At 40.5% G+C, this 1,153,433-nt stretch overlaps 9 protein-coding genes, 2 long non-coding RNA genes, 2 other non-coding genes and 7 pseudogenes across 33 annotated transcripts in view; 12 read left to right on the top strand and 8 right to left on the bottom strand.

Moving 5' to 3' along the window:
- ELAVL4 (ELAV like RNA binding protein 4) overlaps nucleotides 1-59,035 on the top strand; it is a 105,197-nt gene extending 46,162 nt beyond the window's left edge. For 4 of the 14 annotated variants that reach the window (XM_033226451.1, XM_033226442.1, XM_033226437.1 and 1 more), the window contains exons 3-7: nucleotides 31,812-31,915; nucleotides 49,074-49,227; nucleotides 50,865-51,090; nucleotides 52,727-52,765; nucleotides 56,114-58,473. In XM_033226451.1, the coding sequence (XP_033082342.1) occupies nucleotides 31,812-31,915; nucleotides 49,074-49,227; nucleotides 50,865-51,090; nucleotides 52,727-52,765; nucleotides 56,114-56,441 (851 nt within the window). In that variant the 3' untranslated portion in view covers nucleotides 56,442-58,473. Of the gene's footprint in view, nucleotides 1-31,811; nucleotides 31,916-34,286; nucleotides 36,057-49,073; nucleotides 49,228-50,864; nucleotides 51,091-52,726; nucleotides 52,766-56,071 lie in introns of those variants that run through there. The other 10 variants (XM_033226439.1, XM_033226438.1, XM_033226441.1 and 7 more) reach the window with 4 other exon arrangements.
- Nucleotides 59,036-111,720: 52,685 nt separating this feature from the next.
- LOC117093887 lies at nucleotides 111,721-112,974 on the top strand (annotated as a pseudogene).
- Nucleotides 112,975-143,131: 30,157 nt separating this feature from the next.
- On the bottom strand, nucleotides 143,132-188,330 carry LOC117093886. Its single transcript, XR_004441290.1, has 3 exons — nucleotides 188,241-188,330; nucleotides 180,180-180,339; nucleotides 143,132-143,271 (listed from the first exon to the last, which is right to left on the bottom strand). It is a non-coding gene; the product is annotated as an uncharacterized LOC117093886 (long non-coding RNA).
- A 5,354-nt stretch (nucleotides 188,331-193,684) lies between these two features.
- On the top strand, nucleotides 193,685-194,577 carry LOC117093885 (annotated as a pseudogene).
- Nucleotides 194,578-262,251: 67,674 nt separating this feature from the next.
- LOC117093884 lies at nucleotides 262,252-263,241 on the bottom strand (annotated as a pseudogene).
- Nucleotides 263,242-268,835: 5,594 nt separating this feature from the next.
- Nucleotides 268,836-269,575, bottom strand: LOC117093883 (annotated as a pseudogene).
- A 14,425-nt stretch (nucleotides 269,576-284,000) lies between these two features.
- On the bottom strand, nucleotides 284,001-289,885 carry DMRTA2 (DMRT like family A2). 2 transcript variants are annotated; one of them, XM_033226436.1, is made up of 3 exons: nucleotides 289,558-289,885; nucleotides 287,435-288,001; nucleotides 284,001-286,177 (listed from the first exon to the last, which is right to left on the bottom strand). In XM_033226436.1, the coding sequence occupies exons 2-3, from the start codon at nucleotides 287,991-287,993 to the stop codon at nucleotides 285,120-285,122; spliced, it is 1,617 nt and encodes a 538-aa protein (XP_033082327.1). In that variant the 5' UTR covers nucleotides 287,994-288,001; nucleotides 289,558-289,885; the 3' UTR covers nucleotides 284,001-285,119. The 2 variants fall into 2 exon arrangements, with proteins under 2 accessions (XP_033082327.1, XP_033082326.1); XM_033226435.1 differs by lacking the exon at nucleotides 289,558-289,885 and having other exon boundaries at nucleotides 284,666-286,177; nucleotides 287,435-288,088.
- Nucleotides 289,886-290,033: 148 nt separating this feature from the next.
- On the top strand, nucleotides 290,034-291,985 carry LOC117092611. 2 transcript variants are annotated; one of them, XR_004440857.1, is made up of 4 exons: nucleotides 290,034-290,110; nucleotides 290,878-291,040; nucleotides 291,225-291,652; nucleotides 291,812-291,985. It is a non-coding gene; the product is annotated as an uncharacterized LOC117092611 (long non-coding RNA). The 2 variants fall into 2 exon arrangements; XR_004440856.1 differs by having other exon boundaries at nucleotides 290,104-290,197.
- A 14,891-nt stretch (nucleotides 291,986-306,876) lies between these two features.
- On the bottom strand, nucleotides 306,877-841,196 carry FAF1 (Fas associated factor 1). 4 transcript variants are annotated; one of them, XM_033226429.1, is made up of 20 exons: nucleotides 841,060-841,196; nucleotides 840,112-840,274; nucleotides 724,803-724,871; nucleotides 660,402-660,448; nucleotides 645,391-645,596; nucleotides 609,629-609,720; nucleotides 603,980-604,071; nucleotides 571,860-571,965; nucleotides 520,793-520,879; nucleotides 460,761-460,856; nucleotides 449,237-449,363; nucleotides 448,189-448,252; nucleotides 447,157-447,238; nucleotides 431,078-431,232; nucleotides 402,090-402,226; nucleotides 397,872-397,960; nucleotides 356,231-356,311; nucleotides 355,086-355,163; nucleotides 341,125-341,340; nucleotides 306,877-307,135 (listed from the first exon to the last, which is right to left on the bottom strand). In XM_033226429.1, exons 5-20 carry the CDS (start codon nucleotides 645,494-645,496, stop codon nucleotides 307,052-307,054), a joined length of 1,692 nt encoding a protein of 563 aa, XP_033082320.1. In that variant the 5' UTR covers nucleotides 645,497-645,596; nucleotides 660,402-660,448; nucleotides 724,803-724,871; nucleotides 840,112-840,274; nucleotides 841,060-841,196; the 3' UTR covers nucleotides 306,877-307,051. The 4 variants fall into 4 exon arrangements, with proteins under 4 accessions (XP_033082320.1, XP_033082321.1, XP_033082319.1 ...); XM_033226430.1 differs by lacking the exon at nucleotides 840,112-840,274 and having other exon boundaries at nucleotides 841,060-841,179; XM_033226428.1 differs by lacking the exons at nucleotides 840,112-840,274; nucleotides 841,060-841,196 and adding an exon at nucleotides 832,441-832,935.
- On the top strand, nucleotides 446,945-447,051 carry LOC117093970. The gene has a single exon (XR_004441314.1). It is a non-coding gene; the product is annotated as a U6 spliceosomal RNA (small nuclear RNA).
- LOC117094015 lies at nucleotides 615,219-615,309 on the top strand (annotated as a pseudogene).
- On the top strand, nucleotides 682,100-682,614 carry LOC117092610 (60S ribosomal protein L23a-like). The gene has a single exon (XM_033226433.1). It carries the CDS (start codon nucleotides 682,106-682,108, stop codon nucleotides 682,574-682,576), a length of 471 nt encoding a protein of 156 aa, XP_033082324.1. The 5' UTR covers nucleotides 682,100-682,105; the 3' UTR covers nucleotides 682,577-682,614.
- On the top strand, nucleotides 707,154-712,797 carry LOC117091338 (annotated as a pseudogene).
- Nucleotides 840,601-848,514, top strand: CDKN2C (cyclin dependent kinase inhibitor 2C). Of its 2 annotated transcripts, XM_033226432.1 has the most exons (3): nucleotides 840,601-842,574; nucleotides 843,033-843,172; nucleotides 846,554-847,303. In XM_033226432.1, exons 2-3 carry the CDS (start codon nucleotides 843,044-843,046, stop codon nucleotides 846,929-846,931), a joined length of 507 nt encoding a protein of 168 aa, XP_033082323.1. In that variant the 5' UTR covers nucleotides 840,601-842,574; nucleotides 843,033-843,043; the 3' UTR covers nucleotides 846,932-847,303. The 2 variants fall into 2 exon arrangements, with proteins under 2 accessions (XP_033082323.1, XP_033082322.1); XM_033226431.1 differs by lacking the exon at nucleotides 840,601-842,574 and having other exon boundaries at nucleotides 842,624-843,172; nucleotides 846,554-848,514.
- A 15,987-nt stretch (nucleotides 848,515-864,501) lies between these two features.
- LOC117092607 lies at nucleotides 864,502-866,169 on the bottom strand (annotated as a pseudogene). Its single transcript, XR_004440855.1, has one exon. The product of XR_004440855.1 is annotated as a protein shisa-5-like (transcript).
- A 103,024-nt stretch (nucleotides 866,170-969,193) lies between these two features.
- CUNH1orf185 (chromosome unknown C1orf185 homolog) lies at nucleotides 969,194-1,017,433 on the top strand. The gene is made up of 5 exons (XM_033226425.1): nucleotides 969,194-969,219; nucleotides 980,104-980,209; nucleotides 986,715-986,850; nucleotides 1,015,260-1,015,296; nucleotides 1,017,005-1,017,433. The coding sequence occupies exons 1-5, from the start codon at nucleotides 969,204-969,206 to the stop codon at nucleotides 1,017,307-1,017,309; spliced, it is 600 nt and encodes a 199-aa protein (XP_033082316.1). The 5' UTR covers nucleotides 969,194-969,203; the 3' UTR covers nucleotides 1,017,310-1,017,433.
- A 6,559-nt stretch (nucleotides 1,017,434-1,023,992) lies between these two features.
- Nucleotides 1,023,993-1,024,521, top strand: LOC117092604 (60S ribosomal protein L23a-like). Its single transcript, XM_033226423.1, has one exon. The coding sequence runs from the start codon at nucleotides 1,023,999-1,024,001 to the stop codon at nucleotides 1,024,467-1,024,469; it is 471 nt and encodes a 156-aa protein (XP_033082314.1). The 5' UTR covers nucleotides 1,023,993-1,023,998; the 3' UTR covers nucleotides 1,024,470-1,024,521.
- Nucleotides 1,024,522-1,027,659: 3,138 nt separating this feature from the next.
- LOC117092605 (cofilin-1-like) lies at nucleotides 1,027,660-1,028,892 on the bottom strand. The gene is given in 2 exon segments (XM_033226424.1): nucleotides 1,027,660-1,028,303; nucleotides 1,028,306-1,028,892. Coding segments are annotated over 2 exon segments (447 nt in total). The 5' UTR covers nucleotides 1,028,643-1,028,892; the 3' UTR covers nucleotides 1,027,660-1,028,193.
- A 74,007-nt stretch (nucleotides 1,028,893-1,102,899) lies between these two features.
- LOC117094094 lies at nucleotides 1,102,900-1,103,003 on the bottom strand. The gene has a single exon (XR_004441419.1). It is a non-coding gene; the product is annotated as a small nucleolar RNA U13 (small nucleolar RNA).
- A 4,845-nt stretch (nucleotides 1,103,004-1,107,848) lies between these two features.
- Nucleotides 1,107,849-1,145,505, top strand: RNF11 (ring finger protein 11). Its single transcript, XM_033226422.1, has 3 exons — nucleotides 1,107,849-1,108,445; nucleotides 1,142,104-1,142,273; nucleotides 1,143,210-1,145,505. The coding sequence occupies exons 1-3, from the start codon at nucleotides 1,108,323-1,108,325 to the stop codon at nucleotides 1,143,379-1,143,381; spliced, it is 465 nt and encodes a 154-aa protein (XP_033082313.1). The 5' UTR covers nucleotides 1,107,849-1,108,322; the 3' UTR covers nucleotides 1,143,382-1,145,505.
- Nucleotides 1,145,506-1,153,433: the final 7,928 nt, after the last annotated feature.

The following is a 1,153,433-nucleotide window of genomic DNA, read 5'->3' as shown; positions in this document are numbered from 1 at the left end:
AAAATTTTAGTCAAAGAACAAAAGCATTTTGTGTTCCTCTGTGTTTTGGACAAAAGAAGTAGAGCTGGAACGTGTCTCTTTGGAAGCAGTGGTCTAATATGAAGCAGCATGGCCAAATGAAGTTAAGCATAGCAAAAAATTAAGTCAGTTAGAGTTTTACCCCAATGGACAAAGACAACATTTCCTAAACACCACTTCTAATCCATGTCTTCATTTCTTCCTTTATAATACATCTCTTTGGTTTAATTAATATCATTTAGTGGGAAAAGAATAAGGCCAAATAAATAACCTTTGCTACTGTGGACAAGAGGGTGGATATTTTGCTGCTACCTTTGTATCTGAATTTACAACCTAAAGAAACCAACTTTGTTGGTTTAAAGAAACCAACTCAGTTTTGATGCAGTAACATTGGGTAACTTGTGTTCTTTCTCAAATTTCTGAAACAATCCTGTGTGTGTCTCTCTCAGTAGGAGAGATGTGGGACATGGACCACAGCAGTGGCGACAGTATCTATCAGAGCATCTAGGCCTTGAGTCACGACAGAGTGCAGTCTATTGGGTTGAAGAGGAGAGGGGAGTGAGGGCTCTGGATTGTTTTAATGTACCTTATATACTTTCATGTAGTGGACTATAGGAGCACTATGGGAATTTGGTTGAATTTTACTTCTGAGATAACTGTATAAACAATAAAAGGCTCTGAAAAATCCTAAGATATAAAAATTCCTTAAACTTACTCCCAAAATGTGAATTCATCCCCAAGGTGAGTTTATTGGCATAATTTCTTACAACACCCAGCAGACATATAAGAATAACTGCAGCAGCTTTTATTTTTTATGTGTGTCTTAATGTGTGTACTGGGCACTATAATAATGCTTTAAATATAGTAGCTCATTTAAATAATAAATCAAGTTATCTTGGAGAATCGTAATGGCCAGTGCTTTTGAGAACTTACTGTGTGCCAAACATTGTGCTGAGATCAGTAGACGGAGTCTCATGTAATCCTCAAGATGGCCACTTTACAGATGCAGAAACTTGAACTTAGGAGTAATTGAATTACTTGCCAACGTGACTTAGCATCCAAGTTAAGGGAGCTGGTACTTGAACCCAGCACTGCCTAATTGTGAATTGTCGAATTTATACTTTATCTCTGTCAGTTTACCCCAAAATACTAAACTGACTCCTACCCTTTACAAACCAACTCAGCTTGTATACCTAGGGAATGAAATTTTTTAGTACAGGGAAAACATAATTAGAGCTCAGAATCTTTTGTTTTGGAAGATAGCATACTGTGCATTAAAAAGATAATTTTTTTGTATTAAACAGGTCACTGCTTAGCTAAACAAAGAAGACTAGACTTGGAGTGTTTTTTTTTCACTTCTGATATTCTCTTGTCATGAAATACTCTTCAGTATATTCACCTTTTCTTTATTGTGCAAGCACTGTATTAACATGGATGCTGTCTACAATTTAAGCATAATAAAAACCCAGCCTCATTTAGGCATATCCAAGAAAATCCCAAGATATTGATTAGCTAAATGAACTTTTCTATATGCACATCAGAAGGAGAGTCATTAGTGATGGGAAGAGTACAGCAAATGGTAGCATTTATCAGCGTATTTTGCTGCTGATTTGGAAAATGTGCTTACTACAATGTGACGTGTCTCCTGAATTCAGAGGAAAATCAGGCAGATTTGCATCTGTCATTTTATTTATCACCTCCCTGCAGTCATACATATTCTACAAAGAAGAATAAAAGAGTTTTGATTTGTTGACTTGGGAAGGGGGGTTGGTTATTGTTGGAGGTGAGTGGAAAATTTTTAGGTATGGAGGAGATTTGGCAGCCTAATGGGGTTACAAAACAGGAGAATTGGAGTCTGCCTTATTAAGGGGAACTTGAAGAACGTCAGAACATTAAGTGCAAACAGTAAACCATGTAATCATTGTGCTTCTTACACACTCATCAAGGGGAATCAGAGACTTTCCATCCTTTCTAATTAGGGCAGGTTGGCAGTAGAGTGGAGCTGTGAGGTTTAGGGTTTGTGCCGGTACATTATGCATCTTCCGACACAATTTTTTCCCAGAATGGCAGTAGTCAGGATTACAGACCAGGTATGGTTTCCTTTTGCCTCCTGGCTGTGTTCCCCTTCATCTTACCTTCCAAATCAGACAGTTCTGCCCCGCTTCCGAACTCAGATAACCGTAGGAAAGTATTCTCACATCCCAGGAGAGATGTCTCAAAGGATTTTTACCTAGGATGTGAATCAGGCTGGGTATTTTAAGAATTTTCTATTTCTGTACTTTAGCTGACTGTTTGGTTCGTAAGACCAATTCCCTGTTCACGCAGCCTTCTCTTCTTCCCCCAACACACACACACACACCCCCACACATTCACTCACTCACTCCTCCCTTCTCTGTAGAATGGCCTGGTTGATTGAGACTAGGAACTAAGGAGGAAAGTAATGTCAAACTGAAATTTCCACACATTATCTAAAAATGTAATTCATCAGCTTCAGGGTAGGAGGAAAGTGCTTTCTGAAATGTGTTAATGGGAAATTCATTTTCTTCTTGTCTTCTGTGAGGTGTAGTAGTGGTGATTTCTTTTTTCAATCTGCCCCTTCGCCCCCATTCCACATCTCCCTGACTGCTCTTAACTGATAAACTCTGTATCTGTGTTTATTCCTCGTAAGAACTAAAGATCTTTAAGTTGTCTTTTTGTTTTTTCTACAGTCCCCAAATTGAGCTTTGATAGGAGAAGATATTTCTAGTTTGGAGAGAAGATAAAATTCAGATAGAGATCATATATTTGTATAAGGTTTTTACATTTGTAAAACATTTTCAATCAGCCAACAGTATTTATTTAGTGTCTACTCTGTCAGACCAAATAGATGTTATTCCCTTTCCTTCCCTTCTCTGAAATTCTGTATCACTGTCTGTGAGGAGGTCAAAATGGATAAGACCTAGTTTGTGCCCATGTGTTGCTATGGGACCAATGAGTCAGGGAAACCAGAACAAATGACAGCCCTTCATGAAAGTGTGGAAGAGATGGGGACCTGGCTGCTTATTATGCATATTAACTACACATCTACCTTTGCTGTTTTGTGGCTGGGGGCAAGAGGGGAGTGGAGGTTGTTTTGTTTTGTTCTTCACCAGGGCCCAATCTTACCCTTCCTTGGTCCTGGCTATTAATGTCATTGGAAGAATAGTGAAAAAGGATTCATAATGATACAATGAAGTTGGAGGTTTGATGGAATGCCTACTATGTGTCAGCTACAGTGCTAGGCATATTACAGATGTCATCTCATTGAAGCTTTATATCAGTGTTGCTTAATCAGTGATTTTATTCCCATTTTGCAGATGCACAACCCAAGACCTAGAATTAGTCAGCTGGTGAGTGGGGTTAGGGCATCTGACTGCAAAGTCTATGGTCTTTCTGTTACCTTACCACTGTCTGTGCTGAATGAAGACAACATCAGTTATGGGTGTTCAAAGGAGAAAAAATGACAATGGACTGAGATTCTCTAAGCAAGTGTCAAAGAAAAGCGAGCCTTCAGCTTGGCCCTGAATTTGGCAGAGATTAGATTGTAGAAGACCAGTCAATGCAGAGGAGGCAGCTGAGCCAAGCTTCAGACACGTTGTTATGGAATGAATGTTTATGTCTCCCCAAAATTCTTACGTTGAAGTTCTAACCCCCAATGTAATTGTGTTTGGAGATAGGGCCTCTGCAGAAGTAATTAAGGTTAAACGAGGCCATAATGGTAGAGGCCTGATCTGATAGGATTAGTGCTCTTATAGGAAAAGGAAGAGAAACTGGAGTTTTCTCTATACACATGCAACAAGCAAGAAGGCAGCTATCTGCAAGCCAGAAAAAGAGCCTTCACTAGACCCCAACCATGCTAGCACCCTGATCTTGGATTTCCAGACTCCAGAACTGTGAGAAAATAAATTTCTGTTGTTTAAGCCACCCAGTCTGTGGTATTTTCTTATGGTAGCGCAAGCTGCCTAATACAGACATCTTCAAGAGATAGTGAATAGAACAGGCAGGACTACTCTGTCGGGTAAGTGAGGATACCACCTTTGTGTCAGTGAAATATCTGAAGCTCAGAGACGTTAAGTAATTTATCCGAGGTCACAGTTAATAAGTGGTGGAGCTGAGATTTGAACCCAAGTCTGATTCTGAGGTCTGCGTTCCTTCTACTTGACTAGTAACTAACTCTGCTTAACACAGAAGGAAGTTGACAGCTTTCACACTTCCCATGGCATCTGTGATCTGAGAATCATTATTTGTCTCTCTAAGGTGATGTACCCATTTGCTCAGTGACTTGCTTTCCACCTACTTCAAGTTCTTGCGGATTTCTAAGTTTAGTTTTCTGCATGTCCCTTATTTTGTAGTTGAATGTCTGGTGAGATGCAAGGCCTCATAAACACAAAGTGGACACAGCTAGCTAGGTTAATAACTCTAATTCCTATGGCCGCTAATGGGATTTCTCATCACAAACATCTGGAATCAGATTAAATAATTTTATTGGTGGTATAAGCATAAAATGTACACTTAGCGATCCCTGATATTTGCCCTTTGTGTTTGTTTTCAGAGGCTTTTGTACTCAGTACTTCCTTTGACGAGTCAAGAGCACTTGACTTCTTATTTTTCTTGCTCTTTCTTCCTCTCTTCTTTTCTTTGCCTGGTTTGTTGTTGTTGTACTTTGTGTGTGTGTGTGTGTGTGTGTGTGTGTGTGTGTGTTTTGTCCTGCTTCCTCTCTCTGCCTTGTTTTTTGACATTTCACTTTGATCAAAAAGGATTTGTATTGGCTTATTAGATAGTATGGAAAAAACTAAAATTGAAATAGCCATCAAATTTTTTTAAAACAGGATAGAAGTAAATGAATATAGAATGGTAAAAGGAGACCAGAGGAAAATTAGTAAATTAAATGTGATTAAATGCCTCAAACGGACCACCTAGTTTGAGTTTCTTTACATCAAGGAAACATGAATGGTGACAACTTTGGTTCCTTTCTCAAGTGGTTACCAGAATCCCAACCCCACACGCTTTCCCACCACTGGCCCTGTAGCCCTTTCTCTGAATCGACAGGCCTCTGATTGCGGAGACACTTGCCCACTATAACGCAAGATTGGATAGAAAACCTGGAATCACATACATGGAATTTTCCTCATCTTTCTTGCATGGGTCCATTTTGGATTGATTGACTTGCTTTTTACAGCTAGGGCAGGCAGTAACTCAGAGAAGCTGCCTGAATGGAGTTCTTGTTTTTATTAACATAAGGTATAAACAGTGTGCCCTATGGAGGAGGTGGTCTGAAGCAGGCCTTCCTTGCCTGCTGCCCTGAACTGAGGTATTACTGGGGTATTACTGCTTTCTGAGTCACTTCAGTCTTTCCTCTCCCTTCAGACCCCAAGTCTGGACATGCAGGAACTTCAGTTTTCAGCTTCTGTCTTTCTGGTGAGGGTTTCTGCAGTGAGTTCTGTCTAGTTCCTCGTTGCCCAGAGCCCTGAGCTGGACAACAAACAGGAAACTCAAATGTCACTCTCATATCCTGGTCCTAACTGTGGAAACTGGAGCTAGTCCTCAGCCACCTTTGCTTTTCCCAGTGCCCCTCACCAGTCAATGGACACAGATCGCCCTCTAAGTACGAAAGAGAGAGAGCACTACCCAAGAGCTCCACACACCCCAGCACACACACACATCCCCCAAACACTTTTCTGGCATGCATGTGTGCACACAGGCACACACACACACAATCACACACACACACACATCCCCCAAACACTTTCTGGTCACAAATACCAAACACAGTGCATCAGAATAACCAGAATTGAGGCAGACTTCACTGAAAGTCCTGCCTTGCCTTCCCCACCCCTGTACTTGATAGATGTATTTGAAACCTTGTGTATGTCATGTTATCCCTTTGGATCTCCATTTCCTCAATATACAGTAGAGAAGATAAATCTTAACCCTACCTTCTTCGGATGGTACTTGTGACTTCAAACCAGGTGATACATGTGAAGGCACTTTGTAAACGAAAGCAATCTATAAATGGGTTGCTCCTACCTCATAACTCCTAACCACTTCTCACCAAGGGTGTTAGCCCTGGGCCAACAGATGGATAAAGCGGGAGGAGAGGTAAGGTGGATGTCTGTTCCTGGTTCAATGTTAGGTTATGTAATTCCAAGTAGGAAGTAGGAGATGGCATCTGAGAAGGCAGGAGAATAGAATGGGAACTTACATTTACTAAACACGCACTAGATGCCAATGTTAGGTGTTGCCTTATATTTGTCTCATTTAATCCTAACCACATCTACTGTAGGTATTTAGACAAGGAAACCAAGGCTCATGGAGTTTAACGTGACTAGCCTAAGATCACACAGCAAGCAAGTGGCCAAGTCGGCTGCATACCCATGTCTGTCTGCCAGTTGGGACGAGAGACCTTCACAGAAAGGGTTTCCCACATTCTTGCTGTTTCATCCTGAGTCACGAATGCGGCTGTAGGTTGTATTCCAGTAAGCCTCAGGAATAGCTACAGAAATAATGAACACCAATTTCAGTGGTTCTGGAACATTGTAAATGAAAGCCTTTAGTTCAATAAGATGCTCCTCCATTTACAATGGGATTATATCCCGATACACCATCATAAATTGAAAATATCATAAGTTGAAAATGCATGTAATACTCTGGTAAACCCATTGTAAAGTCAAGAAATCATAAATCCAACCATCGTAAGTCAGGGACAGTCTGTAGTTGAATATGTCAGGATAATTTCTGAGATTTTGTTTTAAATTAGGCCACTTTTATGAGTGGTAACATGATAAAGTGGAAGGATCCACCAAGCTCTTGTTCTCAGGCTAGCTATGGGACTTTTGGTGGATCAAGTCATTCTGTGCCTCAGGTTGTTGTGCATAAAATGCAGATAATACTGACTTTTCACACCTTTCTGTGTGTTGTGAGATCAGATGATTTGCTAATGTGCTGGTAAATTCAGGGTATTACTGTGGTCACCTATAAGATAGGACATTGTAAGCAGGGGATTTATGAGGGTAAAACAAACACTTAAACCCCCTGTGATAAGCTATCTTTCCTTCCTAGTCTGCCTTCCAGATGTTTTGTTCAGTTATCTATGTACATCTCAACAAAAGCTGATTAACTCTCTCAGACATCAGTGTCTAACTGTTATTAATGCTCAAGCTGATCAAATTACAATGCCACAGATCCTACTTGTGCTGTTAATATTAGATTTTGGATTCCGGTCTACAATGAATGATTTTTCCTCCATGCATTGGGAAAATTGGTTAGCAGAGTTCATAAGAAAGTTTAATTAGCAGGCTGTTTGTGAAAATAGCGGCTGTGAGTCATCATTCAGAATGAACTAACATTTCTCAAGCTTGAATTTGTTCTTCTGTTCCTGGAGCAGCCACATAGGATCCTTGTGTTTGGGAAGCTGGTGTCCACATGTTGCCCATTTGAATGGCACCATGTAATAAAATAATCAAAACATCACATTTTAAAAACCAGAGAGGAAGTGGAGGTATAGGGTGTTTGTATATATGGATACGTGTATCTGTGTCTGCTAAGGGAATATTTTGGGCCTAAGCTAATCCAGCACTGTGCTAGACAGGATAGTCTAGTGATTAAGAGCTAGACTCCCTATGTCTACATCTCTGCCTTACCGTTTACTAGCTGTATAACAGGCAAATTCTTAACTTATCTGGGCCTCAGGTTTATCATTTATAAAATAGGGATATTGATAGGATGATTGTGAACATTAATTTATGTACACTGCCCAGAACAACACCTGGCATATAGTAATATAATTCTTACAGCAGTTCTGTGAGATGTAGGTATTATTAGCTCCATTTTATAGATAAGGAAACAGCTGTGTGATCTTGGATAAGAAACTAACTTATCTAAGATCACACAGCTTCTAAGTGGCAAAGTTGAACCAATGTTTATTTGACTCCAAAGCCTCTGTTTTTATTTACTATACTGTACTAGCTTCCAGGGTCATATGCCTAGTTCATTAAGTGTAGATACTGTGTGTGTGTCTGCATGTGTGTATGTGTGTACCTATGAGAGTGTGTTCCTGCTTGACTATCCATGCAGCCACACACAATTGTTTGGCATTTTTTTCCTTGGGTCTTTGGTTCTCCTAGTGAAACTTCGGGAGCTCACTGCTTTCTACTCACACAGTGAGCTAGAACCAGACTTGTACAACTTGTACCAAAATGAAAATGTGTCTTCAGATGTCTGACTCCCCTCCCCACTATGCACTGCTGTCCTATGTCTAGATTATCCCAGAAGCAAGACTGTGTGATGTCATCTGAGAAGCCGAATCATAGACTGTCACAGTGAAAAGAGACCTTAGAAGTATTCCATGGCAGCCAGGCCCAGTGGCTCACGCCTGTAATTCCAGCACTTTGGGAAGCCAAGGCAGGTGGATCACGAGGTCGGGAGTTTAAGACCAGCCTGGCCAAAATGGTGAAACCCCATCACTACTAAAAATACAAAAAAAGCCAGGCATAGTGGTGGGTGCCTGTAATCCCAGCTACTCGGGAGGCTGAAGCAGAGAATTGCTTGAACCTGGGAGGCAGAGGTTACAGCAGTGAGCCAAGATCGTGCCACTGCATTCCAGCCTGGACAACAGAGCAAGACTCCTTCTCAAAAAAAAAAAAAAAAAAGAAGTATTCTGTGACTTGGTCTTATTTTCAACTGGTCCCGTTGTTATATCAGGAATTACAGTTCAGTTTTGGGGACCAGATCCCACACCTTAGGTAAAAATCTTGAGACGGTATTCAGTCTTGTTTCAAAGGGTAATATTCATTTAAGAATTCCATCTAAAAATCTTTCCCAAAGGTGATCTCATCTCACACTAGGCATTTTTTTTTTTTTTTTTTTGAAAAGTATTGAGTACTGAGCACATTCTGGGTATGATTCAAACCGTGGGTTCATTTGGTGTCCTGACTGTCAGGGTGACATTTCATTTTCCATTGCCTGGGAGAGCTGAGCCATTAGAAGGTGTTCACATTTTGCAATCTCACTCATATTCCTGGGCACTCCTTCATTTTCACATCTGCCAGGTACTTGACTCCATGTAATGAAGCTGGTCATTCTTGCTTGGTGTAGCCATTTCCCAAGAATCCCCAGCTGTTTAGAAAATCAAAGAAGATGACTTTCCCCCGCAATGTCTACCCTAAAGACCTATTTCTGCATGAGTTGTTCTTGAGTTTTTATCTTTATTTTGCCTTATTTCCTACCTGCAAATTAAATAGCAATGAAAAGGGAAAACATACTTTTGTTTCTTGTTTTTTTCTTCTTCATGGATCTGGGAATTTCTTTCTTTTTAAACATTTGTTGAAATCAAGCTAAGCTGTTAGAACATGGTGGAGAGCTTTATGCCTGGCACTTTACTGTCAGCGAACTCCTTGATGATAAGGACAGAGGTGTCCATTTCTGCATTTCATACAAATATTAGTAGTAGATCCAAGGCCAGAGAACCCCTTAGCATTATTTCAGAAAGGACACGCTGACAGAGGTTTTCAAACAAAGTCCTTCAGCCAACATTTGACATCCTGACTTATCACTGAATGGACAAGTTATTTATCTCATCTCCTTGAGTGAGAGCCATAAATGTCTTTTACTTTGAATAAGGCAGTTTTAATGGATTTATATTCAGTTAGTGTTTATGAAGTATTACTCTGTGCCAAGCCCTCTCACGTAACTTATCTCTTTTGATCTAAATCCCAACGTGATATCAGAAGCTTCTACGTGCCCTTTGTAAGAATGGTGTCTGGTGGGAGTTTTAGAAGCCATTGTCTTAGTGTTAAATATAGCAGTTCCTTTCACGCACAGACATTTCACCCACAGACATTTCACCCACAGAAAGTCTCATTTTGCCCAAAGGCTAATTACAGTGTATGTAATTAGTATTAACCTGATAATTTTTTCTACCTCTTCCTCCTTTGTTGCTAAACCCTCGCGGTTAACATCAGCTGCATTGCTGGAATCACCTGTTGGTTTGCATCCACTCTGGGTGGAATGTCTTGTCTATCTGACACCCAGACCTTTGTTTCATGTAAGAGTAAGCCAACCAAGAATTAAGAATGCTGGTTCATTTTTCTGGCTAGCTGGGAGTTTGCCAAGGTTCTCCTCTTTTTTTTTCAAACCTTGTTAAAAATATTTTTAAATGTGTGACTATTCTTTCCTGTCTTGTAAGAATATTCTGAACATAATTTAATTTAATGTTGCTTCGATTAAGAATCTTTCCTTGCCCCAGGGTCATCAGTCTGAATACTCCTTCTTTTTGTATGATAAATGCTGAAAATGAGATAGTTGTCACTGAGGCTTCTATTGTCCTAGTGCACTACTTAGAATATCTTTTCCTTTTCATTTTTTTTAACTAAGTACTTGATACCAGCTTTTTATCTTACAAATTTTCTTTCTTTTCTGAACAAACAGAAGAAAAATCAAGTTCAGATTAGTTCAGTTTTTCATTTATTGAGGTGTATTTTTGAAATGTATATTTAAAGACCTGTCATTTGGAGCAATTTATTTTATGTAACAAACCAAAAGAGTAGGGGGGTGGAAGAAAAAGAAAATAACTCCTTTGAGAAATAGTTGGCTGGCCTTTCTTTTGTTTGTTTTTTGAGACAGTGTCTCCCTCTGCCACATAGCCTGGAGTGCAAGGGCAGGTTCGTGGCTGCCTGCAACTTCTCCTCCCAGGCCCAAGCAATCCTCCTGCCTCAGCCTCCCAAAGTGCGGGGATTATACGTGTAAGCCACTGCACCCAGCAGTTAGCCTTTCTTAGTGAATAGTGTAGCTTTGTAATTGTTTTTTTCTGCTTTTGGGACAGCTAGAAATGAATGTATATAGTCTGTGCATTTTCATGTTCAGAGACATCATTTTACATCCATGTGAACAGTTTGGCTATCTTCTCTGAAATCAGAAACTCTATTAAAGGCCTGTGTGCGCTTTGGAGCTGGATGGATATTCAGATCTTGGAATCTGAGGCCTCCTTGATTATAAATTGCAATGATAATGCCTACCTTGTAGGACTGCTTTAGAGAATAGATGAAATGATAGAAATAAAATGTTTAGTATACTGACTGGCACTCAAAAAATGGTAACTGTTTTTGTTACTATTCATTCACTTACTGTATTAATTAATTCATCCATCCATTCAACATAGATTTCTTGAAAATCTACTGTGTACCAGACATTGGTCATAACAAGATCCATGTGGGTCATAATAAGACTCCCGCCCTCCCGCCCTTAAGGAACTTAGGGTCTATTGAGAAATACATTTAGTTCAACAAGCTTATATTAAATACCTACTGTAGGCCAGGCACTTTGCTTGTTGCCATCTTGATGCCACATGATGAGTACAAACATCTACTTAGGAAGCCAGAATATACCCTCTGGAAATAACCAAGGACTGGCCCAAGGTAATTTTAAATACTTTGGGAATTCAAAATAAGGGAGACTAGGTCCTGAGTTTGTTGTCTTTGTGTTGATATTATTTTGAGACAGAGTCTTGCCGTGACACCCAGGCTGGAGTGCAGTGGTGTGATCTCGGCTCACTGCAACCTCTGCCTCTCAGGTTCAAGTGAATCTCCTGCCTCAGCCACCCAAGTAGGTGGGACCACAGGTGCATGCCACCACCCCCAGCTAATTTTTGTACTTTTTGTAGAGACAGGGTTTTGCTCTGTTGGTCAGGCTGGTCTCAAACCCTTGACCTCAAGTCATCCACCTGCCTTGGCGTCCCAGAGTGCCGGGATTACTGGTGTGAGCCACTGTGCCCAGCCAGTCCTGTTTTTTAAACGATATTGTTGGCAGAGAGAAGATACACTCAAAATTACAGATGCTTAAATGATTCCTAAATCTCTACCAGAGATATAAGGAGACCTCATATAAAAATCTGAGGTTGGATTCAACTTAGAAATGGTATTGACAGTACAGGTTAATATCAACAACATGTGGAAGTGATGACTATAAATTTCGTGACAGTTCTTTCTTCTCAAGGAATGGGTGCTCATTGTGTCCTCTCCTTCTGGAATGCCCTACTATACCTGTTGCCCTTCACCGCCTATTGCCTGGCTGTCTCCTGTCAATTTTTTCAAATTAGTCTCAATTCACATCCTCAATCACATCCTCCAGAAAGCCCTCTCTCACTATTGTAACACTTAACTATACTCTACTATCACTGATAATTCATGAGTCTGACTTTTCTACTAGATCATGAGCTCCTTTCTTCTTTCTTGGTTCTCAGTTTCCGCATCTGTAGAAGGGATTTGAAGACGGTTGATACTAACGTCCTTTCCAAGACTGTCATGCTATGATGCATCAGATCCAGTTTGAAAGGCACAGCCAAGTTGGGAGATGGGAATGGGATGCTTTGGGATATATGTGGGAATTAAATGGGAGAACAAAGACTTGGAGTTGGTACTAGAAAACCTATGCTCTCTCGCCAGGTGCGGTGGCTCATGCCTGTAATACCAGCACTTTGGGAAGCCAAGGTGGGCAGATCACTTGAGGCCAGAAGTTCGAAACCAGCCTGGCCAACATGGCAAAATCTCGTCTCTACTAAAAATACAAAAATTAGTCGGGAGTGATGGTGCATGCCTGTAACCCCAGCTACTCAGGAGGCTAAGGCACGAGAATTGCTTGAACCCAGGAAGCAGAGGTTGCGGTGAGCCAATATCATGCCACTGCTCCCCAGCCTAGATGACAGAGTGAGACTCAGTCTCAAAAAGCAAGCAAAAAAACAACCAACCGCATGCTCTCTTAAAGTCTCAGGCATACTATGCTAATGTCAGGGCAGGTATTTAAGCATACAAATGAGCACATATTCAAGAAACCAGGGCACAGCAGAAAGTGCGCTGGCTCTGGAGTCAGATGGGCCTAGCCACTATTTTCTAGACAAGAAAGTTACTTCTCCCTCTGGGCCGTAATGGGCTTTAATTTCCCCTTCAGTAAAACAGATATCAAAATGCCTGCTTCAGAGGGTTGTAAAGAGTATGTAAGTAGTGATGTAAGTAAAGTGCTTGGCCGATAATGGGTGCTCAAAAAATATTCGCTATTATTTTTATTTTCTCAGAAATAAGGATAAACTGAAACCCACTATGAGCATTGAGTCTAAAATAAATATAATTTAGAACCTTTGAAGGGATCTTATGGGTCAGTCTTACCAACTGCTGTAGCATCCTCTGACAAATAGTAGGTCCAGCTTCTGTTTGCACATGTCTAGGCATGGGGCTCTTACCACCTCACAAGGCAGCCCACCCCTTAAAAAAGCATTATTAGAAAGTTATCCTTTTATAAAGGCAAAAATCTGTTCCCTAATTTTCTTCCACTGCCTGACTCTCATTCTCTCCTTTGGAGCCCCACATGGCAAGTCTACCCTTATTTTCCCATCATGACCTTTCAAAATATTAGAAGGGGCTTTGAGGTCAGGCACAGTAGTGCATGCCAGTGCTTTGGGAAGCCTAGGTGGGAGGATTGCTTGAGGCCAGGAGTTCAAGATCAGCCTAGGCAACCACAGCAATACTCTGTCTCTACAAAAATAAAAAAATAAAAGAAAGGGCTTTCTTTTAAATTTAAAAATAAAAGAAACAGTCTTCTCTTCTTCAAACTAAATACCCACAGGTCTTTCATATGTGTCTCATGGGATCAAGTTCCTCTTACCAACTTCCTATGGACACGGGTAAGGCTCTGGTAAAAAAAGATTTTTCTGCTTTTCCCGGTCCTTTTATGTTTGGTATTTGGGAGACTGAAGGTGGTTAAGAGAATGTAAATATCCATGTGAACAGATAATATTCATTAGTTTACCCAACAAACATTTACTGGATATCCAATAACGTTATGGGCCCTTTGTTAGTTCCTGGGGGAACAGGAATGAATAAAGCAGCACCTTGTTCTCATGTTGCTCGCAGTCTAGTGGGTAACAGAGACACATTACAAGACAGTTTTCAAAGGATGTGTCAGTGAGAATGTTCACCTGATCTGCAAGACTGAGGAGAGGGGGCCACTGTAGGTTTTTCATACATGTCTTATTCAGCAGCATAGTAACTCAGATTGAAGAAACCAAGGGTACCCCTTTCCTCTTTTCAGTCATTTGATAAGCGTGATGGTGGATTACCCTCACATTCACTTGTGCCACTGCTCCAACATGCCAAGCACGTTCCTGCTTCAGGACCTTTGCACAGGAGATTCCCTCTGCCTGGAATGCCCTTTTCTCTGATAGAAGTGACGGCTACCACCCTTCAATCACCCCACCCCTTTCCCTCAGATCTCTGCTCTCACATCACGTTAGCAGTAAGGCCTTACCTGACCACCTGTATTAGTGAGGGTTCTCTAGAAGGACAGAACTAACAGGAGATATAGATATATATGTGTGTGTGTGTGTATAAAGGGGAGTTTATTAAGTATTAATGTACACAATCTCAAGGTCCCACAATCGGTTGCCTGCAAGCTGAGGAGCAAGGAGAGCCAGTTCGAGTCCCCAAACGTAAGAACTTGGAGTCCAATGTTTGAGGGCAGGAAGCATCCAGCACGGGAGAAAGATGTAGGGTGGGAGGCTAGGCCAGTCTCTCCTTTTCACGTTTTTCTGCCTGCTTTATATTTTAAGGCGGCTGATTAGACTGTGCCCAGTAGATTGAGGGTGGATCTGCCTTCCCTAGCCCACTGACTCAAATGTTAATCTCTTTTGGCAACACCCTCTCAGACACACCCAGGATCAATACTTTGTACCCTTCAATCCAATCAAGTTGACACTCAGTATTAACCATCACAAGTCCACCCCTGTCAACTTGAATCCATACACATCTCTTGAGGTTATACATAATCTTCAAATAAAGGCAGTAATAAGCTGACGATTATACCAAACATAATACAACTATCCTTCAAACAACCAGAAACGCACCAATCCCCAACCCAAATACCATTATATTAAGTTAACAATACTTAAATGCTGATATGAAGTCAATAAATCTTACGTCACATGATAAGGGAAAAAGAAATAAAATAAAGATATTTTCTTAGTGCAAGTTTATACAGCACAAACATGTTTTTAGCAAAAAAAGGAGGAAATACCCAAGACAATTACTGTCCCTATTTCTCTACCCATTCTGTATTCCCTTTGCCTTCAGCAAGCACCTCAGCAGGTCATGGTTTTTTTCCCTGATGGAGTGACCCAAACCTTCATTCCTGAGGTGTCTGGGCCATTTGTAGTCCTGCCTGGATTGGGCTGTTGTAGTTTCCCATTGATCTTAATCACAGGGCATGGTAATACTAAGAGACATCCTAATGAATCTCCTGTATTCCATGTATATTCTTCCTTACCTCTGTTGTGGAGTAGTAGACTAATTTCATCTTGATAGTCTGGGTCAGTCACCCCAGCCAAAACTGCAACTCCCTTCTTAGCCTGTTGACTTAAAGGTAGGAGGAGCCAGGGCGGAGCAAGATGGCCGAATAGGAAGAGCTCCAGTCTCCAACTCCCAGGGTGAGCGACACAGAAGACCGGTGATTTCTGCATTTTCAGCTGAGGTACTGGGGTCATCTCACTAGGGAGTGCCAGACAATCGGTGCTGGTCAGCTGCTGCAGCCCGATCAGCGAGAGCTGAAGCAGGGCGAGGCATCGCCTCACCTGGGAAGCGCAAGGGGGAAGGGAATCCCTTTTCCAAGCCAGGGGAACTGAGACACACAACACCTGGAAAATCGGGTAACTCCCACCCCAATACTGCGCTTTAAGCAAACGGGCACACCAGGAGATTATACCCACCCCTGGCCGGGAGGGTCCCACAGCCACAGAGCGTGCCTCATTCCTAGCACAGCAGTCTGCGACCTAACCGCAAGGCAGCAGCAAGGCTGGGGGAGGGGCGCCCGCCATTGCTGAGGCTTAAGTAGGTAAACAAAGCCGCTGGGAAGCTCGAACTGGGTGGAGCTCACAGCAGCTCAAGGAAACCTGCCTGTCTCTGTAGACCCCACCTCTGGGGACAGGGCACAGATAAAAAACAACAACAAAAAAAGCAGCAGAAACCTGCCCAGACGCAAACGACTCTGTCTGACAGCTTTGAAGAGAGCAGTGGATCTCCCAACACGGAGGTTGAGATCTGAGAACGGACAGACTGCCTGCTCAAGCGGGTCCCTGACCCCTGAGTAGCCTAACTGGGAGACATCCCCCACTAGGGGCAGTCTGACACCCCACACCTCACAGGGTGGAGCACACCCCTGAGAGGAAGCTTCCAAAATAAGAATCAGACAGGTACACTCGCTGTTCAGCAGTATTCTATCTTCTGCAGCCTCTGCTGCTGATACCCCGGCAAACAGGGTCTGGAGTGGACCTCAAGCAATCTCCAGCAGACCTACAGCTGAGGGTCCTGACTATTAGAAGGAAAATTATCAAACAGGAAGAACACCTATACCAAAACCCCATCAGTACGTCACCATCATCAAAGACCAGAGGCAGATAAAACCACAAAGATGGGGAAACAGCAGGGCATAAAAGCTGGAAATTCAAAAAATAAGAGCGCATCTCCCCCTGCAAAGGAGCACAGCTCATCGCCAGCAGCGGATCAAAGCTGGTCAGAGAATGACTTTGACGAGATGAGAGAAGAAGGCTTCAGTCCATCAAACTTCTCAGAGCTAAAGGAGGAATTACATTCCCAGTGCAAAGAAACTAAAAATCTTGAAAAAAGAGTGGAAGAATTGATAGCTAGAATAATTAATGCAGAGAAGGTCATAAACGAAATGGCAGAGATGAAAACCATGACACAAGAAATACGTGACAAATCCACAAGCTTCAGTAACCGACTCGATCAACTGGAAGAAAGAGTATCAGCGATTGAGGATCAAATGAATGAAATGAAGCAAGAAAAGCAACCAAAAGAAAAAAGAAGAAAAAGAAATGAACAAAGCCTGCAAGAAGTATGGGATTATGTAAAAAGACCAAATCTACGTCTGATTGGGGTGCCTCAAAGTGAGGGGGAAAATGGAACCAAGTTGGAAAACACTCTTCAGGATATCATCCAGGAGCACTTCCCCAATCTAGTAGGGCAGGCCAACATTCAAATTCAGGAAATACAGAGAACACCACAAAGATACTCCTCGAGAAGAGCAACTCCAAGACACATAATTGCCAGATTCACCAAAGTTGAAATGAAGGAAAAAATCTTGAGGGCAGCCAGAGAGAAAGGGCGGGTTACCCACAAAGGGAAGCCCATCAGACTAACAGCAGACCTCTCGGCAGAAACTCTACAAGCCAGAAGAGAGTGGGGGCCAATATTCAACATTCTTAAAAAGAAGAATTTTAAACCCAGAATTTCATATCCAGCCAAACTAAGTTTCATAAGTGAAGGAGAAATAAAATCCTTTACAGATAAGCAAATGCTTAGAGATTTTCTCACCACCAGGCCTGCCTTACAAGAGACCCTGAAGGAAGCCCTAAACATGGAAAGGAACAACCGGTACCAGCCATTGCAAATACATGCCAAAATGTAAAGACCATTGAGGGTAGGAAGAAACTGCATCAACTAACGAGCAAAATAACCAGTTAATATCATAATGGCAGGATCAAGTTCACACATAACAATATTAACCTTAAATGCAAATGGACTAAATGGTCCAATTAAAAGACGCAGACTGGCAAACTGGATAAAGAGTCAAGACCCATCAGTCTGCTGTATGCAGGAGACCCATCTCACATGCAGAGACATACATAGGCTCAAAATAAAGGGATGGAGGAAGATCTACCAAGCAAATGGAGAACAAAAAAAGCAGGGGTTGCAATCTAGTCTTTCATAAAATAGACTTTAAACCATCAAAGATCAAAAGAGACAAGGCCATTACATAATGGTAAAGGGATCAATTCAACAGGAAGAGCTAACTCTCCTAAATATATATGCACCCAATACAGGAGCACCCAAATTCATAAAGCAAGTCCTTAGAGACTTACAAAGAGACTTAGACTCCCATACAATAATAATGGGAGACTTCAACACTCCACTGTCAATATTAGACAGATCAACGAGACAGAAACTTAACAAGGATATCGAGGAATTGAACTCATCTCTGCACCAAGTGGACCTAATAGACATCTATAGAACTCTCCACCCCAAATCAACAGAATATACATTCTTCTCAGCACCACATCACACTTATTCCAAAATTGACCACATAATTGGAAGTAAAGCACTCCTTAGCAAATGTAAAAGAACAGAAATTATAACAAACTGTCTCTCAGACCACAGTGCAATCAAACTAGAACTCAGGACTAAGAAACTCAATCAAAACCACTCAACTACATGGAAACTGAACAACCTGCTCCTGAATGACTACTGGGTACATAGCGAAATGAAGGCAGAAATAAAGTGTTCTTTGAAACCAATGAGAACGAAGATACAACATACCAGAATCTCTGGGACACATTTAAAGCAGTGTGTAGAGGGAAATTTATAGCACTAAATGCCCACAAGAGAAAGCTGGAAAGATCTAAAATTGACACCCTAGCATCACAATTAAAAGAACTAGAGAAGCAAGAGCAAACACATTCAAAAGCTAGCAGAAGGCAAGAAATAACTAAGATCAGAGCAGAACTGAAGGAGATAGAGACACAAAAAACCCTCCAAAAAATCAATGAATCCAGGAGTTGGTTTTTTGAAAAGATCAACAAAATTGATAGACCATTAGCAAGACTAATAAAGAAGAAAAGAGAGAAGAATCAAATAGAAGCAATAAAAAATGATAAAGGGGATATCACCACCGACCCCACAGAAATACAAACTACCATCAGAGAATACTATAAACACCTCTACGCAAATCAACTAGAAAATCTAGAAGAAATGGATAATTTCCTGGACAGTTACACTCTTCCAAGACTAAACCAGGAAGAAGTTGAATCCCTGAATAGACCAATAGCAGGCTCTGAAACTGAGGCAATAATTAATAGCCTACCAAGCAAAAAAAGTCCAGGGCCAGATGGATTCACAGTTGAATTCTACCAGAGGTACAAGGAAGAGCTGGTACCATTCCTTCTGAAACTATTCCAATCAATAAAAAAGAGGGAATCCTCCCTAACTCATATTTTGAGGCCAACATCATCCTGATACCAAAGCCTGGCAGAGACACAACAAAAAAAGAGAATTTTAGACCAATATCCCTGATGAACATCGATGCAAAAATCTCAATAAAATACTGGCAAACCGGATTCAGCAGCACATCAAAAAGCTTATCCACCATGATCAAGTGGGCTTCATCCCTGGGATGCAAGGCTGGTTCAACATTCACAAATCAATAAACGTAATCCAGCATATAAACAGAACCAAAGACAAGAACCACATGACTATCTCAATAGATGCAGAAAAGGTTTTTGACAAAATTCAACAGCCCTTCATGCTACAAACGCTCAATAAATTCGGTATTGATGGAACGTACCTCAAAATAATAAGAGCTATTTATGACAAACCCACAGCCAATATCATACTGAATGGGCAAAAACTGGAAAAATTCCCTTTGAAAGCTGGCACAAGACAGGGATGCCCTCTCTCACCACTCCTATTCAACATAGTGTTGGAAGTTCTGGCTAAGGCAATCAGGCAAGAGAAAGAAATCAAGGGTATCCAGTTAGGAAAAGAAGAAGTCAAACTGTCCCTGTTTGTAGATGACATGATTGTATATTTAGACAACCCCATTGTCTCAGCCCAAAATCTCCTTAAGCTGATAAGCAACTTCAGCAAAGTCTCAGGATACAAAATTAATGTGCAGAAATCACAAGCATTCTTATACACCAGTAACAGACAAACAGAGAGGCAAATCATGAATGAACTTCCATTCACAATTGCTTCAAAGAGAATAAAATACCTAGGAATCCAACTTACAAGGGATGTAAAGGACCTCTTCAAGGAGAACTACAAACCACTGCTCAGTGAAATCAAAGAGGACACAAACAAATGGAAGAACATACCATGCTCATGGATAGGAAGAATCAATATCATGAAAATGGCCATACTGCCCAAGGTTATTTATAGATTCAATGCCATCCCCATCAAGCTACCAATGAGTTTCTTTACAGAACTGGAAAAAACTGCTTTAAAGTTCATAGGGAACCAGAAAAGAGCCCGCATTGCCAAGACAATCCTAAGTCAAAAGAACAAAGCTGGAGGCATCACGCTACCTGACTTCAAACTATACTACAAGGCTACAGTAACCAAAACAGCATGGTACTGGTACCAAAACAGAGATATAGACCAATGGAACAGAACAGAGTCCTCAGAAATAATACCACACATCTACAGCCATCTGATTTTTGACAAACCTGAGAGAAACAAGAAATGGGGAAAGGATTCCCTATTTAATAAATGGTGCTGGGAAAATTGGCTAGCCATAAGTAGAAAGCTGAAACTGGATCCTTTCCTTACTCCTTATATGAAAATTAATTCAAGATGGATTAGAGACTTACATGTTAGACCTAATACCATAAAAACCCTAGAAGAAAACCTAGGTAGTACCATTCAGGACATAAGCATGGGCAAGGACTTCATGTCTAAAATACCAAAAGCAATGACAACGAAAGCCAAAATTGACAGATGGGATCTAATTAAACTAAAGAGCTTCTGCACAGCAAAAGAAACTACCATCAGAGTTAACAGGCAACCTACAGAATGGGAGAAAATTTTTGCAATCTACCCATCTGACAAAGGGCTAATATCCAGAACCTGCAAAGAACTCAAACAAATTTACAAGAAAAAAACAAACAACCCCATCAAAAAGTGGGCAAAGGATATGAACAGACATTTCTCAAAAGAAGACATTCATACAGCCAACAGACACATGAAAAAATGCTCATCATCACTGGCCATCAGAGAAATGCAAATCAAAACCACAATGAGATACCATCTCACACCAGTTAGAATGGCAATCATTAAAAAGTCAGGAAACAACAGGTGCTGGAGAGGATGTGGAGAAATAGGAACACTTTTACACTGTTGGTGGGATTGTAAACTAGTTCAACCATTATGGAAAACAGTATGGCAATTCCTCAAGGATCTAGAACTAGACGTAGCATATGACCCAGCCATCCCACTACTGGGTATATACCCAAAGGATTATAAATCATGCTGCTATAAAGACACATGCACACGTATGTTTATTGCGGCACTATTCACAATCACAAAGACTTGGAATCAACCCAAATGTCCATCTGTGACAGACTGGATTAAGAAAATGTGGCACATATACACCATGGAATATTATGCAGCCATAAAAAAGGACATGGATGCAGCTGGAAACCATCATTCTTAGCAAACTATCACAAGAACAGAAAATCAAACACCGCATGTTCTCACTCATAGGTGGGAACTGAACAATGACATCACTTGGACTCGGGAAGGGGAACATCACACATCGGGGCCTATCATGGGGAGGGGGGAGGGGGGAGGGATTGCATTGGGAGTTATACCTGCTATAAATGATGAATTGATGGGTGCTGACGAGTTGATGGGTGCAGCACACCAACATGGCACAAGTATACATATGTAACAAACCTGCACGTTATGCACATGTATCTTAGAACTTAAAGTATTATAAAAATAAATAAATAAATAAAATAAAGTTAAAAAAGTAAAAGGTAGGAGGAGCCCAAAGTATCCAGGCAGCAATCTTAACTTCCAGTTTAATGGAATCGTTATTGTGTCTCCTGTGTCAGTGTTCCTCCCTGTGGAACTAAGACATCTAGGCCAGCAGAACGTGATGTTGCAGGAACAGGAAACAAAAATTTTGCTAGTGGATCACTAGGGGTGATGGTGAGTGGTGCCACTTCCATTTCCACCCCTTGATTCCCGGACCCGTGAATCCTGGCTATGGGAGAAATAGTACCACATATGGGACACTGATTCAGAGCATACACAGCCTTCTGGAGAACTCTGCCCCAGCCCTGCAAAATATTGTCACCTAGTTGGTTTTGTAATTGTGACTTCAAAAGACCATTTCATCGTTCTATCAATCCAGCCACTTCAGGATGATGGGGAACATGGTAATATCAGTGGATTTCCATGAGCGTGAGCCCACTGCTGTACTTCTTTAGCAATAAAGTGAGTGCTTTGGTCAGAGGCAATGCTGTGTGGAATACTATGATGGTGGATAAGGCATTCCGTGAGTCCACGGATGATAGTCTTAGCAGAAGCATTGTGTGCAGGATGGGCAAACCCATATCTGAAGTGTCTATTCCAGTAAGGACAAACCTCTGCCCTTTCCATGATGGAAGAGGTCTAATATAATCAACCTGCCACCAGGTGGCTGGCTAATCACCCCGAGGAATGGTGTCATATCAAGGGCTCGATGTTGGTCTCTGCTGCTGGCCAATTAGGCACTCAGCAGTGGCTGTAGCCAGGTCACCCTTGGTGAGTGGAAGTCCGTGTTGCTGAGCCCATGCATAACCTCCATCCCTGCCACCATGGCCACTTTGTTCATGGGCCCACTGGGCGACGACCGGGGTGGCTGGGGAAAGAGGCTGAGTGCTGTCCACATAATGGCCATTCTATCCACTTGATTATTAAAATCCTCCTCTGCTGAAGTTACCCATTGGTGAGAACTCACACAGGATGCAAATATCTTCACAGTTTTTGACCACTCAGAGAAATCCATCCACATACCTCTCTCCAGATTTCTTTGTCACCAATTTTCCAATCATGCTTCTTCGAAGTCCCTGACCATCCAGTCAAACCATTGGCTACAGCCCATGAATCATATATAATTGCACATGTGGCCATTTCTCCTTCCATGCAAAGTGCACACCCAGGTGCACTGCTCAAAGTTCTGCCCACTGGAAAGATTTCCCTTCACTGCGGTCCTTCAGGGATGTCCTAGAAAGGGGCTGTAGTGCAACAGCTGTCCACTTTCAGGTGGTGCCAGCATATCATGCAGAACCATCTGTAAACCAGGCCCTTGTTTTCTCTTCCCCTGTCAACTGATCATAGGGAACTCCCCATGAGGCCATTGGCACAAGCTGGGGAAGAGAAGGCAGGGTGGCAAGAGTGTCCCCTACTTCATCAGGGTGGCAGGAGTGTCCCCAGCTTCTTTAGGATCCTCCCACACATCCCCATTCCAAGTTTCAGGGTCCCATTCTTTTCCAATCAATGCCCTCACTTTAACAGTAGACACCTGGTGAGGCTGTGCATGCATCTTTAGTTGCAGGTCAGCCACTCACATGAGAAGAGCTCGTGTCTGTTTTTCCACAATTTCAGCTCTTTCTCTACAAGACGTAAGACTCTCACTCAAGGCAGTCTTGGCAGATTTGAAGCTCAGTATCTACTTCTGAAGCTGGGAGACAGAATCCCTGAGTTCATCATTTTCTTTCATCACTTTGTCCACTGAACTTAGGAGCAACCAACTTGCTTCATTATGCCCCTTGGTTCGCCACATACAGTCAAAGGTCTTACGTATAGAGTCACTAAACTCCTTGCCTCTCATGAGCGGTGAATCAGGAGTATCCAATGCATTTATTTTGCATAACGCTCTAAACAGTTCACGGCAAAGACTATCAGTGTTCTCCGTACTATTAGAAGTAGAGTCCTTAGCACTTTGGGGTCTAATCATATTAAGCAGCCAACTCCAAAAACCCCAAAACTAATTAAAGAACTTCATCCTTAATATTCTGTTCCTCAAGAAACACTCCTGGTACCAAAATCTGTATTAGTCAGGGTTCTCTAGAGGGATAGAACCGATAGGAGATATATATATATATACACACACACACACACCACACACACACATATATATGTGTATATATATAAAGGGGAGTTTATTAAGTATTAACTTACATGATCACAGGGTCCCACAATAGGTTGTCTGAAAGCTGAGGAGCAAGGAGAGCCAGTCTGAGTCCCAGAACTGAAGAACCTGGAGTCCAATGTTCAAGGGCAGGAAGCATCCAGCATGGGAGAAAGATGCTGGATCTCTGGGAGGCTAGGCATGTCTCTCCTTTTCTCATTTTTCTGCCTGCTTTATATCGCTGGCAGCTCTTTAGATGGTGCCCACCAGGTTAAGGGTGGATCTACCTTCCCCAGCTCACTGACTCAAATGTTAATCTCTTTTGGCAACACCTTCCCAGACACACCCAGGATCAATAGTTTGTATCCTTCAATCTAATCAAGTTGACACTCAGTATTAACTATCATACCTATTTAAAAATTATCATACCTATTTAAAAATCACAACTCCACCCCCTACACTGCCTTTCCTTCTTCTCTGCTTTATTTTCTCCCTACAGCTCACCATCATCTGACAAACATTATATTTTATTTATGTAGTTCTTGTCCATCTCCCTCAATCCCAATCAGAATGTAAATTCAGTGATGGCAGAAAACAAGTAGGTTTTGTTCTCTTCTATATTCCTAGTGATATGCCTGGCACATAACACATGCTCACTAATTATCTGTGGGATAAATGTAGTACTTGGATTCAGTCCTCAAGTTGGAATGTCATCAATGTGATAGGGAAACTCTATCAAAACTCTGCTTTATCTTCAAAGCCCAGCTCAAATGTCTCCACCTCCATGAAGCCTTCCCTACTCTGCTCAGTCAGACTCAATTTCAACTTTCTCTCTGTTCTTATATATAGCTTTAAAAGAAAAATACCTATTATATGTATTATTTTTGCTGGGCTATAATTAGTTTTTATACCTGTGTTTTCCTTCTACATTATAAGCTCCCTGAATGCAGGGACAATTTTTTGGTCATTTTGGGGTCTATCCATAGTGTCTAGCATGTGGTAGGTGCCAGTTATATGTGGGATTTGTGTGTGTGTTGAATATTATATGCTCCAATGTAAAAGAAAGGCATCAGAAGCAGTCTCTACCTTCAAGAAGGTTGCGGTTTCATTGAGGAATGACATTCACATAGACAGCAGTGTCAGACAGTATCTCGTGGGGAATGAGAGAAGAAGGAAGATGAACCAAACATCCATTGAGCATCTGTCATATGGCAGTGACTTTACATGAATTACCACTTTTAATCTTCCTATTAACCCCTTGAAAAAAGTAATATTAGCCCCATCTTATAAATGAGATGATTGAAGCAGAAAGACGCAAAGTAAGGAAGCAAATTTTGGAGACAAAAGGAAATAGCGTACACCAAGAAATTCTGAGGGCTTTCCCATCAGAGCTTCCCTTCTCTGTTACCATGAGTTGGGTGTGTAGTATTCCCAGAAACCAAGGCACAGGGAGGTTAATTTAACTTAGCCAGAGTCACACAGCAGTAAATTGAAGAACTGGGATTCAGACCCACGTCTGACCAACTCCAAGTCCCTTTCTTTTCAGTGTTTCTCGTCATACTTTAAACCAATGCTTCTTAATCCTTCATGTGCATTTGACTTACCTGAGGATTTTGTGGAAGTACAGATTTTGATTCAGTAGGTCTGGGATGTGACCTGAAGATCTGCATTTCTCACAAGTCCCTGGGTGATGCCAGTGATGCTGATACAGGAACCACACCTTGAGTAGCAAAGTTTTAAACCATACGTAAGCTGGGCATGGTGGCCTGTAATCCCAACACTTTGAGAGGCCGAGGCAGGAGGAACGCTTGAGCCCAAAAGTTGGAGACCAGGCTGAGCAACACAACAAGACGTGATTTCTTAATAAATAAATAAATTTAGCCAGGTGTGGTGGCATGCGCCTGTAATCTCAGCTACCCTGGATGCTGAGGTGGGAGGATCGCTTGAGCCCAGGAGTTTGAAGCTGCAGCAAGCTGTGATCATGCCACTGTACTCCAGCTTGGGCGAAAGAATGAGACAAAACAAACAAACAAACAAAAAACCCCACATACTTAGTTTGAGGAAATTGTGTGAATGACCAAAAGAAAATAAATCCTCTGACTAGTTGGCTTTAGTAACACTGGGCTTGCAGGAAATAAGCCAAGACTCATTGTAAGCCTCTCAGAGGTGGGATGGGAGGGAACAGTCATAGGTACTCCAGAACCCCAACGGATCCCCAGTCAGTGCGTTAAGAAGGAGAAGAGACCCCCAGTGCAGGTGAATGCATCCCCTTGAGTAACTGCCTGATGCCAGACACTCTGCTGGACACTTACACTCGGGCCAGCCCCTGTGGAGAGAAAGCATGAACTGAGATATCCAACAGACTGGAGTTCATTCAAATCCTAGCCTTGGAGCCTACTTGCTGGTTGACTTTGGACAGATTATTTAACATTTCTCAAGCCTCACTTTCCTTATCTGCACAGTGGGCCCGATGATACCCATTTCACGCAGAATTAAATGAGGTAACATTGATAAGCCAGTTAGCACAGTGCCTGGCACAAAGTAAGCACTGAAAAAATTGTAGCTGCTATTAGTCCCCATGTTAATATAATCTTCACAGTGATCCTTTGATTGTGAGAATTAAGGAATTATCTCTATTTTTCCAGATAAGAGAGCATGCTGATAAAGCTTAAATGACTTAACCAAGGTTATACAGCAAGTAGTTTTGAACCACACACACATTGATACATGCAGTAACAACCATTCATCTGACCCTTTCTTGGGTGTGTTTGGGTAGATTTAAGGCTTCTGAAAGCAGGAACGACCTCTCAGAATGGGCAGTGAAGGAGTCCCAGGATATGGAGTTGGCTGCAATTAACCTAGTATGTGGATTATCGCCACGCAGGTGATCTTGAGGTGACTGGGGATTTTATCATGTGCTTTGAGAACAGGATTTCATCCTGAGCTAGGGGTTCTAACTTCCATAAAAATTCCTTACTCAACTCAGAAGTTTTCAACAGCAGCTACCCATCTGGCTGCCTCCTCAGGGGCTTTACAGATGAGGGGAGTAACTGTTCGGTTTCTGGAGAATGATAGTTTTTAAAGAGCAAAAGAGCAAGGTGTGCAGATTGGCAGTGCAGAAATGCTGAGGTTCTTTCTGGACAGCTTCTCTACTGCAGTCATCAACCATGAGGATGTCAGGATCAGAATAATCCCCAGGACCCTAAAGGCAAGGAAAAAGTACGTCTATCCAGAATGGCTGGGAAAATAAGGGGTTATAACCAGCTATGCTCTCAACACTTTCTAGAGATTCAATATAACAAAAATGCTTAACACAAACTACTGGAGATAATTTACTTTTTCATAGCAGATTCAAAAAGACTCTGATACATTTCAGGTCTCAGAATCATTGTTATTATAATAACATTTTAGTTCAAATGGAGTAACTAGCTGTGGCAGAGAGTATAGGATTTGAAGTCAAATGATCTAGACCAGAAGATCAGCAAAGTACAGCTCATGGGCCACATTGGGCCTACTGCCTGTTTTTCTAGATAAAGTTTTATTGGAACACAGCCACACTCATTTGTTTACATACTGTCTGTGGCTGCTACACAATGGCAGAGTTGTCAGGGACCTTAAGACCTACCAAGCCTAAACTATTTACTGTCTTGCCCTACACATGTTTTCTGACCCCTGATCCAGACTATGATCTAGCTCTGTAATCTTAGGCAAATCACCATTTTCTCTGAGCTTCAATATCCACATCTATAAAATGATGATTATCTCTCACACAGGGTCGTTGGGAGAATCAAATGCATAGAAGGATGGGAAAGCATTTTGTAAACTCAGAATCTCTGTGGAAAGATGGATAAGGGAGATTTTTATTGTTCATCTGATCTGTACCGGAGGAGAACCTACTCAGGACATTTCTTGTTTGTGTTTTGTTTTCCAGTCCCCAGAGTCAGTTTGTTGTTGTGTTCTCTCTTTCTCACAAATGCAAAATTAATTCCCTGGGTACCCACTCTTTTCCCCCTCTTCCCCCAAACTTACCAAACATTCTGGTCATATGCTTTCAGTAGTGGAGGACTAGTACAAATGCATACATCCCTTCTTTCATTTATCAAGCATTTGTTGATTACTTACTATGTGCAAGGATACAAACTTTTATGAGCTAGTTATTATGGGAAGATGTGTTTGATTTCTAAGGGGAAAAGTGAGATATACAAATTATTATAACAGAATAAAGATGTTGCCATGTCATAGTAAGAGGAGACATTGTGTATTTGTGTGTGTGCCTATGTGCCTATGCTTTATAAAAACAGAAATATTGAAGTTCAGATTTAAGAACAGCTTGTTAAAAACAAAAACCTGTTTAATTCAAAACACTCTGAAGTGCTTTAAAGTGTAGCCATTATGTGTAGCAGTTTTCTCTTGGAAAGTACATTCTGAATTATAAGTTTCCATCTCAAACTGCCAAGAATGCATTTCCTGCCCATGCACGATAACTGGGGACCATTCACCCATGCCTGCTGGACAAGATTATTAGGGACTGGTCATAGTAAGGGTTGTAGGTCACCTGGGCACCAAGGGGCCAAATGCTCACTATAGTTTCTAAATTTTCGAGACAGTCTTAATTTCACAATATCTTATTTTTTAATAAAGAGGATTCAATAAACATAACTTTGATGATTTCCTTTTTATTTGTTCACCTTCCATCAAAATAAACTCACAAATTGGGAACAAAAATACAGTTTGTTTTAATTTTCTGTTCTGAAAATACTGTTGCCATCCCTATGTTCTCAAATCTTGCTGCTACTGATAAAGGGAGAAGATGTAGCCATTTGGGGAAAAAAAAAAACAGAATAATAAAAAGATATTATTTCTGGAATGCAGATACGTACTAGCTCTAGGTTCCAGACTGGATCCCTCAGGCCCTCCCAGCATAGCATTTCTCTTGGTCCCCATAGAAAAAGTGTTTCTATTTTTTGTGAATGTGTTTCATCTACTTTTTTCTAGGTGCACTTACATACAGAACTGCAAATCTAAAACCCATCACCAATATACGGCCACCAAAATTAAAACATAAAATTTTTCCTCATTTTTACTCTCCTTTAATACTGAAATAGTTTCTAAAAGAAGTAAATCCTGGGTTTTTATGTTTTCTACTTAGAGATTTAGTCCTCTATAGGGCATGTTAAAAGAGAATGCTTAGATCCATAGAGTATTTTTTATTAGACTTAGTTGGACTCCTATGATGGTGAGAAGCATGTTAGGAAAACCTGTTCATGAACTAGGCTAACCACAGGTAGTTTCATTGTGGTGTCAGACTATCTCATATCTTTCAATTCATAGGCAAGTTTTTCTGCCTCTGTCCTCCTCTTGTTCAATGCAATGTTCTGTTTTAGAGCTTGCAGTTCATTATTTTATATCAAGGAGAATCATCATCTTTTTTTCCTCTTCCTTTCTGAAATGATGTTCATCTGTGTTTTACTTTTATTTTTTCATTTTCCCAAAAGCACCCTCTTTCTTGATGTTAAATGCAGTCTCGCTCTAAAGCTAGAGCAGGTGATAACACAGTTGTGCTAATTGCAGTCAGGAACTAAGGTGATGGTGGATTTGGTACTGATACAAGCAAGTGGCTTGACATGATACATCTTGCTGGGCAGGAGGGCTCCTTTCCCTCATTTGACCTTCAGAATCTTCCTAGGACTTGAATGTGTCTTCCTTCCTCCAGAAGCAAAGGTCTAAAACAAAATAAAATATAGAACGTAAAAATTATGCTCATTATATTTATTTTAGATTTTCATCAACATATGAGTAATTTTAGAAAGATGGATAGTGTGTCAGGAGCATGTACCACTAGTAAGCATGATTCCTCCACATATATTCCATGAGTATAATAAATCAAGTACTACTCCAATGTGAGTTAGGTCTAATATTTCCTGTTAAGTGGTAAGTTTTGTTTATATTTTTCGTAGCTTATTTTAATTTTACACAAATTAAATTGGGCTGGATAGATAGACCATCTGACCAATTTCCTAGAACTTATACATAAGGTTTATATTGACATAATTGTTTTAAAAGTACGCTTTAAAAGCAGCTCAACTTGGTGAATGACTGTTTTTAAAAAGTGATTATAAGAATACTTTAGTACAGCAATTTTAAAGCTTCTCATATGTGCAAGGTAAATATGACTGAGAAATTTGCATGATGAAAATGTATTTAATTAGGTGAATTATTTAGCTGGGTTTGATGAGATGGAGACAAATTTCGGATAAATGATCTTTTTAAACCAATGAAATTGGTCTCTGTATTTTTGTATTTACAAAATGAAATTTCTTGGAACATATGGCAGGATCTTGTAATTCACCTCACCCTGCCCCCTCCACACACACACACACCACTCACACACCATAGTTACACAGTGAGATGGAAAGAGAAGTGTCCCAGCAGCTGGAGTGCACCCAGCATTCTCTCCTTCCTCTTCAGTTACTAATCCTGGCTGGTGAAGGGCATGTCTGGTAAAGTTTGCCCCTGTCTTTCTTCTTCTCACCCTGTTCTTCCAAAACAAAGGAATATCCTAATGGAAGGTGTTGTCATTTTGGGTTTTCCATTTGGGGTCAAATGCCATTGAGCTTTCTTGTGATTCTCTTTGCTCCATCCTATAACAAAGTCGCCCATTTTCTCATCCAGAACCCAACTTGTTTTCCCAGGTTTCCTCCTACAACCAACACAAACACAGACATTTACCAGCAAAACAGAAGCTGTTGGAAAGACTTTTTGGCCGCTGAAATGGGCTCCTGTCACCAGGACATGGCAGGCTTTTGCTGTATTATCTCCCAGCCCTGGCCCCAGTACTCCAAAGAGAGCTTTATGTAATCAGTCTTTGCTGACATGTGATGTCCTGTCATTTTCCTCCCCTTCGGCTCTGCTGCTGCCCACAAATCAATAACATTGCCTGGGAAGTTCAAGCTGGTTTTGCAGCCACCTCAAGCTCTGTGTTTCTTAAAGGGTATGTCAGAAAATGTAAAGTTTCCTAATGATATTTCTGGCTGATGACACATGGCAGAGCTGATGGACTATTTATAATCAGTGGCACGATTGCAAGCACATTATTTTTATTTCACTTGGGGGGAGCCCTGTCACTTGCTACCACTCTTTGCAGACAAGTTGATGCCATCTTCACCTAAAGTAGCTAAATCCTCTTTTCAGAGTGTATTTGCACTCTTAGCTTTGTGTTAGGAGCTCCCCAGCTCTTTTCAGTAGAAACCCCCTCTCCCTTTTCTTTATTGTTCTTTGGCTCAGGGGATGATGAGGGTAAAGAACGATTTGTAGCAACTGCTTTAAATTCCAGCCATGCCTGCGTCCTTCACTATACACGTCTCCAGTCTTTGCTACTCAAATCTTGCTATATCCCTCTGAGTGTGGGTGTGGCTGGCATGACCGAGGCAATAGACACAGCTACTGTGTCCAGCACTTGCCTCAATTTTACAGGCCTGAGCAGAGCATAGCTGTCTTTTGTTGAGCACCTACTCCAATCTAGGTAATGTACTTGGTAGGCATTTTGTACATAATCTCTCACTCTCTCAAACCTACCTAAGGTAAGTGCTGTTATCTCCAGAACAGAGATTGGAGGTGGGAGGGGGAGAGAGATTAAATGACTTCCTTACAAAGTTGCACAGCTGTTAGGGAAAGCTCTAAGACTCCACTTTCTCTTCTGACAAACCACACCTGTTTTCTTCCCTCTACCATGTCCTGCCTCTTCCTGATTATGTGGACAGTTGTGTATCTCTTGTGTGGCTGTGCAGGGGCACTTACCCAGTTTTAGCTTGCACAGCTCCTAAAGTTTAATAGCCAGCAAGAGTAAGAGTTGGAGGAATTAGAAACCTCTCAATCTGGGGGTAAACCCTGGTGTAAGAGGAACTGTATTCCAAAGGAGAGTTTTGACTCACTGCAGTGGGAAGTGTTGCCTCTATAAAGATACTGAGCATGCTCTCTCTCTCTCTCTCTCTCTCTCCTTCTCTCTGTCTCTCTCTCCCTTTCTCTCTCTCTTTTTAATATTTCCACAGGACAGAGTTTAGGGTATGGATTTGTTAACTATATTGATCCAAAGGATGCAGAGAAAGCCATCAACACTTTAAATGGACTCAGACTCCAGACCAAAACCATAAAGGTAAGAGGTGATGTGCCGGCTCCTGATTCAGGAGGCACTGGTTAAATTTCATTCTGTTGGTCTGATAAATCCAGGCTATGTGGGGGCTGGAAGCAGTGTTCTTGATTTATTCAAAGAACATTTACCATCCACTATACTAAATGGGAGACACAGAGTGTTACAGAAGAGTGAGGTGAGGGTTGAGTAGAGGGAAGGGACCACAAGCTGTGAGACCTCCAATTAAGAGGGCAGATGGGATATTTGGGATTCAAGACCCCACAAAGAGGGCCTGTGAGCCAAAGTCTGCAAAGATGGCCAGAGCTGAGCCAAGGGAAAAGGCTGAGGCAAGGAACCTGTTCCAGGCAGAGGAAACAGCGCATTCAAAGCTGTGAAAATGTAAGACGTTGTGAGCAGGGACAGCATATAAATAGTGTGGCCTAAGTTTGGATGGGAAGGTGAAAAGATGAGGATGGGGGGTGGCAGGGCCAAGTCAGGAAGCTTTGTGTGCCAGGATGCAGCTTGGCTTTACCAAAGGGTGGCTAGGACCCTCCTAATCGAGACTCGAAAAGGGAGCATCAGTTATAAATAAACACACCAGTGTAATAGAGAGGGATGGGTACTATAATAAAATCAATGAGAACATAGTATGGGAATGACAGAAAAAGTAACATTTCAGCAATCCGAAAATAATTAGATGGGTAGATAATATCTCAGGAAGGGTTGTTTTAAGTCAAAAAAGAAAAACGGTAACCCAGAGCCTGCTCCTCCAGAAGGAGGTGTAAGTTTCTGTCGCTGGATAGTCATACTCTCAGTTCAGACTTCACTTGTGGGATCCTTCAGGAGGTAGTGCTGTTTGCCTTGGGGATTCCCTTGGGCAGCCAGTGGTGGTCTAGTGGATGGAGCCTGCCTCCTCTTCGGCCTTCCTTTCCTTTCTTCCCCCACCTCCAGGCAGCGTCCTGCTTAGGGGCAGCTGCCAGCCAATTAATGAGTCCCCATCTTTCATAGCCTATTAAACTGCAGGGAAGTGTCTCCTGGGCGCTCTTATCCTCACGACAGCAGGTCTGACGCAAAGTAGGACAAAAGAGAAACCTCTCCCAGAATGGAAATCTATAGATGGCACCAGCTCTCAGCATCTGAAAACACAAAACCAGAACTTTTTAGTCCAACAAAGCTACTTTTCCAACATCGAGCCTGATAGAGGAGACTACTGGTATAAGATAATCTTAGCTGGAAGGTAATCAAAACAAAAACAAAGCAAAACCTTTCTCTTTTTAGAATATGTGATTATCTTTCTTTCTTTTTTTAGCAGCTTTACTTTTGCAATTGAGTTTAGCTTATTTCTAAAGATGATTGCTTTCCCTGATCTCATACAGCCTGGTACACAAAGATCCCAAAATGGACCTGATTCAGGCTGCCTCAGTCTAGGCTTAGAATCATTTCCTATGAGTTCTCTAATGAGGAAATAACAAAGAGTTGTTTAATTATGGGGTAGTCCTCTGAGAGGCAGGAGGATTAATTTCTTTCAAAGTAAAAACATACCTATTTTCATGCTTTAAGTAAAGACCGGATGCTCATGTCACCTGACTCTTTGATGAGGCCACACTAGACTGAGAGCTGTATTTGTAGGTTTGATTGATTTTCTGTGCTATCCAGTTCAGCATTAGAATGTCAGACATTTACTCTTCCCTTGACAGATACTCTAACCTTGAACTGAAAAAGGTACATTTCTTTACAGTTTTCTTGAAACCCCAACTCTTCTCCAGGGGCTTAGGATCAAATAATCAACCTTCCATTTTGCTTTTTTTTTTTTTTTTAAGTATTCCACAAGGCCATTATGGTTTCCCCAAAGACTGAGGAGACCTGGCTTTTCTGGTCTCAGATATACCCCCTAGCCCATCATGCCATCAGATGCTTTATCTAAGTGGATCTTAGAGACAAGGAACATTGATTATTTTCTTTCTGTAAAGAGTGAGTCTGCCTCCTTCTGTTATCTATATTCCTTTCCCCACCCCCTCACCCACCCTGTGCTCAACCTGCATCAAAACGCTGCCAATACATTTGCACCCAGCGGTAATGTGGGCTTCTGAGGCACTGTAGGACTCAAAATGCATGATGCCACGGCTGAATCAATAATTTCCATTCTCCACTACGAATGAAAATTTAATGTGCAAACCTGGGGATTTCAGCCCTTTCATTAAAGCAGTTTATTTGCTGTACTAAAAATTAAGTTTGAGTGATAGGTTCCTTTATTAACTTTTCTTCCATTTTCTAAAGGGACACAATGTTTAAGATAAAAATCATATTAAAGGGAAGAAAAAGCAACCCCCTTTTGTGTGCTGTTTAATAGTCTCATCATTTATTAATTTTTTAAAATTGCTCTTTTGTCTTTCAGGGCACTGTTTACTTCTGCTTCTGTTTGCTTTGATAAGTGACATGAGATTTATCTCTTTACTCTGACTTGCATAAGGAGTAGTTAACTTGCCTGTCTGGAAAAAAAAAAACAAGTATCTTGTTTGGAAGTGTACATTACAGAGATCTCAGGACCATCTAGTACATGTTTGTGAACTTTGGTCGAATTTCTCCCTGCTTTTCAAATTTCTGGAGTGCAAAACACTCTACTTTAAATGTAATGCACAAAATAGGTTCAGGCAAATCAATAGTTAATTCCAAAGCTGTGAAGGTTAATGATTAACAGGTGGATTCAGGGAAGGTTCTGGAAAGCGCTAAGGGAGTGGTGGAGACTGTAGTGAGCAGTAAAGAGGACAGCTATTCTGCTGCTGCTGCTAACTGTTTAAACCCAGATTGTTGCCAGATCTACCGGTTATTCAATACACATGAAAATCTAGATTTTTTTTCATGCCAATCTCCCAATTTTTAAAAGCTAGAAAATAACTCAAAGAATTTTAAGAGTTATGTAGGTGGGCCAAACAGAACTTAATAGTTGACCTTTTGACAGGCAGTTTGCAAACCACCCCCCAACCCACCCCCACCAAAAGAAAACAAAAATGAACTCAAATTTAAATATGAAAACATTGTTTGGCCAATTGGTAGTGAATGGCTCATTACAAGTCCACTACAGGCTGAGCATCCCAAATCAGAAAATCTGAAACCCAAAATGCTCCAGAATTTGAAACTTTTTGAGCACCTACGTGACACTCAAAGGAAATGCTCATTGGTGCATTTCAGATTTCAAGTTTTTGGATCAAGGATGTTGAATCAGTGTAATGCAAATATTCCAAAATCTAAAATCTGTGGTCCCATTTCTGATAAGGGATACTCAACCTGTACTAGGAGGTACCCAAAAATGATGGTTCCCAGTCAACAAATATCCATTTCCCTTTTATTAGGGGCAGTGTTAACGTGACTGTGTGTGAATACTGACAGCATTTAGAGAGCAATGTAGACCTCTGTCCTCCAGGAGCATGCAATCTAGGCATCAGCACAGCACCAAAGCAGAGAAAGAGCATGATGTGTAATTAAGCTCCCAGTGCATAGTGTGGATGGTGACTCCAGGGGAATTGTTCTTTGGGTTATAACTTCTTTAGTGGGAGAAAGTTCCCACCACACATCTTGGAGATCAGGCTCAGAGAAGTGAAGTGACTTGTCCAAAGCCATACAACAGGCCAGCAGTGGAGTTCAAGTTAGCTTCAAAATGGCGTCTGAAGGATTCTTTCAGAAGAGGAGCTGCTTAATGTGTTAGCATGAGCTTGAAATAACAATAGTAAAGATTAATAGTAATGCTAACTTATAATGAGTATTCACTCTGTATCCAATACTATTATAACCCTTTTACATGCTTGATATCATTTCATCTCTGAAATATCCCTGGAGCTAGGTGCTTTATACACATCAACTCTAATTCTTAAAATAGTCCTGTCAGGAGGTACTATTATTACCTCCTTTATACAGGTGAGGAAACTGAGGCCCAAGGAGATTTAGAGACATACCCAGGATCACACAATTGACAAGCAAGACTTGGAGTAAGAAAAAATGTTTTAAAAATAACTCTCTGGCAGTAGGTCGTAAGTGTTAGAATGTCACACTGCCTGCTTGCTCAGCAACACGTGCATTCTTGTGGGATGTGTGGGTGTGTATTTGGCTCTGTGCACACATGGGTTATACTCTCTGGCATGGGAAGGAGAATAAAAAGCAAACAAATGAATTGTGTGTCTCCTCCAGGTTCTTTAGTAAACAGACATGGCTCAGGGCTTCTGCCATCAACCTAGGGACAGACCTGACATCATTTCTTCTTGAGTCCCTGCCTTCCAGGCTCTGTGCTAGGTCCTCGGATTTGGGTGAGCCAGAAATGGCAGTGCCCTAGAGATTCTTCCATCCATGTGTGCCAGAGAGCTATGGAGTATGGACCATGGGCTTACATTCACTAGCCTTCCAGAGCAGCCTGGAACCCCACTTGGGAAATTGGGTCATTGTTTAGTGTTTCAACCCTGAGCCCAGTGGAGATGACTTGCCTCATTTAGGGGTTTGGGATGCCATTTGTTTAGCTTTGTTTTTGGTGCGTGCGTGTGTGTGTGTGTGTGTGTGTTTTAGACAGAGTTTCGCTCTTGTTGCACTCCCAGGATGGAGTGCAGTGGTGCGATCTCGGCTCACCACAACCTCTGCCTCCCGGGTTCCAGCAATTCTCCTGCCTCAGCCTCCCGAGTAGCTGGGATTACAGGCATGCAGTACCACGCCCGGCTAATTTTGTATTTTTAGTAGAGACAGGTTTTCTCCATGTTGGTCAGGCTGGTCGTGAAGTCCCGACCTCAGGTGATCTGCCCGCCTTGGCCTCCCAAAGTGCTGGGATTACAGGCATGAGCCACTGTGCCCGACTGGCTTTGTTTTTTAAAGTTATCTCCAATAGGGATCATTTTAGACACTGGAAATGGCTGTGGATTCTGAAAAATTATTCCTGGTACTCCTTGACCCCACACCTGATGCCTGTCCCAGGCCTGACCTTCTCTTGGGCTCCAAAAGAACAGCTTCTGAATTTACATTGTAATTTTATACTTTTGCTAAGAACCGCTTCCGTGAAGCTGCATTTGGTCCAGCTCTGTCACATTCATTAGGAACAAAGAAAATGAGTACCTTCAAAAGAGAAATATGTTTACCAAAGTTTTGAATTGATGTTCAAGTTACATTGAGAACTTTCAGTAAAAAGTGATCCAAAATGGAATGTGAGGGTTTGGTATCACATCCCCTAAACCTTTCGGAGTGTTGGGACACCTGTTTGGGTTTTGACCTAAATATGAGTAGGATTAGACAAGTGTTCGCTGCTGGCTCTGCCTCCAGAAGCTCCTGCCTCATGGGGGACACAGACATGCAAATGACCAACTCTAAAGCATTGGGACCGGGCAGTCATGGCGCTGCAGAGGTTTCTATTTGATATTGAGGTTGGAGAGATAGGGAGCTGTGCAAGGTTTGAGTGAGCGAAAGATCTGATCAAAGTAAAGTTCCAAGAAAGTTCATCTATCAATGATGCGCCACATAGAATGTTTGGCAGATGAACCCAGAGCTTGGTAGGTTTTCATCAGCCTTAGACATTGGTTTCCACCAGCTCTATTAGGAGCCTTAATTCACTCATTTTTAAAGCAAAACATGCTTCTTTGTAAATAATTTGGTATTTACAGAATAATATCATGAAGGCAATATCAGCCATTCCTAAGCCAACAGTGTTAACATTTTTATATATTTCCATCCTTTTTTTTTTTTTTTAATTGAGATAGGGTTTCGCTCGGGAATGCAGTGGTGCAATTCCAGCTCACCATAACCTCCACCTCCTGGGTTCAAGCAATTCTTGTGCTTCAGCCTCCCGAGTAGCTGGGATTACAGGCACCTGCCACCAAGCCCTGCTAATTTTGTATTGTTAGTAGAGATAGGGTTTCAGCTTGTTGGCCAGGCTGGTCTCAAACTCCTAACCTCAAGTGATCCGCCCACCTTGGCCTCCCAAAGTGCTGAGATTACAGGTGTGAGCCACTGCGCCCAGCCGATTTCCATCCTTTTTTTATTGTATTATATGTGCACAAATGACTTAGTGACTTACCTTTTTCTAATAATTACATTAAGCTGTTACCCAAATGATTAAAATATGACTTTAAATAAAATATTTCCAGAGGACAGGTATTATGAATAATTGCAGGACTGGATCTGGGATGAAGGGGCAAAAGAGCTGCTCCTGCCACTCTGAGCAAATATATGAGAGTTAGCACTTAGGCAGGCAGCGGGTGAGAGAATAAGAAAGACACTTAGCCATGAGGCAGCGGCCCAGTTCTGGAGGCAGCAGGCGTAGAGAAGGGGAAGGTGTGTGAGGGAAAGCTTTTCAGAAGGCAACACCTTCCTTCTCTGGGAAGGAGAGCGCGCTCCTTCATTTCCGCCTCTTCCTGTTGTGGTGCTGCTTAACCACTTCTCCATTTTCACTTTATTCTTCTAATACCACTAATGGTGCCTCTAGGGGTCTTTCCACACTTGAGCTTTACAGGTGCCAGTTTGCCCCTCCCACTTCTTTCTCTTGCCAGGGGTCGTGGGGGAGCTGCGCCTCCCGCTCTCCTCCCTGCATCCACCTGCCTTGCTAAGGGCCTCCATTCCGCTGAGGCATCTTTTCTTTGCACTCAGCGTAAGCAATTATTTCTCCTATCACTGCTCTTAATGCTTTCCGGAGAGTTAGCAGATCATTTTTTGCTGACGGATATCACCCCACCCAGAAATGATGGACTGCCTCCCTCAGTCTTGTTAATAATAAAAAGGCATTTTCTCTCCTCCTCCATTATCGCTAGAGTCACAGCCTGGGCGAGAATGGTTCTCTGCCAAGGTCAGCAGGGGTGGCTGGATCACTGAATCCCCAGGGAGCCAAGAGAGAGCATGTGGCAATGCCAGCGGAAACCAGAGACACGTTTACCCCAGTTGTACTAGCAAACCTCTCTTTCTTGTGGGAGATTTTATTTGGCTGCTCAGCTTCCTAATGCCCTGTTTACTTCCTTTGAGTGAATAATTTCAAATACAAGGATAGGAGTTGGAGAGATGGAAATACAGTTCCCCTCTTCTCTCTGCTCAGTGAAGGTGATATAATCCCAGTATCTTGAAGGTCATTCATAGTGTCCTGTGTCTACATCTAAAAAGGAAATTAGACCGGTATGGGTTGAGAAAACACAGGTTTTCAGAAGTACATGGAATGGGGTCTGGGGGCTTTAGCTGTCTACAAGTGTAAAAGAAGCCAACAGTGTGATGTGAGCTGCTTCAAAAAAAAAAAAAATTCAGCACAACTTTGGCTGTGTTGGGAGAATTATGGACTCCATATCACAGAAAGTAGTGGTCCTTTCTTGTCCACTCTGGTCAACCCATCCTAGTGTCTTATGTCCCATTCTCAGCTTCACATTTTTAAAAGATTGTCTAAAGGTGAATGACAAAGATGGGAAAGAAGTCTCTGCACCCACAAATTCACCTCACAATAGTCGCTTTTCTGTTCTCTAGGAAAGAAAATTCTGCAGTGATCCTGAGGCGTTAGTTTGATCCTGTATTTCAAGAATCTGGGAAGATAACCTGTGTAGATATCAGAGTAGAATGTTTGCCTTGGGTGGTGGTGAGGCTCCGATCATCAGAAGCATTCCGATGAACTCATAAGGGATGCTGCAGAAGGGATTTCAGCCCCACAATGGAGTCTGACTAAATGATCCTAAAGGTCCCTTCTAGCTCTGAGATGCTATAATTTTGTGTTATTTCTGGTCATAGAACTGCTCTGTCCAGCATAGCAGCCACTAGCAATATATAGCTATTTATATTTGAATTTAAATTAATTAAAAATAAAATTCAAAGTTCAGTTTCTTAGTCATACTAGGCATGTTTGAAGTGCTCAGTAGCCGCTTGTAGCTAATGGCTACCTATATTAGACGGCACAGATAAAGAACATTTTCCTGATCCCGAAAATTCTGTGGGACAGCGCGGGCCTAAAACATCAGTGGCCCTGAGGATTAAAGACTCACTTCTTCATGGTGCTCATGCAGCCTCTGGTCAGGATGGCTGATCTGTCAATGATCAAAGAGCACCACACTCCTCTTCCTTCTCCCCTTTCGTCCATTCAAAAGAGCTCTGAGTTCAGATGGAAAATCAAGTTCCAGCTCTGTCAAAAACTGGTAAGGATGACCTTGGGCAACTTACTTTACTCTCTGAACTGGTTTCCTCATCTGCAAAATGATTTCTTCCAGTTCCAACAGTATAACTATTGTGTGATCTTTCTGGCTTGGTAGAAAGCTGCATGATTCTTTCTGGCTTCTTCATCATGTTTGAGTCAGCTCTTAGAAAATAAGCTAAAATCCATAGCATAAAGTATATGATACATTTCATTTCACTTGAGAGAGCATTTTTTTTGAGCTCCTGCCCTGATAAAGCTTTGAGACTAGATGCCGCAGGGGTCTATGGAGATCACCAGAATGCACAGACTCATAGGGCAGGTAAGGTGTTATCACAGATGCCTGCAATGGGAGGTAGGGTAAGTGTAACTATTGCCATTGAAATATACTGCCTTGTATCTTCTGTGGAGTCAAAGGAGAGGAGAGTCAGGGAAAGTAACAGTTTGTGCCAAGCACACGGCTTTTATTTCACTGTCTGGGTTAGTGTGGCATAGTGGAAACATCCCAGAACATGGAATTATATCCCAGTTTGTCTCTTAGTTCAGCTGTGTGTCCTTGAATAAGTACTTATCTCACTGAGCCAGAGTTTGTCATCTGGAAAATGGAACTAATGATATCTTGTAGGGAATCGTAGCTTACAGTGGATGCTCAAGAAATGCTCCCCAGAATGAAGATGATGGTGAATGGTGCTATCCCTAAGGTGAAGAACATTACATGAGGAGAGGGGAGGACTTTTTTCCATCTACATGTTTCAGAGATGAGTAAGGCAGTAAAGAATGAGTCTGAATTTTACTAAGACTTGGGCAACATATGTAAAAAGCTTTGTATAGGGGAAAGTATTATGAAACTTCCAGGTGGCCACAGTAATCGTGTCAGTCTTTTAAAAAGCAGGAGCCAGGAGTTGCAGTCTAGTGAAGAGACTGAATCTGGGGTCCTGAGCCCAAAACCAGATATTCCACTAACCAGGCCATGAGACCTTTAGCAGAGCTCTCCCTTCTGGAGGCCACTAGATAGACAGAGAGAACTTAGTACATACTAAGTATGCCTCTTTGATAATTTGATAGATATTTTAAAAGAAGTTGCAAGACACATGAATCTATCGTCATAGCTTTTCTGTTCTTTAAAAGAAATACTTATCTGGCCTACTGGGTGCTAGACACCCTTATGATATCCGTAGATGCTCTTTAACTGCATGATTCTTTCTGGCTTCTTCATCATGTTTGAGTCAGCTCTTAGAAAATAAGCTAAAATCCATAGCATAAAGTATATGAAACATTTCATTTCACTTGAGAGAGCATTTTTTTTTGAGCTCCTGCTCTGATAAAGCTTTGAGACTAGATGCCACAGGGGTCTATGGAGATCACCAGAATGCACAGACTCATAGGGCAGGTAAGGTGTTATCACAGATGCCTGCAATGGGAGGTAGGGTAAGTGTAACTATTGCCATTGAAATATACTGCCTTGTATCTTCTGTGGAGTCAAAGGAGAGGAGAGTCATTTGTGCCTGGGCCTCATGGAGGAGGTGGCATTCAGTATGGGCCTAGAAAGATGGGCAGGAGTTTATTTTGACATGATGAGGAACAAACAGCAAAACAAAGACATGGGAGTAGAAATTTTCTGGACATATTCAGAAAACTGTGACCATGTTTTTGTTTGAACTGGAGCATAGGGTGCATGAAGGGGTTGGCAGGAGATGAGAGGTTAGGCCAGATTCCAGAGGGCTTTGAATGCCCAGGTAAGGGGTTTAGACTCCCATCACAAAATGGCACAGTCGGAACTCATTAGAACCATTACCATCAAGTTTTACCTCTGATAAAAGAATAGCACATATTAGGTGGCAGGTAGGGGAAGTGTAAAGAGTGGTGCTACATAAGCGGATGCCTGTCCTGCCTGTGGACAGGCCCATAGCCACAAGCACAGAGGTAAACTGATTCTCACAATCAAAGCTGCTGTTTCCAGGAACCAGTTGGCTTCTTTCTTCTGTCCCTGCTCCTAGAAGTGGGATTGTAGGTCCTTGAGAGGGTTTGTTCCTAGAAGGCCCTGACAGCATCAGAATCTGTTCTCTGATTCCATTCTCCTCATCTCCGCAGGGACTTGTCTGCTCTAGGGAGTTTGTATGCGCTCAGAGAAAAGGGTGTTACAACAGATTGGGGAAAATCTGCAGCCTGATCTTCTGAAACGACTGGTTTGTGTATGTGTGTGTGTGTCTCCTCTGCTAGACTAATAGTCCTACACGTCAGGGACTGTTGTATTCATCTCTACATCCTTGGTGTCTAGCGTAAGGCCTGATTACATAGCAAGTGTATCAAAGCCATTGTTTATTGAGCATTTACTGTGTGCCAGGCATTGTGCCTAGGAGTCTTAAATGCGTTTTCTTGTTTTGCCCTCAAACAGCTCTATTACAGAGCCTCTAAACTATGTATTCATGTGATGCCGCTCAGAAAGGTTAAGTGACTCACCCCATAGTCACACAGCTAGCTAATAAGGGTCAGATTTCAATTCTACATCTCTCCAACCCCAAAGCACTTGCTCTTAATTGCTGTCTCCTTTTCATTCTAGAGCAGGTGCTCACTTTCAGTTAAAGTAACATAAACAAGAACTTCTTTGGAGTGATTTGTCTCAAAATATAGTTACCCAGTACTCTAACTAGTACCTATCAATGAGACCCATAGGATAAGGGGTGGTAAGGCAAAAAAGATGGCCCTGGGGTATGAAGCTAGAATAATAATAGGAGAAGAATGGAAGCTAGAGGGGAGACACATGTGAACTCAGTAGAAGGAAAAACTTTTCAGCAATTAATGAGGCTGGGCATGGTGGCTCACACCTGTAATCCCAGCACTTTGGGAGGCTGAGGCAAGCAGATCATCTGAGGTCAGGAATTCAAGACCAGCCTGGCCAAGATGATGAAATTCCTCTTCTACTAAAAATACAAAATTAGCCGGGCATGGTGGCGCATGCCTGTGATCCCAGCTACTTGGGAGGCTGAGGCATGAGAATTGCTTGAACTCAGGATGCAGAGGTTGCAGTGAGCCAAGATGGTGCCACTGCACTCCAGCCTAGGTGACAGAGTAAGACTCAGTCTCAAAAAAAAAAAAAAAATTAACGATGGCCAGCAGTAGTGTAGGATGCCGCATGAGGTGGTGAGCTTCCTGTCCTTGGAAATGTATAAATTGAGTGGTCGGCTGTCTTGGATCCTGCCCTAAACTTTTGGGGCCACTTCCAGCACCAAATTTCTGTGAAGCAGATTTCAGGAATATAACTTTCTGCTGAGTTCACCATTGCCACTGTATGTCACCTTTATGTGACACTATGTCTCCACTTACTATGAACCACAGTTATAGAAATTTGCAGTTTTGTGAACAGAATGCCTAGCTCATGAAAAAAATCCAGTCAGTGATAGAGGCCATGTCATTACTGTAATCCAGAGGGGCTCAACAAATGGCATTGCTGTTTTCCACATCCAAGTTCTTTCTTTTTTTTTCTGAGACAGAGTCTCGCTCTGTCGCCCAGGCTGGAGTGCAGTGGCCGGATCTCAGCTCACTGCAAGCTCCGCCTCCCGGGTTTACACCATTCTCCTGCCTCAGCCTCCTGAGTAGCTGGGACTATAGGCACCCGCCACCTCGCCAGGCTAGTTTTTTTTTTTTGTTTGTTTGTTTGTATTTTTTAGTAGAGATGGGATTTCACCGTGTTAGCTAGGAAGGTCTCGATCTCCTGACCTCGTGATCCGCCCATCTCGGCCTCCCAAAGTGCTAGGATTACAGGCTTGAGCCACCGCGCCCGGCCCCACATCCAAGTTCTAAACCAATTGAGAAGTAAGACAAAAGAGAAAAGTGTATGGAATCCTAAGGTCATCTTTATTGCCAATTAAGTCCTGGATGGGTTGCATGGACACAATGGGCTCCATAAAACTGAACTTTACACTTTTACAGACTGACACACCCCGTCACAAGTGCTCTAGATCCCACAGGCAGAGAGCAGGGCCTGCCCTCATAAGACAGAGCCTGGAACAGAATGTCTGCTTCCAGCTGGCGTCTGGCTCCCAGAAGGAAAGAAGCAGGCAGCATCTGAACCTCACATGCCTATTTCTTTTCTTGAAGCCTCCATTCAGCGGAGTCACTCCTTTCCCGTGGAGAAGAGTGGGTGAAGGGATAGCAATAGGCCTGGTCTGTTACTGCAGAGGGTTCTCTCCGCATGGAAGGAAACACTGGGAGTAGGAAATGAGTATCTCCCTGTTGGAAGCAGCCTTCTGTATTGCGTACTTCATTTCTTTCCTTTCCTTTCCAGACTGGGATTCTTGAAGCAGAAACACTCCCAGCACCCATCCCAGGGCCTGGCACACAATAGATGTTTAGGAAGAGGAGGAATGAATGAACTCCCATTTTCTAATGACAGTGTTTTTCTAAAGGAGCAATTTTCTGGGGCTGAAAAGGATGCCTTTTCCCTCTCATTTTATCCTCCTCATTGCACCCAACAGGCCTTTATCGTGTTTTCCATGTCCTCACCCTTTTCTGTATTATGGAGGACAGAGAAGGAGTGAGGTGTTGCTGGATGATTCAGGGAACATTTTTCCTCAGGTCATGCTGTTCTTCCCACCCTTCCCAGGCCAATCCCTGAGTATGAACAGGTAAAGGGAGTTGTGGGTGCTGCATGGGAAGAGGCAGCCCCAAGCCCTTGTCCTGATACCCCATCTGTGATGCATGACAATGCCTGCCTTACCCACCTTGGTGAGATTTGCTGACAGCAGAATTGGGAAGTCACTTTGGAAAGCAGAAAGTACTTTGTCGGCATAAAGCAGTGGGATCTGTGGAAATGTGTTAGAGGACATTCATGTCAGTTAAGTGGTAAAAGATGGTCCAGACCCCACCAGGGTGGCAGAGGAGGGCAGTGCCTCTACAGGCATTCCCTGGTAGTGTTCCACATGTTTTTGTTTTTGTTTTTGGTGAAATTGGAGGTTATGTCCCAATGGGAGCTAGATTCCCAGGCTGGCCCACAAAAGCCTGTATGACTCATCACGTAATAATATGTGTAAGTATCTACTAAGTTCTAGGTATGTGCTGGACATATTAAATACATTATCTCAGTTCTTACTATAACCCATCAAAGGATAATTGACCCCCTTTTTACCAGCAAAGATGTTGAGACTTACCAAGATCAAATTACTTGCCCAAAGTCATGCAGCTAGTGAGTGCTGGAGCTGACCCACAGTCAGGGATCATAAGCATGATGCTATAGCATCCTTCTGGTGGAGGATGGGAACACTGCGAGCACCAGGGATGGGGAGAGCTGAGGAGCTTGGAGGGACTGACTGCAGATCTTCCATGGAGATCATCTGTAAAGTCAGCTGCTCACAGTCACCTGGCTTTGAGCCACCCTACCCAGAGAGAGGAGTGACTTCTTCACTCCCAGCTCTTTCTGAGTTCCAGAGGGAGGTAAGTGCTGGCCTAGAGATGCCAGTCTTGTCTTCAGAGATTCTGGAGGAATGACGCAAACAGGATCCTGACTGAGCAAGGGGGGTTCTCCAGGGTGCTGGCTCCAGTGTCGGAAGTCCTGTGACTCCAGGCCACTGGCCCAGGGGGATTAATATGCCATCAATCCTGACCCTCTACAGGGGCTGAAAATTGGCAATTTTTTGGAAATCTTTCAGCCTAACCAAGGACCTGACAACTGTAGTCATTCAGTTAGAATTTAATACTTGTATATGGAAAGTTGAAACTTTTAGATACTAGGATGAACATTTGGATATTCAATGTGGGAATATCTCTTTTCTGTCATTTTTATCTATCCTAACCCCACAGGTTTCATGGACAGGGGACTAAGAGAACAATAGACTTAAGGTTCCATATAGGTGAGAAATACTAAACAGGAATTAGACTTGGTATAGAATGACTGATGTGCTGTTCACCTTTGGGATTTGTTGCTGCCTTTGGGGATTTAGGGTCTGTCTCTGGAGATGTGTTGCAGTAATTCTCCCTGGCTGAGATTCTACCTGTGTTGGAATCAACTTTTGGGGAAATGGTTTTTGTTATGTCACCAACTTTCAAGTGCCAGCTCCTCTTCCCTGGCAGGGTTCACCCAGTTCCCTCTGTACCCTAGCTCTGACTGTGCAGAACTAATGGGACTTAAGGTCATGACTATCCATTATGCATTTATTGGGTGCCAGGTACTGTGCTAAGCCCTCGATCTTCATCACCTCATTTGTCGTAATGGTAGAGGAAGGCTATTATCAGGCCACCATTCCCTGACTCCACCACCACCTTTCTCACCACCAGTCTCAGCTCAGCTCTGTCTCCTTCCTGGCCCTTTTAACCTTTGATTAATCTCTCCTTCCTCTGTGTTTCAGTCACTCATACGTATCCCTGGCATAACACACACACCTTGTGGCACTGTGATAATTAGTCTGTATGTTTACTCATCCATTCTTCTGTTCAACATATTTTATTGAGTGCCTCCTGTGTGTTGTCTGTTGCCCTTTTTGGACTTGGAGTTCCTTTACAGCAAGAGACCATGCCTTGTTCTTGCTGTGTTCCCAACACATACCACTGTACCTGGCTCACAGTAGATCCTGAGGAAATACTTGCTAAGAGAAGGCCTCTATGTGATGTCTAGTCCTAGAACAATCTTCTTTCAGTCCTTCCAACCCCAGGCACTGGAAAATGGGAAATTTGTCCCTTAGCTCTTAGCTTGGTGGAGAAACGCAGCTGGGATTCTGGGTGCCTGCCTCTTCAGCGGTCCACCTTACTAGAGCTACAGTTAACTCCAAAGAGCCAGTAATGCCAGCATCATTTCCCATGAGCTGTGGGTGTTTATTCTTTTTTTTTTCAGTAGATGTTGAACACTCGATAGGTATCAGGCTATGTGCTGGGAGCTAGAGCCACAGAGTTGAATAAGACACACACACACACACAAGACCTACAACCTAAAGAGATCATCAGCCTCAATGGAGAGGTGATGAGTTAAGGTTGAAACAGGTTAAGTACCATGGTTCATTGAGAGCACTGCTGGGGAGATTATTTAGAAGAAGGTGAGATTAGAGAAAGCTGCCTAGAGAAAATGTCATTTGATCTGAGCCCCGAAGAGGAGTAGGATTTGGACTTGAGGAAGTAGGTAAAAAAAAAATGTCTGTATGAGCAATGGCATAAAAGTGGTAGGTTGTGTTTTGAGGGAGCACAAATGTCATTCAGATAATTAATTCGTCAGTAATTGGCAGGGTGAAACAAGGGTGACCCTCATTGCCATGGGCATATCACTATGATGTTTTTATTTCCTTCTCCTACCACTTCTTCCTCCTACTCAAAAAATGGTTCTGCTATTGACAGACTTGGTCCCTTAAAAAACAGGGGTAGGAGAACCTTCCGTGGAGTGAAACCCTGTCCAGACAGTCACATGGGGTTCCTAGTCCTTCAGCCCACACCCAAATGCACACACTGGGACCCTGTGTATAAAGGCCCCTGTACCTCTCAGCCATGTGCTGGGAAGGAGCCTCCAGAGGCCTCCCAGCCCACCCATGAGTTTCTAGAAGATGGAGATACTGAAGGCAGCTGCCTCACTCCATCAGCAGGAGGAGGCCAGCGAGGCAGATTAGTCACTCACATCATTTTATCTGTTGAGTCAACATCTATTTTTAGGTATGGAACCCATAAAGGGACCTGGCATGTCTGTCATGGAAAGGGGGAGAGTGCCATGGATGAGGGTTCTGCTCATCCTTCATCTTCTTTGCTAGACCCATTCTCTTCCCTGAAGGTCACAGAAGCAAGGCCCACTTTACTGCTGGAGGTTTAGGTCTTAATGTCAAAGGTCTGGTTTAACGTGTTCAATTCCTTTTGCACACATGCTTTTGTGTGTGTGCACACACACACACACTCTCACCCCTACAGTCTTAATAGGTCTTATGAATCAGTTATATGGATTAAATAAAACTTCCAACTGAAAAATGCTAAGGCATATAGGTCTCTTCCTGTCCAACGTTGTCAGATGTGCTCTGAAATGACTGTTTTCATCATCTATTCTGAGCCATAACCACCCCAGAAATAGCTTTAGCAGGAAAGTGCTTTTGTTAGACTAGCTGTAAATTATATTTCAAATGTCTGATGTTGTTTTCTTAAAAAATAAATAAATAAGTAAATGAAAGTCTAAAATTAATGACTGCTGGGGTTTGCTTTGCTTATGTGTACTGCTACAGATTTGGCTTCTTGCAGATGGAATTTCAGATCTGTTTACACTTCTGTGTTAGCTTTTTGGGGGAAAAAAAGCAGTTGAGAGATCTGGGAGGACAAATTTACAAAGTCGAACTTATTATAACCATTGGTGAGGCTCTCTTCTCTCTCTCTACTGCCCTTTCCCTCCCTCCTTTCCATTGTGCCCCCATTTTGTGTGTTGTGGTTTTTATCTGCCCTGCTTCAAAGTTAGAGGCAACTGGTCCTTGCAGATGTGACGACAAGGTCACATATCCAGTTTCGCAAGCAGATGTTCATTCAGCCCTATTTCACCAGCACTTTGTCATTCGTTGAAGAGCAGACCTCATGGGAGCAGACTGGAGCAACACAAAGGATGGAACATAAAAAAATCTTGCAGAAAACCTGATTGCTTTTATGTATTCAGGAAGAAGGGGATGGGGGTAGGGAGGGTGGCAAGGAGAGAAATGTGCAGAGCAGAATTTCATGAGGTTTTTTTTTTTTTTGGTTTATTCAAAGATTATTATGTGTTGGATACAGTAAATCATCTATACACCCACATCCAGAAGGTAAATCTTCAGAACTCCATGCGTGGGTAGCTCTGCATTTAACAGCTGCCATACAGTAGCTATTTTGTTCTGCACTTAGAGACCCTTATCTGTGCATTTGTTTTAAGTTATCATCAACTCTCCTCTTGTTCCTCTATTGTTGTTCTCCTGGTTCTCATTACTATTAGAAGAGTAGCTAAAAATCTGAACTACTGAGTGATTTAAACTGACACAATTAGTTGTAACGGTAGATGAGGGACTGTCATCTTGTTTGTGGACTCGGCGTCTACTCTGAGGGTGATTGCCTATAATGGAATTAGCTCCTCTTGCCTTTTCCTAGGTCTCATATGCTCGTCCAAGCTCTGCCTCAATCAGGGATGCTAACCTCTATGTTAGCGGCCTTCCCAAAACCATGACCCAGAAGGAACTGGAGCAGCTTTTCTCGCAATACGGCCGTATCATCACCTCACGAATCCTGGTTGATCAAGTCACAGGTTAAGTGTTTCTTTGTAATTTCTTTCTGTGTATATCAATGTCATCAGCCCTGTTACTCATAAGAGCAGAAGGTTGATGGCTGCTTAAGGCAGATGATATGGATCATGAATAGACAGATTTTTGACTTGGAAGAAAGACTTCTTATCGGTCAACTGCCCAAATTTAAAATGGGCCATCTTGGGAGGTAGGAGTTCTCCATCATGGGACTTGTTTTAGCAGCAGCTAAACTACTTGGCAGGGTTGTAAAAAGGATTCAGGCATCAGGTTGAGAGTCGAACTGTATGACCTTCAAAGTCTTTTTCAGCCCTCAACCAAATAACATTACTTTTGTATGTGAAAAGAACCTGTATGCGTAGCTATAACTTCAACTCATGGCATTATAGAGTTAGGAATTGTCCCATTTCACACATGAGAAAACAGGTTGAAAGTGGGGGATCTAACTCCCCAAAGCTAGTGAGTAGCAGTACAGGGATCTGAACTCAGGATCTGGTACTGGGGTTCTTTGTCCACAATAAAGAAAGGCAGCCACCACCTCTCAGTAAGAAATGTCAGGTACTCTAGGTTGCATTTTTAATGACAAGGTATTTTCGCCTACCTCCAATTTGATTCCGATTTAGAACTCACCCCCTGAGAATAGTTTAGCACGTTTATCATGTGATTCATGAAACAAACCTTCACAGAAGTTGGCTCTGCCCCAGACATTGTGCAGACAGACACTGGAGAACAAGAATGAAGCAGGCACTGCCGCACCCTTACAGGACTCCAGTGTGGAGTCCAAATACTTGCTAGAAGCTGTCAAGTGCCCCGAGAGCTCAGGAGAAGGTGTGCCATGCCTGGTGGGAATTGCTGGGAAGGCCCCATTGAGGATGCAATGTTTGATTAGGGGTTGGGAGGATGTTTCAAAGCTATCCAGCAAAAAAGGAGGGACAGAGCATTCTAGGTGGAGAGGAGAGCATAACCCAAGGCATGGAATCGAGGAAGAACACAGTCTATTCAAGGAGCATCAGGCAGTTCATGGTGGCTGGTGTGAGCCCCAATAGGGAATTTGGGGCCAGATTGTCAGAGGCATTGAATCCTGTACCAATAAGTCTAGAGTTTATCTGGGTGCAGAATGGAGCCATGGAAGGGTATTTTGTAGGTTTTGTTTGTTTTTCATTTTAGAATGGGAGTCAGTGAAGAATAGGCACTATGTACAAGGTACAAAATTTAAAAAGTACAAAAGAGCTATAGAAGATGTTTTTAAAGTATGTGATGTGGTCAAAGTTCACTTTTCAAATAGATTGCACACTTGCTACATGGGGAGGACACATGAGAAGACTAGAAACTGGACTGTGAGTGATCAGTTATAGTAACTTTTGGGAGGTGAGGATGGAGCATAGCAGTGGTAGAGGACCAGAAGGGCCAGATGAAAGAGATCCCTATGTTCTATGGCGGGGAGGCATCAGTCCAGAGCCATGATGGCAGGAATGCAGGTAAATGTGTTTTAATGGGTGAGAGAGATCAGGGAGCTGGGCTCAGCCGTGGCCCCACAAGTGGGTTTACTCCTCACACAATATCCATCAGACCCATCTCTTCCCAAAGATGTTTACCAGTTTGGTGTGTTCGCTCTTTACAAAGGCTCTTTCTCTTTCCCCAGGAGTGTCCAGAGGGGTGGGATTCATCCGCTTTGATAAGAGGATCGAGGCAGAAGAAGCCATCAAAGGGCTGAATGGCCAGAAGCCCAGCGGTGCTACGGAACCGATTACTGTGAAGTTTGCCAACAACCCCAGCCAGAAGTCCAGCCAGGCCCTGCTCTCCCAGCTCTACCAGTCCCCCAACCGGCGCTACCCAGGTCCACTTCACCACCAGGCTCAGAGGTTCAGGTAGGCATGCCCAAGAGGAAGAAACCCTGCTACAGGGGTTCAGAGCTGGGCAAGAGCCAGGGAAACCCATGGTCCTGACAAATGGGGCAAGGGTAAAAGCTTCCACCACCAGGAATCAGTGTGCAAAACTCCCCCCAAGCCTCAGTTTCCATTCCTGTAAAATGAGACAGTTGGAACAGATGCCCTTCTAAGCCCTTTTCCAATTTACTGCTGTGACTCTATAAACTTCAGATTCTTTGGTAGAAACAAAATTTCTGTATTTAACCAAACATGAAGGTTCAGTTTCAACAACAGCTTATCACAGATCAGTGACCACATTCAGCAGATTAAACTTAAGGCTGGACAGTGGCTTTTAATAAATTTAAAAAATAGACCATAAGGCAGATCCTTGCCAGAGGGAGTGGTTTTTCCTGTCTTCTTTTCCCTCGGCAGGTAACTCTGTTGAGTTCGGGGGAGGGGGAACTGTCTAAGGTGTTAACCTTATTATGTTAAGTCAGTAGATTCTGGGAAGACAGGGAGGAAGATCCTGTCCAAGCCTGATTAGTGTTTATTTTGAGTACCCAACTCCCAGGAAGCTCCTGGGGCAGGGGCCATTGCCCTTCTCCTGGGACTTTTCTAAAAGACAGGTTTCTCTCCATGAAGGCAGTATGACCTTGACTGGTCTCGATTATACAAGAGATCAAAATATTTTTGACTTACCCATGATAAATTCTAAACAATTATTTTATTCCACACCACATCCCAACCTCCCTTTGATGAAAATGTTTTTCTCTTTGAGAAACTTCACGTGGGAAATAGTAGGTACTTCTATCTAGGATAGTATGTTCCATCTGGCTACATGAGAAAAATCATCCTCTTTCGTGTCCTCCTATGCCCTGTGAATTTGAAATGGTTAATGATTTCATGAAGATCAAGTCATCTAATTTTCATTTTGCATGAGAGCACATGCAGTATTTATGTAAAAGCCTCTCCAGCAGACTTCTAATGGTGGAAACTATGGTTACTACTGCCCTGTGGTGTGAATAGCTTGTCCCCAAGTAAGGTACTGAATGTGAGGAAGACTATAGCATAATGGCAGTTTGCTGGGAGGTGCTATCAGGCAGTAAACAGTAAGCTACTTTTAAAAAATCTTAACCTGCAAACTCCCCCCTGCCTCCCAAAAATGTGTGTAGTAAGATGATTTAGTTAATATAGCAAGGCTAACAGAAAATATCCGTTCCGATACATATTGTGTGCCTGTGTATTGTTAATCTGGAACAGAGACCTTTATTTACAAGTTTAATTATAGTAAAAAGGTGAACAATTTAAGAAGCCCCTGCTTTGAAAAATTTCACATACAATGTGAAACAAAATCCACACAAACGTTCTGAGAGGTGGGGGGAATGGTATTAATTCAGATCTTGAAAGAAAGGGAGACTCGCTAGACACTTGCTTTAAACTCTAGCATTGACCTGAACATGAATTACTTGCAGTTAGAGACAGAAAAGGGGGAAACTACCGGTGGAGAGACTCCCAAGCAGTGGGGAAAGTTGTTGAGCTTTTCTTCTTTGAAAATGGAGCATTCTTATTAATAGTTCCATTGAGCGATCTTGCCATCTGTGAGGCATTAACCCAGAGACCCTCCTTCTCTTTGCAGGCTGGACAATTTGCTTAATATGGCCTATGGCGTAAAGAGGTAATTAAAACTCCACAGATTGCCAGATGTCCATGTTGGCACAGACTGGGGCTAGAATTTTTTTTTTTTTTTTAATTCACTAACTTTACTTTAAAAAAAAAAAAAATTCCTCCTTTTTCTTCCACCAGCATGTCAGATTCTTAATTTTAATTTCGGACCTCAGTTGATTTTGTTTCTTTTAGGGCACACAAAATGTATTTGTGTGTTTCACTTTTTCTTTTATTTGCAGGTGGGCTTCTCCTATGGTTCAGGTGCCACAGCTACCAAGCCCTTAATAATCTGGTCCTTTGAATGGCTCCCCTAAGGGGAAAGGCTCCAACTCTTTGCTGGCTGGTTTTGCAAACTTGCAGAGCAAACTGTTTTGCATTAGCAGTGCCAAGATTCAGTTAAGAGGGCAGATTCCAACAAATCAGAATTAGAACATTTTGCTAATTGTGGTTGACAATCTTATGATTTTTCAGTAGAAAAATTAGATTTTGGACTACCAGCTCTGGCCAAAGGATAAACAAACACAAGGATGACTTTCTTACTCCTGCCCCAACTTCCGTGTGCATTTCAGAGCACATCCTGAAAATGAAGTGTATCTGTGTGCACCTCAACCAGGGGTTTCTTTTGTTACAGGTTTTAACAGTTATTATAAATCCTCCCTTGGTTATATGTTATGTGTGTTTTAAACTTGCTGTTCCTTTCACTGAAAGGCTTTTTGTGGGGTTGGGGGCCCAGAGTCAAGGCTTTTGGGGCTCTCTGAATGCAGATTCAAAGGTTTTCCAGACCCAGTGTGAAATCTGAATCTTGGAAAGTTGGGTGTGTGATGTCACTGTGTCCATGAGATTCCCATATGTGCTTCTGATAAGCTCCACTGCACTGCTAGGGACATAGTGTCTTCATCATCTTGCTCAGTAGAGCTGCACACTTTAATTCCCCTTCCTACAGTCAAGGGAAAGAGATGTAGTCTTTAATAGTCCACATCACACTCCCAGTTCTTTCACTGGCCATGCATGGTAAGTACCCTGACTCTGGGAACTGGTGCACAGTAGAGGAAGTAACCTGACTGCAGACTTCACTTCAGAGGACCAGCCTCTCAAATCTCAATCCCAACATCAATGAAGATAACTATGAGTTATCTCCACATTTCCAGCACACTGTATGCCTGTTTCCAGGGATTTTACATCTTTCCTAGCTCTATCTCATTCCTTTGCTCCTCTCTGACGTTAGTGAGGTGGTACTAAATGTTATGAAAAGAGAAATGCTTATAACATAGATAAGATAGGGGAAGACACAGCTGTGGTAGGCCTGCCGCCACCTCCTCCACTGCCCCACCCAGAGTAAACATCACTAGCTGATAATAGCATTCTCTTTTCCTATTGAACCCAGATTTGGATTTAGAATGCTTCCTACCAAAATGCCGCAATTAACTGTCACCAACTAGGATAAAGGCTATACTTGCAATCTCTTTGCTGGCCCTGACCTTTGACTTATAATAAATATTTAGCTGTTTTCCACCTATAAACAGAAAGAGGTCAATTCACCAGGGTCAACTTACCTAGTTGGAGGAGAGAAGATTAAAAAGACAATCTTCAGAAATGATACAAGTTACAAATTGTCATGGATTTGCACTTCTAAGAATCTAAACCATGATATTTTTTGGCTTTTTCTTGTTAATTGTTTTTAAACAAGAGAGAAGATTGACTTAGTGAATAATAGCAAAAATATTGTCTATTGAGTCGTTAGATTTAGCATATATTCAGTAGCCATTTGATTATCCAAATTCTAGTTAGATACGGAACTATTCTTTAACAGGACTTTCAAATCTCCAAGAATATTTGCTTATTTTTAAAAACAGTTGTAGCTCACACTTTACACCATGCTCGTCCCTAGTTTTTGCTTTCTCTCCTTTTCCTATCTCCCCCAGTAAAACCCTGGCCAAATGAAAAGCAAGAAACTATTCAATGTATAGCATCAAAAATCCCTATATAAGATCATGCCTGTAATCCCAGCACTTTGGGAGGCCAAGGTGGGTGGATCACCTGAGGTCAGAAGTTCAAGACCAGCCTGGCCAACATGGCAAAACCCTGTCTCTACTAAAAATACAAAATTATCAACCAGGCATGGCAGTGCGCGCCTGTAGTCCCAGCTACTCAGGAGGCTGAGGCACGAGAATCACTTGAATCCGGGAGGCAGAGGTTACAGTGAGCCGAGATAGCACCACTGCACTCCAGCCTGGGTGACAGAGTGAGACTCCATCTCAAAAATAAAAAATAAAAAATCCCTATATAAGCTTTGATGTGAAACAAGACATTAACAAATATTGTTCTGCTGTAGGCACTGGTAACCTAGTTGTTTCAACTGGTGCATCCATCACAAATCACACAAGGATTTATTTCATCGGACAGTGAATCGAATTTAAAGGGTCATTTTTTTCTTTTCAGGATTACACAAAAACTGAGAAGATTTCTAAGCCTAACACAAAAGCAGCTGTAATAGGGCAAATAATAATTTTATGCTTTTCTAATGTACAGCGATTCAAGATATATAAATGCACAAACCTCTTGAAGTCTTGCTCCAAAGATGCTTAGGAATAAATTCCAGATAACATAGCATAAAGGAGGAATACATCTTTATTATTATTGCTTGAGTTTGTAGGGGAAACCCTTTTGGATAAATGCTAAATGAAACATGAACCACCCATCTATTTAATAGCAAGACATGCCTGTTCATTGTCACGTATCTCCATCCTCACCAAGAAACCTTTGACAACCACAGGTCAAGGGAATGCAAAAATGGTAGACTTAAGCACTTTAGGGCCATCTCCTAATCTGCCTTTAAAAAAAAAAATGAAATTTCCCAAGCACTGGCCAAAGTTAGTCACTTATTCAACCAATAAATATTTATTGAGCATTTTCTATGTGTCACTGTATCTGTGAGATTCCCATATGTGCTCCACTGAATAAACAAATAGAGCCACAGAATGAATGAAATAGACCCTTTCCCCCAAGAGCACATTGTCTATTGTTGGGGTGGGGTGGAGTCAGGGTGGGGTGCGCTCTGAGCATCTACTGTGATAGAACTATTATAGAGCCTTGCTCTGGGAGCCCTGGGATTCCCTCATGGTTTTTAGAAATTGACCTAGATCTTTCTCTCAGCATGAACATACCCTAGCCAGTCAAGCCATTCCCATCAGAGGAAATGACATAGACATTAGTTTTTACATTTTGGTTTTTGAACCCTGAAGACTCTCCTGCAAACACTCACTCAGCCCTCTGCCCCATGTCTGTGTCTGTGCATCTGTGTGTTATCCTTGGTCAGACTGATGTCTGGACCAGTCCCCCCTTCTGCTTGTCCCCCCAGGTTCTCCCCAATTACCATTGATGGAATGACAAGCCTTGTGGGAATGAACATCCCTGGTCACACAGGAACTGGGTGGTGCATCTTTGTCTACAACCTGTCCCCTGATTCCGATGAGAGTGTCCTCTGGCAGCTCTTTGGCCCCTTTGGAGCAGTGAACAACGTCAAGGTGATCCGTGACTTCAACACCAACAAGTGCAAGGGATTTGGCTTTGTCACCATGACCAACTATGATGAGGCGGCCATGGCCATCGCCAGCCTCAACGGGTACCGCCTGGGAGACAGAGTGTTGCAAGTTTCCTTTAAAACCAACAAAGCCCACAAGTCCTGAATTTCCCATTCTTACTTACTAAAATATATATAGAAATATATACGAACAAAACACACGCGCGCACACACACATACACAAAAGAGAGAGAAACACACTTTTCAAGGCTTATATTCAACCATGGACTTTATAAGCCAGTGTTGCCTAAGTATTAAAACATTGGATTATCCTGAGGTGTACCAGGAAAGGATTTTATAATGCTTAGAAAAAAAGAAAAAAAAACACAAAAAAATACCTTTGATGCATTGAATGTTCTTTCATAGCTGTCGTTGTTGAATATAATATACATAGATAGCGATGTGCAGGGATTTTTACCCAGCCAGCTAACTTTACTACCTTCCTTGAAGGTGGATCTTTTTAAGATGACCATTCGCTCATTTGAAGAAGAAAAACAAAAAACAAAAAAATAATAAAAATAAAACAATTTTTACAAAGTAATGGGATTCAAAGAAAGGAAAAAAAGATTTTTCTTTTTTGTCAAAATGTCGATCCAATCAGATTGGTAAAAACCCCCACACAAATTAAAGAGGAATAATAAAAATTGCAAAAAAAAAAAAAAAAAAACTTTTGCAAATTTTTTTATTTTTCCTTTTTTCTTTTATATCATGTGAACTAAAACAGTCTTCTGTTAGGGGATGGGGGCAAGGGGGATACCTGATGACATTAACAATTTAATAACATTAACATTGTTGCCAAAGAGGTGGTCTCTTTGCTGAAAATGGGTTTCAAGAAAAATCTATTTTTATAAAATATAAAGAATTTTTACAAGAGAATCTGGATTTGAGAAAAAAATATTTTGACTGGCTAATTTAGGGGAAATTGACAACTTTGTCACGTTCATACTGCACTGGTAACTTTTTAGAGATCAAGATGTGTGTTTTAAACTGGATTCGTAGACTGTTTTTTGAAGGATGGGCTATAAACAGATGATCTTCATATCTTTTCATAGCATGTAATAATAATTAAAAAACAATTATTAATTAATAGGGGAAAGGAGTGTTCGTTCTACCCAGGGTACCACAGTTCCCCACAGTCAAAACCCAAAAGCAAGGAGATGAGTTGAAAGACGGTTTTTCTTTAAGTCATCAGTATGGGATGTCAGCAGAACAAAAATTAAAAAGATTAATTTTCCTTTTGATCTAAAACTTCCTTAGTTTGAGCAGTAGGTGCTACGAAATTATTTACATATCTTAGTATCATAGTTAAATGTAATGTGTTTAGGAGAGGAAAACAAAAGATACATTTGCTTTAAATTCATTAAGAAATTTTGAAATTCACTTTGTAGCCCATGCTGATAGAATTGGGCTGTGTTGGTACATTTGAAACACTGTTTATGTTGCTTGAAACACTTATTTATTTAATCGCCGATGTGATGATGCCTATGGCCGAGATCAAATATAGCTAGATTGGCTAGACTACTTATTTGTTTACTTAAACTATGGGAAGAAGCATATTATTGTGTCATTCTGTTGTGTGTGTATGTGTATATACAATATAAATATATATATATAAAGTTATTTTTTCTTTGGGTTAATTTATTATAAGTTGTAACACTTGGCTAGTTTTGTTTGTATATGTCTTAAAATGTTTTCTTATGATATTTAAGTGACAGTTAAAGAGGTATCAAGGTAACTTGTGTAGAACTATTGTTTGATATATTGTCATGTTTGTTGTGAATATTTTTTCTTACTGCACAGTAGAAAAATAAAAACAACTGAGTCTTTATTTTAATGTAACTCAGATTGGGGAAAACAAACGGAGCTAAGGGAACAAAATGACTGAGGGAGCACTCTCCCACGTCCAGTGCACTGATCATTTTAGTATGTTTGTGCTTTGTACGGTTATATATTTAAAACAAAAACAAAACAAAAAAATACAAGGGTTCATGCTCTTCCCTGGGTAATAGAAACAGTTACTCGCTATGCATAATCTAGTTGATAGTTAAATTTGCTATTGCTTTTCTTGTCTTGTTATATAAAATCTTTTCAATACAAGTTTAGTCTTAATGGTAATAAAACGTTATGGTTATTTATAACTTGTGCTTATTTTGTGCATTTTTTCCCATGCTGAACCCACTAAGTGCATGTAGACAGGACTGTTGTTCTCACACTGAAGAGGCAAACTTTGTAGTAGTCGTCGTAGTGGTAGACAGATTACGAATACCAAGGCTGCATCATAGACTCCTCCTTTAAATTTTTTTTCTGTTTTTTTTTCCTCTTTTCGGTTTTGGATGTAACACCAGATTTCAGTTCAGAGAACACTCGTTCAACATTCAGGGAAACCTTTTTACATCACCTGCTATGAATGAACGCAGTTTGCTGGCAAAGTTTTGATGCATTTGCTAAGCATTAGTGGGAAAGGCATGCCAAAATCTTCTCTATAATGTGTTCAATCTTGGGGGAAAAAAAAAGGAAAAAAAATCTTAGGACCAGGCAGTTGTATACTTTAGTTATTAATGAATGACTTCATGTTAATCTTGCTAGTTTAGATGATTTCCAAGGGAAAGTATTGTAAATGTTTTTTATTTTCATAATCTTGTTGTGTTTGAATTATTTGTACTTTATCTGTCCAGACAATAAATGAAAGTGTGTAGAATGGATTTGACTTCCCAAATTTTTAAATGTGTTTATTTACACTTTTTTTCTGTACCATCTTCAGAGTTCCCAATATTTTAGCCCAGTCCCTGAAAGTCAGCTCGATATTCAGAAGTCACTATTCTGGTTCCGTGCTATTAAAAGTGTGGTGGTCCGCAACCAGCAGTATCAGCATCATCTGGGAGCTTCTTAGAAATGTAGAATCTGCATTTAACCACATACCCAGGTGAATGAATCACTGGTCCTTTCAAGTTTAAGGAGCACTGCCCTGGTTGATAAGCCAGAACACTTGGCCTTACCTTTGGTGTTATGATACATTAGCACCTGTTAGTCATTTATAAGAAGGCTTGTGACTTATTCAGAGGACAGGGAGCCACCATTTGCAGAGCATCTATTATGTAACGGGCAGGCTGTATGGTATCCTCTACATTCTCTCACTTTATCCTCAGCAACCTGAGGGATGTAGACAACATTATCCTCATTTCACAGATGACAAGACTGAGGCTCAATAAGAATAGTAACTTGACACCAAAAGCAAGTTTCCAGCTGGGATTTGATCCAAGTCTGATTCTACTGCACAGCACTCAGCATTAAGGTTGCAGAACTTGAGCATTAAGAAATATTAAGAAAGCAGACCGTTTGTATTGAAAGTGACAGCTAAGCAAGAAAGGTCACCTTTTTATTTTAGCACTCATTTCTGTTTAAAAGTAGGAAATATTTGGCTGTCTTACCTCTGAATAAAAACTCTAAACAAGGAATTACTCATAATGTGTCTAAAGAACATGATTTATGCTCAACCTAGGGAGAGAAATACTGCCTACATTATCATGAAGTCACATTAAAATATGCCCTGAACTTTACAGGTTAGCTTTTTAGTGATTTCCTGATACAATCACTCATTGATGATCTACTGTCTTTCATTTTCATTTTCTCACTAACTGAAAATTCATACTCTATAAAACATTGCCATCCATAAACTGACACTTCATGAAATGCCCCCACTGAGCCAGATGAACAAATAGTCAGATTCTCTTCTATTTCTAATTAACCTCTTTTTTATTATTATATTAAGTTACCACATTGGTTGGAATAATTAAATTCAGGGCAAAGAATGGGATTTAATTAACCAAGCTAAATATTAAACCTCTAAGTCAGCCTGAACCTCATATAGTTGAACTTAAAGGTTCTTATTATAGTTTTATCTTAAAGACAAGCCCCTACGTTTCTTTTCTGGAGAAAAAAATGGGCATTCAAAAGAATAGTTTCCCACAGGGATAACACAGCTTTACAACCATGTTTGTAGGTCTAAAAATGTTGCTGCCAAACCTATGATAGTTGCCAGTCATCACCACCCCTGCTCCTTAAAGGTGTCATTTTGGTGTACTTTAAATGGACGGCTGCATTATTTTGGAATATCCAAAGTTGGTAGAATCTTCCCAGTTCATGTAGTTCATTCACTAGGTTCTCCTACAGATCTATGCTGAAAATTTTACAAAGAGATGTAGGTATTTAAATAGGTCTTGAAAATGTCCACAGAAGACATTCTACATATACTCTCTCAGAAACACTTTCTAGCATCAGCACAATGTGTCTGCCTAACATCTAATAAAAAATTCATCTTGTTGCAAATATAAGCCTGTTACCTTAAATCTCTAGGCAAACATATATAGTTTCTGTAGGTGTTTGTGGAAAAGGTCTAACAAATAACAAGAATACTGAGATTATTACATTTCTTTGAGGTCCTAGGTACATTGTATTTTGCTTGGTTGTGAAATTGCATGTCATAGAAAGCTGACGGCATTTACTTAGTGTTATTTCTGTCAACGTGATAGGAGGAGTGCAAAAAAAAATGTGCTTGTGTCTAAAACCACCCCACATCATCACCATCAACATCAAAACTTTGCTTACTTCTATTACCGAAGATCAAACACTGACCAAATGATGGCTACTGCCAGAAATTTTAAAGCTGGGGTCTTTCATCAAGATCAATCAACCTTTGTTCATTTGTAAATAATACATTTTAACCCCCAAGGAATAATATTTAAATGTACGTTTGAAACTCACAGGGTCTTGTGGTGCCCGTACTCTCCTTGAGTCGGCATTTGGGTGTAGATACTTTTAACCTTGTCAAAATGCAGCACGCAATTGCCTTTGCCATAGGTAATTCCAGAAACTCCCAGTCCTTGAAATTATTTTGCCCTTACTTCCTGTAGGCACTATGCATTTGTTCCTTAACAGACACACACATGCAAACACACAAGGCAAGTATTTGTGTAATTATGAATTTTTTAACTTTCATCTGTGAATTCAAAAATGATACCTGATAAGATAGTGTTAACAATAAGAGTGTGTTTTCTAAACCAAAGAGTCATTAAAATCTTAATTTGAGGCCATCCTGCCTGGATCCTTCCACAGCCTTCATGAACGCTCACAGAATACAGCTTCCAATATCCTTGCACCCTTGACTGCCTTTGTTCTACCTGAAGAAGAGAATAATAAAAGGAAATTGCATTTTATTTCCATGAGCTGAAATCAAGTTTTAATATTGTCCAAAAATGACTCGTACCATTCCCTTATCTTATTAGCTTTTTGGCATATTAGGTAATAAGATAATTTCTCATGGTACAGTATTTATGTAAGAATCATATTTCTCTCTGTGCAGATCACTTACAGAAGTGTCTGTTAACAGGAGAGAATGATACATAATCGGCACTTAAGATTAAAATAGACCTGAGAACATAAAAGTGTTCCTTCAATTAAAGGAATAGTGTTTCTCCCATCTCATCCTTTTTGTTTCTGCAGCAGAATGAAAACTGGTTTAAAATCACCCAACCCCAGGTTAATTCCCAGAAGGCTTTTCTATGCAAGTTCAGCTTAATCTACTAGTGGTTCAAATGCAAAGTGGACTCATATGATGTTCCAGTATGCCATGTAATTATTTCAAACAATTTTCAGCAAAGTCCTTAAGGTTTAAGAAATTGTTTCTAGAAAGACCACTGGCATTTATTAAGTTTTTCCTATGCCAGGCACTCTATATGTATATAGTGTTAGTGAGGGGTATCATCCCCCTTTTATATTGAACAGAAGGAAAAACTCAGAGAGATTAGGTATTTTGTGAACGTGAGTAAGTAGGTGGCAAAGCCAGAATTCAAACTTAGGTCTGTCTGACCCCCAAGATCCCCAGTTATATACCCTGGGGTCCATTATGTTAGAATTAGAGCCAAAACAATTACCAAGTGGTCCACACTTCAACTAAAGGTGAGATGAGTCCTATTATGTAGGAAATAAAGGAAATTACATTAATGTACTGTGCCTGAGTCTAACCCTTTCCCCAAATATTTAATGGAAAAACAGACCAAATAACAATGGTTTACAAGCAAATTAACAAAGGAAAAGTAAAAGTGATAGTTTTTAAGCACTGTTGCTCAGCAGTATTTATAATTGGAATTAGTTTGTCAATAGATCTATTTAAACCACTAAAAATCATTGAGGTAGAAAGGAGTTGAGGATAGGACAGACAGATAAGAAAGTTAACAAGCCAACTTAAGGACCCTCAGAGCTGGCCCCATGGGTCTCCCCAGGTGATAAGTCCCACTGTGATCCACAGATGGGTCCATTGTGTGGACCAAGAGTACCATAGTGGCCACTCCTTTCACTATCTGCATTGCCTCTGAATCCTCAGAACAATCCTGGGAAGCACATAACATAATCCCCATTTTACATCTGACAAAAACAGAGAAGTTAAATACCTTGCCCAAGATTGCACAGCATATTGCAGAGAGGGAATTTGCACAAAAGTCATCTGGTTCCGAACCAATGTCTTTCTACGAAACCATATTGATGGCTTTCAATGCGACACCATTTGTTGATCATCTGCCTAGGTGTGAGGTATGTCAGGGTGGGGGTTGAGGGAATCAGCCTAAGCCTTGTCCACATTAGAATCCTTACTCTGAACACCTGCCATATGCCAGATACTGAGCTAGGGGCATGACAACAAATAAACATGTCTAGCTTTTTTTGGTATACCTGTTCTGTGAATGAAATTGTGCAGTGGGTTATGACAGAAAACCAAAAAAGCAGGAAAGGGAATTTAGAGTTCTATTACAAAGACAAGACCTTTGGAACAATGGTCTAGCCACAGAGATGTAGCACAGGTAACTTTTGTGTTGGAGGGAGAATTTCAGGAGATTTTGAAAATCTGTGGAGAGTGAAAGGAGTATTCTGGGACCCAGGAAGGAAGGAGAGTTTGCCCTGATGGAAAGAGGACAGCTCTAGTGAAAAGGTTCTGGGTTTGGGTCCCTGGGACAAAAATTTAATGTCTCTGAAATTCCTGATCAGACAAGGGAGGATTAGAAGTAAAATATGCTAAGTTGCTGGCACTGAATGAAGAGTAGCAGGAATTAAACAATAGCCAGAAAGAGTTCCCAGAAGAAGAAAACTTGGGTCAGGCCCTTTGGCAGGGAGAGGTAGGTTTGGTGGATGCCCCTGGATGTGAAGAACCAAGAAATCCTGTTTGAGTTCTTCAAGTAAGGGAGGGAAGAAATAGTAGGAATTCATGTGGGAATAAGTTGCTGGGAATCTCACTTGGCCTCATGGAACTTAAGCTGCTTTTGAAATACAGTAACTCCAGCCACCAAGCAGCAAAAGCTCTGATTGCCCTCAGCAACCAGAGACCCTATTGGTCCCTCCTCTGGTGTCTGGCCATTACAGTGACTCAGTCACTCCATCTCATTCACCCCTGAGAATTAGACTGCTGGGAGCATCATGGAAGAGTCACAGGGACTTCGCTTCAGGGTAAAGGAGTGGAGGCCACGCTAAGGAGCTTAGGTGGGCAGTAGCGGAAAGGGAGAGCACAGGAATAAAAGGAAAAGGGTTGGTCACGCAGGTTGAGGCAGGAAACATCTTTAGGAAAGCAGAGTACAAGAAGGCTTTTGAGCAAGGAAGTGAGGGCCCGTCGTTCATAAATATCTGGTAAAGGGCAAGTATCTCCAAGCCCTACTCCTCTTGGCTGTAGGAACAAGAAAGAGTCAAAAGCTCTGTCTCAGCCAAATGGGAAATGAATCCAATTAAACCATTTGTAAAGGGTAGTCCTCCCCAGCTTGTCACACAATCAGCCTTGTCATTGCCTGGTTACTTAGCTCTGGAAAGCCCTTGAAAGTCAGTTCAACTTCCTCATTTTAATCCTTGGTAGAAAAAGGGTTTTGAGTTGTCCAGCCTCCACGTCACCCTGTGTAACTAGTTATCATCTTATTCCACAAATATTAGGGTTCCTCTCCTTAAAATGCCCTTTCCTCCACCCCAAACCCACATTTTTCTCAAAGCATGCATGCACCACCCACGTGACTAGTCCTGCTTGTTCAGCTCAGGATTCACTGCCTCCTGGAAACATTTCTTGACCCTGGCTGGGTTAAGGATTCCTTGATAATCCCACATCCCTCTGCTTTCCTGTATCTCAGCATACTCACATACCGTATTTGTACTGCTGTGTGCAGCCTCCATGGAGACAGAGGAATCAGGCATGGTGTCTGCGTTGGAAAAGCTCAGGTGTAAGCAGAGTACAGAAGGGCAAGAGCAAAGCTGCAGGGTGTTTGGGAAGGATAGAGAAAAGAGCAGTCAATTCTAACTTTGTGGGGTGAGGTGAGGTTGAACTGTAACATGAAAGGAATCCTAGACCTGTTTAGAACTTAGCTGTCTCATGAAGGATAGAACAGACTTGGACAGGTAGGCACTGGAGTGAGTCAAGGAGCATTCTACTGGGAACAATGGAAGTGATCCAGAACCAGGAGTCAGAATCCTTAGCTCTGCCCCGACTTGCTGTGTTGTATTGGGCAAGTCACTGCCCCTCTCAATTTCCCAGAAGTTAAAGGAAGGTGTGGGATGAGATGGTCTATGATGGTCTTGCTCCTACTGACTCCTAGACATTCATCTGCCCCTACATTTTTCATAGGGTCAGCAAATATTTATTGGCCACCTATTATGTGTCACTGAGGAAACAATGAGAGGATGAAAAAGACAGCTATATACTGCTGAGGTGAGTGCTGTCAAGGTCAAGTGCAGGCTGTTCTGACAGTGAGCAACAGCACCTGCCTGGCTGAGGAGGAGGAGCACCGTTTCTCAGACTGTGGCATTTGAGCCAAGATCTGAAGGATGAGGACAGTGTGTCCCATCCCAGGCCAGGGGAACAGCATAGGCAAAGGGCCAGAGTAGAGGGGAACAATGTTCAGCTGAGGGACTGAGAGGAACCCAGTGACTCAGCATTGGAGAGGGGAATGGGGTTGGGGTGGGAGTGGTAGCAGGGACCAGATTATCAAGGGTCTTTCAAGCCACAGAAAGGACTTTGATCCTTAAGAGTAATGGGGAGGGCCTACAGTTCAGCCAATGGATTCTCTTCTCTCAACCTCACTTTACTCATTGTGATTAATAATAAATAATAAACCCCCTCTCATATATCTATATCTACCCTATATATTTATATATTTCAATCTATCATCTCCTATCAGTTCTGTTTCTCTGGAGAACCTTGACTATTACGCTCATCTGTAAAATAGAGATGACTGATAACAGTACTTATAAGGCCTCTTATAAGGGACTTATTCCGTGTTGAGAGGGTCAAATGCATTCATATGTGTTAAGTGCTTAAAACACTACCTGGCAGATAGTAATAATCATATAAATGTTTGTTATTACTATTGCTATCATTCTTATTATTCATCTGGCTAATTCTTACACATGCCTCAAAATTCAACATGAATATCCTCTTCCTTGGAGCTCATTCCTCAACATCTCAGACCAAGTTATGTACCATTTACCTGTGTTCCCAAAGTCTCTTACCCTGTAGAATAGTTTGTTGTCTACCTCTATGCCTTCTCCCCTAAATCATAAGCTCATCAATGGCAAGAACTGTGCCCTATTCATCAGTACAAGGTTGTCCATAAAAGAATGTCAGTGAAGGTGTGCAGCTGTGGTAGGCTGAATAACGCCCCCCTAAAGATGTCCACATTCTAATCTGAGGGCATGTGAATATGTTATCTGTCTTAGTTTATTTCTGTTGCAGGATTTTTCCTTAGTTCAGCTAAAGACAGGGTTCTTTATCCCACAGTCATGAAAATTCAGGCTCGCAGACAATTTGGATGGTGACTAAGACAGGGTTTTATTGGGTGAAGTGGAAGTAAAGGAGGAAACAGGGACTCTCACAAGGCCAGAGTCCCTGCTAGAGCACTTCTCACGTGGCCATTCGAATCCCAGGTCCCACATAGGAACAGGAAGGGCCAGGCTCTTCCCTGCTGCAAATGTCATAAACTTCCCCAGGCTCCTCCTCAAATGCGCAGGCTGGATGGAGTTTCTCCATGGACCTCCTCCCACCTGGCTGTCTCATTTGGGCTGCTATAACAAAACATCTTACAATGGATAATTTACAAACAACAGAAATGTATGGCTCACATTTCTGGAGGGTGGGAAGTCCAAGGTCAAAGCACTAGTCGATTTGATGTCTGGTGAAGATTTGCTGTCTGTCTCATAGTTGGCACCTTCTTACTGTGTCCTCACATGGTAGAAGGGGTGACCAAGCTCCCTCAGGCCTCTCTTATAAAGGCACTAGTACCAGTCAGAAGGGTGGACCCATCATAATCTACTCACCCCCCAAAGTTCCCATCTCTTAATAATACAACATTAGGGATTAGCTTTAAATTTACTAATTTTGAAGGGACGTAAACATTCAGACCATTGCATTACCTTAAATGGTTAAAGGGACTTTAGAAATGTAATTCGGTTAAGGATCTTAAGGGGAGATTATCATAGATTATCCAGGTGGATATATATATATATATATATATATATGTTTGCTAGTACTATTGCTATCATTCTTATTATTCATCTGGCTAATTCTTACACATACCTCAAAATTCAACATGAATATCCTCCTTCCTCTACCTCTCAGACCAAGTTAGGTCTTGCTGGAGCTCCTTCCTCTACCTCTCAGACCAAGTTAGGTACCATTTCCAGGATTCCCCAATGTAATCACAAGAATCCTTTTAAAAGGGAGGCGGAAGGATTCAGACTCAGTAGTACGAGAAGCAACAATGGGACCAGAAGATTATAGTAATGCGATGAAGGACCCATGAACAAAGGAATGCATTTGGCCTCCAGAAGCTGAAAAAGGTAAGAAAGTTGATTTTTTTTCCTGAAACCTCCAGAAGGAACACAGCCCATCTAACACCTTGATTTTAAACCTCTGATCTTCAGAATTATAAGAAAATAAGTTTGTATTGTTTTTAAGCCACTATATTTGCGGTAAGTTTTTATAGGAGTAATAGAATACTAATACATCAGCCAAGCATGAAGCAGGAGTTAGAAAAAGGATAGTTGTGGGGAGAAGCCAATGTTCAGTCCAGGCCCTCCCTGGCATCGGTGAGAATAGGAACAGAGTTGATGGTGGCTGCTGTATCTACACTCTTTCTGTATCTACACTCTTAACACACATCCATCACTCTGGGCCCTCAGGAAGGAAGATACCACCACCATATTAGCATCATCACCCTGGATCTCATGGACTTGGTGGATGGTGGAGGAGGCAAAAAATCAGTGGGTCCAAAGATATCAGTGAACTGTCATGCTGGGCTCCAGAAGAGACAATTTGGAGTGTAAATTAGGGTAATAGAACAGTGGCCTAGGAGATCTAGGTTCCTGAACCAGTTCCTGGGTTCAGTTTTGCATGTGATCCTGAACAAATTATATACTCCATACTTGCTCTTTCTCTTATGTTCCATATCTCAATTAATTCTGGGAAACCCAGGAGTATTCCTAAACTCCCTCCCCTCCCCTCAACCATCTAATCAATTACCAAACTCTATCAATTTTATTCTCCTGAAAATTTCTCAAATTCATCCCCTCCTCTCCTCTTTATTGCCACTATCCTGATTTAAGTCTTATTACCTCATTCACAGGCTATTAACTGAATCCCTTCTATGTACACGGATTCAGACACAACCCTCACAGGAGACCTTCCCTCCTCACCTTCTGCAACTCCACCTACCCCCTCCGTCAGGACAATCTATCTAAAATACTCATCTGGCCAAATCACTGCTCCACCTAAATCGCATCAGTGGATTCCCATTACCCAGCTGATATAGTCCAGACTCCTGAGCATGACTTACAAGACCCTGAATCATCTAGGCTCTGGCAGCTTAACCAGCCTCATCCCCTTCCTCTTCCTGCCTCACAGTTTGTGGTCCAGCTTTGCAAAATTACTACCTGTTCCCCGAACACAACACAGTGCTTGTCATAGGCCTTCTCCCATTAATTCTCTTCTTCCTTACTAACAGAATCCTGATTTTATTAGGACAACAAAATGTCTAGCTACAAAACATCTTTCACATCACACGACTCTGGCCAATGAGAAGTAAGAATTCCCTTGTGAGTCTTCTAGGAAAGCTCCTTAAATGGGAGCAAACTCAATGGGCATGCTGTTTTCCCTTTGCCATTGCCCTCTTTTCCCTCTCCCTTCTTCCCATCTGGAATGCTGGTGTGATATCTAAAGCTGCATGTGCCGTATTGCAACTATGAAGCAACAGACAAAAACCATGAATGGCAGGTTAGAAACACCTGGAAAGCCTATGTCCTCAATGGTATCCCTAGGCTGCAACAGCAGCCCTGGATTATGTCCTCAGAACATATTATTTGAGAAAAATACACTCCTTACTGAAGAGCTTCCCGACAAATGAACACATTCTTTATTAATGTGCTTAATTTATTTCTTCAACCCTCTGATCAGACAGATGGGGCCCTGTGCTGTTAGAGTCCCCAAGCCATTCATCTCTGGCCCCAAACAGCCCGTCCCTCTACCCTGCTGGGCCATACAAACATTTTCATATGTGTACTGCTGTGTAAAAACAAATGTTACACAACTTTATCTGTCTGGTTTAAGTCTGCTTATTGCTCTGTCTCACTTGACCATTGCCTATGCACTGAGATTTCCAGTGTTCCTCCACGTGTCTCCACTGCCAGAAGCTCCATCACCACCTGCCTCCAGATTTTCATCAACTTATTGCTACCTGCATTAGTCTGCCATGCATCTAAGACCCCTCTTGGGCGACCCGTCCAGTAGCACTGATCTATCTTTGACCCCCAATGCTCCTTGGGGCCTCAGTTCCTGCCATCATGCTGACTAGAATGTCTCAACATCTTTGCCCGCCTCCACATCTCTAGAGCTCCTCTCTCTCTCCCCAACTCTCCAACCCGCCTCTTGCTCTCTCTCACTCTTGCTTGTCGTCAAAGATGCACCTTTCCTTTCTTTTATACCATTTTGATAAGGAAGGAACAGTTCTACCACAGAGTTGCTTGGATCCCTAATGACTCAGTAAAATATATATTTACTGGCAGGGCCTGGTCAGAGAAGGCTAAGAAGAGCTTTATACTGTGCCAACAAATAGTGCTCTTTAGCCCTGAACCCATTTGCTACTATGGTCCTCAGTGCTAGACTTTCTCCTCACCTAATATTTTTTCCCAGGAGTCCCCATTATCCTTATCATAATCTGGATTCCAATGCAATGTCCCCATCCCCATGACCTCAATGCCCATCAAATAGGATTATATACCCATCCAAGTTCCTACTCACGGGGTCTATGCCAACCCAGGGATGTAGCTAGACACAAGAGGGCATGAAATGTACAGAGTCCTGAGCTTCCTGCTACTGAATGAATAATTAAATTCTCCAAGTCTCAGTTTCCCCATCAGTAAATGTAATAGCAGGACTACCTGGTCTGTTTCATCAGCCTGACACCAGGAAGAACCCCAGGGACAAGCTTGAGGCCCCAGAGTACTTTAGAACCGATACAGGAGCCAGGAGAGAAGGAGAAATGAGGGGGAGAGGAAGTTTTCAATCAGGTGCTGGGCTTTCACTGCCAAAAAATTTCCCACAAACAAACCCACCCCAGCAAAGGAAGCTACTGTCGGCTGGCATGTTGCAGAAAAGAAGGCGGGCATGAGGCCTCATTAATCCAGCGACTGTGGGATCAGTTGCAGATACCCCCCAGCCCACCCACTTTTTGCCATCTGCTGCTGCTGCTGCTGAGCCAAACGTATGCAGCTCTGGTGGGAGCCCAGCCGGAAGCCAGAAGAGGGGCCCAGACCCTTGTGTATGGGGCAATCTCAGCAGCAGGGACCCTTGAGCCCAGGCTCACGCCCCAGCTGTGTCTCCCAACCCCACCCCCATCCCCAGTGCAACGCCGCAACACTCCACAAGTTGGAAGCCGCTGAGGGAGAAGTCCCAGGGCCCTGAACAAATATTAGACAAATAACCGACTAAACTGCATTGATTGAGAGCTCACTGTGTGCCAGACACATACCTTATATCCCATAAGTACTATCCCAAACCACACAAAGATTTCAAAACTACATCTGTCATAATTATTGATGATTTCAATATGCACAAAGACAATCTTTCCAATACCTCAGCTCCCCAACCTACACTCCTCCTTCCACCTCAGTTACTCCCTTCCTGCTCCTCCCTTAGGCCTTAATAGCTTAATTTCAATTGAAAGCTTCCTCTTGTCAATATCTACTTCCTATCTCACTCCCTTTACTATCCTGACTCAAAATAACCCTTCAACCCTCCTGGGACCTTCAACTCACTTTTACTTCCCCTCACCCCCACCATGTCCTCACTTCCCTGTCTACCCAGTTTAAATTCTATATAAACCATATAATCCTTCCCTTGTGTACACTTTCATTTTCCTCACCCTTCCCTCAGTTCATTGTATTCTTTTGTTTCAACCAAAGCTCTCCATCTACTGTGTACCTGCACCCTCACAGCTGAACATGCACTGCAAGAAAAAAACACATATTCATGCTAACCAGACTCCCTTTACATTAGTGACCACCAGCCTTGTGTGGGCCCTAAAACTGCCTGAAGCTCGCACTGTATTTATCTAGTGCAATCACTCTCCCTCTCTCCTAGATGGTATTTTCCTACTTTTTCCTCTTTCTTCAAACCTGTATGTAACACCTCCCTCATCTTCATTCTCAACTGAAGACCCAGCTTCCTATTTCACTGAAAATTGAAACAATCAGAAGAGAACTCCCACTAACCCCCTGCTCCCCCTTCTCTTGTTACCATGGATGAGCTGTCCATTGCTCTTCTACCTGTGTGTTAAATCCCACCCCTCACCTACTCAAGAACATAGATCTAGCAGTTCTCCTCTCTTATCCTGCATCATTAGGTTATTCCCTCTCTACTGACTCATTCCCATAAGCATACAAACATACTTTTACTTCTTCCATCTTAAAAAAAAAAAACTCCCTCTTTACCCTAACTCCTACTATTACCCTGTTTCTCATTTTCTCTCAACAAGAAAACTTCTTAAAGTATAGTGATATTCACTGTCCAATTTCTCTTTTCTCATTCTCCCTTGAACTTCAGTAAGATCTGCTTCCCCACTACTCTTCCAAACTGCTCTTGTCAAAGTCACCAGTGATTTCCCCGTTGCTAAATCCAAATGGCAGGCCTCAGTCCTCATAGTACTCAATCTTGCAACAGTATTTGTCTCAGCCAATCACCTTCTCCTCCCTGAAATGCCTTCTTTACTTGCCTTCTGGGACTCCCCATTTGGCATATTTTCTTCCTACCTTTCTGGCCATCCCACAGTCACCTCCTCTGTTTGACCTCTAATTGTTGGCGACTGAGTTCTAGGAATTCTTCTCTAACTACAGTCACTCTCCATGGTCACTCATCTAATGTCGTGGCTTTCAATATAATTAATGTTCTAATGACTTCTAAATATATTTGTAGCACAGACCTCTCTCCTGAACTCTGGAGACATATGTTCTGCTGTCTAGTATACATTTCCACCTGACTACCTAAAGGACATCTCAAACTTGCTCCCCCCGCAAAAAAACCCACCCAGTTTCTTTTTGCTCTTTCCACCCAACCTGCCCTCTCTCCATCTCAGCAAATGGAAGCACTATCATCTCAGTCATTCTGGCCAAATCTCTTGGAGTTACACTTACCTCCATTTTTTCCTACTATTCTCTAAAAAGTCTCCCCATTGTGTACAGATTTGTATCTGTTTTGTCACTATTAAAACTTCAGCTCCGAAAAGAGTGCCTGGTCCTTAGTAGGTACTTAATAAATATTTGCCAAATAAAGGTATAACTAAATTATTCAGCTGTTCATTCAATAAATAATTATTACAAATTGTAATAACAGATAAGAAGGAACGTGCTATTGGATAAGATAACTGAGAGGTTCTACTTAGAAAATAACAGAGGAGTTCTTTTTTCCCTGAGGAAATGACTTTGAAATGAGACAGAATGAGACATTGTGGAAAGAGCCAGGAAAAGAACATTGATGCAAAGGCCCAGAGGTAGGTATGAGCTTAATGGGTTCTAGGAAACAACAGATGGCCAGTGTGGCAAAAGAACCAAGAGGGAAGGGAGAAAGGTACTGCAAGACATTGGGGAGCTGAAGAAGTAAGCAGGGATGAAGTCATGAAGAGCCTTCAATGCCAAGTGTGGTCATTGTTGCATTCAGCACAGAGATGAGGTCCAGAAAGCCTCAGGAGAGGGAGAGGGTGGAGTGAAAGTTAAAGGCCAAGGGAGGGGCTCCAGAGACTCCTCCAGATTCCAAGGTCTGCACCTCCTACTATATAGAAAGCCAAGGACTAGAGTGGTTCACTCTCTTGGTCCAACCCAGGGTTTTATTTTGGGTTTGACAAAACTAACCAACTAAAACTCCAGCTAAAAGCAGGAGTGGATTGGTTATTCTAACTTAGTTATAAATCTAGTAACTGCTTGTATTTACCTCATGTCACGTAGTTTAACTGTCTCTATGGGTGCCCCAGAGGGCAGACACTATCTGTGGTTGAAATATGTCTCTCTCTACAAACCATAATTCTAGGCCCTCCTAAGCTCAGGCCTAGTAAGAATCTCTACTGCCAAGCAAGTCCTTATAAGATGGCATTTAAAAGCAGCCCCTCACACACTGCAAATCCTGAGTGATAATATGGAACTTATAGCAATGGGCACTCTATCCCCATCCTCTGACTTTAGGACAGGACTAGAATCTAGCACAGAGCACTCAGTGGGTACTCAAAAATGTCTGTTCAATTGAATAATAGGAAGGAATAAATTCAACATCAATGAGAGCTGCATGGGTAACAATGAGTGAATGAATGAAACCCTTTAGCCTCTCTCACTTGCCTGTCTTCTTATAGAAGGTTCAAACCTCTTCCATCTTAAAAACAAACAAAAGACCACCTTGCTGGATCTCCATGCTCTTCCTTCTAGACTTCTCCTGGAAACCTTCTCTCTCAAGTTCCTTTATAGACAATTTCTTGGGTGTCTATACTTACTTTCTGTGGGAGATTTTACCCAATCCCGTGACTATAAGTACAATTTGTATTCTGATGGACTAATCTATATCTTCAGCCTCAACCTTTGAACCTATGTTTCAGGTATCCATTAGACCTCTTCAACTGGATGTCAACAGGTACTTTTGGACATGTCAAGTTGACATGTCCAATAGAGAACTTAGTATCTTCCCCCTGAAATCTGTGCCTCCTGAGGTGTTCTCATGTCAGGGGCTGTCACCTTCAGTCATCCCCATTTTATCTGGGTTTTGCCCTTGACTCCCCATTCTGCCTTATCATACACATCCCACCAAATAATAAGAATTTATAGATTCTAAATCCTGTCTCTGAAAAGTCAGTTCTCTTTGGATTCTTTCTGTAGAGGATGTTGTCATCAAAGGTGGCCTCAAACTGTGTGAAGGATAGAGAGATCAGTCAGAGGCTCCTGAGAGCCTGAAGGGAAGGAGAGTTCAGTGGCCCAGCAGTGCTTGATCCTTACTGTGAGCCTTCTCAGAAATTCTCTGTACGGCAGTGGCTCATGGTGGTGAGACATGTCCCAAAGAGTTAAATAAACCAAAGACTAACAGAAATTCTTAGTTTTCAGGATGGCAGATAAGGAAAGAAACAACCTGTCAAAAAACACTGAAACTCCCTCCTCTTATGAGATAAAAGAGCTGACTGAAATCAGCTGGAACCAAGATACCCAACTGGAGCTTGCGCAGAGTGAGCTTGCTGACATCACAACCACCACATTTCACAGCAACTCCTCCCGAATTTGCACATGCAACCCATGAGTTAGCATGAAGACATAACTGTGCATGCCCAAGGAATTTCCCAACCTCCCCTTTCCTTCCACTGATCACCTACCTACTAATCTCAGAATCCACCCCTTGAGCCTTTTCTAGTAAAAATACTGCCCTAAAGCCAGCACGGGGAGACAGATTTGGGCTTGACTCCTATCTACTTGGGAGTCAACTCTCAATACAAAGCTTTTCTTTTCTCAAGAAAAAGCCGATGTCATAGTATTGGCTTCCAGCACGTCGGACAGCAAGCCCTTTTTGTTCAATAACAGTGGCACCTCTACCATCCCTCTTCTCCACCAGCATAAATTCCGGTCAGAAACCCATGGGAGATGATGTCTTGGGAAAAGCATGAGGGAGTTCACAAATACTTTGGAGGAGGCAAAGATAGATATGAACCACCCAGAAACCAGAAAATCAAGATGAACAGAGAGAAAAGGACTAGGGATGAAGTGGCTCCCTGAGGAAGACCTCAAGTGTGCAAGTGCTAAGATGGAAGTCACACAGCATCTCTTGGCTAGGGTTGGTTATCCGGCAGATAAGATGGAGGTGGGGCATCAAAGTGAATGAGTGACTTCACAGTAACATCTCTCTCTTTATCTCCCACATCTAATTTGTCAGTTCATCAGCAAACTACCTTCAAAATTAACCCCAAATCTGACCACTTCTCACTCCCTGTCCCACCACTACTGTTGTTGTATACATATATATACATATAGTTTATATATACATATATGTGTGTGTGTCTGTGTGTGTGTGTATATATATATATATAGACAAAGAGAAAGATAGGCAGAGAGAGAGACTGTTTGCCATAGTAGAAACTAAGCTGCATTGGAATGGGACCTTGATCTTGTTCACTGCTTTATTCCCATCAGCCAGTGGGGGAAAATGGCTGGTGCATAGTTGAGGATTAATAAATTTTTACTAAATAAATGAATATAAATGGGTAGATTGATGGATGGTTGACTGAACGAACCAGAGAGACTGTAATTTGAGTGTATATCAGTCAGAATTAGCTAGGTTATGCTACAATAACAAATAACTCCAGAGTCTTGATGACTTAAAACAACGAAGGTGTATTTCTCATTAGATATCCATTGTGGATCACCAGGGAGGCCTTGCTCATTGTAGTCACTCTGGGACCCAGGATTATGGAGGCTTTATCTTTACTGACACTGGCTTTCACCACAGCAGAGGAAAGAGAACAATCTTGCACTGGTTCTTAAAGCTACCTTCTGTAGGTATTACTTCCAGTCACGTAACTAACTAAAGTAAGTCACATGGGTATGCCTAAATACAAGGGAGCAGAAAAGTGCCTGAAAGGAGAAGATAAGTGAGATCTCTGTGGACAACCACAGAGTGAGTGGGTCATATCCATGGAGAGATGTGTGTGCAATATGCAGCTAGTGTCAATGATAGTGGAATGAATCTGCATGCAACTCCAGTAAATGCTTACAAGAGTATGTTAGTCAGTTGTTGTTCATATTCTGTCCCCCTCTTGCCTAACGCTTGCATGGAATCTGGTCTAGTTCCCCAAGGCCTTTCCCTGTGTCAATGCCATTTTCGGAGTACTCTCTCTATTGAGGATAGACAGTCTGGGGCTCCACTGCACCTCAACACCAGTCTTTTGACAGAAACCCTAAAACACTGGGCCTTGCTTTCATTAAAATAAAGCCCCTAGACTCCCGGAACTTGGTGATTTGACCACCTGCAAAGCAGACCAACAATTCTATTTCTTTCAATTTCCCCATTCCTTATGTTAGCCAGTTTCCACTTCCCATTTGCTCTTTCTTCTTTTCTAAGGACTCCTGATGTACTGTATGGCTGGCCTTCTCCTATCCTCGTCCCACATATGTACTCTAACTCTGCTCTAAAATAAGACACAAGCATTATGGAAAGAACATGGGGTTGGGGTCAGACCTAAGTTCAAATCCTGACTGTACCACTTACTGACCATATGACAGTTGGTTTTCTTGTCTTGTAAAATAGGGGCAAAAATGACAACCACATGGATTACTGTGAGAGTTAAATGAGAAAATGTATGTAAATCACACATAGTAAATTAAGACAGCTGTTTTTGCTGTGGTGATCTTATGGCCATGTGTCTACTCTTCCCTACTAGACTAAAAAGTCCTTGATGGCAAAGACCTAGATTCTTGCCAACACTGACTCCCCAGCCTCAGCAACTAGGGCAGTGTCTGAAACCTGATAGGTGCTTAATAAATATTTGTCAATGAATATAAAGAGTTTTGTTAATATCAACTAAAGAAGATCCTGAGACAAGCCAGATGGCACAGACACACCAAACCAAAGCTGGATCTATCCTCTCTGAAACTGGTATCCAGTTGTCATCATTTTTATATTTATCAAGAATTGCACACGTTATTAGAATCTCAAAAAATGACTTCCCTCCCAGCTGGCCTTCTGCTGCAATGAAATGACAAAGATCTGACATCTTCATCATACAATTACTAAAACATCCTTTTGAGTTGTCATTTTAAAATATTTGCCCAGTTTAGCTGGAGTTTGAGTTTAATTACAGGAAGAAATGTGGGCTTGAGTTAGGTTACACTGAATTTGGGGAAGGGAAGAGCAGATAACCAGATCCTTCCCACTCACCGAAAGATCTCAGCTGGCCAAGATAACTCCCAAATAAGACTAGACATGTCAAATAAAACAAGAAACACAAAAGAAACTTGGAAACCTTGAAAAGAAAGACAAGGTCATGGAACAGGACTTTAAGCGGGCCTTGCTGAAGCTTAAAATCCTTCACTGTCCCTCCAGGGCCTCAGAACATAGGGTAAGATGCCTAGCCTGGCATTCAAGTTTCCCGGGATCTCACCACCCCTCCAGTCTCTGCAACCCTTTCTCCTCCCTCTCCCTACTTCCCCCCATCACTATCAATCCCACTGACCTATGGGCCTTGGGGTCTCTTGAAACTTCTTTCTTGACTGGGCCCACTTTTATTTCTTTTTCACAGTGGCCTAGACTAGGCAGGTCTGGTCCATCTGCCAACAAATATTTATTTGGGACTTCTTATGCACCCAGCATGGTTCTAAATGCTGGGAACAAAGCAGTTAACACAACAAAATAAAATTCCCTGTCCTTAAAAAGGAAACAGACAATAAGAATAACCACATTTTAAAAACTATAGCCTTTTAGATGTTGACAATTTCTTACTAACTTAGTTATTTTTTCTTTTTCTTTTTGGACTGGTAAGTGAAGGTAATAAAAAAAAAATAGTGCTTGATTCAAGGTAGTTTGTGAAACATCTTTCTTTGATCTTCTAAAAACTCAGGGCAACACCCGGAACCTTCTCTTACTATTGTATTGACACCCATTAACTGATATTTCTTGCACATTATATTGTCCTTCTGACTACATAGGGAGCTACTTGGGGGCAGGGATGGAGTTTGATTCTCATGAAGGCACTGGAGACTATCTGCTGAATGAATAAGGGGGAGACTGTGCCAACTCTGAGCTGCCTGTCTAAAAAGGTCTTCTAGGGATAAAATCCCTATGAGCTGAGATGCCTGATGACTTTATAGCATCTTGGAGAGAAGCATGGCTATTTCTCAACCCAACTCCATGGAAATAATTATTGCAAAACTCACCATCTAGTGAGACTCTTCTCTTGCCAGGCACCATGCTGGGCCCTCAACATAGAATGTCTTTTTAGTACGTAAAAAGTTCTCCTTGGTAATCCTCACAGTGCCAATAACTGTGAGAAGTACATGGAAATTACTAGCTGCTATCAATATTACTGTGTCTAAAACTACCGTTTTCCCCTGCATTAGAACAATCTGAACATTGTTAGGCAAAGACATCTAAGCAATTTTAAAATTATTTGAGTCATGACAGAGAGACTCACAACTGAAATATTTACCTTTCAATTTCAGGTGAGGACGTTCCCGGAGATTGAAGATGTGACAAGTTCCCGCAGCGTGTGAGCATCAGAAAAAAGTTCCCCTGACAAGTCACGTGCAGAGATAGGAACCGTTGATTAAGGAGAGGATTAATTTTATCTTCCAAGTATTTCTACCGGGAAATACTCTTAGATTCATAGAATAGTGGGGCTGAAAGAGTCCTTTGAGGTCTCCTCCTCAGCTCCTTTGCCTTATGGATGGGGAAACAGAGGCCCAGAGACCAGAATTGTATTCTAATTATTCAGCCCTCTTTCTACCACCACCCCCCCCCACCCACAATCCATCCTCCAACTAGAATTTATTGAATGATTAAAGGAATAAAAATGAAGGAGGCATTTGGTCTTGATTCACCCATTCATTTATTCAGAAAGTATTTATTGAATATCCACTATTTGCTAGGCACTGTTCTAGGCACAGGGAACAAAGCAGTAAACAAACCAGACAAAAATCCCTTCCTTCATGGAGCTCACATTCTAGAGACAGGCAGTAGACTGCATAGATTGTTGAATGGTTATAAATGCTAGAGAGAAGAATAAAGCAAAAAGGAGGGTCAGATATATGGTTTGGCTCTATGTCCCACCCAAATCTCACGTTGAATTGTAATTTCCAATGTTGGAAGAGAGACCTGGTGAGAGATGATTGAATCATGAGGGCAGATTTCCTCCTTGCTGTTCTCATGATAGTGAGTGAGTTATCACAAGATCTGGTTGTTCGAAAGTGTGTAGCACTTCCACCTTCACTCTCTCCTCCTCCTGCTCCAACATGTGAAAGTGCCCTTGCTTCCCCCTTACCTTGAATCATTATTGTAATTTTCCTGAGGCCTCTCAGCCATGTTTCCTGTACATCCTGCCAAACTGTGAGTTCATTAAACTTCTTTTCTTCAAAAATTACCCAGTTTTGGTTGGATGCGGTGGCTCACACCTGTAATCCCAGCAATTTGGGAGGATGAGGCAGGCAGATTACTTGAGGTCAGGAGTTCAAGACCAGCCTGAACAACATGGTGAAATCCTGTCTCTACTAAAAATACAAAAATTAGCCAGGTATGGTGGTAGGTGCCTGTAATCCCAGCTACTTGGGAGGCTGAGGCATGAGAATTGCTTGAACTCAGGAGACAGAGGTTGCAGTGAGCTGAGATCATACCACTGCACTCCAGCCTGGATGACAGAGTGAGATTCCATCTCAAAAATAAAAATAAAAATAAATTACCCAATCTCAGGTAGTTTTTTTGTTCTTTTGGGGGGGTTTTGTTTATTTGTTTGTTTGTTTGTTTTTTGAGACAGAATCTCGCTCTGTCATCTAGGCTGGAGTGCAGTGGCGTGATCTCAGCTCGCTGAAACCTCTGCCTCCTGGGTTCAAGCAATTCTCCTGCCTCAGTTTCCCCAGTAGCTGGGATTACAAGCACATGCCACCATGCCTGGTTAATTTTTGTATTTTTGGCAGAGATGGGGTTTCACCATGTTGGTCAGGCTGGTCTGGAACTCCAGACCTCATGATCTGCCTGCTTTGGCCTCCCAAAGTGCTGGGATTTCAGGCGTGAGTCACTGCACCTGGCCTCAGGTAGTTCTTTATAGCAGTGTGAGAATGGACTAATACAGAAAATTGGTACCAGGAGTGGGGTATTGCTATAAAGATACCTGAAAATGTGGAAGCAGTTTTGGAATTGGGTAATGGGCAGAGATTGGAACAGTCTGGAGGGCTCAGAAAAAGACAAGAACATGTGGGAAAGTTTGGAACTTTCTAGAGACTCATTGAATGGTTGTGACCAAAATGCTGATGATGACACAAACAATGAAGTCCAGGTTGAGGTGGTTTCAGGTGGAGATGAGGAACTTACTGGGAACTGGGAACTTACTGGGAAGTAACGGTCACTTTTGCTATGCTTTAGCAAACAGACTGATGGCACTGTGCACCTGCTCTAGACATCTGTGGAACTTTGAACTTGAGAGAGGTGATTTAGGGTATCTGGGGGAAGAAATTTCTAAGCAGCAAAGCATTCACGGTGTGGCCTGACTGCTTCTAAAAACATATGGTCATTTACATAAACAAAGAAATAAACTGAGGCTAGAACTTATATTTAAAAGGGAAGCAGATCATAAAAGTTTGGAAATTTTGCAGCTCAAACATGTAGTTGAAAAGAAAAACTCATTTTCTGGGGAGGAATTCAAGGCTGCAGAACTTTGCGTAAGTGAAGAAGAGCTGAATGTTAATAGCCAAGACAATGGGGAAAATGCCTCCAGGGCATTTTAGAGACCTTCACAGCAGCCCCTCCCATCACAGGCCTAGAGGCCTAGAAGGGAAAAATGGTTTTGTGGGCCAGGCCTAGGGCCCTGCTGCTCTGTGTAGCCTCAGGACATGGCACCCTGCATCCCAAATGCTCCAGCTCAGCCATGGCTAAAAGAGGCCAAGATAAAGCTCAGGCCATTGCTTCAGAGGGTGCAAGCCTCAAGCCTTGGTGGCTTCCACGTGATGTTAGGCCTGTGGGTGTGCAGAAGGCAAGAGTTGAGGTTTGGAGTCCTCTGCCTAGATTTCAGAGGACATATGGAAACATCTGGATATCCAGGCAGAAGTCTGCTGCAGGGTCAGAGCCCTCATGGAGAGAACTCTACTAGGGCAGTGCAGAGGGGAAATATGGGGTTGGATCCCCCACACAGCGTCCCCACTGGAACACTGCCTTGAGGAGCTGTGAGAAGAGGGCCACCATCCTCCAGACCCCTGAATGGTAGATCCACTGACAGCTTGCACCATACATCTGGAAAAGCCACAGGCACTCAATGCCAAGCCCTGAAAGCAGACACAGGCGATGTACCCTGCAGAATCAAAGAAGTGGAGCTGCCCAAGGCCTGGGGAGCCCACCACTTGCATCAGCATGCCTTGGATGTGAGACATGGAGTCAAAGGAGATTATTTCAGAACTTTAAGATTGAATGACTACCTTGCTTGGTTTTGGACTTGCATGGGGCCTATAGCCCCTTTGTTTTGGCCAATTTATTCCTTTTGGAATGGAAGAATTTACCCAATGCCTGCACCCCCATTGTATCCTGGAAATAACTGACTTGTTTTTTATTTTACAGGCTCATTGGTGGAAGGGAGTTGCCTTGTCTCAGATGAGACTTCCAAAGTCTCTTGGACTTTTGAGTTAACACTGGAATGAGTTAAGACTTTGGGGGACTGTTGGGAAGGCATGATTGCATTTTGAAATGTGAGAAGGACATGAGATTTAGAAGAGTAGAAAGATATGGTTTGGCTCTGTGTCCTCACCCAAATCTCATGCTGACTTGTAATCCCCAATGTTGGGGGAGGGACCTGGTAGGAGGTGATTGGATCATGGGGGTGGATTTCTGCCTTGCCATCCTCATGATAGTAAGTTCTCATGAGATTTGGTTGTTTTAAAGCACATAGCACTTTCCCCCCTTTGCTCTTCCTTTCTCTTGTCACCATGTGAAGATGTACTTGTTTCCCCTTTGCCTTCCATCATGATTGTAAGTTTCCTGAGGCCTCCCAGCCATACTTCCTGTACAGCATGCAGAACTGTGAATACATTATGCCTCTTTTCTTCATAAATTACCCAGTCCCAGATAGTTCTTTATGGCCATGTGAGAACTGACTCATACAACCAGTGAAGAGGAGGTAGGTCCAACTTTAAATAGGATAGTCAGAGAAGCCCTCTCACTTAGAAGGTGATGGAAGCAGGGAATGGAGCCATGTGGCTATCTAGTGAATAAAATCCACACAGAGGGAATCGAAAATGTAAAGGCCTGGTGGGTCCAAAGAGAAGTGAGGAGGCCAATGTGGCTGGAGTGAGCAAGACATGAGATGTTTGTTGGACATCAGCCTAGAGAAGTAATAGGGGCTAGGGAGGGGTGCACCGTATCCTGAAAGTCCTTGTACCATCAACGGTTAGTTTCCTCTCATACTCCTCCTCCCCTTCTCTGTATTGCTTTCTTGCCCTCAGACTTCTGGCTAGATTTGGCCAATGGGATGCACTGTCAGGAGATTAAAGAGTGGGAAGGAAGAAAAACCAGGTCTCTCTTTTTCAAATGGTGTCTCTAACAGGGGCCACATCTCTGGCTCTAGCTCCCAACAGACAGACCTGCCATGTTTCCAGCTCCAGTGGGGCAGCTCTAGCTCTCAGACTCCAGTAACATGGACTCCACTCTTTATTCTCACATGTCTTGGGAGAATTGGTGGGCCCTGCATTTGCTAAACTTGTGGCTACCCCACTTTCTCTTGGTTACTCTTTCAGCTCTTCTAGCACATTTATAACTAATTCCCTATATTAAATAATCTCTACTAAATTACCTGGTATGGATTGTGTTTCCCAGTTGGACTCTGACTGATAAAGACTCCATAGGCCCCTGTAAGACTTGGGCTTTTACTGTAAGTAAAATGGGCAGCCATTGGGGGTTGAGTAGAGATTCATGAGTTGCCTTGAAGCCTGAATGAATAGAAAAACAGTTGTGTTTCCAAAAATGTTTCTTTTGAAGACATCTGCCCAACATCACACAGAATTTATGATGGGACAGACTCATACTGCCTGCTCCTCTGCTCTCCACTCCATTTTAAATAAATGGCATTGAGAACCTCAGAAACTTCGAAAACACAGAGAGATGTTTGCATATTCTCTAACAGTTTTGTACAAGACTCCAACTCTTTGAAGTTCTTTGGAGGTCAGAGATGATGCTGAGAAGGTCCAGTCATCATTGACAGGACCTCACCAATAATGCAGAGGAAAGTTTTTGTCTGTTTGATTTCCTGGGAGAGTGCCAGTTTTAGCAGAGAATGGGAAGAAAATCCAGCCCCTGAGGAGCCCCTGCAATATCCTAGGCACCCTGCCAAACAATTTTACATCCAATGGCTCATTTAATCCTACAAGGACACTGCTCAGTGGATATTAATATCTTTACTTTGAAAAAAAGTGCTTTCAGAGAGGTTAGGTAACTAGTCTAAGGTCATACATCCTCTTATTCCATCAACAAGTGGATCAAGGACCAGTATAACCACTCAAGGGGCCATGAAGGCAGTAGAGTGTGGAGTCTTTGAGCAAAGTCATTGAATGAGAAAGCCAGATCTTTGGACTAAAAGTCATTTTGCCTCTCTGAGTCTCAGTTTCCTCATCTGTAAAGTGGGAATAACATCAGTGCTATCCATTTCAAAGAAATGTTTCTGAGCATTTAAATGAACTAATGTGTGGGAAGCACTTGGCAAATTTTAAAGCTCTGTACTAAAAATTCTTAACCCAAGGTCTATGTCTGAGCTTTGAGGTCTATGAACCTCTTGAAGATGATGCTAAGTTTTATATATACAAGCATAGACTTGCTGGTCTATCACACAATCTTAGTTCCCCTGTGCGTCTTATATGTGAGCTTCTTGCTGTGCTGGAAGTGATTCTATTATTTAAAGAAAGACTTTTTCATACAACATGGCTCCCAAATGTAAACCAACTAACTTCTGTGTAGGTACTGTACTATGTACTCTGAATTTTTGAGGGCATTCACAGGATTTGCAAGGGTAATTTCAAGTACATGTGTTTTTTGTCTCACAGACTATCTTTAGAGCTGAACACCTGAACATGAGCGACTCCTCTGTGCATTTGTGACTGGAGAGTCCATGGCTTCCAGCAGCAGATTCTTAAAGAAGGTGATTTAAAGTTTATTGGGAAGTACCATTTTAGACAAATACTGCAAGTATTAAGATGTTAATAATGATGAATATGATATGATAATTATAATGACATATACATTTACTGAGTGTCTACTATGTGTAGGGCACAATTCAAGAGTGACTTAGAGAATACACTAGCTGTATTCTATAACCATATCCCCTGAGGGCTCATAATGCCATGGGGACAACAAACCACATATTGTTAACAAATTTCTTAGAGGAAGTGGGATATGAGCTAGATCCTAAATGCTGCCTGGAATCTTAACAGGTGAAGTTAAGATAAGGACCTGCCAGGCAGGAGGATTGTATTGGCAAAAGGCATGGTGTAAAGAATGTAGCAGGGCCTGCACAGGGAAAGGTGTGAGCCTAGTATAGGCTGAGATGTGGAATGAGCAGGGAGGAGGCTCAAGTCAGAAGGCCTGGGGTTCAGTGTCAGCCAGGATGCAGACTCTATTCTCCATCTCAGTTTCCACAACTCATTCAGCCCTTTCTCTCCCCCAGCACCTATTCCAGAGCTAAGCACCCTATGGATGCTCAAGGATGTCTTGCTTTGGGGGAGGGAGACCCTTAACCTGACAAACCTGGATGCTGATCGTGCTTCACCTACTAGCCAGCTGTGTGACCTTGGGCAAGACCCTTTCCCTCTCTGAATCTCAGTCTCTTAATTTGTAAAATGGGAATTATCATACTTCTCCTGTCGATCATGCAAAACAGGGTATTTGCCACTTAGTGGAAGCTCATCTCATGTTAGTTAAACTGCCATCTTATGGGGTTCTTGGGCGACATCAAAGAGGCAGTAGATGGTCTAATGCTTAGGAAGAAAGACCAAGGACAGCCTCAAAGTCCTGCATTATTGCCATGTCCACCACCCTTGAGCAGCTCTCACTTCCTGCAGAGGCAGCAAACATTCAGCCTTCTCTCATCACAGCATGCTCCGCCTTCTGCAGCAAAGGAGACAGAAAGGAGATTCATCAACTGCCTGAGCTGAGGCCAGACATTGAAAGTCTCCTGATGCATGCTAATGCCATCGACCCTTGCTGAGATGTGCTGGGCTATCAAACAAACTTATTTGACTCTGATTCACCTCTGGATAAAGTAAAGGTTATACTATTGATATGAAGAAATACTAGGAGAAAAGTTGTCCAAACAACTCTCCTCAGACCTCAATTTCATAACTTCTGATTGAATTTAGAGACGTCATCATATCATTCACTCACTTGATTATGTAACAAGTGCTCACTTTAAGCAGACCTTGTGCTGGGTCCTGCGAACACTGAGGGAACATAGAGCAGACTCTGTGCTAAAGAAGCTCACAATCTACAGGCAGGAAAGGGGGAAAACCCTGAGTCCCAACAACTGTGGACATTGAAGTATGATGGGTCATAGGACTGGGATAGCCCAGGGTGCTATGGGAGCCAAAGAAGAAAGCACTCAATAGCCTGAGGTGGGGTTTTAAAGACACCAGGCCTTCTACAGACGGTGCCCAGTTCCAGCTCAGCACTCCCTGTTGCAGCACCTGCTTACACCATTTGCACCAGCCATGCCAATGACTTGCAGCCTTTCATTTGAACCAGGCTGTTTTATGCATTCATGCCCATGGTGGAGTATGTAAAAACAAGGCTTGGGAACCAATAAATGAATGCCCTTCCAGAGGAGGGTTCAAACAAGGTCTCATAGGGAGGTGCTTGAGCTGGATCTTGGAATCAGTAGGAGTTCATCCAAGGAGTGGTCAAGGGGAGCTGCATGGCATTTGGGTAAAAGAGAAAGTGTACGTGGGGAATAGTAAGAAGTTCAATGTAACTAGAGCACTAGATAAGTGTAGAGGAACTAGTGAGAGTTGAGGCTGGAGGCAGGAGCAAGGTCACCAACAGTATCGGATGCCAGACTAAGGAGTTAGGACTTTATCCTGTACGTAATGAAGAGGACTTCAGTAGGTTTTAAGCAAGGTAGTGACTTGATCAACCAGAATAATGACCCTGGACCCTTAAAGTGAGCTCATAAGAGCCCAGGCTTCTATAAACTCATAGAAAGAAAGCCTCTGAAATTTGACGCAAAGGCAAGAAAGTGCATTCCAGGCCCCTACAGAGATTAAGCCAGCAAACAATCCCTCCCCCTGCTAGACTCTAAGGGGACAAAGACTTCCCAAGGTCACCTTCTCCTGATAGCCTTTGACGTCTCCACAATTTCTTCACCCTCCAAGACCATTGCCTTTCGGCAGTCTCTGTGCCAAGGACAGATTTGATAGCGAGAAAATGGCCCACTGGAGAAATAAAATGCCTGTGTTTCTTCAGTAGGGAAAGCTGTTGGGGTTTTTTATTATCATTATTATTATTTTTCTCTGAGCTGAACAAGTGACAGGACATAATAATATCGTTTATTCCAACTTGCTCTTGCAAATCAGAACTTTTTAATATTTTCCTTTCAAATGAAAATGCCATTTATCATTATCAAATGAAGTGCTAATGAAAACAACATGTAGAAAAAACACATTCACACAGCAGAGCATGATGGAGCACCTTGTCAGCAGTCCATAGTCTTGCCGTTAATTTGATTTCTGCCAAAAATCACTTAAGTGAGACTTGGGGATTTTTTTTTTCTCAATGCTCCAGGCCTTTCTGCTGAGGCCTGTTTATTCCTCTCTCCTGAGAAGGCACTGAAATCCCGAGTTCATTTTAATCTGACTTTTAATGGAACTCCCATTGATTGCATGAGGGAAGTGTGCATGTCAGGGAGCATAAGGGACTATTCTTGCCTGTCTGTGCGTTATTGCCCATTTCTTTCACCCAAACCATATTTGGCTGGTGGGCTTTGGCTGTGTCCTTGTTTAGGTAGGTGTGTGTTTGTGTACTTCAATCTGTTGTGCCGCTGTCGATGATTATATGTTTGTGTCCACAAGCCAGGAGGACAGTAATTATGTCTATTTGGTAACCACTCGAGGTCCAGCACCTGGCTTATTGCCTGACACATAGTAGGCCCTCAACAAGTATTTATTAAATGAATAAGTGAACATTTCTGTATGTTTTCATGAAGCATGTGTTTTAGTCTGTATGTGTTCAGATATATGTGCTTTTAATCCCAGGAGTGGGACTTTCAGGGATAGGAACTCTGAATCCCTAGGCACATGTCAGGCACTTAGAGAATATTTTTTGAGTATATATATATGTTTCCATATTTTTAAAATTAGGTAAAGTTTACATACCATAAAATTAACCAATTTTAAGAGTACTGTTCAGTGGTACTTTGTACATTCACAATGTTGTGCAACCATCACCTCCATCTAGTTCCAAAACATTTTCATCTTCCCCCAAAGAAACTCTGTACCCATTAAGTAGTCACTCCATATTCCTCCCTGCCCCAGCCCCTGGCAACCTGCTTTCTGCCTCTATGGATTTACCTATTCTGGATACTTTATGTAAAAGGAATAATATACTATGTGACTTTTTGTGTCTAGATTGTTTTGCCTACCATAATGTTTTCAAAGTTCTCCATATATGTTTTTACATTTGTGTGTATTTAAGTCTGTAGGTGTGTGTTCATGCATGGAATACTTGGCACCACAGCTGCATCCCTAGGGCACAGGGCCTGACAAATAACAGCTGGGCAATGAGGAAAACTCTTGCCATTCCTTTCCCCACTTCCCTGCCAGGTATTCCTTGGCCCAGATCATCTTTGCTTCCTTACCCCGACCTCTGCTGTTTCCTGGCTAGCTCTGAATGATTACTTCAGCAAGTAATCAATCTGTCCAAGTGTCATCTATTCCAGGAAGACTTTCCTGACCCCAGGCTACGTTATAAGACTCTCCTCTGGACTCCCACTGCCCTTGTGCTTTCTTTTGTCATCACCTTGCACCCTTGTGTGATCTTTGTCAACTTACTTGTCTCCCTCTGTTAGATCATGAGTTCCTAAAGGAAAGGGACTGCATCTTCTTCATCTATGCAGTCCCAGTACTTAGCACGGTATTTAGCTTTTATTGGGTGTCCCACAAGTGTTGGATGAATGAATGAATGAATGAATGAATTTGGGGGGGAAAGGCATTCCACATAGAGAACAGCCTGTGCAAAAGCCCTGAGGCATGAGAGAGCACATTCATTATTTTAAAAATTATAGCAGTTTGACATGTCTTGAAGCCTAGTGTATGTGAATGAGGTGGAAAGTGAGAGTTAAGATAGGAAATAAGAAGCAGGAATTTGCCTATTATAAACCTTCCTAAGGGCAAAGGGAAATGTGTCAATGGTTTAAGCAAGGACATGACATAGTCAGATTTGTGGATTAGAGGACTCCTTAGCTACTAAGTGAAGAATGGGTTAGAGAGGACCAGAGTGGATGAGGATGGACCATTTAGGAGACTACTGCAGAGTCCAGGCAAGTGATGATGGTGGCTTAGTTCAGGGTAGTGGCCTAGAATTAGAGAGAGAAAACTTGAGCAGTGCTCAACAGAGTGGTCTTGTGAAGTGGGGCTGATCTGTGAACTATAACTAGTCCACAGCAAGACAAGTACAAAAAGCAAGAGGCGAGAACAAGGACTTTATAGTAATTTGACATTTCTGAGACATTTTTATTGTATTTTACAGAAGTATCAGTCCACAGCATATTGAAAATGGAAAAATAAAAGGTCCTTCACCACAGATACTTTAGGGGACATGCTAGTAAGTGGAGTACGTTGGCAGGTGGGAGAGAGAGGAAGCAGGGATGACCCCAGCAAGACTATCAATGATAGAGGCATGTCAGAAGCATTTCTATTTCCTTCCTTGGAGAGGAAATGTTTGCTAAATAAACTTTCAGGGTTCATCAAAAGCTGATGGTTTTGAACAATGTCAGGTATTTCATAAGATGCCAGGAAAGATGAGGACAAAAAGCTGGATTCAGAAAGAAAATTGGGCCTAGGTGGTCATCAGCCACCGAGAAGTACAGCTGTGCTTCCTTCTTCATCTTCCCCCAACTTTGCCCTTCGCCTGCTAAAAGGCATAGGATAGCATGAGCTTCTGTGGAAACTGGGAGTCATGCTGAACTCCTTCCTGACTAATATGGTTTGGCTGTGTCCCCACCCAAATCTCACCTTGAATTTTAGCTCCCATAATTCCCACGTGTTGTGGGAGGGACCCAGTGGGAGGTCACTGAATCATGTGGGCAGGTTTTCCCGTGCTGTTCTCATGACAGTGAATAAGTCTCACAAGATCTGATTGTTTTATAAAGTGTAGTTCCCCTGCACACACCCTCTTGCCTGCTGCCATGCAAGATGTGACTTTGCTCCTCCTTTGCCTTCCACGATGATTGTGAGGCCTCCCCAGGCACGTGGAACTGTGAGTCCATTAAAACTCTTTTTCTTTATAAATTACCCAGTCTTGAGTATGTCTTTATTGGCAATGTAAGAACAGACTAATACAGTAAATTGGTACCAGAAGTAGGGTGCTGCTGTAAAGATATCCCGAAATGTAAAAGCGACTCTGGAACGGGGTAACAGGCAAAGACTGGAACAGTTTGGAGGGCTCAGAAGAAAACAGGAAAATGTGGGAAAGTTTGGAACTTCCTGGAGACTTGGAAAGCTCAGAAGACAGGAAGAGGCAGGAACGTTTGGAGCTTCCTAGAGACTTGTTGAACGGCCTTGACCAAAATGCTGTTAGTGATATGGACAATAAAGTCCAGGCTGAGACGGTCCCAGATAGAGATGAGGAACTTGTTGGGAACTGGAGTAAAGGTAGCTCTTGCTATGCAAAGATACTGGCAGCATTTTGCCCCTGCCCTAGAGATCTGTGAAACTTTGAACTTGAGAGAGCTGATTTAGGGTATCTGGTGGAAGAAATTTCTAAGTGGCAAAGTGTTCAAGAGGAAGCAGAGCATAAAAGTTTTGAAAATTTGTAGCCTGATGATGCAGAAGAAAAGAAAACCTCATTTTCTGGGGAGAAATTCAAGCCAGGCAGCAGAAATTTGCATAAGTAACAAGGAACCAAATGCTAATCACCAAGACAAAGGGGAAAATGGGCTTTCAAGCAGCCCCTCCCATCACAGGCCCAGAGGCCTAGGAGAGAAAAACGGTTTCCTGGGGTGGGTCCAGGACCTCTCTGCTTTGTGCAGCCTTAGGACTTGGTGCCTTGCATCTAGCCACACCAGCCATGGCTAAAAGGAACCAATGTACAGCTCAGACCAGGGCTCCAGAATGTGCAAGCCCCAAGCCTTGGCAGCTTACATGTGGTATTGGGCCTGCAGATACACAGAAGTCAAGAATTGAGGTTTGGGAACCTCCACCTAGATTTCAGAGGATGTATGGAAATACCTGGATATCCAGGCAGAGGTGTGCTGTAGGGCCAGAACCCTCATGGAGAACCTCTGCTAGGGTAATGAGGAAGGGAAATGTGGGGTCAGAGTCCTCACACAATCCCCACTGGGACACTGCCTATTGGAGTTGTGAGAAGAGGGCCACTGTCTTCCAGACCCCAGAAGGATCCATTGACAGCTTGCACTGTGTGCCTGGAAAAGCCACAGGCATTCATCATCAGCCTATGAAAGCAGCTGGGAAGGGGGCTGTACCCTACAAAGCCACAGGGGTGGAGCTGCCCAAGGCCATGGGAGCCCACCTCTTGCATCAGCATGACCTGGATGTGAGACACGGAGTCAAAGGAGATCATTTTTGAGCTTTAAAATTTGACTGCCCTGATGGATTTCAGACTTGCTTGAAGCCTATAATCCCTTTGTTTTGGCCAATTTCTCTCTTTTGGAACATGTATATTTACCTAAGGCCTGTGCCCCTGTTGTATCTAGGAAGTAACCAACTAGCTTTTGATTTGACATGCTCATAGGCTGAAGGGACTTGCCTTGTCTCAGATGAGACTTTCGACTATGGACTTTGAGTTAATGCTGAAATGAGTTAAGACTTTCAAGGACTGTTGGGAAGGCATGACTGGTCTTGAAATGTGAGGATATGAGACTTAGGGGGCCCAGGGGTAGAATGATATGGTTTGGCTGTATCCCCACCTAAATCTCATCTTGAATTGTAGCTCCCATAATCCCCACGTGTTGTGGGAGGGAGCTAGTGGGAGGTAATTGAATCATGAAGTTGAGTTTTTCCTGTGCTGTTCTCATGATAGTGACTAAGTCTCCCATGATCTGATGGTTTTATAAAGGGCAGTCCTTCTACACATGCTTCTTGCTTGCTGCCATGTAAGACATGCCTTTGCTCCTCCTTTGCCTTTTGCCATGATTGTGAGACCTCCCCAGCAATGTGGAACTGTGAGTTCATTAAACCTCTTTTTCTTTCTAAATTAGCCACTCTCAGGTACGCCTTTATTAGCAGCATGAGAACAGACTAATACACTGACCCTCATCCCTCACACTTAAGCAGCTTCCAAGCACTGTGACCTCAAGAAGCAGTATGATGTGGGGTTGAGGACACGGACTCTGGAGCTAGTCTTCCTGAGTTCAAATCCTGACTGACTCTACCACTTACTAGGTATATAACCTTGAATATATTTCTACAGCCCTCTGAATATGTGTCTTTGGGTTATTGTGAGAACTAATCTAGTTATATATCAAGCACTTAGAACAATGTTTGGCATATGGCAAGAGTTCTATGTGTTATGCATTGATTACTATTATTTTAGTGGTTGCTTCTACTTCTAAGTATCTCATGAATGAACTCCATTCCTTGTACTGCTGCCCCAGTTCAGGCAATCACCATTCCTCCCCATATGCAGCAACAGCCTTCACCTCAGTGGCCTCCCTGTCTTCTGTTGGGTCCTCTCCTATTCCACTCTGGCCCCAAAATGCTCTTTCTGATTCATAAATCTAGCACGCCACTTTTCTGCTTCAAACCTCTCTGTGGCTGGTTATCCATAGTACCCAGTCCCAGCATGATTCAGCCCTTTTCTGCCCCTCACAGCCTCAGCATTTGTCACAAATTTTTTTGCCCTCCATGTATCAGTGACATGAGCCTTTCTCAGTTTCCCCCAATGGCTTTTGCATATTCTGCTCCCTCTGCCTGGGCCACCATCCCCAACTCCTTCAGCAAACCAGTTCTACTGCTTCCTTCAAGTCTTAGCTGGGTAGTTATATCCTCTAAGGTGTCTCACTTGACTCTCCAGGCAGAATTAGAAGCCCCATTTATCTGTTTTCACAGCTCTTGTGCCTCCTTGACATAGCTCTGACACAAGAATGCCATCTTTGCTATCACGTGTCTGCCTCCTCAGACTGTGAGTCCCTCCAGGGCAGACCCTGGGCCTGACCCATCTGTGTAGATACTCAGTAAACTCATGTGAAATGGGATTCAATTGGAACCAGCCCGATATTGCATTTTAAGAGCCAGAAAGCAGAATAAAGTGGTTGAATCCAACTTCTCCAGGAGTGGCTCATGCGTGGGCAAGGGGAGCATGAGATGTTCTTTTCTCACACCATCCTCTTCCTGCTGCCAACCCCCTCCTAGCCGCGTGAGTCTCGTGAGCCGACTCCAGAATGGATGAGCTTGGCAGCAACTGCCTGGCTGTGTGCCCACCACTCGTGGGTGCCCAGGAAACATGCTGAAAGGAGCTGAGCACCACCCAAGCAGTCCTGCCCTCTGACTCCTATCACAGGACATTGGAGACAGGAGTAGGTGGAGGACAGAAGGGGAGTCTCATGAACCTACAATATTTCTAGGCCTCAGTCTTCTCCTCTACTAAATGGATTCAATAATCCTGCCTCAATGGTTGCAATGGGGAAATTAAAGAGATCACAGAGGCCGGGCGCGGTGGCTCAAGCCTGTAATCCCAGCACTTTGGGAGGCCGAGACGGGGGGATCACAAGGTCAGGAGATCGAGACCATCCTGGCTAACACGGTGAAACCCCGTCTCTACTAAAAAATACAAAAAACTAGCCGGGCAAGGTGGCGGGTGCCTGTAGCCCCAGCTACTTGGGAGGCTGAGGCAGGAGAATGGCGTGAACCCGGGAGGTGGAGCTTGCAGTGAGCCGAGATTGCGCCACTGCACTCCAGTCTGGGCGACAGAGCGAGACTCCGCCTCAAAAAAAAAAAAAAAAAAAGAGATCACAGATGTGGGCACATAGTGGTCCCAGACTTGCATGGGGCCTATACCCCCTTTGTTTTAGCCAATTTCTCCCATTTTGAACATATGTATTTACCCAATACCTGTACTCCCTTCACATCTATGAGGTAACTACCTTGCTTTTGATTTTACAGGCTCATAGGCAGAAGGGACTTGCCTTGTCTTAGATGAGACTTTGGATTGTGGACTTTTAAGTTAATGCTGAAATGAGTTAAGATTTTGGGGGACTGTTGGGAAGGCATGATTGGTTGAACCCTGTTAACCATTCTGCTTGAATCCTGTTAACTTTCTCATAATCAGCAGGGAAACTGAGGTGAAGAGAGTGAGGAAAATTACAACTTTGGGTAGGATCCTACTTCTATGCAGCATAGGTGAAAGGTGCTCTGCAAATGTACAATATCTTCTAAGGATCTGATTCATTTTTTTTTTTTTTTTTTTTTTTTTTTGAGACGGAGTCTTGCTCTGCCGCCCAGGCTGGAGTGCAGTGGCCGGATCTCTGCTCACTGCAAGCTCCGCCTCCCGGGTTCATGCCATTCTCCTGCCTCAGCCTCCCGAGTAGCTGGGACTACAGGCGCCCGCCACCTCGCCCGGCTAGTTTTTTTGTATTTTTTAGTAGAGACGGGGTTTCACTGTGTTAGCCAGGATGGTCTTGATCTCCTGACCTCGTGATCCGCCCGTCTCGGCCTCCCAAAGTGCTGGGATTACAGGCTTGAGCCACCGCGCCCGGCCCCTGATTCATTTTTTTAAAGCCTTCACAGGTAGGGAAACTGGGCACAGATTTGTAGTGGTAAGGAGTCAGAGATGAGCAGTTCAGGAAACAAAGGATTATATACAGAAAAAAAGTGAAGTGAAATACACCACTGCCAATGATATCTAACGTTTACAGAGAGTACTTATTATGGACAGGGACTGTGTTAAGTGCTTTATATGTATAATCTCAAGTAAGCCTCACAATAGCTCTGTGAGTAAGGTATTATTGTTATTTCCATTTTACAGATGAGAAAACTAAGTCAGAGGGAGTTAAGTAATTTCCCCAAGGACCCATTAAAGCAGAGCCAGGATTTGAACCCAATGGCACCTGATTCTCAAGCCCCTGCTCTTTCCATCCTATGCTAGACGTGGTCAATTGGTCTTTCATGTACCATCACTGCTGGAGACCTGAGAACTACATTTTTCAGACTCCCATTCCAGCTGGGTTCCAGTCTGCTCTGCAGTTGAGGGACACACATGGGCCATCAGAAGGTAGGAAGAAAATAGAAGCCATTGTTGGCTTCTGTCATCTGTGGGAGTGTGAGCTCTTGGATTCCAGAAGCTGCACTGACATCAGCTCTAGGAATGTCTCTTCAGGGGTGCAGTCTCCACTGTCTCCCTTTTACTTCTTCAGACCTGGGATCAGTAATGGCTTCCCTATAATAACTAATGTCTAAGGAGCACCCCCTTTCCCCTTTTGCTCTTCAGTCCATCAATAGCTTTGTAACCAAGTCTTCTGCTTGAAATGCCCAGAGGGATTTGCTTCACTGCAAAGTGGAACTGGTTGACATGATGTTACTCTTTCTGTTCCTTCAGCTAGAGGGAATACCCAGTTATAGGATCAAGGTGTCAGCCAAGCAGGCTGAGGGCAAGGTTGACCTCCTCTGTAGGACACTGGAGATCTATCAGGAAAACTGCAGCAAGCATCTACTGGGCCACCACCAAGAAAGGAGGATATGGATCAGAGAGTTCCCAGCAGGCATTCAACAGGCCAGGTTCAGGCTGTGAGCCTAATTCCAGAACCCACCTACTATTGAGGATAAGCCCAAAGCCATCCTGCCAGCCTCAGGATGGCTCAGAGCCTGGGCAATGCAAGAGAGCCTTGGGGCTGGCAGCTGAGCAGGCTAGCAGGTGAGGACCAGCAGAGTATCTTCTCTCTGCCACTACTGCCCCTGGGAACCCATATGTGTTGACTGGTCTCTTCATTTGGGAACTTGACTGAGAATAAGCTTTGGGAAATTGATACATCTAGGAGCCCTCTGACCCATATTCCTTACCAGCTAGTTCTGTGAGTCATTTGGTTCCCCGAACCTGAGCCTCGGTCTCCTTATTTATAAAATGGGGGCTGTCATGCCTACTGCACAAGTGTGAGGATTGAATGAGATAATGTATGCAAAGTACTTAATTCAGCTCCTGGCTGGTTGCAGATGCTTAATAAATAAGTCTCCCATTCCCCCCCTTCTTAAAAACAAGCTCCCTTGTTTAGGTATTTACGACATCCTATATATGTGTCTCTCAAGCTCCATGATAAGGTCTGAGAAAATAGACATGTCTTAGCCTTCTTTGCCTTGCTTAGAGCATCTAGTTTTTTTTTTTTTTAAAAAAATAATACGTCTTTAATAATAAATTAAAACCTTCACATTCATAAAAACTAAAAAGAGGCAGATGGAGAAAGAGAAGCGTCTCTATTCAGCCTGAATATTTTGCATCAAGAAAGTCTAAAACCTTAAAATCTGTTCAATTTATTTCAGTATAATTCATTCTTCTTTCCTTATCACTCTCCTTTCTTCCTTCCCTTTCTTCCACAGATATTTATTTTCAAGGCCTGAAAATGCAAAGATAAACAAGTAGAGTCCTCACCCCGAGGAGCTCAGATTCTAATGGGAGAGACATCATGTCAACAGAGGATGACAACCCACCAGTACAGACATAGAGCATTGATCTACACTCCCGTAGCACAGATCGGTGCCATGACAGAGGGAAGCACAGTGGTGTGGAGGCCACAGAGGAAACCTGAGGAGCCGGGGAGGCTTCCTGGGAGAAATTACTCATGTGCTGCGTCATAATAGAAGAGTGGAAAGAAGAGGCGTGAAGGGGCAGGAGTGGGATGAAGTAAAGGAGCACAGACACAGACTCGGGCGAGCCAAGTTCAGAGCCCTCCCAGCTGTGTGACCTGGTGTGACTCATGTCCCCCCTTTTGTAAGGCAGAATAATAATACCTGCTAAACAAGGTGGTCACAGGTTCAATGGCAATATAGAAAGTACTTGGTGTAAAAGAGGTGTCAAGGAAATCAGGTGCCTCCCACCACCACTGTGACAACGGCCTTTCCTGAAGGACAAAGGAGTTCAAAGTTAGAAGTGTGGGGGACTAAAATCTCTCTCTCCTCTTTTTTAGAGCAGTTTACTTAGGTTTACAGAAAAAATGAGCAGAAAGCACGTATTTCGCCTATATGCTTGCCCCATCTCTACAGTTTCCCTTGTTTTTTTTTTTTTTTTATACTTTAAGTTCTAGGGTACATGTGCAAAACGTGCAGGTCTGTTACATATGTATACATGTGCCATGTTGGTGTGCTGCACCCATTAACTCATCATTTACATTAGGTATCTCTCCTAATGCTATCCATGCCCCCTCCCTCCACCCTATGACAGGCCCCAGTGTGTGATGTGTGTTCTCATTGTTCAATTACCACCTATGACTGAGAACATGCTGTGTTTGGTTTTATGTCCTTATGATAGTTTGCTCAGAATGATGGTTTCCAGCTTCATCCAGGTCCCTACAAAAGACATGAACTCATCCTTTTTTATGGCTGCATAGTATCCATGGTGTATACGCACCACATTTTCTTAATCCAGTCTATCATTGACGGACATTTGGGTTGTTATTGTGAATAGTGCCACAATAAACATACATGTGAATGTGTCTTTATAGCAGCATGATTTATAATCCTTTAGGTATATACCCAGTAATGGGATGGCTGGGTCAAATGGTGTTTCTAGTTCTAGATCCTTGAGGAATCGCCACACTGTCTTCCACAATGGTTGAACTAGTTTACAGTCCCACCAACAGTGTAAAAGTGTTCCTATTTCTCCCTATCCTCTCCAGCACCTGTTGTTTCCTGACTTTTTAATGATCGCCATTCTAACTGGTGTGAGATGGTATCTCATTGTGGTTTTGATTTGCATTTCTCTGATGGCCAGTGATGATAAGCAGTTTTTCATGTGTCTATTGGGCACATAAATGTCTTCTTTTGAGAATTGTCTGTTCATATCCTTTGCCCACTTTTTGATGGGGTTGTCTGATTTTTTTTTTCTTGTAAACTTGTTTAAGTTCTTTGTAGATTCTGGATATTAGCCCTTTGTCAGATGGGTAGATTATAAAAATTTTCTCCCATTCTGTAGGTTGCCTGTTCATTCTAATGGTAGTTTCTTTTGCTGTGCATAAGCTCTTTACTTTAACTAGATCTCATTTGTCAATTTTGGCTTTTGTTGCCATTGCTTTGGTGTTTTAGGCATGAAGTCCTTGCCCGTGCCTATGACCTGAGTGGTATTGCCTCGGTTTTCTTCTAGGGTTTTTATGGTTTTAGGTCTAACATTTAAGTATTTAATCTATCTTGAAATAATTTTTGTATAAGGTATAAGGAAGGGATCCAGTTTCAGCTTTCTACTTATGGCAAGCTAGTTTTCCCAGCACCATTTATTAAACAGGGAATCCTTTCCCCATTTCTTGTTTTTGTCAGGTTTGTCAAAGATCAGATGGTTGTAGATGTGTGGTATTATTTCTGAGGGCTCTGTTCTGTTCCATTGGTCTATATCTCTGTTTTGGTACCAGTACCATGCTGTCTTTGGTTACTGTAGTTTTGTAGTATAGTTTGAAGTCAGGTAGCGTGATGCCTACAACTTTGTTCTTTTGGTTTAGGATTGTCTTGGCAATGCGGGTTCTTTTTTGGTTCCATATGAACTTTAAAGTAGTTTTTTTCCAATTCTGTGAGGAAAGTCATCGGTAGCTTGATGGGGATGGCATTGAATCTAGAAATTACCTTGGGCAATATGGCCATTTTCATGATATTGATTCTTCCTATCCATGAGCATAGACTGTTCTTCCATTTGTTTGTGTCCTCTTTTATTTTGTTGAGCAGTGGCTTGTAGTTCTCCTTGAAAAGGTCCTTCACATCCCTTGTACATTGGATTCCTAGGAATTTTATTCTCCTTGAAGCAATTGTGAATGGGAGTTCACTCATGATTTGGCTCTCCGTTTGTCTGTTATTGGTGTATAGAAATGCTTGTGATCTTTGCACATGGATTTTGTATCCTGAGACTTTGCTGAAGTTGCTTATCAGCTTAAGGAGATTTTGGGCTGAGATGATGGGGTTTTCTAAATATACAATCATGTCATCTGCAAACAGGGACAATTTGACTTCCTCTTTTCCTAATTGAATACCCTTTATTTCTTTCTCCTTCCTGATTGCCCTGGCCAGAATTTCCAACACTATGTTGAATAGGAGTGGTGAGAGAGGGCATGCCTGTCTTGTGCCCGTTTTCAAAGGGAATGCTTCCAGTTTTTGCCCATTCAGTATGATATTGGCTGTGGTTTTGTCATAAACAGCTCTTATTACTTTGAGATATGTCCCATCAATATCTAGTTTATTGATAGTTTTTAGCATGAAGGGCTGTTGAGTTTTGTCAAAGGCCTTTTCTGCATCTATTGAGACAATCATGTGGTTTTTGTCTTTGGTTCTGTTTACATGATGGATTACGTTTATTGATTTGCATATGCCGAACCAGCCTTGCATCCCAGGGATGAAGCCAACTTGATTGTGGTGGATAAGCTTTTTGATGTGCTGCTGGATTTGGTTTGCCAGTATTTTATTGAGGATTTTTGCATTGATGTTCATCAGGGATATTGGTCTAAAATTCTCTTTTTTAGTTTTGTCTCTGCCAGGCTTTGGTGTCAGGATGACGCTGGCCTCATAAAATGCGTAAGGGAGGATTCCCTCTCTTTCTATTGATTGGAATAGTTTCAGAAGGAATGGTATCAGCTCCTCTTTGTACCTCTGGTAGAATTTGGCTGTGAATCCGTCTGGTCCTGGACTTTTTTTGGTTGGTAAGCTATTAATTATTGTCTCAATTTCAGAACCTTTTATTGGTCTATTCAGGGATTCAACTTCTTGCTGGTTTAGTCTTGGGAGGGTATATTTGTCCAGGCATTTTTCCATTTCTTCTAGATTTTCTAGTTTATTTGCGTAGAGGTGTTTATAGTATTCTCTGATGGTAGTTTGTATTTCTGTGGGATCGGTGGTGATATCCCCTTATCATTTTTTTATTGCATCTAATTGTTTCTTCTCTCTTCCCCTATTATTAACCTCATGTATGAGTGTGGTACATTTGTTACAATTGGTAAAATGCCTGTTGAAGTTGCTTAGCTGGCTGCAGCATGTGAAACAGCTCCCTCCTTCCCCAACTAGATCTCCTTTCTGAGCAGGGCTTATTGCTAATTACAACATTTTAAAAACAGCGAATAATGAAGAATCCAGTCCCCTGCTCCCACCCCAATACACACATCCCTGAGGTTAGGACCACCCAGAACACAAGCAGTCCAGGAGACTTACCAGATTTCGGTGAGCCCCTCTCAGTTCACATCGTCTCTGCTCTTTTAGATTTGAGACACCATGACACAAGAAGAAACCATCCCTGACTTTCTTTTTCCCTTTTCAAACTGAACAAGTTCCTGAACTTGTCAAACATAAATGCAAAATTATGAAAAACAATTGTAAGTGAAAACTCTAGTTATTAAAATGTATGGAGACTAATTATTGATCTGATGATATGCTGAATAAAAAGAAAAAGACACGCTTGGATAAATAGAAATCTTTTAAAGTCATTAATACACATGTGTTTATTTTTCATCATCTACACTGTAAGCTGCAGCAGGGCTGTATTGTCTAACAAATTAGAAGGGGTGACAATGCCATGTTCAGCCCTGTGTGTGATGTCTCTCCACTCAGACTTATTAATTTCTGCCAAATTAAAACAAGCCCCCCCACCCCTGCCCGGCAGGCTACAGGAATGTGTAATGCAAATACAAATGCCATTAGGAAGACCTCACCCTTGGGCAGCTGCTGGGAGAGCCTGCACACTGGCTTGAAGCTGTTTCAGCACAGACAGGAAACTGCCAGGAAATTGCTGCCCCCAAACGAGGTGCTATCAAAAGGGGAGCTCTTCCAGGCATGGCTGCACCCTGGTTCTCTTCCTAGTAGGGTGATCCTTCCCACTTGTCTCTGCCTCCATTTTCCCCAGGGGCAGTCCTGAGTGCACCACTGGCCCACAACCCCATTTCAAAATGATCACCTCGGTCCTGAGCCTTGGTTTTTACAGGCATATTGGCCTGGCCAGCTGACTTCTGACTACACACTCCAGATTTCTGCAGAAAACTTGGGCCCAGGGCCTTGGACTCAGAGTGTGTTTGGAACAAGTTTGAGTATCTCTGCTCATGTGCAGTTCCCATCCTGCTATGCCACATGGTCAATCCTTCCAGTCTGTGTGGCCTCCTTCAGGAAGTCTTCCTGGAGAGCCCCCTACCGCCTCTGATGCCTCCAGTTACGATTATGCCTTCGGATGTCCATCTCTCCCACCTGCAGTGAGCACCTGGAAGGCAGGGTGTAAGCTGCACCCAGCTCTGAGCCCCAGGGCTCAACACAGGGCCCAGTCCTGGAAAATGGATGCAGTAGCTAACATTTATTCTGGACCAGGCCCTGGGCTAACCAATTCACAAACACAATCTCATTTAACCTCACAGTATTTCATAAGGTGAGAAGAAACATCATACAGTTTTACAGATGAGAAAATGTAAGCTCAGAGAAGTCAAGTCCCCTACCCAGAATCACACAGTGAGTGAGTGGCGAATCCTGATGAGACTCCTTGTCTGTCTTCCTTAGAGCTTTAGCCACTCCAGAGCCTCAACCTTAACGACTGCTCCTTAGGGGGAAGAAAGGAAGGGGAAAAGAGAAATTGCCTCACTTGTGCCTCTCAGCTCTGACTGGGGCAGGGACATCAGTTAGCATCCAAATGTGTGAAACCCCGTCTCTACTAAAAATACAAAAAAAAAAAAAATTACCAGGTGTGGTGGCAGGTGCCTGTAGGCCCAGCTACGTGGGAGGCTGAGGCAGGGGAATGGCATGAACCTGGGAGGCGGAGCTTGCAGTGAGCTGAGATCACGCCACTGCACTCCAGCCTGGGCGACAGAGTGAGACTCCATCTCAAAAAAAAAAAAAAAAAAAAACCGACAACAGCCTCACTAGCGCAGGAGGAAGACGAGCTGGTGGTGGAACAGAGAGATGCTTAGGAAGAGGCACCTTCAGGATCTGTTCACTTGCTGAATGAGGGAATGCCAAGGGAGACAGATGGATCAATAGGTAGATAGTGGTGCTGTTGACAGAAATGTGAACTTTGAATCATCATTCTATCATCAGCATCACAGATACAGAGCGCTAACTTCATGCCAGGCACTGTAGTAGTATTCATACATTGTCCCATTCAGGCCTCATGGCAACCCTGTGAGAAAGTATTATTGTCCCCATTTTATATATGAGAAGACGGAGACTTCCAAAGAATACCCTATTGGGGACAGTTTACATAGAAAATTACCTGAACCTAGTAAAGAAATATTTTTACTGAACCCTTTTAACCTTGAAATATGTTCCCTGGCTTCTCAGTCCCTCCCCTTAGCATAAAGAGATTGGGGTGGCCTGTAACCCCTACTTATTGCCCCACAGCCACACTTCCAACATGGGCTGGGCCCATGTGGGACAGAGGGATGGAGGCAAGGAGAGACACTCCACAAAGTTCCAGTGTCCCAGGGCCTGCCAGTCCCTGAGACATTCCCCAGCCACCTCTCCAGCAGGTTTAACAAGTCTGCCCACAAATAGAACAAATGGAATAGACATCCAGGAGTTCTCCAGGGGGGCAGGCAGACCAGCATCCCCCTCAATGAAGTACCCAGATTTCTGATGGCCACCTGGGACCTACATTCCACTGCTCTTGAAATCCCCCGACTTTCCCACCCTTCCTGCTCAAGGACTCACTCCGGCAGTACCCGTGTCAGGATCACAGCCACTTGGAGCCCCCACCCCTGTAGAGCTATCAGAATTGGGTAAATGCAGCTGTTGTTTTGAAGGAGTAAGTTGAGGGCACTTAGCGAATCAACTTCCTAATGAATCTTTTCAGGTCTGGATGGGAGCTGGTCCCTTACTATGGAACTTGGCTTGATTTGGAAATTAATGTGGTAATTTACAGCCACTCTGCCAGGCAGGAAGATTAAAAGAGAGAGAGAGTGAGTGAGGGGAGAGATAGTGAGGGGAGAGAGGCCTCTGCAGTGGCAGAACCTTAAGAGGCACCAGCTTAGTGCATGTCTGGAGGACTGGACCACACGCACTGGGCACCATGAAGGTGGCATCAGCTAGGCTCGGCCCATGTGGGACAGAGGGATGGAAGCAAGGAGAGACACTCCACAAAACAGATAAAAAGTCAGTGTCCCAGGCCCAGTTGGGGCAGTGCAGGGAGTCCTCTCTTTAGAGATTGTGTGTGTGTGTGTGTGTGTGTGTTTCCCTAACTTCTGGAATTCATTTCCCAAAGTCAAACAGACTTTGCCATGACCATAAATCTCCAATATCATTATTTACTTTATGTTTTTCTTTAAATTTACTCAATTTGTGTCTTAAATGAGTTTTATATCACTTCTATCATAAATGGAAAGCCAATATTATATACAAAGAAGAAAAAGTAAATGTAAAATTAATTGCACTAAAAATAAAACAAAATTACTAAATTCTAGAGCAGCCCTTGCCTGCCAAAGGTTCTGAGTCTGAAACCTGCCCCTATTTGGGGAAAAGCATGTTAGAGAGGTGCTCAAGACATATTAGTGCAAAACTGAGGTGTGAGCACCTCTTGATGTAATCAGACAGATTGAAAGAAGAATTAAATGGAAACTACTTTGCACTTGTGAGTCAGTGCTGTGTAATGCTATGATCTTTGCATTTTATTTATTTAACAAACATTTACATAGCACATACTATGTGTCAGAGGCTGTTCTAAAAACTTTTTTTAAATCAACTCATTTAATTCTTATACTAACCCTAGATAGTATAGCATTATTTCCATTTTAGGGAGAGGAGACTGAGGTATGGAGAGGTTTGGTGGCTTGCTAGAAGTCACCTCAAACCATCTAAAATCCTGTACTGGTCATTCTACATTTCAGTGGGCTAGAGTGGCCCAGAGCCCCTCCAGTCACTGTCTGGACCAGAGCTACAGACATATGGGAAGGAGCAGTATGCAGACAGGGAGTTCTAGATAGCTACAGACTGATTTCTCAGGGCCCAGGCCAGGCCAGTGGTGGCAACGCTGGGTGGACCCTGGGGGTCACTCCTCCTAAGCCCTCTGAGGCTCTCCATCTGACTGTAAGTCTGGGTTCTGTGGGTGGTAGGCAAAAGACAGCTAGATGCTGATCCAAACAATAGTCTCCAGGAAAGAAGAGAGTGATTTTCTTGCTTTTTGGTTTGTGAGGTTTTTTAAATATATAAAGAGATATAACACAAGCCCCTAGATATGCTGCTTTTCTCTGCTACCTGTTCTTGGCAGAAGTCTCTGAACAGTGCTCTAAGGATCAGTCAGGGGCTGCCACTGGTGGTCAGGTGACTGGGATCTGAAGAGACAGCAGGTTCCCTTGGCACAATGGCAGCGGTGGGTGAAGACGGAATGGTGTAGAGACGAGGGGTGCTTTTTGGAGAGAGGGCTTCTGTGACTAGCTGCCTCAGCAAGTGCAGGGAGGTGCCCTTGAGGGGTCTACTATAGCAGTCCCTCTTTGGACAATCCATGCCTTGTTCTGGCCTTGGGATGTAAAACATACTGCAAACCAAACTATAGCCTGAATTGGGTGACAGGGGCCCTGTATCATTATTAGGATAATAAAAGAGTAGCAGAGGAAATATTTTGGAAATTAATAAAGCATTGTTCTCTTTTGCATCCCCAAGTACATGAGTCTTGCCCCATCTAACTAGCATGAAGTTGAGAATCTTTCAAAAGGGATTCCAAGGGAAAGATAAAGTAATATTCAACCTCTGACATTTAAAAAAAGGCCAGAATTTTATCCTGACCAGAACTAAAAGCAAGAAAGGAGGCTCAGAAGGAAGGCCAGATCAACAGAAAAAAGTAATACATTCTTTCTGCAGATTTGAGTTGGAATGTGAGTTAAATTTGAAACTCTACTAAATAGCTCACATTGAGCATTTCCTTTGTGTCAGTTCATTTATTTGCCAAATGTTTTATATGTATAGCCTCTTTTATATTCCGAATAATCCTGAGGTTGGTGTTGTTACTATCCTCATTGCATGACTGAGGAAAGGGAGGAGGTTAAGTAACTTGGCCAAGGTCAGACACCCAGGAGGCAGTAGATCAGCGATTTGAATCTTCAGGCATTTCTCTAGACTGTAGCAATTGTCCCCAAGAAGCTACTAGGCCCCATGGCCACCATGATTCACACCTCCCAAGAGCATCCAGAGCACATCTTAAGAGAGAATCTGTCTTGTCTTCAGATGTCAGAACCAAAATTCTTGGGCTCATGTCAGTCAAGGCCTCACCCAGAGACCTTCCATGGGGGTTCTCAGGAAAGGAGTAATGATCCTCAGTCAGCCCCTCACAGACGCCACAGCACATAAAGGATGGAAAGGCCATTGGAAATGCACAGGCCCCACACTAGAGGATGTGAACTGTGGAGGCATTTGCCTCTTCTGGGCTCCTTACACAGGCTAGGCATGTGCTACCACACAGATTCCAGATTTATCAATAATGCAGATCACACGTCCTCACCAGAATCTGGGGTTTTACTAGTTTTCTCAGCAGCCCAGTGAGCCCTTCAGCTTCCAGAGGCTCAAGGCACCAGCCCACCAGCCCACCTGAGGGTCCCCAGTCCCCATTGAAAGCTCAAAAGTCAATCAGGATCTGGTTTCCCTACTGGTCCCCTGGACATTGGAGACGGTCTGCCTGACCTGTCTACCTTCCCAGACTCGTGCCCTTTAGACATAAGCCCAGCAGAGAGGGCATGAGGCCATGTTCATCTGCAGACCTTGCCCCTTGGTGTATCCAGATTTCTCCCCTTAAGCCCGAGGCCTGGAGGCCAGCCTGGCTCTGCTAATCCTTGCCGCATGACCTTCAACAGGTCAGTTACCCTCTCTGCATCTGAGTTTCCAAATAAAGGGTTGGAGCTGCTGAGGTTTAGTACCCACTGTTCCGCCTGTCTGGAACATCCTTCCTCTCTACTTCTTAGATTGGCTAACTTCTAGGTCTTTCTAGACTCAACTCATCTTATCAGATCCTTTAGGAGGCCTTTTTCCATCCTCCATCTTCCAACTCCTATCCTAAGCTGAATTGCATTTCTCCTCTCTGCTCCAATCATTATTATCATGTTTTTGGTATAATGTTAAACTTTTATTAAGCACTTACTGTATGTCAGGCACTGTTCCAAGACTTCACATATATGAATTTATTTACTTTTCACAACAACTCCATAAGGTGGATGCTAGTAGTGTCCTTATTTTACCAAAAAGGAAACTGAGAAATAGAAGCAAAATGAATTACCTGAGGTCACCCAGCAAGTTTAAGTGTCTGAGCTGGTATTTGAACTCCTCCATGGTTCAGAAAGCATGATGGGGCATGAGGGAAGCCCCCTTGCCTGTCAGAGGTTCCATTGTGGTGTGTGATCCCATTCAGGGAGGCCCAGGCAGTTTATAGTCAAATCACTTCTTTTACAGCTTAGCAATGGCCTCCAAACCCAACTTCCTGCTCCAAGCATCAGTAATTTTGTCTGTTGTCATTGTCACGATTATCCCAAATTCACCCCAGAATAGAAGTCTGAGCTGTGGAGGGACAAGGACATGGCATCATGAATCAGAAAATGGGGTAATATCTGAGGCTGAGTGTGATTTGGGCAAGTTCCTGCTCCTCTCTGAGCTGTTCTCTCAGCTGAAAAAAATGGAGATACAATACCTACCTCAGAGATTTGGGAAGGATGAAATAAAAGAACAGGTGCCTTGGGAAGCCAAGGTGGGAGGATCGCTTGAGGCCAGGGGTTTGAGACCAGCCTTGACAACAATGAGGCTCCATCTCTACAAAAAAGTTTAAAACTAGCTGGTGTGCATCTGCTGTCCTAGCTACTCAGGAAGCTGAGACAGGAAGATTGCTTGAGCCCAGGAGCTTGGGTCTGCAGTGAGCCATGACCACACCACTTAACTCCAGCCAGTGACAAAGTAAGATCCTGCCTCAAATACGTATGTGTGTATATATATGTATATGTGGTGTCAAAGCCCTGAGCAATTAATTCATTCAATAGCTATTCAGCAAGGACCTGTGGCTGTTGCTCTCAAAGAGGGAAAAATGTCCCTGCCCTCAGAGAGTTTACATTTGAAGATGGTATTTGCACTAGAGTTGTTCCCCAGATCAGCTCTTCCCGAAGGAAACTGTCTCTATTCATGAAATCACTGTGTTCCCATGATATGAGAATCTCAGAATCCACATTGACAGGTACTCTACTGTCCTACTCACTGCTATCTCCTCTTCTCTTTCCTCTGTTCCCACCTAGGTAAATGAGAGAGGCCTCTGATAGCTCACCCTCTTCTCTGGGTATTCTCCCTCCTCTCTAAAATAAGGAGTTTGGGTTTGATGGATTTCCAGATCCTTCAATGTGGCCATTGATTACTGAATGGTTTGCTACTTCTTCATATGGTGAGGGTGGCAGGTGAGCACAAGGATAAACCAAGCATCTGTGAGGACCTTAGGAGATTCCCAGGTGTGTTCTCATTGAGGCTGAGGCACTACATTTTACTCTCTGGACACATCAACACCTTTAAGTTCCCTTCACCTCCTGCTGAGAATACATTCTGGTTCTCACCCATGTGCCTTTGTTGCTTCCTTTGCCTGGGACACTCCCCTCCATTCCTTGCCTTCCTAGCCAGTCCCTATATTACCTTTAAAACTCAGAGCAGAAGTTGCCCCCTCCCTAGCCTGCTATTTTTGCATTCAGTGCATTAAAGTATAATCTTATCATTTGAATATCTGGTTTTTCCTGCAACACTGAGAGCTCCTCAAGGACAGGGACTGTATTTTATAAGGTCGTGTCCCCAGCCCCTAGGTCAGCTCCTTGCTCATAGTAGGTGCTTAATTGGTATTAGTTAGATTAAATTGAATGTGATTTAAAGTCACGTGCTGCAGTACCCAACATCAGGAAATGGCAGAACTAGAACTTAAACCCAGGCCTGAAGACTCCAAGTCCAGCACATGTCTTCTCCCTGCAGCTGTCAGGAGAGGCGAAGAGAAGACCCACTGGCAGAGGAGGGGTGTTCAGACTAGCTGCTTTCATCAGCCTTCCACAAGGTTGAGGAATCTGTGGGAAAGGCAGGTTGCCTGGGAGGGGTCCTCAGGGCACCCTGAGGCCTCTGTTTGTCAGTGCTGCCCATACTGTTTACTTCCCTTTTTCCCCTTCAGCTCAGCCCCTGGCTTTCTGGGGATTGAAGTCAAGCCGCACTTCCCCACTTCTGCTCCCTTTCCCCAGACCTCTGTAAATACAGTGGGAACCTGGCTTTCTGAATGAGATGGGAGGAGACAAAGAGAGCCACCCACCCCCATGCCTGTCAGTGCCCAGTTCATATTCCTGCTGCGACTGTATCTAAATTTGCAAATCGTCACCCCGTGCCCCACCATCATGTGTCATCTTTTATGCATGGCCACCTCTGCCGTGCTGCTCGGCCAGTTGCTATGCAACCAACGACAGCGCCGCGGGGGCCTGACATTAGTGAAAGCAAATTGACCAGAGGAGCCTTCATCCTGCATGCAAAGCAGCCAGAGCCTCACTCTTTGGAGAGGCTGCTGGAGCTGAGGCTGGGCCACCTCTTTCTATGGGGGCCAGACCCTTTGGCCACAGCCTCCCCAGCCTAAGCTACAGACACTGGGAAGCCTTAGTCCTCCTACTTCTGGAAAAGGCTGAAATCTGACCAGTGACAAGAGCTGCTTCAAAGCGAAGTGTGGGCAAATGCATCTTCAGGCTCTAAAAATCTGACCCTCCAGTGTGATGGACATTAGCTCCTGCAGCAAAAGGGTTATTATTCATTGAGCACTTACTATGGGCTGGGCACAATGTTTGGCACAAGAACAGTACAATGCAAAAAGCTCTGACTTCCTGGATCCCAGCCCAGTTCCACCATTACTCAGCTGTGTGTTGTGCATGCAAATTATTTATCAGGACAGAGCCAGTCACTGAAGGCTGTCCCTAGACATCTTGGAAAGCGATAAAAGGCTGGATAATGGGGAGGGGGAAGGAAGCCAGTACAGCAGCAGGAGTGAGAAGATTAGAGAAAGGAAGGAAGGGAGGATACTGCCTTGTACTCCTAGTATTGGAGGCCTCTAAGCCTCCTGTTGGGAAGACCAGAGGAAATTAGAAGCTGGTAGTTCTGGTCTCCCCTTCTGCACAACCCACCATGGCTCCCACTCCCAGGTATGTGACCTACAGTTTCCCACTGGTCACACTATGCAAGTTGTGCTGGAAAGAACAAGGCTTTGGAATTCATTTGAGCTGACCTCAAATCCTGGTGCTCACCCTTCCTAGCTGTGTGACTATATTCATTTACTTGTTTTTTAAAATTTTAGCTTCTCAGTCTGTACAATGGGCATGATGATACCTACCTTCACAGGGTTAAATGGCTGCCATATGTAAAGCACCTAACAGAAAATCAGTAAATGCTACTTCTCTCCCTCAAACTTCAATGGCTCCCAATTTTCAGAAGAACAAATCTGCTTCCTTAGCCTGACATTGTTCCCACCCACCTCCCCAGCCTTGCCCTCCTGACTCCCTGCACCTCTGCACCTCTGCACCTTTCCTCTGGTGCAGCTTCTCCCTAAAAGCCCTTCCCCTTGCTCTTCGTTTTCTAAAATCTAGTCCACCTCTAAGGACTATAAAACAAATTAAAATTAATTTCAGTAAGGAACCCTGCCCACCAGACCATCCCCCAATCCACCTGCCAGTGGGAAAATTCTTGGAGCAGGGAACCAAGAAAAGACTCTCCTTTCTTGGGTGGTGAGTTTGAGAAGCTATCTCTCAAAGCTCAGTCTCCCATTGAGGAATGTTGTTCTGTGGCTCCTGTACCCTGAGGACTACATCTCACCCTGAGGATGGGCATGGAGCAACCTCACAAAACATAGCTCAGGGACTTACCAGACACCCAGCATTGTTCTAGGTGCCATAATACCACTGTGGTTTTGTCCAGGGTTTAACACTCACAACCACTAATTCACAATTGCTCATTAACATACCAACATAATCTTTACTTTTCATTCAAATCAGTGAGGTAGACATTACCCCCACTTACTGAGGAAGAATGGAGGCTCAGAGAGGAAAGGCGACATGTACAAGATCATATAGTGGGTGGGTGGTGGTCAAACTGGGGCAGGTATGCAGTTCTACGTGAAAATGGGCTATGTGGCTGTAATGTACGGACTTTGTCTACATCATCAGTTATCATGAACACATCAGACTGGTTTGCCCATTTAAAAAAACTCACAAGTTGAAACACAAAGCCACTTACTTGTTTCTTATAAAAACAAAAAACCTTTACCAAACCCAGAGAGAAGCAGCATGGGGAGTGCAAAGGGCACCAGCTCAGGTGGATGACCCTGGGCAAGTGACTCCATTCTCCTGAGCCAGGGGTTCCTCTCTCTGAAATGGAAGACAAAGTTACCTACTACATCCTCAGGTCTATTTTGAAGGGCAAAAATGATACAGACAAAGAAAGTGCTCAAGTATGGAGTTTTGATAGGTATTAGTATACCCTTAGAAGTAGCATTCCTTCAAATCAGAAGTTCGCAACCTGTTTCTGACTGATGCTTTTCTTTAATTATTCAATGTTGAGAACTGTGTTGTTGTTGTTTAAAAGATGTGCCAATTGTATTGCCTTCATGTTGTATTGAAAAGCATTTCTTCATTATTTGGACTAATTTCCAAACAAATTAAAAACTGTTGTAGCAGTCAAGCTCTGACTGCTCCATCTATTAGATTCAGAAGATGGCAAATTCCTTAAAACACAGATATAAACAATTCTGGTAACACAATCTGATTTTATAATTAATTTTCTGCCTGGGAAGGCAAAAGTTTTCCTTCTCATGTTCTTTGTCCTCAAGTTCCCAACTGTTCTCCCACTTCTGGCAGATTCTTAATTAAGGAAAAGCAGATTCTGTTACCTGGAATTCTGCTGTGTTGCATGTAAAAAGGCAAATTTTTTCTCAAATGTGCTTTGATCACAGAGATGGCCAAGGTAGAGGCAGTCAAGAGGTTCTTCTGTGATCGGATCTTAGGAGTTCCTGTTTCTACCCTACTGCAGCCACTGTGAACACATCCTCATCAGAGTGTGGTCACTCAGCAAGCCTGTAGAGGCCCCACACTACGCCAGCCTCTGGGGGAAGATGTGTCCTGGGAGTGCTCAAGGTCTAATATGTGTGAGGCTGAGATAAGAAACACGTGAGCAACAGGTTGTTTAAATATCAAGAGAGTGGCGCTCTGGGACCCTTGTGAGATGATGAGTATATTAGATGGGTCCAGATTTAGTCTATGACTAGGTCAGGGCCAAGTGTATGACTCAATCTATAGCCAGGACCAGTCCTCAGCATGGACCAAGATCAGGGCTCAGGCTGTGACCAAGATTGAGGTTCAGAGAATGATCAGGTTTAAGGTTCAGTCTGTGGCCAGAATCAGAGCTCAGGTTGAGGCCAGGATCACTCAGTCTGTGGCCAAGATTAGGACACTTAAGACCTGAGGTCCAGGACGAGACTTTGGCCAAGACCAGGCTAAACTGTAGACAGGATCATGACTGTTTGTGATCATGGCAGTGGGATTCATGAATGACTTAGACCTAGTCTCTGCTCAAGAATTCCATAGTCTTCTCTGGAAAACATTAAATTGAAATTAGTCTACCAACTATTAAGAGTTATGACAGAGGAAAACAGGCAAGAAGAACACAGGACAGTGCCTCCTTTCCAGTCTGGGGCTGGGAGGGGTGGATGTGCCAGGGAACATCTTCCAGAAAAGGTGATGTCAAAACTGTGTCCAGAAGGGCATGAGTAACTTCATTTCAATGTCCCTTTTTTGTATCATCATGTTGCGCACATGGCTTCATTCCCTTTGCGATTTTCCAATTTCCCCCAACACTCCGCACTGGATGCAAGGTGTGATTTGAGGGACACTCTTGCACTTCCTCTGGACAAGATCCTGGAGAACACATCATTTTCTTCAACCTCAGTACCTCCTATTATTTTCTGTCTACCATATAGGCACTCTGTGTAGCCCTGACACTAACTCCCAGCCACCTTTGTCTCTTGTTGGATGCACTGAATTTCTATACAGGGATCCATTTACTCCCTTGTAGTACTCATCTTCATCTTGTAGCACAAAGCTATGAACATTTTCCCCATGTTTATTTATAGATCCAGTAGCTCACAGAGGAGCAGCGTGGTGGAGAAAATCAGACCATGACATCAAGAAAACTAGGGGAGGTGTGTGGCCTCAGGTAAGTCACACAGCCATTCAGAGCTTCAGTTTCTTCATCTAGTAAGTGAAGTTGATACCTTCTCTGTCTTTATTGTAGGATGTTTTGGAGGCCCACTGAGAGAACTGATGTAAAAGGGCTCTAAAGATGGAGAGAATTACAACAAATCACTCATGGATGGAGGCAGAACAAGTTCAGCTCAGCTTCATGGGATTGGCCAATTCTTACTGGGGTCCTAGGAGGTAGGATTCATGGTCTTCTGTGTCTGTTCACAGCCCAAGAACAGGAAAAAGGGACAGATGTGTTTCTGAGTTCCTGCACTGGGGCATGAACACAGTTTGCATTCCCGTTTATATGTCAACGTCTGTACCCATGTATACAGTTTGTATTCCCATTTATATGTCAATGTCTATACCCGTGTATGGGTCATAGGTTGGCTTCTTCAGAGCAGACCCTGACATGGAGATTCATATGCAAGTGATTTATTAAGGAAATGTTTCTAAGAGAAACCAGTGAGGGAGTAAAGAAAGCAGAACAAGAAGGAGGAGCCAAATAAGGCTATGTTCTCAGGCAAAAGTCCAGCAGAGGGTAGATTTGAGCCTGATCCTGAAGGGGAAGTCTGAAGTGTACATCATCCCAACTCAAGGCAAGGGGGTTGGGCTTTCACTCTCCGCATTCCAACATCCAACAATCATTGTAAACTCCCAGACACCTCTGGCTGTCTGTGTTAATGGGCTAGTGCTAATTCCCAGTAGCCTAAGAGCCATTCACCAAAGAAGATCCAGGAGTGCTTTTGAAAGCACATTAAGTGAGGTGTGGGGAGTTCTGTGGAGCACCAACATTTTCTGCTAGAATGTTCCTAGGTGTGCTGATCTCCCCAGCCTCACTGGCTATCTCTTCTCAGTCTCCTTTAAGTGTTCCACTTATGAGAGAGTGGGGACGTCCTGCTTCAGAGAGGGAATCTTCGTTGCGTCAGTGACTAAAAAGAGAATTAAATATGGGTGATGTTGAGAAAGGCAAGAAGATTTTTATTATGAAGTGTTCCCAGTGCCACACCATTGAAAAGGAAGGCAAGCACAAGACTGGGCCAAATCTCCATGGTCTCTTCAGGCAGAAGACAGGTCAGGCCCCTGGATACTCTTACACAGCCGCCAATAAGAACAAAGGCATCACCTGGGGAGAGGATACACTGATGGAGTATTTGGAGAAGCCCAAGAAGTACATCCCTAGAACAAAAATGACTTTGTCGGCGTTAAGAAGAAGGAAGAAAGGGCAGACTTGATAGCTTATCTCAAAAAAGCTACTAATGAGTAATAATTGGCCACTGCCTTATTTATTACAAAACAAACGTCTCATGACTTTTTTATGTGTACCGTACTTTAATAGATCTCATACACCAGAATTCAGATCATGAATGACTGACAGAATATTTTGTTGGGCAGTCCTGATTTAAAACTAAGACTGGCTTGTGGTTAAATGAGTATGTTCAGTTTTTGAATTTTAATAGCAATTCCAATTCAGGAAATGCTATCACTGTTTACCCCTTCTAAAGATATGATTAAACTTTGTTAGTAATGTTCAACTTTTCGCAAAGATGGTGAATGTCATCTTAAAACTTACTAGAGATTGGTTTTATATTTAGATTTATATAGCTGGTTATGTGAATATATTTAAATACTGGGGAAATTCCTTCACTGTCTCAGAACCAAGCAAGATTCACCTGTGTTTTGTGTTCATTTGCCTCTTAAAGGCAAGGGTTGAAGATAAATAAGGTAGCAATGTCTAGAGTTTTGGCCTTAATGATGCCAATCTAATTATAATTCCCTGTATTTAAAATGGTTCCTTTTATTTATTGAAAAGCATTTTAGTATGGTTTATGCCTGTAGTCCCAGCTCCTCGGGAGGCTGAGGCAGGAGAATGGCGTAAACCCGGGAGGCGGAGCTTGCAGTGAGCTGAGATCCGGCCACTGCACTCCAGTCCGGGCTACAGAGCGAGACTCCGCCTCAAAAAAAAAAAAAAAAAAAGATTATTCAACACTTCTCACATCTCACAAATCTATAAGGTCATATGCTTTAAAAATAGTAGCAAGTTGGGGGGGCGGAGCAAGATGGCCGAATAGGAACAGCTCCAGTCTCCAACTCCCAGCGCGAGCGACACAGAAGACCGGTCATTTCTGCATTTTCAACTGAGGTACTGGGGTCATCTCACTAGGGAGTGCCAGACAATCGGTGCTGGTCAGCTGCTGCAGCCCGACCAGCAAGAGCTGAAGCAGGGCGAGGCATCGCCTCACCTGGGAAGCGCAAGGGGGAAGGGAATCCCTTTTCCTAGCCAGGGGAACTGAGACACACAACACCTGGAAAATCGGGTAACTCCCACCCCAATACTACGCTTTAAGCAAAGGGGCACACCAGGAGAATATATCCCACACCTGGCCGGGAGGGTCCCACGCCCACGGAGCCTCCCTCATTGCTAACACAGCAGTCTGCGATCTAACCGAAACGGCAGCAGCGAGGCTGGAGGAGGGGCGCCCGCCATTGCTGAGGCTTAAGTAGGTAAACAAAGCCACTGGGAAGCTCGAACTGGGTGGAGCTCACAGCAGCTCAAGGAAACCTGCCTGTCTCTGTAGACTCCGCCTCTGGGGACAGGGCACAGATAAAAAACAACAACAAAAAAGCAGCAGAACCTCTGCAGACGCAAACGACTCTGTCTGACAGCTTTGAAGAGAGCAGTGGATCTCCCAACACGGAGGTTGAGATCTGAGAAGGGACAGACTGCCTGCTCAAGCGGGTCCCTGACCCCTGAGTAGCCTAACTGGGAGACATCCCCCACCAGGGGCAGTCTGACACCCCACACCTCACAGGGTGGAGTACACCCCTGAGAGGAAGCTTCCAAAGGAAGAATCAGACAGGTACACTTGCTGTTCAGCAATATTCTATCTTCCGCAACCTCTGCTGCTGATATCCAGGCAAACAGGGTCTGGAGTGGACCTCAAGCAGTCTCCAACAGACCTACAGCTGAGGGTCCTGACTGTCAGAAGGAAAACTATCAAACAGGAAGGACACCTATACCAAAACCCCATCAGTACATCACCATCATCAAAGACCAGAGACAGATAAAACCACAAAGATGGGGAAAAAGCAGGGCAGAAAAGCTGGAAATTCAAAAAATAAGAGCACATCTCCCCCTGCAAAGGAGCGTAACCCATCGCCAGCAACGGATCAAAGCTGGTCAGAGAATGACTTTGACGAGATGAGAGAAGAAGGCTTCAGTCCATCAAACTTCTCAGAGCTAAAGGAGGAATTACGTTCCCAGCGCAAAGAAACTAAAAATCTTGAAAAAAAAGTGGAAGAATTGACAGCTAGATTAATTAATGCAGAGAAGATCATAAACGAAATGACAGACAAAGAAACTAAAAATCTTGAAAAAAGAGTGGAAGAATTGACAGCTAGACTAATTAATGTAGTGAAGGTCATAAACGAAATGACAGAGATGAAAACCATGACACGAGAAATACGTGACAAATGCACAAGCTTCAGTAACCAAATCGATCAACTGGAAGAAAGAGTATCAGCGATTGAGGATCAAATGAATGAAATGAAGTGAGAAGAGAAACCAAAAGAAAAAAGAAGGAAAAGAAATGAACAAAGCCTGCAAGAAGTATGGGATTATGTAAAAAGACCAAATCTACGTCTGATGGGGTGCCTGAAAGTGAGGGGGAAAATGGAACCAAGTTGGAAAACACTCTTCAGGATATCATCCAGGAGAACTTCCCCAACCTAGTAGGGCAGGCCAACATTCAAATTCAGGAAATACAGAGAACACCACAAAGATACTCCTCCAGAAGAGCAACTCCAAGACACATAATTGCCAGATTCACCAAAGTTGAAATGAAGGAAAAAATCTTAAGGGCAGCCAGAGAGAAAGGTCGGGTTACCCACAAAGGGAAGCCCATCAGACTAACAGCAGATCTCTCGGCAGAAACTCTACAAGCCAGAAGAGAGTGGGGGCCAATATTCAACGTTCTTAAAGAAAAGAATTTTCAACCCAGAATTTCATAGCCAGCCAAACTAAGTTTCATAAGTGAAGGAGAAATAAAATCCTTTACAGATAAGCAAATGCTTAGAGATTTTGTCACCACCAGGCCTGCCTTACAAGAGACCCTGAAGGAAGCCCTAAACATGGAAAGGAACAACCGGTACCAGCCATTGCAAAAACATGCCAAAATGTAAAGACCATCAAGGTTAGGAAGAAACTACATCAACTAATGAGCAAAATAACCAGTTAATATTATAATGACAGGATCAAGTTCACACATAACAATATTAACCTTAAATGTAAATGGACTAAATGCTCCAATTAAAAGACACAGACTGGCAAACTGGATAAAGAGTCAAGACCCATCAGTCTACTGTATTCAGGAGACCCATCTCACATGCAGAGACATACATAGGCTCAAAATAAAGGGACGGAGGAAGATCTACCAAGCAAATGGAGAACAAAAAAAGCAGGGGTTGCAATCCAAGTCTCTGATAAAACAGACTTTAAACCATCAAAGATCAAAAGAGACAAAGAAGGCCATTACATAATGGTAAAGGGATCAATTCAACAGGAAGAGCTAACTCTCCTAAATATATATGCACCCAATACAGGAGCACCCAAATCATAAAGCAAGTCCTTAGAGACTTACAAAGAGACTTAGACTCCCATACAATAATAATGGGAGACTTCCACACTTCACTATCAACATTAGACAGATCAACGAGACAGAAAGTTAACAAGGATATCCAGGAATTGAACTCATCTCTGCACCAAGCAGACCTAATAGACATCTACAGAACTCTCCACCCAAAATCAACAGAATATACATTCTTCTCAGCACCACATCACACTTATTCCAAAATTGACCACATAATTGGAAGTAAAGCACTCCTCAGCAAATGTAAAAGAACAGAAATTATAACAAACTGTCTCTCAGACCACAGTGCAATCAAACTAGAACTCAGGACTAAGAAACTCAATCAAAACCGCTCAACTACATGGAAACTGAACAACTGCTCCTGAATGACTGTACTATGGTACATAACGAAATGAAAGCAGAAAAAGATGTTCTTTGAAACCAATGAGAACAAAGATACAACATACCAGAATCTCTGGGACACATTTAAAGCAGTGTGTAGAGGGAAAGTATAGCACTAAATGCCCACAAGAGAAAGCAGGAAAGATCTAAAATTGACACTCTAACATCACAATTAAAAGAACTAGAGAGGCAAGAGCAAACACATTCAAAAGCTAGCAGAAGGCAAGGAATAACTAAGATCAGAGCAGAACTGAAGGAGATAGAGACACAAAAAACCCTCCAAAAAATAAATGAATCCAGGAGTTGGTTTTTTGAAAAGATCAACAAAATTGACAGACCGCTAGCAAGACTAATAAAGAAGAAAAGAGAGAGGAATCAAATAGATGCAATAAAAAATGATAAAGGGGATATCACCACCGACCCCACAGAAATACAAACTACCATCAGAGAATACTATAAACACCTCTATGCAAATCAACTAGAAAATCTAGAAGAAATGGATAATTTCCCGGACACTTACACTCTCCCAAGACTAAACCAGGAAGAAGTTGAATCCCTGAATAGACAATAGCAGGCTCTGAAATTGAGGCAATAATAATAGCCTACCCACCAAAAAAAGTCCAGGACCAGATGGATTCACAGCTGAATTCTACCAGAGGTACAAGGAGGAGCTGGTACCATTCCTTCTGAAACTATTCCAATCAATAGAAAAAGAGGGAATCCTCCCTAACTCTTTTTATGAGGCCAACACCATCCTGATACCAAAGTCTGGCAGAGACACAACAAAAAAAAGAGAATTTTAGACCAATATCCCTGGTGAACATCGATGCAAAAATCCTCAATAAAATACTGGCAAACCAGATTCAGCAGCACATCAAAAAGCTTATCCACCATGATCAAGTGGGCTTCATCCCTGGGATGCAAGGCTGGTTCAACATTCACAAATCAATAAACGTAATCCAGCATATAAACAGAACCAAAGACAAGAACCACATGACTATCTCAATAGATGCAGAAAAGGTTTTTGACAAAATTCAACAGCCCTTCATGCTACAAACGCTCAATAAATTCGGTATTGATGGAACGTACCTCAAAATAATAAGAGCTATTTATGACAAACCACAGCCAATATCATACTGAATGGGCAAAAATGGAAAAATTTCCTTTGAAAACTGGCACAAGACAGGGATGCCCTCTCTCACCCCTCCTATTCAACATAGTGTTGGAAGTTCTGGCTAGGGCAATCAGGCAAGAGAAAGAAATCAAGGGTATTCAGTTAGGAAAAGAAGAAGTCAAATTGTCCCTGTTTGCAGATGACATGATTGTATATTTAGAAAACCCCATCGTCTCAGCCCAAAATCTCCTTAAGCTGATAAGCAACTGCAGCAAAGTCTCAGGATACAAAATTAATGTGCAAAAATCATAAGCATTCTTATACACCAGTAACACACAAACAGAGAGCCAAATCATGAATGAACTTCCATTCACAATTGCTTCAAAGAGAATAAAATACCTAGGAATCCAACTTACAAGGGATATAAAGGACCTCTTCAAGGAGAACTACAAACCACTGCTCAGTGAAATAAAGGAGGTCACAAACAAATGGAAGAACATACCATGCTCATGGATAGGAAGAATCAATATTGTGAAAATGGCCATACTGCCCAAGGTTATTTATAGATTCAATGCCATCCCCATCAAGCTACCAATGAGTTTCTTCACAGAATTGGAAAAAACTGCTTTAAAGTTCATATGGAACCAAAAAAGAGCCCGCATTGCCAAGACAATCCTAAGTCAAAAGGAAAGCTGGAGGCGTCACGCTACCTGACTTCAAACTATACTACAAGGCTACAGTAACCAAAACAGCATGGTACTGGTATCAAAACAGAGATATAGACCAATGGAACAGAACAGAGTCCTCAGAAATAATACCACACATCTACAGCCATCTGATCTTTGACAAACCTGAGAGAAACAAGAAATGGGGAAAGGATTCCCTATTTAATAAATGGTGCTCGAAAATTGGCTAGCCATAAGTAGAAAGCTGAAACTGGATCCTTTTCTTCCTGCTTATACGAAGATTAATTCAAGATGGATTAGAGACTTAAATGTTAGACCTAATACCATAAAAACCCTAGGAGAAAATCTAGGTAGTACCATTCAGGAAATAGGCATGGGCAAGGACTTCATATCTAAAACACCAAAAGCAACGGCAGCAAAAGCCAAAATTGACAAATGGGATCTAATTAAACTAAAGAGCTGCACAGCAAAAGAAACTACCATCAGAGTGAACAGGCAACCTACAGAATGGGAGAAAATTTTTGCAATCTACTCATCTGACAATGGGCTAATATCCAGAATCTACAAAGAACTCAAACAAATATACAAGAAAAAAACAAACAACCCCCCCATCAAAAAGTGGGCAAAGGATATGAACAGACATTTCTCAAAAGAAGACATCATACAGCCAACAGACACATGAAAAAATGCTCATCATCACTCGCCATCAGAGAAATGCAAATCAAAACCACAATGAGATACCATCTCACACCAGTTAGAATGGCAATCATTAAAAAGTCAGGAAACAACAGGTGTTGGAGAGGATGTGGAGAAATAGGGACCCTTTTACACTGTTGGTGGGATTGTAAACTAGTTCAACCATTATAGAAAACAGTGTGGCAATTCCTCAAGGATCTAGAACTAGATGTAGCATATGACCCAGCCATCCCAGTACTGGGTATATACCCAAAGGATTATAAATTATTCTACTACAAAGACACATGCACACGTATGTTTATTGCGGCACTATTCACAATCGCAAAGACTTGGAATCAACCCAAATGTCCATCTGTGACAGACTGGATTAAGAAAATGTGGCACATATACACCATGGAATACTATGCAGCCATAAAAAAAGGATGAGTTTGCGTCCTTTGTAGGGACATGGATGCAGTTGGAAACCATCATTCTTAGCAAACTGTCACAAGAACGGAAAACCAAACACCGCATGTTCTCACTCATAGGTGGGAATTGAACAATGAGATCACTTGGACTCGGGAAGGGGAACATCACACACTGGGGCCTATCATGGGGAGGGGGGAGGGGGGAGGGATTGCATTGGGAGTTATACATGATATAAATAATGAATTGATGGGTGCTGACGAGTTGATGGATGCAGCACGCCAACATGGCACAAGTATACATATGTAACAAACCTGCATGTTATGCACATGTACCCTAGAACTTAAAGTATAATAAAAAAAAAAAAATAGTAGCAAGTTAAACTTCACTCTTGAATTCTCTACAATCTAAGTCAAACCAAGTTATAATTTAGGATTGTCTTTAAACAGCCATTCAGAAACACGAAACTGTAGAGCTGTGTATTTGTTTTTGGGAATGGTGCTTTTGCCAACTTAAAAGGATTAAAGTAGCAGAGATATACACAAATTTTAAAATTATGTGTGATTACAAGACTAAAGATAATTAAAAAGAAAACCACAGATCATGAAAAAACAAAAAAAAAAGGGTTCCACTTCCTGCATGCCTTAAATGATTGCATTTCACCCGCTTAAAACTCTTCCCCAGTTCCTGACTGCCTTGAGGATAAAGTCCAAGCCCCTTCACATGACTAAGGACTCCCTTCATCCTCTGCCCTCTGTTGACTACCCCCAAGCCTCATCTTTTACATGGCCCCTCATTTTACTGCAACCAGACAAGACCTTGCTGTTGTATGGGAATTGTAGAGGGGTCCCACAAAGCCTTAAAACTGCTCATAGACCACTGGAGAAGACAGAAATATGACAGGCAAATCTAGGAGTTTATAGGAATAGAGATAAGGTACCTAACTTAGCCTGGGTTCAATGAAGACTTCCCATGGGGAACAAATGTGAAGGCAAAGCAGGAAGCTAAGTGTAGAAAGAGTGATCCTGGCAGGATTTGCAGCACTGGGGAGAAGTGGAGAATTGTGAGCAGGAATGGAACAGAGTGGTCACAAAATAAATATTTGTCCAATGAATATATGAGTGAATAACCACACAAGTTTTACCATTATGGGCTTTGGAATTCAAAAGCCTTTATTCCTGTCTCCTCCTAATCACTCACTGAGAAGCCTCAAACAACTTATGTAACCACTCTGAACCTTAGTTTTCTTATATGGAAAATGGAATATCTAATGAAAATATCTGATATGAAACAATGGATGCAAAAATATTCTGTAAGCTGCAAAACTCTGTTCAAATATTAGTTTTCATTCATTTGTTTATTCAAAGAATAGTTTTGAGTTCCTACTCTATTCCAGGTCATGCACTGGGAATTTGTCCTGGAAAAAGGAACTAGATGGGAACTCTGTTTCCAAGTAGAGAGGAGAAAAGTTTAGGAGAGGAGGCAAGAAGACAAGGAGAGGAGAGAAGTTTAGCTCATAATGAGATATGTTGCCATAATCACAATCTGGGAGCTGAGAGAGCTCAGTGAAGGTTTCCCAGAGAAGGTAACATTTGTATAAGTGTGCCTTGATGGCTAAGGGTGGGTGTGTCACGTGAAGGAGGGGTTCAAGTAGAGAGACAACATATGAAGACACAGGGGGTACAAAAGCAGTATATTTAGACTAGGGGGATTGGTCTGGATGGCATAGTGTATGTGGGATGGTGGTAGGATGTGAAAGGGAATGAGAAAGTCTTTTGAGGTCACACCATACAGAGGAAATCTGAATATTTTTCTATAGGTATTGGGGACCCTTTTGGGCATGAGAGTTGCAGTGGCACTGAGATGACAGGAATAAGTGAGCAAAGCCTGTTTGAGGTCTAGGAAGTAGAGTTGTGGTAACAGTACCTTAAGAACTGGAGAAACTTCTAGACCTTCACCGCCAATGCACAACCATCACCAACACCAAGCTTCAGCAATCTCTCCCTTGGACAGCTACCTACTGTGAAAACACTTTCTCAATATGGTTCTTCTTGAAAATGTTGTTTCTGCATTATGACTTGCATTACACATTTCCCAATGAGCTTTGTTTGGTTATTTTACTTGTGCTTCTATTGGCAGGGCATATGATGAAACATCTTCTAATTACCTCTGAATATCTTTACTGGTTATCTATGGCTGTGTAACAAACCATCCAAAATTTAGTGGCTTAACACATCCATTTACAGAGCTCATGATTCTGTAGGTTTGTATTTGGACTATCCTCAGGCGGGCAATTCCACCGCTGATCTTGGCTGGGCTCATTCATTTGTCTGTGTACAGCTTTAGGTCAGTCAAGAAGCTCTGCTTTGGAGATAGGCTGGCTATCAAGTCTGTGGTTATGAGTATCAACTGAGCTGTGTGTTTTTTGTCATCTAGGAGGCTAGCCTGGGCTTGGTCACATGATGGTAGTCTCAGTATTCCAAGAAGAACAAAAGAGGTAGCTGCAAGGCCTCTTGAACTAGGCTTATAACTCACCCAGTGTCATTTATTTTATTGGCCAAAGCAAATCACAAAGCCAGCCTGAAATGCATTCCACCTCATGATGGGAGAATTTGCAAAGTGCTGTGGCAATTTTCCCAATACACTTCAAGGTGTATCAACTTTCTTCCATTAACCCTGGCATACACAAGGAAGAAAGAATTGAAAACATTCCAAAGAAAGTTTTTGTTATTGTTGTTATTATTTTCTATAACCGTAACAAGCACTGAAAGCACGGTGAATTCCCTATTGTTTATACATTACCATTATTATTTATTGAGCACCTCCTATGTGCCAGAGACCAGTCAAATAACAATGAAAAAGATATACACGGTACTTGTTCCCATGGGGCTTACAGTCCAATAGGGAAAATATATTAAACGGGTAATTCCAATAACTTGATAAGTATTATGTCTAAAAATTTTATAGTTTTATTAATTTTTCCTTTATGTTTTTGTCTTTGGAGTCCTGAGTTTTAAAGGCTTCTCTGGATTAAATAAATATTAATTTCTATAAAAGGGCTTTTGAAAGTTTTACCCCTAGCTGGAAGCTCTTTTACCTTGGGATACCCAGTGAGCAAACCTGGGCCCAGGCAGAAATTTAAGACCAAAGGCAAGAAACCCCAGTTCATCTCCAGACCCAGGCTTTAACCCTTTCTGGAAAAAACCAATACTGTGCTCTTTTCACACTGTGTCCTCACCCCAGGTGATCACCTTTCTACAGAGGTTAAAGGCCCTACTCTATCAGCTTAGGCCTGATATTGACACTCCAATTCCAGGCTGTTTTCTGTTGCCCAAGCTCCTGTTGGCCCCCTATCACAGGTGCTTTAATGTGCAACCTGATGGACATTTAGAGCTCTCAGAAGCATTTGACTGGACTTCATTCCAGTATATACATACATACATATATACATACATACATACATAGAGATAGATAGATAGATAGATAGTTTTCTTTTTTCTTTTTTCCATTTAACTTTTTTCTTTTTTCCATTTAACATTGTATTCGGAATCTTGCCCTACGATGTTAAATAAACCCACCCTAGAGGATATATCATGAATAAATGTATATTAAAATATTCTAAAAGAGAAGCTGTTTGTCCAAGCATCTCTCCTTGGGGGGGCCTCTCTACCCCATCCTCCCACTGCAACTGGGTCAGCTTGGCACTGGGCATAGGGGTAAGCCCCACTCTCTCTTACTCACTCCCTCCACTTTCCTGGGCATTGGGTTAATATTTCCTTGAATCACAGTGGTAAGATATGAGACCTAGATTTGGGCATTGGTAGCCTGCTGTAGTGTGGGGAAGTGCAATCCTAATGAGCTACATGAAGGGCGCATGCCCAGCAGCCCAGCTCAGTTCCCTGGGGTCCTTGGTACTAGGCATTGGAATGAAAACCTCAGTTTAGAGTAAAGCACATCTGGGCCCTCCAGTTGATTTACTAGTCCCCACTCTATGCAGTAATATCCTTAGAAACATTGAAGGGAGAAAAGAAGGAAAAGGAGGCTTCACCACAGTGGGATTCAGCTGGTCTTGGGTCCATGAATCATAGCACCATCTAGTAGCAAACTGGTCTTACAAATATTTCCAACATTCAGCATGGAATGCTGTAAGAGGGAAGCCCACTTCATTCATTTATTTGTTCAATAAATATTGTCTCTTATGTGGGGTGCTCTTCTAGATGCTAGGGTTGCAGCAGTAACTAAAACAGACCTAAATCTATGCCCTCTCAGAGTTTGCATTCTGGTGAGGGGATGAACATAAAATGTGTAGGAAGAATAAGGAGATCGAGACCATCCTGGCTAATACGGCGAAACCCCGTCTCTACTAAAAAATACAAAAAACTAGCCGGGCGACGAGGCGGGCGCCTGTAGTCCCAGCTACTCGGGAGGCTGAGACAGGAGAATGGCGTGAACCCGGGAGGCGGAACTTGCAGTGAGCTGAGAGCCGGCCACTGCACTCCAGCCTGAGCGGCAGAGCAAGACTCCGTCTCAAAAAAAAAAAAAAAAAAAGAATAACAAGGGAAGCAATGAGCAATGTCTTGGGTGGTAGCTTTAGACTGGGTGGTCAAAGAAGGCCTCATGGAGAAAGTAACATCTGAGCAAAAATTTGGAGGAGGTGAAGGAGGGAAGGGTGCAGGAAAGCAACACAAAAATAAACAGCAGAAATGAAGAAGGGGGCAGAGGTATACCACATGTGAGCCCAGAGGAGAACACCTAAGCCTATTTGAGAAGGCCAAGGAAACTTCCTAGAGAGATGATTGCTGAGAGGCGACTTTAGGGATGAGTGGAAATTTGGCCAGGAGACACAGGCAGAAGGGCATTCTAGAGAGAAAAAAGGTGTGTGCAAAAATACGATGAAGCATGAAACATGTCTCAGTTGTGAACCGTGAAACCCAGACCCAGAGGGGCTCAGCAACTCAGTCAATGCCACTCAGGAATAACAATAAAACAAACAAATGTTAACAATGATGTGTATAATCAACACTTAGTGAGCCCTTACTATGTGTCAGACCCCATGAAATTCTTTCTTTATGCTGACTGCCTTGATCCTCGCAACAACCCCATGAAGTACTGTGCACAATCACATTTTGCTAAAGGGGTTGAGAACTCACCCAAGTTTACACAGCTTTTAAGTGCTAGAGTCAAGCTTTGGTGCCAGCAGGCTGGTTTCAAAAGCCACACACTGGGACCCAGGACTTCATCCTTCTCCACCAGGCTGCTTCACTGACTTCTAAAGTTCCTTTAGTCCAACCCCCAACCTTTGGACTGGTAAGAGATGAATGGTCTCATTTGACAGACTAGGCCCCTGACGCCCAGGAGACAAGAGCCCAATCAAGTTCACACAGGTAATGATAAAGACCATTTCCATATTCCAGGGAATGTGACCATCTGGGGATCCACCTCACAGGGGACTTTCTTTTCTTTAAAGATGAAGCTCCTAGAGTTCATCCATTCCAGTATTTCTCAGTCTTTTTTAACACCACAAATAAATTACGTACCTGTTTATGTAATGCACATTTATTGTTTTACACATTAAAATAAGAGTACACTCTTTCCACCCTCCCAAGAACCACTTTTTGCCCTCTTGAGGGCAACATCACCCTCTTTGAGAATGCATGATCTAATCTAGCCCTGTCATGTTATAGTTGAAGAGACTGATGCCAGAGAGGGGAAGGGAGTGCCTCAAGGTCACTTAACTCAGATCAAATAGAATCAAGAGCAGATCCCAGGGCTCCTGGCTCCCCCACCCCACACAGCCTCAAGCATAGTCATGGAAACCTTTGCTACCCCTTCCCCTAATCTGACACTCTCTGCCTTTCCTTCTGCATCTAAGGGCTCCATCCAAATTCAGACCCCCAACTTTCTAAGAGTAAGATGGTCGGCAACTAAGGAGCCAGGTACCCCCTAGACACCCTGAATTAACAGTCAGGGACCAGCCCATCAGGAGACCCAAAGGGGCACCTGGGCTTCTTTCACAGAAGCCTGGCACGAAGGGACAAGCATTGCTCAGCTCAGGTCTTCACCACTCGGCCAACAGAGATCACACTGACAGCTTCCTTTGAGGTTCAGCTCCATCACCTTTTCCAAATGCAAGACAAGCATAAAACTACTTCAGCAATGGGGAAAAAAAATCAACTTGGAAATAATTAAACAGCAAGGCAGCCACCCATAATGATATTCTACAGCACACTTTGGGGACAGTTTGCTGCAAAAGCGCCTGAGCACTCCGGTTGTTTAATTAACATTGAAACGGCAGTTCCACAAGAACTAAAAACCCTGTTAATTTATGTGTCTCTTAATGATGCTCATTTAAATACTGTCAACTTTCCCTTGGTTTAATATTCATGATTTTGAGTCATTAAAACACAATGATCAGCTTGGGGTGCGTGGGGAGACTTTCTTAAACACCCAGAAATACAAACTGTCTGAAGACAACATTTTCTAAATTCATACCTTTCCAACCCTCCCCACAAAAGTTCAGCCCCTTAGAGAAGTTGTAAACCAGCTGGAGTGCTTTCAGAGCTGTGGACTGCGCAAAAGATTGAGTGTAGTTTTATCATTTACTGCCCACTCACCTTTAAAACCAAGCTGGGCCTGACCTCATTGTCAGCAGAAATAGAGCTGGGGAGCTCAGCTGGCAAATGCAGGCACTTGATATGCACCAAGAGACCAGGCTCCACACCCAAGGGTGTTCAGAAGTATTTTAATCATGGCTAGGAGACACAAGTTACCCTGAAATATATTTCTGACAGAGAGGGACATTAGGACTGGCCAGGGTAAGATGCTAATGATGGGTGGAGGCATAGGGGTCAGAAGGGGGTGGGAATACCCTTATAGGGAACATGCAGGAAGTCAGTGCAAGGCCCCACACAGGAGCTACACACACCATGCAAACTATGGTGGGCCCACACAGTTAACCCACAGACTCAACACCCACAAATACTGACAGAGACACAAGCAGACCCTCTGTCAGAGCATGGCCAGTAAGAATTCTGTCAATCCAATTCACGATTACTGAACTCTGATTACAGTCCACATACTATGATGGACTCTGAAGATTTCAACCTGATCAAGTGGGGAAGACAGACAAGTGAACAGGCAATGACCAAGAGAAGAGAAAAGAGCCAGGGCAGATAATAGTGGGAGGATGTGGGAAGCTGTTCAGAGGAAGGGGCACAAAGGTGGGAAGTGGGACTGGCATCAGAACAACAGGCTGACACGTGGTAGACACTTTCTAAATGTTAGTCCCATCCTCTTCTCAAGCTTTCTCTCTCTGCAAAACCACTTTACAACACTGGATCCTGCTTTCACTGAGCTCGAAACCAAGTCCCAGGGTAAGGCAAACTATCAGCACCTCTTTAGTGATACATCCTACCCAGACAGACCGTGATAAGTGCCATGGGAGTTGACTGGAGCAGAGGATGGAGCACTGACTTCAACTCTACGTACAGCAGGGTTTTACTACTTATATGATCCTGGGCAAAATCAGTTAATAAGTAAATGTCTGAGTTTCTTCTTTGCAAAATTGAGATAATAGCACCCAATATTATTTGTATTAAAAATATCTGTTAATAGGCGTGTCTTCTCCACTAGAATGTGAGCTGTAATATCTGATTTATCTCCATATTTTTAGGGCATGGCACATAACAGGGACCAGAGGTATGCTGAACTGAACTGAACTGCTGACCTCACAGGGATGTCTTAATGAATTAATAAAATGAAAGATATGAAGAGCACTTAGTAGGTGCCCTACAAATTACTTTTGACAAGGAAGGCTTCGAGAAGTTTGAATTTAAAGTAGACCTTGAAGGGTAGTGTAATGTGAGCCAAAGAGAAAAACATCATAAGTTGAAAGAACAGAGGACACAAAGAACCAGGCCAGGAAAGCCCAACCCCACCTGTCTCCCTCTCTCCATACCTGGCTCCACCTATATACCTCCTGCTGATCATACCATTCTCTTTCACAACTTCCTTTCTGTCCTCAGAATATTCTACTCTCCCTCAATCACCCAGCTAACTCCTATCAGACTTCAAGAACCAGTTCAGGAGTCACCTGTTCCAGGAAGCCTCCCTGCCCTCCTTTAGGTTCCCCTTCTGGGATCCTGAAACTCCTCTGTCTCAGCCACAGCACACCATGTTGTCATCACTGCTATGTGCCTGTCTCCCAACTTGGAAGACAAGGTCTGGTTCTGAATCATCACTGCATGCCCAATGCCCAGCACAGAGCCTGGCACAGAAAAGTTTTTGCCTTATAGATCGTATGATGGTTAATTTTATATGCCAGCTTGACTGGGCCAAAGGTGCCCAGATTAAACATTATTTCCAGGCATTTCTGTGAGAATGTTTTTGGATGAGATTAGCATTTGAATCATTAGACTCAGAGAAGTAGACTGCTCTCATCAATGTGGGTGGGCCTCATCCAATCCACTGAGAGCCTAAATAGAATGAAAAGCAGAAAAACGGAAGATTCATCCCCTTCCTGTCTGCATGCCTGTGCTAGGACATCAGTCATCTCCAGCCTTTAGACTGAGAGTTACATAATGGTTCCCCTGGTTCTCAGGCCTTTGGACTTGGACCAGAATCACACCACTGGCATTCTTGAGTCTTCAGTTTGCAGAGACAGATCATAGAACTTCTCAGTTTCCATAACCGCATCATAATTCCTTATTTTGTGTGTGTACATGTGTGCATGTGTACTCCACTGGTTCTGTTTCCCTGGAGAACCTGACTAGTACAAATGACAAGCAAACAGTCTGGGTAGAACAGCAATTCAAGAACATCGCCCTCTGTACACTGTACACAGACAGCTGTCTGTAGTGGCCACTTGGGCCAAGTCACAAAGGCCTGGACCAAGCCAGCTTCTTCCTCTTCCTTCCTTCACCCACCATCCAGGCATCACGCACCAGAAGGTCCATTAGTCTAATAAGATTCTTTTCCAGTCTGGATGTGGTGACTCATACCTGCAATCCCAACAGTTTGCAAGGCTGAGGTGGGAGGGCCGCTTGAGCTCAGGAGTTTGAAACCATTCAGGGCAACATAGCAAGACCTCATCTCTAATGAAAAAAAAAATTAAAATTATCATATGGGCATGGTGGCACATGCCTGAAGTCCCAGCTGTTCAGGAGGCTGAAGTGGGAAGATTGCTTGAATCCAGGAGATCAAAGGCTGCAGTGAGCCATGATTGCATCACTGCACTCCAGCCTGGGCAACAGAGTGAGACACTGTCTCAAACAAACAAATAAAAAAAAAAAAGATTCCATTCCATCTGTCCCTCTATCTCTCTATCTCTTGATCTGTATTCCCACTGCCCCCTACTCAGACCCCACCAACTTTCTAGCATTTTCATTACTTGCCTTGGGCTGCCACTCTCTCCTGCAATCCATTCTCTATGCCTAACCAAAGAAATTGTGCTAACAATCAGGAACCTTCCTCAGAGGAGACATAACAACCTGACCTGGAAGGCCCTCTGGATACCAGCACTGCCAACCCCTCTGCCAATCCAGCCTCATCTCTCCATCTGATGGCTCCAGCCATTCCCTCTCTCATCTCCAAACCTCCCACCTGCTATTTCCTTCACCTGGAAAACACTTTCTCCTCCTCACCCCCCTTTCCCAGATCACTTCTTTTCAGCTTTCAAGTCTCAGGTGCCAGTGTCACCTTCTCTAGAAAACCTTTCCTGACCCTTCTCAGGCTGAGCTAGGCCCCCTCCTGCCTTCACTGGGTCTCTCCCTTAGACACTGGACATTTGTCAGATAAGAGCGAAGGTGCTCAGGTAGTCAGAGACATTATGAGGACGGAGAGAGTCTCCAGTAGGGCCTGCTCTTTTCTGATTTATTTTACACTTGGGGCAGCTCTAAGAAGGTCTCCCCCACCAGCACATCTGTGGGGACTTGGCCAGAGTGGGTGAAGTTGCTGGAGCAACAGCAGCTTCCTCCTGACCTTCTGCCTCTGCACGTTCCCCTGACTCACTGATGGAAAACATCCACCCTTCTGGGCCTCTTCCTTATTTCATCACTTTAATCAATTAAAAACAGATTGAAAAGCAGAAAACGTTGTCTCCTGGGCCCCAGCACCCGCATTCCAACTCAATTACAGGATTTGTTTTTGGATCTGGCTAGACGCAGAGGCAACAGAGATGCAGCAGAAAGAGTGAGAGAAAGAGTTTAGATCAAGAGACCAGAGAAGGTAATTCCTATCCCAGCTCAGTCACTGACCAATGGCCTCAGGCAAATCCATTTACCTCTCTGAACCTCCCCATCTCTCCTTATCTGGAAAGTGGGTGGTAACAATGACACAAGCATCACAGGGAGCATGTCACATGAAATAGAGGATATAAAACTGCTATGTAAATTGTCAAGTCCTAGACCACATGAGAGATAGATTATTTCTATTCTACCAATTCTCTTGGTCAGAGATGACATGGCCTCAGGCCCTCTCTCCCTTCTAATAGCTTAGCCTTGGAACTTTGAACAAAAGCTCTTGAGGTCAGATCTTCATTCTCCCACTCCTTGTAGCAACTAACACCAGAAACTGGAAAGAGGGACTCTGGATCTTTAGTTATATATTCAACAGCTGTCATTGTTGTTGGTGGTGTTGTTGTTGCTGCTGCTGCTGCTACTGTTTTCAGTTGACAGCCAGAGTGCTCTATGGGGGAAAAAAAAAAGTATAGGTCTGGGTGCGAGCTGTGAGACATAGTTTTGTTCCTGGCTGCACCACTTGATTTCTTGCCAATTGCATCACTTCTGTGGCTTGCAGTTTCAGTTTCTTCATGTATAAAATGAGGGCAGAGGGGCAATGAGTTAATCATCCTTATCTTCATAACCTCATAGGGTGGCAATTAAGATCGAATTAGACCTTTTATAAGCTGTAAAGTTCTATACAAATATAAACTGTTGTTAAAAGAATATTAATAATTCAATTATTGTAATAGTTACTAAATAGTGATGATGAGAAAAAGTATCTTAGCTAGACGGTAATGTCTCCTCTTCTTCGGGGGAGAGAATTGCGTGACCTCTTTTGGTCAGTCCTTCTGAGTTCCTTACAATTTACAATATTGGAAGTCCTTCCTTTCTCTAACCCAATTATCTCATGCTGCAGTTTAAACCAGTCTCATTTTCTGCTCTTAGTTGGAAAGGAGAATAAGGTCACCATATTCTTTAAGACAACTTTCACCCAATTTAAGACTATTCATAAGTCACACTTCTTCCTTCTGACTTACTATCTGAAGACAGTATGTTGGAGGAAAGAGATGAATTCTGTTTTGGAAAGATGGGTTAGAGGTGCATGTTGAACTTTCAACAGGGATGCACAATAGACTAGCTGGAAATAAAGTCAGGAGTTCAAGAGAGTGCTCTGTGCTGAAAATAGTGGTTCAGGAGGCCTCAGAATAAAAGTGGCAGCTGAATAACATCAGTCTCATTAAACTAGTCTCTATTTCCTGGCCAAGTCATTCACTTTCATGCCTTCCTGCCTTTGCTCCTGCTGTTCTCTCTGCCTAGAATGTCCTTTCTCCCTTATCAACTCTGAAATCCTATACATCACCTCCAGAGAGGGTCTAACATTGCTAAAGGTTTCACTCACACCACAGCAAAGTATTGGAAGGTATCCTCTATGTTTCTATGTTGCTTTACTAGCTCTTTCCTCCTTAGTCCTCATAATGCCACTATCAGATAAGTATCATTTTTCTCACTTTATGGATGAGAAACTAATTCATCCATCTAAAGCTGCACAGCTACTTACTGATAGAACTAGGATTCAAACCTAGATCTTCAGATAACAGTCCAAAGATTTCAGTGCTACAAGATTCTGCCAACTACTCCAACAGCAAGAGATGTAAGATGGGGGAGGACTAGCTTCCAATTCTGAAGTCAAATTCAGATATCAGCCTTGCCTGGGCTTGGCGTGGTGGCTCACGCCTTTAATTCCAGCACTTTGGGAGGCTGAGGCAGGTGGATCACTTTGGTCAGGAGTTCAAGACCAGCCTGGCCAACGTGGTGAAACCCTCTCTCTACTAAAACACACAAATTAGCCAGGCATGGTGGCGCATGCATATAATCCCAGTTACTCAGGAGGCTGAGGCAGGAGAATCATTGAACCTAGGAGGCAGAGGTTGCAGTGAACTGAGATCGTGCCACTGCACTCCAGTCTGGGCAACAGAGCGAGACTCCATCTCGAAAAAAAAAAATAGATATCAGCCTTGCCTGAATTTTAGACAGAGTCACTCTGGCTTGGGATTGAGTTGACCAGGTAAATCAGCTGGTGAGCAGCCAGTGCTCTCCTTTAAGGTTGGCCTCCCTCGGAACTCTCCGTGGTGCTGACACAACTTCCAGCTGCCAGCCCTGAAAGCTTGATGCATTCGCTCCATAGGAACTGCGCGGGTTTGTCAGGGACAGGACCATGGCCACTTCCCAAACATACCCCCTATATCCAAACTTTAATCTTGTTTATTCCTATGCCAGATACTGCTCCCTCTTGTACCTGGTGAATTTATCATTCTTCAAGACTTGGCTCCCATTGGCTTCCCAATATGAAGAAATCTTCTTTGGCTTTCTTAGAAAGAGTTCTTAGCTACCTACCGTGTGTCAGGCACAGTGGTGATGACTTTCATAGGCAATATCACTTATTACATACCAACATACTATATGTAATTTACTTATTTATGATATTCATTATTTATTGTCTCTGGGGAGCCCTTCTGGAGGTGCCTGCATTAGGAAGAATCCTGAACAATATGATAGAAATTTTGGATTCTGTTCTAAAAATTATAAGTAGCAGGATAATCAGGGACAAATTCCAGGACTTAGGACCTTGGCCTCTTTATTGCTGTCCTCCACTCTGACTATCAAACCTTACTGTAACCGGCCCTAGGAATCCCACACTATCGAGGCTTAGGTATATGAGCATGGTTTATTTAAAAGATCCTCATTTCCTGCCTCTTTGTGAACTTCCACTTGTAAGCAAGGTGGTAACAAGGATAGGGCTTGCCTTCTCATGTAAAACAACCCCACTCCCCAAAAAAAGACAAAATATATGAAACAATGGTTTTCAAAACAGTGGACATGAGGCAACAATAGTTTTTACTGTTTCTCAAAGAACAATAATCATCTTTGAGAAACAAGCAAGGTGGGCCCTTACCACTGCCCCCAGATTTCTGCTTTGAGAATTTCCAGGCCTCAGCACAGGGAAGGAGAATCTGGTGGACTCCCTGAATTGTAGAGTCAGAGCTGAGAATCCCAGGAGAGCAAAACTACTAGAGTTCACAGGAAAGGGTACTGGAGAGAAAGACAGCACTGCACAAAGAGAGAATTCTAGAAATCTGCGAAGGTTTCCCACTGAACAATGAGTGCCTATGTGTGAAGAAACTACATGAGGCCCGGGAAAGACCTATCAGAGCCCAGTACCCACACAGGATCAGAAACAGTTTCTGTTCCTACCAGCCAACTTGAAAAAATCATAATTCACAGGGCACTGGGTAGAGTACTCAGAAGAGTCTTCTCTTAGTCATGAGGAATAATTTGCTCTAGACCACGAGCTGCTCTGATCCTGCCTAACAAATATTCAAATAAAGACCCAAAAGGATCAAAATGTTTCCAAGTAACTTAACTGCATCCCAGAACAAATCTCAAGAATACTTAAAGAAATATAAAAATATACAGCCCAAGACAAGGTAAAATTCACAATGTCTGGAATTCAGTCAAAAACTACAAAGCATGTAAAAATGCAGAAAAATAGGACCTACCTTGAGAAGGCGCATAGTCAATCGGAACTGACACAGATATTAGAATTAGGAAATATAGACAATAAATAATTATTATGACTGTATTCTCTCTGTTGAAAAAATTAAGTAGTCATGAAAGACATTAAAACGGATCAAAATTAAACTTCCAGAGGAGAAAACTGCAATGTCTGAGATGAAAATTTCAATGGAGTGAATGAATCACAGACAGATTAGACCTTGCAAAAAAATAGTAAAGTTGAAAAAAATAGAAACTATTCAAAATAAGTCACGGGAAAAAAAGAAGGAATTTTAGAATGAAAAGAACATCAGCGATCTACAGGACCACCTCAAGAAACCTAATATACGTATAATGGCAGTGCCTGAAGGAGGAGGGGTGCCAAAAAATTATTTGAAGAAATAATGGCTGCAAATTTTTCCAACTTTGATGAGAACTATAAACTCATAGATCCAAGAAGCTCAATGAACCCCAAACACAAGAAAAATTAAGAAAATTACCCCAAGGCACTTCATAATCCAATTTCTCAAAACCTGTAATAAAAGAAAAATCTTAAAAGCAACCATAGAGAAAAGAAATGTTGTAAAAAGAGAAACAGAGATAAGGCGAAAAAGGAGTTCTAAAGAGAAATAATGAAGCCAGGAGACAATGGAGCAGCATCTTTAAAGTATAAAAAGAAATCTGTCAACCTAGAATCTTATACCCAATGAAAATACCTTTCAAAGGTGAAGACAAAATAAATCTTTTTCTGACATATAAAAGCCAAAATAATTCACCACCAGCAGAATAGCAGTATAAAAAATATTGAAGGAAGTCCTTCAGTCAGAAGGAAAATGAAACCAAATGGAAATATAAATCCTCACAACAAAATGAAGAATACCAGACTTAATAAGATTTTAAAAATATGATTTAAATCTCTTTAAAGGATAGTTGTTTCAATGAAAATAATAATAATGTATTATGAAGTTTACAAGTAAAATGTATGACTAAATTAGCATAAAGGCAAGGAGGAAAAAGGGGAGGTATACTATGGTAAGGTTTTATACTACATGTGAAGTGCTGCAACAACGCTTGAAAGCAGACTGCAATGTTAAAGATGTGTACTATAAACCCTAAGGTAACCATTAAAATTACACACCAAGGAGCTGATAAGACAACAAAAGAAATAAAATAGAGTCACTATAAAAACTATCCAAAAGATACTACCCAAAAAATGATAGACTGAAACCTAACCACATCAATAATTACGTTAAATGTAAATGGCTTCCGTCTCCCTTAGCCTGTTGAAATGAACATCTGAAAAGTACTCATCCCTCATTATCTGGATTCAGCCCTCAAAGCCATCCTCTGAGGTACATAGATCTCAGGTTATTGTGTCCTACCACAGATTAGGAAACTAAGACCACCTGAGGGAAAGTGACTTGCTCAGGTCAACAGTAAATTAGCAAATGAATCCTCAGTCTTCCCAATCCCAAGAAGAAGCTGCTTCAACCAAGCCCTGAAACAGACTGTTTCCTTCAGAAACTCATTTAATCCCACCGACTTCTACTCTTCCTCTCTCTCCTCTCTCTGTCTCTCTCCCTCTCTCTCTCCACCCGTCCCCCACCCCCCGCCCTTCTCAAAAGAAGAAATACAATTTGGCATGAATTAATGATGAGCCTGCTTGGCCAATTACTAGAGCTAAGTGCTCTCCCGCTGGGAGTGGCTCCCACAAAGCACTAAGTGATGTTAGACTAGCCAAGGGGCCCCGCCCAGCCAGGCCTAAGGCCCTCCTGGGTCCAGGCTTAGAGGAAGCAGCTTTCCAATTAGCTCTTGCCAGACAGACTGGCTTCTCTGCACAGCAAATTGGGTTACAGAGCTCTCCTCCAGCTGGTCTCCTTGTCTGGTCCCACCCAACCCAGCAAAGAGGATGCTAATCAACTGTAAGCCAAGCCTGCAGATTTCAAGCACCCATGGAGAGAGGTATGTGCAGACCCAGACCCTGTCCCAATAAGGTGGCATTCCATAAGCCAGTAGATATGCATTATACTGGTCAGACAATGACCTCAGAGCCCTGACATCCAGGCTCTTGAGCTAGTCACAGAAAACAGTGCCTAAAGGAAAGAAGCTGAAGTCCTACACTTTCTGCCTGCCCATAGCTATCTCCCACTCCCACCTCCCACTCCCACAATAAGGCAGTGCTAGGGCTGCCCCCTTGCCATCAGGCCAGGTTTTCTTTTTCTAATTTCTTTCTCCTCTAGCAATTCAATGATAGCCCAGCTAGCCCTTTAAACCTGGAGAGAAGTGCTGAGGAGTGAAGCGTCCTGGACCCTGCATCCCCTCTTTCTGGGCCAGCCTAAGTTCTACCCCACAGCTGGCATCCACTGTCCCCATGTCTCCAATATAAAGGCCTGGCCTGCTCTGCCACTCCCCCTAGTGGGCATTGCCACCTGACAGCACTGAACTTTCCCCCACAGAGAGCAAAAACACAGCACTTCACAGTTTGCAAAACAATTTTAGAGACATTGTTTCATTTGATCCTCACAATTACTCTACTAGGTATGACGAGCAAGGGTTGTAATTCCCATTTAAGAGGTCAGGAAACAAATTTAGACAGGTGAAGAGAGAACTCAGAACCGATTGGAAGCAGAGCTGGTCCTAAAGCCCAGGCCTCTCTCCAACCCACTGCTGCACTGGGGAGCGTTCTCAGGTCCCCTTCATGGACAGTGTACCACTTATTTGACTCAGAGCAATAGGGAAGGGTCTTAGCACAATTTACCCACATATCCATCCAACCATTCACCCATGCAGCACATACTTCTGAGCAGCTACTGTGATCAAGGTACTAGGGACACCAAAGTGAATTAAACCAAGTGTCTGCCTTCAGGGAGCCCACAGACTTTTTGGGAAAATAAACAGATAATGACAACACAGTGTGAACAGTATCATGATGGAGGTGCCCCCAGAGACTGGGAGGTGCTCAGGGCAGGCTCCTGCCCCAGAAGAGAGGTGACACCTGAACCAAGAAGAATCAGTAGGAATTCACTAAGCAAAGATGGAAGGGTGGGCAGATGGAGAACATCCCAGGCAGAAGGAACCATAAAGAAAAGTGAAATCACAAGATGCCTTCAGGAAACTTTTCAGTAGTGCTATAGCCTGGAGCATAAGGGGGCATAGAGGCACAGCATGGGGCTGGGATGTGGCAAGACCAGACCGTAAGCATTCATGCATGCCCAGAAGCTCAGGTCAAGGCTTTGCCAGGATGAGCTCTCTGCAAGGTGCTGGCCGCAATCCCACAGCTAGCCAGGTTTACGGCCAAATGTTCTCATATCAGCTGGGGGGCTAAGCAGAGACAGGGCCTTTGGGGAGTGAGCAGCTGGTGATGCTGGAAAGTGTCTGCCAAGAGATTCAGCTGAGAACACTTCCCATTCCCAAGAGGTCAAAGAGCCGTATTGCTCCTCCCTAGTGGAGGCCCTGAGATTACACTGTCATTCATAATTCACTCAACAAACACTCACTGGGCCTCTGCTTGTGCCAGGCTCTGAACTAAGCTCTGGGGACACAAAAATAAAAAGGCATCATCTCTGCCCTTGAGGAATGTATGGTCCTAGAGTGGGAGGAGAACAGACTTGGAAGTTACAGTGAGAGATGGGCACAGAAGTACAGTGAGAGATGGGCACAGAAGGGGAGCAGCAAATCCTTTATGGGAGCCAAACAGGAGCAGTAGTTGAGCGAGGTTTTAGAGGATGGGTTAGAGTCTGTCGTGTAGGAAAGGCATTCTAGAAAGTAGGAAGAGTGTACGAAGCATAAGCCATAAAGGGGCACTGAGGTGCAGAAGAAGTGGCTGTGTGTTGGGGTAGATTGTGGGAGATCAGACCAAAAGAAACTGGTTTTTACAGTCTGAACAGGGATGTTCTCCTAAGGTCAGGCTTGGGTTTTATAAAGATGACTCTGGCAAAAAGAGTGACTGAAGCTGAGGGCAGAAGCAGAAGGATTAGATCTGAGAGGCAATAAGACAGAGTTGACAGGGCCGGGGACTAACTGACTGCCTATGTGAGGAGAGACATTCATTTGTATCTTGCTTTTAAAAATTGCCATGCTTAGCTAAGTGAACCTCTTCTGCAATGCAAATGTGAGGATTCAATAAGCTAAGATAAGTGAAAGCCCCTTGTACAGACCCCGACCCCTACGCCCAGTAGGTATGAGGTCAACATTCAATAAGGCTCATCTACATGATGCAGCGAATGAGAAAGTAAATGAGTAATGAATGAACAAATGAATGAGAAAATTGATGGCCTATGGGTCCCCCAGCAGGCAGCATCACAACCATACAAGTCTCTATGCCCCACCAGAAGTTCTCAGAAAAGAAGGCCAGCTTAGTGGTGTGTGTTTCTCAGAGACACCCTCAGAAGAAGTCAATCTCAGCAGCTGCCTAGGGGCTTGAGGTCCAGCTGACTCTCCCTGGAGGATCTGGCCTTCATTCTTTTGGCAGATGTAAGGCAGTGGAGGAGTGATATGTCTGTGCTTTACTCTGGGAAGCCCTCATACCTAGGATACAGGTTTGGGCCTGGCTATCCCAGCCTCACTGGGCAAATATCAATAAGTCAGAAGACAACATGTGAGAAACAGAATAAAGTTCAGGGTAGTAATTGTGCATCATACTATGCACAGGCCTCCTGCTAGGTACACTATGTCTATTATCTCATTAAATATAGCAACCAGGAAAAAGGAGACTTTATCCATATTTACTGATTAGGAAACTGAAGCATAGAGAGATGTAGCTTTTCCTAGGTCATACAACAATATTGTGGACCAAGTCCATCAATTTCTCTATACTTGAAGCAACACATTATAGAAAGTTGAAAACAAAGTAAAAGAACTTACAATTTCATCATCCCAACACAGCAACTATTATTTTGCTTATCTCCTGCATGTTTGGTACATACTTGAGATTTTATTATTCATACAATTTGGTTTTTACTTTTCTCCTTATTTAACATTATATCATAAGCATTCTTTCAGATTATATGTTGCCTTCAGAACCATTATTTTTCATGGCTACAGACTGTCAAATTGAGTGTAAACACCGGATTTTATTCAACCATTTCCAATGGTTAGGTACTTAAATTGCTTCCAATCATTTGATATTATAAATAATCAATCTTTTTTTTATTTAGAATTGTCTTCTTTTGGAAAGATTACTTCCTTAGAGCAGACGCCCAGAAACAGAAATACTAGGACAAAGGGTATGCACATTTTTAAGTCTTTTGATACTTGCTACCAAATACCTTTCTTGTGGGGCCTTTGTCCTTCTCCCCCATGTCTGGATGCCTGATTTACCTCTTCCTCTCTCTGGTCTCCTGGCACAGGCACAACACCCCGCAGACCCTGTCTCCTCAGCTATGAGATGGAGTGAATGACCCTCCTCTGCCAACCTCCTAGGCTGGAGAAAAAGAATTCAAGACCCTATAACAGGCAATACCGCAGAGTGGCTGAACAGCATAATGTTGGTTCCGGAGTACCTAGGTTTGAAGCCCTGATCTCCTACTCCAGAAGGTGTGTAACCTTGGGCAGGTTACTTAACTTCTCTGTACCTCAATTTCCTTATCTGAAAAACAAGAGTGATGAAAGTACTAGCAACTTTTTAGGGTTGTGGATGAAGCTTTAAAGAAGTATTTTATGCAGAAAGCATGTAAGGAGAGCTGTGGTTATTATAAAGGTTATGTCTGCTGTGGAAGGCAGCACTAGCAGGAAAAGCTTCAGCAGTCCTTCCCACAGGGGCTGCCCCAAGCGGAGGGGGCAAGAGCCAGGTGCATAACAGGCTTTTTGTAGAAACAGCTGATCTAGCTCTAATGGCAATGACCATTACTCCCTCCCTGCAGCCTACACAGTGCGAGGTCTGAGTCTCTCTTGCTCCCCACCCACCACCACCACCTCTGCCCTCTGGCTGTTGTGGCCTGATCTTATCCCTTTTTCATCAGACTGCCTAACTGACCAGAAAATGCAAACGCATCCCTAAACGCACGTAACTGCTCCCCACCCCCCAGCACTCTCCCCCTTTCCGGGAAGCCGGGCCCCAGCGCCAGCCTGACAAGCAGCACTTAATTCTTTATTGAAAACCATTAACTGGAGTTCAGTTCCCTGAGCCCCAGTTTCAAATTACTCACAGGAAACGCCAGACCGAGAGAGTGGCTTTCAAGGGCAGAGCCATCTCCTCTAACAGACTGGCTCCAGGACCCTGACTGTGGGGACTTTTTTTATTTTGAGAGGCAATAACAACAACAAGGACACAGAAACAGCAGCAATAGCTTCAACCCCTACCACGCATGAGAGCTGACAAAGCACCCTCCTCTTCCTCTCTGATTAACAATAGCCCAGTGCAGCAGGTCTGGCAGGAAGTAGGGCCACTCCCTGATAGATGAGAAAACTGATGGTCTCGGGGTTGCACAGGCAGGCAGAGATTGAACTGGGCTCCAGAACCCCCTGCCAGTGAGCCCACGATCCCAGCCCTTCACAGACTTCACAGACCACCCACGGTGGGGCCTAACCTGTGGGAGGCACAGCAGGCAAGACAGGTAAAAAAGATGCAACACCTGCCTTGAGAAGCTACCTGCTTGGGAGAGGGACGATGAAAAAGAGTCCTACACTAGAGCCTCAGAGACCCTAGTTCTATCCTGGGTCTGCCCCTAACTGCCTGGCACACTGTGGGTGTTAATTATCATTCATGGCACAGGCAGGAAGGAATAAGGCCAGGGGAAAATGGACAAGAGGAGTGAGGGAACGGAAAAATAAATGAGTCCTTGGTCACCTCTATCAATATTTCTAGCCAACCTAAAAGAAACTTTATTCAGTCATTCATTTTGAATTGCCTGAGGTCTCCTATGTGCCAAGCACTGAGAAAGTACTTTACAAATATTTCTCATTGAATTCTCCAAATAGGTACCATTACTATAACTATCACCATCGACCAGTGAGGAAAGGGAGGCTCAGAGAGTTTAGGTAACTCATTCATGATTACACAGCAGTGTCAAGATTTGAACTCAGGTCAGCCTGACACCATGATTCCTACTGCGCATTGTGTTACTATTAATAGTGTCACTGTGGTTCTATAAACAACTACACAGTGACCCAACAAGAGCAGAGAGAATAACAGGCCTGTGTGGGGTGTCAAGGAAGTTTTTTCAGAAGCTGTAGAATCTGAGTCGAAGGATGGATGAGACTCAGCCAAATGAAAAAGGCCGAGGAGAATGTTCCATGCAGGGACAGTAGCATAGGCCAGGACCAGGAAGTATCAAAAGACACAGCACGTTAGGCAAGTCAGGAATTGCTGAAATGTCTGAATTAAGCACAGAGAGTACAAAGGGACACTGGCGTCCAGGAGTGTACAGCCCCAGAGAGATGGAAATATATCAGATGACTTGGTTTTTGAGGTGAACTGGGTAAGAATTTTTATCCAAGAACAAACAGTGTTCTGCTTGTGTGTCTCACTCACCTCTTCCACACAGCAGCCCTGAGAAGTAGCTGAACAAGGATGCCCTTGGCTGGGGCAGGCAGGGGGCTCTGGCCTCGGAGTCTAGGGTCCTGTTTCCCAGAGGTTGTGCTGCTTACCACCTCTGAATCTGGGTTTCCCTTTCTCTACAAAGGAGTCACTGAGAGCCACTTCCTAGCACAGTAACTTCCAAGTTACTGTACTTTCTAGTAGCCTGGAAAGAATACATTGGGTTTATTCTCATTTACTTCCTTTTAAAAATGTGGACATGGAGGCTCAGAGACTTGCCTGTGGACATCTTCAGAAAATGCTTGATCCGAAATTTGATCTCAAATCTGATGGATTTCTCTGCCGCGCTGTCACTTCCACCTACTGAGTCTAGTTTAGCCCTCTGAAGTCCAATACAATAAGCCTGCTTCTCCGTCCACAATACTCCCTTGGATGGATGAAGACAACAGCTGTGTCCCCAAATCTCCTCTTTCCAGCCAAACACTCCCAGATTTTCACCCAGTAGGATTTCCCAGCCCTCAACAGGGCTTAGTTTCCCTTGAGGAAGAAACAGGAAAGAAGAACAATAGGAGTTGCCTAGTGCCCTGGCCAGGATTGAAGTATCCCCATCCTCAGAACCAGCAGCCAGGCACAGAGTATCAGCTGCAGCTAACTCCCCATGGAAAACAGTAGTCACAGCCTGTTTGCCTTCTCCGGTCCACAAACTGCCATGGCCAAGCTGGACAACAGCTTGGAAACCCAAGGGACCTGTCTCCATCCCAAACCTTGTCTCTTCCCTGCCCCAGATGGCCTCTATTTGAGCTGGATCCATTTTCTTGGCCACCTTACTGAATGCGGTGCACACTCATTCCAGAAAATGCTGACCTCTGCTCCAAGCCGTCTTGTCGGCAGTTTCCCAGACATAGCTTGACTGTTTATTTATTTATTTTTGTGTTAGCAAAGAGGAGAAAATCACATTGGCCTAAAATGAATACTAATGAAATGCCTTCGTTAGCGTCCTTTGTGATAAGAATGAAAAATCGGATTTCCGCAGAATCACAAGCTATACATTTCTTTTCCCCAACCTTTTTTTTTTTTTTTTTTTTTTTTTGCCCTTTCCTCTGACAGAAAGATTAGGGACAGCCTGGAAGGAGAATAAAGTCATTTCATTAAAAATATCTGCATTTTTAAGGGCGCCTTTGTTGCAGAGGGACGTGGCTGTGCAATTTCTCCAAACCCACTTTTCTCAGCCTGTAAAGCAAATGTACCTATTTGTCCTCTGCTGCAACAATGCCAGCTGCATTCAATCAACTGAGAAGCTGCAAGCCATAAACCTTCTTCCCCAGCTAAGGGGGGGTGGGAGCAAGCAAGAAAGGAGGCATGCCATAAAAATTCATCAGAATAATGTAGGGATGAGATGCGCTCCGATCGTGGGCAAGCAATCAACCAATCACTCATCCTGTGGCATTTACAGCAAGTCTCATTCCCCTGTTCCTTAAGGACAATTGATTTTTCCTGATTCCATTAGCATAACGGCGTGGAAAATGTCTGCAGTGCAATATTTCTGGAAAGTTCCAACAAGTAGGCTGGGCACTGGAGTGTGACCATCTCCATAAAGCTTCCTCAGGCTCTGCAGCAGACACTGCCACAGCCGCCACAAAAGGCCCAGAGAGAATGGTGCAGTCTCCAAAATTTGGGGGCCAAGGGCACCTTAGGGGTGTCAAAGAAGGTAATTGGCACTGATATGAAACCTCTTATCTTCTTGTCCCTGAACACAGAAGCACTCTTTTCTGTGAGATGTGATACCATGGGGTGGTAAGAAGCAAGTAAAACCCACCTAGCCTAGGAGTGACTATGTCACACATACTGAGTCTATCTGTAGCCTTCTAAAGCTCCTGTACTTAGAAGCTGAGGAAAGAATGCTTATTGTGATTATTCCTTTGTGTGTGAACAAGAAGGCTGCAGGGGTAGGTGCCCAGGGGCCTTACTCTGCTCTTCTGTCAGTTAGGTCTCCACCACATTCTCCACTGAGATCACATATGCATGAGAAAGGAATGTGAGGCATTTGGAACAATGCAGACCTGGGTTCAAATCCTGCCTCTTCCTTTTATCTGTGTGTTTGGCCATGGGCTACAGGTAATTAACCTCTCTAATCCTCAGTTTATTGTTATGAACTATGAAGGCTTCATTGCTTCACAGGTTGTTGGGAGAATTAAATGAGACTACATAAAAAGCACCTAGCCTAGTGCTGATGCATGACAACAGCTCAACAAATCAGATTCTCCCCCTTACCTGTTTCTCTGCATTTCATATTCCTCCTGCCCACCAACAATATAATTCCCTCAGTATCAGCTTCTGCTGGTCAAGAAAGTGAAACTTTCCAATGCCAAAAGAAAACATATAAAACACAGAATATTTAATCTTTAAACAAGATTAAAACCTGGCTATGCCTTTTAAAACGTGCTTTGGGAGACTTCTTATTCAGTCTCCTGAGTCATTCCCTATCTCTTCTCTCACCCTTCCTCTATTCTCACATTGCACCAGAAATCTCTCTAAAACACACATGTGACCTTGTCACATCCCCGCTTAACACCCCTCAGTAGCTCCTCACTGCCATCTTCTGTCTTCAAGATTCACCTCAGGCTGTCTCCTCCAGGAAGCCTTCTTTGACCCTCACTCTCCTTTAGGATCCCACAACCCCTGTGCACATTCTCACACTCTGTGTCCATGTCTTGTCCATCCTAGACTGTGGGCTCCTTATGGGCAGTTCTCTAGTTCCATGTCCCCAGAACCTGTCATCTCACCTTATGCTTAGTAGATGTTCAGTTGATGTTTGTTGAGAAAACCAACTTACAAAAGCAGGGCTGATCTCATCACCGAGGCTCTAGGTTTAGCTCAGTGTTTACGGAAGGCAGTGTGGGTGCTGGCCGTGGTCCTGAATCTGTAGGGCCTGAGGAGAGAAAATGTAATAAAGAAAACTTGAGCGTGGTGAATACAGTCCTCATTCATTCAAATAACCTCCAGACAGATGGCATTTTATTTGGAAACTGGAAGAAGGGCAGGGATTCTGGGGACTTCAGTTCCAGCCCTGGCTCTTCTATGAATGCTCTACTCAAGACACAAAACCTTTCTGGGTTTCCATTTTTTTCATACGTCAAGTGGAAACAAAACCTGATCCTCCCATGTCACAAGATTGTTCTAAAGATTACAAAAGATGATGTCTGTGAATCTCTTTGTAATCTTTTTTAAAGTGCTTGCCATGGAAGACATCAAAAGTTCTTCCCTGCCCTTTCAGTGCTCACTGGTTGAGAGTTATCTACACTGACCACCTCCAATTCTTCACCTCCAGCTTGCTTCTCAGTTCACTCCCACGTGGCTTCTGGACTCATCGTCCTGACAAAACAGCTCTCAATAATGACCTCATGCTGCTAAACCTATTCTTCAATCCTCATTATACTTGCTCTCCTAGGACTATGTTTTTCGCACTCCAGCACTTACCCCAGGATATAATTATACATTCATTTATGTGCCTGTTTTATTAATACTTTCTCTCTAACTGGACTCCATGAGGACCTGGAGTTCCATGAGTGAACTCCATGAGGCTACAAATCATGTCTGTTTTTGCTTGCCATTGCACTCTCAGGTCCTGGTACAATGATCACAAGAAGCAGCCTTCCCCATGACTTGGAGGGTAGGCAATGTGCCCAGAGCAGGCCTGGCCATGTCCAACACTGGCAGATACCAAAAGAAATCCTGGAACCTCTATGGAAGTCCCAGAGTCAGCCTTCCTGTCCCCCACTGCCAAGGCTTCTACCTGATGTGACTTGGAGCTCTGAGGAGGCCTCTGCCTCTTGAGAAATACAGAGGGTACAAGGAGGACTGCATGGTGCCCAACAGCATGAGCACAAGAGGTGAGTACATGGGGTAAGATCTGGAGCACCACTGAGTCCACTTGCCCTGCTGTGTAGAGAAAGAAAACTAAGGCCAGAGAAGAAATGTAATCTAAGACCTTACAATGAGTTAATGTCATTCACAGGCCAGAAAAAACTAGAGGCAGGAAATGTGATCTCTCAGATCTCCTATGATCCCTACTCTGGGACACCATGAGCCCTAGGCTGCCCTCTACTATAACACATGTCTCCCTGGGTTGCCATTATCTGTTCACATTTCCACCTTCTCCTGGAGGACAAGGAGAGTGTCTGGTTAATCTTTGTGTTCCCAGGGATAGCCCAATGCATGACACATAGTAGGACTCAGTCAATGTTTCTTGACTAGACACTGGATCACAAAGAGATTAGGAGAGTGGATGCCAAATGGTAAGAAGGCTGACTGGAAGCCAGCTCAGAATCCCTCTTAGCTTGAGACCCACCCACACCCAAAGCTCAGAAACAAGAAATAGTCAGTCTCAAGCCTGAACATCCCCAAGATCCAGTAATGGGCTCCATGGTGAAGTCCCTAAAATAGATCTGCTACTGAATTCCTGCTGAATTTCCAGGCTGTTCATCCAAGAAATCAGCGCCATCCTATAACCCCCTGGGAAGAAGAGAGCTTTAGAGTTTATGATTTGCCCTTACAAGTAACACAAAGTACAGAATATTATTTGCATTTGAAAGCCAGGGAAACTGAGGTTCTTTCATCCATCCCATAAGGATATAGAATCAAGGTATATTATTCAGGATTTTCCAGAGAAACAGAACCAATGGGATAAATAGATGATAGATAGATAGACAGACAGATAGATAGATAGATAGATAGATAGATAGATAGATAGATAGATAGACAGACAACAGGAGATTTATTATGAGAATTAGTTCATATAATTACAGAGGCCAGGAAGCCCCACAATATTTTGTCTGCAAGGTAGAGAACCAGGAATGTCAGCGGTATGATTCAGTCAGAGTCTGAAGGTCTCAGAACCAGGAGCTCTGAAGTCCAAACGCAGAAAAAAAAGGATGTCCCAGTTCAAGTAGAGATAGTGAATTCACCCTTCCTCCACCTTTTTTTTCCATCCAGGCCCTCAGCGGATTGGAAGATGCCTGCCCACACTGATAAGAGAGATTTGCTTTACTCCGTCTACTGATTCAAATGCTTACATCTTCTGGAAACACCCTCACAAACACAACAAGAAGTAATGTGTTACCAGGCATCTGGGTATCCCTCACCCAGCCAAAGTTGACACATAAGATGAACCATCACATAGCGGCTTTGCAGTCAAAACCCACAACTTTGAATTCCAGCTCCTCCACTTACAGCCATACACCCTTAGTCTACGATGTAGATTTGAGTGGATATAGAAGATAATGACTGTACCTTCAGGGAGCTTACAGTCTAGTGATGGAAAGATTATGTCTACAAGAATTCTAATGCTAGGCAGAATGTGATTCTAGCAGGAGGCTCACAGCCTACTGGGAGAAAAACTTAATGGAAAAGTTTCTCATTTGAGTCTTTAAAAATGCATGGGATTTTAATGGCAAAGAAAGGAAAATATTCCTGGTGAAGACAGAAGAGAGCATGGGGCATGTTCCTGGAATGGGAAGTAAGTCTGTTTGGCTGGAAGACTTAGGGATGTGTGGAATACAAATGACATCTGAGGTCACGAAAAAGAAGTTGGGAGAGAGATTTGAATGCTACTCAAGTGCTCAGAAAGGTTAAATAACTTGTCCAAGGACACAAAGAATCAGTGGAGGATCTAGGACTGGGCTTCGGAACTCTTTCCTTTCACCACTCTGCTCTCATCTTCAACATTAGTAAGGCACAGTGGATGGCAGGGGCAGGGGACTGTCCCATTATAAAAGCACATGAAAAAGAAACAGTCAGAATTAGTGTGGCTTTAGGGGAGGAGCTCAGAGCTGCTTGACAAATTAAAAAGGGAATTTCAGGATGAAAGCAAGGAAGTTTGTTCTGTCCCACATCTCTACAAGTGGCATATTCTATTGCCCATCAAAACCATGCTTAGAATGGGTATTAATCTTTGCCATGGGTACATAATGTTGATATAATTAATATAAATTAAACATCCCCACAGACATTTTTTCTTCAGAAATAATTACCTTTGCTAAGACTTTTAATGGAAAATGCGAAGGTGAATTTCAGGCCCACTCACAAATTCTGAATTTTTGCAAATTTTCAGTGTTAGTAGAGAGAAACTGAGATTGGAACCATGTTGGTTGACCAAAATATTCAGCATCTTCAGAATAGTCTATCAGAATGTTTCAGAATCTCCCAGGCTCTAACATATTTGAGCATGGACTCAGCCAGATCCAGGTCCAAGGACCCACTCAGACTCTACCTGTCTGTATGACCCTGAGACCCTCAGACCACCTCTCTGGACCCACCTCATATTCTAAATATAAAATAAATCAGATAGTGGATTTAGAGTCTATCAGGGATCTCATAATCTAGAGCGGGAGACAGCAAAGGAATAAAGCAGGTGAAGTAGGATGCCCCAGCTCTGCAGGGAGGATTCCAGGCCAGAGGTAGATAACTATTTGGGTGTTGATGGGAGGCACGAGATCATCTTTTCCTCCTGACACCCTGAGAGGTACTAAACTTAGCCTTTTATGTAACTTATACCTTACTACTGTAAGGCAGGTTATTATGTCTTCATTTTGCACAAGAGGAGAATGATGCTCAGAGAGGTTAGTTACTCACCAAAGGCAAAAGAAGGGGCAGATGCAGATTCAAAGCAACGCCACTCTAAGGCTAAAGCCTGAATGCCCAATCTTTATACTATGCCACCTTCCGCGTGAAGCCTGCTGGGTGTCACTGGAAATCTCATCTGCACATCCACCTTGGAATTCTGGGATATCAGCAGTATTTCTACAATGGGGCTCCAAGAACCTTGAGAGTAATGGCAAAAGGAACTTTGTGACCGAGGCTTATGTAAGAGTCACAGATTAAAAGGGGAAATTCAGACTGTATCCACCCAGGATGGAGGACTAAGGCAGAGGCTCCATATAAGGTAAAAGAGCATGAAATGCAAGGGTCTCCCTGGGGAAACTAAAGAAGCCCCAAGGTTCACAAGGTTGGGAGGGGAGCTCCAGCTCAGGAGTTCAAAAGCAAAGTGGTGAGGAGGGGTTGTGCTGCTCCCAGGCCAAGGTTCTCAGGCACTTCCTGCTTCCCACCACGATAGGTGAGATTCAAAGTGTGGCTGAGGACAGGGAGGGCCTAAATGTATCTGGCTGTGGAGGGGTCTGAACTAGAGGAAGAAGCTGAAAGTTGGGCAGAGTCTGATGCTCTTCCTCTTAGGAAGGCACATGCCTGATCAAGGAAAAGCAGTACCTAACTCTTCTGCATCCTTCAAAACCCTACTTTGACTTCACTGCTGTTAAAATTATTTCCATGAGCTCTTCCCTAGATTTAATTAATTCCTCCCTCTGAATTTCTGTTGAAACATCTTCTTGACTACATTGCCCTTGTCAATGTACATATCTATCTCCTTGTCCAGAGTGGGAGATTCTCTGGGGCACAGAGCTACATCTGAGGCATCTCTGGGTCTCTGGGGCCTTGCACAGAGTCCTGCATGAGTACAAGCTTAGGGACTTTTTGCTGAAGTGGATGACAGAGAGTAAGCATCCAAAAACTACTGCAGAGGCATGAGAAGAACAGAAGGGGTGTGTGTGTGTGTGTGTGTGTGTGTGTGTGTGTGTAGAAGGGATGATTTTGGAGGAGGGACATGAGAAAAGGAAAACTTCATCTAGGGAGAGGAAGAGGCCAGGCTCTGCCCCTGACCTCTGTGGGGAGCAGAGCTCATTTCTGAGCTCCCTAGGACTGAGCTGAGCCTCTTATCTGTACCAGTTCCAGAAGCTGTTCAGTTGCCTTCACAGCTTTTAGGTGCTGCAATGGGGTTCGTCAACAATTACTGGTGTTTTCTAATGAAGTTCAACTAGTTAAAACCATCCTCAAGCTAACGAACATTGTTGGGGACTTCCAGGAGAAAAATGCAGATGGACACCCCATCCTTTGCCAATTTAAATCTCCTCAAATATTTAAATTGGGGTGATTGAGCAGACTCCTCCTCACAGCCATCAGAGGGATCTTTGGCCTGTCCACATCATGGCCAAACTTAAATTTGAATTTTAAGTCAGTTAGCCCTCTGTATCAGCCATATTGCTCTCTTCACCCTTTGCCAAGCATAATTTGCTCACTTCTGTGTCTTTGCAAACGTCGTTCCCTCTGCTAGAAATTCCCTCCCCATCCCCACTTCATCTGGCTCAGCTGTACCAAACATAGGATATGAGGCATTTTAGGAATTGCCTTAGTTTGGTTTTTCCCAGAAGCAGATTCCAAAGCAAGGACTCAAGTGCAGGTAGTGAATTTGGGAAATGACCCCAACTGACACTGAAGGGACACTGAGAGGTGAGACAGAGTAGGGAAAGCACCAACAAGAATGCATTTTTCAAGCAAGTTACCTCCATGAGTAACTAGAACCTAACTCTGGGAGCCAGCGTAGGACTCCTGTCTCAGAGTTATCCCACCCAAAGGAAGAAGAAGTGGGGTTTCTATCTACCAGCTCCTATACACAATGGCTGAGAGCTGCTCTGGGCAGCAGAGGCCAGAGGGAGGCATGGTGTTAATGCCCCACTACTTCTGGCCTGCCCCTTGTGCTCAGAATTGGTCAGTGCCAGGTGCATGTGAATGGGCACTGATGACATTTGCTTCAGGCACATAAATTTTGCTGAATGAACAATTGACACATAAACAACTCAATGGTGATAATAATAATAACTAATATTTATTGTTTGGTATGTGTCAGGCACAGTTTAAGTACTTTGTACCTACTCACTTTCTGCATCCTTTTAATCCTTTTAATAACCCTTCAAGGTAAGCTATTATTATGTTCCTTTTATGGAAAAACAAACAGAAACACAGAGAGTTGAGTAACTTGCCCAGGGTCACGCAGCTAATGACTGACAGAGCTAGGATCAAACCTTGGCAATCTGGCACGGAGGTGCTACAATCACTCTACCTGCACACTCAGGAGATGCTCCACCTCAAAGGCCTCTGCCATCTCTGACACTCCCAGTCTTATAATTCAAACAACTTCCTCCACCCTCCCAGGACCACCTCACTCTGGTGCACAGACCCTCATGGGCTCCATTTGTCTATTCCATGAAGCAAAAGCAGCCCCAGCATCCTCAGGGGAGCTTGTCTTCCTACCTTCCACTCTACCCACTGAGCTAAGGATCTCAACACATTGGCTACAGGAAGCTGCAACCCGGAGCCGGGACTGGGAGTCAGATTCATCCTAGCTCTACCGTCTCCAGCTGTGTGGCCTTCAGCAAGTCACTTAACTCATTCAAGTCTCCGTCTCCTCATCTGTAAAATGATGATCACAATCCCTGCCCTAAAGGGTTGTGGTGAGCTTGTGGGAAGGCCCAGGCACATAGCGAGTGCTCAAGGACAGGCAATTTCACATTCTTTGCTCTGAAGAAGTACACGGATATATTTCCATTAGGGTAAAACAAAAATATCTTAACGTTCACTTTATTCTAAGCCCTGGAGGCCTTTAGCAGGGCTGACAACTTCGTCTGGAGGATGGTATTTATCTTCTAAGGCACTCGTGCCAGTCCCCGTGCTGACAAGCAACTTGTTTATTTATTACCTTAATAACAAATAGATTGTCAGGCCTGGAGGCTCCGCACACACTGACTTGAGGATGTGCCTGCTTTGAGCCCCAGCCAGTCCAGGCTCTGTCCAACTCTGGGGGTCTGGGGAGCCGCGGGAGTGGGGCAAGAAGGGACCTGGCTGCCTTCCATGTCCTGCCATTTATTCTTTCATTTGTTCTATCCAAAATCCTCCCCTTATCGAGCCCATACTGTGAGTCTTGCCATGGGCTAGCCCTGGGCTGCAAGGAAGAACCATGCATAGCCACTGTCCTTAAAGGGTTCAAAGTCTAGAAGGAGGGAGATGATGGTGATAAAAATAATAAGGATAATAACAATAGTTAACAATGGCCAGGTGCAGTGGCTCACACCTGTAATCCCAGCACTTTGGGAGGCCGAGGCGGGCAAATCATGAGGTCAGGAGATCGAGATCATCCTGGCTAACACGGTGAAATCCCGTCTCTACTAAAATACAAAAAACTAGCCGGGCGTGGTGGCGGGCGCCTGTAGTCCCAGCTACTCACAAGGCTGAGGCAGGAGAATGGCATGAACCCAGGAGGCGGATCTTGCAGTGAGCCCAGATCATGCCACTGCACTCCAACCTGGGCGACAGAGCGAGACTCCATCTCAAATAATAATAATTAATAATAACAGTAAACACTCTGTGCCAGGCACTGTGCTAGGTACTTTACACACATTAACTCATTTAATTTTACTTATAAGTAGATATTATTATTATCCCCATTGTATTGATGAGGTAACTAAGGCACAGAGAGTCAAGGGGCTTACCCAAGCTCACCCCTACAAAACTCATTGCAGTACACAGCAGGGGTAGATACCAAAACTACATAATAATTATGCAATAATAATATTTACATTTTTTATAATAGCCGCAAGGCTTCCTAGCTATTTTTCCCATTTACCAGACATACTCCTGCCTTAGAGTCTTTGTGTTTGCTGCTTCCTCTTTCTAGAAGAGTCTTCCCCCAAAATCCACCTTGCTCACCTCCTTCAAATTTTTGTTCAAAGTCACCTTTTCAGTGGCACCTCCTCCATTTATCATTGCTGCCCCATCTGACCTTCTAACCTCCTTTGTTTAATCAGCTTCCATAGCACTTATCACTGTAACACGTTCTACTTTTGTTTGCCTCTTCCCACTCAAATGTACTGCCGTGGGGCAGGGTTTTTTCTGCCTTGTTCTCTGCTGCATTCACAGTATTCACAGAGAAGAGCCTGGCACATAGGAGGCACTGAGTTTGTTGAGTGAATGAATTATTCCTCACAGTTTAATCTCTGCAGCCCTCCCCTGAACTGCTGGCATTTCTCAGGGTCCAGACACTCCTTCTCCTTCCTGGTGTCACCAACACACTCTCCTTGAAGGATTTCACACCTTCCAGGGATTCAGGTTCCAGCCTCCTCTGAGGACTCTCAGATCTTTGTCTCTAGACCAGATCTTGTTCTTGTGTTGACCTGTTTAGGTAAGCATCCAGGAGACTTCTCCACCAGGGCTCCACCTAAGTCAGAGTCCAAAGCCTTCTCACCACCCTCTACCCACATGCACCCCTCCTCCTGGGGAACCAAGTCCCAGTCACCCAAACCAGGAACCTGGGGGTCAAGCTTTAACTCCTCCCCCTCCTTCATCCCACTATCAACAGTCCCAGGTTCTAAAAAGCATCTCTGGTCTTCCCCTTCTCTGTCACCACCTCAGTTCAGGCCATTAGCATAAGGGGACCATAGCTCCAGCCTCCCTCCGGGACTGCCACCAGCCCCTCCCTGTGAAACCATCCCCTATGGTGTTTCTAAAACACCAGCATGCCCATTTAAGTCCCCGACTCCAGGCTATTTAGTGGCTCCCCATTGCCTACTGACTGAAGGCCAAGAGCATAGCCCCAACCTACCTTCCCAGCCTCATCATCCCAGCCTTGGCATTTCTCCTTTCCCAAACACATCACGCACCCACACCTGTGCTTGTGTCACTCCCTCCACCTGAAATGTCTGTGCCCCTCTCCTCTGCGTGGAAAACTCCTCCTCACCTTTCATGATCCAACTTAAATGTCACCTCCTGCAAGCATCTTTCTCTGAGAGGAGAGGAGGGGCATTATGAGGACATGGACAAAGGAAAGAATGAGACAGGTTTGGGCAATGGACCTTGCAGCTTCAGGGACCCTCCATCAGGGCTGGGCTCCTAGAATCTTCCATGGGTGGTGAACTTACCACTGGCTTCGAGGTGGGGGTTGTAATTGCCCGTGGCTGGGATTCTCAGTGTGGGTCACAGATCTGACAGACACACAAAGCACCTGGACCCTCAAGAGCTCATGTCAGAGGTGTCAGGTGCCTGAAAACATGGGGACTACCAACCACATGACACGCTCTGGGGAAAAGACGGTCCAGATACCTGAGGTATCCTCTACTGCTGCTGATCACAGGGGGCCAGGGCCCCAACAGCGATCCTGGGAGCTAGTGTGAGGCAGCATGGTGTGTTGGTTATGCCCATAGAGATCCTAGAGCTAGGCTGTCTGGGTTTGAATCCTGGCTCTACCACATCCTACTGCTGAGGCCTTGGACAAGTTACAAAAATATTCTGTGCCTCAGTTTCTCTATCTAAAAAAGAGAAGTATTCATTGCACCTACCTTATAGGGTCATCATGAAAACCAAATGACTTACCACAAATCAAACATGTAAAATATAGTAAGCATTATTTAGGTATGGTTATTATTGATGTGATTATTCACACTGTGGTTTGGCAGGCCAAGCCCAGAAACGAGACAGAGCAACGACTGGGCATTGCCTTCCAGAAGAGTAGTGGCTTGAAGGGAGTGACCCTGGGGCCAGGCAGGGTTCCTCTGTGTCATTCTTCAGGACTCAGCTCCAGCCCAAGCTCTCCATTATCTAAGTAGCCCTCCCTGACCCTGGCCCTCCTGAGGTCCCCTGTAGCCTCCCACCTCTGTATCACCCTGTGTTGTCATTATCTGCTTACATGTCTGTCCCCACACCCAGGCTGTGAACTCCAAACTGGCATGGTCCACCCCAGTGCAGCTCTTGGAGCCCCAGTGCCTTTCTTGGTGCCAGGCCCACAACATATGCTCCACAACTGAGCAGAGCTGCCAAGTCCTCCCCAGCCCAGAGCCTGTGGCCTGAAATCTAAAGCCTTTAATGCCTGCCTCAGAGCTGGGTGCCACAGGAAGGATCACACCCTCAGACCTGGACATCTTGGGGGAAGGTTTCTTTTCTTTCCAGAGAGCCACGCTTCCAAAAGCCACCGAGACTGCTCATGAGCTGGAATTCAAGACCTGGGAAAAACCTAGGGTGTGTCTGCTAGAGAAGGATGGGGGCAGGGCCCATTCCCTGTGAGAGTCTTCCCTGGATAAAATTGGAAATTTAACAACAGGCTCGACCCAAGGCACTGACTAATCTGGAGACCCCTGCTATGCTCACCATTAACCCTGCACTTGCTTGACCACAGGAGGGCTGAGGATCATAGGGGAGATGACAAGACAGCTACTTACCAGCCGGCATAAAAATATTTCAGTATTTTGACAACCAGCGGGGCTCTATTTGTACAGCCCAGCTATTGGACTTGAAAACAGCAATGAAGGAGACTGAAGCTCTTGTCCTCCAGGAATTTACTGCCCAGTGGGTTGCTGGGGAGCCAAGGCTGAGAGGCAAGCAAGCAGTCACCCCACAATGAGACAAATGCTATAAAAGAACTGCATGCAAAATGCTATGAGAGTCCAGTGAAGGAGGAATGCCCAGGCTTGGATGAATCTGGGGCTATTGAAGAAGGAGGAAGTGTTTTGGAGGCCTTGGAGTTCTGGCCAGGTAGGTAAAGAGGAATGGTCACTGCAGGCAGTGAGAACAGCAAGGGCAAAGGCCTGGAACTGGGCAGGTATGGGCATGTTGCTTGGCCCCCCTGCCTCCCATCTGCACATTGCACATTGAAGAAGACAGTGTGGCAATTCCTCAAGGATCTAGAACTAGAAATACCATTTGATCCAGCCATTCCATTACTGGGCATATACCTAAAGGATTATAAATCATGCTGCTATAAAGGATGCTAGGGGAGAACCTAAGGGTGCATGTGTCTTTATAGCTGCTGTAAAGACACATGCACACATATGTTTATTGCGGCACTATTCACAATAGCAAAGACTTGGAACCAACCCAAATGTCCATCAATGACAGACTGGATTAAAAAAATATGGCACATATACACCATGGAATACTATGCAACCATAAAAAAAGATGAGTTCATGTCCTTTGTAGGGACATGGATGAAACTGGAAACCATCATTCTGAGCAAACTTTCACAAGGACAGAAAACGAAACACCACATATTCTCACTCACAGGTGGAAATTGAAAAATGAGAACGCTTGGACACAGGGCGGGGAACATCACACACTGGGGCCTGTCGTGGGGTATGGGGACGGGGGAGGGGGGAGGATAGGATTGGGAGATACACCTAATGTAAATGATGAGTTGGTGGGTGCAGCACACCAACGTGGCACATGTATACATACGTAACAGACCTGCACGTTGTGCACATGCACCCTAGAACTTAAAGTATAATTTTAAAAGAAAAAGAAGTTTAGAGTTTTATTCAATTGGCAGAGAAAAGTCAAAAGTGTATTAAAATACACTTAGATAGGCGACTGACATGGCTGGATTTGGCAAGAAAACTAAATCTGGCCTCGATGTGAAGAGTGGGTTGGAGAGGGCCAGATGGGAGGCAGGGGGGACAAGCAGTGGCTGCTGTGGGGCCCCCATCATGGAGGATGTGGAGTGCCCAGTGAGACAGAGGAAAGATGGGGGGCCTAAGTGGGCAGCATCCTCTCAGAAAAAAAAATCAGCCACATTAGGCCAGTCTCAACCAAAAGGAGGAGTTCGTCTTCTGGGTGGAGGGAACTGCAAAGCATCTGAGAGCCAAGGGGATCCTGATAGATGAGGAATTTAATCCTCATGCATTTAGCCAGACCTGGGAACAACAAACAGGAGCAGGTTATTGGCTGGGTCCCCGTAGTATGCTCCCATGCTATGACTATCTATCTGACTCACCCATTATAACCCCCAGACCTTGAAAAAGATAGGAAGAAGTAGCTCCAACTCACTGCATAAGGTTCAGTTGCCATTTATCTTTCAAACAAGTGGCTCTGTGGGTCAGCATTTGTCACTCGACCCATCAGAGAAGAGCTGCAAAGCATGGACTCGGAAGGCCATGGTTTGAGGCTGAGCCACAGAATGAGTTCTGCGCCAGGGGTCCTGCTGCTGCCACTCACTGGCTGTGTCAAAGGGGACCAAGTCAATCCCCTGCACCTCAGCCTCAATTTCCTCATCTTGAGAGGAGGACTATTGTGCACCTCACTTGAGGATGGCACCTCTGCTTGCTGTCTGTCTTCTGCTTTGGGGTAACAGACCAGCTACCCAGCTTCTCAGCTGGCACAATGACAAAAGCAACTATTCATTAAGCACCTACTGTGCACCAGACTCTGTAAAGGACACTATAAACACATACATGCACACACACACACACACACACACACACACAGACACACACAAACCCCAAACCCCTCCAATGCAGACAGACACTATTATTACCATTTTAGAAATACAAAAATGAGGCCAGACCCAGTGGTTCACACCTGTAATCCCAGCACTTTGGGAGGCCGAGGCAGGTGCATCCTCGAGACCAGGAGTTCCAGACCAGCCTGGTCAACACGGTGAGACTCCATCTCTACTAAAAATACAAAAAAAACTTAGGTGGATGAGGTGACACATGCCTATAATCCCAGCTACTGGGGGGTGGGGCTGATGACCAAAATGAATCTGGGAGGCAGACGTTGCAGTGAGCTGAGATTGTTCCACTGCCCTCCAGGCTGGGCGACAAAGTGAGACTATATCAGGAAAGGAAAGGTAAGGTAAGGAAAGGAAATGAAAGGAGAGGAGAGGAGAGGAGAAGGGAGGAGAGGGGAGGGGAGGGGAAGGGAGGGGAGGGGAGAAGAGGGGAGGTTAGGGGAGGGGAGGGGAGAGGAGGAGAGGGGAGGGAAAGAAAAAAGAAAAGAAGGGGAAGGAAGGAAGGGAGGGAGGGAGGGAGGGAGGAAGGAAAGAAGGAAGGAAAGAAGGGAGGGAAGGAAGGAAATGAGACTCAGAGAGGTTCAGTCTTGTTAAAGACCACACAGGGAATAAAGGGCAAAGCTGGGATTTAAACATAGATTTGTTGGATGCTAATATGTACAAGTTTCTGTAAGACTAGGCAGACTAGGCAGGTATGAGAATGTGAAAGGGACTCGGAGGGACTCAGGGCTCCTTGTCACATTCAGCAAACTGGAGGGCACTTCCTCTCCCTCAGGGCTTGCCCTTCTCTCTGAAATATATGCAAACCACCCGAAATGGCACACTAACCATCTGCCCTCTCATCCTTTAAAAAAAAGTGTTTTTACTTCCCAGTGGAAAATGAAAATATGACGATGGCTCTACGTCCTTATTGTTCTTATAGTTCAGTGATGAAGATTTTTGACTTTGGTATCATTCAAACCTGTTACTTTCTAGTTGTGTGACCTTGGACAAGTTGATTAAGTCCTCTGAGCTTTGATCTCATCATACATAAAGTGAGGAAAATGACAACAATAATCTCCTCCTCATGGATTTGTAGTCAATTCATAGGGAGCATTTTGCTCCAAGCCTGGCCCACAGTAATAACAGTATCCACAGCACAGATTCTAGACCTAGACTGGCTGGATTCCAATTCTGTCTCCACCGTTGGGTAACCTTGGGGAAGTTATGTAACCTCTCTTTGTCTGAGTTTTCTCATCCGTAAAATGGGATCCTTATAGAACCTATCTCATAAATGGTTGTGAAGATTAAACAAGTTAATACATGTGAAATGCTTAGAAATTTGGGGGAATCTCATCAGCACTCAATAAGTGTTGCCTATTTTAGATCATCTTCACCATCTACTATAAAATATATGATAGAAAACCATTTATAGACACTTTGACTCTTACACAAATATCTGGCAACCTACAGAGAATAATTAGAACAAGAGAACTTGAATTGGGGAAAGAGGGGATAAAAGGGGTATCAACTGGGATCAGCAGGGTTAAAGAACCAGGTGTATATTGCAACGTTGAAATGGAACTCAGTGCAAAGTGCTGGCTAAGACAGAAGGAGTTGCCTTTCTCTCTTTCTCTTCCTCTCCCCACCTCCCTCCCACACTCCCTCCCTCCTTTCTTTCAATTATTGTAAAAATAAAATGGGATGATAGTGCATGATGCAGACTGGCTAGCTCTTTACCAAACCCATGTCCTCTTCTCCTGGGCACATGGCTAGACTACATTTTCCAGTCTTCCTGTCATTAGGATTAGCCATACATCTGCATTCTGAACAATGGAATCTGAGCATAAGTGATGAATGCCACTTCCTCACCTGGCACATGAAAAAAAAACTTCCATGCTCTTTCCCCTTCTGCCACTGGGTGTAGATTACAGCATGCCTCTAGAGCCACATCTTGAACTTGAAGAGCCACAGTATATAAGGAGCCTGGTCTGACTCACCACTTGAAGGAGAGTTTCCCATCAGTCAAAACACCCATTCTGGACTTTATCAGAGAAATAAATAAACTTCTATAGTGGTTGAACCATTATGCTTTCATGGACTTATTCGTTATGGCAGCTAATGACAGCCTAACTAATGCTACTGCTTGCAAAAAGTTTAATGCTAGGCCTGGAACATAGTGAGCACTTAGTTTATGGTAGCCAAGAATTCAAGAGATCAGAAAGCCCAACAATGTTGCAGATTATAAGATATCAAAACTTGCATTGGTTTCAGAAAACAAGCCTTTTGCACCCTGTCTCTTCTAAACCCACAAAACCATAGAGGTGCCTCTTTGGGTCTCTGTAAAACAGACTTAATGAATCCATTCAAAAGAGTGACCCTGAGGAATAAAGAAGACAATTATGATCACTACCATTTAATCAAAATATGGATTGTGCATTAGGCATTTAACTATTGACTTTATCTGCATTACCTGACTTATTCCTCCTAGGTACATTAATAATTCCCATTTTACAGGTAATGAAACTGAGGGTCAGAGGTTAATGCCCAAGTCACATAAATAGTAAGTAGGCAGCCAAGCAAGGACTTGAACTCAGGTCCTATTGATTATACAGTCAAACTCCTTAAACTACTCCCCTTCACTGGGTGAGGGGAGGTCCTCCAGGGCCCATCTTGGCTGACTGGCTCTACATCTGGATCCTCAGCCAACAGGGGAGGGCAGTTGACCTTGGAGTCACAAGGGACAGTAAGTTGAGACTCAGTGTAAGAGATTTTAGGTCTGTCTGGCTTAACCCAGCTCTCCAGGCTTAGCTCCCTCCTCAGCCTCTGTGACCCAGTCAAGCTGCAGCTAGACCCAGTATTAGTGCAGCATGTAAAAAGCTAGACAAAAAAATGGGGGAAAACAGGTCACCAGTAGGGAAGAGGAAACTTGTCATCCCACTGCCTTCCACCCCACACTGACTCCCAGGAAGTAGTGAGATATTGGGCCCTGGCTTTCCCTTCCAAGGTCACCTTCATGACAGTTCCACCAGGGTTTCAGCTGGCAGCACCCGCCAACGCCAGGCCGTGATGGATTACTGCTCACTCTGGCTACTGTTCACTGCACAATCCAATCTAGGAGACATATATATTTCTCAATTCAGGGACTTCTTTTATTTTATGAAAAAATCAGCCAGCTGCTCAGGCATGAGTAGCTGGGCTTGGTGAGTGCTGTGGATTTTGTGAGTCTCCTATAGCCCTGTTGCCTTCCTGAACTGCTCTTCCTTCTGTCCTATCAATTACCCACTCTCAGCCCCATAAAGTCTGGAAGAAAGAGCCCAGGCTTTGGAGCCAATTAGTCCTGGGTTCAAGCCCCACATCTACCACTTACTCTCTGGGGGATTTTTCACAAGTTGCTCTGTGTGCAACTTTCCTTGAGCCTCAGTTTCCTCATGCATAATGTGATGGTGATGCTACCCACACTCCAGAATTATTAAACGGCATAAAGGAGTCATGAGTGTGGTGTTCCTGGCACAGTGAAGAGTATACCTGCAACTACTACACATAGAAACCTATTCAGTTTCCTCTTCTCTATCTCTATTCTTAATCAATTTCTCATTTTCTCTGTCCCCTGCTCTCCCTCCCTCTTCCTCTTCTCTCATCTCTGTTTTTCTATAGCTCACATCAATCTTAAAACTTCCAGAGAATGTCCCAGACTGCTCTGTCCTAAAAATCGGAGCAATTACCACTATAAGCCCCTTGAACTAAGCTTCTTCTTTAAGCTCTGCTTTTATATGAACAACTATGGTCTATCTTTTGTTATCATTAGAATATAATCCTTATAACTTGGAGAATGGTTCTGAAACTGACTTCTGGAAAGGCTGATTCCAACCCTTAAATCTCTTGTCACCACCCTTCCAAATTCTAGTAAACCATTGTTCTCAGTTCTTTGCCTGCTTTCTATATTTCTGATTTTATTGAGATACCCCCACCAGCTCAAAGAGAAAGGAAAGCATTCTGTGTGGGAAGTGATCAGGGGATTATCTTTATGAAACTGAGCAAAATTTTAAAAAAATAGGCCAGGAGCAGTGGCTCACGCCTGTAATCCTAGCTCTTTGGGAGGCCAAGGCGGGGGGATCACGAGGTCAGAAGATCAAGGCCATCCTGGCTAACATGGTGAAACCCCGTCTCTACTGAAAATACAAAAAATTAGTCGGGTATGGTGGCGGGCACCTGTAGTTCCAGCTACTCAGGAGGCTGAGGCAGGAGAATGGCGTGAACCCGGGAGGCGGAGCTTGCAGTGAGCCGAGATCGTGCCACTGCACTCCAGCCTGGGCGACAGAAAAGAGTAGTAGCCTGATTTGGCCCAGGAGTCCAGGCTCCCCACCACTTTATGAATCATTTGAGTCATCTTGTTAATAAACGTTTAAATGGAAAGAAAAGCAAGGAGATGAGTTCGACTGAAAAATCAAAGCTGGCCAAGTGCAGTGGCTCATGTCTGTAATCCCAACACTTCGGGAGGTCAAAGCAGGCAGATCACTTGAGGTCAGGAGTTCGAGATCAGCCTGGCCAAAACTAGTGAAACACCGTCTCTACTAAAAATACAAAAATTAGCCAGGCACAGTGGCTCATGCCTATAATCCCAGTTACTTGGGAGGCTGAGGCAGGAGAATCACTTGAAACCAGGAGGCAGAGGTTACAGTGATCTGAGATCATGCCATTGCACTCCAGCCTGGACAATAGAGTGAGACTCTGTCTCAAAAAAAAATAAAATAAAATAGTAAAATGAAATAAAAATAAAAGCCAAATTAGTGCTTTAAATGAAGATGAAAATTGAGCACAATCTCAGAAGACATATCCATGTCTCCTTTTGCTAGTGCCAGCTTGAAGGTTAGAAGAGGTTGTTCCTTCAAGTCAAAGGAGACCAGTGACCCTGGATCAGAGACAGCCCCTCTCTGAGTACTGGCACCAACAGCCAGAATAGAGCTGGAGGCTTTGGGGTGCCTGAATTGCTTGCTGCCATGTCAACATCAGAACACAACATCAAAACATCTTCCCAAACATCCTTGACTTCTCCACCTTCCCCACTCAGATACTCAACCATTTTCCAAGTCCTCTCTAATACCTAGCAAGTCCACCCCTCTTCTCTCCATCCCATTTCCTCTGTCTTATTCCAGGCCCCGTGACCTCTCACCTGGGTCACTGCATTAGCCTCCTCCCTGATCTTTCAGCCCTTGCCCCACCCCAACCCTCTCTCTGCATAGCAACAAAGTGATCGTTCAAAAGTACCAAACTGACTATGTCTCTCTTCTCTGTGGAACTGTCAAAGGCCTGCCACTGTTCTCAGGCTAATTTAACTTCTTAAACCAGAAACTTCTGTGAAGGGGCACAAAGTAATTATTTTAGGCTTTGTGGGCAAATGGACTCTGTTGTAACTACTCAACTGTGTTATTGTAGCAAAAGCGGCTATAAACAGTAAATAAATAAATGGACATAGTTGTGTTTCAATAAAATTAAACTTACAAAAACATGCAGTGAGCCAGATTCAGCCAGCCAGCCATCATTTGCCAACCTCTGTGACTTAAACCAACCCTTGATGCCCTGGGTGACTTCGCCACTGTCTCACAGAGGTTGTCCTCACCAATCACCATGCTTAATTTTTTCTTTACAATTACAAAGTATGACTCAGTTCCTCCAAACAGGCTGTGTTTTGTCAAACCCCCATCAAAACTCTTTTCCCTCTCTCTCTCTCTTTTTTTTTTTTTTTTTTTTTTGAGAGATGGTGTCTTGCTCTGCCACCTAGGCTGGAGTGCAGTGGTGCAAATGTGACTCACTGCAGCCTCAACCTCCTCGGCTCAAGCGATCCTCCTGCCTCAGCCAGGACTACAAGTGTGCACCACCATGCCCAGCTAATTTTTGTAGAGATGGAGTTTTGCCAAGTTGCCCAGGCTGGTCTCCAACTCCTGAGCTCAGGCAATCCACCTGCCTAGGGCTCCCAAAGTGCTAGGATTGCAGGTGTGAGCCACTGTGCCCAACCCAAACCTCTTTCCATGATATTCCTTATGCCCATGGCTTTGTCTCAGTAGTTCTTACTCATCTTAAATGACTCAGCTCAGTCTTTGAAGGGAAATTTGGTAATGTCCATCACAATTTGGAACACATATGCCCGCTGTTTCCTCAGCAATTCAACTTCTAGGAATTTGTCCCACAGACAAATTCAAACAAGTGCTCAAAGTTGTACCTGTGAGAATGTTTGTTGCAGTACTGTTTGGAGTGCTACAGAAAATTGAAACAACTTAAATATTGACTAGTAGGGGAGTGATTACATTGTGGCACACATATGTCATGAATATTATACTGCTATTTAAAATAATGTAGCAAAAAATAGAGTAGATCCAGATGCTCTGATCAGAAATGATTTCCAAGATTATCAAGAAAGCAGGATGCAAAAGATTTTATGTGACATTCCATTTGTATACAAAAAAGGACACACACATACACATAAATGTTTGATATGTATAGGACATCTGAAATGATACATAAGAAATGTGGCAGTGGTCTTACCCTTGAGGAATAGAACTGCTATTGAATTGTTGAGCCAGGGCTGCCAGGTAGTGTCGTAAATCTTGTGCACTCTGCAAGCCCACTTGGAGCCACATATCTAGACCATAATGGCAACAGTGTCCCCTGGAACTGTGCAACATATCAGAAGCTCTGATTTTAGAGAAGGGAAACTTTTCATTACTTGCTTTGATTATACTATTTGAATTTTTACCACACCAAAGCTTGGAGTCTAAGAGTCAGCCCTAGATTTGAAGACTGCAACAGACCTATTTGTCAGCCTGCCAGACTGTGAATCCTTTGAGGGCAAAAATCCTGTCTTATTCACAGTGCAGTGTAAGTCATGCCATCAAAGAAAGGTGTAAAAGATACAGAGAGAGCACAGGTTAGCCTGATTTGGAACTGGATCTTGCCAGATAGAAAAGCAGGGAAGGGCGCTTAAGCCAAAGGGAAGAGCAAATGCAAAGGCATAGATAGATGAAAGAAGCTGCACAGTCAGGAGTGATATAGAGAAATAGCTTGCACATGTGCAAGTGGGTATTTGATTTAACAGTCATCAGAACCTACCATGTGCCAGAAAGCACATTAGACAAATCATGACGTTCTGTGATTCCAGGGTTCCTAGGAAGGGAAAGAAGATGAGAATAAGCTCAGATTCCCTTAGGATAAGACAAACTTTATTGGCATGATGGAGGTCAGAGGCAAGAGACAACTTCTGACAGGGGCTGTAACAGAAAGCTTCTTGGGGAAGCTGGCATATGACACGGTGCACGAAGGATGAGGAAGATTTCACCAGGCAGAGATGGAACAGGGTAGTACAGGGGTGGGCAACATCTTAAGCAAAGGAAGGGAAATAAGAGAGCCCAGGACATGTTCAGAAAGCTGAAGGACAGAGCCACGAGCGGTAGAGAAAATGGGCAAGGTTGGTTTGTAGATGGAAAGAGCTTTGAACACGAGGCCAAGGATACTGGCCGGTTTCCATGCCTCTGGTAGAGTCTGGATTTCCAGCTGACATTCTCGGAAGCTAAGGGTCATTATCCAGGACATTAAGTGGCTAATGGGCCCGCCCCAGTACCCTGTGCAGCCTGGAGCACAAATGTTTTCCAAATGCCATTTTTATCTCCTGGCAACAGTGAGGCCAAGCCTTCTGAGCTACAAGCCCAGTACTTGTTGTGGTTCACTCTCCTCTCTACTGCTCACAGCCTAAAGCCCTAAGAACCACCTCCTCCTCATCACCCCAGCCCAACCCCAGCCCAGCTCAGCCCTTCTCCAGAAACAAAGCCAGGCCCACACCTGCTATCTCTGACCTCATTTCTTCCCTACTAATTGATCAGAACACAATAGTAGCAGGCATCAGGAGGACTAGTCCCTGACGGACCCAGGGCTCAGGAGAGAGCCTCAATTACTAATCCTGCACCAGCTGCTGGAGCCAACAGGTCTCCTGGGTGCCCAGAAGGGTTGCCTGGTCCTGGATGGGGATGATGTCAGAGTGGAGGTGGTGGCTGAATAAGATGCAGCAGCTCATCTGGAGCCATGGGACAACAGGATCTGGTGCCCTGCCCTGAGGAAAGAGACCTGCTCAGCATCCTTGGTGATGCTAAGGGACAAGGCCATTTGGAAGGCCCTGAGGACACCCTTCCCTGGCCCTTCTGCCATTGGCGACTGAGGCCTCCCCTTCTCAAACAGGCCCACTGCATAGAACCAAAGGGAGAAAAATAACAGAGACCTTTTCCAGTCATCTCGACTAGGTCCAAGCCTAGTATCACACAAGTTTTCTCTCCATGACTCTAAGGGACCTAAGGCTGAGCATACAAATACAGTTCTCCCACCTCTGCTTGCCCTAGCTGTACCTAACCTCCATGGCTAACCTAACACAAGACTCGCCTCCTCCAAGAAGTCCTTGACTAATTCTACCCTCCCTGGCTCATATCTTTGGAGTCCACAGAATTATTGCCTGTTTTGCAGTGTTCTTTTATGGCTGTGAGCAACTGCTGTATTCTTATAAACTTTTTAAGGACAGGGCTCTGTCTTCTTCTTGCTTGTGGGAAAAGGGAAAAGGCATAGAACTGGGAGTTACACAGGAACAGGTTTCAAGCCTGATCTCTGCCATTAACAAGGTGTGTGACATCAGAGAAGTCAACCCCTATGAGCCTCAGCTTCTTAATCTGCATAATGGAGAAGATAATAATTCCAGCCTCCCAGACACGTTGAGAAGGGCCAGTGGGGCTGTGCTGCCCCCACCTCCTTACCAGGAAGCTCCACCTCCCACTGGGCCTTCTATCCCCACTGCCCACAAGCACTCTGCACTCTCCATAGGACTTTTAATTGTTTAATTAAAAATGATATAAAACAATGTATGTATTGTGATTCATTGCACTCACCAAGCTGCTGATATCACTTTAGGGGCATGTTCTAAACAAAGCAGGTTCCATGCTCAACAAAGAAATACATAACAACAATACCTCTTAAAGTGAAATTCCCTGGCAGATAGGCAGGGAATTTCAGATAGGCAGATAGGAGCCAGGCATGATCCCAGGATACTTTTAGAACTTACTGCTCTTGCAAGAAGGAACTGAGAATTGTAGGAGCCAAGACAGCCACCTAGAGGCAGACCAGGTCTTGGAATCATCAAACATTAGCTGGTTCAAATCCTACCTCTTCTTTGAAAGTGGTCAGTTTTCCTCTGAGCTTGGGTTTCATAATCTGGGGATAGTCCTACCTCAAAGCATTGTTGCAAAAAATAGCAACAATCTCTGTAAAATGCCTGGCACATAGTGGGTACTCAATAAACAGTAGCTATTGTTTTGCTGTTTGTGGGCAGGAGGGTTGATCAGCTTTCTTGAGGATAATCCATACGCCATAAAAATCACCAATTTTAAGTGTAGAATTCGATGACTTTTAACAAATGTATATAGTCATGTAGTCACCATCAAAATCATGATATTAACAATTCCATCACCCTAAAAGCTTTCCTTGTGCCCCTTCTCAAGCAATACCCGCTCCCCTCCACCCTGCCCTGACTCATGGCCCCTAGCAACCACCAATCTGATTTCTGCCCTTATAGTTTTCCTCTTCTAGAATTTCATATAAATGGAATAACACATTCTGGAGTCTTTTTTGTCTTTCTTCTTTCATTTAGCATAATACACCTGAGATTCATCCATGTGGTTAAAGGTATCAGTAATTCACTCCTTTTTATTGATGAGTAGTTTTCCACCGTATGGGTATACCACAATTTGTTTATCCTTTTGACAGTTTGATGGACATTTGGGTTGCTTCTATATTTGGCCTATTATGAATATCACCGCTATAAATATTTATTGAGTACTAAAGCTGTGGTTATTAGTTATTTGGAATCACAGAAAATCAGAGCTGGACAGGTCCTCAGAGTTCACCAAGTCTAGCACCTTCGTACTAAAGATAAAGAAAATGAGCTCACAGGGGAAAGCTCATGGCTTAACTCCTTGTCACAGAAAGTGTAGCCCATGAATCAGCAGCACCAGCATCACCTGGGAGCTCATTAGAAATGCAAAATTCAAGACCCCACCCTGGACTTAGAGAATCAGAATCTGCATTTTAGCAAGATCCCCAGGTGTTGCATAGGCACATTTGAGTTTGAGAATCACTAGTCCAGCAGACAATAAATGAATTTGGGATTAAATAATAAGTCATCTAACTCCTGGCCCAGAGCTGCTGCTTCGTATCACAATGATTGGCAGTGGGAGTAGTGGGCAATTAGGGCCAACAGCCTCAGGTCCTGAAGAGCTCCTCTAATCTGAGAGGGTCTGCTGGTTTAGCCAAGGGCAGAGCTGCAGCTGCCTCTATGGCCTCTTGGGGACATAGGGCCTCACAATGTCTGGGTCAGCTTAGGTCCCAGAGGTCCTGGGATCCTTAATTGAAAAATCATAATTATTTATTTAGATGACACTGCTGTTAGCATGCAGAATTAATGACAGCCATGTGGTCTAGGTTGAGGGAGGCAGAAACGGAGAGCAAAAGATTTCTGGGTGGAGCTGTCAGAGCCCAGAAGTGCTCCATAAACTCATCTTCATGGACACCCCTTAACCATGTTAAGTTTATTAAACAGATACACAAAAGCATAAGCACACTTTCCCTTAAAGCTTAAATAATAGCTATGAATTGTTTCCAGTTTTAACAAATTACAAAATAGTTTGTTGTTCTTATTACAGGTTAAGCATCCAAATACAAAAATACAAAATACGAAATGCTCCAAAATCCAAAACTTTTTGAGTGCTAATATGATGGACACTCAAAGGAAATGCTCATTGGAGCTTTCTAGATTTGGGATGCTCAACTGTAACTGCTAACATTCCAAAACCTAAAAACAATTGAAATCCAAAACACTTCTGGTCCCAAGCATTTCAGATAAAGGATACTCAACATGTAATTGGTGATAATTTCAGAATGATGGGCTTATAAGTGAAAATAATATTGCTGTCGTGAAATTTTTTTTTATTCTGTAATTGGCTGTTACAGTGTGTTTCTTAGCTAGGAAACAAATGTGATTCGCCCCAAAATTGGCCAACCAGCCAACTCACCACCTAACAGAGAGGGTATCTGTTTAAGATGTCACTGATCTTTCGACACTTACTGGATGTCCATGATGTTCTGCCAACTGAAAGCACGGGATAGGAAGACACGGATGAATACCTGCTATCTTGAGAGTTTATAGACTAATGAAGTAGGGAACAAGATAAAGCTGAGACACAGATAAATAACCATACACAGCAGCCTATCCATGACCAGAGAGTGATACCAAGTGTCAGTACTTCTGTAGCTCAGAGAGCAGAATACCTGTGACTGGACTGAGCAAGGCCTTTAAAAAAAAAAGAAAAAGAAAATGAGAGAATGCACCATAAAGGAAGAACAGCTTGAGCAGAGGTGTGGAGGTGGGAAATCTACATGCTGCAAACAGTTCTTGTATGGCTAGAGTGAGGAGTGGAAGATGACAATGGTGTGGGAGAGATCAATCTAGAGATGGAATTAGGAACATAATTATTTATATAAATATATATATACATACACAAAATCAGAAGTCAAATAATAACATGTGGCCCCTATATAGCCCATACCAGGCTAACAAGGCAAGACTTCATCTTAAAAACAACAGGGGTCATTGAAGGGTTTATACAGGGACTTGATGTGGTCAGATTTATAACTTACTCTTGAGGAAATTATAGGTCCATAACGTATTAGAATCAGGAAGAAGCAATTTGTGCACATGGAGTGTAGTCCATGGACACGATCACCTTATTGCTTGTTAGAAGCATAGATTCTAGGGCCCATTCCAGGCCAAATTAATGAAAGTCAAAATATGTCTTAGTTTAATTATATTGATTTTAAGGCCCTTGTTTTTTACAAGGGGAAACTGAGGCTTGAAATGACAAATGAATTTCCCAAAGTCATACAGTTGGTAGGTGGCAGAGCCAAAACTGCCTGATTCTAGATACCATCCCAGAGCTCTTCTTTCACCAGACTGACTGAAAGTGTGTTGTGTTTTGTTTTATTTAAAAAAAAAAAAACACTTCTATTATCCAGACATTGTGCCCTTTAGACATATCCAATAGGACTATCCTACTCACAGCTTTTCCAGTAGGAAACATTCTAGTACTTTCTGCACACCCATTTCCACTAGCTGCTTTCCAACCTCAACTCCCACCCATGCCACTCAATACAGACCAGTGACGGCCAGTTCACGTCAGTCTTCTGAGGATCTTCCTATTGCTATACATAGAACACTAATGTCTCTCAGCATCTGCTGGACCCAGGTGATGAGCAGATTAGAAATACAGAAGGGAGGCCGGGCGCGGTGGCTCAAGCCTATAATCCCAGCACTTTGGGAGGCCGAGACGGGCGGATCACGAGGTCAGGAGATCGAGACCACCCTGGCTAACACGGTGAAACCCCGTCTCTACTAAAAAATACAGAAAACGAGCCGAGCGAGGCGGCGGGCGCCTGTAGTCCCAGCTACTCGGGAGGCTGAGGCAGGAGAATGGCGTAAACCTGGGAGGCGGAGCTTGCAGTGAGCTGAGATCCTGCCACTGCACTCCAGCCTGGGCGACAGAGCGAAACTCCGTCTCAACAAAAAAAAAAAAAAAAAAGAAATACAGAAGGGAGAAGTCAGTCTAATTGCATTTCATGTCACAGAACACTGAGATTTCATCAAGGGTCAAATTATGCAAAACAATTATGTCTTATCCCATGCAATCTTCCTTGATGTGTCCTGCCCTCAGACCAAGACCCCTGGAACTCATTCTCACAGCTTGGCTAGAAGGAAAGGGGGCATGGCATCATACCTCCTGGTACAGGTGTCCCTGCTTTAAGTAAAGTGAAGGTCCAAAATACAAAATCAGGAGTCAAATAATAACATGCAGCCTCTATGTAGCACTCTGTACTAGACACTGTTCTAAGTACTTTACATTTTTAGCCTTTGTAACAAACCCATGAGGTAATTACTATTATTACTCTCAGTTTACAAATGAGGAAATTAAGACCCAGAGAAGTTAAGTGACTGGCCTTGGGTCTTCAGGCTAGCAAGTAGTAGAGCTGACATTCAAACACATGCAGTCTGGGTACAGAGCCCATGATCCTAACCACAATGCAAAACGTACTGTGTGCCAAACTCTGTGATGGAAGCTGAATAAAAAGCTGAACCAGACCCAGCATTGAGTGAGCTCACAGTTTAAAGGAAGGACATAGTAGTAACCAACATAGACAATAACAACAGTGTAATCAGTGCTAGATAGAAAGAAGCCTAGGGCTCTGGAAGTCCAGAAAAGATTTTCCCGAACCCAACCCAGGGATCAGAAAGGCACCCTGAAAGAGGAGGTACCTGGGTTGCTCTTGAAGGATAATCAGCTGCCAATAATTGCTCCTCAGGAGGCAGGCATTAGTGTTTCCTGTGCCTGGACCAGCTCTGGGCTTGATAATCCCCTTCCTTCCTAATTAGATCTGTTATTCACAACCAGATCCTGCTCCTGGTGAGAGAAAACTCAGCAAAGCCCTACTTCCTGGATTCCGAATATTCAGGTCCCATTGGAGGTTCCAGCTTAACAGTCTCCCAAATATCCATGACTACACTGGAAGAGTATTGCAGTAAACCTTCCAACTAAACACAATTCAATTATGTCCCCAGATCCCAAAATAGAATGATTCTCTTCCCCTCTCTTTTTTAGAATCTTTATGGAGAAAGGAGCACACATGGGACACTGGCTTAATCCAGCTACTGGAAGGTTTCAGCAAAGGAGAGGCATAACAGGGAAGTGGACAATAGCCCCTAGATTTCTGCCTGAATTATGGGGAGGACAGTCCTTAACTGAGATTGTGAACAAAGGATAGCATGTCTTGGCTACGGCAGCCTGAGCAGCTGAAAACATGCCTAGGGAGTATGCCAGCTGTATTAGTCTTCCATCTGGAGTCCTTTGAACACATAACAAGGTACTTGTGGCTTGGTGTTTGTTTGCAGGGGCACCTCACGTAGAGATGGGCATCCTAACCCATCTCTGGGACTTTATCAAGCACTTTCTTTTTTTTCTTTTTTTTTTTTTTTTGAGACGGAGTCTCGCTCTGCCGCCCAGGCTGGAGTGCAGTGGCCGGATCTCAGCTCACTGCAAGCTCCGCCTCCCAGGTTCACGCCATTCTCCTGCCTCAGCCTCCCGAGTAGCTGGGACTACAGGCACCCGCCACCTCGCCCGGCTAGCTTTTTGTATTTTTTAGTAGAGACGGGGTTTCACCGTGTTAGCCAGGATGGTCTCGATCTCTTGACCTCGTGATCCGCCCGTCTCGGCCTCCCAAAGTGCTGGGATTACAGGCTTGAGCCACCGCGCCCAGCCCAAGCACTTTCAAGGCTAAGTACTGAATGGAGGAGAAGACCAGAACTGCCCATAGCAACGGGGAAGTCCAAGAGAACATGACTTTGGCCTGTCTTCCACACAGACTTGGATGAAGACAGAGTTCTGGTCCTAGGAAACAGAGGGTTGGCTGGAAAGAAATGGGGAGAAATGACCAAGATTCAGCTTCTGGGCCTATCACTTTCTCAGAGTCTCAGTTTTCTTATCTGTGAGTTGAGGCAAATCATCTGTGATAAGCTCATTCCTAGCTCACAGAACTGTTGAAGGAATCGGATAGGATAATGGCTGTGAATTATCTTTGTAAATGAATTCAGGGTACAAATGTGGGTTTACAATACTAAAGTCCAGTTTTCTGTATGCTCAGTCACTTATCCCCATTCAGGAATACAACTACACTTTTGTTTCTTTATACCTATCATTTTATCGTCATGGGTATTTTTTAAATTCTATACAATTTCTATAAGGTAGATAGGACAGGGATACTCCCATCCTATAGACAAGAAATCAGAGGCCCAGAGATGTGACTCCAATATAACCCAGGACATTTTCTTCTGTATCAAGTTCTATATATAGGAGGAATAAAAACAATTAACATACACATATTGCTTTATTAGTTTCTAATTGACAAAACACTTTTCCTGAGATATTTCTTGATTATCCCTGCAACCCTGGAAAAAGGAAAAGTAATCCCTCATCTTATGAGACAACTGATAGTCCTAGAAACAGGAGCAGCAAGTGCAATGCTACACAACCAGAAAGAGACGAAGCCAGAACTGGAACTCAGTCCTTCCGATTGCTTCTCTCCAGTGTTTCAGCTCAAGCCCACTCCTAGGAAGAAATTCTTTCTGGTCAATGGTTTCAGAAGTTGGGAAATGGAGTTCAGCTTTTGGTTCCTGACCTTGACTGACTTTGACTAGTTGAAATGAAGTATTTTGAACTTTGAATGTGCTACTCTATAAATGGGTACCCCTCCTTTGCAACTGCTCTGAGCCCCACATAGACTCCATCATTGCCTGTGACACTTGAATGTACCTGCTTACTTCCATGCCCCACCTTCTACTAGCCTGAGAACCCTCTGAGAGCAGAGACTCTATCTTACCCATCCTGTGGCCCCAGTATCTACACAGAAAAGCCTGCCATAAATGACTTCATAGTATTATACAAGTCACTCATTTATTTAGATTTCTGTTTCCCTGTCTATAATATGAAGGAGTAGTAGGAGCAATCACTCTCTAAGGTTCTTCCAGCATTAAAGTTGTTGAATTTCTTGAGAATTATGTTTCCTCTACCTATCAAAATCTCACTCACCTTCCAGTGACAGGTCAGCTCTTACCTGCTCTCAGAGAACTTCTCTAAACCCCGACAAGTTTTTGGGGCCAAAGCAGTGACTATCTGAGCCATTTGTCAGACTTTAGACCATACCACCTCATTCTATTACCTTTTTCCTCAGTACTTGTACCTTGTTTCCACACATTGGATTGTGTAACTTATTACCACAACTGTATTGTAGCTTCAGAGCAGGAGCCATGTATTGCCCTTCTATTTTTCCCTCCCTATGTGCTAATTTCAGCCTTGGGTTCATGGACGGGAATCAGGAGAGCTGGGTCCTACTCCTAGCTTCTGCATTGACTCTCTATGTGACCTTGGACAAGCCACTAGACCCCTGACCCTCAGTTTCCTTTGGTGTAAAGTGGGACTAACACAACCTGTTTTTAAGATTATTGTGAGAATCAATTTGAATAACAAGTAAAAGCACTTTGTTAATTATAAAAATCTTACAAAGAATTGTGCAGTGTAATTGGTACTCGGGTATGGCTGTTATTGAGTACCAATTGCATTATGGTACCAAGGACTATGGAAGAATAAAAACAGCACACAAGTATTCATTTGTTCAGAAAACCTTTCCAAGCACTAAAATAGATTCCAGATAAAAATAAAGGTGAATAAGACATGGCCTCTACCCTGAAAGGCTTCACTGACTACAGGAACCTCCTAGTGAAAACAGATCTGAATTCAGTCAGAGACTTGGGCTTGAATCTCAGTTCTGTCACTTACAAGTTGTGTGACCTTGGGTCAAGTCATTTTACCTCTCTGAAACCCAGGTTCCTTACATTTATGAGAGGCGTGAACCAGGCCATCCCTTCTAGCTCTGAGAGTCTAGGATTTCATAAGCATAAGAAAATTCATGACATCTTTTTGAACTCTAGTAGATCTGGGGTAGTAGAGAAGGATACATAATTAACTTCTGAGTGGCTGCTGGCATGCATAGGAAACAGAAAAGTGCACCATGCCTTAAGTGGAAGGCACTGTCTTCAAATAACACATCTCATAAGCACCACCGGGCCCTGGACTGCCTATGTCCTTTATCGAGGCCACGAGGCAGAGGCTGTTTCAGCACCATGGATAGCTCCATGGTGCTGCCCCCATGGCCTGAAGCCTAAACAGGCCTTTCCACCACCAACCAGATGTTCCTGTTTCCTCAGCCAGCTTAAGGCTAAAACAAACCTTTTCAACCAGGGTTTATCAGAGTTTCTAAATTACATACTGGGAAGAAATTTAATTGGTTTAATTAAGAAAGTTTATTTCATGGTAATTCAGTTTTGTTATGCTGCAAGACTTAATGTGTCCTCTGGTGGGAGCGTCTGTTATAAATATTCATTGCCTCACTCAAATACCCTCTCCTGGCCCTAATTTCCCTCCCCTACCCCATAGAGTCTGAAAATGTGTCTGAAGAATATTGAGGAAAGTGAGGCCTTCCTGAGCAAGGACACCCGTCCAGGACAAGGTCAACTGAATTCAGTGTGGAAGGCATAGAAGGTTGGAGCTAAAAGGGACTTTACAGCTATAGTGTGCTGCTCCTGCATCTTACAGATAGGGAACTCGGGCTTAGAAGGGAAATGAGAAAGGGTACATAACACACTTAGTCAATGGCAGAGCTGGACATAGGAACCAAATCTGATTTCCAATCCACTGCTTTTGTCTCACAAATTCTAAATTTAAAATATTTTAATGTTAATTCTAGAGATCATCTGGTCCACTTTCTTACACACAGAAGAAAAAACTAAGGCCTGAACAGGAAGCTAACTTGTCTTAAGCCACATACAAACCCATCTACCTCCCTTCTTCTGCAGGATTCCCAAGCCCTGAGAATCATGCAACCTCTGCTGGATTACCCTCAGTGAAAAACAGTTCAGTATTACATTTGTGCACCTAATGCTGGTCATTAGGGGATGAAATTGAGATTTGGCATTACTTTTCCTTGAAGGAGTTTTCAGTCTAGTTGTGGAAAGGAGATAAAATGGAAATAAGAGACAAAAATGACAATAATGGACTGAGCTCAGTGGCTCATGTCTATAATCCCAACACTTTGGGAGGCCAATGTGGGTGGATCACTTGAGGCCAGGAATTCGAGACCAGCCTGGCAAACATGGTAAAACCCCATCTCTACTAAAAATACTAAAATTAGCTGGGTGTGCTAGTGCATATCTGTAATCCCAGCTATTCAGGAGGCTGAGACATGAGAAGCACTTGATCCCAGTAGGCAGAGATTGCAATGAGCTGAGATCACACCACTGCACTCCAGCCTGGGCAACAGAGCGAGACCCTGTCTCAAAAATTAAATAAAAATAAATGATAATAATGAACACCCTTTATGCATTGCTCAAACTACTCGCAGTTTCTCTAATGTGCCCTGATCTCTCTTGCATCTGTTCCTTTGCATATGGACACCATTCCCCAATGCAGCTGCTTTGTCAACCCCAACCCATTCTTCAAGAACCTGTAAAACCTTTCCAACCTCTCCCTTGACACACACAACCATGACTAAGTCCTTCTCTCCTGTATGCCCTGCTGTCCTCTGCCATCCTTTCTCATAGCATTTATCACGCTGAACAGTTACTCTTTTCACTTGTCTGTCTCCCCATTAGGGTAAGTTCCTTGGAACCACCAGTGCCAAGAGCATTGTCTGGCAAAGACTAGAAGTTCAGCAAATAGTAGCTAAATGGATGAGTATGAAACTGACTCAATGTGGAGTTTCAGCTCACTGGGTTATAAACCCAGAATAGTTTTATTTTTCCAATAATTGCTACCAACTGTGCTCTGTTGAACCCTCCCTTTTCCTGCTGGGTAGCAGACTGCCTTAACAAACTCAATCTGAGGCCATAACTTTTCAATCACTTTCAGTTACTAGAACAGTTTCACTGGGTTCTTTAGGATTCAATCCTATTTACTCATATTTTGTATTCTTATGTTTGATTCAAAGCTCTTCCTACCCAGCCCCTGTTATTCCCTGCCTCCTCCCCTCACTATCTCTAATCCAGTTCCGGCATCTGTTCCCACTCACCTCCTCCCTCTTCCACTGCTCTGGCATTGGGGTGTGAGGAGAGAGACAGGAGGTAGCAGACTTCTGGTGTAACAGCTCACAGTGAGACAGTCCTCTCCTAATTGTACCCTAGCTGCTGAACTGATTTATTGTCTGTGGGCTCCTTACATGTGCAGGGGAGATCCCCATAAACTCTACTGATGGGGGCCCTCTCTGACCAGCTTACTACGCACTGCCAATCCCAACTGAGATTTGCCTCATCATTGACTGACACCCACTGTCATAGTCTCACAAACCCAGTGCCCTGATGCCCCTCACTGTATGAGGTCTCTAATCTCATCCAATCTCTGTGGAGAAGAAAGTCCTTGCCCCTTTTGTCTGGCCAAACCACCACCCTTTTCTCTCCATGCTCTTCCTTTGCTATGGCATAATAAGGCCGGGTAGTTAAATGAAGAAACACAATGTCAGTCTACTTTTCCTTGGGAAAAAGTGCAATCCTTTATTTCTCCCAGGGAAATGGGATAGGAGGTAACAGCTTTTTCTCCTCTTCTAGGGAGAAGAGGTCAGAGTACGGCTGGTTTTTAAAACCAGGAGCCCCTCAACCAGTCCTGTGGGAAGGTGGGCACCATGACTCTTGGTCTCTTTAAAATGGTCTCTTTTTTTTCAAGCAGTAAACTTTAGGTGTCAATTCCTAGTTGGGGGCAGGGGGAATGATCTACTCTGCACTTCACTCCGTCCTTCACACTATTTCCTGGAATTGAAGCTAGCAGAAGAGAGGTTCTAAAAAGAGTGCTTCCTTGTGGGTAAACAGGGAAACTTCCTTAAAGCAACAGTCTGAAGTTGAACCTTAAAGATTAGAAAGAATTAGAATTGCTGAAGAAAAAAATGTGATGTCAGCATGGGTAAGGGGAAAAGAAATCATCAAGACTTTTTTCAGGAGATAGAACAGTGTTCGGTGCATAGTAGGCATTCAACAAATAAAATGAATTAAACTGCTTCACCTACAACTAGAAGTTCTTTCTTAAACAAAAAAAGCAGGGACTGGGTAGCTGGACAGACTGAATTCAGACCACCACCCTCACATTAATTTGGTATCTTCTCTAAGTCATCTGATCTCTCTGAGCCTTTCTTTCCCCAGGTTTTTAAAAAAGGATAATAAAACCATTTAGATAATTGTTATGAGCACTAACAAGGCGCATAGCACATTGTAGCTGATAAAATGCCATGTGTCCACCAAAAAGGTTTATTTTCCTCCTAGGCACATAGTTGCCTTAAGGAACCAAGAATCTGAATTCTGGTCAGTAGAATGCAGGCAGAAGTGAGGCACGCCACTTCCAGCCTTGGCCCCTAAACCTCCCATCCAATCTTCCATACTTTTCTCTTGCCCTTATCAATGAGGCTGAAAATGAAAGAATCCAGGAAGGTAAAGTTAGAAAAGACCTGTTCCCAAGAGCCACTTGGTCTACCACTGACTATGGTGGTTGAGATACAAACTTTTGTTGTTTAATCCACTGGGATTTGAAGGTTGTGTGCTCCAGCAGCAAGCACTGTACTTCAACTAATACACACATATAAAGTACTGGGTAAATACTGGCCATTATTGCTAATCCTATTTTTACATCACTCTTTAGTTCACAAGTACTTTTTATTTCTTCACATAATTGATTTCCACAGTGCCCTTGTAAATGAATATGGAGAACAGAGAATACTGCCCCATTTTATAAATGAGGAATCTGAGATCAAAACACATCAGTGAATGGAGGTGCCCTAATTACACACAAGCAAGGAAGTCACATGACCAAGACAAAAACCATTATACTTGACTGAAGGCCCCTCTTATTCTGCCTGAATCTGAACAGTTGTTCGCTGGGTCACATTACCAGATCTAGCCCCGCTGGGATCTTTCCAGTCCACAAAGCAACAGTGCCAGGTAGAAACCCAAACTTCTTAGGGTCAGTGGCAAGACACAAGAAGTTAGTAATTCCCAACAAGCCTTGAGTACGAGCAGATAGGCTGGATATCAGATACTAAAGTCAGGTGAGGTAACATCATCACCTCATGCCCTATGAGGGCATGATTCAGAAGACCACATGCCACTATGGAAAGAATGAGGGGATGTGGATTCTAGTTGTAGTTCTGCCATCATCTTGCTGAGCATCCTTGGGAAAATCGCTGTGCCTCTCTGGACTTCAATTCTGAATCAAAATCTATAGTGCAATATCAGGACTGATGGGTCAGACTTTCCCAGGAGGCCTGGGGCCCTCTTGGTTGCAGAGTGATTAGAATATCCCACCTCCAGGGGAACTCAGGGTTTCCCCTCAGAGGCCAGCTGAGAGTGGGCCAGCTCCAGTCCCCATCTTCACCCCACTCAGCTCCTCATGCTCCAAAATCCCAGGCAAAAGGCATCTGTCACCAAAACAAGTGGCCCACCATTCCAGCAGGGAGCAAAAGCTGGGAACAAATGGTGTTTTGTCTAAACAATTGTTTCGAACAGCAATTCATTTTCCAGGATGCCTTTTTTTTTTTTTAATTATGTTGGTTCCCTAATTAGGTTGAGACACAAAAATAATTTCCAATGTACAGATAACAAATGCCTCCATCTGAGGGAATCAGCTGAGCTCAAACTGCCAAACCTGGCGAATCACTACCTGCCAGGGTTGGAGGAGCCTCAGAACCAGAGACCACAATATGAGATCCTAAGAGGAGATGGTAAAAGGTCACACACAAATTAGAGACCAGAGACAATGCACTCTTGACTCTGAGTGTAATGTCTGGCCAGTAACTGTTACTAATATAAATATTATCATTATTGTCATTACTATTGTTATTATTTTAGAACCAGACAGAGCTAGGCTTGAATCCTGAGCCTCCATTTACTAGTTATATGCCCCTTTTTAAGTGTCAATTTTTTCATCTGCAAAATGGGTGAATAATTTCCGTCATCTCAGGATGATCAAATTAAAAAAAAAAAGTAAATTGTTGAGCCCTTAGTAAGCAACTTATCATTCTTAATTAACATTTTAAAATAGGCAGAAAAAGACCCAGAGGAAAAAAATAGCACTGTGGTTAAGAGCGCAGATCTAGAGCTGGATTGTAGGGGTTTGAACCCAGTTTACCATTTATTAGCTGTGTGGCCTTAGGCAAGCTACTTACCCTCTAGCGCCTCAGTTTCTTCATCTTCCAAATGTGGATAACAATGATGATTATGATAGTGATGATGGTGGTGATAATTTGTATGTCATAGGGTTGTATGAGAATAGATGCATACAGTAAGTATTATAAAAGTGCTAGCAGTTACTAATTCTAATTTTGCCTCATTCCCGCTAGGTCTTGAACTCAAGTTTCCAGCTATGAGTCCTGAGCTCCTCCTGGCCTCTGACAACAGCTGCCTAGGCCATGGGGCAGAGTGAAGAGAGAGGGGTCCCATCCACTTTCCACCAACCCTGCCTGACTTCTGTGCCAGAACTAGCTCTGCCACCTCTTGATTGTGCGACCTAAGTCCCAAGGCCTCTCTCTCAGTATCCTCGCCTCCTCTCTAAAGGGAATACAATAATTTTTGTCCTCCCACCTTCCAGGCCACAATGAGAACTTGGCGTGAAAATTCCTTGAACGCTGAGCAGGAGTGAGGTAAAATTGGAATTAATAATCACTAACACTTTTATAATACTTACTGTATACACCTGTTCTTATACAACCCTATGACATATGAATTATCACCATCGCTAGCATAATCATTATTATCATCCACATTTGGAAGATGGAGAAACCGAGGTGCTAGAGGGTAAAAAGTGCTAGTGGCTGAAAGTGGACCTAGGAGCCACATGAACCAAGAAGATGAGTGAGGACAGATAACACTACATGGCTAGCTACGAAGGTGGGCAGGAAAAGCAAAGGGCGATAACTTTAACTGAATTGATTTCACCTACAGGCCATTAACTTAATGCTTCCCACTTGGTTAGGAGCAAAGCCAAGACTGGCTGCAGCTACTTGCAGCCTATTGTCTCTGCTGCATAGATTAGAGAGAAGAGAGCAGTCACCACAGAGGAGGCCAGTCAGGGTCGGGACTAGGGTGATACGAGCAAGGTGCCTAGGGCGCAAAATTTAAGGAGGCCCCCACCCTCCAGATTGTGCAAGTGCCTCCTTGGTGCCTCACTTGCCTTACCCTAGCCCTGACCCTGAGATGAAAATAGGCCCCAGCCTTGGGATCAGGACCCCTGGTTCTGCTACTTGCCAGGCAGTTAGGGAAGTGGATTTACCTCTTCCCAAAAATAGGGGTGTTCATCCCTACATTCAAGAGTGATATGAGGACCAGGTGAGAGGTGCTGAGCTCATGCAGTAATGGCAGCCTTTAGTGCCATTACTAAATTTTTTTGTAAATTTGTACACAAATTATTTTGATGTTGATGTTGCTCTCAACATCAAGGTGGGTTGCACTCACCAACCTCCCCTTTACCCCCACTCCATAGCCCAATCTGCGTGTTCACTCCTAGTCTAGGCCCCACACCCCTGCACAGGCTGCTCTTACCTTCTCTCCAGGCCACAGGACCCTCCCCTCCTCATCTCTGGCTATCCCAGTCTTCTGCCTTTCCTTCTCTAACCACTAAGCTCCTCCTTGCACCCCTGCCCCATTAGCTCCACAGGACACACGTGAGCTGCTCTCGCCCCAGAACCATTTTCTGAGTGCTGGCCTCTGATCTCCAGCAAGAAGGGTATTATGGACTTAGTTGTGTCCCCTTAGAATTCATATGTTGAAGCTCAAATCCCCAATGTGACTTTATTTGGAAATAGGACCTTTAAGGGGCTAATTAAGGTTAAATGAGGTCATAAGTGTAGGGCCCTAATCCAATAGGACTAGTATCCGTCTAAGAAGAGGTAGAGATGCCAGGAGTGTGCACCCACAGAGAAAAATGCCCTATGGGGACACAACCAGAAGGTGCCATCTACAAACCAGGAAGAGAGGCCCTACCAGAAATCAACCCTGATGGCATCTCCATTTTGGACTTGCAGCCTCCTCAACTGTGAGAAAATTAAGTTCTGTGGTTTAAGCCTGTGGTATTCTGTTATGGCAGCCTGAGCAGACTGATAAAAAGGGCCTGTGTCACATTTCACATGTGATCTTTGATGGTCTCTTCCTTTCTCCAAGACTCTTTCTATAGCTGAGAAAAGGAGTTAGCATGGCTGGGTGGTTTTCCACCAGCAAAGTCACAGAAGCTTGAAAGAGCTGAACTGCATTGTCAGGGAAGGTATGTTCTGAAGAAGCTATGCGTGATGAGGGCAAGGGGCAGGGCCAGGTTGTGGGGGTCCTGCTAAGCCACGCAAAGGGCTGTCTCCTTTCTGAGGAGGGCAGAAAGGAGCCATTGGAGAGTTTTGAAGAAGAGAGTGATATGGTTTGTGCTGTAGAAGGGCCACTCTGGCTGCTATGTGGGATCTGGATTGGAAAGACAGGGAGGAAGGTGACATGGAAAGCCAAACATGGGGTACTGCAGGAGGAGGGACAGTGTGAATGACATCAGGAAACAGAACGGATGGGATGTGCTTGTCTGGATGGGGGACAGGGAGGTTAGGGATGCTGTGTCCCATTCTCTATTCAGGCAGTGGCTGGGTGGGCTGGACCAGGGTAGATAGGGGCCTATGGATGTGGAGGTACTTTCTACATTGTGGTGGGTTGCGGGGCGGGGTGGGGTGGGGGGGCTGTTGTCTACCCTAGCAGCAACAAAATGCTAGATACATGACAAATGCTTGAAAAATATTGGCTCAATAAATAAATATGAAGAAATGAAATGTTAAGGTTACCACCTTGGTCACACTCTTGGTCTAAAATGGAATCTCAGCTCCCGATAATAAAGCTGGCAATCCCTTTAATTACCTCTTTGACCTCTCAACAAACCATACCCCAGCAGGACCAGAACCAGAACTCAGATGCTCCTACTTAGGGACATTTGCTACGGGACTGATGCTTTCCCACTCAATACCTTATTTAATTCCTGCAACGATAGGCTGAGGGAGAGGAGATCAACCCCATTTTGAGTTGAGGAAACTGGGGCTCAGAGAGGCTCAGCAGCTGGTTCCAGGCCACCTTCCTTCACTCCATCCCATGGTTTCTTGTTTCCTTGAAGGCTATGAACTCCTCACCTTTGATAGAGAACAAGAACAAATTCCTGGAAGTCCTCTGTTGCACCATTTGGCTGGAAAATATTTCTTTAAAAAGATATCCTGTCATCTTCTCCTTTTTTCTTCATATTTCAGAGTCTTGGGCTATAGCTCTTAATCTGCTGGAAAATATAGCCTAGCCCTGTATCCTGTCACTCTGATCTGAGGCACAGCTCTCAACCACAAATTATTTCCACTTCTCATTAAGAATATTCATTCATCACATTCTATCTGGGGCCCAGTTATTCCTCCCTGAAACATAATTAGAATAAAATTAAAAATTCAGAGTGTCAGAATATTCCCTGGCCTGACCCCTTATTGTCACATGGGGAAACTGAGGCCCAGAGAGGAAAAGGGGCCAGCCCAGAGTCACATAGCCACTCCATGGACTTTAATCCCCATATCCCGACTCCCCCTCCAGCTGTCCTCCCACAGTCCTTGCATACTGTAAATGAAATCAAAAACTACATGCAGGTCACTCTTGCCAGTTTGTTGTTTTGTTTGAGATGGATTCTGTGTGGTTTTATTACTGAGTTCTGAGCTGCCCACTGGGCCCTCCCTTCACTCACTGGCTTCTAAAAGAGAAATAACCATGCAGCAGAAACACATGCTAACACGGTGGTGTAAAGACCCCATGGAATGAGAAAAGGTGAGCAGAAAGAGATTTGGGGCAGTTGAAAAAAAGGTGGGAGCCAAAGAGCAAAGAAGCAAATGAACTCCTATTTTGAATATCTACTCATCTCAGACACTGCGTTAGACAAGATGCATTCATGTTCTTGTTTAATCCCCTATGAGGAGATTATTAAGACCTCCATCTTAAAGATGAGCAGATTGAGGCTCAGGGAGATTAAAGTAACTTGTCCAAGGTAACTTGCCAGTGGGGTGGAAGGATTCAGTCTGTTTAACCCCCAGTCCAGCACTCAGTCTGTTACACCGGCTCTCTCTCATGTACAGATTATGTGCCCTTGGGTAGGTCTTTTCCCTCAGTGGCCCCATCTGGAAAATGAAACAAGTATAGCTTCATCACTGGAGAAAACCAAGAAAAAATAGAACAATAAGAGACACTATTAGAAAGAGACAAAGGGAGCACTGAGCCTCTCTGCCAACCAAAGCCATTAACAGAAAACTCTGCTGATCAGAACACAGATGGGTTTGTGCGCATATCCACTACCATCCCCACCCTACCCACCAGGTGTCCACTTTCATCTGACTCAACCTCTCCCAGGTTGCTCCTTGCCTCTTTGGAATGTCCCCTTACCAAAGGTAGGGCCTCTGATGGGTTTCCTCTTCCCTGCACTTGGCTCCCAGACTTTTGAGGCCCTCCCTCAGTGCCAGCCCAGCAACAGGCTCACACCCTCCCTTCCTGCCAGGAAGGCCAGGACAGGGAAAGGAAAGGGGCAGGGAAGCCTGGGTCCCTTCCAAAATGCCCTGTGAGCAGAGCCAAGTCATGACCATACTAGGTACTGTAATCTCACAGTCACTGAAGTATGCGTGAGGCCCTAGGCAGGTACAGAGAAAGACAAAACTGCAAACAAAGAGCATTAACCTAGTTGAGCCTCAGTTGCCTTATCTGTAAAATGGGCACAGTCTTCCTCATTTAATCCACACACAACTTATGGGGCAAGTGTAATTGTTAACCCTATGAAAGTTCAACCCAATTCATAGGAAGTGCTCAATAAACTAGAACTATTATATTACACAAAAGCACAGTCCCTGCCCTCAGAGAGCTCCCATCTTAGTGAGGAGGGTGTGCACCCAAGTAACAATGTTTGCTACCATTAGGTGAACAACTGCTCTTTTCCGGCACTCAATCTGTGGTATTTCTAACCTTCACAGAATCCTACGAGTCCTAGCATCTTCCATTTGGCCCTGAGGAAACTTAGGCCCCTGAAAACTTGCTTTGGGTCACTCAACTAGGATTCCAAATATGAATATGCCCTCTCAGCTCACTCTGTTACAAACTATAAATCAAGAATCTCTGGAGTTGACGTCCAGGCAAAAGTCTGTATTATTCCTCATTAGCTCCTTTGGAGGCCTGGTTTGGGACATTAGAAGAAATCAAGCCTGGAGGAAGTCCCAGCCAGCCAGCTGGGGGCTGGCCCAGAACTGTAGAGGCCTCTGAGGCAAGTGGGTAGCCAAGGCAGAGAGTGCCCACTTCATGGAGTTTTTAGAAGGAGCCATTGGGAAGGGCCAAGCTTCCCCACTACAGAGCCTTTGGGAGGGTCTGCCAAGACCGACAAAAAGGCTGGGACCATACCCAGGTGGCAGAGAATTAGGCCTCATGGTGACTATGAAGATGGAGAGGAAGGGATGCCCTGTCAACAAGCATCCACAGGACTATCAACTTCAACCCTTTGGGGGATACAAGGAAAATGCCTGAACCCCTGCCCTCCTGGAGCCTTCACTCCCCTCTGTGGGAAGGGCCCTAAACACAGGAGAAGGGAATAAATTATTCTTCATAACAACCCCATGATGCAAAAGTTGTCATCAATCCCAATTTTCAGATGAGGAAACAAGGCTCTGAGAGGGGAAGCAATTGCTCCAAGTCACACAGATAATGAAGCTCAGCCCCTTTAGTTTTTGCCCCTCTGAGTCACATCACTCATCCCCTCTTCGTCCAGTTTCTCTTGTTCTTATAAGACGAGAGGAAGGAACATATGGACCTTCACCATGGTGTTCCTATGGGCCGGTTGCATGAGATGCACTTCTAAAGATTTTTAAACATACTGATCCCCAGATCCTGCCCACGAAGATTCTGATTCAGATGGTTTGGACAGATCCTACAAATCTGTACTTTTAAATAAGTGCTGAAATTAATTCCAACTTTCAGTGGTGGCTAAAAGCAAGAGGACTCCCTTGAAACAGTCTTTGTTTCCTACCTCTAGCCCAAGGCCCAGTGAGTAGCATGAAAAGGTCATTTCACATAGTGTGAATTGAGAGTGAGACTTCATATCTTCCATGCACAGATTTTCTCTATAGTCTATAAGAATTAAGATTTATTTATTCTCTGGCTTACTAATTCTAAGAGACTAAGTTATATGATTCTGCAATTTTGTTTATTGGTCTGGCTAAGCAGGGGATGGTGTGGACTCTGCAGGTTCCTGCTAAAGAATAAAGAGGACAGAACAGGTCTGGGGGCGTTGAAGAAACGTCCTGCCCACTATGTATCATTTGGCCAGCCTATAGCTCAGAGGCTAGCAGAGTGTAAGTGGTCAATGAGTACTTCTTAAATGAATAATGTATTTATCAGGGTTACAAGTTTCGGAAAAGCAGCTGAAACTTGGCTGGATTTCAAGGGGAAGGAGGCCAGGCACAGTGGCTCACACCTGTAATCCCAGCACTTTGGGAGGCCAAGGCAGGAGGATCGCTTGAGCCCAGGAGTTCAAGACCAGCCTGGGCAACATAGTGAGACCCTATCTCTACAAAAAAAAAAAAAAAAGTAAATTAAAAATAAATTTAAAAGGAGAGGAATACTGAAGTATCTCCTATGACTGAGGTACAGCTGGGCCTTGGAGATGTCAGAAGCAGGGCTTCAAATACCCCAGGCCTCTCTTCACTCATCTTGACCTCTTTCTGCATATCAGCATTATTTCATCCACGGCAGAAGTGACATTCCCCCATATGGCACGAAATGAAACCACCTACACCTTCCAAGCCTCATATCCAACAACTCCCACCATCAGAAAGACCTAGGACTTTCTTCCCTTCATTCCAGTTTTTAAAATCCCAGGGAAGCCCCCTGATCAACCCAGCTGAGTTAGGGGCGCACCTCTAGCCAGGTGGACGGGATTAGTTAGTGCAGACACTGTTCCTAGAGAAGAAGGAGGAATTGTTATGAGTCAGGCAGTTACTTCTATTGGTGACTATTACCAAAAAAAAAAAAAAAAAAAAAATTAGTATTTGTATTGTATAGCATGGCACAGTCCATCTTGAATTTTCATATTCTCATTTTTGATCCTCAAAACAACCATGATTGGGGCAGTAGGAAAGAGATAGTCTTCCTTGTTTGACAGGTGAAAACACTGAGGCTCAAGAAGATTACATGGGGCATAAGGGCACACAGCTAAGTTCCAGAGCTGGGACTAGACCCCAGGTCTTCTGACTCCTACTCACGTATTTGGTGAGCAAATGAATAAATGAACAACAATGGTAACAGTTACCATTCGGTGCCGGGCCCTTTATATAAATTATCATACTTAACTCCTACAACTACCCCATAGGTATAGTTTATGGGTGAGGAATTTGAAACTCAGAGTTGTTATGTGGCTTATTCACATTTAATTCAGAAGGGGCAAAGCTAGGATTGGATGTATGATGTCTCTCATGTGAAAATCTGAGCCCTTTCTTTTGCTACATTCTGCTGAAAGGCCATAATACCAGCGTCATGTGGTTTGGGAAATGCCAGAAGGGCTCTCAGCTCAAAATCTTCTCTCTCTCATTGGCCAGCTAAAAATGTATGGCATTCCTTCCAATTAATTTTATAATTTCCTGAGCTCATATCTGCTCTTATTCAAATGCATATGTATACCAGGGCAAGGGCTAACCACTCTAAGCCAGTGGTTCTCCAGGTGTGGTCCCTGAACCAACAGCAGCAGCAACAGCACCTGGGAACTTGTTAGAAATGCACATTCTGGCCGGGCACAGTGGCTCACACCTGTAATCCTAGCACTTTGGGAGGCTGAGGTGGGTGGATCACTCGAGTTCAGAAGTTCGAGACCAGCCTGGTCAACATGATGAAACCCCATCGCTACTAAAAATACAAAAATTAGCCAGGCGTGGTGGCGCATGCCTGTAATCCCAGCTACTTGGGAGGCTGAGGCACAAGAATCACTTGAACTTGGAGGCAGAAGTTGCAGTGAGCCAAGATTGCATCACTGCACTCCAACGTGGGTGACAGAGTAAGACTCTGTCTCAAAAGAAAGGAAAAAAAAAAAAGAAGTGCACATTCTATCACATTCTGTGGCTATGATGCAAAAGTCAAAAAATAACCGATGCTGGCATGATTGCAGAGTAAGGAAACACTTATACACTGCTGATGGGAATGTAAATTAGTTCAGCCATTGTGGAAAATAGTCTAGAGACTTCTCAAAGAACTTAAAATAGAACTACCCTTCAACCCGGCAATTTCATTATTGGATATATACCCAAAGGAATAGAATCATTCTACCGTAAAGACACATGCGTGCATATGTTCATTGCACCACTATTCACAGCATCAAAGATATGGAATCAACCTAGATGCCCATCAATAGGATAAGCAAAATGTAGTACATATATATCATAGAATACTATGTAGCTATTTTTTGAAAAATGAGATCATGGCCTTTGCAGCAACATGGATGGAGCTGGAGGCCATTACCCTAAGAGAATTAATGCAAGAACAGAAAACCAAGTACCGCATGTTCTCACTTATAAGTGGGAGCTAAACATTGAGTACACATGGACACAAGGAAGGGAACAACAGGCACTGGGACCTACTTGAGAGTGAAGGGTAGGAGGAGGGTAAGGATTGAAAAACTATTGGGTATTATGCTGATTACCTGGGTGACAAAATTATCAGCACACCAAACCCTCACAACGTGCAGTTTACCCATGTAACAGATCTGTACATATACACCTTGAAATTAAAATAAAAGGGAAAGAGAAAAAAAGAAATGCACATTCTAGGGCTCCACCCAAGGTCTACTGTTGTAAACTGAATTATGTCCTCCCACCCAAATTCACATGTTCAAGTTCTAACCCCAAATACCTCAGATTGTAACTGTATTTAGAGATAGGGTCTTTAAAAAAATAAAGTAAAATGAGGTCATTGAGGTGGGTCCTAATCCAATATGACTGCTGTCCCTATGAGAAGAGGAGACTGGGACATAGACACACACAGAGGGAAGACACAGGGAGAAGACAGCCATCTACAAGCCAAGGAGAGAGGCCTCAGGAGAAATCAACCCTTTTGACAGCTCAATCACAGACTTCTAGTCTTCAGAAATGTAAGGAAATATATTTCTGTGGTTTAAGCCACCCAGTCTGTGGCACTTTGTTATAGAAGCTCTGGGGAACTAATACACTTAACTGAATTAGAAATTCTGGGGCCTAGCAGTTTGTGTTGAAAACAAACCCTCTGGGTCGTTCTGATGCACACTAGAGTGAGAAACACCACTCTAAGCCATTATCAGTCATTTCTACCTCTTTGTTGCTGGGAAGTGTAAATGTAAGCCTGGGCCTGGCTTCGGCTATTGTTCTAGCTTGGTGGGGACAGTCCACCTAGGAGAAGGAAGTCATATGCAAAGAGAAGCAAAGATTAAATATATATACAGAGAGAGAGAGAAGTGAGATGAGAGTGTTCAAGGCCATCAAAAGCCACTCTGGGATGACCCTGGCCAGCTTACTCCAAAAATTTGTTGTTGTTGTTGTTGTTGTTGTTGTTGTTGTTGTTGTTGTTGAGACGGAGTCTTGCTCCATCACCCAGGCTGGAGTGCAGTGGCCGGATCTCAGCTCACTGCAAGATCCGCCTCCCGGGTTTACGCCATTCTCCTGCCTCAGCCTCCCGAGTAGCTGGGACTACAGGCGCCCGCCACCTCGCCTGGCTAGTTTTTTGTATTTTTTTAGTAGAGGCGGGGTTTCACTGTGTTAGCCAGGATGGTCTCGATCTCCTGACCTCATGATCCGCCCGTCTCGGCCTCCCAAAGTGCTGGGATTACAGGCTTGAGCCACCGCGCCCGGCCCTACTCCAAAATTTTGATACAAAGTCATCTTTATCAGTTTTATGTCCATAAATAGAGTGTAAGCTCTCAATAGATAAGGCCTGGGAATTTTTTCCTTTTGTATGCTCCACAGCCCTGAGCACTAGATTCATGGAATAACAGTTGTCTTCTAAGTAGCTTGCCCAGTGAACTCTCTGAGAGTCACCCTCCTTTCCATCCCTATGGCCACGTCTGAGTGCTGGCCTCATCAACTCTTGCCTAGATCCTTGTAACAGCCCTTAGCTGGTTATCCAACCTCTCTTCCTCACCCTCCCACATCTACCTTGCAGCTGGAGTAAGCCGGTTAATCCTCTGGCACTTCCTGACCACATCACTTTCCTGATGAACACCCTTCAGTGGCCCCCCACTGCCCTTAGAGTCAAGCTCAAACTCATTGCTCAGAATCGGAGTCCTCACGTTTAGACTGCTGCTTCTCTGGGCTAGTGCATCTCTTAGTCCCAGAACCTGGGGCAGGAGACTGGCTAGCTAGTCACCAAATCCATTTCACTTTCCTTCTGGGAACACATCTAAACTCTAGTCTGTAGACTGCCTTGCAGATGTCCATGTGTTAAGTTCTAGCCAGTGAAATGTAAGAGGAAATTATGAGCATCACTTCTAAGCTTGGCCCACAAAAACTTCTTGCATCATCCTGTATGTTCTCTTTCCCCATTTGTGGGCTGGATGTCAGTGCCCAATGTGACCTTGGAAGCCACATGGACAATGGCAGAGCCTCCGTTAGCCCATGTTACTGAATAATGGTGAGGTGCAGAGTACCCTTCCTCCTCCACTGCCACTGATTGAACTTTATGCGAGCAAGAAATTAACATCTATTACACTAAGCTATTGACCTTTTGGAGTTTTAGCTGTTACAGCAGCTGGTGTTAAGTAGAAACCAAGGTCTTGGTTATTCCCGACTCCTTCAGGGACTTCAAAAGAGCTTTGCTATGTCTCTCTGTTCCCTCTGCTTTATCCTCCTGTCCAATATCAACCACCCTTTAAGTCCAGCTCCAATCTCTCCTCTTCACAGACACCCCACACTACAGGCTAAAATAGACCCCTCCTCTCTCTGCCCTGTGATATAGTTAGCATTTACTGAGTGTTGACCATGTGCTAGGCTCTGTAGTGAGCTACCACAATCATTACCTCTTCTAATCCTGGCTACTAGATGAAGTAGATGCCTCTATTCTTCCCAGTTTAAAGATGAAACGCAGAGGATTAGGTCATTTGCCCAAGTTCACACAGCTAGTAAGTGGCCAAGTTAGGATTTCACCTCGGGAAGACTGGTTCCAGAGGCCCCACCCTTAATTGTGACATGACACTGCCTCTACATGCCACCATTAATGTTCTCATACCCTCCAAGAATTTCTCCTATGGTGGGATTTTTCAATGCAAATTAAATACAATATGATCCTTTAATTAAAGAGCACAATTTATACTGAGCAGATCACAGTTAGTTATAACACAGTGGAGGGGAGGAATCTGCTGCAGGGGAACTAGAAAAGGAGATGGTAGGCGCTGAAGAAGGCATGTCCTGATGTCTTTAGGATGCCTCCTTAGAGGAACTTGATACTTTGTTACTTCAGCAGAGGATAGTCAAGGTGATTGGAGGTCTGAGCTAGTGATAGTGCTGGGTGACAGGAGAAAAAAGGCTGTTCCTCTTGAACAAAATCGTGAGGAAGTCTAAAACTGATTTGCTCTGTGATGTTCATCTTTTACAGCCATACACTTATAGCTATAAAAGCACCTTTATTATTGACATTTCTGAAGGAAAAATAACATTTTTATGGTGAGTCTGACACTCTCAAACCCCTAACCTCATTTTCCCCATTGAAGCAATTGTCTCTATAATTCAGTTTTTTATAATACAAGATTTCTTAAGAATGCAAACTCCACATCCTAAGAGAGCATAGCACACAACTGGTGTCCTTCAGGATGTCCGTCTCTCCCTTATTGAGCTCCTCAAGGGTGAACTTAGCTCAGCTCCATAGCTGGGGCCTTGGAAACCCGTACAGAGACCAGTCCAGAGCCTGGCACGGAGCAGGTGCCCAAGGGCTGATTGCTAGGTGCTCCCTCTGCCACCACCCACCATCCCTCCTGAGAACCCACCCTTTATTTCTCTTCTCTGTCATGTCCTTTGGTAAATGTAACATCTCCAGCTGGTTTAACCTCCCCTGATCTCTCTCTTGAAAACAGCCTGACTCATTGCATACCAGCATTGCCCAGAGCCCTTATTCATGTGAAATCAACACACACCATCTTATGTTGCCACCACTACCATTACAAACCTCTTAGCAGCCCAGAGAGAACTGAGTTCAAATCCCACCTCTCCTTGCCACCAAGGAGCCTAGGTGACAAGCCCTGGATCACACAGGTCCCACAGATGCTACCAGCTCCTTCTGCTTTCATACACAATTAATTTAGCAGACCCCAGAGGCTCCTTCAAGGCAGGAAATAGTACCCTGAGGGGAGGGCAGGTGACTCTCATGGTGGCCAAGGGTTTGAATAGGCCAGCTAAGTCTACAAACTTAGACTCTGTGAACTAGACCTGCTCTTTGCCTCAATTTATCTCTAAAAGACCAAGACCACATTAGCCATGGGATGGTGACACTTTTGCTCTGGTGACACCACTGACAGTCCTGCACCAAGAGCTGGAAGCACTGGGCATTACCTTCTATTCACATAGTCAGCAGCTGTGTGACTTTGACTTCCCCTCTCTGAGCCTCCATTTCCTCACCTGTCTTTCTCCAGGGATGCTAACACCTGCCTTGCACAGTTATGCAAGGATCCCAAGACCTATTGGGCATAAAGTACCTAACACAAGACCTGGTCCACACAGGTGTGCTCAGTAAGTGGAAACTATTTGAAGATGATGATGATGGTGGTGATGATGATGATAATGATGATGATGATGATGATGAAAATCTCTTCTCAGCAGAGTGAGACCAAGGCCTCAGCGAGATTTGAGGCCCACCTGAATAAGCATTGAGCATGTTTATCCTGATGGGTCAGGGGACACTTATCAGAAACCAGGGTGAACCCAGGTGCTACTGAAGGTTATTAGGCCCAAACCTGCCCTGCCTTCACCTTCTTCAAGTCCTTGAGTGAAGAAAGTAACCAGGACAATAATTAGAAAACAGAAGGTTAAGTGACACTGATTTTTAACAGAGGCTTTGGCCCCAAACTCAGTGCTGAAAATTGAGCTGGCCTATGGGGAAGGCTCCTTACCTGGATGAAGTGAACCCCTGTGGTCAGAAACTAAGCAGGCCCCCAGCTGATTAGTTCAGTCCATGACCAAATGGAAGTCCCAAACATTGGCAACACAGCCCCTCTGCACCTGGATAAACAGAGAAGGAGACCAAGGGTGAAGGAGAGAGGCTGACCAGTGTCTTAAGAAGAACAGGAATGGAGCCTAGACTGCAGCGGGGGAGAAAGAAAGGCCACAGCCATGGGCTGACCTTGGTCACCTCTGAAGTCTCCAGAAGCCCCTGGCCCAGAAAAGATCCCTCAGAACACCTCTTCTCTGAAGGACAATAGAGGGGCCCCCAGATTCCCCCAGGGCCTCTGGATGGGCCCAGTCCTCTGCAGCTGGCATGGGAGCTGCAGCACATGCTGCAGGCCCTGAGCCCTCCCACTTCATTTCTTGCTGTCCCTGTGTCTCTGCTCCAGCCAGGCCAGCCCCTTGCTGGCTAGGGCAGGCAGCAAGAGCTGGCTCTAAGGATGCACACAGACACTGTGCCTTAAGATCCAACCCAAATCCTTCAGTCTTGTGTTTCAGGCCCAGGTCTCTCCTTCCTACAGCACCAGGCACAGTGCGCCTCCATTCCACTCAATCCACACCCCCATCTTCCCATGCTCATTCCAAGCTCTGTTGCCTCCGAGAAGCCCGCCTTGCCTTCCCCAGTCCCCTCCCTCTTCTGAGCCCTCACCATTCTTACTCTCTGATCTCTCATTTGATAAATCAGCTGTAAAATCTTTTATCAGAGACCACCTTGTATTGCTCTATCTTTACACAGGGTCCTGATTCCCCAGCTCTAGAGAAAGCCCCTTGAGCTCTTAATCTGGCCAAGCCACAGTTTCCTCATATGTAAAACAGAGACATTGATAAGTAGATTTTTAGCACCCACTCTATTCCAGGCCCAATTTTAGGGGTTGTGGGGAATACAAGAAGGAAAATGCACAGTCTCTCATCTCAAGGAGCTACTGGACACTCATAACAAGAACTGAAGGTGGTGTGCAGTAGAGGGACAAAGCAGGGACAAGCCTTGTGTGGTGAGGGTTTGGGGGAGGGAAAGATGTGGGCAGCTTCTTGAAAGAGGTAGTATTTGAGCTGTCATTAGAGATAATTGGTCTCCAACAGGCCCATGTAGGATAGAGAGGGGATTCAAGGTAGAAAGATATCATGAGCAAGAACATGGAAGGAGAAAATTTCAGGGCCTGTTTAGTAAAGTAGATATTTTCATTTGCCTGGAATATATGGTACCAGTAGGCTGTAGAGGAAATACCACCAAGTCATTTCAGCCTTTGGAGTAAAGCACCTTGAATGGAAGGATGATAAACTTGCTCCTATTCTGTTGAGGGAAAGTTTTTGAAGAAGACCAAGGATAACGTGACCAAAATACCTTCATAGAAACATTAATCTGGCAGGGCGAGAAGAATGGATTAAAATGGGAAGAAACTGGGGCACAAATAAGTCACAATGAAATGCCATTTCACATTCACTAGATGGACCAAAATTAGGATGTCTAATAACACCAAGTGTTAGGGGAGATATGGAGCAGTGGAAATTCTCAGACACTGAGGGTGGGAGTATTAATTACTATAGCCATTTTGGAAAACGATTTGGCATTATCTTATATAACCAAACATTTGCATATGTTCTCTGCGACCCTATAGCCCAGCAATTTCACCCCTAGACCAGTATTCTCCAGAGCAGCAATTCTCCAATTGTGGTCCAAGGACTTGAGACTTTTTCAGGGGATCCATGAGGTCAAAACTATTTTCATAATATATTTGAAAAGTATTATTTGACTTTTTATTCTTGTCTCACGGGTGTACAGTATTTTTCAGAGGATGCATGATGGATGATATTGCAACAGATTGACCATGGATGCAGATACAAGAATTCAGCTGTCTTCTGTTAAGCCAGACATGAAAGAAGTTTGCAAACATCAACAATGTCCCTCTTCTCCATTTATTTTGTCTCAGAAAATAGTTATTTTTCATTTAAAGTGTGTGATTTATGTTAACATATAATGAGTTTCTTATCATCATTTTAAAATGAATTAATAAATACATTTTTCTCAGTTTTAATTTCTAACATAGTGAATATCTTTAGATATAACTCACATAAACAAAAGCTCTTTGGGATCCTGAGACTAAAATGTTCGATAACCACTGCCCCACACAAACTCCTGCACATTCTTCTGAGGCTGTGAACAACGAGGCCTGTAACAGTACTGTCTTAGCTAAATATTTGTAGTGGCAAAAACTGAACACAACTCAAATGTCCACAGACAGGAGAATGGACAAAATAAATTGTATATTTATTTTGGTATATTATACAGAATTGAATATTATAATATTATATTACACAGCACTGAAAATAAATGAACTACAGCTTTAAAAAAAAATAGATAAATCTTAGAAAAATACATTGATAAAAACAAGACAGGTCCAGAAGACAACAAACATTATATCGTTTTTACAAAGTTCAAAAACAAACTAAGCTAAATATGTATACTTAAGAATACATACGGCAGGGCGCGGTGGCTCAAGCCTGTAATCCCAGCACTTTGGGAGGCCGAGACGGGCGGATCACGAGGTCAGGAGATCGAGACCATCTTGGCTAACACAGTGAAACCCCGTCTCTACTAAAAAAATACAAAAAACTAGCCGGGCGAGGTGGCGGGCGCCTGTAGTCCCAGCTACTCGGGAGGCTGAGACAGGAGAATGGTGTGAATCCGGGAGGCGGAGCTTGCAGTGAGCGGGGATCGCGCCACTGCACTCCAGCCTGGGCGACAGAGCAAGACTCCGTCTCAAAAAAAAAAAAAAAAAAAAAAATACATACATATGTGATAAAGCTTTCTTTAAACAAGAAAATAATAAATAACACAATTCACCCTCTTGGGTGCAATCTGAGGATTAAGTTAAAGGAGGAGCACATACCTGTTGTTGATAATGTTCCAATTCTTAAATTGAGTTGTGACTGATAGGCAGCCATTTTACTATTATGCTTCATAATTACATAAATAATACATATACTCTTTTGTATGTACCTAATATGATCTTGAAAAGATAACCCTAGCACCCAGACTGTGGCCTCTAAATACCATTTCCCACTAAACAAACGCAAAGGCTCCTTGGAGAGGAGGATTGCAGTTCTGGGACAGGAAATGTACAAAATGGTACATCTTGTCATTCTAGAAAGCAGGGAAGCTAGCAGAGACTACTGGGATAACAATCAAAAGGGCTCGGAAGCCAAGTTGAAGAGATTTCCATTAGCCAAAAACGGGATAATGTGAGCGTCGATAAGGATAAAAACTGAGCTTCTCCTCCGAGAAAACAAAAAATGGCGGATGACGGCTGGTGCAGCCAGGCGGGGGCCGGGAGGCCCTGGGGACCCTGGGATGGGGAAACGCAGTGGCTTCCGTGGAGGTTTCCGCAGTGGCATCTGGGGGGACTGGGGTCGCGGCCATAGACCCGGCCTGGGCTGAGGCCGCGGAGCTTGCGGAGGCAAGGCCAAGGATAAGGAGTGGATGCCTGTCACCAAGCTGGGCCGCTTGGTCAAGGACATGAAGATCAAGTCCCTGGAGGAGATCTATCTCGTCTCCCTGCCCACTGAGGAATCCGAGATCATTGACTTTTTCCTGGGGGCCTCTATCAAGGACGAGGTTTTTGCAGAAGCAGACCCGTGCTGGCCAGCGCACCAGGTTCAAGGCGTTTGTTGCTATTGGGGACTACAATGGCCAAGTCAGTCTGGGTGTTAAGTGCTCCCAGGAGGTGGCCACTGCCATCCGTGGGGCCATCAAACTGGCCAAGCTCTCCATTGTCCCCGTGCGCAGAGGCTACTGGGGGAACAAGATCAGCAAGCCCCACACCGTCCCTTGCAAGGTGACAGGCCGCTGCGGCTCTGTGCTGGTGTGCCTCATCCCTGCACCCAGGGGCACTGGCATCATCTCGGCACCTGTGCCCAGGAAGCTGCTCATGATGGCGGGTATCGATGACTGCTACACCTCAGCCCGGGGCTGCACTGCTACCCTGGGCAACTTCGCCAAGGCCACCTTTGATGCCATCTCTAAGACCTACAGCTACCTGATCCCCGATCTCTGGAAGGAGACTGTATTCACCAAGTCTCCCTGTCAGGAATTCACCGACCACCACATCAAGACCCATGCCAGAGTCTCGGTGCAGCGGACCCAGGCTCCAGCTGTGGCTACAACATGGGGTTTTTATATAAGAAAAATAAAGTGAATTAAGACTGAAAAAAAAGGATAAAAACTGAAATGGATTGAAACATATCTCATGTATTTAAACCCATATGAACTCATTATGAGTTCATAATGATACAAAGTAATCTCACTGGTTACCTTTGAATAATGCTAGAGAACAATTCATTATTTTAAAAGCAGAAAACAAATGGGGAGAATCAAGCATTTACCCTGCCTTTCTTGAATGAACAGTACCTCAGGGTAACCAAGTAGTTTATGAAAGGATGTTACCCTTTATAAAAGTCCAGCTAACATACAAAAAATGATAAACTATTACGGCTAGGTGCAGTGGCTCACACCTGTAATCCCAGCACTTGGGGAGGCCAAGGTGGGCAGATCACTTAAGCCCAGGACTTCAAGACCAGCTTGGGCAACATGGGGAAACCTCGTCTCTACAAAAAATACAAAAAACTAGCTTGCTGTGGTGGTGCATGCCTGTAATCCCAGCTACTCGGGAGATTGAGGTAGGAGGATCATGTGAGCTGGGAAGTCGAGGCTGCAGCGAGCCGTGATCATACCACTGTATTGGAGCAAGACTTTGTCCAAAAGAAGAAAAAGAGAAAGAAAGAAAGAAAGAAAGAAAGAAAGAAAGAAAGAAAGAAAGAAAGAAAGAAAGAAAGAAAGAAAGAAAGAGAGAAAGAAAGAAAGAAAGAAGGGAGGGAGGAAGAAAGAGAGAGAGAAGAAAAAGAAGGAAGGAAGGAAGACAGAAAGAAAGAAAGAAAGAAAGAAAGAAAGAAAGAGAGATATTATTCATATGCAAATTCTGAAGAAATAATGGATCTAGTCAATAATCATCAACGGCTGCTAATAACAAAAAGAGAGGTGACAATGGCAGTTTGTGCTCCTTGGTAAAAGTTTACAGCACCACCTCCGAGGCATTCTTGTCAAAAATCAAATCTGAATCTGATGAGACCTCTAGATACAACTAGTGATATATAGGAAACTCAGGGAACAGATGAACATATTAAATACCACCATGGGACTCATTCAGCAAAATCCAAATGTTGAAAACGGATAAACAACCCAGTTTCTTCAACAAATACAGAGCTGAGGAAAAATAAGAACAGGGATGAGCGTATACATTAAAAATGAATAAAGACACTATGAGCCAATTGCAACATATGAAATTATTGGGATCCTGAATCAAACAAATTGTAAAACAATAAAATTTTAAGTTAACCTAGGAAGTTTAAATACTATACATTTTATAATATTAGGGAATATTTGTTATGTTTAGGTATGGTGATGACATTATAATTATATATTTTAATGCATCATTATATTGATAGATGTGATGATATGCTGCTTGGATTTTGTTTCAAAACAACCTGGAGGCAGGATTAGGATGAGAATAGTCAGCAGCAGCAGGTGAAACAAGATGGGCCACGGGCTGATAACTGTTGAAACTCACTGACAGGTACATTGGGTTCATCAGGTTATTCTCTCTGTTGTTGTATAAGTTTGAATTTTCCATAATAAAACATTTTTTAGAGAGCAGAGACAAAATAAAAATATTTCCAAACAACAACAAAAGAGAGATAATGAAGAAGTTGCAATTGTTCAGATGGAGGCCAGTGATGCCATGAAGACAGAGTAGAAGCAGCCTGGAAATGCTGACTCTGAGATGCCACACACCATTGTTTAAACATCCAACCAGAAATCAGTGTGTCTTGGAAAGATCATCTCTGGGTCACTAAAGAAAAACATCAAAACTAAACAAACAAACAAGTTCCAACACTGCCATGGAGATCCTGTCCTTAATGCTTTTTATCCTGGAAAGTGGTTGTTTATCTCTCCCTTGTGTTTCCTGTCCATAAGCCAGATCTGCTTCTGTGACAAACAGTTTCTCCAGTCCCTTGGTGACTCAAATGTGATGCAGCAGTCGATACCTTGGAAACCATTGGAAAAGGGAGGAGACCCTGATGGGGATCCCAGAATGCTTCTCAGATTAAATGACTTCTCCTGCCAGAGAGAACCTGATGCCTACAGAGCTGAGGTCACTCACTAGTGCCCAGTCGAGCCACCTGAGAAATCAGAGAATGGAGAGTCAGTCAGAGGACCCTGGAGCTGAGCCCAACCTTGCACTACCTGGGCAAGTGACCCTAGAAAGCCTTTGATTCCTCATTTGTAAGGTGGGCACACATGTATCACACAGCAACACGCAAGCACACATGGCATGTAAACTGCTGAGCACGTTACAATTCCTGAATGGTGGTTATTTATTATTTAGACAATTCAAGCCTGGTGCCTCCTACCCAAGGCCATTCTACTGTGTCATCACCAACAACAGACATGACTTGAGCATCTACTCAATACCAAGTATGAGTCTTCTCTGCTTTCTTTCCTGGTCTTCTGTGAGACACTATCAGTCTTCTCCTTGCTAATGAATCCTGCCCCAAAATAGCTTGGGAACTGAGTCTCCACTACCTGAAGAGGTGCCAGAACGACCACAGACCATGGCCTCTGCCTTATATTGGGCTTCCTAGAGACAGATGCTGAAACTAAGAGTTGTGTGCCGAAGGCTCATTGGAGAGTGCTCTTTGGAGTCGCACTTGCAGCTGGGCATGGGGCCAAGCTGACCCATTATGAATTGCAACCATCTCAGTCTATCCCCTGTGGAACTTTGGAGCTAGGGTGGCCCCTCAGACTTGTCTCAATTTGGGGAAAGAAGTCTGGGCTTTTATATTCCTGCCTCAGCCAATCATGCTCACAGCAACCCCTGAAGGGAAGAGTATGCTAGAGTGAGGCAGTTCCCATAGCCAATGGCAATTTCCAGTGAGCTGCCGCAGGACTAGCCAGCAACCAAAATCCCAGCAGGTGGGGGGTGCTCTGTCAACCCTGGAGAGGGGATCTAGACAGAAACACCATAGTATCCACTACAGCCTCAGAGAGACCTGAGTTTCAAACTTGCTTCTGTCACTTACAGCTTTGTCACCTTTGTGGAGATCTGCTGCTTACTGGATATTGGGAGTCTTAAATTAAAAAGACTGGATAAAATTGTCTAGATAAAAATGAATTGGATAAAAATTGAACTTTAAGGCTTATCTGCTTGCCTTCTCTATACTCTCTCCCCTTAAAATGACAGGAAAAGAGAAGATACAAACCCATGAGGACAGGAAGAAAGGAAGAGGAGAGATGAGAGAGTTCAACAAATTTCTATAAGATTAAAGGGAGATGGAGGTGTGAGTGGTAGAAGCCACAACACAACCTAAGCTTTCATGATCCACCAACACTAGTTGAGCATTCTCAGGAGAGCCACACTTGCCATTCTCTCTACAAACATTATGGGCTAGAAACCTGCCAGGTAGGCTGTTCCTTCGAATGCCCAAATACATCTCTTCCAGTTAATCTGTCTGCTGTCCCAGAAACAATTGCTTATTCCCAAACTTGTTTATGCCAGTGGTACTTGCTTTTGTAATTATGTGATTCCATTAAATATTAATAAACCAATAAAATATGCTTGTAAAAAGGGAGTTGTTTTATGAAAACTATGTTGAATGCTTTGAAAGACTCAAAGAAAGCAGATTGCCATTTAAAAAAAAATGTTTATCTGAGTTATAAGCAGTTGAAACAGACTTGGAGGAAATCACATAAATCTAGAAGGAATCTGTACTCAGATTGTTCCATAAGTTCCTTTTAAGTTTTAGTTGCACAATAAAGGTGAACCTGGAAATGGTAGACAATGTTTTATGCATTGGAATTTGTGCAAGAAAGACCTTATAGAATTCCAACTAACAGGTCCGTCCTCAAAGAAAATGGAATAAGCATCTGTATGTTTTCAGTCAAAATAAAATAAAATCATTTTTAACGATTTCTTGCTTGAAACAATTTTTTTTGATTAGCCAATTGGTTTCTATTGAGTTAGATAAGACCTGCAGAAGATGTGCCAATGAGAAGAAAGGCAGCTGCCTGTAGTTGGGGAAAAGGGCATGAGATTTGAAGGCCAGAAAGGGCTGAAAATAGCAGGATTAACTGAGAATCTGCTTAGGGAACAGCCAAATCCCCCTGCCCCAGCCCTCTTCCCACTGTATAAAGAACATGGCAGTGACTCCAGACCAACCACTATATGCCAGGTTAAAAACTTTACATAAATAAACTCAACAACCCATGCAATACTATTCTTATTAGGCCTAATTTACATATAGGAAACAGGCAGAGAAAGATTAAGTGACTTGTCCACGGTCATATAGGTAGAAAGTGGCAGAGTGGAGATTCAAACCCAAGTGGTCTGACTCCAAAATCCATCCTCTTCACCATATCCATCCTACCTTACTGAAGAAACAGAGCAGTCCCAGAGAAAAGAACTCCCCTTTGTGATATTTATGTGTCCCCCCTACCCTAAACAAAAGGCCAAGGCCTGTCTGGTCGACCCAGAAGGAAATCGGCCCCATCTGCCTTCACAGACATCCAATGCCAGTCAACTTCTTGCACACTTAACTATGGACAAAAGCCAAGGACCAGTAAAGATTAAAGAAGCTCCATCTAACAGGAGGAGAGATGCAGAACCACAGGGAGACCACAATAAAGCAACCAAACAAAAGAGGGAAGCTGGAGGAGACAGAGATAAGTCAGCAAACAGGAGGAAAAACAATCACTATTGATATCCTCAGAGAGATAAATACAAAGGCTGTATCTATGTTGTGGGGTGGGGGAAGGAAGAACAGAGAATGAACAAGTATGATAGCTGAAATTAAAAATTCAATAGAATGGTTGGGACACATATATAACGGAATAGCCTAGAGAGTAGAAGAGAAACACAAGGAGAAGGGAAATACAGAAAAGTGAAAATACACAGGAAAAGCAGTGCTGGAGGCCCAAGCTCCAACTCGCAGGAGTTGTGGAGAGCAAGCAGACAGAAGATTACTAAGGAAAAATAAAGTTTCACAGGACGGAAAGACACACGTTTCCACATTGAAAAGGATCACCCAGAGCCTAGCACAATGAATGATAAAAGCCAACACTTCACATGTTTTGTGAAATTCCAGAATTCCAAGGATTTAAAAAAAAAAAAATCCTCAAAAACAGCCAGAAAGAAAAGTTGCACATAAGGAACATGAATCAGAAGGCATGAAGCTTCTCAAGGGTCACTTTAGGCACACGAGACAGTGCAGGGCACCCATGTCTACAGGAGAATGATCTCCAACCCCGAATTCTATGCTTAGCTGAATTATTGATCAAGTGCAAGGGCAGAATACAGATAAGTCCACATGGATGAAAATTCCCCACCCCTGCCCAATTTCTTAGGAAGCAATTAAAGTTTTCAAAAAAAAAAAAAAAAAGGAGCAAACCAATAGAGACAGAGGACAATGAAATGATCCTGCAGACACCCTTGGACCAGAGGGTTCCTGCAGACAGCTGGGTAGTGCAGTTTGGGAGGGAGCATTCCTCAAGGCAGAATACCGAATATGACAGGGGAGGTTTTGTTGGGAAGCTATAGGATGAGAAGACGTGGCAGTTCTGATAGAGCTTTTGGGAAAATGAACAGCTACATATTCTTAAAAGGAACGCTGATCACTGAATTACCTAAAAATAGTGCTTCAGATATACCGGGCATGCGGATGGGGCTGGAAGACAGCTAATTCCTTATTTATTCCAACAGGGACACAACAGATAAAGTCTAGCGTTGGTAAATTAAGAAATCGCAGTATAGGCATATTATTTTTAAGTATGAGGGTAAATGCCAGAAAATACAGGTCTAAGTGGCTAAAGTGGTTGCCATCATCAGAGTGCAGAACTGGGAGGATGGATTGGGTGAGGCAGGAGATCGCTGTTTTTCGATAAAAGCCTTTCCATTTGCATCCAGCCCGGGCTTCAGATTTCCTGAAGCACGTTCACATACAACATGAATTGGTTTCCTCAAGAACCCCCCCAATACAGAGACAGGAAACCGAGGCCCGGACAGAACAGTGACCGCTCAAGGTCACACAGCAAAGCCTGGACCCCCAGCGCTGGTTTGGTAGACCCCATCCCCACTCCGCCACTCCATTCCTAACACCCACCCCACACCCAGAACCAGAAACCAGCTAAAGGCCAGCTGGGGCGCCAGACGACTCGCCCTGCCCCATCGACGCGCCAGACCGTGTTGCCGACCTCGGCCTCGCAGCGCTGGTGTGGGCGCGGCCGGACCTCACTCAGCCTGCACTGCCCCGCGCCGCCAGCCGCGTCCACACTGTCCTTGGGAGGACGCGCGGGGAAGCCGCGCACGGTGCGGCAGCGCCCCCTGCCGGGCTCCGGACGCTCCGCTCCCAGCCCGCTCGGCGAGTGCTCCGGGAAAGGGGTCCGGACCCCACACTCACTGGGGTCCCGGACAAGCTCTAGCTCGGGCTGGGACAACTGTGACCCGCCGAGGCCTAGGGCACGCTGCAGTGAAAGCGGTGCCCTCTCCACAGTCACAGAACGTGTCGGCTGCCCGCGCGTCCTCCCAAGGACAGTGGACGGGAGCTGGGGCTGGAGAGGGTAACGACCTGCCCAAGGTCACGCAGCACCGCAGCGGCACAGCCAGGACTGGTACCCACACCTCCCGCGGGACCTTGCAGGGACCTAAACCACCTGGGTTCTAGAGCTCCTTGAACTGGCCTCCTGGGCTTTAGGGAAGAGCTGGGGACGAGGGAATGGGGTGGGGCCACACCTCGTTAGCACGGACCCTTGGGTGAATTGGGCGGCAAGTGCCCCATCTCGGGGCCTCGGGGCCGCCTGCGGGCGCTTGACCTCCAAAGGTCCTTCTGGCGTTCCTCCGGCGCTGCCTGCGACTCTCGGCGGCGGCTCACCCGAGACACCGGTGGCAGCCGCGCCTGCCCCCTACTGGCAGAAGGGAAAGTTGCTGCTCCGGGGACCTTGGTGGCCGCGGCTCTTCGCGCCTCCTTGGCCTGGCTGCCACCCTCCCACCCTCGGGGGAGTCCCCGCGCTCTGTGCTCACTCGGGGAAGAGTGGCTCAGTCACGGGCCCGGACCAGCACAAGGGTCTAAACGCTCTTCTCAGTGTGCGTGAAGCCAGGTCCTCAAATCCGCCTTCAGTAAGAGCAGCACAGGGTCGTGGTTAAGAGCATGGACTGCAGAGCCCGACTGCGTGAGTCCTGGCTCTGCCTCTCCTCAGCTGTGTTACCTTAGGCAAGTTACCAAAACTCTCTGTGTCTCAATTTTTGCTACCATAAAATGAAAATAGTACCTAATACATAGACACTGTATGTATGTGAACGCTTAATGTAACTGCATAGCAACCTGTGAAGCTGGTACAGTTATTCCCATTGAATGATGAGCCACAGACAGGTCAAGTAACAACCAGATTTACACAGGAAATAAGTGGTGGAGTTAGAATAAAAATCCAAGTAATCTGGCCCCAGGATCCCTGCTTTTATACACCATGCTAGACCCGGATGGTAATAGAACCCACATTTCAGGGTTGTCCTGAGGGTTCTATGAGCTGACGCATGTAAAGTGTTTAGAATGGTGACTGGCACACAGTAGGCGGGAGGTAAGTGTTCACTGAGCACCTACTGTGTGCCAGCACTGCACTAGGCACCTGGGATACAGCAGTGAGCAGGCTGATCCTGTCACACCCTAGTGAAGCTGCCAACCTAGAGAGGCAGACATTGGACAAGCCTGACAAACATTTAGGGTGCCCTGAGAGTGAGGATCCCAGGCCAGAGGGCAACCCAGGCCCATACCCAGCCCTTGAGGGAGGGCCAACCCCAGGGAAGAGTCCAGTACAGAGATGCTGGAGTAGGACACAAATTCCCCAAGCTGAGAAAGGCACACAGAGGAGGTGGCTTCTGACTTGAGCCTTGAGAGCTGGGGTCTTCACCAGGCAGGGGTGAGGGATAAAGCCCCCCTCTCACAGCCATTCACTCCGCCCCCACCTGGAAGTCCTCAAGTCCCCCATTGTAAGGCAGGAATCGCTGGCAAGTTGGTTTGGATTCACAAGACAAATTATCTTGGTTTAAAGAACCACTCCCAAAGCCCAGAGAATATTTTTCCAGGTGGGGGAGAGATGTAATGAGGGGAGCATGAGGCCTCAGAGAGATGAACTCTAAATAGGCCACCTCAGGAGGCAGAGAACTCATCCCCATCAAGGTGGACAAGAGGCTGGAAAGCCACCTGCAGGGGTCTTGTGGGGGTCTCCCTGTGCAGCCAGAGCGGTGGAACAAGCTAACTTCACTGGTTCCTCCCTGTAACAAATCAGATTGTCCTTTCAAAATGTCCTTGTTGATGCCTCTCAGAGGGCTGCATGGATCTCAGCCGCTTTTCCCCCGTGCCAGCCAGTTTAATCAGATGGCTTTCCTCCGGACTCCTGATTGCAGCCTGAGCTTGCCACAGAAGGGAGATGTTAATCAGGTAAGGATGGATTCTAGGAGAACAAACAGGAGAACTTTGGTGGGCTGGACAAGCAGCAGATGTTTGTTGAGCCCTTCTTTTGTGGCAGATCCCTTACTAGATGCTTTACATCTACGGTTTTATTCTTAATCCCCAGAGCAACTGTGTGAGGCAGAAGTAGTATTTATTATTCCCCATTGTCTATGTGATGGGACCAAGACTCTGAAGCGGCAAGCTTACCCAAAGTCACAGGGCTGGTGAGCAGCAGAGGCAAGATTTGAAACCAAGTCTGGGTAACATTAGAATGGGAATCTTTTCCACCACATTCCAGTGTTTCCTTAGAGGGGCCTGATGTGAGGTAGAGGTGATGGGGGAGCAGAGGGTTAGGGAGAAAAAGATGGAGGAGGGGTTTTGGCCAGGCAGGCAAAGACAAAGAAATGCAGGTTGGAAGGAGACAATGTCTTAGCCAAGGTCTTCATTTTCTCCCTAGGCCACATAAAATCAGCTGGGCCGAGGCCTCCTCCCTCTGCAGGGTATTTTTAAAACCACCCACCTCTAAAATTCTTCTGTTCCTGTGCTTTAAAGTTCCTCTAAAAAGTTGGAATAAATTTGCCTGTCTTTTCTCCCAGACAAATGCAGAGGAGGAAAACAAAAAGAACACGTTATTTTATGAGCGCAAATTTGGGACAGTGACACCTCCAATCATTATTTTATGGCATGATGATATACAGTAATTAGGTGTCAAGAGTAATCTATGACCACAAGAACAGAGTCATCTCTGCGAAAAAAAAGCTCTTTCCTCCCAGAAGGAAATCTGAGTGTGGAGAGGGAGGGGGCGGAAACTGAAGCCTGCAGAAGGCAATGCACAGCTGCCAACTGGACATGGGGTGAGGAGGCCCAGTAGCTGGGGTGGTGCTCCTGGGGGAAGGAGGAAGGGCCCTTCCCTGGGGGTCAGGAGGAGGCCTAGATATGAGTCTGACCTCCTGACTCTGACACCCCTTTCCTGTGACCTTGAACAAAATTCGTTCCCTCTCTGGAAGGCATTTCCCATAGTTGTCAGGGCCTGGAGCCCTCCTGGAAGGTCTCCTGAGAAGTGGAACTGGAGTTGGGCCCCAAGAGATGGGAGGATGTGGATGGGCATGCAGAAGCAAGAAAGGTCTTCTGGACTAAGAAGCTGGCCCAGGCACAGGTATGGAAGAGGGAAATCTGCCTTGAGGACCCATTTATGAGGAGAATTGTTTTTAAGACAGCAACATTCACGACAGCTGCCAATTTATTATTTTATTTCTCTGAGATAAAATGCTGAGTTTTTACCTTTGTTTTCTTTCAAAAACACTACCTGAAAGGGCACATTGTATCTGATGACCTGGGCTCAATTTATCTCTACTACTTCCTCAAGCAAATAACTTAGCCTTTCAGCCTCTGAAAGAGGTATAATTTTATCTGAGGCTAATTGTGAGAATTACATGAAATAATATAACCAATTCCTAGGCCAGGGCCTGGAATGATCCTCTCCCAGACCTTCACACGGCTGGCTTCTCCTTGTCATCCTTCAAACCTTAGATGAGTCAAAGGTTTCTCAGGGAAGGCTTCTCTGACCACCCAGCCTGAAGGAGGTGTTCCAGTTCCTTCCATTTCAGCATCCCCCTCACCTCCAGGGTAATATCACAAACGAAAGTCAACCTGTTCATCCATTCAGTTGCCTGCTGTCTGTCTGCCCCACGAGAATATAAGCTCCATAAGGGCCCTCTGTCTTGTTTGCAACTAGAGTGGCCCCTAGCACGATAGGTGTTCAGTTAAATTCTTATGAAGTAAATGAATAAATATGGAACACAGTAGGTTTCAATAAATGTTAGCTTTGTTCCTTACCCTGCCTCACCCTGTCATTTTTACCTTTCTCCTTTAGCCAGGATTCCACTGGAGTGAAGTGGAGAAGCCCAGACCGTATGGCCTGCCTTACAGTTCTCTAAGACTTGACATCTTCGGCCTGTACTGTCTCAGGTTAAACTGAGGTATCTAGAGAGGGTCAGTATCTTGCCCAAGGTTACAAAGCTCATAAGTGACAAAGCTGGAACTGACACTGTAGCAGCAAGTCCAGCTACAGAGTTTACGCTTTCAACCACTATACCATATGCCTCTCCTAACTAACTGTTAGGAGCCCAAAACAGCTCTAAGTACTTCACGTATTTTTTATTTTTAAGTGATCACTATTCTCCACTATCTTTTCTTTTACAGTTGGGAGAAACTGAGGCTCAGAAAGTTTATGAATCTTGCTCAAAGTCACTGACAAGTCAGTGGCAAACCTAGCCTCGAACCAAGGTGGACTTGACTCCAAACTTATCAATATATTTTTCACAAACTTTATTTTTTAAGCAGTTTTGGTTCACAGCAAAATTGAGCAGAGAGTTCCTGTATACCTTCTGCCCCCACACACAGCCTGTCCCACTATCACCATCCTGCATTAGAGGGCTACATTTTTTACAATTAGTGAACCTACAGTGACAAGTCATTATCACCCAAAGTCCATAATTCACATTAGGGTTCACTCTTGGTGTTGTCTTTGGGTTTGGACAAATTTATAATAACACACATCCACCATTACAGTATCATACAGAGTATTTCCACTGCCCTAGAAATCCTTTGTGCTCCACCTGTTCATCCTTCGTTCCCCACTTGGCATCTTTTTTAGTGAAGTGTGTATTCAGGTCTTTTGCCCATTTTTAAAATAGGGTTGTTCATTTTCTTACTGTTGAGTTTTAAGAGTTCTTTGTGTATTTTGGATAATAGTCCTTTATTTGATGTATATTTTGCAAATATTTTCTCTGTTTGTGAGTTGTCTTATTCTCTTGACAATGTCTTTCACAGAGCAGAAATTTTAAATTTTGATGAAGTCCAGCCTATCAGTTGTTTCTTTCATGGATCGTGTCTTTGGTGTTTTATCTAAAACATCATCGCCATACCCAAAAGCATATAGATTTTCTCCTATGCTATCTTCTAGGAGTTTTGTCATTTTCATTTTACATTTAAATTTATGATCCTTTCACAAAATTAACAAAAATGAGTTAATTTTTGAAAGGTTTAAGGTCTATGTCTAGATCTGTTTTTTCCATGTGGAGGTTCAGTTGTTCTAGTACCTTTTGTTGAAAAGACTATCTTTTCTCCATCATATTGCCTTTGCTCCTTTGTCAAAGTTCAATTGACCATATTTATGTGATTCTGTTTTGAGGCTCTCTGTTCTGTTCCAATGATCTATTTGTCTATTTTGCCAATACCACAACATCTTGATTACTGTGTCTTTGTAGTAAGTTTTGAAGTCACGTAACACCAATCCTTTAACTTTGTTCATCTCCTTCAGTATTGTGTTGGCTATCCTAGGTGATTTGCCTCTCCATATAAACTTTCGAATCAGTTTGTCAATATCTACAAAATAACTTGCTGGGATTTTCATTGAGATTGTATTGAATCTATAGATCAAGTTAGGAAGAACTTTCAAATAGATAATATTAAGTCTGTCTATCTATGAACATGGAATATATCTCCATTTATTTAGTTCTTTCGTTCTTTCATCAGAGCTTAATAGTTTTTCTCACATAGATGTTTTAAGTATTTTGTTAGATTTATACCTCAGTATATCATTTTTCACGGTGTTAATGTAAATTGTAATGTGCTTTTCATTTCAAATTCCATGTGTTAGTTGCTGGCATATGGAAAAATCATTAACTCTTATGTATTAACCATGTATCCTGCAACCTTGCTAAAATTGCTTATTAGTTCCAGAAGTTTGCTTTGTTTTGGTTTTTTTGTATCTGTTCTTTCAGATTTACTACACAGATGATCATGTCATCTGTGAACGAAGACAGTTTCATTTCTTCCTTCCCAATCTTAAACTTTTTATTTTATTTTCTTGCCTTGTCAGATCAACTAGAAATTCTAATGCTATGTTGAAAAGAAGTGAAGAGATGGGACATGCTTGTTTTATTCCTTAGTGGGAAAGCTTCTAGTTTCTCATCAAGTATAAGGTTAGCAGTAGTTTTTTGTTTGTTTGTTTGTTTGTAGGTGTTCTTTATCAAGTTGAGGAGATTTCCCTCTATTCCTAGCTTGCCAATAATTTTTTTTTATCATTAATGGATGTTGGATTATGTCAAATGCCTTTTCTGCATCTCTTGATACAGTTGTGTGATTTTTCTTCTTTAGCCTGTTAATATGAATCACAATAATTAATTTTCAAGTGTTGAACCAGCCTTTCATACCTGCCATAAATTCCACTTCGTCATGGTGTAAACAAGCCTCTCAATACTTTTTTAAAGTTTTCATTATGGACATTTTCAAAAATATACAAAAGTAGGGAGAATGGGGAACCTGCATGTACCCATCTCTCAACTTCATCAGGTACCAATCCCTGGCCAGTCTTGATTCCTCTACACTTCTACTCAATCGCCCCTTCCAAACACTTGGGTTGTTGAGTTTTTTAAAAATCAAATTCCAGCCGGGTGTGGTGGTTCACACCTGTAATCTCAGCACTTTGGGAGGCCGAGGCGGGTGGATCACCTGAGGTCAGGCGTTCGAGACCAGCCTGGCCAACATGGTGAAACCACGTCTCTACTGAAAATACAAAAATTAGCCAGGAACGGTGGCAGGTGCCTGTAATCCCAGCTACTCCAGAGGCTGAGGCAGGAGAATTGCTTGAACCCAGGAGGCAGAGGTCGCAGTGAGCCGAGATGGCGCCATTGTACTCCAACCTAGGTGACAAGAGCGAAACTCCATTTAAAAAAAAAAATCAAATTCCATTCATTTTATTCCTAAATATTTCAACATGTATCTCTAAAAAGCAAGGATTTTTTTCTGTTTCAAACAAATACTCTAACCTACCTTAAAATTTTAACAATTTATTAATATCATTAAAAATTAAGTCATCCAGGTGTGGTGGCACATGTCTGTAGTCCCAGCTACTTGGCAGAAGCTGGGATCTGAACACAGGTCTACTTGGAGTCTAAAGCTCAGCACCACCCACCCTATCCCAGGCCATCCCTCTTCTAGAATCACAGACTGAGCCTCTCTCACACTTGCTGATGGTCACCCTACCCCTTCCAGTGAGCAAGTCCAATCAGTTTACTTCCACAGTCACTGAGCCAACACTGCTGTTCAGAACTACTTAGATGGATACCCAGGGTCCAGTACCAGGCCTTTCCCAGGTACTGGGGTTTGTGGACCAGAAGGAAAATCTCCACCTTCTGAAACTCAGAGGCAGATAGAGAGGCAGGGAGAAGAGGGTCTCCAGAGCGCTAAGAGGAAATTAACTATCCGACACCTTCCCCTTCTCTCTCATTTACCCGCTTCTCCTTCTCTCCTCTTGGCCTCCCCTTCCCATTCTCTCCAATTTCATCCCACTCCCCTCCTTCACCCCCATCTCCTCCTCCCTCCTCCTCCCACTCTCCTCCTTCTCTCTGCCTCTGTCCCACAGCTACCTGCACCCACCATCCCTGCTGACAAACCCCCTGATCCCCTTCATCAAATGCCTTCAACAAGTGAGGGGAGAAAACGTGATTTAAACTTGAGCCTCAGAAGAAAAAGAGAAAGGAGGAAAGCAGAAATGAGAATGACTCCTGCACCAAGGAATTGTCACTGCCTTTTAGGTCAATGTCAGCAGGTAGACCACCCTGGACACTGTCATTCTCTGGGCTTCTTATCACCAGCAACCTGTGCCCAGCCCTACTAAAAACCAGGAGGGAGAACAAAGGAAGAAACAGGAAGAAAAACAGGTGTGTGGGGGAGGGCTGAGACGTGTGAGTAATATCACTTAGTTTTAGCCTCGTCTAATTTTCCATCTTGTCATCACATACAATTTCTTCTTCCCTCTCCTCCCCATTCCCAGCTGAACAATGATTTCCAAATTAGTGGCTCATTCTGGCTTTATCATACAATAAATCTGTGGGCAGCACACTTCTCTCACGGAAGACATCAAGTAAGTGAGTGCACTAAAATGAGCCCACATTTTCCGAAAGAAAGGGAGATTGGGGCACTTGTCATCTTTAGCTCCTTGACCTTCAGCAAGTTATTTGGCCTCTGGGCATCAGTTTTCTCATCTCTAAAGTGGGGATATATAGTGGCTATCTCATAAATTGATGGAGATTGAAGGAGTTAATATGTGTAAAGCACCTACAGTGCCAAGTACATAGGAGTAAGTGCTCCATAAATGCTACGTAAGTTATTACCATGATGGACAGCATCCTCAGCGGCAGCTCTGTGGCCAGATTCTGCCTGTCTGAAGCACGGACTGCTCCTGGGGGCACAGAACTGCTGTCTGAATACTCTTAGATTTCATTCAGGATCCAGATTAAAGCTCAACTCTCATGCGGCTGGGGTTTGCATGTGCTTTTGACCTAGGACACTCTTTTCCTCCTTCTCCTTCTCCTTCTTCCTCTTGGAAGAGCTACACATCTTCCAGACCCAGCTCAAATGTCACCTGTTCTAGGAAGCCTTCCTGACTTCCCAGACCCTTAGTCCCTCTTTGCTCAGCGTACCTGTGTCACGTTGTGCAGAACCTTTACCTAAGGAAGCAGAAGGGCTCTCTGTGTCCAAGGTGTGGTTGCTATCTGCTCAGCCACTCCTGCGCAGCAGGCGGTGAGTATGTGTTCCCTGTGTGGAGCTCAAATATGGAGCCCCTGGATGGTGGAGATTAGTTGTCGATTCATTAGCCAGCATCCCACCACAAAGAGTTAGTGAGGACCTACTGTGAACCAAGGACCAGGTCCTTGAAGTTTTCATCTATAGCTGAAGAATTACCTATGTAAGAAGCAGTCTGTACCAGTACATTCTAAACCTCAACCATGTCAGTCAGATGTTTGGTAGAAAACAGGACACACCATATCCTCACACCCGGAGTCTTTGTTCTACTCAGCCCAGCTTGTAAGTCAGTAGACATACACAGAGAGAAAGAAAATACAGAAATACAGCAAACCTAAGACAGATTAAAGCCAGCTGTCCCCAAAGGGGATAAAAACCAGCATTGTGGATCAACCACTTGTTGCTGGAACTTTACATCCCCTGCGTCATCTCACCCCCGTGAGGCAGGGGCTATTATCATTCCATAGATAAGAGAGCTGAAGCTCAGAGAGGTAAAGTGACTTCCCTAGGCTCACAGTCAAATGTGGCAGATCTGAGACTGCAGCCCAGTTCTGTCTCGCTGGGAAATGTGCGCCTTGGCTGCTTTGTGAGGCTGCCCCAAACTCGTGCCAGACGCCATCAAATGATCTCCCCTCCCTTGGTTTGACTCGGCTGCCTCCTGAGCTTCGTTCACATCCTGAGGTTATTTATGAGTTCACCATTAATCAGAGATCGGTTGAACACATATATTCTGACTTTGCAGCAGCCATGAGGGAAAAAAAGACCTCCAATCTATTCAAAGCTCCGTGTCACCAAGGCCACCTTTAATATACAGGTGTTCTAGCGAATTACCATAGACATGCGTGTCAGGGACTCAGTCAGATGGCAGACAGGACTCGTGTAAACAAGAGAAATAAAACTGTCTGCTGCACATTATAACAGCTCCATAACTGGGTGCAGCTGTAAGGTTGACAACACATAATGGAAGATAGATGCTAAATTTCATCCCTATAAAACTCGGGTTAAAAAGGTGACATAAATATTTTAGCCCTTTATCTCAGGCTCTGCCATTAAAGAATCATCACGTTTTTTTGGCCTCTTTCCATTTTTAGAGAGCATGTCCAACCTGAAAGACCTCCCTCTGTAACACCCACACCAGCTCAAACCTCTAAGGCCCTCCCTCATGTCCTAAAAATAACAGCATGTAAAGCCCACTCCGCCCAGCTCGCCTTTTCTTTCTCCCCCGCCACCCACCTGAAATATGAAAGATTTTATGCAGCTGCAAAGGTGTTTGCTGTTTAGATGGCAACTCAGGTAGAATCTATTAGTAGCTAAACGTCTTTCTGTTGGAAGCCTCCTGCTCCAAAGGACAGCAGAATTACACAGGGACTGCAGAACTGCACGATGCCAGTGCCTGCCTTTTATTTTGTTATTTACATAGAGCAAATGTGCAGTGTACACGGCCCTTGCAAACAAGCACTAATCTGCAGAGAGCAAGCATCCTGTGCAATATTGCTGGCTTCCCTGCCATGCCAGCTGGAGGGGAAGGCCATCCCTGGGAGAGGGAATAATAAGTCCATGAGACTCCAAACTCCTTCTCCTGGCCCCTGGGCAGGCTCGTGATTTCTGTTTGGTGACATTCAGAGCTTTCCAGCTGCCCTCGCAGCACTGCCTGCCTAGAGACCTCTGGAGTTCTCCACCTCTGCAGCTGTTGCCCTCTCCCGTGTGGCCCTGGCCAAGATCAAAGAAAAGATCTGGAACGACTGAGTCTCTCAGACTGCAGTGCTAATTCCATCTCTGCCAGTTAATGGCTGCGTGACCTTGGGGGGGTGACTTAACCTCTCTGAACTTCAGCTTCTTAAGGTATAAAGTGTCTGACCTCCAGATTGTTCCAGTTCTCATTAATGGGCTTCCACAGAACAGGTGTCCCATTCTCTTCAAGAACCTGGGACAAGTATTTGCTGGAAGTCTGGCCTGAAATACATGTCAGAGTCCCTGCTCAGAAGTTCCTCTCCTCTGAAGACAGATCACTGAATTCAGTTCCTACCTGGACTCCTTTCCCAGATTCCAGGGACAGGTTTTGTTCCCTTTTCTTCAATTGAAAGCTTAATATTGGTGTCCTTAGGTCAGAGTTTTCTTTACCCATCTTTCTCCCAGAAAACCAGTGCATCGCCTTGCAAACTGGAGTCCTGGTGAGCCATCCTAACACCAACACTAGCAACAACCTCAGTTAACAGAACTGGGTGCTGACTAGGGCTAGGCCCTCTTCTGAACCATGTGACCTGTAGTAACTCATTTAATCCCTAGCATGTCCCTGTGAATAGGCATCTGCCTTTTACAGATGAGGAAGCTGAGGCACAGAGAAAGGAGCAGCTAACTCGGAGAGAATCATGGAAGACACCCTAGAGGAGGTGACTTAGGAGCTCACTTGCTGGATGGAGAAGGGGGAGGGTCTTCCACGTGTCCCTCTCCCCCACTGCCTTTATAGCCTAGTGTCTGAAATTCTTTAAAGTTCAGATCTCAAGTTGTTCAGATCCCAGCCAGGCTCTGGCAGAAACAAAGTTCTTAATTTTTGTGTCCATTATTTATCAAACTAATGCAAGCTGAAAACGCAATCTTTTCCAGTGCAGTTTAAGCACAAATTACAAAAGTTTCCTGTGACAAGGAACAGACTCTCTTCTGGCAAGCATACTCAAGGAGGAGGGATCTGGGGAGTAGGAGTTGTGCCGGTGCCCAGTGACAAGAGAGAGAAGACGAGAGAGGGACAGGGTAAGTTGGGCCCAGCTAACTCCAAAAGAGAAAGGGAAAGTGACCTGGACCTGCCCACAGGGTGGGGTCCGTGGCCCAATGGTCAGAGCAATGACAACCTCAACTCTAGTCAGGGTTTCTGTATTTGTCGCAGGGTGAGGAGAGGCAGAGACCTTGGCCACACAGTGTGATCATATCAGACAGCCTTATGCCCCACCTGCTGGGAGCTGAGGTGGCTCTGAATGGGGCAGGCCTGGAACTGGACATTTGGGATGTCATGCCCCAACTGCACAGAGAGCTGGTGCAGATAATAGGCAAAAGATGTGAAGAGGTTCTATCAGGAAAAGTTCGGACCTGCCTTCTCACCTGTCCCAAACTTCTGTGACCTCTGACTCATTATAACTTCTAAAGAGTGCCTGAATGTATTAAAATTTCTCCAGTTGCCAAGTTAGATAAATTCTGAAATCTCAATGGCTTAACAAAATGGCAGTGTATTTCCTGCTCACATTCCTTGTTGGACAACCTTCCATGTGCTCCTTCAGGAACCCAGGCTCCTTCCATATTGTGGCTCTGCCCCCAATAGGTCTTTGGTGTGCCCTCCATCCAGCCAGGAAATGGAGAAAAAGAAGGCATGGGGGATTCCATTGGATGTTTCAGGGGCGAGGCCTGGCAGTGGCTAATGTCACATCTGCCCACCTTCCTTTGCCAGAACTCAGCCACACAGACACATCTAACTGTAAGGGAGGCTGCAGAAACAGTCTGTGTGCCCAGGAAGAAAGGGAAATGGGTTTGACAAACATCAAGCCAGCGTTTGTCACTTCAGATCACTTCTTGGCACTTTGAATCACAGAACCCTAGAATCATAGACCCAGAGAATATAAAGACTATGAGAGAACCTTAAAAATAGGGAATTGTTGAAGTTTCATGTCTCATAATCATAGAATCCCAAAATAATACAATCTTAGACTTGGAAGAGTTGGTTGTGGATGTGTCCATCTGCTCCATCAGATTGTAAGTTACTTGAGGGAAGGGAGGGTATGTTCTGACACTTCTCAGTACCCACCACACTAATTGTCATAATAACAGTGGCAGTCATGGCTGTAGAAAGTACATGGTGTCTACTGTGTACCAGGCTCTCTTCCAAGCCCTTTGAATATTTTAATTCGTTTAATCCTCACAACAACCCTATGAGGTAGGACTATAATTATCCCAATTAACAGATAAGAAAACTGAGGCAGAGAGGTTAAGGGATGAACCAGGGTTCAGGCAGCTAGTAATGTGCTGTTGAATGTGTACCTGTTAAACTAATGTGAACTGCTGTCCAAATCTGGCTGTTTTCCCTTCACTTTATCTCTCCAGTTGCAAAAGACAAGGACAGTAAGTTGACAGGGCATAATTGAAATATAAAAGAAATCCACAGATGGAGAACAATTCACTTTGTCATTTGCTCCCCAAACTTCTGAAATAATTCCCTATCACAATGGAAAAGCTGTCAGAGCCTTGTTAATTTCTGGGAGGGGATCTGAAGTTGGTTTGAAGCAGGAGCTACAGTGGGGCTTATCCAGCCGCTCGCGGAGGAGGCCTTGCTGGCTCCATCTAATTAACAATAAGCCAGATGCCCCGACACAATCCACTTCTACATCTGTAACATGCTGACAGTCTAAAAATGCCAGCCTCCTTGTGTGTCAGCTAAATGTCACTGGCGACATTTGATGCAATTCAGAGATGAAAGTAAATCCAATATTATCACTGACTAAATAACCACAGGCCCAATCAAGGGCCCCCAGGCCCCAGAGCAGGATGGGGAGAGGAGGCAGCCCAGCCAGAAGGCGGGGGAGCCAGCTCCTTCCCCAATGCGCCCAACCCCCAGATGCTCACAAACAGGAAACCAACTTGCTGGCCCAGTTCTGCTTGGGAAGATCAGGGCTTGCAACCCCCAGGGCCACCTGGTTAGGGACAGAGGGCTATTTCCACTCTCTGAGCCTCAGTTACTTTGCCTGTGAAAGGAACAGAGGCAAAACATGACTTCTAGGGAAGAACTGGTGCTGCTGTGATGTGCAGTAATTTATTCATTCAGTCAACCCCTATTTACTGAGCAGCTATTATGTGGCAGGTACAGTTCTAGGTGCTGGGGATATATCACTCCTTTAATCATCTTCTCCACTAGACTGGAGGCATCATGAAGGTAAGTACCAGCTGTTCTCTCATGTTCACCTTTGTATCCTAGCTTCTCCCACATAGGTGCTCAGTATATATCTGTGGAACGAATGCATGAATAAATGAATGAGTCTACTTTCCTGTCTTCCCACTAGCCAGGCAGCTTCTTTCTGTGTAATCCTCAAGGGCAAGGATTAGGTGTTTCTTATCTCCCAGTGCCCAGTTCCTAGGAGAGCAGTGACAATCATGATACAAATCGTACCAGTTCCCATCATGTGGAACACAGGTGAAGGGAGCAGGTGAGATACTTCCCTGCATTCCCAGCATTTTAAAACATTTAAAACACATAGACCAGGGGATCAAAATTAACATCATCAATGAGAGGTACATGGACATTGCTTGCCTCTAGATGTTATCCTGAGAAGGACGCCTCAGTGTCATTGTTATTCCATGCTCCAGCCAGCAATGCATCACCTGAATCTAATCACAGGGAAACATCAGACAAACCCAAAACAGTCCATTGAAAAAGAAGCTGGGGGTACAGGAGGCGAGGAGGAGGGTGGACAGACTGTATCTTCAAAAATGTCATTGTCAAAACATGAAGAAACGCTAAGGAACTGTTCTAAATTGTAGGAGATTAATGAAATGTGACAACTAAGTATGACAAGTGATTGCAGACAGAATCACATACTAGAGAGACAAAATGCTATAAAGAACATTACTGGGCGAATCGACAAAATCGGAATACAGTCAGAATTGATGCATATATTCGTGTTAGTTTGCATTGCTGCTATAACAAATGATCACAAATCTAGTGCCTTAAAACAACACAGATTTATTTAGGATGTGAACATCTTTTGGGGGGCCAATATTCTGCACACAACAGTCATTGACAAAAGTATTGTATCAATGTTAAATTTACTGAAGTTGGTAAGTGTCCTGTGCCTACATAAGAGAATATTCTTATTCTTTAAAAACATACACTGATGTATTTATAGGTGAAGGGTCAACTTACTCTCAAGCAGTTCGGGAATAATAAATAAGAGAGAGAGAGAAGAAGTGATACAGCAAATGTGACCATTTGCAATAGGTGATTCTGGGAAAAAAGGATGTAGCTATTCTCTCTATTATACTTGCAACTCTTGCAGATTTGAAATAATTTCTAAGTCGCACGTGTGTGCTGAATTCTCAATAAGTGAGGTTGACAGCTGAGAGAAAGGTTTTCCCATGTCTTGTATCACATTTCCATCTCACCAAGTAGATCAAGAGCTCCTCGGGGGCTCCCGGTTGCAGACAGAAGAAAAACCCATGTCCTTAACGTGGCATTCAGGCTTCTTTGTGACCTCCAGCCTCCTCTGACAATCACATCTTTCATCTCCCACCTATTCTTCTACCACACGCGGTTACTTACCATTCCTCAAAACTGCATCATAGGCCGGGCGCGGTGGCTCAAGCCTGTAATCCCAGCACTTTGGGAGGCCGAGACGGGCGGATCACGAGGTCAGGAGATCGAGACCCTCCTGACTAACACGGTGAAACCCCGTCTCTACTAAAAAATACAAAAACTAGCCGGGCGACATGGCGGGCGCCTGTAGTCCCAGCTGCTTGGGAGGCTGAGGCAGGAGAATGGCGTAAACCCGGGAGGCGGAGCTTGCAGTGAGCTGAGACCCGGCCACTGCACTCCAGCCTGGGCGGCAGAGCGAGACTCCGTCTCAAAAAAAAAAAAAAAAAAAAAAAAAAAAAAACTGCATCATAATAACTGCTGCCTTCATTAAGCAACTGGTCTCTGGTACTGGGTACATCCCTGGGTCATTTCATTTAATCCTCACAACGGCCCTTCAACTTAGGTGCCAGTATTTCCTCTAACAGATGGTGAGTTAGAGGCTCAGAGAGGCTGAGTGACTTACGTAAGATCACACAGCTAGATCCAGACTTTAAATCAGATCTGATCCCAAAGCCAGGCGCTTTCCAACATACTGCACTGCTCCATCCTCCAAGTGCTGCTTGGATAAACATTTCCTAAGCACCCACTCGGTGCTGGGCTCTGTGCTAGGCACTGGGGGTACAGATGCAATCAAAACCCACTCCCAGTCTCCAGGACTGATGATCTGGCCAGAGAGATAGGGTCAGGGCTGAGGCAGGGTAAGGGCCCCTTGTTAGGGGTTGGCGTCAGTGTCAGGGTTCCAGAGTCTGGACTTCTGACCCTCGGAGCTGATCTCAGCAAGAAGGTTGTGCCTGAACCAAGTGGTGGTGCAGGTAGAGTTGAGAAATCCTTCCGCAGCCCCTGATCCTGTGAGTCAAACTTGGCACGGGTTTCAGCCTGTTGCTGGGTTAAAGGGCTGGCATTTTCCATTAGTCAAGTCTCTGCTGCCCTCTAGTGGTAAATATAGAGATGACAGGGAAGAGACTTCCCCAAGAAAGTCGAAAGAAATCTCTGATAACTCCACTCTGCTCAGCCTAGGGTCTGCTGGCTGGTTCCTAAGTTTGTGAATGGACAGGCCTGGGTTTAAGCCTTTAGTTGTGCAGGGGTCAGTCTGCTTCACCAGGAGAGATGCTCAACTTCTCCCAGATCATACAGTGAGCACAAAAATAACCCCAGACAGAGCCCTGCTAAGACTGAGCCATGACTGTGGTCACAGCCTGAGCCTGACCTTGGCCACAGACTGAGTTCTAACTTTGTCTAGAGACTAACCCCACCTTCAGAATCCACCAAATATATGCCGTTCCCCTCATCTGCCTCCTGGGAGCTCTTTGGCAGCATTCTGCAGCCTTGGACCTCCTGAGGGCCTCTGGGCCTCTCCCCTGCTCTTTTCTCTCAGCTGATCCCACTGCTCCTTCCCCTGTTGCCTGGGTGACCCCAGGTGGATCATCTGAACCAGCACTCACAACATCCTGCACCCCTGCCCTCCTAGTCCACAGCCCAGTGATCCCCACCCCCACCCCACCACCTACCTGCTCAGCTCCTGCACTAGCTGAAGTAGGCCTCCCTGCTGTGCAGAAGGCTCCACGACACCTGGTCCACCACAGCAGGGCCCCCACACTGCCCCACTCTTGGCTCACTCTCTGTAAGCACTTCCTCCCATTCCCCTTTCAAGATGCCTGCACCACTCTCCTCTAGCTCATTCAGCCCCACCTGCTATGCTCACCTCTCACTCCAATGGGAAGATTGAGGCATCAGGCTGGAAGCACCCCACACTCCCCTCACTCACTATAAACCACTCCTGCTGCCTCCCCTTCCATCTTAAAAGATAAGCATCCCTCCTCTGTCCAAGTCCAGCCTGTCCCCAGTGCCTGGATCCTCAGGAAGCACACATCAGCTCCTCTCAACTAGGCATCATTAAAATCTCCCCTCAATCTATAAACACCCTCAAGTCTCTTCTGCCCTAAAGAGAAAGAGAGAGTGAGAGAGAAAGAGAGAGAACCTCCCTCAGCCTCTTTCCCTTGAGCTTTACCAGTCTCCTCCTCCTTATCCCGTTTCACAGCCAAGCTTCCTCCAGAGGTATCTACCCTCATAGATGAACTTCCTCATTTGCGCACTTTCTCTGCATCACCTGCAGCCTGACTTCATCTGCATTCACCCAGCACTGTTCTCAAGGTCCCCATGCATCCTCATGTTGCAGTGGACTCTTTTCCATCATTCCTTGTCCTGTTTGCATTTGCAACCACCTTTCCTGATTTTCTTCCTGCTCCTCAGTCTTTTTTGCAGAGCCCTCTTCCCCTCCCCACGTGGGAGTAACATGCTGGTGGTCCTCAGGCTTCCATCCTAGGCCACCTGCTCTTCTCCCTCCACCTACTTTCCTTGGGAGATCTTGGTTATTTGCATGTTAGTTGGGACTCTTGCTGGTAAGGAACAGACGCCCCCTGAAGTCAGCTGAAACCAAAAGGGATTATAAGGCTATAGGAAATCTCAAAATCCCAAGGACAGATGGTCTGAGATACGAAAAGGAGGCAGGGAAGTGCTGGATAGAGAAGGGCAGGGTCCCTAGCGATGGCTCCACCCTCAAGCCTGTGCCCACAGACCTAAATGAGGACAAGCACTCTTGTTTTTGCGCCCAAATATTGCATTTTCCAAGACCACTCTGGCCCATTACACCCCCCATCCTGTGCCCATTAAAAACCTGGGACTATAGCAGGCACACACACAAGCAGCTGTACATCAAGAGGAGCAGAAGAGCACACCAACAGACACCAGCAGACACTACAGGCCATTGAGGTGGGACAATGCAGACTTCGGTCAGGAGCCCAAGTCCACCGGAAGACCACCTTCCCACTCCATCCCCCTTCTGACTCCCCATCCACCTCGCTGAGAGCTACCTCCATGACACAATAAAACCGGGTGCTCATCCTCCAAGCCCACGTGTGATCTGATTTTTCCAGTACACTGGGCAAGATCCCAGGATACAGAAAGCATTCTGTCCCTGCAATAAGGCTAACTGAGGGTCTAATTGAGCTGATTAACACGAGCCACCTGCAGACCGCAAAACTGAAAGAGTGCACTGTAACACATGCCCACTGGGGCTTCGGGAGCTGTAAACACTCAACCCTAGATACTGGAGTCGGAGCCCCATGACCTGTCCTCTGCATGCTCCCTCAAGGAGTTTGAGCAGCAGTGCACCAAAGAAGCAAGCCACACTCCTGCTTCACACCCTGTGAGGGGGATAAGGGAATTCCTCCCGTTTCATCAGGATCAGACCAGACCAGGGGCCTGGAGCACTATAGGGAGCCCAGGAATTCCTTTTTTTTTTTTTTTTTTTTTTTTTGGAGACAGAGTCTTGCTCTGTCGTCCAGGCTGGAGTGCAGTGGCGCGATCTTGGCTCACTGCAAGCTCCGCCTCCCGGGTTCACACCATTCTCCTCCCTCATCCACCCAAGTAGCTGGGACTACAGTCACCCGTCACCACGCCTGACTAATTTTTTTTGTTTTTAGTAGAGATGGGTTTTCACTGTGTTAGCCAGGATGGTCTTGCTCTCCTGACCTTGTGATCCACCCGCCTTGGCTTCCCAAAGTGCTGGGATAACAGGCGTGAGCCATGGTGCCAGCTAGGAATTTCTTTCTCTTGGTGTCAAAAAAAAGATTTAATGACAATAATTTTCTCTTAACATCTGCCTCATTTTTCTCTATTTCCAAAACCACAGGACAAAATATTCCTGAAACAAATAGCTCCCAAATTTATATCTCATAAGAATCTCTGAGTCCCAATTTCAAATTCCCAGGAAAGGATGCTGATCGACCCAGTGTCATGCACCCTCCCCAATCCCCAGCAAACAATTGTGGCCAGAGCTGAGGTTTCTGAAGAATATGACATTTCTACGGCAACCATGAATATGGGTCAGAGTGAGTCCCAATTCTAAAAAAGCAGAGGGGCTGGGCAGAGAGAGCACTGGTATCACAGGTAGTAAGCTGGGATAAAAAACAGACCTGTGCTGGGAGCAGTGGGCCAAGCCTATAATTCCAGAAATTTGTGAGGCCAAAGTGAGAGGATCACTTGAGCCTAGGGATTCTAAACCTGCCTTGGTGATGTGGCGAAACCCCACTTCTACCAAAAATACAAAAATCAGCTGGGTGTGGTGGCAAGCACCTGCAATCCCAGCTAATTGGGAGGCTGAGGTAGGAGAATCGCTTGAGTCTGGAAGGTCGAGGCTGCAGTGAGCCAAGATCGTGCTACTGCGCTCCAGCCTGGGCACCAGAGCGACACCTAGTCAAAAAAAGGCCGGGGGGAATCTATCTAATTTTGATGCCAGTGCTCTTTCCACCATGATATTTCTCAGAGATTATATCTGTTTATTTGTGAATTTACTCATTCATCAATTATTTATTGGGCATCAACTGAGGACAAGGTTCTGAAGTTTCAACTATAAACAACTCAAACAAGGCCTCTTTCCTCACAAACATCAGAGACTATTAGGAGCAGATATTGATAGATCATTATAACATCACATCTAGTTTCTGTGTGAACACTTGCAGTAATGGGGAACTTATTACTGCCTGCAGAGGTCAAATCCATTATTAGTCACCTCCAGTTAGGACAATAGATGTCCACAGTTTGGAGAGGAGCTTTGAGATAAGCAGATCCAACCCACTACATTCTTCAGGCCAATAAATGAATCAGTCTTCCAGGATGTGAATTTCTACACATGGCCTTAAAAACTTGGCAGGAAGGTGCATCTGTTATCAATGGCTTAAATGCAAGGAGAGTTTTGTTCTTTCTTTATCTCCAAAAAGTCCAGAAGTAGTCAGTGAATGATTAGTAAAACCTTCCACATGAGGGGGACCCAGGCTTCTGTCCCATTTCTCTGCTATGCTTAGTCTCCATTTCCAAGGATACCTCAGGATTTAAGGCAGCTGCTGGTAGAAACATTTATGCCCACATTCCATCTAAAAGGGAAAAGAATGAAGGGAAGAAGGGCACATCCAATCTCTTAAGGACATCTCACGTAAGTTTCGAGCATCACTTCCACTTACATCTCATTGACCGGAATATAGTAACCTGGCTGCATCTAGCTGCAAGGAAGACTGGAGAGTGCAGTCTGTATTCTAGTCAACCATATGTTCAACAATGAATTGGGAGTTTTATGGGTGTTGGGGACCAGCAGTCTTTACCGTAAAAGTCTTTCCTTATAACTGCCTACTAGTCATCTCCATTATTGGTATAGATTCTGTTAGGGGCTACTTAGAGCAGAGTTGTGCCCTTTTACACCCGGCAGCAGTGTTGTGCTGGAGCTGACTCATACCAGATTATAATCATGAGCCAAACATTAAATTTGGAAGTATCTTGCAAGCCAGTTGGTAAACATCACTATTATTAAAAATTAAATTATATAGCCTGTAATCTCAGCACTTTGGGAGACCGAGGTGGGTGGATCACAAGGTCAGGAGATCGAGACCATCCTGGCTAACACGGTGAAACCCCATCTTTACTAAAAATACAAAAAATTAGCCAGGCGTGGTGACGGGCCCCTGTAGTCCCAGCTACTTGGGACGCTGAGGCAGGAGAATGGCGTAAACCCGGGAGGCGGAGCTTGCAGTGAGCCGAGATCGCGCCACTGCACTCCAGCCTGGATGACACAGCGAGACTCCATCTCAAAAAAAAAAAAGAAAAACAGCAGATTGAGATCCAATTCCATCTGTCAAGTTATGGTCAAATCACAACCACCAGTTAACCACAGATATGAGATTGGCAAAAAACAGTGAAAGAATCCTGAGAAAATCAATTGGCAATTTAGAATTTACACTAAAGAATATTGTATACTTTATTATTGTAAATTTGGTGTTACTCATATGGGTAAAATTTATAATGAAGTTATGTATGTATAAATACACATATATTTTTGGAGAGTTGGTTACTAAAATTTTGCTAGCACACTACTGGCCAGCAGCCCTTTCAACATCCCAAAGGAGGAAGCTCTATCCCTCCTTCCATAAAAGGCCTGATTTTCTCACGTCTGCCTATACCCAGCTCCCTAGTACCAGGGACCTCACCTCTGTTTTCCCTGCCCCCTTTCTCCAGAACCCCTACCTTTCAGAATTTGGACCTCTGATTTGTTGTATTTTTGCTTATACATTTTCCATCTCTGTCTTCTTGCTTTACCTTTCTAGATACTCCCTTGGCTTTATCTCATAACCTCTCATAATTGAGCTTTTTAATTATGCTCTCAAATGTTTAACATCCAGGAGTTTTTTTCTTCCCTGATCATTCCTTGTCATGGCATCTTGTTCTTCTTAAATGGATTCAACAGCTTCTCTTGGCTCTAAAAATATTAATGATAGCACGTTGATTGTTTCTTAAGTTCTTATCTCCCTAGTTAGTCTCTGCTTTTGCCAAGTAACTTGTATCTGTTTCTTTTGCTTTGTCTCTATCTTTTCTCCTGGAAGCTCTCCTTGGCTCTTTCATTATCTTTGGTGTCTTTATATGAGGCGTTATTTAAAAAAAACAAACAACAACAACAAAAAGTTTCCTTGAAGAACTGGCTAATTCCTGGCCTGGGGCAGGAAAAGTAGTAGATGAGCCCAGAACATCCCTCTGTGACAGAAAGTACTCAAAGAATTCGGGACATATACCATTGAGAACATTCAAGAGCCAGCTTGAGGGGGCCTCCAATGGGCAAACATAGAGCAAATCGAGCGCGCGCACATGCGCGCGCGCACACACACACACACACACATATATACAATAACAGACTATGGCTTTTGGTTGAAATAAAATCTGAGAGTCTGCATTGATATAACTTAATAAATAAATATACGGGGCGAAGATGTTTTGAGAGCCCCCAGCTAAACTGAGGTTCAGTGCAAGAGCAGCTAGCCACCCAGCCCTAATGGGAAACAAAGGGTGACTGGATGTGGGTGTTTACAGTGTGTCTTTCACAAGACGCTTCTTTTAGCTGGCAGATGGCCTAATGCCTACTTGCCTGAATTGTGACCGGGGGTCCCTCACACAGGAAACTTATTTAGACTGTCAGATGTGTAGACCACTGTGACGCCTGTCCGACCCGTGTGTGTTTGTGCCTGCCTGACCATTGGCTCTGGGAACCTGACCTTATATTCTCCCTGGTAACCTGGCGAAAACCCAGCCTGAGGTAGCCCCTGGTTCTTTGGATGCAAGGCACAAATGCAATGCACCTCCACAAAAGGAAACAAGTTCAAAGATTATTTACTTGCAGATCCTGGGCAGGGAGGGGGCCATGAGTTGGGTGAGTCATCCTCCATCCCCAAATCATGTGAGGTGGGAATGAAGAGTCTCTCATTAGGGGCTAATGCAGATGGTGACTGTCAGTTGAAGCCAATGCTCATTTACTATTCTAAAAATCCTAGGGCCCCTAAGTACTGTGCTAAATCTACTCTGCCCATGCTCTAGAAATGGAACAACAAAGCCGGGATGACAGCACATCTGTTTATGGCACGGTTTACTGAATATTTTAACCCCACTGTTAAGACCTACTGCTCAGAAGAAAAGATTCATTTCAAAATATTACTGCTCACTGACAGTGCACCTGTTCCCCCAAGACCTCTGATGGAGATGTACAAGGAGATGAATGCTGTGTTCGTGCCTGCTAACACCAAGTCCATTCTGCAGCCCATGGAGCAAGGAGTAATTTTGACTTTCAAATCTTACTATTTAAGAAATACTATTTGTAATGCTGTAGCTGCTATAGATAGTGATTCCTCTGATGGATTTCAGCAAAATAAATAGAAAACCTTCTGGAAAGGATTCACCATTCTAGATGCCATTAAGAACATTCATGATTCATGGAAGGAGGTGAAAATATCAATATTAACAGGAGTTTGGAAGAAGTTGATTCCAACCCTCAGGGATGACTTTTAGTGGATCAAGATTGCAGTGGAGGAAGTAACTACAGATGTGGTAGAAACAGCAAGAGAACTAGAAGTAGAAGTGGAGCCTGAAGATGTGACTGAATTGCTGTAGTCTCATGATCAGGTTTGAACAAATGAAAAGTTGCTTTTACAGATAAGCAAAGAAAGTGGTTTATTGAGAGGAGTCTACTCTGGTGAAGATGCTGTAAACAGTGTTGAAATGACAAGAAAGAATTTATTATTTCACTTAAACTTAGTTTATAAAGCAGTGGCAGAGTTTGAGAGGACTGATTCCAATTTTGAAAGAAGTTTAGCTGTGGTTAAAATGCCATCAAACAGCATCACACACTACAGAAAAATATTTTATGAAAGGAAGAGTCAATTGATGTGGCAAACTTAATTTTCATCTTATTTTAAGAAATGGCCACAACCACCCCAATCTTCAGCAACCACCACCCTGATCAGTCAGCAGCCATCGACATTGAGGCAAGATCCTCCACCAGCAAAAAGATTACCACTCACTGAAGGCTCTGATGATTATTAGTGTTTTTTAGCAATAAAGTATTTTTAAGTATTTTTTACTTAAGGTATATACATTGTTTTGTAGACATAGTGCTATTGCACACTTAACAGACTGCAGTATCATGTAACCATGACTTTATATGCACTGGGAAACCAAAAAATTTGTGTGACTTTCTTTGTTAAGATATTCACTTTATTGTTGTGGTCTGGAACTAAATACGCACTGTCTCCCAGGTATGTCTGTATATATATTTTTTCTTTTCTCACTCTTTCTGAATTTGTTCCTGATAAGTTCCTGGTGGCATCAAGTAACCTCTGTGGTGAGTGGCGGTCTCCATTTGTGCTTACCGCTTCTTGGTCTGGCTGATTATCTCGGGTCGTTTTGGCTCAGTGCATAGTTACCAGGAACACCTGGGGAAGAGGTGCCTCATTGTAGACTCATATGCCACTGTCTCCTGTTCCAGGGTGTGCCCATCACTCCTCTGAAGGATCAGGGTCACTGTCTACCAGTACAATCTTTTTTAAATTACTGCTAGGGTTGGCTCCCAAACCCCAGGAGTGCGGCACTACAGCTTTGCATGTTTACAGGCAGCAGCACTAAGCAAAATCCATGCAGCTTCCATGGGAGATTTGCATTTATCTAAGAGCTTCTTTACTTCCTCTGGTGTGTTTAGTGGGGTAGGGATCAAGTGTTCATGGCATTTGTATTTGCCCACTACAGTGCCAGTGATTAGACCCATGATACCCCCTGGAGTTGGGGACAAAAGGAGACAGCAGCAAGCAATGCGGCAACAGAAGAGGCACATGATCCAGCCGCACCTACTCTTGCAAGGCTTCCTGAGGACTCAGGTGAAGTCACCCCCCTCTGAGGCTAGGGTTAGGCAATTTGATCTTTTCACCCTAGCTCCATTTCACCAACACAGAAAGTCCAGCATTGTATCACCCTGTCTGACTTTACTACAGGGAGTCCTTGCTCTGCAGGAGCCTAGGAGCCTGTATCTCTATCATCAGCGAGATGGAGGTAGAGCTCCACCATCCTGGCCAGCTCGCTCTGGCTCAACACCAGGATTTCACAACCTATAGCCAGCACAGTCCTGATCACTAACAAGATCCTAGGTCACTGGAACTGTGCACCTGGCACAAAGTGCTACATACCCTAAAGTAGTAGCCCACTGTCTAAGGACCCAATCCTAGGGAGGACAGTTGATGCCAGGAAAACACACCCTTCTTATACTGGGACCTGCCTGCAGAGAGCTGCAGGGGAGTCCTGTGCTCCAAGTGCTATCCACAGCCACCACAATTTCGAGAGAATCTGCAAGGCAATACCTGACAACAGCATGACACAGTAGTGCAAAGCAGCTATAGTTACTGGCAAGCAGTGGTTCCTTCCCAAAGGGACTGGGCCATCTGGGAGAGGCAGTTAGTACGCCATTCACAGCTAATAGACATTGTGGAGATGTATACCCTGCACCAACACATCCCATCCTTCATGGCCAGTTGATTTGAGAGCCCCCAGCTAAATTGGGATTCCAGTACCAGAGCGGCTAGCAATGCTGTTCTAACAGGAAATGAATGTGACTGGATGAGGGTGTTTATAGTGTGCCTTTCACAGAATAATAGTTTTACCTGGAAGATGGCCTAATGTCCATGACCAGGGGATGTCTCACATGGGAAGCTTGTTTATGCTGGCAGATGCCCTTGCGGCTCTTGCCTGACCTGTGTCTAGTTTATATCTGCCTGACTGTCGCTCCAGCACCAGGAATTCAACCTTGTGTTCTCCCTGGCATACTGGGGAAAACCCAGCCTAGGACAGCCCCTGGTTCTTCAGATGCAAGGCACAAATTCAGTACACCACCACAATAGGAAACAAGTTCAAAGCTTCTTTACTTGCAGATCCTGGACAGGGAGGGAACCATGAGTTGGGAGGGCAGCAGCTCTCCATCCCCAAATCATACGAGGCAGGAAGGAAAAGTCAGGCAGAGACAGAAAAGCGTGAGGCAATTGAGAGGACAGTGTAGGGCAATTAGTGGCATATATTAGGGAACAGGGTGAGTCACTAAGTTTGCAAGCAAATGTCTGAAAGTCCATTTAAAGGAAGTGGCAGGAAAGTAAGGAGCCCACTCTGTTGGGCAGGAGAAATGTCTCAAAGATCTTCCCTCTGAACACTGGCTTGGGCCATTTGGGCGTGGTGTAGACCTGGAAAGTGTGTCAAGGGTGACTGAGCCCTGCTCCTATTATGGGAAATTTTAACTTATATTCAAAATGAATGCAGAGGGCCAGGCACAGTGGCTCATGCCTGTAATCCTAGCACTTTAGGAGGCCAAGGCAGGCAGATCACTTGAGGTCAGGAGTTCAAGACCAGCCTGGCCAACATGGTGAAACCCCGACTCTACCAAAAATACAAAAATTGGGGTGGGGCCAAGATGGCCAACTAGAAGCAGGCAATTGGAGGCTCCCACCGAGAAGAACCAAAACAGCATGCGAATCCTGCACCAGCAACTGAAGTATCCACCTTCTGTCATCAGGTCTGACTAGGCACTTGGCATGACCCATGGAGAGGAGGGAAGTGCAGGGTGGTGCGTCGGCCCACCGGAAAGCCACAGGGGGCAGGGGAGCCCCTACCCCCAGCCAAGGGAGGCGGTGAGTGAGCATGCTACCAAGCCGGGGAAACAACACTTTTTACTTGCAATTATGAGCCCACACCACTGGGTCTTGGGTCCCAACCACGGAGCCACGCAGATTGTCAATAGACACTCGGCTGGAATCTGCCTAAAACCACCCAGCTCCCAATGGGAGGGGCGGCCATTATCAGTGTTGCTGCCCGCTGTCTAAGCCATCTGAGCTCCCAGGGGGAAGAGCGGCAGCCATCACTGTAGCTCCAGGCCACGCTTTTCCCCTTCTGGAGCCGGGGAGACTGGACAGCTTGGTGCAAGCGGTATTCGCCACAGCACAGCACACTGGCTGTGGCAGGCCGTGGCCACATTGCCTCTTTAGGTCGGACCCTCTCATCCCTCCTCACTGGGAAGGGCCTCCCAGCAGGAAGTCCAACAACTCCAGCCAAGGGCTCTGGGCCTGAGCCCCTAGTGGGAGGGTTGGCCATAGTCTCCAAGGACCAGCAGTCTCAGTCTTTCCTCCTGCAAGCTCTGATTCCTCCTGCAAGCTCTGAGGAATCCAGGTAACCCAGACGAGTGAGTTTCCCCCCAGCACAGCACACCCCCTCCACCAAGGGACAGCCAAAGTGCTTTGTTAAATAGGTCCTGGTTCCTATGCCCCGCAACTAGGAGCAACTCCCCAACAGGGGTCACCAGACACCCTATACAGGAATGTTCCTACCAGCATCATGTTGGTGCCCCTTGACGTCAGAGATCACAGAGAAAGGAGCAGGCACCCATTTTTGCTGTTCTCCATCCTCCTCGAGTGACACCTCCAGGTGCGGAAGTGACCCAGATGAATAGAGCCTGAAATGAACCCCCAGCAAACTGCAGCAGCCCTACAGTAGAGGGAAAAATAAACAAACAGAAATCAACAATAATGCATCAACAAAAAAAAAAGTCCCCACAGAAACCTCATCCAAGGGTCGGCAGCCTCAAAGATTGAAACCAAACAAACTCATGAAGATGAGAAAGAATCAATGAAAAAATGCTGAAAACCCAAAAGGTCAGAGTGCCTCTTCTCCTCCAACTGATTGCAGCACCTCTCAAGCAAGGGCACAGAAATGAATGGAGGATGAGATGGATGAACTGACAGAAGTAGGCTTCCGAAGGTGCTTAATGACAATTTCACTGAAGGAAAGGAGCATGTTCTAACCCAATGCAAAGAAGCTAAGAGCCATGATAAAAGGTTACGGGAGCTACTAACTAGAATAACCAGTTTAAAGAGGACAATAAATGACCCGATGGAGCTAAAAAATACAGCAGGAGAACTTCATGAAGCATATACAAGTATCAATAGCAAAATCAATCAAGCAGAAGAAAGAATATCAGAGCTTGAAGACCAGCTTATTGAAATAAGGCAGGCAGACAAGACTAGAGAAAACAAGAATGAAAAAAGAAAAACAAACAAACAAACAAAAAAGAACAAAACCTTAAAGAACTATGGGACTGTGTAAAAAGACTGAACCTATGACTGATTGGAGTACCTGAAAGAGATGGGGAGAATGGAACCAAGTTGGAAAATACACTTCAGAATATCATCCAGGAGAAATTTCCCAACCTAGCAAAACAGGCCAACATTCAAATTCAGGAAAAACAGAGAACCCCAGTAAGAAACTCCATGAGAAGATCAACCCCGAGATACATAATCATCAGATTCTCCAAGGTCAAAATGAAGGGAAAATTGTTAAGGGCAGCCAGAGAGAAAAGCCAAGTCACCTACAAAGGGAAGCCCATTAGACTAACAGTGAATCTCTCAGCAGAAACGCTATAAGCCAGAAAAGAGTGGTGCAGGGGGCCAATATGCAACATTCTTAAAGAAAATAATTTTCAACCCAGAATTTCATATCTGACCAAATTAAGCTTCATAAGTGAAGGAGAAATAAAATCCTTTTCAGACAAGCAAATACTGAGGGAATTCATCATCAACAGGCCTGCCTTGCAAGAGATCCTGAAGGAAGTACTAAATATGGAAAGGAAAAACCGGTACCAGCCACTGCAAAAACATACTGAAATACAAAGACCAATGACACCCTGAATAATCTTCATCAGCTAGTATGCATAGTAACCAGCTAGCATCATAATGACAGGATCAAATTCACACATAACAATATTAACCTAAATGCCCCAATTAAAAGACACAGACTGGCAAATTAGATAAAAAGTCAAAACCCATCAGTGCGCTGTATTCAAGAGACCCATCTCACGTGCAAAGACACACAGAGGCTCAAAATAAAAGATGGAGGAAAATTTACCAAGAAAATGGAAAGCAGAAAAAAGCAGGTGTTGCAATCCTAGTTTCTGACAAAACGGACTTTAAACCAACAAAGATCAAAAAAGACAAAGACATTACATAATAGTAAAAGATCAATTCAACAAGAAGAGCTAACTATCCTAAATACATATACATCCAATACAGGAGCACCTAGATTCATAAAGCAAGTCCTTAGAGACCTACAAAGAGACTTAGACCCCCATACAATAATAGTGGGAGACTTTAACACCTCACTGTCAATATTAAACAGATCAATGAGACAGAAAATTAACAAAGATACTTGGAACTTGAACTCAGCTCTGGATCAAGTGGATCTGATAGATACCTACAGAACTCTCCACTCCAAACAACAGAATATACATTCTTCTCAGTGCCACATGACACTTACTCTAAAATCAGTCACATAATTGGAAGTAAAACACTCCTCAGCAAATGCAAAAGAATTGAAATCATAACAAACAATCTCTCAGACCATGGTGCAATCAAATTAGAACTCAAGATTAAGAAACTCACTCAAAACCTCACAACTACATGGAAACTGAACAACCTGCTCCTGAATAACTCCTGGAGAAATAATGAAATTAAGGCAGACATCAAGAAGCTCTTTGAAACCAGTGAGAACAAAGAGACAATGTACCAGAATCTCTGGGATGCAGTTAAAGCAGTATTAAGAGGGAAATTTATAGCACTAAATAACAACATCAGAAAGCTAGAAGGATCTCGAATCAATACCTTAACATCACAACTGAAAGAACTAGAGAAGCAAGAGCAAACAAATCCAAAACCTAGCAGAAGACAAGAAATAACTAAGATCAGAGTGGAGCTGAAGGAAACAAAGACATGAAAAATCCTTCGAAAAAATCAATGAATCCAGGAGCTGTGTTTTTGGGGAAAAAAAATAGTAAAAGAGGTAGACTGATACTTAGACTAATAAAGAAGAAAAGAGAGAAGAATCAAATAGACACAATAAAAAATGGGATAAAGGGGATATCACCACTGACCCACAGAAATATAAACTACCATCAGAGAATACTATAAACACCTCTACACAAATAAACTAGAAAATCTAGAAGAAACTGATAAATTCCTGAACACATATACCCTCCCAAGACTAAACCAGGAAAAAAGTCAAATCCTTGACTAGACCAATAACAAGTTCTGAAGTTGAGGCAGTAATAAATGGCCTACCAACCCAAAAAAGCCCAGGACCAGACGGATTCACAGCCAAATTCTATCAGAGGTACAAAGAGGAGTTCAGACCATTTCTTCTGAAACTATTCCAAACAATTGAAAAGGAGGGACTCCTTCCTAACCATTTTATGAAGGCAGCATCATCCTGATACCAAAACCTGGTAAAGACACAACAAAAAAAGAAGACTTCAGACCAATATCCCTGATGAACATTGATATGAAAATCCTCAATAAAATACTGGAAAACTGAATCCAGCAGCACATCAAAAAGCTTATCCACAATGATCAAGTCAGCTTCATCCCTGGGATGCAAGTCTGGTTCAACATATGCAAATCAATAAATGCAATCCATTACATAAACAGAACCAATGACAAAAACCACATGATTATCTCAATAGATGCAGAAAAGGCCTTTGATAAAATCAACACTCCTTCGTGTTAAAAACTCTCAGTAAACTAGGTATTGATGGAACATGTCTCAAAGTAATAGGAGCTATTTTTGACAAACCCACAATAAATGGGTTTTGTTTGAATGGGCAAAAGATGGAAGCATTCCCTTTGAAAACCAGCACAAGATAAGGATGCTGTCTCTCACAAGTCCTATTCAACATAGTATTGCAAGTTCTGGCCGGGGCAATCAGGCAAGAGAAAGAAATAAAGGGCATTCCAATAGGAAGAGAGGAAGTCAAATTGTCTCTGTTGGCAGATGACATAATTCTCTATCTAGAAAACCCCATAGTCTCAGCTCAAAAGCTCCTTAAGCTGATAAGCAACTTCAGCAAAGTCTCAGGATACAAAATCAATGTGCAAAAATCACAAGCATCCCTATACATCAACAATAAACAAGCAGAGAGCTAAATCATGAATGAACTCCCATTCTCAATTGCTACAAAGACAATAAAATACCTAGGAACACAGCTAACAAGGGATGTGAAGGACCTCTTCAAGGAGAACTACAAACCACTACTCAAGGAAATAACAGAGGACAGAAACAAATGAAAAAACATTTCATCCTCATGGATAGGAAGAATCAGTATTATGGAAATGAACATATTGCCCAAAGTAATTTATAGATTCAATGCTATTCCCATCAAACTATCACTGACATTCTTCACAGAATTAGAAAAAACTACTTTAAAATTCATATGGAACCAAAAAAGGGCCCATGTAGCCAAGACAATCCTAAGCAAAAAGAATAAAACTAGAAGCATCACACTACCTGACTTCAGACTATACTATAAGGCTACAATAACCAAAACAGCATGGTACTGGTACCAAAACAGACATATAGACCAATGGAACAGAATAGAGACTTCAGAAATAAGACCACACATCTATAAGTATCTGATCTTTGACAAACCTGACAAAAATAAGCAATGGGAAAGGATTCCCTATTTAATAAACGGTGCTGGAAAAACTGGCTAGCCATATGCAGAAAACAAATTGGACTCCTTCCTTACACCTTATACAAAAATTAACTCAAGATGGATTAAGACTTAGATGTAAAACCCCAAACTGTAAAAATCCTAGAACAAAGTCTAGACAATACTATTCAGTATATAGGCATGGGCAAAGACTTTATGATGAAATCACCAAAAGCAATTGCAACAAACGCTAAAATTAACAAATGGGATCTAATTAAACTAAAGAGCTTCTGCACAGCAAAAGAAACTATCATCAGAGTGAACAGGCAACCTACAAAATGGGAGAAAATTTTTGCAATCTACCCATCTGACAAAGGTCTAATATCTAGAATTTACAATGAACTTAAACAAATTTAGAAGATAAAAGAAAAACAATCCCATCAAGAAGTGGGCAAAGGACATGAACAGACACTTCTCAAAAGAAGACATTTATGCAGCCAACAAACATATTTTACAAAGCTCAACATCACTGATCATTAGAGAAATTCGAATCAAAGCCACAAAGAAATATCATCTCATGCTAGTCAGAATGGTAATTATTAAAAAGTCAAGAAACAACAGATGCTGGCAAGGCTGTGGAGAAATAGGAACACTTTTACACTGTCGGTGGGAATCTAAATTAGTTCAACCATTGTGGCAGACAGTGTGGTGATTTCTCAAGGATCTAGAGCCAGAAATACCATTTGATCCAGCAACCCCATTATTGGATTTCTATTCCCAAAGGAATAGAAATCATTCTATTATAAAGATACATGCACATGTATGTTTATTGCAGCACTATTCACAATAGCAAAGACATGAAACAAAATGCCCATAAGTGATAGACTGAATAAAGAAAATGTGGTACATATACACCATGGAATACTATGCAGCCATAAAAAGGGATGAGACCATGTCCTTTGCAGGGACATGAATGAAGCTAGATGCCATCATCCTCAGCAAACTAATACAGGAGCAGAAAACTAAACACCATGTGTTCTCACTCGTAAGTGAGAGTTGAACAATGAGAACACATAGACACAGGGAAGGAAACAACACACACTGGGGCCTCTCAGTGAGGCAACAGGAGGCAGAGCATCAGGACAAATAGCTAATGCATGTGGGGCTTAATACCTAGGTGATGGGTTGGTAGGTGCAGCAAACTACCATATCACACGTTTACCTATGTAACAAACCTGCACATTCTGCACATGTATTCCAGAACTTAAAATAAAATTTTTAAAAGTAAATAAGTAATAAGTGAATAAATGAAAACCATACATTCTAAAAAACAAATAAACCAACAAAAATTACAGGCACATGCCTGTAATTCCAGCTACTTGGGAGGCTGAGGCAGGAGAATTGCTTGAACCAGCAGGTGGAGGTTGCAGTGAGCCAAGATCACATCACTGCACTCCAGCCTGGGTAACACAGGCTCCATCTCAAAAAAAAATACAGAGGCAACATAATTTCTAAGAATTCTCTACACAAGGGAAAGCTCTTCCTGATAGTTGAAAACAAACTGATAAATATAGAAAGAATAGTGGAATTAGAAAATTACCACCAGATAGCATCATTATAACAATTGATTCAAGCAAGAATCATCAGTGATGCTAAAACTAGTAAGAGATAGGTGCTTATTAATTACAAAATGAAAAACAATAACTACACTGGAGAAACCTGGCAGGCACCTCCTTAAACATGTGATTAAAGTTAACATCACCAGCAACGGTAATAGATACCATGTGCCTCCTGGTATGATGCACCAAGAAAAACACAGCGTCATTTCTGTGATGTTCCTGCCAATAGTGTACAACCTAAATGTAGCTTGTAGGAAACATTAAACAAATCCAAACTGTGGGACAGCCTGCAAAATACCTGTCCTGTACTCTTGAAAAAATGTTAATGTCATGAAGGCAAAGAAAAACTAAGGAACTGATGCAGATTAAAAGAGACTAAAGAGATATGACAATGAAATGCAGTACAAAATCTAATTTTTCTGCTCTAAAGGACATTATAGGCATAGTTTGCAAAACCTAAGTTCAGTAGATAAAATAATAGCCCTGAATCAAAGTCCCTTCCTTCCTCCATCCCTCCCTCCCTCCTTCCCTTCCCTTCCCTCCCCATCCGACTCCCCGTCCTTCCTTCCTTCCTTCCTTCCTTCCTTCCTCCCTCCCTCCCTTCTTTGTTCCTCCCTTCCCTTCCCTTCCATTTCTTTTCTTTTCTTTTCTTTTCTTTTTCCTCTTCTTCTTTCTTTTTGACAGAGTCTGACTCTGTCACCCAGGTTGGAAGGCAGTGGCGTGATCTTGCCTCACAGCAACCTCTGCCTCCTGGGATCAAGCAATCCTCCCACCTCAGCCTCCCGAGTAGCTGGGACTCCAGGTGCCCATCTCCATACCACACCTGGCTCTTTGTTGTTGTTGTTGTTGTTGTTGTTGTTGTTGTTGAGATGGGGTTTCACTATGTTGCCCAGGCTGGTCTTGAACTCTGAGCTCAAACCATCCTCCTACCTTGACCTCCCAAAATACTGGGATTACAGGCATAAGCCACAGTGCCCAGCCTAAAACTCATTTCAAAGTTTAAAAGCATGTAAAGGGATAAAGGGGCATCATTATAATTTTTTAAATGCACATATTAGGGGAATTTGGTGTGAAGAGTAGATAGGAATTCTTATAATATTTTTCCCTGTCTGAAATTAAGGGAGAAAAGTTTTTTAAAAGAGAAAATTTTAAAGCTGGTCAGGAACTGTGTGCATATGGGTCTGGTCTGTTGAGAGTAGGCCTCCCTGGAGTGGGGGTGTTCTGACTGGGCCATTTCATTGGGTGTCTCCCCACACCAACTCAGTACCATCTTCTAGTCTCCTACCTGGAAGGAGCTGCTAGGAGCCCAGTGAGGCAGCAAAAGGGTGCTGTGCTGAACATGCAGGACATAAACATTCACCTAATCTGTGTTCAGTACAGGGTTCCCACCCCCAAGCACCTCCCCTCCCAGGCCACAGACCCTCTGTTTTATCCTCTCTAAATAAACCTCTAGTCTTCCGGACTAGAGGGGGAGAGTGTCATCTGACTGCAGGAAGAAGAATCGAGGGCTCTAACTACTTTCTGTTTTTAGCCTAACCTACTTCTAAAAGTGCCTGAGTATTTGGGGGGGTTCCCAATGTAAACCCAGTTGCTCATGTAGACCTGTTAGGTCTGTTGAGTCAAATGTCACTCTCTGCTCCAGCTTCCAAAATGCTGCTTGAAATTTGCTAGGAGAGTAAGCCTTAAGTAGTCTCACTACACCAAAAAGGGGGGGAAAAAAAAGGTAACTATGTGAGGTGACAGATACGTTAATTAGCTTGGTTGTGGAATCATTTCACAATGTATGCCTATATCAAAACACCATGCTGTACAACTTAAATACATACAATTTTTGTCAATTATACCTCAATAAAGCTAGAAGATTTTAATGCTACTGCTACTGTCTTCGCTGCTGTTCTCTTTGTCCTTGTGGGTTTAAATATTTTAATAAAATTTCTTTGCTGTCATTTCAGTAGAGTTTCAGGAAAAACCACATGTCCAACCTGTCATCATCGATTGGAAGTCCTTTGCTATGTTTTCTAATCTTCTACAATGACATGCATTGCTTGTGCAATTTTAAAATATATTTAAGCACATGAAAGAACTAAATGTTGTGAAACCATATAAAACAGTTTAGAAATAAGATGTTCATCAGGCTTCTGACAGGAGGATAATTAAGCTCTGAAAAGCGGCTGGGTGATGTGAAAGAACTTGAAGATGCCTTGGGCTCACATCCCAATGCTGTCTGTCACTGGCAGCGTGACATGAAGGTGAATACAATCCTCTGTGAACGCATTTTAACCTTCGTTTACCATATGGAGAGAAGCGTCTGTAGGATGAACTGCACAAGCCTTGAGAGTTCAAATCTCGCTGAATTCTAGAGGCAAAAAAGGAGCTCCTGCACCCAGGCCAAAGCCCTCCTTTGGTGCTGAGGCTCAGGAAAGAGGACCCGCAGTACCCGCAGTTAACTCGGAACTGAGGCTGTAGCCAGGCCTCTGTCCCCCGCGCCAGGAACAAGGTAAAAATAAATCCAGGGAGTGGGTCAAGTCAGGAGCTTGGCGCCAAACCCACACCCCAGGCCCGATGGATGCACTGGGCGGTCTACACCTGTGTCTACCAGCGCTCACCTCCGGCGTCAAACCCAGGTGCGTGGCGGCCAGGGTAGAAGTGGGGCACGCGAGGAACTGACTTTCCATATTATACCACACGGGGGCAGCAGAGGACAGGCGGAGAAAACCGAGAGGGTCTTGGGAAAGGGGTGGGAGAGGGTAGGAGACTGGGAGATACTTCAAAGGGACAGAAAATACACTAAAAAGAGACGGCAGTGAAAAAGAAAGGCGTGGGAGACAGACTCGGAGCGATAAAGGGAGGAAGCACTACTAACGTAGTGATCCCGCACGTGTGGACAGTTACTGTCTGCAAGGTGCTGGGCACTCACTGTGTCGTGGAGTACAGGAGCTCATTTCATAGTTGAAACAAACAGGATGGGAGGTGGCGTGGCCAGCCTTCAGTCATAGCATGGACAGTAGCACTTACTGGCAGGGTTATTTAACCTCTCTGTGCCTTGCTTTCCTTATCTACCTCACAAGGTTGTGAGGATGAAATGAGATAACACGTTTAAGCTCCAGAACAGCACCTGGCACATGGTTAACATTCAACAAACGCCAACGATGATGATGATGGTGATGATGGTGGTGGTGATGATAGTGATGATGATGGTAATGGTGGTGGTGATGATAGTGATGATGATGGTAATGGTGGTGGTGATGATGGTGGTGGTAATGAAACCAGTATCACTCTAATACCAAAACCAGGAAAGGACATAGCAAAAAGAGAAAACTACAGACCAATATCCCCAATGAATATAGGTGCAAAAATCCTCAACAAAATACTAAATAACTGAATCTAACAGCATATCAAAAAGATGATCAAAAAGACATATCAAAAAGACTATGATCAAGTGGGTTTCATACCAGGGATGGTTTAACATAAATGAATCAATAAATGTGATGCACCACATAAACAGAATTTAAAACAAAAATCACAGGATCATCTCAATAGATGCAGAAAAACCAGTTGACAAATTCCAGCATCGCTTTATGATTAAAATCCTCAGCAAAATCGGCATAGAAGGGACATACCTTAAGGCAATAAAAGCCATCTATGACAAACCCATAGTCAATATTATACTGAATAGAGAAAAGTTGAAAGATTCCCCTTGAGAACTGGAACAAGACAAAGATTCTTACTTTCACCACTTCTATTCAGCACAGTACTGGAAGTCCCAGCCAGAGCAATCAGACAAGAAAAAGAAATAAAGGGTACCCAAATCAGTAAAGAGGAAGTCAAACTGTCACCATTTGCTGATGACATGATCATATACCTAGAAACCCCTAAAGACTCATCCAAAAAGCTCCTAGAACTTGTAAATGAATTCAGCAAAGTTGTAGGATAAAAAATTAATATACACAAATCAGTAGCCCTGCTATACACCAACAGTGACCAAGCTGAGAATCAAATCAAGAACTCAACCCCTTTTACAATAGCTGCAAAAATAAAAATAAAATACTTAGGAATATACTTAACTAAGGAGGTGAAAGACCTCTACAAGGAAAACTACAAAACAGTGCTGAAAGAAATCATAGATGACACAAACAATTGGAAACACATCCCATGCTCACGTGAAACTGAAAATGACTATACTACCAAAAGCAATCTGTAAATTCTTTGCAATTCCCATCGAAATACCACCATCATTCTTCACAGAATGAGAAAAAAAAAAAATCCTAAAATTCAATTGGAACCAAAAAAAGTGCCTGCATAGCCAAAGCAAGACTAAACAAAAAGAACTAATCTAGAGGCATCACGTTACCCAACTTCAAACTACAGTATAAGGCCATAGTCACCAAAACAGCATGGTACTGGTATAAAAATAGGTGCATAGACCAATGGAACAGAATAGAGAACCTAGAAATAAAGCCAAATACTTAAAATCAACTGATCTTCAACAAAGAGAACAAAAACATAAAATAGGGAAAGGACACCCTATTTAACAAAATGATGCTGGGATAAGTGGCAAGCCATATGTAAAAGAATGAAACCGGATCCTCATCTCTCACCCTATGCAAAAATCAACTCAAGATGGATCAAGGACTTAAATCTAAGACCTGAAATCATAAAAATTCTAGAAGACAGCATTGAAAAACCCTTCTAGACACTGACTTGGGAAAGGACTTCATGACCAAGAACCCAAAAGCAAACACAACAAAAACAAAGATAAATAGAAGGATAAACAGAAGGAACTTAATTAAACTAAAAAGGTTCTGCACAGAAAAAGAAATAATCAGCAGAGTAGACAGACAACCCACAGAGTGGGAGAAAATCTTCACAATCTATACATCTGACAAAGAACTAATATCCAGGGTCTACAAGGAACTCAAACAAATGAGCAAGAGAAAAGCAAACAATCCCATCAAAAAGTGGGCTAAGGACATGAGTAGACAATTCTCAAAAGAAGATATACAAATGGCCGGCAAACACATGAAAACATGCTCAACATCACTAATGATTGGGGAAATGCAAATCAAAATCACAATATGATAGCACCTTACTCTTGCAAGAATGGCCATAATCAAAAAAAATAAAAAACTAATAGATGTTGACATGGATGTGGCAAAAAGGGAACATTTTTACTCTGTTGGTGGGAATGTAAACTAGTAAAACCACTATGGAAAACTGTGTGGAGACTCCTTAAAGAACTAGAAGGGATCTGCCATTTGATCCAGCAATCCCACTCCCAGGTATCTACCCAGAGGAAAAGAAGTCATTATACGAAAAAGATATTTGCACATGTATGTTTATAGCAGCACAATTTGCAATTGCAAAAACATGGAACCAACCCAAATGCCCATCACTCAATGAGTGGATAAAGAAAATGTGATATATACCTGTGTGTGTGTGTGTACATATATGTGTACACATATATATACCCGTATATACATGCATATATATAAATGTGTGTGTATATATAATATATATAACATATATAAGCTATTGTGTGTGTGTATATATATAATGGAATACTAGTCAGCCATAAAAAGGAATGAAATAATGGCATTCCCAGCAACCTGGATGGAGTTGGAACCATTATACTAAGTGAAGTAACTCAGGAATGGAAAACCAAACATCATATGTTCTGACTCATAAGTGGGAGCTAAGCTATGAGGACACAAAGGCATAAGAATAATACAATGGACTGTGGGGACTTGAGGGAAGGGGTAGGAGGGGGGTGAGAGATAAAATACTACACATTGTGTATAATGTACACTGCTTGGGTGATGGGTGCACCAAAATCTCAGAAATCACCACTGAAGAAGTTAACCATGTAACCGAACACCGTTTCCCCAAAACCTAATGAAATCAAGGGAAAAAAAAGAAAGGTAGAAAGGAGTGAAGATCGGTCTATTTGGGTAAGTACAAGTGGCTCAGTGTGGCTGGGACAAAGAAGAGGGCTCTAAAGGGAGGAGAAATAGGCAGAGGCAGAATTATGAAGGAGTTTCTGCACCAATCAGAGGCATTCAGATCTCCTTAAGCCTCAGTTTTCTCCTCAGTGGATGAACATCATGGGCTCTTGTAAAGAGAAAATGCACTAATGCAAGGGAAGATGTTTGTATGATATCTGGCATCTCACTGGCCCTCAGGGAACAGTAGTCACTTTATGCTAAGAATTGCAGAATTTTAAACAGCACAACAGCACAGTCAGCTTGGAGCCTTGCAAGATGCCAGTGAGGAGGCTGCTGTGATCTAAAGGGAGACACTGGCTGCCTGGAGTCCACATGCCCTTGGCCTACTCCAGAGGTCACCTGCATAAGTTCCAAACATGCAAACAGAGTCTTACATCTTGCTGCCTGAGAATTTGGTCTAGTATTGGATTCTACTTACCTACATGCAGGGCAGGCCAGAGTGCTGATGAATTAATGCCCCAGAAGCAGCTCTCAACCCATAAGGGATGGGCATTGGTGGATATGTGTCCCTCAGTGGGACAATTCTGAGGAGTATTCCACACAGCCTCTCAGAGGACCCCTAGTTGGACTGAGCTCCAGGGACCCCTCCACAGGTAACCTGCTCATTAATCTAACCTTTCTTAGCTTCTCTCCCTTTCCTGTCTCACTTCCCCACTCCCTCACAGTGCTTCCTAGGATCACCTCCCAAATAAACTTCTCACACCCAAATTCTTAGGGTCTACTTTTGGAGAAATGTAAACTGAACAGTTGGTACTAGATGATCCTGGAAAGTAGAACTCAGGAGAGGATTCTGGAATTAAATCACTAACCAACCAGACAGGAAAAAAATATATCAATTCTGGTAGCAAGTGGTATGCTTTTTGCAACATCACAATTCATAAGACTCCCCTGTGATGGACTGGGCACATATACAAGTAGAAGGAGAATCAAAGGGTATGTCATAGCTCCAGCACTTGAAAGACATGGCAGTGGCAGCTACAGGGGCTATGGAGTTGATGAGTTTTTGTTGTCTGCCACTGAAGCCTTAAAGAAAGAGGATCTGTTGAGCTCAGGTAAGTACACCATCAGCTCAGGGCACTTTATGAAACTTGGGAAGTCTCAGAGGCACCATTTAAAGAGACACTCATCTCCTGCAACTGTAGGGTGGACTGTGCCAAAAATCAGAGCTCAAAATTTTACTGTAAGCATGCTTGAATCATAAAAGAGACTGAATTCACAGCCCCAGTCAGTTAGGCCCCCAGTACAGCAGAAGAAGTAGGACCATGAGACTTGGGATTCAGACTTCAGAACTTTTGACCCGAATATTCTCCTAAGTCTTGTAGGTTGGCATAAGTGTCTTCCTTCCCCTTCAAAGAACAGCCTCCCATTGCCAGGAGCCCATGCAACAGTTCTCGCCTAAAACATATGTCTTCCAAGGTAATGGTTGTTCTCTTGCCTCTCCCTCATCACATCCCACCCTTAGACCAAAAACTATGTGTGGTTTCATCTCAGCATGGCTTGAGGGAAGTGGTGTTTCTTACATGGGACCTAACAGATTACTCACCATCAGAGCTGCAGAAATTAACTAAAATATACCAAGAGGACTGGAAGATTATGTGTGAGAGTATGTCTTGAGGACATTGCATCATGGTGGAGGGAGACTATAAAGGCTAGGCAGGAGATAGTTTATTGAAGTGGGTGCTCCTGTAAGTCACTGCTGTAACTCAAGATTTCACATCCTAACAAGAATGCGCAAAGCCAGTCTTAACACATAGCTAGAATGGTTCCTTAAAGCTTGAAGTACTTTAGAGCTTGGAGTACTGTACAGGCCTACAGTAAATTAGGTAGAAATGCCATAACTATGTTGGCAGAGTATTACAGAAGGGATCAGAGAAGTGGGCATGCTAGAATGGATTTATGGCACAAGACCAAACAGCCACTAAGTTGAGTAAGAGGGCTAGAGAACACTCAGTTTGCTAAATGAATGTGCACTATGGAATAAAGAATGCACTATGAGAAACTCCATGGTGGCTTTCCTCTGTAAGCCAAGTTGATGGTAAAGATGTAACTGTGGAATTGAGCTATCTAATGTAAATAGGAAGATTGATTCTGAAGTGTCAGGGTCCAGGTAGTGACACTTAATCAGAGGCATGGTGTGTGTTATAGGCAGCAAAACTGGAATGCGAAGCAGAGACTCTGACCTTCAGGGATCTGTGGTGATGGCTACTAGAACATGGTGTCTCTAGAGATGAGACAGATGGGCAGCCAACTAGGGTTGACTTACAAACCAAAAAATATAAAAAGCATGGAAGCTGAAGACTGACAACCAGTTGCCACAGTGGAAAATCATAATTCATGGCAATTTGAAGACTTGAGCCTGTTCTCAGCCAGCGTCCATTGATTGGAGAGGTGCCCAAATCCCCTTGAGGAAGGACACCACGATGACTTAGCATGCATATGTAATACATATGAAGCCCTTTCTCAAAAAGCACTATAATCAGTTACCAGACTAATTGTCTACTAGAGAAAGGAGAATAACCCAAGTCTTTTTCTCAGCTTTATTGAGGTGTACTTGACCTCCTGGGCTCAAGTGACCCTCCTTTGGTATATGTATATATTGTGAAACAATTATCACATTCAAGCTAATTAACATATCCATTACCTTACATAGTTACGATTTGTGTGTATATGTATTTGGTGAAACACTTAAGATCAACTCTCTCAGCAAACTTCAAGTGTACAAACCAGTATTATTAACTATAGTCACCATGTTGTACATTAGATCTCCAGAGCGTATTCATCCCGAATAACTGAATCCTAGTACCTTTTGACCAATACCTCCTCATTTCCCCCATCCCTCAGCCCTTGGCAACCACCATGCTACTCTGCTTTTATGAGTTCAATGTTTTTTAGATTCCATATATGAGTGAGAGCATTCTGTGAGTCTGTGTCTGGCTGTTTTCACTTAGCATGATGTCCTCCAAGCTCATCCATGGTGTCCCAAAGGGGAGGATCTCCTTTGTAAAGGCTGAATAATATTCCATTGTATATATCTTCCACATTTTCTTTATCCATTCTTTTCATATCTTGGCTATTGTAAATAATGTTGTAGTGAACATGGGGGTGCCAATATATCTTCAAGATACTACTTTCATCTCTTTTGAGCATATATGTGCCCAGAAGTGGGATTGCTGGAACATATGCTAGCTCTATTTTAATTTTTTGAGGACCTCCATACTATTTTCCGTAATGACTATACCAATTTACAATCCCATCAACTGTGTACATGGGTTTCTGTTTCTCCACATCCTCACCAACACTCATTTTCTTTTGACAATGCCATTTTAACAAGTGTGAGGTGATATCTTGTGCTTTTGATTTGCACTTCCATGATGATTACTGACGTTGTGCACCTTTTCATATGTCTTTTGGGCATTTGTATGTCTTTTAAGAAATGTCTGTTCAATTCCTTAACCCATTTTGAAAAGGGGTCTTTTTTTTTTCTTTTTTCTTTTTTTTTTTTTTTTGCTATTGAGCTGTTTGGATTTCTTATATATTTTGGATATTAACTCCTCATCAGATGTATGACTTGCAAATATATTTTCCCCATTCTGTAGGTTGCCTTTTGGCTCTGTTATTTCCTTTGCTGTGCAGAGCTTTTTCGTTTGATGCAATCCTATGTGTCTCCTTTTGCATTTGTTACCTGTGCTTTTGGTGTCAGAGCCAAGAAAACATTTCCCAGTAATGTAATGTAAAGATGCTTTCTTTCTATGTTTTCTTCTAGTATTTTATGATTTCAGGCTTACATTTAAATATTTAATCCATTCAAACTGATTTTTCTGTGTGGTGTGAGATAAGGATCCAGTTTCATTCTTCTGCATGTGGATACCCAGTTTCCCCAAAATCATGTATTGAAGAGACTGTCTTTCTATTGCTGCTGATGTGAGTAGGCAAAAATAAAATAAAACCAAATTTAAAAGTATGAAGAGACCATTCTTGATCCATTATATGTTCTTGGCACCTTTGTCAAAAATTAGTTGACTATAGATACATGGATTTATTTCTGTACTCTCTATTTTATTTTATTCCATTGGTTTATATGTCTGTTTTTATGCCAGCACCATACTATTGTGAATACTGTAGCTTTGTAATATATTTTGAAATCAGAAGTGTATTGCTCGCCAGCTTTGTTCTTTAAGCTCAAGATTGCTTTGGCTATTTGGGGTTTTATAAAAATTTTAAGACATTGTTTTTCTATTTCTGAAAAGAATGCCATTGGGATTTTGATAGGGATTGAACTGAATCTATAGATCACTTTGGGCAGTATGGACATTTTAGCAATATTAATTCTTCCAATTCATGGACATGAGATGTCTTTTCATCTTTATCTTCTTTAATTTCCTTCATCAATGTTTCATAATTTTTAGTGTACAAGTCTTTCACCTCTTTGGTTAAGCCTATTCTGAAGTATTTTATTCCTTTTGTGGTTATTGAGAATGGGATTGTTTTCTTAATTTTGAATAGTTCATTGTGTATAGAAACACAACAAGTTTTTTTTTCTTTTCTCAACTTCTATTTTAGGTTCAGGGGTTACATGTACAGGTTTGTTACATGGGTAAATTGTGTGTTGCTGGGTTTGGTATCCAAATAATTTCATCACCCAGGAAGCGAGCATAGTACCCAATAGGTAGTTTTTCAACCCTTACCTCCTGTCATCCTCCCCTCTGAAGTAGGTCCCTATTGTTCCCATCTTTGTGTCCATGTGTACTCAATCACAACAGATTTTTGTATGTTGATTTTTTTATCCTACAGTTTTCTAAATTCTTTTAAGTCTAACAGTTGTTTGTTGAGTCTTTAGGATTTTCTACATATATGATCATATCATCTGCAAACAGATAATTGTGCTTCTTTTCTGATTTGAAGACCTATTTCTTTTTTTAATCACTAACTTCTTTTTAATTATTAATTGATTGATTGACTGATTTTTTTACAGATGGGTTCTCGCTATGTTGCCCGCCCTGAACTTGAACTCCTGGGCTCAAGGGATTCTCCTGTCTCAACTTCCCAAGCAGCTGGGACTACAGGTATGTGCCACCAACCTGGCTTATTTTTTATTTTTTAATTGACACATGTAATTGTGCATATTTATGGGATACAATTTGATATTCCAATACATATATATGTTATATAATGATCGAATCAGGGCAGTTAGCACATCCATCATCCATGTATTTATCATTTCTTTGAGGTGAGAACATGCAAAAGCCTGACCTTCTGGCTATTTTGTAATATACAATACCTTACTATTAACCATTGTAACCCTACTGCGCAGTAGAACACTCCTGTCTTATTGTAACTTTGTACTTGTCTCTCAACCTCTCCCCCTTTCCCTCCTCCCCAGTCTCTGGCAACAACTGTTTTGCTCTCTACTTCCATGATTTCTTTTTAAGATTCTACATATGAGTGAGATTGAGCAATATTTGTCTTTCTGTGCCTGGCTTATTTATCTTAACATGATGTCCTTCATGCTCTTCCATGTTCTCACAATTGACAGCATTTCATTCTTTTTATGGCTGAATAATATTCCATTGTGTATATATAACATATTTTCTTTATCCATTCATCCATTGTTGGACACTCAGTTTGATTCCATATCTTGGCTATTGTAAATAGTGCTGCAATAAATATGGGAGTGCAAATATCTCTTCGATGTGCTGATTTCATTTCCTTTGGATGAACTCAGTAATGGGGTTGCTGGATCATAGAGTAGTTCTAGTTTTAATTTTTTGAGGGACCTCCACACTGTGTTCCATAATGGCTGTACTAATTTACAATCCCACCAACTGTGTGCAAGTGTTCTGTTTTATCCACATTGTCACCAACACTTTTTTTTTTTTTCTTTTTTGAGACAGGGTTTCGCTCTGTCCCCCAGGCTGGAGTGCAGTGGCACAATTGTGGTTCACTGCAATATTGACTCTCGGGCTCAAGTGATCCTCTTGCCTCAGCCTCCTGAGTAGCTGGGACTACAGGCATGAGTCACTACACCTGGCCTATGTGTGTCCTTAAAACTAATGTGGGTCTCTTATGGACAGCATATTGTTGGATTTTTAAAATGCTCCAGTCATCTATGTTTTTGATTGGAGAATTCAATCCATTCACATCTAAAGTAATTCTTGATAGATGAGGGCTTACTTTTGCCTTTTTGCTCATTGTATTCTGTTTTGTAGTTTCTGTCTTTCTTCCTCTCTTGCTATCTTCCTTTGTGATTTGATGTGGATTCTTTTTTTGACAGTGGTGTGCCTTAATTCCTTTTTCTTTATCTTTTGTGTATCTACTAGAGGTTTTTTCCCTTGTGCTTACCACGAGGCTTACATAAAGCATCTTATAGTTATAACTGTCTATTTTGAGCTGATAACCACAATCACATATAAAAATATACTCAAGTCTTTTGAGAGTTGTTAGATAACAGGTCTGCACCAGCATTTTTACCAGGAAACCTGTTTCGTCATCATTGCTCCCTTGTTATAGTGAGGTCATAGGAAAGATGATACATGGAGTACTGGCCCAAGTCCATCTTCTACTAGGGGTCCATACTGTGATCATTTCTCTAGTCCTTAGGTACATATTCAAGATAGATATACTTAGTATTGGTTCTCTAAGAAGTAAAAGACCTTATGGGAGAAAAGGTCAAGTAAGAGCCCCTGAAACTTTTCCCCACCCTGGCCAAGAGAGGGAATCAGAAGCAATGCTACATGATGGGTGGAAGTTAATGGGCAGAAATTAATGCCACCCTTAATGATTTAAAGGATGCAAGGGTGGCAATTTTTACTATGTCTCTATTTAACTTGCTATCATATCCCCTGCAAAAGAAATATAAATCAGAGTGAACAATTGTGTACTTCCATAAACTTAACCAACTGGTAGATCCGACTATAACCACTGTGCCAGATATGGTGTCTCTACTAGAATCAATCAACACTTAGTTGTTGCTATTGATAAGGCAAATGTATTCTTTTCATCCCCATTAAAAAGGAAGATCAAAAGCAGGGTACAGTTATTTCACATTCACCTAGTGTGAACAGCAGTACACATTGCTGGGGCTCTGATAATTCTCTTTTCTGTCACAATATAAGCCAAAGGAATTTTGATCATTTTGACATTTCTACAAAACATTATGATGGTCTACTATACTGATGACATATTCATTAGACCTGGTGAACAGAAAGAGTACTTTGGATGCCTTGTATCTTAGTCAGTTTGGGCTGCCATAACAAGATATGATACACTTGGTGGCTTCAACAAAAGGAATGTCTTTCTTACAGTTCTGGAGGCTGGGAAGTTGAAGATCAAGATGCTGGCCAGTCCGGTTCCCTGGTGAGGGCTCTCTTCCTGACTTGCAGAGGGCAAACCTTCTCACTGTGTCCTCAGATGGCAGGGACAGGGAGGAAGAAAAAGAAGAAGTAAGCCCTCTATGTCTCTTTTTATGAGGGCACCAACGCCACCATGAGAATCCTACCCTCATGAGCTCATCTAAACCCAATTATCTCCCAAAGACCCTGTCTCCAAATACCATCACATTAGGGTTAGGGCTTCAACACATGAATTTTGGGAGGACAAATCCAATCCATAGCACCTTGGAAATAAACATGCATGCCATAAAGTTAGAGATTAACCTTACAACGATTGATATGTCTGTCGCATCAATAAGATTTTTCGTAGTCCAGTGGTCTAGGGCATTCCGGGACCTTCCACCACTCCAAGGTAATGGACAAGGTATTGCACCAAGGGATGAAAAGTTTTTACCAAAGGGCACTATAATGGTTTCACTGAACCTAAAGCTATGGACTGTCTTTTGGTCATTTCAGATTCTTTATGCTGGTAAGCCTCCAAGCAAAGAAAGGAGTAATTATATTGGCAAGGTATTAATCCTGATCATCATAAGGAAACAGAAGTGTTGCTGTACAATGAGAACAGGAGGGAATGTGTTTGAAATTTGGTGTCTCTGTGACCAGCGACAATACACAAATGGGCAGTTGCAGCAATCATGGCCTTAAAAGAGCAAGATAACTAGTGGCCCAGATCCCTTTGGGTAGAAGGTCTGGGTAAGTAATCTAGACTAGCAGAAGTTCTGGCTGAGGCTGACACTAAGAGACGTCTAGAATGAAAACAGAAGGGAGTTGATGAATATCAATTACAGCCCCGAAGCGAACTATAGTAGTGGAAACTAATTTTTGTCCCAAGAATCCTCCTTTTGTAAATTTCGTATTAGGGATTATAAATGGCCACCACCTTGGAGAATCAGTGACAGCATACAATGGACTTGATGTAGGAACAGAGTGGATCTGAGCAGTGCAAGAAGATACTGTAGCAAATTCTGTACATACTTCACCTATGTCCTTATGTTTTAAAAATTCTAAAGAACATGGCCAAGTGCAGTGGCTCACACCTGTAATCCCAGCACTTTGGGAGGCTGAGGTGGGCGGATCATCTGAGTTCAGGAGTTCAAGACAAGCCTGGCCAACATGGCGAAACCTCATCTCTACTAAAAATAGAAAAATTAGCCAGGCATGGTGGCACATACCTGTAGTCCCAGCTACTTGTGAAGCTGAGGCAGAAGAATCTGAACCTGGGAGGTGGAGGTTGCAGTGAGCCGAGATTGCACCACTGCACTCCAGCCTAGGCAACAGAGTGAGACTCCATCTCAAAAAAGAAAAAAAAAAAAATTCTAAAGAGCATGTGGCCATATTTTTTCAATCCAATATAATTATTTCTGTCTTTAAATGATGTGTTTTGTCCATTTACTTGTTTGTGGTTTCTTAGATGCTTGAATTTATTTCTAACATCTTATTTGGTGCTTCCTATGTTTCCTCCTTTGTTAATGTTTCTGTTTTCTGTTGCCTTTTACTAGATTGAATGAAGCCTTTTAAATTTCTTATTGTTTTTAAATTGTATACTCCATTTTTTATTTTTATTTTTATTTTTTTTTATTGTTTTTGAGCTAGAGTCTTGCTCTGTTGCCCAGGCTGGAGTGCAGTGGTGTGATCTCAGCTCACTGCAAGTTCCGCCTCCTGGGTTCAAGCAATTCTCCTGTCTCAGCCTCCCTAGTAGCTGGGATTACAGGGGCCTGTCACCACACCTGGGTAATTTTTGTATTTTTAGTAGAGACAGGGTTTCACCATGTAGGCCAGGGTGGTCTCAAACTCCTGACCTCAGGTGATCTGCCTGCCTCGGCCTCCCAAAGTGCTGGGATTACAGGTGTGAGCCACCGTGCCCAGCCTCTATTTTTATTCTTAGAGCTACCATTAAAATTCTTTTCTGTAAGGTTGTGGCTTTTTTTTTTTTTTAACTTATTATAGGTTCGGGGTACATGTGCAGGTTTTTTATACAGGTAAACTCGCGGCACAGTGGTTTGATGTACAGATTATTTCATCACCCAGGTACTCAGCCTACTACCCAATAGTTATTTTTTCTGCTTCTCTCCCTCCTCCTAACCTCTACCCTCTGGTAAGCCCCAGTGTCTGTTGTTTTCCTCTTTATGTCCATGTGGTCTCATCATTTAGCTCCTACTTATAAGTGGTTTTCTATTCCTGAGCTAGTTTGCTAAGGATAATGACCTCCAGGTCCATCCATGTTCCTGCAAAGGACATAATCTTATTCTTTTTATGACTGCATAGTGTTCCAAGGCATATATATACCACATCTTCTTTGCCCAGCCTTCCACTGATGGAAATTTAGGTTGATTCCCTGTATTTGCTATTATGAATAGTGCTGCAATGAGCATACATGTGCAAGTGTCTTTAAAATGGAACAATTTATATTTCTTTGGGTAAATACCCAGTAATGGGATTGCTGGGTCAAATGGTATTTCTGTCTTTAGGTCTTTGAGGAATTGCCACACAGTCTTCCACAATGGTTGAACTAATTTACACAGCCACTAATGGTGCGTAAGTGCTCCCTTTTCTCTACAACCTCACCAGCATCTGTCATTTTTTGACTTTTGAGTAACAGCCATTCTGACTGGTAGAGATATCTCATTGTGGTTTCGATGTACATTTCTCTTTTTTGTTTGTTTGTTTTTTGAGACAGAGTTTCACTCTGTCCCCCAGGCTGGAGTGCAGTGGACTGATCACAGCTCACCGCAACCTTTACCTCCCGGATTCAATAATCCTCCTGTCTCAGCCTCCCGAGTAGCTGGGATCACAGGCACGCACCACCACACCCAGCTAATTTTTGTATTTTTATTAGAGATAGAGTTTCACCATGTTGGCCAGGCTGGTCTCAAACTCCTGGCCTCAAGTGATCCACCTGCCTCGGCCTCCCAAAGTGCTGGGATTACAGACGTGAGCCACCGCACCCAGCCTGATGTGCATGTCTCTAATAATCAGTGATGCTAAGCTTTTTTCATATGATTTTTGGCCATATGTATGTCTTCTTTTGAAAAGTGTTCATGTCCTTTGCCCACTTTTTAATGGGGCTGTTTGGTCTTTGCTTGTAAATTTGTTTAAGTTCCTTATAGATATTAGATCTTTGTCTGATGCTTAGTTTGCAAACATTGTCTCCCTTTCGTAGGTTGTCTGTTTACTCTGTTTATAATTTCCTTTGCTGTACAGAAAGCTCTTTAGTTTAATTATATCCCATTTGTCAATTTTTGCTTTTTTGCAATTGCTTCTGACGTCTTTGTCATGAAATCTTTGCCTGTTCTTATGTCCAGAATGGTACTGCATAGTTTGTTTTCCAAGGTTTATATTGTTTTGGTTTTTACATTTAATTAAAAGATTAAGCCTTTAATCCTTCTTGAGTTAATTTTTGTATATGGTGTAAGGAAGGAGTCCAATTTCAATCTTCTGCATATGGCTAGCAGGTTATACCAGCACCATTTATTGAATAGGAAGTCCTTTCTCCATTGCTTGTTTTTGGCAGGTTTGTAGAAGATCAGATGGTTGGAGGTGTGTGGCCTTATTTCTGGGCTCTCTATTCTGTTCCATTGTCCTATGTGCCTGTTTTTGTACCAGTACCATGCTGTTTTGGTTATTGTAGCCTTGTAGTATAGTTTGAGGTTAGGTAGCATGATGCCTCCAGCTTTGTTCTTTTTTCTTAAAATTGTCTTGGCTATTCATGCTCCTTTTTGGTTCCATATGAATTTTAAAATAGTTTTTTCCAGTTTTCTGAAAAATATCAATAATAGTTTGATAAGAATAGCATTAAATTTGTAAATTTCTTTGGGCAATATAGCCATTTTAATGATATTGATTCTTCCTATGCATGAGCATGGAATGTTTTTCCATTTGTTTGTGTCATCTCTGATTTTTTTGAGCAGTGTTTTGTAGTTCTCATTATAAAGATCTTTTACCTCCCTGGTTAGCTGTAATCCTGGGTATTTTATTCTTTTCATGGCAATTGTAAATGGGAATGCATTCCTGATTTAGCTCTTGGTTTGACTGTTGTTGGTGTATAGAAATGACAGTGATTTTTGTATGTTGATTTTGTATCCTGAAGCTTTGCTGAAGTTTTTTATCAGCTTAAGGAGCTTCTGGGCCAAGACTGTGGAGTTTTCTAGACACAGGATTAGAAACATCTGCAAATAGGGATAGTTTGACTTCCTTCTCTTTCTCTTGCCTGACTGCCCTGGTCAGGACTTCCAATACTATGCTGAATGTAAGTGGTGAGAGAGGACATTCTTGTCTTTTGCCAGTTTTCAAGGGGAATGCTTCTAGCTTTTGCCCATTCAGTATGATGTCAGCTGTGTGTCTGTCATAGATGGCTCTTATTGTTTTGAGGTATATTCCTTCAATACGTAGTTTATTGAGAGTTGTTAACATGAGGGGATGTTGAATTTTATCAAAAGCCTTTTCTGCATCTACAATTTTTAATACATGTATTTGACTTAAGATCTAAAGTTAAAGAATAACTCTACCCTCATTTATATTATACAGCGACTTAAATATTTCACTCCAATCACTTCCTCCATATACATGTTATCATTTTATAATATTTTTGTTCCAACCTTCTATTTATACCACTGAAAATTAATTTTTATTATCACCTTATATAATCAATGCTTATTTAGTAAGCCCAAATTTGTGCATAAATATATGTATAATTTTAAAATTATCATTGTATTGTACATTTATTCCTGAGTTAGATTTCCTTCTTTTGGACGTATATCCTTAGTTGTTCTTTAACCATAGGTCAATTACTGGTAAATATTTAAGTCTTTATCTAAAAAGTTTTCCCCCTTACTCGAGTGTTTCTTTATTTGGGGATACAATTCTAGGTAGACCCTTATTTTCTCTAGCTACTTTGACAATATAATACTGCTGAACAACTGAACACCAGCTTCTACTGTTACTGTTGATAAATCTAAAATTACTCTAATTTTTATTCTCTGTGGCTAATATCTTAATTCTCTCCAGTTATTTCAAGATATTCCATTTGATTTAGGGATTTTTCAGTTTCACTTCAGTATGTATATGTATAGATTTTTAAAATCCTGCTTAAGATATTTTAGCCTTTCTACATCTGAAGATTTATGTCTTTCATGAAATCTGGATAATCCTTATTTGAAATTGCTTTGAGAAATAAAGATGTTCTTTGAAACCAATGAGAACAAAGATACAACATACCAGAATCTCTGGGACACATTTAAAGCAGTGTGTAGAGGGAAATTTATAGCACTAAATGCCCACAAGAGAAAGCAGGAGAGATCTAAAATTGACACTCTAACATCACAATTAAAAGAACTAGAGAGGCAAGAGCAAACACATTCAAAAGCTAGCAGAAGGCAAGAAATAACTAAGATCAGAGCAGAACTGAAGGAGATAGAGACACAAAAAACCCTCCAAAAAATCAATGAATCCAGGAGTTGGTTTTTTGAAAAGATAAACAAAATTGACAGACCGCTAGCTAGACTAATAAAGAAGAAAAGAGAGAAGAATCAAATAGACGCAATAAAAAATGATAAAGGGGATATCACCACCGACCCCACAGAAATACAAACAACCATCAGAGAATACTATAAATGCCTCTACGCAAATCAACTAGAAAATCTAGAAGAAATGGATAATTTCCTGGACACTTACACTCTCCCAAGACTAAACCAGGAAGAAGTTGAATCCCTGAATAGACCAATAGCAGGCTCTGAAATTGAGGCAACAATTAATAGCCTACCCACCAAAAAAGTCCAGGACCAGATGGATTCACAGCTGAATTCTACCAGAGGTACAAGGAGGAGCTGGTACCATTCCTTCTGAAACTATTTCAATCAATAGAAAAAGAGGGAATCCTCCTAACTCTTTTTATGAGGCCAACATCATCCTGATACCAAAGCCTGGCAGAGACACAACAAAAAAAGAGAATTTTAGACCAATATCCCTGATGAACATCGATGCAAAAATTCTCAATAAAATACTGGCAAACCGGATTCAGCAGCACATCAAAAAGCTTATCCACCATGATCAAGTGGGCTTCATCCCTGGGATGCAAGGCTGGTTCAACATTCGCAAATCAATAAACGTAATCCAGCATATAAACAGAACCAAAGACAAGAACCACATAATTATCTCAATAGATGCAGAAAAGGCTTTTGACAAAATTCAACAGCCCTTTATGCTAAAAACGCTCAATAAATTGGTATTGATGGAACGTACCTCAAAATAATAAGAGCTATTTATGACAAACCCACAGCTAATATCATACTGAATGGGCAAAAACTGGAAAAATTCCCTTTGAAAACTGGCACAAGACAGGGATGCCCTCTCTCACCACTCCTATTCAACATAGTGTTGGAAGTTCTGGCTAGGGCAATCAGGCAAGAGAAAGAAATCAAGGGTATCCAGTTAGGAAAAGAAGAAGTCAAATTGTCCCTGTTTGCAGATGACATGATTGTATATTTAGAAAACCCCATCGTCTCAGCCCAAAATCTCCTTAAGCTGATAAGCAACTTCAGCAAAGTCTCAGGATACAAAATTAATGTGCAAAAATCACAAGCATTCTTATACACCAGTAACAGACAAGCAGAGAGCCAAATCAGGAATGAACTTCCATTCACAATTGCTTCAAAGAGAATAAAATACCTAGGAATCCAGCTTACAAGGGATGTCAAGGACCTCTTCAAGGAGAACTACAAACCACTGCTCAGTGAAATCAAAGAGGACACAAACAAATGGAAGAACATACCATGCTCATGGATAGGAAGAATCAATATCGTGAAAATGGCCATACTGCCCAAGGTTATTATAGATTCAATGCCATCCCCATCAAGCTACCAATGAGTTTCTTCACAGAATTGGAAAAAACTGCTTTAAAGTTCATATGGAACCAAAAAAGAGCCCGCATTGCCAAGACAATCCTAAGTCAAAAGGACAAAGCTGGAGGCGTCACGCTACCTGACTTCAAACTATACTACAAGGCTACAGTAACCAAAACAGCATGGTACTGGTACCACAACAGAGATATAGACCAATGGAACAGAACAGAGTCCTCAGAAATAATACCACACATCTACAGCCATCTGATCTTTGACAAACCTGAGAGAAACAAGAAATGGGGAAAGGATTCCCTATTTAATAAATGGTGCTGGGAAAATTGGCTAGCCATAAGTAGAAAGCTGAAACTGGATCCTTTCCTTACCCCTTATACGAAAATTAATTCAAGATGGATTAGAGACTTAAATGTTAGACCTAATACCATAAAAACCCTAGAAGAAAATCTAGGTAGTACCATTCAGGACATAGGCATGGGCAAGGACTTCATGTCTAAAACACCAAAAGCAACGGCAGCAAAAGCAAAAATTGACACATGGGATCTAATTAAACTAAAGAGCTTTTGCACAGCTAAAGAAACTACCATCAGAGTGAACAGGCAACCTACAGAATGGGAAAAAATTTTTGCAACCTACTCATCTGACAAAGGCTAATATCCAGAATCTACAAAGAACTCAAACAAATATACAAGAAAAAAACAAATAACCCCATCAAAAAGTGGGCAAAGGATATGAACAGACATTTCTCAAAAGAAGACATCCATACAGCCAACAGACACATGAAAAAATGCTCATCATCACTCGCCATCAGAGAAATGCAAATCAAAACCACAATGAGATACCATCTCACACCAGTTAGAATGGCAATCATTAAGAAGTCAGGAAACAACAGGTGTTGGAGAGGATGTGGAGAAATAGGAACACTTTTACACTGTTGGTGGGATTGTAAACTAGTTCAACCATTATGGAAAACAGTATGGCGATTCCTCAAGGATCTAGAACTAGATGTACCATATGACCCAGCCATCCCACTACTGGGTATATACCCAAAGGATTATAAATTACTCTACTACAAAGACACATGCACACGTATGTTTATTGCGGCACTATTCACAATAGCAAAGACTTGGAATCAACCCAAATGTCCATCTGTGACAGACTGGATTAAGAAAATGTGGCACATATACACCATGGAATACTATGCAGCCATAAAAAAGGATGAGTTTGCATCCTTTGTAGGGACATGGATGCAGCTGGAAACCATCATTCTTAGCAAACTATCACAAGAAGAGAAAACCAACACCGCATGTTCTCACTCATAGGTGGGAACTGAACAATGAGATCACTTGGACTCGGGAAGGGGAACATCACACACTGGGGCCTATCATGGGGAGGGGGGAGGAGGGAGGGATTGCATGGGGAGTTATACATGATATAAACGTCATGCACATGTACCCTAGAACTTAAAGTATAATAAAAAATAAAAAATAAAAAAATAAAAAAATAAAAAAATAAAAAAATAAAAAAAAAATTAAAAACAAAAAAAAAAAAAAAAAAAAAAAAAAAAAAGAAATTGCTTTGAATATTTTCACTCCCTCCATTCTCTTTATTCTCATCTTCTGGAAATTTTATTAGATGAATGCTGAACTTTCTCTTTCATCCCCTATGTTTCTGAACCCATCTTTTACATTTTCCATCTCTGTATCTATGCATTCGTCTTGGGTAATTTTCTCAGTTTTATCTACCAGGTCACTAATTCTCTCCTAAGCTGTGTTTAATCTCATATTTAGTCTGTTCATGGAGTTTTTAATTTTAATGATTATATTCTTCATTCTAGAAGTTCTATCTGATTCTTTTCTAAGACTGCATTTTTCTGTTTTATAGTGTCTTGTGCTTTCATTATGTTAAGCAGATTCAGGGTTGTTACTAAGGTACAGCTTGGCTTAGCCTGCCTAATTCAGTATGCTTATTTGCATTATCGTATGTCTCCCTACTAGATTATATGCTTATGTGGGTAGAAACACATCTGTGCTTTAATCAAGTGCAGTCATTATTAACTTTTATATTCCAATTATTTCATCTTTGGCCAAGGGGAGCCACTGCTGGCTTCTACATGCTTTTGACCCAGCTCCAGTTACTTTTGTGATAGCATCATTACTTTCTAGTAAGAGAAGGTGTCCCAGACTCATCTTGTATGTTACCAGCCTGTGACCTGGAATCAGTCATTTTTCCAAAGAGCCCTGGTTCCACACAGTACCATGATGAGGGAATATTTAGGACCAAGTTCTGGGTGATAGGAGCACTCATTTCTCCTAAGATGTTTCTAAGCTTTTTCATTGAACACAGTGAAGAAATAGAAATATGTTAATATTTTAAATAGTGAATTTAATTTAATATTTCTAATTCAAAATTAACATTATAGGAGTCTTAGTTAATTCCTTTGATTTCTTAATAGCTTTATGGATGCATAATTTAGACACAGTGAAATTCACTCTTTTTTTTTTTTGATGGAGTCTCACTCTGCCGCCAGGCTGGAGTACGGTGGCACGATCTTGGCTGACTGCAGTCTCCACCTCCCACGTTCAAGCAATTCTCCTGCCTCAGCCTCCCGAGTAGCTGCGCCTACAGGCGCATGCCGCCAAGTCTAGCTAATTTTTTTGTACTTTTAGTAGAGACGGGGTTTCACCATGTTGGCCAGGATGGTCTTGATCTCCTGATCTCATGATCCACCCACCTCGGCCTCCCAAAGTGCTGAGATTACAGGCATGAGCCACTGTGCCTGGCTGAAATTCACTCATTTTTAGGTATACAATTGTGTAACACCAACACCCTAAAATATTTTCTCATGCCCCTTTGCAGTTGATTCCCTCTCCTGACCCTCAACCCCTGGCAACCTCCATCACTTTAGCTTACCTTTTCTAGACTTTTACATAAATGGTATCATATTGTTAAAAAAAACTTATAGGAGGCCTTTCTGGGCGGTGGGGGGGAGGGGGAAGTGGGGCCTCGCTCTGTCACCCAGGCTGGAGTGCAATGGCATGATCACTGCTCACTATAGTCTTGACCTCCCAGGCTCAAGTGATCCATCTGCTTCAACCTCCCCAGTAGCTAGGACTAAGGTGTGCACCACCACATTGGGCTAATTTTCTTATTTTTATTTTTTGTAGATATGCGGTCTTGCTGTGTTGTGCAGGCTGGTCTTGAACTCCTGGGCTCAAGCAATCTTCCCACCTTGACCTCCTAAAGTGCTGGAATTATAGGTGTGAGCCCATGCCCAGCCAGGAGGCCATTGTTTTGGACTAAACTCCTACACTGGGCCCCAACAGACAAGACTAAAACTCAAAATGGAGTAACCCAGGCTCACCAAACCAAAACTGAGCTGTTATGGCCTTTTGAGAAAACAGGAGTGAGAAAGAGCCTAATTGCCCAAACAAGCCAATTTCAACTTTCTATCAGCATGAGAATGAAGTCTCCTGTGTTTTAATCCTTACAACAAAGAGTAACCTGGAGTAACCTGTTGTTAACCCATAGTTATCTTCCCATTGTTCTGTCTGTCTTCCTGTCCCTGACTTACAAAGAAAGTAACTTTGAAATGAACAATACACTTTTTGTTATTTGTTTTGCTTTCTTCAGCCCTTTTACTGTCTATAAAGCCAACATCCTCTGCTTGAGCCACGGGAGCAATTATTCTAGTTTATGGAATAAGTGTTGCCCAATTCTAGAACCTTGATAAAGCCAACCTAGACCTTTAAACTAAATTTGTTGCAACTTTTTTTTTGATAATATGATATGCAGTTTTTGTACCCTCTTAATGCTTTTGAGATTCACACATCTCTGCATCTATTAATATTACGTTCATTTTTATTGCTGGAAGTATAATTCCATTGTATGAGTATACAACAGTTTTTTTTTTCTTTTTTCTTTTTTTTTTTGAGACAGAGTCTCCCTCTGTCATCCAGGCTGGAGTGCAGTGGTGCAATCTCAGTTCACTGCACGCTCCACCTCCCGGGTTCACGCCATTCTCCTGCCTCAGCCTCCCGAGTAGCTGGGACTACAGGCACCCGCCACCATGCCTGGCTAATTTTTTTTGTATTTTCAGTAAAGACAGGGTTTCACCGTGTTATCCAGGATGGTCTTGATCTCCTGACCTCATGATCCACCCATCTCGGCCTCCCAAAGCACTGGGACTACAGGCGTGAGCCACCGCGCCCGGCCACAGCAGTTTCTTTATCCATGATGGACATTTGTGTTGTCCCCAGCTTTTGGCTATTATTAATAAAGCTGCTGTAAACATTCCAGTACAAGTCTTTGTGTGGACATGTGTTTTATTTTTCTCTTGATAAAAACACCTAAGAATGGAATTTTTGGAAAATATCAGAGCATGTTTAATTTTATTAGATATGCCAAGCTGCTTTTCAAAGTAGTCAAACAATTTTGCATTCCCATCAGCATGTATGAAAGTTCTAATTATGCCACAAGCTTGTCATCACTTGGTAGTATCAGACTTTTTCACTTTAATGATTCTAGTGGTTGGGTAATGGTATTCAATTATAGTTTTCATTTGCATTTCCCTGTGAATATCTTTTCTTATGCAACTCTTAATTTTATAATTTTCTCTCGCACTAAAATTATAATTTTATAATTTTCTTTTGCACTGAAAATTATGGTTGCTAATAGCTGTTTGTTTGCATTAATGGATTTATTTCCCTATATCTTTTGCACCACTATTAGTTGCTGGCTGTAAGATTCAATAATTCATGGGAAACAGCAGAGTGAGACAGTGAGGCTTTTGGAGTCTCTACTGACCCTGTACCAACACCTTCAGCTGAGTGATCTTGGACAAGTCCCTTAAGATCTCCAAGCCTGTGTCTCTTATTTTTTAAAGGGAGATTGTTATCATCAATAATAATTGTTATTATTAACTACTGTTCATTAAACACCTTCTAAATTCTAGGCTTTATGCTAAGTGCATTACTTACATAATAAGTATGGTTATGTTATGTAAAGTACTTAGAACAGTGCCTAGAACAGAGTGAGCACTATATTTGTATTATATTTTTAAAATTTATTTTTATTGTAGTAAAATAGTCACAACATAAAATCTACCATTTTAACCATTTTTAAGTGTACAGTTCAGTAGCATTAATTATCCTTACTTTATTGTGCAACCATCATCACCATCCATCTCCTGAACTTTAAGCATCCATACTAAAGCCCTGTACCCATGAAACATCCTCTTTTCCCCTCCCTCCAGCCCCTGACAACCACTGTTCTACTGTATTTATCTATAAATATGACTATTCTACGTACCTCATGTAAGTGTAATAATACATTATTTGTCCTTTTTTGTCTGACTTATTTCACTTAGCATAATACCTTCAAGGTTCATCTATGTTGTAGTATGTATCAGAACCTCATCCCTTTTTAAGGCTGCCTTACTTATTTTCTGCCTGGTTGTTTCATCCATTATCGAAAGTGGGTTACTGAATACTATGACTATTATTGTAGAACATTCTACTATCTTCAATGTTGTTAACTTTTCCTTCATATATTTTGAGGGTCTGTTACTAGGTGTATAAATGTAGTAATCATTATCATCATCATTATTAATCTTGACGACAAACAACAAAAATTTTTTTTTTGAGATGGAGTCTCACTCTGTCACCCAGGCAGGAGTGCAGTGGCATGATCTCAGCTCACTGCAACCTCCACTTCCCGAGTTCAAGCGATTCTTCTGCCTCGGCCTCCCAAGTAGCTGGGACTACAGGCTCGTGCCACCATACCCAGCTAATTTGTGTGATTTTAGTAGAGACGTGATGTCACCACATTGGCCAGGATGGTCTCAAACTCTTGACCTTATGATCTGCCCACCTCGGCCTCCCAAAGTGCTGGGATTATAAGCATGAGCCACCATGCTCAGCCAAAGTAAGACCATTTTTATCCCCATTTTGTATAAGAGGAAAATAATACACAGAGAAAAGAAGTATCTTACCTGAGGTCAACACTTACAATAATATTTTTTTTAAAAAAGAGACTAGGTCTTGCTATGTTGCCCAGGTTGGTTTCAAACTCCTGGCCTACAATGATCCTCTTACCTCAGCTTCCCAATGTGCTGGGATTACAGGAATGAGCCACTACACCTGGCTCATAGTGATAATTTTTTTAAATGCATTTATCATTATTGGAGATAGCTACTGTGTCCATTCTTAACTCTGAATTTGGCAATTAATGGAAATTATTAAGCACTGATCCTGACTTTCCTATTCAAACTGCATATCAAATTATATATAACCTTATAGCCTTGACTGATGAGGAAATATTTATTTCTTGCAAAAGAATTCCAGCTAGAAAGTATTGATGAAATTAGAAAAACACTTTTTTGTAACCCCCTCATGGAATAGTGTTCTAGGTAATAATGAACAATGGATACAAAATACATTTGATGAAAGTTCAGTGGATATTAGTTTCCTATTGCTACTGTAACAAATTACCAGAAAGTATGTGGCTTAAAACAATAATAAAGTAAATGTATTATCTTATAGTTCTGAAGGTTAGCAGTCTAAAGTGCATTTCAATGAGCTGAAATCAAGGTTCACACAGGCTGTGTTCCTAATGCAGGCCTTTCCTAGTCTGTTTTGTGCTGTTGTAACAGAATACCTCAGATTGTCTAATTTATAATGAATAAAAATGTATTGCCTCACAGTTCTGGAGACCGGGAAGTCCAATATCTAGGTGCCAGCACCTGGTAAGGGCCTTCTTGCTGCACCATGGCATGGCAGAAGGCATCACATTGTGGAAGGGCAAAGAGAGGCAGAAGAGGGCCAAACTTGCCCTTTTATAATGGCATTAATCTCACCCATTAGGGCAGAGTCCTCATGGCCTAATCACTCCTTAAAGGTGATTTAATAACAATGGCAATTAAATTTCAACATGAGTCTTGGGGAAGATAACGATTCAAACCATAGCCAGGCCCTAGGAAAGAATCAAAGTCTTTGCCTTTTCCAGGTTCTAGAAGCTGCCTGCATTCCTTGGCTACTTGTCCCCTCCTTTCTTCAATGCCAGCAGTGGAACAGCTTCAAACCTCTCTCTGACTCTGACCCCCTCTAAGCCTCCTTTTTCCACTTTAAAGGACCTTGTGATTAATTGGGTTCACATGTGTTATCCATGATACTCCCATGATAATCTTTTTAAGGTCAGCTGATTAGCAACTTTAATTCCATCTGCAACCTTTATCTTATCTTGCCAAGTAACAACATATTCACAGATTCTAGAGATTAGGACATAAACCTGTCTAGGAGAGGCATTATTGTGCCTGCCACAGTGGGGAACTGGAGACTTATGAGGTGTCAAATTATCAACTCACAGATGAGAGGTTATAAGGTGGAAAATACACCTTAACAGTGAAGGAATCAGACTATCCCCACCTGAACCCACTGGTAGATCTTAACATCTCTAGTGGTGGAACATCAAACATGGCATGCATTCTAATGTTATGTAATATAAATAACATTGCCTGTGAAATATTCTTACCAAGAAAGCTTGACATTACTTTAAACAACCTTTTGGGACTTACAGTTTACCAGAAATACAGGGAATAGTAGAAAAAGTTAAATCATACCATGAAGAAGAAACAATCAGACAAATCCTGAAGACGGGTCGTTCTAGTGGAAAGCTGCCTCTGTTTCCTTAGTAAATCACTGGCATTAAAAAAAAAAAAAAAAAAACAGTTGGGGGCCAGGCGCCGTGGCTCACACCTGTAATACCAGCACTTTGGGAGGCCGAGGTGGGGGCATCACGAGGCCAAGAGCTCGAGACCATCCTGGCCAACGTGGTGACACCCCGTCTCTACTAAAAATGTGAAAAATAGCTGGGCCTGGTAGCGCGCCTGTAGTCCCAGCTACTCGGGAGGCTGAGGCAGAAGAATGGCGTGAACCCGGGGGGGCGGAGCTTGCAGTGAGCTGAGATCGCGCCACTGCCCTCCAGCCTGGGCGACAGAGCGAGACTCCTTCTCAAAAAAAAAAAAAAAAGTTGAGGACTGTTCCAGATGAAATGATACTAATTCCTCCAGGAGCCGACCCTGATACATGGATCCGAGTTTATTTGGGAGGTACTAGAGATACCAGTAGAGAAGCGAGGCAGTGAAACAGAAAAAGAAGAGAGTCCACGATGGGTTTGTTGTTGAGCCGGCCGCCACAGTGAGCAGCCGGACCTCAATCCCACGAGAAACTTAGAGTGACACAAAACACCAGATTCACAAAGGGCAAGGCTGCCGAGGTTTTATACACTGACTCACAAAAGTAATTTGTAGAGAACTGGTCCTTGGGTGTGTTAATTTGGCACTTTGGGCCCGTGGTAAGCAGGGAAAGCTGTCTTTTACCAGTGGTGTACCTCAGATATTTCACACCTGTGGGGCATTGCAATTTAAGTCTCTTTCTCTATATGAAAAATTAGGTTCATAAATTATTATGAAATAAAATGAAAATAGTGGGAAAAATTACATAAATAGAAATGCAGACAGTGACAGTTCTTTTGTTGAACTCTGTATGTGTAAGTATGACGTTATAAAATAATACTAAATAAAAATTACAAGATCAAGAGGGAAAACATAAACACTTTAAAGATAAAGCCTTACATTACATTAAAGTCTTATATTTCACTTTTTTTTTCTTTAAAAGGAGTGAGTTGTGTACAGAGGGGTTAAATGCTTTTTAGACAAGAAAAAAAAAACTGCACTAGAATCAACTTATTCATCATCATCTTCTTCACCTTCATCTTCCTCCTCCTCCTGATCCTCTTCATCTTCCTCCCCTTCCTTCTTCCTCTTGCTCTTTGCAGCCTTGATGACTCCCTTTTTTCGCTGCATCAGGCTTTCCTTTAGTTCAATATGCAGCAAGATCCTTTTCATATTTTTCCTTCAGCCTCACAGCCTTCTTTTCATAAGGCTGCTTGTCATCTGCAGCAGTGCTATTCCACATGTCTCCCAGTTTCTTTGCAGTATCACCAATGGACAGGTCAAGATGTTCTTTGATTTGGGGGCGACACTCAGAACAGAACACAAAACAGGCTGCAGGAGGCCTCTTGGGTGCATTGGACTTGAACTTCTTTTTTGTCTCCCCTTTAGGGGGGATATAGATTTTCATTTCTCTTTCATAACGGGCCTTGTTTGCCTTTGCCATATCTTCAAATTTTCCCTTCTCTTTAGCAGACATGGTCTTCCACCTCACTGAGCACTTTTTTAAAAACTTTTTCTGAGACAGAGTCTCTCTGTCATCCAGGGTGGAACCCAGTGGTGAGGTCTTGGCTCACTCACTGCAGCCTCTGCCTCCCGGATTCAAGTGATTCTCTTGCCTCAGCCTCCCGAGGAGCTAGGATTACAGACAACCGCCACCAAGCCTGGCTAATATTTGGATTTTTAGTAGAGACAGGGTTCCACTATGTTGACCAGGCTAGTCTTGAACTGCTGACAACAAGTGATCAGCCTGCCTCGGCCTCCCAAAGTGCTGGGATTACAGGCGTGAGCCACCACACCTGGCCTGTCTCTGAGCATTTCTTAGAAAACTCTGAGAAGTTGACTGAAGCTTCTTATGCTCCTTCTCACAAGTTTGCAGAGGAAATGCATACGATAGCATTTTGCCTCTTGGCTTCTTAGGATCTCCTTTGCCCATATGTAGTTATTTTTTCCTCAGCGAGGCACAGAGTCACCCAGTGTCCATCTGGCTCCCACTTGCCCCGGCGCTGTCTCTATGGAGCTCAATGTACCGTAACAGCTGTGAGAGCAGGCCTCCTCACTCTCTCCACTCTGTGGAAAGTTTCTTTTACATGAAGCAACCCATATATAAAGGGTTTGTCAAAAATTCCTAAAAACCAATTTCACAAGTTCCAAATATGATAATACCGTACATTACTTTGTTTTAGGGGGATGAGTTCTAGTGGATTTCAGTGGCCTCCAGAGCTGAAAATTTCCACTAAGGAATTTTCACAATTCAACACAAAAACAAATGAACAAACAAACCAACCCTCCATTTTATTTTGAAAATCAGATAATATGGCTGAATGATAGCAAATATTGACATTATTTGAGTCATTGCTTTAAAATGAGTCTACAGCTCTTGGTAGAAATTATCATGTCATTCAAGTATAATCTTTTTATTTATTCTGGCATCTTTTGTCATTTCTCCTGGGATTCTTCTTCAAAGTGTGATTCTTTTTTCCATGTAAATATCCATTCTTTTTGTGTGGCATAGCCAAAAGTCTTCTCCACATTTTTTATGTGCCAGACTTCAAGACTGAGATTTACTATACATTACTCAAGGCTGATTCTGGCTCTTCACAAAAATTTTTGTCTTATTTTAAGAAATGACCACAACCACCTCAACTTTCAGCAGTCACCAACCTGATAAGTCAGCAGCCATCAGTACTGAAGCAAGACCCTCCGCCAGCAAAAAAATTATGACTCGCTGAAGGCTTAGCTGATCACCAGCGTTTTTTAGCAATAAAGTATTTTCAATTAAGGTATGTACATTATTGCTTTCGATATAATGCTAGTGTATACTTAATAGACTATGGTATAGTATAAACATAACTTTTATACACACTGAGAAACCAAAATTTGTGTGACTTGCTTTATTATGAATTCACTTTATTGCAGTCATCTGAAACTGAATCCACAATATTTTGAAGGTATGACTGTATTTCGAAAGTCAACATTAATCTAACATCACAACTAAGAGAACTAGAGAGCCAAGAGCAAACAAATCCCAAAGGTGGCAGAAGACAGGAAATAACCAAAATCAGGGCTGAAATGAAAGACATTGAGACACAAGAAATCATTCAAAAGATCAACAAATCCTGAAGCTGATCTTTTGAAAAAAATTAATAAAATAGACCACTAACTAGACTAATAAAGAAGAAAGAGAGAAGATTCAAATAAACACAATTGGAAACAACAAAAGGGATATTAACACTGACCCCACAGAAATACAAACAACTGCCAGGATAGTACAAAAATCTCTAGGCATGTAAACTAGAAAATCTAGGAGAAATTGGTGAATTCCTAGACACATATACTCTACCAAGACTGAAGCAGGAAGAAATTGAATCCCTGCACAGACCAATAATGAGCTCTGAAATTGTCAGTAATAGCTTACCAACCAAAAAAAGCCCAAGACCAGATGGATTCACAGCCGAATGCTACCTCATGTACAAAGAAGAGCTGGTACCATTCCTGCTGAAACTATCACAAAAAATTGAGGAGGAGAGAATCCTCCCTAACTCATTCTATGAGTTCAGCATCATCCTGATAGTAAAACCTGGTAGAGACATGAAAACAAAAAACAAAATAAAACAAAAATACCCACTTTAGGCCAGTAATATCCTTGGTGAATACTGATGCAAAAGTCCTCAACAAAATACTGGCAAACTGAATCCAATAGCACATCGAGAAGCTTATCTGCCACAATCAAGTAGGCTTCATCTCTGGGATGCAAGTTTGGTTCAACATACACAAATCAATAAATGTGATTCATCACATAAACACAAGCAAAAACAAAAACCACATGATTATCTCAATAGATGCAGAAAATGCTTTCAATAAAATTCAACACCCTTCATGTTAAAAACTCTCAATAAACTAGATATTGAAGGAATATATCTCAAAATAATGAGAGCCATCTATGGCAAACCCACAGCCAACATCATACTGAATGGGCAAAAGCTGGAAGCATTTCCCTTGAAAATCAGCACAAGACAAGGATGCCCTCTCTCACCACTCCTATTCAACATAGTATTGGAAGTCCTGGGCTGGGCAATCAGGCAAGAGGAAGAAATAAAGGGCATCCAAATAAGAAGAGAAGACGTCAAACTATCCCTGTTTGCAGACAACATAATCCTATATCTAGAAAACCCCATAGTCTCAGTCCAAAAGCTCCTTAAGCAGATAAACAACTTCAGCGAAGTCTCACAATACAAAATCAACGTGCAAAAATCACTAACATTCCTATACATCAATAACAGCCAAACCGAGAGCCAAATTAGGAACACAATCCCATTCACAATTGCCATGAAAAATTATAAAATACCTAGGAGTACAGCTGACCAGGGAGGTGAACAATCTTTACAAAGAGAACTATAAAACACTGCTCAAAAAAATTAGAGATGGCACAAACAAATGGAAAAACATTCCATGCTCACGAATAGAAAGAATACATATCATTAAAATGGCCATACCGCCCAAAGCAATTCATATATTCAATGCTATTCCTATTAAACTATCATTGATATTTTTCACAGAACTCGAAAAAAACTATTTTAAAATTCATATGGAACCATAAAAAAAAAAGCCTGAAGAGCTAAGACAAACAAACTCCACTCAAACTATACTACAGGGCTACAGTAATCAAAGCAACATAGCACTGGTACATAAACAGACACATAGAGTAATGGAATAGAACCGAGAGCCCAGAAATAAGGCCACACAGCTACAACTATCTGATCTTCAACAAAGCTGACAAAAATAAGCAATGGGGAAAGGATTCCCTGTTCAACTAATGGTGCTGGGATAACTGTCTACCCATATGCAGAAAATTGAGATTGGACCCCTTCCTTACACCATATGCAAAAATTAACTCAAGATGAATTAAAGACTTAAACGGAAAACTTAAAACTATAAAATCCCTGGAAGACAACCTAGGTAATACCATTCTGGAGTTAGATTTCATGATGAAGACACCAAAAGCAATTGCAACAAAAGCAAAAATTGACAAATGGTATCTATTTTTATTAACAAGCTTCTGGACAGCAAAGGAAACTATCAACGGAGTGAACAGACAACCTATAAAATGGGAGAAAATTTTTATAAGCTATGCATCTGACAAAGGTATAATATCGACAATAATGCAATCCATAATAATGCTATCCACAATAGCATCTATCAGGAACTTAACCAAATTTACAAATAACAACAAACAATCCCATTAAAGTGGGCAAACGACATTAACACTTTTCAAAAGAAGACATACATGTGGCCAACAGTCATATGAAAAAAAGCTCAACATCTCTGATCATTAGAGAAATGCAAATCAAAACCATAGTGAGATACCATCTCACAACAGTCAGAATGGCCATTATTAAAAAGTCAAAAAACAACAGATGCTGGCATGGTTGTGGAGAAAAGGGAACACATTTACATATTGATGGGAGTGTAAATTAGTTCATTGTGGAAGACAGTGTAGCAATTCCTCAAAAACCTGAAGACAGAAATACCATTCGACCCAGCAATCCCATTATTGGGTATATACCCAAAAGAATATAAGTCATTCTATCGTAAAGACATGCATGCATGCATAGGTTCATTGCAACACTATTCACAATAGCAAATACATGGAATCAACCTAAATGCCCTTCAACAGAAGACTGGACAAAGAAAACGTGGTTCATATATGCCATGGAATACTATGTAGCCATAAAAAGAATGAAATCATGTCCTTTGCAGGAACATAGATGGAGCTGGAGGCCATTATCCTTAGCAAACTAACTCAGGAACAGAAAACCAAATACCGCATGTTCTCACCTATAAGTAGGAGCTAAATGATGAGACCACATGGACACAAAGAGGGAAACAACAGACACTGGGTCTTACCAGAGGGTGGAGGTTGGGAGGAGGGAGAGGAGCAGAAAAAATAACTATTGGGTAGTAGGCTGAGTACCTGGGTGATGAAATAATCTGTACACCAAACCCCTGTGCCGCGAGTTTACCTGTATAAAAAACCTGCACATATGTATCCCTGAACTTAAAAGTTAAATAAAAAAATAAAAATAAATTATCCTTACTGTGTACACAGCTTAATTTGCCTGGTATAGTCTGTTTCACTGTTATAACTACGTTTGGCATCACATTTTATAGATGAGGAGAGATTGAAAAGAATGGATAATGTTTTTTCCTAAAAAGATGCAACAAAAATTTTTTATTATAAATGGACAATTTATAATTGTATAAATTTACAGGTTACAAAGTGATGTCATAAATTGTGGATACAATGTAGAATAATTAAACCAAGCCAGTTAACATACCTAGTACTTCACATTTCAAATACATTTCTTTTTTTTTTTTTTTTTTTTTTTGAGATGGAGTTTCGCTCCTGTTGCCCAGGCTGGAGTGTAATGGTGAGATCACAGCTCACCACAACCTCCGCCTCCTGGGTTCAAGCGATTCTCCCACCTCAGCCTCCTGAGTAGCTGGGATTACAGGCATTCGCCATTACGCCCAGCTAATTTTGTGTTTTTAGTAGAGACACGGTTTCTCCATGTTGGCCAGGCTGGTCTCAAACTCTTGACCTCAGGTGATCCTTCTGTCTTGGCCTCCCAAAGTGCTGCGATTACAGGCGTGAGCCACCATGCCCGGCAGTTCAAATACATTTCTGTGATGAGAACATCAATTCTGAAACGTGTAATACTCCACTATTAAGTATATGCACCACTCAAAAAAAGTGTAACAGAAGTATACAACAGAACTCTAAAAAAGTATAAAACATATTTTTCCTGTCTGAGATTTTGCACCCTTTGACCATCATTAATTTTTTTTTTTTTTTTTTTTTTTTTTTTTTTTTTTTTTTTTTTGAGATAGTCTCAGTCTGTCACCTAGGCTGGAATGCAGTGGCGCAATCCTGGCCCACCACAACCTCCACCTCCTGGGCTCAAGTGACTCTTCTGCCTCAGCCTCCCCAGCAGCCAGGACCACAGGCACGCAACACCACACCCGGCCAACTTTTTCTGTATTTTTATTAGAGATGGGGTTTTGCCATGTTGCCTAGGCTGGTCTCAAACTCCTGACCTCAGGTGGTCCGCCCACTTCGGCCTCCCAAAGTGCTGGGACCACAGGTGCAAGCCACTGTCCCTGGCCTAAAATTTTTATGAGACAAAATACCAATTTCAAAACAGCATCAAAAAGTGAGCAGGCCAGGCACGATGGCCATGTCTGCAATCCCAGCACCCTAGGAGGCCAAGGCATATTTTTCTGTACTAAAAATACAAAAATATTTGACTCTACTAAAAAATACCAAAAAAAGAAAAGAAAATTAAAAAAGCCTGCTGGGCATGGTGGCACGTGCCTGCAACCCCAGCCACTCGGGAGGCTGAGGCAGGAGAACTGCCCGAATTGGGGAGGCAGAGGGTGCAGCGAGCCAAGATCATGCCACTGTACCCCAGCCTGGGCAACAAGAGTGAAATTTCATCTCCAAAACAAAACAAAACAAAACAAAAAAACAGAGTGAGCATATTCAACCATCCTCAGCTCATAATAGAGCTAATAGGTCAACAGAATAAAAATTCATGCTATTGCATGTGTAATGAACTGGCAACAAGAGAAAGTTGGTGGAAGGAAAAGCAGAGGAACTGTGTCTTGTAAGAGTTAGAATCGAGGGGCTCCATAATCATCTGGCATCCATTCAATGTTTTATCTATGGTTAGAAACATACATGATTGGAACTTCAGGAATCTTACAGATTCTTCTTTTAAGGTCCCAGTCAACTGTGGCCATAATGTGACACTTATGCTGAGTTACTTCTGTACTAAGCAGTCATCTGCATAGGTTCCTTTGTGTGTACATGGTAATAGTTGAAATCTTGGATCCTTGGTGATCCTTAAAGGCACTTGATACTTCTGTCCCAATTTCTCAATTTCAGCCATTACACAATCAGTTATACGAGGGATACACTTGGTATACAGACAGTCCATCACTGACTGCACTAAGTCCAGTTTGGCTTTTATGGAAAAGTTGATAAAGTTGGTATCAATGAGGATGTGGTAAGGTGGGCCGAGCTGTGTATTATATTGGAAAAATAGGCAGGAAGGGCGTTGGGGAACTTCTCTTCCCTTTAATGCGCTGGGATTCTTCTTTTCTTTCTTTTTAGATTTTAATCTATCCTTTTCTTTAAGCCTCTGACCTCTGAGACTAAGCATTCACCTCATGGTTGCATACTTCCTTGTTTTATTTTGCTTCCCCATGGTCACACCACACTTCTGTTTCTTCGGTAATCACCAACAAAATGGATATTTTTTTAACAAAGTTTTAACAAATGTCACACATTTAAAACACTTCTGAAAGTGTGAATACCATAAAGATTCAGAAAATGATTATACAAGAGACAAGTAAAGATTTGGGATTAATAGCTTCCATTTTTACGTGAACTGCACTATGCATACCAAACAAAAATATTGTGCCTCAGAATTCACACTTTGTTTTACTGTTTTAAATTTTTAACACAAAATCTCTAAGAGGGCACATAAAGTAACAGATTTAAATAACTCAGGTTCTGATTCTTCACCTTCAACTCACTAAACTATCATTTATTTCATATCTACCATTTAAATACCATTTAAATACGAATATGTAGTACAACAGAGGTTGGAGGAACAGACTGCACCCTAAGCAAGCGCCCACAGTTCCAAACCTTTATAAACTTACTCTTGAAATGAATGTGGCTCATGTGCTGAGTCTACATATGTTGGGACAGACTGTTTAACTGGGATTCCTCTGAATTAACTTCCATGTCGAACACAATGCGTAGTGAAGAATATGTAATTTTAAAATGATCATTTGGTTCTGGTTCCAGTTAAGATGAAGTAAGCACATTCTACCCTGTCTCTCACATTGAATGCAACAAAAAATCCTGGAAAGAATGCATGAAGCAGCAATCTGAGGACTCTGAAAAGTAAATAGTAACAAGAGGATTGGGAAAGGAAACCAAAACTTGAAGAATCATTACTATAGTGGTGAGTTTGCTTGGTTTTTATTCCTCCAATATCTCCCAACCTGGACTTAGAGGCAGCCTGAATCCCAGAATACCATACCCAGTACGAATACCATATTTAATGGGGAAAGACTGAATCTTTGCACTCCAAAATGGGACAAAGCAAGAATCTCTACTCTCATGACTACTATTCAATATTGTAGTGAAACTATCCTTACTTACAGATGACATGATTATTCATGTAGGAAATTCCAAGGAATATACAAGCAAAGCTCCTGTAAATAATAAGTGAATGTAGCAAAGTTGCTTTATACAATGTCAGCATTTAAATATGAACTGTTCATCTACATAATAGTAATGAACAATTGGAGACCAAATAGGTATAAATCTTAAAAAAACAAAAAAAGAAATAGGGGGGTCAGGCATGGGGGCTCGTGCCTGTAATCCCAGCACTTTGGGAGGGAGGCCGAGGCGGGCGGATCACTTGAGGTCAGGAGTTCAAGACCAGCCTGGCCAACATGGTGAAAACCCATATCTACTAAAAATACAAAAAATTAGCCAGGCATGGTGATGCATGCCTATAATCCCAGCTACTCGGGGGGCTGAGACAGGAGGATCGCTTGAAGCTGGAGGCAGAAGTTGCAGCGAGCCAAGATCATGCCATTGCACCACTGCACCCCAGCCTAGGTGACAGAGCCAGTATAACAGAAGTGTACAACAGAACAGCCTCTCTTGCAGGCTGAAAAACAGTGGTGCAATCATAGCTCACTGCAGCCTCGCACTCCTGGGCTCAAGCTATCCTACTACCTCAGTCTCCTGAGTAGCTGGGATTACAGGTGTAAGCCACCACAACTGGCTGAAACAGGTGTAAATTTAACACAACATGTTCAGAATCTGTAACCTGAAAACTACAAAATGCTGACAAAAATAAATTTAAAAATCTAAATGGAAGAAAAATATATCATGTTTATGGGTTGGAATACTCAGTATAGTGAGAATTTTAACTCTCTCTAAATAGATCTATAGGTTTAATATAATTCTAATGAAAATCCCAGAAGAAATCCCAGAAGTTGTTTTTGTAGATATAAACAGCCTATTCTAAAATTTATATGGAAGGCCAAAGGAACAAGAATGATCAAAAACATTTTCAAAAAAGAAGAATAAATTTTGAGAATTCATGGTACCCACTTTTAATATTTATTCTAAATCTAAAGTAATCAAAACAGCATGATATTAGCAAAAAAGATAAATACACAGATGAATGAAACAGAATAGAGTCCAGAAGTAGATGCACAGAAAGGGGCCAATTGATCTTTTGACAAAGGTAAAAAGACCATTCAATAAGGAAAAGCATTTTCAACATATAGCATTGAAACAATTGTTCATCCAAATGCAAAAGAATGAACTTCAATCCAAACTTATGTCTTATGCAAAAAAAACCCCTAAAAATTAATCATAGATCTAATGGTAAAATGAAAAGCTATTAAAATCTTAGAAGAAAGGACAGGAGAAAAACATCTGTTACTTTGAGTTAGGCAAAGAGTTCCTAGATATGACACCAAAACATAATGCATTTAAATATTGATAAATTGGACTTAGTAAAAATTAAAAACTTTTGCTCTGTAAAAGATACTAAGACAATGAAAAGACAATCTACAGACTGGAAGAAAACGTGTGCAAATCATATTTAACAAAGGACTTGTATAAAGAATAGTTAAAGAAATGTCAACACTTGTATTAGTCCGTTTTCACACTGCTATAAAGAATACCTGAGGCTAGGTAGTTTATAAAGAAAGGTTTAATTGACTCACAGTTCCACATGGCTGAGGAGGCCTCAGAAAACTTACAATCATGTAGAAGGTGTAGGGAAAGCAAGGAACATCTTACATGGCGGCAGGAGACACAGTGCGGAGAAAATAGCCACTTTCAAAACCGACGTATCTCATGAAAACTTCCTCACTATCACAAGAACAGCATGGGGGAAGCCACCCGCACGATCTAATCACCTCCCACCAGGTCTCTTCTTCAAAAAAGGGGATTGCAATTTGAGATGAGATTTGGATGGGGACACAGAGCCAAATTATATCAACACTCAACAATAAAATAAGCAAACTAAACTAAAAGGAAGCAGAAAGAAGAAAATGATAAAGATTAAAGTGGAAATTAATGAAAAACAATAAAGAAAATTGAAAAACAAGTTTGTCCTTTGAAAGGATAAACACAATTGACAAACCTTTAGCTAGACTGACCAAGTAAAAAAGACTGAAGACTCAAATTACTAAAATTGGCCAGGCACAGTGCCTGTAATCCCAGCACTTTGGGAGGCTGAGGTGGGCAGATCGAATTGAGATCAGGAGTTCAAGACCAGCCTGGCCAACATGGTGAAACCCCATCTCTAATAAAAATACAAAAATTAGCCGGGTGTGGTGGCACATGTCTTTAATCCCAGCTTCTTGGGAGGCTGAGGCAGGAGAATCACTTGAACCTGGGAGGTGGAGGTTGCAGTGAGCTGAGATTGTGCCACTGCACTCCAGCCTGGGTGACAGGGCAAGACTCTGTCTCAAACAAACAAACAAAACAAAAAACAAACAAAAAAGCAAAAAACTAAAAGCAGGAGTGAAAGAAGGGACATTACTACTGACCTTACAGAAATAATAAGGGACAAATTCTTTATTAAAATAGGAACAAATTCCTAGAAAGACACAAACTACTGAAACTGGCTCAAGAAGCAATAGAGCCGGGCGCGGTGGCTCAAGCCTGTAATCCCAGCACTTTGGGAGGCCGAGATGGGCGGATCACGAGGTCAGAAGATCGAGACCATCCTGGCTAACACGGTGAAACCCCGTCTCTACTAAAAATACAAAAAACTAGCCAGGCGAGGTGGTGGCGCCTGTAATCCCAGCTACTCGGGAGGCTGAGGCAGGAGAATGGCGTAAACCCGGGAGGCGGAGCTTGCCGTGAGCTGAGATCTGGCCACTGCACTCCAGCCCGGGCGACAGATTCCGTCTCAAAAAAAAAAAAAAAGAAGCAATAGAAAAACCTGAACAGATCTATAACAAGAGATTGAATTAGTAATCAAAACCTACCCATAAAGAAAAGCCCAGACCCAGATGGTTTCATTGAATTCTACCAAACACTTAAAGAATTAATACCAATTCTTCACAAACTTTTCCAATAAATCAGAGGAGGGACCATTTCCCAACTCATTCTATGAGGCCAGATTATTTTGATACTAAAGCCAGAAAAGACATCACAAGAAAAGAAAACTACAGACCAATATCTTTTATGAATATAGATTTTAAAATTCTCAGCAAAATACTAACAAGCTAAATTCAGCAACATACAAAAAGTATTATACACCATGACCAAGTGGAATTTAACCCAAGATTATGAAGTTGCTTTAAAATTTGAAAACCAATTAATAGACTATACCATATCATGGCAGGGTGCAGTGGCTCATGCCTATAATCCCAGTACTTTGGGAGGCTGAGCAAGGCAGCTCACCTGAGGTCAGGAGTTTGAGACCACCTGGCCAACATGGTGAAACCCCATCTCTACTAAAAATACAAAAATTAGGCAGGCATGTGCCTGTACTCCCAACTACTTGGAAGGCTGAGGCAGAATCATCACTCGAACCCAGGAGGTGGAGGTTGCAGTGAGCCGAGATCACATCACTTCACTCCAGCCTGGAAAACAGAGCAAGACTCCATCTCAAAAAAAAAAAAAAAAAATATATATATATATATATATATATATAATATCAATATAATAAATGATAAAAAACCATATGATTTTCTCAATTGATGCAAAAAAAATTTTATAAAATTTAACACCTCAAAATAAAACCATTCAGTAAACTAGAATAGAAAGAAACTTCTTCAACCTGATAAAGGACATCTACAAAAAATAACAACTAACATTATATTTAATGGGGAAAGATTAAATGATTTCACCTGAAGAACAGGAACAAAACAAGGATATCCAGTCTTGCTGCTTATATTCAACATTTTACTGAAGGTTCTAGCCAGGAAAATTAGGCAAGAAAATGAAATAAAAGGCATCCAGATTTGAAATGAGTAAGTGAAACTATCTGTTTTCAGAAGACATAATCTTATAAAAAGAATATCCTAAGGAACCCACTTAAAACAATTAGAACTAACAAATTAGTTTGGTAAGGTTGCAGGATGCTAGGTCAATATTCATAAATTAATCATATTTCTATACATTTGCAAAGAACAATCCATATATGGAATTAAGGAAGCAATTCAATTTACAGTAGTATCAAAAACAGTAAAATACTTACGAATATATTTAGCAAAAGAAATGCAAAACTTATGCTCTGAAAACTACAAAGTCTTGTTGAAAGAAATTAAAGAAGACCCTAATAAATAGAAAGACATCCCATGTTCACAGATAAAAAACTTAATATTGTTAAGATGGTAATACTTATCAAGTTGATCTACAAATTGAATGTGATTCACATCAGTTTCCAGCTAATTACTTTGTAGAAATTGATAGGCAGATTCTAAAATTTATATGGAAATTCAAGGGACACCATGTGGTCAAAACAATCTTGGAAAAGAAGTTGGAAGATTCATACTTCCCAATTTCGAACTTACTACAAAGATACAGTAATTGATACAGTATGGTACTGGTATAAAGATAGGTATATAGATCAATAGAATAAACTGAGAGTTTAGAAATAAACCCTCACATTTATGGTTAATTGAAGAATTCTTTTTGTTTAGGTTTTTTGTTTTTTTTCATTGTCAAAGCTCTTCTCAGGCTTAACTGAGTTTTGATAAGGGTTCCAAGACAATTCAATGGGGAAAGAACAATCTTTCTTTTTAAAATTTTTGTACTTTTAATTTTTGTGGGTACATAGTAGGTATATATTTATTTGGTGTATGAGATATTTTGATACAGACATGCAATGTGTAATAATCACATCATGGGAAATGGAGTACCTATCCCTTCAAGCATTGATCCTTTGAGGTATAGTCTTTTCAACAAATAATGCTGGGGCAATTGGATATTCACATGTAAAAGAATGAATTAAGATAATATCTCATACATATGCAAAAATTAACTCAAAATGCATTAAAAACTTAAATATAAGATCTAAAACTATAAAACTATTTGAATAAGAAAATATAGATGTATATCTTCATGACCTTGGTCTAGGTAGTGGTTTCTTAGATGTGATACGAAAAATACAAACTACAAAAGAAGAAAAAAAAAAAACAGATGAACTGGACTTCATCAAAACTAAAAACTTTTGTGTTACAAAAGACACCGCCAAGAAAGTGAAAAGAAAAATCACAGAATAGAAGAAAATACTTGTAATTCATCTAACTAATAAGGGGCTTGCATCTAGAAGATATAAATAAACTTTACAACTCAATAGTAAAAAGACAAATACAATTTCAAAGTAGTCAAATGACTTGAATAGACATTTTTCCAAAGAAGACACACAAATGGCCAGAAAGCACATGAAAAGATGTTCAACATTATTAATTTTCAGGGAAATACAAATCAGAACCACAACAAGATGCCACTTCACACCCGCTAGGATGGCTAGAACCAAAAAGACAGATAAAAATATCCAGGCAAAGTAGCTCACACTTGTAAGGCCATCACTTTGGGAGGCTGAGGCAGGAGGATTGCTTGAGTCCAGCAGCTCAAGATGAGCCTGGGCAACATAAACATAAGAAGACCCCAAGTCTACAAAAAATTTAAAAATTAGCTGGGCATGGTGGCGTGCATTTGTAGTCTCAGCTACTCAGGAGGCTGATGTGAGAGGATCACTTGAGCCCAAAGGTCAAGGTTGTGGTGAGCTGAGATTACACCACTGCACTCCAGCCTGGGCGACAGAGTGAGACCCTGTCTCAGAACAACAAAACAAAACAAAAAGACAGATAAAAACAAGCGTTGGTGAGGATGTGAAGAAACTGATACTACCCTATTGCATTGCTTGTGGGAATGTAAAATGAAGCAGTTGCTGTGTAAAAAAAAAAATTGGTAGTTCTTCCAAAGGTTAACATAGAGAAAAATGACCCAGCATTTCCACTCCTAAGTATATACCAAGAGAATGAAAACATATAGTAGAAGTATTCATAATAGCCAAAAAGTGGAAACAACCCAAATGTCCATCAACTGATGAATGGATAAATTATATATATATCAATATATATGAATATTATTTGGCTATGAAAAGGAATGATGAACTGATGCATGATGCAACATGGATGAACCTTGAAAACATTTATGCTAAGTGAAAGAAGCCAGTCACAAAAGGCCATATATTGTATGATTCTATTTGTATGAATTGTCCAGACTAAACAAATTTATAGAGACAGAAAGTAGATTAGATGCAGAAACTCCTCTAGGATTGGGAGGTATTTACCTGGAGAAATGAAAACTTGTGATCACACAAAAGGCTGTTTGTGAATGTTTATGGCAACTTCATTTGTAATTACCAAAAGCTGAAACAACCCAAATGTCCTGTAACCATGAGTGAATAAACAAATAGTGGTAGATCAATACAATTGAATATTATCCAGCAGTGAAAAGGAATGGGCTATTGAAGCATGCAACAATTTGGATGGATCGCAAAGGGATTATGCTAAGTGAAAAAAATCAGTCTCCAAAGGCTACGTACTGTCTAGTTTCATTTGTATAACATTCTGGAAAAGAAGAAACTGTAAAGACAGAGAACAGATCAGTGGTTTCCAAAGATTACGGGTAGGGGAGAGGGTTTGATTATAAAGGGGCAGCACAGGGACGTTTTCTGGGGTGACAGAGCTGTTCTGAATCCTGATTGTGATGGTGGTTAAACAAATCTATACATACAGTCAACCTTTTAGAAATGTACTATGAAAAAGTCAATTTTACTGTATGTAAACAAAAATAATAGTTGTGACAATTTGTGATATATGTAAAGAAATATGTATAGTGTGGGTGTGTTTGTGTGTATACACACACACATAATTTAAACTCAACAATCACTGCAGGGATTGTTTGGAATTTAGACCACCAACAAAAGTTCTTTGAGGTGAGAAACGTTTTATCTCTGACATGGTTCAAAATTGCTGGGAAATGGTAATAACTTAAAAAGCAGACCAACTTTTAGTATTATTATTGTTTTAAATATTCTACAAATAATGAGCCTTTTATCACCTTCTCTAGGAAGGATGGGTCTCATGGTTACGACCCTGGTATGTCTCTCCCTTTTGTGGTTCTAAAATAGAAGCCCTTAGGCCCAGAGAAACTGATCTTGAAAGTTGGAAATCAGTAGACTGAAAGGTCCAAGGGCTATGGGTGGGGCTCTGACAGTGTCTGCTATAGGCAACCAAATCCTGGTTTGAACAAATCAACTGTTAAATTTATAAAGTATTTCCAACTGGGGCAATTAGGTAAATTTTAATATATATTGAGTATCAGGTTATATAAAGGGATTATTTTTAATATTGATAGTATACTAATACATTGTGGCTTTGTTTAGAGATGAAGTATTCATATTGAGGTATCTCACAGTGACATTTCACAATGTCTGTAATTTGCTTTTAAATTTGTCAAAGAAAAACTAAGGTGGAATAAATGTGACAAAATGTTAAATAGTTATTAAAGTTATATGATTAGTATACAAATATTCAGATTTATTATACTATTCTCTACTTTCTTATACACTTGAAAGTTTTCACAGTAAAAAGTTTTTAAAGTAAAAAGCACATTGGAAAAGCATTTCTTAGTGCCAAAGCCAGTGAACCCTCACCCTAATAAGATCCCATGACCCTGTTAGGGCACATCGCAATATGCTGAATCAAAGAACACCTGGAGCATCTCAGTAGCCTTCGGAAAAGAAAATGGAAAAGCAAGTAACATCCTTCTAAAGCTCCTACCCTAAAATGCTAGAACAAAGACTATTTAAGACTGAAATGGGCAAACATTCAGCTATCCTGAAAGCTTGATTTTCCAGTAGGTCCCATTCTCCATTGGTTCTGGGATGGAAAGATGATAAAAGTCTAGTCAATGAGTCATTTCCAAGATGTTTCCTTTAACTACAAGAGAGAAAGTAGAATGCAAGCCTGAGGCCACTGATGGCCATTTGTACTTCATTTGGAGAAAGTCTGCCTGACATGAAGACAACTTAGAGTACAGCTGATCTAAGAGATTGAGAAAAGCAGCTCAGCTGATGGTGTTTGAACACCTGGTTCCTACTCTCCCTGAGATATACTCTGGAAATTTTAGTTGTAAATGTCTATAATTATTATTATTGTCATTACTATGAAGAAGAAAAAAAGAAAATTCCTTCTTTTTAAGTCAGTGTGACTTGAGTGTCAATCACTTGCAAATAATACACTCTTGTCATATCCTCTGACTTATGAGGTTAGGTCATAAAAGGCCATGTAACTTCCACTTTGCTCTCTGGGACATCTGCCTTGGAACCCTGAGTCAACATGTAAGAGGTCTGATATCTTGAGGATACCATGATGGAAGTGCTCCAATCAATTGTCCAGCTGAGCACAGCCTTCCAGCCATTCATACCAAGGAGTCAGACATGTGACTGAACCTGTCTTGGGGTCTCCAGACCGACACATCTACCAGCCGAATACCACCAAGAGATCTTGGTCAACAATAAAAAAGCTCTGCCCAAATTTCTGACCCATAAATAATACAATAAAATGGTTATTGTTTAAACCACTACATTTCGGGGTCATTTGTTATGCAACAATAGTTAACAGGAACAGGCAACCATGAGGGTGCAGCTAAACTGGGCAGTGGCAGATGCAGTTTTTTTGTTTTGTTTGTTTATTTGTTTGTTTTTTGTTTTTTGTTTTTGAGACAGAGTCTCGCTCTGTTGTCCAGGCTGGAGTGTAGTGGCGTGATCTCTGCTCACTGCAAGCCCCATCTCCTGGGTTCCCGCCATTCTCCTGCCTCAGCCTCCTGAGTAGCTGGGACTACAGGCACCCGCCACTACACCTGGCTAATTTTTTGTAGTTTTAGTAGAGATAGGGTTTCACTGTGCTATCCAGGATGGTCTCGATCTCCTGACCTCGTGATCTGCCCACCTTGGCCTCCCAAAGTATTGGGATTACAGGCGTGAGCCACCGTGCCCAGCGGGTCGATGCAGTTTTTAATGGAGCCTGAAGTTTTAAGATAGAAGTCGCTTGACTGTATGTACAAAGTGCAAAACCTTGAGAGGAACATGCCAGGTGTGGAGCCCTGAAGGTTAAGCCTCACTGGTTCACAGTAAGTCCACCTGTGAAACTGGACCCTAGGGAAAGTGAGGAGAATCCTTAAAGAAGAGGAAAATGAGAAGAGCTTTCCAGGCAGAGGTGACCTCCATGGGCAAGGCATGGTCTATTATGTTAAGAGGCCAGTCCTTTTGGCACCAAGAGACATGGTGAGAGGGGCTCAACACCTCTCCCAGGGCCATGGCCTCCACTAACGGGGTCCTGTGTCCTCTGGGGACAGTTATGTAGGTCTGAGGAGCACAGCGTGGCTAGAGGGCAGAGGCATAGGGAGACAGGGGTGGACAGATGGGGAGAGGGGAGAAAAGCAGCTGAAATTACAGCTTCAGGGAGCAGAGGGCAGGGACAGGTTGAAAGGGACTTGTACAGGTGGGGAACCCTGACATTTAATTTTGGTGTCACAATTAACCCAAGGACAGGCTGTCTGCCTCAGAACGATGACCTTAACAGGGTGCAAAATTTTAAGAGAATGATTTTAAGAGGCCAGTCCTCTTGGCACCAAGAGACATGGTGAGAGGGTCTCAACACCTCTCTCAGGCCCATGGCCTCCACTAACAGAGTCCTGTGTCCTCAGGGGCAGGGAGCTGGGCCACCTCATTCCTCCCAAGACAACAGTTGACTCTTTCTACCATTTGGTGTCCATGCTGAGAAGACCTACATGTCCCTCAAACTCTGAAGTTGAACATAAAGCTTCTCCCTGCCCGCCAGTCTTGTCTCTGCTCCAGATGGGAATCAGCTCTCTTCCTCACTTACTCCCAACACCGGATTAACAATGGGTTGTTTGGCTCCTAGCAGTTCTTGCAGGGGCCCTCTTCTCTCCCTCTCCCTACTTCTACTGATTCCTTTTTGACACTACTATTTGTCATGGCTCCTGAGGGAGAGGTTGGGCTGTCTCTAAATAATCTACCAAATTCAGATGCAAATCTTTTTTTTTTTTTTTGAGACAGAGTCTCACTCAGTCGCCCAGGCTGGAGTGCAGTGGCATGATCTCCGCTCACTGCAAGCTCCGCCTCCCGGGTTCACGCCATTCTCCTGCCTCAGCCTCCGGAGTAGCTGGGACTACAGGCGCCCGCCACCACGCCCAGCTAATTTTTTGTATTTTTAGTAGAGACGGGGGTTTCACCGTGTTAGCCAGGATGGTCTCGATCTCCTGACCTCCTGATCTGCCCGCCTCGGCCTCCCAAAGTGCTGGGTTTACAGGCGTGAGCCACTGCGCCCGGTCCAGATGCAAATCTTACCAGGTCCTGTTGTCAACAGCTCCCAGTACTGAAGTCCAGGCCGTTTCTGGCACTCAAGGTTCTCCATGATCTAACCACTGACTCTGTGCGACCTCAACAGCCTGTCTCCACCTCCTCCCTTTCCGGTTGCTAGTCCAGCGGGACCCCTGACTGCTTCCCCAACCTCCTACCACAGATCACAGTGCTGCCCCTCACCAACCCCCTCAGGACTCGGCTCACTTCCTCTGAGGCATTTATAGAACCACACTCTCCCATCTGTCTGTGTGGCCCCTTGCCCTGGGCGGGGTGTCTCCCATAATCTGTGACACTTTAGAGGGCTCAGAAGCCCCATTTGCTCCACTCACTGGATCTCTCTGAGCTGTTGACTCCTTTGCTGAATGAGGCCACACCATCCACACCAAAGGATATGATAATTGTAATAGTGGACACCTAGTGAGCAAGCACTGAGCTGAGAGCTTTTGGATATTATTTCATTTACTCCTCACAGCACCCAGAGAGACAGACCCCACTATTCCACCATTTAACTGAAGCAGAGTGCCTTGCGGAAGGGGCCTTCCCCAGCCAGACCTCCCTTGTGTGCACTTGTGTATGGCAGGGTCCTAGGACTGGGCCTGACATACAATGAGTACTTAGCAAATATTTGCTGACTGAAGTAATTCAAGAATGAATAACCCCAGCCGGCGATTGCGCCTGGACCCCAGCTCTAGGCTCTTCCTCGCCCACTGAGCAGGATTCTGCTGGGGAACATGGTTGGGACAGAACTTGGCATACAGTAGGTGCTAGTGTGTCGCTGCGCTGCTGTCGTGCAGGAGGGGTGGGGCGGGGAAGGGAAAAGGACGGCTTCTACTTCGAGTCCGTCTCCCTCACCAGTCGACGCTACCCGCGGCAGCCCGGGTTCGCATCCTCCCAGTGCCCAGGCCGAGTGGGCTCCAGCTTGCTTTGGGAAGCATTCAGGAATAAACGTGGACAGTAGCGGTCAGGAAGGGGATTCCCTTTTCCCCTTCTCCCAGGAGGAAAAGAGGTAACGCTGCCGCCACTGCCCTCTCTTTCCAGAGTGCGAACGCCGCCGGCGACCAGGGTACCACACATTCCTCCCTAGCACTGATCCCAGCGAAGCTCAGGCCGCAGTCCCCTCCTGCCGGCTGCGGAAGCTCCCAGAAGCGGAGACTCACTCGCCCCCCTGCCCCTACCACCAGGCCAGAGAGTCTGGAGTTCCGATTCTGGCTCCCTGGGGCCTGGGTGTGCGACCCCAGGCCGGTCATTGTAGGTCTCTGCGCCTCCCTGTTCCTGACTGTGCAATGGCAGCGGGTCAGGGGCGCGCCATGGGTGCAGGACGTTCCCAGGCGCCAAGGGCTGTGACTGACCGACCTGGGCTTCCACCGTGGGGCTTGGGACATGCAGACGCTCCGGTCTGGGAAGTGGGGACTTCGGGTGCCCCACTATCCCACTCCTAGAACGCCCACCGCTCACGAAGCCTTCCTGAGCTCTACCCGAAGGAGCTGACAGCCTGGAGCTGAGGCCTGGGCGCTTGAGGGCCCACTGCTTCTCTCTGGGCCTCCTATGTTCATGGAAGGGGAGTTTCCGCAAACCTCCCACTCTCGACCAGCAGATCCCGCTTCGTGAGAGAAGGAGACCCACCAGGGGCGGTAGAGAGGCGAAGTGATCTAGGGTCCCGGAAAGCTGGACAATTCCCTGGACCAGATGGCCCTCAGTTTCCTCCTCTGTAAAATGGGGCCTGTAATAAGCAACTCTCTGGATTCACCCTGGTTTGCTGTGAGGATGAACTAACATACTAGTCTTGAAGTCTGTGACGCTCCAGATGTTCTTGGGAATGATGAGTAACGCGGGTCCACAGGCCGCTCCCTCGGGTCCGGCTAGAGCACCCGCAGGAACCCAGGAGCCTCGACGCAGCGTAGGTCCTTCCCGAAACAAACACCTTGGGTGCGGTGGGGCAGAGGACTGGGACGAGGCGGCCAGAACCGCCCTGCGGAGAGAGGCTGGGAGACTCGGAAAACCTGAGGTAGGGGGAGCGCGCGGTGGCTTTACGGGGCGCAGGGGCCAAGGGCAAGAAAGTTTACACTCCCAGAAGCTGCCGCACGCTTTCTCCCGCCTTCCTCTTTTCTTTCTAACTCTTCCCTCTCCTCTCTCCTCTCTCGCTCTTTTTTCTCCTTTTTTGTCCCCTTTTCCTCCATCGGTTTTGCCGGCATCTTTCTTCTCTGGGTCCTTCTCCCCCACTTTCATCTCATCGCGCTCGCACTTCATCACCAGACAGCCAAACCCCCTTTCCAATTAAAGTGGAATTAGGCAACTCAATCAAATTAGTTCCCCATTAAAGCCCTTCTTTATTAAACCGTTTTCTTGTCCTGCTATTAAGTTTCACTGCCTGGCGGAACTCGAGCCGGCCCCAGAAGTTTACCTTGGGATGTCGCCGGACCCAGCCGAGGGGAGGAGTCACTCTTTTCCTGGATCGGGGGAGTCACCCTGCGGGGAGCGGGAGGAACTGGAGGTTGAAGGAAAGGGTCGGCCCAGGAGCGGCTAATTTGCTCAGCTCCGCGTGAGGAGGGAAGGTGAAAAGGGTGAGAGACGAGGTCTGGCTCGAAGTCGCGTGCTCACGGCCACTCTCCCAGATTACACTTTTTCAAGGAAGGCAGCATGCCACCCCCAACCTCCCAGAACCCCATAACTCCCAGGCTGTAGCCCTCGTCAGGAGAATGGTAGCAGCCACCCTGCTCAGCCGTCGCCTTCGCTGCTTGTGGTGCCAAACCTGAGATGGGGAGTGCGCAGTGTGCGACCCGAGTTACATCCAAATCCGCACCCGGGAAAGAGCGGGGACTGGGCCCCCAGCCTTGCAAGATCCCTGTGACGACTCCGGCCCGCGATCCAAAAACTAAGAGCCCTGGCAAGGCGACCCCTCCGCAGCCTGGGTGCCCAAGCTGGGGTACACACTGGGTTCCCGCTGCTCAGCGGTCGCGGGTCCTTCGGGAGTTGTGAGCACCGCGCCACTCTGGTGGGATAGTTCCTCCGGTACCACAGGAAGTCTCCTCTCCCAGTAGCCCCGAGGGTCGGAGATCCCACGGGACCTCGGTCAAGCGTCTCCTTAGCGCGGCGGCCTGAGCGGGAAATCAAGACCTTCTCCCGCGACCCCCCGACCCCCTACTTCTCGAGGAGCGGGACGGGATTCGGCGTCGTTTTCTTAGAAAATAACATTTATTTCTAGCTCATATCTATGCAAAGGAAAGCACAAAGTGCTGCTCCGGAGCAGCGTTTTCCGCTGCCAGCCCTTCAGTCAGGGCGTTTGGCGAGTCCCGGGAGGCGAGAATGGGCCCGCGAGCGGGCAGTTCTGGCTCAGTCACACGTCGCTCTGTTCCTGCTGCAGTGCGCACCTTGACGGCTCCTTAGGGACAGACTAGCCGCAGGCAAGAGGGGCAGGTGGGCAGGATTCGTCCAGAGTTTCCAATATATTTAATCTATAAACCTGATAAGTACAATGAGCGCATAGTCTAATTTTTTTTCCATTTTGTCCTCTTTTTTTTTGCTTGTTTTTGAATGTTTCTCACGTTAATATCAAGGTCACCTACAGATTACAATTAATAACTTAGAATTCCATTTTATAACATTATACACTGGCTTGTATATATATGTATAGATTATATATAGATTTATACATATATAAAAACACACTGCACCAATGAAACCCATGCTTAACGGCGTAAGCAACAAAGAGAGCGACAAATAACGCAACTAGGAAAGTGCACCTTAGAACTTGTTTCCTTTTTTTTTTCACAATTGTATCGATATATATGTGTGTCCCAAAGACTCGACTCAGTGCCAAGAGATTTATACATCCTAAATTTATATTTGTTAGAGCGAATATTTAGATTTTTTTTTAAGTGGGGAATGGGGAGACACAGAAAAGACTCTCGGATTATCCTGCCATCCACTGAGAGCCGGATGAGCACAGCTAAGGAGCCGCAGGAGCCTGCGCTGCTGTCGCAGCCTCTGAATTCTCATGAATTCCCGGCCTTTTGGAAAGGGGCCTGGGTGAGGCTGGAAGAGGGATCCAGAGGTGGGAAATGAGAACCCAGGCCGCGTACCCTCTCCGAGAACACCTTTACCTGTCTGTAGCTGCTCCCCCTTTGCTCAGCCTTCCCCACCCACCCTCCTAAACAAAACTCAAAAACCATCTTGGAGTGAGAAGACCCTAGCTAGGGCGCAGAGAGCGCGCTAAGCGAAGAGGGGTCGGGGGCCCGCGGAGACAGGACTGGGATTCCTGTTTGGGGAGCGGCCGGCTGCCAGGCCCCTTGCCCTACTGCTTCTCCGGAGCGCCATTGACCATAGGCCCGTACAGGCCGCCGCCATAGGTCGGCTCCTTGTGCACCGCCGCAGCAGCGGCGGCCGAGCGGTCACGCATGAGATCGCTGAAGGCGTAGTCCATGGGCGGGCGGAAGCCGAGCGTGGGCACCAGGCCGGCAGTGGAGTAGGGAGCCATGAAGGCCAAACCGCGACTGTGCGCTGCCGCCGCGGAGTAGGCCAGACGCAGCGGGCTGAGGCCGAGCGGCGCGCCCAGCGGGTAGGCGCCCGCGTCGGCACCGAAGTGACTGGCGTTGGGCTGCAGCGGCGAGAAGGCTGAGCGGCTGCTCAGCGAGCTCAGCGCTCCAGGCGCCATGGCGCCGGCCAGCAAGGGTCTGTGGTGTGGGGGTGCGGCGGGCCCGGCCTGCAGCGGAGCGGGCAGCCCAGGTCCCCCGGTGGCGGCGGCGTCGACGCGGCCGGGCCACGCATCGTCTGCAGCTGCTGCAGCACCCACGGCGGACTTATCCGGGGGCGCCGCAGGGCCCAGGCCGGCAGCCAGGCCCCCACGGTGGTGGTTCAGCACCTGCTCGATGGCCTGCACCACGTCGCCGCCGCAGCCCTGCAACACCAGCTCCAGGACGCCTCGCCGGTGGCCCGGGAAGACGCGTGTCAAGATGTCTAGCGGCGTCCGCTGCCGTGGACCCGAGCCTCCGCCCAGCCCCGGCGCCGGCGCGGCCTCACCCTCTTCTTTGTCAGCCTCTGAACCGGATTCAGAGCCCAGAGGGCTAGCGGAGCCGGGGCTGTCCTCCTCGCCGCCGCCGCCGCCAGGGCCGGCGCTGCCTGGGCAGCTGCCACCTGCCTCTTTGGAGGCCCGAGCTAGGGGCGAACCCGAAAAGGACTCGCCATCACCGTTCTCCGAGCCTGAGCCGGGCCGCACCTCTGGGGACGACGTCCCGGGCCCCGAGTCCGCGCCGTCGGGTGATAAGGGCTTCACCGGCGGCGGCTGCGGGCTGCCCGGGCGGCCTGCCTGAAGCAGCGTCTTGGGAAACAGGTCAAACTTCTGCAACTTGGCCTCTGGGAGGGGAGAAAACGTGTCGTGAGGAGCGGTTAGCTAGAAGACAGCAGTCACAACACCTCAGCCCTTTGGATCTCAGTTTCCTCTCCCTCAGCCCCACAGCCCTTATTCACTAGGCTCCAGTGCTCCTCTTTCTTTTTGCTCTAGCATTCCTTCCGCTCTGAGCCCCTACAGCCTTGTCTCTCTTTCCCTGACCCCAGGGCTCCCTCTCTCTACTCCTCAGAACCCCAACTACCTGTGCCCTGTAAACTCGATGTTCAGTGCTGCTTTCCCCCACGTCTGTGCCCCACCACATCGACCTTTAACTTCCTTTCCAGTCCTGCCCTGCCCTGGAGAAGTGGCCAGGTCCACGGTTCAAACAAGAGACAACATAACTTCTGTCTATACCACGCTGTACAGAAGAGCCCACTGTACAGAAGATGCCTGCCCTGGCAGTGTAGCCTGTAAGGAAAAGCGCCTGGGTTATCTAGGAGGTCCCAAGCTTCTCTCCAGGCAGAAGTAGAGCCCCTATTTCTAATCCACCCTTTCCAAAATTGAGACCTAAGAAGTTCTTCCCTCCCAAGTTGAGAGAGGATCCCTCCTTTCCCTCAATGGCCCTGGCCTAATTTCTTTCCTCCCCACAAAAATCCACGGGGGTCCAGAAAAAGAGGGTGGGGCTAGGCAGGGTGTAGGAAGCGAAGAGGAAAAAACATAGGAAAAAAGACCTGAGAAACCAGGGAGGGTGCGGCAGAAGCTAGAAGGAGTGAGGGCGCAGCAAGCAGTTGTCCAGAGAGCATTAGGAACGCGAGAAGGGGAAAAGAAACTAGGGCGTCTCAGTTCCTAGGGAAAGCAATGGGGCGGGTGTCAGTTAAAAGAGGGGAGGGATTCCTTAAGAGAGTTGGGAAGGAGTAGAGGGAAAGGGCCTGTGGAGAAACACGGAGCGAAGGAAGATGCGCAGGTGTCCACCTGGGTAGAAGACGAAGTAAAGCAGCAGGGACCTGCCTGCCTTTGGGTAGAGGCGAGTGAAAAAATTAAAGCGTGTTCGTTTGGGCCGGCTCCAGGAGAAAGGGGTAAAGTGCAAATGCTCCAGAAGCGGGAGGAAGGAGAGTTTCTGTATCCACGCTCCATTACCCGAGGCTGGGCGAGCGGTGAACCCTAGCAGTCGGGGCGACTGGACACGGGGTTTCTACTCTTTCTGAACGGAGACAAGCCCCTGGGCCAGGCGCCCCAGAGCTACGATCCTACTGCCCCTACCTGCGGCCTGGCCACGCTCTCACCTGAGCCGCCTGCGCCAGCTGCTCCGCCTCCGGTCCCCGCGGGCGCTCCCGCTCCGGGTCCCCCGCCGTCGGCGGCGCACACTGAACCGAAGACCTCGTAGGCGGGCCTCGGGGGGATGATGCCGTTGGCTGCGGCCAGCGCCAGCCCCTCGGCAGTACCGTAGAGCAGCTGCAGCTCGCGCGCCTCGTTCTCCTCCTGCGCCTGCTGCCTGCGCAGCGCCACCTGCGCCGCCATGACACGCTGGCGCTCCGCGATGAGCGTGCACTTGGCGCACAGGCAGTCCTTCCAGCGACAGTAGCGTTTGTGGCCCTTGAGTGCAGACACCACGCCATGGTTGCGACAGCGCGCGCACTTGGGGGTCCGCGGGTACTTCTCGGCTGCCCGCAGCAACAGTGGCGGCCCCCGCAGCAAGCCGCCTGCAACGCTTACCGGTAGCGATGCGGCCGCTGCCGCGGCGGCCGCCACCGACGCCACCGACGCCACTGGCGGCCCCGTCGCTGTAGCCGCCGCTGCCGTCGCCGCGCCGGGCACGCTGGGCAGCTCCGAGCGCAGCTCCATGACAGGACCTGACCGGAAAGAAGGTGGGAGAGGGGAGAGACCGGGTGAGGAGCACACCGCGCCCTAGGCCAAAGCGCAGCCTTGAGGAACCCAAGTTGGGGAGGGATATTTGGGCCACGGAGGCTGGGCTAGCGGGGCCAGAATTGCTGGGAGGAGTTACAGTCGGAACCTCCTTGTGAGCCCTAGCGCCTTCACACCAGTCCAGCCACTGCTGCTCTTAGACCTGATTTACACGCTGGGATTAAGATTTTGTCTGAATCAGTGATTCTGCTGGAAAAAATAAAGAGACATGTAAAGTGGGAAAGTCACTGATTCAGATGGCTGTAATGAGGATTTGGAAAAGTTAAGATGATACCCCAAAGCTTAGCCTAATTGGGGTGAGACGGGTGAGAAAAATGTTCGTTTGACAGGACTGGGATTAGAGCAACAGTTTTGGCCCAGAACTTAGGCCGATGCCAAGGACAAAACAGGAAAACCCGGAGCAAAACGGTCAGTCTGGCGGAAAGGTGAAGAGGAGAGAGGTGTGAAGGAGCAGAGCTGAGTTGATTGGGCCCGAATTTTTTTCTTTTTGTTTGTTTTTTAATGCAGGTGAGGGCAGAAGCTTTGGAGAGAAAAATCAGCAATAGAAAGAATAGCTTTTGGAAGTAGAGTGGGGGCGAAGAAACAATTCGGGCAAAGCTAGGCCCAGTGGCTCTGGGACCGGTAAAAATGTGAGCCCCAAAAGTTCCACGGTGCGGGCCTCCAGAGAGTGGGAGAGAAAATGTATGTGGAGTTTAGTTTAGGACTGGGAAGTATTAAAGAGAAAAATTCGGCCAAAGAAACTTTTTGTATAGGCAAACCCAGCCCAAAGATGAGCTTCATGGACAAGGAAAATAGCGAAAAGCAGCTGATCTGGGTGTCCGGGATCCAGGGTCCGCGCCCAGGAGAGGGAAATGTGTAAGTAAAAAACTCCACAGGCAAAGGCTGGGGGAGGGGATTGGGTAAAACCTGCGGTGCAATTTTTTAGCTTTGGAGTAGGGGCAGAAGACGTATCCTGCGGAAAGTTAGGCATTTCGGGAGGGGGATCTTTCTCGAACACCACCTCACACTGCCCTTCCCTCCCCTCCGGGTTTAGGGACAGAGTCGTCAGACACGCCCTCCCGTCTTGGGGTCCCAGGGGACCCTGATCGAGCGCAGGCTCCTGCGTCCTGATCTCAGAGTTGGGGTCCTAGGACGCAGATGACCCAGCGGGCCGCACCAAGCCAGGGGAGTCGCCTTCGCAACTGGCCATAAAGGGACAGCAGAGTCCCACCCGCGCCGCAGCCCCACAAGGCCCAAGCAGGCCCAGCTCCCCCTTCTGCCGCAGTCTCCTCTGCTTCCCGCGTTCCTCGTCCCTGCCAGAGCCCGGCACAGAGTCCTTGTGTCTCCGTCCGAGAGTCCCAGACCTCCTCTCTATGAGCGTTGCCTCCTCTCCCAGACCCCTCGGGCCGCGCGGTCCCTAAGCCCACGGGGCCCAGGCCTCCTCAACCGGGGCCGCAGACCAGGTCGCCACCCCCTGCTGTCCCTGCGGCTCTCAACTACCTGCCTTGGGCTCCGGGATCCTCCTCCTCCGCTGGCGCTGCACGCGCCTCCCGGCTCCACTGGCGACGCTGGCGCTCTTGGCCTCTTCCCTTTGCCCCCGGCCCCTTATCTGACCACGTCACCCTCCTTCAGTCACCATGTCCGAACTTCCGGACCGCTCAGAACTTAGCGCTGTCCAACCCTCCCTTCAGAGATCCGGGTCGGAGGCTCCCCTGCCGGCCGCCTGGTTGGAACCCGCAACCTGACTCTCGCAGTGCCGGGTCCCCTCGCTGAGCGCGCCGGACGCTGCGAGCAGCCGGGGCCCAGTTGCCCCGCACTGCCAGACTCTCAATGAGAGGCTCGCCCGCTCTATTGTTGCTCCTTAGGGCTCCATTAGACAGAATTGGACAACAATGTGGCGCCTGCCATTGGCCAGGGGAGGCAGACGGCACTCTGATTGGCCGGGCCCGCGCCCGGGGAGCCCCGCATTCTACAGTGTCCGAAAGATTCGAAACTCCAAAAGCTCCACTGTGTGCTCCGGGAGGGGAGGGGGCGCGCCAGGAAAGGAGTGGAAAAAAGTGGGCGAGGAGGAGCGTTGAAACTTTCGTGACAAGTAGTTTCCGTGCGCCCGAGAGCGTGTGAATTGCTCCTAATTACCGTGTCCGGTGCGCCTCTGCGTAGACCTGTGTAACCCCTCGGCTTCTGGGGCTCCGACTCGGCTGCGCCGCTCTCACTGGCCGGGGGCGCTTGGCAAAGCTGAGCTTCCCAAGTGGCCCTGGAGCCCTGGGGCGGGATAGGGGGCAGGTGACAATTCAATTACAGCGGTCGGGGTGGGGGCGGGACAGGGGTGCGGGGGTGGGGAAGGGAGGATGTTCAAGGCATAAATGCCAGGACGATTTTTCCTGCCTTCTTCCTGCTATGTTTCGGCGCGCTCCCAAGTCCGACGAGTTTGGGGTAGTTGAGGGCTGCTTTGGTTTTTTTCCTCCTGTCGCCTTTAAAGTTCAGTTATTTTATTTTAAAAGTCCTGATACGATAGTCATCCTGGAGGGTAAGTGTGGTTTATGAATATTTTCGTGTTTAAAGAGTAGCTCAGCGAAGAGAAATGAGATTGCGCTTCCTGTCGGTGCCCGCCGAGTCCCTCGCGCCCTGAGCCTTTCCTCTCCCGCCCCTCTTTCGCGTCCCTCGGCCCCTTTTGCTCTTTCTTTTCCTCATTTTTCAGCATCTCGATTTCTTTTCCTTGGTGGTGGGATTCTTTTTGTCTTTATTGTAAATGAACAAACAGCCCCCCTCCTTTTTTTGTTTATTTTCTAAACGAAAGTAAAAAGTGGCCTCTGTGTCTCCGCAGACTCTCTTAGACTCAGGACGCGCATCGGTCTGTCCGACCTTCCCCGCAAGAGACAAAGTGACTGCTGGGAGGCCCCGCGGACAGTTTTCAGTTTTAACTTTCGCCTTATTCTCATCCTGTCCTGATGTCACGGCCCTGAGGAACAGCTCGTTCTGCAGAAGAGGTAACAGGTTTCAGATTTTGTTTCCTTTTTGAAAGGCAACATCTGAAATTAATGCCGCGGCCCTCGGGCGGGTCGCCCTCGGTTCCTGTAGCTCTATCTCTGTCTTTTCATTCTGTTTTTCCCTCTAATATCTAATGTTCTATCACTCTCGTTTTTGTTCTCTACTTTTCTCTCTCTCCTTCAGAGTAAAGAAAATTCGTTTAAATAATGAGGAAAATGAGCGTTCCTGTCGTTCTCCGTCCACTCTTGACTGTGCGTCTCCGTGTTGCTCTTTCGAACCTCCAGGCCGGCGGGAATCTGGGCGCGTAGATTCGGCCTGGGCCGTCGCGGCCTCAGGACGCAGCCCTCCCGCCTGGCACGACTACGGGGCCGCGGCCTGTCAGTCTATCCGCTTCTGAGCTCAGGGGTGGGGGTGGGAGAAAGAAGGTGCGACCAACGGGCCCCCACCCGAAGACCGCAGAACCCGGCGCCCCGGGAGAGCCTTGGAAGAAGCCCACCCGGAGGCTGAGGCTGGAGGGAGAAGGGGGTGGGGGTGATGCGCTGGAAGACCGGGCGGAGAGCTTCCAGAAAGTTCACCAGGCCCCGACGCGAGGGCGCTCCGACACGAACAAGGTCTGTGATCGCGATAAAAACCTGGTCACTCGCTCCCAGAAAATGCCACTTGCTGGAGTCTGTGAATGGGTTTAGGCGAGAGAAGGGTGTCAGCCCCCGCGAGGGTCTCCCGCGTGAAGCGAGGATAAGGGAGTGCTTCAGGGATAATATGTCCTCTAGGAGCGCAGGACCCAGACCCCACCTTCCAACACCTGGAGGTTCCGAGGCCAAGTACGTCTAGTAGCCCCGGCTGCACCTGGGGAGGACAGCCATGCGGTTGCGGGAAGAGCGCCGACCACCACCGGATTCCGCGCAGGGGCCGTCAGGTGCCTCCCAGAGCTCCTTTGGACAAAGTTTTCGGGAAATTATATTAAACCGAAAACGAAATAAACGATATAAATCTGCCTAGCTTTTGTGGGGGGCGGTGGCCCAGGTATCCTTCGCGCTTGAGGCCAGGTCACCGTGAGATTTCCCCATTTCGGACGGGGGATTCCGCAGAAGCCAAGGGTGTAACCACAAGGACTCGGGAACCCTAGGCGGCCCCGCAGATGCCTGAGGAACTTCATTTTCTAAGGAGTGGGAGGAGGAGCATCCTGGCATCTAACACAGCCCAACCAGAGGGAATCCGCCCACCCCTAGTGGAGGAACCTCTCTCTTCTCTTGCTCCTCTTTCCTGGCATTCACATCTCCACAGGTCTGGGACCCACAGCCTTTTCTCCCACTCCCTGGAGGTTAGGGTGTTCATGTGAGTGAATGTGTTACGGAGGGAGGCAAAATAAACCCCAGGTCATCTCACCCACACTTTGACCAGGCAGGAATCCTCTGCCCAGCTTCCCAGGCCACTCCAGGGCCAGTTCCTCCTGATTTGGATTGGGTCGGTCGAAGGGGAAAGGAAAGGCATGGCCCAACTGAGCGGTCAGCACGAGAAGAGCACGCTCAGGTTGAGTTGGCAGGGTCTACCCACTCCCCAGCCTGAGTGTAGCTTCACACTTGGACACACCCCCTCCCCCGTGCGTGCGACCACTCTCTGCAAAGTATGGGACACACTCTCACGCCAGCATTCAGAGAGCAGCACGGGGCCCAGGCTCAACTCTGATACTATCCTCCAACCTAAGGGGACCCCTTCAGTGAATTTGACCTCACAGTGTTCTCATAAGCATGTCCCCATCCTGGGACATCCACTTGGTGTGTGACGTTCCCAGACTCCCACAGATTTCCACATCGGTGACAGCACACGCCGACAGGAGCACATCCTCACGCACGTATGCCCTGGTTTATGCGCGGAGCCCTAGCCTTACTTCTACAGTTGGGCCCCAGGCAGAAAAAGCCACAGCCTTCCGGGACAAATGAGGCGGCTGAGAGCAGAGGGTCTTCCTCACACATTCACACGCGTACTCAGCTCAGAATCATTTGCTGACGCCTCTGCTGTGCCAGGGGCTGGGGGTCCGGGTGAGAGGGCCCAGCCAAGAAAATCCACCCCATCCCTATTCGCCCCTGGCCCCATCCCCCACGCCCACGCCCAGGCACTGGTGGTGTCCAAAGGGACTGCGCTGGGGTGAGGCTGGGGTTGAGGGCCTAGGGCGTAAAGCCGGCTGTAGGCACGGCGTGGGGAAGGGCGCCGAGGGTGAGTAGTGTAACTCTGAGTAGAAGAACCAGGGGCGCGATGGGGGACCCGGGAGGCACTGACTTTTGCGCTGTTTGCCCGCGGCCTCGGAGCAAGCAGACGCCATCTGTTTGCCGGCTGCGACGCGTCCCGTTTAATTACCCTCCCGGCAGCCTAATAGAGATGATATTAAACTAAATCTTTCTGACATTAAAAGTAATTATCCCCAAACCGGTGGCTCCGGGACGGAATGGCCCCTCCCGCACCCACCCCTTCCCTGGCTATGCCGGATTCCGTTAGTTTGGCTGATACTCTCCGCCCGGGTATGGGGCGCAGAAGAAAGGAGGAATGTGCCTTTGGGAGAAGGAGTCTCCACGGGTTGCCCGACACGCGTTTTCCCGCACAACCACAGACTCTCCTGTTCCTATGTGGACACAAGCACGTGTACACACAGACACGTAGCGATATTTTCCTCCAGATCAACTCATGAGTCACGCTGATTAAGACCCTCAGCCGCGCACACCCTCTGTGAACAGGGAGACGCGCAGCTTGGTTTCCTGTCCCGTCCTCTGATACCGCTAAAATGGTCATTTTCCATGGTCATAGCCATGGATCTATGCCAGGACCCGGGACCGGGCATAATTTCGGAGCCAGAAAGAACTCCTATGGTGGCGCCGGGTTTCTCAGGCGCTGTTCCAGCTAAGGGCCAGGCGCCCAGCAATTTCTCTACAGTTGCTTACTGAAGTCGCACCACTCTTTGCGAGGCAGGTCCGATTATTCCACTTGTCAGGTGAGAAAACAGACTCGGAGAGGTGAGATGACTTGTTCCACATATCACAATTAGTGCGTAACAGAGCAAAAATCAAACCCGGGAGTACCCTCATCCAACGCCAGGTCAAGGCACCCCTCCACATCCGTTGGCCGGGAACCCGCTGGTGTTCAGCCTCTTCCCGGGCCCTGGACCTAAAGGCCGGGCTGAACAGCCAACAGAAGGTGGAGGGGAGAGGGCACTGGCTCTGAGTGAGCGGCAGGAGCCCCCGAGGCGGAGCCCCCGAGGCAGAGCCCCAGCGGCTGCAGCCCTCCTTTGGATCGAGCCCTCGCGTCTGCGGGGCAGGCGAAAGGGAGGCGTCTGCCCAGTGTCGACAGGCTTCTCAGGATTTTCTGGTTGGGAGCATCTAAGTCTGAGACAAATGCGTGGAGAGTGCTGTTCACCGCCCCACTATTTGTTTCTATTTGTGAGCGCCTACTGAGTACAGCCACTCCGCTAAACACTTGGTGTGTGCTGTCTTGCTTGCCACGCAGTCCGTGGGGGAAGATGCGATGGTCCACGTTTCAGACACAAGGCAGCCAAAGTTCAGCAAGGCGACATAACTTGCCTGGGGCCAGAGTGCTGCCGAACTTCGAAAAAGGCAGAAATTCAGATCCAACTCCCACTCTCAGGTTTTTTTCTCCGCACCTTCCATTCCAGGTGGGTAGGATCAGACCTAGGAGCTTCCATTTGGTTCGGTTTCATTCAGTTCACTGATCGTTCACAGAAACATGAAAGTAGGAGTCATTCATTCATTCATTTATTAATTCGTTTATGTAACAGCATTTGTTGAGCATCTAGTATGTGCCAAGCTCTGTGGATCCGAGACAAATCAACCATAATGGGCCCTTATAGAACTTGTTAGCCAACTGGGGACACAGTCCCCTGTCAGTGACCTCACAGTGAGAAGTCTAATCTTGGGAATGGGGGAAGGAGGATGAGGGGAAGCTTCCCGAAGAAAGGGACCTCTGATGTGAGAGGTTAGGTTTCCCAAAGGGAAACACTGTTATTGCTTGTTCTGATAGAATAAAAGTCTTATAAAACATTTTAGAAAATTCAGCAAAATATATTTGGTGAATTTTGCTGTTTTTTTTCCTGTCTACCCACACTGACAAAAATATACTTTACAGTATTTGTTTTTTGTTTACAATTATAAGGATTTTAATATTAATCTACTACATAACCTTTTAAAATGATTGTTTAATGTTCCATTGCATGGATCCATCTTTCTTTAGCCATTTCCCTGTTAATAGGTATTTTGTTTGTTTCCAGTTTTTGCTCTAATAAATATTGCTACCACAAACATCCTTTGTGCATTTGCCTAATTATTTACCTAGGATAAATTCCTAAAAATAAGATGGATTGGCCAGAGGCTTTTTACATTTTTTAAGGCTTTTGATAGCTATCAAATAGCCCACAGGAAAGGTATCAATGAACACACTCAATAGAGGGACATCTTGCTGATCTTTTAAATCTTTGCCAATTCAAACCAGAAAAATAGTATATCATTGTTATAATTTGCATTTCCTTAGTTATTCCTTACTTTTTCCTACGTGGGTCGGTCAGTTGAGGTGTTTTAAAAATTATTTCTATACACCATTTGCTTATTTTTCAACCATAGAGCTTCTACTTTCCTTAATTTGTAATCGTAATTTATATATCAAAGACAACAGTATCTTCTGTTTGCAACATGTGCTGTTTCCTCACGTTTTTGTGGCTATCTTGCTATTGTTACACTGGAGTTTTAAAACGTTTAAGTAGACCACAGTTTATATTTTCTTTGTAGATTCTATTTACAGTTGTATATGTAAGGATTTCTCAAATCCAACCTTCTAAAAGCATTGGCCTATATTTGTATTATCTCTTTTTTCATTATTTACATTTATATCTTTAGTTTATTGGAAATTAATTTTGATGGAAGGTGTGGTTTGTAGCTTAATTTTCTCCAATGATTAGCCATTTATCACAGCCCTCTTCAATGAACCATTTCCCCTACTGACCATATGCTATATACCAAATTCTCAGGTGGCTGTAGGTTGATCTCAGCATATTCTCTTCAAGGGAGCTGTTTACTCTTGCACCAGCCTCACTATTTCAATTATTGTAGTTCTGTAGTATTTGGGATGGCAAGTCATCCTTCTGATTTTTCTTTTTTCCACATTCTCATGGCTATTTTCAAAATACAGGCTTCTGAATAAATATTTTAGGAATTTTAAAGCTACTTCCAAAAAAAAGTAAAAAATATGGGGGGGAGGAGGATTTAAGTATCTTTAGAAATTAATTTGAGGGAGATTGTGCATCTTCACAATGTGAGACAATTCCATCTAGGACTTGGTGTGACGTTATCATGACTTTTATGTCTCTTGGTAACTGCTGTCATTTTTTCTCAACAATTCTGTTTCTTAAACATATATCCTCCCCTCCGAATTTTATGTAGCTATTGTGAATGGAATCTTTTCACCCATTACAGCGTCTAACCGGTTATGACAGCAGCATAAGAAAGTTACTGATAATAGTATATTTATCTTGGAACCCGCCTCCTTTGTGACCTCTCTCCCATTAACAATTTTTAAGTTAGTTTTTAGTTTTCCCACCCAGCTGAGTTTGGAAGGACCCGGAAATGACCAAGAGGAGGGAGGAGGATGTACAGAGTGATTTGTAGGTCTTCCTGGGGTATTGCGGATGGTGTGCACCGGCTACGTGGTCTTCTTTGTGCCATCCTTCTCCTGGTTTCCATCTTCCAAGAGGACCCCTTGAAACAGCGATTCCGAGAATCGGCTCTGGGGCTGATGAGCCATCAAGATACGGAGCTTCCACCGCGCTGTGTGACCTTTAGCGAGTCGCCAGCCCTCTCTGGGCTCGCCTCCCGGCCACCCCAGAGTCAGGCTGCCCAGGATAGCGCAGCCAGGCCACTACAGGTGGAGAAAGGAGACTGTAGACAGGAGGGGCATTCGAGCTGGTTCCTGGGCCGAGTCAGCCTGGGTTTCAGTCCAGACTCCCTCCCTCCGTAGTGCGGTGAGTGACCTTCGGCAGCCAGGTACTCCCAGCCTATTCCCAGCCTGTAACCTTCGGGTCACCCACCAAACTGGAGATAAGGGGAACAGGCCTGGGAGGGGGAAGCCTAATACACACACACACACACACACACACAACACACACACACACACACACACCTGTTGGCGGCTTTCCTTCTACTCGGACTTCTTTCCCCACCCCTCACATTTCATGGGAGTAATAGTAAAACTTTCATTGGATCATTGTGAGGACTCAATAATGCAATTCATGTAAAGTCCTTCTCAGTGCCTGACATATAGTAAACGTTCAATAAGTGCTGGATACTATAATTTATTAGGCAGTTACTGAATGAGTGAATCCCTCTCTGCCTTCAGTCCGGAGAGGAACAGTTTCCTTCTCAGCACCCTTCTGCCTTCATGAGAAGGAAGACTGGGGAGCTGGGAGCCGGCAACAGGAGGTGCCTACTCAGGTGCTTCTGATTTTGAACCCTAATCTTAAAACTCCCTTCAGAACGAGAATTCTGGAAGATTTGCATGGCCCAGACTCTTCACTGGCCTGGGATGCTCAAAATCCCAGAGAGATTCTGGGCCATCTCCTTCCCTAGGTCACTTCATCCACTCCACCTACCACCCTCTCCAGAGGCTCCATTAACCGGAAGGTGTTTGCCACATGGCACAAAGTGGTACTGCCCCAGTAAATAGGGAGAAGCACAGCCCCGGGCCTGCCCCAAGCCTCTATGGGAAGTGCACCTGCCCCCCTTGACCTCATCTCTTCTCAGGACCTCCACTCTTTGGGGTACACGCTGGCACTGCTGGTTCCTAGTGGGGCTCCCCAAAGGCAGTGGCTGGGCTCCATGCCCCCATAACACAGTACCACTTTTATTGCAGAGAATGTGTTCTTCTCTCTGAGCCCCTGCAACATGTAAAAGATGCATAAAATGTACAGTTGGAAGAAACCAAGGCGTGCAAGTGATAGCTGCACAAACTAGTTCTTCACTGATGCTTGCTTTGGTTAAAGGCATGCCAGAATGGAGGCCGTGGCAAGTCACTTCACTGCTCTAAGCCTGTTTCTCCATCTATAGAATGAGGAAAGGTAGACCTACTGCATCTGGAAATGATCTGCAATGAGACAAGCAGACACAGGAAGATTATGATTCTTGTGTGAAATGCTCAGCTGAACCCTTGGTGCCCATCTCTGGAAATATACCAAAGCTCCTGACTGCCCACCTGACCCCCAAATCAGAGAAGTTTCAGTAAGACTCTCCTTGTTGTCTCCTCAGAAGTCCTATACAAATGTTAGCACTGTGTAAAGCAGGTAACATTTCCAGGAGTCTGGAGATCTTCTCCCAGAAGGGCAAGCTCCATTCTGATCCTGTAGGATGCCTCCTTTTTCTAATTCCGGGATCTCAGATTACCAGGTTCCCAGATGGGGTTTACTAATCCCCAGAATCCTTTCTGAAGCCTCCTGGAACTCTTTCAGCACCACTCTGAAATTGGTGGCCCCAACCCCCTCCAGCTTGGAAGTTCTGGGTCAAAGGTAGAAGCTGAGGATCCAGTGTTTAACTAAAGACCTCAACACTGAATGGATGAGTCAAAGCTAACCTGCTCTCCATAAGGCAAAGGTACTTTAGTATTTAAATGCTGGTTTGCCAGAAATGCATGGTGGGAAAAATATTTGCTTTGGAGATAGACAGGCTCACTCATGGGTCATGGATATGTCATATAGTAGTTATAAGACTTTGGGCAAATGACTTAACTACTCTAAGCCTCAGTTTATCAATGTATGAAACAGGTATGGTATGATCCACCTCATAGGGTAGTTTTGGAGTTCATTCATTCATGTAACACTTACTTCTGTGCCCTGTGTCAGGTCCCGTGAAGATAGACCTGTCAGGGTCCAGAGAGGGAGACTTCTGTACAAATAATCACAATAATGTGATAACTGCTCTGCTAGGGGCAAAGAAAGGGACTAGAAGAGGCCTTTGACTTGTCCTGGGGGTTCAGGAGCCTTCCTGGAGAAATAGCGAAGTATAGTACTAGCCTGAACTCTGGAGCCAAATTGCCTGTGCTTGAACCCTGGCTCTTTGGTTTACTAGCTTTGTGAATGTGGGCAAATTACCACTTGTGCCTCATTTTGCTCACAAATAAGGTGAGGATAATAGCTCCTTCTTTATAAGGTTGTTGTGAGGAGTGAATGAGTTAATACAAATAAATCTCATAGTGACTGGCATACAATAAACATGATATAAATGATATGTGTTCACTATATTATCAATAGGTACTTATCAAGCACCTACGCAGGGTCAGACCTGTGAGGAGGATAAGACAAGTCAGACTGACCCTACTCTCACGGAGTTTAGACCTTACACAAAATTGGAGCGGAGTCTCAATGTACAAATTGCCTCTTATCTAAGGAGAGTTTGAGAGAAGAGCAGCGAACTGAGGAAGGAACTCAGGGGCTGCTGACGTTTAATAGGCAGGCAGAAAACCCTACAAAAGAGACAGAGAAGGATCTTTCAGGGAGGTGAGAAGACAGTGAGGGCAGTGCAGTATCCTAGAAAGCAAGGGGGGTGGGAGTGTGTGAGGATTTTTATTATACTCTACTCTCTGTGTGTTAGAAGTTCCACCACTGAAGCATCTCAGGAATGGGGACCTCATCAATGAGGGAAAAAAGCAAGCATGAGCTTTGGGCGTAGATCCAGAGTAGAAGCCCAACTCCTCTCCCTACTACCTGTGTCTCTGAGACAAGTGACCCAATCTCTCTGAATGTTTTCTTAGCTGTAAAGTAAGGATAATAATAGTATCAACCTCACAGAATAATTCTGAGGATGGCATGGGAGGACAGAGTATATTAAGACCCTAGCATTGTGCTGGGCTCACCTAGGTACTCAAAACCCATTCCTTTACTCTTTTTCTTTCCTTAGCAGCTCTAGTTGGTTTTGCTTCAGCTCCAATTAATTAACGGCTTCAGTAACCATTGGGTGTGTGACTGTTATGTGCTAGACCCTGGGCTGACGCTGGAAATAAACAGATGATTAAGATCTGGTCTCTGCCCTCTCAATGTTCCCACATGAGTTGGACACTAGAGATGGAAGTGGCCATCTAATTAGTACATGGATGCCATTACTTATAAATTCAGTTAATAAATCCAAATGTACTGTGTGCTTTTTATGTACTAGCCATTTTACTAGGCTTCAAGAATATGAAGTGACTCAGGCCCTTTGCGGGAGTCCCAGTCTGGGGGTTAGGGGAGAAAGAGTATCAAAGCTGAGAATTACAGTTCAGTGATCCAGTGCTATGAAAAGCGCAGCAACAAGTCCGAAGACTCACAGCACTCCTGTGTCTAACCCGAGGAGTGTGAGGAGGGTGTGGCAATGGTCAAGAAACCATCTTGAAGGACGTGATGTATAAACTGAAGGTGAAGGATGGATGGATGGTAGGAATCTATTAGGGCAGAGGACACAGTGTGCAAGGCCAGAGATGACAGAGAACTGCCACTTTCAGGAAACTGCAGGTAGCTCAGGATGTGTGTTCAGGGCATAGCTGGAGATACAGATGGGGAGGGATAGGGGCCAGATGACAGAGTTTTAAATCCAAGCCAAGAGTTTGGATTTTAATTGGAGGGCAACAGCAAGCCTTTGAGAGGATCAAAGCAGGGTGTGACACCGTGAAGCAGGTGTTTTAGAAAGCTCTTTTTGGCAGTTGTGTGGTAACTGGTCTGTAAGAGAAGGGACTGCAGAAAGGCAGATCAATCAGGGTGTAGTTTTTTGTTTTGTTTTTTGAGATGAAGTTTCACTCTTGTTGCCCAGGCTGGAGTGTGATGGCATGATCTCGGCTCACGGCAACCTCTGCCTCCAGGGTTCAAGTTATTCTTCTGCCTCAGCCTCCAGAGTAGCTGGGATTTCAGGCATGGGCCACCACGCCTGGCTAATTTTGTATTTTTAGTAGAGACGGGGTTTCTCCATGCTGGTCAGGCTGGTCTTGAACTCCTGACCTTAGATGATCTGCTTGCCTCGGTCTCCCAAAGTGCTGGGATTACAGGTATGAGCCACCACGCCCGGCCTAGGGTGTAGTTTTATAACCCAAGTGACAGACAATAAAGGTATGAAGGGAAGAAAAGGCAGTGGGATGAAGGATGAAGGAGCAGAGAATGGATTTTGAAGATGTCAAATAAGTAGAATATATAGGATCCTTCTTAAATCACTGCGTGTACTTATAAGGTGTTGCTTAAATTCTGGCTCCTGACACATTTCTATATAATAGTAGCACTAAGAACCATTTGAAGAATGAGTATTTTGGAGAGCTGAGTTTACTATAAAAATATGACTTTACCCCTCTTAGCATCCACCAATACTTTAAAAATGTTATTATTATTGCCATTATTAATTGCAACGCCTTAGGCTGGGTATGGAGGCTCACTCCTGTAATCCCAACACTTCGGTAGGCTGAGGCGGGAGGACTGCTTGAGCCAAGAAGTTCAAGACCAGCCTGGGCAACATAGCAAGACCTTGTCTCTACAGAAAGAAAAAAAAAAAAAAAAGAAATGCCTTGGTCATATATGATACTTTCCTTGAAGACACTGCATTGTCATAAACACAGCAGGGGTTTTTGAGTCAAAGGTCTTGGTCCAAAACTCTGCTCTGTTTTTTACTAGCTGTTGAAGTCAGGCAAATCATTTCACCTCTTTGAGCTTGTTCCCTCTTCAAAATAGGGTCAAGACCACCATCTCACAGTTATTGTGAGGTTACATGAGGAAAGAGGTCTGTAATGCTCCGAGCACAGTACTGGGCACATCGTAAGTGCTCAGCAAGTCAGTTCTCCTCCTCCTCCTCTCTTTATCATATCATGTCTAGGCTTATCCTTAGACACCCGTAACACAGTGACATTGTGCAGGGCTCTCTGACCCTTCTATGATGGGTCCTAGAGCAGTGCTCCTGGACCTCCTGTGTCTACTTTTCACATTTTCTGTGTCCTCGCCCATAAACAGACACTTCTCACTGCTGCCATAACCCACTCTCCTTTCCTATGATAATCCCATGAGTTTACAGAACAGATAATAGCTTCCTAACTGCTCCACATTAATTCACTGAATCTTCATAAAACCTTATCAACCAGGTACTGTTATTTTCATTTTATAGTTAAAAAGGTGAGGCACAGGAATGTGGATGTGAAGTGACTTCTTAAGGACACGTTGTTAGTAAGTGGAGGAGTGGCTCGGACTCAGGCAATATGGTTCCAGAGGCTATGTTCTTAACCACACATCATACCACCTCTGAGAGCCAAGAACCACAACTAATAGACAGTGCACAAAGAGTTTATAGACTGAAGACTGGAGATCATGTCTCTTTTATTAATATTTTCTCTCAGACCAACTTTCAAAATGCAGCAGTGAGGAGCTGTATGGCCAGTTGGGGTTAAGTGTCACCTTCCAAAGCAGATTATTTGAGACAATGACAAAATACTAAATGCAGAGATATTCAAGGCAAGAAAGTCTAGTGATTGTATTTCATCCTTTGGAGGTTTCTTTTAGATAAAAATATGGCTTGATAAAAAGAATAGACAGATTCTTCTTCCCAAATAGAATGATGTAAATGGTGATTCTTAAAATTTTTTGATTAATAGGTCCCACTGAGAATCTGATGAATACAGATTCCCTTTCCAGGAAAATGCATGTTTAACTTTTTTTTTAAGAGATGAGGTCTTACTCTGATGCCTAGGCCAGAGTAGCAGTCGCACTATCATGGCTCACTGCAGCCTTGAACTCCTGGGCTCAAGCGATCACTCTGCCTCAGTCTCAACAGTAGCTGGGACTACAGGCAAGTACATGCCTGGCGAATTAAAAAGTTTTTTTTTTTTTTTTTCTAGAGATAGAGTTTTGGTATATGGTAAGGGCTGGTCTTGAATTCCTGGCCTCAAGCAATCCTCCTACCTTTGCCTCCCAAAGTGACGTTTTAACTTTTTATGTACAACTGTAAAGGATTCCAAGATCCGTTCTTGAATATAAAATTTAGAGATTCTTGGCCGGGCATGGTGGCTCACACCTGTAATCCCAGCACTTTGGGAGGCCGAGGCAGGTGGATTACCTGAGGTCAGGAGTTCTAGACCAGCCTGGCCAACATGGTGAAACCCTGTCTCTACCAAAAATACAAAAATTAGCTGGGCATGGTGGCACATGCCTGTAATCCCAGCTACTTGAGAGGCTGAGGCAAGAGAATTGCTTGAGCCTGGGAGATGGAGGTTGCAGTGAGCTGAGATCATGCCACTGCACTCTAGCCTGGCCGACAGAGTGAGTCTCTGTCTCAAAAAAAAAAAAAAAAAAAAAAAAAAATTACAGATTCTTTATAGACAAGCAGTGGAAAATTAGAGTCAGTACTTTAAATCCTGATTCTTCTACTGACATGCTGTGTGATTTTAGGCAAACCACTATCCTCTAAGCCCCTTGTGCAAAAATGGAATCATCATCTTTGCCCTGCTTCTGTCATAGCAGTAGACTATTATGAGTGTGAAAGGTGCGGTCAATTGCAAAGTGCTATCAGAATGTTGTAAGGATGCTGAGGTTCAGGGAGGTTACTTACCTTAAGGTCACACAGCTACTAAGTGGCAGAAGAGAGGTTCAACTTGGAAGACACTGAAGTCTCTGGAATGTGTGTGTATGTGGTTGTGGTTATATGTATGTGAAGATCTCTCTTCCTCTAAGAATTTTAAAAAGGATCAAAAGAGAAAATACAGGTGAAAGGGTTACACATACTATAATGTGCAATGCCTATGAATTACTCCTGGACTGAACTAAAGACTCCAAGTCTCATCCACTTGTGGGGATGGAGGACTGGGTGGCTAAGGGATTGAGAAGGATGGGTAGAAATGTGTCAATCAGTGATGCTGTTGTGGAGAGAATTAAGACCCTCTCCCACATCCAAATGAAAAAGTCTATACTTCGGGGGAAATTTGCCAGAGCTCTCCAACCTCTTAACAACCTATTCCATCGACCAGCACACTTAGATGTTGGTATGTGATTAATATGTTTGTAATGTTAGCAACAAGTAAAATCTATAAAAGCCTCACTCTTACTCTCTTGTGTTAAAAAGACAGATTCCATAAAAGATGCTGTCATTCAACTTTGATTCCGGATGCTTACAATCCAGAGACGAACATCATTGTGTGCTATAAAACTATTAGTGCCAGAGAATGGCAACATCCCAAACCAGAAACCTCCAAAAATCCCCTGCAGCTTCTTAAAGGCAATGAGAAATTGGCAACACTTCCTTTAACTTTCAAACTAATGCTGCAACTGCATATTCAGCAGTCCAAGAACACAAGGGAGTAAACTGGAATGGGGGATGACAAAGAGTCCTGGAGCTTCACTGTCAACAGCTGGGCATAAGAATGCTGAGTAAATATTCAGACTGACTCTGGGCCTGGAGGCTGGGATGTAAAGCCCAAGGAAGCCTAATGGCAGGAGGAAGAACTGCAGAGGACACTGCGATAGGAAGTCATTTTAATGCTGTGCTTGTATGAAAAAGTATACAATTGCTTTGGCCTTTTCTTTTGTCTGAAGCTTAGTAGACCATCATGTCTTTTTTTTTTTTTTTTTGAGACAGAGTCTCGCTCTGTCGCCCAGGCTGAAGGGCAGTGGTGCAATCTCGGCTCACTGCAAGCTCCGCCTCCTGGGTTCATGCCATTCTCCTGCCTCAGCCTCCTGAGTAGTTGGGACGACAGGTGCCTGCCACCACGTCTGGCTAATTTTTTGTATTTTTAGTAGAGAGAGGGTTTCATCGTGTTAGCCAGGATGGTCTCGATCTCCTGACCTCGTGATCCACCCGCCTCGGCCTCCCAAAGTGCTGGGATTACAGGCGTGAGCCGCTGCACCCGGCCCATCATGTCTTGAGTGAACAGTGACAATTAGCTGAGGCCTTTCCCAGTTACGAGGCCTAGAGTAAAGGAAATCATGGGGCTGAGTAGGCCAGACTGAGAAGAACTTTCCAAGGCAGGTTGAAAAAGATTGTGTCAACTTCACACACATTCAAGTAGCATTTAATAACTTTTATGAAATTGGCTTTAGAGTAAAGTCTATATTGTTGTAATACAGAAGTGAAGGTGAATGAGAGGGAGCAATATAATGAAGAAACCCAAGTCAGATGGAACAGGCTAAACATGAAGGTGAATTCAGAGTACCTTCCCTCAAACCCCAACCACACCCCTGCTGCTGTTCCTGAGTATGACCTGAGTTCAGGGCTGCAGCTTCTTCACAGCAGCTACAGAACAAGGTCTACCTAGAAAAAAAAGAGGTGGTGCCCTGGTGCATCTGCAGCACTGGAAACGACTATCTTGTAGAGCCATTAGATTAGGAAGACAGGAATAGAGCTGGAGAGAAGTGTTCAGTTTGAACTCCCCTGAACGATCTCCCTTCCTTTCAGCCTCCCTAGAGAGAGCCCTGGTGCCAGAGAAAGGCCACACCTAGGCAGATGTAGCACTAGTCTGCGCTAGATAGTAATACAGAGAGGTCTCTGGTTGGAGCATCAGAAAAGACACAAGGTGTAATTTTCCTGGCCAACATTCACTTCTGGGCAGAAGGAGAATGAGCAGGCTTATCTCCAGCTTTGGTTAGAGTCTTCTGAGAACCCTTTGGCTGAGACTGGGGGAAGAAACCCAGCACTTGAACTCTTTTTTGGACAAGTACAAAATGTCAAAATCAGGATCCCAACCCCTAGGATAAAAACCACAGGTGACACAAAAACAGATATGGAGAAATATTTCAAGACTAAAAATAAATCATTGGCTGTGAAAGTATAAACGGTGTTCCCAGGATCTAAACCCCAAACCCCAAATCTGTAGATTAAGAAAAATCCACACTTACTAAATCAAATAAAAAATTATTATATGCAGGTTTCAGGCAACACATGTCTTCTGAGTTGAGCCCCCAAATTGGCTCTCTTCAACATATGAAGTCTGATTTTTCAGCCACAGAATGAGATCCCTTTCATTTGAGTCCAATATCAAATACCAAAACATTAAAAGAATAAAACAGTAGAGCAAGTTCCTTATTACAGGAGAGTCCATGGGGCTGCTGATCAGATTTTGTTGATAGACAAGGTGCTTAAACACCAAGTGACAAGGTCCAAATGTGTGAGGGAGTAGAGAGAGAGAAAGCAAGAGAGAATTCTGTTCAGTTTACACTGATGGACTAGCAACTTGGGAGCTGGTATCTGTGAGGTTCTAATTGCCCAAACGCAAACCTAACAGTAGCCTCTTGCCACTGGGCCAGATACTGAAGTTTTGGTACTGGCCTCTCTGCACATGATCTCAGCATTCATACTGTGTGCTTGAACAGTTTCCCTGTGCTGCAGTGGAACAGCAAATACCTCCTAGGTAGAACCTGGAGACCCAAGACAGCAGCAGTAAATAAGTGTCTTGCATATATGTCAAATTCAGTCCTCAAACAAAACCTTACACCTTAGTAAAGGCTTCAGAAAGTACTAACAAAAATGGTATACCTTTTTTCCTACAACGTTTAATCTCCATGCCGACAATGTCTCAGTTGACTTTTTTCCCTCTGCCCCTTAATATTAGGTGACAAAGTAGAAATTCAGTCACGAAAATAAAAAGACATATATCAAATATACAGCATCCTGGTGTCACAGAACAGACAGAACTGTCCTAGACACTGGGGAAAAGATGGGCACTGGAGAGGTAAAAATGCTATTTAGTGACCACTCCTACTTGCAAATGCATTCATCACTGAAGGAGGGTGAAGTGCAGGGGTAGGGGAGGGTGGCAGAGTTGTGATTCTCTGTAATGAGGGTTGGGAATATATACTCATGGATGGGAAATCTTAAGTAGCTATATTTATTATTACTTTTTCCAGCAATTTTGCAAGAGGCAGAAGTGTGACATTGAATTGAGTGAGACGAGCGTGTGGGTGGGTTGGCGAGGAGCCCTTCTCCTGACGCAGGCTGCTGGCTTGTCAAGGAATGGCTGGTTCCACCGCTGGGCCGTGTTTACTCTTTTGCTTCAAGGAAAAGGGTTTCTTGAGGGAACAACTTTACCTCCAATAATGACTTATTTGGGTCCAGTTGAGTTACCTAAAAAGACAAAGAACACATATTCAAGAGACTGAAACAAGCACTATATTCTCTACACGGCATTTATTTTATCTGTGCACACTGATTCTGAAACTATGCACTGGCATGAAGTCTCACAGTATCTTAGTTGATCTTCAAAATAACCTGCAAGGCAGGTGTTGTCATTCTCATTTTATAAGTGAGGAAACCAGGGCTCAGGAAAATCAAATCTCGTAGTTGAGTTTGGTGGAGGTACCTTGCCGCCTGCACAGCTCAGCCTGGCTGGCAGAACAGGGGCCCTTTGGAAAGGTGCTGGTTAACAACTGACTGGCATTCCTAGGGACCTCTGCTTGGTTAACCCCTAATAGAGGGGAGGGACTTTTCTGCTTGGTGGGACTGCAGCCAAGCCTTTGGGGCTGATCTTCCTATTAGAACTACGTTATGGCCGGGCGCGGTGGCTCAAGCCTGTAATCCCAGCACTTTGGGAGGCCGAGACGGGCGGATCACGAGGTCAGGAGATCGAGACCATCCTGGCTAACATGATGAAACCCCGTCTCTACTAAAAAATACAAAAAACTAGCCGGGCGACGTGGTGGGCGCCTGTAGTCCCAGCTGCTTGGGAGGCTGAGGCAGGAGAATGGCATAAACCCGGGAGGCGGAGCTTGCAATGAGCTGAGACCCGGCCACTGCACTCCAGCCTGGGCGGCAGAGCGAGACTCCGTCTCAAAAAAAAAAAAAAAAAAAAAAAAAAAAAGAACTACGTTATAAAGTGTAGAATGGCCATTCCACCATGCCCAACGATGAGTATCTCCCCTGGTGAGGGGAGGCATATCATATCCTTGTTGACGGTTTATTTAGTTTGGAAAAAAAAGAGTCAATATCATAATACAACTTTATATTTTAAAAATTAAAAAAATCATAATTTTGTAATATGAACTATTGAAAGTCAAGCTAGACAAAATCTTGGCTCAGTGGGATACGTTAATTATACAGGGATCCTAAATTAGGTTTATGCCTTCCTAGGCAAGGGGCAGGGATGGGACACGAAGGTTTTCTGAATTTGCGAGTGAGAGAAGAAACAAAACTTTCCTGTTTATCAAAAGAGGTCAGGAATATTTAAAAGTGGAGTAATACTGGTTTACTGGAAAGGACACAGGTTTTGGAATTAGAAAGACTCTAATTACAGCTGTGTTGGCTATCAGTTTTGTGGCTTTGGAGTTAGTATCAACCTTGCAGGACTGACTGTGAGAATTAAATGAGAAAAAATATATAATTAGCAAAGTGTCTTGCCCAGAACAGGTGTTCCATAATGATTGCTGTGTGTGAGAGCAACTGTAAAGATGGCGGACACACAGATAAATGGGCAACTCCAAGTGTGTGATGGGAGGGCAAGCAATCTCTAGTCAGGCCTGAGGCTGCTGCTCTGCTGGTCTGGGCCTGACTGCAGCACCTGAGGCAGGCAATCTTATCTTCTGCTTAACTCAAGCTGCTCCTAGTAAGATGGTTCTGGTGTCTTCTTCCATGGTGGGGTGGGGGATATGGGGAAGGGGAAGCCCTGGGGGCCAATGCCAAGTATCAAAGGCATGCTGGCAAGGGGAAGGAGAAACTATCTTCAGCTGTATCTAGATGGAAACGTGGTATGCTCAGGACCGTCATTAAAAAGACACATCCACCCCTGGAATCCTCTCTGCTTGTAAGGAACTCAGAGCAAAGCGCACTGTATTTGTATCTCTTGGGTTGTGGGCAGATGGACAGGCAAGGAGTGGGAAGGGCCTAGCCTGCTGTCTATCTTCCAATGCACTGAGGGGCAAGCTGCTGGCAAATGTTTACCCACTTCCCCAATTAACGTACAATACTGCATTGGCTTCTGTCAACAAACAGAGCTACACTGCCTCTGCTTCTCACTCGTTGGCATTTTCTGTCCAGCTGCTTCTGATATTGTTCTTAATTAACATGCCAGAGCTCTTCCAGCATCTTCTACTTTGTTATTTATGGCTTGTAAATATGATGTTTGCTGGAAGAAACGATCATTGTAATAGTGTGCTAGGAAGCAAAAGAGGGTGGAAGGCTGAAGTATCAGGCCTGAGTTGCACCATGCTGGGGTTGTCATATGCAAGATTAGAGATTCATAAACCACACCCAGTTTTCATATGAGAAAGTTGTGTCCAAGAAAAGTTAAATGGCTTTCTTTGGTCACTTTGAGTGGGAGAGCTGGAATTTGAGAAGGAGGCAACTAAAATTTCTTGAATGCCTACTATATGCCAGACAACATATCCATACAACAACCATGAAAGACAGTGGAGATGATTACATTGAAGCTCAAAGTGGTTACCACTTGTTTACAGCCATATGGTTAATAAGTGTTTATACAGCACAATGGTTAAAAAGAGTGAAGCAAACCTAGAGTCAAATCCTAGCTCTGTCACTTCTTACCAATATGACCTTGAATAAATTACATAACCTGAGAGCCAGTTTTCTCACCTGTAAAATGGGAATCATAGTTTCTCCTTCCTAGGTTGTTGTGATGATAGTTAAATGGAATAATGTTGGTGCAGCCTCTGGTACAGTGTCTGAGCCAGTGAGTACTCACTAGGTTGTAGCCATTAGACTGGGTAGGGGCCCTGATCTTTCTAACTTCAAAGCTGCAGCTCTTTCACCAAAACCTCCTGGAATCCTGATCTATACCAGGCTATCTTTCTTGTTTCTTCCCCACTTTCCAGCAAGAGTGCCCCCCTTTTCCTGATCGGGTAATGCCTCCATCTCTGGAGAACCCCGTCTACAGGTTCGGTGAGGCTATGTCACCACTGGACTGCTCGAAGCAAATACGACTGTGCTGACTGCTCCCTCTGGTGCCCTAAAAATAACATCTAGCAATTTTTTTTCTTTGAAGGTCATTTTAGGTAAGAATTTGAAAGTGAGCAAAACAATCTCTATTTCCATTCTCATTTGCCTGGCTGGACAAACTGATTGAGGGAAACCTAGGGGAATGTAGGACATGATGTTTCTCCCCAGCAAGATGGTGGCCACACTGTGAAAGTGTCCTGCAGCGCTCTGGGCCCCGTTCAAAAAGGATATGGAGCATGCCAGGAGGGACCTCCTGCTTAGGGAAGAGCCTAAAAACTATGTTCTCTGAGAGACAGCTAAAGAATGGGAGATATCTCCCTGGAGAGGGGGCACTGGGAAGTGGAGGTGGTGATGTTGCTATACAGGTAGGGAAGGGGCTGTGCTAGCCCTCTTTGAATATCTGAAGGGCTGATAAGTAGAAGATAGAGCAGATGTGTTCTGTGCAGCTCTGGTGGATAGACCTAGGGCTGGTGAAATAAAATCACAGGGAAGCAGAACCCAGCTAGTCAGAAACAACTTTTTACAGACAGACAGCAGCTGCTGGTGTGGCTACTACTGCTTCTCTTATCTTTCTCTCTCCTCTCTCTATTCTTTATTTTCTTGTTCTTCAGTCATCATCACAGCAGCAACTATCATTTATTGAGTGCCTAGTATGTAGCTGGGAACCATGCTAAGTACTTTATGTACTTTTTATATAGTACCTTAACTAGTCCTCACAACAGTTCAGTGAAATAGGTATGATTCTTTCCATTTTACAGATGAAGATACCATAGGTTATCTTGCCCAAGGCTGCAGACAGAATAAGGTTTCACACTCAGGTCTGACTCTAAAGCTGATGATATGAATGATTCTGACTAACATGTCAACAGGCTGCCTTGGGGAAATGGAGGGTAGGGAGGGTGGGATGGATGGGTGAATTCTCTGCTGTTCCCAGAAGCACTCAAATAGGGGCTTACTTGCAGATGATGATTATAATAGCTATTGTTTATTGAGCATTTACTTTATGCCAGGTATATTCCAAGCACTTTAATATAAAAGGTAGGTTATCTGAGTTAGGGACAATTATTTTAATTGTATTTCAGTAGTTTTTGGGAAACAGGTGGTTCTTGGTTACATGGGTAGGTTCTTTAGTGGTTATTTCTAAGACTTTGGTGCATCCGTCACCTGGGCACTGTACATTGTACCCAGTGTGTAGTGTTCCATCCCTCATCCCCTGCAACCTTCCCTCTGAGTGCCCAAAGTCCATTAGATCACTTTTATGCCTTTGCATTGAGGTAAGGACAATTATTATCCCCATTAAGCCAAAAGCCAATGGAGAAACTGAGCCCTGGAGAAGACAAAGTAACTTGCCCAAGGTCTCAGAGCTATTAAAGGCAGAGCCAGGCTGTGAATCAAGGCAGTCTAGATTTGGAACCCACTACATTATATTGTCAGAGGTATTGCTGAGAGTAGGATTCACATAGAGAAAGAAGTTGGATGAGATGATCCTGAAGTTGTTTCTAACCAAGCTTCCGGGATATAAGATCTTCACTTTAAGAACGGCAACAGGTCAAGATTCAGGAAAAAAGTCCTGAAATGTTCATAAAATATGAATACAAAAACCCAATCTGAGCTTGTGTTGTGCCATTTACTTGGGACGTTACTGAATTATTGACTCTCTAAATCAACAAAGCCCACTTTTTGGGACTCCTTGGGGGAGAAGGGTCATTCTCAGATAAGAGGTATGGCTTGACTTTGTCTATAGTTAGAAAAGTCAGCCATCTTGACATTTTCTTCACTGTACTTGGAAAACCTGAATGGATATATTTTCTCATTAGTTTAATAATTTAGCAAATTGGCTTTGTGAAACATGTTTATGTAACAACAATGGGACAGGTGTTCTTTGCCCAACAGAGCTATTCCTTTCTAGATCAATTTTGTTAGTAGACTGAAATTTCATATACTGTTTCTATTACTTCCCTGGGCTTCGGTTCCTTTTCTAAAAAGCCTATCACTGCTGTAAGAAAAATGTGAATCCGTGTGACAGATTCTCATCCTAGGCCACACTGCGAATCCTGGAATGTTTGGGGGCAGGGGGAAGCTCCTTAAATGCCAAATTATCTAACCCCTTCATTTCATAGAAGGGCAATCTGAGGCTTAGAGAGGTCAAGTGACTTAGCCGAGGTCACACGGTTGAATAGGAGCAGATGCACACTCTACCACAGAGTTTCTGACTTCTGTTTTGGGGTTCTTTCTAGTCACATCATTCTGCCTCTCACTTTTTAGTACCTGAGCATAAATATAATACTACAGGATGAGTACCACTAATGAAAAAATTCAAATTGTTTCAAAATACAAAACTTTTTGAGTGCTGACATGATGCTCAAAACAAATGCTCCTTGGAGCATTTCAGATTTTGGATGTTCTGATTTGGGATGCTCAACCAGTAGGTAAATGTTACAAACTCTGAAAAAATCCAAAATCCAAAACATTTCTGGTCCCATGTACTTCAGATAAGGAATACTTAAATTGTACTATTAGGTTGGGAGCTACCTGAGGGCAAGAGCTGAATAATACAAAAAAGAATAGCAGCAGCAATACTTGCATGGCCCTTCACAGTTTGTAACAAATTTACACAAACATTAACTCACAATCATGTGAGGAAGCTAGATCTTTTACATTTAATTTTGCTGAGGTAATGCTTTCATTTTGAAATTGAATAGAAGAAAGTCTGGATCTAGTATTTTACTTTTAGAAAAAAATGCTAGGTTGGACTTTTTTTCTTCTTTTTCTTTTTAATGTTCCTAATGCATTTAACAGTTTATGTGGGAAATGCATTGCAATAGTTCTTGGAAATCAGCCCCACTCTGTAGGTTAGGAAACAAGACCCAGAGACTGGATTTGTCTATTATCACATAGGAAGTAGTAGAGGTAGAACCAGAACCCAGGCCTTCCGCTGGTTCCCTAATAATTTTCATAGTAACTCCCCACCTCTTACAAGTGGCCTAAAAGGGTTCTCTCTCATTCCATGAGTTACAGGTTTCAGGTTCAATATGTGGAACTGGAAAACAATAAACCAACAGAGGCTTCTCAAAATGTATTCCTGCTTTTAAAGTAAAATTTGCATTTGAGAAAGTTCCAGCATCTTAAAGGCAGAAGAGCTTTTGTTGCCAAATTTTGTCTAGTATTTGTTTGCTTGCCTCTGGTGACCAAGAACCTTCATTCTCTAGACTGTGCTGGTAGCACTGTGAGTTGAGGGGACCCTGCATAGCCGGACTCCCAGGAGCAACCCTTTGCCACACTGGCAGAAAATCTGTAAGTCTCTTTGAGTCCATACAGAGATCAAACTCCAGAACTTCATCCATTCTCGTCTTACTTCTTACGCCAATGTGAAGGACAAGCAGGTCCCATCCTCTACATTAGACACAGAGCAAAATCAGTTTCTCCAAGCTTAAGGAAATCCATCCCTTCGGTTATGGACTATGTACTTCAGAAAACCCTCCCCTCTCTGAATTCCTCTGTGCTGACTGCCAAGGCTGTACATTATCTAATGTTATCAGGATATAAAGGACCAGACTATATGGATTCCAGTCCTGACTCTAGCAGTATGACTTTGGATGAGTCACTTTTCTTTTTTAGGCTTTAATTTTTGCATTTTTAGAAGTGTGAGGGTGAGTCAGTGGAGTAAACTGGATTGCAGTTGAGCTTTGGAAATAATATACAAACACTTAAATTCAAATCTCTTAGCCAAGTCAGTAAGATGCTTGCTCGTGCTCCAGTTTCCTTCTCCACTGGGTGAAAGGTTATTATAGGGATTGAAATAGCCATCAAGGGCCTGACGCATGGAAGCTATTATGATTCAGTGCCTTCCTTATGTGTAAGTAGATGTCATCTACGTGGTTTGAGTTCCCCAGTTGAAGTGGAACTGTTGAAGTGTGATCCCAGGGAGGGATACCTAGGTTGGATTCCCATTGCTATAACCTCCCAGCTGTCTGATGACCTGGGCAAATTCAATGTTTCTTTATAAAATTGAGACCTTTTTTGCCTCCCAGAGTTGTTGTAAGGAGTCAATAATATAAAACTTATAACTCTTGTTGGGGGAAGTATTTATTTCACATTTATGTATCCACATGGAATGACTTCTGGATGTGTTCCCTATCTCCCATACAGGGGTGAGAACAAACTTCTTTGCCTGGTGAATTTGGGAGCAGGATCTGAGCTCAGCCCCATCCTTTCCCTTTTCTGGAACCAACCTGCTCTCATGTTACAAGGTACGAGGGCCTGCAGTGTCCAGCTATACCATGGACTGGGTGGACAAGTCTGTTTAATTTACAGGCAAAGAATACATCAGCTAGCCCCTTGGCTGCTTAATCTCAAACCATAATCTCCGATCAATGTTTTTGGTAACAAAGGTGGTATTTTTATCCCCACCTGAGTCCTATGTCTATCTTTCAATTTGTCTTATGTCTTTTAATTAGTCTTGAACTAGTTAAGTGAAAGGGTGTTATTTAATGGCCCTTAAAATCCCAAATACTTCAGAGCACTAAGCAAGTACTTAACAATTAGGTTTTGATGTAACATGATACAAGGGTCACAGCCATTTCTTTCTTTTTTTTTTTTTCAAGTTCTGTATGGTCTAGATTAAAAGATGGGAAAATCAACTAGTCAGGGCATAAATAAATTATAAAATACATTTCCCATCTGAAACATAAAGCCACAACAAAGATTATTCTTAAAGAGATGCTTCTTTAAAGCCAAGTTATTTAAACACAAAAAGAATGTGCTACTAAACTTCCTTCTGAAGAATGCATATATAACATTATTTTACAGTTCTCAAAACACTTTCACATACATTATCTAAACCTTAAAGCTATCCTAAGACTGGATTCATTTATCCTGAATTTTTACAGATGAGAACACCAAAGCTCAAATAGGGACATTTCTTATGTACAGTCGTACAACTAGAAATTGTCGGGGCTCACATTTGAACACAGGTCCTTTCCTTTCGAATACTAAGCTCTTTGTACTCTGAGGCATATTTATGGGCTGCATATGTAAGTTCCCAGATTATAGTGAAACTGACTATATTTGCTTTTGATTTTGTTCAAAATTAGCATTTACTTTGAACTTGGGGGAACAACTTTTTCTTTTTTTTTTTTGAGACAGAGTCTCACTCTGTTTTCGGGCTGGAGTGCAGTAGCGTGATCTTGGCTCACTGCAACCTCCGCCTCCTGGGTTCAACTGATTCTTCTACCTCAGCCTCCCAAGTAGTTGGGACTACAGGCATGCGCTACCACGCCCAGCTAATTTTTGTATTTTTGGTAGAGACAGGTTTTCACCATGTTGGAAAGGATTGTCTTGATCTCCTGACCTCGTGATCCATCCGTTTCGGCCTCCCAAAGTGCTGGGATTACAGGCATGAGCAACGGCGCCCAGCCTAACTAATCTTTTTGGTATTCCATGAGTAACCTATTCTATTAGTTACTCTATTAGGAAAACATGCTATTAAATATCAGAAACTTAATAAGTAATTATTATTATTATTATTATTATTTTTTTTTTTGAGACGGAGTCTCGCTCTGTCACCCAAGCTGGATGGAGTGCACTGGCCAGATCTCAGCTCACTGCAAGCTCCGCCTCCCGGGTTCACGCCATTCTCCTGCCTCAGCCTCCCGAGTAGCTGGGACTACAGGCGCCCGCCACCTTGCCCGGCTAGTTTTTGTATTTTTTAGTAGAGACGGGGTTTCACCGTGTTAGCCAGGATGGTCTCCATCTCCTGACCTTGTGATCCGCCTGCCTCGGCCTCCCAAAGTGCTGGGATTACAGGCTTGAGCCACCGTGCCCGGCCAATAAGTAATTATTAACATCATCACTATAAAAAGTTATCATGGCTGGGTGTGGTAGCTCATGTCTGTAATCCCAGCACTTTGGGAGGCTGAGGCAGGCAGATCACTTGAGGTCAGGAGTTCAAGACCAGCCTGGCCACCACGGTGAAACACCATCTCTACTAAAAATACAAAAATTAGTTGGGCGTGGTGGTGCACACTGTAATCCCAGCTACTCAGGAGGCTGAGGCAAGAGAATTGCTTGAAACTGGGAGGCAGAGATTGCAGTGAACCACGATCATGCTACTGTACTCCAGCCTGGGTGACAGAGCAAGACTCTGTTTAAAAAAAAAAAAACAACAAAAGCTACCATTCATTTGGTGTTAGGTGCTAGGCACTATGCTAGTTGTTCTATATATTATCTAATTAAATGGTCACAACAATTCTTTTTTTGTTGTTGTTGTTGTTGTTTTTTTTTTTTTTGAGACAGAGTCTCGCTCTGTCGCCCAGGCTGGAGTGCAGTGGCCGGATCTCAGCTCACTGCAAGCTCCGCCTCCCGGGTTTATGCCATTCTCCTGCCTCAGCCTCCCGAGTAGCTGGGACTACAGGCGCCCGCCGCTTCGCCCGGCTATTTTGTATTTTTTAGTAGAGACGGGGATTCACCATGTTAGCCAGGATGGTCTTGATCTCCTGACCTCGTGATCCGCCCGTCTCGGCCTCCCAAAGTGCTGGGATTACAGGCTTGAGCCACCGCGCCCGGCCGGTCACAACAATTCTATGAGATAAGTACTCCTATTATTTCCATTTTACAAATGAATTCTCTGAGGTCAAAAATGGTTCAGAGACTTGCTCAAGATTACATAGCTAAGAAAGAGAAGGCCAGAATTGTACCCTGGTTTGTGAGCTTCCAGCCTATATCCAATCATCACCCTTCACTGCCTCTCAACTTCTGACCTACTTCTAAACGGGGGACAGTTAACATGACTAACTAGCTTTCCGTTGGGCATAAAAAATGCCGCACTCTGCTGCTATGTCATGGCTCATGTCCCTAATGGGCTTTGCTGTTCCACACAGGAACTCAAGCTGTCTTTTGTTACTGTCAACTTAGTCCTAACAGCTAATCATCTATTTTCTTTAAACACCTTTTGATGAGCTAGGAATCCCTAAAGAAAGCAGTTATACCCACAAAGTATCAGAGGGGGAACTTAGGGGAATTGCTGGGCATATGCTGAGTCGGGGTATAAAAAAAGCTTTGGTAACGATAAAGTCCTTTGCAACATAAGAGATTACGATTATTATTATTAATAATAATTATTATAAACAACCACAACAATGCCAGTTGTACCTCTTAGCAAGTTCTTCTCTACCTTTGCTGCAGGTGGTAACACACCCCAAAATGAAATTTCCAATCTGGAAGGGTTCCACTGTGAGACTACTCTATGGTTTATCTCAGCTTCCTATGCAGTTGCTAGGCCAGTCTGTCTCACAGGACCACAGGAAAGAAGTGGTACTGGGGTGAGGGCTTCCAAGAAACAGTGACAGATGCTCCTCTTTTCATTATTGAACTGTGACAGAACAAATAGGGTGCTAGAGAGTAAGGTTGGGTGGGCTTCTGTGGCTGCAAAGCATAGGTGTCGAGGGCATTTTCTTTCTTTGATGACTTTTTTAAGGTGGGAAAGACAGAATGAAAGAAAAATTAAAGCAAGAACAAAGGGAGAAAAGATTAAAATAAGAGATGCATAGAAATTGTGTCCTGTTTGTTCTTTGTTTTATTAAATTATAATAAAGGTAAAAAGAGCTAACATTTATTGGGCGCTTACTAGGTGCTAACTGTGCTACGTGCAGTATAAGCACTACTGCAGCTCTATGGGGGAGGTATATTACCTCCACTTTAAAAACGAGGACAAGAGGCTCAGAGAGATTATATAATCTGCCTAAGAATGCACAGGCAGGAAGTGGCAGAGCAAGGATTTAAAACTAGGTCTGACTTCAAAGTCTTGTGTTTTTAACCACCACACTAGATTATTTTAGTACTGTAGTCATGTACTAGACTATTTATTCTAAGTCCCTTGCTTGGGAGGACTGTACCCTTCGTGTAACTGAAATGCATATTTCCCCCATAACAGAGTGTATTATTGCCTTAGGCATTTGGGCAAAATTTAGTAATTCAGTTATGACAGAGCTAGTAATTGTTAGATCTGGATGGGTCTTTAGAGGTCATCTCTGTAGCATATGGGGACAGAAAAGCCCAGTGAGTGGAAAGAACGTACCCAAGTTTATTCAGCATTCATGGCAAATCTCGATTCTTCATTCCTAGCCTGTGCCTTTAGATGGACTGTTTAGTGAAGACACCAACTCTAAGGTATTATAATGTTAAAATGGTCTCAAACTTGGCACACTGTCAGGGACACCAAACAAGAGCTGTAACCTTCTCCTTGCAGTGGTATCCCTGATGGTGGCTTTGGTCACTGTACTATTAAATGACAATGTAAGTGGGGAAGGCCCAGAGGGGATTCTATTAAGAACGGAATGGGAAGGAAAAAACCTTCTTAGTCTAAAAACAGGAGATGATCCAAGTCTTCAGAATGAGAATAAAGAACATAAAATGAATATAAAAAGAATGAAAACAGGCATGTTTCCCCATCCTGGAAAGTCCTGGAATCTGGAAGACATAATTTCAAGTACATAAAAGGAAGTCCTGCTTTACAGAACAATTTGCAAGTTCATTGTCCCTGAAAGCACAAACTGGATACAGGCAAATTCATGAGTGAAGATTCTGTAGTGTGGCAAGACAAACCTAATGCAGATGAGCCCCAGCAGTGTGCCCAGCTTACAGGTATGCTAAGATACTGATTCTTCTCAACGCCTGGGGCAACCAGGATCCTCAGAGCTGGGTTGCTTTTGACTCTGAGCAGCCTAGTATGGTTGGTTCTCCAGTAAGACACACAAACACTATTTTCAATGTGTGTAGTGACTTGAAAAAGACCGGGAATCACTGAGTTAGCGGACATGCCTCACTTTCTGAGGCCAATACCATGGAAGCAGCCAGGTCCTTGTATAAAAGGTTGGTCCATAATGCTAACCACTGTGTTTGGAACAAGACATTAAGAGACAAATGAAAGAGGAGACACCTGTTTTCTGGTTAGGTTTAGAACTGTTAACTCAGCTTAAAAGCCTTCTGAGAGATCCTGATTATTGTTAGTCTCAGAGTTATACTACTAGGCATGGATTAAGTGCTAATTAGGGAGGCAGTAAAAAAAAAAAAAAAACACTGGTGGCTTTTAAATCCTAGCACTGCATGTGTGCTCTTGAGTAAGTCATTTAACCTCTTACCATGAGATAAGATCCAAATTTCTCATCTGTAAGTTGGTGACAACATCACCCAACACCACATGGTCTCTTAATAGACCATGTCCCTCTGGGTCTATCTCCTTCACATTTCCACTTGTGAGAGAGTTGAACAAAATGTCTGATCCTGTCCTTCTCCTTCTCAACATTCTTAAATGACTCCTTGCCAAAAGAGGATAGTCCCCTTTTGCTTTGGCCTCACTTTCCCAGTTTGTACATGGTAGTGTTTCTGAGAAGGCTCCCAGCAGGCCTTCAATAAAAGACAAGGCTGGAAAGACAGTTTGGACATAGATCATTAAGAGCTCAAATACCTTATTAGGTGTCATTTAAACTTCTGAAAAAATATTTTCTCCTTGGCGTCAGAAAGATCTGGAGTGGTGGGCTAGATGTGCTCCTCAGGCCAACTGGGCTAGGGAGAAAGTGGCCATTTTGAATGAATTTTAATATCCAAGCAGGGCCATGCGAGCTGGTGCGTGCATTACTCTGCACGCAAACACCACTCAAGAGCTGAGGCTTTGAACAGGAGTTAAAAGAGTTTAGTCCCTAACGACATACAAAAGACTTGCCGGTGTGATTTATTCTGATGTATTTACTTATCCAATTACCAAAACAGCAGGAGATCATTAAATTTTCTAGTTACCAGATGCAGCACGTTCAATATCTTAAATGTTACCAAGGCTCTCTCTGAGCTATTTTGATAGTACATTTCATCTGCCCAAAAGCTTATAAAACTGGAAGGCAAGAATCATGAACAGAGCAGGTGTTTTCTTTGAAGGCTGGTCCAGCAGCGGCCTGTACAATATCAAACCTATACCCAAATTCCCAAACTCCCGGGCTGAAGCAAAAGTACCATGATGAGAAAGAAAAGTATTTAGGAAGAGAGGATACTAGGAAAGTGGTACTTGAAGGTGGCTGGAGATACGCATTTTACCTGGCCAGCCTTTGCTTCATGCTTATTCCCTATCATTTTAGTTGCCATATCCACAAAGGGTCAGGGCTCAGAGCTGGGGAGGAGAGTCAGGGAACAAGCATCCTTTGGGGAATGGCAAACCTGCCTCCTGACCCTAGCATACTGCTCTGATGACCTGTGTGGTCTAGGACAAGTCACTTTTCGTCCTCTGAGTTTCCTTGTCTGTTAAACAAGAATGTTGATATCTGTCTGGTGTACCACCTTATGGACCCGCTATGAGCATGATCACAGCTTGTCACAGTAACAACATTTTAGAAGTGGCAAAATATTTTCTCTCAAAAAATACATCAAATAAGTGAAATCTGGGTCTAAATTTTTGAACGGGTGGTAGTGGCTTGGCCCCAACATTGCTTACTATGCTGATCTCTAAATATTATCCTCTCATAGACCCTATGTGCCAGACAATTAGAGCAGTTTGCTATTCCTCAAATATGTCTTGTGCTTTTCCTCCCTGAACCTTTGCTATGTTGTTTCCTCCACCTAGACTGTCCTTTCTCTCCAGTTCTACCTGTCCCAACCTATATATCCTTCAAGACTCAGCTCAGAGGCTACTTTCTCCATAAAATCAGGCCTGAGTGACAGAGCCTAAATTAATTTTCCTCCTATTCCTGTAATAGAGTTAATCATAGCTGGCATCATTCACTAGGCCATAGGCTCATGGAACACAGTGACCATATATGTTCATTGTGGTCTCTCCCTCATATGCCTATCCCATTATCCTGCATGTGGTCAATCCATGTTAACCAAACTAATGCCTTAATTTCACCTTAGGATCCTCAGACAAGGAAGTTACCAAGGTCTGCTGGCTGACTCGAGGTCAGTGTTTAAAGCGGAATGCAGGTACTGGCAATGCCAACCCTGTCTTTTGCTAAAACAGCATTCTTATACTTTGACCAGGCAAGAGATCCTATGGGATCTAGCTCAAGGGATCAGCTACGGTCTCACACTGAGTTATCTGTTGTGCCTTTTGATTATTTGTTTATGAGTCTGTCTCTCCAGTCAGGTTGAATTTTGAGGGCACATAAGAGATTTTACTGGCCAACTATCCCCAGGTCCTAGCATACTGCTGCAAACAGTGTCAATTCACTACATGTTTGCTGAAAGACTGACCTACTGAATGACTGAATGGAAACTCCCCACTCCTCCCTAGAGCCTCCATGAATCCAAAGAAATGGAGTCTAGAGGAGCTGCATCCTCAGACCTCTTCCCCTAGCCTCATTCCTACAGCAGGCAGACTCCGTTGGTGATACCATCAGCAGGTCATCCCAGCAGCTCCCTTGGCTCTGGAAGCTCTCTAGCTCTAGCTTCCGTCAGTTCTGCTGCACAGACACGGGCTGACAATAAGTCTGCATCAGTTGCCTTTTCAGAGGGGACAGAATTTTCCCTATTTAAACTGCTGTTGGAATTGGCTAATTAGAAGGATTTAAAAAATCTTAATACTCTAAACAGAGAAAACTGGTTCTGAATTATTAAGCAACATTTTCAATGCATTTGAATAACCTTAAGTGACTTAGCTGCCACCTGATCCTAAGCTCCAGCTCAGATAAATAAATGTGAAATATTGTCAAAGCCTTGGCTTATAGGAGCCGCCAGCTACAGTAAATAAAAGCTTAAGTCCTCACAAACTGCCTGGGACAGAGACACCGTCATATAAAATGAAAGAAGATGATCTTAAATAAAGCCAGTAGGACCAGGAAGCCAATGGTTTTGTTCTAGTTTTCGGAAGAGAGTTGTCAATGGGGCATGTATTATCAACATCCAGGTCATTTAATCCTAAAATCACATAATATCAGAGCTGAAAGAAAATTAAGAAAACACTTAATCTCTTTATATTTCAGATAAAGAAAAAAACACCCAGAGACTTATGTACCTTGCTTGAGATCACATAACAAGTGGCTAGAAGAATTAAAAATTTGCGCCAGGAGACATGGCTCCCAGCTTAGCCCCATTCCCACTGCACTACATTCTTCTCACTTCTGTTTTTTTTGATTAAAAAAATTTTGAGGGCCAGGCGCATCGCTTGAGGTCAGCAGTTCGAGACCAGCCAGGTCAACATGGTGAAACCCCATCTCTACTAAAAATACACAAATTAGCCGAGCAGTATATGGCATGCACCCGTAATCCCAGCTACTCAAGAGGCTGAGAAAGGAGAATCGCTTGAGCCTGGGAGGTGGAAGTTGCAGTGAGCTGAGATGGCACCACTACACTCCAGTTTGGGTGACAGAGTGAGACCCTGTTTAAAAAAAAAATTATGTTTTTAGAGATGAGATTTCACTATGCTGCCTAGGCTAGAGTGCAGTGGCCTATTCAGGTTCAATTATAGTACACTACAGCTTGGAACTCCTGGGCTCAATTTATCCTCTTGCCTCAGCCTCCTGAGTAGCAGGGACTACACTGCAGGCTTGTGCCACCCACATTCTTCTAAGAACGTCTTGCTGGAGATATCAAAATGATAGGCTGACAACTGGCTATAAAAACACATCTGAAAATTTTAAGCAGATGGGTCACTTCTGGTGCTCGAGTTCTAGAAACTCCATGCTCCTGACAGGCCTCCTCCCCTAAACTTGGGAGTTTTACTTCCAAGAACATGCAAGGAGGGGTAAGAGGAGGGTGAGAGAGAAAGAAACCAGGAATGTCACTATAATGTGGCCCCTCACTTGCCTGTCCTCAAGCTATGAAGATATCATGAGTTTCTGACTGGTGAGATGGAAAATATAAAACCAACCAACCAACCAACCAAACAAAAACAGTGGATGCCTGAATAGCTGGGAACATTTTATTTCTTCTAATTTATTTACTAAACAAGTATTTCCTGAGTGTTTACTACATGTAAGAAACCATGCTAGGTCCTGGATTATAACAGTAAACAAGACACTATTTCTGCTCTCAGAAGTGTACAGTCTAGGGCAGAATGCTGACAAGAAAAGAATTTAGAACACTGAAATTCAGAACAGTAAAGGGCCACAAGAGGGAAAAGGGTACCAGGAAACCACAAGGAAGGCAAATGCCTGACTCTGCCCTAGGGTGTCAATTAGTTCCACATTTCTCTTTCCTCCATGTCTCAAACTTCGTATGTACTGTTTTTTGTTTAAAAAATGTACACCTTACCTTCACTTTGTGACTGTGTAAACTTGAACCAGCCATTTCTGCTTTTGGTTTTTCTAAGCCTTGAGCAAGTTACTTCCCATTTCTGCATCTCAGTTTTTTCATCTGGAAAATAGGAGTTTTTCCCCTAGTTTTCACAGTAAAGAATGCATGCACGAGGAAGGCTTGTTCACACAAAGTCTTACATAAAGCCAATTAGAGGAAGGAAAGTGTAAAAAAAAAAGGAAATAGCAAAAGAATCTTCAGGTTTGGGATACAGCCAAACCTGAAGATTCAGATTTAGACATTAAACCTGAAGGCTTGAGGTGCTGGTTCTGGACGAAGAACAGGGTGCGGTTTTGGTGAAGCAGGCTGGGGCTGCAGTTGGCACTGCAGTGAGATCTGGTATTTGATGCATGTGCTAATGCACTCTAGAACCCCACTACTGGCTTTGAAAATTACAAGGAGTATCTAGAAAAGGTTAATCTGCGCACATACACATTTGTTTGTGTTTACAATGGGGTTATTATACAGACTTTAAGTGAGTAAAGAGTGTCTGCGAAAGCAACTAGAATACGGAGCACAGAACTAACAATTTGTAATTTATGGCTGGATAGAATCAGATTAAATTGTATGTACAGCCTTCAAAAGTTTATTTGATTTCTTGGTCAGGTGTGGTGCCTCATGCTGTAATCCCAGCACTTTGGGAGACTGAGGCAAGCAGACTGCTTGAGGTCAGGAGTTTGAGACCAGCCTGTGCAATGCGGTGAAACTCTCTCTCTGCAAAAAAAAAAATACAAAAATTATCCAGGCATGGTGGTGTGCACTTGTAGTCCCAGCTACTGGGGAAGTTGAGGCTGCTGTGATCGCACCACTGTACTCCAGCCTGGGTGACAGAGTGAGACCCTGTCTCAAAAAAAAAAAAAAAAAAAGAAAAAGTTTATTTGGGGAAGGGTAAATAATTTTGAAAATGTTATCGACTGGGCGTGGTAGCTCATGCCTGTAATCCCAGCACTTTGGGAAGCTGAGGCGGGTGGATCGCCTGAGGTTGGGAGTTCAAGACCAGCTTGACCAACATAGAGAAACCCCGTCTCTACTAAAAATACAAAATTAGCCGGGCATGGTGGTGCATGCCTGTAATCACAGCCACTTGGGAGACTGAGGAAGGAGAATTGTTTGAACCTGGGAGGCGGAAGTTGAGCCATTGCATTCCAACTTGGGCAACAAGAGTGAAACTCTGTCTCAAAATAATAATAATAATTTTGAAAAGGTTTAAGTATATCAATATACATAAAAACAGTAATAGTCACTCCATTTTATGTTCAGCACAGTATAGGGAAAGGACCTAGGTTTTGAGAATCAAACACTGATATTGACACTTACTGGACAATATTGAGAAATTTAAACTCTTTGAGCTTCAGCATTCTTATTTGTAAAATGGAGACAATATCTACCTTTCAGGGAACTAATATCTGGCACAAAATAGGCACAAAAAGAAATAGCTATATTCATTGTCATCGTTCCCCACCATTCCAAGTCCTTTGTAAATAAGTTAGAAAGTGGTAAGGGTAAATTTTTTAAGGCTCTGAATTCTACTCAGCTCATCTGAAATGGTTGTAATAACCTCAAACACATTAAAAAAATTCCTGGCTGGGCGCGGTGGCTCAAGCCTGTAATCCCAGCACTTTGGGAGGCCGAGACGGGCGGATCACGAGGTCAGGAGATCGAGATCATCCTGGTGAACACGGTGAAACCCCGTCTCTACTAAAAAATACAAAAAACTAGCCAGGTGAGGTGGCGGGCGCCTGTAGTCCCAGCCACCCGGGAGGCTGAGGCAGGAGAATGGCGTGAACCTGGGAGGAGGAGCTTGCAGTGAACTGAGATCCGGCCACTGCACTCCAGCCTGGGCGACAGAGCAGGACTCCGTCTCAAAAAAAAAAAAAAAAAAATTCCTTCGTGCACTTCTTTGATCTGGTCAGAAGCATAGAATGATGGGTTTTCTCATATAATAACACTGGTTCCCTCAATATGTCTGTGGTTTAGCAACTCTTTCCTCTTTCTGCTTTCAATTTCATCATAATAGCTTAGAAATGCTGAGCATTTACTATGCTAATGCATATCACTTCATTTCATTTTTACAACAGCTCTATGAATTACATACTATCATTATCCTTACCCTACAGATGAGGAAACTGAGCTACCTAGAGGCTGAGTCATTTACACAAGATCAAACACCTAAGATATGGTAAGGATGAGATTTAGTCTGGGACTCCAGAACTCAGTCTCCTCCGCCCCGCCTTTTTTTTTTTTTTTTTTTTTGAGACAGAGTCTTGTTCTGTCACCCAGGCTGGAGTGCAATGGCAATATCACGGCTGACTACAGCCTCAACCTTCCAGGCTCAAGCAAATCTCCTGCTTCAGCCTCCTGAATAGGTGGGACTACAGGCATGTGCCACCATACCTGGCTAATTTTTTTAATTTTATTTTTAGTAGAGATGATGTCTTGCTACATTGTTCAGGCTGGTCTCAAACTCTTGAGCTCAAGTAATCCTCCCACCTAGACCTTCTGTAAGTGCTGGGATTACAGGTATGAGCCACCATGCCCAGCCCAGAACTCAGTTTTTTAACTACTACACAATAAAGTCTCTCTGTGGCTTATCTTCAAATCTGCTCCAGTCACTGCCAGGGGCATTTTCTGGTGTTGAGCCATTCTCACAGTTTAAATCTCTATTCTCTGCTAGAAAGTACCATGTAGACTTTCTCCTGGTCCCTCAGACTCAACAAATCCCAAAGTGAACCTGCCTCTCCATTTATCTTCCTTGATTTTTGCCTATGGTATTATACCATCTTTTTAGTTGTTGAGGCTGGGGACCTCTAAGTCACCTCTGAAAGCTCCTTCTTCTTATCCTCCCCCAACCTTGGCATAGCCGATTATTAAATCCCACCGATCCTTCCTATTTCCTAGTTCTGCTGCCTTCTCTTCATCCCAAATTGTTGCCATCTTAGTACTGTCTCCCACAGCCTGTTTACTTTTCTACTGCAGTAGTCCTATCTGGTCTCCCTTTCTCATGCTTTCACTACTTTAATCCTTCCTAATCAGGATAATCAACAGTGTTGAGACAGTGGGGAAAAGGCAGAAATGTGGAATCAAAAGACCTAGGTGAAATCACTGCTCTGCAACTTAGCTATGTCAGTTTGTATAAGGCACCTGGCAGCTCTAAGTTCAAATCTTTCATCTTTATCATAGGGCCTAACACCTACCAACAAACTGGCATTATAAATGGTTTTATGAAGGCAAGAATTCTGTCCTCTATTAGTGGACGTATAGTAGTAAAGAATTCTGTGGAGCACTATGCATAGAATATACTCATTTTTCCATGTATAGTTCTTCATAGAATTATTCACTACCATATCCCCAATGACTTATGCATAACAGGTGCCCAAAAATATCTGTTGGATCAATGAGTAGAAAACTCTTCCATATTTTTTCATCTCTTATTTTATTTCCCTTTATACCTGACTTCATAGTCTAAATTCCAATCACAGAAAACTGTATGCAATTCCCCAAACATACACTGATTTATATTTCTATGGTTTTATTCACATTTCTTCTGCTTGGCAAATGCTCATTCCTCTCTTTCTGAATTCTACTCTGTTTTCAAAATGTCTTTTTTTTGCAGTATATTAGTGTCATGTTTTTCCATTTGTGTGCCTTTTGTTAGTGATTTAGCTGTTTAAAATGGTTCCCAATCATAGTGCTGAAGTGCTGTCTAGTGTTCCTAACTGAAGGAGGGCTGTGATGTGCCTTGTGGAGAAAATACGTGTGTTAGATAAGCTTCATTCAGGCACGAGTTTTTAGGACTATTAGCTATGAAATTCAATGTTAATGAACCAACAGTATGTATTAATGTGTGTTTACATGTGTGTGTGTGTGTGGTGTGTGTGTGTGTGTGTGTGTGTGTGTACACGCACATTTTCTTTCTTTTTTTGAGGCAGGGTCTGGCTCTCCAGCCCAGGCTGGAGTATAGTGGTGTGATCATAGCTTACTGTAGCCTCAACTTCCCAGACTTAAGTGATCCTCCCACCTTACTCTCAAGTATTTGGAACTATGGGATGCACCACCATGCCCAGCTAACTATTTGTGTGTGTGTGTGTGTGTGCCTGCATGTGTGTGTAGAGAAAGGGTCTCATTATGTTGCCCAGGCTGGTCTCAAATTCCTGGGCTCAAGCCATCCTTCTGTCTTGGCCTTCCAAAGTGCTGGGATTTACTGGTGTGAGCCACAGCACCTGACCTAAGTAAAGTGTCTCTAAACAGAAACACACATAACATACATAATAAAGTTATGTATTGAGTGGTTGACGAAAATGTGAGCAGAGGCTCACAAGAACTTAACCCTGTATTTCCCCTAGGAACAGTGGTTGAGTATCCACTAATTCAGAGTTTGTGGCAACATTATACAATATAACTACTGTAAATAATGGGAATCAACTGTATTTCCCAGTTCTAAAACCAATAGCTCCCCACAGCCTATAGAATAATACTGTAATTTCTTAACCTCAGGTATATTATTATAGTCTGCACCGCTGATAGAGGACTTTTCGTTCAGCCAAATCTGGGTATTTTTCATGTTGTATCTAGCTTGGCAGTATGTGCCACAAGTCTGCCAGGATGATCTTCTCTTGTTGTATCTGCCCTGCCAGACTTGGTTGGCCCTTATAGACAAGACTGTGTTGTAATTATCATCACACCCTTCAAAGTGTATACCTGTCATTCTTCATCTATCTATCCATCCACCTACCCACAACTCAGCGAGCCTCTACTCTGTGCTAGGCCTGTATAAGTCCTGTGCCAGGAACTGGGGGTACAAAGGCAAATAAGACAGTATAGCTGCTGCCCTAAATGAACTTATGCAGAGCAATTCCCAGAGAGCCCTGACATAAACGAGGTAAAAAATCTCTATGAGGAAATACGCCTGTCTCTCACACTAGGAAAAACACCATAAACTAATTCAGGAATATTTTCACTTATGAAAGAAACCTGCTGGTTTGGTAAAACAGAAGACAAATGTTAAACTCTAGATATTTCTAATTGAACACCATTCTCAATCTTTTGTTATTAGGCATGTAGGGCACATTGTTTGATATCTTTACTTGAAAACTGGTAGTTTCCAAACAGTTAATATTGGACAAAGATTCTTTGTCTTCTTGAAACCAAAACACTGAAAAAAAAAAAAAAAAAGAGGAAGGAGGGAATGGGGTTGGGGAGAAAAATAATCACCATTACCATCACACCAGCTACACTATTAGATTCTTACCCTGTATTAATTTTATATATTATATATTTTATATAAACTATATATACACATTATATTATATATAATATAATATATAAAAATATAATACATTATATTATATATAAAATAATATAATGTATTATATATAAATATAATAATATATTAATATTATATATATACACACACACACATATATATATAAAAAACCTTGGGAGGTTGTGCCTGGTTTATCCTGGACTTTGCTCATGTACCTTTTCTCCTTGCTGATTTTGCTTTGTATCCTTTTGCTCTAGGAACTCATAGCCCTGAGCATGATTATATGCTGAGTCCTGTGAATCTTCCTAGGAAATGACATATATATGAATGAAACATTTTATATAGATTTTTAAATGCTCACTACATGCCTTTGAAGTACATATTGCTACTTCCATTTTACCAAGAAATTAAGTAACCTAAGATCACTCAGTGAAGAGTTGATCCATTTGACTCCACAACCTGTGTGTTTTCTTGTTTCAGTCTACAATGCCTATGCAATGTGACTGAGGAGAGGTAGTATTAAATAAATCATCCTTACAGTGTTGATCTACATTTGTTTGTAGTGACAAGCAAGAAAAATAAATATCAACAGCTCCTCCCCTTTTCAAAGTAGCCAATTTGAAGAAAGTATTCTCCCTAGGCAGGGAAAGTGGCTGTAGGCTCAAGGACGATAGGGGTTCAGAGCAGACCATTATAGAATTTGGGGCAAATCTGCATTGAACACGCTGATACTCGACAAACTAGGTGATGGCTATTTCTAGGGATCGTCCCTCATGATGTCTTGAAAATCTCCTTTGAAAATACAGGTTAATTGGTGCTTGTTAGGATTCTTCTGAGACTACTTTTATACCCTTTGCTACCGGACTAAGTTATGTTCCAAGAGAAGGTGGGAAGTTTCCCTGTTTACAGAGGTCCCCTTACATATCTAGCAGTAAACTCCAGAAGTGAATTTGAGACATAAATATCTTAGAAAACAAAGTTATATGTTCAGAGAAGGCTTAACACAGCAGGACTGCTAGTGTTTGAAAGGTCTGCTTACAAGGTTGGCAACTAGAAACTTGGGTTTGAGAAGGGTTACCATTATTCCCAGAACTGATAAGAGTGGCTCATTATGCCTAAACTGTTTGTGCAAACATAGTTTATGAGGAACACTTGCTTTCCTTCTGGGAGTCTGGCATTTTGGTATATGTCTGGCAGAGTGTACCTATGTGGTCAGCCCCCAATAAAAACCCTGGGCACAGAGTCCCTATAAGTTTCCTTGGTTGGCAACATTTCATATGTGTTGTCTCAAATCATTGCTGGGGGTAATTAAGCCTGTCCTCTATGATTCCATCGAGAGAGGACCCTTGGAAGGTTGTGCCTGGTTTCCCCTGGACTTTGCCCATGTACCTTTTCTCTTTGATGGTTTTGCTTTGTAACCTTTTGCTGTAACAACTCATAACCACAAGTGTGATTATATGCTGAGTCCTGTGAGTCTTCCTAGGAAATCACTGAATGTAGAGATAGTCTTGGGGGACCCCCAACACATTATATGAAAATGCTTTGTTTAGGGTAAAGAGCATAGACTTTGGAGGTTAGAATCCCAATTATATCAGTTACTATGTGTGTGGTGCTGGAAATATCACTTAACATCTCTTAACCCCAGTTGTCTAACCTGTAAAATAGGACTACTATCTATGCTTTAGGGTTGAATGAAAATTAAATGAGAGAATACTTTCTGAAATGTCTGCACAAGGTCTGGCATGGAACAGAACATTAATAATTGTTAATTCCTCTGACTGAAAGCTGGAAAAGGCTGTAACAACTGAAGAGGTCCTGAAATCAGCCATAAAAATTTCAAAGAAAACTTTCACATCGGAGATCTACCACCTCTTGGAAGGCTCAGGCCCAACTGTTCTTAAAACTAGGCAGAAAATTCTACCAACAAAAGTCACTGAAAACTTCTTGGATGTTTGGTCACATTTCCATGTAACCCTAGCTGAAAGGATTTTGCTTTGTGGAAAAAGTAATGTGGAGAGAAGAGAGAATATGCTTCCTTAGGAAAGTAGGAGTGAAAGTGAGATGGTGTGGTGTCATCCTATACACTCAGGGGTATGTCTAGTTGGTGAGCTGTGCTATTCTTTCCCAGCACAAGGTCTACATATCTTAAGGCTTCACATGTCTTGAATGCACCATGTGCCATGTCTGTGTCCTCACATTACCTCACTTAATTCTTTATTTTTATTATTATTATTTTTTGAGGCGGAGTCTTGCTCTGTCGCCCAGGCTGGAGTGCAGTGGCCGGATCTCAGCTCACTGCAAGATCCGCCTCCCGCGTTTACGCCATTCTCCTGCCTCAGCCTCCTGAGTAGCTGGGACTACAGGCGCCCGCCACCTCGCCTGGCTAGTTTTTTGTATTTTTTAGTAGACACGGGGTTTCACCGGGTTCGCCAGGATGGTCTCGATCTCCTGACCTCGTGATCCGCCCGTCTCGGCCTCCCAAAGTGCTGGGATTACAGGCTTGAGCCACCGCGCCCGGCCAATTCTTTATTTTTAAATTTTCATTTTTTATAGAGATGGGGTGGCCTCTCTCTGTTGCCCAGGCTGGTCTTGAACTCCTGGGCCCAAGCGATTCTCCTGCCTTGGCCTCCCAAAGAGTTGAGATTATAGGAATGAGCCACTGCACCTGGCCTTCACTTAATTCTTCTAACCAGCACAAAGGTGGTTATTATTATCTGCCTTTTGCAGGTAAAAGAACCAGTTTAGTGTGGTTATGTGACTTGTCCAAGGCCCCCCTAATAGTTGGTTCTTTGTATTATATCATCATGCTGTCTCCCTGTCATGATTGCCAAGGCTCAGAGCACATTTTTACTGCATTTTACTAAGGGGACTGCAATAAAGAGTGGATTTTCTTCCAAGGAAGAGTCTGTTATAATGCAACTGGCAAAGTGCAAGTCACTGTCATATTAAGAATGAAGAATGTGTCTAAAAACTTATTTTTTAAAAGGCTAGAGACAGGTCAAAAGTAGTGACTTTTGGGACATGGATTAAAGAAGTGTAGCCATTACCAACTCAAATGGCATGGCCCTCTGCCAGTTACCAAGTATTTTCATTATCACTTTTGATCTTATCATCACAATTTATCTGTGAGGACACATGACATTATCCTCACTTGAAAGATGAAGTAGCTGAAATACAGAAAAGAGAAATGATGTACTCAGAGCACCTCAGCTAACAGGTGGAAGTGCCAGTATTAGAACAAAGATCTGTCTGACTCCAAGTATAGAGAGGACAGGAGAATCTATGGGCCATTTACTAAATACTTAGTCTAGGCATTGGTAACCTTTACATCCAACCATCTCTCCAATCCTCCCCTGCCTGGTGGTATTTCTATCATCTCATTTTAAAGACTACAACATCCTTAATTATTCTTATGGCTTCAGTCTTTATTCCACGTCAATTCATCTTTCCAGGTTACTAGTGAGATATAACAGAAAGAATCACTACGGTCACATTTAAGTGCCAGCTCTGCCACTGCTTGGCTATGTGATCTTGGTTAAAACACTTAATTTACAGTTTCAGTTTTGAAGCTATAAAATGGAGATAATATCTGTCTGGTATAAAAGGTTTTGGACATGAGTTTGAAATCTGCTTCTTTGAGCTTTTGATTTCTTAACCATAAAGCAAGGATACCCCCAATCTCATAGGGTTGTTGTAAGAATTCAATTACATGATACCTGTAAAGTGCCTAGCACTTTAACATATAATGGGAACATATAAGGGGAACTCAATAAATAGAAGACAGCATTATTATTATTTCACAGGCTGTTTGTTCATTTGCATCATTCATTCATTCATTCATTCAACAGGTATTTACTGAGCATCAGTTAGATTTCAGGTACTGACCTAGGTGCCAGGAATGTATTAGTTAACAAATAAAGTTCTTGCCCTCTAAGAGCTTTTATTCTAGTAGCAGGGAGACAATAAACAACTATATACCTATTATGTCAGATAGTGAACAGTTCAGTGGAGAAAAAGAGAGCAGGATAAGAGAAATAGGGGTTGTCAGTCTGGCAGGGTGGGGAAGATAGGGCAGAGAGGGGAGGGAAGGAAGACTATTACTTTATATGGGTTGGTCGGCAAAAGCCTCAAAAAAGGCAGTATTTGAGCAGATACCTGAAGGAAGTGAGGGCATAAGCACTATCTAGAGGAAGACTATTTCAGTAGAAGAAAGTGCAAATGCAAGGCCCTGAAGTAGGAACATGTTTCATGGTGTTGTACAAATAGCAAAGATGCCAAGGTAAATGGAAATGACTGAGTGGGAGAGGGGTCAGAGAAATGCCAGCAAGTAAGATCAATAAAGGCCTTTCATTCTGAACTGATGGGGAGCTATTACAGGGTTCGAAAAGAGAAGTGACATAATTTGCCTCATTAAAAAAAATCACTGTCTTTTTGAAAACAAGATTGAAGGGAATCATAGATGGAGACAGAGGCCAGTAGGACATCATTACAATAATTTGGATAACAGATTATAGTGGCTTGGACTAGGGTTCAGTTGTAGAGGTACTGAGAAGTAGATTCTGGGTATACTTTGAAAGGAAAACCAACAGACTTTGCTATGAATTGGATGGAGAAAGGAGAGAAAGAGGAGTCAAGGATAACTCTTAAGGTTTCTTGCCTGAACAAAAAGAATGAAGCTGCCATTTAATCAGATAAGGAAGACTATGGGAGGAGCAGGTTTTGGGGGAGAGTAGGAATCAGGAATTCAGTTTTGACTATGTTTCATGTGAGACGCCTACTGGATGCAAAGTAGAGATACTGAGTAAGACAGCTGTACGTAGAAATGTTTGGAGTTGAAGAGAGAATTTAGACTGGATATATATATATTTGTGAGTTGTAACTGTGTATATTACATTTATTGCCACAAGACTGGATGAGAGCAATGAGATAATGCCAGCAGAAAGAGATCAAAGGACTGACATGTATTGAGCACCTGCTGTGTGCCAGGTAATGTAAATCTGTAAATTATGGAATAATGTATGTGTTATTATTCTTACTGTGATGATAATAATGGATGACTATATCATTCTGTTACTCCATAAATTTTACCTGGAATAAAGCCAAGCTCCTTCTCCTGGTATTCCAGGTTTTATATATCCTATCCCCAAACCTCCTTCAGCCTTTTCTCAGGACTTTGTTAGACAAAGCCCCCTCGTTTCAGCCAGTCTGATCATGGCTTTGTGCTTTTCAACATTAGCCCTTTTACCTCAAGCTGTCCTCGCTGCTGGAGAATGTATTCCTCTTAGCAACCTACCAAAATATCCTATCTACCTCAGTTTTGTTCAACTGCTATGTCTTTTACACAACTTCTCTTGGTTACCCACGCCAGCAGGGATCTATTGCTCCTTTTGCTTGACTATTCTTTGGACCCACTGCATGAACTGCAGTATGAGGACTGTTTGTATGAGAGGCTGAAATATTCTTAAATGTGGGACCATGCCTTATTCCTTGGCACTAAGCAGAGAGGCTGGCAAAATAAAACTGTATTGGATAAACCGGGTGTGGAATACAACTAAGCGTATATTTTACCAGCATCTGGCAGTGACCCAGAAATAGGAATTACAAGGTGAAATGAAGGAATCAGAGATGATAAAATCTTTCCAAATATGTAAAGCCGAGCTTCATTTACACATTGAAAATATTTTTCTTTTTTTTCTTTTTGAGACAAGGTCTCACTCTCTCACCAGGCTGGAGTGCAGTGGTGCGATCTCAGCTCACTGCAACCTTCACCGTCCGAGTTCAAGCGATTCTCCTGCCTCAGCCTCCCGAGTAGCTGGGATTACAGGCGCCTGCCACCGTGCCCGGCTAATTTTTTGTATTTTTAGTAGAGACGAGATTTCACCATCTTGCCCAGGCTGGTCTTGAACTCCTGACCTCGTGATCCACCTGCCTTGGCTTCCCAAAGTGCTGGGATTACAGGCATGAGCCACCATGCCTGGCCTAAGTTTTGTATTTTTTAGTAGAGGCAGGGTTTCATCACGTTGGCCAGGCTGGTCTTGAACTCCTGACCTTAAGTGATCCGCCTGCCTCAGCCTTCCAAAGTGTTGGGATTACAGGCGTGAGCACTCGGCCAGCAATTAAAATTTAAAAAATTTAAAACTCACAATTTAGAAAATAAATTTCTTAAACAAAATGAATAACCTAAAGAAATATAAACTGCCCTTGCTAGTATTTTTCCCTTTAATTAGGTTGCTGCTGTGTCAGATTAGAGTTTCATATACAGACCTATTTAAGCAGCACCTGTATTAGTCTCTTAAATCTTTTGCTGTTTACTTTTTTTTGAATGTGGTAAATATTTTGTAAACAGTTTTTACCAAATGACTTCTACCTAAAAATTCAGGAGTCCTGTCGAATAATCCAGGACCATTTTTCTTTACAACATAACTTTTGAAAATAAGGCAATCAAGAGGTGTGGGCTGCAGTCCTCAGTGGTCATTAATTAACTGAATGTACACTCTCAAGCAAGTAACTTCACCTCAAGACCTCATATTCACCATTGCTGAATGATACTAACACCACACCTGTCTTGGTATCTCCCAAAGCTGACAGAAGAGGAGTGGGATAATTCTGTGAATGTATTTTGTACCTTAGTGAGGTCTCTTGCTTCTTTCAGTCAAGCAGTTTATTGTGGTTTAATGGTGAGATGCATGTGGCAAGGAGGTAATCAGAAGAAGTGAGAACTGAGCAGGAAAAGGAGATGGTGTGAAACTTTGAAGATTTTGTATGCCATGGTAAGGAGTTTGGACTTTTTCTCTAGGCCATTAGAACCACTGGAGGCTTTTAAGCAGGAAAGAGAGAGAGAGAGATCATCAAAGTCGTTTAAAAAAATAACTCAAGAGACAGTGGGGAGGATAGATGTAGGGAGGCAACACCGGAGGCAGGGAGATGAATTAGGAAGCCATAGGTTTAACTTGGGCTATGACGACTTGGGCAGTGGTATAGAGGGAAAGAGAAGAAAAGAACAGATTTGAGAGAAGTTTAGAGGCAAAATTAATATTGCGATCGTCTAGATACTAATGTGTTCCATTACATGATCATAGTTCTTTTTATCTGAATCTTGATTATTTAGGGATACTGAACATTTTCAAATAACCAGATATAGTGATATAAAATACCTGAGGGGAATGGAACAAGCTCAGCAGTAGGACCTTTAACATCAGATGCTTCATCTTGGTTTATTTTGAGAACAAAGCTTTTAAGATACAGTCGTTCAGTGGCATTAAAGTTTTTTCTTCTGGCTCTTGTTTTTTAAAAAAATAAAAGTCTAATATAAATTGAAAATCAATCCCACTGCAATATTAGAGGTATTACCATATGAAGGTTGTTGAAGTACAAAATATTTTAAAATACTGGTGCTTGCAGCTGTAATTTATTGCATTTATTAGGTGGTCTCTAATGTTGATTTTTCTAGTGCTATGACTCTAATTTTAAAGTGAAACTCTATAATTTATTAAGTTTTTTAAAAGGACTCAATAATCTCAAAAAGCAATGATCATAAGAAAACCTGGATGTCACCATCAGCTCTGTTTTTACAATTGTTCAAGTGACTTAAGTGCTTAATTTTACTAGGCTTTCATTCTCCCATCAGTAATGTGGCAGCATTGGCCTTCATATCTCTGAGATCCTTTGCAAATATCAGATATTTGCAAGATTTCAATGATATATTCTTAAGCCTGGGTTACAGCTAGATATTTGTAACTCAAATTTGATATATCCATCATTGTTCTGGAGAAAGAATTCACTGCTGCCATGTTTTCTTTAACTGTAAGCCCTTCCCACCTCTTCTGCCTCTCTCTATTTAGGATTATTATAGCAGATACTGTTTTATGTGCATGAATATGTAATTTATATTCACTTTATATAACTCTTACCACGACCATCTCAGATATTATCATTTCTCTTTCAAAGATGAAGAAATGAAAGTTCGGCAGGGTCAAGTAAGTTGTCCAGTGTTCAGTATGATGGAGTGGGATGCACATGCAAGACTAACTACCACTGAAACATTTACTTCTGACTTTGCTATTCTGCTTCCACTCACTGAACATCTCTCTGTGCAAGGATCAGGTAAAATTCACTTCCTTTGTAATACTTTCCCTTATCACTGCTGGCTGAAATTACTTATCCTTCTAACTGTGGGTGTAATTTGTAATGCAATTTGCTTTAGATGTGTGTTTTTACTATAATGTGAACTCTTCAAGGTCAGCAACAATTTTTTTTTTAATTTTCTGTATCACCAGCATCTGGTATGAAGGCTGAAACAGAGAGGTTGCACAGCAAATGTTTTGCTATAATGAGAGAACAAATATATGAATTAAATGCGAATTAAATTTCTTCTATCTCCTTATGGTGGCAAATAGTATTCACGTGTTATGGATGAAGTCAAGTCAAACTTCATCTAGCTGTAGCTTCTGGATTCAGACTGTAAATTCTACAAGGGTTAGATCTATGCCATTATTTTTCTTCACTGTGTTTGTAGTGTTTAGTTTGGTGCTTAGCATAATAAAAGTGGATGGGTGACAGAGAAAGGAATTTGTATACCTCAAATTTGAAAGGCTTTTCCCCCAGTACATTTAAACAAAACTTTACTGAAGGTCTACTCTAGAAAAACCCTGCTGGAGCTTGTTTACACTCATTCTCTTGTTCATTTAAGTCTTAGAGGGAGAAACAAAAATTACGAGTTATAGTTACAGAGAAAAAAACCTAGAAAGCTGGGGCAAAATATAAATTCCCTCATTATTTTGTTTTAGATAATATAAGAAAACAGTTTATTCCTGAATGCATGTCTGTCTATTTGGGGATTCATATCTATAGATCTAGAAAAAGGCATGTTCTCTAGGCTAGAATGGGGGCTGTGTGATTATATCAGTGGCAATACACATGGGCTGTCAGTAGACTCTTAGAGCTCACCTGCCATTCCTCATCCTCCTCTCCTAGTGCTTTCCAGTCATTTTATAAATTGAAAGATCTCACTTTCCAATCGTAGATAGAGCTCCTCTGAGGGATGTGGATATGGGTAGGCAAAAAATAGAAAAAGGAGAGGCAGAAAGAAGAGTTGTGGGATAAAGAAATAAGGAGAAGGGAAGAATGGAAAGATGGGGGAGAAGATAAGACAGGTAAAATAGGATTGGAAAAAAGGGAAGGGGTAGAAAAGGAAGGAGGAGAGAAAAGGGAAGATAAGGAAGTGGCACAGAAGAGGAAGGCTGGGGGATACTGACAACCTCTTACCGAGTGGCATGAGTGATAATCAGCTTTTCTGGGAAGGGCCTATGTCTGGGCTACTGTAGGTCTGGAGGGGAGCTGGGGGAGCTGGCAGCAGTCCCTTACTCTAACTCAGAGACAGGAGTTGGCCTATAGGAGTAGTAGTAGGGTGAGTGTCATTATACAGCTTTTAGGACTCAACTACCTCATTTCCAAGGCAATGCCCAAGTAAGACAAATTGGACCACTGATGTTCACACAGCTCTAACATGTCCAAGAGGTAGAGCTCTGGAAATAAATACTACTCCTTCTCTTGGTAACTGTTATTAACAAAATTGGGGAACACACACACACACACAGCCCCCCCAAAACCAAGTAACTCATTGCTTCCACAACTTGAATCAGCGTTTCTGGGGAAGGCCTATGTCTGAGGCTACTTTGGTTGTCCAACAGTGTTCAGTTCAGGGAAGTATGCTCAGCAGACATTTAGTAAATGGTTAGACGGCTGAGAAATCTTAACATGAAGTATTGTTTTGGTTGGGGGCGGGTGGCAGGTATGGGAGGTACAGAAGAACACTTAACTGGTTCCTCTGCTGAGAAACCAGTCTCTGCTTTGTGGAGAAAAGGCTGAAGACACAATTAAGACTCCTAGAGTTAAGGCTTATATTATTTGTTATTAAAAAGGCAAGGCCTTAAGATGTGCTTTTTAACAGTCTTTAGTTTGGCTGTAATTTAAGATGACTTTTACAAATTAGATCCTAATCCTAGGACACACAGATGGCTGTTACAGAATAGCCTTGCAAAAACACTAGTCATTTGACTTGAAAGAGAATTCAGAGAAGAATGAAGGGCCTTTAACTCTCACCCCACCCCTGGCTCTAGGAGGCCTAAAGAGTCTTGGGTGGGCTTTCTTAGTTTAAGTCTGGAATCTGGGTGGGCCTAGAGCATCTGTTCTCATTTGGACCAGCCTCTCTGTTCATTCTGGAACCAGAGATTAGGGGAGTCCGAGGTTATTAACATTCAACAACAGTTACTGATGCTTATGTATGAAGCACTATGCTGGCAACTGCAGGGCGATAGTCACAGGCCCAAGAACACTCTGCATTTCACGTCACATCTCCCCAGTTTCCTTTCAACAGCAACTTTCCACAGTTCAGAGTTTCACCCTGTGGAAAGAAGTTCTTAATAGTGATCAAAAAGGCTAGCTCCTTTTAAGATATTTTCACCCCATCCCTGTCAGTAATAAGCTTTAAAAATTAATTTGAAAGAAAAAGTTTAATTTTAAAATGCAGAAAGTCTATTTCTTCCAGTACTTCCATTTTTAAAGATGAGACCCATTCAGAAAGGGAGTGACTTAAAACTAAGGGCTGGGAAGGGCAAACTTAGCTCCTAAGTTTTTTAAATTCTCTGAGGTGAGATTTTCATCACAGAACATAAAGTATGAGAACCAGGCTGATCTTGAACCCTTTGATAACGGTTCTTTGTTAAATGTTCACACACTGCGAGTTCAACTTCAGTGACAGAAGTTAAGGTAGTTTTCATACTTGGCTGTGTGGTAAGAACATATGCAGGCCTGTGTTCCCTTGTGCATGTTTGTGTGCCTTATATACAAATAAAGGGAATGACCTTGGAGCAGGAGGCAGGGCCAGTGAAAAAAGGAACAATAGTCAGCACCTGGGCTCCACTACAGTCTCCTGGGCTTAGAAATAAGTGGCAAGATCCTCATTCCACCCAGAGGGGATATTACTAGTTTCTCTCTCTATCCTGCAAAACTGACAGCCAATGTGAGAGACTCAGATGTACCTTAATGAAATTCTTGGTTTTTGTATGCTAGGTTACTATGCCTAGATCATAATGGAATCACAGAACATTTACTGTATATTTTAGAGCGAAGCAAGTCTAAGTCCCATCCCATATCAAGCAGGCATACCTGGGATGAATCCCTCTCCATATATATCTGTTATTGCTGAAAAGAGTAGTACTTGGTAATCTCCAATGATAGGAAAATTAACACTTCACGACACAACATATTCCCTTCTTAGAAAATGCTTTGTTACACTATGCCAAATTTGTCTCATGTAACTTTCAACTCATTGGTCCCAGTTCTGCCCCTGGAGCCTCAAAAAATCAGATCCCTCTTTTACAAGGCATGCCTTCAAGTAGCTGAAGACAACAATCACATCTCCCATGGTCCTTCCTTCTTTAGAGGTAATGTTCCTTAAATGACACGATTTGCAGCTCCCTCACCTTCCTACCAGCCCTGCTCCAGACATGCTCCTATTTCTTCAGGCTTCGTTTTTCAGCATGAAGCCTAAAGACTATTTCAGGGGTAGTTTTTTTTTAAAATTTTTTATTTCCATAGGTTTTTGGGGAACAGGTGGTATTTGCTTACATGAGTAAGTTCTTCAGTGGTGATTTGTGAGATTTTGGTGCACCCGTTACCCAGGGGTAGTTTATCTTAGTGCAGAGTTAAACAGGACCCTTAAGTTAACCTCTGGTTGGGACTACACCTCTAAAACAGGAGCTAGCTTTTTTGTTGGCAGCCACAACATGTTATTAACGTGTATTCAGCTTAATTCAACCATAACCTCTACTAAAGGAATCTATTTCTACACGTTTCTGTAAAATTTCTGCAGCTTCATTTTGTGTAAGTTTCAGTATTTTAAGATTTTCTTGAATCTTATTTTTCATAACCTATAAATCTGATAAAGTCTTCATGTAGGTTGCTAATAAATATGGTAAGTAATAAAAGATTAAATACAGACTCTCTTGGTTCCCTACAAGGAAATGATGGTTAACATTTTTTGGACGGACCCATTTAATCAGCAATGAATCTAACACATCTGTATCTCTCTACTTTGCCCCAGAATACTATGACAGACTATCAAATATTGTGCTGTAATGCAAGCACACAGTGAATACAGGTCACCCTCTGTAACTTCCCAGGGTATAGTAAGACTATCAAATCACAAAATACTCTTTGTCTTGCATGAGTCATTCTTAGTGAACCTATATTCGTTGACCCTGATATCTAACTGTTAAGCTGTTAAACATACAATTCTCAGGTATATTCTGAGGTCTACAGAATATATCTCATTTGAGGAATACAGATGAGACCTTGGCAAAGACTGGAATGATGGAATAGGGAAAACAGGTAGGAAGGAAGATCTGTACCTAATTTCTTACATAGGCTACTGGGTACACATGTCTGCTGGCCTGGGAAGCCATACTTTCTCCAAAGGCTAAGGACAGAGTGGTGTGCAGAACAAAGAAGGGCTTCTGGATGTCTGGCAGTTGCCTGCACCATAGGACTTTTCTTGAACTACTTTGTTCAGCTTTAATGATGGCACACCTCCCACCGGGATATACTTCCTGCGATAGGTATGGGAACTTACATCTCTCCTAGGAAAGGTGCTCAGTAACTTGTACTCATCCCATGGAAATCCTTTGGAAGCTACAAAATCAAAGACAATCTGGAGCTTGCTGCTGGCCAGGAAACGCCGCTCCAAGAACTCGCCACTGGGGGTCCGGATCCGCAGTTTGCTCACAGGCTCAGCATTTTCTTCCTTTGGCTCAGGAGGCAGGGCTTGCTCTAAGGACAGCCGGATGGCCTAGGGAGAGCAAAAACCAGGTGTTAAAATGTGGGAAGGACTGGATTATGGAGAGTGGGGAGGAAGAGACCAGAAAAAAAGCTGCTGCTTTCTAGAAATTCATAGAAAAGTCACTGCCCCATTTATTAGCCAAGCCTAATGCTTGAAAAATAGAATCATGTATTTTTCATTTTCTTAATATTAGCCCAATAGGCAAGTAATTAAAATAAATTCCACCTTAATGACACATATTATTAAATATATAGGAAACTACACAGAAAAAGCTTTTTTTTTAACTGAAGGGCTCAGATATTTGTGATCAAAGACATTCATATCAAATACCCAATTGATACCTTTCTAGGGTATGAATTAAAGCTATTAGATGCATTCAGAAAAGACACACACAGAAATATATTTATATGAGAAATACATTTTTCAAGTAGACGTAACTGCAGAGTTTGTAGAATACTGGATTATTATGTTTATGTCAAAATGGAATGGGGAAATTCTGTTTGGGGGGGTGAAAACATTTTGGAAATAGTGGTGGTGGTTGGATAATATTGTGAATACAATTAATGCCACTGAATTGTATACTTAAGAATGGCAAGTTAGTGTATATATATTTTGCCACAATAAAAGAAAAGTTTTAAAACATGGAAAGAACCTCAAATATCAGGTTTATTGGTAGAAGAAGACCACAGTCCTAGTTCTGGCTTTGCCACTAACTCGCTATGGGATTTGGCCAAATCTTAGTCATTGATTTCTGGACCTACAGATGGATCAAACCCTTCATTTGACTTAAGCAGGTGAAGTAAACTGCTGGAAGGCCTCATGGCTAGCGTGGGCTTGAATCCAGGTTTTAGTATTACATTGTTTCACATTTGTGACATTCCATTAGGAGATTGTCTCTGAGGTCCCTAATAACACTGGAATCTATAAAAATCACTAAAACCTTTTTTGTCTAGAACTCTGAGAAATACTTCATGCTAGAATACATGAAATTCATCTAAAGCAGTACTCTGAGGAAATTCATAGCCTTAACATTCTTATGCCATTATAAATTAAAGAATAAAAATAAGTGAATTAAGAATTAGATTTTAAAAGCTAGTGAATTATCAGTGTCTGGGAACAAAAAAAATTTAAAAACTAGTGAAAAAAAAAACCCAATAAAATAAGTGGAAGGAAAGCTGATAATAAAAGTATAAATAAATAATTTAGGAAAACAAGAAATATATAACTAGTCAGCTAATAAATAAGCTGGTTCTTTGGAGGTAATAAACTTACACAAATAAAAAGAACAAAAATGGTACCCTACAGAAGTTAAGGGCAACAAGGTGGAAGAGGTGGCAGCTGGTGTTTTCTGCATATATGGCTTTCTATTTTGACCTATGCAAATTATCTGTTAAAAAATGTTTAAAATAACCAACAGAAAAACTTGGCTCAGACACAAGTATGGATAAGAAATTAGGTAATTTGTGTCATGCAGGTGAATTTGGTTGGCTCTAATACTGAAGTCTTTTTTTCAAATCATTCAAAATGTCTGCAATGTATAGAAAAAGCTAGTCTCGCCTATGACTGAGGTTGTTTTCCTTCTGGAGGCGCTGAATAACCACCTACCTTATAGGGGATTAGAGAGATGGGAATTATATAGGCAATATATAAAAAATTTTCAGTATGGCATCTGACACATAATAGGCTTCAGTGATAGTTGCTTTTCTTATAAGGAAGAGATCTACACAGAATATCAGATCTGGAAGGGGCTGCATTTGTCAAACAGCCCAATACTCTCATTTTTTATGTGGGGAAATTGATGTCCAGAAATGGAGACAAAAGAAATATAGTTAAAAATCTATTTTTGCTTTTTTTCCAGTCACTTTTGCCCTTTTTTCTGACAGCATGAGTGGCAGTTTACCTGATATTGGTGTTCTGTGACAGCAATGAGGTTCAGCCGAATATTTCCAAATATTAAACTATTTTAGTAACATTATCATATATTAGTAACCAAATGAATGCATTAACCTGTGTATATCAAAATAAAATGCTAGTTGATATGCCAATTACAGCATTCACTATATAGTACCATAATTATTTATTTAATGCCTGGCCTTCTTACTAGCCTGCAAGCTCCATAATGGCATGGGAGCATGTATTACTTCTTATTCCAAATATAGTGCACAGTACAAAGTAGATGCTCAGTATGCACTTGGAAGGGAAGGGATAAACTGACATGCTAACTGAAATAATGTATGTGAAAGTGCTTAGTATGATTATAGGTACATAGTAGGTGTTCAATAAATGCTAAAAGAATGTGAATCTCATAACCTCTACTTCCAGTAACTAAGAATTAAACATCTTACTTCTCCTTTCTCTGAGGTATGACTCCACCTTGCATTAACTGTTCAGATTAATTTTCCACATGTGCCCCTTAAAGGGAAACCGTAAGTTGCTTTTAAGCATAAACCTCTGTGGATTAGAGTCATATACATTTTCTAAACTGTTAATGGGATCATCTATTTCTCAGTTAACAGTGGTGGTTCTTTTTTTTTCTTTTTTTTTTTTTGAGATGGAGTCTCGCTCTGTCACCTAGGCTGGAGTTTATCTCGGCTCTCTGCAACCTCCATCTCCCAGGTTCAAGCGATTCTCCCACCTCAGCCTCCCGAGTAGCTGGGATTACAGGTGCATGCCACCACACCTGGCTAATTTTTGTATTTTTAGTAGTGATGGGGTTTTGCCATGCTGGCCAGGCTGGTCTCAAATTCCTGATCTCAAGTGATGCATCCGCCTAGGCCTCCCAAAGTGCTGTGATTACAGGTGTGAACCACTGTGCCCAGCCACAATGGTGGTTCTTTACAAGCATATCTTTGAGATTATAAAACATTTTTCCCAATTACAAAAATAATATAAATTCATTGCAAAACTAGATTAAAAGAAAAACATTAAAACTAATCTGTAGATTCACCATCAAGATAGCCATCACCAAGATTGTTCATATCCACTAATTTTTAAAATATTTTAACCATTGTTAAGTGTACAATTCAGTGGCATTAAATAAATTCACAATGTTGTATAACCATCACTACTATTTATTTCCAAAACTTTTTCATCACCCAGATACTCTTCCTTAATTTTTCAGGCATATTTTATATAAGTATATTTGAAACTTTTTTCAAAATTTGAGTCAGTGTTGTATTGAATAAAGCTTTATCCTTTCTGTTCAAAGTCATGTATTTTATAATTGTTTTAAAGTTTTTATTAAAGTATACCATACATATGAAAAAGTGCACAAATCTTAAGTGTACAACTTGATAAAGTTTCAAAGTCAACATATCTGTAAAACCAGAATGCTGATCAAGTATCTCAGAAGCATACCCTTTCCTGGGAACTACTTCCCCTTAAAGTCAGTATTCTGACTTCTGACAGTGCAGTTTAAAAATTTTTAATTAAATGCAATGTTATGGTTAGAAATATAGGTTTTGGGGTATGACAGACATGCATTCAAATCCTGGGAATTAGGCAAATCACAGTCTTTATGAATTTCAGTTTCCTCATAGAAACAGAGCCAATAACATCTTCTTCACAGCATCCTTCTATAAGATGCAGAATGTTTTTAGGTGGGCCGCCACACCACACTGCTCTTCCTTCCTCTCCGTGGATAACGCCAGCTGCCTAGTCAGTTCTGATGAGAGAACCTGAATACGTTGGTTGCTGGTGCAGGATTCACACGCTAATTATGGTTCTTTCTGATGGGAGCCTCTGCTTTTAATCGGCCATCTTGGCCCTGTCCCTGATGCCACTTAGCAAATGCTGACACTTGGTCAGCACTCAGTGACAATTGCTGAGCACTGATCCTCATGCTATACGTAATACAGTGATCAACATATGACAGTTTTTGGTGCTATCATTTTTGTCATGATTATTCCTTTTCACCTACTTTAAATCAAAACTGAATGTGATATTTCTTGGTTTTCCCTCCTCCTCTCCCTTTAATCCACCTGTCTGCTTGCTTTCTGTTTTGACATTTCCCTGCATAGTATAACAACAGATGCTACACTATTGTCTGAATTCAACCAATTATATTACAGAAGAATAAACAACAGTAGCTTATTACTCCATTCATTGTACAGACAATGTCTGCTCCTCAATGTATACAGTCTCCAGGGCTTTTCCCCAGAAAGAAAACAGACCTCATATATCCCACACCAATGGACCAACGTGGAAAACAATGAAGAGATATGAGGCAAATCAGCAACCTTAAGATTTGAATATCCAACAGTTCTACTGGCAAAAAAAGAACAAAAATATATCAGTAGTTCAGTTTCAAACATACTGGCTAAGAGAAGGGCCTCCTGTAAGCAAACACTGTTGTAAAACAACAACATAAAGGACACCTACACTCAAACGAGTCATAGTAAACAACAGTGTTAAACTTCAGTTTGATTTGCTCAACAAATATAGTTTATTTGCATATTTTTGATTTGTAATAAAACAAGGAAACCTGGTATAAGTTAGAAATATGAACTAATCTGGGACTTCTTTTTCTACTAAAAATATGTGACTATTTAAAGCATTCATATCTGAGGGATGAGAAATGGGGCTATTTTTTGAAGTGAAATTAGGCAGTGAAAATAGACACCCACAAAAGACTGTCGCTACACAGTTACATTTTTTAAACAGAAAGAATAATACACACAACAGTCTCTTACAATAAGAATCAAAGACTGCCTTAATTTACTTTTATACACACATAGATGTATACATAAATACATACACACACATAACCTCTAGGCTTCTATGAGCATGTACAAATAACAGTTTATAGCTGGCTGAGGCACAGTGTTAAATAGGCTAAAGCTAACATTCATTAATTCCATGAATTCTTACTGAGCATCTTCTATGAGTCAGGCATTGTTCTAAATGATGAGAAAATAGCAGTGAACAAAATAGATAAAAAATTCTGCCTAAATGGAGCCTACATCCTAGTAGGGTAGGGATAAAGACAACAAAGACACACATAGGAAGAGACAGTATGTGCCACATAAGGACTTTTCAGTCAACAATGGACTGTATATACCATGGCGGTCTCATAAGATTATAATGGAGCTGAAAAATTCCTATTGCCTAGTATTTAGTGCACTATACTTTTAATCGTTATTTTAGGGTATACTCCTTCTACGTATTTTTTAGAAAAGTTAACCATAAAACAACCGCAGGCAGGTCCTTCAGAAGGTATTCCAGAAGAAAGCATTGTTATAAGAGATGACAGCTCCGTGTGTGTTACTGCCCCAAAGACCTTCCAGTGGACAAGATGTGAATATGGAAGACAATGATATTGACGATCTAGACCCTGTGTAGGCCTAGCCTAATGTGCATGTATCTTAGTTTCTAATAAAAAGTTTAAAAAGAAGGAAAAATTTTTAATAGAGAAAAACTTATATATAAGGATATAAAGAAAGAAAAATTTTGGACAGCTGTACAATATGTGTTTTAAGCTGTTATTACAAAATAATCAGAAAGTTAAAAAAATTAAGTTCACATAAAGTAAAAAGGTTATAGTAAGCTAAGGTTAATTCATTGCTGAAAAAAGAAAAAAAGTAAACCTAGTGTGGCCTAAGTGTATAGTGATTATAAAGTCTTCTGTAGTATAATGTCCTAGGCCTTCATATTCACTCCCCACTTGCTCACTGACTCACCCAGAGCAACTTCAGTCTTGCAAGCTCCATTCATGTTAAGTACCCTATACAGGTGCACCATTTTTTATCCTTTGTACTGTACCTTTTTATCCTTTTTATTGTGCCTTTTCTATGTTTAGATATACAAACACTTACCATTGTATTACAGTTGCCTGCAGTATTCAATACAGTAACATGCTGCACAGGTTTGTAGCCTAGGAGCAACAGGTTATACCATATAGCCTAGGTGTGTAGCAGGCTATACTATCTATGTTTGTGTAAGTAATGTCTAGGATGTTCGCACATCAACGGAATTGCCAGTGACACATTTCCCCATCCTTAGGTGATACAAGACTGTATATCATTTTTCACAAAGTGGTGAGTGCTATGGAGGGAGTGCAGGGAATGCTGGCAGAAGGTAGGGGGAGGGGTAAAATTTTAAATACTGTAAACCTCAGTAAGCAAAGGTCTAAAGGAAAGAGGGTGCCACACGGATATTTAGATCTAAAAGAAGTATATTGTATGCAGGAGTCACAGTAAGTAACAAGGCCCAGGTGCCTGGCTTGATTGAAGAATAGCAAGGCAGCCAATATGGCTGGAACGGAATGAGCAAGGGGAGAGGGGTAGGAGTTAAAGTTACAGTGGAAATAAAAGAGAGGGTGATTAGATCATCTATGGCTTTAGGAAGGACAATTAATTATTTTCCTATTTTAAAATTAAGGTATAATTTATATACAGTAAACTCTATCCTTTCATACATTCGCATAACTACCATCACCAACAAAGAAGAGTTCTGTTACCTCTCTCCCTGTTCAAATTTTTTCATCCTAGTTCCTAACCTCTAATCTTTATTCTGACCCTAGTTTTGTCTTTTCCAGAATGTTATATAAATATAACCATAAATGTTATATGAATGACTTCCTTCACTTAGCATAAAATATTTGAGATTCATCCATATTGTTGAATATATCAGTAGTTTGTTCCTATTTATTGCTGAGTAGTGAGTAGTATTGCTTTGTGTGAAAGCAGTTTACTGTTACTTTCATTTCACTTGTGTAAATACATACCTAGGAGTGTGACTGCTGGGTCATATGGTATATATATGTTTAACTTTACAAGAAAGTTTCAAGCTAATTTCCAAAGTGGATGTACTATTTAGCATTCCCATCATTAATGTGTAAGAGTTCAGTTGCTCTTCATCTTTGCCAGTACTTGGTATTTTCCCTTTTTCTTTGAAAAAGCCTTCTAAAAGATGTACATATATTGTGGTTTTAATTTGTATCTCCCTAATGGCTAAAAATGTTGAGCATATTTTGATGCACTGTATATTTTCTTTGATTAAGTGTCTTTCAAATATTTTGCCCATTTTAATACTTGGGTTGCTTTCTTATTACTAAGTTTTGAGAGTTCTTTATGTATTCTGGACATTAGATATATGATTTTCTCCTGTCTATGGCTTGTTTTTTTTCAATTTCCTAGCAGTATTTTACAAATAGTAGAAGTTTCTAATTTTGATAAAGTCTAATTTAGATATTCGTTATTTTATAGGTTGTGTCTTTGGCATCAGATTTAAGAAATCTTTGCCTAACTCAAGGTCATGAAGATTCTCTCCAATGTTTTCTTCTGGGGCTTGAATAGTTTTAGATTTTACATTTAGGTCTATTACCCATTTTGAGTTAATTTTTGCTTGTGATACAAAATATGAATTGAAGTGTTTTAAAACTGGTTTTCTATGGGATTTTTTTGGATATGAATATCCAATTGTTGCAGCATCATGTGTTGAAAAGACTATCCTTTCTCTATTGAATTGCCTTTGTATCTCTGTTGAAAATCAATTGACCATATATGTGTAGGTCTAGTTCTGGACTCCACTGACTCATGGGTCCATTTTTTTGTAAACACAGCTATGTCTTGATTACAGTAAGTCTTACACTCTGGTGATGTCCAATTTTGTTTTCTTTTTCAAAACTGTTTAGACTATTCCAGTTCTATTGCTTTCTCATTTACATTTAAGAATCAGTTTGTCAGTCTCTACAATCTTGTAGATATTTGATTAGAATTACTGTAAGAATTCAGGTTTTATTTTGAGATGTAAGCTACTGCGAGTTTTTGAAGTGATGTGATGTGACAAATGATTTCTAAAGGATTTATTAAGACTATAGGAAAGGCAAAAATGGAGACATGGAATCCAGGTGGGAGGCTACCAAAGTAATCCAGATAACAGACAATGGTGGCTTAGATGAGGGTGATAGTGGTGGAGTTAAACATTTAAATTTTGCATATATTTGCAGAGCCCACAGGTTTGCTCATTAAATATGGATGTAAATGAGAGAAGTCAAGGATAATTCCAAGGTTTCTGGCTCTAACAACTGGAAAGATTTTCCATTTATTGAGATAGGGAAGACTGTAGAAAGAGCAGGTTTGGGTGGGGAGGGTAGGATCAGTTGTGCAATTTAAAACATATTAAGTTTCTGATGTATATGAGACATCTAAGTAGACATGATGGGCCAGCAGCTAGATATTCAAGTCTGGAGTTCAGGGAAAGGAAGAAGCTGGAAATATAAATCTGGGAGTCAAACGTATAGACAATATAATATAGTCAATATAATAGTCATAATACTGGATGAGATCAACAAAGGAGTAGAATGGATCCCATATAGGGACAGTTGATTTGACCCGATTCTGCAGTCAATCTCTGCTCCTGGCAACCTGGAGAGTATGGATAGCTTACTATGATTATGACCTCATTTCTGGATAAAGTAAATAAGGCAAATGATCGTATTTCCTAAATCAAAATTCAGATAGATGACTTTTGGTTGCTTCTGGATATAAAGAACAGCCTGTACCCTGTGATTTGGACACCATGAAGCTAGAATTTCTGGTCTGTTTTAATGGTTCATGAGAACAACGGAACACTTCAAACTGGAACTATTGAAGAAATTGTGGATATATAGTCTCCATAATTATAATAAGGTATATTTATGTATTGGCACCTACCTTATTGAATTGTAAAAATTCAGTAAGATAATTAATGCCTATAAAGTGATCACCACTGAGTTTAGCACATATTAATTGTGCAATAGATAGTGGTGATGATGCCAATGATGATGATGACAGGGATGATTATTATTATGGCCCAGTGTGGACAAAAGCAACTTATGTAAGATAAAAATACAAATTATAAAGAGTAGTTTAACCTTAATAACCAATTTATGGTCCCAACTTCATTCTTTGAATCTGGAGTAATAAGTAGAATGAATACTGGATAGAAGTTCTGGTGCTGCTTTCATCAGGTTTATGTTAGGTAAAAATTTTAAAGTAGGCTTAAAAACATCTTTCTAAAATTACTATTATTTATTTTTATTTGTTTATTTTTTTAAATACAGACAGGGTCTTGCCATGTTGCTCTGGCTGGCCTTGAACTCCTGGGCTCAACTGATCCTCCCACCTCAGCCTCCCAAGTAGCTGGGATTACAGGTGTGTGCCACTGTGTTTGGCTAAAAATAGGCTTTTAAATCCTGCTATGATCTTACTCTCATCCTCTGTAAAACAGTAATAATACTATCATCCTTACCAATTGTATCAGTCTGTTTGCACACTGCTATAAAGAACTACCTGAGACTGGGCGCGGTGGCTCACGCCTGTAATCCCAGCACTTTGGGAGGCCGAGGCAGGCAGATTATGAGGTCAGGAGATCAAGACCATCCTGGCTAACACGGTGAAACCCTCTCCCTACTAAAAATACAAAAAATTAGCCAGGCATGATGGCAGGTGCCTGTAATCCCAGCTACTTAGGAGGCTGAGGCAGGGGAATCACTTGAACCCAGGAGGCATAGGTTGTAGTGAGCTGAGATTGTGCTAGTGCGCCATTGCACCCCAGCCTGGGCGACAGAGTGAGACTCAGTCTCAAAAAAAAAAAAAAAAAAAAAAAAAAAAAAAAAAAAAAAAAAAAAAACAAGAAACAAAAACCAAAAACCAAAAAACTGACTTGAGACTGGGTAATTTATGAAGAAAAGAGGTTTTAACTGACTCACAGGCTTAACAGGAAGGATGACTGGGAGGCCTCAAGAAACTTACAATCATGGTGGAAGGTGAAGGGGAAGCAACGACCTTCTTCACATGGTGGCAGGGGAGAGAGACAGCAATGGAGGAAGTGCCACATTTTTAAACCATCAGATCTTGTGAGAACTCTATCATGAGAACAGCAAGGGGAAAGAGCACCCCATGATCCAATCACTTGCCACCAGGCCTTTCCTTCAACATGTGGGGATTACAATTTAACATGAGATTTGGGTGGGGACCCGGAGCCAAACCATACTACCAATTTTGTAGAGTGGTTGTGAAGGTGAAACGAAAACTCCTTGAGGGCTGGACTATACCTCGCACCTATAGCATAATGTCCACAGCACCTGATTTAATACTTTGCACACAGAAGGAGATTAACTAAATATTTGCTAAATATTGAGTGAATAAAAGATCTGAGTCAAAAACCTTAGCTGAAAATTTCTCTGCTTACCAAAAACTCCGTAGAAAAAAGTAGTACTCAGGAAGGCTTTCTTGGAGTATAGATAGTTCACACATTTCTCTAGTTACTATAAAGTCCATCCCTTGATCAGAAAAAATGTATTATTTGGGCCTTTGCAGGGATGATTTTACTATATTGTGCTTTAGCCTTATGACATTTAAAAAGTTTTAAGGCGCTGTCATACCTAACTTGCCATTGTCACAGTTAGATATAGTTGGGATTAGTATTCACCACATTGCACAGCTTACTCTTGAATAGGAATACAGGAAATGTTGCTCTAAAATCTCAGTGCTAGAAAATGTGGAAACCTTCTGAGATACTAGCCTTTAGATCTGATGTTACGCACAAAGTAAAACTTGTAAACTATCATATTTTCCTTTGTTTTGGCCCAAGGATAGAACAGATTTTATGGTACATGTGGAACAAACGTACAGCACCCTATCACATGGATTTGGTACCTATGCTAGATTATCTGTTGTCAATGTGTTAAGTCTTATCTTTGGCATTATCTTCCTTTGTCCTTTTCCTTTATTTCTATATCTATTCTTTCTTAATCCCTTTTAATTGCATGTATTCATCACGTAAGTTTCTTGAAGCTGATTTTGGAAAGAATAAGTATATATATAAATTAATAAAACGGGGGAGATCTTTGCTGTTGCTTGGTTTTCCTTCAGAATAGCCTTTCTCCTTATTAGGGCCAATGACCAGATCAATATACTTTTCTAGATTTTTGATTTCACTCCAACAGTTATTACACAGCAAAATGAGGCTAACCATTAAGGAATTTCCCTGCAACCAAGGTGATTTGACTGTTCAATACTTCTTTTTTTCTAAAGGATCTTAGAATATTGAAGATAATCAAAACAATAAAAGTACTCTTGTTTCTCAATGTAATTATATGGGTTAGGATTTCCAGTTAGAAGACAGGTAGTGTTGCTGTGAAAAGTCAGGTGACCTGGCTTCTGATCCAGATTATGTGTTCAACCAGTTTGGTGACCATAGGTAAACCATATAATCTTTCCGGGTCTTAATTTCTTCAGAGGTTGCACAATACCAGCTTTTCCCAAACAGTGGTTTGTGATACACTAGGATGCCATGATATGTTAATTGTTGTTCCATTAAAAAAAGGGGCAAATAAGTTTAGACAAGATTGGACTAAATGAAAATAAACCATTTCTTAATGCTGGGATTTATAAGAGCCTTTGTGACACTTGGTTGAGGGAGAATAGAGTGCATAGTATTATCCAAACTTGCATTTTATGGGAGCATATCAATAGACAAATTTAAGTAATGACTAGGTGCAAAATATAACCTGTCCTCTCTCCCACTGTACCCCAACCTCTCACATGTTAACAGCTAGAACATATATATTGAATTATGCAAAAAGGTGTTGATAGGGTCTTCTGTAAGATGATGGACTTTATCTACATTTAGAAAGAGAGAAAGTTTCAGCTCATGGTAAATTAGGTAAATCATCAGATGAAATTACATATACTGCCAAGCTCTAGATCCAGAACATTGAGTTAATTGTGTACCCTTGACATTTTGGCAAGCCAGTATGGTTGACGATATACTAATACACAGACACACACACACAAACACACACAGAGCAAGAGTGTGCATGTGTGAAAAACAGCATAAAGCAGCAAGAATCCTAAACTATATTGCTTGAAATAGCTTAAAAGGATAGTGACTAATCTCTCCCTTATCTAAACTTCTGTGAAACTTGGCATATATGACTCCTATAGACACAATGATATATGGCTTTGTACTGGAATGGAGTATGAGAAAGAGCTTTATGGTCATAAAGTCCTGGATGAGAATCTCAGCTGTTCTCACTTCTGTACATGTAACTCCTCAATGAACTTCAGTTTTCTCACTTATAAAGATAAATCTCTAACCCTGTAGCTTATTTTAATGGTTAATTGATAAGCATATGTAAAGCAGCTAGCAGATTACTTAATACACAGAAGACACTCAACAAAATATTTTTTACCTTCCATTATTGATAGTCCTCAGAGTACAGAGACTAGGGTTTGTCAGGCACAATATCTTGTATATATGTGATACATACTCATAAGAGTTTTGACATGAATAAACTTTGATTTCCAAACAGTTAAGTTTCACCTATCTTTCAAGACCTGACTCCAATATTACTTCTTCTGTACATTGTCTGATTATCTCAGCTGTAAAAGATTTTTCCTTTGGCCTTGAACTCTCTAAGTATTTTGCTTTTATTTCTATGTCATTTAGCACATTTTTTCTTCATTTCCTGTTACTCCTAGACAGCCTGTATCTTCCCTCTAAGATGTAATATCTTCTGATAGGCAGAAAACATTTTATTATCCTGTTTCCCTTGCAGTGCTCAGCACAGGTCTTCTTCAAAAAACATTTGTTAAACAAGTGAAAGTGGTGGCATACTTTGACTGAGAGTAGTAACTAACAGAGTTTTCCTCAACCCCAGTTAGGGCCCTTCAGGCCTTTCCATTGCTTGTTAGATGGCTTCCTCTTTTTATAAGTGAATCTTGCCATTAATCCTACATCTAAAAAAAAGTTCTGAATGTTCTTTTCTATGAAGCCAGCCTAAGAAGTCATTCGACCCCCATTCTGTTTGTGCCTACTGTACCTTAAGCATACCTCTATAATAATGTTTACATATAGTATTGTAATTCTATTTTTATAAGAGTAGGAACTCCTGGAGGGCAGGATCCATGTCTGCATCACTGTTCCCTAACAGATCTGGGGCACACAATACATATCCCAAAAATGTTTGCAAAATGAGTGAATGAAAAATCCTCTATATTGCTATGGACATGACATGAACTCAGGGAGAAAATCTATGAAGCTAAATGAATTTCCCACATCTGGGGGCTAAAAGCAAAATGTTACGAAAGTAACTCACATTATCTTTTGGTGGGTAAAGTGAAGCCTGTGAAAGGGAGTAGAGATACAATATTTCTATTCTTAGGGTAAAAGAACATCTAGGAAGGATGAGAAATATTTGTCAACAAATATTTGTTGGCAACAAAAGGGGAAGATTATAGAAAATCATGAATCTAGTACAAGATCAAGTTTTCTAAGAGTTCCATACAACAGATCAGGAATGATTAAGGAAATGTTAGGTCTTCCATACTAAAATGAGTCTAGGAAAAGTAGAGAGAAATAAGTTGTAAGAAATATTAACAGTTTCGCAGCTGGGCGCAGTGGCTCACGCCTGTAATGCCAGCACTTTGGAAAGCCAAGGCGGGCGGATCACTTCCGGTCACGAGTTTGAGACCAGCCTGGCCAACATGGTGAAATCCTGTCTCTACTAAAAATACAAAAATTAGCCAGGCATGGTGGTGGGCGCCTGTAAACCCAGCTACTTGGGAGGCTGAGGTGGGAGAATCACTTGAACCTGGGAGGCGGAGGCTACAGTGAGCCGAGATGGTACCCCTGCGCTTCAGCCTGGGTGCCAGAGTGAAGACTCCATCTCAAAAAAAAAAAAAGAAAGAAATATTAAAGCTTCAGTATCAAATACAGTGGAAATACAACCCAGCTTCTGAATAACTTTTCTTAAAATTATGTCCCACCTCACGTTCCTCTTCTTGTTCTTTGCGAATCTGCTCCAAACGAAACTGTTCTGCCATCTCTCTCTCATGAGCTTCCCTCTGTTGATAAAACAGAAAAGGAACAAGCACTTAACACAGACTTGTTTACAAAGAAAGAAAGAGAGAAATAAGGAAAGAGAAAGAAGAAAAGAGGAAAGAAAGAAAAAGTAAGTTACATTCAAAGGCTCATTGTCAACATGACTCAGAGGTATATTGTGGTAATGGAAACGTTTCTTTCTACAAGAATGGAAATGAAAGCAAAAACAAAGCATAGGTCTCTGATAATGTTAGGTTCCTATTCAAACACCTTTGATAGCTCTGGGTAAAGTGGCATTCAAGATCCTTCAGGACATCCTTTGGTCTTCCTTTCTGGCCTTTCCTATCTGCCCTATACCCAAATCTAAAGCTATTTAATCAGCCTCTATCCATTTTCCATGCATTCTGGACCCTTGATGCTAGCTTATATTGCTTCCTCTTCCCTCCTACTGCTCTTTTTCTGTTCAGTTCACATATACCATCTCCTCTTTGAAACATGCCCAGTACAGTCCCACTCCCTGGCTCTCCAAAAAATAAAACCTGGAAAAAATTTCCACTGAAACTCCTACTCACTGAACTCTCACAGAACTCAGTGCTTCCCTTATGACACTTAGGATTCTTGGCTTATGTTACAGCTACTTGTGTTGTTTACTTAATCAACTCTACCACATTGTGAAACTTCCTTTGAGAGCAGAAACTGTGGCCTATTCATTCACCTCTCCTTCAAAGCTCAACACAAAAGCAGGTGCTTAAGAAGTATTCAATAAATCAATAGTTCCCAACCCTGACTACACATGAGAATCACCTAAGGAGCTTTCTAAAAATTGCTGGGTTCTATCATAGACCAACTAAAAAACAAATGAAATAGATACTAGGTTCATTTTTGTTTTCATTTTTCATGAAACAAACTTTATTTTGTCAAAATGAACCATGCTTTAATAACCGTGGATAGGATTATATTCTTTCTGTTAACTAAATCTAGCTTTCTCTATTGCAAACACAATATTTTTAGGGATCAAAGTGATAAAGGGTTGGCATTTAAATAATGAACAATTGAGTTATTTATCCCAGAAGTACATGACCAAGCCTACCTTTGCTCTGTCAGCCTCAAGTGAAAGGCGATAGGCCTCATCTTGCTCTCTCTTCACATTTTCTCTGGCTTCACGTTCATCCTTAAAGAAAAAGATTGAAGCATTTTTTTACATATTACTATTTTTTTTGAAAAAAAAAGAGAAAAAAACTAATGGCAATCCTCTTTTTTTTACTCCTATATGAACTTACAATTAAATAAGAGACTTTTAAAGTGTATAGGACATAAATAAGCAAACAAACAGTAAGATGAGCAGCATGGTACATAGTGGAAATAAGAATATTTGAATCCTAACTCTATAAACTATGTGACTTTGTATAAGTTACTTAACTTCTCCAGGTCTCAGTCTCCTCACTTGCAAAACAGAAATAATATTTGTCTTACAGGGTCACTGTGAGAATTAAGTGCAATAATATATAAACTATCTAGCAAAGGACCTGGCACTTAGTTCATTTTCATTATTAGTTCTCTTCTCCCTTTCTCCTGATTTTTCTGAGATAAACTTGGAGACTGTCAGTATTGGAACTAAGGACTGAGAGGGAGAACAAAGACTAGGTAGGAAGTAATCCCTGGATCAGTGTAGAAAGAGGCCGAAAGCAAAATACTCTGGTTAACCTCATTCCATACCACACCACACCACACCACTAAAGCTCTGGTTACCAATTAAGTATTTCCCCATTACATTCACACTCATGAAGTGTGAATAACAAAAGTTATCTAAGTTGAAAATCTCTTAGAATATTTTTAGCTTCTGAAGTGATTATACCATCTGCCCATATTTAAATCATGAATTCATTTAAAATTAAAAGTTAATTCATGAACAGAATTTCTCATCTGTTATAGTCAGAAGTATAGACAATATATATATACTTAACTTTAATAATAAATACCTACACCTGTCCATACTAGAGTGTAGGTTCCCTTTTTGGTCATTTATTTATTAGGCAGAACCATATAAAATCACCAATATTTGTGACCTATAAAACTGGAAATTTCATAGTTAATTTCTCACTTTTTGTCTCTCCAATATATCCTTACTCAAGGCTGAATATATGCTCAGCATTCTCTTAAGTGAAATACCTAATCAAGACTGGCCTTATTCCTGAAGCCTAATATATCTTCTAGTTCCTAAAATTCAATTAATTCCTAAAAGCTCTGGTATGAATAGGAACATTTCATTGCTTCCTAATCTTTCAAATAAAAATGAGAAAGAATTAGATGTTGCTGGCCTGAAGCTAATTGTTATACTACAAAATATGAAAAACCATGTTAAAACTGATGTCTACCCTTTCAGACATCTAAAAAGGATTAAACTTTTTTTTTTATTTGAGGAGGAATCTTGCTCTGTCACCCAGGCTGGAGGGCAGTGGCGCGATCTCCACTCACTGAACCTCAGCCTGCTGGGTTCAAGTGATTCTCCTGCCTCAGCCTCCCGAGTAGCTGGGATTACACGTACTCGGCATCATGCCCAGCTAATGTTTGTATTTTTAGTAGAGATGGGGTTTCACCATATTAGCCAGGCTGGTCTCGAACTCCTGACCTCAAGTGATCTGCCTGCCTTGGCCTTCCAAAGTGCTAGGATTACAGGCGTGAGTCACCACGCCCAGCCAAGGATTAAACTCCTAAGGATCCTCTGCCTCTGTGGATAAGTCTATGTTTTCAAATTTAGATATCTCTTGAATGTAATCAACCAACTATGAGAATAATCTTACCTTTCTATATTTTAAATGGGGGAAATGCACAAGATGTTTAAAATTTTAATTTGACCTTACTTTCCTGACTTCACCCTTTCAAGTTATTTAAAGCTTCTCACAACATTCTGCACTTTCCCTTTAAAGCACTTACCATAACTAATTCATTATCACATAATTATTTATTTAATGTGAAACTACCCCATGACACTGTAAGCTCCACAAAAGCGGAGAACTTGTCTATATTACATATGTCTGTATTCCACATACTGCCTAGTCTTTGGGAGGTGTTTAATAAGCATATGTTAAATAAATGAATTATCTTTCCAGGCATAAAATACTTATTGTCTACAGCAAAAATTAAAGAAAAAGATATAGCTCATCCACAAAATGGCTGGCCCAATCTGAAATTGACTGGCTGGGCAGGAATGACTTGTTATGCCACTACGTACACATAAAAAACGGACCTTCTAAAAGCAATCACAGCTGGAAGCCCTTTGATCACAAATATGGTTTATAATAAAAGCATTCTAAGTAAACAGCTCTGCTGAAAAACAGACTACAGCAGATATGAAAGGCCATCAAATACAGGGATCTCTGCCACAAAATGTGGCACCTGGTGTATGTTCTTTACCTTGCTCACAGCTCTCCCTGACTATCCCGATAAATGGGCTGGCTTCGGCATGTGGCTCAGGATGAATTTTCCTAAACTTATCATGGCCATAGCTTCTTGTATGTTTGGTAGTTGTTGGTGAATAGTTATCATTTCTTCTTATCTGCTCCTCAGATTTTATACTTGCCTCTCCAACTGTCCTCTTCAGAGTCATCTCCAATTTTGAGAAAGAAAACTGCTTATGTGTTTCCCCCATATTATTCTACATTATTAGATTTTTTAGAAAATCCCAGGTATTGTAGTTAACACTTAATGTATAAATTTGTTCTCATAACCTGTAGATTTGCCTCTGGAACTTATCTTGTGTCCTACAAATATTGTCCTTGTAGAGGTTCCCTTTGCTATATCTAAGAGGACACATCAAAGTAACTAGAAATTTTTACACATTGATTGGGTGGAGGTAGAACAGCTAGATTATGAGATTCAGAAACAGGTCTTAAGTGTTGTTTAGACTATGGCTTGGGTTACTTGTTATTCAAACACTCCTTGTCACACCAAAGTGAGAAGCTGGATTGCTCAGAAGTAAGTAATGGCCCCAGTAGGTAGCTTTCTTTGTAACATACTTGTCACTGCTCTCATATTGTGCTGTGCTACACTCATTTGTGTATTTGTCTCACTGCTCCCTACCTGAGCTGTACACTCCTGGGGTAAAAGACTCTATTTCATATGTCTTTGTATTTCCTATAGCATCTAGTGTACTATCTTACATATGACAAGCATCTAAAATATGTATTTGTTGGATAAATAAATGGAATTATCAGTGCTCAACAGTTATATACCAGAAATTCAGGAGCCTGTAAGTATTCTTCAATCTAGCAACTTTTATTTAAATATATTTTCTATCCTGAGTATTATAATGAGTTAGGAAGTGCCAGAACTATAATTTACTTATTTTTAGTTAAAAATATTTTTTGGAGTACATAGTAGGTCAATGTATTTATGGGATATGGGAGATATTTTGATACAGGCATGCAATGGGTATTAATCACATCACAGAAAATGGGGTGTCCGTCCCCTTAAGCATTTATCCTTTGTGTCACAAACAATCCAGTTAGAAGTACAACTATTTTGACTATAGTTACCCTGTTGTGCTATCAAAGGCTGGTATTATTCACTTTTTCCATATTTTTTGTACCCATTAACCACTACACCTTCCCCCTAACCACTTCACCTTCCCCCCACACCCCACTGCCCTACCTAGCCTCTGGTAATCATCGTTCTACTCTCTATCTCCATGTGTTTAATTGTTTTGATTTTTACATCCTACAAATAAGTGAGAACATGTGACGTTTGTAGTTCTGTGCCTGACTTATTTCACTTAACATAATGGCCTCCAGTTCCATCCATGTTGTTGCAAATCACAGGATCTAATTCTTTTTTACAGCTAAATAGTACTCTTGTGTATATGTACCACATTTTCTTTATCCATTTGCCTATTGATGCACATTTAGGTTGCTTCCAAATCTTGGCTACTGTGAACAATGCTGCAACAATTATATTAGTACAGATATCTCTTTGATATACTGATTTCCCTTCCTTTGGGTATATACCCAGCAGTGGGATTGCTGGATCATATGGTAGCTCTATTTTTAGTTTTTAAAGGAACTTCTACACTGTTCTCCATGGTGGCTGTACTAATTTACATTCCCACTAACAGCGTACAAGGGTTCCCTTTTCTCCACATCCTCTCCAACATTTGTTATTCCCTGTTTGGGGGATAAAAGTCAGTTTAACTGAGATGAGATGATATCTTACTGTAGTTCTGATCTGTATCAGAATTAGAATTTAAACATAGTCATTCTCACCATAAAGCCTGTTTTTTCCCCACTGTGACACACTAGGTAGTTCAGCATAGTCCTCTATCTCCGAGACAATAGCCATTGAATTTTACAACAATTCACTGAAAATGATGTTTATTAAAAATAAAATATTTTATGAGTTGCCAAATGGTTCCTAAAGTAAGAATTTAACAAAAAAATGAAATTTAGATGTAATTTATTACACCCTCAGTAGTGCTAAAGATTAGTAATCATCAGTTAATTCCTAAAAGACTAATTCAAAATTCCAAATTATCAAACTGAAGTGGCTATAGACTTTTTTCAAATACTTAGCAAATGCATATACACATAGAACATTTACTGGTTTTCTGAATGCCCAGGTTAGAATGCATACTCTGCTCCTTGCTCTACCAATAGGTCCTTGTCAACAGAGACATGGCCCTGCTATCTATCTCTAGAGATACAGATCAAGATAACCTGAAGTTCTCTCAATGTAAATACTTAGAGATAGTAGGTAAAATATAACAAATACGTTCAAAAAGTATTACTAAGCATGTCAGGAAGAAAGAAAGAAAGAGAAGTTTCTAGGTACCAGAAATAAAGAGGAAACTGAAAGTGAAAGATATAAATGATGAGGTAATTCAGAACCTGACAAGGCAGGTTATCCGTCTTGATAACCTAGAAGCCCCACCGTGATCAGAGATCTCATTTTGGACTTAAGCAAGGTGAGGAGGTGTAAAAATCATCTCTGGAGACCGGCGCAGTGGCTCATGCCTATAATCCCAGCACTTGGGAGGCCAAGGCGGGTGGATCACCTGAAGTCAGGAGTTTGAGACCAGCCTGACCAACATGGTGAAACATGTCTACCAAGTACAAAAAATTAGCTGGGCATGGTGGCACATGCCTGTAATCCCAGTTCCTTGGGAGGCTGAGGCAGGAGAATTGCTCGAACTTGGGAGGCAGAGGTTGCGGTGAGCCGAGATTGCACCATTATACTCCAGCCTGGGCAACAAGAGTCAAACTCCATCTCAAAAAAGAAAAAAAAAAAAAAGTTGTCTCTGGGATAACTTCTGCAGCCTAATGTAAGTGAAGTTGGAGTCTGGGAATGAGGTGTGGGGGTGGGGGAAGAAAAGTTACTTTAAGAAATAATGGTTGAAATTTTTTCAAATTTGATGAAAATGAGAAAGCCACTGATTCAAGAATCTTAACAAACATTAAGCAAAAGAAACATGAAGAAACTACACCAAGGCACATCATAACCAAATAACTTAAAGTTAATAATAAAAAAAAATTTAAAAGCAGCTGGAGAAAAGACAAGACATAATATGTCCAGGAAACAATGACAGCAGACTTCATCAGAAACAGTGCAACTGAGAAGACAGTGAGGCAACATCTCTAAAGTACTGAAAGAAAAAACAAACAAACAAACAAAAACCCTGTCAACCCCAGAATTCTATACCCAGTGAAAATATTTTTCAAAACTGAAGGTAAAATGCTTTTCAAACATATGAAACCTGAAAAAATTCATCAATAGTATGTGTATTACAGTAAAAGTTAAAGGAAGTCTTTCAGGTAAAAGGAAAAGGATACCATAAAGGAATGGCTTTGTGTTTAGACAAAGGAATAAACAAAACTGGAAATGGGAGCTTCATAGGTAAATTAATAGACTTTATTATTCAAAACTCTTTTTTATTTTGAGATGGGGTCTCACTCTGTCGCCCGGGCTGGAGTGCAGTGGCACAATCTTGGCTCACTGCAACCTCTGCCCTTCCAGGTTTAAGCAATTCTCTGCCTCAGCCTCTGGAGTAGCTGGCACTACAGGCGTGTGCCACCAAGACTGGCAAATTTTTTTTGTATTTTTAGTAGAGATGGGGTTTCACCATCTTGGCCAGGCTGGTCTTGAACTCCTGACCTCGTGATCCACCTGTCTCAGCCTCCCAAAGTGCTGGGATTACAGGCGTGAGCCACCGTGCCCAGCCTCAATACTCTTTAAGAAACAATTGACTGTATCTCAATGCCATTTTTTACAGAAACAGAAAAACCCATCATAAAATTCATACAGAGTCTCAAGGGACCCCTAATAATCAAAACAATCTTGAAAAGTAACAAAGTTGAAAGACTCACGTTTCCTGATTTCAAAACTTACTATAAAGCTACAGTAATTGAAACTGTGGTACTGGCATAATGGTAGACACACAGAACAATGAAACAGAATAGAAAGCCCAGAAAGAAATTCTCACACATATGGTGGATTTATCTTCAACAAGGGTGGCAAGACCATTCAGTGAAGAAAGAACAGTCTCCTCAACAAATGATGTTAGGAAAGCTGGATATCCACATGCAAAAGAATAAAGCTAGACCGTCATCATACCACATATTAAAAAAAAAAAAAACAACTTAAAATGAATCAAGACCCAAATTTAAGAGCTAAAACCACATCATTCTTAGATAAAAATATAGGTGAAAATCTTCATGACCATGGATTAGGCAATGATTTCTTTCCTATGTCATTGAAAGCATAGGTGTAAAAAAGAAAAAAACAGAAAAATTATACTTCATCAAAATTAAACCTTTTCCACTCAAGAGAGTGGAAAGATAATCCATAGAATGGGAGAACACATTTGCATGTGATGTCTGATAAAGGATTACTATCCAGAATATATAATAAACTCTGACAACTAAACAACAAAGAAACTAAACAAGCAAATTAAAAAATGGTCAAGGGCTGGGTGCAGTGGCTCACGCCTATAATCCCAGAACTTTGGGAGACCGAGGTGGGTGGATCACCTGAGGTCAGGGGGTCGAGACCAGCCTGACCAATATGATGAAACCCCGTCTCTACTAAAAATACAAAAAAAACCCAAAAAAACAATACCCACATGTGTGGGGGTGCATGCCTGTAATCCCAGCTACTCAGGAGGCTGAGGCAGGAGAATTCCTTGAACTCGGGAGGCAGAGGTTGCAGTGAACCGAGATCGCGCCACTGTACTCCAGCGTGGGCAACAGAGCAAACTCTGTCTCAAAAAAAAAAAAAAAAAAAGTCAAAGGACTTGAATAGACATTTTCCAAAGATGTATAAATGGCCAGTACACACATGTTCATAGTGGCATCACTTACAATAGTCAAAAGGTGGAAATAATCCAAGTGTTCAACAGATGAATGGATACACAAAATATGATATATACCTATAGTGAAATATTATTTAGCTATAAAAAGAATTTTAATTATTATATATACTACAACATAGATGGACCTTAAGGACATTGTGCCAAATGAAAAAACCCAAATGTGAAAGGACCAACATTGTGTTTCCACTTACATAAGGTACCTAGAATAGGCAAACTCACAGAGACAGAAAGTAAATAGAGGTTGCCAGAGGCTGAGGGGAAGGAGAATGGGGAGTTATTGCTTATTAACTGTAGGGTGGTTTTTTTTTTTCTTTTTCTTTTTTTTTTTTAAATAGATGCCCTCTTTATCAGGCTAAGGAAATTTTACTTGATTCCTATTTTACTGAAAATTCTTATCAGGAATAGATTAGCTTTTGTCTGATGCTGTCTCTGCATCCACTGAGATGATTATATCATAAATCACACTGATTTTCAAATCTGATAAGGTAAGAAAAATTAACAAAAGGTATCTACAATGAAAAGGCAGTAGAACTCTCTTTATCCACAGATAAAATGATTAGAAATGTGGAAAATTCTATGGATTCTATCAAAAAGCTATTATAACTAGTAAGTGGGTTTAGTAAAGTTGCAGAATATAAAACAGATAACAAGCAACCCCCTCCCATCCCCTCCCCTTCCTTCTTTCTTTTTTCTAGTCAAGTGATGCAGTGGGAGTACAGAAAGAACAAAAGCATTTGTTACTGGTTGTGGTCAATTAGTTGTAAACACTACTTCACTAGGACCAGCCTATATTTCTATATACTGGCAACAAATACTCAGAACTTACAGTTTTAAAATATCATGTATAATAGCATAAAATATACGAAATACTTGGGGATAGATTTGACACAAGATGCAAACAATCTGTATGTCGAGCATCAGAAAACAACTGCTGAGAGAAATTAAAGACATAAATAAATGGTGAGATAAATAGATCATTCTTGTGGATTAGAAGAATCAATATTTTTATGTCAATTCTCTCCAAATCATCTACAGATTCAACACAATTCCAATCAAAATACTATCAAAAATTGTTTTGGTAAGCTGATTGTAAAATTCATGTGGAAATGCATAGGACCTAGAATAGCCAAAAGAATTAAGAAAAAAAATTAAATTAGAGGACTTACACTACTTGATTTCAAGATTTATTACAAAGCTGAAGTAATAGTAATTCTGTATGGTACTGTTTTAAAGATAGAAAAAACAAATGGGAAAAAAGTCCAGATATAGACCCATGCATGTATGATCAACATATACATTTGACAAAGGTGCAAAGGCAATGCAGTGGAAAAAGGAAAACCTTTTAAACAAATAGCACTAGAACTACTGGATATCCGTCTCTTCCTGACCCTGAAAAAAAAAAACTTCAATACATACATCACACTATATACAAAATTTAACTAAAGTGGATCATAGACCAAATGTGAAATCTAAAGCTATAATACTTAAAGAGGAAACACAGGAGAAAATAGTGACCTTGGGTTAGGGAAATATGACCCAAAAGCATGATACATAAAAGAAAAAATGTTTCAACTGGACTTCATCAAAATTTTAAACTTGTTTTCTCCAAAAGACAATTGAAAATGATATTGTGTGCCTATGTTAAAATATCACATGTAACCCATAAATACGTACAATTATTACGTATCCATAAAAATAAAAATAAAAAAATTAAAAATCAAAGTTAAAAATTAAATGTGAAGGCTGGGCGCGGTGGCTCAAGCCTGTAATCCCAGCACTTTGGGAGGCCAAGACGGGCGGATCACGAGGTCAGGAAATAGAGACCATCCTGGCTAACCCGGTGAAACCTCGTGTCTACTAAAAAAAAAATACAAAAAACTAGCCGGGCGAGGTGGCGGGCGCCTGTAGTCCCAGCTACTCGGGAAGCTGAGGCAGGAGAATGGCGTCAACCCGGGAGGCGGAGCTTGCAGTGAGCTGAGATCCGGCCACTGCACTCCAGCCTGGGCGACAGAGCGAGATTCCGTCTCAAAAAAAAAAAAAAAAAAAAAAAAAAAAAAATTAAATGTGAGGTAAGTAGAAGACAAATATTACTACTACAATTATAAGCTGTTCATCTAACAGTGGAATTAAGAGTTATAAAACATTTCTTGACCAGGTAAATGCTATCTGATATTTATTCTAGTGAATTATCATGATATAGTAAGAAATATTTTTTATTAATAAGCAATAATAAAACAAATCTCTATATTACGCTCCCTCAATAAAACTATAATTCTACTACTAAATGCAAAATATTCACTGCAGAATACATTGACATAAATAATTGGTATTTATGAAAGAGAAAGTAATAGTGACAAAACCATAGACTGAGAGAAAAATCTTTGCAAATCACATTTCAAGTAAAAGACTTGTATCTAAAACATATAAAGAACTCTCAAAATACAAAAATAAAAGGACCCCAATTTTAAAATGGACAAAAGATTTGCAAACACTTCATCAAAAGACACATAGACAGCAAATAAGCACGCCAAAAAATAAATGCTGTCTCATTAATCATCAAGAAAATAGAAACTAAAACCACAGTGAGATACCACTACACACCTATTAGAATGTCTCAGTTTAAAAGACTAACCAGGCGGGGCATGGTGGCTCATGCCTGTAATCCCAGCACTTTGGGAGGCCCAGGCAGGCAGATCACGAGGTCAGGAGGCTGAGACCATCCTGGCTAACATGGTGAAACCCTGTCTCTACTAAAAATAGAAAAAATTAGCTGGGTGTGGTGGTGGGCGCCTGTAGTCCCAGCTACTTGGGAGGCTGAGGCAGGAGAATGGTGTGAACCCGGCAGGCGGAGCTTGCAGTGAGCCGAGATGGCGCCACTGCACTCCAGCCTGGGCGACAGAGCAAGACTCCGTCTCAAAAAAAAAAAAAAAGGCCGGGCGCGGTGGCTCAAGCCTGTAATCCTAGCACTTTGGGAGGCCGAGACGGGCGGATCGCGAGGTCAGGAGATCGAGACCATCCTGGCTAACACGGTGAAACCCCGTCTCTACTAAAAACTACAAAAAACTAGCCGGGCGAGGTGGCGGCGCCTGTAGTCCCAGCTACCTGGGAGGCTGAGGCAGGAGAATGGCATGAACCCCGGAGGCGGAGCTTGCAGTGAGCTGAGATCCGGCCACTGCACTCCAGCCTGGGCGATAGAGCTAGACTCCGTCTCAAAAAAAAAAAAAAAAAAAAAAAAAGACAAGACTAACCATACAAAGTGTTGATGAGGATGTGGAGTCACTGGAACTCTCTTATACACTGCTGTTGGGAATGTAAAATGGTAAAACTACTTTGGAAAACACTTCGGCAATTTGTTAGAAAGTTATGCATCTATCTACTGTATGATCCAGTCATTCAAATCTTAGGTAAGTAGTTACCCAAGACAAATGACCATATTACCATATGCCTATACAAAATGTGTACACAAATGTTCATAGCAGCTTTATTTGTAACAGCCAAAAACTAGGAAATAATCCAAATATCCATTAACAGGTGAACATTCAAAAAATTGTGAAAAAAACACTATTGAAAGCAGCAGTAGTGGTTTTTATTGTACAGAGCAGACAGGTATGGGAACCTCTGTTGTAATGTGACTATTTATCATCATAAGATTTCAAAAAATAGGCATAATAAGCCTTTTATCAGTGGCTTTTACATCAACTTTAAGCCAATCATAACTGGGTTTGGAGAACTGAGTTCTCTAATAAAGACCAATTCTCAGAGACTCAAAGGAAGAGTGTGCTTAGAACTGAGTGACTTAGGTCAGCAACACAAGGCAGACTCTTAAAATCAAGACAGCATGGAAACACAAGGTTACATGAGACTGTTCAGCCTTATTCCTAAAACAGGATATGGAGAGAAGAAACAATTTAGTGAGAACTGAAACTACCCATTCATGCTTAGCCCACTTGATTTTATTAACAAAAATAATGATGGCACATACAGGGTTGTATCAAAGACTGACAATCTTTTCACTGGAGGCTGGGGGCACATCAGTATTCAGAGTGAATTAGGTAAAAGTAATGTGTTGGTTTCATTGACTGTTTGACAGGAACTAAGGTCAGGCAGTTGACTCACATATATAAAATTGTATAGCCATATCATAGTGCTCAGTGGCTGCTGGAGGCTGGACTTGCTCTATATGGCAGCAGCCTGTTTTAAGATCCAGGTTAGCTAATAATAAAGTATTGGGGTCTGTTGGAATACTGTTTTTTAGTATAGCTGAACATTCAAGCTTTCTTGGGTGTATGTGTGCATGATGGGCTACTCAGAAAGAAAAATACTATATATTGTATTGAGCTATTTTGCTGTGTTTTTAAACTTTTTTTTTTTTTTTTTTAAAGAAACAGGGTCTCACCCTGTCACCCAGGCTGCAGTGCAGTGGCATGATCATAGCTCACTGTAGTTTTAAACTCCTGGGTTCAAGTGATTTTTTTTTTCCTGCCTCAGCCTCTGAGGAGCTGGGATTACAGGTGTGTACCACCATGTCAGGCTAATTACTCTAACTATTATATTAAAAATGTTTTTAGAGATGGGGTCTCGCTATGTTGTTCAGGCTGGTCTCAAACTCCTCGCCTCAAGCAGTCCTCCTGCTTTAGCCTCCTGAGTAGCTGGGATTACAGGTACGAGCCACTACACCTTGCTCTTATTTTTAAAAAGGCATTTGTGTAAAATTTTAAAATACAAATGTTAAATTATCCTATTAACACTGTTAATAATTGCTAGATGGTAGCTGTACAATATTGCAAATACAGTAAATGCCACTGAATTGCATACACTACAGTGGTTAACTTTATTTTAGGTAAATTCCATTTCCATAAAAAAAGTATATATATTGTTAATGGGCCAGGTGCAGTGGCTCATGCCTATAATCCCAGCACTTTGGGAGGCAAAGGTAGAAGAATTGTTTGAGGCCAAGAATTTGAGATCAGCCTAGGCAACACAGCAAGACCCCTGACTCTACAAAAAAATTTAAAACAGTCAGTTGGGTGTAGTATGTGTGTCTATAGTCCCAGCTACAGGAGCCTGAGAAGACTTACTTGAGCCCAGGAGTTTGAGGCTGCAGTGAGGTATGACTGCATCACTGCATTCCAGCCTGGGAAATAGAGTGATTCCCTGTCTCTTTAAAAAAAAAATTGCTAAAACCAAAACAACAAAAAAGTAACATTGTGGTATATTCATGTGGTGGAATACTATTCAGCAAGTAAAAGGAATGAATTATTGATATATGCAACAATGTGGAGAATGTCAAAATAATTACACTGAATGAAAGTAGCCAGACTAATGAGTATATACTGTATGATTTAATTTTTAATAAAACTCTAGAAAATGCAAGCAAATCTATACTAACAGAAAGGTCAGTGGATATGTGGGACTTGGCTTGACAGAGACAGCAGAGAGGGATGACAAAGGTATAAGAGGAAGCCCTTGAGAGTGATAGTTAACTATTTTGATCATGGTAAGGATTTCATGGGTGTATACGTATATATGTCAAAACTTGTCAAATTATATACTTTATATAGGTGTGCTTTATTGTATATCAATTGTACCTCAATATGGATTCAGAAAATAAATGATTAATACTGCAAAAAATTAACAGATGAATGAAACAGTAGCTTGGACATAGGTAAAAGGAGAATTAATGAAATGTGAGTAATCTCAAGAAATTATCTAATTGCAACACAGAGATACAGAGAAATAAAATATGAAAGAGAAGTTAAGAGACAAGGAAGACACAGTCAAGAGTATCTAATATGCATCTAATAGGAAGTCTAGAAGAAGAGAATACAGTGGATTAAGCAATACCTAAAGAGACCATGTTTCTGAATTTTCTAGTATAGATGAAAGACAAGTACTCAACATCAATTTCGATTAAACAGCAGCTTGGACATAGGTAAAGGGAGAATTAATGAAATGTGGATAATCTCAATAAATTATATTACTACACAGATACAGAGAAATAAAATATGAAAGAGAAGAGACATGGAAGATACAGTCAACAGTGTCTAATATGTATCTACTAGGAAGTCTAGAAGAAGAGAATACAGTGGATGAAGCATACCTAAAGAGATCATATTTTTGAATTTTCTAGTATAGATGAAAGACAAATACCCAACATCAATTTCGAATGGTAACCCCCAGTTTTAAAGAAACTCCTAAACTGAATAAACAAATAAATTGGTTGGCCTCATCATAGTCAAGGACTCGATCACTGAAGCCACCTCACCTATAGAATACCAGCCCTGATTCTTAATGCTGCTGATCCAATGATAAGACCCTGGACAACTAGGTTGTAGTAACAGAAGTAGTACTTAGAACCTTGTTAACCAAAGTATGGTCCAAGGACAAGCAGTATTGAAATCAATTTGGAGCTTGTCACAAAAGGAGAATCTTGGGCCCCATACTTCAGAATAATTGCATCAGAAATATGAACTTTAATAAAATCTCTAGGTGATTCCTATCATATGCAGATTAAAATTTGAAAAGCACTGCTTATAAGACTGTAGAAGTCTTCTGAGTGGGGGATCCTACTGATCTTGTAGAAAGCAAGAAAATTTTGATTAAAGTAATATATCAACACTGCTTAAAACTGGTTGGGATGTTATTTTTGCTTCCAGAAAAGACATAAATGGGGGAAGTTAATCCACACTGGGGGAGAAGAATGGTGAAATACTAGAACTGGGACTTAATCCTTTAGCAGCCAGTCAGGAGTTTGGAAGACAAGACCTGTGCTCATGAACAGACACCTCACAATAGGTTCCCAAATGGATATGCAAATTCCTTACATAGGAACATGTTCACTGAGAGCATACATTCTGAGAAAGGAAATAGAGAGAGACAGCCAAACACCTATTCCTCTCCAAAATGTCAGCCTTGTTATGTGGTATATCCGGCTAAATGGTCTACAGAATTTTGGGGGGCGGTGTGTGTGAGTGTAACAAAGAGATGATATAATGGTCACTGATAAAAGCTGAATACTATGTTCTATGGAGACTTTTCCAGTCAGGATTCCTCCCTGAAAGGAGACAGATAAGACAATAGAGAAATGCTTACTTTCAATCACAGGTTAGTAAACTATGTATGGTCTTTGGGCCAAAGCTGACTTGTGGCCTGTTTTTGTAAATAAAACTTTATTGAAACATGGCTATATCGATTCATTTGCATATTGTTTATGGCTACCTCTGTGCTACAATGACAGAGTTGAGCAGCTGTGACAAAAGTATATGGTCCCCAAGGCCAAAAATATTTACTATCTAGCCCTTTATAGAAAAACTTTGCTGACCTTTAAAATCAATATAAATGTTGACGAGTTGATGGGTGCTGACGAGTTGATGGGTGCAGCACACCAACATGGCACAAGTATACATATGTAACAAACCTGCACATTATGCACATGTACCCTAGAACTTAAAGTATAATAATAATAAAAAAAAATGTTGGTGTCAGTCTTTTAAACTTTCAACTTTTAGTAAGTAGGAAATAAAATCCTAATGCGATTTAAAGTTTATAAAATCTAGGGAGAGCTTCAGGAAAAGGAAAGGTCAAATGGAAAGAGTAACTAATCTGTTCATTACAAAAAATCAGAAGCTATAATTTAGTTCTGACACTAGTGTGAAAGATTTAAAGTCAAAGCTCTCCTAGTAGCCTTTACATGTGCCAACAGTAGAAAGTCTTTTTTTTTTTTTTTTTTTTGAGACGGAGTCTCGCTCTGCTGCCCAGGCTGGAATGCAGTGGCCGGATCTCAGCTCACTGCAAGCTCCACCTCCCGGGTTCACGCCATTCTCCTGCCTCAGCCTCCCGAGTAGCTGGGACTACAGGCGCCCGCCACCTCGCCTGGCTAGTTTTTTGTAGTTTTTAGTAGAGACGGGGTTTCACCGTGTTAGCCAGGATGGTCTCGATCTCCTGACCTCGTGATCCGCCCGTTTCGGCCTCCCAAAGTGCTGGGATTACAGGCTTGAGCCACCGCGCCCGGCCAACAGTAGAAAGTCTTGAAACGGATTTTGCACCACAGATAAAAATGATTTGATTAAGCATACGAGGGCAAGCGAAGAAAGGACAGGTTTCCAGGTATCTAGGAAAAGTGGAGGAATCTTTTTTTTTTTTTTTCTCTGACGGAGTCTTGCTCTGTCACTCAGGCTGAAGTGCAGTGGCGCAATGTCGGCTCACTGCAAGCTCCACCTCGCGGGTTCACGCCATTCTCCTGCCTCAGCCTCCCAAGTACTTGGGATTACAGGTGCCCGCCACCATGCCCAGCTATTTTGTATTTTTAGTAGAGACAGGGTTTCACTGTGTTAGTCAGGACGGTCTCAATTTCCTGACCTCGTGATCTGCCCACCTCGGCCTCCCAAAGTGTTGGGATTACAGGTGTGAGCCACCATGCCTGGCCTGAATTGTACACTTTAAAATGGTTAATTTTCTGTTATGTGAATTTCACCTAAAAAAAATTATCAAAATTACAGAGGGAGGCCATACGAGCTGCTGTCTTGATGGCTACCAAGCCAATGGCCAAACAACAAAATGTGGTATTATCCATACAATGGAATATTATTCAACCATAAAAAGAATGAAGTGCTGATACTTTACGGCTAAACAACAAAGCTGTCTGTAGTGAAAAGAGAGAAATATTTTAATCTTTCCACATTTAAAGTATAAATGATGGCATTGCTTAAAAAAAAATGTTAACTTGGCACTCGAAGGAAGTGTAGGCCAGATGCAGTGTCTCATGCCTATAATCCCAGCACTTTGGGAGGTTGAGGCAGGAGGATTGTTTGGGTCCAGGAGTTCCAGAACAGCCTAGGCAACACAGTGAGACCCTATCTCTACAAAAAATTTAAAAATTAGCTGGGTGTGGTGGCACATACCTGTAGTCCCAGCTATTTGGGTGGCTGAGGTGGGAGGATTGTTTGGGCCTGGGAAGTTGAGGCTGCAGTGAGCTGTGACTGTACCACTGCATTCCAGCTTGGGCATTGGAGTGAGAATGTCAATAAATAAAATAAATAAATACCAAAAAAGCAAAAGAAGTGCCTGGTGGTATGGGCTTCATGGTGTACTAGGACAAGGACATTCACCTTCCAGCCAAATGACTTGGATTCCAGTCCTCCTTTCATCCTGGTGGCCGAACAGTACAGGGAAAAGGTCACGGACTTCAAATACAGACAGCCTTGGTTTGAATTCTAGGTCTGCCACTTAATTTCTGTGCCCTTGGGCAAGTTCCTTGACCTCTTCCAACACTGATCAATTTTATCTCTAAAATTTAAAAAAATGGCCGGGCGCAGTGGCTCACGCCTGTAATCTCAGCAGTTTGGGAGGTTGAGGTGGGCGGATCGCCTGAACTCAGGAGTTTGCAACCAGCCTGGGCAACATGGTGAAACCCTGTCTCTACCAAAATACAAAAAATTAGCTGGGTGTGGCGGCATGCACCTGTAGTCCCAGCTGCTCCGGAGGCTGAAGCAGGAGAACTGCTTGAACTTGGTAGGCGGGGGTTGCAGTGAGCCAAGATGGCACCTCTGCACTCCAACCTGGGTGACAGAACGAGACTCTGACTCAAAAAAAAAAAATTTGAGAAAAAATTTAAAACTCCAGTAACTACGTTAATGGAAGGATGAAATGAAATCAATATATCACACAGCATCTGGGACTATGGTATGTATTTGATGAATATTATCCTAATAATAATCCAATAATATCAATCTTCATCCTTCTAATAACTAGACGTGTGACTTTAGGGAAAATAGTTGAATTTCCCCTAAGGACCGTTTAGGAAGGACCTGGGGCAAATCAGCTGTCACTAAATAGCATCATTTTTCTGTAGGTAAAATGGAAATGGTATGGGTGAGGGGAAGCAAGGGATGGTTCATGAATAATTACATGAACATGAACCTCAGGTCTCTGAAGCATCCTTCCATTAGTCCCTAACCGACTGTTACACCCCACCACCCACGTCAGTCCCTATATGCCAGGGCTCTGATAAGTGTCCCAGGGCCAAAAATAAGAACATTAGAGGTCTTAACCACGGATTATGCACCAGATGTAATTCAGAAGAAAATACTTAAACTATAAATGCCTTTCAGAAGTCTGACAACATTCTTATTTTTCTCACGATTACTTTGATTTCTGAAATACCAAATTTCAAAAAGGTTTCTCTCTTTTTTTTAAGGACATACATAAACGAGTAATTTTAATATACTAGTCAGAATAGAGACTACATATAGAGGCAAAAGATATTTGAGAGGGTTACTAAAGCGTTTCCAAAGTATTGTTATTAGTCTACTTTTTAACTCAGTGTTGAGTACATAGGTGTTTATTACATTTAAAACTCTGCCTATATATTATACACATTCTTTCATATGGAAGACATATTTTATCTATTAAAAAGTCCCCAAATTCTAGAAAGTTAATTTCTTGTCTTCCTAGATTATACACTGAGAAATAAATTCATCAAGTGGGAAAAATTATGTAAGGCTCTCCAAATGCATTTAAATACAGCAAAAGCAGTAACAGCCATGGTAGTAGTCATCTCTTCACCCTAAGTGATGGCAGTTGAGGCAGATTAGTAAAGTGAGCCAGGAGACTAGTGACCCAAGTGTCATCTTTCTTTTTTTTTAAAATTACTTTTTATTATTATACTTTAAGTTCTGAGATTTTATTATTATACTTTAAGATCTGTGCATAACATGCAGGTTTATAACATAGGTATACACATGCCATCATAGGTTGCTGCACCCATCAACCCGTCATCTACATTAGGTATTACTCCTAATGCTATCCCTCCCCTAACCCCCTACCCACCCCCGTCAGGCCCCAGTGTGTGATATTCCCTCCCTGTGTCCATGTGTTCTCATTGTTCAACTCCCACTTATGAGTGAGAACATGTGGTGTTTGGTTTTCTGTTCTTGTGTTAGTTTGCTGAGAATGATGGTTTCTAGCTTCATCCATGCCCCTGAAAAGGACATGAACTCATCCTTTTTAATGGCTGCACAGTATCCCATGGTGTATATGTGCCACTTTTTCTTTATCCAGTCTACCATTGATGGGCATTTGGGTTGGTTCCAAGTCTTTGCTACTGTGGACAGTGCTGCAGTAAACATACGTGTGCATGTGTCTTTACAGCAGAATGATTTATAATCCTTTGGGTATATACCCAGTAATGGGATGGCTGGGTCAAATGGTATTTCTGGTTCTAGATCCTTGAGGAATCGCCACTGTCTTCCACAATGGTTGAACTAATTTACACGCCCACCAACAGTGTAAAAGCATTCCTATTTTTCCACATCCTCTGTAGCATCTATTGTTTCCTGACTTTTGAATGATCGCCATTCTAACTGGTGTGAGATGGTATTTCACTGTGGTTTTGATTTGCATTTCTCTAATGACCAGTGATGATGAGCTTTTTTTCATGTTTGTTGGCCGCATAAAAGTCTTCTTTTGAGAAGCGTCTGTTCATATCCCTCACCCACTTTTTGATGGGGTTTTTTTTTTCTTGTAAATTTGTTTAAGTTCTTTGTAGGTTCTGAATATTAGTCCTTTGTCAGGTGGAGAGATTGCAAAAATTTTCTCCCATTCTGTTGGCTGCCTGTTCATTCTGATGATAGGTTCTTTTGCAGTGCAGAAGCTGTTTAGTTTAATTAGGTCCCATCTGTCAATTTTGGCTTTTGTTGCCATTGATTTTAGTGTTTTAGTCATGAAGTCTTTGCCCATGCCTATGTCCTGAATGGTACTCCCTAGGTTTTCTTCTAGGGTTTTTATGGTTTTAAGTCTTACATTTAAGTCTTAAATCCACCTTGAGTTAATTTTTGTATAAGGTGGAAGGAAGGGGTCCAGTTTCAGTTTTCTGCATATGGCTGGCCAGTTTTCCCAACACCATTTATGAAGAATCCTTTCCCCATTGCTTGTTTTTGTCAGGTTTGTCAAAGATTAGATGGTTGTAGATGTGTGGTGTTATTCTGAGACCACTGTTCTGTTCCATTGGTCTATATGTCTGTCTTGGTACCAGTATCATGCTGTTTTGGTTACTGTAGCCTTGTAGTATAGTTTGAAGTCAGGTAGTATATGCCTCCAGCTTTGTTCTTTTTGCTTAGGATTGTCTTGGCTACAAGGGCTTTGTTTTGGTTTCATATGAAATTTAAAGTAGTTTTTTCTAATTCTGTGAAAAGAGTCAATGGTAGCTAGATGGGGATAGCACTGAATCTATAAATTACTTTGGGCAGTATGGCCATTTTCATGATATTGATTCTTCATATTCATGAGCAAGGTTTCTCTTTTTATTTTCACAGTCTATCTATTGATTTGGTAAATCTGCTCTGTTGGTTCCATACGAGCTTAGTCTGCCTTTAGGTAATCACACTCTAAGTGGAGAAAGTAGGGACAGATAGAGGAGGAAGTTACTTTTTTTGTGTGAAGGCCCAGAGCAAGCCTCTGGGTTTGCTGTACATTAGGGTAGCCCAGACTTTGAGGATCAAATGGAAAAACAGATGGTGGGATTCTGCTCTGAAATGTACTAAGCATTTTCAGACTGGAAGGAAAAATCAGCAATGACTTAGAAGGCCTCAACTATGTGATAAAAACGAATTCTCACTGGCTAGGCATGGTGGTTCACGCCTGTAATCCCAGCAGTTTGGGAGGCCAAGGCGGGCGGATTGCTTGAACCCAGAAGTTCAAGACCAGCCTGGACAACATGGAGAAACCCCGTCTCTACCAAAAAAAACCACAAAAATTAACCAGGCATGGTAGTGCATGCATGCAATCCCAGTGATTAATACTTGAAAGGCTAAGGCAGGAGAACTGTTTGAGCCTGGGAGGCAGAGGTTGCAGTGAGACAAGATTGTGCTGTTGTACTCCAGTCTGAGTGACCAGAGTGAGACTCTGTATCAAAAAAAGAGAATTCCCTGGCCTAGGCCTAACTTATCACTGTGGTTTCTATTCTGTAAAAAGTTCTCATTTGGTTTCCATTCTGTAGAAAGTTCTCATTTCCTTGTTTATCTCACCAGATCTACCATTAACTAAGTAAGTATTTGCAAATCCTTTGAAGTCTTGTATTTCAAAGTTTACAAAGCACTTTTACATGTGATACAACAATTAGGCTGGCCAGGAAGGGACTTTTATCCCTATTCAGAGATGAGGAAACTGCGACTCAGAAAGCGTAAGTGATTTTCCCAGAGTCACACAGCTTGTTAGAATGCAGGCCTCCTGATACCTAATCTACAGCTCTTTCTGTTATTTAACGTATCTTGAACCTACATGTTTATTGTATTTCTCTACCTCTACATTTTCTTCCTTCCAAACAGTGCAAATACGATCCTTGAATTAGTGTAGCAGACTGTTGTGGAATGATTTTCCTGGGTGTGTAAGGAATAATCTGTTTCAACTTGCTGAATGAATTGTATAGGAAAAACAAATACAAGTTTAGTTCATTTAATTCTCAATGGATTCTCCTTAGAGAAAGGCAAGATGCTAAGGAATGATATTTACCTCCAGTCTTATATTATTCTGCAGAGTTGTCACCATTTATTTATATGTCTATTTCTCTTTTCAGACTTTAAGCAAATTGAAGAGACTTTGTCATAGCTATCTCTTTATTCTGACCCCCAAGCAGTGCTTGGTGCTTGGCAGATTTTTAAAAAATGAACATCAAATGAGCATTTGGTTCCACATACATCTGCATTGTAAGTTCATATCTGCTAAATGGATTTGTCTGTAAAATCATTATCTGCTGGTGCTCAAAAACAGTGAAATAAGGATTATGGCAAATCTGACATGACATTCTTTCAAGTTACTACTTATTATATCAAAGATTGAGCCTTTTATATAATGTTAGACTAACTGGTTATTTTTTTAAACTCCAGTAATCAACAGTTTTAAACAGAGAAATTTCAAAATAGTCTGTGTAGGACTATAAAAACAGAGATGAATTCACAAGCAGCAAGTAACTTCCAAGTCCTAACTGAGATTGTCTTGCTTTGCTAGAATGTAAGTCTCTGGAATTTCCGGTGGAGCTGTTTAGAAAAGATTCTTTTTCATCTGGATAGAAGTGGTATGTGGGAGTCAGCTAAAAAGCTGAATTTAGGACTGGCTTACTAATTTCTTTAGTGGGAGAATTTCAGACTATGGATTGCCGTCTCAGTGTCTGCTTTACATGAAACTGGCTAACTAGTGAGAGTTTATGTTAAGGCTAAACCAATCCAGAGACAATGTACACATCTGCCTCGTAACCTAGGATGGAACCTGTACATTTTTCAAGAATGATGCCTCAGTTTAGATCCTGTCATCACTAACTCAGAGATTACGGCATTAGCCTGTTAATAAGTCTTCTAACTTCCAGTTTCTCCCCATAAAATTCGTTCATCCACTTACATATTTATAAAATATTTACTGCACATCTACTAAATGTAGGCCCTTCCAGTTTCTCCCCATAAAATTCGTTCATCCACTTACATATTTATAAAATATTTACTGCACATCTACTAAATGTAGGCCCTGTGTTAGAAACTGGAGATAAGATGAGTAAGACAGTTTCCTTCTCTCATTAGTTGTATGAGATGGATATATAAGCTTAGAAAAGAAGTCAATATACAGGAGGGCCTATTATGGGTTAGTCATTTTACATATGCTATTTCTTTTCATTCCCACAATACCACAATGGGATATTATTTCTACTTGACAGATGGGGAAACTGAGACTTGAATTGGCTATGTAACTTGCCCATGGTGTATATCTCATAAGGAACTGAGTCGGGTTTTGTATGTAGGTCTGTTTCTAAAACCTATGTTCTTTCCACTAAACCAATGGTTCTTAAATTTTAAGATACATAGAAGTCACTTGTTATATAGGAAATTTGTGAAAACACAGACTCTCTGGCCCACCTGCAGAGATTCTGATTCAGTAGGTCTAGCTTGGAAGCCAAAGGTATGCTCAAAGACCACAGCTGGAAAAGCACTGTAGTTCAGAAAGCAAACAAAATAACAGAAATTATAACAAAATGGTATTATCATAAAGATAGGAACAAAGTGAGTAAGCAAACGTCATACCTATCAAATTAGTTTCCTAAATTGCAAATCTAATCTTGCTAATTTCCTGCTTAAAAGAAGCAATGAATGCTTACTGCCCAGTTTAAGGTTCAAGCTTTATAGCAGAACATAGACATACCTTCAAGAAAAATGTGCCCTAATGCACATTTTCAGTCCTCTCCCTCCTCACTTCTGTCTATGAATAACTCCTTCTTGCCTTATTGAATTACTTCTTTCCCACATATCCCAAGCCATTTGACACTTCCAAGCTGTATCACATATCCAAATTTTTATAATGTTCTTCTTTCTTAATCCAAATGATTCTTCCTACTCATTCTTCCAAACTTAGTTTATATTATTAGTATTATTGCAGATAATATTTTCTGATTATTTACTAGATGTCAGGCACCAGTCTAAGCACTTTACATGTATCAACTGATTTAATCTTCACAACAGTCTTATCAAATGGCTACTAACTGAAGTAACTGAGGCACAGAAAGATTAAGTGACTTTTCTCAAGATTATACAGCTGCTAGGTAGAAGAGCTAGGATTTGAATTCAGGCAATATAGCACTGCAAACTCTTAACCATTAACTTATAGCTATCTCTCATGAGTCATGGACTCTTCCATTTACCCAGGTCCTAATTCAAACCCTATCTCTCTTTAGATTCACCTAGTCTATCCTCATCTCTTATTCTTCTGAACTTCCACTTGTTCGTGGACCATATCCCTTCGTTTTGAACCAATCTGGTCTCTAACTGCTTCAGGTACTGAGGTTTCAGTTTTAGAGATAAGTGGCAAGTACCCTAAAGGCAGAAACCATAGTACCTTGGCCTGGACTTGTCACATGGCAGACACTGAATGAATTTTTCTTGGACCGAAATACAGAGCACACATTTTACCAACTAAACTATATTCAGTGGTTAAAGATACAGCACATGAATGGGTAATTAGAGTCCCTCCAAAGTGAAGAGGGAGTAATTAGGCAGGTATATGTTAGACAGCTCCTTTCTTGACAAAAGACTGAGAAGCAAATGCAAAAAGGTTCTCAAGCATATGTAGGTTTGTTCTCCATGGTTGGCTGGTCCTGACTTTCAAAGTGAAATCCTGTAGTTCAATCTTTCAGTAAACAGTAATTAGATATCTACAGCTATACATTCAAATTGATCTTTGGATTAAAAAGCTGCATAGAAGGTTTCACTCCCTTTCCAGACAAGAGATTTTCACAAACACTTTGGAATGGCTGCAAAGCTGAATCTATCTACTGCTTTGCAGCATAAATAAACTGGTTCAGGATTACAAAGTGTATGTTCTTTGTCTCAGTTACACCTGGAATATTTGCAGTGAACAGATTCCATAGGTTGTATTCTTTGTATTTACATATCGTTATTCTAGTATATCTTTTCCTCAGGGTAAATATTTTACAACTGCTAAAGTGGTAAAATCAAATACATTCATGTGCATGTAAGAGCTTTATGAAAAAGAGAATTTAAGGCAGTATTTTTCTAATAAAAGTGCATGGACAAATTTTTTAAAAGAAAAATGCTATTTAAAAACAAAATGCTAGAATTCAAAATCATTTGCAAATCTTTTTCCCCAACTCCTGCCCTTACCTACTGGATGCCCCATTATAAGAGAACTATTTAATTTGAATTAAGATAAAATAACACTAAAAGGAGAAAAAAATAACAACACAGGCCTGACTCTATAAGTGATCTTGGGCAAATAATTTATACAGGTGTCAGTTTCCTAAACTACAGAATAATGAAGTAAGATTAAGTAAATTCTAAAGTTCCTTCCAGATAAGCCTAGATTAAAAATAACAGCAATAATACTTTTATGTACATAGTGCTTATTACATACTAGGTACCAGTGCATGTTACTCTCAGGTAGGTACTATTATTATGCCTATTTTATTTAAGAGGAAATTGGAAACTGGCAATAGGTCAGAGGCCCAGGAATGTATTTTAAACAAGCTCCCCAGGTGATTGTGATGCTAATAATCACTGTACTATATTTTGACAACTCCCACACCAATGACTGCAGTCTATATTGGGAAAGATTGTGCAATACCAACTGTTGTCTGTTAAATAAGATATTTTTCCAATTAGTATATGTCTGTCAAATAAGATATTTTTCCAATTAGCACATGACTTGGGAAAGTCATTAAATGTTCTGTGTTACAGTTTCCTCTTCTCTAAAATGAGTATAATAAAACCTGTCTTACAGATTTTGCAAATGGCCTAGTCATGTATATAATGGTCGCCATTATCAAAGATATCCAAAAAGTTATTAAAACAAAGGAAGGAACAATAAAATTTTGTGAAAACCCATTTTAAAGTCCATTCCATAAACTGTCACTTTTCCTTGTTTTTAATTTTATTTTTAAATGAACATACAGTAAAATGGATTATTTGTAAGGTACAGTTCCATGAATTCCAACATATATACAGATTCATGTAACCACCACCACAATCAGGATACAAAACAGTTTCATCATACAAAAAATATCCCTTGTGGTATCCCTTGCAGTCACATACTTTCCTGAATACTCTCTAGCAACCGCTGACCAGTTCTCTGTCCCTATAGTTTTGCCTTTTCAAAAACATCATATAATAGAACTGTACGGTAACTTTTAGAGACTGATATATTTTACAAAACATAATGCCTTTGTGATACATTCAAGCTGCTGTATGTATCAAAAGTTCACTCCTTTTTATTTCTGAGCAGCATGCTTATTTGTTTACCCACTGAAGGTCAATAAAGGATACTTAAGGACATTTGGGTTTAGTTTTGGCAATTATGAACACAGCTTCTATAAACACTCATGCACAAGTTTTTGTGTGAATCTAAGTTTTCATTTTTCTACAGTAATACTGAGCAGTAGGTTGCTGGATCATAAGTTAAATGTATGTTTAACTTTCTGAGAAACTGTCATGAAACTGTTTATCAGAGTGGCTGAACCACTTTGTATTCTTATCGGCAATGAATAATAGTTTTGGTTGTTCTCCAACCATTGAAATTCCCAAAGCTGTGCAAAGCTGTGCAAAGCTGTGATGTGTATCTTAGCATACTAGCAGTGAATTTCTTCAATGAAACAACAGTGGGCGGTTGAGAATTCCAAAAGCAAATCTATTAAAATAGTTTTCACGGGCGGGCGCGGTAGCTCATGCCTGCAATTCCAGCACTTTGGGAGGCCAAGGTGGGCGAATCACGAGGTCAGGTGTTCGACACCAGCCTGGCCAGCATGGTGAAACCCCGACTCTACTAAAAATACAAAAATTAGCCACGTGTAGTGGTGGGCACCTGAAATCCCATCTACTCAGGGGGCCGAGGCAGGAGAATCGCTTGAACCCAGGAGGCGGAGGAGGTGGCAGTGAGTCCAAACCACACCATTGCACTCCAGCCTGGGTGATAGAGCGAGACTCTGTCTCAAAGAAAAAAAAAAAAAGAAAGAAAGAAAGAAATAAAGGAGAAAGAAAGAAAATAGTTTTCACTAGTCTGCTATAATTTTTTATAGGGGTGTTTTGCCTATATATGTCCAGGCATAAAACCAAAAACCTCTAACACGTTTTGGTGTGGTTTATGCTAAAAATACTCTGCAAAGATGAGTACAATAGGAAATGAGAGGTATGTATGGCTATTGTTAAAGTGAAATATCTAATCTGAAATTAGAATCTTTCTGCCTAACCAAGTAGCCCTCACTTAATTATGATGTGTGTTATTGGCTGATAGTGTATTCCTCCAATCTAGCCATCAATTGGAAAAGTACCCTTCTTTCTTCTAGAAGATACTTTTCCACAAGTCGACCTGCCACAATGCTGCTAATTTTTTGTCTCAGCCTTAAAAAATTTTCCCTGGTGAGGCCTAACTCTGCTAGGCAGATCTAATACCCTACATGTATCTCCATCATGGAATTTATGTCATAATACATGCAATCCTTTGTTTGCATGTCACTGATCATCTAAAGGAATGCATTATCCTTATATCTCCTGGTGTTGAGCACAATGCGGATATATAGCAAGTCCCTAGAAAATGTGTAGATTTAGTGGTCAAAACAAATTAATGGTAGCTTACTTACTAAATGTCTACATATGATCCTTTAAGACTCAAATGTTTACTCCTTAAGAAGTACTGTTTGTGTCATTTCTGTATCATACTTACTGCCATTGCTGTTTTTCATACCATATTGCAAGTACCTGTTTCCTGGGATAATAGGTAATTGGAAAGAATAACCAGGGTCAAGACAAATCTGTAACTGGAAGAAAAATGCCAGATAATTCTCAGTATCCCCCATGAGAGGCATGAAAATCAGGATAAAGTAATTTGGAGAGGTAAAAGTGACTTGTCAAAAATACTAATGGAAGGCAACTGAATATCTTTCTCTCTGGTATTTTTTCTATACAAATTGTCTACTTTCTGCAAACTGGACCAACATGATTTCAACTTCTTTACACACTGTTCCTTTGCTCATGTTTTCCCAACCTTGCAATGATCTCTCCTCTTACCTCTGCACATGCAAACTGTACTGTGCTTTCCAGAGCCAGATCAAATCTTACCTCTTAGGCCGTGCACAGTGGCTCACTCCTGTAATCCCAGCACTTTGGGAGGCTGAGGCAGGTGAATCGCTTGAGTCCAGGAGTTCAAGACCAGCCTGGGCAACATGATGAAACCTCATCTCTACTAAAAACGCAAAAACTTAGCCGGGTGTGGTGGTGCACGCCTGTAGTCCCAGCGACTGGGAGGGAGGCAGGAGGATTGCTTGAGCCTGGGAGGTCGAGGCTGTAGTGAGCCCTGATTGTGTCACTGCACTCCAGCATGGGCAACAGAGTAACACTCTGTCTCAAAAAACCAAAAAACCTTACCTCTTTAGAAAAGTCCTTTTTGACTATAAAGATTGTTCCTTCTGAATCCTTCTAGATCATATAACAAACCTTTGCTAGGGATACTTTTTGTAAGGATATGCTTTGGCTCTCCAACTTTAGATGACAAATTCCTTAAAGAACAGGACTGGCACTCATACTGTTTTTTATATATTAATTCATTTATTTTTAATTTACAAAAATTGTATATATCATGTATAATCTGATGTTCTGAACTATATATACATTGTAGAATGGCTATATTGAGCTACATAACATAGTATAACCTCACATACTATTGCTTTTTATGGTGAGAACTCACACTACTTTTTTTTAATGTTCCCAGAAACAACCAGTGGTAGTCCCTTAGTTGGGCAGCAAACAATGTAAAGGTACAATGCACATGAAAGTGTACTTTCAGCTCCCAAATTCTCGCAAACATGGCCATATAAGGCCCCATGGGAAATAAAAATTCATGAGGGATATGACTGTCTCCAAAGATAGGAATTTAAGTTAGTGTTATATTTAAGACAAGAACAGTTTCTTCCAATTCTTTTAAAAAGAATCTGTGTAAGAAGAAAAAATGTTTCTAGGTGCCTGTCAGGTTTATGACATTGGGAAGGTCTCAACAGCCTCTTGAGAAGGCTTTAGAAGGTTTTAATTTTTATTTGGAAAATACTAAGATGGCTACTTTTTAAATGTTACATAAAAGAAAATACAACTAGATATATTATCCCCAAAGCCAACTAATATTTCATAACTAGAAAATTAAACATACTTTCTGAGCCCTCACCATTACTGAAAACAAAAAGTGGACAGGTTGGGCCAGCTATTTAACAATGAATGCTTTTACAGTAATAAATGGTGACAGCCCAAATCAAAAAAGAATGCATTACTGAGATATCATCAATTGTGTTCTGTCATTACATGGCAACTCCACCCAGTCTAAGCTTGTCAAAAAGTGTTACTGTAATCCATGAAGAAGTCTTCACCTCAGGCAAAAGGGAAAAATGTAGAGGGCTGGCTCTGAACAGGTATGCTGAATTGTAATGCCAATGTTGAGTCACAAATCTCTTTACATCAGTTTCATATATGACAATTATTAACTTCTACTGTGAGGTGTCAGACATGGATAAACTTATCTATCAGCAGGCACTTTAAGAACAACAAATGTAAACAAGGAGGGTATGGCTGTATCTTTTTAAAAGTGAGCATTATTCCATGCACAAAAGTAGAAGTAGGCAGATATGAGAAACTTTCTTATTCTAATCTAGTGAATATAATATTTGCGAATATGGGAATGCCTGATCTGGCCTTCAGGTCATCCCACTCAGATCCTACCTAATCCTGGTAAGAGCACTGATCCAGTTTATCCCATAAGTCTTTAATATAATTGTACCCTTAGTTTTACAAGGGATCATGACGTATCAAAAGCAGGTAAGTGTGTATTCTGGCCTTTACACAGTTGTATTACCTTGGGCAAATTGCTTAACCTGTATAAGCCTCAGTTTCCTCTCTCCTCAGTAAATGGGGGCAATTACTATCCCTTAAGATTATCATAAAAACTAGAAGAGATGATTTAAAGGAAGTATCTAACAAAGTGCTTGGCCCTAGCAATTTGCAGCACAAGCTTAGTCCCTTCTTTGAGATACTTCACCTGACTCCTTACTTCCCTATGAAATAAAAGTTTGGAATTTAATACAGAGTAACAAACTGCTCAGGATTAAAGTTCATAAAGGCAGAGCTTGAATCCTTTCCACTCTATGTCAGTTCCCAGTAGTACCCAGTAAGTACTGAGCCCAAGAATCAATAATAACTTTTCCAATTTCCAGCCCATAGTAACCTGTCACTTCTCTGCACTCAAGAATTGAAAACTATGTGTATTATTTGTGCTCTTTATTATTATTGTAAAATATCCATAACATACAATATACTATTATAAATATACAATTTAGTGGCATTAAGTACACTCATAATGTTGTGAAACTGTCACCACCATCTATTTCCTAACATTTTCATTACTCAAAAAGAAACTCTGTACCCAAGAAGCAATAACTTCCCAATTTACCCTACATCTTCAGTTCCTGGCAAACTCAAGTCTACTTTCTGTCCCCATAAATTTGCCTATTCGATTGTTTTCAAAAATTTGCCTACTGATGAATCATACCCATTTGTCCTTCTATGTCTGGCTTATTTTACTTAGCATATTTTCAAGATTCATCTATGTTGCAGCATTTATCAGTACTTTGATCCTTTATTAAGGCGAAATAATATTCCACTGTATGGCTACAACACATTTTTATCCATTAATCTGTTGACAGATACTTGGATTATTTCCACTCTTTGGCTATTGTGAATAATGATGCAATGAACTTTCAGGCACAAATACCTATTTGAGTCCCTGTTTTCAGTTCTTTTTGGGTATATGGCCAGGAGTGGAATTCCTGGTTCATATGGTTACTCTATGTTTAACTTTTTAAGTAACCAACAAACTGTTTTCCATAGCAGCTGCCATTTTACATCCCAATCAGCAATGTACAAGGGTTCTAAATTTGTGTCTACATCCTCATAAGTTCTTATATTCCATTTTAAAAATTATAGCCATCCTTCTAGGTATGAAGTGGCATCTTATTTGTGGCTTATAGTGTATTTCCCCAATGACTACTGACATTTAGCATCTTTCCACGTGCTTGTTGGTCATTTGTGTATCTTTGAAGAAATGTCTATTCAAGTCCTTTGTCCATTTTTTAATTGAATTAATTTTCTGTTGTTGAGTTGTAGGAGTTAATATATTTAATATAGTCTGGATATTAAACCCTTATTACATGTATGATTTGCAAATATTTTCTTCCATTTTTTGGGTTATCTCATTCTTTTTTATGGAGGTAGAGTATTCCACGGTGTATATGTACCACATTTTCTTCTAGTCTCCCATTGATGGGCATTTAGGTTGATTCCATGTCTTTGCTATTGTGAACAGTGTTGCAATGAACATAGGCATGCAAGTGTCTTTATAACAGAACAATTTATATTCCTTTGGGTAAATACCCAGTAATGAGGTTGCTGAGTCGAATGGCATTTCTGCCGGTAGGTCTTTGAGGAATTGCCACACTGTCTTCCACAATGGTTGAAATTACACTCCCACTAACAGTGTATAAGCATTCTCCTTTCTCTGCAACCTCGCCAGCATCTATTTTTTTTTTTTTGTCTTTTTAGTAATAGTCATTCTGATGGTGTGAGACGGTATCTCATTGTGGTTTTGATATGCATGTCTCTAAAGATCAGTGATGCTGAGATTTTTATTCATATAATTGTTGGCCACAATGTATGTCTTCTTTTGAAAAGTGTCTGTTCATGCCCTTTGCCCACTTTTTAATGGGGTTGTTATTTGTAAATTTAAGTTCCGTATAAATGCTGGATATTAGACCTCTGTCAGATGCATAGTTTGCAAAAATTTTCTCCCATTCTGTTGGTTGTCTGTTTACTCTGCTGATGTGTGTTTTGCTCTGCAGAAGGCATTTAGTTTAATTAGATCCCATTTGTCAATTTTTGCTTTTGTTGCAATTGCTTTTGGCATTTTGTCATGAAATCTTTGCCGGTGCCTATGTCCTGAATAGTATTGCCTAGGTCGTCCTCTAGGGTTTTTATAGTTTTGGGTTTTCCATTTAAGTCTTCAATCTATCTTGAGTTAATTTTTGTATATAGTGTAAGGAAAGGGTCCAGTTTCAACCTTCTGCATATGGTGAGCCAGTTATTCCAGCACCATTTATTGAATAGGGAGTCCTTAACCCATTGCTTGTTTTTGTCAGCTTTGTCACATATCAGATAGTTGTAGGTGTGCAGTCTTATTTCTGAGTTTTATATTCTGTTCCATTGGTCTATGTGTCTGTTTTTGTACCAGTACCATGTTATTTTGGGTATTGTAGCCCTGTAGTATAGTTTGAAGTTGAGTAGCATAATCCCTCCATCTTTGCTATTTTTGCTTAGGATTGCTTTGGCTATTCAGGCTCTTTTTTTTTGGTCCCATATAATTTTTTTTTTTTTTTGAGATGGAGTCTTGCTCTGTTGCCCAGGGTGGAGTGCAGTGGTGAGATCTCAGCTCACTGTAACCTCTGCTTCTTGGGTTCAAGTGATTCTTCTACCTCAGCTTTCCAAGTAGCTGGGATTACAGGCACCTGCTACCATGTCTGGCTAATTTTTGTATTTTTAATAGAAGCAGGGTTTCACCGTGTTGGTCAGACTGGTCTCAAACTCCTGGCCTCAGGTGATAAGCCTGCCTTGGCCTCCCGAAGTGCTGGGATTAAAGACGTGAGCCACTATGCCCGGCCTCCATATGAATTTTAAAACTTTTTTCTAGTTCTGTGAAGAATCGCAATGGTAGTTTAATAGGAATAACACTGAATCTATAAATTGCTTTGGGCAGTATGGCTATTTTAACAATATTAATTCTTCTTACCTTTGACCATGAAATGTTGTTCCATTTGTTTGTATCTTTCAGATTATTTACAGCTAGTGTACAGAGATACAATAGATTTGCATGTGTTAATTTCATATCCTGCAAGTTTGCTGACTTTGTTTTAAGCTCAGTTTTTTTTTTTTTGGTGTGGAATCTCTAGGGTTTTCTACATATAAGATTATGCTATCCGCAAATAGAGATTATTTTACTTTTTCCTTTCCAATCTGTATGCCTTTTATTTCTTTTTCATACCCTGCTAGAAGTTACAGTTAAAAGGCAGCAGGGAAGTTGGAATCCTTGCTTTTTTCCTGATCTTGGAAGAAAAGCTATGAGTGGTTCACTATTGAGTACGATGTTGACTGTGGGTTTTTCATATGCGGGCTTTATTATGCTGAGGAAGTTCTCGTTTTTTCCTAGTTTATTGTGTGTTTTTTATCATGAAAGGGTGTTTGGATTTTGGCCAATGTTTTTTTCTGCATCCGTTGAGTCTTGTTAGTATCAGAGTTACAGATTATGTTGCATAATAATGTGAATGCAAAATATCTGCATGCATATTTCCAGTCCACTCTTTCATCTTAATTTTTGCTCCCTATAATTCGCTGGTAAAGAAGCTGACATGAATTCCTTTAATACTGAGTACATGATACTCACCCAGATGCAAACCACAAATTTTAGGAAAATTTTTAAGATAAAAACTTTTAGATAATAAAAATGAAACATAATATTTAAATAATACTAATAACAGTTTCTAAACAGTAGAAGGTAATTGATATTGTTTGTGGTATTTCACAAAGGTTGTTTATATCCAGTTTAATGACTCCTGTTGTGACCCGTAGGTTAGCTTTAGTATCTCATTTTTTGTAGAGATAGGGTTTTGCCATGTTGCCCAGGATGGTCTTGATCTCCTGGGTTCAAGCAATTTGCCTACTTTGGCCTGCTCATGGTGGCATGAGCCACCGTGCCTGGCCAAAACAATTTTTAAATTATTTATTATTTCTAGGCTGGGCATGGTGGCTCACACCTGTAATCCCAGCACTTTGGAAGGCTGAGGTGGGAGGATCTCTCGAACCCAGGAGTTCAAGACAAAATAGCAAGACCCCATCTCTACTAAAAATAATAATAATAAATTTATTATTTTAAAATAATTTTAAAATGTTTTCATAGAGATGGGAGTTTTTCTGTGTGGCCCAGGCTGGTCTTAAACTCCTGACTATAAGCAATCCTCATGCCTTCGCCTCCCAAAGGGCTGGGATTACAGGCACGAGCCACTGCGCCCAGCCTCCACCTTTTGGCTGTTATGAATAACACTACTATAAACAGTCATGTACAAATGTTTACATGGACACAGATTTTCATTTCTTTTGAGTATATAACTAGGAGTGGGATTGCTAGATTACATAGTAACTACATTTAAACCATTGAAGAGCTGCCAGACTATTTTCCAAAACTGTTGCACCATTTTACATTCCCACTAGCAGCCAATGAGGGTTCAGATTTCTCCACATCCCTGTCAACATTTGCTGTTACCTGAAGACTTTTTTTTTTTTTTTGAGACAGAGTCTTGCTCTGTTGCCCAGTTGGAGTGTAGTGGTATGATCTCAGTTCACTGCAACATCTGCCTCTCAGGTTCAAGTGATTCTCCTGCCTCAGCCTCCTAAGTAGCTGGGACTACATGTGCGTGCCACCACGCCCAGCAAAGATTTTTATATTTTAAGTAGAGATGGGATTTCACCATGTTGGCCAAGCTGGTCTTGGACTCCCAGCCTCAAGTGATCTGCCCACCTTGGCCTACCAAAGTGCTGGGATTACAGGAGTGGCCACTGTGCCGGGCTCCTGATGACTTTTTTGATTCTACAAATTGTAGCAGGTATGAAGTGGTACCTCACTGTGGCTTTGATTTGCATTTGCCTGGTGAGTAATAATGTTGAGCTTCTTTTCATGTGCTATTGGTCACTTGTGTATCATCCTTGGAGAAATGTCTTTTCAAACCCTTTGCCAGTTGTTGCTGGGATAATTTGCCTTTTTATTATTGAGTTGTAAGAGTTCTTTATATATTCCAGATATAAGTCCCTTATTATTAGATAAATGATTTACAATAATTGTCTCCCAATCTGTGGGTTGTACTTTCACTTTCTTGGTGGTGTCCTTTGAAGTAGTTTAGTCAACAGCACTGATTCTGCCTCATCTTTTAAATTTTAACTCAGCTTGCAAAATAATCACTCAGTGAAAAACTTCTCTTGTAATATATATTTCTCATTGATAAACAGAATAAAGAGTGATGACTACTTCCACTTCTTCAACATACATACAGCACATATGACAAGAACTGATTCTTACTTTGCACACATTAGTAGTTTCATCCAACTGTAATCTCTCTCTCTCTAGTAGTGTCCAGAATATAGTTATCACTCTTCCATCAACCACCCCATTACCATTGCATATGCCATTCGACAGTGTCATTTGATGAAGTATTTAATCCAGAACTAATTCTGCTGTCTCTCTCTCTTTCTCTCTGAGAGAGGGTCTTACTGTGCCCAGGCTGGAGTGCAGTGGTGCAAACACAGCTCACTGCAGCCTTGACTTCTTGGGCTCAAGCAATTCTCCCACCTCAGCCTCCCAAGTAGCTGGAACTACAGGCATGCACCACCATGCTTGGCTAATTTTTTTCCCTCTTTTTTTTCTAGAGATGGGGTTTCCACATGTTGCCCAGGTTGGTCTCAAACTCCTGGGCTCAAGTGATCCTCCTACCTCAGCCTCCTAAAGTGCTGGGATTACAGGCGTGAGCCACTGCACCCAGCCTGCTGTCTCTTTTGAGCATTAGCTTCTAATTGCCAATTTTGCAGCTGGCTTTACAAGTTTCTCAGCAATAGTAGGATTTGCATCCATTTTCACCTCGAGTGTACTTGTAAACAATTTCTCCTTTGGCATTTTGCATCTTCTCTGCTTTTAGTACTAGATTTCTTAATTTAGGGGTATTATTTTTCTTCTGTTCTGAAAAAAATTCTATTGATTTAACAGAGAGGTAGATCATTAGGCTTTATTTAATAATGAAGCAAACACTTTGAAGGGCTCGTGCTTTTATCAAAAAATGTTCTAAGAGAGAAATACTGACACTAGGGGTAAATGGATTTCTTCTCTTATATGATCAATTTTTATATATTCACTTCTTAATCAAATTCTTTTATGGAAACTAGTATAAGAATAATCACACTCAGATTCAGCTGCCTTGGTATCTTCTATACTGGTACTGGAGTTCTTTGAATTATGTCTATACTAATGTTGAACTACAGTTGACCCTTAAACAACATGGGTCTGAATGGTGTGAGTCCACTTATGTGGTGAGTTTTTTCAATAGAAGTTATACTGAGTGTGTCTGCCTCTTTTGCCTCCTCTTTCACCCCCTCCACCTCTTTTGGCTCTGCTTCCTCTAAGACAGCAAGACCAACCTCTCCTCCACCTCTCTCCTCAGCCTGCTCTATGTGAAGGTGACAAGAACAAAGACCTTTATGATAATCTGCTTCCACTTAATGAAGAGGCAATACATTTCTTCTTCCTTAGGATTTTCTTAATAACATTTTATTTCTAGTTCATTTTGTTAATGCACTATATAATACAAATAACATACAAATATGTGTTAATCGATTACGTTATTGGTAAGACTTCTGGTTATCAGTAGGCTATTAGTAGTTAAGTTTTGGTGGAGTCAAAAGTTATACTTGCATTTGACTGTGTCAAGAGTCGACACCCTAAGCTCCACATTGTTTAAGGGTTAACTGTAGTTTGAACTACACTAGTTTGTACTGGTTTGCAGTAATTATTATATTATATTCATCATTAATTTTATGCTTCAATGAACCATTGTTGAGACATGATCCATTTTGGGAAGCTAAGAATATAATTAACTTAAGCAAGGAAAAATGAATGTAAATATAACAATAACATATGAATGACATGAAGTTCAGATGTCAGAGCCAAACACCTCTGTTAAATGAATGCTTGCCAAGACAAAACAATCAATGCAATCAATCCTTATTATCTATTAACAGTCTAATAAATTGTAACAGATATGATAAATTAAACGGGATCTGAAGAATGTAATTTATCTTACATTTCAAAATGTGAAATAAATGTGAACAAAATGAACCTGTTGCTTATTCATACCTAACTGCTTGGGAATCTTAGTAGATAGGTACTCCAGTAGTTCAGGAATCACACTGAGAAACATTGCCCCAGAAACCAGAACCTAGCATGTAGCAGAAACTCAAAGAGTAGCTGTTATTATCTATATTCTTACCTGTTCTACCTGCCTTGAAGCTTGAGAACATGTCTGGCTCACCCTGGCCAGGTGCTCCCTGGGCTTCATCCACCTGATTAGCTGATAGACTTTACTGGAATTTCTGGGTTTTAAACCCAAGGACCTTGTTTATCTTGCTCACAGCTGTGTTCTTAGGCCTCACACAGTGTCTGCTATACAGTAGAAGCTCAATAAATATTTGCGAAATGAATATATAAATCAAAGTGAGAGAAATTAATTTTCTGTGATTTGGGCCTAAGAAAGGAGAAAAATCACTGGATAAATAACTATTTTTCTAAGCAGAATATAGCTACCTACAGAAAGGCACCTATGGTGTGGTTGGTTAACCATTTAGTAACCTACTCATCAACAATCAACACAGCGTTTTCTCCTTGAAGTTACTTTTAAATATTAGAACTTTTATAACTTTAGCATTTTCAGTGGAATTCTAATGTTTAAAAATATCATATTTTTGGATTTTTAATCTCACAGAAAACTCTCTTAACAGAACTACTGACCAGTGAGTAGTTTTGCTAGCTTTAAGAAGTGGTGTGTGTGTGTGTGTGTGTGTGTGTGTGTGTGTGTGTGTATGTATATACGTATGAGTGTATGTGCGTGTATTTTTTAAAGAATAAGAGTAAAATCTCCTTTTAAAGGTCTGTTTAGTAAGTTTTGCTTTAATTTTTGTACCAAGAGATTGTTTTTGTTCTCTGTGCCTTGAGACAATTTATTCCTGCTTTATAGAAAACAGCAATAACTCATGGTCATAGAGAGTAGAAGGATGGTTACCAGAGGTTGGGAAGGGTGGTGCGGGGAGGTGGGGATGTTTAATGGGTGCAAAAAAAAAAAAAAAAAACAGAAAGAATGAATAAAGCCTACTATTTGATAGCACAACAGGATGACTATGGTCAATGATAACTTAATTGTATATTTTAAAATAACTTAAAGAATGTAACGGGATTGTTCGTAACTCAAAGAATAAATGCTTGAGGAGATGGATACCCCATTCTCCATGATGTGTTTATTTCACATTGAATGCCTGTATCAAAGCATCTCATGTGCTCTATAAATACCTACACCTACTGTGTACCCAAAAAATGAAAAATAAAAAACAAAAACAAACAACAAAAACAAAACTGCAACAACAACAACAAAAAACTGCAACAGAAGCCAGAATCAGTATTCTGTTTGTCATTGTTAGCTCTGCAAACAGAATGGGTATGATGGTGGTGAGATTTTAAACAGAGGAAAGGAAAAGGAATGCACTGCTGAAAACAGACTAAGACAAAGCTTAGGGGAAAAAAGTTACACATTCCATGTAGCAGACAACAAAGCCAACAATTTCCTTTGGCAACAAAAAGGCTGCTGTTAGGTAATAAACATATCTTCCCTACAGTGTGGCAATGCAGTTTTTAAATCCTAAATTAGAACCCTTTAAAATAAGCCTAGCATGCCCCTCTGGCATATTTTGTCCATGTTCCACTAATGTATTCTTAGAATTTCTAGAGATGAGAATGATGTAACTGCCCTTGAAATCTGCCCTGATCTCCAACATCTGCATTGTGATAATTATCGAGCTATTGTTCAGATACAAGTTAATCACAGAGGTAAGCCTGGAAGAGAGTAATCGTTGCAAGCAGGATAGAGGATTATAAACAAATTTGTGTTGAATGAATAAACAAATGAAACAATAAATAGATCACAAACTAAGTATCACAAACTCTTGGTTATCAGAGGTTTCTAGGTAGCTTAAAAAATAGTGCATATAAAAAAATCAATCAATTTACATGTTAAAAAGCATCTATTATTTGGAATCAGGCTTTAGGCAAAAATAGATTCTAAAATGTGGCTACTGTAATGTCGTAATACTTGTTTTCCTCCTCACCCACACTTTGCCAATAGTCCCTCATTAAAGCAAAAGATTTCTTTGTCCCAAGGACCTAGTCCAGTGACAGGTACTTGGTAGGTACTTTGTAAACCTTTACAAAACCAAACTAACATGAGTAATGAAAATGTCTAAGAGAGAAAGCTATAGGCGGTTCCGTCAAAAACAGAGATCCATATAATGTATATACCCTAGTTAAAAATAGAGCAATCAGTGATATAAAGGTTAGTCCTTTCTGGGCCACTGAAGAGTGATTCAGTGTATACATATGGTTCAGGTTTGGGTTTATTTAACAAAAGTTTTAAACATAGGAATCTCCGGTTGAAGTATGGAATCATCAAAGTGATGAATATAATTTAAAGTTAAATTTAAATAAATTCAGGCCTAGGAAGCCAGCCTCCAAACCTATTCACTGTTTTAATTTCAAACTTAAGTGAAGTCTTATTTGTAATTTTTTAAAAATAAAGGCAAATTCACAGTAACAAGGGACAGTGCTTCTTGTCACATATTCAGCAGATACCAAATCATTACGGTCTATGTATAGTACAAAAGAAGTCTTTAAAGTTAGAAATGTTTTTCTTAGGAACTCTATTATAACTTGAGCTATAACTTTCATGAAGACACTCTAAAAACAAAGAGAAATCCTTACCTCTTGCAATTAAATTTCAATAAAAATTTCAATTATATGGAGTGCTGGATTTTTCCTGTAACCCTCATATTAAATTTTGTGCTCAGTATTAAAGGACTTAAAGTCAATTTCTTTACCAGTGCATTATGGGGAACACAAATTAAGATGAAAAAATGAACTGGGAATATGTATGCAAATATTGTGTATTCATATTCTTGTACAGCATAATCTGTAAATCTGGTACTAATGAGACTCAAGATTTAAATGGCTGAAGAATGTTTTCAGTGAATTATTGTCAATCAATGCCTCTGTTCCAGGATAAATGTAATCTTGAAAGGCAAAACACCTATTATTACAAATTCCTAACTAAGTACAGTACTTCATTATTTCAAAATGTCACTGTCAATTTATAGAGTAACAGATAAAACATCTTTCTACCATATATCTGAATGCCTTTCCTTCAGAGTAAATGAAACACTGATTATTAAGAAAAAGTATAAACAATATTTTTATAGCAATATAAGATACCTAGTGAACATTAAAAATCTATAAACTAGTTACAGCGCTCCAAATTTTCATATTTGTTAATGTGGATATATTGGGTTTCATTTTTTAAAAATATTTTAAAATTTATCTTTCTGGTTTGTTTGTTTTTAAGAGACAGGGTCTCACTCTGTCACCCAGACTGGATTATAGTGGTGTAAGCATAGCTCACTGCAACCTTCAATTCATGGGCTCAAGTGATTCTCCCACCTGAGCCTCCTGAGTAGCCAGGACTACAGGCATGTACCACCATACCCAGCTATTGTTTTTATGATTTTTTTGTAGAGATGGGGCCTTGCTATGTTGCCCAGGATGATCTCAAACTCCTGGCCTTAAGCCATCCTCCTGTCTTGGCCTCCCAAACTTCTGGGATTACAGGTGTGAGTCACTGTGCCAGGCTACACTTGCTATAGGGTCCCACATTGTTGCCTAGGCTGGGATACAATGGCATGAACACGGTTCACTGTAGCCTCAGCTTTCCAAGTAGCTGGGACTACAGGCATGCAACACCACCCCTGGCTAATTTTTGTATTTTTTGTAGAGATGGGGTTTCACCATGTTGCCCAGGCTGGTCTCTTAACTCCTCAGCTCAAGTGATCCACCCACCTTGGCCTCCCAAAGTGTTGGGATTACCAGTGTGAGCCACCCCCCAGCCCTGGCCAGGTTTTATATCATTGTAATCAAATATTGTTTTTTTCTTCCAAGTTACTTTATTTTATGTAAATTCAGATGTTCATTTATTCAATCACTTAACAAACATTTACTGAGTGCTGACTTCGTCCTAGGTACACTGTTAGGGGACAGACTTACAAACATGAATGTGATATGACTCTTGCTCTTAACAAACTCACAGTTTAATGTAATACAGGGATAAATGAGTAAAATACAATAGTTCAGGGTTATATTAAAACTGTCTATATGTTTCACATTTGCAGTAACTAAAGGATAGTCTATTAAAATTATCCTTAGAAACTTTTCATCATTGTTCAGAAATAAAACTCTCCCTTACTTGATCTAGGGAAATCGTTTAAAAAGAAATTTAAAACAGATATATTAAAAATGATAATCTTACAAATATCTGTGAACATAACATCTCAGATTAACAAATACTAATATTTGTTTCATATTTTTATTTTAAGGTTGTTTTCTAAATCCAGAAATTTCTTGAATGAACCAAGCAATAATGACTTCTTGAGATAATTATTTATAGCTCCTACCAGCTATATGGCTTTGGGCAAATTTACTTAACTTTGACTCTCAGTGTTCTCATCTGAAAAGTATAGATAGTCATACCAATCTGTGTTAGATTATCTGCCATTTACCCCCTCAAGATCCATGTTCTCTACACAGCTTTTTGCCCATGGAGGTTCTCCTACCTTCTAGCTTCTAATTATGCTAAATTAATAGAAGATACTAGCAGAAGATCAGAGAAGGAAGGTGAAGCTATTCCCTAGTTTCCTCCCTACTGGGCTACCAAGGTTGGCTATATCCCTCTGTCAGAAGCAGTCCTCTCCATATAGCACCCTCTCCTAGGCTTTCAGGCCTAGAGATGATAATGGTTCCCTTTAGCCTTGGGTCTGTATCATCTTCTGTTGACTATTTTTTGGAGACAGATTCTCACTCTGTTGCCCAGGCTGGACTGCAGTGGCATGATCTTGGCTCACTGCAACCTCCACCTCCCAGGTTCAAGAGATTATCCTGCCTCAGCCTCCCAAGTAGCTGGGATTACAGGCACACGCCACCATGCCCAGCTAATTTTTGTATTTTTAGTAGAGACAGGGTTTCACCATGTTGGCCAAGCTAGTCTTGAACTCTTGAACTCAATGATCGATCTACCTCAGCCTCCCAAAGTGCTGGGATTACAGGTGTGAGCCCCCATGCCCAGCTTCTTCTGTTGATTTTTGAAAACCCTGCCCACATCTTTAAAAATGGTCACCTTATTAAACTCTTCTTAAATAACCTAGCTTAAAACTGTATTTACTGCCAGAACACTGACTGATCACAACTTCATGGGTTATTCTGAGGATCATACGAGATGATTAGTGCTTAGCACAGTGCCTAGCACATGATAAATACTAGGTAAGTATTGAACACTATTGTCATCAATAATGCTTTCATTATTGTTTTATTTAAGGTTCTATGTTCATGTTATCTATAACACCTGACTATGTTTAGGAGGTTGAGAAAACACCTGAATATGTTTAGGAAGTTGATAAATTCAGCATGCTGGAGATCTTTTGCTAATTCTCAAGGTACTTCAAACATATATTCAAATATAAAATGTGTTTATTGCTAATTAATCTCAATATTTAAAAAGAGTAAGAGGACCACAAAAGTGAGTGATAAAATCCATATAGTAGACATCATTTCCTGGACTATAGTTTCTTCTATAAACATGCTTCTGAACTAATTTCTTGCAAATAGACTTCCTGTAACCACCCCAAATCTAGCAAAGTGTAAATAGTCCATAAACTACAACAAATCATTGGGTCTTGGGGTCACAGAAAGAATGGACTGAAAGGTAAACTTCATAGCATAAAAACCCTTGGTAAATTTGGAAATGCATCTTCATCATCTTTATTTATCGATCATATCACAGGCATGTACCATCATTTGACAAATTACCTCATCAAAATCCTATTAAAGATCTGCTTAACCTTACCTCGTCCTTTATATCTTCCTGTTGTTGGGCTGTGAAGATCTCCATTGCAGCCATGAGTCTCATCATTAACTCATCTACTGTTGTGTTCCCTAAAAACATATAGAGATTGCCAAACTTTATATAAGCTTTTTATATATAACTTCAAATTATTAAAGTATTAGAAACTGGAAAGTCATTCTAGAATTAACCAGAAAGGAAAACCAGTCTAAAAAAATTACAGTTAAAATACTTTTGTGGTTTTATTGAAATGTTTCATATGTTCAATAAGAAAGAGTAGTAAACTGGCAGTTGAAATTTCAGAACAGTTATATTTGAGGGAGCAGTTTCTTAATAAGAAGGACTTTTAGCACTATATAGATGAATGTCCAAATCATGAAGTTCAAAAGTTCTGTCAAATTATGAAAACATATCTAGTTAATAACACTAGCAACAACTACCAGTAGTTTACATATCACTGATTAGGCTAAGCGCTTCTATACTATCTCATTTAATCTGTACAACAATTCTACGAAGGATTCATTATGACTTAGTTTTAAAGAGAAGAAAAATGAGTCGCAGAGAGCTCAAAAAAACCTGTCTGACTAAGGTCAACTTGGTTAAGTGGTGAGGTCAGAATCTGAAACCAGAAGAGGCTGACTCGAAGCCTGGCCTCTTTGCCACCCACCTCAGTTTATTACCTTATTTAGAATTACCTTCTATCACCAAAAATCCTCTGGTGAAACAAACAGTAACTCAATTTCTGAAAAAAATGATTTCTTTTTTTGCCCAATTGATATTTCTCCCTTTCAGCTTCTTTTAAATGACTCTTATGATCTTTATAAAGAAGATATTTTAAATGTTTGATTTTCCTTAATGTCATTTTATTCCCTGATCAAGTCCATAACAAACATATAGCACATATATGCCATTTCCTGAACACATTTAAGTCATTGTTATTTGCTTGGGATGTATCTACAAGAGAAAAAGTCATGAGGATATATAAAGATATGACAATTCTCTTCTCTCAAACCTACAGGCAGAAAGAGTTAGGTTTCATCCATGGCTTGAGAAGGGATCTTCTTCCCCATTAACGAAATGGCCACCAACAGGACAATAAAGACCAAGCATTCTTGCTGGCATTTTTCCAGAGGGCATGATCTTTCAATGGTGCTTTCCCTAATTATCCTTATGACCATTGGCAGCATGGGTTTAGGGAACATCTATGGTCCTTGGCAAAAGAAATGATCTAATTTGTTCACATCAGTACTACTCACTCAGTAAATGAGCTACAGGACAAACGTTATCTTGGCACTAAGAAAACAGAACTGGTTTTATGGTTAGAGTTCTAACTCTAATTCCATTACTTATAAGCTATATAATCTAGTACCTGGAAATTGTCTGGCACATGACAAAGGCTTTGATGAATATTTATTCAGTAAACAAATAAATGAACAAGTGAATAAATGGACTGTAGCTCTCTAAGGATCAATTTCCTTTTCTCAAAATGGAGATAACAGTATGTAATGTTCTTAGAAGGAGTGGAGATAATGTAAAGTATACACAAATCGTTGGTAGTTAATATTAATAGATATGACAGATGACAAAAGAAGTTTAGGAGCACCTTCAATATAGATATTTTATTCTTTTGAGACAGGGTCTCCTTTGTTGCCCAGGTCTCAAGTGATCCTCCCACCTCAGCCTCCCAAGTAGCTGGGATTATAGGTATGTGCCACCACACCTAGCCAATGCAGATGTTATTATTGGACAAGTCTCTGGGTTTCTATGTTTTATTTAAAAACTGTAGTGACTAAGACTCAGAGCATGGGAAATGGGTACTATATGGAGTACACTGGAATCATCAGTGGGAAAATACTACAGTTGTATAGGTTGACTACATACTGGCCATTAATTTTTAGGCTTAAGTCACTACTTATGAGCTATGTTTTAGCCCTAACTGGAAGGATCCACGGCCAAGCTGAACTTGTAGGTACTTCATACTTAAGCCCTTATTGATCAAAGGCAGAGAAAAAGTGTACTAGTTAATGCAGTTCAGGGCAAACTTACTCTTTATAGTTGATTGCAGCAGTTCTCAAACTTTTTGGTCTCAGGACCCCTCTTTACACTGTTAAAAATTACTGAGATACCCAAAGAACTTTTGTTTATGTGGATTATGGCTATTAACATTTACTGTGTTAGAAATTAAAATAGAAATATTTAAAACAAATTCATAAATCCATTTAAAAGTAACAATAATAAACCCATTACATGTTAATATAAATATTACATTTTTATGAAACATGACTATTTTCCAACAGAAAAAGGTTAGTGAGAAGAGCAGCACTGTAACATTTTTGCAAATCTCTGTAATGTGTGTGCTTAATAGAAAACAACCGTATTCTGTATTCTTGGACATCTACACTAACCAGTTACAATATCTTGTACTGACTGAAATTTACAAAGAGAATCGGGCCGCACAAAGATATGTAGTTGGAAAAGGAAGAAGTATTTTCATAGATAAATGTGGATATTCTTTGATACTACACTTAAACTGACAAGTGTAAGTTTTCTTCAAATTAGATGCACATGGAATTTGAAACCATATCAATGAAATCTGTGTACTCCATTACATTAAAATCCATTGCCCTTTGAAAGGATCTTTTATCTGTATATGATTTTATAATATGCACTGGTCATTTGTAAAACATTGGTTCACTGAGTTATGTATTTCTCTGCTGAATGCTGACACACTTCATTATAGAATATTTAAAAAAAAAAAAAATCACAGAAAACGTCTGGCAACTACCCAGACTACATATGTATGGTTTGCCTGTCAGTAATATTTTCAAGTAAAAATAATTTCTATAAGAAATAAATCAAATAGTTCAGTGTAAGCAGCCACACCAGTGCTTTTCTTTGAGACCACCAGTATACTTTAGTATGCAGCAGAAGTGCTTTACCCGTACCTCCCATTGTGCCACACAAACTATTAAAAGAGTTAAAATTTAATAAAAGTAATAATTTTTACTGCTTCATCAAGGACATTCTTAAGGCTTTTTCTTTTCTTTTTTAACTAAATACATGGCAATGAAGAATATGGCTACTAGTACAGTTTTGTGTTATGGCTTTGATTCGTGCTAAGGTGCCAAGAGTTTTTATAAACCATTCCTTTTGAGCCACTAGTGCAAATGTCAACACAGTAAAAAAGGCAAAAAAAAAAAAAAAGTCTTATTACAGTTAGGAAAATAATTTTGACCTTACAGATACCCTAAAAGGGTCTAGTCTGAAGTCTACAAACCACACCTTGAGAACCACTAGTTCTTGCAATGTTGCCTCTGACAGGGAAAGCAGGAATGAAGTGTTATCTTCATTATCCATTTACCCTATGCAAAGCAGTTCCCCTGGAGGTCTTTTTAAACACTGTTTATGAAATTGAATGCTCTAGTTATAGAGAAAACATAAAATGCTAGAGGTCTGGTTTTATTTGGGTTTTAAAGGCACTGCAATTTACACTTATCCCCTCCTCCCAACCAGACTTAAATGGAGGCAGAAATCAGTATCTCAGATACAGTTTTAGCTTGAGGCACTTGAAAAACCTTTTCCCCAGTGGCATAGAGAAGATATACCGTTCAACCTAAGCTTTGTAATGAACAAGGTAATATTTTACACCAACCCCTGGAGTGTATTAGTAACAGTAAACAAAACAAAATCATTCACTTCTTTTTTGGTAAAGAATGTGCACTGTGGTTAAATTCACAGGCATCCAACAGTTTCCTGCTTCAGGGTTGCACCCTAAACATGGAATCATACAAATGAGAAGAAACAATTGTCATTGTGAAAAATTCAATCTTCAATATACAGTGACTAGATTTTCTAGATAACTAAAGATAAGCACTTCTTTCAATTAATCAACATTATAACAATAAATCAATATAAATAGAAATTAAGTACTTCACAACTGATTATGTCCTAATTGCTAGATTATAGAATTTAGCAATTCTGAACATTTAACTTGAACATCCTGTGTCCCAAGGGTTGTGCAATTTTATTACGATGTTTCTGTTAGATTTTCATGCAGCATATTATTTTTTATAGCACCTATACTTTTTGAAGACATTTTTCAGGATGTTCTATATTTTCAAATGCAAATTTACTAATAGAAATATTGTCAGCTTTGGTGGAAAAACTATAAAGTTATCACATACCAAGAAGGCTTTACTCTCCTTGTGACATGTACTTTACCTTGTATCACATTCAACACTTCATTAGATGATCGCTTTCCCATAATAATCAGGAAAAGCGGAAACTGATCTGTTTTTTGAGTTCGAATGGTTTGTGCCACAACACTGCCAAAGTGTCTATTGCACATAGTCAGAAATCTAAAAGGAGACAAAATACAAAGTAAGTTTTGCTTTGTAGTTTAATAGATTTACTAGTACTTCAACAAAGAACTCATTGTGTTGTTAGTTATGTTAAATTAGACAGCCTGCCTGATATCAGTATGTAAAATCTTGCTATATTGAGTTTTCAAACATATCTGACATGATACAGAAGTGATTATCACATAGAAAAGCAGGAAGCATACCCTAAATGCTGTCTGGGGCTGACAGCATAGGATTCTTCGTCTTTTTTTTTTTTTTTTTTCTTTGAGACAGAGTCTCTCTCTGTCGCCCAGGCTGGAGGGCAGTGTTGTGATCTCAGCTCACTGAAACCCCTGTCTCCTGGGTTCAAGCATTTTCTGCCTCAGCCTCCTGAGTAGCTGTGATTACAAGCTCCCACCACCACACCTGGCTAATTTTTTTTTTTTTTTTGTATTTTCAGTAGAGACGGGGGTTTCACCATCTTGGCCAGGATGGTCTTGAACTCCTGACCTCATGATCCACCTGCCTTGGTCTCCCAAAGTACTAGGATTACAGGTGTGAGCCACCGCGTCCGGCAGGATTCTTAGTCTTAAACACTACAACATTACCCTTAAACTATGAGAAAATTAAACTAAATTAATTTCAAGAGGATAAAATTTCTTAAATAGAATAATACAGCATTGTACAAAGACAGACTGACTAGCATCATCCTAAAAAACAGATTTTAGCAACATTTTCACAAGTCTTTAGAATCAAGAACTGTACTTTACAATTATGTTTTCTCCAGTAGTAGCAGGTCTTCTAGTTTCATACTCAGCGTGAGATAAAAATAATAATTCTAAGCTTTTGACCAAAAAAAGCTCTAAGATATTAGCATACTGAAGTCTAGCATTAGTATTCTTAACACGATCTGGAATAAATGAAAAAACTGATAAAGCTTTTCTCTTCTATTAGAGGACTGTTTGAAATTAGCATTTCTTTCAAGAGAAAAGGGTAGCTTATGATATGTTTTCAGATCTGATGGTAAAAAGTAAATGTCATAATAATAATGAATTATGAAAGACCAAATGCAAATATAGAATGCTTTAATAAGATCCAATTTAATAAAGTCTGTAAAAATAATGGACTTTTAATAACACAGGTCACAAAAGGCAAAACAGTGGAAATTCTGGGGACTAGCCACTGGTACTGGCTTATTAATTCTTAATTATGTTCATGAAAGGCAACTTAAATCGTGTGTTTTCTTATGCCTTATGATAATATTTTAGGTAACAACTCCTCTGAAATGTATGTTCTAGCTGATGAGCAAAGTCCTGTCATCACATGCATTAGAAGGTAAATCTATTTGAAAAGACAAACGGCATCAAAATGTCATGCGTTCAGACTCATTTGATATCCAAATTCAAAACAGAATCAAACCTCTTAATTTTTAAAGCCAATACATTTTCTCTCTACAGAAATTCATCTCAGAAATTTAGACTGAATCCTCCATAAAAATCTGTGCTTTGACTATAGAAAGTAGGTGCTGTTAAGGGCAACTAGAACTGTGGGCAAGAGTGTTAAGTTAGCACCATTGCAATAAGTTCATTGGAAGGCAGGTTTAAATACACACTTAGAAGAGCATTAACCAGACCTCATGGCAATTTCATATCAGTGCCACCATGAAAATTCAAATTCTCACATTCCACAACTATGATGGGATAAAAGGTGCTCAAGCAGCCTAACCTTCTATGCCAAATTTCACACCCATATAGCTTAACTCATCGATGGGGATGTACAGCTCTTGAGACTAGAAAATTAGGATATTGTTGTGCTTTTTTTCTAAAATATTTTAAGTCAGTTTTGACTCTGACCTGATCATTGGCAACCTCTAAAATAAAAGACATCAAAAAAAAAAAAATAGTTGGAACGTCACTTCCCACAAAAGGGAGTAAGTCCTTGTTGCTTTCACACTGATTGGATTAATTAAGCAGATATAACAAATTACCTGCCCATAAGTGCTATTAAGTACTAGCTAAACAGGATACCCACCAAAAAAAAAAAAAAAAAAAAAAAAAAAAGAAAGAAAGAAATAAAGGAAAGGGAGAGAGAGAGAAATAAAAGGGAAAAGCAGGCAAGTTTAATGATTTTAAGAATTCCATTTCAAGATAACTTTGCCTGGAAATTGCGTACTTCCCATATTCTTTTTGTGAAAATGAGCAAGAAGATAAAATAATTATGAAAATACAGGTATCTTATTGGGTATAAAATATTATATAACAAAACTTTCACCACTATACAAAGCACACAGCCATTCAATAAATTATAAAAAAACAACAACAAAGTGATCAATTTTCTACAAGTTACTGGAAAATCACTCTAATTTTTTGGAAGTAGTTGGGAGATACACAGGGATCACACAGCCAGCTGACACTTTATGGTAGCCTTAACCAACAATTTATTCTAATCAAAGAGAGACTTAAAATTTTAATTAATCTGATCAATCTTCCCAAAATATGAATTATGTTTGAGATTTTCAAATTGCAATCATCAAAAGCCTGTGGGGTCAGTGGACAGTATGAAATTGTAGAAATTCCTACTTGTCAGTTCATTCCATTATAATTAACAAGAAGGTGGCACTTCACAGCACAGATGTCAAATCTTTTTCGTGGCTAGGAGACTCTGCTTCTTCCTGCCAAGATCATTCATGTACAGGGCTACCATTCATAACACACTACCAGCAGCAAAAAATTCAGTTCACAACATTAGAAGGAAAATAGACGGGGGAAAAACCAGTCATTTTAAGAGAAAATGTGTGGTTCTCATAATTGTGGTATTTTCTTCTTTTTGAAGAGATAAAAGTGTACCAGTGCATCCAGTGGCAGGACCAAAGCTGTCAACCAACTGCACATGGCATTCATCAGAGTTAGATGTCATGAAGGGATAAATAGTTTCCAAGTAAATTCCTGCAATCTCAAACCCAAAGTGGGGAAGCAAGGGCAAACCATTCTATAACAAAGGGAAATGGCTCTGTTTTTAAATAATAAAGTTTCTGAATAAATCAAACAGCCTACCCATCATATAACATTTGAGGACAGGACTAACAAGTTGCCAAATCAACCCAAGGCCAAATGCTAAAATTACAAATTTGAAAAGACAAAGAATAAAGGAATGATACAAGGGAAGAAGGGAGAGAAGGAAGAAGGAAGGGTTGAGGCAATGAGCGAAACAAAATAGTTAATCGTAAGTCAGATATACTTTTATATTTTCCAGTTCTTGCTATTAGAAAACTGGTAAGATAAGACGAAATGGTTTTAATTTAAAGTTTGGAGAGAAATATAAACAGAATATCTGATGGTTAGCATATATTAATCACTTGTAAAATTTTTCATTGCTGAAGCATAGATATTTCTATCTTGTTAATGGAAACCAGGATTACTAATAAATCAGATATGGCAAAAAGTAATCTTGTTTAAATTCAGAACAGGATATTGTTTAATTTCTTTCAACTTAAGTCATAATTACCTAAGTCACTGACTTTCACCAAGCTGTACTGTAACATAAAATATATATTAAATGGAACCTAGCAATTCAGGGGAAGGGAGGTGAAATTCCACATATGCTCACTGCCTACCTACCATATACCAGGTGCTGCAAAAGGAAGAATATTTGATAAAAATTAGAAGGCACAAAACTGTCAACTACTCTATTTAAGGGTTCCTGATTACTACATTTCAGTGTGATTCCCATGAGTTTAAAGGAACCTCAGGTATAAAGTGGGAATAACACTTATCTTTAAAACACTTGTCTTCTTGTAAAGACAAAATAAGATACAGAGAACACTTGGACTTGTGCCTAAAATATGGTAGGCCCTTAAAATTGGTCGCTATTTTACTATTATTAAATGCATAATAATATTTAACACTTTTATCATCATTTATTTTAGGATTAAAAATGATAGTTTATACCTACAGGCCAGCACTAAGAGACTTTATTTTGCACAGGAAGATACGGTAGCAAAGATTTGTTGACTAAACAAACACTGTCACTGTTTTGTTTTTTTTTCATTCAGAAAATGAATGGGCAGGTATCAATATTTAGAAAATAAGACAATACATTATAGATGCTACATTTGTGCAATACCACAAAATTTTAAACATTTACAACTGGATACAAAACTAAAATCACTATTTTCTTTTAAATACACTTATATTTAATCATAACATGGCGAAAGGTCAAGAGGGAAGTGGACCCATGCGGAAAGGATATCCTCCCTTTATAACAACTTGCTCTCCTGGGAAGAAATCCATTCCTGGGATTACTAAACTAGCTTAATGAGAACAAGAGGGAGAACCCACTACCATGAGAACAGTCAAGGACATGGTGGGTCCATGACCCAGACATCTCCCATTAGGCTCCACCTCTTAAAGGTTGCACCTCCCAACATTTCCACACTAGGAATTAAGGTTCCCATATGAGTTTTGGTGGGGACACTCAAACCATTGCATAATCCTAAATCTTTGGTTTAAACTAAACTAAGTTAGGAAAACAGAGTGTATGAGTAAACTAGGGGAAACTAAAGGTAATGGTCGTGATCCTCAATCTTTAGTGGCCTATAAATCACCTAGGGAATTTACTTAAAAGGCAAGTTCCTCAGCCCCATTCCCCCAGAGAAGGTGATTCAATAGATTTGGGGTAAGGTTCAGGAAACAGCCTTTTTAATAGGTCTCCAACCCCACCCCAGGTAATTTTGATGCAAGTGATTAATGGCCACACTTTGAGACACATTGCTTTCTGGACACAGGACTTTCTTTGTAAGGCTTTAATCTGTCTCTGAAGGCAGTTCTTAAAAGAAGTCATCATAAAAATGTTTTGGGTAATGATAGCTTCACTGGACCAAGGGTCTAGTCTCCTGAGGCAACCATTTTAAAAATATTCATTCTCACTCGCTTCATTTGTGTGGGTAAACTCCAATCTGATCTGAAAAAATACTAATAAATACCTCAAAAGTCTGTGAGCTCCATGTGACGGAAGAAAAACAAAGCAGGGAAGGGGAAGTTGTAATATAACATAGAGTGGTCAGAGAAAGTCTCCATGAAACGCTGGCATTTGATCAAAGACTCAAAAGAGGTGAAGGAGGAAATGAAATATTTATCTCAGGGAAGAGAATTTCAGGTGTAGAGAATGGCAAATAAAAGACCTTGAAGTCGGAAAGTATCTAGCATATTTGAAAGGTAACAAGGAGGTTACTATAGCTGGAGCAGAGTGAAGCATAAAAGACAAAAATTGATGAATTTTACTAAGCTTACATGGTAAAACACACAAACAGACACACACACACATCCACCGCAGAAAAAAACAAAAACAAAAACACCATAACTAGGCCAAAAGATAAATAACAAATGGGGAAATTTTCTGAATTCCAAACCACAAAAAAGAAGCTCATTTACTCATTATATATATAATTCTTACAAACTAGTAAGTAAAAGATAAACAAAAAATATATAAAGAAAGTTTCTAGAAATGGACACAGTAATAGCACATAAGTATGTTAAAAAGATATGCAAAATTACACATACTGAATTTGCTCCTAATAGCTACATATATACATTCGAGATGGAGATGGAGTCTTGCTCTGTCACCCAGGCTGGAGGGCAGTGACGCCATCTTGGCTTACTGCAACCTCTGCCTCCCGAGTGATTCTCCTGCCTCAGCCTCCCAAATAGCTGAGATTATAGGCACGTGCCACCATGCCTGGCTAATTTTTGTATTTTTAGTAGAGATGGGGTTTCACCATGTTGGCCAGGCTGGTCTTGAACTCCTGATCTCAAGTGATCCCCCCGCCTCGGCCTCCCGAATTGCTGGGATTATACAGGTGTGAGCCACCATGCCTGCCTAAAGCTATATTTAAAAAAAAGAAAAAAGAAAAAAAAATTTTCTTTTTTTAAAAATTAAATTAAATTAATTAATTAATTAATTTATTTTTATTATACTTTAAGTTCTAGGGTACATGTGCATAACGTGCAGGTGCATAACATATGTATACTTGTGCCATGTTGGTGTGCTGCACCCATCAACTCGTCAGCACCCATCAATTCATCATTTATATCATGTATAACTCCCCAATGCAATCCCTCCCCCCTCCCCCCTCCCCATGATAGGCCCCAGTGTGTGATGTTCCCCTTCCTGAGTCCAAGTGATCTCATTGTTCAGTTCCCTCCTATGAGTGAGAACATGCGGTGTTTGGTTTTCTCTTCTTGTGATAGTTTGCTAAGAATGATGGTTTCCAGCTGCATCCATGTCCCTACAAACGACGCAAACTCATCCTTTTTTATGGCTGCATAGTATTCCATGGTGTATATGTGCCACATTTTCTTAATCCAGTCTGTCACAGATGGACATTTGGGTTGATTCCAAGTCTTTGCTGTTGTGAATAATGCCGCAATAAACATATGTGTGCATGTGTCTTTGTAGTAGAATAATTTATAATCCTTTGGGTATATACCCAGTAGTGGGATGGCTGGGTCATATGGTACATCTAGTTCTAGATCCTTGAGGAATTGCCATACTGTTTTGCATAATGGTTGCACTAGTTTACAATCCCACCAACAGTGTAAAAGTGTTCCTATTTCTCCACATCCTCTCCAACACCTGTTGTTTCCTGATTTTTTAATGATTGACATTCTAACTGGTGTGAGGTGGTATCTCATTGTGGTTTTGATTTGCATTTCTCTGATGGCGAGTGATGAGGAGCATTTTTTCATGTGTCTGTTGGCTGTATGAATGTCTTCTTTTGAGAAATGTCTGTTCAAAAAAATTTTTCACCTGTCAGATTAGTAAAGAAAAAAAAAAACAAAACTGGCTTTGGCAAGGTAACAGGAAAACCAGGAAAAAGCCACTACTATACACTGTTAGTATAAGTGAAATTGATACAATTCCTTCATGGGAAATTTGCCAATTAAAATTATAAATGCATACATACTCTTAACTAAGCATTTAGTCTATAGATGTATTTTCATGTGGAAATCACCTATGTACACAGTTACTGGATGTTTGTTAAGAGCAGAATACTGGGTGTAATCCAACAATAATTGGATGCAGTAGCCCACACCAGTAATCCCAGCACTGTGGGAGGCCAAGGTGGGGGGAGGAAATTGCTTAAGCCCAGGAGCTGAAGACCAACCTGGATAACAAAGCGAGACCTGCCTCTACAAAAAATAAAAAAATTAGCTGGCATGGTGTCATATGCCTATAGTCCCAGCTACTTGAGAGGCTAGGGCAGAAGGATCACTTGAGGCCAGGAGTTTGAGGTTATAGTGAGCCATGATCATGTCACTGCCCTCCAGCCTGGGCAACAGAGTGAGACCCTGTGTCTAAATCAATCAATCTTGGTTAAATAAAATTATAGTATATTATGGAATTTAAAGAGATACTATGTAGCCATTAAATAGATTTCTTTGTTAACTGATATGGAATATCTTTATGAAGTAATGTTAGTGATAAAAGGAAGGTATTAAATTGTGTTTACCATTTGTGTAAAACTGGGGAAAAATAAATATATATTAATTTGGTTTCTTTTTTTTTTTTGGTGTGAGAGTCTCGCTCTGTCGCCCAGGCTGGAGTACAGTGGTGCAATCTTGGCTCACTGCAATCTTTGCCTCCTGGGTTCAAATGATTCTCCTGCCTCAGCTATCTGCGTAGCTGGGATTACAGGCACGCGCCATCACATCTGGCTAATTTTTGTATTTTTAGTAGAGATGGGGTTTCACTATGTTGGTCAAGTTGGTCTTGAACTCCTGACCTTGTGATCCGCCTGCCTCAGCCTCCCAAAGTGTTGAGATTACAGGCGTGAGCCACTGAGCCCGGCCATTAATTTGTTTATATACAAAATAAACCTCTGGATGGATAAATAAGAACATTGTCTCTGGTGAGGGTCACATAAATAGGGGGTTAAGAAGGAAACTTTTTACTAGATACTTTTTATGCCTTTGAATTTTGATTAATGTGAATGTGTTAGCCAATCATAAAACTGGTAAAAGAGCAAGTCCCTTACATAAAGAAAAACTGCATGTAATACCAAACCTTTAACAGTGTTAATCACATTTTTCTATTTTATATGAGTTTTCTGTTCAAATCCATCTTTTTTGCAGTGGTGTGATCTTGGCTCACTGCAACCTCTGCCTTGCGGGCTCAAGTGATCCTCCTACCTCAGCCTTTGAAGTAGCTGGGACTACAGGTAAGCGCCACCATGCCCGGATAATTTTTGTATTTTTTTTGTAGAGATGGGTTTCACCGCATTGCCCAGACTTGTCTTGAACTCATGGGTTCAAGCAATCCACTGGCCTCAGTCTCCCAAAGTGCTGGGATTACAGGCATAAGCCACTACACCCGGACCTCAAATTTTTTTCTAAATGGACAGTATAATGCCTCACCATGCAAATGCACATATTGTATGCATGTTGGAGAACACAAAACAAAGGTAATTTTAGGAAAACACAGGATGAGATTTTGGGAGAATATAACTTAAAAAAGCATATCTCATCTGCCTGAGGCTTCCTGTAATAGTAAACTGTTAAATTTTCTCAATAGATTAGTAGACTTTTAAAAAGCCATGTAATTTTTTTTTTTTTTTTTGAGATGGAGTTTTGCTCTTGTTGCCCAGGCTGTAGTGCAATGGTGTGATCTCGGCTCACCTCAACCTCCACCTTCCAGGTTTAAGTGATTCTTCCGCCTCAGCCTCCGGAGTAGCTGGGATTACAGGCATATGCCACCACGCCCGGCTAATTTTGTATTTTTAGTAGAGACAGAGTTTGTCCATGTTGGTCAGACTGGTCTCGAACTCCTGACCTCAGGTGATCCGCATGCCTCGGCCTCCCAAAGTGCTGGGATTACAGGTGTAAGCCACCGAGCCCCGCAAAAGCCATGTAATTTCTTAATCTTTCTCCTTGTTTCCATCTATAAATCACTCAAATGCAAAACACTTTGAGGCACTGAAAGTTTAATAACAATGGTATAGCTAATCTATAGGAGACTAATTTATCCTAATTTTTTTGAGGAACAATAATCATAGATAATAATTGGCTTTTTCTTACCACTAAGAACATAAACATTTATTTTAAGAACTTGAAAATTTCTTCATAAAAAGGGTGTTTACTTTTTCTCAAGTGTTGATCATAGACTCTTAGGAGAGATAATAGAGAACATCTAATTCAATCTCTTATCAAATGTAGAAATTCCTTCTGTAGTAAAGAAAAGATTCATTTTCCAGGGCCTGAATAAGAGAGCCAATTTATGTTTAATGCCATATAACATTTCTTCTGTGTTTTGTCTTTTATTAATAAATAAATATTTGTGAGGGCCCACCAACTATATGACGAGATAAGACATGGTTTTTGTCTTTAGCATAATAAGAATATTTTGCCTTTGATAAATCAAGGCCCCCAAACAGTAAATGTAATCTAGTATATTACTGGGGTCTAGATTTAGTGGTTCAGATGAAGTGCTGGGGAAAATCAGAGAAAGGAATGGGTGCTTAGAAGTCAGGGAGAACTTGATGATGTACGGTGCAACTCCTAGGACAGCTAGTAGAAGAAGAACCATCGTTTACTCACCTCTGCATTCCTAGCACCTACTATATTTATTGCATGAATGGGCCAATTCATGCTTCAATACTCTTTATCTTCACTATGACAATGTTGATTGTACAATCTTCCTTTTTCTCTTCCAACTACTTTTGAAATCAGTTTAATTCAAAGATAGTCAGTGTGAATAAGTTTCAGGGCCCTTTTCACTGTGTTTCCACCTCCACAGGTCACTTGAACCCTCAAAATAAGCAGGTGTTGGTCCACAAGTATATGATTCTAAACTTACTGTCTGATTTTTAGCAAACTGCACTTTTTATACAATTTCATCCTGTCTCCACCCACTGACGGAAAATTTGACTTAGAAAAGGTATAAAATATCCAAATATGAATATATTAGAGAAATTAGGAATTACGGCAAGCAGTATAGTATTGTGGGAAGAACAAAGACTATGGAGTTGAACAAATCTGATTTTGTAAATTAGCTGTTTCTTTCGATAATTTAAGGGCCTCAGCTTTCTCATCTATAAAACGAAGATAATGATACCTACTTTTGGAATTGGTCTGTGGATTAACAACTATTACTCCTTTTTCTTTCTTTTTGTGTGCTTCAGAGTGAAAATTGGTTTTTCCACCCCCATCTCTCCAAATTAAGGATATGGTGAAATGTTTCCTAAAATAAGTTACAGCACCAATCTCAGACTCAGATCACCAAACAGGAAGTTATTCTTTACACCATGCTTGCCACTGTATTATACTGCTGCATAACTTCTAGAATACGCACCAACATCATTGTAAGATAATGTCCTACTCAGAGCAGAGATTTAAAGTATATATATCTCTACTTTAAATCTATCTATATATTTAACATTGTCATGTTCTCTAATTTTTTCTAGCTGCCAAATTTAGAGACTTTGTTTTTGTTTTCATTTTTGGATTTTTTTAAAGGGATGGGGTCTCACTCTGTTGCCCAGGCTGGAGTGCAGTGGCATGATCATAGTTCACTGAAGGCTTGAACTCCTGGGCTCAAGTGATCCTTCTGCCTCAGCCTCCCGAGTAGCTGGGACTACTACAGGCATGCACCACCATGCCCAGCTAAGTTTTAAAAAAACAAAATTTAAGGCTGGGCATGGTGGCTCACGACTGTAATCCCAGGACTTTGGGAGGCTGAGGTGGGCGGATCACGAGGTCAGTTCAAGACCAGCCTGGCCAACACCGTGAAACCCCGTCTCTATTAAAAATACATAAAGTAGCCGGGCGGGATGGTGGGTGCCTGTAATCCCACTTACTCGGGAGGCTGAGACAGGAGAATTGCTTGAACTGGGGACGTGGGGGTTATAGTGAGCTGAGATCCCACCATTGCACTTCAGCCTGGGTGACAAAGCGAGACTCCATCTCAAAAATAAATAAATAAATAAAAATAAAAATAAGAGACACAGTCTTGTTATATTGCCCAGGCTGGTCACAAACTCCTGGGTTCAACGGATCCTTTTAAGTAACTGGGATTATAGGCATGAGCCACTGCGCCCAGACAAATTTGGACACTTCGTGATTTTATCATTATATAAAATGTTTCAGCATCATTTATTTCAGGGTTGGTTGGTTGCTCTTGGAACCCTGACATTTACACATAATGTCCTTATGTATTTGAAAACAACTATCACCCTAGTGGATATAAAAATGTGGGAGTGCATGGCCGGGTGCCGTGGCTCACGCCTGTAATCCCAGCACTTTGGGAGGCCAAGGCGGGTGGATCATGAGGTCAGGAGATCAAGACCGTTCTGGCTAACACAGTGAAACCCCATCTCTATTAAAAATACAAAAAAATTAGCCGGTCGTGGTGGCAGGCGCCTGTAGTCCCAGCTACTCAGGAGGCTGAGGCAGGAGAATGACGTGAACCCGGGAGGCGGAGCTTGCAGTGAGTCGAGATGGCGCCACTGCACTCCAGCCTGGGCGACAAAGCGAGACTCCGGCTCAAAAAAAAAAAAAAAAAAAAAAAAAAGTAGGAGTGCTTCAGTTGCAATCTCACCCACAGGAGGAAAGTCTTAACAGATAAGTGACCAGGAAAACAGAATATTGGCATCTTAGTCACTCATCAAAGCTTTCAAGCAAGAGCTGATTGTAACCCAGCATTTATTATGGCTCACTTGACACAGCTGATGTTTAACACAAAGAGTTGAATAGACAGGTTGACTGTGTAGGCTTTTCCTCTAAACTTTATATCTGTTATGAGTTAGGTAATCAAAAAGGAGTATTTAAGGATCACATCACCTAAACTCCCTAAAGAATTATCATTACTGAAAAAAAGATTAAATACAAAGCCCTCTGCTTTTACAGGGGATTCATATTTTAAAAATCTATTTAAAATAATCTGTCTTCTGCAAAACAACATAAGTTTATTGTCTATTACTTTTCCTATGGACTCTCAAATAAAATCATGCAACAAAATTGTCCCTTGACTTCAGTGTCAGGAAATCTTGAGAAGAACTATTATGATTCCATATGTCAGACGAGAACCATAAATGGTAAAATGTAAATGCTCTCAGGTGTATGATCTGGCACATAAGAGAAATACAATAAATATATATATAGAATGGACGATGAAAAAGTGATTATATGCCTAAGACATTTCCTTTCTCTCCTTTACCTACTGGAATTCTAGAGCTAAACTTCAACTCAGGTTCTTATAAATGTATCTATTTGCTACTTTTAATTGGTTTACATCCAATTTTATTTTTTATTTTCCTATTTTATATTGTATGTACAGAGATTATGAGATTATGTATAGAGATTATATCAATTTTTTTTTTTTTTTTTTTTTGAGACGGAGTCTCGCTCTGTCGCCCAGGCTGGAGTGCAGTGGCCAGATCTCAGCTCACTACAAGCTCCGCCTCCGGGGTTCACGCCATTCTCCTGCCTCAGCCTCCCGAGTAGCTGGGACTACAGGCGCCCGCCACCTCGCCTGGCTAGTTTTTTTGTATTTTTTAGTAGAGACGGGGTTTCACCGTGTTAGCCAGGATGGTCTTGATCTCCTGACCTCGTGATCCGCCCGTCTCGGCCTCCCAAAGTGCTGGGATTACAGGCTTGAGCCACCGCGCCCAGCCATATCAATTTTTTAAAGGAGGCAAACTGTAAATGCTAAATGGAAAAAAACCCCAGACAGATATACAGACAGAGAATATAACAGGAGCAAGAATTTTCCCAATTCAAGCACACTATATGGCACACAGTTATGGTACACAGTTTAATGGTATATAGTACACAGTATATGGAACACATATGGTACACATCTTAATGAATACTTTTTTTGGATAAAGAAATGAATAGATGGTAGAATGAATGAGACTGTAAAAAGCTAAAATTAATGATAATGAAATAACTATCATGAGGAATCTGTGTCCTTAAAAACATGTAAATACCATGATTTTAAAATGTATAAACCAGTAAACTTGCTCACAGTACCCTATAAAACTTTAAAAAGTCACTTAGAAAGATGGTTTATGAATAATTAGAATACAGTAGTGATGAACGGCAGGCAGCACAGGCCATTAGGAACATACTATTCCCAAAACTAACTGTGAGTTTCCTAGACTGAGAATGCATCAGTATTCCATAAGTTCTGACTATCCGGATTTCAGTAAGGCATATAAAAGGTGTTCCAAAAGATCCTTTAGATAAGATTCAGAAATACAGGATAAGGTAGATAAGTTCATTTCTCATCAAAATATTGAATCTATAGAATGCTACCAAATTGAGAGTGGTGTCAAATAGTTTACAGCTGGCTTTGTCCTGTTAACATTTTCATAAATATCTGAGACAAATAAAATATTTACATGTAGATAAATGCACTGAGCACTTACTCTGCACCAGACTTTAAAATCAATCATCCCATTTAATTCTAATAACTCTCTGAGGAATGTAGTTTTACTTCCATTTCATGGTATGACAACTGCAGGCCAGGTGTGGCGGCTCATGCTCGTAATCCCAGCACTTTGGGTTGCCAACGTGGGCGGATCACCTGAGGTCAGGAGTTTGAGACTAGCCTGGCCAACATGGTGAAACCCCGTCTCTACTAAAAATACAAAAAAATTAGCCAGGCATGGTAGCGTGAGTTTGTAGTTCCAGCTACTCAGGAAGCTGAGGCAGGAGAATCACTTGAACCTGGGAGGTGGAGGTTGCAGTGAGCTGAGATTATGCCACTGCAGTCCAGACCGGGCAACAGAGTGAGACTCTGTTTCAAAACAACAACAACAACAACAACAAAACAAACAAACAAAAAACTGTAGCTAGAGGGTTTAAGCAACTCACCCACAGTCATTATGGTGGCCTAGTGGCATAACTACAATTCCAATCCTGGTCTGAATAAATCTAAAGCTCATTTATATTCTTAATCATCATGATGTTCTAAATTCTTATAACATCAACAAATAATTATTTAGCATTTTAATAAGAAACAAAAGTGGAAAAGATTGATATAACTCTTATCCTTATAAGGCTTATATTCATTGGAAGAAATATAAAATAAATTTTAAAGTAATCAAAAGGAATGGCTTATTATGGAAAGTTCTAGGAGGGTGCTATGAAAAAGAATGATGGCGAAGCCTTCTCTAGAAAGGTTAATCAGACCTTTCTGAAGGAATATATAGACAGGACAGAAAAATGGGCTAATTTCTGTCTTTCTGATAACTTCTTTTATTCTCAAGCAATTAGTGGGGGAAGCTGGGAAGGAGAGGTAGAGAGGGAAACGATATATTTGTGGAATGAAGAGTAGTATGAAATAGATATCTCATTCAGGCAAAGAAAACTAACTAGAGAATCCCAAATCCCAGTAGGCTTGCCCAGCATTATTGTGTGCTTATTTGAAGCTTGTATTTATTTAAAAGAGAGAGGGAGAGAGAAAAAGGAGAAGAGAAGAGAAGAGAAAAGACAGTGTGATTTTCTCTAGCTGTGTTCAACTGCAATACAGAAGGTGAACAGGTGGGTCCAACAAAATGAGTGTAACAGAGAGAGTTTAAAGTATCACAAGAAAATTATAATGATGAACCTCAAAGTCTACATAGGATGAGGAATATGAAAATTGGATATAGGAAAGCGTAGATGGCGTGTGAGAAAGGTCAACAGATTGGAAGGCATGAGGAGATAAAAAAGTCTTTAGGACTAGTGATACCTGAACAAATAAATAGGAGTGGTAGGAAGTGGTGATCAGAGCCAGACGTTTGAAATAAAAATATATGAGGTGATATAGCTTCTATTAGTGACTCATCTAAATGTAAATACAAGGAAGAAGAAAAATTTTCTGGAGAACATGTCTAGGAACCGAGAGGATTATCAAGAATGATGACAGGAGTACAGATGATAAGGACTTAAGACTCATTTGTGGGTGATAAAACTTGTGAAGGTCAATAGACAGAATCTGAACCCCAAACAATCTTGTCGATCAACTGCATTAGTAAAGAATGGCAGAAATCTGGTTTAGCATCAACTCAAGTTGGAAAACAACAATGGGGTTTTAGTTGATTCCCTGAGTTCAACAGAAGCCCACAATAAAATTTCAGAATAGAACTGTGCATAGCACCAGACAAACCTCCTCTAGAGCACTGTGCTTGATCCCGGCACCTTCAGAAGGGGCTGAGCCTAGACACACTATCGTATGAAGAACAGTGAAAAGAACTAATTATATTTGGTAGGAAGAGGCAGGGAAAATAGGACTAATGAGAGCTAGGGTTACATTGATAAGAGGCTATTATAATGCAATAGAGAAGTTAGGCTTATATCAGGTAACTGCAAAACCAGAACCAAAAAGGATAAAGTTGTAGAAGTTCTCTATAGAAGAAGCATTTTAGTAAAGACATTTCCAGTTTTTAGAGCAGCTAAAAAAAAAAAAAAAAAAAAAGCTATCTTTTGAAGCTTTCATTTCCTTGTCTTGGCAATATTCAAGCACAGGCTGGAGCAACATCAGTTAAGCATGTTATAGAAAAAAAGGCCTGAGTGGCCGCCAGTTGTACTGCTAAGGACATGTCTAAACCCTAACGCTAAGATTGGGTGAATTTCACGTTTATTTGTTCCTCGACCAAAAGGTCCATGGACTTCCTTTATACCTCCTGCAGGACTTTGCACACTAGATAGATATCTAATACATTTCTGTTGCTGAATCATTCAGCATGGCAAGATCATGGGAAAAAAAGCATTACGTGGTAGAAAAGCACAGGTAGCACTGGGATTTATATCTGGTATAGCCATTGCAATGACCTCACAGAACCTCTCTGAGACACAGTTTCCTCACATGTGAGATGGGATCTTGCTATTTACCCTGCAGAATTGTGGAAAAGATTAAATTTTATATATATATATATATATATATATATAGAGAGAGAGAGAGAGAGAGAGAGAGAGAGTTAAGTTCACACATTTATATAGTATCTGACAATATAATTAATTAAGAAGGTACTTAATTAATTATTGTAGTTGTCATTATGTAGTTTGGATTTTTAAAAAGCAGTACGATAGTCTTGCTTTTAGCTACTGATAAACTTTTAACAGATATTCTTTGTTACAAAATGAAAGAGGTAGAAAATTCCTGTCGTCTTCTTCACTACACCTCACTAAAATCACTCTGATCAGATTATCACAAACTGGTAAGGGTAGCATGCTTATGCTATAATCTGATATATTATATCAAACTTCACCAAAATTTATTTTAAAAATGAACCCTTGCTTACCTCACATTTTTCTACTGAAAACAATTGTATCCAAGTCAGAATATTACAGACAAAGGTCTCAGGTCAAATAGGTGAGTCACTCTCTTTTCATAGATGAAAAAGATCTGGAAATGTTACACTACTTGTCTAATATCATCTTGTTTTTCATATTTCCAGCCTGACTGAGCCTTACTTCTTAATTGCTCTACATTCTATGATGACTGACATCTGTCTGTCTGCATAAACAATGAGAAAACAGTTGTATTGAAAATCATACTTTCCATGAGCCCAGGAAACCAGCCTGAGCAACATGGTGAAACCAGTCTCTACAAAAAATAAAAATAAAATAAAAAAATAAAAATAATAATAATACAAAACAAATTAGCTGGCTATGGTGGCATGAGCCTGTAGTCCCAGCTACTTCAGTCAGGAGGCTGAAGTGAGAGGATCACTTGAGCCCAGGTGGTCGAGGTTGCAGTGAGTCGAGATCGTGCCACTGCACTCCAGCCCAGGTGACAGACTGAGACACACACACACACACCCCAGGACCCTGACACACACACACGCCCCAAAATAAAACCCAAAAGCTTCTAAAAAGCTTCTGCATAGCAAAAGAATGGGAGAAAATACATCTGACAAAGGATTACTATCAAGAATCTGCAAGGAACTCAAACTTGAGCCACCGCGCCCGGCCACATTTTTCAAAAGAAGATATACAAATGGCCAATAAACATGAAATAATGTTTATCCCTAATCATAGGGAAATGCAAATTAAAACCACAAGATACCACCTTACACCAGTCAGAACAGCCATTATTAAAAAGTCAAAAAATAATAGATGTTGACACAGATGCAGTGAAAAGGAACTCTCACACACTGTTGGTGGGAATGTAAATTATGAAAAACAGTATTCAGATTCCTCTAAGAACTAAAAGTAGATCTACCATTGGATCCAGCGATCCCACTACTGAGTACCCAAAGGAAAAAAAGGTCGTATCAAAAAGATACCTGTATGCATATGTTTATTGCAGCACAATTCACAATGGCTAAGATATGGAATCAACCTAAGTACCCATTAACCAATGACTGGATAAAGAAAATGTGGTACGGGCCGGGGCGCAGTGGCTCACACCTGTAATTCCAGCACTTTGGGAGGCCGAGGCGGGCGGATCACGAGGTCAGGAGATCAAGACCACGGTGAAACCCCGTCTCTAAAAAATACAAAAAATTAGCCGGGCATGGTGGCGGGCGCCTGTAGTCCCAGCTACTCGGGAGGCTGAGGCAGGAGAATGGCGTGAACCCAGGAGGCGGAGCTTGCAGTGAGCCGAGATTGCGCCGCGCCACTCCACTCCAGCCTGGCAACACAGCGAGACTTCGTCTCATAAAAAAAAAAAAAAAAAAAAAAAATTTGGTATATATACGTATGGTATGTGTATAGATACATGGTGTACATATATATATGGTATGTGTATATCTTATATATATAGTGTGTGTATATATAATGGAATACAACTCAGCTATAAAAAAAGAATAAGGTCTTCTGCAACAACTTGGATGAAATTGGAGGTCATCATGTTCTCACAAGTGGAAGCTAACTATGGTTATGCAGGGGCCTATAGAGAGGTATAATAGACAGTGAAGACTCAGAAGGGGGAAAGTAGGAAGGAGGTAAGGAATGAAAAATTACCTATTGGGTACAATGTACATTATCTGAAAGACAGGTATACTAAAAACCCAGATTTCAACACTATACAATTCATCCATGGAACTAAAAACCACTTGTACCCCTAAATCTATTGAAATTTAAAAAGAAAATTGGTCAGGCACAGTGGCTTATGCCTGTAATCCCAGCACTTTGGGAGGCTGAGGTGGACAGATTGCATGAGCTCAGGAATTTGAGACAAGCCTTGGCAAGATGGTGAGACCCTATCTTTATAAAAAGATACAAAAATTAGCTGGATGTGGTGGTGTGCACCTGTAGTCCTGGCTACTTGGGAGGCTGAGGTGGGAGGACTGCTTGAGCCTAGCAGGTTGAGGCTGCAGTAAGCTGAGACTGTGCCACTGCATTCCAGCCTAGGCACCAGAGCAAGACCCCTGTTTCAAAAATAAAATAAAATAAAATAAAATAAAATAAAATAAAATAAATAAAAAATAAAATAAAATAAAATAAAATAGAAAATCAGTTTTCTTTAAGAACAGCAACTGACACATTTTAATATATATGAGTCTGCTTCAAGAACTAACAAGTTAATACATAGCTTTCCTAATAGCCACATAATAAAATTTGTTGCTGAGACAGTAAATTATTTGAGAGCTGCTCAGAGAATCCAGTAGCTCATTTATTACTGGGACTGGGCAATGTAATTTTTCAGATTTGAGGTACGGCAATCAAGGCTTTTTTATTTTTCACATGACCTTGCCTCATTCCTTCCTTAGCTGAGGTGTGTAGAAAAGTATTTGCTGAAAAGGACTTTCTTGGTGCTCATCATGTATTGAGGGAAAAAAAAAGCACATGAAAGCAATCTATTTAGGATTCTTAAACTGTTGCTGTAGCTACAGACTGAGTTAGTCAATAGTGGATAAACTGTCAAATGGCTTTTAAAAAGTCTTTATAGTTAACTCTGTTCTGAATAATACAAAACTATCTGTCACTCCTCTACTACCATAATGCTATTAAGTACAAAGACACAAACATATTCTTGAGGAAAGGACACCAAATCCATTCTTTAATAATTACCTGAACACATCAGAAACAGGATTCCACCCTACTCTCCAATTCCAGACTAATAGAAACTTTCCTTTTTTTGGTGGTATATTTGGCAGATTAGAACATTAAGATTTTTGGGCTTTCAAATATCTTTTGGCATCTATGTAGACTGACAAGCAAACACTGTAAAATATGTCAGAGGAACCAAATTACTTATGTGGTTTTATGTCACTGAACTAACATGTTTCTTTTATAATTTCTCTGACTGTTTTACTATCAGTATTTATAGAAGAAGAGAAATGTGCTACGAATTTCAATGGCATAGGGGATATGATTTAGTAAAAAGTCTGCTAAAATATCATCAATATAAAAATTATTAATGAGAGCAGTTAAGGAAACAAATCTTTTCAGACCTTTTTAATTTCAGGCAAGAAGAAAAGCAAAATACATGATGGCATATATATAAGACATTTCACTTCATAAATATTCATTCATTCATTCATTCATTCACATACAGCGTCTTGCTCTTTTGCCTAGGCTGGAGTGCAGTGGTGCAGTCTTGGCTCACTGCAACCTCCGCTTCCCAGGCTCAAGCACCCTCCCAAGTAGCTGGGACTATAGGCATGTGCCACCACGCCCGGCTAGTTTTTGTATTTTTAGTAGAGACAGGGTTTCACTATGTTGGCCAGGTTGGTCTTGAACTCCTTGCCTTAAGTGATCCGCCTGCCTCAGTCTCCCAAAGCACTGGGATTACAGGTGTGAGCCGCCGCACCCAGCCCAAATATCTTATTTTTAGAATAAGATATTTATCTTATTTTTGGAATTTGTTTCATTAGATTACTCATGTTTTATATCAATATAAAAACCGTATGTTCTAAAATACAAGCATAACCAGCTATTGGGAGTAACTATTTGCATATAACTACACATGAATACACTGGTGGGGGTGGGGGGACAGGTTACAGAATGGGGAAGGATTTAGCAACAGATCACAAACAGGGAAAGGTCTGAAATTAACCTCAAACTTCATCTTGAGACAGTGATGATTCTTTTAATTCTGTGACTCTCATAATCAAGATACCTAGAATATTCAAAGAATATTCAAAACACAGAGTAATTGGGAGATGACCAAGGAGAACACCAACAGACTTATAAGAAAGATCTAGTGCATGAGAAAAATAGAATTTGACAGAAACTTAAAATGTTATTATTTTGGAATGGCTTGCCAATAATACCACCTTTGTATCTTAGCTTCTGACAACAGTTTTCACAGGCTATTTATTGACAGCTGTATCTGAGTTAAGTGCGTATTTCCTGAATAGCATTAATTAGATTAGTGCAGAGGAAAATGGGCTCTTTTTTTAAAAAACAAATGCTTTGGTTCAAATACAATGCATGTGCAACCAGGCAGTTGTAACTATAGTACTAGGTAGGAGTGTGGGAAGTATCCAAATCAGAGTAAAAAAGGCTCATAAATTGGTAATTTTAAATTATCTCAAAGAACATTTTTAAAAGGATAATCTATTTTGGCCAGGCGAGGTGGCTCATGCCTATAATCCCAGCACTTTGAGAGGCCGATGTGAGCGGATCACCTGAGGTCAGAGGTTCGAGATCAGCCTGACCAACAAGGTGAAACCCCATCTCTGCTAAAAATACAAAAATTAGCCAGGCGTGGTGGCAAGCACCTGTAGTCCCAGCTACTTGGGAGGCTGAGACAGGAGAATTGCTTGAACCCAGGAGGCAGAGTCTGCAGTGAGCCAAGATCATGCCAATGCACTACAGCCTAGGTGACGCAGCAAGACTCCATCTCAAAAAAAAAAAAAAAAAAAAGGATAATCTGTTTTAAAAAAAGAATGTTGAATGTACTATAAAGAGTTTAGCCATCAACTACATAGAGACTGGCTTGTTCTCAATTGTAAGAGGCCATCACTTTTATCCATTCCCCCTTTCCTTTCCTTTCAGTACTATTAGGAAACTATTCACAAGTGTACCCTTGGACAATGCTGAGCAGTAATTATGACTTGCTGACAAAGAGATATGAACAATTACTGAGCCCATTTTGAAACCCTACACTAATAAAGTCATTAGATGCTGCCCTAGCCATGATCTCTCTAAAAGCTTCTGAAGTTACAAGAACACACAGCATTGTTTGCAGGGACAATTGCTGCTGGCAGAACGCAAACCTTGAGTTAAACCATGCTGCAAATTGATCTTGACATTCTGTTAAGACCGCCACTAAAAATCAAAAGCAGAAGAGAAAAGGAGAAAATGAGTGGGTAGGATGTAATCATGGAACAGGAGGGGGTTCCTCCTCACCTTCTCTCCTCCCTCTTCACAAAACAAACCAGGGAGAAAATGACAAACTCTCCTGGTGTTTTGGAACCTTCATTTTAAAGCATTAATTAAACCCTTGACCTGGGATGTTTAGGATGGCAATACACTTCCTTTAAAAGTACTGGGAGGAAAATGTTGCACAAAGGGAATAAAGAAGTTTGGGGAAAATTATATGGAAATCTGGCATGAAGGCGCTCCTGAAGTCTTAGTACCCTGACCACAACATGTTCATCTGTTTTATCAGCTACTTCTGCAGAATCCATATTTGTACCTAGGGTAGCAGCTGGAAATTAATACTCCTGTGTCTCCCATGCAGACTCCACACCTGGGCTATATTTGCAGGATCAAATGGAAGTATAGGGTTAGAGTAACATGGTCAGCAAGGCTTCAGCCAGGCATGAACCACTGAGTAGTTTGGAATTAAGGGTAAGCCACTGTGAATATGGCTAATTACTGAGATGGAAAGTACATGTGAAGACAGCTTACTGATAATAAGTGCTTTAAGTCAATTAACTCTTGCCAAAGATTAAGTAATGTGGAAAACTATCACTTGAATATTAAGCCTAACAAGTACCTGTCAGCACAGCAGCGGAAGTTTGCAGTGACCTGAAATACCACACCCAAGGGCATTAAGTTCAAAAGCTAATATTGATAGGCACAGAATTCTGTCTGTGAATATTGGTATTAAATGTGTGTACAAAATTTAATACAATGCTATGTATATGTTACATGCAACCTGTGTAACCCAAGCACTACTGGCAACTCCTGGGGAAATGTTTACAACTACTCTGAACACTGCTTAGAAATAGTGTGCAATGCCTGATTTAACACTTAGTAGCATGTACACTGATGTGCAAAACATTTTCATCTCAGGTACTTACATAAGCAATTCATTTTCCAGCACTCATAGCTAGCTGATTACCCAGTTCGCACTATTCCAGTGAAATTCAATGTTTGATTCTAAGTGTTCTAAAATTAGATAATCTAAACCGGCACCTATATTTGCTTTGTGGACCCTCCTATGCAGAACAAGAGATACCCGCTAACCCACTTATTACTGGTTAATACTGGCGGTTCACTGAGTCACATATGTGATGTGGCTTTCCTTGATGAAGCAACTTCAGCTAAGAATCCACAGCTCAGCCTGGAGGGCACAGCCTTTATGGAGGGACAGATTAATACTCACTGTGCTGGTGCTTTACATAGTACTATCTATGGTTAATTCTGATGGTGTTCTAATAGAACATGTCTGAATGCTTGGTCTCTTCCACCATGTAGCCAGTCTAGCACTCCGGGCCTGGGGACAGGTTTATAATCAATTCTCCCACCATTGTAGAAGGTTCAGTACCATCCCAGAATGGTCCAATTTGGGAGACCAATTACTTCTGGGGTATCACAGAGGCTTGGTGAAGTCTGGGGAAGAAACTCTGCAACCAGGATGAACTCATCTGGGTTGGAATTCAAGCCACTTTCCAGATGGCCTGGGAGCACCTGAGACACATGGGCTTACACCATCATATTCTGAGACCCTACAATGCCAGCAGTAGACCAAGTATCCAATCTGAACATTTTTAATTCATTCTGTAAGGAGAATGAAGGTTTTAGTACCATATATTAGTACCATTAGTGGCTACAGGGGAAGATCACACAACTAGAGGAATGTAGCTGCATTTCCAATGTTCTTGCCATTACCCAAATTAGTACTCTCTTGTTATTTTTCAATAAGCCTATTAGAGATTATTTATTATCAATATAGTACTTACTCTTTAAAAGGTAATTATGGCCGGGCACAGTGGCTCATGCTTGTAATCCCAGCACTTTGGGAGGCCGAGGTGGGTGGATCATGAGGTCAGGAGTTCGAGACCAGCCTGGCCAATGTGGTGAAACCCCATCTCTACTAAAAATACAAAAATTAGCCAAGCATGGTGGCGTGCACCTGTAGTCCCACCTACTCGGAAGGCTGAGGTGGAAGAATCGCTTGAACCTGGCAGGTGGAGGTTGCAGTGAGCCGAGATTGCGCTACTGCACTCCAGCCTGGGTGACAGAACAAGACACCATCTAGGATGGACGGACGGATGGACGGAAGGAAGGAAGGAAGTTACTTGTGTAAAGCAATGGAATTACAGACACAGCTCCCTCAGGGAGCTGACAACCTAGCAGGGAGATAGACAATGACCATACAATGTAATGAGTGCTATTAGTACAAGTTAGTATAGATATATTATGGGAGCACACAGAATATGCCTTTTAACCCTGACTGAGGCAAGAGAAGGATGGGGAGAGGCGAGGCTTCCTGGAAGTGATATCTGTCCTGAATTTTAAAAAATTATTCTTTCATAGCTAAGCACTCATTCATTAAGAATACATTGTACTAACAATATTTTTATTGTATTAGTTAAATCTATGATGGTTTTCTACATGATATATATCCAAAGAATATCTTATCCCTGCTTCACTGTCTGCTTGCAGACATATGCCAATGCTAGGATGAATCATTAACAAAACAACTTCTTTGGATTTGTCCATGCTGGCTGGTTGACCTTAATTCTCAATCTGGTTCAGATTATAGAGGATTATATTAGCTGGCCAGCTCTCTCTATTCCTTCTCTCCTCAATTATTTCAACCACTGACCCTTTGTTCCCCATACATAATTATGAGGTTTTAAACACCAATGCCCTTTAGTAAAGAATAGTAAAATCTGCCACCCAAAAGACTAGGAATGCTACTATGGTAATATAAAATCTCTAAATAGAAAAGAGTAAAGTTCTAACTTCATCTTTCTGTATATCATCTCTTTCAAATCCCTCTTTGACCCCATTGTGTACAGCAAGTCAGTATAAAGTTCATCTATATGCCTAAAGTACCTTATACATACTTCATATTATATATTAGCTCTTATGTCTGTTTTGCCTACTAGACTATGAGTGTTTTGAGGGTTAGGATTGTGTCTTGTTCCACCTTTCATTCTCAGATGACAGCACGATTCCCGTTTCATATTATTCAGTGTTATTCAATGAACAAACATAACAAACACAGTTGGTCTTCTGCATCTGTGGGTTCTGCATCTGTTGATTAAACTAGCCAAGTATCAAAAATATTCAGAAAAAAATTGTGTCTATACTGAACATGTACACTTTTTTCTTGTCTTTATTACCTAAACATACAGTATAACAACTATTTACACAGCACTTACATTGTATTAGGTATTATAAGTAATCTAGAGATGACTTAATGCAGACGGGAGGATGTGCATGGGTTATATGCAAATACTATGCCATTTTCTATCAGGGACTTGAGTATCTGTGGATTTTGGTATCTGTAGGAGGTCCTGGAAACAATCCTGTATAACTATGAAGTGATTTACAGGATCTGCTTGTTTACTGTTACCTATCTGTTTTTGGCTCTTTCTTTTACAGGTAAATCCTACTATTTCCATCAGAATTACTGGTCAAACCAGTATTTCAGAAATTAGAACAGGGCATAGTGTCACATGCCTCTACTTCCAGCTACTTGGAAGGCTGAGACAGGAGGATTGCTTGAGGCCAGGAGTTTCAGGCTGCAGTGCACTATGATTATGCACTCCAGCCAGGGCAACATAACGAGACCCTGTCTCTTCAAAAAAAAAGAAATTATACCTTTAGCACTTCTCAAGACTACCAAGGGCTTCCTGTCATTGCTTTAAGAATGGCTCTGAAATCCAACTAGACATCGTGGCCCAGAAGACTGCAGAATATTTTCCAAGGAAAAAACCTCCTATTTAGATATGCAATATTGAAATTATAAGCAACATTCTTAGATGGAAATAAATGCATATATTTATTTGCTAAATGCTTTCTGCGTTTCTTTTTCCTAGAATTTAAAAAAGTGCCATGTTTACTGAAACCAACAAAATGAATAAGCCTTTCCAGGAGATCACAATTTAGTAGGGGAGATGACAGACATTAATCATTACAGCTAAAGTTTCATGTCTCAGTTCATATTTGGAATGTTCTAAGATCAACTTAAGAACTATTCCAACATATTTTATACACAGTGGGCTGGAAAATCTAAGTATTCAACTAAGAAACAAGGTAATTAGAATCATTTAAGAGGTGTAAAAATCCAAATCATCAACATCACAGGGGTTATGACATTTTATAGAAATGTTTCTTTCTTTATTCCAATTTGTTAGAGAAATTAGGAAATTTAATTTATAATAGCAAGTGATACTCATATTCTGGTGACTTCACCAAAGCATTCACTTAGTTTTATATCCTTCACTTATCTCCTACACACATGAGAGAGCCATAGTAAACTGTGACTAAAGAACTAATGCCTCTATAGGCTTAATCAGAGTAATCCTTAAGCAAAAGTATATCTGCTTGGCAAGTCTCTTCCTATTTTGGATATCAACATCCTCAGCTATAACATCAGGTAGTAGCCCTAGAAAACCACTAAGAAAACATCCAAATAGCTTACAGGTCCAGGACTCTCTAAATTTTTATGGCCAGTGTGAACTAGGTTAACCAGATATGGGACCAGGCAAGTTATTAACCAGGAATTTATTTCCAAACTTACATCTATCATAAAAAAATAACAGTTAAAAGGAAACCCACAACAACAAACTTACTTGTGATGCCTAGAAATCTCTTCTGTATTTCCATATATTAATATGTCCCCATTTCAGCTTACAATATGCAAATGATGGCATAATACTTTTTGACATGTACCCCATGGATCAATAAATATTAGTGCAAGCAGTTGTCTACCGAATCGAGAGTGAAAGCTTGAGGTTTTGTTACTCCAAGTTAAAAGCATCTAATGAGTGACACAATCAGTTTTCATGATAAACACCTCTGGATAAATGTGGTGTAAAAATCCAAGAAAGATAATACAGTAGGAAACCCAATTAGACAATTTTATTTTGATGAATCTATGATATGATAGGTGGCAAGAAAATTGTGGTTAAGTTAAACCTCCCCCTTTTTTTTTTTGAGACGGAGTCTCGCTCTGTCACCCAGGCTGGAGTGCGGTGGCGCTATCTCCACTCACTGCAAGCTCCGCCTCCAGGTTCACGCCATTCTCCTGCCTCAGCCTCCGAGTAGCTGGGACTACAGGCGCCCGCCACCACGCCCGGCTAATTTTTTTTTTTTTTTTGTATTTTTGGTAGAGACGGGGTTTCACCGTGTTAGCCAGGATGGTCTTGATCTCCTGACCTCGTGATCCGCCCGCCTGGGCCTCCCAAAGTGCTGAGATTACAGGCATGAGCCACCGTGCCCAGCCTAAACCCTTTTTTTGAGCACAATAAACCAGCCTAATCAATTATCTTACAGTTTCATATGTCAAAGTCAACTGCTTTTTGGGAATATGTCATTCTAATGAATTTTCACCTTGTGTTTATAAAATGTGTATTTTCCCATTTGCCTTAATGATAATAATGATGGATCAAAAGTAGTTATGTAATTGTATTTGTTACTTTTTTAAAATCACTTGCTTTTTAATTTTCTGATATTTTTAAAAAACTTTTATGTCTGGAGGGTACATGTGAAGGTTTGTTACATAGGTAAATTGGTGTCAAGGGTGTTTGTTTTACAGATAATTTCATCAATCAGGTATTAAACTCAGTACCCAGTGATTATCTTTTGTTACTCTAAAATAGAGAAATATAATACCTTTTACATTTGTAATATGGACAGAACTATTAATAGATTTTAAGTAAGTATGTCAAGTATCTTAAATTATAGAAATCATCCCATTCCCCTATTGCCCCATTTGTGGTTCCTATAAATGTTTATTACATTGAATTCCTAGATGTTCCTATTTTCAATCTTTAATATTACCTTTTACAAATTTTCATGACAGATACTTAATTCAAAATGTAGACTGAAATATCCTATCATACTTAATAGTCAGTTCTGCAGTTCATTGAGAAATAGCTCTAAAGCCTTAAACAACACCTTTATTTAGTGTTTTTAAAAAAGTGTCATAAGGAGTTAATAGGACACAGCTGTACTGGCTCTTGCTAATAAGCAGCTTCTGTCGCTTTGGTCACCACAGGTGTCTCTGTAACCTGCAAACTCTTATTACTAGTGTATCAAAGTTGTGCTACTTAACAGACTTCTTTAGTAAAACATAACAAAGCAATTATATGGCTGTTGATTGCCAGTCATAAAAAAAAAAACCCTCAAACACTGTTTTTCAAAAGAAACTACACTGCAATTTTTTGTCATTGTAAAATAAAAGGAACTAAGGAATTAAATGGAGGATAGAACAAAATAACAGCAGGTAGCCCACTGAACTTAGCCACTACAGATGGTTTAGAAATAGTGTTTCCTTCTCCATCAAGTTGTGGATAAAAGGAAAGGAGGAGATTCCTTACTGCCAGTGAATGGCAAAAGATTTAACCAAGTCTCCAGTCTCTGTATTTTGCCTCATGAAAGACCTTCGATGTGGCATTTTTATCTGTTTGTGGCACTGCTTTTCATCACCTTTAACTGAGTGTGAATAATAACCTGATTTAATTTAAACAAATACAGGTGCTAAAGATTCTTTATTTATGTATAGCAGGGAACATTTCCAAGGCAAAACGAAGTCATCTCATGAAATTTCCTAACCATTTGCTTAAAGAAATGAAGTATTAGATTAGGAAATAGCTTCAACATTATTTTGCTTACATTTAAGGAAAGAATCATGTTCTTTTCTGATTCAGATTAAATAAAACAAAGTCTGAATGATGACCAAAATTCAGTAAGCCATAAAGTAACAAAAAGACAAATCAGATGGTTTCTAATTGTTCTATAATCATTAAAATTAGGTAACTATAATATGCTTGTCTTGAAATGAATTAATTTAATCTCCCATTCATAAATCAGCAATCTGTGATTACGATTGTGTTAACACACCCAAAGTAGTATCATGGGATGTTATAGACACATGTGTAATTAAACATGATGAAATATATTTCAGATGGGAAACTAAAATAGGCAAAATATGAAGAATTGTTAATCAGTTACAGATACTATGATTAAAAAACTAAGTAAACTCATCCTGACAACTAGGAAAGGAATTTTTTTCCCTATTGAGAATATGGATGTATTGTTGGCTGTGTGCAAAAGAATGTGTGCAATAAAGCGATTACATCAATTAGCATATGCTAGAGTTAAGCTATTACCAACTCCATTGGACTTGTGCAGAAAGTCCTGCCCTCTTCACTGAAGTTATTAAAAAATAAACTTACTACTAAGATTATATATTAGACTTGTTTTGCCTTTTCTGAACATCATTAAAAACATTAGTTTTCTCTAAAAGTTCAAAAATATATTAGAAATGTCTGTTGCATTGCAAAAATAAGATGAGAAATATATTTTTATTTTCAGGTTATGCTTGAATTTAAAAAGTTTTTATAAGTTAAGGTATATTTTCACAATTGCAAATAACTGCATGTGTTAGCTGCAATGAGCAGCTTTTGTCTAATAAAATGCAATGGTAGAGAGTTTAATGCTGAGGATGAAAAATGTTTATGATGATGACAAACATAATGATTTTTTTTTAATAGAAGCTCAACTTATAACTTGTGAACAACAGTATTACCTTGCTCTGTTGGAGTCCTTTGTCAGATCCCAAGCCCAGGTTATAAAATTTTGACTCAGATAAGAAACAATGGATTCAGCACAAAGCATTTGTGAGCAGAAGACATTGGTTAATACACTTTCATCATGGTGGAGGTAGATAGCAAGAAGCTTTCTCTGAAAAGAGGAGAAAAATCTGGTCAATTAAGATATCCACTAATGTAAGATTTCTTAAATTTTAGACAGGCATAATTAGTCTATGTGAACAGCAAAGACAAAAATTAAATGCTATTCCCTAAAAGAGTACTTTACATTGTGGAGTTCCTAAAGCATCTAAAATATCAAAAAATTTTACTTCCCTACACTTGAAAAAGGCTAGGATGATTATATCTAATTTTTCAGACTGCTATTGCAGATTTCTGTTAACATGTGCAAGCCTATCTCAAACGAAGTTGCAACAGAATTGTATTTTGCTTAAAGAAAATGGATTTACTATTCTTTTTATTTCATAGATATATGTAAAGAAAAATATTAACTTTGAACTGTTCAACAATACAGAGAAAAAAATTCATTGAAACAGAATGACAAAATTCCTCTTACATATTTTTTATGGTTTTAATCTGAACAATGGATAGTCTCTTCCATTTGAAAGGAAAAGGTCTGAAATGAAGTTTTCTTTTTGTTCTATAGATAATTTTAAAGTCCTTAATGTGTTCCCATATTAAGCCCTTATTTAACAGCATATAACATATAATTGCCATATGAAGAGATAGAAAAATATTCAGTTCACATGCATTCTTTCTAGTTTATATTTCAGAAAATGTCCACTGTGGCTTTTCATACAGAAAATTATTATTTCCCTTTTGCCATAATAAAAGTTGCTTTTAATAAATGACATTTGGTCTCCTAAATGTGTCTTCTGTCATAGTTGGATACTCAACGCAATAATTAAAACTAAAAACTGAAATTGAACAAGGTAATAAGTATAATAAAAACAATGGGTATAAGTAGCCATTGATGGTTTGCAACATGTTAGCTTTACCAAAAATGACTATAATGATTAAAGAGCTTAAATTGTTGACTACCTTCTTGGTAGTCAGTTCTTGAAAGAACTGAGTTTAACAATACTCACAATTACCAGGGAAAGGAAAGATAAAATTTTATGGTAAAGACAACATACAAACCAATCTTTGAAATTCTGTCAAAGGAAAATTTCAGGGAAGCTTAGTATCTTTCCCTTTATGTTAAATAAGAATGTGATGACAGCAAATGAAAATCTGCTGTGTGGGATTCTGAACAAAAGAAGGAAACTTACAGAAAAATATAAGGCTCATGCTGATGAAAGGCTAATGAAATCTGACGTTAGGAATTATCTTGATAAATAATCCAAATAATAGTAACAGTAATCATCATTAAAATTATTTCTTACAAAGGTAAACTTTATAATAGATGAGAGTAGCCACAGTTAGGTAGATTAAGATTCTAAAAGCATCTACTACGAATAGGAGACACTGTTACTTTCACAAACGTTATCTACTTTAATTTCCAGAATAAATCTTTAACACAGCATCCTTAACCCCAATAGCATATGAGGAAACTGAGGTTTAGAAAGCGGACTTGTTCCAAATGTCACAGCTAGTTAGTAAGTAATACGAGGATTGGCTCCCAGCTTGTCTAACTCCAAGTCCAAGTAAGTATTTTTTCTCTGATACTACAGTGGTAGCAGGGAAATCAACCACACTGTAGTCAAGGCTTGTGGAAGTACTCATATAGCACAAGGATGCCAGACTGCTTTGGACTGAGACTCAGAGACAGCTTTTAATGGGAATAAGGGCAGGACTCCTGGGTATAAGTAGCTCAGCCGATCCCACCCTGCTTCTATGTGTTAATTCATTTATTCATTCATTCAATAAGCATTTGTTGAAATACTCTTTGTGTCAGGCTCAGCAGGAAGCAGTGGCAATAAAATGATGAACAAGAAAGACTTGGGGTTTCTTCATCTATGTTGATGTCTGCAGAGAACAGTATCAGGCTTCTAGGAAGTTTGTAATCAGATACATTGTTAGAGAGATACTTATCTAGTAAATTCCTACTCATCCTATAAGGCTCAAAAAAAAAAAAAATGCCTCTATGAAACCTTCCCTGATTCCCTCAGGCAGTTAAGAGCTTCCTTTCCTGGGTCTCTATCTCTTTCTATTAGTATTACAATTGTTTACCAGTTTCCCTTCTAGACTAACTTTCTCAAGAGAGAGAATGAGGTCTCTTTCAGTCTTCTTTGCGTCTTTAAACTAGCATGGGTCCCAGCCTGTTTGATGAAAGAAACAAGAACACTGATACGAGCCACAGCCCCTTGGCAAAAAAGATACCCCATTGCAGTGGCAATGCAAAATCAGTTTTAGTAAATGAGTCAAGAATTCTGACGCTTTAGGCAAAGTAACGTGAACCTGGCACCATTAACAAATTCAGAGCTCTTCTTCTTAGGAGCTCTCTAACTGAATAGACAGAGGGATGTCAACCTCTAATTCAGCTTGATCGTTTCTCAGCAACTACATTTAATGAGACACTGGGAACAAGAGAGCTGTCCACTTTTAAATCAGCATATTTCTAACTAAACAGTGGCAATGGCTAAATCTTTAAAATGCCTATTTCTCTCAAGAACACTGCAATGGAACATTTAGACTTTGGGAAAGAGATTAGTGATTTACATTGCTATCTCACTGATTTAATTTAAATGCTCTTCTAAACCAAACACACATGCGCCGAAGAGGCTACTAAGAAATCCAACATGCAGAGTTCTCTATAAGTGCAGCCGACAGTGTTGACTGAAACTAAACTTGGAAATCCAGGGCACTAATGCACAATATCAAGCAATAAAACAGCATCTCTTTGGCAATATTTAATTTAAAAAAGAAGAAAGAGGCAGGCGAAGATCAGGCACTGTCTGTTTTGGAGGATCAACCATTCTGCATTTCAAAGCATTGGTCCCTGCAATATCCAGGTTACTGTGCTAGAATCTCGACTATTATATCGCAGTTGTGAGAGGGAGGGCAAAGATGTGTTTACTCAGTGATTAGGCCCTTAGAATAAGCCTCTAGCTCCTAGAGAGACAGCTCACCACTTATTCATTTGGGCCAATTCACAAAGCCTAGGAAGATTAAACATCCATGCTGAGAAGACAAGCGAATGCAGACGGTGAAAAAGAAATAAAAATTCTTTAAAAACTCTGAGATGACTTCATTATTTTTCCACAAGGAAACTTTAGGAAAGTGTTTAGTTAGAGAAAAACCCACATTGACCTCTCTCTAAACCCTTAATCTTTCCTTTGTGGTAGCACTGCTTTGTGGTAAGCGACTGGCTCGCCTCGCCCCTCTTTTCACTGGAAGCTGAGAGAAAAAAAGACTCTGGAGAAACAGTTTTCGTTCCAGGGACACAAACCCCTGACACTGTTAAACATGAGATGCCAGGAAAACACACTTAAAAAAAATTCCCACTTTAAGCTCTAGACTGAATGTGAGAAAGGAGATGATAAAGAGTATCCCAAGAGGATCTTCAGGCTGTGGGTACCCCAAAATAGCTTTCAAAAGGAAAACTGATAATTTTAAAATAATCTTTTCTCTGACATAAGCTTTCAACAAAAATTTTTCTGCTGCTTTTATGACAATAAATAAGCAAAATACAAAGACTCAATAGTATGGAAGTGCTAGTAAATTGAGGCTATATAAATCTGATTAAATTACAGTCACAGATAAATGGACTCCAGACTCAGATTTCTGATTATCTTACTGAGCTCAATTAAGCACAGGCCAAAAGAGTGAGAAATGGGTTCAGCATATCAACCAATTTGGAAGAGTTGAAATGGCAAACTAATCAGAAAACTGCTTTTGTGAAGAAAAGTAGTACCACAGAAAATGAGTAAGAAAATGTTTTGATTTCTATTACTATAACCAGCTTTTCCTTTGGCCCATTAATAATTCAGTTCAATAACATTTAAAAAGTACCTATGTGTTAGGGATTGAGACTATAAAGATGAATGAAACAGTTTCCTTACCTTCAAAAAGTGGTGGGAAATAATGTGTGGAGGTAAACGTTTTATTGTAGTACCATCTAACAAATGATAATATTGGGGCATTAAAAAGAATATATTGTATTTGTCCTTTCTAATTTGGCAGAGAGGGTCTAAGTCTGGCGGACCACAAAGGCAAACAACCAAGCTACACTCTCCTGATTCCCTCCCTGTAATCTAAGTTTTAGTAACACAGTGCAAAGGGAAGTCTCCAAGCTTTAAAGTAACAGAGAGCTCTGTTCTAAATCCAGTTTTGCCACTTAGCAGCTGTGTGACCATGGGGCAAATGGGTTGTTGTAAGCATTGCAGATAATGTAGGTTAAGTACCTATTTACAAAGCCTGGCCCATAGTAGGTGCTGAATGAAAGGTAGCTGTTAGGATGAAGATTCCTGAACTATCCATGCAAAATAAAGGGTTTTGGAAGCAATTTCAAGAGAAATAATGGTCATGAAAATGTATTAAAGATTAAGCAGCTCCTTCATTTTTCCTACTGGCAATAGTGTCTGGGATGCTTATTGTGTCTCTGCGTTTGGTGCCTCACTAATCTTCACATTCAAATCCAGAAGCTAAGGTACTAAGTTGATGCTTAAGAAATGCCCAGCTGACAGCAACCAATGTGACTTGGCCTTGAGCTACAGTAGCTATTGTATTTAGACTCTTAGTGTCACAGAACCATAGAATATTAGAGCTGGAAGAAATGTGCTGTGTCTCAAAATAAGCCAGGCAGAGAGCAGATACTAAGGAAATATTTGCTGATGAACTAAAAAGAAAGGGCTCCATTTTGAGTACCAGAATATCCATAATCTGCATGTTCAATGCTTTTAAAGTTGATATGACAATTTCTGGGAATGGTACAATGTAGTTCATAGGTTTTTTTCAGTGTAAAAATTATAGTATAAAATAATTTCCTTTGTGTAAATTGGACCTGACTTGCTTTCTCTCCTTCCCATTTGTTCTCCTTTTCCCTCATCATTAACATCACCATAGTAATCAGAATCATTATCACTATCACTTTTTGTTTTTAAGTTTGGAGATGGCTCATTGATACAAACAATGGATACAATGATATAATAAACACCCATTTATTCTTCACCTAGATTTACCAATCATCAGCATTTTGCCATATTTGCTTTATCGTTCTTTTAATACTTCCCTGAAGCATTTGAATGTTTGCAGACACTATGACACTTCTATCCTAAAGAAATCTGTCTTCTGAGAATAATACATTCCCTTACATAATCATCGCATTTATATCACACCTAAGACATTTCATATCGTTACAATATTATCTAATATACAGTCCATATTCGAATTTCCCCCAAGTACTCCCACAAGTCCTTTGTAGCTGTTTTATTTATTGTTTTAAATCCAGCATCTAATTTGGATCATTCCAATACTTGCCAACTTCTACAATGCTATTCTTGTATATGGATGTTCACAGGTACAGCACAGCATACAATCATGACTCAAGATAAGTGCAATGTGAGAACAGAAGCAGGACAGTAGGAAGCCACACTATCTGGGTTCAGATTCCTGCTTTGCCATTGCCCAGCTATGTGACCTTGGGAAAGTCACTACACTTTTTTGTGCTTGGGTGGCATACAGTTCTGAGGTCTGTTAAAATTCTTTTCTAGATGGGAGTAGTGAGGAAGTAAGGCTGGCAAATCAGTAGTAATGAGTAGTAACAGAGGAAGTCCTGGGGTCTAGGTACGAACATCAGATTGGCTGCTTCTTTATGAAGATGATACTTAAAAAAAATTTTTTTTTTTTTTTAATAGAGATGGGGTCTCACTATGTTGCCCAAGCTGGTCTCGAACTCCAGGACTCAAGTGATCCTCCTGACCTGGCCTCCCAAAGTGCTGGGATTACACACCTGTCTGCGAAGGTGATACTTGAGCTGAATTTTAAAAGTAGGACATCAATATTGTAAGTAGAAACAAACAAACCACAGTAAAAGCAGAAGAGAGTGGCTTCTCTGTGACTGAAGCTGAAATTTTTTTTTTTTGAGACAGTCTTGCTCTGTCGCCCAGGCTGATGGCGTGATCTCAGATCACTGCAAACTCTGCCGCCTGGGTTCAAGCAATTCTCCTGCCTCAGCCTCCTGAGTAGCTGAGACTGCAGGCGCCTGCCACCATGCCTGGCTAGTTTTTGTGTTTTTAGTAGAGATGGGGTTTCACCATGTTGGCCAGGCTGGTCTTGAACTCCTGACCTCAGGTGATCTGCCTGCCTTGGCCTCCCAAAGTGCTGAGATTACAGGAGTGAGCCACTGTGCCTGGCCAGAAGCAGAATTTTAAATATACATGAGAGTGAGAAAAAGAAGAGTAAAAAAGATAAAAAACAAAGGAAAAGTTTGGGAAAGGCCCAGCGATGTCAATGGCCCCATCTGTTCAAAGAACTCCAAGCTAGTTATCTTTAAAGAGTAAAGCACCAGAGTGCAGGTTGTATTGTGAAAAGAATCACAACACTTTGCCCTGTTTAGCTCCTGAACATGATTTCAGGGACCAACAGGCACCAACCAAATTGCAGAGGTTCCAAAAAGAAACAGTCAGCTACTAAAGATGAGAAGATGCCAGGATGGTGTCTTTTTCCCCTCACTTTCTGAAGCAGATGTTAGGATAGGATTCTGAAATCTGGAGGACACAGATGTCTGAATCTTGCATAGGGAACACTGTCATATGGAAGTCAGAGGGTTAAAAAAAAAAAAAAAAGCCTTCCCCAGGTGTGATGGCTTATGCCTGTAATCTCAGCACTTTGGGAGGCCGAGGCAGGTGGATCACCTGAGGTCAGGAGTTCAAGACCAGCCTGGCCAACATGGCGAAACCCCATCTCTACTAAAAATACAAAAAAGTTAGCTGGGTGTGGTGGGGTGCGCTTGTAATCCCAGCTACTTGGGAGGCTGAGGTAGGAGAACTGCTTCAAACTGGGAGGCAGAGGTTGCAGCGAGCTGAAATTGCACCACTGTACTCCATTCTGGGTGACGGGGCGAGACTCTATCTAAAAAAGGAAAAGCCTAAAGTAAAATCAAACTCTCAAAAAAAGCTGACAGATGTTCTTTGAGTCTAGCTCTTTATCAGTTTTCATTGCTTAGACTGTAATATTCAGGTAATACAATATATTTGAGGAAGGCCACCATGTAGCTAAAGTTTTTAAGAATAAGGACATGAGAAGCTGAAATGATTGGCTCTTATAGCAAATTATAGAGAAGGAGGCATGGCTATGGGGAGGCTGGAAGAGGGACTACGTAGGCAAGGCAGTAGGCAGGCTTTTTCAGGTAAACATTTAGATACCGTACTAAGGACTTTGGTATAGTAGCCTCTTAAAAGTGCAGGAAGGATTTTTCTAACCCTCTACTATTCTCTATGGAGAGGGATAACACTAATCCTAGTCAGCAATAGGCCTGTTAAACAAGCATGACAACAGGAGTGAGAATGTCAAGTGTACTCCTCTCCCCAACTTTTAGGCCACTGAGGAAGAGAACAAGAACCCATAGCCTACTTATATCTACTTCCACATTCCAAGAGGTGACAGACTAGAGTAGTAAAGACTTGAAGATAAACTAATAGTATTTTTTCATTAAAAATGTATTAATAATGCATTCTTACTAAAAATCATAAGAATTACAATGATTTATGGGTTCTTATACGTTCAGTAGCTTTTAAATACCATTAAATATTGTCTGGCAAACAGATTTCTAAGTAGAATATTATATGTTATAAAAACAAGCTGTGTTTAAGCATATAGAGTTGTATTAACTCTTTTTTTTTTTTTTTTTTTTTTTTGAGATGGAGTCTTACTCTATTAACCAGGCTGGAGTGCGCTGGTGTGATCTTGGCTCACTGCACCCTCTGCCTTCCGGGTTCATGCCATTCTCCTGCCTCAGCCTCCCGAGTAGCTGGGACTACAGGCGCCTGGCTAATTTTTTATATTTTTAATAGAGATGGGGTTTCACCATGTTAGCCAGTATGGTCTTGATCTCCTGACCTCGTGATCCACTCACCTTGGCCTCCCAAAGTGCTGGGATTACAGGCGTGAGCCACCGCGTCCGGCCAAATGGCAGTGTATTTCTAAACTAGTAAGTTTTAAACTAATTTAAGAAATAATTTTAATATGGGCACTAAAGACTTTTACAATTTTAATTAGGCAGATCTGATAATTGGAGAATTAAAGGCAAATTCCAAATGGTACTAACAAATATACTATTTAGTGGAAACATCTAATTACAGAATAGCAGGTTTGGTATGGTTGTATTTATATAAACTATATCAGCTTTTTGACTGATATACATGTTTATAGATTTTTTAAAAAATCACATTTAGAAAGTAAAAGCATTTAATAAACAGTGGTTATTTTCAGGTTTGGAATTATGTGGTGTCATTTTCTACTTAAAATACATCTGTATTTTCATTCTCTTATAGCAAATACATTATTTGTATAATTCAAATATATTTTTCTAAAAAAAAATATTAGCATCCTAGGTCTTATTTCACACATGTGCAGGATGCTGTCCCAGCTGTCATACAAAATTACTATAAAAGACATTGTCCTGACTTTAAGGAATTCAAATGGAAAAAATAACACAGACAAGATAAGCAGACTGGGCATATTTTCCAAAGCACAAAGAAGTTTGTTTGCCTGGTTTTCTGGATATTGTGTGGTGAGCTAGAAACTTACCAACTACAGCTGTGCCTCAAATTTGTATAGAACTTATTTTTCTTAGAAGACAATAATCAATGATGGCATTTAGATTTCTTTCAACGTGAAGCAGTAGAAACAGCAGGACTTTAAAATGGGCTGATTTTAAAAAATAAATATAATAAAACTTGATAACTAAGAGCACTGCTAAATGTGAACTCCTAAATTTAGTGGTAGAAATGCTCATGGGGTTCTCAAAATTCCTTCCTGAAACTGTTCCTAGAACTAGTTCATAATTGAATGAGAAAATCAGTTTTGTTATTTTACAGACATTTCTCAAATTTGTCCAAAACTGCTTAATGGCACCATCTGTCTCATTCACAGTGCTGGGTGCATTTATAGGTAGCATCCCACTTAAGTCTCAAAACAACCTGTATAAAGTAGAGACTATCATCATCATTTTTTTTCCATATTAGACACAGGCTCATTACTTGTTTGGGGCCACAGAGCTACTAAGTGGGAAATCAGCAATTGAGTACTGATTCCCTTAATTTATGTATAATATTTGGAAAAAGCACTGGTGTGAAGTCGGATCTCTGGAGCTGTAATGAAATTACCAATATCAAAGCCCAGACTCCCAAAGGGATGCTTGGGAAAGGAACAATCCTTCACATGGGAGATAAGCCTTGCCATTGAGATTTTTATTACTGTTGATTTTTAGTTACTATAAATGTCTAATGATTCTCCAGGGTACTTTTGGTGGTACAGAAGAATAGAATTCAGGGACAGCAGGCATGACAGGTGGGGAGGCTCCAAGGAACAAAAAAGACTAATCTTCTCCCCCAACCCCCCGCCAAGATAGGGTCTTGTTCTGTTGCCCAGGCTGGAGTACAGTGGCACGAACATGGCTCACTACAGTCTGGACCTTCTGGGCTCAAGTGACCCTCTTGATTCAGCCTCTTGAGTAACTGGGACCACAGGCACATGCTACTGCACCTGTCTAATTGTTGTTTGTTTGTTTGTTTGTTTTTCTTTTTTACTTTTTTTTTTTTTTGTAGAGACGGTGATCTCACTATGTTGCCCAGTCTGGTCTAGAACTCCTGGGCTCAAATGATCCTCCCACCTTGGCCCCTCAAAGTGTTGGGATTACAGGTGTGAGTCACCACGCCCAGCCTAAAAACAGATTTTAAATGGCAGCCAATGCCAGGGCATCACAAGCCCCTTTATGCCTTGAATCCTACTGATTTTATCAGCATCATGCCTAGCAATGCAACTCTGTCCTGCATTTTTTTGCTACAGTAATACCAAACTGGTTGTAGTTTCCTCACTTTAATCTTCCATTGCCTTTACTTTTGTTCTTCCTTCTGTTTAGAATTCTGTTATTTGCCTAAGTTTTTCTCATCATTTAAGATTCAGGTCAGAAGTACCGCCTCTAGAAATCTTCCCCCTAGGCCGGGCGCAACAGCTCATGCCTATAATCCCAGCACTCTGGGAGGCTGAGGCAGGTGGATCACCTGAGGTCAGGAGTTCAAGACCAGCCTGGCCAACATGGTGAAACCCCATCTCTACTAAAAACACAAAAATTAGCAGGGCATGGTGGCACGCACCTGTAGTCCCAGCTACTCAGGAGGCTGAGGCAGGAGAATCGCTTGAACTCAGGAGGCGGAGTTTGCAGTGAGCTGAGATGGCACCACTGCACTCCAAACTGGGTGACAGAGTGAGACTACATCTAAAAAAGAGAGGGGAGGGGAGGGGGGATGGAGGGAGGGGAGGGGAGGGGATGGGAGGGGAAGGGAGGGGATGGGAGGGGAAGGGAAGGGAGGGGAGAGGACAGGAGGGGAGAGGAGAGGAGAGGAGAGGGGAGGGGAGGGGAGGAGAGGGGAGGAGAGGAGAGGGGAGGAGAGGGGAGGAGAGGAGAGGGGAGGAGAGGGGAGGAGAGGAGAGGGGAGGAGAGGAGAGGGGAGGAGAGGAAAGGAGAGATCTTTCCCCTGAACTTCTAAGGTAGTTGAAGGTACCTCTTCTCTTTGCTTCTATAGTATATTATACTATATGGATCTGTTTATATTGTTTTATTTTCCTCATTAGACTGAGCAAAAGTAAGAAACCTCTATTTCCCAGATCCTTAGAGAGCATGTGATAAACATTTATAGCCCTCAAATGGGTGAGCGTCCCTCATAGTTAAGAGCAAGGAAGGAAGTCATAAAACTGATCGGTACATTATCAGAAGTCAATACTTTGTCACGATATACTTAAAAGAAACATGAAAACTTAGAATAACTGCTTTACCAAAGTTGGAAGCTCTGCTTGGTACAGTACTATAAATTCCTCAAGAAAAAAGGCAGAAAGAACTATAAGCACTCTCACCACCAAGTGCTCTCAAATGAAATCAGTTTGAAGCAGTTTTCATTAAGATGGATTGAATGTGGCATCGTGAGAAACACTTTATCAAATGTAGTGTTTTACTTAGCGATTAACTATATACCAGTTGATGAAGCTCCCCAAATCCTTTGTAATCCCACCACTCCAATAAACATTTAATGAGTATATAAGTTCAAAAAGCCCAGCAGAGGATTTAAACCTTCAATCTTGTTTTTATTTACTCTTGGAACTCAATTTCTCACTTCAAGTGAAGAATGCTGGTGCTTGAGGCTCATCTGTTGCCCTGGTAAAATTAATGTGCCTCCCACAGTTTAAATTAAACATGTGATATTTAAGATGAAGAAAATTTAGTAAGAGTGCCACAGTATCTGTCACATTTGTCTTAAAATGTTTGAACATTAGCAAACTGTTTTCTGAAAAATGATTCATTCAAAAGCTTTAAAAAATAATCTTGAGCAAGATCTGTTTTAACTCTCAAGTGTGACATATGAAAAGAAGAGATGAAGTTTGATCATTAAATCCTTCAGTACAGCAGTTAGCAATGAAAACTCAAGTGTGGTGGGAGAGTGTAAACCATATTTACCTGTCTTGGAACATGTGAGCTCTTATTTGGTTCCTACTATTACTATTAGTGTGTTGTAAGCAAGTCATGTAGCTTTTCTGGGCTTTCTCATCTCTAAAATGGGAATATGAGGAATATATATACCTATTTCACTGTTTGGTTGTGGAGTTCAAATGAGATATGTATAGGAACATGTTTTGTAAACCACAGAGCATCATAGAATTCTGAAGTAACATTATAATTACCATACTTACACAATTAAAAGAAGATGCATACCATCTGCTCAATGACCTTAATAAATGAACCTGTTTAGATTTAATTTTGAATAATTTATCTGTCATGGAGTTAAGCTTTACTTAAGTTTATAGACATGTAATCAACTGTACATAAACTGTTGATCTGTAACTTGGAAAAGAGAAATGAGGAAAGAAAAAAGCCCTGGACAAAGGAATAAAGATAAAGACATTTTTATCAGTCCAGAGAGGTCAGTGGATTTTGGTTATGAATCTAATATGAAGCAAAATATTTAATTACATGAACCAATAATTTTTCATCTGCTAAAACACCTAGACACTAAGAAAAGCAAACAATTAATTGTTTCATTAGAAATATCCAGGAGTTAATAAACAAGAGCTTATATTCCTCAGGGGATTATCAGTCTGAATAAATCCAAATGCCAATTTACTGTACAAGACACTTAGTAAAAGTTCTGTTGTCTATGATATATTGTATTTTTAAGTGTTAAGTTGTCTATGACATACTGTATTTTTAAGTGTAAGTTATCTGCATTAAACCTAAAATGTGTGAGGTATACACAGTATATCTTACAGAAGCTTTGGAAATGGGTTTTTAAAAATATCTATACCTATTTTGGGAGCTACAGTTTAAGTTACAAAAGGCTGTGACATTTTCTGGTTACTTCAACTGCTGGAAAGCAGAGAAAAATATATCCCAAATGCACTATTATCAAAGAATAAGTTGAAAAATACACTATTTTAAAACTATAATTAGATATTCTTTCAAACATATTTATGTCTAATAAGTGATTGTTTAACTATAACAGCATGGCCATACAATGAAAGACTCCATAACCACTAAAAATCCTGTTAAAATAAAATATTCAGCATTATTTTACAAAGCATTCTTTTACAAAGCATTTCACCTGAATCTAACAAAGCTTTTAGACCTAATATCCATTTTTCAGGAAATCAGAAAAATAATATCACAAGGAAACAATCACACAAATCCAGAATCTGGAACAATCTACAAGTCATCTGGTCTGATTTCTTCACAAAGCAAATACCAGGGGAAAAAATGGGGAGAGATGGTGCTTGCTTAAAAGGTATTTAAGATATCTAATACTCAAATATAACCTGTGATCCTTGGGTGGACTGTGGTTCCAAAAAGCAGCTAAAAAGAAATTCTGGGGATGACTGGTAAAGTTTGTATATGCACTGGATATTAGATAATATTAGGGAATTATTGTTAATTTTGTTATATGTGAAAATGGTATTGCGATTATGTAGGAGAATATCATTATTTTTGGAAAACGCATGCTGAAGTTTTTAGGGGTAAAGTATGATATCTATAATTTAGTCTGAAATGGCTAAGCAAAAATTAATGAATATACAGGATACCCCAAATGTTTCTGTGCAGTTCAAGTTTCAACAATTTCAAATGCTTAACTGCTATAAACTATTAAAAAATTATTTGAAGTTTTAATTATTTATATTTATTTTATACTTGTTTTTGTGAATTTTGAATAAATTTTTAATTTATTTTCTGTTCCAGTCAACATTTGTCATTTTTAATCAGAGAGGAACTGAAACAAAAATTTATCATAAAAATTTATTCATCAAAATCCCAAATTCAAATAAGTATAAAAATATAAATAAATTTCAAATGCTGCTCTTTTGTCAATCTGTAGCAGTTAATCCTTTTAAGTCCTTACGCCTTAAAACTCCATTAAGACTTTGAGATGTATATGGAAGATACAAATATAGCAAAATTTTCCTAATTATTAAACATAGGTATAGGGGATTTGGCTATTTATTGTACTATTCTACTTTTTCTGTATGAAAATTTAAATTTTTTTATAATAAAAAATTAAAATACTATAAAAGAAGTTATAATTTAAAAAGTGATCATATAATATTAAAAGGTAAAAAAAGCTGTTATTACAGGATTATAACATGACTAAATTTTATACTAAAAATCCATATATATATATACATCTAAACATACAATAATAAATATGCAAAGAGCATAATAAAGTTAACAGTTAATCTGTGTTAGAATACTTTCTCTTTGCTTTTCCGTATTTTATTTTTTCCTTCAGAGAAAGAATATCACCTGTTACCCAGGCTGGTGTGCAGTGGCATGATCTTGCCTCACTGCTACCTCCACCTCCTGGGCTCAAGCAATCCTGCCTCAGTCCCCCAAGTAGCTGGGACTAGAGGCATGTGCCACCATGCCTGGCTAATTTTTGTATGATTTTTTTGTAAAGATGAGGTTTCACCAGGTTGCCCAGGCTGATCTTGAACTCCTGAGCTCAAGAGATCCACTCGCAGTGGCTTCCAAAATTGCTGGATTACAGGCATGAGCCATCACATCCAGCTCAGTATTTTCCATAAACCTGTATTTATGAGCACCATAAACATATTACCATAAACATGCATTTCTTTAAAAATAGCCATTTTTATATAAATTTAACAGGTGAAACATAATTGCTTAAAACAGCTTTTAAAAGGACTATTCTGCTATTCTTAAGGTAAAGAATAGCTTCTTACTCTAAATTCATTAGACTGTCAATTATAGCTCTAATTTGATTAATCATCTTGGAATCTGATTTTTAAAATTTATTTTTAAATTAATTTTTCTTTGTATCAGAATTTAACATAATCTAGAAAGTAGAAATCTCAGAGGCATCCTTGCACTCTGTTCTCAAACTTCTTGCCCTCTTTAATTCCAACAGCTTTTCCCTCTACTCCATGTACACGCTATTCTTTCCTTCTTCCCTTTCTTTATTCTTTTATTTATTAAACATTTACTGAATTTTTACTAAGTACAGGGACATAAAGGATAGTCCCTGTCAAAAGAAAATCAAAACTCCTGGGAAGACATATGTAGACTGGATAATTATAAACACTGTGTTAAGTGTAACAATAAGAGATAAGCTGAGGGTTTTTCACTGGGAAGTGCTAAAGGGGTAGGTGCTGCCAATGTGAGAGAAGGGGAGGAGCTGGAAAAGGTAAGTTTCGGAGGAAGAGTCGTCGTCATCCAGGTAAAGAGCAGGATGGGCACGGTGGCTCAAGCCTGTAATCCCTGCACTTTGGGAGGCCGAGACGGGCGGATCACGAGGTCAGGAGATCGAGACCATCCTGGCTAATATGTTGAAACCCCGTCTCTACTAAGAAATATAAAAAACTAGCCGGGCGAGGTGGCGGGCGCCTGTAGTCCCAGCTACTCGGGAGGCTGAGGCAGGAGAATGGCGTAAACCCGGGAGGTGGAGCTTGCAGTGAGCTGAGATCCGGCCACTGCACTCCAGCCTGGGCGACAGAGCAAGACTCCGTCTCAAAAAAAAAAAAAAAAGAGAGAGCAGGATGAAAGGCATTTCTAGCAGTGGGGAAGCAGGAAGAAAGAGTAAGATTATGGGGAAATACAAATGGCACACTATTGCCAGATTTATTAAGTGTGAGGCAGGGAATAGGAAGAGCTGAAGCGACATAGATAGGCAGGAGCCAGATTACTGATGTCTTGACTGTTGTGACGACATACAAATAGTGATTAGAATCTTCTTGCTCAAAATTTATCTTTTAAATTCTTGTTATGGGCTTCTTGTTACAGACTTCAAGATCACAAAGTTCATTTCTATGTCTGAAACCTTTTATTTTTGGTGGGGGGGTGGGGGCCCAAAGTGACATTTGGGGAAAAATATTGCTGTTGTTAGATATATATCACTACATAGAATAATCATTTTGGGAAAAGACTAAAGAACAAATCTATCAAGAACTAGTCATTTGCATAACTGAAAATAATAGAAATACATAGCCTGGTCCTTTTTAAGCATGTCTACCTTTTTTCCCATTTAAAAAAAACCTTATTTCAGTGCTTCACAAGACCTTTTGCAAGAGCCAGCAGTACCCCTATCACATTAATGTCTGTTGTGAAATGGGCATCTTGGTGAAGACTAGGTTAGTAGATGAACCAGAAACAAATGAAGTCTCCAATCTCAAAATGAAAACAGAAAATGGTGCTTGCTCCGGCAGCACATATACGAAAATGGGACTTATACAGAGAAGATTAGCATGGCCCATGCACAATGATGACATACAAATTTGTGAAGAGTTCCATGTTTTTGGAAAAAACCAAAAACAAGAACAGAAAACATTTAAGCATTGCCTCAGCCCTAGTGGTAAACCTGTGAGATGCACTTTTTAATCAGAAAAGGTTACATCTACTTACATCTCGGGCTTTCACATAGAAGGCCTCTTGAAAAGCAGCTTCTAATGAGCCAATAAAAAATACAGGATGGCAATCACCATATCTATAGGAAAAATTGACTCTATTAATTAAAATACATTTCAAATTCACTTCAAATTTCACAAGTCTAACCAATGACTTTTAAGTAAATGCTGGGGCTAATGTCCAGTGCATACTAAACATAAAAACATTTCTTTAAAAGCTTGAAAATGAGCTTCATTCATTTTTAGAATTCTTCTTGGCCTATACCGACATACTAAATGCTGGAATTTTAAGTACACTTAGCAAATGAATTTAATAAGTGCTATAAAACCATGCCATTTATAAGAAGAAATTCTTGGTTACTCACTTTCATCTGATTTTCCCAGTTACATTAACTTTATTTTCCCACTTCAGTTCATTTATTCCAGAATTCCAATAGAGGGAAAAAACTTTCTTTTAAAAGTTTCCATATTATATTTCAACAGAAAATATCACTAAAACAATATCATTTACACCAAATTGAGGATTAAATATTAATTATCTTTATATTTGAACACCTCAGCAGACTCTCAAATGCATATAAAACATTTTATATTTGACACTTAAGGAAGAAATGTAAAACAATTCCAAAAGAAAAAAATCAAAATAAAAAATTCACTTGGATTTAAAATGTTTAAAGTATTTTTAAATTTAATATTATGTTAAAGGACTTTCCATTTGACTGTCCTAAGATATACTAAAAATCAGTATCCTATATCCTAGTCCTTTGGGAATATAATAAAAATATTAAATTAGGATCCATTTATTGAACGTCCATAAAGATACAGAAATAAGTTGAATCCATCTCTGAAGTGGTATAAATGGTTTACTAGTTATTTATGTGTTTCACCATTAGGACTACATAAATTAACAAGCATATCCTTTGAATACTTTAAGGAGAAATTTTAAACAATCTATAATTAAAATTGCCCAAGAAAAACCACAGTAGCATAAAACAGCATCAATTTTATATAGTTAATATCCTAACCCTACCTTGAAGAAAACTCTGCTGTAAATTGTAATAAGGCATCTCCTTCATTTTCTGCGTTTTCTGGCACTAAAAAACAAACAAAAGAAAAAACAAAAACAAAAAAAACAAAACAAATAGACACAAAAAACAAACATAACATCTAATCCCACATATAAGAAATATATTTAATCAATAAAGAGGAAATAAAATTAAATTTTAGCTTCTGTGATATATCTGAGGGGACAGTTTAACTCAACATATATATTGGATCTCATCAAACCAGAATCAAAAAGAACCTTAAAATATTCCAAGCTCATAAATTTTGAAAAACCAACTGACACAATCCTGCTAAGCATTTAAAATATGTGCCCAGTTGTCATTTAGGATTTCAATGTTTTCTTGAAATAGACATCTTGTGACTAAATTATATTAAATGGGTCTGATATTAAAGACTTCATTAATTGGGAAAATAACCAATTTTATGTAAACATCACATCTATTTCTGCCTACAGGAGTTCTCTAATTTCACAAAGTAAATAGGTCATTATTATTTTAGTGGTCATTCTGCATGTAGCATGTCTTGTTACTCTAGAGTACGCATCTTGTAAGTGGAAGCGAAACAGATGGCACATTTAGTTTACTTTTTTCCTTCCAAAGATGGGTACTGTTGAATAGAAGAGTAACATTACTACTCTTAAAACTGGTATCTCTAATAAGATGTGGGGAAACAAGTATCAGTCACAGAAAGTACACCTGTTTGTTAATCAGCCTCTAGGTTTAAAGAGAGACAGTCATAATTAATTATACATGTAAAACAAAAGTTACACTACCTTGCGTTTTTAATGAATTTTCCTAATGCACTGAGAATTTTTGAGTTTAATAAAATCAAAATTCAAAAGGCTCTGGTTTTAATGAAGAATGCTTACTCTCTATTATTTTATCTCCCCTTACTCTCTTTTATCTTATCTTACTGGAGGTCAGTAAGAGATGTTTAAGTTTAATGTTCTTCATAAGTTTGTGGACTAGAAGAAAGAATTCTATTGCTGGACCCAAAGAACTATTAATACTCACTCATTGGAGATTTTCTCAAGGCAGATGACGCCATGCCAAATACTTCTCCATCATCCACCCCAAATTCTGTAGCATCTTCAAAGTCATCTCCATCGCTATCACTAACCATATGAACATCGGTGCTTTGCTATTTAAGGAAAGTCCTGATTAGTTTCATATTGATTTTGGCATATCAAATTCTAAGAATAAGTTATATAGTAACAACAAGACATAAGCATTATAAAATTTTTATCAAATAAACTCATTTGCTAGAGTAAAGCTTACTATTTTTTCCTTGTAAGGCTTACATACTTTCTAAACTTTCTCTGATACCTGCAGACCGAAGGCTGGAGACTGAGGGAAAATGAAGAATGTTTACAAACTAAATAAAGACAGGGATTTTTGTCTGTTTCTTCCCCAGCATATAGTACACAATTAAGTGCAAAACAAATGAGAAAATGGGCACAACTGGAGAAGTCAGAGACAAAGTAAGCTATTGAGTCTCTCAAAAAGTTCACACAAATTTATATTTGGTAGGTAGAAGCAATGGTAGCATTTTCAAACTTTCCACTTCCTTACTGCAGTGGTTCTCAGGTTTCTCTTCGTGAAATATGGTACACTATCCTCACATTGTTACGGATAACATGAAATACACTATATATGAAAGCTCTTTGTAAACTGAAGATGAGATGTAATAACAATGTTTTACCTATGAGTTGTAATAATAATGTTTTAATTCAGTAAAAATTATTGAGAATTTACTACCTGCTGAGCACTGATGAATATGCTCTGTTTATTTTGTTCTTAGCAACATCAATTGAAAAGGTATTAAAAACATCTGCTTCAAAGAACTAGGCTGTTATTTTCTAGGTTAGAATGTGATTCTGAAATACTGAGATGTAAAACTTTTGGACTGGGCTGTAAGTACTGCCGAATATTCATGCCTTGGGTAAGAAGAGGGTCCAAGCAAGATATCTGGCTACATGCTTGTCTGTCCTATGTTCAATAAATGAAGTCTATAAATACTACTTAGTAAATAAAATTTCTATCTTTTAGAATGTGGCACTATGTACTTAAGTTATAAAATGGGGAAAGTAATTGATACTTCAGTCTATGCAGAATAACCTAACATAACATAAATATTTTGCCAGAAGAGCATTAAGAGAAACAAAATCTAAGACTCATAATCAGCCTGGGCAACATTGCCAGACCTCATCTCTACAAAAAAAAAAAAGGAGAAAAGTCGGGCATGATGGTGTGCACCTGTGGTCCTAGTTACTTGGGAGGCTGAGGCAGGAGGATCACTTGAGTCCACGAGGTCAAGGCTGCAGTGAGCCTTGTTTGCATCACTGCACTCTAGCCTGAGTGACAGAATGAGACCCTGCCTCAAAAAAAAAAAAAAAAAAAAAAAAAAAAAAAAAAAAAAAGGACTCATAAAAATTTAGCTAGAGGGAATGTCAGAGGTCAGACAGTTGTTGAATCATAGATTTTAAAGCTGGAAGGATCTTAAAAGTCTGTTATTGGCAGTTTTCTAACTTATTTTCACAGGGTTACCTCCTTCCCCTAGGCCCAAACAGGCTATTACAATACATAAAAGTAGGACTACTCTGGCTGATACAGGGAGAGGTCAGTGGGGAGCTTAATGCTCTTGGAGTTGGCCTTTTCTTCCTTGTATCTGTTGACATCTGGGGTATTGCCAAAGGATCTCAGATCCTATGAAACACTTTTTAAAACTGCTAATCTAGTGATTCTAAGAGTTCCGAATGAGGAAGTCAAGATATTTCTCATTTGACTTAGTGTCAAATGTCAGCATTTCCTCCTCAGCATACCCAAGTATTAATGCAGAGAATCATAATTATAATATTTTCCCTCTCAACTTTAAGACAATCTTTCTAATGCTTTGAATAGACAAGATAATGAAGATACATTTGTTGGATGAATAAATAAATGGTCCTTCCCTTAAGCATTTACCTGCTATCTTTACTCTATTTCTCACAGAAACACTGGTTCTCCTTCCTTAATAGTTTGTTCATAGATCTAAGATCTCCTCCTGGTTTAAGCTAGTCAACAGCTTAAAAATCCACAATGCCGTCTCATTTTAGAGCAGTGAAGGAGCCTCCTCCACAAAACAACACATTTACTAGGACAACAGTGCTCGAGTTCCCTCTGTGTTTCAGGCAGTCAAATATATGGAGCATGAAGTTCCCTTTAAATTTGAGGCTTAAACAGGTAAAGGCTCAAGATTGACAAGATATACCACATGTTCTTTTACAGTGCCTAGTCAGGTTCACAGGCAAGTGAAAAGAAACAAAGGACCAGTATGACAAATCTTCTTACATCCTCTATCCAGTAAGCTATCATCTCAGTCTTTTCTTAATCTTGCCTAGTACTCACCCCTTCCTTTGAGGCATCAGGTTAAGAACAAGGGGTGGGAGACACAGGGGAGAAAAAAGGGACTATTCTACATATACATCTTTCTATACTTACCCCTTTTACTTCACTGTCCCACATCTATCCTCCTTCTCCAAATCCCATTCAATAAATTAGCTCCTTCTATAACAACAGGACCTTACTTCATACTAAGATAGTGATTTTAATATTCTCCATGTGTCTCCATTATTCATTTTCCCTTCACAAAGTATAGAATACCCAAACCTCTTAAAATCCCAGAAAACAAAATCCTGTAACTACAACATCTTCAAAGGGAGGTATCTAAAAAGCCAATTTTGTTGAAAAAAGTATATTTCAAATATGAATTATTGAAATATCTGTAAAAATGAACTATTTAATTATGTATAAGGAACTCCCAGTCTCTTCATATTTTCTTATCAGCCATCTAACAGGTTATAAAGAGCTTTTTCTAAAAAATAAGATAAACTTTTTTTCATTAATGTTTGCTGATAAGAATAGATAATCTCTTGGTATCTGTCATGGCTTCCCTAAAATTCTTTAAATCCAGAAAAGGTACTTATTCATAATTTTAAAAACAGCTAAAAAATTAGTGATTATATTTTGGGCTGTTTATTGCATTCATTTATTACCTTTAACATTTAACAAACATTTACAAATCACTGTTAAGTGCTACACGGTTTGGCCCTGTGTGAAAGATACAGTATATCCTCTCTCAAGGAGCATCATATATTATAAGCAGAGTGATTAGTGCTATGACATGTAAATTAAGAAGAGAGGACCTAAATCATAGGCGGCAGGAATCAGGAAAAACTTCCTGGAGGAGATGATAACTAAACCGTTTAAGGCAAAAATTTAGAACTCATAACTGGCATTAAAGCGAGCTTCTAATTGACATAGATGTTCCTTTCAGCAACATTCACCAACTGCCTATTATGTTAAGGCACTATGTTAAAAACTAGTACAGCCAGGAGTGGTGGCTCATGCCTGTAATCCCAGCACTTTCAGAGCCGAGGCAGGCAAATCACTTAAGGTCAGGAGTTCGAGACCAGCCTGGCCAACGTGGTGCCCTATCTCTACTAAAAACACAAAAATTAGCCTGCTGCAGTGGCAGATGCCTGTAATCCCAGTTACTTGGGGGGCTGACGTAGGAGAATCGCTTGAATGTGGGAGGCGGAAGTTTCAGTACGTGCCACTACATCCAGCTAATTTTTATATATTTTGTATAGACAGGGTCTCACTACTTGCCCAGGGTGAATGTGAACTTATTTTAAACTATTTTTCAGGCAATTCATGTATCTCTAATTCTTTGGGGTCAGTTACTAGAGTTTATTGTGTTCCTTTGGTGGTATCATCTTTCCCAAATTCCTTATGATCCTTGTATTCTTGCAAAGGTATGTGTGCATTTGATGAAAAAGTTACCTCTTCCAGACTTTATGGGCTGCCATCAGTAAGGACAGACCTTCACCTGTGGGTGTGGAGAGAGGGTAGGGAAGGAGAGAGGCACTCTGGGGCATGGCACTGGGTCTAAGGGCACAAGATACCAAGTGTGGTGTGTGCGGTAACTTGAGGTCTAGGGGGGACACTGAGTCTTGTCAGCTCAGACAGTTAAGAGTCTGTGACATTGGCACCTGTGTGATCCTTGATGGCAAAAATTGTGGGAGGTCTGCAGAGGCTGCAAGGGCTACTGGAGTCCTCTGCTGTGCCTCTGTGTCCAGCAACAAAGGGCCATGGCTAGCAACAATGAAGGCCAGAGCCAGTGAAATGCACATCCTCTGGTGTAGAGGCTGGCTGCAGACATGCCTCTGGCAGCAGATCCAGATGTAGGCTCATGCACTGGGGTCAGTGCTGGAGACAGAAACAGGAGATGGGGAAGACTGTAAGAGCACACGTGGGATGGTCAGGGCTGGAAGCTTGCTTATGCTAAATTGCAGGGGCCAGCTAGGGTTTGGTGACAGGAATTAGACTATCTGTGCATATGTGGGCAGCTGCAGGGCCATCTGTGATTGCAAGCACCGTGGTAGGGGCAGGAGCCAAGGGCAGGATCAGCTACTTATACACATAAAACTCTGGCAGCCAGGGCTGGCAGCATGCGGTAGTCTAGCTGCTGGGGTAAGCCTCAGGTACATGTAGTGGTGGGTGTGAAGCCTGTGATGAGTGGTCACAGAGCTGTTTTCAGGCACACATGCAGTAGCTGTGCTGTGTCCCCGGGCCAAAGAATCCATGGAGCACCTGAAATCCCTCTGTCCCAGAGCCACCCCAGCTGCTGCCTCCAAAGAACCCATGGAGGCAGCAGCTGGGGTGGCTCTGGGACAGAGGGATTTCAGGTGCTTAGGCACCTGAAAAATATGAACTCTGCTGAGGAGGGATTCTAGACCCAAGCAGGAGCAGCTCAGGTGACTCCAGGTAGAAGGGAGGGAGAGGAGTGGTAGGTCACACACCCAGAGACTGTCAAGGCTGCTGGGCTGAGTTCCCAGGCCAGAACAACTACAGCAGTAGCAGTCTTGCAGCTCTGGGTCTTTGCCCATTTTTTAACTGGGTTGTTATATTACTTAGTTTTAGGAGTTCTCTATATTTCATAGACTTTGATCCCATATCAGATGTATGATTTGCAAATACTTTCTCCTATTCTATGGGTTGCCTTTTTAACTCCATTGCTAGTATTTTTTGATGCACAAAACTTTTTAATTTTCACAAAGTCCAATTTCTCTATTTTTTCTTTTGTTACCTGTGCCATTAGTGTCATACCCAAGACATCATTGCCAAATCCAATGTCACAAAACTTTTGCCCTATGTTTTCTTTTAACAGTTGTATTGTTTTAGATCTTACAGTTAAGTCTTTCATATATTTTGAGTTTATTTTTGCATATGATATTAGGTAAGGGTTCAACTTCATTCTTTTGCATGTGGATATCTAGTTTTCCCAGTACCATTTGTTGAAAAAACTACCCTTTCTCCACTGAATGGGATTAGTGCCCTTGTCAAAAACCATTTTATCATAACATGCTGGTGTGCTGAGGCTCTCTATTATATTCCATTGGTCTATATGTTAGTCTTTATACTAGCACTGCACTGTTTAGATTACTGTATCTTTTTACTAAACACTGAAATCAGGAAGAGCGAGTCCTCCAGCTTTGTTCTTTTTCAGGACTGTTTTTGGCTATTCAAGGTCCCTTGAAATTCCCTATGAATTTTGGGATAAGTTTTTCTATTTCTGCAAAAAACCGTCATTGGAATTTTAATAGGGATTTCTGTAGACTGCTTTGGGCACTATGGACATTTGAACAATATTAAGCCTTCCAACCCATATACATGAAATGTGTTTCCATTTATTTATATCTTCTTTAATTTTTCAGCAATGTTTGGTAGCTTTCATAGTACAAGTCTTCCACTTCTTTTATTCGTTAATTCCTAAGTATTATTCTGTATGATGCTGTTGTCATTGGAATTGTTTTTCTAATTTTCTGTTCAACTTGTTGACTGCTGGTTTATAGAAAGGCAAGTGATTTTTGTGTGTTGACTTTGTATCCTGGTATTTTGCTGAATTCATTTTTTAGTTCCAATAGTTTTTTAAAAAATGTAATCTTTGGAGTTGTCTACATATAAAATCATATCATCTGTGAACAGAGATTATTTTAATTCTTCCTTTTTTTTTTTAATTTTTCTTGCCTAATTGCCCTGGCCAGAACTTCCAGTACTATGTCAAATAGAAGTGGTGAAAGGGGTCATTCTTGGCAGGGTGCGGTGGCTCATGCCTGTAATCCCAGCACTTTGGGAGGCCAAGGCGGGTGGATCACCTGAGGTCAGGAGTTCGAGACCACCCTGACCAATATGGTGAAACCCCGTCTGTACTGAAATTACAAAAATTAGCTGGGTGTGATGGTGTACTCCTGTAGTCCCAGCTACTTGGGAGGCTGAGGCAGGAGAATCATTCGAACCCAGGAGGCGGAGGTTGCAGTGAGCCGAGATTGTGCCACTGCACTCCAGCCTGGGCAACAGAGCGAGACTCTGTCTCAAAAAAAAGAGAAAGGTGTCATTCTTATCTTGTTCCTGATTTTAGAGGAAAAGTTTTTCAGTCTTTCAATCTTGATGATCTTGACTATGATGTTTGCTGTGAGTTTTTCACATATGTGTTTTATTACGTTGAAGTAGTTTTCTTCTATTCTTAGTTACACCATGAAAGGGTGTTGAATGTTGTCAAATGCAGATGATGACATGTTTTTTTCCTTCATTCTGTTAATGTGCTGTATTACATTGAGGATTCCATTATCTCTTGCTTGTACTAGTACAACAGACTCATACCTGATTTCTCTGTCTTCTCTCTTGTTTCCCTTAAATCTAGCCTGTGCACAGCAGAGTACTCTTCATTAAAATGTGTATTTGTGGGGAGATATCACTCCCCACTTAAAAGTCTTTTACTGCTGGCCAGGTGCGGTGGCTCATGTCTGCAATCCCAGCACTTTGGAAGGCTGTGGCAGGTGGATCACTTGAGGTCAGGAGTTACCAGCCTGGCCAACATGGGGAAACCCCGTCTACTAAAAATACAAAAATTTCACCAGTCATGGTGATAATCCCAGTTACTCGGGAGGCTGAGGCATGAGAACAGCCTGCACCCGAGAGGTGGAGGTTGCAGTGAGCTGAGATTGCACCACTGCACTCCAGCCTGGGCAACAGAGTGAGACTCCATCTCAGGAAAAAACAAAAAGTCTTTTACTGCTTTCTACAGTTCAAGTTCTCAATGTGTCATATAAGACTTACTCACTTTCACCTCATCCCTTATCTTCCTTCCCCCCCACCTTCTTCTGCACTAACAGCAACCCTACCTACACTTATATCTTCTAATTTGCTACGTCAAATCATGCTTTTTTTCTCTGAATGGAATATGATTCCTTTGATTCTTTATTTGGCTGTGACTCATTCTTTATAATCCAATTTGGATGTCACCTCCTCTAGTCTTTTTTTCTTTTATTTTCTTTATTTAAAAAAAAATTCATTCACAAATAACTACTCTGTGTCTGTTACATGCCAGGCACTATGCTAGGTGTTAGAGCTACAGAGGGGAGAAAGGCAAACAAGGTTCTTGCCTGCAAACATTCTTGAAAGTTACAACCCACCCCCATTATCTATACTTCTCTAGCATCTCATGCTGGCCTCAATTTTCTCATTAATCATATAACACAAAATTATCAATTTATATTCATCTGACTAGTACATAGTGAGCATTCAATAAATGTTTCTTTAACCATAGTTATAAACTAATGCTTTTAACATGACATTAAAACTTTCTTTGTTGTTAAGTTTTTGGACTGCCTCTCCTTCTCCATTGTCAACTGAGAACTGAACAATTCCCAAGGAGGCAAGGTCAACAAGGCTCCCACACTGTCTCACCCAAGCAACTGAGGATAAATTGGTACCTAGCTAGGCACCCAGAAATATGGGAAAATCATTAAACGGAGGCTCAGGAACAAGTGGAGGATGAGAAAAAAAAATTAAATGATCATAAAGAAACTGTGTCTGTAGGGCCAGAGATATGATGTAAGAATCAAAATTATCCCAGCTAAAGGACATACAACTACAATCCATAAAATCTAAAACTTGAATGTAACTGCTGGTCTCAAATATTTCCTTCCTAACTCAAAGTTTAAGAAAGTCAATAGCAAAATGATTATTGTTGGCTAGGTGCGGTGACTCACACCTATAAACCCAGCACTTTGAGAGGCCAAGGAGGGCAAATCACTTGAGGTAAGGAGCTCAAAACCAGTTTGGCCAACATGGAGAAACCCTGTCTGTACTCAAAATGCAAAAATTAGCTGGGCATGGTGGCACATGTCTGTAGTCCCAGCTACTTGGGAGGCTGAGGCACGATAATTGCTTGAACCTGTGGGGAGGAGGCTGCAGTGAGCTAAGATTGTGCCACTGCACTTTAGCATGGGCAACAGAGCAAGACTGTCTCAAAAAAAAAAAAAAAAAAGATGATTGTCTTAAAACACACAAAGTCATGTAGGAGAAGAGTAGAATCGGAAAGGCAGCAGAATCACTGGGTAGAAGGTACAATTACACGTATTTCAACTTAATATAAGGAAGACAACAGAAAAAGCTGCTCAAAAATGAAACTGGTTATTATAGGAGGGCAGAACTCCTAATAATAAGATATTATTACTCAGTAATAATAAGATATTACCGAGGTTGAGACTGTTTTAGTTTGGCAAAGCCTCCCAATCCCACACTACCATTTTCTCAAAATAACCTAAATAGTGTGCTAGCCTTACAAATACTGCTCTTCATTATATGGAACTGGCTTCTCTCTGCTGATGGGACCACGCAAATAACACATATAATGGTGAGGGTGAGAGAAGGAAACAAATGAAGTGAAAGTTACCTGTCACCTCTCAGAAAGGACACAAAATAATGAAAAATTTTGGTTGGGGCTAGTTAGCCACCTTTTAATGTTAGTGGGTTTATCCATTAAAGAGTGGAAGTATGACCTACTCGGGCCATTAAAAACAGACTCAAGCACTTTAAAGAAATATCTCATTAAATTATGTCCAGCAATTTCGGCCAAGCAGTGAAACTCAATATTATCTTTCTTTCACAAGGGCTAGTGAGATAAAGTGCTTAAAAAAAAAAAAAAAGTTTGGTCTCTTGAAAAGTAATAAACATTTTTGCAGACCAAGTACAGTATGGTATAATATAGCACAGTCATATTATTAGCAGGGGAAAAAGTTTCCTTCTCTGTGGTTTTCTAAAACATGTTAAAAACCAGAGTGGCAAAGTATAATTTTCACAGGATGACTATAGACTACAGCCTCAATTACGTAGCTCCACCTCTCTCTCACATGTTTAGGTACATATTCAAAGGATTGCTGAACAAGTCCTGTGCTCGCTTCCATAATGGGTGTCCAAAATATACAGGCAGGTTCAATAAAAATGAGCAACCACATTTTGTATAGAATGTAAATGGAAAATTTCTTTTATTGTACTAGCCTAAGCTTTTAAATACTTGAATTGTGCTCTAATTTAAAAAATTCTAGTTTAAGGCCAGGCATGGTGGCTCAAACTTGTAATCCCAGCACTTTGGAGGGCTAAGAAGGGTGGATCATTTGAGGTCAGGAGTTCAAGACCAGCCTCGCCAACATGGTGAAACTCTGTCTCTATTAAAAATACAAAAAAAGAGCCGGGTGTGGTGGCACATGTCTGTAATCCCAGCTACTCGGGAGGCTGAGGCACGAGAATCACTCGAACCCAGGAGGCAGAGGTTGTAGTGAGCCGAGATTGTGCCACTGCACTCCAGCCTGGGTGATAGAGTGAGACCCTGTCTCAAAAAAAAAAAAAAAATATATATATATATATATAGTTTAAATAAAGCTCATCTGTGCTATTTAGTTATGGCCTCCATTGTATACACTTTTAAAGTCCTGGTGATGACTTTTCCTAGCACATAGTAAGAGCTCAATAAATATTTCTTAAATGAGTAAGTTAAAACATCCATGCCCTCTTTCCCATTTCCTTATAACCATGGGTCAGAGTTGAGCAAGAAAGTGCTGTTTGTAGCCATGGAACAGAATTTAGGTATTTCCTCATAATATTCTTTAGGCTCGGGCTGGGCGCGGTAACTCATGCCTGTAATCCTACCACTTTGGAAGGCCGAGGGGGTGGATCATGAGGTTAGGAGTTCAAGACTAGCCTGGCCAATATAGTGAAACCCCGTCTCTATTAAAAATACAAAAATTAGCCGAGTGTGGTGGCAGGCACCTGTAGTCCCAGCTACTTGGTAGGCTGAGGCAGGAGAATCGCTTGAACCTGGGAGGTGGAGGTTGCGGTGAGCTGAGATCGCGCCATTGCACTCCAACCTGGGCAACAAGAGTGAAACTCTGGTCTCAAAAAAAAAAAAAAAAAAAAAAAAAGAATATATATATATATATTCTTTAGGCTCACATAGACCCAAATAGGTACAACACACACACAAACATGTTCAATCTCATCTGCCCCTTCTCTATGTTTCTTTAGGACACTTGTGTGCAACACTATCACTGCATTTTTTATATTATGCCATCACTATTATTATTATCTTTTTATTATTATTTTTTGAGATGGAGTTTCACTCATTGCTCAGGCTGGAATGCAATGGCACAATCTCAGCTCACTACAACCTCCACCTCCTGCGTTCAAAAGATTCTTCTGCCTCAGCTTCCTGCGTAGCTGGGATTACAGGCATGTATCACCACGCCTGGCTAATTTTGTATTTTTAGTAGAGATGGAATTCTCCATGTTGGTCAGGCTGGTCTTGAACTCCTGACCTCAGGTGATCCACTCACCTTGGCATCTCAAAGTGCTGGGATTACAGGCGTGAGTCACTGCACCCGGCTACTGTTATTTTATTATCTATCACCCTTGACTCTGAGCACTTTGGTATAGGTACAGTGTTACTCATTTTTGTTCTCTAAAAATATGAAGCACAGTGTCTGTCTCATAGTAAGTGCTCCAACCCAATGAGTTAAAGGACTTTCAGGGTCAATCCTCATGAATCTACTCTACTACACAGTCAACAGCAAAAAAAGTTTCTTTTTTCTTTTTTGAGATGCATTCTCATGCTGTTGCCCAGGCCGGAGGGCAGTGGCGCGATCTCGGCTCACTGCAACCTCTGCCTCCTGGGTTCAAGCAATTCTCATGCCTCAGCCTCCCAAGTAGCTGGGATTACAGGTGTCTGCTACCACACCTGGCTAATTTTTGTATTTTTAGTAGAGACGGGGTTTCACTGTGTTGGCCAGGCTGGTCTCGAACTCCTGGCCTCATGTGCTCTGCCTGCCTCAGCCATCCAAAGTGCTGGGATTACAAGTGTGAGTGACTGTGCCCAGACTAGAAAGTTCTTTGTTAGCCTGATAGTTCTAAGTAAAAATCATTTCAACCAATCCACCTGAATTCTGTCTATTGAAACATAAAACTAACAGAGAAAGAAGGAGCACATTAGTAATAACCTTGCATGGACAGTTTCTGCCTTCAAGAATTTACCAAGATATAATTAATGCTATATTAACTTTATCTATTCATTGCTCTGATAGATAAAAAAGAAAGGGAAATGGGCAGGTAGGTGGGGGATGGGCCTTCTGTTCAATGAAAAGCTGGCAACCAGGCTTACTTCTTCTGACTGTTCCCGGGTCTGTGCAGGTGAAGATCTTCTTCCCACTGTAAGTCGATGGCAGGGATAAGAGAGCCCTGATTCAGCAAGACACATCTGCAAAAAGTAGAATCCATCATTTGTAACCAAAACACGGCCATGTTTCACAAAAGGATTTTACCTTTCAGGTATTTTCTATTATTGCTGAAGCTAGATTAGAACGTTAACTCTAGTATCCTGGGTATTGCATTACCAGGAAGGCTTTGAAAATTTGAAATTCTTCCACACATGAGATGTTATGGTAGCCAAGGCTAATTTTCATTAGATGATAGATTGAGGCTCCAGGAAACTGTAATGAGCCCCAAATAAGGCAAAGTATACACACTTGCCCCCAATCCCTCACTGCCTCAATGTGCGTCTGCTACTTTTCTGATTAGCAGAATAATACCTCAGTTTCCTAACTCTGAGGGCAGTAAGGATAGAAATATAAAATTGTAGGTGAGATACAGAATTTAACATTTCCCTAAGATACATATACCAAAAATATATAAAAACCTAAGTTTAGGTTTTACCCTAAAGGAAGCTGCCTTATATTTGAGTAGTTACAAAAGTTCTCCTATTACAGGTGCTTCATTTTCAGTACTTCATTTTCAATCCACTGTTTAAACAGATTAGCCTTAAATAACCTGAATCAATGATGCTTCAGATTCTCAGAGAGTTTACTTGTCAAAACTGGTTAATAAAGAAGACAATGATAAGACATTGTCTTATCCTAGAGGTATAATCTCACAATTGCAAGTATTAAAAGTCCTTGTAAACCTGCCTTTAAAAGATTCTTTGAAAAATGTCTTGGGAAGACGATGAATATACATATATAGGACAAATGAAACCAAACCAAAACAAAAAAATAAGCAAATGAAAAAATTACAACTGTCCTTAATGACACCTAGATAGGGGTAGTATTTGATTACTACTTTCTCCACAGTGTAGGGATAATAAGGTTGAGTTTCTGGGTAAAGCAATGAGAAAATGCCTAGCACACAGTAGTGGCTCAACAAACATTACTTTTTACTAGTCTGTGAAGAATACCTGTGGCTTGAAATAAAATGTCCAGTGAGAAGGATGGACTCTAGAAAACATGTCTTTAGCAGAAACACCTTCCTCACCTACGGTGTTCCATGAGAGAAGCCCACTGTCATCTTGTATTTTGGGGTCTTTCTAAGTTAGCCTGTTCCTTAATTAACACAAGAATAGTTATCTCATTCAATTATTTAGTCTTTACAATGTCAACCAAAAAGAAAAAAAAAGTGACCCTAGTGGTGATGATGATGCTTATATATAAAAAATGCCTATAGAATTTGAATAAATATCATGAAATGTGAGGGTAGATACAAAAGCAGTATTTGTAAATTAACATTACATAATATTAACATTATTTTAAGTATATGTGTCCAATTAAATAATTTGACAATTGGTTGGGCGCGGTGGCTCAAGCCTGTAATCCCAGCACTTTGGGAGGCCGAGACGGGCGGATCACGAGGTCAGGAGATCGAGACCATCCTGGCTAACATAGTGAAACCCCGTCTCTACTAAAAAATACAAAAAACTAGCCGGGCGAGGTGGCGGGCGCTTGTAGTCCCAGCTACTCGGGAGGCTGAGGCAGGAGAATGGCTTAAACCCGGGAGGCAGAGCTTGCAGTGAGCTGAGATCCGGCCACTGCACTCCAGCCTGGGCGACAGAGCGAGACTGTCTCAAAAAAAAAAAAAAATTGACAATTTTACTACATCAACACAAAAAGTTTATGCATTTAAATTATCCAAAGAAAACCTTTTTTTTCACAAAAATCATAATTATTTTACAGTATTTATATTTTTAAGACCACATCTTAAGGAAAAAGTAGCTGTAGTAGGCAAGAATTTAATTGTTCTTGTCAGCTGTTAATGATTGAAATATAAGGATGGTAAATCATTTTTTGACAAGATATGAAGAAAAATGACCAAAATTAAATAAATTTGCTCTGTTAAAAAGTAACCCATGGACAGGCAGGCACTTAACAAATTCTTGTTGACTGCTAAAGGAACTTTTTCTATTTAATAACAGGAGACAGCTAAGTGTAGAATGGACTTTTAAACTCAGAGTGTCCTGAGTTCAAATTCACTTCTACTACTCACTCAAATCAATATTTTACATCTCAAAACTAAGTTTCCTGGCTGGGCGTGGTGGCTTATGCCTGTAATTCCAGCACTTTGCAAGGCCAAGTCAGGAGGATAGCTTGAGCTCAGGAGTTCAAGACCAGCTTGGGCAACATAGTGAGATCTTGTCTCTAAAAACATAAACAAAAGATTAGCTGGGTACTGGAGTGCACACCTGTAGTCCCTGCTACTTGGGTTGCTGAGGCAGGAGGATCACTTGAGCCCAGGTGGTCAAGGCTGCAGTGATCCATGATCACGCCACTGTACTCCAGCCTGGGTCACAGAGTGAGACCCTGTCTCCAAAAACAGAAAAAACAATTAGCTGGGCATGGTGGCACACACCCATAGTCCAGCTACTAGGGAGGCTGAGATGGGAGGACTGCCTGAGCCTAGGAGATCAAGGCTGCAGGGAGCTGAGATCATGCCACTGTATTCTAGCCTAGGTGACAGAGCAAGAACCTGTCTTTAAAAAAAAAAAAAAGGCTAAGTTTTTTGTTCTATAAAATTAACATGACCTTTCCTAACAGGCTTTCTGTGAGGATGGCTTAAATGAGAATACACTTGCTACATAGTAGATATTCCATCAGTGAGTGAATACTCAAAGTCCACTTGAAGTTTTTTCTTTTCTTCTTACAGTGTTTAGTGTTAAGAACATACTGTGCTGGGCACAATGGCTCACGTGCTGGGCATGGTGGCTCACGCCTGTAATCCCAGCACTTTGGAAGGCTGAGGACAGCGGATTACCTGAAGTCAAGAATTCGAGACCAGGTTGATGAACATGGTGAAACCCCATTTCTACTAAATAAAAAAATTAGCTGGGCGTGGTGGTTCATGCCTGTAATTCCAGCTACTTGGGAGGCTGAGGCAGGAGAATTGCTTGAACCCAGGAGGAGGAGGTTGCAGTGAGCTGAGATTGGGTCACTGCACTCCAACCTGGGCAACAAGAGCGAAACTCCGTCTCAAAAAAAAAGGAACATACCAACTATGTGATTCTCAAAGTACGTACTCTAGGCACAGGGTTCTTGAGATTCTTTCAGGAGTTCCATTAGGTCAAAATTATTTCATAATAGGCCGGGCGCGGTGGCTCAAGCCTGTAATCCCAGCACTTTGGGAGGCCGAGACGGGCGGATCACAAGGTCAGGAGATCGAGACCATCCTGGCTAACATGGTGAAACCTCGTCTCTACTAAAAAAATACAAAAAATTAGCCGGGTGAGATGGCGAGCGCCTGTAGTCCCAGCTACTCGGGAGGCTGAGGCGAGAGAATGGCGTAAACCTGGGAGGCGGAGCTTGCAGTGAGCTGAGATCCGGCCACTGCACTCCAGCCTGGGCGACAGAGCGAGACTCTGTCTCAAAAAAAAAAAAAAAAAAAATTATTTCATAATAATACTTAAATGGCATTAGACTTTTTCACTGTGTTTTATTTATTTATTTTCTTGAGAGGGAATCTCGCTCTGTCACCCAGGCTGGAGTGTGGTGGTACGACCTTGGCTCACTGCAACCTCTACCTCCCAGGTTCAAGTGATTCTCCTGCTTCAGTCTCCAAAGCAGCTGGGATTACAGGTGCGTGCCACCATACCTGGCTAATTTTTGTATCTTTGTAGAGACGGGGTTTTAACACGTTGGCCAGGCTGGTCTTGAACTCCTGACCTCAGGTGAACTGCCCGTCTCAGCCTCCCAAAGTGCTGGGATTATAGGTGTGAGCCCCACCATGGCTGGCCGCACTGTGTTTTTATACTGATATTAAAAAAAGCAACGGTGGGCAAATCTGCTGATACTTCAGCACAAATTAAGGTAGTAGCACCAAACTGTTAAAAATCTCCAGTTCCATGTACTCTCTGTAAAAATGGCAGTTTCATTTAAGAATGTCCCTGTTAGATCAGTAAAAATTGTTACTTTTAATTAAATTTTGACTCTTAATACATGTCTTTTAACATTCTATGTGACAAATGGGAAGTATGTATAAAGCACTTGTACAGCATACCAAAGCACAATGGATGGCTTGAAGAAAAAGCACTTGTGTTTGAGTTATATGCTGAATCAGCCACTTTTTTTCATGAAACACCATTACTACTTAAACAAATGATGGGCAGACAAACTGGTTATTTGGATTTGGTATTTGGGTAAGCATCCCTTATTCAAAATGCTTGGGACCAGAGGTGTTTCAGACTTAGAACTGTTTTGGATTTTGGAATATTTGCATCATACATACCTAACAGTTGAGCACTCCGAATCTAAAAATCCAAATCTGAAATGCTCCAATGAGCATTTCCTTTCAACATGATGTTGCTACTTAAAAAGTTACAGATTTCCAGATTATGGGTACTCAACCTGTGATTGAGTATCCCTAATTGCTGAACATTTTCTCCAAAATGAATGAAGTGAGACTACCACTTCAAGGGACAGGTTTGACAGTATTAATTGCGAATGACAAAATTTGAGTTTCCACATAAAAATTCAGAGTTTTAAAAACTATCAGCCATCATGAGCTTGACAGCTTCTCAATACTTAAAGCCTCTGTGATGAGCTCAGTAGTTATATTAATAGATGTGATTTTTTATATCATATAATGTGTCAACATTTGGAAAATCTGCATAACTCACAAGACCAATATTCTCCAAATGAACAGTGATTGCATAATGTTATAAAATTATCTATGGATAAAGGTTTAATTCAAAGTGTGAGGCATACCAATGTATCTCACTATGACAAAGTATTAATGCAAAAAGTATACTGATAGGGTTTCAGATTCTACAATGAAAGTAACATTTAGCTCTACCTGAGAAAGCTCCGTGCCACACATACACACACACACACAAATTAAAATAAAAGAAATAAAACTAACCTTTAGGAAACTACCACTTCTTGAGTTCTAGTTTAGTATCAAAGAATAATAGCTATAATTATTTGAAAAGACTATTAAAATACTCCTCCCTTTTCCAACTACAGATCTGTATGAGGTCAGATTTTCTTCATATCTTCAACCAAAAAAAATTCATTACAACAGGTTTAGTGCAGAAGAAGGAAGACACAAAAATCCAGTTGTCTTTTATTAAGACAGACATTGAAGAGATTTGTAAAAGTATAAAAACAATGTCACTTTACTTACTGAATTCTTAGAAAATATAATTACTTTGTGTAAAATTCTATTTATATTAACATGTAATTCACTTGTTATCTTAAACATTTTCTTCAATATTAATTTTTAGAATGGTAAATGTCAATGAATATAATCCATATAAACAAAAGCTCTCTGGGGTCTTTGATGATTTCTTTACAAGTGAAAAAGGATCCTGAGACCAAAAAGCTGAGAACTGCTGAACTATGTAATGTGTACATGTGCAACTAATTTTCATGAATAATGATGACTATTATTTGAAACAACTGAGAAGACAAAAAAGCTCTTTTGTGAAATCTTAGAATCTTTTTGATGTTTCTTCTTTACATAATAAACAAAGCATAAAATATTTTCCTTGTATTATTCTTTATGTTATTCTTCATACGAAAATAAAATACTAGGACAATATGCAAAGGAAAACTCCTGTAAACCACCATGACTGATCACTGGCTATGTCTAACAAGTTGTTAGTAAAACACAGTATTATCATTTTAAGCTTGGTCCTCAGAGCATTTAAGGCCATTCTTAATACTTCTTTCTTTAAAAATATGAATTAGTAGGCTGGGCGCAGTGGCTCACACCTGTAATCCCAGCACTTAGGGAGGCCAAGGCGGGTGGATCACTTGAGGTCAGGAGTTGGAGACCAGCCTGACCAACGTGGTGAAACCCCATCTCTATAAAAATACAAAAGTTAGCCGGGCATGGTGGCGGGAGCATGTACTCCCAGGTACTCAGGAGGCTGAGGCAGGAGAACTGTTTGAACCTGGGAGGCAGAGGTTGCAGTGAGCCGAGATTGAACCACTGCACTCCAGCGTGGGTGAGACTCAGTCTCAATTATATATATATACACATACATATTCATATATACACATAGATATTCATATGTATACATATTCATATATACACATAGATATTCATATATACATATATTCATATATATACATAGACACTCATATATATGTGAATTAGTTCTTCAAATTATTTTTTATTTTATAGCCAAATTTTAACCCTCTCCCAAATACATGCTTGCAGTCTCTTTTTTTCTAATTATAAATGACAAAGACTAAGACATTTTAAGAGTACTGTAAGCTATAAAACTTGTTATGGGACCTTGGGTCAGTAACCAAGAGTCTTAACATCTCCTTTTGTAAAATATAGGTACGACCAACTACATGGCCTCTCAGATCCCTTCTAGCCCTAATGGGCTATGATCTTCATACATCACTAAGGAGATTTGGTTATGTCACCTGCAGACTCCTTGCTCTGCATGTGACACACACACCAACACAACTGAACAAGATTCAAACTAGAGCTTTACTGTTTGTATCTTTTATTCACTCAGTTTGTAAAATACAATTCTCTTGTGTTTTAAGAAGAACAATTATTATGAGACATTTTTTAAAAACCGTATCTCAAGCTTATCATCATCCTAACATGGCACTGATGTAATTTCATCCAGATTTGGGAATGCTACTGGATATTAGCATTGAATACACTGCACTGATGGTCTTCTTAATCCATGTATTTGTATGTCAAGATGTATCCAATTATACACTTAAAAAATGTATGGCTTATTACAGGTCAATTATACTTCAATAAGGCAGTATTCAGTGTTATTAATACACGCATTTATATCCTCATATAAAGTATTTTTTTTTTGAGACAGTCTCACTCTGCCACCCATGCTGGAGTGCAGTGATATGATCTCGGCTCACTACAACCTTCACCTCCCAGGTTCAAGTGATTCTCCTGCCTCAGCCTCCTGAGTAGCTGGGACTACAGATGCATGCCACCAAGTCCGGCTAATTTTTGTATTTTTGTAGAGATGGGGTTTCATCATGTTGCCCAGGCTGCTCTTTAACTCCTGACCTCAAGTGATTTGCCCGCCTCGGCTTCCCAAAATGCTCAGATTCTAGACAGGAGCCACCTCACCCAGCCTAAAGTATTGCTTTTTGACATATGTATACATATACCCATGACACCATTCAGTATTTTAAAAAACAGTTGTATAATAACTGCTATTAAGAGCTCAATATGTATTGTTACTACACAAAGTGCTTCATATGCACTACCCCACTTAATACTCATAATAACTCTGCCAGGTAAGGATTATAATTCCCATTTTAGAGATGAGGTTACTAAACCTCACACAGAATAAGACGGTTGCCCAAAGTCAAACAGGTACTGAGTGGTGAACCCAAATTAAAATTCAGGCAGTTTATCTCACAACCATTTTAAAAGTATCCAATCAAACAACTATTAAGGCTCTAAGATATCTTGTCTATCTGATAACCAATAATTACTTTCTTTTTTTTTTTTGAGACGGAGTCTCGCTCTGTCGCCCAGGCTGGAGTGCAGTGGCCGGATCTTGGCTCACTGCAAGCTCCGTCTCCCGGGTTAACGCCATTCTCCTGCCTCAGCCTCCCCAGTAGCTGGGAATACAGGCGCCCGCCATCTCGCCCGGCTAGTTTTTTTTTTTGTATTTTTTAGTAGAGACGGGGTTTCACCGGGTTAGCCAGGATGGTCTCGATCTCCTGACCTCGTGATCCGCCCGTCTCGGCCTCCCAAAGTGCTGGGATTATAGGCTTGAGCCACCGCGCCCGGCCAATAATTACTTTCTTTGGCTTAATTAAAACAGCTACTCCTAGAGACCATCAGTTAGTCAGAAACCACATAAAAAGTGCTTAACATATGTCTACCACACATGACAACTCTGTAAATTAAAAACTATCATGATTGTACAAATCATAAAACAACCGTCGAGTGGTGGAGTAACTTGTCCGAGATAAATCAGGTACCAGATGGCAAACCAAATTTAACTCCAAAAGCCATGGAGTTTTCTACAACATCACATTTCCAATGTAAGTAAGGCTTTTTATGGTAAGGAGTCCTGAAGATGTCTGCTGGAATACCCCTTCTAAATTTTCAGATGCTTACTGTTCAACTAAACAGATTACTGAGGTGGTTTTAAACCAAACTGAGTCATGAGGCTAACATTTCATTTACTGCCAACCAAAGCACAAATCAAAAAAGCTTATTTATTTTTATTCACAATCCGAGATTTCTTCTGCCCTCCCCCCAGCCATTTTGTTGTCACTTATGTGCTAGAAAAGTCACACAGAGCTTTAACTTGTGGCAGGTTGAAGCAAGCTTATTAAGAATGCTAGTTACCAAGTATACATGCACTTGTCTGGACTAGCCCACTGCCACATTCTTGTAGCAGGGTTAAACAGCAGTTTAGTCACCTCATAAAAAGGCACACTGTTAAAAAGGAAGTGACTAATAATATTCTGGAACCAACAGAATATTAAAAGACATGTGCAGGTCAAGATCAATTATCAACAAAACTCCTGTGTAAATAGCTCAAAAAACTGTGTTCTCTGCTTGGCCTTGCTGTGTTATAGTCCTCAATTGATTTGGCAAGTTGGTCAAGTTTAATGAAATAAACACCAACAGTTACAAGTTCTGAGGCTTTTTGCTACGTACATAAACACAAATGCTACCATGGAAGCAACCGTAGTTGGAAGAAACAAGGATGGCTGCTATACATGGCTTCATTTTACACACAAGATATTAGATTTGGAAGAGTCCTCAGAATTCATCAGTTGCTTGTATCCCAACCAGGAGATCTTGAAGCCTTAGCTGAGTCAAGTGCTGCTGCCATACCTTCCCCTACCCAGCATCTCCCTTGCCCCATTCCAAGCTAGTAATGAGAATTTCCAGAGAGAAGGTACCGGCAGCCTTCTCTTAAACTTCTATCAGTAATCCTATCATCCTCAACAGATTCCAAATGAAAGGCAGTTTCTCCTCACAAGGTAAGAGTCTAATCCTCTCACTTAACAGGGAAAGAAATTGAGGTATAGAGAGGTAAAGTGTTTGTCTCAAGTCTCACATCTGCTTAATGATAGCACAAGCATGTTCTCTTCTTGACTCCTAATCTTGGTTTTTCTTTTTCTTCTTTTTTTTTTTGAGACAGAGTCTTGTTGTGTTACCCAGACTGGAGTACAGTGATATACAATTACGGCCGACTGCCACCTCAATCTCCTAGCATCAAGCAATTCTCCCACCTCAACCTCCTGTGTGGCTGAGTCTACAGGTGCATGCCACCATGCCCAGCTAATTCTTAAATTTTGTGTAGAGATGAGGGTCTCCTTATTTTTTTGTAAAGATGGAGTCTTATCATGTTGACCAGGCTGGTCTTGAACTCCTGGGCTCCCCCTTTCGGCCTCTCAAAGTGCTGGGATTATACCTGTGAGTCACCACACCCAGCCAACTATGTGTTTTTTGAACATGTTACACAGTTAATTGTAAAATACTAACAACTGTCTTGATTTAATTATCTCATATTTTCTTTTAAAAGCTTTTGGAAATATATATAATAAATTTAAATGCTCCTTGCTTACTTTTTTGGTTTCTTTTGTTTAATCTGGTGGGACTCTCAAAATCAAGGAGAATCACCTGATGCTATTTTTCTATAATTACCTACTTTTATGCTTCCTTATACTGTCCCAACATTATCTTGAGATTTTGGCTATCAAAAAGAGGTTGCTCAACAGAAAAGCTTTTTTTTTGTATCTTCTAGGGCATTTCATCACCTAAAACCAGATTACATCATAGGGTGATAAAGAGCTGCTCACTGTAACAGAATTAGCAAAATTTCTAAATGGATATGCTTTTATAACTAAGTACAGATATCAATATTCTTGTACTTCATTACTTATTGATTTTAGTGAGTACACTAGAAGAGGTTCTGAAGTATTTTACATCATTAAAATACTTCTGAAGAGCATTAAGTTACACAATAGGAAATACAACCCAATTAGACCAGCCTAACATTGTCTAGTGGCATAGTCCCTCATACCTATTCAGAGAGAATGGTCAACTTTATCTATATAAAAAAGTACTATCCTCAGGTAAGTAAGTGCTCAAGATGTTATTTGTAAGGCAACTTTAAACCAAAGTATTTCAGCTGAATCAAGAACTCTGTTTCAAAGTCAACTTTTTTTTTTTTTTTTTTCCACAGAGGCCAATAATCCACACTATGAATTAAAATAGCCCTTCTTTCTCAGTTCCTATCACTACAGCTTTATGTCATTTAGTTGCTTATGAGCACCCTCTGGTGGAGGGCAGAAGAGGGAAAAGAACATATTAAACATACTGCTTATAACCAGTAAGAATAGTGAGGGGGAAAAAGAGATCTGGAATATGTGCAGACTTCTCTTGACTCTGCTTTTCTTCCTCATATTATTTGATAATTCAGAACTATTTGTTGAATGTTATACTAACCATATAGTTACTCAGAGTTGACAACGTATTCAATAAATATTAAGTTATTATACGTCAGGCACTTGGATCCAAATAACCTGGCTTTGGATCCTGGCTTTGATATCTAATGTCATTTCTCAGGAAAGCTGCTTATGTCAAAAGATCTGTTTCCTTGTCTGAGAAATGGGAATAATATGTTTGTTGACAGCAATAAAAAGATAAGTGAAAAAATATGTAGCATAGTGGACTAGATTTTCAACTTTAAAAAAATAAAAATCACACACCACTTCATCTTTGTCTCCTTGCCAGAAGGAAGGATTATCAAATAGGTGTTTTTAGTTGCAATGCCCAATTATTTCTGTTTTTAAGAATCTAAGCCTAGATGACAGAATTGGTATCATTTAAGTATTTTTATACCAACTTATGTCAATTAAACTGTATTAGTACATGTTCTAAAACATACACACAACAACAAAATATATTATTCAGTCTTTTCCATACTAAAGATATCCAAATGATGCTGACCAATATTAAAGAAAAATTTCTTCCTAAGTAAACAAATTTAAATTATTAAGACAGAAGGGTTTCTTATCATTTCCCACATGACATTCTTGTGAGTGCCAACCTGTGGAGAGCATTTTTGTTTAGATATATTGTAGCTGTGAGAGTTTCTAAGGGCCCATATCTTACATCACTCATTACCTACTTATGACAGGGAATTTCGAAAGGATACATTACACAGCCATGTCCAAAAGTGGAACTTGCTTCAGGTTTCCCATTCAATTCCTGCGACAGGAACTAAACCAAAATTGAGAGAAAGAACAACAGGCTATTGGAGGCAAAAAGAACAAGAACAAAAACAAACAAACGAAAAACTAAAAAGGGTATCTCTGTCTGCTGCAATGACTTTGGGAGACCAGTTAAGCCTCCTGAGAACATTTAGCTCAAAAACATTTAATTAGCCTGTAAGCCACCGTTTTTTTTTTTTTTTTTTTTTTTTTTTTCCCTGTTACCACCATTAAAGCAAGAATTGTTCTTTTACATCTTTAGGCTTCATGGTGCTCTTGTATGACTTCTTTCTCCCATAAGTCGGCCTGTGGTATGATTCCATGTGTGTAAATACTTGGGAAGAACACTATATATAGATCAAAGGACCTGGGTTAAAACTCTAAATCTGCCTCTTACTCATTCTGTGACCTTGATCAACTCTCTTCTCTAAGTTTTATCACCTGTATGATGAAAAAATTGGACTAGATGATTCTCATGTTTTCTCTCACCCTGAAAACAGTTTCAGTCTGATGTTCAAGGCCATAACCCTGCCCACCTTTCCAGCCATTACCTCCCACTACTTTTGTATACAGGTTTGTTTGCTCAATGATCCAAAAATGTGCCTTGCACCTGCCTACTCTTAGGCTTCTGTTCATTCCATTACTTTTGCCTGGGTTTCCCTCACCATTCTTTTCCACCTGTCTATTTCTTAGGTATGTGAAGATAACACAAGAAAAATTTAAGTGACAGAACTTCTTCAAAACTCAGCTCAATCTCTTTCTGAAAGCCTTCTATATAACCTCCCCAATTTCACATTTTTTCTCTATCTCCAAAACACTTGGTATCTTTTAGTAGTCAATCATATCCAGTGACACTTGGACAAATCTTCCAGAAATAAACCTCATTTATTCAGCTAGTTCCTAAAGGGAGACCCAGAATCCCAGGTGGGAACTGAGTAGACAGAGGCAATGTAGATGTCACAGTGATGCAGGGCAGGCGAGTCCCAAAACGGGGGCTTAGCACAGGAGGGTTCGTGGCTTTGCCCAGAAAAGAATTCAAGGTGGGCTGGAGGTGTTAGCAACTTTTATTGAAGTGGCAGCGTACAACAGTAGCAAAGCGTACTGCTCCTTGTGGAGCAGGACTCCCCCATAGGCAGTGTGCTCACAGTGGCAGCTCAAAGGCTGTTCTGCAGTCATATTTATACCCACTTTTAATTACATGCAAATTAAGGGGTGATTATGCAGAAATTTCTAGGAAAAGGGGTAACTTCTGGGTTGTCTGGTTGTTGACATGGAAAGGGGCAGTAACTTCTAGGTGTTGCCATGGTAATGGTAAACAGACATGGCACAATGGTGGACATGTCTTATGGAAAGCTGCTTTTGCCCTGTCCCTATTTTAGCTAGTCCTCAATTTGGTCAGGTGCCTGAGCCCTGCCTATGGAGTTCAGTCCCACCTTGCACATCAATAGGCAAAAGTTTTACATGAGTGGGTCAGGAACTGGACCCAAGAGGGGAAAGCCAAATTCCTAGAGATCAAAACTCTGTCATCCTACATCTGTGGAAGTCTGCCCAGGCCATAACCATGTATGACATTTCTGTTCACTAGGGAAATGGTAGTTCTAAGAGAGGCAGCAACATTGCTTCAATGAGTGCAATGGATCAGGGGACCTGCTGTCCTAGGAGGGGAGGGGAAGAAGTAGTATCTTACTGAAGAAGGAGAAATCTTACGCTAAAATATATCCCCATATCTCTCAAATCATTTGTATCACTGACAACGAAGTGTCTGGAAAAATGTGTCATTGTAAGGCAATTTCTTTGGTAGGTAGATGTCATTATACTTCGTTGGAGAGGTATAAAAGCAGAGCAATTATGAACTTGAACTCCGAAGCCATTCTCCTAGGGTTTGAAATCCTGGCTCTGCTGGTTAACAGCTTGCACGACCCTGGACAACCCTCTCACCTTGTCAGTGCCTTAATTTCCACCTCTGTAAAGTCTTATAAGTTACAAGATTGTTGTGAAGATTCAAGAGTATGTGTATCTAAATCTTTCTATCAACCAATGTATCTACCTATGCTTGATTGTATGAATGTTGCTAAATCACTCTGGGGGACAGTACTATAAGTAGACAGACAGTACTATAAGTAGAGTGCAAAATACCATTATCCACTCACGTAACTAATAGTTACTGAGCAACCACAATGTGCCAAGACCTCAGCTGAGTGCTAGAGATAAAGCCAATGGTGAACAGTTTCTGCTTTGATAAAGCCAATAATTTCCCAGGCTTTAGGTTTGTGAATAAAGTATAGATCATGCTAGTTCTATTTTATGCTATTCTGCCTAATCCTTGTTATTCCCTCTTAGTGAGAACGAACCTGGCATAGTTTGCCACATTGCCATTTCACAGGCAAGAAAAATGAGGCTCATATTTTCACCCAGAATTGATAACAGAGCTAACAGACAGCAAAACAGAGTCAGAACTAACTTTATCTCTAGTATTGATTTGAGGCAAGGTCTCACTCTGTCATCCAGGCTGGAGGGCAGTGGCTTGATCACAGCTCTCCACAGCCTTGACCTCCCAGGCTCCAACAATTTTTCCACTTCAGCCTCCTGAGCAGCTGGGACTACAGGAACATGCCATCTGGCCAACTTTTTTTTTTTTTTTTTTAGTAGAGTCTTGCTATGTTGCCCACACTGGTCTTGAAATCCTAGGCTCAAGCAATCCTCCTACCTTAGCTTCTCAAAGTGCTGGGATTACAGGTGTGAGCTACTGCGCCTGGAGATTCCCAGCTTTTAAAAATGACATCATCTCCACCTGAAACGTAAACCAGCCAGGCTGACTTGTCAAGCTTTTAATTTTGGGGATGCAGGAACATGGTAAAGCTGAATTATGGGAAAAAAAAGTTAAGTCATTAGATTGCCCAAAATATAACTATATTTTAAGACCATGAAAAAAATAAAGAGAACAACTTATGTTGCAAAACCACGTTTCATCTGTTTCCACTCCCCCCACCCTCAAGCCCAGTTAGCTTCTATAGCCAGGAAATTTATAAACAAAAATCTCACTTTAACTTTTCTATACTCTACTCAGGTCAGGCAAACATAGTCATTAGTGATTTGAATTATTTTGCTAAATAAATTGAAGTATACTTTTAAAAGACAGCTGTCAAAGAAAAAGACAATGGATTGTGTTTGGAGAACAGATGGAAAAACATTGATCAAATCTTCCGTGGTTCTTGCTGTACTCCAATACAGTGGTGTTCATATGATGACTTGCAGGTAATTCAGCTCATTCACATACATGTATTACCTGCTTCATATATGATCCATATGCTGATATGTTAAATACACTGAATACCTCTAAAAGAAACTGAAAACCAAACTTTCAAGCATGTTTCTAATTGTGGAAGTATCCTTTCCCAAAAGAGAACATAATTTTCTACACATTACTTGAGATTCCATACCATAATGGCTTACCAAAAAAAGAAGCATGGAAAAAAAGTTTTCTGTTATTAAAACTACTTAAATAAATATCAAAAAGAAACCATGTTAAAATAAAAACAAATGCATGTTTTTCAACAATTTATATTTCATGTTAATTGCTATTATTGCTATTGTTTAATTAGACTGTATGAAAATATTTCTTGAAAGGTATTTAGAAGTTTATACTAAATGGGTGAAAAATCTATCTTGGATGCAGTGTGCTCAGGTTATAAAAGCATCAGTGCTTATTTTATCTCCCCACAAAGTGTTGCTGAGATAATTACTGCTGACAGCTTTATTCAAGGTTCATTTCACTTTTTCTGCTATTTTTCTCTGGTTAGAAGTTCAAGAGAGCCCATGGGAAGCCACACCCCTCACACCTGTTAGGCTTCTTCATGTTACAGAGGGCCAGTATGGACATGTCACTTCAAATTAGCATTGTACCAGGGCACTAACTGTGACAATTACTTATCACAGGTTTAACTAAAGAAAAAAAAAGTTTCTAATTCAACCACAAAAACAGTGTCACAAAATGTAATTTAAACCTGTAAAAGCAGGTTGCATAAAAAACATTCAGAGAGATACAAAATTGGTTCCCAGCGTCGAGCTTTGTGCAGTATCTGAATTATGCAGGAATGCTATACAAGCGAACATTTCCTTTAAAACAAAATCACACCAAAAAGGTAAACAAGGCAGCGCCAGCAATTACACTTTACCAGCCAGCAATGGTGATGAGTGGGCCTCTTTAAATTTACTTCATTGTGCTGGAGTATTTGATTCACTTTGTTAATTCTTTTGTGTCAAGTTACTAATTCAATAATGAAATTTCCAGTTAAAGCAAAGCAGCTACTTTTAGACTTATGAAAGACTTAGCTTTATACTAGGGAGAAAGAATTTTCTTCTAATATTTGCTTTTCTCCACTTATAGACCAGAAAATTATCATTAGACAAGGTAGATATTAACACAAAAAGAAATAGGAAAAACCTCACACCCTTAAATGTGTTTCAAGCTAGTTATTATAAGACTCTCTGTTTCAAGTGCAAAATAATCTCAAAATTATGCCACCTCTGAAAGACCTAGGATAGTTGGAGGTGGTTAATATGGACTGCTGTGAGGCTAATTGTGGATCTTGAGTTAATTACTTTCTGCTGATAGGAGATTTTAAAAATAAATAAGATGGTCTTTTACTCCATTTTTACTTCAATTTAAACTCAAGGAAACACGAGATGATGATGGCTAAAGTCTGGATACTTCATTATTTGCTGCTGCTATTTAGATGAAGACCCAGAAAGTCTGAGAAATATGTCCAAACCATAATCAATGCTAATGTTCACTAGCAAAACGAGAGTGGACAAATCTGTATTTTTCACTATGCATACAATTTGATTCACAAATACCCAGTGCACATTACTTGGTCAGAGTTAACAGGAATTAACTGTCATTTCTCACCCCCCGCCAACCTCCCCACATACCCACACATGTATATACACACGCACAGGCTGGAGGACACAAGGCAGAGCTCATGGAAACTGGCTTCGAAACAAAAAGTGTTAAACACTCATGAAAAGCAAAGGGCAAAATAATGATGCTGAGCAGGAAATTCAACAGAAGAAATTGCTTGTTTGCAGAAAATCACACATATTAGTGAACGAAAACAGTTCGATGATAATCTTGGTATGGCCACATAATTTCAGTATTTTAATAGTTTGACAAATTTAAAAACCATCATACACATGAAAGGTTCATTTTTAGAAATGTAACATTTTCTGAAGATATTTTTCTTCATTTCCCTAACATTTAGAAAGTCACATTAACAAAAGCATATAAAGTCAACACAGGAAATATTGATTATAACAGTCTAGGATCTTATCAAAACAAGCCCTTTGCCTTATTCTGCAATCACAACAAATTCACAGAGAATGAAGACCAAATCTTCAGTTATAATGAAAAGGTTATTTTACTTCAAGCAGGTTCCTCATTTTATTACAAGTTTGACAAATAAAGAGGTTCTGTTCGTGGAAAAACCTCATTATTTTAGAGAGCTACTGTATTAATCAGTGGTCATTTCAGCTCATCATAACCACAACCTTCAAATATGCAAGGAAACATCTCAAGCCTGCTTTGTATGCATGAAGGGTACCAACCAGCCACCTGGCACATGTCTCGTCAATAGTGAGATGCCATTTACCCCTCAACACTGTGGAACTCTTTGGATAGCAAATATAAGAGCTCTGGATATTTTTCCAGCAGCATCTAATTCCTTGGCAAAACCGAGGCAGTTATGCTAACAACTTTGGTCTCGGGACATGGACACAGTGCTGCTGGGCATCTTGTCCTGGCTTTTCCTCCCAGGAAAAAAGAGTCTGAATTAACTATACCATGTTAGGCACACCAGCATAAACAGGTACTATCTAGAAACAAGAAAAAGTAATTTCACCTTGCCAGTTAATCCTTGCTGGTTCAGCCCAGCCAAGTAATTTTTTTGCTTCTGCTCAACTCTTATAACCCTTATTGTGAAGCTCTAGAATTCGTGTTTTGTGATTGAAAAGAACTACAACTTTCATCGTATCTGTGTTTAGGTGACTCTAAGGTCCTTGAAGACATAGCCTGGATCTTATATTCTCAATTTTAGCTGCCACAGGGCTCTTAGTAGGTTGCTTTGCATATGCCACGCAATAAACGTCTAATGCTTTAATTTATATGGGTACTTTTCCTACTTCCTTTGCCAAGATAAAATATGAAAGACTTGTAATTTTCTAGAGAAATATATAACCTATCTAGTCCTATAATCCAAGGCCTGGAAACCACTCCAAAGTGAGATAAATACTAAAAACTATCATTAGAATTTGAATAACTATCTGATTGACATCTGGGCCTCAGTGAAAAGTATAAGGTTCAAAAGCATTCTGACATGATATGGCATATTAAATTTAATTCAGTAGTCACGAAGACTTAAAACTACCAATCAAAATACGCAAAACAAAGACCAATTTACCTTCAACATAATTTGAACTTATGCATCTTCATTTTTTGACAAAGACATACTGTTTTTACTTCATACTTAATGTTTCTGTATAATTAGTTTTGCATTCTAATGTATTTTATCTCTGTGGACTTCATGGGAATTAGAGTAATCTAAGTATCATTCAGCTCTACTTTGTAAGACATGATTGCTCTTAAATTTATGAGGATGAATAAAGTAGCTAATAAAAACATTTTCAAATTTATAATGTATATTAGACATTAAAAAAATCCAACAGGCTTTAAATGTCTCACATAAGAATAATACACAAGGAATTATACTTTTTAGGACTCCCACTCAAGTAAATACAAGAAACAGTAAGTAATCACTCAACATACATGTGTTTATTTACTGGTTCTTCTATATACACATGTATTGCAAGACAAATCTTTTATATTAAAAAAAAAACAAAAAAAAACACACCAGGCTGGGCATGGTGGCTTACACCTGTAATCCCAGCACTTTGGGAGGCTGAGGCAGGCGGATCACAAGGTCAAGAGATCAAGAGCATCCTGGCCAACATAGTGAAACCCCATGTCTACTAAAAATACAAAAATCATCCGGGCATGGTGTCAAGTGCCTGTAATCTCAGCTACTTGGGAGGCTGAGGCAGGAGAATTGCTTGAACCCAGGAGGCAGAGGTTGCAGTGAGTCGGGATTGCGCCATTGCATTCCAGCCTAGTGACAGAGCGAGACTCTCTCTCAAAAACAACAACAAACAAACAAACAAAAACAAAAACAAAAAACCAAGAGACAAAAATGAGAAAACCCTCAGATCCAAAACTCTTTGAAAAAATATTTTGACACACGGTAAAAGAATGATCCATTCCCAAGACAAGCATGTATTCTATGGGCAGACTCACATCTACAGCACTTACTTATGTCAATGCCACAAATCTGAAAGCTGTTGTTAACTCTTCACACCAGGCAGAAACTATTGTTGTGTACAAGTAAGTCTGATTATTCAAAAAACTAGTTTACCTGTAACTTCAAGCTGAATAAATGTATTGAAATATTAGAGTTAAGGGGGGAAAAAAAGAATGTTTATGTGAGTGTAAAAAACTAAAAACTGAAAAATATTTCCTAGAGACTGGGAATAAATCATTTTATAAATTATTTTGATCAACACAGAGTAATAATATTAGAAATCTTCCTTTAAAAACAAAACAAAATGGGCTGGGTGCAGTGGCTCACACCTGTAATCCCAGCACTCTGGGAAGCCAAGGCAGGTGGATCACCTAAGGTCAGGAGTTTGAGACCAGCCTGACCAACATGGAGAAACCCCATCTCTACGAAAAATACAAAGTTAGCTGGGCGTCGTGGTGCATGCCTGTAATCAGGAGGCTGAGGCAAGAAAACCACTTAAACCTGGGAGGCAGAAGTTGCAGTTAGCCAAGATACGCCATTGCACTCCAGCCTGAGCCACAACAGTGAAACTCCATCTCAAAAAAAAAAAAAGAAAATTTCCCAGCAAAATGAGGAAAAAAAATGACGTGAGATTGTGAGCACGATTTTTTTTTTATTTTTTAATTTCAACTTTTATTTTAGACACAGGGAGTACATGTGCAGGATTGTTACATGGGTATACTGCACCCACATAGTCAGCATAGTACCCAATAGGTAGTTTTACAACCCACGCCCTCCCTCCCTGCTCTAGTAGTCCACAGTGTCTACTGTTCCCATGTTTATGCCTGTGTGTGCTCAGTGTTTAGCTCCCACTTGTAAGTGAGAACACAGTATTTGGTTGTCTCTTCGTGCATTACTTAGCTTAGGGTTATGGCCTCCAGCTCCATCCATGTTGCTGCAAAAGATATGCTTGCATTCTTTTTCATGGCAGCATTGTATTCCATGGTGTTTATGTACCGCATTTTATTTATCCAATAAACCACTGATGACCACCTAGGTTGATTCCATGTCTTTGCTATTGTGAATAGCACTGCAGTGAACATATGACTGCATGTGTCATTTTGGTACAATAATCTATTTGCAGGGGGCTGGGGAGGGGCTGTACATACCCGTAATGGAACTGTTGGGTTGAATGGTAGCTCTGATTTAAGTTCTTTGAGAAATCTCCAAACTGCTTTCCACAGTGACTGAACTAATTTACATTCCCACTAACAGTATATAAGTGTTCCCTTTCCTATGCAATCTTGCCAGCATCTACTGTTTTTTGACTTTTTAATATAGTCATTTTTGTCTGGTGTGAGATGGTATCTCATTGTGGTTTTAATTTACATTTCTCTGATGACTAGCATTTTTTCATATGTTTGTTGGATGCTTATATGTCTTCTTTTGAGAAATGTCTGTTTATATCCTTTGTCCATTTTTTAATGGGCTTGTTTTCTGCTTGCTTGTTTCAGTTCCTCACAGATTTCTGGATATAGAATTTTTGTTGGATGTACAGTTTGAAAGTATTTTCTCCCATTCTGTAGGTTGTTTACTCTGTCAATAGTTTATTTTTCTGTGCAGACGCTCTTTAGTTTAATCAGGTCCTACTTGTCAATTTTTGTTTTTGTTGCAACTGTTTTTGGGAACTAAGCCAAAAATTCTTTGCCAAGGCCCTTATTGGGATGGGTATTTCCTACGTTTTCTTCTGGGATTTTTACAGTTTGAGGTTTTACATTAAAATTTTTAATCCATCTTGAGATAATTTTTGTATATTATAAAATTTAAGGTGTCTAGTTTCATCTTTTGCATATGGCTAGCCAGTTATCCCAGCAATTTATTGAAAAGGGAGTCCTTTCCACATTGCTTGTTTTGTTGGCCTTGTCAAAAATCAGATGGTTGTAGGTGTGAACTTTATTCACTTTATACTCAGACTTTATTTCTGAGTCTTCTGTTCTGTTCCATTGGTCTATGTGTCTGTTTTTGTATCAGTACCATGCTAGTTTGGTTACTGTAGCCTTACACTTTAGTTTGAAGTCAGGCAGTGTGATGCCTCCCACTTTGTCCTTTTAGCTTAGTATTGCTTTGGGTATTCAGGCTCTTTTTTGTTTCCATATTAATTTTAGAATTTTTTTTTTCTAGTTTAGTGAAAAGTAACATTGGTAGTTTGATTGGAATAACACAGAATCTGTACATTGCCTTTGTCACTGTGGCCATCTTAATGATACTGATTCTTCCAATGCATGAGCATGAAATGTTTTTCCATTTATTTGCATCATCTCCGATTTCTTTCAGCAGTGTTTTGTGGTTCTCATTGTAGAGATCTTCTACCTCCTTGGTTAGCTGTATTCCTAGGTATTTCATTTTCTTTGTGGCTAATGTAAATGGGATTGTGTTCTTAGTTTCACTCTCAGCCTGGTTGTTACTAGTGTATAGAAATGCTACTGATCTTTGTATACTGATTTTTGTTTTTGTTTTTTTTTTTTTGAGACAGAGTCTTACTCTGTTGCCCAGGCTGGAGCGCAGTGGCATGATAGCGGCTCACTGCAACCTGTGTCTCCCGGATTCAAGCGATTCTCCTGCCTCAGCCCCCCGAGTATCTGGGATTACAGGCATGGGCCACCATGCCCAGCTAATTTTTGTATTATTTGTGGAGACGGAGTTTCACCATGTTGGCCAGGCTGGTCTCGAACTCCTGACTTCAAGAGATCCGCCTGCCTCAGCCTCCCAAAGTGCTGGGATTACAAGCGTGAGCCACCCTGCCTGGCCTAAGAGATCTTCTTGATATTGATTTCTATTTTTATTGCACTGTGTTTTGAGAGTATACTTGGTATGATTTCAATTTTTTTGAATTTATTGAAATTTGCTTTATGGCTGAGCATGTGGTCAATCTTAGAATATGTTCTGTGTGCAAATGAGAAGAATGTACATTCTGTGGTTGTTGGATGGATTGGTCTGTAAATGTCTATTAGGTCCAATTGGTCATGTGTCGAGTCCAGAATTTCTTTTTTAGTTTTCTGCTTCAGTGATCTGTCTAATCCTGTCAGTGGGATGTTGAAGTTTCCCACTATTAGTGTGTGGTTACCTAAGTCTTTTTTTTTTCTTTTGAGACGGAGTCTCACTCTGTCGCTCAGCCTGAAATGCAATGGCATGATCTCAGCTCACTGCAACCTCCGCCTCCCGGGTTCAAGCAATTCTCTGGCCTCAGCCTCCTGAGTAGCTGGGATTACAGGTACCCACCACCACTCCCAACTAATTTTGTATTTTCAGTAGAGATGGGGCTTTACCATGTTGGCCAGGCTGGTCTTGAACTCCTGACCTCTGGTGATCTGGCTGCCTCGGCCTCCCAAAGTTCTGGGATTACAGGCGTGAGCCACTGCGCCCAGCCACCTAAATCTTTTTTTAATGCCAAGAACTTGTTTTATGAATCCGGGTGTTCCAATGCTGGGTGTGCATATATTTAGGACAGTTAAGTCTTCCTGTTGTATTGTACCCTTTATCATTATGTAAGGCCAATTGGTCTTACATTTATTGTCCTTCTTAATTTTTTACTAAAGTTTGTTTTATCGAATATAAGAATAGCAAGGCTTGCTTTTTTTTGAGACAGTCTCACTCTGTCGACCAGGCTGGAGTGCAGTGGCATCATCTCAGCTCACGGCAGCCTCTGGCTCCTGGGTTCCAGCGATTCTCCTGCCTCAGCCTCCCGGGGAGCTGGGATTACAGGCATGCACCACCATACCACCATGCCTGGCTGATTTTTGTATTTTCAGTAGAGATAAGGTTTCACCATGTTAGCCAGGCTGGTCTCGAACTCCTGACCTCATGTGATTCACCAGCCTTGGCCTCCCAAAGTGCTAGGATTACAGGTGTGAGTCAGCACACCTGGCCCCTTGATCTATTATGTTTTCTTTCTGCATGGTAGATCTTTCTCCATCCCTTTACTTCAAGACTGTGGGTGTCATTATGTGTGAGATGTGTCTCTTGAACATAACAGATGGTTATCCTCAAATATGTTTTCCAAGTTGCTTATTCTCTCTTCTCTATTAAAAATGCCAATGAATAGATTTGATCTTTTTTTTTTTTTTTTTTGAGACGGAGCCTTGCTCTGTTGCCCAGGCTGGAGTACAGTGGCACAATCTCAGCTCACTGCAACCGCTGCCTCCCAGGTTCAAGCAATTCTCCTGCCTCAGCCTCCCAAGTAGCTGGGACTACAGGTGCCCACCACCATGTCTGGCTAATTTTTGTATTTTTAGTAGAGACGGGGTTTCACTATGTTGGCCAGGCGTGATCTACCTGACTCGGCCTCCCAAAGTGCCGGGATTACAGGCGTGAGCCACCGTGTCCAGCCTAGATTTGGTCTCTTAACACAATCCCATATTTCTTGGAGGTTTTGTTCATTGTTTTAAATTTTTTCTTTATTTTTGTCTGAGTGAGTTTATTTGAAGAACCATTCTTTGAGCTCTGAGAGTCTTTCCTCCTCTTGGTCTATTCCGCTGTTCATACTTGGATTGTATTATGAAATTCTTGTAGTAAACTTTGAAGCTCTAGAAATTGAGTTTGATTCTTTCTTAAAATGGGTATTTCATCTTTCAGCTCTTGGATCATTTTGCTAGATTCCTTGGATTGGGTTTCAATTTTCTCCTGAATCTCAATGGACTTCCTTGACATCCAGATTCTCAATTCTGTGTCTGTCATTGCAATCATTTTGGAATGGTTAAGAACCATTGTTGGGAAGCTAGTGGACTTGTGTGGAGGTAAGGGGACACTTTGGTTTTTTCAACGGCCAGAGTTCTCGTGTTGATTCTTTCTGTGTGGGTGAATTCTTGCACTTGGTTTCACAGGTGTATATATTAGCAGGATAATTTTTGTTGTTGCAGTTTGAGCTGCAATCCAGTAGATGGTGCTTAAGAGTAATGGCCAGTAGCTAGGCAAATATCCAGCCATATAGATCTTTTGTACTTTCTTGCATTCTCCAGTGTGCTCTGTGGTGTGGGAGGGGAGGAGATGGCTCCCACATCAGGTCTGCTCTTGAGCCTTGGGAGTGCTTCCTCCAATGACTGGCACTGTGCCTGCATTTTCTTTTGTTAGGTGTTCCGGGCCATGGGGCCCCCTCAGGCAGAGGCTGGAGCAGGGAGGTGTGCCGCATGCTTTCCGGACCAGCCCTGTGGAGGAAGGCACACCCTGCTACTACCCTAGTCTAGGAACCTGCACTTCTTACTGTTCTCAGTCCTCTGAGGGTGGGGGTTCCTCTCCTGCTCAAGTGTTGGCCTTAGATCTTGGCTCCATACTCCTAAGCTACATGCCACAGCCCTGGAAGTACCAGGAAGTACACACAGCTCAGGGTGGGGTTATGGCTGTGCTGGGGTTTCTGATATGCTCCTGAATCGCTGGGAAAGTACTCAGGTGAACAGTGCACTCTGGCTGGGCTGCAGAGAGGGTGTTGTGTACACGCTCCTGCAAGGTAGCTAGGAACGGGCCTTTGCAGGAGCCAGTGAGCAGGAGGGCCTGCAGAACAGATATGCCCCAGTCTTAGCAGGAAGTCAGCCCCGATCTTTCTTTCTTTTTTTTTTTTTTTGAGATGGAGTCTCACTCTGTAGCCCAAGCTGGAGTGCAGTGGCACAATCTCGGCTCACTGCAACCTTCGCCTCCGGGGCTCAAATGATTCTCCTGCCTCAGCCTCCCGAATACCTGGAACTACAGGGGCGCACCACCACACAGTTAATTTTTTTGTATTTTTAAAAGAGACGGGACTTCATCATGTTGCCCTGTGTGATCTCGAACTCCTGAGCTCAGGTGATCCACCCTCCTCGGCCTCCCCAAGTGCTGGGATTATAGGAGTGAGTCACTGTGCCTGGCCCAGCTCTGATCCTTCTTAGGTTGGAGGTTAGCTGGGGCCAGCACCTCCCAGAGGAAGATGAGGAGCCCTGGAGGGTGGGTGTCTATGGCTAATCTCTGCCAGAGCTGACTAGCACACAAAAGCTCCTGGGCTCCATGCCGACCACACTCCTGTCTGTCTTGCTCCCTAGAAAGATTCCCCTACCAGCCAGGAGTGGTGGCTCACGCCTATAACCCCAGCACTATCGGAGGCCAAGGCGGGCAGATGGCCTGAGGTCGGGAGTTTGAGACCAGCCTGGCCAGTATGGTGAAACCCAGTCTCTACTAAAAATACAAAAATTAGCTGGGCATGGTGGCAAGTGCCTATAATCCCAGCTACTCAGGAAGCTGAAGCAGGAAATCGCTTGAATTTGGGAGGTGGAGGTTGCAGTGAGCCGAGATTGCACCACTGCACTCTAGCCTGGGCAACAGAGCGAGACTCTGTCTCCAGCCTAGGCACTCCAGCCTAGGCAACAGAGTGAGACTCTGTCTTGGAAAAAAGAAGAAGAAATTTTGGCTCAGGTTTAAAAAAATTCCTCATAAACCAGAGCACAAATGAGGCCAGGTGTGGTAGCTCATGCCTGTAATCCCAGCAATTTGAGAGGCCAAGGTGGGAGGTTCACTTGAGCCCAGGCGTTCAGGACCAGAAAGATTCCCCTGCCAGCTCACATGTCCATGGAGAATAAAGGGTCCCCAGTAGCTAGGACCTCAGTGGTCTGTGGCAAGAGTGAGCTATCCCTCATTTCCCTCATACACTCCTTTGCCAAAAGTGATTCAGGGCCAAGAACTAGCGCCAGCATTCAGAAACCCCACGCAAGGTTCCCAGCTTCCTCCCTCTTCAGCTTTGGCTTCAGCATCACCTCACCAACCACTCTTGCCATTTTCTCTCCTAAGAGTTGCCCAAATTATGCTGACTTAATGGTTCGGTCTCTCTCGGTAGGAGTGGCACTTCCAGGCCACATTTAGTTGGTTATGTCGTCCACTCTCTTGAGCATTATTTTTAATGGATATTAGTACAATTGTCATTCAGGAGTCTAATATTACTTCAGATTTACCTATGTTTAATTGATCCATTTCATTTGCTGAAGGACATGTATTAGAATTGTACAGAATCATAAAATTTCAGAGTTAAGGGAAATCTTGGACTTCGGGGTGGGAAGGATGGTGAAGAGAAACAGAGAGGATTCCAGTATTTATTGGACAACTACTATGAGCTCCTCTTTACTAAAGTGGGATATCCCTGAAAATACTGTGAGGAGTAGGGGAATCTGGCTTCCCTGGGGAACCTCTGATAGTATACCTGTGCACATCAGCGAACAGTGGTAGGAACAATTGGTCATAAATGAGAGGTAGCTTGAAGTTTCTTTTAGATTCTACCTTATTCCTCAAATCCTCCTCTAGGACCTGATTCTCTCCTTCATTATCTTGGACTTGGTGGTAATCCCATACTGTACTCTAGTTTCTGCTCCCTAGGGCTCACTAATATCATCTTCTCCTACACCATGACCCTGTTCTCACCAGTTCCCAACCTTAATGAACCTTACCTGTATTGCTTCATTTCCTCAGAGCCTCAAGTATCAATGAGCTCAATAAGTGCATCAAGTTCAAATCAGCCCATATGAAGTAAAGAGCATTTGAGGACATGGCTAGATGATATCTACATTCATTAAAACTGTGGCATTTGGAAGACAATCTTCCATTTTGAGTGTAGTTTGGGAGTTTTTAGAAATTTTGGTTCAAGTTAGGCTGGGTGCGGTGGCTCACACCTGTAATCCTAGCACTTGGGGAGGCCGAGGCAGGTGGACTGCCTGAGCTCAGGAGTTCGAAACCAGCCTAGGCAACACTGTGAAACCCTGTCTCTACTAAAACACAAAGAAATTAGTTTGGTGTGGCGGCATGTGCCTGTAGTCCCAGCTACTTGGGAGGCTTAGGCAGGAGAACTGCATGAACCCGGGAGATGGAGGGCAAGTTGCAGTGAGCTGAGATCATGCCACTGCACTCCAGCCTAGGCAACAGAGTGAGACTCTGTCTTGGGAAAAAAAAGAAAAAGAAAAAGAAATTTTGGCTCAGGTTAAAAAAAATTCCTCATAAACCAGAGCATAAATGAGGCCAGGTGTGGTAGCTCATGCCTGTAATCCCAGCAATTTGAGAGGCCAAGGTGGGAGGTTCACTTGAGCCCTGGCGTTCAGGACCAGACTGGGCAACTTGGCGAATCCCTATCTCTACAGAAAATACAAAAAATTAGGTAGGCATGGTGGTATGTGCCTGTAGTCCCAGCTACCCAAGAACCTGAGGTGTGAGCCCAGGAGCCAGGAGGGCAAGGTTGCAGTGAGCTGTGATTGCACCACTGCACTCCAGCTTGGGTGACAGAGACCCTGTCGAAGAAGAAGGAAGAAAGAAGAAAGAAGAAGACGAAGACGAAGATGAAGAAGAAGAAGACGAAGACGACGAAGATGAAGAAGAAGATGAAGAAGACGAACACTAAGAAGCAGAAGCAGAAGCAGCAGCAGCAGCAGCAGCAGCAGCAGGAGGAGGAGGAGGAGGAGGAGGAGGAGGACGAGGAGCAGCAGCAGCAGCAGCAGCAGCAGCAGCAGCAGCAGCAGCAGAAGCAGAAGCAGCAGAAGCAGAAGCAGCAGCAGCAGAAGCAGCAAAAGCAGTAGAAGCAGCAAAAGCAGTAGAAGCAGAAGCAGAACCACAAATACAAATAGCACTGTGTGCTAGTGTTGCCACTAGAAAGACCACATACTTCCGTGGGAAGCAGTCAAGTAGAAATGACTAGTCCCAGTCCAAACACAACTTTCGAACTTTTTTTTTTTTTTTTTGAGATGGAGTCTAGCTCTGTTGCCCAGGCTGGGGTGCAGTGGCGCAATCTCAGCTCACTGCAACTTCCACCTCCCGGGTTCAAGCGATTCTCCTGCCTCAGCCTCCTGACTAGCTGGGATTATAGGAGCCCACCACCACGCCCAGCCAATTTTTTGTATTTTTTAGTAGAGACGGGGTTTCACTGTGTTGGCTAGGCTGGTTTCGAACTCCTGACCTTGTGATCCGCCTGCCTTGGCCTCCCAAAGTGCTGGGATTACATGCGTGAGCCACCACGCCTGGCCAACTTTCGAACTTTCTAGTGTTCTTGCAAAAGTCATTTATCTCTCTGAATATCAGTTTCCTTATTAGTAAACGAAACAAACAAAAACAACAACTCCTCTGCCTGATTAAGCAGATATGAAAAAAATGAGCTAACCTATATGAAAGGATTTTAAAACTGAAAAACAGAGAGGGTTTCAACATATGAAAAAGAAAACAAGGAAAAATAGATAATTGATTTTATTTCTCCAACATTTTCTAACTAGGCTTATCCTATGCACTAAATAAGAACAGCATTACCATATCTCTAACTTTTCACATATATTCACTTTGTGTGACTTACCAGACCCCAAAGTAAAACCCAAGTGTTATAAGTAGATGTGCAATAAAAACATGTGATTATTAACCTTCTCCATCCAAAGTGAAATCAGGTTTAACTCTCCCCTTTATACAGCACCAGAATCCTACATTCTTTTCTTTTTTTTTTTTTAAAGGAGTTTTGCTCTTGTTGCTCAGGCTGGAGTGCAATGGCAAGATCTTGGCTCCCTGAAACCTCTGCCTCCCAGGTTCAAGTGATTCTCCTGCCTCAGCCTCCCGAGTAGCTGGGATTACAGGCAGGCACCACCATGCTCAGCTAATTCTGTATTTTAGTAGAGATGGGGTTTCACCATGTTGGTGAGGCTGGTCTTGAACTCCTGACCTTAAATGATCTGCTCACCTCAGCTCCCCAAAATGCTGAGATTACAGGCGTGAGCCACCGCACCTAGCAGAGAATCCTATACTCTTAACAACAATACAGGGAATCCACTACTGCAGCATAAATTTATTCCGATACAATGTTTCACACCTTAAAATCTGGTCATTCCTCATTTCTTCTGGGCATTCTTCTCTAATCATTCTGTCAACAAATATTAAGTATCTACTATGTGCATAAGGATAGAGAGAAAAAAAGAATGGTATTCTTGCCTTTGAGGGGTTCACAAACACTAGTGAATAAACTTATACACAAGAAATAGTAACTGCCCGGGCGCGGTGGCTCAAGCCTGTAATCCCAGCACTTTGGGAGGCCGAGACGGGCGGATCACAAGGTCAGGAGATCGAGATCATCCTGGTTAACACGGTGAAACCCCGTCTCTACTAAAAAATACAAGAAACTAGCCGGGCGAGGTGGCGGGCGCCTGTAGTCCCAGCTACTCGGGAGGCTGAGGCAGGAGAATGGCATAAACCCGGGAGGCAGAGCTTGCAGTGAGCTGAGATCCGGCCACTGCACTCCAGCCTGGGCGACAGAGCGAGACTCCGTCTCAAAAAAAAAAGAAATGTAACTAACTAATTTTACCAATGTGCCAATGTGGTTAAGTCCCACAGTCAATGCTTTGGTAGTACAAGAAGAGATAATGTCTAACTTTGCCTGAAGACTTCAAGGGAAATGTCACAAAGGAATGTCAGCTGAGTCTTAAAGGATGATTTAATTAAGGAGTAGGCCAGGCGGAGTGTAAGCGCCTTAGAAGAGAAGGAAATGATATGCACAATGGCAAGAAAAAAGGTAACACATCTAAGAAACAAGTAGTTTAGAGTAGTTGGAGGCCAGGTAAGGCACAAAATGGTGAGGAAGACAGGTAGGAAGGGAGTCATTGGTCAGATTATGAAGAGTCAAATATGCTCCATTAAGGAGCTTAGACATTATCTTGTAGGCAATGGGAAACCACTAAGAGATTTGAAGCAAGCTAGTAATATGATGCAAATGCATTTAACAAGATAACTCACACTCCTCAAGTTCTGGAGAATGGAGTGAGGGAAGCAAGACAGAAAGACCGGAAGCAGGGAAATCAGGTGAAAGTTATGAGAGCCTAAACTATGGTAAGAATGGTAGAGCTACAGGAGAGATAGATCAGTAGCTCAAAAGAGCTGAAACCGTACTTGTTGCCATGTTTTTGCATATTCCAAGATCAAAGTAAAATTAAATAATTATAATCTTCAGTAGCAAGAATCTATCTGCTTGCGTATAATGATCCCAATTCCTTATATTTTGTTATTGTGTGTTATATTTTCAGATGTGTTTCCAAATATGTCATCTTATTTGAACTGACAATAATGTCACAGTTGTTAAGAATTGGAAATTGAGTTTTAGAGAGGTTTATTCATTCAAACAATCTTTACTGAGCACCTACTATCCAAAGGGATTAGGTATGCAATAATGAACAAAAACAGATATATGCCCTTGTGGAACATACAGTATAAAATAGGAAATAATCCCTAAATAAAATATAAAATTACAACTGTAAATGCAGTAAAAGGACAGCTTCCATGAAGAAATGTTTGAGCTGAAAGAATAAGAATTATACAGGACATATCAGGGAACAGGACAAAAAGCCCCAATGATGGTACCTCAGAAGAACTCTCAGACCAGTGTAGCTAGTGAACAGAGAACAAGAGGCAGTAAAATATAAGATAACACTAAAGAAGAAAGCAAGAAGTAAGACTACTTTGTAGAAGGAAGCAAGAAACCAGGAAAGTATGGTATCCTGGGAGCCAAAGGAAACAGTATCTCAGGAAGGAGTTTTCAACAGGTTCAAATGCTCCTAGAAAGTATTTTAAATAGCCCAGAAGTGAAAACTATCTAAATGTCTGCCTCATCAATAGTAGAACAGATAAAGGGGTGAAATATCCACACAAAGGAATATAATAAAGCACTGAGAATGAATGAGCTATGACTACATAGAAAAATATGGATCCATCTCATAAACACAAGGCTGGACAAAGAAGGAAGGAAAGGAGGGAGTGAAAGAGACAAATAGTACATACCACATGATCTATAATATATAATGTTGAAAACCAGGCAAAATTAATCTATGGTCTTACCTTTTGGATAAAGGGAATGTGAGGGGCGCTTCCGGGATACTTTAAAATGTTTTCTTAATCTGGATGCTGGCTACATGGTAGTATTTGCTTTTAAAAATTCATCAAATTGTACATTCATGATTTGTACATTTTCCTGAATAAATGTTTTCAACAAAACATTTTTTAAAAAATGCTGCTAAGAAGTCAAGAACAATGAAGACTGAAAGTCTACTTGATTTAGCAACATGGCAGTCATTGGTACCTAAAGAAAAGCTATTCTGCTGGAGAAACAAATTGAAAGCCAGAATGCCATGAGTTGAGGAATAAGTAGAAGCAAAAAAACTGAGATAGTAACTGCAGGTTTACTCTTTGAATTTTGGCTGTAAAGAGAAGAGAAAGTAGTAGCTAAAGTCAGGGAGGATTTCTTGGTTTTGCTATAACGGTATGTTTGTTTCTGTGTGTGCATGTGTGCGTGTTTCTGTTAAGATGAGAGACTTGCCATGTTTAAATGTGAACAGAATATCTAGTACAATGAGATCAAAGAAAAAATATATTAGATATTATTGATAACATATGGTTCCTGAGGAAACAGAAGGTGATGGGGTACAGAGCACAGGTAAAGAAACTGATTTTACTCAGCTTGAACTAGAAACAACATTTTCTGTCCCCAAATTCATTGCTTTTTCTACATACAGTTACCTGATCTGAAACTGTGGGATTTCGGTCAGTGGCAATACTCTCATGCTCAGTATAAGGAGTTCCCAAGTTTTAATCCTGTCTCTGTGGCCTTGGACAAATTTTAAAGTACCTAGCCTTTTATCTTCGTGTTTAAATGGGGATATTTAACATCATTTCTGAAATTTTATGGATCAATTAGTAAACCCTTGGCTAACAGCTTTAGAGATGAAAAAGGCTAGAAGGACAATACCTTCTGCTTCTTGGATGTCAAAAGCTTAAAAGTGATTAAACTTGTCATCTGTCTCTAGACCAATGCAACTAAAAGAACTGTCAAACAGGTGCACACAGTAGTCACACTTCACAGTAAATTACAGAAAGACCTAGTTACCGTTTTCATCTCACATTCCATAAAAATGGAACTATGGCCACAATGAATGTAGCATGCTCAATATGAGTTGCTACACAGTGAACATTATTCACCTAAAGAACATAGATGACAGGTTTTCACAGACATCCTGTCATTGATCTTCCTCTGCTACTATGAGAGGTACATAGTGTGGTTAAGGCCATTCTTTTGGGGCTTCAAATCCCACTGCTACTTATTATTTATGTGGTCATATCAATATGATTCAGTTTGCTCAACTGTAAAATGAATAATAGCCTTCAGCTCATAGGGTTGTTGGGAAGGTTAAATGAGTTATCATATGTGTATCAGACTAATACCTTGTATATAATAAGTATTTTTAAGTGATATCTACTATTTATTCCCAGACAGACTTGAGCTTAAGGCAAAAAGATCAATTTTATAGATCCAGATAGATGCTTTTTTTTTTTTTTTTTTGAGATGGAGTTTCACTCGTTTCCCCAGGCTGGAGTGCAATGGTGCGATCTCGGCTCACCGCAACCTCCGCCTCCCGCATTCAAGTGATTCTCCTGTCTCAGCCTCCTGAGTAGCTGAAATTACAGGTGCATAGCACCACACCCGGCTAACTTTTATATTTTAGTAGAGACCGGATTTCACCATATTGATCAGGCTGGTCTTGAACTCCTGGCCTCAGGTAATCTGCCCACCTTGGCCTCCCAAATTGCCGGGATTACAGGCGTGAGCCACCACGCCTGGCCTCCAGATAAATTCTTTAAGGAAAATCTCTGACTGTGCATAATAGGTAAAATCGGTGAACTATGCTAGGGAAGAAAGGATAAGAACTTGGGATTTAAGGTTCATAGGGAAATAACTTATGGTATAGTAAAAAGAGGTAGCCTTTAGTCAAATCAAATCCCCTTTTCCACATCCCTTCTTTCTGTGTTATCTGACAAGTTATTAAACCACCCTAAGCCTCAGTTCCTTAATGTGTAAATGTGGGGATAATAACATCTACCCTTCGGGATTGATTAATGTGAAGATTAAAGATAAAACATATAAGGCTGGGTGCAGTGGCTCCCACCTGTAATCCCAGCACTTTGGAAGGCCGAGACAGGCGAATCACCTGAGGTCAGGAGTTCAAGACCAGCCTGACCGACAATGGAGAAACCCTGTCTCTACTGAAAATACAAAATTAGCCAGGCATAGTGTCACATGTCTGCAATACCAGCTACTCAGGGGGCTGAGGCAGGAGGATCGCTTGAACCCAGGAGGCGGAGGTTGCAGTGAGCCGAAATCGCACCACTGCACTCCAGCCTGGCGACAGAGGAAGCCTCTGTCTCAAAAAAAAAAAAAGATAAAACATATAAAGGTTCAGCAAAATGCCTAGAACAAAGATACATAAATATTGTTCTATTGGTAATTATTTATTAATAAAGCAAAAATAATACAGAGGTCAAGAAAATGGTTACAGTTCATGTAAAAACTTATTTTGGTTCCTTGGAGTCAAAGTCACAAAACACTCCATGTGTAGTTGTAAGACATATTTTGCATTAAACTAAAATTCAAAAAGTGATTTTAGTGCTCACTTCAAAACTTGTGATGTCATACTGCAAAAGGCTAATTTTCATTATTTTTGCCTTTACAATCATCTGAAAATAGATAACTATCATAGGTAAGAACTACGATAGCATTTTTAAACTTCTGGATTCAGGAGTAAGTTGCCATGTTAGTAAAACGAGCCAATTCCCTAAATATGATAACCATTTTTTAACATGCAGTCTCTCCACATTTTTTGAGACTATATGCCCTTTCCCCCATTCTATAGGTTGCATAATTTTGTTTGCTTTCTTGTTTTTAGTAGCAATTATAAACTGATACTTAAGTATTCTAAAGCACTGAGGGAATGACATATAAAGACCTTCTCAGTGGATGACAAAATTCTGAGAAAGACCCTTTAAATGGATAACCACAGTATTGAAAAGCATATCATATAATAATACAATTCTTACAAATCTCTCTTCTTCCTCTCTTTCGTTTAATATCGTAGTCTCCCCTTATCTGTGGTTTCACTTTCCGCAGTTTATATATCTGGTGTATCTTACCTTTTTTTTTTTTTTCTTGAGACAGAGTCTCACTCTGTTGCCCAGACTGGAGTGCAGTGGCGTGATTCCGGTTCAAGCAATTCCCTGCCCTAGCCTCCCGAGTAGCTGGGATTACAGACACCCGCCACCACGCCTGGCTAATTTTTGTATTTTTAGTAGAGATGGGGTTTCACCATCTTGGCCAGGCTCCTGACCTCATGATCCACCCACCTCGACCTCCCAAAGTGCTGAGATTAAAGGCGTGAGCCACCGTGTCCGGCCTCTATTTTCATTCTCCTACCATTCCTCTGCTACATTGCAGTTATCTCTACTGTCTAAACGCATTGTTTTCCTAGCTACCCTGTTCTATTGGTATGAAATGGAACTCCAGTAGTCCCTCCTTATACGCAGTTTTAGTTACCTGCAATCAACTGTGCTCCAAAAATGTTTATTTTTGTGATTTCCAATTTAATATTTATTCATGTTTTAAATTGCATGACATCCTAAGTAGCATGATGAAATCTTGCACCAGCCAGATCTGTCCCCATCAGGACATAAATCATCCCTTTGTCCAGTGTATCCATGCTGTATACTCAACCTGCCTATTAGTCATTTAGTAGACCTTATCAGATTTAAGTGCTTGTGTTTAAGTTACCCTTATTTTACTTAGTAATGGCCCCAAAGCTCAAGAGTAGAGATGTTGGCAATTCAGATTTGACAAAGAGAAGCCATGAAGTGCTTCCTTTAAGTGAAAAGGAGAAAGTTCTTGACTCAATAAGAAAAAAACATCATGCTAAGGTTGCTAAGATCTCCAAAAAGAACTTATTTTCTATCAGTGAAATTGTATGTGAAGGAAAAAGAAACATCTGCTAGTTTTGCTGCTGTACCCCAAAGTGCAAAAGTTACAACCACAATGTCTGTGATAAGTACTTAGTTAAGATGAACAAGGCATTATATTTGTGAGTGAAAGACATAAACAGAAAATATTTTCCAATGAACGGTCATGTGTTGCACCAGAAAGCATTGAACTTATATGAAGATTTCAACAAGGGATCCTCTGAAATAAGTGTTTGATTTTATTATTAAAATGATTGTCCTGTTTTACCATTATTGTTGTAAATTTCTTATTGTGCCTAATTTACAAAGTAAACTTTACTATAGATGTATATGTATACGAAAAAACACAGTATATACAGGGGTTGGTGTTATCAGTAGTTTCAGGCATTCACCATAGTCTAAACATACCACCTGAGGAAAAGGGGGACTACTGTATATCAAAGCAAATGACTGATGATTAAGTTAACAATAAGAAGTAAGGGATATGATGAACACCACAGGGTAACAGAGTGTTAATAAAGGTCTACTAAATATCATTTGAAAATGTCATATTTGTCACTAGTCTGAAGGTTACCTTTTTTAGTCTGAATTACAAACATTTGAATTTTATGAGAGTTTAACTTACATCTATTCTAAATGAGACTGAAAGGTTAGAAACGAGTAACACAAATCAGATCCCCAGTTTTCAACTGAACACCTAATTCAAGATAACTGATTGGCTTTTGTTAGGCCAAATTGCTCTTTTGAACGCTCATTCATGTTCAGTCCATATGCTTGTTCATCAATAAATCAGGAACACGTCTATTAGAAATTGGGAACACGTGTATTCTTTTTAATCTCTTCAGATTCTCGAGTTACTTCTCTATTTAGTTCATTCTACTTGCTTCCAGTTTAACTATGAATTACATTTACATTTTAGGGGTAAGATATCTAAATGCTTCCTATCTCCCAGCGGACTTGCATGGTTCAATTTGGGGTAGTGTCTCTGATTTCTTCTTGACATTTTTTGTTTTATTTTGTTTTTGGTCTTTTGCCTCTTTCTCAATAACATCAGCTACCTAGACAGTGGTTTCCAGCTCTCAAGGTGTCCCATACTTATCCATTGTTTGTAGTGTTCTTCTTCTTCCAGAATTAAGACTATTAACTCTCCTAGCTTTAACAGTCTAGGTGAAAGTATTGGCTTCTTATGACCTCCTCTATGATATTTTCAGGTAAGATTCTATTTTCTCTAGTTATTTTTTGAACTGCTTTCCTTCCCAGTGTTCTTCTCAATCATCACAGGTGTTTTCTTCTGAATTTGAAGCAATTCAGATAAGCTGTTATTTACAAAGTATCCATTTTTAATTATTGCAATGCTGAGAATAGTGAAATTATAAATACCCCAACCAAGAAAATGTTAAAACAAAGCTACTTGCCTCTAAACAACAAAATGTTGAAGCAATAGTTTCAAATGAGAAAATGGTAACAGAAATGAAAGATAATTTCTACACTTTGGATGAACAGCCAGCAGGGTTCACAAGCAATTCAGAAGTTGGGTGCATTTACTTATTAAACAAGTGCCTAACTACATTGCCACAAATAGCTTAAAATGTCCAAATTAACTTGTTACATATGGTTGGGGAACATGTATTGATTCTTTAAAGTTTTATTTGTAAAATCAGTCCTGTATCTTCTAACCTGTCATAATTAATTCTATCTCCTTGCACTTTGAAATCTCCACAATAATAAGAACTTTATCAGGCTGGTGCTGGTATGAAGTGGCACAGCAAAACAAAATCCCACAGGGAGCAGTCCAAAGACTTCTCTTCTAAGCAGCAAAAAGCTGTTATCATTTTCTGAATTACAGGAACTATAAAAGGACACTCTACTCAAGCTGCCGCTGAATGTCACCTGAAAAGCAATCACAAAAGGGCTCTGTCTTGGCTTATCTCTGAGCTCTGTCACTACGGCAACCAGCAGGGAATAAGTATCTGTGGGTCTATGAATTTCAGAATCCCATAAAAGCCAGGGCTAAAAAGGCATGTGCAGCCTCTCAGAGATTGACTGCATTAATACATTAGCAAATACTGTGAAACACTGGATAAATGTCAGCAATTATGGAAAAAGCGTCTAATAACGATATTCGTTGCCTGTCAAACCCCCGTGAGGTTTGATATGTAACTGCCACTCAAAGCTGTCTGTAATTTTATCTCTTTTATACATCTGAATCCATAGCATTCAAATTTGTACTTTGAAAGTAATAAACTATAAAGCAGTTCATTCCATGTTGATCACAACTGTCAACAAACATACAATAAAAGAACAAAAAGACTTTCATTGGCTCTGGGAACAATCAGTACCAGCAATCTCCTGTGGATATTTATTTTTAAAAAACCATATATATCCTACACGTAGAATATTAAACAATGTCATGATGTGAAGCAACAATTGATTTGACTGTTGATTAAGTCACCTTGGGTTCAAAAGGCCACTTACCATGCATGAATGTTCATTTTCAGCCTTCCTTTTGGGTGACAAAATATGTAAGACTTTATAGCCAATTAGACACAGTTGTAAGCACCCCTCTATTTTTGTACATCAAAAAAAAAAAAAAAAAAATTTATGTTACCTCCAAAACAGGTTATAGTGCTATCTTCACGATCTTTCTCAAATACAGAATTATAGGTAATTGATTATATGTAAAACCCAAGAGTCTAAAAGTACAGCTTAATAAGCTGGACTACTACTCGAGCAATATTTCCATTGCTCAAGAAAATGACTTATTAAGAAATCTTATCACATATCTTACAGCTGTTCAAATGCAACAGACAGCATGTTAACTTGCAAACACAAATGCCAGAGATTAAGTAGTGCACATACGTATTATAAACAACTTTCCATTTTTCAGTTATAAAATAGGGTTGGGCACAAGGCTGCCAACAAGACCTTTCTCTGTAACAAAAAAGAACCTGTTTGTGATTTTTGTTTGTTTTAAAGAGCAGAGGTGTCTATGGAGAAAGCAGTAATATGTATTAGAATACTGGGCTAGCAGTTATTAAATGCAATTTGGAGCCAATCCCTGACTTTTCAGTGCCATGCTTAATATAATACAGGAAACTTTTACTATCCATTTTATGCCAGAGCCATTCTGGGCACTTTAGACAGAAAGATGACTAAGATCTGTTTCCTGCCCTCAAGGAGTTCACAGTCTCAAAGAAGGAAAATGATTATAAGCATTAGGTGGAAAAGGGTGGTTTCAAGCAATCCTAAGGAAAATTTATGACAACAGACAGTAACTATATTCTATTGTATATAATTTCTATCAAAAATTAGTCACTTATAATCTACTACTTGGCTCAAATAAGATCATGTACAAGAAATACACTTTGTAAACTACAAATCACTATATGCATGTCTCTTAATATACTCACCTACACTTTAAGTAACTGTGAGTACCAAAATAAGAGTACTACTGCTATTCCCTGACACATTAATAATATGGCTACCATTCAAGAACACACAGACATACAAACCAACGTACCATGATGAAAATTTGGAATTCACTTATATTCAAAGACATAGTGCCTACCTAATAAAGGAAAATAAAGGCAAAATTTTGCTTGTTTCTACCTTTTACTGAATAATTATAAACCTTCACATTCAGTTTAATCATATGAAGACAAAGAAAAATTCAGCCTAATTTCTCTACTTTCCCTCTACAATTTGAAATGCAAAGAATCTAAATTATTTTTAGCACACTGTCCTACTCCAGAAAAATCTGGTTGTTGTTTTGTTTTTTGAGACCATGTCTCACTCTGTCACCCAGGCTGGAATGCAGGGTCGTGATCACGGCTTACTGAATTCTTGACTTCCCAGGCTCCAGCAATCCTCCCACCTCAGCCTCCTGAGTAGCTGGGACCATGGGTGCATGCCACTACACCCAGATAATTTTTGTATTTTTGATAGAGATGGAGTTTCACCATGTTGCCCAGGCTGGTCTCAAACTGCTGAGCTCAGGCTGGTCTCAAACTGCTAAGCTCAAGCAAACCACCCACTCTGACTGAAAATTCAATTGTATAGATGCCATTTAGCTCACTCATTTGGCCTTACTGACTCCTTGATGTCATGCCTGGCCCTTGCCATTGGTTTCTTAGACTAATGCAGAGGTAAAGATAATTGCTCAACTGATAAACAGAAATTTAGGTCAGCTATTAGGGAATAGACTAAATACTTTGGAAAGCCATCCATGCCTCTTGGTATTATAGTTCCCAAACCTCGATAAAGGCACATGGTTTGGCCAGTGTGAGTGCAATGATAGGATAAATTGGACTGGACATTTTAAAACTGGAACTGTTCTGAGAAGCAAGGACATATAAGAAATGGCATGGTACAAGAGAAAGCAAAAGGGAGAGGAGACAGATTTTATGCTGAATCCTGGTTCTGTACTTTACCTTCTCAGTTAAGGTCTCAGATCAACATATTCATCCTAAATCCACTAATTAAAAATAAAACTTATTGAGGTCTAGTTATCTACACTAAAACGCACCCATTTTAAAGCATATTTAGAAGAGTTTTTATATACCTATACAATCTTGTAATCACTAGTATAATTTTCAAATTATAGAAAATTTCTATCACTTCTCAAAATTTCCTTACGTTCTTCTAGTCAACTACCACACCTCACACGAGGCAAACGCCATGAAATTTATATTTTCTCTTAGTTTGGGGCCTATCCAATTTTTTTTTTTTTTTTTCTTGAGACAGAATCTCCTGTTATCTAGGCTTGAGTATAGTGGCGTGATCTCGGCTCACTGCAATCTACACCTTCCGGGCTCAAGCGGTTCTCCTGCCTCAGCCTCCTGAGTAGCTGGGACTACAGGCACTTGCCACCACGCCTGGCTAATTTTTTATATTTTTAGTAGAGAGGGGATTTCACCATGTTGGCCAGGCTAGTCTTAAACTACTGACCTCAGGTGACCCACCTGCCTCAGCCTCCCAAAGTGTTGGGATTAGGCGTGAGCCACCGTGCCTGGCCTTGTTTTTATTTTTAATCCTGTCTATTGAAAAGCAAAACTTGCAAATTGTAATGAAGTCCAATTTATCCATTTTTTTCCTCTTATGAGCTTAGTGTCCTCTCTCAGAAATTTTTTCCTATTCCAAGATTTTCTCCTACATTTTCTCCAACAAGTTTAATAGTTGTAGCTTTTGCATTTAAGTCATCTCTGATCTAAGATAAATTTGTGTATGGCATAAGGTAAAAGTTGAAATTATCTATCTTTACCAATATCCAGTTGCCTCATCGCCATTTGTTAAATGAAGAACAAACTGTCTCCATTGCATTACTTTGGTATCTCTGCACAAAACCAATCAACAGCACATACATACAGTTCTATTACTGAACACTCTATTTTACCTATTGATTCATGTCTGTCTTTACACAAATATCACATTGTATTGAATACTATAGTAATACTTTTTGAAATCAGGGAGTGTAAGTCTTCCAATTTTGTTCTTTTTGAAAATTGGTTTAGGCCAGGAGTGGTGGCTCATGTCTGTAATCCCAGGACCTTGGGAGGTCAAGGTGGGTGGATCACCTGAGGTCAGGAGTTTGAAACCAGCCCGATAAACATGGCAAAACCCCATTTCTACCTAAAAAAATACAAAAATTAGCCAGGTATGGTGGTGGGCACCTGTAATTCCAGCTACTTGGGAGGCTGAGGCAGGAGAATCACTTGAACTTGGGAGGTGGAGGTTGCAGTGAGCCAAAGATTGCGACATTGTACTCCAGCCTAGGCGAAAGAGCAAGACTCTGTCTCAAAAAAAGAAAACAAAAGACAAAAAACAGAAAATTGTTTTAGGAACACTAGTTCTTTCACATTTCCATACAATTTTTTGAAATTAACTTGCCAATTTCTATGAAAAACGTTATCGAGATTTTGATTGGCATTGCAGTGAATCCATAGCTGTCTGGGAGGAGGTACCACCTTAAAAATATAGAATGTAGGCCAGGCTCTGTGGCTCACTCCTGTTAATACCAACACTTTGGGAGGCCAAGGTGAGTGGGTCGCGTGAGCCCAGGAGATGGGGACCAGCCTGGGCAATGTGGCGAGGTCTCTTAAAACAAAAACAAAAACAAAACAACAACAACCCCCCCCCACATATATATATATACACACACACACAAACACATGATCATGGTAGCTCATTCCATGTCTTAATTTTGTTAATTTCTCTCCAATTATTTGCCATTTTCAATGTATAGATCTTATATATATTTTATTGAATGTATCCTTAAATATTTCATGTTTGGGATAGAATTGTGAGTCATATAAATTTTTTAAAACCCATTTCAAAATGTTCTTTGCCATTATATTGTAACACAATTGATTTTTGTATATTGATCTCCTAGTCCATGGCCTTGCTAATTTCACTTGTCACTTCTATTAGCTTTTTGCTGGATTATGTTGGATCTACCAAGAAACAAACTACTAAATATTTTGTAAAACAAAAAAAGTTTTATTTCCTCCTTTCTAATCTGCATGTGTTTTCTTTCCTCCTAACCTTACTGTACTAAGACTAGCAATATAACACTGAATAGAATTTGTGAAAGTGAACATCCTTACATCATTTCCAATCTTAGAGTGAAAGTATTCCCCCATTAAATACGTTAGCTATTGCTTTTTTCTTTTTTTTGAGATGGAGTCACGCTCTGTTGCTCAGGCAGGAGTGCAGTGGCGCAGTCTCGGCTCACTGCAACCTCTGCCTCCCGGGTTCAAGCAATTCTCTGCCTTAGTCTCCCGAGTAGCTGAGATTACAGATGCCCACCACCATGCCTGGTTAACTTTTTTGTATTTTTAGTAGAGACAGGGTCTCACCATCTTGGCCAGGTTGGTCTTGAACTCCTGGTCTTGTGATCCACCCGCCTTGGCCTCCCAAAGTGCTGGGATTACAGGCGTGAGCCACCACACCCAGCCTAGCTATTGCTTTTTTATAGAGTCCTTCTACCAGGCTGGGGAAATTCTTCTCTATTCCCAGTTTGCTGAGTTAGTTTGCTTTTGCTTTGAAAAAAACTTATTTTTATGAAAGACTCATTTACATTTATAAAATTCACCAATATTCCAGTTGCACAATATTCCAATAAGCACAAACACAATTCTAATACACACATTTCTATGACTCCCAAAAGTTTCTTTGTGTCTCTATTGGAGTCAGTCTCCACCATTACCCCTTGGCAACCCACTGACTGGATTTCTGTAAGCTATAGCTTTGGTTTTTCCACATTTCATAAATATGGAATCACATAATGATGTAGTCTTTTGTGTCTGTCATCATTAACTTAAGTGTTGTATCTATCAGTAGTTTGCTCCTTTTCATTTGGAGTAGCATTCCACTGTATAGATATATCACAATTTGTTTATCATTCACTAGTTGATGGACATTTGGGTTGCATCTGGGTTTTGTCTACTATAAATAAAGCTCCAATAAAAATTCAAGAACAAATCTTTGTGAGAACATGTTTTCATTCCCCTTTGGCAAATATCTAAGAGTTGAGATTGTATGTTAAGTGTCTACTTAATTTTCTAAGCAGCTGCCACTGTTTTCCAGAGTAGCTATACTATTTTGCCTTCCTACCTTGCTGATAGATTTTTATCAGGAATGTATGCTAAATTTTATTAAATGCTTTTCCAGGACCTATTCATCTGATTGTGTATGTTTTCTTAGTTTTGTTAATGAAATTAGTTACACTGGTTGATGTTCCAGTGTTGTACCATCCATGTACTCCTGAGATAAATCCCAATGATGATGCATGACCCTTTTTGTTTTTGTTTTTGTTTTTTTTTGTCTTCTTTTTCCCATTCTTCCCTCTTCTTTATTTTTTAAGTAACAGCTTTGACTGGGCACGGTGGCTAATGCCTGTAATCCCAGCACTTTGGGAGGCCGAGGCAGGTGTATCACAAGGTCAGGAGTTCAAGACCAGCCTGACCAATATGGTGAAACCCCGTCTCTACTAAAAATACAAAAATTAGCTGGGCATGGTGGCGTGCACCTGTAGTCCCGGCTACTTGGGAGACTGAGTCAGAATAGCTTGAACCCGTGAGAAGGAGGTTGCAGTGAGCCGAGATCATGCCACTGGACTCCAGCCTGGGTGACAGAGCAAGAGTTGGTCTCAAAAAAAAAAAAAATAATAATAATAACAGCTTTGTTGTTATTTGTTGTTATATGGTACCATACCATATAACATAAAATTCACCCTTTTAAAATGTATTATTCATGTACTATTCTTTTTATTTATTGTGAAATTTAATTTGGTAAAATGTGTTAACATTTTTAACATGTATTTCATGAAGGATATTGGTCTGTAGCTTTTTGGTTTTTTTTCCCCCTATGTCTGACCAATGTTGGTATAAATGTAACAGCAGCCTCATAAAATGAGTTGGAAAAGAATATGAAGAGGATTAGAATTAGTTTACCTTAAATATCTGGTAGTGTTTGGCAATGTAATAAGCTGGTCCTGAAGTTTTTGTTGTGGCAAGATTTTTAACTGCAAGTTCAATTTTTAAAATCATATTTGGGTTATTCTAGTTTTCTATTTCTCTTGGATCAATTTGGTAATTTTTAACCTTTCAAGCAACTTGTCCATTTCAGCCTAGTGTTGCAGAATTTATTGGCCCGAAGTCATTCACATTTCCTTTTTAACTGTCTATATGATTTGTACTGATTTCCTCTCATTAATTACTGGCATTGTTACTTCGTATCTAGTCTCTTTTTCTCTTGATCAGTCTAGCTAGGAGTTTACCAGCTTAATTGATTTTATTTATTTATTTATTTATTTTGAGACTGGATCTCACTTTGTCACCAGACTGGAGTGCAGTGGCACCATTTTGGCTCACTGCAACCTCTGCTTCTGGGGTTCAAGCAATTCTCCTGCCTCAGCCTCCCAAGTAGCTGGGACTACAGGCGCACACCATCATGCCCAGCTAATTTTTGTATTTTTAGTAGACATGGGGTTTCACCATGCTGGCCAGGATGGTCTCAATCTCTTGACCTCGTGATCCACCCGCCTCAGCCTCCTAAAGTGCTGGGATTACAGGTGTGAGCCATCGCGCCCAGTCTAATTGATCTTTTCAAAGAGTGAGCACCGGGTTTCAATAATTTTTCCTAATCTTTTATTTCATTGATATTTTTTCTTATCTTTACTATGTCATTTAATCTACTTGGATTTAATTTGCTCTTATTTTTCTGTCTTCTTCAGGTAGACGATTATTCCATTGATAGTGGACCTCCTTTTTTAATATAAGCATTTAAGCTATAAATTCTCCTCTAAGCACTGTTTAACTGAATCCCACAAATTTAATATGCTGTTTTCTTTTTCATTTAGTTTAAAATGTTACCAATCTTTTCTGATTTCTTTGACTCATGAATTTAAAAAAATAGTATGTTTTTTATTTCAAATATTTGAAGAGCTTCAGATGCCACTGTTATTAATATGTAATTTAATTATGTTTGGTTAGTGATAATTTTAATTACAATCATCTAATATGTATTGAGACAATAAATAAATATTTATGGCCCAGGTTATAGTCTATTTTGGCAAATGCATCATGCATACTTGAAAGGAATACGTATCCTGCTATTATTGGGTGAAGTGTCTACAAATTTAAATTAGGCAAAGTTGGTTAATCACGTTGATCAAATCTATATTCTTACCTACCATAAACCACTGAAAAAGGAAAATGAAATCTCTACCTGTGTATCAGCTTTGGCTTTGCGTATTTTGAAACTGTTACTGGGCACACACACATTTAGGATCATTCTGTCTTCTTGATGAAATGACCTTTTAATTACTACAAAATCTCTCTTTTTAGTCTTGATAATATTCCTTGTTCTGGCCAGGCGCGGGGGCTCATGCCTGTAATCCTAGCATTTTTGGAGGCTGAGACGGATGGATTGCCTGAGATCAGGAGTTCAACACCAGCCTGGGCAATATGGTGAAACCCCAGCTCTACTGAAATACAAAAAATCAACCAGGCGTGGTGGCGGGCGCCTGTAATCCCAGCTACTCACAAGGCTGAGGCACAAGAATTGTTTGAACCCCAGAGGCGGAGGCTGCAGTGAGCCAAGACTGTGCCACTGCACTCCAGCCTAGGCAAGAAAGTGACACTTTGTCTTTTTTTTTTGAGATGGAGTCTTGCTCTGCCGCCCAGGCTGGAGTGCAGTGGCCGGCTCTCAGCTCACTGCAAGCTCCGCCTCCCGGGTTCAAGCCATTCTCCTGTCTCAGCCTCCCGAGTAGCTGGGACTACAGGCGCCCGCCTCGTCGCCCGGCTAGTTTTTTGTATTTTTTTTTTTTAGTAGAGACGGGGTTTCACCATATTAGCCAGGATGGTCTCAATCTCTTGACCTCGTGATCCGCCCGTCTCGGCCTCCCAAAGTGCTGGGATTACAGGCTTGAGCCACCGCGCCCGGCCGACACTTTGTCTTAAAAAAAAAAAAGGAAAAAGAAAAAAAAATTCCTTGTTCTATATCTTTTCTGATGTCACATAGTCATCCCAAATTTCTTATGTTTACTGTTTGGATGGCAAATATTTTTCTGCTCATTTAGTGGAAGAGTGTTAAAAGTAGATCAATCTATTGTTCTCATTTAAAATATAATTCTGGGGCCAGGCGCAGTGGCTCATGCCCATAATCCCAACACTTGGGGAGGCCGAGGCAGGGGGAATCACAAAGTCAGGAGTTCGAGATCAGCCTTGCCAATATGGTGAAACCCCGTCTCTACTAAAAATACAAAACTTAGCCAGGCGTAGGTGCATGTGCCTGCAATCCCAGCTACTCAGGAGGCTGAGGCAGAAGAGTCACTTGAACCCGGGAGGCAGAGGTTTCAGTCAGCCGATATCATGCCACTGCACTCCAGCCTGGGCAACAGAGTGAGACTCCATCTAAAAAAAACTAATAATAAAATAACATAAAACAAAACAAAATTCTTGCAGTCAGATAGTTGAATCTTGTTTTTTAAAGTTCATTTTTAATAATATTTTCCTTTTAATGTAAGTAATTTATACTTACTGTAATTATCAATATGGTTGGATTCAAACCATATTGCTGTTTGTATTTATCCCATCTGTTCTCTGTTCCTTTTTTTTCTGTTTTCTTTTTTGCTGTTGTTGTTTGAGACAGAGTCTTACTCTGTCACCCAGGTTAGAGTGTGATAGTGCGATCTCAACTCCTTGCAACCTCCACCTCCCAGGTTTGAGCGATTCTCCCGCCTCAGCCTCCCAAGTAGCTGGGATTACAGGCACCTGCCATCATGCCTGGCTAATTTTGTAGAGACAGGGTTTCACCATGTTGGCCAGGCTGGTCTTGAACTCCTGACCTCAGGTGATCTGCCCACCTCAGCCTCCCAAAGTGCTGGGATTACAGGCATGAGCCACCGTGCCCGGTCTTTTTTCTGTTTTATTTGTACTTTTTTCAGCATTGCGTTTTATTTCTTTTAATGGATTTTTAGCTATATTTCTTTTTATTTCTTTCTTTAGTGGCTGCTCTAAGGTTTACAACATGCATCATTAACCTAACAAATTACCTTTGATTAACAGTATACAACTTCATGTATAATGTAGGATCACCAATGGTACACTTCCATTCTGTTTTTTTTGTGCTACTGTTGTTAAAACATTTTACTTCTGCATATGTTAAAAATTCCATATTGCTTATTAATTTTTTTCCTAAAATTTATCTTTTAATGGGAGCAATAGACACTGGGGACTACAAGTAGAGGGAAGGAGACAAGGGTTGAAAAACCACCTATAGGGTACTATGCTCACTACCTGGGTTATGAGTTCAATTCAACCCCAAACCTCAGCATCACACAATGTACCCTTGTACCAAACCTGTACATGTACCCAATTCACACTAAATTTGAAAAAATTAAAAAATAAAAATTATCTTAAAAAAATTAAAAGCACAAGGAAAAATATCTCTTTTATATTTAACCATATATTTACCATTATTTGGCAATCTTCATTTTTTTTTGTAGATTCAAGTTTCCATCTGGTATCTGGAAAGGGTAGTTTTCCTTTTGTCTAAAGAACTTCCTTTAATATTTCTTGTAGTGCAGGTTTGTTGGCACTAAATTCACTTAGTTTTTGTTTACCTGAAACATTCTATTTGACTTTCAGTTTTTTATTTTTTCTTTTTATTTCTTATTTTTGAGACAGGGTGTCACTCTGTCACCCAGGCTGGAGTGCAAGGTCATGGTTTACTACAGCTTTAAATCCCTGGGCTCAGGCTATCCTCCTGCCTCAGTCTCCTGTGTAGCTGGGACTACAGGCATGTATCACCAATGTTTAGCTATATTTAAAATTTTTTGTAGTGATGGGGGTCTCACTTTGTTTCCCAGTCTGGTCTCAAACTCCCGGAAGCAGTGCTCCTCCCATCTCGGCCTTCCAAAGTCCTGAGGATTACAGGGCATAGCCACCAAGCCCATCCTCACTTTCAGTTTTGAAAGATTATTTTCACTGAATATAAAATTCTGATTTGAAATTTTTAAAAAATCTTTCAGCCCCCTTAAAAATGTCATTCCATTGTCTTCTGGCTTGCACTGCTTCTTTTTTTTCCTTAATAGAGCCAGGGTATTGCTATGTTGCCCAAGCTGGTGATGAACTCCCAGCTTCTCACCAGAGCTTCCTGGGTAGCTGGGATTACAGGCAGGAAGCATTGCACCTAGTTTGGCATGCATTTTTTCTAATGAGAAATCTAAAGATTCTATATTTGTTCCCCTGTGTGTGATGAATTTTTTAAAATTCTGTTTTGATATATTTCTCTTTTTCACTGCTTTTCAGAAATTTAATTAGGACACACTTTAGGTGTGAAATTCTTTGTATATCCTTCTTTGAGTTCATTGTACTTTTTGGATTGATGGGTTTATAGTTTTCATAAATATGACCAAAAAATTCAGCCACTATTTCTTCAATTTTTTTTCTTTTTTTTTTCTTTTTTCTGAGATGGAGTCTCGCTTTGTTGCCCAGGCTGGAGTGCAGTGGCACGATCTCAGCTTACTGCAACCTTTGCCTCCTGGTTCAAGCAAATTCTCCTGCCTCAGCCTCCTGAGTAGCTAGGATTACAAGTGTGTGCCACCATGCCAGGCTAATTTTTGTATTTTTAGTAGAGATGGGGTTTCACCATTTTGGCCAGGCTGGTCTCGAACTCCTGACCTTGTGATCTGCCCGCCTCGGCCTCCCAAAGTGCTGGGATTACAGGCATGAGCCACCATGCTCAGCCTATGTCTTCAATTTTTTTTTTTTTTTGACCTCTTCCCTCCATCTTTCTTCACCTTCTACAACTCCACTTGTAGGTATGTTTGAAGCCTGATTTTTGTCCCAGAGGTCACTGATACTTTGTTCATTCACTCTTTTTTCTCTCTGTGCTTCAGTTTGGACAGTTTCTATTGCTGTATCTTTAAATTCACTGATCTTTTCTTGGGCATTGTCTAAGCTGTTATTTATCCCATCCAGTAAAATTTGTACTTCAGATACTATATTATTTATCTCTAGAAGTGTTACTTTGTTCTTAAAAAAAAAAAAAAAATTCTTTTATTTGAGACACAGTCCCACTCTGTCGCCCAGGCTGGAGTGCAGTGGCACAATTTCAGCTCACAGCAACCTCTGCCTCCCAGATTCAAGCGATTCTCCTGCCTCAGTGCCCTGAGTAGTTGGGACTACAAGCATGCACCACGATGCCTGGCTAATTTTTGTACTTTTAGTACAGCTGGGGTTTCACCATGTTGGCCAGGCTGGTCTCAAACTCCTGAGCTCAAGTCATCCTCCTGCCTCAGCTTCCCAAAGTGCTAGGATTACAGGCATAAGCCATCGCCACCCTAACTTCCACCCTGCCGTGATACTTTGCTCTCTTTTATATATTTTATTATTTCCTCCTATGTTTTCACTCAAGTCCTTGAGCACATTCATAGCATTTATAAAAGCTACTTTAAAGTGCATGTCTGCTAATTTCATTATCTAAGTAACTTCCATGTCTGTTTCTTTTTACTGACTTCTTTTCTGGTTATGGGTCAGATTTTCTGGCTTGTTTGTATGTGCAGTAACTTTTAATTGGATGCTGGACTTTGTTTTTAGAGGCAGTTACCTATTAATCAGCTTATTCCTTATTGAGCCTTGTTTTTAAGCTTTTAAAAAGTCCTAGAGTAGCCTTCACTCTAGGGCCAATTTATCCACTCCACTTAATGGAGTGGAGTGGATAACTCTTCTGAAGATAGCTACTGAATGCCCTGTGTATTCACTGAGGTGTCTCTACAATGTATAGTTGGAAGAAACTTGAAGTAGTTTTAGTTTTGTGTAAAGTCTGGGGATTGTTTACCTTATAGATCCCAGTTAACTGTTCTTTTTCCAAACAATTTCTCTTTGCCTAGCCTCCTGAAATTTTACCCTATGCATGCAGAGACTGGTATTCAGCTAAAGACTTGGGGAACCTATGCAGATTTCTGGAGATTTTTCTCTATTGGTAGTTTGCTTTGCAAAATTTAGCTGTTGGCGCCTCCCCAAACTCCAATCTCTGTCCCTTCAACTCAGCGAAATCATCAAGTTCTGTTCTACTTTCCCTTCCCTGCTATGGGATCCAGAAGTTGCCTCCAGGCAGAATTTAAGACTCTCATAGGACTCTTGTTTCCTTCTTCAGAGTCCTGTTGGCTAATATCTGAAAACAGTTGTTTCATGTATTTTATCCTGTCTTGTAGTTGTTTACAGAGTGAAGGAAAATCCCAAAGCATTTATCCTTTCATGGGCAGAAGCAGCAGTCTACAGGTTTGGGATTTTAATAAACGACCCACAGCATTAGGTCTCAGCGCTTGTAGGTTTCCAACTGGGGGCTGTCTTGCTTCCATGTGTTCTTCCTCATATTTACTGAGTAAACATTTCCCTTGAGTGTTTCATCCACACTCTCAAACTTCTCATTCTTGTTCAGAATAGAATTCATTTCACAACTTTTCTTTCCTTTTAAACCCAAACTTTCTTCTACTGCTTTCAAAGCTGTTCTTTCCATCTGTTTAGTCTTTGCCTGTGTTATTTGCAAAAGACTCTATATGTTGACAAGGGCAATGAACCCTCTGAAGCTACTGAGTCTCACCACCATCAGAAGCAACATTATCCACGACCTTCCCAAATAAAGAAAAAGTCAGTGAAAATGTCCAAAGATTGCCTGAATCTGTCTGCCCTAGGACAGGCTAACAAAGTAATTTAAATAGCATAAGATGACCCTGAAGCTAGTCAAAGAATGCTTCTGATTCTGCATGTGTATGCAATATAAAGAAGGTGCTTACTCAAGGGAAAGAGAGTTAATGTTTGTTGAATGCCTACTAAATGCCAGACATTACACCAGGGGTTGGCAAACTTTCTCTGTAAAGAGCCAGACAGTAGATATTTCAGGTTTTGTGGGCCATATGGTCTTTGTTCGCAACTATACATCCCTGCTTATAGTGTGACAGCAGCTGTGGCACAGTACTTTAAGAAATCAGTATGGCCAGGCACTATGGCTCATGCCTATAATCCCAGCACTTTGGGAGGCCAAAGGTGGGGAGAACCTGAGGTCAGGAGTTTGAGACTAGCCTTGCCAACATGGCTAAATCCCATCTCTATTAAAAATACAAAAATTAGCTGGGCATGGTGGCACCTGCCTGTAGTTCCAGCTACTCGGGAGGCTGAGGCAGGAGAATCTCTTGAACTCAGGAGGCAGAGGTTGCGGTAAGCCGAGACTGCGCCACTGCACTCCAGCCTAGGCAACAGAGCGAGACTCCGTCTAAAAAAAGAAAAAAAAAAAAAAAGGAAAAAAAAAGAAATCAGTGTGAATGTGTCCCAAGAAAACATTATTGACAAAAACAGCTGAGTGAGATTTGGGCTCACAGTCATTACTGTCAACCCCTGCATTATATTATGTGCTTTACATATTAGATATAATCATATGAAACTTCTAATCTGCAACCATTTTTGTCCCTAAAAAAATGGCAACTTCATATGGTCCAACCTAGTAATGTGTTAACCCATGTAATCTTCACAATAGGCTTTCAAGTGTGTTAATATCATCTTCATTTTATAGATAAAGAAACAGAAGCTCAAACATTAAGTAACATATAAATAATAGTAATGCTAGGATTCAATAAACTTGGACTGGTCTGCTCACTTGCATTCTCCCCCACCTCCATTTCCTCTACCTCCCACCAATACACATATACACACACACACATTGGTAAAAATCGGCTCACAATGTAGCTCTGCACACTCTTAAATCTGTTATTCTACTTGCTGCTATAAAATGTTTAGTTTTGATAATTTAATTTTTATTAGAAATAAATGATTCTCAAAATGTTTATCCAGTTACTATACTCACAAATCGATCCTTTAGTTGTTTATTGCCATAGATGTCAACTTTGTGAAGCACTGAACAACTTAAATAAACGAATGCAATTTAAATAAATGCGTAAAACACTATGTTTGATATAAATGTGAAGGCAGTTCTTACTTCTAATGCTTATAATTTGCAAAAGGAGGAATATAAGTATACAAATTAAAACATAATCAAATGTACCTTTCTCTGAGAAGTCATTTTTTCACTACCACTAACTGTAAGCAAAATTGGTTGTTCCCTCTTCTATGATCCCATTGCATTTGTATACTTCAGTTGTCATTGTTTATATACATATGTCTCCCACTAAACTCATCAATCTCTGAGAAGCAAGATCTTATCATTCCAGCTTTAAGGGCCAGCACAGTTACTGGCCTATAAGAGTTGTTAAAGCGAACTAAATATATGATCTGAGAAGGACTCTGTACTTCTTCTTCTTCTTTCTTTTGAGACATAATCTCGCTCTGCCACCCAGGCTGGAGTACAGTGGCGCGCTCTTGGCTCACTGCAACCTCCGCCTCCCGGGTTCAAGCAATTCTTGTGTCTCAGCCTCCTGAGTAGCTGGGATCACATGTGTGAGCCACCACGCCCGGCTAATTTTTTTTGTATTTTCAGTAGAGACAGGGTTTCGCCAAGTTGGCCAGGCTGGTCTCAAACTCCTGGTCTCAAGCAATCCACCTGCCTCGGCCTCCCAAACTGCTGGGAGTACAGGCATGAGCCACCATGCCCAGCCTAGGGCTCCATACGTCTACATTTGAGTCGTGGTGGAGGAAGCCTAACCTAACTTAACAGGTAGACAAGACTGAAAACCTAACTTATGAATAAATGCCTATAATAATAGTTGAATCTTGGCCAATCTCAGCAGCCATACTTCAACCATTGATACACTGCTGAATGTTCAAACTGTGTCCAAATAAGGCAAACGCCAACCTGTAACCAATACAGCTGTTTCTGTACCTCACTTCTTTCTGTACGTCACTTTCCTTTTTTGTCTATAAATTTGTTCTAACCACGAGGCATTCCTGGAGTCTCTCTGAATCTGCTATGAATCTGGGGGCTGCCCAATTTGCAAATAATTTTTTTCTTGTTCAATTAAACTCCGTTAAATTTAATTTGTCTCAAGTTTTCTTTTAACAGAGTTGTTCCACAAATGTCAAGTGAATGGATAGATTAAAACAATAATAGCCAAAAGTTAACCATGTTAAGGCATTCTTTCTAGTACATTCTACTTCAATCTTGAAAATAAACCTAACAGTAACTATTCTTGTAACTACTGACTCTTTAATCTTCACAATAACTCTACGAGTTATTGCTCGACAGTTACAGAGACTGCGATCCATAGACATTAAGTTGCTTGTGGTGACTCAGATGAAGCCAGAGAGGAGGAAGGAAGGGAGAAATGAAGGAAACAAAGAACGAAGAAAGAAAAAAGTGAAAAAAGCTTAAGCAGAAGAAAAGAACTATAAATGAATTTCTAAGAGGGTTGGAGAAGGTAGCATGGGAAGAAGGACATAGGCAGGGTTTCTTAAAGAAAGGTCTTGGCTGGGCGCGGTGGCTCACCTGGCACTTTGGGAGGCCAAGGTGGGTGGATAACCTGGGGTCGGGAGTTAGAGACCTGCCTGACCCACATAGTGAAACCCTGTCTCTACTAATAATACAAAAATTAGCTAGGCATGGTGGCACATGCCTGTAATCCCAGCTATCAGGAGGCTGAGGTAGAAGAATCGCTCGAACCCAGGAGACGGAGGTTGTAGTAAGCCGAGATCGCGCTATTGCACTCCAGCCTGGGTGACAAGAGTGAAACTCCATCTCAAAAAAAAAAAAGGTCTTCTAGAAGGAGATAATTGTAGGTATTCTAGGTGGAAGGAAGAGTATGATTAAATGACAGAGTGGGAGAGTACCAACTATATTTGAAAAATAGTAAGATAAGTATTTAGCTAAAGCTGAGACACATATGGTGTAATATTCAATCATTCATTCAACAAATATTTATCAAGTATTTACTCAGAGCCTGTATGGGAAAACAAACCTGGAAGGGAAGTTTCAGACTAAAGAATGAAGGGTTTTGAATGCCAGCATAAACGAACCATTGAAAATAAGTAAGCAAGGCTGAATGTGATTCATGTTGTACTTTAGAAATATTAAAATTGGCTGGGTGAGGTGGCTCATGCCTGTAATCCCAGCACTTTGGGAAGTTGAGGCAGGCGGATCACCTGAGGTCGGGGGTTGAAGACCAGCCTGACCAACATGGAGAAACCCCGGCTCAACTAAAAATATAAAATCAGCTGGGTGTGGTGGCACATGCCTGTAATCCCAGCTACTTGGGAAGCTGAGGCAGAAGAATCGCTTGAACCCGGGAGGCAGAGGTTGCGGTGAGCCGAGATCGTGCCACTGCACTGCAGCCTGGGTAACAAGAGTGAAACTCCATCTCAAAAGTTAGGGGACCTGGCCCTAATTGCTTGTATCTTTAGTAGAGACAGGGTTTCAACACATTGGCCAGGCTGGTCTCGAACTCCTGACCTGGTGATCCGCCTGCTTCGGCCTCCCAAAGTGCTGGGATTACAGTGTGAGCCACTGTGCCCAGCCTTCAGATTCATTTCTATTTAAGAGTGGGGCAGGGAGACGGCTGTGTGCAATTTTTATTTTATTTTATGTATTTATTTTAATTTTTAATTATTTTATTTTATTTTTTTATTTTTGAGACAGAATTTTGCTCTTGTTGCCCAGGCTGGAGTCCAATGGCGCAATCTCGACTAACTGCAACCTCCGCCTCCCGGGTTCAAATGATTCTCTTGCCTCAGCCTCACAAGTAGCTGGGATTACAGGCATGCGCCACATACCCAGCTAATTCTGTATTTTTAGCAGAGACGGGGTTTCTCCATGTTGGTCAGGATGGTCTTGAACTCCAAATCTCAGGTGATCCACCCATCTTGGCCTCCCAAAGTGCTGGATTACAGGCGTGAGCCATTGTGCCCAGCTCTTTTTATTTTATACAAAAGCCACTGTGTAATGGTTTTACTTGTAAGTTATCTCACATTCTCAATGTGAAAATATTTAATAACTAGCTTTCTGAATCCTAACACATGCCCAAAGAGCTTTGATTCTAAAATTCCTAGTTTCTAAAATTCTGAGTGAATATTTTGTGGCCAATGACAGAAATACAGAAGACCATTAGTAATCATGAAAGAAAAGGCCAGGCATGGTGCCTCACACCTGTAATCCCAGCACTTTGGCAGGCCAAGGCAGGTGGATCACAAGGTCAGGAGTTCAATAACAGCCTGGCCAACTTATGAAACCCTGTTTCTACTAAAAATACAAACAAAAAAAAATTAGCTGAGTATGATGGCGTGCGCCTGTAGTCTTAGTTACTCGGGAGGCTAAGGAGGGACAATTGCTTGAACCTGGGAGGTGGAGGTTGCAGTGAGCCAAGACCATGCCATAGAATGGGGGTGAGAGAGTGAGACTCGGTCCAAAAAAAAAAAAAGAAAGAGAGATTGAGAAAGAGGGAAAGAGAGACAGGAAAAAAAAAAAAAAAAGCGCAATAATAAAGTACCAAGCTGGGCACAGTGGCTCATGCCTGTAATTCCAGCACTTTGGGAGGCCGTGGCGGGTGGATCACCTGAGGTCAGGAGTTCGAGACCAGCCTGACCAACATGGAGAAACCCCGTATCTACTAAAAATACAAAATTAGCCAGGCGTTGTGGCGCATGCCTGTAATCCCAGCAACTCGGGAGGCTGAGGCAGGAGAATCATTTGTATCCGGAAGGTGGAAGTTGCAGTGAGCCGAGATTGCGCCATTGCCCTCCAGCCTGGGCAACAAGAGCAAAACTCCGTCTCAAAAAAAAAAGTATTAAAACTGAAAGAGTTGGCTGGGCACAGTGGCTTACGCTTGTAATCCCAGCGCTTTGGGAAGCCGAGGCGGGTGGATCACTTGAGGCCAAGAGTTCGAGACCAGCCTGGCCAACATGGCGAAATCCTGTCTCTATTAAAAATATAAAAATTAGCTGGGCATGGTGGTACACACCTGTAATCCCAGCTACTTGGGAGGATGAGGCATAAGAATCACTTGAACCTGGGAGGCAGAGGTTGCAGTCAGCTGAGATCTCGCCACTGCACTCCACCCTGGGTGACAGAGCGAGATTCTGTCGGAAAAAAAAAAAAAAAAAAAAAAACTGAAAGAGTTTTGTGTAAGCATTATTAAATCCAGGAATTTAAAAAGAGCTACACGTATTCACATTGACTGCACTGTAATAAGCTGTCTAAACATAATCCACGCTGTTAAAAGTATTTCTCCTCTCTAAAAACCAAGAGCTTCCTTGTTAAAGTGTAAAATGAGATTTTGCCTATTTGTAACTCCTTGTTCTCACAGCTGAACTGTCACAGCATGAAAACATTTTCCTACTGGTGAAGCTTTAGATACCTATTTTTCTGATGAAAGAGTATAAAAGGAATGGAGTTACTGACAATTCATACAGTATTCCACACCCCATTAGAGTAGGACCACAAGCAAAGAAAATATGTTAATTCTGAAGGGAGATGGGCAACAATGTTGTAAATGATTGTTGACTTCACTGAGTAGCCTGAAAATGCCCAAGACTGAAGTCTATTAGGTTCATAAGAGACTCAAGATTATAAAAGAATTGATTATAAGAGGTCTATTTCTTTGTCCTGTTGGGTGAGTCAAAGGTTAATGAGAAGTATACTGAACAAAACATCTCTTGTGTTTTTGCAAAGTATTTCTCATGCAGGATAAAAATGTAAGTGAAAAAGTATTTTAATCTAGTTAATTAACTCCTTTTTAAAAAAAATAGCTTCACTGAGGCATAATTTATATGCCATAAAATTCACTCATTTTAAATGTTCAATGATTGTTTAAAACTTTAGAGATGTGCAACCTTTACCATAATCTAATTTTTAGAATATTTTCATCACCCCAAATCCATTAATTTCTTGATCTACGGTATTTTCATAAATTCATAGAAGCCAATGATATCTAAGGCTACCTATATTCAAAGTCACACAAATTTCTTCAACTGAGCAATAAAAGTACAAAATGACCTCACTTTTAATGACCTTTATAATCAATCCTCTACTCTGGCACTAGGAAGCAAATGTTCAGGTGCTTTCTCTGAAAGTTAAACCATTCTAAGTATTAAGTTATGGCACACTGTCTTGGAAAGAAATTAATTATATTTTTGTTGGTAACACATTTCAGGCTGTTTACACAGCTGACATTTCTCAGCTGTACCCAATTCATGCCCTAAGCTGAGGACTATTTTGTTTTGTAGCAGATGCCTCCACTTGAATGATTTCAGTAAGTATAAAAACACCACTGCCTGCAACAAATACAGACTACAAGTACCAGCATTATGAGTTTTTATACTCCTAATGAAAGAAGTTTTATGACATATTATTTGGCCACGATATCCTCAGAATACTGGTTATAAGCCATTTTTGGCTAAATTCAAGCACTGGAGCTAGTGAATCTGCTGTGGCATCAGTTAAAAGCAGCTTGGCCCTAAACATCTTTGTTGTATCAAATCATGCAAGCTCAAGGCAACATCCTGCCAATGCGGCAACATTTGCTCTGGGGAGGTGTGGGCAGGCACCACTTCACAGGTTCTGGGACAAGGTGCAAATGGGAATAATGAGGATAAAAGAATCAAGCCTCTTAATAGGGATTCCCTCTTGTGTTTGCTGTGACTTAAGAGCACCAAGTAGTATTACAGTCTTGGAAATAAACAGTTTTAGCTGCTTTCCATATTTTCCTATAGTAATTAGACTGCATGACAACTCCTTGGCAAAAAATTAAATGTTATAAAAACCATTAAAACATGGGTCTCATAAAAGACCATGCCAACTCAATTCAATGAATTAGCACCTAAAATGTATAAGGCACTATTTTACAGGCAGAAGAATTGATCATATTTCATCGACTTTGCCTATCACTCTTGGAACTTGTACCTGATAAGCCAATTTCTGGTTTCTAAAAGGGTAGTTGGCTTTTTCAACCCTGTGAAGCCTCACATTTCCAGAGTTTCTCTATTATCTTATGTCCTTGCTCTTAAACAAGACAATTATTTTTGCTTTAAACTTTGTATTATGAAAATTTTCAAACATATACAAATTTAAGAAAACAGTATAATAAACCCAATATACATATCATCCAGATTCAACAATGATTGATAGATTCCTAATCTAAATTAGCTCTATCCTCACTCACTGTGCCATGCATGGGTTATTCTGAAGCAAGTCTCAGACATCACTTCATTTCTTTAAATCAGTCAATTCTTGCCTGTAATTGTAATCTGTAATTATGATCACTTTTTTTGGAGTTATCTTAATTATAATGTTGACTCATTTATTGAGTGTCTACTATGAGCCAGGTACTGTATTTATATTATCACTTATCTTCATAATAGTTCCGCAAATTAGTGAGAAAATTAAAGCTCAGAGAATTTAATGATATGCTCAGGTCTTAATTATTTTCTTCTATTAATATTACTATTTCTTGGAATAAGTTATTAGACAACACTAAGAACATTTCTTTTTTTTTCATGCCTCCTCAGGTAAACAGTAGACCATCATGTATGAACATTACTCTTTTATTTTTGTGAAAATAAATGTGAGCACATTCTCTATCAAATTTCTCACTCAAGCAAGAAAAACAACAACAAAGAAAAACCAGAAGAAAACCACAAACACGTCTCTATCCTTAGCCGTAGATAACCAGCCAATAATTTTAATTATATACTATAATATCAACACTGAAATCAGTTTTTCAGAAACAAATTTAGTACCTAAACCTAAAGTTTTTTTTTCTGGAAATGTTTATTAAAAATAAAGGGGCTTTTGTTTTTGTTTTTCAGATGGAGTTTTCCTCTTGTTGCCCAGTGGAGTGCAATGGCACAATCTCGGCTCACCGCAACCTCCCCTCCCAGGTTCAAGTGATTCTCCTGCTTTAGCCCCGCAGCTAGCTGGGATTACAGGAATAAGCTACCACGCCCAGCTAATTTTGTATTTTTATTAGAGACAGGGTTTCACCATGTTGGCCAGGCTGGTTTCAAACTCCTGACCTTGGCCAGGCACAGTGGCTCATGCCTGTAATCTCAGCACTTTGGGAGGCCAAGGTGGGCAGGTCACCTGAGGTCAGGAGTTCAAAAGCAGCCTGGCCTACATGGTGAAACTTCATCTCTATTAAAACTACAAAAATTACCCGGGCATGGTGGAGGGCGCCTCCCAGATACTTGGGAGGCTGAGGCAGGAGAACTGCTTGAATACAGAAGGTAGAGGTTGCAATGAGCCAAGATTGTGTCATTGTACTCCAGCCTGGGCAACAGAGCAAGATTCCATCTCAAAAACGAACAAACAAACAAACAAACAAACTCCTGACCTCAGGTGATCCACCGGCATTGGCCTCTCAAAGTGCTGGGATTACAGGTGTGAGCCACCGTGCCTGACCAGAAATAAAGGTTTTGCTATTGATTATTAAAGTTTCTGATTTTTAAAATTTCATAATCCACAAAGCATTTTCCAAAGGCATAGTGTTTACATTGTAATTAGATTCAAGTAGCATCTACATAAATTGTCTTAAAACTTTTTTGTCTTCCACAAAGAATTATTTTATATTAAAATATATAGTGGTGGTGCTGGAAGAGGAGTGAACTGTAGTTATTATCCAGGCAGAAATATAATATTTACTAGAAAATATTAAAAGGTAATTCAATTCTTAGGCATAATCATTATTTCAGTATTGATCATTACAAGATGTTTATAAAGTCCCAATTTCTTTTTAGCCCTATTTATTTTAAAAATTAGATCTAACTTGAGATTTCCAGAAACATTCTCATTTTCACTTTTACTTTTTAAAAAAACTTAGATATCTGGTTAGACAAGCAAGTTTGTGGGGAAAAGCGGCCAAAACTGAATTTCAGATGGTCTCCTTATATAGTGAAATTTACTCTCACAGAAAAGAGCAATAAGTGGAAATGACAAGAGATAGGAAAGTCTTCAAAAATTTACAATAGGAAAATCATTATAAAAAATACAATAAGGGTAAAAATGACAGGCTATTTTCTTCCAGCTTCTTATGGTAGCGAAATTTATGGGTATGTTTGAGATTAAAGTGCTATTAACTATAAAAATTAACTTTTAAGTGTCAGTCTACTATGAAAAAGGTAGTTTTAAAATTAAATACAATGATTGGCTTAATTTTGAAATATCTGTAATTTAGGAAAGAAAATGTTTTTGCCTTGAACATTTCATTAGTAGTATCTGAATATATTCTTCTCATCAAGAAAAAAATTAAGTCGGCCGGGCGCGGTGGCTCAAGCCTGTAATCCCAGCACTTTGGGAGGCCGAGACGGGCGGATCACGAGGTCAGGAGATCGAGACCATCCTGGCTAACACGGTGAAACCCCGTCTCTACTAAAAATACAAAAAAAAAAACTAGCCGGGGGAGGTGGCGGGCGCCTGTAGTCCCAGCTACTCGGGAGGCTGAAGCAGGAGAATGGCGTAAACCCGGGAGGCGGAGCTTGCAGTGAGCTGAGATCCGGCCACTGCACTCTAGCCTGGGTGACAGAGCGAGACTCCGCCTCAAAAAAAAAAAAAAAAAGAAAAAAGAAAAAAATTAAGTCAAATCCAGCAGCATCAAATTCTTGCATTGATACTGTAACATTACCAACAGAACATTGACCTGCTTGGCTTGTGATATCTGTTCCAAAAGTGAACTCAAATTATTACAACTTCTCTTACTTTCACATTGTTTGGTTTAGAAAATTATTTCCTTTTTTTTGAGATGGAGTTTCACTTTTGTCACCCAAGCTGGAGTGCAATGGTGCAATCTCAGCTCACTGCAACCTTCACCTCCCAGGTTCAAGTGATTCTCTTACCTCGACCTCCTGAGTAGTGGGATTAGAGATGCCTGCCACCATGCCCAGCTAATTTCTGTGTTTTTAGTAGAGACAGGGTTTCACCATGTTGGCCAGATGGGTCTCAAACTCCTGACCTCAGGTGATCCACCCACCTCAGCCTCCCAAAGTGCTGGGAGGCGTGAGCCACCGTGCCTGGCTAGATAATTCTTTCAATGGAAGACTCAATGCATTTGATTGTGCTTATTATCAAAGCCAATTAGACTGAAAGTGGCAAAAGAGAAAGGAGGATATAAAGCTGAAAATATGACTGTCACTTACTGAGTCGTCTGTAGCAGAAGTTGGCCAGCCCTCCCACAATTGGTGGCGAACAGGTATACTTGTAAGGTCATACACATTTCTCTTCACCTATGAAAAGAAAGAGACAGGACAATTAAAACAGAATTTTCACATGACTTATAGTTTCCAATCAATTTATGAGACACACAATATATTTCCTGTTTTCTTCTAGATTCAAAACAAGAATTTGAAACTACAAAAACCCAAGTCAAAAAATTTTGTAAAAAAGAACAAAACCAAACTTAAAAGCAGATTCTCAATGAAGACTAGATGAAGTAAGAGTTAAGAAAAATCCCTCCTCTCTTGTTTTCAGCCCCTGGCTGGCTTCATTTCTTTTCAGTCAGGAAACTTCAGGCACCCAGTTCCCTAAGGGCAAAGTACAATTATGAATTTTTATAATTTATTTAATCGTTAAAATGTACAATGATTCAAAACCAAAAACATATTTCAAGTTTTTATGTGGAATAGTGAAGGGTAGTTTTATTACAGGGAAGTGGGGCAGGGGCAGAAAAACCTAAAATTGTCTTTACATTTTTTAAGTAAGCTTCAAAGATATAGAAACTTCTTATTAAAGGAGCACAGGGCCAGGCACGGTGGCTCACACCTGTAATCTTAGGACTTCGGGAGGCCAAGACAGGTGGATCACCTGAGGTCAAGAGTTCGAGACCAGTCTGGCCAACATGGTGAAACCCCATCTTTAACTAAAAATACAAAAAATTAGCCAGGCGTGGTGGTGGCTCCTATAATCCCAGCTACTTGGGAGACTGAGGCAGGAGAATCATTTGCATCCGGGAGGCGGAGGTGGCCGTGAGCTGAGATCACGCCACCGCACTCCAGCCTGAGCAACAGAGTGAGACTCTATCTCCCAACCACCGACAAAAAAAAAAAAGTAGCACAGGTTATTTTTTTAAATCAATCCAAACTAAAAACTATTTCATGTAATATTTACTAACATCAGAGCTATAGGCCCTTCCTGAAAATTAAATACAAAAAATGCATTAAAGCTGAGAAACTACTTTTCCCAACATGCAACATACCTTCTACTTTGAAAGGGAAGGAGGTAAACTTATCAGAATAAAGTGTTGGAAGGTTAAACTCTACATCAGCCAGTAATTAAGAAGTGTTGGCTGGGTGTGGTGGCTCACACCTGTAATCCTAGCACTTTGGGAGGCCGAGGTGGGCGGATCACTTGAGGTCAGGAGTTCAAGACCAACCTGGCCAACACAGCGAAACCTTGTCTTTATGAAAAATACAAAAATTAGCCAGATGTGGTGGCACACGCTTATAATCCCAGCTACTCAAAAAGCTGAGGCAGGAGAATGGCTTGAACCCAGGAGGCAGAGGTTGCAGTGAGCTGAGATCGTGCCACTGCACTCCAGCCTGGGCAACAGTGTAAGACTCTGTCTCAAAAGAAAATAATAAAAATAAAAATAAAAGAAGTGCTACTGGGTGTGGTGGTTCACACCTGTAATCCCAGCACTTTAGGAGGTCAAGGTAGGAGGATCATGTGAGCTCAGGAGTTCAGGATGAGCCTGGGCAACATAGTGAGATCCCATTTCTACCAAAAAATAACATTAGCTAGGCATGGTGGCTCATGCCTGTAGTCCCCACTACACAGGAAGCTGAGGTGGGACGACTGCTTGAGTCCAAGAGGTTGAGGATACAGTGAGCCATGATCACGCCACTGGACTCCCACCTGGCAGACACAGCAAGACCCTGTTTCAAAAAAAAAGAAAAAAGCAGTATGTCTCTCTTCAGGTTTTTTTTTCTATTTTAGTTTTTATTCACAAATAAATTAACGAATCATAACAATGGAGAGATTACCCATTTTAACTAATTCTTCAAGTTAATTATGGCACTATTATCCTACTGTATCAAATGAAGTTAGGATTGAAATGCTCCCTATATGTTCTATGTTAAGACTTGAGGCCAGGCATGGTGTCTCACGCCTGTAATTCCAACCCTTTGGGAGGCCAAGCTGCGAAGATCACTTGAGCCCAGCAGATCGAGGCAGCAGTGAGCCATGACTGTGCCACTGAACTCTGGATGACACAGTGAGACCCTGTCTCAAAAAACAAAACAAAACCCAAAGACTTCAATAGATTCTTCATACTTCAACAAGCATCATGCATTTATGTTTTAAAAATGCAGAAGCTTAAAGTATCATGTTGTCCAATTACAGCATTTTGTTTTCACATTACCCTTTCTTATACATAATCACATCTAAGTTACCATTCCAGTGAAATAGAGATACAAGTTCACTACGGAAAGAAGAAACAAAAAATAAAACAAAAACACAGAACTCATTCTATTTTTACCTCTAATTCACACCTGTGGAAAAATGACTTAGTAAACGAGATCTGAGGAGCTTGGGGAATGGCTTGATCTGTACTCAATTCAAACAGGTTTTCTTTAGAGGTTCTTAGCAAATGGCTAGTCGACTATGCAATATTTTGGTTATAGTTGGTCACATTGTTTGGAAATTTTTATCAGTCATTATCAACCCAACAATTTAACCAAATGCAATTGGGTTAACGTCTAACCACTTTCACTAGCTGTTATTATTTTGTCATTTTTAAACATTAGTGTTCTTAACAAGAAAGGTGTTCCACAAACCTAGAGTGTTACATTAATAAAAGATGAAGGCTAGAAGAGGGAGTATGAAAAAAAAAAAAAAAAAGAGGGAGTATGAGGAGTCTTTAGGCTTCAAGGCAAAAGAATTTCTTAAAACTATTTTGTAAAATAATTAAGAAATTATTCGGTGGCTCAAGCCTGTAATCCCAGCACTTTGGGAGGCCGAGACGGGCGGATCACGAGGTCAGGAGATCGAGACCATCCTGGCAAACACGGTGAAACCCCGTCTCTACTAAAAATACAAAAACTAGCCGGGCGAGGTGGCGGGCGCCTGTAGTCCCAGCTACTGGGGAGGCCGAGGCAGGAGAATGGCGTAAACCGGGAGGCGGAGCTTGCAGCGAGCTGAGATCCGGCCACTGCACTCCAGTCCGGGCGACAGAGCGAGACTCCGCCTCAAAAAAAAAAAAAAAAAAAAAAAAAAAGAATTATTACTTTAAAATAATTTCTTGAAATTATTTTTGATTATGTTATCTAGATATAACAAACCTTATCAGTTATTTTTGAAAAAAAGCAGGACACATATTTACATCCTTTTGGAAAGGCGGCAAAGTTACCCTAGCATTGTAAAGTATACACAAATACTATGAGTATACAAACAAATAACTTTGGAGTGGGATTCTTTAAATTCCATCTTAATTCCAAAATACAACAATAATGTATTATGAAATAAACAGTATTTTCTTCTTTCATTAACTCATCTGTAACTGCACTGAATTGAATAATATTCCTTTGCTATTCTAAGCCTGAAAAGCACGTCCTGGCTATAGTGTTATGTTGGTATAAAGCACAACGCCAGACTGATGTGCTGAACAAAAGTGATCAAAGTTAGAGTAATGTTAGCCATTGCACAAGTATTTGGCTTCATTGTTCTCCCCAGAATGACATCTGTTAAGCAACTTGTCAGAATAAACTGGCTAATGCAGACAGAACTTGGCTGAGAGAGTCCCATGTAAAGCATATTAGGCTAATGTTTGATTGTTCTAATGCAAAGGCTAAATTCACAGAGTATTCTCAGTTTAAACTAAAAGAATCTTATGTTAAACCACAATCACTAAACAACAATTTAATTGAAAACAAATTTGTTGTTCAAAAATAATTCCATGTATACCAATGCTGTACATATGTAGATGTTATCAGTCAGTATATGGATGAAGCACAAGGGATAAGATAGCAAAAGCATCAAAACAGTGGGGATTTTACTAATAGAGAGATTACAATTCCATTTTCTTTACTGATGATTATGTTTAATAAAAAATTGAAATCATAATCCTGCAGGGAAGAAAGAAATCCAAAATGTACACAAAACAAACGTAAAAACAATTCTGAAAAAAGTTAGTATTCTAGGAAACCTAAATGATAAAATATAGCTTTGTATAAAATGATACAGACGAATTTAAAGTCATCATGGATCAGATGAAGGACACCGTTCTTTCAGAGGAGGGAAGATGAAGAAATAAGAGGAAGAAAGAGGGAGGGGGAATGGAGAGGGAGAAGAAGAGGAAGAAGGGGAAACGGAAAAAGAGGAAAGAGAGAGAGAAGATGGAGGGTAAAGAGACAGAGAAAGAGATGATAGGAAAAGAAAGAGGAGAGGGAAGTGAGAAAGAGAGGGGGAAGGACACTAATTGATTGACTTGGGATTTGAGAGCACTTTAAAGAAGTAGAAAGAACATACACACACAGGCTGGGTTGCAGTGGCTGGCATGACCAGCTGCCAATATTGTGCTGCTTCTGATGGAGTTTCATCTTTAGAGTGTGTTAAATTCCAGTTAAGGACAAGTGGCACTTCACAGGGTAACATTTCCTAAGGGCTTTTTTGTCTTACACATTTTTTGTTTTTGATCAGCATTGGCTCAAGATCATGCTGAACCTTCATAATCTTTTTAATTCTTGTTTTACATTAAGCTCTAAATCTATGAGATTTCAGACTCCTAAACTGTGCAAATGTTTCAATTAGTTCAGAAGGAATTTAATAAATTCTTTGATTACCAGCTGAACATTAAAATTACGTTACAAACTATATTGTATTTAGATCTAGAGTTCTGGATTGACAACAGATTTTCTAATTTGCATTCAAGTTTTTCTAAAGGTATAGCTTAATTTCTTCCATATTGTTTCAGATACGACAGTTGTTTGCAACTGAGGAAATATATAAATCAGATTAACTTTTAATAGTATAGAATTAATTACTGATTTGCTTCCTTATTATTTGTCATTGCTAATAAACACCTGTTTATATACTATAATTAATATGAAAAACTAAGTAATAATCTCTACTTCAAACTTCATACTTCCTCAATGTCTGTGGAAATTTCAATGCTAAACAGCACTGGTGAAAAGATCATTTCATTATAACCTACTCAGTATAAAATTATAAAAGTACCTTCATAAGATATTCATCTCCCACTAACTTTTCTTTTGATTCATTTAAATTTTCAGTTTTAATTTTAGTTACATTTCATCAGAATTTCTTAGGAAAGTAATTCTTAGGAAAAGTTGCTCTGCTAAAGGCTAAACCGTGAAGCTCAGATTAGTCTCAAATAAGTTGTTCTAAACTATTTAAATTGAAAAATATAAAATTTAGTAGATAACATTCTCAGTTATAAAACACCATTCCTTGTGAGTGAAATATCAATCAAACTATTGAAAAACTTTTAGGGAATTTTAAATGTCATTCAGATATTATTCTTGTGAAAGCAAACTAATAGAAAAGTCACAAAGTTTGAGGTATGGCAGCATACCCTGAGGCAGAGAACTAGATTTATTTATTTATTTTTTTTCTTTTGCCGAGACAGAGTCTTGCTCTGTTGCATAGGCCAGAGTGCGGTGGGTTCTCGGCTCACTGCCAACTCTGCCTCCTGGGTTCAAGCGATTCTCCTGCCTCAGCCTCCTGAGTAGCTGAGATTACAGGCGTGTGCCACCACACCCGGCTAATTTTTGTATTTTTAGTAGAGACGGGGTTTCACCATGTTGGCCAGGCTAGTCTTGAACTCCTGACCTCGTGATCTGCCCATCTTAGCCTATCAAAGTGCTGGAATTACAGGCGAGCTACCTTACTCAGCCAGAGAACTAGATTTCTAAACCTCGTTCTGCTCAACTGTTACTGTGGAAAAATTGGTGGAGCCTTTCTGAGATCTCACGTACTCCATCTTAAAAGAGAATAAAACATGATCATTTCTGATTTTCAAAGATCCAAAATGTTATTATTTCATGAAAATACTGGACTTAATCCTAGGTAGAGGAAAAGAGGTGCTAAATATATACAAGACGAGGAAGTAATGAGAGAAAATTTAAAATCATTAATGCTAGAAAATGGAGAAACAATAGAATAAATATAACAGAGATATCAAAAAGAAAAATGGCAAGTAATTTCACATGAGAAATAAAGATAATAAGCATTTTCGTGTTTTGTTTGCATGATGAATCTTAGTATTTACTTTTATTACACTTTCTAAAACACACTAATTAATATTTTCCCCTTATGAAATCTCATTTAAAAATAAGGCCTGTCATACTGGTTTCCCAGAAAACTATTCTAACAACCTAATGTCATCAGAGTGGTTATATGATTTTGCCAGAATGCTACTAAGTGATATAGTTTTCAAGTTTTATTAATTTATCTCAACATTTAACATTTTTTGAAATCTGGCCCACGATTCTTCACATATCAAACATTTTGTTATTGCAAAATATAAAAACAAAATGTTCAGTAATCAGCGTTTTAGTTTCTAGATTTTCTGAATTAAGATACTATGGCACTTTATAGTACAGCCCTTACAAAAAAGTACCCTGAAACTACAGCCATCCATCTCATTCTTTTATCATTCTTAGAAGAAAAAGGACTCCGGTCATATTAAAACCTGAGCTTAGACCAAATTTTAAATATATCAAACTTAAGCTCCCAGTGCATCACATTATCAGATGTTCTGGTTAAGAGTTTGTTAAATAACCACACCGAGCAAATAAGTATTTGTATGTGTGTGTGTTAAATCAAAATAACGCATACAAACTAGGCTTAATTCCAGTATCCTAGCAATCACTGGTGCTCTGAAAGGCTTATAGTTAAGAAAGCAATCACTTCTGAATCAGAAGTGATTCAGAGTGCGTTCTGAACACATACTTCATATCTAAGGCCTTTTATTCTCTTCTTTTAAAAATTATTGTATACACGTTGCAGTTGCACATGGATTTGTTTTACTAAGATGCAAGTTAAAAACCTCCTTAAAATCCTTTCTGAACAAAAAACGTTTGAAACCGGATGGTGCAAGGGGAATGAGAAGGTGGCATCAGTAATCAAATGTTAATTAGCAAGCTTTTTTTTCCCCCCCCAGGGCTGGCCTGTGTTGGAGAATTCAAATCAGAAATCAATGCTCTAAGTGTTTAACTATTACTTCTTCTCATTAACCATTAAAAAGACCAAGCTATTCTCTCCTCATAAAAACAGTAACTGGAGACATTTCTTTTTCTCAAATACTATCTTTCCAGAAAACAATGAAGATCTGTTTCAAGAAATCTATAAAAATGAAGTTGCTTTCAATCAGGCTTTGAACTGACTGTATTCTGCAGTTTTAAAAAATCTTTTGGCTCTAAATGAATTCTTCATTTTAATAACCGTAACTTAGTTTTGCTTTGTACCATACTTTAAAAACTTATTTCAACTCTTACTTGGCTATAAAGAAATTTGACAATTGCCTTTCTAAGACATTACTAGGATGATGATAAAAAGTTAATCAAATATGGAAACTAATTTAAATGTATTTAATTGGAGATGGATTTTGGCCATCCTGAAACACTACCCAGGATAAGATTTAACACTTCCATGGGTAACATGGTTATGTTCATAATTTCCAATACTAGAAGTCCGGTGTGGGTGAAAGCAACTTGACAATTGCAAAGTTAGATATTATTTAAATAACAACTAATAATCACACATTTATTAAAATGAATTTGTATCTTTTTTTTTTTTGAGACGGAGTCTCGCTCTGTCTCCCAGGCTGGAGGGCAGTGGCGCGATCTCAGCAGCAAGCTCCGCCTCCCAGGTTCACGCCATTCTCCAGCCTCAGCCTCCCGAGTAGCTGGGACTACAGGTGACCGCCACCATGCCCGGCTAATTTTTTGTATTTTTAGTAGAGATGGGGTTTCACCATTCACAGGATGATCTCGATCTCCTGACCTTGTGATCCGCCCACCTCGGCCTCCCAAAGTGCTGGGATTACAGGCGTGAGCCACCAGGCCCGGCCATGAATTTGCATCCTTAGTAAAAGGTCAAACCTGGATTTTAAGATAAAAGACAATTCCTTTTTTTGTTGTTGTTTTCCAAGCTTTATAATTTTTATTCTTATTCTTCTATTCTTTAGAGTTTTATGAAATGTATTCTTTTTTTTTTTTATACTTTAAGTTCTAGGGTACATGTGCATAACGTGCAGGTTTGTTACATATGTATACCTGTGCCATGTTGGTGTGCTGCACCCATCAACTCGTCAGCACCCATCAGCTCGTCATTTACATCAGGTATAACTCCCAATTCAATCCCTCCCATAATAGGCCCTGGCGTGTGATGTTCCCCTTCCAGAATCCGAGTGACCTCATTGTTCAGTTCCCACCTATTAGTGAGAACATGCGGTGTTTGGTTTTCTGTTCTTGCGATAGTTTGCTGACAATGATGGTGTCCAGCTGCATTCATGTCCCTACAAAGGACAGACACAAACTCATCCTTTTTTATGGCTGCATAGTATTCCATGGTGTATATGTGCCACATTTTCTTAATCCAGTCTGTCACTAATGGACATTTGGGTTGATTCCAAGTCTTTGCTATTGTGAATGGTGTCGCAGTAAACATATGTGTGCATATGTCTTTATAGCAGCATGATTTATAATCCTTTGGGTATATACCCAGTAGTGGGATGGCTGGGTCATATGGTACATCTAGTTCTAGATCCTTGAGGAATCGCCATACTGTTTTCCATAATGGTTGAACTAGTTTACAATCCTACCAATAGTGTAAAAGTGCTCCTGTTTCTCCACATCCTCTCCAGGACCTGTTGTTTCCTGACTTTTTAATGATTGCCATTCTAACTGGTGTGAGATGGTATCTCATTGTGGTTTTGATTTGCATTTCTCTGATGGCAGTGATCATGAGCATTTTTTCATGTGTCTGTTGGCTGTATGCATGTCTTCTTGTCTTCTGATAAAAAACGATTCCTAAAGTGCTAAGAAAATGTTCATAGATGAGAAAAGCTAAACATACTTCACAAATTAAAAAGAAGCTAAATTTTAGGAGCTTTCTGAAAAACAAAAGTTTATAGAAACTGCGAAGTTGCAGGAATTAAAATTATAACTAAAAAAAAAAAGGTTAATTATTTTTCTACAACAGTGGTTCTTAAAGGGTGGTGGCTGGACCAGGTATTAGTATCACCTGGAAACTATTAGAAATGCAAATTCATGGGCCCCACTACAGACCTAGTGTATGGAACACTCTGGGTGCCCAGCAATCTGTCTTTTAACAAGCTCTTTAGGTAATTCTTACCAAGCTAAATTTTAAGAAGCATTGCTTTTTTTTTTTTTTTAATTTTAATTTTTTTTTTTTTTGAGATGGAGTCGCTGTCACCCAGGCTGGAGTGCAGAGGCACAATCTCAGCTCACTGAAACCTCCGCCTCCCAGGTTCAAGCAATTCTTCTGCCTCAGCCTCCCGAGTACCTGGGACTACAGGCGCATGCCACCACACCTGGCTAATTTTTGTATTTTTTTAGTAGAGACAGGGTTTCACCATATTGGCCAGGCTGGTCTCGAACTCCCGACCTTGTGATCCACCCACCCCGGCCTCCCAAAGTGCTAGGATTACAGGCGTGAGCCACCGTGCCCGGCAAGAAGCACTGCTTCAGAATGTGCAAATAATATATAGGCTCTTCCAGATAGCCATGCCTCTCGAGTTTACTGATACTAAAATTCTTTGAACTCTGCCTAAGGTGGTCAGTCACTTTTGAGAATAAATATAATTAATAATGATTTGTTGCAGAAATTCTAAAAATGTTGCAGTTTCATTTGGATGATGTGATTTCATTAGCCTAAGAAATTAATGAGAGAAGATACTACCTCTTTACTACAGACTTCATTCCATTCTTAGTTTAATCTAAATTTCTGTTAATTGAAAACCTGTTAATTATTTTTTTTTTTTCCTCTGTCACCAGGCTGGAGCGCAGTGGTGCAATCTCGGCTCACTGCAACCTCTGCCTCCGGAGTTCAAGCAATTCTCCTCCCTCAGCCTCCCAAGTAGCTGGGATTACAGGCGTGTGCCACCATGCCCAGCTAATTTTTGTGTTTTTAGTAGAGACAGAGTTTCACCATGTTGGCCAGGATGGTCTCGATCTCTTGACCTCGTGATCCGCCCGCCTCGGCTTCCCAAAGTGGTGGGATTACAGGTGTGAGCCATTGCGCCGGGCCAATCTTTAGTTTTTCTGTCTCAAGCTTAAGTGTGACTGCTTCCTGGTCATAATACATATTTGGAACTTGCAGTAAACCTGCAAACTCACAATAAATGACCTATTGGTCTCACTAAACAAACTTGGAAGATATCTATCTATGTCAGATAAACTGAAGAAATGTCCCTAACCACCAGAAAACTATGAGCCAAATAAAAAACTAAACAGAAGTCCAGGCGCGGTGGCTCATGCTTGTAATCCCAGCACCTTGGGAGGCCGAGACAGGCGGATCACCAGGTCAGGAAATCGAGACCATCCTGGCTAACAAGGTGAAACTCCGTCTATACTAAAAATACAAAAACAAAATTAGCCAGGCGTGGTGCAGGGCGCCTGTCATCCCAGCTACTTCGGAGGCTTAGGCGGGAGAATGGCGTGAACCCAGGAGGCGGAGCATGCAGTGAGCCGGGATCGTGCCACTGCACTCCAGACTGGGCGACAGAGGGAGACTCCGTCTCAATAAACAAACAAACAAACAAACAGGTTATGTTTTCCTTTCGTAGGATAGCTGAAACAAGGCCCAAAAGAAAAAGGTTAGTTTCCTAACAGTCAGACAAAACCTTGTCACAAAGGGCAATATTTCCTCTGTACACTTTACAGAAACAGGGAACAAAACTTTTCCAGTTATTTAATGGCCTAGTAAATAATAAGAAAAAAAGTTTCTTACAGCCTGCAATAAATAAAATAACAATCACTCAATAAAGGCTCTTAAAATCTCATTTAAAAATCAAGTAAATTAATCAATTTATAATTCTTTCCAGGAAGGAAAACACCAATTAAGCCCAAAGACAATTTTAGAAATAACTGAAACAATTATAGGAACACTTTTAGGAATTGTACTTTAACCTAACACCATTTTGTGAAATTCAATTTTATATAATACTTTAAAGATTGGACACATAAATCAAGAAATACTGCAGACCAGAAATGTTTTGATTGTTAAATTTGAGTTTTTGTAGATAATCTGATACAATGTCAGAAGCAATGTACTAGTTAATCTTAAAGACATGATCATAACTGCAACCAAATATTTCGCTACAAGGATATTCATTGCAGCCTTGTTTATCACCACACAAAATCATATCAAAACACAAAATTGGCATAATATAATATCCAATAATAGAATAAATAAAATACTGTGCAGTTATTAAAGTGATGAACCAACATCAGCAAAGCAGAGCCCAGAGGTCAAACCCAGTCTGCTGTCTGTTTCTGTCCATAAAGTTCCACTGGAACACAGCCACATCCATTTGTTTACATATTTTCTCTGGTTGTTTTTGCACTACTAAGTTAGCAGAGTTGAGTAGATGCAACAGAGACTGCATGGCCTAAAAACCCTAAAATAGGAATTATCTGTCTCTTTCCAGAAAAAAATTTGCTGACCCCTCATGTGGAAGAATATTTGGTAATATAAAAAGTTGTTACACGATCTTTTTAAAAACCAGGTTACAAAATAATATGCATCTCTGTTTAAGTTATGTGTGTATAAGTATAGGTACACATGTATGCATACCATATGTATGCTTAGAAAAAAGATCAGGCCAGGTGCAGAGGTTCACGCCCGTAATCCCAACATTTTGGGAGGCCAAGGTGGGCAGATCACTTGACATCAGGAGTTCGACACCAGTCTGGCCAACATGATGAAACCCTGTCTCTACTAAAAATACAAAAATTAGCTAGGCATGGTGGTGCATCCTGTAATCCCAGCTACTCAGGAGGCTGAGGCACAAGAATTGCTTGAACCTGCGAGACAGAAGTTGCAGTGAGCCCAGATCGTACCACTGCATTCCAGCCTGGGTAACACAGTGAGACTCCATCTCAAAAAAAAAAAAAAAGACCAGGTGATCTGCCTGCCTTGGCCTCCCAAACTGCTGGGATTACAGGCGTGAGCAACTGCACCCAGCCGTCCACTGGACACTTTTTTGTGTTTTTTTGAGACAGTATCTTACTCTGTCACCCAGGCTGGAGTGAAGTGGGGCCATCACAGCTCACTGCAGCCTGGATCTCCTGGGCTGATGAGATCCTCCCAACTCAGCCTTCTGAGTGACTACAGACGCATACCACCACACCTGGGTAAATTTTTAAACTTTTTGTAGAGAGGAGATATCATTATTTTGCCCAGGCTGGTCTCAAACCCCTGGACTCAAGCAATCCTCCCACCTCAGCCCCCTCAAAGTGCTGGGATTACAGGTTGTAAGCCACTGTACCCGGCTACCGGACACTTTCATAATTGTAATATGTATGAATCTTCTATGAAACCATTTGCACTTAATTCTAAACAGTGGTCATTAAGTAGTAACAAGTGAGTGGGGCGCAGTAGCTCATGCCTGTAATCCCAGCACTTTGGGAGGCTGAGGTGGGCGGATCACCTGAGGTCAGAAGTTCAAGACTAGCCTGGCCAACATGGTGAAACTCCATGTCTACCAAAAATACAAAAATTAGCCAGGCATGGTGGCACACATCTGTAATCCCAGCTACTCGGGAGGCTGAGACAGGAGAATTGCTTGAATCCAGAAGTCAGAGGTTGCAGTGAGCCAAGGCCACACCACTGCACTCCAGTCTGAGCGACAGAGCGAGACTCCATCTCAAAAACAACAACAGCAACAAGAACAACAAAAACTAGTAACAAGTGAGAGTGACCAACTATGGGCAAAGCCCCTGTTATGAGAGCCAATGAGTCTTTTCACAGCTGCTGTGCTGCAATGGATAATGCAGTTATAGTCCGTCCACTTTGTACTTTTAAGTGCTGAAGAGGAAGAACAACTGCCAGTAACAATAACAACAGCAACTTGTTACTGTTTCAACAATTGAATGCTTCACAGAAAGGGAGCAGAATTCTGGTATCACACACATCAGGGAAAGATGGCAAGATAAAAAACCTCCAAGGAAAATGAATCAAGGAAAAAGAAGAGCATATTAAAATAGTTAATTTTTTTTTTTTTTTTTGACAGAGTCTCACTCTGTTGCCCAGGCTGGAGTGCAGTGGCACGATCTCGACTCACTGCAAGCTCCACCTCCCGGGTTCACGCCATTCTCCTGCCTCAGTCTCCCAAGTAGCTGGGACCACAGGCACTCACCACCACGCCCAGCTAATTTTTTCTAATTTTTTAGTAGAGACAGGGTTTCACCCTGTTAGCTAGGATGGTCTCGATCTTCTGACCTCGTGATCTGCCCACCTTGGCCTCCCAAAGTGCTGGGATTACAGGCGTGAGCCACTGCGCCCGGCCTAAAATACTTAAATTTTATCATGAGAGTTACCAAGGCTCTTCCTCTTATACACTTTTGGCCAATGCCTTCTGAGTCTCCTTCACCCCTTACATTAGTAAGGATTTTGGCTGGAATAAAAGAATATAAAGATATTCACACTATGGGCCTGCTACTTCTACTGGGCTAATGGACAGTAAATCAATTATGCCCTATCCTGTTATTCTAGTTTTCCCTCTCTCAACAGTTGGGCACTCTTGCCAACTCCTCTTCTACGCTTTTGATCTGGACAAGTGAAACTCTTATCAGAAACAGTTAGCTGTGTCTTATTTGTAACCTCTGTAAGTTCTAAACTAAAAAACTGCGTCTACAAGGAAGACAATTTATCAGTGCCATTCATCTACTTTGCCCACTTGTTTTTTAAGGAACTGCACTTCCTTTTTAATTTTGTTTCATGTGAGTTAAAAAACACAAGTGCACACATGCACAAACACAGACAAATTAAGCTACTTGCCTAAATGTCATTCACTTAGTTAATGTTCAGAACAATAATGCAGATTTTTAAAATTCTTAGTCCATTTTCCTTTTCTTCAAGAAAACATTTTTTTTTCCTTAAAGAAAAGACCATTGCTTCCACAGCAAGTTTCAAACTTTAAAATGCTGACAATGTTCATGCTTTTGGCAAAGAACCATCTTTATGTTTTGATAATGACTATATCCTTTCTCACTCTGGTAGCACCACACTGATGCTCAGACATGATGTGATGTTTATGTTTGCTTTGCTGTTTTCTGTTGCCCATCCAGGTCTTTGCCTTTCTCTGAGATGTGAAAAAAGTGGTGGGAACCATCAGCGACAGAACCTCAGTCTATAATCAGGTCTCTCATAATTTTATCTTTTCTAGTTAACAAAAAAATGCAAAAAACAAAGACAACAAAGGGACTTAGTGTTGGGGTCTGCCATGAATACTAAAGTGGCCTGGGGGTGTGGCTCATCAAGTGAAAATAAACCATTCAAGTCATCCACATCAAGAAGAAAGTTTGGGAACAACTAGGCTAGTGTTTGCATTTGGGGCCCTGGAGTCAGGAGAGTTACATTTCCCGTCTCTCTGCATAACTAATGCACCAAAGACAACCTACTTAACCTCTCCTTTAGGAAATATTAAGTAAGCTCCTCCAAAGAACTGCCCTGAGAGATACTTAAAAGTGTGTCTGGTCAGGTTATCTGATTCTAACTTGCTACTCTGCAAGATCAGCTTTCAGCATTACTCTCAGAGATTTGTAGGTGGGAGGGCAGAAAGCCTAACTTAAGAAAAGTGGCTGCCTTGCCCATGAGCAATGTTATAAGAGTAAAGTCACCAAAATTACACACCTAGTTAAGTTTAGGTGAATATAGTAGAGTTGGAAAATGGCTCCAAATGACAATTTAATTAACTCGTATCAAATGAATTGACACTATGAAACAAAGTCTAATACTGCACACCAAACCCTGAGGACTGATGCTGCCAATACTCAAAAGCTCCATATGACTGGCCTTTAATTAAGAAAGTAAAACCCAACCCAAGGATTCACTGTTAGGGCTGGCTCTGAAATGTAGATATAGCTATTTTAGAAAGAAAATACCGGGAATACCTTAGCAATCCCACTTAATGTATTATTAAGATCAGGAAAAAAAAATTAACCACATGATTCATTAAATAAGCAGGCATTCTGAATAAACTGCCTGAAGTCTCCTTTTAAAAAATTACTCCTATTTATTCATTAACAAAGCTATTCCTTAGCTCATCCCTGCCATAACCTGCTCTATTCAAAACCATATGGGAAAGGACATTAAAAAACCGCCACAAACCATGGACTTCTGGTATTAGTGCTACACACAGTATTCCCCTATTCATTATTCTACCTCCCTTGTTTAATCTATCATTAAGATTCAGTGACCCTACACTAAATTTAAAGCAGATCCTTCCTTCCTCCCATGCCTAAATTCACATACTTTTCTAGTTGGGGATGCCCTCAAGTATTAACAACTCTACGGGGTTTCTCTAATCTCAGCTCTGAACTATGTCATGCTATAGAACCAAGAAATTGCCGTTTTACATCTCTAACTATGGAGGCTTCCATAAAAAAAAGACCATATAATTTACTTAATAAGATAAAGGGGGGAAAATCACCATTTAATAAGTAGTTTTTCACTGTACATGGTAAAAGAGGCACATGGAGAGACACTGTCATAGATTGTGTTGTCTTAAAAATGAATAATACCTAAAGGCATTACTTCGACTGTATTCATCACAGAACTTAAAAGTTTTAAGGTAAAATTGTCAGATGTTGCCTATCTTAATGGAACAACAAAGGGAAAAAATGTTGATTTAAACATATAGTTGATTTTAAAAAAACTGGGAGAAAATAAAATTTCAAGAAAGCAAAAGTATTTCTACTAGGACATATGAAACTGAATTATCAAATTACAAACAAAAACTCTAATGACAATGTAGTAAAATAAAGGATAAGTAATTGTGTATGTAATAATCTACAAGAGCAAACAGAATTTTCTATGAAGACAGAAATGTTCTTTGTGCTATCCGATATAGTGGCCACTAACCACATATGGCTACTGAGCACTTGAAATGTAGCTAGTCTGACTGAGGGATAAAATTTTAAACTTTAGGCCGGGTGCAGTGGCTCATGCCTGTAATCCCAGCACTTTGGGAGGCTGAGGCGGGCGGATCACCTGAGGTTGGGAGTTTGAGACCAGCCCGACCAACATGGAGACACCTCGTCTCTACTAAAAACACAAAATAAGCCAGGCGTGGTGGCGCATGACTGTAATCCCAGTTACTTGGGAGGCTGAGGGAGGAGAATCGCTTGAACCTGGGAGGTAGAGGTTGTGGTGAGCCAAGACTGTGCCATTGCACTCCAGCCTGGGCAACAAGAGCAAAAGTCCATCTCAAAAACAAACAAACAAACAAACAAAAAAATTAAACTTAAAAAAATGTTTTAAGGCCGGGCACGGTGGCTCAAGCCTGTAATCCCAGCACTTTGGGAGGCCGAGACGGGCGGATCACGAGGTCAGCAGATCGAGACCATCCTGGCTAACACAGTGAAACCCCGTCTCTACTAAAAAATACAAAAAACTAGCTGGGCGAGGTGGCGGGCGCCTGTAGTCCAAGCTTCTCGGGAGGCTGAGGCAGGAGAATGGGGTAAGCCTGGGAGGCGGAGCTTGCAGTGAGCTGAGATCCTGCCACTGCACTCCAGCCCGGGCGACAGAGCGAGAATCCGTCTCAAAAAAAAAAAAAAAGTTTTATTTATTTACATTTGGAGCAGCCAGAGGTGGGGCAGGGGAGGGACAGGGTATCACCCAGCTAATTTTTGTATTTTTTTTTTTTTTTTTTGTAGTGATGGGATTTCGCCATGTTGCCCAGGCTGGTCTCGAACTCCTGGATTCAAACAATCTGCCTACCTCGACCTCCCAAAGTGCTGGGATTATAGGCATGAGCCATGGCGCCTAGCCAGCAATTTAAGTTTAAATTGCCATTCACAGCTAGTAGTGGCCTTATTGGACAATATATTGATATTAAGAAAGTAGAAAATATAGAGCAACATAAAAACATACTATGGATAAACTAGATACTTACATGCTTCACTTCATTCTTATTTCATTATAGTCCTTGAACTATAAAGGTAGAAATACTGCAGTTAAATTAATTCTTCAAAATTATACTTTTACTGTTTTTAATAATGTTACTTTAAAGTAGTCTAAGGCGGGGCACAGTGGTTCATGCCTGTAATCTCAGCACTCTGGGGGCTGAGGTGGGTGGATCACTTGAGTTTACCAGTTCCAGGCCAGCCTGGGCAACATGGCAAAACCCCATCTCTATAAAATACAAAGATTAGCCAGGTGTGGTGGTGCATGTCTAGTCCCAGCTACTTGGGAGGCTGAGGAGGGGAAATCACTTGAGCCCAGGAGGTGGAAGATGCAGTGAGCTGAGATCCCACTACTGCACTCCAGCCTGGGTGACAGAGTGAGACTCTGCCTTAAATACATAAATAAATAATCCCAGCACTTTGGGAGGCCGAGGCAGGCAAATCACTGAAGGTCGGGAGTCCAAGACCAGCCTGGCCAACATGGTGAAACCCTGTCTCTACTAAAAATACAAAACTTAGCCAGGCTTGGTGGTACAAACCTATAATCCCAGTTACTTGGGAGTCTGACGCAGGATAATCTCTTGAAACCAGGAGGTGGAGGTTGCAGTGAACCGAGATCACGCCACTGCACTCCAGCCTGGGCAACAGAGCGAGACTCCATCTCAAACAAAAAAAAAAAAAGGTAAGTTTGACTTCCATAGCTGCCACATGATGTAACCTAGGATCTAATTATTCATCAATCCATACATTCACAAAACGATTACTTGAGCATGATTACAGTGAATTAGATGTTATTGTAATAGATAATGTTAACAATATACCTGGCAGTTTTTTATTTAAGAGGGTGAGGATTCAAACTTAATCCATTTTTTTGGGTCAAGATCCTTAATGTATTCACGTAGTAGGTTAGCAGCAGGTATAATGGATATTACAATCACTACCAGTCTCAGATTCAAAACCTTATTTATTCGTTAAGTACCTATTGAACATTTTAATTTTTCTTTCTTTTTTTTTTTTTGAGACGGAATCTTGCTGTTACCCAGGCTGGAGTGCAGTGGTGCCATGAACATATTAAATTTTATTATTTACTTTTAGAGACAGGGTCTGGCTCTGTCACCCAGGCTGGAGTGCAGTGGCAAGATCAAGGTCACTGCAACCTTGAACTCTGGGATTCATCTGAACCTCCTGCCTCAGCCTCCTGAGTAGCTAGGACAGGTACATGCCATCTAATTTTTATATATATTCTTTGTAGAGAAAAGGTCTCACTATGTTGTCCAGGGTGGTTTTTTTTTTTTTTTTTTTTTTTTTTTGAGACAGAGTCTCGCTCTGTCACCCAGGCTGAAGTACAGTGGTGCAATCTCGGCTCACTGCAACCTCTGCCTCCCTAGTTCAAGGAATTCTCTGCCAAGTAGCTGGGATTACAGGCACCTGCCACCACACCGAGCTAATTTTTAAATTTTTTTTTTTTTTGTATTTTTAGTAGAGACGGAGTTTCACCATGTTGGTCAGGTTGGCCTCGAACTCCTGACCTCCTGATCTGCCTGCCTTGGCCTCCCAAAGTGCTGGGATTACAGATGTGAGCCACTGTGCCCAGCCCCAAGGCAATTTTTTTTTTTTTAATTGTACCATGACACGTCCCTAAAAACTAAAACTGGAAAACTTTGTTTTTTTTCTGTAAATCATTCACTCTTCCCTCACTTCTTGCCAAAGAAATTGTTACTCACACTATTCACTTACTTGGCTAACTCTTCCTTCACATATTTGGGAGACGCTTTAGTTCAACTAAATAATCATAAATCCCAAATTACTGTCAGGTACAAATTAATAAAGTTTGCTATAGTGATAGCTAACTCAAAGGGATATTTCAGAGATTCTGATCAAAGATACCTTGCCTTCAAACACAGGTGGGTGTTGTTTATGTTTCTGTGCAAGTGAATAGATATTGTCATGCATTCCAAAATAAATGGCAACTGCATTTGATCATATTCTATTTTTTGGCATGTTTTACTGCATTATGCCAGTAATAAGTAAATTTGAGGTTGTCTATCCTTGAAAATTGTCACAGCCTGGCAATCATGGCCAATGAAAGTCACTTATTTCAGAGCATCATTCTCTCAACTCCCCAACATTATCACTCATGCTTCATGTCCTACATTGAAAAAGAAAAGATGGGAATAGTTATTGCTAGAGCAATGCTAAACCCCTGTCACCTTGTACTATTTTATTTTATTTTATTTTATTTTATTTGAGACACAGTTTCTCTCTTTGTTGCCCAGGCTGGAGTACAGTGGCGCGATGTCGGCTCACTGCAACCTCCGCCTCCCAGGTTCAACCAATTCTCCTGTCTCAGCCTCCCAAGTAGCTGGGATTACAAGTGTCCACCACCATGCCTGGCTAATTTTTATATTTTTAGTAGAGACAGGGTTTTGCCATGTTGACCAGGCTGGTCTCGAACTCCTGACCTCAGGTGATCTGCCCGCTCAGCCTCCCAAAGTGCTGGGATTACAGGTGTGAGCCACAGTGCCCAGCCAGACCTTGTATATTTTCAAGTAAAGATGGTAATTTTCTCTATGTATATATATTAATGGTTCTTCTTTCTTCCGTTCAACAAACATTTATTGAGTGCTTCCTTGAGTTCCAGACTCTCTGACAGTCACTAGAGCAGCAGTCAAAAATGCAAATTTCTAGAGCAGCCCAGTAAGTAACACAAATGAATGAAATGTGATGGGCAAATGGCATTCAGCCTTTGTTTCAAGGATACATTATTGGAATGTTAGGGACGATGGCAAATTAGAGAGCGTGTCCTATCCAAAGAGGCAGATGCTGCTCCAGACTAGCTGATTGCTGTTATAGAAAATGTAGGGTTCAGCATCACCAGGATTTTCTGATTCTTTGCAAGAAGCCAGAAGTCAGGAATCCTGTTTCATTTTATTTTAAATGTGAAACCTCCTAACTTTTAAATGTTGGCAACCAGTGCACATTTAAAACATGCTGGGACCCAAACTGGTTGCAAATAAAATAATCTTGTGGTTGCCAGTTTGCAACCTCTGCAGGAGAAATACAAAGATAGATAAAGACACAATATTCTTCCTTAAAGGAACACACAGTCCTCTACAGGTCATATGAAGAAACAAATGTTTATGATACAATGTGATAGTTATAACGATAAAGATATCAATAAGGTGTAATAGGCCATTATAGTAGCTGAAACTACCATTTATTGAGTACCAGAGCCACTGGTCCAGGTACTACGCATATTACTGTATTTCATGCTCACATCAATTCTATGGGTATAAAAATTGCTTTATTATGTGGTAGAGCCGAATGTGAATTTGAACCCCTATTCTTTGTGACTTCAAAAATCAGCGGGTTTTTTTCCTAACATATCACACTGCCAGCCATTCCTCCAACCAAGTATTTGAAAATCAATCATATGAACATTTGAAAATGAAACTAGGGCCAGGCGCGGTGGCTCATGCCTGTAATCCCAGCACTTTGGGAGGCCGAGGCCAGCAGATCACCTCAGGTCAGGAGTTCAAGTCCAGCCTGGCCAACCTGGTGAAACCCCATCTCTGCTAAAGATACAAAAATAGCCAGGTGTGGTGGCAGGTACCCGTAATCCCACCTACTCAGGAGGCTGAAGCAGAAGAATCACTTGAACCCAGGAGGTGGAGGTTGCAGTGAGCCAAGATCACGCCATTGCACTCCAGCCTGGGCAACAAGAGTGAAACTCTGTCTAAAAAAAAAAAAGAAAGAAAATGAAACTAACTTGTCACTTATTTCAGTAAAAAAAGAAAAATTTAGATATTATTTTCAATGTAACAATCACCCTGGGATATAATATAAAAACACATTCAAGGTTGGGCACAATGGCTCATGCCTGTAATCCCAGCACTTTGGAGACCGAGGTCGGCAGATCACCTAAGGTCAGGAGTTCAAGACCAGCCTGGCCAACGTGGTGAAACCCTGTCTCTACTAAAAATAGGAAAATTAGCTGGGCATGGTGGCAGGTGCGTGTAATCCCAGCTATTCGGGAGGCTGAGGCAGGAGAATTGCTTGAACCTGGGAGGTGGAGGTTGCAGTGAGCCAAGATCGCACCACTGCACTCTAGCCTGGGCAAAAGAGCAAGATTCCATCTAAAAATATACATATATATATATATATATATTTTTTTTTTTTTTCAAGATACAAGACATTAACACTTGAGATATAGGAGTACATACTTTTAACCAATATGGTAGGCTGCCTCTCTCCATTCTATTCCAACTGTGATATACATGAAAAAGGGCAATAAAATACACATAGCAACAAATACTTAGTAGTAAAATTAACAATGTGAATTGGGTGCTTCAGTATTGTTATAAACCATTGCCATATGTACATTAGTCACTTTATAATTGAATAAATACTAAAGTAACTTGGTTCAGAAAGAATAATATTATTAAGATAAACCCATACACACAAAAAATGGGTAACTTCACTTAGTAATTAAGGAAATGCAAATTAAAACAAGGCATCATTCTCACCTTTCAATTGGGCAAAAACTAAAAATACTGTCATATCTGTTGTTGGTAAGAACATACTTGTGTATATTCTAACATGCCTGCTTACATACTCTAGCTAGGTGAAGAAGTAGGTAAAGCTTTATTGAGGAGCAATATCAAAATAAAATTAATGTACCCTTCAACCCTGCCATTTCATTTCTAAGAACTGATCCTGTAGAAATTCATGCAATTCATAAAGATGAGCTCTTACGTTTTAGATTTCTGAATTCCTGAGTCATTAATAATAAAAATGACTCAAGTATTTCTTTAGTAATTAAAAAAGTAAACACTGTGATGGAAAAATTGTTATACTTCTGAGTGTCAATCTGAATAAATGAGATAATTTCATTTTAGTTCTTATTACTAAGTTTTAAAAATACAAATTGGGGCTGGACATGGTGGCTGACGCCTGTAATCCCAGCACTTTGGGAGGCCCAGGTAGGCAGGTCGCCTGAGGTCAGGAGTTCGAGACCAGCCTGACCAACATGGAGAAACCCTGTCTCTACTAAAAATACAAAATTAGCAGGGCGTGGTGGCACATGCCTGTAATCCCAGGTACTCAGGAGGCTGAGGCAGGAGAATCACTTAAACCCGGGAAGCAGAGGTTGCAGTGAGCTGAGATTACGCCATTGCACTCCAGTCTGGGCAATAAGAACAAAACTCCGTCTCAAAAAAAAAAAAAAAGCAACTAGTTTTTATCGAATTGTGCAGCTCTTGCCATCTTCCTTGTATTCCATTTATAAAAATGGTGAGTTTTGTGAGATATGTAGGCTAGAGGCAAAACAGATTCTCTACAGGACCCTAGTCAATGAACTTACTCTTCCATATATGCTTGACATTGACACTAATGAACTTGCCCCCTTGATATAAGCTTGACATTGCCTGACCCATGAGTTAATAAAACTGACATGTGGTTTCAATAGAGTACAGTTGCCTGGTTACCCAGTCCCTATACACTTGCCTATGAGGCTGATGCTGTTTGAACTTATGAAAGATTGGAGAAATTCCTATGCAGTTTTTAGATTTTACATTATGGGATAGTTCAAGGAGGGTGGGAGTAGTTAAAGCTGGGTGGAGCAGGTAAGGGCCTAAAAACTAGTGTTAGTTTTGAATGAAAAGTGGTTGTATCAGACAGTCTTAAGTTATCTAAAACATACAAATTAGTACTTTCCCTTTGTAATTTACACATTTGGCCAGATTCTCTTCTCCAGATCTTTCTTCTTTGCCTGGCCACTAGTTGCTTTTTAAAAAATACATTTAAAAAAAAAAAAAAAAATACATTTTTTCGGTCGGCCGTGGTGGCTCACACCTATAATCCCAGCACTTTGGGAGGCCAAGGTGGTGGATCACGAGGTCAGGAGATAGAGACCATCCTGGTCAACGTGGTGAAACTCCGTCTCTACTAAAAATACAAAAATTAGCTGGGCGTGGCAGTGCATGCCTGTAATCCCAGCTACCTGGGAGGCTGAGGCAGAAGAATCGCTTGAACCTGGGAGGCGGAGGTTGCAGTGAGCCAAGACCGTGCCACTGCACTCCAGACTGGCAACAGAGACAGACTGTCTCAAAAAAAAAAAAAAAAAAAAAAGGCCGGGCACAGTGGCTCACGCCTGTAATCCCAGCACTTTTGGAGGCTGAGGCAGGCGGATCAGGAGGTCAGGAGATTGAGACCATCCTGGCTAACACGGTGAAACCCTGTCTCTACTAAAAACACAAAAAATTAGCCAGGCATGGTGGTGGGCGCCTGTAGTCCCAGGTACTCAGGAGGCTGAACAGGAGAATGGCGTGAACTCAGGAGGTGGAGGATGCAGTGAGCTGAGATCGCGCCACTGCACTCCAGCCTGGGCGACAGAACAAGACTACATCTCAAAAAAAAAAAAATTTTTTTTCTATGCCAGATCTTTTATCTACCAAACATGACAATTAATACACAGTACATTGTTTTGTAACTGCTACATGTGGCAACAAAATTACTGATGGAAAGCAAGCCAGTTCCAATTTTTTAAAGCTGTAGTTACAGGCTCTGAATATCAATTTCAGCTGCTCTGTCTATGGAGTAACCATTCTTTATTCCTTTACTTTCTTAAAAAAAAGAAAAAGAAAAAGTACAAAAAAAAAAAAAAGAATAGCAATTTCATTCATTGAAGCATTACATGCCATGTGCTTTACACATTAACACACTCCTCAGTAACCCTATTAAATAGATGACATTATTTCCACTTCACAGATGAAAAAAAAAAGACGCCTAAGGATTTGCCCAACAGATGATCCTGCCTCTCTACTCAGACATTCAACAGACAATAAAAAGGTAATATAGCCAAAACTAAACTATCCTCCTACCTGGTCCTCTCCATACCAATAAATGGCACTACCATGAACTCAGTTACTCGAGTCAAATATTTAGAAATCATCTTTCATTCCCCTGAATCTCACCATCCACATTTTTACTGAAGAATAAAAGTATAACATTATATAGTTAAAATGTAAAGCACATAGTAGTAAACATAAAATGAAAATGTTGGTAACTGCTATTTATTTCCACAGGTATTTGCATGTCACAGACATTCTAAATGCAAATACTAAAACATAAATCCTTCTGTACATGCATTTACTTTACCTACAGTCTGAACCACACATCTCGGCAACTAAAACATCTAATAACAATACTACGTAAATTCATAATATATTCAATTTCTGATAAATTACTTAAACAGGAATAAGTTCTAGAGCCTGGTAATAGTTTGTCGTGAGTTAAAATCTAGCTAAAATAGAAAAATCACTTTCACTGTGATAGATCTAGTAATACAGTAAATGCTTAAGAAATTACTTTTGTTTCATGTTGAATTAATTATAATTCAGAATTAGGGAATGTAACAATATTAAAATGATGTTTTCCAAGTTGAAGAAACATTAATCTCTGATAGTGTATAACAGATTGATAATGGAAATATTGAATTAATGTTTTGTGAAACTAGGGTTTGAGTGTTATTGACAATTAGTTTTATCACTAAATATTACAACTTGTTTTTCGGTTTGTTCCCTGCTATACTTTATTTAAATAAGGTACATTTTATAGAAAGAATGCCTTCAAACAGAAGTTACAATATTCTCTCATATTACTAAGAAAACACTTAGAAATACAATATTCCCCCATATTATTAAGAAAACACTTAGAAAACCTATCACAGGGCCAGTGGTTTGCACCTGTAATCCCAGCACTTTGGGAGGCCGAGGCAGGTAGATCACCTGAGGTCAGGAGTTTGAGACCAGCCTGGCCAAACTGGGGAAACCTCATCTCTACTAAAAATACAAAAATTAGGCGGGTGTGGTGGTGGGTACCTGTAATCCCAGCTATTCAGGAGGCTGAGGCAGGAGAATCACTTGAACCCAGGAGGCGGAGGTTGCAGTGAGCTGAGATTGAGCCACTGCACTCCAGCTTGGGAGACGAGTGAAAACTGTCTCAAAAAAAAAGAAAGAAAATCCATCACAGATTCTAAGAACTTCTGAGCCAAAAGTGACCTAAGGGATCATCTAGTCAAAACATTCAATGTGGTAGCCCCCATAATATAACCTTCTGACAAATGGTCAGAATTTTGAGTTTTCATCTGTTTCCATAATGCTCAGATCAACTTAAACACCTCTGATTTTCTTGTTTGTGGAGTTAGAAAACTGAAGCATAGAATTTAAACAAACCAATTAAAATAGAGTCAACAGAAATCTATATGGTTACCTGAACAGATCTGACTACATATACAAACTAGCCATATATTATAGATTACAAACATTACATTCAAAATTATTATTATTATATTATTATTATTATTATTATTATTACTTGAGATGGAGTCTCGCCCTGTTACGCAGGCTGGAGTGCAGTGGTGTGATCTCGGTTCACTGAAACCTCTGTCTCCCATGTTCAAGCGACTCTCCTGCCTCAGTCTCCCAAGTAGCTAGGATTACAGGTGCCTGCCACCACGCCCAGCTAATTTTTGTATTTTCAGTAGAGACAGAGTTTCACCATGTTGGCCAAGCTGGTCTTGAACTCCTGACCTCAAGTGATACACCTCCCACAGCCTCCCAAAGTGCTGGGATTACAGGCATGAGTCACTGTGCCTGGCCTAATTAGCTTCTACCACTTAACTTTTCCACAGAACAGGCATGGTTTTATTAAAATTTCATCACTCCATTATTCTTTATTTTTACATCTAGAATACATATTGGAGCTGTTATTATTTTTAAATATCTTCAATAGCTGTGGTATACAAATTCCATACAGCACAATCTTTCTCTCCTCCCCTCCCCTCTCTTCTTCCTCTTCCTCTTCCTCTCCTCCTCCTCCTCCTCCTCGTCCTCTTCCTCCTCCTTCTTCTTCTTCTCTCTCTCTCTCTCTCTCTTTCTGAGACAGAGTTTCACTCTCGCTGCCCATGCTGGAGTGCATGGCGCAATCTTGGCTCACTGAAACCTCCACCTCCTGAGTTCAAGTGATTTTCCTGCTTCCACCTCCCAAGTTCAAGAGATTCTCCTGCCTCTGCCTCCCGAATAGCTGGGATTACAGGCATGTGCCAGCACGCCCGCCTATTTTCTTTTCTTTTTTTTTGTATTTTTAGTAGAGACAGGGGTTTCACCATGTTGGCCAAGCTGGTCTCGAACTCCTGACCTCAGGTGATCCACCTGCTCTGGCCTCCCAAAGTGCTGGAATTACAAGTGTGAGCCACTGCAGCTGGCCTCTTTCTCTCTCTCTGTCTCTCTCTCTCTCTCTCTCTCTTTTTGAGACGGGTCTTGCTCTGTCCCTAGGCTGGAGTGCAGTAGTGCAATCTGGGCTCACTGTAACTTCTACCTCCTAGGCCCAAGCGGTCCTCCCACCTCAGCCTCCTGGATAGCTGGGACCACAGGCATGCACCACCATGCCTGGCTAATTTTTGTATTTTTTTGTAGAGTCAGGGTCTCACTATGTTGCTAAGGCTGGTCCTGAACTCCTGGGCTCAAGCAATTCACCCACTTTGGCCTCCCAGTGAAGGGATTACAGGTGTGAGCCACCACACCTGGTCTCTAGAACAGTATTTCAATGTGTAACTGAGTAACTGATGCCAAAGGATGTACCTCTAGAGACAGAAGGTACTTGTATCTAATTAAAACTGTGAGGCTGGGCACAGTCCTCACATCAGTAATCTCTGCACTTTGGGAGGCCAAGGTGGGCCTACTGCTTGAGCCCAGGAGTTCCAGACAAGCATGGGCAACACAGGGAGACCCTGTCTCTATTGAAAAAAAAAAAAAATCAGCTGGTTGTGGTGGCACGCACCTGTAGTCACAGCTACTTGGGAGGCTAAGGTGGGAGAATCAATTGATTGAGCAAGGAGGTTGAGGTTGCAGAGAGTCGTGGAACTGTGAAGGTTTTTGCATCTTTAATAAAACCAAGAAATACGCATGTCATCTTATGTCACTTTCTGTTTTGATTTTACCAACAAAATATTAAACCTATTGTTTAAAATGATGGCAGAACTCCAAAACAAAAATTACATTGGTAACTGATTAGCCTACTTACCTCCTTGGTTACAAAAGTAAATCTGCTATATATTTAGTATTATATATACTGGTATATCTCAGTCATTTTGAAAGAAACTTCAGGTACTATAACTAACAGTAAAAATGGTATACCGAACATAAAACTGAGAACTTCAGGGAGAAGCTGCTATTTTTAGTCTTTTAATATTTACTGTTAAGATCTGAATATGGCCAGGCGTGGTGGCTCAAGCCTGTAATGCTAGCACTTTGGGAGGCTGAGGAGTGCGGATCACGAGGTCAGTGGATCGAGACCATCCTGGCCAAATGGTGAAACCCTGTCTCCACTAAAATACAAAAAATTAGTTGCTTGAATCTGGGAGGTGGAGGCTGCAGTGAGCCAAGATCACGTCACTACACTCCAGCCTGGTGACAGAGCAAGACTCTGTCTCAAAAAAAAAAAAAAAAAAAAAAGATCTGAATATTCTGAATATAGTACGCTTATCTTATCCAAAATTTAACAAGAAATTAAAAATAGTTTCAGGTTTAGATGACAGTAGATGTTACATAGGATGGTTAGAAAAACGGTATTTTTTTTTTTTAAAAAAAACATAGATACATCATGGTTATGGAGGATGTTTCAGAGAAAATACAAAATCCAAATGACTTTTAACATTATACCTTGGCTGGGTGTGGTGGCTCATGCCTGTAATCCCAGCACTTTGGGAGGTCGAGGCAGGTGGATCACTTGAGGCCAGGAGTTCGAGACCAGACTGGTCAACACGGTGAAGCCCTATCTCTACTAAAAATACAAAACTTAGTTGGGCGTGGTAGCATGTGCCTCTTTACTGACAAAGAAAGAGTCCAAGTAGTGAGATGGAAGGAGGGTGAGGTAAACTACTGTTATAGTATATAGTATAGTAGATAGTATAGTATAGTATAGTATAGCTACTCGGGAGGTTGAGGTGGGAGAATCCCTTGAACCCGGGAGGCAGAGGTTGCAGTGAGCTGAGATCATATCACTGCACTCCAGCCTAGGTGACAGAGTGAGACTCTGTCTCATTAAAAAAAAAAAAAAACATTATACCCCAATTTCAATTTTATATAAATGTTACTTTTGATAAAACTGATAGGAACCTAATAGAAAATATAAGTTGTTTTAACACAGCAATTTAAAAAATATTTTTGACCAGGTACAGTGGATCATACCTGTAATCCCAGCACTTTGGGAGGTCGAGGCAGGTGGATCACTTGAGGCCAGGAGTTCGAGACCAGACTGGTCAACACGGTGAAGCCCTATCTCTACTAAAAATACAAAACTTAGTTGGGCGTGGTAGCATGTGCCTCTTTACTGACAAAGAAAGAGTCCAAGTAGTGAGATGGAAGGAGGGTGAGGTAAACTACTGTTATAGTATATAGTATAGTAGATAGTATAGTATAGTATAGCTACTCGGGAGGTTGAGGTGGGAGAATCCCTTGAACCCGGGAGGCAGAGGTTGCAGTGAGCTGAGATCATATCACTGCACTCCAGCCTAGGTGACAGAGTGAGACTCTGTCTCATTAAAAAAAAAAAAACATTATACCCCAATTTCAATTTTATATAAATGTTACTTTTGATAAAACTGATAGGAACCTAATAGAAAATATAAGTTGTTTTAACACAGCAATTTAAAAAATATTTTTGACCAGGTACAGTGGATCATACCTGTAATCCCAGCACTTTGGGAGTCCGAGGCAGGCAGATCACCCGAGGTCGGGACTTCGAGACCAGCCTGACCAACATGGAGAAACTTTACTAAAAATACAAAATTAGCTGGGCGTGGTGGCACATGCCTGTAATTCCAGCTACTCAGGAGGCTGAGGCGGGAAAATCCCTTGAACCTAGGAGGCGGAGGTTGTGGTGAGCCAAGATCGTGCCACTGCACTTCAGCCTGGGCAACAAGAGCAAAACTCCCTCAAAAAAAAAAAAATATATATATATATATTTTAGGCCTCAAGACATTGTATTTTCTTTTTTTTTTTTTTTTTTTGAGACGGAGTCTCACTCTGTGGCCCAGGCTGGAGTGCAGTGGCCGGATCTCAGCTCACTGCAAGCTCCGCCTCCTGGGTTTACACCATTCTCCTGTCTCAGCCTCCTGAGTAGCTGGGACTATAGGCGCCCGTCACCTCGCCCGGCTAGTTTTTTGTATTTTTTAGTAGAGACGGGGTTTCACTGTGTTAGCCAGGATGGTCTCGATCTCCTGACCTCGTGATCCACCTGTCTCGGCCTTCCAAAGTGCTGGGATTCCAGGCTTGAGCCACCGCACCTGGCCTAAGACACTGTATTTTTTATTTGTTGGTATTATAGCATCTATGACTAGGAAAAATTAATCAGTTAGTTACCTCTTATAATGTGAAAGGACATCTTTCAGCTAATTTGAGATGGTTCACATTATTGGTTTCCAACTTGGAAATTGAAAGGTGAGTTAGTTAACCAATAGATGCCAAAAACTTATTAGGTAGCAAAGTCATAGCAGGAGTAGCTTAACAAGGTGATAATAGACAGAAATGCCATCCTTACTGTGCTATTGAAACCTGTGTGTTTAATAGCCTTGATTTCCAACAGATTGTTTTTTTTTTGGTTCAAACTCTGAAGTAGAAACTACAGCCTATGACAATGGGCCATTTTAAAACTCAGTCTCAAAATATTCACTAGATTCTGAAATTCGGTCTCTGCCAGCAGGGGTCAGGCAGTAGAGGAATGAAGCAGTTGATATACTCAATCACTTATTTATTCATTAATTCAGCAAAGAATGTTCCTATCACAGTCGAGGCATTCAGGCAGATATGAACTTGAAGGAGCTCATACTCTAGTGGGGGTTAGAAACATACAACCAATGATGTACTGGTAAATGGCTCTCCCAAAACAATAAGCAGTGCTTTTAAGAGTCTGCCAATCTCCATGAGATAAACAATACCACTGAAGCTAATTTCAAGGTACCAACACTTTGTCAGATTCACAAAATTCCTGAATATTCAATAATCAGCTTTCTTGCACTAATAGGAGTCAGCTCCAGCATTCAACTAATAACTTCAATGGAATGTTTGCAAGTTAACACCAATAAGTACTACAATATAGATATAATAGAAAGTGCTATAGATTGGTTTAATGAAATTCAATTAATTTCAACAAATACTATTTGTTCTTTAACTCTTCTTAAAACATTCTGTTCTATAGAGAATATAAACATCAGTAAGATATAGTCACCCCTCCTTGAAAAGTATATAGGCTATAAGATGGACTAAGCCAATTATACAAATGAATGTTGTATGAGGCACAATATCACTGTGTGGTATTTCAAGGCTAACTCAGGACATAAGGAGAGGTTATGTTCATATAGAACACAGGATTATAGAAGGTTTCCTGAAGGATGTGTCAGCTGAGTGTAGTCTTCTTGAAACACATACAGATCTTTGAATGGCATGAGGATAAGAGGCAAGGCTGAGGGAGAAGAGCTGAGGGAACTACATGAGCAAGAAATCACATCCTTTTAAAAAATTTATGTGTTCAGAGGCAGGTAAGTAAATATCAGTTGGTAAAATCTGAGGTACATGGAAAGACAAATAACTTCTAAAAAAAGTATTCTAGAGTTAATAAAGTTGTATTCACCTACACTGTCTCACTTTCATTCTCACAAACAACATCTGTCAGGGAAGTGTTCCTACTGTTATGCTAACTTTACTGACAAAGAAAGAGTCCAAGTAGTGACATGGAAGGAGGGTGAGGTAAACTACTGTTATAGTACATAGTATAGTAGATAGTATAGTATAGTATAGTATAGTTAATGGAAGATTTAGGAAATGGGATCACAGAAAGCACTACAAATCATAAAATAGGGAAAAGCAATAATCTTATTGTGAACTCTGAGTACTACTTAACCTATCCTCTGTATCAGTACCTCTGCTTATATAGCAAGAAGAGTTGAATATCAAGTCCTATATTAACACCATCACCAGGACCATTGTGTTGCACAGCCACGAGACGCCATTTTCATCTTGTTCAGCTATATGTGTACAAGTGTACAGCTACTGACACTAGTAGATACTTTAAGAATCAAATGAACTAAGGTTGGGGAAAGGAGTTGAAAAGTATAAAACGTTAACTCAACATGAAGCTTCCTTCTCTTTCCCCTCAATGAAGTTGGCATGAACTTTCAAGGTCAGCAACTAGAATACCATCGACTAGCAAATTTTGCCCAGAAATACACTCAAATTACTATGAAGTAAAAACCATTCTCCTTTCTAATGGATCTCAACTAGAAATATAAATGATATATGATAATTTCCCCATTGAGAATATGTTTTCCTAACAGGCTAATTAATATCTTTATTCCCTAAACTATTCATCCCCTGCTCAAATACACTTCCGCTACATTATAGTAACAGAAAAGTACTGATGGAAGCACTATGCAAGGTTACTCACAGAAACTCTGTATGATAATGTAAACAGTATCCAATAATAGTACCACTGTCCATGTTATAACCCAGAAAAGTTGGAATTAACCCACTTGAAATGTTATTCTACTAGTGCAACATAACTGCCATCTAATAGTCGGAAACAGAGTAGAAATATGTCCCCTTTAAAAAATGTAACAGAGGCTCGCCCCGTGGCTCACACCTGTAATCCCAGCACTTTGGGAGGCCAAGGCAGGCAGATCACCTGAGGCCAGGAGATCAAGACCAGCCTAACCAACATGGATAAACCCCGTCCCTACTAAAAATACAAAATTAGCTGGGCTTGGTGGCGAATGCCTGTAATCCCAGCTACTTGGGAGGCTGGGGCAGGAGAGTCACTTGAACCTGGGAGGCGGAAGTTGCGGTGAGTCAAGATCACACCATTGCACTCCAGGCTGGGCAACAAGAGCGAAACTCCATCTCAAAAAGGGGAAGGGAAGGGGAAAGGAGCAGAGGGGAGGGAAGGGGAGGAACACGTATAAACTATGGTTTCATAAAACTATCCAGTGCTTAATATCAAACTCAAGAAAACTGTCTCCAACATTACAAAGTCTATTTTTTCTTGGTTTAACTTCAATAGAAAGGAAAAACCCCTAGGCAGTATCTCAAAAAGAGTTCTTTAAACTCTTGGCAAACATTGGTATATTGAAACTTGTTTTTGTTTTTTGGGTTTTTTTTACACAGCACCTCATTCTGTCACCCACACTGGAGTGCAGTGGTTCAATCTTGGCTCACTGCAACCTCTGTCTCCCGGGTTCAAGCGATTCTTATGCCTCAGCTTCCTGAGTAGCCAGGATTACAGACGAGTACCACCATGCCCAGCTAATTTTTGCATTTTTAGCAGAGACGGGGGTTTGTCATGTTGACCAGGCTGGACTCGAATTCCTGACCTCAGGTGATCCGTCCACCTTGGCCTCCCAAAGTGCTGGGATTACAGGAATGAGCCATCGTGCCTGACCTGAAACTTGGTATTTTTATATTTTATTCAAGTGACATAATTCCCAATTCTTTAGTTTTCATTTTCAGAGTAATTTTTAATTTTGTATGTGTAGCTGTCTTATAAGCCCTCAGTTCTCCATTTCATATTTAGTTTCCTTTTTATGTTCCAATGTACAACTCAGTGGTTTTCAATATATTCACAAAGTCATACAACCACCTTAATCAATTCCAGAATGTTTCAGCACTCTAATAAAAAAAAAAAAAAACAAAAAAAACCCAACCTGAAAAACGGGCAAAGGATTTGCATAGACATTCCTCCAAAGAAGATATATAAAATACAAATGGTCCATAAACACACGAAATGATGCTCAAAATTGGCCGGGCGCGCTGGCTCAGGCCTGTAATCCCAGCACTTTGGGAGGCTGAGGCAGGTGGATCACCTGAGATCAAGAGTTTGAGACCAGCCTGGCCAACATGGTAAAACCCTGCCTCTACTAAAAATACAAAAATTAGCTAGGCATGGGGCATGCACCTGTAATCCCAGCTACTTGAGAGGCTGAGGTGGGAGAACTGCTTGAACCTGGGAGGCAGAGGTTGCAGGGAGCCAAGATCCTACTCCAGCCTGGGCAACAGAGCAAGACTCCATCTCAAAGGAAAAAAAAAAAAAAAGAAGTGATGCTCAAAATCACTAGCCATTATGAAAATGCAAACCAGATCCACGAGATACCACTTTACCTCCATTAGAATGGCTATTCTAAAAAAATAAAACACGCGGTAGCTCATTCCTGTAATCCCAGCACTTTGGGAAGCCAAGGCAGGCAGATCACGAGGTCAGGAGATCGAGACCATCCTGGCTAACACGGTGAAACCCCATCTCTACTAAAAATACAAAAAATTAGCTAGGCGTGGTGGCGGGCGCCTGTAGTCCCAGCTACTCGGGAGGCTGAGGCAGGAGAACAGTGTGAACCCGGGAGGCGGAGTTGCCAGGCACTCCAGCCTGGGCAACAGAGTGAGACTCTGTCTCAAAGAAAATAAATAAAAGAAAGTAAAACAGAAAATAACAAGTATTGGTTAGTACGTGGAGAAACGGAAACCATTCTATGTTGCTGGAGGAAATGTAAAATGGTATATTCACTGTGGAAATGTGTTCCTCAAAAACTTAAACACAGAATTACCGTATGATTCAGCAATCCCAATTCTTGGGTATATACATAATAGAAATGAAAGCAGGACCTTGAAGATGTATTTGCACACCCATGTTTATAGCAGCATTATTCACAATACTCAAAAGGTGGAAACAACCCAACGGTCTATCAGTGCGTTAATGAATAAAGGAAATGTGGTACTTACATATGATAGAATATTATTCAGCCTTAAAAAAACTAAAAGTCTGGCCAGGCGCGGTGGCTCATGCCTGCAATCTCAGCACTTTGGGAGGCCAAGGTGGGTGGATCACCTGAGGTCGGGAGTTTGAGACCAGCCTGACCAACATGGAGAAACCCTGTCTCTACTAAAAATACAAAATTAGCTGGGCGTGGTGGCACATGCCTGTAATCCCAGCTACTTGAGAGGCTGAGGCAGGAGAATCACTTGAACCTGGGAGGCGGAGGTTGCTGTGAGCCAAGATCATGCCATTGCACTCCAGCCTGGGCAACAAGAGCGAAACTCTATCTCAAAATAACATAACATAACATAACATAACATAACATAACTAAAATAAAATAAATAAAATAAATAAAATAAAATAAAATAAAATTCTATCATGTGCTACAACATGAATGAACCTTGAAAACAGTAAGTAAAGTGAAATAAACCAGACACAAAGGGCCACGTACTGTATGATTCCACTTTATGAAATACCTAGGGTGGTCAGATTAAGAATTTGACAGAAAGTAGAGTCATGGTTGGCTAGGAGCTAGAGGCAAAGGGGAATAGAGAGTTACTGTTTAATGGGTACAGAGTTTTAGTTTGTAAAGACAAAAAAGGTTTTGAAAATGGATTAAAGTGATGGTTGCAAGAGAATGTGAATGTTACTTGATGTAACTGAACTATATATGTAAAAATGGTTAAAATGCTAAATTTTGTTATGTATATTTTACTACAATTGGTAAAACACAGAAAAAAATCATATATATAGTAAAGTTACCATCTGACACAGCAATTCTACTCCTAGATATAACAAGAGAATTGAAAACATATGTCCAGGCCGGGCACAGTGGCTCACTCCTGTAATCTCAGCACTTTGGGAGGCTGAGGCAGGTGGATCACGAGGTCAGGAGATCAAGACCATCCTGGCTAACACGGTGAAACCCTGTCTCTACTAAACATACAAAAAATTGGCTGGGTGTGGTGGCAGGCGCCTGTGGTCCCAGCTGCTCGGAGGCTGAGGCAAGAGAATGGCATGGACCTGGGAGGTGGAGCTTGCAGTGAGCCGAGATTGCGCCACTGCACTCCAGCCTGGGCGACAGAGCAAGACTCTGTCTCAACAACAACAAAAACAAACAAACAAAAAAAAAGTATGTCTAAACAAAAACATGTATATGAATATTCACAGCATTATTCATAATAGCCAAAAGGTGGAATTAACGAACAAAAATGTGGTATATCCATACAATGGAATATCGTTCAGTCTTAAAAAAGGAATAAAATACGGATTACATGTGCAACACAGATGAACCTTAAAAACATGCTGTTCTATTTTCTGTTACTTTATTTTAGAATTCTGAAAATTAGCCTATGTAGGTACAGGTAATACAACAAAAACAAATTTGTACCCATTAAACATTAAGATTTACACAGACTCTCCATGTTTATTAAACACTCTACAGTATACATAGGAAGATCATTGTGCAGTGTTTAAATTACATTTCTTATATAAAATTGTTGCATAATGGCTGGGCGTGGTGGCTCACACCTGTAATTCCAGCACTTTGGGAGGCCAAGGTGGGCAATCATGAGGTCAGGAGTTCAAGACCGGCCTGGCCAACATGGTGAAACCCTCTCTACTAAAAATAAAACAATTAGCTGGGTGTGGTGGTGTGCATCTGTAATCCCAGCTCCTCGGAAGGCTGATGCAGGAGAATCACTTGAACCTGGGAGGTGGAAGTTGCAGTGAGCTGAGATCGCGCCACTGCACTCCTGCCTGGGTGACAGAGCAAGATTCTGTCTCAAAAACAAACAAGCAAGCAACAACAACAACAAAAAAAACTGTTGCATACAAAGAAAATAATTATTTGAAGAAGTTTAATATTTAAAAGGCATTGTGCTACATAACTTATTATTAATGAAATGTAAAAACAAAAACAACAAAAATTCAAACCCAATAGCAATCATTACCTATTTTCCCTTCCCTCCAGCCAGATGCCCCAGAGACTTCCTACTCTGGGCGTTTGATATAAACGTAATTATACAATATGTGGCTTTTGGTGTCTAGTTTCTTTCATTTAGCATGCTTTTAAGGTTCCTTAACGTTGTCATACGTATCTGTATGTCATTCCATATTTTTATGACTGAAAATATTCCATTGCATGGATATACCACACTTTGTTTATCCATTCATTCATTAATGGACTTCTACATTTTGGCTATTATGAACCATCTACTATAAATATTCACATACACATTTTTGGGTGGACGTATGTTTTCAATTCTCTTGTTATATAGCTAGGAGTAGAATTGCTGGGTCAGACAGATGGTAACTATGTTTAACATGTTGAGGAACTATCAAACTTTTTCCACAGCTACTAGATTATGTCATAATCCCACCAACAATGTGTGATAGTTCTCATTTCTCAACATCCTTGCCAATACAACACTTGTCACTGTTGCCTTTTTTTTTTTTTTTTTTTTTCAAACAGTTTGACTCTGTCGCCCAGGCTGGAGTGCAGTGGTGTGATCTCACTGCAGCCTCTACCTCTCAGGTTCAAGTGATTCTCATGCCTCAGCCTCCCCAGTAGCTGAGACTACAGGCATGCACCACAACGTCCAGTTCACTTTTGTGTCATTAGTAGAAATGGGGTTTCACCATGTTGCCCAGGCTGGTCTCAAACTTCTGACCTCAAGTGATCTGCTGGCCTTGGCCTCCCAAAGTGCTGGGATTACCAGCATGAACCACCGCATACAGCCTACCTTTTAAAATTCTAGCCATCCTAGTTGTGTGAAGGGGTAGTTCAATTTGCTTTTTTCTTTTTCTGAGATGGAGTTTCTCTCTTGTTGCCCAGGGTGGAGTGCAATGGTGCAATCTCGGCTCACTGCAACCTCCACCTTCCGGGTTCAAGCGATTCTCTTGCCTCAGCCTCCCAAGTAGCTGGGATTACAGGCATGCACCACCACGCCTGGCTAATTTTGTATTTTTAGTAGAGACAGGGTTTTCTCCATGTTGGTCAGGCTGGTCTCAAACTCCCGACCTCAGGTGATCCGCCTGCCTTGGCTTCCCAAAGTGCTGGGATTACAGGCATGAGCCACCGCATCTGGCCATTTTTCTTTTTTTTTTTTTTTTTTTTTTTTTTTTTGAGACGGAGTCTTGCTCTGTCGCCCAGGCTGGAGTGCAGTGGCCGGATCTCAGCTCACTGCAAGCTCTGCCTCCCGGGTTCACGCCATTCTCCTGCCTCAGCCTCCCGAGTAGCTGGGACTACAGACGCCCGCCACCTCGCCCGGCTAGTTTTTTGTATTTTTTAGTAGAGACGGGGTTTCACAGTGTTCGCCAGGATGGTCTCGATCTCCTGACCTCGTGATCCGCCCGCCTCGGCCTCCCAAAGTGCTGGGATTACAGGCTTGAGCCACCGCGCCCGGCCATTTTTCTTTAATTGACATATAATAATTATATACATTTATGGGGTACAAAGTGATGTTTTGATATATGTATATACTGTGAAATGATTAAATCAAGCTAATTAGCATATCCAGCAGGCCAGTATGGTGGCTGGCACCTGTAATCCCAGCACTCCAGGCAGGCAGATCACTTGAGCCTAGGTGTATCAGACCAGCCTGGGCAACATGGTGAAACCTCATCTCTACAAAAAATACAAAAATTAGCTGGGCATCATGGCACATACCTGTAGTCCCATCTACTCAGGTGGCTGAGATAGGAGGATCAATGGAACCCAGGAGTTTGAGCCTGCAGTAAGCCTTGTTTGTGCCACTGCACTGCGGCCTGGGTAAGAAAACAACAACAACCCCCACATATCCAGTACTTGAAGTATTTACCATGCTTTTTTTTTTTTTTTTTTTTTGCGTGTGTGTGTGTGTGGTGGGAACATTTAAATTCTAATATTTTAGCAATTTTGAAATATATAACACATTACTACATATAGTCACTCTGCTGTACAAAAGATGATTAAAATTTATTCCTCCTGTCAAACTGAAACTCTGCACCTTCAACCAACATCTCTGCTTTCCTCATTCCTACTTGTCCACACCCCGCCAACAGCCTCTGGTAATCACCATTCTCCTCTCTACTTCTATGAGTTCAACTTTTCTAGAATCTATATATAAGTGAGATCATGTTTAGTCACTTAGCATACTGTCCTCCATGTCTTCCCATGTTCTTCTAAATGACAGAATTTTCTTCTTTTTAAAGGCTGAATAGTATTCTGTTGTATATATTAATATATACCACATGATCTCTATCCACTTATTCATTGATGAACACTTAGATTGCTTCCATATCTTGCTTATTGTGAACAATACTTCAATGAATACTGGAATGCAGATATCTCTTTAACACACTGATTTCAATTTCTTTGGATTTTTTATTTGCATTTCCCTAATGACTAAAGATGTTGGGCAACTTTTCATTTGCTTACTGGCTATTTGCATATCTTCTCCTGAGAAATGTCTATTCAGATCTTTGCCAATTTTCAATTAGATTATTTGTCTTTTTATTATTGAGTTGTAAGAGTTCTTTATATATCCTAGATACAAGTCTCTTATCAATATACGATTTGTTTTTCTTCCATTCTGTAAACTGTCATTTTACTGATGATGCCCTCTGAGGCACTAAAGTTTTTAATTTTGATAAAGTTCAAATAACCTATTTGTCCTTGTTTCTGGTTTTAGTGTCCTGTCTGAGAAACCATTACCTAACCCAAAAACCATGAAAAATTTTTCCTGTTTTCTTCTATGAGGTTTATAGCTTTAAGTCTTAGATTTGGATCTGTGATTTGAGTTAATTTTTCTTTCTGTCTGGTGTGAGGGAACAGTCCAATTTCATTCTTTTGCATGTAGATATCCAGTTGTCCCAGCACCATATGTTGAATTTTCTTGGTAATCTTGCTGAAAATTAATTGCCCATAAATGTAAGGGTTTCTTTCTAGGTTCTCAATTTTAGTGCACTGATCTATCTGTCTGTCCTTATGCTGGTTCCACAGTCTTAACGTCCATATGGAATTTTAATTCACTTACTACAAGTAAAGCTAATGACATCAAATTGTACCATTTACATTTATTATCTCTCAATATTATAAAATCTCACATATTAGAAAGCCTTGTTATGGATATATAATTTACTTTTACAATCTTTTGTAGCATATGCATATAAGGTAAAATTCTACTTTAAGATAAAAAATAAAATTCCTTATCATTCATTAAAAAGACACTGATTTATAGAAATTCAAACACCATGGCAACAGAAAACTCTATTTCAACCCTGAGCCTTTTAAGTAATACCCTAAGGATTAAAAGATTACTTACATTTCATAGCAACATATTTACACATTTAATTATACAGTCACTGCCTATAGACCAGCACACACCCTCTCTCTCACACACCCACATAAATGGTTCACTTGAAGCACATGAGATTTCTAAATTCCCACATAATCACCAAATTTTAGAATCAATATTTGAAATAATTATCAACAGAAATCAAGACTCTTAAGATATTTACTATATTTCTGATACTTCAAATTTCAAGCAAAGTAATCTATATGTATATATGTCATTATTAAAAAACTGACCAGCAAAAAAATAGCAGCCTTTAAAAATGTCTTAAGATTTCCTTATTTACGATATGAAGAATAAGGGAAGCATCTCCCAATTCAACAGCAATGAACTGATATTTAAATGATACGCTTTTCTTATGATGATGATTATTATAGGACATTATAAACATACCTATTAGGAGGAATTTATTTCTCATTTTCATTAGGCAAAGGCAGGCATGTAAATATAATGTGCCTTTGATAAGAGAACACCAAAAGGACTAGAAACAAATGCTAACAGCATATTTTGAATTTCGTATACATAACCTATAACTCTAATATTTGCTTTTGAAATTGAGTTTTCATTAAAAAAATCAGGAATCTTACTAATTATCTCACTTATAATTAATTTTATTTAAATGTGATTTTCATTATAAGTTTTCCTTCATAGTAATGATTATGGATCTCTTCTATAATACTATAGCCAGGAAAAAAAAAACCCACAAAGGTTTCCAAACCAAAACTTTATTAAGTATTTGCTATAGTAACTACCATAATGTGATAACAATATACCTACAAAAAATTACGGCAAGTAGGTCAGGCTTGCTAGCTCACGCCTGTAATCCCAGCACTTTGGGAGGCCGAGGCAGGTGGATCACCTGAGGTCTGGAGCTCAAGACTAGCCTGGCCAACATGGTGAAACCCCATCTCTACCAAAAAAATACAAAAAAAAAAAAAAAAAATTAACTGGGCGTAGTGGTGGGCACCTGTAGTCCCAGCTACGCGGGAGGCTGAAGTGGAGAACTGCTTGAACCCAAGAGGCTGAGGCTGCAGGGAGGTGAGACAGTGCTACTGGATTCCAGCTTTGGCGATAGAGTGAGACTGTCTCAAAAAAAAATTACGGCATGTATTAAATTGATAGATTTTTAACTGTCAGCAAAATAGAAGAGGCTGAGAAAGTCAATGTGTAAAACAAAATTTTCTATTCATCTGAATAAAGCTCTAGTTAAACATAAATTCTTAACTTTCCTAAATACTTTAAAGATTGTTGGCCGGGCACAGTGGCTCAAGCCTGTAATCCCAGCAGTTTGGGAGGCCAAGGCAAGCCGATATCTGAGATCAGGAGTTCGAGACCAACCCGACCAACATGGTGAAACCCCATCTCTACCAAAAATACAAAAATTAGCCAGGCGTGGTTACATGCACCTGTAATCCCAGCTACTCAAGAGGCTGAGGCAGGACAATCGCTTGAACCTGGGAGGTGGAGGTTGCAGTGAGCCGAGACTGCGCCACTGCACTAAAAAAAAAAAAAAAAAGTTCAATGGTGCCATCTTGATTAGACATCCAGTGTACTAACATTTAAAGGAGGCTTACTTCTAGCAGAGAACAAAAGGGGAATTATATAAATGAATACAAATTAATCCTCTGGAAATGTGCCATTTAACTATACATTTAAGAGGTCCCACAGGTATATAAAAATTCTAGAGTTGCTTATCTTTAAAATCTATACAATGGAGGGTCCATCTCCTTTATAATATATATGATTTCTCTCTATAAGACAAAGTTCCTTTTTGTTCCTTGAGATGGAGTCTCACTCTTGTCACCCAGGCTGGAGTGCAGTGGCGAGATCTTGGCTCACTTGCAACCTCCACCTTCTGGGTTCAAGTGATTCTCCTGTCTCAGCCTCCTGAGTAGCTGGGATTACAGGCACCCGCCACCACACCTGGCTGATTTTTGTACTTTTAGTAGAGACAGGGTTTTGCCATGTTGGCCAGGCTGGTCTCAAACTCCTGACCTCAGGTGATCCATTCACCCATTCACCTCATCCTCCCAAAGTGCTGGGACTATAGGTGTGAGTCACTGGGCTCGGTCTTTTTTTTTTTTTTAAACTACTTGGTATTACATGGCTAGGCAAGGGAAATTCTATCAATATTATTTAAGATTATCCACATGGACAACTTGAAAACAATTCAAATTATATAAGGCAAATAAGAAATCATGGCACCTCGATTTCTAACAATGGAAGAGGTATTACATGTGTAAGATAGAGTCGTATTTTGAACACTGCCTAGCTCTCTCATTCCATAGTGTAATCCTGGACTTCCTGTGGAGTATATCTTATGTTCCTCTCCCAAAATACATAAAAATTAAGGTTTACACTTTCCCAAGCAAAGGTAACTTAATGCTACATATCCTCCCAGACACAAGCCGAATTTTCCTTTATACAGTCTTTCCTTGTTTTGGAGGGAGAAAATGTTCCCTTGGGTGCCTACAGTCATTTCAAAAGCTTTACTAGGTTACTGTCTCAGCTTCTTCTAGAATTAGTCAAATCACATTTATTTCTTCATTAGATTCTTTTTAATCAACCCCAACAAACATTTGTCTTTGATTGTTATGCCTCAATTACTTAAACTTTGTGGGCATTAGATTTTGCAGCATCAAGTTTTTAGGAAATTATAATCATAATCGATGTGTGGAATAGCTGTAGCCAAAACAGAAAAAGATTCCTTCCTTGCCTTCATCTAAATGGATACCATATACCTCTGGATACTGCGGACTAAAACTGTAGTGGCATTTTTTAAAATCCTATTTTGAACTCTAAGTACAAATAGAATTGGTTTTCCTCTGTCACTCATGGGACTTTCCCAGTATTATTCTTTTCCAAAGTACCTTCTTTCCTCACGCTTCCTTCATTCTTTTCCATCAAGTGTCCATGTTCAGTATTATTTTTCCTACTGCCCTCCCTCCACCCCCATGCATTAGCTGTAAAATAGATGTAAAGCTTGGTGTAAGTCCAGAAATTTTATGATCAAAATATATACTTAGCAAATTGTTTGGCTAAATCTTTCATGTATGATGAAAGATTATTACCACAATTCATTAGCAAATTATAGACTTTGAAATGTAGGCAGACAAATATTTGGCCCTGTATCAATCAATTTGGACCAGCTGGGTAGAAATTCACACAATCCCAGGAAACCTGGGAAGTGAGGTGCTCTTTCATTTTTCATTCACTTGAAACATTAAAGAAAAATTATCATTCTATAAAAATGTCCACTTTTCAAGATTTTAGCAAACAGTTTTAGAATAGGTCTTATTTTCAGTCAATCACTACTTTACTGACCAATAAACTAATCATTTTTCTTGCAATTGATTGTGGAAGAATAGTGCCTAATGCATACAGGGGTACTCTAACAGCCATGATAATCCAGTTTAAAAAGCTAAATATTTAATAATAGTTCTATTCCTTTTAAAAAGTGGGGGGCTGTGTTATAGATATTACATAAGCCCAGAAACTAATTTTGCAGTTATTCATGATAAATAATATCATTAACATTCTCTGGGGCCCTCTAGCCTACTGAGGTGACCCTGTACAAAGATTCTGATTGATCCTATGTCTGTCTGTTTTGGTTAAGCTACAAGGCTGTATATAGGAACAGCTGCACTTTGGGAGCAACTTAAAACAAATTTCATCTTAGTGGCATCTAATCCAGTGCTTGGTACAAGACTCATGGAAAAGTCAGTGTCAAAATTAAACAATGCCGGCTTTGCAATGAGCAGATGCTTTTGCCTTGCAGCTGTAAAACCCTAGAACAATCCAGTACTCTACTGTCTGGTCACGCAATGACCACAAAGCAAGGAATACATTTTGTCATTTATATAAAATCTTTATTACAAGCTTTTAAAATATTTTTTCTCCAAAAAAAAAAAAGTTTTTCAAAATAATAATAGAAATACATTGAGGGTAATAAGATACTACACTATAGCCCTATATTGAGCAGTAGGATTTTTTAAAAGAACATTAATCACAAAAAGTATGTTTGAAAAAGAAAAACTGCTTAACTGTGTAACACTGAGTCATACACAAGACACATTAGACAAAAGAAAAATTACCATAACCAGATGTTTTAAGAGGTTGTAACCAAATAACCTTTGGCATATAAAGATAAACATGTAAATAATTTTCTACTTGCAGGCCTTATCTTAATATGCCAAGTCTTGGTCCAGCTTATATTTATGAGCACTTTATATTCACTTACCCATCCTGTGGTTTAATTCCTTGTGTGTGTGTGTGTTTGTTTTACAGAGGGTTGGGGAGGAATGAAGAGGTTACTATTTCTTATCTTAGGACTGGAAGATAGTTAAATGTTAAAATACTTCTCAGCTAAAGTAATGTGGTACTTACTACATCTATGAAGAAATTATAGCCTTTCCCAACACAGACCCTAGGAAAAGAACCTTGTCTCTGGCATTCAGGAATCTAGGAGTTAATATTTTAATACTGAAAAAGAAAAACCTCTTCTTCATGCATGAGGAGCACTGTCTCTGTGAAACCAAAGAATCAGCCCCATCTAAATAAGTGAAATAAGTGACGACATGGTCGTGATCAATCCACTTCTGCTGACTAAGGTTCTGGCTTTAAAGATAGCTTTTTATTGTACCTACAAGAAAGAAATCTAGTACCTTTACCTTTATTTCAAATGGTCTGCTGCAAAAAAATTTCTGCAGTGAGTATTTCTTAATGTTTCATATTTTTTCTTGAAATGTTTTTCTCCCCAAGGGTATCAACTCATTAATGCCTCATTACTTATAAATTTCATCGGATATTTTGCTGGTGGAAGGTTTGGGAACTCTCCTTATATCCCTCCTCACCCTAAAACTTACATTTGAATGAGCACTCTCAAAGTATGAGTACATTAATATGAATCAAATTTTATTTTAAATATATAAAAGGCATGCTAACCTCTTAAATGAAGTATCTGAGAAATAAAAAAGATTTTTGTGGTTGCTTGTGCATTTCTGTGTTTTATTTTCTAAAACTGTAATTAAAACTTATTGACATAAAAAGCATATTGATGCAATATGCCTTTTAAAACATAAATTCTAGACATTCATTTGAAGAGATGATCCAAATTTTAAAAAGACTATGAAACTTTTACAATTATCATTACACACTATTAGTGTAATTTTGTTGTATTCTTTGATAATAGCTATAATTAAAATGAACTGGAACATGGTGGCAGTAATATATGCCATCAAACAAAAGTAAACAATGCCACTAAAATATATCATAATAATTAAATTTAGAACTACAAAAACATAAAAAGCGGGTGATGTATATTCCTATAGTTGATTCCTTGTGTCCTAACCCACATAGTTTACAATAAGAACTAATTATTTTACACTGTTAGTATTCCAAATTATAGTACTATACGTGAATAGCTTTAAGGATAAGGAACAACTACAAATTTGTACAAACTGGACAAGTTTTTTATCTCATAACTTTGGTTAATAATCAGAATTATGATAACAGAATTGTGTGAAAATACTGTTTGAAAGCATATTCCAAATTAAGATTATTAATTATACAACTGCAATTCACACTTAATGTGCTTTACTGCATTACATATTTTTATAGGACCATCTAGAGATTTGCAAAAAAATGGTTGGCTCAAACAAATGGTTCTCTTTTAAGTGCATTTTATCCCTTTAGGTTCACACAATAACAGCAATATATTTTTAAAGTATATATTTTACTCAAAAAATACATAGATAAGTCACAAACCAAAAGCTAACAGATGTGTGACTTCTAATTAGTTATAATAATCTCTCCTTCAATGCCATTAGAATGAGCCTTTCTTTTCTTTTGAAAACTAAAAAAGCTTTCCTTTGAATTTTAAACTGTCAGGGTGCTTCAAAGTCAATGTACAAAATCTGCTTTGATTAAAATTTTAGACATCTACAGTGATAACTTTATGAAAGGAAAATATTAAATTATAATTATCCTAAACAGACACAGTCTTGTGAAACTAACCCTACATTCATGTTAAAACACAAAGAGTTGAATATAATGAATTTGATTCATCCTCGGACACAAAGCTTCATCACAGTAAACTCAGTCAACTGTTGCTCTTGCGCCTATATTCATGGTGCTTAAATAGCGCACTTTAAAACAAAAAAAACTCCAATTGGCTTTTCATACATCCACCCTCCCCAAAAATAACGCACTTGAAAAACTCAAGTGATATGAAAGGCTTCAAGGCCTCTTTTCTCCCTTTCATACCCTCTTTTTTTTTTATTTCTGTTTGCAGTAATCTGCCTTTCTCTTTCTCATTGCTACAGAGCAAGCGAGGAGGCTCAGAGCTTTGAAAAGGGGGCTCAGTGTGTAATGGGTCCACTAGAATTAATTTACTTGCACCAAATCCATTGAGCACAGAGGTTCTTTCCCCCCCCCCCCCCCTCTTCTCAAATCATTTGGAGTCGAACGCAGCCCCCGGCCTTTGTAATTCTAGTAAAGCACTTAAAGTGCACAGTAGGTGTTCATGAGGACCATCTGGTCAAAAGCAAAACAAGCTGCTGATTTTGCCTTTGAATAGAATGAAGCAAGTGTGAATTAGTCTCTTCAATTAGCACTATTACAACCTGTCAAGTGCATATTGTAAAACAGGATTATTACAGTATTGGTCACCAGTGCAATTATTTACTCTCTGCCTTTTCTTGCATATACAAAAAATCTTCTGTTTATTAGTTTCTGATAACTGAACGTAATTTCTCTTAACCCAGGCATTTCAAAACTACCAACACACAAATCACAGATTATGAAATGTGGTCAGCTATGATGTTTGATACACATATCTTAAGTAACAAAAGGCTAAAGATTGCTCTTAATTCTTAAAATGTCATTGCTTCTATCGTCTTGAAACGCAGGTAGACAAATACTTTTATGGGCCGAAAAAGATATCCAATCCAGATTATTCTAAAACACTTCCAGAGAGGGGAAAAGACTTGTCAGTTCCAAAGAGCTGCATTATAAATATTAAATTTATTACCTCAGGGGATAATTTATTAAGAATCACAGGAAACCTCAATATTTATAAAATGATCCCTACTGATTTATTTATTTGAAGTGATATGATTTCAACAGATCTCAGTTTTCAAATGCAACTTGAAACTAATAATATATATGCATATTTAAAAGATGTGTAATCTTCTTTTCTGAAAGCTGAATAAAGGCTTGAATTCACCGCCCAGTTGCAGACGAAATTATCTCTCTCATTCTTGCTAAAATGTCATTCGTGATTTCAAATTTTAAAAAATCAAACTATAATATATGTTAATTAAATTGGTTCATTCTAATTGATCCAATATATGCCATTTATCTTGCAGTAAAAACAAACCACTTACACTTTTAATTAAATAAGCACACAACTTAATTTATCCTCTTGCATATGCACATTCTCAGTTACTCTACTCTTACTTCAGTTCTGTGCCAGCAACCCCAACCCTCCCCATACTGGAAAACAAAACAAACAAACCAAAAAAAACACCCAATACTTAAAACATTTACAGAAAGGCCATGTTAGTTAAGGAGTTATAGTCAACCCACTACTAGAACATCAATAATTAGCACAATCTGTAAAAGACTACATATTTTAATTACTGTTACTGGCCACCAGCATTAAAGGAGAATAGTCCAAAATATACGCTAGTCAAGCAAGTTAAGAAAGTAGCAAGTAGAAAAATAGACACAACACACAAAATCCGACATTAGGTTCAAATGTTCAGAATCAGAGTTAGCCTCATGATTATTTAGCCAAGATTATTTTTAAGGATTGGTATAATCTATGTATTTAGTTCATTCAGTTCCTAAGACTAATTCAACTCTATTGGCTTCTCACTTAATCATTAGTTTGTACAATGCCGTAATAGTACTGAAATGTTTTACTACTCCCTGCAAGATACATCTTTATAGGTTGTCAATTTTCCCCTTTCATGCCATTAAGAACTAAATCAACATTAATAAGAACAGTGAGAATTCTGGGGGAAAGTGAAACTTGGAAGAGGATTTAAATAATTCCAATAAGCTATTCATCATGCTTCTTGCTGTAATAGGTAAGTAATACTCCATGATTCTGCACTAAAAATACTTAGGTTTCTTATTATTATTCTGGGTCATGTGTATATTCCTTAAATTTATATGACATCTACAAAGAAAACAATATTTTGCCTAACAGAAGCTTTTGCAGTAGTAAGGCCGATAACAAAGAATCAGTTTCCAAGAAAAGTTGGCTTGATTTCAGGGACTTCATATGCTTTTCCACACCTGGGTTTTGGATTGCTGAAAGCAAATCAATCTTTTTTTTCCCCTTAATTTAACCCACCCCAAGTGCATTTATAACCACAGACCTTTAATAGTATTAGTGAGAATTGCTAGAATCTGCTCAATAAACTGTTGAAAAATCTGAATTCTCAGTGTAAAAAAATTCATTAAAATAAGGTAAGCCTGTTTAAATATAAGGAAACTCACAATTTTAAAGTGTGACAAATAACTAATTTAGGACTCAAAAAGGTTGAAAAGACAGACTATCACAGAGTTACTGTTGCATTCTTTGATATTTTTTACAAGCTGTTTGGTCATAATGGAAAAGAGAAAAGATTTTTCTTCTTAAGACTACTTGTAACTCTCTCCATTCTGACCTTTTTATACTGTCACTGCTTTCTCCTCAACTAGGAGGATAATGTAAGTGGAAGGATTTGTACAGAGTTTTAAAAAAAACAAAATCAAAATGAAAACCCTCAATAACTGGCTTAAATTAAAATCTAGAGCACCTAAAGGACACAAGTCACGCATTGTGAGGCAGCAGACCACAAAGCCAGAATGAACAAACACTTGAACACCTCTTGGTTTATCACCATTAACTTGCAATGACCATATGGTCATTGAATGGTTTATTTGAAATTCAAACTGCATTTTAGTGCTATTTTCTAACTCAGTATTTTTTTAAAATGTACTTTGTTCTAATTAAAAGTTGAAATCATAGTGCCTTTTTCAATCCTATTTCATTTAATAGAAATTTCCCTCTGGGTGAAAAATAGTGCAAAGTTTTCTTTTAAAAATGCAAGGTTTTCAAAGATTAAATATATATATATAAAATACACTAAAAAAATGACCAGGAACTTTTGTGTATTGAACATTTTTTTCTTTCCATCAATTATATTAGTCAGGATTTATTCTTGGACCTATTAATACTGAAAAGAAATTCCTGAAACTGGTGAGCTAGATTAATTTACAATTTAGCACATATGGTATCATTAAGCTTTCACACTAATAAAAAACAAATACTAGCATTATAAAATAAAACTACAAAATTGCTTCATAAATATATTTTTATCTTGATAAAATCAAACTAAATTTCCAATCATGCAACAAGAAAAAATGTACACACTTAAGTGTCACTGTGGACTGAATAGCTGTAGATAAGAACACCTTGTCCTTCACCTGAAACTACCCTCTCCATCACAGGTGTTCCACAAGTTGAAGCAGAAAAGTCACAGAACTAGGCCCAGAGAGGTCCCACATCCTTTATCTAAGTTGTACAGAATAAAACAGCCTATGTGTACCTGTCTACTCACAGAGAAGCAAGTGACATAAATAGCAACTGCATTTATTTGTTCCTGGCAAACTGGCATTTAAAAATATTATTTTAAATTAACTTAAAGGGAAAAAAATGGAAAAAGGAGAAGAAACCAAATTCTTGACAAGAAATACATAAGAATATCTGTCTTGGCAAAAATATTTCTGGAACATTTTTAAAATGACATTTAGAAAATGGTATAAAAAAGATTTACTGTTTTTAAGTCCTTGAAGCTTAAGATATATTTGATAATCTAAATAGCAGGCCACAGAGAACAGTTTCAGCCAACTGTGGCACACAATGGCACATTTACAGAATTTTAAATATTTCTTTTAATAATTGATGTAGTCATTTTGAATCATTCTGCATAGGATATCAGGTGTGAGCAGATTGCATTAACGCTGCTTAAACATTTCAACTTGTCAGTATGGCCAACTCGATTTCGGAAATATTTGCAGTATTTTCCCATCGAAACAGTAATAAAGGCAAAATAAATATATGCCACTACTTTATAATCACCGAACATTAATGAATATTTTATGTCTTTTTAAATCTCCCTGTTTAATTTAAAAGGGTGAAATTAAGTCTCCTCCCTGCAATATGCCAATTATCTGTAAATCAAACAATAACTTGGCCATTATGCTCCTTTTTGTTAATATAAGAGAAGCTAATTTGAAAACACTGAATGGCATTTTTAGGCTATCTGCTGAATAGTCCTTTCTGCCCTCTTGTGGGAGAAAGCTGAAACACACTCAAATAACAGAAACTGGGGGTGGGGGGTTGAGAGGGTGGCAGCAAAATTATGGCTAGAAAATTCAACCTCAAAGGAAAAAAAAGCAAACTATATTTATTCATCACACATTATACTATTCTTCAATTTTCAAGTCAGCAATAAAATGAATTTACCTCTGATCTTTCTTTTGTTAAACTGAAGTTATTTTAAATCTAAATTTCCTTGTTTCATTGTATTCACATACACAATTTAGATTTTACTATCCTGTAAAATTTCAGATGCTATAATAACTCAGAGATGGAGCCACAGCAAAACATCATTTCTACCAGAAAAACACAAATGATTCTTCAAGGAATTAAGTTTCTTAATTTAGAGAATAAAATACTCATTATGGAAGTTGAAAATGAAATCACAATTTATACATATTCAAAATCCTGAAAAAAGTCAAATAATGCAAACCTATGATTCAGTTTAGGAATCAGATCAGAAAAAAATTTTAAAGACTTTAGTTTCTAGTCAACAAACTATTCAAGTAATCAATAAAGAAAACAAACCGAAAGCAATGAGTTATTCATGTCAAATTCAGAAGCTGAAATTCATTAACACAATATAAAAAAGGAAACCATTAATAGTCTACAGAAACAATTCATGTATTTCTGAAAGAAAACACTAGGGTGAAAACTTATTCTTTCACAATGACATTAAGTGATTATTTTAAGCAATGTAGTCTAAGAAAAAAATTATAAAATAATCCAAGATTAAGCATGACTAATTCTCTTCAGAAAAAATTAGTCGACAAATGACTGCTGCTTTCATAATTTATAAGGTGTAATACAACATAGTCATCATTTCAATGTTTCTAAACACAAGTCCTGTCATAGCCTTAAATATTCCCCCCACCCTCCATGGAGATAAATTACTAGCTTTTAGGTGGGTGGGGCCCAAGGCATACCAAGAAGTACCTCTTCTCTCTTGGGGGAGGTTCTCTTTTTAAACAGTGGCCCTGGTTGGTCGTGCTGAAGAAAATATTGACACTATAAATAGACTCTTCTCATATTCTAAGCTAAAAGATAGTCTCCAACAGCATCTTAGGAATACTGCCCAAGGGCAGGATTGAGCTGCTTAAGAAAAGTCCCCTCAAATTCCTTTTAGAAACAGGCAGAGTACACAGTATAAATAATTATTTAAGAGCAACCTTTCAAATAAAATATAAGCATCCTCCAAAATGAATGTTGTCAACAATTTCCTAAGTAGTATTTCTAATAATAACTATAAAACCATGAAATATATTACATAATAAACAGTTATTTTTAAGAAGCGTTTCAAGTTGACTAGTTTAAAAATTATCAAGAGTTCCCATTTACATCTTTCTTTCTAGGTCAAGTCATTTAGTATATCTACAGTAATCATTGATGCTCCAGTTAATTAAAATTTAAGAACCCAATAATGAAACATAAAGAGAATTTCCAACCAGAACAGATAAGCCCTCTTTAACAGGGTCAACATTAGCTATAATGAGCTACCTTTATTTCTTAGCTGTGAGACGTAACTCACCTCTTGAATAGTACTGCTTCCTGAGAAGTTCAGGTTGTACTCCCGCTGGACTTCTCGGTGGGTGATGATCAGCATGAAGTTTTGATTTAATGACTCCTGCAGGGCACTGAAAGGGTTGAAAGAAAAACAAGGAACTTAGAGATGAACAAGTTCTAGCTTGCTTTACAGCTAGCTGCAAAAACCCCAGGAGTACCCTAACCTCCACACAGGCATGTCCGGGCCCAATGTTATCATATTTTCAGCTCCTAAAGGCAAGAGAACACACTGAGAACCACCAAGGGGAGCTAACCTGTTAACTCTTTCTCTACCAAGGTGTTTTTAAATTTCAAGTCTAAATGCCTTGTATACTTAAGAATTTTCTACAAGTCATATGCTAATTCATAATATCTGCGTATGTATCTCCAACAAAACTGTCAATTATATCAACTCCAAATATGCTACTAAAATGTATATTCAAAGACTCTGCTTCAATTCCAAGTGAAACAGCTGTTCTAGAATAACAGAAGTATGAAGCTATTGTTTATATTCATGAATGTTGTATAACAGAATATGATTTCAGTCAAAATTCAGAAAATATTGAAATCTACAGAACTTTACTTGCTATGTAACAATTCATTCAAAATAATTGTGCTTTCACTTAGGACTCAGTAATACCCAGAACTTAGAAACTGGAGAAATCATAGCAACATTTTGTAAAGTCCATAACAAAGTTCCAAAATTTAGAAATGTATCAGAACCATGAAGAGTATATGAAATTAGCGACAAAAAATAAGAAACATAAGTCATGGTTCTATTTTCTTCTCCTCCTGAAACTGTCAATTATATCAAATTCCAAATATGCTACTAAAATGTATACACAAAGATTCTGGTTTAATTACAAGTGAAAGAGCTGTTATGGAATAACAGAAGTATTAAACTAACATTAAATGAGTATTAAACTAATATTAGAAACACTATTTTCATCAGTATTGAAAATAAAGACCTATCATTAGTATGCCTGAATAATTTCTACTGCCTGTCTCAAGTGTAATTTTGCCAAGCCTATGGTACCAGGAAAATATTTTGGCTGTGCTCCATGGTTTTAGCCTTCGACTTTCCTCTTTTGCCATCTGTAACTATGTGATGAATACACAGACAACATAAAGATTAGAATTAGACAGATAGGCCGGGTGCGGTGGCTCACGCCTGTTATCCCAGCACTTTGGGAGGCCGAGGCCGGCGAATCATGAGGTCAGGAGATGGAGACCATCCTGGCTAACAAGGTGAAACCCTATCTCTACTAAAACTGTAAAAAATTAGCCGGGCGTGGTGGCAGGCACCTGTAGTCCCAGCTGAGGCAGGAGAATGGCATGAACCTGGGAGGCGGAGCTTGCAGTGAGCTGAGATTGTGCCACTGCACTCCAGCCTGGGTGACAGAGCAAGACTCTGTCTCAAACAAAAAAAAAAAAAAAAAAGAATTAGGCAGATAATCTGTCTGCCCTATTGTCTTCCATAGCGTTCACAGCTTATAGACTATACCTAGCAAGCACCAGCATATGTATCATGAAATATTACTAATCAAAATAAAAGGAAATCATACCCAACTAAAATAGAATTTCTTGAAGCAAGGACCTTTGTCATTATATCCTTAGAAATTAAGCATAATGGGCTGGGCGCTCTGGCACACGCCTGTAATCCCAGCACTTTGGGAAGTTGAGGCGGGTGGATTGCCTGGACTCAGGAGTTCGAGACCACCCTGGGCAACATGTTGAAATCTCGTCTCTACTAAAATACAAAAAAAAATTAGCTGGGCGTCATGCTGGGCTCCTGTAGTCCCAGCTACTCGGGAGGCTGAGACAGGAGAATCACTTGAACCCAGAAGGCGGAGGTTGTAGTGAGCTGAGATGGCACCACTGCACTCCAGCCTGGGTAACAAAGGGAGACTGTCTCAAAAAAAAAAAAAAAAAGAAAGAACAGAAAGAAATTAAGCATAATGTGTGACACACTGCAGATAAATATTTACTGAATAATGTATGAATTGTGAATTTCTAGAAGGCAAGAGTCTTATTCATCTTTGTATCTTACACGGAAATGTTGCCTTCTGGAAAACTACCATGGGAGTTAAGACTTGATGACTTGCATTGTTCCAGGTGCTAAGGAGCTGCGTGCACCACCACGCCCTGCTAATTTTTGCATTTTTAGTATAGATGAGGTTTCACCATGTTGGTCAGACTGGTCTTGAACTCCTGACCTCATGATCCGCCCACCTCAGCCTCACAAAGTGCTGGGATTACAGGTGTGAGCCACAGTGCCTGGCCCGCCCCTGGAACATTTTATAATGGGAACTGGTAAGATATGACTTACATTTACATTTATATAAGATTATTCTGGCTACTCTGGCTACAGAGAGCAAAGACTGGAGGTAGGGAAAGCAGACAGGAGGCTGGTTCAGGAAAGAAGTGATAGTAACTTGGACTAAGGTGGTAGAGGCAGAGATGAAAAGTTATCAAGTTCAGAATATATTTTAGAGGTGGAAGTCAGACCACTTACTGATGGAGTGTGAGAGAAAAGCATAACCCCAAGGTTTCTGGCGTAAGTAAATAGGAGAATGGAATTACATTTAACAAGAAAAAGTGGAATAGTGGCAGGTGAGGTGGAGAAATTGAGAGTGAAGTTTTCGTTCAAAATTTGAGATGTCTACTGAGATGTTTTGAGATGTCTATTACACAGTAAAAAGAAAATGTCATGTACAGTTGAATATAAGACTCAAAGATCAAGTAAGAGAGCCCAGAGCAGGAGGGTCAGTAGCATGTAGTCAGTTTTTAGGCTTCGTGGCCAAAACAAATTACCTAGAAAAATAAGTGACACAGAGAAAAGAGAGGCCTAGATGGAACCCTAGGGCATTTCAGTCATTTGAAATCAAGCGGAGGAGAATGAGTCAGTTTAAAGGAGATTGATAAATCTCCTTTTTATCAAAGGAGAGAAGAGAAAAATCAAGAAAGTCTAGTATAAGGGAGCCAAAAGAAATAACTGTTTCAAATAGGAGGGCGGGATCAATTATGCCAAATGCTGCTGAGACATTAAAGGTGGGAAGGGCAGAAAAATGACCACGTTCAGGAGGCAGCAAAAAGCTCAATGTGAAGGCTGTGTGAGAGAAGTCTACTGGGAAATGAGGCTCAAACAACAGATGGTGTCAATGATCAATATATACATGTTGAACGAATTTGGAGACAGAAGTGGCGAGTAATGGAAAGACTTCTTGAGGTCTGAAGGCCTTTCCAAGGTAGATCTATTGTAACTATTCTTCAAAACTGGCTTTTTCTCTAGAGCTTGTCTGAAATCCCCTCATGTCAAAAACATGCTCACTACAATATTTGTTCATATTGTTCTTATCCTCCTTTCCTTTGCTCCCTTCCAAATACTGCACAGCTTTTAGATCACCTTTCAGGACTCTACTTGGGTTTCCTAATGACCTTCTCTTCTCCTCTGAATTCCTGTATCACATACTTTATTGTCTTGGGCAGTTTGCTTTGTTTCATGTGTGGTTACCCTGAATTCTAGACTATATGTTTTTATCATAACTGATTACTTATCAGTATATCCCTTGGAAAGTAGCACACTAGAAGGTGATTCAATTCAACTGTATAAAGATTCAAGAAATACTTCTGCATATTCTGAACTGCATACAAAGAACTACTGATTATCATTTTTTTAAGCCTACCTGAGGTTTCATTTTACTCACAAAATTATACTTCTAAAAGGTTAACTGCCCCTGGTCATCAAGCTACAAAGAGGTAGAACTAATTGTCCCTGATCATCAAGCTATAAAGAGGTGGACCCCAGTCCCTAACCTATATTTGATTACATGTTCTTCAAACCTAAGCATCCTATCTCCCAAAAGGCTGCTTGGGCGATACAAGGTGAACAAGACTCCTGTCTGCTAGAAGTTTACCACTCATTCATTCATATAATTATTTGATTCCTATTATCTGTAATAATACAGGAATAAAAGAAATCACTGACCTCAGAGAGGTTCAAAAAGATGTTAAGATTGTGGAGAAGGGAGAATGTTTTAAAGTACTATCAAGAAAAATGGATAATAATTTGATAAGTAGATACAGAGGATGATTTCAGACATAGAACAGTGCACAAATGAAGATGGGAGAATATTAAGAAACGTGTAGAAAGCAATGAGGAAGAAGTGTAAGCAGATGCGAAGAAAGGTTTGTGATAGAGAAAACCTTAACAATATTAAAGACCTCCATTATGGAGGGCTTCAAATGCTAGGCTAAGGAGCTCAGAGTTCCAGAAGTCTGGAGGATTATTATATAGATTTTCTTTTACCTTTACATAAGAATCTATGCATATGTTTAATATTTTGAGTGCTTGCCTCTGCAATTCCTTAGATATGTTTCTTGATCTTGACTGGCAGACTTGTGTAATAACTTTGCAAACAGGTTTGCCAGGACCAGTTTGACTGCCAGACTACTTCAGAATACAAATTTTGTCTAGTTCTACAATTCCTGGATAGCTGTGGAAGAGGGTAAGTTGGCAAGGATAATATTTATGGTTTTAAACTTCTTTGGAGTCATAAAGCCAGATCTGAATCCCTGATTCACTACTTGCTAGTTCTTTGACCTCGACAAGTCATTCATTCTTTCTTCCCCCCAATCATTCATTCTTTCAACTGTATTTATTGAGTGTTTACCATATAGAAGACCCTATTTTTGGCATTTAACTACTCTGCAAATTCTTAGAAGAGGATGATAATCCTTCATTCATAGAATTATGAATATTACATTTAAAAAGTCTTTTTTTTTTTGAGATGGAGTCTCGCTCTGTCACCCAGGCTGGAGTGCAGTGGCGTGACCTCGGCTCACTGAAACCTCTGCCTCCCGGGTTCAAGTGATTCTCCTGCCCCAGTTTCCTGAGAAGCTGGGATTACAGGCGCGTGCCACCATGCCCGGCTAATTTTTTGTATTTTTAGTAGAGAAGAGGTTTCACCATGTTAGCCAGGATGGTCTCGATTTCCTGACCTCGTGATCCACCCGTCTCGGCCTCCCAAAGTGCTGGGTTTATAGGCATGAGCCACCACACCCGGCCAAGTGAGATTTTTTTTTTTTTGAGACAGCGTCTCACTCTGTTGCCTAGGCTGGAGTGCACTGGCACGATCTTGGCTCAGTGCAACCTCCACCTCCCAGGTTCAAGCAGTTCTCCTGCCTCAGCCTCCCGAGTAGCTGGGATTACAGGCGCGCACCACCACATGAATTTTTATATTTTTAGTAGAGACAGGGTTTCACCATGGTGGTCAGGGTGGTCTTGAACTCCTGACCTCGTGATCTGCCCGCCTTGGCCTCCCAAAGTGCTAGGATTAGAGGCGTGAGCCACCACACCCGGCCAAGTGGGAATTTTTATTGCACATAAGTTATAAGGTGAGCCATTACAACTTACTGAAAATAGAACACTTTTGAAGGGTACTCATACTTTAAAATCTTACAGTGATAGTGAAACATCAGCAAAAGGATTTACAGCGCTTTCGTAGCAGTTACTTTTCATGTTTTAGTTCTATCCCCTGGCAGGAGTTCACACAGAGTAAAATCTTGTTTTGATCACCAAACATAACTGTACATTGTACCTAATGTTATCCAGACTGACTTTTTTCTTATTTTCTTTTTTTTTTTTTGAGATGGAGTCTTGCTCTGTCACCCAGGCTGGAGTGCAATGGCACGATCTTGGCTCACTGCAACCTCTACCTCCTGGGTTCAAGCGATTCTCCTGCCTCAGCCTCCCGAGTAGCTGCTACAGGCACACACCACCACGTCCGGCTAATTTTTGTATTTTTAGTAGAGAGGCTGGTCTTGAACTCCTGACCTCGTGATCTGCCCGCCTCAGCCTCCCAAAGTGCTGGGATTACAGGCATGAACCACCACACCCGGCCTGTTCTTTTTTACAGAGGTCTTGCTTGGGGCTGATTCTACCACATTCATGCTCCTTGTGAGTACAGTTTGTTTGGAGGAGTCAGATAGATAAGGGTATTATCTTTAAACTTAGACTCTAGCCTGATCCATTCACTTAGCCATTAATAATAATGACTAACACTTAACAAGTGCTACCACATACCAGGCATTAAGAGATTCATACCATTATGAAGTTATTATCATAATTTCCATTTTACAGATGAGGAAACTGATGTTAAGTTACTTGCTTAATTACTGTCATACAAAAAAGTACCAATGACCGAGGTCTAACTTCAGAGAATACACCCTTATGACTGGACCTCCAGGTATCAAGGAAGTGAATACAGTAAGATCACATGTCTGCCTTTATTGAGTCTACTCAGGGATGGGCAAATAAGCAAACTTTCAATTCACATATAGTACCCCTGTGCTTCTGAACTCTAATAACGATTTTCCTAAGGTGCTATGGAAACACAGAATAACAACTAAATTAGATCAGTAATGCTTTCCACAGAAACTGGCACGTGAACTTCTTAAGTTTTGTTTTGTGATGATTCTAAGGAGGGGGGTAGTGGGGAAGGCTGTAAGAAATACGCCATGGTTGCTGTGCTTGGTAGCTCATACCTGTAATCCTAGCACTTTGGGAGGCAGAGGTGGGTGGATCCCTTGAGGCCAGGAATTTGAGACCAGCCTGGCCAACATGGCGAAACCCTGTCTCTACTGAAAACACAAAAATTAGCCAGGCATGGTGGCACACGCCTCTAATCCCAGCTACTCAGGAGGCTGAGACATGAGAATTGCTTGAATCTGGGATGCAGAGGTTGCAGTGAGCCGAAATTGTACCACTGCACTCCAGCCTGGGCAACAGAGACTCTGTTGTAAAAGAAAAAATAATGCCATGGTAATCTGTATAATCTGCAAAGACTTTTTTGCTAAAATGTTATCTAGGCAAACTGATCCAGCTTCTAAAGCTAACTATGAGTTGAGTCCTCAGCTACAGCATCCAGGAGCAATTTTCTCTCACACAGTGCCCCCTAATTTAGGTTGGTTATGCTAGTTAGTCACGGTTAAGCCACCTTGGAGCAGTCTTTTACCTTCAAGTTGGGGGGTGCTGTGGCTCACGTCTGTAATCTCAACACTTTGGGAGGCCAAGGTGGGTAGATCGCCTGAACCCAGGAGTTCTAGATTAGCCTGGGCCAACAAGGTAAAACCCAGACTCTACAAAAAATACAAAAATTAGCCTGGCATGGTGGCACGCGCCTGTAGTCCCAGCTACAGGAGGCTGAGGTAGGAGGAACTCTTGAGGATGGAAGGCGGAGGTTGCAGTGAGCTGAGATCACACCACTACACTCCAGCCTGAGTGACAGAGCCAGACCGTATCTCAAAAAAAAAAAAAAAAGTTCATGCCGCTTCAACTTTTGATCTTCAGGGTCAAAAGGATGAGTATTAACCAAAGAAATAATGAAACAGTAAGAAATAATGAAACAGTTAAAAATAAACAAACAAAAAAAACGGCATGTTTTCTTTTTCTTTGAGATAGTCTCTCACTCTGTCACCCAGGCTGGAGTGCAGTGGTGCGATCTCGGCTCACTGCAACCTCCGCCTCCCGGATTCAAGCGATTCTCCTGCCTCAGCCTCCCTAGTAGCAGGGACAACAGGCATGTGCCACCATGCCTGGCTAATTTTTGTATTTTTAATAAAGACGGGGTTTCACTATGTTGGCCAGGCTGGTCTCGAACTCCTGACCTCAGGTGATCTGCCCACTTCGGCCTCCCAAAGTGCTGGGATTACAGGCATAAACCATTGCATCTGGCCGAAAAACTGCATGTTTTCTTTTCAATTAGAGGGAGAAGAAAAGATATAAGCAAACGTAGAATCTTTTAAAAAAAAAAAACAAAGACGAAGTCTTGCTATGTTGACCAGGCTAGTCTTCTCCTGACTTCAAGTGATCCTCCTGCTGCAGTCTCCTGAGTAGTTGAGATTACAACCGTAAGCCACTGCATCCACTGCATCTGGCAAATGTAGAAACTTTTTCTTTGAGATGTAGTCTTGCTCTGTCGCCCAGGCTAGAATGCAGTGGCACGATTTCGGCTCACTGTAACTTCTGCCTCCTGGGTTCAAGCGATTCTCCTGCTTCAGTCTCTCTAGTAGCTGGGTTTATAGGCACCTACCACCGTGCCCAGCTAATTTTTTTGTATTTTTAGTAGAGATGAGGTTTCACCATCTTGGCCAGGCTGGTCTCGAATTCCTGACCTCGTGATCCACCACGCCTGGCCCGATGTGGAAAATTTTTAAAAGCAGTTTGAATTTTAACTCAATGCAAGAAATGGTTTTGACAGACCATATATTCATTCTCTCCTCACTCATTAAAATTTTTTTTTCTCCATTATGATTTTTTTTTTCAATTGAAATATCTGCATTATCTTCGCCTGGGTGTCATGGCTCATGCCTGCAATCCTACCACTTTGGGAGGCTGAGGCGGGTGGATTACTTGAGGTCAGAAGTTCAAAACCAGCCTGGCCAACATAGTGAAACCTTGTCTCTACTAAAATTAAAAAAAAAAAAAAATTAGCTAGGTGTGGTGGTGGATGCCTGTAATCCCAGCTACGCGGGAGGCTGAGGCAGGAGAATCTCTTGAACCTGGAAGACAGAGGTTGCAGTAAGCCAAGATTGCGCCACTGCACTCCAGCCTGGGCAGCAAGGTGAGACTTTGTCTCAAACACACAAAACAAAACAAAACAAACAAACAAACAAACAAAAAAACCTCCACATCTTTATGAACCCTCAGACGCTGGAGCTGGATATCAGCTTTTTAGCCAGCTTTTGTAGTAACTGCCTTTGACCCATTCAAGAAGGAAAGTGGGTATGGAGTCCCAGCCACTCAAGAGACTGGATATCCCCCAAGAACGGCTTGGGTTAACAGCTATGGACCCTTGGAAGATGAATCAAATCCTTCTCCTCACTGGTTTTTCTTTGCAAATTCATTTGCTCTTATTTTTCTAATAACTCTAAACTCTGTCTATTTTCCATGTTCTCAGAGTCCCTGGGCAGACAGACACAGCTTGATTTCAGAGCAGAAGTAGGCCAAGAAATCATGGCATTGAGTGTCCTGAGTCCAGACAAATGATATTTATATACACATCCAAATTTGAAGAGAAAATGTATTTCTTTAGGTTTCAAACACTGTAACAGAAATAACACAAAAATAACCTGTTGCAAAGTTCATATATATATAAAATCAACAAGGACACAATTTGGTTTCTACAAACAGAAAAATACTATTAAAACTGACAGTTCTTCCTCTACCCTCAGATATAGACTGAAGTTAATGTTTAAAATATAATCAGAATCATATACTTTGTCCCTGGGGCTCCAGTGCTATTTGTAACAAAATAAAATGAAAGTTAACATTATTAAACACTTAGTATGCAAAATGCTAGACATTTTCACATATATCACCTTATAATTTTTCCATACTGTTTCTTAATTTTAAAAGTGAAGGTGGCAGGGTGAGAGCCAGGCACAGAGCTATGTGTCTGTAATCCCAGCTACTTAGGAGGCTGAGACAGGAGAACTGCTTGAGCTCAGGAGTTTGAGACCAGCCTGGGCAACACAGAAAGGCCCTGTCTCAAAACAAACAAACAAACAAACAAACAAACAAACAAATAAATCTGGCATGGGGGGTAGGGAGAAGTAGCATGTAACAGAAGATACTATAAAAATATAGACAGATAACCACTTTGAAATTCTCAGTACCATTACTAAGCATTAATACCTATGCCATTAACAGTTCTAGAAATCTTTTTAGTAAAACTTCTTTTCTCTACTCTCTTCGTTGTCCACAAGTCTTACGCTTCCAATGCTCTTTCATTAGCAGAATGTTCATCTAGTTATGCCTGTGGAGGTCCCATTCCAATTTAACTATGAATATTTATCAGGAACAGAGAGGTTACCTGTAAAACACCAGTCTTCTAATGAGTACCAATGTAATTTTAATTCACTAGTTTAGTTTATACATTTTACATACCCCTCCACATTTTTTAAAAAGGGGGAAAATCAGGTATAGCAAATTTTAAAACATAGGCCCTAATAAATTTGAAGGTCTAGCACAGGTATTTATTTATATATGAACATACAAAGCCAATATATTATTAGCTTACATATGTCAAGTATTGATAAAATCAGCAACAACACAAAGAAAATAAATGTAACACTCTTTATTGTCTTGACTGAGTTTATATCTCATTCAGAGAGTACTTCTGCAACCCATATAGGAGAAAGCACAGGGTTATTTTAATACACATAGTAATTTTTCAAGGTGAACTTAAAATTATGCATTATGTTAGTAAAACAATCCACTTTATTAATTCCTGATGAAGAAGAGGAATGACTTCCTCCTGCCAACCAGCAGCAGGCCCATTTCACAGGGTACAACAGTAGTAGGCAAACTGTCTTGAACCAACAATAATCATAGTAATTTAAGGATTTCCTCTCTAGTAATTCCTTGAATCCAGAACTCCCTCTTAAAGTCTTTAGTAGAGAGAAGAATTGGCTAAACTAACCTACAGCCCACCTATTAATACATTAATAGTACTAGGGGAAGCACTCACTATTATAAAGTATACATAGAAATTAAACAATTAGACTAGGAAAGATAAATTCATACTGAGAAGTGAAGCCAGCTGGACTTCTTGGGTTGAGTGGGGACTTGGAGAACTTTTCTGTCTAGCTAGAGGATTATAAAATGCACCAATCAGTGCTCTGTGTCTAGCTAGAGGATTGTAAATGCAGCAATCAGCCCTCTGTAAAACCGCACCAATCAGAGCTCTGTGTCTAGCTAAAGGATTGTAAATGCACCAACCAGCACTCTGTAAAAACGCACCAATCAGCACTCCGTGTCTAGCTAAAGGATTGTAAATGCACCACTCTGTAAAAATGCACCAATCAGCGCTCTGGGTCTAGCTAAAGGATTGTAAATGCACTAATCAGTGCTCTGGGTCTAGCTAAAGGATTGTAAATGCACCAATCAGCACTCTGTAAAAACGCACCAATCAGTGCTCCATGTCTAGCTAAACGATTGTAAATGCACCAATCAGCACTCTGTAAAAACGCACCAATCCGCGCTCTGGGTCCAGCTAAAGGATTGTAAATGCACCAATGAGCACTCTGTAAAAACACACCAATCAGTGCTCTGTGTGTAGCTAAAAGATTGTAAATGCACCAATTAGCACTCTGTAAAATGGACCAATCAGCAGGATGTGGGCGGGGACAAATAAGAGAATAAAAGCTGGCCACCCCAGCCAGCAGTGGTAACCCACTTGGGTCCCCTTCTATGCCGTGGAAGCTTTGTTCTTTTGCTTTCACAATAAATCTTGCTGCTGCTCACTCTTTGGGTCCGCACCACCATTAAGAGCTGTAACACTCGCTGTAAAGTTCCGCGGCTTCATTCTTGAAGTCAGCGAGACCACAAACCCACTGGAAGGAAGAAACTCTGGACACATCTGAAGGAACAAACTCCAGACACACCATCTTTAAGGGCTGTAACACTCACTGTGAAGGCCCACGGCTTCATTCTTGAAGTCAGCAAGACCAAGAACCCGCTGGAAGGAACCAATTCCGGACACAATACCTGGGCTTCAGGGCTGCTATGAACTGAATCTTTGTATACTTTCCAAAATTCATACATTGAAGCCCTAACTCCCAATGTGATGATATCTGGATATGGGGTCTTTGGGAGGTAATCAGGTTTAGGTGAGGTCATGAGAGTGGGGCCTTCATGATGGGATTAGTGTTCTTATAAGAAGAGAAAGACAGATAAGAGTTTTCTCTCTCTTTCTGCCTTGGGAAGACACAATGAGAAGGTGACAAAGCCAGGATGAGGGACTGATTTTGTCAGCACCATGGTCTTGGACTTTTGACATTCACAAATAAAGGGCTATTGTTTAAGCCACCCAGTAAACAGTATCTTGTTATGGCAGCCCAAGGTGACTAATATAAAGGCTTTTAGGGCCACTGTATTCATAGTACTCAAGTAAACAGCTGCCATGAGTTCAACACAGGCTTCTAATGTACAAATCCAAATTGAAATCTCACTCACTAAAATCCCATTTCATAGGATATCACAGAAAGCAATACACTTTTGTCAAAACTCGTATAACTCAGAGACACTTAAGACCTGGCTGGGAGTGATGGCTCATGCCTGTAATCCCAGTACTTTGTGAGGCTGAGGTGGGAGGATGACTTGAGGCCAGGAGTTCAAAACCAGCCTGGGAAACATAGCAAGACCTCATGTCTGTAAAACAATTTTTAAAACAATTGTACATTTACTGTATATGAATTATAACTCCATAAAAACATTAACCATAAAAAAATACCTGAATAATCGAATAGTGACCATTTTGCAGTTACATGGGCCCTATACTTTTAACTTCAAAAATACAATCCTTTTTTTTTTTTTTAGATATAGTGTCGCTCTGTCACCCAGGCTGGAGTGCAATGGCATGGTCTCAGCTCTGCAACCTCTGCCTCCCGAGTTCAAGCAATTCTCTTGCCTCAGCCACCTGAGCAGCTGGGATTACAGGCGCCCGAGTAGCTGGGATTAACATGCTCAGTAAATTTTTGTATTTTTAGTAGAGACAGAGTTTCACCGTGTTGACCAGGCTGGTCTCGAGCTCCTGACCTCGTGATCCGCCTGCCTCAGCCTCCCAAAGTGTTGGAATTACAGGCGTGAGCCACCGTGCCTGGCCACGATCCACTTTTAGTCAGTGTAAATGGGAACCATGGACTTGCTGCATCAAGTATAGCAAATAACATATGTCCACTGACACATATGAGCTGTCAGCAGTGAAATTATACTTCTCAAATCAGTGCTGTGTATGCTGTTAAGATGAATAAAGTACTAACATCAATACAGTGATTGAAATCTCATTTCATTACTGCTATGTGCATATGTTCTTTTCTTGCACTGCATATTTTAAACAAAAATAATTTAAAATTGGCTTGTAAGGTTCATTTTCACTAGATTTTATTTTTTAAATATGGCCCGATAGTGAAGCAAGAACAAGGACTTTACTTCAGATTACTGTGATTATTTAATTATAAAAATGTAAGTAATAATTTTAAAATGTGGTATTGAATTTTTCATTAATACTTTATCATCTATCTTTCCAAACACCCTAACATTTTTTTCTCTCTCGTCTCTTTAGGAATATTTTGTGATCTACAATATTATTTTTATCTCTTTAGCTACATCAAGATTTTAAATTAAAAAGCGTGACACATGGCAATTTAAATTTCCTTTCTAAACTTACAGAGTCATATGAGCTCTTGTCAACAAAAGACCAAATTTACCATAATTATGGATTATTTACACTAAAACAAAATAAGAAATCAATATGTAAATGTAATGTTTGTTGTAGCTAATGCAGCTAGCAATGACAGATTAGGTTCAAATAGCAATCAGTTTGAAAATCTGGCACATATGTAAATGAGCTAGGGCCTTGATGTTTACATTAGATTGTATTTCATTCAGGATTTTTAAATTGTCTCAGGAACAGCATAAAAATAAAATGTTAATCTTTCCACTATAAATATGATTTGAGCTCTCATCACAACTGAAATTAGGTTTTGCTCCTATCCAGCTAAACTAAAATATACTAGTAATTCTGAGATGCAGATGACATCATTCTTAATTAACACTCTGCTACAGTTGTTAACATCCTCCAAGACACCATGTTATCATCACCACAAGTTCTGTAACAATCTTAAAACCATGTTTAACGAAGGCTGGCCTCTTACTCTACAGCTACTTTTAATTGCTTTCTTTGCTGGCAATTAAACATGTCTAGATAAAAAAACATTTGGTTTCACATAATTTATAATAACATTTTTCATGATGATTTCAAAGTTCACGTGGCCTTATGTCTATAATTACTGTTTAATCAATATAGTGATATATTAGATACAGCAAAATGTATTAACCAAAGTATGTAAAATTAATCAAAATGTGGTAATTAGTGATGATAGTGATATATTGTGATGCATCAAGTAGTACATGGCAAAACTGTCAAAACAGAATTCTATCCATCTAGACAAAATATGAAAAAAGCAAAGAAATATTTATAGATATATCAATTTTTGCTTCCTAGTGACCAAGTTTCTGACTATCCGTTAAATCAACCATAGAGAATACCTGCAGTTCTTTTTCAAAGTATGATGCTAACAAGCTAATCTCAGTAGTCACTGAACTATCACTAGGCAGTAAACTGTATAAATGGATTTGGTCCCTCACTCCAATTAGATGTGTTGCGATCTCCGTCAGTGCTTTAATTGAGGACAAGTTTCTTCTTTCATTCAGAGTGCATAACTTTTAGGAAATGTCCTCTTCTTAAAATTAACCACCTTTTTTTTTTTTTTTTTTTGGAGGAGTCTTGCTCTCCCACCCAGGCTAGAGTATGGTGGTGCAATCTTGGCTCACTGCAATCTCCACTTCCTGAGTTGAAGCCACTGCCTTGCCTCAGCCTCCTGAGTAGCTGGGATTACACGCGCATACCACCACACCGGCTGATTTTTGTATTTTTAGTAGAGACGGGGGTTTGCCATGTTGACCTGGCTGATCTCGAACTCCTGACAGGTGATCCGCCCACGTTGGCCTCCCAAAAAATGAGCCACTTTTAAGTAGCCACTTATTAAAAAACATTTACCAGCCCAGTACTTTCAAATTTCACTTTTACAAAATCTAACAATAATGCTCACTACAATTAAATTTAAATTGAACAGTAATCACAATGTACTTGAAATATCGATTATATCAATTTATTCTTGAGAAATGAAAATACTTTAAGAATAATATATCAAATCATGCATTGTTCTACTTACAATACTGGTAACTTAAAATACTTTTACAGATAAATATTGACAGAGTTCAGGAAATGCCAACCCCATAATGTGACACTTTGGTATGCTGATTACTTTGAACTGAGGGCACCTGGGGAACAGCTGACACAGACACACAGGCTTTCTATGAGCTCCCCTTATCTGCCTAAAGACAGATCCTCCAAAAGGAACACAACTGTCCTGAACCCTAGGAATTTTACCAACCAGCGAAAACTAACTCATGTCACAGAAGAGGAGACTGAAGGCTGAAACCATACCCAGAGAGATGATCACCTCTTCTTCTGGGAGCTGCTCTGAGACCACTTTTATTACCTGAGAGACCTTTTATTTGTATAATAAGACAACCTTTATTCACCATACATTTCCTCTCCTCACCCTCTCATAACTTGTATCACCACCGTCCACCAGAAGCCCCAAGCTCCCATTCCTTTCTATAGCTCAGGATGCTATATAAGTTTCAGTCATTTGATCATTCTTTCAGTCTCATATTTTGTGGGGCTCCTATGTGTACATATATAATTAAGTATGTTTTTCTCTTGTTAATCTGTTTTATGTAAATGTAATTTGTAGCCCAGCCAACACCCCAGAGGGTGGAGGGAAGACATTTATTGTTTCCCTACAATATCCTTCATGAAAACAACAAAAAAAGTTGTTTCGTAAAGCACTTTGGGAAATTTTTTTTTTTTTGAGATGAGTCTTGACCAGGCTGGAGAGCTATGATGCGATCTCCGCTCACTGCAACCTCCACCTCCCAGGTTCAAGCAATTCTCCTGCCTCAGCTTCCAGAGTAGCTGGGACTACAGGCACACACCACCACGCCCAGCTAATTTTTGCACTTTTAGCAGAGACGGGGTTTCACCATATTGGCCAGGATGGTCTCGATCTCTTGACCTCAGGTTCTACCTGCCTCGGCCTCCCAAAGTGCTGGGATTATAGGTGTGAGCCACCATGCCCAGTCAGAAAAAAAAATACAACTCAATCATTCAGACATTTACTTACATACATAAAATTTTCAAAAAATTTATTTATAGGCCACTTTAAAGTCTCCTTTTCTTTTTATTAAATCATTTTTTGTTTGTTTTTGAGAGAGGGTCTCACTTTGTCACCCACGCTGGAGTGCAGTGGTACAATCTCGGCTCATTACAACATCATCTTCCTGGCCTCAAGCAATCCTTCCATCTCAGCCTCCCAAGTAGCAGGGACTACAGGCATGTGCCACTATGCCTGGCTGATTTTTTACTTTTTTGTAGAGATGAGGTTCCACTATGTTGCCCCAAACACCTGGGTTTGAGCAACCCTTCCACCTCAGCCTCCCAAAGCATTGAGATTACAGGAGGAAGCCACTGTGCCTGGCTAGGTCTCCTTTTCTGTTGCACTGCTAAAACCTCACAAATACTGATCACTAAAAAGCCAGCATGAAGAAGTCATACTCGTAGAAAAATCATTTCAAAATAAATTGTAGCAAATTATTTGGAGATATTAAAAAGTTAAAAACCTACCGCTTTTTTCTACTTTGAAAATAAAAATACTTAGCCACAGGAGTCCCCCACTGGCAACTGCTCATCTGTTCCTGAAAGAGCATCATCGCTTTATCCGTTCACTTAAACAACTTATTGAGCATCTACAAGGGCCAACAAGCACTGTTTCTAGTTTACTTCACAAATGAACTAGATTGAAATGAGACTTTATGTTGAGAACCACATTGATTCTGACCTTTTGAGCAACCTGTGAGTTGGTTAAAAACTCACCTCTAGAATGCTCAAAGGCACTATGATGAATAACTTGGAATTAAGAGCCCTATAAAATCTAAGTCCTGGCTCATCCATTAAGTAGCTCTGTGACTTGGCAAAGAGAAATTACTGAGCACATGCACTGTGCAAGGCCCGATGCTCATATATGCTATCTTATTTTATCACATATGGACCTCTCTAAAATCCTAGAAGGCAGAAATCATCCTGATCATTCTGAGTGAAGAAGCTAAGGCCTAAATTGACCATTTTACTTCCTCTTTCAGTACCTCTCTTAGTCAAAACTAGGACTGAATTGGCTGATTGATTTAGCTCCTTCCAAAGATGGTATCCTAGAGCTTTCCTCTCAATTCCAAGTCAGAGCACTCATGGATGTGACTTATCTCATATTAAGGAAAGACACCAAAAACAGAAATAGTAGGAAATAGACAACAGAGAAAAATGTAAGTATTAATATTCATGCAGAGATTATGAGGTGGTGGAGAAACAGAAACAGAATGAGGGCCAGGAGTGGGGGCTTATGCTTATAATCCCAGCACTTTGGGGGGCCAAGGTGGGTGGATCACCTGAGTTCAGAAGTTTGAGACCAGCCTGGCCAACATGGCAAAATCCCATCTCTACTACAAATACAAAAATGAGCCAGGTGTGGTGGCATGCACCTGCAGTCCCAGCTACTTAGGAGGCTGAGGGAGAGGTTGCAATGAGCGGAGACTGCGCCATTGCACTCCAGCCTGTGCAACAGGGCAAGACTGTCTCAAAAAAAAAAAAAAAAAAGAAGTAGGATGAGAATTATTTGAAAGCATCCTCAGCATGTCCTTCTAATAACTAACTGTCTCACAACAGTTCTATGACGCTTCTCAGTTATCTTTCATGGTTGGGATAACGGGGAGAGAGGAGAGCAGAGTTGCTAGAATGGCCTCAATACAGGATGACAGAGAGAAATTACCAAAAGAAAAAGCCACACTGTTTGTATGAATATCAACACACATTCCGACCAGGTGCAGTGGATCACACTTATAATCCCAGTACTTTGGGAGGTTGACACGACAGGATCACTTGAGGCCAGAAGTTCAAGACCAGCCTAGGCAACACAGCAAAACTCCATTTCTCTTTTCCTTTTTTTTTTCCTTTTCTGAGATGGAGTTTCACTCTTGTTGCCCAAGCTGGAGTGCAATGGCATGATCTCAGCGCAGTGCAACCTCTGCCTCCCAAGTTCAAGCTATTCTCCTGCCTCAGCCTCCTGAGTGGCTGGGATTACAGGCGCCTGCCACCCCTCCTGGCAAATTTTTGTATTTTTTAGTAGAGATGAGGTTTCACCATGTTCGGCAGACTGGTCTCGAACTCCTGATCTCAGGTGATCTGCCCGCCTTGGCCTCCCAAAGTGCTGGGATTACAGGCTTGAGTCACCAACCTGACACAAAACTCCATCTCTACAAAAAATTTAAAAATTAGCCAAGCATGATGGCACATGCCTATAGTTAGTCCCAGCTACTTGGGAGGCGAAGGCAGGAGGACAACTGCTCGAGCCCCGGGTGTTTCAAGGTTACAGTGAGCTATAATAATGCCACCGCGCTGCAGCCTGTGTGACAGAGCAAGACTGTCTTTCAAAAAAAAAAAAAAAAAAAAAAACCATACATATATACATATACACACACACAAACATACACACAGACATATACACACACATACCCTGCTCAGTGGATGCATGCACCCCTTTGCTAGAACAAGGGCTAGGAGCACAGGTAGATACCTATTACCACTGCTGCTGGATGGTTATAAGAAGCAGAGATAAAGTAGTATTTCAGAATTTTTTGCTTATTGTACCAAACTTAATGGGTATAGTGGAGAGCATAACAAACACAGAGACTCTGAAACGACTTCAGGGAGAAGGTGAAAGTTTCTTTTGCTTTTTCTCAGGCTTCTGCCTCTGTTCACAGGGAAGATAAAATTTCTGCCCACGATGATTCTCCCCACAAGGGTAGAGTTTAAATGAGAAAATACATAGCTTTCCCACTCCCCTTTCCTCCATTCTAGATTTGTTTCTCTTAGTGGAAAAATAGAGCCAATTAGAATTACTTACAAGGTCATACATACCAGGTTAGATTTCACAGAAGGCAGGGACAAGACCTGCAGTTTCCTCTTTCATTTCCTGTGTCTTAGTTCACTAAGTTCTCTACCATTTTTTTTACCCATTGTGGTAAGTGCACTCTGGACAAAGCTTACCATGAGATCTCTAAGCTGTCTTTCCAAGTGTGACTAGGTTAGTAAGGCAGGTCTACTGCATCAGTCCATCAGGCTCTGAAGACTCAACCATAACTCCTACAGACCACATGAGCATAAAGGTTCTAACATTTAGATCTAGAGCAAGATTTAAATTTAGACTTAGATTTAGATCTAGAGCAAGAGGTAAAAGACACCATTTAGGACTCAGGTCTAGGCCACATCCTCTCCATCAGGTGCTTGCCCGGCCATTAAAGCAGTTTTGTTTTCCAATTTGGCTATTGATTTCTATGTGTCTAATCTACTGCTAAGAACCCTAGAAGAAAGGATGAGTGGCATCATGAATACCTAAAAATCTAAAAGAGCCTCTATTTTCTCGTAGGATCTGAGGCCCAGTGCAGACTTCCCTAAGTCATACAGTGATTCTGAGACCGAGCTTGACCTAAAACTCAGCTATCTTGACTTATTACTCCTCAATTCCTTCCATAGCACCCACTGGAAAATATAAGAACTCTATTCTCGCTTAATTCATGGCTACTGTAATCTGCTTTCCCACCAAACGTTTTCCAAGGACAAAAACAAAAATATGGAGTGCAGTGGCGCGATCTCGGCTCACTGCAACCTCCGCCTCCCAGGCTCAAGCAATTCTCATGCCTCAGTCACCCGAGTAGGTGGGATTACAGGTGCGTGCCACCATGCCCAGCTAATTTTTGTATTTTTAGTAAAGAATAGGTTTCACCATGTTTTCCAGGCTAGTCTTGAATTCCTGACCTCAAGTGATCCACCCTCCTCGGCCTCCTAAAGTGCTGGGATTACAGGCGTGAGTCACCACGCCTAGCCGAAAAGCCATATACTTTAACACCGCTGGTTTACTCAACTATCACAGGAGTCCCATTCAGCACTCTGAATTTACTCCTGCTTGAACAAACAGCACTAATTCAAAGCCATAGTTAAATGCAACTTCACAACCCAGAGGCCACAGAAGACAGTGATATGCTTGACTGCAGGACCAGAGCTCAATATTACACTCATATGAAGCCATTAAAATATTAACTGGGGCCAGGCGCGGTGCCTCATGCCTGTGATTTCAGCACTTTGGGAGGCCAAGGCGGGTGGATCATGAGGTCAGGAGTTCGAGATCAGCCTGGCTAAGATGGTGAAACCCCTTCTCTACGAAAAATACAAAAAAAAAATTAGCCAGGCACAGTGTCAGGTGCCTGTAATCACAGCGACTTGGGAGGCTGAGGCAGGAGAATCACTTGAACTCATGAGGTGGACGTTGCAGAGAGCCAAGATTGCGCCACTGTACGCTAGCCTGGGCAAGACTCCATCTCAACAACAACAACAAAAATTAACTGGAACCACAAGTCCAGTACAAAAAGATCAAAGTCCAATAGCAAGACTCAATACTACTTGTAAAAGGGACAACTACAAACAAAGGATACCATATTATCTGTCACACCTTGCTATTATATAAAAATGAAGAAAATAGGCCAGACGCAGTGGCTCACACCTGTAATCTCAGCACTTTGGGTGGCCAAGGCAGGCAGATTATGAGGTCAGGAGATCAAGACCATCCTGGCTAACACAGTGAAACCCCGTCTTTATTAAAAATTTAAAAAAATGGCTGGGCGCGGTGGCTCATGCCTGTAATCCCAGCACTTCAAGAGGCTGAGACGGGCAGATCATGAGGTCAGGAGATTGAGACCATCCTGGCTAATAGGGTGAAACCCTGTCTCTATTACAAACACAAAAAATTAGCCAGGCGTGGTAGCGGGCGCCTGTAGTCCCAGCTACTCGGGAGGCTGAGGCAGGAGAATGGCATGAACCCGGGAGGCGGAACTTGCAGTGAGCTGAGATCATGCCTCAAAACAAACATGCAACAGAAACAAAACAAAACAAACAAACAAAAATTAGCCAGGCATGGTGGCAGGCGCCTGTAGTCCCAGCTACTTGGGAGGCTGAGGCAGGAGAATTGTGTGAACCCGGGAGGCGGAGCTTGCAGTGAGCCAAGATCGCGCCACTGCACTCCAGCCTGGGTGACAGAGCAAGACTCCATCTCAAAAAAAAAAAAAAGAAAGAAAATATACATAATTAAAATGGAACTAGACATTTTCATCACTTACTAGACGATGACTAAAGCAAATTGCAAAGACTGTCTTTTATTATCAAGACATTTCTTCAGTCCTTTTCTAGCAAGGTGATCATCAGCAATACAAAGCCCAGAAATGTCAAACCTTCTCCAATTATATTTATACATGGCCTTAGGGCTTTGGCACTAGCCATACCCCCATATTCTTCATTCTGCTCTTCACTTAGATGGCCCCTCCATCTTTAATGTCTCCGCTTAAATAGTACATCTTCAGTGAGGCCTTTATTGACCTTACAACCCACACTAGTCATTCAATTATTCATTATCATGTCACCATATTTTAGCTTTCTGTAAAGTACTTACTATCATCTGATACTTTTTTCTTGTTATCTTGTCCATAGTTTCATTATAAACAAGATACACCTCTATACATATTATACTGTAAACTCTACGAAAGCAGGACCTTATTTGTCTTGCTCATTATATCCCTAGCACCTAGAACAAAGACTTAACACATTGTAGGATGATATTCAATATATATATGGCCAATCAAAATAAATCAAAGCTAAGGCAAATGTCTTTAGAAATGTGTCACTTTACAATATTCGTTCCATAAACATTTCCAAGTATCTACTATGTTTCGGACAGTTTTTTAGATGCTAGGGATACAACAGTGAACAACAACAAATCCCTGATTTTCTGAAGGTTTACATTGTGGTGAGAGAGACAACAAATATGAATATAAATAAATTACTGTGATGGTTAATATTGGGTGTCAATTTGATTGAAAGTATTGCTCCCTTGACTACAAGTGTCTGTGAGGGTGTTGCTAAAGGAGATTAACATTTGAGTCAGTGGACTGGGAGAGGCAGACCCACCCTCAATCTGGGTGGGTACTGTCTAATCACCTGCCAATACAGCTAGAATAAAGCAGGCAGACTCCAAGTTCTTTAGCTCCAAGTTCAGACTCAAGGTTCTTCAGTTTTTGGACTCTCGGATTTACACTAGTGGTTTGCCAGGGACTCTCGGGCCTTTGGCCACAGACTGAAGGCTGCACTATCAGTTTCCCTACTTTTAAGGTTTTGGGACTCGGACTGATCCACCACTGCTTCCTTGCTTCTCAACTTGCAATTGGCCTATCGTGGGGCTTTACCTTGTGATTGTATGAGTTAATTCTCCTTAATAACACATTTATCTTAATAGTTCCGTTGCCCTATAGAACCCTGACTAGTAAAATTAGTGATATCACTAATACAATGCACGATAGTGACAAAGCAAGATAAAGAGAGAGAGGGTATAAGAGATGGGCTGTTTTAGATAGGGGCATCAAGAAAAGCCTCTCTGAGGGTGTGATATTTGAGTAGAGGCCTAAATAAAGTGAATAAATGAGTCAAGTTGTTACCTGCTAGTATCATTACTGGCAGGAGAATAGCAAAGTATAAATGCTCTAAGGTTTAAGCACACTTAGAAGGTTTAAAGAGGAACAAGGAAGCCAGTATGGCTGGTGAGCTATGAGCCAGAGGGATAGTGATAAAAGATGAAGTTATAAAGTCAGGGATAAGATTATGTAAGTCTTTTGTAGGTTATAGTAAGGAACTTGGATTTTATTAGAAGTGTAATAGAAAGCTAGTGGAGAGGGCCAGGCACAGTGGCTCACCTGAAGTCAGAAGTTTGAGACCAGCCTGGCCAACATAGTGAAACCCTGTCTCTACTAAAAATACAAAAATTAGCCAGGCATGGTGGCACATACCTGTTATCCCAGCTACTTGGGAGGCTGAGGCAGGAGAATCGCTTGAACTCAGGAAGTGGAGGTTGGAGTGAGCCGAGATTGCACCACCACTGCACTCCCGCCTGGGTGACAGAGCCAGACTCCGTCTCAAAAAAAAAAAAAAAAAAAAGAGAGAGAGAGAAAGAAAGCTAGTGGAGAGTTTTAAGTGGGTAGATATAATCAAGTTGTATTTTTATGGAGAGAACTAGTTCATTTACATCTTAGTGAGACAATCTGAACTTGGGAGAATATGCTGTCTGAAGATAGTAGAATAGGTACAGGGGGAAAAGTCATCATTAAATAGTAAGGCTGAGAGAAGTCAAAGAAGAGTTTATCTACTCTTTTTCTTTTTCTTTTTTGGCGGAGCTTCACTCTTGTTGCCCAGGCTGGAGTGCAATGGCACAATCTCGGCTCACTGCACCCTGCGCCTCCCCGGTTCAAGTGATTCTCCTGCCTCGGCCTCTCAAGTAGCTGGGATTACAGCATGCGCCACCACAACCAGCTAATTTTGTATTTTTAGTAGAGACAGGGTTTCACCATGTTGGTCAGGTTGGTCTCGAACTCCCAAACTCAGGTGATCCACCCGCCTCGGCCTCACAAAGTGTTGGGATTACAGGTGTGAGCCACCATGCCTGGCCTATCTACTCATTTTTATTATCTACGGTCACTAGTGAGATTTACCTGTATTTTTTCTTGTATTTTCTTTTTCTGATTTTGGTATCTAGATTACATGAATATCGTAAAATAAGTAGCAATCCCAGCTCTTATGCAAGAGGTTGCTTAGTGCAACCTCCACCTCCCGGGTTCAAGCATTTCTCATGCCTCAGTCTCCCGAGTAGCTGGGATTACAGGCATGCACCACCATACCTCGCTAATTATAACTGTATTTTTAGTAGAGACAGGGTTTCACCATGTTGGCCAGGCTTGTCTCAAACTCCCAACCTCAGGTGATCCGCCAGCCTTGGCCTCCCAAGGCTGGGATTACAGGTGTAAGCCACTGCACTGAAGCTATCTCAGAATTGTTTATGTAAGATTGGGATAGGCTAGGTGCAGTGGCTCACACCTGTAATCCCAGCACTTTGGGAGGCTGAGTCAGGTGGATCACGAGGTCAAGAGATTGAGATCATCCTGGCCAACACGGTGAAACCCCGTCTCTACTAAAAATACAAAAATTAACTGGGCATGGTGGCACGCGCCTGTAATCCCAGCTACTCAGGAGGCTGACACAAGAGAATTGTTTGAACCCAGGAGGCAGAGGTTGCAGTGAGCCGAGATCGTGCTACTGCACTCCAGCCTGGCGACAGAGAGAGACTCTGTCTCCAAAATAAAACGACAGATTGTGATAATCTGTTCCATGAAAATGTATGAAAAATCCTCTGGAGGGTGAAGGGGGTTGGAGCAGCATGTGGAATTTCTGACAACTAATTCAGTTTATCTAATAGTTATTATTTTTTCAGGTCATCTCTTTTTATACTCACTTTAGTACTTCATGTTTTATGTAAAATTTTCCATTTCATCTAAATTTTGGATTTTGTTAGCATAAGGACATGGATATTTCAGTTTATTTTGAAATTATTAATTTATTATTTGCTTAGTATTATTTAATAATTATCTTATTACTTTAAAAATCTCTTCTTAATCTGTAGTTTTAAGTGTCTTTTTTAATACCTAGTATTTTTATTTATGCTTACTCTCATTTTTTCCTGGCTTGACTTTTCAAGTAAATAGTTTGTTATTCTTGTTGTTTGCCTCTGTCATTAATTTCTGCTCTTTAATCTTTCTTTCTTTCTATTTTCAGTGCACTTACTCTGCAGTTATTCTTCTATTTTCTTAAGTTAAACATACAATTCAATTATTTTCTATCTTTCTTATTGTGGTGAACTCTTTAATTTTATGTTGCTTCCACATTCATTTTGAACATTTAATTTTCTCATGCCAGAAGCAGGGCTCAGCTACTCTTGACAGAATTTCCAGTTCTATACTATACCCAAATGGCTCAGGCCAATGGTCAGAAATAAAAACTTAGAGGCATCTCTCCTGCCTAACAGACTAGGCTCCATACTTTCCTGCAGCTTCCTTTATCAGGACCATTCAGGTATTTGCTCTTGAACTTCCCTTATATATATTGCTAGTTGCTACACACTTTTCTCTCTCTGCCCAACTCTTCATTCCTGCTTCACATGACACAGGGACAGAGGACTACCCTCCCAACTCATGTCCTCCTTGCCTAGGAACTGAAAGTAAAAATATCTCTGAACTTGTTTCCTATTGTGTTATATTGAATTTGTACCTTCCATCTGAAGAACTAGGGACTGCCCCAGGCTGGGCTTTCCCAGAGATACTGGGGAGAACAAAAGGTCAGGCTCCTAGAAGCCAGCGTGATGGTCACGCAGGCAAAAATTGGACCACACAAGCTAGACAAGCGAACAAGTTTCCTGTGTGAGGGACCCCCTGGTCACAGGTTGGACAACCAGGCTTTAGGCTGTCCACCATGTGGAAGAAGCATCCCATGAAAGGCACACTACAAACATTCTTGTTCAGTTCCCCTTCATTTCCTGTTAAGGTAGCTAACTGCTGAGGTACTAGAACCCCAGTTTGAGAGCTGGGGGCTCTCAAAACACTTGTCTTTTTTTTTTTTTTGAGATGGAATCTCGCTCTGTTACCCAGGCTGAAGAGCAGTGGCATATTCTCGGCTCACGGCAAGCTCCACCTCCCAGGTTCATGCCATTCTCCTGCCTCAGCCTCCCGAGTAGCTGGGACGATAGGCGCCCACCACCACCACGCCCGGCTAATTTTTGTATTTTTAGTAGAGACGGGGTTTTAGCGTGTTAGCCAGGATGGTCTCGATCTCCTGACCTCGTGATCTACCCGCCTTGCCGGGTAGATTGCAGGCATGAGCCACCGCGCTCGGCCTCAAAACACTTGTCTTCTAACTGGCAGACTTAAGACTACAAATTTCTAAGTATCATTTTGGCTGTATCCATGGTTTTAGTACCTAGCAATCTCATTTATGTTCACTTCTAAGTATCTGGTGTTTGCTATTATGACTTCATTTTTACCCATAAATTGTTTTGAAGTAAATTATCTGTAGGATCCAAATGTGTGGGGGACTTAGGAGATATCTTTTTATTATTACTTTACTTCTAATTTTATTGCATAATGACAAGAGAATGCAGTCAATATGATAGTGATTCTTTGATACTGGCTTTGTATTCTACTACATGGTCAGTTTTCTAAGTATTCCATGTGTGCTTTATGGTGTTAGTAAAATCTTCTATAGCTGACAAAGATGTATTGCTAAATACATTGTTTTCTGAAAGATTTTGTGTTCAACGTGGGGTTGGGCTATATCTCCTTGTAATTCTGTCCAATTTTGCAGACTTGTGCATGTAAGCCCACAATTGTCATATCTTCTTGGCAAATTGTCTTTCAATGCTATTTGCCTTAAATTCAATTTTATGTGATATAAATATTATTACTATAGGATATTCTTACAGTTAATATTTGACTGGAATCACTTTCTTTTCCTTTATTTTCTCTGTCATTTCTTTAAAAGATGTCTCTTTGGTAAATGATGTATGGCTATTTTTGTAAAGCCTATTTGAGAGTTTCTGTCTTTAATAGGAAAATTTAGTACTTTCTTATTTATGGAGAATTCTGATAAATTTGATTTTTCTTTTTGCCATCATATTTTCTGTTTTCTATTACCTTGTTTTCCTGTGTTTCTGTTTCAGTTTCAAATTCCTATTTGCTGATGTACTGACTGAGTTCCTCATTCCTTTTCTTTCTTCTAGACGTATGCAGGTTATTTACTTCTTTTCTTTTTTTTAGTATTTATTCCCTTTATTTATAACACTTAGATTTGTGTTTTTAAAATACAGACTAAAGTTAATCAGTATCTCTAGCCTTCTTGAACTGTAGTTCCCAATAACCACTATCTCTGTGTCGTCACCTCACCTCTACCTGTAACTCAATTTCTCTATCTGCAAAACAGGTAATCGTATTTACTTATGATTTACTATGATGACTTAATAAGATAATGTACATAACAGGCTTGCCAAAAAACCTGACTTCATAAATGATAATTACTGTGTCATTGTCACTTATCAAATAGTTTAGCTTCATACTTCCTTAACATCCTTATTCTCATAACTATTACCTATTTTCAATTTTGATGTTATCTATAATTTGGAATTTGTCATCAACCATTACTGTAACAGTACTGAAATCTAGATCCCAGAAATATCCTCCATTTGTCTCCAAACTTCTATTATTACACCTTTCCTACTGTCTCTAAACCTGCTACCTAATGTCATTTCAACACTTACTCCCTGGGGTCCACCCTTATCTCTCTGCTATGAACTGAAGTGTGTCCCCCTACAATTTATAGGTTGACTCTCTAACACCCACTGTGACTGTATTTGGAGATAGGGTCTTCAGGATATAATTCAGGTTAAAGGACGTCATAAGGGCTGGGTCCTAATCTGATGCGACTGATGTCCTTATAAAAAGATGAAAGGAAACCAGAGTTCTCTCTTCTCTCTCTCTCTCTGCCATATGAGGACACAGCAGGAAGTTGGGTTTGTAAACCAGGAAGAGAGCCTTCAATAGAAACTGACTTTACTGGAACCTTCATCTTGGAGGTTTCCAAACTCAAGAACAAGGAGAAATAAATGCCTGCTGTTTAAGCTACCCAGTCTATAGTACTTCGTTATAGCAGCCCTAGCAAACTAAAACAGTTCCATACCCGCTCTGCTGCCCAGGCTGGAGTGCAGTGGTGTGATCTCAACTCACTGCAACTTCCACCTCCACGGTTCAAGCAATCAAGCAATTCTACCACCTCAGCCTCCCGAGTAGCTGGGGTTACAGGCGTGCACCACCACACCCAGCTAATTTTTGTACTTTTAGTACAGGTGGGGCTTCACCATATTGGCCAGCCTTGTCTCAAACTCTTCACCTCAAGCAATCCAGCCACCTCAGCCTCTCAAAGTGTTGGGATTACAGGTGTGAGCCACTGCACCCAGTCTTTGGCCACATTTTCTATTTTGGTTTCATTCATTTAAATTTTTCCTACTTGCTGTCTCTTACTCTTTGTGCTTCCAATACTTGTCTACCATCTTCCCTTGACTTCTCCCTCAACTTCTCCTTCCCTTCACCGTCAAGTTTTCTGAAAATAACAGTAATCGTATCTTCATTTCTTGTTTATCCATTAAAATCTACTATAATCGGTTTCTCATTCTCACCATTCTACCAAAAATGATTTTAATGAAGTCATTAATTACTTATATTCCCAACCCAATGGCTTTTTTTAATAACCAGCATCTTGGTTAGAATACACTCCAGTATTTTATACTGTTGGACATTTGAAACGAAAAACACAGGTAGTAATACAGAGACATATGACTTTGAATTACAGACAGGACACACACAAATGAAAAACTCCACAGGCAACTGGGACATATGAGTTGCTAAATAGAGATCTGTAAGTTATCTATACATATTTAGAAATTGAAGAGTTGAGAGTAGATATCAGAGAGAAGGTACAAAAGAAAGATTGCTGAGAAGAAAACTCTCCAGAATACCAACATTTAGAGCAGGTGAAGAAATGAAGAGTTTAGGAAGGAAAGTGGGTGAAGCAATCAGAAAGAACACCAGGAATGAGTTGGTATCTAAGAAAATTTTCTATACAGGAATAACTTAAGAAAAGGCCTAATCATCTTAATAAATAGGTTACAGGCTACTTGAGGACACAGTTTGTTTTTATTTAGTAAGTAATCAATAAGTCTTTGATGGACTGAATCTTTCCTGTAATAATGTGAAACAGTATAATTAAGAGTTTGTTTTCTCCTTCCTAATTTTACTGTGATTTATAATATAATTTACAGTTGTATCATAGAGGCCACTGGAGTACTGCTTCACCCTTTCAATTAATTAGTGAAATCTGATTTCTTTTTGAAAAGGGCTTAAAATGCTTTTCAGCTGTTATAAAGATTATGATTAAGAGTTTGCTCTTCAATTCTCAGAAAGCTTGAAATTCTGTTTTCTGAAACACATAATTTACTTTAAAAACATTCAGTTTACAATTATAGGCACTCATATGGTAATTTTGCTGCTCTTGGTTTATACCATTTCTTCCCCTAGAAAGAAATTATATATTAATACAAAGACTAAATTACCAGGCACCCCCTAGTGGCAGTAAAATCAAGTTAAGTTATGAAGTTTTTTTGTTTTGTTTTTTAATAGGACATAGTTTGAGATACAGTTTTCTGCATCTATACTTCTTTAACAAAACTTAAGAGTGGGATGTTTTGTCAGTGAACAATTTAATAACTATTTTATTTTATTTATTTTGAGACAGGGTCTTCCTCTGCTGCCCAGGCTGAAATACAGTGGCATGATCACAGTTCACTGTAACCTCGAACTCTCCGGCTCGAGCAATTCTCCTGCCTCAGCCTCCTGAGTAGCTAGGACTATAGGTGTGTGCCACAACACCAGTCTATTTCATAAAAATTGTTTGTAGCGATATAGTCTCGCTATGTTCTCCAGGCTGGTCTCAAACTCCTACAGTCAAGTGATCCTCCCACCTCAGCGTCCCAAAGTGCTGGGGTTACAGGCATGAGCCACCGTGCCCGGCTAACATGTTATTTTATATCTACATTATGTTAAAGGATTAATAATATACTGTAACTAAGAGTGAATTCACACACTGAAATTTCATGCAAATTCTTAAGAATTATAAGTGAGATAATATATGCAAATGTAAGAACATATACATAAACCTTCCCATTTTACTCTACCAATTACAGAGTTGCTATATTCATTTGTCAATTTCCAAATATAACACTTAGAATCATAATTACCTTTTTTCTCCTTTTTAGATTATAAATTAGGTTACAAATTACAAGTCAGTTTCTAAGAATCCATCAATTATAACAAAATTCTGCAAAAGCAAATCAGTTTAATTCATTATGAAGTCTAGTACAAAGCAAGTTTATCTGTCTACCATTTTTGATAATATGATATGCTATACAACGTACTAGGATATTGTTTGATTCTACTATACAGTTAAGATGTCAAGTGGCCGGGCACAGTGGCTCACGCCTGTAATCCCAGCACTTTGGGAGGCCGAGGCGGGAGGATCACCTGAGGCCAGGGGTTTGAGACCAGCCTGCCCAACATGGTGAAACCCCATCTCTACTAAAAATAGCAAAAATTAGCCAGGCGTACTGGTGGGCGCCTGTAATCCCAGCTACTCAGGAGGCTGAGAAAGGAGAATCGCTTGAACCCAGGAGGCGGAGGTCGCAGTGAGCTCAGTCATGCCATTGTACTTCAGCGCAGGCAACAAGAGTGAAACTCCGTCTCCAAAAAAAGAAAAAAAAAGGTCAAAATATTTTTATTTGATGAGTCACAAAATAAAACTCACAACTTAAAATAATTATTACCATCAGCTTTTAAGGTTCTGCATGGATTTTGTTTTGTTTTTTAAACTGTCTCCCACGAAGTCAGCTTTCAAGATGTATGTTATTTTAAAAATCTCTAGTGTTATAGAAAGATATATTGAATAAACATACTACAAGAAGTAAACTCTGGATTTTGAGTTATATTTTAATCAAAAGTACATTAACATGACTTTTACATTAGCAGGAGTCTCCATTTGTCCCTCCTCCCACTACGTTTTTTGTTTACCTTTGAATTTTTCTCTCTTTCTTATTTTTCCAATACAAGAAAAGAATCATTCTAACTTGGTAAAAATCCACAACACCAACTAGAGAAGGATACTTTAATGCTAGATAAAGTACTCATTCTCCAATAAACACTGCATTTCAGCAGCACTGTAGACTCCTGCTTGCCTAGGGAGTGAGTGACTGGCAATCAAACTAAGGTCAACTACATGGCAATGAAGAACATTTCCATTAGCCCAGGAAGACATTTTGATAAATCCATTTAATCATGCTACTGGAAAGCAATAGATTATAAACAATGATATCTCCTGTCTGCTTTTAATTATGTGGATTACACATTTTATGACAGTGATTACACTTTGTTAACTAACCTATAAAATAATGTTCTACCTGACTAGATACAGAACCACACCTATAACTCTTTAACTTAATCTTATCTGAGGTTTACATCAACATTACAATAAACATATGGACTATAAGTTTGTAGTTTGTAATTTTGTAACTGTGTGCAAATTCCACTTCCCATTAACGTATGGTCTAAACATAGAAGATAAAGAGCAATCCAAGAACTCTTCAAATTCTTAACCCAAAACAAACTATTAACAGACCATCAAATACAACTACACAAGATTTAACTTTTCAGTTCAGTGATTTCTACTTCAGTGAAGCCAAATTTAATTTTATTTTTGCTACTATCTACCTAAAAATCAAGATATTTGCTAAGTGGTGGGGGGAAAGCTTGATAATATTCAAAATTCAGGGACACAGGTCTCCCTGCCACAAAAAAACACCAAGTTGTTATATTTAAAAGAGAAAAATTTGTATCAACAACAGAAAACCTAAAAATAACTTAAACATAGTTCTGGAATAATACTGTATGAAAAGATTCCTCATAAAAATTATTATCTTATCACTAGCATAATCATCCACTATAGGTCAGTTTGCTTCATTAAACAATTAAAAACATAATGTATAATTAAAAATTAAAATCATGTGATCATTGTATAAATGTATTCAGTTCCACTGTGAAAACTGAAAAAACAATGAGACCCTTTATTCCAAATAGAGAGAAAACCTTAATAAAAAATTTATATCGCCAGTCACAGTGGCTCATGCCTGTAATCCCAGCACTTTGGGAGGCCAAGGTGGGTGGATCACCTGAGGTCGGGAGTTCAAGATCAGCCCGACCAACATGGAGAAACCCCATCTCTACCAAAAATACAAAATTAGCCAGGTAATTCCAGCTACTCGGGAGGCTGAGGGAGGAGAATCGCTTGAACCTGGGAGGCAGAGGTTGTGGTGAGCTGAAATCGTACCATTACACCTCAGCCTGGGCAACAAGTGTGAAACTCCGTTTCAAAAATATATATATATATAAATATATGTTACTGTTTTTCAAGATTCACTCTGCAGAACTCAATGAATCTTCCTCAAAGGTATATCTTCTTTAGCAATGAGAGAGACTGGAACTCCATTTATACTTTCTCTTCCTTCCAACTTGAATACTTTCCCTTCAGTCAGAGAAGTACCATTTTGACAATTTTTAATAATTATACTGGAGTTCTGCTAAAGATTTTAAAGTGGTATAAGAAGATTATACCATTAAAACAAACTATCCAGACCAAATTGTTTCAAACCTTATATACTTCATAGTAATTGGTAGGGTCAAGTTTCAATAAGACTTGTATTTGATTTAGTTTTGAGGTTCATATACAACTTAAAGCAATTTTAACAACTGAGCTTTTCATTTCAGGTTTCCAGGAAACATAAACAACTTACCCAGAATGACTAGATGATGAAGGTGGTGGCAAATCTGGTGTAAGGACATAAAGACTGTTGTTTTTTGGCAAGTGTAGCGATTTTAGGACCGTCTGAAAAAGAAAAAATAAAGCAAAAATGAATGTTGATTATTCATTACTGATTTTTCCTACAATTCTTGAAAAATTGTTAATTTTGTAGTTCGATTTTTTCATCTTTTGATAATTTCCTAAATAGGCTAATGCAAAAGAACTAATGAATCCAAGTAATCTTATTGCCTATATATATAATATATACATATATCATATATGGGAAATATGGTTGCATACCTATATACATTGTATGTATACAACATTCAAGTTTATGTTAGTTTATTTTATATGTGTATATATACATATGTGTATATACATATGTATCTGTGTATGTGTACATATATGTGTGTTTATATATGTATATGTGTGTATATACACTCATATACATATATAAAATAAACTAGCATAAACCTGAATGTTAATATACACACTCTTCAGCTCATGAAGCAATATAAATAGATAAGAACACAGTTGGGACTCAATTACTTTTTCACTGAAGTAGTAGATCCTTGCAACTAATATATACTTCATTTCAGGGTCATCACAGCAAAAATTGGTAATATAGGTTTTCAGAGATCATTAGACCTTGAAAAGATCACTGAGAGCACCTCAAGTCAATGATTTTATAGATGGGAAGCTATATAGCCTAAGAGGTTAAGTAACTTGGATGAGGGCTCTAGTGTTACCTAGATATCTTTTACTCCAGATATCTTTTTTGTTAAAGCTCTCTCTCTCTCTCTGGAATTAATAAATTACTATTGGACTACATATGACCTACTATCTTGATAAGCATAGAAAATGTCATTCACTAAATTTCTTTGCAGAAAACTCACATATATTTCAAACTACTAACCTGAAGGTAAAAACTTGCTGAAGTACTTCAAACTTTTCTTGACAGCAATACACATTAAGAAATACATTGTACATCTTTACATCATAAGCCAGGAAATGCACTTATTCAACAGATATTTATTGAGCCACCTACTGTGTACCAGGACTACTCTAGCCACTGAGAATACAGCATTGAACAGAATAGCCTAAAATAAAATTCTCTGATCTTAGGGAGCTTACATTTGAGTAGGAATAAATAAAACAAGTAACCCTGTATAGTTGAATGTTGAAGGTGACAATTTTTTGACTAAAAATAAAGCATGGAAGGGGGGATAAAGAATGTGGGGTTGGGGAGCTTGGCAATTTTGAACAGGGTGATCAAGGTGGGTCTCACTTGGAGAATATGACATTTGAGCAAAAACTTAAAGGTGAAGGAAACAAACTATGAGAATATATAAAGAAATAATATATTCATTCCTGGGGAGGGGCAATCTTACACAAGCATGGAACATAAGGAACTTATTCTTAACCCCTCCATGAGAGGACCCAGCTTATTAAGTGTGCAGTCTTAATCCAAAGGTATTGAGATTTACTCTTGACTCATACTAGTTATCTGTTAAATGAAAAGAAATACATAATTACCCTTATTATATGAAATACACTGTGGCGTTTCCTATTGTATTCTATTTCTCTTTTTTCATTTCTTTCTTCTTCCATTTTTTTTTGTTTTTGTTTAATGATGCTGACTATAACCCACTCAATTAACTTCTCAATCCACTAATGGTTTATGGTCCATGGTTTGAAAAAAACATTGCATTAGGCAATTACCTGTAACTTTACAATCTACCAGGAGACAAGGACATCCTGAAACTTTATGTCAAATATGTGATATCCTTTTGAAATTGATGAGTTATCTCTATAGAGTTAACATGCAAACAAACAACACACACACACAAATTATTTTTCTCTTTTTATCTTTCATTGTTTTACTCTGCGAATTATTGGTAAATGCTTGCCATTTGATCAAGTCATTATTGTTCTTTTCCCATGCCACTATCCAAAAATTTTCTATTAAATCTTTCCCATCAAACCACATATGGCAAGAGTAAATAAAATGGATACTTTCCTTAAGTCATTTACTCATGCATTCATCCCATAAACATTTATTTCAGGTGTGTTATGCCAGGCATTAAATACACGATGCTGAAAGAAACAGATATGGTCCCTCTATTAATACGGGTGTAATGGAGAATGCTGGGATGGGACCAAATTAGATACAGAAGGCTGTTGGAGAAGGTAACCTTAAGCTGAGACTTGAATTATGAAAAAGAGCCACCCATGTGAAGAACGGGAGGTAAAGCATTCCAGGCAGTTGAATAGCATCTGTCAGACAAAGATGTAAAGAGCTTGAGCCTATTAAAATATTTCAAAAAAGGTTTCTGTGGTTGCAGCATGGAAAGTGAGAGTAAGAAAGGCTCAAGATGATGTTGTAAAGGTGAGAATGGGGTAATACAATACCTTTTAAACTATTGTGATTAGTCTGAATTTTATTCAAAATGTAACAAAAAAGCTATGTTTTAATGGGAGAGTGATATAATTCAATTTATTTATGTTTTTAAAAGATCACTGACTGTTGTATGGAGAACGCACTGGAAGAAACACTGAAAGGAAGCTGAGACAACAACAATGAAGTTACCATATTGCTCCAGACAAGAGATGGTCATGGCCTGAATTAAGCAGTTGCAATTGAAATACTAAAAAGTGGCCATGGTTGAGATACATTTTAGAGATCAAATGTATAGAATTTACCAAAGGATTAGGTGCTGTAAGAAATGAGAAAAGACGGATGGCCAAATTTTTGGATTCAGTGGTGGCTATAATCGTTCTGCCACTTATTGGGGGAAGATTGGTAGAGATAGGGCATAGGAGGGAAAATCAAGAGTTCCATTTTAAACATGTTAAGTTTGAAACACCAATAAGATACACAAGTACAAAAGTCAATCACCAATTTGGATATGTGAATTCAAAAAAGTATGAGCTGGAAATATAAATTTTGAGGCAATCAGAAAATTAATGGCATGGGAATAGCAGAAATCTCCTAGCGAAGACTACATAGAAATAAGTAACTAAGGCTGAGTGCCACGGCTCATGCCTGTAATCTCAGCACTTTGGGAGGCCAAGGCAGGAGGATTGCATGAGCCCAGGAATTCAAGACAAGTCTGGAAAACATAGCAAGCAAGACCCTGTCTCTACAAAAATTAAAAAAAAAAAAAAAAAAAAATTAGCCAGGCGTAGTAGTGCACATCTATAGTCCTAGCTACTTAGAAGGCTGAGGTACAAGGATCAGTTGAGTCTAGCAGGTCAAGGCAGCAATGAGCCATGATTGTACCACTGCACTCCAACCTAAGCAACAGGGTGAGAACCCATTTCATAAAAAGAAGAAATAAATAAATTAAAGTATTTGTAACCAAGACTGTGTTCAAATTTTGGGGGGATTGGGGGTAGGGAAGACAGACTCTTGCTCTGTCGCCCATGATGGAGTATAGTGGCACAATCTTGGCTCACTACAACCTCTACCTCCCAGGTTCAAGCGATTCTTGTGCCTCAGCCTCCCGAGCAGCTGGGACTACAGGTGTGCACCACCACACCCAGCTAATTTTTATATTTTTAATAGAGACAGGGTTTTGTCATGTTGTCCAGGCTGATCTCAGACTTCTGGCCTCAAGTGATCTGTCTGACTCAGCCTCCCAAAGTGTTGGGATTACAGGTGTGAGCCACTGCACCCAGCTGACTGATTCATACCCACAGGTTTCTCAATGAATGAATGAATAAATAATATAATTATGAAAATGAATTCATTTTGGTGTTTTCTTTCTGTCAAGGTTGCTGATTTACTCAGTCAGCACTTTCAAAAAGTTTTAATCCATGTATCAATTAGAATGGCCATACAACAGCAGGGGATATCAAACTATGGCCTGTGGGTCAAACCCAGCCTACTGCCTGTTTTTGTATGGCCTGTGAGTTAAGAATGGTTTTCACTTTTTTTAAGAGTTGGAAAATAAATCAAAAGAATATTGAAACACAGTTATGCTGGATGTTTCACATATTGTCTATGGCTGCTTTCCCACTAAGAGAGCAGTGATTAAGTAGCTGCATGGCACACAAAGCCTAAAATATTTACTACCTGACTTTGTACAAAAAAAGTTTGCTGACACCTAATATAGCACTTCTAAACTTATCCCTATCTTCCCAACCCAAAATTCTTGTAAATATCTCACTGAAATACTCAGAACATCTCCAAATTTCAAATGAACTCACATAAAAGTACTTATAGGCACAATCACTACAAGAAGCCATTCACGAAGAAGAATTGAACCAAAAGTTGAAGTTTTTTTATTTTTATTTATCTTTTTTTTGAGACAGGGTCTCGCTCTGTCGCCCAGGCTGGAGTGCAGTGGCACGATCTTGGCTCACGGCAGCCTCCACCTCCCAGGTTCAAGCAATTCTCCCACCTCAGTCTCCTGAGTAGCTTGGATTACAGGGGTGCGCAACCACGCCCAGATAATTTTTGCAATTTTAGTAGAGATGGGGTTTTACCATGTTGGCCAGGATGGTCTTGAACTCCTGACCTCAGGTGATTCACTTGCCTCAGCCTCCCAAAGTGATAGGATTATAGGCGTGAGCCACTGTACCTGGCCAAAAGTTGAAGATTCTAAGTTTATGCCTGGACATTAAAATGACCCAGTAACAAATGTGAAAACATTCAATAATTATTTCCACCTCAAACATCTAAAACTTTAGAGCTAACTCATTTTTTTTCCCTCTTTCTCCACTCTCTCTGGAAGAAAAAAAAGTGTGTAAGGCCAGGCGCGGTGGCTCACACCTATAATCCCAGCATTTTGGAAGGTCAAGGCAGGCAGATCACGAGGTCAGGAGGGAGTTCAAGACCAGCCTGGCCAACATGGTGAAACCCCATGCCTACTAAAAATGCAAAAATCAGCTGGGTATGGTGGCATGTGCCTGCAGTCCCAGTTACTCGGGAGGCTGAAGCAGAAGAATCGCTTGAATCCCGGAGGCAGAGGTTGCAATGAGGAAAGATCGTGCCACTACACTCCAACATGGGCAACAAAGCGAGACTCTGCCTCAAAAAAAAAGTGTAAAAAATTTTATATCTGAGGTTGCTACTGGGACCCTGAGAATAGCAACTATTTCCTTAAAATTGCAACACTCTCTGCAAATTCTTAAAATATAATTCATCCCATGCACCTGCCACTATCCAAGTCAACAAGGAAAACAACATTCTTATCATTTAAATTCTCAGTTTAAAAAATTTCCTATTATCTTTGTTCCACAATCAATACTTGATATAAATGTATACACTGCGTGTGACTTCTTTCAGACCAATATGTAATTGCTCAGAAAATTATTATTCCAGGGCATTCTCTGATACTCTAGGAGGTTTGAAAAAAAGGTAAAGGCTCCCAAAAAAAGGGCCAAACTCCTTTAAAAGTTAGAAATAGGAAAAACATACCATATACTGTTTTCATTTACAAATCTACTCATTTACAATTGTTATTGGTTTATCATGAAATATTTTAGCTTAGAAAACACTACTTGCTGATTCCTTAAACTAAATTACTATTGCCAAATCTACTTCTGCCATATGTAACAACATTAATAAAAACCAATTTTTACATATCATTTAATCAGTGGCATAACTTAATTTCCATGCAATTAAAAAACTCACACTGTCTTCCACATCTCCCGTCTTCCAGCCTTTTAACAGCATTTTGGACACAGGTATCTGAAGTTCATTTTCTAGAATCTGTTTAATCTCTCCTGTATAAATAACAAGAGATCAAATATTACTAACAAAATAACACAGTTAACATTTGTCCATATCCAGAGCTAACACTAATATGTGGCATACAGTGTATAGTCAATCACATTTGTCTGATGAGTATTTCTGTATCTATAAAATGGGAAATAATATTATTTATCTTATCTTGCCCTAGGATCTGAGGATGACAAAAGATAGCATACATTAATGAAACTAAAAAATAAAGCTAGGCTGGGTGTGGTTGCTCATGCCTGTAATCCCAGCACTTTGAGAAGCCAAGGTGGGCAGATCACCTGAGGTCGAGAGTTCAAGACCAGTCTGACCAACATGGTGAAACTCTGTTGAAACCCTGTCTCTACTAAAAATATAAAAAAATTAGCCAAGTGTGGTGGTGCACACCTGTAATCCCAGCTACTCAGGGATTAGAGGCTGAGGCAGGAGAATCACTTGAACCCAGGAGGCAGAGGTTGCAGTGAGCTGAGATCGTTCCACTGCACTCCAGCCTGGGTGACAAAAGAAAAACCCCACCGCAAAAAATAATAATAAAATAAAATAATAAAGCTAATATATAGATAATATATAGATAATAATCTATAGGAGACAATTAAAATTGTGTTAAAGAGAAAAGCAACTAGAATTTCAGAAAAGAAAAAAAATGTTGATATGGTTTAAATTTGTGGCCCTGCTCAAATCTCATGTCAAATTGTAATTCCCAGTGTTGGAGGTGAGGCCTGATGGGAGGTGACTTTATCATGGGGGTTGATTTCCCTCTTTGATGCTGTTCTTGTGGGAGGGTTCTCATGAGATCTGGTTGTTTAAAAGTGTGTGCTACCTTTCCTCTCTCTCTCTTCCTCCTGCTCTGGCCTGCTCCCACTTTGCCTTCTGCCATGAGTAAAAGCTCCCTGGCCCTCCTCAGAAGCAGATGCTGCCATGCTTCCTATAAAGCCTATGGAACAGTGAGCCAATTAAACCTTTTTCTTTACAAATTATCCAGTCTCGGGTATTTTTTATAGCAGTGTGAAAACAAACTAACAGAATTGCTACTGAAAAAAGTAGGGCACTGCTATAAAGATATCTGAAAATGTGGAAGCGTCTCTGGAACTGGGTAATGGGCAGAGGCTGGAAGGGTGTGGAGAGCTCAGAAGACAAGAAGATGAGGGAAAATTAGGAACTTCCTAGAGACTTATCAATTTGTTGTCAATAAAATGCTGACAGTGATATGGACAATGAAGTCCAGGCTGAGGAGATCTCAGATGGAAATAAGGAACTTACTGGGAACTGGAGCAAACATCACTTTTGTTATGTGTTAGCAAAGAACCTGGTGGCATTGTGCCCCTGCCTAGAGATCTGTGGGACTTTGAAGTTGAGAATGATGACTTAGGATCTAGAGGAAGAAATGTCTAAGGAACAAAGCATTCAAGATGTTGCCTGGCTGCTTCTAGTATCCTATGCTCATATGTGTGAGCAAAGAAATGACCGGAAACAAACACACATATATATTTTTTAAATTTAATTTTTATTTTTTTGAGACGGAGTTTCATTGTTGTTGCCCAGGCTGAAGTGCAATGGCATGATTTCAGCTCACCACAACCTCTGCCTCCTGGGTTCAAGCGATTCTCCTGCCTCAGTCTCCTGAGTAGCTGGGATTACAGGCATGCACCACAACACCTCACTAGTTTTGTATTTTTAGTAGAGATGGGGTTTCTCATGTTGGTCAGGCTGGTCTCAAACTCCCAACCTCAGGTCATCCACCTGCCTTGGCCTCCCAAAGTGCTGGGATTACAGGCATGAGCCACCGAGCCCGGCCAATGAATTTATATTTAAAAGGGAGGCAGAGTGTAAAAGTTTGAAAAATTTGTAGCCCAGTTATGTGGTAGAAAAGAAAAGCCCATTTTCAGGGGAGAAATTCAAGCAGGCTGTAGAAATTTGCATAAGTAAAGAGCAGTCAAGTGCTGATCGCTAAAACAATGAAGAAAAGGCCTCAAAGGCATTTCAGAGACCTTCACGGCAGCCCCTGCCATCACAGGCCCAGAGGCCTATGAGGTGGGTGAAAACCAGGGCCTCACCACCCTGTGCAGCCTCAGGACACTGCTTCTGCATCCTGGCTGCTCTATCTCCAGCCGTGGCTCAAAGGAACCTGGGTACCATTTGGGCTGCTGCTTCCATGTGGTGTTAAGCCTGCAGGTGCACAGAATGCAAGAGTTGAGGCATGGGGGCCTCCGCATAGATTTCAGATGCTATATGGAAAACCCTGGATGTCCACGCAGAAGCCTGCTGCAGGGGCAGAGCCCTCATGGAGAACCTCTACTAGGACAGTGCAGAGAAGAAATGTGAGGTTGGACCCCCCACACACACATAGAGTCTCCGTTTGGGGCACCCCTTGGTGGAGCTGTGAGAAGAGGGCCACCATCATCCAGACCCTGGAATGACAGATCCACTAAATACCTTGCACCTAGACAAGCTGCAGGCACTCAACACCAGCCCTTGAGAGCAGCCATGGAAGCTGAACCCTTCCAAGCCACAGGGGTGTAGCTGCCCAAGGCCTTGGGAGCCCAACCTTTGCATCATTGTACCCTGGATATGAGACATGGAGTCAAAGGAGATTTGGAACATTAAGATTTAATGACTGCCCTGCTGGGTTTCGAACTTGCACAAGGCCTATAGCCCCATTCTTTTGGCCATTTTCTCCCTTTTGGAATAGGAGTATTTACCCAATGCCTATACCCCCATTGTATCTTGGGAGTAACTAACCTGCTTTTGATTTTACAGGCTCACAGGTGAAAGGGACCAGCCTTGTCCCAGATGAGACTTTGGACTTTTGAGCTAATGCCAGAATGAGTTAAGACTTTGGAGGACTGTTGAGAAGGGATGATTGCATTTTGCAATGTGAGAAGAATATGAGATTTAGGAGGGGCCACAGGTGAAATAATATGGTTTGGATTTGCATCCCCACCCAAATCTCATGTTAAATTATAAACCCAAGTGTTAGCAGTGGAGTCTGGTAGGAGGTGACTGAATCATGTGTGACAGATTTCCTCCTCTGGTGCTGTTCTTGTGATACAGTTCTCATGAGATCTGGGTGTTTAAAAGTGTGTGCCACCTCCCCTCTCTCTCTCTTCCTCTTGCTCTGGCAATGTAAAGATGCCTGCTCCTGTTTTGCCTTCCGCCATGAGTAAAAACTCCCTGAAGCCTCCCCAGAAGTAGATGTTGCCATGCTTCCTGTACAGCCTGCAGAAACGTGAACCAATTAAACCTTTCTTCTTTATAAGTTACCCAGTCTCCAGTATTTTCTTATAGCATTGCCAGAACGGACTAATACAAATGTGTTGTATCAAATAGCCAGAGAAGGCTTTGTGAGAGAAATGAGACTTAAATCAAACTTGAAGTACAGTTGGTCTGTGAAGGACAGACAAACCAAAATAAGGAAGGATACTCTATATACACTAAAGAAAAATGCCGGGCATGGTGGCTCACGCCTATAATCCCAACACTTTGGGAGGCCAAGGCGGGCAGATCACCTGAGGTCAGGAGTTCGAGACCAGCCTGCCCAACATGGCAAAACCCCATCTCTACTAAAAATACAAAAAATTAGCCGGGCATGGTGGTGCATGCCTGTAATCCCAGCTACTCAGGAGGCTGAGGCGGGAGAATCACTTGAACCCAGGAGGCAGAGGCTGCAGTGAGCCAAGATGGTGCCATTGCACCTAGACGATAAGAGTGAAATTCTGCTTCAAAAAAAAAGAAAAATGACTGAAAGGTAAAAAAGCAAAAATAGGATGTTAATGAGAAACAGTGAGAAATCACAATTTTCCCTGTGCCCCACAATTACTTTTCAGGAATCAAATCTACTTATAAATTAATCACCTGAGTTCTGGTACTACACTATTTTAAAGATCAATGAATCGGAATGTACTTATCTTTCATATATCTGCTTATGTTAGGTTGCTGCTAGTCTATAGTTTCAGATTAAAATATAATTCGATTCCATTTATAGTAAGTACATGAATACCAAAAAGACTGATTATATTACATATGAAAAGAGGGAAAATAATTCCATGCTGATGAAGAAGAAGAGTGGGGGGAGAACTTATGATACACAAGTTCTATGGGAACACAACTACCGAAGTAAGCAATGCTACAATACAATTATTCATGGTCTCAATGACACTTTTTAACTTTCCTTAAAAAGATCCCTATCTGAGCACTATGGATAGTGATTATCATAAAAACAATTCTGGTTCAACACTGTAGATGTGGAAGCAAAAACTTTAACCATTCTCAGCCTTCAAAAATGTCACTGCTGACAAAGAATCATTCTGTTTATGGAAAGAGTAGAAAAATAAGTCACAGTTTTTATACCAAACACATATAAACATTGCCTTTTTGCTTGTGGCTGAGGTTGATATTTCTAGAGCTGTACCTGTCTGGAACTGAGCTTATGCATTTGCAAGTCTGTCCAGTGCTCAGAAACCAATCTCCAAGACCTGACACTACCTTCTTAAACTCTTGAAAACACTCTGAGCCTTCATGCCTTAAAAGAAGCTTCTTAAAGGAAAAACAAGAAGAGATTTTAACTTAAATTCCCAGTTACTCTTGCAGAAAGCCTGGGTAACACATAAGACAAACAGCCTATTGTTCCACAGAAAGAAAGGAATAGAAAACAAAGCTGGAATCATGACAGCAACCTGATTTCCTCATATTTTAAAAATTATTCTCTATTGCAAGGTGGCTCGTGCCTATAATCTCAGCACTTTTGGAGGCCAAGATAGAAGGACAGCTTGAGCTCAGAAGTTTGAGACCAACTTGAGCAACATAGCAAGACACCACCTCTACAAAAAATTTTTAGTAATTAGCTAGGCATGGTGGTACATGCCTGTAGTCACAGCTGTTCAGGAGGCTGAGGCAGGAGAACTGCTTGAGACTAGGAGATGGAGGCTGCAGTGAGCCATGATCATTGCCACTGCACTCCATCCTTGATGACAGAGTGGGAACCTGTCTCCAAAAAAAAAAGATTCTCGGCCTCAATCTCTTCTTCTCTAAAGTGGAAATAACTGTAGAACCAATACTTCATTGGGTTGCTGTATTAAGTGATATAATTCATGAAAAATGTTTTACAGAGTGCCTAATACTTTCTAAGGAACTAAAAAAATGTTATTTTGAGTTGTATTATTATTATTATTACAATTAATGAGGTAACATACACATAAGTGAATAGCATAGTACCTGGGCAGTATAGGTTCTCAAAATACAGTAGTTATTGTTTTTAGGATATCCAAAATAATTCAGGGGAACAAAGTATTAGAATGTAGCAAGTTTCAGAACCAGAATTGGTATTTGTGTCTGCCTAACTCCAAAGATCTTACCACAAGATGGCACTGCCACTGCAGTATCCCACCCTGGGCCACGTTCCTTGAAAAATTGTGAAAACCAGCAGATGTCATCAATAACAAATCACTGAATCCAATAGCATACTTTTGTATTTAAAAAATTAACTTCAGTGCTTGCTTTGGCAGCATATATACTAAAATTGGAACAATACAGAGAAGATTAGCATGAAAAATAAGAATTTAAAACATTAACTTAATTATGATTTATATACAATAAAATTCACTTGTGAGTTTTGACAAATATATACAGTGTTATAACCACCATACAATCAAGACAAAGAACATTTCCCACAGCACAAAAAGTTTCTTCATACATTCTTAGATCAAAAGCCTACCCCTACCCCACTGATCCTCCTTCTCACCCTAAAGATTAGTTTTGTCTGGGTTCCTTTGTCTGGAGTAATGTTTTTGAGATTTATCCTTTTTCTTTCCTTTCTTTCTTTTTTTTTTTTTTTTTCTCTCTTTTGAAACAGTATCTCTCTGTTGCCCAGCCTGGAGTGCAGTGGCGCAATCTCAGCCCACTGCAACCTCCGCCTCCTGGGTTCAAGTGATTCTCCTGCCTCTGCCTCCCAAGTAGCTGGACTACAGGTACATCCCACCACACCCAGCTAATTTTTGTATTTTTAGTAGAGATGGGGGTTAACCATGCAGGCTAGGCTGGTCTCAAACTCCTGACCTCAAGTGATCTGCCCACCTTGGCCTCTCAAAATGCTGGGATTACAGGCGTGACCCACCACACCTGGCCAGATTTATCCATGTTTGTATGTGTACAAACAAATAGCTCTGTTTTGTTGCTGAGTACTATTCTGTTATATGCTGTGATAGGATGTTTCTGAAATGGTGTCTAATGATCCCTACCTCCTGGTATTAATGCCCTTCATAATCCCCTCCCTTGAGTGTAGGCTGATACCTAGATATTTGCCTCTAAAGAATAAAATACAGTAAAGGCTATGGGATGTCACTTATGAGTTAGGTTACATAAGACTGAGACTTCCATCTTGCTCTGAGGCCCCCAATTCAACAGCTCATATAAAAGAAATTCTGCCAGCAACCACCAGTGATCTCAAAGGTAGATCCTTTGTTAGTCAAGCCTGGAGATGACATAATGATTTCAATCCATAAAATATCATGTGTGCCCCTTTCCTGACCTATATGAACTGTCAGATAACAAAGGTTGTTTTTTGTTTTGTTTTCTGAGACGGATTCTCACACTGTCGCGCCGGCTGGAGTGCAGTGGTGCGATCTTGGCTCACTGCAACCTCTGCCTCCCAGGTTCAAGCAATTCTCCTGCCTCAGCCTCCCCAGTACTTGGGATTACAGGCGCCCCCAACCACACTCGGCTAATTTTTGGTATTTTTAGTAGAGATGGGGTTTCACCATGTTGGCCAGGATGGACTCGAACTCCTGGCCATATGATCCACCTGCTGCAGCCTCCCAAAGTGCTGGGATTACAGGTGTAAGCCACCGTGCCAGGCGGTTTTTTTTGTTTGTTTTTTGTTTTTTTTTTTTCGAGACGGAGTCTTGCTCTATCGCCCAGGCTGGAGTGCAGTGGCCGGATCTCAGCTCACCGCAAGCTCTGCCTCCCAGGTTCACGCCATTCTCCTGCCTCAGCCTCCCAAGTAGCTGGGACTACAGGCGCCCACCACCTCGCCCGGCTAGTTTTTTGTATTTTTTAGTAGAGACGGGATTTCACCGTGTTAGCCAGGATGGTCTCGATCTCCTGACCTCGTGATCCACCCGTCTCGGCCTCCCAAAGTGCTGGGATTACAGGCTTGAGCCACCGCGCCCGGCCGGTTGTTTTTTTAAGACACTAAATTTTGGGCAATTTATTGCACAGCAACAAATAGCTAATACATATGAATATAGCACACTTTGTTCATCCATTCACCAGCTGATGAACACATGGGATATTTCTGTTTTTCCCTATTATAGATAAAGCTCCTATGAACTTTATTGTGTGAACTTTTTGTGAACATATGTTTATTTCTCAAGTATATAACCATAAAAACTGCCAAAGTGTTTTTCCAAGATGATTGTTCCAACTTGCATCCCACCAATGTTCCAGTGTATCACTGATGACAACTGAAATTTTACGTCTTTTTAATTTCAGCCATTCTAACAGATATAAAGTGGTTTCTCATTGTGGTTTCAATTTAAATTCCCTAATGATTAATAGTAACTAATGTCGTTGAGCATCTTTTCATGTGCTTATTGACTATTTGCATATCTTCTATGAAATGCTGAATAGTAGGCTGGGTGCAATGGCTCACGTCTGTAATTCCAGCACTTTGGGAGGCCAAGGTGGGTGGATCACGAGGTCAAGAGTTCAAGACCAGCCTGGCCAATGTGGTGAAACCGTTTCTACTAAAACTACAAAAATTTGCTGGGCATGGTGGCATGCACCTGTAGTCCCAGCTACATAGGAGGCTGAGGCGGGAGAATTGCTTGAACCCGGGAGGCAGAGGTGGCAGTGAGCCAAGATCGTGCCACTGCACTCCAGCCTGGGCCACAGAGTGAGACTCCATCTCAAAAAAGAAAAAGAAAAGAAAAGAAAGAAACAGAAATGCTGAACAGTGTTGAGTGGCCCTAGCACTGCTCTTGATTGTAGGAGGGAAATACTTAGTATTTAGTATTTCATTATCAACTATTGTAGGTTCTTCAGCAATGTCCTCTATCAAGTTTACAAAGTTCCCTTATATTTCTACTTTGCTCCAAGTTAAGTTCTTTCTTTTTTAACAAGAAATGGGTGTTGAATATTGTCAAATGCTTTTTCTCATTTACTATACTAATATGGGGAAGTACACTGATGGATTATAAGCTGTTAAACAAGCCCACATGGCCTACTTGGCTATGATGTATATTATTAACATATTTATATATTTTATTATATTCTATTGAATTCTGTTTGCAACTACTTTGTAAAGGATTTCTCCCTCCATAGTTATAAGAAATATCTTCCTGTAAAAATCTGTCTGATTTTGGTATTAGGGTAATGCTAGCCTCATAAAATAAATGAGGCAATGTTTCATCTCTTTTTTGCAAAGGACAGGTAATAGTTCTTCCTTAAATATTAGATAGAATTCACCAGTAAAGCCATCTAGCGTTTCAGATTTTCTTTGTGGGGAGGTTTTGTCTTTGTTTTTGTTTTTTGAGACACAGTCTCACTCTGTTGCTCTGGCTGGAGTACAGTGGCATGATCTTGGCTCAGCACAACCTCTGCCCCCCAGGTTCAAGCGATTCTCCTGCCTCAGCCTCCTGAGTAGCTGGGACTACAGGCGCGTGCCACCACGCCCAGCTAACTTTTGTATTTTTAGTAGAGACGGAGTCTCGTCCTGTTGGCCAGGCTGGTCTCAAACACTGACCTCAGGTGATCTGCTCGCCTTGGCCTCCCAAAGTGCTAGGATTACAGGCATGAGCCACCATGCCAGGCCCTTTTTGTGGGAAGGTTTTGATTGCCAATTCAATTTATGTATTTGACGTACAGCTATTCAAATTTTTTACTTCTGTGAATGTGGTAACTTTTACCTTTAAAAGAATTTTTCTAACCTTTTAGAGTTTCATGTAAATTTACCAGCATAAGTTTGTTCTTATTATCACCTTACAGTCCATGTAATGTATGTAGGCACTTCTTTCATTCCCAATATGAATAACTTGTGTTTCCTCTTCTGTTCTTGTTTTTCACACTAGCAAAATAATTATCAGTTTTATGAATCTTTTTAAAAAAACAGCTTTAGGTTTTGTTCATTTTCTCTACTACATACCTATCTTCCACTTACTGTTTTCTGCCCTTATACATATTATTATACTTCTGTACTTACTTTGGGTTTGATTTGCTCATTTTTTTGTTTTGTTTTGATTTTTTGAGACATAGTCTCATTTTGTCACCCAGGCTGGACTGCAGTGGGGTGATCTCAACTCACTGTAGCCTCCGCCTCCTGGGGTCCAGTGATTCTCCTGCCTCCGTCTCCAGGGTAGCTGGAACTACGGGTGCACACTGCCACACCTGGCTAATTTTTGTATTTTTCAGTAAAGAAGGGGTTTCACCATGTTGGCCTGGCTGGTCTCGAACTCCTAACCTGAAGTGTTCCACCTGCCTCAGCCTCCCAAAGTGCTGGGATTACAGACGTGAGCCACTATGCCCAGCCTATCTGCTCATTCTAACATCTAGGTTAGATCTGGGTTGGTTATGATTGATCAATTTCTCTCCTCATTATGGGCCAGGTTTTCCTACATCTTTGCATGCCTGGTAATTTTTTATTGGATGCCTGACATTGTAAATTTTATCTTGTTAAGTGCTGGATATTTTTATATTCCTATAAATATTACTGAGCTTAATTATGGGATGCAGGTACGTTACTTAGACACAATTTAATCCTTCTGTGTTCTGCTTTTAAGATTTGTTAGGGCTGGGCGCGGTGGCTCAAGCCTGTAATCCCAGCACTTTGGGAGGCCGAGACGGGCGGATCACGAGGTCAGGAGATCGAGACCATCCAGGCTAACACAGTGAAACCCTGTCTCTACTAAAAACTACAAAAAACTAGCCGGGCGAGGTGGCGGCGCCTGTAGTCCCAGCTACCCGGGAGGCTGAGGCAGGAGAATGGCGTGAACCCGGGAGGCGGAGCTTGCAGTGAGCTGAGATCCGGCCACTGCACTCCAGCCTGGGTGACAGAGCGAGACTCTGTCTCAAAAAAAAAAAAAAAGATTTGTTAGTCAGCATCGCCTGAGCAGTAATCTTGTACTACTCTCCACCACTGAGGAAAGACCCTTCTGAGTAGTATAACCAAAGCCATATGAATTATGAGGTTTTCCAATCTAGCTGGTAGGAACAGACACTATTCCCTATCTTGTTCCCTCTAAGACTTTTGGGTGGTTTTTAGTTGTAATGGGAATGACAGTAAATCTGATTCCTGTTATTCCATACTGGCTGGAAATGAAAGTGAGGACTTTTCTTACTTCTTAGAAGAAATCTTTAGTCATTGCTTTTACAACTTTGTTTATTTATAATTAAGCATTTGAACCATAAGTTTCCCTCTCAACTCCAATTTCTTAGTATCAAACAAATGCTGATATGCCATGTGTATTAGTCCGTTTTCACGCTGCTGGTAAAGATATACCTGAGATTGGACAATTTACAAAAGAAAGAGGTTTAATGGACTTACAGTTCCAAATGGTTGGGGAGGCCCTATAATCATGGTGGAAAGCAAGGAGGAGCAAGTCCCATCTTACATAAATGGCAGCAAGCAGAGAGAGGTTGTGTAGGGAAACTCCTCCTTACAAAACCATCTGATCTCATAAGACTTACTCACTATCATGAGAACAGCATGGGAAAGACCCACTCCCATGACTCAATTACCTCCTGCTACGTCCCTCCCACAACACGTGGGAATTCAAGATGAGATTTGGGTGGGAACACAGCCAAACCATATCATTCTGCCTCTGGCCCCCTCAAAATCTCATGTCCTCACATTTCCAAACCAATCATGCCTTCCCAACAGTCCCTCAAAGTCTTAACTCATTTCAGCATTAACTCAAAAGTCCACAGTCCAAAGCTTCATCTGAGACAAGGCAAGTCCCTTCCACCTACGAGTCTGTAAAATCAAAAGCAAGTTAGGTACTTCCTAGATACAATGGGGGTACAGGCATTGGATAAATACACCCATTCCAAATGTTAGAAACTGACCAAAATGAAGGGTTAAAGGCTCCATGAAAGTCCAAAATCCAGCAGGGCAGTCAAATCTTAAAGCTCCAAAATGATGTCCTTTAACTCCATGTCTCACATCTACATCACGCTGATGCAAGAGGTGACCTTCCATGGCCTTGGGCACCTCCGCCCCTGCGGCTTTGCAGGGTATAGCCTACCTCCTGGCGGCTTTCAAGGGCTGGCAATGAGTGTCTGTGGCTTTTCCAGGCTCACAGGGCAAGCTGTCTGTGGATCCACCATTCTGGGGTCTGGAGGACAGTGGCTGTCTTCTCACATCTCCACTAGGTGGTGCCCAGTAGGGACTCTGTGTTGGGGCTCCAATCCCACATTTCCCTTTTGCACTGCCCTAGCAGAGGTCATCCATGAGTGCCCCATCCCCACAGCAAGCTTCTGCCTGGGCATCCAGGCACTTCCATACATCTTCTGAAATATAGGCAGAGGTTCCCAAACCTCAATTCTTGACTTCTATGCACTTGCAGGCTCAACACCACATGGAAGCTGCCGAGACTTGGAGCTTGTACCCTCTGAAGTTATGGCTCGAGCTCTACATTGACTCCTTTCAGCTACACCTGCAGCAGCTGGGATACAAGGCACCAAAGTCCCTAGGCTGCACACAGCACAGGGACCCTGCTTCCGGCCCATGAAACCACTTTTTCCTTCTAGGCCTCTGTGTATGTGACGGGAGGGCCTGCTGTGAAGACCTTTGACATGCCCTGGAGACATTTTCCCCATTGTACTGGGGATTAACATTTGGTTCCCCATTACTTATGCAAATTTCTGCAGCTGGCTTAAATTTCTCCTCACAAAATGGGATTTTCTTTTCTATCACATGGTCAGGCTGCAAATTTTCTGAAGTTTTATGCTCTACTTCCCTCATAAAACTGAATGCCTTTAACAGCACCCAAGTCACCTCTTGAATGTTCTGCTGCTTAGAAATTTCTTCTGCCAAATACCCTAAATCATCTCCTCAAGTTCAAAGTTCTACATATCTCAAGGGCTGAGGCAAAATGCTGCCAGAATTTTTGCTAAAACGTAACAAGAATCACCTCTGCTCCAGTTCCCAACAAGTTCTTCATCTCCATCTAAGACCACCTAAGCCTGAACTTTATTGTCCATATCGCTATCAGCATTTTGGACAAAGCCATTCAACAAGCCTCCAGGAAGTTCCAAACTTTCCTACATTTTTCTTTCTTCTTCTGAGCCCTCCAAACTGTTCCAACCTCTGCCTGTTACCCAGCTCCAAAGTCACTTCCCATTTCCAGGTATCTTTTCAGCAGTGCCCCATTCTCGGTACCAATTTACTGTATTAGTCCATTTTCACACTGCTGATAAAGACATACCTGAGACTGGGTATTTTATACAGAAAAAAGGGTTTAATGGAGTTATAGTTCCACATGGTTGGGGAGGCCTCACAATCATGCTGGAAGGCAAGGTGAAGCAAGTCACATCTTACATGGATGACAGCAAGCAAAGAGAGAGAACTTGTGCCAGGAAACTCTTCCTTATAAAACCATCAGATCTCGTGAGACTTATTCACTGTCACAAGAACAGCATGGGAAAGATCTGCCCCCATAACTCAATTACCTCCCACTAGGTCCCTCCCACAACATGTAGGAATTCAAGATGAGATTTGGGAGTGGACACAGCCAAACCATATCATCATGTTTTCATCACAATTCAGTTCAAAATATTTTCTGCTTTCCCGTGATTTCTTCTTTGACTTATGGTTTATTTAGGAATATGTTGTTTAATTTCCAAATATATAGGGATATGCCAAATTCTTGTGAATTCTAACTTAATTCCATTGTTGTCAGAACACTCATCAACATAATTTAAAAAGTTTTAAATTTGTTTTGTGACTGAGCATATGTTCTACCTTAATGAATGATCAACTGCCCAAGAACATGTCTTTTGCTGTTATAATGAGGAGTATTACATATGTTTTAAGTAAGTCAAATTGGTTTCTATGCTGTTCAGATTTTTTGTCTGTTGTTCTGAACATTACTATGAGACACGAGTGTTATAATCTCCAATTGCGAACTTGTCCATTTCTTACTTCAGTTCTGTCAGTTTGGATTTGTCCACTTCTTACTTCAGTACTACCAGTTTTTGCTTTTAAATATCTCAAACTCTGTTATTAGATATGTATATCTAATAACATATACATTATTATTATATGTAATATTATTATTACATATATGTATTATATTACATATATTATACATGTATGTAATGTATAATATATACATACATTATATTATGTCTTCTTGATGAATCAACAGTTTCATCATTATGAAATGTCTCCACTTGTCCTTCATAATATTCTTTGTCCAGAGTCTAGCTCATTCCATATTAACATAGATCCTTCAGGTTATGATTACAATTTTCATATATATTTTCCAGTTCTTTTCATTTTTAGTTTTTATTCAATTTCTATACTTTATAAAGCAGGTTTCCCATATATATCATACAAATGGGTTTCCCTTTTTTATTCAGTGTAACAATCTCTACCTTTTAATTAGAACATGAGATCATTTATATATATTATAATTATTTATGTGGTCATCTTTCTTTTCTATTGGTCTTATCTGTTTATTTCATTTATCATCTTCTTGTCTTCATTTGGGATTTTTGAGTATTTTTTAAGTACTCTATTTCATCTCAACACTAAGCTTAATGACTATTATCTATATTCACGGTTTCGGTGATTGCTCTAAAGTTTACAACATAATTTTTTTTTTTTAAATGTAGTCTCACTCTATTGCCCAGGCTGGAGTGCAGTGGCATAAGCTCAGCTCACTGCAACCTCCGCCTCAGACGTTCAACTGATTCTCGTGCCTCAGCCTCCCGAGTAGCTGAAATTACAAGCACATGCTACCAGCTAATTTTTGTATTTTTAGTAGAGACGGGGTTTTGCTATGTTGGCCAGGCTGGTCTCAAACTCCTGACCTCAAGTGATCTACCCACCTTGGCCTCCCAAAGTGCTGGGATTAGAGGAGTGAGCTAACATACCTGGCCTAATTTTTGTATTTTTAGTAGAGACAGGGTTTCACCATGTTGGTGAGGATGGTCTCAAACTCCTGACCTCAAGTGATCCACCTGCCTCGGCCTCCCAAAATGCTGGGATTAAAGGCATAAGCCACCACATCCAGCACAACATACATTTTTAACTCAACAAAGACTACCTTCAAATTAGGCCTCTGTTTTACGACAGTATACTTCTAGTCCCCTTTCCTATTCTTCATGTTATTGTTGTCATACCTGTACTTGTACACATTTTACAAATGCTATAATACATTGCTATAATTTCTACTTTTAAAATGTCAATTCTCATTTAAATAAATTTTAAAATATAGAAAAGGTTTTTAAAAAATGTGTATCCAAGTATTTACAATTTCTAGTGCTCTTCATTTCTCTGTATTAACCTAATCTTCCATCTGTTATTGTTTTCTTTCAGCCTGCCTGGGTACTTACTTTAACATCTCTTATAGCTTTTGTTCATCTGAAAAATATCTTTAGTCTTCATTTCTTAAAGATTATTTTGTTCATATAGCATTCTAGGTGAACATTTTATTTCTTCAACACTTACAAAATATTACTGCATTGTCTCCTGGTGTGCATTGCTTTTGATAAGAAGTCTGTATTTATTATTATTATTATTATTATTATTTTGGAGATGGAGTCTCATTCTGTTGCCCAGGCTAGAATGCAGTGGCGCGATCTCAGCTCACTGCAAGCTCCGCCTCCTGGGGTCACGCCATTCTCCTGCCTCAGCCTCCCGGGTAGCTGGGACTACATGTGCCCGCCACCACGCCCGGCTAATTTTTTGTATTTTCAGTAGAGACAGGGTTTCACCCTGTTAGCCAGGATGGTCTCGACCTCCTGACCTCGTGATCCGCCCGCCTCAGCCTCCCAAAGTGTTGTGTATTTATTATTTTTAAATCTCTCTTTTAAAATATAGAATGTAGGCCAGGTATGTTGGCTCATACCTGTAATCCCAGCACTTTGGGAGACCGAGGCGGGTGATCACCTGAGGTCAGAAATTCAAGACCAGCCTAGCCAACATACTGAAACCGTGTCTCTACTAAAAATACAAAAAAATTAGCTGGGCATGGTGGCATGCGTCTGTAGTCCCAACTACTCAGGTGGCTGAGGCAGGAGAATCACTTGAACTCAGGATGTAGAGGTTGCAGTGAGTCGAGACCACGCCACTGCACTCCAACCTGGGTGACAGAGTGAGACTCCGTCTCAAAAAATAAATAAATAAAATATAAAATAAAACAAAATAAAATATAAAATGTATCTTTGTTTCTCTGGCTCTGGCTGCTTTTAAGACTTTTCTACTGCTGATTTTTAACAATTTGATTATGATGTGCCTTGATGCTGTTTCCTTTGAGTTACTCCTGCTTGTTGTTATGAAACTTCTTAGATTTGTGAGTTTATAGTTCTCAACAAATTTGGCTAGCATTGGGTTATTCTTTCATTAAAATTTCCCCCTTTCTACTCTCTCCTCTATTTTAGGGACTCTAATCAGACATACATTGAACCATTTTATATTTGCCTAGAAGTCGTTCAGACAACATCCTTCCCTCTCCAGACCCTAGCTCCCAGTATTTTTGCTGTGTGTGCTTCAGTTTGCATTGTTTTTATTGCTATGTCTTCATATTCATTGACCTTTTCAACAGTTAAACTGTTAAATCCATCAGAGTAAATTATTGATATTACATAATGCAATGTATCAACATTTTGTTAATATCATAGCAAAGTGAACCAATATTTCCCAAATGACCAATGGATTTTAATATAACAGAACATTAAAATTTCATTGAAGTGGTTTCTGGTTTTACATTGCAATAAACCTTTAAGAAACCACCATTTGCCAAGTTTCAGTGTACTATCAATTAAGAAGGTCCATAATTATACGGCTAGTAAAATATCCCTCCCTTACTATATAGCTGTTTGGTGGCATTTTCTTTATATACTTCAACAGAAGTAACATACTGCAACAGAATAAATGGAGAAGGAGATATAAGAACCCAGTTTTTATATGGACAGATGTTGAAGAGTTTGCAATGTACCTAAGACAATACTACTTTCTCATTACTTTTTTGTTTTGAAAAATTATTTTTCATTAAGAGCATTATTTATGTTAATATGTAATGAGTTCATTACTGTTATTAATTAAGAAATATTTTTAAGTTACTCAGTTATAATTACTAATATGGAAAATATTTATTCTGGGGTCTCAGAACTAACTGTACCATGTGTGCAACGAAGTCTTTTTTCTCTGGTGGGAAGGAATTCAGTAGTATTCCAGTCCTATCTACAAGGCTGAGGAATTGTTCAGCATACTCAATAGTGTATAGATTACTATTCAGCCAAAGATTTGCAGAAAGCATCATTCAGATACCTGCATGTTTCTCTACGTAGCAATCTTTCTCCTAGTACTGAGCCCTCTACATTCCAATCTCAGTCTCAGGGGATCTCCTAGCTCTTTAACTCTACAAGACTGTGGGGCTCTGCTTACATTCCCTTTTTCATGAACTGTGGTACAGAAATTTTCTCCATGCAGAAATCAGGGGCATCTACAGGGCTCACCTTGCTCATTTCCCATTTCTCATGAATCATAGGCCTATGCTGCCTAATGCCCAATGCCTACAAGCAGTTGTTTCACATATTTTGTCCAGTCTTCCAGGTGCGTACAGCAGGAAGAGAGGTACTATATCAATTATTCCTTCAAGGGCAAAAGTAGATATTCTGTTAATTTTCTACAGTTAATTATAGCCAAGAAAAATTTCAATGTTTTCTTAGATTTAAAGAGTTTCAGATAAACTAACCTGTCAGAGATGTAATTTACAAGAGCTTATTCCCCCATATTTTGGACACATTAATTCAATTTTACATGAAAACGTCTATTTTTACATTGGAAACTAGGGTGGTTCACATTCATGTGGCTCTATGTTAACACAAACCAAGTTATTACCATAAATCATTTCATCTAACAATTTATCTTATAGATTAATATGGATATTGCAAATGTTGCTGAGTACAATTCTCTGCTTTATGTTTTTAACAGCAACCTTTCTCTGGAATTTTCCAGTGCATAGTGACAAGAAGGCTACAAAAAGAAAAAGGTCTACCTCAAACCTAAGTAAGCAATAATTCTAAGTGGATATTTGCCTTCCCAGGAGAGAAATAATTAGCAAAAGGTCATTCAGTTTAGTTGGCTACACTACAATAAACTGAAAACACTTCACACATACTCTATCTGCCATTTAAATGCCTGAAAAATAGATCATTTGGAATAGTTGTTTTTATTTTTCTTCAGAGTCTCAAATTTTAACAAATACGTTATCTACAGAATTTACCACTTTTCAAGGTCATTTGGAAGGAATTTATTACTTAAATTTATTGTATTAAACCTTCATAATTTCTAGATGGCAACAAAACATGGGGGATATGGGACTCTGCTCCTATAAACAAGTGGCTATTAATACAGTCAAATTATTTCCATTCAGAGAAAAAAATGTAGTGGGCCAGGCGCGGTGGCTCAAGCCTGGAATCCCAGCACTTTGGGAGGCCGAGACGGGTGGATCACGAGGTCAGGAGATCGAGACCATCCTGGCTAACACGGTGAAATCCCGTCTCTACTAAAAAATACAAAAAACTAGCCGGGCGAGGTGGTGGGCGCCTGTAGTCCCAGCTACTCGGGAGGCTGAGGCAGGAGAATGGCGTGAACCTGGGAGGCGGAGCTTACGGTGAGCCGAGATCCAGCCACTGCACTCCAGCCTAGGCAACAGAGCGAGACTCCGCCTCAAAAAAGAAAAAAAAAAAATGTAGTGAAAGCTGGATACTGTAGCTCTACTAACCATTTCCAATCAGAATGTAGCACATTATTGCAATCTTACAATCACTAAGATGAAAAGCATAATCCCTATTATATGACTAAATGACTATTACTGAGCCAAATTACAGGCCCTCTATGGACCTCTGGACCTCAAATTCCACATTATTTAAAAAAGAAAAAACTACTAAATACATTTCATATTAATACTACCTGTTACCACTTTATAAAATGTAAAATATCAACATTAAAAAGAGTAAAACAGGGCCAGGCACGGTGGCTCACACCTGTAATCGCAGCACTTTGGAAGGCTGAGGAGGGTGGATAATCTGAGGTCAAGAGTTCGAGAACAGTCTGGCCAACATGATGAAACCTTGTCTCTACTAAAAATACAAAAAATTAGCTGGGTGTGGTGGTGGGTGCCTGTAATCTCAGCTACTCGGGAGGCTGAGGCAGGAGAATCACTTGAACCCAGGAGGCACAGGGTGCAGTGAGCTGAGATTGCACCACTGCACTCCAGCCTGGGCAACACGAACAAAACTCTGTCTCAAAAAAAAAAAAAAAAAAAAACAAAAGTAAAATGAGACCTAGCCCATCTCAGAGTAGATACAAAAAAAACCCTGACCTGTTAGCCAGAAGCAACAAAACGTGCAATAATATTACATCATTTGAATTTTTCTCAAGCACAATTATCAAAAGCGAATTTCTTCTCTCTTTGTTCTATTATCATGTTTTATAATGTTAGAAATCATTTACTGCCTCCATTTTTTTCTTTTAAATATTATAAGCCATTACCCCCTAGAATACTTATTGTTATAACTATGAAAGTTACTGCTTTGAGCAAAATCAAATTAAGATTCTGTATGGGAAGAGGCAATTCAGACCTTTACAGCTGGAAAGGACCCATCCAAGACTTTTAAAACTACTCTGGGGAAGTGCTGAAGATGGCCAACTAGCTGCAGCCAGGACAAACATCTGCTGCCACCAAGAGACTGGGACATCAAGAAGACTGGGGCACTCTAAGCAGATCTTTGGAGGTAAGGCATTCAGAATGGACGAAGGAAGGACACAGATGCTGAACCAAAAGGGTAGGAAGCCAGGGATCCTGCACAGGTCTACCGTGCACAGGGATTCATGCTTGGCCCCCAACAACTCCAAAGGAAGGGAAACAAAGTCAGTTGACTAAACTCACCTTATACCACAATCAAACCCTTAAGGGCATCAAAGAAGATAAAAACAAACAAGCAAGCAAAAAAAAAAAAAAAAAAAAAAAAACCCCACACATCCAAAAGACAGCAACTTCAAAGACTGAATGCTCAGCTCATACAGATGAGAAGGAACCAGTTTAAGAACTCTACCAATTTAAAAAGCCACAGTGTCTTCTCACCTCCAACCAACCACATTAGTTCCCCAGCAATAGGTCTTAACCAGGCTGAAATGACTAAAATGACAGAAACAGAATTCAGAATATGGATAAGAATGAAGACCATCAAGATTCAGGAGAAAGTTGAAAGCCAATAAAGGATTCTAAGGAACATAATAAAATGATTTGGGAGATGAAAAATGAAATGGCCATTGTAAGAAAGAACCAAAGTGATCTGATAGAGCTGAGAAACTCACTTGAAGAATTTCAGAACACAATCCAAGTATTAACATCAGAATTAGCCAACTGGAGAAAAGAAATCCAAAGCTCAAACACTGGTTCCCCAAAACAACTTGGACTAAAATTAAAAAGACTCAAAAAAGAACAAAAAAACCTCTAAAAAATTTGGCATTACATTAAGAGACCACATCTACATCTCATTGGTGTCCCCGAAAAAGAGGGAGAGAAAGCAAGCAACGTAGAAAACATATTTTAGGATATCATTTGTGAAAATTTCCCCAACCTCACTAGACATGCCAACATTCAAATTTAAGAAATGCAAAGAATGCCTCTGAGATACTATATAAGACAACTATGCCCAAAACACATAGTCATCAGATTCTTAAAGGTCAATATAAAAGACAAAATGTTAAAGACAGTTGGAGAAAAGGGACAGGTAACGTACAAAGGGAACCCCATCAGACTAACAGCGTACCGTTTGGCAGACAACCTACAAGCCAGAAGGGATTGGGGGTTTATATTCAGCATTCTTAAGGAAAACAAATTCCATTCAAGAGCTTCATATCCTGCAAGATTAAGCTTCATAAATGAAGGAGACATAAGATCCTTTTCAGATGAGCAAATGCTAGGAATTTGTCACCACGACGCCTGCCTTATAGACACTCCTTAAGGGTGTGCTAAATATGGAAAGGAAAGACCATTACTAGACACCACAAAAACTCACTTAAATGCATAGACCATTAGCACTACAAAACAATTGCACAATCAAGTCTGCATAATAACCAGGTAACAACCCGATGACTGGATCAAATCCACACCTATCAATATAAACTTTGAATGTAAATGGGCTAAAAGCCCCAATTAAAAGGCACAGAGTGGCAAGTTGGATACAGAAATAAGACCCAACTGTATGCTGCCAAAAAGAGGACCATCACATGTGCAATGACACCCACAGGCTAAAAGTAAAGGGACAGAGAAAAATCTACCAAGTCAACAGAAAACAGAACAAAGCAGGGGTTGCTATTCTAACTTCGGACAAAACACACTTTAAACCAAAAAGATTTTAAAAAGATAAAGAAAGGCATTATATAACGCTAAAGGGTTTGATTCAACAAGAAGACCTAACTATCCTAAATATATATTCACCAAACATAAAAGCACCCAGATTCATATAGCAAGTTCTTAGAGATCTACAAAGAGACTTAAGATAACCACACAATAATAGTAGAAGACTTCAACACCCCACTGATAGAATTAGATCACTAACAAAGATAGTCAAGATCTGAACTTGACATTAGACCAAATGAACCTGATAGACATCCACAGAACTCTACACCCAAAAACAACAAAACTATATATTCTTCTCATCTGTACATGGCACATACTCTAAATTCCATCACATAATTGGCCATAAAACAATCCTTAGCAAATTAAAAAAAAAAATCAAAACAATAGCAATCACACCACTGAACCACAGTGTAATAAAAATAGAAATTGACAGTAAGAAAATCACTCAAAAGCATACAATTTAATGGAAATTAAACAACCTATCCTGAATGACTATGGGGTAAATAATAAAATAAAGGCAGGATTAAAGCAATTCTTCGAAACTAATGAGATCAAAGATGCAATGTAACAGAAACTCTGGGATACGGTTTAAGCAGTGATAAGAGAAAAGTTTGCAGTGTTAAGAGAAAAGTTTACAGCATTAAATGTCCACAGCAAAAAGTTAGAAAGACCTCAAATTAACAATCTAACATCACACATCACACTTACAGGAACAAGAGAAACAAGAGGAAACCAATTACAAAGCTAGAAGACAAGAAATAATCAAAATCAAAGCTGAACTGAAGGAAACTGAGACATAAAAAAATATACAAAAGACTGAGTCCAGGAATTAGTTCCTTGAAAGAATATGACTGATAGACTACTAAGCAGACTTAAAAAAAACAGGAGAGAGAGAAAGACAGAGAGACAGCTCCAAATAAACACCGTCAAAATTGACAAATGGGACATTACCACCAAACCCACAGAAATACAAAAACCCTCAGAGACTATCAGAGACTACTATGAACACCTCTATGCACAAACTAGAAAACATAGAAGAAATGAATAAATTCCTGGAAACATACAACCTCCCAAGATTGGACCAGGAAGAAATTTAATCCCTGAACAGATCAACAGTAAAGTGAAACTGAATGAATAATAAAAAGCCTACCAACCAGATAATGCCCAGGACCAGATAAGCTCACAGCTGAATTCTACCAGAGCATAGAGAGGAATTGGTATCATTCCTACTAAAACTATTCCAAATACTTGAGGAAGAGAGACTCTTCCTTAACTCACTTTATGAGGCCAGCATCATCCTGACACCAAAACCTGGCAGAGACACAACAAAAAATGAAAGCATCAGGCCAGTATCACTGATGAACATGGATGCAAAAATCCTTAACAAAATACTAGCAAACCAAATCCAGGCGCACATCCAAAAGCTAATCCTTCATGATCAAGTGGGCTTTATCCCTGGGATGCAAGGTTGGTCTAATATATACAAATCAATTAATGTGATTTACCACATAAACAGAACTATAAGCAAAAACCAAATGATCATCTCAACAGATACAGAAAAGGCTTTCAATAAAATTCAATATCCTTCACGTTGAAAACCCTCAACAGACAAGGTGTGGGGGCTCACACCTATAATCCCAGCACTTGGGGAAGCCAAGGCGGGCAGATCACTTGGGGTCAGGAGTTTGAGACCAGCCTGGCCAATATGGTGAAACTCCATCTCTATGAAAAATACAAAAATTAGCTGGACATGGTGGGCCCATGCCTGTAGTCCCAGCTACTTGGGAGGCTAAGGCAAGGGAATCATTTGAACCCAGGAGACGGAGGCTGCAGTGAGCCGAGATCACTCCACTGCACTCCAGCCTGAGCAACAAAGTGAGACACTGTATCAAAAAAAAAAAAAACCTTCAACAAACTAGGCATTGAAGAAACATACTTCAAAATATTAAGGGCCATCTATGAAAAACCCACAGCCAACATCATACTGAATGAGCAAAAGTTAGAAGCATTCCCCTTGAAACCAGAACAAGAAAAGGATGCCCTCTCTCACCACTTTATTCAACATACATAGCACTGGAAGTCCTAGCCAGGGTAATCAGGCAAGAGAAAGAAAAAAAAGGCATCCAAATAGGAAGAGAGGAAGTCAAACTATCTCTGTTTGCAGATGATATGATAGTATACCTAGGAAACCCCACAGTATCTGTCCAAAAGCTACTAGCTCTGATAAACAACTCCAGCAATATTTCAGGATACAAAATCAATGTACAAAAATCAGTACCATTTCTATATACCTACAATGTCCAAGCTGAGAGTCAATTCAAGAACACAATCTCGGCCGGGCACGGTGGCTCAAGCCTGTAATCCCAGCACTTTGGGAGGCCGAGACGGGTGGATCGCAAGGTCAGGAGATCGAGACCATCCTGGCTGACACGGCGAAACCCCGTCTCTACTAAAAAATACAAAAAACTAGCCGGGTGAGGTGGCGGGCGCCTGTAGTCCCAGCTACTCGGGAGGCTGAGGCAGGAGAATGGCGTAAACCCGGGAGGCGGAGCTTGCAGTGAGCTGAGATCCGGGCCACTGCACTCCAGCCTGGGCGACTGCGAGACTCCGTCTCAAAAAAAAAAAAAAAAGAACACAATCTCATTTACAGTAGCCACAAGGAAATGCAATACCTAGGAATACAGTTAACTAGGGAGGTGAAAGATCTCTACAATGAGAATTACAAAAGACTGAACGAAGATATCAGATATGATACAAAGAAATGAAAAAACATTTCATGCACATCAATAGGAAGCATGAATATTGTGAAAATGGCCATACTGCCCAAAGCAATTTACAGATTCAATGCTATTTCTACCAAGGACATTCTTCAGACAATTAGAAAAGACTATTTTCAAATGTATATGAAACCAAAAAGGAGTGTGAATAGCCAAGATAATTCTAAGCAAAAAGAACCTAAGCAGAAAGCTGGAGGCACCACATTACCCAACTTCATAACAATACTACAAGGCTGCAGTAACCATAACAGCACGTTACTGGTATAAAAACAGACACACAGACTCATGGAATGGAGAGCCCAGAAATACTGCCACATATCTACAACCATCTGATCTTCGACAAAGTTGACAAAAACAAACAAATGGGGAAAGGCTCCCTATTCAATAAATGGTGTTGGGGTAGCTGGTTAGTCATATGCAGAAGACTGAAACTGGACCCCTTCCTTATGGCATATACAAAAATCAACTTAAGATGGATTAAACACTCAAATGTAAAACCTAAAACTATAAAAACTCTAGAATACAACCTAGAAGATACCATTCTGGACACAGGCCTTGGCAAAGATTTCACAACAAAGACGCCAAAAGCAATTGCAACAAAAACAAAAATTGACAAATGAGACCTAATCAAACCAAAGAGCTTCTGCACAGCAAAAGAAGCTATCAACAGAGTAATCACACAACCTACAGAATGGGAGAAAATATCCGCAACCTACAGAATGGGAGGAGATATTTGCATCCAACAAAGGTCCAATATCCAGAATCGATAGGAAACTTAAATTAATGAGCAAAAAACAACCCCATTAAAAAGTGGGCAAAGGACACAATCAGATACTTTTTGAAAGAAGGCAAATATATGGCCAAAAAAGCATACAAAAAATGTTCAGTATCACTAATTATCAGAGAAATGCAAATCAAAACCACAATGAGATACCATATTATACCAGTCAGAATGGCTATTAAAAACAAAAAATAAAAGGCCCGGCACAGTGGCTCATGCCTGTAATCCCAGCACTTTGGGAGGCCAAGGTGGGCGAATCACCTGAGGTCAGGAGTTAAAGACCAGCCTGGCCAACACGGTAAAACCACATCTCTACTAAAAATACAAAAATTAGCTGGGTGTGGTGGTGGGCACCTGTAATCCCAGCTACTCAAGAGGCTGAGGCAGGGGAATCGCTTGAACCTGGGAGGCAGAGGTTGCAGTGAGCCAAGATCATGCCATTGCACTCTAGCCTGGGTGATAAGAGTGAAACTCCGTCTCCAAAAAACAAACAAAATGCCAACTATGTGTAATTCTGAAATTTCTCTTCTAAATGAAAAAAAATTGACAGAAGTAGAGCCCTTGGGAAACAGCAGAGATTATGAACAAGTTGTAGGGAAATACAGGAAAAGATTACATGTAGGTTATCTTTTCATATATGTAGTATAATAGCAAAAGTATAATAGTAAAAATTGTGGATGTTGCTCAACTGCAAGAAACATTTTTTTCTCAAGTTAATCAGTGTCTTTTAACATATAATACCATAAAGGTCCTTAGTAAAAGCAATATTCTGAAAAATAAATATATAAATAAATAATAGATGCTGGCAAGGTTGCTAAGAAAAGGGAATGCTTATACACTGTGGGTGGGAATGTAAATTAGTTCAGTCTTTGTGGAAAGCAGTTTGGCAATCTCTCAAAGAACTTAAGAAAGAATTACCATTCTACCCCACAATCCCATTATTGGGTATATACGCAAAAGAATATTAATCATCACACCATAAAAGACACATGTACTTATATGATCATTGCAACACTATTCACAATAGCTAAGACATGGAATTAACCTAAATACTCGTCAATGGTAGACTGGATGAAGAAAACGTTGTACATTTACACCATGGAATACACCACAGCCATAAAAAAAGAATGAGATCATGTCCTCTGCCACAAGATGGATGGAGTTGGAAGGCATTATCCTAAATGAACTAACACAGGAACAGGAAACCAAATATTGCATGTTTTCACTTACAAGTGGGAGCTAAACACTGAGTACACATGGACACAAAGAAAACAACTACAGACACTGGGGACTACTTGAGAGAGGAGAGTGGAAGGAGGGTGAAGATCAAAAAAACTACCTATCAGGTACAATGCTTATTACCTGGGTGATGAAACAATCTGCACACCATACCCCAGTGACACACAATTTACCTATGTAACAAACCTGCTCATGTACCCCTGAACCTAAAATAAACATTAAAATAAATAAATCTCATCAGGGCAAACACTCATTCAACCTCTAATTAACAAAATTTTGAAAATAAAAAACAAAAGCACTTTGGGATAAGGCTACTCAAGAACAAGAAATGATTTAATGGCAAAGACTACAAGACAATGCCCACTGGTTTTCCCTATGTACTATTCTGATATCACTAATTGAAAGATGCTAACGCCTGTATATCTTGCTACTTATAGACATAAGTTTACATTTAAAATGCTTTAACATAACACCTACAATTACCAAAAAAATTATAAATATGTGAGTATTTTGAGGTTCTGGACAAAGGATTCCAGGAAGCTAGCTGGGGAGAATTGTTTGAGTCTAGGAGTTTGAGGCTTCAGTGGGGCATGACTGCATCACTGCATTCTAGCCTAGGCGACAGAGTGAGACTCTGTTTTTACTTTAAGTACAACATTTAAAAATACGACATTAGATCCAGCAATCCCACTTCTGAGTCTATAGCCAAAGTAATTAAAATGTGTTGAAGAGATGTCTGCACTTCCATGTTCGTTGCAGGATTATTCACAACAGCCAAGAGATCAGAACAATCTATGTGCCCGTCAACAGATGAATGGATCCAAAAATGTGGTACATACACAATGGAATACTATTCAGCCTTTAAAAAAAAAAAAATTCTGTCATTTGCAACAACATGGATGAGTCTAGAGAACATTCTGCTAAGTGAAATAAGCCAGGCACAGAAAGACAAATATCACATGCTCTCACTTACATATGGAATCTAAATATCTGAATCCACATACGAAGTAGAGGGTAGAATGGTAGTTACTAGAGGCAAGGGCATATAGTGAGCTCCATGGATAATATCAATCAGAGGATCTCTTTGATCAGCTAGACAGGAGGAAAATATTCTGGTGATCTAATGCACAGTAAGGTGAATACAGTTAAGAAATAATGTATCACTCAAAATTGCTAAAAGGGTGGATTTTAAGTGTTCTCACCACAAAGAAATCGTAAGTATATGAGATGATTGGTATGTATTTGCTCATTCTACAACATACATATGTATTGAAATATCACATTGTACCTCATAAACATATACACTTATTAAACATCAATTTAAAAATCTGAAGCTGAATTAAAGAATATTTCTAATGCATAAAAATAAACTATGCACATTGAGACCATAGTTTGAGATGCTACTTTATTCAGGTTTCAAAATGACCCAATAATAAATTATTTGGGGAGTACACAATTGATGGCATAGAGGCAAGAGACATCAGTTTGCAGGTGGACTAAAAACCACTACTAACACACAACATTTGCTGTCTTTCTTCCCCAAAAGTACAAACTATAATCAATTGCATTGTCATTTCATGTTCATAGCATCTTTCAAGACACACAAAATTGTCACTCTTTCCTTCTTTTCACATGTACTAATAACAGAAGAACATTTAACTAGTATTCATAACGCATGGCTGAGGCATGTGGGGAAGGGATTAAGGCATTTGCCAAAGACTATACAGCTAGTAAGAGTCACAGAGTCAAGATTAGAATCTAAATTTATAGATTCAGGACAAAAACTGGTTTGAAATAACCTGAACTACTTCTTCAGACTGAAAATGCACTTGCTAAATATTTTAAATCTTTCCATATTCGACCTGATTTCTTAAAAACTAAAATAGTATCTAATATAATAAAAGTAGCTTTAAGAAGATCAAAAAGAGAAAAAATAAGATAAATGATTCAAATAATAACAGATCTATATTTCTGCTATATCTCAGAAATGGAATTAAAGCTATGACTAGTAGGCTCCAGTAAATTAGGTTTGTTAACAGCACTGATTTAACAAACTTTATTAAACAAATACCTGCATGTTAGCTTAAATCCATTGCTAGATCTTAGAGACCTAACAATATACAATAATCCCTACCCTCAAAGAGATCACAATACTTCACATCAGACAGCATTTTATAGGAGGACAAATGCTTTAAAATAATTCCTTAAATTTATTTAAGATAAGAAAACAGAATTCAGAAGGTTTTGGGTATTGAAACAAAACTGCAGTAAGGACCCTAAAAACATTAACAACCCAGTGAAAATACCACTAGGTGTCACTGTGATACAAAGTTCTTAGCTGCCTTTGGGCTCGCTTTCAAACCTTATTGCATCTTCCTGGTAATAATGTGGAAAAAGTGCATTACCTGATTGGGCATCTCTTTGCATTGTATTATTTATATGTATACAGCTACAGAAAAAATATTATTTATATAATTCCGGTCACGCTGAAATGATTTATAACAATTCTATTGCTGGTCACATAAACTTTAATGAGTGCACATTTTTAAAATTTCCTATAATGGATGAATTAATACACTCATTTATTGAGCCATTTGTTTCCTCAACAAGCACTACTCTGTGCCAAACACTGTGCTAGAATAAAGAATTTAGAGAGGAATAAGACCTGGTCTCTAAGCATGAGAAGTTAACATTCACAAGGAAAATCTGAAACACAGAAATGGTAAGATGTGTTAAAATCCATGTTTAAAGCATACACAAAATTTTATGGGATCATAGGGGATGATTCAACTTAACTATATGTCCAGAAAGGTTAGGAAAGGCTTCACAGAAGAGGAAATATTTACATGGGATCTTGGAAGCTGTGTAGGAGTTTTCTAGAAAGCTAAAGCAAGAAAAGGTCTATCAAACAGAATACAGGAAATACAGAGCCACTGAAAGGCACAAGAGGAGATGTGTGTTTTAGAAAAATCACTACAGGGCAACTATATAGAAAAGATGGACTAAAGGAAGAAAGAAATGAACATATGGAAATCGGGAATTATTTTAATTCATGAAAGAAATTCTTGAACTGTAACAAAGTGGGAAGCAAAATAAAGGAGAGATTCAGTGATAATATGATAGAATTCATAAAACTTTATTGACTAAATGCAGTGAAGTCAGAAAAAAATTCTTGAAAAAGTGAAAGAAAAATTAGCTGAACATGATGGCATGCATCTGGAGTCCCAGCACTCAGGAAGCTGAGGTGGGTGGGAGGATCACTTGAGCCTAGGATTTCAAGCTTAACAGTGAGCTGTGGTCGTATCACTGCATTCCAACCTGGGTAACACAGCAAGACTCTGTTACTTAAGAGAAAAAAAATCACTTTAAATCATATGAATTCAAAAATGCCATAGTGAATTTGTAACTGCATTTCATTATTATATATTTCCTAAGTCAACACTATAAAAATATTTTTTCAAAGGGACCTTAAACTGGACAAAAATGAAAAACACAGATACAGTAAACTATACCAGAGGTATCCTCAATGTAGCTAAGAAAATCTGATGAGTTTGGACAATGAATCTGAAATAAGAATGCAGATGGCTACCAAGTTAGAAAAAAGATTTCCAGCCTTTTCGAGGTCTAAATTCAAAATGAACTTTAGAACCTGAATTCATTTTAAGGAAAGAAAAAAAAAAAAGAAACTCAGAAAGGATCAGGAATATGGCTAAAATTGAAAAGATTAACCAGATTAAGTGATGGCAAGGATGGGGAGCAACTGGAACCCTGTTCTACTGGTGGAAGTGAATTGGTTCAACAATTTTATAAAAATGTTTTGCTACACCTGCTAACTCTAAACAAACATATACCTTTATGCTATGATTCAGCAGCTCCACTTGAAGCTCAAAAGAAGAATGTTTATCTACGCCAAAAACACGCACAAGAATGTTCACAGCAGCTTGATAACACTAGAAAGAACCCAAATATCTATCACCAGTAGAATGGGTAATTTATGGTATAATAGAATTCTACAAAGCAATTAGAATGAATGAATTACTGAATCTCAAAGACATAATATTGAGTTGAAAGAAGTTAAACAGTATACAATGTATGATTTCAATTATACGAAGGTCAAAATACACAAATGCAGTCCAAGGTGACAAAGGTCAAAATAGTGGTTTCAGAGGGGAGATTAAATAGCTAGCAGGGGCAATGTGAGAGGCTTCTGAGGCGCAAGAAATATTCTCTATCTGGATCAGGGTGGTGGTGGTTCCAAGGGTATAAACTTAATATTTACATATAATTGCCTCTTGAATAATGGGGGTGGGGAGGTTAGGGTACCAACCCTTCCACACAGTCAAAAATCTAGGTATAGCTTTTGACTCTCCAAAAACTTACTAATAGCCTACTGTTGACCAGAAACCTTACTGATAATATAAACTATTGATTAACAAATATTTTGTACATTATGTGCATTACATATACATTTCCCACAATAAACTAGAGAAAAGAAAATGTTATTAAGAAATCCAAAATATATTTACTATTCATTAAGTGAAAGTGGATCATCTTCCTCACTGTCTTTGTGTTGAACAGACTGAAGAGAAGGAGGAAGGGGAGGGGTTGGTCTTGCTATCTCAGGGCTGGCAAAGACAGTAGAAAATTTGCTTGTGCCCAGGAATTCAAGGCCGCAGTAAGAGTGTGCCACTGCACTTCAGCCTGAGTGACAGAGTAAGATCATCCCTTAAAAAAACAAAACAAACCCCCACACACACAATACAGCTTGCTGCATCGATTAACTTCCTTTCATGAAAAGTTTTGCTGTAACATGTGATGCTGTCTGATAGTATTTTACCCACACTAGAACTTCTTTTACAGTTGGAGTAAATTCTCTCAAACCCTGCCACTGTTTTATCAATTAAGTTTATGTCACATTCTAAATCCTTTTTTGTCATTTCAACCATGTTTATGCATAGCATCTTCATCGGCAATAGATTACATCTCAAGAAACCACTTTGTTTGCTCTTCCATCCAAGTTTTATGAGATTGCAGCAATTCAGTCATGTCTTCAGGCTCCTCCTCTAATTCTTTTGCTATTTCTACCACATCTGCAGTTACTTCCTCCACTAAAGTCTTGAACCCCTCAAAGTCATCCATGAAGGGTGAAATCAGCTTCTTCCAAACTCCTACTAATGTCGATATCTTGACCTCCTCCCATGAATCATGAGTGTTCTTTGTGGCATCTTAGAATGGTGAGTCCTTTCCAGATGATTTTTTATACCATATTTTAATATAGAGAAATAACAGGAAAAAAGTCAACAATACTAAGAGGTTTTGTTTTTTTTTTAAGATCAACCAAATTCATCAACCTTTATCTAGAGTAAGAAAAAAGAGAAAAATTAAATAAAAAATTATGAGACTACTATTAAAAATCTTATGCCAACAAATTAGATAACACAGAAGAAATCGATACATTCCTAGAAACATACAACCTATCAAGACTGAATCGTGAAGAAACACAAAATCTGAACAGACATATAACTAGTCTGTTACTGAGAGTGAATCAGCAATCAAAAACCTCCCAACGAAGAAACATGCAGGACCACATGGTAACATTGGGGTATGTTACCTAACATTTAAACAATTACTGCCAACCCTTATCACACTCTTCCAAAAAGCCAAAGGAGGCTCTACTTCCTAACTGCTTTTATGAGGCCAGCATTACATAAATACCAAAGCCAAAGAAGCTATCAGACAAAAAGAAAACTACAGTCCAATATCCCTGATAAATACAAGTGCAAAGATCCTCAATAAACTATTAGAGAAATTAAATTCAACAGCACATTAAAAGGATCACACACCAGGGCAAAGTGAGATTTATCCCTAGGATGAAAGGATTATTCAACATATAAAAATCGGCCAGGTGCAGCGGTTCACACCTGTAATCCCAGCACTCTGGGAGGCTGAGGTGGGTAGATCACTTGAAATCAGGAGTTTGAGAACAGCCTGACCAACATGACGAAATCCCGTCTCTACTAAAAATACAAAAATTAACCAGGCGTGGCAGCCGCATGCCTGTAATCACAGCTACTGAGGAGGCTAAGGCATGAGAATCACTTGAACCCAGGAGGCAGAGGTTGCAGTGCCGAGATCACACCATCGCACTCTAGCCTGGATGACAGAGCCAGACTCCATCTCACAAACAACAACAACAACAACAACAACAACAACATGAAAATCAATCACCACATTAAAAGCAAGAAGGATAAATGTCAATCATCTCAATAAACAAAAAGCTTTTGACAAAATTGAACATATTTTCATAACACTGAACAAACTAGAAATAAAAGGAAATAACTTCTACATAATAAAAGCCATATATGAAAGTCCCACAGCTAACATCATATTCAAGGGTTAAGAACTAAAAGGTTTTCTTCTAACATCAGGAACAAGCTAGGATAACTTCTCACCACTTCTATTCAACGTAGTACTGGAAAGCCTAGCTAGAACAATTAGGCAAGAAAAACAAAAGGCATCCAAATTGGAAAGGAAGAAATATAACTATCTCTGTTTACAGACAACATGATATTATATGTAGAAAACACTAAGGATTCTACCAAAGAAAACAAAACCGTTAGAACTAATAAATACAAAATTCATCAATCTTGTTATAAGATGCAAAATCAACACATAAATATCCGTTGCATTTCTATATACTAACACTGAACAATCTAAAAAGGAAATTAAGAAAACAGTCCCATTTACAATAGCTTCAAAAAGAATAAAATGCTTATGAATAAACTTATCCAGAGACAAAAGACTTGTCCACTAAAAACTACAAAACATTGCTGAAAGAATTTAAAGAACACACTGGAAAAGCATCCCATGGTCATGGACTGAAAAACTTAACACTGTTAAAATGTCCATATTATCCAAAGTGATCTGCACATTCAATGCAATCCCTATCAAAAGGCCAATGGTATTTTTTGCAGAAATAAGGAAATAATCCTAAATTCCATAAGTAATCACAAGGAACTCCAAACACAATTGTAAGAAGAACAAAGCTGGAGGCCTCCTACTTCCTAATTCCAAAACATATTACAAAGCTAGAGTAATTAGATCAGTTTGGTAGTGTTATCAAGACAGACACACCAACTAATGGAACAAAACAGAAATCCCAAAAGTAAACCCACAAATATACAAATGATCTTTGACAAGAGTGCCAAGACCCCACAATGTGGAAAGGATAGTTTCTTCAACAAATGGTACTGAGAAAACTGGATATCCACATACAAAAGAATTTGGAACCTCATAACATACACAAACATCATCTCACTGCATTGTGTGAATTAAAGACTTAAACATAAGACTTGAAACTATACGAGCAAAGACTCTGCCACTGTCCTCCAGCCTGGGTGACAGAGCAAGACCCTGTCTCAAAAAAAAAAAAAAAAAAAAAAAGACTTGAAACTATAAAAGTCCTAGAAGAAAGCAGAGAGGAAATGCTTTGTAACACTGATCTTGGCAATAGTTTTTTGAAAATGACTCCAAAAGCAGAAGCAATGAAAGAAAAAATAGACAAGTGAGACTATATCAAATTAAAAAGCTTCTGCACAGAAAAGTAAACAACAGAGTAAAAAGGTAACCCACAGAATGAGAGGAAATATGTGCGAACCATATATCTAACAAGGGGTTAAAGCACAAAATATAGAAAAACTTCTACACCTCAACAATAAAATATCAAATAACCCATTTAAAAAATGGGCAAATGACTTGAACAGACATTTCTCCAAACAAGACATACAAATGGCCAACAGGTACATGAAAAGATACTCAACATCACTAATCAGACAAATAAAAATCAAACCCACAATCAGCTATCACTTTACATCTTTTAGGATGGCTACTATAAAAAAAAAAAAGAAATAAAAGAAAAACAGAAAATAATAAGTGTTAACGAAGTTGGGGTTGGAATGTAAAATGGTGTAGCTGCTACAGGAAACAGTATGGAAGTTCCTCAAAAAATTATAAATTAAACTACCATCTAATCCAGCAATCCCACTTTTGAACATACTGCCAATAGAACTGAAACCAGGATTTCTATGAAATACTCACACTCCCATGGCTGGGCACGGTGACTCACGCCTATAATTCCAACACTTTGGGAGTCTGAGGCAGGAGGATCACTTGAGCCCAAGAGTTCAAGCCCAGCCTGGGAAAGAAAGTAAGACCCCTTCTCTACAAAGAAAAAAAATTTATTGACAGTCTAAATCTCATATTGCACCTATAGTCCTGCTACTCAGGAGGCCAAGGCAGGGTGACTGCTTGAGACCAGAGTTTGAGGCTACAGTGAGCCGTGATCACGCCACTGCACTCCAGCCTGGGTGACAGCGTGAGACCCTGTCTCAAAAAAAAAAAAAAAAAAAAAAATCACATTCTCATGTTCATTGCAGCATTATTCACAATAGTCAAAAGGTAGAAACAACCTAAATATCCATTTATGATAAGTTAATGAATTAAAAAATGTGGTATATACACACAATGGAATATTATTCAGTTTTTAAAAAGAAAATCCTGCTATACGCTACAACATATATAAACATTGAGGACATTATGCTAAGTGAAATAAGCCATCACAGCAGGCAAATACTGCATTATTCCACTTCTATGAGGTATTTATAGTCAAACTTTTAGAAACAGAAGATAGAATGGCAGTTGCCAGGAGCTTGAGGGAGGGGAAAATGGAATATTGCTATCCAATGGGTATAGAGTTTCAGTTATGTAAGATGAAAAAGTGCGTAAACAATCTTTGTAAGATGAAAAAGTGTGTAAACAATCTTAGGCTGTACACTTAGAAATTTATTGACAGTCTAAATCTCATATTGTTTTCTACCATAATTTTTTTAAAAATAAAATACAACGTACAGGAGAATATTTGGGGGGTACAGGCAGAAGGGGTTTATCTAGAAGAATAATCTACATAGAAGAAGAAACAAGTACAAAGGCCCAGACCTATTTGGCAAACTGAAATAAGTCCATTATGGCTTAGGCACAGTGAACTAGAAGGAGAGTAGCAATAGATGAAACTACAAACGCAGGTAGGGGCTTCATCAAACAGAGACTTATAGGCCATGTTAAAGATTTGAATTATATCCTAAAATCAATGGAAAGCTTTTGAATGGCTTTAAGAAAAGTAGTAACATAATCTGAGTAGTGTTTGGGAATGAACACTCTTAAAATAGCCTTGCTTTCCAAGACTCAATTAATAAAATAAAATCAGAAAAGGATCTCCCCTAAAAGGAATACAGGGAAATTTCCAGAAACATCTAGAATTCAGATTTAAGGTAAACCACATTAAGAGAAAATTAATATGTGGTTCTACAATGAAAATGGATCAGGTAATCTGAATCAAATATCAGTTCAACATAGCTAAACTATAGTAACTTGGTAAAGTCTGTACAGAAATGGCAGGCATATACTTTCACCTCCTTTTGAAAAATAGCATTTTTTCAACTGGCAGAGAGAAAAGTGATGGAAACATGTCTCATGTCTGGTTTCTCATTAAACATGGTGTGATGGTTTGAATGCATCCCTACTAACATTCAGGTATTGTCTATGGGGTAGTATTCAGATGCAGGTCCTTTAAAAGATGATTAGGCAATGAGAGCTTGTTAATGGGATTAGGTGCCCTTATAAAAAGAGTTTGATGAAGGGAGTCTGTCCCTTTCGCCCTTCTGGTTTCTGCCATGTGAGAACACAATGTTCCCCACTTAGAAGGATGTAGCATCAAGGTGCTATATTGTAAACAGTGAGCAGCCCTCACCAGACACCAGCCTTGATCTTAGACTTCTTAGCCTCCAGAAATGTGAGAAAATAAATTTCTGTTCCTTATAAATTACCCAGTCTCAGGTATCGTTATAGCAGCACAAAAAGCATCAAGATATATCCTATGAAAAATGAATGAGTCTCAGTTGTAAAGTGTGATATGCAATGTACTTGATTAGGGTATTTTTTTTTGAAGCTCTTAGATATTTGATTTGCATCAGCCCTAAAACAGCATCATATACCATTCTACTTGCATGGAACAAAAAACATTATTCTCAAACTTACCTCAATCTCAACACAGTATTTAAAAATAAAGCACAATAATCAGTATTGGAAAGTTACCAGTTTCAACTTGCTTTTTTTCCCTTCTTGCACTGGTAGTCAACATGAAATTAAAAAGTATAAAATCTATGTTTACCTAATTATCTATTTGTGAAGGCTTTATGGCAGGAAAAACCTTACCAACAGTACAGCTGTCTTCAAGTACCACATCAACATTTCTGTCTCTGTACTCAACCCTGAAGTCCAGCATCCGAGGCTGCCTTTCTACAATCTGCCTGGATGGCATTACAGGTCGAAACGCCGAAGAAGAAGAGGAAGTAGGAGCTGAAGCTGGATGACTTGCTGGATTAAATGCAGGTCCTGGTATGGTCTCACCTCCATATTCACTAAAATGTTGACATAAAAGAAGGATTATCGTCAACCAAATCATTACAGAATACCACTAGGCACCCACTCCACACTTGGCTTGTGTTGTTCTTCCTATCAAGTAAGTTTACCTACATGTGTGTCAAGGCCAAACTTGAGTTCTACTTCCTCCATAAAATCTTTCCCATTGACTGAAGGCCACATTACTCTCCTTCCCTTTTTCGCCTTTCTATGTTTATTAGCAGTATCATATCATTTAGCATTTAATTAGATTTTTACCTTGTGTTGTTATAATATAAACATCATTTTTAACTCGGTAAATTAAGAACAGTGTCTTCTTCACTCACTCTCATTTACTCACTGGATCATTATTTGGCTCATCAACTCTACTTTCCACAGAATATTTTGAAATTTTACTGTCCTTAAACCTCAATTCTCCCCGATTCTCCCTATCTCACTTCTCAGTCTTTTTCCATTTTGCCAAAAAAAACAAAAGCCATTGAGAGAAATTTCCCTTATCTTAACATCAAATCCACAAACAAGCCCACATATGCACTCTTTCTCACTTCCTATAAAATAGAAGAGATACCATATTTTTAATCTGTTCAAAATTGAAAACTTTTTTTTGTTTGTTTGTTTGAAATGGGGTCTCACTTTGTTACCCAGGCTGGACAGCGGTGGCACAATCTTGGCTCACTGCAGCCTGAAACTCCTGGACTCCAGCAATCAATCCACCCTAGTCTCCCAAGTAGCTGGGACTACACATGCATGCCACCAAGCCCTGGCTCATTTTTTATGTTTTTTGTAGAAATAGAGTCTTGTTTATGTTGCCCGGACCAGTCTTCAACTCCTGGCCTCAAGTGATCCTCTCACCTCTGACTCCCAAAGTGCTGGGATTACAGGCATGAGCCACTGTACCCAGGCTAAAACAATATCCTCATTAGCTCTACACTAGGTATTATCCCTTTTATATCCAGTATCTTGACATCTCTTTCTCTTCTGGATTCTTTTGAACAACATTTAAAAATGTTCAGCCGGGCGCGGTGGCTCAAGCCTGTAATCCCAGCACTTTGGGAGGCCGAGGCGGCGGATCACGAGGTCAGGAGATCGAGACCCTCCTGGCTAACACGTGAAACCCCGTCTCTACTAAAAATACAAAAAACTAGCGGGCGCGGTGGCGGGCGCCTGTAGTCCCAGCTACTCGGAGGCTGAGGCGGGAGAATGGCAGGAACCCGGGAGGCGGAGCTTGCAGTGAGCCGAGATCGCACCACTGCACTCCAGCCTGGGCGACACAGCGAGACTCCGTCTCAAAAAATAAAAAAAATAAAAAAAATAAAAAAATAAAAAAAAATAAAATAAAATAAAAATGTTCAAATCTCTCCCTTCTTAAAAAATAAAATGAAATCCTGGCTCTGCCCACTTAATAGCTGTCCCATTTGTAAAATGGGAACAATAATTATATTTGCACAACATCTGGTACTTAGTAAGATCCCAGATTCCCAACTCAGTATGTCCACAGTTTAATTCATTAGTATTTCCTCAAGTCTGATCCTCCTCCATTACTCCTAATATCAACTCAATCCAGAAACCTGTGGTGTTATCCTTGATCCCTTCTTCTCTTTCATCTCACATACCTAATCAGTCCTTTAAATTATATCTCCTAAGTATGTTTTGCATAAGTCATCCACCTTTACCCTCTGATGCTGCCACTCTAGTCCAAGCCACAATTACCTCTTGTATGAACTAATGCAATTGCCTCCTAACTAATCCCTTTATATGTACTCCTACAACACTGAATTCCATTCCATTATGCCCCTAGAGTGAAATTAAAGACACAAATGTCTGGGGAGTTATACATGATATAAATGATGAATTGATGGGTGCTGACGAGTTGATGGGTGCAGCACACCAACATGGCATCAGTATACATATGTAACAAACCTGCACGTTATGCACATGTACCCTAGAACTTAAAGTATAATAAAAAAAAAAAAAAGACACAAATGTCTTCATATAATTCTTTCTCAACCCTTCAATTACTCTCCTTTACTCTTCAGATACATACTTAAAGTGGCTTATGAGGCCCTGCATGATCTGAATCCTATCTAGCTTTCCATCTTCTTGTGCTACATTATCTCCAGCCCTCTATGCTAATAGGCACATGGTCTTTAATTTCTTCTCTCACCTTAATCATTCCCATTTCACAGAGGAACACAGGCTATTCCCTCTAAGAATATCCTTTCCTCCATTACCCATCCACTTCTATTTTTCTTCTAACAAATTATACTCAACCTTTCATATCTCAGATTGAATGTTTTTCAACTCAGGGCACTAGGTCTAATTCCACACTACTAACTATAATTATAAAGTTAGTTGTATAATTAATGATTTGACATCTATGTCTCCACTGGAATATAAGCACCACAAGAATAAATCTCTTATTTTTGTTTTTTATTTGTTTGTTTGTTTGAGACAAAGTCTCATACTGTCACCCAGGCTGGAGTGCAGTGGGGCGACCTCGGCTCACTGCAGCCTCCACCTCCTGGGTTCAAGTGATTCTCCTGCCTCAGCCTCCTGAGTAGCTGGGACTACAGGTGCGCACCACCACGCCCAGCTAATTTTTGTATTTTTAGTAGAGACGGGGTTTCACGATGTTGGCCAGGCTGGTCTCAAACTCCTGACCTCGTGATCCGCCTCCCTTGGCCTCCCAAAGTGCTGGGATTACAGGCGTGAGTCACCACGCCCGGCCTTATTTGTGTTTTTAATGGCTGTATCCTCTGCCCTGAGCTTAAGATTTTATATATAGGAGGCACTCAAATATTTGCCAAACTAACAAGTAGAGGAATAATTATTTTAAAATTTGGTTTTTCTCTGACTTAATTTATCACATGTATTGCCACTTCTCTTTTTTCCTCCCTGAGAGAAGGAGGTGGGGAGAGAGGGAACCATAGGAGTGTTTCAATTGCAACATCAGTATTGTATGTATCTTCCACAACCACTAGTACTCAAGACCAGCTTTAAAACATCTTTCTTCTCAACCTGAATTTAAGAAAAAACAATGTTCAATTGTTTTTCAATTAAGCAGAAAAAGTTATATTTATTTTTATTTTTTATTTAATTTCCCTTCTTCATACTACTGCTTTGAACAATGTTCATCAAACTATAGATTACATTGTTGACTTGGTGAGTTGTGATCAGTCTTTTAAAGATTAGAATAGAAATTACCAGTATTGTGTCACTTAACAGGACCAACTATTGTTCCATAAAACTTTTTATTCTGTTACATAGTTGTATATGTACACGTGTTTGGGACTCCAAGTATTTTTCATTGTAAATCATATTCCAAAAAGTTCAAAAACAGTTAGTTTTTCAATCAACAGAGCTCAGATAATCCAGTAATCACTGATCCAAGACAAAAACCTATCCTTTCTCCTAGTTGTTAAATTCAAAGAAAGTAATCTTGCACAAAAAAACATGGGAACCAAGAAAATGTCCAAAAGCAGGAAAGAATCCCACAGCTGAAATCTAAAGTGAGCTCTTAAACATCTATGAACAGAATCTGTGTGATGACATTCTACATCTCTAAAGTTTGCCATAACTTCTCAGAACTGAAGAAAAACCTAAGAAAAAGCTAGTCACTGACTTAACTGTTTTTTGACTTCAAATCCACCTTTCTATATAGTCTACTCTGGGATGCTGGGGGCCAGTATTCTGCAAAACTGTATTTTCTTCTGCTAGATGGTTTCCTGTTAGATTCTAGCAAGATGAGATGCTATCTAGAGATTAGTAGTTAAAGAGGGGAGGAGATTAGTAGAGATTAGTAAAGAAGGGAGGAAAGACTTCTTTTTTCCTGCTTGCATACAGTTCCATCAGCATCACCCTGTAGGTGGGTTCCAGTCTTCAGCTCTTTTCAGCATTCTTATAACCAGCTTCTTGAAATTCCCTTAGACACAAGCAGCAGCTGGACAGTGTACATCCACAGAGGTCTGGTCCCCAGCTTCATGAGTCTCCTCCGTGCTTCATGGTTCTGTTAAACCCCTCTGTTCCCTAAACCTAACAGTGGTAGCTTCCTCTGGCATTTATCATATCCATGTTACCTCTTTTTGCTCTTTCAGTCTTCCATACCTATGTTACCAATCCTACCTTAAATTTCCTCTGCTGAAATATCTAGTATGTTTCATTTTCCTGATTGGATCCTGATACAGTAAAGAGTTCCCAGGAAACATACTTTCAAAGACAGGATTCAAGAATTGGCTTGATTATGTGACCGTGACCTTCAATTCACTGCTAGCTCCTTGTCAATAATAAACGGGATACTAGTGATCCATTCCATGCATTGGCATAATGATTACTGCATTATCACCTGTAGCTAATTTAATTATGATGATATGCCTATTGAAACAAGTGTCTAAGAGAACCAAATTACTGTTTGATTTGACTATTTTGATGGTAATAATGACACCAAGGACTTGCGGATGGCTGCTTCTGACTTGGAGACTTAAAAAAGAAAATGATACAGAGTTTTTAAGTTTTTAACTTTCAGCTCAAGTCATGACAAGATAGCTACAAAATTTTAAAAATAGCCCTTTAAAATTTTCTTACTTGTTGTAACCATAGGTACAACTCTGCCAAGAATTGGGTCCAAAATTTAATTTTGCAGATTGCAGAATTATGGTGAAAGTTGAATAAACATACTTTCTAAGTTCCCTTTGTTTTGGAAGGAGTGAGTCCCTAAGATATGGAATGAGGATACGTGGGTGAACAGCTCCTTCTCCCATGACTGAGAAGGCTAGCCTCCACTTTTGTGAAAGCTCTTAGCTTAAACTCTTAATCGTTTACTAGTTGACTAAATGAAAACTCTCAAAAGAGTCCACATTTCATATGGATGAGATGCCTGAACCTTCCTAGCATAATGCAGAAGAAATACAGATGCTTAAAGAAACAGGAATGCTGGAGTAGATTTACCATGTATAATCTGAATATATACATACCATCCTATACATCATCCATGAGGTCCTGGAGGATACAGTATTAAAGCATTTTAAAATACATTAGTAAGGGAATCTGTATTTGAAAAACTCTGTGGTGACTGTTTTCTGTGAGTTGGGAATGACACGGGGAGATGACATGATTGAGAAAGACTCCTGAACAAGCTGATCAGATTCCAGAGTGGCAGAGGTCAAATGGCAAAATTTGACAGAGAAAAGTAAGAACAATCATGTTAATGCACAACATGGACAGAAAGTAATAATCAAGAAGGTTGTGACGTACAAGACCTGCAGACACCTTTAGAAGTACTTAACTGAATGTGGTTTTTTTGTTTGGTTGGTTGGTTGGCTTTTTTTTTTTTTTTTTTTTTTGAGACGGAGTCTCAAACTGAGCATGGTATTTCTAAGGAATAAAATTAAAGATCAGTCTATTAAAACACTACTTGATCTATAAACAGTAGAAACCCCAGACTTGGAAGCCTAAATCCTGACTTCAGTGACCACTATGGAGAATCAAAGTCACTTCCAGTTTCCAAACACAAGTTGGTTCACAGACTTTAAAGCCCCTGGATTAAATGAGGTATGGTCCCCTAAAACACAACAGTGCCATAAGTATTTATTGTAAATTTTCCTCTAAGATTTCCATTAAGACACTTGCAGCTGTTTACCAGAGTATCTGTGTACCAATAAAAAGAAAATATCCAGATTTTTAGGAGATTACTAGATGCTAACTCTAAAATGATGCTAATTACTGGGGAATTTACAAAAGTGAAAGACTAGAGTTGGAAGTCAAGTTTTAGCCCAAATCAGCTCACAGTAAATGTGATCAGTCAATCTACCCTGCAGTTATTTCCCTAGGCCCTGTTTTTTTTGCTCTGAAAGAGCAAAAAAACACACTCAGTAACTGGTAGATATTCCATATTGGTTTCCTGATCCATAGAGTTAGGACTGTAATGTAAGAAGAGACCACTGGAAACAAATGATCTTACATATGTGTTTTATTTTCTACACTAATTTGTAAGCACTGGGAAGTGCATTTTGCTTTCACATAGCAGGGTACACTTATACCTTCATTGTCTTTTCCTGAAGATTACATCAACTCTCCTGCTCTTTGTCATAATAATAGTCTGTAGAGATCTTGATTAACTTGACATTTTGTCATAATAATAGTCTGTAGAGATCTTGATTAACTTGACATTCCAAAGAACGATATTACACTGATGACAACATAGATTGGTCCTGAAGTGCATAAACAGCAAGTATAGGTTAAGTCTCCATAATCCAAAAGTCTGAAATCTGAAATGTTTCAAACTCTGAAACTTTTTGAGCACTGACATAACACTCAAAGGAAATGCTCACTGGAACATTTTGGATTTTTGGACTAGGGATGCTCAACCAACCAGTATGTATAAAGTAAATATCCCCAAATCTGAAAAAAACTGAAATGTGAAATACTTCTGGTCCTATGCACTTCAAATAAGGAAAACTAAACCTATACTTTGATACTTTGGTAGGACGCATGCATGTTAGGGATTAGCAGACACATACCACAAAAATACAGGGGCTGCCACCTTGGTAAAGTTTCTAGAGTCCAGTGGTTGAAAGCACATGAGGGTGAAAGCTGTACTTTGTATTTCCCAACAATTAATAAGAAATAACTAAGTTAACTGAGGGAAAAAAAATTTGGACTGGGAAGAGAAAAAATGATTATGTACAATATGCTAGCACCAACCAAAATTACACTGCTGTAGTACTATGACCATAATCAATGAAAACCCTGAAAGATAGCAGTGAAAGAAAAGCCTCCCACTAGGGAGAACTTAATGTTGTACTATGTTCACCACTTCATCTGGAAGGAGAGATAGCCTGAGGTATAAATCTACATTGAATCATAAGCAATAGATGATGGGTTGGCCAGCAGTTCAGGTCCTGAAAAGAATAAAATTGGAAAACTGGATGACAAGAAAGTCTGGAGAAGAGATATGAAAATAGATCCTTTAGAATGCACACAGAATATAAATATATTTGGTTTTGTTTGTTTGGAGACGGAGTTTCACTCTTGTTGCCCAGGCTAGAGTGCAATGCCGCAATCTTGCCTCACTGCAACCTCTGCCTCCTGGGTTCAAGCGATTCTCCTGCCTCAGCCTCCTGAGTAGCTGGGATTACAAATGCCCGCCACCTCGCCCAGCTAAATTTTTTTTTGGGGGGGGGGAGGGGAGGTATCTTGAGTAGAGACAGGGTTTCACTATGCTGGCCAGGCTGGTCTCAAACTCCTGACCTCAGGCGATCCACCCGCCTTAGCCTCCCAAAGTGCTGGAATTACAGGTGTGAGCCACTGCGCCCGGCTAAATATATTTGTTTCGTAAGTGAATATTCTCTAAAGGCTAACCAATTTTAGAAAAGGATCTTAATAACATGGATAAGAAGACATTGTTCAGTCAGCTTTTTTTCCGTTCCTACTGAGGCTGCTTGATGCATTAATGTACAATGTGGCCACGTCAACAGAGATGGAGGTTACGCATGGACACGGCAACATGGACTTCCCCTCACCAAGGCTGCATCTAGCTAGGCAAACTATGGAGTGCCTAAGCTGCAAGTGACACAGTCTAATACTGAGTCCCCAATAAGATGCCATTTCCCAGGGACCTGGTAATAAAATACTTCCATCACGGAGGGGGCAGTGATCTATCTTCCCTGAAAAAGACACTTTTCTAAATAGGAACTTGACTTACCTGACAGCAATGCATCTGTCAGGACCACCATTCAAGGACTTAGGGAATACCTAAGTATTGATGGTTTCCCACACAACATTGGTTCTAACTAAGGAACTTGTTTCACAGCAAAAGAAGTGCAGCACTGGGATCACTGTGTATGCCATTACCCAGGAGCAGCTAGCTTGACAGAACAACAGAATGACTTACTAAAGATTCAGTTATGACACTGGTTAGGAGATAACCTCAAAGATTAGGGTTCCTCTTGAAAGTATGTGGTATAAATGGTTTACATCAGTGTCCAAAACACCACACTATTTTTCATACTGCCAGAAAACACATGTATGGGAATTAAGTGTTCACAGTGATTCCTCTTACATGCCTAACAGCTTACTAAACTTTTGCCTCCTGCAACTTTGGGTGCTGATGGTTCAGAAATCATGGTTCCCAAAGATGTAACATTTCCACAACACTTCCACTGAATTGGAACTTGAGAATGCTGCTTGGCCATTTTGCACTCCTCATGGCACTGAATCACCACCTAGGGAAGGAGTACTGGCTACAGTGACTGGTCCTGATTACCAAGAAAAAAACTGGGCTGCTGCTACACAATGGACTATGACTGGAGCCCAGGAGATTTTTGGGGGGCATGTCTAGTAAGAACGGAAAATTACAACTAATAAAAAAGCAGGTAAACTGAGGATTCTGACTCTTCAAAATGAAGGTGTAAGATGCTCCATCGGGGGGAAAAGAAACAAAAACAAAAACAAAACAAAAAACCCTGACCATTTGAGGTGCTAGCTGAAAACAGGGAATACAGAATAAATGGTGAAATAAACTCACAGTATCAACTATGGCCTTATGACCAGTAACAGAACAGAAACTTTGACAGCAAACACACAAACACATACACACACCCCTATCTTCTTGCAGTTCACACATTGATCCTATCAACATCACCCTACCAGTGACATATCACCCCAACGGTGGCACTCATTTTGTTTTAGCATCAACCACTGATGGTAGCTTCTAGCTTTTTTTTTTTTCCCAGCACCTTTTCCATAAGTCTCTCTGCATCCTGCCAACGCTACCAGTATCAGCTGAACAGGATTTCCTTCTCATATGTCTGGGACCAAGTTCCTAGGGCTCCTCCAATGAGCTACAAATAAAGTTCTGTTAACCTCAACCTCCATCAGCCTCTTTCCTTTGTTCCTCTATCACTTTCCTTTGTGCCCACTGGTGGTTGGCAGGGGGCTCTCCCTGGTAGATGTGTTCTAGTTGCTGCTTCTTGGTCTGGAATGGGAATCATGACCTCCACATCCCTACCCTTCTCACTGAAACTACAAGTCTGCTCTTGCCCTGGGCTCCTTTCCTCGCCAAGCAGAAAGAACCACCCATACCTGCGCTTGGTGGTACAGCTGCCTCCTGCAGTCATTCTATCTAGGTTGTCTCACTATCCCTTTTCTGATCTTTCAAACTTCTCCACATCTGTGTAACCTACTCCCTATTTAAAATCCCCTCTGGTATAATTGCTAGGGTAGACCAGGTGCGGTGGCTCACACCTATAATCCCAGCACTTTGGGAGGCTGAGGCAGGAGGATCACTTGTGCTCAGGAGTTCAAGACTAGCCTGAGCAACATGGCTGGGGCAAAACCCCATCTCTACAAAAAATACAAAAATTAGCCAGGCTTGGTGGCACATGCCTATAGCCCAGCTACTCAGGAGGCTGATGTGGGAGGATCAATTGAGTCTGGGAGGTAGAGGTTGCAGTGAGCTGAGATCATGCCACTGCACTCCAGCCTGGGTGACAGAGTGAGACCTCATCTCAAAACAAAAAGGCAATTCAAAAAATGAGAGGAAGAGAGAGATCTTACCAGTTAATGAATGATCCCATCAGTTTTCACTAACATTTAATGAGACCCAAAGAATACAAAAGCATCCAAAATTCTCAAATCAAAAAAGAGTAAATGCATTTTAAAAATTTCCCAGCTGTGAACATGGTGAAACCCCGTCTCTACTAAAAAATACAAAAAACTAGCCGGGCGAGGTGGCGGGCCTCTGTGGTCCCAGCTACTCGGGAGGCTGAGGCAGGAGAATGGCGTAAAACCTGGGAGGCGGAGCTTGCAGTGAGCTGAGATCCGGCCACTGCACTCCAGCCTGGGCGACAGAGCGAGACTCCGTCTCAAAAAAAAAAAAAAATTTCCCAGCTGTGAAAATCACGATCTTATAATTTGGCCTTGCTATTCTTTTCTATTTGATCATCTAATCATGTAATCATTATAGATTTACTAATCTATAAATATCTTTTTTTAAAAAAAGATATTGATTGAAAGCCAGGTATAGTGGCTCGTGCCTATAATCCTAGCACTCTGTGAGGCCATGGTGGGAGGATGGCTTGAACCCAGGAGTCTAGAACTCCTGGGCAACGTCATGAGACCCCATCTCTACAAAGAATACAAAAATTAGCTAGGTATGGTGGTGAGCGCCTATAGTACCAGCTACTCAGGGGGCTGAGGTGGCAGGATCACTTCAGCCCAGGAAGTCGAGGCTGTGATTGTGCCTGGGCTACAGAGCAAGACCCTGTCTCCCAAAAAAACCCACCACCACCACCACCACCACCAACAACAACAACAACAAAAGATACTAATGGGAAACTGGGCAAGGTGTCACATGTCTGTAGACCCAGTTACTCAGGAGGCTGAGTCAGAAAGATTGCTTGAGCTCAGGAGGAGTTCAAGTCCAGCCTAAGCAGCATAGCAAGATCCCTGTACCTTAAAAATAAATAAATATAAAAATGACACCAATTTGGAAGCTCTATGTAGAAATTTAGTTCTAAAACTTCAACCAAGTGTTTTTATCCTTACTCAACTTTCCTCTACAAACAACTCAGGCTCTTGGAAGGCAATGAACAGAAAGAAAAGTAAACAGGAACTCTGTACTTGTTTATTATTTCAATTTTTTAAAGTCTATGCCATGGCAAAATCTTTAGGCATCTCCTAAAAAAAAAAAAAAACTCCACATTTATTTTAGAGATAAACTTGTGAATCAATTAAATCAGGTTTTTAAAATGGAAATTACACAAAGCAATACATAGAGACTAACTAGCTATAATGGCTATTTTCTAAGTCAAAAAAGCTGGGCATTTATATATTCTGAAAGCCTAGTGGTCAGGGTTTGAAAATAAATGTTGTCTTATCTAGGTGTTCTCCATGAATTAAACAATGGACAAATGAATATACTGTACACCTGTCTGGGTAATAAAACAACTATGAGTTAATAAATACCATCCACTTAGTGAGTGGCTAAATTATGCTATTAATTTATAAAGTTTACTTTTAGAAAACATGGCATCAGCTCTCCAATTATACAAGTAATTCACTAACATTTCTTCCTAAAAATATATCCAAAAATAATTTTTAAAGAGGCTCTGGACAATACGTTAAATAAATAATATACCAGACCACGTAAACACACATACTCAATGTTTGTTTATGACTGAATGAATAGTTTACATTTATGACTGCATAAGTTATACACAGTATGCTGTGTTAGCAGTATAATGTCTAGTGAAATAAGCCTTGGAGAAACAGCCAGAAGCCTTGCTTATATTCCTGACTCCATCAACATCACGCTGTAACATCTGGGCCAAGTCACTTTATGACTTATCCTATCTACCTATAAAATGAGGAATAATAATATCTGCCTTTAATAGCTTACAACTAAAATAATAACTATAAAAAACAAAGCTGTGGAAGAAAGACATTATGTACATGTATTGAATTTCAACTTCTTTATCCAAAATAAATTTTTTTTTTTTTTTTTTTAAGATGGAGTCTCACTCTGTTGCCTAGGCTGGAGGGCAGAGGTGCAATCTTGACTCACTGCAACCTTGGTCTCCCGGGTTCAAGTTCTATTTTTAGTAGAGACAGGGTTTTTACCATGTTGGCCAGGCTGGTCTTGAACTCCTGACCACAAGTAATCTGCCGGCCTCAGCCTCCCAAAGTGTTGGAATTATAGGCATGAGCTACCATGCCCAGCCCTCAAAGGAAAAATCTTAAAAGTTTTGAAATACCTCACTGACTGATCTTGAAGAAGACAGAGTAATAGAGAAGATAGAGCATGACTCTTAAAGTAAGACAATCTAGACTTCACCACCTGCTTCTACGCTTGTGAACTTGGGCAAGTCTATGTAAACTCTCTAACTTTGAATTTCCTCAAACATAAAATATAAATATTTACCTCTTACAGGTTGTAGTGAGTATTAAATGAATAAAAATATGTCAATTGCCTAGCACACTGCCTTAAGCATTCAAAAAAAGTTTCTTTCCCTTGGAGTTTATGGTTACATTAAAAATCATATTCCCTCTTGGATTCATACAAAAACCTGATTTCAAGAAAAGCTAAAAGGCACATACTGGTTCTTCTTTCTCTCAAAAATAATAATAATAATAATAATAATAATAATTTCCAGTCAAAGGAATTTAGCATCAACACATGTATCAGTGAGGTGGGTATTTATTTCCTACCAAAAGTTCATTATCTCATGAGAATATTGCTTTATATAGTAATTTCTTTAAACTATAGTATTTGATACCTCCTTTCTTTGTTAAGTAAGGGATGGACTAACAATTTAACAGTCAGTTGTATACACAGACTATATAAATTCAACTTTATTATAAAAACCAAACATACAAAACAAAGATCTTTTTAACCGCCTGAATATACCATTTCTCGCCTAGTGCCTTCTACTTTCAGTGTTAAGCCTATGAGAGGCCGGGCGCGGTGGCTCAAGCCTGTAATCCCAGCACTTTGGGAGGCCGAGACGGGCGGATCACGAGGTCAGGAGATCGAGACCATCCTGGCTAACACGGTGAAACCCCGTCTCTACTAAAAAATACAAAAAACTAGCCAGGCGAGGTGGTGGGCGCCTATAATCCCAGCTACTAGGGAGGCTGAGGCAGGAGAATGGTGTGATCCCGAAAGGCGGAGCTTGCAGTGAGCTGAGATCCGGCCACTGCACTCCAGTTTGGGCGGCAGAGCGAGACTCCGTCTCAAAAAAAAAAAAAAAAGCCTATGAGAAAGTACACAAAGAGCCCTCTTGTTTTCCTCTGGTCAGCAGACATACAAGAGGAATTTTCTTTCTTTTTTTTTTTTTTTTTGAGGCGGAGTCTCGCTCTGTGGCCCGGGCTGGAGTGCAGTGGCCGGATCTCAGCTCACTACAAGCTCCGCCTTTCGGGATCACGTCATTCTCCTGCCTCAGCCTCCCAGCGCCCGCCACCTCGCCCGGCTAGTTTTTTTGTATTTTTTAGTAGAGACGGGGTTTCACCGTGTTAGCCAGGATGGTCTCGATCTCCTGACCTCATGATCCGCCCGTCTCGGCCTCCCAAAGTGCTGGGATTACAGGCTTGAGCCACCGCGCCCGGCCACAAGAGGAATTTTCAGTTATGTTAAATCCACAATGATTTCAAAGCTAAAGAACCATGTTAGGAAGGAAATAGTTGAAGAATATGACTAGATACAACTGATTTTCTCCTGTAGACATATGATTCATTCCTTCAAAAAAAGCAAACAAAACCAACAATATCCTACTCTGATCAAAGTTCAACCCCAAATATTATAGTAACTTTATGAGAAATCAGTTTAATACTGAATTTCTAGTCATAAAATATATTAAACAAAAAGTATAATATGTGACAGGAAAGATGGAATGTTTCCAGGGGAGAAGAAGTGTCTACAATTCACCTATGGCAAATGCTATTAACTGGATGATACATCCAATATGTATTCAGAATCCAGTAGCTGAATCCACACAGATTTTGCACAGCAAAAACTTTGGCACAAAAAGTGGCAATAACATTTACTCAAAAATAAAACTGGAGTGATATTTAGCAGTGTAAAACTTTCTAAACTAAGAAAAAAATGACCATAAAGGAAGTTCATCTGGTTTGCTTTCTGGGCAAGGGTTTCGATAGAACTGAATGTTTTTGAACAAACAACAACAAACTAAAAATTAAACAAAGAGAAGTTGGTAGAAACTCTGGAAATCAGCCACATTTACTCTGGATGAAAATCTTTCTGACAGTTTAAAAGAGAGGAATGGGGGTATAGGTCTGTTTTATCATTGCTTTCATCTAAAAACCATTAATCATTAAAGGTGGTACAGGTATCAAACAGAATTTTGCTTCCATCCTAAATATATGGTTTCTTATAAAGAACAGCACGTTTTGCAGTTCATGGTGAACTTCCTGATGTTTCTGCAAGAGTACTTTTCTCGCTCTCCAAAACGACCTCATTCCTAATCTGCTGTTTCTGTTTGCCTCATTTGCACTTAGCAAATCATGCTTCAGTGACTTAGAAATCCCAGCCACCAAAATTCAAGCCAAAGTTTGAATTGATAGGAAAGGCGGGAAAAATCAAGTAATTAAACTACACTTGGAAGGGAGAATGGTTTTACCTCCTAAGACTTTAGAGTGTTCTTTAATCTAGAACCAGAGTCTCCAATTTTTAAGGAGACAAAAGTCATGAATTTATTTTTAACTTAAGGAATTACGTTGTAACTGTTATAATTCTCTTCCAATTTTACCTTCTGGCCATAACACAAAACCTCTAAAACCATTCCACTTGTTAACACTGGATACTTCAAGTGAAATAGTTCAGTACTCTAAAAAGTTGCATTATTAAGAACTGCCTCAAATTGTTGCAAATTATCATACACTTGATTTAGAACCTAAAAGGGAAGGAGAAAATGTCTGTAGTAAGTCTGGAGATAAAGCCTGTATAGTTAAGTTTGATAACCATATTCTGGGGTTATTAAACCAATAGCCAGTGCTAATAGTTTAAAAAATTCAGTTCCTTTCATCTTATAAATCAAAGAATAAGCTTGAAAAGCTTTCTTAAAAATTGAAACCACCTTAAAAGATGGTGTTACCAAATATGTAGTAATTTTATACAGTTAAAAGTTGGAGACTTTAGGGAATTAATATAATACATAGAAATATCTGAAAGAACAATATTAATGAACTTATATACCCCAAATCAATGCTCTATTAAAAACTAAAAAAAATTAACAGTTAGCTGTTTTTTGTTCTGCTAAGTCATCTTAACTGGTAAGCACTTTATAACATACCTTTGTAGAATGCCATTTTCCTGGGGTATTACACCATTGATAGCTGCCTGCAAACAAGAAACAGAGAAGACCATTGAAAGAAACAGATAAATGCCAAGTGTGATGGAGAACACTTTCAAAAGAAATAAGTATATTTTTAAAAATTTATTTAAATATAATACTAATTATTTTAGTGAGGCAAAATGTTGTCTACTAAATACATGTTTCTATATTTCTCAATTATAAAACTGTATTTTAAAAAATTAAAAAACATGCATTTGACATGTAATATCCCCAAACCTTGAATCATAAAGTCTAATTCCACAGTTCTAATTCAGGCAAAACACCCACAGAACCCAAAGTTTAAGGATGTCAAAACAGGAAAAATCAGTAACTTAATATTATAAACATTTCCTTTGTCAAACTGAGAAGAGTAAGATATAAAATCACAAATGAATGTACTATTTCATGTTATGATCATTATTCTTTCTTTCTTTCTTTTTTTTTTTTGAGACGGAGTTTCGCTCTTGTTGCCCAGGCTAGAGTGCAATGGCACTATCTCAACTCACCGCAACCTCCACCTCCCAGGTTCAAGCAATTCTCCTGCCTCAGCATCCCAACTAGCTAGGATTACAGGCATGCGCCACCAAGCCCGGCTACTTTTGTATTTTTAGTAGAGACGGGGTTTCTCCACGTTTTAGTAGAGATGGGGTTCCTAATCACTTTTTATAGTGATGAGGTCTCACTATGTTGCCCAGGCTGGTCTCAAACTCCCGACCTCAGGTGATCCACCCGCCTCGGCCTCCCAAAGTGCTGGGATTACAGGCATGAGCCACCATGCCCGGCCATTACTCCTAATGAAAAGAACATTGAGAAGAAAAGAATATAGAGGCAAAAGTCCTTCAATAAACCTAACACCATGACTATTAACAGGTGACAAAAGGAGGTAGCATTAGAGGAGAGGTTTCCTTATATAAAACATCCCTAAAACTAATCTCTAAGCAGTACCAAGTAGTCAGAATATAGCACAGGTATGACAGGACGTGGATGTTTTTGAAGGCTATTAAGCAAGCAGGCTGTCAAATCCTGGACTGTAGACAGCTTACTGCAGGGTAACGGAGAATATTCTCAGGAAAACAAAACAAAAACAAACAACAACATAAGCCCAACTTTTCCAACTCTGTCTTTATACCATAACAACTTCTCCTTCCCTACCCTTCTGTATGCACATCAAAATGAATAACCCACAAAAACAAAATACACCTATCAATTCAATGTTTTATCAGCTGCCTGGAAATCAATTGCCAACAGGAGTTTGGGAATTTTGTGAAATATTAACTTAAGTATTTGCCAGAGGTGGGTCAAATTCATACCACCATACTGTTGAATGGAAATAGAGTGTAGGGTGTTTGCTATGAATTTTGAAAGCTGTAATGTTCCAGTGGAAAAAAAAACAAAGAAATCCATAGATTAATATAGACAATAGATACCACAGAACCCTGACAACTCTGGAGGCTTATAAATCCTTTGAGTAAAGCAAATGCTAAAGTCAGTTTTCAAAGACACAAATTCAATGGAAGTATTTCTGCCCAGTACCAGGTTAACTATCCTCTTTTTGTTGACAGCAAGGGTTCCATCTACACATATCCCCTTTGCTAAATAACAGTAAATGGTTAAGAGAATGCTGTGTGGTGCTGGAAAAGAAACAAAATACCAGAGCTTAGAAAGATTTGGTTCAAATCTTTCAAAAAACATTTTCACTGAGGAATGCCAAAGTATAATGGAAAGAACACCAAGGACTCAGAAAGTCCAAAGTCTGAAACCAGCCTTTCCCATTTATTAATTTGGTAACCTTAGTGTACTCACTGAACTTATTTGAGCCTCAGTTTCCTTATCTGTGTAATACATAATTGTATAATGAGCTAAACATTACATACTCAGTCACAAAAGTTCTGCCTTTTTGTTTCTAAAAGGCCTGTCTAGCACAGTGTCTGCACATTAAAGGCACTCAATAATTATTTATTAAAGGAATTAATAATAGAGGAATACAAAGAAAAGTCACCTATTCAAGACTTAAAGTAGGCTCAGAAAAACCTGGATTAAAAAATGCCTCAGCTGAGGCTGAAGAATGAGTGAAAAGTAGCAAGATGGGGAGGGGATTCTATGCAGAAGGAACAGTGACACAAAACCACTTTTCAACCCTTTCCTTTCCCAAAATCTTACATTATTTTAAATAGTCAATTTGTCTTGGAGATGTTAGCCCCTGACCTCAATCTTATGTGCGGCAAACTCTGTACATAAATAAGTAAAATGTAATCCAGAATTAAGGTACAATAAAAGTATAATTTGGTAAAGCAATAGAGAATAGGGAAACAGATTTTTGACTGTGATGATTAAGGAAAACTTTAGAGAAGAGGGGACATTTGATCTACGTTTCAAACAATAGGAAGATACAGAAGCAAAGGAAAATTCCAGATTCTAATATGCTCAATTTTGAACATGTTAACTTTCAGGTGACAGGAGAATATCAATTGTTCATATAATAAACATGTATTAATTGCCAACTATGTACCAAGCACTATGCTAGACAACTAAGATATAGTGATGAACATAACACAGCTTGCCTTCTATGAAGGACCAAGTATATTCGACAGTTAGTTTTACTATGAAAAATTCAGCTAATACCAAAATGGAGATGTCCAAAACGTAACTGAAAAATCACAGCTACATTTCAGTAAAGCAACATCTGTTTAAAGGCAAATAAATGAAGCTCTAGAAATATTCTAACTCTCTCCCTCACTCAGCTATCTTCTTTGTTGAAGAAAAAGGAGACGAAGATAAAATCTGGAGTAATTCACTAAAAACAAAACAAAGAAAAATAAAAATGTAAAGGACAGATAGGAGGAAAAAGACTGGGAAAGTGTTACAGAGGAGGCAAAGAAGAAACTATAAGGAGATATTACACAAAAGCTAGAAAATGTGAAAATACACTAAGATTATGAGGCCTAAGGTTATTAGACATATCTTAAAACAGTTTAACAATAACTAAATTATAAAAGCTAAAAAGATAAATGGGAAACTAAGAATAACCGACTCTCTTAAAACATTTAGTGTGAAAAGCATAAAGACAGAAACTTGTAAGAAGAACAGCTGCAGTAAGTTTTTGTTTGCTTTTTTTTCCCTCCATAAGAATATTGATTTCTTGAGTGTATAGAATCCACAGGAAAAAGACAAAAAAAGACACAAGAAACAGGGGTAAAATTGAAAGTTTGGTGAAATACAACACTCTTACCAATTGCCTATTCATTGCCAGCACTATGCAAGACTTTGTGGATGGCCCAGTACCTGATCCAGGGCTCAGGAGAGGAGCTCAGATGGAGGGGATACTTTCAGAAAAATGATCGATAAGATCTGGACCGTAGACTAAAAATTATACTGAGTTCATTAACAAGAACTATATCACTTGCTAAATACTAACTATCTCATTGCTTAATATTATTTTTGCTAGGAAGATACTATATCTCTCACTTTATAAATAGGAAAATGATAGACTGATTAAATATTTGGTCAAAATAATAGAGAACAGAATCAGGACAATATTTCCATTTCTGAGACTGACTCAAACAACTATGGTGGATCATTATCATACTGTAATGTATTTTAAGAAGAACATCTTACCTTGACCTAGTTTATACTCATTTGAAACTCAAGTTTGGTGTAACTATTACTGCCTTCATGCTAATTATGTTTGTGATATTTTTAATCCAATTAATGTACCTCAATCAAAATCCAGCCTCTAAATTCTGTTTAGCAAAACTGACAACAAAAACAACACACTCTAAAATGCCATTTTCCATAGTACACTAAAAGGCATATAAGGTATGCATAAAACACAGTGGAAGCCAACGTCAGAGATGGCCAAAGGAGCCTTAACAAAAGGGGGAAATCATGACATTCATGGTGGGCTTTAGACCTTTTGGGGAAAGGAAACGGCAAAAATTTCTATAAATCTCATTGTAACATCACATATGAAAGGAAACCAAGTCACTGGTAAATTGGTAGATTACAAAACAGTGGCATGTAATATAAATCATCCCCTACATGGAATGCTAGGATATCCTTTCTCTAATATATAGAAAATCTTAACTTTAGTCCTTTTTCTTAAACAAAAGACCCTTAAAGAAAATGGCAATGACAAATTTTTAAGAGCAATGGAGATGAGACAGGGATGTACAGACAGGATCCAAAAGCCTCAAAAACAATTTATGGATAAAGGAGTTGTGGTAACAATAATGGCAGTTAACACTATACCATTTTTATTAAATGTGAGGCATTTTCAAAGTACATTACATGTATCAATTCATTTAACTCTCACATTACCTCAGTTTTACAGAGAAGGACACGAAAAAAACAAAGAAGAAAACTGTCACAACAATCAATGGGTAGGCAAATGATGAAAAAATAAAGAATTGCTAAATTGGACATCAAAATTCAAAGTGTTTGCCCTTTAAAAGATACCATTAAGAAAATAAAAAGACAAGCTGCAGACTAGGAAAAAGTATTTATAATACATGTATCTGAGATAGATTTATATTAAAAATTTATAAAGAATTCTGGAGACTTGACAAGTCAATAAGAAAACGGGGGAAAGATCTGAACAGATACTTCTCTAAAGAAGATATGTGAATGATGAAAAGCACATAAAAAGATGTTCAAATTAGTCATCAAACAAATACAAACTAAAACCACAATAAGATACCACCACACATCCAATGGTTAAATTAAATCAGACAATACAAGTATTAGCAATAATATCAAGCAACAGAACATCTCATACACTGGACAAATAACTTTCAAAATTGTGTGGTAGTTTGATATATAGGTAAATATGTGACAGAGGCAACTGCCACCAGTAGAAGCACATACCACAGCTGTGCTTCCACCAGTACCCCACTCCATTTGATGTTTGTACACCCTGCCAGCCACACTGCCACAGCTGCTGAAACACACACACGAGCACATAGCCTGCTAACACTGCCGAGACAAAGGGCACTGGCTAGCACCACTCATGGAGATGTCATGGCCAGAGGACTGGGAACATCTCAGAAGCTCCAGTACAGCATGTTCCTAACCTCAAGAGTCCAGACAAGAACGCCGGGGGCCTGGTGTCAGCCCCCTAAAGTGAGAACATGAAGCGGGAGGGATGAGGTTAGCCTTAGCTCCCTAAAATCTTTCACAAAGGAAGTGACTTCACTGAACTCACCTTATACTACAATCAAACCTCCAAATGCATCAAAGAAGACAAAAGCAAAAAAAAAAAAAAAAAAAAAAAAAATTCAAAGGATTAGCATTTTCTAAGATTGAAGGAAGATCAGCCCATACTGATGAGAAGGAACCAGTGCAAGAACTCTAGCAACTCAAAAAGGCACAGTGTCTTCTCACCTAAAAACAACAACACTAATTCCCCAGTACTGGGTCTTAACCAGACTGAATGACTGAAATGAAAGAAAGAGAATTGAGAGTCTAAATAGAAACAAAAATCATCTGGATTCAAGAGAAAGTTGAAACCCAATAAAAGGATTCTAAGGAATACAATAAAATAATACAGGAGATAAAAGACAAAATGGCAATTGTAAGAAAGAATCTGATAGAGTTGAAAGACTCTAACAATTTTAAAACACAATCACAGGTCTATTAGTTCATTACACTGCTATAAAGAATTACTTCAGGCCGGGCGCGGTGGCTCAAGCCTGTAATCCCAGCACTTTGGGAGGCCGAGACGGGCGGATCACGAGGTCAGGAGATCGAGACCATCCTGGCTAACACGGTGAAACCCCGTCTCTACTAAAAATACAAAAACTAGCCGGGCGAGGTGGCGGGCGCCTGTAGTCCCAGCTACTCGGGAGGCTGAGGCAGGAGAATGGCGTAAACCCGGGAGGCGGAGCTTGCAGTGAGCTGAGATCCGGCCACTGCACTCCAGCCTGGGTGACAGAGCGAGACTCCGCCTCAAAAAAAAAAAAAAAAAAGAATTACTTCAGATTGGGTAATTTATAAAGAAAAGAGGTTTGGCCGGGCGCGGTGGCTCAAGCCTGTAATCCCAGCACTTTGGGAGGCCGAGACGGTGGATCATGAGGTCAGGAGATTGAGACTATCCTGGCTAACACGGTGAAACCCCGTCTCTACTAAAAATACAAAAAAAAAAAAAAAAACTAGCCGGGCGTGGTGGCGGGCGCCTGTAGTCCCAGCTACTTGGGAGGCTGAGGCAGGAGAATGGCGTGAACCCGGGAGGCGGAGCTTGCAGTGAGCTGAAGTGAGCTGAGATCCGGCCACTGCACTCCAGCCCGGGCGGCAGAGCGAGACTCTATCTCAAAAAAAAAAAAAAAAAGGAAAGAGGTTTAATTGACTCACAGTTCCACAGGCTATACAGAAGGCATGGCTGGGAAGGCTTCAGGAAACTTAACAATAATGCTGGTAGGGCGAAGGGGAAGCAAGCACATCTTCACATGGCAGCAGAAGAGACAGAGAGACTGAAGGGGGAAGTGCCACACACTTTTAAACCATCAGATCTCATGAGAATTCACTATCATGAGAACACTGGGGGGAAATCCACCCCCAAGGTCCAATCACCTCCCACCAGGTCCCAACATTGGGAATTACAATTCAACATGGGATTTGGGTGGGGACACAGAGGCAAACAACATTAACAAATATTAACAGCAGGAAATCAACCAAGGAGAGGAAAGAATATCAGAGTCTGAAGACCGGTTCTCCAAAATAATTCAGTCAGACGAAAATAAAGAAAACAGATTCAAGAATAAACAAAGCCTCCAAGAAATATGGGATTATGTAAAGAGACCAAATCTACATCTCATTGGCATCCCTAAAAAAGAGAGCAAGAAACATGGAAAACATAGAGTGTCATTCATGAAATTTTCCCCAACCTGGCTAGACATGCCAACATTCAAATTCAGGAAATGCAGACAACCCCTGCAAGGTACTATAAAAGACAACCTTGCTCAAGACAGAGTAATCAGATTCTCTAAAATCAAAGTGAAAGACAAAATGTTAAAGGCAGCTAGGAAGAAGGAGGTCACCAACAAAAGAAACCTCCTCAGGTTAACAGTGGAACTTTCAGCAGAAACCCTACAAGCCAGAAGAGACTGAGGGATTATATTCAGCATTCTTGAAGAAAAAAATTCCAACCAAGAATTCCATATATAGCCAAACTAAGATAAGCTTCATAAGAAAAGGATAAATAAGATCCTTTTCAGACAAGCAAATGCTAAGGGAATTTGCTACCACTAGACCTGACTCCTTAAGGGAGTGCTAAATACGGAAAAGAAAGACCAATACAGGCCATCACAAAAACACACTTAAGTGCATAGATCACTGATAATATAAAGCGACCACACAATTAAGTATGCATAACAACCAGGTAACAACATGATGACAGGATAAATCCTCACCTATCAATATTAACCTTGTATGTAAATGGGTCAATGCCCCAGTTAAAAGGCACAGGCTGGCAAGTTGGATAAGGAAGTAAGACCCGACTGTATGCTGTCATCAAGAGACCCATCACACATAAATGCAAGAAACCCATCAAACCCACAGACTCAAGGTAAAGAGACAGAGAAAAATCTACCATGCAAACAAAAAATCAACAAAGCAGAGGTTGCTGTTCTAATTTCAGATAAAACACAGTTTTATCTGAATAAAATAAAGATTAAAAATAAAAAACTAAAAAAACTTTTCTCCCTAACACTGCTTTAGCTATGTCCCAGAGTTTCTGGTATATTGCATCTTTGATTTCATTGGTTTCAAAGAATTTCTTGAATTCTGCCTCTATTTTATTGTTCACCCAAAGTCATTCAGAAGCAGGTTAACTTCCATTAAATTGTATGTTTTTGAGTGATTTTTGGATCATTCAAAATACTAGCAAACCAAATCCAGCAGCACATCCAACAAGGGCATTACATAATGCTAAAGGGTTCAATTCAACAAGAAGACCTAACTATCCTAAATATATATGCACCAAACACAGAAGCATCCAGATTCAAACAGCAAATACTTAGAGATCAATGAAGAGACTTAGTAACCACACAATAATAATAGGAGACTTCAACACTCTACTGACATTATTAGACAGATCATCAAGGGAGAAAATTAAGAATCAGTTTGGATCAGGCATTCCAGAACCAAACTGGACACTTGACTAAATAAGCCTAATAGACATCTACAGAACTCTCCACCCCAAAACAACAGAATATACATTCTTCTCATCTGCACATGGCACATACTCTAAAACTGACCACATAATTGGCCATAAAACAATTCTCAGCAAACTGAAAAAAATGGAAACCATATCAACCACACTCTTCAACCACAGTGCAATAAAAATAGAAATCAATACTAAAAAATCACTCAAAAGCATACAATTTAATGGAAGTTAAACAACCTGCTCCTGAATGACTTTGGGTAAACAATAAAATGAAGGCAGAATTCAAGAAATTCTTTGAAACTAATGAGATCAAAGATACAATATGCCAGAGACTTTGGGACATAGCTAAAGCAGTGTTAGGAGAAAAGTTTATAGCGCTGAACACCCACAGCAAAAAGTTAGAAAGACCTCAAATTAACAGCCTAACTTCATGCCTTGAATTAAAGAAACATGAGGAAACCAGCCACAAAGCTAACAGAAGAAATAACCAAGATCAAAGCCGAACTGAAGGAAACTGAGACGTGAAAACAGCATATAAAAGATCAACAAGTCCAAGAGTTAGTTCCTTGAAAGAATAAATAAAACTCACATAATAACCAGCTAGACTAATGAAGAAAAAAAAAAGATACAAGCTCCAAATAAACACAATCAAAAATAACAAAGGGGACATTACCACCAAACCCAGAGAAATACAGAGAACACTCAGAGACTACTATGAACACCTCTCTATGCACAAAGGCTAGAAAACGTAGAAAAAATGAATAAATCTCTGGAAACATACAACCTCCCAAGATTGGATCAGGAAGAAACTGAATCTCTGAACAGACCAATAATAAGTTGTAAAATTGAATGAGTAAGCCTAGCAACGAAAAAAAGGCCAGGACCAGACACAGTCATTCACAGCTGATTTCTACCAGATGTATATAGATCTGATACCATTCTTACTGAAACTATTCCAAATATTTAAGAAAAAGAGACTCCTCTCTAACTCAGTGTTTGAGGCCAGCATCATCCTGACACCAAAACCTGGGAGACACAACAAAAAATGAAAACTTCACAAAAACAAACAAACAAACAAACAAAAAAGAAAACTTCAGGCCAATATCATGGATGAACACAGATGCAAAAATCCTTGACAAAAAACTAGCAAACAAAATTCAGCAGCACATCCAAAAGCTAATGTTTTATGATCGAGTGGGCCCTGGGATACAAGGTTGGTTTAATATACACAAATCAATTGGCTCGGCACAGTGGCTCATGCCTGTAATCCCAGCACTTTGGGAGGCTGAGGCCCATGGATTACAAGAAGTCAGCAGTTCGAGACCAGCCTAACCAGTGTGGTGAAACCCCATCTCCACTGAAAATACAAAATTAGCTGGGTGTGGTGGTACATGCCTGTAATCCTAGCTACTTGAGAAGCTGAGGCAGGAGAACTGCTTGTACCTAGGAGGCAGAGGTTGCAGTGAGTCAAGATTGCACCATTGTATTCCAGCCTGGGCAACAAGAGCAAGACTCTGTCTCAAAAAAAAAAAAAAAAATTAAAGGGAACATCACACACCGGGGCCTATCATGGAGAGGGGGGAGGGGGGAGGGATTGCATTGGGAGTTATACCTGATGTAAATGACGAGTTGATAGGTGCTGACAAGTTGATGGGTGCAGCACACCAACATGGCACAAGTATACATATGTAACAAACCTGCACGTTATGCACATGTACCCTAGAACTTAATTATTTTTATAATTAATTTATTTTTTATTATTATTTTATATTATATTATAATATAATTTATTATATTTAATATTATTTATAATTTATATTATAATATATTATATATTTGATATATAAATATATATTTAATAATTATATTATTATAATTTATATTATAATTTAAATTAATTTATTGTTATTATTTAAATTATATGATTTATTATTATAATCATAATAAAATAATAAAAAAGAATTACCTAAAAAAATACACAAATCAATTAATGTGATTTACCACATAAACAGAACTAAAAACAAAACAACATGATCATCTCAACAGATACAGAAAAGGCTTTCAATAAAATTCACCATCCTTCATGTTAAAAAACCCTCAACAAACTAGGCACTGAAGGAGCACACTTCAAAATAATAAGAACCCATCTATGACAAATCCATAGCCAACATCACACTGAATGGGCAAAAGATGGAAGCATTCCCCTTGAAAACCTGAACAAGAAAATGGTGCCCTCTCTCACCACTCTTTTCAACATGTCCCAGCCAGAGCAATCAGGCAAGAGAAAGAAACAAAAGGCATCCAAATAGAAAGAGAGGAAGTCAAACTATCTCTGTTTGCAGATGACATGACTGCAAACCTAGAAAACCTCATAGTTTCTGTCCAAAAGGTACTAATTCTGATAAACAACTGCAGCAACATTTCAGAATATAAAATTAAGGTACAAAAATGGTCAGGCCAGGCATGGTGACTCACACCTGTAATCCCAGCACTCTGGGAGGCGGAGGTGTGTATATCACTTGAGTCCAGGAATTTGAGGTCAGCGTGGCCAACATGGTTAGACCCCGTCTCTACCAAAAACACAAAAATTAGCCAGGCATGGTGGCACCTGTGGTCCCAGCTATTTGGGAGGCTGAGGCAGAAGAATCGCTTGAGCCTGGATGGTGGAGGTTGCATAGAGGTGAGATCATGCCACTGCTCCAGCCTGGGCGACAGAGTGAGACTGTCGCAAAAAAAAAAAAAAAAAAAAAAAGACGAAGCATGGTGGCTCATGGCTGTAATTCCAGCACTTTGGGAGGCTGAGGCAAGAGGATCGCTTGAGCTCAGGAGTTCAAGACCAGTGTGAGCAACATGGCATAACTCCACCTCTACAAAAAATACAAAAATAATTAGCCAGGCAAGGGAGCGTGCATCTGTAGTCCCAACTGCTCAGAAGACTGAGGTGGGAAGATCACTTGGGCCCAGGAGGCAGAGGTTGCAGTGAGCCAAGATCGAGTTACTACACTCCAGCTTGAGTAACAGAGGGGTCAAACAACAACAACAACAACAACAACAACAACAGCAAAAACAACAACAAAACCAATATACAAAAATCAGTAGTATTTCTATACACCTACAATGTCCAAGATGAGAGTCGATACAAGAATGCAATTCCACTTACAATAGCCACAAAGAAAATGAAATACCCTAGGAATACAGCTAACTAGGGGAGGTGAGAGATCTCTGCAATGAGAATTACAAAAGATTGCTCAGAGGTACCACACATGACACAAAGAAAGGAAAAAACATTTCATGCTCATCGATAGGAAGAATCAATATTGTGGAAATGGCCACACTGCCTAAAGCAATTTACAGATTCAATGCTATCCTTATCAAACTACCAAGGATATTCTTCGCACAATTAGAAAAGACTATTTTAAAATTCATATGGAATCAAAAAGGAGTCTGAATAGCCAAGACAATCCTAAGCAAAAAGAATCTAAGCACAAAACTGGAGGCACCACATTACCTGACTTCAAACTATACTATAAGGCTGCAGTAACCATTACAGCATGGTACTGGTACAAAAACACACAGACCCAGGGAACAGAATAGAGAGCCCAGAAACAATGCCATACTCCAACAATCACCAGATCTTTGACCAAGGTAACAAAAACAAGCAATGGGGAAAGGACTCCCTATTCAATAAATGGTGCTGGGGTAGCTGGTTAGTCATATACAGAAGACTGAAACTGGACCCCTTTCATACAGCATATACAAAAATCAACTCAAGATGAATTAAAGACTCAAATGTAAAACCTAAAACCTCGAAGATAACCTAGGAGGTACCATTCTGGACAAAAGTTCTGGCAAAGATTTCATGACAAACACGCCAAAAGCAACTGCAACAAAAACAAAAATTGACAAATCAGACATAATTAAACTAAAGAGCTTCTGTACAGCAAAAGAAACTATCAACAGAGTAATCACACAACCAATGGAATGGGAGAAAATATTTGCAACCTACAGAATGGGAGAAAATATATGTATCCAAAAATGGTCTAATATCCAGAATCTATGAGAAACTTGAACAACTTAAAGAGCAAAAAACAAACAACCTCATTAAAAAGTGGGCAAAGGACATGACCAAACACTTTCCAAAAGAAGACATACATGCGGCCAGAAAGCATATGAAAAAATGCTCAATATCACTAATCATTAGAGAAATGCAAATCAAAACCACAATAGAAACCATCTCATACCAGTCAGAATGGCATTATTTAAATCTCAAAAAATTAAAGGTGCTGGTGAGGTAGCAGAGAAAAGGGAGTGCTTATATGCTGTTGGTGGGAATGTAAATTAGTTCAGTCATTCTGGAAACTAGTTTGGCGATTTCTCAAAGAACTTAAGAAAGAATTACCATTCGACCCCACAATCCCATTACTGGGTATATACCCAAAGGAATATAAATTGTTCTACCATAAAGATACATGCATGTATCTGTTCATCACAGCACCATTAACCATAGCAAAGACATGGAATCAACCTAAATGCTCATGAAGGGTGGACTGGAAACAAAAATATGGTACATTTACACCACAGAATACCACACAGCCATAAAAATGAGCAATATGTCCTTAGCAGCAACACGGATGGTACTGGAGGTCATTATCCCAAACAAACTAACACAGGTACCGAAAACCAAACATAGTGTGTTCTCACTTACAAGTAGGAGGTAAATACTGAGTATACATAGTCACAGAGAAGGGAACAACAGACACTGGGGCCTCCTTAAGAGTGGAGGGTGGCAGGGGGGTGAGGATAGAAAACTACCTATCAGGTACTATGCTTACTAGTGATTAATTAATCTGTACTCCACACCTCTGTGACACACAATTTTCCTATGTAAGAAACCTGCACACGTACTCTTGAATGTCAAATAACATTTAAAAAAAAGAAAAGCACAGGGGAAAAACTGAAAAAAAACTTTTTAAAATTATTAAACTTATACATACTTATTGCAAAAGAAATCAGAAAACAGAGAAAAGTATAAAGAAGAAAATTTCACTGAGCGGAAAACCATTGCTAATATTTTAGTGTATATCCATCCAGTCTTTTTTCCTCCTACATACACATTTTTCCAAAAATGAGATCTTACTATATGTGCTATTTTATGCTTTCCTTTAAAAAAAATTTTTTTGAGACAAGGTGTCCCTCTGTTGCCTATGTTGGAGTGCAGTGGCCCAATCATAGCTCACTGCAGCCTCAACCTCCGTGGCTGAAGCAATCCTCCCACCTCAGCCTTCTGAGTAGCTGGGACTACAAGCACGCACCACCATGCCCAACTAATTTTAAAAACTTTTTTTTAGAGATGGGGTTTCACCATGCTGCCGAGACTTGTCTCAAATTTCTAGGTTCAAGTGATTCTCTCGCCTTGGCCTCCCAAAGTGCTGGATGCTTTATGCTTTTCATTTAACTCTATATTGTCGGCATCTCTCCATGCCAGTCAGAGTAAATCCACAGCTTCATTAAAAAACAAACAAACAAACAAACAAAAACACATGACCTGGCAATTCCACTCTTAAGTATTTATCCTGAGAAAATGAAAACGTATGCTCCAAAGATTCATACTGTAATTCCTCCTTGTCTTTGGGGAAGATGTTACAAGACACTCAGAGGATGTCTGAAACTACAGATAGTACCATACCATATATATACTATGTTTTTTACCTATACATATAGCTATGATAAAGTTTAATTTATAAATTAGGTACAATAAGATATTAACAGCAATAATAATATAGAACAATAACAATGTATTGTAACAAAAGTTATGTGAATGTGGTCTTTCTCTCTCTAAATATCTCACTGTGCTATACTGCAGGTAACTGAAACCACTAATAAGGGAAGACAACTCTACACTAATATGCATAGCTACATATTAGGCATAATATGCCTAGGCAAAGTGATATTAGGCATAATATTAGCCTAATATTATAGCTGCATATTATGTGTACAGTATACATAGCAACTATGCATATTAGTGTATACTATATTGCAAAATAACATTAGGCATCGTATTATACCCAATAATTAGAAGCAAACTAAATGCCCAACTACAGACAAATGTTGTTTTGGATATACCAAATTGTATGGGTATAGTAAAATAAAAAACAAAACGACTGTAGATAAATTAAAAAAAAAACTGACTACAGATACATTCATCTACATGGACATATCTCAAAAACATTATATTCAAAAAACAAGCCAACTATAGATATATTCAACTACATGTATGTATCTCAAAAACATTATGCTAAGCGAATAAAGTTAGACATGTAAGAGGAAATACTAACTCAAAACAAACAAAAACCAACAACCTTATTTAAAAAATGGGCAAAGGACTTAAATAGACATTTCTCCAAAGACATACAAATGGCCAATAAGTACATGAAAAGATGCCAAACAACACTAATCACTAAAGATGCCCAGCTCCACAAATCATTAGAGAAACACAAATCAAAACTACAATGAGATACTACCTCACACCCATTAGGATGGCTACTATCTCTCTCTCACACACACACACACACACACACACACCAGAAAATAATTGTTGGTAAGACATGGAGAAATTAAAACCCTTTTGTACTCCTGATGGGAATGTAAAATGGCATCGCTGCTGACAAAAACAATATGACATTTCCTCAAAAAGTTAAAAAGAGAAGTATCATATGGTGCAGCAATTCCACTTCTGGGTATGCAACAAAAAGAATTAAAAGCAGTCTCTTAAAAATATATTTTAAGGCCGGGTGCGGTGGCTCACGCCTGTAATCTCAGCACTTTGGGAGGCCAAGGCGGGCGGATCACGAGGTCAGGAGATCGAGACCATCCTGGCTAACACGGTGAAACCCCGTCTCTACTAAAAAAATACAAAAAAAGTAGCCGGGCGTGGTGGCGGGCGCCTGTAGTCCCAGCTACTCGGGAGGCTGAGGCAGGAGAATGGTGTGAACCTGGGAGGCGGAGCTTGCAGTGAGCCGAGATCGCGCCACTGCACTCCAGCCTGGGCGACAGAGCAAGACTCCCTCTCAAAAAAAAAAAAAAAAAAATATATATATATATATATATATTTTTTTTTAAATTATTTTTAATAATTTCAATGTTTATTTTAGATTCCGGGAGTACATCTGTCGATTTGTTACACGGTTATATTGCACGATGTTGAGGTTTGGTGTATGACTGATCCCAGGTCGTGAGCAGGGTACCTAATAAGTACTTTTTCAACCCCTGTCCACCTCCCCTCTCTCCTCTCTAGTAATCTCCTGTGTCCAATGTTGCCATCTTTATGTCCCTGAGTACCCAGTGTTTGGCTCCTGCTTATGTGAGAATGTGCTTTGGTCCTGAGTTAATTCGCTTAGGATTATGGCCTCCAGCTGCATTCATGTTACTGTAAAGGACATAATTTCACTCTTTTTTATGGATGCATAATATCCCATGGTGCATCTGTACCATGTTTTCAATTTCCACTCTGTTGATGGGCACCTAGATTGATTCCATGTCTTCGCTATGGTGAATACTGCTGTGATGAACATATTTTGGAAGAAAGATGTATTTTCCTCTGGATATACACCTAGTAACAGCATTGCTGGGTAGAATGGCAATTCTTTTTAAGCTCTTTGAGAAATCTCTAAACTGCTTTCCACAGTGGATAAACTAATTTACATTTCTACCAACAGGGTATAAGTGTTTCCTTTTCCCTATAGCTTCATCAACATCTATTATTTTTTAACTTTTAGTAATAGCCATTCTGGCTGGACGCGGTGGCTCATGTCTGTAATCCCAGCACTTTGGGAGGCCAAGGCGGGCGGATCACTTGAGGTCAGGAGTTTGAGACCAGCCTGGCCAACATGGTGAAACCCTGTCTCTACTAAAAAATACAAAAAAAGTTAGCCGGGCATGGTGGTGCATGTCTGTAGCCCCAGCTACTCAGGGGGCTGAGGCAAGAAAATTGCTTGAACCTGGGAGGCAGAGGTTGCAGTGAGCCAAGATCGAGCTACAGTACTCCAGCTTGGGTGACAGAGTGAGACTCCGTCTCAAAAAAAAAAAAAAAAGGCATTCTTACTGGTGTAAGATGGAATCTCATAGCTTTGATTTGCATTTCTCTGAAGATTAGTGATTTTTATTCATGTTGTTGATCATTATATGTCTTATTTTGAGAAGTGTTCATTCACGTCTTTTGCCCACTTTTTAATGGGGTTATTTGTTTTTTAACTTGTTCAAATTTTTAAGTCCTTTGTAAATCCTGGATATTAGACCTTTGTCAGGTGTATATGTTGCGAATATTTTCTCCCATTCTGTAGGTTGTCTTGTTTACTATATTGATAGCTTCTTTTGCTCTGCAGAAGCTCTGTAGCTTAACTAGGTTTCACTTGTCAATTTTTGTTTTGATTGCAAATGCTTTTAAGGACTTAGTCATAATTCTTTGCCAAGACTGATGTTTAGAATGGCATTTCCCAGGTTTTCTTCTAGATTCTTATAGTTTGGGGTCTTACATGTAAATCTTTCATCCATCCTAATTTAATTTTTGTGTATGGTGAATGGTAGGGCTCTACTTTCATTTTTTCTGAATATGGCTAACCAGCTATCCTAGCACCATTTATTGAATAAGGAGTCCTTTCTTCGTTGCCTATTTTTGTTAACTTGTTGAAGATCAGATGGCTATAGGTGTGTGGCATTATTTCTGGGTTCTCCACTCTTCTCCATAGATCTATGTGTCTGTTTTTGTACTAGTGCCATGGCGTTATGGTTACTTTAGTCTTAAAGTATATTTTGAAGTTGGGTAATGTGATGCCTCCAACTTTGTTCTTTTTGTTCAGGATGGCTTTGACTATTCATAAAAGAGATAATTGTATACCCATATTTGTATGTTCATAGAAGCACTATTTACAATAGATAAAACATGGAAGCAAACCAAGTGTCCATCAACAGATGGATAAGCAAAATGTAATATATCCATACAATGGAATATTATTCAGCCTTAAAAAGGAAGGAAATTCTGACATGCTACAACATGGATGACCCCTGGAGATATTATACTAAGTGAAATAAGCCTGTCATCAAAAGACAAATACTCTATGATTCCACTTACATGAGGTAGTGAGAGTAGTCAAAATTATAGAGACAGACAGCAGAATGTTGGTTGCCAGAAGCTGGCTATATAAGTTAATGGGGAGTTACTGTTCAATGGATACAGGGTTTCAGTTTTAAAAGATGAAAAGAGATATAGAGATGGGTGGTAGTGATGGTTGCATAAAATTATGAATATATTTAATGACACCAAACTGTAAACTTAAAATTGGTTAAGATGGTAAGTTTTATGTTATGTGTATTTTATCACAATAAAAAATGATTTAAAAATGTAAACAGAAATAGAGATTCACTACTAACAGGTACAGGGTTTCTTTTGCTGGGGATGAAATGTCCTAAAATTAGATTATAACATTGGTTACATAACCCTGTGAATACATTTAAAAACAATGAATTGTACTCTTCAAATAGGTGAACTCCATGATGTGTGAATTATATCTCAATAAAGCTGTAAACAAAGAATAATGATATTTTATCTTTAATTCACAAAATATTTTCAACAGTACATATTCTATAATAACAAAGGGCTTGAAAAAGGTAAATACTATATGAATACTATAAAGGTAAATACTAAATTCCACATATATGAAAACTCTAGAGAAGAAAAATCTAATATAAAGAAAACAGATAAATTGCTTGAGGTGGGCAGAGAATGGACAACAAGAAAATTTAAGGATAACTATGGTGTTGGTTACACAGGTGCACATATCTGTCAAAACTTACCAAATTTTACAGCTGAAATGGGTTTATATAAATTATATCTCAATAAAGTTAATTTTTAAAGAAGAACCACAAAAAAATCCATCTCAAACACACTAAAGTGGGTGACATTAAAAAGACTATCAACACTAAATAATGGCAAGGATCTGGAGCAAGTGCAACTCTCATACATTGCTAGTGGGAATGTAAAATGGTGCAGCTACTTTGGACACAGCCTGGCAGTTTCATATAAAGTTAAATAAAACTTTCTTATAAAGTTAAACATACATTCCCACAATTCCACTCTTAAGAATGTACCCAAAAGAAAAAATGTCTACCAAAGACCAGTATACAAACACTCATACCACATACAACCAAAATGTTCATCAACCAATGAATAAACAGATTGAAGTATATTCACACAAAAGAATGCCATTCAATAATCAAAATGAATTTCTTACACATGCAACAATATGGATGAAACTCTCACACATTATATTGAGTGAACGCCAGGTATAAAAGAGTGAATACTGTATGATTCCCTTCATACAGCTCGAGCATCCCTTATCTAAAACGCTTGGGACCAGAATCATTTCGGATTTTGGATTTTTTCAGATTTTGAAATATGCACAGACACACAATAAGAAATCTTGGAGGCCAGGCGCGGGCCGGGAAGCAGAGCTTGCAGTGAGCCAAGATCGCACCACTGCACTCCAGCCTGGGCGACAGAGCGAGACTCCATCTTAAAAAAAAAAAAAAATGTCAGAGATGGGACTCCAGTCTAAACACGAATTCATTTACACTTCATATACATCTTATACACAGTCTGAAGTTAATTTTATACAATATTTGAAATAATTTTTTGCATGAAACAAAATTTTGACTTCATTTAGACTGTGACCTATCACATAAAGTCAAGGGTAAAATTTTCTACTTGTAACATCATGTTGGCATTCAAAAAGTTTCAGACTGTGGAGCATTTTGGATTTCAGATATCCAGATTAGGGAGGCTCAACCCCTATAGAGTTCTAGAATAGACAAGACTACTAATATGTGGTAATAAAAATTAGATCCGTGGTTGCCTAGCATAGAGTTGGGGGTCACTAACCGAAAAAGAAATTTTCTGACATGATAGAAATCTTGATTGAGGGAGGGGGGATTGGACACTTGATATATATGTGTGCCAAAATTCATAAGGCTACCTACAGTTAAAATCCATATGTTTTACTATATGTAAATTGCAGTGGTGCACGCCTGTAATCCCAGCACTCTGGGAGATTGAAGGAGGGAGATTGAGTAAGCCTAGGGGTTTGAGACCAGCCCGGGCAATACAGCGAGACACTGTAGAAAATTTTAAAAAAAATTTTTTTTTAGTTAGCTAGGCATGGTGGTACACACCTGTAATCTCAGCTACTTGAAAGGCTGAGGCAGAAGGATCACTTGAGCCCAGGAGTTCGAGGCTGCAGTAGCTATAATCACACTACCATACTCCAGCCTGGTCAACAGAGCAAGACACACACACACACACACACAAACACACACACACACACTCTCTCTCTCTCTCTCTCTCTCTCTATATATATATATTTCCACTTTAATTGACAATTTCATAGAATGCTAGAAAAATGCAGTCTCAGATGCATGTGTTGCCCCATTAGCTATTACAGCAATCCATTTGTCATTTGTATGTGCCCAGCATCCTTTCTCCTCCCTGCACCTTTTTACATGAGGTACTTAAAGTAGTTGAATTCACAGATACAGAAGGCACAACGGTAGTTACTAGGGGATGGGGTGGAGAGGGTAGGAAACGGAATTGTTGCTTAATGAGCATGGAGTTTTAGTTTTGCAAGACGAAAACGTTCTGGAGATCTTTTTCACAACAATGTGAATATAGTTAACGTTAAATTATTCGTACTCTGATAGACCTGTTTTCAAATCCTGGTTCTAGCATGTATTTATTACCCATGTGATGTTGGTCATGTTTTTCTCCCCAAGCTTAACAGTGTATAACTGACAAATAAAATTTGTGTATATTCAAGGCGTACAATGTGATGATTTGATAAATGTATACACTGTGTAATGATTACCATAACCAAATTAAGCAACACAACCATAACTACACTTAGTTACCCTTTGTGTGCATGTACATGTGTGACAAGGACACTTAAGATCTGCTCTCTTAGCAAATTTCAAGAAGTAAACAATAGTATTATCAGCTATGGTCACTATGCTGTACATTAGATCCTCAGAATTTATTCATGTTACAACTGAAAGTTTGTACCCTTTGGCCAACATCTCCCCATTTACCAGCCCCTGGTAACCACCATTCTAACCTCTCTGTTGCTATGAGTTTGACACCTTTAGGTTCTACACATAAGTGAGGTCACACAGATATTGGTCTTTTTGTGTGTGGTTCGTTTCACTTAGCATAATGTCTTCCAGCTTCTCCCATTTTGTACTTTGCAGGATTTCCTTCTTTTAATGGCTGAATAATGTGTGTGTGTGTGTGTGTGTACACACCAGATTTTCTTTATGCATTCATTCACTGATGAACATTTACGTTGTTTCCATATGTTAGCTAATGTGAATAACGTTGCAATGAGCACTGGGCTTGGTCATGTTACTACGCTAGGATTTGTGATTGGTGCAAAAGTAATTGTGGTTTTTGCCATTACTTTCAATGGCAAGAACCGCAATTATTTCTGCACCAACCTAATAGTTTCTTCATCTATAAAATGGAGGAAATAATGCTGCCTGACATCACAAGGTTGCTATAAGAATTAAATAGAATAATACAGATAAAGGCTTCTGTAAATGTTAGCTGCCATAATTAGCTAGCATCAATATGTAACTTCAAAAAAATCTATTTTGTTGTGTGTTATATGCCAGTGGTCCATAAATATCTGCCTCACACTGGCCTAGAAATTCAGATATATCAAAGTCCTGCTTCCAGTGAGGTAGTATGGAATGAGTGCCAGAAATCATATTTTTTTACAAGCTCCTCAAATGATTCTGAGGCACAGCCAAGTTAGAGAAAAATTCAGATAGATTTAGCAAACATACTAAAGGCACATAAAAAAACTTTTACTATGCCATATCATTCTTATTTCCCATGGGCCTTTTATTATTTCAGAAGTTAATGTTTAAAGGCATAGAGCCTTCATAAACTCATATATTATTAAATATGCTCAAAGTACTCAGGCTGTGGAGCCAGAAAGCTATTGTATACCAGCTCCAGCACTTATTAGAAGCATAATTTTGAGAAAGTTACTTAGTTTCTCTCTGCTTCAGCTCTCTCCTGGTAAAATGGAAGTGGATAACAATATCTGTTTATCAGGTTTTTATGAAACTTGCTAATACATCGAAAGTGCTTAAATAATGCTTGATACACAGAAAAGTACCAATAAAGATGAACTGCTTTTACAGTAATTATTGTCATATTGATACCTGTTTTTAAAATCGCAAATGTTTTTAATCAAAATTTTTGAAGGCAAAGAATAAACACTATAAAGAAATAGACTGCAGACAACTTATTTCTCAGATGTTTCCTCTTTACTTGTTAAATGGCCTACCATCATCAAAATGCTCTATTGATTACAGATAAAATGAGGAGACCAAAGCATAAAAAAAGTGGGTAGGTTAACAGCCCTACAACTTAAAATTTAAATTTCTTGACAAGATGGCGCCGAAAGCGAAGAAGGAAGCTCCTGCCCCTCCTAAAGCCGAAGCCAAAGCAAAGGCTTTAAAGGCCAAGAAAGCAGTGTTGAAAGGTGTCCACAGCCACAAAAAAAAGAAGATCTGCACGTCACCCACCTTCTGGCGGCCCAAGACACTGCGACTCCGGAGGCAGCCCAAATATCCTCGGAAGAGCGCCCCCAGGAGAAACAAGCTTGACCACTATGCTATCATCAAGTTTCCGCTGACCACTGAGTCTGCCATGAAGAAGATAGAAGACAACAACACACTTGTGTTCATTGTGGATGTTAAAGCCAACAAGCACCAGATTAAACAGGTTGTGAAGAAGCTCTATGACATGGATGTGGCCAAGGTCAACACCCTGATTCGGCCTGATGGAGAGAAAAAGGCATATGTTCGACTAGCTCCTGATTACGACGCTTTGGATGTTGCCAACAAAATTGGGATCATCTAAACTGAGTCCAGCTGCCTAATTCTAAATATTTATATATACCTTTTCAACATAAAAAAAAATTAAATTTCTTTTTATTAACCTTGCTGTATATTTTTGCAGTAGAAAAGAATTCCAACTGGCAATCCTAGAACAGATCCTAACAGCCAAATATTTTGTTTTAATAAGTTCTAATTAAGTTCTAATTTAATTTTTTTTTCCAGGAGAAAAGAAACCAGAAAGCAGAATGTAAGAAATGTAACCATTCCACAATCTGCTTTTAGTCAAATGCAAAGAATGTTCACTGAACTCTTCCAAGTAGATATCACTACCAAAATAGCCCAACAGGCAGAACCAAGACTGGTCCAGACCAAATTAAACACAAGGGAATATGAGGCAGATCCTAAAACTAATGGTACCTTAACCAATTCACCTCTTGTCAAATTAACATCTATGAGTGAAAATCAAATAGCAGACTGGAAAAACCACAGGGCTAGGAACAAAAGGATTTGACAACCAAGATTTCATTTACTGAAACCAAAATATAAGAAAGGTGTTTTGTGTGACAGTCACCTACTTCCCCTTCACAGGTCTTTGCCCCACTCTGAGTAACACATTGATTAGACTTTAGTCAGCCTCAGCCTCACATAAACACCCATTCACCCCTCTCCCTTCTGCTCACTGTGTAACTGCCTTCTCTTAAATGAAATGTGGAGAGGAAAGGAAGAATGTCAACTAATAGTCCTTTTCTAGATTGAATTTGCAAGCTAAAACCTAAAAGCAACAGAAATGTCTAAAAGCTAGCTTTTTGGTGTTTTTTTTTTTTTTTTTTTTTTTGAGATGGAGTTTTGCTCTTGTTGCCCAGGCTGGAGTGCAATGGCACAATCTCCACTCACCACAACCTCTGCCTCCCGGGTCCAAGCGATTCTCCTACCTCAGCCTTCTGAGAAGCTGGGGTTATAGGCATGCACCACAATGCCCGGCTAATTTTGTATTTTTAGTAGAAACAGGGTTTGTCCATGTTGGTCAGGCTGGTCTCAAACTCCCGACCTCAGGTGATCTGCCCGCCTCGGCCTCCCAAAGTGCTGGGACTGCAGGTGTGAGCCACCGCGCTCAGCCAAGGCTAGCAGTTTTAAGGGTTTATGAGTTAGACATCCTGCAGTATGCAAGGGAAGATTTTTGGATCAGATGGTTGAACAAAGCCAACAAGCTATATCTGCTTTATATTACAAGCAGCAGCAGAAGAAAAACACTCTTCCTTGTTAATAGCAGCCCTGAATATAGCTGCCTACATTTTGAGGCTGGTGTACATTTAAAATCAATTTAATTCAGGAAAGTAGGTGGCAATTACTCTGTACGAAGAATTGTGCTGGGTATTGTGAACTACTGTTCAAGGACAAGACAGCCCCAAACCTTGGGGAACTAGGAGGAGGAATAAGATAAGCACACAAAGAATAACATAAGTACATAAAATATCTACAATATTAAGCAGAATATAGCAAGTGTCTATACCTAATTAAATGGCAATTCCATTCTTCCATCTGGCCAGGTCAAAAATCTCACAGTTATCCTTTACTCCCTCTTCATTTTAGATGATAACAGTGAACATAAGGTAAAGTTCTTTTCCCAAAATGCCCCAAAGAAAAGAGAAAATTACCTTACCAATGAGTTCTTCTACTTACTTTATTTTTTAAAACAACCAAAAAAAAAAAAAACCTGTTTGGAAAAGACATACATCCTGAAAAACAACTTCAAGGAATACCGGTTTGGGACACTGAAAAGAGGTTACCCAGTGAAAACAGTTAAAAAGAATGGCAAAGAAATTAAAAACAGATTTCATAATTATTTGGGGGTTACAGACTCACAATTAACACTCTTAGACACCAATATAAATAGGCCCATTAATGATCAATTGAAAGGGTTTCATTGTAAAGTTCATAAATAGCAAATGATTACTTGTGACAGGAGATAAAAATTCCCAGGGAAAGTATCATACTTAGATTTTTTAAAAATGCTTTATTTCAAGTCATGTAAGTAAAAATTAAAATCATGTGTTCTGGAAAATTATAAAAGACACTAAATCTGGTAAAGAGAAAGACTAATTTTAAAATGCATATGAAGAGTATGAATAATGTTATTTCATAAAACAAGTATAAAAAATTTTCTAAAGTAATATATACTTTTAAATATGCATGCATGACTATTTTAACAAGGTAAATAACTATTTCTTCTACCAGCTTAACAGTTTATATATTCAGGTTAATCAAAACATTTTCACTATTATGTCATTAGAAAAATGAGAATCATATTCAGATACATATAATAAATCCTTATATTTATTTTAAAAGCATCTGAGCTTATCCATTCCAATAGGCACCAAGCCCAATTTAAGTCTCTCCTCCATTATGTGAGCATTCTCAATCATTCTCATCCTCTCTCAATTTTTACTGCCAAAACCTATTCGAAGATACTTATTATACTGATTATTCATGTAGCACATACTATAGTCTGCCTTATAATAATGTTAATCCTTTTTCTCCTCTATATTTCTTCTTTGCATCAACCATAGCACTTAAAATTGACTGATTAACGCAAAAAAAAAAAAAAAAAGAACACTTGTACATTGTGGGTGGGAATACAAATTAGTACAACTACTATGGAAAACAATATAGAGGTTCCTCAAAATACTAAAGATAGATTTACTGTATGATGTAGCAATTCCACTGCAGGGTATACATCCAAAGAAGAGATAATTGCACTCCCATGTTTATCGCAGCACTATTCACAATAGCCAAGATACGAAATCAACCTAAATGCCTATCAATGGATGAACAGATTTAAAAAACTATGGTGTATATACACAATGGAATATTATTCAGCCATAAAAGAGAATGAAATCATGTCATTTGCAGCAACATGGATAGAAATGAAGGACACTATATAAAGTGAAATAAGCCAGGTACAAGGAGACAAATTACATGTTCTCATTCATATGTTAGAGTTAAAAAAAAAAAAGTTTATCTCATCAAAGTAGAGAGTAGAATGATGGCAGGGGTAGAGGAAGTTGGGAAGGGTAGGGAAAAGGGGAGATATGAGAGTTTAGTTAATTAGTATAAAAATACTGTTAGATAGAAGCAGTAATTTCTAGTATTCAGTAACACAATAGAGCGACTATAGTTAACAATAATTTAGTGTGTATTTCAAAATAGCTGGAAGAGAAGATATGGAATGCTCCCAATACAAAGAAATGATAAATGTTTGAGGTGATGGATATCCTAATTACTCTGACTATATCATTACACACTGTACACATGTATCAAAATATCACATGCGACCCATAAATACGTACAATTATTATGTGTCAATTCTTTTAATTGTGGAGGGACAGCCCAAAAATATTTCTGAGACAAACCTTAAATATAAAAATCTAAAACTGTGAAAATGAAGTTTGTAAAACTAGAAAAATAAATATCATGAAAATACTAACAAAAGTTTTATATCTACTAACTACGTAACAAATATTACAAAGTCCTATGTAATACAAGACATAGGACTTTAAGGTAAGAGGGAGGTATTTTTCATAATGATAAAAGGGTCAGTCTACCTGGAATATGTATCATTTCTAAATCTGTAGATACCTAAAAGCACATGATCAAAACAGAATTAAAAAAACAGAAAACTCCATAATCATAGGGGAGATGTTAACACATATCTACCAGTAATTGATAGAGAAGGGGAAAAAAACAAAATTAGTAAGAATATAGAAGACCTGAACACAAAATAACCTGACATAATAACAACTTAAAGATAACTGGATCTAACAAATCCAGACTAGGCATTCTTTTCATGTGTACAGAAAACATTTACCAAAATTTCAGTATGTATTGACCAATAAAGCAAATCTCAATGAATTTCAAAGGACTGAAATCACATAGTATATTCTCTAAACAAAGTGGAGTTAAGCTAGAAAGCAGTACTGAAAAGTTAAATAGAGAATGCATCTATGTTTGAAAATCAAGCAGTGTATCTCAAAATAACTCTCAGGGTCAAAAAAGAAATTAAAACAAATTAGATATTTAAATTAACGTTTAAATAATAATGAAAATACATGCTGGCAAAACATATGATATGTATCTAAAGCCATGTTTGAGTGCAAATGTATAGCCTTAATGATACATATTAAATATGAAGACTTTAAAAAATGATCTAAGCAGTCATATCAATAAATTACAAAAATGAAAGCAAATAAAAACCAAAGAAACAAGAATTTAAATGTAAAGATAAATATGACAAATTTTAAAAAGAGTAAACAAATACTCTTGCTTGTGTGGAGAAAGCCACAAATATTCTCAAAAGTCCATAAAAAAGAATCCAATAAAAACTGGATCTTTAAGCTGGGCGCAGTGGCTCATGCCCGTAATCCCGGCACTTTTGGAGGCTGAAGCAGGCAGATAACTTGAGATGTGGAATTTAAGACCAGCTTAGCCAACATGGTGAAACTCATCTCTACTAAAACACAAAAAATAGCTGGGTGCAGTGGCGTACACCTGTAATCCCAACTACTCAGGAGGCTGAGGCAGGAGAATCACTTGCACCGAGGAGATGGAGGTTGCAGTGAGCCAAGATCATGCCACTGCACTGGAGCCACCTGGGAGAGAGTGAGACTCGATCTCAAAAAAAAAAAAAAAAACTTAATACACCCTTGGCCATAGTTCAGAAAAACAGACAGTGGATCCACATGCTCAGTATTAGAAATAAAAGAGGAAAGTCTGTACAAATCCTACAGATATTTAAAAGATCATAAAAGAATATTATGAACTTTATGCCAATAAATATGAAAATTTAGATAGACAAATTCTTAGCAAAACACAACTTGTGAAGACACAAGAAAAAATAGAAAATCAATTTAGTCTTATATCCACTAAAGATATCAAACCTTTAATTAAAAACCTTCCTATGAAAAAATTTCAGACACAGCTTCACTGATGAATTCCACCAAACATACCTAAAGAATACCTAAATACCTAAATAAAATATCTGAATAAAAAATCTAAAGGATATATTTAAAATACCTAAACCAGTATCAAAAGAAAAATGTACATAATTACGACACAGGGCCTAAAAGAGTACTGAGAGATAATCAAAGACAAGTTCAATAAATGGAAGGATATTCTATGTTCATAGACTTGAAGACTTTATACTGTAAATGTGTTAATTCTTCCCAGATTCATCTTCAAATTTGATATGATCTCAATTACAATCCTGGAATATTTTTTGAGGAAATTGATAACCTGACTGTAAATTATTTATATGTGAAGATGCAAACACCCGAGAATATCCAAGACCATCTTAGTAAAGAAAAAGCTCAAGGACCTACACTACCAGCTTATCAAGACTTTAAAATAAATAAAACAGGGTAGTATTGAATGAAGCAAGTATAGACAAACAAAAAAAGACTAGAGAATTCAGAAACAGTCCCATACAGGTAGGAATACTTGATTTATGACAAAGATGGCACTACAGACTAGTAGGGAAAGAAGGGTCTTTTTTTTTTTTTTTTTTTTTTGAGACAGAGTCTCCCTCTGTCACCCAGGCTGGAATGCAGTGGCGCAACCTCGGCTCACTGCAAGCTCCGCCTCCCGGGTTCACGCCATTCTCCTGCCTCAGCCTCCAGAGTAGCTGGGACCACAGGCGCCCGCCACCACGCCTGGCTAATTTTTTGTAATTTTTAGTAGAGGCGGAGTTTCACCGTGTTAGCCATGATGGTTTCCATCTCCTGACCTCGTGATCCGCCCGCCTCAGCCTCCCAGAGTGCTGGGATTACAGGCGTGAGCCACCGCACCCAGCTCAGAAGGGTATTTTCAATAAATGATAGTAGGTTAAATGGATACCCCATGAGAAAAACAAAACTTCAGCCTATCTTATACTAACACAAAATTAACTTTCAATAAATTACAACACTAAATGTAAAAGGTAAAAACAATGCTTCTAAAAGAAACGCAGGAAAACATACTCATGAGCTGAGGTGGACAGATTTCTTTAAAAACAGGATCCAAAAAAACCAAAATCAATAAAGAAAGAATAAACGGAACTGCATTAAAATTAGTTATTCTTGCTCATTAAAGACTCATTAAAAGGGCAAAAACACAAGTCACAGAATAGATGATGGTCTCTGCAACACACAACAAAAAGCTTCTATCCAGAAAATATAAAAACTCTGGTAAATCAACAGGAAAATGACACACAGCTCAACAGAAAAGTAAGAAAAAGATTTGAATGGGCACTCACAAGACAGCATCCCCAAATGGCTATTAATAATCTGGGAGGTATAATTTAAAACCACAATGAAATGCCTCTAAGTTGAAAATAATGGATTAAAAACAAAAAGGCTGACAGGTAGTGAGTGGCAAGAATGTAGAGCAACTGGAACTCTCAAACTGCCAGTAGAGAGTAGGAGATAGGCTGTACTGACAACCACTTTCATGAAAGCAGTAATGTGATATAATCATAGTGTGGTGAGGGGTGGGTAAGGGAGAGGCATTCCTGTGAGGAGCTGTATTTTAAAGTCAAAGTAGATGATGGAACCAGGCCAACTTGAAGGGTCTGTTGTGTGGTGGGGTAAAATACACAAAAAAGGCATTATTCTTCAATTTGTTTTTTAATGAGATCTCAGTTTTGCTTTCACAGTATTACCTACTGTGAATACAAAATGTACTGTAAACTATAAATCAATTCACCCCCAACAAAGCGACCTCTCATTAGAGGCTAACCTCAACAGTGTTGACAACCATCTGCTGCCTTCCTTAACACATTCCACAAAAAGAAAACAGGCACGTGTGCCAAAGTAGGAAGCTGAGACTGCAACTCAGGATTAAAGGCAGTCAAAGGTAACACCCCTTCCCAAAAGTCCATTTCTCTTTCAGAGCATTCTGTACTTAGTGGAAACATCAGGAAACCAAGAAACTACCTACACACCCTTCTCTTTTTTCCTGTTCCACTTGTTTCTTCTAAATCTGGACAGCTGACATTACATCCTGTTACTGAGCTGCCGATTACTGACAAACCAAGAGCCAGCATTCCAGTTGTTTAAACCTCATGAGCCAAACTGCTTTTGCAAATGAGAAGAATAAGAAAAATATCATTCTAAATCAAAAAGCACTACTAGTTTGAAAGAAATTGTGAGGTTACAAAAGAAATAATGGTTTGGTAATTAGAATCTGGCATGCAGGTACCACCTAAACCTTGGTTTTTTGCTATGTCCCTTTTAGGTTCAGGTGAGCTGGTGGAAGAGAACTGCATCTACATCAGAGACATCTAGATTAAACACAGTATGCCTAACTCTCTCCTCATGACCCCCAGAGTATCATTCTTGTTTCTTTTTGTTTTTGTTTTTTTGGGGTTTTTTAGTTTTTTTGAGACAGAGTCTTGCTGTGTTGCCCAAGGTGGAATACAGTGGCTTGATCTTGGCTCACTGCAACCTCCACCTCCTGGATTCAAGCGATTCTGCTGCCTCAGCCTCCAGAGTAGCTGGGACTACAGGCACGTGCCACCACGCCCAACTAGTTTTTTTATTTTTAGTAGAGACGGAGTTTCACTATGTTGGCCAGGCTGGTCTCTAACTCCTGACCTCAAGTGATCCTCCCGCCTCAGCTTCCCAAAGTGCTGGGATTACAGGCATGAGCCACTGCGCCCAGCACCACAGGGTATCATTTAAGATGCAGAGACATTGGGGAAAAGGTTGTTCTTACAAACTTTCTATAATAGTTATTAGAGTTAATTCAAATTGACCAGTAGATCAATACAGACTGACCATCTCAGCAACTAATACATCGTCTATAAAACCTTTCCAACTGTTACCAACCTATATTTTATAATCTGAATAGAATCTGTTATTAGTTTATCAAATAGACTCGCCAGTGTATATTGTGGCTTCCTCCAGAGCTCAATTTTTTTTTTTTTTAACCAACTCCAATGGCTTCTCATCCTATTTTAAAATAAAAAATAAACACATTTAAAACTTTACTGAAGAACATAAAAAGGAAAGTTGAAAAAATGAGAAGTTATTCCTGACTGCAAAGACTACTGAAATGATGTCAACTGATCCCAAATGAACTTATAAGAATAAAGAAATTCTAGAAGTAATATCAACAGAATCTTTTCTGTAAGCTAAACCCATCTGGAAGAAAAAAAGTTGAAAACAACCAAAACATTTTTGTAAAAGAGTATAATGAAAATATACTTGACCATCATTTGTAAGTAAACATTATAAAGCTACATTAAGGAAAACCATTTGAATCTAGTTCAAAAACAGATTTTAAAAATCACAAAAACAAAAAACAAACGAATAGCCCCAAAGAAACCACAATACATAGAAAAATTCGACATATGCTAAAGATGACTTGAGTCAGTAGACAAAGCAGGGATTATTTTTTTAAAAGTTCCTAATTAACAAATAATTAGCTGAGAAGTTAAATCACTATTTACATGGTAATAAATACTTAATGTACTCTTTAAGTGCACTCCATGATCCAGTAGCACTTAAGAACCTATGACTTCCTAAGCTACTCTCTTTCCACCCACAGTGTCTTTACACATGATATTAGCTTTTTCAGCAACTTCCTTGTCTTTCTTCAAGACTTAAATGGTGCAACTTTAGGCCCCTCCAGAACAAATATAGAATCTGTCTTCTGTATTCCTACAGCACCATGCCCAGCCTGTCATATTGTACTGCAGATACTGGTGTCTACATCTGCCTGGGAGTTCCATAAGAGCAAAGAATATATCTGCCATCTTTCTCTACACCTTCCTCTTGTACAGTGTTGGGGTTCTTTAAATGTTTGTTGAGCAAGTGAATGAATATGATCAAGAGAAAACAAGGTCCCCACTAATAAAGAGTTTTTTCTAATTGCTAGTAGCTTCCTATAGTGGGTTGAGTAGTGTGTCTAAAACATTCATGTCTTTTTCTAAAAATGTGAGCCTTACTTGGAAACAGGATCTTTGTAGATAGAATTAAATTAAGGATTGGGATTACATAATGTTGGATTATGGTAGATCCTAGATCCCATAAGAGTACCCTTATCAGAGACAAAAAAAAAAAAAAAAAAAGGACTGAGACACAGAGAATGCCCTGTGAAGGGTAGTAATGTGAGCCACTCCCCATCGCTCATATTACCACCTGAGCTCCGCCTCCCGTCAGATAAGCAGCAGCAACCATATTGTTCCTGTATGAATAGGGTTCATCACAGGAGCATGAACCCTATTATGAACTGTGCATGCAAGGGATCTAGGCTGTGTGCTCCTTGTGAGAATCTAATGTCTGATGATCTGTCACTGTCTCCAATCACCCTCAGATGGGGTAGTCTAGTTGCAGGAAAATAAGTTCAGGGTTCCCATTGATTCTACATCATGGTGAGTTGTATAATTATTTCATTATACATTACAATGCAATAATAATAGAAATAAAGTGGAGAATAAATGTAATGAGCTTGAATCATCCCCAAACCATCCTCTACTCCAGTCCACAGAAAAATTGTTGTCTACAAAACCAGTCCCAGGTGCTAAAAAGGTTAGGGACCACTGATTTAGAGGACTACTAGCAGAAAAGACATTAGCACCAGCAGCCTCAACAGCTGTTACCACTGTCCAGTACTGGTATAGTACAGTTCCAGCAGTAGCAACAGGAACAAATTGGTTACTCAGCACTTCGCAGACTTAGTATCAACTTTGATAAAGATTTCTAGCTCTCTCGATTGCCTGCACTAGTAAGTGCCAATAGCACCCTCAGAGTACAGACAGTAAACATGTTTTCTAAAGCTCCTTGTTTAACAAATATGAGAGTTTGACAAATACTAAATTTAAGGTGTGCAATTTCAATAATATTAAGAAGATCTTCCTCACAGCGCAAGTCCAAGTGAAGAAAATCCTCAAAACCAAAACTTCACAACCTTGGAAAATGATGAGCAAGTACGGATAGTTACTTGTTTTTACTGAAGGTTCCCAATCTCTTTTCCCTGTCTTTATGCTGTTTCTGACTGATAATCCTCTTTCTGTGTGTTTTAGGGAGCTGTTTCCCCATGTGGGAAAATAACATTTTCTGTGTAAATCTGAAAATAATTATGCCTCTAGTTATAAAGTTTCATTTCTTCCCATCCTCTTTGGAAAATACGGCAGAAATAAGAAAAAAAAATTAAGCTATTTCTCTCAAAATACAACACCTAGTTCTCTGTTTAAGTCAACATAGGCTTCAAATCTTGGAGTCCTTTTTTGCAGGGAAGATAGGATCTGCAAAGAAGACAATCACTCTACTACGCTGTTATGGCCTTTTTTTCCCCCCTTACACCAACCAATTCTGACATCAACTTTACAATTCTCCAATCCTCTGAACACCAGCTGGGTCTCCAACAATTCAATTCTATTCTGACACTAACCACCCAGAGTTAGTGTCAGATTCCGTAGGTTTAAGAGTCCCACAAGATTGCCCTCACTTCAAATGCCAATTCCAAGTATTAGGTTCCCTGGTTACCCACAATGCAGTCCATCTTGGCTACAAATTTGAAGTTTCCACAACCCCCTCCTGAGGTTTGATATTTTGCTGGTTCTCACAGAACTCAGGGAAATGCTTTTTCCTTACCATTACAGGCTTATTATTTAAAAAAAAAAAAAAAAAAGAACTCAGGAACAACCAAATGGAAAAGATACATAGGGTGGTAAGGTGTGTGGGGGCAGGAGTATGGGAGACAGTGCTTCCATGCACTCTCCAGGTATGCCAACATCTCAGCTCCTCACTGCATTCACCAATCTGGAAGCTCTCCAAATCCCGTTGTTTATGGGTTTTATGGAGGTTTCATTACATAGGCAAAATTGATTATCATTAGCCACTGGTGATCAACTCAATCTCCATCCCCTGTCCTCTCCCCAGAGGTTGGGGAGGTCATGCTGAAAGTTCCAAGCTTCTAATCAAGGCTTCATCTTCCCGGCGACTAGCCCCCATCCTGAAGCTATCTAGGGGCCCACCAAGAGTAGCCTCATTAGAACAAAAGACACTTCTATTACCCTTATGGCTCAGGAAATTCCAAGGGTTTTAAGACCTCTGTGCCAAAAATCAGGGACAAAGACCAGATATCTTTCTGTGATACCACATCTCCCCTTACCATTTCAAATTGTAAAGTTTCTTTCACAATTATTTCTCCTTTTCCAAATATTGATCACATTCCAGGCACTCATGAAACCACATTACTCTCTTAAATGGTCTCTCTGCATTCATCTGGTTTACCCCCTTTGATATGGTTTGGATTTACGTCCTCCCCAAATCTCATGTCAAATTGTAATCTGCAATGTTAGAGGAAGGGCCTGCTGGGAGGGAACTGGATCATGGGGGCAGATTTCCCCCTTGCTGTTCTCATGATAGTGAGTTCTCATGAGATCTGGTTGTTTAAAAGGGTGTAGCACCTCTCCCTTCGCCATCTTCTTCCTGGCACCAGCCATGTTGGATGTACCTGCTTCCCCTTTGCTTTCCTTCCACCACGACTGTAAGTTTCCTGAGGCCTCCCCAGCTATGTTTCCTGTACAGCCTGCAGAACTGTGAGCCAATTAAACTTCTTTTCTTTATAAATTACCCTGTCTCAGGTAGTTCTTTATAGCAATGCAAGAATGGACTAATACACCCTTCCAACCCATCCTACACATTCTGTCAAAGTGAAACTCATAAGACCACTAACAACATGTCATATCTCTGCTCAAAACCCTTCCCAAGAAATCAGAGTTATTGGGAAAGACAGGTAAGAGGTCAGGAAACACTTAATTCAACCTGCTATTAAATGGATGATAACTGAGGCCAAGAGACCAAGACCAAATTACACTAACTTGCCTAAAAGAGTATGGTAAATAGGCCGGGCGCGGTGGCTCAAGCCTGTAATCCCAGCACTTTGGGAGGCCGAGACGGGCGGATCACAAGGTCAGGAGATCGAGACCATCCTGGCTAACCCGGTGAAACCCGGTCTCTACTAAAAACTACAAAAAACTAGCCGGGCGACGTGGCAGCGCCTGTAGTCCCAGCCACCCGGGAGGCTGAGACAGGAGAATGGCGTGAACCCGGGAGGTGGAGCTTGCAGTGAGCTGAGATCCGGCCACAGCACTCCAGCCTGGGTGACAGAGCGAGACTCCGTCTCAAAAAAAAAAAAAAAAGAGTGTGGTAAATAAGTGGCAGAACCGAAACTAGAAATCAGGTCCCTTAACTACTATTCCAATACTCAGGATGAACAAAATAAATAAATATAAAAGTCACAACAACCTCTATGGAAAAACTGATATGGCCGGGCGCGGTGGCTCGAGCCTGTAATCCCAGCACTTTGGGAGGCCGAGACGGGCGGATCACGAGGTCAGGAGATCAAGACCATCCTGGCTAACATGGTGAAACCCCGTCTCTACTAAAAAATACAAAAAAAACTAGCCGGGCGAGGTGGCGGGCGCCTGTAGTCCCAGCTACTCGGGAGGCTGAGGCAGGAGAATGGCGTAAAACCCGGGAGGCGGAGCTTGCAGTGAGCTGAGATCCGGCCACTGCACTCCAGCCTGGGCGACAGAGCAAGACTCCGTCTCAAAAAAAAAAAAAAAAGAAAAGAAAAACTGATATATTTTAGCCTCCCTAAGGAAAAGTATATTCATAGTGTGGGGATTAGAAGGAGGCTCATTAATCTCCATTCAATAATAAACATTTACTGAACACTGAATATCTGTGAGGTATGACTTTCAAGGAATTCACAGTATTACAGCAAAAGGCTTGAAAACAAATAGTTATAATGTAGTTCTATAACAGATGTATGCACATGGCAAAGGAAAAATACCTAATACAGCCAGTGAAGGCATTATAAAGACTTCCTATAGGAACTTACTCTTTGGAGTCTTGAATAGTGAATGCAACAGATAACACAGCACAGAATGAAAGACTAGGGTAGTAATTATAAGGGGAAGGAGTTATGACAGACTAAAGCTTTAATTCCATTTTTCAGTGTGGCTGAAGAGTAGCACAGATGTGTGGAAGTACGTGAAGATGAAAAGGGAAGGCAAGAACTAGATTATATGAAGTGCTTTATTTGCCATTTTCATTCTATCAATGAAGAGAAGCAATATGACCAGAGTGGGATTTTAGAAAGATCACTCTGTCAACAGCATGGAAGCTTAACTAAAGGAAATAAAGTTGAATACAGAAAAACTGAGTAAGTAGGCTCTTTCAGTAATCCAAACTGACACATAAGCAATGGTAGTGTTATAAAAAGTTAAGAGAAAGATTTAAAAGAAATTTGCTTATGTACATTGGAAAGAATGCAGACTTTAGAAAGTTTAAGACCTAAATTCAAATCCCACAGTCACTGTCTATGAGCTTTGCAACTTAGAACAAATCATTTAACAGGAGGCTGAAGCAGGAGATTCACTTGAACCCAGGAGAGGAGGGTTACAGTGAGCTGACATCGAGCCACTGCACTCCAGCCTGGCAGCCTGGGTCTAGGTGACAAAGCGAGACTCCATCTCAAAAAGAAAAAAAAAATCATTTAACCTCATTAAGCCTATTTCTAAATCTCTACTATGAAACTGTAAAATTGGAGACACCATCTAAACACAGTAGCTGTTGAAAGGATTTAATAAGATTCATGAAAACCATCGAACACATAGAACCAGATATTAAATATGTACTTAAAAAACATTAGTTCTCTTCCCCATTTCTTCTCCCCTAGAGCCAATTAGGTAAGAGTATAGTAATTGTCGGACACCTTCCAGATGTGCGACTGGTCTATTTGGGTAGATCAAGGTACCATTACCAGGGAATAATATAAAGAGGAAAAAAGGAACAAGTTTGTGGTACACTGCATTTAAAATAATCTGTGGGACATCAAGGTTGATACAGGGAAGACTCCAAGGCTTAGGAGGGAAGTCTCGGCACAAAAGTAGCTAGCTATGATCTTGGGAATACTTTTCTAAAACTCACACTGTTCATTTGTAAAGTGAGGAAAATACCACCTATCTCGTCTATTTCACAAAATAGAAATAGGATGTACATAAATACTCCCTCTGTACGTAGTTTTTTGGGGGATTTTTTTGTGTGTGGTTTTTGGTTTTTGTTTTTTTGGGGTTTTTTGTTTTTTGTTTTTGAGACAGGGTCTCACTCTGTTGTCCAGGCTGGAGTGCAGTGGTGTGATCATAGCTCACTTTAACTTTGAACTCCAGGGTCAGGCGATCCTCCCATATCAGCCTCCCAAAGTGCTGGGATTATAGCATGAGTCACCACGCCTAGCCATATGTTTTGTAAACTGCAAAACATTCTAAAATCATGAAGCATTATTAAACTGTAGGAAACAAAATAATAAGTATTGAACATATATTCAATAATCTCTTACAAAGGATAATGTTAGAGACAAAAATTGGACCAAAAATAGTAAGTTGCACTGTCCTAATGTTACAGTTTATTCTTTGTGGAGATTTTGTCCCCAGCTTTTTTGTTTTAAAAAATTTCCAGCTAGAGAAAACTTGAAAGAAAAGTACAATGAACATCAATGTACCTTTCACATGGATTCAATAATTGTTAATACTCTGACAAGTTTACTTTCATCCTTTCTGGTCAAATACATATACCATTTCTTTCACATTTGAAGGTAAATTGCAACCTTATAAACATACACAATTATGATGTGTCAATCAAAAATAAAACAATTTCAAAAGAAAGTAAATTGCAAGCATTATGACACTCTGTCCCAGCATTAGAATAAGGATATTCTCTTTATAACCACAATATCATTATCAAAGTCAAAAAAAAATTAATATTGACTCTATATTGCAACTACAAAATAGTACATATTTGAATTCTTTCAATTCTTCCAATTGTCTCTTTGTAAGTGTATGTTATGTCTTTTTTTTTTTTTTTTTTGAGACGGAGTCTCCTTCTATTGCCCAGGCTGGAGTACAGTGGCACGATCTCTGCTCACTGCAAGTTCCGCCTCCTGGGTTCAAGCCATTCTCCTGCCTCAGCCTCCCGAGTAGCTGGGACTACAGGCACCCGCCACCACACCCAGCTAATTTTTTATATTTTTAGTAGAGAACGGGTTTCACCACGTTAGCCAGGATGGTCTTGATCTCCTGACCTCGTGATCCGCCCATCTCAGCCTCCCAAAGTGCTGGGATTGCAGGCGTGAGCCACTGCACCCGGCCGGATACTCCTGTATACAATGTGTCCCTTAAAAACACAAAGCACCTCTAGCATCCCTTAAAAAACAAAATCAAATCATAAAGGCATGCACAGCTTTTTAAACGTATTTTGGTATATCACAACAGGATGCTTTTATGGACTGAATCATCTGTGGTAAAAGCCTGCAGATACCATCAGATGGTGGATGTTTCTTTAAAAAATAAAATAAAATGAAGAATCTACATTTGAGGATATTCATCAACTGATATTTTCAAAGCCCCGAATTGTTGTTTTTTTTTTTTTTTTTTTTTTTTGAGACGGAGTCTCGCTCTGTCGCCCAGGCTGGAGTGTAGTGGCCGGATCTCAGCTCACTGCAAGCTCCGCCTCCCGGGTTTACGCCATTCTCCTGCCTCAGCCTCCCGAGTAGCTGGGACTACAGGCGCCCGCCGCCTCGCCCGGCTAGTTTTTTATATCTTTTAGTAGAGACAGGGTTTCACCGGGTTAGCCAGGATGGTCTCGATCTCCTGACCTTGTGATCCGCCCGTCTCGGCCTCCCAAAGTGCTGGGATTACAGGCTTGAGCCACCGCGCCCGGCCTCCGAATTGTTTAACAAAGCATTTTATCCTATGAAACTCATGTAAACTATAGAATTAACATATAATATTACACTAACTTATAATTTTACATGTTAATGTAAAATTTTACATGACTTTTAATTTTACATATTAACGTAAGTGTAAGTTATAAATATATAATTATATATAATTTTATATAAGCTATGTTTGGTTATAAATATATATAATTTTACATGAACAAGTCTGCATGTAGAATTATAAATTTAAGATATACATATTTTATATAATTATAAAAATTAAATTATAAATACACATTATTCTGCAATTTTTCTAGAAAATATCTGTGACAATCAGCTGCTCCCACAGACGTTACTGGGTTTTGCAAATATAAACATTCTAAATAATGTAATTTCCTCTCAGAGAAATAACATGCAGAGGATTTTGTTTTGAAAACTCCTTAAATGTGATAACTATAAAGAATACATCACTATTACTATTAGATTTAGTGCCGGGCGCAGTGGCTCACGCCTGTAATCCCAGCACCTTGGGAGGCCGAGACGGGTGGATCACGAGGTCAGGAGATCAAGACCATCCTGGCTAACACGGTGAAACCTCGTCTCTACTAAAAAAATACAAAAAAACTAGCCGGGCATGGGGGCAGGCGCCTCTAGTCCCAGCTACTCGGGAGGCTGAGGCAGGAGAATGGCGTGAACCCAGAAGGTGGAGCTTGCAGTGAACTGAGATCACGCCACTGCACTCCAGCCTGGGCGACAGAGCGAGACTCCATCTCAAAAAAAAAAAGATTTAGTAATAACTCTTTCAAAATTGTAACAATAAAAGTATCCAAATCAGATTCAAATTTAACTCCGACCAATCCATCAGATGGTGTTCTTTCTACACTAACACTGGAAGCTGAATATATGTTTCCAGTATTCACTATCGAATTATAAACACCTAAGATCAATGTTTGTGACAAAAACACAAGGGGGAATATATCCAACTTAGCTGTGCTACTAGGCACACCTATGACCTCAGGTATTGCTTTTTTTGATGTGATTGGAGCACAAAGAATTCTACTGCAAGAAGCAGAGAAGTTTTATTCATAAAAATAAATATATATTTATTATATTTCTTACCCTGCTGCTTGCTTAATGACTGCATTTTTTATTGGCAACTGTGCAAGAAACGCAGAAAAAAAGGAGTTCATTTCATTTCTACTATTATTTGTATAAACAAGAAAAAAAATCAAGCTACTGCCTACTTATGAGATGCATTTGCTTGCGTTAGTTTATAATGGTGACACCAACACCAAGCAAATGACTACTATCAAATGGTCACGCACTCCAAGATCACATACTCTCGCTAAAAATTCACAATATTTGTTTGATATGCAAAGAAGTCTGGTATTAATAGACTTTAGTCTTGTTTCATATTTATAAATTACTATTTCTCCAGGTGCTTTATTCAACCAGAATTTCATAAGGCCATGATCACTAATAATAGCCTGACAAGAGAAAAAAATGTCAGTAAATGAAAGTAATAAAGAAAGGGCCGGCCGGGCGCGGTGGCTCAAGCCTGTAATCCCAGCACTTTGGGAGGCCGAGACGGGTGGATCACGAGGTCAGGAGATCGAGACCATCCTGGCTAAAACGGTGAAACCCCGTCTCTACTAAAAACTACAAAAAAAAAAAAAACTAGCCGGGCGACGTGGCGGGCGCCTGTAGTCCCAGCTAATTGGGAGGCTGAGGCAGGAGAATGGCGTAAACCCGGGAGGCGGAGCTTGCAGTGAGCTGAGATCCGGCCATTGCACTCCAGCCTGGGCGGCAGAGCGAGACTCCGTCTCAAAAAAAAAAAAAAAAAAAAAAAAAAAAAAAAAAAAAAAGAAAGGGCCTATATACTGTTGATTGGATTTTGCTAATTCCAACATTTTATGCTTTCACAGGAAGCAAGAGTGAGGAGTTCTACACAAGGAGACTTATGACCTGTCAGGTCCTTATAATACCTATTTCAAGATGGCTACAAACCTGTTTAACCTTCAATACCAGAAAATAGTTTGACAAAAACTAGTAATTGAAAAAGGAGAGAGAAAAATATCTGGATATGCCACACTGAAAACAAATACATTACAAATCAGATCCCACTACAGCCATCCCAAGATACTTGAAAAAGAATAAAAGAAAAAGAATTTCAAAAAGCTAAGGCTTTTCAAATTTAATCAACTTCCAAACATACAAAGCCTAGTTTCTGACTCCCTATACTTCAATACTATGAACAAACCCATTCCTCAAAGCCATAGCATAATATCTCTGTATATCTAACTGATGTTCAATAAGGGACAAGGCAATTTAATAAGGAAGGAATAATCTTTTCAAAATTGGTGCTAAAACAACTGAATATCCATTTGGCAGAAAAAATAAAAAAACTTCAAACCTACACTCACACCATACACAAAAATTACCTCAAAATGTATCATATACCTTAACATAAAAGCTAAAAACTGTAAAATTTCTAGAAGAAAACATAGGAAAAAATCTTTATGGCCTTGGTTAAGGAAAGGATTTCCCACAGAGGACAAGAAAGTATAAATAATAATTCATAGGTTGAATTTTATTCAAATTATAACCTTTGACTGTCAAAAGACCCCACTAAGAAAATGAAATGGCCAGCCACATACCAGAAATGTGTTTATTCTACAAATACATGACAAAAGACTAGTATCCACAATATATGAAGAACTTCTATAACTCAGTAAGAAGAAGAAAATCTAAATATTTTACAAAATCTACAAAAGATTTTAATAGATACTTCACCAAAGGAAAAAAAATAGATGGCCAGTAAGAATACAGGAAGATTTATAAGGAATCTTCCTGTGACAATGGAAATGTTCTATACACTGCTAAAGGTATTAAATACACAGATGTATAGAACTGTCAAAAAACATCTAACTATATACTTTAGATTTATGTATTTCACTTTTTATAAACATTATAACTAATAAAAGTATTCCATAATGACCAGTGTTAGCAAAAACCACACTGTTATCTATATATTGGTATACTTCTCAGGCACAATCAGGCAATTCATATCAAATTTGACCAAGCAATTTCACTTTTAGGAATTTATCCCAAGAAAATTGTCAGACAAGTAAATATAAGGGTATTTACTGCATCACTGTTTTACTTATGGTAGAGAAAATTACAGAGCCTACATTTATATTAATAGATTAAATAAATTATAACATCTCCTATAATGAAATACAACTCAGTCAAGAAAAAAATGATCAAATGGGTTACTGAAGTTAAGACTGGTACTGATGCCACATATTACTGAGACGGGAAGTCCATCAGGACCCAGTCCCTTCACACATGAATGCTATTATTTGATAAAAATAGCTAACAGTGAACACAAACTGTAAGAGTGGTAACAGTAACCTTACATTCCAACAATAGCACTACTATGGCCAAAGATCCGGCGCAGCAATGGCTCCACTACAGCACTAAGAACAAGATTTAGGGAAGGTGGGCAAGATGGCCGAATGGGAACAGCTCCAGTCTCCAACTCTCAGCGCGAGCGACACAGAAGACCGGTGATTTCTGCATTTTCAACTGAGGTACTGGGGTCATCTCACTAGGGAGTGCCGGACAATCGGTGCTGGTCAGCTGCTGCAGCCCAATCAGTGAGAGCTGAAGCAGGGTGAGGCATCGCCTCACACAACACCTGGAAAATCGGGTAACTCCCACCCCAATACTGCGCTTTAAGCAAACGGGCACACCAGGAGAATATATCCCACACCTGGCCGGGAGGGTCCCACGCCCACGGAGTCTCCCTCATTGCTAACACAGCAGTCTGCGATCTAACTGAAACGGCAGCAGCGAGGCTGGGGGAGGGGCGCCCGCCATTGCTGAGGCTTAAGTAGGTAAACAAAGCCGCTGGGAAGCTCGAACTGGGTGGAGCTCATAGCAGCTCAAGGAAACCTGCCTGTCTCTGTAGACTCCACCTCTGGGGACAGGGCACAGATAAAAAACAACAACAAAAAAGCAGCCGAACCTCTGCAGATGCAAACGACTCTGTCTGACAGCTTTGAAGAGAGCAGTGGATCTCCCAACACGGAGGTTGAGATCTGAGAAGGGACAGACTGCCTGCTCAAGCTGGTCCCTGACCCCTGAGTAGCCTAACTGGGAGACATCCCTCACCAGGGGCAGTCTGACACCCCATACCTCACAGGGTGGAGTACACCCCTGAGAGGAAGCTTCCAAAGTAAGAATCAGACAGGTACACTCGCTGTTCAGCAATATTCTGTCTTCCGCAACCTCTGCTGCTGATACCCAGGCAAACAGGGTCTGGAGTTTTCCCTCAAGCAATCTCCAACAGACCTATAGCTGAGGGTCCTGACTGTCAGAAGGAAAACTATCAAACAGGAAGGACACCTATACCAAAACCCCATCAGTACGTCACCATCATCAAAGACCAGAAACAGATAAAACCACAAAGATGGGGAAAAAGCAGGGCAGAAAAGCTGGAAATTCAAAAAATAAGAGCGCATCTCCCCCTGCAAAGGAACGCAGCCCATCGCCAGCAACGGACCAAAGCTGGTCAAAGAATGACTTTGACGAGATGAGAGAAGAAGACTTCAGTCCATCAAACTTCTCAGAGCTAAAGGAGGAATTACGTACCCAGCGCAAAGAAACTAAAAATCTTGAAAAAAAAGTGGAAGAATTGACAGCTAGACTAATTAATGCAGAGAAGGTCATAAACGAAACGACAGAGATGAAAACCATGACACGAGAAATATGTGACAAATGCACAAGCTTCAGTAACCGACTCGATCAACTGGAAGAAAGAGTATCAGCGATTGAGGATCAAATGAATGAAATGAAGCGAGAAGAGAAACCAAAAGAAAAAAGAAGAAAAAGAAATGAACAAAGCCTGCAAGAAGTATGGGATTATGTAAAAAGACCAAATCTACGTCTGATTGGGGTGCCTGAAAGTGAGGGGGAAAATGGAACCAAGTTGGAAAACACTCTTCAGGATATCATCCAGGAGAACTTCCCCAACCTAGTAGGGCAGGCCAACATTCAAATTCAGGAGATACAGAGAACGCCACAAAGATACTCCTCCAGAAGAGCAACTCCAAGACACATAATTGCCAGATTCACCAAAGCTGAAATGAAGGAAAAAATCTTAAGGGCAGCCAGAGAGAAAGGTCGGGTTACCCACAAAGGGAAGCCCATCAGACTAACAGCAGATCTCTCGGCAGAAACTCTACAAGCCAGAAGAGAGTGGGGGCCAATATTCAACGTTCTTAAAGAAAAGAATTTTCAACCCAGAATTTCATATCCAGCCAAACTAAGTTTCATAAGTGAAGGAGAAATAAAATCCTTTACAGATAAGCAAATGCTTAGAGATTTTGTCACCACCAGGCCTGCTTTACAAGAGACCCTGAAGGAAGCACTAAACATGGAAAGGAACAACCGGTACCAGCCATTGCAAAAACACGCCAAAATGTAAAGACCATCGAGGCTAGGAAGAAACTGCATCAACTAACGAGCAAAATAACCAGTTAATATTATAATGGCAGGATCAAGTTCACACATAACAATATTAACCTTAAATGTAAATGGACTAAATGCTCCAATTAAAAGACACAGACTGGCAAACTGGATAAAGAGTCAAGACCCATCAGTCTGCTGTATTCAGGAGACCCATCTCACATGCAGAGACATACATAGGCTCAAAATAAAGGGATGGAGGAAGATCTACCAAGCAAATGGAGAACAAAAAAAAGCAGGGGTTGCAATCCTATACTCTGATAAAACACACTTTAAACCATCAAAGATCAAAAGAGACAAAGAAGGCCATTACATAATGATAAAGGGATCAATTCAACAGGAAGAGCTAACTATCCTAAATATATATGCACCCAATACAGGAGCACCCAGATTCATAAAGCAAGTCCTTAGAGACTTACAAAGAGACTTAGACTCCCATACAATAATAATGGGAGACTTCAACACTCCACTGTCAACATTAGACAGATCAACGAGACAGAAAGTTAACAAGGATATCCAGGAATTGAACTCATCTCTGCACCAAGCGGACCTAATAGACATCTATAGAACTCTCCACCCCAAATCAACAGAATATACATTCTTCTCAGCACCACATCACACTTATTCCAAAATTGACCACATAATTGGAAGTAAAGCACTCCTCAGCAAATACAAAAGAACAGAAATTATAACAAACTGTCTCTCAGACCACAGTGCAATCAAACTAGAACTCAGGACTAAGAAACTCAATCAAAACCGCTCAACTACATGGAAACTGAACAACCTGCTCCTGAATGACTACTGGGTACATAATGAAATGAAAGCAGAAATAAAGATGTTCTTTGAAACCAATGAGAACAAAGATACAACATACCAGAATCTCTGGGACACATTTAAAGCAGTGTGTAGAGGGAAATTTATAGCACTAAATGCCCACAAGAGAAAGCAGGAAAGATCTAAAGTTGACACTCTAACATCACAATTAAAAGAACTAGAGAGGCAAGAGCAAACACATTCAAAAGCTAGCAGAAGGCAAGAAATAACTAAGATCAGAGCAGAACTGAAGGAGATAGAGACACAAAAAACTCTCCAAAAACATCAATGAATCCAGGAGTTGGTTTTTTGAAAAGATCAACAAAATTGACAGACCGCTAGCAAGACTAATAAAGAAGAAAAGAGAGAGGAATCAAATAGATGCAATAAAAAATGATAAAGGCGTTATCACCACCTACCCCACAGAAATACAAACTACCATCAGAGAATACTATAAACACCTCTACGCAAATCAACTAGAAAATCTAGAAGAAATGGATAATTTCCTGGACACTTACACTCTTCCAAGACTACACCAGGAAGAAGTTGAACCCCTGAATAGACCAATAGCAGGCTCTGAAATTGAGGCAATAATTAATAGCCTACCAACCAAAAAGTCCAGGACCAGATAGATTCACAGCTGAATTCTACCAGAGGTACAAGGAGGAGCTGATACCATTCCTTCTGAAACTATTCCAATCAATAGAAAAAGAGGGAATCCTCCCTAACTCTTTTTATGAGGCCAACATCATCCTGATACCAAAGCCTGGCAGAGACACAACAAAAAAAGAGAATCTTAAACCAATATCCCTGATGAACATCGATGCAAAAATCCTCAATAAAATACTGGCAAACTGGATTCAGCAGCACATCAAAAAGCTTATCCACCATGATCAAGTGGGCTTCATCCCTGGGATGCAAGGCTGGTTCAACATTCACAAATCAATAAACGTAATCCAGCATATAAACAGAACCAAAGACAAGAACCACATGATTATCTCAATAGATGCAGAAAAGGCTTTTGACAAAATTCAACAGCCCTTCATGCTAAAAACTCTCAATAAATTCGGTATTGATGGAACGTACCTCAAAATAATAAGAGCTATTTATGACAAACCCACAGCTAATATCATACTGAATGGGCAAAAACTGGAAAAATTCCCTTTGAAAACTGGCACAAGACAGGGATGCCCTCTCTCACCACTCCTATTCAACATAGTGTTGGAAGTTCTGGCTAGGGCAATCAGGCAAGAGAAAGAAATCAAGGGTATTCAGTTAGGAAAAGAAGAAGTCAAATTGTCCCTTTTTGCAGATGACATGATTGTATATTTAGAAAACCCCATTGTCTCAGCCCAAAATCTCCTTAAGCTGATAAGCAACTTCAGCAAAGTCTCAGGATACAAAATTAATGTGCAAAAATCACAAGCATTCTTATACACCAGTAACAGACAAACGGGGAGGGATTGCACTGGGAGTTATACATGATATAAATAATGAATTGATGGGTGCTGACGAGTTGATGGGTGCAGCACACCAACATGGCACAAGTATACATATGTAACAAACCTGCACGTTATGCACATGTACCCTAGAACTTAAGGTATAATTTAAAAAATAATAATAATAAATAAATAAATAAATTGAACCGTATTAAAAAAAAAAAAGAACAAGATTTTAAAAGAAGTTTCAACAACAGCACAGGATAGTGAATGAAAAAGATCCTTGCTGATACTGATTCGTAAATCCCCTTGACAAATATATACAAAATTTTGTCTTCAACATTTATATATTTTCTCTCATCTACAGGCTTCAAAATTTTTAAGATATTTGTGACCCAAAAGAGTTTAAGATAAATTGGTATGTATGTACACATGCTTATATATAATCACAGGAAGAAAAAAAAGACTAGAAGGAAACATACCAAAATGCCAAAAGTTGTAGTGTAAGATGGTGACTTTCTCCTTTGTGTTTCCATATAGTTTTAAAGTTTTCAATAATATCCATGTATGTTCATGCATTAAAACAAAATACATAAAAAAAAAAAAATACCAGTAAACTCAGAAGAAATATAGGATAAACCAAGCCTTTTTTTTTTTTTTTTTTGTTGAGACGGAGTCTCGCTCTGTCGCCCAGGCTGGAGTGCAGTGGCCGGATCTCAGCTCACTGCAAGCTCCGCCTCCCGGGTTTACGCCATTCTCTCGCCTCAGCCTCCCAAGTAGCTGGGACTACAGGCGCCCGCCATCTCGCCCGGCTAATTTTTTGTATTTTTTTTAGTAGAGACGGGGTTTCACCGTGTTAGCCAGGATGGTCTCGATCTCCTGACCTCGTGATCCGCCCGTCTCGGCCTCCCAAAGTGCTGGGATTACAGGCTTGAGCCACCGCGCCCGGCCAAACCAAGCCTTTTTTTCCCATTTCTTTTTTTGCCTTTAGGGTTGTAGTAAAAAGGAAGATAAAGGCCTAGGCCTTTGACTAGCAAAGAAAAGAAAGATATGATGTTATCTGAAAAACATTTTGAAGTGGCCAATCTGTTAACATGGTAAGAAATGAAGATAATTGTAAAAAATAAAAAGCCAGATAGTAAAATTTTTTAATGTTATTAAGGTAAAAAGAAAAACTCAGATATGGGGCATAAAATTTTTAAGGAGATCAATTAAAATCATGGCCTGAATAAATTAATGATTCCAAAACTTCACTTTAACTATCAGTTTGTTTCCCTTCCATCAACCTTCATACCCGTTGCTAAGCAATAGCTGCCTAAGTGCTGGACTGTTATACTTCCTGACTAACTAGGAATGCTGGATCATTACGTTTCCAGACTAAGAGTTTTGGACTCTGTTACACTTCCTGACTGACCAGGAATGCAAGGGCCTCATTATACTTTCTAACTTATTTGGAATTCTGAACTTCATTTCTTCTTACTGACCAAAAATTTAAGACTCTGTTATACTGTAAGTATATTAAGAGTCATTACCATAAGCAGGAGTGTTGGATCCTCACTAACTAGGAGTACTAATCCTTTCACATTGACTAACTAAAACCAATAATTTCATTCTCATGTAAAAACTCTAGATTTTGAGTTCCTAGGTGGATGCAGCCCAAATGGTGAAAGGGAGGTAGGTAGATACCAAGAAAAAGAGCCAAGAGTCTGGGTAATTACTTCCCTGAATCAATAATTAGTTTTTAGCTTGTCATTTGAGGTCTATATTAAGAGAACACCATTTTGTAATCCAAACCAGTATAATTTTAGATCATTCTTAAGCATGTATTTTAATATTACATGCATTACTGAAAAAAATCATTTTTGGATTATGAATTATCAAACTAAAATATTCTTGCCACACACAAAATTCTTGTCTACAAAGTCCTATAAAACCAGACCCCTACCTCTGCTTAGTCTTCTCCTCTAAGCACACTCCTTTGCTCACTATACTCTAGCCACATTAGATTTCTACCTCTTTCTCCAACACGTCTGCTCTCACCTCAGGGCCTTTGTGTTTGCTTTTCCTTCTGTTTTCACAGTGCTTTTTCCTCAGATCATCACCTGGCTGGCTCCTCATTCTCACATTTCAGCTAAAATGCTACCCCATAAAATAACCCTACCTGACTCTACAATATAAAATAATCCCCTCTATATCTTTAGTCATGCTATTCTACTATTCTATTTGGTTTTCTTTGTGATATTTATCATATTATAAAATTACACTGTATATTTATAAATTTACTTTTGCAGATTATCTGACTCCCATCTGCTCAAGAATATAAAATCCAATAAGACTGTGGATTTTGTCTTGTTCGCTGCTACATCCCCTGTGCCTAAAACAGCGCTAGCACATAGTAAGGGACTCAACATAATATCTGAATTCATACATAAGAGAATGAGATAAACTCATTTTGGACTTACTAGCTTTATAAACTATCATGGCAGGTGACAGAAATAGAGATGTTATCGAATGCCAACTATCTTTCTCTAAAACCAAAACCTAAATGTGCTACTTCAACATTCTACTAGTGATCACAGAACTAATTTTTTTTAAATATTGAGAGCTATATGTCACATATTGATAAGACGGTTTGCCTATGGTTTCTGACCTAATTTGTTTTCTTCATTTTATGGACATATAATAGCTGTATATATTTATGGAGTACATGTGATATTTTGATACAAGCATACAATGTACAATGATAAAATCTGGGTAATTGGGATATCCATCACCTCAAACATTTATCATTTATTTGTGTTGGGGACACTCCAAATCTAGCTATTTAAATATATACAATAAATTATTATTAATTATAGTCAGTCTACCGTGCTACAGAACATCAGAACTTATTCCTTCTATCTATTTTTGTACACATAAACCAACCTCTCTTCATCCCCCACTCCCTACCACCCTTCCAGCCTCTGGTTACCACCATTCTGTTCACTACCTCAATGAGATCAACCTTTTTAAGCTCTCACATATAAGAACATGCAATATTTGTCTTTCTGTGCCTGACGTTTCATTTAACAGAATGTCCTCCAGTTCTATCCATGTTGCTGTAAATAACAGGATTTCATTCTTTTTAAGGCTGAATGATATTCCATTGTGTGTGTGTGTGTGTACTGCATTTTCTTTAATTCATTCATCCTTTGATGAACATTTAGGTTGATTCCATATCTTGGCTATTGTGAACAGTACTGCAATAAGCATAAGGGTGCAGATATCACTTCAAAATACTGATTTACCATATTTTGAATATATTCCAGCTGTGAGAACTGCTGGGTATATGGTAGCTCTTTTCATTTTTTGAGGAACCTCCATACTGTTTTCCATAATGGCTGTACTAATTTATATTCCCACCAACAGGGTATAAGTGTTCCCCTTACTCTGCATCCACCAGCATTTGTCATTTTCTGTCTCTTTTATAGTAGCCACTTTAACTAGGGTGAGATGATATCTCATTATGATTTTGGTTAGCATTTCCCTGATAATTAGTGATGCTTAGCATTTTTTCATGTATCTGTTGACCATCTGTATGTCTTCTTTTGAGAAATGTCTATTCAGATCATTTGCCCATTTTTTTAAATGATAGTATTTGTTTTTCTACAGTTGAGTTGAATTCCTTATATATTCTGGATTTTAATCCCTTGTCAGGTGAATAGTTTGCAAATATTTTCTCCCATTCTACAGGTTGTCAATTACAACTGATTTTTAAGATGCTTTGAAACAAACATGGCTACAGGGAGAAATATGTGTACATGGCAGATACTTAGATATTCACTTTTTCCTGCTAAACCTGTACATAATTCCATAAACCTTAATATACTGCTCGAGGCAGACACTATTAATGGCCTTTGCACACAGCAAAATAAAACTGAACAGAATTGGTTTAAATGTTAAAACTGTTTGTCATCTCTAGTATACTGGAATCTGAATCTAGAGCCCGAAGACCTGGGCTCCAAGTTTTTGTCCCACAGCAGTGTCAACATAATGATGGAGCCAAGAAACTGATTCAGGAAAAATGAATACAAAGAATCTGGAAGACAATGTGAAGGTGGTAGCATCAATAAATTAGAGATGCTACTGCGCTTCAAGTATTTTCCAAGTCAGGTTACAGGTATGAGATGGTGTGAGAAAAGAGGGGTGCCTGAAAATAAGATTATAAAGGAGGTGGCAGCGATTGGTAATGATAAAGTTATGGTCAAGATTATAACAGAGGGTGCCCTGAGCAAGATAAATGTTTGAAAAGCTGTGTGGAAGAAAAGGTTTTAAGTACCAAGGAACAGCGATTCCAAATAAAGGCTTAATGAAAGAAAAATAAAGGTGTAATAAAATAAAAGGCACAGAAATGTAAAATGTGGTGGGACTTCCAGCTAACTTAAGTCAACAGTGACTGCTTACTGTCATCCGATATCTCCATCTGTCTCAGTTATCAATTTATCGACTCTCAGATCCAAAAGCATCTTCCATTATGTTCTGATTTAAGAAAAAAAAGAAAAATCTCTTTAGATATCTCTCTCCTTTAAAGTAAGGATGATATTAACCTTTCTCTGTAAAAGGCACTGGAAGGACACTGCAGAAGAAAGATGTTCACCTGCAGTTTCTGGCCGCAACTTGGAAGCCAGCAGTATGAGCGTGAGGATATCCAGTATTCTCAGCCATGGGTTCAGAACACCTTCTCTCTGCAACCTTGCAGTCTTAGCCTACCAATAACCTTTGCATGGCCTTCTCAATATGCAAACAAGTGTTCAAAGGCCTCCTGTCCACCCACTAGGACTCTGACTTCCTCTGTAAAACCCTGTACATATCCTGCCTGTGGTTAGAGGGTTAGCACCAGGCTGCTGCTCCTGCAAATTGCCCATCCCCCTGTGCAGTCTGTCCATGCACAGAGGGACCCCACACTCTCTGCAAGCCCACTGTGTACCTACTCTTCTGCTTGCTGATAGGCTTCCCCACCTGCAAAGAAGATGCTAACTGCTTGTCTAGTGACTACGAACCAGGCCTAGCCTGGTGTAGCCAAACCAGTGAACATCTTTTCTATTCGGTAAGCTGAACTACATATTCAGCAAGATGTGAATCCCTTCTAAGTTTGCCCTTTCTTAGGACAATTTCTTGGGAGAAATTTCCTGGGAGAAATAAACTTCAAACGCAACCCAACTCAAAAGTATACTCAAACTCTTAGCATACATAAAGGGAGACTCATGGCCAGGCGCGGTGTCTCATGCCTGTAATCCCTGCACTTTGGAAGGTCAAGGCAGGTGGACCACCTGAGGTCAGGAGTTCGAGAACAACCTGGCCAACATGATGAAACCCCGTCTCTACTAAAAATACAAAGAATTAGCTGGGCGTGGTGGGGCACACCTGTAATCCCAGCTACTCAGGAGGCTGAGGTAGAAGAATCACTTGAACCTGGGAGACGGAGGTTTCAGTGAGCCATGACTGTGCCACTACTGCATTCCAGCCTGGGCAACAAGAACAAAACTGAGAAAGGGGAGGGGAGAGGAGGGAAGGGGAGAGGGGAGGGGGAGGGGAGAGGGAAGGGGAGAGGGGAGGGGGAGGGGGAGGGGGAGGGGAGGGGGGGAGGAGAGGAGAGGAGGGGGAGGGGGGAGGAGAGGGAAGGGGGGAGGAAAGGAGAGGAGAGGGGAGGGGAGAGGAGAGGGGAGAGGAGAGGGGGAGGGGGAGGGGAGGGGAGGGGAGCGGGGAGTGGAGGGGGAGGAGAGGAGAGGAGGGGGAGGGGGGGGGAGGGGGAGGGGAGGGGGAGGGGGAAGGGGAGGGGGAGGGGGGGGGAGGGGAGGGGGAGGGGAGGGGGAGGGGGAGGGGGAGGGGGGGGGAGGGGGAGGGGGAGGGGAGGGGGAGGGGGAGGGGGGAAGGGAGAGGAGGTGGAGGGGAGGGGAAGGGGAGGGGGAGGGAAGGAAAGGAAAGGGAAAGGAAAGGGAAAGGGAAAGGGAAAGGAAAGGGAAAAAGAAAAAGGAAAGAAAAGGAGACTCCTTTCCAGGCATAAAATCTATTTGCCTTTGTCTATACTACGCTATATACGATGTACAGCTTTCAATAAAAATTACAAAGCATACCAAAAAAAAAAAAAAAAGCACATTTGCAAGTGACAAGCTGTCATCAGAAACAGACTGAGGGGACCCGGGCTCAGGTGGCTGGAGCGTGCTTTTGCTGTCCGGGAGACGTCAGTCCTGGCCACCTCCAGGTCCCCGCGATCCCTGCCATCCTGCCCCTTCATGTCCTGGGAACCAGCTCGCTTCCGAGCCGCACTCATCAAGCCTCTGGGCATGCCCCACTATGAGCTGGCTTTAATCCTGAAAGCCATGCCACAGCCACAGACTGCTGCTGCTTTGAAACATACGATAGAGGCTCCGATGGACAGAGGAGCAACAGGAACTTGGAAAACCTGGGTGAACGAGAGCTTCCTTGTAAGATCTCCAACCACAATCACTGGCACAACAGAGGAGGGTATTTCCTGGTGGATTTTTATGCACCAACCACCACTGTTGAAAGCATGATGGAGCACTTGTCTCCAAACATAGATGTGATTAGACCAAACATTGTCAAACATCTTCTGAAACAGGAACTAAAGGAATGTGAAGGGATTGTCTCAATCCCACTTAAAGGAAATTTACACTCCACAAAGAAGAGGAAGAAGTAAGAAGATTCACCAGGGATTAGCCTTATATTTAATCCCTTCATATTTGAGCTGCATGGATGAGAAGAAATAGTTTGCAAGCCTGGCCTTTATATAAGAGTGTATTGCAGGTGCTGTTTGATTTTTCTAAGATATTTTTAGCCCTTGATCCCCTTTGCTGCGAGAGGTGAGGAACTGCTCACTGACAGCTTCTCTGTAATTTGTGGCACCAGCGGATCATTCCTGATGTTGTTTTCATTAGTGTCATTTCTTTGTCAGTGAGGACTTTTCCCCTTACAACAGTAACACCATTTTGAAGAAAAAAACTTGTAATACCACCCGGGATTGTGAGCTAGTCATTCAGACTGTATAACCATGCAGAAATAAAAATTGAAGACTAATGTATTAATTATATGGGCAATTTTTGCTTTGAATAATAAACTTGATTTTAGAAATTAAAAAAAAACTGAGATAGGACGCAGATGTTAAACAGGAAATTTTAGATGACTATGATTAATATGTTAAAGGCTCAAATAGAAAAAACAGACAACACCTAAGACCAGATGGGTAATTACAGCAAAGAAAGATAAACTATGCTTGAAATTTTAAAAAAATACTGTAACAGAGATGAAGAATGTCCACAACAGGCTCATCAGTAGAACTGACACAGTCAAGGAAAGAATAAGTGAAATTGAAGATAGATCTATAGAAATTACTAGAGCTACAAAAATTACTCAAACTGAAACACAATGAAGAGAACAAACAAAAGCTGTAGAACAAAAAACAAACTATTTAATATATGCATAGTCAGAATCTTAGGAGAGAGAAAGAAAAGAAAAAAAACCCATGAATTTTCAAAACCAACTAGAGGGAGCTGGTGGGCTCACAACATTGTGAATACACTAAATATCCCTGAATTGTATGTTTTAAAATGGTTAACTGTATATTATATAAATTTCTCCTCAATTAAAAAGAAAAATATTTCAAAATCACAGATCCAAGAGCACCAACAGCACCCAAGGCTATAAGGCTTAGAAACACACATACACACACACACACACACGCCTCTAGGCATATCATATTCAAACTATGAAAAACAAACACAAGGAAAAGTCTTTAAAAAGGCTGTTAACAAAGAATTCCATATCCAGTGAAAGCATCTTTCAAAAATGAAGAAATAAACACTTCCCCAAACAAAAACCTGAGAATTTATTGCCAACAAATGTACTCTACAAGAAATGCTAAAGTAGTTCACCCAGAAAGAATAGTATGCCAGACAAAAACTTAAACTTATACCAAAAAAATAATTTTAAAAAACCACTGGAAATAAAACAAATGATAATAAAATTAAATTAAATTAACTTTCCCCCTGTATTTAATTGCTTGAATAGATAACTGACTACTAGAAGTAAAAACAGTAGCAAAATATTCTGTTTACAGCATATGCAAAAGTAAATTGCATGACAAAAATACCAAAAAAGTGCGAGAAGAATTGGAAATACAATGCTGTATAGGGCTGTTAAATGAAGCAGTATTACTACCTAACTGTAGATTCTGTCTGATTATATTGTAAAACCCAGGATAACTACTAAAAATAATTTTAAGAGGTACAATTATGACAATGGAGAATAAAAAATTCACTGGCAAAAGTTTAATATGAAACAGGATATTTGCATAGTCTCAAAATATTTCCCACAAGATACTTACTAATTACAAAGGGAAGCATGGTAACTCTCCATTGGAGAAAACTGGGAGACACTATCGTAACCACATGTCAAAGTTAATAGCACCAGTAATAACATATACTGATATCATGTACCTCCTGTTACACTGAGAAAAATACAAAATCACACCTGTGATACTCTTTCCAAAAATGCATAAACTCACTCTCTCATGAAAAACACATCAGACAAACTCAAACTGAGGAACATGCTCCAAAATACCTGATCAGTAATCTCTCAAAGTGTCAAGGTCATGGAACAAGGAATGGCTGAAGAACTAGCACAGGTTGGAAGAGGCTACACAGACGTGAAAACTAAATGCACTGTGGACATTAAATGTGATATTGAACAAGAAAAAGCACATTAGTAGAAAATCTAGTAATAGTCAAATAAAGTCAGTAGTTTAGTTAATAATATTGTACTAGGGCAGACACGGTGGCTCACGCCTCTAATCCCAGAACTTTGGGAGGCCGAGGCAGGCAGACCACGAGGTCAGGACTTTGAGACCAGCCTGGCCAATAATGGTGAAACCCCACCTCTACTAAAAATACAAAAAAAAAAAAAAAAATTAGCCAGGATTGGTGGCACATGCCTGTAATCTCAGTTACTCAGGAGGCTGAGACAGGAGAATCGCTTGAACCCGGGAAGCGGAGGTTGCAGTGAGCCAAGATCACACCACTGCACCACAGCCTGGGCAACAGAGTGAGACTCCGTCTCAAAAAAAGAAAAAATTAAAGAAAAGAAAAGAAAATTACCAATAGCACTATGCCAATTGTTGTGTGCTGTATTTATAAGATGTTAATATCAGCAGAAGTTTGAAAAAGGGTATTGAGAGCTCTATACTATTTTGCAATTTTTCTGTAGTTCTTTACATTTTTAGATATCCTTGCATTCTAAACACACTGCTATCACTCATTATACATTTTAAAATATTCATCCTCTGTGCAGTAAATAAATTACTAAGAAAAAAATAAGTCCAAAAATTCAAGCATAGAACTTGTGAGAGTGCTACTGGACTTGCCATACTCCTAAAATATAGACTATATTTTAGTCTATACAGACTATATAGACTATAGTCTACTTTATAGAATGACTGACTATATAGACTACTAACCTCTAGAACTATACGTCAGTTTTGGCATACGTAAAACATAATAAATATCCTTGTAAAAAAAAAAAAAAAAGAGTCAAAATGCCAACATGTTGGTAACAACATAGCATTATATTAGAGCTACTTAAATACCTTCAAAGACATCTACACAGCCGCTAGTCATGGCTTTATTAAAGGTATCATATAGGTATCATATAATGCTTTTCCCCAGCTATATCTATGAATCAAAGTGTACATTTATCAATACAGCTCTTCCTTACACACCCTAGCTGGAAATCATTTAAATCCTTTCAACAATACACATTCTCTTTAAATGTAGAATTGTGTGTGTGTGCATGCGCACAGGCACGTGAACTTGGGTGAGGGAAAGAAGCAACAAAATAGCGTCAGGTGTCCCCACTGAGAGAATAGTCTGTTAAGGAATAAAAGGGATAAGACTTCAGGTCAGCTTTCAAGGAAAGATGAAATTTGGACAGTTCCTGAAGGGTTAGGAGCTATGAAAAAAAAAAATTGAATGGTTAACAAGAAATAGAGAAAAACATCCAAGGGAGACCTATAATAGCAAAAACTTAAGAGGCAGAAATACATATTGCATATCTGAGAATATAGGCTAACTAGCTGGATTACAAAGCTATACATACTTCAGGAGTTATGGAAACTCATGCATGATGAAGACGAGCGGATAAATGCTAGAGCTTTCAACATTAAGCTAAAGAGGAAAGCTCAAATTCAGTAACAGAGGCCTTTAAAGAACAATTCCACTATTCAGTTTCCTGTAACTAAAGCAGATGTATGTACACAAAGATTAATCTTAGAATGCCTTGGAATCTGAAGAATTATATTTACCACATAGATAAATTTTAAACTTGGCTCTTTAAGATATAGAACGAGTATGTGTTGGAGAGACATTGAGTACATGCACAAGAGATAAAGAAGTATTTAGATGAGTGTAATATAAAAATACAAAATATTTAAAAATAACTAAAGCATCAAATTAAATGAAATCCAAAAACAGATTATTAAAAGATAAAAAAGTGAGAACCTGGCAGGTAAAATCCAAAAACAGATTATTAAAAGATAAAAAAGTGAGAACCTGGCAGGTATAAGTAGGAAATAGAAATTTTGTACATGAACACTTTAATATTTTACTTAAAGATATAGAAGTATAACTAGAAATTTTAAGAAATTATATTACCATTAAATAGCAAATTTTTAAAAAAACTGACAGTATGAACAGGAATTTTAACTGCCATATTATTTTTTCTTTTCCAAGTACACACTGATTTATGTCAGCTGATTCTTGAAACAAGCAGGAAGAACTGCTAAGTCATCCATCAGATTTACAGGTGTGCTAAACCACTGACTTTGCTACAATGATATTTGGTTTAAACTTCCAGTAATAGAAATAAATTAAATCAAGCTAACTTGTAGGTTAGTAAGCTTTAAAAAATATCAAGTACACAGCGCATCTGATTGATATGAACAATCCTAAAAATGGAGCAATTTACATTTTTCTTTTTCTTTTTTTTTTTGAGACAGAGTCTCACTCTGTCACCCAGGCTGTCTTGCAATGGTGCGATCTCAGCTCACTACAATCTCTGCTTTCCAGGTTCAAGCGATCCTATCTCAGCCTCCTGAGTAGCTGGGACCACAGGCATGTGCCACCACGTGGGGCTGATTTTCGTATTTTTTGGTAGAGACGAGGTTTTGCCACGTTGACCAGGCTGCTCTCAAACTAAGTGACCCACTCGCATTGGCTTCCCAAAGTGCTGGGCCTATAGGTATGAGCCACTGTACTGAGTCTAAATTTTTATTTTCTTTTAAATGTCCAAGTCGTAAGTAGCATATGCTACTTCTTTCAGAATTAGCATAAAGCCTTTAAATTGGTTTTCCAGCTGTGAGCTGAATCCCTATTTCATTTAGTTTATTTTATAAAACATACATTTATACTGTCAATTTACATAAGTAATACTAGCTATCAAAAAACAGTAAATATCAGCCACGTTTCCAAACTGCATCCAACCATGAGCACCAGCATGTTCTGCTAGATGATTAACATGACACATTTTTACTGGGTCCTAAAGCCTCTGAACTGTCGTCTACCATAGATTTTATAAAGCAGATGTTTCTTTCATGCAATAAAGTAATTCTAGAACTAGATTATATTTATAGGAAAAGTGATACAACAGGTAGAGCAAGATCCAATGTAGAAATAAGCAGAAGGTAAAACTGCAATCAAGAAAAATTGTGAACCTCAAAAGGTTTCAATTTGATCAGGTAAACTCATGTGAGTTTAGTAAACCGAGAATTTCATGTTTCTAAAAACTGAGATGTTCCTCGGAAAGGTAAAAAAAAAAAAAAAAAATTCTTTCATACCTATTTAATTATAGTTTGGCAGTGTTTTATCACCCTAAGTTTTCTCCTGAGAATCAAAACTGATAAAAACTTTCAAATAGGTTAGGCTACATAATGAGCTGTCCTTATAGTAGAATGGCACAACCAAATATAAACAGGAAAGAAAAAAAGATTCGTATGACATGCTTAGAAAAAAACTGCAAAGAAAAGATTCATGAAAAGTATTTCTCAAAAAAGTCACAATAGGTAGAGATCATGTAATTTTACTAGTTAGATATTAAAACTAGCCCTTTCTTATTCCTTGGGTGTCTGGGTTATGCTGCTCTTTCCTCAAACCTTATGTTTGCCAGACAAGGAAAAGTAATATCATCAAGAGTCAGAAGTCTTAACAGCAAAGACGTTCAAATATCCAAATGAGAAAGAACAGACCTAAAAATAAGCTTGCTAATAATAAACTCAGTCAGTCAAGTATTCATTAGGCAATTACTATGTGTCACAGACAAAATTAATAAGAAACACAATTCCCTTCCTCTAGAACTGAGAATCTATGTGACAACAAAGCAGAAACGTATTTAGAGTAAAGCACCACTATGTGATTACAGCCAAAGCTCAACATGACATTATTTATAAGTGGTAGGAAGAAAAAAACTAGTACAGAGAAGAATAGCATACTAGGTAGGGAAAATGTGATAAGTAATCTTAAAATGTGGTTTACCGCTATGACAATTCCTCATGAACTGACAGGCCTGGGTTCAAAACTCTATCCCTTAACAGCTATGTGAGCTTGGACAGTTTACTTAACTTCGCTAGCCCTCAGTTTCTCATCTATATAATAAAACTAACATTTACCTATTTACTTTTGGGGACTGCTGTGAGGATTAAGTGAAATAATGTAAGTGTATCACTTGACATGATGCCTAACACAAAATAAACCCTCAATTAAAGAAGAGACAATAGAAGATGGAATGGTTGTCAGGTTAAAAACAGACAAATTGAAAAATTTTGTAAATAATGGGTTGTAGCAAAGAAGCAGAAATTGATATGATGAGCTATTGGTTCACAGTAACTTATCTTTTGTTTTAGCAAGCATCTGTGCAAATATAAACCAGTGTCTGATGGCCACTGACGAAGGGCAGTGCTCCATGCTTGGCTGCTTTCAGATGAGGACAGAGACTTATTATTATCAATAGTTTATTCATTCATAAAACTGCAGGTGTCCATAACACTGTATAAAGTAGAAAAGCAGTGTACATCTGAGGACCTCTACAGCCACATCCTGAGCAGAGTAGCGGAAGAAACTGTTACATGAAATTTTAGGGCAATCATTAAGATATGCTTCTTCAAAAGTGAAAATTGGAGGAAATTTCTCAAAGTACCTCAATAGATCTTAAAATAAGGCAGATTATGTGCAGTACAATTGTCCCTAGTTTTGACTCTTCAGTGTATATGACTGTACTATAAGCTTCTATTAGCACAAAATTACCTTCGAGGACTAAAAATTCAATGACAATATAGAAATACATATGCAGATTTTTACTCTCGTAGGTTGAAACATAGTTAAAGATCAATATAAGCACTCTGAATAGAGTCTTTCTTCAGTAAAACAGCAATGTCAGCACAGGCGGCAAACTACAGCAGAAACTGAGTGCAAAGTTCAAAAATCATTTCCTAGGAGCATCAAGTACTTAAAATGTAGTATGGCTAGGTTAATGTTTACTTTCACTTTATTTCACTTAACGTTGGGTTATCAAGTATATGTCAGATAGCTTTCCCTGGATCTGCTAGAGATTATCGGAAATTTTAATTTATTGAAGGAGTTTCATATCTAGAGATCCTGTGTAAAATAACTGGCAGAGCATCTTCTCCTGCCATCATCTACACTGTAAAGTTGTTAAAATAATTTTTAATAGTATGTGTACAAATGTTTCAAACTTATGAAGATCTATTAAAAATCTGTACTACTATTTATAATTGACTGCTATTCATTGAATTTTAACAAAAAATTAGGACATAATAGATCTTTCAGAAATACTTCATATATCATGGAAGCTTGAGTATAATCTAGTGTACAAATCCTTTATTTTATATGAGGAGTTCAGAAGTTAGAGAGAAGTAACTTGGCCAAGGCCACATTCAATAAATTACTAAGAGGTCTGAAAAGCCAGGGCTCTTCATTCAATTAATGCAGGGTGTTTACCACTATATCTAACATTTTGATTAGTCAAAATTACACAAGCAATATAAATTTTTATTCTCCCCTGGCCCAAATTCTTCTATAGTGAAAACAGAAAGTGAGATATGGGTCAATTCTGGGGCCCAGATTAGAATTTATAATGTCCATGTAGCACACTTCCACAGAAAAAGATAGCCCTTTGGTAAAAGATTCTAACTCACTGTCACTAGTTCTTCCTTATGTACTTACCTTTCTGGATATAAATGGAAAATACTCATCTCAAGGGAGGAATCTCAACTGTAATGACATTCATCTTCTCTTAACTCTAAGCGCAGGACATGTGAAAAATGGTAACAGTCAGAGGGAGATAACTTTGGGAGAGACCTACAGGGTTCCTGTCAAGTAAAACAGTAAGCTGAGACATTTCCTAAAAGTATTAGTACATGTTACTTTGTTTTCAGAATTTTGATATATATAATCTAACCTGCAGTTACCCCAAAATAAGTAGAGCCAACTGTGGAGTACTTAAAACACAGAGTTTGGAATACCTCTTTTGCAGACAGCAGCCCACATAACAAAAATAACGTGCCAGGTTTGGGAAGGTGACTAATAATCAGAACTCCTAGGACTGGGCTCTATATTCATATAGAATAACTGTTGTGTGTTTAGATCTACAAAATAACTAAAATATTTGCAATCACCATTTTCTTAGCAAGTTACTTTGAGCATCCCTAATCCAAAAATCCAAAATCCAAAGTGCTCCAAAATCCTAAATCTTTTGAGTGCCAACATGATGTTTGAAAGGAAATGCTCAATGGAACATTATGGATGAGGTTTGAAAGGAAATGCTGGATACAACATTTTCGATTTTAGATTTTTGGATTAGCGATACTAATATTCAACAGTATAATGTATACTTAAATTTTCAGATTTACCAAAATCTGAAAAAATCCGAAATCTGGACATTCTTTTGGTCCCAAGCATTTCAGGTAAGGAATACTCGACCTGTGTAATACACACGGATCAGAGACCTTGTGTCTTATTGATTTCTCAGCACAATTCTCAAAGTTAGAGACTATATCTTGTTATATTTTTCAAGCCCCCAATGTATCTAGCAAAAATCTGGATGCACTGTAAGCACTCAATGCTCACTGAATGCATTTTTTGATTAGATTTTTTTAAGTTCATCACAATTCCAGACTGTAGTGCCTAACTCAGATGCCTTTACATTTCCCTAGCAAAAATGCGCACAAAAACACTGGAGGAGAGAAGTCCAAGTGATATGTGCAGGAAATATAAAATACAGACATGTCCCAGGTTAAAACTCAATTAATGCAAACTGTTCTGTAAACCCCAGAAAATGCAGATCAGTGACAGTCATAATTTAGAAACACAAAATATAATGCACAGGCAAAATATAGAGGACATCACGTAAAGTTCCATGATGCTACTAAAAAGTTTAAACTAGTGATGGGTTATTCAAAATATTTAAGTTTCATTTTTAAAAAACAACAAAGTGAATGCTGTATGAAAACAGGAGAAATGATAAAATGTAAACACGAGATAGTCAAAAAGCACAATAAATCTTTACTGTGAATAAAAGTGAATTACTTATGAAGAAAAGCCAGCTGGGAGATAGATATATCTCAAAAGAAAATCAAAATTAAAGGTTCTGAAAGCCGGGCGCGGTGGCTCAAGCCTGTAATCCCAGCACTTTGGGAGGCCGAGACGGGCGGATCACGAGGTCAGGAGATCCAGACCATCCTGGCTAACACAGTGAAACCCCGTCTCTACTAAAAAAATACAAACATCTAGCCGGGCGAGGTGGCGGGCGCCTGTAGTCCCAGCTACTGGGGAGGCTGAGGCAGGAGAATGGCGGGAACCCGGGAGGCGGAGCTTGCAGTGAGCTGAGATCCGGCCACTGCACTTCAGCTCCGGCGATAGAGCGAGACTCCGTCTCAAAAAAAAAAAATAAAATAAAGGTTCTGAAAGACAGCCTGATGTTTTTGCTTGGGCCTGATAGTGTATGATTGCATTTCTGCACAAATATAACACCAGTGTTTTAAACCCAAGTGTCGTTACAATATTTTCCAAAACAAAATAACTCAGAAATAGTGAAAGAGTACCTTACCATTCAATTATTCAACATTATCTGGGAAAATTCTCCTTTTACAATATTCTGCATAGGCTATACTGATAAAATATTCACTACCAGTAAGTGTTTTAACCTTGAAAATTAATGGACACGAACCAATAGGAAGTAGATAAGAAAAGAACATACATCCGTCCCCAAAACTGGTAATTCCCCCATTAAAGACTTGTACTCCCGGCCCACCATCACCCTTTCCTCTATTCCACATCCCTCTTACAAGTACCATGCAAGAGGGGGTTGGAGGAATTTTTAACCACCCCAATAATTTCCATCAGCCTCTCTAATAGATACTCCCAAAATACACAACTAAATAAAGCAAAGCACTTGTTATTGCAAAAGAAGACTAAAGACGAGAAACTTGGGAGCATCGTTTCAATTAAGCTGCTGCCCTTTCTCCCTTCCTCTACCTGGCAATCATTGAGCTGTCACCTATATCATGCTTTCTTGGAGTATAGCAACAATGGTTAAAAGCATGAATTTAGAGTCAAGCTATACAAATATTTCTAAATTTTGACACGTACCAAAACACAAAAAAGATAAGGAAGCCTTGGTTTAATGAAATGGAAATATCAAAAACATACATAGTTGGTAGAATTTTAAATTAGTAAAACCAATCTGGAAGTCCATTTGGTTAAAAGTATTCAAAACTTCAAAAATATGCAAGTAATTTGACTCAAAAATTCAATTATGAATTGAATTTCTTCAATTTCTTCTGAAAAAAATAGGTTAAATATGCAACATGTGCATGCAGCAATGTTCTCTACAGTAATGTTCATAATAACAAAATGCTGCAAAAATCGTAAATACCCAACAGCATAGGACTAGTCGGTTAATTACGTTACAGTGACACTATGAAATACTATGTAAACATTAAAAAGAATGAACAGCCACAATTAAGTGAAAAATGCAGATTACAGAAGGTATAAAACAATCCAACTTGTACATTTTTAAAATTTAATCACATAATTACAGAAGATAATCTTGAATAATATACCTTAAAAATGTGAAATAATTATCTGAGTGATGGGATTAAAGGTCATTAATATTTTCTTTGTACATTTTTCATCTCATTTCATTAACATCATTACTTTTATAATCTGAAAAGAAAAGCTTTTCATATTCTGAGTTTAAAAAAGTAGTAAGTCTACACAAAGCACAGAGACACCAAGAGTTAATTATGTTAAGTCCGCATAACATATGTGTGCATATACCTACATATCTAAACTCACTTCTATAAGTACACATCTTAAGTTTTGACTTTTTTTTTTTTTTTGAGACGGAGTCTTGCTCTGTCGCCCAGGCTGGAGTGCAGTGGCCGGATCTCAGCTCACTGCAAGTTCCGCCTCCCGGGTTTACGCCATTCTCCTGCCTCAGCCTCCCGAGTTGCTGGGACTACAGGCGCCCGCCACCTTGCCCGGTATTTTTTGTATTCTTTTAGTAGAGACGGGGTTTCACTGTGTTAGCCAGGATGGTCTCGATCTCCTGACCTCGTGATCTGCCCGTCTCGGCCTCCCAAAGTGCTGGGATTACAGGCTTGAGCCACTGCACCCGGCCAAGTTTTCACTTTTGAAAACTAGCACTTCTTGGCCGGGCGCAGTGGCTCACGCCTGTAATCCCAGCAGTTTGGGAGGTAGAGGCAGACGGATCACAAGGTCAGGAGATCCAGACCACAGTGAAACCCCGTATCTACTAAAAATACAAAAAATTAGCCAGGAGCGGTGGCGGGCGCCTGTAGTCCCAGCTGCTCAGGAGGCTGAGGCAGGAGAATGGCATGAACCCGGGAGGCGGAGCCTCCAGTGAGCCGAGATTGCGCCACTGCACTCCAGCCTGGGGCACAGAGCGAGACTCCGTTTCAAAAAAAAAGAAAGTTAGCACTTCTTCAAAATTATAATTTAAACTCTTCTTAGCATTTCTAAGGCATTAAGAGACATCTGTGTCATCCTGACACAACCAATACTGCTCCAATGCCATTATACAATCCATTTTTGGTTTGCTTTGTAATAGGTTAATGTTTAGTGCTATGCTGTGCCTTGCCTTTTGAGTTATTGCCAAAAAAGAAAAAACTAAGCCACCTCTATAATATACTGCCTGAAGTTTATAAGGAAAACCACAGCAGAATGCAACTACTTTAACAGCTTTAGAAAAGACTAATTATCAGTGAAGGCCCCAGAAGTGAGGGGGAAACATCAAATATGTTATTCAGACAGTCAGATAAGTCTGACTCTTCTCTCCTTCCAAGCATCTCCACCAAAATACTACATGGGAAGATGAACCATAACACACAGTAAAATAAGAGAACAACTTTAAAAGTCATTTAAATTATCTAAGTATTCATAATAACTTAATACTGAGCTAAATATAAACTCCATGTTAAAGATACGGCATTTAGACTTTATTAACTCAGCTTAGAGTTATAGATGAGCTATGGTATGCTGAACCCATCTATAAAAAATAATTAAAGAGATTCAAGAATTCATAAAATTTGATTACTGGTCAGAGAAAGAAAAAAGTACTTACCACTAAGTCCCAATTATTTTGTTCAAGCAATGTAATAGCTTCATCAATGTTTTCAATGCCAGTACATGCCTAGAAAGAAAGCAAATAAGCATTTTACATATAATTTTAGAAATGGGGAAGTAAATCAGACTTAAAAATGTAAATAGCATAATATGTAATTTAAATTCAAATAGGTATATGAATAAAGCCAAAACACTAAAAGTTGAACACTTCTAAGCATTTTACATATACGGTATGAACACTGTTAATTACAAAGTAAATTTACATTGCTCTGAAAACAAAAGACAATAAAGCAGCAAAAGAAAGTATATTTAAATCTTGAGCTATGATACCCAGGATGATCTCCAATTACCAAGAACAATTTTTAGTCAAAGATTCTGATGGACAACCACACGTATAACAAATGAATTTCAACCCATACCTTGCACTACTTTATATAAAAACTAACTCAAAATATGTAACAGACCTAAAGTAAAATCTAAAACTATAAAACTTCTAGATCTGTGCTGTCTGATAGCCACTACCAGCTGCTCTCTGGTAGCTGCTAGACACATGTGGCTAGTGAGTCCTTGAAATGTGGCTCAACTGAGTTAAGACGTGCTATAAGTACAAATTACACACCAGGTAAGATTTAGCACCAACATTAAAAATGTAAGCTATCTCATTAATAATTTTTCCTTCGAATACATGTTGAAATGGAAATTTTTGACATATTGGCTTAAATAAAAATGTTAAAATTAATTTCACACAGTTCTTTTTACCCTTTTAACATAAACACTAAAAAAAATTAACTACATATATGAAATTATATTTCTGGTGCAGTTCTTGAAAAAAATATACGAGGACATACTTGTGACCAGACTAAGCAAATATTAACTATCAGGATGCCATTTTTAAGCTGGGCACATTAATAAAGTCAGCCATTCTCTGGTGACCCAGCACGTGGCAGCATAGGCATTTTATTCTCAGGCCACCAAACCAATCCAACAGCACATCAAAAAGTTAATTAACCCCAATTAAGTATATTTCATTCTTGGGATACAAGGTGGGTTTGACATATGATTCACCACATAAACATAATTAAAAGCAAAAACCATACAATCATCTCAATAGACACAGAAAAAGCTTTCAATAAAACCCAACATCCCTTTACAATGAAAACCCTCAAGAAAGTAGGCATCAAAGGAATGTATCATCACAAAATAATAAGAGCCTAACTCACACCTAACATATTGAATGGACAAAAACTGGAAGCATTCCTCTTGAGAACTGAAACAAGGTAAGGATGTCCACTCTCACCACTTCTATTCAACGTAGTACTAGAAGTGTTGGCCAGAGCAATCAACCAAGAGAAAGAAATAAAAGGCATCTAAATAGGAAAAGAAGAAGTCAAATATCTCTCTTCACAAATAATATGATTCTATACCTAGAAAACCCTAAAGACTGCAAAAAGGATCCTGGAACTGATAAACAACTTCAGTAAAGTTTGAAGACACAAAAATTGATGTACAAAAATGAGTAGCATTTCTATACACCAATAATATTTCAGCTGAAAGCCAAATCAAGGACACAATCCCATTTACAATAGCAACAAAGAAAATGAAATACCTAGGAATATGGTTAACCAAGGAGATGAAAGATCTCAACAAGGAAAACTACAAAACACTGCTAAAAGAAATCAGAGACAACACAAATGAAAAACATTCCATGCTCACAGGTTGGAAGAATCAATATCATTAAAATGGACACACTGTCCAATGCAATTCAGAAACTCAATGTTATTCCTATCAAACTACCAATGTTATTTGTCACAAAACTAGAAAAAACTATTCTAAAATTCATACGGAATCAAAAAAGAGCCCGATAGTCAAAGTAATCCTAAGCAAAAAGAAAGATGGAGGCATCACATTACCCAACTTCAAACTATACTGTAAGGATACAATAATCAAAACAGCATGGAATCGATACAAAAACAGACATACACACTCAGGGAACAGAACAGAGAACCCAGAAATAAAGCTGCTCACACAACTACAGCCATTTGATCTTCAACAAAGTCTAGAAAAATAAGCAATGGGGAAAGTTGTTGGGGTCCGCGTGTTTCCTAAACAAAGGAATGAACACATAAGACAAACATGGAGGCCGCCCGAAATGGCGCTCTGCTTTATTTTATACAGTCATTTGTGGAATGTTGCCAAGTCACAAGACACATTGTTTTTCTGACCTTTCCCTGACTTTCTGGATTTTCAAGATGTTTACACATAAACAAGCCCCCAGGGTCTGCTGTTTGCAGCTGGCTCCTTTGTCCTCCCTGTTTGCAGGGAAGGAACGCCCTGCTTCATTTGCAAGAGCAGGACTTATCGGGAATGCCCTGCTTCGTTTGCAAGAGCAGGACTTATCGGGACATCTCGTTTGCGAGCACGAGCACGTAGTCCTCTACATTTCCCCTTTCTTTATTTACAAGTTTGAATTTCTTTTAAAACCATCATTACATGTTGGGCTCGCTGGAATTCGGTGTTTGCCCTTTGAAACCGTCTCCAGCAGACTGTGAAAATGACAAAAGCAAGAACAACAATCAATACATTGCTAGAAACAGAGGTCAGCAAAGTTTTTACAGGGCTCGTAGGGTTCAAAGACGTCAAACTTTGTGCAATACCAGTCATCAAATCTGCACTAGTCAGCAACGGTAACTGATTGTGAAAAGTTTCAGAAATGTTCTGTGTTAATTCTTGTATTTCTAGGGAAAGATTATTATGAAGAATTAAAAGTCTCTTCATCTCAGTCCAATTATGTACAGTGCTGTTAAAAGGAACAGGAGTAATACAAAATTGGGTAGTATTCCAATCACACTTCAACAAAGCTCAGGTATTCAACACTGTTAGCTGATCTCCCAACCAAGAAACCACTTGCTCCAGATTATCCACTCGTTCAGTCAAATAAGCATCTATGCCTCGTTGCTGCTGCCACAACAAATGTGATTGTTCATGCCATTGTTGCACAAATTCTGCATTTTGTATACCCTGCTGTACAGCTAATCCAGCAACAGCGGTGGTGAAAGTAATTGCTACAAGTCCTATCACCGCAGTCACAACGATTCCAACCATCCTCCGACTGCGGTGGACAAGATCTTGCATAACCTTGTAAATTTGAGTAACCCCAGCAGATTCACTCCAAGTACGTGTTAAGTTTACAGGTAGCCAGGTTTTTTTTCTGGCTCTTAGTATATATAAATCGGAATGAGACTCATGCCAATTATTATTCCACCAAGTAGTACTTATACAACTTAAGAATGTACAATTGTTTGTACAGTTAACTACCCCTGTATTATTATCCCATTTAAAAATTCCTGTCAAAAACAAGTAAGGCTTTCTTACACATGCAATAACATATCTAGAACTATTTCGATGCAAAGATATATATGGAAAGGGTTAGCAATATTAGTAAGATTTAAGGACATGTTTCCCATGACAGTGAACATTGGTTTACCAGCAGCTACCAACTTCCAAATATGACTTTGTATTTGTGTGGTATTAGCCAAATGTGGCATAGGGGGTGATAGACCACCGTCATGCCAAATAATAGTTTCATTGCCATCTGCAGAAATGCTGTGATTACCTTTATGCCAACGCAGGTTGACATGGCTGAATTTAGTCTGAAAATCTCCATGTACACTCCAATCTGTAACAAGGTATTTACGACTCTTCCCTTTTACTTCTAACAACAATCGTGGCCCATTACCTCTATATCTAGTCCACTCTAGTTGGGAAACACCTCCGGACACATTGGGGATGGGGCATAAAGATAATGTAGTTGACAGAGTTTCATTAAGTACTGCAGTATGATTATACTTAAAACTTTGAGCAACAATAATCATAGTAAAGGCAGAGACATGACTATGGCTATAGCGAACAGCCCAAGCCTCATGAGAAAGATGCAGACAATGTGGACTACCCCCAAGACAAATAGGTAACCCTTCAACCCCAAATTGATATGAACTATTTAAATCTGAATCTCCTTCCAAGGTAGCAAATAGATGTCGCAATTTGTAAGTAGGGATGATCAGAGCTGGATTAGGAAGCCCAGGTTGTAAAGTCCCCATAGGTTGAATACAAGCATTTACAGCTCTAAGGTTAGTTAATAAGTGTCATTTTCCACTTTTCTTTTTAATGACAAACACAGGGGAATTCCATGCAAAAGTACTTGGTTCAATATGTCCCTCGGCCAATTGCTCCTTAACTAAATTCTTTAAAGCCTTAAGTTTTTCTTTAGATAATGGCCACTGTTCCACCTAAACAGGAGTTGTATTTTCCACTTCAAATGTAAAACTTGAGGCTTGTGGACAGTGGCTAAGAGTTTAAAGGATTGTAGCCCATTTTGAACATCCTATTTTTGGCAGCTGAAGAAATATGAGGAATGCCTAAAAAGGCATCAAATTGTTGTAAAAGATCACAGCCCCAAAGGTGAATATTAATGGGAACAATATAAAAGAACACTTTTCCTTGTTGTCCTTCAAGTCCTACACAGCTCAGGGGCTTGACACTTTGGTAGACTATAGAAGCAGTACTTAGGCCAGATAGAGTAACCGATACTTGTTTCTTTTTCCAATGATCAGGCCATTGAGCCAAACATATAATAGATACATCCGCTCCTGTGTTGACTAATCCCTCAAAAAGTATCCTATTAATTTGCAATGAACATAAAGGTTTTTGATCAGAAACTAAAGTTTCCCAGAAAACAGTTTTCCCAATACTACCGAAACCTCCTTGACGAGACACATCTCTAGATAGGAAAGGAAAAAAAGGCAATAAAAGCAATTGTGCAATACGTTCCCCTGCCGCTAGGCTCATAAATTGTGAGACTTGTACCATAATAAGGATTTCATCAGTAAAATAAGGATCAATATTTCCTGGGACCATCATTAACCGCCCGCATAGTGCTGTTGCTTCGACCTAGTAAAAGTCCTACATGTCCCTTTGGCAAAGGACCACACTCCAGTAGCCAACTTACATATTCCTCCATTAGGAGACAGAGTATAAGGTTGAGTAATAGCTAAGTCAGCAGCAGCACTCTGCTTAGTTGCACCATAAAGCTGAGAAACAGGGGTATGGGGTGATACCCTTAAGGATGACTCGAAGTCATTCCTTGATGTTGTAAGCCATCGCTCACGGGGTATTGTGATAGGCCTGCATTGTAATTGTTGGGGCCCCAAGCCTGTGAGCCCCGGTTCCCATTACTCGGGAGGGGTGACAATAAATTTCCACTCTCATCAGTTTTTGTTTTTATTTTTGTTTTTATTATTATTATTATACTTTACGTTCTAGGGTACATATACATAACGTGCAGGTTTGTTACATACGTATACTTGTGCCATGTTGGTGTGCTGCACCCATCAAATCATCAGCACCCATCAACTCGTCATTTACATCAGGTATAACTCCCAATGCAATCCCTCCTCCCTCCCCCATCCCTATGATAGGCCCCAGTGTGTGATGTTCCCCTTCCTAAGTCCAAGTGATCTCACTGTTCAGTTCTCACCTATTAGTGAGAACATGCGGTGTTTGGTTTTCTGTTCTTGCAATAGTTTGCTGAGAATGATGGTTTCCAGCTGCATCCATGTCCCTACAAAGGACACAAACTCATCCTTTTTTATGGCTGCATAGTATTCCATGGTGTATATGTGCCACATTTTCTTAATCCAGTCTGTCACAGATGGACATTTGGGTTGATTCCAAGTCTTTGCTATTGTGAATAGTGCCACAATAAACATACGTGTGCATGTGTCTTTATAGCAGCATGATTTATAATCCTTTGGGTATATACCCAGTAATGGGATGGCTGGGTCATATGGTACTTCTAGTTCTAGCTCTTTGAGGAATCGCCACACTGTTTTCCATAATGGTTGAACTAGTTTACAATCACACCAACAGTGTAAAAGGGTCCCTATTTCTACACATCCTCTCCAGCACCTGTTGCTTCCTGACTTTTTAATGATTGCCTTTCTAACTGGTGTGAGATGGTATCTCATTGTGGTTTTGATTTGTATTTCTCTGATGGCCAGTGATGATGAGCATCTTTTGATATGTCTATTGGCTGTATGAATGTCTTCTTTTGAGAAATGTCTGTTCATTTCCTTTGCCCACTTTTTAATGGGGTTGTTTGTTTTTTTCTTGTAAATTTTTTGAGTTCTTTCTAGGTTCTGGATATTAGCCCTTTGTCAGATGAGTAGATTGCAAAAATTTTCTCCCATTCTGTAGGTTGCCTGTTCACTCTGATGGTAGTTTCTTTTGCTGTGCAGAAGCTCTTTAGTTTAATTAGATCCCATTTGTCAATTTTGGCTTTTGTTGCCGTTGCTTTTGGTGTTTTAGACATTAAGTCCTTGCCCATGTCTATGTCCTAAATGGTATTTTACCTAGGTATTCTTCTACGGTTTTTATGGTATTAGGTCTACTATTTAAGTCTCTAATCCATCTTGAATTAATTTTCGTATAAGGAGTAAGGAAAGGATCCAGTTTCAGCTTTCTACTTATGGCTAGCCAATTTTCCCAGCACCATTTATTAAATAGGGAATCCTTTCCCCATTTCTTGTTTTTCTCAGGTTTGTCAAAGATCAGATGGCTGTAGATGTGTGGTATTATTTCTGAGGACTCTGTTCTGTTCCATTGGTCTATATCTCTGTTTTGGTACCAGTACCATGCTGTTTTGGTTACTGTAGCCTTGTATAATAGTTTAAATTCAGGTAGTGTGATGTCTCCAGCTTTGTTCTTTTGACTTAGGATTGTCTTGGCAATGCGGAGTCTTTTTCGGTTCCATATGAACTTTAAAGCAGTTTTTTCCAATTCTGTGAAGAAACTCATTGGTAGCTTGATGGGAATGGCATTGAATCTATAAATTACCTTGGGCAGTATGGCCATTTTCACGATATTGATTCTTCCTATCCATGACCATGGTATGCTCTTCCATTTGTTTGTGTCCTCTTTTATTTCACTGAGCAGTGGTTTACAGTTCTCCTTGAAGAGATCCTTTACATCCCTTGTAAGCTGGATTCCTAGGTATTTTAATCCCTTTGAAGCAATTGTGAATGGAAGGTCATTCATGATTTGGCTTTCTGTTTGTCTGTTACTGGTGCATAAGAATGCTTGTGATTTTTGCACATTAATTTTGTATCCTGACACTGCTGAAATTTCTTATCAGCTTAAGGAGATTTTGGGCTGAGACAATGGGGTTTTCTAAATATACAATCATGTCATCTGCAAAAAGGGACAATTTGACTTCTTCTTTTCCTAACTGAATACCCTTGATTTCTTTCTCTTGCCTGATTGCCCTGGCCAGAACTTCCAACACTATGTTGAATAGGAGTGATGAGAGAGGGTATCCCTGTCTTGTGCCAGTTTTCAAAGGGAATTTTTCCAGTTTTTGCCCATTCAGTATGACATTGGCTGTGGGTTTGTCATAAATAGCTCTTATTATATTGAGATATGTTCTATCAATACCGAATTTATTGAGAGTTTTCAGCATGAAGGGCTGTTGAATTTTGTCAAAGGACTTTTCTGCATCTATTGAGATAATCATGTGGTTTTTGTCTTTGGTTCTGTTTATATGCTGGATTACGTTTATTGATTTGTGCATGTTGAACCAGCCTTCCATCCCAGGGATGAAGCCCACTTGATCATGGTGGATAAGCTTTTTGATGTGCTGCTGGATCCGGTTTACCAGTATTTTATTGAGGATTTTTGAATCGATGTTCATCAGAGATATTGGTCTAAAATTCTCTTTTTTTGTTGTGTCTCTGCCAGGCTTTGGTAACAAGATGATGTTGGCCTCATAAAATGAGTTAGGGAGGATTCCCTCTTTTTCTATTGATTGGAATAGTTTCAGAAGGAATGGTACCAGCTCCTCCTTGTACCTCTGGTAGAATTCAGCTGTGAATCCATCTGGTCCTGGACTTTTTTTGGTTGGTAGGCTATTAATTGTTGCCTCAATTTCCGAGCCTGTTATTGGTCTATTCAGGGATTCAGCTTCCTCCTGGTTTAGTCTTGGGAGAGTGTAAGTGCCCAGGAAATTATCCATTTCTTCTAGATTTTCTAGTTGATTTGCATAGAGATGTTTATAGTATTCTCTGATGGTAGTTTGTATTTCTGTGGGGTCAGTGGTGATATCCCCTTTATCATTTTTTATTGTGTCTATTTGATTCTTCTCTCTTTTCTTCTTTATTAGTCTTGCTAGCAGTCTATCAATTTTGTTGATCTTTTCAAAAAACCAACTCCTGGATTCATTGATTTTTTGGAGGGATTTTTATATCTCTATCTCCTTCAGTTTTGCTCTGATCTTAGTTATTTCTTGCCTTCTGCTAGCTTTTGAATGTGTTTGCTCTTGCTTCTCTAGTTCTTTTAATTGTGATGTTAGAGTGCTCATTTTAGATCTTTCCAGCTTTCTCTTGTCGGCATTTAGTGCTATAAATTTCCCTCTACACACTGCTTTAAATGTGTCCCAGAGATTCTGGTATGTTGTATCTTTGTTCTCATTGGTTTCAAAGAACATCTTTATTTCTGCCTTCATTTCGTTAAATACCCAGTAGTCATTCATGAGCAGGTTATTCAGTTTCTATGTAGTTGAGCGGTTTTGATTGAGTTTCTTAGTCCTGAGTTCTAGTTTAATTGCACTGTGGTATGAGAGACAGTTTGTTATAATTTCTGTTCTTTTGTATTTGCTGAGGAGTGCTTTACTTCCAATTATGTGGTCAATTTTGGAATAAGTGTGATGTGGTGCTGAGAAGAATGTATATTCTGTTGATTTGGGGTGGAGAGTTCTGTAGATGTCTATTAGGTCTGCTTGCTGCAGAGATGAGTTCAATTCCTGGATATCCTTGTTAACTTTCTGTCTCGTTGATCTGTCTAATGGTGACAGTGGGGTGCTGACGTCTTCCATTATTATTGCATGCGAGTCTAAGTCTCTTTGTAAGTCTCTAAGGACTTGCTTTATGAATCTGGGTGCTCCTGTATTGGGTGCATATATATTTAGGATAGTTAGCTCTTCCTGTTGTATAGATCCCTTTACCATTATGTAATGGCCTTCTTTGTCTCTTTTGATCTTTGATGGTTTAAAGTCTGTTTTATCAGAGTATAGGATTGCAACCCCTGCTTTTTTTTGTTCTCCATTTGCTTGGTAGATCTTCCTCCATCCCTTTATTCTGAGCCTATGTATGTCTCTGCATGTGAGATGGGTCTCCTGAATACAGCAAACTGATGGGTCCTGACTCTTTATCCAGTTTGCCAGTCTGTGTCTTTTAATTGGAGCATTTAGTCCATTTACATTTAAGGTAATATTGTTATGTGTGAACTTGATCCTGCCATTATGATATTAACTGGTTATTTTGCTTGTTAGTTGATGCAGTTTCTTCCTAGCCTCGATGGTCTTTACATTTTGGCATGTTTTTGCAATGGCTGGTACCGGTTGTTCCTTTCCACGTTTAGGGCTTCCTTCAGGGTCTCTTGTAAGCAGGTCTGGTGGTGACAAAATCTCTAAGCATTTGCTTATCTGTAAAGATTTTATTTCTCCTTCACTTATGAAACTTAGTTTGGCTGGATATGAAATTCTGGGTTGAAAATTCTTTTCTTTAAGAACGTTGAATATTGGCCCCCACTCTCTTCTGGCTTGTAGAGTTTCTGCCGAGAGATCTGCTGTTTCTGATGGCTTCCCTTTGTGGGTACCCGACCTTTCTCTCTGGCTGCCCTTAAGATTTTTTCCTTCATTTCAACTTTGGTGAATCTGGCAATTATGTGTCTTGGAGTTGCTCTTCTGGAGGAGTATCTTTGTGGCGCTCTCTGTATCTCCTGAATTTGAATGTTGGCCTGCCCTACTAGGTTGGGGAAGTTCTCCTGATGATATCCTGAAGAGTGTTTTCCAACTTGGTTCCATTTTCCCCCTCACTTTCAGGCACCCATCAGACGTAGATTTGGTCTTTTTACATAATCCCATACTTCTTGCAGGCTTTGTTCATTTCTTTTTCTTCTTTTTTCTTTTGGTTTCTCTTCTCGCTTCATTTCATTCATTTGATCCTCAATTGCTGATACTCTTTCTTCCAGTTGATTGAGTCTGTTACTGAAGCTTGTGCATTTGTCACGTATTTCTCGTGTCATGGTTTTCATCTCTGTCGTTTCGTTTATGACCTTCTCTGCATTAATTAGTCTAGCTGTCAATTCTTCCACTGTTTTTCAAGATTTTTAGTTTCTTTCCGCTGGGTACGTAATTCCTCCTTTAGCTCTGAGAAGTTTGATGGACTGAAGCCTTCTTCTCTCATCTCGTCAAAGTCATTCTCTGTCCAGCTTTGATCTGTTGCTGGCGATGACCTGCGTTCCTTTGCAGGGGGAGATGCGCTCTTATTTTTTGAATTTCCAGCTTTTCTGCCCTGCTTTTTCCCCATCTTTGTGGTTTTATCTGTCTCTGGTCTTTGATGATGGTGACGTACTGATGGGGTTTTGGTGTTGGTGTCCTTCCTGTTTGTTAGTTTTCCTTCTAACAGTCAGGACCCTCAGCTGCAGGTCTGTTGGAGATTGCTTGAGGTCCACTCCAGACCCTGTTTGCCTGGGTATCAGCAGCAGTGGCTGCAGAAGATAAAATATTGCTGAACAGTGAATGTACCTGTCTGATTCTTGCTTTGGAAGCTTCCTCTCAGGGGTGTACTCCACCATGTGAGGTGTGGGGTGTCGGTCTGCCCCTAGTGGGGGATGTCTCCCAGTTAGGCTACTCAGGGTTCAGGGACCCACTTGAGCAAGCAGTCTGTCCGTTCTCAGAGCTCAATCTCCGTGTTGGGAGATCCACTGCTCTCTTCAAAGCTGTCAGACAGAGTCGTTTGCATCTGCAGAGGTTTCTGCTGCTTTGTTGTTGTTGTTGATTAGCTGTGCCCTGTCCCCAGAGGTGGAGTCTACAGGGACAGGCAGGTCTCCTTGAGCTGCTGTGAGCTCCACCCAGTTTGAGCTTCCCAGCGGCTTTGTTTACCTACTTAAGCCTCAGCAATGGCGGGCGCCCCTCCCCCAGCCTCACTGCTGCCTTGCAGTTAGATCGCAGACTGCTGTGCTAGCAATGAGGGAGGCTCTGTGGGCGGGCATGGGACCCTCCCGGCCAGGTGTGGGATATAATCTCCTAGTGTGCCCGTTTGCTAAGACCCTTGGTACAGCGCAGTATTGGGGTGGGAGTTACCCGATTTTCCAGGTGTTGTGTGTCTCAGTTCCCCTGGCTAGGAAAAGGGATTCCCTTTCCCCTTGCGCTTCCCAGGTGAGGCGATGCCTCACCCTGCTTCAGCTCTCACTAGTCGGGCTGCAGCAGCTGACCAGCACCAATTGTCTGGCACTCCCTAGTGAGATGAACCCAGTACCTCAGTTGAAAATGCAGAAATCACCTGTCTTCTGTGTCACTCGCGCTGGGAGCTGGAGACTGGAGCTGTTCCTATTCGGCCATCTTGCTCCGGCCCCCTATATCTCCTATCAGTTTCTGAATGGCATTCATTGGTCCAATGTCAATCCTTGCCACATTGTTTACACATATCAGATGGTAACCTTTTTTCTTTTAGAGCAGAAGAGCCTAATTTTTCTTCCGGCATTGCTTTTTAAAATGACCAGGTTTCCCACATTGATAGTATATACCTTGTTTAGAGTTGCGTTTTAAAGCCTTAGAACGTGCCCCAGCAAACAATTGAGCATTGTAAATAGCTCCCCCAACGCCTGCACAAGCCCGAATATACTCATCTAAATTGGCTCCACTGGCCTTTAAAGGTCTTAATAATTTTTGTTGCAGCTTTCATTTCTTTCAAAAATTTAAATTGTAGGACTGTAAAAGTCACATTCTGGCCACCGTTTGGGAACTGAGCATTGGGGCCGAAAGCATCCCGTGTTATTGGGAATAGATCTAATTCCTCGAAATCATCCTTTTCCTTCAATTCCTTCTTTTCTCCTACAGGAGGAAAAGGCACAGAGAAAACCTGACCTGACATAGGCAAAGAGGTTGGAGGTGGAGGCAAAGGGAAATCTTTTTAACAGGGAAGGCTCGTGGCGGAGAGATAGGAGAAACAGGAGCAGCGGCACCTTGCAATTTTAACAACTCTTGTAACATCTCTAAAATACGCTGCAAATCAGAATTTCCTTCAGATGAAGGAGGCATTAACTCTTCTTCCAATTCCTTGTCCTCAGCAACCGGGGCGTAAATATGTTCCTCTCTAGGATCATTCCTCTCTAAAGCTTCAGATGTCTCACCTCCTGTGGCAGTATCGCCACGCTCTGAGTCAGTTTCAGATAACTCTGATGCCTGAGTAATGGAACTACACAAAGTCCACAAAGTCAGAGGCATCGTTTGCCCTCGCTGATGAGCTCGACGCAGGACTTTAACCAGTTGTAACCATTCCTTTTGATTTAACTGCACTTTGGTTTGATATTGAAACCAATAACAATGTTGTTCAACACGGGCAAACAATCGCTTCCAAGTCTTTTCTTTTACTTCTACTCCTATAGACATCAACAGTCCCTGGAGTAACCGCAAATATTCAGAGGCCAGAGAGGTGGAATTCCTCATAATTTTCCCATGGGTCCGCCTTCATTTATTTACCTGCCGGGGGTGTTCCCCCTCCGGTTCCTTGCTCTCGTGGAGCCACGGACCCTGCTCGCTGTACCAGATGTTGGGGTCCACGTGTTTCCTAAACAAAGGAATGAACACACAAGACAACACAAGACAAGAGAAACATGGCAGCCGCCCCGAATGGCGCACTCTGCTTTAGTTTATACCGTCGTTTGTGGAATGTTACCAAGTCACAAGACACATTGTTGTTTTTCTGACCTTTCCCTGACTTCTGGATTTTCAAGATGTTTACACATAAACAAGCCCCCAGGGTCTGCTGTTTGCAGCTGGCTCCTGTGTCATCCCTCTTTTCAGGGAAAGAACGCCCTGCTTCATTTGCAAGAGCAGGACTTATCGGGAATGCCCTGCTTCGTTGTTTGCAAGAGCAGGACTTATTGGGAACGTCTCGTTTGCGAGCACATAGTCCTCTACAGAAAGTACTGCCTATTGAATAAACAAACAGTGCTGGAATAGCTGGTTACCCATGTGCAGAAGAATGACACTAGACCCCTAGTTTTCACCATTTAAAAAAATAACTCAGGATGGTTTAAAGATTCAAATATAAGACCTCAAACTGTAAGAATCTAGACGAAAACCTAAGAAATGCCATTCTGGACATCAATCCTGGCAAAGAATTTACTACTAAGTTCTCAAAATCCACTATAACAAAAACCAAAATTGACAAGTTAGACCTAATTAAACTAAAGAGCTTATGCACAGCAAAAGAAACTATCAACAGGGTAAACAGACAACCTACAGAATGGGAAAAAATATTCACAAACTACACATTTGACAAAGATGTAATATCCAGAATCTATAAGCAACTTAAACAAATCAACAAGCAAAAAACAAGTAACCCCATTAAAAAGTGGGCAAAGGCCACGAACAAACACTTCTCAAAAGAAGACGTACACATGGCCAACAAACATGAAAAAATGTTCCACATCAACAATCACAGAGAAATGCAAATCAAAACTACAATAACATACCATCTCACACAAGTCAAAGTGACTATTATTAAAATATATATTTTTAAAAACAGATGCTGGTGAGGCTGCAGATATAAGGCGAATATTTATACACTGTGGGTGGGAATACAACTTAGTTCAGTCACTACAAAAGCAGTTTGTAAATTTCTCAAACAACTTAAAACAGCATTTAAATCAGCAATCCCTGTGTATATATTAAAAAAAAATCATTGTACCAAAAAGATAAATGCACTCATATGTTAATTGTAGCACTATTCACAATAGCAAAGACATGGAATCAACCCATGTGCCCATCAACAGTGAACTGGATAAAGAAAATGTGGCATGTATACACTGTGGAATACTATGCAGCCATCAAGAGAACTACATTATGTCCTTTGCAGCAACATGGATTAAGCTGGAAGCCACAATCCTAAGCAAATTAATGCAGAAAGAAAAAACCACACACCACATGTTCTCACTTACAAGTGAGAGCTAAACATCAGGTACTCATGGATGGCAACATGGTAACAATAAAACTGCACTACTAGAACGGGGAGAGAGGCAAGGGTTGACTATTCGGTACTATGTTGAGTACCTGAGTGACAAGATCATTTCATACCTCAAGCATCACACAATATACCCAAGTAATAAACTTCTATCTGCACCCCCTGAATCTGAAACAAAAGTTGAAAAACAGAACACTAGTAGACCACAGATTAAAAACAAGAGACTGCTATGGATTGAATATCTGTATCCTCCTATGGTGACATCCTAAAATCCACTATGATGGTATTTAGAGATGAGGTCTTTGAGAGGTAACTAGGATTAGATGAGGTTATGAAGGTGGAACCTTCATGATAGGATTAGTGCCCTTACATTATTATGTCCATGTAACTCAACTGCACTTGTACTCCTAAGTTCATAAAAATAAAAAGTTATTTAATAAAAAGACTAATGCCCTTGTAAGAAGAGATGCCAAAGTACTTGTTTCAAGCTTGGAAGACTAGAAAGGAAAACTAAATAATTAAAAAAAAAAAAAATTGCTGTCTCCCTCGCCACCCCATCAGGTGAAAACACAGCAAGACAGCAGCCATCTGCAAGTCAGGAAGACAGCCCTCACCAGAAACTGGCCATGCTGGTACCCTTATGACACACAATTAGTTTTCAGAACTACAAGAAGATAAATGTCTTTTGTTGAATCCAAACCAGACTACTGTATTTTGTTACGATGGACAAATAGACTAAGACAGAAACCACTTGTAACAAAGAAAACAAAGTTACAAAAATAGTTTAGAAGTCATTAAACAAACAACTGCAACCCACAGAAAGCAATGAAAAAAAAAAAAAACATGAGAATGAGAACCAATCTAACCTCCAGAGATATCATACTGTATGTTTTAAATGTCCATTTAAATATACGTAAAGTGTGCAGAGAAGCAACAAAGTATGTGGCCCATTCAAGACAGAAATTAACAGAAGCTGTACCGAGGAAAAACAGACATCAGACTCAGTAGACAAAGTCTATCAATCATCATCTTAAACATGCTCATAGAGCAAAAATACCATGAACAAAAAGCTACAAAACCAGAGGAACAAAGTGTCAAAAACAGAGAATGTTGGATAGGGAGTAGAATGATGGTAACTAGCAACTGGCAAGGGCAGTGAGTGGGCAGAGGAGAATAAAGATAGGATAGTTAATGGGTACAAAAACACAGTCAGATAGAGGAATAAGATCTAGTATTTGTTAGCACAATAGAGTAACTGCACCTCACATCTCAATACTAACAATGAACTAAACGGCCTAAATGCTCCACTTAAAAGATACAGAATGGCAGAATGGATAAGAATTCACCAACCAAGTATGTGCTGTCCTCAAGAGACTCACCTAACACATAAAGACTCACATAAACTTAAGGTAAAGGGGAAAGACATTCCAGGCAAAAGGACACAAAAAGCAAGCAAGAGTAGCTATTCTTATATCAGAAAAAACAAACTTTAAAGCACCAACAGTTTAAAAAGACAAAAAGGGACATTATATAATGATAAAGGGACTAGTACAACAGGAAAATATTACAGTGCTAAATATATATAACAAACACTGGAGCTCCCATTTATAAAAGTTCTAGGAAATGAGATGGATGGCAACACAACAATGGCGGGAGACTTCAATATTTCACTGACAGCACTAGACAGAAAGTCAACAAAGAAACAATGGACTTAAACTATACCCTAGAACAAATGGACTTACGGACATTTACAGAACATTCTACCCAACAACTGCAGAATATACATTCTATTCATCAGTACATGGAACATTCTCCAAGATAGACCATACAGTAGGCCATAAAATGAGTTTCAATCAGTTTAAGAAAATCAAAATTATATCAAGTATTCTGTCCGACCACAGTGGAATAAAATTGGAAATCAACTCCAAAAGAAACCCTCAAAACCATGCAAATACATGGAAATTAAATAATCCGCTCCTGAATGATCTTTGGGTCAATGATGAAATCAAAATGGAAACTAAAAAATTCTTTGAACTTAACAATAATAATGACACAACCTATCAAACCTCTGGGATACAGCAAAAGTGTTACTAAGAGGAAAGTTCATACCATTAAATGCCTAGATCAAAAAGTCTCAAAGAGCACAAATAGACAATCTAAGGTCATACCTCAAGAAACTAGAGAAACAAGAAGAAAACAAAACCAAATGCAACAGAAAAAAAAAAGAAATAACCAAGATCAGAGCAGAACTAAATGAAATTGAAACAAACAAAAATACAAAAGATAAATGAAACAAAACGCCGGTTCTTTGAAAAGATGAACAAAATTGACAGACCATTACCGAGATTAACCAAAAGAAAAGATCCAACTAAGCTCAATTACAAATGAAAGGGGAGATATTACAACTGATACTAACCAAATCCAACTGCATATCAAAATAAGAATCCACCATGATTAAGTGAGTTTCATACCAGGGATGCCAGGATGGTTTAATATACACAAGTCAATAAATGTGATACACCACATAAACAAATTAAAAACAAAAATCACATGATAATCTCAACAGATGCAGAAAAAGCAGTTGACAAAAATCCAGCTTCCGTCTGTGATTAAAACCCTCAGCAAAATCGGCATAGAAAGGACATACCTTAAGGTAATAAAAGCCATTTACGACAAATCCACAGCCAAAATTATACTGAAGTTCTGGGAAAAGCTGAAAGTATTCCCCCTGAGAACTGGAATAAGATAAGGATGCCCACTTTCACCACTTCTATTTAACAGAGTACTGGAAGTCCTAGCCAGAGCCATCAGACAAGAGAAAGAAATAAAGCACATCCAAATCAGTAAAGAGGAAGTCAAACTGTTGATGTCTGTCAATGATATAATCGTATGTATACCTAGGAAACACTACAGACTCATCCAAAAAGCTCCTAGATATGATAAATGAATTCAGTGTTAGTTTCAGGATACAAAATCAAATACACAAATCAGTAGCACTGCTATACGCCAACAGTGACCAAGCAGAGAATCAAATCAAGAACTCAACCCGTTTTAAAACAGCCAAAAAAAAAAAAATCTTAGGAGTATACTTAACCAAGGAGGTGAAAGACCTCTATAAGGCAAACTACAAAACACTGCTGAAAGAAATCACAGATGACACAAATGGACACATCCCATGATCATGGATGGGTAGAATCAACATTGGAAAGATGATCATATTGCCAAAAGCAATCTGCAACTTCAATGCAACTGCCATTAAAATACCATCATCATTCTTCACAGAACTAGAAAAAACAATCCTAAAATTCATGTGAAACCGGAAAAGTGCCCATAAAGCCAAAATAAGACCAAACAAAAAGAACAAATCTGGAGGCATCACATTACCCAACTTCAAACTATACTACAAGGCTATGGTCACCAAAACATCATGGTACTAGTATAAAAATAGGCATACAGACCAATGCAACAGAATAGAGAACAGAAATAAAGCCCAAAACTTATAGTCAACTGATCTTCAACAGAGCAAACAAAAACATACAGTGGGGAAAGAACACCCTATTCAACAAATGATCCTGGGATAACTGGCTAGTCACATGCAGAAGAATGAAACTGGATCCTCATCTCTCACCTTATAAAAACTCAACTCAACATGGATCAAAGACTCAAATCTAAAACCTGAAAGCATACAATTCAAGAAGATAACATTGGATAAACTATTCTGGACATTGGTTTAGGCAAAGACTTCATGACCAAGAACACAAAAGCAAATACAACAAAATCCAAGATAAATAGATGAAACTTAACTAAACTCAAAAGCTTCTGCACAGGAAAAGAAACAATCAGCAGCGTAAACAGACAACCCACAGAGTAGGAGAAAATCCTGGCAAACTATGCATCCAACAAAGAACTAATATCCTGAATCTACAAGGAACTCAAATCAGCAAGAAAAAAACAAACAACCCTATTAAAGACTGGGCTAGGGACATGATTAGACAATTCTCAAAAGAAGATATACAAATGGCAAAAAATCATGAAAAAATGCTCAACATCACTGACGATCAGGCAAATGCAAATCAAAATCACAATGCGATACCACCTTACTCTTGCAAGAATGGCCTTAATCAAAATCTCAAAAAATTATAGATGTTGGTATGGATGTGGTTAAAATAGAACACTTTTACACTGCTGGTGGGAATGTAAACTAGTACACCACTATGAAAAACAGTATGGAGATTAAGATCCTTAAAGAACTAAAAGCAGATCCACCATTTTATCCAGCAATCCCATTCCTGGGTATCTACCCAGAGGAAAAGAAGTCATTATATGAAAAAGACTCTGGCACACATGTTTATAGCAGCACGGTTAGCAATTACAAAAATATGGAACTTCCCATCAATCAATGAGTGAATAAAGAAAATGTGGTATATATATATCCCATGGAATACTACTCAGCCATAAAAAGAAACAAAATAATGGTATTAGCAGCAACCTAGGAGTTGGAGATCATCATTCTAAGTGAAGTAACTCAGGAATGGAAAACTGAACATTGTATTCTCACTTATAAGTGGGAGCTAAGCTATGAGGACACAAAGGCATAAGAATGATACAATGGACTTTGGGGATTTGAGGGGACGGGTAGGAGTGGAGTGAGGGATAAAAGACTACACACTGGGTACAGTGTACAGTGCTTGCGTGATGGGAGCATGAAAATCTCAGAAATCACCACTAAAGAACTTATCCATGTAACCAAACACCACCTGTTCCCCAAAAACTGCTGAAATTTTTAAAAAAGATAAAATAAAAAATGTAAAAAAAAAAAAAAAGTAGTAGTATTTGCTTTCATTATTTTCTCTATTTTTTATTTCATTCATTTCTGGATTCATCTTTATTATTTCCTTCTTTCCACTTATTTGGCTTAAGTTGCTCTTCCAGCTTCTTAAGGTGGAAGTATAGAGCAATGATTTTAATCCCTTCTTCCCTTCTAATGTAAGCATTTATAGCTGTAAATTTACCTCTAGGCACTGCTGTAGCTACATCTTACAAATTTTTATATGTGTTTTCATTAAGTTCTTTCTAAAGTTTTCCTCATGATCTGTTTTTTGGCCCATGTGTTATATTTGGAAAAATGTTACTTAATTCCTAAACACATATCATTTTCCAAACATCTTTTTGCTGTTGATTTCTAATTTAATTCCATTGTGGATGGAGAAATTTATCTGTATGACTTCTGTCCTTGGAAATTTTTGAAGACTGAATAGCCCAATAATCTGTATTGCTAAATGTTTAATATGCGCATAAATGTGTATTCTCTCTTATTGTGTGGAATTGCCATTTAACTCTATAAATGTCAATTAAGTCTAGTTACTGATAGTAGTGTTCAAATTATCTGTATCTTTACTGATTCTACTTGTTCTGTTAATTGCTGAGAAAGAACTGTGAAAATCTCCATTTGTACTTGTGGATTTGTCTATATCTGCCTTCAGTTTTGCTCATGTTTGCTTGATGATGAGTGTACAGAAATTTGGAGTGTTACTTTCTCGAAAAATTGATTTTCTTGTGATTATGTTTCTTTTATCTTTGGTAATATGCCTTGTACTGAAGTCTACTTAGTCTGGTATTAATACTGTCATCTAGCTTTTCAATAAGCATCATAGTATATAATTTTCCATATTTTTTAACTGTGGCTTTACTTATACAGTACATTTCTTTTAGACAGACTATAGTCAGGTCTTGCGTTTTGTCCACTACAACAACATCTGCCTCTATATTAAAGTATTTAAAGTATTTATATTTCGTGTAATTATTATGGTTGGGCTTGAGTCTGCCACGCTCCTACTTGTTTTCTAATCATCCCATTCTCTGGTGGCTTTTAGTGCTTGTTTTTTATTTTGCTATTATGAGTTAAGTATATGACATGGTGTTTGTTGTTGCATATTTTTATAAATCTAAGACATTCTCAACTTTTATTCATTTGAATATTATCTCTCTTACCTAATCAATTCTGTCCTTTCAGAGCTCCTACTTGCCATGCAGGTGCATCTCATTCTAGCCTCCATGTCATCTTTTAAATTTTCTATACAAATTTGTATAGTGATGATTCACTTTATCTTCTATACCATTTTTTTAAACCGATAGTTTTCCAATTTATCTACTTATTACAGAGTTTTTTCTTTGAGGATGTACTTTTAGATTCTTTATAAAATCCAATCTATTCTATTTTTTCACCATTTCTGGCTTATAAATTCTATTCTTTACAGTTTTATATCTTTTAAACATATCTAAAAGTCTCTTTGTTACAAGTTCTCAAGTTGTTAGTTCTATGATTTCGGCATCTGCTGAATGTGACTGTGGCTTCTCCTGTGGCATACAACGTCTAACAACTGAGTTCATCTTCAGAAAGCTTTATTTTCATACCAAGCATTATGATGGTATCCTTATAAAGTGTTTCCTGTATATGCAATGGCTGGAACTTTATGGACTTTGTTAGTTGTATACCAGTTTTAATTTGCATGAATTTAATCTTAATCATTTGACATAATTTTGTATAAGCAAACTCATTTTATTACACTCTACAGTACTGTGAAGATATTGCATTTTTAAAAAATTGAAGGGGCCGGGCACATTGGCTCATGCCTATAATCCTAGCACTTTGGGAGGCGGAGGCAGGCTGACTGCCCGAGCTCAGGAGTTCGAGACCAGCCTGGGCAACACAGTGAAACCCTGTCTCTACTAAAATACAAAAAAGTAGCTGGGCGTGGCAGCATGTGCCTGTAGTCCCAGCTACTCGGGAGGCTGAGGCAGGAGAATCGCTTGAACCTGGGAAGCAGAAGTTGCACACAGCCAAGATTGTGCCACTGCACTCCAGCCTGGGCAACAGGGCAAGACTCCATATCAAAAAGAAAAAAGAAAGAAAAAATTAGAGGTTTAAGGCATCCCTGCATCGAGCAAGTCTATCAGAACCATTTTTCCAATAGTGTGTGCTGATTGAATGTTTCTGTGTCACATTTTGGTAATTCTTGCAATGTTTCAAACTTTTTCACTATTATTATATATATTAGGGTAATCTATGATCTTTGATGTTACTATTGTAATTGTTTTGAGGCACCATGAACCATGCCCACAAGACAATGAACATCAATAAATGTATGTGTCCTGACTGCTCTGCTGACTTGCCAGTTCCCCAACTCTCTCCTTCTCCTTGGGAGTCCCTATTCTCTCAGACACAATATTGAAATGAGGCCAATTAATAACCCAACAATAGCCTCTAAGTGTTCAATCATGTTTCTCATTTTAAATCAAAAACATAAAATGATTAAATTTAATGAGAAAGAAATGTTGGAAGTTGAGATAAGCTTAAAGCGAGGTTTTTTTGGCACCAAACAGTCAAGTTGTGAAGGCAAAGGAAAAGTTCTTGAGGGAAATTAGGTGTTACTCCAGTGAATATACAAATAATAAGAAAGCAAAACAGCCTTACTACTAATACGGAGAAAGTTTTAGTGGCCTGAAAAGAAGATTAAACTAGTTGAAACTTTTCCTTAAGCCAAAACCTAATGCAGAGCAAGGGCCTAACTTGCTTACATTCTATGACACAGGTGAGGACATGCAGAAGAAGTTTGAAGCTTGCAGAGGCTGGCTCATGAAGTTCAAGGAAGGAAGTCATCTCCACAACATGAAAATGCAAGGTGAAGCAGCAAGTGCTGATGTAGAAGATGTAGTAAGTTTTATTCAGGACCTAGCTAATTGATGAAGATGCCTACACTAAACAGCAGTAATAACAGTCTATGTGGATAAAACAGCCTTCTATAGGAAGAAGACATCATTTAGGGCTTTCACAGCAAAAGAGAAGTCAATGCCTGGCTTCAAAGCTTCAAAGAGCAAGCTGACTCTCTCATTAGGGGCTAATGCAGATGGTGACTTTCCACTGAAACCAATGCTTATTGACCATTCTGAAAATCCTAGGTCTCTTCAAAATGATGCTAAATCTACTCTGTCTGTGCTCTCTAAATGGAATAACAAAGCCTGAGTGACAGTACATCTCTTTACCTCATGTGTTACTGAATATTTTAACCCAGCTTCTGGGACCTACTGCTTAGAAAAACAGATTCCTTTCAAACTATTACTATTCATTGACAATGCACTTGGTTACTCAAGAGCTCAGATGGAGATATCCAAAGAGATCAAAGTTGCTTTTCTGGCTGCTAACACAACATCCACTCTGTAGCTAATGGGTCAAGGATTATTTTTGAATTTCAAGTCTTACTATTTAGAAAATACATTTCATAAAGCTACAATAGCTGCTGTAGATAGTGATTCCTCTTATGGATCTGGGCAAAGTACACTGAAAACCTTCTGGAAAGAATTCACCATTCTAGACACCATTAAGAACATTCATAATTCACGGGAAGAGGTCAAAATATCAATAGCAACAGGAGTTTGGGAGAAGTTGATTCCAACCCTTATGGATAATTTTGAGGGATTCAAGACTTCAGCAGAGGAAGTAACTGCATATATGGTGAAGACAGCAAGATAACTAGAATTAGAAGTGGAGTGTGAAGATATGCATGAATTGCTGCAATCTTATGATAAAACCTCAATGGATATGAAATTGCTTCCTATGGATGAGCAAAAAAAGTGGTTTCTCAAGACGAAAATCTACTACTGATGTAGATGCTGTGAACACTGTTGAAATGTGAACAAAGGATTTAGACTATGATATAATCTTAACTGATAAAGCAGCAGTAGGGTTTGAGAGGATTGACTCCAATTTTGAAAGAAGCTCTAGTTTGTGTAAAATGCTATCAAACAGGCCGGGCGCAGTGGCTCATGCCTATAATCCCAGCACTTTGGGAGGCCGAGGCGGGCAGATCACCTGAGGTCAGGAGTTCGAGACCAGCCTGCCCAACATGGTGAAACCTTATCTCTACCAAAAATACAAAAAAAATTAGCCAGGCACGGTGGTGGATGCCTGTAATCCCAGCTACTCTGGAGGCTGAGGCAGGAGAATCGCTTGAACTCAGGAGGCGGAGTTGCAGTGAGCCAAGATTGCACCACTGCGCTCCAGCCTGGGCGACAAAAGCGAAACTCCATCTCAAAAAAAAAAAAAAGCTACCAAACAGCACTGCATGCTACAGAGAAACCTTTCGTGAAAGAAGGGCCAAACAATGCAGCAAATGTAATTGTTGTCTTATTTTAAGAAATTGCCAGAGCCACCCCAACTTTCAGCAACCACTATGCTGATCAGTCAGCAGCTATCAACGTTGAGGCAAGACCCTTCACCAGCAAAAAGATTAATACTTGCTGAAGGCTCAGGTGAAAATTAGCATTTTTTAGCAATCAAGTATTTTAAAATTAAGGTACATGCGTTATTTAAGACAATGCTACTGCACACTTAATGGGCTACATAATAGTGTAAACATAACTTATATGCACTGGGAAACCAAAAAATTAGTGACTCACTTTATTGAGATATCTACTTTATTGCAGTGGTTGGGAACTGAACCTAAAACATCATTGAAGTATGCCTGTAGTTTTCACTTTTTGAGGCTAATGATGCCTTTTCTCCCTTTGGCCCTGGGTAAATGGTCACCTTTTTACTGCTTCCCTGAATCTTCAGGTAAAATTTTACTAGACATTATTTGAGGAGTACACGCCAGGCTTTTATATTATAGCTCTTCCTTGTATGACAGGAGACCAGCAGGACTCACTTCCCCATCTGGGCAAGATAAACTGAAGAAAATGGCCAGAACCTGCAGATGGCGCCAAAAGCAACCTCTAGTGGCACTCATTGTTCATTAGCGTAAGATACTCCCACCAACACCATGACACTTTACAAATGCCACAACTCTTAAGTTACCACTCCTCTTTTAGGGATTTCTGAATAACCTGCGCCTTAATTTGCATGTAATTAAAAATGGGTGTACATTGTTAGCCAACAGCCCACAAGGGCTCTTGGCACACTGCCTATAGGTTAGTCCTGCTCTGCAAGGGGCGGTGCGAGTTTAATAAAGTCGCTGTGTTTCACTGCTGACTCATTCTTGAATTCTTCTTTGTGCAAAGCCAAGAAATCTCCCAGGCTAACCCCCAAATTTTGGGTCTCGCATACTCTGCATCATTTCTACAGGACAGAGGTCTTATATCTCACCTCCAGGTATAAGACCAGTCTTCAGCCCCTAATGTCTATATCCAGTTGAGAGGGCCAGTTGCTGAAAGCAACTGGAGAAATGATGCAGGGTATGTGAGACCCAAAATTTGGGACTTTGTCTGGGAGGTTCTGATAAAACCATTGCAATGACACTGATTTCCCTTATTGGTTCTAGTACCTGACAATTGTCTATTTTTGCTTTCTAGTTTGACCATATTTAGTATTTTTGTTGTTATTACTACTTTATTCTACTGGCTGATTTTATTTAGTATTAAAGAGGGTCTTCAGTCTACCAGACTATTTGAAAGTCTATTGTTTATTATTTTCTTCATTCTGTCTTAAAACTAATTTCTTAAACATAAAAAGAAAACCATCCTATACCCTGGTATACCCTCCACCAACACTTCATAATTTTAGTATTTGCTATATGTTTTTAATTTATTGTTTGCTTTGAGACAGAGTCTCACTCTGTCACCTAGGCTAGAGTATGGTAGTGTGATCACAGCTCACTATAATACTGAGCTCCTGCACTCAAGTGATCCTCCCACCTCAGCTCCCAAGTAGCTAGGACTACAGGCAAGCACCACTAAACCCAGCTAATTTTTTTACTTTTCATAGAAATGGAGTCTCACTATTACCCAGGCTGGTCTTGAGCTACTGGCCTCATACAATCCACCTGCCTCAGTCTCCCAATGCACAAGGATTACTGGCATTAGCCACCATGCACAGCCAACAGTCATATATATTTCAAACCCACTTTATAAAAAAGTCAGAAAAGTTTATAGATGATTTAAGTCTCCAACCCTTCTCCATCTTATTTTCCTTTTTGGAGGCAGGGTCTCACTCTGTCACTCGGGCCGGAGCACGGTGGTGCAGTCACAGGTCACTACAGCCTCAACCTCCTGGGCTCAAGCAGTTCTCCTGTCTCAGCCTGTAGTGCAGCTGAGACTACAGGCACGGACCACCACGCACAGCTAATTTTTTGTTTCTCGTTTTCTGTTTTTGTAGAGACAGGGTTTTGCCATGTTGCCCAAGTTGGTATCTCATTTCTTTTCCTTCTTCCCTCCCCAAAAGTGCGAAAAAGCTATACCAACATGTTTTTATATTTTTACATTATATATGAATTCATATTAAAGAATACTGAATATTCTTTAGTTTTTCAAAGTATTCTATAAATCATACCAATCTGAATTTACTGTGTTGTTATATAAAAATGGTTTCCAGCTGTCACTATACTCATTTATTTCTTATTTCATTTTATTTATTTATCTACAGTCTTTCAGACTGTAGATTTTGGGGGTTTGTTGTTTTATTTATATATTTTAATTAACAAAAATTGAATATATTTATCATGTACAATATAATGTTTTGAAATATGTATACATTGTGGAACGGCTAAATGGGGCCAACATATGTATTACCTTACCTATTTTAAGATTTTTTTGGTGAGAACACCTACAATCAACTCTCTACCCCATTTTCAAAAATACAATACATACATACATATATATATATATATATTTTTTTTTTTTTTTTTTGAGACAGGGTCTCATTCCGTTGCCCAAGCTGGAGTGCAATGGCGCGATCTCAGCTCACTGTAACCTCCCTCTCCCAGGTTCAAGCAATTCTCCTGTCTCAGCCTCCCAAGCAGCTGAGATTACAGGCACTCGCCACCATGCCCAGCTAATTTTTGTATTTTTAGTAGAGATGGGGTTTCACCATGTTGGTCAGGCTGGTCTCGAACTCCTGCTCTTGTGATCCACCCCCCCCCCCCCCAGCCTTCCAAAGTGCTGGGATTACAGGTGTGGGCCACTGCATCCAGCCTCTAATACACACATTCTTAACTACTGTCATCATGTTATACAATACAGCTCTTGAACTTATTCCCCCAACTGAAATTTTGTATCCTTTAACCAATACCTCCCCAACTCCCCAGACTCTAGTTTTGATAAAACCAGTCATTCAAATCCTACTTTAACTATCACCACCATCCTTTTCCTCAAAAAGACAACTGGTTTTTTTAAATTTCATATGTGTGTTTTTAACAAATAAGAATCCCCCAACTATTACTGCCCTGAAGCAGCTCACTAAGAGGACAAAAACAGGTAAACCAATGCTATAGTAGGATATGTGCTATAATAGTATGTAAAATGTGCAAAAGGACTTTTAAAAAGAGAAAGCAAACCACCTACAGAGTATAAAGGTATGCATTCCAGAGGACACAGTACTTGAGCAGGCTTTGTCCTGAAATGGAGTACGTCTGACAAATGAAAGGTGGAGAACATTCCATACAGAGAAAACATCATGGCCAAACATCATGGCCAAATATAAATTGAGTCATCCTTGTGATACCCAACTAAATCGGAGACAAGGGGCTAGAGAGAAAAAGCTCTCAGGGCACATAGCACTTGCTCCAAGAATTATTGTCCACAAGCCCAGTTGCTGAAATGGCCTTCTATAACCCTAAGACCAGTTTCACCTAGCAGCTGCTGAAACAACCTGTTGTGGCTCTAAGACTGGTTTTACCTACCACTATCACGCGCCAGTTCCCAAAAGCTTCTCTAGTACCAATTAGCTAGATGAATGAAATTAAGGAATGTTCTGGAAAGTAAAAGTAGGTCAAATCAAGAATACCTAGTATCCAGATCTTAGTTTCTAACACCACTGTCCAATAAAAGGAACCAGTGTTCCTTGTAGAAATGGCTAATTCTAGGACTGATATTGGAAGGCAATATACAAGATGAACCTGGAACACCTTGTAGTGCCAGAATGCAAGTAAGTATTCAAATGTAAATACACCACACATACATACACATGTACACTAATACAGGGATATGACAAAGGAATACTTCAAAGGGATATAAAGCTAACTGAACTCCCAATGGACAAAGCTAAAACATTTTCTTTTCTTTTTTTTTTTGAGAAGGAGTCTCACTCTGTCACCCAGGCTGGACAGCAGTGGCGCAATCTCAGCTCACAGCAACCTCCGCCTCCCAGGTTCAAGTGATTCTCCTGCCTGGGCCTCCTGAGTAGCTGGGATTACAGGAGCACCACCACACCTGGCTAATGTTTGTATTTTTAGTAGAGATGGGGTTTCACCATGTTGGCCAGGCTGGTCTTGAACTCCTGACCTCAGGTGATCTGCCTGCCTCGGCCTCCCAAAGTGCTGGGATTACAGGCAGAAGCCACTGCACCTGGCCAAAAGCTAAAACATTTCAACAAAATGAAGTAGTGTTGAATTACAACCTAAATTATAAAATAAATATCCACAAGTCCAGATAGATATAAATGATTGAATAAATAAAAAAATAGGGAAGAGACAAATTCCTTATGTAAAAGAATTTCAAATAATTTATGTAGCTACTCCACCCTCAAGGAGGTTGAGTATAATTCCCTATTCCTAAAGTATGGGATGCACATAGTAACTTTCTTCCCAAGAGCGACAGCACAGGTAGTGGGGAGAAAGAGTACCTATATAGTGGAGAAACCTAGTAACACTCAGCCAGGTGATCAAGGTCAGTATCAACAATGCTAAGTCATGTTAAAATAATAATGTGATGAAAATGGTATTTCATCTCTGTGGTCTTCCTTCCCAAGTCCCATAGTTCCAGTTTAATCGTGAGAAAAAGATTAGACAAATCCCTACTAAGGAACATTTTACAAAATACTTGAACAGTACTCTTGAAAACTATCAGCCATCAAAAGCAAGGAATGGCTGCGAAACTAACACAGCAGGAGAAGCCTAAGGAAGTACAGCAACTAAATCTAATGTGGTATCTTAGATGGCATCCTGGAACAGAAAAGAACATTAGGTAAAAATATATTATGTATTAAAAATACATGTAAATATGTATTAGGGTTAGAGCTACCTACACCTAACCCTAATATAGGTATAAATATGTGATATTTATAATAAATATTTATATTACATATGTAATATATGTATGTTCCACTAGTTACATTATTCCTTTTTTATACCAACATGTAACAGTTTTGTTTTCCAAGTACCCTCCTGGCCAGGAAGAAATGCTTCCTCATTCTAATTAGTGTTTTCTCCCTTCAGTTGACTGCTGACTAACAGAAATGGCTGTTGTGAAAGTTAATTATATAAATTGAGTCATTCTTGTGATACCCAACTAAATCGGACACAAGGGGCCAGAGAGAAAAAGTTCTCAGGGCACATAGCACTTGCTCCAAGAATTACTGTCCACAAGGCCAGTTGCTGAAATGGCCTTCTATAACCCTAAGACCAGTTTCACCTAGCAGCTGCTGAAACAGCTTGTTGTGGCTCTAAGACTGGTTTTACCTACCACTATCACTGGCCAATCTGAGCTTGCCAGTTCCCAAAAGCTTCTCTAGTGCCCATTAGCTTTCCTTCAAAACAATACGTAACATTTCTCTTTTTAATAAAACTAACCTTTTCTTTGTTCTTCAGACATATCAAAGACCACCCAGTCTGTGTGTATGCCCCAAACTGCAATTCTTGCTTCCCAAAATATAACTTTAAATTTAGACATGTGTCTCCGTATTTTACTGACTTCTACTGTGCACTTTGAAACAAAATGAACTTAGTAAGCATGAAAGTTGTTTTTGATGAGTTACAGTGTTGTCCACTGGCAGTCAAAGCTATTTTCCTAAGCAGTCCTCAGAGAACTAAATTCAGCTATTACTCAAAAGCCAAAGAAACCAATAAGAGGCTAGGATTCTAGTCAGGTAACTCACAACCTTTTGAAGCAGACATAGAAACATCTGCTGTGGGTGGTTTCTTCTTATTTCACCCTAAGACCTAGAGCTAAGATATAAAAGTTATCAAAATACAGCAAGGAATATTCAAGTAACAGAATTCTGAAATTAGGGAATTGAGGCCACAGAAAACACTGAAAATCAATTTGGTATCCTCACCATAAAACCCGTACACATTAGCAGCAAACTAAGAAGTTATTTATGATGAGCCAAGCAATCTACAGTACCTTTCAATCCTCTCAATGATACAAGATAGATATTATTATGCCCTTTAAAATCCTTACACATTAAAAGCTAACTAGCAACAAGTTATTGTGGACCAGGCAACTTAGTGTATCTCATTTAATCATCTCACCAACCCTATGAAGTAGATACGTTATGACCATTTTAACAATGAGGTTAAGCAATGAGCCTAGAATCACAGTGTTAGTAAATGATATTAGAATTACAATCCCAGAACACTTTCCCCCATAGCACTGTCTCTCTTGTTAAGTGTTACTAAATGAAAGCATAAATGAATCAGATTAGGGCAGGCACGGTGGCTCACGCTTGTAATCCCACCATTTTGGGAGGCCAAGGTGGGCAGATCACTTGAGGTCAGGAGTTCAAAACCAGTGTGACCAACATGGTAAAACCCCGTCTCTACTAAAAATACAAAATTTAGCCCGGTGTCATGGCGGGCACCTGTAACCCCAGCTGCTGGGGAGGCTGAGGTATGATAATCACTCGAACCCAGGAGACAAAGGCTACAGTGAGATAAGATCGCACCACTGCACTCCAGTCTGGGCCACAGAGTGAGACCCTGTTTCAAAAAATAAACAAATAAATAAATGAATTAATGAATGGATGAATCAGATTAATGTAATTCATCTATGGCTGGTTACCCCAATTCATTAGAAACCAAATGGAATTTGGTAACTGTTCTCTGGTGAAAGGGTGAATACAAAGATGACCATATATTCCCTATACTCAGAAATTCACAACCTAGTATATGTACAAACAATTAGCTTTATGAACCAGAATGAAAATAATTCCTATAATAGATGTTAAAAACTGTATCTGATGAAAGAGAAAATAAAAAATTAATTCCAATTAGATAGATGGGAAAGATTCAGGGGTAGAAAACATTTAAGATAGATTATGAAAGAGAACTAGGATCTCAACAACTGAAAACAGGAAAATACATCAGATTTACAAATGTAAATGTCTTTTGAGGCTAGGTAGGTACCTTAAATTTGTGGTCCTCAAAGTGTTGTTCCTAGACCAGCAGCATCAGCATCACCCGAGAACATGTTTGAAATGTAAATTCTCAGGCCTGACCCCATACTCCTAAATCACAGTCTCGTGTTGGGGCCCAGTAATCTGTCTTTTAACAATTCCTCCAGATGATTCTGATGCAAGTTAAAGTTTAAGAACCACTGCCTTAATTGGCTAAGGTAGTCAGAAGAAGCAGGATGATAAGATGTGGAAGGGACTATGGGAATCTGCCTAAGAGAACTCCAATTCAAATTTCCAGAAACACTGAACCAACAAAAACAACAAAAAGCATAAGTCTTGACAAAGTAGAGAAAAACACACACCATTTAATCTTCTCTATTATTCATGCTAAAGCAAACACAAGATAGCCTGGGTTAAAACTTCAATTTTGGCCAGGACACAATTTCCAATCCACTTACTCCTTTCTAGCCTGCTAATATTAAGGAATGTTACTGGTTTCTATCCAGTAGTGTCTAAGGAGCACGCTTTCATGAAGAACTAAATTGATGTAAAGCAATAAACAGACCAGCCAAGGAGCTGATATTCATGTCATGATTAAGAAATAAGATTTCCGTTAATTAAAAAAAGGGGGAAAAGGCTATCAGAAAAAAAGTGGGGGTACAGTGAGAGGAAAGGATTTTGTAAGAATATCATGCTCCAAAATATAAAGTATTAGGAACTGCATGTTTATGCCCCTCCTCAATTCATGTTAGAGCCCAAACTCCCCATGTGGTTGGCTGTATTCGGAGTAAGGAAATAATTAAGGTTAAATGAGGTCACAAGGACGGGGCACTGATCCAATAGGATTGCTATTCTTATAGATAGAGATGCTAGAGAACTCGTGCACTATCTCCACATGTACACACCAAAGAAAAGTCATATGAGGACACAGTGAGAAGGCAGCCATCTGCAAGCCAGGAGGAGCCTTCGCTAGAAATGAAATCACGTGAAACGTTGATCACGGACTTCTAGCCTCCAGAACTGTGAGAAAATTTGTTTCTGTTGTTTAAGGCACCCAGTGTACAATATTCTGTTATGGCCGTCTGAGTAAAATGTGGCGTAACAAGAGCAATTAATGTAGGGCAGAACAAAAAGAGAGTACGTTTGACTTACAATTTTATAAATTTCATGAGCAGTTCAGTCATAGAGTTTCCATCATAGAAAGGAAAAAAACTAAACTCTAGCACACCATTTGGCTCTGCAATTTCAATGGTATTTATTGGTTTTCAGCTTTGGAATCGCTTTCTGGACCGGTGGTTCTCAATGCTTGCTATATAAAAGAAATACCTGGATATATATTTTTTAAATGTCAACATCACTAGCTTACAAACTCAGAGATTCTGATTGTAATTAGTCTGAATGGGGTTCAAACATTAGTACTGTCTAAAAAGCTCCCCAGGTCATTCTAATGAGTGTAGCTAGTATGAGAATCATTGTTCCAGACAACATACAAGAATTATTTTGCTAAAACTTAAAAGTGAAAGAAAAATAAAAATTCCTAGGCCCCATTCCCAGAGACTCTTCTTTGGGTAGTTTTTGATGAAGCCCAAAATCTGTATTTCAGAAAATTCACTAGGTGGTTGTGATGTAGGTGGTCCCCTTATACAATCTACTGAACTTCTCCGGCACAAAAATATTTTTGGTATTGTTCTTGTGCACATGCTGTTTCCTCGGTCTGGAAGGCTACTTTCAAAGTTGGCCTCCTGGTGAACTCATCCTGAAAGACCGAAAACTTAAATACTGTCCCAACCTGAGTTTCATGGTAACTGATTATTTATATGATTGAGATAGTTATTCCAAAAATCTACCTATCACACTCCCTCACACTACTAAAAGAAGGAACATCCAGGCTACAATTAAGTACCTGCAGGTACTTTTGCAGCGCTGACATTATTTTCCATATAGCACACACTTATCACTGTTATCTTTCCCATTACATGAGTGGTTTCTAAAACACCTGAATCTTATTTCATCTACCACAGAGGATCATATTAAATGCCTATATATAATTTTACTGCTGAACTAAGAAATTCTTTAATAGCTATAGAAAAAGTGCATTTATGAGAAGTCAACATTAATATGTTCATTGAAAACATATATGGGTAAAGCATAAATTTTTAGCTGGAAACCCTAAAAATTATAAGATTTTTGCTCTTCACTTGATGTATTTGGAGATTATCTATGTATTTTAATGGTGACTTCGCACAAAAGGCATTGTTTCAATACCCATGAAGAATAACAATGCTTTAAAAAACAGTAAGCATCTAAAATATCAAGTCATTACTCTGAACAAAGATTATTGCACCAAAATACAAATACATAAAATATATAATACATATAAAAGCACACAGTTGAAAAGAAAGCAAGTTCTATATTACTTAAGCCTAAGTCCTAAATTAAGCCCCAAAAGAAAACACTCTGAAAGAAAAAACTCTGGTTAACAAAACAAGAATGGTAAGTGTACATTGTAAGAAGATCTAAAATGAAAGATGAGTTGCTGCATTAAATATACATATGTAGGCCAGGCACGGTGGCTCACATCTGTAATCCCAGTACTTTGGGAGGCCAAGGCGGGTGGATCACTTGAAGTCAGGAGTTTGAGACCAGCCTGGCCAACATGGTAAAACCCTGTCTCCACTAAAAATACAAAAATTAAAAAATTAGCCAGGCATGGTGACATGTGCCTATAATCCCAGCTACTCAGGAGGCTGAGGCAGAAGAATAGCTTGAGCCCGGGAGGCAGAGGTTGCAGTGAGCCAAGATCACATCACTGCAGTCCAGCCTGGACAACAGAGCAAGACTCTGTCTCAAATAAACAAATAAATATATGTATATGTATGTATGTGTAAACACACACACACACTAAAAATACTAGGTTAATGGTTGGGTGCAGTGGCTCACACCCGTAATCCCAGCACTTTGGGAGACCAAGGTAGGCAGATCACCTAAGGTCAGGAGTTCAAGACCAGCGTGGCCAACATGGCGAAACCCTGTCTCTACTAAAAATACAAAAATTAGCTGGGTGTGGTGGTGGGCACCTGTAATCCCAGACACTCAGGAGGCTGAGGCAGGAGAATCACTTGAACCTGGAAGGCAGGTTGTAGTGAACCAAGATTGCACCACTGCACTCTAGCCTGGGCAAGAGAGTGAGACTCTTGTCTCAAAAAAAAAAAAAAAAAAAAACTAGGTTAATGCATTGATTTTGAAACGCAGCTTAGAGATGTAAAATCAAGACTCACAAATGCCCACAAGATTTGATGACTAGGAGATCACTGTTTGCCCCACCTGGAAACCCCTATTTATGCATCTAGGATGCAATTCAAATGCCTAAGTGTCCAAAACAACACCGGGCAACTAACAAATGTATGGGACAACCTGAACATCAAAAATAAAAACGTGTGAAATAAAAAGAAAAATAAATAAAAATGCCTATACTGAATAATAATACACTGAATAAATAAAAATCCATGTTGATTCTTTTAAAAATGGATTTTTATTTACAAAATGCTAAAGTATCACCACCAGATTACTTGCTAATTTGCCAGTTACCACCTAAACTAAATGACCAAACTAAGTATCACAAATACTAAGACAGCATCAGGTTATAAGCCTTCTGGTATAAGATGAAAAGTTGACAGTATCACTCATGAAGCAAAGTCTTCCACCAATGTCTTATCAAGCCTCTAGACTTAAAAGAAGAAGAAGAAGACAAGTCAAATGACACCATGAAGAAAACAACTGAACAAGTCTAAAATGCACATTTCACAAGACTATCCTGGACCCCTCACAAGTTAATGTTATTCCCTCCCCTCCTTCCACAGAGTTACAAGACCCCTTCCACACTACAAGAGACTAAAGATACAACCATCAAATGTAATATACAATTGTAAATTAGATACTGACAGGAAAAGCTGTAAAAAAATTTTTTTGGCATAACTGGGAAATTTTCAGTGTTGCCTGGATTTTAGAAGATATTATGGAATTATTACTTTACTGAGAAGTACAGTATTGAGTATATGGGAAATTAGGCCAGGCACAGTGGCTCACACCTATAATCCCAGCACTTTGGGAGGCTGAGGCGGGCGGATCACCTGAGGTCAGGAGTTCGAGACCAGCCTGGCCAACATGGAGAAACCCTGTCTCTACTAAAAATACAAAAATTAGCCAGGCATGGTGGCAGTGGCACTCCTGTAATCCCAGCTACTCAGGAGGCTGAGGCAGGAGAATCGCCTGAACCCAGGAGGTGGAGGTTGCAGTGAGCCAAGACTGCACTACTACACTCCAGCCTGGGCAACAGAGCAAGACTCTGTCTCAAAAAAAAAAAAAAAAAACTTGTCCCCATTAAGAGTTGCATGCTGAAGTACTTAACAATGAAGTATAATGATGTCTACAAGTTACTTTCAAACAACAAAGCAACAAACATGTATGTATACATAGAAATAAAACACATGACATGTTAAAAATTCTTAAATATAGGCCGGGCACGGTGACTCATGCCTATAATCCCAGCACTTTGGGAGGCCGAGGTGGACAGATCACTGGAGGCCAGGGGTTCAAGACTAGCCTGGCCAACAGGCGAAACACTGCCTCTACTTTAAAAAAAAAAAAAAAAATAGCCGGGCAAGGGGATATGCACCTGTAGTCTCAGCTACTCGGGATGCTGAGGCAGGAGAATCGCTTGAACCTGGGAGGTAGAGACTGCAGTAAGCCGAGATCACGCACTCCAGTCTGGGCCACAGAGTGAGACTGTCTCAAAAAAAAAAAAAAAAAAAAAAAATTTTTTTCTTAAATACAAGAAGATTTACTCGTGTATGTTGAACCATCCTTGGATCTCTCAGATACATCCCCTTTGGTCATGATTAATGACTTTTTTAATGTGTTGTTGAATTTTGTTTGCTAGTATTTTGTTGAGGATTTTTGTATCAGTATTAGTCGGGGATACTGAACTGTAGTTTTCTTTTTTTGATGTGTTTTTTTCTGATTTTGGCATCAGGGTAACACTGGCCTTGTAGAATGAGTTTGTAAGTATTCCTTCCTCTATTTTTCAGATTAGGTTAAGTAAAATTGGTATTCGTTCTTCTTTAGGTATATAGTAGAATTTAGCAGTTGAAACCATTGAGTCCCAGGCTTGTCTTTGCTGGTAGACTTTTCGTCACACCTTTGATCATGCTGCTGCTCATTATTGGTCTCTTCAGGTTTTGGATTTCTTTATGGTTCAATCTTGGTAGATTTTATTTGTCTAGAAATGTACTTCCTTTAGATTTATCATTTATTGGCATATAGTTGTTGCTCAGAGTAGCCACTAATGAACCTTTGAATTTCTACAGTATCAGATGTAACATGTCATTTTTCATCTCTCATTTTATTTATTTGGGTCTTCTGTCTTTTCTCAGTCTGGCTAAAGATTTGTTGATATTGTTTATCTTTTCAAAAAAGCCAACTTTTCCTTTCATGGATCTTTTGTATTGTTTTCTTCACATGAATTTCATTTATTTCTGCCTAATCCTTATCATTTTTTTCTTCTACTAATTTTGAGTTTCGTTTGCTCTTACATTTCCAGCCCTTTAAAATGCACGGTTACCCTATTTTTATAATGTTTTAATTCTTTTTTGATTTAGCTACTTACTGCTATAAAATTCCTTCTTAGTATTGCCTTAGTTGTGTCCCACAGTTTTTTGCTATGTTCTGTTTCCATTATCACTAGTTTCAAGAAATATTTCAAATTCCTTCTTAATTTCCTTGCTGATCATTTCAGGAGCATATTGTTTAATTTCCATGTGTTCCTATTCATTCCCAAATTCTTCCTGTTATTGATTTCTAGTTTTATTCCACTGTGGTCAGAAAGAAGATGCTTGACATAATTTCTATTTTTTTTGAATGCTTTAAGACAAGTTTTGTGACCTAACATACGGTCTATCATTCAGAATGATCCATATGCTGAGGAAAAAATGTGTATTTTGCAACTGATGGAAAAAGTGTTCTGTAAATATCTATTAAGTCCATTTGGTCTATTGTGCAGAGTAAGTCCAATCTTTGTTGATTTTCTGTCTGGATGATCTGTCCAATGCTAAAGGGGGATGTGGAAGTCTTTAGCTATTATTGTATTAAGGTTTCCCATTCTCTTCCTGTCTTTCTCTCTCTCACGCACACACACACACGTGCGCACGCACACACACACACATTCTAATATTTGCTTTACATATCTAGGTGCACCAGTGTTAGATGCATATATATTCACAATCGTTACAGCCTCTTGCTGAACTTAGAGCCCTTTATCATTATACAGTAACCTTTGTCTTTTCTTATAGTTGTCTTGAACTTTATTTTGTCTGATACAACTATAGTTAAGCATGCTCTTTTTTGGTTTCCATTACATGGAATATCTCTTTCCATCCCTCTATTTTCAGTCTATGTGTGTCTTTACAGGTGAAGTGTGTTTCTTGTTTCTTGTAGGCAACAGATCATTTGGGTCTTCTTTTTGTATTCATTCAGCCACTGTCTTTCCATTGAAGAGTTTACTCCATTTACATTCAATGTTATCATGAATAAGTAAAGATTTACTTCTGCCATTGTGTTACTTGTTTTCTGGTTGTTTTGTGGTCTTCTCTTCTTTCCTTGCTGCCTTCCTTTCTTCCTTTTACTGAAGGTGATTTTTCTCTGGTAGTATGAGTTAATTTCTTGCTCTTTATTTTTTGTGTATGTTCTGTATGTCTTTTTATTTGAGATTACCACGAGGCTTCCAAATACTATCTTACAACCCATTATCTTAAGCTGATAACAACTTGAAACTGTTTACATAATCAAAAAAAGAAGCAAAAAGAAAAACTCTACATCTTAACGTCTTTTTAACTTTTTGTTTCTATTTATATCTTCCTGTACTGTCTATGTTTTGGAAAGTTGTAGTTATTTTTGATCAGTTCATATTTTAGTCTATTTGAGAATGGTTTACACACCAAAGTTATAGTATTACAATATTCTGTGTTTTTCTGTGTGTTTACTATTGCTAGTGAGGTTTTTTTTTACCCTCAGGTGATACCTTATTGCTCATTATCATCCTTTTCTTTCAGATTGAAGTACTCCTTTTAACACTTCTTGTAGGACAGGTCTGGTGTTGATGAAATCTCTCAGCTTTTCTTTGTCTGGGAAAGTATTTTGCCTCACGTTTGAAGGATATTTTCACTGAATATTTTATATTATTCTAGGGTCAAAGTTTTTTTCCTTCAGCTCTTTAAGTATGTCATGCCACTCTCTCCAGCCTGTAAGGTTTCCACTGAAAAATCTGCTGCCAGACATACTGGAGCTCCATTGTATGTTGTTTCTTTTCTCTTGCTGTTTTTAGGATACTTTATCTTTTATCTCTGGGAGTTTGATTATTAAATGTCTTGAGGTAGTCTTCTTTCAGTTGAATCAGCTTGGTGTTCTATAACCAAATTTTAATTAGATGCTAGTATCTTTCTCTAGATTTGGGAAGTTCTGTTATTCCTTTAAATAAACTCTCCACCCTTATCTCCTTCTCTACCTCCTCTTTAAGACCAACAACTCCTAGATTTGGCCTTTTGAGGCTATTTCTGATATCTTTTGCCTAGAATGAAGGCATGCTTTATCCTTTTTTCTTCTGTCTCCTCTGACTGTGTATTTTTAAGTAGGTTGTCTTCACACTCACTAATACTTTTTGTTTGATCAATTCTGCTACTAAAAGACTTAAAATGCATTCTTGAGTAGTTGCATTTTCAACTCCAGAATTTCTGCTTGATTCTTTTTAATTAATTCAATCTCTCTGATAGACTTCTGAATTCCTTTTCCATATTATCTTGAATTTCTTTGAGTTTCCTCAAAGCAGCTCTTTGGAATTCTCTGTCTGAAAGGTCACATATTTGTTTCTCCAGGATTGGTCCCTGGTGCCTCATTTAACTCATTTGGTGAGTGTCATGCGCATCCGTGTGAAGAGACCACCAAACAGGCTTTGTGTGAGCAACATGGCTGTTTATTTCACCTGGGTGCAGGCAGGCTGAGTCTGAAAAGAGAGTCAGCAAAAGGAGGTAAGGGTGGGGCCATTTTATAGGATTTGGGTAGGTAAAGGAAAATTACAGTCAAAGGGGGGTTGTTGTCTGGCGGGCAGGAGTGGGGGTTACAAGGTGCTCAGTGGGGAAGCTTTTTGAGCCAGGATGAGCCAGGAAGAGGAATTTCACAAGATAATATCATCGCTTAAGGCAAGGACCGGCCATTTTCACTTCTTTTGTGGTGGAATGTCATCAGTTAAGGCAAGGCAGGGCATTTGCACTTCTTTTATGATTCTTCAGTTACTTCAGGCCATCTGGGCATATAGGTGCAAGTCACAGGGGGATGCGATGGCTTGGCTTGGGCTCAGAGGCCTGACATTCCTGCCTTCTTATATTAATAAGAAAAATAAAATAGTGTTGAGTGTTGGGGCGGTGAAAATTTTTGGGGGGTGGTATGGAGAGAGAATGGGCGATGTTTCTCAGGGCTGCTTCAAGCGGGATTAGGGGCGGCGTGGGAACCTAGAGTGGGAGAGATTAAGCTGAAGGAAGATTTTGTGGTAAGGGGTGATATTGTGGGGTCGTTAGAAGAAACATTTGTCGTATTGAATGATTGGTGATGGCCTGGATATGGTTTTGGATGAACTGAGAAACTAAACGGAAGATACAAGGTCCGAATAAAACAAGGAGAAAAATGGGTATTAAAGGACTGAGAATTGGGAGGGCCCAGGACGTCCAATTAGGGAGTGTCCAAGGGGGCTCAGCGTAATTACTTGCTTGGTTGGCAAGTTTTGGGGCTCTATCCTTGAGTTTTTTTATGTAGTCATATACCAGGCCAGATTGATTTAGGTAAAAACAACACTCTTCATTTAAGAATATACACAGTCCTCCTTTTTCAGCAGTGAGTATAAAAGTAAATAGAACTTCACCAGGGTGGAAGTGTTGGAGGGTGCCCTGCCAGCAAAGATCATCTATCCACTCTAAGAAGGAGTTAAGAGTGGCGGTTTGGGGATAGCACCAAGAGATATCAGCTGTGACAGCCTGAAGAAACAGTGTAAACCGGCAGTGTAAACAAGAGTAGGGCATTTATAGGTAGTTGAAATGGTGAATAGGAGTATGACTAGATAGAAGATAGTAGAGATGACTAGTTTTTGGGGCTCGGTCCAATGGTGGGAGTGACTTCGTAAGGCCCTGTTGTAAAAAGTAGGGTAAGGACGAACAGACCTAATAGAATGAAGGGATGTATTAGGCACATAAGGGTTATTACTGTTCTTCAGAAATACGAGTAGGTTTTAGGGAAGTAGGGGAGAGTACTTGCGACTTCCAGGGCGAAGAGGAGAGATTAGACTGGCTGTCCGATGGACACAGTTTTATTCTGGAACGGTGAAGCCAGTGGGAAGGATCCTGCAAGCGGACGGCAGTCGGGGTACTATAGATGACTAAGTAGGGTCCAGTCCATCAAGGCTGTAGAGTTTGAGGGGTCAGATTCTTAACAAGAACTGATCGTCCAGCAGTATTTTATTTTTCTTATTAATATAAGAAAGCAGGAATGTCAGGCCTCTGAGCCCAAGCCAAGCCATCGCATCCCCTGTGACTTGCACAGATAGCCTGAAGAAACTGAAAAATCACAGAAGTGCAAATGCCCTGCCTCGCCTTAACTGATGACATTCCACCACAAAAGAAGTGAAAATGGCCGGTCCTTGCCTTAAGCGATGATATTATCTTGTGAAATTCCTCTTCCTGGCTCATCCTGGCTCAAAAAGCTCCCCCACTGAGCACCTTGTGACCCCCCCACTCCTGCCCGCCAGACAACAACCCCCCTTTGACTGTAATTTTCCTTTACCTACCCAAATCCTATAAAATGGCCCCACACTTATCTCCCTTTGCTGACTCTCTTTTCGGACTCAGCCTGCCTGCACCCAGGTGAAATAAACAGCCATGTTGCTCACACAAAGCCTGTTTGGCGGTCTCTTCACACATATGTGCATGACAGTGAAGTCATGTTTTCCTGGATCATTACGGATGCGCATGACAGTGAGGTCATGTTTTCCTGGATCATCTTGATGCTTATGGATGTTTGCTGGTGTCTGGGCATATATATGAGTTAGGTATTTACTGTAATTTTTCCACTCAGGGCTTCTTTGTATCTGTCCTTGGGAAGACTTTCCAGGTATTGGAAAGAACTTTGGTGTTGTGATCCAAGTCATACCTGCATTAGGGGGCACCCCAAGCCCAGTAACGCTGTAGCTCTTACAGACTTCTAGAGGTATTGCCTTGATAGTCTTGGATAAGATCTGGAAAAACTTTATGGATTAGCATGTAGAAACTCCTGTTATCTTCCCATACTTTCTCCCAAACAAATGGAGACTCTCTCTTTCTCTCTCTCTCTGTTTCTCTGTACTGAGCTGCTTGGAGCTGGGGGTGGGTGACACAAGTACTCCTATGGCTGCCACCACTGGAACTCTGCTGGGTCAGACCTGATGCCAGCACAGCACTGAGTCATGTCCCCAGGCTGCCTGTAACTACTACTTGGCTACCAACTACATTCACACAAGGTCCTATGTCTCAACAATCAGCAGGTGGGGAAGCCAACCAGGTTTATATCCTTTCCTAAAGCGTGAAAAATTTCCCCTAGGCCTTAGGCAGGTCCAGGGATACTGCACAGAAGCCAGACTGGGGTCAAACACCTTAGAAATCTACCTGGTATTCTATTGTACTGGCACTCAAACCACAAGATACAGTCCTTCCCATACTTCCCTCCCCTTTCCATAGGAAGAGGAGCCTCACCCTGTGGTGACCATCACCACAGACCCATGGGGACTACCACCAGGCTACTGCCAATGTTCTCTTGAAGCCCAAGGGCTGCCTATAATCCCAGCACTTTGCGAGGCCGAGGTGGGCAGAACCCTTGAAGCCAGAAGTTCAAGACCAGCCTGGCCAACATGGTGAAACTCCGTCTCTACTAAAAATGCAAAAATTAGACAGGCATGGTGGCGCATGCCTGTAATCCCAGCTACTCAGGAGGCTGAGGCATGAGAATTGTTTGAACCCAGGAGATGGAAGTTGCAGTGAGCCAAGATCACACGACTGCACTCTAGCCTGAGTGAGAGAGAGACAGACTCTGTCTCAAAATTAAAAAAAAAAAAAAAAACTCCAAGGGTTCTTCAGTCAACTTGTGGTGAATGCCGTCAGGCCTGGGACTCTCTCTTCAGGGCAGTGGGCTCCCCCTTCTGGTTGGTCCAAGGCAGGTCCAAAAATGCCAACCAAGAGCCAAGGCGCGGAGTCAGGGACCCCAAGAGCCTACCTGGTGCTCTACCCCTGTGGCCAAGCTGTTACTTAAGGTGCAAGAAAGACTTATCTTTAATCCAACAGCTGCAGAATACACATTATTCTCTTCAGCACATGAATTATTCTGAAGGGCAGAACATATATTAGGCCAAAAAACAAGTCTTAAAACACTAAAAAAAAAAATGAAATAATATAAAGTACCTTCTCTGACCACAATGGAATAAACCTAGAAATCAATAACGAGGAATTCTGGAAACTATACAAATACATGAAAATCAAACAATATGCTCCCGAATGACCAGTGGGTCAATGAACAAATTAAGTAAGAACTTGAAAAACTAACTGAAACAAATGATAATAAAAACACAGCATGCCATGCCAAACCTATGGGGTTGCAGCAAAAGCAAGAGGGAAGTACCAAGTATCAAGAGGGAAGTTTATAGGTATAAGCACCTATATCAAAAAGTGGAAAAGCGAACAACCTAAGGATGCATCTTAAAGAACTGGAAAAATAAATGCAAACCAAGCACAAAATTAGCAGAAGAGGAGAAATAATAAAGATCAGAGCAGAAATAAATGCAATGGAAACAAATAAAACAATATAAAAGATCAATGAAACTAAAAGCTGGTTTTTAGAAAATGAAAAAAATTAACAAACCTTTAACCAGACTAAATAAAAAAGAGGAAAATAAATAAAATCAGAGATTAAAAAAAATTACAACCTATACCACAGAAATTCAAAGGATCATTAGAGGCTACCATGACCACCTATATGCCAATAAATTTGAAAACTTAGACGAAATGGGGCAATTTCTAAACTCATACCACCTACCAAGACTGAACCCTGGGGAAATCCAAAACATGAATAGACCAGTAACAAGTAACAAGATCAAAGCTGCAATAAAAAGTCTGCCAGAAAAGAAACCCCTGGGACCCAAAGGCTTTATCTGATGGTTTCACTGAATCTTACCAAACAGTTAAAGAAGAACTAATACCAATCCCACTCGAACTATTCCAAAAAATAGAGAAGGAGAGAATACTTACAAACTCATTCTATGAGGCCAGTGCTACCTTGATACCAAAACCAGACAAAGACACATCAAAAAACAGAAACAAATAACAAACAAACAAAAAACTACAAGCCAATATCCCTGAATATTGACGCAAAAATTCTCAACAAAATTCTAACAAACCGAATTCAACAACATATCAAAAAATAATTCATCATGACCACGTGGTATTTATCCCAGAGATGCAAGGGTGGTTCAATATACACAAATCAATCAATGTGACACATCATATTGACAGAATGAAGGACAAAAACCATATGTTCACTGCAATAGATACTGAAAAAGCATTTGATAAAATTCAACATCCCTTCAAGATTATGAAAAAAAAAAGCCTCTACACACTGGGTATAGAGAGAACATAACTCAACATAAGAAAAGCCATATATGACAAACCCACAGCTAGCATCATACTGAATGGGGAAAAACTAAAAATCTTTCCTCTAAGATTGGGAACACAAGGATACTCACTTTCACCACTGCTATTCAACATAGTACTGGAAGTACCAGCTAGAGCAATCAGACAAGGGAAACAAATAAAGGGTATCCAAATTGGGAAGGAAGAAATCAAATCATCCTTGTTATCAAAAAACAGAAAAATTAGCCCAGCATGGTGGTGCATGCCTGCAGTCCCAGCTAGCTACTCAAGAGGCTTAGTTGGGTCACCTGAGCCCAGGAGGTTGAGGCTGCGGTGAGCTGTGATTGCACCACTGCACTCCAGGATGGATGACACAGTAAGACCCTGTCTACAAAAAAAGAGTATATGGATTGTTTGTAACACAAAGGATAAATGCCTGAAGTGATGGATACCCTATTTACCCTGATGTGATTACTACATAGTGTATGCCTGTGGTATCAAAGTATCTCATGTGCCCCACAAATACATACACCTACAATGTACCACAAAAATTAAAATGTTTTTTAAGAAAAGAAAAATGAAAAAAGACGTAAAAGGAATATCTGCATTCCCATGTTCACTGCAGCAGTATTCATAATAGCCAAGATATGGAAGCAACCTAAGTGTCCATGAATGGATGTTAAGTGGATAAAGAAAATGTGGAATATATGTGCAACAGAACATTACTCATCCTTAAAAAGGCAGGAAATTCTGACATACACTACAACATGAATGAACCTTTAAGGACATTATGCTAAATGAAATAAGCCAGTTACAAAAACACAAATATTGACTGTATCATTCCACTAAAATGAAGTACCAAAAGTAGTAAAACTCATAGAGACAGAAAATAAAATGGTGATTGTCAGACGATGGTATGAGGGGCATGGAAAATTTGTGTTTAATGCATACAGAGTTTCAGTTTTGCTAAATGAAAAAGAGTTATGGAGATGGATGATGGTGATGGTTGCACAAGGTAACTATACTTAATACTACTGGATCTATATATTTAAAAATGGCTTAAGATGGTGAATATTACATTTTGTGTATTTAACAAAAAAAAAAAATTTAGGAAAAGAAAAAGTCAATTGCTTTCCTACATACCAGCAATAAACAAGTGGAATTTCAACACATTTCAACACAACACTATTTACATTAGCTCCAATTAAAAATGAAATACATGGGTATAAATAAATCTAACAAAATACGTGCAAGATCTATATGAGGAAAACTATAAAAGTCTAATGAAAGAAATTAAAGAATATATAAATGGAGAGATATTCTATATTCATAGACAGGAAAACACAATATTGTTTAGATGTCATCTCTGAATAACTCCCCTCATATCACTACCCCCTTATGAGGCAGTGTCAAACTTTCACCATTTAATACACCACTTATCCAATATACATAGACATGCATGGGCACAGGACAGTGTGATTGTCTGTTCCCACAATTTAAACATTCTGGAAAGACACATCTATTTTTCCTATATTAAATAAAGAATGGATAAACACATAGATGAATAAATGAAATTTAAGTGGCCAGCTGATCATCTGTCAAGAGGTATTATAAAATATATGCTTATTTTCAGAGGGAACTGGACTAAGTCGCTTTCAATGTGACTCTCCACACTATATCCTATGTATTTTAATATCTCCAAAGCTATAATATATGAGAAAAATAGCTGACAGTGTAAATGTTCACTATAAAGTCGACCTAAAAACATTTCTAATTTTACAGAACAAGGACAAAATGGACTGTGGTACTGAACTCAATTCTTCAACCTTCCATGCATCCATACCATTCAACTCTATAGTCCCTCCTGCTAAAACGTATATTTTCCATTCACTGGGCTCAGACATATGACTTCACTCTATCAATGTAAAATATGTTCAGAAGTCACATTGTGACAATTCTGAGCTTATGCCTTGAGAAGTACCATGAGTTTCTGCTTGCAGTCTTAACTTTGTGTCATCATGATTATTAAGATCTTTCCTTTATCTGTGATCTCATCAGAGGATATCTGAATAAATACACGTGGAACATATCTGAGCCCAATCTGTTCCATCCAACCAGATCTGCAACTTGAAACGGTCACTTAAACAATCAGCCAACTCCTGGCAAATATCTGAATGAGAATAAATAATTGTTGTTTTCAGCCACTTTACTATGAAGTTGTTTGCTACACGGCAACAGCATTAGTTTCAAGTGAAATACTATGTCTGGGATTTGCATTTCAAAAATACTCCAGCCAGGCATGGTGGCACATTCCTGTAGTCCCAGCTACCCAGGAGGCTGATGGGAGGATCACTTGAGCTCAGAAGTTAGAAGATATATTGTGATATGATCATGCCTGTGAACAGGCACTGCCCTCCAGCCTAGACAAACATAGCAAGACCCCATCTCTTGAAAGAAAAAAAAAATACTCTAGGAGTATTATGCAGTTCTAAAAGAAGCTGATATCTATACCTATGCAGACACATTAAATATATATGTATATTTGAGCTTGTCCTATATTCTACAATGAAGAAATCTCCAGAATATATCCTTGAATGAAAAACACAGCGTAGAAAATTTTGCATAATATGCTACCATTTATTTATGATTCATAAGAATATGAAAATATAGACACATGTACTTCTATTTTTTTACAATGAAAAAATAAAAGATGTTTTCTGTGTTTCCTGTAGAAGGGAGAGAATAGGGCATTCTCCAGGACAGACCACATAAAACTATATCATATACCTTAAAAGCAAAGATACTCCTTCAGTGACTTCTGGCTTGCATTATTATTGGAAGTCTTCCATCAGTCTTATCTTTGTTAACTTTGTGTATATCTTTTCCTTTGACTGTTCTTAAATTATTCGATTTTCACAGGTTTTAAGCAATTTCATTTGACGCTTTCTAGTTTTATGTTCCCTGTGTTTGGGATTCAATGACTTCTTTGATATGTTGGTTTATGATTTTCCTCTAATTTGGAAAATGTTGGTGGTTATTTCCTCAAATATTTTTCTGTCTTCTCTCCCCTCCCATTTCTGCCTTCTGCAGATTCCAATTATACATTTTTTAGACTGCTTGAAATTGTCCCACAAATCACTGCTCCTCTTTTGATTTTTTCCAGCTTTTTCTGTGGTTTGCTTTGCATAATTCCTACTTCTGTATTTTCAAGTTCACTAGTATTTTTCCTCTGCAATGTCTACTCTGCTGTTAATCTCATTAATTGCATTTTTCATCTAAGACATTATGCTGTTCATCTGAAGATGTTTGATTTAGGACTCTTTCACATATTCCATGTCTTTCCTTAACCTATTCATGCTTTCCTCTACTGTCTTAAACATTCAAAATATAGGTATAACTTTTAATGACCTATCATCTATATCATTTCTAGGTCTCTCTCTACTGATTTTTCTCATGATTATGGGTCATATTTTCTAGCTTCTTACATGCTTGACAATTTTTGATTGGGTCTAAATACTGTGACTTTCACCCTTGTTATATGTTAAATATTTCTGTATATCCTTAAATACATACATACATATATATATATACACACACACACACACATACATACTTTTTTTTTTTTTTGAGACAGAGTCTCACTCTGTCACCCAAGCTGGACTGCAATGGCAACAACCTGTGCCTCCCAGGTTCAAGTGATTCTCCTGTCTCAGCCTCCCGAGTAGCTGGGACTACAGGCACGTGCCACCACGCCCAGCTAATTTTTGTATTTTTAGTAGAGACAGGGTTTCTCCACGTTGGCCAGCTGGTCCTGAACTCCTGACCTTATGATCCACCCACCTCAGCCTCTCAAAGTGCTGGGATTACAGGCATGAGCCACCACACCCAGCCTCCTTTAAATATTCTTGAGCTTTGCTCTGAGATGCTTGAAAATAATTGATCTTTTTCAGGCTTCTTTCTAAGTTTTGTTAGGCATCACTAGAGAAGCCTTTAGTATTAGGGCTCTTTTCCCCCTACGACTAAGGCAATATCCTTCTGAGTACACTAGGGTGCCCATTTATTTATTTATTATGAAGTATTTTCAGTCAGCTGGTGGGAGCAAGAAATAGTCTATGCTTTGTGTGAGTGCTGGAGATATTTTACTTCATAAGTACTTTCCATTTACTTTACATTTTCTTCAGTTTTTGTTAGTAGTTCTAGCATTTCTCAAAAAATTTTAATCATCTGAGAAATGCCTAGAAAAATGGGTTTCACAGCAAGTAAGCTAGGAAACTGTATACATTCTCTCTCTCTCTCTCAGATACTTACAATGAATTTTAGCATATTAAAGCCTACATAAACACTTCAGAAAAGAAATTCTTCCAACTTTTCTAAACTAACTTAATGAAGACTAAAAGCTTCATTTCACATAGAATATATTACATCTCACAATCTTAGAAAATACAGTTTTTCATTTTTACTGCTTTCAATTTTCTCTTAAATTAGTCTAATCTTTGGCGAAATTAAGGTGTTTTTTGTTGCAGTGATGATTACTGTTTTCTTCTTCATAATTCCCTGCATTAAACAGAGTTACGATGGATTGATGGACAGATGGATGGATGGAAGCAATTTTGAGTGTGACAGAGCAAAGAGCATAGGCTCTGGAGTCGGACCAGTCTAACTCCAAATTCACACACTTTGAATTCACAAATTTGCTAACCAACCACATTAGTGATATTGTAATATACGTCTGGTGACAAGTTCAGCAGCAGCAACAGACACTAATTAGCAAAGAACTGAATTATCACTGGCTCCCTTAATAAAAAATTAAGGAAGAGTCTCCACTCTGTTATTTCTAGCCTCCTGCTGGCTTGGTTTCCAGCATGTTCTCGCTACACATTGTACATACAGGATACTTGGCTTCCAAGTCTCTCTAAGGAACCTCACAAAACAAGCTATGTAAATGAAAACTGTATAAAACTTCTGCAGAACTATGGCAGCCCTCAAAAAATTAAATTTAGAATTAACATATGATCTAACAATTCCACTTCTGGGTATGTATTCCAAAAACTGAATGAAAACAAGGATTCCAACAGATATCTGTATATTAATGTTCATAGCAGCATTATTCACAATAACCAAAAGGTGGAAACAACCTAAATGTCCATTGACAGATGAATAAACAAAATGTGGTCTATACATACAAGAGAGTATTATTCAGCTTTTGAAAGGTAGGAAATTCTGACACATGCTACAAAGTGGATGAACCCTGAAGACATTAATGAAATAAGCCAAACACAAAGGGACAAATATTGTATAATTCTACATATATGAGATACTAGAGTAATCAAATACATAGAGACAGAAAGTAGAATGGTGGCTACCAGAGCTGGGGAGTGGGGAAATGAGGAATTAATGTTTAATTGGCATGGAGTTTCAGTCTGAGAAGATGAAAAAGTTCTGGAGATGAATGGTGGTAATGGTCACAAAGCAATTTTGATGCACTTAATGCAACAGAACAATACGTTTTAAAATTATGAAAATGATAGATTTTATGTTATATATACTTTATGTCATGTATACTTTTTTTTTTTTTTTTTTTTTGAGACAGAGTCTGGCTCTGTCGCCCAGGCTGGAGCGCAGTGGCCGGATCTCAGCTTACTGCAAGCTCCACCTCCCAGGTTTACGCCATTCTCCTGCCTCAGCCTCCCGAGTAGCTGGGACCACAGGCACCCGCCACCTCGCCCGGCTAGTTTTTTGTATTTTTTTTAGTAGAGACAGGGTTTCGCCATGTTAGCCAGGATGGTCTCGATCTCCTGACCTCGTGATCCACCCATCTTGGCCTCCCAAAGTGCTGGGATTACAGGCTTGAGCCACCGTGCCTGGCCCATGTATACTCTTTATTTGATGTTTGTATACTTTATGCTATGTGTGCATGTTTACTTTCCTAAAATACTGTTTAAGACAAGCCCTCAGTAATACTTAGCTGTGCTGAGAATTTCCTACCTATGTCATCAAAACAAAGTTTGCAAATATTTCCCTACTGGATTGTATTTGGGCGATTACCACCCCAAGGGTAGAAATCTTCCTGCTTATAAATATTACTAATGGTCCTAAATAATAATGTTTACATTTCACTTTTCCCTATTTCGAGCAAAGATGAACTGTCGGTTTCCAAAAACCTCCTGAAACAAATATAACTACTACTCAACTAAAAAAATATATTATCATCAATACCTTTTAAGCCATCTGAATGATATTTCCTAATTACCTTCCTTTTTTTCTTTTTTTTTTTAAAAATATACTTTAAGTTCTAGGGTACATGTGCACAACGTGCAGGTTTGTTACATATGTATACATGTGCCATGTTGGTGTGCTGCACCCATTAACTCATCATTTACATTAGGTTTATCTCCTAATGCTAGCCCTCCCCACTCCCCATACTCCACAACAGGCCCCAGTGTGTGATGTTCCCCGCCCTGTGTCCAAGTGTTCTCACTGTTCAATTCCGACCTATGAGTGAGAACATGTGGTGTTTGGTTTTCTGTCCTTGCAACAGTTTACTCAGAATGATGGTTTCCACCTTCATCCATGTCCCTATAAAGGACACGAACTCATCCTTTTTTATGGCTGCATAGTATTCCATGGTATATATGTGCCACATTTTCTTAATCCAGTTTATCATTGATGGACATTTGGGCTGGTTCTAAGTCTTTGCTATTGTAAATAGTGCCACAATAAACATAAGTGTGCATATGTCTTTATAGCACTATGATTTATAATCCTTTGATGGGATGGCTGGGTCGAATGCTATTTCTACTTCTAGATACTTGAGGAATTGCCACACTGTCTTCCACTATGGTTGAACTAGTTTACACTTCCACCAACAGTGTAAAAGTATTCCTATTTCTCCACATCCTCTCCAGCACCAGTCGTTTCCTGACTTTTTAATGATCGCCATTCTAACTGGTGTGAGATGGTATCTCACTGTGGTTTTGATTTGTACTTCTCTGATAGCCAGTGATGATGAGCATTTTTTCATGTGTCTGCTGGCTGCATAAATGTCTTCTTTTGAGAAGTGTCTGTTTATATCCTTTGCCTACTTTTTGATGGGGTTGTTTGATTTTTTCTTGTAAATTTGTTTAAGTTTTTTGTAGATTCTGGATAGTAGCCCCTTGTCAGATGGGTAGATTGCAAAAATTTTCTCCCATTCTGTAGGTGGCCTGTTTACTCTGATGGTAGTTTCTTTTTTTTTTTTTTTTTTTTTTTGAGGCGGAGTCTCGCTCTGTCGCCCAGGCTGGAGTGCAGTGGCCGGATCTCAGCTCACTGCAAGCTCCGCCTCCCGGGTTTACGCCATTCTCCTGCCTCAGCCTCCCGAGTAGCTGGGACTACAGGCGCCCGCCACCTCGCCCGGCTAGTTTTTGTATTTTTAGTAGAGACGGGGTTTCACTGTATTAGCCAGGAGGGTCTCGATCTCCTGACCTCATGATCCGCCCGTCTCGGCCTCCCAAAGTGCTGGGATTACAGGCTTGAGCCACCGCGCCCGGCCTGATGGTAGTTTCTTTTGCTGTGCAGAAGCTCTTTAGTTTAATTAGATCCCATTTGTCAATTTTGGCTTTCGTTGCCATTGCTTTTGGTGTTTTAGTCATGAAGTTCTAGGCCATGCCTATGGCCTGAATGGTATTGCCTATATTTTCTTCTAGGGTTTTTACGGTTTTAGTTCTAACATTAAAGTCTTTAATCCACGTTGAATTAATTTTTGTATAAGGTGTAAGGAAGGGATCCAGTTTCAGCCTTCTACCTAGGGTGAGCCAGTTTTCCCAGCACCATTTATTAAATAGGGAATCCTTTCCTCGCTTCTTGTTTTTGTCAGATTTTTCAAAGATCAGATGGTTGTAGATGTGTGGTATTATTTCTGAGAGCTCTGTTCTGTTCCATTGGTCTATATCTCTGTTGTGTACCAGTACCATGCTGTTTTGGTTAATGTAGCCTTGTAGTATAGTTTGAAGTCAGGTAGCGTGATGCCTCCAGCTTTGTCCTTTTGGCTTAGGATTGCCTTTGCAATGCAGGATCTTTTTGGTTCCAAAAGAACTTTAAAGTAGTTTTTTCCAATTCTGTGAAGAAAGTCATTGGTAGCTTAATGGGGATGGCATGGAATCTATAAATTACCTTGGGCAGTGTGGCCATTTTCACAATATTAATTTTTCCTATCCATGAGCATGGAATGTTCTTCCATTTGTTTGTGCTTCTTTTATTTCATTGAGCAGTAGTTTGTAGTTCTCCTTGAAGAGGTCCTTCACATCCCTTGTAAGTTGGATTCCTAGGTATTGGATCCTCTTTGAAGCAATTGTGAATGGGAGTTCACTCATGATTTGGCTCTCTGTTTATCTGTTGTTGTATAGGAATGCCTGTAATTTTTGCACATTAATTTTGTATCCTGAGACTTTGTTGAAGTTGCTTATCAACTTAAGGAGAGTTTGGGCTGAGACGATGGGGTTTTCTAAATATACAATCATGTCATCTGCAAACAGGGACCATTTGACTTCCTCTTTTCCTAATTGAATACCCTGTATTTCTTTTTCCTGCCTGATTGCCCTGGCCAGAACTTCCAGCACTATGTTGAATAGGAGTGGTGAGAGAAGGCATCCCTGTCTTGTGCCAGTTTTCAAAAGGAATGCTTCCAGTTTTTGCCCATTCAGTATGATATTGGCTGTGGGTTGGTCATAAATAGCTCTTATTATTTTGAGATACGTCCCATCAATACCTAGTTTATTAAGAGTTTTTAGCATGAAGTGCTGTTGAATTTTATCAAAGGCCTTTTCTGCATCTATTGAGATAATCATGTGGTTTTTGTCTTTGGTTCTGTTTATATGCTGGATCACGTTTATTGATTTGTATATGTTGAACAAGCCTTGCATTCCATGGATGAAGCCAACTTGATCATGGTGGGTAAGCTTTTTGATGTGCTGCTGGATTTGGTTTGCCAGTATTTTATTGAGGATTTTTGCATTGATGTTCATCAGGGATATTGGTCTAAAATTCTTTTTTGTTGTTGTTGTTTTTTTGTTGTGTCTCTGCCAGGCCTTGGTATCAGGATGATGCTGGCCTCATAAAATGAGTTAGGGAGGATTCACTCTGTTTCTATTTATTAGTTTCAGAAGGAATGGTACCAGCTCCTCTTTGTACCTCTGGTAGAATTCGGTTGTGAATCTGTCTGGTCCTGGGCTTTTTTTTAGTTGGTAGGCTATTATGTATTGCCTCAATTTCAGAGCCTATTATTGGGCTATTCAGGGATTCAACTTCTTCCTGGTTTAGTCTTGGGAGGGTGTATGTGTCCAGGAATTTATCCGTTTCTTCTAGATTTTCTAGTTTATTTGCGTAGAGGTGTTAATCGTATTCTCTGATGGTAGTCTGTATTTCTCTGGGATCAGTGGTGATACCCCTTTATCATTTTTTATTGCGTCTATTTGATTCTTCTCTCTCTTCTTCTTTATTAGTCTTGCTAGCAGTCTATCAATTTTGTTGATCTTTTCAAAAAACCAGCTCCTGGATTCATGGATTTTCTGAAGCGTTTTTTTGGGTCTCTATCTCCTTCAGTTCTGCTCTGATCTTAGTTATTTCTTGCCTTCTGCTAGCTTTTGAATGTGTTTGTTCTTGCTTCTCTAGTTCTTTTAATTGTGATGTTAGGGTGTCAATTTTAGGTCTTTCCTGCTTTCTCTTGTGGGCATTTAGTGTTATAAATTTCCCTCTACACACTGGTTCAAAAGTGTCCCAGAGGTTCTGGTATGTTGTGTTTTTGTTTTCATTGGTTTCAAAGAACATCTTTATTTCTGCCTTCATTTCGTTATGTACTCAGTAGTCATTCAGAAGCAGGTTGTTCAGTTTCCATGTAGTTGAGTGGTTTTGAGTGAGTTTCTTAATCCTGAGTTCTAGTTTGATTGCACTGTGGTCTGAGAGACAATTCGTTATAATTTCTGTTCTTTTACATTTGCTGAGGAGTGCTTTACTTCTAATTATGTGGTCCATTTTGGAGTAAGTGTGATGTGGTGCTGAGAAGACTGTATATTCTGCTGACCTGGGGTGGTGAGTTCTGTAGATGTCTATTAGGTCCGCTTGGTGCAGAGCTGAGTTCAATTCCTGGATATCCTTGTTAATTTTCTGTCTCATTGATCCATCTAATGTTGACAGTGGGGTGTTAAAGTCTCCCATCACTATTGTGTGGCAGTCTAAGTATCTTTGTAGGTCTCTAAGGACCTGCTTTATGAATCTGGGTGCTACTGTATTGGGTGCATATATACTTAGAATAGTTAGCTCTTCCTGTTGAATTGATCCCTTTACCATTATGTAATGGCCTTGTCTCTTTTGATCTTTGTTGGTTTAAAGTCTGTTTTATCAGAGACTAGGATTGTAACCCCTACCTTTTTTTGCTTTCCATTTGCTTTGTAAATATCCTTCCATCCCTTTATTTTGAGCCTGTGTATGTCTCTGCACGTGAGATGGGTCTCCTGAATACAGCACACTGATCAGTCTTGACTCTTTATCCAATTTGCCAGTCTGTGTCTTTTAATTGGAGCATTTAGCCCATTTACATTTAAGGTTAATATTGTTATGTGTGAATTTGATCCTGTCATTATTATGTTAGCTAGTCACTTTGCTCGTTAGTTGACGCAGTTTCTTCCTAGCATCAATGGTCTTTACAATTTGGCATGTTTTTGCAGTGGCTGGTACTGGTTGTTCCATGTTTAGTGCTTCCTTCAGGAGCTCTTGTAAGGCAGGCCTGGTGGTGACAAAATCTCTCAGCATTTGCTTGTCTATAAAGGATTTTATTTCTCCTTCACTTATGAAGCTTAGTTTGGCTGGATATGAAAATCTAGGTTGAAAATTCTTTTCTTTAAGAATGTTGAATACTGGACCCCACTCTCTTCTGGCTTGTAGAGCTACTGCCAAGAGATCCGCTGTTAGTCTGATGGGCTTCCCTTTGTGGGTAACCTGACCCTTCTCTCTGGCTGCACTTAACATTTTTTCCTTCATTTCAACTTTGGTGAATCTGACAATTACATGTCTTGGAGTTGCTCTTCTCGAGGAGTATCTTTGTGGTGTTCTCTCCATTTCCTGAATTTGAATGTTGGCCTACCTTGCTAGGTTGGGGAAGTTCTTCCAGATAATATCCTGAAGAGTGTTTTCCAACTTGGTTCTAGTCTTCCCATCACTTTCAGGTACACCAATCAAATGTATATTTGGTCTTTTCACATGGTCCCATATTTCCTAGAGGCTTTGTTCACTTCTTTTTACTCTTTTTTCTCTGAACTTCTCACTTCATTTCATTCATTTGATCATCAATCACTGATACCCTTTCTTCCACTTGACCGAATCAGCTACTGAAGCTTGCGCATGCCTCACATAGTTCTCTGGCCGTGGTTTTCAGTTCCATCTGGTCATTTAAGGTCTTCTCTATGCTGTTTATTCTAGTTAGCCATTTGTCTAATTTTTTTTCCAGGTTTTTAGCTTCTTTATGATGAGTTCGAACATCCTCCTTTAGCTCTGAGAAGTTTTTTATTATCGGTCGTCTGAAGCTTTCTTCTCTCAACTCGTCAAAGTCATTCTCCATCCAGCTTTGATCCATTGCTGGCGAGGAGCTGTGTTCCTCTGGAGGAGAAGAGGTGCTCTGATTTTTAGAATTTTCAGCTTTTCTGCTCTGGTGTCTCCCCATCTTTGTGGTTTTATCTACCTTTGGTCTTTGATGATGGTGACGTATAGATGGGGTTTTGGTGTAGATGGCCTTTCTATTTGTTAGTTTTCCTTCTAACAGTCAGGATCCTCAGCTGCAGGCCTGTTGGAGTTTGCTGGAGGTCCACTCCAGACCGTTTGCCTGGGTATCACCAGTGGAGGCTGCAGAACAGCAAATAGTGCTGAATGGCAAACGTTGCTGCCTGATTCTTCCTCTGGAAGTTTCGTCTCAGAGGGGCACCTTGCTGAATGAGGTGTCAGTCAGCCCCTACTGGGAGGTGTCTCCCAGTTAGGCTACTCAGGGGTCAGGGACCCAATTTGAGGAGGCAGTCTGTCATCCGTTCTCAGATCTCAAACTCCGTGCTGGGAGAACCACTACTCTCTTCAAAGCTGTCAGACAGGGATGTTTAAGTCTGCAGAAGTTTCTGTTGCCTTTTGTTCAGCTATGCCCTGCCCCCAGAGGTGGAGTCTACAGAGGCAGGCAGGCCTCCTTGAGCTCCAGTGGGCTCCACCGAGTTCAAGCTTCCCGGCTGCTTTGTTTACCTACTCAAGCCTCAGCAATGGCAGACGCCCCTCCCCCAGCCAAGCTGCCACCTTACAGTTCAATCTCAGACTGCTATGTTAGCAGTGAGTGAGGCTCCATGGGCATGGGACTCTCTGAGCCAGGCGCGGGATATAATCTCTGGTGTGCCGTTTGCTAAGACCATTGGAAAAGCACAGTATTAGGGTGGGAGTGTCCCGATTTTCCAGGTACCTTCTGTCACAGCTTCCCTTGGCTAGGAACGGGAATTCCCCGAACCCTTGAGCTTCCCAGGTGACGTGATGCCCCGCCCTGCTTTGGCTCACACTCCATGGACTGCACACACTGTGCGACAAGCCCCAGTGAGATGAACCTGTACCTCAGTTGGAAATGCAGAGATCACCTGTCTTCTGCATAGCTCATGCTGGGAGCTACAGACTGGAGCTGTTCCTATTCCACCATCTTGGAACCTCCTTTCACCTTCCTTTTTCTCCTAAGGTAACCACTATCCTGAATTTTGCCTTTATTTATCTTTTTTTTTCTTTTTTTTGGAAACACAGTCTCACTCTGTCACTTAGGCTGGAGTGCAGAGGTATGATCTCGGCTCACTGCAACCTCCGCCTCCCCAGTACAAGCAATTCTCCAACCTCAGCCTCCCGAGTAGCTGGGATTACAGGTCCTGCCACCATGCCCAGCTAATCTTTGTATCTTTAGTAGAGATGGGGCTTCACCATGTTGGCCAGGCTGTTCTGGAATTCCTGACCTCAAGCGATCCGCCTGCCTTGGCCTCCCAAAGTGCTGGGATTACAGGCGTGAGCCACTGCACCTGACCACCTTTATTATTATCTTTTTTTCTTGAGAGAATCTTCTTCCTTGCTGAATGCAGTGACTCACACCTGTAATCCCAGTACTCTCGGAGGCCAAGGCAGGTGGGTAGGAGTTTGAGACCAGTCTGGCCAACATGGTGAAATCCCATCTCTACCAAAAAACACAAAACTTAACCAAACATGGTGGCACGTGCCTGTAGTCTCAGCTACTCAGGAGGCTGAGGCATGAGAATGGCTTGAACCCAGCAGGCAGAGGTTGCAGTGAGCCAAGATGGTGCCACTGCACTCCAGCCTGGGCAAAAGAGTAAGACTCTGTCTCCAAAAAAAAAAAAAACACTTTTCCCATGAATGGGTAAAACAGCCATAAAATATATACTTGGGCTAAGCATGGTGCCTCACGCCTGTAATCCCAGCACTTTGGGAGGCCAAGGTGGGTGGATCACTTGAGCTCAAGAGTTCAAGACCAACCTGGGCAACATGACGATACCCCATCTCTACCAAAAACATACAGAAAAATCAGTCAGGCATGGAGGCATGCTCCTGTAGTCCCACCTACTCAAGAGCTTGAAGTGGGAGAAACATTTGAGCCTGTTACCATGAGCCGAGATCTCACCACTGCACTCTAGCCTAGGTGGCAGGGTGAGACACTATCTCAAAAAAAAAAAAAAAAAAAAAGGCAGAGTATTTGGAGGACCTGAGGCACAACAGAGTACACTATTGTCAGTGCTTCAATGGTGACAACAACACCATTTCAAAAAGACCACCAACTTCAAAATTAGGGAGAGAGAAGGGCTTGAGCTGCTGCTAGACAAGTCATTATTACAGAAAGCATAGGAGACAGGAATGGTGTTTTAAAGTGTTTACAGTGTTGTCCTCATCCTTCCTACATCAGATTTACCTGAGAGGCTTGTTTAAAATACATGTTTTTAGACTGTCTCAGACTACTGAATCACTTTCTAGAAGTAGGATTCTAGAATCTACATTTTACAGAGTATCTTGGGTGATTCTTACATTGATTAAAGTTTGAGAAGCACGAGTAGAGTAGAAAGACAGCCTTGTCCACCACCTGCCCCATCTAGGTGGTGGTATTCTTAGAAAACCACTTTAAGTGCAAAAGTTTTAGTGCTGTTAAAAAGATGATTGAATTATACTAAACCTTACTAAGCTTAGTGTGTTGTTCTTTTTAACATCATTACTCTGGTTATCACAACCTACATAGATGCTTGAACTGGCAGTGTGTCCTAAGAAAAATCATGTGTCTCTACTGTTTCCCAAAAGAAGTTGCCATATGACTCTACACTATGCAATCTACTCACATGTTTGTAGATGCTTATAAATGCCAGTGCCACAGTACAGGTGCATGCACATTTTACCAAACAGTGGTTCAGTATTTGAAAATATCAATCAATTGCTTACCCATTTTCAGTTTCTTAAATAACTTTTCTTTAAAAGTTTTTGCTAAAACTTAAATTTAAAAAAAAAAAAAAGGTGAACTGTAGAAGCCACACCAAAACTGAATTCTGATAAACTATGTTTCACACAACATTTCCTTCATATAAGTTATGCATACATTCAACTCAATTAACAGAAATGAACCAGCCAGATGGTTAATTGGGGTATTCAAGCCCTAAAAAGCCTTAAATATTTTAGTGCTGCATTTTGTAAAGCACCTCTAAAAACACTTATAAAAATGCTGTGTCACTTATTATAGCACTTACCACACAGTTTTATAATTGCCTGTTTATGTGCCTCTCTTCCCCACTGTACTCTATATATATGGCATGAGTGCAGGGATTATGACTATCATGGTCAGTGTTATAACCCAATACACAGCAAACTGCCTGGGACACAGTACTTGTTAAAAGGATGAATGGATGGATTGATTTTACACAAATACATTTACACTGCTCAGATATTTTAAACACATTAATTCATAACTGTCTCATCATCCGTACAAGAGAAGGTACATCAATAAGATGTACAAGCTTAAAGAGATCAAGTGGCATGTGCAACTTACTCAGTTACTTGGTGGCAGAACCAGAATCTGAATCTAAAGCCACAACACCAAAAGGCTGAATCTATCCATTAGAGACCCTGCAGATTTCTTCAAGATGTGAATATCAAAAAAGGAAGAGAATCTGTATCAGGGTCTTACAAAGACTTGAATTATTCTCAAATTTCATCAAGAAGAGTAAACTGTCAGCAACAGCAGATAATTATCAATCAAAATAATGACAATAATATATGTCTTAATGAGCAGTAGTCTCTACACATTATATTGGGGGGAAAAATGAGAAAGGAAGAATTTGTTTATTACTTTCCAAAAGACTAAAGATATTGTAAAGATACTAAAAAATAGTACCGATGGAACTGATGGATGAATATTCAACCAGTAGAAACAGAGCAGGAATAACTTCCTAGACTTATCATGGCCTGAGTAAACCATCCCCCAGACCAATGCAAGTAATTTGTTCTGCTTCCATGCTCACCAATCCATGTTTTGATGACCAAATTGGTTTTTCAGGTATCCTACCGGGAAGAAGATGCTCTGAATAATGATTACAAATCTCGTAGTCAATGCAAAAATGGCTATATCTTTGTAAATTAATATTCCACATCACAGATCAGTCTACTGTATATCTGTTACTCTGAATCAATTTACCAGAACACTGATGGATAACATAAAAAAATCAAGTATTTAAGTCTGCAAAGCAAAGGACGAGACCATGGATTCCTGATGACTCAGCCAAACTTCTCTTATTTTTTCAGCCACATTTCACAGAAATATCAGAACCTGGTAAGCTACGATTTGATTTTAGCAGTGTTTTAAAGTTCTTCTCCATTCACCAAATACACCAAAGCGGGAATTTGGTTTATGATAGCAAAGGCATGTAAATAAGTATACAAAACTATATAGGCCAGTAAGAAGCATTTTTAATATAAGCTAAAATAAAATCAACGCTACTCTCTAATTGCCTACCATCAATTCTTAATTCTTTTTCAAGCTTACCCACCAGCAAACTGCTTTTCTAAAACTAGTTAGTGCATCAAAACAAAAACCCTGATTTACTTAGCACATTTCGAGAATGTGACAGATAAAACAGGCAAAAGATGATAGACTTTATGCCTTTATGCTTAGGCTTCTGAAAAACACAGTTATGCCTATTCTGTTATCTTCTGAGTAAATGTATCAATCACTGCACATTTAATTATATTGTGTCTTACTCTATTATTTGCCTCATCATGTTATTTAACTTCTTGTCTATTTCTGATCCCTCCCACATAACTGAAAAAGCAATAAAAGGGACAATGTGCTATACTTAACATATCCCTTCTATCTCGCTATCAAAGAAATGTCCAAATGGTCATCCTAGACCTCCCCTTTCATCTCATTCCCTAGATCCAAACAAATCACTATCAATATATACATCCACCTCTTTCATATCCCTGTTTTCATGAGCCTAGACCAAGCATGTTTCTCTCTATCCTTGGATTTCTGCAATAGTTTCCTAACTGGTCTTCCTAAATTATGAACTCCCCTAATCAGCTCTCCACATTGCAAAGTTTTTAAAACATATCTGAACTTCTGGTTTTAGGCTCACAGAGGAAGATGCTTCTGTCCTCTTCAACTCTTCTTTTTCATCACTTGAAAACAACAGCCGGGCGTGGTGGCTCACACCTATAATCCTAGCACTTCGGAAGGCTGAGGCCGGCAGATCACCTGAGATCCGGAGTTTGAGACCAGCTTGATCAACATGGAGAAATCCCATCTCTATTAAAAATACAAAATCAGCTGGGAATGGTGGTACATGCCTGTAAACCCGGCTACTTGGGAGGCTAAGGCAGGAGAGTCGCTTGAACCTGGGAGGCGGAGGTCGCAGTGAGCCAATATCGCACCATTGCACTCCAGCCTGGGCAACAAGAGCGAAACTCCATCTCAAAAAAAAAATAAAAATAAAAATAAAAAAACAAGTTACTGAAAAAAATCTCCATCTTTCATTCAATAGAAGATACCTATATCCCTGACCCATGTTAGGATGCAGTTAAAAATAGCCAACTACTTAGAAGAGTAGAAGATAAAACCTGTTTACAGAGATGATGTCTGGGAAATAAGCTGATTTTTGCCCTGAAGAAAGGCTCAGGAATGGTATGTACCAGGTACCTCAGGAGGCAGACTCCATCTTCACATAGTGAAGCAACTAACCTTCCTCTCCACCTCCTTCTGAGAAAAGAGATATGTATTCTAGAGATGTTGAAATAAATATTTCAGACTCATGGAAACTAGTCCCATAGGAGGATAAGAGTGAACTGTTGAACTGAAAATAAGACTAAGTCAGCATTCTGAAAGGTGAGATCCACAGTCCCTATTCCCATCCAACTCTAGAACACTAGTGGACAAGGAACCTTTAAAAACTCCTTTTTTTCCCCTAAAGCTGAAAATAACTTCATACACTGACACTTAGATGTTCTCAAAGAAAAAAGCAAATCAAACAATAACCTTAGAAATAATACAGCCCTCTGTTTGATTATTCCAGCCCATGGCCTCTGAGCTTCTAAGTAATTTTTCAGTACATACCCTTAAATGTGAATAGATAATAAAAGATCACCAGACGTTTGAGGAAGCCTAGCACGTGAAAGACAGACAAAAACAAACAAAAGGGGGTGGGAGGAAGAAGGGCAGAATGCAAGATAGGCACCATGCTAATTCTTATACTTACTATTCACTGTTGATATTATTCAGTCTTGATAGCATTCTGTAACTTATTATTATTCCCATCTATATGAGGAAATGACAAAGGGTTAAGTAAATTATTCAGTCACACAGCTAATAAGTGGTAAAGACGGGAAAGGAACCCAAGGCTACCTGACCCCAAAACCTGGGCTTTTAACCATAAGCAATACCATTCTCTTTAGGAATTATCTCCCCATACAAACACCTCAATTTCATAATAATGACGCCTCTTTCTTGTGGCACTACCCTTCTTCCTAATCGACAAGTTGAAAAGTGCTTTCTCAGCGTTCTAGAGCCCCACTTCCTCAGGAGCCCCAATGTAAAATGAACCTCTCTAAACACAGAAACAAAGATCTTCAAACTGTTCAGAGCATAATAATTTTCCATATGACATACTCCCTGACAGGTCGCAAAGGTCTTAACAAATGAAAGGAGAGGAGCACTAACAAATCATAGATTGGAAAGAGAATGGAAGCCTTCATATTACTTCTCCTAGAAGACTTAGGGAAACATGCTGCTGAGAATAGCAATTATTAGGAAAGAACAGAATTAATGTCAATAAGTAAATAAAGACAGTATCTATCCTATCCATTCATGGATTAGAAGCAAAAACAGAAATAAAAAGCAGACAGATCAAAGGAAATTAAAGTAAAAGAGAAATGAACCAAGCCCTAGTTTTAATTTTTAATTAGCCAAGTCCTAGGTAACTGGCAATGAAAGAAAGTTTCTGCCAGATGAATCATATGATAACTACAATGTCCCAAATCTATCACCCTAAGAGAATCAGCTATCAAAAAAGACCAGGAGAGGAGGAAGAAAGAACAAAGAAAGATGATGGCTTATGCTTGGGTAAACAGCAAAACTTAAAATCCAAACTTAAAAGTATTCTCATCAATGCATTCAAAAGGTTTTGCTTCCAGATGGGCTAGAGTAGCTTGCAGAAGACTAACTCTTGCTAAGAACAAATTGAAAAGCTCAAAGACATACTGCAATAATCTATTGCAGACTGAGAAAAGCTTCCTCACACAGGCAACAAGAACAAGATGGCTTAAGATCCTGAAATCGAGAGAACTTCAAAGAGGTAAGCTGACTTCTGCTAGGAACTTTTTAATTCCGAGCAAGAACTTGAAAAGACAGGCGTTGCATCAACAGAACCAACAAATAAGAATAGAAACCAGCAGAGATTTCTGCAGCAATCAGAGGGCCTCAAACATAATGCCAGATTTTTTGCCAAGCAACATTTGCTAAATTTAATGTATTAATGTATTCATGAGTCAGAGAGCTAAAAAGCTTAGTTAGAAGCCTCTAGAAAGAAAGAAAGAAAGAAAGAGAGAGAGAGAGAAAGAGAAAGAAAGAAAGAAGAAAGAAAGAAAGAAAGAAAGAGAGAGAGAGAGAAAGGATGGAAGGAAGGAAGGAAGGAAGGAAGGAAAGAAAGAAAGAAAAGAAAAGAAAAGAAAGAAAGAAAACCAACATAGTTTTTGGCAGTTTTACAAAACAAAATTATACATCAGGACCAGCCAGGGTTAAGACCTCAGACGAAACACCAGAATCTAAGGTGAAATAAAAAGATAGTCACACACTGGAAGAAAATGTTCGCAATACATTTATCTGATGAACCTCAAAGGCATTAAGATGAGAGAAAAAAGCCATACTCAAAATACTGCATGCTGTATGACTTCATTTACATGAAGTCCAGTAACAGACAAAAGTAATCTACAATAATAGAAATCAGACCTATGGTTTCACATAGGGCATGGAGAATGATTGAGACCATGAAGAAACCTTTCTGATTTCAAGTGATCCGCCCACCTCGGCCTCCCAAAGTGCTAGGATTACAGGAGTGGGCCACCATATCCTGCCTATATAATTATTAAAACTCATCAAATTGTCCACTTATAAAGAGTACATTTCACTGAATGTAAATTTCACATACACCAAAACTTTTTAATTATAAGGAACAAAATAAATGAACTTGTACTTATCAATAAAGGCAGAATAATAAAATTATGAAGTGTCAGGAATGTTATTACCTTAATAATGTTTTATACTCTTTACCAAAATGTTTCTAAACACCCAACAGATAGGTTTACCACTAACTCTAACTCCTAAATGAAAAACATGCAAATAAGGAAAAATCAAAACGAAGAAATTTCAGACAAACAAAAGCTGAGAGAATTTCTCACCAACAAAACAAAGAAATTTCCAGATAAACAAAAGCTGAGAGAATTTCTCACCAACAGATCTGCATATAAAAAACAGTAAAGGTTTTCATGCTGGAGGGAAATGATACTAGATGGAACCTCTAATCTACACAAAGAGCATCTTCGTAAATGTTTACATTTATTATTTCTTATATTCTTTAAAAGACAACTCTAAGCAAAAATCACAGAATGAATTACGAGCTATATAACATGTATAAGTAAAATATATGAAAAGAATAAAATAAAGGCTGCAAGGGGGTAAATAGAAGAATTTTTTTTTTTTTTTTTTTGAGACAGAGTCTTGCTCTGTTGTCCAGACTGGAGTGCAGTGGCACAGTCTCGGCTCACTGCAACCTTGGCTTCCTGGGTTCAAGCGATTCTCCTGCCTCAGTCTCCCACGCAGCTGGGATTACAGGCGCCTGATAACACGGTTGGCTAATTTTTTTTTTATTTTTAGTAGAAACAGGGTTTCACCATGTTGGCCAGGATGGTCTCAAACTCCTGACCTCGTGATCCACCAGCTTCAGCCTCCCAAAGTGCTGGGATTTCAGGTGTGAGCCACCGCGCCCAGCTGAAGAATATTCTTATAAAGTTCTTATACATGAAGTAGTATAAAGCAATTAAGAGAGACTGTGATAAGTCAACCATGTATGTTGTAATCTCTAGAACAAGGGTGGGAAAAAAGAAATGTAAGAAGTATAGCAAAGATGAGATCTGCTAGTTTCATACTGTATCAACTCACCTAAGCTGAGACTAAATTCCTGAAAATTCCTTCCCTGAGTGGTCTGAGGTCAGGAATGGCCACAAAAAAACATGTGCAGGCCTGGCAGTGGCTCACACCTGTAAGCCCATCACTTTGGAAGGCCGAGTCAGGTGGACCACCTGAGGTCAGGAGTTTGGGACCAGCCCGGCCAACATGGTGAAACCTTGTCTCTACTAAAAATACAAAAAATTAGCTGGGCGTGGTGGCACTCGCCTGTAGTCCCAGCTACTCAGGAGGCTGAGGCAGGAGAATCGTTTGAGCCTGGGGGGCAGAGGTTGCAGTGAGCCAAGATCGCGCCACCACACGCCAGCCTGGGCAAAAGAGCAAGACTCTGTCTCAAAAAGAAAAAAAAAAAAAAAGTAAAGACAGAAAATATACTTTGGAAGGTGGAAAAAAAACAGCAGGCATTACTGCTCCCAAAAAGTACAGGCACAGCACCAAGTACTACCGCAGATGACAGACAATGTCCCTGATTGCCTGGCTCACATCACTGATACGCAGCAGATGCACCCAAGATTCCTCTAAATTCAGGCCAATTTTCCTCATGAACATAGATGCAAGAATCCTTAACAAAATATTAGCAAATCAAATCCAGGATTATGTAAAAAGGATAACAAATCATGACCAACTGAGGTTGCTCTCAGCAATGCAAAGTTGGTTTAACATTCAGAAATCAGTATAATTTACCATATTAACAGAACAAAGGAGAAAATCTATATCACCATCTCCCTAGAATATTCAAAACAAATTAATAAACATTCATAATAAAAACTCTTAGCAAATTAAGAATAGAAGGTAATTTCCTTAATCAGCAGAAGGACATCTATGAAAAATCTATAGCTTACACCATACTTAATAGTGAAAGACTGAATATTTATTCCTAAGATTGGGAAAAAGGCAAGAATGTTAAGAACGTTTGCTGTCAAACTATCACAAGGACAAAAAACCAAACACCGTATGTTCTCACTCACAGGTGGGAATTGAACAATGAGAACACTTGGACACAGGAAGGGGAACATCACACACTGGGGCCTGTTGTAGGGTAGGGGGAAGGGGGAGGGGGGAGGGATAGCATTAGGAGATATACATATGTAAATGACGAGTTAATGAGGGCAGCACAACAACATGGCACATCTATACATATGTAACAAACCTGCACATTGTGCACATGTACCCTAGAACTTAAAGTATAAAAAAAAAAAAAAAGAATGTTTGCTGTCACCACTTCTATTCAACCTCTATTATACTAGAGGTCTTATTACATGCAATAAAGTAAGAAAAAGTCATAAAAACTGGAAAGAATTACAGCTATCTTTTATCACAGACAAATGATTATATATAGACAACTCTGCATTCTTTACATTAAAAACCTCTAGAAGAAATAAGTAAATGTATACAGTAACAAAATACATCTATGACAAAAGCCCACGATTACCATATGAGGTACACACTGTCCAGGGACCTTAGGTTGGCCAACCCTGCCCACAACCGCCAGAGCCTGGGTGAGCCGTCACAGGGCCAAGGGACCAACTTGCCCCACCTGCAGTAGCCAACACCCCCAGATGCCATCCTAGAGCCTGTGGACTGGCCTGCCCGACTCTGCAACCCACTGTCAGTGGCTGCATGCACCATCCAAGAGCCTGAGAATCAGCTTGACACCTCCTGCCTCTGTCACCACTGAGGGAATTCATAACAAGACCAGCTCTACAAGAAATGTTTAAGGAGTTCCTACATCTGGAAGCGAAAGAATAATATTTATCATCATGAAAACACATTAAAGTGGCCAAGCATGGTGGCTAACGGCTGTAATCCCAGCACTTTGTGAAGTCAAGGAGGGCAGATGACTTGAGCCCATGAGTTCGAGACCAGCCTGGGTAACATGGTGAAATCCTGTTTCTACTAAAAATACAACAGTTAGCCAGGCATGGTGGTGCATGCCTGTACTCCTAGCTACTCGGGAGGCTGAGGTGGGAGGATCACCTGAGCCAGGAGTCAGAGGGATGCAGGCAGCCAAGATCACACCACTGTACTCCAGCCTGGGAAATAGAGCAAAGACCTCATCTCAAAAAAAAAAAAAAATTAAAGCATAAAATTCACTGGTAGAGAGCAGACACATAAATGAGAAAGAGGAAAGGACTCAAATGTAACCACTGCAAAAAACTACCAAATGGTCGGATGTAGAGGACTACGTGCTCGCAAACGAGACGTTCCCGATAAGTCCTGCTCTTGCAAACGAAGCAGGGCGTTCCTTCCCTGCAAACAGGGAGGACACAGAAGCCAGCTGCAAACAGCAGACCCTGGGGGCTTGTTTACGTGTAAACATCTTGAAAATCCAGAAAGTCAGGGAAAGGTCAGAAAAACAACAATGTGTCTTGTGACTTGGTAACATTCCACAAACGACTGTATAAAATAAAGCAGAGCATGTCGTTTGGGGCGGCCACCATGTTTGTTTTGTCTTGTGTTGTCTTGTGTGTTCACTCTTTATTCCTTTAAGAAACATGCGGACCCCAACATCTGGCGCAGCAAGCAGGGTCCGTGGCTCCACGAGAGCAAGGAACCGGAGGGGGAACACCCCCGGCAGGTAAATAAATGAAGGGGGTTCCACGGGAAAATTATGAGGAATTCCACCTCTCTGGCCTCTGAATATCTGCGGTTACTCCAGGGACTGTTGATGTCTATAGGAGTAGAAGTAAAAGAAAAGACTTGGAAGTGATTGTTTGCCCATGTTGAACAACATTGTTATTGGTTTCAATATCAAACCAAAGTGCAGTGCAAATCGAAAGGAATGGTTACAAGTGGTTAAAGTCCTGCATCAAGCTCATCAGCGAGGGCAAACGATGCCTCTGACTTTGTGGACTTTGTGTAGTTCCATTACTCAGGCATCAGAGTTATCTGAAACTGACTCAGAGCGTGGCGATACTGCCACAGGAGGTGAGGCATCTGAAGCTTTAGAGAGGAATGATCCTAGAGAGGAACATATTTACGCCCCGGTTGCTGAGGACAAGGAATTGGAAGAAGAGTTAATGCCTCCTTCATCTGAAGGAAATTCTGATTTGCAGCGTATTTTAGAGATGTTACAAGAGTTGTTAAAATTGCAAGGTGCTGCTGCTCCTGTTTCTCCTATCTCTCCGCCACGAGCCTTCCCTGTTAAAAAGATTTCCCTTTGCCTCCACCTCCAACCTCTTTGCCTATGTCAGGTCAGGTTTTCTCTGTGCCTTTTCCTCCTGTAGGAGAAAAGAAGGAATTGAAGGAAAAGGATGATTTCGAGGAATTAGATCTATTCCCAATAACACGGGATGCTTTCGGCCCCAATGCTCAGTTCCCAAACGGTGGCCAGAATGTGACTTTTACAGTCCTACAATTTAAATTTTTGAAAGAAATGAAAGCTGCAACAAAAATTATTAAGACCTTTAAAGGCCAGTGGAGCCAATTTAGGTGAGTATATTCGGGCTTGTGCAGGCGTTGGGGGAGCTATTTACAATGCTCAATTGTTTGCTGGGGCACTTTCTAAGGCTTTAAAAGGCAATTCTAAACAAGGTATATGCTATCAATGTGGGAAACCCAGTCATTTTAAAAAGGAATGCCGGAAAAAAATTAGGCTCTTCTGCTCTAAAAGAAAAAAGGTTACCATCTGATATGTGTAAACAATGTGGCAAGGGCTGACATTGGACCAATGAATGCCATTCAAAAACTGATAAGAGATACAGGGGGGCGGAGCAAGATGGCCGAATAGGAACAGCTCCAGTCTCCAGCTTCCAGGGCAAGTGACACAGAAGACAGGTGATTTCTGCATTTTCAACTGAGGTACTGGGTTCATCTCACTAGGGAGTGCCGGACAGTCGGTGCTGGTCAGCTGCTGCACTCTGGGGAGTGCAAACGATGTGGAAAAGGTCGACACTGGACAAGTGAATGCCGTTCAAAAACTGGTAAGAGTGGAAATTTATTGTCACCCCTCCCAGTAATGGGAACCGGGGCCCACAGGCTTGGGGCCCCAACAATTACAATGCAGGCCTACCACAATACCCAGTGAGCGATGGCTTACAACATCAAGGAATGACTTCAAGTCATCCTTAAGGGTATCACCCCATACCCTTGTATCCCAGCTTCATGCTGCAACTAAGCAGAGTGCTGCTGCTGATTTAGCTATTACTCAACCTTATACTCTGTCTCCTAATGGAGGAATATATGTTAACTACTGGAGTGTGTGGCCCTTTGCCAAAGGGACATGTAGGACTTCTGTTAGGTCAAAGCAGCAGCGCTATGTGGGAGTTAATGGTGGTCAAAGGAATTATTGATCCCGATTTTACTGATGAAGTCCTTATTATGGTACAAGTCGCACAATTTATGCGCCTAGAGGCAGGGGAACGTATTGCACAATTGCTTTTATTGCCTTTTTTTCCTTTCCTATCTAGAGATGTGTCTCGTCAAGGAGGTTTCGGTAGTACTGGGAAAACTGTTTTCTGGGAAACTTTAGTTTCTGATCAAAAACCTTTATGTTCATTGCAAATTAATAGGATACTTTTTGAGGGATTAGTCAACACAGGAGCGGATGTATCTATTATATGTTTGGCTCAATGGCCTGATCATTGGAAAAAGAAACAAGTATCAGTTACTCTATCTGGCCTAAGTACTGCTTCTATAGTCTACCAAAGTGTCCAGCCCCTGAGCTGCGTAGGACCTGAAGGACAACAAGGAAAAGTGTTCTTTTATATTGTTCCCATTAATATTCACCTTTGGGGCCATGATCTTTTACAACAATTTGGTGCCTTTGTAAGCATTCCTCATATTTCTTCAGCTGCCAAAAATAGGATGTTCAAAACGGGCTACAATCCTTTACACTCTTAGCCACTGTCCACAAGCCTCAAGCTTTACAATTGAAGTGGAAAACTACAACTCCTGTTTAGGTGGAACAGTGGCCATTATCTAAAGAAAAACTTAAGGCTTTAAAGAATTTAGTTAAGGAACAATTGGCCGAGGGGCATATTGAACCAAGTACTTCTGCATGGAATTCCCCTGTGTTTGTCATTAAAAAGAAAAGTGGAAAATCTCACTTATTAACTGACCTTAGAGCTGTAAATGCTTGTATTCAACCTATGGGGACTTTACAACCTGGGCTTCCTAATCCAGCTCTTATCACCCCTACTTAAAAATTGCGACATCTATTTGCTACCTTGGAAGGAGATTCAGATTTAAATAGTTCTCGTCAATTATCCCCTGTAGCAGAAGAAGAACTGTCATTGTAGAAAATAGAATTAGTGAAGCTCACCTTGATTATATTGCACCCAATCTTCCACTTTCGTTGTGTCTTTTTCATACTCCCCATTCGCCAACGGCCGTTTTACACCAAAATAATAATATTCTGGAGTGGCTGTTTTTGGCTAATAAAGCCATTAAGAAAATTCACCCATATATTGATAAATTGGCTGAATTAATTACTAAAGGACGACATCGAGCTCATCAGTTGCTTGGCGCTGACCCTATAAAAATTATTCTCTGTTGGAAACTCATGAGGGTTGGCAAGTGGCTTGCGCTGAGTATACTGGTTTTTTTTCTCTTTACTGCCATATAATCCTATCTCTTACACTCCAGTTAAAGTTCCCACCTTTTTTACTGATGCTTCAAGCAATGGAAAGGCTAGATACTGGACTTCAGACAATTCAAAAATTTCTCACTATCCATTTGAATCAGTAAAACAAGGAGAACTTTTTGCCATTCTTATGATTCTACAAGACTGGCCTCAAACCCCTTGTAATATAGTTAGTGATTCCCAATATGCTGCATATGTAACTAAATATATTTCTCAGACTTCTTTACCATTATTTCCTCAAACTCCTTTACAAAAATTATTTTATTTGTAACTCCTACTTCCCGCACTGCCCCCCTTTTTATCACTCATATTCATTCTCATTCAGCTTTGCCAGGACCTTTATCTTTTGGCAATAGTCAGATTGATTCTTTACTTATTGGCAGTGTCCAACGGGCTCAGGATGAGCACCAACTACATCATACTAATAGTCTAGGATTACAACGGCGATTTTCTATAACACGCCGTCAAGCCCGAGCTATTGTCAGAGCCTGCCTATCTTGTGCTCCTATTATTGCACCTTTTTTAAGTCCAGGTATTAATCCTCAAGGCATTCAACAAAATCACATTTGGCAAATGGATGTAACTTATGTTCCTTCTTTTGGTCGTTTAAAATATGTTCATCATACAATTGATACCTGGTCACATTTCCAATGGGCTACACCATTGCCTTCTGAAAAGGCTGACTCTGTTATTACTCATTTACTTACTTGCTTTGTGGGTATGGGAGTTCCTGCTGAACTAAAAACTGATAATGCCCCTGCTTATGGCTCTCTCGTAAATTGGCTGCCTTCCTTTATACCATATTCGTCATTCCACTGGTACTCCATTTAACAGTCAAGGTCAAGCAATTATTGAAAGAGCCAATGCTACCTTAAAATTACAACTTTTAAAACAAAAAGGGGGAGATGGGCGAGATTCCCCAAAACATCAAATTCTGAAAGCCCTTTTTACTTTAAATTTTCTCAACCACTGGCGTCAATTACAGCAGTCTGCAGCGGTGAAACATTTTCAACAGCCTTTAGAAAAGCCGCAAAACAGTAATCTGTGGGTGTATTATCCTTCATTACAAGGGAAATATTTAAAAGGAAAAGTTTCACAATGGGGCTGAGGCTATGCTCTTGTCCGTACAGGTGCCGGAGACAAGTGGTTTCCATCTCGACGGTTGAAACAGTGCCATGGCGAAGAGGAGCCGATCCGAAGAGTTCCTGAAGGAATTCCAGGAGCTAAATCTGAATGCTCAGAGAACATTCACCTTCAGAACTCGGCGTGTGGAACCCCCGACATGGGGACAACTGAAAAAGTTAACTCAAGAAGCTGAAGGGGTGGTTCAACAAGCTGGGCAGCCCAAAACCCCACTGACTTTATTCCTGGCTATGCTGGCCGTAGTAAATTGTCAGGTAATGGCTGGAGAATTTATATACTGGGCTTATATTCCTTTTCCACCCTTATATCAAGGTGTGGCCTGGGGAGACAGAGAAGTCCCAGTATTAACTAATGACACTGCTTGGATGCCATCGCCTTTTTTAAACCAGGATCCTGAATTAGACACTGGCACAGTAAATAGTTCATATCAATTTGGGGTTGAAGGGTTACCTATATGTCTTGGGGGTAGTCCACATTGTCTGCATCTTTCTCATGAGGCTTGGGCTGCTCGCTATAACCACAGTCATATCTCTGCCTTTACTATGATTATTGTGGCTCAAAGTTTTAAGTATAATCATACTGCAGTACTTAATGAAACTCTGTCAACTACATTATCTTTATGCCCCAACCCCGATGTGTCCGGAGGTGTTTCCCAACTAGAGTGGACTAGATGTAGAGGTAGTGGGCCACGATTGTTGTTAGAAGTAAAAGGGAAGAGTCGTAAATACCTTGTTACAGATTGGAGATTTTCAGACTAAATTCAGCCATGTCAACCTGCGTTGGCATAAAGGTAATCACAGCATTTCTGCAGATGGCAATGAAACTATTATTTGGCATGATGGTGGTCTATCACCCCCTATGCCACATTTGGCTAATACCTCACAAATACAAAATCATATTTGGAAGTTGGTAGCTGCTGGTAAACCAATGTTCATGGGAAACATGTCCTAAATCTTACTAATATTGCTAACCCTTTTCATATATCTTTGCATCGAAATAGTTCTAGATATGTTATTGCATGTGTAAGAAAGCCTTACTTGTTGTTGACAGGAATTTTTAAGTGGGATAATAATACAGGGGTAGTTAACTGTACAAACAATTGTACGTTCTTAAGTATAAATACTACTTGGTGGAATAATAATTGGCATGAGTCTCATTCCGATTTATATATAGTAAGAGCCAGAAAAGAAACCTGGCTACCTGTAAACTTAACACGTACTTGGAGTGAATCTGCTGGGGTTACTCAAATTTACAAGGTTATGCAAGATCTTGTCCACTGCAGTCGGAGGATGGTTGGAATCGTCGTGACCGCGGTGATAGGACTTGCAGCAATTGCTTCCACCGCCGCTGTTGCTGGATTAGCTCTACACCAGAGTATACAAAATGCAGAATTTGTGCAACAATGGCATGAACAATCACATTTGTTGTGGCAGCAGCGAGACATAGATGCTCATTTGACTGAACGAGTGGATAATCTGGAGCAAGTGGTTTCTTGGTTGGGAGACCAGCTAACAGTGTTGAATACCCTAGCTTTGTTGAAATGTGATTGGAATACTACCCAATTTTGTATTACTCCTGTTCCTTTTAACAGCACTGTACATAATTGGACTGAGATAAAGAGACTCTTAATTGGTCATAATAATCTTTCCCTAGAAATACAAGAATTAACACAGAATATTTCTGAAACATTTCGCAATCAGTTACCGTTGCTGACTAGTGCAGATTTGATGACGGGTATTGCACAAAGTTTGATGTCTTTGAACCCTACGAGCCCTGTAAAAACTTTGCTGACCTCTGTTTCTAGCAATGTATTGATTGTTGTTCTTGCTTTTGTCATTTTCACAGTCTGCTGGAGACGGTGCCAAAGGGCAAACACCAAATCCCAGCGAGCCCAACAGGTAATGATGGTTTTGAAAGAAATTCAAACTTGTAAATAAAGAAAGGGGAAATGTAGAGGACTACGTGCTCGTGCTCGCAAACGAGATGTCCCGATAAGTCCTGCTCTTGCAAACGAAGCAGGGCATTCCTGATAAGTTCTGCTCTTGCAAATGAAGCAGGGCGTTCCTTCCCTGCAAACAGGGAGGACAAAGGAGCCAGCTGCAAACAGCAGACCCTGGGGGCTTGTTTATGTGTAAACATCTTGAAAATCCAGAAAGTCAGGGAAAGGTCAGAAAAACAACAATGTGTCTTGTGACTTGGTAACATTCCACAAACGACTGTATAAAATAAAGCGGAGCTTGTCATTCGGGGTGGCCGCCATGTTTGTCTTGTCTTGTGTTGTCTTGTGTGTTCATTCCTTTGTTTAGGAAACACGCGGACCCCAACAGCTGGACGTGATGGCTCACACCTGTAATCCCAGCACTTTGGGAGGCCAAGGTGGGTGGATCACCTGAGGTCAGGAGTTCAAGACCATCATGACCAACATGGCAAAACCCCGTCTAAACTAAAAATACAAAACTTAGCCAAGCGTGGTGGCAGGCACCTGTAATCCCAGCTACTAGGGAGGCTGAGGCAGGAGAATCGCTTGAACCTGGGAGACGGAGGTTGCAGTGAACCGAGATCACGCCATTGCACTCCAGCCTAGGCAACAGAGCAAGACTCCACCTCAAAAAAAAAAAAAGGAAAGAAAAGAAAACCATCAAACTAAGCTGGGTCGCAGTGGCTCATGCCTGCAATCCCAGCACTTTTGGAAGCCGAGGAGGGTGGATCACCTGAGGTCAGGAGTTTGAGACCAGCCTGACCAACATGGTGAAACCCCATCTCTACTAAAAATACAAAATTATCCGGGTGTGTTGGTGCACACCTATAATCCCAGCTACTTGGGGGGGCTGAGGCAGGAGAATCACTTGAACCCAGGAGATGGAGGTTGCAGTGAGCTGAGATCACGCCACTGCACTCCAGCCCAGGCAACAGTGCGAGAATCTGCCTCAAAAAAATAAAAAAAGAGACAAAAGATCAACTAACGTTGTTTTTTTGAAAAGATAAAAAAGATCAATAAACGACTCATGAGACTAACAAAAGAAATTCAGAAATGAAAATGAAGTCATCATAACTGATACCAAAGAAACACAAAAGATCATCGCAGGTTATTATGAACAGCTATATACCAACAAACTGGAAAACACAGAGTAAATGGGTGAATTTCTAGACACAGATAACTACCAAGATTGAACCATAAAGAAATAGAAAACCTGAACAGACCCATAAAGAGCAACAAGACTGAATCAGTAATAAAGTCTCCTAAGGCTAAGTGCAGTAACTCACACCTATAATCTCAATGCTTTGAGAGGCTGAGGTGGAAGGATTGCTTGAGCCCAGGAGTTGGTGACCAGCCTGGGCAACATAGAAAAACCCATCACTACAAAAAATATTCCAAAAAAAATTTAGCCAGGCAACACCTGTAGTCCTAGCTACTTAAGAGCCTGAGGCAGGAGGATCCCTTGACTTTAGGAGTTTGAGGCTGCAGTAAGCTATGATAATACCACTGCATTCCAGCCTGGGTGACAGGATAGACCTTGTGTCTTTAAAAAAACAAAACAAAAAACAAACAAAAACTCCCAAAAAAGAGAAGCCCAGGACCAGATGGCTTCACTGCTGAATTCTACAAAACTCTTAAGAAAAACTAGCACCAATTCTTCTCAAATATTCAAAAAATTAAAAAGAAGGGAATTCTTCTTCATTCCTTCTATGAGACAGTATTACCCTGATATCAAAACCAGGCAAGAACACAACAAAAAAAGAAAACTTATCCCTGATGAACATAGATTCGAAAATCCTCATCAAAATATTAGCAAACCAAAATCAATGGCACATTAAAAAGATCACTCACCATAAGCTGGATTTATGCCAGGAATGCAAAGATGGCCCAATATGCACAAATCAATAAATACAGTACATCACACTAACAGAATCAAGAACCAGAATCATATTTTCATTTAAATAGACATTGAAACAGCATTCAATAAAATTCAACATCCATTTCTGATAAAAACTCCAGAGTATAGAAGAAACATATCTCAATGTAATAAAAGCCATATATGACATACCCACAGCTATCATCATACTGAATGCGGAGAAACTGAAACATTTTTCTCTAATATCTGGAACATGACAAAGATGCACACTTTCACCACTGTCATTCAACATAGTACTAAAAGTCTTAGCTATAATCAGACAAGAGAAGAAGTAAAAGGCATCCAAATTGGAAAGGAAGAAGTCAAATCATTCTTGTTTGCAGACAACATGATCTTAGATATAGAAAAACCTAATACTTCACCAAAAAACTTTTAGAACTGATAAACAAATTCAGCGAAGTTACAAGACACAAAATAAACAAACTAAAATCAGCAGTACTTTCTATACACCAAAAATGAACAATTTGAAAAAAGAAAAAAATTAGGAAACCAATCCATCCCACTTACAATAGCTATTAAAACAACAACAACAACCACCTAGGAATCAATTTAACCAAGAACATAAAAGACCTCTGCAATGAAAATTACAAAACACTAATCAAAGAAATTGAAGAGAACACAAACAAAGGTATCCCATACTCATTGATTAGAAGAACTAATATTGTTAAAATGACCATACTATCGAAAGTAATCTACAGATACAGCATAATCTCTATAAAATACCAAGGACATTCTTTACAGAAATAGAAAAAGCAATCCTAAAGTTCACATAGAAGCACAATAGACCCTGAATAGCCAAAGTAATAGAAAAAAGAACAAAGCTGACTTCAAAATACACAACAGAGCTATAGTAACCAAAACAGCAGGGTATTGGTATAATAAAAGATACATAGGTCAGGCACAGTGGCTCACGCCTGTAATCCCAGCACTTTGGGAGGCTGAGGTGGGTAGATCACCTGAGTTCAGGAGTTCAAGACCAGCCTGGCCAACATGATGAAACCCTGTCTCTCCAAAAAATACAAAAATTAGCTGGGTGTGGTGGTGGGCGCCTGTAATCGCAGCTACTCCGGAGGCTGAGGAAGGTGAATTACTTGAATCCAAGAGGCAAAGGTTGCAGTGAGCTGAGATTGTGCCACTGCACTCTAGCCTGGATGACAAGAATGAAACTCCATCTCAAAAAACAAAACAAAACAAACAAACAAAACAGATATAGACCAACAGAATAGAGAACCCTGAAATTAAAAATATTAATAAATCCACATATTTTTAGCCAACTGATATTCGGCAAAAGTACTAAGAATACACATTGGGAAAACAGTCTCTTCAATAAATCGTGCTGAGAAAAATGGACAACCATATGCAGGGGAATGAAACTAGACCCCTATCTATCACTATATACAAAAATTAACTCAAAATGGATTAAAGACTTAAACATAAGACTCAAAACTATAAAACTGCTGGGTGAAAACACGTCAGGACAAAAACACATCAGGACAAAAACGTAGACAACAAAAACAGACAAATGGGACTGTACTAAACTAAAAGGCTTCTCCACAGCAAAAGAAACAATCAACACTGTTAACAGACAACCTGTAGATAGGAAAATACTTACAAACCATTTGACTAACAAAGAATTAACAACCAGAATATACAAGGAATTCAAACAACTCAGCAGCAAAAAAAAAAAAAAAAAAAATCCCACTACTACAAAGTGGGTGAAGTATCTGAACAGACATTTCTCAAAAGAATACACAGAAATGGCCACCAACAAATAGTATCTCACCCCAGTCAGAATGGCTACTATCAAAGACAAAAAATAACAAATGCTGGCAAGGATGCAGAAAAAAGGGAACTAATACACTGTTGGTGGGAATATAAATTAGTATAGTCACTATAAAAAGCAGTGTCGCGCTTTCTCAAAAAACTAAAAACAGAACTATATGATACAGCAATCTCATTACTGGTTATTTATAGAAAGGAAAGGAAATCAACATCAAAAGGATGCCTGCGCCCCCATGTTTATTCCAACACTATCCATAATAGCCCAGATATGGAGTCAGCCTAAATGTCCATCAACAGGCAAATGGATAAATAAAAATGTGGTTTATATACACAACGGAATACTATTCCTCCATGAAAAAGATTGGAATTGGGCCAGGTGTAGTGTGCCTCAAGCATGTAATCCCAGTGATTTGGGAGACTGATGCAGGAGGATTGCTTAAGGACAGGAGTTGAAGACCAGCTTGGGTAATATAACAAGACCCTATCTCTACAGAAAGTAAAACAAGTTAGCCAGGTGTGGTGACACATGCGTGTAATCCCAGTTACTCAGGAGACTGAGGGGGGAGGATTGCTTAAGCCCCAGAGTTTAACATTACTGAGACCTATGATCATACCACTACACTCCAGCCTGGGCAACAGAAAGATGCTGTCTCTAAACATAAACAAACAAACAAACTACAAAGAAAAAGAATGAAATCCTATCACTTGCAGCAACACGGATAAGCCTGGAGGATAGTATGTTAAACTAAGTAAGGCACAGAAAGATAAATATATGCTCTCAGTCATATGTAGAAGCTAAAAAGAATTCTGAGCTCATGGAATTAGAGTATAGAATTGGAAATATTAGAGACTGGGAAGGGCAGTGAGAAGGGGAGAATGGGGAGAACCTGGTTAACAGATACAAAATTACAGCTAGATAGGAGGAATGAGTTCTGGTGTTCTACAGCGCTGTAAGGTGACATGGTTAACTATAATTTATTGTATATTTTCAAAAAGATAAAAAAGCAGACTTTAAATGTTCCCAAAAAAAAGTTTAAGGTGAAGGATATGCTAATTATCCTGATTTGATCACTATACATTGCATATTCTTATGAAAAGATCACTTTGTATCCCACAAGTATATACAATTACTACATGTAAACTAAAAATACAAGGGAAAAAGTTACTGTACGATCCAGTAACTGCACTTGTGGTTATATACCCCAAAGACTTTTAAGGAAGCAAGGACTCAAAACATATTTATACACCCATGTTCATAGTACCATTGTTAACAACATCCAAAATGTATAAACAACTCAAATGTCCATCCATAAATGAAAATGTAGTATGTTCATGCAACAGAGTATTATTGCTCCTTAAAAAGACAAGAAATTCTGACATACGCTATAAAATGGATATACCTTAAAAATACTATGTTAAGTGAAACAAGCTAGACATAAAAGGACAAACACTAAATAATTCCATGTCTATAAGTACTCAAACTCACAGAAGCAGAAAGGGGAATGGGGAGTTAATGTTTAGAAGCAGAAAGGGGAACGGGGAGTTAAAGTTTAATCAATAAGAGTTTGGGGGAAGATGAAAAAGTTCTAGAGATGAGTGGTGGTGATGCTACATAATAATGTGAAGGTACTTACTACCACTGAATTGTATGTTCAAAATGGCTAAAAAGGTAAATTTTATGTTATGTATATTTTACCAGAATTTTTTTTGTTTTAAAGCTTACTGTATGGGGGTAAAGTGTGGTGGCTCACACCTGTAATCCCAGCACTTTGGGAAGCCAAGGCGGGTGGATCACTTGAGGTCAGGAGTTCAAGACCAGCCTAGCCAACATGTTGAAACCCCGTCTCTACTAAAATGACAAAAAATTAGCTGGGCACGGTGGCACGTGCCTGTAGTCCCAACTACTTGGGAGGCTGAGGTTGCAGTGAGCCAAGATGGCACCACTGCAGTCCAGCCTGGGTGGCAGAGAGAGACCCTGTCTCCAAAAAATAATTAAACAAATAAAATAAAATAAAATACAAGCTTACTGTGTGGTTTCATATACATAACGTTTTAAAACTTGCAAAACTAACATATATGTAATGTCAGAAGTCAACCTACTAGGCTATCCTGAGGGGTGAGAGATAACTGAATGAAAGAAGGAAGCTTCTGGAACTCTGATTATATTCTGCTTTTTTTTCTTTTTGTTGTTTAAACATAAATTTTTTTCTCACAATTCTGAGATGATAAATCCAAGATCAAGTTGTCAGCAGTATGGATGTCTTCTGAGGCCTCTCTCCTTGGCTTGTTGATGGCTATCTCCCCCCTGTGTCTTCACATTGTTCTTCCCTGTGTCTCTATGTGCCCTAATCTCCTCTTTTTCTTTTTTCTACTCTTGTCACATATTCTGTTCTTTTAACCAAAGTGTTGTTTATATGGATGTGTTCATGTTGTGCAGATTCAAACTATACTCTTAGGATTTTTGTTCTTTGCTATCTGAATATTACGCCCTCATAAAGTTTAGAGTTTTCACTTGCTTTAGTTAATGACAGACTGTGATTCTGCTGAGGTGAGGATCTGGATGTTCACAACCAGACTGGTTTTCAGGAAAAAGTCACCTGCCTAGTAAGTGAGCCCTGCTTAAGAGTCCAACATCCATGCTATAGTGCACTTATACTGCACGCTGTCTGTCTTTGGCACACAGACTACAATTTTTCTGAAGTGGCAAAAATATTAGTTCTATTTCAAAAGTGGCCTCAAAATGAAAGTCAATTTCTACTATAAATAATAGAATAGAAAATGAAGGCCTAAGAAAGTAATATGAAAGTCTCTTGAGTATATGGAGAAAAGAATATCAAGAATCTACATCTTTGTTTAAAAGATTTATTCTACATGTCAAAGCATTTCCAAAGGCCAGCTGCTTTTAGTCTGTGACGTTAACTCTTTAGAATAAAAGTATCACACTTAAAAGAAAATAGGTGTTCTGTATTTAAAAACTGAGGAAGGCGGCCAGGCACGGTGGCTTGCGCCTGTAATCCCAGCACTTTGGGAGACCAAGGCAGACTGATCACAAGGTCAAGAGTTTGAGAGCAGCCTGGCCAACATAGCGAAACCCCATCTCTACTAAAAATACAAAAAATTAGCCGAGTGTGGTGGTGGGCGCCTGTAATCCCAGCTGCTCGGGAGGCTGAGGCAGGAGAATAGCTTGAACCCAGGAGGCGGAGGTTGCAGTGAACCGAAATCATGCAATTAGACTCTAGCCCAGGCAACAGTGCAAGACTCCATCTCAAAAAAAAAAACTGAGGAAGGCTAGCCAGGCGCAGTGGCACATGCCTGTAATCCCAGCACTTTGGGAGGTCAAGCCGAGCTCAGGGATTCGAGACCAGCCTGGCCAACATGGTGAAACCCCATCTCTATTAAACATACAAAGAAATACCCAAGCATGGTGGTGTGCATCTGTGGTCCCAGCTGCATGGGAGGCAGAGATGGGAGGACTGCTTGAGCTCAGGAGGCACAGGTTGCCGTGAGCCGAGACTGCATCGCCGTACCCCCGTCTGGGTGACACAGCGAGACACTGTCTCAAAAAAAATAAATAAATAACTGGGAAAGCTAGCAAAATTATTCTTTTTTTAATCAAAATAAAAAATGTTTTGAATTTTTAGGAAATGATGTGTTTAATAATACTCTCAAAGGATATCCAACAATATTTAATAGGGTTGTATTAACAGAATTAAAACAGGAAGTTCTTTGATCATTCATACAATTTATACGTAGGAAAGCAGAAGGAGTGGGCTCCAAAAACAGTGCTATTTAAGTTCTAAATTGAGTACTAGTATATAAATTTTATCCTGGATAGTTTTAAAAAATGATACTTAAGCAAGAATTATGCATGTTTTATGAATATATGTGAACCAAAAGATCTTTGATTGATAAAATTATATTCAGATCCCTTCAAAAAGAGAAAAATTTCAGTAAATTGTACACACTGTTTATACTATACGTTTTGGTAACAAAAACTAGAGAACAGATTCATTATAAGAGCTTACATTATCTTTTCTATCCACAAGAGGGAGCAAACATTTAACACATCTAGGGAATTTCATTTCACAATAGCTTTCACACAAGACTTTCAGGAAATAATAAAACTGCCAAAAATATTCATTGAATGTCTCTATCATGTGCCAGGCCTAGTGCTAGGTTCTGGAAATACAGTGGATAAAAGATTTGGCTCCTGCCCTCACGATTCACAATTATTCAGATAACAAAGTACATCTAAAGATTTATAAGATTCTTTAAATGGACACAAACCATACTTAGCTTTTTTATAATTATTATAAACTATAATTTATAAGTATTCTGTCTTACCAGAAGCTATAAATATGATGTAACGCTATACAAATTATCAGTAATTATAGTCTACAACTCTTAAAAAGCAAATAACACATATTAGGCAATTTATCGCATAAACAACAATAAGCACCAAGATGCAAATACCTTCTTTTTTCCAAGTAGACTCCAATGATCTATGCCACTCATTTTTTTCATTTAGCTTAACCAAAATGTTAGCAAATTAGCATTTATTTAGGGGAATCTGGGGCTGTAGTTAACAAAGCATTTCAAGAGAGGGATATCTTTGAAATGTACTGATAAGTAGTAAAATCATAATGCCAACATGGGAAATTCTCAATTACAGCCTATTAATGACATTCTAATACATCTTGGTTCTTTTGTTTTAAAGAAGAATGGATTCCAAAAGGGCATAATGAGCTAAGCAGGTGACCTCAGGAGAGTTCTTCCAAGTAGGTGTGTTTATACAGAAGCAAAACTTAGGGTACAGTACTATGCGGGAAGGTATATTGGCAGGAAACAATGTGTAATGGAAAAAAAACTGACTCAAAGCACAACTAGCTTCAAATGCAGCTTTACCATTTAACTAGTCCTGTGACTTTAGTTATTAACCTCTCTGAGTCTCAGTGTTCTCATTCATACAATGGTAATAACAACAATCTTGCAAAGCTGCTGTAAGGATTAATAATAATGCAGGTAAAGCATCAAATAGCCCAATTTTACAACGAGAAAACTAAAGAAGGCAACATAACTAGGGTTAGAAATCAGAAAAACTGTGGGCCAGAACGTCTTTATTTCTAGTAAAACTCCTTAAATTGAAGTCTACTTAGTCTAACATTAATTAATCACAGCAGCTTTGTTATGATTAGTGTCTACACGATACATTGTTTGTCCATCCTTTTATTTACAACCTAGCGAAGCATCTTTATATTCCAGATGCTTCTCTTATACACAATATAGATCAATATTTAATTTTCATCCAACCTGACAGTCTCTACCTTTTGATAACTATTTACCCTATTTACATTTAATGTAATTACTGATATGGCAGTAGTTTACTGTAAGTTTACTATCTGGGTTCTTGTTTTACTATCATGGTTCTTTTATTTTGTTTCCACAATCTGTCCCAATTGTTTTTCTTCAGTTATACTTTCTTATCTGCATTCTTTAGGGTTAAGCATATGTATGAGTTGGTTCACGCTGCTGATAAAGACACACCCAAAACTGGGAACAAAAAGAGGTTTAATTGGACTTACACTTCCACATAGCTGGGAAAGCCTCAGAATCACGACAGGAGGCGAAAGGCACTTCTTACATGGTGGCAGTGAGAGAAAAATGAGGAATAAGCAAAAGCTGAAACCCCTGAATAAACCTATCAGATTTCACGAGACTTACTATCACAAGAATAGCAGGTGGCTGGGCCCAGCGGCTCACGCCTGTAATCCCAACACTTTGGGAGGCTGAGGCAGGTGGATCACAAGGTCAGGAGGTCGAGACCATCCTGACTAACACGGTGAAACCTCATCTCTACTAAAAATACACACACAAAAAAAATTAGCTGGGCACAGAGGCAGGCGCCTGTAGTCCTAGCTACTGGGGAGGCTGAGGCTGGAGAATGGCATGAACCAGGGAGGCAGAGCTTGCAGTAAGCCAAGATTGCACCACTGCACTCCAGCCTGGGTGACAGAGCAAGACTCCGTCTCAAAATAAATAAATAAATAAAAATAAAATAATAATAATAATAGCACGGGAAAGACTGGCCCCCATGATTCCATTACCTCCCCACTGGGTCCCTCCCACAACACGTGGCAATTCTGGGAGATGAAAATTCAAGTTGAGATTTGGGTGGGGACACAGCCAAACCATATCATTCCGACCATGGCCCCTTCAAATCTCATGTCCTCACATTTCAAAACCAATCATGCCTTCCCAACAGTCCCCCAAAGTCGTAACTCATTTCAGCATTAACCCAAAAGTCCATAGTCCAAAGTCTCATCTGAGACAAGGCAAGTCCCTTCCACCTATAAGCCTCTAAAATAAAAAGCAAGCTAGTTACTTCCTAGATACAATTAGAGTACAAGGTATTGGGTAAACACAGCCATTCTACATGGGAGAAATTGGCCAAAACAAAGGGGTTACAGGGCTCATTCAAGTCTGAAATACAGCGGGGTGGTTAAATTTTAAAGCTCCAAAATGATCTCCTTTCACTCCAGGTCTCACATTCAGGTCACACTGATATAAAAGGTGGTTTCCCATGGTCTTGGGCAGCTCCGCCCCTGTGGCTTTGCAGGATACAGCCTCCCTCCTGGATGCTTTCACAGGCTGGCACTAAGTATCTGGAGCTTTTCCAGGCACAGGGTGTAAGCTGTCGGTGGATCTGCCATTCTGGGATCTGGAGGATGGTGGCCCTCTTCTCACAGCTCCACTAGGCAATGCCCTAGCAGGGACTCTGTGTGGGAGCTCCAACCCCACATTTCCCTTCCACACTGTCCTAGCAGAGGTTCTCCAAGAGAGCCCCACCCCTGCAGCAAACTTCTTCCAGGGCATCCAGGCATTTCCATACATCTTCTGAAATCTAGGCGGAGGTTCTTAAACCTCAATTCTTGACTTCTGTGCACCTGCAGTCTCAACACCACGTGGAAGCTGCCAAGGCTTTGGGCTTCTACCCTCTGAAGCCACAGCCCAAGCTCTATGTTGGCCCCTTTCAGCCATGGCCGGAGTGGCTGGAACACAGGGCACCAAGTTCCTAGGATGCACTTGGTACGCCAGGGCCTGGCCCACAAAACCACTTTTCCTCCTGGGCCTCCATGCCTGTGACGGGAGGGGCTGCCATGAAAGTCTCTGACGTAACCTGGAGACATTTTCCCCATGTAACATTAGGGTCCTTGCTACTTATGCAAATTTCTGCAGCCAACTTGAATTTCTCCTCAAAAAAATGGGTCTTTTCTACTGCATCAGGCTGCAAATTTTCTGAACTTTTATGCTCTTTTTTCCTTTTAAAATGGAATGCTTTTAACAGCACCCAAGTCACCTTTTGAATGCGTTACTGCTTAGAAATGTTTTCCGCCAGATACCCTAAATCATCTCTCTCAAGTTCAAAGTTCCACAAATCTTTAGGGCAGAGGCAAAATGCTGCCAGTTTCTTTGCTTAAAACATAACAAGAGTCACCTTTGCTCCAATTCCCAGCAAGTTCCTCATCTCCATCTGAGACCACCTCAGCCTGGACCTTATTGTTCGTATCACTAATAGTATTTTTGTCAAAGTCATTTGACAAGTCTCTAGGAGGTTCCAAACCTTCCCACATTTTCCTGTCTTCTGAGCCCTCCAAACTGTTTCAACGTCTGCCTGTTACCCAGTTCCAACGTCGCATCAAAATTCTCCAGTATCTTTTTGGCAACGCCCCACTGTACTGGTACCAATTTACTGTATTAGTTTGTTTTCATGCTGCTGATAAAGACATACCCAAAACTGGGAACAAAAAGAGATTTAATTGGACTTACAGTTCCACATGGCTGGGGAAGCCTCAGAATCATTGAGCCTGTGGGTGCACGGAAGTTAGAATCATGACACAAGTCTTACATGGCAGCGGCAAGAGAAAAATGAGAAAGAAGCAAAAGCAGAAATCCCTGATAAACCCATCAGATCTCGTGAGACTTATTCACTATCACAAGAATAGAGAGGGAAAGACCAGGCCCCATGATTCATTTACCTCCCCCTGGGCCCCTCCCACAACACGTGAGAATTCTGGGAGATACAATTCAAGTTGAGATTTAGGTGGGGACACAGCCAAACCATATCAGCATATTTTTAGTATCTATTTTATCTCTTCTATTAGCTTTCTAACTATATTTCTTCTCTTTATTAGTGGTTGTTCTCAGAATTACAATATCCATCCAGAACTTATCAGTATACCTTAATATTACTGCACCCCATATAATGTAAGAACCTTGCAATACTTCTTTCCTGATACTGTTGTCACATATTTTACTTCTACGTAATTTTTTAAATACTTACCCATATATATGCAATTTTCAGTGTTCTTCATGTCTTCCGTAGATCCATATTTCCATCTGATACCATTCCTCTACAACCTAAAGAAATTTCTTTATAATTTCTTATAATATGCAGGTCTGTGGGCAACATATCTTCCCATATTTTATCATATAACACTGTCTCGGCCAGGTATGGTGGCTCATGCCTATAATTCCAGCACTTTGGGAGGCCAAGGCAGGAGGATCACTTGAGCCCAGAAGTTCGAGACCAGCCTGGGCAACAAAATGAGACCCTGTCTCTACAAAAAAATTAAAAAATTAGCCAAGCATGGTGGTGCACACCTGTGGTCCCAGCTACACAAGAGGCTGAGACAGAAGGATCACATGAGCCCAGGAAATCAAGGCTGCAATGAGCCATGTTCATACCACTGCACTCCAGCCTAGGTGACACAGTGAGTTTCAAAGATAATAATAAATAAGTAACTGAAAAAAAATTTTTAAGTCTTCACTTTTGGTTTTGAAGGATAATTTTGATGAATATAAAATTCTAGCTGATATTTTTTTCTTTCAACACTTTAAAGATATTATTCCATTATCCTCTGGATTCCACTGTTTCTGATTAGACGTTAGCTATGACTCTTGTCATTGTTCTATTTATGAATGTTTTTCCCCCTCCTCTGGATGTTTTTAAGATTTTATCTTTGGTTTTTAGCAGTTTGATTATGATGTGCCTACAAGTGATTTTCTTTGTATTAAACCTACTTGGTATTCACTAAGCTTCTTCAATCTGTAAATTTATGTCTTACACCAACTAACCACAAAGGTACTGAAAAATGTAGCAATAAGACCCATATAACCAACAAGAAATCTTTGAGAATTGTTTTAAATAGGAGAAATGGTAGAATTTCAAAAGGAGAGAAAAACAAAAATTAAGATAACTAGAAACTTTGTATGCTGCCATCAATTAACACCAAAATTTTATAATTAATAAAGATGTTGGCCTATATATTTTTTTCTAGGAAGGATGATCATTACAAATCACCACGAATTCATTATTAATAATTCATGCCAAAATATTTTTCGATAGATGACTTGACTAGCATGTCAAAAATATAACATATATTTCCCAGGCTGGTCTCAAACTCCTGCCTCAGCCTCCCAAAGTGCTGGGATTACAGGCATGAGTCACCACTCCTGGCCTGATTTACCCCTTTTTTTTTTTTTTTTTTTTGAGATGGAATCTCACTCTGTAACCCAGACTAGAGTGCAGTAGCAGGGTGTCAGCTCACTGCAACCTCTGCCTCCCAGGTTCAAGCAATTCTCATGCCTCAGCCTCCCAAGTAGTTGGGATTACAGGCACCCACCACCACGCCCCCAGCTAATTTCTGTATTTTTACTAGAGATGCGGGGTTTCACCACGTTGGCCAGGCTGACTCAAACTCCTGACCTCAAGTGATCTTCCTCCCTCAGCCTCCCAAAGTGCTGGGATTATGGGCATGAGCCACCACGCCCAGCCTGATTTACTCTTAAAGCTACATTTTAATAAGTACTGACATCCTGAGATTTGCCAGGCAATGTACTAGGTACTAGTAATACAGAGATGAACATGACACAGTCCCAAATCTCAGGGCACTCAGTGTTAACTAACAAACTAATGTTCATTTACATATGCAAATGACACAAAGCTTAAACAGCTACATCCTGATGACAAAATCAAGATACAAAGACCCAATCATATCTTTTCCTTCTTATTTCAACAAGCTCAAAATTAACTAGTTCAGTTCAATTTAATATTCAGTGAGAATATACTATGTGCCAGGAAGCATGCTAGGCACCAGAAATAGCAAAACAAATAAGATATAGTTCCTGGCTATAAAGAACTCACAAATTAATAAGAAAGACAAGCAGATATTTACAAAGTAACATGATAGTTATAATGACAGATGGATATACAGGAATGAGAAATACATATGAGTATTGCAGATTTATTTTTTTTAAAAAGAAGAAGAATGAGAAATACAGAGGAGGGAGTAAGTAACTGTCAGAGAACACTTCACAGGAGATAATGTCTACACACAAGTGTGCGAAGACAGAGTCAGGCAAAACTGACAGGAGAACTGACAAAAGCAGAGACACACAATGACATAAGTTCAAGAAAATTACAAGCATCAAAGTATTACTACAGCACAAGGCATAGGGTATAGAAGGCCAAATCACAAGGAGCTTTGTTAGCCTGCCGGTGAACTTGACCCTCATTCTATGTAAGCAATTTAATTTGGAATTCAAAGGAGGACAGAAATGAGGCTGCTGCTTTTGGACTTAGTAGCATATATTTAATGGATAGTGAAAACCAAAGAAAGGATGATTACTTGGAAACCATATGGGATGAGGTAGAGTGGAAAGGAAAAGGGGACAGGACAGACTCTAATGTACATTAACACTGAAGAGAAATATAAGGGTAAGAGGGAGTCAGTCGAAACAGAGATGCAGAAGCCAAAGGAAATGTAGGAGAAAACTGATGGAGCAAATTCCTACAGAGATGATTTAAGAGCAGGTAGAAAGATTCAAGTTGGCAAAGTTCTTCACTGAGCTAAAGAAATTCAAATGATTGAATTTAAGATGAGGGAGGTATGCCTTACTTAGGTGGGATATTTATGTTACCACCCACCAATATGTGTCAAAATTGTAAGGTATTAGTATCACACATTGTACATTAATAGTAATACAATGTGCACAACTAGGGGAAAGTCCATTCTACTGTATTCCAAATCTCTTTTGGAATATTGTATTCACTCTTGATCTCTTCTTTTGAAGTGTTTCATTGACAGACAAGCACATCCAGAGAGCAGCTAAGTAATAAGAGTGGTAGAAAGAACTGAAAAATTAGGACTCAGATAAGAGTTAATGCTAACATAGTTGCCTTCATATGGGGGGGTAGGCACAGATTCTGTACAGGTCTAGAGTAAATCAGTAAGTTACAAAGAGGTAAAATTTTATTAGCTGCCTTACAAAGTAGTGATCCCCTAATTACCAAAAGTTTTCAAGCAAAAGATGGACATGAGGAAAGATTCAGAAGGGATTTCAGCCCTGGGACTTTGTACCACATGATTCTCATGGTTTTACCAACCATCTGACAGTTAGTTGTATTCTGCCCTATGACATATCTAATATTATTGGTTTAAAGTACTATATGAATATACCCATTTTAACCACTGGAACCAAGTTCTATATTCCTTTATTGTTATTCCGCACTATAATTATTTCCAAGGATTTTAAGAACAATGCCCCCCCATCTTAATTTTTGTATCTCTTCCTCCTCTTCCCAATCCCTATTCACCTATACCTAGTATAATGCCTGCCACAGAGCAGATATTCAATAAATCTTTGTCAAGTGAGTGAAAATATGAATAAAAACCATGTCAGGTAATATGTATTTCTCTGTATTCCTTACATCCTTGCATTATAAGACATGTGAGGTCATTTAAGTATCTCTTGAATAAATTAATGTCTGGTATACCCTCAGTACATACTGATTTAAGCAATAAGAATTAAAGACACTGTTTTTTTATTAGGCACAATTGTTCATACTGACAAAACTCCATGATATACCCATCTTTCTTCTCTGACCACAATGCCAACCATACCACTAAGAATACTCTGAGTAAATTGCCTGGTTAGGCAAGCTCAGAACATCCTATTTGACATCACTATAGCAATTGTGGAATGGCCGGGCGCGGTGGCTCAAGCCTGTAATCCCAGCACTTTGGGAGGCCGAGACGGGCGGATCACGAGGTCAGGAGATCGAGACCATCCTGGCTAACACGGTGAAACCCCATCTCTACTAAAAATACAAAAACGAGCCGGGCGAGGTGGCGGGCGCCTGTAGTCCCAGCTACTCAGGAGGCTGAGGCAGGAGAATGGCGTAAACCCGGGAGGCGGAGCTTGCAGTGAGCTGAGATCTGGCCACTGCACTCCAGTCCGGGAGACAGAGCGAGACTCCGCCTCAAAAAAAAAAAAAAAAAAAAGAAATGCAACTTTATTTCTGAGTTTTCTATTCTGTTCCATTGGTCTATGTGTCTGTTTTTGTACCAGTACCATGCTGTTTTGGTTACTACAGCCTTACAGTATACTTTGAAGTTGGGTGGTATAATGCCTCCCACTTCGTTCTTTTTGCTTAGGAATGCTTTGGCTATTTGGGCTCTTTTTTGCTTCCATGTGAATTTTAGAATAGTTTTTTGTAGTTTTGTTTAAAATAATCTTGGTAGTTTGACAGGAATAGCACTGAATGTATAAAATGCTTTGGAGAGTATGGTCATTTTAATGTTATTCATTCTTCCAATGCATAAGCACGTTTTTTCATTCATTTGTTTCATCTCCGATTTCTTTCAACAGCATTTTGTAGTTCTCCTTGTAGAGATTGTCATGTCCTTGGTTAACTGTATTCCTAGGTATTTCATATTCTTTGTGGCTACTGTAAATGGGATTGCACTCTTGATTTGACTCTAAGCCTGAGCGTTACTGGTGTATAGAAATGCTACTGGCTTTTTGTACACTGATTTTATATCCTGAAACCTTGCTAAAATTGTTTAGCAGTTCTAGGGGCTTTTGGCAGAGTTCTTAGGGTTTTCTAGGTATAGTTTGACTTCTTCATTCCCTATTTGAATACCTGCTCTGGCTAGGACTATGTACTATGACCAATACTATGATGAATAAGAATGGTGAGAGTAGGCATCTTCACCTCGTCCCAGTTTTCAAGGGGAATGGTCCCAGCTTTTATTCATTAAGTATGATGTTGGCTGTGGGTTTGTCATAGATGGTTCTTATTACTTTGAGGTATGGTCCTTCCATGCCTAGTCTGTAGAGGGTTTTTATCATGAAAGGATGTTAGATTTTATTGAAAGCTTTTTCTGCATCTATTGAGATGATCATAGGGTTTTTGCTTTTAATTCTGTTTATGTGGTGAATCACATTTATTGAAGGTCATTTTGAAGTAAATTCTAGATATATCATTTCACCCATAAGTATTACAGCATGTCTCTAAAAGTACTTTTTTATTTTCTTGGTTTTTTCTTTAAGACAAGGTCTCACTCTGTCACCCAGGCTGGAGTGCAGTGGCATGATCTCGGCCCACTGCAACCACTGCCTCATGAGTTCAAGTGATTCTTGTGCCTCAGCCTCCCGAGAAGCTGGGACCTCAGGCACGTACCACCACACCTGGCTAATTTTTGTATTTTTTTTGTAGAGATGGGGTTTCACCATGTTGCCTAGGCTGGTCTCAAACTCCCGAGCTCAAGCAATCTGCCTACTTCGGCATCCCAAAGTGCTGGGATTACAGGCGTGGAACCACCATGCCCAGCCACAGGACTCCTTTTCTTAAAATCCAGTAAGGACATTACCAGATTTAAAAATATATATAATTTCATATTATCAAATATCTATCCAGTCAGCATTGGCAGAGTATTTTTACTATATTATTCCAAAGTAATTAGTAAGCATTATTTTACTCTTCTGAAATACTAAAATACAATGTAGTTTACAACAAAGTTCACATGTATCAACTTTTGCCACTATACCATTATGCTTTTGTTGTTCATTTGTTTTGTAGAGATGGGGGTCTCAATATGTTGTCTAAGCTGTTATCAAACACCTGGTCTCAAGCAATTCTGCCTCTGCCTCTCAAAGTGCTGGGATTATAGGCATGCGCAAACATGCCTGGTCTACACCATTATTTTTGTTTCAAGTTCTACTACTAGGACATCAGGAAAATACCCAAAACTGACAGTGCTCCCAGAAAAATTAAGCAAATCACTTTGCATTGATATAGATTTATACTAACATAATTATTTACAGGCACTTTCAGTACTTTCAAGAAAGAATTTTAAAAATGAAAGTAACTTACAGGCATTGATGAATGTAAAAGTGATGTAAAAATACTAGTAACTACATAATCTCAGTAGCAACCATTGTCACACATAACTTCAAGATAAGCAGTCAATAAGCTCTCGTTTTTTGGGACAATTTTGTTTTTCCATCTATTAGCCTTGGTCAATCCAGGGACACCAGAAAAACTACACCGTCCTCTCTTTTTGCGTGCCATAAAGCTACAATAGGATAAAGGAATTTTAAAAATCATCTTGAAAGAATAAAGATAAAGTAGTAATCAAAAAACACCTGGATGCAGTTTGGGTTTTTCTTTTTAAAGACAGAGTCACTCAGGCTAGAGTGCAGTGGCACAATCTTGACTCACTGCAACCTCCATCTCCCAGCCTCAAGCAATCCTCCTATCTCAGTTTCCTCAGTAGCTGGGACTACAGGTGCGCGCTACCACGCTCAACTTTTTTTTTTTTTTTTTGGAGACACAGGGCTCACGCTCACTCTGTCACCCAGGCTGGAGTGGAGTGGTGTGATCTCAGCTGACTGCAACCTCCACCTCCTGGATTCAAGTGATTCTCGTGTTTCAGCCTCCCGAGTAGCTGAGACTACAAGTGCCAGCCACCACGCCCAGCTAATTTTTGTATTTTCTTTTTTTTTGGTAGAGACGGGGTTTCACAATGTTGGTCAGGCTGGTCTGGGACTCCTGATCTCAAGTGATCCACCCACCTCAGCCTCCCAAAGTGTTGAGATTACAGGCATGAGCCACTATGCCAGGCCTCAGCTAATTTTTCAAGTTTTTTGTAGAGACAAGATCTCACTATATTGCCTAGGCAATACTGAACTCCTCGATCCTCCCACTTTGGCCTCCAAAGTGCGGGGATTATAAGCATGAGCCACTGAGCCCAGTTTGGATGCATTTGGATTTGCTCTAAAAAAGACAATGTGGTAAAGTTCAGTACTTATTAAATCTTTCCACAACCGTGGGCATAACGATAGAAGGGAAATACGTTCCCTCATTGGAGAAAAACATGTTTCCCCATTGGGCCCAAAGAGAAGCAAGTTACCTTCTTACAATGTCTTTGAAATCTCATTTTCTATTTAAAATTTATGTAAATTTTATATATACTTTGTGAAAATGATTTTTAATATTTCTTAAAACCATGGTTTTTTTATTATTCCAGTAAATTGCTGTTGAGTACTGCCTAGCATACTCATTTGAGCAAATGTGGATATATAAGATCATACATACATTTTACTTTGCAGTCAAACAAATCTGAGTTCCAATCCCACCCTTGTCTTGTTACTATCTGTCATTAGATAATTACTTAACCTCTTTACCCCTCCATATTCTCCATCTTTATATGGAAATAAGAACAATGGCTATTACAAATTAGATGGCATATAACAATTAGATGAGATAATGCAAATGAAACAGTTATCACAGAGCCCAATAGAAAGAAAATATTCAGGCCAGATGCAGACGCGGTGACCCACGCCTGTAACGTCAATACTTTGAGAGGCCAAAGTGGGCAGATCGCTTCAGCCCAGGAGTTTGAGACCAGCCTGGGCCACATAGTGAAACTCCATCTCTACAAAAGTGTATATATATGTACACACAAATTATCCAGGTGTAGTAAGCCACTGCACCACATCACATGTGAACTCTGTTGTAAACTACACTGTATTTTAAGGAAGGGGAGGGGAGGGAAAGGGAAGAGAAAGGGAAGGAAACGTTCAATAAATGTTAGTTGTAGTTATTATAATTACTATCTCTAAGATCAATATGCAAAATGAGGGATTACCTACCTTGCAGGGTGGTAACAACTACAAAAAAGCTAAGAATCCAACCTACTTACTGGCAAGCTAACAACCTGTCCTGTTACAATTTCATGGATATTGGAGGACGATACAGGACTCCTAAGACAAGGATGAAGCACTTTATTCCTCACAACAATAACAGCAGCCAGAGTCTTAGCTTTGTTTTGTTTTTTTTTGTTTTTTGTTTTTTGTTTTTTTAACAGAGTATCAGTAATTTTTACACCAATTCCCAAGGCCAATTTCCCATGGGGTGACACAGAGTGGGCCATACACCGTGGACTGCATTACAGGAGAGGAACCCTGAGCTTAGGGAATGTGAATCTTTTATAATGTACTGTAAGCATACCTGTCCTTTGCTGTGGAGGGAGAAAGCATCTTTACCTTCAGAGTGTAAGCAACCAGCCCTTTAGGGAAACACTATCTAGGCTGGTAGAGAAGAAAAGCTAGAACAATCAGTACCCTATTCATAAGATGTGCAAAAACATACAAGACATAGAGAATTGTGTCCCAACAACATCCACTTGTCATTTCTAACCATCTTGGTGGCTGATAATTTTCTCACAAGTATGCCACTATCAGGCACTCTGATTAATCCAACAGACAGAGGGTTGAACTAAATCTAATCAATTGATATCATACATCATTTAATTAAGGCTACTATCAACAAGACTCCAAGCAGCAGGATGAGGTCAATTTTCAGAACTGATTTCAACCATGTTTCTTAGAATCCCACACCCAAATAAGATGAAATCCCATAAGCCATCAGGGTCTACCTTAGAAAGTCAAGTAGCTTTCTGTATTGACCTTTCCATTTGGCCTAAGGTATTAATCTAGGAACAATAAGATATATTAGTAATTGTACAGACTCTGCCTTGGCTCACAAGAAAAAAGTCCAGGGCAATTTTATCATCCCTAAGAACTCTGGTCAGTGAATTGAGGCTGACCTTAATGCCTTCCAGGGCCAAGGTGTTGTCACTGGTTACTTCAGTTAAAAAGTCAGGAATGAATTTTGCACTGCCTAGTCTAATTGAATGACTCCCTTACACAGATAATTGTTCACAGGGTGTGCCTAAATAACAAATCAGTTATCATTCCAGGAAGCTTCCCCAAGCAAGCAGGGATGGCCTCATTTTAGAGAGGTCTCCACAGTTCTCTAAAGGCTACAAGATTTAATGGTGTTTCCTTAAACATTCAAAGGTGGAGGAAGGTCCATGTTTCTAGAAGGGAGATAAGCTAATGCCTGGGTTACACAAAAGAAGTACAGTCCCAAGGACACACATGGTACACCAGAAAAGAGAGGGTTGTTTAGAATCACTAGGTCTTTCCAAGGAGGACCTACATCAGCCAAGGAGGCATTGTCAAATTGTGTCCCAGCACAAGGTTCCCACCCTGTTCAGTTCAAAACATTGAGTCTAGTCCTTGTTTTTGAAAGGACTGAATGATGGCAGTCAGTCCAATCTGTCCCGTTTGTCCAGGCCATAATCCAGGTGGCCAAAATCTATCCCACAGAATCTGAGTGAAGTTGATGAGATGGGAGTAAAGAAGTGTTTGCAGGTGTTTTGCATGGAAGGTACATGACCTGGAGCCACCCACTGCTGTTTCCAGTAGACCTCCCAGTAAGTTTACAGGGGAAGACAAATCATGATCAGAGCCATGGGGGATGGCAGACCCAGCAGTCAGCTAAACTTAATGTGATAGCAACAGTTTGGAGGAGCTGCATCAGAGTGTTTTCCTTTATGAGGAAGGCTTCAAGGGTGATTCTGAAAGAAAATGAACATTAATGTCTTTCCCTTCTCTAAACCTCCTGGGGTCTAAGGTGGTCCTTCCACCAAGTGTCAGGATTGCTGCTCTCTGTCCATTGCTACAAAATCAGTATGTCCGATTCCAGTAGCTATAACTTTACCTTTTTCCCAGTTATCTTTTACTCACAACACCCAGACCTTTCATCTGGAAATGTCAGGCATATGAGGGTCAAGGGAATTTGTATAAAACCTACAGAAACCTATTATGGCCCCCACTGTCTACCATACAGGGACCCAGCAAGCAGTATACCCAACCAAATAGTGACTATCCTGATGACCTAGAGTAATATCAATGCAACAAGAGAATCCAGGTAACTGAACAATAATTATGAATTCCCTAAGCCATCTTTTGGCCTAGCTGCCACATAGAAGATAGATGCCAACCAGGTTGGCCTTGGTTTGTTACTGGAGGGGAAAGAAACATCACACCTAAATTGGTCAGGGTGGAATCCTGAATTCTCAAAATAGGGCTATATAACCTCCCACCCCTTCCATTCTGATCATTACTCAGGAGTGATCAAGATGAGATGATCCTTTTCTGGGGACGGCTACAAGCAGTGGCAAAATTGGCTTTCTAAGTAAGGTGTGTGAATCAAGGGGAGGTGAAGGATGTAGAATCAGGAATTGTTGAGTCAATTTTTGAAGAAGCTGTTCCAATATTCAATGTTTATCCACATACCAGATGCCTACGAACGGTAGGGAGCATGGAAGCATCAAATACCTTGACAATCAGTTCACTGCTGAGTGGCTTGTACGATAAAAGGTGCACTACTGCTGTCTTTAACTTGCCAGTCTATAGCTTTCCAAGTGGCAGATCAAAGAGCCAGGCCATTAGCAACAGGCAAAAGTCAGTAGAAATATAACAAGTTTCATCAAGGAGAGTACCAATCAGAGCTATGAGAAAAGCCTCGGAAAAAAAAAAGCCTTGAGTTCTCTGAGTTCTGTCCAGAGAACAGAGCAATCACATCGATTATCAGTCTGCATAGCTAGTACAGAGGCTGAACAGCCCTAGAAGTCAAGCAGACACAGTAAGCTTTCAGCTTGACTAAACCATCAGCAAACCAGGAGCAGGTTTAAGGTGAAACCTCTATGAATTAATGACCCCACTGAGCCGACGGCTTTGCTTCAGACAGTAAAGTGGGAATTAAAGTTTCCTCCAGAGGGGCTGAGCCATAAGACATTATACACTCCATCTCTCAGGCAAAGCAAAATTCTAACAACTTTTTTTCTGCCCACATAAGTTACAAATTTGCCTCCTTTCACACTCAGTGTAGGTACACATACATCTGTAACTCTTGTCTGAAAGGGAACAGAAGATTTTGCCCAACCAGAACACATCTGCCTAGTTGTTACACTGGGGAGGATTTGAGGGTGACCTCCAGACTGGTGAAAAATATCCTCCCCATCCAAAGGAGAGTGGGCAACAACAGGAGGAATGTTCAGGCAGCTGTCTTTGAACCTACGTCCTGGAACTCAGTCTGTAACCACTTCCCCAATATCTTATCATTAACAGGCAATAAAGTAGAGAACCACTTAATTTGGTCAACGTTTCTACCAATTCCCAAGGACTTCCCTCAAATTCTGTTAACCAACCGTTGAAGACACCCTCATCTTTCTTCTTCCAGAATGTCATGTGTCTGCCAACATCCATCCTTGCTGCCAAAACTTAAAAACTAAAGGATCTGAGTTTTATCCTACTAGCAAGCTAACAACTTAGTCTGCCAGTTTCATGGATGCTGGCAGAAGACATTGACTCCCAGGTCAGAGACAATGAACTTTATGATTCACAGCAATATTAGTAGTCAAAGTATCAGCATGTTCTTGTGCTGGTTCTCCAGTCCCATTTCCTATAGGGCAACACAAAATAGGCCAAGTGATACCTGCATATGCAGTGGAATGCAATACAGAAGAGGAACTCACAGCCTAAAGAACCCAAATCTTTTATAGGGGAAAGTATGCCTACCTCCATTCACCCAAGAGGGAGACATTATCTCTGCCTTTCAAGGCTGTTCAGAATACAAAAATCTTTGGAAAGATAGAAACAAAGGCATTCAGTGCCTCTGGTGAGAAGATATACAGAAACCATGCATGGAGAACCATATCATTATAACCCAATAAAAGATCACTGTAAAGATTAGATGTTAAGAGCCTAGCATAGCACCTGACATATACAAAGTAATCAAAAGCTAGAAGTTAATGTTATTACTCCTTCCCTATTAAAGAAAGGATACATCTAAAATGGATTTTAAAAAACAAATTCAACCACTACTTTCCTTTAGGGAAAAAGAGGATGGGGAGGGCAAAAGAGAAGAAGCTTTCCTCTACTAACACTCTTCTATTATAGCTCAATCATTAAAGAATCCAGGGAGCCAGGACGAACTGCACAGAGAAAAACTAGGTGACTCAAACCCAACCTGAAAGCCATTAAGGTGTACATAATCTGAAAACTCTTCCTTCTTCCTTTACCACAATCTGACATCTCATTCTTCTTATCTCTATTATTCCCCATAACTACAAGTAAATATAAAGCCAGGTGTGGCCGGGCGCGGTGGCTCAAGCCTGTAATCCCAGCACTTTGGGAGGCCGAGACGGGCGGATCACGAGGTCAGGAGATCGAGACCATCCTGGCTAACACGGTGAAACCTCGTCTCTACTAAAAAATACAAAAAGCTAGCCGGGCAAGGTGGCGGGCGTCTGTAGTCCCAGCTACTCGGGAGGCTGAGGCAGGAGAATGGCGTAAACCTGGGAGGCGGAGCTTGCAGTGAGCTGAGATCTGGCCACTGCACTCCAGCCCGGGTGACAGAGCGAGACTCTGTCTCAAAAAAAAAAAAAAAAAAAGCCAGGTGTAATTATTCTGTTAATTTTACCAGATGGCTTTTTGAAATTATCTCAAAAAAATTATCCCACCTTAAGTCAATGACTAGTGATTTAACATGGTGAACAATTTTGACTTGAAAATAAAATGTATGCCTTAAAAACCATTTGAGAGTGAAATTACAATCAGGAAGAGTAAATAAAACAGCAAATTCAGTAGCAGCATTCAATTTTTACAAAGTTCTTGGCCTCAAGGCCTATATTTTGTCACACTTATTGAGCCCCTCAATAAAAGCTGAACAAGAGCAGAAGTGTTTTGTACTTCTCTGTATATGCATCACTTTAAAGTTATAACCCTCGATTTAGTCAAATCTTTATTTTCCCAAGGACAGATTTCATTATTCAAAATCATGTCAATGACAGATATCAAAAATACATAAAAATTTACAATTCTATTCCATTTGTACCATAACAGCCTAAACTAAGAATAATCCTTCAGTAAATAGTCGCTGAGTACCTTTCACTAGATACCGTAGGAACAGATAGTTAAGATCCAGACAGTTGCTCCCCCCACAGAGCTGACAGTAGGAGAAGGAAACATGTAAATTGATCACTGACAATCCAACATAAGACTCAAAAGAAGAGATATGTACAAAATACACAAGAAACTATTAACCCTAACTGGGTACAAGGTATGAATGTTACAAGCAAAAGGTAGGAGGTGGTTTTGAAAGAGAAATAGAAACTTTCCAAAGGAACATGAAAAGTAAGGATCCAAAAACATGAAACAGCCTAAGCATCAGTATACTGAGATATACTCTGTTAGTTCATTCTTGTGTTGCTATAAAAAAATCTCAGCCTGGGTAATTTATGCAGAAAAGAGGTTTGTTGGCTCATGGTTCTCAAGTTATACAGAAAACACGGTGCCAGCATTTGCTAGCTTCTGGTGAGGGCCTCAGGGAGCTTACAATCATGGTATAAGGCAAAGCAGGAGACAGCCTCTCACAGTCAAGCCAGACTATCACATGGCGAGAGGGAGCCAGAGAGAGAGAAAAGGGTGAAGATCTCAGACTCTTATTTATTTTTCTTTTCTTTTCTTTTTTTTTTTTTTTTTTTTGAGGCAGTGTCTTGCTCTGTTGCCCAGGCTGGACTGCAGTGGCATGATTTCAGCTCACTGCAACCTCTGCCTCCCAGGTTCAAGTGATTCTCATGCCTCAGCCTCCCAAGTAGCTGGGACTACAAGTGCACGCCACCACGCCTGGTGTATTTTTAGTAGAGGTGGGGTTTCGCCATGTTGGCCAGGCTGGTCTCAAACTCCTGACCTCAAGTGATCCACCCGCCTTGGCCTCCCAAAGAGCTGAGATTACAGGCGTGAGACACCACACTTGGCCCCAGACTCCTAAACAATCAGATCTCACATGAACTAACTGAGCAAGAATTCACTCATCACCATGGGGATGATGCTAAGCCATTTATGAGGGATCCACCCCCATGATCCAATACCTACCTCTAGGACCCACCTCCAACTTAGGAGGTCACATTTCAATGTAAGATTTGGAAGGGACAAACATCCAAACCATATCATAAAACCATTTTCCTAAGTCGTAGAAATGGAACAGTACTTAAGATCACAAAATCAAAGAATCATAGGAATGGATGGAATTTCAAAAGTCATCTAGCTCAGCAATTCTCAAGTGTAGTCCTTGGATCAGAAGCATCGGCATAACCAGCAAACCTGGTAAAAAATGCAAATTTGCAGACCCTACACCAGACCCACTGAGTCAGAGACTCTGAGGTGGGGATCCAGCAACCTGTGGTTTTAACAAGCCCTCCAAATTACTCTCACGCAAACTAAAGTTTCAGAACTATTGATTTAAATCAGGATTCTCCAATAAATACTGTCAACATTTTGAGCCAGAAAATTCTTTACTATCAGGGGATGCCTGTGCATTACAGAATGTGTAGCAGCATCCTTTGCTTCTGTGCACTAAATGCCAGTAGCAGCCCAAAGCTGTGGCAACCAAAGTGTTTCCAGACATTGCCCAATGTCCCCTGGGGGACAGAAATCACCCTTGGTTGAAAACCACTGATCTAGATCAAGGATCAGCAAACTCTCCTAAAAGGAGCAGGGTAAACATTTTAGGCTTTGCAGGACATGCAGTCAACTACTCAACTCTGCTATTAAGGACAAAAATAACCAGAGACAACATGTAAACATACATGCATGACTATATTCCAATAAGACTTTATTTACAAAAAAAGGTGGTGGTTTGGCCCTCGGGCTGTAATCTTCCGACCCCTAATCTAGGTCAGTTATCTGAATTACAATTGATTGTCCTCAGTCCCACTGCTGCCAAGTGATTCTCTGGATTCTATTTGGCCCGATCTAGTCCAATCTTCTGCTTACAGGTACATATGGCTCTACACAAATCACCATTCTTTTTTTTCCAGACAGGGTCTCTCTGTCACCCACCCAGGCTGGTGTGCAGTGGTGCAATCACATCATCTTACCTCAGCCTCCTGAGTAGCTAGGACTACAGGCACATGCTACCACATCCAGCTAATTAAAAAAAAAAAAAAAAAATTTTTTTTTTTTTTTTGTAGAAACAGGATTTTGTTATGTTGTCCAAGCTGATCTCAAACTCCCGGCCTCAAGTGATCCCCCTGCCTCTTCTTCCCAAAGTGCTGGGAATACACGTGGGAACCACCACAGCTGTCCCAGATCACCATCTTATAGACTGAATAAATGAAGCCCATAAAGGGTAAGTGACTTTCTCAAAGAACCACAGCTTAGAAAACCTAAAACAAAACAAAAAAACAACAGCTACAGCCAGTCTACCTAAGTACAATGCTCTAACAACTGCCCCTTATGGAGGTGTAACCACATATTGCCACCTAGCAGGCATTCAAACATTCCAGCCCTCTGAATTTACTAAAACCTAGAAAAGTACTGGTTTCATGGGGAGAGGAGGGAAATAACTTTACCTTAAATGCCCAGACTTTAAAATCTGCCTCAACTACTCATCTCTGTCACTGTAGCAAGAAAACCACCACAGATAAAGGTAAATGAAGGGGTATGGCTATGCTGAAATAAATCCTTATTTATAAAAACAGGCCGCTGGCCTGCAAGATATATTTTGCTGACCCCTGATCTACAAAGTCCATAAAACCAGTCAAGCAAACAACAGGCATCAACTCAATCACGCTCAGCTAATCTAGAGACACTATGTGCATTCCAAGGCTTTTGAACACCTGTGAACACAGAAGCATGGCACTAAACGGTAAACAAGGAACAGACAAAGTGCCACCTTTCTCTTCCTTCCTGAAGGTCTACTACATGATAGCCAGGCACTGTTAATTTATTTTATATGTAAGTTTCCTCATTTGGAGAAATTTCTAAAGAGTAGGTTGTGTTTTCTCCAAGAACTCCAAGCTGACAAATTAGCTAGAAAATGAACACTCTTATATGTGCCTTTATAAAATATTTGTTTCAGCCAGGCAAAGTGGCTCACACCCGAAATCCCAGCACTTTGGAAGGCCGAGGCGGGCGGATCACTTGAAGTCAGGAGTTCAAGACCAGCCTGGCCAACATGGTGAAACCCCATCTCTACTAAAAATATTTTTAAAATTAGCTGGGTGTGGTGGCACATGCCTGTAATTCCAGCTACTTAGGAGGCTAAGGCAAGAGAACTGCTTGAACCTGGGAGATGGAGGTTGCACTGAGCCAAGATCACACCACTGCACTCCAGCCTGGGTGGCCAAATGAGACCCTGTCTCAAACAAACAAACAAACACTGTTTCAAACCAACCTATGACCTTGTACAAGTCACTTCTCTTTTCTGGGTCTCAATTTCCACAAAGGGAAAACTGATAAGCTTCAAACAGATGATCTCTGAAGTTCCCTACAGAGAACAAGTACATAACTTAAAACTGTCAAAAAAAAAAAAAAAACAGCTAAAATGTATTGAACACTTTCTATGTTAGACACCTTTTCTAATCACTTTACATATGCTAACTTATTTTTCATATGGGGAAACTGAGGCAGAGGGGTGTGAAGTGATTTGTCAAAGATCACCTGAAGAGTCAGTGGTAGGGCTGTGATTTAAATACAAGTGGTCTGAATCCAAAGTCCATGTCCTTAACTGCTAACCATTAAACTTTATTCTACATGCGAAAACCTTATTTTCCCAATGACCTACAACCCAAATACTAAAACAACATGATTTGCCTCTCTAATAAATAAACAGGACAGAGGAGAAAGGAAAGAAAGGACAGGTAACAAGATTACTTGCTGCCAGGAATGAAATATGATGTTCCATGGATACTTAGTTTGGTCCCTAATCCGCAACATCACAAAAGATATCTGTTTGGATCAATATCATTTCTACTCACACAGTCTGTTATTGTCTTTTGTAGACGATATTTCTCCGTGTCAAACTAAAAAAGAAAGAAGTGAGATTCACAACTTCATTTAGAAAGAGAAAATGTTATAAAGGGACAGAAACTACTTATGTGTCACTCAACATAAATGACTTACCAGTATGCAACAGAAAAGTCCATACTTCAAAGAGAAGCTCATATGCAAAGAAAAGTTTCAAAGACCCATGGTGATAACCCAATACAAGAAAATTTGGCCAGATGTGGAGGTTCACGCCTGTAATCCCAGCACTTTGGGAAGCCAAGGTGGGTAGATCAACTGAGGTCATGAGTTTGGGACCAGCCTGGCCAAGATGGAGAAACCCCATCTCTACTAAAAGTACAAAGATTAGCTGGGCATAGTGGTTCTCGCCAGTAATCCCGGCTACTTGGGAGGCTGAGGGAGGAGAATCGCTTGAACCCAAGAGGCAGAGGTTGCAGTGAGCCAAGATCGCGCCACTATACTCCAGCCTGGGAAACAAAAGCGAAACTCCGTCTCAAAAAAAAAGAAAAGAAAAGAAAATTCATAAAGTAATTTAGGCAGCAAAAAGTATTATTAGCTGGAAAGACTAGGGGTGAGAAACAAAAGCACATTTGTGTGGTACAGAAAACATAACTGAAAATAACATCAAATCAATGCCAAATTAGAGAAAAAATAAAGGGACTCTTAATCTATGACCAATGGAACTAAACCAGAAAGAATACTTTTTTTTTTTTTTTTTTTTTTGAGATGGAGTCTCACTCTGTCGCCCAGGCTGGAGTGCAGTGGCGCGATCTAGGCTCACCACAAGCTCCGCCTCCTGGGTTCACACCATTCTCTTGCCTCAGCCTACCGAGTAGCTGGGACTATAGGCACCTGCCACCACGCCTGGCTAATTTTTTGTTTTTTAGCAGAGACGGGGTTTCACGCTGATAGCCAGGATGGTCTCAATCTCCTGACCTCATGATCCACCCACCTCGGCCTCCCAAAGTGCTGGGATTATAGTCGTGAGCCACCATGCCCAGCCAAGAATACTTTTTTAGCAAGGCAGATAGGGCTTCTCAGAAAGTCTAAAACAAATATTACTGCTAGTGACAGTTGTTCTTTTTCTTTCTTCACTTGAGTACAGCTATGATGTCTGCCTCTGTATTAACAGCAACAGAGAAACATAAATACAAAAACAGGTAACACCAGGCCAAGTGTGGTGGCTCATGCTTATACTTTCAGCACTCTGGAAGCCGAGGCAGAAGGATCACTCGAGGCCAGTTCAAGACCAGCTTGGGCAACATAAAAAGACCCTGTTTCTTAAAAAAAAAAAAAAAAATTGATTTTTTTTGAGACAGAGCCTTAGTCTGTCACCCAGGCTGGAGTGAGGTGAAATGATCTTGGCTCACTGAAACCTCCACCTCCCAGGTTCAAGTGATTCTCCTGCCTCAAACTCCCACAGCTGGGATTACAGGCACCAGCCACCATGCCCAGCTAATTTTTGTGTGTGTTTTTAGAAGAGACGAGGTTTCACCATCTTGGCCAGGCTGGTCTTGAACTCCTGACCTCAAGTGATCCACCTGCCTCAGCCTCCCAAGGTGCTGAAATTACAGGTGTGAGCCACCATGCCTGGCTTAAACATTTGTTTTAAATTAGCCAGGCTTGGTGGCACACATCTGTAGTCCCACCTACTCAGGAAGATGAGGTGAGAGGATCACTTGAGCCCAAAAGTTCAAAGCTGCAGTGATCACTCCATTGCACTCCAGCCTGGGTGACAGAGTGAGACCCTGTCTCGCCAAAAAAAAGAGGTTAAGGAGGAGAAAACTCTAGACCAAAAGAAGTAACTGATATTATTGAAATTATTTGATAGCAATCGCAATTATTTGGATAACTATTTTCACATATGTAAGCAAACCAAATAGGGTCTCGAAAGTTTGTTTGAGACCAAATGATTCATGTTCTCCACTTCAACTTAAAAAAAAGTTAAAAGAATTCTACAATTACAAAAAGAACAGTTATTCTATAGTTACTAAAAGACTTGAAACTTTCACCTGAATGCATCTCTTTATTACAAAACCATTCAGGGGGGTAGGGGGAAAGTCATGATTCATCAACGCTGCCTGCTTTTTTAAACCCAGGAAATTCCTTTACACCCCCTTCTGGCTCTAGCTAGCAAGAATTGTGGGTGTACTACTCTAGTCATTCCTTTATCAGTAACATACTATGTTAACACTATATGTACATGTAAAACTGATTTTTGGTCAAATATTCCAAATTCTAAATTCATTTGCTCAGATCTGAATTTTTTTTTTTTTTTTTTTTTTTTGAGATGGAGTCTTGCTTTGTCGCCCAGGCTGGAGTGCAGTGGCGCGGTCTAGGCTCACTGCAAGCTCCGCCTCCCGGGTTCACACCATTCTCCCGCCTCAGCCTCCTGAGTAGCTAGGACTACAGGCACCCGCCACCATGCCCGGCTAATTTTTTGTATTTTTAGTAAAGACGGGATTTCATCATGTTAGCCAGGATGGTCTCGATCTCCTGACCTCATGACCCGCCCACCTTGGCCTCCCAAAGTGCTGCGATTACAGGCGTGAGCCACCGTGCCCAGCTCTAAATCTTATTTTTAAAATAATTTATTAAATAGGATGCTGACATTCTCTCCATTCAAAATTTTGGTGGTGCAGGCACTATAGAAAACAATATGACAGTTCCTCAAAAAATTAAAAATAGAATGACTATGTGGTCCAGCAATTTAACTTCTGAGTATATATGCAAAAGAATTGAAAGCAGAAGCTGGAACACAAATCTGTACACCAATGTTTATAGCAGCATGATTCACAAAACTACAAGGTAGAAACAACCTAAATGTCCATGGAAGGTGAAAGAATAAGCAAAATATGGTATATACACACAATGGAACATTATTTAGCCTTTAAAAGAAAATCCTGACGCATGCTAACACGTATGAATCTTGGGCACATTATGCTAAGTGAAATAAGCCAGTCACGAAAAAGGGCAAATACTGTATGTTCCACTTATATGAGGTATCTATTAATAGAATAGTCGAATTCAGAGATAGAAAGTAGGATGGTGGTTGCCAGGGGCTGAGGAGAGAGGGATACAAGGACTTATTGTTAAATAAGTATGGTAACAGATTTGCAAGACGAAAAGCTTTCTGGAGATGGATGATGGTGATAGTAGCAAAGCAAAATGAATGTACTTAATGCCACTGAACTGTAGACTTTAAAATGGCTAAAATGGTAAATTTTACAAAGATTGTACCACAATTTTTTTTTTTTCATTAGCAGATTGGGGGAGGATTTTCTTAGAGGACAATTTGGAGTAATATTTGCTTTGGAATAAATTCACCCATCTATAATATTCCAAATCTATCCCATTAAGTCTGAGCTGTAATATTCCACCCACTACTTATCACCACTTCACTGATTTCAACAGAATTCTTTTCTCTATTGACTTGAAATAGTCAAAAAAAAATACAAAAATCCTTCTCAAAGGTTTTTCCACATTTAGACACACTAGCAATGATCAAAATGTGATTCATTTTTGAATTTTAATCAAATTTGGAAATTATGTCTTTTCTACAAAGACAATACCGAGCTCTCAAACTATTACTGAGTCTCACAATCATGATATAAACATGTAATTTTACCATATTCACTTTTGGTGAGGAAATTGATTTGCCCAGTTACAGAAGAAACCAGTGTCATCCAAGTATCCATATGCCAAGTCTTAAGCTGCAATCCTTAAAATAAATTACTTGAGGCCAGGTGTGGTGGCTCATGCCTGTAATCCCAACACTTTGGGAGGCCTAGGCAGGGGGATCACCTGAGGTCAGGAGTTTGAGACCACCCTGACCAACATGGAGAAACCCCGTCTCCACTAAAAATACAAAATTAGTTGAGCATGGTGGTGCATGCCTGTAATCCCAGCTACTCAGGAGGCTGAGGCAGGAGAATCACTTGAACCCGGGAGGCGGAGGTTGCAGTGAGCCGACATCATGCCATTGCACTCCAGCCTGGGCAACAAGAGTGAAACTCTGTCTCAGAAAAAATAAGTAAGTAAATAAATAAATTACCTGGTTTTCTTATAACTGAATAAATGTTTACTTTTACGTTAATCCTATAAAAATTTAAATAATATGAAAAACAGGAAGAAAAATCACTTTTGACTAAGACCATCATTTGTAAGAGGACTCCAGGTTCCTAAACACACAAATGGCTAATGTGTTTGATGTGTGTAGTTTTCCAAATAATTTTTTCTTCTATCAATAACATTGTTTTACCTATTTGACAACATAAAATTATTAGACAAACAATTGTTCACTGCACATGCTATTCCATTTTCCCCATTTTTAAACAATTGTGTATAGCATTACCATTAGTCTGAAGAGAAAAACTTATCCCCATCTTATTAATGTGATCGAAATTATCATTTTCATTCTCAAACCAAAATCCCTGGAAAATCTTGCTTTGCCTGAGTACAAGAAACCTAAATTTCCTGTCCTTTAGCCAATATAAGGTTAACAGTTAAGCATAATAATTGTCACACACAAAAAATAGAAAGCAGATGCAAGTTATTAGAGATAAAAAGGCAAAATCAAAACAAATTTATAATTACCTTATAAAGGGAAATCAGAAGACAATTTTCTAACACGGTAAAACTACACCTAGAAATATAGAGTCCATTTTCAATCAGTGCATTCCACATTAGATAAAAGAACTGGAGAACAAAAACAAAACAAAAAGACAGTGATGAAAAACTTAGGCAGGGCTGGGTGTGGCAGCTTAAACCTGTAATCCCAGCACTTTCAGAGGCTGAGGCGGGTAGGTCACTTGAGCCCAGGAGTTCAAGACCAGCCTGGGCAACATGGCAAGGCCCATCTCTAAAAAATCTAATTAATTGAAAAAATTTTTTTAAATTTAGGCAGGCAAAAAGCCTGAGGCTAATCCTAAACCTACAAAACATCAAAATCTTATGGTCAACTTTTATTTTAAGGACCCTCCTTTATTAGAGGTTATGGTTTAATAAAAGTGTAGATATATGCATATTCCTAATACCTGTATATCAGATTCCACTGGGTAACCAAAACAGCAAACTCTGAAAATGGTTATCTGAACGTTAATTTGTAAAAATAAGGGCCGGGCGCAGTGGCTCACGCCTGTAATCCCAGCAGTTTGGGAGGCTGAGGCGGGCAGATCACGGGTCAGGAGATGGAGACCATCCTGGCTAACAGGGTGAAACCCTGACTCTACTAAAAATACAAAAAATTAGCCGGGTGTGTTGGCAGGCGCCTGTAGTCCCAGCAGTTTGGGAGGCTGAGGCAGGAGAATGGTGTGAACCCGGGAGGCGGAGCTTGCAGTGAGCAGAGATCACGCCACTGCACTCCAGCCTGGGCAACAGAGCGAGGCTCCGTCTCAAAAAAAAATTAATTAATTTTTAAAAAATAAGGAACTTAATACAACAGAGGGAGAGAGAGAACAGCCCAACAAAATTTCAGTAAGGAAAAATACTGCCTACTATGCTAGTGTTAGACCCTGTGCAATGATGAGTGTTAAAGAGGGAAAAGTCTGCCTATACTTGACAGTAGCTTCTAAGTTGATGCCAAAATGGCTAAAAATATCTCACTAAAATAATTTCTTCACCAAACATCAAAAGGCAAAGGTAGTGCTCACAGGACATTAGTTCTAGCTCCAAGTCTTTCACAATGCATACAGTTCTACTTTCAAAGGGCCTCCCTAAGATACTTACATGTCAGTGGCACTACAGCTGGGTTTATTAAGAGAACAGCCTTTACTTATCCTTTAAAGTATTCCTGGAGAAAGGACACCAACCAAGCAATTCAAGTCTGTAGAGGAGGGGAATCCGCAAATATGAAGAGGTAATTTATTAAGCTTGTGAATTCATTGCAGAGATACTCTGGAATATACAGTCTTATCTGTCTCCTCGTTATCTTCTTACCCTCCAAAGATTCCAATAAGGCAAAGTCTCAAATGTTTACTCCTCTTTGAAAAGGACCTCAGTACCCCATTGCTATTACCCTCGCCATCTCATCATTCTGCTTTTTTACTCTTCCCTTAATACAATATAAATACACCACGCCCATAACACCACACGCTCCACGCTCACACTCCATACATCTCTCCCTATAGAACCCAAAACATCCCATGCTTAATGGTCCCACACCAATTAAAACAAAAATTCTACACGTTCCCCTACACCATACAGGAAACACTACACATTCCACACACGTAGTAACCCAAAAGTCATTAATACCTCCAACCCCATTCAACCCGTACTTAACACATTCTACACACTCATGATAGCATATAAAGTATACGCTTTCCATAGCTCGCCACACACACACACACACACACACACGCCACGCACCGTATAAAAGCCTAAACCACACACCACTGCAGCGTTCAAACGCTGGGAAGAAGACTCCCTTGTGGCACCGGAAACCCACGAGGTTGGAGGTGGGAGGGGAAGAGGGCCAGACACTTCACCTGAAAATCCGCCAGGATCATCTCCCGGTCCATGTTGGACGCCATGGCGGCCGCCGAGTTCCACGGCTCCGGGAGCGAAGCGCGCACCTGGGAGGGAGACGGTACCTCCTGCGACCGTCGCCGCCGCCGCCGCCGCCGCCGGGCGCCGAGGGGCTGGCGGGCGAGCCGGCAGGCTGGCCGGCGGGCCAGCGGGCGGGGCAGCGCGGGAGGCGCTAGGCGCTCATGCACTCGGTAACCTTCAGGCGCCCCGGCCGCCCGCCTGCAACCTGCGGAGCCCGCGTCGCAGCAGCCGGCACAGGGAGACTGGTCTGGATGTGGGTCCGGTCTTACAGTCGCGGGCCAGGATGAGGGCAGGTTGCGACAGCGCGCACCCGGCTACCTTCAGCGGCGTTAAGCCCGGCGGGGGCGGGGAAACCGAGCGAGCGAGCGGGCGGGCGAACGCCGCGGCCGCCTCCGCCTCCTCCGCTTCCTCCCTGGCCGCCGCCTCCGCCCCTGGTTGGCCAGCGCCACGGCTGTCGCACATTTTGCCTGTCATCGAGGTCGCAAAGCGCCGCTTTGCGGCTTCCACGTGACCACCCTCCTGTCAAGCGCTGGGCGCGCGACTACCGGGCCAGGATCTCTGCGCTGGCTGCAGAGACTGCAACCTGCAGCTGCGGAAGCTTCAAGTCTGGCAACAGGTTATTCCAGTTTGGATTTAAGCAAAGGCCTCGGGATAGCGCCTCCCCCTAGCTGAGGCGGGGACCAGATTGTGCACCTCACGTGGTTAGTCACATAAATACACACCAGCCCCACAAACCAACTGAACACACGCTTACAACTCGTCTAACAAACAGTATTTCGGAAATACACGTTTTCTCTACCATGTTTCACCAAAATACAACTTCATATAGTCTCTCACGCTCAACCTGTCAAAACCGAATCCACACTGTCACACCCAGTCCCAAGCTCCCTGACGTCTGCATCCTCAGACTCCATAACCCAGAAGTAACCAGTCTGCCATGGTAGACATGGGAAAGAGGAGGAAGCTGAGAAAGGTAAAAATCTCGTCCCAGAGAAGAGGAGGAGCATTTTTTTTTTTTTTATTGATAAGGTAGTTACGAGAAATAACAATCTTCAGTTAATAGGGTTGCTCCAAAGGGGGAAAAAAGGGAAAATCTTTCTATTGCTGCAGTTATATTTGTTTTTTTTTAAGCTGAGACATCTTACAAATGGGGTAAAACTTGAATCCAGCTTTGAACATAGTTAGTTAGTTAGTTGGTTAGAGGCGGAGTCTCGCACTGTCGCCCGGGCTGGAGTGCAGTGGCGCGATCTCGGCTCACTGCAACCTCCGCCTTCTGGGTTCAAGCCATTCTCCTGCCTCAGCCTCCAGAGTAGCTGGGATTACAGGCGCCCGCCACCACGCCGGGCTACGTTTTTTTTTTTTTTTGTATTTTTAGTAGAGACATATTTTAGAGCAATTGTGTATTTTTCACTATGTTGGCCAGGCTGGTCTCGAACTCCTGTCCTCGTGATCCTCCTCGACCTCCCAAAGTGCTGGGATTGCAGGCGTGAGCCACAGCGCCCAGCCTACTTATTTTCATAAGAAACTATTTTGGAATATTCACCAATTATTTAAAGTTTCAACCCACGGTCAGAAATTGACAGCCTCTGTAACTAAAACAGCCAAAGACTATGTACAATGAAGTGTGACAGTTTGTAATTGTCATCCAGGTTAGAGTGAATGTGACAGTGGAAGTTGTTCGTCCTTGACCTGGGAAAATATCAGCTTTTGGATTGTCATGGGGCATTTACTTACTTTGGAAAGTATGTAAACGCTTGAAAATGTGAAATAAGATTGGTGATTTTATCCTATAGAGCTAAAATAAAAACTAGTGAAATCATCATATAGCATGAAGGCCTAGCCTTCCCTTAAGAATTTTTTAAACTTGTATTATTTATTTACATTTTTAGAGACAGGGCCTCACTATGTTGCCCAGGCTGGCTTCCAACTCCTGTGCTCAAGCCATCCTCCCACCTCAGCCTCCTGAGAGTGGGGATTACAGGTGTGAGCCATACCACCACACCCAGCAAGGCCTAGGCTCCATAAACTGGGAATATATTCATGAGAAATCAGAAATATGACTTAATTGTTCAGTTTCACTGAATATAAAAAAGTGCACTGTATTATGATCTGAGTTTATTCTGTGTGTTTTCTTAAGTGAAAATAGGCTGGCCTACAACTCTTAAGTATTGATCTGTGTTTAGACCAGAATTAGCTAGATAATAGAACCCTCCATAGTCACATGAATCAAAATGTCTTGCTTAATTTTCATCCCTAAGAAAATAATTCCATGGCCAGGGCAGTGGCTCATGCCTGTAATCCCAACACTTCAGGAGGCCGAGGCGGGCAGATCACTTGAGGTCAGGAGTTGAGACCAGCCTGGCCAACATAGTGAAATCCCATCTCTGCTAAAAATAATACAAAAATTAGTCAGGCATGGTGACGTGTGCTGTAGTCCCAGCTACTTGGGAGGCTGAGGCAGGAGAATCACCTGAACCCAGGAGGCAGAGGTTGCAGTGTGAATCAAGAGCACACCACTGCACCCCAGTCTGGTGACAGCGTGAAACTCTGTTTCAAAGTAAATGAATAAATAAATATTTTCTAAAAAAAGAAAGTAATTCCAAAAGTCAGCACAAATGTGAATCATGAGGCAAAACACAGCACCAATAATATAAATGTGGCAATTCAGTTACTCCATTCATATAGGCCACCCTCAGTATAAGGCAGGTGAATAATTGTTACTAGTTATATGGCCAAGGATTAATGCAGTCCTAAAAACTTGAGGGTTTTTCTCTGTGATGATGCGTATGTACCTCGGAACTCATTCAAATCCCATGTTGCTCCCTTTTTCTTTCCTTTCTCTCCATCTGGAAATTAAAACAATGTGGCATGTAGAACAATGGGATGAACACACTAGACATTCAGGCATATATTAATACTGCTTTTCCAAATAATTAGCTGAGGGAACTTGGATGAGTCACTTAATCTCTCTGACTTCAGCTTCTCACAGGACTATTTCCTCTGATAAATGAGAAAGCAATTATGAAAATGCATGGAAAATATAAAATATTGGTATTACACTAACATACATTTAACAGTCAATAATTGTGGTTTGAGTTCTAACTCTGCTCTTTAACAAAGGCTCTCTGGTTCTATTTCTTTATCTCTAAAATTGGGCTAATAAAACTTGTGATTTTAAATGTTGAGTGATAAAATGCTGGTGAAAATTCCTTATAAACCTTAAAACTCTCCAAACATATTAGTTATTACTCTGTATACCAATTCCTAAATGCTTTTCTCAGGACCACCCCTTTCCTAAAATTTAAGCCAATAAGGATCTTTCTCCTTTCTAATCACTGCTTTTACAGAATTTTCCAGTAAATTCTGTAATTTTTTTCTCTAATGGTTTTCATATATATATGTTTAATCTCCCCCAAAGGTTGAAAGTTTGAAATTATAAACTGCTTTATGCCATGTGTGTTTATATTCGCCATAGTGCAAACATAGCAAAGTCTTGTGAACATAACAGATAGTAAATGCTTTTGAATTTATTAATTTTTATTGGGAGTCTACTATGTACAGATGCATTATAAACTTTATCTCATTTAATGTTTACAACTACTACTTTACAGAATATAAAGCTGCTCTGGCAAGTTAAGAATTTACTCAAAGTCATGCTATAAAGTGGCAAACCTAGGATTCGAGGCTAGGTCAAATTAGTGCTCTTTCCAGTTACCATGTTGCCTCTGTACAATTTCCCTTCCATGCTGCTTAGTTTATACCGTTCCCAAAGACACTGTTTCTTCCCTATGGCCTAACTCTTCCTGATTGGATACCTAGCATCCAGAGTAATTATGTACTACAGATAAAAGAAGGGAAGAAAAATAAATACTGAATTAGGAGAAAAACATCATTTTCTACTTCTCCAGAATTCCATCCTTAAGAGAAACAATTTCAGTTAAGTGTCATAAACCAAAAGAAAGAAATGTAAAGAAATTTGGTCCATGCACGAGCAAAGACAAGTAATTTTAATTTATCTATTCTCATAGTTGGCCCACAGTAGGAGTTCATGGAGCTCAGCCTAAGTTAAATACAGATGTTTTTCTAGAATTTCCATGTTCTTTTAAGAGAAACTTTTATATCATCCTTATTTCCAATATAAATAATAAATACAATTTATATTTTACTAAATTTTTATTTGAAATTATTTTAGAATAGTTCCAAAGATAGTATAGCATGTTCCTATATGCTTTTAGCCCATTTTTCTCTAATGTTACCATCTTATTTAACAGGGTACATCTATCAAAACTAGGAAATTAACACTGCTAAATACTACTAGTTAAATTCTAGAGGCTCTATTTGGATTTTTATACTAATGTCCTTTTCTTGTTCCATGGTCTAATAATACATTACATTTAGTTGTCATGTCTCAGTAGTAGCCTCTTCCAATCTGTGACAGTTTCTCAGTGGGCACTTCTGAAGAGTCAGGAACTTTATAAAATCTCCCTCAATCTGGGATTGCCTAATGTATTCTCAGAATTACACTGAGTTTATGCATTTGGGGTAAAATACCGCAGAGGTGATATGTCCTTGTTACATCATATCAGGGCTATGTGTTATCAACTTGACTTATTACTGGTAGTGGTAACATTGATTCTTCGGTTAAGATAACCCATTTCTTAAATAATACTTCTTGCTTATAATGTAACTCATGAGAAGGCTAATGCTACTACACATACGTATTTCATCTAGTGATTTAATGTTGTTTAGGATACTAGTGGCTGACCCTGGACTCTCAACTAATGGAAAAGTATAAGGTTTGGAGCCCCAAGAACTGAGTTCAAATCCTATGTCTACTATTTACTGACTTTAAATCACAATTTCTGTCAGCCTCAATTCCCTCACCTGAAATATGGGGATTATTATCATAGTCACTTCACAGAATTGTTGTAAATATTAATATATGCATTGGCTGGGTACGGTGGCTCACACCTGTAATCTCAGCACTTTGGGAGGCTGAGGTGGGTGGATCACGAAGTCAGGAGTTCAAGACCAGCCTGACCAACATGGTGAAACCCTGTCTCTACTAAAGATACAAAAATTAGCTGGGTGTGGTGGTGCGCACCTGTAATCCCAGCTACTCAGGAGGCTGAGGCAGGATAATCGCTTGAACCCAGGAGGCAGAGGTTGCAGTGAGCTAAGATTGCACCACTGCACTCTGCCTGGGTGACAGAGCAAGACTGTCTCAAAAAAAAATATATATATATATATATACACACACACACACACACACATATTTTATAACCATGAAACACTATACAAATATTAATTATTGCTATTATTTTTCAGCTTTGGGGTTGCTTACTGGGCTTTTTTTGTTCTTACTTTAAAGAAGAACTTTTAGGCCAGGCGTGGTGGCTCACACCTGTAATCCCAGCGCTTTGGGAAGCCGAGTCGGGCAGATCATGAGGTCAGGAGATGGAGACCATCCTGGCCAACATGGTGAAACCCCGTCTCTACTAAAAATACAAAAATTAGCTGGGTGTGGTGGCAGGCACCTGTAATCCCAGCTACTCAGGAGGCTGAGACAGGAGAATGGCTTGAACCCAGAGGTGGAGATTGCAGTGAGCCGAGATCACACCATTGCACTCCAGCCTGGTGACAGGGCAAGACTCCGTCTCAAAAGAAAGAACTTTCAAGACTGGCCGATATAGGAAGATCCCATCTCCACAAAATTAGAAAAATTATCTAGGCATGGTGGAGCATGCCTTTGGTCCCAGCTACTCTGGAGGCTGAGATAGGAGGGTCACTTGGGCCTGAGAAGTCAAGGCTTCAGTGAGCCATGACCATGACCAAGCCACTGCACTCTAGCCTGAGCAACAGAGTGAGAACCTGTCTTAAAAATAAAATAAAATAAAAATAATAAAAAATTTTCGTAAGTACCTATATGAAAAAAAAAACCACTGAATCTCAGAAATAAAATGCTGAAGCCACAATTATAAAGTGACAAAAAAGGCTGCCTGGGGGTGCCCAGTCTGTTTTGCACCTCTGTTGATCTATAAATACAACAAAAAGGAAGACTTTGAGACCAGTTAAAGAAATGGTAAATACCACATACACATTTCCAAAAGTTAATCATATACTGTACCTACTTGAGTCAATGAGGGAAAAGCACAGAACAATTTGACTAAATCACATTTCTATGTCTTTTTTTTTTTTTTTTTTTTTTGAGATGGAGTCTTGATCCATCGCCCAGGCTGGAGTGCAGTGGCACAATCTCTGCTCACTGCTGCCACTGCCTGCCAGGTTCAAGCAATTCTCCCACCTCAGCCTCCTGAGCAGCTGGGATTACAGGCACCAGCCACCATACCCAGCTAAACTTTTATATTTTTATTGGAGTTGGGGTTTAACCATGTTGGCCAGGCTGGTCTCAAACTCCTGACCTCAGGTGATCCGCCCACCTCGGCCTCCCAAAGTGCTGGGATTATAGGTGTGAGCCACCACGCCCAGCCATTTCTATGTCTCCTTAAATGATTATGAACTGCTGGAGCACAAGGTTTCCATGACTGTTAATATTTAATATCTAACTATAAAGGCTGTATTTCAGTATTTGATGTACTTATCATTATGATGTTAAAAAAGAAAGCACCACTCTCAATATAGTAGAAAGTTAACTATGAATTTTTCTTGTAAGCCATGTAGAATATAACCTTCTTGAGGGTAGGGATACCCTTGAATCTGCTTTAGTGAACTAGCCCTCAATAAATACTAGATTTTCATTGGGGTTACTGTGTAATACTTATGTATGCCTTCTGAACTAAGACCCTAAGCTCTGCACTGCCAATTCTGGTTTACCCAACAGGCAGATGAAGCATATGCTTCAGGGCACCAGCAAAACCAGACTGTTAAAAAAAAAAAAAAAAAAACTTTGCCAAATAATTTAATATCTCAGCAAAACCAATGAAGTAGCCATCATGGGAAAAAAATCAGAACTTTGTTGGACTTTTTTACTCTTATTTTGGGGTTCTGTTATTTTTCTTTTTATTTCTGTATGAGGAAGAGGTGGTAGAACATCAAAATCTTTTCAGTGCTTAGGGCCTCCAAAAATCTTAATACAACTCTGTGTACATCTTAAATTATCATAAGTTTTACTTAGTTGTTCAGCAATAAGTACTTTATTTCATGAAAATTATAGCACGTTTACCCGTACTTTATGTAATCATACAATTTAAGATTCTTCCTCTTTACAATTTATCTCTAAGCAAGAAACCATAATAAATGCTAGAAGGCAATCCTCATAAATTGGACTAATACCAGTTCTCTCTTATCAGCCAACAGTGCTAATATGTCCTCACACCCCCTGGCTGTATGAAAAGATTACACAGTTCCCAGAGTAATCAAAGTAAATTATTATTTATTTCTTACTGGTATAAATGGAATCTTAAATGTTTCTATTTGAAACGTCTACATATATGTAAGAAAAAGAGAGTTAATTTCTTTTTTTGTAGTTCTCATTTGATTCACAACTCAAGTTTAGTTATCTAAGAAAAGAGTTCTAGTGTTTTTCTCAACAATTACGTTAAAGAAAACACTGCCAGATTCTTCCCAGTTTCAACTTTCCCTCTACCTACCAGTCAATCTGCTGCTGGATGATTATCCAGATGTTTCTGGTGTGTTTTGTTGCTAACACTCTCAGTGTACTTCAAGAAGGGTACAGATACTGCTCAAGGATCCGCTTGCCAAAGGCCGGTTCTAATTAGACTTGTCATTTTTTGCTTGGTTTCATTTTGACCACTGGGTGCATCATGCAACCGTGTTGGATATTTTTAAGAGTATAAAAATATAGAAAGCAATAGTTAATTAATCTCACACAGCTAAAAGAAGAAGTTAAAAGTACTGGAAATTCGTGTCGGATGATTAAATAAAAGATTAGGAAGAGAGACCATTCCTTTACATATAGACACCCTCCCCAACCCCACACCCCCAAAACACCAAGCCACTTCTAAGTAGTGAGAGAACTTCGGCAACAAAGAAATGGCTTTGTTAGAAAACACTTCACACGACTTATTTTAAATCTTGCTTTAAATTTAATTGCTTTTCTCCTTTTTCTCTAATAACAGGACTATTTAGCAGTTTCTAGTCCTTGATTAATTAAGGCTTCAGAGTTCATTCTTATCTATGCCATGTCTTAAGTTTTCATAAAATTCAATCTATACAAGACTTGCTTTTTGTGAGCACTGTGCTTAGTGGCAGTCTGGATTTTTCCCTCCACCCTTGCGGCCACCCCTGCCCACCGCGGCCGTCGGGCGTGGATCTGGCAGGTGCGAGGCCGAGGCCCAGGGCTCAGCGAAGGAGGCCGAGTTTACAGAGCGCGCGCGCCCTAGAGGAGGCAGCAGCAGCCGCAAGCCTGGCCGCCCGAACTTTGCGAGCCTGGCGGGGGAGCACAGACGCTGGCCGACCTGCCCCGCTAGCGCTGGAGAACGACTCCCTTTATGCCAGCTCCCTCTCCGCCTTCCCGCAGCCTGCGCTGCGGAGCCTCGAAGACCCTGCCGCCCTCCACAACGTCTTAAATAACAAACCCCTGTCCTCGCGCTCGTAGGAATCGGGGCAGCTGGGGGTTCGCGTCACAGACTCAAGCCCGCCCGCCGGAGAAGGGCAGGCCGGGCTTCGCGGGGCCGAACCCCACTCCAGCTGGGGACAGGCCGCCTAGCCGGCGGGAGGGAGCCGGCGCGAGAGACTTGACGGGAGGAGGTGGAGAGCGGGAGGCGGGAATGAGTGCGCGGGGCCGGGCGGGCGGAGCCTGCTAGACAGCGAGCGCGAGCGCCAGCAGGGCGGAGGGCGGGGCGTGGGCGGTGCCCGGCCTTCCCGCTTCCGCGGCGCTGCAACTCCGCCGAGCCTCCTTAAAACTCTGCCGTTAAAATGGGGGCGGGTTTTTCAACTCAAAAAGCGCTCAATTTTTTTCTTTTCAAAAAAAGCTGATGAGGTCGGAAAAAAGGGAGAAGAAACCGGCACCCTCTCTGAGAGGCCACAGAAGCAGCAATTGTTTCAGCGAAAAAAGCAGCAAGGGAGGGAGTGAAGGAAAAAAGCAAAAAAGGGGGCGACACGCAAGTGCCCGTAGGGGTGAAAGGAGCAGGGACCGGCGATCTAGGGGGAGATCAGCTACAAAAGAAACTGTCACTGGGAGCGGTGCGGCCAGGGAGGAAGCAGTGCTGCCAGACTCGGCTCCAGGGCACAGCTGGCTGGCGGCTGCCCTGTCCGCAGCAAAGGGGCACAGGCGGGGGACCGCGAGAGGTGGCGAAGTGGCACCGGGCGCCGAAGCTGCTGAGCGCTCGCCGAGACGGCGGCGGGTCTGGCTGCGCCCTGGAACTGTGGCGACTCCCCCTACTCAGAACTTGGCCTGCGTTTCCCAGGACTCTCCCCATCTCCGGAGGCTCCCACAAAACCGGGAAAGGAAGGAAAGGACAGCGGCGGCAGCAGCTCAATGAGTACCTACAACAGAAAGCCTGAACGAGCTCGGTCGTAGGCGGGAAGTTCCCGGGGGGGTGCCCAGTACAGCCACAATGCTGCCGCGAGCTGCCCCAGCAGTCCGGGCCCCGTAGACGCTTCCCGCATCGCTCTCCTCCTTCCTCAGGCTGCCGGGAGTCCCGGGACCTGGCGGGGCCGGCATGACGGGCTTCTCGGGGGCCCGCCGCACGCCCGGCAGCCTCCGGAGACGCGCGCCGAGCCCGGCTCCCACGGCCTCTGAGGCTCGGCGGGGCTGCGGCTGCCTGGCGGGCGGGCTCCGGAGCTTTCCTGAGCGGCATTAGCCCACGGCTTGGCCCGGACGCGACTAAAGGCTCTTCTGGAGAAGCCCAGAGTACTGGGCAGTCGTTACGACCTGTAACTTGAGGGCCACGGAACTGCTACTCCCTTTCGCCTTTGGCGATCATCTTTTAACCCCCCGGAGCACGTCAGCATCCAGCCACCGCGGCGCTCTCCCAGCAGCCGAGGACCCAAGACTGTCCCTTCGGCGAGACGGATGGAAACCGAGCCCCCTGGAGGACCTGCCCCTGCAGTTCTGCCTCACACGGCTCAAGTCACCACCGTGAACAAGGGTGGGTGAATGCCTTTTCTTCCCCCCGAATGTCTTTCCTTCCGCGGTATTTTCTGCCCCCATCTATAGTCCCTTGAGTGTCCACACACACTCCTCACAGAGATCTGTAGCGTAGGTACGTGACAGCTCTGCCTACATCTGACGTCCGGAGTCATTACCCAGGAATGTATGTGTGTCTGTGTGTGTCTCTGTGGTGTCGTCAGAATTCTTCATAGGGGTTAAGCTAAAAAAGCGAGGCGAGGAGCCCCTCTCCAATGGCTCAGTTTTGCTGAATAATCACGTGTGAATCGAGGGGCGGGCTTTTGGCAGGCAGATCTTACTAGTATTTACTACCAAGCTCTACTCCAGATTAACCATCCCAGTCCTTCTGTCAGTCTCCGATGCCATCATGCAGCCTGGTTAGGAGCAAAGGAAAGGGGAAAAAGAAAAACGACTAATTCATCTTTTCCTGATCGTCAGGACCCTAAAGAATGGCCGAGCCTTGGGGGAACGAGTTGGCGTCCGCAGCTGCCAGGGGGGACCTAGAGCAACTTACTAGTTTGTTGCAAAATAATGTAAACGTCAATGCACAAAATGGATTTGGAAGGACTGCGCTGCAGGTTGGTATTCAGAGAGGTGGGGAAAACAAGTCAATAATGTTGCCTACGTGACCCGGTTTTCTAGATTTACAGCTTTTAAGCTTTCAGGGACATAAAATTTCACTGTTTTTAAACCTAGTTGGTTGCCATATTTTATATCTTTAAGTGGATACAACTTCTCAAAATGACGTACTTTGAACAAACTCCTCAAATCCAATAACATCCTTGATATCAAGTGGGGTCCAGATTTGGTCTTAGTTTTTGGAATCTTTTTGTGACGGTGGGGATTTTAGAGTAGTCATTGTAGGGCCGAGGTTTGTTTGTTTTGTTTTGTTTTTAAAGACAGCTCTGTAAACACATTATTATGATTATTATTTGAAATACACTGCTATTAGTGGTTTCACGTACTTTGCCCCCAATAATAGACTTTAACGTTAATTTTCTTGACTACTGGTGAGGGTGTTTTTCCTTCAAATGCTTCAAGTTTTGACAAACGACTTTTCCTCGTTTGGAATGGGTGGCCTGGGCACCGGGACAGGATGTACATTTCACAGTTAATGTAATACCATCCACTCATTCAGGAGTCGGGAGGAATAAAAAGTTGAATTTTCTAATCAGAGCTCAGCTGCAGTGTCTTTGTCTCTACGATTATGCCGTGGTGTGCTCTAATTTTCAGTAATTAGATTTACAGGCAACAATTGACACATGTCCAGCTGCCAAGTATTGTACCTGATAATTTTTTTCTTCTTCTGAATGTTATCATGTAACTTAGGTGAAAGGCTTAGAAACAGAAAAATGACAAAATAGTTTAAAATAGTTAATTTATCAGAGTTCTGATGATGTTCTTATGAGCTATTCTTATTTAGAAATGCAACACTTGAAGCTGTTTTTGAAAACCCAGTGGGGAGAGGGTTTTTAGAGGGCTTTGTTTCGGTTACAAGAATTAAAAATTTAAGTGCCAGGAGATATACTAGTAACAAACAAAGTCCATGCAGTCTGTACGTTTTCAATCAGAATACACTGGCCTTGCAAAAATTTCAGTATTAAGGAAGTTTATGCACAGATACTAAATTATTTATCTTGTTATTTCTGCTACATTAAGTAATGATTTTTTTCTTTTTCTACCTAGTAGTTTTGAACAGGTTTAGTGATGATAGCAAAGTAACAAATTTAATATATTGAAAAGCTTCTTTTAGAAAACTCAAAAGATTATATAAACTTCACAAAGCATGAGCTACTTAACCCATGTTCATAATAAGATTTCACAGGATTTCTGACGAACAGGAAGACTGGGAAATTAATAATATTCTTTTAAAAAGTTTTGACAAACATTTTTAATACAACTTTGCAATCTTGTTTATATTAAACATACTTATCAAGATACTAACACCCACTTATTGTGGCTTAGTCCTTGTACATATAACGAAACACACACACAGAAACTAGAGTTTCAAGGCTTGTTTTCATTATGTATAATCCTGACTCTGAAGTTGTGTCATAAGTCAAGAAATAACTTTCTTCAAAACCATTTCCAATATTACTATTATTTTCTGTGAAAAAAGGTGAATTTTATTCTACAATTATGTTTATTTAACTCAATTTCAAAAGCCTTTTCCACCTTCCTATATTTTTCTATCAGGTTAATATCAAAGGCCTTAATCGTATGTTTGCTTTACAAAGATCCAAGATATCTGTCTCTTATTTTTCTCATTGCAGGTCCTTAAATATGACTAAATCTTTAGAGACAGTTGTGGTGGTATCAATTTTTAATAACCAAAAAGTATGTTTCATTGAAGTTCTTGAAATATAAATTATGTATCACTGTTTACCACTGCTCCAAAGGAAGAGCTAAAAGTCAACAGAGTTTTATCAACAGGGGAGCTTAATATCTTGTCCATCTATATAGTTTGCATTTACAAAATATTAGTCATTTCAAATATATTTTATTATGTTATTTAATGTGTGATTAGATTTTTTAAACATTTAAAAAAGATCGACTTTGTATTTTCCATTAGCATTTAATTTCATAAACATTGAGTGTCTATTATATAAGATATTTATTATAATTTAGATTATTATAATATACCTAAATATAAATAAACCAGTGTAAATGCTGAAAATATGTGGCATGTTAATGAAAGTAATATTTTTTCACAAGTAAATTATATGTATTTTATGTTTGCATGATGTTCTACAAGATATTTTATAACAGACCACTGATAGAGTGAAACATATTCAAACAATAGTAAATATTCTTCGTTATGTGATTATTTGTATGTTGATAGCAAGTGGTAATACCACATTCTGACTTTTAAAATGTTGGCAGTTTACAAATAGCTATTCTTTAAATGCTTGATAGTAACTGAAAAAGGAACTAACACAGGATCACCAGTTGATTATTAAATGAGCTCAAACCACAAGACAAGGCTGTCCGTGTCCCAAAACACCCATTAAATATCTTATTTTTTCTTCTTTTGCTCACTTGAAAATCAGGAGGCTTGTCAGAACTTTGAGAAACAGTATATAATGTAATAGGGTGACTATTTCATTATTTTCAAGAACAGTTGTCATACAACAATTTCCTACTGTGATACAAGGCATATCAGGAACTTAGTTTTATATAAATTGATATCATAAACAATTTAGAACACTGTGGCTTATTTAACACCTTAATCATCAGTAATGTTTTGTAACTTAAAATGAAGGATTCTAGGCATTGAATACACCTAGTAGCCAATACTAAATAACTTGCAAATAAAAAACATTTTTAAAGAAATGCTTGGAAATTTGGAACTATATCTGTTTGGAGGGAACTTGTAAAAATTGATCATTTAAGAAAATCTCAGGCCTGGATTTTTAAGACATCATTTTTACACTCGCTGATGGAGTTGGTTTAAAGAAACTCAACATCCTTATTTGTTTGCAGTAGCTATTTAGAAAATAAAGTTTAACCACATATGATTTTCTAGAATTAATACCACAGGCACATTTTATGAGCATGAACAATCAAACAGAAGGAGACTCTTATTTAAATCCCAAATTCCATTTCTTTTATTTTAATAAATTCGTGCAATTACACAACTCTTCATGGAACACAGAGAACTGAGTTGTTAGCAAATGCTATACATGTTGCACAAATTCTATCTTATTGATCAATTTATCCTACTTCTGGACCCATTTAAGACGTTCCATCATAGAAGCTCGATTTTTAGAAACTCAACTTCTACTTTCACCTACTAGCACTTTTCTGCATTTGACCCCTTCAAGCCCTATGCTATGGGTCTTCCGCAAGTACTCCATCAAAAACAAATAGTTAAATAAATGGATGGACAGGCAGATATTTTAAAATATTTCTGTAGCATGAGCACTTGAAGGATTCTACCATTTCTACTTCTTTTCCAGGTTATGAAACTTGGAAATCCCGAGATTGCCAGGAGACTACTACTTAGAGGTGCTAATCCCGATTTGAAAGACCGAACTGGTTTCGCTGTCATTCATGATGCGGCCAGAGCAGGTTTCCTGGACACTTTACAGACTTTGCTGGAGTTTCAAGCTGATGTTAACATCGAGGATAATGAAGGGAACCTGCCCTTGCACTTGGCTGCCAAAGAAGGCCACCTCCGGGTGGTGGAGTTCCTGGTGAAGCACACGGCCAGCAATGTGGGGCATCGGAACCATAAGGGGGACACCGCCTGTGATTTGGCCAGGCTCTATGGGAGGAACGAGGTTGTTAGCCTGATGCAGGCAAACGGGGCTGGGGGAGCCACAAATCTTCAATAAATGTGGGGAGGGCTCCCCCAGTTGCCTCTACTTTATCAATTAACTGGGTAGCTCTCCCGACTTTTAATTAAGTCATTTGTTAAAATACAGTTCTGTCATATTTTAAGCAGCTAAATTTTCTGAAACAGCATAAGTGAAAATCTTATAACAGGTTTATGAATATATTTAAGCAACATCTTTTTCACCTGCAAAATCTGTTCTAACATGTAATTGCAAATAGCTTTGACTTTCTGCTGAATATTTTATCTTTCCTTGGCTTTTCCCTTGCTTCCCCTTTTACCAATCTCAACACCCAACTTGAAGACTTTGTTTTTAAAATGGTTTGTCCTGATGCTTCTTTTGCCTAATTAAAACACTTTCAAAACAGGACAACATTTTTCTGTGATTTTCCCACCTCTAGAACCTGTACACAACTTGTCACTTGTTAAGGAGAACTGTACTAAAAGTTATTGATGTATTAAGTCTTTACAGTAGAAAAGGTAGACCAACTGGAAAACTCTCTTGATGATTCAGTTATTGTTTTCATCCTTTACCCACGTCCTCTCCACCTTGGTGCCTAGTATTTCTGCTTTAAAACAAAATAAGGACAACTTTTTTTTTTTTTAAGATTAAGCCTGAAATTTTAGTGTGAATTTCCCTTAATGTGCAATCTTCCCTTTTTCTCGACATTAAGTCAAGTAGTTGAAGGACAGAGTTCAGAAGTAGCAATCTGAAAACATATTTTAGTTCTAAAGTTTTAAAAGAAAATGCCACCTTAAAAGTGCTTACCACTAATGGATTTTTAATCACAAAATGAAGCAAATGGTTAAATAATACATTTCCCAAAATTATATCATAAATACACTAAGTATAATGTAGACTTTTTCTACCTGAGTGTAAGAAATGTAAAATTACAAAATGTTTAAGTATTAAAGTACAAATATCAAATTTTAGGGAATGAAAAACAGCGAGACAAATGTATAAATTATATATAAAGGTCATAACTATGTTAGGATCTGCAGAAAAATAAATGTAGAAACTTTAAAAATAATAAATGAGCCACTCCCACAAATGGTACTTAATTTCCACAAAACTTTTTAGTAAAAGAGTATACAATATTTTTAGGCGTACATTTACCTAAAAAAAATTTTTAAGGAAGTAGAAATATTAAACTTCCAAGACAATTTTCCAGCATCTACTACTCGGTCATTTTAATTTACACTTTTCAACAACGTATTTCAATAGTTATCATTTACAAATTCATACATACTTTGTTCATCATCTCCCACATGATCAAAGATGTTTTATGTGAAAGTTCCCTCCTACTTCATAAGCTCTCTGCCCTCACTCCAAAAAGAACAAAATGCCTCAAGGTTTATTGAAGGACATGGTTCTGATGCCTGACCTAACAAGGATTGGAATGGCTGGGTGGCAGGCAAGTGGTTTTCAATAATTTATCTTCCATGATAGTATAAAAGAATATAGAAAGAAAAGATTAATCCTTTTAATTTTGCAGTAAAATTTACATTCCCTAAGTGCAAAAAGACCTCATCATCTGACACCTTTAACCACAAATTACTAAATAAATTTATTTTTGATGGCAACAAACTTAAAACACTTATTTAAGAAAAAATAGAGATTGAGGTGGTTTTGAAGTAAAAGTGTCACATTTTGGATTTTAAAATTGAGTCAATATGCAAAATATACTACTTTAATAAGACGAATATTTTTGAACAAAACACTAACTGAAAGTAATTTTTTTTAAAAAACCCTCTTACAAGTTACAACTGTAAAGATGGACGGTCATGATTTTAAAATCCAGTTTAATGGACTTCACAGCATCCAACATGTGTCGGCATTTACTTTATTTAATTACAATAAAATTTATCTTTAGAGATTTCAAATATAAAAGCATAGGACGTTCATAAAGCAAAAGAGTACTTCTGCAGTTGCTTTGTTCTCGGCTGGTCGGAGCACAGTAGAGGGAGAGGACGCTCTATCTTTTCATCAGTCTAAAATTTGTTAGGCATTAAAACATCGCCATATTACTCTGGCTCTGTGCAGGAAGTAGCTTTGCTAATCTAAGTATTTTAGAAATGAGTTATGTGGTCCCCTCTAGGAAATATGAAAAGCCATTATTCAATCTCAAAAACCTCAACAATATTCTGTAAGCCTCTTGAACATGCCGAAATGTATAGGATGGATGAAACGGTGCTGCTCGGGTCCTATTTTCAGCGACCTGAGGTTAGGAGGGAGGGGTCTGAACTTATTCAGATGCAGAGAGTGGGGATGCAAGTGCTAACTAATGTAGTGTCCAGAGCTCCAGGGGACGACGCTGTTGTAAGGATGGAGGATACAAAGTAGAGGATGCGCTCTCAAATTCAGTTCTTCACCGCTGCGTCCGCATCCACATCGGGAAATTTGGGCTCAGCCTTTGCCCAGTAAGCTGAAGCCAGGCTTACATCTGGGGTGGAGGGCACTAACATGACCTCGGCTCAAGTTCTGGTCCCCGAACTGCTAACCAAAGTGTCTTTTATCACATTTTGGTAGTGAATTAAGTTTTCTGATAAACATTATGCATCTTGCAACGGTGTGATGAGTTCATGTACACACACACCACAATGGGTGACTGATCAATAATAAGTAGATTAAGTATTCTGTCCCGAGAAAGCAATATGATATATTTCCCTTATCGTATTGATCAAAAGAACGTTGTGGATGGAGTCAGTGGCCCAGGACTGGTTTCGAAATCTCAGTTCCCAAAAAGGTGCTTTCGGCTTTTGCCGGGGGTAGAAGTAAATAGTCGATAGGCGCCGGGCAACCACAGTGCTGGAGCAAGAAAAGGTCGTGCTCACAGCCTTCCTGGATGCCCTAAGCAACCTTCATCAAAAGGCTACGGGGGAAAGTCCCTGTCTCGGTCTCTGGAGACTGTTCTGCTTTTATATGGCAGTCCCATGAAAACAGATCCACGCAGGAACCTAGTGAGAGGCAGGAAACAAACTTCCCACCTGAGACCCCGGGTAAAGGTCTGCCCACAGCCAACCAAGCCCTCCACGGAGGGGCTGCGAAGACATCTTTTCTGTCCCTCTGTCACTCCTCCAGACTCCAGCTCCAACTCCCTGAGCCCTAGTGAGGAAGCTGGAGCCCAGAGCTCCCTCAGGGCGCGCAGAAAAGCCCGGGGTGGGGGTGGGGGAGCTTCAAAACCGTTAGCTCGCGTTTTTTCCCCCTCCCTCGCTAAGGTTTCTTTTCTTTTCTCTTCCTGTCCAAATATTTCAAATTTCCGCGCCTTAAATAACAGTCTCCTTTTATTTAGTTAGTTTCCTCGGCAGGTTTGGCCGCCCGCTTGTCTCTGCCCCCCTATGGGCCCGGGGCGCCTCGGGCGCCTCGGTGCTGCCTGCAGCCCCCGCGCGCTGCCCCCAGCCCAGCTTGCGCTGTACAGAGCGCGCCCGCCAGAGCCACAGCCCCCTCCTGCCGCGACCTCGCCTGACCCGGCTGTCCGGGCACCCGAAGCCAGCTAAGGCCGCCCCCAGCCCAGATGCCGGCCTGCCTCTCAGCTTGACTTCCCTCCCTGGACTTTGGAGCGTCTTCTGCTTTAGGATTTGGATCCCGGTGGCCCTGGAGCGGCAGAAGGGCCGCGGCGATAGGAAAGCAGCGAAGGAGGCCAGTGGCCGGACTCTGCCCCAGCCCCCACCCGCGGGTAACCTTGGAGGCGCCCTCGGAGTGAGTGTGTGCGCTGCCGCGCGGCCGGCCGGGGCAAGCAGGAGCACCGCGCCGCGGGCAGGAGGCGGGAGAGGGGGGCGGAGGGGAGGGGGAGCGGGCGCCAGCGCCTCCCGGCCGCCGGCGCAGCGCCCCGGGAGCTGCGTGTTCCCCGGGCGGCCAGGCGACCCCAGTCCTGGCCCTAAGGCAGCGGTCCCCGAGGAGGCGGCAGCCATCCCACTGGACGGTTCTGGCGACCTGTGCCTGAGGACCGGGGCGGGAGGGCGGCCAGGGAGCAAGGGCCAGCGGGCCGGTGAGTGCCTAGCTCTACGCGGAGGTGAGCTGGCGGCGGGACGCGGCGGGGAGGCTGAGCAAACGGCGCCCGACGCCAATGCCAGCACTCCCTTCCCCTCCCCCATGACAGCTGAGGACAGCCGGGCTTTGAGCCTCGCGTCCAGTTGCGAGGAGGCAAATGCCTCCCTGGCTTCTTAGCCCCTCAGACTATTCGGGAAGTTGCCCTGTGGTTTTGTCTCTCCCCTCAACCCCATAAATTACTAGACACCCAGGACTGAAAATGCACGTTCAATTCCGAAAGACCCTCCTCCCGAAACACCGTGAACTGCAGGGCTCGGGTGCGCAAAACACCTAGAAAAGGATCTTTTTTCAACCCAGAATAGTTTTGAAAATCGAATACTGTATGGATCATCAGCTACGCCTCAAAACGATTTTTTAAAAAATCCCCAGATCTGGACACAAACTTGCTAAATTAAGGTTTCAGTGAAATGTTTTGTCATTTGCTCTAGAAACATTGTGCGAGCTTCAGGTGTTAGGATGTGGGTTTGGAATTTTCTGTGGTGTGTTTAATCCTCAAAGACATTAAATAACAGCATGGTTACACTCCCGGCAAGCGAGCAAAGGTTATCCTTGCCACCACAGCACCTGCAGAAGCACAGTGGAACTCATATATTTTGCTTCCTGAGTTCTAAAATGGCTTCTGAACCGTCCAGAGGTACCAGCACATAGGAGCAGGGGGACCGGAGACCGGGGGAGAGATTGTATATTTAAAAAAACTACACAGATACTATTACACTTCAATTGTTCCACCTCACCTTTCTCCCCCAGCCCTCATCTTCATCGGACAAGGAAGAATTTTAGTGTAGGCCTGTTCAATAATTCTAAATACAGCCTTTTTCTCTTCTCTCATGTCTCCCCCCACCACCAAATAAAAACAAAAACAAAAAACAACCAGCCAAAAACATCAGCTCTTTGGGGGAGGAAGTAAAAAACCACCAATCCTTATCCAACTACACGTCATTTCTTTTGAGCACTAAGAAGAAATGCTACTTGGAACCAATACTATGAAAGAAATAATTTATCAGGACTTCATACGCATTTAATTTGGCATAATTAAAGTGATATTGTCTTTTAACATGGAAATAATGGGACAGTTTCTGAAACTGATGCATGAAAAACTCAAAAATCTTCCTGGACATCTTTGGAGACAGAAGTAACTACTCTTAGTTACTTAGAAAAAGCTGATACTTTATCTTGACCATATAAAGGAGTATCATGCGAATTTTATTTTCATTATATGTCTTAGATTTTCAGATTAATTGTATGAATAGTGAAAGATCACATAAAAAGGAAACTGCCAACATTTTTTAATGTTGAATTTTTAATTTAGAAATGCAACTAAATTATTTATCACAACTCTATTAAAATACAGTCCACTCCCTGTTCCTTCTCAGTGGACAGTCTGCACAACTAGCTGGTAAAGAAGTTTGTCCTGAGTTTAAAAGTTATGCTTTGGAAACATTATTTTCTAAAATAAAAAAACACTTACTGATTTTTAGGAATAATTATTCTATAATTTGTCTATTCCGTGCACAACTAATGTAACAGTATATCCTGTCTTACATTTTGGAACTTTTTTGGGAATTCTTGTTCCATGGTTTTCTCCTTCCGATAATTTTATTAAAAAGTAACTGTCCTCAGTGATATATCAGCATTCTGATACCGATTCTGCTAATTCAGGCACTTCACACCAAACCTATACAAGCCATTTAAAAATGAACATGTATTCTTATTTTTGTCAAACTTTGGAACAGCTGTGAATGAATACTAACATTTGAAAGGCCTAGAATAATTAATTTGCAAATCAGCAATAATGTTATAGTGTGGTGATGATTCAAGATGAAATAAAAGCTCATATATTAGAAGAATAAATAGGATGAAATTGTTAAATAATCAGTACTTGATGATTAACAGGATAATATTCCTTGTTTCAGTATTCACATAGACAATACTGTATACTGTGGTATGCTTTTTAACTATGAAAGATAACATTTAATAATCATCATGAGATATAAAAGTAATTGATCACTCCAGAGTCTCTTTTTCAAAACATAATTAAAAACAATGGTTTAGAAAATATTTCACTCTACTATCACCTATAGTTTTGGCTGTCCACTCCACTTTTTAAAAAAATTTCTCTGTATATTTTTTTGTCTCCACATTTTAGATGATGAACAAAAATAGCATGTAGATAAACGTTTCCAATACTTCTTTATTCCTGATTCTTCAGCCATAGATTTGCCGGTTCACAAACATTACTTCAACTTTTAAAGTCATATTTAATGATGCTAAAAAGTAGTTATTATCCCCATTAATTCAAATTTATCATAGGCCTATGAGTGGAAAAGCATTCAGCCTATATTGTATTTAAAATAAAGTTAAGTGAAAAAAAGTATACATTAAGTTACATCAATTGTGTATTTATGTTTGGCATATAAATTAGTTGAAATGTTTTATAATATTTAACATTTCAACACATGCTAACATTTTCAGCATAGAATTAAGATCTGGAAAATCTTAATTTGTGATCTTCAGAAAACAACATTTTAATTTGTCATATTGATAAGACTAATCATTTTAAGAAAATGTTAAATTGTTAATACAGAAAAATATGAGGAAAAGACTATGATATGAAATCCAAAGCAATTTTTTAAAAATAAATTACTCCTACTGGTAAATTACATATTTTAATTATATTGTTATTTTATAGTTACATTTTGCACTTTGTATGTGGACTAAAGCTTGCTATGTTTATCCATAAGTATATAGTTGATACTAACCAGTTAATCAAAATAATGTTGTTGGTCCTGTCCTATATGAGTATCCTTATGTATATGTGGGTGTGCTAAGATATTTCTTACTAAAGTTCAGTACTGAGTAAATGGATGTGGAACAAATACTATCAATTCACTTCACATTACTATTTTAAGATGACAAATTATTATCTACTAAAGAAATATAAGCTGATAATTTTTTAGATACAGGTTAAATCATTTTAATTAATGATCCTGGGAAAGATATGAATTAAAATCTTAGCACTGAAAACACCAATGCAGGTCCTCATTCTACCTAAGTTAATGTTTCAAAAGCTTGTCATGAGGCAAATGTATTAAAAAGCCACTTATCTGCAATTTAGAAATTTCAGACATTAGAAAAGAAAGTATGATAGTGACAAGAGGAATAATGAATATTTTAAATGTTTTAGATAGCAATGCCTGTAGGTTAATTTAATATTAATTACATGGTGGACAATTTGCTAAAGAATCCAAAAGCAAGGACAAAAAAAGACCAGTAAAAGACATTTGCCCAAGAATCCAAAAGCAGGGCAAACAAGACCAAAAAAATTTCCTTCATTATATCACAATGGTAAATAAAAACAGATTAACTTTCTTGGTGTGGAACATTTTCCAGTTTTGTGGGAAGTTTTTTTATCATTTTCATTTGGATAATGCTTTTGAAACACATAGTAGAAAAACACACTACTTATATCATGTATAAATTGCATACATAATTTACATGTTTTACTAACATACAGCAAACACATATTCCATCTAAAAATAGCAACACAACATCATTCTGAAGGGGTGAGTGGATACAGTTGGACATCTGGACTAGACTGAGGGACTATTCAATGTGAAGCCGGAGTAGGGCCACATAGGAGGGAGCACTGAACTGACTGAAGGCTAGTTAATTTACTCAAGACTAATCAAAATGACTCTGAGCTAGTATAAATCGCCTGCAGTTGTTTAAATATACCATGCACCTAATGGAAAAGCAAATAACTGTATAAAGACAGTTAACAGAAAGAATATATGTATGTCTTTTTAGTCCAGAGGGACATCACAGATGTCATAGAGAAAATATTAATTTGGCAATATAATAGATAATTGTACATAACAACATCAGCTGAAGATCAATGATTGCTTTCATTTTCTTTTAAAAAGGCTTATTTATCATATTTTAAAAGTTCAAAATGCACAGTTCTTCAAATATATGACTATTGTCTATAAACAATAAATATTAACTTATTAATATTCTAATTTTTAAAATTTCTTCAAGAAGTACTACAGAATACTTGTTGGTTCATCAAACCTTATTGTAAGATCTTGCACCATGCCCTAGGATCAACAAGTAGAGGTTTTGGCTTACCAACATAAAAGAATTTTAAAGATTAGTGTCTTCTAAGGAAAATATTCTGATTTGAATTACCAGGATGGAGATCTGGGAATTTTTAGTAGCACTTTTTTGTTTTCCACAAACAAAGATATTATCTTTAAAATCAATATACAATTAATTTATCATTTCTACAGTAAAGTCATGTTTTATATCATTGTTTTGACTCTAAATGCATAGAATTTGAACAATAGAACAGTCTATGACCATTGTAAGGTTTCTCTACTCAGCAACAGAACATGCTGAAGAGAAAGCAGATTGAAATATCCGGCATAAAATTCAAGCTATGGAACAACAATGATACTAAATTACCTGACAGAAAAATCACCTCACACAAAAATCATGTACTAATTTGGGGAAAAGGAGTGGTGAAAAAAGCATTTAAATATCTTTCCATTAAATTAAAAGATTACTGTCTCCTATCCAGTATTGTCGGAGGAAATAAAATCCTAGATATTTAGGGAAAGAATCTGAACATACTAAAAACAAGTGGTCTCCATTCACAAGTGTGATGGTAATTGATCTGAGAGGATGATCTGAAGATGTTTTAATGTAGTTGTGAATATGTTAGCATAGAAGAATGCTAAAAAAGTTGAATTATATTAAATTTTATCATAATTTGAAGGCTATTAAATCATATTTATACAAAAAATATACTTTGATAAGTGTCTTTTCTTGGTACTTCTCAATTTATTCACTTATTCAGTGTATATTTCAGTGAAAGAAAAGAAACACATAAGCAAGCAAGTTAATAAATCAATATTTATTTTGCATCCGTATGACCTAGTTTAATATTTAAGACTCCTTCATGGATTGGGCTTTATTATCCCATCTTACAAATCAGGAACTCAGATTTGATGACGCTAAGTCACTTGTCCACAGTCACAGGCTGGTAATTTATAGCACAAGGATACAAACTGGTGTCTTTTTCTATTGCACTATGGCCAGATGGAAAGATCTTTCAGGAAAATTACCACAAATCCATCAACTCAACAATCACATATTAAGGACCCATCATTATGGTCACTTAATAGGTTTACAGTCTTGGGACTAATTATATCTGAGGCTTTCCACATCTGTGAAATGGGGGTAGTAATACCTAATTTGCCATGTTATTGTAAATAATAAATGAAATGTGTGCAAAGTTCCTGGTACTCAGTAAGCCTTTAATAAATTGCAGCTATTACAGGAATACACAGTAATAGAAAATCCATGCTTGACCTCAAGGAACTTAAAAAACAATTTGGGTAAATAAAGTGTACATATGGCATACTAAAGCAACTGGAAAGTAAGCAGGGTGTAAGCAAGTGCATAGTAGTGTGTGGTACAGATTGCACCCAAAAGCAGCCTTATTATGGAAAATCTTGTAGAAGGCTAATGATATGGATTTGAATGTCCTACAGTGGAAACCTTTCCTTACTGAGAAGAAAAAGGAAAAGCTACCTCAAAATGTTTGTTTTTCTAGCATGTAACCTCTGAAGGTGTTTGTGTCTAACAAATATATCAGGTGAACAATGGAAAGTGACTTCATGGACAGAAAACATAAAAATCATACATAAGCAGGTATTTTGGAAGATACCTCTTTCATTATTTTGAAATAAGTAAATATGATGATACTCTGATACAAATAAGAATACAAAAACAGCAAGGAGTTTCATAATCATTACAAAATGGGATCCATAATAAGTAGTATAGAATAGTGAATGGCTTCAGGGCAAAATAAACTTATTTCTAACTCTGGTACTTATGTATCACACCTTGGAAGAGGCATTTCATCTTTCTGAACTTTACTTTCTGTATTTGAAAAATGGGTATAATAATATTTACAGAGTTGTAATATTTACAAATAATATTTATTAATAAAATCACTTCAAACTCTAATATAGGAAACTTGAAAGGTCATAAACCTACAGGTTTCCTGAGACCTAGATTTAATTATATTAATCAGAAAAAAGAAAACCCATCCTACGTGACCATAACCCTGAGTAACACAGACATTTGTGAATTAATGAAAACTTCAAATTAAGACTTAAAGCTATCACTCCAAGCAACTTTACATACCTATGCATCTGCTCAGTATATAAGTACATTCAGTTTAATAACCAATAGGTAATTTAGGAAATATCTATTATATGAGAGGTATTGTTCTATATGCTTGTATTCAATGTTAAGTAAGACACCATCTCAACTCTCAAGAAACTAGCAATTTTGTGAGACAAAAACGCCATGTACAGAATACAATAGAATATTAGGCATAACTGAGATGTAAAATAAATAATAAATTTCACTTCGAAAGTAATACTGAGTACCTGAGAGAAACCAAACCCCATTTTCAGAAAGTTATTATTGAAGAATCAAGTAGACTTCCATTTCCAACAAAATGAAAATTAAATATCCTAAAAAATCTTCCCAGCACAAAACAAATTGCTGCATAAAATATTTTTAAAAACATATTTTGGAATGCAGAGTTGCATTAGTAAAAAAGTAAGAAAAATCTACAGAGACCAAAAATGAAAGCCAAGTCCTGATGCCAGTTGCTCTGGGGGCAGCTACTGACCCCTGGTATATTAGTTTCGTGGGGCTGCCATAAAAATGTACCACAAACTCAGTGCCTTAAACAACCGAAATTTATTGTCTCACAGTTCTGGTGCCTGGAAGTCTGAAATCAAGGTGTTTATAGAATTGGTTCTTTCTGAGGGCAGTAAGGGGAATTGTTTCATTCCTTTCTCCTGGATTCTGATAGCCTCAGGCATTCCAGGCTTGTAGATGGCTTTCCTTCAGTGTCTTCACTTTTCATAAAGACATCAGTCATATTGAATTAGGGTCCACCCTAATGACTTCATCTTAACTCGATCATCTGCAAAGATCCTATTTCCAAATAAGGTCACAATCACAGGTACTGGAGGTTAGGACTTCAGCATCTTCTGGAGTGACACAGTTCAACTCCTAACACCTGGTAAACTACAAATTTCATTTTAAAGGGACTCAGAGAGGGATAAAAGCCAAAGCTTAGGGCAACTGCAAAGTGAGAAGACTGATAGAAGGCCCCTTTATAAAGCTAGTATCCCAAAGGACAGTACACCTAGGGAAAAGTTAAATTAAGTGTTTATTCAAAATTTTTGCTCATCTTTATGTTTCTGTTTCATTATCTTACTATTGAGTTTTGAGAGTCCTTTGTACATCCTGCATATAAGTCTTTCATCAGTGATGTGTTTTGTAGATATTGTCTCCCAGTCTGTGGCTTGTCTTGTCATTTTTCTTGTGTCTTTTTTTTTTTTCCCCAAGACAGGGTCCCACTGTGTTGCCCAGCTGGGCTCAACTCCTGGGCTCAAGTGAGCCTCCCACCTCAGCCTCCCAAGTAGCAGGAATTACAGATCCGTACCACTATGCCCAGCTTGTGTCTTTTGAAAAGAAGGTTATAATTTAATGACATTAGGAAGAGCTGTATAAACTGATGTGGAGTCATGAATGAATGAACAAAATATTGTATCTATACAAAGAAATATTTTTAGTCGTAGGTACTGATAAATGCTACAACATGGATGAACCTTTAAAACATTATGCAAAGTGCAAAAAGCCAAGAAAAAGACCACATATTGTGTAATTCAATTTACATGAAATTTCCAGAATAGGCACATTTATACAGACAGGAGTAGATTAATGGTTGTCAGGGGCTGTGAGAGGGGAATGACTGCTGATGGGTACAAAGTTCCTTTCAGGGTGATGAAAATATTGGTGAACTGGATTGTGGTGATTGCTGAACAACTTTATGAATATACTAAAAACCACTAAATTTTAAACTTTATTAAAAGGATGAATTTTATGAGATGTAATTATGTATCAGTTTTTTTAAAAGAAGAGAGAAACAGAAACTTTTTTTAAAGATGTACATCTACTGCCCTTTACTTAATATGAAGATAATGATGACTACAAATATAACTTGTTCTTTAGCTTTTTAATTTATGTAGCTTCTTGGAGTACTGAGAAGAGTTTGTTTCCTTATTTTTTTCCCACTATAGAAAATGAAGAAAAGCGTTTATTTTGCTCTCTTCACTATCTAATTCCTAGCATGGTAACTAGCACTTGGTAGGCACCCAGTAAATATCTGTTGAATTTAAAAAGAAAGTAGAACGAGTGATAGAATTAAGAAATCCTATTTTATTCCCACCAATGTAATATTCAATTAGAAATTATTGTATGAAACTTTGCTGGGGAACAGGATATATACATAATTTCAAAGTATCCAATGGAGAGATCTTTTGGACACCACTTTAATCAGTGATCAAACTTAGCATGACCATAACGGAATGAACTGACAGTTGCCTCCTGATGTGATATAGTGGGAAGTACACAATATCAGCTATGAAGTATTCTTGCCAAGAATGTTTAACCTAATTTTTGAAAGGCAATACAATAAAAACAGATTGTGAGACATTCTGTGAGACAACTGGCTAGACTATTTTTATTTATTTATTTATTTTTGAGAAGGAGTCTCACTGTCTCATCCAGGTTGGAGTGTGATGGCACCATGTCGGCTCACTGCAACCTCCACCTCCCGGGTCCAAGTGATTCTCCTGCCTCAACCTCCCGAGTACCTTGGATTACAGGCATGTGCCACCACACCCAGCAAATTTTTGAATTTTTAGTAGAGATGGGGTTTCACCATGTTAGTTGGCCAGGCTGGTTCCGAACTCTTGACCTCAGGTGATCCACCCACCTTGGCCTCCCAAAGTGCTGGGATTACAGGCATGGCATGAACCACCAGCGTGCCTGGCTTTTTTTTTTTTTTTTTTTTTTTGAGTTAAGAGTTTTGCTCTTGTTCCCCAGGCTGGAGTGCAATGGCACGATCTCAGCTCACCACAACCTCCACCTCCCAGGTTCAAGTGATTCTCCTGCCTCAGTCTCCTGAGTAGCTGGGACTACAGGCATGCGCCACCATGCCCAGCTAATTTTGAATTTTCAGTAGAGATGGGGTTTCTGCATGTTGGTCAGGCTGGTCTCCTGACCTCAGGTGATCCACCTGCCTCAGCCTCCCAAAGTTGGGATTACAGGTGTGAGCCACCGCGCCAGCCCACCTGGCCATATTTTTGTAAGTCAATCTTATCTAAGGGAAAAAAAGCAAGGGGAACTTTTATAGATTAAAAGTGACTAAAAAGATAATGCATGCAGCAATAATGCATGGTCTTTGCTTGGATTCTCAACTGAATAAAGACAACTTTGAAGGACGTTTGTGGACAATTAGGGAAATGTGAATATGGACTGACGATTAGACAAGATTATCATATCAGTGTTAAATTTCTTGGGTGAGATAATGCCATTGTGATTACGTAGGAGAATATCCTTGTTCTTAGAAACTACCAAGAGTTGATATTTTGAAAAGGTTAATAATATTGATAAACCTTTAGCTAGACCAAGAAATACAGAAAACAAAATTTATTACTACAGATATTTAAAGGATAAAGGAAAATACTGTGAACAAATTTATGCCAAAAAGAGAGAAAAAATAAGAAAGAAATTGAATTCTTAATTAAAAACACTCCTGTAAAAGAAACTCCAGGCACGAATGACTTTACTGGTTAATTTTACTAAACTTTTAAGAAACAATACTACACAAACTCAGAAAATAGAGAAGGGAGAAATAATTTTTGATTCATTTTATGATGTCAGCATAACCTGATACTGAAACAGGCATTACAAGAAAATAAAAGATTATGCCTCATGGACATAGATACAAAAAGTCCTTTTTTCATTTTATTTATTCATTTATTTATTTATTTTTGAGACAGAGTCTCTCTGTGTCACCCAGGCTAGGATGCAGTGGCACGGTCTCAGCTCACTGAAACCTCCGCCTCTGGATTCAAGTGATTCTCCTGCCTCAGCCTCCTGAGTAGCTGGGACTACAGGCATGCGCCACCATGCGCAGCGAATTTTTTGTATTTTTTTTTTAGTAGAGATGGGGTTTCACCATGGTGGCCAGGCTGGTCTCAATCTCCTGACCTCAAGTGATCCACCTGCCTCGGCCTTCCAAAGTGCTGGGATTATAGGCATGAACCACTGCATCTGGCAACAGATACAAAAATTCTCAACAAAATATTAGCAAATAGAATTCAGTAATATGTAATATAGTTTGAACAAGTGAAGTTTAGTGCAGAAGTCCAAGGTTGTTTTAACATTCAAAGGTCAATGAATTTAGTTCACTACATTCACAAAGTATAAGAGAAAAACCATATGATCATCTCAATTAATGTAGAAAAAGCATTTGCAAAACTCAACATCCATTCATGATTGAAAAATAAACTCTCAAAAATAGTAAGAAAATAGAACTTCTTTATTCTCTAAAGGATATTTAGGCAAAATTTACAGCTAACCTCATTTTTTGCCCCCTACGCGAGACAGTCTCGCTCTGTCACCCAGACTGGAGTGCAGTGGAGCTATCTCGGCTCACTGCAACCTCCACCTCCCAGGTTCAAGAGATTCTCCTGCCTCAACCTCCCGAGTAGCTGGGATTACAGGCACGTGCCACCACGCCCAGCTAATTTTTGTATTCTTAGCAGAGATGGGGATTTCACCACATTGGCCAGGCTAGTCTCGAACTCTTGACATTGCGATCCGCCTGCCGTGGCCTCCCAAAGTGCTGGGATTACAGGAGTGAGCCACCATGCCCAGCCAACTAACCTCATATGTAATTGTTACACTGAATGTTTTCTCTCTCAGATCGGAACAAGGTGAGGATGCACACTCTACTTCTATTCAACGTTACACTGGCTATCTTAGTCAACACTGTCTTAGCCAATACTAAGCCAACTATGTTGGCTCCAGCACAACACTAAAAATGCACATAACCTTTGATCCAGCAACTCTACTACTAGGAATCTACCCTAAGAAATTATAAATTTCCCTTAAACTCATTTGTACAACTGTTTACTTGACATCTCTTATTGTGTGTCTAGTAGGCATCTCAAATTTATGATGTCCCAAACTAAACTTTTAACTTTTATTCCATAAAACCTGTTTCTTCCGTGTTTCCTCTCAGTAAATGGCCTACAATCACCCAAATGCTAAGGACAATCAATCTTGATTCTTCCTGTCTGTTATCTAAATTATCAGCAAATTCTGTCAACTGCATCACCAAAATATATTTATGTTTTATATATACTTATATGTATATGTATTATGAATCTGATGACTTTTTACCTTTTTCATCACTGTGCCTTACCGGCTCTAATTAGCTGGCATACCAGTCTCGGATGTAATCACTATGGCTTTGGCCAGCCTTGAGTCATGCCCATCTCTGGTGCATTGACTGATTTCTCCCCAAAGCACCTGGATGAATGGATACTGGCAAAAAGATAGATTTTGGCTAAAATGCTGCAGGATGACTGTTTAATTGCTTAGGTTGTCTGTTTATATTTACATATGTGGTAGACTAGGAAAAATGGAAAGAAAAACAGCATTTAGTGTTTATGATGCGCTATAAAATATTCTTACATGTAAACATAAGAAAACATGCTTGTTTTCAAATGTGAATTAACTTAAGCAACCTAAACAAATCTTTTAGCATATTTTAAATTATCTAGAGCCAGTTTATTGTTTTAAAGAGTCATATTAATAACTTAATAAATCCTTTTTGACATAGAATGGAACAATTTGATGTTATATGCAATATGATAGATTCCTTTATGTGGCAAAAATACTTTTTTTTTTTTTTTTGAGACGGAGTCTTGCTCCGTCACCCCGGCTGGAGTGCAGTGGTACGATCTCAGCTCACGCAACCTCCATCTCCCGATTCAAGCAATTATCCTGCCTCAGCCTCCTGAGTAGCTGGGACTATAGGTGCCCACCACCATGCCCAACTAATTTTTGTATTTTTAGTAGAGAACGGGTTTTACCATGTTGGCCAGGCTGTTTTCGAACTCCTGACCTCAAGCAATCCACCTGCGTCGGGCCCCCAGAGTGCTGGGATTACAGGAGTGAGCAACCACACCCAGCCTAAAAATACTTTTTTCATTCTTTGTTTTCTTTCTTTCTTTTTTTTTTTTTTTTTTTAGATGGAGTCTCACTCTGTCGCCCAGGCTGGAGTGCAGTGGCTCAGTCTTGGCTCACTGCAACCTCCACCTCCCAGGCTCAAGTGATTCTCCTGCCTCAGCCTCCCGAGTAGCTGGGACTACAGGCGCATGCCACCACGCCAGCTAATTTTTTTGTATTTTTAGTAGAGATGGGGTTTTACCATGTTAGCCAGGATGGTCTCGATCTCCTGACCTCATGATCCACCCACCTCATCCTCTCAAAGTGCTGGGATTACAGGCATGAGCCACCATGCCCAGCCAAAAATACTTTTTTCTAAGGGGCTGTTTAATTCAGTGCTCACACACTTAAAACATAAAAGTAGGCCTGCCTTACATTTTTGTTCAAGTGTCCTTTAAAACCTCTGCTCAGTCTATTGCTGATTTATCTGGTTTCTTCATTAGACCCCCAAAAGAACAGTTTTCTTCATTTGAAATATATAATCGCCAATTAGGGCATAGTTCTAAACTTGAAACAGTCTTATGAAAGTTACCCTATGTAACTGTAGTAACTGCTTTAAATGCAAAATAGAAGAATTATAACTCTTTAAAAGAAATGTTCTTTATATTTAATCTCATGATTATTGCTGTTCAAGAAAGTTATGTCTGTCGGATGCAATGTGTACATTCAATACACATGTATTAATTACATCCAACAGTACCACTATATGTGAGGACTGTAACAGGTGGTAAGGTACAAAAACTTAATTTTTGCCTACATGGAATTATAGTTTAGGCCTATTTATATAGAAGTGGTTTGTGTTGCCTCCATATGATCTATGCTTAAATATAGTTTATTATATTTATTTATTATATTTATATTAATATAATTTATTTTCAGCTGACACCTAATGCCTTGTTCCCATTGACTCCCTTGTCCTTCAGGTCTAAGGGTGTTGCTAATGGCTTCTGGCTGTCTTTGGTTCTTAAGATGTTTTTCGGCCGGGCGCGGTGGCTCAAGTCTGTAATCCCAGCACTTTGGGAGGCCGACACGGGCGGATCACGAGGTCAGGAGATCGAGACCATCCTGGCTAACACGGTGAAACCCCGTCTCTACTAAAAAATACAAAAAAAAGCTAGCCGGGCGAGGTGGCTGGCGCCTGTACTCCCAGCTACTCGGGAGGCTGAGGCAGGAGAATGGCGTGAACCCGGGAGGCGGAGCTTGCAGTGAGCTGAGATCCCGCCACAGTACTCCAGCCCGGGCGACAGAGCGAGACTCCGCCTCAAAAAAAAAAAAAAAAAGTTTTTCTTCCCTTGTTTTTTTTTTTTTTGTTTTGTTTTTTTGTTTGTTTGTTTGTTTTGTTGTTTCCAAATGATTGCATTTATTATAAATAAGGATACAGACCCTAGACTCAGAAACACAACAGATTCAAAGCTAAGACAGCTCTGGTGAAATAGTAATGGAGGAGGAACACTGAGGTATTCATGTCTGGGCCAGAGCTGCCATCCAGGGCCCCACACCCCATCTTTGGTCCAGATGGCCCCTTGGCCCAGGTGTCCCTGCTGCCAGAACACCCTGGACTGGGGTACAGGAGTTGCATATTCCATGAGGCTGGTGTCAGGGAAAGCAGGGACTCACAGTTGCCAGGTTGTCCATCTCCTCTGAGTCAATTTCCCTCCACAACCCAGGGGTTTCAGTCTCATATCAAGGATCATGTTTTAAAACAGAAAACAGGCAAAACGTTTGGCTAAAATAAAATGAAAACACTGCAGGGAAGAGACCTGAGTGTGCTAGTGGACAGGAGCCCTGCTCACCTGTAGGAAGGGAGGGCCAGCAAGGGCATGAGAGCTCCCTGTGGGCAGCTAGGCTGTGTGTGGATGTGGCCCTCTGGGTGGTCCCAGGGAAGATGCAGGGACAGGGAACAGTCCAGGCAGACAGCTATCAGGTGAGTAGGGCTCTGCCTGAGGTATTCTGGCATCAGGAGGCTGCCTGACCCCCAACAGGCATGACACAGGCTCCAGGGAACAATGAGACATCTGCCCAAAGGATCAAAGCCCAACTTGGTCAGATCCCAAGCTTCACCTGCATCACCTTGAGCAGCAGCTGGCTACGCTGCCGAAACCAGAACACATCTGCATCATACAGAAAGCTGCGCCATTCTGGTGTGACAGGCCATACTTGGTCACCCTAGGGTAAGCTGGAGAAGAACTCCAGATGTGCCTTGGAGAGTCCCCTACCTCTCAGGGGCCACCTCACAGGGTGCCCCCACCACCCCATTCTTTGAGTTTGGCTTGAGATTTTAGGAAGCATAATTTCAGGTGAGGAAGAAAACAAAGTCTGGTCTCAGCCCACTCTGGCAAGGATCGTTCCCCACCTCCTCAGCATCAGAGGAAGCCACATATATAGGCAGGACGCACACAGCACGCATGGGCCACAAGGAACCGTGCCTGCACACCACTCACACACACACAACATAACCAAGTGGCAGCCAGAGAGGCCGGGGGACGCTCAGAGGACCACCTTCGGGGCATCCATGTAGGCCGGGTTGTAAGGAGCCTGGCTGGCGGGGTAGGGTGCGGCTGCTCCTCCAGCCGGGGTCTGGGGGTCTCGGCGGGCCCAAGGGCAGGGCCAGGTAAGGTGGTTACTGCGTTGGGTATGGTGCTGCTGGCATCCCTGGCTGAGGCGGCATGGTGTGGTAGCCCTGGTAGTTTGGTCCAGGGTAGCTGGGCGGCACACTTGGAGGCTGAGGATAAGGGGCATACATTACAGTGGTGGATGTGGTGGTGGTGACAACCGGACGTGGTCGGCGGCGCGTCTTGTACAGGCAGCAGCAGGAGCAGGTGAAGCAGATGATGACAGTGATGACAGACAGCACAAAGATGGTCAGGCCAACGGCCAAGGTCGCTCCGAACCCCATGTTAGCCTTTGCCTTCACCCAGAGGCCTCCTGTACCCCTGGGCTTCCCCTCTTCCCATCGTGGGCCACTCAGTTTCAACTTCCTCCCTTTTTGGAGAAAAGGCTGTTTTGTTTGTTTGTTTGGAGACGAAGTCTTGCTCTGTCGCCTAGGCTGGAGTGCAGTGGCACAATCTCGGCCCACTGCAACCTCTGCCTCCTGGTTTCAAGCCATTCTCCTGCCTTAGCCTCTTGAGTAACTGGGATTACAGGCCTGCGCCACCGCCTGCCGCTAATTTTTTTGTGTTTTTAGTAAAGAGGGGTTTCAACATGTTGGTCAGGCTGGTCTCAAACACCTGATCTCATGATCTGTCCGCCTCAGTCTCCCGAAGTGCTAGGATTACAGGCGTGAGCTATAAATAGTTCTTCTATAAAACTCTCTTAATTTAAGTCCTTCTGAGTATGCCATCCGTTTTATGCAAGGACCTTGATTAATACAATCTTTGTGAATATGTGATCTGAATGAAGGTTGATGTTTGAAATACTCAGATTTTGGTTAACTATAGATTTGAGTAAATACATTAAAAAGCTTGCTGCTTATTTTTGAAAGTAACGCTCCCTCCATCTCCTTTATTCTTCATCTCAACATTGTTTGTTTCCATAACTCTTATCTAAAGAGTTTTGTATTAATAACTTTTATCTAAGATTTAGCCTTTTTACTTGCTTTTTTATAATCTTCTCTAGTAGACTGTAAGTTACATGAGGACAGGGACCATGTTTATTTTTTCACAACTATATTCCTTGTGACTACCATATAGTAGATAATACAAATTTGCTTGTCCACTTATTTTACAAACAATTATTAATTGAGCACCTAGTATGTGCCAGGCCATTTTAGGTTCTGGAAACAGAAAAACATGGCCCAAGTTTCTTCTCTCATGAAATGAATAAAACATTGAATTCCAAATATAGGTCTGTGTGATATTAATCGCCCTTACATTAAAACAAGGCATTCTATGAACAAATATATTTGGCAAATATTTACTTGAAAGTTAATTTTTTGTTGATTTTTGTCTCAGTTACATAATAGGCACATTAGAATTTCCAAGAGGTAATTGATATATATGCAGTGTTTTCATAACTTTTAAATCACAAAGCCCTCTTTTCAATGAGCAAAGATTAAGACTTTAGGCCCGGCATTGTGGCTTATGCCTATAATCCCAGCATTTTGGGAGACCAAAGCAGGAGGATTGCTTGAGCCCAGGAGTTCAAGGTTACAGTGAGCTATGATTGTGTCACATGGTAAGACTGTGTCCCCCACCCCCCCAAAAAAAAAAAGAAAAAAAATCAAGGTAGGCCATAACTTTTTTTAAACAAAGGTGGGGGAATGGTTGTTGTTTTGGATTTTTTGGGTCAGGAAAAATTTGACTAGAGGTACAAATTACCTGTCAAGTCCATTGCCATTTGTTATCCTTTAATTGATTAAAATTATATAATACACGATAATCTTCATGAATTCAGGAACCAGTGATGACTCTTTTAAAAGATACAAAAGAGGGAGGCCGAGGTGGGTGGATCACTTGAGGTTAAGAGTTCGAGACAAGCCTGGCCAGCATGATGAAACCTCATCTCTATTAAAAATACAAAAATTAGCTGGGCATGGTGGTGGGCACCTGTAATCCCAGCTACTCGGGAGGCTGAGTCAGGAGAATTGCTTGAACCTGGGAGGCACAGATTGCAGTGAGTAGAGATCATGCAACTGCACTCCAGCCTGGGCAACAGAGCGAGATCTGTCTCAAAAAAAAAAAAAAAAAAAAGATTAAAAAGAATTTTAAACAGTTTTGCAGTTGACTCATGGGGTGACGTATAATTAATAATAGATCTTTAGTATAATAATTTGCTCCTCAAGAGATGTGCATGACGTTTAAACAGTTGGTAAAATTTCAAAATCATCAGTGTTCAATTCAGGGTCATACCAACATAACTTTAATGTATTTTACTGACTCATCAGTATGTACTACTGCACAAACCATATACCTTCTCAATTCCACAACGTGTGTGTTCTTTTTCTCTCAGAAGACGTCGTAGTTACACCTCTTTTTCTTTTTAAATTTTTTTTTAGATGGTGGTCTCACTGTGTTGCCCAGGCTGATCTCAAACTCATGGGCTCAAGTGATCCCCTTGTCTCAGCCTTCCAAAGTTCTGGGATTACAGGCACAAGCCACCATGCCCAGTTTAGTTACACCTCCTAATCGCTATGTATTTGAAAAAATTTATCATCATTGAGCCTCAGTTTCTTCAACTATAAAATGAGATAATAATAGCTACCTCACAGGATTAAATACGTTCATACACATAAAATTTCTCTCATGAGTGGGAGATTACAGACAAGCCAGGGAACAGGCTAGAATAATCCATGTGGTAGTGGACTAGAGTTGGAGACATCAGTAAGAACTCATGTATAGATACAAATGGTTACATTTAGAAATATTTACAGATATGTGTGTACACATGGATTAGCATACACACATATATTTCTTTGATCTGTCAGCTGAGAAGGCCTAGAAGAAATGATATCCCATTAGCAATGAGCAGACTTAGTGCCCAGATCTTGGTTTCTAATACTATTCTCTATGAAAAGGATCCAGGGCTTCTTGGAGAAATAGCTGATTCTAGGGACTGGGGCAGCAAATATACAAGATGAACCTGGATCATCACACACACACACACACACACACACACACACACACAGATGGGATATGTCAAAGGGGCACAGAAGTCCGTTGAAAGAACCCATAATGACCAAAAGTGAAACAATTTGAGCAGTGAAATAAAGTAGCACTGGATTATACCCAAAGTATAAAATAAATATCTAGGAATCCGTACTAATATAAATAAATGATTGAATAAATTGATAAATTGAAGCAAATAGATAAATCTCTCATACCAAAGAATTCCAAATATATTATGCAGATACTCCACCCTAAAGAAGGGGAGCCTCTCCACTCCTGAAGTGTGGGCTGCATATAGTGACTTTTCTACCAAAGAGTACAATATGGAAAGGCAGAAAAAAAAGAGACATTTTACAGTGGAAAAGCCCGACAAACACTACTTTAGTTGGATGATGAAGGTCAACATCAACAGTCCTAAACCATGTTGGTGGTATATAATCCTGCTATGTGATAAAAATGGCACTTTACATTTGTGGTCTTCCTTTAAAAAATTTATAACCACAGTCTAATCATGAGAAAAACATTAGACAAATTCTAATAGAGAGGCATCCTACAATATAACCTTACCAGTACTCCTCAAAACTCCCAAGGTCATCAAAAACAAAGTCTGAGAAAATGTCACAGCCAACAGGGGCCTACAGAGACAACAGAACTAGATGTAATGTGAGATCCTGGATGGGATTATGGAACAGAAAAAGGACATTAGGTAAAGCTTAAGAAAACATGAATAAACTGTGGACTTTAGCTAATAATAATGTATCTTCTGGTTTATTAATTATAATAATGTATCATACTATAATGTAAGATGTTAATAATAGGGGAAACTGTGTGGATCAGGTGGGGTGTATAAGGGAACTCTCTGTACTTACTACCTGCTTAATTTTTCTGTAAATCTAAAACTGTCCTAAATAATAAACTTGATTAATGAAAAAAAGCCTCTCATGATGCCTGTATGTGAAAGCTGATAATCATTGTTATCATCATTATCATTATTGATATAATAATCATTATTGATACAAATTGAAAAACTATGTTTTTCTAATTTGTACTAGTTTATGGTCATAAATATAATTTTAACTTATAATAATCATCCTTGTTTCAATGGAAGCCACTGTGGCATAGAGAAGAAGCATGTGAGCTTTAGAGAAAAGCACACAGATTAAAAGCCTGGTCCTGAATCTTTACAAACTTTGTGACTTTAGGCAAGTTGTACTTTACCTCTCTAATTCCCTTATTTTAAGGATGGGGCTAAAAATAGCATCTACAATGACTGTATAGAGTTATTGATAGAATGACATGTAGTAAACATTCTTTCATTCATGCTATTCATTTTTATTGAGGGCCTACTGTGAAGAGAACCAAGAAAGAAAAGGGCTTTTTTTTTTTTTTTTTTTGATGGAGGGAAGACAGAAAATAGTAGGAGTTCAGTTTTAGACCTGTTGAATTTGAGATGCTTATTAGATCTCCAAGTGATAACATCAAATAAATGGTTATACATGAGTGTCTTGAACGCTGAGAAGAGGTTAAAGCTAGAGATAAAATTTAGCTTTACCGTTTTGGGACTGGGTAAGTTGACCTGGGGAACATACAAACAATTAGAGCTCAAGTGTCAGAAGAATGAGGAAAAAATAAATAAATGACTGAAGAAAAAGAATCAGAGAGGTGAGGAGAAAAATCAGGAGACAATGATGTCATAGATATAAGAAAGAAAAGTTCAAGAAGTGTTGAATACTGCAAAGAGGTCAAGTAGAATGAGGAAAGATCGGATTTGGTAATACTAAAGTTGTTGATGACATTGGCAAGAGTAGTCTCAGTTACATATGAAGTAATAAGGGCAGAAGCCAAAATGAAGTGGGTTGAAGAGTAAATGGGAGATGGGGCAGAATGGACAATGAGTATAGAAGAGCTTGAGAATTTTGCTCTGAAAATGAGCAAAGAAATGAGGTGATAGTTGAGGGTAAATTTAGTGTCAAGGGAAGGTTTCTAAATATAAGATACTAGAGTATGTTTGTAGCAGTAGAATGATCCTGTGAAAAGTAAAAAAATTTAGTGTACAGCTGGGTACTTAAAGAGGTTTTTTTTTTTAAGGTATTATTATTATTATTGGATCTTCAATCTCCCACTTCCAAAATCTCACCCAGCTATGTCTGGAAGTCTGAGCATATCTCATGTGAGATCATGAATAGTCCCTCTTCTACCATCTGTCATGCAGTACTCTTCTGCTAGACTCCCTTCAGTGAAATCTCCTGACTTCCCACTGCCTGTAGTATTATTTAATGATGTCTCTGCACTGCCACTGGCCCTAATGCCTATCATCTTGAGTATTCTGATGTTCATTCCAAAGGGATTATCTCCTGATGCTCCCAAAGCTGATAGAAATCCTTTAGATGCCAAAATAGTATAAACTTCTTCAAGTTCTCAGTGGGCAATATTTGGGGCAGAAGAGATGAGAATGCCCTTCTCCCTCACTTTATATACCTGGGAACCAAGCAATGCCAATTGTGACTTATGGTCTCCCAGAGTAATTTCTAAAAATAGCCGTTCAGGGCAATCAGACAAGAGAACAAATTAAAGGGCATCCAAATTGGAAAAGAAGAAGTCAAATTATCATTGTTTGTAGATGATAGTATCTTATATTTGGAAAAATCTAAAGACTCCACAAGAAACTATTAGAACTGATAAATTCAGAAAAGTTGCAGGATACAAAACCAACATACAAAAAATCAGTAGTATTTTTATATGCTAACAGTGAACAATCTGAAGAAGAAATTAAAAAGTAGTCTCATTTACAGTAGCCACAAATAAAATTAAATACCTAGCAATTAACTTAAGGAAAAGATCTCTGTAAGTAAAACTATAAATCGCTGATGAGAAAAATTGAAGAGGACATAAAAAAATGTTAATGGAGTGGAAGAATCAATGTTAAAATGTCCATACTACCCAAAGCAAGCTACAGATTCAATGCAATCCCTATCTAAATACCAATGACATTCTTCACAGAAATGGAAAAAAAAAATCCTAAAATGTATATAGAACCACAGAGACCCAGAATAGCGAATCTTAGGATAAAGCAAAAAGAACAAAACTGGAGGAATCACATTATCTGACTTAAAATTTTACCACAGAACTATAGTAATCAAAACAACACAGTACTGGCATAAAAACAGACACAACAGACCAATGAAACATAATAGAAAACCCAGAAATAAATTCATACACCTACAGTGAACTCATTTTTGACAAAGGTGCCAAGAACATACACTGGTGAAAGGACAGTCTCTTAAATAAACGGTGCTGGGAAAATTGGACCCCTATCTGCAGAAGAATAAAACTAGACCCTTATCTCTTACCATAAACAAAACTCAAATGAAAATGAATTCAAGACTTAAATCTAAGACCCCAAACTATGAAACTACTAAAAGAAAACTTGGGGAAACACTCCAGGACATTGGTCTGAGCAAAGTATTTCTTGAGTAATACTCAAGAAGCACAGGCAACCAAAGCAAAAATGGACAAATGGGATCACATCACGTGAAAAAGCTTCTACACAACAAAGGAAACAACAAAGTTAAGAGACAACCCAAAGAGTGGCAGAAAATATTTGCAAACTGTCCATCTGACAAGGGGATTAATAACTGGAATATATAAGGAGTTCAAACAACTCTATAGGAAAAAAATTTAATAATTCAATTAAAAATGGACAAAATAGTGGAATAGCCAGGTGCTCAGTGGCTCATGACTGTAATCCCAGCACTTTGGGAGGCCATGGCGGGTGAATCATGAGGTCAGGAGTTCAAGATCAGCCTGGCCAAGATGGTGAAAACCTGTCTCTACTAAAAATACAAAAAAAATTAGCTGGGCATCATGGTGGGCGCCTATAATCCCAGCTACTCAGGAAGATGAGGCAGAGAATTGCTTAAACCCAGGAGGCAGAGGATGTAGTGAGCCAAGATTGCGCCACTGCATTCCAGCCTGGGTGACAGAGTGAAACTCCACCTCAAAAAAAAAAAAAGGTTGAATAGACATTTCTCAAGAGAAGACACACAGGCCAAGTGTGGTGGCTCATGCCTGTAATCCCAGCACTTTGGGAGGCCGAGGCAGGTGGATCGCCTGATGTCAGGAGTTCGAGACCAGCCTGGCCAAAATGGTGAAACCCCGTCTCTACTAAAAAAAAAAGTTAGCGAGGCATGGTGGTGCGCCTGTAATCCCAGCTATTCTGGAGGCTGAGGCAGGAGAATTGCTTGAACCTGGGAGGCGGAGGTTGCAGTGAGCTGAGATCATGCCATTGCACTCCAGCCTGGGTAACAGAGTGAGACTCCGTCTAAAAAAAAAAAAACAAACAAAAAACATACAAACAGGCATAGGTGCTCAACATCACTGATCATCAGAGAAGTGCAAATCAAAACTACAACGAGATATCATCTCACCTCAGTTAAAATTGCTTATATCTAAAAGACAGGCAATGACAAATGCTGGTGATGATGTAGAGAAAAGGGAATCCTTGTACATTGTTGGTGAGAATGTAAATTAGTGAAACCAAAATAGAGAACAGTTTGGAGGTTCCTCAAAAAACTAAAAATAGAACTATCACATGATTCAGATTTGGAAGCAACCTAAGGGTCCATCAACAGATGAATGGATAAAGAAAATGTGATACTTATACATAACGGACTACTATTCAGCCATTAAAAGAATGAGATCCTGTCATTTGCAACAACAACATGGATGGAACCAAAGGTCATTATGTTAAGCAAAATAAGCCAGGCACAGAAAGATAAACATCACATGTTCTCACTTACAGGTGGGATCTAAAAATCAAAACAATTGAACTCATGGAGACAGAGAGTAGAAGCATGGTTACCAGAGGCTGGGAAGGGGGGTGGGGGGGGTGGAGGGAAGTGGGAATGGTTAATGAGTACAAAAAAATAGAAAGAATAAATAAGACCTAGTATTTGATAGCACAACAGGGTGACTATAGTCAATAATAATTTTGCTGTACATTTAAAAATAACTAAAATAATATAATTAGATTGTTTGCAACACAAAGGATAAATGCTTGAGGAGATGGATAACCCATCTTCCATGATGTGATTATTATGCATTGCATGCCTTATCAAAACATCTCATGTACTTCGCAAATATACACACCTACTACGTACCCATCAAAATTAAAAATTAAAAGTTAAAAATAAAAATAGTCTATTCAGTTTCTAGTTGGAGTACTGGTCCCTAAGGGGCTCAAATTTAAGTTTATTAGCTGGGCCCATTCTTTAGGACTCCCATGCTACCTTCCCAATTGTTACAGTCACTTAAAAACTACTTTTTAAAACAGGGTCTTGCTATGTTGCCCATGCAAGACTTAAACTCCTGGCTCAAGAGATCATCCTGCCTCAGCCTCCCAAGTAGCTGGGGTTACAGGCATGCAACCACAGCACCTGGTGCCACCCTGCTATTTTTATGACCTCTTCCTCCAAACTTCATGCAAATCCATTCATGCAAATTCCTAGTTGCCCTAATACACTGATCTTTTAAGTCTAAATACCAGAAATAGGGATATAGCTTAGACTAAAACTAGAAAACTACCTAGAGTCAGTGGTGTGCCAAGGATTGGGTGGTGGGAGTAGTCTACTCTGAATGAATGCATTAAGGAAGTAAACTAAGTGTAGAGAATTTGAAAGCAATAATAAAACTGACTAAAGATAGATCTAGTTTTAATATCACCATGCACCAGCAATTTTAAACTATGTCAGTGATAAAATACCCTCTCCTCAAAATATTTTGTTGGTCTAAGTTCTAGAAAGTTGTGCAGTTACACTACGAGTTTTAACAATAAATACTTGTTTCCAATTAGCACATTTTTAATTACTTAAACAATGTATTGTACATGGAATTTTACTCAGAGTCAGCCTGTCACACAATCAGACTCAGCTGCACATTTGTTTTGAGTAAGTTCATAATGGTTCAGAATTGCTTGAGCTCACTGCAGATGCTGTTCTTGTCTCTAACCCCTGAATTTAAACAGTAAACTTGGTATAAATAATGATACTAGATTGTAAAGATGAAGAAACATGAGTTACTTTAATTCTATCATTTTACATGACTACATGGAGTTATCTATGTTTAATAGCTAAAATGTAAAACACAGAAACATTTGAAAGCCACTCAAATCAATCCTGAAGAAACAGACATAATTTTTAAACTTTATTGTAAGAGGGGATTGCTATGAATCTCTGCCACAAACGTTCTTTTGGTTTAAGACGTCCTATTTGTAGATAGAATGCTTCATTTGAAGAAAACTTTTCAAAATCAAACTTAATAGAAAGTTCTTCAATCAACAGTAAATGAAGACAGATTGACAAATCTGGCTAACTGTCTATTGAATATGAATATGTGAAGATTAACTGTGATGGAGTCATTGACAAATATATAAAAATTAAGGCTCAAAAGCAAAATGTCATTTGTTATTGCAACAGACCCATATGTAAGTTATGTAAGTATAAGTTTCTTTCACTTACTTTTTTTTTTTTGACACAGGATCTCACTCTGTTGCAGGTGCTGGAGTGCAAGTGGCATGATTTCAGCTAACTGCAATCTTAACCTCCCAGGCTCAGGGGATTCTCCCACTTTGCCCTCTGGAGTAACTGGGATTACAGGTGTGCACCACTACGCCCGGCTAATTTTTGTATTTTTTATAGAGGCAGGGTTCCTCCATGTTGCCAAGGATGGTCTCCAACTCCTGGGCTCAAGGGATTCACCTGCCTCAGCCTCCCAAAGTGCTCAGATTACAGGTGTGAGCCACCACACCCAGCCTTTCTTTCCCATTTAAAAACTAAATTAATTAAAAAGTATTAATTTGTTATTTTTTCATTTTTTTGTACTTTAATATTTATTTTCCTCTTTTGAACAAAAGGAGATTTCACTGTTTATATTTATTTTCTGGCCATTATGATTATTCATTTCATATTCTGATTTTTATTACAGATAATCTTGTCATCTAGAGGAGAAATGTGTTAACAAAACAATCCAATCCTGGTGCCAAACATACTATGTATACCACTACTTATAGTAATAACAATTTAATATTTTTACAATGACATTTAAAGTGTTCTTATTTCCCAATCTATATCTGAATTCATGGGACTTATTTTTTATATTTCCTACCGAATCATTCACCAATTTTTGTATTTTACAAATAAGAATTATCTTTTCTATCCCAAATACATGGTAAATTCCTCAAGGTCAGTTCAAGTAATAGAAAATCAATAAATAAAAATGTAATAAATATTCCCACTGCATCTTAACTAAACCAAAAACTAAATTTAATTTTGAGAAAGAAAAAGGCTAACCGCTGAAATATACTGATTCCAAATTTAGCTGTTCTTGTAGCAAGGCAACTTCATTTTTTTTTTTTTTTTTGAGACAAGGTTTTGCCCTGTCTCCCAGGCTGGAGTGCGGTGGCATGATCTCAGCTCACTGCAAGCTCCACCTCCCTGGCTCAAGGGATTCTCCTGCCTCAGCCTCCCAAATAGCAGGGACTACAGGTGTGCACAACCATGCCTGGCTGATTTTTGTATTTTTGGTAGCGACAGGGTTTCACCATCGTCTTGAACTCTGGCCTCAAGTGATCCTCCCGTCTCGGCCTCCGAGGGTGCTGAGATTACAGGCGTGAGCCACCACTTATAGCCTAGGCAACTTCGTTCTTAATTGAAAATAATTATTATAACAATGACATGTCTCCCTCTGTAGCATATGTCTCTGGCACCCACGTTACATATTCACAGGCCATCTCTGATTTCAGCCACATTTGTGTTAGTCCATTCCAGTTCACCTCACATTGCCATTTCCTCCTCCAGTAAGCCTGCATTCTGCCCTAGGGCCCTCTTCAGACATCATGGAAGTATGCTCAGCCCATTTGGCAAGCACAGCCCAGAGTGAGGGGAAGAGAGGGGAGCAAAAGAAGTTAGAGATTTCAGGTGACAGACAGTAAGAATAGTTCTCTATGAGAGTGGTGGAGTAATATAATACAATTTCTGAAAAGCACTAATGACCCACTTGAGACTAGTGGTGATCAATTTAAAGTGAGAGTGGCAGTATTGTTATGTTCCTCTCCAGTCACATTTAGCTATATGAGAATAATGGTAGAGAGTGTAATTTAACTAGTCTTGCCAAAGTGAGAGGAAAGCAAGGCAGGTTGTGTGGAGGGGAGTAATTATAATCATTAACCATGGAGTTTAAAGTAGGTAAGAATGGTGTGAGGTCACAAGTGGGATGAAGCATAAGTAAAAGGTCATAGGAGCAATAGGGTCTAAGTCTCAGGTGACTTTGAGAATTATTAAAGTCAGGAGCTTAAAGGGAGTGAGTGGAAAGACAGGAGATGATGGTTAGAGACTGATACGCATGAAATTGATTAGGGAAATTAGGGAAAGATTATAGTTTATAGGTAAGACAAGATCTAGGATGTTAATATAGTAGTGAGTAGCAGAGGTAGGCGGGAAAAGGAGTCAGGTAATGAAAATGTGCATAGCCTAATGGAGGTTATATCTGGGGTAAGAGGTGACCTGTGAACTGGCTTTTTGTAGTGATCAATATAACAGAGATAAATGGCATGACAAGATTACTTCTGAAGGTCCCAAAGAAGATTTTGGTAGTAAAGTAGTAATTAGTGCAAGAGAAAGTCTTGCTAAGCTGAGAGTTTTGGGCCACCCCTTGACTTCTAGTGGAGGCACTGATATATAACAAAACAGCATTTATTGAATGCTAAGGTGCTATACTCAGAATAAGTATAAGAAAATCTTGTTGTCAACTTATTGAGATCTGGTTTCAATTTCTATCCCTGTCCTGGAAAGGTGCCAGAGAGCCAGATTGGGTCTTCTTGAGAGGGACAAGGCAGATGGGTGGACTGTCAGAAACTAAGGCTGGATTTTTATTTTTTATTTTTTTTTACTAAGGAAGATTTTTTAAAAATAATGTTGGGTGGAGTTGTAATTAATTTGCTGGAATAGGCATTGAGAACAGAGAAATACCCAGAGAACTTAAAAGAGGGAGTCTACAAAAAAGCCCACAAAAGTGCTCTATTAAAGTTAGAGCCACTGATTGTGCAACTGCCACAAAGAGCACCCTGGAGGCAGATTATAACTGCATCAGCCAAGCGAGATTTTTCTGCCCCTTACCTCTCCTCCCTCTCCCTTGTTCTAATCCAAAATTCAGTCTTGTGAATGGGGGAGTAGGAGTGGAAGCACAAAGTGGTGAAGTAAAAAAGAAGTCAATTATGTCACTCTCCCCAACTAAGGCTGTTAAATCGAAAGCAAGCCAAACTGCATACAGGGTAAGTTTAAATTGTATGAGAGTTTGAAGTAGAGTTTGGACTAGACTTTTTTTATTTTAAAAAAGAGACTTCATTTGATTAACTAGTAGGTTTTTTGGTTTTGTTTTTTAATTACTATCAGTGACCAGCAAAGCTACGGAGCTTTCCTGAGATGTCATCCAGGGATGGAGACGAAAAAGTTGAGAGAGTAGGCTTGAAGAAATCAGTGGGAAAGAACAAAATTACTTTGTGCTAGTACTGTACCAGGTCCAGCTTGTTCAATGAAAAGGTTACAATTATAAGGAGAAAAATGGTAAGTGTCATAGCAAAAGAAGAGGAAAAGTTCTAGCAGGGTTGAATGAAATAAAGAATCTGAGAAGTAAACTGGAAAAAGCACTATTTGAGCAGGACCTGAAAATAACATTGCTTATTTCGGAAGAGAGAAATGGAGTGGGAGAGTGGATAGAATTTAAAGGAGAGAAGGGAAGACTACTAACTTACAAGATTTGTAGGTTTGGGTTCCCTAGAAAACAAATCCTGAGGCAAAGCTGAATTGTTTTTGTAAGAGTGAGGGAAAAAGGCAATTGAGACAGCAAAAAATTGGGAGCAAATTTAATGTGGTTCATTACTAAAGTGGCCATTACTTCTCATAGTTACATAACCTGAAACTTACCCATGCAGGACATCTCTGGGCAGGTTATAAAGAAACACCACGTGGAGGTGTCTGGTAAGATGGCCAAATAGGAACAGCTCCGGTCTGCAGCTCCCAGTGAGATCAAAACAGAAGGAGGGTGATTTCTGCATTTCCAACTGAGGTACCTGGCTCATTTCACTGGGACTGGTTAGACAGTGGGTGCAACCCCACGGAGGGCAAGCCAAAGCAGGGTGGGGCACTGCCTCACCCGGAAAGCGCAAGTTGTCAAGGAACTCCCTCCCCTAGCCAAGGGAAGCCATGAGAGATTGTGCACTTTGGCCCAGATATTACACTTTTTTCACGGTCTTTGCAGCCCGCAGATCAGAACATTCCCTCAGGTGCCTACACCACCAGGACCCTGGGTTTCAAGCACAAAACTGGGCGGCCATTTGGGCAGACTCCGAGCTAGCTGCAGGAGTCTTTTTTTCACACTCCAGTGTCACCTGGAACCCCAGCCAGATAGAACCATTCACTCCACTGGAAAGGGGGCTGAAGCCAGAGAACCTAGTTGTCTAGTTCAGTGGATCCCATCCCTACAGAGCCCTGCAAGCTAAGATCCACTGGCTTGAAATTCTCGCTGCCACTACAGCAGTCTGAAGTTGACCTGGGACGCTTGAGCTTGGTGTGGGGAGGGGCGTCCACCATTCCTGAGGACTGAGTAGCTGATTTTCCCCTCACGGAGTAAACGAAGCCACTGGGAAGTTTGAACTGGGCAGAGCCCACTGCAGCTCAGCAAAGTCGCTGTAGCCTGACTGCCTCTCTAGAGCCCTCCTTTCTGGGCAGGGCATCTCTGAAAAAAAGGCAGCAGCCCCAGTCGGGGGCTTATAGATAAAACTCCTATCTCCGTGGAACAGAGCACCTAAGGGAAGGGGTGGCTGTGGGTGCAGCTTCAGCAGACCTAAACGTTCCTGCCTACTGGCACTGAAGAGAGCAGCGGGTCTTCCAGCACAGCGCTCCAGCTTTGCCAAGGGTCAGATTACCTCCTCAAGTGGGTCCCTGACCCTGGTGCCTCCCGACTGAGAGACACCATCCAGCAGGGGTGGACAGACATCTCATACAGGAGAGCTCTGGCTGGCATCTGGCAGGTGCTCCTCTGTGATGAAGCTTCCAGAGGAAGGAACAGGCAGCAATCTTTGCTGTTCTGGAGCCTCCGCTGGTGATACCCAGGGAAACAGGGTCTCGAGTGGACCTCCAGCAAACTGAAACAGACCTGCAGCAGAGGGGCCTGACCGTTAGAAGGAAAACTGTGGAAAACAGAAAGGAATAGCATCAACATCAACAAAAAGGACGTCCACACAAAAACCCCATCTGAAAGTCACCAACATCAAAGACCAAAGGTAGATAAATCCACGAAGATGAGGAAAAGCCAGCGCAAAAAGCTTGAAAATTCCAAAAACCAGAATGCCTCTTCTCCTCCAAAGCATCACGACTCCTCCCCAGCAAGGGAACAAAATTGGACAGAGCATGAGTTTGACAAATTGACAGAAGTAGGCTTCAGAAGGTGGGAAATAACAAACTCCTCTGAGCTAAAGGATCATGTTCTAACCCAACGCAAGGAAGCTAAGAACCTTGAAAAAAGGTTAGAGGAATTGCTAACTAGAATAACTAGTTTAGAGAAGAACGTAAATGACTTGATAGAGCTGAAAAACACAGCATGAGAACTTTATGAAGCATACATAAGTATCAATAGCCGAATCAATCAAGCAGAAGAAAGGATAGCAGAGATTGAAGATCAACTTAATGAAATAAAGTGTGAAGACAAGATTAGAGAAAAGAGAATGAAAATAAATGAACAAACCTCCAAGAAATATGGGACTATGTGAAAAGACCAAACCTACGTTTGATTGGTGTACCTGAAAGTGACGAGAATGGAACCAAGTTGGAAAACACTCTTCAGGATATCATCCAGGAGAACTTCCCTAGCCTAGCAAGACAGGCCAACATTCAAATTCAGGAAATAGAGAGAACACCACAAAGATACTCCTTGAGAAGAATAACCCCAAGACACATAATCGTCAGATTCACCAAGGTTGAAACGAAGGAAAAAATGTTAAGGGCAGCCACAGAGAAAGGTTGGGCTTTCAAATGGAAGCCCATCAGACTAACAGTGGATCTCTCTGCAGAAACCCTACAAGCCAGAGATAGTAGGGGGCAATATTCAACATTCTTAAAGAAAATAATTTTCAACCCAAAATTTCATATCCAGTTAAATTAAGCTTCATAAGCAAAGGAGAAATAAAATCCTTTATAGACAAGCAAATGCTGAGAGATTTTATCACCACCAGGCCTGCCTTACAAGAGCTCCTGAAGGAAGCACTAAATATGGAAAGGGAAAATTGGTATAAACCACTGCAAAAACATACCAAATTGTAAAGACCATCGACACTATGAAGAAACTGCATCAACTAACGGGCAAAATAACTAGCTAGCATCATAATGACAGGATCAGATTCACACATAACAATATTAACCTTAAATGTAAACGGGCTAAATGCCCCAATTAAAAGACATAGACTGGCAAGTTGGATGAAAAGTCAAGACCTGTCAGTGTGCTGTATTCAGAAGACCCATCTCATGTGCAAGGACACACATAGGCTCAAAATAAAGGGATGGAGGGATATTTACAAAGCACATGGAAAGCAAAAAAAAGCAGAAGTTGCAATCCTAGTCTCTGATAAAACAGACTTTAAACCAATAAAGATCAAAAAAGACAAAGAAGGGCATTACATAATGGTAAAGGAATCAATGCAACAAGAAGAGCTAACTATCCTAAATATATATGCACCCAATACAGGAGCATCCAGATTCATAAAGCAAGTTCTTAGAGACCTACAAAGAGACTTAAGACTCCCACACAATAACAGTGGGAGACTTTAACACCCTACTGTCAATATTAGACAGATCAACGAGACAGAAAATTAACAAGGATATTCAGGACTTGAACTCAGCTCTGGACCAGGTGGACCTAATAGACATCTACAGAACTCTCCACTCCAAATCAACAGAATATTCTTCTCAGCACCACATGGCACTTATTCTAAAATTGACCACATAATTGGAAGTAAAGCACTCCTCAGAAAATGCAAAAGAACAGAAATTATAACAAACAGTTTCTCAGACCACAGTGCAATCAAATTAGAACTCAGGATTAAGAAACTCACTCAAAACTGCACAACTACATGGAAACCAAATAAACCTGCTCCAGAATGACTACTGGGTAAATAATGAAATTAAGGCAGAAATAAATAAGTTCTTTGAAACCAATGAGAACAAAGACACAACGTACTAGAATCTCTAGGACACAGCTAAAGCAGCGTCTAGAGGGAAATGTATAGCACCAAATGCCCACAGGAGAAAGCAGGAAAGATCTAAAATCGAGACCCTAACATCACAATTAAAAGAACTAGAGAAGCAAGAGCAAACAAATTCAAAAGCTAGCAGAAGACAAAAATAACTGAGATCAGAGCAGAACTGAGGGAGATAGAGACACAAAAAACCCTTCAAAAAATCAATGAATCCAGGAGATAGTTTTTTGAAAAGATTAACAAAATAGCTAGACCACTAGCCAGACTAATAAAGAAGAAAAGAGAGAAGCGTCAAATAGACATACTGGCCACTGATGCACCCACTGGGGCAAAGCAAGCAGCTGATGGTCAGGAATAATAGTGAAGAATTTGAGGCAATTCATAAAGTGTCAGGTATACTCTCAAATCTACATCCATGGTCCAGATATTAGCACTGGATAGGCCACAGGTATCTCAATCTCAACATCTCCCAAGATATTTTTAACCTTTTTTATTATGATGTATTACATACTGACAGAAAAGTAACAAAACATTCACAGAGGGGGAGGAGATATTTGTAATATATAAAACTTAAAAAAGAACCATTCTAGAAGAATATGTAAAAAGCTCCTTCAAATCAATAAAAAGTAAACAACCTAGTAGAAAAAAAGAGGCAAAAGCTTAACATATATTTCACAAAAAGAGAAATCCAGATGCCCAACAGATATATGAGAACAGCTCTACTTAATTAGTAATATAGAAAATTCACTTTAAATCACTGTAATTCATCTTGCAGATAGGCTATAGTAGGAAAGATAGACAAATATTCTGCTTCAACAGCTAGAAAAAAAGATAAAGCTGGGCACAGTGGCTTACGCCTGTAATCCCAGCACTCTGGGAGGCCAAGGCAGATGGATCACTTGAGGCCAGGAGTTCAAGACCAGTCTGGTCAACATGGTAAAACTCTGTCTTTACTAAAAATACAAAAATTAGCCAGGCATAGTGGCATGCCCCTGTAATCCCAGCTACTCAGGAGGCTGCAGTGGGAGAAGTGCTTGACCCCAGGAGGTGGGGGTTGCAGTGAGCCGAGATTGTGCCACTGCCCTTCAGTCTGAGCGATACAGTGAGACTGTCTCAAAAAAAAGAAAGAAAAAGAAAGAAAGATCACAAAAATCATTTTTCAATACATCAGTGTTCATTCATTTAGATGAATTAAAATTTCAGCAGGAAGAGTTTTTTTTCTAGATAAGCTGGCAATAACTACTTTCTTTTCTCATACTATCTTGTTCTAGGCACAGACTGAGGAATTGGGCTTGGCCTAATAAGGACTCTCCTGGGGGAAAGAAACAGAAGAGAATTTGACAACTACATGGGCCGGCATAATGGATTGTAATTTAAAGGTTCCACAAATGTGCCACCAGTTTATCACATGGGACATTTTCTCACAAAGTGAAGCAGGAAGCTGGCGGGCCTGGGCCAGGAAGGCGGAGTGAAATTTCATGTCACTTAGAAGACAAAGAGCTTTGCTAAAATAAAGTGAATGGTCCTGCAACAAATACACAACAGGTCTCCCTTCTTAAGAAATCTGCCAGATTGTAAAACTGCATGGGGAGAGAAGCACAAAAGAATTAAGTTTAAAACTCCAAAGCACAGAAAAAGGCTGAGGAGACAGGGACTCAACGAGGCTTTCAGTCAGAAGCCTGAAATGGTCACACTTGAGCATGGTGCTGGCTGGAAACGCAGAGTAAAAATGTGATTTCATGGTGTTCAAATCTCTGAAGGACAGATGAATCTCCACTGGTATTTCAGGTTTTCCCTATAGTAGGCAAGTACTTCGGACTTACCAATCTTTCAACCAAAAGTTCAGAAGGGTCACCTCTAAGGAACAGGGATAAATCAGAGGTGAATTAAGTTTCATTAAAACTATACCTCAGCTCCAACCTAGCTCAATTCCAGATTGGATGTGGTGATTTTCACCTTACCACATCTAGTTAGCAAGGAAAAGTTTGCACCATCTCTGGGGGAAAATAATATCACCTGTACTTTCTACTATATACAATGTATGCATATAGTTAAAATTATAATGCATATAGGAGGAAGAAAAAGGACTTCGATAATCAAGATAAAAAACAAACAAAGCCAAATCCACCCATGATCTATATGGTGGAATTAGCAGATGAAGATTTTAATTTTAATTATTTTTTTTTTTAAGAGATGGGGTTTCGCCATGTTGGTCAGGCTGGTCTCGAACTCCTGGCCCCAAGTGACCAGCCTGACTTGGCCTCCCAAAGTGTTGGGATTTACAGGAGTGAGCCACCATTCCTGGCCCCCAGAAATTAAAAATCACTATTACAAATTAAAAATAATAATAATCAAAGAAGAGATTTAAAAGTAGGTGAAAAAGTAGAGTGAAAATATCGAGTGAATTAAAATTTATTTAAAAGAATCAAATGAACAATCCAGAAATGAAACAATAAACTAATCAAATGGGTTTAAGGACATATTAGAAAGACTAGTGAACACAAAGACAGGTCCAATAAAAATATTCAAACTGAAGCATAGAAAGAAAAAAGAATGAGAAAAACAACAGTAATAAAAGACATGCAGAACAGTGACAAATGATCTAACATATATATAATTGGAATTTTGAATAGAGAAGAGAAAGAGAATGGGGCTGAAGCAATATTTAAAGAAATAATGGCCAAGGATTTTCTGAAATTGATTTAAAAAATATATCAGGCCAGGTGCAGAGGCTCAAACATATAATCCCAGAACTTTGGGAGGCCAGTGCGGGTGGATTGCTTGAACTCTGGAGTTTGAGACCAGCCTTGGCAACATGGTGAAACCCCATTTCTACTAAAAAGCACCAAAAAAAAAAAAATTAGCTGGGTGTGGTGGTGTGCGCCTGTGGTCCCAAATACTTGCAAGGCTGATGTGGGAGGATTATCTGAGCCCAGGAAGTTGAGGCTGCAGTGAGCCATGATTGCACCACTACACCCGACTTGGACAACAGAGTGAGACCCTGTCTCAAAAAATACATATATATTAAATAAAATACATATTCAAGAGGTTCAGGATAAATGCAAAGATTACCATGCCCGGATACAATTTGGTAAAACTTCTGAAAATCAGAGATAAAAAACTAAAATCTTAAAATCAGCTAGAAAAAAAAGGAAGCATTATCTTTAAAAGAGCAACAATAAGATTTCCAACTGACTTTTCAGCAGAAGCAACAAAGACTATTGAATGACATCATTTGTTTGCTAAAAGAAAAAAATTCCCAACCTAGAATTCTATACCAAGAAAAAATTTTCTTCAAAATAAAGTTAGATAGGTTGGGCATGGTGGCTCATGCCTGTAATCCCAGCACTTTGGGAAGCCGAGGCGGGTGGATCACTTGAGGCCAGGAGTTCAAGACTAGCCTGGCCAACATGGTGCAACTCTGTCTTCACTAAAAATACAAAAATTAGGCCGGGCGCAGTGGCTCACGCCTGTAATCCCAGCACTTTGGGAGGCCGAGACGGGCGGATCATGAGGTCAGGAGATCGAGACCATCCTGGCTAACACGGTGAAACCCTGTCTCTACTAAAAAATACAAAAAAACTAGCCGGGCGAGGTGGCGGGTGCCTGTAGTCCCGGCTACTAGGGAGGCTGAGACAGGAGAATGGCGTAAACCTGGGAGACAGAGCTTGCAGTGAGCTAAGATCCGGCCATTGCACTCCAGCCTGGGCAACAGAGCGAGACTCCATCTCAAAAAAAAAATAAATAGTTGAGATGAATCATGAATCTAAATGTGAAGACAAAACAATAAAGTTTATGGAGGAAAAACATAGAATATCTCTATGACCTTGTTGTAGACAAAGATTTAATCAGGATACAAAGAAACACTAACTGTAAAATAAAAATTAATAAATTGAACTTCATTAAGCGCTTTAATTCATCAAAAACACCAGGAAGAAGGCCGAGGTGGGTGGATCACCTGAGGTCAAGAGTTCGAGACTAGCCTGGCCAACATTGTGAAACCCCATCTGTACTAAAAATACAAAAAATTAGCCGGGTGTGGTGGCAGACACCTGTAATCCCAGCTACTCAGGAGGCTGAGGCAGGAGAATTGCTTGAACCCAGGAGGCAGAGGTTGCAGTGAGCCAAGATTGTGCCACCGCACTCCACCCTGGGCAATAAGAGCGAAACTTCATCTAAAGCAAACAAATAAACAAAAAACCAGCAGTAAGAGAGTGAAAAGGAAGGCAACAATGCAGAGAAGATATTCACAATACATACATATAGCCTTTGTATGTATCCCGAGTTTATACAGAATTCCTACAAATAAGATTTAAAAAAACATTTTTTAAACATTAAAATGGACAAAAGAATTGAACAGGTCCTCCTAACAGAAGATATTCAAGTGGCCAGTAAGTATCCACATCATTATCATCAGGGAAATGCAATTTACAACTACAATGAGATATCACACCCCACCAGAATAACTAGTAATGAAAAAATTAAGAATACCAGGTATTGAAGAAAATGTAGATCAATTACAAGTCATACATTGATGATGAAAGTATAAATTGGTACAATCATTTTAGAAAACTTTTTGGCAGTATCTACTAAGCCCAGAAATCCAATTCACCCCAAAAGAACCCACTCTAAAGAACTGAATGCATATATGAATTCAAACAACATACTAACATATGCAAAGAACATTTATAGTACTTTTATTTTATTGTAGCAAACAAACGAAAACAATCCAAATGTCAGTGAGTAGCAGAATGTACAAACTGACAAAACCATACTAGAGACTACCCAGCAATAAGAAAAAAACACCTACTACTGTAATGTATTAACATGAATGAATCTCATGAATATTATGTTGAGTGAAAGAATAATTTTTAAGTTTAGAAAGAGTATGAGAGAAGGCAAAATTAATGCATGGTAATGTAAATTAGAATAATGTTTGTCTGGATGAAGGATAGTTACAGATAAGAAAGAGGCATGAGAGAATTTGGAGTGCTAGAAATGTTCAATATTTTAATCTGAGTGGTAATTACAAAGGTGTTTACATATTTCCATTCATAGAGTTTTAGACTTAACACACTTTGCTGTATGTATATCTCATATCACCTCAGAAAATGGTAGTATTGGCTACTACAAAACTGTCTAACAACGTGTCATATTCAGAATAAAATTTTAAATCATAGGATTTTATTGAAAACACTTCTTGACCTGGACTTTGCCTTTCCAGAAATATTTCTGCACTCTAACAATAAGCTCTGTTTACTGGCTATACCAAAGTATTCAGTGTTTTTTAATAATATACCACACACTCTTTAACCTCTTTGCCTTTGCATATGTGTTCTTTGCTTGGGATATACTTACCACCCTCCTTATTTACCCTAAATGTTCCCTAGTAATTTCCACAAAATCTTGCATTTTAATTCAGTCATTGCCTTATCCGGATAACCTTCCCAAGCCATCTCAGGTGTAATTAAGCACATCTTTGCTTTGTTCTTTTAGCACCCTATTACAGCATTTTCAAACTGTATTAAAAGCTTTTCTTATTTTTCTGACTCTCACTAGATTATAAAGTCCTTGAGAATGGGCATTTTTGTTTTGTTTTTAAAATATTATTAACACATAGCATAGGGTCTGACATAAAGTAGGCACAATAAGAGTTTTTCTAAGCGTCGGAACAAGAAAACAATTAGGGAAAATCCTAGTTGGTTCTATATTGAGTTTCTCCTACATGTTCAGTAGTAGATTGGGGCTTTTCTATGCTCCACAGGCTCAGAAGACACAACCCCATTATTATGGATTTGAATATTGCAAAGATGGTACTAAATTTACTTTCTTTGGTTACAGGGAGACATTCAAACAGAAAATTGTTAGTAATCCCAGAAACCATTTTATCAGCCAAGTGACCTAAATACTGGATAGAAAATTCTGTCCACGGCAGGCCCAACAATCGGTAGATCTACTCTCTTTCCTTAAGAGTAGCCATGAGAATAAGGAAAACTGGGGCAAATTAAGCTAACACAGCTTGTTTATATGTTCATTCATCAGGAATACAATGACATTAAACATTAGAAAATATAGAAATGGCTGTCTTCATAGCACTTTTAAAGCTCATTTATCATAGTTAAAATTTTGAAAAGAACCATCTTCATTTAATAATTATCAAAAATATATTTTCCTAAAATATCACCACAACAGTTATACAGGATTATCTTTTATACTGAAATGATGGATATTTAATTGGCAAATAAATATGTACCTAAAATTCAGCCTAGTTGTGTTACTATAGGTCAATATACTTTTTTCCTTTAAACCAACAGATGTTTTCGGTAACACACCAAAACTACTAGAAATCATGTTTGGTCTCTACATTTTTAAAGTAACTTTTAAATGGAAAACATTAACTTAGCAAAGATATAGTCAAATGTGTTTTTAAGACATGATTATCACATTTATTTCATTGTAAACCACTTTTTAAAAACTAGAAACTGAGCTAAAATTCTCAAAGGACACAAACTGGCTGCTAGTTAATCTCTCAGAATTCAATGTTAAAATCTATTGTAGTTGCTTATTTTGTGGTAATTTATATTTGAGATTGCCTTATCCATTACATTCCTCTTGATTTTGATAGTGATCTAATGTAAATGTCTTAGCCAGATGATCTCTAGAATATGTTATAGAGTCTGGCATAGATTAGTCTAAACAACTTATGATGTTTTAATAGCAGGAAATTCTATTGCTAAATTTGTTAATATCCATTTACTTGTTCTAGAATTTTAATAGTAATTTTGCTCTTGTAAACATAAGGTCAAAAATATTTGGGAATGCATATGCAAACCCAAATTTGGAAGAAAATGAACCATAGTAAACTTTTAACAGAAATAGAACTTGAGAATTTAGGAATTTATCATTTTAATGACATTAGAAATAAGCATTTTTCCTAAGAAGCCACCTGTAACACATTAAGTATAAATCACAGTTTCTTAAGTACTGTTTTGGGACCTCTGTGTTGCAATTCCAGATGCATAAGTTAAGTTGGTTAAGCAAGCAAATTGTTGCGTTTGGGGTGAGCAAAAAGAAAGTGATGAAAGCCAGGTCTTAAAATAAGTTAGGGGTGAAACACTTTGGAATTTAAACTTCATATAGAGTAAATGTAGGGGAAAATAACAGAAAATAATTAAGTTTTTAATGTGTAAACACTAAACATTTACATAGCACAGGATCATTAATTCACTGACCTTATTAATTTATTATTTTAAAATTATGGTATGAAAAGACTCCCTGTTACTTTAAAAAAAACAGCACCAAAAGGTCAAAATGAAAACAAAAGCTATGTATTTCAACATTTAAATGTGCAGTATAAAATAGAGTTCAATCTTAAACCTAGAGTCCCTTAAAACTTTTACTAAAAATCCTCATTATTTTTTAATAACACTTTTATAGTGCTTACAACATACCTGTTACTGATGTAAGTAATTAATCTTTATATAATAACCTTATCAGGTAGGAACTATTATCCTCATTTTACAAATGAGGAAACACATTGCTTTTGTCTAGATAAAGCCTCCAAGATATGGAACTTATTTGACCAGGATCACAAAGCTTTAATAGTAAGTGGCAGAGCCAGACCTAAACACAGGCAGTCACTCCAGAGTCTATGATCTTATCAAGTATATGCTCTGCTGTCTTCCCAACATCTAATATCAAGCCTTCAGAAAGTTAACTAGTATCAGAAAATAGTAATATTTGAAAATTTTTAATCAAGTAAAATATCAAAGAATCTAAAGGCTAAGGAGATGCACCATTTTCAACTAAAACTCCTCATAAATACTTGAACTCTTCATGAAGATCTTCAAGAAAAGATCATATAGACTTTACTTCAGTACCTCCAGTGACAGGGAACTATATTAAGGTAGACAGTTTTATTTCCTGAAATCGGCCTCCTGTAAACTACCGTATTTCTTTTAGAAGTAGGGTCTCACTCTGTTGCCCAAGTGGGAGTGTTTTACCCTGTTTCTATCCTATCTTCTAAAGTCAAACAAAATTAATCGCACTTCTCTTTTACACTGCTGCCTTAAAATATGTGAAGAAACCAATTATATTCTAATTCCCCACCCCCCACCCTTGGTTAAATATTCTATTTCCTTCAAAATTTCTTCATGTACACAGTGGAATTTCCTCACATTTCTACTTTTTTGTTTCTGGACATGCTCCAATTTTTCTTCTCTCTCTTAAAGCGCACCATTCCCAAACTGAATTCCATATTCAAGAAGTATTTTGACCACAATAGACTAGCACCATTACCAGTCATTCTATTTTTACTTTTTTAAATTTATTTTTTCCTACTCTTCAGGAACCCCAATAAATCATTCATTCTAAATGGTATTAATGTAGATGAATATTGACTTTTTAGACAGCAAAAATATATAGATTCATATCAAGTTTGCTACAAAATAATGCCTCTATGATATTTTCCACATATATTGGAGCTAATAACTGGATTTTTGAAAATAAATTCAAAATAATTTACCCTTATGAAATTATTATAAATCAGTATCTTATTAGAAATCAATCAGTCCATTATTCCAGCCTGTTGAGATCCTTTAAAACCTTGATGATCTTACTTAACAAGTTAGCTATCCCTTCTAGCTTTTCTCAACTAAATCATTGGGAAACTATCAATATTTATGATAACCTTTTTTCTTTTTTTTGAGATGGAGTCTCAGTCTGTCGCCCAGGGTGTAGTATAATGGTGCGATATTGGCTCACTGTAACCTCCGCCTCCCAGGTTCAAACAATTCTCCTCCCTCAGTCTCCCGAGTAGCTGGGACTACAGGCACAGGCCACCATGCCCGGCTGATTTTTGTATTTTTAGTAGAGACAGGGTTTCACCATGTAGGTCAGGCTGGTCTTGAATCCAACCTCAGGTGATCCACCGGCCTCAGCCTCCCAAAGTGCTGGAATTACCGTCATGAGACACCACTCCCCGCCTAGAGTATTGTTTTTAATATAATTAAATACTCATTTTATTGGTTACTTATCAAGTAAACATGCCCTGCGTTATACACCATCTGTTGTCAGAGTAGATTAGGTCCAGAGAGAGTTAACTGAAATCCAGACATAATGTATATGGTTTTCTTCTTCTAATAAAAGTCTATTAATAATTTCTTCTTTTAAAATTATTTACTTATTTATTTTTAAAGAGATGAGATCTCATTATGTTCCCCAGGTTGGTCTCGATCTCCTGAGCTCAAGTGATCCTCTAGCCTCAGCCTCCCAAAGTGCTGGGTTATGGTCATGAGCCACCATGCTTGGCCCCTATTAATAATTTCTGATGACACTACTCAAAGAAAAGAACGGGATTATTTTATATGGTTTCTTATGGAACACAGGTTATGGAAGTTATGGGTAAGCACGATTGAAAAAGATTTAGGCCGTGTGCAGTGTCTCATACCTGTAATCCCAACACTTTGGGAGGCCAAGGCAGGAGGATTGCTTGAGCCTAGGAGCTCAAGACCAGCCTGGGCAACATAACACCACCTTGTCTGTACTACAAAAAAAGGAAATAAAATCAGCCAGGCTTGGAGGTGAGTGCCTGTAGCCCCAGCTACTCAGGAGGCTGAGATAGGAGGTTTGCTTGAGCCCAGGGGATCAAGGCTGTAGTGACCAATGATTGCACCACTGCTCTCCAGCCTGGGCATCAGAGCAAGGCCATCCTCACCCCCATCTCGACAAAAGACAGAAATAAAAAAAAAAAAAAAAGATTTGAAGAACAAGGTATCACAACCTGAAAGTAAGCCTAATTCTGTAAACCTGTTAAAAATGCAAACAAAATCCCAGCATGCATAAATGAAGGACGATATGTAGCAAGCATTTTGCAATTATCCTTCTTCACACTAGGCAGATACTTATTAGATTGTGAGCCATGTAACACATGCTTTCTTTCCTATCATTTTTTGCTGTGATCATGAGTTTCGTGAGGCCGACCCAGCCATGCTTCCTGTACAGCCTGTGGAGCCATGACCTAATTAAATCTCTCTCTCTCGCTCTCTCTTTTTTTAATTATACTTTAAGTTCTAGGGTACATGTGCACAACGTGCAGGTTTTTTACATATGTACACGTGCCATGTTGGTTTGCTGCACCCATTAACCGGTCATTTACATTAGGTATTTCTCCTAATGCTATCCCTTCCCCATCCCCACACCCCATGACAGGCCCTGGTGTGTGATGTTCCCCACCCTGTGTCCAAGTGTTCTCATTGTTCAATTCCCACCTATAAGTGAGAACATGTGGTGTTTGCTTTTCTATCCTTGCAATAGTTTGCTCAGAATGATGGTTTTCAGCTTCATCCATGTCGCTACAAAGGACATGAACTCATCATTTTTTATGGCTGCATAGTATTCCATGGTATATATGTGCCACATTTTTTTTTTTTTTGAGACAGAGTCTCGCTCTGCCACCCAGGCTGGAGTGCAGTGGCCTGATCTCAGCTCACTGCAAGCTCCACCTCCCGGGTTTATGCCATTCTCCTGCCTCAGCCTCCCAAGTAGCTGGGACTACAGGCACCCACCACCTCGCCCGGCTAGTTTTTTGTACTTTTTTTTAGTAGAGACGAGGTTTCACCGTGTTAGCCAGGATGGTCTCAATCTGCTGACCTCGTGATCCACCCGTCTCGGCCTCCCAAAGTGCTGGGATTACAGGCTTGAGCCACCGCGCCACATTTTCTTAATCCAGTTTATCATTGATGGACATTTGGGTTGGTTCCAAGTCTTTGCTATTGTGAATAGTGCCGCAATAAACATAAGCGTGCATGTGTCTTTATAGCACTATGATTTATAATCCTTTGGGTATATACCCAGTAATGGGATGGCTGGGTCGAATGGTGTTTCTACTTCCAGATACTTGAGGAATCTCCACACTGTCTTCCACAATGGTTGAACTAGTTTACACTCCCACCAACAGTGTAAAAGTATTCCTATTTCTCCACATCCTCTCCAGCACCTGTTGTTTCCTGACTTTTTAATTATCACCATTCTAACTGGTGTGTGATGGTATCTCATTGTGGTTTTGATTTGCACTTCTCTGACAGCCAGTGATGATGAGCATTTTTTCATGTGTCTGTTGGCTGCATAAATGTCTTCTTTTGAAAAGTGTCTGTTCATATCCTTTGCCCACTTTTTGATGGGGTTGTTTGATTTTTTCTTGTAAATTTGTTTAAGTTCTTTGTAGATTCTGGATATTAGCCCTTTGTCAGATGGATAGATTGCAAAAATTTTCTCCCATTCTGTAGGTTGCCTGTTCACTCTGATGGCAGTTTCTTTTGCTGTGCAGAAAGAAGCTCTTTAGTTTAATTAGATCCCATTGTCAATTTTGGCTTCTGTTGTCATTGCTTTTTGTATTTTAGTCATGAAGTCGTTGCCCATGCCTACGTCCTGAATGGTATTGCCTAGGTTTTCTTCTAGGGTTTTTATGGTTTTAGGTCTGACATTTAAGTCTTTAATCCACCTTGAATTAATTTTTGAATAAGGTGTAAGGAAGGGATCCAGTTTCAGCTTTCTACTTATGGCGAGCCAGTTTTCCCAGCACCATTTATTAAATAGGAAATCCTTTCTCCATTCCTTGTTTTTGTCAGATTTGTCAAAGATCAGATGGTTGTAGATCTGCGGTGTTATTTCTGAGGGCTCTGTTCTGTTCCATTGGTCTATATTTCTGTTTTGGTACCAGTACCATGCTGTTTTGTTTATTGTAGCCTTGTAACATACTTGGAGGTCAGGTAGCATGATGCCTCCAGCTTTGTTCTTTTGGCTTAGGGTTGTCTTGGCAATGCGGGCTCTTTTTGGTTCCATATGAACTTTCAAGTAATTTTTTCAATTCTGTGAAGAAAGTCATTGGTAGCTTGATGGGGATGGCATTGAATCTATAAATTACCTTGGGCAGTATGAGCATTTTTACGATATTGATTCTTCCTATCCATGAGCATGGAGTGTTCTTCCATTTGTTTGTGTCCTCTTTTATTTCGTTGAGCAGTGGTTTGTAGTTCTCCTTGAAGAGGTCCTTCAAATCCCTTGTTTAAATCTTTTTTATTTATAAATTACTGTTTCCAGTATTTATTTATAGCAGGGTGAGAATGGACTAATACAAAGAGCAAGAAAGAAAACATTAAAGGGAGTTTAAGAGCTGTCAGAGGCTCTAACATATGTCTAAGTAGATTCCAGGAAAGAACGGAAGAAATGTAACACTTGAAGGGATACTAGCTTAAAATTCTCCAGAACTGAAGAAAAACATGGATATACAGATATGAAAACCATAGCACGTATTAGTCAGGATAAGCAGAAGAAAAAGAAAAAGGAAATGAAATCTACTACTAGATATATTGCTGAGAAACTTAAAAACATATATATAGATGAAAAAGGATAGACCTTAAAAATAACCAGATAGCCAGGGGCAGTGGCTCATGCCTGTAATCCCAGCACTTTCGGAAGCTGAGGTGAGCAGATCATGAGGTCAGTAGATGGAGATAAACCTGGCCAACATGGTGAAACCCTGTCTCTACCAAAAATGCAAAAAATTAGCTGGGCATGGTGGCATGTGCCTGTAATCCCAGCTACTCAGGAGGCTGAGGTGGGAGAATCCCTTGAATCAGGGAGTCAGTGGTTGCGGTGAGCCGAGATTGTGCCATTGCACTCCAGCCTGGCCATAGAGCAAGACTCTGTCTCAAAAAGAAATAGCCAGATAAAATGTACAGATCACCTTTCTAGAGAAAAAGGGCAGCTCACAATATTTAAGGCCTGGGAGAAGACCTCCCAGCAGCTATCACTGAAGACAGAAGAAACGAAATAATACCTTCAAAGTGCTGAGAAAAAATAACTTTCCACCTAAAACTGTATAGCAAAATTATATTTCAAGAATGAAATGTACCAACATGTATGTGGTATACCAACATATATGTAGTGGAAGTCTCAGAAGGAAAGGAGAGGGAGAAAGGGATAAAACAGTTAACTGAAGCATAATGGTTGAAATATTCCCAAATTTGATTAAAATAAGAAAATATTAAATACTCCAGAAGCTCAACAAACCACAGGCATGAAGAAAAAAATCAAAAGGAGCAAGAGAAAAATGGATTTAAAGATAGGGAAGCAATAATATGATTAGCAGCTGACTTCTCATTAGGAACAATGGAGGAAAAAAGGCAGTGGGATTATGTTCAAAGTGCTGGGGGCAGGGTCAGGGAACTGCCACCAAAGAATTCTATAATAAAAATAAAGAAAATAAACATATTCCCAGATTAAACAAAGACTGAGTGAATTCATTGCTAGCATACCCACCTTATAATAAATACTAAGGAAATCCTTTAGGCTGAAAAGAAATGACATAAGACAGTAATTTGAATCCATAGGAAGAAATTAAGAGCATCAGAAATGGCAAAAATGTGGGTAAATATAAAAGTCTATGTAAGTATCTATTTTTCTATTTTCTTAATTTCTTTAAAAGACAAGATTATATGAAGCAATAATCATAACTCTGTGTTGTTGAATTAATGGCATATATAAATACATATAACAACATTAACACAAGGAAGTTGCTATATTTTACTGTAGTTGAATCAGTATTAACCTGAAGTAGATGGCCTTATTAAGAAGCACATTGTGATCTCTAGAACAAATATGAAAAAAAATTACAAAATATTCAGATGAAAAGATCAACAAAGGAATTGAAATTATACATTAAAATATATTTAACACAAGAATGCAGTAAAGAAAAAATAGAGGAATGAAGCAGACATTAGACATTACCAAAACAGCAGATGTATATCCGACGACATCATAATGAATGAAATGCAAATAGACTAAACACCGCAACCAAAAGGCAGAGGATTTCAGGCTTCTTTCTAAAAGGCAAGATTGAAGAACGATACACCACTTATAAGAGACACAATTTAGATTCAAAGAAACAAATAGTAAAAAGTAAAATGATAGAAAAGTAGAATTAAAATGATAGAAAAAATGTATATCATGGGAACAGTAACCATAAGAGAGTTAGAGTAACTATACTGACATCACACAAAATACATTTTAAGACAGAGTTTTTTTTTTTTTTTTTTTTTTGAGATGGAGTTTCGCTCTTGTTGCCCAGGCTGGAGTGCAATGGCGCAATCTTGGCTCACCGCAACCTCTGCCTCCCACATTCAGGTGATTCTCCTGCCTCAGCCACTTGAGTAGCTAGGGTTACAGGCATGTGCCATCATGCCTGGCTAATTTTGTATATTTAGTAGAGACAGGATTTCTCTATGTTGGTCAGGCTGGTCTCGAACTCCCAACCTCAGGTGATCTGCCTGCCTTGGCCTCCCAAAGTGCTGGGATTAGAGGTGTGAGCCACCACGCCCAGTGACAAAGCATATTTCATAATGTTAAAAGGTTCAATATACCAGGAAAATATAGCAATTTAAAATATGTGTACATCTAAAACAGAGGCATGAGACACATGATGCAAAAAATAACAATTAAAGGGAGAAACTGACAGTTCAACAGCTTGGGGTACAAATTTCAATATATCATTCTCATAACTGATAGAACAACTAGGCAGAAAATCAACAAGAAAAGAGAAAACTTAACACTATCAACCATCTTGTCCTAGGAGGCATTTTTAGAATAGTCCACCCAACAACAGCAGAATACATCTTCTTGGCTGGGCATGTTGGCTCATGCCTATAGTGCCAGCACTTTGGGAGGCTGAGGTAGGAGGATTGTTTGAGGACAGGAGTTCAAGGCCAGCCTGGGCAACATAGCGAAACCTCATCTCTACTAAAAATTTAAAAACTGAGCCGGGCATGGTGGCTCACACCTGTAGTCCCAGCTACTCAGGAGGGTGAGGCCATAGGATCAATTGAGCTTGGGAAGTCAAAGTTGCAGTGAGCTGTGATTATACCACTGTACTCCAGCCTGGGCAACAGAACAGACTCTGTCTCAGAAAAAATAAAAAATAAAAAATATACCTTCTTTTCAAGCACACATAGACTATTTTCCAGTACTGACCGTATGCTAGGTCATATGGTCATATAAAACAAGTTCCCAAATTCAAAAGGATTGTAATCATTAAACACATGCTTGCCAATCCATAAAATTAAATTCTAAACCAACAAAAGAAAGAAATCTGGGAAATCCCCAAACATTTGAAATTAAACAAAATAATTTTAAATAACTCATGGGTCAATGAAAAAATCACAAGAGAAATTAGAAAACATTTTGAAGGTAATGAAAATGAAAACATAACATACTAAAATTTTTAGATAAAACAGGGCCAAGATGAAAATGTAGCTTTAAACACATGTATTAGAAAAAAAGTAAAGGTTTCAAGACAATATCTAAGATACAACCTACAAAACAAACAAAATGAATTAAACCCAAAGAAAGCAAAAGGAAGAAAATAATAAAGAGCAGAGAGAATCAATGAAACAGAACATAAACAACTTTAAAAATCAGTGAAAACAAAATTTGGTTCTTTAAGATGATCAACAAAATTATTAAACCTTTAACTAGATTGACAAAGAAAAAAAGACCCAAATTACCAAAATAAGGAATGAAGGAAGGGATATGCCACCAACTGGCAATCCTACCAAAAAAAAAAAAAAATCAGGGTTAAAGGGATTATTGTGAACTGACTGGGCGTGGTGACTCACACCCGTAATCCCAGCACTTTGGGAGGCCAAGGTGGGTGGATAACTTGAGCCCAGGAGTTCAAGACCAGCCTGGCCAACATGGTGAAACCCCATCTGTACTAAAAATTCAAAAATTAACTGGGCATGGTAGCACATGCCTGTAATCCCAACTACTCGGGAGGAGAATCGCTTGAACCTGGGAGACTGAGGCTGAAGTGAGCCAAGATGGAGCCATTGCAGTCCAGCCTGGGCGACAGAGACTCTGTCTCAAAAGAAAAAAGCAAAAACATAAAGAAAAACAACTTTATGCCAAATTAGACAATTTAGATGATATAGACAAATTCCTAGAAAAGAACTAATTACCAAAACTGACCGAAGAAGTAACAGAAAATCTGAATAGACATACAACAAGGAAATAAATTAGTAATAAAACAATTACATACACACATATAATTGTATATATATGCATACACACAGGCTCAGATAGAATCACTGATAAATTCTATCAAACATTTAAAGAAGAAATAATGTCAATTATATATAAACTCTTTCAGAAAATAGAAGAAGGAACACTTCCTAACTCATGAAGACAATATTACTCTGATACCAAAACTAGAAAAAGACATCACAAGAAATCTATAGACCAATAGTCTTCATGAACACAAATGCACAATGTTTAACAAAGTATTTGTAAATAGTTTTGTTTTAGATTTAGGGGTACATGTGCAGATTTGTTACCTGGGTATATTGTGTGATGCTGAAGTTCGGGGTATGACAGATCCTGTCACCTAAGTACTGAACACACTACCCAATAGCTTTTCAATCCTTGCCTCCCTCCCTCCCTGCCTCCTCTAGTAGTCTCCTGTTTCTATTGTTGCCATCTTTGTGTGAGTGCCCAGTGTTTAGCTACCACTTATAAGTGAGAACATATGATATTTGCTTTTCTGTTCCTACATTAATTCACTTAGGATAATGGCCTCCAACTGCATTCATGCTGCTGCAAAGGACCTGATTTTGTTCTTTTTTAATGGCTGCGTAGTTTGCCACAGTGTATATGTACTACGTTTTCTTTAATCCACCAATGATGGGCACCTAGATTGATTCCATGTGTTTGCTTTTGTGAATAGTACTGTAATGGACATATGATTACATGTGTCTTTTTGATAGAATAATTTATTTCTTTTTGGATATATATCCAGCAATGGGATTGCTGGGTCAAATAGTAGTTCTGTTTTCAGTTCTTTGAGAAATTTCCAAATTGCTTTCCACAGTAGCTGAATGAATTTACATTCCTAGCAACAGTTACATTCTCTTTTCTTCAGAGCCTGGCTGACATCTGATTTCTTTTTTTCCTAAGACAGGGTTCTTGCTCTGTTGTCTAGGCTGCAGTGCAGTGGCATGATCATGGATCACTGCAGCCTTAATCTTCAGGGCTCAAGTGATCTTTCCACCTCAGACTCCCTAGTAGTTGGGACTATAAGAGTGCACTGCTGCACCTGGCTAACTTATTTTTATTTTATTTTTTTTATAGGGAGGGGGTCTCACTATGTTACTTAGACTGGTCTTGAACCCGTGGACTCAAGTCATCCTCCTGCCTCAGCCTCCCAAAGTATGGGATCACAGGCATGAGCCACTGTGCCTGACCTTGGCTTTTTAATAATAACCATTCTGACTGGTGTGAGATGGTATCTCATTGCACTTTTGATTTGCATTTCTCTGATGATTAGTGATGTGGAATATTTTTTCATGTATACTGGCCGCTTGTATGTCTCCTTTTGAGGGTGTCTGTCCATGTCCTTTGCCATTTTTTTGTTTTTGTTTTTGTTTTTTGAGACAGAGTCTCACTCTGTCTCCTAGGCTGGAGTGCAGTGGTACAATCTCAGCTCACTGCAACCTCTGCTTCCCAGGTTCAAGTGATTCTCATGCCTCAGCCTCCAAGTAGCTGGGACTACAGGTGTGTGCCACCATGCCCGGCTAATTTTTGTATTTTTTGTGGAGATGGGATTTTGCCATCTTGGCCAGGCTGGTCTCGAACTCTTGACCTCAGGTGATCCACTCACCTCAGCCTCCCAAAGTGCTGGGATTACAGGTTGAGCCACCACACCTTGCCCTTTGCTCATTTTTTAAGGGGTTATTTGCTTTTTGCTTGTTCAATTGTTAAATTCCTTATAGATTCTGGACATTAGACCTTTGTCAGATGCACAGTTTGCAAATATTTCCTCCCATTCTGTAGGTTGTGTGTTTACTCTGTTGATAGTTTCTTTTTCTGTGCAGAAGCCCTTTAATTAGATCCCACTTGTCAGTTTTTGTTTGGTTGCAATTGGTTTTGGGGACTTAACCAAAAATTATTTGCCAAGGCCAATGTCAAGAAGGATATTTCCTAGGTTTTCTTTAAGGATTTTTCTAGTTTAAGGTCTTTCATTTAAATCTTTAATCCACATTGAGGTAATTTTTGTATATGGTGAAAGGTAAAGGTCTCGCTTCATTCTTCTGTATACAGCTAACCAGTTATTCCACCACCATTTGTTGCATACCATGTCCTCTCCTCATTGCTTGTTTTTGTCAGTCTTGTCAAAGATAAAATGGCTGCAGGTATGTGGCTTTATTTCTGGGACTGTATTCCATTCGAGGAAGCCATCTCTTACTGCTTCTAGTCAACATTTTAGTGGAAATTATAGACAGTGTAATATGGCAAGAAAAAGATATTAAAAACACACAGATTTAAAATTTTCTCTTATTCCTATTTGATGTTTGTACTGGTTATATTTATTGAAATATTAATATAATTTTATGTCTGACAAATCTAATAATAAAAATTAGCTTGCTTTTTGTATATCTCTTTTACCATTCTTTTTTAACTAATGCATATTTATTTAGCTTTCAAAAGTATTGGTATATGATCGATAAGCACCTGTAATCCCAGCACTTTGGGAGGCCGAGGCGAGCGGATTGCTTGATGTCAGGAGTTTGAGACCAGCCTGGACAACATGGCAAAACCGTGTCTCTACTAAAAACACAAAAGATTAGCTGGGCGTAGTGGCAGGCACCTGTAATCCCAGCTACATGGGAGGCTGAGGCAGGGAGAATTGTTTGAACCTGGGAGGTGGAGGTTGCAGTGAGCCGAGATCGCACCATTGCACTCCAGCCTGGGTAACAGAGTGAGACTCCGTCTAAAAAAAAAATTAGCCAGGTGTCGTGGTGCACACCTGTAATCCCAGCTACTCAGGAGGAGGCTGAAGCATGATAATCACTTGAACCTGGGAAGTGGAGATTGCAGTGAGCCGAGATGGCACCACTGAACTCCAGCCAGGACAACAGAGCAAGACTGTCTCAAATTAAAATATATATATATATATGATCGATAAGAAACAAAACCAATTTTTCACTGTACAGTATTTGAAAAGCATTGCTCTGAACTAAATTACTGTCTGATTCTTTCATATATTGAGATTCTGGAATGACTTCTACAGATATTGAAGTTTCTATTCAGCAGGTAGAGCCAATGCTATAAAACAAAGGCTGTTAGACCAGTTAGGTCTTATTTATTAAATGTATTAATGAATCTAAAAAAAGAAAATTAGAAATAGGGTATGTCATCCAAGAGCATAGAAAAAAAGCAAATAGTAGCAATACCTGTCTAAACAATATCCAAGGGTAATGGTAGGTGGCCAACTTCTTTGTTTATTTCAATCATGTTTGCAAAGCCATGCCTACAAGACAGACTGATGCAAAGAGTTATAGCCAAAGGAAGTGAAATAGTCTCACTCTTGTAGCATTATCATTCTTTCTATAGAATCTTAGCTGTGGCATTAACCATTACATTCAGACTCTGAATTTGTGATTTCATAGAGCAGCGGTCCCTAACCCTTTTGACACCAGGGACTGGTTTCATGGAAGACAATTTTTCCGCAGGGCTAGGGGTGGGGGCGGGAATGGTTGATTCTTCTAAGGAGCGCACAACCTAGATCCCTCGCACACACAGTTCACAATAGGGTTCGCGCTCCTGTAAGAATCTAGTGCCGCGGCTGATCTGACAGGAGGCAGAACTCAGGCAATAATGCTCACTTGCCTGCCTCTTGTCTCCTGCTGCGTGGCCCTGTTCCTAACAGGCCACCAAGTACTGGTCCATGTACTGGTTGGAGGGAGCAGATATGTTTCCTTGAAAAACAGCTTCTTCCATTTAGATTTCTCTTCCAGAAAAATTGCAGCTAGTATATCTGCAAAGATTAGATTAAAGATGATGCCTTCCCAACCAAGCCTGTTATTAATTTAAATGGACTCAAGATAGCTTCCATTAAATTAGGCAAGGATAGGTCTTGTACAGACAAATATGCAAATAAATTAGTCTTGAGAAAACAATTTTGCAGTGTGATTATTGGCACACAGAGCTTTTTGGAAGCAAGTCAGAAATCTACTAAATATTTCCTAAAGTATTTTGGGAAATTGTGTTGCCAAAGAAAATATAAACCTGGCTTATAGAAGCCTATAATTGTGTCTAGGTGTGGATTTCTTTGAGTTAACCCTGCTCAGAGTCCATTAAGCTTCTTCAATGTGTAAACTAATGTTTTGCAGTCAAATTTCAGAAATGTTGGTCCATTATTTCTTCAATAATTTTTTCTGCTCCTTTCTCTTTCTTCTTTCCTTCTGGGACTGCCATTATGCATTATGTATATATACCGTTGTGAATATGAGAATGCACAATTGAGATTATCTGGTTTGAGGAACAGAAAGAAAGAAAATGAACAAAAATAATTAGAGTTTCAGAGACCTGTGAAACACCATCAAGAAGATCAACATATGCATAATGGGAATTCCAGAGAAGTGAAATAAAATATTCAAGTATTATTTCCAGGGAAGAAAAAATATTTGAAGAAATAATAGCTGAAAACTTCCCAAATGTTTTTTAAAAACATTAAAAACATATCTACATATTGAAGTAGCTATACGGACTCCAAGTAGAATAAATTCAAAGAGATCCACACCTAGACACATCGTAATCAAACTATTGAAAGACAAATAGAGAATACTGAAAACAGCCAAGGAGATGCAACTTATCATGTGAAAGGTATCCTTAATAAATTTAATAGCTGATTCCTTATAAGAAACCATGGAAGTGAGAAGGTATGGGATGATATAGTTAAAGTGCTGAAAGAAAAAGACTGTCTGACAAGAATTCTATATCCAGCAAAACCATCTTTCAAAACTGAAGGAGAACTTAAGTCATTCCCAAATAAACAAAAATTGAGAAAATTCATGGCTAGCAGACCCGCACTACACAAAATATTTAGGGGAGTTATTCAGGTCAAAAACTACACTGTGATATAATTTCTCACCTGCAAATCGACCAAACTTGACAAACTTTTCAACACAACGTATTGGAGAGGCTATCAGGAAACAAGTGCTCTCATACTTTGTTGATGGGAATGCAAAGTAGTATCTTCCCAGTCAGGCATGATGGGTGATGTCTGTAATCCCAGCACTTTGGGAGGCAGAGGTGGGCAGATCACTTGAGATCAGGAGTTTGAGACCATCCTGGGCAACATGGTGAAGCCCTGTTTCTACTAAAAATACAAAAACTTAGCTGGGCGTGATAGCACACGCCTGTAGTCCCAGCTACTTGGGAAGCTAAGGCAGGAAAATTGCTTGAACTTGGGAGGCAGAAGTTGCAGTGAGCTGAGATCATACCATTGTACTACAGCCTGGGGGACAATGTGAGACTCCGTCTCAAAAAAAAAAAAAAAAAAATACTATCTTCCCTATAGAAGATAATATGGCAATATCTAACAAGTTATGAATACATTTATCCTTTGATTAGCAATCCCATGTCTAAGAATTTGCCATAATGAAACATCTCCAACAATACAAAAATACATATGTACAAGGTTATTTGTTGCTCCCATATTTGTAATTACAGAATATTGAAACAAACATATATACTCATACATAGGAGATTAGTTGAATAAATTGTGGTACATCCACACAACACAGTATGCAGCTATGAAAGAGAATAAAGAAGATCTGTATGAACAAAAATGGAGGGGTGTCCAGGATATAGTGTAATGTGGAAAAAAATAAACTGTAAGAAGAGTAAATATGTTACATTTTGTGTGATAAAGAAGGATACATAAGAGAATATACACATATCTCCTTATTTTTACAAAAAAAGAGAAGCATATGACAAACAAACAAATAAATGATATAATTGACTACCTAGGATTGGTGGGAGAAAATAAGGTGAAAGGGCTAGATAGGATATTGTAGGCAGCCTTCATGATGGCCCCCAGTGATGTCCACCTCCTGGTATTCATGCTCTTTTGCAGTCTTCTCACTCTGAGTCAGGGCTGCTGTGTTCCACCACTATACTATGATGGAACTAACAATATGTGTAATTTTCAAGGCTAGGTGATACAAGACATTGGAGCTTCTCTTTTGGTCTCAGGTTTACTTTGGTCTTTCTCTCTTGGGGAAGTCAGCCACCATGTTGTGAAAACAGTCAAGCAGCACCAGGGAAAAGCCTACATAGAGAGAGAAACCAACAACTAGCACCAAGCTGCCATGTGAGTGAGTAAGATACCTTACAAGCAGATCTTCCAGCCCTAGTCAAGTCTTAAGATGACTGCAATCCTAATCAATATCTGACTACAATTTCATAAGAAATCTCAAGCCACAACAAGCTGCTTCCAAATTCTTGGTCCACTGAAAGTGTGAGGGACAGTAAATGATTATTGTCTTAACCCAGTCAGTTTTGGACAGCAATAGATAACTAAGGAAATAACACTTCTTTGAGTATACCTTTTAAGGCAGTTTTGACTTTTGGAATCATGTTAATATTTTGTACTTCAAGGGATGAAATAAAATCAAGAAAAATAGGAATAAATCCCCAGAATTGAATGCAAGCGAAAAAAACAAGCTAACTATATTCCAAATTAATTACTTAACTACTCTAAAGGGAAAAAAAAACTAGGTAACTTTTGAACCCAGTTGGGTTATTTTTCTACTGTTATGGGTATAATAATTCTTGACTATTTTATGTGTATTGCTGGATTGAGTAATTTAGTAAATACATTGATGCTGTGATGCTGTGGGTAGTCAGGGTTCTAATTGTGGGAACATATATGTGTATATATTTGGTTGAACAATATGAAATTACCATTTCCTTCAGCACTTTTCCTACAAGGGCCTTTAATAAAAGCAATGATACTCCAGTAGCAGTAAAAATGGTAGAGCCCAGGGCTGAGGCTGGAAAGTAAAAGCTGAGTATGGAGCATCTTGATATGTCAGAGTAAGAAAGTGCTAAAAAAAGCATGCGTATGTGCCAAAAAAACATAAAGCCAAATTGAAGGGGCTCCCACAGGCCAAATCAGAGACAATTTGAACATCAAAATGAATAAGGATGACAATGGATTATAACCTACAGGATAAAATAAATATAAAAATAATTAACACAAATGTTCTTATTATTAATAAAATAATAAATTACTATTATTATTATTTTTTTTTTGAGGTAGAGTCTCACTCTCTCACTAGACTGGAGTGCAGTGGCATGGTCTCAGCTCACTGTAACCTCCACCTCCAGGGTTCAAGCGATTCTCCTGCCTCAGCCTCCCAAGTAGCTGTGACTTCAGGCATGCACCACCACACCCAGCTAATTTTTGTATTTTTAGTGGAGATGGCATTTCACCATGTTGGCCAGGTGGTCTTGATCTCTTGACCTTGTGATCCGCCTGCCTCGGCCTCCCAAAGTGCTGGGACTACAGGCATGAGCCACCATGCCCGACCTATTATTATTATTATTATTATTATTATGAATAAGAGAAAAGGGAAAGCCCTTCCCTACAGGAGAATAAGTAATAAATACAGAAGAAATAAGAGTGTTAGGAAAATCACTTTTGGCTGGGTGTGGTGGCTCATGTCTGTAATCCCAGCACTTTGGGAGGCCAAGATGGGCAGATCACTTGAGGTCAGCAGATCACCAGCCTGGCCAACATAATGAAACCCCTTCTGTACTAAAAATATAAAAAATTAGCTAGGCATAGTGGCACACCTATAGTCTAACTACTTTGGAGGCTGAGGCAGGAAGATCACTTGAGCCCAGGAAGCAGAGGTTGTAGTGGGCTGAAAGCATGCCACCGCACTCCAGCCTGGGTGATGGGAGTGAAACCCTGTCTCAAAAAAAGAAAGAAAAATCACTTTTTGTTTTTTGCAAGAATTATAGTAATAACTGGTTCAGGCAAGAATCATCCATAGATGCTAAAACTATTCAATGAAAGTTTGGGCCAGGCATGGTGGCTCATGCCTGTAGTCCCAGCACTTTGGGAGGCCAAGATGGGTGCCCAGGAGTTCGAGACCAGCCTGGGCAACATAGTGAGACCCCCCATCTCTATAAAAAATACAAAAATTAGCCAGGCATGGCAGTGTGTGCCTGTAGTCTCAGCTACTCAGGAGACTGAGGCAGGAGGATCACTAGAACCTAGGAAATAGAGGCTCCAGTGAGCTGAGATTGTGCCACCGCACTCCAGCCCGAGTGATGGAGCAAGATCCTGTCACAAAAAGAAAGAAAGAAAGAAGGAAGGAAGGAAGGAAGGAAGGAAGGAAGGAAGGAAGAAGGAAGGAAGGAAGGAAAGAGAAAGAAAGAAAGAAAAGAAAGAAAGAAAAAAAAAAAAAAAAAGAAAGAAAGAAAGAGAAAGAAAGAAAAATTTTTAAACGACCAGATCTCATGAGAACTCATTCACTATCACAAGAGCAGCAAGGGGGAAATCCACCCCCATGATCCAATCATCTTCCCTCCATGTCCACCCCCTCAACACTGGGAATTACAATTTGACATGAGATTTGGGTGGGGACACAGAGCCAAACCATATCATGTAGTATTTGGCCAAAAATGTATAACCTGAACCTAATCATGAGGAAACATCAGACAAATCCAAACTGAGGGATATTTTGCAAAACAACTGGGCTGTATGCTTTAAAAATATGATTATCATGAAAGACAAAGAAAGGATGAAAATCATTCCAGATTAAAAGGATGTGAAAGTGCTGTGGCAACAAAATGTAAGATGTAAGCCTAGATTAAATTGTGAATCAAGGAAAAAAATGCCATAAGGGGCATTACTAGAAAATTGGTAAAAATTGAACATGGACTATGCATTAGATAATACTAATGTATTGATGTTAAATTTCCTAAATTTGCTAATTGTATTGTGAATATATAGAAGCATGAGTTTTCTTATTCATAGAAAATATACACAGAAGTATTTTGGAACATCATATCTATAACTCTCAATCTCAAGTGACTCAGGAAATTCTATCCATACATGCACAAATATACTTATATATCCTAAATATGTATGTATGTGTGTGTATGTAGGGAGAGAGAGAAAGCGAGAGAGAGAAAGATTTTTTTTTAAGTAGCAGAACATTTACAAGTAGGGAATTCGAGTGAGGCATACACAAGACTTTGTAGCATTCTTGTTATTTTTTGTTTTGTCTTGTTTTGTTTTAGAGACAGGGTCTCACTTTGCTGTCCAGGCTGGAGTGCAGTGGTGTTCATGACAGCCTTGAACTCTAGGGCTCAAACCATCTTCCTGCCTCAGTCTTCAAATAGCTGGGACTACAGGTGTGAGCTGCCACATCAGGCTAATTAATTTTTGTTTTTTTTTTTTTGTAGAGACAGGGGTCTCACTATGTTGCCCAGGCTGGTCTCCAACTCCTGGCCTCAAGTGATCTTCCTGCCTCAGCCTCCCAAAGTTCTAGGATTACAGGCATGAGCCACTGCACCTGGCCCAGACATTTAACTTCTCACAGTTCCGAAGGCTGGGAGTCTGACATCAGTGTACCACCACAGTCAGTTTCTGGTAAAGGATCTCCTCCTGGCAAGCAGATGGCTATCTTCTAGCTGTGATCTCCATGGTGGAGAGAGAGAAAGCAAGCTCTCTGGTGTCTCTTCCTATAAAGGCACTAATTCCATCATGAGAACTCCACTCTCAAGAACTGGTTAACTTTACCTCCCAAAAGTCTCATCTCCAAATATCACATTGGGGGTTAGGACTTCAACAAATGAATCTAGGAGGGACTCAATTCAGTCTGTAGCTAGCAAAGACCTTGCCAATAACTAGGTTTCATTTGAATATTATTTTAAATCCTGGCATTAAAAATTGAGGAGATCATTAAAAACATATCCATTAATCTATGAAGTATAAAAGGTCCAATTTATGTTTATGTTTGCAACTTGCATATCATTTTATTACTTAATATTCCATATGAGGAAATATATGTTTACAAATAATAAAAAATTTTGATAATGAAATGTAGTAATTTGAACATCTGAAATGCCCAAGTGAGTACTATTATAATAAGAGCATAAAAATTGATGGTAATTTTGTCATATACAACGATGCATCAAAGACTTCTACTTTTTAATTCTTAAATTCCCATGTTAACATGTTAACCATGGCACCATCTTGTGGATATTTATTAAATAGCCGGGCTATACAAACATTTATTTGGAAATGTTGTAAATGAAAGTTATTTACAAAAAAAAAAAAAAATTAAAAAATGTTTAAGTTAATAAAATAAAATGTTAGTAAGTAATTATCCTCACTCTCAAAGTGCCTCAACTATATAAATAAATGATTGAAATGGTTCTAGCATGGTTAAATTGTTTAAATGACATTTCAAGCTATGTGCCATGGCTCACGCCTGTAATCCCAGTGCTTTGGGAGACCAAGACTAGAGGATTGCTTGAGCCCAGGAGTTCGAGGCTGCAGTGAGCCATGATCATGCCACTGCACTCCAGCCTGGGCAACAAAGCAAAACCCTGTCTCAGGAAAATAATAATAATAATAATAATTTTAAAGATAAAAATAAAAAAAAAATTCAAACTGGCCAGTAGTGCTTAACACATCAATTGGATATTTTAGTTTGATATATATTTCATGTGTATAGTGTATGTGTATGTGTGTTTACATATATAAATACAAATATGTATTTGTATGCTATTGTTATTTTTATTTTATTTTATTTTTTGAGACAGAGTCTTGCTCTGTCACCCAGGTTGGAGTGCAGTGGCGGGATCTTGGCTCACTGCAGCCTCTGCCTCCCAGGTTCCAGTGATTCTCCTGCCTCAGCCTCCCTGATAGCTAGGATTACAGGCATACACCACCATGCCAGGGTAATTTTTGTATTTTTGTATTTTTTTTTTTTTTTTGAGACAGAGTCTCCCTCTGTTGCCCAGGCAGGAGTGCAGGGGCACAATCTCGGCTCATTGCAAGCTCCACCTCCCAGGTTCACGTCATTCTCCTACCTCAGCCTCCCAAGTAGCTGGAACTACAAGTGCCCGCCACCACACCTGGCTAATTTTTTTGTATTTTTATTAGAGACGAGGTTTCACCGTGTTGGCCAGGCTGGTCTCGAACTCCTGACATCTGGTGATCCACCTGTCTCAGCCTCCCAAACTGCTAGGATTACAGGCATGAGTCACTGGGCCTGGCCTTTCATTTTGATTTAACTTTAGGATCTGTAAAACATGGGCATATACAAAGTAGTTTTTTAAAAACGGAAAAAAGGAACTTTAAATAAATCTGAGTTTAATCAACCACTGGCTATGAACCACTTATTTTAAATTAAATCATGGGTGCAATTAATATAATTTTTCAAGAAGATTATGGAATGCATTTTTCTGTAACACTTTTATTAAAAGGCTTCAGTATTTGGAGTTTACAATTACATTTAAAACTTTTCAGTTGGGCTCACACTTGTTATCCTGGCACTTTGTGAGGCTGAGGGAGGAAGACTACATGAAGCCAGGAGTTTGAGGCCAGTCTAAGCAACAAAGTGAGACTCCACCTCCATAACCTTTTTTTTTTTTTAATTAACCAGGTGAGGTAGCATGCACCTGCAGTCCCAGCTACTCAGCAGGCTGAGGCAGGAAGATTGCTTTAGTCCAGGAGTTTGAGGCTGCAGTGAGTTATGACTGTGCCACTGCATTCCCGCCTGGGCAATAGAGCAAGAGTCCGTCAAATTATAAAACAAAACAAAATAAATAAAATCAAAAACATTTTAAAAACGTTTTGAAAAGGAAAAACTTGTCATTACTATATTTACACAAAGGAGAAATAGCCTTTATTGTAGACCCTAGTATAAGCTAGGCATTTAGATACATTATGTAATATAATTCTTCCAACAATCTTTTGAGGTTTTGTTGTTGTTGTTTGTTTTTTGTGTTTTTTGTTTGTTTTTTTGAGACAGAGTCTCGCTCTGTCGCCCAGGCTGGTAGTGCAGTGGCGCGATCTCGGCTCACCGCAACCCCCATCTCCTGGGTTCAAGAGATTCTCATGCCTCAGCCTCCCAAGTAGCTGGGATTACAGACAACTGCCACCACACCCGGCTAATTTTTGTATTTTTAGTAGAGACGGGATTTCACTATGTTGGCTAGGCTGGTCTCAAGCTCCTGACCTCAAATGATCCGCGCACCTCGGCCTCCCAAAGTCCTGGGATTACAGGCATGAACCACTGCCCCCAGCCTTGAGTTGGTATTTTTATTTCTACTTTGCAAATGAGTAAAACTGAGACTCTTAGTATTTACATAACCTAATCAATCTCACACAGCTATTAAGAAGCCATGATTTTAACCCAGCTCTGCAAAGCCCAAATTCTTATCACAACACAATCCTGGTTCTTGGAAATTCAGACTACATAAGAGATTTTAATATGGAAATTTAATTTAAAGATCTGTGTACCCAAAGTCCTACAAGCATTTCAAATTAAGATTGCTTAATTTTTGTATGCAAAATGTTAGACGTACTACACTTAATTATCATTGTATTCTGAGACAAAATTCTTTTTTAAAAATTTCAACTTTGGCCGGGCCTGGTAGCTCACACCTGTAATCTCAGCACTTTGGGAGGCTAAGGCGGGTGGATCACGAGGTCAGAAGTTCAAGACCAGCCTGGCCAAAATAGTGAAACCCAAAAATACAAAAATTAGCCAGGCATGGTGGCACGCGCCTGTAACACCAGCTACTTCAGAGGCTGAGGCAGGAGAATCACTTGAACCCAGGAAGCAGAGGTTCCACTGCACTCTGAGCCTGGGCAACAAGAGCAAAACTCTGTCTTTAAAAAAAAATTCAACTTGTATTTTAGATACAGGGAGTACATATACAGGTTTGTTACATGGGTATATTACACCCAGGTAGTGAGCACAGTATCCAACAGGTCGGTTTTCAACCCATGGCACACCCCGAGGCCCACTCTAGTGGTCTGCAGTGTCTATTTTTCCATTTTTATGTCCATGTATGCTCAATGTTTAGCTCCCATTTATAAGTGAAACCATGCAGTGTTTGGTTTCCTGTTCTTACATTAATTGTTTTAGGATTATAATGTCCAGCTCATCCATGTTGCTGATAATGACATGATTTCATTATTTTTCATGACTGTGTATTATTCCATGATTTTCTTTATCATGAGTACCACATTTTCTTCATCCTATCCACCACTGATGGGCACCTAGGTTGATTCCATGTCATTGCTATTGTGAATAGTGTGGTGATGAACATGGAAGTGCATGTATCTTTTCAGTACAATGATTTTTTTTCCTTTGGGTATATACCCGGTAATGGGATTGCTGGGTAGAACAGTAGTTCTGTTTTAGGAAATGTCTTTGAGATATTTCCAAACTGCTTTCCACAGTGGTGGAACTAATTTACATTCTCACCAACAATGTATAAGTGTTCCCTTTTCTCTGCAGCCTTGCCAGCATCTGTTGTTTTTTGACTTTTTAAAATAGCCATTCTGACTGGTATGACATGCTATCTCACTATGGTTTTAATTTTCATTTCTCTGATGATGAGCATTTTTTCATATGTTTATTGGCTGCTTATATGTCTTCTTTTGAGAGGTGTCTGTTCATGTCCTTTGCCCATTTTTAAATGGGGTTCTTTGTTTTTTGCTTGTTAAGTTCCTTATAGATTCTGCATATTAGACCTTTGTCATAGGGATAGTTTCCGAATACTTTCTTCCATTCTGTAGATTGTCTTTTGACTGCCGATAGTTTCTTTTGCTGTGAAGCTCTTTAGTTTAATTAGGTCTCACTTGTCAATTTTTACTTTGGTTGCAACTGCTTTTGGGGACATAGCCAAAAGTTATTTGCCAAAGCCAGTATCAAGAAGGATGTTTCCTAGGTTTTCTTCTAGAATTTTTCTGGTTTGAGGTCTGTCATTTAAATCTTTAATCCATCCAAAATTCTTCTAATAATGCAACATAATAAAACTATAGGAAAGTTGAGTATATTATGACAACACTCCAGATAACTATAAACAAGAATAGAAAATAAATGGGAGGTAAATTGCCGTAATGATTATGTGAAAGCTGTTAGAATCAAAATGTCGTTTGTGTTAAAAACTCTGACAACTAGAACTGGGGAAGGCCATGAAGGGAGAGTTCTCATATGAATGCCTAGTAATAAGAGCTATCATAAAAGACTGTAGAAACTACAACCTTGCACAAATGCCATCAGAACCTTACAAAAAACAAAAAACTTCTATGAGGATATCTGCCCAGCATGCCCAGCAACTGCCTGTCCAGCCTTGGACAGGAGCCACCCTTGTGAATGATACTTATAGTCAAGGATAATTATCTCAAAACAATGATGTAATCCTCCTCATTTTTCCTTCAAAAATGTTTGTCTTCCTTTACCTCCCTGAATACACACATAATTTACTATGGTATGTAATTCCCACTGCAATGTCTATTCCTGAATAAATATTTTCTTTTAGGGAGGCTCCCTCTTTGTTTGTTATTTAGGTTGACAGTTAATATCCTTTTAATCATTATTTTGTTAAAAAACTATACCTTAAAACTCTTTACAGAAAGAGTTTAAGATACATATTTTCTGAAATTCAACCTTTATAAAGAGAAATGAACTAGAGGCTTGAAATAAATTTTTCAATTTTGTTCTGTTACATATATAGCTACATCAGTGCAGCTATCATATGTAACTAGAATCTTTGGTCCTTGCAAATTTCACTAACTCTTTTTAGGAATACTTTTTGAAAATAATCTAAAATTAAATGACAGAAGTGCTTTCTGGTCTACAGTATTATTCAAAAAAGGTTTTGAAATTCATTTTCTCCCTTAAAAAGTCTCCAGCAACAGACAGCTCACAAGAAGAACACACAAATACCTCAAATACATTAAAAAATAATTTCCCCCTAGTAAGAAAAGTAAATTAGAATTACATTGTGATGTCATTTTCCTCACTAAATTGACAAAGAAAAAAAGTTGAATATACTACCATGTTTGTGGGGATGTGGAGAAATAGTAATTCCCCTACATTGTTGATATTAGCATGTAGTATGCTTCCATGAGAGCAATTTGGTAAAATCTATCAAAATTACAAATGCACAGGAATACTTTGAAGATATTGCAGATTCAGTTTTAGAGCACCACAATGAAGTCAATATTGCAATAAAATGAGTCATATGACTTTTTTGACTTCCCAGTGCGTATAAAAGTTATGTTTACACTATTCTACAGTATATTAGTATGGAACAGCATTATGTCTAAAAAAATGTACATACCCTAATTTTAAAATACTTTATTGCTTAAAAAATGGTAATATTCATTTGATCCTTTAGTGAGTCATAATCTTATTGCTGGTGGAGGTTCTTGTCTCAAGGTTGAAGCTGCTGACTGATCAGTGTGGTGGTTGCTGAAGGCTGGGATGGCTGTGACAATTTCTTTTCTTTTCTTTTTTTTTTTTTTTTTTTGAGACAAGGTCTTACTCTGTTACCCAGGCTGATGTGCAGTGATACAGTCATGGCTCACTGCAGCCTTGAATTCCTGAGTTCCTCCCAACTCAGCCTCTGGAGTAGCTGTAACTATAGGCACATGCCACAATGCCTAGCTAATTTTTAACACTTTTTTGCAGAGAGAGGGTCTCACTATGTTGCCCAGATTGGTCTTGAACTCCTGAGCTCAAACGATCCTCCTGCCTTAGCCTCCCAAAATGCTGGGATTACAGGCACTAGCCACCACACCTGGCCCACAGTTTCTTAAAAATAAGACAACAGTGAAATTTGCCACATCAGTTGACTCTTTCATGAAAGAGTTCTCTCTAGCATGTGATGCTGTTTGATAGCATTTTGTCCACCGGATAACTTCTTCCAAAACTGGGCTAAATCCTCTTAAGCTCTACTTCTGCTTTATCAGCTAAGGTTATATCATATTCTAAATTCTTTGTTGTCATTTCAACAATGTTCACATCTTCATCTGGAGTAGATTCCATCATAAGAAACCACTGCTGCCTGTAATCCCAGCACTTTGGGAGGCCGAGACGGGCGGATCACGAGGTCAGGAGATCGAGACCATCCTGGCTAACACGGTGAAACCCCGTCTCTACTAAAAAAATACAAAAAAATTAGCCGGGCGAGATGGCGGGCGCCTGTAGTCCCAGCTACTCTGGAGGCTGAGGCAGGAGAATGGCATAAAAACCCGGGAGGCGGAGCTTGCAGTGAGCTGAGATCCGGCCACTGCACTCCAGCCTGGGCGACAGAGCGAGACTCCGTCTCAAAAAAAAAAAAAAAAAAAAGAAACCACTGTTTGCTCATCCATAAGAAGCAACTCCTCTTGCATTCAAGTTTTATCATGAGTTTGCAGCAATTCTGTCATATCTTCAGGTTTCATTTCTAAATCCAGTTCTGTTGCTATTTCCACCAATCTTCAGTGACTCCTTTCCCAGAAGTGCGGAACCACTCAAAGTCATTCATGAGGGCTGAAATCAAATTCTTTCAAACTCCTGCGAATGCTGATATTTTGACCACCCATGAATCATGAATTTTCTTAATGGTATCTAGAATGGTGATTCCTTTCCAGAAGATTTTCAATGTACTTTGCCCAGATCTGTAAGAGGAATCACAATCTATGGCAGCTATAGCCTTACAAAATACATTTCTTAAAGAATAAGACTTGATACTCAAAATTACTCCTTGACCCATGGACCGCAAAACGGATGATGTGTTACCAGTCATAAAAACAATATTAATCTCCTTGTACATCTCCATTAGAACTCTTGGATGACTGGGTGCATTGTCAATAACCAGCAATAGTTTGAAAGGAATCTTTTCCCTGAGAAGTAGGTCTCAAGAGTGGACTTAAAATATTTAGTAAACTATACTGTAAAGAGATGGGTTGTTATCTAGGCTTTGTTGTTCCATTTAGACAGCATAGGCAGAATTGATTTGGCATAATTTTGAAGGGCCCTAGGATTTTCAGAATTGTCAATGAGCATTGGCTTCAACTGAAAGTCACATTCTACATTAGCCCCTAACAAGAGAGTCAGCCTGCCCTTTGAAACTTTGAAGCCAGGCATTGACTTCTCCTCTTTAGCTATCAAAGTCCTAGATGGCATCTTCTTCCAATAGAAGGCTATTTTGTATACACTGAATATCTGTTCTTTAGAGTAGCCACCTTTATCAGTTATCTTAGCTAGATCTTCTGGATAAAGGTTGCTGTGGTTTCTACATCAGCACTTGCTGCTTCACCTTTAACTTTTATGCTGTGGAGTTAGCTTCTTTCCTTAAACCTCATGACTCAACCTCTGCTAGCTTCAGACTTTTCTTCTGCAGCTTCCTCACCCCTCTCAGCCTTCACAGAATTGAAGAGAGGTAAGGCCTGGCTCTGAATTAGGCTTTGGCTTAATACAATATTGTGGCTGGTTTGATCTTCTATCCAGGCCACTAAACTTTCTCTCTGTCAACAATAAGGCTGTTTTGCTTTCTTATTATTCATATGTTCACTGGAGTATCACTTTTAATATCCTTCAAGGATTTTTCCTTTGCATTCACAACTTTGTTGTTTGGTGCAAGAGACCTAACTTTTAGCATATCTCAGCCTTTGACATATCTTCCTCATTAAGCTTAATTGCTTTTAGCTTTTGATTTAAGATGATAAATGTGCAACTCTTCCTTTCACTTGAACAATTAGAGGCCATTTTAGCATCATTAGTTGGCCTAATTTAAATATTCTTGTGTCTTGGGGAATAGACCCAAGCACAGGGAGAGAGATGGGGTGAATGTCGGTTGGTGGGGCGGTCAAAACATAACTAATACTTATCAGTTAAGTTCACCATCTCATATGGGTGCAGTTTGTGGTACCCCGAAACAATTACAATAATAACATGAAAGATCACTGACCACAGATCACCATAATAGATAAAATAATAACAAAACATTTTAAGTATCAAAAGAATAACCAAAATGTGACAGAGACCCAAAAGTGAGCATATGCTGTTGGAAAAATGATACCGATAGACTTGGCCAGTGCAGGGTTGCCACAAACCTTCAATTAGTAAAAAAAAAAAAAAAAAATGCAGTATCTGTGAAGCACAAAAAAGCAAACTACAATAAAATTAAGTATGCCCGTATCAGTTTTCCCCACACTACTTATGTAAGAGGCTATCCTTTCCCCATTGTGTGTTCTTGGCACCTCTGTCAAAGATCAGTTGATTGGGTTCTCTATTTTGTTCCATTAGTCTATATGTCTGTTTTTATGTCGGCAACACGCTGCTTTGATTAATGTCACTTTGTAATATATTTTGAAGTCAGGAAGTGTGATGCCTCCGGCTTCGTTTTTCTTGTTCAAGATTAACTTGGCTATGTGGGGTCTATTGTGGTTCCATATAAATTTTAGCATTTTTTTTTCTGTTTCTATAAAGAATGCCAGTGGGATTTTGATAGAGATTGTACTGAATCTGTAGATTACTTTGAGTAATATGGCCTTTTTAAAAAAATTTTTTTTGAGATAGAGTTTTGCTCTTGTTGTCCAGGCTAGAGTATAGTGGCATGATCTCAGCTCACTGCAGCCTCCACCCGCTGGGTTCAAGCAATTCTTATGCCTCAGCCTCCCAATTAGCTGGAATTACAGGCATGTGCCATCACACCCAGCTAATTTTTGTATTTTTAGTAGAGATGGGGTTTCTCCATGTTAGTCAGGCTAGTCTTGAACTCCCCACCTCAGGTGATCTACCCACCTCAGCCTCCCAAAGTTCTGGGATTACAGGCGTGAGCCACTGCACCCGGCCTAAGGTGGACATTTCAACAATACTGATTTTTCCAATCCATGAACATAGGACGTATTTCCATTCATCTGTGTATTCTTCAGTTTCCTTCATTAATGTTTCATAATTTTCAGCACGCAAGTGTTTCTGCTTTGGTTAAGTTTGTAGTTATTGTAAATGGGATTGTTTTTTAAATTTCCTTTTCAGGTAGTTTTGCTGTTTGTCTGTTTTGGTATGTTGATTATCCTGCAACTTTACTAAATTAGTTAATTAGTTCCAACAGATTTTGTTTTCCTTTAGGGTTTTACACATATTTGATTGTGTCATCCGCAAATAGAGATAATTTTACTTATTCTTTTACAATTTGGATGTTATTTTGGTCTAATTATTCTGGCAAGAACTTCCGGTAATATGTTGAACAGAAGTGTCAAGCATGAACACCCATGCCTTGTATTGGATCTTGGAGGGGAAGCTTTTGACGTTTCCCCATTGATTATGGTGTTAGGTTTGGGCTTTTCATATATGATCTTTGTTGTTTTGAGGAAAGTTCCTTCTATGTTTATTTTGTTGTAGCTTTAATCATGAATGGATGGCAAATTTTGTTAAATGTTTTTTTCTGCATCTATTGAGAAGATTATGTGTGTTTTTTTTTTTCATTTTGTTAATGTGCTGTATCTCATTGTTTGATTTTCATGTGGTGAACCATCCTTACCTCCCAAGGATAAACTCAAGTTGGTCATAGTGTATGATCCCTTTAATGTGCAATTAAATTCAGTTTGCTAGCATTTCATTGAGGACTTTTGCATGTATGTTCATTAGGATTATTGGTCTTTAGTTTTCTTTCTTTCTTTCTTTCTTTTTTTTTTTTTTTTTCGTATAGCGTTTTTGTCTGGTTTTGGTGTCTGGGTGATGCTGGCCTCATAGAATGAATTTGGAAGTATTCCTTATCTTTTTGGGAACAGTTTAAGGAGAAAGGGTATTAATTATTTTACAAATGTTTCATAGAATTCACCCAGGAGGCCATCTGGTTCTGTGTTTTTCTTTGCTGGAAGGTTTTGATTATTGATTCAATGTTCTTACCTGTTATTGGTTTCTTCAGGCTTTCTACATTTTCTTAATTCAAATTTGGTAGGGTATATGGTTCTAATCTTCTAAGTTATACAGCTTATTGGTATATAATTAAATTGTTCATAATAGTCCCTTATGATTCTTTTTATCTATTTATGTTTTTGAGACAGAGTCTCACTCCATCACCAAGGTTGGAGTACAGTGGCATGATCTCAGCTCACTGCAGCCTCCACCCGCTGGGTTCAAGCAATTCTTATGCCTCAGCCTCCCAATTAGCTGGAATTACAGGCATGTGCCATCACACCCAGCTAATTTTTGTATTTTTAGTAGAGATGGGGTTTCACCATGTTAGTCAGGCTGGTCTTGAACTCTTGACCTCAAGTGATCCGCCCTTCCCAGCCTCCCAAAGTGCTGGGATTATAGGCATGAGCCGCATGCTTGGCCAATTCTTTTTATTTCTGAGGCACCCTTTGTAATGTGTCCTGTCACATTTCTGGTTTATATCCTCTTTTTTGTCAGTCTAGGTAAGACTGAGATTTTTTTGTTTTCAAAAAACCAATTCTTAAGTCATGGAATTTTTTCCCTTGCTTATAAAATTCTCTATTTGAGGCCAGACATAGTGGCTCATACCTGTAATCCCAGCAGGAGTCGAATTCCTGAGGTCAGGAGCTCGAGACCAGCCTAACTGGTGAAACCCCATCTCTACTAAGAATACAAAAATTAGCCAAGCATGGTGGTGGGCACCTGTAATCCCAGCTACTTAGGAGGTTCAGGCACGAGAATCGCTTGAACCCAGGATCATGCCACTGCACTCCAACCTGGGTGACAAAGTGAGACTCTGCCTCAAAAAAATATATAAGTAAATAAAAATATTCTCTATTTGATTTATTTCTTCTTTGATCTTTATTAATTCCTTTATTCCACCAATTTGGGGCTTAGTTTGCTCTTTTTCTAGTTCTTTGAGGTGTAATATCTTATTTGAGATCTTCCTTCCTTCCTTCCTTCCTTCCTTTCTTTCTTTCTTCTTTCCTTCCTTCCTTCTTTCTTTCTTTCTTTCATTCTTTCTTCTTTCTTTTTCCCTCTTTCTTTCTTCCTCCCTCCCTCTCTCTCTCTCTTTCTTTCTTTCTTTCTCTCTTTCTCTCTTTGTTTCTTTCTCTTTTTTTGAGACAGAGTCATGCTCTGTCACCTAGGCTGGAGTGCAGTGGCATGATCTTGGCTCACTGCAACCTCCACCTCCCAGGTTCAAGTGATCTCCTGCCTCAACCTCCCAAGTAGCTGGGATTACAGGCACACACCACCACACTTGGCTAAGTTTTTGTATTTTTAGTAGAGATGAGGCTTCGCCATTTTGGCCAGGCTGGTCTCAAACTCCTGACCTCAAGTGATTCTCCCACCTCAGCCCCCACCAAGTGCTGGGATTACAGGTGTGAGCGACCTTGCCCGGCCTTCTTTCTTCTTTTAATGTAGGGCTTTATCACTATATACTTCCCTCTTAGTATTTGCTGCACCCCATACATTTTGGCATGTTCTACTATTTTTCTCTTTCTTTCCCTTTCTTTCTCTCTCTCTTTCTTTTTTTTTTTTCTTTGCCCAGGCTAGCCTCAAACTCTTGGCCTCAAGCAATTTTCCCATCTTGGCCTCCCAAAGCAGTGGGATTATAGATGTGAGCCACCATGTCTGGCCTCAAGATACTCTTAAAATTCCCTATTGATTTCCTCTTTGACCCAAGAGTTGTTTCAGAGTCTGTTGTTGAGTTTCCATGTGTTTGTGATTTTTTCCTATTTTCTTACAGTTACTGATTTCTACTTTGCTCCATTGTGGTCCAGAAAGATACTTGGAATTATTCCAATCTTAAATTTAGTTCACTTGTTTTGTAACCTAACATATGATCTATCCTGGAGAATGCTCCATGCTTGCTTGAGAAAAGTGGATAATCTTCTGTTTTTGGGTACAAATTTCTTTATATACCTGTTAGGATCATTTGTTTTATAGTGTTTAAGTTTTCTGTTTCTTTTTTGATATATTTTGATATTAATATTATAAGTGGAGTATTGAAATCCTCTACTATTATCATGTTACTGTCAAATTCTGCATTCAGATCTGTCAATGTTTGCTTTATATTTAGATGCTCTTTGTTGAGTATATGCATATTTATAATTGTTACATCACCATGTTGAACTGACTTTTTTATAATTATATCAAGACTTTGTCTCTGCAGGCAGCTTTAAACCAAAATCTGTTTTGTCTAACATAAGTATAGTTACCCCTGCATTTTCTTGATTACCATTTGCATGAGAAATCTTTTCTCATCTCTTCACTTTTAGCCTAGTGTGTCTTTAACTCTAAAATCAGTCTCTTATAAACAACATATCATTGGATCCTGTTCTTTCAAATTACACAGCCACTCTATGCCTTTTAATTGGTGAGTTTAATCCATTTACATTTAAAGTAATTACTGACAGTTGAGGACTACTATTGCCTTTCTGTTAACTGTTTTGTGTCTTTTGCAGTTACATTGTCCCTCTCTTCCTCTCTTACTATATTCATTTATTATTTGATGTTTTGTAGTGATTTGCTTTGATTCTCGTCTCTTTGTGTTTTTTGTATTTGTTACAGGTTTTATTCTCTGTCATTAGCTGGAGGCTTATGAAAAATATCTTGTATTTCTAGCCATCTATTTTAAGTTTATAACTATTTCAATCACATCCAAAACCTTTATACTTTTGGCCAGGCATGGTGGCTCACACCTGTAATTCCAGTGCTTTGGGAGGCTGAGACAGGAGGATTGCTTGAAGTGAGGTGTTTGAGACCAGCCTGTGCAATGTAGTAAGACCTTGTCTCTAAAAAAAAACCAAAACCAAAAACCATTTTACATTTTTACTCCCCACCCCTACACCTACACCTTGTGTTCTTGTAGTCAGAGTTTGTTGCCTTTTATATTGTGTATCCTTTGATGAATTTTTATCTTTTAATTTTTATATTAGGGTTAAAATTAAGTTAGACCCTACCATTATAGTTTTATATTAATCTGTATTTATCCATATAGTTTCCTTTACCCAGAATATTTATGCTTTTATATGTTTTCATTATTTTATTTAGTGTGTTTTCATTTCAATTTGAATAAATAACTCTTTTAAACATTTCTTTTAAGGCTGGGCTAGTAGTGACAGACTCCCTTTGTTTTTGTTTGTCTTAGGAAGACTTCATCTCCCCTTCATTTTTGAAGGATTATCTTGCCAGATGTAGATTCATGATAAGTAGTTATTTTTGCAGTTCTTTCAATGTATCATCCCATTCTCTTCTGGCTTGTAAGGTTTCTGATGAGAAAGCCACTGATAGTCTTATGGTGATTCCCTATATGTGATGCATTACTTTTCTCTTACAGCTTTAAAATTCTTTCACTGTCCTTTATTTTAGAAAATTTGATTAAAATGTACCTTGGTGTAGTCTTGAATTGACCCTCTTTGAAAACCTGTAAGCTTCCTGAATCTGGATATCCATTTCCCTTTCAAAATTTGAGAAGTTTTCTTTATTTTATTACTTCTTTATTTTATTAAGATTATTGTTATTATAATTTTTTGAGACGGAGTCTCGCTCTGTCACCCAGGCTGGAGTACAGTGGCACAATCTCAGTTCATTGCAACCTCTGCCTCCCAAGTTCAAGTCATTCTCCTGCCTCAGCCTCCTGAGTAGCTGGAATTACCTGGCTAATCTTTGTAGTTTAAGTAGACACAGGGTTTCACCATGTTGGCCAAGCTGGTCTTGAATTCCTGACCTCAGGTGATTCACCTTCCTCGACCTCCCAAAGTGCTGGGATTACAGGCATGAGCCACCGTGCCTAACCCATTATTTCTTTTTTTTTTTTTTTTTTTTTTTTTTTTTTTTTTTTTGAGACGGAGTCTCGCTCTGCCGCCCAGGCTGGAGTGCAGTGGCCGGGTCTCAGCTCACTGCAAGCTCCGCCTCCTGGGTTTACGCCATTCTCCTGCCTCAGCCTCCCAAGCAGCTGGGACTACAGGCGCCCGCCATGTCACCCGGCTAGTTTTTTGTATTTTTTTTAGTAGAGACGGGGTTTCACCATGTTAGCCAGGATGGTCTCGATCTCCTGACCTCGTGATCCGCCCGTCTCGGCCTCCCAAAGTGCTGGGATTACAGGCTTGAGCCACCGCGCCCGGCCCATTATTTCTTTAAAAAAGCTTTTTACCTCATTCTCTTGCTTTTCTTCTTCTAATACTCTCATTATGCATATATTGGTTTGCTTGATGGTGTCCCATAAGTCCTATAAACTTTCTTCACTCTTTTCATTCTTTTTTCTCCTCTGACTGGATAATTTCAAATAACCTGTCTTCAAGGGCACAAATTATTTCTTCTGCTCAATAAGGTCTATTTTCGAAGTTCTCTATTGTGTTTTTAATATCATTCATTAGGTTTTTTGGTTCCAGAATTTCTTTTGTTTTTTTTTTTTGTTTTTTTGTTTTTTGAGTTGGAGTCTCATTCTATTGCCCAGGCTGGACTGCAGTGATGTGATCTCGGTTCACTGCAACCTGTGCCTTCCAGGTTCAAATGATTCGCCTGTCTCAGCCTCCTGAGTAGCTGGGATTACAGGTGCATGGCTAATTTTTAGTATTTTAGTAGAGATGGGGGTTTTACCATGTTGCCCAGGCTGGTCTCAAACTCCTGAGCTCAGGCAATCTGCCCGCCTTTGCCTCCCAAAGTGCTAGGATTACAGATGTGAGCCACCGTGCCCAGCCTGGTTCTTTTTTATACGTTCTATCTTCCTGCTGAATTTCTTATATTGTTCATGTATTCTTTCTCTGTTTTCAGATGAAATCAGACATGTTCGGGGTGGTAGGGCCCTAGATTCTTTTTCTGTTTTCACTGAGTTGTCAAACTGTATTCTTCTATTGCATATTGAACTTCTTTAAAAACAATTATTTCTAATTGTTTGTTTGTAAGGCCATTTGTAGATATCCATTTCTTTGGGGTTGGTCACTGGAAAATTATTGTGTTCCTTTGGTGGTGTCCTGTTTCTTTGATTTCATGTGTATTTCTTGCAGCCTTGAGCTGTTTTTTTTTTTTTTTTCATATTTGATGGAGCAGTAACTTCTAGAATATACGAACTGGCTTCATGGAGGAAGACTGTCACCTACAGGTTGGTACAAGTGATGGCAGCAGTGGCCTGTCTGGAGTAGCCACTGTGAACATGCTGGCTTCAGCAGGGGAGGCACAGCTGGGGCTGCACACTCTGCTGAGCCCACAGGGACCGGGAACAGGTGGGAGCCCCACCCCCTAACAAGTCAGTGGAGCAGGAACCACATGCTCCCAGGCACAGCTGCAGCTTCTCAGCTGTAGCTACGGACCCAGGCATCCCTGAGGTCTCAGGGGCCCAGGAAGCCCCTTGTTCCCACAGGCTTGAAAGTGCCTGCTCCCACTGCCTGGCCTCTTCCCACTCCTGGCTCTCACTCTGGGGCAGAGCAAAGTTGTAGCACGGCCCAGGCACTGTTGTGACCCAGCTGGGTCCACAACACTCAGGTGTCCATGCACTCAGGGCAGTGCTGACATGCCAGCCTCATGCCATCTCAGGCCATCCAGACTTTGGGAACTGAAGAGCACAAGAGGGAGGCCAACGGGGTGCTGAGGGTGGCTCAGTGTGGGCCTGTAGGCAACCCTCAGCATGAACAGCCTGGGTGGCATGGACAACATGTTGATGGTGACAGGAGGCAGACAGGCTCCTGGGCAGAAATGGGTGGGTCCCCAGTGAAACACAACCTTCAAGCCATGTATAGCATGAAGCCTGGGGACTGGGCTGTCAATTTCAGGTGGAGTCTGCAGGGTGGAGTGAGAACTTATGGTGCTTTTTCCAGGCCTGCCCATGGCCACCCATGGACCAATCAGCACACACTTCCTCCTTTCTGAGCCCATAAAAACTATGTTACCTGGCTAGACTCAAACAGACGTTGGGACTACCAGCTGCAGGAAGGAGCTGCCCACTTCAGGTCTCCTCTACTTGTCAGTATGACCTGCCTGTGGAAAGGGGCTACCCACTCTGGGTCTCCTCTCTGCTGAGAGTTGGACACTTGTTGGGACAACCTGTCTGTGGAAAGAAGCCACCCACTCCAGGTTTCCTCTCCCCTGAGAGCTGGACACTCATCTGGACAACCTGCCTACAGCTAGGAGCTACCCTCTCTGGGTCTCCTCTCTGCTGAGGGCTGCACTTGTCAGGATGACCTGCCTGTGGAAAGGAGCTACCCACTCCAGGTATCCTCTCCCCTGAGAGCTGGACACTTGTTAGCATGACCTGCCTATGAAATGGAGCTACCCACCCTGGGGCTCCTCTCCACTGAGGGCTGCACTCATTGGGATGACCTGCCTGTGGAAAGAAGCTACCAACTCGAGGTCTCCCACGAGCTGTTCTGTCACTCTTGCTCAAGAAAGTTCCTTTCTGCCTTACTCACCCTCCAGTTTTCTGCATACATCATTCTTCCTGGACAGAGGAGAAGAACTCAGGACCTGCTGAATGGTGGAACTGAAAGAGCTATAACATAAACAGGGCTAAAACACCTGCCTCCGCCCCACTCATCACATTGCAGGTAATGAGAAGGAGAGAGGATCTGCAGCCCTTCAGGGAGTCCAGACCCACAGGCTCCCCAAGCCAGGGCTGTGACACCCTCTTTGGGGCTCTGTGGTTTCTAGCGTCTCCAGGCTTCCAGGTGACACCATGTTCCCCTTGTCCAGATGTGGGTGCCCACCGCAGAAGCCACTTACAGTGCATCTGATCCATCCACAGGCTTGAACAGAGCCAGCACCTATGGTGGCAAGTGGAGCTGCCTGCCCTGCCACAGCAGCCAACGTGCTTGGCTGTGTGCAGCGGCCAGACCCCATGCTTGCTTGCTTGTGCACCCCTCTCTTCTCCATGCCTGGCTCATCCTTTGAAGGTGCGGGAGCCAGGCCAGTAGGATGAGCTGAGTGCAGCCTGCCAGGCCAAGCAGGTGGAACAAGCCCAGCAGGCTTGAGAAAAACTCCAGCAAAGGCATCACTGGCCACAGAGGTTTCCAACTGGAAAAGTGACACCTGAAGGATGCCATGACACAAGGATTCTGACTGATGGGTATGCAGCCCTTGCTACAACACTGAATATAAATGGCAAGAGTGAACATCCTTGTCTTATTCCTGATCTTAGGTGGTACTATGGTTTGGATATGATTTGTTTGGTCCTGCCACGTCTCATGGTGAAATTTGATCCCCAGTGTTAAACGTGGGGCCTGGAAGGAGGTGTTTGCATTGTGGGGGTGGATCCTTCATGAATGGCTCTGTGCCATTCTCATGAGAGTGAGTTCTCACTCTTAGTTCCCATGAGAACTGGTTGTTGAAAAGAGCCTGGTACCTCCTCTAGTTTCTCTCTTGCTTCCTCTCTCACCATATGATATGCAAATACCAACTCCTCTTCACTTTCTGCCATAAGTGGAATCAGCCTGGAGCCTTCACTAGAAGCAGATGCCAATGCCATTATTCTTGTGCAGTCTGCAGAACCATGAGACAAATGAATCTCTTTTCTTTATGAATTGCCCAGCCTCAGGTATGCCTTTATATTAATAGTAACACAGACTAAGATGGGAGGATTTTTTCAAGTCTTTCACCACAAAATGACATTAGCAGTGTGTTTTCATGGATGCCCTTTATCAGGCCGAGGAAGTTTCCTTCCATTCCAGGTTTCTTGTTTATTTGTTTTTTTAATCATTAAAGTGTGTTGGATTTTGTCAAGTGCTTTTTCATATCTATGACATGACTGTGTGGCTTTTGTCCCTTATTCTATTAATATGGTATATGATAATGTATGCTGAGCCTGTATTCCTGGAATAAATCCCACTTTGTCATAGTCCATAAATATTTTTATATGGAGCTGGAATCAATCTGATAGTCTATACTCATAATAATAGTTTATATCCATAAAGTTACTGGAAAGAATTTGGCTGTTAATCTTATCAAGAATACCTCACAGATGATGAGTTGCTTCTCTCTTTCTGCTTTCAAGATACTCTCTGTGCCCTTGGCTTTCCAGTTGGTTATGTTGTGTATAGGTGTGGATCTCTTTACATTTATACTACAGTATAACCTTGAACAACATGAGGGGTTGGGGTGCCGACCCCACTAGTCAAAAATCCACATATACATACCTGTGAGAAGAGGGTAGAAAAAAATCCACACATGACTTTTGACTTTCCAAAAACTTAACTACCAATAGTCTACTATTGACCAGAAGTCTTACTGACAACATAAACAGCTGATTAACACATATTTTTTATGTTATAAGTATGATATACTGTATTTTTACCATTAAGCCAGCCAGAGAAAAGAAAATAATAAGGAAAATATATTTACTATTCATTAAGTGGGTAATCAGAAAGGAACTCATCCTCTCTGTTTTCACATTGAGTAGGCTAAAGAGGAGAAGGAAAAAGAGGGGTTGGTCTTGCTGTCTCAGGGATGGCAGAGGTGGGTAAAAGTTCCATATAAGTGGACCTGAACAGTTCAAATCCATGTTGCTCAAGAATCAACTATACTTGGAGTCTGTTGAGTTTCTTTGATGTATAATGTTTTTCATAAAACACGGGGAGTTTTTGGCCATTATTTTGTCAAGTATATTTTTTGCTCCTTTTTCTCTCTTTGGAGACTACTATTATGCATATATTGGTATGCTTGATGGTATCCTATAGATCTCTGAGATTCTCTTAATTTTTGTTCATCCTTTTTTCTTTCTCTTTCTCAGACCAGATTTTCTCAATTGATTTATCTTCAGGTTCACTGATTCTTTTTCTTTTTTTTTTTTTTTTTTTTAATGAGAAAAAAAATCCAGTTATTACAAAGAAAAAATACATATGTATGTCAGAATTATGTGAATTTTTTTTTTATTATACTTTAAGTTCTAGGGTACATGTGCATGACTTTTATATCATGTATAACTCCCCAATGCAATCCCTCCCTCCTCCCCCCTCCCCATGATAGGCCCCAGTGTGTGATGTTCCCCTTCCCGAGTCCAAGTGATCTCATTGTTCAGTTCCCACCTATGAGTGAGAACATGCGGTGTTTGGTTTTCTCTTCTTGTGATAGTTTGCTAAGAATGATGGTTTCCAGCTGCATCCATGTCCCTACAAAGGATGCAAACTTGCAACCTACTCATCTGACAAAGGGCTAATATCCAGAATCTACAAAGAACTCAAACAAATATACAAGAAAAAAACAAACAACCCCATCAAAAAGTGGGGAAAGGATATGAACAGACATTTCTCAAAAGAAGACATCCATACAGCCAACAGACACATGAAAAAATGCTCATCATCACTCGCCATCAGAGAAATGCAAATCAAAACTACAATGAGATACCATCTCACACCAGTTAGAATGGCAATCATTAAGAAGTCAGGAAACAACAGGTGTTGGAGAGGATGTGGAGAAATAGGAACACTTTTACACTGTTGGTGGGATTGTAAACTAGTTCAACCATTATGGAAAACAGTATGGCAATTCCTCAAGGATCTAGAACTAGATGTACCATATGACCCAGCCATCCCACTACTGGGTATATACCCAAAGGATTATAAATTACTCTACTACAAAGACACATGCACACGTATGTTTATTCTTTTTCAAATATGCTCTTGAAACTCTCTAGTGAATTTTTTTGTTTCAGTACTTTTTGACTCTAGAATTTCTATTTGGTTGTTTTATTTAAAAAGAAATTATTTAAATGTCTATCTCTTTATTGATATTCTCTCTTAAGTTTTATATTATTTTCATACTTTCCTTTGGTTCTTTTTACATAGTTTCCTTCAGTTCTTCAAACATTTAATATCACTGATTTAACAACTTGGCCTTAGAAGTTTAGCATCAGGGCTTTCTGAGGGACAGTTTCTATTAACTGCTTTTTTCCCCATTATATGGGCCCTAGTTTGAGTCTCATAATTTCCTGTTGAAAATAGTCATTTTAAATAATATAATGTAACAACTGTGGAAATCAGACTCTCTCCCTTCCCAGGGTTTATTAATATTGCTGGTTGATTATTTGTTTTGTTTGTTGTTGTTGCTGCTTCTCAGTAACTTTCCTGGACTAATTCTATGAAGTCTCTATCCTTTTTCAAGTGTGGTCACTGAAGTATCTGCTTAGTTAGCTTAGTCATGAACTAAAAATTGCAGAAATTTCCTCAAATGTCTAGAACCAATAAGTCTCCCAGGCTTTGCTGAGAGTTCCTGTGGGCACATTGGAGCAAACCTTTAACACTCAGGCAGGCAGTTCATGTCTCTGCTTTAGCTGTAAATTCCTGCTTGTGCAGACTCAAGGTCAGTCAGAGGAAAGAGCTTAGGGCCTTCTCAAGTCTTTTCTGACCATGCGCATAGCTTAGGCCTGTCCACAGTCCTATGTATGTGAGTAGCCTTCAAAATTTTCAGGTACATGTCAAAGCTTTTCAAAGCCTCCATATGGACATCTCATTCCCCAGATTTCAAGTTCTTCAGTCACATTCTTGTTTGTCACAAATGTTATTACCACCATTGGCAGCCAAATATACATACATACATACACACACACATACATACATACATACGTGTGTGCATATATATGTGTGTGTGTAACCCTTGAACAACATGGGTTTGAACTGTGCAGGTCCACTTATACACAGATTTTCTTCCACCTCTGCCACCCCTGCAACAACAAGACCAACCCCACATCTTTAGCATACTCAATGTGAGTAGGATGGAGACCTTTCTGATGATCCACTTCCACCTAATGAATAGTGATACCTTTTCTCTTTCTTATTATTTTCTTAATAATATTTTCTTTTCTCTAGCTTGCTTAATTACCATACAGTATATAACACATGTAACACAAAACATGTGTTGATTGACTATGTCATCGATAAGGCTTCAGGTCAAAAGCTCTTAGTAGTTAAGTTTTTAGAGTGTCAAAAATTATATGTAGCCAGGCACAGTGGCTCATGCCTATAATCCCAGCACTTTGGGAGGCTGAGGTGGAGAGATTGCTTGAGTCCAGAAGTTCAAGGCCAGCCTGGGCAACATGGCTGGACCCTATCTCTACAAAAAATACAAAAATTAGCCAGGTTTGGTGGTATATGTCTGTGATCCCAGCTACTTGGGAGGCTGACGCAGGAGGATCACTTGAGCCCGGGAGGTCAAGGCTGCAGTGAGCAGTGATCATGCCACTGCACTCCAGACTCATGAGTGACAGAGCAAGACCCTGTCTCTTAAAAAAAAAAGTTATAAGTGGATTTCAACTGCATGGGGTCAGTGTCCCTAAGCCTCTTGGTGTTCAAGGGTCAACTGTATATAGATAGATAGATGGACACAGAGACACACACACACATACACACACACACACACACACACACAGACACACACACACACATACATAGAACAGAAACTGAAAGAATTCCAAGGAGGAAAAGGCAATTCTACCAAGCATGGTGGGAAATTTTGTTTATTGCTTTTTACTATAAAACACAGATAAAGAGTAACATATAAATGTGTAACTTAATTAATTATTAGAAAATGACCACCCTTAAAACTATGTCAGAGGAGCATGCAATTCATTTTGTTTCTTTGAATCCTCTATTTCTTGCAAGTTGACAGCTAAACCCAGAGGTCTGAACAGACTCAGGGTCATTCACTTTGACCAAACCATATAGTGTTGTGATCTTTCATTAAGAGGCACATCATGTCTGGTTGTGATGTGAACGATTATTGCTGTTGAATATTTACAGCCATTAATTTACTGGGACTTTCAAAGTGGTGATATTCTAATTCTAACTTTTTTTTTTTTTTTTTTGAGACAGAGTCTCACTCTGTCACCCAGACTGGAGTGCAGTGCTGCGATCTCAGCTCATTGCAACCTCTGTCTCCCAGGTTCAAGCAGTTCTCCTGCCTCAACCTGCCAAGTAGCTGGGACTACAGGCCTGTGCCACCAGGTCCAGCTAATGTTTTTGCATTTTTAGTAGAGACAGGGTTTCACTATGTTGGTCAGGCTAGTCTCGAACTCCTGACCTCAAATGATCCACCCACCTTGGCCCCCCAAAGAGCTGAGATTACAGAAGTGAGCCACTGCACCTAGCCTTCTAATTCTAACATTTCTGTTTCATTAGTTGAAATACTTCAATAAAGTGATGCTTCTCTTCATCTATTATTTGGTTACCCAATGGTACAGTTCATGTAGGAAAGGCAGGATAAGTTTTTTTTTTTTTTTGAGATGGAGTCTTGCTGTGTTTCGCAGGCTGGAGTGCAGTGGCATAATCTCAGCTCACTGCAACCTCCACCTCCCAGGTTCTAGCGATTCTCCTGTCTCAACCTCCTGAGTTGCTGGGATTATGGGTGCGTTCCATCAAGACCAGCTAATTTTTGTATTTTTAATAGTGACATGGTTTCACCATGTTGGCCAGACTGGTCTTGAATTCCTGACCTCAGGTGATCCAGCTGCCTTGGCCTCCCAAAGTGCTGGGATTACAGGCATGAGCCACTGCGCCCAGCTTGGGAAAGGCAGGATAAATTTTTGATCTTTCCCTTTATTGGTTTTCAAGGTAACACATTTGTTTCCTATTATTTTCTAATTGTGAGCAATTTTTTTATCATTATGAGCTCAGGGATTTGATGAGTTTCACTCTATTGTGATTATGATCCTTACTGAGGCTTAAATTTGTCTCATATGTGGAGTGGGAACCACTTCAACTTTGGGTCTGTGTCCTTTTGATTTAATCCCAGTGTATTAATCTGTTTTCATGCTGCTGATAAAGACATACCTGAGACTGGTCAATTTACAAAATAAAGAGGTTTAATTGGACTTACAGTTCCACATGGCTGGGGAAGCCTCACAATCATGGTGGAAAGCAAGGAGCATCAAGACCCATCTTACGTGGATGGCAGCAGGCAAAGAGAGCTTGTGGAGGGAAATTCCCACTTTTAAAACCATCAGATCTAGTGAGACTCATTCACCATCAAAAGAACAGTGCAGGAAAGATCCACCCCCATAATTCAACCATATTCCACTGGGTCCCTCCCACACACATGGGAATTATGGGAGCTACAAGATGAAATTTGGGTGGGGACACAGAGGCAAACCATATCATTCTGCCCCTGGCCTCCCCCCAAATCTCACATCTTCACATTTCAAAACCAATCATGCCTTTCCAACAGTCCCCCAAAGTCTCAACTCATTTCAGCATTAATTCAAAAGACCGCAGTCCAAAGTCTCATCTGAGACAAGGCAAGTTTCTTCTGCCTATGAACCTGCAAAATCAAAAGCAAGTTAGTTACTTCCTAGATACAATGGGGGTACAGGCATTGGGTAAACACAGCCGTTCCAAGTGGGAGAAATTGGCCAAAACAAAGGGGCTGCAGGGCCCATGCAAGTCTGAAATCCACCAGGGCAGTCAAATCTTAAGGCTCCAAAATGATCTCCTTTGACTCCATGTCTCACATCCAGGAAAAGCTGATGCAAGGGGTGGGTTCCCATGGTTTTGGGCAGCTCCACCCCTGTGGCTTTGCAGGGTACAGCCTCACTCAGCCCAGCTTTCATGGGCTGGTGTTGAGTGTCTGCAGCTTTTCCAGGTGCACGGTGCAAGCTGTCGGTGGATCTAACATTCTGAGGTCTAAAGGATGGTGGCCCTCTTCTCACAGCTCCACTAGGCAGATCCCCAGTAGGGACTTTGTGTGGGGGCTCTAACCCCACAGTTTCCTTTCACACTGTCCTAGCAGAAGATCTCCATGAGAGCCCCACCCCTGCAGCAAACTTTTGTGTGGGCATCCAGGTGTTTCCATACAGCTTCTGAAATCTAGGTGGAGGTTCCCAAACTTCAATTCTTGACTTCTGTGTACCCGCAAGCTCAACACCATATGGAAGCTGCCAAGGCTTGGGACTTGCACCATCTGAAGCCACAACCCAAGCCCTACATTGGCCACTTTCAGCCACGGCTGGAGTGCCTGGGACACAGGGCACCAAGTCCCTAGGGTGCACACAGTTCAGAGACTCTGGGCCTGGCCCACAAAACCACTTTTTCCTTCTAAGCTTCCAGGCCTGTGATGGGAGGGGCTGCCATGAAGTCCTCTGATGTGCCCTGGAGACATTTTCCCCATTGTTTTGGGGATTAACATTTGTCTCCTCATTACTTATGCAAATTTCTGTAGCTGGCTTAAATTTCTCCTCAGAAAATGGGATTTCCTTTTCTATGACATTGTCAGACTGCAAATTTTTTCAAACATTTATGCTCTGTTTCCCGTTTAAAACTGAATGCTTTTAGCAGCACCCAAGTCACATCTTGAATGCTTTGCTGCTTAGAAATTTCTTCCGCCAGATACCCTAAATCATCTCTCTCAAGTTCAAAGTTCCACAAATCTCTAGGGCATGGGCAAAATGCCACCAGTCTCTTTGCTAAAACATAACAAGAGTCACCTTTGCTACCAAGAAGTTCCTCATCTCTATCTGAGACCACCTCAGCCTGGACCTTATTGTCCATATCACTATCAGCATTTTGGGCAAAGCCATTCAAGAAGTTCCAAACTTTCCCACATTTTCCTGTCTTCTTCTGAGCCCTCCAAACTGTTCCAATCTCTGCCTGTTCCACATTTTCAGGTATTTTTCAGCCACACCCCTCTCTAGGTACCAATTTACTGTATTAGTCTGTTTCATACTGCTGATAAAGATACACCCAAGACTGGTCAATTTACAAAATAAAGAGGTTTAATTGGTCTTACAGTCCCACGTGGCTGGGGAAGCCTCACAATCATGGTGGAAGGCAAGGAGGAGCAAGTCCCATCTCACGTGGATGGCAGCAGGCAAAGAGAGCTTATGCAGGAAAATTCCCATTTTTAAAATCATCAGATCTAGTGAGACTCATCCACTATCACAAGAACAGTGCACGAAAGACCCACCCCCAAAATTCAGTCACCTCCCATGGGGTCCCTCCCACAACATGTGGGAATTATGGGAGATGCAAGATGAAATTTGGGTGGGGACACAGAGCCAACCAAATTACCTGTAATCTTTGATAGCTTCCTTGCTAACTAGTATGACAAGATGTTCCAGAATCATCTTGCACATTTCCTGGAGTGAACAATTTTTTTTAAGAAGCCTTGGTTTCTTTGAGTGGCAGATGTTCATTCAAGATCACAATCTGGGTATCTGGGTGCTAGGGTTGCTCATTATTATTGGATTGGTTATTTTTCTAGTATTAGTGGGCAGGGCTAAGATATACATCCATGCATGCACACATAAATAACATCTCTCAAGTTCGTATTAATACTTCCAATTCAAATTTAGTGCTACAGAGTTTTTATGACCTCCTGTATAATCTATATTACTTACTTCCTCTCTTCCATATTGAGAATCTGGTTCTTAAAGACATGGGGGATAACAGTAATAATGGAAGATTTTAATGTATCAATCAGTAACTGATCCACCATACAGACTTTTTAAATGCAGTAATATAGAACACTTGAACATAATTAATAAGCTTGATTTAATGTGAATACTTAAAATATTGCATCTCACCCTGAAGAATTCATGTATCCATCACAGTCTCAACAGGAAACATATGGCACACTTGAAAAAGGATAATGCAACGAGGGCTTACTTTATAAAGGAATACTGACAAGATACAGGTGTAGGCAAACCCCTAGGGATAGTTCAATAATGCCAAGCTCAATATCTGTAGTAGCCAAGATGCCACCACCTTTAGGCCCAAAGAGACAAGGAAAGGGAGGTTGTAATTTGAAAGGGAATAATTTTGTAAATTTAGCTATCTTGAGAGGAATAGCCTTTTGTCAAGAGACACAATCAGGTGACCTTGTAAGAAGAAATCCAGGGGAATAATTACCCTGACCTCAGTTTTATCCCTTTCTCCAAGGTCTTGTTGGGGATCCTTCACTTGGATTACTTACTGCAATACCCTCCTAATTGGTGTCTATGCTTCTTCCACTGTCGTATTCCCAGCACAGCAGTCAAACTTATCCTGTTAAAACAGAAGGCAGTTGAGGTCACTCATTATTTCAATATTCTTCAACAGTTTCCATCTCACTCAGAGTAAAAGTCGAAGTCCTTATTACAACCCACAAGGCCCTTCATGATCTGAGTTTCCTTTCATTATCACTCCAACCTTATCTTAATATCTATGCCTCCCATATTCGGTTCCTGCCACACCTATGTCAAGTCTGCACTTGATATTTCATCCATTGGAATACATTTCCTACAAATCTCTGCTTGGCTCCTTTAGACATTGTCCTCCCTAGCCACAGAGAAATTGCAACAGTCCCCGCCATACCCTTGCTATCCCCAGTCCCTACTTTCTTTTCTTTTTCTTTTTTTTCTTTCTTTCTTTCCTTTTTTTTTTTTTTTTTTTTGGAGTTTCACTCTGTTGCCCAGGCTAGAGTACAGTGGCACAATCTCAGCTCATTGCAACCTCTGCCTCCCAGGTTCAAGTGATTCTCCTGCCTCAGCCTTCTGAGTAGCTGAGATTACAGGCACGTACCACCATGCCTGGCTAATGTTTTGTATTTTTAGTAAAGACAGGGTTTCTCCATGTTGGCCAGGCTAGTTTAAAACTCCTGACCTCAAGTGATCCACCCACCTCAGCATCCCAAAATGCTGGGATTACAGGCAAGAACCACCATGCCTGGTCCCTAATTTCTTTTTCTTTTTCTTTTCTTTTTTTTTTTTTTTGAGATGGAGTCTTGCTCTGTCGCCAGGCTCACTGCAAACTCTGCCTCCCGGGTTCAAGAGATTCTCTTGCCTCAGCCTCCCAAGTAGCTGGGACTACAGGTGCACGCCACTACACCCAGCTAATTTTTGTATTTTTAGTAGAGACGGGGTTTCACCATGTTCGTCAGGATGGTCTCGATCTCCTGACCTCATGATCCGCCTGCCTTGGCCTCTGAAAGTGCTGGGATTGCAGGTGTGAGCCACTGCGCCCAGCCCCTATTATTTTTCTATTCAACACTTACCAACTAATGTGCGAGATGTTTTCCTGATTTATATTTATCTTTTTTTTGCAAGGAAAAATGAACAAATTATTTATATTTATATTATTGCCTGTATCTCCAATCAGGATGCAAACTCCACGAAGACAGAAACTTTTGTCTGATTGCTCCTATGCCTCACACGAAGTAAGAAATCAACAAGTATTTGTTGGATCAATCAATGAAAGACTATGATTTAAGAAGTAATAAGAAGTAATCTCCTTTTGATATCCGTTAAAAATGGTTCACGTATTTTCACCAGTTTGCATAATGTTTCTCTGAGCTGCTTACAGTTATAAATGCTAGCCGGGGTTTGCTAATTATAATTTAGAACTCTGTCTGTTCCACTAGATGGTGTTTGCTTTTCCTCTATAACATAAATAGGGCTAAATGAACTAGAGACAAATACCAAAAATATATAGAAGAGGGACATGGATTTGGGCTTTGGAATCAGACCTGGATTTACACCCCAAATACTCCACTTGAAAGTGTAGGTGACTTGACCTCTTTGTGCCTCCACTGTTGCAAAATCAATGTGAAATTAAAACCGGCCCAATTTTCCCATAAAACTGAAGCTTGAAAAATTTACATTTGTCTTATCTGAGTTTCTTTCTCAGCAAACCACCATCAGGCCTCCCAGATGGTAGCAGGGAGCTAAGGTTTTCCAGATCACCACACCTGAACAATGAGAGGCACCTGCTCCTTGTTGACCAATTCCTCTTCTTTGTCCTTCCTGTTTTCCTTCCCTGTTATATAAGCCCATAATTTTAGCCAGTTAAGGAGAGACAGATTTAATTATTAAGTTGATGTCATCTGCAATAAAGCTTTCCTTCCTGGGAAATATTCCTTTTCTCAGTGATTGGCTTTCTATGTGGAGAGCAATAAGACCTAGGCCGAACTCCTGGCATTTGGCAACAAAATAGCAGAAAGAACACATTGGCTTAGGAATGTGAGTCTTGGATTCTAATTTAGCTGTAACTTTGGGCAAGTTATTTAATCTATTGCAATTCTCAAATTACTCACCTATAGAATAAGGATAATATGTCCCTTATGGGATTCTTCTAAAAGTGAACAACAAAGCACCTGACACAGAAGGTAATCGGTAAATGTTAATTTCTGTCACTAATATAGGGTAGTCATGAATTTTCTGTCAAAGATAAATTTGTTCATTAGTAAGAAGACACTCACTCTAGAGGCATTTTTCCCCATGACTTCTATCCTCCTAAGGAGTCTAGGGTAATTGTGTTTCAATATGACTAATAACCCTATCACTAGACACTAAAACCAGAAGCATATTCCTATTAGTAAGATTTTACCCACAAATATGCATTCCTAACAGAATGGAAAGTGATAGCGAGTACTGCCAGCTTACAACATTCCTTTTGCATACACTTTCTGTTTTCTATTACAGGTGTAATCTGTTTTAATGAATACCATTTTAAACATCTGCTTCTACATAGTGAGGCTATTTTTGTGTTCTAACAGATGGGCTACAGGAACCTCGCTTTGTTGACTTGGCTAAAACAAATTCTAAAAAACGAAAATTCTTTCTTCGCAAATACTGTCCCTGCAGAAATAAGTTTTTTAAATAAAAGGTAATTAGCCTTTGTAAATGTGATAACTTAGCCTAGGCTAGTTCCAAGAAAACAGATAAAGGGCTGGGTCAGTGGATGGCAAAGTAGACTAGACAGCAGGAGAAAATAAAAGATAAAAATGGAGCAAAGCCCTCAAGTAAGGTCTGTTAGAAAGTACTTAAGCCAGAACTCTACTTGTAAACATAACCTCTCCTTCCAGGGCCAGCTCGCTCATGTTACCTTCGCTACAAAGCCTTTCCAATTCCCTCTATACATATAACTCAGTTCTCTGTCTCCTTACTTTCGATTGTTTAAATCTGGGTAGTGGCATTTATCAGTGTTTGTCTTGTACCTTTAAAGGTCATTGTTTTGTGCTCTTCCCCTTTCCTCAACGAAGACTGTGAGCTCAGAGCACTAGGACGAAGAATGATTGAACTTCCTATGTCCAATACCTAGCGCAGAGCTTAATCCTAATGGATGCTTAATAAATGCTCATTGAATTTAACACCTATGAAGAAGTATTGCTGTGCTTGAATTGAGCATTCTTACCTAATTTGGGTGCTCCCTGAGACCAAGAACTATGTTTCATTTCCTTGGGATTTGGCACAAAGACTCTCAGTACCACATGTTGGTTAAAAAAAAATTACATCATTATGCCAAAGTTGATATGCAAAGTCAAACTGACCTTGGTTTCATGACTTGGATGCACATATAAATCTACTACATGCTGCTGAATTAAATGCTAATAGTAACTGACTCAACTACAGTGTGTCCTGGGGAAACAGCCTAAAGCTCTTCACTGTAACCATTGCCTAGAAGGAAGGGCAAAGGCGAAATTCTCCAAGACGAAGACTTGACACACCACCGGGTTTGGCGAGCTGTGGAAACAGGGTACCTCAGAAGAACCTGAGCCTGGATGGGGGACTGTGGCAACTGACTTGAAGGAGACTGCAGGGAGAACAGTGGGAGGCTTGGTCCCCTTCCATCAAGTTACGTCCAACCAGGGTGTGGCACCAACTTCAGCTAGCCATTCCAAAAGAAGTGACAGCTTCTGACCTCAGAGCCCCAGGCTTCCTGCCTTCAAGTCCTGGCTTTCCAGAGACTCTAGCTTCCAGGCCTGGCCCAGCTTCGGGCATGAGGCTCTGGCTTCTGGCCAGTAGCAGAGGCACTGCCCAGTCACGAAAGCTCTGGGCACGCGCGTCACCTCTAGGCTCATGAGTTGGCCTGGTTGGTCTTCCCACTCCTCACTCATCCTCAGTCCTCACTCTCCATTCCTGCCACCCAGCACGCTTCAAATGTACTGGGGGGAAAAATGGCCCCCGCTCCTTTTGCTCCTATGGGAGTTGGTGGCCTACGTGGAGTCTCCTATTTGCAGGTCTCAACAACATGGCACCAAGTTTCACTTGTTTTCTCTTGCTCCCATTCTTTGGCATCCACTGGACTTTGGGGATTTGCAGTCAATGGCTTTCCTCTCTCTAATCTAGAGTCACTTGAAGAATCTGTGCTCTAGTTGATGCCTGTGGCTTGCAATAAAGGATCCCTCGTACTGATTGTAAGGGAAAGGCTCAAATCTTTTTAAAAGAATAAAGTGTTAACTCTAAAACTAAAAATAGTTGCCTTATTCTTGCCCTTCTAAAATGATCTTTGAAATAATGAAATAATCCTCATTCCCCACTTCCTTACATCTGAACGCTTTCTGGAAAGAAACTGATTTCCCACCTCATGTGAATTAAGGTAGAAGTCAGGAGCCTCTCCCTTAGGGATGACCTTACTTTTGCAAGGACTGTAATGGTAATGAAATGTACTTTGTACTTGTACTCTAGGGGTAAAAAATAATATCAAGGCTAACTTATTCCAAAATTAAGATTTGCTGAAACTTAACATATGAAACATAAGCATAAAACATGATAAAAGCAACCAATTCTACTTGAATATATTTTCTGTTAGTATAACCCATCAAGTATTTTTCAAAATGGGATCCATCTTATTCACTGTCAAAAATGATGTGCGTTCAAAGTTAGCATTTCACTTTTGAATTTCTATAGCCCCACTCTCTGAGTTTATGCCTCATATGAATATAATTGCCAGCCTATGTAACATGCCTAATAAATTGGAAAGAGAATGTTCAAAACAAGTTAAAAGGTAGTATAAATATAGTGGAGTGTGGGCTATTTTGGACACATGAATTAAGCTATGTATTAGCTGTGTATCACTTTAAGCAATTTATTTGTCTTAAATTGGGTTCACGCACGACTATGGCCCTAAGACAAGAATTAGGGTACAAAGAACTTTATTTGGGAAGCATGGTAAGGAAGTGAGACTGGTAAGAGAGGAAAGCCAATAAAAATTGTGTCAATGAATAGATTTCTACTGAGGGCAACTGGAACTCAATTCTACTGGAGACCCTCTGAAAGACTATTTAAAACAGAACTCAGAATTATTCCACTGAAGGGTAAGAAAACTGGGATACACCAATTCCCTTCTCTCAGTTATTGAGGATTACTCCTGGGAATGTAATTCGGTACTTCCCTTGGCAGCCTTCCCTTGAGCAGCATGCTCTTGCTGCCAGAAAGGTAAGTAGTTGAGATCTGAAGCCATTGGCGTGAGATGCATGGGAACTCCCATTGAAGCTGCAGGTGGCCTTAGTGGTGAGCAAGAGGATGTGGGCAGGGCATTGATTATGTCTGTATTCATTCACTTTGTTTCTGTGTAAACTGGAGATAATAATTACCCACCTCATAGAATGATGTTAAGTCTCTGGCCCATAAAAATACTAAAAAATTATTTAAATATGTTAATATAATGTGTATATAATAGGTATTTCTTTTTATAATTTTTGGCATACATTAATATTTGATTGTGGTGCCACTCTATTTGTGGCACACATTGCTGTTTTCTGTAGCCTACTTCTATTCACACTTGTTAGGATGCTTAACTATTACTTTACCTGGAATATGTTTCTAAACTGATTCCTTAACACCCTGCTTTTTCCCCCAGAATTATTTATGCATCCACGCTAGACCATGAAGAGAATGAAGACAGTGTAATTTATCCTTCAACAAAAATATATGAAACACTTCAACAAACCAAGGAATATAAGATTAAAAAGAAAGCCCCCAGCCGGTCACAGCCAGTCACAGTGGTTCCTGCCTGTAATCCCAGCACTTTGGGAGGCCGAGGCAGGCGGATCGTTTGAGATCAGGAGACCAGCCTGGGAAACATGGTGAAACACTGTCAAAAAGAAAAAAAAAAGCCCTCACTCTCAGGATATTCACAATTCAGGCTCGATATAAACCAAAAGTTAAACAATATAAATTCATTACAGTACTCTGATAAAGGTAAGAAGGAAATAGGAGGAGTTAACTGATCCTGTCTATGAGTGTCAGAGAAAACTTCAGGAGGAGATGATACCTAAGCATAGGGTCAATGAGTAAGTAGAATTTAGTCCAGAAGAATACAGATCAGATTGTTAACAGTGGTTATCTGTGGAGAGAGAAGTGTATGTGTCTATGAGTGTGTGTGTGTGTGTGTGTGTGTGTGTGTGTGTGTGTAGTTTCCAGAGGGGAGGTCAACATGAAGGAATACTTACCTTTTCACTGTGTGTATTTTTGTGTTGTGTGAATGTTTTACTGAGAATGTGTAATCATCAGTTTTTTTGTGTAGTTTAAAAAAGAACATTAGCTTGAAGGTCTAATATATACCAGCTCCTGTGGTAAATGCTCTCTATACATTATTGCATTTAACTCTAATAATCATCATTATACATATACCAAGAGAGGCTAAACATCTTGCTCAGTTCTCACAGCTGGTAAATTATAGAACCATAATTTGAACCCAGGGTTTTTCTGGCTTCAGATCCGATGACTGATACACCATTAGGGATTAACAAAACCCAAGGGAGTGCTATTAAATTTGTGGACTATGGGGTTTTGTGCTGCACAGGGAAAGAAGTAGGGCTGCAAGTAAAGCCAAAGAGGGGTAATAAATTGGGGGTATGGGAAGGGAAAAGTCAAGTGTATGGAAATATCAATGCACTAAAATTACAGTGGAATTAAGGTAGTAAAAACTGAAATAATGAGCAGAGAGAAGCATATTATCATCAAAGAATGGGATATAAAAGTTGAAATTCAGAGGCAAAGCAGTCTGGGACTGAGGTGGGGTGAGGGTGGAGGATAGCATGGAAAATAGGGGGAGAGTGATCATAGTCAGCATTTATTAAGTTTTTAGAGTACTGGGTACTATACTGAGCATTTTGTGTGCATTATCTTACTTAATCCTCACAATCCATAGTAAGGTAAATACTATCATTACTTTCATTTAATAGATAATATGGTTTTGATTACTTTCCCAAATTAAGCTAATAGAATCAAATTTTCATGAGGCAGCTTCATTATATAGTCAATTTTCTTACTGTATTATTCAGCAGATTTTTTCCAATGTTATTTTAAAATCATTTCTTAGAGTTTTACAAAATAATTATAATCACAAATATTAATGAGTTAATATTAAATAAAGTGATTTAAAACACCTGTTTTGTTATATTATGGTTGTATTTTATTATTCTTTTCAGATCAAATAAAAGGGAATCAATGTGAGTGCTAAACTAAACTATTTATATTGGACAGCTACCATTTTAAAATGCAGAGCAGGCTATACTTCAAAGAATTTAATTTATGGGAGGAAATTGATTTTATGGATATTCAAGCTAAGAGTGTGAACACAAAATAAAGTTAAGAATTGGCAACAAAAACTTTTATTTGGAAATATTTAAAAATCGTTTTATAAAGCAAACAGAAGAAAATGTCAGCAAGATTCATATGACCCAGTCATCCCATTACTGGGTATATACCCAAAGGATTATAAATCATACTGCTATAAAGACACATGCACACGTATGTTTATTGCGGCACTATTCACAATAGCAAAGACTTGGAATCAACCCAAATGTCCATCAGTGACAGACTAGATTAAGAAAATATGGCACATATACACCATGGAATACTATGCAGCCATAAAAAAGGATGAGTTTGTGTCCTTTGTAGGGACATGGATGCAGCTGGAAACCATCATTCTCAGCAAACTATCACAAGAACAGAAAACCAAACACCGCATGTTCTCACTCATAGGTGGGAACTGAACAATGAGATCACTTGGACTCGGGAAGGGGAACATCACACACCGGGGCCTATCACAGGGAGGGGGGAGGGGGAGGGGGAGGGGGAGGGGGAGGGGGAGGGGGGAGGGGGGAGGGATTGCATTGGGAGTTATACCTGATGTAAATGACAAGTTGATGGGTGCTGACGAGTTGATGGGTGCAGCATACCAACATGGCACAAGTATACATATGTAACAAACCTGCACGTTATGCACATGTACCCTAGAACTTAAAGTATAATAAAATAAAAATAAAAAATATAAAATAAATTAGGTGCTCATTGTAGGCCTCCTTAAAAAAATAAATAAATAAAATAAAATTAGCCAGGCATAAAAATAAATAAATAAATAAATAAATAAATAAATAAAATAAACAAGAAAAAGACACTCAATTCTACCTTAACAGAAAAAGTGATAATGCTGGGAATTACAAACTTGAAGAAACATAGAGGTATCAAATTATGTATTATAAGAAAATTTTAAATTAACCAAAAATAAAAAATAAAAAACAAAGCAGTTGACAAGAATACCTAATCCAACATACTTTAATAAATATTAACAGTGTGATCTGACACATGGTTGGTAAATGCATTGAGAAATGCTCATGGAAATAAAAAAAGGCTTAGTAAGCATCTTAGTATTAAATTTAACTCTCTTTGGAATGACAAAAACAATCATTTCAAACTAAAAACAAAAAATAGATATTATGTCTCTAGTAGATTGTTAACATTTCTCAACTCAAAGATAGAGTTTCAGAACATGAAAATCATATGACCTGTTTAAACATTCTATGTGTTAAATAGGAAAATAATAGGGACAAAAGTCCCGCAATGTTTTATTTAAAGCATGGTCATGGAGGTTTATGGTCTTTACATAGTTTAATAAATGGTAGAGATGCTTGGCAAATGTTTTCAGAAATAACATTTACCAACCAAAATTCACCCAAAAAAGGAAGTCAAAGTCCCTAGTCTTCCTAACCTCTGTTGAACAAAAATCAACCAAAGTTCAAAAGAGTCAAGTTACAGAAAATGTAGATATGATTGTAATATGACAAAAATATTTAAGGCATTAGTCAATGTCACATTTGAGTTATTAAATCACATTCAAATAATGCAAATGCATCAAAAAACTATTAGATTTATTTAGAAATTCATGGCAGTCTCTTAACAAGTTGAATGTATTATTAAAAACTTTAAAAAATGTCTTATTGTAAATATACGTATATATATTTTTAAACTACAGAATAGTAGCATCAGGGAAAAACACAAAAAAGTAACCATTACATTTATTTAAAAATTCATGGCAGTCTCCTAACAACTTCAAATGTATTTAAAACTAAAAAAAAAAAAAAGTTGTCTTATTGTAAATATATATATATACATTTTAACTACAGAATAGTAGCTTCAGGGGAAAATACAGGAACATTTTTCACAAATGTAAAGTATAATTTTCTTCTGGTGGATTTAAAACTTGAAGGCCAGGAAGTCTTATGCCAGACAAACAAGACAAATAGGAAAACTAATAGTTAATTTTACATGTTTCTTAGTGAGATGGATTACTCATGATTAAAATGGAACTTTCATAAGCCTGCTGCGTCAAATACCTTCAATAAAAGAAAGACATGCACCACAGATGATCAAACTGTCCCAATAACTGTAGGTAAGCTTTAGATCACAACGCTTTTCCTCTGTATGGGTGCACATTATTAGTATTTTTAAATGTTATTTCTGAGATTTGAAAAAGCAGTCTACAGGCTATATAGTTGTCCAAGAATTTCATAGATTATACTTTTGACAGTTAACTGGTTGGTCTATTTTCATTATTTAGGCTAATGTCATTGCATTGAAATTTATCCTAGGTTACTAGAGAAAAGCTTCTGAAGACATTATTTCCCTATTTCTAACATAAAAGAACTGTCCTAAGGAATATAGACACCTGTGACTTTTATACATATCTTGAACAAGAAATTAAGGATCCAGATACTTTTCCCCTCTTCTCAAAACTTGCATCAGTTATATGTGTGACGGTACTGTACTTAACAGAGGCTCCTTTAAATAAGAGTTTATGCAAGCAGAGTGAAAGTAAATTGCCTAGTGAGGTTTTAACAAATCCTCTTTCTAGCAACAGATTATTTCTTTGTTGAAAACACTTGAAATTAATTGTGGAATATTTATGATTATTTCTCTTCCACAACATTAATGTAGTTCCCACCACAAGTGTATTAACAATTTCCTCTTTAACCATGTATATATGATTAAATGGATTATTTTTTCAGGGTAAGTAGGATGAAGTCTAATATGTGTTAGATTAGACTTCATCCTACTTACCCTGCGTGTGTGTGTGTGTGTGTGTGTGTGTGTGTGTGTGTGTGTGTGTGTTTTAGGGACCAGTCTCACTCTGTAACCTAGGCTGGGGTGCAGTGGTGTGATCATACCTCACTGCAGCATCAAACTCCTGGGCTCAAGCAATTCTCCTGCCTCAGCCCCCTGAGGAGCTAGGACTACCAGGCGCACACTACTGTGCTCAGGTACGTTTTTTAAATTATTATTTCTGTAGAGAAAGGGTCTCGCTATATTGCCCAGGCTGGTCTCAAACTCCTGGGCTCAAATGATTCTCTCACCTCAGCCTCCCAAAGCACTGAGATTATAGGCGTGAGCAACCATGCCTGGCCTGAAATGTTACATATTTATATAATACAATGTTTTTGCTGGTTTTGCATACATTGTCTCATTTAACTTTCTCACAGAAATCTTTATTTTCACTTTAATCAAAATTCAGAGAAGTGAATGCCTCATCCAAAATCCCCCAGACCACAGCAGAAATTGACATCAAGTCTCTTATTACTCCAGATCTTATGTTTATACAGACTATCCTGTCTCTGTTTGATAGATAAGTGGTAATACCTCAGTACCTGTACTCTCGTTTATATTTAGAGTCTGTTCTAGGTAATCAGTTTAATTTTCTAAATGAAATATGTTCTATCTTAATTTTGAATGATGACTATGCAAGCATAGTACCAGGCTCTTTATCTAAGGCTTCAGTGCCTTTTGGGAAGCAAAAAAGAAGACTAAAAGCAATAAATATGTTTAACAGTCAGATGAGTTCCAAGAGAGGTATTCTATTTTTTTCCCTGTCACCTATTCCAAATGTATCTCAGATGCCTTACACTAATCAGAAAAGGGAGTAAAAATGTTAACCTCTCCTCTGATTGAACAAACAAGATAATTCAAATAAAGTACAATTAATTCTGTACTCCAGTTTTACAATGGTAAAATTTAAATCATGCAGAACTTGCATGAGAGAGATGCAAAGTTGGGCCTGCAGGTGTGGTGGTTGTGTGCCTGTAGTCTCAGCTTCAAAGCTGCACAGTGAGCTATGATTGTGCTACTGTACTCCAGTGTCAGCAATAGAGCGAGACCCTGTATCAAACAGCAATAACAAAAATAAAAGCAAATAAACAACAAACAGAAAGGAAAAGAAAAGTTGGCCATGGTATCCCCAGTCCAGCTCGTCTTGCACAAATGTGTCTAGGACCACATCGCTTTTCTTGGGCATTTCCTCTACTATTGAAAAATATCCTACAGAGGACTTTCTCTTCCTTAGAACACCTTCTCCTCTCTTTTCCCTGTGCCTGGCACATTTGAACTCTTTTGTCACTTCTTCCATACTCCAAAACACCCGCAATTTCCCCTCTTCCCCTCTGTTTCAGGTTGTAGCCTTTCCTCTAACATGTATGCCTAGGAAATCATGCCTTAGTCATGCAGTGGCACTGTATCATTATCATTTCTCTTTCCTATTTTCTCTGCTGGATGGAGAGGAGTAACTCCAAGCTTTTTCTTCCCATTTTCTTTTTGGTTTGTTTTTGGTTACTCTGTATATATATTTTAAAAAATCAGACATCTAGACATCTCTCACTGTGAAAATTCATCTTGTATCAATAGCTCTCATCTGACATGTGCACTACATTCATATTCTTCTTACTAGCCTAAGTTTTAGGTCTTTTAATGCTAAAAAAGCATCTGTCCCTACTGACCCTTTCTTAAATTAGCCTTAGCACATGCATGCTCAATTGCCTCCTCCTGACTCATCTTGTCTCATCCTGTCCTGTCCCCTCCCTTTGCCTCCCCTCCCCTCCCTTCCCCTTTCCTTTCCGTTTCTCTCCCCTCCCTGCCTCCCTCCCTCCCTCCCTCCTTCCTTCCTTCCTTCCTTCCTTCCTTCCTTCCTCCTTCCCTCCCTCCCTCCTTCCTTCCTTCCTTCCCTCCTTCCCTCCTTCTTTTTTTCTCTCTCTCTGTCTCTCTCTCTCTTTCTCTCTTCCTCTCTTTCTTTCTTTTGAGACAAAGTCTCACTCTGTCACCCAGGCTGGAGTGCGTAGCTCACTGTATCCTCAAACTCTTGGGCTCAAGCAATCTTCCCACTTCAGTCTCCCAAGTAGCTAGGACTACAGGTGTACACCACCACACCTGACTCTTATTTTTGTAGAGATGGGGTCTTGCTATGTTTCTCCTGATTCTTGATGGATTTTTGTTTTTCCTTCAATGCAGCAAATAGGGAATGTAGTCAGGGCACTCTGAGAAATATGAAAACATAGCTCTGAAAAGAGTTTACTGTCTAGTGGAAAAGACAACCTCTTAGCTGTAAGAGGTCCTGCATTTCCTTAAAAAGGAGCTTAAGGAATGTGCATTCTGATTGGAAGTGAGATTTAGGAGATTTGTCTTGAAATTGACAATAGCAAGCACACAGTCGTATTTGGGATGGCTTCAGTAGAGACCTATTGAAATTAAGGGAGAGCTAAAGTGACCAAACTGCCCCTTGGGCTGTCAGTCTCTTTCAGGTTCCAGTTCTGACTTTATGTGATTTTGTGAGGCAGATACATTCGTGAAATAGGCTGATGGTGCTATAGATAAACTACAAACAGAGGTAAGAAAGGTGAAGGAGAGGCCAGGCGTGGTGGCTTACACCTGTAATCCAAGCACTTTGGGAGGCTGAGGCGGGTGGATCACAAGGTCAGGAGTCAAGACCAACCTGGCCAAGATGGTGAAACCCTGTCTCTATTCAAAATACAAAAAATTAGCTGGGCTTGGTGGTGGGCCCCTGTAATCCCAGCTACTCAGGAGGTTGAGGCAGAGAATTGCTTGAATCTCTGCCAGGAGGCGGAGGTTGTAGTGAGCCGAGATGGCGCCACTGCACTCCAGCCTGGGCGACAGAGCAAGACTCCATCTCAAAAAAAAAGGCCGGGCGCGGTGGCTCAAGCCTGTAATCCCAGCACTTTGGGAGGCCGAGACGGGCGGATCACGAGGTCAGGAGATCGAGACCCTCCTGGCTAACACGGTGAAACCCCGTCTCTACTAAAAAATACAAAAAAAAAAACTAGCCGGGCGAGGTGGCGGGCACCTGTAGTCCCAGCTACTCGGGAGGCTGAGGCAGGAGAATGGCGTAAACCCGGGAGGCGGAGCTTGCAGTGAGCCGAGATCCAGCCACTGCACTCCAGCCTGGGCGACAGAGCGAGACTCTGTCTCAAAAAAAAAAAAAAAACCGTGAAGGAGAATTAATTCCATCTGGTGAAATCTGAGATGGCTTCAGAGACAAGGTGGCATTTATACTAAACTTTTAAAAAGTAGGCAAGCTTTCAACAAGTAAAAAAGTTGAGTGAAAAGCATTCCAGAAGTATGGAACTAGGTAAACGATGACTAAAGATGGAAAACCTGGCGCATATTTAGGAAGCGATGGGTATTCTGGTGTGAAAAGAAATATATATATATACACATATATATATACACGCACATATATATACATATATATATATATATATGGCAAGCAAATGCATTGGGAGATAGAGTTTGAAAGACAAGTTGAAGCAAAATCTAATTTAGTAACTAGAGTAGCAATGCTGCTAATGCTGCTTGGAGCAAGGACTTGAATTCAAATCCTATCTCCAAATCCTACATTCATTCCTTAAACCATGTGGCCGGCTAGCAATAAAGAATTAGTAATGCCTTTGCACTCTGTTTGTTTGCTTTCTTTATTCATAAAAAGATCTAGAATCCTATGATAGAAGTTTGAACTTTGGGGAACAATTGAAATTATTTGAGCAGGAGTTTTTATTTTTTTCTTGCTGGCATCACATATCTCAGTCACTTCACAGATCTCTGAATGATATAAATTTAACGTTTGCTTTTTTCCCCTCCATGTGTAAAACTGCTTCCTATCTTGCATATCTGCAATTTTCTTCTCTTTAAGCAGTTATAAACCGACGTCTACCTCAGCTCTTCCCTATCTAAATCTTAAACAAGTGAGCTAAGTTCGTGGGCGATTTAAGGGTGATATACTCTCAAGTAAATCTAAATTATTTTTCCTCTTTTTTTCTTTACACCATTGCCCCCATTCCACCATTCTACACGATAGTAGAGAAAAAGAGAAAAAACAATTTCTCCACCACAACTTCACCCTCCACCACCATTCTACTCTCTACTTCAATTAGTTCAACTTTTTTCCTTTTTTTGAGACGGAGTGTCACCCTGCCGACCAGGCTGGAGTGCAGTGGTGCAATGCTGGCTCACTGCAACCTCTGCCTCCAGGGTTCAAGTTATTCTCCTGCCTCAGCCTCCAAGTAGCTGGGATTACAGGTGCCCACCACCACACCCAACTAATTTTTGTATTTTTAGTAGATGCGGTTTCACCATGTTGGCCAGACTGGTCTTGAACTCCTGACCTCAAGTGATCCGCCTGCCTCAGCCTCCCAAAGTGCTGGGATTACAGGCATGAGCCACTGCACCAGCTCAACTTTTAAAGATTCCATATAAGTAGGATCATGTAGTATTTGTCTTTCTATGCCTGGTTTATTTCACTTAACATAATATCTACCAGGTTCATTAATGTTGTCACAGATAACAGGATTTCCTTCTTTTAAAGGCTGAATAATATTTCATTGTGTATTATACCACATTTTCTTTATCTATTCATCTGTTTGTAGACACTTAGGTTGTTCCCATATTGTGACAATTGTGAATAATGCTGCAATGAACATGGAAGTATAAACATCTCTTTGATATACTGATTTCATCTCCTTAGGGTATACGTCAGTTTTCTATATCCACAGATTCCATATCCATGAATTCAACCAACTGTGGATTTGTGAAGAATGTCATTGGTATTTTGATAGGGATTGCATTAAATCTAAAGATTGCTTGGGATAGTATGGTCATTTTAATAATATTAATTTTTTTTTAAGAGTTTCACTCTTGTTGCCCAGGCTGGAGTGTAATGGCACAGTCTCAGCTCACTGCAACCTCCACCTCCCGTATTCAAGCGACTTTCCTGTCTCAGCCTCCAGGTAGCTGGGATTACAGGCATGCGCCACCATGCCCAGCTAATTTTGAATTTAATAGGGATGGGGTTTCACCATGTTGGTCAGGCTGATCTCGAACTCCTGACCTCAGTTAATCCACCTGCCTCTGCCTCCCAAAGTGCTGGGATTACAGGCATGAGCCACCGTGCCCAGCCAACAATATTAATTATTTAGATCTATGAGTATAGGATGTCTCCATTTGTTTGCCTTCTTCAATTTCTTTCATCAGTGTTTTATAGTACTCGTAGAAATCTTTTACCTCCTTGGTTAAATTTATTCCCCTAGGTATTTTATTTTTTGTAGCTATTAGAAATGGGATTGCTTTCTGTATTTCTTTTCAACTAGGTTGTTATTGGTCTATAGAAACATTACTGATTTTTGTATGTTGATTTTGTACCCTGCAACTTTACTGAATTTGTCACTTCTAAGAGTTTTTGGTTCAGTTTTTAGGATTTTCTATATATAAGATCATGTCATCTGCAAAGACGGACAGTTTGAATTTCTCTTTCCAATTTGGATGCTCTTTCTTTCTTTCTCTTGCCTGATTGTTGTGGCTAGGACTTCCAGTACTATGCTGAATAAGAGTGATGAAAGTGAGCATGCTTGTCTTATTTCATTTCTTAGAGGAAAAGCTTTCAGCTTTTTCCCCATTCAATATGATGTTAGCTGTGGGTTTCGTAATATATGAACTTTATTGTGTTGAGATATGTTCCTTCTATGCCTAATTTGTTGAAGAGTTTGTATCATGAAGGGATGTTGAATGTTATCAAATGCTTTTGCTGCATCTATTGAGACGGTCATATGGTTTTTGCTCTTCGTTTTGTTGTTGTGGTATATCATGTTTATTGATTTGGATATATTGAGCCATCCCCAGGATAAGACCCACTTGATCAAGGTGTCATGGTGTTTTATTTTTTTGATACGTTGTTGGATTCAGTTTGCCAGCATTTTATTGAGAACATTTGGGTCTATGTTCATGAAGGATATTGCCCTGTAACTTTGTTATTGTTGTTGTGTCCTTGTCTGGTTTTGTATCAGGGTAATGCTGGTCTCATAGAATGAATTTAGAAGAGTCCCCTTCTCTTCAAATTTTTTGAATAGTTTGAGAAGAATTTGTTAGTTTTTCTCTAAAAGTTCAGTGGTAAACTCATTTGATCCTGGACTTTTCTTTGTTGGGAGATTTTTTATTACTGATTCAATCTCATCATTTGTTATTGGTCTGTTCAGGTTTTTCATTCCTTCTTGGTAAAATCTTGGTATGTTATATATGTCCAGGAATTTATCAATTTCTTCTGGTTTTTGTTTTGTTTTGGTGTACAGTTGTTCATAATAGTCTCTATTAATCATTTGTATGTTTGTGGTATCTATTGTGATGCCTCCTTTTTCATTTCTGACTTTATTTGAGTCTTCTCTCTTTGTTTCTGAAAAACAGGGGTAGTGTTATGGCTCAAGGAGGTTAGTTAAAAATTTTTTAAAATTTAGTGGGAGTTAGTTTAGCTAATGTTTAGCTAATAGTTTGTTAATTTTGCTTATCTTTTCCAAATACCAACATTTTGTTTCATTGATCGTTCGTATTTCTTTTAGTTTCTATTTTGTTTATTTCTTCTCTGATTTTTATTATTTTTTTCTTTCTACTAATTTTGAGTTTGGTTTGTTCTTGCTTTTCTAGTTCCTTAAGGTGCATGATTAGATTACTTCTTCAGTCTTTTTACTTGTCATTAGTCTGTTCAAGCTACCTATTCTTTCTGATTGAGTCTTATTAGGTTATAACTTCTTTCAGGTTATCCAACTTGTTGGCATATAACATTCATAATAGTCCCTTATGACACCTTTTTTGTCCTAAGGTGTCAGTTATAGTGTCTCCACTTTCATTCCTGGTTTTATTTATTTGAGCTTTCTCTTTTTTTTTTTTCATATTTAGTACTTCGCTGGGGGTTTGCTGATTTGGGTTATTTTTTCAAAGAACAAACTCCTGATTTTGTTGATTTTTTTCCTATGGTTTTACTGTTAATTCTGCTAATGTTAGGTTTAGTTTGTTCTTTTTCTAGCTCTTTGAGGTTTAATGTTAGGCTATTGATTTGAGATCTTCCTCCTTTTTTAACACAGACATTTATTGCTATTACTCCCCTCTTGGAACTGTTTTTTACTGTTGTCTTCTAGTTGTTTTGTAGGTCCTTTTTTCCTTGCTTTCTCTCTGTAGTCCACCTTTGTGACTTGGTAATTTTTTCTAGTAGCTAAGCTTTAATTCCTTTCTCTTTCTCTTTGTGTATCTGCTATAGTCTTTTGCTTTGTGGTTACCATGGGGCTTATGTAAAACTTCTTATAGTTACAATAGACTATTTTAAGATGATAACATCTTAAATTTGGTCACCTATAAATACTATAGACTTTTACTCTTCCCTCGTAATTTACATTTTTGTTGTTTTTCTGATCTCCTTGGATTGTCTGTATTCTCATATATCTTGCTGAGCTTCCTTAAGATCATTATTTTGAATTTCTTTTCAGGAAATTTATAAATTTACATTTCTTTAGGGTCAATTATTTGAGGATTATTTTGTTCCTTTGGTTACTTGGTAATAGTTTGTTAATTTTGTTCCTTTGGCATGTTTTCTTTTTCATGTTTCTCTGTCTGTGTGTTGGTGTCTGCACATCTGGTGGGACTGTCAGTGCTTCCAAACTTTACAGAATGACTTTTATAAGAAAAGGCTTTCACCGCAGATGGGTCTTAGGGTGGCAACTGGAAAGGGTGTGGTGGCTTTGGTTAAAAGTAGATGTAATAGTATAGCTGCCATGTAGAATCTTCAACTGCAGTTAATGTCAGTGGTGACGTGGGTGTCTTAGTGACCTAGGCTGCAGAACTTTGTTGTAGTGGCAGCAGCAGCATGTGCCATTAGTGTCCTCCATGGCAAGGGCTTTTAGGGTCCTCCTGTGTTTGTTTTTCCCAAAATAGGGAGTCTTTACTGAGGGGATCCTTCTTGGTATCAAGTCTGACATGAACCATAAGCAACTGCAGTGGCACTAGGTTTCAGGGAAGAGGTGCTCAGAGCAGCTGTGGAGCCAGGGTCCTGTGCTCAGGACCTCACCAGTCTACTGTGGCACCTGGGAATTTGCTGACTGCCATAAAGCTAAGGTCTGTGACTCTGGTGCATACCCCAGCTGCTCAGGCCTAGGGGGCTGGGTTGTTGCTGTGACTCTGCTCCTGAGGAGCAGAACACAGCACTGGGCCTAGCTCTGGTAAAGAAGGGGTGCTCTGGGCCGAGTGTAGTGGCTCACACCTGTAATCCCAGCACTTCAGGAGGCTGAGGCAAGTGGATCACCTGAGGTCAGGAGTTCGAGACCAGCCTGGCCAACATAATGAAATCCCAACATAGTGAAAATTACAAAAATTAGCCGGGCTTGGTGGCAGGCACCTGTAATCCCAGCTACTCAGGAGGCCGAGGCAGGATAATTGCTGGAACCCGGGAGTAGGAGGTTGCAGTGAGCTGAGATTGCTCCATTGCACTTCAGTCTGGATGACAAGAGCAAAGCTCCGTCTCAAGAAAAAAATAAATAAATAAAGCAAGGATGTGCCAGATGTTCAGACTTTGGAAAGCAGGGCACAGCTGCAATTTGGGAACCAGAGGTTTATAGGGCACAGCAGCAACTCAGGCCCTGGACGGGGATGAGAAACAGTGTAGTGGGGACCCTGGACTATGGGATGGTAGGACACAGCAGCATTCCAGGCTCTGTGAAGTCAAGGGCAGTAGCACTAATGTCCCAGGAATGGCAGGGCATAGCTGTGGCTTGGGCCCTGGGGTACAGGGAGCAGCACAGTGATGACTGCACTCCCTGGGAAGGCAGGGTGCATCCTCTGCTAGGGGATAGTCTGGTTTCATGGAAGCAGGGTTCTGCATTTGTTCAGCCTGGAGAGTAGCTTGTTTCAGTTCACCCAGTCCTCTGTTTTCCTGGGAAGTGGGGCACCACATTGGCTCAGCCCTGGGAACTGTGGCTGCTTGGCTCAGCCAAGGGACCCATAGTCTTGTGAAGTGGAGTGATTCTTCAGCTGCAACACTGGGGAGGGGACTGCTCTGGCTGGCCCACAGCACCAGTTCCCTAGAAGGCACTACCTCAGGTCCAGTACAGGAGGACATGACTGCTCGGAGTAGCCAAGCCACCAGTTTCCCAGGAGGCACTGCTTCACCTCCAGTGCTAGGGGCATTACTGATCTGGGTGGCCAAGGCACCATATCCCTGGAAGGTAGGATACTGCTGCTGCAGCTCCTGCACTGGGGGGCAGGGCACAGCAGTCACGGGAGGGGTAGGGCACAGCAGCTCGACCCCATGGGATAGTGTGGAGCAACAGCTTGATTTAGGATGGTGATCCACCAGATAGTGGTGGTACGGGTGTAACAAAGCCTCGGGAATGGAGAGGTGCAATAGCCACTCACCTCCAGAGCAGGACTTCCTCCAGCCATGGTTCTGGATCGAAGATGGCACATGAAGGACAGAGCACAGCACTGACACCTTCTCTGGGAGAAGTACAGCCATATGGACACCAGGCAGTTCCCTCTGCTAGGCTTAGCACCTTTGAGGAATACAGCATTTCCCAGTGGTGAGGACTGTAGTTACCTCAGTGGTGATGACGGCTGCTGGATTCCTCTTGCTTACCTTTTCCCTTCACTGAAAAGTTCATCCCGGTTCTGAGCTGGTCCTGACTGGAGTATGGATGGGGCAGGATGTGAGCTGCTTCCTTCTTTTCTCTATGTAACCCTCCCGGGTTTCTATGCTCTTCAGAGTTTATACTACTACTTTTTTTTCTTTTTGACACGGAGTCTCATTCACTGTGTCACGCAGGCTGGAGTGCTGTGCTGTGATCTCTGCTCACTGCAACCTCCATCTCCCAGGTTTGAGTGATTCTTGTGCCTCAGCCACCCAAATAGCTGGGTTTATGGGTGTGCACCACCACGCCCAGCTAATTTTTGTGTTTTTAGTAGAGATAGGGGTTTCACCATGTTGGCCAGTCTGGTCGTGAACTCCTGACCTCAAATGATCCGCTGCCTTGGCTTCCCAAAGTGCTGGGATTACAGGGGTGAGCCACTGTGCCAGCCTATACTACTCCTTTGATATATTTCTGTTTTCTCATTCAGTTATTTTCCTCAAAATATAGTTGTTTATTCATTTGTTTGGCTGTCTTTGTGTAGGAGATAAGCACAGGAGCTTCTAGTCAACAACCTAGCTAATGTCCACCTCTTAAAATTGTAATTGAACCTATGCATGGTGGCTTATGCCTGTAATCCTACTGACTTGGGAGGCTGAGATGGGAGGATCGCTTGAGGCCAAGAGTTCTAGGCCAGTCTGGACAAAATAGTGTGACCCCACCTCTAAAAAATAACAAACAAAAAAAATTTAAAATTACTTGAGCATGAAGACATGCATCTGTAGTCCCAGCTAAACTTAGGGAGGCTGAGGAAAGAGGATCACTTGAGCCCAGGGGTTCAAGGCTACAGTGAGTTATGATTATGCCACTGCACTCTAGCCTGGGCAACAGAGTCAGACCCCAACTCTAAAAACTTTTTTTAAGTTGAAGGGTTTTCAGAATAACATATTACTTGTACTTATATAATTGCATTTCTCTTACATACATTTAAATCTTACAATAAGCACTAAATGATGCTTTGTGACATTAATACCTTAATGAAAATAATGAAGCACTATATATTTTATTACTATACCAAAAACTATAAAAGCTATTCCTCAAAAGCTCTAAAAGCCTTTCTTAAAAACTATAAAGTATAATGCCCAGCAGAGGATGCTGCAACTGCATGAAGAAAAGCAAACAATGGCCTTAGTGACATCACATCTTCCTAATTCAAGTCAGGGAAACTAATACATACTTTTCCTAGACAGTGATGCACATTTGTCTTCTGGCTTATGACCTACTGAACTTTTGGAAGAAGAGTTACAGTGAAGAGAACCTAGGAAAATTCAGAGGAAACTTGAGGGATAAAATTGGAAGACTACCTTGGTGTGAAGGTCAGCAGACTTCTCTCATTCTCTAGTGGCATCAAAATGTACTTACATAATTCAACATCTATTTCAGCATCTTTAAATAATACTAACACCATTTTTAAAATGCCCTTAGTTGGCCGGGTGCGGTAGCCCACGCCTGTAATCCCAGCACTTTGGGAGGCCGAGATGGGCGGATCACGAGGTCAGGAGATCGAGACCATCCTGGCTAATACGGTGAAACCCCATCTCTACTAAAAATACACACACACACAAAAAATTAGCTGGGCGTGGTGGCAGGCGCCTGTAGTACCAGCTACACAGGAGGTTGAGGCAGGAGAATGGTGTGAACCGGGAGGCAGAGCTTGCAGTGAGTCCAGACCGCGCCACTGCACTCCAGCCTGGGCGACAGAACGAGACTCCATCTCAAAAAAATAAAAATAAAAAATAAATAGAAAATTTAAATGCCCTTAGTGATTGAATTGGTATATTAGCTGTTCTTGCATTGCCATAAAGAAATATCTGAGACTGGGCAATTTTTAAAGAAAAAAGGTTTAACTGGCTCATAGTTCTGCAGGCTGTACAAGCATGGTGCTGACATCTGCTCAGCTTCTAGGGAGAGAGCTTTTACTCATGGTGAAAGGTGAAGGGGGAACAGGCACATCACATGGTGAAAGCAGGAGCAAGAGAGAGTTGGGGGGCACACATTACAACAAAACAAGAACTCAATATCATGAAGACAGCACCAAGCCATAAGGGATCTGCCCCCACGATCTAAACACCTCCCACAGGCCCCATCTCCAACACTGGAGATTACAATTCAACATGAGATTTGGTGGGAACATATACTCAAATCATATCAATTGGTGACACACATATATAGTGTATCTTTCATCTCGACAATTCAGATATTTCTATTGATGATAGGATAAGAATATATACATTCTATTGCAGCATGCTTTGCAACTTCTACTTGGTTATTAGATGATTTCTTCAAGACCTGACATTTTAAAAAGTAAGCAATTCAACAGGTAAATTCCTAAGAATCTCCAAGCAAACATACCCAATAAAAATCAAAACAAGTGAGATACCGATTACTGGAATAAATAATCTTTCGGTGCAAAGACAGACATACATCCATAAGAGAAATTGGCCAACAGAGATCTCCCCAAATGAACACAGCAAGGAACCACGGACTGATTCTAACAAGATGACAAAATATGAGGTCTCTGACCAATTATTCAGAGCAGCAGTTTTGAGGAAACTCAATGACCTCCAAGATGACACTGAAAAACAATTCAGAAATTTATAAAAAATTTAACAAAGATATTGAAATATTTTTTAAAAAATCAAGCAAATATTGGAATTAAGAAATACATTGGCAGAAGTGAAAAATTCATTAGAGCCTCTCAGCAGCAGAATGGATCAAGCAAAGGGAAGAATCAAAAAGCAGGAAGAGGCCAGGCACGGTTGCTCATGCTTGTTATTCCAGCACTTTGGGAGGCCGAGGCAGATGGATCACTTGAGGTCAGGAATTCGAGAACAGCCTGACCAACATGGTGAAACCCTGTCTCTACTAAAAATATAAAAATTCGCCAGATATGATGGCATACACCTGTAATCCCAGCTACTTGGGAGGCTGAGGCAGGAGAATTATTTGAACCTAGGAGGTGGAGGTTGCAGTGAGCCATGATCATGCCATTGTACTCCAGCCTGGGTGACAGAGCAAGACTCTGTCTCAAAAAAAAAAAAAAAAAAGCAAGAAGACATGGCCGGGTGTTGTGGTTCATGCCGGTAATCCCAGCACTTTGGGAGGCTGAGGCAGGTGGATCACCTGAGGTCAGGAATTCGAAACCAACCTGGCCAACATGGTGAAATTCCGTCTCTACTGAAAATACAAAACTAGCCAGGCATGGTGGTTGGTGCCTGTAGGTGTCTGTAATCCCAGCTACCCAGGAGGCTGAGGCAGGAGAATCTCTTGAATTCAGGAGGTGGAGGTTGCAGTGAGCCAAGATCGTGCCATTGCACTTCAGCTTGAGCTAGAAGGGTAAAACCCTGTCGCAAAGAAAAAATAAAAATAAAAAAAAGGCAAGAAGACAGGGTATTTGAAATTATACAATTGGAGGAGGAAAAAGAATGAAAAGGAGTGAAGGTTACCTAGAAGATATATAGAAAGTTACCTCAAAAGACAAAATCTGAGAGTTATTGGTGTTCAAGAGGGAGTTGAGCAAGAGCAAGGAGTAGAAAGCTTACTCAAAGAAATAATAACAGAAAACTTTCCCAAACTTGAGAAAGATATAAAAGATATACAGGAAGGTCAGAGAACACCAGAGAGACTGGACCCAAATAAGACGAACCCAAGACATATAATAATCAAACTTTGAAAGTTCAAGGACAAAGAGAGGATCCTAAAAGTAGCAACAGAAAAGAAGCAAATAACATAAAAGAACTCCAAGTTGTCTGTCAGGAGACTTCTCAGTGGAAACTATGCAGGACAGTAGGGAGTGGGACTACATTTTCAAGATGCTGAAAGAAAGTATTATGCATTTTCCCAAACCACTTAAACATGTATTCCTAATACATTATAGTTTTGAATATATCCTACAAAGATTAATTGAAAAGAAGGATAAATTGGCACATTTGAAATTATCTTAGGTGACATTATCACAAAATCAACTGTTTTGGTATATAATAAATATATGAACACAATGAAAGTGTATTCTATGTGCTGTACAAATATTAACCACTATGGTTCATGAAATTGTTGACCATTGATACAATCTCTCACTTATAATATTATTTTGTATTTTTCTAATTACAAGCTGCATTTTTTATGTTACTAAACTTTGATACAAAAGAAGATGTAGGCTCAGTCTACTATTTTGATGAAACTCAAAATCAAATGGCATAATTTCTTAATTTACTTTAGATTCAATATCTCATTTGTCTCACACAGTAAGTCTGAGGGGTAGGGAGCTACAGCAGTTACAGTTGTTTTCTCTCTCCTATATCAGAGGACCCTTAGACATAGGGTATTTGTAGATTGACTCATTCTCCCACATTATTTTTGTATATCAACTACCATGACAATGAGAGAAACTTGGAACACTACAAGTTATAAACAAACTTATATAAAGATAAAAATGATTGAAAAAAAAACTCAAGAAGGAATAGAAGACATCAATAAATCTATAAAAAGTAAAGATATTAAATTGATTTTTAAAACTTTTACAAAGAATATCCCAGATCCAAGAGGTATCACAAATGCACCCTGCCAGCTGGGCGCGGTGGCTCATGCCTGTAATCCCAGCACTTTGGGAAGCCGAGGCAGGTGGATTATGAAGTCAGGAGATCAAGACCATCCTGGCTAACATGGTGAAACCCCATCTCTACTAAAAATACAAAAAATTAGCCAGGTGTGGCAGCATGCACCTGTAGTCCCAGCTGCTGGGGAGGGTGAGGCAGGAGAATCGCATGAACCCAGGAGGTGGAGCTTGCAGTGAGCCGAGATTGTGCCACTGCACTCCAGCCTGGGCGACAGAGCGAGACTCTGTCTCAAAAAAAAACCAAAAAACAAAAAACAAAAAAACAAATGCACCCTGCCAATTTTTAATGAAGAATTAAAAACAATAATTCACAAATACTTTTACAAAAGACAGAAGAGGAGGGAACACTTTCTCATTAATTCTACTAGGCCAGGATTACTATAAGCCGGCAACCAAACAAAAGCAGTACAAGAAAAGAAAACTACAGAACATATCTCTCTTAAATGTCCACAAAGAAATATTCAAGATAATACTAGCAAACGAATGCAAAACATATAAAAAGGATTATACACTATTACTAAGTGTGATAGTATGAACAAATACATAGTTTGTCTAACATGTAATAAACTGTTAGCTTATCTGTCCATGTCCATCACTTCCGGAGTTTCTTTGTGTGTGTGTGTGTGTGTGTGTGTGTGTGTTACTTATGGTAAAAACACTTAACATGGATAAGTTTGTTATCCTGATTATGATGGGAGTATCACAAGTATACGCACAAATCCAGACTCAAATAGTATACACTAAAGTGTGTGGGGTGTACTAATTATCCTTCAATAAAGTTGTTAAAAACAATTAATGTAACACACCATATTAATAAAACAAAAGGACAATTTTTAAAAGATGCTGAAATAAAGCTTGGCATGAGGGCTCACACTTGTAATCCCAGTGCCTTGGGAGTATGAGGTAGGAGGATTGCTTGAGACCAGGAGTTCAAAGAGCTGAAAGAAAAGAACTGCCATTCAAGAATACTGTATTCAGCAAGGAAAGATAGTCTTTCCATAACAAACAAAAGCTAAGAGAATTTACCACCACCAGTCCTGTCTTATAAGAAGTCATAGAGTTTTTCAATCCGAAAGAACAAAACACTAACGTGCAAAAAGAAAACATTTGGAAGTATAAAACCCACTAGTAAAATTAATTATAAGGAAAACCACAGAATATTTTGACATCATAATTGTGGTGTGCAATCCATGCCTACCTCTAGTATGAAGCCTAAAAAACAAATATATCAAAAACAACAATAGCTATAGCAACCTGTTAACATATAGACAATATAAAAATATGTAAATTGAGGCAACAAAATGTGTGTGGGGGGTGGAGTTAAGATACAGAGTTTTTTTAGTTTATCCTTTGTTTCTATTTTTTGTGATCTAAGATAAGTTGTCATCTCTTTAAAATAACTAGCTATATTTATAAGATTTTTGTCACCCTCATGATAACCATTATGCAAAAAAACTTATAAAAGATACAATAAAAATAAGATGCCATGAGTTAAAACATACTACTAGTAAAAACCACTTAACCACAAAGGAAGATGGGAAGAAAGAAGAGAAGAGTTATAAAACAACCAGGAAACCATCAACAAAATGTCAGGAGTAAGTCCTTACTTATCAATAATAACACTGAATGTAAATGATTCTATTCTTTAATTAAAAGTGACAAAGTACATGAACGTATAAAGAAACAAGACCCAGTTGTGTACTGCTTGCAAGAAACCCACCTCACCTATAAAAATACACATAGACAGAAAGTGAAGAAGTGAACAATGTTATTCCATGCAAGTGGAAAGCAAAAAAGAGCGGGAGTAGCTAAACTTATATCAGATGAAATGGACTACACATCAAGACTATAAAAAGAAAATAAGATGGTCACTATATAATGATAAAGGGGTCAATTCAGTGAAAGGTTATTATGATTATAAGTATTTATGCACCACCACTGGAGCACCCAAGTATACAAAGCAAACTTTAATAGATTGAAAGGAAGAGATAGATTGTAATACAGTAATAGTAGGTTATTTCAATAGCCCACTCTCAGTAGTGGACAGATCATCCACCCATAGAAAATCAACAAAGAAACATTGAGGTTAAACTCTACACTAGACAAAATAGAATGAATATTTACAGTCCATTTCACCCAACTACTGCAGAATACACTTTTTTTTCCACCAGCACATGGAACATTCTACAGAATAGACCATATATTAGGCCATAAAACAAGCCTCAACAAATTGAAAAAAAATGAAATGAAACTAGAAGTCAGTAACAAGAGGAACCCGAGAAACTACACAACACTTGGAAATTAAACAACATGCTCCCAAATGATCAATGGGCCACTGAAGAAATTAAGAAGGAAATTAAACACTTTGGGGGTGGAGGCAGAGCAAGATGGACAAATGGAAGACTTAATTGATTGTCCTTCCAGCAACTATCCACAACAATTGAACAATAGTTCAATCCACAATTGAACAACTATCCACACAAAAAAGCACCTTTATAAGAACCAATAATCAGACGAGCAATCACAGTACTTGGTTTTAAGTTCATATCACTGAAAGAGGCACTGAAGAGGGTAGGAAAGCATTTTGAATTGCCAGTGCTACCCCTTCCTCATCCCCCACAGCAGCTATGTGGTGCAGAGAGAGAATCTGTGTGCTTGGAAGAGAAAAAGTGTAGTAATTGTGGGACTTTGCACCAGAACTCAGCAGAAAGCAATACCAGGCAGAACTCAGAGCCCATGGAGGGAGCATTTAGACCAGCCATAGCCAGAGGAGAATTGCCCACGCCAATAGAACCATTGTCAGAACTTAGTTCCAGCAAGCTTTGCCACCATGGGCTAAAATGTTCTAGAGCCCTAACTAAACTTGAAAGGCAGTCTAGGCCACAAGGACTGCAATTTCTCAGCAAGTCCTACTGCTGTGCTGAGCTTGAAACCAGTGGACCTGGGGGCAAGTAACCTGGTGAGACACCAGCCAAGGTAACCAAGGCACACCCCTCTTCCATCCCCAGGCAGCACAGCTCGCAGCTACAAAAAAGACTCCTTCCCTCTGCTTGAGGAGAGGAGAGGGAAAAGTAAAATAGAGTTTGTCTTGCAACTTGAATATCAGATCAGCCGCATGGGATATTGCACTAGGCAGAGTCCTGAGGCTCCCATTCCAGGCCCTAGCTCCTGGATGACATTTCTAGACACACCCTGAGCTAGAAGGCAACCCAGGTCCTGGAAGGGAAGGACCCAGCCCTGGCAGAATTCATCACCTGCTGACCCAGGAGCGCTTGGGCCCTGAATAACCAGCAGCAATACCCAGGCAGTACTTGCCATGGGCCTTGGGTGAGACTCAGAGACATTCTGGCTTTAGGTGTAACCCAGCACATTCACATCTGTGATGGCTATGGGGAGAGCCTTCTTCTGCTTGAGAAAAGGAGAGGGAAGAGTAAAGGGGACTTGGTCTTGCAGCTTAGGTACCAGCTTGGCCACAGTGGGGTAGAGCACCAAGCAGACTCCTGGGGTCCCTGATTTCAGGCCTTAGCTCTTGGACAGCATTTCTGGACCTGCCCTGGGCCACAGAGGAGCCCATTGCCCTGAAGGGCGAGTCCCAGGCCTGGCAACATGTACCACAAGTTGACTGGAGAGCCCTTGGGTCTTGAGTGAATATCAGAGGTAACCAGGCAGTACTTACCATGGGTCTAGGGTAGTGATGGTCATGGGGAGAGACTTCTCTGCTTGTGGAAAGGGGAGAGAAGAGTGAGGAAGACTTTGTCTTGTGGCCAGGGTGCCAGTTCAGCTGCAGTAAAATAGAGCACCAGGTAGCTTCCTAAGGTTTCTGACTTCAAGCTCTCAGATGACATCTCTGGGCCCACCTGGGGTCAGGGGGAACTGGCTGCCCTGAAGGGAAGGTTGCAAGCCTGGCTGACTTTGCCACGTGCTGATTGTAGAGCCCTAAGGCCTTGAGTGAACACAGGTGGTAGCCAAGTAGTGATTACCACAGACTTTGGGTGAGACCGAGTACCGTGCTAACTTCAGGTTTGAACCAGCACAGTCCCAGTGGCTCTCCCAGCTGTAGGCATCTCAGCACACACAGCAATATTCCATTTGTTTGACAGAAAGTAAAGGAAGGGAACAAGAGTCTCTGCCTTGTAATCCAAAGAGTTCTTCCTGGTCTTATCCAAGACCACCAAGGCGGTACCTCTAGGAGTCTGTAAGAGCCGTAGCGTTACTCAGCTTGGGGTGCCCCCTAATGCAAATATGGCTCCATGACCAAAAACTTAGATCACAACACCCAAGTCCCTTCAAATATTTGAGAAGTCTTACTAAAAAGGGCAGGTACAAACAAGCCCAGACTGCAAAGACTACAAAAAATACTTAACTCTTCAATGCTCAGACACCAACAAACATCCACAGGCATCAAGACCATCCAAGAAAATGCGACCTCACCAAATGAACTAATGCACCAGGGACCACTCCTGGAGAGAGAGAGAGATATGACCTTTTAGACAGAGAATTCAAAATAGCTGTCTGAGGAAATTCAATGAAATTCAAGATAATACAGAGAAGAAATTCAGAATCCTATCAGATAAATTTAACAAAGAGATTGAAAGAATAAAAAAGAATCAAGAAGAAATTCTGGAGTTGAAAATGCAATTGACATACTGAAGAATGCATCAGAGTCTCTTACCAGCAGAATTGATCAAGCAGAGGAAATAATTAGTGAGCTTGAAGATAGGCTATTTGAAAACAGACAGGGGAGACAAAAGAAAAAAGAATAAAAAAGAAAGAAGCACACCCACAAGTTCTAGAAAATATCCTCCAAAGGGCAAACCTAAGAGGTTTTAGTCTTAAAGAGGAGACAGATAGGGGTAGAAAGTTTATTGAAATGGATAACAGAGAACTTCCCAAATCTAGAGAAAGATATCAATATTCAAACACAAGAAGGTTATAGAACTCGAAGCAGATTTAACCCAAAGAAGACTGCCTCAAGACATTTAATAATCAAACTCCCAAAGGTCAAGGATAAAGAAAGGATTCTTTTTTTTTTTTTTTTTTTTTTTTGAGGTGGAGTCTCGCTCTGTCGCCCAGGCTGGAGTGCAGTGGCCGGATCTCAGCTCAGGGCAAGCTCCGCCTCCCGGATTTACGCCATTCTCCTGCCTCAGCCTCCCGAGTAGCTGGGACTACAGGTGCCCGCCACCTCGCCCGGCGAGGTTTTTTTTGTATTTTTTAGTAGAGACGAGGTTTCACCGTGTTAGCCAGGATGGTCTCGATCTCCTGACCTCGTGATCTGCCCGTCTCGGCCTCCCAAAGTGCTGGGATTACAGGCTTGAGCCACCGCGCCCGGCCAAAGAAAGGATTCTAAAAGCAGCAATAGAAAAGAAAGAAATAACATGCAATGGAGTTCCAATAGGTCTGGCAGGAGACTTTTCAGTGGAAACCTTACAGGGCAGGAGAGAATGCGTGACATATTTAAAGATGTGAAGGTAAAAAAAAAAAGTTTATTCTATTAATAGTATATCCCGTAAAAATGTCCTGCAGACATGAAGGATAAAAAGACTTTCCCAGATAGACAAAAGTTGAGGGATTTCATCAACACCAGACCTGTCATATAAGAAATGCTAAAAGGAGTTCTTCAATCTGAAAGAAAAGAATGTTGATGAGCAATAAGAAATCATCTGAAGGTACAAAACTCACTGCTAACAGTAAGTACACAGAAAAACACAGACTATTATCACCCTGTGATTTTGGTGTGTAAACTACTAACATCTTCAGTAGAAAGACTGAAACATGAACTTATCAAAAATAGTAACTACATCAACTTTTCAAGACAGAGACAGTAAAATGAGAAAAAAACAATTTGATTTAAAAAGAGTAAATGATCTGAACAGATATTTCTCAAAAGAAGACATCCAAATAGTCAATAAATATATTTTCAAATGCTCAACATGACTTATCACCAGCTATCTGCAAGGAAAATCACAATGAACTGTCATTTCATCCCAGTAAAGATAGTTATTATAAAAAAGACAAAAATAGCAAAGGTTGGTGAGGACGCAGAGAAAAGGGAACTCTTATATACTGTTCATTAGAATATAAACTAGTACAATCACTATGGAGAACAGAATGGAGGTTCCTCAAAGAACTACAAATAGAACTACCACATGATCCAGCAATCCCACTACTGGGCATTTATCCAAAAGAAAAGAAATCAGTACATCAGAGTGACATCTGCACCCCTATGTTTATTGTAGCAATATTCACAATAGCCAAGATATGGAATCAACCAAGGTGTCCAGCAACAGATGAATGGATAAAGAAAATGTGGTGGCCAGGCATGGTGGCTCATGCCTATAATCCCAGCACTTTGGGAGGCCAAGGTGGGAGGATCACTTGAGGTCAGGAGTTCGAGATCAGCCTGGCCAAAATGGTGAAACCCTGTCTCTACTAAAAATACAAAAATTAGCCAGGTGTGGTGGCGGGCGCTTGTAATCCCAGCTACTCGGGAGGCTGAGGCAGGAGAATTCCTTGAACCCAGGAGGCGGAGGTTGCAGTGAGCTGAGATTGTGCCATTGTACTCTAGCCTGGGAGACAGACTCTGTCTCCAAAAAAAAGGAAATTTGGCATACATACAGAATGGTATACTATTCAGCCACAAAAAGAATGAAATTCTCTCATTCATAACAACATGGATAGAACTGGAGGACATTATGTTAAGTGAAATAAGCCAGGCACAGAAAGACACAAATTGTATGTTCTCACTCATATACGGAAGTTAAAATAAAGTTGACCTCATAGGAGTAAAAAGTAGAACAGAGGATACTAGAGACTGGGAAGTTTAAGGTGAAGAGAGGATAAGGACAGGTGTGTTAAAGGATACAAAATAACAGCTAGATAGGAGGAATAAATTCTAGTGTTCTATACCACTGTCGGAGAATTATAGTTTGAAGTAGCTAGAAGGTGGATGCTGATTGTTCACAACACAAATAAATGATACATTTGTGAGATGATGGTAATTACCCTAATCTGGTCACTATATATGTATGCTAACTACCCTGATCTGGTCACTATATATGTACGAATCACTATGTACCCTGTGAATATGTACAATTATTTGTCAATTTAAAAGAAAAATGCGGTGGCCAGGTGCGGTGGCTCACATCTGTAATACCAGCACTTTGAGAGGCCAAGGTGGGCAGATCACCCGAGGTCATGAGTTTGAGACCAGCCTGGCCAACATGGTGAAACTCCATCTCTACTAAAAATACAAAAAAGTAGCCAGGCATGGTGGGACGTGCCTGTAATCCCAGCTACTCCAGAGGCTGAGGCAGGAGAATCGCTTGAACCTGGAAGGCAGAGGTTGCAGTGAGCCAAGATCATACCACCACACTCCAGTCTGGGTGACAGAGCAAGATTCCATCTCAAAAAAAAAAAAAGAGAGAGAGAGAGAAAGAAAAAAAATGTGATGTATATACACAAAGGAATATTATTATATTATTAAGTCATAGAAAAGAATGAAATTCTGTCATTTGCAGGAACATGATGAAACTGAGGGTCATGGTTACATTAAATAATCCCAACACAGAAATACAAATACTTCATGTTCTCACTTATATGTGGGAGCCTAAAAAATGGATCTCTCCTAACACAGGGAAATAATAAATGTTTGAGGGGATGTTTATTCCAATTATCCTGGTTTTGTCATTATACATTGTGTGCTTGTATCAAAATATCACATGTACTCCATAAATATGTACAACAATTATGTATCCATAAAATTATAAATAAAATGGGGGATCTCATGAAGATAGTAGATTGGTGGTTACCAAAGGCCAGGAAGAGTGTGGGGAGGGAGTTGGTTAATGGATACAAACATACAGTTAGATAGGAAAAATAAAACCTGGTATTTGATAAGCAGGGTGACTGTAGTTAATATTAATCTACTATGCATTTCAAAATAACTAGAAGAGAACAATTTGAATGTTACTAGCATACAGAAAAGATATAGCTGGCCGGGCACGGTGGCTCACGCCTGTAATCCCAGCACTTTGGGAGGCCAAGGCGGGTGGATCACAAGGTCAGGAGTTCGAGACCAACCTGACTAACACGATGAAACTCCATCTCTTTTAAATACACAAAAAATTAGACAGGCGAGGTGGTGGGCACCTGTAGTCCCAGTTACTCAGGAGGCCAAAGCAGGAGAATGGCGTGAACCCAGGAGGTGGAGCCAAGATCGCGCCACTGCACTCCAGCCTGGGTGACAGAGCGAGACTCCATCTCAAAAAAAAAAAAAAAGAAAGATATAGCCAGGTCCAGTGGCTCACATCTGTAATCCCAACATTTTGGGAAGCAGAGGCAGGAGGATCGCTTAAACCCAAGAGTTCAAGACCAGCTTGGGCAACATAGTGAAATCCTGTCTCTACAAAAAAAAAATTCTTTTTTTGATTAGCTGAGTGTAGTGGTGCACACCTGCAGTCCCATCTACTCAGGAGGCTGAGGTGGGAGGATCACATGAGCCTGGGTAGGAGGTCAAGGCTGCAGTGAGCTATGATTGCACCACTGCGCTCCAGACTGGGTGACAGAGCAAGACTCTGTCTCAAAAAAATAAAATAAAATAAAAAATAAGATATATATTTAAGGTGATCAATATCCCAATTACCCTGATTTGATTATATTATATCAAATTATCACATGTACCCTGTAAATACACATCTACTATGAATCAATAAAAATATAAAGTAAATATGAAAGGACATAGATCAGCTACATTGTTATCCTTGACAGAAAGAAAAAAAATAATTTCTCATAACATTTTATTTAGGGACTATTTGGGAATAATGACCATTATTTAGGGATGTGGAAAAAGCCATCCTCAATAAAAATCTTATAGCAAATATAGTAATGTTTCTTGTCAGTTTATGCAAAAACTGATCCAACTAATTTAAGAAGAAATTTAAGAAGGAAGGTTGAAATATCACATATAATGTTGAGATTTTCTGCAATCACTGTAACTATAAGGTTTATAACACTTTTAAATGTGGGAAGAAATGCTTTGATAGCATAAGATGTGAGAGGTCATCTGAAATTAAGGATAGTGGTAGATAGAATTGAAAGCTTGAGCAAAAAGCAGAGGTTTAGAATAACTGCAGTACATTTTGAGATCTTCGAGAATAAAATGTCAAATAAGCTGACTGCAGATGAAACCCTACTCCAAAGAGTTAAAGAAACTAACAGCAGATATTCTTGAGTTTCCTGGATGACACATAAGAAACAACTTGCTGAAAAGCTGAAACTGCCTTTGCTATTAATAGTAAGAAAACAAAACTGACTAAAATCAGTTGACACCAAAATGGCCAGTTAGAGTTTGCGCAGAATGAATTTGCTGACATTACAGCCTGAATTTCCACCATATGTTTTTTATTAACTCCCCCTGAATTTGCACATGGGACCCATGAGGAAGCATGAAGAGATAAGTACACATGCCTGAGGACTTTCCAGACCTCCCTTTCCTTCCACCAATGGCCTACTAATTTCAGAATGCACCCCCGAAGTTTTCTAATAAAAATACTGCCCTGAAGCCAGCATAGGGAGACAGATTTGAGTTGGACTCCTGTCTCTTTGTTGGTTGACTTGCAATAAAAAGCTTCTTGGCTGGGTGTGGTGGCTCATGCTTCTAAATCCTAGCAGTTTTGGAGTCTGAGGTAGGAGGATCACCTGTGCTCAGGAGTTTGAGACCAACCTGGACAATATAGTGAAATCTCATCTCTACTGAAAAAATTTTTTTAAATTTAAATTAGCTGAGTGTGATGGCACATGCCTGAAGTCCCAGCTACTTGGAAGAGGGAGGCAGGAGGATCATTTGAGCCTGGCAGATTGAGGTGGAAGTGATCCATGATTGAGCCACTGCACTCCAGGCTAGGCAACAGAGCAAGACTTTATCTGAAAAAAAAAAAAAAGCATTTCTTTTTTCTTTTTTCAAAAACCCAATGTCATAGTATTTGCTGCAATCACATTGGGCAGTGAGCCTCTTTTGCTTGATAACAAAGATATACATAATTCATTGGATTAAATTTACTTTAAAAATAAGCGAGCCAGGCACATTGGTTCATGCCTGTAATCCCAGCACTTTGGGAGGCCGAGGCGGGCAGATCACCTGAGGTAAGGAGTTTGAGACCAGCCTGGCCGACATGGTGAAACCCCGTCTCTACCAAAAATACAAAAAATAGCTGGGTATGGTGGTGGGTGCCTGTAATCTCAGCTACTTGGGAGGCTGAGGCAGGAGAATCACTTGAACCCAGGAGGCAGAGATTCCAGTGAGCCAAGATTGTGCCACTGCACTCCATCCTTGGCGACAAGAGCAAGACTTCGTCTCAAAAAAAAAAAAAAGCAAAGCAAAATTAACAAAAAATGTTCCATAGCCTACCTGACTACTCACATAAGCGATTAGATTATGGAATATACATTTGTAGTTCTTCAAGAATAAAAAGTCAATAAGTTTGTGATGAAATATATAGTATAGTAATGGACCGATAATTTCAGAAAGCTAAAAGATTGCCCTTTTTTTTAAAAAAAAAGGTAGATTATACCCCATAAGTACTGCTTTAGTGGCATGCTGTAAATCCTGATTTACTGTGTTTTCATTTTATTTGTTGAAAATATTTTTTATTTTCCTTTAAGACTTCCTCTTTAGAGTAATGATTATTTAGAAATGTGTTATTTAGAAGTTATGACAGTTTTCAACGATTTCTCTGTCTTAGATAATGTATCATGTGCACTTGAAAAGAATATGCATTCTGCACTTGTTGGGTTGAATGTTCTATAAATGTCCATTAGATCCAGTTGACTGACGGTGGTAACATCAATATGTGGCTGCCAAGGTTTCCCTGGGGATCATCTCCACCCCCGTCAGCCCAAAGGGAGAAAGATCACGAAGAAAACTGCGTGGAATGTTTTTATGACATCACTTCCACTCAAATTCTATTGGTTAGAACTCAGTCATATGGCTTCACCTAAAGGTATGAGAAGCTGGATCATGTAGTCTGACTTTTTGCCTGGGAAGAAGAGGAAAATATATTTAGACGAACAACCAGAAATCTCTTTCTATTCTCTGGAAGAGCTTGTATAAGATAAGAAATACTTGAATCATGGGTATACAGTAGAAATTGTAAAGTATTGGGGCTTTCTATTTTCTTTGGGGGAAATTTTGTAACTACTGATTCAGTTTAATGGATACCGTTCGTATATGTTTTCTATTACTTCTTGAGTCACTTTTTGTTACTTTTTAGGTATACATTATTTTGTATAAGTTTTCAAATATATTAGCATAAATTCATTGAAAGTATTTATTTTAACCTCTGCTCTATCTGTAATTATGTTCTTTCTTCATTTTTAATATTATTTATTTAGGCCTTCTATTTTTTTTCATTTGGTTAATTTTACTAGAGATTTATCCATTTTATTAGTCTTTACCAAGAATCATAAATTTTATTTCATTAATTTCTGTTCTTTATTATTTTCTTCCTCTACTTTCTTTGGGTTTATTTTGCTGATCTTTTTCAACTTGTAATTTGTATGCTAAGCTCATTAGTTTTCAAACTTCTTTTCTAATATAAGCATTTAGGGCCATATATTTTCCTTAAATTTGGCTCCAGCTGTGTTCCTATGAGTATTTATGCATAGTATTTTCATTATTGTCTAGTCCTGTGTATTTTCTAGGTTCTACTGATTTCTTCTTTAATCAATTAGTTATTTACAATGTGATTTTAAATTTCCCCAAGCACGGGAGCTTTTCTTAGGGTATATTTTAGGTTATTAATGTAGAGATTAATTGCATTATTGTCAGAGAACATGGTATATATAATAATGATATTATAAAACTTGTTGAGTCTTAACCAGGTACAGTGGCTCACACTTGGAATTCCAGCACTTTGAGAGGCCGAGGTGGGAGGATCCCTTGAGGCCAGGAGCTCAAGAGGAACCTGGGCAACATAGGGAGGCTCCCTCTCTACAAAAACATTAAAAATTAGCCAGGGATGGTGGCACACATGTGTAGTCCTAGATACTTAGGAGGCTGAGGTGGGAGGATGAGTTGAGCCCAGGACTTCAAGACTATAATGAGCTACGATCATGCCACTGCACTCCAGCCTGGGCAACAGAGTGAGATCTTGTCTCAAAAGAAAAAAAAAACCCACAAAAACCACGAAACAAACAAAAACTTGCTGAGTCTTGCTTTATGGCCTGATATTATATGCATGTTAAGTTTCAGATGTCTTTCCCTTTTTTTTTGACTGAGTCTCACTCAGTCACTCAGGCTGCAGTGCAGTGGTGCAATCTCTGCTCACTGCAACCTCTGCCTCCTGGGTTCAAACAACTCTCCTGCCTCAGCTGCTCTGATAACTGGGACCACAGGTGCGCACCATCACACCTGGCTAATCTTGTGTATTTTTAGTAGAGATGGGATTTCACCATATTGGCCATGCTGGTCTTGAATTCCTGACCTCAGGTGATCTGCCTTCCTTGGCCTCCCAAACTGCTGGGATTACAGGCATGAGCCACTCTGCCCAGCCATTATGTTATTAATTTCTTATAATGTTATCTTATTTATTCCTTCCTGTAGTTCTGTGAGATAGTATGATTCTCATTTTTCTTTTTTCTTTTTTTTTTTTTTTTTTTTTGAGACGGAGTCTCGCTCTGTCGCCCAGGCTGGAGTGCAGTGGCTGGATCCCAGCTCACTGCAAGCTCCGCCTCCCGGGTTTACGGCCATTCTCCTGCCTCAGCCTCCCTAGCAGCCGGGACTACAGGCACCCGCCACCTCACCCGGCTAGTTTTTTGTATGTTTTTTTAGTAGAGACGAGGTTTCACCGTGTTAGCCAGGATGGTCTCGATCTCCTAACTTTGTGATCCACCCGTCTCGGCCTCCCAAAGTGCTGTGATTACAGACTTGAGCCACCGTGCCCGGCCGATTCTCATTTGTCAAGTGAGAACATTAAGATCCACCCGATATCATGAGTAGCTTTTCAAAGTTCAGGATCCAGTTAGGCTTTTTTTTTTGAGACGGAGTCTCGCTCTGTCACCCAGGCTGGAGTGCAGTGGCACAATCTCAGCTCACTGCAAGCTCCGCCTCCCGGGTTCACGCCATTCTCCTGCCTCAGCCTCCCGAGTAGCTGGGACTACAGGCACCCGCCACCGCACCCGGCTAATTTTTTGTATTTTTAGTAGAGACAGGGTTTCACCGTGTTAGCCAGGATGGTCTCGATCTCCTGACCTCGTGATCCGCCCATCTCGGCCTCCCAAAGTGCTGGGATTACAGGCGTGAGCCACCCCGCCCAGCCTCAGTTAGGCTTATATCACATCAAAGCAGACACCAATTATAAACACTCAGTATGGTCCACTTTACATACTGGCTGCATATCAGCCCAGCATATATGTCATTATAGATTTTTAAACCTCAGAGTGAGGAGTATTCTTATTTTAAACAGCTTTTTATCTCCCGTTGGTCCCTCATGCAATGTTTCACATATATTTGCTGTTCAACAGATATTTGTTGATTGGGCTAAACCACTTATATATAGTATAAACCTAAGAATGAAATCTGGCAAAACTCAAGAAGAGCAAAATAAACAGGTAGTTTGTGAATACTCAAAAATAAAAGCAGGACTTACAGTTCTGGAAACATTGCCAAAAATAATCTGAAAATACTCCTGGTACAAATACTAGGTACTTCTGATTTAATATATAGGCCTATAACATATAAATATATAACACATAATTATATAAATATGTGAATATACATGGGCTGAGGAAGAAGGACCTACAAATGCAATTATAGACATAGAATTGGGAGGAAAACCAAGTGAATTTAAGTTATAGACATTAAGGCAAGAGAGGGAGAAAAGTCAATAGTGACCTTTGGATTTTGTGTTAATGAAGTTCTTCATCACTGTGGAAATAGAACTTGTATGGAAGTAGAAATTTTTATTTTAATAAGTTTGGCTATAAATGATAAGAAAAGGGCCATTGTAAGCTGGAGGGTGCTGTAGTGACAGAGTTTTATTTATTTTCATATGGAAAAGTCATAATCAGGTTTAAGACTTAATCCCTTTGACTAGGCTATTTCTTACAGTCTAAATCTTAAGATTCGGCTCAAGTATCATTTCTAGAAAACTGTTTTTGCATTGGGTCAAACTGCCTCTGTTGTTACAGCACTGTAAACAGGTTATTCTCATAGCACTCAGGACATTTTAAGGAACAGATATGTTTAAATTACTTGTCCCCTTCTAGATTGTATGCTCCATAATCATGTGTTAGTCCCCTTCCCCTTCCCCTTCCCCTCTCCCTCCCCCAGCCCCCTCCTCCTCCCCCTCTCCCCCCTCCCCCTCCTTCTCCTTCTCCTTCTTCTTTTTCTTCAATGGAGTCTTGTTCTGTCACCTAGGCTGGAGTGCAGCACTGCAATCTCGGCTCACTGCAATCTCCACCTCTCGGGTTCAAGCTATTCTCCTGTCTCAGCCTCCCAAGTAGCTGGGATTACAGATGTGCACAACAACATCTGGCTAATTTTTTGTTTTGTTTTGTTTTTAGTAGAGATGGGGTTTCACCATGTTGGCCAGGCTGGTCTCGAACTCCTCACCTCAGATGATCTGCCTGACTCAGCCTCCCAAAGTGCTGGGATTACTGGTGTGAGCCACCACGCCCCACCTGTTACTTATCTTTGAATCACCAGTTCTTGACTAGTATTTGGCAATAGAAAATTATCAGGCAATGTTTAACTATGCAGCCTTGAAAGAAAAAAAACAACTTTCTCCTATCTTTCTGTAGATCTTCCTATGTCTTTATTTTGTATTATTCTTCCATTATAACACCCATAATACTTTTAAATTGAACTTAAAAAACATGTACGTCCTTCCTACTAAGCAGCATACTTCTTGAGGGGAAGAACCTCATATTATCCTTTTTTAAATCATTTATCCATTGAATATTTAATCATTTATTGAGTAACCAGTCATTATTCTAAACTCTGAGAACACTATAGTGGAAAAGACTTATATTCTATTGGCTCTGAGAAGATAAACAGTAGACAATAAACCAATAAATAAAGAATATTGTTAATGATTATTATTAAAGACAAAGAAATAGAGTGATATAATAGAGTAACTATTGAAAGTGGGGAATGACTTTAGATAGGATACTTAAGAGTGGAGTCAAAAAAAGTAAAAATACTATCTTTGTATATAATATGACTTTATGATATATATTGACTAAACCTTCACAGTAGGAGCAGAACTTAGTGATCGCACAGTCAAGCCTTCTCATTTTACAAATTGATTTAAACAGAAAGCAAGACTTGTTGAAGATATTAGCAAATATGTAATTTTTCCTTCCCATAGTAAAATGTTTTACAAACTTTCTTGTTCTTTATATCTCATTGAAATTTCCCTGAGAGGTAAATGATTGATTTAAACCAGGGGCTGGAATGGTGTACTAATCACACCTATTTTCTGTCCTAATAGAGAATTTTTAAGGAGAGGAAAGGTAGGAGGGCAGAGATTCTCAGAGCTGAAAGTTAAGTGGGCTATAAACACAGCGACAAAAATATAGGTTCTACAAGGAGACTTGTAATGTCTGAATAGATGAGTCAGGAATTATATATGAAGTCTAAAAAATTTTTTTCTGATTTTTCTAAGATATTCGTGGTAGAAAATTTGATATACAGAAAGGTCTAGAGTGAAAATTGTACCTATAAGCCCTTACCCCAGGAATAATCAATGTTGATTATTTTCTTTATACAAATAATTTTTCATCTCTCTCTCCCTCTCTCTCTTTTTTTTTTTTTTAACAAAATTGAGATTATATTATGTCTATAGTTTTTAAATATTTGAGAAAAGGAAACCTGCCTTGGCAAAAAAAGTGAGACTCTGTCTCTAAAAAAAATTAAAAAGATTAGCCAGGAATGCTGGCATGTACATGTAGTCCTAGTTACTTGGGAGGCCAAGGCAGGAGGATCAGAGGATCACTTGAGCCCCAGGAGTTCAAGGCTATAGTGAGCAATGATTGTGCCACTGCATTCCAGCCTGGGCAACAAAGTCAGGCCTTGTCTCCAATACATATTGGAGAAAAGCAGAAAAATGAAAAGGAAAAAGATTAGTAAACACCCGTGTAATCTCCTCATAAATGAACATTTTTTTGCTCATGTAAGCTTCAGATCTGTAATTTTTTTTTTTTTTTTTTTTAGACAGAGTCTTGCTCTGTTACCAGGCTGTAGTGCAATGGCGCAATCTCGGCTCACTGCAACCTCCAACTCCCTGATTCAAGCGATTCCCCTGCCTCAGCCTCCCGAGTAGCTGGGATTACAGGCACATGCCACCACGCTCAGCTAATTTTTTGTATTTTTAGTACAGATGGGGTTTCACCGTGTTGGCCAGGATGGTTTCGATCTCCTGACCTCATGGTCCGCCCACCTCAGCCTCCCAAAATGAGCCACCGTGCCTTGCCCAGATCTGTAATTTTTTTAGAAAAATCAAATATCAGGCGTGGTGGCTCATGCCTGTAATCTCAGCTACTCAGGAAGCTGAGATGGGAGAATCACTTGAGACCAGGAGTTCAAGACCAGCCTGGGCGATATAGGGAGACCCCCCCCCACTTACCCACCACTCCATAAAGGCTGCTGCGAAGGTAGTGAGTCTTAATTGATTGTGCACAGTCAGTTGCAGATCAAACTCCTTGTTCAGTTCTTTCTTCTCTTATCACTACTGCACTTGGCTAGTCTAAAAAAGTGTTTAGAAAAAGAAAAAGCAATGAAATGTTACAGATAAAGTCTAAGTTTGTGTTCTATTCACAGTGCCATCCATCGCTTTCCCCACCGAAAGACAACTAATATTAAAAGTTGGTGTACTTTAATACTTTTTAAATATTTAATTGTTAAAAATACTATTATTTGTGTTTTCTTTAAATGTGCATAAATGAAATCAGTACATAGTTGGAATCATTGAATATACATTTATAGAACTTGCCTTTTTATATTATTTTTTCAGTTTTATTCATACTGACATATATAGATCTAGTTTTTGATAAGTCATAAGTGGTAAGTTTGATGAAGTTTCAGTCAACAGACCTATAGAAGCAACACCCAGATCAAGAAACAGAACATTACCAACATCCCAGAATTCCCCCTGATGTCGGTGTTGGAACTTTATGTCTGCCTTCTTTTGCTCCACATTACGTTTACAAAATGTATCCATTTTGTTGTGCATAGTTGTAGTTTATTCTTTCTCATTGCAGTAAATATTTTGTTTTCTTTAATTAATTCAACTTTTAAATTTATCCATTCAACTATTGATTGGCATTTGGACAGTTTCCAATTTGTGGGCTATGTCAAGTAGTGCTCCTACAAATATTTTAGTACGTGTTTTTGGGAACACATGTATGCTCCTCAGTTGGGTTATTTGTCTAAGAGTTGAATTGCTGGATCATAAGTATGCATGTGTTCAGCTTTCATAATAGGGATAAACCATTTTTTAAAGTATTTTACCAAATTACATTCTCACCACCAGTGAATGAGAGTTCAGGCTACTCTGCCTCCTTGCCAGCACTTCATATTCTCTTTTTCATTTTAGGCACTGTATATAGTGGTCATAGTATCTCATTGTGGTTTAATTTTCACTTCCTTAATGATTAATAACATTTTTACATGTTTATCGGCCATTTAGATTCTCTTTTATGATACTCTTAAAATTTTGGTTGTTTTGGTTTTTTTAAATTGACATAATTATGCACATTTATGGGGTACAGTGTGATATTTTAATACATGTGTACAATGTGTAATACTCAAATCAGGGTTATTGGGCCATCCCTCACCTCACACATTTATCTTTGTATTTAGAATATTACCATTCTTTTCTTCTAGCTATTTTGAAATGTATAATACATTATTGTTAACTGTTGTCACCCTACTCTGCCATTAAACATTAGAGAACATATTCCTTCTAACTGTATGTTTGTACCCATTAACCAACTTCTCGTCATCCTCCCGTCCGCCACTCCCTTCCCAGTCTCTGGTAACCACCATTTTACTCTCTTCTTCATGAGATCCCCTTTTTAAGCTCCTACATTTGAATGAGAATGTACAATTTTTGTCTTTCTGTTCCTGGCTTATTTCACTTATGATTTCCAGTCCCATCCATGTTGCTGCAAATGTTTTATTTGTTTTTAGGACTGAATAATATTCCATTGTGTATATATACCACATTTTCTTCATTCATTTATTTATGGACACCTAGGTTGATTCCATATCTTGGCTATTGTGAATAATGCTGCAACAAATACAGGGGTACAGATGTCACTTTGGTATACTGATTTCCTTTCCTTTCCTTTGGATATATATGCAGAAGTGGAATTGCTGAATCATATGGTAGTTTTATTTTTAGGTTTTTGAGAAAACTCCATATTGTTTTTCATAATGGCTATAGTATTTTGCATTCTCACCAACAGTCTATAAGTGTTCCCCTTTCTCTACATCCTTGCCAGCATTTGTTATTTTTTGTCTTTTTGATAATAGCCATTCTAACTAGGGTAAGATAATATCTCATTGTGGTTTTGATTTCCATTTCCCTGACGACAGTGATGCTGAACATTTTTTCATATACCTACCTGTTGGTCATTTGTGTATCTTTTGAGAAATGTCTATTCAGATCATCTTCCCATTTTTAATCAGATTATATTTCTTTGATACTGAGTTGAGTTCCTTGTATATTTTAAATATTAATCCCTTGTCAGACTAATAGTTTGCAAATATTTTCTGCCATTCTACCGGTTGTCTCTTTGCTTTGTTGATTGTTTCCTTTGCTGTGCAGAAGCTTTTTAGTTTGATATAATCTCATTTATCTATTTTTGCTTTTGTTACTTGTGCTTTGGAGGTCTTATTCATAAAACCTTTTCTCAAACCATTGTCCTGAAGCATTTCCCCTATTTTTTTTTCTAGTTGTTTTATAGTTTGGGCTCTTACATTTAAGTCTTTAATCCATTTTGAGTTGATTTTTGTATATGGTGAGAGATAAGGGTCTTCTGCTGATGGAGAGCCAGTTTTCCCTGCAAGAGGTTGTTCTTTCCCCAGTGAGTGTCCCTGGCACTTTGGCAAAAATCAGTTGGCTGTAGACATGTAGATTTATTTCTGGGTTCTCTATCCTGTTCCATTGGCCTATGTTTCTGTTTTTTATGCCAATGCTATGCTGTTTTGGTTATTATAGCATTGTAGTATATTTTGAAGTCAGATAGTGTGATACCTCCAACTTTTTTTTTTTTTTTTTTTTTTTTTCCTCAGGATTGCTTTAGCTATTCAGGGTGTTTTGTGGTTTCATACACATTGTATAATTTTTTCCTATTTCTGTGAAGAATTTCATTGTTATTTTGATATGGATTGTATTGAATCTGTAGATTGCTTTGGTTACCCTTAAATTTTTAACATCTATACTTAACTGTTTTTCTAAAAAAAATCTAAAGATATTCACTGCCTGTATTCCTTACCCAATCTAGATGATAAAGTACCTTAGCAACATTTAAATTACTACTATTCCCCCACTTACCAGTTCTATTCTTTTGGGAAAGTTATTTAGCCTCAATTTGCCTCATCTGTTTTCTCATATGTAAAGTGCAGAAATCATAGTATTTAACTTATAGAATTTGGAGAAGTAAATAAGTTAATGTTTATAAAGCACTTTGAATAGTGCCTGGCATATAGTATTTGCAGTGTAAATGTTAGATATATTTTTCATATATAGCATCGTTATAACTTATTTAATTGATTTCCCAATTTGGGGCGTTTGGAGTTTTTGTATTAAAAGTATCACTTTCAGAAATAATCTTATATAACCTTTTTGTACCACTAATTAATTCCTGAATGTAGACATTTCTAATCTCAAAGAAAACCAAGATTTGACAGGCACTATCTTGAAGTTGGAAATTACTTAGGAAACAAGAAAAACATAGAAACGACAAAAGACTTTATCGTGTCATATTCTTAGTGGAACTTGATAATATATTCACATAAAGATCTTCCATTAGTTTTATACACAGTCTTTTCCCAAAATAATATACTCCTCAGTTGTCTTAAGGTTCAAGTTCTATAAAGCCTCCTAAGAAAGTTTTCTTTCTCAGCTGGGCACGATGGCTTACTCCTGTAATCCTAGCACTGTGCGAGGCCAAGGCGGGTGAATCACTTGAGGTCAGGAGTTAGAGACCAGCCTGGCCAATACAGTAAAACCCCATGTCTACTAAAAATACAAAAATTAGCCAGGCATGGTGGTGTGCACCTGTAGTCCCAGCTACTTGGGAGGGTGAGGCAGGAGAACCGCTTGAACCCGGGAGTCGGAGGTTGCAGTGAGCCGAGATCTTACCACTGTACTCCAGCCTGGGTGACAGAGTGTCTTGCTCAAAACAGAAAAACAAAAACAAAAACAGAAATCTTTCTTTCTGTCTTTCGCTTTTTGAAAGCTTTCTACGGTTTACTTTATGCAGATTTCAGAATCTTAGTGAAGACTTGACCAACCTATAATTACTCCATGCCTTCTTCATTCCTAATTATTTTTAATACATACCAGAATTATGATAATTTGTAGCAGGGATAAGATAATAGGAAAAAAACAAACAAACAGAAGTCTGGCTTTAATTTGCTGCATAATCTTAATTTATTACTTTTCTTTCGTGGACCTCAGTTTTACCATCTGTAAAATGAAGGGTAATACCATATAATTCCTATAGGCTTTTCCAATTATAAAATTGGCGATATACTTTTACTTTATATTACTTTCATTTAGCTTTTTTTTTTTTTTGAGAGACAAGTTTTGCTTTGTTGCCCAGGCTAGAGTACTGTGGGGCAATTTTAGTTCACTATAACCTCAAATTCCTGGGCTCAAGCAATCCTCCCAAGTAGCTGGAACTAACAGGCGAGTGCCATCACACCTGGCTATTTTTTTTTTCTTTTTTTCTTGTTTTTTTTTTGAGATGGAGTCTCACAGTGTCACCCATGCTCGAGTGCAGTGGTACTGTCTCGGTTTACTAAAACCTCCACCTCCTGGGTTCCAGTGATTCTCCTGCCTCAGCCTACTGAGTAGCTGAGACTACAGGCATGTACCACCATGCCTGGCTAATTTCTGTATTTTTAGTAGAGACGGAGTTTCACCATGTTGGCCAGGCTGGTCTCAAACTCCTGACCTCAGGTGCTCCGCTGGTCTCAGCCTCCTAAAGTGCTGGGATTACAGACTTGAACCACAGCGCCCGACCCCTGGTTAATTGTTTTTTAATTTTTTGTAGAGATGGTGTTTCACTCTATGGCCGGGCTTGTATCCAACTCCTGGCTTCAAGATCCTTCCACCTCAGCCTCCCAAAGTGTTGGGATTACAGGCATGAGCCGCCACGCCCATCCTCATTTTACCTTTTAGACAAAACTTGTAAAGATTTCTAAGATCTTAATATTTGTTACTTTATTACCCTTATCTGCCTCCTTATAGAGATTGATAACACAAATCTTAAAATGAAAATCTTAAAAAGTCTTATGTTGGAGGGCTGCCAGTAATGATACTGGAGAAAAAAAAAAGCTAGACTGAGAAGGAAGAAAAACAGATAACAACGTGGTGGCAGCTGTACAAACACAAATGAAACCTAGGTTTCCAATACTGGCATCATCAAAGAAATGTGCCCTGGGCCATAACCATCAGGAAGCCCTGTGTAATTCTCTAGTCCAGGGTCATGGAGTTGATTAGAATTGCACAGGACTAGAATTCCCATCTCCCAATCTCCTAGTTAATGTCCTAACACTACAACATGCTATATCATTTGAAGTATATCATTTAATTTTACCTAGAGAATAAAAATACACGTGTGAAATAATCTTTTGTAATTTATTTGTATAGGTTTTTTTAATTACTTAACCTATTTTCTGGCTGCTGGCGCTGTTACTTTGGGAATTGGTTTCTTTGCTTTGGCATCAGCTTTGTGGTTCCTGATTTGCAAACGAAGGTAAGGTTTATTCGAATATTTCTTTAACCTTTTTTTCTTTTAAAAATTCAATAAAGGACTTTTTCAAATGGTAGTAAACTTAAATAACTATGACAGTATTGATTGTGTAGTTTGGGATTTGGTTGTAGACCCTTTGGTTGGGGATGGAAGGCTTTACATTTTTTAAGTAGCCTGAAAAAAGAAGTACTGGTAATAGGAATGTTCACGCATTAAAATTTTAAAGGATAACAAGATCTACTTTCTTTTTTTTTTTTTTTTTTTTTCCTTTTCTTGAGACAGAGTCTTGCTCTGTCGTCCAGGCTGGAGTGCAGTGTCACAATCTTGGCTCACTGCAAACTCTACCTCCTGAGTTCAAGGGATTCTCCTGTCTTAGCCTCCTGAGTAGCTGGGATTACAGGCTCGCTACACCATGCCCACCTATTTTTGTATTTTTAGTAGAGACGGAGTTTCACCATGTTGGCCAGGCTGGTCTCGAACTCCTGACCTCAGATGATCCGCCCACCTGAGCCTCCCAAAGTGCTGGGATTACAGGCATGAGCTACTGCGCCGAGCCTTTATTTTCTAGAAGACATGGGTTTGATTGTAAGGGAAGGTAAAAATGTTTTTTTAAATTGACTCCCAATTTTAGAGATTGAAAACATTACAGAAAAGAAAAGAAACTTTTTCTTTAGGAGATATTTAAGAAAAAAGCTGACAAAATGCCCTGGTATGGTCTGAAAGTAGTCTTTTGCTAGAAACAGAAAAAAGATCATTTGACACCTTAATTCCTTTCAACTGTAAAACTTGGTGTTTCTAATTATTTAATCATTTCAGGCCGGGTGCTGTGGCTCACACCTGTAATCCCAGCACTTTGGGAGGCCAAGGTGGGCAGATCAGCTGGGGTCAGGAGTTTGAGACTAGCCTGGCCAAAATGGTGAAGCCCTGTCTCTATTAACGATAAAAAAATTAGTCAGATGTAGTGGCACACACCTGTAGTCCCAGCTGCTCAGGAGGCAAAGACAGGAGAATCGCTTGAACCCAGGAGGCAGAGGTTGCAGTGAGCCGAGATCGTGCCATTACACTCCAGCCGGGGTGAAAAGAGTGAAACTCTGTCTCAAAAATAAATACATACATACATAAATTCAGTGTTTGAATTGTCTAATGTTTAAAATATACAAATTGTAACATAATCTTCCCACACAGTCTCCCAGTGCTCCCTGTTTCAAATGAATACACACTACCCATCTACATTCAGAAGTCAGAAACCGAGAAATTATTCACTTATTCATTCTTGCAACAAATATTTATTAGGTGCTTGCCATTGTTCTAGGTATTGAGGATACAACTGTGAACAAGTTAAACAAGTGTCTGTTTCATAGATTTGCAATGCCACTAGCAGGGGACAGATAATGAATAAATAAAGTAGTCAGGATATGTGTGTACTAAGGTAGGTTGTATTTAATCTAAGATCTGAGTTAGAAGGAACCAGACATATGAAGACTTTGTATAAGAACTGTCTAAACTGAAAGCAGAGCAAATACAAAGACCCTAAGGAATGCTCTTGACATGTTTAACAAACAGAAAGAAGGCCAATGTGAATAATCTGCAGTGAGAGAGGGAAACAATCATGAGACTGAAGAGACATGTAAGGGCCAGATCACTTAAGAATTTGTAGGCTAGAATATGAAGTTTATTTGTGCCATTGGCAGTTTCTAAACAAGGGGAATAGCACTGTCATCGTAATAGCCAACACTGACTGCTTTCTACATAGGCACTGTTATAAGTGCTTCATACGTTATCTCATTCAGACTTAACCCCATGAAGTAGAAGTTATATTGTCTCCATTTTAAAGACTATTCTAGGCCGGGTGCGGTGACTCATGCCTGTAATCCCAGCACTTTGGGAATCCAAGGCGGATGGCTCACTTGAGGCTGAGAGTTCGAGACCAGCCTGGCCATCATGGCAAAACTTTGTCTCTACTAAAAACACAAAAATTAGCCGGGTGTGGTGGTGCGTGCCTGTAACCCCAGCTACCCGGGAGGCTGAGCTATGAGAATTGCTTGAACCCTGAAGTCAGAGATTGCAGTGAACCAAGATCGCACCACTGCACTCCAGCCTGGGTGACACAGCGAGACTCTGTCTCAAAAATAAATAAGTAAATAAAGACTATCCTATAGCTGATTTACTTTTTAATAACTGTTTAAAATTGAGGTGTAGTTTACATACAAGAAACTGCATAGATTTGAAATGTACAGCTATCAGTTTCAACAAATATACACCTGTGTAACCACCACTCTATCAAGACATAGAGATTTTCATTGCCCTAGAAAGTTCCCTCATGCTCCTTTCCAGGCATGACTCCTGACCTCCTACCTCAGAGACAAGAATTATCCAGGTTTCTATCACCACAGATTAATTTTGCCTGTTCTTGGATCATATGGACTTTTTATGTCTGTTTTTTTCACTCATAATATTTTTGAGGCTGGGCACAGTGGCTCACATCTGCAATCCCAGCACTTTGGGAGGCTGAGGTGGGCAGATCTCTTGAGGTCAGGAGTTGGAGACCAGTGAACAGTGAAACCTGGTCTCTACTAAAAATACAAAAATTAATCGGGTATGGTGGCGCATGCCTGTAATCCCAACTACTTGGGAGGCTGAGGCACTAGAATCACTTAAACCCAGATGGCAGAGGTTGCAGTGAGCCGAGATTGTGCCACTGCACTCGAGCCTGGGCAACAGAGCAAGACTCTGTCTCAAAATAATAATATTTTTTAGATTCATTTATATTGCATGTATCCATCCATAGTTCATTGTTTTATTGAGTAATATTCCATCTTATGAATATACCTTGGTTTATCTATTCTTTTGTTAATGGACATTGGGGTCATTTTGCTTTTAGCTCTTAGGAAAATGGCTGCCATAAACATTCTTGTATAAATCTTTTGTACACGTACTTTCACTTTTCTTAGGTAAATACCTAAAACTAGAATTGTTGGATCATATGATTCGCTTTATTAGAAACTGCCAAACACTTTTCCAAAGTGTATATACTCTCCCACCATAAATGTACAAGAGTTCTGATTTACACTTTTAAAGATATTTTAAAATATGTCTCTATGAAGCCTGAATTTTAATGGAGCAAGAGTGAAAGCAGAGAGATAAGTCAGGAGACTATTGCAAAGTCCGGATGAGAGTTTACAGTGTCTTGCACTAACATGGAAGTAGAGGAGATGAAAAGATGGAGTTGGATCTGGAATAGGTTTTGCAGGTAGAGTCAGCAGATCTTGTTGACAGATTGGATGAAAATGGCAGAGTTAATGCTGACACATAACTTTTTACCGTAAGCAGATACGTAGTTTATACTTTACTCAGCTCAGTTAAGCTCAGCCATTTACTGAGATAAGGAGATGATGAAAGGGAGGAGCAATTTAGGGGGCTGGTGATAAAAATGAAAGACATTCTTGAATCTCCCCACTCCCACTAAACTTGAACTATCACTAAATTCTACTTACTTTACTTCGTATGTTGCTCATATCTATTCATTTATCTCCTTTACCACTGCCACCATCCTATCCAAGTTCTCATTATCCCCCACAGAAACTACTGCAGAATGAGTTATAATTGACTCCTACCTTCAGTATCATACTCATTTAATCTTTTCTCCACATTTCTACTAGATATTCTCCAAGGGCAAATCTGATCAAGTCACCCTACCCTTTTTTTTTGGAACGGAGTCTCGCTCTGATCTGATCAAGTCACCCTACCCTTTTTTTTGGAACGGAGTCTCGCTCTGATCTGATCAAGTCACCCTACCCTTTTTTTTTGTTTGTTTGGAACAGAGTCTCACACTGATCTGACCAAGTCACCCTACCCTTTTTTGTTTTTTGGTTTTTTTTGAAAGGGAGTCTTGATCTGTTACCAGGCTGGAGTGCAGTGGCGTGATTTTGGCTCACTACAACCTCTGCCTCCCAGGTTCAAAAATTCTCCTGCCACAGCCTCCTGAGTAGCTGGGACTACAGGTTCATGCCACCACATCCAGCTAATTTTTGTATTTTTAGTAGAGACAGGGTTTCGCTATGTTGACCAGGTTGGTCTTGAACTCCTGACCTTAGGTGATCCGCCCTCCTCGGCCTCCCAAAGTGCTGGGATTACAAGTGTGAACCACTGCGCCCAGCCCAACCTATCCTTCTACCCCACGCTCACTATATTGTAAAGGACTTTTCATTGCCTTTGGGATAAATATAAAACTTTTAAGGGCTTACATGGTCTACCCCTGCACATATTCCCCAATCCCATCTCTCATTTTCCCTCTTGCTTTCTGTGTTTCTGTTACATTGTCCTAATCTGACCAGTAGGTCTTTGTGTATGATATTCTCTCTGTCTAGAATATACTTACTTTTACATGTCCCCTCTTCCACCACATTCTACCTAATAACTACTGCTTTTTCTTCAGATGCCCAGTTAAATCATCCCTTCCTTAGTAATAAAGCCTTCCCTGACCTCTCTAACCAGGTTAATTCCCTTAGTTACATCCACAACACCAGGTAGCTTTTCTTGACAGCAATTTCCACTGTTGTAATTTTTCATTTTCTTGTGGTTACGTTATTAATGTCTGTCTTCTTTTCTAGTATTTAAGCTCGATGGAAGCAATTAAAGTTCCATGAGGGCAGGGGCTGTTCTTTTTCCTCTTACCACTATATATACAACACCCAGCATAATGCCTGGCACATAGTAAATACTCAATAAATATTTGTTGAGAATTGAATTCAATGAATAAGTGAATCCTAATTGTTAATGCCTCATTAACATAATATGATATCTTGAATTAATTTGGAAATATTCTAGTACCTCTGAAAGAAGAAATGGCAATGAGCATTATTGTTGTTTGGGAGGACTTTACAGTTGATGAATCTACATTGACACATCACTGTCACCCATATCTTACAGTTTACATTAGGGTTCACTCTTGATGTTGTATATTCTTTGGGTTTCAATGAATGTTAATGGCATGTATCCACCATTATAGTATCATACAGAGTATTTCACTGCCCTGAAAATCCTTTGTGGTCCATCCCTCCCTCCCCCTAGCTCCTGGCAACCAGTGATCCTTTTACTGTCTCCATAGTTTTGCCTTTTCTAGAACGTCATATAGTTGGAATCACACAGTATGTAGCTTTTAAGATTGACCTCTTCTACTTTAGTAATACATATTTAAGTTTCCTCCAGGTCTTTTCCTACCTTAATAGTTCATTTCTTTCTTTTCAATGCTGAAAAATATTCCACTGTTCTTTAAATTCTTTTTTTTTTTTTTTTTTTTTTTTGAGACGGAGTCTTGCTCTGTCACCCAGGCTGGAGTGCAGTGGCCGGATCTCCGCTCCCTGCAAGCTCCGCCTCCCGGGTTTACGCCATTCTCCTGCCTCAGGCTCCCGAGTAGCTGGGACTACAGGCGCCCACCACCTCGCCCGGCTAGTTTTTTGTATTTTTTAGTAGAGACGGGGTTTCACCGGGTTAGCCAGGATCTCCTGACCTCGTGATCCGCCCGTCTCGGCCTCCCAAAGTGCTGGGATTACAGGCTTGAGCCACCGCGCCCGGCCTGTTCTTTACATTCTTAAGTTGAGAATGACTGTTTGAAACTGCATTCCCTTATACTTAACTGTCTTTGATAATCTGAGATTTTACTTGCTGCTTTCTTTTCTTTAACTCTCACTTATTTTGTGGTTGCATGGATAAGAAAAGATTACAAGCACTCTTCCATTGTGAGTCAATTCAGTTTTCTTCCTCTTATTTATTTATTTTGAGGCAGGGTCTCACCCTGTCACCCAGGCCGGAGTGCAGTGGTGCAATCTAGGCTTACTGCAACCTCTACCTCCTGAGTTCAAGCAACTCTCCTGCCTCAGCCACCCTAGTAGCTGGGATTAGGGGCATGTGCTACCATGCCCAGCTAATTTTTGTGTGTGTGTTTTTAGTAGAGACAGGGTTTCACCATGTTGGCCAGGCTGGTCTTGAACTCTTGACCTCAAGTGATCCACCTGCCTTGACCTCCCAAAGTACTGGGATTACAGGCATAAGCTACCGCACCAGCCCCTCTTACTTTTTGCCAGAAATATGATTAAATACCAAAATTGACCAGTGAGTTGCATTTTATTTAATTTTCTTCACCATTAAGGATAATTTTATGAAAAGGCTAATTAACGCTAAAGTCAACTAATTTTCTCACAACCAGAAAGAAATATATCAAAGACTCCTGGCTAATATTCAAACTGAAAATAATAACCCTGCATACATAGCTTAATTTACATTTCATGAATAAAATAAGTGGTTTAGTTTATATTCTATGAATAAAATAGATTTAATGAAATCTAACATATGAGTAGGGAGTATGTAAATTGACTGGTGCTTTTAAAAATAAACATGCTATAATGTATTTATTCTGATTTTAAAACTTTATGTATAAATAATGGAAATAATGATTTTAATTTATAATCAGGTTCAGGTTTAATAATATTCTTTATAAAATATTTTTCAGAGAAATATTTCAAAATTCCAAATTTAAAGCAATTGATGAGAGATGCAGGCAAAGACCATCAACGGCAAAGATTAAATCTCATTCTCACTGTGTTTTTATTTCTCGAAATTTTCATACTGGGAGATTCCAATTACAGGTAGGGTGTAATATTTCATAGCAATCTTTTCAAATAATTTCTTTTGATACCATGTTATTAGCATTGCTGTCTTAAAATCTGAAGGACAGAGAATCCTCTGTTATTTTTTAATTTGAGGGACAAACTAGTTAGTTTATACTATAGGAAAACTGAAAAGCTAAACAAAAATGTATCACCTTCTACGGTTGTTTCTTCATATCTCTAGCCCAACAACCTACATTCCATATACTGGGATTGCTATAGGGATAAAGATAAATGGCATAAGAAAAACTGAAAGCAAAATTATCAGGCTTTCAAAGGAAAAAGATCTGGAGAGAAGAGATACTCAGATAGCCTAACCATACCAGCTAATTGAAATTAAATTCACTTTGACAAGGATGTACTAAACCTTTACTATAGTCCAAGCTCCTCTGGACCCCTTTATTGGAGATAGCAAGATATGGCACCTACCTTCAAGGTATATGTGTAGTACAAGTGAGAAAGGCAGACACCTAATTAACTTTGTGTGATATGGTGTCAACACAATGCTAAATGAACAAAGGTTAAAAAGGCAGAGACTAAAACGATAACAGCTAAGCAAAACAGTGTTTGCTTTGTAGATAGATAAATAGTGACAAACTGATAGATTGTCAAAGTTACACTATATATCTTGAGTATTCAACTCAAGTTGTACTCGGTATTCATTGATTTATCAAACATTTGTTGGCTGGCTGTGGCAGCTCACGCCTGTAATCCCAGAACTTTGGGAGGCCAAGGCAGGAGGATTGCTTGAGCCCAGGAACTGGGAACCAGCCCAGGCAACATAGCGAGACCCCATCTCCATAAAAATTTTAAAAATAAAAAAGTAGTTGGATGTAGTGGCTCACGCCTGTAGTCCTGCTTGTTCAGGAGGCTGAGGCAGGAGGATCCTTTAAGTACAGGAGTTTGAAGTTGCGGTGAGCTATGACTGCGCCACTGTACTCCAGCCTGGGTGACAGAGCAAGACCCTGTCTCAAAAACAAACACTTTTGTTGAGTACTTTGTATACGTCAGCACTAGTTTTGCCACTGAGGCTATATAAACAAATAAGATATGAACCCAGCCCTAGATGAGCTCAAAATCAGTAGAGAAGAAAAATATATAAACTAAATAAGTACAACATCATATGATAAGAGCTCACAAAGCTCAAGAAGTGCAGACAAAAGAGGCTGAATTGAGGAAGGCTTCACAGAGAAGACATTTCAAACTGGGTTTTAAGAAATGAAGAGAAGTTTGTCAGGAAGAAAGAGAACAAAGGACATCTCATGTTCAAAGGCTTGTGGCTATGAAAGGAAGCAATATATTCAGTAAAAGTGTTATTTTTTGAAGCCTAGGATTCAGAAGAGAGTGGTGGAAAAAGACGCTGGGGATGAGATTGCGATGAGCTTCATTTGCATCCTAAGGATTTTGGATTTTACCCCTTAGGCTGCACAGAACCACTGAGGATTATAGGATTATAGGAATATGGTCAAGAGCATTGTCTGTAGAGCCAGATTACAGATTTCAATTCTGGCTGTACCACCAATAGCTGTATAATGTTAGGCAAATTACTTAACTTCTCTGTGTCTCAGTTTCCTCATCTGCAAAATAAAGATAATATCACCTCCATAGAGTTGTTGTGGGATTAAAGAAATTATTATGTGAAAAGGCACTCAGAATAGTGCCTGATCCTATAGTGAGCACCGTACAATTCTACTATTATTTTTACTGGAAGATTTTAAGCAGGTGGATATAAACATCGAATTAATTCTAAAGGCTATTTCCTCTGACTTTCGAATGAAGGACAGTTTGCAATAGAGATGCCATTGCAGAGAAAACTTGTTTCTGTGTATGCATTTAATATTAATTTATTCAGTACTCATCATGTACTAGGCATTTTGCTAAGTACTAATGATATAATAATACCACCATACTTAACGATGTATAGACAAAAACAGACAACTACAAGTGTCATGAGTGCAATTTTAATTAGGTTGTTTATTATTCATTCAACAAATATGTAAGAAGTGCTTATATGCCAAGCATTGTATTAGGCCACTGGGAATTTGGAGGTGAACAAGGGAGATAGTAGCCCCTGCTTTTATGAAATTTTTAGTGTAGTAGGAGAGAGAAATAATGCACAAGTAAACACAAAATATTATTCAGGATTCTTTTTAATTATTTATTTTTTAATTGATAAACATTGTATATATTTATCATGTACAACATGATGTTTTGAAATATATGTACTTTGTGGAATGGCTAAATCATGTTAATTAACACGTGTGTTACCTCAAATACTTGTCATTTTTTTGTGGTGAGAACGCTTAAAATCTACTCTCTTAGTGATTTTCAACACTACAATACATTATTAACTATAATCACCATGTTATACAATAGATTCCTTGAATCTATTCCTCCTAACTGAAATTTTGTATCCTTTGACCGACATCTCGTCTGTCACCCTGCCACCCCCAGCCCCTGGTATCCTGCCACCCCAGCCCACCATTCTACTGTCTGCTTCTACGAGTTCAACTTTTTTAGATTCCACATAGGAGTGAAATCATAGGGTATTTGTCTTTCTGTGCCTGGTTTCTTTCGCTTAATGTGATGTCCTCCAGGTTCATCCAGGTTGTCGCAAATGACAAAGTTTCCTTCTTTCTTAAGGCTGTTATTCAGGATCCTTGATATTCAGTGACAGGGACCTCATTCAAACTACAATGAGAAAAAAAGTAGTATAAAAAGGCTAAGGTAGTGTCCACCTCAGCCAGGCAATTCCAGTATGAAAGAACTCTTTCGTATTGTCCCTCTTTTTATTAACTCCTGCCTCTGTATTGGCTTCTTCCTCTCCTACTACAGGCAGACTTCTACGGGGCAGGAGGATAAAATTATAACAAAAATAGGTTTAATATAATAAAAAACTAGAGATTGATTTCTAACAAAAACTTTTATTGTGAAATATGACATACATGCAGAAGAATACATATACACATACACACATACACAGGCGATTTAAATAATACATGGATTTTTTATACTCACTACCCAGAATAAAAATAGAATATTACCAGTACCTTTGAGATATTCTGAGTCTTATGTATCTGTCACACCTCCAACTCCCACCCTCCACTAAAGGAACCACTATCCTGTAATTGCAGTTAATTATTTCCTTACTTTTCCCTATAGTTTTGCTATAAATGTTACAGAATAATATATTATTAAATTTCATGTGTTTTGAACTCCATATCTAATCTTTCCTTTTTTGTGCAGTATTGCATTTCTGAGATTCATCCAGTTGATGTACATAGCCATAGTTCATTGCTTTTACTGTTATTTGGTATCCGATTGTGTGAAATTACCAACTTTTCTGTGATTTACATTAAGTTTGGGGTTGTTTTAAGTTGTTCCTCTATGAAATCTTTATAGGGGCTACACTTAAGAGTAGAATTGCTGCATTATGGGGTCAGTGTATATCCAACCTTATTAGATAATCTCAAATTGTTTTCCAAAGTAGCTGTGTCAATACATGTCCCCCCAACACATATGTAAGTGCACAGATTACTTCATGTTTTCAACAATCTTGGCATTTTCAAGCTTCTACATTTTTGACAATCTAATGGATGTGTAATGGTATCTGTAGCCTTCATACCTAATTTTTTTCAAGCCATTGTATATTCACAGCAAAATTGAGCAGAAAGTGCAGAGTCCCCCTGTATTCTTTCCCCCCACACAGGCACAGCCTCCCCAGCTATCCACATCCTGCACCAGAGAGGTGCATATGCTACCATTGATGAACCCACATTGATACATAATAATCCAAAATTCATAGGTTACAATAATGTTCACTTTTGATATTATGTAGTCTATGGGTTTTGACAAATGTACAATCATGTCGTTATTAGTATCATACAGAATAGTTTCATTATCCTAAAAGTCCTCTGTGCTTCTCTGATTTATCCCTCCCTCTACTCTAACCCCTGGCAACCCCTGATCCTTTTAGTGTTTCCATAGTTTTTGCCTTTCCTAGAATAAGCACATTTGTCATGTAGTTGGAATCACACAGTACGTAGTCTTTTCATATTGGCTTCTTTCACTTAGCAATGTGCATTTAAGCTTTCTCCATGTATTTTCATGGCTCGATGGCCTGTCTTAGTCTGTTTTCTGTTGCTTATACCAGAATACCTGAAACTGGGTAATTTGTAAAAAATGAAATGTATTTCTTACAGTCTGGAGTTTGGAAGTCTAAGGTCAAGGAGGGGCACATGTGGTGAGAGCCTTCTTGCTGGTAGGATTTCTGCAAAGTCCTGAGGTGGCAATAGGGCATCACATGGTGAAGGGGCTGAGTGTGCTAGTTCAAGTCTTTGTCTTCTTAGAAAGCCGCTAGTCTCACTCCTGGGATAACCCATTAATCTATTAATCCATTAAACCATTAATCACTTCTTAAAGGCCCCACCTTCTGAATACTGCCACATTGTGGATTAAGTTTCAACATGAGTTTTAGAAGGACAAACATTGAAACTATAGCCTAGCCTATTTCTTTTTAGCACGGAATAATATTCCATTGTGTGGGTATGCCATAGTTTATTTATCCACTCACCTGTGGAAGGACATTTTGGTTTTTTCCAAGTTTTGGCAATTATGAATAAAGTTACTATAAACATATGTGTGGAGGTTTTTGTATAAACATAAATTTTCAACTTATTTGCATAAATACCAGGGAACACAATTATGGATCTTATGGTACGAATGTGTGTAGTTCTATAAGAAAATGCCAATTTTTCTTTTTCTCCCAAACTATATCAATCTGCATTTCTACCTGCAATGTATGAGAGTTCCCGTTGCTCCACATTCTCACCAGCATTTGTTGTCAGTGTTTTGGAGTTTCACCATTCTAACAGATGTGTAGTGGTATCTCATTTTAATTTGCAATTCCCTCGTAACATATGATGTTGAACATCTTTTCATGTGCTTATTTGCTATCTGTATATCTTCTTTGATGAGACGTCTGTTCAGATCTTTCATTTATTTTTAATTGGGTTATTCATTTTCTTATTGCTGAATTTTAAAGAACGTAAGTATGTTTGAGTTATAAAGAACTTATATATAACAAGTTTAAAATATATATTTTATACACATACACACACACATATATATACACACACGCATTATATATATATAAAGAGCAGTAATCCTTTATCGGATATGTCCTTTGCAAATATTTTTTCCCAGCCCGTGGCTTGTATCTCTTGGTATTTCACTGCGGTTTGGATTTGTATTTTTCTGCTAATAAATGAGATGATTGTCTTTTCAAAAGTTCAAAAGTACATCAGGGCTAGGCGCGGTGGTTCACATCTATAATCCTAGCACTTTGGAAGGCAGAGGCAGGCAAATCCCTTGAGCTCAGGAGTTCGAGACCAGCCCAGCCAACATAGCAAGAGCCTGTCTCCAAAAAACAAAGTGTATTGGCCATTTTGGTTGCCTCTTATGTGAAATGCTTGTTGTCTTTTATTATTAGATTATTTGCCTGTTTATTATGAAACTTTGAAAGAGTTATTTATTTGGGATATCTAATCCTCTTTCACTTATGTAAATTTAAACGTTTTCATCCATTTTTTTACTGCTCTTTGCATTTTTTTTTTTTTTTTTTTTTTTTTTCCTGAGACGGAGTTTCACTCTTTTCTCCCAGGCTGGAATGTAGTAGTGTGATCTTGGCTCACTGCAACCTCCACCTCCCTGGTTCATGCAATTCTTCTGCTTCAGCCTCCCGAGTATCTGGGATTACAGGCTCCCGCCACCACGCCCAGCTAATTTTTGTATTTTTAGTTGAGACAGAGTTTCACCATGTTGGCCAGGCTGGTCTGGAACTCCTGACCTCAGGTGATCCACCTGCCTTGGCCTCCCAAAGTCCTGGGATTGCTTACAGGTGTGAGCCACCAAGTCCACTCAATTTTTCTTTTCTTTTCTTTTCTTTTTTTTTTTTTTTTTTTGAGACAGATCTCACTGTGTTGCCCAGGTAACTGCACTCCAGCCTCCAGAGTTCACATGATTCTCCTGCCTCAGCTTCTGGAGTAGCTGGGATTATAGGTGCCCGCCACCATGCCCTGCTAATTTTTGTATTTTTAGTGGAGATGGGGTTTTGCCATGTTGGCCAGCCTGGTCTTGAACTCCTGGCCTCAAGTGATCCGCCCACCTTGGCCTTCCAAAGTGCTGGGATTATAGGCATGAGCCTCTGTACCTGGCCTCTTTGCACTATTTTTAAGGTGTGTTTTTGTTGCAGGACAGCCGCCTCAAAACTGGGGCTTAGCCTAGGAGGAAGCCAGGAAAGAATTCAAGGGCAAACTGGTGGTATTGGACAGTAAACTTTTGTTGAACATTACTGCTCTTTGCAGAGCAGGGCTAATTCATAGGCAGCACATCCAGAGACAGCAACCTATGGGCTCTTATCAACTGTGATTACGCTCAGTAAACCGACATTCAATTACATGCAAATTAAGGGATGGATCAATGCAAATGGAAGAATGGATTACTTAGAACTTTCTAGGAAAGGGGCAGTAATATCTGAGTCATTGCCATGGAAAGTGGTGATAACTTCTGGGTCACTGCCATGGCACTGGTGGTAGTATCTTATGTTAATGAGCAATGAAGGCAGATAGGGATGGCTTTTGTCACCATCTGCTGGTTCCTGTGCGTTTCTTCACTTTATTCTGTCTGGACAAGATCCTGTTTTGGTCAGCAGTATTGTGACCAGAAAACAAGTCCTGCCAGTTTCCTAACCTCATCCCACCTTAGAGATTACTCTTCCTTAATCTTAAAGGGCCTGTGGAAGGGCAGAGGCCCATCTTCTGTAACTGCTTCAGTCTTGTTTTATGGGTATAGGCCCTGCCTAGCATTGGAGGAGTAAAAATCTCTGGATACCTTATCCAAGGGGCCCAACGGTAAGGTGTTTTTATTTTCCAGGTCAAAAGATGGGATGGGTTGGAAGCCTTGTGCCAGCATCATCTTTATGTGGAATCTAGAAAGTATAAACTTTACTAGGACGTTAAACAAGAAAAGAAATTAGAAGGAAGAGAAAAAATAATGCTCCTATGCCCACCCATGGCATCACATTATCTATTTATGCACTTGTGAAATAATAGTTTTCAGTCTTTTAGGGGCTTACAAACATAAGTCTGGTATCCTCCTCTTAGGCTTGTGAGGACTTATAAGAAACAGGCTTAATCCTGGACATATATCCAGGTAGTGATTCCCTTGAAGTTTAATAGCAGTAGGGTTTTTAGTTTTAAGTTTTTAGTAAGACTAAGTCTTCCAGGAGGAGGCAATACTTTATTTCTACATTCTTGAAGGGCCTTGTGAACCTATCCTAAGTTATAAAGGAGGCATAGTGCTGGGTTATAGGAATGAGTCACCATGACCAACTTATAATTAACTTTATAGAAGCCTTGCACATCTTATTTTGTTACCAATGTACGGGCATTCTGTCTGACATGAATAGAAGCCAGTACTATGGCACCAGCTTTTGAGAAAAGAAAAAGCTTCATTGCAAGGTCGACTGGGCAAGGAGTTAGAAGGCAATGCTCAAATATGCCACCCTAAGCTGGGGTCTGGGAGCAGATCTGAAAGGCAGACAGTAACTATAAAGGAGATAGAAAAATGTAACAAGGCTTGATCTGATTGGGTCCCAAAGAGGAGGTGCCAGGTCCTTGGGTTTTAAATTTGTACTTCAGCAAAACAGGAGCTAGATGCAGTGGCTCATACTTGTAATCCTAGCACTTTGGGATGCTGAGGTGGGTGGATCGCTTGAGCTCAGGAGTTCAAGACCAGCCTAGACAACATAGCGAGACCTCAACTCTAAAAACAAAAAACAAAAATAGGGCACCCTTTCACTTCTTAATTGGGTCCCTGTTCCTCAACTCAAGTTACTTAGATTCTGCACGTGGTTAACTTTCCATTCTAATCAGCTCTGGGTCACCTATCAGGCATGATTGGTTCATCTAGGCATGCTCAAGTGTGACTTGCAACCTGGGCCCACTGCAACTGAGAAACTCAATTTTTTGTTATAATTGCTACTGACAAAGTTTAACCGGAGTGAACTGGTTCTATGATTACATTGTTAGTTTTTATTACTGGAATTTTTTTGAGACAGGGTCTTGCTCTGTTGCCCAGGCTGGAGTGCAGTGGCACAATCACAGGTCACTGTAATCTTGAACTCCTGGACTCAAAGGATCCTCCCACCTCAGCCTCCTGAGTAGCTGGAGCTATAGATACACACCACCATGTCCACTTTTTAAAAAAAAAGTTGTAGAGATAGAGTCTTGCTGTGTCGCCCAGGCTAATCTCGAACTCCTGGGCTCAAGTGAGCCTCCTGCCTCAGTCTCCCAATGTGCTGATTACAGGTGTGAGACACTGCACCCAACTCCTATTACTGAAAAATTTATATACTTGTGCTTTTGTGAAATGATTTTAAGTAAACTTTTAATTTTAGAATAATCTATGATTTATAGAAAAGTCATAAAGATAATATAAAATTTTCCTATACCCTTCACCCAGTTTTCCTCCAGTGCATTTCCTAAAATCTTAAGTTACCATAGTACATTTGTCAAAACTAAGAAACCAACACTGGCACATTATTATTAACTAAACTCCAGATGTTATTTAGATTTCACCAGTTTTTACATGAATGTACTTTTGCTATTTCAGGACCTAATCCAGGATCCTACATTGCCTTTGTCTCTTTAATTTCCTCTGCTCTGTGACTGTATCTCCATCTTTCTTGTTTAATCTGACCTTTACAGTTTTGAGGAGTGCTGGTCATGTTTGTAAAATGTCCCTTAATTGGGGTTTGTTTAATTTTTTTTCATTATTTATAACTTGGGTTATGGATTTTGTAGAAGAATACCACTAAAGTGAAATTAATGTGATTTTAAAAATATTTTATTGATACAATTTTTAAATATTTTGAGATTAACTACCTATAATAGAATGCAAAGAATTTAGATATTCCATTTAATGAACATTGACATCTGTGTACACATTCAACCAACACCTAAAACAAACTACAGAACAATTTTATCATCTAAGAAAATTCTCTCTTGTCTCCTTTCCAGTCAATTCCTCTACCCATCCCAGGTATCAGCTTTCTGATTTTTTGTCTGTTTTTTTTTTTGAGATGGAGTTTCTCTCTTGTCGCCCAGGCTGTAGTGCAGTGGCGCCATCTCAGCTCACTGCAACTTCTGCCTCCTGGGTTCAAGCGATTCTCCTGCCTCAGCCTCCAGAGTAGCTAGGACTATAGACACATGTCACCAAACCCAGCTAATTTTGTATTTTTAATAGAGATGGGGTTTCATCATGTTGGCCAGGCTGGTCTCGACGACCTGACCTCAGGTGATCCACCTGCCTCGGCCTTCCAAAGTGCTGGGATTACAGGCATGAGCCACTGCACCCAGCAACTTTCTGATTTCTGACAATGTTTAGTTTTTATCTGTTCCAAAATTACATATAAACTAAATTATATATTTTATGTCTGACTACTCTCACTTAATAAAAGTTTTGGGGTTCACCCATGTTATTGTGTGTGTTAGAACTTTGTTCTTTCTAAAAAAAAAAAAAAAAAGAACTTTGTTCTTTCTATAGATAAGTGGTAGTTCATTATAAGAACATTTTATTTATGCATTCTCTTGTTGATGGATATTGGGTTGTTTTTAGTTTTTGACTACTATGAATAAGGCTACTCTAAACAACCACATACTTTTAGTGAAGATATATTTTCATTTATTTTATTTTTTTTTTTTTATTGAGACGGAGCCTCGCTCTGTCACCCAGGCTGGAGTGCAGTGACCTGATCTCAGCTCACTGCAAGCTCCCGGGTTCATGCCATTTTGCTGCCTCAGCCTTCTCAGTAGCTGGGACTATAGGCGCCTGCCACTGCGCCCAGCTAATTTTTTGTATTTTTAATAGAGACGGGGTTTCACTGTGTTAGCCAGGATGGTCTCGATCTCCTGACCTCGTGATCTGCCTCCCAAAGTGCTGGGATTACAGGCATGAGCCATGGCGCCTGGGCCATTTTCCTTTCTTTCTTTCTTTCTTTCTTTCTTTTTTTATTTTTTGAGACAGAGTTTTACTCAGTCACCCAGGCTGGAATGTAGTTGCATGATATCAGCTCACTGCAACCTCCACCTCCCAGGTTCAAGCGATTCTCCTGCCTCAGCCTCCCTAGTAGCCTCCCGAGTAGCCTCCCAGGTGCGTGCCACCACGCCCTGCTAATTTTTTGTATTTTTAGTAAAGATCAGGTTTCACTATGTTGGCCAGAATGGACTAGAACTCTTGACCTCCAGTGATCCGCCCACCTTGGCCTCCCAAAGTGCTGGAATTACAGGCGTGAGCCACTGTGCCCAGCCTATATTTTCATTTTTCATGGGAAAGTATCTGAACATGGAATTGTCAAGGTGTGGGAAGACATATGTGTAACTTTATAAAAACTGCTGAGCAGGTTTCCAAAGTGATTGTAACTTATTTCACTCCCACCAGCAATAAGTGAGAGTTTCAATTGTTCCATGTACTTGCCAACAAATGGTGTTGTTATTAGTGCTTTTAATTTTAGCTATTTTAGTGGGTATAAAATGGAATTTAAATGTGCTTTTAGGCCAGGCACAGTGGCTCACTCCTGTAATCCCTGCACTTTGGGAGGCCAAGGTGGGCAGATCACCTGAGGTCAGGAATTGAAGATCAGCCTGGCTGGTATGGCAAACTCCCATCTCTACTGAAAACAAAACAAACAAAAATTATCTGAGTGTGGTGGTGCTTGCCTGTAATCCCAGCTACTTGGGAGGCTGAGGCAAGAGAATTGCTTGAATTTGGGAGGCAGAGGTTGCAGTGAGCAGAGATTGCGCTGCTGCACTCCAGCCTGGGTGACAGAGCAAGACTTCGTCTCAAAAAATTAAATTAAAATAAAATAAATAGCTTTTAATTTATATTTCCCTGATGACTAAAGACGGTGAGCTTGTTGGCTAGCTGAATATATTTGTATATATGACCTGCTTGTTTCAGTCTTTTATCCACTTTTTAAATTGGAATGTTGATTTTGTTTTGTTTGCTTTTTTTTTTTTTTTTTTGAGATGGAGTCTGGCTCTGTCACCCAGGCTTGAGTGCAGTGGCACGATCTTGGCTTACTGCAACATCTGCTTTCCCAGTTCAAGTGATTCTCTTGCCTCAGCCTCTCGTGTAGCTGGGATTACAGGAGCCTACCACCACACCTGGCTAATTTTTGCATTTTTAGTAGAGGCGGGGTTTCACCATGTTGGCCAGGCTGGTCTCAAACTCCTGACCTCAGTCGATCCACCTGCCTCAGCCTTCCAAAGTGCTGGGATTATAGGTGTGAGCCACTGTGCCCGGCCGCACAGCAAAATTTTTAAATTTTTTGTAGAGATGGGATCTCAAACTCCTGGCCTCAAGTGATCCTCTTCAGCCTCCCAGAGATTGGGATTGAGTGTGAGCCACTGCACCTGGCCCATGGTACTCTGTATACTCACTCTCCTCCTCCCTTTCCCTAGCTCCTGGCAACCAGTAATCTGTTGCCCATCTCTATAATTTTATCATTTCCAGAATGTTATATAAATGGAGTCATGTAGCATGTGGACTTTTGACTTTTGGCTTTTCTTTGGAGATTGTGCAGTGGCACAATCATATGTCACTGTAACCCTGAACTCATGGACTCAAAGGATCCTTCCACTTCAGCCTCCTGAGTAGCTAGGACTGCAGACATGTGCCACCATACCCCAAGAGACCCTGTTTAATACTCGTCTTATTCATTTCAGGCTGCTATAGCAAAATTAACATAGATTGGGTGGCTTAAACAACATTTAATTCCCTCAGTTTTGGAGGCTGAGAAGTCCAAGATCAAGAAGCTGAAAGATCGGGTTCCGGTGAAGGCCCTCTTCCTGGTTTGAAGACGGCCTTTTTCTTGCTGTGTTTCCATATGGCAGGGAGCAGAGAAAGAGCACACTTTCACATCTCTTCTTATAAAGGCACGAATTCCATTCATTAGAGTCCAAGTCCTCATGTCTTAATTACTTCCCAAAGGCTCCAACTCCTAATATCATCACACTGGGGGTTAAGATTTCAGTGCATGAATTTTGAGCTGACACATACATTCAGTTCGTAATAATATCCATACAATCTCTCCAAGTTGCTGCATCAATAGTTGGTTCTTTTTCATGACTGAGTAGTGTAACATTGTGTGTTATACTAATGATTAAACCACAAAGTTTAATCATTTATGTATTGAGGGATATTTGAGATAATCCAGTTTGGAGCTTGCAAATAAAGGTGCCACAAACATTCATGTACAGGTTTTTCTGTAGAGATAAGTTTTCATTTCTCTAGAATAAATGCCCAGGAATGCAGTTTCTGGGTCATATGGTGAGACCCAGAACCTGGCAGAGACACAAAACAAAAAGAAAACTTCAGGCCTATATCTTTGATGAACATTGATGCAAAAATCCTCAACAAAATACTGGCAAACCAAATCCAGAAGCACATGAGAAAGTTTATTCACCACAATCAAGTAGGGTTTATTCCTGGGATGCAAGGTTGGTTCACCCTATACAAATCAATGAATATTATTCATCATATAAACAGAACTAAAGACAAAAACCACTATGCACTTAGTTTTTTAAGAAACTGTCAGCCTTTATTCCAGAATAACTGTCCCATTTTACATTTCCAACAGTAATGTATGAGAGATTCAGTTTCTTCCTTTCTTTTTTTTAAGAGACAAGGGCCTTGCTATGTTGCCCAGGCTGGACTCTTCACTCCTGGGCTCAAGTGATCCTCCCACTTCAGTCCCCTGAGTAGCTAAGACTACAGACGTGTGCCACTACACTCCAAGATATGCAATTTCTAAGCATCCTTGCCAGCATTTGATACTATGTATATTATGTTAGTCATTTAAAAATATGTGTTTTCATGTATGATATATGTGTCCAACTTCATTCACTTGCAATATATATCTCATTGTCCCAACACCATTTGTAGAAAAGTCTTTTTTCCCCATTCCATTGTCTCAGCACACTTATCGAAAATCAGTTGACTGCAAGTGTGAGTGTTTATTTCTGGACTCTCAGTTCTATGTCATTGATTTATATGTCTCATACCAATACCATACTCTCTTGATTATTGTAGCTTTGTAATAAATTTTAATATCAGGAAGTGTGAGCCTTCCAGTTTTGTTCTTTTTGAAGATTATTTTGACTATCATAGTTTTACATCTTACATTTCTATGTTTAGTCCATTTTTAGTTAATTTTTTTTTCTTTTCTGAAACGGAGTTTTACTCTTCTCGCCCAGGCTGGAGTGCAATGGTGCTCTCTTGGCTCACTGCAACCTCCATCTCCCAGGTTCAAGTGATTCTCCTGCCTCAGCCTCCTGAGTAGCTGGGATTACAGGCATGCACCACCACGACTGGCTAATTTTGTATTTTTAGTAGAGACGGGGCTTTCTCCATGTTGGTCAGGCTGGTCTCAAACTCCTGACCTCAGGTGATCTGCCCACCTTGGCCTCCCAAAATGCTGGGATTACAGGTGTGAGCCACCAAGTCCAACCATTAATTGTTTTGAATAAGGTGTGAGGTTTAGGTCAAGGTTCATTTTTGGCAGTACCTATGTCTAATTGTTCCAGTATTATTTGTTGAAAAAGTAAACACATTGAATTGCTTTGCTTTGCATCTGTGAATTGCTTTTGCAATTCTTCTCCCATTTATGGCAGTTCCTCCTCCTCCTCCTTTCTCCATTTTAGTCAGTGGTAAGAGCTACTGTAGATGTCTTCTCTCTTATGAAGGGTTTGTCACTTTCTGAAGTTTAGCTTTTTGTTTTATTTTTAAAAGATGATTATTGGTCAGGCTTGGTGGCTCACACCTGTAATCCTAGCACTGTGAGAAGCTGAGGCGGGAAGATCATTTGAGTGCAGGAGTCTGAGACCAGCCTAGACAACAAAGCAAGACATCATCTCTAGCAAAAAGAAAGAGTGAGAAAGAGGAAGAAAGGAAGGAACAAAAAAAAAATTTTTTTTTTTTTTTGAGACGGAGTCTGGCTCTGTCTCCCAGGCTGGAGTGCGGTGGCCGGATCTGAGCTCACTGCAAGCTCTGCCTCCCGGGGTCACGCCATTCTCCTGCCTCAGCCTCCCGAGTAGCTGGGACTACAGGCGCCCGCCACCTCGCCCGGCTAGTTTTTTTTTTTGTATTTTTTTTAGTAGAGATGGGGTTTCACTGTGTTAGCCAGGATGGTCTCGATCTCCTGACCTTGTGATCCGCCCGTCTCGGCCTCCCAAAGTGCTGGGATTACAGGCTTGAGCCACCGCGCCCGGCCTAGAACAAAAATTTTTTTAAAAAGATAGTTAAGCTTATCCATATTGCTTGTGTCATTACAGTAAGAGCAATGGTCTTTTACAACTTTCTACTTTTAAACCTAAAATAAACAATGATTGGCCATGGATTGCTGGCCTGTTGAAATAGTCATTTTCTGGCTAGTTTATAGAAATGATCTCACTGCTGCCACACTACTAAATGCTTTGGTTGACATCACCCATTGGAGTGTAGTGACCAGTGGTCCAAGAGCACCTCAGTTCCCCCAGCAAAGTGAATTCCCAACCTTGAGCCAGAGAGCAAAGTCAAGGCCCAGTACAAGTCCCTTAGAGTTAGAGCACACAGTCTAGGAATTGGGAGCTGAGGATTGGCCCCTTAAAATATTCCAGAAATGAAGCCAGTTAGTTGAATCTACCTTATATCACAATCAAACCCTCAAGGTCATCAAATAGGAGAAAGGGATAAAGAAAACATCCACAGGTCAGCAACCTCAGAAATTGATGGTAGATAAACCCACAGTGCACAAACCCTGACAATGGTTCTGAACCAGGCTGAGATGGCTGAGATGACAGCGATAGAATTCAGAATATGAATAGTAATGAAGATTACTGAGCTACAGAAGTGCATTGAAACCCAGTGCAAGGAAGCTAAAAGTCATGATAAAACGATGCAGGAGCTGACAGACAAAATAGCCAGTATAGAAAAGAACCTCACAAACCTGATAGAGCTGAAAAACACACTACATGAATTTCATAATGTAATCACAAGTATTAATAGCAGAATAGACTAAGCAGAGGAAAGAATCTCAGAGCTTGAAGACGGGCTTTCTGAAATTAGTCAACAAGAATAAAGAAAAAAGAATGAATAAAACTTCTGAGAAATATGGGATTATGTAAAGAGACCTAATTTATGACTCATTGGTATCCCCAAAAGAGATGGGGAGAATGGAACCAATGTGGAAAATATATTTCAAGATATCATCCATCTCTTTCAGGGAAATACAGAGAACTCTAGTAAGATACTTCACATGAATATTATCCCTGAGACATATAATCATTGAATTCTCCAAGGTCAAAATGAAAGAAAAAATGTTAAAGGCAGCTAGAGAGAAAGGTCAGGCCACCTACAAAGGGAAGCCCATCAGACTAACTGCAGACCTCTCAAAAGAAACCCTACAAGTCAGAAGAGATTGGGAGCCAATATTCAGCATTCTCAAAGACAAGAAATTCCAACCCAGAATTTCATATCTGGCCAAATTAAGCTTCACAAGCAAAGGAGAAATAAGATCCTTTTCAGACAAGCAAATTCTGAGAGAATTTGTTACCACCATATCTGCCTTACAAAAGCTCTTGGAGGAAGCACCAAATATGGAAAGGAAAGACCCTTACCAGCCACTACAAAAACACTGAAGTATACAGACCAGTGACACTATAAAGCAACCACGTAAGCAAGTCTGCAAAATAACCAGCTAACATAATTATGACAGGACAAATCCACACATATCAATATTAACCTTGAATGCAACTTGGTTACATGTCTTAATTAGAAGACACAGCAGCAAGCGGGAAAAAGAAGCACGACCCATTGATATGCTGTCTTCAAGAGACCCATCTCACATGCAACGATACACATAGGCTCAAAATAAGAGAATGATGAAAAATCTACCAAGCAAACGGAAAACAGGAAAAGCAGGGGTTGTAATCCTAGTTTCAGACAAAACAGACTTCAAACCAGCAAATGTTTAAAAAAGACAAAGAAAGGCATTACTTAATAGTAAAGGGTTCAATTTAACAAGAAGACCTAACTATTCTAAATATCTGTGCACCCAACACAAGAGCATCCAGATTCATAAAGCAAGTTCTTAGATACCTTCAAAGAGACTTAGACTCCCACACAATAGTAGTGGGAGAGTTTTACACCCCACTGACAATATTTGACAGATCAATGAGACAGAAAATTAGCAAAGACATTCAGGACCTGAACTCAGCACTGAATCAAATGGACTTGATAGACATCTGCAGAACTCTTCACCCAAAAACAACAGAATATACATTCTTCTCATTGCCACATGGCACGTATTCTAAAATTAATTACATAATCAGAAGTAAAACACTCTGGCTGGGTATAGTCACTCATGCCTGTAATCCTAGCACTTTGGGAGGCCAAAGCAGACAGTTTGAGACCAGCCTGGCCAACATGGTGAAACCCTGTCTCTACTAAAAATACAAAAATTAGCCAGGCATGGTGGCATGTGCCTATAATCCCATCTACTCAGGAGGTTGAGGCAGAAGAATCACAAGGGAGTCAGAGGTTGCAGTGAGCTGAGATGGCACCACTGCACTCCAGCCTGGATGACACAGTAAGACTCTGTCAAAAAAAGAAAGAAAGAAAAAAAAAAAGTAGAACACTCCTCAGCAAATGCAAAAGAACAGAAATCCTAACAATCTATCTCTCAGACCAAAACACAACCAGATTAGAAACAAAGACTAAGAAATTCACTCAAAACTATATAATTACATGGAAATTAAATAAACTGCTCCTGAATGTCTTTTGGGTAAACAATGAAATTAAGGTAGAAATCAAGAAGTTCTTTGAAACTAATGAGATCAAAGGTGCAACATACCAGAATCTCTGGGACATAGCTAAGGCAGTATTAAAAGGGAAACTTATAGCACTAAAACTTATAGCACATCAGCAAGTTAGAAAGATATGAAGTTAACAACCTAACATCAAACTAAAAGAACTAGAGAACCAAGAGCAAACAAATCCCAAAGCTAGCAGAAGACAAGAAAGAACCAAAATCAGAGCTGAACTGAAGGAGAATGAGACACACACACAAAAAAAAAAATTCAAAAGATCAATGAATCCAGGAGTTGGTTTTCTGAAAAAAATAATAAAATAGACTGCCAGCTAGACTAGTAGAGAAGAAAAGAGATTGTTCAAATAAATACAACCATAAATGACAAGAGGGATATTACCAATGACCCATAGAAATACAAATAACCATCAGAGAATATTATGGACACCTCTATGCACATAACTAGAAAATCTAGAAGAAATGGATAAATTCCTGGATACATATACCTTCCTAAGACAACCAAGAAGAAATTTAATCACTGAACAGACCAATAATAAGTTGTGAAATTCAGTCAGTGATAAACAGGCTACCAACCAGAAAAAACCCAGGACCAGATGGATTCATAGCTGAATTCTACCAGATGTGCAAAGAAGAGCTAGTACCATTCCTTTTAAAACTATTCCAAAAAATTAAGGAGGAGGGACTCCTCCCTAACTCATTCTATGAGGCCAGCATCATCTTGATGCCAAAACCTGGCAGAGACACAAAACAAAAAGAAAACTTCAGGCCTATATCTTTGATGAACATTGATGCAAAATCCTCGACAAAATACTGGCAAACCAAATCCAGCAGCACATGAGAAAACTTATTCACTGTGATCAAGTAGGCTTTATTCCTGGGATGCAAGGTTGGGTCAACATAAATCAATAAGTGTGATTCATCATATAAACAGAACTAAAGAAAGAAAACCACATGATTGGACCGGGCACAGTGGCTCACACCTGTAATCTCAACACTTTGGGAGGCCAAGGAGGGCAGATAACCTGAGGTTGGGAGTTCGAGACCAGCCTGACCAACATGGAGAAACCCCATCTCTACTGAAAATACAAAATTAGCCGGGCGTGGTGGCATATGCCTGTAATCCCAGCTACTCAGGAGGCTGAGGCAGGAGAATCACTTGAACCTGGGAGGCGGAGGTTGTGGTGAGCCGAGATCACACCATTGCCCTCCAGCCTGGGCAACGAGAGTGAAACTGTCAAAAAAACAAAACAAAACAAAACAAAACATGATTATCTCAATCAATGCAGAAAAGCCTTTAAATAAAATTCAACACAACTTCATGTTAAAAAGTCTTAATAAACTAGGTATTGAAGGAACATACTTCAAAACAATGAGAGCCATCTATGACAAACCCATACTCAGCATCATACTGAATGGGCAGAAGCTGGAAACATTCCCCTTGAAAGCAGGCACAAGACAAGAATGCCCTCTCTCACCACTCCTACTCAACATAGTACAGGAAGTCCTGGCTAGGGCAATCAGGCAAGAAAAAGAAATAAAGGGCATCCAAATAGGAAGAGAGGAAGTCAAACTATCCCTGTTTGCAGATGACATGATCCACTATCTGGAAAACCCCATTGTCTCAGCCCAAAAGCTCCTTAAGCTGATAAACAACTTTGGCAAAGTCTCAGGATACAATATTAATGTGCAAAAATTACTAACATTCCTATACGCCAACAACAGTCAAGTTGAGAACCAAATCAGGAATGCAATCCCATTCACAATTGCCACAAAAAATATAAAATACCTACAAATACAGCTAATCAGAGAGGTGAAATAACTCTATAAGAAGAACTACAAAACACTGCTCAAAGAAATCAGAGATGACACAAGCAAATGGAAAAACCTTCCATGCTCATGGATAGGAAGAATCACTATTGTTTAAATGGCCATACTGCCCAAAACAATTTATAGATTCAATGCTATTTCTATTAAACTACCATTGACATTCTTCATAAAACTAGAAAAAAAATTTTATTTTATTATTTCTATTTTGATTTTGATTTTTTTTTTTTTTTTTTTTTTTTTGAGATGGAGTCTTGCTCTGTCACCCAGGCTGGAGTGCAGTGGTGTGATCTGAGCTCACTGGAACAAAAAAGAGCCTGAGTAGCCAAGGAAATCCTAAGCAAAAAGAACAAAGCTGGAAGCATCACACTACTCCACTTCAAACTATACTATAGAGTTACAGTAACCAAAACAGCATGGTACTGGTACAAAAACAGACACATAGACCAATGGAACAGAACACAGAACCCAGAACCCAGAAGTAAGGCCACACACCTACAATGATATGATCTTTGACAAACCTGACAAAAACAAGCAATGGGGGAAGGATTCTCTATTCAACAAATGGTGTTGGGATAACTGGCTAGCCACATGCAGAGGACTGAAACTGGACCCCTTCCTTATACCATATACAAAAATTAACTCAAGATAGATTAAAGACTTATATGTAAATAAAACCCAAATGTATAAAAACCCTGGAAGACCACCTAGGCAATACCATTCTGGACATAGAAATGGGCAAAGATTTCATGATGAAGATGCCAATAGCAATTGCAACAAAAGCAAAAATTGACAAATGGTATCTAATTGAACGAAAGAGCTTATTCACAGCAAAGGAAATTATCAACAGAGTGAACAGACAACCTATAAATGGGAGAAAATGTTTGCAAACTATGCATCTGACAAAGGTCTAATATCCAGCATCTATCTGGAACTTAAACAAATTTACAAGAAAAAAACAAGCAACCCCATTAAAAAGTGAGCAAAGGACATGAACAGACACTTTTCAAAAGAAGACATACCTGTGGCCAAGAATCATTTGAAAAAAAGCTCAATATCACTGATTATTAGAGAAATGCAAATCAAAACCACAATGAGATACCATCTCACCAGTCAAAATGGCTATTACTAAAATGGTGGCTCATGCCTGTAATCCCATCACTTTGGGAGGCTGAGGCAGGTGGATCACTTGAGGTCAGGATTTAGAGACCAGCCTGGCCAACATGACAAAACACCATCTCTACTAAAAAATACAAAAATTAGCTGGGTGTGGTGGTGCACACATGTAATTCCAGCTACTTGGGAGGCTGAGGCAGGATAATCACTTGAACCCCAGAGGCAGTGGTTGCAGTGAGCTGAGATCATGCCACTGCACTCCAGCCTGGGCAACAGAGACTCTGTCTCAAAAAAATAAAAAACCATAAAAAAATTTAAAAACATGCTGGTGATGCTACAGAGAAAAAGGAATTCTTACACACTGTTATGAGAGTGCAAATGAGTTCAATCATTGCAGAAGACAGTGTGGCAATTCCTCAATTCTTAAAAACAGAAATGCCGTTTGACCCCGCAATCCCATTACTGGCTATTACCCAAAGGAATATAAATTGTTCAATTATAAAGACACATGTGTGTGTATGTTCACTGCAGCATTATTCACTATAGCAAAGACATGGAATCAACCTAAATGCCCATCAGTAGTAGACTGGATAAAGAAGATATGGTACATATACATTATGGAATACTACACAGCCATAAAAAAGAATGAGATCATACCCATTGCAGGAACGTGGATGGAACTGGAGGTCATTATCTTTAGCAAATTAACACAGGAACAGAAAACCAAATACTGCATGTTCTCATTTATATGTGAGAGCCAAATGTTGAAAACACATGGACACATAGAGGGGAACAACACACACTGGGGCCTATAAGAAGGTGGAGGGTGGGAGAAGGGAGAGAATCAGGACAAAATAACTAATAGGTACTAGGCTTAATACCTGGGTGATGAAATAATCTGTACAATAAACCCCCATGACACAGGTTTACCTGTGTAACAAACCTGCACATGTACCCCTGAACCTAAAAGTTAAAAAACATATATATTTAAATCAAAAATAAATCTTATTTATGTTTGTACATTACTTATTTTTATTTTAAAAATTGTAATAAAATACACATAACAAAATTTACTGTTTTAATCATTTTGAAGTGTACAATTCAGTGGCATTAAGTGCATTCACATTGTGCAACCATCATCACCATTCGTCTTCAGAGTTTGTTTGTTTGTTTGTTTGAGACGGAGTCTCACTCTGCCACCCAGGCTGGAGTGCAGTGCTGCGATCTCGGCTCACTGCAAGCTCCGCCTCCCGGGTTCATGCCAGTCTCCTGCCTCAGCCTCCCTAGTAGCTGGGATTACAAGCGCCCATCATCACGCCCGGCTAATTTTTTGTATTGTTAGTAGAGACGGGGTTTCACCGTATTAGCTAGGATGCTTTCAATCTCCTGACTTCGTGATCCGCCTGCCTCCACCTCCCAAAGTGCTGGGATTACAGGCATGAGCCACCATGCCGGCCCAGAATTTTATTTTTTTAAGACAGAGTCTTGGTCTATCACCCAGGCAGTGGTGCAATCTCGGCTCACTGCAACCTCCTCCTCCCAGGTTCAAACAAGTCTCCTGTCCCAGCCTCCCAAGTAGCTGGGATTACAGGTGTGCACCCCCATGCCCAGCTAATTTTTGTATTTTTAGCAGAGATGGGGTTTCGCCATGTTGGCCAGGCTGATCTTGAACTCCTGACCTCAAGTGGTCCGCCTGTCTCGGCCTCCCAAAGTGCTGGGATTATAGGCATGATCCACTGTGCTCAGGCCATGATGTCTTTTCTTTTACATGTGGATGATTTGATTGCTAATATTTTACTTACTTTTTTACATGTCTGTAAATGAATGAAATCAGCCTCAAATTTCCTTTCTTTCTTTTTTTTTTTTTTTTTTTCTTTTTTTCCCAGAGACAGAGACTCACTGTTGCCAACCAGGTTACAGTGGAATGGTGTGATTATAGCTCACTATAACCTCGAACCACACCTGGCTAATTTTTGTATTTTTAGTAGAGACCGGCTTTCACCATGTTGGCCAAGCTGGTCTCAAACGCTTGGCCTCAAATAACCCTCCCACCTTGGCCTCCCCAAAGCACTGGAATTATAGACATGAGTTACTGCAGCTGGCCAAATCTTCTTTCCTATATTGTACTGTCAGACCTTTGTATCAAGGTTATGCTAGGCTCATAAAATGATTGGGGAGAGTTTCTTCTTTTTCTATACTCTGAATAGTTTGTAAAAGAGTAACTATTTGTTTTTTGAATGTCTGTTAGGCTCAAATAGTCTTGGATTTAAACTGCCCTTGCAGGAAAATATTTAACTATTAAATCTATTACTTCACAGTGTTGTGTGACAAGGATAATTATTTGTATGAAATACAATATAAATGGTGCCCCCTAGAGTTGCTATTGTTGTCTTAGATTTTCATTCATTTTTTAAAACTTGTACAAACCATTATCATCATTTTTGTATTTTTCTCAGTAACACTTCAGTAACACACAAACCCAAACTCTGAGTGTGTTATAACAACAAAGGTTTATTTCTCACATTACATATCATCTGTGGGTCAGCATTGGCTCTACTTGGCATGTTCTTTTCATTCTGGTATCCAAGCTGAAGGGATAGTCTCTATCCTAGCACATCCTTTCCTTGTGACAGAAGAGAGATGTGGAATCACAGTGTTGGCCCTTAAAGCTTCTATCTAGTCACTTCTGCTCATATTTTATTGGCCAAAGCAAATTTCTTAGTCAAGCTTGATGTCCGTGATACAAAAAAAGTATAATTAGCTCACTGAGAATGGCAAATAATTAGCAGCAGTAATGCTCTCTACTACATACAGGTACCATACAGTCAATGTTTACTTAGATTTACCAACAAATTGATCACTTTCATTGTCTTTCATGCCTTCAACATCAAACTGTTATTCTGGGATGACTTTTCTTTTTGTGCAAATTACATCCTTCAGAATTTATTATAGTGGGTATCTTTTGTTTCCAAACTCACTTGGTTTTGGTCATCTGAAAATGGCCTTTTTTATTCTCCTTCTTTCAATGGATTCTAGGTTGACACTCCTTTTCTTTTAGTAAAGGGAAAATATGCCTTCTGGCTTTCATAGTTGCCACTGAAATAATACTAGCAGTCTAATTATAGTTCATTTTTGTTCAGTTTTTCTAATGTGTATCTTAGGTTTAGATTGCTTTATTTATGTTTAATGTTGGTTGTGATTTGTTTGGCTCTTTGAATCTATGGATTTTTGCCTGTTTCAATTGTGTGGAATTGGTATCATTTATTCTCCACATGGTTGGTATAATTCACTAGTCATCTAGAGTGTCCTTTATGGAAATGTTTTTAGCCATGAATGTAAATTCTTTAGTAGACATAGGGCTATTCATGTTACTATCTCTCCTTGAATGAGTTTTAGTAATTTGTGCCTTTCGAGGGATTTTCCACTTCATCTAAGTTGTCTAATTATTGGCATAAAGTTGTTAATAATATTCCCTTATTACTTATTTAATGTATCTGGTACCTGTAGTGATATTCTCTTGCTCACTTCTGATATTTATTTGTGTTTTCTCCCCTTTTCCCCCCTAATTGTTCTGGCTAGAGTTTTATCAATTTTATTAATATTTTCAAAGAGCTATATACTTGTTTTATTGATTTTCTTTGTTGTTTTCTATTTTATTGATTTCTGCTCTAGTTGCATTATTTCTGAGCTCAGACTTTTGATAGGTTAGCCCCATCCAATTCAAAGGAATCAGTGATCAGACTCACCCAAAGTAAATTATTGTATCTCAGTAAGGAGAAATGGAGAAGAGAACACAAATATTTAAAGGAAATAAATTTTCCTCTAGGAAACTAGAGAAATGGGAAGAACTCTACTGAAGTTTTGCTATGTTCAACAGACGTGTACAGTGATATTAAGAAGAGGTAAGGCCAGGGATGGTGGCTCATGTCTATAACCCTCGTACTTTGGAAGGCCAAAACAGCAGGATCACTTAAGCCCAAGAGTTAAAGACTAGCCTTGGCAACACAGACAGACTCCATCTCTACACCTCCAAAAAAAATTAGCTGAGTGTGGAGGCACATGCCTATGGTTTTAGCCACTTGGGAGGCTGAGGTGGGAAGATCAGCTTAAGCCTAGGAGGTTGAGGCTGCCATGAACCCGTGATTGCACCACTGCATTCCAGCCTGGACGAGACAGTGAAACCCCACCTTAAAAAAAAAAATCAAGTACTTGTAATTAGCCCTGAAGTACTCCAAACTTTAGAGGTTAAGCACTAGTCAGTGTGGTAGAAAGAGAACCAAGAGGTGTCCCAAAAGCCTAGTGAAGAAGGTGTTTAAGAGGTGGGAGTTATGAACTGTGTCAAATGGGTGTATGTGTGTGTATCTTTATTTTTTCTGAACCACTTGAAAGTAGAATGCATATTCTTTTCCTTCACTCCTTAATACTTCAGTGTACATACTAAGAATGAAGACACTCTCTCATATTATTATAGCTTAGTTTTCAAATTAGGGAAATTTAATATTGATTCAAATACTCTCATACATATATAATTTTTTTTTCTTTTGAAACGGAGTATCGCTCTGTTGCCCAGGCTGGAGTGCAGTGACGCAATCTAGGCTCACTGCAACCTCCGCCTCCCGGGTTCAAGCGATTCTCCTGCCTCAGCCTCTGAAGTAGCTGTGATTACAGGCCTGTGCCACCACGCCCAGCTAATTTTTGTATTTTTAGTAGAGACGGGGTTTCACCATGTTGGCCAGTCTGGTCTCAAACTCCAGACCTCAAGTGATCTGCCTGCTTCAGCCTCCCAAAGTGCAAGTGCGGGATTACAGGTGTGAGCCACCGCGCCCAGCCCAAATACTCTCTTATATTTTTGTAGCTTAGTTTTCAAATTGGGGAAATTTAATATTGATTCAATGTTTTCATAAAATCTAAAATCCTTATTCCATTTTTGTCTGTTATCCCAATCATGTCCTTTATAGAATTGTTTCCCTTTAGTACAGGATCCAGCCCAGAATCACATTTGCATTTAGTTGTCATGTCTCTTCAGTCTTCCTTATTTAGGGACAATTCCTCAGCCTTTCTTTGTCTTTCATGATATTGGCATTTTTGAACAATCCACAACAGTTATTTTATACATAATAGGTGGCTCCTCAATTTGGTTTTTCCTTGTGATCAGATTTAGTTTATCACATCTGAAGGCATACAGTGTTTATCTGTGGATTTTTGCCTTTTTCAATTGTCTATAGAATTGGTATAAATTATTCATCAAATGGTTGGTATAATTCACTAGTGAAGTCATCTAGAGTTTCCACTGTGGAATAGTTTTTAGCTATGAATTCAATTTCTTTGGTAGACATAGGGCTATTCATGTTACTATCTCTCCTTGAATGAGTTTTGGTAATTTGTGCCTTTCAAGGGATTTTCCACATCATCTAAGTTGTCTAATTTATTGGTATAAAGTTGTTCATAATATGTCCTTATTATTTATTTAATATACCTGGTAGCTATAGTGATATTCTCTGGTTTACTCCTGCTACTATTTTTTGTTTTTTTATTTTTGTTTTTAGGCAGAGTCACTCTGTGGCCCAGGCTAGAGTGGCATGGTGCAATCTTGGCTCACTGCAACCTCCACCTCCCAGATTCTCATGCCTCAGCCTCCCAAGTAGCTGAGATTACAGGTGTGCACCATCATGCCTGGCTAATTTTTGTATTTTTAGTAGAGATGGGGCTTCACCATGTTGGCCAGGCTGGTCTCAAACTCCTGGCCTCAGGTGATCCACCCGCCTCAGCCTCCCAAAGTACTAGGATTACAGGTGTGAGCCACCGTGCCAGCCTTACTCCTGAGTATTATTAATTAGAGATTATAGATTGATCACACAATCAAGATGTTTTTTGTTTTTGCCACACTGTATTATTCCTATTTTTTACCCTTGTGATAAATAAACGACCTGTGTGAAGACACTTTGAAACCACACAGATATCCTTCTCTTTGTCAAACTTTACTCTCTAGCTATAAAAATTATTTGTGCTTGAGTAAATCTTAACTAAACTGTAGCAAAATGGTGATTTTCTAACTCTGCCATTCCCATCCACAATTGTCATTTAGCATTCTGTGAATGTAAGGAATCAGCTGTCCCTTCTCTGTTGTTTTATTACCACTGTGGATTTGTGGATTTCTATTTCATTCAGTAGATTATAATCCATCACTACCATTATTTAGATGCCCAAATTTTCCCAAATCTAGTTAGTATGTACGACTTCGAGATTGTTTTCTGTCTTTTTTGATACATTCCCACCATTTTCTGAATTTTTTCATAACTGCTGACATATAGCATCATTTTTAACCGTTGAAAGAATATGCATTGTATTAATATCTATGTATCATAATACATTTAACTATTTCCTTACTCTTAGAGTTTTTAAATAATTAATTAATTAATTAATTATTTTGAGACAAGGCCTTGCTTTGTCACCCAGGCTGGAATGTAGTGGCACGATCATGGCTCACTGCAGGCATGACTTTCTGGGCTCAAGAGATCCTTGCACCTCAACCCCCAGAGTAGCTGGCTCTACAGGCATGCACCATCATGCCCAGCTAATTTTTGTATTTTTGTAGAGATAGGGTTTTATTATGTTGCTCAGGCTGGTCTCTAACTCCTGGGCTCAAGGGATCCACCCATCTTGGCCTCCCAAAGTGCTAGGATTACAGGTGTGAGCCACTGCACCCAGCCATATGCTTGGGATTTGAAATTGCAGGTTTTAAAAAACAGTATTGGGTGAATATTCTGGTAGCTGAATGTTTATACAAAACCTAAATTATTTACTTGGCATAATAAATTTCTAGAAGTGGGTTTATTAAGTTTCACTAGAAAAAATTCTACCTGTGTACATGTAGCAGTATATAAGAATGCTCATTTGTCATTCCCTTATTTTGGGTAGAATTTTAATCAGTCTAGGGCCTTAGTCTTTGGTTCGCAGATCAGCAATATCAACATTACCTAGGTGAGCCTATTAGAAGTGCAGACTCTTATATCCCAACACAGACCTACCGAGTCAGAATCTGCATTTTAACAAGCTCCCAGGGTAATCTGTCAGCACATCAAAGTCTGAGAAGAATATATTTATACAGGAGTCACAGAATGCATTGGTCTTGAATCTAGACAAGGTAAGGTCAGGAAGCCCATACTGGCATTTGTTAATAAAAGGTGAAAGTGACAAAGAATTAAAGTTGTCTTTGTAAAAAGTGCTGGTTGGGTGCAGCGGCTCATGCCTGTAATCCCAGCACTTTGGGAGGCTACGGTGGGAGAATCACTTGAGCCCAGGAGTTTGAGACCAGCCTGGGCAACAAAGTGAGACCCCACCTGTACAAAAAATTTTAAAAGTTAACCAGACATGGTGGGTATGCACCTGTTGTTCCAGCTACTCAGGAGGCTGAGGCAGGAGGATCACTTGGGCCCAGGAACTTGAGGCTGCAGTGAGCTGTGATCATGCCACTGCACCTCAGCCTGGGTGACAGAATGAGACCCTGTCTCAAAAAAAAAAAAAAAGAGGTTTATTCTAATAAAATGAATATAAGTATCCCAAATAAGCTTTTTTGGGAGACAGGCAAATGCAGATCAGCACAGAGCACTGACACATTTTCTCCCACAACATAAGACATGACACTATTATCTCTCCAACTTCATCTTCACTCACTCCATCCCAAACGCTCTATGCTTTAGCCTGTTGTTTATCTAGTTATCTAAGAAAAATCTGAATTAGAATCACTTGCAGAATGTGTTACAATGCATACTCCCAAAAATTTCTAGAGAATCTGTTTCAGAAGGGTCTGATATTACAATCAAGAATTGGAATTTTAGCATGCACATCAGGTAATTCTAATGCCCTAAAGTTTGAGAACTACTACACCACTACACTTCCCAGAACATATCTGGAATGTATTTTTTAAACAATGTTTTATTTGCTATAAAAAAAATTCCCAAGCCAGACATGGTGGCGCGCACCTGTAGTCCAGCTACTCAGGAGGCTGTGACAGGAAGATCGCTTGAGCCCAGGAGTTTGAGGCTGCAGTGAGCTATGATCATGCCACTGCACTCTGGACTGGGTGACAGAGCAAGTCTCTGTCTCTAAAAAAATAAAAATAAAAATAATATTCCTATTTCTATAAAGACCTTCAACCAGAATTCACTTTTTTGTTATTATTGCTGTTAGTTCACTAAACAAGTCTAGGGATTCTAATTATTTTTTAGCCTTCTCTAGTTCTGACCAAGTTGCTGAGGATGGAGAGAACGAATCCTATTTGAACTGTTATTCCTTATCCTGAAGACTGCCTTTTTGGACCAATCCAAATTCATTTCAGATGATACTTCAACTTTTTCTTTTCTCTCAATATATTTTGGTGAAAGAAATTCATGCTGTGGAAAGAAACATTTTCCATTAAAAAATTATAATGTCAAAATGTGTTACTCATATATAAAATATATGAAAGAAGTTATATAAAAATATTCTGATTTTAAAATACAAATAACTTTTTTTAATGTAGGAGGAGCAAAGAAAAAAGGAAGCAGCACATATAAAAGGTATTTTTTCTCAATAATTTATTAGAAGAAATCTTAATGAACTTAGGCAATTCACATCTTGAAGAATCAAGAGGTTATCCTAAATGTCATCTAAGTATCTTAATGGTATGAAAATGTTAGGGAAACATTAATTTATTATTATGTAAAAGGGCATAAATTTTTTAGAAAAAATGAAACTTGCAATATCATATCTTAAACTAAAATGTGAGGTTTTAATTTTTATCTCTGATTTGTACCCAAAGTTACCATAGTCAGTGTCTAACAGTAATGCTTGAGGATAAAAAGATATTGCATATCACATCTTAGTACCTCAGAACATTACCTCCTACATAAGTTTAGAGATGCTGAATATAAAAGATAACAAGATATTTTACAGAGCTTTAAAAATGTAGAAAATATAAAAGTTAATATGTTTAGACCAAGCGTGGTGGCTCATGCCTGTAATCCTGGCACTTTGGGAGGCCAAGGTGGGCAGATCACTTAAGGCCAGGAGTTCAAGACCAGCCTGGCCAATATGGTGAAACTCTGTCTCTACCAAAAATACAAAAATTAGCTGGATGTGGTGGTGCAGGCCTGTAATCCCAGCTACTTGGGAGGCTGGGTCAGGAGAATCGCTTGAACCTGGGAGGCGGAGGTTGCAATGAGTCAAGACTATGCCAATGCACTCCAGCCTGGGTGACAGAGCAAGACTCTGTCTCAAAGAAAAAAAAAAGATATGTTTGCAAGAATGGCCTTATACAGAAGTTTTTTAAAAAGAAAAGTTAATATGTGAAGTATTATAAAAGGTATTATAGAATATTTTATAGATATTGTATTTTCTAAAACAGCATATCTTAATGGCAAATGTACAGCATAAATATTATAATGGGAAAAGCATGAGACAAAGAATGAGAATCTAGGCTAAAATCTATTTTGTATCTGATCTGTAATGGGTCATTTATCTAAGTCTGTTTATTATTTTCATGAAGTGGTGCTAACAGTAACTACCTTGAAGAATTATTAAGAGTATAAATAAGATATAGAAGTATATCAAAATGCTTTGTAAATTGAAAGTCTCTACAGGAAGGTTTGTTACTATTATTGGTATAAAGCCAATTCATACACCCTTCCCAATGCAGACCAAGTATTTTCTAATACATGCCTAAGGAAGCATGTACTTTTCTTTTTTGATATTGAGTTGTCCTTATTTTAAAATGAAACAAATTAGTTATAAAATCCTTTGCTCCAAGTAGAAACTATGTATCTTACAAATGTTTTTTGCTTGGTTTTGAGTTTTAAAGATTACTGTAGTAGTTATTTCTACTATCATAAATAATTATTTCTTTCTCAGAAAGTTGAATTTGTAATGCAATATTTACACAGATTGACTAAGCAAGAAATGATAGTTTATTGATTATACCAGTATTGTTAAAATTTATTTCTAAAACAAGGCAATCAGTCTTTTCTGATTTTAAGGAATATTTTGAAACATCTCTAGCCTAATTAGTCTTTTTCTGTTTAAGCAGGTTGATTTCATTTAGAATAGTCTTTTCTATTCTTGATTATCATGAAAATATTGCTAATTCCTAATTACATATAACACTGTGTGGATGATGATAGCAACTCAGAATTTCTTTATAGCATTATCCTGCCCATTCTGACATTGTCCTTATAATTAAGAGTTGGTTCATGAATATATAATATTCATAGTAAATCTATGTTTTTACAGCAATTAAAGATCATTCTAAAGATGAATCCCGCCTTGCAACAAAAAGTGTCATTTGTGATCCCTCAGAGACCAGCTCTGCAACAAATCGCAGCAATGTTACATTAAGCTTATCAACATTGACATCTGATTCTTATTACAGCCGAAGTGTAGAAGCAGCTGATGACTGGTTTTCTGATGATTCTCTAGTGAAAAGGAACTCTCCAATGCCTTCTCTCGGGGAACCTCTAATGGAAAAAGTATTTGCATACCTGTCAACCATTTCATTAGAAGAGGGTGCTGAAAATGTACTGAATGACACTTTATGATCATCAAAAAGATGACCACATTAAGGGAAAATGTTCATGAAGAAATACAGAGGTTGAAATACAAAACTTTCCACATAATACTGAATGACTTTTTCTTTTGAAACCTTGTATACACTGAAATCGGGTAAAGTTGAAACTAAATTATCAGCTTCTGAGTCTCTTAACATGTCCATACTAATATTACTATTTTTCTTCTTTACAATAGAGTGGCTCTACTTCCCTTACTGGTTCTTATTTCTAGAAACAAAATTAGGAAGAACTAGAGTGATGTCATGAATATTAAGCTTAACTTAATGTTAAGCTTAACTCTCATCCAAAGACGTATTAAGTAAAATGAGTGTATGTCAACAAATAGGAGAAAAACATTTAAAAATTTTCAGCACAAAAATAATATATTTTTTTTTCTTTGAGACTGAGTCTCGCTCTATTGCCCAGGCTAGAGTGCAGTGGCGTGATCTCAGTTTACTGCAACCTCTGCTTCCAGGGTTCAAGCAATTCTCCTGCTTCAGCCTCCTGAGTAGCTGGGATTACAGGCGCCTACCACCACACCCAGCTAATTTTTGTATTTTTAGTAGAGATGAGGTTTCACCATGTTGGCCAGGCTAGTCTAGAACTCCTGACCTCAAGTGATTCACCCGCCTCGGCCTTCCAAAGTGCTGGGATTACAGGCATGAGCCACCACGCCTGGCTAGAAAAAATATATATTTTTGAATAAAATATCCACAGCACTTCCTTATACTTTTGATGTTTTCAGTTTTATTTCGATGTGGGTAGGGCTAGGTGGAATATCTCTATTAGTTTTTCTGAATTTAAAACACATAAATTACTTATAATTCAAATATTACCATGTTATGCTTTTAGTAAGCAGTATAATTTTCCTCCTTCAAGATAGCTTGAAATGCTGAATCCAGAAAATAGACCAGGCACAGTGGCTCATGCCTGTAGTCCCAGCAGTTTAGGAGGCTGAGGTGGGCAGATTGCTTGAGCCCAGGACTTTGCGACCAGCCTGGACAACATAGTGAGACCCTGTCTCTACAGAAAATGCAAAAATTAGCCTGGTGTGGTTGCACATACCTGTAGTCCCAGCTACTTGGGAGGCTAAGGTGGGAGGACCATTTGACCCCTGAAGGTTGAGGCTGCAATGAGTGGAGAATATGCCATTGCACTCCACCAGCCTGGGCAACAAAGTGAGACCCTGCCTCAAAAAAAAAAAAAAAAAAAAAAAGAATTCAGAAACTAATTTTATTTTTCCTTTTCTATCTTTATTTCTCAGAATGTTCCTCACCCTCACCCTACTATGATAAAAATGCTTACAGGCACCTGACTCACGCTAGATGATTTAGAGTTTCTCTCCAGTCTATAAGACCCTTGGTCAAATTTCTATTTACAGTTCTGAGGGATGTCTGACACTTACTATGTAATCTTTTCTTTTTCTTCCTAAACATTCTCCATGTAATTAGTATTTTTCTTCCCCTTGGGAAAAAATGACTCATTAACAAGCATATTAGCTTTTGTGCTTAAATTACCCATACTAAGACCTATTCACACCTTCCTGAGAGATAAATCATACCTCCTACAATAAATGCAAAGAACTCTCCCTCAAATAAGTTTATAGTATTACCCAGGCCTGTCATTCCTATCCCAAGGGCAATTGTAAAAGGAGTTAGAACTGCTCTCTCTTTTGAAGCACCTGGTCATTTTCACACAGTGTGCTATGGGTTCCAGCACATCTACAGCTATCCTCACCTAAATCTAAGTAAGTTCAAGCTCTGTAAGAGGCAGTAAAAACAAAAATGTTAACTGTCCTCTGTCTCTTGGTGTCCTGAAACTTCTGTTTTACTTCCAATCCCAGAGAAGGGAGTTATTGCTAATTTTGGTGATGTCCTAAAACTTCCCTAGGAATTTGGGGTTAGAGGTAAGAGATTCTGGCTTTCATCTGACTCTTCTCTGGAATAGAGGAAATACAAACTGGGGAGCTATGGGTTGCCATGCCTACCGTGTGGCTTAGGAAGGGAAAAAAACCAAAAACACCAAATATGCAGTGAGGGAGCAATGAAACATTTGCCAAGTGAAAACTGGAGACGAGAGATTAGAAGAGTGTGATTTCTGACTATCTAACAATGCTCTCTTCCCTTGTCCCAGCCCTTCATGAAGTATGGCTATAATGCCTACTCTTGGCTTGGTAGGGTATTCTTGTATCCTAATTATAAAATCTCCTTTTTGTTTAAGCTAGCAAGATTCGATTTGTATTACTGGCCACAGTCCCTAAGGCCTCGCTTCAACTGTTGTTCTTTGCTTTGTTAAGGTATCCTTGTAATTTTATAAGAAATCCCCCTTTTGGCATAAACTAGAAAGACCTTTGTTTCTATTACTACAATCAAAGCATCCTGCCTGACCAAATTATTGTTTATATTACAAATTATAAATAGATTTATGCATATAAAGTAATTGTTATTCCATAATAATATAATCAATTGAATTTCTTTCTTTTTTCTTTTCCTTTTTTTTCTTTTTTTTTTTTTTTTGAGACAGAGTCTCACTCTGTCACCCAGACTGGAGGGCAAAATAGCACGATCTCGGCTCATTGCAACCTCCGCCTCCTGGGTTCAAGCGATTCTCCTGCCTCCGCCTCCTGAGTAGCTGGGACTACAGACATGTGCCAACACATCCAGCTAATTTTTGTATTTTTAATAGAGATGGGGTTTCACCATGTTGGCCAGGCTGGTCTTGAACTGCTGACCTCAAGTGATCCACCCACCTCGGCCTCCCAAAGTGCTGGGATTACAGACGTGAGTCACCGCACCCGGCCATAAATGGAATGTATTTCTTAAAAACTTAACACATTTACTCATTTATTAAAATCTTACTCCACATCATAGGTATATACACTGTTCTATTTGAAAAGTCCTGTGAACAATACTTATGAAATTATGCCAGTCTAGAGTAATCTCATTTTCAAGAACTATAAAGGATCTGAGATTTCACTCTTTATGCAAGCTGACAAGGTATCATGCAACAGTTTCGTGTCTTTTGGGTTAGAAACAAGGGGCAGCCTATTGTTCATAGCAATAACAGTAGTCAGAGTATCATCATTTTTGACATCCTTTTGCATTATTTCCTGGGCCCGCAGTTCCTGCAGGCTGGTATGAAAGAGGGTCAAGATAATGCCTGCACCAACAGTGGGCTGCATTACAGGAAGGAGTTTAGGGAACCAAATATTTTCAAATGGACGGTAATGCATACCTGCCCTTTGTACCAGAGGGAGCCACTGTCTCTCTCTTCCAGGGTTGTTCACTATATGAACATCCTTGAAAAGATAATTTGGAACATAGGCAGTCTGTTTCTGCTCACAGACATGCAGGCATGTAAGAGACCCACAATTGACACTGACATGGGGTATTAATTACAGATCTTTTGATTACATATACCTGAAAACCAACTCAAATTGGCTTAAGGAGAAAAGTTTTGTTTCATAAACAGAATCCAAATAATGTTTGAACAATTAAATGTAGGAAGTACAAGGTTGTAACTGGATCTCAGGAACAGGTGTAACAGGTTCAAATTCCATCAGGACTTTCCCTATTTCTACCAGTCAGGGTTCAGTGAGGGAAGAACTACTTTTAGGATTGGGGTAAGAGATTTATTATTGGAATTATTATACCTTACACAATTGTAAGAGGAGCCAAGGAAGTGAAGTTTAAGGAGAGAAATTGGAGAATCAGAGGAGTCACCAGCAAGATAACCTGAAACTCTGACCAAGAGATCTTTTGAAAATAAATAAATAAATAAAAATAAAAAGTAAAACTTTTTTTTAAAGTGAATAACTAGAGAAACCACTTTGTTCAACTGCCACAGTAAGACTGTAGAGGAAAGGCTTGTGGGAATGTCTACAGGAAACTGTGCCTCAGCAGCAACTGCCTTTGGGTGTACAACGTAGTTCCGTGTTTCCTAGCCTGGAAATATGGAATAACATTTAAAAATGTATTTTATTTTTATTTATTTATTTTATTTCTATTTTTTGAGATGGAGTCTTGCTGTCGCCCAGGCTGGAGTGCAGTGGCACGGTCTTGGCTCACTGCAACCTCCACCTCCTGGGTTCAAGCAATTCTTTGCCTCAGCCTCCCACATAGCTGGGATTACAGGCACCAGCTACCATGCCCGGATAATTTTTTTTGTATTTTTAGTAGAGACAGGGTTTCACCATCTTGGCCAGGCTGTTCTCAAACTCCTGACCTCGTGATCCACCTGCCTCAGCCTCCCAAAGTGCTGGGATTACAGGTGTGAGCCACTGCGTCCAGCCTATTTTATTTTTATTTTATTTTATTGAGACAGAGTCACACTATTCTACTTGGGTTACAATTTAATTCCTGGACTCAAGCAACCTGCCTCAGCCTCCCAAATAGCTGGGACTACAGGAGCACATCACTGCACCCAGCTTGCAACTGCCTTTGACTCTGTGCTGCCAAGCATCTGGTGGCAGACCTAGGGCCACTGTTTGCCCACAGGGTCAGCAGTTGGGAGGGAGAACTGGACACTGAAAAGAACTGGACATAGGGCAGAGAAGTGAGGACAAACTGGAATCCACTGGCCTCTCTATAGTGTGTTTCCACATCTAAGCAGACTACCTTCACAGAATAATGGCCTCTGCTTAGATTCTGCTTTCCAAATATTGCACAAATTCCTCTTTAGGCCATCTTCAGCCAAGAACTATACATAGAAAAAGATTCTGAGAAACATAATTCTAGCTTAACTAAGTTAATACAGTACAAACCACAGTCTACTCATTATCGATTTAGCATTCACTTACACACTTTTTTTTCTTTTTTTTTGAGATGGAGTCTTACTCTGTTGCCCAAGCTACAGTACAGTGGCACGATCTCGGCTCACTGCAACCTCCACATCTCAGGTTCAAGTGTTTCTCCTGCCTCAGACTCCCAAGTAGCTGAGATCACAGGCACAGGCCACCACACCTGGCTAACTGTTGTATTTTTAGTAGAGATAGGTTTCACCATGTTGGCCAGGCTGGTCTTGAACTCCTGACCTCAGGTGATCCACCAGCCTTGGCCTCCCAAAGTGCTGGGATTACAAGTGTGAGCCACTGTACCCAACCTTATTTACACTTTAACTATACTTAAAACCTCCAAATAAAAACAATAACGGAGTGATGTTGACAAACTATCCCTCCACAGCAATAGTAATTTAACAGGCATCCACAGACAAAAGTGCCTTTGTTAAGCTTTGGGATCCAGGTAGGAGTCTGTGAAATGCTGATGCAGCCCAAGACCAAGAGGGTCTTTTCTTTTTTTTCTTTGAGACAGAGTCTTGCCCTGCCACCCAGGCTGGAGTGCAGTGGCATGATCACAGCTCACTGGAGCCTCAAACTCCTGGGTTCAAGCAATCCTCCTATCTCAGCCTCTTAAGTAGCTAGGCTACGATGTGTTCCATCATGCCCAGCTAATTTTTTTATTTTTTTGTAGAGACAGGGTCTCCCTTTGTTTCTAGGCTGGTCTTGAAACTGGGCTCAAGCAAGCCTCCCAAAGTACTGAGATTACAGGTATGAGCAACTGCACCTGGCCTAAAGAGGGCCTTTTGAGAGGGCAGAAATGCGCTTGTTGGACCATCTGGAAATGACTCATTTTCCCTATTGACTCAGCTCTGAGTCATGTTTGGCCCTAATCCTGCTACTAGACCCATTAACCCAGGGACCTGGGAGGAGTCACAGCCATTTATGCTTCAAGGTGACAGACCTGCTGACCTCAGTCCCCACCGTGTACTCACAAATGGCTCTGAAACTTGACTGTAGCCCCTCTCAGCAGTGGTCAGAAATCAGAAGTGGCATAGGGTCCCAGAAGGAGACATACCCACCTGAGTCCCCAGGGCCACTTTGCCAACCTCAGTTCCACAGCAGACTCTGAAATAGTTGTGACACTTGGCTCCAGCACCTCCCAATAATGGTCAGAGATTGGTACTGCTTATGGCACAGGAACCCAGAGAGAGATGTGCCTGTCTGAGTCTGTGGAAAAGGCTTGCTGACCTCTGTCTGGCTGTGGACACTGAAATACCCCTGTGACTTCATTCTGTTCTCTCTCAGCCGTGGACCAGGATAGTACTGCCTGCCAAGAGACCTAGTAAGTGACCCAGCAGGAAGTTTCCCAGGGACACAGAGGAAGCTATACATAGTTGTACACCTAGCATCAGGCCCACTGTCTGTAGACCCTGAAGTGGATCTTCATCCCAGCACAAGCCCTGTGGAATAAGGTCCTAGACATATTCTAATCTCCTCAGGGACCAGAAAGGATCCATACCCACTAGAGCTCCTGGTAACAGGCCTGCCATCTGCAGACCTCACTGCAGACACAGAAGTAACCATGCGATCCAGCTCCAACCCCATTTGACCATGATCCCAGAGGCAATCTTATTAATTTGAGAGCCTAATAGGAGAAGTTCTTAACCTACTGAAACCAATCTATAAAGACTAGAAGTGGTGCTTTTGCCTTCAAATGCAGATGCCAAAGCAAGCTATATGGATAATGAAGAATCAGGCACACATAACACCACCAAAGGAAACTAATAAAGCTCCAGCAACTGAACTGAAATGAATGAAGATCTACAAATTGCCTGAAAGAGAATTCAAAATAATTAAATGAGCATAATGAGATGTAAGAAAATTCAATTATCCTTTTCACAAGATGGCGCCGAAAGCAAAGAAGGAAGCTCCTGCCCCTCCTAAAGCTGAAGCCAAAATGAAGGCTTTAAAGGCCAAGAAAGCAGTGTTGAAAGGTGTCCACAGCCACAAAAAAAAGAAGATCCGCACGTCACCCACCTTCCGGCAGCCCAAGACACTGCGACTCCAGAGGCAGCCCAAATATCCTTGGAAGAGCGCCCCCAGGAGAAACAAGCTTGACCACTATGCTATCATCAAGTTTCCGCTGACCACTGAGTCTGCCATGAAGAAGATAGAAGACAACAACACACTTGTGTTCATTGTGGATGTTAAAGCCAACAAGCACCAGATTAAACAGGCTGTGAAGAAGCTCTATGACATTGATGTGGCCAAGGTCAACACCCTGATTCGGCCTGATGGAAAGAAAAAGGCATATGTTCGACTAGCTCCTGATTACAATGCTTTGGATGTTGCCAACAAAATTGGGATCATCTAAACTGAGTCCAGCTGCCTAATTCTAAATATATATATATATCTTTTCAACATTAAAAAAAAAGAAAATTCAATTATACAACTAAATAAAATTAGGAAAACACTGCATGAACAAAATGAGACTTTAATAAAGAAATAGTAACCATGAAAAAGGAACCTAACAATTCCAGGAGCCGGAGGATACAATAAAGAAAAGTGTAATAGAGAGCTTCAACAGCAGACTCAAACATGCAGAATAAGCAGTTAGAAAACTCAAAGACAGGACATTCAATATTAACCAATTAGAGGAACAACAACAACAAAAGGAATGAAGAAAGCATCGGGAACCTTGGGGACACCCTCAAGTGTATGAATGCACAGATTTTGAGAATCCAAGAAGGAGAAAGAGGCCTGTCTGAAACTCCCCAAATCTTGGGAAGGAGATGAACATCTGGATTCATGAAGCTCAAAGAAACCCAAGAAAGATAAACCCAAAGAAGAATACGCTGAGGAATAGTACAGTCAAATTGTCAAGAATTACAGAGAATTTTGAAACTAGCAAAAGAAAATAAACTTATACAAGGGAAACTCCATAAGGCTAACAGACTTCTCAGCATAGACTTGCAAGCCAGGAGGCAGGGGATTGATACATTCAAGGTGCTGAAAGAAACAACTTCTGGCCATGAATACTATAACCAGCAAAGCTTTCCTTCAGAAATAAAGGAAACATAAAACTTTCCTAGACAAAGAAAAGCTGAGGGAATTTATCACCACTAGACCAGCCTTAGAAGAATTGCTAAATGGAGTTATTTGAGTTAAAACAAATGATGCTTGTTAACAAAATGCAAATATATGGGCTGGGCACACATACCTGTAATCCCAGCTCTTTGTGAGGCCAAGGCAGGTGAACCACCTGAAGTCGGGAGTTTGAGACCAGCCTGGCCAACATGGTGAAATGCTGTCCTTACTAAAAATACAAAAATTAGCTAGGCTTGGAGGTGCGCCTGTAATCCCAGCTACTTGGGAGGCTGAGGCAGGAAAATCATTTGCACCTGGGAGGCAGAAGTTGCAGTGAGCCGAGATCACACTACTGTACTCCAGCCTGGTCAACAGAGCAAAACTCCATCAAGAAAAGAAAAGAAAAGAAAAGAAAAGAAAAGAAAAGAAAAGAAAAGAAAAGAAAAGAAAAGAAAGGAAGGAAAGAAAGAAAGAGAAAGACAGACATATGAAAGAAAAAAACTCAATAGTAAATATATAGTCAAGTTCAGAATACTCTAGTACTATAATGGTGGTATGTAAATCATTTTTAGCTATACTATAAAAGTTAAAAGACAGAAGTATTTAAAAAACTATAGCTAAAATAATTTGTTACCAAATACACAATTTTAAAAGATGTAGTCTGGGTATGGTGGCTCACATCTGTAATCCTAGCACTTTTGGAGGCCAAGGTAGGAGGATTGCTTGAGGCCAGCATTTGAGACTAGTCTGGGCAACACAGTGAGACCCTGTATCTACAAAAAAAAAAAAAATTCAAAAACAACAAAACAAAACAAAAAAAGATGTAAATTGTGACACTGTTCTGCAGTGGCAGGCATATGCAAACCTACCCCAAATTCCAAAGAAGCTGAGAGGCTGAAGAAAGAGACTGGCATATCCAGTTTCTCAGAGAGAAACATTTAATAGAGTCTTACAAGCAGAAGCCATGTCCCAGCAGCCACAGATGAGATGGTGGATCTCCACACCATTACTCTCCAGACCCAGGGCTTATATACCACAGGGAAGGAATGTGTAGGACAATTGAAGTAAACCCCTCAGGGAAAGGTAAGAATGCTATGTGAATCTGCCTAAGGGCAAAATTTATGATCAAGGTTGTTTTGACTTAAGGCCAGGATGTACAGTAGTTAAGGTAGAGCTCTTAGAGGCATTCCTCTGATTAACAAGGCTTAGTCAGAAGACAGCATGGCAAATTAGCATCCAGGATGAAGTTGCTTTAACCTCTACAAATATCATAAACAAAATTTGAGAGGAAGGAGTAAAAGTGTACAGTTTTAAAGATGTGATCAAAGTTAAGTTGTTTTTAGCTCAAAATAACTTGTTATAACTATAAGATATATGTAAGCCTCACAGTACTCACAAAGAAACACCTATACAAATACACAAAAGATAAAGAGAAAGGAATCAAAGCATATCACTATTGAAAATCATCAAGTAACAAAGGAAAACAGCAAAAGAAAAAGAAGAGAGCAAAAGATCGATGAAGTAATCAGAAACACCAGGCACGGTAGCTCACAACTGTAATCCCATCACTTTGGGAGGTAAAGGTGGGTGAATTGCTTAAGCTCAGGAGTTTGAGACCTGCCTGGGCAACATGGCAAACCTTATCTCTACAAAATATTTAAAAATTAGCCAGGCATAGTGGCACACACCTGGAGTCCCAGATACTCAGGGGCTGAGGCAGGAGGATCACTTGAGCCCAGGAGGTCAAGGCTCCAGTGAGCCAAGTTCATGCCACTGCACTCCAGCCTGGGCAACAGAGCAAGAACCTCTCTCAAAAAATAAAGAAAAGAAAACCAAAGTAACCAGAAAACAACTAATAAAACAGCAGTAGCAGGTCCTTATCTATCAATAATTACCTTGAATATAAATGGATTAAATTCTACAGAGTGGCTGAATGAATTTAAAAGAAACACAAGATTCAACTATATGCTACATACAAGAAAATCACTTTGGCTTTAAGGACACCCATAGACTGAAAGTGAAAAGATGGAAAAAAATTTTCTATGAAAATGGAAACTAAAGAGAAAAGGGGTAGCTATACTAAAATCTGACAAAATAGACTTTAAGTCAAAAAACTGTAAAAAGAGACAAAGAAGGATATTATATAATGATAAAAAGGATTCAATTCAGTGAGAGTATATAACAATTATAAATATCTATGCACCCAGTACTGGAGCACCCAAGTATATAAAGCAAACGTTAATAGAATTAAAGGAAGAGATAGACTTCAGTACAATAACAGTACGTGACTTCAGTACCCCACTCTCAGTAATGAACAGACCATCCAGACAGAAAATCAACAAAGTTAAACTACACGCTAGACCAAATAGACCTAACTGACAGTTACAGACCATTTCACCCAACTGCTGCAAAATACACATTCTCTTCATCAGCACATTGAACATTGAATATGTTTGGCCACAAAACAAGTCTTAACGTCTTTTTTTTATTTTTTTATTTTTTTTACTTTTTTTATCGAAGGTCCCTTACTGGCCGTGCTTCCATGACTAGCAATGACCAGGGGAAAAGTGAAAGAAACCAGCCAGCACAGGGAGGGGTCATCTCCACAACATTCTATTTATGCATAGAACTAAACAGACAAGCACAGAGTCACTATTGCGGTTAGGAGTTGGCAGCACGGAAAGGGGGAGGAACAGGTAGGGAGTGGGGATGTTGTTAAAAAAAAATACAGGTCACTCCACAACTGGAGTTCCTGGGGAAGACTTGGTCTGCTTCAACCAAAGAGGAATCAGAAGATCAAAAGCAGTTTGGGAAGGCCAGAACCGTCAGGGATGGAAGGAGGAGGGAAATCCAGGGGGTGTGGGATCTGTTTGGAAACTGGGGTGAAGGGATTGCCCTCCCTCTGCTGGGATCCCCCCAGCCCCTCCAGTCTGGCAGGAAGCGGGCAGCCTGCAACCCCCAAGGGGAAGTGTGGGGCTGCCAGATGCTCCAGGTAGGGGGCCAGAAGGGGCTCACAAAGGCTTGCCCTCCAGGGATATGACGGCACTGCCCCCCAGCTTCTGTGCCAGGGTGCAGCGGTCCTTGACCTCCTCTTAGCAGTTTGCTTATAATTCATGCTTGATCCTGTCAGCTTCTTCTTGATGACGTCCTTGGAGCTAGGATAGATTATTTTGCTCTTAAGGGGCACAGACTCAGGGGCCCAGAAGATAAACACCAGGTCCTCCTCCTTGCTCTCCTTGGTCTTGTAGGTTGCATCACAGAGGGCGTAGCGGCAGTCCTTACCTGGCAGCATCCTGACAAAGGTGGCGTAGGGGTTGTCAACAGGCTGGCCCACATCGCCCACCAGGATCTCCTTGCCCTTCTCCAGGATGATGTTCTTCTTGTCCTCACTCAGGCAGAAGAACACCGCCTTCTTGTGCTTCTTCACCTCCTCTGGTGTTGAAGACTTACGCACTTTCATGTCACTGAACACCTTGATGACACCATCAGAGACCAGCCACCACTGAGGCCATGTTTCCGGAAGTGAAAAGAAGAGGGCACGGAGAGCCTCAGAAGACACCACTGCTAGGACCCAACTGAACCAAGTCTTAACATCTTTAAGAAGATTTTAATCAAATCAAGTATATTTTCTGGACAAAATGGCATGAAACTAGAAATCAACAAACAGGAGTAAATTTGGAAAATTCACAACTATGTGTAAATTAAACAATGTGCTCCTGAACAACCAATGCGTCAAAGAAGAAATCAAAATGGAAATACAAAAATATCCTGAGAAGAGCTAAACAGAAACAAAATATCCCCAAAATTATGGGATTCAACAAAAGCAGTTCTAAGAGGGAAGATTATAGCAATAAACACCTACATTAAAATGGAAGAAAGATCTCAAATAAGCTAATGTTATACCTCAAGGAACTAGAAAAAGAACAAGCTAAGCCCAAAGTTAGTAGAAGAAATGAAATAAAGATCAGAGAAGAAATAAATCAATACTAGAAAAACAATAGAAAAGATTACCAAAACTAAAACTTGGAATTTTTGTATTATATTTATTAATACATAATTAGTATACATATTTGGGGGTATTTTAGTATTTTGATACATGTATACAATGTGTAATGATCAAATTAAAATTATTGAGACGGCCGGGCGCGGTGGCTCAAGCCTGTAATCCCAGCACTTTGGGAGGCCGAGATGGGCGGATCACGAGGTCAGGAGATCGAGACCATCCTGGCTAACATGGTGAAACCCCGTCTCTACTAAAAAATACAAAAAACTAGCCGGGCGACATGGCGGGCGCCTGTAGTCCCAGCTGCTTGGGAGGCTGAGGCAGGAGAATGGCGTAAACCCAGGAGGCGGAGCTTGCAGTGAGCTGAGACCCGGCCATTGCACTCCAGCCTGGGCGGCAGAGCGAGACTCCGTCTCAAAAAAAAATAAATAAAATAAATAAAATTATTGAGACATCCCTCACCTCAAACGTTTATCTTCTCTTTGTGCTGGGAACATTATACTTCTTCTCTTCTAGCTATTTTGAAATACATAATACATTGTTGTTAACTATAGTCACTCTACTCTACTAGCAAACATTTTAACTTATTCCTTCTATCTGACTGTATGTTAGTAGCCATTAACCAACTTCTCTTCATCCCCCTTTCCACGATTCCGTTCCTACCCTCTGGTAACCACCATTCCAGTCTCTACCTCCGTTAGATCCACTTTTTAAGCTCTCACATATGACTGAGAACATAAAATGTTGTCTCTCTGTGCCTGGTTTATTTCACTTAACATAATGACTTCCAGTTCCATCCATGTTGCTGGAATGACAGGATTTTATTCTTTTTATGGCTGAATAATATTCCATTGTGTATATATACCACATTTTCTTATTTATTCATCCTTTGATTGACACCTAGGTTGATTCCATATCTTGGCTATTGTGAATAGTGCTAGTGCTGCAATAAACACAGGAGTGCAGGTAGTCCTCAGCATACAGATTTCCCATCTTTTGGATATATCCCTAGCAGTGGAATCGTTGGATCATATGGTAGTTCTGTCTTTAAGTTTTGGAGGAACCACCATCCTCTTTGTCATAGTGCTTGTACTACTTTACATTCGTACTACAGTCTACAATAGTTCTCCTTTCTCTGCATTTTCACCAGCATGTGTTATTTTTTGTCTTTTTTATAGTAGCCATTCTAACTGTGGTGAGATAATATCTCATTGTGGTTGTGATTAGCATTTTCCTGATGATAAGTGATACTGAGCATTTTTAAATATACCTGTTGGCCATTTGTATGTTTTGAGAAATGTCTTTTCAGGTCTTTGGCTCATTTTTTAATCACTTTTTTCTTTTACTGTTGAGTTGTTTGGGTTTCTTACATATTCTGGTTATTAATCCCTTGTTGGATTGATAGCTTACAAATGTTTTTTCACATTTTGTAGGTTGTCTTTTCACTTTTGATTGTTTCATTTACTGCAACAGAACCTTTTTAGCTTAATGTAATCCCATTTGCCTATTTGTGCTTTTGTTGCCTGTGCTTTTGAGGTCTTACCCAAAAAAATCTTTGCTTAGACCAGTGTCCTAGAATGTTTCTCCAATGTTTTTGCCTATTAGTTTCATAGTTTTAAGTCTTCCCTTTAAGCCTTTAATCCAAGAGTCCCAACCCCCAGGCCGTGAACCAGTACCGGTCAATGCAATCTCTATCAAAATCTCAATATCGCTTTTCACAAAAATAGAAAAAAAAAAACAAAATTAATATGGAATCACAAAAGACCCCTAATAACCAAGGCAATCCTTTTTCTTTCTTTCTTTCTTTCTTTCTTTTTTTTTTAAATAGGGTCTCACTCTGTCACCCAGGCTGTAGTGCAGTGGCACGATCCCAGCTCACTACAACCTTCACCTCCCTGGCTCAAATGATCCTCCTGCCTCAATTTACAGAGAAGCTGGGACCACAGGCATGTACCAGCAGACTGGCTAATTTTTTTTTTTTTTTTTTTTTTTTGAGACGGAGTCGTGCTCTGTCACCCAGGCTGGAGTGCAGTGGCCGGATCTCAGCTCACTGCAAGCTCCGCCTCCCGGGTTCACGCCATTCTCCCGCCTCAGCCTCCGGAGTAGCTGGGACTACAGGCGCCCGCCACCTCGCCCGGCTAGTTTTTTTTTGTATTTTTTGTAGAGACGGGGTTTCACCGTGTTAGCCAGGATGGTCTCGATCTCCTGACCTCGTGATCCACCCGTCTCGGCCTCCCAAAGTGCTGGGATTACAGGCTTGAGCCACCGCGCCCGGCCCAGACTGGCTAATTTTTGTATTTTTAGTAGAGATGGGGTTTCTCCATGTTGCCCAGGTTGTCTGAAACTCCTGAGCCCAAGTGATCTACCCACCTTGGCCTCCTGAAGTGCTGGGATTACAAGTGTGTACCACTGCACCTGGTCAACCAAGACAGTCTTTAGCAAAATGAACAAAGCTGGATGCATTACCTTGCCTTACCTCAAAATCTACCATAAAACTATAACAATCAAAAAAAAATGGTACTGGCATAAAAACAGACACATAAACAAATGGAAGAGAATAGAGAGAGCTAATAAATAAACCCAGGCATATATGGTCAACTAGTTTTCAACAAGGGCACCAAGAAGACACCGTGGGGGAATGGATAGTTTCTTTAATAAATGATGTTGGGAAAACTAGATATCCACATGCAAAAGAATAAAACTGAATCTTTATCTTACATCCTATATAAAAATAAACTTAAAATGTATTAAAGATGTAAACATTAGACCTAAAATTGTAAAACTCCTAAAAGAAAACATAGAGGGAAAACTCCTTGACATTGTTCTCAGCAATGATTTTGTGGCTAGGTCACCATAGGCACAAGCAGCAAAAGCAAAAGTAAACAAATGGGACTACAACAAACTTAAAAGCTTTTACACAGCAAAGGAAATAATCAGCCAAATTAAAAGGCAGCCTATGGATTGGGAGAAAATATTTGCAAACCATATATCAGATAAGAGGTTAATATCCAAAATATATAAGGAACTTACACAGTTCAATCGCCAAAAACAAAAAAAGAATAATCTAATTTAAAAATGGGTAAAGGCCAGGAGGCGGAGCTTGCAATGAGCTGAGATCCGGCCACTGCACTCCAGCCTGGGCGACTGAGCGAGACTCCGTCTCAAAAAAAAAAAAAAAAAAAAAAATGGGTAAAGGACTGGAATAGACTTTCTTCAAAGGAGGCATAAAATGGCCAACGGGTATAAGAAAAGGTGCTCAACATCACTAATCATCAAGGAAATGCAAATTAAAACCACAGTGAAATATCATCATATGCTTGTTAGGATGACTTTTATCAAAAAGACAAAAGGTAAGTGTTGGCTGAGGTACAGGGAAAGGGGAAACCTTGTATGCTTTTAGTGGGAATGCAGATTGGTGCAGCCAGGGTGAAAAACAGTATGGAGACTCCTTTAAAAACTGAAAATAGAACTATTATGTGATCCAGCGATGCCTCTTCTGGGTATATACCCAAAGGAAATGAAATTACCCCTAGTAAAAATATCTGCACCCCCATGTTCATTACAAACATTATTTATAATAACCAATATGTGGAAACAGCCAAAGTGCCCATTGACAAATGAAAGGGTAAAAAAATGAAACTGGACATATTACAACTGCTACCACAGAAATGCAAAAGATTATCCGAGTTTACTATGAACACCTTTATGTGCACAAACTAGAAAATCTAGAGAAGACAGATGTGTTCCTTGAAATATACAATCCTCCTAGATTAAATGAGGAAGAAATAGAAACCCTGAACAGACCAATAACAAGCAGCAAGATTGAATCAGTAGTTTTTTTAAAATATTGCCTGCCAGCTGCAGTGCCTCACACCTGTAATCCCAGCACTTTGGGAGGCTGAGGCAGGCGGATCACAAAGTCAGGAGTTCAAGACCAGCCCAGCCAACAGAGTGAAACCCTGTCTCACTAAAAATACAAAAAAATTAGCCGGGCATAGTGGCAGGTACCTGTAATCCCAGCTACTTGGGAGGCTGAGGCAGGAGAATTGCTTGAACCCAGGAGGCAGAGGTTGCAATGAGCCGAGATCACACTACTGCACTCCAGTTCAGGTGACAGTGTGGACTCTGTCTCAAAAAAAAAAAAAAAAAAATTGCCTACAACAAAAAAAATGTTCAGGACCAAATGGATGCACAGCTGAATTCTATCAGATATTCAAAGAAGAATTGATACCAATCCCACAAAAACTATTCCAAAGGATAAAGAGGAAAACCTCCCTAAATCATCCTATGAAGCCGGTATCACCCTAATACCAAAACCAGGAAAGGACATGACAAAATAAGAAAACTACAGACCAATATCCCTGATGAACATAGATGCAGAAAATCAACAACAAAATACTAGCTAACAGAATCCAATAGCATATCAAAAAGATAATACATCATGATCAAGTGGGTTTTACACCAGTGATGCAGGGATTGTTCACTATATGCAAATCAATAAATGTGATATATCACATAAACATAATTAAAAACACAAATCATATGATCATCTCAATAGATGCAGAAAAAACATTTGATAAAATCCAACATCCTTTCATGATAAAAACCCTCGAAAAATTGGCATAGGGCAGGGCGCAATGCCTCAGCCTATAATCCCAGCACTTTGGGAAGCTGAGGCAGGCAGATCACAAGGTCAAGAGATCGAGACCATCCTGGTCAACATGGTGAAATCCCATCTCTACTAAAAATAAAAAAATTAGCTGGGCGTGGTGGTGTGTGCCTGTAGTCCTAGCCACTCAGGAGGCTAAGGCAGGAGGATCACTTGAACCCGGGAGGCAGAGGTTGCAGTGAACCGAGATCATGCCACTGCACTCCGGCCTGATGACAGAGTGAGACTGTCAAAAATATACATATATATTGGCATAGAAGGCACATACCTCAAAGTAATAAAAGCCGTCTATGACAGACCCATAGCCAACATCATACTGAATGGGGAAAAGTTAAAAGTATTCCCCTGAGAACTGGAACACAACAAGGATGCCCACTTTCACCACTTCCATTCAACATAGTACTAGAAGTCCTAGCCAGGGCAATCAGACAATAGAAAGAAATAAAGGGCATCCAAATTGGAAAAGAGGAAGTCAAACTGTCACTATCTGCCAATGATATGATTGTATACCTAGATAACCTGGGTAGGGCATAGTGGCTCATGCCCGTAATCCCAGCACTTTGGGAGGCTGAGGCGGGTGGATCACCTGAGGTCAGGAGGTCTACAAGCCTGGCCTACATGTTGAAACCCCATCTCTACTGAAAATACAAAAACTTAGTCAGGCATTGTGGCATGCACCTGTAGTCCCAGCTACTTGGGAGACTGAGGTAGGAGGACAGCCTGAACCTGGGAGGCAAAGGTTGCAGTGAGCCAAGATCATGCCACTGCACTCCTGCCTGGGCAACAGAGTAAGACTCCATCTCCTAAAAACAAAACAAAACAAAAACAACCCTGAAGACTCATCCAAAAAGCTCCTAGACCCAAGAAATGAAGTCAGTAAAGTCTCAGGATTCAAAATCAACGTACAGTCCAGGTGCGGTGGCTCATGCCTGCAATCCCAGCACTTTGGGAGGTTGAGGCAGGCGGGTCACTTGCAGTCAGAAGTTCGAGACCAGTGGGCCAACATGGTAAAACCCCATCTCTACTAAAAATACAACAAAAGTAGCCAGGTGTGGTGGCAGGCACTTGTAATCCCAGCTACTTGGGAGACTGAGACAAGAGAATTGCTTGAACCCAGGAGGCAGAGGTTGCAGTGAGCAACAGGGTGAGACCCTGTCTCAAAATAAAAATCAATGTACACAAATCAGTAACACTGCTATACACAAACAGCAACCAAGCTGAGAATCAGATCAAGAACTCAATCCCTTTTAAAACAGCTGAAAAAAAAATTAAAATACTTAGGAATATACTTAACCAAAGAGGTGAAAGATCTCTATAAAGAAAACTACAAAACACTGCTGAAAGAAACCATAGATTACACAAACAAATGGAAATACACCCCATGCTCATGGATGGATAGAATCAATATCGTGAAAATGACCATATGGCCCAAAGCAATCTACAGATTCAATGCAATTTTCATCAGAATACCATCATCATTCTTCACAGAACTAGAAAAAACAATCCTAAAATTCATGTGGAACCAGGCTGGGCACAGTGGCTCATGCCTGTAATCCTAGCACTTTGTGAAGCCAAGGTGGGCGGATTACTTGACATCAGGAGTTTGAGACCAGCCTGGACAACTTGGTAAAATCCTGTCTCTACTAAAAATACAAAAATTAGCCAGGTGTGGTGGTGTAAGCCTGTAGTCCCAAATACTTGGGAGGATCAGGTGGGAGAATCACTTGAATCTGGGAGGCAGAGGTTGCAGTGAGCCAAGATTGAGACACTGCATTCCACCCTGGGTGACAGAGCAAGACTCTGTCTCAAAAAAAGGAAAGACAGAAAAAAAATTCCCATGGAAACAAAAAAGAGCCCACACAGCCAAAGCAAAACTAAGCAAAAAGAACAAATCTGGAAGCATTCATTACGCCACCCAGCTTCAAATTATACTACAAGGCTATAGTTAACAAAACAGCATGGTGCTGATATAAAAATAGGCATGTAGACCAGTGGAACAGAATTGAGAACCCAGAAATAAAGCCAAATATGTACAGCCAACTTATCTTTGACAAAACATACAAAAACATAAAGTGGGGAAAGGACACCCTATTCAATAAATGGTGCTGGGAATACTGGCAAGCCACACACAGAAGAATGAAACTGAATACATAAGTATATAATATGTATATTATATAGGAATATTAGGTATATTATGTAAGGAATATTATTCAGCTTTTAAAAAGGAGGAGAGCCTGCCATTTACCACAACATGGATGGATTTGGAGGACACTATGCCAAGTGAAATAAGGCAGTTACAGAAAGAAAAATACTACATGATCTCACTTATATATGGAATATTAAACAAACAAATACATACAAACGAAGAGTAGAATGGCGGTTACCAGTGGCAGGGGTGGGTCATGGGAAGACATATATCAAAGGGTACAAAGTTGCAGTTATGTGTGATGAATGAGTCTACAGATCTAATGTACAACATGAGGACTATAGTTAATAATATTGTATACTGGTAATTTGCCAAAAGAGTAGATTTTAAGTACTCTTACCATAACAAGAAAAAAAAAGGAGAAAAGGTAAATGTATGAGATAATGAGTATATTACTTTGTTTGACTGTGGTAATCCCTTCACTATGTATATGTAGATCAAGATAAGTACAGCAAAACATCATGTTGTACATTCTAAAAATATACAATAAAAAATAGCAAAATCATGCTTTTATCATATATGATACAGTACCTTTTTTTTGTTTTGTTTTGGATCTCACTCTGTTGCCCAGGCTGGAGTGCAGTGGCACGATCTCAGCTCACTGCAACCTCTTCCTCCCGGGTTCGAGTGATTCTCCTGTCTCAGCCTCCCGAGTAGCTGGGATTACAGGCATGGGCCACTATGCCTGGCTAATTTTTGTATTTTTAGTAGAGATGAAGTTTCACCATGTTGGCCAGGCTGGTCTCAAACTCCTGACCTCAGGTGATCTGCCCGCCTTGGCCTCCCAAAGTACTGGAATTACAGGTGTGAGCCACCATGCCTGGCCTCAGAACCTCTTTTATAACAAAAAAAAAGTATCAACTCTCTTGCTAAAAGAGGATACAAAGTCCCTTTATCTGTCTTTGGGTGATGTTTGTTTCTCACCTAGTGAGTCACAGATCTCTACATTCTGTTAACCTAAATAATGAGCTGTTTGGTTAACCAGTATTAACAGATGTTAGATAGTAGGGAAATGACATAGGAGAAGAAAAGAAAAAGAATTGGTTAACATATATACAAATACATTCACTTCAAAGTAAGACTGAAATACCTATAACTGCTGCCATCATTATTTCTGTAACTGGTCACATAGCTGAGACAGAAAGCAAAAAGTTCACTACTGGATTATTAGGAGTCGCAGTGAGAGGAGTCACCCTTGTGTCTTGGGCCTGAGAATGCTGGCCATGAGACAGTCAGCACTGTATCTTGGTAGCTGAGCATGTACCACATCCTGGAAGACATTTCCTGGCCCCTGCAAAGTATTGCCAGCTAGCCGGCACTATAACTGAGTCTTCAAAACTCCTTTTACTATTGTATTAGGCTATTGCTTCAGGGCAATGGGAAACAAGTGAATCCTGTGAGCATTAACCCACTGACACACCTCATTTGATGTAAAGTAAAATTATTTTCTGGTCAGAAACAATCCTTCCAAAATACCATGATGGTAAATGAAGGGCTCTGAAGTCCATGGAATGTGGTCTTGGAAGGCAAATCCATTTCCAAAGTATGGGTATATCCCAGTAAGAATAAAGATGCCTTTGCATGGTGGAAGCAGTCCAATATAACCAACCTGGCCGCAGGTGGCTGACTCAACTCCTCCACCCCCTCCACACCCTCAGGAAGTGGAGAACCAGTGTTGGTGTCCGCTGTTGGCAGGTTGGGCACTCAGAAGTGGCCACAGTCATATCAGTTTTAGAGAGTGGAGGTTCACATTGCTAACCCATGAGTAATCGCCATCCCTTCCACCATGGCCATGTTGTTCAGGAGTCTATTGAACAAGGACAAGGGTAACTGTTGAAAGAACGTAACTGACTTCATGGACTGGATCATCTTGTCTACCTGACTATTAACATCTTCTGATGTTCCGCATTGAGGAACTTCTAAATGGGGCTCAAATTTATCTTCACATTCTGTACCTAATCAGAGAAATTTATCTACATACATCTTCCTCAGATTCCTCGTCACTGATTTTCTTTTTTTTTATTTTATTGATTGATTGATTGATTGATTGATTGAGATAGAGTCTGACTCTGTCGCCCAGGCTGGAGTGCAATGGCACAATCTCAGCTCACTGCAACCTCCACCTTCCAGTTTCAAGCAATTCTCCTGCATCAGCCTTCCGAGTAGCTGGGATTACAGGCGCTCACCACCATGCCCAGCTAACTTTCGTATTTTTAGTAGAGACAGGGTTTCGCCACACTGGTCAGGCTGGTCTCAAACTCCTGAACTCAGGTAATCTGCCTGCCTCGGCCTCCCAAAGTGCTGGGATTATAGGCATGAGCCACTGCGCCTGTCACTGATTTTCTAATTGTACTTTTCACAAGTCTCCAACCCTCCAGCCAAACCATTAGCTATGCTAATCAGTAGAGATCTGTATCTCTGAATATTCATCCTTTCAGGCTATACCAAGTGCACTGCTCAAAGTTATACCTACTGAGAAGATATTCTTTCACCAATGCCCATCAGGGCCATACCTTAGCAGGGCTGTGGTGTCCCAGCTATGAACTTTTAGAAGATGCTGGCATGTCATACAGAACCATCTGTAAACCAAGCTCAAGTATTTTCTTCTTCAGTCAGCTGGTGACAAGAAACCACTTGATGACATTGATATGTGTTGAGAAAGAGAAGGTCATATAATAGGACCAAGAGCCATGGATCTCTTAACCATTTCCTTGTGCAATTTGTTTGTGCCTTCAGAATATGCTCAAAGCCAATCATGTCCCAATTCCACTTATTGACTGAGTGCATATCTGCCTGCCTAACTTTATGTCTTGATGGATCAGACAACATTCACTTCATGGTAAACAGCTCAACTCATGTAGTAACTAGGTGACCATGGTCATATGTTAAGTTTCTAGTAGTTTAATAGCAAGCCATAAGGATAACAATTATTGGCAGAAGAGAACATAGCTTCGCTTCAAATTCTATAGGCTCTGATTAACCTATAGTGGTCTGCAAAAGTCTCCATTATAGCATCCCTATTTGCTATAGACATTTCAAGTAGCATGGATATGCTGGGTCATACGGCCCACGTGGCAGACCTACTGACACGGCAGCCTGGACCTGTTGCAAAGTGTTCTATTCTTCTGGGCCCCACACACAACTAGAAGAACTCTTTCAGGTTACTCAGTAAATGAGTCAGAGTAGCACACTTAAAGAGGTGTATGTTACCTCCCATATCCAAAAAAACCCACTAGACATTGCGCCTCTTGGTGCCTAAAGAGGTATATGTTGTCTCTAATATCCAAAGCAGCCCACTGAACATTGTGCCTCTTGGTGGTTGGAGGAGTCAGATGCAGCAACTGGTCTTTCACCTTGGAAGGGATATCTGAACTGAGGCAACAGTCTCTTGAATTTTGTGGTATTTATTTCCACCCTTTGGCACACATTATATTATTGACTTGTTTAGAGTAGCTAGTAATTCTTGCTCACCAGGTTCAGTCAGGATGATCTCAAAAATATGCTATGGTATCCTGTGCAGTAGAGAGGATCCAGGCCTATTTGGACTAGATTATAACATAACGGAGGGTTAGAGGGGTAATACAGTCCTGAGGTAGAACAGTGAAGGTGCAGTGCTGATCCTTCCGGGTGAAATAAAACTACTTCTTCTAGTCTATAATAACAGGAAGAGAGAGAAAAGCATTTGCCAGTGGAGTAGCTGGATAACAGATGCAAAAGACTATGTTTCTTTGCTCCAGCAATGAAATAATGCCTGAGACAGTGGCTGTAGTTGGAGAACCACATGATTACATTTGCAACAATCCACTTTCATTTTCTAAGATCTATTTTCTGCACAAGCCAAATAGGCAAGTTGAAAGAAGATGTGGCAAAAATCACCACCTCTGCATCCTTTAAGCAACATTAACCGCTACAATCTATGTGGTATTGCTTTTGGTTTACTATTGTGAAAGGGAAAACTATTCTAGTGGCTTCCATTTGGCATTTGCTACCACAATAACCCTCATTCCATGGGTCAGAGAACCTGTGTGGATATTTTACCATTTGCTAAGTATGTTTATCTCAAATATGCATTCTGGAACTGGAGTAATAACCATGAGCCCACCGAGATGAACCCAAACCAAAACTCCATTAATAACCTGACCTCCATAAGCCTCTGTTTTGACTAGTAGAACACTGTGACATTTTAGGTCTCCAGGAATTATGTCAGTCCACAGCCGTTATCTATTAATCCAGAAGACAGATCTAGTTTTAATTTCCCTTAGCCTAATATACTGTTGCTGTCGTAAATGGCTGCAAAGCTTTTGTGGAGAGCCTAGGAGAAAGATTTACAGTGTAAATTTTCAACAGAGCAGCAGGGTCTTTCTTCAAAACCCATTCTTTATCCAAAGGGATCTGGGTCTGTGAACTGGCTCAAATCTGCGAAGTGATTGAGGAGCCACAGTTCTGTATTGTGGTAGCTCAAGTCAGACATATTTGTCAGAGCTAGAGCTTTTCCTCTTATTCAAGTCAAGTAAGTCTTTAAAGATTAAAGTCTGTCTCCACTGTGGTAGGCAACAGCTGAAGCGTCTGCTTGGCTCTTTCAGTCCCCAGCTGTTGTTTTCTCCAGATCCCTTGGATTTTCACCCATGCATGTACAGTTCAAAAGTGAGCCAAGGATTTGAGGGGCATTTATATACAAATTTGGGGCTCTGACGTCCACATCTCCCTCCTTTCTAGGATGTTCTCCATTCCTTAATTTCCAGGCACTCTTGCAGTTTGAAATTCCTTTTCTAACTCCTCAGATTGATAAGACTCTGGCTTTCTGTTTTCAGATCTAGCCTCCAGGTACTACAGAAAGTCAGGAATATCCTAAGTGGGAAAGCCTATTAAACACATATCTTACGTGACATATTATTGTTTCCTGCTTTCAAATGCCAAATCTCCAGCTCCTGTTCTGTTTTAGTGACCCTCCAGTTTATAATTGTTGTCTGCAGGAGAATTTATTCAGTATAAGCAATTATGTCATTACCAGAATTTTCTACTTTTTTCAGTAGTTTTTCCATTATTTCTCAAGTATATTATTGAGGGCAACTGTCATATGTAATCAGCCTACTATCTTTTTTTTTTTTAGATGGAGTTTTGCTAGGCTGGAGTGCAGTGGCACAATCTCAGCTGACCGCAACCTTCTCCTCCCGGGTTCAAATGATTCCCCTGCCTCAGCCTCCCAAGTAGCTGGGATTACAGGCGTGCATCACCACGCCTGATCAGCCTACTATCTTAAAAGCAATGTTCCAGTTTTATAGTCTCTAAAGGCCTCCTACCATTGATCAAACCAGTATCTAAAAATTTTGCCCTTCTAGGTCCTAGAAGGGGTGGTAAATTGATCTAATGGTTGGATTTCAGGCAAGAGAAAATCTATGATGCCTTGTTCTTATTTCAGTACTGATTGGCCTCACAGCAGATGTGGAAACTAAGAAAGAGAATTGAAAAGAAAGACCTATCACCATAATTTTATGATATGTCTTTAAGTTATAGTAGTTTACTTTAAAATGCTATTATAGTATATTTGCATATATTTTGTGTACAGTAATGCACCATATAATTTTTCAGTCAATTTTTCAATGTTTCACCATATAATTTTTCACCACATATATGACCATGGTCCCATAAGATTACAATGGAGCTGAAAAATTCCTGTTGCCTAGTGATGTTGTACCCCTCATAACATAGCAGCACAACATATTACATTTTCTATGTTTAGCAACATTTAGATACACCAATACTTACCATTGTGCTACAGTTTTGGAAAGTGTGCAGTACATTAACAGGCCTTACAGTTTTGTAACTTAGGAGTTATAGGTTATATGCTATATAGCCTAGGTATGTAGTAGGTTATACCATCTAGGTTCGTGTAAGTACACTCCTTGATGTTTGCACAATGATGAAATCACCTAATGACACATTTCTCAAACCATATACCTGTTAAGCAATGCATGACTGTATCTAGTGCATATAGTATATTGTGTAAGTATCTTACAAGAGTACACATCGTTCCCCTCCACCATTCTTTGCGCTTTGTTGTCATGCATTTTACTGTTACTTTTGTTTAAAACACCACACTACATGCTTATTGCATGTATTATTTTTACTTGAAATATTTTAAATTATTTTTTAAAAGAATAAAAGCGAGGGCCAGGCACAGTGGCTCATGCCTGTAATCCCAGTACTTCAGGAGGCCAAGGCAGGCAGATCACTTGAGGCCAGGAGTTCGAGATCAGCCTGGCCAACGTAGTGAAATCCTGTTTCTACTAAAAATACAAAAAAAAAAAAAAAAAAAGCTGGCTGTGGTGTTGCACGCCTGTAATCCTAGCTACTCAAGAGTCTGAGGCATGAGAATCGCTTGAATCTAAGAGGTAGAGGCTGCAGTGAGCCGAGATCACACCACTGCACTCCAGCCTTGGCAACAGAGTGAGACTGTGTTTCAAAAAGTAAATACATAAATAAACTTTTTTTTTTAAAGAATAAAAGTGAGGAAAAAGTATTTTCCATTTACCTGTATATTTATAATTTCCAGTGCACTGAACTTTTTCATGTAGATTCTACTTTCCATCTTGTATCATTTTCTTTCTGCTTGAAGAATTTTCTTTAACATGGTGCAGTTCTGCTGGTGATGAATTCTCTTAGCTTTTGTTTGTCTGAAAATAATCTTTATTTTGCCTTCAATTTTGAAAGATATCTTCACTGTGATAGAATTTTGGTTGATAGAGTTTTTCTATCAGTACATTAAAGATGTTGTTCCATTGAATTTTGCAGTTTCTGATAAGAAGCATACATTTATTCTTATCTTTGTTCCGGTACATAATATGGCTGCTCTTTTAAAAGTCTCTTTTTTTTTACTGGTTTCTAGCATTTTGTTTATGATGTTCCTTCAAGCAGTTTTCTAATGTTTATTGTACTTGGATCTGTGAATATATAGTTTTCATCAAATTTAGAATAGTTTGACTATAATTTCTTGAATTTTCTCCTACTATTTTCCCCCTTAAACTCCAATTACACATACATTAGACCAGTTTATTTTCACAAGTTACTGATGCTCTATTCATGTGTTCTTTTTTTCCTTGAAATGTATCATTTTACAATGTTTCACACAGACAAATTCAAGTTTGAAGATACCCTAAATTAAAATACTATATATTTCTTTTTTTTTTTTTTTTGAGACGGAGTCTTGCTCTGTCGCCCAGGCTGGAGTACAGTGGCGCGATCTCTGCTCACTGCAAGCTCCACCTCCTGGGTTCACGCCATTCTCCTGCCTCAGCCTCCCGAGTAGCTGGGACTACAGGCACACACCACCATGCCCGGCTAATTTTTTGTATTTTTAGTAGAGACGGGGTTTCACCATGTTAGCCAGGATGGTCTCCATTTCCTGACCTCATGATCTGTCTGCCTCGGCCTCCCAGAGTGCTGGGATTACAGGTGTGAGCCAACGCGCCCAGTCAAAATAGTATATATTTCTTCAAAATTCACTATGTATTAGAATATGTGGGAAAAAGCAATAACAAAAATAAGAAAAAAAAATTTTTTTAATCACAATGTACTATTGAAGTGTAAACAAGTTTTGCAAAGTACTGGTTATATAGGTTATAGAAAACACTTTCACAGGACCTGAAATCAGTTTAAGAAAAATGTCTGAGCCTTAAGCATTGAAGGCACTTGACTTTATACCAGCAACAGCACAATTACAAGAAATGCAGTGTCATAGATGATTCCACTTCTCTGAAGTACAAATGGGGTACATACACAGCAAGTAGAGTTCAGGAACCTTTATCTTTCAGCCACCCCATCTAAGAGCAGGATTTCGCCTGCCGATATAACCCAGATACACAGTCATATCCAGATACATACAATGAAGCCTCCAGAGCTTATCTGACTTAGACAGAACTCATATAAGCACACAAACACAAACTGAAATCATAACAGTCTCTTGGAACCACAGTGCAATCAAATTAGAATTTAAGATTAAGAAATTCACTCAGTTGGCTGAGTGTGGTGGCTCACGCCTATAATCCCAACACTTTGGGAGGCAGAGGCAGGTGGATCACCTGAGGTCAGGAGTTCAAGACCAGCTTGGCCAACATGGTGAAACCCCGTCTCTACTAATAACACAAAAATTAGTGGGACATGGTGCCACATGCCTGTAATCCCAGCTACTTGGGAGGCTGAGGCAGGAGGATCACTTGAATGCGGGAGACAGAGGTTACAGTGAACCGAGTTCATGCCTGAGTGACAAGAGTGAAACTCTGTCTTCAAAAAAAAAAAAAAAAAAAAAAAGAATCCTGAATGACTTTCGGGGTAAATAATGAAATTAAGGCAGAAATCAAAAAGTTATTTGAAACTAATGAGAACAAAGATACAATGTACCAGAGCCTCTGGGATATAGCTAAAGCAGTGTTATGAGGACAATTTATAGCTTTAAATGGCCACATCAGAAAGCTAGAAAGATCTCAAGTTAACAAGCTAACATCACACAAACACAAGAGGGTATTTCAAGACACACACTTGCAAGCACTCCTTCTACAGAAATAGCCAAAGTATTATACTATTCAGAATATGGAAGACTGACACACAGTATGAGGATTTTTTTTTTTAGATGGAGTCTTGCTCTGTTGTCCAGGCTGGAGTGCAGTAGTGCAATCTTGGCTCACTGCAACCTCCACCTCCCAGGTTCAAGCGATTCTCCTGCCTCAGCCTCCCGAGTAGCTGGGACTACAGGCGCCCACCACCACACCCAGCTAATTTTTTGTATTTATAGTGGAGATGGGGTTTCACCGTGTTAGCCAGGATGGTCTCCATCTCCTGACCTCGTGATCTGCCTACCTTGGCCTCCCAAAGTGCTGGGATTACAGGCGTGAGCCACCACACCCAGCCAGTGTGAGGATTTTTTAGAGGAAAAAAAAAAATAAAAGGCTTGACAATATGATAACTACATAACAGATATGGCAATCTACAGGACAAAAAGCATTTCGTAAAACATTGTTCATACAATGCTCTTCATGGAAAACAGTAAAACACCTTTTAGCAGAGTGCGTGTTAACTCTTCTAGTAAGATTATCTGTAATGAGGTTTAAAAGTAAATCACTTAGTAGACAAAGTAAACCATTGCAGAACCAGGAAATAGCACCCATCACTGCTGCTTTAATCATAACTACAGAAAGCTGAAAGTCAATGTAACAATTTTTTAAAAGGCAAAAAACATTTCCCTTTGAATTCAGTCCTAAGATAAAAACATGAATGTTTTATAATTAATTTCAAAATAAGTATCTTTCAAATGTATTTGAAACATTTTTCCCTAAGAGGCAAATTCAACATTATGAAAACACATATTTTGCCAAGGAGTTACTGAGAAATGTCAATCCTTCAATTACACAGAGAAAATGACACATGGATGTCATCTCTGAATCCCACAGCCACTTCCGTGTTCACTGCTTCTACTTTACGTTCTGCATCAATCTCTTAAAGCAGAGATAGAAGTATGATGCTCATTCCTAGAATGTTAACAGCAAATCAAAAGAAAAACCCAGTAAAGGATGGCAGGTGTGGCCAGGCGCGGTGGCTCAAGCCTGTAATCCCAGCACTTTGGGAGGCCGAGACGGGCGGATCACGAGGTCAAGAGATCGAGACCATCCTGGCTAACACGGTGAAACCCCTTCTCTACTAAAAACATACAAAAAAACTAGCCGGGCGATGTGGCGGGCGCCTGTAGTCCCAGTTACTCAGGAGGCTGAGGCAGGAGAATGGCGTAAACCCGGGAGGCGGAGCTTGCAGTGAGCCGAGATCGCACCACTGTACTCCAGCCTGGGCGACAGAGCGAGACTTCGTCTCAAAAAAAAAAAAAAAATGGATGGCAGGTGTAATAAAAACAGTTTCTGAGGAAGCAAAAACAAGAATTAGGTAAAGTTTTACAAATAATTATATAAAAGACTTAAATATAAAAAACTCACTAAAAATCCTTAAAGCCTAATGGATTATTGCAATGTCAAGTTAGCTTAGGTCTACAGACATGTTGCCAGAAACAAAACTAATGGGGGCATGTGAGAATATGTTTCGAATAATTTCTGCCTTTCATGATGTTATTTTTTTCCTTAGAAGCCATAGGTAACTTTGAACTTAAATTATTCACCAAAATCACAAAACCAAAACAATAGTATAAGAAAAAGACCAACAGTGTCATTAAGAAACTTGAATCTCCTCTTTTTGCTTTAGCATCTAAATGGTAGTTACCTAAAGTTAACACATAACAGGCACTGGAAGTGGTGATTGTCTAAACAGCCTGATTATCCATGGCCTCAAAAGGAGATCTGGTATTTTTGTGATTTGGTTCTCATTAAATTCCTATACCAAGTAAAATGCCAGTTCCTGTGGCCTACATTTTAAGATAGATAGATGATTGATTGTTAGATAGATAGATAGATAGATAGATAGATAGATAGATAGATATACATTATATAAATATGCTTATTTCTGAGAGCAACCTTACTCTGACTTATGAAGTGTATTTGCGATAGTTGTTCTAAAATCTGTGTCTGCGAATACCATCATCTCTGTTATTTCTGTGTTTCTTTTGATTGATTTTTTTCCTGGTTAAAGGTCATATTTTTCTGCTTCTCCATTTGCCTGGTAATTTCTTATTTGATACTAGACATTGTGGAATATTTTGGTTTTTTGTTTTCTTGAGACAGGGTCTCACTCTATCACCCAGGCTGGAATACAGTGGTGCCATCTTGGTTCACTGCAACCTCTGCCTCCCAGGTTGAAGTGGTTCTTGTGCCTCAGCCACCCAAGTAGCTGGGATTACAGGTGTGGGCCACCACCCCCAGCTCATGTTTGTATTTTTAGTAGAGATGGGGTTTTGCTATGTTGGCCAGGCTGGTCTTGAATTCCTGGCCTCAAGCGGTCCACATGCCTCAGCCTCCCAAAGTGCTGGATTACAGGCATGAGCCACTGCGCCTGGCCGACAATGTGGTTTTTACATTGTTGAGTGTATTTGCTTATAACAACAACAACAAAAATTCATCATTGGTGGATTTTTAAAAATTATTTAAATAATGTTGGACTTTGTCACACATGTAAAGGACATAGAATCAGTGTGATCCTTTTGAGTCTTACTTTTAAGATTTATTAGATTGGGGCTGGGTGCGGTAGCTCACGCATGTAATCCCAGCACTTTGGGAGGCCAAGGTGGAAGAATCACTTGAGGTCAGGAGCTCAAGAGCAGCCTGACCAACATGGTAAAACCCCTTCTCTACTAAATATGCAAAAATTAGTCAGGTGTGGTAGTGCACACCTGTAATCCCAGCCACTAGGGAGGTTGAGGCAGGAGAATCTCTTGAACCCCAGAGGAGGAGGTTGCAGTGAGCCAAGATAGCGCCACTGCACTCCAGCCTGGGCAACAGAGAAAAAAAAAATTATTAGATTGGGTCCAGATCAGCCTTGAATCTAAGCAAAATTTAGCTCCACTACTAAGGTGTTCCCCTTCTGAAGACTCTATCTGATCCCCTATATATTATTTTGTCTTCCCACTCCGGCTTTGCACACAAAATATTCCCAGCCCTGGGTAAGCTATGGGAATTGTTTGGCCTGCTGCTTTTCAATATTTAGCTTCAGATAATTTCCTCATACATGTGCACAGATCAGTCCTCAGCCAAAGATTCAGGGAGAATCCTCTGCAGCTCTCCAAAGCTCTTTCTTCTTGCAGTTCCCTCCTCTTTGACACTCTGCCTCACCAGTACTGGCTACCTTAGCCTCCCCAAACTCCAGTGATTGTCTCCTCCACTCAGCAAGACTACTAGACTCTTTAAATTCCTCTTTCCTTATCTGCAGTGTGGAAACTTCCTCCAGTCAGTTAAGTCGGGAACTCAAGGGTTCACTTCATTTATTTCCCGTATCTTAGGGTTGATAGTCCTGCAATGTCTGTTACCCAATGTCCAGAAACATTGCTTCATAATTTTGTCTGGGTTTCTAATTAAGTAGAATAGTCCCTGTTATTACATGATGGCTGGAAGTGGAAGTTCCTCCTACCTCTGGTTTTGTATTCCTCAAATCTATCATTTTCCTTATAAGGTCAGAGTGATATTTTATAAATGCAAATCTAATATTACCATTTCTCACTTAAACCTCCTCAATTGCTTCCACCTAAGACTAAACTCATTCTTAAATTCTAGGTTTCATTCATCCTAAGGGTTTTTGGAATTCACCAAGCTGTTTCATGCACCTATACCTATTTTACTTGCTGCCTTTTTATCCTGTAAAAGACAGCTCTCTGTTCCTTTGTGAAGATTTCTGTAACTCTCCCTGCATTCAGGCAGTAAATTCCTTCCTCTTTTGGACCTGCATTTTACCTTATACTTAATTCTGTGTTCATCATACAGTATTATAATTATTTGCATATCTATCCCCTCTACTGTTTTATGAGCTCCTTAAAAGTAAGGCTTGCATCTTTTTAATGTTTCTATCCCCAGAATTTAGCACAATTCATAGCACGTAGTAGATATACAAATTCAAAATTCATTTGAATTTTCAGAATTCATTTGAGAATTCAGTTAGTCCAACCATCTCTACCTCCAAAATAGATCCCAGATTTGTTCTCTTCTATCTCATCTCTGTTACCCTAATTCAAGTCATTATTTTATCTTGCCTAGATTACTGTAAGTCTTATAAGTATCTCCCTGCTTTTTCTTCAACAATTCATTCCCTATTCAATGGCCAAATTAATCTTTTGAAACATAAATCAGGTTACCACAATCTCCTCAAAACCTTCCAATGCCTCCCTATTGTACTAAACACGCCTGCAATCCCAAAATTTTGGGAGGCTGAAGTGGGGGGATTGCTTGAGGCCAGGAGTTCAAGATCATCCTGAGCCACATAGTGAAACCCCATCCATACAAAACATAAAAAAATTAGTCGGGTATGGTTGCCTGCTCCTATAATCCCAGCTACTCAGGAGGCTGAGGCAGGAGATCCCTTGAACCTAAGGGGTCAAGGCTGCAGTAAGCTATGATTGTGCCACTGCACTCTAGCCTGGGAGACAGAGCAAGACCCTATCTGTCGAAATAAATAAGTAAATAAATTTCAAATTCTTCATTATGTCCTGTACAGTTTTGTATGCAGCAAGTCTTTCCTGCCTCACTAATTTCATTTCAAACCCTTCTCCCCAGTAACTCAATACATTCCAGCCTCACTGGCTGTTAATGGTTTTTTGTTTGTTTGTTTTTAAGACAGAATTTTGCTCTTATTGCCCAGGCTGGAGTCCAGTGGCACAATCTCAGGTCACCACAACCTCCGCCTCCCGGGTTCAAGCGATTCTCCTGCCTCAGCCTCCCCAGTAGCTAGGATTACAGGCATGCGTCACTACACCTGGCTAATTTTGCATTTTTAGTGAGACGGGGGTTTCTCCATGTTGATCAGACTGGTCTCAAACTCCTGACCTCAGGTGATCCTCCCACCTCGGCCTCTCAAAGTGCTGGGATTACAGGCATGAGCCACCACACCCAGCCGGCTGTTAGTTTCTTGAACATACCACACTTAATTCTGTCTTAAGTTTTTGTATTTCTTCCTTCTGACTGTAAGGGTCTATTTCCAAATTTGGGCATGGCTGACTCTTCAATATTCTTCAGATTTCTTCTCAAATATCACTTCCTTAGAAGGACCTTAGCTGGCCTACATGTAGAGTAGAACCGCAGAAGGGGAAAAAGAACCCTGTAGTGTGGTACAGAATTGGAATTAGAGGTATAATTATGTATGTATGTATATGCATAGTGTGTGTGTTAATTTAGACTGATACCTCTAACATCATATATTCATACTATATGTATTTATATTGACGACTCATCCCAGTAGCAATGAACCCAGTTAATGCCCAGATCTTGGTGTCTAAAAACTATTCCCCATTCAAAGGAACAACACTCCTTGGAAGAATGGCTGATTTCAGGGCCAGGGCAAAGAAAATATGAAGAGATTCTGGAACATTTTCTTGTACCTAAAGTAAAGCAGTGCTTATAAATTGATGACACCATGCCAAGAGGACATCTAAACCAGCTTGACGGGGCTTCCCTGGTCAAATTAGGGAATATTTGAAATTAAAATGAATGATGACTATATATGTTATATGTAATGTAACAGATTATAATATATTGAATAAAAAATAATCCAGTCAAGTGTGGTGGCTCATGCATGTAATCCTAACACTTTGGGAGGCTGAGGCAGGAGGATCACTTGAGTCCGGGAGTTCAAGGCTGCAGTGAGCTATGACTGAGCCACTGTGCTCCAGCCTGGGTGACAGAGTGAGACCCTGACTCAAAAAAACAGCAAAAAAAATGAGTCCATACTGATAGCAACCATCACCATGAACAGCTTTAGAACATTTTCATCACTACAAAAAGAAATCTTATACCCATTAGAAATCACTCCCCATTTCTCCCCTAGTCTCTGCAACCATCAGTCCCAGACAACCACTAATGTACTTTCTGTCTCTCTGGATTTACGTATTCTGGATATCCCATATATATGGAATTACACAATATGTGGTCTTCTGGGGCTGACTTTCTTCACTTAGGTTGTTTTCAAGGTTTGTCCATGTTACAGCATGTATCAGGACTTCATTCCTTTTTTATTGCTGAATGAATATTCCATTGTACAAACATACCAAATTCTGCTTATCCATTCATCAGCTGATGAACATTAGGGTTGAGACTAAGTTTTAATGTAAGTTGTTAGTGATACTGACACAAGATAGCAAACTAAGTTACCTGTGTAATATATTCTGAAATGTTACTGACTCTGAAGAGAGTCAGAGAAGAGAAAAGGTGGAAAATAGGCTGAATATGTAAAATTATTCATCTCAGCCAAACCTATAGCCCAGTTATTTAAACTATAGAGTTAGGCTTTAGCAACGCCATCATGAGCCATGTTGAAATCTAAGATAAAGGGGAAAATATATATGTTTTCACGTATTTTTAGTGGTTAATTTTTTTCATAAGTAAATCATGAGTATTTTAAATATTAAAATATTTTTAAAATACTAATGAATTTGTTTCAATTAAAACCAGAAAAGTAGGCCAGGCATGGTAGCTCACACCTGTAATCCAAGCACTTTGGGAGGCTGAAGCAGGAGGATCGCTTGAGCCCAGGAGATTGAAGTCACCCTGGGCAGCATAATGAGACCATGTCTCTACAAAAAAAGAAAAAAATTAGCTGGTGGTACACATCTTTAGTCCCAGCTACTCAGGAAGCCAAAGTGGAAGGATAGCTTGAGCCCAGGAGGTTGAGGCTGCAGTGAGCCATGATCATGCCACTGCACTCCAGTCTGGGCAAAGAGCAAGACCCTATCTCAAGAAAACAAGAACACAGGACTGGGGCAGTGGCTCATGCCTGTAATCCCAGCACTTTGGGAGACCGAGGTGGTTGGATCACCTGAGATCAGGAGTTCAAGACCAGCCTGGCCAACGTAGTGAAACCCCGTCTCTACTGAAAATACAAAAATTAGCCGGGCGTGGTGGCGGACGCCTGTAATCCCAGCTACTCAGGAGACTGAGGTAAGAGAATTGCTTGAACGCAGGAAGCAGAGGTTGCAGTCAGCCAAGACCACACCACTGCACTCCAGCCTGGGCAATAGAGTGAGACTCCATCTCAAAAAAACAAAAACAAACAAACAAAACAGAAACCCCAAAAAGTAAAGTTATACTAAACTCTGGTCTGTGTATACACAAAATATTTAAACCTGAAATAATGTGAGTTTTGAAACACCTACTTTTCAGTATTTTTCAACCACTTTAATGTTCTGATAAGCAAATAACCAGCACGTAGTAGCTTCATAAAATTAGTTAAGGAGTCCTCTCAATTTCTCAGGAATAGCAAGGTTATCTGTACCTTAGAAGATGTGCTAAAACTGACCTGATACATTTTTGTGAGTAAACTTTTAAAATTACTGATGCTTTTTGTTTGTCTTTTTTTGTTTTTGTTTTGTTTTGTTTTGTTTTGTTTTGAGATGGGGTCTTGCTTATGTTGCTCAAGCTGGTCTCAAACTCCTAGGCACAATCAATCCTCTCACCTCAGTTTCCCAAGTAGCTGAGATTAGAGATGTGAGCCACAGCAACAAGCTTGACTCTTTTTTTTTTTTTTTTTAAGACAGGATCTCACTCTTTCCCCCAGGATGGAGTGCAGTCACGTGATTGTGGCTCACTGCAGCCTTGACCTCCTGCACTCAAGCGATACTCTCACCTCAGCCTCCTGCGTATTGGGACTACAGATTCACACCACCATGCCTGACTAATTTTTTTTTTATACAGATGGGTCTTGCTATGTTGACCAAACTGGTCTCAGCCTCCCAAAGTGCTGGGATTATAGGCGTGAGCCACTGAACTCAGCTCAGTTCAATTTGTTATCCATATGGTATTAGCCAGGTTTCCAATCTCTTCTTGAGTTAATCCTGTTGATTTATACTTTTCTAAGTAATTACCCTTTTTCATGTAAGCTTTCAAATTTACTGGCATAAGGTTATAGTTACTCACTTAAGATTTTTCATCTCAACTGGGCCTAGTGGCTCATGCCGGTAATCCCAATATTTTGGGAGGCCAAGGTGGGCAGATCACCTGAGGTCAGGAGTTCAAGACCAGTCTGGCTAACATGGTGAAACCCCATCTCTACTGAAACTACAAAAATTAGCCAGGCATGGTGACGGGTGCCTGTGATCCCAGCTACTCGGGAGGCTGAGGCAGGAGAATTGCTTGAACCCGGGAGGCAGAGGTTGCAGTGAGCCGAGATCACACCACTGCACTCCAGCCTGGGCAACAAAAGTGAGACTCCATCTCAAAAAAGATTTTTCATCTCTACTATACAGGTATTTGTTGTTCATTTTTAATTCTTATATTATTTATTTGTGCCTTTGCTTCTTTTCCCTAAAACGATGTTACCAGGATTTCTTTCACTATCTTTTTTCATGGAGCCAGCTTTCAGTTTGCTGAGGTCCTTAAATGTGTGCTTCCCGCTGCAGGACATTGTTCTAGGCAAAGATTTTATGGCTAAGATCCCAAAAGCACAAACAACAAAAACAAAAATAGACAAACGGGACTATATTAAACTAGAAACCTTCTGCATAGCAAAGGAAACAATCAACAGGGTGAGCAGATAAACTGTTGAATAGGGGAAAACAGTTTCAAAACTATTAATATCCAGAATATGCAAGGAACCCAAACAACTCAACAGTAAAAACAAACAAATAAACCCCATAAATAATTCCATTAAAAAGTAGGCAAAGGATCTGAATAGATATTTCTCCAAGGAGGACGTATAAATGGCAAACAGGTATATGAAAAAATGCTCAACACCACTGATCATCAGAGAAATTCAAATCAAAATCACAATGAGACATTATCTTACCCTAGTTAGAATGACTATTATCAAAAAGACAAAAAATAACAGATGCTGGTAAGGACACTGAGAAATGAAAATACCTATACACTGTTGGTGGGAATGTAAATTAGTATAGCCATTTTGGAAAAAAATTACGGAGATTTCTCAAAAAAACAGAAATAGAGCTACCATATGACCCAGCAAGCCCACTACCAGGTATTAATCAAAGGAAAGGAAATCTGTACGTTACAGAGATACTTGCACCCACATGTTTATTCCAGCACTATTCACAATAGCTAAGATATGCAATGTCCAATCTAAATATATCCTTCATGGGCTGGGTGCAGTGGCTCACCTCTGTAACACCAGCACTTTGGGAGGCCGAGGTGGGTGGATCACCTGAGGTCAGGAGTTTGAGACCAGCCTGGCCAACATGGTGAAACCATGTCTCTACTAAAAATGCTAAAAAAAAAAAAATTAGCTGGGCATGGTGGCAGGTGTCTGTAATCCCAGCTACTGGGGAGGCTGAGGCAGAAGAATGGCTTGAATCCGGGAGGCGGAGGTTGCAGTGAGCTGAGATCGTGCCACTATACTCCAGCCTGGGCGACAGAGCAAGACTCTCAAAAACAAAAACCATCATGAATAAATACATAATGGAATACTATTCATTCATACAAAATAATGAAATAGGGCCAGGCGCGGTGGCTCACACCTGTAATCCCAGCACTTTGGGAGGCTGAGGTGAGTGGATCACCTGAGGTCAGAAGTTCGAGACCAGCCTGGCCAACATGGCAAAACCTCATCTCCACTAAAAATGCAAAAATTAGCCAGGTGTGGTGGTATACGACTATAGTTACTCAGGAGGCTGAGGTGGGAGAATTGCTTGAACTTAGGAGGCAGAGGCTTCAGTAAGCCAAGATTGTGCCACTGCACTCCAGCTTGGGCAACAAAGCAAGACTCTGTTGCAAAAAAAAAAAAAAAAAAAAGGAATGAAATAGCCAGGCACAGTAGCTCACACCTGTAGTCCCAGGTACCCAGGAGGCTGAAGTGGGAGGATCACTTGAGCCCAGAAGTTTGAGACCAGCCTGGGCAACATAGCAAGACCCTGTCTCTACTTTTAAAAAAAAATTCAATCTTTTTTTCATGTTAATGAGGAACAGTATTTTTAAACTTTTAATAATATTGCAAATAACAGAAAGCAAAATACTAAAAATATTCTTTTAAAAGGCACTTCAATCAAAGTGTTCTTTTAATCAAAGACCAGGTCAGTCTTCCTCAGGAGTGGGAAAAAAAACAGAGGAATTAGATGAAAGTACTCTTTGATTTATCTGAAAAGGATTTAAGCATTTTTAATTTCCATATGCTTTTACAACCTTTTGATTCATTTAGTTTTAAGTTTCTTGGCATAATTGAAACTTTCATTGTGGCTCCTCATCAGAAGTATATGCCTACATTAAAAAGATAAAGGAAGATGTATTAAAGAACTACCACATCAATTTTCTATTTTGAATACTTTTTAAGAAGGTGAATGAGGCTTTTTTCTTTATTCAACAACTTTTAGAAAGAAATTTTGCACTTTTTTTATTTTTCAAAGGTTTAAAATAGCAACTTGCATGAAAAGTTTGAATAATGTAATAAATAATGCCAGGTTTTCAGAGCCTGAAGCAAAAGCCAGCTGCTGGGACCTAGGGAATAAGGGACAACAGTATTCCTCGAATACAGAGAGGGATCGGCTACTGTTGGATCTTCTACGATCTTTATTGACCCAAAGAGTCTGTCACTGTCCTCAGTCACAAAAACTAAAACATATGCTCCTTTCATTTTGGCATTCTCCATTGCCTCCAGTGAGAACTTCCAGGACTATCCCTTCTGCAGATTTGGGGAACGGGAAGGGAGGCATTTGTTAGGGGATTGGGAGACAGAGCAGGTTGCTCTCATCTACTTTCTCCTAGTATGTTGCTACAGTGAGGACTTCCTGGAGAGGGAGACAGAAAGTCCCCCTTCTCAACTGAGGCGCAATATGGGTATAGTAAATATGTTTGTGTGACTGCCCTGTCCTAGCCTCCTTCTTTGAAATCACTCCCCAGCAACAACCCATGCAGTAGGGTCTTGGTGGCCATAACCACACTAGGTGATGACACTGTTTTGACTATAGCAGAATGGATGGGGGTTTACACCTGCTCCAAGTTAAGTTAAATTATTTTTCTCTCACAAATTTGGATTTTTTTTCTTTTTTGAGATAGAGTATTGCTCTATCACCCGGGCTGGAGTGTAGTGGTGCAATCTTGGCTCACTGCAGCCCAACTCCTAGGCTGAAGTGCTCCTCCTGCCTCAGCCCTAAGAAGCTGGGACTGACTACAGGTGTGTGTCACCTCACTTCGCCTGGCCTAAATTTGGAATTTTAATCTTCTCCTTCTAAGGCTGAGAAAAAAGAAGAGATAATAATAATAAAAGAAAAAATTGGAATTGATATTTAGAGGTGATAGGATTTAACTGGGAAAACCAGAGGTTGTCTGAATGAATTCCAAATTGGAGGGTTGCTAAGCTTTTACAAAACGTCTATGTGATGATGGTGAAGGTAGGGAAGGGTCAGCACCATTTAAGGCCAGGCATTTGGAGTTTGAATTCCACCTCTGCCACTTACTCAACCTGTAACATTGGGCACATTACTTAATCTTCCCCAAGGTTAAATTTCCAAATAAGAAAAATGCAGTTAAAAGTGCTTACCTTGCAGCTTCGGTATGAGGATTAAATAAGATAAATGATATAAGATAGTTATCATAATTACTGAAATATAACAGATATTCAATAAATATCAACACCATGCCCAGACATGGTGGCTCATGCCTGTAATCCTAGCACTTCAGGAGGCTGAGGTGGGAGAACTGTTTGAGGCCAGGAGTTTAAGACCAACCTGGCCAACATAGTGAGACCCTGTCTCTATTTTTTTAAATAAAAATACAAAAAGAATTTTAATCAATACCTTATGCTAGAAAATTTATCCACAAGTTTCCACTTAAAAAATTCTGCAAGTTTAAAAATCTGTTTGAGGCCAGGCACAGCAGCCCATGTCTATAATCCCAGCAGTTTGGGAAGCCAAGATGGGCAGATCACCTGAGGTCAGGAGTTCGAAACCTGCTTGGCCAACATGGAGAAACCTCATCTCTACTAAATGTACCAAAAATTAGCCAGGCATGATGGTACATGTCTGTGATCTCAGCTACTCAGGAGGCTGAGGCAGGAGAATTGCTTGAACCCGGGAGGCGGAGGTTGCAGTGAGCCGAGATGGCACCATTGCATTCCAGCCTGGGCAACAAGAGAGAAACTCAAGTCTCCAAAAAAAAAAGAAGTCTGTTTGATTTGACTTAGAATTAATGATACCTATAGACTTGACTTTGGGCAGCATTGTCTAGACCATGTTTTTAAAGGCAGTGACCCATTAGTCAGTTGTGAAATGAATGTGGTTGGTCATGGGCAATATTTGTGTAAATAAATATTTTGAGTAACATAGCATCTATCAGTGCTACATTAGTATCCTGATATTTTGGTTGGTCTGAGAGGTTTTGATGCATTTGACGTCCCGTTTACAAAAGACAACTATAAACTGTAAGGCAGGAATTCCCAACCACGATGCCTCAAGGATTTTACAAAGTTTCCCATATGTCCTCCACCAGCTCTCAGAAAGTTAAGAGAAGCTGCCTATATTTACCCGGTGTGTTAGTTTGGAAAGCACTGCCAAAGGAAGGAGATGGTTAAAATTTTTATAATTAACATTGTATAGAGCATGGAGTTTAAAACATTTTTGCCATTAATAGTCAAATGTGGATTAGAATTCATACACCCTAAAGCCTCCTACTCAAAATGTGTTCCTCAGACCAGAAGCACCATCATCATCTGGAAGTTTGTTGGAAATGCAGAATTTCAGGCCCTTCCAGACCTATGTTAAAGTTTGAATACCATTGTACTGAAGGAAACATACAGTCAGTTACTTAACTTATTTTTTCTTCTTTTTTTTTTTTTTTCAGACAGGGTCTCGCTATTTTGCCCAAGCTGGTCTCAAACTTCTGGGTTTAAGCAATCCTCCTACTCTGACCTCCCAAAGCATTGAGATTACAAGCGTGAGCCACAGCACCCAGCCAGGTTACTTAGCTCTTGTTAACAACTTCATGCAAAGATAATAATTTTCTGAAAAATAATTGTTAAAGTATAACCACTGCCAGACAGGCATGGTGGCTCACACCTGTAATCCCAGCACTTTGGGAGGCCGAGATGGACAGATTACTTGAGGTCAGGAGTTCGAGACCAGCCTGGCCAACATGGCAAAAACCCCTCTCTACTAAAAGTACAAAAATCAGCCAGGCATGGTGGTGAATGCCTGTAGTCTACTCAAGAGGCTGAGGCAGGTGAATCGCTTGAACCTAGGAGGTGGAGGTTGCAGTGAGCTGAGATGGCACCACTGCACTCCAGCCTGGGTGACAGAGCAAGACTCTATCACAAAAAAAAAATAAAATAAAATAAGGCTAGGCATGGTGGTTAACGCCTGTAATCTCAGCACTTTGGGAGGCAGAGGCAGGTGGATCACTTGAGGTTTGGAGTTCAAGACCAGCCTGGCCAACATGGTGAAACTTCATCTGTACCAAAAATATAAAAACATTAGCCTGGTGTGGTAGTGCGTGCCTGTAATCCCAGATACTCGGGAGGCTGAGGCAGGAGAATCGCTTGAACCCGGGAGGTGGAGGTTGCAGTGAGGTTAGATCATGCCACTGCATTCTAGCCTAGGCAACAGAGTGAGACTCTGTCTCAAAATAAATAAATGAATTAATTAATTAAAAGACAAATACAAAAATTAGCCAGGCATGGTGGTGTGTGCCTGTAATCCCAGCTACTTGGGAGGCTGAGGCACAAGAATCACTTGAACTTGGTAGGCAGAGGTTGTAGTGAGCCAAGATCCCACCACTGCACTCCAGCCTGGGCGACAAAGTGAGACTCTGTCTCAAAAAAATAAATAAATAAATGAAGTATACCCACTGCCACATTAGCATAAAGATTAGTGTTTTGTAGCTCTTGCTGGCTGCCTATAAAATCATACAATCATTGTAGAGAGTTTTCAAAATGCAGAAAGTGGGAAAAACGCTCCATAATTGAAAAGTTCACAATTGCATTCACTTTTCTTCTCTTAAGCATAAAAATATACATATTTACAAAATTGGGATTATGCCATATATAAGATTTATATCTTACTTTTTACTTATTTATCATGACTATTTTCAGCAGTGCTTTTTTAAAAAATTAGAATGGTGACTATTTAAGATTTCCTGAGTATACAGTAAAATGATGAGCGTAGGCAGGCAATAAATGTGACATTCAGTTATAAAACATCAGAGTTGGACTGGACGTGGTGGCTCATACCTGTAATCCAGCACTTTGAGAGGCCAAGGCAGGAAGATTGCTTGAGCCTAGGAGTTCAAGACCAGCCTAGGCAATGGAGCAAGACCCCATCTCTAAAAATAATTAAAAGGCCAGGTGTGATGGTTCATGCCTGTAACCCCAGCACTTTGGGAGGCCAAGGCAGGAGGATAGCTTGAGGCCAGGAGTTTAAGGCTGAAGTGAACTATGATACTGCCACTGAACTCCAGCTGGGTGACAGAGTGAGATCTTATCTTTTAAAAAATGGGGGGAGCTGGGTGCGGTGGCTCATGCTTGTAATCCCAGCACTTTGAAAGGCCAAGGCAGGTCGATCACCTGAGGTCAGGAGTTTGAGACTAGCCTGGCCAACATGGTGAAACTCCTTCTGTACCAAAAATAAAAAAGTAAGCCAGGCAGTGTGGTGGTGGGTGCCTATAATCCTAGCTACTCAGGTGCCTGAGGCAGGAGAATTGCTTAAACCCAGGAGGCAGGGTTGCAGTGAGCTGAGATCATGTCACTTGCACCACAACCTAGGCGACAGAGCAAGACTTTGTCTCAAAATATAAAAAATAAATTTAAAAAAAATTAGCCAAATGTGGTGTTACTGCACATATAGTCCTAGCTACTCAGGAGGCTGAAGCGGGAGGATCACTCGAGCCTAGGAGACTGAAGTTGCAGTGAGCTATAATCACAGCTCTGCACTCCAGCCTGGGTGACAGAGTGAGAATATCTCCCTAAGAAATAATAATAATAATAATTAATAAATAAAATAAAATATCAGAGTTGAAGTAGCCCTTAGACATTATCTTGTTTAAAATTTTTGGTTATAATTGGACAGACTTAAGCCCAGGAAGCAAAACTGACTCATCAAAGATAATTTGCTTAGGTAAACAAATTTATTGATTGAACTTTTATTATGTATCAGAATCTATGGTAGGGTGACCAGTTGTCCTAGTTTGCCTGAAACTGAGGGGTTCCAGGGACGTAGGATTTTCAATGCTAAAACTAGAACAGTCAGGGTAATCACTCTATGGTTCTCCCCGTGTACATGTTAATAAATTTGCATGAGCTGGGCGCAGTGGCTAATGCATGTAACCCCAGCACTTTGGGAGGTCAAGGCAGGTGGATCCCTTGAGCTGAATTCAAGACAAGCCTGGGCAACATAGCAAGACCTCGTTTCTACAAAAAAAAAAAAAAACTAATAATTATGTGTGCCTTTTTTCCAAAAAACAAAACTAAAAAACCAAAAATAGCCTGGGGTCTAGTGGTGTGTGCCCATAATCCCAGCTACTTGGGAGGCTGAGGCAGAAGGACTGCTTGAGCCCAGCCCTGTGCAACATAGGAAGACCCCGTCTCAAAAAAAAAAAAAAACTGGAATAATCCCAAGAAAACCTGGACAGTTGGTTGCTCTATTACTAGGCCCTGGAGACAGAACAGCTTACAAGATATGACTTCTGCTCTCAAGTAGGAGAGACATGTGAGCAAATCATTACAATATGATATGTACCAAAAGAGCTCCTGCACTGTAAGTGAGGCAAGATTTCTGAGGTCCTGAAACCTCTCGGACAAGAAGGGAGTTAAGCAGATTAAAGCCAGAGTAGGAATGGGGCCATTTGGAAAGCATCGAGTCTGAAGGATCAGTGCAATAAAAGACACAGTAGTGAAAAATAATAGCTAAGAATGTACTGAGAATTTAGCTATGCGCCAGGGACTATGTTATATATTATCTGCTTTAATCTTTACAACCCCATAAGGTTGGATTTGTCATACGAGTGATGAAGACACCACTGCAGAGTTTTAAGCAGAAGAGTAATGTAATTGTGTGCTTTAAAGATAAATGATCGCTACGGCAGTATGTAAAGAGCTTTTTAAAAATCCAATACACATATACACTCTTTTGAAATATCTGTAATCCCCCAAACCCAGTTTCATAAAAGCGATTCCAGATTCACCATACAGTTTAAAACCAAATTGTTTAATATCTTAACTCCTCTATTCTTTTTATGTCTTCTGTTCTTCCATTGGCTTTCTACCAATGTACAAACTCTGTAAGGAAGTTATTAGGTTCTATAGCAAGGGCTCCCTCTGTTGGTTGTGTAGCAACAAAACAGCAATCATTTGACATCCAGCAGAAACAACTGCTTTGGGTTTTTACAGTAATTCTTTTTTTAAAAAAATCAGAGATCTTGCCTCTAAATTTCAATAATTTGTGAAATATTCAAACTAATATAAGACCAAGTTATTCAGTCTTAGAAGTTTAAACCAACAAAAAATTTTCGTATTTGCAGTCACCATTTTCATTGGCATCATTCCACTTCTTCATCAAAGAGCCATTTACATTCATTAAACTGGACAGCTATTTGAATTTCATAATAGAATTATCCAGACCTTCATTTCCTGTTGTGCCCATAGTCATACAAATGAACTTTGTTATCACTTATCAGTGATAATCACTCATTGGGAATGTCATTTCTATACAGCTCCCAGATCACCTAGGCCCATGACAGATTAGCTCCCAATTCCTCCAAATGAATGCCTGGCAGCAGCTGCAATAAAAGCTCCACCATGTAGGACTAATGCCTTCTGGCTGTAGACAGAATAATTTGTTCATTCAACCAAGATCCACTGCTACTTTCTCCAAACCAATTCTGTTCTTGGGAGACAGTTTGATAATGTAGACACTAAACTCAAGAACCCCTTGGTGTAGTGAGGGAGACATTTAACATCTGAAGCATGGCTCCAACTTGAAGCAGACTATGATAAATGTCATTAACGTAGTACAATGTGCCATAAAAGTAGAAGGAAACAGCAAGTATGATTGAGAGATTTCAGGCAGACATCTTGGAGAAGGTACTATCTGGCTTGAATAGGACAAAAGATCCATGGATCTTTTCAGGAATGTTTGTCTGTTTTGTTCATCACTGTATCCTAAGTTTCTATAACTTTCACTGGAACATGGTAAGTGCTTAGTAAATAGTTACTGAATTAATGAGTAGATTTTTGAAATCAATAGGAATTTTACTTACAGGAAAAGTCAGAGAAAAAGAATTTCCCTTTTGAAAATGCTTATCCTCAAAACCTAAACAAACCCTTTGTTTGTTTAGCCTGCCAAAACCCTTCCCTTGGCTCTCTATTTTCTTTAGGATGAAATACTATCCCTGTCTGCCAAGCATGGTGGCTGATGCCTATAATCCCAGCACTTTGGGAGGCCGAGGCAGGAGAATCACTTGGGGCCAGGAGGTCACCAACCTGGGCAACATGGCAAGACCAGGTCTCTCTATATTTTTATTATTATTATTAATAGAGTGTGGTGGCACATACCCCAAGTCCCAGTTACTCAGGCAGCTGAGGTGGAAGCATAGCTTGAGCCCTGGAGTTTGAGGCTACAATGAGTTGTGATGGAGCCACAGCATCCATCACAGCGTGGACAACCCAGTCTCAAAAAACACAAAAAAAAAAAAAAGAAAAGAAAAAAAGGCCCACGTATTTTCCCTTTATCTGCCATCTTCACCGTTAGCTTCATCTTCAGGCTGGTAACAGGATGGCTACAGAGGTTTCAAGCATCACAAAATCCAGAGGAAGAAGAGGAACTTCCTCTCCCTGTAGAATAAGGAAATATTTTCCAGAAGCTCCCCACAATACTTTCCCTTGTCCACTCGGCCATCCTTAAATCAGTCACTAGCAAGGGGGATGATGTTCCCATAAATAGTTTGGCTGATCACCTAAGGTAGAGTGGAAGTTGGTGAACTTTGATGTTAGTTACTGCAGTAAGGTCTTGCTGTCACTCCTCAGCCCCCAGAATTAGATACCTTATGTCTCTGTGCATCTGCTTTTGTGACCCTGCCCTGAAACTCACTGCCATGTTCATACCCTAGACCTTGGCCCTATCAATAAATGTGTCTCTCCATAATTTCAATTTCAAGGATCCCACCCTCTGACTTTCTATATTTCCAGCTCACATTATTTAATATCAACTCCAACAATCTTTCAATCCCACAGGGACCTATATTCCTCTGATGATCCTACCACATTCCTTTTCACAATCTTCCATCCCCTTCTTGTTCTTAGTTCTTCTGTACCCTGCTTAAATATCATGGTCAATCATTATAATCACTCCCTTGCATATCCCCTGAACTCCCTTGCTCCCTTCACTTCATGGTACTCTCTTGGCAAATCTGCAGTCCTGCTTATATCCAACTCTGTCCTTACTCAGTACCTGGACCAAGATCTGGAGTAGGACTGGAGAAAAATATATACCAACGTTAATTAGTCTTATTCTACTCTCAATGGGTCTTTACTGCTGAATAGTAAAGCTGCTTAGCAATTACAATGTATTTCTCCAGTCCATTTTATGTCTCATTCTCTGAGATGACCTTCTTCAGATCTCCTGTCTCCTAAAACTTAAATACCTCCTTTTGATTTTTTTGTTTTTTCCTGCAAATGCTATGGTGATTTACCTCCTTTTCAGTGCTTGTTTTCCAGCTGCTTACTTTGCTTATTTTACTGAGAAAACAAAGGCAACTAGAGGAGAACTTCCATATGTTCCCACCACCCCATCTAGCCCCTACCTACATCAGTGCTCACACCTCTGCTTTCTCTGTTAATGTGGATGTAGTTTGTGATCTAGTAGACTCATTCTTCTTATTATGCAGTAGATTCCATCCTTTTCCATCAACTCAAAGAAATTTTCCCCAGCAATTCTTCCATTCTATACTCTGCATCACCAATATTTTTATTTTTATTTGCCTTTTTTTTTTTTTAACAAGATCAGGAATAATTTTGCCATTCCCCTTCCACAAGAGACATTTGGCAATGTCTGGAGACTTGTGGTTATCACAACCCAGGGAAGAGGCAGGGCGCGCTACTGGCCTCTAGTGGACAGAATGCTAGGACTCTTTCAAAACATCTTGCAATGCAAAGGATGGCCCTTCTTAACAAAGAATTATTCTCCCTAAAATATCAGTCCGAAACTGAGAAACCCTGTACTAGGTCATTCCTATAAGCACACAAACACACACACACACACACACACACACACACAAGTGTTACTATTTCTTCCATTTTAAAAATCACCCTCCCGTGACTCCACATACCCTTCCAATTTCAATCCTATTTCCTGCTCCCCTTTACTGAAAAGTCCTCAAAAGTCTTATCTAATCTCACTGCATCCACTTCCTTTCCTCTAAGTCTCATTTAGATTTCCCAATCTGGCTGTGACCCAGTATCCTATTGGAATTGCTTTTGTCAAGACCACAAATGGTCTCCATGTTGTTAAGTCCCAGGGTCAATTCTCAGCAGCACATGACTGAATTGATTACTCCCTTTTCCTAGAAGTGCCTCCTTCATTTGACTGCTAGAATCTACCCTCTCCTTGTTTGCTTTCTATTTTATTTTTTAGGTTTGTGCTAATTACTTTTTTACTTTTTTATTGATACATAATAATTGTACATGTTTGTGTGGTACATGTCATACTTTGATACATGCATACAATGTGTAATGATCAAATCAGGGTATTTAGGATATGCATCACCTCTAATATTTATCATTTACTTTTGTCAATAACATTTCAAATCTTCTCTTCTAGCTATTTTGAAATATACAGTACATTGGTGTTAACTATATTCACCCTACTGTTCTACCAAACTCTAGAACTTATTCCTTCTCTCTAACCTTATGTTTGTATCCGTTAACAAATCTCTCTGCATCCTCCTACCCCCACCCAGCCTCTGGTAACTATCATTCCACTCTTTACCTCTATGAGATCAACAGTTTACAGCTCTCACTGTATATGAGAGAGAACATGCAATATTTGTCTTTCTGTGCCTGGCTTTTTTCACTTAATCTAATTTGAATAATTCCCCCTCAGTCTCCCTTTCTGGTTGCCCATATACTGACCTCTAAATGTTGGAGTTCATGATGCTCATTCCTTGCCCTTTTCTCTTGTATGTACTCGCTCCCTGAGTGGCTTCATTCAGTCCTGTGACTTCAAATATCATCTACGTACTGATAAATCTCACATTTTTATCTCTAGCCTGGATCTCTCCCCTGAACTACAACTCATGTATCAAATTGCCTAATTAGCAGCTCCACCTGAATATTGAAAATGCATATAAAGCTTAACATGTCTTGGCCGGGCGCGGTGGCTCAAGCCTGTAATCCCAGCACTTTGGGAGGCCGAGACGGGTGGATCACGAGGTCAGGAGATCGAGACCATCCTGGCTAACACGGTGAAACCCCGTCTCTACTAAAAATACAAAAAAACTAGCCGGGTGAGGTGGCGGGCGCCTGTAGTCCCAGCTACTCGGGAGGCTGAGGCAGGAGAATGGAGTGAACCCGGGAGGCGGAGCTTGCAGTGAGCTGAGATCCGGCCACTGTACTCCAGTCCGGGCGACAGAGCGAGACTCCGCCTCAAAAAAAAAAAAAAACATGTCCAAACTGAGACTCAGATCTTTCCCTTAAATCCTGCTTCTTCCTCAGTCTCATTCTTCAAAGTAAACAATTCCAGTCTTTCATTTCCCTATGGTTAAATATTGGTATAACCTTTGACTCTACTCTTTCACGCCTGAATTTGACCTGTCAGCAAAATCTTACTAAGCTCTACCTTTAAAATATGGTATAGAGACATACCTCAAAGATATTGTAGGTTCAGTTCCAGACCACCACAATAAAGCAAATATTACAATAAAGTGAATATTGCAATGAAGTGAGTCACACAAATTTTTTGGTTTCCCAGTACATAGAAAACTTCTGTTTACACTATACTATAGTCTATTAATTACACAACAGCATTCTGTCTTTAAAAATGTACTTACTGGCCGGGCACAGTAGCTCACACCTGTAATCTTAGCACTCTGGGAGGCTGAGGCAGGTGGATCACTTGAGGTCAGGAGTTCGAGACCAGCCTGGTCAACATGGTGAAACCCCGTCTATACTAAAAATATAAAAATGAGCCAGGTGTGGTGGTGGGCGCCTGTAATTCCAACTACTTGGGAGGCTGAGGCAGGGGAATCGCTTGAACCCAGGAGGCAATGGTTGCAGTGAGCCAAGATCATGCCACTGCACTCCTGCCTGGGCAACAAAAGCAAAATTCTATTTCAAAAAAAAAAAAGGAAAGAAAAAATGTACTTATCGTAATTTTAAAATACTTTCTTTTGGTCATTGTTGTTGTTGTTGTTGAGAAAGGGTCTAGCTCTGTCACCCAGACTGGAGTGCAGTGGTTTGATCTTGGCTCACTGCAGCCTCCACCTTCTGGACTCAAGTGATCCTCCCACCTCAGCCTCCCCAGCAGCTGGGATCACAGGTGTGCACCACCACACTAGGCTAATTTTGATATTTTTTGTAGACTTTTTTTTTTTTTTGAGACAGAGTCTCACTCTGTCGCCCAGGCTGAAGTACAGTGGCACAATCTTAGCTCACTGCAACCTCCACCTCCCAGGTTCAAGCGATTCTCCTGCCTCAGCCTCCTGAGTAGCTGGGATTACAGGCACGTGCCACCACATCTGGCTAATATTTGCATTTTTAGTAGAGATGGTGTTTTGCCATGTTGGCTAGGCTGGTCTTAAACGCCTGACCTCAAGTGATCCACCCACCTCAGCCTCCCAAAGTGCTGGGATTACAGGCATGAGCCACCACTCCCAGCCTGAGATGGTGTTTTGCCATGTTGCCCAAGCTGGTCTCAAACTCCTGAGCTCAAGTGATCTGCCCACCCGGCCTCTCAAAGTGCTTACAGGTGTGAGCCACTGTATCTGGCCCCAAAATACTTTACTCCTAAAAAAAAAAAAAAAAAAAAAGGGCTAACAATCATCTGAGCCTTCAGCAAGTCGTAATCTTTATGTTGGTGGAGGCTCCATGTTGATGGTTGCTGACTAATCAGGGTGGTATTTGCTAAGGGGTGGGGTGGCTGTGACAATTTCTTTTTTTTTTTTTTTTTTCCTGAGATGGAGTCTCCCTCTTGTTGCCCAGCCTGGAGTGCAGTGGCATGATCTCGTCTCACTGCAACCTCCACCTCCTGGGTTCAAGCAATTCTCCTGCCTCAGCCTCCCGAGTAGCTGAGATTACAGGCATGCCCCACCATGCCCAGGTAATTTTTGTATTTTTAGTAGAGATGGGGTTTCCCCATGTTGGCCAGGCTGGTCTTGAACTCCTGACCTCAAGTAATCTGTCTGCCTCGGCCTCCCAAAGTGCTAGGATTACAGGCATGAGCCACTGTGCTCAGCAGTTTTTTGTTTGTTTGTTTTTTAGGTGACAGAGTCTCGCTCTGTTGCCCAGGCTGGAGTGCAGTGGTATGATCTTGGCTTGCTGCAACCTCTGCCTCCCGGGTTCAAGCGATTCTCCTGCCTCAGCCTCCCAAGTAGTTGGAATTACAGCCGTATGCCACCATGTCAGCTGTGATAATTTCTTAAAAAAAGACTGCATAGCATTTGCCACATGAATTGACACTTCCTTTCATGAAAGATTTATCTGTAGTATGCAGTACTATTTGATAGCATTTTACCCATAGTAGAATATCTTCCAAAATTGGACTCAGTCCTCTCAAACCCTGCTGCTTCTTTATCAACTAAGTTTATGTTGTATCCTAAATCCTTTGTTGTCATTTCTACCATGTTCACAGTATCTTCATCAGGAGTAGATTCCATCTCAAGAAACCACTTTCTGGCTAGGCACAATGGCACACACCCGTAATCTCAGAACTTTGGGAGGCCAAAGTGAGAGAACCACTTGAGCTTGGGCATTCTAAACCAGCCCGGGCAACATAGTGAAACCCCCATCTCCTCCCAAAAATTCTTTTTAATTAGCTGAGCATGGTGGCGCACATGTGTAGTACTAGTTACTTAGAAGGTTGAAGCAGGAGGATGGCTTGAGCCTGGGAGGTCAAGGTTGCAGTGAGCCATGATTGCCAACCTAGGCAACACAGCTAGACTCTGTCCCTATTTTTTATTTAAAAAAAAAAAAAAAAAAAGAGGCTGGGCATGGTAGCTCACACCTGTAATCCCAGCACTTTGGGAGGTCAAGGCAGGAGGATCACGAGGTCAGGAGTCCGAGACCAACCTAGTCAGCATGGTGAAACCCTGTCTCCACTAAAAATACAAAAATTAGCCAGTCATGGTGGTGGACACCTGTAATCCCAGCTACTTGGGAAACTGAGGCAGGACAATCACTTGAGGTTGTTGGGAAGTTAAGGTTGCAGGGAACAGAGATCGTGTCTCTGCAAAAAAAAAAGAAAGAAAGAAAAGAAAAGAAAATCAACGACCTCAGCCAGATCTTCTGGATAACTTGCTGTGGCTTCTACATCAGCACTTGCTGCTTCACCTTGTACTTTTATGTCATAGATATGGTTTCTTTTCTTAACCCTCATGGACCGACCTCTTCTAGCTTAAAACTTGTCTCCTGAAGCTTCCTCATCTCCCTTAGCCTTCATAGAATTGCTCTGGATTAGGCTTCAACTTAAAGGAATGTTATAGCTGGTTGGATCTTCTATCCAGATCACTCTTACTTTCTCCATATCAGCAATAAGGCAGTTTTGCTTTCTTATTATTCATATGTTCACTGGAGTAGCATGTTATTTATTTATTTATTTATTTGAGTCTCAAATAATTTACAGAGTCTCAAATAAATAACAATAAATGTTGCCCAGGCTGGTCTCAAAATCCTGGGCTCAAGCAATCCTCTGGTCTGTCTCCCAAGTAGCTGGGATTACACGTGTGCATCATGCCCACCAACACTTTTTTTTTTTTTTGAGACGGAGTTTCATTCTTGTTGCCCAGGCTGGAGTGCAATGGCATGATCTCAGCTCACTGCAACCTCCGCCTCCTAGGTTCAAGCAATTCTCCTTCCTCAGCCTCCCTAGTAGCTGGAATTACAGGCACCTGCCACCACACCCAGCTAATTTTTTATATTTTTAGTAGAGACGGGGTTTCACTATGTTGGCCAGGCTGGTCTTGAACTCCTAACCACAGGTGATCCACCCGCCTTGGCCTCCCACAGTGCTGGGATTACAGGAGTGAGCCACCTCGCCCAGCCAACACTTTTAATTTCTTTCAAGAACTTTTCCTTTGCATTCACAACTTAGGAAACTGGCACAAGAGGCCTAGTCTTCAGCCTATCTCTGCTTTTGACATACCTTCCTCACTAAAGAATAATTTCTAACTTTCGATTTACAGTGAGAAATGGCCAGGCACAGTGGCTCACTCCTGTAATCCCAGCGCTTTGGGAGACCAAGTCAAGAGGATTACTTGAGGCAAGGAGTTCAAGACCAGCTTGGGCAAAATAGCAAGACCCCCCCCCCCCCCATCTCTACAAAACATTAAATAGGCTGGGCACAGCGGCTCATGCTTGTAGTCCCAGCACTTTGGGAAGCCGAAGCAGGAGGATCAGTTGAGCTCAGAAGTTCAAGAACAGCCTGGGCAACACAGTGAGACCTCATCTCTAAAAAACAAATAAATAAATATGGCCGGGAGCAGTGGTTCATGCCTGTAATCCCAGCACTTCGGGAGGCTGAGGCAGGTGGATCACCTGAGATCAGGAGTTCTGAGACCAACCTGGCCAACATGGTGAAACCCCATCTCTACTAATAATACAAAAAACTAGCCAGGTGCGATGGCAGGTGCCTGTAATCCCAGCTACTTGGAAGGCTGAGGCAAGAGAATTGCTTGAACTCGGGAGGTGGAGGTTGTGGTGAGACAAGATTGTGCCATTGCACTTCGGCCTGGGTGACAGAGCAAGACTCTGTCTCAAAAATAAATAAATAAATGAATAAATAAATATCAAAAATTTAAAAATAAGTAATAAAAACAAAGTGAGAGACATGTGACTCTTCCTTTCACTTGAACACTTAGACACCATTGTAAGGTTATTGATTGGCCTAATTTCAATATTGTTATGTCTCAGGGAATAGGTAGGCCTGAGGAGAGACAGACACAAGGGAATGCTGGTTGGTGGAGCAGTCAGAACGCATACAACATTTACTGATTATATTCACCATTTTATATGGGCACAGCTTATAGCACTCCCAAAACAATTTCAATAGTAGCATCAAAGATCACTGATCACCGATCACTGTAACAGATAATAAGGACAAAGTTGTATTAGATTTTTTGTATGTTTGGTTTTCTTTTCTTTTTTTTAATAAATTGATATGGGGTCTTACTATGTTGCACAGGCTGGTTTCAAACTCCTGAGCTCAAGTAATCCATCCTCCTTGGCCTCCCAAAGTGCTGGGACTACAGGCGTGAGCCTCCGCACTCAGCTATGTTTGGTTTTCTTCAGAGACAGAGTCTCACTGTGTCACCCAGGCTGGGGTGCAGCAGCATAATCACAGCTTACTGCAGCCTCAAACTCCTGGACTCAAGCAATTCCCCAGCTTCAGCCTCTGAGCAGCTGGGACTACAGGTGCATGCCACCACACCCAGCTAAGATCAAGTTTTAAATATTGTGAGAATTACTAAAATGTGACACAAAGACATGAAGTGAGCACGTGCTGCTGGAAAAATGACACCAATAGAGTCGCTGGATACAGGGTTACCACAAACCTTCAATTTGAGGGAAAAAAAAAAACAATATCTACAAAGCACAATAAAGTGAAGCACAATAAAAACAAGGTATGTGGCTGGGCATGGTGACTCACTCCTATAATCCCAGCACTTTGGGAGGCCAAGGCAGGCAGATCACGAGGTCCGGAGTTCAAGACCAGCCTGGTCAATATGGTGAAACCTCATCTCTACTAAAAATACAGAAATTAGCCGGGCATGGTGGTGCATGCCTGTCATCCCAGCTACTCAGGAGGCTGAGACAGGAGAATTGCTTGAACCTGGGAGGCGGAGGTTGTGGTGAGCCAAGATCACGCCACTGCACTGTAGCCTGGGCAACAGAGCAAGACATCTCAAAAAAAAAAAAAAAAAAAGGTATGCTTGTATCTGTCATCTGTAATCAGACCACTTATTACCTTTACTGATATCACCCTGAACCCAGCCACCATCATCTCTCTCCTGGACCATTGTAATTGCTTCCTAACTGATCTCCCTACTTCCTTCCACTTTTTTCCTCCTTCAGTCTATTATCAACACAAAAAACAATGAAAATGTGATATCATAAAGTAGACCATAAGACTTCTTGGTTCAAAACCTTCCAATGGCTACCCATTTCTTTTGGAAGAAAAGTCAAAATTCCTTTTTTTTTTTTTTTTTTTTGAGATGGAGTCTCACTCTGTCACCCAGGCTGGAGTGCAATGGCACGATCTCAGCTCACTGCAACCTCTGCCTCCCAGGCTCAGGCGATTCTCCTGCCTCAGCCTCCCAAATAGCTAGGATTATAGGCCCGGGTAATTTTTGTATTTTTAGTAGGAACGGGGTTTTACAATGTTGGCCAGGCTAGTCTCAAACTCTTGACCTCTGGTGATCCACCCACCTAGGCCTCCCAAAGTGCTGGGATTATTGACATGAGCCACCGCACCAGCCTCAAAATTATTATATTTACTCTGCTCCAGTTAAACAGCCTCCTTGCTGTTTCCAAATTACACCAAGCACACTCCAGCCACAGGGTCTTTGCACTCATTCTTCTCTGTACATGAAATGCTTTGCTCTTTTTGAAAATACAAGGTCTTTGCTTAAATATAAACTTTCAGAGGGGTCTTCCTGGACTTCTCTATCTCACTGATACTTTCTATCCTCCTTTCTTGCTTTATTTTTTTTTTTCTGGCTCTTCTCACCATCTAATATAATATATATGTTCTTTCTTTATGCATTATCTGCCTGTTTCTTCCTAACAGAATCTAAGCTTCATGAAGGCAATTTCAGTTCTGTTCACTGATGTATCCTCAGTGCCTAGAACAATGCCTCACACATAGTAAGTTCTCCATACGTGTGTATAGAAAGAATGAGTCAACCTCAATGACCACGACAGGGAGGGACTGTGTCTGACTCTTCTCTGAATCCCTAGTGCCCACCTGAGGGCTGGCACAGGATAGGAACTAGCAGAATAAATGAATTGTTATTGTTGTTTTAAGGAGTTGTGCCTGTTTTGTCCTTCAGTGCTTTCTTGATTCTCATGGGATAACAATTTCTACTCTTTCCTCGGCTCTCAAATATTCCTGTGGAGAGACAGAGTTCTTCCTGGGGCACTCTCTCTAAGTCACTTGATAACAGATCTCACTGAATCTCTCCTCTTTTCCCATACTTTTGGACTGAGAACCTGTGTCCCAGCTATGTCCTGGACATGTATGTCACCATTACTCCTGCTGGCTCCATTTCTAGAACACCTGTGCTTTCTACCTAATTTTAGGTGTCTGATTTCTCCTTCAGGGCAGAAACGATATTTGACTTCTCTGTGTCCCTAGGACTAGCCATAGGGCCCAGCACATATCGGCACTCTATCAGTGATTCTTGGACTAAACCTTTGCCTATTTCCACCTGTTTCCTGTCATTTCATAGTTCTCATTCTCTCCATAAGTCCACTTTAGCCATCCAAATGCCTTAGTAAATGTATTAGTATACATGTCTCTGTGGTGTTGTAATTAAGAGCACAGGCTTTGGAATCCAATAGACTTAGTTTTGGCTCTGTTACTTACTGGTTACGACTTTGAGCAAGATGTTGTACTTCTCTGAGCCTCTCTTTCATCATTGGTAAAATGAAAATAACAATGCCACAAGAGGTTATAGTGAAGATTAAACTCAATAGTGTATACAAAGCCCTAGCACTCTAGCACATAATAGTTACATGAATGATAACAGTGGTATCCACTAGCCAACAACAATAAAACTATGAGTATTTTGAGGGTCAGGGACTGTATCTCTAGCATCTAGAGAATATAGACTTTGTCAGGGAAGGAAATGATTAGAGATGGGGCTGGTGAAGTCAGATGGAGCCATATTATGAAGGGTTAAGCAGTTTAGCCTTTATTCTTTAGATAATGAAGACTAATAAAAGAATTATGGTAACACCTAAAGCTAAGAGCAAGTCAAAGACGATATTTTTGAGTACCAAATGAGGAAGGCCAGGAGAGCTGCCTGGGGCCATGTTAGCAATTCATTGAACCTTATGGTAACTGACATCAGTTATGAACTCGGCTATAGTTGGATGATGTCAGCCTTTCAGATGAAAATGAAAACTTCAGTCAAACATCTCGTTGTTTAGTCTACCCAACATCAAAGACCTGGCTGTTCTGAAACTTTCAGAACAGATGTTTGGCTTAACGGTTTAGTTTTCATCTTCATCTTAGGGGCCTGGTAGGCACAATCACTATGATTTTTGCCAGCTTTGGGCTTGAGATTTTTTTTTTAATCTTTTAATTATGGAAACATTTCTATAACAACATAAAAGGATTTTTTTAAAAAAGAAAAACAATGGGGGTGGGGGTTAGGGTGGGAGGATTGCTTCAGGACAGGAGTTCAAGCCCAGCCTGGACAACATAGGGAGGCCCTGTCTTTACCAAAAAAAAAAAAAAAAATTGGCTGGGTGTAGTGGCATGCACCTGTAGTCTCAGCTACTCAGAAGGCTAAGGCAAAAGAATCCCTTGAGCCTAGGAGTTTGAAGTTATGGCGAGCTATGATCGCACCACTGCATTCCAGCCTGGGTGACAGAGCAAGACACTGTTTCAAAAAAAAAAGAAACAAAGAAAAATAAAAATAAAACCTCCCTAATTCTACCTTGTTAAAACAACTGGTTTTATTTTTGCATGCTCCCTTAATAGAAATATAAAGTTTACATTGCTTATCCACAGGAACATATGTTTGTGCCCTTTTCATTGCACTTACTGTTATGTTTGATTTAAATGTAATTCATATTTTTTGTATTTTTTTTATAGCAACAAGGTCTTAATATGTTGCCCCGGCTGGTCTAAAACTCCTGAGCTCAAGCCATCCTCCTGCCTTAGCCTCCCAAAGTGCTAGGATTACAGGCATGAGGTACTGCACCTGGCCTCATATTTTTAAATAATTACTATATAATATTATCAGTTGGATATGCTAGAATCTACTGAATTTGAACATTCTGGGACTGGTGTAAATTTTTGTGCCTCTTGGCCGGGCGCGGTGGCTCACGCCTGTAATCCCAGCACTTTACGAGGCTGAGGCAGGAGGATCACGAGGTCAGGAGATCGAGACCATCCTGGCTAATATGGTGAAACCCTGTCTCTACTAAAAATACAAAAAAATTAGCCTGGCATAGTGGCAGGTGCCTATAGTCCCAGCTACTCGGCAGGCTGAGGCAGAATTGCATGAACCCAGGAGGAGGAGCTTGCAGTGAGCCAAGATCGCACCACTGCACTCCAGCCTGAGCAACAGAGCTAGACTCCATCTCAAAAAAACATGTTTTGTGCCTCTAATTTTTCATTAAGATAAACAACTACCTAGGAACAGTGGCTCATGCCTGTAATCCCAGCACTTTGGGAGGCCAAGGCAGGTGGATCACAAAGTCAGGAGTTTGAGACCAGCCTGGCCAACATGGTAAAACCCTGTCTCTACTAGAAATACAAAAATTAGCTAGGTGTGGTGGTGGGTGCCTGTAATCCCTGCTACTTGGGAGGCTGAGACAGGAGAATCTTTTGAATCCAGGCCACCACACCCGGACCCAGTGAGAACAAATGATTGTTTTAAAGGTATAAACTCAGCTGGGCATGGTGGCTCACATCTGTAATTCCAGCACTTTGGGAGGCTGAAGCAGAAGCCTCACTCAAGGCCAGGAGTTTGAGACCAGGCTGAGCAACATAGTAAGACCCCATTTAAAAAGACAGAAACCGACTGGGCATGGTGGCTCATGCCTGTAATCCCAGCACTTTGGGAGGCAGAGGTAGGAGGATCATTTGAGGTCAGGAGTTCAAGATCAGCCTGGCCAACATAGTGAAACCCCATCTCTACTAAAAAAACACAAAAATTACCCCAGTGTGGTGGCAGGAGCCTGTAATCCCAGCTACTCAGGAGGCTGAGGGAGGAGAATGGCTTGAACCCGGGAGATGGAGCTTTAGTGAGTTAAGATGGCACCACTGCACTCCAGCTTGGACAACAGAGCAAGATCCTGTCTCAAAAAAAACAAAAAACAAAAAAAAAAACAGAAAAGAAAAATAACACTAGGAGATAAAGAAAGTATGCTCCAGGTTTGGGGGAAAATAATAGTATCATACAAGGGACAGAGAGATAATTTGAATGATATTAAATATCTTAACAACAAACACTAGGAATATAGAGTAGTAATGCCTTAAACATCCTGTGTAAAACTTTTTTTCAACTTAGAATTCTACATCTGGAAAACTACCAATCAAGTATGAAATGAAAATTAAGACATACTGAGACTTGTAAAGTCTCCAAAAAATTACTTTGTATAACTTTGTTTTGGGAAGCTACTACAGGATGTGTGCCACCAAAATGAGAGAGTAAACCCAGGCCACGCCCAGTGGCTCACACATGTAGTCACAGCACTTTGGGGATCCAAAGCGGGAGCATCACTAGAACCCAGGAGTTCGAGACCAGCCTGAGCAACATAGGGAGACACCGGGTTCTATAACAACAACAAAAAAAATTAGCTGGTCATGGTGGTATGTGCCAGTAGTTCCAGTTATTCAGGAGGCTGAGGCAGGAGGATCCCATCAGTCCAAGAGTTGGAGGTCAGTGAGCTATGATTGCACCACTGTACTCCAGCCTGGGCAACACAGCAAAACCCTGTCTCAAAAAAAAAAAGGGGCCGGGCGCGGTGGCTCAAGCCTGTAATCCCAGCACTTTGGGAGGCCGAGATGGGCAGATCACGAGGTCAGGAGATCGAGACCATCCTGGCTAACACGGTGAAACCCCGTCTCTACTAAAAAATACAAAAAAAAAAAAAAAAACTAGCCGGGCGAGGTGGCAGGCGCCTGTAGTCCCAGCTACTCGGGAGGCTGAGGCAGGAGAATGGCGTAAACCCGGGAGGCGGAGCTTGCAGTGAGCTGAGATCGCGCCACTGCACTCCAGCATGGGCAACAGAGCGAGACTCCGTCTCAAAAAAAAAAAAAAAAAGGAAAAGGAAAACAGAGAGTAAACCCAGAAAAGAGGAAGACCTGAGATTCTTAAAAGAGGAAATACATTTTTTCATGGAGATATAAACTAGAAAAAAGAAAAAATAAATAAAAAGATAAAAAGGAAATACACAACAGAGTCAATCACAATGGTGATAAAGGGTAATCCTAGAATGACAGCTGTTCAGCATGCATCAAGATTGGACTAGGAGAGTAGAGGGCTTTGGGAGCTATATGTTCAGGATAATAAATGGAATAGATAAATTATCTGATATATTTAATCATGTAGAAAATAGTGACATAGAGAATTAAGCAAATTGGCAGAGCGTGGTGGCTCACACCTGTAATCTCAGCACTTTGGGAGGCCGAGGCAGTGGATCACCTGAGATCAGGAGTTCGAGCCCAGCCTGGCTGACATGGCGAAACCCCATTTCTACTAAAAAGACAAAAATTAGCCAGGCATGGTGGTGGGCGCCTGTAATCCCAGCTGTTTGGGAGGCTGAGGCTGGAGAATTGCTTGAACCCGGGAGGTGAAGGTGGCAGTGGGCCGAGATTGCGCCACTGCACTCCAGTCTGGGCAACAGAGTGAGACTCTGTCCAAAAAAAGGTGGGGGGGCAGAGAGAGAAAATTTAGCAAATAAAAAAAATTAATATCTCCAGAAAGAAAAATATACATGAGGAAATGTAATTATGGTATATCATTTAGCTTAGCAGTAAACAACATTCATAATAACTCAGTAAATTTTGATTTAGTCAAAAAAATATATCTTAACTAGATTAGGGGAAAAAATAGAGATCTAGAGTGATGAAAGAGGGCTAAATCCTCATCTTTCATAGCAGAAATTCAAAAGATAATGTCTAAAATTGATAGGTCGAAAAAAGTAAGTATACAAGCAAATTGTCTATTTAATGGAAGTAAATGCCAGAATGGCTAAAATGTTTGGGGAGGGGGGTTGAGGTTAAAGATGAGCAAGGATAGGGAATCACACTTTTTAATCATAAGCCTTATGGTATTATCTGACTTTTTAAACAATGTGAGTATATCACTTTGATTGATTTTTAAACTTTTTTTTTTAATTTTTTTTTTTGAGATGGAGTCTCACTCTGTCACCCAGGCTGGAGTGAAGTGGTATAATCTCCACTCACTGCAAGCTCTGCCTCCTGGGTTCAAGCAATTCTCCTGCCTCAGCCTCCCAAGTAGCTGGGATTATAGGCGCCCACCATCATGCCCAGCTAATTTTTGTATTTTTAGTAGAGATGGGGTTTCACCAGGTTGGCCAGGCTGGTCTCGAACTCCTGACCTCAGGTGATCCACCCGCCTTAGCCTCCCAAAGTGCTGGGATAACAGGCGTGAGCCATCGTCTCCAGCAACTTTTAAGCTTTAAAAATAACTTTTAAATGTTATATCATTATCATTTGAATTTGCTTAACTGAAGATTTTTACCGTGTGTTTACATACTGACTGTAAATTACTTAACAAGCATTTATGTATCTATTAGTTGTTTTGCCCAGCATGGGAGATAATTAAATGAGCAAAAGTAAATCTTTACCCTTAAATAATTCACAGTACAGGTGGGAGAGAATAAGTAATCAAATAATTATTAAACAGATGACAAGTGCTGTAATAGAGAAATATGTAGGGCACTACAGGAGCAGAAAGGAAGACCTATAAGGCTTTACCTTGGGATAGATGGATCTGAGCTACATCTTAGAGGAGGACAAGCTTCGCTTAGCTCTCTAAGCTCTTAGGGAGAGCTTCCTAGGCAAATGGACTTGATGTGGAAAGACTTGGAGGGGTCAGCAAGTTTCCTTTGCCAAGTTTGTGAAGGCCAAAAGGCAGGATTTATGTGAGATTTATCTCATCTGTTGTTCAGCTTTGAGTTGAGCCAAGTTTTGTGGCCTTCTGTGCTATGTAGGAAAAATGATCTCAAACTACGTTTTCCCTCTGCTCTCACACCACCACAATAATTATCAACATAGAAGACTTCTGTGACCCAAAATGTGTGAGGGGTTTCCCCACACACCAAACAGCAGACACCAGCTGGGTATCCTGAGATACTGTCTACCCAGATACAGTGTCAGGTCCCATAGATTGAGGGCTCAGTCCCACAAAACTGTCCTCTCCTTCCCCCTAGTTGTACATCCAGATCTCTGAAACTTCTGACTGACCAGTTTCAAGTTGGGGTTCCCACAACCTCCAATCTGGGTTTGATTAATTTGCTAGAGTGGCTCACAGAACTCAGGGAAACACATTTACCAGTTTATTAGGAAGGATATTTTAAAGGATACGAATAAACAGCCATTTAGATATGCTCTAAATCCAGCAAGGCCTATCTGTTTAGATTCTTCTTGGCCTCTCTGTGCAGTATTCCTTCCTCCAGAGTATGGGACATGACCCTCTCTGAAATGAGGGTCTTAAGAGCCACAATCAGAAAGGTAGGGGAATACTAGAGTCCTGTCTAGGGGCAGGTGAAAGGAGGGCAAAGAAAGATTCTGTTTCCTGAAACACCCAACATTATATTATAGAAAAGACTATAACAGGGGCTATGGGAATTATAAGCCAGGACCTTGGAGAAAAACCAACGTATATCATAATGCCACACGTGGACATTTTAAAATCTCAGAGATGTGTCTGTTCTTAAAAATGCAGCAGGCTAATTTTGGGGGATATTAGAGCCCCAGAAGTCCATATCAGGCTTATTTGGTATGTAAAAATCATACAGGAAGCATTGTCAAATATGAAATGGTGTTTAACTTTCTTCAGGCTGGCCAGGCACGGTGGCTCATGCCTGTTATTCCAGCCCTTTGGGAGGCCAAGGTGGGTGGATTACCTGAGGTCAGGAGATTGAGAGCAGCCTGGCCAACATGGTAAAACCCCATTGCTACTAAAAATACAAAAATTAGCCAAAAATTACAAAACAAAAAAAAAAATGGTGGGAGGTGCCTGTAATCCCAGCTACTCGGGAGGCTGAGGCAGGAGAATTGCTTGAACCAGGTAGGCGGAGGTTGCAGTGAGCCATGATCGTGCCATCGCACTCCAGCCTGGGTGACAGAGCGAGATTACATCTCAAAACAAACAAACAAACAAACAAAACAAAACAGGGCTGGGCGCCATGGCTCACGCCTGTCATCCCAACCCTTTAAGAGGCCAAGGCGGGCAGATCACGAGGTCAGGAGTTCGAGACCAGCCTGGTCAACATGGTGAAACCCCATCTCTGCTAAAAGTACAAAAATTAGCTGGGTGTGGTGGCGGGCACCTGTAATCCCAGCTACTCGGGAGGGTGAAGCAGGAGAATCATCTGAACCTGGGAGGCGGAGGTTGCAGTGAACCAAGATCGCATCATTGCACTCCAACCTGGTGGGGAAGGCGAGACTCCACTCGCCCCCGCCAAAAAAAAAAAAAAAAAAACTTTCTTCAGGTTATATTTATATAAATGCATTATTAATATATGTTCCAAAATTCCATGAGATTCCTAAAATTCTGGTATGTCTTAAATCAGTAATAATTATGATTATTATGTTAAATTGTTATATGCCACAGAGATAACCAAATTTCTTTTTTTTTTCTTTGAGACAGAGTCTCGCTCTATTGCCCAGGCTGGAGTGCAGTGGCACCATCTCGGTTCACTGCAACTTCTGCCTCCTGGGTTCAAGCAATTCTCCATGCCTCAGTCTCCTGAGTAGCTGGGATTATAGGTGCCTGCCACCACACCTGGCTAATTTTTGTATTTTTTTTTTAGCAGAGAGGGGGTTTCATCATGTTGGCCAGTCTGGTCTTGAACTCCTGACCTCCAGTGATCCACTCGCCTTGGCCACCCAAAGTGCTGGGATTACAGGTGTGAGCCACCATGCCTGGCCAAGATAACCAAATTTCTTAATTGTGTCTTTAACTATAGCTATTCTAAGACTTTTGTCATCCACAGACAATTATAGTTTTACTTTTTTTGTTTTGTTTTGTTTTTGTTTTTTTGGAGATGGAGTTTCACTCTGTTGCCCAGGCTGGAGTGCAGTGGCGCCACCTCAGCTCTCTGCAACCTCACTCTTTCAGGGTTCAAGCAATTCTCCTGCCTCAGCCTCCCAAGTAGCTGGGATTTTTTTTTTTTTTTTTTTGAGATGGAATCTTACTGTGCTGCCCAGGCCAGAATGCAATGGCACAATGTTTGCTCACTGCAACCTCCACCTCCCAGGTTCAAGCAATTCTCCTGCCTCAGCCTCCCAAGTAGCTAGGATTACAGGTGCCCACCACCACGCCCAGCTAATTTTTGTATTTTTAGTAGAGACGAGGCTTCACCATACTGGCCAGGGTTGGCTCAAACTCCTGACCTCAGGTGATCCACCCACCCTGGCCTCCCAAAGTGCTGGGATTACAGGTGTGAGCCACTGCACCGGGCTCCAAGTAGTTGGAATTACAGGCACCAGCCACCTCATCTGGCCAATTTTTGTATTTTTAGTAGAGACGGGGTTTCACCATGTTGGCCAGGCTGGTCTCCAACTCCCGGCCTCAAGTGATCCTCCGACTTTGGCATCACAAAGTGCTGGGATTATAGGCATGAGCCACCATGCCCAGTCAATTATTGCTTTACTTTGGTTCTTCTCCAGAAGTGGTTTAAAATCAGCTACAGTCCAAACTTTGCTTCTTCTTCAAGGATAGTCATCAAAAGAACTCCGAGAAGTACTCTTGAATACAAGCTTCTGATAACTTTGAAGATCATACCACTGAAGTAGGACAAAAAACTTCCAGAACTCTAATTAAAAAGCTGATGTGGGCCAGGCATGGTGGCTCACACCTGTAATCCCAGCACTTTGGGAGGCAGAGGCATGTGGATGACTTGAGTCCAGGAGTTCAAGCCAGCCTGGGCAACATGGCAAAACCCCATCTCTATTTTATAAAAATATAAAAAAAAAATTAAAAAGAAATAAAAGAAAGAAAAACCAATGTGTTCATGAGGATTGCTAACACAACATCAAGCAGAACAAGAGTTAATTACATGGGACTGAACTGATAGAAAACAACAACAAAAAAGTTTTTAATGACTTTTTGTTTGAGACATTGCTGATTCTTTTATTTTCCAGAAGTCAAGAATTTTTTTTCTTTTGAGCTATTTATAGCTTACAATAAATTGGGTAAAGTATACTTTTGTGAACAAAAATTTGAAGCATTTATCTTTCTATTAGATTTCTCCAGAAAGTGGAAACTATTTGTCAGTATTCTTTTATTTATTTATTTATTTATTTATTTAATTATTTATTTGGAGATGGAGCCTCCCTCTTGTTGCCCAGGCTGGAGTGCAGTGGCACAATCTTGGCTAACTGCAACCTCCACTTTCCAGGTTCAAGTGATTCTTCTGCCTCAGCCTCCTGAGTAGCTGGGATTACAGACACACGCCAGCATACCTGGCTAATTTTTGTATTTCCAGTAGAGACAGGGTTTCACCGTGTTGGCCAGGCTGGTCTCAAACTCCTAACCTCAGGTGATCTACCTGCCTCCGCCTCCCAAAGTACTGGGATTATAGGCATGAGCCACCACACCTGGCCATGAGTATTCTTAATTTATTGCAATATAGTTATTTGCATAAACTCAATAGAATCTGTTTTATTTTGTAATAGGACACAATTGGAGACACTGGATTTACCAAGGCTTTGACAGGAATATCGTATTTTCAGATATGCCCAGTCTGCTTTAAGGAATAGAGGTAGGCCGGGCGCGGTGGCTCAAGCCTGTAATCCCAGCACTTTGGGAGGCCGAGACGGGCGGATCACAAGGTCAGGAGATCGAGACCACCCTGGCTAATACGGTGAAACACCGTCTCTACTAAAGAATACAAAAAACTAGCCGGGCGACGAGGCGGGCACCTGTAGTCCCAGCTACTCGGGAGGCTGAGGCAGGAGAATGGCGTAAACCTGGGAGGCGGAGCTTGCAGTGAGCTGAGATCCGGCCACCGCACTTCAGCCTGGGCGACAGAGCCAGACTCCGTCTCAAAAAAAAAAAAAAAAAAAAGGAATAGAGGTTAAGGCCAGGCATGGGCCCATGCCTGTAATCCCTTTGGGAGTCTGAGGCAGGACAATCACTTGAGATCAGGAGTTCAAGACCAGCCTGAGCAACATAGTAAGACCACATGTCTACTCAAAAAATAATTTAGGCTGGGCATGATGGCTCATAGCTATAATCCCAGCACTTTAGGAGGTCAAGCAGGATTATCACTGGAGCCCAGGAGTTTGAGACCAGCCTGGGCAACAAAATGAAATCTCATCTCTACAAAAAATTTTTTAAAATGGCCAAGCATGGTGGTGCATTCCTATGGTCCCAGCTACTCAGGAGGCAGAGGTAGGAGCATCACTTGAGCCTGGGAGTTTGAGGCTGCAGTGAACCATGATCATGCTACTGCACTCCAGCCTGGGTGACAGAGTGAGGCCCTGTCTCAAAAAGAAAAATAAGTCTGGACGCAGTCGCTCATGCCTGTAATCCTAGCACTTTGGGAGGCCAAGGCAGGCAGATCACTTGAGATCAGGAGTGCAAGACCAGTATGGGCAACATGGTGAAACCCTGTCTCTATTAAAAATACAAAAATTAGCCAGGTGTGGTGGCAGGCGCCTGTAATCCCAGCTACTCGGAGGCTGAGGCAGGAGAATCCCTTGAACCCTGGAGGTGGAGGTTGCAGTGAGCCGAAATCGCACCACTGCACCCCAGCCTGGGCAACAGAGCAAGACTCCATCTCAAAAAGAAAAGAAAACTAATAATTTTTAAAATAATTTTTAAAATATTTTAAAGGAATAGAAGTTGACTTTATAGAGCTAATAAAACGTCTGGAAAGACTGGCATGGTAACTTGTCTGTGCAACTTCTTTACAAGTTTTCTGTCCTTGCAGCAAGAAAAGAATGTCACTTTCTAGCTAAGCACAGTGGCTAGCGCCTGTAATCCCAGCACTTTGGGAGGCCAGGGTGGGTGAGCCTAGGAGTTTGAGATCAGCCTGGCCAACATGGTGAAACCCTGTCTCTAAAAATACAAAACTTAGGAGCGTGCATGCCTGTAATTCCAGGTACTTGGGAGGTTGAGGCAGGAGAGTCGCTTGAACTCTGTAGGCAGAGGTTGCAGTGAGCCAAGATCGTTCCACTGCACTCCAGCCTGGTGACAGGAAAGACTGTCTCAAAAAAAAAAAAAAAAGTTCTAGCAAAGCCAATTTAGAAGAACCTATATGGCCAATCACCATTCTTGCTGCACTTTATGCAAATAATCAAGCCAAGTATATTAAGACTAAAACTTATTTTGCAAATTAATTGGTCCTGCTATGATTTATCCTTGCTAAAAATGGGAAACTAGAAAGAGAAAAATTATGTTTTAGAAGAAAAATTATGTTTTAGAAGAAAACTATAATCCACCCACCATTTTATTCTAGCCCTGTTCATTGTTAGTGAGTTTTTGTTACTTGCCTATAATATGGACGAAATCATAAATTCTTTCCTGGCTACAAATCCCTATACTAATGTTTGCAAATTTTTCTTCCACTTTTCTGACTTGGACGCAATACAATCGTGGTTTATACATTGTACCAAACATTAACCTTTGTTTTTCTTCCGTTTGAAAGCCCATCTGCGATGCCATCTTCTGATATGAGCAGCTTTTAGTGTGTGAAACTTCTAGGGAAGTTTCAGACAGGGTAATGTTGGGGCCAGAAAACCAATACCACAAAATATGGCGTTTTGACATGCTGAGCTGAAGATGCCTCAAGGTCTTTCTGACCTTCCCCAACATGCACATATACTGTCTCACCCAAAGTCCCTATCTGCCTAACATCCAGACTTCCCAAAAGGAACAATTATTTTTTCTTCCCTTCCCTATAAGACCAAGACTGCAACCACACCTGAAGCAACCCCTTCACAAGATAACGTACAAGTTAATCTCTGTTCCCTGATCCATTTATTCTCCCTAGTAATGCCCTCAACGGAATTCCTCTTCCCCCTCTCACAACCTGTTTTGCCAGAATAGCACACAAGCTTCTGAATCACACTGCGGGATGGCCAATTACCCTATGATTCTCCCCATGTATGCACATTAAATAAATGTGTATGCCTTTTCTCCAATTAATCTGCCTTTTGTGAGCTGATTCTTCAGTGAACCTTTGGAGGGCAGAGGGGAGGTTTCCCTTGACCCCTAAAGCCTCAGGGTATCTGATTTACTCTGTGAGAAGGACCACTGAGTTGCAGGCAGAGTTCCTGACCCTCCAAATTAAAAAAAACAAAAACAAAAACAAACAAACAAAAAAAACGAGCTTTTTAATCCAAGCCTCTCCAAGCAAAAACAAAAAACAGCCATCATTGAATAATCTTTCAAAATAGAATGTCCTATCGGAAATATATATTTGCTATAAAAATAAGCACTAGGCCATGCATTCCTTGGTTCCCACTGCCACCATCCTAGTTCAGGCTCCAATATTAGACTATCGCAACTGAGTCTTAACTACCTTTTCTCTGCCTCCAGTCTCTTCCATTAGTCCATTTCCCCTTGCCACCAGATTGCTGTTTCTGAAACACAGAGCTAATCATATCACTCTCTTGATTAAGAAAAACAGAAAACAACTTCAGTGGCTCCTCACAGCCTACTGGATCAAGTACAAACTCCTTTGTCTAGTATTCAAGGTCCTCCGTTAACTGGCCCCAAACTACCTCCCACCACACACACGCACACACACATTCTTTCTCTAAATTTCAGTTTCCCTGAATGCTATTCTTAGAACAGTGAACTTTCATGTCATCAAATATTTGCATGTGTTTTTCTCTCTAAAATGCCCTTTGGCCTGCCAGTCTTCTCTCTCTCTTTTTTTTTTTTGAGACAGGTCTCACTCTGTCACCCAGGATGGAATGCAGTGGTGCCATCTCGGCTCCCTGGAACCTCCACCTCCCAGATTCAAGTGATTCTCCCACCTCAGCCTCCCAAGTAGCTGAGAGTACAGGTATACGCCACCATGCCCGGCTAATTTTTTTTTTTTTTTTTAGCAGAGTCACGGTTTCGCCATGTTGGCCAGGCTGGTCTTGAACTCTTGCCCTCAAGTGATCCGCCAGCCTCAGCCTCTCAAAGTGTTGGAATTACAGTGAGTCACTGCGCCTGGCCCAAGTCTTGTCTTTTTAAGACCCAGTTTAGGCTGGGCACTAATATAAAAATTAGCCGGGCATGGTAGCCTGCGCCTGCAGTCCCAGTTACTCCGAAGACCGAGGCGGGGAGATAGCTTGAACCTGAGAGGTAGAGGTTGCAGTGAGCAGAGATTACGCCACTGCACTTCAGTCTGGGCGACAGAGTGAGACTTGTCTAAAAAAAAAAAAAAAAAAAAAAAAAAGACTCAGTTTATTTTACTGCAGTTTCAGAGTGAGAAAAAAAGAAAAAGGAAAAGGAAAAGATCCAGTTTAAATGTTCCTCCTAATGGTTAAACGCATGATGTCTGATCCACCTGGGTCCAATCCAGGATTACTTAATGGGTGACCTCGAGCAAGTTACCTAAACTCTCTTTCCTTTATTTTCCTCATTTATATAATGTGGGAAATAATAGTAATTACTTCTTAGAGTTTTAGGTCATAAACCAAATAATACATGTGAAACACTGAGAACAATGCCAGGTATCTGATTAGAGCTCAATGAATGTTAGCTCTGATTTAAAATAATGATAAATTAATAATGAATAAAGAAATAATACATAGATGTCCTATTTCCTGAGAAGCTTTTCTTATTTCTCCAAATAAATGTAATCATTTCTACCACAATACATTCATAGTTTATATTGCTTACAACATTTACTTTCACATCTCTTCATACGATTTCTGGAAGATAGAATGTGTTCAAAAATTATTTGTTTAAAATGAGGTCATTTTTACTATTCAAGGTGTTTTTTTGTTTGTTTGTCTGTTTTTGTTTTTAGAGATAAGGTCTCACTGTGTCAGCCAGGCTAGAATGGAGTGACATGATCATAGCTCACAGTAGCCTCAAGCTCCAGGGCTCAAGCAATCCTCCGACCCCAGCCTCCTGAACTGCTGGGTAGGTCTATGCACCACACTGGATTTTTTTTTTTTTTTTTCTAGAGACAGGGTCTCACTATGTTGACCAGGCTAGTCTCAATCTTCTGGCCCCAAGTGATCCTCCTGTCTTGGCCTCCCAAAGTGTTGGAATTATAAGCATGAGTCACCATGCCTGGCCAAGTTTTTTTGTTTTTTTGAGAGGGAGTCTCGCTCTGTCACACCCCAGGCTGGAGTGCAGAGGTGCAATCTCAGCTCACTGCAACCTCCGACTCCCAAGTTCAAGTGATTCTTCTGCCTCAGCCTCCTGAGTAGCTGGGATTACAGGCGCCTACCACCATGCCTGGATAATTTTTGTATTATTAGTAGAAACAGGGTTTTACCATGTTGGCCAGGCTGGTCACAAACTCTTGACCTCAAATGATCCACCCACCTCAGCCTCCCAAAGTGCTGGGATTACAGGTGTGAGCCACCATGCCCGGCCTCTGGCCAAGTTCTTGTGTTTTGTTTTGTTTTTGTTTTTGTTTTTGTTTTGAGACGGAGTCTTGCTCTGTCGCCTAGGCTGGAGTGCAGTGGCACGATCTTGACTTACTGCAAGCTCCACCTCCCAGGTTCACGCCATTCTCCTGCCTCAGCCTCCGGAGTAGCTGGGACTACAGGCACCCGCCACCAGGCCCGGCTAATTTTTTTGTATATTTTTAGTAGAGACAGGGTTTCATCGTGTTAGCCAGGATGGTCTCGATCTCCTGACCTCGTGATCCACCTGTTTTGGCCTCCCAAAGTGCTGGGATTACAGACGTGAGTCACCGCACCTGACCCTACCTCTGGCCAAGTGTTTTAAGCTCACTGCAACCTCTACCTCCTGGGTTCAAGCAATTCTCCTGCCTCAGCCTCCTGAGTAGCTGGGATTACAGGTGCCTGTCACCATGCCCTGCTAATTTTTTGTATTTTTAGTAGAGACAGGGTTTCGCCATGTTGGTCAGGCTAGTCTGGAGCTCCTACTAGTTATGTGATCTTGGACAGGTGACAAAACCTGCAAAAGCCTCATTTTCCATATCTACAAAAAAAGGGATAAGATTACTTATCTGGCTGTCTAAGTCCAGTGGTCTTTACAACTAATGTCACAACCAGTTAGAGCTTTATTTGTTCTTTATCCACTCCAGCTGCTTCATTTGACTAGCAAAAAAAAAAAACTATGGCTGGGCATGGTGGCTCATACCTGCTATCCCAGCACTTTGGGAGGCCAAGGGGGACAGATCACTTGAGGCCAAGAGTTCAAGACCAGCCTGGTCAACATGTTAAGCCCCACCTCTACTAAAAATGCAAAAAGTAGCCCAGCATGGTGGTGCACACCTGTAGTCCCAGTGTTCAGGAAGCCGAGGCATGAGAATTGCTTGAACCAGAGAGGCAGAGGTTACAGTGAGCCTAGATTGTGCCACTGCACTCCAGCCTGGGTGACAGTGGGAGACTCTGTCTCAGAAACAAAAACTATACACATACACATTTTATATATATATAGTCTTATAAGAAAAGTTATATATATAACTTTTTATGTATTATATATAATTATATATATAACTTTTTATATATTTATATATAATTTATATTTTTATATATATAACTTTTTATATATTATATATATAATTTATATATTTTATATATATAACTTTTCTTATAAGACAATTTAATCACAATTTTGTGTTCAATGGCACTCTCATGGTCTACAAATAAAACCTAAAACACTTGGCTAGGCACAGGAGTCTCTGCACAACCTGGCCCTTGCCTAACTTTCCAGCATCATCTCCCCCATTCTCTCTTGTACTTGCTACTTCAACAATTCTGAAATGATTACAATTTCCTAAACTTTCCAGACTTTTGAGTCTGCACGTACTGTTCATTCTTCCTAAAGTGTCCTTCCATTCACTTCTACTTACTCAGCTCATTTTCATCCTCATTAAAATATTTATTGTGGCCAGTCATGGTGGCTCATGCCTGTAATCCCAGCACTTTGGGAGGCCGAGGCGAGTGGATCATGAGGTCAGGAGTTCGAGACCAGCCTGGCCTAGATGGTGAAACCCCATCTCTACTAAAACTACAAAAATTAGCCGGGCACAGTGGCGGATGCCTGTAATCCCAGCTACTTGGGAGGCTGAGGCAGGAGAATGGCTTGAACCCGGGAGGTAGAGGTTGGAGTGAGCCGAGATTGTGCCACTGCACTCTAGCTTGGATGACAGAGTGAGACTCTGTCTCAAATAAATAAATGAATTAATTTAATTAAATGTTTATTGCAACTGTTTTTTTTTTTTTTTTTTGAAACAGGGTCTCATTCTGTCACCCAGGCTGGAGTGCAGTGGCCCGATCTTGGTTCACTGCAACCTCTGCCTCCCAGTCTCAAGCAATCCTCCCACCTCAGCCTTCTAAGTAGCTGGGACTACAGATGTGCACTACCACGCCCAGCTAGCTTTTGTGTATTTTATAGAGATGGGGTTTCACCATCTTGTCCAGGCTGGTCTCAAATTCCTGGTCCGCCTGCCTCAGCCTCCCAAAGTGCTGGGATTACAGGAATGCACCACCACACCCGGCCTGCGTACCTAATTATATAAATTCTACGTTCCTCTGGTCATCCAACAAATGTCTACATGCCATCAGAAGTAGCCCAACCTACTTCAACTAGTATTCTTTGGAACTAAAAATCAGAGCTATAAAGGCCCTTAGAGTTCACCTGACCTAGCCTAACACTGCTGAAGTTGGGGAAATAATTCCAGAGAGGAGACACTGACCCAAAGTCATGGAGTATTTCAGTCATCCACTGCTGTGTAACAAACTACTCCAAAGCTTAGGGGCTTAACCCAACAAACATTTTATTATTTCTCATAATTGTGCGGGTCAAGTATTCAGTCAGGGGTAGGCAGATCACTTCTGCTGTTCCACATGAAGTCAATTGGGGTCACTCGATGGTATTCACTCACGTGCCTTGAACCTTCACTCACATTCCTTAAGCCTTGGCAGGAATGGCTGGAAAGCTGGCTTCATTTAGGCCCCTCTATCTCTCTGTGTAGTTTTAATGTGATCTCTCCAGCCAAGTACATGGTGGGCTCCAAGAGACAGTGTTCCCAAGAGGCAGGAAATAGTAGTTACCAGTCTAAATTTCCTGGGCTTGGAAGGTAGCACAGTGTCACTTCTGCAGTATTCTATTGGTCAAAGCAATCACAGAGGCCACCCAGACTCAAGAGGAGGCACTCTTTGATACTCTCACCCACCTGTCAATGGTAAGAGTATCAAAGAATTTACAGCCATCTTTAATCTGTAACAGTCGGCCCTCGGGCCACAAATTATTTACATTCCTCGCACATGCAAAATATATTCACATCTTCAAAGGACCTACCAAGCAAAATTCAGCATATTACAGCATCAGACTCAGGATCAAGGTCCGTGATCTCATCATCTGAATAAGTTCCAGATGTGGAGGTGGGCTCCTCAGATGTAGTTCCTAGGGTGTAGCTCCTTAAGTATTGTTCTTTTCAACCTGAAGACTTGTGAACTAAAGAGATAAGTTATCTGCTATCTGCTCCTTACATAACCAGCTATAATGGTGACAGAGGCATAAGAACAGCAACAGACACTTCTATTCAAAAGAGGTGGTAGCCTGGCGTGGTGGCTCGTGTCTGTAATCCCAAGACTTTTTTTTTTTTTTTTTTGAAATGGAGTCTTTCTCTGTCACCCAGTTGGAGTGCAGTGGTGAGATCTTGGCTCACTGCAACCTCCACCTCCTGGGTTCAAGCGATTCTCCTGCCTCAGCCTCCCAAGTAGCTGGGATTACAGGCGCCTGTCACCAGGCTCTGCTAATTTTTTGCATTTTTAGTAGAGATGGGGTTTCGCCATGTTGGTTAGGCTGGTCTGGAACTCCTGACTTCAGGTGATCTACCTACCTCAGCCTCCCAAAGTGCTGGGATTACAGGCGTGAGCCACCGCACCCAGCCTGTAATCCCAACACTTTGGGAGGCTGAGGAGGGAGGATCCCTTGAGCCTAGGAGTTTGAGACCAGCCTAGGTAACATAGGGAGATCCATCTCTACAAACAAACAAAAAAAATTAGGCCAGGCTCAGTGGCTCACGCCTGTAATCCTAGCACTTTGGGAGGCCGAGGCGGGCAGATCACGAGGTCAGGAGAGGAAGACCATCCTGGCTAACACAGTGAAACCCCGTCTCTACTAAAAATACAAAAAATTAGCCAGGAGTGGTGGCACGCACCTGTAGTCCCAGCTACTCAGGAGGCTGAGGAAGGATAATCCCTTGAACCCGGGAGGTGGAGGTTGCAGTGAGCCGAGATTGCACCACTGCACTCCAGCCTGGGCAACAGAGCAAAACTCTATCTCAAAAACAAAAAGAAAAAAATTAGCTGGGCATAGTGTCACGTATCTGTGGTCCCAGCTACTTGGGGCAGAGGTGGGGTGCACAGCAGGAGGATCGCTTAAGCCCAGGAAATCAAGGCTATAGTGGGTTGTGACTGTGCCACTGTGCCCCAGGCTAGGTGACAGAGCAAGACCCTGTCTCAAAAAACAAAAACAATAAACAAAAGAGGTGGCAGTGGGGAACAAAAGCCCATAGCAGTCACTGACGCATAGAAATTCTGAAATCCAGCTAGGCATATTTTGCCAGTTCTGCTCCCTACAGATGATTCTCTGTGAATTTTGATTCTGCACTCTGAGTCATCCTTCCTTTTCCATAAGAAATAGCCCATTTTTGTAGCTGAGCAGTTTTCTTAGTCTGCTTTCTGCCCTACTAGGCCAGGCGGGGAAAAGGGGGGATCTAAAGAACTCTTCATTTTGTACTATCTCAGTAGGTTTCAGGCCAAGCTAATGTAATCTTTCTAAAATTTGGGGAGTTTCCCATATGTCAAGTTATACTTCACTCCATTAGCAAAGCACCACACCCACAAATCTCTTTCAAATAGCCTTTCTTTACCTTGGGCCTCCTGTAAAGCTGCCGTGGCACCACAGCAGTAAGACTGAGAAACTCAATTGTTTAGCACAGAAGGTCTATAAGGCACAAAATTAAGTTCCTTAGAATTTTTTCCTTGGAAATGATTTTGCAAGTATCTATCAGACACTGCCTTAAATCTTTCTGATCTCTTAACAAAAGGTTTTACATTGCGTGCTTGACTTGTCTTTGCCCTGTGATATCATTTTACTGGCAACACCATGGTCTTAATTGTTACCCTAAGGCCATTTCTTCCTTTTTTTTTTTCTAAGACAGAGCATCTCAATCTGTCATGCAGGCTGGAGTGCAGTAGCACAATCTTGGCTCACTGCAACCTCCGACACCAGGGTTCAAGCAATTCTCATACCTCAGCCTCCCGGGTCGCTGGGACTACAGGCGCACACCACCACACCCGGCTTTTGTATTTTAGTAGAGACGGGTTTCACCAGGTTGCTCAGGTTGGTCTCAAACTCCTGGCCTCAGGTGATCCACCTGCCTCAGCCTCCCAAAGTGCTAGGATTACAGGTGGCCACCGCGCCCAGCTCCTTTGAGATTCTTATTCGAACTAGAAATACTACCCTGGGTCCTTCTCAAATCTCATCATAACCAACTAGGAAGAGACAGCTGACACTGTACTTTCTGCCTGGAACCTCCCTGGCCAGATCCATAATTTCATTAGGTACCTTTCTATTTTCCATGTTACCTCAAGGGACAGCGTTGCCAAACTTTCCTCCAGCTTCCAATAACAAGTCCTCACCAAAAACATCCTCTAGGCCTTTCCAGCATGCAGTAATAGACTCCTCGAGACCCTTCACATCTCCACCCATTGCTCAGTCCCAAAGCCAATGTCATATATTTTGGGTTGTTATGAAGCCACCATTGCAAAATTGTAACTGAGACAGTGAAGGAGATCTGACCTAACCAACTCCACCTTGCTTCTAACCTTTAAGCAAGATGGAGTTTGTTAGGTCAGGTCTCTAAGTTATTCATTCCTGGGCATAGGCTGAACTAACTTTGGGTGCAACTTAGTTTATAGTTTTGTTTTGTTTGAGACGGAGTCTCGCTCTGTCACTCAGGCTGGAGTGCAGTGGTGCAGTCTCACGTCACTGCAACCTCTGCCTCCAAGGTTCAAGCAATTCTCCTTGCCTTAGCCTCCCAAGTAGCTGGGATTACAGCTGCCTGCCACCATGCCTGGCTAATTTTTGTGTTTTTAGTAGAGATGGGGTTTCACCATGTTGGCCAGGCTGGTCTCAAACTCCTGACCTCAAATGATCCACCCACCTCAGCCTCCCAAAGTGCTGGGATTACAGGCATAAGCCACTGCTCCTGACCATAGTTTACAGTTTTAAAAAAAGATAACAGCCCTTTCCCAAAACAAACCTCCTTCTTGTCTGGGGACTAGAATGCCTTTGTAGGACTAACAGATTAACCACAAGATTAGAAATTGTGGTTTAGGAGTCCTGTAGCTGGAGGCTACAAGATTCTGACCCTCCCTGAACTGTTCCTAAGATCAGTGTTTGAGATATTTTGCAGACCCTGCACTTGATGGATCAGCTGACACCATCTGGATCGATAAAATGGCTCATCTGATCTTGTGGCCCCTACCCAGGAACTGACTCAGCTCAAGAAGACAGCTTCACTCCCTATGATTTCATCTCTGACCAGACCAATCAGCACTCCCGGCTCACTGGTTTCCCTCCAGCCACCAAGTTGTTCTTAAAAACCCATCCCTGAATGCCTGGGGAGACTGATTTGAGTAATAATAAAACTCCAGTCTTCCACACAGCTGACTCTGTGTGAATTACTCTTTCTCTATTGCAGTTCCCCTGTCTTGATAAATTGGCTCTGTTTAGGCAGTAGGCAAGGTAAACCCATTGGGTGGTTATAGTTATAGAAGCACCCCATTTCCAGGTATCAAATTTCTGTTCCAGTTATCAGTTGTATATTCCCAAACTTAGCTGCTTTATTTTAAAAAATGCATTATTTCTGTCGATTCTGTGGGCCAATATTAGGGGTGAGGCTTGGATTGCCGATTCTTCTGCCCCACCAGGAATTAACAGGGGTCAGTTGATGGTATTCGGCTAGCAGTTGGGACAATCCGGAGGTTCCAAGACTGCTCCACTTCCATGATTGACATATTGGCAAGGACAATTGAAAGGCTGACTCAGCAGGGCCCTTCACCCTCTCATAAAGGCTAGGCTCAGCCAGGTCCTTCTAGTCTCAATGCCTTTCTATGAGGTCTCTCCAAAAGAAATGTCAGATATCTTACTTGACACCTAAGGACCTCAAGAAGCAGGGTTCCAGGAAATAGGACGTGGAAGCTTTTAGTCTTTTAAGATACGGGCTTGGAAACTGAAACAGCATCATTTCTATCATATTTTATTCATCAAAGCAGTTACAGAGTCTACTCAGATTCAAGGGGAAAGGATAACTAGCTGGGATAGCCCCAGTCTAATAAGGTGAGTAGATATCTTCAAAGATAACGCTAGATGCTAATAGAGAGGTGTACCAAATGCTGGCAGAACACAGGACTAGGAAATATCTACATTGGGGAAAGGGGAGGATCAGGATGGGCTTCCCAGAGAAATGACTATAGTGTTGAGTTTTAAAAGATGAAGAACACTGGGTGTGGTGGCTAATGCCTGTAATCCCAGCACTTTGGGAGGCCGAGGCAGCCAGATCACTTGAGCTCAGGAGTGTGAGACCAGCCTGGCTAACATGGCAAAACCCTGTCTCTACAAAAAATACAGAAGTTGCCCAGTGTTCTGTTACCTATTGTTCAAACACTAAGCAAATCATTCTGCTTCTCTGTACTTTACTTTCCCTGAAAGCTCCAAGGACTGTCCCTTCCCATCTTGGAATACAGGGCTCCATTTGTCAAAAATAAGCTTGACAAACATAATATTCTGTCCATAACTTTGCCCTCATTTTTCTAATTTTTTTCATTGCACAGTTTTGAAACAATAATATTAACAAGAGAGAGAAAACATTGCTGACAATCCTCTCCTATTGAACCATTTTGATTTTTCTGTATTACCTTGGTGACCATTGTCTCCAAGTTCCAAAATTCGAGTCTCTGTCAACATGTCATTTTTTCATTGTTTCAATGAGAGAACACATTTCATTGTATTTTCTGTATTTTTAACTAAATATTATATCCCAATAAAGTTTTATGTTTCATTCATGCATATAGCCAACAACTATACACTTCCTACAATGTGCTAGACTTTTTTTTTTTTTGTGAGACAGGCTCTATAGAAGCTCATCATTAACAGAAAAAATAAAACAAAGAGACAGGGTCTGTCTCTGTTGCCCAGGCTGGAGTGCAGTGGCGTGATCACGGCTCACTGTAGCCCCAGTCTCTCAGGTTCAAACTCTAGGGGGCTCAAACAATCCACCTGTTTCAGCTTCCAGAGTGGCTGGGACCACAAGCACATACCACCACGCTCCACTAGTTTTTTTTTATTATTATTATTATTTATAGAGACACGGTCTCCCAGGCTGGTCTCCAATTCCTGGACTCAAGCTCTCCTTCTGGCGTGGCCTCCTAAAGTGCTGGGATTATAGGCGTGAGTCACTGTGCCCGGCCTTTTTTTTTTTTTTTTTTTTTGGAGATAGAATCTCACTCTGTTGCCCAGGCTGGAGTGCAAGATCATTGTTCACTGCAGCCTTGAACTCCTGGGCTCAGGAGATTCTCCTCCTTCAGTCCCCTGAGTAGCTGGGATTACTGGTGTGAGCCACTGTGCCCAGCTTAGACTATTTTAGATGCTGAGGATTGCTAGTAGTGAATAAGAGAAGTCCCTTACCCTGAAAGCTTAATTCCAGTAGAAGAGACATGCCATGAACAATTCATACATAGTAAAATGTCAGGTATTATCAAGAAAAACAAAGCAAGGTAAGAGAATAGAGACTGACGTTGTGAAGTATGACCATTTCAGAAAATAACCTCATGGAATGAATATATGATTACTGTACTTAATCACTTCTCTATGATTGAATAGATTGCTGTTTTTGAGATTGTCTTCAGTGAACATCTATATATATAATTATACATATTTTCCTTTATTTTATTTTTATTTTATAAATTTAAAATTTTATCCCATGTGGGAAGCTGAAGATGAAAAACAATTAAAATTTGTCCCCAGGAAGAGGACTACAGGCAGTTTTAGCTCCTGATTTTTACTGTAGAATATTGTAATCACCATAATTAATATTTTAGATGTCGAAATGTTACCAAGAATTTAGATATGTTCTCTGTGTAGTTTTCCAGTGTATCATGACATTTCTCTCTACTATGCCTTCACCCAAGCTCTTCTCCCTCCTTGAGTCCTCTGTCTACAGTCAGTCCCACCCCAACCAGCTGCTCTTCCTCCTCCTCCTCATACAAAACTTGAGTGTCATCTCCTTCAAGAAGACTTTTTAACTCCTCTAGACCAGTGTTTCTCAAACCTTTTTTTTTTTTTTTTTTTTGAGATGGAGTCTCGCCCAGGCTGGAGTGCAGTGGTGTGATCTTGGCTCACTGCAACCTCTGCCTCCCGGGTTCAAGCGACTCTCCTGCCTTAGCCTCCCGAGGAGCTGGGATTACAGGCCCATGCCACCATGCCCAGCTGATTTTTGTATTTTAGTAGAGATGGGGTTTCACCATGTTAGCCAGGCTGGTCTCGAATTCCTGACCTCAAGTGATCCACCCTCCTCGGCCTTCCAAAGTGCTGGGATTACAGGCATGAGCCACCGCGCCTGGAACTTTTTTTTTTTTTTTTTTTTTTTTTTGAGGCGGAGTCTCGCTCTGTCTCCCGGACTGGAGTGCAGTGGCCGGATCTCAGTTCACTGCAAGCTCCGCCTCCCGGGTTTACGCCATTCTCCTGCCTCAGCCTCCCGAGTAGCTGGGACTACAGGCGCCCGCCACCTCGCCCAGCTAGTTTTTGTATTTTTAGTAGAGACGGGGTTTCACCGTGTTAGCCAGGATGGTCTCGATCTCCTGACCTCGTGATCCACCCGTCTCGGCCTCCCAAAGTGCTGGGATTACAGGCTTGAGCCACCGCGCCCGGCCTGGAACTTTTTTTTTTGAGACAGAATCTCACTCTGTAGACCAGGCTGGAGTGCAGTGGCACAATCTCAGCTCACTGCAACCTCCATCTCCCAGGTTCAAGTGATTCTCATGCCTCAGCCTCCCAAGTAGCTGAGACCACAGGCAAGCCCCACCATGCCCAGCTAATTTTTGTATTTTTGCCAGGCTGGTCTTGAACTCCTGGCCTCAACTGATCCTCCTGCCTCAGCCTCTTAAAGTGCTGGGATTACAGGCACGAGCCACCATGCCCGGCCTTTTTTTTTTTTTTTTTTTTTTAAGACAGGATCTCATTCTGTCAGGCTGGAGTGCAGTGGCCCCATCATAGTTCACTGCAGCCTTGACCAACTGGACTCAAGCTCAGCTCCCAGTGTGTTGAGATTACAGGCGTGAACCACCATGCTTAGCCTCTGAAACCTTACAAATCATACAAAATCACCTGAGGTGCATACAAATCACCTGAGGATCATGGTAAAATGTATATTCTCATTTAGTCAGTCTCAGGTGGGGCCTGAGAGTTTGCATTTCTAACAAGCTCACAGGATATTCAAATCAGTGCTGATCAAAGGAGCATCCTCTGAGTAAGAAGGCCTTAGAACAGCAACTCTCAAACTTTCCATTTTTGGATTAAAAAGTATTGAGTTCCTTCTTTTCCCATATGCAAAAGAAGAAAAGAATAAGAAAATATTTTGATAGAGAGACAAAAAAGAAAAATATTGAGAGGCCAGGCTTGGTAGCTCACACCTGTAATCCCAGCACTTTGGAAGGCTGAGGCATGAGGATCACTTGAGCCTAGAAGTTCAAGACCAGCCTGGGCAATATAGTGAGACCCTGTCTCTACAAAAAAAATAGCTGGGCATGATGGTGTGTGCCTGTAGTCTCAGCTATTCAGGAGTCTGAGGCAGGAGGATAGCTTGAGCCAGGAGGTCAAGGCTGCAGTGAACTGTGATCATGCCACTATACTCCAGCCTGGGTAACAGAGCCAGCTCAAGCCCCTGCCTGTAAAACAAATAAATAAAATATATCAATATTTATCATATTAGAAATCAAAATTGAGAAATATTTTAAAATTTAATTTGTTTAAAAGTAATAAATTAAGCCCATTAAATGTTAAGATAAATAACATGTTTGTGAAAAATAACTGTATTTTCCAAAACAAAAAAAATTCTACATTTTTGCAATATCACTTTAATATCTGGCTCATTTTCTTGGAGAAATAAGCCAGTAAAAAATAAATAATAATAGGCCGGGTGTGGTAGCTCACACCGGTAATCCCAGCACTTTGGGAGACCGAGGTGGGCAGATCACTTGAGGTCAGGAGTTCGAGACCAGCCTGGCCAACGTGATGAAACCCCGTCTCTACTAAAAATACAAAAATTAGAATTAGCCAGGCGTGGTGGCACACACCTGTAATCCCAGCTATTCGAGGGGCTGAGGCAGAAGAATTGCTTGAACCCTGGAGGCAGAGGTTGCAGTGAGCCAAGATCGCACCCTGCATTCCAGCCTGGGCAACAGAGCAAGACCCTGTCTCAGAAAAAAAAAAAAAGAAAGCAAAAGAAAAGAAAAGAAAATATATATGTATATACAATATCTGGCTCAAAAGAAGATACTGGATTCTCATAATCTGTTTCTGCATTATAATCTCCTGCAATAGTCTTGGGTAGAATATTCCATTTTATTATGATTATTATTATTATTTGAGACAGAGTTTTGCTCTGTCACCCAGGCTGGAGTGCAATGGCACAATCTTGGCTCACTGCAACCTCCGCCTCCCAGGTTCAAGCAATTCTGCTGCCTCAGCCTCCCGAGTAGCTGGGATTACAGGTGACCACCACTGCACCCTGCTAATTTATTGTATTTTAGTAGAGGCGGGATTTAATCATGTTGCCCAGGCTGGTGTCGAACTCCTGAGCTCAGGCAATCTACCTTCCTCGGCCTCCCAAAGTGCTGGGATTACAGGTGTGAGCCACCACGCCCAGCCCTAATATTCCATTTTAAATTATATTTTATAATTAGGCAACCCACTTTGGGTCCCCTCCCATTGTATGGTACCTCTGTTTTCACTCTGTTAAATCTTGCAACTGCACACGTTTCTGGTCCATGTTTGTTACTGCTCGAGTTGAGCTTTCACTCACCGCCCACCACTGCTATTCCCCACCATCCCAGACCCACCATTGACTTCCACCCCTCCAGATCTGGCAGGGTGTCCGCTGCATTTCTGATCCAGCAAGGCGCCTGCTGCCACTCCCGATCGGGCTAAAGGCTCACCATTGTTCCTGCACGGCTAAGTCCCAGCTTCATCCTAATTGAGCTGAATACTAGTTGCTGGGTTCCATGGTTCTCTTCCACGACCCACGGCTTCCAACAGAGCTATAACACTCACTGCATGGCCCAAGGTTCCATTCCTTGGATCCGTGAGGCCAAGAACCCCAGGTCAGAGAACAAAAGGCCTGCCCCCATCTTGGGAGCGGCCTGCCACATCTTGGGAGCTCTAAGAACAAAGACCTGCCCGTAACATCTGGTGGCCCGTACAGGGATTCTCCAAAGCAGTGAGTAATATCGGACCACTTTCACTTGCTATTCTGTCCTATCCTTCCTTAGAATTGGAGGAAGATACCGGGCACCTGTCAGTTAAAAACGATTAGCATGGCTGCCGGACTTAAGACTCAGGTATGAGGTTTCCTGGAAAAAGGTTTTCTAACAACCCCCAACCCTTCTGGGTTGGGAGCGTTGGTCTGCCTGGAACCAGCCTCCACTTTCTCAATTTTCCTGGGGAAGCCAAGGGTTGACTAGAGGCAGAAAGCTGTCATCCTTAATTCCTGGCATTAGCCGGTTGAGATCATGGTGCAGCCAGAAGTCTCTATTCAGTAGTCGCCCATGCATGCACCCCACCTTTCCTTCTGACCCATACCTCCTGGGTCCCAACCATGACTTTCTTGAAAGTGTAGCCCCCAAATTCTCCTTACCTCTGAATCTACTTCCTCCGATCCCTGCCTCCTAGGTACTAATGCTTCAGACTTTCACTTCCTCTCCCAAGCATGACAGCAGGTTGTATCTCCAAAGGGATCTAAGGAAGCTCTACACTGTGTCCTTAGGCATCTAGGCCATGAACCCAGGGCTTCTTGTCCCTGATGTCTCTCCCAATTTAGTCATACAGCTCTCCACATGGACAGTTATGTGGGACCCGTTCCCCACCACCACTGCCAGGGCCTTAGAACTGATAACCCAGTACTTTAACCACTGGAACTGGGTCTACAACAACATAATAGATCAGGATGAAAGTAAATTGAGGAAATGAAAGGGAGGCGCATATTCCTATAGTGGCAAATGGGGGCAATAAGCGAACATCCTTCCCCTCTCTTCCCAAAATCCATCTACAAAGAGAGAGAGGCAGAGAGAGATAGAAAGATAGAAGTAGTAAAGAAAAAACCAGTGTGCCCTATTCCTTTAAAAGCCAGGGTAAATTTAAAACCTATAATTGATAATTGAAGGTCTTCTCCATGACCCTATAACACTCCAATACTACCTTGTTAACAGTGTAAACAAGGGCGTAGCCCGAAAGCACTGAAGCCCCTGACAACCAGTAGCCTTCCTATCAAAAATCCTTAACCCAGGAACCCTCGGATGGGCCAAATGCATTCAACTGGTAGCGGCAACTGCTTTGCTGAAAGTAGAAAACCTTTAGAGGAAACCTCATTGTGAGCACACCTCAACAGTTCAGAACTATATGTATATAAATATATAAATATATAAATATATATACAGACTCTTAAGTATGCTTACCTAGTCCTCCACGCCCATGCAGCAATATGGAGAGAAAAGGAATTCCTAACTTCCAAGGGAAATTGATCTGCCATGGAAAGATACAATGTTACTGCTAGATCAGACACTAACCCCAAATGAGAGACGTGCCACCATAACTGCAGCCCGAGAGTTTGGCGATCTCTGGTATCTCCGTCAGGTCAATGACAGGATGACAACAGAGGAAAAAGAACAATTCCCCACAGGCCAGCAGGCAGTTCCCAGTGTAGACCCTCATTGAGACACAGAATCAGAACATGGAGATTGGTGCCGCAGACATTTCCTAACTTGCATGCTAGAAGGACTAAGGAAAACTAGGAAGAAGCCTATAAATTATTCAATGATGTCCACTATAACACAGGGAAAGGAAGAAAATCCTACTGCTTTTCTGGAGAGACTAAGGGAGGCATTGAGGAAGCATACTTCTCTGTCATCTGACTCCACTGATGGCCAACTAATCTTTAAGGATAAGTTTATCACTCAGTCAGCTGCAGATATTAGAAAAAAAAAAACTTCAAAAGTCCGCCTTAGGCCCGGAACAAAACTTAGAAACCCTGTTGAACTTGGCAACCTCGGTGTTTTATAATAGAGATCAGGAGGAGCAGGTGGAACGGGACAAACGGGATTAAAAAAAGGCCACTGCTTTAGTCATGGCCCTCAGGCAAGCGGACTTTGGAGTCTCTGGAACAGGGAAAGACTGGGCAAATCAAATGCCTAATAGGGCTTGCTTCCAGTGTAGTCTATAAGGACACTTTAAAAAAGACTGTCTGAATAGAAATAAGCTCCCCCCATCCATGCCTCTTATGTCAAAGGAATCACTGGAAGGCCCACTGCCCCAGGGGATGAAGGTCCTCTGAGTCAGAAGCCACTAACCAGATGATCCAGCAGCAGGACTGAGGGTGCCCAGGGCAAGCGCCAGCCCATGCCATCACCCTCATAGAGCCCTGGGTATGCTTGACCATTGACGGCCAGGAGGGTAACTGTCTCCTGGACACTGATGCAGCCTTCTCAGTCTTACCCGCCTGTCCTGGACAACTGTCCTCCAGATCTGTCACTATCTGAGGGGTCCTAGGACAGCCAGTCACTAGATACTTTTCCCAGCCACTAAGTTGTGACTGGGGAACTTTACTCTTTTCACATGCCTTTCTAATTATGCCTGAAAGCCCCACTCCTTTGTCAGGGAGAGACATCCTTGCAAAAGCAGGGGCCATTATACACTAGAGTTAGGAGAAGGAAAAAGGGTAAATATATATACAGACTCTAAGTCTGCTTACCTAGTCCTCCATGCCCACGCAGCAATATGGAGAGAAAAGGAATTCCTAACTTCCGAGGGAACACCTATCAAACATCAGGAAGTCATTAGGAGGTTATTATTGGCTGTACAGAAACCTAAAGGGGTGGCAGTCTTACACTGCCGGGGTCATCAGAAAGGAAAGGAAAGGGAAATAGAAGGGAACCGCCAAATGGATATTGCAGCCAAAAGAGCCGCAAGGCGGGACCCTCCATTAGAAATGCTTATAGAAGGACCCCTAGTGTGGGGTAATCCCCTCCGGGAAACAAGCCCCAGTGCTCAGCAGGAGAAATAGAATGGGGAACCTCATGAGAACATGGTTTCCTCCCCTCAGGATGGCTAGCCACCGAAGAAGGAAAAATACTTTTGCCTGCAGCTAACCAATGGAAATTACTTAAAATCCTTCACCAGATCTTTCACTTTCACATTGATAGCACCCATCAGATGGCCAAATTATTATTTACTGGACCAGGCCTTTTCAAAACTATCAAGCAGATAGTCAGAGCCTGTGAATGTGCCAAAGAAATAATCCCCTGCACTTCAGGCCATACATTTTAATCCCTATATCTTTAACCTCCTTGTTAAATTTGTCTCTTCTAGAATCAAAGCTGTAAAACCACAAATCGTTCTTCAAATGGAGCCCCAAATGCAGTCCATGACTAAGACCTACTGCAGACCCCTGGACCAGCCTGCTAGCCCGTGCTCCAGTGTTGATAACATCGAAGGCACCCCTACCAAGGAAATCTCAACTGCACGACCCATATTACACCCAGTTCAGCAGGAAGCAGTTAGAGTGGTCGTCGGCCAACCTCCCCAACAGCACTTGGGCTTTCCTGTTGAGAGGGGGGACTGAGAGACGGGACTAGCTGAATTTCCTATGCCCACTAGGAATTCCTAAGCCTAGCTGGGAAAGGTGACTGCACCTACCTTTAAACACGGGGCTTGTAACTCAGCTCACAGGTAGTAAAGAGGGCTCGCTAGAATACAAATTAGGCTAAAGCAGGAGGTAAAGAAATAGTCAAATCATATATCGCCTGAGAGCACAGGGGGAGGGACAATGATTGGGATAGAAACCCAGTCTTTCGAGCAGGGAGTGGTAACCCCCTTTGGGTCCCTTCCCATTGTATGGGAGCTGTTTTCACTCTGTTAAATCTTGCAACTGCAAAAATAAGAATAATAAACAAATTATATTTTATAATTAAGTCGCACTCTTTGGTCTAAGGACACTTCCGAAGGGCTCCTTTCCAAAACCAGGTTAGGAAGAAGATCACTGAATAGCTACTTCCTTATATGTGAATACACATTTATGCCAAAGGCATTCAAGATAAGCCATCTCCCATTCCCTTTACCTGTGAATAGCCTTGTGACATCAGGCAAGTTACTTAATCTCTTTGAAGCCATATTTGTATTTCTGTAAAAGATGACTATCACTATACCTTCCAGGTCTCTTTATTTGTCCAATTCTGTCTAATAAATGGCAGCTATGATTATACACACTAACAACTGTGGCTGGGTAAGGTAGCTCACGCCTGTAATCCCAGCACTTTGGGAGGCTGGGATTGCAGGTGTGAGCCACCACACCTGGCTCTACGCAAATTTTAAAAATTAGCCAGGTGTGGTGGTGCACACGTGTGGTCCCAGCCACCTGGGAGGCAGACGTGGGAGGATAGCTTGAGCCCAGGAGTTCGATGTTGCAGTGAGCTATGATCTTTCCACTGCACTCCAGCCTGGGTGATGGAGGGAGACCCTGTCTCTAAAAATAAATAAATAAATAAATAAGAAAAAATTGTGTTAAAATATTCATATAGGATTAGCAGTAGACATACATAATATAATATAATAATAGATCCCCTTTTTTTTTTATCATTGCATATATTCCAACTGAATGAAATCAGAGACAGCCTCATGAAGAAGGTGGTATTTCAGGATAATTTTTTTTCATGTCAGACCCATAATGTGCTGACATCGTAACAAGGTTCCAGGGTGGCACATCTCACATATGCACGTGAATACCCAGTCATCACGCTTATGAATTACAAAATAATCTGAAAATCTTAAAAGATGCTTGATTTCAACAGAAGGTAACAGCATGGCAAAAGTTAGAGGATAGAGGTGTAAAGGCATACTGAAAGTCAAGGCTATGGAAAGCACTGTGATGCGGTTAGAATGTAGGATGCCAGGTTGGAATTGGAGTCACTTGGTTAAGTGTAGACAATCAACAAAACAATCAAGTCCTGTTACATTTGCTGATTTCCAAGGTATAAATACTCTCACCATGGGCAATTTCAAGCTACCAATCTGGCATCACTAAACACAGAATTAGGGAGAGATGTTCAGCGGCTTGTCATTATAAAGTATTTCTACCACAGAGATACACTAGAAGGAAATAACCTTAATAACACAGACAATAGTGAAATACAGTAAAGTAGTTAGCCATTAGTTTTGGGTATTTATTGTTTGTTTTTAATATACCTATTTAACTGTAAGTTTATATAATTTAATTTTTAATAATGACTATGTTTAACAACTAGGTCACATAATTCCCAAAATTCTAACAATTGGCTCATATGAGCTAGTATGAACCAACTCTAGCACATGTTTATATCTTACATCATTTGTAATATGGGGATATCAGCAGTGTCCATTTCATAGAGTTTTGAGGGTTGAATGAATTACCAGAGAGGGCAAATAAAACACATGCTTTCATACAGAGAGTGTTTTACAAGTGTTTGCTATGAGGGCTATTATTCAGCTTGGGCCAAAGACAATGTTATTTTCACATCTGATTAGCTTGTGAGTATCCAAAAGAGCCATGACTGTGTTAGGCCGTAGTCACTCTGCAGATCATTTAATTAGCATTAATTGAACAGAAGTAAAGCAGTTAGGACAATGCCTTACACATAGGAAGCACCACATAAGTGATAGACACAATTTTATTCTGGTAGTTTTATTCATTATTATCAAGACCACATGGCTGGGCATGGTGGCTCATGCCTGAAATCCCTGAACTTTGGGAGGCCAAGGCAGGTGGATCATTTGAGGTCAGGAGCTCGAGACCAGCCTGACCAACATGGTGAAACACCATCTTGACTAAAAACACAAAAAATTAGCTGGGCATGATGGCCCCCGCCTATAATTCCAGCTACTCAGGAGGCTGAGACACGAGAATCACTTGAACCCAGGAGGCGGAGGTTGCAGTGAGCCGAGATTGTGCCACTGCACTCCAGCCTCTGTGACAGAGTGAGACTTCATCTCAAAAAAAAAAAAAAAAAGACCATTTCTATCGTTTTTTTAAACTATGTTAAAATTGTAGCTGGTATTTTACTCATCCACAAGAAAATAATGGTCAATAACCATTCACCTTTTCTAAAATGTCATTTCCCCTGAACTCAGGGGAATATGCAACAGTTATTCTCTTACCAGACGCAGAGGTCTAAAGCTGTACCTTTGTGAGGCAGTGATATATACATGCTCATGGAAGCAAAAGTTAAAAATAAAAGTAGAATAAAGATCTGAATGTAGCCCTGCTAACTGTTCACCTACTTGTCTCATCTACTTGAGTTTGAGCTATTTGAAGGCAGGGACCATGTCCAAGCCAGTAATGGGCTTCAAATGCTCCTCCCATCTTCTGGCAAACAACCAAACTTGTTTGTTTGTTTGTTTGTTTATTGAGACAGAGTCTCACTCTGTCTGGAGTGTGATGGCGCCATCTCAGCTCACTGCAACCTCTGCCTCTCGGGTTCAAGCGATTCTCCTGCCTTAGCCTCCCGAGGAGCTGGGATTACAGGCACATGCCACCATGCCCAGCTAACTTTTGTATTTTTAGTAGAGATGGGGTTTCACCATATTGGCCAGGCTGGTTTAGAACTCCTGACCTCGTGATCCGCCTGCCTGTGCGGGATTACAGGCGTGAGCCACGGCGCCCAGCCCAAGCTAGTTTTAGACTTAGCAATATCACTTCTTTTCATAAGGCACTATAGAACTTTTCAAGAGCTTGTGTCAGTGTTATCCACCTGTGGAAAAAAAGTATGAAAAACAAAACTTAAAATAAATCTGGCCTGGTGAGGTGGCTCACGCCTATAATCCCAGCACTTTGGGAGGCCAAGGTGGGTGGATCATCTTAGGTCAGGAATTCGAGACCAGCCTGGCCAACATAGTGAAACCCTATCTCTACTAAAAATACAAAAAAATTAGTCGAGTGTGGTGGTGCATGCCTGTAATCCCAGCTACTCGGGAGGCTGAGGCAGGAGAATCGCTTGAACCAGGGAGGTAGATGTTGCGGTGAGCCAAGATCGCATCATTGCACTCTAGCCTGGGCAACACGAGTGAAACTCTGTCTCAAAAGTTAAAAAAAAAAATTAAATTAATAAATCTATGTCTGGCCAGGCATACAGTGGCTCACACCTGTAATTCCAGTACTTTGGGAGGCTGAGGCAGGAGGACCGCTTCACCCCAGGAGTTCGAGACCAGCCTGGGCAACATGGCAAGACCTCATCTCTACCAAAAACAAAAACAAAAACAAATGCAAAGCATGGTGGCGTGCACCTGTAGTTCTAGTTACTGAAGAGGCCTGAAGCAGGAGGATCACCTGAGCCCAGGAGGTTGAAGCTGCAGTGAGCCTCAATCAAGTCAGCCTGGGTGACAGAGTGAGACCCTGTCTCCAAAAACAAACAATGTCTACAAATTCTAGCACTGTGTAAATATTATGTCAAATAATTTTATAAATTATTATTAATAAAAATTTCTTTAGGTGTGATAATAATTTGTGGGATAAATTTTCTGACTTTGTAAAAATTCCAGAATACCTCTGATTTCTGGTAAATTTAGCTAGTCATAAATTAAATGAGTTCCCGGAAGCTCAACAATTCCAAAACCAAAATCATGAGTCAGTTCATTCCTTCCTTCCTTCTTTTCCTTCTTTCCTTCCTTTCCTTCCTTCCTTCCTTCCTTCTTTTCTTTCTTTCCTCTTTCTCTCCCTTCCTTCTTTCCTTCCATCCTCCCTCCCTCCTCCCTTCTCTCTCTGTGTTTCTCTTTCTCCTTCCTTTTTTTTGGGGGGGACTGAGTCTTACTCACTCCCTCACCCAGGCTAGAGTGCAGTGGTACAATCTCCGCTCACTGCACTGCAACCTCCACCTCCCAAGTTCAAGCGGTTTTCCTGCCTCAGCCTCCCGAGTAGCTGGGACTACAGGTGTGCACCACCACACCTGGCTAATTTTTGTATTTTTAGTAGAGATGGGGTTTCATCGTGTTGGCCAGGCTGGTCTCAAATCCCTGACCTCAAGTGATCCACCTGCCTCAACCTCCCAAAGTGCTGGGATTACAGACTTAAGCCACCACACCCAGCCCAAAACTATGAGTCTTTTCAAAAATTTTATATCAAAAAGGTGATATTTAATGTGGAATTTGAGTGCATTTAAATAAGATAGTGACTTCGTAGAATAGGGACTGCAGAGTAAGAGTGTTCAGACCCATTCAAGTTTAATATAGCCCTACCTCTAAGAATCCTTTCTGTTCCTCAAATGAACTAATTGCTGTCTTCTGGTTCCTCTAAAAACCTTGGGGTCCGTGGCAGGGTGTGGGCTTAGGACTCATCTGATTACTTGTCTTCCCAGGTGGTCTCTGGGCTCTATCAGCAACAAGCCAGGTGTGATCATCCTTTTCCCCAGTCCTTAGCGTGGGTTCTGGTATACACATGCACACACAAATTCAGTAAATGATGAATAAAACGAAAGGCAGTCAAGATCCACCTGTTGAATGAACGTCTATCAGGAGCACTGTCATCCTTCTTGCTTCCTTCTTTTGCATATGTTGTTTGAGCTGTTCATTGAACCAAGGAGAGAGCATACTCTACCTTGGGCAGTGTGCCAGCCTTGCACAGAGGGACAGATGATTCAGCTTGATCGGGCTGTGTGAGAGCACAGAGGAAGCGACTAACCCAGACTGGAGGGTCGGGAGAGTCTCCCCAGGGGAAATGAAGTTGCATCCAGAGGGATTCCTGAGAATAATGATTAGCCTGATAAGAAGCAGAAAGGTTGGGAGTGGAGAGAAGCGGGTTTCTGTGAGAGAAACAATATGGACGTAGGCTTCAGGCAGAGGCAATAGTATTCCAGATAACGAAAAGCATTTTAGAGAGCCTAGTTTAGAATTTGAGAAAGAGGTGACAATGCTGATAATGAGATTGAAAGGGAGTCAGATTTGTAAACCATTTAGGGATTGTTTTAAGGACAGCCTTGAGGAGACATTGAAGGTTTTAACAGGAGAATGACATGATCCGATTTAAATTTTAAAAAGATAATTCTGTCAACTGCGCCAACAGTGAATTGGATGTGGGCAATGATGAACTCAGAAACAGCTGAGAGTCTATTGCAGAAGTCAAGGTGAAAGATGATGGTGGCTTGGACTTTGGTGCTGGGACTGGAAAGAAATGAACAATCTGATATATAACTGGAAGAAGAATCTCTCCGGCTGTGATGTGGGAAGAAAAGGACATGATTGGAGAGGTAGGGAGGGTTCACTAGCGAGCTAGGACTTTATTCTGATGGGATAAAAGGGAAGCCTTTTAACATTTTAATCATGGGCCTGATCCATTCCGATATGGGTTTATATAAATAGACCGCCTCGTGGAGGGTGGTGAGAAGATTGTCAGGCAGTGCACAGGTAAGAACTGAGCCTTAGACGGGGCGGGAGCAACGAATGTGGGGAGGCGCGGGAGACGAGAGATTGGTTTCGGAGTCAGGTACGGAGCCAAGCAGTCAGAGACCAGCAAAAATTGACGCAGGACGGTGAACAGCTGCTGGTGGAGAGGGGGATGGGAGCCGCCGGAGCCGCCCTCGCCTCCCGCCGCTGGGGGCGGAACCAGAGCACGCACTGCGCGATGACGCAGGACCGGAGCCGGCCTCGTTCTGGCCGCCGCTGCCGCGCTGAGGCGGAGTAGGATGAGGCCCGCGGCCGTGGCTCCGGCGTCAGCGGGGGCAGCAGCAGCTGAGGCAGCAGCTGAGGCAGCCGCGACGGCCGCGCCCCCCCCCTGCTGACCTGGATTAGGCCCAGCAGCTCCGTGGCCGCCGCCGCCCCGCGGGGGGGCGGGGTGGGGAAGTGCTTCGTCTCCCCGCCCCCCCCCCCATCGCTGCCTCGCAGGAGGCAAACGCCGCGACCCCAGCGGAGCCCGCGGCCCAGCCTTGAGCCCCCACCCCCGGGGGCTGGCATGAGCGGCCCCTTGGCGGCACCGTGGGGCGGTGGAGTCGCCTCCGCCTGATCCCCGGCCTGCCGCCCGACCCCACCTTGCCAACCGAGGCGGACCGCGGAGCGTGCGAACGACCCCACCGCTGCTTTCTCCTCCCCCAGATCACGCACCCCAGCTCCAGAAGATGGGGAACTGCCTCAAATCCCCCACCTCGGATGACATCTCCCTGCTTCACGAGTCTCAGTCCGACCGGGCTAGCTTTGGCGAGGGGACGGAGCCGGATCAGGAGCCGCCGCCGCCATATCAGGTAGGGGAGGGTGTGTGTTGGGGGGAGCAAGTAGAGGCAGCTCTGGTGGAGGTTGACGGGGCTTCGGGGCCGTCTCTGCCCCTGGCTTCGGCAAGGCCTGGCCTGGGCGGCATTGACCCCCTTAGGGCTGGATCTGAGGGCATTTACTCTCTGATCTCAGAATAGGGTTGATTCTTCGCCTCCCCTCGGGCACCGTGTGGGGATGATACTCTCTGCCCTTGAGTTCTGGGATCAGAGTATGTGATCACATCCCCTTGGCCAGTGTCTGGTGGTTCGCTTGTGGAGTTTGGGAGTGACATTTTCCTGCCTTTATGTCTGAATCGTATGATTTCCTCATCGCACCGCCAACTGGATTATGGGTTCTGGATAGGTGGTTGCCAAGCACCACCCCCCCCCCCGCCCCATTTATGTTTTCATGTGTGGTCATCCTCTTACCCCCTCCCTCGTCTTTTGTTAATTGGATCTGGCAGGTCTTCATTTCTGCCTCTGCTTGGGAGACGGATCTCCAAGTGGTGATTTTAACCCTAGCGACATCGAGTTACTTGTTTTTGTGTGTGTATATATATATATATATATATATTAATTTTAATCCCTCCTCCTTTTGCTCCACCCATATGACACACCTTTTAAACGTGCTGACTTAAGAAAACTTGATTAGCTTCAACTTTGGAAACCTTTAAACCTAGCTTGGGAAATTCCTTCGGTTACTCGTGTTCTCCCTTTGTATCAAAGACTCTCCTGAATATGTTTTACTGCTTTTTGTACAACAATCAGTAGTCCCAGATGTGTTGCAGAATTCGAGTGAAGACCTCTTAAACTCTAAATAGGTATGTGGATGCTATAATCCATAATACATGTTTGAAAACCTTTCCTGTACTTTTTCCATTTTAGATGATCTTGAATACAACCTTTTCCAGAGGGCTTCAGTAGTAGTAGTACTTAATTTTTTCCTGAAGAGTTTAGTTTTCTGACTTGGCAGGCTCCTTTGTTGTTCCATGTGATGACATCATTATCTAGTGTTTTCTTTTCTCATTCCTGTGTAAACCAATGTCTCATCACACCAGAAAAACCTGATCATATATGCTGGTTTTCTGAATAAAATTCTTCTGGGGCATTTCGTATATACCAGTAAAGTCCAGTCTTGATTGTGGTATACAGAAGCCTCCGTGACTTCTCTCTTACATTCTGTATTCCAGGCCTACCAAATACACCATGCTGTTCACACCTTTGTTTTGCTCCAGTTCCTGTCTGCTTGGAGCCCTTCCCCCAGGTCAGCCAGGTGGACATCTAATCCTCTTTGAGAACTCAGCTTTCATATTTGAAGTCCCAGCATTCCCTTTCCTCCCAGCCCAAATCCCTTGCGTCCCCAGTGAAACCTCTACACTTCCATAAGCAATATCTATAACACTTTAGTGTTGTACCTTTGTTAGATGTATATCTCATCCTTGCATTCACCTCCTTCAGTACAAGCTGCATGAAGGTAGAGAATCTGTGTTTCCGGTTTGCTGTTGTATCCCTGGCATCTGCCTCAGTAGGTACTCAGTAACCGGGAGATAGATTACAAGTAAAAGCCCTTGAGAACAAGGACTCTCCCCTCACTCAGTTTCTGGCACATAAGCACCTAAATGTTGAATTAATTAATGAAGTTGAATTTAGTATTTTCTGTATTTACACAACTATTTTTTCCAAAGTAAGTTGTCACAAGGGTAGTCTCTTAAAAATCAAAGCTGAATCTGGGTGTCTTTACAAGTACTTTTGAGTGAAGCAAGCAAGCTATGTTTATCCCTCACTCTCTTTCCCCTCTATATTTACTATACAACAAGAGTGCTTATTTCATTTTTTTTTTTTTTTTTTAATGAGACGGAGTCTCGCTCTGTCGCCCTTGCTGGAGTGCAGTGGCATGATCTCACTGCTCACTGCAACCTCTGCCTCCCGGGTTCTAGTGATTCTTGCTGCTTCAGCCTCCTGAGTAGCTGGGATTACAGGCATGTGCCACCACGCCTAGCTAATTTTTGTATTTTTAGTAGAGACAGGGTTTCACCATGTTGGTCAGGCTGGTCTTGAACTCCTGACCTCAAGCAGTTCACCCACCGCGGTCTCCCAAAGTGCTGGGATTACAGACGTGAGCCACCGCATCTGGCTTGAAGTTTTTATTTTAAAATCTCTTGGCCGGGCGCGGTGGCTCAAGCCTGTAATCCCAGCACTTTGGGAGGCCGAGACGGGCGGATCACGAGGTCAGGAGATCGAGACCATCCTGGCTAACACGGTGAAACCCCGTCTCTACTAAAAATACAAAAACTAGCCGGGCGAGGTGGCGGGCGCCTGTAGTCCCCGCTACTTGGGAGGCTGAGGCAGGAGAATGGAGTGAACCCGGGAGGCGGAGCTTGCAGTGAGCTGAGATCTGGCCACTGCACTCCAGTCCGGGCGACAGAGCGAGACTCCGCCTCAAAAAAAAAAAAAAAAAAATCTCTTATGCTCCCTACCCTCACCCCCTTCTTTTTTAAAAAAATAGAGACAGGGGCTCCTATGTTGCCTAGGCTGGTCTTGAACTCCTGGCCTCAAGCAATTCTCCTGCCTCCTATCCCCTTTCTTTCCAGGCAAATTGAATATCTTTGACTTGTTCTCTTTCTCCTATCCTTATGATAATTGTACTATTAAAGGTACTAGAATTTATGGAAACTGTGTTTGCCTTTTCCAGAAGAACTAGATGATGATGAGGGATGAGGGGTTTTTGGTGTCATGAAGGAACTTTTTTTGGAAATGTTATATTTTTGACAGTGGGAGTTTTTTATGGTTGCGCTTTCCTGAAGTGAATGACGCAGACTAATATACAAATTCAGTATCAATTGTAAGAAAATTACTTTAAAAGATGGAAGCATTGGCCGGGCGCGGTGGCTCAAGCCTGTAATCCCAGCACTTTGGGAGGCCGAGACGGGCGGATCACGAGGTTAGGAGATCCAGACCATCCTGGCTAACACGGTGAAACCCCGTCTCTACTAAAAAATACAAAAAATTAGCCGGGCGAGGTGGCGGTCGCCTGTAGTCCCAGCTACTCGGGAGGCTGAGGCAGGAAAATGGCGTGAACCCAGGAGGCGGAGCTTGCAGTGAGCTGAGATCCGGCCACAGCACTCCAGCCTGGGCAGCAGAGTGAGACTCTGACTCAAAAAAAAAAAAAAGATGGAAGCATAAAAAGAAAATTTTGGAGAAAAAGTATTGTCCCCCACCCCCAAAGAAGTAAGATCTGTTTTAGGAATGGTTATTTTAGATGATCTGAGAAACAGCAGTCCACAGTTATTTATTCATTTGTTTGAGTTGGGAATCTCCCTCTGTCATCCAGGTTAGAGTGGATTGCTCACTTGGCAGCCTCAAACTCCTGGCTTCAGGTGATCCTCCTCCCTTAGCCTCCCAAAGACTGGAATTACAGGCATGAGCTACCTCACACAGCAGATTTATAATACTTTCAGTTGATAAAAGTAACCTTTTCAACAAATTGTATGTAATTAACAGTGAATAGCTGATTGTAAAGGAACATGTTCTCTTGAGGTGAGAAGTTAAAAGATGTCATTGTTTGCTGCTTTATATGTACAATGTACATATAATGACAAGAGCCAGTTCCATTTATTTCCTATTAACATCTGACAAATTTGTTTTTGCCTAAAAGTAAACCCCCTGCACTATTATGATCCAAGTTTGTGCATATTTCTTTCCATAGTTTCTTTTGTAGCCTCCTAACTAGTCTCCCTGCTTTCACTCTTGTCCTTGCTAAGGCCTGCCCTCAACACAACAGCCATATTTTTTTAAAACTGAACTCTACAGTCTGCCCAACCCTTTGTGGATCCTTGTCTCATTCAAAGTAAAAATCAGATTCCTTATAGTGTCCCATAAACCGTACATAATCTGTACCCCATGTTTCCACACATGTCCCTTGACACCTACAGCTAACCCCTTTGTTGGCTTCCCTCCAGCTTCCCTGGCCTCATTGCTATTCTAGGACCTTTGTCCTCCTTATTATGTCTGGAGTACTCTTCCCCAGATTTCATGGCTGACTTACTCCCTCACCTCCTTCAAGTCTTTTCTCAAATGCCACCTTAAACCTTCTCTGACCACCCTATTTGAAAGTGCAACCTGTCCTAATACCCTGGAAGTCCCTCTCACCCTGTTCTGTTTTTCCCTCCCAATACTATTTGTTACTTTCTAACACAAGTTAGAAAGTTACATTGTCTATCATCTGTCTTCTCCCACTAGATAGAAAAGAGGAAAGGGGATTTATTTATTTATTTATTTTTGAGGAGTCTGGCTCTGTTGCCCAGGCTGGAGTGCAGTGGTGTGATCTCAGCTCACTGCAAGCTCCGCCTCCCGGGTTCACGCCATTCTCCTGCGTCAGCTTCCCAAGTAACTGGGACTACAGGCGCCCACCACCACGCCCAGCTAATTTTTTGTATTTTTAATAGAGACGGGGGTATCACCATGTTAGCCAGGATGGCCTCGATTTCCTGACCTCGTGATCCATCTGCCTTTTGCCTCCCAAAGTGCTGGGATTTCAGGCATGAGCCACCGTGCCCAGCCGATTTTTTTTTTTTTAATTGGTGTTTCCTAAGTACTTATAACAGCGCCTGGCACATATTAGGCATTCAGTAATTTGGTTGAATGAATGAATAGATTTCTTTTAAATGAACTAATGTATTTGAGGCAAGTATACTTGAACTGCTTGTAAGAACTCTGCGTTTTCCTAGTGCCATTTTTGCTTCTATATTGTTGATCAGTTTTTTGTTGTTGTTTTTTGTTTTGTTTTTTTGTTTTGTGACTGGGCCTCCCTGTGTTACCCAGGCTGATCTCTCTCTGTATATATATGTTTGGGTTTTTCTTGTTTTCTCTTTTTTGAGACCAAGTCTCGCCCTGTTGCCCAGCTAGAGTGCAGTGGTGCGATCTTGGCTCCACCTCCTGGGTTCAAGTGATTCTCCTGCCTCAGTCTCTCAAGTAGTTGGGACTACAGGCATGTGCCACCAAGGCCAGCTAATTTTTGTACTTTTGGTAGAAATGGAGGTTCGCCATGTTGACCAGGCTGGTCTCAAACTCCTGACTTCAGGTGATCTGACTGCCTTGGCCTCCCAAAGTACTGGGATTACAGGCGTGAGCCCCTGCACCTGCCGTTTATATTTTTTAAATTTAAAAAATAGCAACAGGGTCTCATTATGTTGCTAGTCTCAAACTCCTGGGCTCAAGGGATACTCCTGCCTCAGCCTCTTGAGTAACTAGGGTTACAGGTGCGCTTCTACTCTGCCTGGCTTAGGTTTTTAAAAAAAAATTATTTCCTTTAGAGATGAAGTCTTGCTGTGTTGCCCAGGCTGGAGTGCAGGTGCAATTATAGTGCATTGCAGCCTCCACCTCCAGGTCTCCAAAGGATCCTGTGGCTTCAGTCCCCTGAGTAGCTGGGACTATAGGGGTATACCACTGTGTCTGGCTGTTGTAGATCAGTTTTAAGGAATCCAAAAAGTCAAATTCCAGTAATATTAAATACAGTCATTGGTTTAAACTAATGTATTTAGTGATTTAGGGGGTTTTGCCCTGTATATATATCACCACAAGATATTTATGTAATGGTACAGTACTTGGGGGAGAAAAAGGAAGTACTTGAATCTCTATCCTTGAAGTATTTAGGGTGTTTATCGAATTAGAAAGTAGAAACAAATTTGTCGCACCCTCCACCCAACTCCCATATTCGTAAATGTTTAAAAAGAATACAGAGGAAATATGCCCAGCCAAGGCAGTCTTGGAAGGACAGTGAGTGGGAGGATAAGCCAGGAAAGGGTGAAGGAGGGAGGTCCATGAGAGGGGGAGGCCAGGTAGGCAGCCCAGTCCTGAAAGACATATGTAAAACAGTTTGAGGTTCCCCTCTGTCACTGTGAGCTTTGTTATGTGCTCATTTGAGGGAGGCACTCTGTTAAAAGAGCATAATATTCATTGAACAACAAACCATGTTACACTTTCTAATCTGAATATGTAAAAAGAAGGGTAGATACCTCTCAATTTTGCGGTAATTATATAGTTTGAGATTCGCCATTCTTCTTCCCTGACCTATACTTTTTGATTAATACATTTGAAATTTTAAAATCCTAAGTTTGTATAGCATTGAATGCAAGTATAGCTCTGCTTTTAGAGTCAGATGGTCCTGTGTTCAAATTCTGACTCTGCCGCTTACATGTAAAATATGAAGAAGGAAAGGATTTATCAGATTGTGTTGGGGAGCTTTTTTGACAAATAAGAAAATGTAACATTTTGGATATTTCAAATTGCACCTGCATAAAGCTTTCTTTTTTTTTTTTTTTGGCCGGGCACAGTGGCTCATGCCTGTCATCCCAACACTTAGGTGGCCAAAGCAGGAGGATCATTTGACCCCAGGAATTCGAGAACAGTCTGGGCAACAAAGTGAGACCCCATCTCTATTAAAATGCCAAACAAAAACAAAAACCTTCTTTTCTTGTTAAAAGGATTGGTTTATCCCGTAGAATGCACTAAAAATAACCCCCTTCCTTATAAAAAATCTAGAATGTAATGGTTATTTTTAAGCATGCAAAGCTATAATGTTTTGTGGGGAATGGGCTTTTTTTTAGAGATGGAGCCTCACTTTGCCCAGGCTAGTTTCAAACCCCTGGGCTCAACTGATCCTCCCACCATGCCTCCCAGTGTTGGGATTAAGTATGTGAGTCACTGTGCCCTGCCTGTAATGGTATATATTAATGCCTTATTTTCCTGATAACTCACAAAATTAAATTTAGATAAAGCGTTGTTTTTTTCTTATTAGCATTTTGTTTAACATTTTGGTGGAAAATATCCCCAAATTTATTTCACATATCTTGGCCTTATTATACAAATTATTCAGCTTTTAACAGTTTACCTTTGTGAAGTTTTATCCCTTCCCTTCATGTTCAAGAAGTTCAGCCTTCTTATTGAGGGGCAGATCAACTCACTCCACCTTTGTTAATAAAGCCTTCACTGACCATTTTTTTCCTCTCACTGCTGATTTGTCATGTACGATTTGTTTTGTGTTTGTAACATTTATCTGGAAATATTGCCTTATTAGCTTTTGTTGCTTTAACAGTTATTTTTCCACATCACAATTTCCTCAAGAATGAGAATGATACATTAAACTTGTAAGATATCTTAGTGGAGTAGAATGTTACCTTCCATATTGTAGACACTCAATGAATATTTGATGATAGACTAACTTAGAACTGTGCCTTCTTCACCTTGTAAGGTCACCATCATAATTGAAGTCCTCATCAGTTCTTATAGCAACATAATTGATGTCCCCTCCTCATTCATTTCATTCCATGTTGCCAGATAAATTTCATCCCTGATCAGATCGCTTGCCTCGTAATCCTTAATGATTCTTTTTTTTTTTTTGAAACACAGTCTCACTCTGTTGCCCAGGCTGGAGTGCAGTGGTGTCACCTCAGCTCACTGCAACCTTCGCCTCTCAGGTCCAAGCAATTCTCCTGTCTCAGCCTCCCGAGTAGCTGGGATTACAGGCATGCGCCACCACACCCAGCTAATTTTTGTGTTTTTAATAGAGGTGGGGTTTCACCGTATTGGTCAGGCTTCTGTGCAACTCCTAACCTCAGGTAATCCACCCTCCTTGGCCTCCCAAAGTGCTGGGATTACAGGCGTGAGCCACCATGCCCGGCCCTTAATGATTCTTTATTATAACTAACCACTGAAGATATCTGACTTAGCATTCAAAGTCAGGATTTGGCTCTGTGTATACTTTTTCAGCTCTTCATAGCCTTGTGCTTTCTTTTATACAACCTGTATACTCCAGTCATGCAGAACAGTTTGGGCCGGGCGCGGTGGCTCAAGCCTGTAATCCCAGCACTTTGGGAGGCCGAGACGGGCGGATCACGAGGTCAGGAGATCGAGACCATCCTGGCTAACACGGTGAAACCCCGTCTCTACTAAAAAATACAAAAAGCTAGCCGGGCGAGGTGGCGGGCGCCTGTAGTCCCAGCTACTTGGGAGGCTGAGGCAGGAGAATGGCGTGAACCCGGGAGGCGGAGCTTGCAGTGAGCTGAGATCCGGCCACTGCACTCCAGCCCGGGCAACAGAGCGAGACTCCGTCTCAAAAAAAAAAAAAAAAAAAAAAAGAACAGTTTGCTGTATTCCATATATGTCTTCTGCTTTCCTCTCTTTGCCCATTCTATACCCATTGCCCAGAATGTTCTTCCTTAATCCTTCCCAGTCTCATTTCTAATATTCAGGGCCCAGTTCAAATGCCAAGAATCCACGAATTCTGATTTCTCCTACATATACTTTTCTTAATCTGAACTCCTTTATTACTTTGTGCACCATTCTTAGGACATTTTACCCTTTTAATTTTAATTATTTGTGATAGTGTCACATCTGCTCTTTTAGAATTCAAGTCTGGTTCATTTTCGCATTGCTAGAACTACAGTTTTCACATAGCAGGCACTTACACTTTAGTGAATGTCATGATCAGCAATTTTGCTGTAAGAGTGTGTGATTGTATGGTTGTTAGTGTCTATTAAACATTCCCAGAATCCTGTGCTTTAGTGTTTGGCCTATCCTAATTTATAAAGTATGTAGAGCTCTGGGAGAGTTAATTTCATTATATATTTTTTGAATTTGGTTTTGTGTTCTATGAAGTTCAGCTTGCCTAGGTGACTTATAAATAAGTAACCAGTTATTTGTTATTTGTGTGACCGCATTGTTGCGGGTTTTTTCTTTGTTTCTGCCTGACCTCTCAATCTGAATGCACTTTAATAAAGGCTGATTTTTTGGCTTTAAGATTGTATGCATCATTAGGAGTAAGACAGTCTGTGTTCAGAGTTTAATTCTAGAGCTAATTATAGGGTAACTTGAGAAGATGGGATGGTGAGTTACTTGGTACATAAGATCTGAGCACTTGATTTTCTTAAAATATTTTTTAGGTAATACTTAGTAGAAACCTTTGTTGCAGAATTTTGATCTTCAAAAGTTTTAATATAAATACTTAGGTAGATTGGGATTCTTTTTCTTTCTTTGAGACGAAATCTTACTCTGTTGCCTAGACTGAGTGTAGTGGCATGATCATGGCTTACTGCAGTCTCAACCTCACGGGCTCAAGCCACCCTCCCACATCAGCCTCTTGAGTAGCTGGGACTACAGGCGTGCACCACCTTGCCTGGCTAATTTTTATTTTTTGTAGAGACAGGGATCAAGCAATCCTCCCACCTCAGTCTCCTGATTAGCTGGGGCTACAGATGCATACCACCACACCCAGCTATTTTTTGTAGTTTTAGTAGAGACAGGGTCTCACTAATATTGCCCAGACTGGTCTCAAACTCCTGAGCTCAAGCAGTCCACCCACCTCGGCCTCCCAAAGTGCTGGGATTATAAGTGTGAGCCACCATGCCCAGCCAACAGCCTTTTTTTTTTTTTTTTTTTGGAGTTGGAGTCTTACTCTGTTGCCCAGGCTGGAGTACAGTGGTGCAGTCTCAGTCCACTGCAACTTCTGCCACCTGGGTTCAAGTGATTCTGCTGTCTGGGCCTCCTGGGTAGGTGGGATTACAGGCGCCTGCCATCATGCCTGGCTAATTTTTTTACTTTTAGTAGAGATGGGGTTTCACCGTGTTGGCCAGGCTGGTCTTGAACTCCTGACCTCGTGATCCACCCACCTAGGCCTCCTAGAGTGCTCAGATTACAGGCATGAGCCACTGGGCCAGCCACCAACAGCCTATTTTCAATAACCTATATGGATGCAGACAGAAATAACTCTGTACCTAACTCTGTACCTGAAGTAAGGTAATACATAAAAGACATATTCGCAAATGCAAGAAAAGAAATAAAACACATCTCTAATTCTGATTGTATCTACAGTCAACCTCTTGTCACTTCCCTCTTCATTTGCAAATTTGCCTTGGCTGAGACACAGTCAAGAAAGAAGACAAGAGGCCAGGCACAGTGGCTCACACCTGTAATCTCAGTACTTTGGGAGGCCAAGGTGGGTGGGTCACCTGAGGTTTGGAGTTTGAGACCAGCCTGACCAACATAGAGAAATCCCGTCTCTACTAAAAATACAAAATTAGCTGGGCGTGGTGGCACATGCCTGTAATCCCAGTTACTTGGGAGGCTGAGGCAGGAGAATCTCTTGAACCCAGAGGTGGAGGTTGCATTGAGGCTAGGTTGTGCTATTGCACTCCAGCCTGGGCAACAAGAGTGAAACTCCATCTCAAAAAGAAAAATAGAAGACAAGCTGCATGCAATGGCTCATTCCTGTGCTACCAGCACTTTGGAAGGCCAAGTGGGGAGGATTGAGCCCAGGAGTTCGAAACCAGCCTGGGCAACATAGCGAGATCTTGTCTCTACAAAAAAAAAAAAAATTAGGTGTGTTGGCACATGCCTGTAGTCCCAGCGACTCAGGAGGCTGAGGCAGAAGGAATGCTTGAGCTCAGGAGTTGGAAGGTACGTTGAGCTGTGATGGCACCATTGTACTCCAGCCTGGGCAACTGAGTGAATGGGCGCATGGGGAAGGCCAGGTGTGGTGGCTCACACCTGTAATCTCAGCGCTTTGGGAGGCTGAGGCAGGAGGATTGCTTGTGTCCAGGAATTTGAGACCAGCCTAGGCAACACAGTGAGACTCCCATTTCTATAAGAAAAAATTTAGTCTGTAAGTGGAGAGTTATTGTTTAGTGGGTAGAGTTTTCTGTTATATAAGATGAAAAGTTCTGGAGATGGATGGTGGTAATGGCTGCATAACTTTATGAATATATGTGATACCACTGAACTATACACTAAAAAATTGGAGCTGGGCATGGTGGCTTGTGCCTTTGGTCCCAACTAACCAGGAAGCTGAGGCAGGAGGGTTACCTGAGTCCAGGAGTTCGAGGCTGCAGTGAGTTATGATTGAGCCATTGCATTCCAGCCTGGGCAGCAGAGTGAGACCTTATCTCTTATAACTAACTAACTAACTAACTAACTAAATAAATAAATAAATAAATGGCTGTAAAAAGTTGATTCCTTACCAGTAACTTTCAATATTGAATTAACAAATATTGTGTGGTATTTTTAACATGCTCAGAGTTCAGGCTTTTTTCACCTGTGATCTAAATGAAAGTGAGAGTGAGGTGGTGAGAGAAGTCTGGGTGGAAATGTGAGTGAAAGGCTGAGGAAAAGCTGGCTTAGATAGCTGCAGTGTTTAGTTATTTTTTTCAGAGACGGAGTTTCACCTTGTTGCCCAGGCTGGAGTGCAGTGGCTCTTCACAGGTGTGATCATAGCACACTACAGCCTCAAACTCTTGAACTTAAGCCATCCTCCTGGTTCAGCCTCCACTGACTGAGCCAGGTTCAGCTGGGACCACAGACTCATGCTACCACATCCAGTCAAAGTGTGTGGGTTTTTTTGTCTTCAGTTAGGTTCCTCAGGTTAAATGGAAGTATGTGTTTGTTTTGTTTTGTAGAGACAGTGGCTCATTGTGTTGGCCAGGCTGGTCTTGACCTCCTGGCCCCAAGCGGTCCTCCCGCCTCACCCTCCCAGAGTGCTGGAATAACAGGCATGAGCCACTAGGCCTGGCCAAAGTTGAAAAGTAAAGTGATAAAAGGCCGGGCGCGGTGGCTCAAGCCTGTAATCCCAGCACTTTGGGAGGCCGAGACGGGTGGATCACGAGGTCAGGAGATCGAGACCATCCTGGCTAACACGGTGAAACCCCGTCTCTACTAAAAAAAATACAAAAATCTAGCCGGGCGAGGTGGTGGGCACCTGTAGTCCCAGCTACTCGGGAGGCTGAGGCAGGAGAATGGCGTAAACCCGGGAGGCGGAGCTTGCAGTGAGCTGAGATCCGGCCACTGCACTCCAGCCCGGGCGACAGAGCGAGACTCCGTCTCAAAAATAAAAAAATTTAAAAAAAATAAAAAAAATTAAAAAAAGTAAAGTGATAAGGGAGAAGTAAATATATTTTATCCTTTTGGAGAATTTGCTTGACCTATTGCTTTTTATATTCAAATTGGCCTTTTGAACTCTTAGTTGAGTTCCTTGTTTTGACAATGGGTACTTAAAATTTCATATGAATGCGTGTGTCCCTATCTTTTAATTAAATTGCTAGCCTAGAGTGTACTCCCAGAGGCCAAATGAGTAATTATCTTGTTACTTAATCTAGAAAACATACTGCAAGGTAACTAAAGGATATGAAAGTGTAAGAATAAAGAAAGCAACCCTCCAAATATATTTGCTTCTAAAATTCTTAAAATTTTCTGAACACTCATAAAGTTGAATGGCTTTAAGAAGAGTGAGACTTTATAACTGACCCGGTTAGTTAAAGTTACATGTAATTTTGTATAACAGTTTAAACCTTTCTTTTGTGGAAGAAAAAGAAGCAGTTTACCGTAACTGAGTAGTGAGGCCTTAAGGGTAAGAAATAGTATGCTTGATACCTAGTTTCCTTTTTTTTTTTTTTTTGAGACCGAGTTTCGCTCTTGTTGCCCAAGTTGGAGTGCAATGTCTCGAGAAAATACATTTACAGTGCTATACTGTATTTTCTTTTTCTGTTTCTTTTCTCTCTTTTTTTTTTTTTTTTTTGCTTTGAGATGGAATCTTGCTCTGTCACCCTGGCTGGAGTGCAGTGGCACCATCTTGGCTCACTGCAACCTCCGCCTCCCGGGTTCAAGCGATTCTCCTGCCTCAGCCTCCTGGGTAGCTGGGATTAGAGGCATGTGCCACCATGCCTGGCTAATTTTGTGTTTTTAGTAGAGACAGGGTTTCTCCATGTCAGACTGGTCTCAAACTCCCGACCTCAGGTGATCCGCTCACCTCGGCCTCCCAAAGTGTTGGGATTACTGGCGTGAGCCACCGCACCCGGCCTCTAGTTTCTTCTATCAGTTAGCAAGTATGTTATAAGCTCCACAGGGAAAGGAGAAATAATGAGTCTCTTACCCCTAGGAGCCTACAGTTAAGGAACAAGACATGAAGCAGCTATGAGGTCAGCATGAAATAGTAGGTAATCAAGTATTAGATTGTTTGGTATATAGTTTTGAAGTCATGTGATCAGTTTGTGATAGGGCAGTGAATCACAAATGTACTTTTTAGCTTCTGAATCCTTGGGATAATCTTACTTGGAACTTGAGTATAAAAAATGAATAAAAACAACAGAACTGCCCTGATTAAATTGAGTGGTGGAGCTTGGAGCCAAAAAGATAGCCTTCTCTATTCACAGGTTCCACATCCTCTGATCCATCCAATCACAGAAAATATTTGGGAAAGAAAACAATAAAAAATAATACAAGAGATAATACAAATAAAAAAATATAGTGTCACTATTATGTAGCATTGAATTAGGTATTATAAGTAATCTAGTGATGATTTAAAGTATATGGGAGGGTATACAGGTTATATGCAAATATGCCATTTTATAAGGGACTTGGGCACCTGAGGATTTTCGTGTTCAAGGATTTTGGAGTCAGTCGGGTGGGACTAATCATTAGATGGTAGACATGAATTTGGAGGTCATTGAATTGTGTAATTTTGTACAGTAAAAGTGTGTGTGTGTATCAATTTTAATTAAAATGTAATATACAGAAACTAGTGTGTCTTTAACAGAATATCTTAAGTTTCTTTTGATTGACTGATTGATTGGTCGATTGGTTGGGATAGGGCTCTCGCTGTGTTGCCCAGGATGACAATGGGCTCAAGTGATCTTCCTGTCTCAGCCTCCCAAAGCTCTGGGTTTACAGGTATGAGCCACTGCACCCAGCAGGTTTCTTAATTACATAGCCTGGTGCACTTGCAAAATACAGCCACAACTATAATATAGTCTATTTCCACGCCCCCAAAAGGCTCCCTCCTGCCCCCTCCAACAGTTAGTAGCTTTTTTCCAAAGGTAATTGTTGGTTGGTATGACCTCCTATCACCCATATTTGTTTTGTGTGGTCCTGAATTTCAAACTGAATAACATTCTAGCATTGTTTGTGAAATTTGTGTTCTTACATAATGGCAGTAGTTCACATTCTTTTTCATTGCTATGCAGTATTCAAAATTGTATAAATATACCACATTTTATTTATTCATTCCATTGTGTGTATTCGGGTAGTAATCAATTTTTGGCCATATAAAGAAAGATGCTGTGAATGTTATACCTGAGCACCTATTTTGAATATATATCCAGGGATGGAGTTACTGGATAATGGAGCCTTGTGTATAGTTTTTCCTGCAGCATTTTATTACAGAAATTTTCAAAAATAAGAGTTTACAGAATTGTTTGAATACCCATATTCATTCCTACCACCTAGATTCTGCAGTAAACATTTTGCTGTATTTGCTTTCACACGTACCTGTTTATCATTTTCCTGTCAATCTATCAGGTTGATGTGTTTCAAAAAAAGTTGCCAAATAGTTTTCCAAGTGGTTGCCCTAATTTTCTGCTTGTACTGACAATATAAGAGTTTCATTTATGCCACATCTTCACCAGAACCTGGTATTGTCAATCTTTATATTTGAAACTTTTTTCAGCTTTGAAGTATAATTGATAAAATTATATATACTTATGATGTACAACATGGTGTTTCAATATATGTATACATCGTGAAATGATTACCACAGGCAAGCTAATTTACAGATCCTTCACCTCACGGTTATGATTTGTTATTGTGAGGATATTTAAGATGTATTTTCATAACAGTTTTCAAGTATACACAATACTTTGTGCTAAGCTGTAGTCACTGTGTTATACAACAGATCTCCAGAATTGTAGATGTTTTATTTTAGACAGTAGGTGTGTAGAAGTATAGAAATGCAGTTGACCCTTGAACAACATAGAGTTGAACAGCAGGGGTCCACTTACAGTGCTAATTTGTTTAGACAAGTATGTTGGAATTTTTGAGATTTGTGACAATTTGAATCAACTTAGGTGATTCTCATTTTTTGAAATATCAAAAAATTAAGGTGTGTCATGATGGATGCATAAAATATGTAGATACTAGTCCGTTTTATCATTTACTACCATAAAACATTCACATCTATTATAAAAAATTAAAATTTGGGCTGGGCATAGTGGCTAATACCTGTCATTCCACACCTTTGGGAGGCTGAGGCAGGAGGATCAGTTGAACTCAGGAGTTTGAGGCAGCCTGGGCAGCATAGCAAGACCTCATCTTTACAAAAAATCAAAAGAATTAGCTGGAGCCAGGTGAGGTGGCTCACGCCTGTAATCTCAGCACTTTGGGAGGTCTAGGTGGGGGGATCACTTGAGGTCAGGAGTTTGAGATGAGCCTGGCCAATATGGTGAAACCCTGACTGTACTAAAAATACAAAAATTAGCTGGGTGTGGTAGCACATGCCTGTAATCCCAGCTACTCAGGAGGCTGAGGCAAGAGAATTGCTTGAATCCAGGAGACAGAGGTTGCAGTGAGCCAAGATTGTTCCACTGCACTCCAGCCAGGGTGACAGAGCAAGACTCCATCTCAAAGCAAAAAAAAAGAAACAGAAAAAGAAAATACAGTATAGCCCTGTAAATGTATTTCCTCTTATGATTTTCCTAATATTCTTTCCTCTGGCTTATTTCATAAGAATGTAATATGTTATACATGTAACATATGAAATATGGGTTAATCAAATTTGTGTTATCTGTAAGGCTTCTTTGGTCAAAAGTAGCTTATTAGTAGTTAAGTTTTTGGGAAGTCAAAATTTAGGCCAGGCATGGGGCATATACCTGTAATCCCAGGTATATGTCTTGGGAAGCCAAGACAGCAGATCATTTGAGCTCAGGAACTCGAGACCAGCCTGGGCGACACAGCAAAACCCCATTTCTAAAAAAAATACAAAAGTTAGCCATATGTGGTGGCAGTCGCCTGTAGTCCCAGCTATTTGAGAGGCTGAAGCAGGAAAATTGCTTGAGCCTAGGAGGCGGAGGTTGCAGTAAGCCAAGATTGCATCATTGCAATCCAGTCTGTCTGGGTAACTGGAGTGAAACCCTGTCTCAAAAAAAAAAAAAAAAAAAATTATATGAAGGTTTGCAATTGCACTGGGCGTCGGGACCCTTAACCCCCATCTTTAACGGTCAACTGTATTTCATTGTGGTTTTAATTTGCATTTTCCCAATGAGTACTAGAGTTAAGAATGTTTTCAAATGCTTGTTGGCCTTTTGGCTATTGTCTTTTGTGAAGTCTTTTGTCCAGTTTGTGTGTGTGTGTGTGTGTGTGTGTTTGAGACAGGGTTTCAAAAAAACTAATTTTTTTGTATTTTTAGTAGAGATGGGGTTTCAGCATGTCGGCCAGGCTGGTCTCAAACTCCTGACCTTGTGATCCGCCCGCCTCTGCCTCCCAATGTTCTGGGTTTACAGATGCAAACCACCATGCCTGACCTTGTCCAGTTTTTAATTGGGTTACCTGTCTGTTAAAAACTTGATTTATAGGAGTTTAAAGTATATTATATTTTACTAATAAAAAAGAATGGTAGTTGTTCTCTGCATAATATTTAGAAAATAAGGCCGGGCACAGTGGTTCAAGCCTATAATCTCAATACTTTGGGATGCCAAGGTGAGAGGATCCCTTAAGGCAAGGAGGTTGAGACCAGCCTGGGCAGCATACCGAGACCCCATCTCTACAAATAATTTTAAAAAGTCAAGTGTGGCGGCATGCACCTGTAGTCCCAGCTACTTGGAATGTTGAGGCAGGAGGATCACTTGAGCCCAGGAGCTCAAGGTTACAGTGAGATATGATCACACCATTACACTGCAGCCTGAGCAACAGCAAGATCTTGTCTCTTTAAAAAAAAAAAAAAAAAAAAGGAAATAAAGAATAGAGGGAAAGTAGAGATTGTGTTAGATCCTAGAATGCAAAGGTAAATACAGTGATCTCCATGTTCTCTGTACCCGCATTCTAGAGAGGGATGTAGATAAATGGATATAAAATACACTGCCATAAATTTTATGAAGAATAATGTTTAGGGTGCTATAATTTGCTCAACACTTCATTTTTTGCTTTCTTGATATTTTAAATAATAGTATGAATGTTTAATCAATAAAACACTTCTTGTTTTAGAATATTTTATTAGTATAAATTTTTTTAGGAATTGCTAAATCTGGCCAGGCACCATGACTCATGCCTGTATTCCTAACACTTTGGGATGTGGAGGCGGGAATATTGCTTGAGCCTAGGAATTGGAGACTAGCCTGGACAACATAGTGAGGTCCCATTTCTGGCAAAAAAAGGGAAGGAATTGCCAAATCAAAGAATGTGAGGATTTTAAAGCTCTACACAATAAAACAACCAGATCATCCTAAATAATTTATTGAAACCATGGAAAAGTATGTTCCACAACAAAGCATACCTCTTTGGTGACCAAAATGTGGCATTGGTGAATATTGGGGGTTCCGCCTACAACTTTAACCCCCTTTGTGTTGGCACATTCATGAGATAATTCTGTTGACTAAGTTATGGTTGTTGTTGTTGTTTTTAATCAAAGAATAAAACATGGTCTCCTTGATTAGAGTTAGATATCCCTTGCTAGCTCCTTGGATGAATTCCTTTTTCTTTTTCTGTTTTTGAGATGGAGTCTTGCTCTGTTACCCAGGCCTGTAGTACGTTGGCACAATCTCTGCTTACTGCAACCTCTGCCTCCTGGGTTCAAGCAATTCTCCTGCCTCAGCCTCCTGAGTAGCTAGGACTACAGGTGCATGCCACCACACTCAGCTAATTTTTTTGTATTTTTAATTGTAATTTTTATTTTTATTTTTATTTTTGAGATGGAGTCTTGCTCTGTCACCTAGGTTGGAGTGCAGTGGCAGGATCTCGGCTCACTGCAAGCTCCATCCCCTGGGTTCAAGCGATTCTCCTGTCTTAGCCGCCTCCCAAGTAGCTAAGATTACAGGTGCATGCTACCACTCCCGGCTAATTTTTGTATTTTTAGTAGAGAGGGGATTTCATTATGTTGGCCAGGCAGGTCTCAAACTCCCAAACTCAAGTGATCCGCCCACTTTGTCCTCCCAAAGTGCTGGGATTACAGGTATGAGCCACTGCACCTGGCCATTTTTTTGTATTTTTGTAAAGGCAGGGTTTCACCACGTTGGCCAGGCTGGTCTGAAACTCCTGACTTCAGGTTGCCGTGGCCCCTCAAAGTGCTGGGATTACAGGCATGAGCCACCGCACCCAGCCTAGTTCCTTTTTCAAATGAATAGTACATAAGTATATGTTGGCTCTTACTAACTTTACTCTGGGAGAAAAAAACATAGCTCCAATTTTCTTTTCATTGTGTAGGCTCTTGAATAGAATACTTGCATAGAATAACAATAGCTTATACATTGGTGAGGGGAGTGTTTACATTGCCTCTAACATACTGTTTAATGCATAACATACATTTTTTAATTATCACATAGTATCTGTAAAGAGGAACTATATTATTTTAAATAATGTTTATATGCTATGTGATATGTATATATGATATATGTTTCTACTATTTATATATCATGTATAATATGTACATTATAGCTGACATAGAGACTAAGCAGTTTGTACTCTGGATAAATTTGTTACATTTAATTTTTTATTTTTCTTTTTAATGACAGGGTCTCACACTGTTACCCATGCTTGAGTGCAGTGGCACAATCATAGCTCATTGCAGCCTCAAACCCTGGGCTCAAGCAATCCACCTGCCTTAGCCCCCTGAGTAGCTGGGACTAGAGGTGCACACCACCACACCTGGCTAATTTTTGTCTTTTTGGTAGAGACAAGATCTCGCTCTGTTTCCCAGGCTGGCTTTGAATTCCTGGGCTTAAGCAATTCTACCTTGGCTTCCCAAAGTGTTGGGATTACAGGCGTGGGCGACTGCACCCAGCTGTGTTTCACTTTCTTGCTGGTGTTCTTTGAAGCACAAAAGTGATTAATCCTGATTAAAGCCAGTTCGTCTATTTTTTTTCTTTGGGGAGCTTTTGGTATTTTCAAGGAGGAGGTCAAACTTCATTCTTTTGCATGTGACTAGCCCGATGTTCCAGCACGATTTGTTGAACATAGTTTTCTTTTCTCATTGAATTATCTTGGTATTCTTGCCAAAGATCCATTGTCTATAAATGTGAGAGTACATTTCTGGACTCTTCTGTTCCATTGGTCTATATGTCTGTCCTTAGGCTAGTACTGTACTGTAGCTTTGTAAGTAAGGTTTGAAATCAGAAAGTGTGAGTCTTTTGTTTTGTTTTCCCTTTTCAAGATGGTTATGGCTATTCTTAGTCCCTTGTATTTCCATGTGAATTTTAGAATCAACTGTCAATTTCTGCAAATGAGCCAGCTAGAATTTTGATAGAGCTACATTTTTTTTTTAATGAACCTACATTGATATATTCAACGATTGCCCGAACATCACTGGAAACCCATTGTTTACCTTAGAGTTCATTCTTGGTGTTGTACATGGATTTGCCATGTATAGTGACATGCATCCACCATTATAGTATCATACATATAGTTTTACTGCTCTGAAAATTCTCTGTGTTCCATCTGTTCATCCCTCCCCTCAACTTCTGACAACCACTGATGGTTTTATTGTCTCCATAGTTTTGCCATTTGCAGAATGTTGCATATTTGGAATCATACAGTATGTAGCCTTTTCAGATTGGCTTCTTTCATGTAGTAATACGTATTTAAAGTTCCTCCATGTTTTTCATGGCTTGGTAGCTCATTTTTTAATGCTGAATAATATTCCATTTGTATTGATATACTGTAGTTTTTACCTACCAAAGGACACCATAGTTGCTTCCGCATTTTGATAGTCATGGATAAAGCTCCTGTAAACATTTGTTTCTGGGTTTTGGTTGGATGTAATTTTTCAACTCCTTTGGGTAAATACCAAAGGGTGCAATTGCTGGATCAAATGGTAATAGTATGTTTGGTTGTGTGAGAATTATCAAACTGTCACCCAAAGCCTACCATTTTTTTTGTTTTGTTGTTGTTGTTGTTACTGTTTTTTGAGACGGAGTCTTGCTGTCACCCAGGTTGGAGTGCAGTGTGGCATGCTCTCAGCTCACCACAACCTCCACCTCCCTTGTTCAAGCGATTCTCGTGCCTTAGCCTCCGCAGTAGCTTGGATTACAGGCATGTGCCACCGTGTCCAGCTAATTTTTGCATTTTTGGTAGAAACGGGGTTTTACCATTTTGGCCAGGCTGGTTTCAAACTCCTGACCTCAGGCCGGGCGCGGTGGCTCAAGCCTGTAATCCCAGCATGGGAGGCCGAGACGGGCGGATCACGAGGTCAGGAGATCAAGACCATCCTGGCTAATATGGTGAAACCCTGTCTCTACTTAAAAATACAAAAAACTAGCCGGGCGACGAGGCGGGCGCCTGTAGTCCCAGCTACTCGGGAGGCTGAGGCAGGAGAATGGCGTAAACCTGGGAGGCGGAGCTTGCAGTGAGCTGACATCCGGCCACTGCACTCCAGCCTGGGTGGCAGAGCAAGACTCCGTCTCAAAAAAAAAAAAAAAAAAACAAACTCCTGACCTCAGGTGATCCTCCTGCCTTGGCTTTCCAAACTGGGGTTACTGACAGGAGCCACCGCACATGGTTGCAAAGCATACCATTTTGCATTCCCACCAGCAGTAAATGAGAGTTTCTGTTACCACACATCCTTGCCAGGACTTAATGTCAGTGTTTTGGATTTTCACCATTCTGATAGGTATATAGTGGTATTTTTTTGTTTTAATTTGCAGTTCTCAGTGCTTCTCAGTACCTCCCACACACCTTAACTGGGACAGGATGGCTGGAGGGGCTGGAGTTGGGTAGTTCCCTTTCCCCAGGTAGGTTAAGCTCTGGTAAAACAAAAGTTTCACATGAGGATATGGCTTATTAGGAGCAGAATGCTCTGGCATATTTAAAATGGCTTATTTTCCCCTCCGCCTCCTGGAAGCACTCATGTGAGGACCTGGTAGAGGTTTTGGAGGTAAAATTCACAAAAGTGTGGGGGCCCCATATGATTGGGTCCACTTGAAGTTTTTATTTTAATTTTCTTTATTTTTTATTTACCTTTTTTGTTTTGGAGATAGTCTCGCTCTGCGGCCCGGGATGGAATACAGTGGCACGATCTTAGCTCACTGCAACCTCTGCCCCCTCTGATTCAAGCCGTTCTTGGGTGTCAGCCTCTCTCGAGCAGTTGGGATTACAGGTGTACACCACCATGCCCGACTAATTTTTGTATTTTTTGTAGGATGGGGTTTTGCCATATTGCCCAGGCTGGTCTCAAGATCCTAGCCTCAAGTGATCCGCCTGCCTTAGCCTCCCAAAGTGCTGGGATTAACAGGTGTGAGCTACTGTGCCCAGCCTTGACTTTTTAATAGTAGTCATTCTGACTGGTGAGATGGTATCCCATTGTGGTTTTGATTTGCATTTCTTTTCTTTTCTTTTTTTTTTTTTTGAAACAAAGTCTCTGTCTCTCAGGCTGGAGTATAGTGGTGTAATCTTGGCTCACTGCAACCTCCTCCTCCCGGAGTCAAGCAGTTCTCCTGCCTCAGCCTCCCAGAATGCTGGGATTACGGGTGTGAGCCACTGCACCCAGCTGATTTGCATTTCTCTAGGGATCAGTGATAATCGGAATGGCACGCAATTTACAACATCAGTTGTTTATTTCTGGAATTTTCCATAATTTTCAGACCATGGTTGACAGTTAACTGAAACCTTGCAATAAGTGGGGACTACTGGAGATCTTCTTCATTTTAAAGATGAAGAAATAGGTTGGGCAGTACAGCAGGGCAACTAGGAGAAATGCATTTAGACAATACGGGTAACTGCACAGTGAGGCAGAAAATATTATATAATACACTAGATTTTTTCAAAGGCAGTCACAGGAGCCTCTAGGAGTTCATTTCCAGTAGAGTCCAGGAGAGGAATGGGATATTGGAATTAAGTAGGTTGTACAGTGATACTTGAAGTCATGAGACTTCTTTAAAATGAAATGGGTCTTCTAAAAATGTTTCATAAATCCTAAAGGTAGGCACAATATATGGCACATAAATTATCAGAAATACCCATATGTATAACATCTCTTTTTTCATTTGGAATTAAACAGCCCTGCCTCAGCAAAGTGTCCCCATGTCTTCTTTTCTGTTCTCAGTTGGTGATTTCCTTTCTTTTGCCATTCACCCTGATGGACAATCTGTGCTCTCTGTCTAACCTTTCTCTCTTGAATTTATAGTGTAGTTATTACTAAGGCACCAATTCCTATCAATTAAGGCTCATTTCAGTGTAACATGGATGTGTTTTATTTAGTATTATGTCCACTAGGCCTTTGTATATTTACTGTTTGCACCACTCCCCACCCCATTTTCGTGTGACAACTGGAGGCCTTGTTTAAAACACTACTAGAAAAAGGACGTGTATCCCATCCTTTATGGCTTTCTTATAACACCAGAAACTATCCAGCCTTGTGTTGTCCTGTTTACTCTAAGATCCTAAGCCAGTGGTTCTCAACCAAGATGAATCTGCTCTCCAGGAAACATTTGGCAAAGTCTAGAGACATTTTTGGTTGTCACAACGTGGCAGGGAAGAGGGTGCTACTGGCATCTAGTGGATGGATAGAACTGCCAAACACCGGCCGGGCGCGGTGGCTCGAGCCTGTAATCCCAGCACTTTGGGAGGCCGAGACGGGCGGATCACGAGGTCAGGAGATCGAGACCATCCCGGCTAACACGGTGAAACCCCGTCTCTACTAAAAATACAAAAACTAGCCGGGCGAGGTGGCCGGCGCCTGTAGTCCCAGCTACTCGGGAGGCTGAGGCAGGAGAATGGCGTAAACCCGGGAGGCGGAGCTTGCAGTGAGCTGAGATCTGGCCATTGCACTCCAGTCCGGGCGACAGAGCGAGACTCTGCCTCAAAAAAAAAAAAAAAAAAAAAAAAAAAAAAAAGAACTGCCAAACACCCTGTGATGTACAGTACAGCCCCCTACAACCAAGAATTGTCTTACTAAAATGTCAGTATTGCCCAGGTTGAGAAACCCTTCACTAAGCAAACCCCTTTTCCTCTCTAACCTCAATTAGGTCCTTAATTGAGTTTATTTCTTCAACTGAAAGGTGGAGGTTATTTTACTTTTTCAAATGGTTGCAAAGATATCAAAAAGATATCTCTAAGTAAGAGATACCTTTTCCTGTTCCTTTCTGAAGCACTTCAGTGAATTAAAGATTGGTGAGGAGTGTAGGTCAAAGTTTAAGTCAATCAGTAATTGAATATTTTCTGTTGTCAAAGACTTAATAAGTTCATGATCAAATAGCATATGTAGGAGAAGACGTTAGAAGGATTTCAGAAACACTAAGCTTATCGCATTCTCTTTGTGCTTTTAATTTTATGTAGCAATTCAAGGCCATCAATAGTTGTAGTCTTAAAAGCCCCTAAAAGCAGAAATGATATTACTGTCAAGAACTAGTAAACCATACTTGAAAGATTTGTGGTTTGTTTAGATTTTATGATGTACCCCTGTTTGCAAGGTGGTGTTAGGTGCTATGAATTAGGAGTTTGTAAGTTTAGTTAATTGGCTGAGGCCTATTGTTGATGTGTTAATTTTTTTGTGAATTAGTTTTTAGCATACAGATCCTGCACAAGATAAATTTATACCTTTAAACATTTTAATTTTTTGGTATTGTAAATGGTGTTTTAACTTTTTATTTTGGCTTCTAGTTCATTGCTGGTATTTACAAATACAATTGATTTATGTGTGTTATTTTAATCTGCAACCTTGCTGAATTCATTTTAGGAGATTTTGGTTAGAGTTCTTGGTATTTTCTAAATAGGCTTATATCTGGTTGTCTCTCTTTAAAAATTTTTAGAGCATTAATATTTTGTAAAGCGTTAATATTCAATTTTGGGTGTTTTCATTCTGAGGCTGATTCTCAACCTGGCCCTCTTGTAAACTTTCACAGCTTCTCCCTTTTCATCTTCACTCCCTTCCCCAGAAATCACTGAAATGACTTCTGAGCACATTGTCATTTTATCTTACTGATTCGAAATTATTATTAGGTAAGTTTATTATACCCTGGAGGTAACAGAATAGTGCATCCAGAATCTTGAATTATGTAGGACAATTTGTGTTAGTGGGTGAAATCTGTTATGCTTTTGCATTCCTGCACCTACTTTTTATTGATTTTTTTTTTTTTTCTCATTGTCAGTTCTTCATCTGCTGTTAGTGTGTCTGCCCTTGAAGTATCTCTTCCTACTTCTAATAATTTGGCATGTTGGAAAACCAGATACCCAAGCTCATCACAGTATTTTCTAGCAACTCCCAATGGAGAGATCCCAGAGGCAGTGGTAGTTGAGTCAAGTCGCATTTTCACTTGTGAATAAACTATTCTGGGGTTTAGATACATAGGTACCTTATTTTTTTTTTAATGTTAAAAATTTTTTTTAAGTTTAGAACAAATTTGCTTAATGAAGTCAGTTCTAGCGGGAAATTCACATGCACATGAGAATTGAAAGAAAGAACTTTTAATGTTGATGTAAGCTTATCAGTGTTTCCTTTTTCACATATACCTCACCACCTCCTCTGTGTTTAATTATCTGGACTTTTTTCTCATCCCTAGATTTTGTTTCTCAAAAATGCTTCTCCCTTAAAACATGATTTAATGAACTCTTTGTAAGATCTAAGTTCTTAATCTCAAAGTAATCTTGAGATTGAGGAGTACTAAAATTGAGGTCCACAGACCCTTGAAGGTCAGGTATAGAACTGCTTTCAGTGTGATTGATTTCCATAGTAATCTTATGTGTTTTATCCAAAAACGTTATCTCAAATAGCTCTCATTGGACTGCATAAGGTTTCCATGGCAAAAAAAAAAAAAAAAAAAGTTTTAAGAATCCATGAGAGGCAATCCCAGAGTGAGCTCTATCATTGCTACCAGAAACCACAAAGCGTTTTGAGAGTTCTGAACTCAGAGTCATAGAGTTCTGATAGGTATGTGGTATTGTAATTCAGCTGAATTTTGCTGTTGCAACATTTAGGTAAATTGTCAGACATCATTAAGATTTGCAGCACGAAATGGGCCCATATATATATGGAGTGTTGCTCTGTTGCCCGGATGGAGTACAGTGGCACGATCTCAGCTCACTGCAAACTCCGCCTCCGGGTTCAAGCGATTCTCCTCCCTCAGCCTCCCACCATGCCCTGTCTGTGATAAGACTTTTTTTTTTTTTTTTTTTTTTTGAGATAGAATCTTGCTCTATTGCCCAGGCTGGAGTGCAGTGGCGCGATTTCGGCTTACTGCAAGCTCTGCCTCCTGGGTTCACACCATTCTCCTGCCTCAGCCTCCCGAGTAGCTGGGACTACAGGTGCCCACCACCACACCCAGCTAATTTTTTGTATTTTTAGTAGAGACGGGGTTTCACCGTGTTCGCCAGGATGGTCTTGAACCCCTGAGCTCATGATCAGCCTGCCTCAGCCTCCCAAAGTGCTGGGATTACAGGCGTGAGCCACCATGCCCGGCCTGTGATAAGATTTTTAAATAAAAATTTCCCAGCTTGTCGCTGTGGCTCACGCCTGTAATCCCTGCGGTCTCGGCTCACTGCAGCCTCCATCTCTCCGGTTCAAGCAATTCTCCTGCCTCAGACTCCTGATGAGTAGCTGGGATTTCAGGCACGTATCACCACCCCCAGCTAAGTTTTTCTATTTTTAGTAGATAGGGAGTTTCACTATGTTGGCCAGGCTGGTCTCGAACTTCTGGCCTAGGTGATCCACCTGCCTTGGCCTCCTGAGTAGCTGAGGCTACAGGCATGTATCACCACTCCTGGCTAATTTCTGTAGGTCCAGGGTTTCACCATGTTGCCCAGGCTGGGATTACGGGTGTGAGCCAATGCACTTGGCCCCAGAACAATTTTTAACAGATGATGCTGGGACACCAACATATAACCACATAGTTAAGTGAAGTTGGACCCCTTTCTTACTATATGCAAAAATTAACTCAGAATGGTTCATACACCTACATGTAAGAGCTAAAACTTTATAAACCTCTCAAAAAATATAAGGCCAGGAGCAAGTGCTCATGGCCTTGGGTTTGACAGACTTCTTAGGATACTGAAAGTAAAAGTAACCAGAGTCGAATTTCATTAAAATTTAAAATTTGTTCTTCAAAGCGAACATCAAGAAAGTGAAAAGATAACCCATAGGATGCAAGAAAATATTTGGGGTTTTTTTGTTTTGTTTTTGTTTTGAGACAGAGTCTCCCTCTGTCTTCCAGACTGGAATGCAGCAGCACAATCTTGGCTCAGTGCAACCCCACCTCCCAGGTTCAAGCAATTCTTGTGCCTCAGCCTCCCAAGTAGTTGGGATTACAGGTGTGTGCTACCACCCCCTGCTAATTTTTTTAGTAGAGACAGGATTTCACCATGTTGGCCAGGCTGGTCTTGAACTCCTGACCTCAGGTGATCTGCCTGCCTCAGCCTCTCAAAGAAAATATTTGTAAATCATTGGTCTGATAAGGGACTCATGTCCAGGAGATAACAAAAAGGTAATTTGCTGTCAGGGCACATCAAAGTCACAATGAGATACATCTTATCCGCTTGAATGGTTATAATAAAAAAAGATAAGTTTAAGCAATGATGTAGAGAAACTGGAATATTCTGTTTCCCTGATTAAAATACACACTTCATTGGTTTCCAGTGTGTTCAGAGTTATGCAACCATCATTTACCAATACAGCTTTTGATGGGATTGTAAGATGGTGCAGGTGCTTTGGAAAAGTTTGGCAGTTCTACAAAAGGTTTTGCAGAGTTCCACTCATTGGTATATATAGCCCATAAAATGAAAACATGTACAAAACCGTATACATTAATTTTCATAACACTATTATTCACAGCAGCCAACAAGTAGAAACAAGCCATGTCCATCACTGACTAAAGAAAATGGTGATGGAATATTCAGCGATAAAAAGGATTGCAATTCTGATAAATGCTGCATCATGAGTGAACTTTGAAAACATGCTAAGTGAAAGGCTAGCCACAGAAGACCACATATTAGTATGATGCCATACACAGGCATACCTTGTTTTATTGCACTTGACAGGGGTGTGTGTGTGTGTGTGTGTGTGTGTTTACACAACCTGAAGGTTTGTGGCAGCTCTGCAATAAGCAATTCTTTTGGCACCATTTTTCCAGCAGCTCACTTCATTTCTCTGCCACATTTGGTAATTCTCGTGCTTTCAAACCCTTCCATTATTATATCTTTTATGGCGATCTGTGATCAGTTTTATTAGGGTGGTCTGGAATGAAACCCACACATCTGAGTAATGCTTATCTATGAAATGCCCAGAATAGGGCACATCTATAGAGACAAAAAACAAATTAGTTAGTAGTAGCCTAGGGCCGGGGAGTTTGGGGGAGTGACTGTTAATGAGTACACTTTCTTTTGGGGGTAATGAAAATGTTCTAAAATTGATAAATGATGGTTGCATAGCTCTGAACACACTGGAAACCATTGAATTGTGTATTTTAAATAGGGAAATAGAATGTGAATTGTATCTCTAAGGTGTTAAAGTTAATAGAGGCCTTTCACCTTATCGTAATACTGTATTTCCTCAATGCCGAGATGTACTTTTTAAGGCTGGACTTGACTGCTCACTCCTGGGATCCCAGCACTTTGAGAATCCAAGGCAGGGGGATTGCTTGAGCCCAGGAATTGGAGACCAGCCTGGGCAACAGTTTTTCACTGTCTCTACAAAATTTATTTTTTTAATTAACGGGACATAGTGGCATGGGACTATAGTCCCAGCTACTCAGGAGGCTGAAGTGGGAAGATCACCTGAGCCCAGGCGGTAGTCGAGGCTGCAGTGAGCCAAGATTGTGCCACTGCACTCCAGCCCAGGTAACAGAATGAGACCCTCTCTCAAAAAAAAAAAAAAAATTATATTTATCAGGAAGATAGATGTGATGCTAGCTTTTAAATCTGTGTGTAATTGTTCAGGAACTGCATCAATGCTAATCTGGAGTTTTTGTTTTGGTCAAGATTTCATTGAACACCAGAACTAGAATATATGTTGAGACCAACTATTCTAAATCCTCCATTTTATGATCTTAAGTGTCAGTCTGGCAAAATTCAGAGAAAACATTTCCCAGTAGGAGACTGCAGCTGGGAAGAAGGTGGTGCCAGCAGCAGCTTGTAAGGATATAAAGAGAAAGATCAGAAGAGCTGGCTCTTATTTCCTACTGGAGGAAAAGATACAGCTTTTGGTGACAAGCTGCATTCTTTAGCAGTGACTTTATTTTTCCTTCACCACAAACCAGACTTGTACTATTTCCAGCCTCAGCACATTATTTAGGCACTTCCCCACTGCATTGTTTTAGTTTCTGAAATTGTATCACATTCCCTCAATTGAATCCAACTTTTAATGCAGTGCCCTTTAGAAAAACACATCATTTTACATTCACCTGTTTTGTGTCTTTCTTGGCTTAAACCACCTAAGATTAGGGCCCAGTACATTCTTGACAACATCCATCATTTTATAGGTGCTTCATTTATACATTAACAGACAACCGGAATGCTTCAGAGATTTTTCTCATCAGATCAGACCTTGCTGTTTTTGGTGTTTGACCCTATTTTCTGGCCGGGTGCGGTGGCTCACACCTGTGTCGCGCCTGTAATCCCAACACTTTGGGAGGCCGAGGCGGGTGGATCACTTGAAGCCAGGAATTCGAGACCAGCCTGGCCAACGTGGTGAAACCCTGTCTCTACTAAAAATAAAAAAATTAGCCGGGCATGGTGGCGTGTGCCTATACTCGCAGCTACTCAAGGTTGAGGTAGGAGAATTGCTTGAACCTGGGAGGTGGAGGTTGTAGTGAGCCAAGATCAAGACCCTATCTTCTGTCCAGCTTCAGCATATTTTATAACCCTGTCTTCCATTTGTATTCTATCCCCTTCCATGCTGCTGCATTTTTCCACAGTGCATATTTTAATTTTAAATTATTCCTTTTCTCCTTTTCTTAAAGGCAGATGATTTCTTTTGGATTCTTGCTCTTTCTCTCTTTTGTGTGCAGACATATGGAGAACTAAAAGTATTAAGGAAAAGATTGTTTAAATTTATTTGAAATTTGCTTCTCTGTGAATTCCATCTTAAAATTTAAACTCATAGGGCAAGCCCATGTGTGTCTCCTAATCAACAATGTGGAGATGGTCGTTAGATAAGACTGTATAAGACATTTAAGTAGATGATAGTGGAAAATGGAAGAGAGGAAGTCAGAGGAATCAGGAAGGATGAGATGTCTATCTCCAGTGACTGGTGTCATTAGAGAACAGTCCATATATTAAGCCCTTATCTTGGTAAGTGCCTTACTTATCTGCTTATTCCTTACAACACTTTTTTTTTTTTTTTAAACGGAGTCTAGCTCTGTGGTCCAGGCTGGAGTGCAGGGGCGTGATCTCAGCTCGCTGCAACCTCCATCTCCCAGGTTCAAGCAATTCTCGTGTTGCAGCCTCCTGAGTAGCTGGGATTACAGGGGTGAATGACTGCACCTGACCTCCAACGCTTTATTAAGATAGGCATTTTGTCTGTTATGCTGAGAGGAACCTTAATACTCAGAGATATTAAGAAGCTTGTGTAAGGCCACATACATAATTAAATGCCAGAGCAGAAATTCCAGGAAATGCCTATACAAGTATATCTGGTTTAGTTTTGGACCTGCTGAAGTTCCTGTGGGACGGGCAGGTGGAACTTTGAAAGAGGCAACAACCCAAGTATTTTCACTTGGGAAAATGTTGGGTGTAATTTATATCAAGTTTTCCTTTTTTGTTTTATTGTTATTTAATCCGAATCATTAGCCTTTTTTCTTTTTGAGACAGCAATTTTTTTTTCTTTTTGTTATTGTTATTTAATCCAAATCATTAGCAGTTTTTCTCTTTTCTTTTTCTTTCACTTTGTCACCCAGCCTGGAGTGTAGTGGCGCGATCTCATCCCACTGTAGCTCAGCCTCCTGGGCTCAAGTGATCCTGCTGCCTCAGTCCCCCAAGTAACTGGGACTACAGGTGTACGTCACCACTTCTGGCTAAGTTTTGTATCTTTTATAGAGACTGGGTTTCACCATGTTGCCCAGGCTGGTCTCAAACTCCTGAGCTCAAGCTATCCGCCTGCCTTGGCCTCCAAACTGCAAGGATTACAGGCGTGAGCCACTGTGCCAGCCCCATTAGCAATTTTTCATAGCATATCCACAAAGTTCTAATATGTATATAATGTATATTGCAAGAACATACGTGCTTTGATTTATGTTTTTCAGTTATGTAATTATGTTGAGTCCCAACTGTGTGCCAGATACCATGCTGAGTAGGTAGCAAACATTGGTAAGCAAAACAGACATAGCCCCTGCCCTTATCAAACTACCCAGATAGCCCGGGCACAGTGGCTCTCACCTGTAATCTCAGCATTTTGGGAGGCCAAGGCTGGAAGATCGCTTGAGGCCAGGAGTTTGAGACCAGCCTGGTCAGCAAGACACTGTTTCTACCAAAACAAAAAAATTGCTGGGCATGGTGATGCGTACCTGTAATCCCACCTACTGGGGAGGCTGCAATGGGAGGATTACTTGAGCCTAGAAGTTGGAGGTTGCAGTGAGTTGTGTTTGTATGCCTTTTATCATTAGATCCGTATTTAGGCCCTGAAACAGGCTAATCAAAATATTTAGGGTTTTTTTTTTTTTTTTTCATTTGTTTTCAGCTGGGAACAAAACACAGTAGCTTTGCAAATATAAAGTGGAAGCACAACCTAGTGCTGGCATTGGAGGTCCTCAAAATGGTCCCCAGGTTTGGTGATTCAACAGGAGGACTCATAGGACTTAGTATATAATCTTACTCACAGCTATGATTTGTTACAGCAAAGAATCAAAGCAAAACCAGCTAAGGGGAGAGGTGCTTTGGTCCAAAGGGAACTAAGCGCAAGCTTCCAAGAGTTATCTCCTAGTGGAATCACACAGGACGTGCTTAATTCCTTCAACATATATGAAAGGTTTTCTGCCAGAGAAGCTCATTTGGGGACTCAGTGCCCCAGGTACTGATTAGGCACCCACTGCCTAACATATGACAAAAATCCAGATTCTCAGAGGGAAAGCGGGTGTTGAACATAAACCATATAGTATTTGTTTATATAGAGAGTCAGCAGGGAATGGTGGGAACCACCCCCAAATCCACATCTTTGTGTTGTTGTTGAGATGGAGTCTCACTCTGTCACCCAGGCTGGAGTGCAGTGGCAAGATCTCGACTCACTGCAACCTCTGCCTCCTGGGTTCAAGCAATTTTCTTTTCTCAGCCTCCTGAGTAGCTGGGATTACAGGCGTGCACCACCACACCCAGCTAATTTTAGTATTTTTAGTAGAGATGGGGTTTCACCTTGTTGGCCAGGCTGGTCTCGAACTCCTGACCTCAGGTGATCTGCCTGCCTCGGCCTTCCAAAGTTCTGGGATTACAAGCGTGAGCCACTGCACCTGGCCATCATATCTTTTAAAAATTGTTGTTTTTATACCCCTGTGTAATCTACTCACTCAGTGTCTGTTAGCCAACAATTGAATCAAGATTCCATTTTACTGCCTAGAAAATCAGTGGCTCTCTAGTTATGAAAACAATTGATAACTCAGATATCAAGCCATTTTTAAAGAAATATCATGGGAATTAAAATTTAAAATTAGGCATGTGTGGTAAGAAGGGTGAGGCCACATTCATCTTTAAAATATCAGGAGGTCTTAGTCATTTCCTTTCCTCTATGGTTTTCTGAAAATTTGCATGTAAACTGAAATTAGATTGTTGAATCATTTTAAATATCTAAAAGATACATAGAGAGTTCCTTTGTTTTAACAAAAAAATACCAAAGGAGAAAATACACTCATAACATGAATTAAAATATAGTTTTTATTTTCTTCTTTAATGTTTATTAATATTTCCCCATAAAGTAGAACTTTCCTTTTCTGTTCTGCTTTCTGTATTCTCTACATATATGTGAACCACAAGACTGAAGAAATCTAGCCTCTGAAAAACCCATAGTTGGAGTTTATTTGCTCTAAAACAATTTAGTTATTTTTGTTTGTTAGATTCAAGGATTTAAGAGACCCTTGGCCGGGCGCGGTGGCTCAAGCCTGTAATCCCAGCACTTTGGGAGGCCGAGACGGGCGGATCACGAGGTCAGGAGATCGAGACCATCCTGGCTAACACTGTGAAACCCCGTCTCTACTAAAAAATAGAAAAAAATAGCCGGGCGAGGTGGCGGGCGCCTGTAGTCCCAGCTACTCGGGAGGCTGAGGCAGGAGAATGGCGGTGAACCCGGGAGGCGGAGCTTGCAGTGAGCTGAGATCCGGCCACTGCACTCCAGGCCGGGCGACAGAGCGAGACTCCGTCTCAAAAAAAAAAAAAAAAAAAAAAGAGACCCTTTATATCATCCAAAGTCTTAAACCAGTTTGTTCCCAGTTTGCATGTGGATGACAGTTCATCAAAACTGGTCAACTAGGACTGAGACTAAGATTCAGGAAGGTAGTCTAGACTGGAAATAGTAATTCAAGGGTCAAAGAACTCAGAGCTGGCAGAGATCACAACAGCGGCTAAGAGTTTGTAGTATTCAAAGAGAAGCCAGAAAGTCAGGACCAAAGCCAAGGACAGTAGCACTTAGTTTACAGTCTGCAAAGCAGAGAATCATGATGGGGAGAATCATGACGATGGGGAGATGTTAGATAGGATAATTTACAAATATTGGCATTTACAAAGCTCTTAGTTATCTCATGATTGTATCAACTCTCTGAAGTGGGTGCTGTTATCTGCTTTATTCAAATACATTATTCAAATACGTTAAGGGACTTGGTCCAAGCAATCACAGTAAGTAGCTGAGTGGAGACTAAAATCTCATAATTTAATTCTTCAGACTGAAAATCCCATCTTCTGAGATAGTAGTGTTTTTCAGACTGTTCTGTCGATTCTGAGGATTCTGCAAAGGTAACCAAGGTGAGGGCTTGCAGATGGGGAGCCTCATCCCTCCTAGGCCACACTCTATCCCAGCTTCTTTCCATCAGAGTTGCTCAGTTTTCAATATTATTATTATAGGCCAGGCACCGTGGCTTACCCCTGTGGTCCCACTGCTCAGGAGGCTGCGGTTGGAGGATTGCTTGAGCCCAAGAGGTTGAGTTTATAGTAAGTTGTGTTTGCGCCACTGCATTTAAGCCTGGGCAACAGAGGGAGACCCTGTCTCAAATAAAAGGTGGGGGTTATACATACGACTCCTTTGAATGAATTGTGTAAAAAATCCATTGGATTAGGAGCAGTAGAATTCTAATTTCAGTATTGTCAATGATGTGACTGTAGGCAAGCTTGGTCCTATGAAATGGGAAAGTTAGTCTTAGATGACTTTCAGATTTATTTTTGCCATAGTCCAATCCATTAAAAAATTTTTAAAAATTATTTTTAGAGATGGGGTCTTGCTATGTTGTCCAGGCTGGTCTCTTATCCCGTGGAAATAGTTCATTTAACATTCCATGCCAGCTCTTCAGTGATGTGTGTGTTTATATCCTTTAGGCAGAATGAGAATGTTTTGTTGTATGTTTTGTTCTAATAGCTGAAGTTAAGGCAGGGTGAAACACAGTCAGCACAGCCACACACTAGCCCAGCTTCCTGCCCTCCCAGGGCTCCCTTTCCCTTCTATCTCTGACTAAAAAATAAGCCCTCAAAAGGTTCTGAAAAAATAATCTTTTTCCTCCATATTTTAATATTTTAGGAACAAGTTCCAGTTCCAGTCTACCACCCAACACCTAGCCAGACTCGGCTAGCAACTCAGCTGACTGAAGAGGAACAAATTAGGATAGCTCAAAGAATAGGCCTTATACAACATCTGCCTAAAGGAGTTTATGACCCTGGAAGAGATGGATCAGAAAAAAAGATCCGGGAGTAAGTTTTCATTAATTTGTACATTTCAAAGTTTTATTTTCAGGTTGCTTTTGAAAATTTTGCCTTTTCTCCTGCACTTTAGAAAGTCAGACATTTAATATATTGAAATACTTTGCTTAATGCAAGAGAATGTTTAATTTTTTTTCATAGCTCTATTACTGGCTACTAGCAAGAGAATGTTATATAGTAATTAAAAATTTTCACAGGCTGGGCACAGTGCCTCACACCTGTAATCCCAGCACTTTGGGAGGCTGAGGTGGGCAGATCACTTGAGACCAGGAATTCAAGACCAACCTGGCCAACATGATGAAACCTCATCTCTACTAAAAATACGAAAATTCGCCAGGCATGGTGGCACGTGCCTGTAATCCTAGCTACTCGGGAGGCTGAGGTGGGAGAATCACTTGAAACTGTCTCAAAAAATAAAATTAAATTAAATTAATAAATAAAGAGAAAGTTAATGAAGAGAGCTTTAATTTACAGCAACCCAGTAAGTAGGCTGAAGTTAGTGTTTCTGTTTTACAGTTATTAAAATGAAAATTATCTTAGTCCAGGATTACACTAAATAGTGCAAAAAAACAAAGTTGATCTAACTGATGCTTTTCTACCTAAAATAATCCCATTCTCCTTAAGGTATCTGCTATAGTATGTAGCTGTTTACAAGCACAGCAGTAAACTTGATCCATATGTAATCCATTTCTCTTTGCTCTGTTGATTGCTCCTAAGTCCTGCAAATTCTCGGGGGATTTAAATAAGAGATTGTGTATAGATCAGCATTAGGAAAAAATTCAATTTGCATGCTTTGGTGATAAGATGACAGGCAAAGCATTCTGATGTGTTACTCAGATTAACACTGTCTTTAATGGGATTTAAACAGTTTTCTGAATAGGACACTTCTGAAAATGCCCTCTGATTTCTCTCCATTGCTCCCAACAGGTGTGTGATCTGTATGATGGACTTTGTTTATGGGGACCCAATTCGATTTCTGCCGTGCATGCACATCTATCACCTGGACTGTATAGATGACTGGTTGATGAGATCCTTCACGTGCCCCTCCTGCATGGAGCCAGTTGATGCAGCACTGCTTTCATCCTATGAGACTAATTGAGCCAGGGTCTCTCATCTGACTTCAAGTGAACCACCATTTTGGTGGTTTTGATCTTTTGTCACTGAGCCCAAAGAGCCAGGGATTAGGAATTAAGATCATGCACAAAAGTTTCCTTAAAATTCCTGGATGGCTGCAGATGTTGGGGGAAAAGTACGTGATATTTTAGAAACTTAGTGGGAAAAGTAGGATGGTATTTTTATGTAAAGCCTTGACCCAATGTTTAAAAATATAATTGTATTTAGATCTTGTTATTGCTCCAGTACATAGGAATTGTGTAAAGTGTTACAGCAGCTGTATTTGTTTAAATTGTGTGTATTGAAGATTAGGAAAAAGATAGTAGTTATTTTTCCTAAATGAAATAACTTTCTTCTCTTCCCCTTCCCCACCCAAATTCTTTTCTGAAGTTGCTGGCATTTGGGTCAAGGTTTTATTAAAAGCTACATTTTATAACACTGGCACACACACAAAAAAGTAGTTTTAAGCTTGTTTGCACAGTTCTTTTTTTCCATTGGAAATGGAATTCATTGCCTTAGGTCTTTTTAAATAGTGTATTATTATCGTTGGGGCTGGCTCTATGCTTGAAAACCAGTTTATTTATAACCTGTTATAAGTGCTATATTCTGTTTGCAGTTAGGAAATGCAGAATTCAAAGTGATCTCCTAGCTTGTAAGCAAACTGAGATGCACTATCCCTTTTCTATAAAAATAAGTTAATGTGTCAAGAAACAAACTCTATTAAAGTGGGGTTTAATATTGCCCTTTCCTATGTGTTTTATCTAATTATTTTGGTTGTTAATATGGTGATAATGGAAAGTCAAGTTAAATTTTAAATATTAAGAATTCTGATTTATTGAGATTGAATTATGCCACCACGTTTATGTAAAAATGAAGGTGGCACCTTGGTGAGACCTAATGAGAAATAATTACTCAGTTGTAACAATTTTGATTTATTCTCTTTCTTCTGACCTCCTTCCCTCGTCTTGAACCATAGCAAAAGGATACTGCATCTCTGATTACTGTAGTGCTGAGGTTATTGAAGTTATATAAAACACATCTCAGTCTCTGTTTCTTGGAAAGGTATCTATTACATCCTGCTAGCTGACTGACAAAACTAAGCAGGGAGAATAAAGATAATTGTATTTTATGTTTTGCACACAAACACAGAATTTGTATAACCATATGACTTCATAGTTGTGATCTCAAAAAAGAAGGAATTTCTCCTTTGTTTCTTGCAGTTAATGTAAGAATACTTTAAATCTCTAAGCTTCTGAAGTGTTAGAGGTAGAGATGGTCTAGTAAAGATGTAGTAGTAATGTTTTATCCATTTAGCATGTGTTTATTTTTTCATATGTACTCAAAGGTGACTTATTGGTTCACCTCAGTGATATTACATACAGCTAAAAAAAATCATTCATTAGCAAAAGGAAAAGTGATCTCAACCTAACGTCAGAAGTGTTTCTTATTATTATTTTATATTGGGTTGAATATTGAACTCTAACACTTTTCTACATGCAAAACACAGTGTCATGAAGGTTATTCATAATTGCATTATAGAGGAATGTAGTATGTCATAAGTACTTTGTAAAGATTTGACATTCAACTGTAGTATCCATATGTTGCTTAAATTTCTTTATGAGCCCCATGATGGAAAGACTTAAAGATGAATTTGAGAAAAATTGAAGAAATTAGATTATCAGGTTCTGTTAAATTGTTACATGTATCTTGCTTAAATTTCTGTTTATTAATTTATATCCACCCAATTACATAAAGCAGATTTGGAGGAAACAACTGAGGTTGTGCAATATTTTCTGTGATAATTGCCTTTTTATTCTTGTGTTTTCTACTTAAACATGATGTCTGTCATCAAGTATTATAGTCAGACTTTCTTTTTTTCTAGATTGTTAAAATTGGTAAATGAACTTTTTTTAAAATCATCTTCCATGTTGCAGTTAGTCTTTCTTTTCAATACAAGTCTTTCACAGAAGTTTGGTGGTAATACTGAAGGAACTAGCATTGGGCAGAATGTGTCATTTTTAGGCACTTTGTATTCTCAAAATACAATGTTAAGAACCATCAATTTTGACGTTTACTAAGTTGTTAAATAAAGTTATAATACAGCTGTGAAGGGCTAAAGTTAGAGTTGATTATGTAAGTATTCCCCATATCTTTTAAAAGAGTTGTGTATAATTATTTTAAAATACTCTCTCTCTCTCTCTATATATATATATATATACACACCTGTGGGAAGTATTTTTTATTGTTTGGCATTTAATATCATTTAATCATGTACTTAGGCTTGATAGCACCAAAGCTTCTAAAACCAAACAATAGCTGTAATCTCTTGATTTAGATATGGGCTAGATATGTTCAAGCTTGGCTGTGGGATTTGAAATTTCTGAAAAGCTTAACCAGGAAGAAACAAAAGAATCTTATCCTTTTGAATGCAAAACCCAACAAGTTGAAATACTTTCAGATATTTGTAGTTTAGCTAACACAAACTTTCTGTGAGTGTTCTTTATAGGGAATCTCTTCAGTACTAGAAGACTCGCTCCCTACTATTGGTGTTTATCATGTGATATAAAACTGTATGATTTCACAGAGTAGTAAGCATCGAGGTCACAGATCCCCTGCATACAAATCTTCATAAAGAAGCATTGATTTTTAAAAAGGAGCAACACTTAACTAAAGTATAGTAATCCCCCTTATCCACCGTTTCTGCCATGTCACATACCCACACACTATGGTGCAAGAAGGTATTTTGAGAGAGAGATACCACATTCACATAATTTTTTTCTTTCTTTTTTTTTTGAGATGGAGTTTCACTCTTGTTACCCAGGCTAGATTGTGATGGTGCATTCTCAGCTCACTGCAACCTCCGCCTCCTGGGTTCAAGCAATTATCCCGCCTTAGCCTCCGGAGTAGCTGGGATTACAGGCATGTGCCACCATGCCTGGCTAATTTTGTATTTTTAGTAGAGACGGGGTTTCTCCATGTTGATCAGGCTGGTCTTGAACTCCCAACCTCAGGTGATCCACCCATCTCGGCCTCCCAAAGTGCTGGGATTACAGGCGTGAGCCACTGCACCCAGCCTCGCATAACCTTTATTACAATCTATTGTTATAACTTTTGTAAATACAATTTACAAAATTGTATTTACCGGGAATGGTGGCTCACACCTGTAATCCCAGCACTTCAGGAGGCCAAGGCAGGTGGATCACTGGAGGTCAGGAGTTTGAGAGAAGTCTGGCCAACATGGTGAACCCCGTCTCTACTAAAAAGACAAAGATTAGCCAGGCATGGTGATGCACACTTGTAATCCCAACTACTTGGGAGCGTGAGGCTGAAGAATCGCTTGAACCCGGAAGGCAGAGGTTGCAGTGAGCCGAGATCGCACCACAGCACTCCAGCCTGGGCAACAGAGTGAGATTCTGTCTCCAAAAAAAAAGACAAACTTACTGTTTTACCAATACTGTTGCTAATTTCTTACTGTGCCTGATCCATAAATTAAACTTTATCATAGGTATGTATGTGTAGGTATATGTGGTACTATCCACAGTTTGAGATACGCAGTGGGCTTCTTGGAGAGTATATCCCACGGATAAAGTGGGTGATACTGTAGTCAAAAGGAGAGCTGCCTAAGGTCTTGAGACTGGAAGTGGTAAACGAGAGAGAGGATGTTTCTTCAGCATAAGTCACAAAAATAGTTGGTGGCTATCTCTGCTTACAAAAGCAGTGGGTAGCAGTCATAGAGTCAACTGATGAAACGTGTGTAAATGCATCTTGGTGTAATCTCAACTAATTTTTTAAGCCTTAATTTTAAAATTTGTGGACACAAGAAAAGTTGGATTTTAGGTTAATATCCTTCAAGTAATGTTAAATTTACCTATGTGAATTTAACCACTCTTCGGTTTTTAAATTTTTATTATATTTTTATTTTTAAAATTTTTTCTTTTAAATATCAACTGCTCTTTTACTGGGCGGGAAGAGACAGGACGATTTGACCTGTCCTTCTGTACTCTTTGTTTTTCTTCTTCTTTTTTTTTTTGAGACGGTCTTTCTCTGTCTCCCAGGTTGTAGTGCAGTGCTGTGATCATGGCTCACTCTGCTCACTTGTCTCTTCGAATCCCCATTTTCCCCACCATGGGAGTGTTGGTAGATCAGTAGTTCTCAGAGGCCAGGAAACCAGAGCACAATGACCTAGGGCTCTGGATGTTTATTAGTAATGGAGACCCTTCTCATATCAGAGTGGGAGAGGAGAAACAGAAATTTTTGAGACAGGGTCTCACTCTATCTCCCAGTCTGGAGGGCGGTGGTGCAATGACGGCTCACTGCAACCTCCACCTCCCAGGCTCAAGCAGTCCTCCCAAGGAGCTGAGACTACAGGCACACGCCACCATACCTGGCTAATTTTTGTTTTGTTTTTTTTTTTGTAGAGATGGGTTTTTGGCATGTGGCCCAGGCTGGTCTCAAACTGGGCTCGAATGATCCTCCCACCTCGGCCCCCCAAAGTGCTGGGGTTACAGGTGTGGGTCACCATACCTGGCTATCTATAATTTGTAGCAGGTTCTCCAAGTGATTCTGATGCACTAGCAGGTTTTGGAACCATTGGTAGATGATCCCTTCCCAAACTTGTGAAATACAGGTTTGGTACATTTTTGTTTCCTGAGAAATTAGAAGCCGTATTGGGCACTTGCTGGTTATTCAGAGATGGATTGTCCAGGCACGATTTTCTAGACTTTGTGCTCTTCATTTGTCCTTTTGCTATTTCCTTGCTCTTTAGCATAGATACAGAGCATCCAGATCAGTCCCTTTACAACCTATTTCCTGATTTTACAACCTTCTTCCATCAAAGGCACCAGTGAATTACAAAAAGGGTTTGAGATTTATTTGCACATTTTTAATTATCCACATTGTTTTTGTTTGCTTTATCACACTGAGCAGTTAGGCACAAGCTTTTGTTTTGGAGACAGGGTCTCGCTGTGTCACCCGGGCTGGATCACCATAAGCTCAGACTCCTGCGCTCAAGTGATTTTTCCCACCTCAGTCTCCGGAGTAGCTGGGATTGACCGCAGGTGCACTCAACCACGTCCAGCTAATGTTTTGGTTTTTTGTAGAGATGGAGCCTCACTATATTGCCCAGGCTGGCCTGAAACTCCTGGCCTCGAGATTCTCCTGCCTCAGCCTTCCAAAGTGCTGGGATTATAGGCCTGAGTCACTGCTCCCAGTCTGGCACTGCCTTAGGACAATAGCTGGATGCATCTGATTAATGTTATTAACTGACTGAAGCCATTTATCATTTCTTCACATACAGTTTTTTAATAAAAGTATGGTCGAGATTACCTTTACGTTACATTTCTGTTTCTGGAGAAAAATTACTGTTCACTGGCACATTTAGTCATCTTCAGGTGCTTCCCGTAGAAAGTTTGTTTTCTCTTTGAGTGAAGGAGTGTCAGCAATAGGCACATGTTTTAAGCATCTAAAACTGATGGCGATGAAGGAGCAGCACCTATTTGCTTTGAACCCCTTCTCTAATATTTGTGCTTGTGGGCTCCACATCTGTTAGCACTGAGAAAAAGAAGTTGAGGAACATAACTAAGGGGCCTCCCTAAGAGTCTTGTCATGGCACTGGGTACTCTGAATGCCTGTGAGAAGATTTGGTTGGCTATGCAAAAAAAGTTCGCCTTCTCACTGGCGGCCACCACAGTAGCTGATCTGGTCAGCTAGGACCCAAAAGCAACTTTTAAGCATTGTGTGTGAATTGAGAAGCCTGGACTGTGCTATCAGACATTGAGATTGGCTTCCAGCATTACCCAGATGAGGTGCAGGAATAGGCTGCATTCTGCCAACCCCAGAATTAGAGCCAGGCCTTCAGCTTTGAAACAATGCAGAATGATAATCCCCTATGCAAAGCTTAATTGAACTTGGTAAACACATTATAAATTAACAGCTACAACTTTACAGTGTGAAAGGTGTAGGGAAGGGAAGAGGTTTGGTCTTGCTTACACTCATCACTATCTGTAGTGTTATCTTGACACAAGGAAGAATAATTCATAGGCATCTTTTTTTTTTTTTTTTTTTGAGATGGAGTTTCACTCTTGTTGCCCAGGCTGGAGTGCAATGGCACGATCTCAGCTCACCGCAACCTCCAACTCCCAGGTTCAAGCAATTCTCCTGCCTCAGCCTCCCAAGTAGCTGGGATTGCAGGCATGCACCACCATGCCCGGCTAATTTTGTATTTTTAGTAGAGATGGGATTTCGCCATGTTGAAGCTGGTCTCGAACTCCTGACCTCCAGGTGATCCGTCCGCCTCAGCCTCCCAAAGTGCTGGGATTACAGGCGTGAGCCACTGCGCCTGGCTGGCATTCTTATTTCTGATTGTGAGACAGGTGCTATTCTAGTAAGGCATTTTCAGATGGGCTGTTTTTTGCAAGTCCTGCTCTCAAGACTCTTTCTTAAACTTTGAGTTAATGGCTTTGAAGATATACGTGAAGTAAGAAATCCTGGTCCTGGACATGGATTTTAATGAACTGGATTTCTGATGTTTTGTGAAGAACAAAGAACGTGAAATACCTACTCGTTGAGTCTTAGTACCTAATTATAAGTTAGCATATCGACAGCTTTTTTTTTTTTTTTTTTTTTTTTTGACACAGTCTTGCTCTGTTGCCCAGGCTGGAGTGCAGTGGTGCAATCTTGGCTCACTGTAACCGCCGCCTCCTGGGTTCTAGTGATTCTCCTGCCTCAGCCTCCTGAGTAGCTGGGACTACAGGGGCACATCCCCATGCTCATTTAAATTTTGTATTTTTAGTAGAGACGGAGTTTCACCATCCTGCCCAGGCTGGTTTCGAATTCCTGAACTCAGGCAACCCACCCACCTCAGCCTCCCAAAGTGCTAGGATTACAGGCGTGAGCCACCGCGCCCGGCCAAGATGCAGCATTTTTATGCGTTAGACAAACCAGAAGCAATTGGTGCTGGAGACTAACTTCCATGTTTAACCCTATATGATCCATTCTTCACACAGCAGTTACATTAAGGTGAATAAGTAAATTGATGTCATTCCCCTACTTAAAACTTTAATAGCTTCCTGTAATGCAGAGCATAAAACCCAGACTCCTTAACAGGGATGAGTTGGCTTTCCGCCTTTTCATTTGAATCAACCGTGTAGCCTCATGGGCTGTCTTCATGCCTTCTAAAATGCCAAGTTCTTTCCTGTCTCAAGTCTTTGTGCTATTATTTCTGCCCTGCAGCTCTCTTCTCCACTTTGTTCAGATAGCTGACTTCTTATCCTCTAGACCAGATACATCCCACTTACAAGCATGAATTGCGAATTTCGTCCTCATGGAATATCACAGAATGTAATTGCACAAACCTAGATGGTATTGTTGCTTCTAGGCTACAGACCTGGACAGCGTGTTACTGTGTTGAATATCCTGGACAATTGTAACACAGTGCTTGTATTTGTGCATCTAAACACAGAAAACAGTGTAAAAGATAAAAACAGTATACCTGTAGTTACCATGAAGGGAGCTTGCAGGACTGGAGGTTGCTCGGGGTGAATCAGTGAGTAAGTGGTGCATGAATGTACACTACTGCAGACTTTATAAACACCACCCTTGGGCTACATTGTTTATTATTTAAAATATTCTTTTTTCAATAATTAACAGCTTACTGTACTTTTATAAACTTACTAATTTTTTTAACTTTTAAACTTTTGTAATATGTACCATATTTAATTGTATGTGCTATAATTTTATATGACTGGGCCGGGCGTGGTGGCTCATGCTTGTAATCCCAGCCCTTTGGGAGGCCAAGGCAGGCAGATCACCTGAGGTTGGGAGTTCCAGACGAGCATGGCCAACACATGGTGAAACCCCGTCTCTACTAAAAATTAGCTGGCATGGTGGCGCACGCCTGTAATATTAGCTAGTTGGGAAGCAGAGGCAGGAGAATCACTTGAACACAAGAGGCGGAGGTTGCAATGATCTGGAGTGCCAAGATCATGCCACTGCGCTCCAGCCTGGACGATGAGCGGAAGTCCGTCTCAAAAAAAAAAAAAATTTTTTGACGATTGGCAGTGCAGTAGGTATGTTTACACCAACATCACCACAAACATGAGTAATGTGTTGCCCTACAAACTTACCATGGCTATATCACTAGGGCATAGGAATTTTTCTTTTCTTTCTTTTTTGAGACGGACTTTTGCTCTTGTCTAAGCTGGAGTGCAATGGCGCGATCTCGGCTTACCGCAACCCCTGCCTCCTGTGTTCAAGCAATTCTCCTGCCTCAGCCTCCCGAGTAGCTGGGATTACAGGCATGTGCCACACATCCAGCTAATATTGTATTTTTAGTAGAGAAGGGGTTTCTCCATGTTGGTCAGGCTGGTCTCGAACTTCCGACCTCAGGTGATCTGCCCGCCTCAGCCTCCCAAAATGCTGGGATTATAGGCGTGAGCCACCGCACCTGGCAGGACTTTTTCAACTCCATCATAATCTTATGAACCCACCGTCATATATATGGTCTGTGACTGATGGAAACGTCTTATGTGGCAGATGACTGTATTTACTCCATGGTTCAAATTATTTGTTAACTCCTATGACTTCACTTTCAGAACAAACTCCATGAGAGCAGGACAGTAGGTGTTCAAAAGATATGTAATAAATGAAGGGAAGGAGAAAATGAGGAAAAAGAGGTCCTTAGAAATCTGAGCTAACTAACATCTCAAGGAGTTTCCCATTGCAAATAGGGATCTTATAAAGAAGAGTTTGGAGGGTGGCCAGGAGAAGGGCGACAAAGGCAAAGCTCTCCTTGAAGGTGCAGCTTGCTTTTTCTTTCTCTCTTTCTTTCTTCCTTCCTTCTTTTCCTTCCCTTCCTTCCCTTCCTTCCTTCCTTTCTCTTTCTTCTTTCTTTCTTCTTTCTTTTCTTTCTTCTTCTTTCTCTTCTTCTTCTTTCTCTTCTTTATTTTCTTCTTTCTCTTTCTTTAATTCTCTCTCTCTCTTTTTTGAGACAGACTCACTGTGTCACCCAGGTTGGAGTGCAGTGGTGCAATCTTGGCTCACTGCAACCTCCACCTCCCAGGCTCATGCAATCCTACCTCAGCCTGCCAAGTAGCTGGGACCACAGGCGCATGTACTGATTGATTTTGTATGTGTTTGTTTTTTGGTAGAGATGGAGTTTTGCTGTATTGCCCAGGCTGCTCTCAAACTGGGCTCAAGCTATCCACCAGTCTCAGCCTCCCAAAATGCTGGAATTACAGGTGTGAGCCACTGCAGCTGGCCTGAACATGCAGCTTTCTGATAAGCCTTGTCTCTAACCAGTACACCCACTGTCCTCATCCTCACCTGTTCTTGGGAATAGGGTAAATCATACTTCCTGTGTATCAACTTTTGAAAGAAAGGACATAATAGTGGATTTATGGTGTTTTTGTTTGTCCAATACACCATCTTCCCTTTTAGTAATACCCTCACTGAGCATATGTCTGAAGGTAGGCCAATTGTGGTACCTCACTGCCATTCTAGGGCAATGGGTCTCAAACTTTAGTATGCATCAAATTCATCAGCAGGTCTTTTTTTTTTTTTTCCTGAGATACAGTCTCCCTCTGTTGTCCAGGCTGGAGTGCAGTGGTGCGATCTCGGCTCACTGCAACCTCCACCCTCTCAGGCTCAAGCAATTCTCCTGCCTCAGCCTCCCGAGTAGCTGGGATTACAGGCATGCACCACCACATTCAGCTAATTTTTGTATTTTTATTAGAAATGGGTTTCACCATGTTGGCTAGGCTAGTCTCAAACTTCTGACCTCAAGTGATCTGACCGCCTCAGCCTCCCAAAGTGCTGGGATTACAGGCATGAGCCACTGCACCCAGCCATCTACAGGTCTTTTAAAACTCAGACTGTGGCCAGGCATGGTGACTCATGTCACCTCAGGATCACCTGAGGTCAGGAGATCGAGACCACCCTGACCAACATGGTGAAACCCCATCTACTAATTAGCCAGGTGTGGTGGCACGTGCCTGTAATCCCAGCTACTCAGGAGGCTGTGCCAGGAGAATTGCTTGAACC

This window comes from Trachypithecus francoisi, unplaced genomic scaffold, assembly GCF_009764315.1.
Source record: "Trachypithecus francoisi isolate TF-2019V2 unplaced genomic scaffold, Tfra_2.0 Lachesis_group12, whole genome shotgun sequence".
Classification (NCBI taxonomy): Eukaryota; Metazoa; Chordata; class Mammalia; order Primates; family Cercopithecidae; genus Trachypithecus; species Trachypithecus francoisi.
The sequence above is the reverse complement of the archived record's forward strand: the minus strand, read 5'-3'. Positions and strand labels throughout refer to the sequence as shown.

Coding starts and splice junctions, on each gene's coding strand:
- DMRTA2 (XM_033226436.1), bottom strand. CDS start 287,993: ATGGAGCTGCGCTCGGAGCTGCCCAGCGTGCCCGGCGCGGCGACGGCA. Junction 286,178..287,434: donor AGCTGGCGCAGGCGGCTCAG/GTGAGAGCGTGG, acceptor CTCCCCTCCCAG/AGGCCAAGTTGCAGAAGTTT.
- LOC117092610 (XM_033226433.1), top strand. CDS start 682,106: ATGGCGCCGAAAGCGAAGAAGGAAGCTCCTGCCCCTCCTAAAGCCGAA.
- FAF1 (XM_033226427.1), bottom strand. CDS start 795,317: ATGTTCTCTGAGCATTCAGATTTAGCTCCTGGAATTCCTTCAGGAACT. Junction 397,961..402,089: donor AGTGTTGAATGTGATACAAG/GTAAAGTACATG, acceptor ATATGTTTTTAG/GGAACACAACAGTAGATGAG. Junction 307,136..341,124: donor GCACCTTTCCTAGGAGAGAT/GTAAGTTCCCAT, acceptor TTGTCTTTTTAG/GTAACTCAACTGGACCCAAA.
- CDKN2C (XM_033226431.1), top strand. CDS start 843,044: ATGGCCGAGCCTTGGGGGAACGAGTTGGCGTCCGCAGCTGCCAGGGGG. Junction 843,173..846,553: donor TTGGAAGGACTGCGCTGCAG/GTTGGTATTCAG, acceptor CTTCTTTTCCAG/GTTATGAAACTTGGAAATCC.
- CUNH1orf185 (XM_033226425.1), top strand. Junction 980,210..986,714: donor TTCCTGATTTGCAAACGAAG/GTAAGGTTTATT, acceptor AATATTTTTCAG/AGAAATATTTCAAAATTCCA. Junction 986,851..1,015,259: donor CTGGGAGATTCCAATTACAG/GTAGGGTGTAAT, acceptor TTTTTAATGTAG/GAGGAGCAAAGAAAAAAGGA.
- LOC117092604 (XM_033226423.1), top strand. CDS start 1,023,999: ATGGCGCCGAAAGCAAAGAAGGAAGCTCCTGCCCCTCCTAAAGCTGAA.
- RNF11 (XM_033226422.1), top strand. CDS start 1,108,323: ATGGGGAACTGCCTCAAATCCCCCACCTCGGATGACATCTCCCTGCTT. Junction 1,108,446..1,142,103: donor AGCCGCCGCCGCCATATCAG/GTAGGGGAGGGT, acceptor TTAATATTTTAG/GAACAAGTTCCAGTTCCAGT. Junction 1,142,274..1,143,209: donor TCAGAAAAAAAGATCCGGGA/GTAAGTTTTCAT, acceptor TGCTCCCAACAG/GTGTGTGATCTGTATGATGG.